The sequence below is a fragment of the Puma concolor genome, chromosome F2 (assembly GCF_028749965.1).
Source record: "Puma concolor isolate L17-30 chromosome F2, mPumCon1.1.hap2, whole genome shotgun sequence".
In the NCBI taxonomy this organism is placed as follows: domain Eukaryota; kingdom Metazoa; phylum Chordata; class Mammalia; order Carnivora; family Felidae; genus Puma; species Puma concolor.
In genome coordinates this window covers 70,923,074-71,930,496 of record NC_141684.1, presented here as the reverse complement: position 1 = coordinate 71,930,496, position 1,007,423 = coordinate 70,923,074, and the positions used below count along the sequence as shown (strand labels likewise).

At 42.1% G+C, this 1,007,423-nt stretch overlaps 2 protein-coding genes and 8 long non-coding RNA genes across 17 annotated transcripts; 5 read left to right on the top strand and 5 right to left on the bottom strand.

Moving 5' to 3' along the window:
* Positions 1–63,776: 63,776 nt before the first annotated feature.
* Positions 63,777–74,646, top strand: LOC147572102 (uncharacterized). The gene is made up of 4 exons (XR_015246744.1): positions 63,777–64,054; positions 67,857–67,967; positions 71,786–71,862; positions 73,488–74,646. It is a non-coding gene; the product is annotated as an uncharacterized LOC147572102 (long non-coding RNA).
* A 76,263-nt stretch (positions 74,647–150,909) lies between these two features.
* LOC147572101 (uncharacterized) lies at positions 150,910–162,018 on the bottom strand. The gene is made up of 4 exons (XR_015246617.1): positions 161,744–162,018; positions 153,650–153,748; positions 153,457–153,558; positions 150,910–151,498 (listed from the first exon to the last, which is right to left on the bottom strand). It is a non-coding gene; the product is annotated as an uncharacterized LOC147572101 (long non-coding RNA).
* Positions 161,965–163,623, top strand: LOC147572100 (uncharacterized). The gene is made up of 2 exons (XR_015246618.1): positions 161,965–162,247; positions 162,774–163,623. It is a non-coding gene; the product is annotated as an uncharacterized LOC147572100 (long non-coding RNA).
* Positions 163,624–169,842: 6,219 nt separating this feature from the next.
* Positions 169,843–171,925, top strand: LOC147572099 (uncharacterized). The gene is made up of 2 exons (XR_015246836.1): positions 169,843–170,028; positions 171,417–171,925. It is a non-coding gene; the product is annotated as an uncharacterized LOC147572099 (long non-coding RNA).
* A 52,593-nt stretch (positions 171,926–224,518) lies between these two features.
* Positions 224,519–237,349, bottom strand: LOC147572098 (uncharacterized). Its single transcript, XR_015246709.1, has 2 exons — positions 237,114–237,349; positions 224,519–225,652 (listed from the first exon to the last, which is right to left on the bottom strand). It is a non-coding gene; the product is annotated as an uncharacterized LOC147572098 (long non-coding RNA).
* Positions 237,350–351,626: 114,277 nt separating this feature from the next.
* On the top strand, positions 351,627–526,117 carry CLVS1 (clavesin 1). Its single transcript, XM_025922836.2, has 6 exons — positions 351,627–351,809; positions 363,580–364,207; positions 436,942–437,116; positions 491,364–491,474; positions 495,434–495,669; positions 524,005–526,117. Exons 2-6 carry the CDS (start codon positions 363,753–363,755, stop codon positions 524,090–524,092), a joined length of 1,065 nt encoding a protein of 354 aa, XP_025778621.1. The 5' UTR covers positions 351,627–351,809; positions 363,580–363,752; the 3' UTR covers positions 524,093–526,117.
* Positions 525,712–747,866, bottom strand: ASPH (aspartate beta-hydroxylase). 5 transcript variants are annotated; one of them, XM_086695807.1, is made up of 27 exons: positions 712,645–712,874; positions 706,390–706,539; positions 704,613–704,657; positions 702,925–702,993; positions 697,863–698,042; positions 675,684–675,776; positions 672,596–672,670; positions 668,304–668,429; positions 664,546–664,578; positions 663,483–663,539; positions 662,950–663,000; positions 662,463–662,495; positions 657,840–657,878; positions 657,177–657,212; positions 652,938–652,982; positions 640,393–640,434; positions 601,281–601,366; positions 594,179–594,265; positions 587,632–587,782; positions 585,085–585,221; positions 577,459–577,557; positions 575,240–575,329; positions 569,367–569,504; positions 546,462–546,597; positions 540,388–540,479; positions 539,865–539,998; positions 525,712–527,927 (listed from the first exon to the last, which is right to left on the bottom strand). In XM_086695807.1, the coding sequence occupies exons 1-27, from the start codon at positions 712,652–712,654 to the stop codon at positions 527,777–527,779; spliced, it is 2,385 nt and encodes a 794-aa protein (XP_086551933.1). In that variant the 5' UTR covers positions 712,655–712,874; the 3' UTR covers positions 525,712–527,776. The 5 variants fall into 5 exon arrangements, with proteins under 5 accessions (XP_086551933.1, XP_086551930.1, XP_086551929.1 ...); XM_086695804.1 differs by lacking the exon at positions 697,863–698,042 and having other exon boundaries at positions 712,645–712,859; XM_086695803.1 differs by lacking the exons at positions 657,840–657,878; positions 697,863–698,042; positions 712,645–712,874 and adding an exon at positions 747,172–747,552.
* Positions 747,867–755,307: 7,441 nt separating this feature from the next.
* On the top strand, positions 755,308–811,798 carry LOC147572096 (uncharacterized). Its single transcript, XR_015246922.1, has 8 exons — positions 755,308–757,866; positions 770,929–771,060; positions 781,727–781,794; positions 800,440–800,610; positions 806,537–806,660; positions 808,751–808,879; positions 809,405–809,533; positions 811,474–811,798. It is a non-coding gene; the product is annotated as an uncharacterized LOC147572096 (long non-coding RNA).
* On the bottom strand, positions 757,062–764,104 carry LOC147572097 (uncharacterized). The gene is made up of 2 exons (XR_015246927.1): positions 763,180–764,104; positions 757,062–758,339 (listed from the first exon to the last, which is right to left on the bottom strand). It is a non-coding gene; the product is annotated as an uncharacterized LOC147572097 (long non-coding RNA).
* Positions 768,560–1,000,863, bottom strand: LOC112859350 (uncharacterized). 4 transcript variants are annotated; one of them, XR_015246924.1, is made up of 7 exons: positions 1,000,762–1,000,863; positions 957,315–957,439; positions 905,719–905,827; positions 898,093–898,192; positions 799,574–799,698; positions 785,045–788,050; positions 768,560–775,288 (listed from the first exon to the last, which is right to left on the bottom strand). It is a non-coding gene; the product is annotated as an uncharacterized LOC112859350 (long non-coding RNA). The 4 variants fall into 4 exon arrangements; XR_015246923.1 differs by lacking the exons at positions 957,315–957,439; positions 1,000,762–1,000,863 and adding an exon at positions 929,495–929,605; XR_015246925.1 differs by lacking the exons at positions 957,315–957,439; positions 1,000,762–1,000,863 and adding an exon at positions 923,971–924,110.
* Between the last annotated feature and the right edge of the window lie 6,560 nt (positions 1,000,864–1,007,423).

The window sequence follows — 1,007,423 nt, the reverse complement described above, 5'->3', positions numbered from 1 at the left end:
AACCAACGTTTGCGATGCCTTTTTTTTTTTTTTTTTTTTAAGGAATTCCAGGATTAACGTGACAAGAAAAGATACTAGGAACAGAAAATTTGCCTTCCGTGTTCTGTTACAAAATTCTCTCTCCAGTGAAAATTGTTAATTATCTTTGCGAAGAGTTCTTAGACGTTATTTCTAACAGGTAGGGGCGGTTAAGAAGGTCCGCGCATTGTTGAAGAGATGTGTGCACGCGGTGAACCTCACTGTGCCTCCAGAGCCATCAATAAATTTAAATTAGGAAGCAAAACAATGTAAATGACTTCTACTAACAAGCACTTAAAAGTTAGAATATATCTTATTCATTCAACTGGGCTCTCTAATGAGCAATTTTATGTATTTTCTTAGCACAGATAAGATTTACCACAGGTTTATAGACATTTTATAGGAAAGTAAACTACGTTTGGCAAAATAGATGAATACATTGCCTTCTGGAATATTTAACATTAAGACTCCTTCGGTGAAAAGCATCTCATCATTGAATTTTTTTGTTGGGAGAGCCACCCAATTCGGAGATTTTTGTGGCGGGGGTTAGGATGATTTACAAAGCATTTTGGACTGTTTACGTCATTTGTATGTTTTAAGGTTTCTCCTTAACTTTCTTCTCTGCACCCGTCCTTATTCTTGAGTCTCTAAACCAAAACTAAAACAACTCCTTGTGTATACGTGTTGGCAATGTAGCTCTAATCTTCTAATGGGTCTGTTGATCTGCAGATCTTACTTTGAATCTGCGAATGTAGAGTTGAATTTTAATTTCCATCTCCTTATTGAATGAATGTCTACCATGTAATTTAAATGAAGTTGAAGACTAGGGTGATGACAATTAAAACTTCAAATACAGTGTTCTTTCATCGGACATCTTTATCTTCAGAAGCATTTACTTGTATGATTTGTTCAGCTCCTAAGCCGGTTGAAAGTTTTATCAATTGAACAAACATGGCAGAACCCACCTCCAGATGCTTACAGACAGTTATTTAAGTCCATTGGTGTCTCCCCAGTCGCAGCCCAGACCACCTGGTCATTGTCAGCCACAGTTCGAGAGACTTCAACTTGGATGTTGGCTGGGCGACGGAAACCTAAGCGGGCTGTAAATTTAATAGTCGGGAGAATACACGTCACATCTTAGAACAGAAAATTCATCCTGGTGGACGTGTTGGACCGTGTTTCCTTAGGAGTCGGGAAGCTCTTGACATGTTAGCATTCAGCATTTTTGTTCGCTGAAAGGCACCTGTGAGCTAATCCACACCACACCCCAGTGAGGTAGGTCAATATTCTTGCCACCACCCCTATTTAGCTGGTGAGGTGGGGTCACTGCCCAAGGCCGAGTAGACAAGTGTGGAGGGAGCTAGAAGCTAGGCTTCTCCTGTGTAAGCTCTATCTAGTGGTGGACTGTCAGTCTTCAGTAAAAACCTGCCGTTCGTGTTAACTTAGGCCTGCCATCTTGAAAACCCCAACCCTAAAATAAAGTAAGCTACACGCTCTTACTAACCACTGATGTCATGATCTGCAGAAGAACAAACCAGATGTTTCCAGAATCTCATGCTGCCAGACAACAGTACTGGTAAAGGATGACTGAAAGATGTTTAAGTTTAAAAAACAACAAAACAGGGGCGCCTGGGTGGCGCAGTCGGTTAAGCGTCCGACTTCAGCCAGGTCACGATCTCGCGGTCCGTGAGTTCGAGCCCCGCGTCGGGCTCTGGGCTGGTGGCTCGGAGCCTGGAGCCTGTTTCCGATTCTGTGTCTCCCTCTCTCTCTGCCCCTCCCCCGTTCATGCTCTGTCTCTCTCTGTCCCAAAAATAAATAAAAACGTTGAAAAAAAAAAATTTAAAAAAAACAACAAAACAAAACAGTTTAAGCAATTACGAGCATGCGTTACAACCGTGCTGATTTTCTGATAGAACCTGTGCCACTGAGTGATAGTATTTTCGCACAGTGGTTGGAGCTTATTCTCTAGGATCTCTGGCTAGCGAACCTTGTATCTGGCCCTAAAAGGCAGGCCCAGCTAAGCCTGGAACTTTAGGTCCCCACAAGGATAGGCGATGGGCCCCGCAGGACACAGGACGGGAGTGCTTCTTCAGCCTCCCCCCAACCCCCCAGGCCTCCCCGGGCTGTGGGAGCACTCAAAGCAGATTTGCATATCTGTAGCTGCTGAGCTAATGTTCTCTCCCTAGCTGGGGGCCCAGTGAGGCAACTCCAGGACCCTTTCCATCTTATTGTAAGAGTTCCTGGAAAATGAGAGGCGGCCATTGTGTCTGACTGCGGAGGCATTGTTCTCCCCGGGACGGAGCTGGCCTGCTTCTCAGCCCCTCGGTGTCGGCTTCTTCGGCCATGGCCAGCTTCTGGGGAGCAGCCGGGCTGACTCGAAATAGCCTGCAGGGTTATGTAAACCCGTCCCCCCAAATCTCCCTTTCTCCTTTACTCTCCAAAACGTAAAGTTGCACACCAACCCCCCATTTTGCTCAGAACCTGCGTGTTCTGAGAGAGAAAACAGAGTAACTACAGCAATGGCAACGCGATGACAATGGGCTGGGCTCTGCCCCTCGGCCCCCAGCCGGCTCTGGAGAGAAGAATTCCATTGGCCATCAGAACGCATGGCAGTGGGAGGGAGAATGCATAGGATTAAAGCCGAAAAACGTCCCAAAACGCCATCTCTTGCTTGGTGAGGTTTCCACCAAACACCCTCTTCTTGGGGATAGTCGCTGTTGATGATGTCAGGGAAACAAAAGCCTTTTGTATTTCTGCGAGTTTTTAGTGTGGTTTGGGAACAGGCCGAACAGAGCAACTGACCAGTCAATGGTGGGAAGGAACTAGGAGGCCAAGGTGCAAAGGACCTGCAAGTAGGAAAGCAACTTTGAGAATCACTTGTTTATGTGTGTGGAGCTCAAGACGCATCTCCAGCGGAGTTTCAAACGTTGCAGGTCTCCAACAGTCCTACGCTTTTGTCATCAGAAAAGCCTAGTTGGGGTAGCTTCCGAAGCGATGCTATGGGTACCGCGTGGAGGACAGGGAGGACAGGGTGGATGGCAATGCCGCGCGCGCGCGCAGTCGGTGCGTGTGGATGAGGCCCCTTTAGCCCCGTGGGTGGTACGGAGCGCGGTGCCCCTCCCCGCCCTCAAGGGGACAATGACATAGCCACCGTAACCCGAGGGTCGGGCCGACTCGGGTTTTAATAGCTGTACAAATTATCCTAGCCAGTTGCTTGTCGGCTGTGGCTAAATGTATGGAATAATCACGAAGATCCCGAGCCCATGGATCCTGGGACAGGGCAGGGGGACGTGATTGGTGGTCCTCGGCTCCAGGTAATTGTAGCTCCCCGCACCTGACAACCTCACCCAGAGCACGAGCGGCTGAAACTAATCTTCTTGTACTTGAAGGCGAGCCATCTAGGCTTCTGAGTTATTGCCAGAAAAAAAAAAAAAAATCCCCACAAAATTCAGAAACTTAGCTGAAACGACTTGCACATCAGCCTCTCCCGCGTGAACACGGTCCTGACACCACCTCTCCCGAAGGTGCCACCGGGAGCGATTGAAAAATGGCTTCGGCGGCGGTCGAGAATAGCATCCTTGCCGCCAGCGTCCACAGGCTGATTTCCTTCAAGGCTTGGACGCTCTTGCTTGATGGATTCAAGGCGGCCACGTTGTGCCTCCTCCATGAAGCCTCCTCTCTCTCAAGGACAAATGTCAGGGAGTCTTTTTGTGTATTAAGGACACTTTTTTTTAAAGCTGGCTACAGAAAGGGAATAATAGGCCTCATTCTTGTCCTTAAGCAGCAATCAATTGGCAAATATTTCATGTGCAGCTGGAGGGTGTGCTGGGGGGTGGGGGTGAGGGACAAAGAAGGCAGTCAGGGTCCTTGCTCTCAAGGGCCTTCACATGTCGCTGACGTAGTTTATACAAATAACACATAGCTGGCTGCAACTTACGGATTTCAAAGCATGCGTGCGTTATCTCAGCAGATGCAACTTTGAAATCGCAGGTCAGTTGTGACTCGAGAGATTCAAGATATTAAGTCTCAGGAACCCAACGCTTGCAGGTGGCTCAGTTGGGTCTTACAGGCATGTCTTCGGACCCCAAACTCAGCGACCTTTGTACCACACTCTTGACACCAAAAGGGGAACGAACTCCACCCTCCACAGTCTGGCAGCCCAGCCCTGCGAGAGCTCGGACTCCTCTCTGAGCCTCACCTTCGTTTGTAAATTTGGAATAATAACAAATAGCACCAATCGTGATCATGCCTTCCCTGTAGTGTCGCGTGAGGATTACAAATAGTGAATATGCGGGGACGCCTGGGTGGCCCTGTTGGTTGTGCGCCCGACTTCGGCTCGGGTCACGATCTCGCCATCGCAAAAGCTGTGTCAGCACAGAGCCGGCTTCAGATCCTCTCTCCCCCTCTCATGCTGCCTCTCCCCGACTCATATTCTCTCTCTCTCTCTCTGTCTCTCACAAAAATTAAAAACAAAAACCAAAAATACAAATAGCGAAGATGCAAAATCTTTAGCGTCTGGCTCTGAATGGACGATACACGTTGACCTTAAAACCATCGTCTAATGAGTTCCAAAAGAAGATGGCTTCAGAGAACAGAGTCTAGAAGCACTGACAGAGTGGCTGGAGTGATCTGGTCCGTAAGGAACATCTGCAGAGATGAGGCCGATGTCGGGCCGAGCGCAGGGCCCAGCCGGGAGTGAGGAGTCAGGCTGGGTATGAGCCTTCACGGGGCTCTGGCGCTCCAGCTGGAGACAAATGCAACTCACACTGGCACGTCGCATGTATTCATATTGGAATATGAGTAATTTCCCCCAAAGCTTCGCAAGAGACAGCATGGTCTCACTCCCTCTAATATACTTGAAGCATTTCTGTTGTGTTTTACTTCAGTAAAAAATAAGTGATCAGGCCTGTCCTCATTGATTTTATGATTCAGTAACAGGTGGGGGCCTGCTTCTTGAAAGATCATGTTTTAAATGAGGATTCTTGGGGCGCCTGGCTGGCGCAGTCGGTTAAGCGTCCGACTTCAGCCAGGTCACGATCTCGCGGTCCGTGAGTTCGAGCCCCACGTCAGGCTCTGGGCTGATGGCTCAGAGCCTGGAGCCTGTTTCCGATTCTGTGTCTTCCTCTTTCTCTGCCCCTCCCCCGTTCATGCTCTGTCTCTCTCTGTCCCAAAAATAAATAAACGTTGAAAAAAAAATTTAAAAAAAAAAAAAAATAAATAAATAAATAAATAAATAAATAAGGATTCTTTTTTTTTTTTTAATGTTTATTTATTTTTGAGAGAGAGAGACAGACAGAGTCGAGTGGGGGAGGGGCAGAGAGTGCGGGAGACCCAGAACCCGAAGCAGGCTCCAGGCTCTGAGCTGTCAGCACAGAGCCGGACCGGGGCTTGAACTCACGAACCATGAGACGCCCTGAGCCGAAGTCAGATGCTTAACCGCCTGAGCCACCCAGGCGCCCCCGCCCCCTTTTTGAAACCAACGATGAGTCTTATATTTGTCATTTTTATCAAAGAAACATGAACACGGTTGCAAAAGCAAACACTCCAGAGAGATCTATAACGAGGTCTCACCTGCTGTGTGTGTAGCACTATTACTAAGAACATCAAGGCATGCAGAGGTTAGAAACTTTTCAACTGGAATTCTTAACTTGGCTCCCCGGATGGGCTTTGTGGCAGGGAGGTGAAGGTGGCCCCACATCTCCAGAAGTTGATGCACGATTGTGTGTGTGTTTTTCTGGAGAGAGCGTCCCTGAGTTTCATGTGGCCCTCAAAGCATCTGTGACTCCCTCTTTGAGAGGGTAGTGAGAAAGAGGCAGAAAATTCGACTCGCGTTGATTGGGGCTCTCTTTCCATGCCACTTAGAAATGGAGAAGTGATGAAAGGACAGCCCGTGAAGAGGAAAACCCAGCTCGCAGTTAGGCTCAGTATCCCCGCCCCCGCAACCCCCCCCCCCCCCCCAACACAGGCTGCCTAGGGGAGGCCCTCCTCTCCCTGTCGTGTAAGGGCCTGCAGTCATGGCCGCCTCGGAAAGGGTAACAGCGTGCCCGGTACAGGCCTGTTTGGAAGACTTAATGAGATAATGCGTGTAGTACTGAGCAGAGCTGGCACAAAGTAAACACGTCCACAATGTCAACTATTGTGCATATTGTCCCTGCGTGGTGATGGGCCCGCAGAGAAGGTTGTCCCCATTGTATCGGCCCAGTTCTTGTGTGACTTGTGTGTTTGAGTGGAATGAATTCTTTCCCTCATTCATTAGTGTGGAGGCTGATAGAAATTCAGGGCAATCTGGGGCGACTCTTGATCTTGGGGTCATGAGTTCAAGCCCCACTTGGGGCAGTGAGCTTACTTTAAAAAAAGAAAAGAAAAGAAATTCAGGGCAATGTAATATACCTTTAGGCCTTTCCCCTCTGCCCTCACACAAATCTGGAAGACAGAAATGAGTCCGTGTACTGCTGTCTGACTTCTGGGACCTGAATGGCGTCCCTGCCAAGCTAACCCAGGTTCCTGGGCCCCCGTTGGCCACTGCACGCCCAGGACACCCACTCCTGTTCTCATCTGCCCTTTGGGACACAAATGAAACCAAACCCCAATCAAAAAGGCCCTGGAGAGTTGCTCTCAGCTTTCCATCCTTACGAGGAGGGAGCTCCCGCCCAAGGAAAAAGGCCTCTGCGTCTGTCGCTGGCCTTTTGAGGAGTCCACACTTCCTCCTGCCGCCATGCTGCTCAGTCCCAAATGCGGGGGCCCCACACAGTAGTGACACCCTTGCGTGTGGTGACGGGTGGATGAAGCAGACTCCGCTGGACCCCGGGGTCGGGCCCTGGGCCCCGAGGAGTGGGTGAAATGCCGGCAAACAGGTCCTCTGCAGGAGCCGGCTCTTGTTTTCCGAAGCTGAGTTTAAACAGACACGGAGACCAAGGCTTTGCTGATGTTAACAGCTCACCCCTGGTAAAGGACGAAGCTTTACACACCTATAGGCACTGAGCCTATTTGATTTTCACACCACTGCGTGGTATAGGCTGAATTGTGTCCCCTGCCTTCCTGGACTGAAGTCCTCCCGTTCAGTACTTCACAATGTGACTGTATTTTAAACTAGGGTCGTTAGAGAGGTAATTAAGGTAACATGAGGCCATATGGGTGGACCCTAATCTGCAATGACTGGTGACCTTACAAGAGGGGGAGATTAGGACACAGACGTGGACAGAGGGAAGACCTGTGAAGACACAGGGAGAAGACAGCCGTCTACGAGCCAAGGAGAGGCCTCAGAAGCAGCCCACCCTGAGCTCACCCTTCATCTTGGACTTTTAGCCCCTAGAACTGTGGGAAAATAAATTCGTTCAAGCCATCCAATCCGTGGCGCTTTGTTACAGCCGCGCTAGCAAACGACTACCCTGTGTTTTTTTATCAATTCGTACAGTAACAGTTTACAAGTCTGGCCAAACACGTCAGAAAAGGAACCGGTAAGAAACCACCTCGCGGAAGGAAAACACGGTAGAATGTCGTAGAATGTTGTGGTTGAAATGTAGATTCGGGCTGGAGTAAGTCCGGCTGAATCCTGCTCAGCCAATTATAGGCTGTTTGCCCCGGGGCAAGCTGCACCCTCTCTCTGGGCCTGTTGTGCTAGATGAAAAGGGAGGATGATGGTGATGATGAAGATGACGGTGATGACGAGGATGACAACGGGGGTGATGACAGCGCCCGCTTCAAGAAGCCTGCAAGTGAGGACACTGGGTAAATTTAGCACACTGGGCATTTAGCACACTGTACCCTCACCCAGAAAGCACTCCCCGAGTGATTATTTTGTTCTCATCATAAACCTGAGACGTGGCTCCAAATCTGGAACCTCCCCCTTGCCAGATGTGTGACCTCGAAGAAGTCACCACCGTCCTGGTTTGCTCCATTTGCCCATCGAAGACCTCATTGACATTTGAGGACTTTTCCAGCTGTAGGATTTTATGATTCCAATAAATGTGGATACGAACCGTTCTCGAGAGAGTATTGGAACATCTTGGTAAGTTTGAGGAGCATAACGCTTTCTGGGGTTTCAAGGCTCTACGTGTTCATGGTTGACAGACCCAAGTAAATGGGGATGCCTTTAAGGAATGACCTTCCAAATGATTCCTTTAAAAAATAAAGAACACTGTACCCTTGGATTCGGTAGGCATTAATACCAAAAGGGGGGAAAAAAAGCAAACTTCTACTTTTAAGCAGGGCAAAGTGACTGCCGTAAATCTGTTTAGGTATCATCGTGTTTGACTTTAAGAAAATGGCTGAGCTATGGGCAAGGTAATTCAAGAAGATATAAATGGCTGCATTATAATAAGCAGACACCTATTTTAAGCATGATCTATGTTTTTGAGAAAATTCATTACAATGAGTCTTACAATACCAACCTCTTCAATGAATTTTTCATGTCTGCATACCAAGATATATATAAAACGATCGTAATCATATACCTTTGGGGCAATGCTGAGCGCCAGCTGTTTCGGGAATGATTTATAGGTTGCCACACTCAAGGTTAATAATCAGGAGAAACAGGTTACAGTATGCAATGTATTTATGTCAGGTTAGAAGTTCAGTTAGTAGAGATAGCATGTTATAAGGAAGCACACACTTTTAATTATTTTCTAAGCACCCCCCCACCCACATTTCTCTGCAATAAACTAAAAATAAATGATGTTTTACACAGGGGAACACTCCTCTGCCAAGCATATCTCCTGGTTACTGTTGGCTTTATTTAAAGGGGAACCACGGCTAGGAGTTATTAGCTGTACATATGAACACACAGCTTGAAGGTATTTAAACATCTGTGCAATGGGCCTACATAGAGGGGATGATGGAGTTTTACTAACATCGAGGTAATTATGCCCTTATTGAATGGCAGCATTTTGCTACTAGCAAGATTTCTAGCAGACTCCTCAGAGCTGGGGCTTATACGAGCCGCAAGTCAACCCCCAGAGTGCTAAGATGTCACTTGTCTCCCTTTGAAGGCAAAACTATTTGATCAGTTTCGTAAAAGTCTCAGAAATGTTCCCTTTTTGAATTGAGATAGAAATTTCCCGTGTCCTAGGAAACTTTAAAAAAAAAAATCAATAAAATGGGATGCCTGCGTGGCTCAGTTGGTTAAGCGTCTGACTCTTGGTTTCGGCTCAGGTCACCATCTCGTGGTTTCGTGAGTTCGAGCCCCGTGTCGGGCCCTGCACGGACAGCGCAGAGCCTGCTTGGGATTCTCCCTCTCCCTCTCTCTCTCTGCCCCTCCTCTACTTGGCTATCGCTGTCTCTCTCAAAATAAATAAGCTTTAAAAAAATACAATAAAATAATCAATAGAGAAAATAACTATTTTTTACGCACAATGTCGAATTCATCGTGTACCTCCCTCATCCTCATGGGTCTGTAGAAGTCTCCCTCTTCTTTTCTTTCTTTCTTCAATTCTCTTTTACTCAGTTTTCCGGTCCCTCGGCTCCCTCCCACCTAGAGGACAGCTTTCTAATGTGTGTATCAAATCTTCTATATCATGTATATATAGGTGTGTTTATTTTTGCTTATGTTCTTTCAAAATGTATGTTGTTTTGTATGCATATTTAATTACGTAAGCGGCATTTTGTTATGTATCTCGTTCTACTTCTTTAACTTTTGCGAGTTTATCGTATTTTGAAGAGCTTTCTTGAGGGCTCGTTGGCGTGTGTCACACTGAGCATGTCCGTGTGGACACCTGTGAAACTACACTCTACCACGCTCTAGACAATGAGCATGTCCATCGGCCCCGAAGATTCCCTCTGGCTTCCCCGTAATCCCTCCTCTCACCTGTCACCATCCCCTCACCTCCAGGCAACAGGTGATCTGCTTTCTGCCACTGTAGATCAGTTTGCATTTTCTGGAATTTTATGTAAATGGAATCACATGGTATGTATTCTTCTTTATCTGACTTCTGTCACACAGCAAACTGGTTTTGAGATTCATCCATGTTGTGTGTATCAGTCGTTTGTTTCGTTTTGTTTTGGTTTTGGTGGTAAAGCAGCATTCCATTGTATGGATACGGCGAGTTCTTTCCCTAGTCACCTGCTTGGGAACATTTGGGTTATTTCCAGTTTCTGGCTCTCAGAAATAAAGCTCCCACAAAGAGCCATGTACTAATTTTTAATTAGACCTATGTTTTTGTTTCTTTGGGATAAATGCAGAGGAGTGAAATATCTGCACTACATGGCAAGTGTATGTTTTAGTTTTTACAAAGCTGCCCAACTTATTTCCAAAGTTGCCTTATTTTACTCTCCTGCCAGAAATGTCTGAATGCTCCAGTTCCTCCACATACTCGCCAGCACTTGGTGTAGATGCTCCTTTTAATTTTAGACGTTCTAATAGTGGTATCTCATTAGGGTTTTAATTTGCATTTCCTTAATAACTAATGATGTCGAGCATCCTTGTCATATGCTAGTCACCATCTGCGTATCCTCTTTGGTGAGACGTCTGCTCAAATCTTCGGCCCATTTGTGGAGAAGGGTGTTGTTTTCTTTTCTTTTTTTTTTTATGTTTATTTTTGAGAGAGAGAGAGAGAGCACGAGTGGAGGGGGAAGGCAAAGAGAGGGAGACAGAGAGTCCCAAGGAGGCTCTGTGCTACCAGCAGAGAGCCTGATGTGGGGCTTGAACTCATGAGCCACGAGATCATGACCTGAGCCAAAGTCAGATGCTCAACCGACTCAGCCACCCAGGTGCCCCAGGGTGTTTGTTTTCTTATACTTAGTTTGAGTTATTTCTGTAACCTGGATACAAGTGCTTCGTCAGATATATAATCTCCTAGCCTATCGCCTTTTGTCCATTCTCTTAGTAGAGTCCTTTGAAGAGCAGAAGTTTTTAGTTTTGATGAAGTTTGATTTAGCAATTTGGTTTTTTATGGATCGTATTTTTGGCATTGTTTGTGGACCGTGTGTTCTGCCCATTGGTCTCTATGTCTGTCTCGAAGACAGAACCAGACTGTCTTGATTATTATGACTCTATAATAAATCTGGAAGTCAAGTAGTATAATCCTCCAACTTTATTCTTCTTTTTCCAAATTGTTTTAGCTAGCCTAGTTCTTTTGTATTTCCATATAAATTTTAGAATCCACTTGTCAATTTCTACAGAACTCCCTGCTGGGAATTCTATTGGGACTGCCTTGGCTCTATATGCCAGTTTGAGCAAGATGACATCTTAACAATACCGAGTCTTCAAATCCATGTACGTGATATCTTCTTAAGAACTTTTTTCTCTTCACATTGAAAATCTCGAGATTAATTTATGTCGCTATGTGTGTATTTACTGTATTGCTTCTAATTCTGGCATAACATCAGCGTGTGTTAGTTTCCTGTTGATGCCATAAAATTCCACACACTCAAGGGCCTACAACAGCACAAACGTGTTCTCTTCTTAGTGACCTGGGAATGAGAATCTGAAGTCCGTTTTGGTGGGCTAAAAGTCAAGGGGTCGGCCAGACTGGTTCCTTCTGGAAGCTCTGATGGGGAGAGTCTATGTCCTTCCTTTTTCAGTTTCTGGCAGTTGCTTGTATTCTTCGGCTGTGGCCCTTACCCACTTTCAAAGCCCATCACTCCGACTTTGGTCTGGCCAGCCCACCTCCCTCTCAATCTGACTCCCCTACCTTCCTCTTGTAAGGACTCTTGTGATCACATCAGGCCCACCCAGATAGTTCAGGATACTCACCCCATTTTAAGCCTTAACTTTATCACACCTACAAAGTCCCCTTTGCCATATAAAGTAATGGTCACAGGTTCCAGGGATTAGGACAGGGACATATTTGGGTTGTCCACATGGCACATGCACCCGCCACATTTTAGGTACACATTTTCCCGGTGATGCACACTAGGTTGGCCATTCCCCCCAGCCACTACAAAGAATGTTGCAAAGAACATCCTCCCTATGTCTTCTTAGGGACTTGTATACACATTTCCTTGAGATTTGTCCCAGGAAGAAGACTTCAAGGACACTGATGGGTGCATACACTTACTGTGGCTGAGCAGTGACTGGTTGGTCTCCAGAGAGGCTGTACCAGTCCCCCGTCCACCAATCATGAACGAACGTTCCTCTGTCTCTGCACCCCCACCAACATTTGCTATCGTCTGGCTAATTGTTGCCAGGTGTAAATTTCTGTCCTGCGGTTTTATTTGCATTTCTCTAATTACCAATGCGTTTGAGCATCTCTCCGTGTTTGTTAGCCTTTTTGGTTTCGTTTTGTTGCCTGTTCAACTGGTTTTCCTATTTTTCCATCAGGGTTGCCTTTTTCTAGTTAATTTGGTTTTATTTAGAAAGTCTGCCTTCAGGAGACATCGGGGTGGTTCAGTCGGTTTAGTGTCTGACTCTTGATTTCAGCTCAGGTCATGATCTCACCATTCGTGGGATAGAGCCCCACATCGGGCTCTGTGCTGATGGTGCAGAGCCTGCTTGGGATTCCCTCTCCCTTTCTGCCCCTCCCCCACCTGTGCTCTTTCTCTTTCTGTCTCTCCAAATAAATACATAAACATGAAAAAAGAAAAAGTAAAAGAAAGTATGCTGTCAAGCTTGTATCAGAAAGGTCTTATCCTAGGTTTTCTTGGCTTTGTAGTTTTACCTTTCACATTTAGGTTTTTATCTATCTGGATGCCACTTCTATAAATGCTATTCCATAAAAATGCAGTGTTATTTTCTCCAGAGTGAACAAGTATCCCCAATGCTAGCTGCTAAAAGTTTCATCCTTTTTCCATTGGTTTGTAAGTTCCTCTCTGTGTATATGTATGTGTAATATTCCATTAGCTTCTTTGTTCTTGTACCAATATCACACTTTTTTTTATTACTATGGTTTTATGGTATATTTTATTCTCTAATGTGGAGAGTTCTTTCTCTAGTATTTTCGAGATGGATTTGAAGGTTTTATTCTTCCATATGCATGTTAATGTGTTATATAATATAAGTTAATATAATAACCTTCCAATATAAGTCAAATATTCCATAACTGATCGTGATTATGATTGCATCTATATCATGGCTTAATTTAGACATATTGACAGACCTAAACTATTAAGTTGTCCGTCTAAGAGCACAGACCGTCTCCCCACTTTTTAGATCATCAACAATGTGCTTATCAAATTCAGATCTCTGCACAAAAGACTTGAGGACTTTTGGTTAATTCATAGACAGTTCATAGGTTTTGTTGTGATTACGAACAAAGGATTTTCTTTTATTTTTTATGAAAATTTCTAGTTGGCTATTTTCTGCCGTCAGAAAGTGCTATTTTAATAGTTTGCTCACACAAATGACCTTGCTAAACTCTGCATTAGTTCTAGCGGTTTCTTGTTCTGCACGTCCACCACATAGATGATCACATCACCTGCAAACACTGCCTGTTTATTGATTTAGAAAACATTTTCCCCCAGAATCCTATCCAAGTGTCATTGTCTAAATTAGGGAGTCCCTTATTCAAGACATCTCTTGATGTCATACATTTACGTCTAACACTTGCAATGCACCAAATGATATTCTCTTACTGTCATGTCAGGATACTGATAACGAAGGCAAGAATAGGAGAGTTAATTTGCAGAGGTATAACTACTTAAACTTACTAAAAATACACGCCTTGCTGGACCTTTCTCTTTAGAATCTTCTGTTTAGTCAACACTTTGAAATCTGGTTAGGAAATGTAATGAGAGGAAGCAAATTCAGAGAACTTGCAGAATTAAGGAGAAAACGTTGACAGTAATGATATGAAGTCCCCAGTAATTATTCTCTTTCAGCATTCTGGGGATTACTACATCTTTTCCTTTTCTTCAAGTTATTTGTTTAATATATATAGTCGGTAAACTGCTCAAAACGAGCCTCTTCTATAAAGATTGGGTCATTTTTTCCAAGTCACTTTCACATCATATTTTTTAAAGGGAACAAATACCTTGGAACATCTTTTGAACTCCACCTATCTAGGAAGAGTGTGGTGTCATAGCTTATACTCATCTGGTTGCTCCAAAGTTATGCTGAGCATTTGCTATGTCTTAGCTCATTTGAGAGTTCTGATTCCTTTCACTGAAATATTTGAGGGGAACCGTCATTAGGTCTAATGCTGGGAAAAATTGGGATCTGAATAAATTTCTGTTGTATTCAATGCCTAGCAACAATTCCATTGCAAGACTTACCCCAGAGATATGAGAGTCCAGAAGGAGTGCAGCCTGTAGTTCCTCTCTTTCCACCCTGAGCATGTGGGAGCTGGAAAAAACTGAAGGAAACCAAGTCTAACCCACTCAGGTCACAGACGGGGAGACTGACCATCCCCAGGCCACACAGTGAGAAACAGCTATTAACACTCAGGTTCCACCAGCACACAAAGGTCCCTCCTCCCACCTTCACAAAGGTGAAATCCAGTTAAAGTAATCATCAAATAAAGGAAGGGGCAGATGTATCCTACATGATAACTAACACTGTGTAATTTTAGATACTCCTCCTTAAAACTCACATCAATTCAGAAAAAACATAGATAATGATAGCTAACATCATTGATCCTAGCCATAATTATCTCCCATATGTGGATTTAATTCCCATAAAAGTCCTGATATGGGTTGTTATTATTGTCATTTCTATTTTATAGATGAGGAAAGAGAACAGAAATGTCAAGCAATCTGCCCAAGATGCCACAACTAGAAAGTGGCCAACCCAGGACTTGAATTAAGAACTCTCCGATATGTAAGCCTGCGTCCCTAACCATTTCCCTACAGGTGGCCAATTTTCTTACCTCCATTTTATGGCTATGGACCCAAAGTGCAGCCCAATGTGCCAGAGTTCATAGTTACAACTCAGAGTAACCAGTTTGGGCTCATAAAGGAAAACGTATTGAAACTCAAGACTCCAGATTCCAAGAATATTGCATTCCTAAAATGCACCCCAGGGAACTTCCTGGGTCCCATCCAGGGTCTTCTCTGTTCCATTGTGGATCAGCAACTCCATTTCCTCCTTGAAAGGAGATCAATTACTCCAGAATCCATAACACCCCCATCACCACACACACACACACACACGCACGCACACACGCACGCGCACACACACACACACTCTCTCTCTCTCTCTTTCCCCATCTCTCTCTTTTTTTGCCTCTTCATCCAATGGCAGGAGAGTCAGGAAATGGGTAGGTGTGAGTCTCAGCTTCCAATACAATGGGACCCATCCTACCTCACCTGGAGGAAGCATTCTTCCCTTGTTTAGTACGACCTCTAAACCAAAGCCAGTGCCGTGGGATTGGAAAACAAAATGGTTGCAAGTGATCATGAGGCCATACCATTGTCATGATCACCCTCTCTACACGTGAAAGAACACTACATATTGATCGCTAGCTCAGCACATTCTGTGGACCCCAAACCGTGAGCTTGACGGGCATGAACTCATCATCTTTACAGGTCAAAAATGGTTGTATATTGGCAATGTCATTTGGTTCGGTGTAAGAGCAAACATTTTCTTCTACTTTTGCTGTTGCTAGAACTAAGGCTTCAATAGATTATTCTGCTGTTCCATAAAGGCACCTGCTTCCAAGAAATGGGTTGCATGGTAAAATTGGTGAATCTTGTGGACATGAGCCCACTGTCTTCTTTCAGTCAGAAGTACGTGCTTCGGACAGAAGGAACTTTAGGTGAATGAGGGATACCGTGATGATTAAGAAGGCCGTGTGGGTCATGTAGGGAGAAGCACTCTAGGAAGGAAAGCAAATGTAATCCAAATCCAGACTACATGTTTATTCCAGGGAGGATGAATTACTACCCCTTCAGTTATGGAAAGAACGCAGTGTGATTAACCAGCTACAACGAGGCTGGCTGGGTATGGCACCCTATTGACAGGGCAAATCACTGCGGCAGGTAAGTGGGATACTCAGCCAGCCGAGTGCCCACGGTTTTGAGCACGTGCTCAGCTGCCCTTCCACCCTCCATGGCCACTCACTTCATGAACCTGTCGGGTGAACACAGGGTTGCCGGGGATCGTGGTTGACAGATACCCAGAAGATAAATCATCACGCCCACCGTATCAACAAAAGCTTTTGGTGCATATGTACCTGGCACTCTCCAAGCCTATTCTTAGGGGCCCATCCATATGCTTTCCTTAATCTGGTCGCCAACTCGTAAATCTTACACTTTCCTATTTCCTTACCATCTGGCCAAACGATTAACCACTACCTATGTAGACTGACCTCAGCATCTCCTCTCTCCTTTGAGGTAAAATAGAGAATGAAAAACAGCCAAGGTTATATTGATTGGGAAGATTTCTTTTCTTAACTGTCTTTCAAGGCCACCCCTGAGTCGGATGTAACTCTTCAGCAGCCTCCATCCGGCTGGCAGCTGCGTACTGTGCACAACCATACAGGCACCGATCGATTTTTTCCACTTTCGGTCAACTGATCGGGAGGATGCTCCGCGAGGCCCAGGTGTGGGTGGAGGGAAGGGTCAGACTAGGAGGAGGCAGACTGGGAGGTGAGCCATCTGCCCGGACAGTTTCCTTGTGCCTTCGGGATCTGTTCAGCCTGAATGCTGGGTGCTTCTGGGAAGGGCTGACTTACGGCCAGGAGGATGAGAGGAGGCCCACTTTGTGATGTGCAATTCCGGTTGTCCTGGTGTTCTACCCTTCGAGTTTCTTTTTTTTTAATGTTTATTTATTTTTGAGACAGAGAGAGGCAGAGCATGAATGGGGGAGGGTCAGAGAGAGGGAGACACAGAATCTGAAACAGGCTCCGGGCTCCAAACTGTCAGCACAGAGCCCGACACAGGGCTCGAACTCACGGACCGCGAGATCATGACCTGAGCCGAAGTGCGACGCTTAACCGACTGAGCCACCCAGGCGCCCCTACCCATCGAGTTTCAACATCCGTCAGGATCCGGTGGCCATGCCCATTTCTCAAAAGAGAAAGAGTTCTTGCCGAGAGGTTGTGGCTCTGCTTCCCAAACCTACAGGCCCCTGTTGTGATACTGCAGGGGGCCCAGTGGAGGTTTCGTACGGACGCTTTGGCTCCATTGGATCTGCTGTCATAAGGCTCAAGTGCAAGGGCTGATGCTGCCTCAGACCAGCAATTTGGAGGTGAGCTGGCCCCTCCTCATGGAGAGTAGTCTCTAAAGTTACCTGGTACATGGGGGGGGGGGCAGGGTGCGGCCTACCAGATGTCCCATGTGTCGCGTCCAAACTCCGAAGAAGTTCACAAGGCATCGTGCTGCTTTCTTAGGGGCTGTAAGGCACAACGATTAGTTCTTCACTTTTGAGAAGATATCCCTTTAGGCCCGTAAGGCCCTCCCAGAAACTTGACTGATGTGGCCTTTGTTTCCGTGGGATGTATCTGTTACCTTTGGCTTACATATCCCTTGCCAAGACATCGTCGGCACCTGTGACTTTCTGCACGTTTTATCATCGTGACGTTATCACTGCAGTAGATCGGTGTGAGGTCTTTTGGGAAAGAGAGATGACCGGCGACCCTTTGGCACAGCCCCTGGAACAAGATGATCCAGAGGTATCCTGCCGCCCAACCAGGCGAAAACAAACGTCTGATGTTCTCTATTCGTGGAGATGGAGGGAAAAAGTACGCACTTTTTGGTAAATTGCTTCCTTTACTTTTCTTATTTGTTTGTTTTGAGAAAGAGAGAGAGGGCAGGAGTGGGGGAAGGGCAGAGGGAGAGGGAGAGAGAGCATCTTCAGCAGGATCCACGCCCAGCACGGGACTCATCTCTCCATCCTGAGATCATGACCCGAACTGAAATCAAGAGTCAGACACTTAACCAACTGAGCCACCCAGACGTCCCAAGAATACACGTCTTTTATTTTTTTTTTTAAATATTTTTTTTTCAACGTTTATTTATTTTTGGGACAGAGAGAGACAGAGCATGAACGGGGGAGGGGCACAGAGAGAGGGAGACACAGAATCGGAAACAGGCTCCAGGCTCCAAGCCATCAGCCCAGAGCCCGACGCGGGGCTCGAACCCACGGACCGCAAGATCGTGACCTGGCTGAAGTCGGACGCTTAACCGACTGCGCCACCCAGGCGCCCCAAAAGAATACACGCCTTTTAAAAGTCAGTACCTGCACAGAAAGTCCCAGAGGCCATGTTTATTTATTTCAGTAGGGAGACCTCACCTGAAAGAGCAGGGCAATTAGAGCAACCGCTTTATTAACCTCATGATAATCCCCTGTCCTTCATTCTCCCAACCCTATGTATCCTCTGCATCACCCTGAAGTCTGTCGCCTGTAAACAGTTCTGGTTTCGATTCCTTTATCAATGAGCATTTTTAGTCAGAAGCAACAGAAATGGACTGTGACTGATTTGTGTACTATACAACCCCTTATGTCTTTGGTGAGAGAGCTTATCTCTGCAACTCTCCCAGAGAAAAAGCATAGTTTTTTATTTACTATTTTTTAAGAGGCTGTCCGCATGCTTCAAGGTCTTCCATCAGATTCTCTGACCCTTGTAGCCTTCGTTTCGCCTCTAAGGGAGAGCCGGAGTGAGGATTCCACTAACTGTTGAGGCGACACAGTAATGGGGGAAGGGTTTCAGATTCCATCGAATCTCCTAGGATGGGATTTTGGTCAGCTTCGGTGGTGTTCCAGGTCTCCAGGAGTGGGTGTTTCCTATGACCACCAGCAACCCAGCCTATAGAAAATGGCAACCATGGTGCCATATAAGAACACTGGCCCTGACTTCACCCATGCATCTCTCGATGTTTTGATGAAGGGATGCTTTCTTGAGGCCCTCTTTGGAGACATAAGGGTTGAGGGAATGTGTTCCGCTTCATCACTTATGCTAAACCTTCTCCGAGTGTTCCTCTCTCCCCAGACTCCAAGTCCTTGGATTCCCTCAACTACATTTTATCAACTAATTTTTGGCATCTCAGTCTCATTCAGCAGGGACTATCGATGATTACAGACTTTAGTCAACTGAACAGATAACTAAAACTCTTTCCAGCTGCCTGAGCCAACTCAATGAATCCAGCCTCCCTGGAAAATACACCCATAATAAAATTCAGTTCAGTCTACAAATACGTATTTCCCTCCTTGGTGTGGCTCTTCAGAATACATCCCCCGATCCATCTGCCAGATTTGTGCTAAAATAAACTTCTTATTTTGGTATGTGAGTCTTTTCTGCTCAGGTTTGGTATTAGACTTGACCTTCCAGAACATGCTGGGACTTACTCTAGTTACGACACTCGGAAGTCTAAGAGTGTCATAGTGTGGGGTAAGGACAGTTTTGCTCAGATGAAGTGACTGGGGTTCTTCCACAGGGCAACGGTGGTTTCGTCAGAGGAGAGAGGGGCAGTCGTGGCCTTTGTGACAGGTTTGGGGGGAGCCAGAGATTCTTAGTCCCCAGAGCCTGTTGGATCTTCCCCAGATCCGCTTTCCAACTTGTAGGCTTTTACTCTTTCCTAATCAATGCTCTAAATTTTGCACAAAAGGCATAGTGAGGCTCTAAATTCAACTGGCAACAGAGTTCATCGGCCTGTAGGATCCAACTTTGAGTTTGGCTTTTGGCTTCCTCAGGCATATGGCTGCAAGAAATAAGAGTTTATTTTAACAGCCGTACAAGTCTCGCATCTTCTGACTATGCTTTGGGCCGAGAATTTACATATTTGAACCTTCGTTAATTGCCCATCCCCTGTAGAGATACCGACCCCACCCTTAGAGTTTTAATTCCTTATGGTTTCCGTACCATTGTTTGGCAGTAGTCATATGTTCCCCTGAAACCTGCTGTGAATGGGTGCTTTATTCAGAGGACGACGGGTCACAGTGAACTATTTTGTCACCGTGCTGGAGGACCTGACAGAGTCACATCCTTACCTGCACTTTTTTCCCCCCCTGCTACCTTCCCCAACTAGGCCTATTAACCAATCCCAGATTTCCCTCGTTCCCTCAAAGTCTGTTTCCTATAACCACCTCTGGTTCCAATTTCTCCATCTGTGAGCATTCTTAGTTGCAAGCACCAGAAACTCACTGTGGTTGATTTAAGCAAAAAAGAAACTCATTTAAAAAGCTACTGGGAATCTCAGAGAATTTCTAGGAGGGTGCGAGAAAAAGGAATAATGCCCTCAGATTCCATCACAGAACCTCTCCAGTGAAGACCCCATGGTTATTGTCTCCCAGGTTGGCTCCCACCCCGATGCCACTGGCTGAGTCCTGGGGCACAAGAGCCAGGGCGTTGACTTTACTCTCTCAGGGGCTTAATTTGCCTCAGTCATCCCTGTGCTGGAGAGAACTTCAGTACCTCCTGATAGGATGCACTGTGAGGGACGTTGTAGATACCTTCCCTCTGAAGTAGCCTTCCCAATAATGCATGATTTCCATCTTATGATGAGTAAACATCAAGCAAAGCCAAGCTGAGGAACATTCCACAACCTTCCTGACAAAACACTCTTTAAAAGTGTCAAGCTCATGAGAGACAAGGAGGGACTGAGGAACAGTCACTGAGAGGAGGTGACAAGGAGATGTGATAGCCAAGTGCAATGTGGGATGCTAGATTGGGTCTGGAGTAGAAACAGGAATGAGTGAAAAAGTTGATGAGATCCAAATAAAGTCCGCCATTTACCCAACAGAATCATAGGAACGTTCATTTCTTCGTTTTGATAATTGCATGATGGTTACGTTAGATGTTAACAGAGGGGAAGCTGCGTGAGGAGATACAGGAACTCTGTATTATCTTGGCAACTCATCTGAACATCAAAAATTATCAAAAGACCAAAATCAAACAATATTATGCCCTATGATCAACGACACATTTGAATGGAGGAAAACACTATATTTTTGTCTAACTGCTGCTTCCCTCAGTTATTACATCAGGGTCACTAGGTACCAGATCTGTGGAGACAGGAGGAAGTTGGCAGGGGTGGGAGAGAGGGAGAGAAGCGAGTAAGAGTGGGTGGGGAAACCCCATGGCAAGCTTGTGGGGAAGGTGTTTTTAAATGGGGTTTTGGGATGCCTTAAAATCTGCCAAAAAAAAAAAAAATGACTGCTTATGGGCCTGGCTTTGGAGATCATGATTTCTCAATCTATCATTCTTCTGAGGAAGAATTCCCCATGGGATGGTAGCCCGTCTTGGGCACCTGAGCTAGTCCATTACTTAGAAATTATTTTCTTTCTGGGGCACCCGGCAGGCTCAGTGTCGCATGTGACCCTTGATCTCAGAACTGTGAGTTCGAATGCCACGTTAGATGTAGAGATTACTTTAAAAAAAATTTTTTTTAATGTTTACTTATTTTTGAGACACAGGCGGAGAGTGCAAGCTGGGCAGGGGCAGAGAGACAGGGGGACAGAGAGGATCTCAAGCAGGCTCCATGCTGACAGCAGAGAGCCCACTGTGGGGCTCGAACTCACAAACCTGAGCCAAAGTCAGACGCTCAACTGACTGAGCCACCCATGCGCCCCCCTTAAAATTTTTTTTAAATAAAAAAACAAAAGAAATGATTTCCCTGCTAATTACAGCACTGTCCAATGGAAATTTCCATGATGATGGAAACGTTCTATGTCTGTGCTCTCCTAACCCTAACCCTAACCACTAGCCACGTGTGGCCATGCAGCCCTAGAAATGTAGCTCGTATAATGGAAGACCAAGGTTTAATGTAAAGAGCCATATGTGACTAATGTCTGCTGACTAGCTAAACCTTTTTGCTGTCGTCCATGATACGGCTCACTACAGCAAAGAGTTACAATTTTAAAGATGTGTATGTATGTATGTAATCGGCCAGCCAAACCGCAGCGACATGTTGAAATGAGGAAGAGTTTTTACAACCGGTAAATTGGTAAATCATGGAATTTCATAGCTGGAAGAGACCTTAAAACTTGTTTGTTCCAATTTCCTCATCTTCCTGCTGAGAAAGCAAGGAATGCATGGTTTTTCCGGGATCAAGGGCAAGATCAGAGCAGAGGCAGGTCTAGAACGAGGTCTCCCCCGGCCCCATCCCAGGGCTGCGTATGCCTGCAGATGGCCTCACCCACGGTCACCCCTGCAGCCCCCTTCAGGGAACCTGCACACATACTGATGACTTATGGACATGCCCACTCCACCCTGCCTACCTGCCTCATTTCTCCCTCCCCACACCCCGCCGCAAACGAGCCTCACTGAAATATCCCAAAAGTGATGTTTGAAGAACAATCCCTTTTGAACAAAAAGTGGCAAAACCTCTGTCTTTCAGCCATATGGTCTCTCTTCTGGTCCCGTGGGAGGAAAGAACTAAATAATAAATCCTCTGGAGGATACAGAATCAAGGACGCCAGAGAGCCTTCTCATAAATTGCCTCTCCATTACAATTTGAGTATATTCACAATGGAGAACTCTAAATAAGATGGGGGAGAGGCTAATTCATTTTATAAACATGGCTTTAAATCTCTTCCTGTACCTGGGCCACGAAATTAATTATGGCAGCGATGAAATGGAAAAAAAAAAAAAAAAAGGCGTTTTTTTTTTTTTTCAAACTGTAATGAATATTACCAGAGCTGCTTTCTCAACCCGTTTACTTTCCAGAGATGAAGAGATGATTTCATGAATTTAGATCTCCTTCTTGGGTAATTCAGCAGAAAATATAGGTGATATTCAACAAGGGAAGCCCCGCTGGTCTAAAACAACCAACACAGTTTAAGTCTCCTAGCGGTGCGAACATCAGGAGGACCCATCTTCAGATGCAAATGTGAAATTGCAAAGACGGGTAACCACTTCTCACCAGCTTGTGTGTGGCAGGGCCTGCTGTGGCGTCATTCCAGCTGTTGTCTTTGGGGTGTGAATTTGAAGACCTCCGTTTCTCATAACTTCTCTCCCGGAAGGTAAAAGCCATACTTGCGCCTGACTGTCCAGGGAAACCATCCCAAGACGGCTCACGTTTTTGCGACTTCAGCTGCCTAAGAGCCCACTTTGGTGAAGATTGAAATTCGCTTATTGACATTGAGTGCTTCTCTCTTCTTTGGCTCAAGGTCTTTCCTCAGCGGGACCCTGAAGCCTATGGTGACTGACAAATGTAGTGTGTGAATTAATTTCTGCTGACTGTAAACACATACAAGATCAAAGTGACATCCTAAGCATTCCATACTGTCTCAGGCCGCCCAGAGGAGAATGCTGCTTTGTCAATAATCTATACACACATCAGTTAGCACAGGCGCTGCATAAATAATTAAGATGGGATAGAAGACATCACAGCAACTAATATTTACCGAACCTTCTCTCTGTGCCAGACGCTTTTCATCCACTGTGTCGTATAATCCTCTGAGATAGGTAGCATTGTCATCTTCACGGGTGAGGAGACTGAGGCAAAGAGATGTGGGAGAGCTTGCTCTGGGGCATCAGCCCGGTGACAGTCAATATTGGAATCCACATTTATCTGACTCAGACCCTGAACTCTTAACCATTATATTAGTCTGCTGTCTTTGGCAGGAAGGAGGTGTTGAGAGAGACCCAGAACCACGTTACTAGGGTCCCGTGCCTCTGGGCGGATTACTTCCGAGCCGTCAAGAATGTTCCACGACTCCAGTCACCGCGCCACCCCCCACCTCCTCTGTGTCCCAGCTGCCTCCCGAAACTTGAATGGAATATGTGCTCTCCGTGACTTTTGCTCCTTATTCCTTGCTCCGTCCTTGCATCCCGATCCCCCACCCCTACCCTGTGGTGTCAATTTTTCTAGGACCTTCTGCACCCTCTCAAACCATATCATGTTCCTCTCCTGTCTGGGTTCAGTGTGTAAAATGGGGGCTAACTGAATCAAATTTCCTCCTTCAGGGTGAAGGGTGGGCCCTGTGAGGACACAACACCTCGACTTCCTGTGTGCCCTGTTGGTGGGCATTTTTGCTACACCGTTTTCCCCTGGGCAGGGCTCCCACAAGAGCACTCACTTTGTAAGACCAGTGATGGTCAGGAGGGAAATGACACTTATGCTGATTTTCTCGTTGGCTATTATAGTTTTCTTGGGAAAGCCAAATTTTGCTTTGCTAAACTCTTATACTGTAAAGTAGCCAAGAACTGTATTAAAATTACCACAAAGTTTACTTTCTGAAAATACCTCTTTTTCAAAAAATGGTTATTTCGGGGTGCCTGGGTGGCTCAGTCGGTTGAGCGTCCGACTTCGGCTCAGGTCATGATCTCGTGGTCCGTGAGTTCGAGCCCCGCGTCGGGCTCTGTGCTGACAGCTCGGAGCCTGGAGCCTGTTTCAGATTCTGTGTCTCCCTCTCTCTCTGACCCTCCCCCGTTCATGCTCTGTCTCTCTCTGTCTCAAAAATAAATAAATGTTAAAAAAATTTAATTAAAAAATGGTTATTTATATTTGAGAGAGAGCACATGCATACACGTGTGTGCGCGCGCGCGCACACACACACACACACACACACACACACGAGTGGGGGAGGGGCAGAGAAAGAGGGAGACGGAGGATCTGAAGCCGGTTCTGCGCTGACAGCAGAGAACCCAATTTGAGACTCGAACTCACCAACCATGAGACCGTGACCTGAGCCGAAGTCAGACGCTCAACCAACTGAGCCACCCAGGTGCCCCTGAAAGTACCTCTTTTATCTTTCCTAAACTTCTGGGGAAAACACAATCCAAAGGTCAAAGAACTTTCCAGATAGACTGACCTGGCCGTTGCTATGTGGGTGCCGGGCGATGTTGTGTAACTTGATAGTGATCACTTAGCCAGAATTGACAGTAAAACTACAGCCTAAATGTCAAATGTGTGTTTGCCTTCGTGAGTTTGGCAATAAGAACTCAGGCCAAAAAAATAAAAAAAGATATTGAGGAGGCAGAATAACAACGTAAGAAATAGCTCAGACGATGTCCTGTGCTAGACCACTCGATGAGCAATGAGCGACACCCCTAGAGGGCGGAGATGGGGTCAGATGTCTGTCATTCTTTCCACGGGTCTCAGTTGCCCTGTGCCTTTGTGGTATGATCTCTGTCACTCTGGCATTTAAAGAGATGAATTCTGTCCAAGTACCCACATGTAAACCCACAACCCCAGTTGGTAATTTGTTGAAGAAGCAGTGATGTGTCCAGAAATGAGGAAAATCTGGAGGTACTGGACTTTCCAATGTGACAGTCTTCTAAGGGATTTTCAAGGGTACTTTTGAAAGCGTGTGACTTTGCCCTGAGAGTCTGAGATGGGAGTCCGCTGGGTGATAATGAGTGTATCCTGTCCTAATAATGATAACCGTCACTTGCTAAGAAGCAGTTGTATCCAAGCTTCTTTCTTGCAGCGAGTATTGTGTTAGGTATATATCGTAGATATGAGAAATAACGAGGACTGATCTTTCCAAGCTGTCCCCAATTATGCCATTGTCCTCTGAGGCAAAGGCCCTGTGATACATGCTCCGCAGGTGCCCCATTACGATGCCTTTTACTGTATCACTGAGGCCTAGAGGTGTGCCTCATTTTCATGATTCTGGCTTTCTCCCTCTACCCTTTGGCTCTGCTTTTCTGGGGCCTGACTTCACTTTGGGACTGACTTTCTCCGTATGGTGGCTCCTGGCGATGTCAACTTTACAAGGGCAGCAGAAAGAACTTCTCTTGGCAGAGAGGGACAGTAAGAGTTCTAGAAGCCGGCATTCGGGGCTCTCAGTTGACCTGGTGTGGGTCACATGCTGGCCGTGGGCTCTGTGGTCTGGTGTATGGAAGGCTCTGATTGGCCAGTCCTGGGCTGGAGCTGAGGTGAAGCTAGGTTCAGTCCACTCCCTTCTTGACCGAAGCCACCGAGTGCCCTGAGCAGAGATGCTCCAAGGAAATCGCGGCCACTGCTGCTGCCTGAAGCAAGTCCCCTGGATGCTCACAGACAAACACAATCCAGTCAGCGTCTCAGACCCTTTTGGCCCCTTTTCCTCCGGTCCCCACTGGTTCTCTCCTCCTCCTTCCCTCCACTTCCAGACTATCAATTCTTGGCCTTTCCTGCCTCCCAGATTCCATGCCTTTGTGCCTTCTGTTTGTTTTCTTTTCTAGGCCCCTTTCCACCTCTGTTTACTCCACTCTTGTTTCCTTTTAGTACCTGCAGCTCCCTCAAGGGTATCTCATTGGGTTTATTTGCATCTAGAACAGAGCGTCCATGTTAAGCAGTGTGTTCATGTCAGGCCACCTCATAGCCGCTAACCAGCCTACAGACTGGTTCCTTCAGGTCAGACCCCTTCCCCTGAGACGATCAGTCAAGGTAACAGAGTCATGTGCTGTGTTAGAAGTCAAGGGGCCAATGGAGAAGGTGCAACCTTTGGCTTTTTTGTTCAGAGAATTGAACAATCAGAGCTTCTTGGCCTGAAGAACGTATATAGTGTTTCTCCTAAAGCACCAGCCTCTGTTTAGTTCTAGTACATACTATATAAACCTAAACCAACATTTGCTGAAAGAAAGATCTTTGGGGCGCCTGAGTAGCTCATTCGGTTAAGCGTCCGACTTCATCAGCTCAGGCCACGATCTCGCGGTTTGTGAGTTCAAGCCCCGCGTCGGGCTCTGTGCTGACAGCTCAGAGCCTGGAGCCTGCTTCAGATTCCGTGTCTCCCCCTCTCTCTGCCCCTCCCCTGCTCATGCTCTATCTCTCTCTGTCTCTGAATAATAAATAAACATTAAAAAGACATTTTTTTTAAAGAAAGAAAGATCTTTGTGGAATAGGGACTTTTTTTTAAGCTCTAGGTGGTATCACTGTTGGGTGTATGACAGATGGAAAGTCTAGAAACTTATAATCTCAATGACTAAAGGAAAAGGGGTTTGATAAGAAAAGGTGAAAGGCGCTGAGAAAGGCTAAGATGTGACCACAAGAAGTTTTTTTTTTTTTTTTTTTTTAAACTAAAGGTTAAAAAAGATTGCTCAGCTATTCCAAAGGTACAGGGAGCAGACAGATAGGTTTCAATAGTAGCAAGAAACAACCTTATTAAACCACAGATTGCAGTACTGAGAGAAGCTTCTAAAGGCTTCTAAGAGCATGTTCTTGGATGAGGTGATGGAGTAAGTGCCTATTTCAAGGTCAAGAGGATTACAATTCAGAGTTTTGTAATTTGAGTTCTAATATAATAAAAATGGGAAGGCTGACACTTTTTTTTTTTTAATTTCATTTTAATAAAAGCGCCTTCATTTTATCTACCATTCTGCATTCGGTCTCCCTCCCAACTGCCCAGTGATTACTGTGGGTCACAACTCCAGGGAGAGGCAAACACAAAATTTAAGGAGGCCCTTGGTCTCAGGTACCACTCATGCACCTGCCTGCGCAAGCCGGACATTGAGTGCCTCCTTAAATTTTGTGCCGGGGCTCCCGGCTGCCTCACCTGAGACCTCGCTCTCTTCCAGGAAGTAAGGTGGTTTCATTTTCCTCAAAGCAAAACATTTGGTGGTTTGGATGAGAGCAAGCACTTAATCCTGTTCTTTCTGACCCAGGTTAGAGGACTCAAACTAAAAATGAAGAATTTTGTTTGCTAGCGTGACAAAGAAAAACATACAGATTTTTCTAAATGCAAAAAAAACCCTTGATTTTATGTCACCTCATTTTTTTTTTTTTTTTTTTAATCCCTGTGGACTATCAAAACACAGCTTCTCCTGGCTGGACCCACCCCTAAGCCTGCCAGGTGGCCACTTCTGCCCTGAGCATTTTCATATCGGCAATCTGCTTCCCAGTCCAGACACCTCTCTAGACAGCACCTGTTCACCTGTCTTATTAATAATTGGCTGCAACCTTTTCAATTTTCCCCTCTAATAGGCTCACAGAGTTATGTTACTTATCACTTTATGAGCTCAATTCTTCTAGATTTTTACATTACTCCTCTAATGCCTTCAGGTAAATTGCAGGATCACCTGAGTAACTCGATGCTGATGAGGAAGGCTTTGAGGCAAACACAATGTGGATGAGACCAGAATGTTCTCTGAAAACCTGGTGTAATCGTCTCCAGGCTGCTTGGCACGACCACATCACGCGTGGCTTTCCTCCGCAGTGAAAAAAAAAATCCTGAAGACAAGTATTCTCCCCAGAACACAGTGGGATTCCTCATTTCTCACTGTCTGAGTGGTTCTGTGTTCATTTATTCACGGATGCATTCTTCTACTTCCTAAGAGGCCTTACTTTCTAAGCCGACCAGACCATGTAATAGTTAGCCTGGAATTTCCTTGGGAAATATTCTGGGCTTCTCGCTGCACTAGAAATCGTTATACCCATTCAGGAAGATCCTTCTTCAAGCATATATTTCTGGAAGGAAGATCCCTAGAAACACTGACTCTGGGTGTGTATTTTCAAGACTCTATTGAAGACGGGCCACTTGTTGACTAATAGTTATGAATCATGTAAAAAAAATCAGATGTTGATATTGTCTCTCAGATATTGTCTCTCATGGGCTCACGATGTTTTGTTTTGGTTAGAGAGAAGCTGGAGATGTTATCTAGGGGGTGAGTTGGCCAGACAGGCTTGTTTCCCAAGGGGCACTACCAAGCTGGGTCCCCAGTCTGGTCCTGAGATTCTCAGGGCAAGGAATGATTAGTTAGGGCAGCTGGAAATATTTGGCTTAGAACCCTCTTGCTTAATCAAAACCTACAAGAAACTGACATGTTAACCATGAGTCCCGTTAATTCATATTTAATGGAAAATGTATCAACCGAATGGTGGAGAATCCTATAACACTGGCGGCTGCTGACTTCTGTTCATTAAAGCCTCCAGCTTCCATCTCTGTTTTGGGGAGGTGTATCCCAGGGCACTTCACAATGTTACTCATGGTTGTTGGAGGTTCTATTCTCCTCGCCTTCCCCCCAGCAACACTAGGAAGAGAGTGAACATTTCTGGATCAACTCCCTTCTTAAAAGTCCCCAGGTTGATCACTTCGGCTCTGTAAGAGTCTTCCTTGAGCTTGGCTCCCTTCGTTCGCTCACTACAATCAGCCCAAATTCCCATTTGGTGACTTGATATTACCTTCCTGAGAATGTAGGTTTACCACTCTGTGGGAGTGGGGTTCTCACATTTCTAGAAGCCGTGGATTCACTGACCGTCCTTAGAGTGATCATTTCTACAGACAGCTGATCTCATCTGGGATGCGAAGGTTTGCCTTCCTCAGTGGGTCCTGATGTTGCCTCCATGGACGGGCAATTTTTACAACAGCCACACAGAAGAGAAGAAATGGCGGATGTATCTATGGAACCAGAGCAAACCGAAAGGTTCCCTTTTCTTACTCTGTTGAACTTCAACCTCATTTAAGTAGAACAGCAAATAAGTGTTACAGAGAAGTCTCAAGATGCAAAAAGTCCACCCCCAACACACACACACACACCCTTCAACTTGCGAAAGATGAAGTGGACCAGTGAAAATACAACTGTGTACCAAAAGCATCAGAAGTGCGTATCATTGCTGTTGCCTATGTTTTTGCAGTCAAGTTTGGATGTCACAAAGTCCTCTTAAAAATCTCAATCTGGTGTGCGTATTTGTATTAAAAAAAAACCCAGCTGATAGAAAGGTAGATGATGCCTCATTTACACTTCAAATAACATCGCGAGGATGGGTATCGATGCCAGTCTGTGTGGGTAGGTTTTGTTGGTAAAACCCTCACCACGGGCCGGGATGATTGATTACAAGACTAACTCCACGTCGTTTCTCTGCAGCCCACCTTCTCGTCCCCTCCCCTGGCAGGCAGAAGTAGGCTTTTGTTCACCAGAAGAAGGCTCAGGGTAAAAAAAGTAGCCTGGGTTAGTCAGAATGCTCTCCTCGCTGGAAAACCACCATTGGAGGGGCCAGGAAATGACAATTTTCAGCCCCCTGTGGTACATGAGCTGTAAACCATATAGTGTCATGTGAAACCAGGGAAACTCATATATTTCAGGAAAAGCTCCCCCTCCCCCTGGGGTTGTCGTGTTTTGCTCTGTGTGAATCGAATTCCTGTATTTTTCTGTAGAGCATCTATGGTTCCTACCGGAAGGAAACAGAACACTTCAGTTCTCTGAAGGGAAGCTCCTCCATCTGGGGCCTGCAGGCCTTTACTGGAAACACTGTTGCGTTTCCTCCCTGGGACATCAGGTTTATCAGAGCTGTGAAAGCGCCGCGAAGATAAGACCAGTGACGTTTTTCTGGTTACGACAAAGCGGCCTGCTTGCTGTCTGGAAACCGTGAATCCTTGATTTTGAGGGGACTCCAGCAACTTAAGGTGGAAAGCAGGGCTTCTTCACTTACTTGAATTTTGCCTGTCCCTTGGGGGAGGGCTGCTGATGAGTTATTCCAAGATTTTAAAAGTACTAGAAGGACAGGTCACTGGGTTTGTGGCTACGTTTGGCTCCTACTATTGTGCAATAAAACCACGTTCTGCTGGTTTCCTTAGGTAAGAGGAGAAATGACTGGACGGAATACCCATTGGCATTTGTACTATTTGAAGAAACACAGTTTAAATGCTCAAATATTTGAAACCTTTAAAAAATCAGAACTAGTATCTGAAATCACAGAGCACTTTAATGTTAACCTGTGTGGCGAGAATAAATGCACCAGATGAGGTGTTAATCTCTGGGGTGTTTGGAAATATTCCCCTTCTGTAAATTTAAATGGTTCTCACAAGGTAAGTTCATTTTCTATGGAATTCAATGTGATTTTAACATTTCTTCATGATCATGTGTGTTTATCAGTTTGTCCTTGGATCCAGTCAATGCTAGCCATCTGAAACACTCATTGCCACATTCCAGATCCAGCTGTAAGACTTCTGGGAAATTACTTAACACCCCTGAACCTCAGTTTCTTCACTTACAAAGTGGGGATAATATTGTTTTAAAGTAGGCGCCACGCCCAATGTGGGGCTTGAACTCACAACCCTGAAATCAAGAGTCGCACGCTCTACTGACTCAGCCAGCCAGGTGCCCCTTTTTTTACATTAAAAAAAAATTTTTTTTTTCTTAACTTTGTTTACATTTTAAAAAGAGCTGTCTGGATACCGTGTGTGTGGAGAGGAGACTGGGAAGAACAAGTGGAAACCTGGGCTTTCTTTGTAAGGATTAAATGAGCTGATGAATGTTTAGCACTTGGTGTGATAGTCAACGCATAATAGCCTAGTTCATGTTAGTGACTGTTATTGATAATTATTATCAGCATTAATAACAACAATGCTTTAGTTTGGCATCACCATCGGATGGTTTAAATTCAACATTAATATCTGAAATTAAATGCCCATGTTGATTTCAGTCACGACAATGTAAAAAAAAAAAAAAAAAATTAGGTCAGCAGCTGGGAAGTGAGTTTATTGGCCTAGCTGGGACTCAGTTGTAAAGCCAGTTTTGATTCTTTAAGTGTTTGCCTTATTGTTGTCCAGATAGTTACAGGTGTTGAGTGTAAGCTTGTTAATAAGCAAGTTTATGAAACATTCCTCATGAAATTACCAATCTGTGAAAGAAGGCACTCGAAAAAAAAAAAATCTTCTTTTCCAGAAAGCGTAGCATTTACTTCTGTGAGATTTACTGCTGACCCCGACGACGATATAGGCAGAGAGAATGTGTGTTTGGAAAACTGGGATTTATATATCAAATCTCAGACTTTGGGAAAGGATCCCTCTTTGGGCCGCGGGTAACCAGAGTGCATGCAGTGCATTTTCCTTACTCTTCGTCAGTTTTTCAGCACCTGTAGGCAGTAGGGGAAAGCCGCAAACTGCTGAGTAACTTTGCTCCCTCTCCCAGACCTCTCTGAGCCTCAGTGTACTCATCTGTCAAATGGTTGTGATAGGAGGTTGTGATGACCTCCTTTTAAGGCCCGGAAGGTTGAGGGAGAGAAGTCGTCAAAGTATTTCCATCGTGTCCGACACATAAAAAAGCTCAACAATTGTTAACGGTTGAGCTAATATTAGCATTATTATCTGAAGACCAAGGTACCTGCTCTCCTTTATTTGACCCATTTAATTCCAGGTGAAAAGGAAAGTTCTGGATTCCAGGCAAAACTGCTTTGGATGTCAGAAAATGTCAGTGTGATGACCTTTGACATTTTATCTGTGACCCTAATTTAACCCCTGAGCCAGGATGAGCCCTGGAAAAGAGCCCATTGGCTCTGGCTTCCGGCTGTCGTCCCAGACCCAGACTCTGTGCGAGGCCGTCCTCAAAATGCTGGGAGCCTGATAAGCAGGGGGTCTGAGGTTCCAATTCCCTCTGTCCTTTGCGGTTTCTAACTGGCAGTAATTATTTCTGGAATGCTCTAATGCTAAATAATGATGCTGCTAGCTGCGTTTTCCAGCACAGGTGCCAGCTGTTACCTGGTGTCGGGGGTGGGCAGCTGACCGCTCGGGGCGCACTTCCGGCCTTCGCCAGGCCCAGCCCCTGCCCACACAAACAACACAAAGGCAGCCCCAGCCTCCTGCAGACCCACCCCGCCCTTCCCCCTCGGCCTGAAGGAGGCCCTTCTCCCTCCCTCCCAGGCCTCGGTCCCCTCCTCCACCTCCCTGCCCTCCCTCCCACTGGTGGTTTCTTCCTGCACAAGAAATCCAGGAAACCACCACTCACATTTCCTCTGCCCACAGTTTCTCCAGGGCCTGACTCACACACAATTCAGCTTGATTTGGAGTTCCCTTGTCTCTGCCGCATGAGAAACCCCAGCTCTCCCATTCATTTCTGGGAGTGCGGGCCTGCCAGAGAAGGTGGCTTCTTTTTGGGTCTCATAATTGACCTTTCATCATTAAAAGGGGGGGGGGGGGCTTCATACTGAAGACGAATCACCAAAGAACAAACGTGAGGCTGTTGGCTTTACACACGCGCGCGCGCGCGCGCGCGTGCACACACACACACACACACACACACACACACAGCCTTCCACATTCGTCAATAGGCAGCCTTCAGCAGACAACATCTGCAGACTGAGTCGGTGTTCGGTGACTTATTCTTGGTAATTCATTGTTTCTGTGGTGCCGGTGACAGTAGCTAAAAGGGCAGAACAGCAGGCCGATTTGGCACAGAAACATATTTAAATGCGAGCCGAGGGGTTTGCCCACCTTCTGATGAGTGGTTGACTCGCTACCAAAAAGCAAAACAAAAACAATTAGGTGGGGTTGCTGGGGGGAGTGGGGGGGGGGGCAAGAGTTGCAGTTTCTAAACTGGGCGGAGGCTCCTTTAATCTCGGCGGCGCGAATAATACCAGGGGGTCACAGCACATCTGCTCCGGAGGAAAGACAAAGGGCAAGGTGGGGCTGCAGGGGCCTGCGGGCCGAGCTGGGCGCAGGGCGCGGCGCGGGGGCCCAGGCTCTGCGCGCCCGCCGCAGCCCCCGCCGCAGCATTTAACCTTGACTTCTCCCTCCTCGCATCTGGCACGGGAGGAAAGCAGGTCCAGATGGGCGTCCTGAGTGTGACGACTCCCCTCCCTCCCCCGCGCTCTCGCGCAGATGTCGCTCGCTGTTCTGGGGGCCCCGCCACGCCGCCCGCGAAGGCGCACCGCGCAGCGTCCACGCGCGCCCCTGGTGTCCCCTGCCGCGGCCCTGCTGTGACCGCGGAGCCGGGCGCTGGGTGCTCCCGCGGGGTTCCCGGGAACAATGGCGAGCCTGTGCTCGGCCGGCCAGGGGCCAGTCCCCGCAGCTGGCGCGTCCCGCAGCGCTGAGCTCCGAACAGTCCCAGGGGAGGGCCCAGACCAGACCGCCCCGGGGCAGGGAGGGTGGGGGGGGGGGGAGTGGGGGTGGGAGGGCGCCGGGGCCAGGCCGGGAGAGGGCAACCCAGGCCCCGGCGCCCCGAGCTCGCGGACGACAGTGTCGCCCGCGCCAGGCAAGTCCATGGAGACAGATCACGCCGTGACAGGCCAGAGGCGGCTCGAGGGATCCATAATTTATGATGTTGTTCTTACCAGTCCGGTTTGGGATTTCACAAGCGTTGCCCGTTCCCCTCCCATTTGTTGCTCCCGCCCGTCCTTTTGGAGAAAACTCCTTTTCCCCTACCCAAGACAGTAACAGTTGCCGGATTTAATTAATGTGATAAGAGAGAGAGAGAAAAAAGGTGGGTTTCTACTGGAGGGATTGCTGGGGGGGGGGGGGGGGGGTTGGTGGTGAAAGGAACAGAGGTAAGGGGGCGGGGCTGAGACCATGCTTAGTCCACAGTGTACCTTCCACCGATTTTCCCTAAGCAGAAAAAAAAATAACCCTCTTAGCCAGACAGTTGAGGTGGGGGCTTTGTGGTGAGAGGTAGTGAGAGCAGATCTGAGATCGATCATTTCCCTCATTTATAAAGGCACTTCTTCCTCCTAAGTGAATATATATATGTGTGTGTGTATATATATATATATATATATATATTATATTATATATATGAATATATATATATATTCATTTATTTTTTTTGCACTGCAGGCCTGCAAAAATTATGACTTGGGCGACAGGAAGGGAAGGGGTTCATGCTCCTCCTTTGCTGGCCTGATGCCACTGGTCCCTCTCAGGGGCTTACCCTCCAACCCCAGGGACTCCTTAACCTAGGACACATTGAGGGACCCTTGGCAAAGATGCTCCTGTCCCCAAATTCCTTAAATTGCTGTACTGATTGGGGACAGATTTATCAAGTTTTCATGCAATACTTGAGTATGTGATAGACACAACCAAGGACCCCAAACTAAGTTGGAGGAAGTTTTCTTTCTTGTTACCTTTTCCTTTTCCTTTGTTTGTTTGTTGTCTTGAAAACAAATTTATTGTAGGTCCCTTCTTTTTCCTTTTTGGACTCCCAATGGCTAAATGGAATTCAGAGCAGAGAGCAACTGTTGCAATTGCTTGCAAGGCTGGAGCCGGTGAAGACCGAATAAAGCAAAGGTTGGACGTGGTCAGATCCCTTCTGATTGCTGCAAAGGCCCAGAGGCCCCACGCCCAGGGCAGCTCCCATTTTGCCCGGGCTGAGGAGGGAACAGGCCTGGGACGGTCTGCAGGCTCCAGAGCCTCTGCAGATGGCTGGGTCATTTTGTGGTTTACAAATGATCAAGTCAGGTTGAAGCCACAGTCTCTGTGGTTACAAGGCAACTATGATTAGTCACCCAGTTAGTGACCCAGTTATGGCACACCCTCTTTTAAAAGGACATCATTCAACATCTTGCTGGCTTGATTTCAGAAACGTTCCATGTAGACCAGGAAAGTGAACACTGCAAGGGCGGGGGTGGGGGGAGGGGGGATTGAAGCCTAGGTTATGTGTTTGCATATGCCAAGAGTTGGATTTTCCAAAAAGGAGTAAATCTGGGAGTTAACTTTTGAGGCTAGAATTTCACTGAACTTTGGCGAGAGATTGCTTTCCAAGTTCAGGTATGGCTGTTTCTGCAAGGAGTCGGGGAGAGAGAGAAAAGAGAGTTACCTCGTGAGCTTTGACTTGGCTTATATATTCATGGCCATCTGTAAAATGAAAGTGGGGAGGCAGGAAGGGGAAGAAGAACACTACATATGAAGGCTTGTGTGGCTTTTGATTTTTTAAAAATAGCCTTTCTTTTTACCACAATGGCATAGGAACTCGTAGACATGAGTCCCCAGTAATAGTAAACAAATTAGCTTCTTTTATCTGAAAAACAAGTAGAGTAAGTCTCTCTCTGTCTCTCTCTCTCTCTCTCTCTCTCTTCTTGCAAAGAGAAAATGCAAAACAAAAATCCCCCCTCCTCTTAAAGGCTTCTTTGCTGGTTGAGTGTTTGTCCAGGAACAAATAGTCTTTTATTCGAACGGTCTCCAAAAGTTCATAAGCAAAAAAAGTGTCCAACGTCTGGTTACCGACAATGCAATCTGTGGCTGCATGGTGAAGCTTTTCTGTCCTGAATTTGTGATCTGCTATCAGAGTCCTTTAATTTCTGTGAACAGAAGGCTCTTTGGGAGAAGAAAGCTTGGGGGTGGGGAGTGACATTGGAATCAGTCTTTTTTCCCCCCTTTTGCTGTTTCCTTCCAGGCAGCAAGTAGTGCTTGAATTCTTCTGATCTTTCCCAGCATCTTACTGAGGTGAGGGCCAGGGAAGGGTTAAGCCGGGCCACAGGCAGGTTTCCCTGCTGGCCTATTTTACTGGGGTGTAGCAGCTGGTCAGGCACCACCTAGGAACTGTTCATAAAAAGGAGACGCCCTACTCCTGATGCCCTTTATCTCCTTTGGAGATTTTCCTTTTACAGCGTGTTTTATCCAGTCTTCAGTGACAACCGTCTTTTTAAAGTCCTAGGTTCCCTTAAACCATTGGGGGTTTACATGTATTCCCAACATTCCCGGTGTAGTATCTGGCAGGATGAAAGGAAAGAGGCAAACCATTAGGGAGAAAATAGAGAGTCATTTTGAGGGCTGTGCAAAACTGATTATTTGTAACTAAAATTTTCTTGCTTGCAGATAAATTATTTTAAACATTTGGTCACCTTTTGTGGTTTGAAACTTCAATTCGAGTGGATTCCATTTCACACGCTTACTGAGAAGCTTCAGGAGAAGCCTGGTCCTTTCCTAGGTGCAGAGGACACAGGAGAAAGCAAGACACCCAGAGGTCACACTCTCATGGAGCTTATATTCTAATGTATGTGTGTTGGGGGGGGGGGGTAGAGCTAATAAACTTAAAAAATAACTTTTGGGTAAGCATAAGTGCTTTCTCAAAAGGTAGGTAGCCATGGTACCTCTTGGGAGAAATAGTGCAGGCAGAGAGTCTCATGGAGGCCTGAGACTGGGATGGGTTGCTTCAGCCATGGACACAGAAAGAAGGCCCGTGTCACAGGGTTGGAGAGAAATAGGGTGGAGAGGAGGCGCAGGGTTCTTTCACTGTGGATTTTTCCATGCTTGCCAGAGTTGGCGATTTGCACAACTCCAGGGGGCGCTGTCCTAACCTAAAGCCCGCCCGCAACTGGCATGGGCCCTGATTCACTTCTACGTGCAGAGTTGGGAGAGCTGGGAGGTCAGATGCTGTCCCCTTTATCTGCAAGTCTTTGCCTTGATGTAAAAGCTAGCAATATCGACTGGACGCAGAAGACACAGCTCTTGTGGGGCGAAAAATGGTGGCTGGGGTGGGGGAGGGGAAGGTGCAGCCATGTGTGTCTTGTGGAGTTGGTCAACTGGTGGGGACAGCCTCGCGTTACCCAGTTCTGAGGTGAGAGATCCTATGACATGTCTAGCCAAGACCCACATTTCCCCTCAGGAGAGGTCTGTGGCCACCGGAAGCAGTCCCCTCTCACCTGGAGTGGCCTTCCTTTCTCACACGGGCCTGATATCAGGCCCCTGGATCTGCTTCAAGTTTAAGGAGGCCTGGGGCGTCTCTTCTTAGGTCCCTCTGGTCCGTCCCAGCATCAAGGGCAAGACTTGACAGATGTGGTCCTTTGGTTCCTGCACTTTCCCCAGGCTGGTGTTTGCCTCAGGCAAGCCCCCCAGTGTTGTCTGGCATTTGCTTGGTCTGCCCTACATCCCACTCCCCTGGGGGCCTCTCCCTCCTTCTGGGCTTGCGGGGACTTTGGCCACCCGGGCTCTGGGAAGTAAGCGGATGAGCTATTCTCCATCTCTGCACTGCCGGCTTTCATTGGCTCCTGGACCCTTGGAAGGTACCCAGAATGGCACCCCCTGAGGCCGCATTTCCGGTCAGGCAGGGGAGAAGGCTCTGGAGGAGCCTCCCTGGCTCTCGCCCAGGCAGAAGCAGCCGGTGAGAAGCAGGGACTTGAGTCTCAAGGCCCCCGGCCTCTTCGCTCACCAATCTGTCACCCTGTCCGGGCCTCACTGAATCAGAGTATTTAGACTTCTACCTTTGTCTACTTCAGCTCTCATCCAGAATACTTTGTTTTTGTCTTGTCAGGCTGCCTAGAGCCACAGAAAACCAATATATCCCCTATTCCGTCTTTCTCTTCATCTCCCAAGATCCAGCTGTAGGCCCCAAGACCGTGGGTTTGAATCTTAGCTCTGCATTTTACTGGCCATATGGCCTTGATAAGTTGTACCATTTCTAGGAGCCTCAGTTAGCTCATTTGTAAAACAAGGATAATAATAGCACCCACAGAGTTGCAAGTTGTCACAGAGTTACTGCAGGAATTACATGGGATCATTGAAGAAGAATTCCTTGAAACACGCCTAGCCCACAGCAAGGGCTCAGATAATATGAGCAGTATTGAATATTGCAAACCAACTCCTTACTGTCTCCTTCCTCGTAACCTCACACTATGCTCTGGATGGCCTCTGATCTTGGCTTTTTCTGTCTCCTTGAAGTTCTTCTCCACGGTGTCTCCTGGTGTTCTAGACTGAACAGGGGAGCTCGTGTTGGCCCTATATTTGGCTCACGTTGTAGAATCTCCCCCGTCTGCAACCGTAGGCTCTACGTGGGTCCCCTTCTGATTGTCATCGCTTTCTGCAGCTGATTTCTTACGGCTTCCGCTTCCACTTGGACTCCATGTGCCGTCACAAACCCCACCTGTCTGAAAACCAAATTACCATCTTCCTTCTAAATCGGAAACCCTCTCCCAACTCGCAAATGTATGACTCCATTCTTGGAGCCGTGCTGGTTCCAACCTCGCCTGAATACGCTTCCTCCCGTCTTCTGCCTCCACCTTCTGACACTCCGGGTCCAAAGCATCTGCATTCAGTGTGTCCCTCTTGGAACTATTTTCTTTCCAAGGCCGTGATACACATGCAGTTCCTGAGCGCTCATGCTGTCGTGTTCTAGTCGCTACCCAACCTGCCCCCAGAGCTCCAAGTTCTCCCCTGTGATGTGTCCCGCAGTGGACTGCTTGTCCCCACAGGCAGCCCATGGGAGAGAGAGAACAACCTGGTCAGTATCTTAATCTCAGCCTCACCATGCAAGAACGCGGTTTTGCCATCTGAATGATACGCTCCCGCGTGTGTGTACTGACGATTTTTTGGGCTTATGTCCACCCCACAATTTGATGTTAGGGGGAACTTCTGGAAAGGCCTCTGAGATTGGTTTGCATGAAGGGCCAAGAGAGTCCTGGGTCAGGACTCAGCATGAGGGCACGGAGAGTCAAAGTGTGGTCAGATTCATTACAGTTTAAGCTACTGGCCTAGTGTAGAAAGTGAGGGGAGATTTCAGGTGGGCTAATAATAGTAACAGTAAATATTCTTACGAATGTTGTCCCCTGGCCCCGTTTCCCGACTTCCAGTTCAGGGACTCGCACCAGATCCTAAGAGTACGAGTGATGACAAAACGAGTAGAAGAGTCAGTTCGCTAAAAGGTCTACGTGTTGGGGCGCCTGGGTGGCGCAGTCGGTTAAGCGTCCGACTTCAGCCAGGTCACCATCTCGCGGTCCGTGAGTTCGAGCCCCGCGTCAGGCTCTGGGCTGATGGCTCAGAGCCTGGAGCCTGTTTCCGATTCTGTGTCTCCCTCTCTCTCTGCCCCTCGCCCGTTCATGCTCTGTCTCTCTCTGTCCCAAAAATAAATAAACGTTGAAAAAAAAAAAATTAAAAAAAAAAAAAAGGTCTACGTGTTGTCCTGAGCACGAGTGCTGCTTTGATGCATTAATACATTCATTCCTCCACTATTTCCTACGCAGGTCCTGTGGTCTCCACACTGGGGATATGCCTGCCTGCAGTTCACAGTCAAGCAGGGGAGGCAGATAATACAAACAAGCACTGACCTTGAAGGTCAGTACGTGCTACGGGTAGTCAGATACAGAAGGTCACAGGACCACATATTAGGGATGCTTAACCTTAAGCTTAGTGAATCAGATGAGGCTTGGTGGAGGCCATGGAATCTAAGCTAAAACACGAGAGGAAAAGCAGGAGTCAGATGGGGACGGGAAGAGTTCCTTGTGGAGGGGAACAGGGCACACAAAAGTCCCTCGGGCAGAGAAGCACGGCATTTGTGAGGAAATGAAGAAGGTTCAGCTTGGGCAAAGCGTGGCCAGGATGCTGAAGAGACAGGACGGGCAGACACAGGGCATTGCAGGGTGGGCACATGAGTTTTGATTTTACGCTAATAGGCTATGAAAAACCATGGGAAGGGTTTCAAAGTTGGAAAGTTGGTGTGTGTGTGTGTGTATGTGTGTGTGTACAAATGGGTGGGTTTGAGCAGTATTAGAGTTTGCACCAGAGAGAGAAAGGTCATGGATACCCCCCCTCCCCCAGGTTTCTGATTTGAACCACTGGGTGGGGGGGGGGGGGCACTGCTGAGGTCGGGAATACTTGGGGAAATGTGAAAGGGAAGAGGACAGGTTTGCTTTTGTGCATCTTAGGTTTGAGGTTCCTGACAGACTGCCAAGTGGATGTGAATTTGGGGACACTGGTCATCATTGGGAAAGCCAGGAAGGACTTGAGAAAAATCATTCAGATAACGTGTGTGTTTGTTTCTGCGGTAGCCTGAAATCCTGTGGCTGTCAGGAGAGAAATTCACTCCAGCTGGCCCGGAAAAGTGGGGAATTGTTAGGGTACAGAGAGCTTCACGGGGTGTGTTGCTCACCGGGAAGCTTTGAGGATGGGAATAGCTCTTCTGGACTATGTAGGACAATGTGGCCACCTGCCACTCGACCCTTCCCTTACACCGCATGCCCCTCTGTGCTCATGCGTGAGGCCTCCAGCCTCCATATCTGCCCCCTGCAGAGCTGACTCCTGCTCTCACTTACCAAAGGACTTGACAGCTGCATTGAAAAGCCTCCTGTGGACTTCACCACAATCTTTAAAAGACTTTTTTGGATCTTTTATTTACTTTTGAGAGAGAGGGACAGAGAGTGCGCAGGGGGAGGAACAGAGAGAGAGGGAGACACAGAATCTGAAGGAGGCTCCAGGCTCCGAGCTGTCAGCCCAGAGCCCGACACGGGGCTCGAACCCACAAACCACGAAATCATAACCTGACCCGAAGTCGGACGCTCAACCGACTGAGCCACCCAGGCGCCCTGAGTACAGAACTTCTGATCAGACACGATGTTGGTACATTCTTTATTTCCCTGTCTAACCCATGAAATCTGCTGCTGTGTGTTCCTGTTCCATGGAGCAGGGAGGAAAGGGCGTGTGCGCAAAACTGTCTGAATGTCTCCTTTACCAGGAGGATCTGGGCAGTTTGCGTGTACTGTACTCTCAAAAGCTTCAGTCCCCTACTCTGTAAGTCAGCGCCTACTTCCCCAGGAGAGACAGTTGCACGAGATAACACGTGAAATGCTTGCACTCGGTTGACTGTTCCTTTCCTCCTTTTACTTCTCTGTAATTCTTGTGCAAACCACTGTTTGCCCAGAAAACAGGGATTGTACTTCTATGACATTTTTATAGTGATTCCTATGCATGGGTATTAACAAATGTTTATAGAATGATCATATATTTTTGTTCCATTAAATAGTAGTTGTAGCCACTCGATAACATGTTAGGAAATTTGAGATGAGGAAAAATCATTTACCTATAATCCTGCCATTTAAATAAACACATATAAACTATGATTTATTTCTCAACATTTATTTATTTTTGCAACAGAGAGAGACAGAGCATGAACGGGGGAGGGGCAGAGAGAGAGAGGGAGACACAGAATCGGAAACAGGCTCCAGGCTCCGAGCCATCAGCCCAGAGCCTGACGCGGGGCTCGAACTCCCGGACCGCGAGATCGTGACCTGGCTGAAGTCGGACGCTTAACCGACTGCGCCACCCAGGCGCCCCTAAACTATGATTTATTTCTGATCGGCTTTTTCTTGGGCTTTTTTTTTTTTTTACATAAATAGGATCCTAATTTACACACAATAAGATGCAGTGTTTTAAGATGTTTAAACATAAATTATTTGCAGAATGAAAACCATATAATTTAAAAACGTTTAATTCTCATAACTCTCAAATATCGATGGGCATCTTCCTCTGATTTCCTCTGTTTTGTCCTGAACATCTTGCAGAATCGGCAGTGTTCACTTAGAACCTTATTTAATTCTACCAAATTACAAATACATTCCCGGCAAGAGTTATGGCCCTTCAACTGTACTTTGGTGTGTTAGATTTAATGCAGAACTAATGAGGCCAGTCTACAGGTTTCATTCTCACGTGAGCCAATTAGCCTTACTAACTACTATAGCCACAAACTTCACCCCAATCTTAGTTTCCCACCTTGCAAATGAATGGCAGGGGTCACCCGCGAGAACAGGAGGAGTTCCATGCGAATCCATTGCCATTACTAGACAGCCAATGCAAAGGCTTCATCTTTGAACCATCGGGTGACATTGTGCGGGGGAGGGGTGCTTAACAGGCACAATTAAAATATCCATGTTCAGCAATTGTTGGATTGGAGAACAAAAGCTCTAGATCCATCTAGAACAAAACTAGTCCAGATCCGGTTTTTTTCAAGGACGGTACATGAAAAAAATCTCTTTACTTCAGATGAAATGGGGGTCGGCAGCTTCAAAACAACAATGTCACCTGGAGAATTCCTTCAGCCGGCTCTCTTTCTTCACATGAACACCACGCCGCTGGTAGGGTTAGTAAATCTGAGAGAGGTGAAGTCCAGCTACCGACTGTGCTAACCCTTGAGTGGACCTCCGAGAAGATCCCAAGAAGCACTTGTGACAAGTGGGAGAGATTTGGAACATGCCCATGAACCTGTTTACCTGAGGTTGGCTTAGAGCAGGGGCGCAGATTTCAAAACTTCTACCTGAGAAAAATGCATCACGCTGTGGCGGGAAGGGGACATTTCTCCAGTGAGATGGTACGACGGCGTTTGTCTCTGCAGGTCTGCGTGGGTCTGCCACGATGCATATTCTGTGCACTGATGTGCTTTCTTTTCAAGATGGTTTGCTCACATACCCACCACTCCTTGCAAGTCCTTGGAGAAGATGTAGGCTATCAAGAAATACATGCATGGGCTCTGATGACTCTCCTGCCCCGGGGGGATGGGTGTGTGCCATCTTGATATTCTGCCTCACCCTCTCTGTGTTTCAGCGCTAAGGCAGGGACCTTAGTACTTCTGTACGGTGGCTATCAACACACATCCGCCATGCTAGTTTTGTCTCACGTTAGAAGAGAAAACGGAGAAACCACTGAGGCTTTCAAGCCGCTTTTGTAGCATCTGGATTTCTTTCTAAGTCCTCCTTGTAAGACCGCAATGTTCAGGAGCTCGTGTTTGATATTGTTCTTGCTGGTTACCATGCTGGTGGCATCAAATGTCCTGATTGATTTTTTCCTGATTGGTCCAACCTGGAACAGGATCAGCTTCAGAAGTGGGACGTCTTGTGGTCTGAAATATGAGATCTGTATTGCGGAGCCGCTCTTGACCATCATTTCTCCCATGGAGCCCACGATCTGCCGATCTGCCGGTGGCTGAATTTCCTCTTGGCTTTCTCTCCGGTGACCCTTCTCACTCCTCCTGGTGCCCCCTTTCCCTCCTGCACTTTCTCCCCCTGCTTACAAACAAAACCCCCCAAACAATACTCCCCGAACTCTCAAATCCTTCCCTGGGCCCCTGCATCAGACAGAACTGAGTCATTCTGGCTGCCAATTGAGTAGAGGATGTCGGGAAAACGTACCATTGTGTAAGTTAAGGAAAGGGTCAGAGAACCGAAAAGACTCAGCTGCATTAAAGGGCTTCTGTGCTGGATTTTCCTTTTCAGCCATCCAAAGGCATAAATTAAGGACCGTAAGCTTGAAGGTATGGCAGATGAACAGAAACGTAGTTTGTGTCTGTTCTATATTTCAGTGAAATTCCTCGATATCCCCGAAACTCCATCAAGAAGCGTCACATATTTTTCATGTCAGCTCTGTTCCCTGCCACCTTTGTTTTCCAGCCTGCGTGCCTGCCTCCCCTTAACAGCTGGACACATCACCATTCCATTTTTCTATTGGTTGTGACTGAAGTAGCTTGAGGTCAATTATTTCCCCAGCAATTGACAAAGAATCTTGACGAAGAGGAAAGTGACATTGTCCCTTAAACAACACTGCTCCCTCCTCCCCCTGCCCTCCCAGTTGAGAGGAGGGCAGACTTTCCTTTTGCAAGCCGCCCAGCAGGGCAGGGGCGGTGGGGTCTGTGGAAGTGCGTGGGTAACATATGGTAAGTGGAGAAAATATTTATATTCATGGGGAAAGAGCAGGAGAAGATCCAAAGAAGGTCATTCCACGGAGATTTCAAGCCAGAGACCTGCAGACTTGATAAGTCTGTCTTTGGCCTGGAAACCCCCGAGAGTTTAGAGAAAGAGTTTTGTTTTGTTTTGTTTTGTTTTGTTGCATTCCCACCACCTGTGCTCCTCTTAACAATCTGAATTGTTGGGCGATTTCAAAAAGGGACTATCCCTCCCCCAAAGCTCCAGGACAGTATCACCCTGGACCTTCCCAGGGCCCTGCCTGGCTCCCACCGCCTTTCCTCCCTCTGCCGCTGCCCTCCACACCAGAATTCAAAGCCGTTCTCTCTGGGCCTCTGGGGCCTGTAGGGCGTTTCTTCCCTTGTGTTGACTGGGGAGCGGGTAACCGAGCGCACTGGCAAAGTGGGCTTTGGGGGCAACTGCTTCTCCGGGGAAGGGTATAAATTATTAATCGGTACTAGATTGCTTTCTGATGAGCCCCCACGAAACCTCCCGTGCCTTCTCCGGCGCTTTCCGGCCGGCATTTTGCGTCACAGCTTCCTAAGAGAGGCAAAGGGCCCTCTTCCAGTCCCCAGTGGGAAAACTCGCGCTGTTCCGCAGGGCCACAGTCCAGCGCGCGCGGGACGGAACACCTGCCTTCCGAGCGGCGGTCGCGCTGCGGTGCAGACGCGCCCACCCGCGTCCCGGGATCGGCAGACACTGGACAGACACACCCACGTGCGCTCCTTCCCGCGCCCCGGAGGCGCAGCTGCGCGCGTCCCCTCCCGCGTCCTGTGCCCCCCGCCGCCCCCAGACCGCAGGGGGGAAATGTGCGCAGCCTCGCGTGCAGGGTAGCGGAGAGCCAGGAGAGGGTCATTTCCCACCTAGCCGTCGAAAGTTTATTCCTCCCGCACGGAGGGGTGCGGGACGATGAGAAGCCGGGTACTTTGGAGACACCCCCAAAGCGGCGGAGCTCCGCGACTCTCTTGCAACTCGTGTTTGGAGGGGGCTTCTTACTCTCCATTCCTCCTCCCCCCAAATTGCAGTTCCCTAGGGGCGGGTATTGAGATGGGGGTACAGGTGCGTCTGGACTCGCGCTTGGGAGGGGTCCCCCAGGGTCCGCTCGTGAAGCAGACCATAAACGAGCGGCCTCTGCACCGAGGCCACGCTTAATGGATTCTTGCAGATAAAAGAACCAGGCTACCTTTCTTTGCTATAATGGCCCCTGAGGCTAACGTCTTAAAGAGGAAACAAAGGGATTGTTTTACAGCACTGGCGGGGAGGGGTGGGGAGGTGGGGAAGACCGGCGGGCGGGGAGGGGGGGAGGGGCCCCCGCTTCTTAACCCTTCCCCTCCCGCGGCCTGGGCCTCCCCAAGCCTCGCCCTCGCACCCACGAGCCCCAACAGCACGGAGGAGGCGCCGCTGCTGGACGGGGTCCCCTGTGACCCGGCCCCCGGCTCTCCTCACTCCCTTCCTGTTCTTTCTAAAGATCCTCTGAAAGGGAGGACAGAAATTGTCAAGGGGACCAGTGTCGTGCGAGCTGCAGTTTTGAGTCCATCCAGGGGGGACGTTTCTCGCGAGCCCCGGGGGACCACGCAGGATCGTCGGGTGGCAGTGCCGTCAGGGCTGGGACTCTCGGGGGCCGGCGGCGCGGAGCGCACCGCGTGCGGACGCCGGGAAGGCCTCTCCCAAGTGCGCCCCGCACCTCGCGCAGGTTCTGCTCCCGGCCGCTTTGCTGACACAGTTGTTCAGGTGTGAGTGGCGTGCAAGCCGCTTGGGCGTCTTTTACGGGAAGTTTACGTTTGCAAACAGCGGCGGGAGAGAGAGAGAGACAGGGAGAGAGAGAGAGAGAGAGAGAGAGAGAGAGAGAGAGAAGTCGCGGTCGCATCTGCTTCCTGGCTTTTTGTTCTGGCTCCAGGAAGAGATCAAAACAATGGTTAAATAGCAATTGAAGACAACTGGTGTAAGGAATAAGCAACTCGACAACAAAAATGCCTACAGGGATGGGTTTTTGAAAATCCTTTATTATGGAAATACACAAACCCTGATGGAAACAAAATGGTTTAATGCAGTGAGTCTCAAATGTAAGCAAGAGTCCGAATCACAGAGCAGAAACCTGGGGCGGGCCTGTTAAAACCCAGGTTGCTGCACCCCACCCCCAGAGATTTTTATTTAGTAGATGTGGGGTCTCCTGCTCCAGCTTGAGAATTTGCAAGTGTGTGTGTCCCAGGTGATGCTGAGGGTGTGGAAAAGACACTGTGTGGTCCACTGGTATAAATTCCCTTACCTTGCCCAGCTTTAATAGGTGTGACATTTTCTCCTCATGTGTCTTCTGTTCCTTCCCCCAACTTTGTGGTGTCCTGGAGATTTTGTTTTGTTTTGTTTTGTTTTGTTTTAGAAGGGTAGGTCTACATGAGATCAACCCTAGCTCAGTAGCTATTAAATTTTTTTTTTTTTTTTTTTTACTTTAGAGAAAGCGTGTGTGAGCAAGCTATGGAGGGACAGAGAGAGGGAGAGCATCCCAAGCAGGCTCCACAGTCAGTGTGGAGCCCAAGGAGAGGCTGGAACTCTCAAAGAGTGAGATCATGACCTGAGCCAAAATCAAGAGTCTGGATGCTCAGCTGACTGAGCCACCCAGGCACCTGTGCCAGAGAGTTTTAAGGCAAATCCCAGGTGTTGTGTCATTTTATCCATATGGATGATGTCTTCAAAGTATTTATTTATGTATTTTGAGAGAGAGCATGCATGTGTGCACAAGTGGGGGAGGGGCGCAGAGAGAGAGAGAGAGATAGAGAGAGAATCCCAAGTAGGCCCCTCTATGTCAGGCCAGAGCCTAACTGGGGCTCTCCACTCAAGAAATCGAAAGATCATGACCTGAGCCAAAATTAGGAATGCAGGGAGTAGGGTGCCTGGGTGGCTCAGCCAGTTAAATCACCGATTTCAGCTCAGGTCATGTTCTTATGGTTTGTGAGTTCGAGAGCCCATGTGGGGCTCTGTGCTGACAGCTCAGAGCCTGGAGACTGCTTCGGATTCTGTGTCACCCTCTCTCTCTCTTTGCCCCTCCCCTGCTCATGCTCTGTCTCAAAAATAAACAAATATTTAAAAAATTTTTAACAAAATCAAGAGTTAGATGCTTAACCAACTGAGCCACCCGGGTACCCCCCCCCCCCCCCCCCCCCCCCCGCCGATGGATGGAATTTTAATTCAGTAGTTATTTAAGCCAAGAGGGACTAAACGCTATGAGAGGTAGTAGAAAAACCTTTATATGCTTCTGAGAAGTTCAGCCTCCCTTCTGGTCATGCTGGGGCCAAGTTCAGAGCCTCTCTCTGTAAAGCCACACCTACATCTTGGTTTTGAGAGCACGCTTCAGGAGTTCCTCGCAAGCCAAACTTGTCAGGTTCCTCTAATGCTGCTGGCTTTTCCAGCAAGCTGGCCTGGTTTGGGGAGCCACCTCGTCCCCACCTTTCAGCTTCAGGTCATTATCTGTCTTGTCATGTATTCCCATGACCATCATTTATCCTCGAGTGTTTTCCTAAGAAGGCACCTTTCCCTAGGACTGAGCTTTGAACCACAGGGGTGGGGTGGCGTCCACAAAAGTGCAAACCCACGGTGATATTTTGAATTACGGAATCCTTTTGTAAGGATCCTGGGCTGGCACCCCAGGGGGAGCTGCCGTGGGCTGCCTGCACCTCACAATTACTGGTTTCGGAAAAGGGGAGGTTCCAGCCCCTAGCCTCTGGGAATGGCCATCCCTGAAGCCCAGCTCGATCTTCCTTCGTTGGTGGGTCCTGTACAGTCTGGCTTTGTGGGTCACTTTTGTTCAGAAAGGCTCCGAGTTCCCACTTACATTCTATATTCGGCTGGTCTTCGCTGTGAAGCTTCTACCTAGGCCACCCAACCCTCCCTTCGGTCCCTCTGAGAGAACCCCCCCCCCCACATTTAGGATCTCTCCTCCCCCACCCCCCTTTCTCATCCCAAACCCCCTGGAGTCCCTTCCCCACGCCCACCCTCAGAGCTTTCTTAGGCTGTTCAAAAGTTCACTCTCTTACATGTTGCTTGTTCTTTCTTTCTTCTATTTGCCTGGCTCTCCAGGAAGCTGTACGAATGTTTCCTTTCTCCATCTGCTGCTAAAGAAAGCCCTGGGGACTGAGTAGACTCCTCCACCCCGAGCTCTGTTCCTATTTTCATTGTACCTCATCTTCCTATGTTTTTCTTCTTCTGTCAGCCTGGAATCAGCTGTCACTGCTCTATTTTCTCATGGGTCCTTCAACTTGCCTTTGCTTTTCTAGCCTCCTTGAGAGAAAATGCAAACAGCATGTGTTTGCTCCCCTTTGGGTCCTTATCGCACCTAATTTTGTTTGGTTGTCGGGCTGCCATGTTGCCCACTGATAGAAGCAGTTTTTCCCACTTGTACGAGGAAGGAAGGCTGCGGGGTGCTGGGGCAAGGTTTGGGATCAGCGGATTCGAGCCCAGCCCTGGTTCTGCCTTTTGATAGCTTGTGTCGCTGGATTCAACCCTGGGACCTCAGCCCCTTATTCGAACGTGGCAAAAAACCCCAAACCAACCAACAAACAAAACCCCCACAAAAAAACCAAACAAACTAAACCAAACAAAAAAACCCTTCATCTGCAGAATGGGGTTTGAATAGTTCGCAAAGTTGTGAGCAGTTCAGTGGGATGATGCGTGTGTCAGTCACGCCCACAAAGGTAGAGCCTCTTGCCTTCATCTTGTCAGTGTCTTCTAAGTTTGCAGTTGTTGAAATCTACTCTGAAGGAGAGCCCAAGGGTGGAGCCTTTCTGATGGCTTTGGTGACTGTTTCCCCTGTCACCTGCCTCCCTAGGTCAGCCCTGGCCTGGAGGTGCGCCTCTGAGAGGCCAAGCTGGTCCCTCCCTAAACGCGAGTCTCTGAGTCTCTGCGGATGTCACCGGGGGAGCTTGGAGGAAGCACCCATGGGCAGGGCTCTGCGGGTGTCACTCTCTCCCCTACCTTTTTGTGGCCTCAGTGACAATGCAAAGGAAGTGATAATGCACAGGCTGGTCTTTAATGAGAGGAGCTGACAGTGGCCATGGGAGACTTCCCCGTGAGCAAAAGGAGGAACTGTCTGGCTGAGGCAGGGCTGACAGGAGGTTGTAACCGCAGCAGCAGCCGGTCGGTTGGTGGCCCTCACTGAAGCCGCCGTGCCTTTTGCCAGTTGTCCCAGGTGCTGTTCCTGGCTGTTTGATGGGCCACAACTTGTCAGGGATGTCCAGGCCCTACCCCGTTCTGCACCTCGCACGTGCTTCTCAGGATGTCTGTGTGTTGAATGCTCATTCGTACTTCCTAGGCCTTTGAGATCATCCTGGCTCTGGGCTGCGGTCTGGTCCAGGGATGGCCATGTCCCTTTTAGTCACCACTCTGTCTTCAGAGCGTTGTAGGGAATGTGGAAAGGGTAGCTTGTTTACCTTTTCGCCTCTTGGTCGTTCCTGCCTACCCTGACTCAGATCTGAGGGGCGTAGTGGCTGTTCCCCTGAAGGAGACGCGCCCGACTCTCTCTGCGTCTCTGTGCCCCTTGTAGTTGTTGTGTAAAGCTGGATTGCTCACAAGGTGAAGGCTCTGTGTCGAGGCCACTCCCTACAGCCAGGTCTGGGCAGGGGAAGCTGGTAGTTCAGATCCAAGAGTAAACAATAGTGCTGCTGGGAGGCCAACCTCCTGGCCCCGGGGGTGAATGGGGGTAAATCGGCTGCTTCAGCCGCAGGCCCAGTCACTGGAGGGTTTATCCGGTTAGAGCTGTAGAAATGAGCCATCGAGGGTCTGATCCCCAGACAGTGCTTCGTGCTTACAACCACTCTGCAGAAACTGTGGGCCTGCAGAGGGTGAGGGGATGTTTCTTGTCTCCTTTTTGGAAAGTGGAGAGACTGTTCACCCAAACTCCCCAGGAAGCGTCCAAGAGGCAGGCCAGGTCGGAGGGAGATATTCCCCTCAACCCCTTGTCCCAGGCTCACTCTCAAAGCAACTATGTGAGTGTCGCTGGCTGGTGGGAAGGGAGAAGCAGCTGAGGGAGAGGATGTGGTTACTTTGCAAAACCCTGTTCTGTTACAGGATCAAAAAAAGAAAAAAAGATGTTGCAAAACACGCTCATGTTACAACTTAATAAACCCGTGGGACATTAAAACAGCGTGTGTGGGGGTGGGGGTGGGGGGTGGGTGTTTTCCTGGGTATTATTGTACAGAGGGCCTTGGTCCTCAATGGCTGTTTAGTGTCATCAGTATAGTTTAGCAAGAAAGTTAATCACATCTCCTTGTATTACTTTGCTAGGGCTGCCCTAACGAACCACCACGGACTGGAGGCCTCAACAGCAGAACTTTACTTTCTCACAGTTTTGGAGGCCAGCATTCTGAGACTATGGTTCTTTCTGGGCCTCTCTCTTTGCCTTGCAGATGGCTGCCTTCTCCGGGTGTCCACACATGGTCTTTCCTCTGCACGTGTCTGTGTCCGAATCCCCTCTTCTTATAAAGATACCAATCGTATTGGTTCCCAACCTAATGGCCTCATTGGAACTTAATTACCTCTTTAAAAAACCCTACCTCAAATATAGTCCTTTTCTCAAGTCTTGGGAGTTAAGCCTCCAGCATATGAATTTGGTGGGGGCGCAGTTCAGCCCCAACCCTCCCCAAGAGTCATGCGTGGCACAGAACGGGGTTTTGGAGTTTAAACAGCATAAGGGCTTAACTATGGGGGGAAAAAAATGACATGAATTAGTAAGAAATTTTTTCGTCAGAAGAAAACAGCTGAAACGTGCGTGTACCTTTCAAAACCAGTTATGTCGCCAGGTTTAAAAGATCGGAATGGGGGCACCTGGGTGGCTCAGTCGGTTAAGCGTCCGACTTCGGCTCAGGTCATGATCTCACGGTCCGTGAGTTCGAGCCCCGCGTCGGGCTCTGTGCTGACAGCTCAGAACCTGGAGCCTGTTTCAGATTCTGTGTCTCCCTCTCTCTCTGACCCTCCCCTGTTCATGCTCGGTCTCTCTCTGTCTCAAAAAAAAAAAAAAATCGGAATGTAGACCTAAGCCACTTACGTTAGGATAGTGGGAGCAGAGATGATTAGATTTGTTTCCATTTCATGAATTTTATTGCTGTTATATTGCCTTTATCATGAAAAATTATAAATGCAAAATGAATAGAGACATCGCGCGTGCATCGCCCTTAGAAACTGCCTATTCTGATCTCTTCACTTTGGAGAAGGGAGCTGAGATGCCGAAGACAGAGTGAGGCCACCCCCACAGCTCGACCCCTTGCCCCCAGCCCCCACTGTGCCCCACTGGGCAGGGAAAGCTTTGACTGCCCGGAGGTAGTTGCTTTGGTGCTTAGATTTCCGCAGGCGGATGGAAATAGGCTGGAGGTCTTAAAGCCATCATCCTCTGATCCCGAGTTGGGACTTTTGCTACATTTTCAGAGAATACTTTCCTTTGTTTGTTTTTCTGATAAACCTTCAAACCAGCGCAGACTCTTCCGCAGCCCCCACGAGACCCAGATGAGACGTGCACTGTCTCATTTCCCTTCTCATCTCCGCCCACAACACCCACACAAACAAGAGTTGAGCCGGGTTGAGTACTAGAATCCTTCCTGACTTTTCTGAACAGAGTTCTTTATCCCTTTCTCTGTAAAAACAGTGTGAAAGCAGCCCATCGGGGCGTTTCTGGTTTCAGGAGGCAGGCGCAGCTCCTAGGAAGGCTGGGACCTGGCGCCTCAGTCTCCCTGTGGGGGACAGAGGTCCTCGGAGCCACATGGGAAGCCCTTCCCAAAACGCAGGAACCGCATGTCAGCACACATTCATCACCAGCCGCACAGCACTTCATGCAGAATCCAGATACTCGGGATCTGATATGAGCCGACATTCTGGAAACTTGAAGGCCAAGCAGTGACTTCCTAAGTCAACTGGTTCCCTATTGCAAGGAAAATTAGGATGCACGGATGTTTATTTATAGGTCTGAGGAAGGATACAGCATTGTTTGATACGTGAAGGGGCTAGTGTGTTTTGTGTTTAAAGGAATCCCCCAGAGTCCTGAGATAGATGGCTTATGTCTCCATGGCATGGAATCCCCCGGCCTGTTCCTCGCTGTCACGACCAAGCCTACCATCTGCTCTGAGATACTCTGGGTCTGTGCCCAGGGTTGTCGAGCAGAACTCACCTCCGCTGCCTTTTGCATCCTTCCCCTTCCCAGAACACACAGCTCCCTCCTCTCATGCCCTCAGCTGGTCCTGCGTGACGTACTCTGGAACACGATTCCTCACCTCCAGCCTTATGTGGGTCTCAAACGTTTTCCTGTTCTTGATTTGGGGTAGGATGATTAGTCCCAAATATTTTCTTAGGTGATTTAAAAAACTGTGGTAAATGGGGCACCTGGGTGGCTCACTCGGTTAAGTGTCTGACTTTGGCTCAGGTCTTGATTTCACGGCTCATGAGTTCAAGCCCCACGTCGGGCTCTGTGCTGATAGCTCAGAGCCTTGAGCCTGCTTTGGATTCTGTGTCTTCCTCTCTCTCTGCCCCTCCCCCACTCACACTCTGCCTCTCTCTCTCTCAAAAATAAATAAACATTAAAAGAAATGTTCTAAATTGTGGTAAAGGAGCATACAGAGCATAAAATTTAATATTTTGACCATTTTGTTTTATTATTATTTTTTAAAGTTTATTTATTTATTCTGAGAGAGAGAGAGAGAGAGTGTGCTTGCAAGTGGGGGAGGGGCAGAGAGCGAGGGAGAGAGAGAATCCCCATCAGGCTCTGCACTGTCAGTGCAGAGCCCGACATGGGGCTTGAACTCATGAACCGGTGAGATCATGACCTGAGCCGAGATCAAGAGTCATGACCTGAGCTGAGATCCAGAGTCAGACACTCAACCGACTGAGCCACCCGGGTGACCTGCTTCACTTCTTGGAAAAGGAAGAAAGAAACTGGAACAGTCCTGATTTTCCTGTGATTCACTTGGGACCCATACCTGGGATAGCTCTCTTACCAACGCATGCTCAAAGAATTCAAGGAGAACAAACTTTGTTGGGAACGCAAGCTCAACTCTGGCACACAGAATGGGAGAAGAAATGCTTTCGGGGGAGGGAAAAAACCTCCTTTTCACCTATCACATGAAATGGAACAGTGTCCTTGATCCATGGCATTGGCTGGTGGCTGGTGGTTTGAGTGGGGGAAAGAGTCACTTTTGGTCTCCCCAGGCCAACCAAGTCCAGCTACCCCTACTCTCCTGGGCATCTTGCACAATGGACCCATTTGGCTGTGCCAACTGTGGGCGAATGACTCACTTCTGAGCCTTTGAAACACCAACTTGTTAGTTCTTGATGGAACTTCAGAGGTGACCTTAATAGTGGCCTTGCCTCACGATGCTCATGTTCCCACAGCTGGAGGTGGTAGTAGAACCCAGGACTTGAGTGTTCACTTTGGCTCCCAGAGTTTTACAAACAAGGCAGACCTTGTTTAGAGGTTGAAGAGCATCTCTGACGATGTTCTGCAGATGGCTTGGACCCGCGGCCAACTGGATTGACAAGGGTGCTACTTCTTTTGGGGTTTAAACTTCAATAGCTGTGACCTATTAGCAGTTCTATGGTTGATAGTCTCTACTTCAGATAGTGAAGAGAATATCTTCACTCGAGGTAAGCAAACACTGACCATGTGCTGTGACCCAGCCCCAATTCTAGTCACTTTTACAGTGAGAAAGGTTCTTATCTTATAGACACTGGTTCAACGTGTAATTCGTCCAATGTTGCACATCCAATGTAATTCATCCAATGTTGCACAATTCATCCAAAGACTGAACTCTCACTCTGGAGACTGAGCTTTCAACCCAGCACTCTGGGGTGTCCCTTGATTGACTTGGTGTCTCCTCCTCAGAGCAAACAGAAGCCATCAGATGGGGACACGCTCCATCTTCCCTCCACTAAACTGACACCCACCCCCCTCCCCGCCTGCATACCGTCCCCCTTCCTTGTGCCTTGTGCTTCTCCTCAGCTCCTTGCTCCCTGGCTTACCTGCCTTCTTAAGGACTTGATGACCATACTCTTTCTCCTATATTTTCAACCTCTTGTTGAGGTTGTCATTCACTGACTCCTTCCTGCCTTCAGTATCTCCCATATCGACAAAAAAACGTAATGCCCGCAATCACACCTCGTCACATATGTACATATGTGCTCTGTGCTTACTGAATGAATCGTCGAGATGTTTGCATTTATTTTTCCACCTTGTGTCATCTCCCCTCTGCAATCGTCACCCCCCTTGAATGTGGTCTTTCCGATGTCATGACGGCCTCCCTGCTGCTACATCCAGTGAACACGCCTTATCCCTCTTGAGCTATCTGACGGTGCTCCCCACTCCTTAGACACGCTCCTCCAGAGTGCTACTTACTTTGCACTGTGTTTGGGGCTACTTACTTTCTGTTCCTCCTCCTTGGGGAAAAGAACACCTCTTGTCCTTCTGGAAACTCCTCTACCCCACTTGCGGGGCTGTCTGTAGAGAAGCTAGTTTTCTTCGGCAACCAGCGTGGCTCCCCGCTGGCTTGGGTGCCCAGCTGGGGAGGAAGGCGAGACCGCCTGCTCCTCCTTTCCACGTGGAGAGATTTTCACTAGAGCCGCAGCTCCTGAAATGTGCTCCCTGGACCAGGGGTATCAGCGTCTCTTGCAAGCATGTAAGAAACGCAGGTTCCCAGTTCCCCCTCAATCCACGTTTGACCAATTCCCCAGGGGATTCTGATGCATGGTAAAATTTGAGGATTAGCCTAATACCCTGGTTGTGTCGTTGTCTAAGTTTATGGAGGTTTAATTTACAAACAGTAACGTTCACTCTTTTTACACACACAGTTCTAGGAATTTTAGCCAATGTATAGTTGTGTCATCACTATCGTTGACATGATATTCAATACTTCTATCACCCTCAAATATTCCCTTATCCTCCTTTGTACTTAATCCCTTCCTTCACCCCAACCCCTGGCAACTACTGATCTTGTTTTGTTTTTGTAGACTTACCCTTTCCGGAAGACTGTATAGGTGGAATCATACAGCGTGTGGCCCTTTGAGATTGCTTCTTTCACCGAACACAGTGCTTTTGAGATTCATCCACATTGTTGTATGAGGGGCGAGTTCTTTTTTATCGTCGAGTCGTACCTTTTGTGCGGACGCTGGAATTTGTTCAGTCATTCACTGGTCGGTGGGACACTTGGGGGATTTCCAGTATTTGGCAACTATGGATAAAACTTCTATAAACATTCGTGTACAGACCTTTCTGTGGACAGGTGTTTTCATTTCTCGTAGATCAATCCTTAGGGGAGGGTTCTGGGTCGTATGATAAAAGCACATTTAGTTTCATGAGAAACCATCTTCTAAAGTGGCTGTATTATTTTGTGCTCTAGTCCACAATGGAAGAAAACTTCAGAGGTTCCATGTCCTTGTCAGCACTTGGCATTGTCAGGTTTGAAAATTTTAGCCATTTTGATCGGTGTGTGCCTGGGATTTTTTTTTTTTTTTTTGGTTTTCTTTTTCGTAATTCCAAGGGGAAAGTGGAGGAGGGAAGGTGGGTCGAGAGGTGACTCATCTGACAGGTGAGTTTGGGAGGGGGTCGGTGTGACAGCTCCCTCTTCTGCCTGCAGAGAACATGACTTACGGTGCCTCATGGCAAACTGAGCTGGGCAGGCTGTGTTCCCAGGCTTTGAGAACAAAGCCTGGCTTTGAGTGGGGGTAACTTTCATCCTTAGGCACAACATTAAGGAGTCAAACGCACAAACCCGGTCTTGACCCTGGCACCCTCCCCCCGCTCATTAAATCTGACGTGTGGGCTCTGTTTGTCTGGTGCTCGCACCCATCTGTCAACAGATTCTAAATTTGGCTTGAGGGAGTGGAAACTCACCTACCCGTGTCCTATGATTGATTTGGTTTGGCAAGTGGTGGAGGAGGAACTCTCCTATGGAGATAATGTCAGGCTGGGGCTGTTGTCAGTGACCTTTGCCATCATGTCAACGGAACGTGTGTGAGGAGAAAGCCAACATAAGGGAAGCTGAGCGGGGGTGGGGGGAGAGGGGAGGGGGAATAATGGCATTGCTTCACTCTCCCCAAGTGTGCCTGAACAACGTCCTATGTTCTACCCTCATAGTTTTCATTAGGGTGAACTAATAAATCCCGACTGTGGTTATGTTGGTTTGTACTGGGTTTCTGTGCCTCAGAACAGAAAGAGGCAATTTGGCATAAATGGGTGAGAACCTGGACTCTGGAGGCAGCCACCTGAGTTAGAATCCTTGCTCTTCCATTTCTAGGTGTGGGACTGTGTGACCTTGGGCAAGTTACTTCTCTCTGTGCCTCAGTCGCCTCATTTGTAATATAAGGATACTAACGTGATAAGACCTCATAGAGGGGTTAATACTCGTCATCCACTTAAAATAGTACCTGGCACATGAAAGTTCTTAATAACTGTTGGCTATTATCTTTTTTTTTTTTTAAGTTTATTTATTTATTTTGAGAGAGAGAGAGAGCATGAGGGAGAGAGCATGAGGGAGAGGGGCAGAGAGGGAGAGAGAGAGAATCCCAAGCAGGCTCTGCACTGCCAGTGCAGACCCCGATGCAGGGCTCAAATTTACAAACCGTGAGATGACGACCTGAGCCGAAGTCGAATGCTTAACCAACGGAACCATCCAGGCACCCCATGAATACCACCCAGGCTATTATTAATACAACCACATTCGTAATTTCTCCCTGGCCTTGCGAGGCCCTCTTTTTCAGAATCCTTTGAGACTGTTTCTCATCTACTCATCAAGTAAATGTTGGTGGATCCTCAGGTGTCTGTCCTAGGCTGTCTCCTTGTCACTGTGCACTCCCCTGGGCTTTGGCTGCTATCTATAGGTTAATAACTCCAAATGTGTCTCCCCAGGCTTGAGTTCCATCTTGGGGTCTAGACCCTCATGTCCGATCACCCGTTTGCTATCTCTAATTAAATCCTGTATTATTTTTCTATTGCAGCCTAACAAATTACTTCCTACCACTTAATGTCTTCATCCAATACACATGTATCCTCTCATGGTTTTCATGGGCAAGGAGTTCAGCCATGGCTTAGCTGGGATCTCTGCTCAGGGTCTTACCAGACTGAGATCGAAGGGTCAGTTAGGCTGTGTTTTCATCTGGTGGCTAGACTGGGGGAAGAATCCACCTGCAAGCTCACTATATGAGCTATATGCTCATAGGCTGTATGACTGAGGCCCTGACTTTTTACAGGCTGTAGGCCAGAGGCCACCCTCACATTCTAGAGGCTGCTGGCTGTGCCTCGCCATGTGGGCTCTCCCAACATGGCTGCTCGCTTCATCAAGCCTACAGGAGAGTTTCTAGTCCCGTTGGCTAAGAGAGAGTTTTGCATGACATAATGTGATCATAGGAGTGATAGCTATCCCCTTTTGCCAGATTCTGTTGGTTAGAAAGAAGTCGTAGGTCCTGCCCACAAGAAGACGGGACCTCCCTCAAGGACAAGGAGTACCAGGAGATTGGATCTGAGTGCCACAGGTGTCCGTAGCCTCATCAACATGCCCCAAGAGGGATGTATCACCTCCCGGCCAGTCTGCTCTTCTTCCGTCTTCGCTGTGGTAGGAAATGCACCACCTCAAACCAAAGGCCAAGAAGTCATCCTTGACTTCTCCTCCTAACCAACCCTTCAAACAACCAATCATCAGGCCCTATTGATTAGCCTCCCAAACACCACTTGATTCCTTCATTCTCTCTACTGTGTTTACTACACCAGCCTCCTGCTCGTCACCATTCTTTTCTTTCCACGGCAGCCAGTGATGTCGCTGAAGTGCAATTCTGACTGTATTGTGCTCCACTTAAAATCCCTTAATAACTTTCCATTGACCTCAGGATGAGGCCTTGATTCCTTAACGGGGCCCATCAGACCCTTTGCCATCTGGCTTCCCTCCCCTCTCTGACTCCTCTCCCTTCTGGCCTGCTCGCGTCCTGTCCCTTTTACCTGGAACACTCGCTCTTTGCTGGTCCTACGCCTCCATCAGCTTTCATGCCATTTCCTTTGGGAGGCCCTTCCTGACGGCTCGGCTCATTGGTCCGCCCCATCCCCTCACTTTCCACGCTCAGCAGCCTGGGCTCCCCTGTTCCTGACAGCATGCAAAATGGAGCATGTTCTCATTCTCCGCCAGACTGTAAGCTCTGTGTGGCTGGGGATGCTCTCTGTGGCTAGCACCCTGCTTTCAACCCCGGAAGCCCTCAAATAATTGTCACGTGAGGAACATGACAGATGAAGACTTGGATCTCAGCCTACCCTTGAAAATATTCCCACCCTTCCCTCGCAGCAGCATCCAGCTTTCACTCTTGACGGGCTCTGTTCCAGTTGGCAGACCATTTTAAATCGAAAGTAATATATTAAGAGAGGCACCTTTGTTTCGGGTAATATTTCTTTCCTATTATGGCCAGTCTGGTCTTGAGACGTTTCCTTGCTACTGATGTAGTCCAGCGACACGAGCGCCGGCCTATCACCTATTTTCTCTTTATGTGGTGTTTGTCCTTTGCTGTGTAATTGGAATTTTGTAAAAATAGCTGGCCAACTGTAGTGCATATAGTTCTATAAACTCGCTGGGAGCAGGCCCCTCCTTCCACCCTATGGAGGGGCCCACACCTGCTCCCGGGACATTCCAGGAGACGCCCTCATCCACTGAGAACAGAGGGAGCATTTGTTCCCTGAGCCCACTTTGGAGGACAGCTGAGGCTCGGCCCAGTCCAGCCAGGTCGGCCTGTTCCTGGGCACTGGCTCTGTTTTCACACGACAAGTGATGGAGCTTAACTGACAGGTGTAGAGCCCATCACTGCTTGTGTCTGCCTGTGGGGATGAGGCAAAGTCACTGGGGAGCCCAATTAGCATGTCTTGTTGGATGGGTGGAGGGTGGAGAGAGAAAGAGAGAGACAGAGAACATGTGTGTGTGTGTGTGTGTGTGTGTGTGTGTGTGTAAGGGGGGAGGGAGGAAGGGGAAAGCAGTGGTAGAAAGAGAGAGAGAGAGAAAGAGAAAGAAAAACAAACTCAGAGAAAGTGAGACAGAGAGAGACTCAGAGAAGAGACAGAAATAGAAGGAAACAAAGAGAGAAGCAGAGAGCTGGAAGGCGAGAGATGGACAGATAAGAGGGTTTGGGAGTAGGTGCAGACGGGCACCATTGGTGGCCTTTTAGTTGGGTTAAGTGCACACAAATGGAAAACGAGGTAGTGTAGAATGTCAGTCCCATCTGGAGGACCATGTGTGAAGTAAGGGCGAAATGAGCATCTGTATGGTCGTTAGCGTGCTGCTAATGGGCTGGGAGTGAAGCAGGAAGGGAGGTGGGCTGGGGCCGATTACGCTGGGAGGCCTGGGTTTCCACGGCAGGCGGGAGGCTTCACCGTGGCCCTGGTCAGCTCTTCTGTCCGTGCGCAGCCTGGGGCGTATGGGACGGGGCCCACCAAGTCCCCAAGTCTTACACTGGGGCCAAGATGCGAGGGCCTGTGTTGCGGGGAGCGGAATCATTCTCTTGAATTTTTAGGGGTGATGCTAGCAGGCCGATGCCGGCAGCCCAAGCGACGCCTTTTTGGCCCACGCGTGGGCCCGGGACCCCCCGGGTGTGACGTGGGCCTGAAGCACGCACCTTTCCTCATGCTCCTCACGCGTTGACGTAGGGCATGAACATGTATATTCCAGTCTTGGAGAGTAACATTAAGCCAACTGCAATAAACCAGCAATACCTTGCAAGTTTTACAGATTTATTGTGTTAGTCCCCACAACACCCCCGCGTGGGGGGCGCTATTGCTGCCCCCCTTGCACAGATGGAGACAGGAGGCACAGAGAAGTCAGCCGGCTTGCTCAGCACCACGCTGCTGGGTAAGCACGGGCCCGACTCCGCACCCAGGGAATGAGGTCCAGAATCAGTGCACCTGACCGCGGCCTTCCCCGCGAAGATACAGCTTGCAAATCAGTTCACGTATGTTTTCAGAGAAGACAGAAGAGGCAGTATGGTGGAAAGAACTGACTTCCTGCCCTGTGTCTGGCTTTTATAAGCTCTGAGATTTCCAGACGGCCTCTCGAAGCTTCTGCTGGGGGCAGTGGTTGAGCGCACCGATGCTGGACCCGGACCACTCTGGGCTCGCACACTGGGCTCGGCCACTTCCCAGCTGGGGCCCCGGGTGGCTCTTCCTCTGTAAATGAGGACAAAACCAGGGCTGTCCTCATGGGGTTGTGAGGGGTAAACAAGTTTATATAATTAACAGGCTTGGTCTGAAGTAAGCCCTCAATGAATGTTACCCGGTTTAGCTATCAGATGGTGACCCTTTCTATTTTATATGCTAACTGTAGGGATGATAAGAGATAATGACTGTGAAGGTGCTTTGTAAAATTTTCTGCGCTGTGCTAACGTTAGTGCTGTCGTTATTAACGCTGCATATAAGGTACGTGGAAGGGACGTAAATTAATAGCTTTAGCACAGAGTCAGCAAGACAAGGAGACTACCGGGGGTGGGGGTGCTAGAGAGAAGGGCCAGAGAGAGGAGGAGTAGACAAGTGCAGGCATACCTTGGAGGTACTGTGGGCTGGTTCCAGACTACGGCAGTAAAGTGAATATTGCAACAAAGTGAACATCACAACAGAGCAAGTTAAATGAATTATTTGGTTTCCCAGTGCATGTAAAAGTTATGTTTATACTATACTGCAGCCTGTTAGGCGTGCAATAGCATTGGGTCTAAAAAAACAGTGTCCATAACTGAAAAATATTGCTAAAAAATGCCAACCATCATTTGAGCTTTCAGTGAATTATAATCACTGATCACAGATCGGCATAATATAATGATAATGAAAAAGTTTGCAAGATTGCAAGAATTATCAAAATATGACACAGAGACATGAAGCGAGCAAATGCTGTTGGAAAAATGGTGCCGACAGACTTGCTTGACCCAGGGTTGCCACAAACCTTCAGTTTGTGAAAAATGCAATATTCATGAAGCGCAATAAATTTTGCAAAATGCAATAGATCGAGGTATGCCTGGTAACTGTGATACAGAGTATAGGAAGTCACGCAAAAGAATCCAACACAACAAACTGGGGTCCAGTAGAAAAAGGGAGCAGAAAAGGCTTAATTAAAGGACTAAGTTTTGTAAAGGATATGAAAACCCATGCATTCAATGCATGTTGTGTCTCTACCCTTTGCCGGTCATTGTGGTAGATGCTGGGGATACAGTGGACTGAGACATATCATGGCAAACAGGACATGGTCTTTGGGATGAGATCTCAACTGGGATCCATTTGGAAGGGCATTTTCTGAGGAGAAAATAGGGTGAGCAAAGGCATAGAGGTAAAAAAAAAAAAATAAGCAGGTTGTGTAAAGCTTCCAGGAGTCATCTGTGGCTGGTATGAAGTTTGTAGAATAATAAAAGGTGAAAACAGAAAAGGTGTTTGGGGCCATATTTGGGCAGCTTTGAATGGCAGTTTGTAATTAATTTGAAAGGCAATGGGGAGCCATTGAAGGGCAGTAATGTGATTGCGGCCACATAAAGGCCATTCTCAACTACAAATTCACATTAATGCAACTTATTTTAGCTATTTTAGAGATCATGTCCTAAATATAGATGATAGTCTATCCCAGAAAACACTTACTCAAAACATTTTCAGGGCATGAACATGTATATTCAAGTCTTGGAGAGTAACATTAAGCCAACTGTAAGAAACCAGCAATACCTTGCAATTTTTACAGATTTATTGCAGCACTTGCTCACGCACACGCGTGCGCGTGCACGTACACACACACGCACACACACACACACTAGTAGACTATATTTTAAAGTAAGTCAGTTCTCCTTTTGGGGGTATTTACAAGTGTCATTTTCTCTTTCAGCTTCAAAATTTAGTGTGTCAATATATAAAATTCAAGAATAAATGTATATGGCAGGGTAATTGTTCAAGAATTAAAATATATGCCAACAGAACATTGGCAGGCTTTATTTCATGACATTTGGGGCTCCTTTCTTTGCACTGTTTCTTTGCAGCGAAAGAGGTAGATTGAAGATCATTGCAAATCAAAGTGATGCCTTCAACTTCTGAAATGAACGCCAGCTCGTCTTTTTCCACTTTTCATACATTTGCATAGATCTGTCAACCGAATTCTGAATTCTTCTAAGAGTAATCTTTAATACAAAGTTAGGAACACCCGCGTGCCACAAAATTGCTTTGCCCCTCTTTTCTGAACTTCCCACCCCCACTGCCCTTCGCTTCACCCTCTCCGGAGCACGTTTCTCTCGGAAGATTTCGCAGGAGCTTCAAGAGATGGAATCAAAGTCTTCAAAGCAAACCAATAGCTGCCAAACAGAACTTGCAAGTACACACTGACCCCTCCCTGTCACTGACCCCTCCATGTCAGTTTCTGTGTTTAATTGCCGTGCTGCTGACAGCTGGAGAAATGTGTTTTCAGATGTTTCCCAGTGAAATTCCTGGCGCATCTCCTGGTGGGATCTGAGTAGGCAGGTGTGTGTTCCTCTGGGGGTACAGGATCTGCTGTTGCCTTGGGTGGGGTTAAAGGCCCCTGAATAAGGGAGCCCTCAGCAGTGTGGGAGGATGGAAAGCCCTCTTCCCTCACCCCAAACCTGCCGCTTGCCCACCTCTTCCAATCGCATTGGGCAGTCACAGGGATCCAGTGGTTCCTTGGATTCTGATTGGCTATCAGTGGTTCGTTGGATTCTGATTGGCTGTCAGCTGCCAGACACCCCTCAGGTTTGCCAGAACAGCTCTGCTTGTTATGGGTTACTAACCACAACTGTCAAGGGCTTGAAAGAAAACAAAACCCAGGGCAGGCAGGGTCTTGGTTTGGTGTATGTTCTCTTGTCTGTTATTTTTAATTCCAAATTAATAGCACAGATCAAGCCCACAGTTAAATAACACATCTGCCTGGGGTTTGGGTAGCGATTCACAATATGTTTTTATTCATTATTGCTTTAATTATGGCTCAGGATTCTTTTGAATCTCTCCCAAGTAACAGGTGGTTTTCTGACCATGATAAATGCTAAATGCTGTGGAGGATAAGGCAGTTAGGCATTGTTTTCCTAGCTGTGGTTACACCTAGGCCCCAGGCAGCTTCTGAATTAGCAGCCTGCAACAGATTGGAATTCCTGGGGGAATTCACTTAACCCTTAGTTCTCCCGAACCTGTTTTCAATGTGCTGTGGGATGGGGGCTCCCCTTTACACCCCGAGGCACAGCAGATGTACTTTTTGTATCCTGGGAGGTAGCAGGAGGGTTCAGGGTAGGTCAAAAAGTTAATATGTCAATGTTCTGAAGGGTGACGGGAGTAAGAACTTAGTGTGATATTAAAGATGATTTGAATTTAGATTTTTTTTTTAGAATAAAAGCATTCTTTTATATATCTGCAATAGATGGTAACAATTAAATAAGTCACACATGAATCATAGAAATTAGAGTGAGGGCAAAGGCCTATTAGATCATCTAGCCAATTCCCCAGCTAACAGAATTATTCCCCACAGTATTTTCGGGAGAGATTTGTACAGTCTCTTTTGTAAGATTTGAGCAACTGGGGCCTTCATTATTTCCTTAGGGACACACTTTCCCTTACTATAAAAGGCCACAGTGTTTTTCCTCCTTAGCCTGATATTCAAGTTTTTTTTTTTTTTTTTTAAGTCTGCATGTTACATGCAAAATCATTTGCACAATGAGACTGATCAGTGGTAGTAATTATACCTACAGTTCGCCTGGGAAACCATGCATGTATTCGGCCTTCTTCTGTGTACTCCCATTTCTGGTTTTTATGCTTGAATTTGCATACTCCTTGGAGGGGTAGTACTGAGACATCAAACAGAAGCCTCCCTGTTTCCAATATCGCCATCAAGAACTGGTCAGAGGTAACGCTGACCCCCTCAATTTGAAACGAGGGGGAAAGATGTTTTTGAATAAATTCTGTTCAGACTGTTCATGTTTCCAGGGTAAAGAATACGCAGTCATCCAGGAAATGGCAACTGCTTAGAATTCCTCTCTCTTTGGAACAAACTGGTATTGTCTTTCCAGGGTTGTTTGTATTGGAGAGGCTACTGATTGTGCACACACATGACCCGGGGCTCCAGGGCAGACACTCCCGCTCCAGATTCTCGGTAATCCGGGCAGAGAGCTGCTGATCAAGCAACAGCGGGGGCCGCACACACAAAGCTTCCTGCTGAGTTGCCATGGTTTGTGTCCCCGTACCCTGAAGGGGCAGTTTTCAGTCTAAGAGGTAAGATTTTTGTGCTTGGAGAGTTAGAGACACTAACAGGGATAAAGCTCATGGATTTCCAGAACTCAGATTGCCGTGGTTTGAACACATTCCCCTTTCCCGTTCCCCTTACTGGTCCTTGGAGGCAGGTCAACGTGCCAGGCACTGAGTCCGGGAGATGGGGAACAAAGACTCAAGCTCCCTGCCCTGGAGGACCCTCTGGACAGGTGAGGCAGGTGGGAGTGGAGATAAGGGTGTCAAAGTGCCACAGGGGACCTGCATATGCAAATAAAGAGGGGGAAAGAAGCAGGGGCACCTGGGAGTGACTGGGGAAGCCTGCAGGGGTGGGCCCGCCTGCCATGCCAGCTTCGAAGGTCTCTGAAAGGGGCTTGTTGGCCACATTTTGCAGATGAGGACGCCATGGTTCACATCCACGTGCCTTGTCCAAGGCCACAAGCAAGGATTGGACCCGCTGACCACGCTTGTTGTCTCAGACGAGGCAGCTGGAGTACAAATTCAGGGTGGGCGTCTTTGTGTCTCCTGGAGAGCGCAGGGGGCTGCAGAGCCGCAGGGCCTGTGGGGCTCCAAAGGCGGTCAGAACGTTTTGGAATCCGCCTCGAAGGGACGGAGGCAGGGACCTCTGTGCCTCAGTTCACAGGAGAGAACCGGGCTCCTGCAGAGTTCCTCCGCTCTTAGGATTACTAAGAATGACTCATGTCCAGACAAAACCATGTGCCTTCTGCAGACTGATGATTCTGACCAGGGCTGAGACAGTGGCCGTGGTCAAAGCAAATGCTTAGTTTTGTGGTTATGGCCTTCTAACAGGCTTGTGATATATGGGAAAGCCATGGGGAGCGATCCCCACCTCAGAATTGAGGGCAAGGAAGAGAAAGATGAAGAGGAGGCAGCAGGAGGAGAGGCGGGCGTTGGCGTCTATGTATCATCAAATGTGGGCACTTGTGCTGGAATGATCTTCCCAGCCTCTTCCCTCAGGCCTTCCTCATCCTTACCTCAGCCTGGGTGTGGGAGGTTTTGATCTGATTGGTGAGACTGAGAGAAGCCAGCATGGCATCTTAGCGCTTTTCCACTCTTGAAGATTTTCTGGCATGTTCCATGCCCTCCCTGCTCTAGGGCTGAGAGGGCAGGCCTGCTGCTTGCTGTGTGCTTGTCATGCGGAGGGTACGAGGCCGTGGTTTGGGCTGTCTTCAGGTCTAGACTTGGTCTTCCATTAGGAAGACCCATCGGGGGCCATCACTAAACGGTGGTGTTCAATTCCGACTCGCCAGTAATAAAGATGCTGTTTGGAACACCTGTGTCTACTTCGCATCAATTCTGGACTCAGAAACGGAGGCGTTGTGATTATCACTGCTAATACACTGATGCTGTAGGATTTCACACCAGCCTCTGAGACAGAGGTCAGGTGAAGACAAGGGTTAGAGTTGGGGGAATTGCTTAGAATAAAGTAGACGCGTTAGATTATAAGCTCAAAAAACCAAGACAAACTCAGTATCTGACAGTGAGATTTTTGTTAACTAAATTTTGGCACATCAATGCAATCAATACAATCAATACAATACAATCAATACAATACAAGATGACAACATTAAAAATGATTATGTGTACATCTAGATTGTCATAAAATATTCACACTCTATTAGAGGCCAAAGCAGATTATAAGACAGTACAATTGCATTTTTGGTTAAAATAGGCACGCATAAGAAAAAATCAGGAAAAATATACCTAGAATATTAATAGATCATCTCTGCGAGAGGGATTATGTGTATTTTTTTTCTTTTTCCTCATTTATTATGTTGATTTTTTCCGAAAATAAATTTGGATTTCTTGCATTGTTAAAGAAAATGAAAGATTGTAAACATTTTGTCGTACGAAAGAGAAGATGTGGCAGAAGAAGGAACAGCATTGGATCTGGAGTCAGAAAGATCGGGTTTTGAATCCCAGCTTTGCTCCTATTCTCGAGGTGGCCTTGGCGGTTGAGTCTTTTGTTTCTTAGTCCCCCTGTTGAGAGCTCACAGCAATACACAAGGAGACGGGCTGTCTTCTGGCCGGTCCCTGGAGGTCCGCGGGTGTTGATGCGCGGACAGGCCTTGTGGCTCAGGGATTGACTTCCACTAACCGACTTCATAAATGACTCATTAGAAATGAAACTGCATGCATTTTGCTTGATAGTGGGGTACAGTGAGCTGGCAAGAGGCACAAGGACTTGAATTCTCCGTTTGATTCACTCTTCCCATGTAAGCAACTACATGGGAAGCCAAACTGTAATAAAAACCTTGGTGGGTGAGCATGAGATTTTCACATATTCGACAAAAGACGTCCGATCACCTAAGACGTGCTAGGCTTTGGGCTAGGTGCTGCAGATGTAGGGCTAACCAAATCGACATTTCCTTGTTGGGTATAACGGTAGAATATTAATGACTGTATAAGATAGTGGCTAGGAGCTTTGGAGGCAGGAGGTGCAAGACTTGGGCTTTTCAACTTACAGTGGAGACTTGGGAAAGTCACTTCACCTCTCTGAACCTCATATTTTTTCACCTCTAAAATGGAGACAGCACCCACTCATTAATAGTTTTGCTTTGTGTATTACGTTAAATAATGTATGTAAAGCGCTTAAGTACAATGCCTGGCATACAGAGGTGCTCGATAAAAGGTGCTGTAACAACTACTGATATGCTATTTTAACCTGATGCATCCATTTCGCCACAGGTCCTACCAGGACTTGCTAACCCTGGGCCTTCATCAAGCTAATGTCGTAAGTTAGTATTTGCAGGGACACATCTGGCTTTAATTTCCTTTATTTTTTTTCTTGATTTTTAATTTTTTAAAACGTTTTCTTTATTTTTGAGAGAGACAGAGACAGAATGCCAGTGGGTTAGGGGTAGAGAGAGAAGGAGACACAGAATCCAAAGCAGGTTCCAGGCTCTGAGCTGTCAGCACAGAGTCCGACGTGGGACTTGAACTCAAAAGCTGTGAGATCATGACCTGAGCCGAAGTCAGACGCTCAACTGACTGAGCCACCCAGGCATCCCTTGATTTTTAATTTTTTTGATTTAGTTTTCTTGATTTTTAAAGCTTTCTCAGTTTTCTTGATTTCTTAAACATTCACTGACCTTTCTGATTATTTTTTCTCTCTAAATATGTTAATACTTTTAGTTAGGCTGAGGGTTGACAAACACTTTCTATGAAGAACCTGATCGCAGATATCTTGGACAGAAAGGAAAGGGAACAGAAGCAGCAGGGGAAGGTGGGGGCTTGGGACACCTACATCACATATTGGGGGACCCTCGTTGCCATGTGGGCACTATTTCCTCTGAAATAACACTGCCGTCCTCTTTCCTCTCTGCTCACTCGTTCCTTGCCTGCCGTCTCTGTGACAATGCGTCAACTCTGCCGTCACGGGACAAGAGCAGAGATCACTTGTAAATGAACGAGCATGACTGTGTTCCAGATAGGTAGCTGGGTTCGGCCTACAGACCGTAGTTTGTTGACTCCTGATTTAGGCAACAGTCTGGTTGCCGCTATTTAGAAGCCTTCTTAGATCATTGATCTCATCCATTATGTATTCATTTTATAATGTAATTATTAGGTGCAAATTTATTTCCAAATCCATAGGGCCTAGCTCACTGTGGCTGCACCCTTCTCCACACGCCTGTGCCCTCACGTAATGGCCACCCGTGTCTTGTAGACCAGATAGACTTTATATTTGAGGGCTACATGACAGAAGATGGGTTAAGAGAGGCACACAGTGCCTGGTCATGTGCGTACTCAGTAAATGTGACTTTTCTGATTTCCCTTTTCCCTTAAGGTCGTGCTTAGAACCCGTCATCAACACTGAGGACTGAGTGGGGTGAAAATGGGGTGCTGCCCTAACTTTTAAGATAAGAAGGATGCTTCCTTTACTCCACACTCCAGCCTGGTAAGTAATCTCTTGTGCTCATGATGAGTGGTATGGAGAAAAAAGCCACGATAGTGCACTGTGGGAAATAATACCATTAGATTCTTCCAGAAAATACTCAGGTTGAGGTCATCGGAGCTCGGACCACATCTAGAGTGCCCTCTCCCCTACCAACACTTCATGTATAAGTAACCCTGTTCCTGCCTTGCTCACAGGTTAAGCATATATCTGGCTCCTAATCCTATCTTGAGAGAGAAATTCAGTGCTATACAATACTTAAGAGAGAGGTGTATTTAATGAAGATACGGTAGAAATTCAAAAGGAAGAATTCACAATATATTCCACACTGCAAAAACATAATAAAACATCCTATGAGACATTCATTTTGACTCCCACAAATCGTTTCTTATTTTGGCCAGCTTTCTTGTTACCCTTTCTTCTCGGGTCTCAAAATCCTCTCTATCTTCCCAAGCAATTCAACTCAGCATTTCGTGTTCTATTCCAAAGCATTCTTTTAGGATCATTTTGTTCTTCTAAAGTTTATTTATTTATTTTTGAGAGAGAGATAGAGAGAGAGAGAGAGAGAGAGAGAGAGCAAGCATGGGCGAGGGGCAGTGAGAGTGGGAGAGAGGGAATCCCAGGTAGGCTCCATGCTCTCAGCACAGAGCCCAATGCAGGGCTTGAACTCATGAACCATGATGTGAGATCATGACTTGAGCTGAAGTCAAGAGTCAGACGCCTAACTTTCTGAGCCACGCAGGCGCCTCTCATTTGGTCCCTTTATTTTTATTTTATTTTTTCAACGTTTATTTATTTTTGGGACAGAGAGAGACAGAGCATGAACGGGGGAGGGACAGAGAGAGAGGGAGACACAGAGTCGGAAACAGGCTCCAGGCTCCGAGCCATCAGCCCAGAGCCTGACGTGGGGCTTGAACTCACGGACCGCGAGATCGTGACCTGGCTGAAGTCGGACGCTTAACTGACTGCGCCACCCAGGCGCCCCTCATTTGGTCCCTTTAGATGCTCCCTTGATGAGTCTGTAAATTGTAAACTATATTCGTTTTTGTTTGGCCACCAGTTTTTTGTTTCCATATCATTCTTGAAAGATACTACTTCTGAGAACACAGTTCTAGATTGACAGTTCTTTCCATCTTTTGAAAACATGGTTCCACTGTCTTTTGGCTTCATTGTTTCCATTGTAAGTCCACTGTCAGACCACAGTCACTCTGCGGTAGGTAAGCTGTCCTTTCTTTCTTGTTGCTTTCAAGATTTTCTCTTCAGCTTCGGTGCTTTGCAGTTTCACACGGTGTGCCCGGTGTGTGTGATCGTTGAGCAAAAATTTACCCTGCTTCAGATGTATTATACTTCCCTTCCCTGACGACTCATGGTTTTCATTAGATCTGGCATTTTCTTAGCTATTATCTCTTCAAACAAGGTTTCTCTCTTTCATTCCTTTTCTTCTTTCTTGTGTAACTCTGGAACTACGTTAGAAAGGCTTATTCTTTCCTCTCTTTCTTGTTCTGTTTTCTATTTTCTTATCTTTTTTATGCTGCATTCTAAGTATTTATTTATTTATTTATTTTGGCTCTGTCTTCAGTTTACTAATCCTATCTTCCCTCACGTCTATTTGCCTGGTTCACCTATCCGTTAGTACACACACACACACACACACACACACATTTTAATATATGTAGCTTTAATTATATATATACATATATATATTTTTTACATTTATTTATTTTTGGGAGACAGAGAGAGACAGAGCACAAGTGGGGGAGGGGCAGAGAGAGAAGGAGACATAGAATCTGAAGCAGGCTCCAGTCTCTGAGCAGTCAGCGCAGAGCCCGATGCAGGGCTTGAACTCACGAACCGTGAGATCACGACCTGAGCTAAAGTCGGACGCTTAATCGACTGAGCCACCCAGGTGCCCCTAATTGTATATTTTTTTAAATTTCAATTTCTACAGGTTCTGTTTAGTTCTTTGTCAAATCTTTTTTTGGTCACTTTTGATAGCCCTCTTTTCCTTGTTCCTTTTCTATCATATATTTCTTTCAACATTTCATACATAGTTCTTTTATGTTCTATACCTGATAATTCCAGTATTGAAGTTCTGGAGGTTTAAATCATGCTTGTTGCTTTTGCTGACTCTCACTTATGGTGGTTGGTTACTTTGTGGTTTGGTAAATCTTTTTTCTCTTTTTAAAAACATATTTAATGGGGGCACCTTGGTGGCTCAGTTGGTTAAATGTCCAACTTTGGCTCAGGTCATGATCTCATGGCTCGTGGGTTCAAGCCCCGCGTCAGGCTCTGTGCTGACACCTCGGAGCCTGGAGCCTGCTTTGGATTCTGTGTCTCCCCTCTCTCTGCTCCTCCCCAATTCGTGCTTTGTCTGTCTCTCTCTTAAAAATATATAAACATTAAAAAAAAATTTTTTTAACATATTTTATTGAACTTAAGCTATGAGGATCCTCACATGACTGGGTTAAGAAGGCTTTGCTCTGGCGTGGATTTGCATTTTCATCTGCCAGGCACACAGGTGTTACCAAATGGGGACTGCTTTAACTTGTTTTCTTTGTTTGGGATTTTCAAGATTAGGTGGGTAATGAAATATTGAACCTGAGATTCATGGGACAGGAGCACATAGTTACACATTCCCAGGGAAACCATTATTAGTCTTTTATTATTATTATTGTTATTACTATTATTGATAATATGATCCACCTGGACCTATGGAAGGAATAGATTTCCTTCTGACTTATTTTGCCAGGAGTCATGTTTTTCTCGTCCACCCTTTTCCTGGACCATAAGCTCCTTTGAAGGTACAAGCTTATCTGAGACTCAAGTTCATCTCTATTTTGCACAGGCCCAAAGACCCCATTTCCCAGCACAACCATTGAAGGTTTTCTTAAAGGATCAGATAAGAAATATTTTAGGCTTACAAGCCATATGGTCTCCGTTGCAACTATTGAACTCTGCTGGATACATAAGTAAATAGGGGTGGCCATTTGTCAATAAAACTATTTACAAAAGGGGCTCCTGGGTGGCTCAGTTGGTTGAGTGTCTGACTCTTGATTTCGGCTCAGGTCATGATCTCATGGTTTGTGAGATCAAGCCCAGCATTGGGCTCTGTGCTGACAGCGCAGAGCCTGCTTGGGATTCTCTCTCCTTCTCCCTTTGCCCCTCCCTGCTTGTGCCCTCTCTCAAAATAAATTATAAAATAAACTTAAAAAAAAAAAAAACTATTTACAAAAGCAGGTGGCTCGCCTGCATACTGTAGTTTGCCAACCTCTGCTTTAGAGTCCCTGTGTTAGCATTTGTTTCCCCCGCAGCCCCAGCTTTTGAACCTCTTACTTGTTTGTTCATGGCTTAATTGTTTTGTCTTATCTTGCTTTATGTTAAATACGGGAATTTCCCTTATTATCTGGAGAGTTCATCAATTTGTTTACTATCACAGTTCATCCAACGCATCAGGGTTTTGCAGTGGAAGGATTTTCACCATACCTAGTCTTCTGTATTTCCGAGAGCAAACCCAACAACTTGTCTCTCCCCTTTAGCTTACACACGCTCTCACCTGAAAAAAAGCCGGTGAGTTGGCTGTGACCACCATCTATTTTTCTTGAAACATCTCCCCGAGTCCTCTAGCAGCTTGTTGCACTGATTTATAGCTCCGGTTCCATCTGAGAGCTTATAGCTTCAGTTAGCAAGATTTCAGAAGAGTTAAGAGTTGAGGTTCTGGCCTCTCTTCTACCATGTCAGATGACCGCGTAGAAGAAATTTGGGTGTTATATATGGATGTGGCCTTCCACAAATTCTTTCAACCATGTCTGTCACTGTTGTAGGGGCCAAGGTTTCCCAGCAGATGAGACAAAAGAAAATCCTGCTCTCTTGGACCTGGTATTTTAATGGAGAGGAACAGGTAATAAATAAGTGAATAAAACCAGAAAATACCAGGAAGTGAGAGTGCTATGTTGAAAATAAAAGAAGCAGTTTTAATGGAGTATGGCTGGCAGGTTGTTTTTATTTGTTTGTTTAGAGTGGGGGGCGGGGGGCGGGGCTCAGTGACAGGGTAACATTGAAACCTGAGTCGGGTTGTACAACGGAACAAGCTCTAGAAGGATCTCAGGCAGGGGATGAGGGAGGGCCGTTCAACACAGGGCAAGAGCCGTGTAGAGGCCATAAAGTAGGAGCAGTTTGGGTATTTTCTGGGGGCAGAGAGGATGCTAGTGTGGCTGAGATATAATGATAGCAAAATTGACACAAAAAAGTCCCAAAGGAAAAAAAAGTGGGAATCTGAGAAATGGTAGAATTAACCCAGGAATATAATGAAAAGTGGCCCTAGGATGATGGTTGAGTGGCAGTCTTAGAAAGCAGTTGGTCCCAATGAGTCTAGGTAAGCATAGGGCCCAATAAAGAATGGCTTCCCTAAGAAAGGGCTTTCTATCACAGACACTGGATGATTAAGAACCTAGAAGATTTTCATGATAAGACAAGCACATACGTCTCCTGTTAATCACAAGACAAGAAAGGTAATAGAAATTGTGAGAAAAAATAAACATTTTATAAGAAATTTATAGTTTAAATATGGAGCAAGCTGAGACGCGGCACGATTCAGAGCAGCTGATGTCATTCAAGAGAAGAGAGCTCGTTTGATCTTGACGTGTGGAACATCCTTCTTTGGGCAGCACAGAGTTAGTTAGTGGCCTTCGGTCCAGTTGCTACACTGGCTTTTTTTTATGAGCACAGTCACATTTCTCAGTGCTGTAGTGGGCGATATTTATGCAATAATAGTATTGTTTTTAAAGTCTATTTACTTATCTTGAGGTAGAGAGCACAAGCAGGTGAGAGGGGTAGATAGAAGGAGAGACAGAATCCCAAGCAGGCTCTGAGCTGTCAGTGGCGAACTGGATGTGGGGCTCGAACCCAGGATCTGCGAGATCATGACCTGAGCCAAGATCAAGAGTCAGATGCTTAACCGACTGAGCCACGCAGGTGCCCGTGTGCAATAACAGTTTTATTACAGATGTTGTTTTCGGGTTTAAAAATTTAGACGCAACCTTCATTAACAAAGCAAGAAAAACTACAATTGAGTCAAGGACAGAAGAGAAATGTTATAAACCGTGACGCTGCAGAAGTGTGCGCAGCAGCTGAAGAAGGCAGGAAGGACCATGCTTGTTTCCTTATCTCACGTAATGTGTCTCGAGGGCACTGAGGGAAATTCAAATTTTAAAGTCTTTGGTACACCAAAAAACTAAAAAACTCCCTTCCTGGCTTATTTTTGTAACTTATTTTAGAAAGTTCTTTTATTGCACAATATTTATGGGATATTTACTGCCACTCACTGGAGAACAATTGCAGAGCAAGGCAAGACGCGTCCCTGTCCTCACGCAGCTTCTATTCCAGTGGGCGAGAACGTGCCTTACTATAAGTATCAAAAAGACTCCTGTTAAAGACATGGGGTATTAGTAACATCGCAGTCATGTTGCAACTCCCACAGTCCAATTGCTTTGTATATACTGGTGACTCCTAAAACTTTATCTTCAGAGCAGATCTGGTTCCTGAGCCCGAGAGCTGCGCGTCTGAGTGCCTAATGAACATATCTAAACCTGATCTTCCACATCCTGCCGCTCCGTCAGAAAACATCTTCCTCGCTTGCACCCACACGACACCCCACATCCAATCAGTCACCAAGCTCTGCCGACCTTGCCTCCTGGGCAGAATGCAATTCCCGACATTGGTTGTACGCCCCCTGCTCCTCCTCGGTCCTGGCCGTCATTTCTCGACTTGGCTTCTTGCAACCCTTCACTGCCTTCCGATCCATTGTGCACGCTGCAGCCAGAGCAACATTTCAAACAAACAAATCTGATCATCTCATTAATCCGTCTAAAGTCCGTCAGTGGCTTCCCATGGCCTAGGAAAAAGTTCAACTTCTTTAATGTGGTGTGGCTGGCAAAGTCCCTCTCTTTTTCTCTCTCTCTCACGGATGTGTGTGTGCCTGCTTGCGTGACTGTGCACACACCTGAGCCTACACATTTGCTGCTTTCTCTTTCCAGAACGTTCCCCCCATCACCTTGCTCTCTTCTACTGGGGTCCTCCGGTTCCTCCTGTGAGTTCAGCTGCTCGTGTTGCCGGCAGGTTATGGGCCTCACACTTGGCTGTGAGCATCTGCTTGTTTTGGTGTTCCCTCGACTGTGCCTGACGCAGGGGAATTAGAGAATGCCGGCCGGGGGTCCCACCCCTTGGTTCAAATCCTGCTTCTGCCACTTCCTTGGACCGTTACCTAACTTCTCTTAAGCTGTGTGGGCATCTGTAGAATGGGGATCATGGTGAACTTAACCTCCTAGATTGTTATAAGACATGTGACATGCCCAGAAGTGCATCTCTGTTCCTGCTGTGACTTGCATGGTGACTCTCACTCTTCTGGTCTCGGCTTAATGAGGCTCTCAGGTCGTCCTTGAGATGCCCTCTGTTTTCATGGCTCCCACAGGTGCCCTGCACACATGCACCCCCTCTCTGGGAGTCATTCGTAGATTATTGCTAGTGTGTGGTAACAGTAATTGTCTGCTGGTGTGTGAGTGCCTGGGGGTGGAGGGGAAGACCAATCTCTTGTTTCCTACGAATCCCTGGTGTTCGATACAGAACATGGGACCGTGTAGTTTGGTACACGTGGAGGTCAATAAAAAAGGAGAAGCTGTGGAATGCATGGGACAGATGCAGGACTTGGCTAATCTGACTTGAGAGTCATGGGACCCTGTAACACCTGAGCAGGATACTCCACATCTGGAAACGCATTCTGTCATTCTGTAGCAGAGAAGAGCTTCCACAAATGTATTTCTATATGGGTTTAAAAAAAAAAAATGCTTGTTTTCCAGCCGTGTTTCTAACTTAGAGACTGTTAGAACATGTGACTGGATGTCCAAATGGTGGACCCACCTTTGCCAGCCGGGGGGTAGAGGGCTTTAGAGCTGAACCAGAGGAACCCCACACGCTCCTCAGTCTGCAGTGTCTCTCCACTTTGGGAGGCTCCTCTTTTAAGGGGCAGTGTTATCTACTTATCGATGCCCCCCACCCCAACCTGTCCCGGGAGCAGCCAGTGCTCCTTCATGTCGCTGTGCCCTGAGGCCCACGTCCAAGTTGGGGGTGACCCCAGCTCACGCGGCGATTTGGCTCCTTTAAGAGCTGGGACAGGTTCCCAGAGCCCTGCAGCTCCTCCGCAGCCAGGAGCAGAGACCAGCTGTCGGCACCCCCCCGCCCCCCCCAACGTCTCTGTGTTTACATGCACGGTCACATGGTAACCTCTCCCAGCTCGTGGGCTGGCTGCACAGTTACCTCATCTGCAGTCCAATGACCTCATCCACGTAAAATGTGGCAAGTGCGAGACAGGAGCAGAAAGGGCCCAGCTTCTCACTCAGAGCCCCCAGGAGAAGCTGTCCTCCGCACTGGCTCAGGAAATCAGCCAGAGAGCTGTCCACTCGGTAATTACTCCCGGCCAGGAGCTGATTCATAAGTCAAGTGGATGTGTCTTCCGGGGGTCGGGGGGTGGGGGGTGGGGGGAGGTGGGGGCTGGGAGGGGCCTGTGCAGAAATGTGGGTGCCCACACCTGGGAGCTGCTTATCTCAGGGGCTCGGCATCCCCCCCCCCCGCCCCCCGCCAAAGGACCACTGACCGCAGGCTAGGCTGAGCCACTATTCCCCATCCTCCAGCAGCTTAGGCGCTTTGAAGATGTTGACACACAAACAGGATGAGAAATGCACCACAGAAGCAGAGAAAGGCACGTGTTCTCTCAACTTGGGGGTGGAAGTGTCGCCAGACATCATGGTTTTTTGGTTTTTGTTTTTTTTTTTTTTTTTTTACTGTTTATCACTTTCTTTGAATTATATTTGCTCTCCCCCTCCAAAAAATATTGCATGTGATGACTAGGAATATAAAATAAATTACCTTTGCCATAGGCTGCTGGGTTTATTAGCCCCTTTCTAGCTCTTCACAATGTAAAGGACAGGCTGACCTAGAGTGATCTCCTCCTTCCAGTGGGCTCTCTCTCCTCTCAGTAAAGGGAGCTCTGCTATTTGTGCGTTTAACAGCTTAACCCTTTCAGTGACTCCAGACCTCCGTATTCTTCCAGGGATTTTTTTTTTTTTTTTTTTTTTTTTTTTTTTTTTTTTTGGAGGGAGAGTGTTCAGCCTTGGGGTGGCATTTAACATTTTAAGGCAGCTGATTTATATTGTCCATATCCTGTATATATTAAAAAAAAAAAATAAAGAGAGATGAAAACCGAGCCCAGGAAATAAACATGGAAGAAAAACACAAAAGTCCAATGGCTTCAGAGGTCGAGAATTTATTTGGATAAGGTCTGCACAGTGAGGGTCTTGCTGGAGGGGGCGGAAGTTGCCCATTTTAAAGAGCAAATGTTAATAAACGTACCGAAGCCTATCCCTGACTATATGGAGATCAATTAGTGAAATAGGACCCATTGCTCTTTTCCTTTAAATGCCTGACAAAACCAGTTATTAAAGGTGGGATCTAAGTCTTCTAAGGAGGGAAGCAAATGCTAGGTTCTAATGAGCAAAAGAGCAGAGGTCATTATTTCGCTGGGGTGTTTGCTATTTACTCCCAGTCATGCACTTGACATAGTCCTTCTTATTAGCAAGGCTGGGGCAGCGCTGGAGGGTGTTCAGATCATCTCCTCCCAAATCTGGACTCCTGGACAGTCCTCCCCCGCACGGATGAACGCCCCCATGAGTAACTCGCCTCCCCAGCCTGTCCGGAGTCACCTAGACTGCTGGCAAATGTTTCCTCGGAGCAAGGTACGCACTACGGACAACCGGAGGCTGTATATTTAAACAATTATGGGCCTCTGTGTGTCTCTGCCTCCTGCTGCACAGTTCGGAGCAAGATGGTGTAATATGTGCATTTTACATATCAATGGTAGAAGAGGCTGTTTCCAGATGGCCGTACCTATTTCAAAGCCACCTTTTTATGCACGAGGAAGACTGGGTGACCTCCTTCCAAGTAAATGTGTTTTGTGAGCCCTGGGAATGAATGCTTAAAAAAATGGTCCTGGGCTATATTTCATGTCCAGTCCATCGCGTTGTGTGTGCACAGCTGTTCGGGGCTGGCATGTGGTAGCATATTAAAAGGAAGATTACCATTTCCCGTTTTTTCCCCCTTCTGAAGGCTTGATCTGCATATATGAAACTTGTGGAAAAAATAGGCATAATGAGACAAGGAAGCTGGGTCTCAAGGCACTAGTCGGTGCACATCTGGAGTTTGTAGCATTCTAGAGATAGTTACTTATTCCCAGGAGTCCCCCTCCGGAATGGGAATGGTAGCCCGGTATCCATGGTGAGCTTCCCTATCGCACCGTGCCAGGTGTGCGCGTGTGTGTTATTTCTTGGAAAGGCTGTCCTCTGAGGGGTGGGAGGGGAGAGGACGAGAGGAGGGAAAAAACAGAAGGGAGGTAATTAGGCGCCACCTCGCCCAGTGGAGCCAGCCCAGGCGTCTGAAATCAGGAGTGGGTATCGCAGGGGCACTGGAGGAGTCAGATGGTGTGCGTGGAGCCTTCTCGGCGCCTGCCAGCTCCACGCTTGTTTCTATGGGGACAGGACCGGGGAAGAGAAGCCCTGGGGTCAGAGGAGGCACACAGATAACAGTGCCAAGCAGGAAGGATCTGGGAAGGTCCTAGGCAGTGTGATTCTGTTCTTGAACTGACCATCTGAATTCATGCTGATTATTTCCCAGTTAAGAAATTGGAAGTGTTTCAGACCTCCTAGGCTGTAATTTAGAAAAAGACTTCGTGGGATAGCCTTTTTGTTGGATAGCTGGCCGGCTGGTCTTTGTATTCCCATTTAATGGATGGAGAGGTGGGGGTCTGGGACTGTACGGACCTGCCTCACCTAAGGGGTAAGCCGGGAGGGAGTCTGGGAAGTTTTCCCAAGGAAGAGAGTTCATTAGAGTTTCACAGATTCATGCAATTCGTGGCCTTTTTTTTTTTTCTTTTCCTTTTGTGCTGCAAGATTGTGAGGTTCCAGATGCTCTGTGTAAAACAATGCCCCACAGGGGAAAGCCAGGGAGGGGAAGTGTGAGGTCCAGCTTGAGGCCACCCTAAAAAGGGCTATAAACAGCAGCTGCTTCTATTGTGTGCTGTGCTTCTATTCCAAGTGCTGCCTGTGAGTTTAGGCCTTCCAGCTCCTTGTTTCTTTCTCTGAAACCAGATGTGGCCAACAGGAGTCTGTCAAGTCAGCGGTGGACCCCAGATGGTGGGAGTCCGGGAAAGGAAGCCTAGGGGCACACGGAGGGGTTTGGGTGCCCAGCGGGAGAGAAGGTCATCTCCCCTTTCTCGGGGACTCCCCCGTCTCCACATCTGATCTGCAGTCCTGCACCCAGCGCTCGAAGTTTGGCAGCTGAGGCAAAGTGGGAAAAGGGGGCCTGACTCGTCTGATCTTCTGGCTCAAACGTGGGCACCTGGAGGGCACGGGACACACTTGAGGGGGAGAGATGACGGCGGAGGAGTCTCAGAGGAGCCACGGTTAGGTAGCCCCCCCCCCCCCCCCATGCAGGGCAGGAAGACGATAAACAAAAGAGCTCACGCCCTGGGACCAGGCAGACCTGGGTGATGAAACACGAGGACGTGGGCAGGAAAAGACAAGTATTACGCTCAGTTCCACCAGCAAAGGGGCTCCCCAGTTCCCCTGTGGGTAGGGAATCGACATCAACTTCAAAGCCATATCACTTCTGGTTAATTGTGTGTGTGTGTGTGTTTACCATTTCGGAATCTGTGTGTTCAGTGTTCTTAACTAACGCCTCCTTTCTCCTCCCTCTTTCTTTCTTTCCCGAGTTCGAGGACCTTTTGAAATATGAATCAAAAGAACTGTCTGAGATAAGTGGTACCCTAATAGTACAGCCAAGAATCAGAAGCGCAGAATGGGGAGATGATAAGAATCCTATCTGCCGAGGTCCTCAACAATGCTCCCAAAGCTATTTTTGTCATATTTTGTTTGACAGCTATTTCCGAATCACACAACTGAATTCTCATCTACAGCTGGTAGAAGTGAGATGGATGGAACCATTGTAGAGACCAATTCAGAAATATTTAGCCATATTGTCTATTTTTAGATTTGGAAACACGGCTCTCCCAATATATGCCAGAGAAAGTCTTGCACAGGTTCAGACGAAAATAAATGTGCACGGATGTTCCTCACGGCCTTATTTTGGGTCCCAGGGAGTTGGAGGTGATGTAGGTATCCATCATTTGGGGAATGGGTAGATGAAATCTGATAGAAGCTAATGGTGGAAGATGATGCAGCAGTTGAAGCAATGGAAACCATTTTTTAAAACATTTTTAATGTTTTATTTTATGTTTGAGAGAGACAGAGAGAGAGAGAAAGAACATGAGTAGGGGAGGGGCAGAGAGAGAGAGGGAGACACAGGACTTGACACAGGACCCAGGCTCCACATTGTCAGCACAGAGCCCGGCATGGGGCTCGAACCCACTAACTGTGAGATCATGACCTGAGTCAAAGTCGGATGCTTAACTGATGGAGCCACCCAGGCGCCCCTCAGTGGAAACCTTTTTTAAGAAAGAGTGCTAAATGAAAAAGTAAAAAATAGAACAGGATCTATAGCATGATATTATTTTAATGAAGTTAAGAAAAGCATACATAGACAAACCCTTTACTTTTAAGATATGTACATTTCCAAGGGTAAACTCCTAATACATTAGAGGGATGTAGAGAGGAAAAGAGACAGGTCACGGGGATCAAGAATAAAGGGGAGAACAATCCAAATAAAGTTAAAGAAGGGGGAGGTTTTTTACTGACCAATTACAATGTTGTATCATGAACTGAAGGGAAAATGAACTCAGCTCTGTGCCTGAGTTCTTATGTATAGAAAATTCTCTCTCTCAGCGACCTACATACCTATAAAATATCATAGTTTCTGAAATAAGAGGTACGATAGAAATTCATAAACACAGGGGCGCCTGGGTGGCACAGTCGGTTAAGCGTCCGACTTCAGCCAGGTCACGATCTCACGGTCCGTGAGTTCGAGCCCCGCATCAGGTTCTGGGCTTGATGGCTCAGAGCCTGGAGCCTGTTTCCGATTCTGTGTCTCCGTCTCTCTCTGCCCCTCCCCCATTCATGCTCTGTCTCTCTCTGTCCCCAAAAAAATAAATAAACGTTGAAAAAAAAAAATTTAAAAATAAAAAAAAAAAAAGAAATTCATAAACACATTTCAGTATCATCACCTAGCAATCTATCATCAAATACTCTTTAAACCTATACGATAGGTTGAATCGTGTTCAGTACGATGGGACAGGCGGTATTGTCTTTGTTCTTATCATGAAGCTTGGAAACCATACATGAAATATTAGTGTGCAATTCTACAGTTTATAATTAGGGTTGAGACGGTGTGAGGCATACCACAGGAGTTAAAAAAAAAATTTCATTGGAGAGGACAGGAGTAGTCAGGGGAAATGTAACAGAGGGAGAGCCTCTGTACCGGGCCGTGAAGGATGGGGAGGCCTTGGCTTAGATGGGACAGTCAGCAGAGTGGCCAGACCCAGAAAGGGGCAGGTGTGAGGTGTGGAGAAGAGGGGATGCAATGCCTACTTCCCCTGTCACGTGTGTGACATTCATCTCCTGAGAGATTCCCTTCCCCGGCTCCTCTGCCCCCTTGGGATCCTCAGGAGGCCATTTTGTGTTACTTCCTCAAAGCCTCTCTTGCGCCTGGTCAGGGCAGGGGCCGTGGAGAGTGGGATTTGGGATGTGGCCTGGGGGAGGCACGTGCTGTGTTCTCTGTCAGCTTTCTTGTCCATCTGACATTTGGGGCTCCCTCCCAGCTTTGACAGGACGACAGGAAGGGGTCACGTTTTAAAGTGACAATCCTGCATTGATAATATTACACAGAAAATTCTTAACCCACACACTTGCGGACAGACTGTCCACCGATCATTTGTCAAGATCTTTTAAAAAATCAAAATCCCGGGCGGCTCTGTGGCTCAGTTGCTTAAGCACATGACTCTTGATTTTGCCTCAGGTCATGATCTCGCGGTTCATGGGACTGAGCCCCATGTGGAGCCTCACGTTGGGATTCCCTCCCTCTCTCTCTCTGCCCTTCCCTGCATGTGCTCTCTCTCTCTCAAATTAAAAAAAAAAAAATTAAAAAAAAGAATCAAAATCATATACGCATGAGTTTGAGGAGTCCGCGAATACCGTGATGTCTCAGAGAAGCAGGAGTCCCAAGCATGTTTTCCCTCCATTTTCTCCTCACCCAGAGGCATTCAGTTGGAGCAGTGTTGATAAATTCCTTTTGTTTTCACTTGTTTCTATTTAATAGGATTATATTGCTACTTTTAATTTTCCAGTTTCAGATGTTTAGGATTTAGCTTTCTTCTTCTTCCCTTGACACAACGAATGTTTCCCCTCCCACACCTCCCCAGTGGAGTTCATATTATAATTTTGATTAAATGAATACTAAGGCTATGTTACTTGGAGCTGAGCTATAGAGTGACAGGGATTATGTTTCCTTTCCCAAATAACTTTTTGAGCTCTCTGGATGCCAGCTGTCCAATACAGTAGCAAATAGGGACATGTGACTATTGAGTTCTTGAAATGACTAGTGTAACTAAGAAATTAATTTTAATTTTAATTAGTATTATTTTTTAATGTTCATTTATTTATTTGGAGAGAGAGAGAGAGCGAGAACTTGAGCGGGGGAGGGGCAGAGAGAGAGGGAGAGAGAATCCCAAGCAGGCTCCGTGCTGTCAGCACAGAGCCCGACACGGGGCTCAATCTCACGAATTGTGAGATCATGACCTGAGCCGAAATCGAGTCAGACACTTCCCCAAAAGAGCTGCCCAGGCACCCCGGGAATTAATTTATAGTATTATTTAATTTTAATTCTTTTACATCTGAATTTAAAAACTGATGGCTTTTGGAAAGATTTTAAGTATGTTTGGAACACCTTTGGTATGTGAACAACTTCTTGAAAAGCTGCAAACTTAATGAAAATGAAATTCAGATAAAATCAAGTACTTCTGAGAAATTTTAGTGTGCAAATTGAGGTGGGCTGTAAGTGCAAACTATACATGGGATCTCAAAGACTTAGTATGAAAAAAGAATATAAAGTATCTCATTAATAATTTTGTATTGATTTTGCCGTGAAATAATATGTTAAATATGTTGGGTTAAGTACGGTGTATTATTGATATTAATGAATTTCAGCTTTATTTATTTATTTATTTATTGTTCTATTTATTTTTTATTAAAAATTTTAAAAAGTATTTATGTATTTTTGAGAGAGACAGAGCATGAGCGGGGGAGGGGCACACACACACGCACACACACACACACACACACACACACACACACACACAGAATCCGAAGCAGGCTCCAGGCTCCGAGCTGTCAGCACAGAGCCCGACACGGGGCTCGAACTCACAAACTGTGAGATTATGGCCTGAGCTGAAGTCAGATGCTTAACCAACTGAGCCATCCGGGTGCCCCTATCTATTTTTTTGTTTCAGTAAACTCTGTACCCAATGTGGGGCTCAAACTCACAACCCCAACACTGAGAGCCACATGCCTCAGCACCAGAGCCAGCCAGGTGCACCTCTGTTCTTTCTTCTTAAAATGTGATTACTAATAAATGTAAAATTACATATGGGGTTCACACTTTCTTTCTACTGGAAAGCACTGCTCTGGATTATATAATGGTGTTGTTTCTTTATTTGATTTTCACTACACTTATCAGCCTCTGATACTGACTGTACCAGTGTTCTAGATCTCCTCTTGAGCTGTGTACTCACTTCAGACATTCTGTCTCTTCATCTTCTGGGCAAGTCTTCCTGGAGTCCTCTGACGAGCTCTTGTCTGAACTGGCTGCTGTCATTCTGAGATCCCTCTTCACTAACGTTCTGGAAATTCCCTTTATTGTTCTATTGTGTTGAAGCCCGTTTCCTGGATTTCATATTTTCTTCCTTCTTGGTTCATTCCTTTGTTTTATGAAGTACACTCTCCCACAGTTTCCTTAAAAAAGCGTGTGGGAGATTCGTTTCTCGTATGTCTGAAAACGTCTTCATTCTGCACATGCTCATAGTTTGTCTGGGTAAGTTCAGTGTGGGGATAAATTTTCAGAATTTGGAAGGCGCTGCACCATTTTGCTCCCTGTGTTGCCACTGAGCAGTCGTTCCATCATTTATCATTTGTATGTGGCTTCTCTCTCTCTCTCAATCTCTGTCCCTCTTTCTCCTCCCTCCCTCTCTTTGCAGACTTTTCGTTTCGTGATGATGTGACTTGGTTATGTCATACCTTTCAATTCTGGGAAGTTCCCTTGAGCTACTTTATTGGTGATTTCCTCCACTCCATTTTCTCTGTTCCTTCTCTTTGGAGCTCTTATTATTCGGATGAAATAGATACTTGCTGGGCTGTACTGGTCCTCTGATTTTCCTATGATTCTTTTATTTTTCATCTCTGACTTTTGCTCTCCTTTCCAAAAAGTTTCCTCAGCTTATTCCCTCACCCTTCTGTGGAGTTATCCACTTATACGGTCATAAATGTAATTTCTGAAAGGTCTTTTTTGTTCTTGGACTACTTTCTCTTTTTAATAGCATTCTGTTCTTGTTTTATGGATGCAATGTCTTCTGCCGTATCTCCTTCTTTATGGACAATAATGATCATTTTGCTTTTTGGCTTTCTCCTCCCCTCAAAATCTATTTCCTCTAAATCTCCTTTCTTCTGTGTGCTTCTCATGAAAGATGTTCTCATAGGTCTGGTAATTGTGGCTTGTTTGCACATGGTTAGGGTAGGGGACCGAAAGGTGATTGGAGGCTGTCTGTAGGTGGGTGTCCTACAGAAAAGAACCTTCTCTGTAAGGTGGCTGTGGGGAGCTCTCAAGTGAGTCACTTTAGGTGTTTTCTCTAGAGCTGGTCAGAATTCCCAGAGGAGAATCTGCCTGTGTTTTTCTTTTAGGGTAACATCATGGCTGCGAGAATTCTGGGAGCTGGCTGGGGAAGATGGCTTGGGATTTCAACACCCATCAGGTATACATTCACCAAACCCTCTTGTCTCTGTGAGACACCCCAGGCTGCTGTTGGCTGCCTTTTCTGTTTAACAAACTACCCTGAAACTTTGTGGCTTGGAGCCACCATTTTATTTTGCTTATAATATGGAGGGTCAGGAATTTGGCAGCTTAGCTGGGTGGTGTATCTCTGATCACATGGCCTTGGCTGGTGCAGCTGGCATGGATGGTCTACTTCCATGCTGGCTTCTCACTCCCAAGGCATGGCCTCTCTCAAGTTTCTTTTTCTCTCTCTCCAGGGTGTCTCACTCTCTGGGATCTCTGCATGGCTTGGGCTTCTCACAGCTTGGTGTTCTCAGGGTGGTCATGCCTTTTAAATGGATGCTGACTTCCAATAGGCAGGAAGCAAAACCTGTCAGGCCAGTATAACCAGAGCTGGCACAGTGTCACTTCTAGCATATTCTATTGGTCAGAAAAGTCACATTGTTCCTCCAGCCCCCTGCCTAGATTCAAAGATGTGGAGAAATAGACTCTTCTCCTTGAAAGAAGAGGAAGGTCACTTTGTATATGAGCAGTTGTGTTTTGGGAGATTTGCCATCTGTGGAAATTTTAATCTGCCACACTGTTCAGATTAAAGTTAATTAAAAAAAATTCTAATGTGGGGCACCTGGGTGGCTCAGTCGGTTAAGTGTCCAACTTGGGCTCAGGTCATGATCTCATGGTATGTGAGTTCGAGCCCCCATCGCGCTCTGACAGCTCCGGGCCTGGAGCCTGCTTCGGATTCAGGCTCCCTGTGTCTCCCTGTGCCTCCCTCTCTCTCTCTGCCCCTCCCCTGCTTATGCTGTTTGTCTCTCTCTCTCAAAAATAAATAAATGTTAAAAAATTTTTTAAATTCTAATGAAAAAAATTTTAAAAATTCTAGTGAGCATGATTTTCACCAATAGAAATATTTATCAATTGTTTCTTCTTCATAGCTATTCTCCATAATGACCTTTCAACATGTCGAAAATCCGAATTAAAAATCCCTGCTTTTTGGAATATATTCATAAGTTCGTGGATTAAACATTTGCTCTGATTCTTCAAAATGTGTTCTTTTTTGTGTACTAAATCTTTTCATATATTTTGGGGTTTTTGTTTTGTTTCAATTTGCTTTTTCCTTTGAAAGGAGATCTATATTTATCTGGCTTGGAAATTTGAGACCGCGTTTTCAGTGATTGTGTTGGTTCCTGTTCTCTGCGTCCCAGAGGGAAAATTTTAAGTTTTTATATCTCTGGTAACTGATGAGGGCCTTCCCCAAATCCCTCCAGGAGGCCTGCAGCTCTGTGTACGAGGCACTGGGTGTAGTTGCCAAGGTGCCCTGCGTTCCACCCACCAACCATCTCACAATCCCATCTTTTAGTAGTTCACGTGTGAGTTTCCCAGGGCTTTGGGGAAATTTTACCCTCTTGGTTCCCACATGGCCTTTCTCTGTCAGCACTGCCTCATTCTTGTTAATACTTTGACCCCTCTGTTTTCACCTCCACCAAATCATGCCCGCCTCCTCAAAGTTTCTAGCACATCAATATTTTACATGAAAGTTGAAGACTTTTCTCCCTGGTTACTACAACTCTATGATTCTTTCCGTGGGATTTGAGAAGGGAAGGGCATCAAATGTGCCATCTATAAGTCTCATCGGTCACTTTGTCATCGGTTTTCGTCAACCAGGCTTACTAAGACCTGCTCCAAAGATTTACTTATGCCTGACACAATGAATATTTTCCATTCTGTGGCTAATAAGAGGTGCAACCATTATCTATAGAAGTGGTTCTCAATCCTGGCTGTGTGTTACCGTCACCTGGGGGGCTTTGACAAAAGGCTGAAGTCCAAGCTGCACCACCAGATGTCATGATTTGATTGACCTGGGACGGGGCCAGTCATCGGGATTCATAAAAGCTCCCCAGGTAGTTTTGGTACTCAGAGTGCTCTTAGAATCATGGGTGCATGTGCCGGGCCTCTGAGTGCCTTCGGAATGGGGAAAAGGAGAAAAAGGAAAGAGTAGGAGTAGAAAGGGAGTCGTCACAGGGCTGCAGTGCCTGTGTCCTATTTTTGCTCCAGAACCAAATGTCTGCATAGCCTTCTATTATTACCTCTTTGAGGCCCCATTTCACTCTCTATAAAGTATCAATAATGATACCAACCTCATGACCTGGATGCAAGATAAAACTGCATGTCTGTGAAAGCAAATGTTTGTTATTTTTAGATTTTCATTTTAGAGAGAGAGAGAGAACATGAGTAGGGGGGATGGGAAGAAGAAGAAGAAGAAGAAGAAGAAGAAGGGGAAGAAAGAGAGAGAGAGAGAATCCCAAGCAGGCTCCACACTCAGCGTGGACCTCAACGTGGGGCTCTATCCCATGACTCTGGGATCGTGACCTGAGCCTAAATCAAGTGTCAGGTGCTCGACAGGCCGAGCCACCCACACACCCCATGTTATTATTTAAAAAAAAAAAAAAAAGAGAGAGAGAAAGAGAGAAAATGTAGCGCTAGAAAAGGAAGAGAAATGACATGAAAGAAAAGGAAAATTCATAAGATTGGGAACAATGAATGGTGTCCCTTCCGTTGGCTGTTGGACTTTGGCATGAATATAAGTCACTTGTCTTTTTTTTTTTTTCTTAATTTTTTTAATGTTTATTTATTTTTGAGAGAGAAAGCACAAGCAGGGTAGGGGCAGAGAGAGAGGGAGACACAGAATCCAAAGCAGGCTCCAGGCTCTGAGCTGTCAGCACAGAGCCCGACGCGGGGCTCGAACCCACAGACTGCGAGATCATGACCTGAGCCGAAGTCGGACGCCCAACCGACTGAGCCACCCAGGCGCCCCGTAAGTCACTTGTCTTTTAATGGTGAGAAACTACAGGGAACATTCCAGGAAAGGAGTCAAAGGTGCCTAAATTTGGGCTCCAAATCTTTGAATGCTTCCTTAGCTCTACCAGCAGGAGCTCAGAGATTCCACCCTCAGTAAATGTTATCGGTACTTCCTGCCTATCTTCCTACAAGACCACTTGCAATGTAAACTCAGGATTGATGGGCAGGTGAAATAAATACTGAGGAAGTCTCGTAATCTTTTATATAAAGTTTGTGCAAAGACTTCATGTCTAACTAGGGGCAAAAGAAGTCTCTATCGTGAAGCACCATTAACTTCTCTGCCCTCATAAGTCGATTGCGTTCATAACACATACACACGTTTGTTTAATATGTACTCAGTATTATAGATTTTGGGAGAATACTAGGATCTTGCTTCTTTCCATTCTCCTCAATAAGGAGTTGAATTACGTATTCCCCCAAGACATACATCCAAATCATAACCTTTATGGAGTGTTGTCTCTGACACCAACCAATTCTCCAATTCTTCAATACCAAAAATTGGTTGCCCAACAATTCAGTTACATTCTGGCGTGGATTACCCAGTTAGCACAGACCCCACAGATTAAGGGCTCAATCCCACAAGACTGCCCCACTCCAGATGCCAGTTGTGAGTCTCAGGTCACCAATACTTCTGACCATGTATAAATGGAGGGTATCCATGACCCCCCTCCTCAGGTTTGATAATGTGCTAGAGTGGCTCACAGAACTCAGAAAAACAGATTACTTATGTTCATTTGGGTTACTATAAAGATGCGATTCAGGAATAGCCACCTAAAAGAGATGCACAGGGCAAGGTCTGGGGCAAGGGCATGGAGCTTCCAAATCCTCTCTGGGAGCGCCACCCTCCCACCTCCTGGATGTGTTCAGCAACCCAAAGCTCTCTGGATCACATTGTTTAAAGGCTTTTATAGAGCTCAGTCTCCAGCCTTCCTCCTGACCCTTCCCCAGAGATTGGTGGGTGAGGCTGAAAGTTCCCACCGTCTAATTACTTGGTCTTCCTGGTAACCATCCCGATCCTGAGGGGATCAAGAGGCCCTTAGTTACCTCATTAGCATAAACTCCAGTGTCATTGAAAGGGGTGCATTATGAATAACAAAAGACACTCCTACCACTCAGGAAGTCCCAAGGGTTCTGAGAGTTCTGTCAGGAACCTGGGGACAAAGACCAAATATATTTTTGTATTATAATACACCCATGGTACCTGTGCATGTGATCCTATTTGGAAATAGGTTTTTGCAAATGCAATTAAGTTAAAGATCTTGAGATGAGATGATCTTAGATTTAGGGTAGGTTCTAAGTCCAGTGATTGGTATCTATAAGCACCTGGAATGGAGAGACAGACACACAGAAGAGAGGGTTTGTCACGACAGAGGCAGGGTAGGAATTATGCTCCCATGAGACAAGAAATGCTTGGAGCCACCAGGCCCCAAGGCTAGAAGAGGCAGGAGAGAGAGATTGAGAACTTTGAGAGGGAGCAGCACTATCCTGCTGACACCTTGATGTTTGACTTCTAGTCCCCAGAACTGTGAGAGAATAAACTTTTGTTGTTTTGAACCATCAAGTTTGTGGTAATTTGTTAGCGCAGCCCCAGGAAATGAATACACCCTTCCCCATACCCTAGTCTTTCTTCTTGTTCCTCCTTTAGCTTAATTATAATGTTTAAGAAATTATTCGTGTTTTCAAGAAAGGTCTAATTATGCTGGAGCAAAGTACACATGACGTGCAAGTTAAGTGACCAAACAGGACCGTAAGATGGGGATGTCAGGAGCCACCAGGTGGCTGAGTGCTAAGTATATGGTACCTATAATAAGTACAGGGAGGTCAGAGACTCCTTTGTTGTCAGACTCAGTGTACTCTTTTTTAAAAATTGTTTGTTATTTAAAAACATTTTTATTTTAAGCTTTTGAGAGAGAGAGAGAGAGAGAGAGAGAGAGGTGGGGGGAGAGGGGCAGAGGGAGAGAGAGAGAGAGAACCTTTTTTCTTTTTAAGTTTTTTAAAATGTTTATTTATTTATTTCGAAAGAGGGAGAGCCGGGAAGGGGCAGAGAGAGAGAGGGAGAGAGAGAATCCCAAGCAGGCTCTGCACTGCCAGCACAGAGCCCGACACAAGGCTCGATCTCATGAACCACTCAGATCATGACCTGAGCTGAAATCAAGAGTCAGCCGCTTAACTGACTGAGCCACCCGGGCGCCCCAGACTCAGTGTTCCTCTTGATCAAGCATTTCTTGATCCTGAGAACTAGCTTTCCCTCTTCATACCCTAGAAGAAGCGTTTTATTCAGAAATACCGCTTTGATCTCTCAATTCTGACCCTCCTGCTAGACTCTTCTGGGTCAAAGAGTTTTCTAGATCATGCTTCCAGCATATTTTATACTTTGCTTGCCTCTGAGAGGGATTTTTAGAATATGTGACTTAAAGATGGCTGACAAAAATCACTGGGTCTTTAATCTCTTGTGAGATACCATGAGATGGTCAAGATCCACACTGATAAATATTTTTTCATGTTTGGTAAAAACATGAAAGATATTCGAATTAATTATTATTTTCTCTCTTGCTTCTAAATTAAAATCAATCACTACTGGATGACATCACAAAAAGATGGTAAAGTAGGTAAAGTTCTAGGAATCTGTCCCTTCACCAAAACAATGATTGAGTTGGCAGGAAATGTCAGCCCGTTCATGGACTGAAAAGCGGCTTCCGAAGGGACTTAAACAGAAAGAAACTATTTTTTTTTTCCTTCCTTTCACCCCTTTTGAAAGGTGGACATTTATAGAAATCTTTGTCAGGTTGCTGGCTGATTACAGGCATAAAAGAACAGAAGCATCAGGGACCACACAAAACAAGGAATACACATGTTGCAAAAATAGTTTGGAAAAGTAACAGAAGGTTGGCTTCAGCTTTTAACAAGTAAGATTTAGGAATCCCGAGGGTGTGGGAGAGTTAAATTTCAAGAGTTACCATAACTTAATACTCAATGTCCAATTCTTAACAACAACAATACAGGATCTACCAAAAACAAAACAAAACAAAAACAAAAACAAAACAAGACAAAAAAAAAAGCACCCACCCAAAAAACCAAATAGGAAACCTCAAACCCAAAGAAACCCCGAGAAAATATGGCCCATTCACAGGAGAAAACTAATTTGATAGAAATCATCTCTGAGGAATCCCAAACATTAGAATGATGAGTCAAAGATGTTCAATCTGCTGTGTTAATAAAATAGTGACTAAGAGAAACCATGGACAAAGAACTAAAAGAAATCGGGAAAACAACATCTGAACAAGATGAGAATATCGACAGATAAAAATTATAAAAAGGGAATCAAGCAGAAATTTTGGAGCCAAACCTATAATAACTGAAATGAAAAACTCATGAGAGGGGCTAAGCAGAAGATTTGAGCAGGCAAAATAAAGGGTCAGTGAACTTATAGGTAAGAAGCTGAAATTATCTAGTCTGAGAACCAGAAGGAAAAGAAAGTGAAGACAAGTAAACTGAGCATGAGGGTTGTGTGCAATAGCATGAAACATACTAACATACACATTTAAGGAAGGAGTCCTAGGAGGAGAAAGAAAAGGGAAGAAAACAATCCGAATGATTAATGGTTGAAAATTTCCCAAATTGGAAAAACCATATGAGATACATGTCTAAGAAACTCAATGAACTCCATGCAGGATAAACTCAAAGAGGCGCATTAGAGTCAAACTGTCAAAACACCAAGGCCAAGAGAGAATCTTGAAAGCACCAAGAGAAAAGGGACTTATCCTGTTCGGGGGAAGCCACAGTAAGATCAACAACTTATTTCTCTTCAAAAATCATGGAGGCCGGAAGCAGTGGGAGGACATTTAAAAAATCCTGAATGAAGTCCGTCAACTGAGAATCCTGTATCTGGCAAAACTGTCTTTCAAGAGGGAAGGGGAAATTAACACATCTCCAGATAAACAAAAGCCAGGGGGAGTTCAGTCCTAGTGAACCTCCTGTACAATAAAGGTTAAAGGAGTCTTTCAGGCTCATGAAAGGACAGTAGACTTTAAACCAAAACCATTAGAAGAAAACCCAAAGAACACTGGTAAAGGGAACAGTATACGTAAGTATAATATCCTATCATTGCACTTTTGTTACGGTTTATAACTTCTTTCTTTTTCCCATGTGATTTAACAGGCAGATGCATGAAACTATGATTCTAGGTCTATGTTAGTGGGCGTACAACCTGTAAAGGTGCAATCTGTAACAATAACTATGTAAAGGGGGAGAGCCGGAGACATTAAGAACAGAGTGTATTCTCTTGAAATTCAGTTGGCATTCCTCAAACGAGGTTGTTATAATTTTAAGACGTTAACTGCAATCCCCAAGATCATGACTAAGAAAACAACTTAAAAAAAGGCAGGGGAGGCCAGAAAAAGGAATGAAAATGACATACTACAAAGTCACACACTACCAAAACATTCAACAATTTTTTCAGAGTACCTTGTAATGGTTTTTACATAGGACTTCTCACAACCCAACCTGTGTGAGGGGAGTCAGTCCCGTACTCTACTTGGGCAGCTTGGATCAACTGGCCGTGAGGTAGTAGCGCACTGAGCCAGTTTTATAAGGTCAAGGGAAGACCTCGGGTTCAAGAAAGAGCACAAAAGAATGGAGAACGTGCCAGAAGACAGAGGAGGTGGGTTCTAGCTGCCTGCCGTCTTCGTCGCTAAGAAGCCATGTAACACTGGACAACCCTGAGTTTACTTTTCCCTAAAGAGAGGACCTTGAGCCAGATAACCTCAAAGGCCTCTCCAGGCTGCTGATGAACACCAGGCTCGCACAGCGTCCCCCTTGTCAGGGCGCGCCCTCTGAATTGAAGAGCGTGAGTAATGGAGACGTCTTCCTACTCTTTTCCAGCGCGGAGGTGCATTCTCGGAGACTAGTTTTAAGAGAGATGAAATGTGTCATGTGGCTGGAAGGGACCTTGCAAAAGGACTTAGTGCAAGAGGAACCACAACTACAATACTGATAACTTCTGCCTGTGTAGTTTCTGTGTAGTGTTACCTCCAGAAGGAGCCTGCCACACACACACACACACACACACACACACACACACACACAATATACTTTTTTTTTTTTTTCTTCTGGTGGTTAAATGGTTTTATTTTCTGAGGACGCTGGGAGCAGGGGCTTCAAGGTGAGGTGCGCGGGGGCTGGGAGCCGGGTAGGGCAGCAACGAGCCTTGGGCGCTCACTCTTGACTTTGGCAGGCAGGCAGGTGCAGGCGTCGCCTCTGGCCAGGGCGAGGGCGAGGCCACCAGGCGGGGCGAAGCAGTAACCGGAGCTGCCCCGGCAGGCGCTTGGCCAGCATCCCCTGGGTGTGAACCAGAGTGTGCCCAATATCGCTTTGAGTCTGTGAGTCAGGGAAAGCAGACGTTCGGTTCACGGGAAGGAATACTTGTTGACGGTCCTCTGTGCGTCAGGCAGTGTGCTCAAAGCTGCGCACGAAAAAGAAGACGCGTGTCTTTACGGAGCCCGTGTGGTTCATCTGCCCCGGGAGAAGAAAGTGGCGCTTAGTGAGGTTGGGTTTCATGAGTGACGTCGCTCACGCACCGTTTTTGTGTTCTGGAAGAGGCCGATACAGAACTTCTTTTGGAAATAAACTCAGGTCTGGCGCACCTGCCTGTAGGGATGTAGCTCTATTTTTTTTTTAAACGTTTATTTATTTTTGAGAGAGAGAGACAGTGTGTGTGAGCAACGGAGGGGCAGAAGAGGGGGAGACACGGAATCCGAAGCAGGCTCCAGGCTCCGAGCTGTCCGCACAGAGCCCGAGGCGGGGCTCGAACTCACCAGCTGTGAGATCATGCCCCGCTGAAGTTGGACGCTTAACCAACTGAGCCACCCAGGCGCCCCAGCCATAGACTGTAGCTCTAATCAGTAGCCTGAGTATCTCATGTTGAAGTTAACACTTCCTCTTGTTCTGTGTAATTGAAAAACACACAGTCCCTGCCCTTTTTCACTTCTGGTGGGTGGCATAAGTTCCTCATTCAACGTTTTGCAGAACACGTAAATACATCCCCCTCGGGGCAGGATGTGAGGCAGAGGGGAAGAAAGCAGTTACCCACCCAAGCTCTCCAGGACAGTCTGGGCCCGAGAACCAAGCATGCTCCAGCAGGGAGGTTTGCAAAGCCTGCACTTTCTTCCCCTGGCCGTGAAGAAGCAGGCCTGATTCTCTCCTAGGCCTTGGTGAAAACTGATTTTTTTTTTTTTAATGTTTATTTATTTTTGGGACAGAGAGAGACAGAGCATGAACGGGGGAGGGGCAGAGAGAGAGGGAGACACAGAACCGGAAGCAGGCTCCAGGCTCTGAGCCATCAGCCCAGAGCCCGACGCGGGGCTCGAACTCACGGACCCCGAGATGGTGACCTGAGCTGAAGTCGGACGCTTAACCGACTGAGCCACCCAGGCGCCCCATGAAATTTTTAAAGGACTTACATTCTCTTTAACCATCCCATTAACTCTTATCTAATTATTTCAAAGGGCTTTGGCATGGACATCTATTTTAATTAGGTGCCAATTTTGTCACATCTTCAAAATAATTTTATGTCCCTTCCTGAAGGCCAGAATTATATGGTCAATAAAGAATTAAGGAAGCACAGAAACTGTAGTGGGCTGAATGGTGGCTCCCAGAATACCAGGCTCTCATCTCCAGAATCTATAAATGTTACCTTACTTGACAAAAACAAGAACAAAAACCTTTGATGATGTGATTAAGTTAAGACACTTGAGGTGGGGAAATTACCCTGCATTATCCAGTAGGGCCCTAAATGCAACCAAAAGTGCCCTTATAAGAGAAAACAAAGTGTCCTTATAAGAGAGGCAGAGGGAGCTCACACACACAGAAGAGGAGAAGGTGATGTGAAGACAGAGGCAGAGGGGCACCTGGGTGGCTCAGTTGGTTAAGCGTCCGACTTCAGCTGAGGTCATGATCTCAGGGTTCATCTGTTCGAGCCCCGGGTTGGGTTCGCTGCTGACAGCTCAGAGCCTGGAGCCTGCTTCGGATCTGTCTCCCTCAATCTGCCCCTCCCCCGATCAGGCTCTCCCTTAAAAATAAGCAAACAGTAAAAAAAAAAAAAAAAAAAAAGACAGAGGCAAAGATTGGAAAGATGTGGCCACAAGTGAAAGAATGCTGGCAGTCACTAGAAGCTTGAACAGGCAAGAAATGGACTCTATTCCAGAGCCCCCGGAGGGAGGACAGCCTGACAACATCTTGATTTCTGCCCAGGGAGACTGAGGTTGAACTTCCGCCCCCAGAACCGTAAGAGAATATGTTTCTGTTGCCTGAAGCCACCAAGGTTGTGGCTGTTAGAGCCGCCACAGAAAACTCAGACAGGGACAGAAACGTTCAAGGCTCTGTTGTTAGAGCATTCTGGCAAAGCCTATGGCTCCTTTCTCAGCAGAATGGTTTCAGCACGTGAAACAAAACATGTAAGCCCATGTGGAAAGCCAAGTCTATTGAAATACAGTTGTTAGGAACCAACCCTCTACGGCCTCGAGTGCCCTAACCAAGAGGACACATTTCAGTTACAGGCAAGTTAGAGCTGATGTTATTTTTGAGAGACACCAGTGCGGAGAGCCCCTGTTGCCCAGCCCGCTGGAGTCCCACCCTGTGTTTTGCAGCGGCCTGCCCTGAAGGAGGCTGAGAGCACGCGCGATCTGTTGTGGGGTCCAAGACTTGCTCTTGGTTTGAAGTAGTGACCCAAGTACAGCGTTCCCAGATGTGGACATTAGCTGCTGCGCCATCAGGGAAATAGCCGTTGCTCTCCGGCCCCGGGTGCCACAGACCGCTGATGCTCTGTGCTTTGCTGCCTACCCATGGAAGGAAATACCGCATTTCAGACGCTGCACCTTGGGCGCAGGGCCGCTGGCTCAGAGAAAGAGGAAGCAGGAGCACCCGCTTGAGCGGCCGCCGTGTGGGGCTGCAGGGAGGCCGCGGAGGGCTGCTGGGCAGGCCTTCAGCCTGCGTGGGACCCGGGCCCCTCGGACGGGCGCTCTGGGAGGCGACAGCTCCAGGAGCTGCCCGGCGATGAAGCAGGCACGGCCGATCGGACAGGGTGTCAGGTTGACTATGAAATATGACGGATTAACAGCCGAGGCTGGTGGTATGACCTGCTTTCCGACACTTCATTTAGAAGTTATCATATTGCTGGATGCTTCCTATAATTTGTGATGATGCTGATTGTGATAAATCGTGAGTTGCTGGCAAACCCCCCAAGCCCGCTCCAATGGCTGAACAGAGAAAATGTGTAATTCTGTGGGAACATTCGTGCCGCGAATGAGAGCAGGATCTGGCTGTAAACAGAATGCTCGGGCCGTGAACAAAGTAATTAAATCGAGCTAATTAAATCACAATAAAAATAATTTTAATTTAATTAATTTCTCTGCACTGATTGAACATTATGTTGCAACCGTGAGGCTCTCTGAACGCTAATAGAATTTAGGGGCTGGGACCCTTGAAGTTGTGGTCACTGGTGTGGTACGTGGGTTATTGTTGAGGGAATGAAATTAAATACGTTTAACGAGATGCCGAGATGTTGACTGAGCCACAAATAGAAAATGGTTTTGGAATTAAGATAATGAGGTCTTTTCCTTTCCCAGTTAGGCTTCCGTATTAGCTGGGGCAATAAATGTCAAATTTGGTAATAATTTAAAAGGTCTGGACTAAGTAGATGGAGCACAATTGCTTCACTATGTCGGGAGGTGGGAAACCATGGTCAGTATCTCGGTTGTCAGCAGAAGTGCTGGGGATATTTGCTCATCGTCAGTCCTACCCCAAAGTCCGTGGTTCCTGATAAAGACCCTACAAACCCTGGAACTAGAATCCTGTGAGGTCCTCGGTCAAGGACTAAATGAGTGGCAACGGGCTTTTAACAGCAACATGAAAGATTAAGGTGAGACATACAGAAGGGCTTTTTGTCTGGGACAGGTATTAACCAATAGCTAGTTACTTCTCATTCTTTTTCTTCTTTTTGTAAAATGTTTATTTATTTGTTTTGAGATGACGGTGGGGGGGGGAGGGCAGAGAGAGAGAGAGGGAGAGAGAGAATACCAAGCAGCGTCTAAGCTGTCGGTGCAGAGCCCAACATGGGGCTCAAACCCATGAACCGTGGGATCAGGACCCGAGCCAAAATCAAGAGGCTGACACTTAACTGACTGAGCCACCCAGGCACCCCTCCTTTTTTTTTTTTTTTTAACCAAGTACTTCTCAAAAATGTGAACCATGCCCCCTCACCCCCTCACCCCCATCCCTTATCCCCAGTGATAAGCAGAGAGCCTTACACTAGTTGGTATTCAAATATTTATTATTCAGTTGAATTATTGAGTTCTCGGGGAATCTCTTCCTCTAGCCCTTGGAAATTAGGACGGATGCTCTTGCAGGGTTGTTTAGACATTGTTCAGTTTCTAAGCAGGAAGATACTCACACGAGGCGACCTCTCAAGGTCACCTCCCCGAGACTAATTTTGTCATGTAAGCAACACTGGAATTCTGAATGTGTGTTCGCAGGCGCTCACATAATTACCAACTGTGATTTTAGACGAGCCTGTGCCTCGGATCCCAATATTATTTATCATGCACGTTATTTTAATTAATATTTTGTGTGTGTGCCAACATTTGAACCAGACCTCATTATGACTAGTCGGGGCACTGCATTGTTTGTTGAGTGGAATTGTTTTCTGAGATGCAGCTGGTTTCCTTCCTCAGCAGCCAGGGAGGGCAAAGAGACCAAGGGGCCAGCTTTTGCGAAAGGCTCCCGCTGCCGCAAATGTGTGTGGTGATCCTTGGTCCTAGATGGCTCACCAGCCAGGAGCTGTTTCTCCCTCCAAAGGAGCAGGGTGGGGGGGGGGGGGGATGGGGATGCCCCTAGGGAGGGCTCTACGCAGGAATGAGGTTCCCCAGGGAGAAGGAAGCGGGATCAGTGTTTGTGATGTCTGAGTGCTGCACACCAGCCCTAGGAACCAGGGGTGTCCGTGTGCCTTTGAAGAGTGAATTGGCACCTTTTCTGTTGTCTGTTGTTTCATAATTGTGCAAACAGTGTGAAATCCAGGCTAGCACGATGCCCACGAGCTCCAGCTGGTCGCTCGGCTCAGCCCGCACAATAACCAAAGACCCTCTGCCTCCCCTCACAGGCTCTGCCCGAGGGACGTGTGGGCAGGTGTTCCTCTCCCTGGCAGAGCTGCCCCCCGAGGTTAGGGCGTGACATTTTCCAGAAGGAGACTTTGGTGGCTCTGGAAAGAACTTCCAGCTTGACCTGCGTTCCAGCCCTTTCTTTCCCACCTCCTTGACTTCAGCCCCACCTGCATTCTGATCCCCCACCCGACCCCGAAGCACTTCCTGGGTGCCTCCCTTACTCACGGTGCAAACATCCACCCTCAGCAGCAGGAAGGGAAAGCACAGATGGAATCCCCATCACTCTAGAGCATCGTTCCCATTCTTGCACCTGATTTTACAAAGATGCTATCCACCAAAATGAGGCTTCGCGTCTCAGTATTTGCTGTTGAGCATCAAAACCCTAAGATTGCTTTTAATCCCTTTCCCTCGCTCTCATAGACTCATAAGCCTAATTCTATTAACGTCATTCTTTATTGTGCTTCGGATCATGAGATCCAACCTTCACTGGAGGGCGAACCGGGGCCCAGACCTGTGCTAAGCACCTGACATGCCCCATGGCGTTTAGTTCTCACGGGAACTCTGTGAGGCAGGTGCTATTTTCATGTCTTCGTTATGGACAGGAGGAACGGGGGGCTTGCGCACGTGAACCTACCCTGCATCACAGTTCGGAAGTGGCAAAGCCGATACTAAAATCAAGGTCCTTCTCTTTCCGCAATCCCTCCTCTTGACCATCATACTGCCCCCGAAATGAATCAACCGCTGAGACATATTTTGTCGGCGTTCTGCCCTCTCGTTCTCGGCACAGGGCTGCCTGAGAGTACAAGTGTTGCTCGTCTGTGCCCAAGCTCCACAAGCTTCCTCCTAATCCTCTTTGCCAGCCCGGAAAGCCATTTTACAGAAGGAAGATTTTGGACCCACTAAGAATGTTAGGACTTTTTTTTTTTTTTTTCCCCTCTGATAAAGTAAATTAACTACACACGGTGCATCTGTGTCGGTCCAAGGATTCTGTCACAGGAGGAAATCTCTATAAAGGGTTTGACTCGGAGGCCATAAGACACCTTGAACGCTGGCCTTGAAAGCAGCTCTGAGGCCCGGTCCCGTGTCTGCAGGCGATGCTCAGCCTGGTGTCACGGTGTTTCTCAGCTCCCCGGGCGGTGCCAGCCACAGGCAGGCGACCCCAGTGCAGCTCCGTGTACCTGCCCGCGGGATTCCTCCTGGATCTCCTTCCCTCTTCTTCTCCGCTCGTTTTTTTCTTTTCTTCTTCTTCTTCTTCTTCTTCTTCTTCTTCTTCTTCTTCTTCTTCTTCTTCATCCCCAAATCAACGTTTCCGGTTCCCCTCTTCGGTCCTCCGCCAGCCGCTCGCTGTCCCGTCGTCTTCACTGTGCCGTGGGCTCCTCACCACATTGCTAAGGTGGCCTGTGCCTGCATCCGTCTCTGCTGAAAACTAACGACAACGGAAAATCCAAGACGAGAAAATGTCGAGCCGTTCTGAAATGGCCTGCATTAATGAAATTATGTTTTGGGGGCATTTAGATTGAACTGGTGTAATTGTAGGATGCAAGGTATGATAGTAGCTCATGCAGGGATATCATTTTGTGGTGTTTTACTTTCAGGTTTTTGTTAATCCAGTGGGTTTGGTGGAATCAGAGGGCTGCTCTGAAAAAAAAAAAAAAAAAGCCTGAGCAACCTGCTGGCCGGAGAACAGCCTTGTCAAACTAGCGGGTAACTGCACGTTTAGCCTTTATCTGGCGCACAATGAGGGCAATCACCGGGGCCTGTAGAAAGAGTATTGAACTGTCCACACAGGACATTTTTGTTGAAAGTAGTGCTTTTGATTTCATCTTTGCAGCCTAATGTAATAAAAACAGACATTATGGAACACATTCATCTCAGTTTGATAGGGACCATCATGAATACCCAGCAACGTGTGCAGTCATAAAGGTTACCCAACTGCCGGAAGTGACTTGGAAGGTGATTGGTAATCCGAAGGCTGGGAGCACCTCACCCCGGATGGGAGGGGGCTAGCTGTCACGGGAGCAGCCCAACGTGTGCGTGGAGGAGAGACGCGCTATTGCCGCTAGGAGAATATTTAGCTTCTCGAACATTCTACCTGGTAGCCGCAAGCCCATTTTCTCCAATTAGCCAGGCCTTGTGGGGTTATCTCAAAGGAAGAAGAAAGGAAACCAAAGTAGAGGACTCTCGAACTTATTTTTGCTAATCAGAGGGCCATTTCTATGGAAACGAACAGAGGCAGGAACCAGCCATGGTCAGAGGCCTGGTTCCTGTCAGCTTCTCCCGCTTTCCGTATTCCCGAATTCCAAGACTCTGCTTCTGGGAGTTTATGACCTCGGTGGGGACCAGCTGCAAAGCAAAACGCTTCATGTAACTTGCAACTTTTGGAGTTTGCCCCCAAACAAGAAGCTCATAGAAGTTAGGAGTTAGGGTCCCTGGCATTCGGGAGGATTCAAACTTACCACAGCTTCTCATTTCTTTAACTTCTCGCTCCATTCCAAGTATGCTGTGACATGGTAAGGTTATACTATTCATTTGCTCCCGCGTTCATTCAGCAAATGCCATCGAGCACCCACTGTGTGCCGAAATTCAGGTACTGGATTCCGGGAGGTCACGGACAAAAAGCCAGTCCCTGCCCTGGGGCAAATTACAAGCGAAAAGTGTTCCTAAGAAAGGTAGGTGGTTCCAATACAGTATGATAAGCACTTTGGTAGGGAGACACCCGGGGGACAGTAGGGTCCAAGAGAGGAGCCTCAGATCTGCTGTGTGTGCATTTGTGAGCTCATGCTGCGTGCTCATGGGTGTTTTGAAGTGTATGGTTTAAAAGTAGGCTTTTTGGTGGAGACGATGTCTAAAATAAATCTTGAAAGATAAATGGTAGACAATGACAGGGGAAGAGGTTACATTCTAGATAAGAGGACTAACACGAATAAATGGCATTCCAAGTGCTGCAAGTTACTTTGTTAATGAGAGCTGTGGTTCCTTGGGGTAGAGGTGATGGATGTGTTTGGAGAAACGGGCAGTGCTCTTATGTTCCAAGCCAAGGGGGTGATTTGTGGAAGGAAGGAAGGAAGGAAGGAAGGAAGGAAGGAAGGAAGGAAGGAAGGAAAGGAGGCAGAGATGACAACAGGGAGTACTGAAGAGCAAGAAAGGACCTAAGATTTATGTTCTGCCGGTGTCCGGCGATTTTCCTAAGTGCATCATGTCTTTTCATATTTGGCATCTGAACTCAGTTTAACCATTTATGAAAAGAGAGCTATCCCTCCTTCAGGGAAGTTGTGAGGAGCAAAGGAGACAACCAACGGTGCTTAGCACCGTCCCTGGCATGTTACTACTCATCGGTAAATGGTGGTGGTGATTCTTACGGTGAGCATGGGGCGTGGACAGCGAGGGACGAGACCTGAGGCAGTACCGAGGCTGGAATGGGATGCCAGTGAGAGATGATGGTGGCCTCAGACAGGGTGGGGAGAGAGCACCTGATGGCATAGATGTCGGGGAGGCAGACTGGTGGGGCCGGTGACTGCCCATGTGCAGGGGCGAGGGAGAGGAGCATCAGGAACCACGTGGAGGTTTCCAGCTGGGTGTCCGGTGGCCTTTCCACTGAGACGGACACAGAGGAAGCCGCAGGCAGTGTCCGCAAAGTACAAGACCTTACACCGCCCAAACCCAAAGCAGTCCCCGGTCTGGAGAACTTGTTTTCAGAGCTGGACTCCAACTGGGAGCATGGGATGCTGGGGGGTGTGCCGGTGGGTGGGATGCAGCTCCATTCATTCGGTGAGGTGGGGGTTCAGAGCAGTTCCGGCCGGACGAACCTTCCTCAATGTCACGTGATCACCTGCACCTCCTCCCCGTCGCTTGACCTGCTTCTCTCCAGCTTCCTGACCGCCTGTAAGAATCAGATTTTCGGCCAGGTTTCTTACCTTGTCATATGGCCTGTGATGCTCGTGACCTCTGATCCTCCCCAACACCAGACCCAGTGTGGTTGCATATAAATCTGCTGCTGGGACCAAAAAAAAAAAAAAAAGACTTATGAATCCTGCTTCTTTGTGTTCTGGCCAAAGTAATAAACTATATTCCCAGTACTAATACTGCAGTTTAAATTTATTATCTTTGTGCTTTACAGTATCCATAGCAGTAAAATCTAATCCCAAGAGGATCATTACAATTTCCAACTACTTAAGGAATTATTTTTGTTTGTGTTTTAAAGCCACAGCAATAAAATTTAATACCAACAATAATACTACAACTTTGTATGCCCTTAAAACTTGCCATAAATGATAATTGTGAGGAGAACGTCAGTAAACATGTAAATGCTTTTCTAGGAGAGAGCAGCCTCTTTGGTTTGTCCCATCGTGAGGCCCAGATTCTGAACAGAGCATTGAGAAGCACACTCGTTTCCAATTAGTCGAACAAGTCTTGTTGGTCCTGTTTCCTGAGTGTCTCTTGAACGGGCCATTTCTCTCTATCCACACAGCCCCACAGCCATGGGCCATTGCTATTATCTGGGGATGATTCCCTCCTGCCTGGGTGACCCCAGCCTATCACTGTCCTCTCTCCCGCCTTTCCATCAGTTCTCCACACAGAAGCCAGGATGAAGCTTTCAAAACACGGATCTTGCCAGTTTCCAAGAAGATATGGGGGATGGAAAACAAGTTATATGCTACCGCAAAGAAGCAATCAGCCAAATGCAGAATGTGGGACACGATGCGGGGCAAATGACCTGGTTTCTCTAACAAATCAATGGCATAAAAGAGCGAGGGAAGAAGAGAAGAGGCGGCTGTGATGGAATCAAAGAGATGTAAGGACTATAAACACAATGACCAAATATCATCTGTGGGCTTTGTGGGCTCCTGATTCCCGAAGCCAACTGTATAAAGCGTTTTTTGAGAAAATCAGAGAATCATGGCGATGCTAGAGAACTACGGTTAATTTCGCTGGCGTGTGCTTATCTTCTTAAAGCAAAGGCTTTATAGGTAACAGGTGCATTCTTTCGCATTTACAGAGGAAATGACACGATGTCTTGCATTTGCTTTAAAATGTTGCATCCCCCTTCTGCCCCAAAGTGGACGGATGGTGGGCAGAGAGGAGAATCGAGATCACCAAAATGTTGGCAATTGTTGAAGCATGGGCACATGGAGGTTCATTTTGCGTTCTGTTTACTTTTGTGGATGTTGGAAAAGTGGCATAATTAAAACTAAAAAATTGGAGACAACGGGCCAGAGGCAGCGTTTGCTCCTTCCAATAGTGACTGATTTATTCAACAAAGATACTTTTTCATCACCTGCTTCAAATTAGCAGATTTTTACTGAACATCTACCCCATGCAAAATTGAATAAGGCACAGCCCCTGCCCCTCAGAAGCTCAGAAGTAGGGGAGGAGAGACCTACATTTGTTAAAGGCAAAGAATATGAATATGGGGGTGCCTGGGTGGCTCAGTCGGTTGAGCGTCTGACTTCGGCTCGGGTCATGATCTCACGGTCCGTGAGTTCCAGCCCCGCGTCGGGCTCTGGGCCGATGGCTCGGAGCCTGGAGCCTGTTTCGGATTCTGTGTCTCCCTCTCTCTCTGACCCTCCCCCGTTCATGCTCTGTCTCTCTCTGTCTCAAAAAGATAAATAAATGTTAAAAAAAAAAATTGAAAATAAATAAATAAATAAATAAATAAATAAAAAGAATATGAATACGAATACTGATATAAGAGCTGAATCAACAGTATTCAAGAGCTGAGAGCTATCTCAAAAAGGCACAGAACAGGGCATGGTATATTACTTTTTGAACATATATGGACAAAATAACAATTTATAGTCATATTAGCTGGTATAAGCACCAAAGAAGTCAGAAAGGACTCTTGAGAACTATGAAAACTTGACATCTATTTAGGGGAGAAGTGAACTGGGGGCCAGGAAAACCTTTTACTGAATGCCCTTCTGGTTTTTGCAAACATGGGAATGTATCGTATAACCGAAAACTTAATTCAAAAAGTGAAATAAGCTTTCAGCCCCTGCCTCATAGTAGACCATGTCTCTCATCTATTAAAAGCCCTTTATCGGGTCCTATTGTCCTTGCTGTATAATGCACAGTCTTTTTGGTGGCTTTCAGGATGGTCTGATCTGGCTGGTGTGTCTCCTCACCCCTTGCCTGTCCCCTCTCGGGCTCGGAGCTTGGCACAGCCTGGGATTCTGCAGGCTCTCCGCTCAGCCAAGCCCACTCTGATGATGCAGGATGCCGACAAGCTCTTTGCTCTGCCTAGTTTCATCTTTCTCCCACCTGCTTTGACCGGCCCCTGCTCATTTTTCAGGTTTTGCTGGACGTGCCATTCTCCCAGCAGCCTCCCCTCACCTCCTCAAAGCCCCAGAGCCCATTCAGCAACTTGCTTTAGGACCCTTTGCTCTATGTTCCCCAAGAAGCCTATACTGCTCTATGTTGGTAAAGTAACGTGTCACATTTGCACTTAATGGTCTGATTTTATCTTTTTTTACTCATGTAAAAAAAGAGAGCATACCTCCGTCACATTTTCTCCTGCATTCCATCAGCTATCTCCAAGCCTCCTATTTAGCGGGCGTTCAGCCTAGTGTGTTTAGGTGGGGGGGCCACAGTTATAGAAAATAAAGACACAACCAGTTGGAATGTGCATGATAGAATCAGGAGTCTTTTTTAAAAAAATATTTTTAAAATATTTATTTATTAGTTTTGAGAGAGAGAGAGAGAGAGAGAGAGAGAGCAAGCAGGGGAGGGGCAGAGACACAGAATCCCAAGCAGGCTCCAGGCTCTGAGCTGTCAGCACAGAGCCTGCCGTGGGGCTTGAACTCATGAACCGCGAGATCATGACCTGAGCCAAAGTCAGTCGCTTAACTGACTGAGCCACCCAGGCCCCCCTGGAACGCAGGAGTCTTAGTAGTTTCCTGAGAAGTAAAGGCTAGGAGAAAGACTGCTGGAAGGATCAGACAGGAAGTGGCATAAAACAGCGGGACAAGACGTGAAGAAAGGACACTTCCTCAAAAGCATGGACCTTCCTTGAGTCAGCACAGTGGAGGACAGCATATGTATTGCAGAGAAAGATGCTGTGGGGGAAATGGAAGAGAAAAGACTCAAAATTTATTGGAGGGGAGGCAAACATGTAGGGTAAGGTTATCAGCCAGGTATCTGTGTCCATGCTTTTGGAGGTGCTTGGACCTCTGGCAACTGCATGGAAACTTCCATGGGGATCTTTATGTGCATTTTTTTTTTTTTTTTTGAGCAGACGTCATAGTTTTTTTAGGATTCAGAAAATCTGGAGATTGAAGACGGACTGAAGATCTTGTCAGGCTTAGACGAACCGTGAAGTAAGAGAAGAGGAAGGAAGACACGAGGCTGTACGAGCTGGACTGTGACATCCTGGAGAAGCAGGAAGTGAATGTTGGACGTGCTTCACAGAAATAGCAGCGGCAAAGGGAGGTGGGCGGGGAGTGGAGTCGGGGAAGGTCGTGGAAGGTCACTGAAACCCGCGAAGGAGCCCCGTCACCGTCTGGGTTGTCAGCACATCATCTGCTTCATTAAGCCTCATTTTCACTGTGAGGGGAAGGGAGGGTTGGGGAGCATGACAAAAATACCTTCTGGTCTACCTCATAAGGGTGTCATGAGAGGGTGAGAAAGACTCTTAATATGTAGAAAGTTGTGGGGTTTCCCCCCTCTCTTTAATTTGTTCTTTATGCCGTTCCCATGAAATCTCACGTGAAAGTAACTACAGTCCTACTGGGTGGCGGGGACCGGGAGGCCCTTCGCACAACTCGGTCATCAGCTCCTCATTGACCTTCTGGGACTGTGAACAGAGATTTACAGCATCTCCCAAACCACCGAATCTTTTCCCGGTTAGCTTTTATACTGTCCGCTCAGAAGGGCCTACGCCTCTTTCCTAGAAGTTCCAAGCAGGGAATTCTACTCCAGGAGGCGACACTCCGGAAGCGGTTTTGTGGTGTGGGCAGCATCTGGGCCCTCGGGCCAGCCTGGGTGACCAGGCTGCTGGCTGACCCTGAGCCACGCACCTCTGTGCCTCGGGCGTCTGATCTGTAACGTGGGAATGACGGTAGCCCCGAGCTATGGGGCGGTGGTGAGGATTATCCGGGATGCTGCCGTGAAGCCCTCGGAGGAGAACCTGCCCACGATAGCTGCTCACGGCTTGGCTCGTCTGACAGCTCCACACTCCCCCGATTGCCAGGAGATGCGTCACCCTCACGGCAGCCCCGCGCTCCCCTCCCCCCTGCACGATACAGCTGCTCCCCGGTGCCAGGTTGAAGGGGATGCCTGCTCATCTTGGAGAAGGGACGTTTTCGTCCAGTGCTTCTCCTGCCTTGGGGGGTGGGGGGCGGTTGGGAAGCCCCCGTTGCCTTTTCAAGGCCCCTGAGTCAAAGCCAGAAGATGCGCGTTTCGTCCTGCTCTGCCATGTGCTCGTGCCGGAATTCTGAACAAATTACTTCCCATCACCGAGCTTTTGCGCCCTGGCTTCTTGACTGACTGTTGGAAGGTGCATCCGTCGGCTGGGGCTCCCACGCAGAATACTACGGGCCGGGGGCTGACACGGCAGAAGTCCGTTTGCTCCCAGTTCTGGAGGCTAGGATTCTGAGATTAAGGAGTTGGTAGGATTGGTTTCTGCGAAGGTGTCTCTCCTTGGCTTGGAGAGGGCCGTCTTCTCCCTGTGTCCTCACGTGGTCTTCCTTCTGTCCACGTCTGTGTCCTAATCTCCTCTTTTTGTGAGAATAGCAGTCAGATTTGATTAAAGGCCACCCTCAAGGCCTCATCTGACCTCTGTTACCTCTCCAAATACGGTCACAGTCTGAGGTACCCGGCGTTAGGATTTTAGCGGATGAATTTGGGGTGGAAACACAGTTGGGCCGGTAACGGAAGGCTAACTGAGAAACTTGTATCTGAAACCGTAGCATAAAGCAGGCATTTCATAAGTGCTGGTGAAATATGTTGACACGTGTCACCGCCCCGCACTTTACTGAGACAACTGCGCTTCGTGGAGAGGGTGGGCCTACTGCTCTTACTTGGCTGAATCAGGCTTTATTTTCTTCTTAAAAAAATTTTTTTGGCGCCTGGGTGGCGCAGTCGGTTAAGCGTCCGACTTCAGCCAGGTCACGATCTCGCGGTCCATGAGTTCGAGCCCCGCGTCAGGCTCTGGGCTGATGGCTCAGAGCCTGGAGCCTGTTTCCGATTCTGTGTCTCCCTCTCTCTCTGCCCCTCCCCCATTCATGCTCTGTCTCTCCCTGTCCCAAAAATAAATAAACGTTGAAAAAAAATTAAAAAAAAAAAAATTTTTTTATTGGTTCATTTTTTTTTTTTTTAATTTTTTTTTTTCAACGTTTATTTATTTTTGGGACAGGGAGAGACAGAGCATGAATGGGGGAGGGGCAGAGAGAGAGGGAGACAGAGAATAGGAAACAGGCTCCAGGCTCTGAGCCATCAGCCCAGAGCCTGACGCGGGGCTCGAACTCCGGGACCGCGAGATCGTGACCTGGCTGAAGTCGGACGCTTAACCGACTGCGCCACCCAGGCGCCCCTATTGGTTCATTTTTTGAGAGAGAGAGAGAGCAGGAGAGGGGCAGAGGAAAGAGGGAGAGAGAGAATCTCGAGCAGGCTCCACACTGTCACCAGCCCGCAGCCCCACGTGGGGCTCGAACTCAAGAACCGTGAGATCGTGACCTGAGTCGAAATCAAGAGTTGGACGCTTAACCGACTGAGCCACCCAGGCGCCCCTTGTTTTCTTCTATTTCAAAGCACAAGTCCCTTACGTGCCACGCCCAGCTCCCTGCGGTGCCCCCACTGGTAAGGGGCAGATGAGTAGAGAGCGAAGAATTTGTTTTGGCTTCAATACTACTGAACGGACAATCGACTTAGTGACTCTCCTCAGGCCGCATATCCTTCGGGGTTTTAGGGCATCATCTCCCCTGTCTGGGCTTTGCTCTCATGGTCACATGCCCCGTGTCACTGGAACACAAGCTCACAATTGTCTTCTTATAAATGAAGGAAAATCTGTCCTGAGCCATTCGGGTTGTTTGCAATATCTTTACAAAATAGCTTTTCAGTATTTCTTCCATTAAAACAAAAGCGAGCAAGCAGCAGCAGTAACAGCCATCACAAAAATGAGCAAAGAGGGAGAAAGAGCTCCTTGGTTCCAAAGATAAGAAAAGTGAAAAGCTCTCTTTTACTGGATCAACCTCTTGGAAATTCTATGACCAGGCCCACAGTAGCAGCTACTGTTGTTGGGTTCCTGCGTTCTACAAATGCCGTCCCCAGTTATGTGTTCCTTGGAACAGTGCTCCGGGGGCACTCTGTCACTCAGGGTGTCCCTCTGGCCCGGGTTAATGACTGTGAGCAGGGACTTGCTAGCTTGCACTCACCTTCTTCTGGAGAGAGGCAGACGGACACTTGGGAGCCCACACGTGATTGCCAGCAACCTTTGACCTTCCAAGGCCTCTGCACTCTGACCTTCTCTGCTCTTTCGGTTAATGACAATTATAAGTGTTCAAGAGGCACACCACTGAGGCAAGAGGCCTCGGCTAATTGGGCAAACAGATTAAATGGCGGTAGATATTTTCCCCTCTTGGATATTCCAAGACCATAAATAATGAATTTGAGAAAAAAAAAATTAAGCATGAAACCTAATGGAGGTTTCAGAGGAAAAAAAAAAACCCATTATTTCTAGATTGCAGTGGGGGGGGGGAATTTCTGGTTGCAATTTTTGGATTTTCTTGATGGATGGATTTGCTTCAGGTGGGGCATGTCAAAGGCTCAGGTGTGAGTGGCAGGGGAGGGCCGACCAGCTGCAGTACAGAGAGGCCAGATGGCTCGCAAGGAAGGAGCGAAAACTCAGGGAATTCTAATGATGAGAAACCCTCAAAGAGCTTTCAGAGTGCGGCAGGCATGCTGGGAATTCTGGAAGCCATCACAATTAGCATCTAGAAACACCTTGCCTAAAATCCAGGCCTACAGGCAGTACTGTCTCAGGGTCTGGAGCGTGTGCTCAGAACAAACATATGTGTAGCAAATATATGTGTGCAACTGTGTGCAAATTTTATATATTTATATGTATGATTTATACACACACACACACACACACACACACACATCTCTGCCCACACTACACATTTGTTAAATCTGTGCTGATTAGAATCAAATCAGACGGGGAGGAAGTTTTCCCAGTCTCCATCCATTGTCAACTCTCCTGTGTTGCTCCTGGGAACAAGTCCCTGGCCCCCTACCTGGAAGGGCAACGGCTTCCCAGAATGTCGGGCAATGTCCAGCCCAGCCCAGCCCAGGCAGAGGCATGCTGGCTACTTTCCACAGAAGCTGGGCCACCAAGGAAAGGAGACACTACTCTCTCTTCTTGAGCTGAGAAGAGCCTGAGACATTTTCGTTTAAATAGTACAGGACAGTCAGGTGGTCACTGGCAACAGAAGATGTTCTAATATTTATGCAGAGTTCATAGCAAGGAACTTACAGCACTCTTGGGATTCTTACTAGCCCTCAAAGATGCTTGTGTGTGTGTGTGTGTGTGTGTGTGTGTGTGTGTGTGTGTGTAATGGCAAGAAGCTTGGGAGCAGTAGAAAGGAAGGCATCATCTTCCTTTTTTTTAAAGTTTTTAGATTTATTTTGAGAGAGAGAGAGAGAGAGAGAGAGAGAGAATGTGGGGAGGGGCAGAGAAAGAAGGAGAGAAAGAATCCCAAGCCAGCTCTCTGTCATCAGCGCAAAGCTCGATGCGGGGCTCAGTCCCATGAACCAGGAGATCATGACCTGAGCTGAAACCAAGTGTCGGACGCTCAACCAACTGAGCCAGCCAGGCGCCCCACATCTCCTTCTTTTTTAAAAAAGTGAGGCACTTCTTTGGTTTGCCCATCATCCCCCATAAAGTTAAACCCAAGTAGTGGACTCTGAGTCGAGGGCTGTTTCAGGGAGGACCCAAGACATGGGGGGAGAGAGGGCTGGTCATACTCCTTTGCTGCCGGTGCTGAGTTGGTAGAAATTTGAGAGGGCAGGCAGAGGGGAAAAGAGAGGCGCTGTGTCATTCTGGGGGTGCTGGCTAGCTGGGGCCCACCCACCACCTGCCTGCCTCCTGCCTGTCCTGACATCATCTTCAAGCTTGAACCACTCAGTCTTGTTCTGTGAACTTATCTGACCTTAATTCCAATGCTGTGTGCGATACCACGATACCTGACTGAAGTCTCATGTGAAGATGTGACAGCTTGCCCCTGGTGGTGACGATGGGGGTGTCACTTCTCCATGGCTCTGTGTGCCTGCCTGGTTTAGCTCCTGTCACCCTGGGTGGGACAGGAGGTGGATTAGGGGACAAAGAGAATTCCTGCCAGACTTGGGTGCTGCAGGAATTCTATCTACTGCCCCTGGCTTCTGGCTGATTTGTGTGTTTTAGAGTAATACTGCGTTTTCTGCTCTCTGGGTCTGTTCCTGGTCTGGGGTGGGGGGAGTCGGTAAACGTGACCCCCAAAGTCTCAGTTTAGAAAAAAAGCCCACAACAGAGCAGTCTGTTTGTTTGTTTGTTTGTTTGTTTGTTTGTTGTCGGCAGCATTTTCCTTCCTGTGTAGTACCAGCTTGTTGACTGTCTCACTCAGTGTCGGTTGAGTTGGCACAGGTAGTCCCCTTGTGCGGCTAGAGACTCTTCCCGCTGGGCGTTTCTTCTCTTTCTCCCCTCTAATATCTATGTGCTCCCGGGGAGTGCTACAAAACACACTGAGGATGAGAAGACAAAACACAAATGAGCCCCCGAGGTTTTACAGTCCGTGCTGGTTTGGGAATGCAGGGGACAAACCCACCATCAAACGACCAGTGGCTTGGGGTATGATGGGCTTGTGGGAGATGGAGGTGTCAGCATGGCAGAGGGGGCGGAGAGCAGGGTGGGGGACCCCTCTCTGAAAGTGACAGCATTTCAGATCACAGTCCCACTCTAAAGGGCTCACAGCCAAACCAAGATGGAACCAGTCTCCTTCTGAGACGGAAGGAGACTTCTAGCTGACTCGTTGCGCTCAGCTTAGCGTTCATGGCCACTGGCTGGCGGTTCTGGGCAAAAGAGCCCACATGGGGGCTGGGGGGCGGGGTGGTGGAGAGGAGAGGAGGCAATGTGGGTAAAGCCAAGCCAGGCAGAGGACTTATGGAGGAGATGAGAGGCTAGAAATCCATGAGGAAATGAAACGGCAGGTATGGCCAAAAGGCACAGTGGGCTGGAGGCAGAAGACTGGGGTCTCACCTCTGCCCTTCAGGACCCGGGCAGCCTTAGGAAAGGGGTATTCTCCCTTTGAGTCTCCATTTTATCATCTTTAGAATAGAGCCAAAGATAATCTCCACCCTTCCTACCTCACAAGGATACTGTGAGAGTTTAACAGAAACCCATCAAAACCCATAAGCCAAGGCTCAGGCCAGCACACTACTTGGCCAACTGTGGCTATCAAGCAACTTGGGCTGAAGAAAGAAAGAAGTCGGTGAGCGTAAAACAGAATATGGAGTAAAGACGATTAATCAAAGTAGGCACGAGGGAGCCAGGGGAGAACCAAGGAAGAACCACATGATGGTGCTGGTGGAGCCACCAGAGTCATTCAAAAATGCAGACAGGGTGACAGCGTCCGGCGAATGAGTAGCAGTGACCCGTGCTTGAGAACCTAACGTGTCAGCTCCTGTGCCGATGAGTGGGAGGCCGAGATTGGGAGAGGGGTCAGCAGGGAAGAAGCCACAGGTGGGAGAGAGAAAGTCAGGCCAACAGCTTGTTTTCGGGAGACTGAGGCATAGGTGGGCATTCACATACTGATAGATGGAGTGGGCTCGCATGGGCCAGAGTTGAAAGTGAGGCAGAATGAGGCATGTCACTCACCCTATTCAAAATTGAAGATAGATAAGACCTTGGCTCAAAATGGTAACCGACGAAAGGGACTTACAATTTTTTTCTGGAGAGAACGCTCTCGTGCATTTGCTCCGAATCCAGTGATTTCGTTTAAACTGGGAGTTTCCTCGCCCGCCACGGGGACCAGAGAGAGTTCCGTCTCTAAGGGGAGTGAGGGCAGGTCAAGCTTCTGTAATTCGGTGTCATGAGAAGTAGGGGAAAGAGTTTTCCGCAAGGAGGTGACAACACTGTTTAGCCTTTCAGGAAGAGAGCCTTTCAGAAGTGAAAATGGAATGATTGTAGTTGATTTAAGAGGTAAAAGTTGAGAGGCAAAGGACAACTAAGGTTGAAAGGGTTTCTCTGAGTAGTCCTTTTGTTCATGGGCAAGACGTTGTCGCTGATGGGTTCAAGGGGAGTGGGAAGGCACGGGAGAGGTGGGAGGGATGATGGATTGCCTACGAACCTATGAAGAATGAGGCAAAGCAGCATGAAACCATTTGTTTGGGCTTTATAGATTTTCTAATAAAAACGTCAAGGTTTTTTCACACCATTTTGAAAATGTCATCAAATGCAAAACAGTTCTCCTGGTGCCACAAAGGCTGCATTTCCAATGGTAACTTCCAGCCCCAAATGCCATAACAAACTTTGTCAGATTTTCCTCCAAGTCGAACCAGGGGTCAGGTTTGGTCCAGGTCCCTTCAGGGTGACCTTTGATCCTTCACGGCAACTGCCCCTCCCAATAGAGCCCATAACTTTCCTGACTGTGAAGTATTTGGGGAGTTGATTAAAGGTTAGTGTGAGCCCAGTGGAAATATCCCTAAAAACAGAGAGCACACGTCTGAGCCATGTCTGGGGATTGAAGAGCCTATTTCTGACTCTCTGACTTAGGTTATTTCTGGTGTAACCATTAAAAAAATTCTTTCAATGAAGCTTCCTTGCCTCTTCTCCCCGGACTCACTCCTTTGTAATCTGCTTAATCCACTTCCTCAAAGTTATTATTATTATCGTTATTATTGTTTTAATCACGTGACAGCCTGGCTCCAAGACCTTCAATGGTTCCCCTTTGCCTTCTTCTGGTTTTCATTTTTTATGACCATTTTATTTCACCCAAGAAATCTAAAATATCATCTTAGATATCATGTAACTTACATCAGAATGATGAATGGGATATTTTATATCCTTTCTTTATACTGAGCTTCAAAATCTAGTGCAAACTTCACAGTTACAGCACATCTCAATTTGGAAGTTAAATTTAATCAGATACACTTAATTTGTATTTAGCTTTCATAAGATTTACAGTTATAAGAGAAGATTCACAGGCTAGTTGTTCAAATATACCTCAAAATTTTCCAATAACTGACTCAAATGCCAGTTTTGAAAGTTGAATTTACACTGGTTAAATCGGAATCCAAATTTAAAGATCTCATTCTTCTTATTGCAGAGTGGTATCCCACTTTAGAAATGGAACACTCACCCCCGCTTTGTTAAGTGCAAACACCTTTAATTGGCTTTCTGCACCCCAGTTCCTTTGCAGTTCCCCTTTGCAGTTCTGCACCCCAGTTCCTTATCTTTTTCAGTTCCTGGGCGTGTGCCCCACACTTCAGCCAAATTCGCCCAGGCTGTGCCCCACACTCACTTCTCATCCTCAGTGAAATATCACTCTCTCCATCCCGGGCATTTTTCCCTTCATGCCATCTTTGCCTGTTAAAATCTTGCCATCCTGGGGCCCCTGGGTGGCTCAGTCGGTTAAAGCAACCAACTTCAGCTCAGGTCATGGTCTCGGGGTCCATGAGTTTGAGCCCTGCGTCGGGCTCTGTGCCGATGGCTCAAAGTCTGGAGCCTGCTTCGGGTTCTGTGTCTCCCTCTCTTTCTACCCCTCCCCCATTCACGCTTTGCCTGTCTCTGAAAAATGAATAAACCTTAAAAACAAAAATTTAAAATCTTGTCGTTCCTTCACGATTTATCTGACAAGCCACTTCTTCCCTACAATCTTTCCTGATTTCCTCAACTGTGATTTTCCATTTCTTTTCATCCCTTAAATCACGTTGATGCCTTCAATCGATCCTCTTTAACACGGATTCTCGTCTATTCTCCAGGGCTTGTCTCCTTGAAGCTGAAGTAGGAAACTGTGCCTCACGCATTTTTATTGCCCCCTACATCCACCACCTGCAATTAAGTTTCCTCCGGTGGCCTCCTGTAGGCCACCGCGATTGGGGAAGGGTGGAAGCATTCGGTTCAGGGTGAGGTCTTTTGGGGTTCCCTTCTATTACTGTATATGTTGAAAGGGCCATATACGGAAAAAAGAAAAGAAAAAATCAGAGAGAACAGTTGAGTTTCGTACGTTGGTTTTGTCTAGCACATCAAGTCTGCTGCCTTTTGACTTTGGCGGATGTCTTCTTCCTGGCCCGAGAAACAGAGGCCAGGAACGGACTTGCACATATGCCCCTCTCCTTCTCTCGCTGGTTTTCTGCAGCTCTGATGTAAAACGTTAAAGGACCAAGAAGGAGGAGCGGTTTCTGAAGGGACTCTGTTGCCCTTGTGGAGTTTCTTGTGGGGCTTGCTCTCTAGAGTCATGGGGTCTCTCATAGGGTTCTGTTCCAAACATTTCCTCTTGGATCTTCTAAGCATGAGGGGTATTAAACACTGGAAGGGGTCACGTCTGAGGATCGAGACAAACACAGGAATTAAATTCTTTGACCTTTAAAAAAATATCCCTGTTCTGTCTGGAAAACACAGGGGTCAGCTCAACAGGCTTCCCAGGGGCCACCAAAGTGATGGTTGTGGGGGCAAGAGTTTGCAGGAAGACAGAAAGGAAGAAATGCAGGGAGAAAATTTTAGAAGCTTAATAAGGCAGCTCCCAGCTATAGGGTGGAGGAAGCCAGTACAGGGGTAACTGGCAATGACCTAGTTGTTAGAATTGGATGGTTTGGGCCTAGATCTACCAGCGGTTTACTGTAGAATCCTGAGCAAATCCACCTTGAGTGTGAGTTTTCCATATGTAGATGGGACTGGTGCCTGTCATTTCTGGCAAACTGGCCAAACCTTATGACTACTTTAGGTTCAAGCTGGAAAGAAATGCAGCTGCCTTCCTTCCTTCCTTCCTTCCTTCCTTCCTTCCTTCCTTCCTCCCTCCCTCCCTCTCTCCCTCCCTCCCTCTGTTCTTTCCTTCCTTCCTTCCTTTCTTCTTTCCTTCCTCCCTCCCTCCTTCTCTCCCTCCCTCCCTCTGTTCCTTCCTCCCTCCTTCCCTTCCTCCCTTCGTTTGTCCTTCCTTCCTTCCTTCCTTCCTTCCTTCCTTCCTTCCTTCCTTCCTTCTTTCCTTCCTCCCTCCCTCCTTCTCTCCCTCCCTCCCTCTGTTCCTTCCTTCCTCCTTCCCTCCCTCCCTCCCTTCCTTCCTTCCTTCCTCCCTCCTTCCCTTCCTCCCTTCGTTTGTCCTTCCTTCCTTCCTTCCTTCCTTCCTTCCTTCCTTCCTTCCTTCCCTCCCTGTCCTTCTTTCCTCCTTTCTCCCTTCTTCCTTCCAACAGATATTTATCACGTACTTGCCCTGCTCCAGGAGGATCTAGAAGTGAGCAAAAACAGTCGAAGTCCCTCCGTTCATACATATGCTAGCAACAGCCAGACAAGTAAATATACATAATATGGGGTAGTGATAAATGCTCCAAAGAAAGATAAAGGTGGGTGAGGGGACAGACAGCAGCACAGAGCTGTGTGAGACAGAGCAATCTATCTAAGGCAGCTTCATCTGAGAGGGTGGCATCGGAGCAGAGACCCAGATGAAATAAGGGTGTCACTGGGGGGAGCTGTGTTGTATGTGCAGAGAGAAGAGCTGAATCAGACAAATGTGCCAGCTGCATGACCCTGGGCAAGATAATAGCTTCTGTGAACCTCCCTTTCCATGGTTTAAAATAAAACTAACACCTACTTGACGAAGTGCTTGTGCAGATTAAATCCAGCATCGCGTGTGAGGCTTGGCACGCGGTGGAAAATGGATGTGGGGTGGGTGCCAGCAGTGAGTGCACGCCCCTGGGTGCAGTCTGGGTGAACAGATTGGGCGCCCCTCCTACCCTTCCCCAGGCGCCACCGGTCCTTCAGGGTCTCTGGGCCCCTTTCTCATTCAGTAGGAAACGGGCAGCGCGTCCCCTCCTCAAAGGAATGCAAAGGGTCAGGCGAGCGGTAGCAAATGCAATAGTGCTGTGGACCAGCTCTTCCGATTAAAGGTGGGCAGAGAATCAGAGCACGTGTGAGAGGCGGAGCCTCGATCCTCGCCCCCGGGGAGAGGGCGCCTGGGGGCAAAGGCCCTCTAACCGGGACGGGTCCTTTAAAAACGTGGGCTCAGACGGAGCCAGAGACACATTTGCTAGCACCAGAGAGGGCTGGGAAGAGAGCCAGTCCCGGGGTGGAGGCTCGCCAGAAGGGCGGGCTCGGGCTGACCACCAGGAAGCAACAAAGCGGCAACACAAACAGGAAGCAGGACCGCTGGTGACAGGATGGGGCCCTGCGAGAGCCGGGAAGAGCCCGGAGCGCAGGGGGCCGGGGAGTGGTGGGGGGCGCGAGTGAAACTGACATTGCCACTTCAGTACCTAGTGATGCTCCCCCTGTCATGCTCTTCAAAAGCACAGCAGAAAGAACCCATTTCTGCCTCTTTGGTAACCCCTCCCCCCCTCCTCTGTGGGGAGAGGGTTTTTCTACTTTCCTCTCACCCACTTACGCAGCCACCTCGTAATTAGTGGAAAAGCACCTCATCCGGGGGCCCTGCCATTGCCCTGCTCTGATTCCACAGTCCCGGGAAGCAGGGCCTGCCTCGTTATTTCGAAAACTGCCGGGAAGGGCATCCAGCGGATGATGGACTCCAACAAGAACAGGATCTACGTCTAAAATAATATGAGTAAATTGCAGATTGATTCATGGGACAGAGCACCCAGCAGCCCAAACTCCCTTCTTCCTTCCGAGTTCCATCTCCTATCTCCTGTCAGTCTCAAAATTGATAGAACAGCCTGGAGCCATTGAACAGAGTTATGTCTGCAATCACCTTTCTAATTCTTGCATACAGGTGCCAATATGTCAAGAGGACCCAGGCAAGGGGACAACGGGGTGGCTTTATTTAGCATTATGACAAGCAAACCCTTGAATACCAAAAGGAGCTCGTGAGCTTTCCAGCAGCAAGGAAAAAAAAAAAAATTATTTATTTATTTATTTATTTATTTATTTATTTATTTTTAAAGCTCCTGTATGGTTGCCTGCCCCTGGCTCTCGTGGCCCTGCACCGGTGCGAAAAGGAGATCACTAACAAAAGGTTATTCAGCGCTTTCCCCGAATACACCCAAAGGTACCAAGTACGGACACAGCAGATGTCAGGAGACTGAGCCCTATTTTGGACAACTGCCGAGATATTTAGAAATAGCGCTTTCTTATTAACCCAGGCATAATGCTGAAAGTCCTTTAAAATAAAACTTCCCAGATGCCACCTGCATGTGACATGGCAGGAGGGTGCATGCCAGCCGGCCCGCTGACACACGAAAGACTCTTAAGAAACAGCCTCGACTGATTGTTCCGGCACAAACAAATCACAACCTAATTTATGTATTCCTGCAGCTGTACCCCAGCCGAGGCAGGAGTCGGACTGATTCACAGTTGACTAGTGCTGTCTCATTCTTTGCAGATTTTGGCATTTAACTGTAATTAAGATTTATTGTTCACTAGCTTGCAGGTCAGGGCAGGCATGACAATATGGGCAACTTTTCTGTTTACTAGTAAAATGTCTGGTAGGAGGAAGCCTCAAACCTTCCAAGCAGAACCTGACAGAAATAAATAGCACCTCTTCACTCCAGGACCAGCGCATTACCGATTTTAATCAGACCCGAGAGTTCTCGTTAAGGGAGGGCAGGGAGGAATCGGAAAGAGCTAGTGAACTGTGCCGTTGCTTTTGCACCAGAAGGGTACGGGCCGGAAGCCAAATCAATTATTGCTGATCTTCTGGATTTGGGGAAGGGATTGTCAGCTCGGTGTGGGAGGGACTGAGACCTTGCTGCCGACAAAGGTTCTGCAGAGACTGGGACCTGTGGGTCTCCACGGCCCCTCCTTGCAACCGAGAGGACAATCATCGCTCGTCTGTCCCCACTCTCAAGGATGCCCTTGGACCCAAATCAGATGGCCCGAGGAGGAGGGAGGCAGGGTTCAGCAGGCAGCGGCCACTCACCTTTTACAGTCTGTCTGCTGAGGTCCTGTGCAGGTGACCCACGACGCAGTGGGTGTGAATGAACAAACGCTCTGCAAGCAGACAGATGAAGAAGGGCATCTCATCCCACTGGTTTATTAGAGGGCAGAAATGCTGAAGCATAATGTCCTTCAGTTCTGCAGCGTCTATAATTTATTATGTATTATTGTTTGTCCTCCTTGGAGTATTTTTGTCAGAGCCTCTATAGAATAAGAAAACATTACTCACATGGCCCAGAGATCTGGACCCTGAGTTTTTCCTGTTTCTCTTATTCCCTTTCAGAGGAGGGGCAGGGGAAGAAAAAAACCAAACCAAACCAAACCAACAAACAAAAAAACCCTTGCTCTTCAGAGCACCAATGACCACAGAATGCAATTTTATACGATATCGTAAAAATGTCTTTGTATCTCGCTCGAAACTGCAAATCGTTCAAATTGTGGCTCGCAAAAATCCGTACACAGCTTTAGGCAAAGATTAAAAATAAGTGAGGGAGAAAATTGGGTGATCGTCTACATTCTCCCGTCGTACGTTGTTTATTAATATTAGAGCTACTAGTTCACAGAAGTTGAAGAGGGTTGGTTCTGTTCTGCAGCGATCCCCTCCTTCCCCGGTTGCCTTAATTCTAGCACATTTGTTCTCTTCTTTGTTGGAAAAGGATCTCGAGATTCTAAGAGGTATAAGGGAGCTTTTGTTTTGACATTAAGAGAAAGCTGTAAGAGAACGCGCCTTTCCCAAAGGTACGAGGGGAAAAATGGGTGTGAAATTAATTTTAATGGTGGATAGAGACAAAATCTAAAAAAGGATTTAAAAGAAAACTTCCCACCTATTTTACCAACTGAAGGTGCTTTATAGTCCTAGATACCGGATTTTTAGTCTTGGGGGATCCAGTTCAATTAAAATGATGCTGAATCACAAAAGAGGAAAATATAATTGAGGGAAGAAGGATTCTAATATTTAGATTCAGTTGTTAGTGATATTTTTAAGCACTTAAAAAAAAAAAAAGCCATTCTTCCCTTCCACTGAACTCACAATTATTAGTTTAATTTTCGGAGCTGGCCAGTTTAAGCCAGCATTACTCTGTCCCGAGGACCCTTGAGCCGGGCCCAGAAAAGGTTGAAGGAAGTCTCACAGGGGGCACACTTGACCCGAAACGTGAGCCTGGTTTACCGAGCCACAGAACTTTGATCCTTGGTGACGCCTTGTGAGGTGGTTGGGGGGGGGGGGGGGACAGGGGGGAGGAGAAGACGACAGTCACTCCACAGCTTCTCGGGTGGCTGATCCGAGCAAAGCACATTTACACACTCGGGTCTCGGCCCTCACGGATGCAGACGGGCGGGTAGAAAAGGGCGAGCAGGATGCTGCAGTCATTTAGCGGGCAGGACATCGCGGTGCCCAGGGCTGCTCAGTGCAAACAATGGAAGCCTGGGACAGGGAGCTTGCGGTGGCTCCGAACAGGTGGGAAGCTGGAGGAGAATCACTTGGCTCTCAGCTGGGAAGGGCTTTGTGGCGGAAGCAGGATCTCAGGAGCTGGGAGAATGATTGTAGGAGACAGCTTGCGGAGACGGGATGGGGCAGGATTCCAGGCGCACGGCCTCCTGCCCAGGAACGAAGCAAACCTTGAAGGAGAGAATATGGTGCTTAGTGGAAGGGGCAGTGGGAAAAATTCCAAGGAAGGAGGAGGAGGAACGGGCCGTGTAGTAGCAGGACCACTCGGATGACCAGCATTTCAGACGTCCTCCTCCACTCGAACGCGATCGCTATCGGCCCATCTTTGCCGAAAGTGTTGTTACTCTGTTATAGCCTTTGGCATTTAAAGCTTTGTTTTTTGGGCTAATATTATGCCCACGTTGGTCGCCACGTTCTTAATGGAGTGTTAAAAAATGAGAGATGATTCATCGGAGACTGCCCGGAATAGAGATAAAATGGATCAAAACACGGGAAATGGAAATTAACGCCGTTGTTTGCACAATTTTAAAATGTGGTTTTGAAATTAGAGAAGGCGGTTGGTGGTGCCTGGGTGGCTCAGTTGTTTAAGTGTCTGACTTTGGCTCAGATCATGATCCTATGGTTCCTGAGTTCGAACCCCGCGTCGGGCTCTGTGCTGACAGACAGCTCAGAGCCTGGAGACTGCTTCAGGTCCTGTGTCTCCCTCTCTCTTTGCCCCTCCCCCACTTGCTCTCTCTCTTTCTCAAAAAAAAAAAAAAAAAAGAATAAACATTAAAAAAATTTAAATTAGAGAAGAGGTGACCACGGGGTAATGATTATTTCCTGAGATAGCAGGAAGCGGGAGTTTTCTTCTACCGTGAGGAGGATAAACAACAGTTTTCTATCTTCAAGGAGGAAACAGAGATGTCAGAGATCTCAGGTGCTTTGAATAGATATTGCTGAATTGTCCTTTAAAAATGGTGTAGGAGGGGCGCCTCGGTGGCGCAGTCGGTTAAGCGTCCGACTTCAGCCAGGTCACGATCTCGCGGTCCGTGAGTTCGAGCCCCGCGTCGGGCTCTGGGCTGATGGCTCGGAACCTGGAGCCTGTTTCCGATGCTGTGTCTCCCTCTCTCTCTGCCCCTCCCCCGTTCATGCTCTGTCTCTCTCTGTCCCAAAAATAAATAAACGTTGAAAAAAAAAAATTTAAAAATGGTGTAGGAATATTTATGCCTACCAATAGCCTGTGGGAGACAGGCTATTCCCCAAAGCCCTTCCCAGAAATAGAACTTATCAGTGCTTATGATATCAGAGAACTGGTATCTTGTTTCAGCTTGACCTTCCTTGTGAGGATGAGTGCTTATCTAAATCCACATCCCCATCTAAGTGGAAATCTATGTGTATATCAAACCTACCTTCACCACTTGCACCTCTTCTGTGACTTGCCTGTTCAAACCCTTTGCCCATTTTTTAACTGAGGTCTTTATTATTTATTATTTTCCAGAAGTTCTTTGTATATCAGGGATATGCCATTAACATACTGCACATTAGGGATATACCATTAGTGCAAAAGAGTGCTCACTCCATCTTACCCTGGCTAGCTTTCCATAGAATTGATTTTCTTCATTTACCAATTTAATAGTCTAAAAAGGGATTTTTTTTAAGTTTATTTATTTATTTTTGAGAGAGAGAGAGGGCAGAAGGGGCAGAGAGGGAGGGAGGCAGAGGATTTGAAGCGGGCTCTACTCTGGCAGCAGGGAGCCCGAGGCAAGGCTCGAACTCATGAACCAATCATGACCCAGGCCAAAGTTGGATGCTCAACCAACTGAGCCATCCAGATGCCCCTAAAAAGGGAATTTTGATGTTTTAATTTATATCTCATCTATACTTATTTGGTTATTAATGAGGCTGAATTTTTTCCATATTTTGATTAAAAATTCATATTTCTTTTGCAAATATCCCCTCGCCTATTTTTGGAAGAAGGTCCCCATTGTGGTTTTCTTACTGGTTTATAGGCTATAAACCCGGGATCTATTATTTACGGCAAATAACTTGTCATACAACTTTTAGGCTCTTTAGGTATCCCTGTGAGCTTTTCTGCTCGGTTTGCGAGAGAAGTTCTGGCTCTGCAGACAGGGTGGGGCGAAGGTGTGTGTTTCCACTCTGGCTTGGATTCTCCTTAAATTTGGAAATGAAATATAATTCACCATCCTGAGGATTAATTTCCTTTTGAAAAATACCCAGTCTGATGTATATAAGAAACGGCATTTCTTCCTGTAAGATGGCTTTGACCATGTGCCACATAACATAACAATCCTGGCCTTATTGTACTAAACGTGCGTTCGCTTGACTTTGTTACCTTTGAGCTGATGATTGAAAATGCCTCTGCTGGGGTGCCTGGGCAGCTCAGTCGGTTAAGCATCGGACTTCGGCTCAGGTCATGATCTCATAGTTTGTGGGATAGAGCCCCCGAGTTGGGCTCTGTGCTGACAGCGTGGGGCCTGCTTGGGATTCTCTCTCCCTTTCTCTCTCTCAAAATAAATTAAAAAAAAAAAAATTTTTTTTTAAATGCCTCTGCTTTCTTTCCTGTCCGTAGGAGCTGGAAGCAATGGTGTAGTGGGTAGGGAAGTGGGGTCCAGCAAGCAGAGAGCAGAATACCAAGCCGTAGGAAGGGCAGGGAGGAGCCTGGAGCCTGGCATTAGATGCCATCAGTACCCTTGCTCCCTTTGTCTCTGCTTCTCACTGACTCCTGACCTCATTTTATTCTCTCCTTTGGTGGGTTGGCTTTCTTCACAGGGCAGAAACCATCCCGCGCCTTTAGCTCTCGGAGAGAGGCTGACTCAGTTCTCTTTTCACCGCATTCTAGAGAAGGCACTCTGTTGAAGGTCCATTTTGGGTTAGGCATAAGGTTGCCAAATAAAATATGGGGTGCCCGTATATATTAGAATTTCAGGGAAATGATTCATTCCTTTTTAGCTATAAGTATCTCCCCAAAGTTGTACGGGATACACTTACTCTAAAAAATTATAAATCGGTTATCTGAAATTCAGATTTAACTGGACAGCCTGTATTTTCATTTGCGAAGTTGGGCCACCCTAGTCAGGAGTCCGTTTCTAGACCAGTTGGCCCAGAGTCGGGGAATTGGGGTTCTGTCCACCCTCGCCTCAGTTAGTGGTCGCCAGTGGGCTGGGTTGTGTCCTCACTGCTGCTCACTTGCTGAGGGGTGGGGGTGGGGGTGGTTACTGGGCTGAGCAGACAAGCCTGTGGGAACCCGCTGTCCCTGCCTCCTTATACCAGCTGTTCCTCTGCCCTGCATGGGCTTCCGGCTGGCTCTCTCCCCGGTGCCTGATCACACCCCCCTACTCTCCAGCACGGTGCTCTGATTCACCGTCTCTGTTCCTTGTGCTGTGACATAGGCTCCATTAGGACCACGTCGGCGGCTTCTTCAATGCACACCAACATTTTATTGAGGGTCTGGCACGTGTCAGGTGCCAGTACGTACCTGGTTGGCGTGAGTTCAGCCCCCAATCCCCGTATCTGTTCCGCGGTTTTCTTTCTCACCTGTCCCCCAGGCACCAGTCTTGCGGGAGACCCAGCCCTCGTCTCTGGAGGCTGTCTCCCAGCCCTTGAACGTGCCAAGGACACGAGCGTTCGTCCCTTCTACCGCGCAGCTTCGGCCTGCGTGACCATGCATTTCCCTCTGCCCCTTCCATCCCTGCCTGCCAGCTTACCACCAAGCCTCACGTGTATGCGGGGGCTCAGCTCTGGGTGTGGGTAGAGCGTCAAGGTGATCCTACCCGCGAGGGGGACCGAGGTGGGGCAGATGCAGCGGACGGGACTCTGGGTCAAGACCGCAGGAGATCAGAATGAGCTCATCCAGGGAAGCTGCACCCGGGACGCCCTGGGACAGCTTGCTAACAGATGGCTCCAGAAGGGCAAAGGTATCCAGGCCTTCCCCTCCCATGCTCTCCCTCTTCCTCCTGTGCTCCCCTCCTCTCCCCTCTGCTTGTCCAGGATTTGTTGTCCCTTCCCTTCCTCCTATTTCAAGAACACTTACCGTATCCTGGACATCCTACACACCTTTTTGCCCCCTTCATTTCATCATTTTAACATATGCTTTAACATCGCATCATTTTAACATAACATCGTTTTACATACAGCAAGTTGTATTTCAAAGTGGAAACATTAGGAAATGAAAAACCTTAAAGAAACCCAGCCAGAGTGTGATGGAGATGGGCTCTTAACCCAGATCCTCGCACTGCAGAGCCTGCATTTGTAAGCAACACGTTATACTGCCATTTCGCCCTCTGCAGATGAAATTTCAGATCGCACGGTATGGATGCGGGTGGGTGGGCAGGCAGGTGCTCGGGCTAGCTGTGACCGCATTCTTCCAACTGGATCCATGACCAGACTTGGTACTGCCGGCCCCCTTCCTCTTTCCATCCATGCCAGGCCTCGCCCCGCCCACAGCACCCCTTCGTCACCTGCCTCCGTTCTGCCCCTTTGTTTTCCATTCCTTCTACCGTCAGGTTAGCTGTCTCCTCCCCACATCTAGGGAGGCATTATTACTTTGCAAACAAAACATGTCCTGCTTGCCCTGGAAGATGGGCTGTCTGGAGAGATTTCCTGCAGACTGCTGTGCTCATCCTGGCTCAGGGTTCTTGTAAACTGCAGTCACAGAGGGTGGCACTTCCTGCCAGAGAGAAACCTTGTCCTCTCCCTGACCTCTGTCTTATTATCCCTTGTCGTCCATCTTGGAATCCCTCTCTGGTTCGCACTGAGGCCTTGTCCTGCCAACCTCTGGATGCCTCAGGCAGACAGCAAATGTTGCCATTTGGAAGCGGCAGGGGACGGGCAGACGTTGGGGAGTGGGACGCATCCCTGCCTCCGTCCTCACAGGCCTTCGGCTGACACACCCGCTTACCCTCCCCCAGAACCACCGAAGGCCACGGCTCGCAGCGTTCCTGAGCTCCAGCGTGGTCAATTATGTCAGCGAATAAATAAAGGTGGAAAGAGCAGGGGTTCCTTCCTGGCCCCTTTCTAGAACCTTCCGTGAATGACATAATTCTAATCCCCAGCTGCAGCTGAGAATGTGTCTCAAGGGCTCCACTTCAGACAATGCCAGCCACAGTCGCTCCTTCCTCAGCTCCAAACTGTATTTTGCCTCTGGCCTGGGAATCTCCTCTCTCTCTCTCTCTCTCCATTCTCTGTCTCTGTTTCTCTAGGCCCCTCGGTCACTCTCTTCCCAGGTTTTAAAAGGGAAAGGGATTGGGAAGCAAATCCAAACCCTGATTTTTGAGTGGGGAGAAGCCTTTCACATGAAGAAAGAACATACATTAATAGCTTGGAAAACAATGGTAATATTTAATTAACCTTTTGAAATGGCTGATCTGCAAATCTGCACGTGTCAGCTCATCTTCAGAACAGAGGGACTGTGTGTGCCGATGCCAAAATCAACATGCTGGGTCCGTGCATTTCTTCCGTGGGGATTTCACAGGGGGGAAGAAGCAAGACCCGCTACTCCCCCCCCCCCCACAAAATCAGTTGTGTTACTTTAAAAATTCATGTGATCCAGCTGCCCTCGTCAGAGTTGGATGTAGCCTGTTGTGCTACACATCTGAGGACCCCAAGCTGAAGCTTGGCTCCTCTCCCTGTCACTGTAGCAGACAGGCTGTGGGCCTCCCGGGGGCCTGGGGGTCAGTTCTGATGACAGCAAAAATCAGCTCGATGCACTTGTGGCTCTCCTAACACGGCGCATGTCCACAGGACAAAGGGAATTAGACTTATCTGCAGGTGTCAAGTCTCTGGCTTTTTTCGTGATTTTCTTTTCTTCCCCCCCTTTTAAAGGGGGTGTGCTCTCTTAGTTTGAGAAGTCACGTCATCCGGAGCGCTAGGATTGGCTCATTAAAATATCACCTGGTTAAAGTAAATCAATGTTGATGGAATTGTTTGAGGTATTCCCCCTCGTGGAGCTGGTGTCAACTTGTTAGTCCCATCCCTGGGCTGAATGGAAACCCCTCCTTCTCCTCTGCATCCCATACCTGCATTAATGAGCAAGGCTCACACTGTAATGGGGAGCCTGGGTTGAGGGGAGGTGACTAATACATTTCATTTCCTTTTATCAACGGCAGTGGCAGAAAGAATTAGAGGGTGATATTTTACTTTTTTGGGGACTTCCAAAAATGAAAGAGGGTGGGCATGATAGAGTGAATATGAAATAGTTGATTTGTACTTGCAAACTGTACAGGCACATCGATGAAGCAATAAGATGCATTTTGAAACGCTAAGAAAAACTGCTGTAACTTTGAAAAGCCTTTTGTTGTCGCTTACGTGCGTTTCGAATCATCAGGGAAAAAAGGTTTGGGGCTTTTAAGAAATGTGGCAAAATCTGCCAAGCTTTGGGTGGGAAAGATTCAAGGCCCATGAAGACTTGATCAGGCGGGAAGATGTGCAGTTGATCAAATAAAGCAACTATTTGGTTGTTAAGCTCTCTTTTTTTCCCAATTGGAAGACTATGTCTTCTTAGCACAATTGGGTGCAACAAGGGCGAAAGGATCTTATCTGTGTCATCCTAGCAAGATCAGGAGATGTGGGGATCAAGAAATGAGGCTAGAATGCGTGAGATCTTTCCTGAGATGGCCAGGACAGTGCCTTTCCACGAGAAGTAGCCCACCTTTGAGGACCATATCTCCCAGGAACAAGCCTAACCATGAGTAACTCAACTCACACAGCCAAGGACAAAGGCATCAACAACAATGACCCAGAAGTGTGATAAATATCAAACCTACCAGTGGCAATGGCCTGGTTGACAGCCAAGGTCTTTTCAAGCGTGGAAGGTAAGGTTTTCTGGAGGTAGAAAGCACTCACTATACTCTAGCCTTGTTCTCAGCACTTTATATGCCTTATCTCATTTAACCCTCACAACAAGTCTTTGAAGTATTTACAAGTGTTAGCCCCATTTTACAGGTGAGGAATCCGAGGCACGGAGAGGTGAAGTAACTTGCCCAAGGTCACACGGGATATGCTGACTCTCCAATAATTGAAGAGTTGAGGAGGAAGGTATCAGTTATATCCAATGGCTTATATATTTTTTCAAATGCATTTTCTGTTTCATCTTGTCTTTGTTGTGTTTAGTAATTGGCCTCGGCTGTTCAACCTGACTTTCACAGGACGTAGTAGCATCGAGAGCCTCCGATGTCAGGATCTTCTGAGAAGCTAACCTTGACCCCCTCATCCACTCCGGGATGCATGGGTCTTTACTCTGTGGGAACAGAAACAGGGCAGATCTTAGATCGTGCGGGGAGGGCATTTCCATCCTGAACGCACTCAGGGACCAAAGTCAGCCAAACTGAGGAAAGAGAGCAAGGGGTGAGGGAAGGTCTCCATGAATATAGAACATTCCCGTCCCCTCTCCGCTTCCCTGCTTGAAAAAGAAAGCTCAGTTTCAGAAGGGAATTAGAAAGGGAAGCAGAAAGGCAAACCAAAGGAGATAGTTGTAGGAAGATGGGACCATTTTCCCTACTGGACCGCCCCCTTCCTTGGGGTGTAATGATCCATTTGACCACTAGATTGAAGACGTGAGTGAGTGAAGGTAGTGTCCCCTCTAGTGTCCTGAGAGCTTCAGATCTCAGAGCCGGGAAGGACCTCGATCACGACCTGTTTGAAGAACTTCAGGCCTCGGCATGTTCAAACCACCCAGAACAAATACAATATGGCAAGGGGATAATTTTTCAGTAAGGAAATAGCGTATGGGTATGATATTATGGGGTCCCTGAATCCAAACAAAGTGTCTCATGCATGGGCCACAACACAAAGCAGCTTAATCCAGCCCTCAACAGATTTATTTTGGGAAAGCCTCTAGGCTCCTCTGTAGGGGAGTAGCCTGTTCGCCGAGACCCCCCCTCCGACATTCAAACGTAGAGGCCACCAAAAGGAGATGTGAATGATATTGTCACCTCCGCCCAGGATGGTGGAAACATCTACCAGAGCCCAGGGACTTTTGGGTATCCCATGTATTCATGCCTAAATCCCTGGGCTGCTAAGCTATCACATTTAGTGATTAGCTCCCTTGAAAGTCTAAGTTGACTCCCAGGAGGTGGGGGAAGAAAACTGCATGTGCATACATAAAAGCGGAGGCTGCACGAATGTGTGTGTATGTGCGCGCATTTGTGCCTGCGAGCGCTGAGAAGCTGGGGGTCTGAGCAGTTTTCCGAGATTCCCCGGAATACGGAAGGCTCGTGGTGCATATGGGAGAACTGACAACTACACCAGAAGGTGAGGAAATGGCTGGAAGCAACACTAATGCCACTCCATCTGGAAAGAGGGGTACTGTTTAGTACGTCTGGAAAGCATTATTTCTGCAAATAGCTCAACCTCTATCAACTTTCAGGCAGGGATCCCGATCTGCAGCCAAGATGAGATCTCCCTGATGGCTGTGTGGCGGGAGAGGCTGAGCAAATGAACGAACAGCAGAAAGCAGGAAATCTGCAGAGATGGCAGCCGTTAAGGTACCACACAGCAAGCACCTGTCTCTCTCCAAAAAGACAGCCGGGGCTTCACATCACATTAGGCCGGGCCTGTGCTCGGGGTGGGCCGGACCCCGGTGGGATTTTGGGCTCACCAGCCATCTCCAACAAGTCCTCGCAATTTTTTGGGCTCAGAAAAGCCCCACGTACAGTTGGCCAAATGGCTTTCCTGCATTGATTTTTATACCCGTGGGTATTTTGAAGGAAATTAAATCCATGTGTTTCTGATTGAGCTGCCATTAGCACATGAAAACGCTGTTTTGTGAGAGTTATGGTATGCCGTGGGTGCCTTCGCACAGTGCCGCTAAATGCCATAAAATCGTCTAGCCAGACACGGAGGTGCAAGAAGCCGGGTGCGTTCTGCCATACGCCATTTCCCTGCCTATCCAGAAGGCAACATGTTTTTGTCATTTGCATCCTTTCTGAATGTAGCACAACACGGTTTCTCATGCCCGTGAACCATCTATCATTTCCAATTTGAATGAAGCAATCTTAGTGTGGATGATGGGACGTTGCCTTTAACCACTAATAGCTGGAGGGGACTCGTATTAAAACAGCCACCGAGGGGCGCCTGGGTGGCTCAGTCGCTTGAGCGTCCGACTTCGGCTCAGGTCATGATCTCGCGGTTCGTGAGTTCAAGCCCCGCGTCGGGCTCTGTGCTGACAGCTTGGAACCTGGAGCCTGTTTCAGATTCTGTGTCTCCCTCGCTCTCTGCTCCTCCCCTGTTCATGCTCTGTCTCTCTCTGTCTCAAAAATAAATAAACGTTTTAAAAAAAAAAAATTAAAAAAAAAAAAAAAAACAAACAGCCACCGAGGCTGGCACTGGTCTCTGGGTCTCTGGGCAAAGAGGCCAGCTGAAATGTATTCCCAGGAAGGCCCACGAAGCTTCTGGTCTACACCACCTAGAAGCAGCTAAGCCTGTGCAGGCAGCGAGAACTGGTGGGCGAGTCCTGGCCCGGGTGCAGGAGAGGAGGGGGTCTCACCCGGCCCTGCTACTTGCCCTCTCCGAGCTTCCTCTCTAGTGATCATTGGGTCAAATGCTATTGGTTTAGGGCCCTTCCTGGACTTGACATTTTATGATTAAAACTGACCCCTATTTGTCCTTAGTTATCACATTCATTGATGGTTGCATGTATTATGTCCCTAGAATGTTCTAGTATGTTTTGTGCTCAACGTTGAGGACACATGAAGAAAGGCATGTTTTTGCCTTTGGAGGGAGGGAGAAGGTGAGGGGGACTAATTTGTAGAGTATTGGCTATGAGTCTGACCCAGTGCTAGGGGCTTTATTCGCCATTTGCAGTTCACCTTCACAAATCTATTTATTCCAAAGGAGGCATGATTGTCCCCATTTTATGGATAGAATTGCCCTAAGGATCAGGAAGATTGGACAGTTTGCTCAAGGGCACAGAGCTTGTAAACGGAAGAGTTGGGGCATAGAATTTCTTATCTCTGACCCCAAAGCTCAGTTATTGTTCCTCCTTCCTGTTTCTTACAGCTTAATGTGGTCAGTGTTAAATACATATGTACAATACGTAAGATTTTATATCTGGAACCGCAGAGGGCAGCGTGCCTGATTCTGTCTTGGAGACGCTGGGAGATTTTACTGACACGATATTCGCACTGACTTTTATTTTTTTTTTTTTTTTTTTTTTTTTTAAATTTTTTTTTTTCAATGTTTATTTATTTTTGGGACAGAGAGAGACAGAGCATGAACGGGGGAGGGGCAGAGAGAGAGGGAGACACAGAATCGGAAACAGGCTCCAGGCTCCGAGCCATCAGCCCAGAGCCTGACGCGGGGCTCGAACTCACGGACCGCGAGATCGTGACCTGGCTGAAGTCGGACGCTTAACCGACTGCGCCACCCAGGCGCCCCTCGCACTGACTTTTAAAGGATGAGCAAGAGTTGACCAAGTGGGAATGGAAAATGGATTCGGAATGGCAGGGTGGAAAAGAGAGGTAGGTGTTGGGGAAGCGGACAGTCTGTCACCTACCTCATATCTGCCACATTAATGTCTACTGACAATGTCCGGGTCACATTTCTCCTGTGGACACACTTATATCTTGGTTGTATACTTGTAGGAAAGGTAAGATCACCAGTCTCTTCTGACCTCCAGTCCAGTCTAACGTTCCCTCTATGGGACTACATCGGACGCCATCTTTGAGAGCAGATGACAACTCCAACTTTGACTTTCCTCAACCTTGACTAACTCTCGGTGGAGGAGGGGCTCCCTAAATTTTCCTCCACCCACATTATCATCAAAGATGTTTTGCTTTTCTCTTGCAGTGGAGAAAGCTGAAAGCACAGCTGGTGGCAATTTTGCTTTGAATTCGAAGGTTGCGGAGCAAACGGGAAATTTCATGCTGCAGCCGTGGTGGAGGCCGACTGAGCTTTCATAGCTTACTCGGTGTGTCCACAACCTGCTTCCCGTGAAATTGCCTGTAAGTGTGGACAACCTGGGAAGCCGCAGCTGAAATGCCTGTCTAGAAGGCTCCCTGGATTTCACAACAAGGCTCGGCCCAGCAATGAATAAAACCGCATTCATTCTCCTAGGCCCTCGACTGGTCGAACTCGCCCTGCATCCTATTGCCACAGTCAGATTGCTTTCAAAGGCAGTCTGATGGGCAGTCCACTAAGAGCTGTTGGTCCCATCAGAAGGCTATCAGGAGGTCTCTCGACTCCTGGCCCCGGGGCGTGCTGGGATCCTGACTGAACGAACTTGCTTGCTTTTGTCTAGATTTAACGTGTGGCTCGAATACCTTTGTTGACGTGTCGGTGCTTTTAATAATGTCAAAATTCATCTTTCGGGTGTTGGTGTCAGTCAGTTGTGAGAATCTAGCACTCTACTTAGATTCAGGGCACTAATCCACTTAGTCCAGAATCTTTTCCTAAAAAATACGCTGCATCATCTGCTTAACGAAGAGGTCAGACCACATAATTGCTAAGGGCCCATCTGGCTTTCAAAATGCTCTCATTCCCCTTGTTCCAACTGTGTGAGAAGTTGAAGATCACTGTTTGCTCTCATTCAAAGACAGTCTCACTCTCCCAATATCACTCTAAAGACTTTTCTAGGTCCTACATCCCTAGCTGTCTCTTTTTGCTCCCCAGACAAATGCGAATTTATTTGGTCTTTTCTCAGAAGGATGATTTCCCAAACATATCGTCATCCATGTGTACATGAAACTCTTTGGGACTCTCTCCAAGGCCTTTGTATCAAACTTCCAAACAGAACATCAATATGGGGGTTGTGTGGCTGGGTATGGAGAGAGTCAGGTTCTGCCTTTCCAGACCTTGCTTCTGTGAGAGCTAAACCATGTCTCGGAGTTGTAGCCGACTATCGTCTCCAGTTGGGGTCTTTTACAGTATAGACAGCATTAAAAGTGTTATAAATATGGTGGCCAACAGTGAACGTCCTGGACCCATTCCCCTCTTGGCTTGCGTGGAGAGAGGGCAGTCAGGTGGCGTGGAGACATTATTGGCAGGAATCATCGCTCCCTCTATTTGGGAATGGAGGACCATAAATGGTGGCTGCCTTCCAAACTGCCAATAAATAAGTAAATATAGAGTGTTGACATTGGTCTTCCTGCCAAACGCCAGGCTGCTTCTCTCCTCATCTTGGGGGAGACGAAAGAGAGAAGGGCTATTGAATAGGCTGTTGAGAAGTAGACTCCGTTCTACTTGGAATCTTTCCTCCTTTTGGAAACCTTTCAATCGGTTTTCTGGCCCTTCTTGGGGAGTGAGACAATTCTGTCAAACATGAGATTGTGTTAGCTTCTTCATGATAATTATCAGCCATAGGCTGAAATGGAGCTGTTTCTAAGGACGGACTGTTGTCAACACATACTTAGGCTACAGTAATGGCATAACTACTGAGCCCCTGAGAGACTCTGTGTTGGCGTGCAGTGATCAGGGGGAGAAGGGAAGACAGTTGAAGGCCCTTCCAGGCACACACCGCCTGAGGGACACTCAGCTCTGGGGCTCAGTTTCCTCTCTATCCACAGACTCACAAGGTTTTTCAACACCTACCTCCTGAGTTAGAGGATTTGGTGCGCTAAGTTAAAAGCCAGACAAAATGGTGGCCGTGCTTCTACGGAAGAAAGGCATCCAGCAGAAATATCTTGCTTGCTTTTGTATACCTATTGCTTAACATGGTGCCTGTCACATCACAGGCACTTAAGTATTTGTGGAGTGAATGGATTACTTTGGAGATGCTTTGCTTCCTGTCTGCCGGGATTTCCAATCTCAGACTGTTCCTGTATTTTGAATGACTCCAGAGCTTAAGCTTAAGAGTTGTCTCTTTGAGCTGCTTCTCTTGCCACCTACTCACGTACAGCTTTTTCTTCCTCGTGACCGTCGCCGGCACTGTGGCAGGGCTCCTCATAAAGGTGGTTCCAGCCATGCTTCACACACCCTTTTCCTGTTCTGAAGCGTGTGCCTACAGATCTTATGCACTTGCTCCCTTTTATTATTATTAGTAGTAGTAGTAGTATCAGTTCCCTGCTTTCCCGTTTCTTCTTCCCTTTTCCAAGAAAAAAATCAAGACCCTTCAGTACCAAAAATTCACAAAATCTGAGAAACTGAGGACACAGAAGTCAAGGGGCTAATGGAGGAATGAATAGCACCCTAACTTCTCTTTTCTGACGACCCCAGGGGGTTTTCCCCCTTGGTATCTGGTCTCCTGGCAGAGTCACAAGCCTTAAAGGGCCATGCACACTTAAATTTCCCACTATTGTTTTGACAGCTGAACTGCAAAGGAATTAACTTTTTTAAATAAATTTTTTAATTTTTTTTTCAACGTTTATTTATTTTTGGGACAGAGAGAGACAGAGCATGAACGGGGGAGGGGCAGAGAGAGAGGGAGACACAGAATCGGAAACAGGCTCCAGGCTCCGAGCCATCGGCCCAGAGCCCGACGCGGGGCTGGAACTCACGGACCGCGAGATCGTGACCTGGCTGAAGTCGGACGCTTAACCGACTGCGCCACCCAGGCACCCCTAGGAATTAACTTTTTGAATCAAAGCCTGCTATAGTTTGATTACCGCTTTCCTTTAAAGCGGGATTTATTATCTACCTACGAAGGCATGGTATGAGGGCATATTCTCACATACACACACACACATTGGATATCATGGAGGTTTTGACTCCTTTGGAGGTTACTGCGTTCCCTACACATTCTCATGGCATTTGAATGACCCAAGAGTTCCTATTAATGATTTCGAGATAAGACTTTCAGGTAATCAGGGAGATTCTGTTTTCTAAGAAAGGTTCATCTCTTCAGAACTCTGGTTCCAAAGAATTGTGGCTTATTGGTGTGGACGTTTCAGTGGCCAGCCTTCAATTTGGGGGCTGGTATCGTCTCATGGGCAGCTTTTGCTGTCCCATATCAGTAAAATTAGCTAAATGTGCCACTTACCTGCTTTTGCATATTTTTAAAACTATAATACGCATGTTTTTGTCTATAAGGAGACATAAGCCTGCATTACTGTTTTTCTCCCCCCCCCCCCCAGGGTTCTTAATATACTTTCACTATTTATATTTTTAGTTGCGCGTAAGTACCCGGAGGCTTAGTGGTAAAGGAAGAACGTTGTGAAAATTGAATAAATAAATAAATTAAAATTAAAAAAAAAATCTGCGTTAGTGATGTCTGACTTCCTCTATTCATGTTATTGCTACTCTTGTTGCTTTTTGCTTTTTGTTTTGCTTCTTGACTGTTGTTGTTTTCCACCAAAGCTGTCATTTATCGTGAGAACAAGAGCAGCCATGTGTTGATTTTTCTGGATTCTTTTTGGATACTATCCCAGTGCTAATGAAGGCCCTTCCAAAGTGCTAAAGAGCGGGTGCCAAAATCAGTTATGTTGAAAACAATAGAGGCGAGTGGTGCACAGACAGCATGTATATACCCATATATGTGCACACACTCACAGATATTTGAATTAATACAGTGTGTGTGCAAGTCCCTACGTTTACGCAGATATAAATCCATGCGCATTTTGCAAATATCGAATGCATGCCTTGGAGCTCCGCTGAAGACGATGTAAGGCTGCATTTTGAATAAAGGACTTTTTGTATCTGCTTGCAGAAAATTTTCATGGATCAAAGGATGAACAGAATTCCCAGACTTTGCAGGGTCCTGATTTGTCAGTTTAGAAGCTGTTAGCAGTACACATTCACATTTAGACATGGACATAACGATTGTTATAGACCTTACTTGTTTGTATTATGAAACGAGGATTTCACTTCAAGAAGCACCTGGGAAATGCTTAGCTTAGGCTTAGCTGCTGTGCTAATATCGATAAAAATTTTAACACTGGTCTTTGAGTACCTTTGAGGTAGTTTATTACCTGAAATGGGGGGACATTTTGTAACGGGGGCTCTCTCTCTACCCTCAATAGATTCCCCTTTCCTTTTTCCCAATGTGTAATTATTCTCCCCTCAATTTGTTTACACAGCTTGGAGATGGGGACAGAGTTCTCTGGCGGCCATGCAACTGAGTGCAATCACCCTAAAGAGAAGCATTTAGAAGCTATAAAACCTAAATGCCCTGCCATGCATCATTACATCGCACAGTTATTCAAATTTAGTAAATTAAATTAAATAATCTCAAATAACTTGATTTCGGGGCTTTAAAATTTCATCTCTATGGTGCCCAGTACTCCATTTCCTTTATTATTATTGTTCATCAAGTAGAATTTATGTTTTTTATGAATCAAAATCCTTGCGTGCCTCGCCAGCCAAAGCTGCTCGAGGCTGGCTCGGCGGAGTCGGTAGCTCGGCGCGCCACCTACCGGTTGATTCGGGCACGGCGGCCGGCGCCGGGGTTCGAGAGCAGCGGCCACATCGCACATGTCACTGTGAAAATCAGACAGGACCACGCTCCCGGGTAGTGTGCTAACTGCTCCCGTGGGCTTCGTCATCGTGGGTCGACTTGAAGGCGCGGGGACACCCCAGCGAGATTTGCTGTTGAGGCCGGGGGAGAGTTTTCTGATCCGGCTGCGGAGCCAACACATTGGGTCCGGTGTGTGTGCTGCTCCCGTTCTTCGTTATTAAAGGCCAGAAGATCTAATCAAGCTGTCGTTTACCCGACAGATCGGGGAAGCCGTTCGTCCATTACCAAAAGCCATTCTCTGCTCGTGCATGTTACCGTTTGAAGAGGACGCTGATGTTTCGGGACAGTGACGGCTGGTGCCAAAGGCGTCATGTCCCAGATAAAGACCACGCGGAATTTTGCCATGTGTGACGTTTTAAAAAGTACCCTATCTGTAGGAAAATCTTTTCCCCGTAACGCTTCTGCAGTGGAGTTGAATTCTGCCGTGGCAGGGGGAGCTGCAAGCCATACGGTGTTTTAGAGGCTGGTTTAAATGTGCTTTCAGTTTAATCGTTTCATAAATAAACAACCATCAAACGATGAAAACCTTTCAAGGCAGCGTTAAAATATTCCTTATTCCAAACTTCTCTGACACCTTTGTTTAATCTATCTTGCTTCGGTGACGTTGTAGAAGTGTGCCACTTATATGCTTTCACACATTTTTAAGATCCAGGCATCCCAACCAAGCATCCAGGAGGTTTCTTTTCTCCTTAGGCTCCCAAACCGAGGACTCAGAGTTGATATTTATGTGCCTGAGAGTGTGCCTTCCAATTTGTCAGCCCGCTCCTCTCCCTCTCCCCCAGTCAAATGGTTCAACATAGCAACAGATGGTGTTTTAGGCTTTTTGCTGAGTTTGGGATGGTCTAGTTTGTGCTTTCTCAGGGAGGTTTCGACAATAAATCCACTCTGGTATTAAGAAGTTCAAATGAAACATTAGAACCGTTTTTTTTTTTTTTTTTAAAGCTTATTTATTTATGTTGAAAGAGACAGAGAGAGGGCACACAGGGGGAGGGGGCAGAGAGAAGGAGAGTCCCAAGCAGGATCCTTGTGGTCAGGGCAGAGCTCAACTCGGGTCTCGAACTCATGAGACTGTGAGATCGTGACCTGAGCCGAAATCAAGAGTCGGTCACATAACTGACTGAGCTACCCAGATGCCCCGATATTAGAGTGTTCTTTTAAAAGTGAAGCTTACTTCACTGAGACCCTTGGTTCAAACAGCGTTAATGTGTGTTCCCCATCCTCAAAAGGAATTCTCTCCCCTCTCCTTAACAGGAAATCTCTCCTCCTCCCTTGTAGCACTATTCCCCATCGTTTCTAAGCATTTTTTTCAGATATTGGTACAGAAAAGAAGTGTAAGGAAAAAGTTGTCAGATTGGGAACAAAAGCACACACTTTGTAGTCCTTTTGCACGTGCTAGGTCAGAAATCTATGAAGATTATATGACCATTTTATCTTCATAAAATTTTTTTTAGTATTTACTTTTTTTTTTTTTGAGAGAGAGAGAGAGAGAGAGAGAGCAGGAGAGGGGCAGAGAGAGAGGGAGACAAAATCGGAAGCAGGTTCCAGGCTCTGAGCTGTCAGCACAGAGCCCGATGCGGGGCTCGAACCCACGAACCATGAGATCATGACCTGAGCCGAAGTCAGACACTTCACCGACTGAGCCACCCCGGCACCCTGACTGTCTTATCTTCTGAGCCAGAGTCAAAACTCCATAGGGTCTTCATTTGATTCAAGAAAAGCAGACTGAATGGTGCTAGATGGTCCTGTTACTGAGTCTGCAGAGAATCCCATTCTTGAAGGACTAAGAGCCTTCCTCCTTGCCGGTCAGTGGTGCGAGGAAAAACCGAAGACTTTTGTCAGGTTGTTCACTTTCAAGGCGGAACCATCTTTCCCGCATCTGGTAGCTGAAGGCAAGCCCTTCTGGATAGGCTGGCCCTGAAGTTCATATCTTGATGGTATCATTATCATTAAGATGGCTCTGATGGATGGATCGCCGTGGGAGTGGTCCTGCGCTGGTTCCAGGTTCTGCCAGTCTTTACCGAGCCACCAGCGCGCAAATCCGGGAGCCCTGTCCTGCGGGTACGCACCTGCACCTTGGTCTATCCCCACTTAGTACTGTGGTTTTCTAGCTCTGGTGGGTTTTTTAGGGTTGCTTTGTTTTGTTTTTTAACTCTACTGAGTATAAAGGAGTTGACAAAAAAAAAAAAAAAAAAAAAAACAACAACACAGGGGTGGAGTAGTTCCCCCAAACTCGATCCTTAATTTGTCTTATTCTTTTCTAGAGGACACCAGAAACAAAGTGTCTGCAGGGTTGTGTTACCTGACATCGAAATACCTACAGGAAGGTGTTATGGGGTGACTTATGTCCCAACACCAGAGTTACCTGTTGAAGCCCTAACCCCAGAATGCGGTCTTTACGGAGCTAATTAAGTTAAATGGAGTCATCAGGGTGAACCCTAATCCAACTGAAGTGGCATCCGTATAAGAAGAGGAGGTTATGCACGGACATGTGCAGAAGGGAGACCATGTGAGAGGACACAGAGAAGATAGCCATTTACACACCACGGGGAGAGAGGCTCTTCCTTCTGAGCCCTCAAAAAGAGTCAATTCTACTGACATCTTGGTCTTGTATTTTCAGCTGCCACAACCCTGAGACAATAAATTTCTGTTAATGTTTAAGCCAACCAGTCTGTGATTCTTTGTTTTTTTTTTTTTTTTCACCTTTATTTTTTTTAATGTTTGCTTATTTATTTTTGAGGGGGAGGGGACTGGGGGAGGAGCAGAGAGAGAGAGGGAGGCACAGAATCTGCAACAGGCTGCCAGCACAGAGCCCGACTCGGGGCTCGAACTCATGGACCGTGAGATCACGATCTGAGCCGAAGTTGGACACTTAACTGGTGGAGCCACCCAGGAACCCCTGCGATCCTTCGTCAGAGCAGCTCGTGCAAACTCATACGGAAGGTGAGAACGTTAATTCAGCCATTGGTATATTTTGGTATTCTGGAATGACTTCCATGATTTTGAAGAGCCTGAGTCTGATCTTCCCGGGCAGGAAAATTGGCGTGCTTGGCGACGGAAGGCCTCTACCGTACACTGAACGAGGCCCCCGGGGGTCTCCAGCCTGGTGCCAGCTTAACTGCCGAATCCTGAGTACATCATAAACTAGCACTAAAGTCTGCATATCGTTATTGCCATGTGCAAGTCCTGGTTAACAATGGATATAGCTGTCTTGTCGTTAGCTTCAAAAATCTGGACACAATAAACACTTGCACGCTGAAACTAAAACACTTTAAGAACACTGTCTGTCTGCAGCTTTTGCAGGCCCTCGTGATTTCGAACAGAATTAAATTTGCAGTGGGCCGGCAAGTTCAATCCCCGGGGACTGATGCACCTGTCTATGTCAGCCAGACGGAAGGCTCGGGCGGGAGCTTTCGGTTTGTCCGCTGAAAAGTGAGGCCTTCATCCGTAAACGCTCTTTGAGGACCCATCCGATCCACCTTTTCATCCACACAGTCAGTTTTTTTTTCTGGGAAGCGTTCGGACAAATGCTTCTTTGCTGGACGCCATGGGCATTGAGTTTATCCCATAAACTCAGGTGTTCGTAATAACGTCTTGCTTGCTATCTGGAAGACTTACAAGTACAGCCACTCTTCTGGGGCACCCGGTGGGTTTGGGTGAGAAAACAGACGTGAGAAAACAGCTACAACTCTCAGCTGAATTTGTGGGGCTTTTTTCCAATGTTGGTAAATAAACATTTCACAACCAAGGCAAATCGCGAGAACTCAATCTCACTGAAAAAGAAGGGTATTTTTATTTTTATTTTCTTCAGTGCACCTCACTATGTAACACTGGCTTACTGAGGTCATAAAATCTGTGGAAAAGTGGATAAAACTCGCAATGAATCTCAGGGCACCTGGGCGGCTCAGTCGGTTAAGCGTCCGACTCTTGATTTTGACTCAGTTCATGGTCTCACGGTTTGTGGGATCGAGCCCTGTGTCAGGCTGTGCACTGACAACGCAGAGCTTGCTTGGGATTCTCTCTCTCCCTCTTTCTGTCCTTCCCCTGCTTGCGCATGCACTCTTTTTCTCTCTCTCTCCATGAATAAGTAATCATTAAGAAAGCCCTCCAAATGAATCTCAAAAAGGACGGAAAGGCAGCGGAGAAGTGGAGCAAAGAAATGCCTTTTGCATGGGCTTTTACTAAAGCTTAGTAGAATTTTTAAAAATCAGGTATTTTTACTAGTGTCCCTTTAAGAACCTGCGAGGTTACTAATGGATATAGGTCATGGTGACATCCTTAAATAAACCTTAAGCAATAAACGAATCATGTTGCCCTTTCATCAGATTGCCATCATCTCATGCTTGTTCCAATAGGGCAAAGAACGAATGAAGGAAATCAGTGTGATAGATATATATATCATACTGTCACACCCATGAGTGAGAGTAACAATATCTCAAGGAGACTCACACTGTCTTCCTGATAAAAGCCAACAAGAATGCACATTAATTTGGATCCTCTACTTTACAATAAACTACTCACTACCCTGGGTTAGGTTGTGTTCTACACACATATGCAAACACACACACACATACACACATGACACAGTGGAATAAAAAAGAATTCAGTAGATATTAGGCATTTGCTCTTGGGATTTGGGAATTAAATACAAAGAAGGCTAATCAAGTGTCAAAAATCGAAGTGGTATTAATAAAATGAACAGAATGAGTTGTCTAACTCATAATTATATATGTATGTCACCTTTGCTTCGGGTCTGTATCTCAAGACCCCACATAAATTAAGTTTATAGTTTGACCTGTTTAAAAATAACTCTCTTTTGCTGTTAAGATCTTTTAAGGTCAAGTTCAAGAAGTGTCAACACTCCAGTGATTTACCAGTTTGGGTTTCGTTCCTGAATATCTTTCTCCAGCATTGGTGTGTTTCATCTTTCCCCTTTCCCAATTACACCAGAGAACTGATGGGCTACGTATATTTACAATATCCATTGCCTGGTAAGAATATGACAAATATCTGCATTGTTTTCCATTTTTCACTCATCATCAAGATATTTGAGGTGATATACTAAATAGGCTCATACAAAGTCCTAGGACTTAAAATATCATTCTCTTCAAAGTAATCTGAGTCTAACGTTCACATTTTAAAATACGATTTTGCTTATGGGTGAATCGACCACTCGGTGATAAGGTGTGTTAAGCAATCAAGAGAGTATTTTCACGGTTTAATAGAAAAGATCCTGATGTCTTTCCTATCTGGACGGTCCTTGAGATGAATGTGGTGTAAATGAATGTTTGATACATTTCACTGCTACAGAAGCAGCTCAGAAATCTTTTTGCGTATCGATGGGCTAACAGCTGCAAACACAAGGTGACATCTTTAAAGATAAGGACACTGAGGTATTGATTAGACAAATCTATTTGGCAAGGCGGCAGTGATGCATAGATAGGGGACAGGGAGAAATCTGTGAATACATGTATGTGAAAATACCTTGCAGGGTTTGTAAATAATCATAATAAAGGCTCTGCCAGTGGCTTAAGGATCTTAAGTGATATGAATTGATTGTTAACATTTCACTTTAAAGATAGATTAATTAATTATACGAGATTAATGAAGATGGGTAATTATGATATATTAATTAATTAATTGATATGGTAATTCTTATGAAAGTACTGTATATATGACATCCAAATTCATACCAAATGAATTCACTACAAGTGGGCTAATTATAGTGAATACTTGATAAATTGATAACAACAAGACATTTAGCATTTCAGGCATTTGGGTACTGCGGGTAGCAAATCCTTGGTCACTGCTGAGGCTTCAGGTCATGTGAAGCCCAATTCTAGAAGTTCTACAGTCTTTCAGTGTGAGTTTCCCTGATGGCTGGGTTTGAGATTTCTCCACTGGCCATTTTGCCTCTGCTGGGTGGGTCATGTTGAGAGTGGTGTCCGGGTGATTGCTCACTCTTCCTTCCTTCTTTCCTTCCTTCCTTTTTTGACGTTTATTCATTTTTGAGTGGCACAGAGAGAGCATGAGCAGGGGTGGGGCAGAGAGAGAGGGAGACACAGAATCTGAAGCAGGCTCCAGGCTCTGAGAGACCGATGTGGGGCTCGAACCCACGAACTGTGAGATCATGACCCAAGCCAAAGTCAGATGCTTAACTGACTGAGCCACCCAGGTGCCCCCGGGTCATTGTTCTTCTATGGGTGCTGGCTGCTCCCTGAGTCTCCTGAGCAAACTGTTATCAGAGCAATGCTGATGAACTAGAACAAATCAGGTGCTGGTTAACAAAGAACTTTACAAGATCCCCCAAAGGAGGTTCTATTCTTTGGTTAATCTTCCTGATCCTGCTTGTGGTCTAAGTGTATTGCATTCTGGAACTTGTTCTGGCTTTCAGGGGGATCTAGTAGAATCCCCCCAGTTTTCGTGGGTCTACTCTAAGAGAGAAGGGGAGGAACTTGCCCAACTGGACACACCTGTAAATCCCCAGGCCAGGATTCCTCCTTCCGGCCTCCACCAGGGCAACTTCACCAAGCAGGGAGCTGGGAGGAAAATGCAAGGGTGTTTACCATTCAGTAAGACACTGCACGACTGGGAATACGTTATGGATGGGTTCATTTCCTGCCCTAGGAGAAGGGCTCTTGGACGGAGTTCTGGGCTTTCTAGGCCCTCTTAAATAATTCAGACTCTTTCCCGCTTTGCAAAAAGCGAAGACCCGAGACCTTGGAGCTGGCTGTTTGCTCATGCATTCGATAATTCACAAACCCATGAGAACAAGAAGAAATGAAGTCGAAATATCAAGTAGCTTCTCTCTTCTCCCAGTATCTAAGCAGAACCCTTTTTGAGAAGCCAAAAGAAGTCAAATTTCTTCGCGTGACCAAAGACCAGGAGGTGGGGAGAGCGGAAGGAATTTGGAGTTGCTGCTCTGAAGAAAGAAATCCTAAGGAGGACTTTGGAAATCTTGCTGTGTGCTTTATGGTACAAGTCCCCCCCCCCCCCCCCCCCCACCTGCTTCCACTTCAGGGTTCTTGCCTAAAGCTTCCATCATTTTGTTTAAGGCTTTTGGAGGTAGTGTGGCTTTGAATACGACACTGCAGAGAGAATGAGCTTCATATGGTCTACCTTTAATTAAGTTTTAATACTTCAAGCACTATGCTAGGGTCTAAGGCTAAAAGGTGACTAAGACCCCATTTCTGCCCTCACGATGGAGGCAAAGGGAGAGGAGGCACCTTGGACTTTCATAATGAACTATTTGGTTAATGTCCACTTTCCCTACCAGACTGTAAACTTTATGAGGGCAAGAACTCACATCTGTTAATTTCCTAGTACCCGAAGGATAATAGATTCTTTTTTAAATTTTTTTATTTTTTGAATGTTTATTTTTGAGAGAGAGAGTGAGAAAGAGAGAGAGAGAGAGAGCATGAGCAAGGGAGGGGCAAAGAGAGAGGGAGACACAGAATCCAAAGCAGGCTCCAGGCTCCGAGCTGTCAGCACAGAGCCCGCCGCGGGGTTCAAACCCACCAACTCTGAGATCATGACCTGAGCTGAAGTCGGCACCCAACCGACTGAGCCACCCAAGCGCCCCCGAAAGGATAATAGATTCTTAACACTAGTTGTTAAATGTGTGACTGTTGTATCAGATTTTTAGGGCTGCTGTAACAAAATACCACAAACTGGGTGGTTCACAACAATAGAAATGCATTCTTTTACAATTCGGGAGGCTGGAAGTCCAAAGTCAAGTCGTCAGTAGGGTTGGTTCCTTCTTGGGGACTCAGAGAAAGATTCTGCTCACGTCTCCACTCCTGGCTGACTTTATCTTAACCTATATCCGCAAAGACCTTATTTTTTTGTTTGTTTGTTTGTTTAAATTATAGCAAGAATTACTAACACACTCCACTCATTGGGCCAGAGACCCTTGTGGTATTAACAAAAGACTTGCACACCACCTACACTTCTGTGGAAAGACCTTATTTTTAAATAAGATCACTTTCATGGGCACCAGGGGATAGGATATTAACATATCTTTTTTTTTTGGTGGGGGTGGGGAGGGGGACAGAGTTCAACCTCCAACAACAAGTGGTGAATAACATGAGTGCATTTTTGAGATAAATACTTTGGTGAACCATATCCCAACCCAGTTTGGACAGGATGATCTCCAGCACCCTTATGTATATCCATTGAGAAGTGGACAGGTGCTGGACCGGGAGAGGCCTAGGGTATGCTCCATATGGCTCTTGTGTCTTCTCTTTTGATCCTGCTTCTCACTCGGACTCCTGGCCAGCCCCCACCCACTCTCTCTCCTTGCCCATCTTCTGTCTGCTTGCCTCCCTCCTCTGTTATCCCTAGGTGCTCCCCCGCCATGACCTTTCTTGTATCTGTTTCTACTTCAACTCCTCCTTTGGTAATGTCACCTCAGAGGAGGGTAAAGAGGCAAGGAGATTCACTCTCCTCCCCCAACTAATGGGTTCCCGTACAGATGGTTCCAGTGGCCAGAAGCAAATGCCACAGGGCCTGGGGACCTTGCTGTGGCCCATGCAGTCTGACTAGGAGACTACACTGAACATAATAGCTAATGTTTATCAAGCACGTACCGTATGCCAAATGTTGTGCTGACTGCTTTATGTGTGTCTTGATACGGCCCTTTGAGTCACAAGTCAAGTAATTTCCTCAAGGTTACCTAGCATATTAGATGTGGGTTGAGACTTTAACCCGGATTTGTTTGTCACCGACGTTTGACTGTTAACCTCAGGCTCCCAGGCAGCCCTGGGGTCCCACCTGGCCCCGGTGAGGGTGTGGCCTCCCTGGGAGTGTCTGGTTTCCTGCGAGGCCCCTGCAGCCACACAGAGAAACTGGGTCAACTGTGAAGGACAGCCAGAGGGAGGCGGGGCAGAGAGGGCGGCCACTGGGCCGCAGGTGGAAGTGAAACGTGTCACTTCTGGGCTGAGGTGAGACTCTGAGAACCAGAGATGCCTTGAGCACTCTTGCCCCCATCTGCCAGGGGAGGGAAGAACTTTGAGATGAAAGGGGTGTGGCAGGAGGGAGCTCTTGGTCTGGACAGTTATCCATCCGGGTGAGAGGTAAATCTTGATGGTCTTAGGTCACGAAAATGTTGGTCCGTATTTTTTCCCTTACCTATAGGGTGCACAGATAAGGTCAGGGGTGTGTTAGTTCATACTTCAGTCAGTGTGATTATACCATCCCCTCTGTTGGAAGGTATTTGCATCTAAAGTCATCTGCAGGAATCCCAGAAAGCACTGGAATCTTCAGTGAAGGCCCCGGCACAGCCCAGCCTCCGAATCCACTTCTGGGCTGCCCATTCGGTGGCAGACCACTGTGCGTGCCCAACAAGAAAGCCCTGTGCCAACCACCGGAGATCCACGGGTATGTCTCCATCCAGACCGGAGCGCTTACTCCTAACAGGACCACGGTTTTCAAACATTTTCCTCAGAAATAATTTCAGTCTTATAGAAGAAATGTTCCTGTCCGCGGAACTTAGATCACCCTTGGGAGAGAAGGAAATGAAAGGCATGGCAAGCAGTGTCTGAATTGACTGAGTGCCCAAGAGGGACTTAAAAAAATAATCTAGAATTGACTAAATTATCATGAAATTAGCAAGACAAAACTTTTCAACATCAGTGGAGCTGAGGAGCTCCAGAGAAGCTACGTTTGATAATTGAGCAATAAAGGTGACTATGTCTTTGCATGCGTGGTGTAGCTAACACATTTCACATTTCTCCTCCTACGCACGGAGTGCTGGGCACAATTCTGCTCTCCCTCTGGGGCTTTTAGAATATCTTGACAAAGCCACTTTGGGACAGGATCCTGCCCAGCATCGGAGAAGGTGGCTGCTGACAAGGTGTCCGTTTGTTCATCCAACAGATATATTTATTGAGCACATGCTTATGTGCCAGGCACCAGGCTTTCCAAGGTGCTGAGAAGGTCCCTCCCTAAAAAGATAGCTCCCTCCCTACCCGAAAGTCCTCATATTGCTGAGCTACACTGTCTAAATACTTTGCTGAGTTCGCCACCAGGAAGGAAGGGTGCAGAGCAACCCAAAGGCAAAGGTTTGAGAGTCAGGCTACCTGGCCCCAGATGTCAGCTAGGTTCGTGAGTTTGGGCAAATCAGGAACTCTCAGGGCTTTCGTTTCCTAGTTTGTAAGATCAAGATGATAATAACCCCTATTTCCTTGCAAGGCTGTTTCAAGGATTAAATGCGATCATCTATGTAAGTTCCAGGGTATGTGAGCTCCAAGTCTATGATGTTCTGAGCGACTCAGTAAATTGTAGCTCTTGTAGCTGGTAGAAATGGATGTCAACGAGATGAAGGAAGGAAAGATTCCGCAAGAACAGAATTGCATGGAGAAACCGGGCAGTGTGCTTGGGCAGCCAGCCCTCAGGCTGAAGACAAATAGCTCGGGAGGTGAGGGGTGGGAGTAGGGGCAGAAGGGTCACGGGAAGGGAGACAGATGATGCACACTGGCCTTGCCCCCCTTGACATACTGTCCTGGTGGGAAGCCTGGTCACCGGGAGCCCACACCACACTTAGTATGCATTTCCTGGGCTGTTAGCATGGACTTCTGGTACCATCTTTCCAGGGATGGACCCTTCCCCACCCAGAGGCCACCCTCTTCCGGGTTCCCTGCCCTCCCAACCCCCAACCCCCCCCCCCCCCAGCTCCATCCAGCTCCACACTAGGACTCGTCCAGAGCAAAGTGCTAAAGGGGCAGCTTCTGTGGCACTTTCGAGGGTGAAAGCCACCAAAACAATCCACGATGTCCCAATTCTTCTCTGTACCTATTAAGAAAATCACCATTTTATTCCTTGGGGTTTTACACGGTTGCGCTCTCATTATTTTCTGTTTGGAGTAGTAAATGGACATAGAACCACACAGCAGAGGAAACAAACCGAAGCGATTGCACAGTGCCTGGCCACTGAGGAACGTGAAATCTAACAGCGTGAGTGACACAAATAATCCAGTACAAAATGGGGACAAGGTGATTCGTGGCTTTTCCCGCTGAAATCCTTTTTAGAAACAGGTGGGTTTTCAGGAGGAGCGAAATGCAGGTGAAGCAAGAAAACACTAATTGGCATGTGTTCTAAACGAAGGCGGACAGTGGGGGGGGAAGATGCAAAGTTAAGATTTCGTGATAGAGAAGATCGAAGGCGGAGCGTCTCCTGGGCTTGGGTGGAAGGAGCCAAGGAGACAAAATAAGATAAAATACGGAGGCAAGGAGCAGTGGGAGGTTTTGGTTTTCAGACAAAGACACCTGATCTTGACACAGGTTCAGAGATACTGTGTGTCGGGGAGAGAGCGAGGTATGAGAGCCGGTTGTGCAACTCAGCCAGAAATAGCTGGCCCAGAAAGCAGAGCCCAAGCCCAGGACGTGCGTGTGACGTCGAGGATGACAACGCGGTGATGCTATCAGGAAGGCCTGCTTCCTTCCCAAGAGGACAGCTTGTACCCTGGGGGCCGGGAGGACGTCCAGGGTGGCAAAACAGGTGGGGGTGCTGAGTCCTGTGTTACAGCACTTCTGCCTCGTGGTCTTCATCATTAAGCGCCTAACGGGCGATTTTCCCAGGCGAAGAGTAAACCCGAAGAGGATGGAACCAGCTTGGTGACGGGCTGTGGCTCCTCTAGGGTCTCGAGACCTTGTCTTCCATAGCCCCTCCGTGGGGTCAGGATCTCCTTCTGAAGCGACTTCCTGTCACCCCGTGTGGGTAATTCGTGTGATGCAGTCCAGCAGTAAAATGGTGCTGACCGAAGGGCTGATGGCTATCGACAGGAGACGTCAATCACCAATTAGGTCTTGAGGGATTGAGGGACAGATGGCAGGCCTCCCGCCTCTAAAGAAAAGCGGGACAAGAGTGAAGGCAGCCAGAGGGTTGCTCCTTTTTGTGCGTAAGCCCCTCTGCCGTTTACGAGTCCGTCGTGTGACATGGGAAGGCGAGACCACAGAGGAAGGGCTGAGAATGAGTGAAAAGCTATTTATTTCTCGTATAAATGTCTCTAAAGCCTCTTCTATTCTTAAGGAAAATTGCGGTGCAAGAAGTTTGCAGGCCCAGACGGGAAAACCCAAAAGGATGTATCCGTTAGTTATTGTCTCAAACCGCTAGCCCACAAAGTTCCCCCAAACTCAAGAACTTAAAACAACAGTGCTTTACTAGTTCTTACGAGTGTGAGGGCCTGAGCTCCCGCTGGAAATGGTTCTGGCTCTGGTGTCCTTGAGCCTCCTTCTGGGCCAGCCCTGGCTTGTCCTTCTCGTGACAATGGCGGGAGCGCAAGAGAGCAAGGCAGTCACAGAATCTTTGCTTGCACTGTGTGGGCTAACACTCCATGGCCCAGAGCAAGTCACAGGGCCGAGCCCGGTGTGGAGAGTGGGGAAGTATCCACGCCCCCAGTGGGGCGTGTATCAGAAGAATCATCCAGAACCACGCGTGGGTCGTGCCGTTGCTGTGTGTCTCTGAGCAACAGAATGAGCTCCTGTCTTCTCTCCTTTATATGGGAACTTGGGTTTGACCAAGTGAGAGCTTCCTGAGGCACACCTCAGAGAGGGGAGGACGAGTGGATGGCTGGGGAGGAGCCTGGGAGAGAACCAAGAGCAGAGAGGGCTTCCCAGAACGGGGAGCCTGTCTTACAGATCTCTTTACTGGGTGAGGAAGGAAACCCGAGAGGGATTTCTTCAGGAAACCCGAGAGGGGTGAGTGTGGGTCCATCCTTCCTCACTCCCCCTGCCTCCAGGCACTTGTGGAACTCCTGGGGGAGCTGTCCTCAGTCCAGCCAACATCTGGAACATTCTAAGAGTTTCTGGTTGAAAACCTTAGGTGGGGGTGAAGATAAAAAGCGAGAGAGAGAGAGCAGCTCAGGTGAGACCACTCAGCCTTGGTGTCATTTCTGCCTCCAGTGGATTCTGTGCCCCTGCTTAATGCTCAAGTGAGGAGCTCCCTCAGGCTGCTGAAAGAGAGCTGTATTTTCTGCTATACATCAGGGCTGGGCCGACCTTGACACATGAACCAGGTCATGGAACAAATGACCTGAGTTGAAGCTCAGGAGTGAACAACACCCCCCTGCAAATAACCTCTGTCTGAGAGACGTGGGGTCCCTGAGATGGAGAAGCAGTCCCTTCAGTGCTCCTCGGGCTGGGTCAGCTCTGCAAGGTCTCCTCTGTCATTCCCAAGTTCAAGGGCAGAGTTTGGAGCCCCGGTCCACAGCTCCAGGCCTCAAAAACCAGCAATCCTTTACTTGGAGCCTGAGAAACCGGGAATGACCTTTCAACATTTGCGACACCAAGAATCATTGGTTAAGAAGTTTTGTCAGTTGTCTAACAGTTGCTCTCTCTTAGGACGTTTAGGGAGCTTGCACATCACGCAGCGGCCAGCGTCAGGTATAACTTTGAGTGCGACTTTATTTTCAGTTGTTCCAGTTGTATTCCGTGCTGTAGTCCATGGTTCCTGAGGGAAAACCCATCTGGTGGTTGGATAAAAGAAGCAGAGGACTTGAGAAAAAGAGAGAAAAATCCAAGAGGTCCCCAAACTCAAGATACATTGGATAAAGATATGATACATACACAACTTTCCCTGAGCTTCCAGATGTTTTGGCCGGTAGATATAGTCCACTTTTGCAGACAAATCATTGGACCCTAGTACTTTAGGTTCAGAGATACTTCATCGGAAAGGGAGTCTAGAAGTTGAAGGAAAGCATTGAGCATATCATTTGAACATGTATCTTAAGTTCGTTTATCGTTGTCTGACTTTGCGAATAATATCTTGACATTTGTTTATTTTGAAGGTTGAAAGTAGAGATGCAAATTGCATCCAGCAAAAATAAAGCCCCTGGACTTCTTGGTCTTCAGTGTTTTCTTTTGAAGGGAAAACTGCAGCTTTCGGTTTCCTACCTTGACCTTGATAAGATTGTGGCGTGGAGGAGGGGGAGAGTCTGAAATTCCTCTGTGGCTAAAGCTGTCCCGTTCCCTAGAGCTCAAAAGTCACAGTGTCTTCATCATTTCCTTCTATTGTTTGCTGTTGCCAGTCTGAAGTTCTAGGTTTTTTTGTTTTACTCTTTTTAAAAGTTGTAAGAGTAACAACTCTGCTCTGTAAGAGCAGAGAGCTTGCCTGTGCTTTGAAGCTGATCCTGAAGACAAATTGGTACAGTGGCTCCGGCTTCCTTGTGGCAGGTCCCCCGATGCCCGACCTGTCTCCCCGTCACCAAGAGCCGGTCCGTGTTGTCAGGGGACGGCCAGAGTTCAGAAAAGGGAAAAAGGAAGGTCTGGTTAGGGTACGCTATGAGCACAGGGCCACAGGTATGTGCCCGGAGTGACACGGTACCATCTCTCTTAGGCATGGGAAACCTTCCTTGGACTTGGTGAAAGCATCAAGACGAAGCAGACGCCCCAGCCATGGTGACAAATTACATCTCAAAGAGAGTAAAGTGCCCCCCTCAGATTCTTTTTCTTCTTTTAAAATTATTGTGTTTTTTAAAAATTATTTATTTATTTATTTATTTATTTATTTATTTATTTATTTTTGAGACAGAGAGACAGAGCATGAATGGGAGAGGGGCAGAGAGAGAGGGAGACACAGAATCGGAAGCAGGCTCCAGGCTCCGAGCCATCAGCCCAGAGCCCGATGTGGGGCTCGAACTCACGGACCACGAGATCATGACCTGAGCTGAAGTCAGATGCTTAACTGACTGAGCTACCCCACACCCCGAGAATTTTCATTTTAAATGAGTTCAAAGGAATTAATCTATGTTGATGGACCGTTAGGGTCCTTGCATAAGTGGCAAAAGATTATTTAGGAGTGTGTGAGAAAGAGGACTTCCCAAGGAATTTCAAATTATACCACCTTCACAGGATTCATTTCATTCTTTTTATATAATGATGCAGTAGTCATTATTAACTGGGACTGGAATCAGGATGGACCTTAAGCAGTCACTGAAATGTTTTCTTTTTATGAAGACTTTTTTTTTTAATTTTTTTTTTTAACATTTATTTATTTTTGAGACAGAGAGAGACAGAGCATGAACAGGGGAGGGGCAGAGAGAGAGGGAGACACAGAATCGGAAGCAGGCTCCAGGCTCTGAGCCATCAGCCCAGAGCCCGACGCGGGGCTTGAACTCACGGACCGCGAGATGGTGACCTGAGCTGAAGTTGGAAGCTTAACTGACTGAGCCACCCAGGCTCCCCTGTTTTTTGTTTTTGTTTTTCAAATGTTACCCTTACGTATAAACTGGTTTCACGATACCAATAAGGCAACTTATTTCTTGGAACAGATTTCAGTTCAATGGCGCTCACGGGTGCACCTGATGAATGCTTTTTTTTTTTTTGTTTATTTATGTTTGAGAGAGAGAGAGCACACTCACGCGTGTGCACAAGCAAGGGAGGGGCGGAGAGAGAGAGGGAGACAGAGGATCCCAAGCGGGCTCTGTGCTGACGGCAGAAAACCTGATGCAGGGCTCAAAGCCACAAACCGTGAGGTCGTGACCTGAATTGAAGTCGGATGCTTGATTGACTGAGCCACCCAGGCGCCCGCCCCCCCATGAATTCTTTTAAGGGGAAGGTGACATTGTCTAGACACAGTCACCAGGGACTTTTTTTTTTTTTGTACCGCTCCTCCCTCTCGGGACTTCCCTCCTCGTGGCCACCTCCACCCCTGCCCCGTCCCTCACAGCACACAACACACCCACACGCAGCTGGCGCTCCCGTAGTGGTAAAGCTTGTATTGAGGACATTGGTGTCTCAGGACCTTAAGTACCATTTCTAAGGCTCTTTAGGAGACGGTGAACAGAGCAGAGGAGAATGGAAGAGTTTGGTTCCCACCTACCGGGGAAGGCCAAAGAACAACCAGAGGAAATGAGGTCTTTTGGAACTCCAAAATGGGACTCGGGAACAATGCAGCCTTCTGGAAACCGTGGAGTGTTAAGGGAAGTGATCCCCTGTTACAGGAAGAGTGAGTGAGGCAGCGTGTGTCGTGGCACCTCTGGCCGGGCTCTCAGCTGCAGAGGGGCAGCGGCTGGGGAAACCAGAGGACACTTCGTTTGGCAAGACTCGGGCTTGGCCTGGAAGAAGACGCAGAAGCCTGTCTCCGAGTTGTTGTCTGTATTCAAACATGAGCATTCAAATAGACCAATAGTTGAATATGACTTGGCTTTTCAATTCTAAGAAGATGAATTAGAAAGCCCTTCCCTTCCCTTCCCTCCCCTCCCCTCCCCTCCCCTCCCCTCCCCTCCCCTGTACTTCCCTTCCCTTCCAGCGAGCTGTAGAACTCACTGGCTAACAACGTGGAATCCCGCTCGTGCCCCTGCTCCCTTACTTCCTCGCCACGCGCTCTTAAGCACGGTACTGGGTTCTCCCTGCCCCAGTTAGTTTTTCTGTCAAATGTGACAATGATAATCATGTGTGATTCCTCTTTCAGAAATAAATACAAGAGAAAATTCGACCTTTCTTATTTAAGATTTCCCCCAAACTTGATTATTTGAAAATAGTCGTTGTTAAATCCTCTCACCAGAAAATGGGATCGAAGCGGTTTCAGGAAATAATCCTACCAGAATCTGGGACATGAATGTTAGCTTCCTTAGCACGCTTTCGAACAATGTCTTTTATCACGGACTCCCTTCTCTTTACCCACCTGTCCGTACCCGCGTGCGTCCTGCCGTTCCGCCAGCCATCCAGTCAGCGTGTATTTCTAAATACTGCCATGTGTCGTGTGTGGTCTGTGGTCAGTATGTAGTACGTCACACACGGTGGCTATATGGAGAGCCTCCCCGATCGGACAAGGGAAGAGAGGAAACCTCCACCCAAATCAGCCAGAATACAAAACTTTCATTCAGTATGTGACCAACATTCTCAGTACTTATACATTAACGTTTACATAGAATACACTCTGTTTTTCCACAATACCCAAAGCATCCACGAGTAATAAACACTTAACACTTTTTGATGTATTTTTTAATTTTAGTTTTTAGAACTATGGTAAAATACACATAACGCAAAATTTAACCATCTCAACCATTTTTAAGTGTGATGTTCAGTGGCATTAAACACATTCACGTTACGGTGCAACCATCACCATCATCCGTCTCCAGAACTTTCTCATCTTCCCAAACTGAAACTGAAACACCGAATCCCCATTCTTCACTCCCCCTCGCTGTCTCTATGAATATAAGTGCCTCGTATCAGGTGGAATAGGACGATATTTGTCCTATTTGGCCCATCCAAATGTGCTCAAGGTTATCCAAGGACATGTCACATGGTCTTTCCCTTTCAGGTTGATGATATTCCATTGTTTGTACAACCGTAATTTTATCCATTCATCTGTCAGTGGTGTTCACTGGTGGGTCGACACTGGTGGGTCACTTCCACCTTTTGGCTATTGCAAATAATGCTGCTATAAACAGGAGTATATAGATGTAGATGTAGATGTAGATATACATTTGATACTTTGGTAATAGTAATTCAAAAGCAAACCAATTGCTTAATGGCCAGTAACAGGGAACAAAATTACAATTTCATAAACGGAACTCATTGACTCCTTCAATAAACATCCACTATCTTCTGAGTGCCAGGTGTCCAGGGTGAACCCACAGGCTGTCACAGAGTTTCCAGTCACCTGGGGAGGGAGATATTAAACAACCGAACATACTGATCAGCATATAATTATTCACTGCGATCAGTGCTGTGAAGGGGAAGAGGAGGATGCACTGAGAAAGCATCGATTGGGCGACGTGACTCAGGCAGGGTGGTCAGAGAAGGGCTTTCTGACAAGGTGACATTTCACTGAGGCCTGAGAATGAGAGGCCAGGCTGGTGTGGAGTGGGGGGCGGGGAAGAGAAACTTCTGGGTGAGGACACAGCACAAACAAGTTCTGGGCCAGACTCCGGAACTGTTTTTCCAACGCCCCTTCTTCAGATCGGTTCTGACCGTGTTTCTAGTTGCTCAGTGTGACCTGAGTTCCTAACATTCCAGCAGTTCAGCGTTTTAGTTTATGAGCCGAGCATAAATCCACCTGCTCTGGACATGCTTTGTGACTGGAATTGCAGCTTCTTGGGGTGGTGAGAAGCATGAATATCCTTCTTCTCCAGGCTGTACTTAACCCAGCCTCATCTCAGGACTTGGGGCCTTGAGGAATCCATAACAAGGATCCTTGCTGGTGCTTCCCAAACAGGAGGCGATGGTAAGTAGGGTGAGGGTCTCGGAACTGTTTGGGAAGAGGAGTGCTGTCTCAATATGAAGGACGACTCATATAGAGCACTTTCTGGATAAAAAATGCTTTGAAAGCCTGGACACTTCCTCTTTTTCATTTTATACCTTTTTGACCCCTATGGGAATAATTCTCAAGCCAGGAGACTTTATGCTGCAGAATGGATTGCTAAGGAAGAAGTTCCGGACTTTTGTATAGTCAATCAGAATGGTGGCCAGTGGGAATAAAAAAATGGCAGTTGTAGGGGCGCTTGGGTGGCTCGGTTGATTAAGCGACTGACTTTTGATTTCAGCTCAGGTCATGACCTCACAGTTGGTGGGTTCGAGCCCCGTATCAGGCTCTGCGCTGACAGTGTGGAGCCTGCTTGGGATTCTCTCCCTCTGCCCCTCCCCTGCTCATGCTCTGACTCTCTCTGTCTCTCAATAATAAATAAACGTTAAAAAATATTACAAAGTAATAAAACTCCACAAAAACAATATGTATCCTTCCTTTAAGAGATGCAACCTAGTATTTTCTCCTTAATACTGTTCTCTTTAATTATGTTGTATTTAATTTTTAAAATGCCAGTCAAAACCTACTGAAGTGTTGTCATGATTCCCAACGGGGTTAAGACAGTGTGCAACAAGATCTTTGAGCCTTCTGTGGTTCATTACTTGTTCAGTATGTACAAGTTTATCTCAACAGGCTTTGAGCTCCCTCAGTACAGTATGGTGGGGTTTTTATTTTTTCTTTTTCTTTAGGGCTTAGTACGTGGTACGTGTTTCCCCGGGGAAAAATGTTTGAATTAGGTGACACTCTCTTGAATTTTGAACCTCTTGCCATTCCCAGGTTGGCTTGAATCATAAGAGGAAAAAAACTTGTTTGGATGGGTGAATTAAGAGTTTTGGGGAATTTGCCTTCCTTTGATCCAAATTACAACTAGCTGGAATCTCTTTTTTTGTTTTCATTTGATCATAAACAGCTTTAGGGAGACAGGTTGAGCCTTGGATACTTCTGTAAGTATGAGTTTCCCCACCCATAAAGTAAGGAAATCTCTCTTATAAGATTTTCAGGATTAAGTCAAATAATATAGGGAAAGTACTTTAGTAATTACTCAATATTAACCTTTCTAACTATTGTCATTTTGACTTTCAAATATGTTAGCTGTTAAGAATCCACAACATTCTCTATCTACATATTGGGTTCTTTTAGCCTATGTGGTTAAGAGAAAGTAATCAAAAGAAGTTGGAAGGGAAAAGTTCCAGAAGGCTGTGGGCTGTATCTTTTTTACCCCTACATCTCCAACATCTAGCACCCATCATAAGTTATCCAGTAGTTGATAAATAATGACATCATAAGAGAATGAGGACGAAGAAGAGAACAGAAACCTGAGGTCCCAGTTGAAACTCATGATCAGTTGCCCAAGTTCCAAGCTGGAGCCAGTTCTGAGACGCCCAGTGATTGAAGATCAAGTCTCTTAAGAATGGATTCTGCAACACAGAGGCAAATATATAAAGTAGTGATTTCTCAGTACTTCCTTAAAGGAACCTAAAGCAATTTACTTTCAGGAATAGGTTATACCCAGCTTGATCACAGGCTGTTGGTTACAGGTCTGAGTTAGTGTTGATTCCTGCCTTTATGGGACTGATAGCTCTGGTCCATCTCATGGTGCATTCTTTTCTATAAGGAAAGAGGAAGGGTAGCAGTTAGCCTTCAAATGGGAGGGACAACAGTATACAATCACGATCTAGTCTGAAGGATATATTGATTCTCTTGCACTCTGTCATAATATAGTCTGAAAGATCCGGATCGGCTGGACATTCTGAAGAATATTGATCCACTATGACAAGTACTTTGAATACCTTGGAAAGATAAATTCTCCAGAGGGTAAGAACTAAACCCTACAGAGATTCAGGGACCCATCGCACCCACCTATTGAAGATGATAGGTGTCCAGTGGGTTGGGGTGTGCCAGGATAGGCTCCCCAAAGTAAGAAACAGGTAACTTGTTCTTAATAAGGACAAAGTAAGGGAAAAGTGGGTGCCTTGAACCCACTGCTGCTAAGAAAGAAGGAAGACCATTGTTAAACCTTTTGTTTTTTTTGTTTTTTAATTTTTTAAAGCTTATTTATTTACTTATTTATTTTGAGAGCGGGAGAGAGAGAGTGGAAGTGGAGCAGAGGGAGAGGGAGAGAGAGAGAGAATCCCAAGCAGGCTTTGCACTGTCAGCACAGAGCCCGATGCAGGGCTTGATCCCATGAACTGTGAGAGCATGACCTGAGCTGAAACCAAGAGTCAGACATTCAACCTACTGAGCCACCCAGGCACCCCAACCATTTGGGTTTTGAGAGCAGTATATTATATACTTGAGAATATTTCTCTAACTAATTAAGTGACATGGAAGGTTGCTAGTTTTGCATTGGACCCAGAACAAGAAAAGTCCTTATAGTAAAAGCAGTCCCGCTGTTTGGAATATATGATCCAGCAGACTTCATGGTCATACAGGTATCTGGTTAGAAAGGGCTGCTGATTGGAGGCTTTTCCAAGCCCCCAAAGGAAAATTCCAGCACAGACTTCCAGGGTTCTGGAGCAAGCCCTACTGCCTGTAGCAGAGTATCATACATCATTTGAAAAATATCTCTTGATTTGTTATTGGGTACTGGTAGAGAAAGAACATCTCAATATGGAGTAGATATCAATTGAGCACATGCCAAACTACCTAACATGACCTGGGTTCTATCAGCCCAACCAAGATATAAGGTCAAACAGGCCCAGCAGCAAACCATTATAGAATGGAAGTGGTACATCCTGGGCTCGGCTTGAGCAGGTCATAGGACACAAATAAGTTGGTGGCCCAGATCTCCATGTATTGTACATGACCACACACCAAGACCTACTGTAGCAGAAGTGCCACACAAACAAACAAATAGGATGAGTTGGAAGTTGATGTCAGCCTCTGCCCTTGCAATGGGTTCATGAATGGAACAATTCTGAAGGCAGAGATGGAGACTATACATGAGCCCAACAGCATGGATTTGCTCTCACCGACGCGGATCTAGCTACTGCTGCTATTGAAAGTCAAATCTGAGTTCCTTCAGCAGACCAGAAAGGCATTGTGGTAAGGCTATTATATAAGTCCCCTCTCATCCTAGATAAAGCAGAGATTCATGCTCACTAAGACTGACACATACTCTGGATATGTATTTGTCTTTTCTGCCCACAAGATCTTGGCCAATACACTCTGCAAGGGCTCAAGCAGAGTCTGATTCACTGACATGGGATTGCCACAGCATCTCTTTAGATCAAAGACTCACTTTATGGCAAAGGAGGTGAGGCAGGGGCACATGACCATGGGATCACTGATTCTACCCCATACCACACCATTCAGAAGTTGCCAACCTGATAGAACAGTGGAAGAGGCTTTCAATAAAGCTGCTGAGTCACCAGCTTGGAGGTGACACCCTGTGTGAGTTAAGGCACTATTTCAAGATCCAGGAGACTTTTTAGACTAATGCTATTTTACATGCTATATCTGTAAGAGGTAAAAGCATGGCACCAGGAAATAGACAGGCTTTGTTCATCATCATTTCCATCATCATCACTGACTTGATCTGAGCTAGAATCCTATCTACACAATTTTAGATACCCTGACTTTTTAGAGGTGGCTGCTAACACCAAGAAACACAGTAAGGGTCCTGGTAAAGCTATAGCTGCCTCTCTGGTCACATGGTCTCCTTATGACAATAGACAACTGGGCAAGGAAAAATGCACCACACGAGGAGGAACAACTGATTCTGACTGTCACGAGGGACTGCCGGTACATGCAGAGAAGTGGGCACCACGTGTTTGTCATTTTGATGATCCCCTTGTGGTGACTCTTGGTGCTTTCAGGCTCAGTTTAAATCGCAATTGGGCAAGTAGAGGAAACATGGCCCGATTAAGGCATGTTCAGAAGAACTTAGATCCTGCATGAAAATCAGCTAGAACCACAGAAGTGCTACCCAAATGTGAGGGGAATCTACAATGGGTGCTAGAGAAGGGCAACGGTGGTGATTAAGTATGGCCCTGGGACCAGCTGCAGCCATGGGGGCTGTAACTCATTCCACCAACAATCCTCTTGTAAGTTTCCTTAGGAATTGTGACACAAATCCTGAAAAATCCATGCCTGGATGGAGTGCACTGCTGTGAGAAGCAAGTGGAAGTGAATACTGAAAGGGGTGGACTGTAGTATGTTCTGTGCTGCCGTGCTCAGATCCACTGTCCTGGGCCGAATGCCCCACTGCTGTAGGTCAGTGGCTCATGGGTATCAGTTGTCCCTTTCTCTAAAACATTTCCCTCCACTGATGGGGACAGCCTTGCCAAGAAAATTTTCACTGACTCCCAGGATGGGGGAGCCCACAGGCAATGGTTAACTGAAAAAGGGGGTATGAAAGGCAAGATCTTTTGCATCATGTGGGAAGCGATAATTCTGCAGTTCTGTTTATGCTCTGGAGCTCCCTTCACCCCCTACCACAGATTAGGTCAAGGACAGACTGTCCTGAGATAACAGCCTTGCTCAACTCTACCCCAACCCCAGCCATCCTTCACCCCCTCCCTCACCAGTTTTTTCTGTAAGGCACTTCCTCAATAAATCCCAAACACCTGAAACTCTGATGAGGCTCTGATCTTCTCCCTCCATTGGCCCTTGGGCCTGGGGAGAAGACATTCTGCTCATTATCCCATCAACAAAAATAAGAATGTTGGTGAATGGAGCCACCAGAAAGCAGAATTTTTAGAAGTGAAGGGTACCATGGAGGGCAAAATTTACTCAGGATCACCTCTCATTTTTACGGTTTTTTTAATCAATGCACAATGCATGCACAGAAAAGCACTCTGAAATATATGGCTCGCTGAATTTTTACAAGAATATTGCAGAAGAGGAACAGAAAGGGTATGGGTGTCATATACTCTCCTATAACCCGGGCCCGGAAACAACCATCAATTTCTATTGTTGTTTCACGTGCTAGGGCTTATCACATCGCCCACCTACAAGAGGAAGGGAAAACTGGATGTGGGTAAGATTAGGAATTTCTATAGTAATAAACACAAATTTGGCAGTCATTTTTTTTTCTCCCACTGAGCTTTCTTGTATGTGTCAATTTCTCTCCTTTCCCCAGTTTTGGTGGCCACCCCAAACCATGTCAGAAAGGAAAGATTTTGTCTTCCGTATAAATTCTGAAGCACCTGATTGATTTGATTTGGGCTAAATACCACTAAATGAGAGTAGAGTCACCTCGACTCAATTTGAGGGTCAATTTGAAACAAAATGGTAGCTAACCAACATTCAATTAGGCATGTCTTCTGCAATTTTTAACAACTTGCAGTGAAATTTTGCATACGGATAGAGGCTACGAGGACACCTGATCACGCCAAGAGAGATGCACAATTTAGAGAACCACTGATGATACGAGGGGGGAAAAATGTAAAAAGAATCACAGATCCTTTGATATTAATGCACACTGTCATAATGACTGCCATTATTGGCTGTGGGGCCATATTCCATAATGAGCCTTTTTTGGGACTTTGCGTCGCATAGACGTGCCAGAGATACTGTGTCTATTAATGAATGTGTATTTCTAACCTGGAACAATGGTAAATCTGTATTATTCTGTGAACAAAATCCTGCTGAATTCACAGCCAGGTGACACTGTGTGGGCACTAATGTATATGGAACTCTCTGTTGTAATAAGACTGCTATTCTCTTTAACACAATAATGCTGAATGTGCCCTGGACTTATCAGTAGGTGCTGCTTGCTAAGACTTAACTCCTTGTGGTCTGAGTGAAGCAGCTCCTCGCAGCCCTATCAGTGGTTTCCGACATCAGAAAGTCACATTCTTGTTTTTATTTTTTTCTGCTTCCACCTGCCCTTTCTTTCTTTCCTTGTGTGTTTTCATAATGACCCTCTTTGCATCCAAATTCTTCTTTTTTTTTTATTATTTTTTTTTTTAATTTTTTTTTTCAACGTTTATTTATTTTTGGGACAGAGAGAGACAGAGCATGAACGGGGGAGGGGCAGAGAGAGAGGGAGACACAGAATCGGAAACAGGCTCCAGGCTCTGAGCCATCAGCCCAGAGCCCGACGCGGGGCTCGAACTCACGGAACGCGAGATCGTGACCTGGCTGAAGTCGGACGCTTAACCGACTGCGCCACCCAGGCGCCCCTCCAAATTCTTCTTTATGTGGAAACGTGATTTTTGTCCGTTTGTCTGAGGACACGGATGACTGACGTTTTTATTCAAGGAGTCTCGGGGAGATGCACCCTTGAACTTTGCCTGCGTCCCCCACCTACAAGAGCTCCATATGGTAGGATCATTTCTCCCCAGAGAACACATTCTCTCAGCAGTAGTGACTGCTCCGTGCTGTAAAGGGACATTAAACGTCACCGAATAGACTTGGACACAGTATGCTGGTCCAACAGAGGGCCATGGGAGGCCAGAGAGAACCCTGCTTGATCACACATGGCACCCTAGGTCACACGTGCACAGGAATCGGAGGCTTTCCCTGCACGAGGGGAGAAGGCCGACCTGGGCTTATTTTACTCTTCTCCATTATCAGCCTGCAGAGGATCCACTTTAGTGATTACGTGGGGGAAGCAGCGGCCTTGGGCCGTCTGGCCTTTGCACTGTCCTTGGTTCCCTCCCTGGCCCTGGGTGCCTGTGCTCGGCCTGCCGCCCGCCAGTTGCAGGGAGAGAATTGGGAAGGAGCGTCCGCCGCATCCCTGGGCAGCTATTTCTGTCAACTGAAAAGGCCATTTAGGCAAAACACTTAATTACCTTTCCTCCTCCTTTGCAACCCCTGGGAAAGTATGAGCCAGTCAGATAATGAGCTTAGAGAGCACAGCAGCTTGGCGAGGGCCAGAGATTTTCATCAGGCAGAGGAGTGACCTCACCCGATCCCATCACGAAATGGGGAATGGAGGGAACAGCCAGAGGGTGGTATAAACACCCTCCTCTGCGGTCAGCCGCACTCCTGCACTCACCACGCGGCAAATTCCTGGAGCATTAGCGAGCTTCTAGTTCCCAGGTAAAGCAACCAGGCCTGGCCTGGGCTCAGCCCATCCTCGGGGATGGAGACTGCTGGCAAAGGAGCCCTCGGCCGGCCATCCTCCCCGGGCGCTGCCCTTGCCAGCTGACTCGATCCCCTGGGCCTCCTGGGCCTCAGGTTTCCCACTGATAAAATGAGGATACTGGACTTGGAAGGTCTCTAAGGTGCCTTTAAATTCTATCATGCTAAAAAAAAATTGCTTCGGGTGCTGGGGAGCCTGGAAGCTGGTGGCCTGCCTTATAGCTGGGGGAGGCAGCGTGGTGCATTGTCGCCGGTGTGGGCCAGGCCAGTGGAGGCGACCCTTACGGGGTCTCCAGACCAGGGGTTCTGCCTGAAGAGGTGCAGCCTGTCACAGGAAAGAAATGAGGAGCTGAGCCTTTAAGGTGAGAGAAGGCGCGGCCCTGCAGGGAGAGCCTGGCATCTTCCAAGAGCTCCCATCAGCCCTGACTGGAAAGGATGACAGATTGCCTGCCTCCATGGCCGGGTTTGCTGGACATTGTGTTCTGGCTCTTATCCACTTTGACCTCAGTGTGTCTCATGGTTTCTCCCCCCTCGTCTGCCCTGCCCGGACCTGGCATCCTCCGTGTACCGGCCGAACAAAGGACTGAGGCCTCGCAGCTTCCCACCGGCTACTGCAGCCTCCGCCGCCCGGCCCTGTCTAGCCATCAGTGGGCCCCGTCCCACGAGCGGAATGTTACAGCCCACCCACATCTTCCCTGCTCTCCAACCCTCCCACCTGCCCCCTGGGCTCTGGCCTCACCCTTCTTGGCCGCATGCTGGCATCTTGCCTCCACCCGGGCAGTGAGTCTGTGCTGCCTCCTGGTCTCCACGTACAGACTGTTGGCAAAGGACACCCAGAGGGTGAGACCAGAGGGTGGCCCCGGTGGGGGCCAGACTGAAGGACTGAGAAAGTCACTCTGTTTCACTCACTCATCAAATTGTTGACGGCTTATCATACCAGCACTAGGTGGTGGGGACATAGCCCCGGGCACACAGACAAAATCACCTCCCCCAGCAGAGTCTAGTGCTGGGGAGACAGACAAGGACTAAAATAAATAAGCGAAAAAATCGAACCAACTAAATAAGTTAAAATATATTAAAAAAAAATGAGTGTGTTAGAATATAATCACTACAACGGAGACAAAACAAGGCAGTGAGGAAAGACAAGAAGTGCCAGTCAGGAAGGGGTTTGCGGTTCTAGATCGGGGTGGTCAGTGAAGGGTTCATGGAGAAGAGATATTTAATTAAAAATCTGATGGATATGAAGAAGGGAGCCGTGTAGGTATCTGGGGAAAGAGGACTCCAGACAGAGGGAACGATAAGTGCAAAGGCCCTGAGGTGTAATTGTGTTTGGTGAATGAGAAGAATGGCAAGGAAGTTGATGAGGCTGGAACCGATGGAGTGGGGGGAAGGCCGTCCACTGTCAGGAAGGCAACGGGGAGGGGTGTGTGGGGAGGTAGGGCTTTGCAGGCCACTCTTAAGAGTTTTACTTTGGGTGAGCTGAGAGTCACTTCAGGATCTTACCTGGAGGAAGTCATTGGTTACGTTCACAGGCTCACTCTGACCGCTGAGCTGCGTGAACACTGCAGGAGCCACGAGGCAAGGACAGGCACCCATCTGGGGGCAACTGTGATCATGTACGAATGGAGCGATTCATCGTTAAGGGCAAGGAGAAGGGGTCGCAGAGCAGTTTGGGGGTGCCGACCAAGAGCTCAGTGCTGGAAGTGTTTCTTGGAGATGCCTGTTGGTCACCCTCGTGGGGGAGGACTCCAAATGGAGTCTGGGGCTCGGGAGAGGACAGCAGTCGGATACAAATCTGGTGCCCACAGTGAACAGATGCCATATAAGGCCGCAGGCTTGAATGAGGTTACCACTGGAGTGCACACGGAAGGCAGCAGAGACAAAGAGGTCAGTCCTGAGTTTCAGGGCTGCAGCACGAGGAGACCAGGGAGATGAGGAAAGCCAGGAAAAGGCTGCGGAGAAAAGGCCCAGTGAAAAGGAAAACGAGGAGCATGGGCTGTGCTGGACATCAGACACAGCGTGTCAAGGGGGAAGGAGCGGTTATCCATGGCAACCAAGGCAAGGTGTGAAAACGACTAGTCATGGCAAAGTGGAGGCTAGTGTTGAGCCCCGTTTTCTGCAGAGAAAACCCTTCAATGTGCTTCGATGGCAGCTCCCGGCCCCTACCTTAGCCGCGGGGGTGGGCCTGTGGGCCCGGGCCTGCCTGATCACAGTGATTGGTTCAGAGATGAGCACGTGACCTGGAGGGGGCCAGTGGGGCTTCTTTGCAGACATTTTCTCCCCGAGCTGTCAGGATACGTTGGCTCCCTCCCCTGTGTTGCTAAGTGTCGGCCCCTCACAGATATCCTGCTTGTGGAGTGGAGTCACTCTTTGTTTTTATTTTTTATTTAAAAAACTATTTTTTAATGTTTACTTATTATTTTGAGAGAGAGAGAGAGGGAGGGGCAGAGAGAGAGGGAGACACAGAATCCGGAGCCGGCTCCAGGCTCGGAGCCGTCAGCACAGAACCCCACGCAGGGCTCGAACTCACAGACCTGGAGCGCATGACCTGAGCCGAAGTCGGACACTTACCCGACTGAGCCACCCAGGTGCCCCAGTGGATTCACTCTTTGTAAGGTGGAGAGAGAGAGAGGTCCCCAACAATAGCGTTTGAACCACTTCTGGACGTAGCTCTGCCCAAGTCCGGCTACTCCTTTGGATTCCATTTCACTTCTTAGCCAATAAACTATTTTAAGCTGGTTTGAACCCGCCCTCTGTCTCTTGCCTCCAAAAGTGCTCTAACTAATCCGGGAAGACGTCCCCGAAGTGCGCTACTCACTGGTGGGGGAGAGTGTGAAGAGGGACACGTTGCTGACTCATCCGTCCAGCAAAGACTGACGAGACAGGGCTCGGAGCCACTGCTCGGAGACCCTGGCAGTCCTTGCTGGACAGTCCTCTAAATGCAACCTTACTAAGCAACACCTGGACAGCTGTCTGAAATTGCCCGGAGGAGTTCAGCCTGGGCAGGACCAAACAGGGTCACCTCCCTACCTCCTCCGGTAGCAGCCTCTGACGCAGGCCTGAAATCTGGGGCAGGTAGGATTGCAGCGAGAGAAGCTGGGGAAGGGCGTCAGGTTCCACCCGTGACCTGAGAGGTGGCATCCTGTGGGGCTGCCAGGGCTCAGTACTGGGAGTATCCCCTAGGAGATTATGAAAGCCTCCGCGGGGCGGGGGTGGGGGGAATGCTGTGGGCTTAGAGGGGACAGGGTCAGCATCTGGGGAATGCAGATGAAGTAATGGGAGACGGGGGCTCGGGAAGCAGTTGCTAAAACAAACTGAATAATTCTGCTGGATGAGGTTTCTCTGGCCTCGAGCTCTTTTTAAAGGGCCAGCTGCACACAAATGGCAGCGTCTTAAAGACACCTGGAGCAGAGGTCCTCTTATGTGCTCTTGAAGAGCACAGGTCCTCTTATGCTGGCTTTTGGCTCTGAAGGTCCAGTGTGCCACCTTCGGGTGTCTTCCCAGCGTGCTGAGAGGGAAGCTATTTGTTTTCACACGTCTTCTGGGTCTGTGTGCAGGCAGGGTACTCAGATCGTCTCATTGCTTTCCTGTCCTTCGGCAGGTGCATGAGTCTACCTGGGGAGAGCCCTGATCTTCACTTTCTGCATCCTGACAAAGAGAAATTATGCTTCAGTGACAATCCCCGGTTGCCTACGCGATGCAAACCGGTCAAGCGTTGAGAGCCCTGCAGTGGCTCTGCACCGAAGGGTATAAATCCTTTCGTCCCGAGTTGGCACCTCATTGCTTGCTTCTCTTTCAGGGATTTCCTCCATTCTTGGAAAAGACATACCTTTCACACCAACCCTTTCATCACCTAACGATGGTTGAGACCTCCTTCCAATCACATACCTCACCCCCGTCATGGATTACGAAGGATACCAATTCATAAACCTCCTAAGTGTAATGCCACACGTTGGAAATGTGTAGTATTTGACAGGAGCCGAAATGAAACCGGCTTGTTGCTCAGATAATTACAGGTAGTGTTTACCGGACTAAACCCATTTGAGGGAAGGGTGAATTTAAATGTGTTTAAAGGAAAAAGTGTTTTAAACACTGTCAAGCACTTTAAACCGTCACATTGTTGGGGCGCCTGGATGGCTCAGTCGTGGAGCATCTGAGTCTTGACTTGGGCTCAGGTCATGATCCCAGGGTCGTGGTGTGGGGTTGGCCCTGTGCTGGGCTCCAACCTGAGCATGGGGCCTGCTTGAGATTCTCTCTCTCCCTCTCTGCTCGCCCTCCTCCCCTCCCACCTCAAAAAAAAAAAGTCACGTTGCACCCAAACAGTTGATTCCGGGCACACATACCTCTTCTGTAGTCACAAAATCAAGCTTTTGAAGATTTCTGGCAGGCAATGGTTGTTTTGCCTACTTACTTACAGCAACAAAACTACATAAAAATCCTATCGTTCACTCTTTTTGGCTAATTACTTTGGTCTCTTCCCACAATCAGTCTGAAAACAAATGTTTCACTTTATGAGTTTACCCTTCAGTGAAGTATGTTCTTGGTGCCACAACTGAATTCTGCTCTCTAAGTCATATAAAGAAAATGGTTTCCAAGATCCCTCCACACTTCCTGGAGGTGGAACACAAATTGCAGGAAAGAAAAGTCCTGAAGGCTCAGAAGTAGGTAGGCTTGCCTCTCTGGAAGCCTCCTTTTCATTCTCCTGGGTCTGGTGCTTTGGGGTTCACATCACGCTCTCTGGGAGGGTGAGCAGAACCAAAGCTCTGGAAAATTGGCTAAGAGAGTGCTGGCTGCTCTCACAGGAAGATCCCCACATCGTAGCAGCTTTACATACTCAAAGGTTCTATCTTGATCTGTAACGGTCCAAGGCTGATACTTCTGGCTGGACAGCTCTCCTCCTTGGTGTGATTCAAGTGCCCGGGCTTCTTGCATCTTGTGGCTCCCAAGGTGGTCCCCAGAGTTGACACATGCCAGCCAGCTAGGAAGAGAAAAGCACATGGAAAATTGCACATGGTTTTATGACGTGGGGTTGGTGCATATCAATTCTGCTCATTTTCCACTGACCAGAGCAGGACTGATGCTGGACCTCCTTGCAAGGGAGGCTGGGAAGTGTAGTTTAGCTGTGTGCCAGTGTTGTGTATACATATAATAGTTTCTGCCTGCTGCAGCCGTAATCGAGAGGCTTTTTACTCTGGCAGTGGCCATGCTCTCACTCCAAAAGTATTTGGGAATACTCGTCAGGGCAGGCCCCAAGAGACTGAACAAAATCTGTTATTAGATTAATTTCCTTTATTTGCCAGTCAGTTTTGCTTTGCTATTTTTATTTCATTGGCTTCTAGGCTGGAATTAAACATGTTAAACTCTCGGTCTACAAGAACATCTCAAAAAACTACAAAAAGAAAAGAGTCTATAGCAAAAGAAGTAGACTTGACCTTGTTTTCTTGTGAATCACCTGAAAATGGAAGGCTCCACACCAGAATGTGCTAGTGAGCTGAGGCAGACAGAATCAAGGTCTCTCCTTTCCTCTCCTTCGTCCTGCGAGACCTGGATGTCATTTATCACCAAGTACCTGACTGTCATAATTCAGGACATTGGACCTTGTACAATAGGGTTCAAAACCACTGAGGAGTCAGCTCCCACAGTGGGGCCGATGTGGAAACAAATCTCCAGTGCACCGCAGAGTAGCTATGAAGTTACTGCAACGTCCTCAACCTTCCTGAGGCTTAATATCGTGTAGATTATTCTCCTCGGCTCCTTATTCTGTGAAAGTGGGGTTGATAATTCCCATCGCATGGGGGCATTTTAAGAGTTAAGTTAGCTGTTGAAGGAGAAATCACCTAGCACAGTGCCTGACATCAATCACTCCCAGCTCCCTTCCTGCCTCCTTCCATGCAGGGAAAGGTAAGACACCAGGGCCTTTGTCAGAACAGAGGTGCCACTACGAGTGAGGCTCCCTCTCCCCGACCCCACTGACTTCACCGAGCTCTCCGTTCAGGCAGAAGTCAGAGGGGCTGGACGCGAGGAGGGAGTGGGAGCAGACAAGGGAGCCATTACCCCCACATGACTGCCTACTAAGAATTCTGGCTAAAGAAAAGGCTTTTCTGCAGTTTGTTTTTTGCAAATCCTGCTCCAATGAACCCAAGAGGTAAGGCTTTCGGTCAACAGGAGAGCCCTGATCTCATTGTCCCCAAATTCAATTTAGCTAACCTCTGGCGTTTTCTATGTTTTGTCTTTTCTCTCATGCATTTCCTTGATTCATCAGTATCTACTCTAGTTGGCCCCGTTTCCACTGATCAACTCAACTAACCCTCCCTGTCTCTCTCTCTCTCTCTCTCTCTCTCTCTCTCTCTCTCTCTCTCTCAGGCTATGCCTTAGTACATGTTGGAAGATGAAGATCACTTCCCCCAGGTCTCCTGAATTGAGCTTATGAGAACCAATTATAATCCTTAAATCTGCTCATTCTTATACAGGCTTATTTCTAACTTAGTTCCGGTATCCCACTTTGAGCCATTCAGAGCAAAAAACGAAACAAACAAGCAAACAAACAAAAACCCCTTTGCAGTGACAATACCACTGCACAACTGTGCCCCAACAAGGATGATATTCTGGGATAAATCGGCAAAAGCCTTGGTTGTTTCCGTAGTAATCCGAAAGCTCAACAGAAGAAATTTCTTGAAGTGGACGGATAAAATTCTTAGAATCATCCCGCCCAAGCCCTCTAGAATTCCTTTATGATGCGTTTATCTATTTCGGTCTTTCACATAGGAAGATTCCAGAGTATCGCCCCAATGAATGCGCAGTGCTGTCGGCAAGGAGCACACCGCTGCAAAAGGGATTAGACTTGAAAATTCCTTCTGAAGGGGTTTGGGAGAGAAAGTCCCACTGATGCTACCTGAAGTTCGGGGGAAACGTCTTCAGCCAGTTTTCAGTGTGATGCAGATACGATAGCTTTTCTCCCTCTGTTGGAAAGGTCGGGGAAAGTGAAATGACCCAGTGGGCCAGGTCAGCATCGACCTAGCTAAAAACTTGGCCGGTGGACGTGAACTGAAGTGCCAGGAGGGCTTACGTGCAAGGTGTGGTCTGGCAGGCAGGGCTGAGGTTGGAGGCCAAAGTTCCCGGTGGTTGGTGCTGTGGATTGGTAGTGGGTGGGGATTTTAATGGGACGGTTCGGAATGGGGTGTGTCCGCTGTAAGGGATTGGGACCAGAGTTGGGAGCTTGGCTGGTGCTGGAGAAGCACGTGAGCCAAAAGCTGGGGCCACAGCTGCAGACGGTTCTCTTAAGCCTTACTTCTCAAGAGGAGTCTTCCTTTCATAGTCCTTCTTCCTCTCATCCAAATCTCCCAGAACTTAATGTCAAAGTAACACAAAGAAACTGTATGTGGAGGAGACTTCTGACTGACCACCAAATTCCATTTTTATAACTATCCTTAAAAATAAAAGAATTGGGGCGCCTGGGTGGCTCAGTCGGTTAAGCGTCCGACTTCAGCTCAGGTCATGATCTCGCGGTCCGTGAGTTCGAGCCCCGCGTCGGGCTCTGTGCTGATGGCTCGGAGCCTGGAGCCTGTTTCGGATTCTGTGTCTCCCTCTCTCTGACCCTCCCCTGTTCATGCTCTGTCTCTCTCTGTCTCAAAAATAAATAAACATTGGGGCACCTGGGTGGCTCAGTCAGTTAAGCTTCCGACTTCGGCTCAGGTCATGATCTCGCGGTCCGCAAGTTCGAGCCCCCTGTCAGGCTCTGGGCTGATGGCTCAGAGCCTGGAGCCCGCTTCAGATTCTGTGTCTCCCTCTCTCTCTGACCCTCCCCCATTCATGCTCTGTCTCAAAAATAAATACGTGTTAAAAAAAAAAATAAATAAAAGGCATATACTTTTTAAATTGTGGGAGAACTGACATACAATAAGTTGCATATGTATGTGTATATCGCACATACAATAAGTTGCATAAGCGTACAAGTTATTACTTTTGACATATCTCTCCCCCATGAGAACATCATCACAGTCAGGATACAGACACCAAAAAGTTTCTCTGTACCACTTTGTAATTTCCCCTTCTCTGCCCCTTTCTCTTCCCCAGATGACCATTGATCTTCTTTTTTATTACAATAAGTTAGTTTGCATTTTCTAGAATTTTATATACACGGAATCATGCAGCATGTATGCTTTTTTTTTTTTTTTTTTTTGGTTTGCCTTTCTTCACTCAGTATAATTATTTTGAGACTCATCCATGCCACCTGTGTGTCTTTCAAGAGTCCATTCCTTTTTATTGCTGAGTTGTATTTCATCAGATGAATGTTATAAAATTTGTTTATCTGTCCAACTTTTGATGGGCATTTGGTGGTTCCCAGGTTTTGGATATTACAAATAAAGCTGCAATGAACATTTGTGTGTAAATCTGAGTAGAGACATATGCTTTTGTTGTTGTTTGTTGTTATTATTATTAGGTACATACCTGGGGACAGAAAGACTGGGGCCCGAGGTAGGTATACATTTAATGTTGGAAGAACCTCACACACTGTACCATTTTGGATTCCTATGCTAGCAATGTATGAGGGTTCTAGTTTCTCTGTGTCTTCACCAGCAATTCATAAAGTCTATCTTTGTGACTTCAGCCCATCTAACAGATGTGCTGTATCCTGTATGTTCCTAATGACTCTTGATGTTCAACGTGTTTTTGTGGGCTCGTTTGCCATCTGTTTATATTATTTAGTGGCTGTTTAAGTCTTGCATTCATTGTTTTTGAGCTGTGAGTTTTCTAATTATTGAGTGTTGAGAGTTTATTTTTTATTATTATTTTTTAATGTTTATTTCTTTTTGAGAGAGAAAGAGACAGAGCATGAGCAGGGGAAGGGCAGAGAGAGAGGGAGACGCAGAATCTGAAACAGGCTCCAGACTCTGAGCTGTCAGCACGGAGCCCGATGCGGGGCTCGAACTCACGGACCGCGAGATCATGACCTGAGCCGAAGTCGGACGCTCAAGGGACTGAGCCACCCAGGTGCCCCTGAGAGTTCTTTACTTATTCTTATGCAAGACCTTTATCTGATATATTCTTTGAAAATATCATTGACTCATCTTTAATCCTCTTAACAATGAATGTGCAATCGTTCTATAGCCTCTCTTCTTGCTGGATACGGCCATGTGACTTGAGTTCTTGCTCATGGAACATGAGTAGAAGTGAAGCGTGCTACTTCTGCGTGTGCTTCTCCAGGCTGTCTTTTATGTTCTCAAGCCACTGATCCAGCTTTGATCATGTTGGTGAGGACAGTGCCCTGGGGATTTCAGAAAGACCTGTGCAGCAGGTTCACTCCCCTTTGAAGCGTTGCATGGTAGAGAAAGAAACTTCTCTCTACGTTTAAGTCATTGAATTTTGGGGTTTCTTTGTTACCCCTTAGCAGCTTAACCTTACCCTAGCTAATATCCCAAGAAAGGTACACCTTCTCCCTTCCTTCCTACTTCGAGCACATTCCAACAGCAGTTCAGTTTGGCTGTCCGGAGGATGAATTCATTTTTCTAGACAAGAGAATAAAAATTCCTTGAGCAATAACTAAGGCACCATGTGATGCATCTTGCCTAAAAAGAGGAATGAGATTCAAATCTTGCTCTTGAGAAACAGACGGCCTGATGAAAATCTTTTAGTTCATGCCTACCCAGTCTGAAATTGTAGAGTTGGCTTTTCTGCAGTTTAGGGTCAGAATTTTGCTGAGCTTAGAAGAATCTACAGAAGCGCAGAAATTTGGCTTCAACTTGGTGTTTTTCTACTGATACTCTGCAAAAAAATCACATTAAAATGAGACGTTGGCCCCTCTGCCTGCCAAATGAGAACAAGGTCTCCACGTCTAGGTGCCTGCTGCCCCATGTTCATTGTAAGTCTCCCTGGGTTCAGTGACATTGGACAATTACCATTTATTTGAATTTTTAAGGGACTCCTTCAAAAACATTTTTTTTAATGTTTATTTATTTTAGAGAGAGAGAGAGCGAGAGAGCCCGTGAGTGAGCGAACAGGGGAGGGGACAGAGAGAGAAGGAGACAGAGGATCTGAAGCAGGCTCCTCCCTGAGAGTTGAGAGCCCGATGCAGGGCTTAAACTCACGAACCCTGAGATCACAACCTGAACCTGAGCCATAGTCAGATGCTCAACAGACTGAGCCACCCAGGTCCCCCGCCACTCCCCGCCCCCACTCCGCCATGGACTTTTGATGTAATTCAACTAACTTGCTTCTCTCAAGAATCTAACTGAAGTTTATAGACGAGGAAACAGATTCAGGAAGGAAAACTAACTTGTCTATGGCCCCAGAGCCAGTTAGGGATGGGAAGAAATTATGTAACTAGTCCTGCTACCGAATTCTTACGCCCTTTCCTGCAAAGCTCTGCTGCCTTCCCTGGGAGCGGCTTTGGATTTAGATTACTCAGATAGCTGCTATGGGTTTTTTTCTTTTCGTGGAAGAAATAACCTCACGGACTCTGGTTCTGCTCCCACAGCCTCCTCAGCCCCAGGCTTGAGACCAGCCTCTATTACTCAGAAGAATTTGTGCAACTCCGTGCTTCTCTATCTTCAAGCATCAGCATGTTCGACTCTTGGTTTCAATCCAGAACCTGCCCTGTTTTTATAGAACAAAACTCCAGCTTCGTTCTGAAAATGAAATGACAGACGGTCCCTGGAAAACAACCCAGATCCCAGGTCCGCACTTCAGTACAGTCCAAAGGCAAAGTTTCTGGTGGGATACTTCCGTTACCAGCCTGTCACCTTGGTAAAGGCTTTCAGACACATCAAACCAAAGGAAAGAGGCTCTTTCTTTTTCTTGTTGTTCCAGATCAGATAACGTTGCCTGATTAGTTCCTCCACCATGAATTCATACCGCAGGTACCCACATGCCAGCCCTTTGCTGAAAGGCCATCAGCTATATTGCTTCCTGCATAATCATTCATATTTTGCCTCATGCTTTCCCTTCTCCACCTCTATTTCCGGCTCCTCCCCCTGAAATAGCAAAATGCTTGCAAAGAAAATGTGTCAACAGGTGAAATTTATAGGAGTTTCCTGGCCCACACAGAAACACGAACCACAGGCGTCCCCAAAGGGGAGATTTTCTTACCCAGACACTTACTCTCTTGAATATGCCCTGATTCATTCATATATGAGTTCTCTAGAGAAACCGGTTATCTTTTTTAGGGAATCACAGTATGGAGCTTCTGTTTGGAAAGAGTGGCTTTGATGAAGGCCAGTTGGGATTATTTAGTTGCAGTTACAGAAAAGCCCAACCCAAACTAGCTTAGAAAGGGAAATTAGTGATTCAGAAGCTGAAAGCGCTGACTTCAGGTTTAACTCTATTCGGGACTCAAGCAGATCGGTAGCACCTGCTTAGTTTTTTAATCTCCATTTCTTTGTTCTGGCTTCCTTTAGGTTGACTTCAGCTTTCAGTTTTATGGGTACCAGAAAGGTACCTACCTGCTAGCCTGATTCATTCTCCTATGTTTTAGGTCAGAGGTTATGAGTGAGAGTCTCTTTCCCAAAAGATTCAGGGAAAATGTCACTGCATCTCATTTGGCTCTGACTAGGTCACGCACGATCCATGAAAGTCAGTGGACAGGAAATGAGACATGCTGATGGTTTAGGCCTGGGTCACAAGCTCCGCCCCTGAGGCTGGGTGTGGAGTCAGCTTTAATGGGACCGCATAAGAATCAGGTAGGGACCTGGAGGTCTCCGGCAATGACCACTGCGGTCACTTTTGCCTTCTAAGAAATGACGCCTACGAGTCACGTGATGTTTTGTTTCCACTGAACAAGCCAGCTGCCTACCTTGAAAATAGCCCGCATCTTCTCATGTAAAATAGGAATCCACCTCCAAAGCCAGGCTGACTTAGGGAAAAGGTTACTTTCTGATCTAACTTCCAGCAGTGAGGCTAGTTTGCCAAAGTTTTGGTGTAAGTGGGTTGGTATAGAAAACTTATTCAAGGGGCGCCTGGGTGGCGCAGTCGGTTAAGCGTCCGACTTCAGCCAGGTCACGATCTCGCGGTCCGTGAGTTCGAGCCCCGCGTCAGGCTCTGGGCTGATGGCTCAGAGCCTGGAGCCTGTTTCCGATTCTGTGTCTCCCTCTCTCTCTGCCCCTCCCCCATTCATGCTCTGTCTCTCTCTGTCCCAAAAAAAATAAATAAAAGTTGAAAAAAAAAATTAAAAAAAAAAAGAAAACTTATTCAAAAGTATCTCAAAGTCTATAGAAGGAGCACTTAACATTCTTTTTTTTTTTTTTTTAAGTTTATTTTAAGAGACAGAGCAGACGAGGGGCAGAGAGAGAGAGAGAAGGAGAGAGAGAATCCCAGGCAGGCTCTGTGCTGTCAACGTGGAGCCTGATGCGGTGCTGGAACTCACAAACCGTGAGATCGTGACCCGAGCCGAAACCAGGAGTCGGACCCTTAACCAACTGAGCCACCCAGACTCCCTGGACCACTTTACGTTCTTTAAAGCATGAAGATCCTCCACTGGTTTGAAGCCTATTACAATAAGCCTTTCTTACTGGTCTCCTTGGGTTTTTGTTTTTGTTGCCTAAGATGACTATGATATACTTAGACCTCTGTAGCCTGATCAGGCTGCCCCAGGAGGGAGCGGACGAGGTTATGCGCCTTTCCAAATAAACGTTTGGGATTAGGATTTTAATCATTCTTATCAACTTTTGACCTCAAATGTTCAACCTCTTAACCCCTGAACAACTGTCACTGCTTATTGTACTGCCTTTATTCAAACACTTCATTGTTGCTTGTGTGTCAGACCGTCTCTGAGCCCTTCACACGCATTACTGCACTTCTTCCTCGTAACCACTCTATGACATAGAGGCTATTATTATTCCCATTGTATGGAAGATGAAATTGACTTAGAAGAGATTAAATATCTTGCACAAGGTCACACAGTTCAAGCCGGAGATCTCAAAATCATGCTACCTAAATAAGCAAAGGTTTTTGCCCCTGTGCCCCATGGTACAGCACAGGAAGACAGACCTATAAATAAACCACTGCATTAGATGTAATATTTGCCGTGATAATGATCTACACGGGGGTAAGTGAGGATGTGAGAGAGAGAGAGAGAGAGAGAGAGAGCAGTCATTTCCCTATAGGGGTGGGGAGGGTTTGAAATGGGTATTGGGACAAGTTCTCTAGAGGAGGCTAAGCTCAGGTACATGAGAAGGTGTTTTCTGGAAGGTTAGGGCTGAGAATAGCATCCCAGAGATTGGGAATGTGTGCAAGTAAAGTGCTGAGGCATCTGCTAGAAATGCATGATGGGAGAATCCATGACTAGAACATAAGGTTCCAGAAGAATGGACATAAGAGGAGCAGGACCCAGTCCATGAGCCTGATTTTAGTGAGAGGGATTTTTTTAAATATTAATTTTTTAATATTTATTTATTTTTATTTAATGTTTATTATTTTCAGAGAGAGAGAGAGAGAGAGAGAGAGAGAGAGAGACATAGCATGAATGGGGGAGGGGCAGAGAGAGAGGGAGACACAGAATCTGAAACAGGCTCCAGGCTCTGAGCTGTCAGCACAGAGCCCGACGCGGGGCTCGAACTCACAGACCGCGAGATCATGAGCTGAGCCGAAGTCAGATGCTCAACTGACTGAGCCACCCAGGTGCCCCATATAGTGAGAGGGATTTAGTCAGATCAAAATGAAGGGCTTTAAGAAAAAGGGGGCAATTATTCATAATCAGTATCTTTTTCTGTTTTTAAAATTTCCAAGCTTTAATTATTTTTGGATTTTTTAAATTATGTAAAATACACACAACATAAAATTTGCCACTTAAAAAATTTTAATTGGGTATTCAGTGGCAGCAGGTACGTTCACAACGTTGTACAACCATCTCCACTATCCATTTCCAGAGCCTTTCATTAGCCCAGACAGAAATTCTGTACCCATTAAACATTTATTCCCCAGTTCCCCTGTAACTTGTGTCAATCAAAGGAAGCTGCCTTGAAAAATAAGGAGAAACAAGTATACAGATCCTCAACGTACGTTAGTGCGAAGAACACTGATTTGTGCTCTTTTAAAAGGAAAAGTGTCAATGACACTACATTTTAGGGATGAGACAGTCCAGGCAGTGGCATGTGAGTGTAGTTGTTCCTGCCAAATCCTCAAGATAATGGGGATGTGCCATTTTATTTTTTTTTTTTAATTTTTTTTTTTCAACGTTTATTTATTTTTGGGACAGAGAGAGACAGAGCATGAACGGGGGAGGGGCAGAGAGAGAGGGAGACACAGAATCGGAAACAGGCTCCAGGCTCTGAGCCATCAGCCCAGAGCCCGACGCGGGGCTCGAACTCCCGGACCGCGAGATCGTGACCTGGCTGAAGTCGGACGCTTAACCGACTGCGCCACCCAGGCGCCCCATGGATGTGCCATTTTAAAAAAATTTTCTTTTGGGATGTTCCATTGTTACTACGATGACCCTCTGTAGTTTTCCTGGAAAAGGAAGGCCACTCACATTGTTGATAAATATCCCATGGCAATCAGCCGGGTCACCAAACACACATTGATTGAGCGCTTGCTGTGTGCACGGTCATGTGTCAGGTGCCGTGAACAGAGAAGAGTGGCAACCATCCACACGACCTTCAAAGGAATCATAATGTAGTTAGGGAGAAGAACACGGGCAAGCCAGTCTGCGACCTAAGGCAGGCTAGAGTCCGTTCTTCCTCAACCCCTGACCTGTGTCGATCCTACCGTCTCACTGCCCAGTGTGTGGCTCTTTACGGCGCTAATCACGTGACACTTTTACATCAGTTTGAACGTCTCCTTGTATTAACCATCAGACCGTTCACTCCATAAGGGCAGGTACCTTTTTTGGCTCATTACTGTCTCTCCAGCATCTAGCATAGTTCTTGGCACATAGGACGTGTTCAGCAAGTACATATTGAACCAATGGTTTCTGTCATTATTTATGTGTGTATGTGTGTGTGTATTTCTAGTGACTATTCATTCTATGCAGGTGTCCGTATGTATAGATGTACAAGTCATATGTTTTGAAAACACAAACAAAAAATCCTCGGCTACAGAGTCCTAACCACTTTGGAATCCACAGCTTCTTCGAGGTCTTACTACTATTTCACTACGGCTACGACTCCCGTGGTTGCACAGCTCTGTGAGTCAGGCCCGTCCCTCCCGGCTTTGTGGGACCTCACGCCTCCGGCAGTGGACACAGAGTGGGGGTGCCTGGCACCCAGCGAGTGGTTGCAGTCAGGCTTCTAAGGCGTCCGGACAGACTCACACGCTCACTCCTTAGCGCTAATCAGAAGACTATTTATAGACCTCAGCCCTCCTCTGAACACCCGAGCTTAACTCCTGCCCCCTCACTCTCAGCAGACAGCCTCACCCCATGACTCACCGAGAAGACTGAGGTCATCCCGGTGCTTTCTGTCGCTTCCTGCTTTCTACCTCCAATTTCCCTCTCCCCAGTGGAGCCTGGCCTCTCCCAGAGCCCGCAGCCTCCGCCCCTGTGTGGTTTCCTCACCCCCCTGGATTACCTGCAACAGCCTTCCTAACCCGTCTCGCATTTCCATTTTTCCTCTTCCACACTGCAGGCAGAAGGATTCTTTTAAAACGAGGGTCACGGGCAATGCCCGCTGCAAGAGCTCTCACTTTTCACTATTCCCGGAAATCATCTCAGGATGTAGATAAGAGCGATAGTTAATCCTAAGTTTTCCAACCCTTCCCTCCTGCCTCCCTCTGAAAGTAAGTCATTTGCAGACGTGCGTATTTATTAGTCCTGACACATTTCTCGGGGTGCATCTTATAACACGGGGCACATCCGGTGCGGGACATCTTGACGCGGTCCCGGGGAGTGGTCTTCCCTGTGCTCCTCACCACCTGGTCAGGGGCCTCCTTTCCTCTCTCCCGGCTGGCTTCTCACTCCCTCCCGCCAGCTCCCTGGCTCTGCTCCCGGCACCCCTTGGAAATTAGGTTCTTGTCACTCCCTCGTGGCTACTGTCATTCGTTCCCCCCTCCTCGTCCTCTGCTTCTGACAGCGTCCGTCCTGCTTGCCTTGCCTCCAGACTTCTCACCACACCCTTCTTTTCCCTCCCGGCTCTCTCTCGGTGGTTCCTTTCTCCTCCTGGAGGGTCTTTTGTTCTGCCTGCCCTTGAACGCTGTGTCCTCCGGTTCCAGGCAGAGTGCCTGCTGCTTCCTCTCCCAGCTCTCTAAGCTTTCTGTGGGTGGTTTTATCCCCTCACGTGCTTTTCGTGCATTCTTCATACTGTGAGAGCATGGCACACACATCACATTGTGTACACACGACTCTTGTAATTTCACTGTCATCCTCCAGGCCTTCTAGGGCTTTAGCAGGTCATTGTGGAACCTTGCTTCCTGGGCTGGAGGCGTTGTTCCAGAAAGAATTATATCGTGAGTTGCCTAAAGTTCTTTTTGTTTTATGGCCAACACTATTCCTGGGAGCAAGAGGCACTTTGATGACATCTTAAGACGAAGCAGCACATTGTCCCAAGTCGTCAGCATTTCTGGTGCTTTCCCTACCTTCCACTGCATTATTGCTGACCTCAGCGTGTGCTCCGGACTTGGAGCCTGAAGGAACCCTTCTGAGCCCCAAAAAGTGGCCTGTTGCTGGGCCCCTTCTGCATTGATCTGTGCCTGGCAGCTTCCCCACCCCCTCTTTCCCACCCAGCTTCATCAGGTCTCCCTTACGCCTCCCTCTCCCCGTCCCACAGAACTGTGCTGTTGACCTGGGATGAGCTCTGTGCAGCGGAACAGGCAGGGAAAAGAGAAAGGTTTCCCCTCAAGGAACATCCATTACGGACGCTGCCAAGTTTGCCCGTTTTTTGTTTTTTTTTTTTCTCCTAGAGAAAAACGTGTGATAGCATGTTGTGCTACACGTGTGAATATTTTTCCAAAGAAGCGTCTGCATTAGTGTCCTGCTGCTGCTGTAACAAAGGGTCACAAACTTGGCGACTTAAAATCACACAAATTTTTATCTTCTTATGGGTATGGAAGCCAGAAGCCTGGAGACAGTTTTATTGGGCTGACATCAAGGTTAGCCAGTCCGCAGAGCTGGTTCCTTCTGGAGGCTCTAAGGGCGAATCTGCTTCCCTGACGTCTCCAGCTTCTGGAGGCTGTCTGTATTCCTTGGCTTGTGGACTTTTCCTCTCCTCGCTCTCAGCCCTCCTGCTTCCATTGTCACATCCCTTACTCCCTCCTCTCCTTCTTTACTCAAATCTTCCTCCCCCCCTCTCGTAACGGCCCTTGTGATCACATTTAGGGTCCACTAGATACTACAGGCTAATCTCTCTATTTCAAGATCCTTAATTTAATCACATCTACAGCATTCTTTTGCATATAAGGTAATATTCACAGATTTCAGGGATTAGAACATGGATCCTCTGGGGGCGACAGTATTTAGCATACTGTAATATTCACACTGAATTTCACCTGCCCTTGGACTACTCACGTATCTTTGTGTCACCTTCTTGTGTTTTATTTTGGCCAAAGAACGTTACTTAATAAGGCATTTCCACAGATATGTATATGTACGTGAATATATACGAAGTTATTTGTTATATATATGTTTTACTAGGTATTTGATAACCTTTGAGGTATACTGACATATCTCAAAGAAAGAAAACCCATTTAGAGGGTATGATTTCTACGTTGTCAGTGTTTGTGTTTAACTTCACAGAAAAAACCATCATGCTGATATGATCTCCTCTTTCAGCCTGTTGAGAGAGAGCTCATAGGAACACAGGTAAATGGGTCATGGGAGATGTGTCATTTGTGGACAGCTATTGGGCTGGCTGGCTCAGATGCCACCTTCTTTCTCTCTAGTCTACTCAACTCCAGCACCCAGAGTGACTGGTGCTCCTCGCTGCTGGTTCCACTGACTGTACCACCCAATTCACCTCCAACTTCCCTGGCTTGTCCTTTGGTGTCCTCGGCTCTGCCCACTGCCTTCAACACCCAGCTGGAGAAGCTTCCATTGACGTTTGTCCACCTGCCTCCTTCATAACTTTCTTCTTCGGTTATCTTGTCTACTCCTGCAACTTCAATCCTCGTCCTTGGGGATAAATTCCAGACCCATGTTTCTCATGTAAAATACTAAGAGTAGAGTAGTTTCTCAAGTACCTCTACTATCTTGGTTTAAGATGTTTTAAAGATACGTTTTCATTTGTAGAGGTTATGTATTTTAATGATCCACCTGGGTTGAATATTTGGTTTGGTAACACTCTTTTTATAAATATACGTAAAAAACAAACCTTACTTAATGTAATCAGGTTATCGAATTCACTTAAAAAAAAAAAAAAAAAAGATAGGCCCAGAAAGATGCATTCAAAGTTGTGACAAATTAAATTTGCAAAAACTTGATTCCGAGTATTGAAGTTTAGAATGGAGATTTAAATACATCTAATGGGCCCATTCATTGCTTACCATATATAGCACCAAGGGGTTTTAATTACGGTGCTCATGCAATAAATAGAATCACTCTTCCCAGCTCACATTATAACATAAAATAAAATGACACTAAGCACCATGAGTATAGATTTGCTAGTAAACAAACTCTCCTCTAAATAGAACTGCTTAGCTATTGTCTTTAAGTCAACTATCTCAAATTTCTAGGAAAGTCAAGCTCAGTGAGAAGGAATAATAAATAACAACTGAAATGATAAGGCTTTCCTTCATTGAAGTTTATACATTTTTGGGGAATTTGGCTATCATTTATTGATAATATTCATAAGGTAGAATTCCTTTCATCTGATTTTTACATTTATCCTATTTATGATAAAAAATATATCATTGGGCTTCATCTCTGAGGTAAAAGTTTCTGAATACAAGCCTCGTAAGTTTCAGTTCCTTTGTTAGTTACCGGGTTGCCAAGTTCGGGCAGAATGGGATATATGTCCTCTGCCTCAGGGAAAAAACATTTTACAGTCTCCTTGAATATTAGACAAAATGTCTAATACATGGCTGTTTTCTAATTGCTTGCACTTATCATAATTTCTGTGCTTGTGGAAATTACCATAGTGTGTGGTGTGTAGGTATATAAACCATAGGCTTTCAGATTTCCTTTCACTGGCTTTTTCTAATAGCTTCTAAAACCATGACAGTATTTTAAACACATTTATCATAAGCTATGTTTATGAAGAAACTAACAAACAGAAGCGGGCAATGATCCCTCGTGGAATATATTTATTCACTCATTCCTTCCCTAGTCGCAGATCTACTCATCACTCACTTACTGAGGGCTCGCAAGGTGCTTGCTGCACAGGGCTGTAGAGTGCCTTAAGAAGATAGGCATTACTTGGCACAGAGTTTCCTTTTCATGAGCCAATAGTCTAATGTGGGACTTGTCGTTAAAAAGCTGTAATTAGGGGTGCCTGGGTGGCTCAGTTGGGTAAGCGTCCAACTTCAGCTCAGGGCATGATCTCGCGGTCTGTGAGTTCGAGCCCTGCGTCAGGCTCTGTGCTGACAGCTTGGAGCCTGGAGCCTGCTTAGGATTCTGTGTCTCCCTCTCTCTCTGCCCTTCCCCCACTTGTGCTCTGTCTCTCAGAAATAAATCAATACGTAAAAAAAAAAATTTAAATAGTGGTGTAAGGTAGGGATGGGAATAGACGGATAATAATGGTCACCTTACAGGGTTGTTTGTAAAAATAAACATGCGTGTAAAGTGCCTGATACTTAGTAAGCACTTAACAATTGTTAAATGAATAAATACTGTGGGAATTCAGAGAAAGAAAAATTTACTCCCAGTTTGGCTGAACAGAGAAGGCTTCTAAAGGGCTATCTGATCTTACAGAATCTGGGGGATGGGCACACTTAGGAAATAGAGATTGTTCTCTCCCTTTTAAAATGCTTTTCTACTTCTTTAAAAAAAATTTTAAGTTTATTTATGTATTTTGAGAGAGAGAGAGAGCTAGCAGGGGAGGGGCAGAGAGAGAGAGGGAGAGACAGAATCCTAAGCAGGCTCCATACAGTCAGCACAGAATCTGATGTAGGGCTCGAACTCACGAACTGTGAGATCACGACCTGAGCCGAAACCAAGACTTGGATGCTTGACCGACTGAGCCACACCAGCACGCGCTTTTTTATTTCTTTTTCCTTTTGTTCCAGTGCGCACACATGGTTTCTATGATCATGCTGTAATCTTGACTTACACTTCTTCCAAAGGCAGCACATAATCAATGGCCAAGCTTGTGGACAAGGACTCTTAAGTAGACTTAAGGAATGGGAGACACCCAGACTGCTCCAGGAGACTGGGATGGATTGATGGATTGGTGCCCGACAATGGCAGGTGGCTGTCTTTGTGTAGCAGTCAGTGGCAAATGAAAGACGTGTGTAAGGATCACTCTCCCCAGAGGCCATTCCTTTCTCTACATCTCAAAGGGCAATAAGTTGATCCTAAACAGGACCAAAAATTCAAAAGACTTCTGACAGATCAGTCAAGCACCCTTAAGTTTATCTGGATAAAAATTCATAATCACCCTCCCATGTTGACAAAGCTGTGACACCTGCAGAGGTTTAAAGGGGAAGATCAGAGCTGAGCTGAAGGGGCGGTTATATCCCATAAATGCAAGAAAAAGATCTGAATTAAAATGCATTACGCTTTACATGGGTCACATCTTCCTAACTTTAACTTGGATGGGAACCAACTATGAGGCAGGCAAAGGTTATCTCCCAAGCAATACATACTTAATTTGTGATTGCCCATAAAAGATTGGTTGCATATTGGTTTCCCTCAAATAAGCTTGCACTGCTCTTCATATATCCCCCTTCTTAGAAAACACCCAGACTGTCTTGGGCCCACAGTGCCACCTGATTACCAGGGGGATATGGCAGACGTGTCTCCTGCCCCTCTCTCTTTTTACAGCTCAATCAATTCAAGCTCAGATAAATCTGTTCTCACATGTCCCATTTAACTTCCTTCCTTGTTCCCCTACGTCTTCCAATTCTTGCCCAGTTAGATCAGGAAAAAAAAAAAAAAAGGAGAATTACTATCAGTATTTCTACTAAGAGTTTGATGCTATGGAATTAAACAAGGAATGCAGATTTTGGCACTTCCTGAGTTTAAATCTAAAGAAGAAAATCGTTTATCTCTATGTCTGTTTCTCTACATACTTAGTCATCATGAAATGAAATGAGGTGGGGGGGGATCCTGATCGGACTCAGAGAAAGTTATAAAGAAAAGCCATTTTTACAAATGTCTTTCTTTTTTCATTCTCTTTCTCTCTCACCTCTCCACCCCCCCCCCCCTTTTGTCAACCATTTTTTATAGCATCTGGTCTGTTTATACGCTTTGGCCTTATTTACATGACTGTTCTACTTTTCAGTTATACACTAGTATGGAAAATGTGTGTGCATGCTGGGTGGGGACCCCTTTGTCTCTCATTTGCCTTTTCCTTTTCCCTGTGAAATCAGATATCCACAAGAAAGGGCTAAGATCACAGCACGTGGTAACAAATGCACAGAGCGGCCGGTAATCTCTCTTGCCTTCTGTGCTTCCTTTTCCTGACTATCGAACATATCAGCAAGTGTTTTTCTGCAATGCTGGCAGGATCAAAAGTCAGGCAAAGATGATTCAGGTTCCATTTCTATTATGAAATAATTGTCTTATCTGCATGAGAATACACACATATATTCCTGCTAAATTATCTACATCCTAAGCATCCATTCATGCCCCAGAGAAGATGATGAATGTACCAGATGCTTACATGTTGTGGTGAGATCAGAGATGGGTGGGGCAGGGCAGTCTGCCAACTGTCTGGGTGGCTATGTCAGGAGAATGAGTCATTCCAGCAGCTCCTGCTGTATCACCCCTGATATTGGTTTTAATATGTCCCACTGGAAGAAGGCCAGAGGCCTTATACCAAAGTTTGGGCCCATTTTTCATCTCTTGGCAGTGGTGTAGTTCTATATTACTCTCCCCCCACCCCCCACCCCTCAGAAAGCCTCAGCCAGGCCATTATGACCCCGTTGCGGACGGACGGACTGTGTTTCCCCAAAGCATGGTATGATGCTTTGTTCTGAGGCTTCCATTCCTGGTTGATACTTTATAGTTGGTCCTCGAAATGCTTACCAAAACGCGTTATCAGGCCTGGGCCAGGTCTTAGCTTAGAAACCAGATAATCTACCCCCCCCCCCCCCCCCCCCCCGGAATCAATAGCACTCCACCATTCCTGGGCCCCTTAGAGTCAACAAGGCTTCTAAAACTAAACACTCCAAAAGCTTCAGCCTGCAGACCCGGGCTGGACATTGGTCTCCAAGGGGAGGAGAGGCTGTGCCCTGGGTGAGGCACGGTGCCTGTGCTCACCCTGCCCCAGCCGCCGGCGGAGCACCCGGCTGGCCCGAGCGGGCCTGAGACCACGGAGGCCGCGCGGCTCAGGCGGTGGGCTCGTTGCGGCGCCGCCACGCAGTGGGCAGGAAGGGGGCGTGCGCGCCTTGGGTAGCTTTTGTGCTCTTGAGCTAGACTGAGCTGCCTTGACTTGGGATCAGACCGCCCCTGCTGTCCTATTGTCTTAAGGAGTCGTGTTGGGGGCGGAGGAAGCTGAGGGGGGCGCTGATCTGAGGATTTCAATAGAACCCCTGTCTAGGCTTCCCCGAGATTGGATCCAAGACTGCATCCGTGGCCAGCCCGCTGGCGGATACGGCTGCCTGTGTGAGGGGCGCGGGGCGGCTGATGAAAGAGGCTGCGCGGTGCATGCTGTGGGAAGAAGAGAGGTTTATTTATTTTGCATTTGGCAACGTGATTATGTTAACTTGTCTGTGGGACCCAGACACACACAGCGGAATAGCCCGCTTGTGCGATGTGATGAGGCCCAAGTGATGGCTTTTGGTCGTTGCATTGGGCCCGAGTTGGACGAAGACACCTGGCAGTTTAGAGTGTTTGTTTGCTTATCTGCCGATTTGAGCCATCAGGCCGGGGCGTGTGTGTGTGTGTGTGCGTGTGTGTGTGTGCGCGCGAGTCTGTGTGTGCGCGCGAGTGTGTGTGTGTGTGTGTGTGCGCGCGCGCGATTGAGTGTGTGTGTGTGCATGTGTTGCGGGGGAGGCAGGGTAGGGAGATGTGCGCGTCTTGGTCAGGGAGTATGGAAATTTCTGGCTTCAGCTTGCATCTATTTTTATGGCCATTTTGATTTGTGTTACCTTTTGGTTTTCTATGCGCCTGGAAGGCACACTGACCGTAAGATTCAGAGCGAAACCTCAGAAGATTTAAGGTAATTCACTTTGAAACTGGTTGAATGTTTACTCTAACAACAAGTCTAACAAGTTCAAGGAACACTTTCTGAATTCACGAATTTTCCTTCTCTCTTTTTTGGTGTTAGCCGACAAAATCCACCGTTACAGAGACCTCAGGCATTTTTATGTATGTTGGGCCACTCCTCCTCTCTCAATTTGCCAACAACCCTATTGGGCTAATGTTTCCCAAACGATTTTCCAAGGAATTGGGTATCATTGGGTCAAAGGGCTTACATAAATGCATTTTTTTCCTCATTAAATTCCAATTTTTCAAAACCACTACCCTGTTATATGATAAACATTAAATGTTACAATGGATAGCTGTAATACCAAACTAGCCCAGTTAAGGGATATTTACCTTTAGAATTTTCTGAAAACAACATTTGTGAAGATTGAGAAAAACAACATAGGTAGGAATATTTTACCTAAGATCAAAAACATGCCACAGACCAAAGCATTATTTCTCTCAAAGAAGCTATTTGGAAAAACTCAAAACATCTGGTTTATATTATAAAATATAAGAGTAGAGAGAGTAGTGGTTTTTGAGGCATCAGCTTTTATACTTCTGGAATTTTATAATCGCTCTGTCCCTGTGTCTTTCAAAACAAAACAATACAATACTTCTGTTTTTTCTATTTCTGGTTTGTTCAGTTGTCAGGGAGGGGCGGTAGGGGGATTATGGGGGGACATGTCACAAATGATATTAAAGGAGGCCCATGTGATTTTTTTTTCCCTTTACTTTTCATATCTCAATTCCCTGGCCATTCAATTTAGTTCCTGAGGTGCTGACAGCTGGTAATACGCTAGACTGCAATCCACTTTTCAAAAGTTATTGATATTTCCTAACTGAGGTTTAATGGTGTGCTTGGCCTAGGTGAAAATGTGCCAAGGGCTTGGGTCTCCTGTGCCTTATCCGGGTTTGCTACAGTTCCAGGAGCATACTGCCAGGAGCAAGAAACCACGTTGCCTGGCCCTCGCAAGGCAAATGAATCTTGAGTATGTATTTCTTTCAAAATGCTTCTACACAGACCGACAGAGGGACCAAACAGTGATTCTTTCTTTTGGACTGTTTATTTGTTCAGTTTATAAAAGCTGGCGAGTCTCAAAGATTTAAACTACCTAATTCTGCAAAATTAATATCTGCCTACATTATAGAAACTAGCCCTAATGTATTTTAGCAAAAAGCCATTAGGAAAAGAAAAAGAAAAAAAAAAAAGGTCAGTAGATCTGGAATGAGAGAGTGGTGATGATCGCACAACACGGTGAATGTACTAAATGTCCCTAGTGGTAAATTTATGTTGTGTGTATTCTACCACAATAATAATAATAGTAGTAAAAAGTCGGTAGAAAGAGTTTATCTTATTCTAGTGGCTTAGAATGTTGATGTTGATGATCATTGCAGCTGTGTGGTTTCCAATGCGGCAGAGGGAGGCACGAGCAGAAACAGAGGAGTAATATTCCCAACCCAACGTTGTTTGTGCTGGAAACTAAATTATATTTATGGCAAGTGGCAGATAATTTGAATATGCTTCGCAGGATAGCAGCTTCATAACTATAAGGATTTAACAGTTGTGGTGGTCATTATTTGTAACAAAAACAAAGGAAACCAGCTTAAGGTCCATAATGGGGTAATTTGTCATGCGGGGGAGACAAAAACAAACAGGACACATTGCCACTCTAACTGGCTACCAATATCTCTCTGGGTTGTGTATTCCCAGCATTCATGAAGTTATCAAAAACTTTTTTTTGGGCGCCTGGGTGGCGCAGTCGGTTAAGCGTCCGACTTCAGCCAGGTCACGATCTCGCGGTCCGTGAGTTCGAGCCCCGCGTCGGGCTCTGGGCTGATGGCTCAGAGCCTGGAGCCTGCTTCCGATTCTGTGTCTCCCTCTCTCTCTGCCCCTCCCCGTTCATGCTCTGTCTCTCTCTGTCCCAAAAATAAATAAACGTTGAAAAACTTTTTTTTTGGGGGGGGGTGTAAAATGGTCATCAGGTAAAAGAAAAAGATAAATAAAGACAGAAAATATATTTAACATGTGGAGAGTTGGGTAAACACATAGCTATTGGCAGAAACATAATAAAGGATGAATTAAGGGCGCATAAGAACATTTTTGATTTCTAGTGTTTGCGATTCATCAAGGTCCCTAGTCTTTTTCTCCTTTGTGAGTTTCAAGGATATACTGTAATCTATTTTCTTCAGTACATCAAAACTGTAATGAATGTGCTGAAAGCCATGGATTGCCATCTTGAAACAACATGATTCTAAATAAATGAAAGATATATTTGTTAAGCAATTACCCTTTGCAAAACATGTTGCTAGATGTTGCAAAAATGTGGGGGTTAGTATAGCATAGACTGCCCTCAAGACACTTGAGATATCATAGACAGAAAAGACAGGTGCCGAAAGGACAATAATACCTTATTAAGAATGCTGAAATTGGATATAGCCTGGAGGCTCACAAAAGAGAGAGAAAGAGAGTAAGCAAGAGTTAGTTTTTGGTTACGAGAATGAGGAAAGAATTTATAAAGGAGAAGTGTTTGAAGACTGGCTAAGAATTCGGCAACCTGAGAAAGCATTTTAGGTGGCACAACTGAAGTGAGAAGGCAAAGGCGCAGAATAGGAAATGCCCAGGTGTTGGGAAAATGTCTACAATTTTAGCTTGGCTAGGAGTCAGTTGCTTGCAGGAGATCAATGAGAATTGAGCTTAGAAATGCAGATTGGTCCTAAATGTCAGGATGAGGCAGGTTGTATTTAATCCAGAAAGCATTGGGAAGACACTGACAATTTCTGAGGAGGCAGCGGAACGATCCAAGTTGTGCTTCACTGTTAGCGAAAACTGAACTGGGAAGATTTGGGAAGAGACCTGCAGGGAAGAAGCTGGTAGAATGCCGGGTGAGGAAGAGAGAGCAGAAGGAATAGGAAATTGGGCCAGCAGGAAAAAAATAGAGAAAAGGCAGAATCTAAATTTGATTTGGCAGCTAACCGGGTGCAATTGGATTAAGGAGAGCTCTGAGACGACAGCAACTTAAGTGTGCCCAGGCCTCTCCCAAATCCGTGCCCCCCTCTCAAAGCTGGCAGGATGCAGGACCAGAGGGTATGAAGACAGCAATACCTCTGGCTGATTTTGTTGGAGGAAGTTGATGCAGGAGTTATTCTCTGTGTGCTTGACAAGAGTCTGGAGTTAGTGGAAAGAGCCTAAGTGAGGCAAATAAAACAAATTGCACCTTGGTCTGCAGAGGGGGGAGTTAGTGTAAGGAGAAGAAGAGAGGACTCCTGGTTTTCAGTCTGCCATATAAAAAGCTTAGAAGTCATTACTACCATCCTCACAGTAAGAAAAAAGCTAAACAAATGAAAAATCAACAAGTCTTATTAGATCTGTCAGAGAATTGAGGTCAGAGGGCAAACCACTGCCTTCAGGTTGGAGGGACAGATAGGTAGATACAAAGAATCACAGTTTACTAGAAGAAAGTCCATAAGCAGTAACCTCAATGAAAACCAGTACTGGGTTTCTTTTCCTCAGGATATCATACTGAACTTTCAACAAAAAATTACAAGGCATACTAAAGGACAAAAAGCATAGTTTGAAAAGACAGAGCAAGCATCAGAACGGGATTCAGTCAGATATGGTAGATATGTTGGCATTATGAGACTGGGAATTTCAAACAACTATGATTAATGGGCCAAGGGCGCTAACTTAAAAAAGAGACAACAGGGGAGCCTGGGTAACTCAGTTGGTTAAGCACCCAACTTTCGATTTCAGCTCAGATCACGATCTCATGCTTCATGTGATCAAGCCCCACATCGGGCTCTACACTGACAGCATGGAGTCTACTTGGGATTGATTCTCTGTCTCCCTCTCTCTCTGCTCCTCCCCCGCTCTTTCTTTCTCTCTCAAAATAAATAAATAAACTTAAAAGGAGGGGACAAAATGCAAGAACAAATGGAAAATATAATCAGAAAGATGGAGACTCTACGAACCTAAAGGAAGGCCAGCAACCAAAACAAAACAAAACAAAACAAAACAAAACAAAACAAAAAACACCCCAAAACCAAAAGACAAAACAAAAAACAAAAAACAAAACTATAACAGAAATGAAGAACATCTTTCATGGGCTCATTGATAGATTGGATGCAGCTGAACAAAGAATCAGTGTGCTTGAAGAAATGTCAATAGAAACTTCCAAAACAATGTAAAGACAAACGAGAATGAAAAAGTCAAAAGAGAATATGGAAGAACTATGGGACAATTACAAAAGGTGTGATATATACATAATAGAACTGCCAGAAGGAGAAGAAAGAGGGAGGAGCAGAAAAAAAAATTGAAACGATAATGACTGAAAATTTCCTAAAATTAATGATAGACACCAAACCACAGAGGCAGAAAGCTCAAAGAAGCCCAAGCAGGATCAATACCAAAACACAACACCTGGGCATATCACATTCAAACTGCAGAGAATCAAAGCCAAAGAGACGATCTTTAAAGGGGCTTGAGGTTGTGGGGCGCTATAAGTCTACCTTATTTATAGAGTAGCAAAGATGAGACTTATAGCAGACTCCTCTTCAGAAACCATGCAAGTGAGAGAGTGAAATATGTATAATGTTGAGAGAAAAAGCCTAGAATTGTGTATCCAATGAGATATCCTTCAAAAGTGATGGAGTAATAAAGACTTCCTCAGATAATCAAAAATTGAGAGAATTTGTCACCAGAAGCCCTGCCTTGTAAGAAATGCTCAAAGAAATTCTTCAGAAAGGAGGAAAATGACATAGGACAGAAACTCAAATCTACATTTAAAAAAAGGAGGAATGTTAGAGAAAGAATAAATGAAGGTAAAATAAATAGCAGAGAGGAAAGGGACACTGGATTGGATAATTATACATGGCACATTCTCCGTACTGTCCAAGGTAAACTGGTCGTCTGTTGCAGGTGGGTTCCTTTTGCTACCTTTTTTTTCTTTTTTTTTTTTTTTTGAGGATGGGTGAGTATGAGGAGGCCCGAGAGCAGGTAAATATCTTCTTGGTGTCTTGCCAGGGACCAAGTAACCACTGGACCACATGAAAAGGTTTGACAGCACTTTCCATCAGTCAAGGAGTCCCAACCGTTGAACTCAAGCCCCAGTGCACAAGGGAGGATACTAACACACTTGACAGGGTTCCGGGGCCAAAATGAGGGAGAACAAATAAATAGACCTGGCCCCTCATAAAACTGAACTGCTATGGAAGACAGACACCAACCTGAATGAAAGTAGGGGCCTAGAGGAGATTCAAGAACAGCACCAAGAAGATTTTTGAGATGAAAAACTCATGATGTTATAGAAAGCTAAGCCATTGGTAGATAACCCGAAGGAGAAAATGGTCATTGTTGAAAAGCAGAGTGGAAGAAATGTCTTAAGACACAGAAGAAAATTACTAAGAGATGGAAACAGTAGGGACAAGACAAAAGACCTGAAGTACACAGAGCTCTAAGACCTGACATGTGGGCTAAAGGAATTCCAGAAGATGAAAAAATTGAGATGGAGGGGTGACAATAATTGAATGCATGAAAGAAGGAACATACAAATCTGCAGTTTGAGAGAACTGAATAAATTTCAGGCAAGACTGATGGAGGGGGAGAGCAGAATAAAAGTGTATATTTGGTATGTTCTGGTAAAATTTCAACCTCTATGGATAAAGAGAAAATCTCACAAATTTCCAGCTAGTAAGAACACTATGAGAGGAAATACAATCATTACTAGACTCAGACTTTTTGCCTGTCCCCCTTTGTGTTAGAAAATGAGGCAGTAATATGCTTAGGCTACTGAGAAGCTAGTACAAGATGGGGACTCCATACCTACATAAGATAACATTTATCTGACTAAATGAAGGAAAGATATTGGTGGGCTAGCAAGGATTTAAGACCGTATCACCCGGGGCGCCTGGGTGGCGCAGTCGGTTAAGCGTCCGGCTTCAGCCAGGTCACGATCTCGCGAGGTCTCACGTGATCTCGCGTGAGTTCGAGCCCCGCGTCGGGCTCTGGGCTGATGGCTCAGAGCCTGGAGCCTGTTTCCAATTCTGTGTCTCCCTCTCTCTCTGCCCCTCCCCCGTTCATGCTCTGTCTCTCTCTGTCCCAAAAATAAATAAATGTTGAAAAAAAAAATTAAAAAAAAAAAAAAAAAAAAAAAAAGACCGTATCACCCAATAGGATAGCTAATTCATCCTGGTCTGTCCAGTACTTTGTCCATCTTAGCACTAAAGCTCTCTCTCTCCTGGGAAACTTCTCAGTCTTAGGTGAACTGGGACAACTGGTCACCTTTAATATACTCCATACGAAGAAAACCAACCTCACGTGGGAAAAAAAAAGAGACTTTGGGGTGGCATAGTGGTTCTCACCCAGGAACGTATTTGCCCCCTCCCCCCTCCCTGGAACTTGGCAATATCTGGAGATATTTTTGGTTGTCACACGGGAAGATCTCACAACCGAGTTCTGCGACTGGCATCCAGGGGCAGAGGCCAGAGATGTTGCCAAACATCCCACGGTGCCGAGGACAGATTCCCCTCCCTGCCAAACCAAAAATTGTCTTGCTCAAAGTGTCAGTGGTGCCAGGGTTGAGAAGCTAGATTTAGGGGAAGATAATGAAATACGGGGAGGCTGGTGAGTTACAATATTAACGTATATAAATTTTTTTTTTTAATTTTTTTTTCAACGTTTTTTATTTATTTTTGGGACAGAGAGAGACAGAGCATGAACGGGGAGGGGCAGAGAGAGAGGGACTAATGCTACTTAATCGGAATCAGGAAACAGGCTCCAGGCTCCGAGCCATCAGCCCAGAGCCTGACGCGGGGCTCGAACTCCCGGACCGCGAGATCGTGACCTGGCTGAAGTCGGACGCTTAACCGACTGCGCCACCCAGGCGCCCCTAACGTATATAAATTTTAAATGCAGGTGGAGTCTCAAAGATTGTCTTGAAAGGTGTAATGTAAGAGCTAATGAAAGTTTCTTGAAATACAAGAGACGAGTTGCAAGGAAATCCTAATAATGCTCTAAAGGTACAAAACTGTCCCTACAAAAGCTCGCCGTTGGGGAAGAGACAGGCAGCTGGTGAAACAGGCAAGACATTGAAGTATTAAAAAAGGCCTCAATTTATTGGGATGGGAATGGAAACGGTATAGGATATCTTAAGGAAGATAATCAGAAGGGTCTTATTTTCATGTAACAGTGAAAAAATAGGGATGTCCGTAAGTGCCGGGAAAGGGAGTGAATGGGGTGGAAAAGTGTGTCAGAACTCCCATATGAACCGAGGGTCAAAGGGATCAGGCAGCAACCTGATCAGATCTGCGAAAACAAGAGACAGGATGCACATGGTTTGGGGGAGAGCAATCTCTTGCTGCCATAGTTTTGCCAACTGTAATTCTAATGTCACTGTTTTATTCTCGTATAATTAGAAAAATCCATAACCTTTAAATAAATATGTGTGGTTTAGATCAAGATGTGTAATGAAGTGGAACAAAAACAAGTATTGCTTCTCCTCTCTCAAAAATTGTGTAAGCCGGTCTATGGGGTTGTGCCTATTGGTTAATATTTGTCTCCTTCCTTAGACCTTAATCTTCATGAGGGTAGGAATGTGTCTGTTCTTGCTTATCATCATATCCCTAGTACTCTGTGAATATTTATTTTATTTTATTTTATTAAAATTTATTTATTTTGAAAGAGAGAGTGTGCATGTGTGAGTGGGAGTGGGAGGGGCAGAGAGAGAGAGGGAGGGAGAGAATCCCAAGCAGGCTCCACACTGTCAGCACAGAGCCCAGTGCAGGGCTCTATCTCTTGAACCGCGAGATCATGACCTGAGCCGAAATCAATAATTGGGTTCTTAACCGACTGAGCCACCTACTAACCCCTCTATGAATATATATCAAGCAAACAAATAACACCCCCTCAGTCTGTATAACAGGACTGGGTATAAGGAGAAGAAAGCCTGTGGCAACATAGTATTTGTGAAAAGTCTAGGAGGTTGTATATTTTCCTAAGATTTATGAAAACGAAACAAAGCGGAACGTAAGAATAAAGCGTGTGACATTTCAATCTCGTGAAGGCTGACTTGAAAACTTGAAAAAGATTCAATTTGCATAACATAAAACTTGTGAAAGAAACTTCCTCCCTAGACCAGGGTTGCCAGATTTAACATATAAAAATACAGGACACCCAGTGAAATCTGAATTTCAGATAAACAATGAATAATTGCTTGCACAAGTATGTCTCAAATCTTGCAAGGGACATGCTTATACTAAAAGAATATTCATTGTTTATCTGAAATTCAGATTTCACTGGGTGTCCTGTGTCTTACCTGGTGACTTCTCCCTAGACCATAATCAAAAGCAATATTTCTTGACCAGCTAATGATTATTCAGAAAAAGCACTATGTTTTTCAAGTTAGCATTTCAAAAATACTATTCAAATATAACAACTATTAATTTTTTAGCATCAAACATCTGAAATTTTTTATTCCTGTGCCCTTTTAATTATATTTCATTCCTCCCCCACTGCCCAGTTCCATATTTTTTAAGGGACCTGGATCCTGCCTTCCAAAGTTTTTTTCTTGGAATATAACCTCCAAGGTTGTCAATCATAACAGTAGAAGCAGATTATATTTGTGTGGTGCTTTTACTTCTGTATCCATCTAACGCTCACCACAGTGAAGCAGGTAATATTACCCCCATTTCATCAATGGGGCCAAAGCTATGCTGTGCTCATTGTAGTTGCTGTGCTAGAATTTCACTATTGAGGAAAAGCAGCACAAGGTAGCGGCTAACAAGGACCACTGGCTATGACCCCAAGGAAGCCAGGTCTGAGGGTGCAAAACAAATGAAGGTAGGTTTTATAATCTAGTACGAGTCTGCTCTCTTCCACGCAAAAAGTGAAATACTTGATAATGCCTGTCAAAAGATGTTAAGCTAGAATATTTGCCTAGGGCACTAATATATAAAGATACTAAATAACAAAGTGAATTGAGAAACAGACCCCCGAGATACAACTTTTGAAAGGGTGGGGACCTTCTATGTGTTTATTGTCTAACCTCTCCCTTTCAGCTCCAGAAATTGAGAGGGAAACAGAGCGGAGTCAAAGAAATGCTCTGGGGCAGCTCAAAGCGGGGTGGGGCTGACCTGAACTCGCTTTGTTGGAGTAAGGGGATATGAACATGTTTTGCATAAGAGATAGGTACTGCATCTCTGGTAGGAAAGCCAACCTAGAGCCATGTTGGGTGCTGGGGTAGCAAGGGCATGCCAGCAGAGAATCTGTGTGCAGTGAACCATCAGGAGACCAGGCGGAGAGTGGGGGCATTAGCCGGAAGAAGAAAGTGCATGGCCTACCACATGAGCATCACAGTTGGGTTCTTGCAGGAATCCCCAAGAGGATACGTCAAGGAGTCCATTCTCGAATTTGCCGTGTCCGAAAAGCTTGAAGCGAGTTTATGATCGTCCTGGTTAAGTTAGAACATTGTGCTTCTCTTTCCCCGACTCCCTCCTTATGCTCCAACTCAGAGGAGAATTTGGTAGGAACTCCGGGGGTGGCAGTGGAGGCGATCATACAGAGGAGAGGCTGACCTCGAGTAGAACGCTTATAATAATGCCCCACTGGAAGAAATGAGAGAAACAGATCTCAGCACTGTGTGAAGAACGAAGGCATTCTAATTTCTGATTTGAGTCACGTAAGGTGACTGTAAGAATTTCTACTACGTAAGAATGACAAGCAAAAGGGCAGTCATTCCCTGGGAATGGGCAGCCATTCCAACCAACTGGGTGGCTCAGTCGGTTAAGCATCCAACTCTTGATTTCCACTCAGGTCATGATCTCGCAGTTCGTGGGGTCAAGCCCCACATGGGCTCTGCACTGACAGCAGATTCTCCCTCTTTCCCTGTCCCTCACCCGCTTGTACTTTCTCATTTTGTCTCTCTCAAAGTAAATAAATAACAAAAAACTTAAAAAAAAAAAAAAAGAATGATAAGCAAAGTCATGGGGCCTTTGGAGTCTTTTTTCCAGTGGTGGAGGGCTCCCCCATAATTTTTAAAGGACAGTGGGAGAATTCTAAAATTATATCCTGGTTATACTTAAAAATTTGCAACATATAAAAATTACTCATCTTAATAAAATGAACTCAGCATTTGACTAAAGAAATATAGCCTGAAATCTTTGAAGTTCCCCGAGAAACCTCCCTCATCCCATTCTTTGCCTCCAGCTGATCAATATCTTGATACTTGGTTTGTTTTCATTATCTTCCTTTTCTTTGCAGAATTATTACATATGCTAGGGTTCTATAATGTGTTGCTTGATTTGAACTGTATTAAATGGTATCAGACCGGAGGTATACATTTTTCTATGACTTGCTTATTTCACTAGATATTAAGCTACTAAGATTCATCCATGTTGGGGTGCCTGGGTGGCTCAGTCGGTTGAGCCTCCGACTTCGGCTCAGGTCATGATCTCACGGTCCGTGAGTTCGAGCCCTGCATCGGGCTCTGTGCTGACGGCTTGGAGCCTGGAGCCTGCTTCGGATTCTGTGTCTCCCTCTCTCTCTGTCCCTACCCTGCTCGTGCTCTGTCTCTGTCTCAAACATAAATAAACATTAAAAAAATTAAAAAAAAAGATTCATCCATGTTGAAGCATGTAACTATAATTTCTCTATGTTCACTGCTGTATAGTATTCCATTGTATGAGTATACAGCAACGTATTTATTGATTTTCCTGACAATAGATGGAATTATTGCCTTAAAAAAGGGCTTTTATGCAAGGGTTGGTTAACTTAGTGTATCTACCTCAGAGTGGGATTGCTGGCATGCACAGGATCACTTTTTAATTTTTACCAATTCTCCAAAGTAGTGGAATCAAATTATAATCTCCCCCTCCCTTCCACCTGAAACCCCTGTGCGAGCCACCCCGGCCCGTCCAGAATTCCCACTGCTTCTCATCCCATGGTCAGCCTTTTAAATATTTGCCAATGTGGTGAGTTTCACATGATATCTCATTGTGGCTCCAACTTGCATTTTCATGATCACTAATGGGCCTGTTTATCACTGTTAGAAATTCATCCAGTTCTGTGATGTAATTAAATTAGAATTGTGGAAATCAGATGGAAAGGCAGAATTAGATGGGTCACTCTATTTGTCTCTAATTTGTACTCCATCTAACAAATGGTTTACTGAAATGTATGATACATTCCTATGGGAGAAAGTCCATCAGATTCTGAGGTTAGCCAAAAATGGCATGGGGGGGGTGGGTGGGTTCCAAGACATATGTGGATCACATACTGTGGCCGTCCTACCCTTAGTGCCAGATCATACCTGTGGGATGCTTTGCTGCCACACGTGTGCCTGAGTCTCTCGCTGGTTCCCTTTCTCCCTGTTGCTGGGTCAGTGGCTGGAAAATGAATGGATGGTTTGATCATCACTTCTACAGCGTCCGTATTGCCAGCAATGGGGACTTGAGCTCAGGAAATAATGTCCTTGATGTCACTTCTTTTGGAAGCAGTTATTAAGAAGCTCCCAGCAAGTAGGTTCGTGGCTTTGTTTACCAGCCTGACACTAGTTTTTGGCTTCCTACAAGCAAGTTCTCCCTAATACTTCCTGCTGTAATTTGAACACCCCACTCCTGTTTTGATTATTCTCTGTTAGTCATTAGCATATTCTGGGCAGCACGGTTTTATTTTTGAGCATGCATTCTGATTTTTTCTGCTAAGGAAATATATCACAGTCGAAAGGTCTTTTAGATTATGTGTTCTAGTGTATAACTTGAGATTGAATGATTGATTGATTAGAGAGAGAGAGAGAGAGCGCACGAGCTGGGGAGAGGAGCAGAGGGAGAGAGAGAGACAGAATCTTTAAGTGGGCTCCATGCTCCCCATGGAGCCCGATGTGGGGCTCGACTCCATGATCCTAGGATTATGACCTGAGCAAAAATCAAGAGTCAGACGCTCGGGGCACCTGGGTGACTCAGTCGGTTAAGCCACCGAGTCTGACTTTGGCTCGGGTCATGATCTCACAGTTCGTGAGTGCTGCGTTGGGCGCTGTGCTGACAGCTCAGAGCCTGGAGCCTGTTTCAGATTCTGTATCTCCCCCCCACTCTCTCTCTGCCCCTCTCCCACTCATACTCTGTCTCTCTCTCTCTGTCTCTCTGTCTCTCTCTCTCTCTCTCTCTCTCTCTCTCTCTCTCTCAGAAATAAACATTCAAAAAAAAGAGACACCCAACTGACTGAGCCACACAGGTGCCCCTATGTCTTGAGATTTAAAGACCTGACATGCCTTAACCCCACACTGAAGAGCCTTGAATGGTTGTGTTCTGCGTACATTGTGCTTTACAACATCAATAGCCTACTCCAGCCTCTAGAAGTCATGCCTACTTCCCTTCGCTGATTGCCCTGTCAATGCTGTCTGTGGCAGGTTACATGATAGCTTGTAGGGTTTTGAGAATGTTATACGAGCAGAAACAGTGCCAGCTTGGTCTGAAAGAGACACAGAGAGGCCGGGTGGAAGGAAGAAGGTGGGGGACTGCCCAGATTCCACAGGTAGGAGCCAGGCTGACAGAAGAACTCTGCTGCGAACATGTGCTGTCCTCCAAGAAAAGGGATGATTTCAGGGTTGGAGCTGTGGACCAGGAACCACAGAGGATCGCTCCCAGGTCCTCAAATGTAACGGGCTTTGCCTTGTTGCATTTGAACATTGGTGGGATCAAAGACTTCCTTTACCCTTTTGTTGTCATCGCTTTTAAAGGGCAATGTCTGTAACTGTTAGCCTAAGCACGGCTCATCTTGGTTTGGGATGTATAACTTGCTTTCTAATTTCACAAGTCGACAGAAAGAGAGGAATTGTGCTGCTGGATGGGTTACATGCAGAGACTCACCTATACCTGATTTGGATGATTTAGATGAGATTCAGGGGTTGGAGCCAGTGAGACTTGGATGAGAGTTTGGACTTGAAATGCGTTAAGACCTCGGGGGACCTTGGGATGGTGGTGATGGCAGTTTGCATGTGGGATACATGTGAATCTTTGAGGGCCAGAGGGTGGACTGTGGAAAGCTGAAAAATGACCCCCCAAACATGTCCATATTTTAATCCCCAGCACCTGTGACTATTATCTTATACGGCAAAAGGGACTTTGCAAATGTGATTAAGTTAAGGATCTTGACATGGCAAATGGCCTGAAATTTCCAGGTGGGCTCAAGGCAATCACAAGGGACCTTAGAAGAGGGAAGTAGGAGGAATCAGAGGCAGAGGATGAGGCCCTGGGAAGCATACTGAAGTGATATGACCATGAACCAAAGGATATCAGCAGTGTCTAGAAGGTGAAATAGAGAAGGAACAGGTTCTTCCCTGGAGTCTCCAGAAATAACTAGTTCTGTTGGCTCCTTGACGTTAGCCCTAGAAGACTCATTTTGCTTTTCTCCAGAGCTGTAAGATAATAACTGTGTTGATTTAAGCCACTAAGCTTGTGGAATTTGTTACTGCAGTACCAGGGAATCAAGCCACCATCTGTTGGGCCAGGGTCCTGAAAGGCTCTTGTACGTTCGACAACAGAGCAGTTGTGTGAACAGGAATGAGGGAGGGGATTTCTCCCCCTTAGGTGGACTATTTCATTGTAATTGGGGATTTTTCTTTTTCTCAAACAAAATAATGTCCTTTAAATGAGCTACGAAGAAGAAACTGAGTTACAACACTTCAGCTTTTCCTGAATATCTAAACTAACTTCATTTAAAACACTCCCTCTCTAGAAGGCCTAGGTCCTCCTAGGAGAGGAATGCAATAATGCATAATATTGCATTTGCCAAAATGGCCGGAAGATTGCCTTATTAATATTCCTATGAAATCCGAATAGGGAAAAATGCCATGGTGAAAACTTGCGAGGTGAGTTTTTGATGGCATGGTTATTTAGAGCAGGTTTGGGCAGATCTGGCAAGACATTGAAGTAAAATGTGCAAGCTTTTGGTTTTAGGAAGAAAATCCTTCAGAGTGAGGTCTTTGTTGTTGTGGGTATGTTCTTTTGACTGAGTAGAGATGCCAAGCATACAATATTTAACTCAAGGGTGAAGAGTCTTCAGCTGGAAAAAGCATTAGAAAATTATATTTAGAAATTGCGGTATCTGTGTTGTAGAGGTAAGTAACTTACTGGCTAGCATTTTTGTCTCTTACCATTTTTTTTTTTAAATTAAATACCCCTTTGCATTTATGGTACACGTGTTGGTCACAGTCCAGTTGGGCAACTAGATACGTGGGTTATGCAAGGTGCCTGGGTGGCTCAGTCGGCTGAGCATCCGACTCAGGTCATGATCTCACAGTCCATGAGTTCGAGCCCCGCGTCGGGCTCTGTGCTGACAGCTCGGAGCCTGGATCCTGCTTCGGATTCTGGGTCTCCCTCAGCCTCTGTCCCTCCCCCTGCTCATGCTCTGTCTCTCTCTGTCTCAAAAATAAACAAAAACAATAAAAAAAAAGATATGTGGGTTATGCATGTGATGAACGGTCTGAGAGTCAATCAAGGACGGTGGGCACACCTAGCAATCAGGTACAGCAAGATGTCGCTTCCTCCTCTAGTTCTAGAAGGTCAAGAGGAAGAGGTGGTGTATCCTTTCCCATCCCACAAATTTATTATCTTATAGGTCTGGAAGTCAGATGTCCAAAATGGGTGTCCCCGGTCTGAAATCAAGGTGTTAGCAGGGCTGTGTTCCTTTCTGGAGACTCTAGGGGAGAATCTGTTTTCTTGCCTTGCCAGCTTTCAGAGGCTGCCCGCATTCCTTGGCTACTGGCTCCTTTCCTCCATCTTCAAGGTCAGCAATGGCTGGTCGAGGTTTCTCATGTTACCTCGCTCTGACACTGACTGACGCTCCTGCCACCTCTCCCACATTGAAATACTTTTGTCCTTAATTCACGATAACCCAGGATAATCTCCCTATTCTGAGGTCAGCTGATGCACAACCTTCATTCCACCTACAACCTTAATTCCCCCTTGCCACGCATGAGAACATTCCCACCATTTTTGTGAATTGGGGCATGGACATCTTTCGGAGGCCATGAGTTTGCCTGCCCCAACAGTACTGCTGAGGCTTGTAGGCAGGGTGATTCAGTGGGAGCTGAGCCACGGCAGGAATTATGACCACAGAAGGAGAGGCACGAAGAAGACTCATCCCCCGCAGTATAAGATGGGGAGAAAGAAATGCCTTGGCTCTCCCTGCACAGTGGGAAGGCTTTACTAGGTACACTCCCAGTCCCAAACATTTGACTTCTCTCCTTGCTTTTCTTTTCTTCATGTGGAATCTCGAAAACCTTTTATCAGGTGCAGAGAACGTATTTTTCTTCTATTTATACCTCATTATATATATGGCAACCATAGACAACTTGATGAAGTGTGCTGATGTAATGGAAAAAAAGACTAACCCTGTTGGAATTGGCATATGGAGCCACATACAAATACTTTCCTTATATCAGGTGATGGTTTGAGTTGTTTGTGTGGGAAGAATCGTGTGACTGGAGCCACTGTGCATTAGCGCTTTTCAAAAGAGGGGATAGCGTGATGATTTGTGCTCCGGCCTCTGTAACTACAGCATTCTTCCAGAACCCAGGCCAAATGAGATGAGTTCGTGGGTTCAACAACTGTGCCTTCTGCAAGTTGTTCCCAAATATTGGAAAAAGTAGCTCATTATAATGTGCTCAGGAAAAAAAAAAAGATCATTTTTATGTCACCCTGCAGAAATTTACAGCAAATGGGATTCAAAGGATTACTGCATGAAGGAAATGCCAACGTTAAATCTATAGACAGTCTCTTTAGCACCGCGTGTCATAAATTAACAACAAGCAGCAGTGAGAAGGTGTGGTGAAGGAGAAAATAGTGAGGCACTCAGCTGATCTTCTGGTACTTTCTCCCTGGAACACACATGCTCGTTGTTCTTTCGTGGGCCCCTTCCCCACCCGGCAAGAAATCACTGCATTTATCTACCTCGCTTGGCTTTTTTAGGCTACCTTGCAGTGCCGTTTGAAAAGCTCACTGCAATGCCACCATCAGGTGTCACATCTCCTGAGGTGGCTGGGTTAATGGCCCTGCTGTTTTCCCTGGAGAAACAGGGACAGACAGGCCAGGCTTTGTCTCTGCCAGGAGAGGTCTGAATGTAAAACTTGGTCCCAGACAAAGTGCCCGGGAGCAGTGGGGTTCTCGGTCGTCTGGCCATTGTTCTTCTCTGCTCGACCACCAGCTCTGGAGGGAGACAGCAGCCTCGGGCCCACTGTGTGAGGCCAGGCGCTTGTCTCGGGGAAGGAAAATGCATCTCTCTTTCCTCGCCTTCATCCTGAATTTGGTTTGGTTCTAGAAGTCAGACTTGTGAATGGCCTTTTGCCGGAATTGCTGGTGGCTCCAGCCAGCCTCTGCTCTGAGATATCTGGGTATCTGGAGTGGGAGGGTGTGGAATCATGTTTTCCCTCTTTTTCCCTTTGCCGGTCCCTCCCACCACTGAATTTCTGAGTCAGAGCTGCAGGGCATTTTCATGGATGCTGGGCGGGCACATGTCTATTGTCCTCTGTTTGTTACTTGGTTGATGATGATGGCAGAGACCACAGCTAATATTCCCTAAACTCTATACACTGCTAAGTGCTTTACAACATTGTATCGGTTTATCCTCAGGAAAACTCAGAGGATGCCACGATTACCTTCTCTTTTAAACATGAGTAAACTGAGGCTCAAAAGGTCGGGTAACTGTTGAGGGTGGTATTGTGCCCCTCACAGGTTGAAGTCCTAACCCTGGTCCCTCAGAATGTGACTGAATTTGGACATAGGGTCTTTAAAGAGATGATTACATTGAACTGAGGTCATTAGGGTGGACCCCAATCCCATATGACCGAAGTCTTCATAAGAGGAAGAAATGAGGACACAAACACACATAGGGAGGCCCAGGTGAAGACATGGGGACAATGTGGCCATCTGCATGGCAAGGAGGGAGCCCCAGGAGAAATCACCCCCGCTGACACCTTGACCTTGGACTTTTAGCCTCCAGAACTAGAAAACAGAAAGAAGAGTATCAGGTTCTGCTGTTAAAACCACACAGCCTGTGGCTAGGCAGCCCTTCAAAGTAATACAGTAACATTCCCAATGCTGCACACTGAGGAACCTGACTATAGAACCAATGTTTTCAGTGAAAACCTTACATTTTTCTATAATGTATTTCAAGTACTATATAAGCATTAGTTAGTATTCTGAAAGGATGCGTTTTAAAATACTGGATGTCTTTATCTCCCTTCCTTTTTAAAACATTTATCAAATTTTGAAAGAAGTCACTCCTAAACCTGGCCTTATGCTACCCTGGTATCCAGTTATGTCTAGGTGAGCTGTGAAATTTTAAAAACAAAACTCAATTTTTCTTTAATTAAAGGGGGAAAAAAACCCAACTATGCAAAACAGCTTTTGGTTTTTAGGGGTGGTAGGCAGCTTTCAGGAAATCAAACAAACAATACGGTTTGGAAATTCCCCAAAGAGTGGGGCTTTCTGACCCCAGAGCAGGAGGAGCAAGAGCGACCTCTCCCAGATGTGGAACCTTTCTTATTTTCCCAAAGGATTGAGACTCTGGGCATGGGGGTGGGGGGGGGGGGTGGGGGGGGTAGGGTGCGGAGGGCTAGGGCTGGAAAGTCTGCTCAGGGCGGGCCTCTGGGATGTACCTCCGAGGTGTCCTTTTTTCCAACTGGGATCCTGAGGGCCAGGGGGTTGGGGCAGCCCTGATGTGGCCACCCTCGCCAGGGGAGCTAGGAGATCTGCAGACTGATCCGGATCCACTGGTTGGAAATGTTGGCCCTAAAGGATCTTAACACAACTGTGTATTTTCAGTTTTCCAAAAGGCTGAACGTTGTAGCAAGTGGAGCCTCCCTAGCCCTCTGTTCTTTGACCACTGTGGGCTTCCCGTGAATAAATTAACAGACACTCACAGCATGGGGAGCTGACCGTTTGGTGAGTTTCAAGGCACATCTGCCTTTTTTTTTAATACCTTTTTTTTAATACGTTGCTGAATTTCCTGGTTTAAGCTGTAGACCCAGCCTTTCTGAATTTTCCCTGGATTAGCATTAGCTAACTTCTTCGTTGGTTTCTTTCTAAAAATCTACCCGAGAATGATGAAACAGCCGTAGACAACAGCCTGTGTTGCATTCATGTAGATTTCGACAAAAAATAGAGGGTTCAATAGGTGGTCAATGTAAAAAATGCGATAGTAAGTCTGAGCTATGACCTTGTACGTAATCAATAGGCCGTTCTTTGGTCGGGCAGAACCGACTTCTATGTTGTTGTTTTTTTGTTTGTTTTTGTTTTTTTCCCAGCAAAGTCAGTTACCTAATGATATGAAAATTTTAATCGATTATGCTGGATGTTCTGAAAATTGAAGCAGCTGAACTCAAACCCAATACGGTTGCCCTCCGGCCGCCATTCAAAATGGATGCGACAGCCATAAACAAATGCTGCCACCTACAGGACGGAGTGGGGATGTGCGCAGCCAAAGGGCCCTTCGCGGCCTTTTGGAGTCTTTTCTGTTTCAAACTCACCGATTTCTACGACTTTTTCTTCTACCCACTTCCCCACAGGATTCAAAAGACCAGAATCTGTATTTATTTGAGTCTTGATTTTGTTTTAGAATACAAAGCGATTCCCCATATTCTGTAGGAAATAATTCCTCATGATGAATCTTAAAATTCTCCAAGACTCATTTATATAATGAATAGGATATAAATATGGAAAAAGGAGCCTTGAGAGAATAATTTGCTAGACACAGGGTCTGAACCTGTCCTGCAGACACTTGACACTTTTCTTTGCTCTTTTCCCTCGCTCTCAGACCAGCGTGTTTCTCACTGTGAAATGTCACTTAATAAGACTCAAATCACGGTCACTAGTCTCTGCTGGAGCTTAGGAGGTGGCCAGCGGCCTGCTAACTCCATCTTGGGTCAGTGCGATTAGAAAGTATGTCCTTCAGGTGGATTAAAATGTGCTCATATGCTGGGTGTTGGGCCTGGCTCTGTGTTTTGGAATGACACAGAGAAAGCAAATTCCCTCTGTCATAGGACAGGGCTTCACAATTCCCAGGGAATTGTACGAAGAAGTCGTCACAATTCCCAGGGCTTTCCCCTTTAGCTGAAGCGCCTGTCTTCAGAGACTTGGTTCCTACGCCCCCAGCCACCCAGCCACCTGCTGCTCTGGGCCTGAGTGTTCATCCCCCGGCCTGTCCACCAGCACCGTATTGTTCTCAGTGTCGGTAGCAGACCTATGTGGGGGTGGTGGACAACATCACCTCCATTCTGCAGCCCTTGCTCTCTGTCCTCTGCAGCTCAACTCGATAAGCAAAGACAGCACTTTACACAGTTGAAGTGCTTCGAGGCCACTACTAAAAAGTTTACGCGGCCATTTGGGAGAAGGGTGAGCGTGATTACGTTTGATGAGCTCTCGCGCGCGGTGCTGTGCCTTTTCACCCGGCAGACTAGCAGGGGCCTTGCAGGTGGCTAAGTCACTCCTGCCTGAGGGTTTCCAGAGCACATCGCTTGTGCGTCTCGATGGGGCAGGTGTGAGTGCAGGCCGTTCTGGGGAGGAAGGAGAGAGAGTTCTGTATTTCTCAGCTCATGCTCCGCAGGAGGTTGTGAAGGAGGCTATGGTGGTGTTTGGGACCTGACTCTGTCCTTTTGGCATCCAGACCCTCTTATTTGGGAAGACCTCATTTCCGCTGCTGAACTCAAGGTCATTCGTTCTCTTTTTCCCACGGAGACCTGTACTGAGTGGGAGGTGGAGTCTGCCATCATTTCTGTTGGGGTGGACTTAATTCACAGGCCGGGTCCTCTGCTGTGCCATTCGGGGTGGCATGTGTGTTCGAACTCTCCTGTAAAATTTGAAAAGAGTTTTGTCTTCTGTTAACGGAACTTCAAGAATCCATGGTCACGTGGCAAAATAGTTAGGAGGCAATGGATCTTCTTGATGTCCCTAAAATTTCTTCAGAAAAGGTCTAGCTTAAAAAAGCTCACAGCGTCGAATGTGAGAATCACAGCGTACATGGGCCCGGGTCAGGGCAATGACCACCACCTCAGGGCGATGATGGAACCATACATTTACCCGCCATGATTACGATGGCTCTGCTCATGAAACAAGTCAGTTTACTGTAATCATGAGATCAGATTAAAATGCCCTTTTAGGAAAAATGATGTGTAGTTGAATACTGGTTCTCTGCTATGTCTGGGTCTGCTTATTGTGGCATCGGGGGTTAACCCAGACCAATGTTTCTGCTAGAGCTTTTAATTATGCATAATATCCATCACCCCTTTGTTCTTCTGTATCTTTCATCCAAAGCTCAAAGTGCTCTTCAAACATTATTAACTCATTAATCCTTGCAACACTCCTGGGAAGCAGAATGGAAGCAAGGCGATTAGCCCATTTTCCAGACAGGGACATAGAGGCACAGAGGATTTCAGCAGCAGAGGATTTCAGGTTTGCATGAGTCAGAGCTGGGTAGAGAAGAGAGCCCACTCATGTTCCACCCCCAGCCTGGCTCTCTGAACCCTCCCTCCTCCCAGGACTAAAAGCCAGTAACAGTTGGATCTTGGGAATTGTCTCTACCTGTTTTTGAACATCCGTGTGGAGCAAGGAACTGAACATCTTGCCAGAAACAAAGGGAAAAATGTCTTCTTTTTTTTTCTTTAATGGTGGAAGAGAAAGGAGATGTGTGTATTCATCACCAAAATAAAATTGGGCAATCACTTAAAGAGAATACTTAAGTCCTCAAAATCTAATATAGACCCTTACACTTTTCTTACACAGAATCAGGAAATTCCATTTAGCCAAGCAGAAATGAAACTTGAACTTCACAAGGGTTAGGATTCAGTTTGAAACCGAGAAGTACTAACATCTGTCTTTTAAGTTTGACAAACAACCTTTTCTCCTTGGTTTCACTTGAATGCAGGCTGGTTTCACATGGACTTCATTGTCATTTTAGTGGAGCTGGAGGAGGGGCCACCGTGTGATCTGGGTGGGCGTCAAAGGGGATAGTTAATGTCCACGGAGCCCCTGAGAGCCTGGGACCTGGGGTCAAAGGGCTCCAGAGACCGGCTTGAAAGGCAGAATAGCAAATTCAGTGGGAAGTCGTGAGCCTTCTTGGGCTTTTGTCTTTATTTATTATTCATTTATTTATTCAACAAACGTTTATGGACTATCTATTACATGCCAGTCATTGACTGGGTGCAAGCAATTCTAAGATGAATAAGACATAACATCTTTCAGGAGTTTGCAATCAAGGAGCAAAGATAAACAAGCAAACAACTGATTATTATATAAAGCAATGAGTAATTGTAGAGGTATTTACAAAGTCTAATCAGGGCAAATTAGTTTGAATGGTTCGGAGAAATCTTCCAAGAGGCTCCTCTTGAAGACCACAGAGGATGGGTCTGAAGGATAAGAAGGAGTTTGCTGTTATCCATTTGCTGAAGTTTATTATCAGGACTGACAGCATCAGGGGCGGCTGGGTGGCTCGGTCAGTTAAAGCATCCCACTTCGGCTCAGATCATGATCCTGCGGTTCGTGGGTTCAAGCCCCGCGTCGGGCTCTGGGCTGAAAGCTCAGAGCCTGGAGCCTGCTTCAGATTCTGCGTGTCCCTCTCTCTCTCTGCACCCCCCCCACTCTGTCTCTTTCTCTCTCTCAAAAATTAAATAAACGTTAAAAAATTAAAAAAAAAAACACACAAGCATTTACAGCATCATTTACAGCAGCAGCAAGCGGATACTGAATTCTCAACAATAGCAAGCTGCTATTCTGGGCTACTGGGGTTGCAAAGATACCCTGGAAGTGATTTCTCAAACTGTTTGAGAAAACAGGATCTGCTTTAAAGGACAGAGAGCAATATAATGTGATGTCTAGTTAGCGCCACTTGAGAACTCAGTGAGCGGCACAGTAGAAATCCAGAGAAAGTTGTTAAAACGCTAGAATTAGGGATACTTACGGGGGAGATGGGTTGGGTCTAAAAGGAGAAACTGTGGTATTTAGGTGAGAGGTGCAAGAAACATTCTAGGCGGACGAAATAGGATGAAAAAGTCTGAGAGAGCGAGAGAGAGGGAGAGCAAGAGAGAACGAGAGAGAGAGTGATCAAGAAAGAGAGAGAGTGACAGAGCAATGGATGGGGCATATTGGGTGGACCAAACACAGGCCATCTGGCAAGGAGGCAGGGCTCACGTAGAAGAGAAACGTGATACAAACATGGAAAGGCAAGGCAACTCTGTGCTCAACAAATCCGATGCCTGCAGCGTCCCTTCCTCTCATGACGGCCACCATGCCCAAGTGTCACCTGACTCTTTTGCACCAAGCTGCACTCCAGGCTAGCAAGGTTGGGCTTTGATTTTGGAGAACTTTGGAGACTTTGGAGTAGGGCAAGTCTAATGATTAGGATTTAGGATTGGTTGCCTGTGACTGAATATTTCAAACGGAAGTGGCTTAAAGTAGACCAAGTTTCGGGGCGCCTAGGTGGCGCAGTCGGTTAAGCGTCCGACTTCAGCCAGGTCACGATCTCGCGGTCCGTGAGTTCGAGCCCCGCGTCGGGCTCTGGGCTGATGGCTCGGAGCCTGGAGCCTGTTTCCGATTCTGTGTCTCCCTCTCTCTCTGCCCCTCCCCCGTTCATGCTCTGTCTCTCTCTGTCCCAAAAATAAATAAACGTTGAAAAAAAAAAATTAAAAAAAAAAAAAAAAAGTAGACCAAGTTTCTGTGTAAGAGCCTGGAAGCAAATTGTCCAGGGGGAACCTAGGCTGCCGCTTTCTTGTCACTGCCTTGCAAAGCTCCCATTGTCAAGGGCATTTTGTGGTTGAAGTAGGTGCTGGAGGCGCAGCCATTTGCCCACACCCCTGCACGTAGGGTAGAAAGAAAAGTACACCCTTTCCTTTCAAGGAGAGATTTTGGGAATTGTTCACACTGCTCCTGCTTCTCTCCCATTTTCCAGAACTTAGTTACATGGCCACACCTAGCTACAGGGCAGGGTGGGAAGTGTACTTTTTATTAGCCACGTTCACAGCTTCCTAAGGAAGAAAAGGAAAGGAGTATTAAGAGTATCCAGCGGTCTCTTTCACCGTGAGTAAAAGGACATTTTTTTTTTTAATTTTTTTTCAACGTTTTTTATTTATTTTTGGGACAGAGAGAGACAGAGCATGAACGGGGGAGGGGCAGAGAGAGAGGGAGACACAGCATCGGAAACAGGCTCCAGGCTCTGAGCCATCAGCCCAGAGCCCGACGCGGGGCTCGAACTCCCGGACCGCGAGATCATGACCTGGCTGAAGCCGGACGCTTAACCGACTGCGCCACCCAGGCGCCCCGAAAAGGACATTTTTAAAGGGATGAGAAACATACTGATTTTTGCAAACACAATTATTTTGATGAATAATATCAATTACTCACAGGCCTCCAGTTTTGCTCAGAGCAGTGAGAAAGGTAACCAAGTACAGCCTAAAGCATGGGAGACCTCCTTTGCCACTTCCTTTTTCACTCTCCAAATGTGTTAATCCCATTGAATCCCGCCGTGTGCATGGATGAAGGATGAATCTATTTTATACTTGACCAAAGGGTCTTTTCTGAAATGTTTTAGGACAACTGAATTTACCAGGAAGGATAGACTTCTTTATATTCTCTTTAGGCAAGACAACTGGCTTTAGGACTATGACAATGGCTACCAATAGCAGTGATCATGACTCACATTGCGTTGCGAGGCTCTGACCCTTTGACCTATTAATCACTATTTATTCATCACCATTTTTAGAGCATAGACAAAAATAATATAAATCAAGCATGTGACTGGTCTAAAGTAGTGAAGAAATTCCAGCAGTAAAAATTATACCAGAACTTCAAATAGCGCCCTAAAAAGTTTTGATACTCTGGAGAATTCGCTTTGTCTTCTCCACAAAAGCTTTAAAGAGGCACAACTTGCAAGTCACGACTTTTTTGTTTGTTTGTTTGTTTGTTTTTTACGTTTCTTTTTTTTCTTGTCAAGGACAGCTTGAGATATAATTCATATAAGGTACGATTCACCCACTTAATTGTGCGATCAGTGACTTTTAGTGTATTCATAGTTGTGCATCTATTTCCACAATATTTTTTTTTTATTTCCACAGTCTAATTTAGAACATTTTCATCACCTCGTAAGGAAATTTCATATTCCTTAACCAGTGTTCCTCACTCGCTCATTTGCTCCCCACCTTCTCCAGCCCTAGCGAAGCACTAATTTACTGTTTCTGTGGCTTTGTGTGCTGTAGACATTTAATATAGGCGTATGGTTCTTTTGACTGGATTCTGGATTCTTTTCCTTAGCATAATGTTTTCAGGGATCATCCATGTTACAGCATGTATCTGTACCTCATTTCTTTTTATTGGGGAACATTATTTTATTATACGGATATGCCACACTTCATGGATTCATCAGTTGGTGGACATGTGGGTTGCTCCTATTTTTTGGCTGTTATGAATGATGCTTCCATGAACATTTGCATACAAATATTTGTGTGCACATATATTTTCTTTTCTCTTTGGTATATACCTAAGGAACGGCATTGCCGAGTCACACAGTAACATGACCATATGTTTAAAAACATTTGAAGAATGGCCAGATCGTTTTCTAAAGTGACTGCACCATTTTATAGTCTCACCAATAGAACATGAGGGTTCCAATTCCTACCCATTCTCACCAACACTTTTTGATCCTAGGCATGCTAATGCATGCCAAATGGCATTTCATTGTGGTTTCCATTTGCATCTCCTTGATGACTAATGACATTGATCGTCTTTTTATGTGCTTATTTGTATATTTTCTTTGGGAAAATGTCTTTTTGGATCCTTTGCTCCCTTTTAAAAATTGGGTTGCCTTTTTATTATTGAGTTGTAGTAACTCTTTATGTATATTTTCAATACAAACCTCTCATCAGATATATTATTTGCAAAAATTGGATCCCATTCTGTGGGATCCAATTTTTTTTTTTTTTTACCACATTCTTGTCAATTTCTCCAATGAAGTCAGCTGGGATTTTGACAGTTTTGACAGGGATTTGACAGTGTTGAATCTGTAGATGAATTTGGGGAGTATTGCCATCTTTTTAAAAATTAAAATACATTTTTTATTTTCTTTATTACAATTTTTAATTAAGTAATCTCTGTGCCCAATGTGGGGCTCAAACTCATGATCCCTAGATCAAGAGTCACCTGCTTCACTTACTGAGCCAGACAGGCATCCTGGGAATATTGCCATTTTAACAATATTCTTAAGTCTTCTAATCCATGAACATGAGATGCCTTTCCGTGCATGTAGTTCTTCTTTAACTTTTGTCTGCGATATTTTATAGTTTTCGGAGTACATGTTTTACACTTATGTGGTTAAATTTACTTCTAAGATTTTATTTTTGTCGATGCTAATATAAATGGACTTATTTTCTTAATTTCTTTTGTGTTTTTCTCATTTCCGATGCATCCAAATACAATGTATTTTTGTGTCTTTTTCTTGTATCCTGCAACCTTGCTGAACTTGCTTATTAGTTCTACTAGTTTTTTAGTGGAGTCCTTAGGATTTTCTATATACCAGATCATGTCATCTGCAAATAGACTTCCTCCTTTCCAATCTGGATGCCTTCTATTTAGTTTTCTTGCCTAACTGAATTGGCTAGAAATTATAAATTCTTGAGAGAATATTATGGATCATCATGACAAGTTCCATGCCCTTCCCAAGCTCTTGATTTCTAAATGCCACCACTGGGCTGATCTGTCACCCAGGATTTACTGCCAGGTCCAAAGGGGAAAATATCTCAGGAACACAGAAAAAGGGGAAAGTGGGGGGGGGGAGAGAAAGCAAGAAGCTGGAGAGAGAGAAGTGGGAGGTAGTTGGAGGCAGAGGAGGAGGAGGAAAACGACAGAAAAAACAGTTGTCTCTAGAGCTGGGAGGCACTTCTCCGAGCTCTGTGGAGACAGACGTGACAGCAGTGAAGCTGTTGGTTTTTGTACACTGCCTGGCTGCCCATCACCAGGAAAGGCAGGCAATAATACTATAGGTAAGAGAAGGCTTTCATCTCTTTTATGTGAGATAGAAGAGTGTCAAATCCTTATGCAAGACGGGCAGCTTCGAGCAAATAACATCAAGCGGGCAAATGACATAATGATGTAGGTTTCCATGTAGGGAGCAGTGGTGATGTCTTTGTCAGTGACTTTGGGCCAAGACTGGAAGGTGAAGCATCGTTTGTGTTGTTGCTCTTCCTTGGCCACTGGCGACAATCCGGTTATAGGTGAAAGGTAGCAATGAAAAAGTAATCAAGGGGAGTACATGTCAATCCAAATGGCCCTACTCCAAACACTGCTCTTTGCAGAGGACCAAAGGTAGCCATGATGATTATTGATTTGCAATTAATCTCAGTCTCCGGGTGAGGGTGCTTGTTTTAAAGTGGATAATCCAAGCGGAGTGAGATCCAGAAAAAAGATTGGTATCTGAAAGAAGTACGACTTTTCAGAGGCTTTGGGGCTATCGGTAAATGTTTTGGGGTACGTGACTTTTTAAAGAGAATTAATCCGAAAATGCGCGTGTCGGAAAGCTGGCAGCACAAGGCTGTGAACTGTGTCACTTCTGGAATAACAAAAGGCAAACGGGACCCTTAAGGAAATGGGCTGGCTTAGAATTATGAATCACTGATCCCATTTCTTATAGTGATTAATGATGAATCACTGTTTTAACTTTGGATGAAATAATAGGCTGCATCCGAGGAGCTCCATTAATCATCATAAGAATTAGGCTTGTGCCAATTCATTACCGCAGGGTCGACATGTGCTGAACAGTTGAGTCGAATTTCAGGAAGGGGTGAACTTTAGGCAAGGGCTGGCTTAAAAGAATGCAAACATTAGGGGTCTATTCTCTCCTGGATGGGTGGGGATTTATGAGTGGAGAATAGATCCTATTATATCATCCTTCATGTGGACCCCCCCCCCCCCCCCTTTAGAAGCTAAACAAAACACTAACTACAAAGTCTTTTTGGCTTTTTGGTATTCAAGGGCATGATACAATAGTTAAGCAACATACATCATAAAATCTGAAACTTTTATCTGTTTCTCACTTCGCATGTTTCATGTATTCAGAAAGTGATTAACAATCTACTGGATGCTTGAATTTCAGCAGGCATGGCAGTAGGCAAATTTAGCCCACTGCTCTTTGAAGAGCAAACTGAGACTTGCAAAATTTCTGCTTTTCTAAAAACTCTTTTATTACAGAAAATGAACACTTGAGCTACAGGCAAGCATAGGGAAGAAACCTGGTCCATACAAACAAATCAGGCTGGATTCATCATTTGGCCAACTCAAAACTTTGGAAGCTGAAAGGGCAGTGAAATCCTTGTTTCAACAGTTTTAAGTTGTGGGGCTTCAAAGACATATAGAAAGCATGTATGTCTCCTTTGTGGTGACCAGCAGTGATGGGAAATCCAAGAGAAGTTTCTGAAGTCCTTATTTCCAACAGATGTGATTTTGATAGAGTAAGGGAGCAACTCACCCAAATTACAAAAGAGATATATTGTTACATCTTAATGTTGTTAGCTGTAGCAATCTTTGAGAATCACGAAGCACGTTCAAATCACCATTTGGAAACTTGGCTTATTCTGTACAATACAAATATTTGTGTGTGTGTGTGTGTGTGTGTGTGTGAAATCAAAATCATATGTGGTTTTTCAAAATCAAAGATGAGATCAGAATTTTAAAATTTATTTTAAAAGAAGAATTATAATAAAGATATTTCAAAGTATAGATTTTCTTTTTAAATTTGTTTTAAAAACATTTATTTAATTTTGAGAGAGAGAGAGAGAGAGAGAGAGAGAGAGAGAGACAAGAGCGTGAGCAGGGGAGGGGCAGAAGGAGAGGAAGACACAGAATCTGAAGCAGGCTCCAGGCTCTGAGCTATCAGCACTGAGCCTGATATGGGGCTCAAACTCACAAACTGCGAGAACGTGACCTGAGCTGAAGTTGGACACTTAACTGGCTGAACCACCTAGGTACCCCTAAAATATAGATTTTCTTAAAGTAGCTTTTATCAATCTTTATAGGAAGAAAAAAATAAAAGGAATCTGAAAAATAAACTTGAATCACTTGGATATCCATATAGAGCTATTGTCCATAGTTTACACACACACACACACACAAACAATTTTGCATAAAGCTTCTACCATTGAAATTCAGTAGCTTCTCAACAGATTTCTCTGACCCCAGATTCTTCCTCATTCAATGTATTTTTCATACCTTCTAGATAGAACTCCTTACAACAGAGAACATAGCTGATGCCTACCTTATTTAAAACTCCAATGAGGGAGCTATGAATGATTCTCAGCTCCTGGGCACCTGAGAACATGGCCGAGGAGGATGAAGGAAGGTGGCGGTGCATGGCCGGGACCCTTGAAGCCCGTGTGCACACCAAGAACCATCTATGTTCTGAATAAGGGCTCACAAATGCTTGGACAGATTGTAATTCACAAACAAATGCATAAATTTCAAGTCATGTATTATTGTATCATTTTATATGTATTTTCTTAATCATAAGATATTGAGAATACAACTGTTTTCACGTAGGAGATGACTGATCATTTTTCTTTTTTAACTTTAAAAAAAGCATTTCATTCTCCAAAAATGTAGCAATCAGCAGCTATAGGATAAAGTTCAAACTCGTAGTCCTGGACCGCATGAGCCATCACAACCAACTTGACCCATAGGACCTCTTGAGCCCAATCCTTCTGGTTTTAGCTCTTTCTGCTTTCCACCCCCAGCTCTCTATTTGCTTCCACGGTTCTCCTTCTGGAAGCCTATTGGAATTTTCCCAGCAGAGTTGGTTTTTTGTTTTTGTTTTGTTTTGTTTTGTTTTTGTCTTTTCTCTACTGCTCTATCTTAGCACTTCCATATTCTCGCATACTAGAGTATTTTTTATAATCACCCAACCCTTATTTGCCCGACTGTCTACCCCACTAGACTGAAGAAGGTATTCTGTGTTTTCCTCCTTGAATCCTCTTTACCAGCTCTCCAGGAGAGTGGGGATCCTTTGTAGGCTCTTGGTAAAGTTGGTTTAAATGAACTACACGTTAAATAGGAAGCCAGTACCCGAATTCAGAAGTGGTAGGGGAAGGTCATAAATGAAACTCTCCAAAAAACCAACACCCCCCCCCCCACGGCCCCCCACAAAACAGCACATAATCACACATCAACTATAGGTGGGTGGCTAGCTGTCAATCTTAAGAGCCAAATGAAAACTTCCCAATGGGTTGAAGAGACAGCACACAGGAGAGAAAGCTTGATAGACAAAGAACTTAGAGTCAAGGCTAAAGCAGGCTTGGAAGCCTAAACAGAAACACAGTCCTGGGAGCGGACTTCAGACACAAGCTGGGCGTAGGAGAGGCAGACAATGGGGGTGGGTGGGTTAGAGATTAGGAAAATGAGTCCTGAGTCCAGGCCTGCACCACGCACCGCAGAAGTTTCTGGCACCTCCAGGCAGGCTGTGTGCATGGTGTGGGGCGTCGGAGCCCTGGGCAAGTTGACAAGCAGCCCAGGTGCAGGCGGCCTGGACCGGCTGTGCAGAGGCACTTGGCCACGTGAAGATGCCTGGTTTTGTTCCCCTGCACACAGCAGAGACACAGCTATTGAAATTTTACTGGGTTAACTCCCAGGTGCTGTGCAGTTTATAGATAAGAATCAGCTTGACTAGGCTTTAAGGGGTTTACCATGACCTTGAGAAGAAAAGACTAGGTTTCTTACCTCTGGATGCCTAGAGGCAAGCGGAGGGCCTGGTACTCTCTGTTGGTTGGAATGAATGAATGGATGGATGAATGAATGAGTGAATGAGGGAACAGTAATCATAACTACATGGTTCCATGCGATGGCATGCCTGCAGAAGGGCTTAGGCAACGACAGTCTGGAAATTTTGAGAAAGCCGACTCAGAAGTTATGTCAGGAAGCCAGCCAAATGCTACCCTCGCTCATTCCCCCATATGACTGTCCTAATGGAGTCCGGATGCTTTGATGAGTTACATCCCTGTTACCCCTGAGAAAGCAGAATGGATAAAAACCAGGAGGACAACTTGAAAGAAACCATAAAAGCGACAGAGTTAGAAATGATCTGAAGACCAGACAGAATTCAGGTGAGAACCTCTTCATGGCCCAACCTGATTTCACATCATCCATCAGGACTAACCTGGGGCTGGTGGATGGCTCTCTGAAGAGACGCATGCTTGCTTCTTTATCTGGGCACACAGCACTGTCAAGCCCAGAAACATTGCTGAGTGGTCGCAAATGTCATTTGGGCAGCCTTGGAAACATCTCTCCCATTCTTTGCGGTTTTCAGAGTTCAAGTTATGGCCTTTTTGCTCTGGATTGGGTAAAATTCTGAATCAACCTGTCTGCGTGTCCTCTGGTTACCGTATGCTAAAATTTAACTCATTCAAAAACGTTAATTGAGTGCTCACAACACATCAGGCACTGCTCAGGCGCTGGGGGTTCATCAGGGAACAAGACAGCAGTTTCTGCTCTTCTGGGCCTTACGTTCAACCGTACAAAAATCTAAAATATGGATGGCAAATATACCGTGATTAGCTAAGTTCTTCCTTCACAGTGGAAGGAGTGACACTTGATTGGTACTTTTCTATGCCATTCATTTCATTATCATTGATTATTTTGTTGATTCGTAATTCTAGCATCCAAGAGCCAAATGGGTCCATGGAGTCTATTTCAATCTATTCCAGCCTCTTGCTCTGCCTTTCTGTCTTTGTCTCTGTGTCCGTCTCTCTCTCTCTCTCTCTCTCTCTTTCTATATGTATATACACACAAACTCAGATACGTGCACCCTAACAATATTTGGAAGGACGACAGCAACATATATTATTATACTTACATGCATCAGCCTAAGTAAGACCGTTAGAACTTCCACGGAATTTTTTCAGACCCAACCACGCTAAATATGAATCCTAATCCAGAGGTTGGTATTTTCTTCTGATTTCATTGCTCCTTTCCAGTTACAATCCTTTTGTTTGGGTATGTCCTTGTCCTCTGTTAGTACAAAGCTTACCCCTGAGTCTGGAGCTTTCCATTTAGGAAGTCTCTTTTCACTTTAGTGGGAAGTAGACGTGCTGAGTCAGGGGCCTCAGGGCATTGCTAGTCCAAGCCTAATATTTTAGTTTGCTCATCTCTCTTGGTTCTAAGCCATGTTACCTTCAGTAGGAAAAGAGCCCTTGCTGCAAGTGTAGAGAGAGCATTTTTCTCTGCAAGATGCGTGGTTGGAAGGAAAGGGGAAGCAGGGATTTTTCCTAGTTCTTTAAGGATTCACACAGGTAATTTCCTACTTGAGGTTTCTCCTCCTGGCTAAGCCCTGGTTGAGGACCCGGTGCGATGCAGGGAGTGACGTTAAGGGGTCCCATTCAGAGGGGTTGGTGAAGGCTGTGTATGCTCTGGCCCTGGGGTCACAATGAGCCCACATTCTGCTTCCTTCAGTTACTTCTGTGGGATCTTCCACTTTCCTCATTGGTGATATATGGAAGATAGTACTGTTACAGAGTCGTTTCAAAGTCTACACGAAGTAATTTCTGTGCAAGACTCTGGCACCCGTGAGCTATTAAAATGGATGGTTTTAGGGACCCATCTAGGGTTGCCAAATGAAGCAACGAAAAATGCGGGATGCCCAGTTAAGGCGGGATTTCAGATGAACAGCAAATACATTTAACAAGAAATCTGGGAATGCCTGGGTGGCTCAGTTGGTTAAGCATCTGACTTCAGCTCGGGTCATGATCTTGAAGTCGAGGTTGCCTCTTGAATTCGATTTGAATTTCAGATGAAAAAAGAACAATGTTTTAATATCAGTATGGCCCTTGCAATATTTACACTAAAATATTTGCGTTTATATTAATATATAATATGTTTATTTTATTTATACAGTTTAATACAGTTTGTTATATTTGTGTATTTTAACTAGCAACTCGAGCCTGACCTCATGTTTTCTCTGGGCCTGCGTAACCACTCTCAGCAGCCATGAGTGCCCCCAACTGCCCCTGCCTCTTGGGGCTTTGGTTGAAAAGCGTGTGTATGGGGGGACCCGGGAGGAGTGCATCTCACATGGGAAATTAAGGTTTCTTTCCTCCTCCCCCCAATGGCGGCAGCCTGTGACTCTGACTGACTGGCAGGAGGCACAAAAGATTGGCCCCCTTGTCTCAGGGAAGGACCCCTTCTGTGTGGGGGTTTGGCTGGAGAGCTGCCCTGAGGGGCCAGAAAGAGGCCAGGTTCCAGCCAGGACCATACCTCCCGCATCCTACACCTTTCTCTCCCTGTTTCTAAGACTGATTTCGCAATCGCTTCACAAGAATCCCTGCCTCAAGCCGTTTTAGGTTGGAAATCAATCTAAGACAACTATCAACGAATGTGGAGCTTTTCCCCTTCCTGTAATTAAAAAGTTGTGAAGATCCACAAAAACAGGTAGGATTTTTTTCTGGAAAAAAAAAACCGCAGTGATGCTTAAGAGAGGGTACTCAGATATTAATAAACAGCTTTTGCTGTGCAAAACCTAGAAAATTCACAAATATAAAATCATAAGAATACACTTACAGTAACGAGCACTGAATCATGTATAGAATTGTTGAATCATCATACTGTCTATCTGAAACTAATATAACGCTGTATATTCTTTGTACGTCAATTAAAATATATATATATATTGGGGTGCCTAGGTAGCTCAGTCGGTTAAGCGTCCGACTTCGGCTCAGGTCACGATCTCGCGGTCCGTGAGTTCGAGCCCCGCGTCGGGCTCTGGGCTGATGGCTCAGAGCCTGGAGCCTGTTTCCGATGCTGTGTCTCCCTCTCTCTCTGCCCCTCCCCCGTTCATGCTCTGTCTCTCTCTGTCCCAAAAATAAATAAACTTAAAAAAAAAAATTAAAAATATATATATATATTTAAAAAATCATGTTTTGTTAGATTACTAAAATCCCTGTATAATGACTGTTCACCACAAAAGTAAAATGCCCTTCTTGATCCAAAAGGCACTCATTTCCCCGAGAGAAGGGTGATGACTCAGTATTTTCTTTGTTATCTTTCCAGAATTTACTCTCGACGTAGACCGATCTGTTGGATGTCATATTATCCCCTGGGTTTGGTACAGAAAAAGCGAGAGCGGAAAAGAAATGGCAGACAGTGTCCATTTTGTGGTTTCATCTTTGGTATTTAATGCAACTGAAATTTATTTTAGTTAAGCGAGTTGTTCTATTTCTGCTGAGTTTCCACATTGATTTGAATGATACCGTCAATATCAGTTTATATGTGGGTCTGTACTGGTCTTCTGATCCGGGAGTCTTTCTACCTAGCTCTTTGCTAACAGCACACTGTTTTAATTATTGGGGCTTTAAAACATGTTTTAGTATATAGGTGAGCGAGTCTTCACCTTCCCCCCTCCCCCACTATTTGTGGTGATACATTCATTCTATCAAACGAATTTAGAAATCACTTTATGGGTTCCAAAATATTTCCCCGAAACTCCTGAAATCATTGCTGTACTATATGCTAACTAATTGGGATGTAAATTTTGAAAAACAAAAAATAAAATAAAAAAGATATTTCCTTGAAATTTCTACTGAAGTTGTATTAAATTTATAGATTGTAAATTTATAGGTTGTAAGAGACTCGACGCTTATTTTTTCTGTGTGATATTTTCAATTGGCGGAGTCCTCTTTCAGAGAACTTAGTGAAGTTTCTTCACATCAGTAGTGCAGATTTCTTGTTAAAAATTTTTTAATGTTTATTTATTTTTTAGAGAGAGAGAGACAGACAGACCTACAAAGTGTGAGCGGGAGAGAGGCAGAGAGAGAGGGACACACAGAATCCAAAGCAGGCTCCAGGCTCTGAGCTGTCAGCACAGAGCCGGACGCGGGGGCTCAAACTCACGAACCGCGTGAGATCATGACCTGAGCCAAAGTCGGATGCTTAACCGACTGAGCCTCCTAGGTGCCCCTAAAACCTTCTTGATCATGGTGTATAATCTCATTAATATACACTTGATTAATGTTGCTAACAATGCAGAACTTCATGAGTTGCTTTTGTAAATGAGAATTGGTCTATCATTTTCTCTCTTTTTCAGTATTACCTTTGTAAGATTTTACATCACAGCTGTGCCACGTTGATCAAAATTGCAAAACTTCCCACATTTTTAAAAACTTTGGAAGAATTCAAACAGGCAGTGAGATAACATTCCCTTGGAGATTTGAAGGAATTAGCCGATCAAAGCCTTACAAGAATTACATACGACATACGCATTTTTGTGAGAGATTAGAAATAAGATGCTGGTTGCCTTACTTTTTCAGAATATTTAGAGTTGAGATAAGTAAGAGAGGGTCTAACAGGTTTGAAAGGTGGCAGAAAATTAGAACTTCACTGAACCTGGACTAGAAAGGCAATAGGACAGCAAAGCTTCAGAGTTTGACCTGCATCCGGGTCCTGGTGCCACCAGCGGGTGACATTGGGCTCACCTTTGTGAGTTTCCTTTTCTTTTTTCTTCATATTTAAAAATATTTATTTTTGAGGAAGAGAGAGAGACAGAGTGTGAGCAGGGGAGGGGCAGAGAGAGAGGGAGACACGGAATCTGAAGCAGGCTCCAGGCTCCATGTTGTCAGCACAGAGCCTGACGTGGGGCTCGATCCCCCGAACTGGGAGATCATGACCTGAGCTGAAGTCGGACACTCAACCTACTGAGCCAGCCAGGTGCTCCTGGTAATTGCTTTTATAAGAGTTTACTTGTGGGCCTGGAACCGTCACCATTCACAGGGGCAGCCCTGAGCTCCCTCACGTGAGAAACAGAGCGAGGCAGATGCTCCCGGACGACTGCGGTGACAGTCTGGTCCTTGAACACGTGGGAGCATCTCTGGGAACCCCAAAACGCATTGCAGGTGGTTGTGGATAATGTGGGGAGAGGGGCAGAGGTCTTTGTGAGCAGGGACAAGAACAGGAAATTTGCGCCAATGTTGTAAAAGTGCCCTTGTTTATGTCCACTGGCTGCTGAGCCCTGGGGAACATCCAGATTAAAGAAACATCATTTTGTGTGGTGTGGACCAGTCGAACTACACCAAGAGCAAGAGTGAGGAAGATAATTTGTGAGGTAAGTGGTGGTGGGCAAAGCCATGTGGCGGGAGCCTACCTCAGACTTGAACTTGCTAATTCAGTCTGCAGGAAGACCGCTTCTTGCTGCCTTCTCCGGGAGGTCACCCAGCCGCCCATACTTGACTCCATCTAGGCAGAAGAGGCCAAGAACTAAAAATCAAATTGGCTTTAGAAAGGTTTTCAAGGAACCAAATTCTAGAATCAGCAACCACGCAGCACATTCTCACATGGAAGGGACGTCCTTTCGTGGGTAGGACACCTTCCTGGGTGACCCCAGCTGCACCCCTAACCACAGATCCCAGCGCACAGAATGACAACCCCCAGTCAATGAGGGAAGGCTGTGGTATGTCCAACGAATTTGGTTCCAGAAGACAAAAACTATATGGCAGATATATTTTTTTAACGTTTATTTATTTTTGAGACAGAGAGAGACAGAGCATGAACGGGGGAGGATCAGAGAGAGGGAGACACAGAATCTGAAACAGGCTCCAGGCTCTGAGCTGTCAGCACAGAGCCCGACGCGGGGCTCGAACTCACGGACCACGAGATCGTGACCTGAGCCGAAGTCGGAGGCTTAACCGACTGAGCCCCCAGGCGCCCCATGGCATATTTTTGACAATAGATGATTCCGAAGACCTTTTCCAATCTCAGAGTTTATTTATTCTGTAATTTGTATAACAGTTTAATGTACTAAAGCTTTTAACTCTTATCCATATAGAAAGCTAAGCCATTCCAAACCGCTCATTTCAAAAGCTGTCAACCAGAGCATTCAAAGCCTCTGGTGTCTAAAATAGCCATTCAACAACTGTATTTATTCTTTTCACCAGGGATCAGCCAATTTTTCCGGTAAAGGGCCAGGTAGTAAATACTTTAAGCTTTGTGAGCCGGTAGCAACTACTCAACCCTGTACTTTTGTTTTGAAAGTAGTCACAGACAATTTATAAATGAATGAGCATGGCCATGTTCCAGTAAACCTTCACTCATGGATATTGAAATTTGTATTTCATGTAATTTTCACATGTCACCAAATATTCTTCTTCTTTGTTTCTTTTCAATTATTTAAAAATGTAAAACCCTTCTCAGCTTGAGGGTCACAGAGCAATGACTGGCCAACCAGTTTGTCGACCCTTGCTTTGTCCACTCAAAGTCTCACTTGCTTTATGAGAGAGTTTATAGTGCTTCGGTAGGACCAACCTGACCCATAGAAATGCAACGAAATGACAGAAATTTCTACGTGAATTCAGTAAAGCATCATTCCAGCAAGTTGCCCAACAAGCCCTCTGAATTTTGAATGGACAGAGCCTTTTATACAAATGCTCTGACATAGTGACTTTAACAGAAATGATGTAAAGAAATATCAGATTCCTAAGTAAAGCCACTCTTGCACGTCATGCTCCGAAAGAAAAAAAATTCAACGATCAAATCGTTTTTTTGTACTGCTAAACTTAATGTCATGGCCAAACCAGTGTCTTCTCCTTTGAGGCCAAATGTCGAAATTATCACCAAATACACCATTCTGAGGTTAAAAAGAAATGGCTGAATACGAAACATGTATTTACCAAGAGTTCTAGAATGGCCAAAATAAGTTTTGGTATATGAGATATCTACAAACATTAAAAGAAAGTAAATGAAATCTTCCCTAGCTCAGCCCTCTCACACCTCTGGATTCACCTTTTGTTTCTGTATGTTTGAAGTAACATTCTCTGGTCACTGAATACTACATTCAAACTCCATATTAAAAACCAACCTACAAAAATAGAAACAAAAAGTTTCCAGTGTTTTGGAACACTGAGATGGTGCCGGAAGATTTGAAAAATCTCTTCACTCTCTTAAAACCACAATGCAGCTTTCTGGATTGTCATTTTCAACCGTGCAAGGTGCGTGCATGCTGGGTGTGGTAAGTTACTAAAATGTACCGAGTTTTGTGGCAGACATATTTGGAAGCAGCCCTTTGTAGAGGAGCCATCAATGCCCAGTGTTTAAGGGCACAGGCTTTGGCAGGACAGAGCTCCGGGCTCAAAATGTAGTTCTGGTACTTACTTCTGTATGACTTTGGAAGAATTACTATAAAAACCATTAATAAAATGGGGTGGGTAATAGCTAATTTTCTTTCACCACTCTTGTGAATCTAAATGAGATACTGTGTGCAAAGCATTTAGTACAATGGCATTGAGTAAGGGTTAGAAAAATGGCAGCTTTTATCATTTCAACTATTAGATTTACTCTGTGTGTGTGTATGTGTGTGTGTGTGTGTTCCAGGAAGAATCACTAAAACATGTATGTCTTTTCACACTCCCAGATGAATATAGCCATGTTCCAGGAAATAAAACTATCATATAGACTTTGTAATTATGTCTCAGTTCATCAGGATTTTGTAGAAGAATCAACACTTGAGTGAACAGATACTGTGGCCTGTGAAATCAAAGAGAAATGCCGAACACTTCAAGAATGTTCTTTGCTGCCTGTCAAAGCAAATGTACACAGACACAGCAGGGCAGATCACGATGGAAACGTGCTCGCCTACACACAGACATATGCAGCTGTGTGTGCATTCTATGGCTCACGCTTGCTTAGGGTAGCACAAAACAGAAATTCTTGAAAGAGCCATGGACAAATAAAAAGATGCATAGTGCCAACTATTCATATTGGAAGTGTTGCCTGCCAGAAGAAAAGAATATCAGTCAAATTAAGATGCTAAAATACAATAGTAAGACTCAACATGGTGGAAAGTAAAGACTCGGAACTAATTGGGGCATTAAAATTCCCATAAGTAGGGATACCTGCGTGGCTCAGTCAGTTACGTGTCCAACTCTTGACCGGCTCAGGTCATGCTCTCACAGTTTGTGAGATTGAGCCTTGCATCAGGCTCTGTGCTGATGGCTCAGAGCCTGCTTGGGATTCTCTCTCTCCCTCTCTCTCTCTCTATCTTTGCCCCCCCCCCCCCCGCTTGCTCTCGCTCTCTGAAAAATAAATAAACATTAAAACAAAAAAATTTTTTAATTTCCATAACAAAACAAAACAAAACAAAACAGTGAACTTGCTGAAAATGTCCTCAGATTTAACTATAAAACCCTCTGAAGGGTGTAAAGCCACTTTCTGCGGCAGTAAACTGGATCTGTTTCGGTCTATTGCTGGTCGATGTGACTTAGAAATTATGACCCAGGTAGAATGAGCTGATTTGGTTACTCTAACACTGCCTCGGTTTATAAGTCCAGAGCAAAGGAAGGGGAAAGACTATATAGTAAAGGTACTGGTAGGGTTTTGTCGAGAGCCCTTGTTACTGCAGACCTCTTGGATGACAGCACCACCACTGGCTGGAGTAGGGACTAAGTAAGCACCACACTCAGGAGCCTTGCAGTTGTGGCCAAATTCTGATTCTTCCCCCTTCAGGTAAGGGGCTTGCCTTCAGGCCAGGAAAAGGGCTTGCAAAGAATTATCTCAAGTAGGTTTTTTTTCTGGTAACCTAGTGGTGAGTCTTTGCGAATTCGGTGTTTGGCTATCTTTCTTACTGTATCCCACGTATCCATTTTCTACAACACGAGGCCATTGACTTATATTAAGAAAAAAACAAAACCCAGCAAACCAAGTCATGAAAGACCACATGAAAGGGTGACAAGTTGGTCTTTTGAATTTTCAGAAGGTTTCGAAAGTGATGAAGCAAGCATTAGCCCCAGGGGACCCACAACATACTTACTTCCTGAGAGGAGAGAGGCTTTGGACCAGCTTCAGCTGTTTCCCGGATGTCTGGCTCCTTTGCTGAAAAAGGATGCCTGACTCTGTGATTAAGCACAGAAAATATAATTTTCAGGGCACCTGGGTGGCTTGGTCAGTTGAGCCACTGACTATGGCTCAGGTCATGATCTCAGGATTTGTGAGTTTGAGGCCACATCTGGCTCACTGTTCTAGCACAGAACCCTCTTCAGATCTTCTGTCCCCCTCTCTTTCTGCTCCTCTCCTGCTGGCGCCCTTCAAAAATAAGCCAAAACACTTTATGGGGCGCCTGGGTGGCTCAGTCGGTGAGGCGCCCAACTTCGGCTCAGGTCGTGATCTGACAGTTTGTGAGTTCGAGCCCTGTGTCGGGCTCTGTGCTGACGGCTCAGAGCCTGGAGCCTGCTTCCGATTCTGTGTCTCCCTCTCTCTCTGCCCCTCCCCTGCTCGTGCTCTGTTTCTCTGTCTCTCAAAAATAAATAAACATTAAAAAAATTTTAAATAAATAAATACACTTTAAAAACAGTCTCTAAAGAAAAAGAAAATGTAACTTTCTATGTTCACTGTTAATGTTCATGGGTTCTTCAGTTTTTAAGTTTTGGCCTGCTTTTCATAAACTCATGAAAACAAAAAGAGAGATCTGGTGCTTTAAAAAGTTCCATAGTTTGGACCTTCTTTTCTAGAAAACATGAAAACATTTTAAAGTAAGTCCAATCAGTAACTTTATAACCACTGTCAAGTTGCCTTCTTCCCTGATTTAGAGTAAAAATCATTCTGACTTTTTACGACTGAAAAAGTTACAACAAAGGCATTTTTTACTCTGTTAGCTAAAAAGCATATGCAGGAGTTTTCAAATTGTGCCCCAAATTTCCATTTTGTAGCTGAAGATGGTTTGCAGAAAAATTTTAAAATCTTAAAATGTTTTTCCATGCTTTCAAGATAACAAAATATTTGTTCTTTTTTTCATTATTCTTGTAACAAGAAACTTTGCTCCAAAAAATTGAGAAGGAGTATGGCATGCTGACTTGGGTCGTTCTTTCGTAGTTTAATAATTTCAGATCAATCCATGTTCATGGGCTCAACCCCACGAAGAAATGGCCTCACGGGATGGCCGTAGCTCTCTGGGCAGGCCAGCCTTGGCCTCCACTTGGACTTCACATGGTGTGCTTACACTAGGGTTGTGCATTCGCTTTCGAACAGCCTGATCATCAACCCCGACAAGAAGAGTTGGGGCAAGGGGAAGAGGTGATCACTTCTCCTGTCCTTTAGCACCAAACACATAAAAAGAAAAAAAGAATCGATGCTTGCCTAAAAGATGGATTTAAAAATGTTTTGGTTTTGAACAGCAAAGGCAGAGAGACAAAAAGACTCTTACCCTCGAAACACAAACGTATCTACTTAAAAAAAGAGAGAGAGATGGACGAGACTAGATCTTAAAAAGTCACTGAAACTTCAGTAAAATATCCTTGTGTTTGGGAGTGACAGAGATCGCCGTCCTTTGTGGTTAGATTGCTTCAAACATTTCAAAAGAACAATACTCCAAAATTCAAAATCACCGAGTGAGTTTTAAAACAATGGTTTGAATTAAAGCAATGAATACATAACCAAACAACAGGATCAAGGAAGTCTTAAAAAACATGCAAAGAACTGAATATGAGATTCCACAATTAGCTGCTTATTGTTCCCTGGAATGAGATGAATCATTTCCAAAGTAATCACTTGTTTCACTGAGTGGGACTGCGTTTCTTTGTTTTAAAACTGGTGTGTGCGTGTCCAGACAAGGCCGTCATTTCTTATAAACGAGGCATGCTATTGTCACATGTTTGATCAAAATTCTTTCTTTCTTTCTTTCTTTTTTAATGCTCCTTTATCTGGTTCCCTTTCTAGTCAAGCTTGTCTATTTCCCTCAAAACATTAAACTGTCACATATTAACTCTTGTCCCTCCAGACCCTTTAATGTAATCACCGGATTCTGGCACTCACCAGCTTGGGATCTTGCCAAAGCTGCTGAGGATGCTGAGCCTCAAATTCCTCATCTGTTAGAGGGCCAGGCATTCATTCATTCATTTCTTTAAAAATTACAGAATGTTGGGGCACCTGAATTGCTCAGTGGGTTGAGCGTCCAACTCTTGATTTTGGCTCGGGTCACAATCCCAGGGTTGTGGGGTCGAGCCCGTGTTGGGCCCCACGGTGAACGTGGAGCCTGCTTAAGATTCTCTCTCCATCTCTCTCTCTCTAAAAAAAAAAAAAGGCTTAAAAAATTAAAAAAAAAAACCCAAATTATAGAATGTCTACATTGGGCACACAAAGATAAATAAGGTATGTCTTATATTGTTCTTAACTTCTACTGCAGTGGAGAAAGGCACGTGTAAATGCGGCAAGTGCCTTAAAGTCTTGTAAGGACCTCCTACGTGGTTTTACATGGGGACGAGAGGAGCAGGGAACATCAGAGAATGTCGAGAGAGGACAGTGAATGATGTGTGTGAAAGTCCTTGGCTGATAATAATAGCAAACGATCACGTAGCTCTTACCATTGTTCGGCATTGGGCTGGGCACTTGAACATTTGATCTCATCTCAACCTATCTCTTTGGTCCTTACTACTATTATTCCTAAATTGTTGAGGAAATTGGGGCTGACAGAGACGAAGCAACTTGCCCAGGGTCACACACTCCAAATGACAACTTCAAGATTCTACCCCAGGCGACAGAACCCCAGAGCGCATTGTCGTCCCCTTTCTTTGCTTGGGTGTTGCAAAGGCTGGATCCCTGTCTGCCTGCTGGTGGCAGCTGCACCCACAGTGGTGACAGCGTCTGGTGCTGGGGTGAGGGCTACTGGGGGGAGGGAGGGGGATGGGGAATGCAGTGAGTCTTCCAGACTGAGGAGTCAGGTTTTACCCATAAGGGGTTACTCAAAACTAAAACTAAAAACATTACGTAAATTCGGTTCCTCATTTTGGTTTGTCTCTTCCCGATGATATTTCTTTTCTTACTGGGTTCAAACTGACTGCAAAAGACATTGGTGATTTTCACCACCCTCCCCCCACCACCCTTTAAGACCCAAGATTAAAAGAACCGTGTGTCACATGATAGAGGCAGATGACTCTTATTCTTGGGAGACTTGAAATCAACAGGCGACAAACTTTCAGCTTTTGTTTAAATTCAGTCCAAAGGGATTTTCTAATCTAAAGAACTCCCATTGTTTTATTTCAGGGTCAGAATAATTTCCTACTGAGCACACAGGGAGGTTTTCTGTGAGGGGAATTTAAGAAACAGATATGCAAATATGCTGGGGAGATTAATAGGAAGACACAGCTAGAAGACCCACAAAATGAAATACTATGACAGATAATATATTTTAGTTTGATTTTCAACAACATTATATAAATGCTCTTAATTAATATTAAAACAACAATTAATGAGAAATAGCCCCATTGGTTTGATAAATGGAGTAGTCTTTTTCAAGGACATTTTTTTTTTTCTGATTCCAGATGTAATATAGTTTACTGTGGAAGATTTGGAGGTGAAAGATAAGCATACAAAGAAATGGAAATCACCTTGATATGGAAGCTCTAGAAGCTATCCTCAGGGGCCCGCTGTGAACTTTGTGGAGGTCTGTCCTGCCGGGCTTGCTGGCCCTATGGCGCGTTTGCCTTTTTCTGTCGTTTTGTGCACACGTGCATTACCTTGGACGTAATAGGTGGTCAATGTCTTTGCTATTTTTGCAACTTGAATTATTACTTACATTATTGTTTCACAAAGGTGGAGTCGTAAAATGCCTCAGTTTTGTGTACGGTGGAACTGATGGTATGAAAGAAATGTTAAAATCATCTGGGGCACCTGGCTGGCTCAGTCGGTAGTGTATGCCACTCTTGATCTCAGGGTTGTGAGTTCAAGCCCCATGTTGGGTGTGGAACCTACTTAAAAAAAAAAAAAGAAATATTTAAATAATCCAATAAGTTGTATTAATCAGGGTTCTTTGTATTGCAAGAACCAGAAACTCCCACTCATTTAATTTGAAGTCTAGGGAAAGGCTTACTTATTTGCATGGCCAAATCCAGGGATCAAGCAATATTGTCATCTTTTCTCTTTTCCTCTCATTTTTCAGCTCAGCCTTGTTTCTGTGTCTTTTCTTTGCATACTGGATTTATTCTCTTCCTCCTGCTTCGTACAGCCTTTCTTGAAATTGCTGAAAAGTCTTGGGTTGACATTCCCACCATTCATGATCCAAAGAGGAGAAAGGCTCTCTTTCCTTCTGAGTCCAACTAGTAGCATGAGAACTCTGACGGGACCCACTGGGGTCATCTGTGTATCCTGAACCAATCACTGGGTCCCTGGGTTTGGTTTGGTGGCTGGCCTGGGATCTCTTTCCCTCCTGTATGCTGCCAGTGGGGCTGTGGGTGGGCTAGAAATGAGCATGGCGTCCTCACCACTGTACAGAAGTGCAGGAATGGGGGAAGGAGCTTCTGAAAAGAGACAAACAAACAAAAAGAGGAAAGTTGCTAAATGCACTGGGCAAACAAAACTTCAGCAACCAGTCACCTCTCTCCATTTAAAAAAAAAAATACTGTTTCAGGGGCACCTGGGCGGCTCAGTCGGTTGAGAGTCTGACTCTTGATTTCAGCTCGGGTCATGATCTCATGGTTTCATGAGACAGAGCCCCATGTCCAGCTCTAAGCTGAGAGCACAGAGCTTTCTTGGGATTCTCTTTCTCCCTGTCGCTTTGCTCCTCCCCTGCTCTCTCTCTCTCAAAATAAATAGGTAAACATTAAAAAAAAAGAAAATAAAAATAATTACTGATTCAGCTTAGAATTAAGGGTCAGATGTACATGTATAAGACATCTGTAAAGTGGAGAAAATAAAGAAAATATATAAAAATGATTTTTACATTTTTAATTAATCATTAACTGGAATATGCCTGATTATCTTTGATGGAATATTGTACATATAGTTGATAGCACCCTGGCTCTTTTAGCTGAATTGATTAATTCCTGATATATACTACCCTTGAGGATTGATATAGTTTTCTTTCATTGTACATTCCAATTGGAAAATCATTATCAAATAGCTCACGAAGTCCAAACGAGAATCCTCTCCTCTCATTCTTTCTTGACACATACTGTCTGTTCTATAACAACGTGAAATAAATACTGTTAGCATTTTTCATAACAAAAACCAACAATAACTATTAAAGGACCATTTCAATTAATGATATGGGAGATACTTGTACTTTAGGCTTCTGCCAACAGGACTTAAAACAATGTTTATTGGATGCACTTTATTTATTTATTTATTTATTTATTTATTTATTTATTTATAATTTTATTTTTGAGAGAGAGAGAGAGTGAGGGCAGGGGAGGGGCAGAGAGACAGAGAGGGAGACAAGGGATTCGAAACAGGCTCTGTGCTGACAGCGGAGAGCCCAATTTGGGGCTGGAACTCACGAACCGCGAGACCATGACCTGAGCAGCCGTTGGACACTTAAGCGACTGAGCCACCCAGGTGCCCCGGCTTCATCACTATTGAAAAAAAAATTTTTTTTAATTGAAGTATAGTTGACACACAATGTTATAGTAGTTTCAGGTGTACAACATTAGAGATCACAACTTCCACACTATGCTCTACATCTGTCACCGTACAATGTTATTATAGTAGCACTGACTGTACTCCCCATGCCGTGTCCTCCATCCCATGACTTAATCTTTCCATAACCAGAAGCTTCCCACACCCCTTCACCCATTTGGCCCTGTATGTATGGGTCTCTTTCTGTTCTTTGTTTGCTCTTTTTGTTTTGTTTCATTCTCTATTCCGCATACGAGTGGAAATCGCATGGTGTCTTGTCTTTCCCTGACTTGTTTCACTTAGCATAATACCCTCTAGGTCTATCCATGTTGTTGCAAATGGCAAGATTTCATTCTCCTTTTTTATGGCTGAGTAATATTCCACTGCATATTCACACCACATCTTCTTATCCATCCATCATGGATACTTAGGTAGCTCCGTATCTTGACTATTGTAAATAATGTCGCAATAAACACAGCGATGCATAGATCTATTCAAATTAGGGTTGTCATTTCCTTTCGGTAAATACTCAGTAGTGGAATTACTGGATCCTGTGGTATTTCTATTTTTAGTTTTTTGAAGAACTTCCATACCATACTGTTTTCTATAGTGGCTATACCAATTTACCCTTTGACCAACAGTGCACGAGGGCTTCCTTTTCTCCACATCCTCACCGATACTTGTTATTTCTCGTGGCCAGTCATTTTTTTTTTTTTAAACCAGATTTTTAGTGTCAGCATAACCAAATATCTAATTTTGGGGGGTCTTACTGTATATGATCACCTAGATCTCAAACTACTTCCTGGTAGTAATACAAGATTTATGCACAGATACATCCAGGGAAAGAACTATGGTGATCTAATTTGTTCTAGGAAGTCATTTAAGCACTAAGGAGTGAGACCTAAATTCCTCTGTAGGCATATGAGTTAGTTTCTATTCTTTATCATCTTTCAGATGTTTTGAATAAATTACTTCATAATCTCTTATAGTCAGAACTGGCCAGAGTTGGGTCTTTTGCTTTATTTTTATAGTCTGTGTTTTTTCTGAAATCTTTTCATCCATACATAGGGTCCTTTCCTCCATATTATTATTTTTTTTTCTAACAATGGTTCTATCTCCTTCATTGCTCCAGGGTCCTGCACTGAGAAGCCCTGATCTGACCAGTTATGATATGAACTCTAGAATCCAGAGTGGAAAACGGCCCAGGATTTGTGCTGGAGTGGCCACCAAGCTGGGCTTCCATGTGCTCTTTTGTCTGTACTCTGGTCGCTCGAAAGCTGTGCCAGGGACTCTTTTCCAGCTTGACTTTCAATAGTTTCACTGCTAACATGAATATGCTTTTGATTTTTGTGCAGTATTGCACCTTACTTCTCCCTCTCCAGCCCAAACTCCTGAAAATAGGGGCTTCCTGAATAGACACCTCTCCTAGCAAGCGACTCGGGTGGTCCATTTTCGTACCATCACAAGAGTGGACCTGGTCTCAGCATGTTGTAGGAATAGGTAATAAACTCACAGTCCCGTCGTTTCTTTCCTGTCTCTTTAGAGAGAGTAATTTCACTGCTCTCTCCATAGTTTTCCTATGTTGTTATTAGGATTCTCGATGCTTGAGTGAGTAACTTCCTTTTTTTTTTTTTAATGTTTATTTATTTTTGAGGGACAGAGCATGAGTGGGGGAGGGGTAGAGAGAGAGGGAGACACAGAATCCGAAGCAGGCTCCAGGCTCTGAGCTGTCAGCACAGAGCCCGACGCGGGGCTCCAACTCACGAGCCGTGAGTTCATGACCCCAGCCGAAGTCGGACACCCAACCAACTGAGCCCCCCAGATGCCCCAAGTAGTTTCCTTTTTATTTCATTAGATACTGCCCAGCCTTTTCCAGGATGATGTTCAGCAAGCCCTACTTCTTTATCAAGAAGATCCCATTTCTCCGGCGCATCAAGTTTCTGTTAGAATGCCATCCTTCAGCTGATGCATTTGTTGCAAGGCAAGCCACAGAGAGACGGAGGAGTTCGTAGCTATATGGCACTGTATAGCTCGTAACCCTTGGCTGCTTTAGCCTACACAGTGTAACAGGGATTTACCATGTGATCTGTCTTGGAAAATAGGAAGCACAATTGAAACCCTCCCTGTGGATGAGTGAAGTTTGGCCATTTAAGTTGTGTGACAATTACAGAACGTGGATTTGGTCTCCTGCTCTACAGTTACTGAGTGGAGGGAAAAATGTTTTTGGTGTTCTTTGTCCTTCCCTTGCAGGGATCCTGACATTTACAAGTTGGTTAAAGCTGTGGTTACTGCTTCCCCCTTTAACTCTGTCTCTTCTTAACATGTAAGCAAGTTGGAGTCTCTATCAGTAAATGATCTTAGGTAGAAAGCATGGATAAAGATGTCCAATATTACTTAAGGGTACAAGAAACATTAACACTCAGAGAAATAGATGTTCAAATATAAGAAGAGAATGGGGTTTATTTTTGTTCCAACTAGTAGAAAATAGCTTTTTGGATCACTCCTGATGATAGCAGTGGGGATTCATATCAAAAATCTTCCCTTTCCTCCTGTATCAGTTATCTATGGCTGTGTAACAAACCATTCCCAAACTTGATGATGTCTAACAACTACAATCACGTTATAATCCATCACTAGTTCCAAAGGGTGGGAGTTCAGGAAGTCTCAGCTAGGCTGATTGTCTCTGGGCCTACCAAATGGTTGTCATCAGACCGTAGCTGATCCGGGACAGTGGAAGGCTGGAGAGTGCGGCCTGTACTGATATCCCTATCTCCCTACGTCCGGTCTCAGAGCCTCTGCTGTGGTCTCCAGGCTGGCTTGGCCTTCTTCACAGAATAGTGGTCTCTAGGTGGTAGAACTTGGTACACAGAGACTTTAGGTTTCAGTGTGCACACTGCAGAGAACCCAGGTAAAAACCTCTTGGTGCCCATGACACAGACTTAGAAGTCCTGTAGAGCCATTTCTGTCAAACTCTGTGGGTCAGCCAGGCACTAAGGCTGGTCCAGGTTCAAGGAGAGTGGATACAGACTGACGCCTCTCGATGATAAGAATGTCAAACAACTTGCAGGCATATTTTTAAAGTATCACACTTCTCCAAGACAATGTTAATCTATCCTTTGGATTTGACTTTAAGTGCATGCTTTTAAAAAATTGTCCTGATGGGCCATTGGCTTAAAGAATTAAAAGGGACATATATATTGTAAAGTTCCACAGTAGATCAGTATATTCTGTGACATAGCGTGAATAATATGGAGGCTTTGTGCATATCAGATCGGCCCAATTCATGCCAAGCATTCTACAGACAGTTAATAAAGAGTAACAGAATGAATGAATGAATATATAATGAATTAGTTCACATATCTGTCATCAATCAAAAGAGCTCTTAAGCCAAATAGATTTGAAGCCAACAGAATGAATTATAACTTGGCATCTTGAGTGAGGAAATATGTTTCTAAAATATAATTAGTTTAGCATTTGTTTTGCTTTGTTTCATTCTATTTGTACATACGATTTCGTTAAAAGGCAGTCACATATATTCAAATAACTGCCTGATTGGGTGACAGAAGGCAGAGGTAGAGAACATTTTCTGAAGAGTATTAGGAGGCTCCAGGTCAAGAGTCTGAAAATGTAGAGGCCACAGTGTCCCCAGTGCCCTTCAGCCGCTGAGGGAAGGAACATTGGAATTCTCTCCAAAGACTGGAAGGTAGTTTCTGTGGGGCTCCTCAGCGGCTCACGCAGGTCCTTCTCCTTTCTCTGGAAAATCAGTGCCAGGGAAGAAGCTTACGATGTTTCTAAAATTTCAGATACAGTACATCAAATCATAACAATTTCACTCCTCATACAGTTAGAAAGTCCCATTTTAGACCTGACTGTCCCGGGTCCTTTTCTACTTCCAGATTAGCTCTGGATGCGCCCACCTGCACACTCAGGGATAGGTCTATATAAGGCTCGTGTGCCCAGAGCTTGGGCCAGAGCCGCCCCCCCGCCCCCCAGTGGCTACTTAGCACCTTATGCCCCCTCTGATGGCCCCACATTGTCCTCTGGCTTCGGTGGGGGGTGCTGTTCCCGTCCGTGGCCCAGGATTGGCTGTCACCATCACAACAGCGTGTGTACAATTCGACAGCAGGGATCTGGGACCCGAGAGTGTTTGCCTTGTAGGAAGTTCGTTCTGGTAGCAGTCAGGGAGAGTGATTCAGGATGGGGAGGAGACGGCTGACAGCAGCAGCAGCCATGAGGCGGCTGCGACGGTCCAGGAGGCGGGTGACGCAGGCATGGATTGAGGCAGCGGTTACACAGGTGAAAACTGGCGAACACCAAGAGAGGTTTGCAGAAGTGTGGGGTAAATGCATCCGCTGCTTGGGGTTGAGGGGCGGTATTGGCCCGGGAACACACTGTGGTTGAACCTGGCTGACAGGGTAGAGCACAGTGTGACTTTCACAAGGAATAGGAAGGAAGGAACTTTGGCCGGGAGGTGATGGGAATAAGGGGCTGAGGGAAAGGGGCGCTTGGTTATGGCTTAGGGGAGTGTGAGCACCGAGCCTTTGTTACTGGGAAAGAGGAAATTTGGGTTAGCAAAGGGCATTTACTTGATGCAGAGAACTTCCTTATCTCTGGGCCTGCACAGATTGTTTCTTAACCATCACTGTTCGCAGAACAAGACTTAAGTGAGTTTTACCTTTTAGAATCCACACACATTTTTTTTTTCCTTTTTAAATAAAGATCCTCATCAAAGGAATGAATGGGTAAGAGAACAAGGAGAGAGCGCGGGTTCTGGGAACGGATTTCTGCTGGTGGACCACACTTATTCTCAGCCTGGAAAAATGTGAGTGAATATGGATGGCCTGGTGGTTTTGAAACCTGCATAAACGTCATTGGTAGGCAATTTCCTGAAGGTCTTGTCTCTTAACAAGGGGCTCTTCCCCCTAAAACTCCAGGGGGCATTTGAGCATGAGAAGGGGTAATCTGATTGCGGCAGTGACTGGGTGGGGGTGCGTCTGGCACGTCTCCGGCCGAGGTCATGAGTGCTGAACGATCTGCTGTATCTTGACGCTCATGCAAAAAAGAATCGTACTGCCCGCAAAATAGCACCTGCACTGAGTGACAGGGAGGCTCGAGCTGTCAAAGTGCATTCATCTTTATGATGTTGTCATTCACTGACTTTCAGTTACACAGAGATTTATTTTGTTCTTTTTTTTTTTTTTTTTTTTTTTTGGGAAGTAAAACAAGATGTGAGGAAACGGCCCTAACCTCCCTCTGTCTTCTTGCCTGGGGTCCTTTGGAAAGAGACCTCTCTGGGAGGGGTTGCTGGTGGTGATGGAAAGTGACACTGGAGGTGGGAGTAGGGGGAGCCTGCAGCCCGAGACTCGGGACTGTTCTCCTCAGGCCAGGCCTGGAAAGGTGTGCTGGAAAGTTCCAGAAGTTGGAGAATCACAGTCCTGAAACAACTTGGGCCCAGGAGGGGTGCCGAGGCCGGCTACAGTGGGCGGGGTTTTTGGCTTTTGCAGACACCTGCCCCCAAGCAGCAGGTGCCCCAGTTTTCACACAAAGGAAATGAGAACCCCTGTCTATGTCCTTCCTTCCATCAGAGACATCAGCGTCTTGTAGCACTTGTCCTTCTGTGTTGCAAAGCTCAGGCCTATTTGTCATTCTTTATCAGAGGAACAACTCATGCCCTGGGCTTACTTAGTAATGGGGCATCCGCGCCTGACTCGGGGCCGTCCTGGGACTAGAAGCTGCTCAGCCAGCCCGAAGCCTCGGATGCCCCGAGGACAGACTGTGTGGCTGGGTTAGCTGCCGAGTGACAGAGGGCTGCGGTGTCCCCTACTGGAACATGATGCCTGACTCCCACAAGTAAAATGATGTGGGAGCGGGTGGCTGAGAACGCACACACAGTGCCATCAGCGAGAGGTGACGCAGGCCATTTGGTTTCACCTAACAGGGTGATGTACCATCCTGCGGCTGTTGTTAGCCAGGCCTGAGATGAAGCTTTCGTGGGGAGGGCCTCATGTAGGACTGGCCTTCCTTCTTGCAAAGCCCCGAGTGACATCTGTCTTTCAATGAGAAGCATTAAGGAATTGGAGAACTGCCCACGTCGGAGTCCAGCAAGAACTCGTGTACTTCTGTTGCCCGGCGGGTGAGTTCCACTCGCCCAGAGGTTAGAGTGTTTATTAATGTCTGGAGCATGAGCCAAGGCCCAGATGCTGTGCTTGGTTCCGGGGACGCTGAGAGATATTGCTCTCAGGGAGCTCTCAGCCCATAGGGAAGGTAGACAAGAAAGCAAATAATTTCAGCGGAGTCAAATACATGGCCATTGTGAGACAGATGCCAAAAGATATGGAGGGGGCACAAAGGAAGGACTCATCAGCAGGTACAGGAGGGCACAGGAGCTAGGGCCAGGGAAGTCTCAGAAGACACGAGTGGCTGAGTTGGGGCTTGAAGAATGAGTATAAATCAGCCGAGTGGCCAGAAGGGCATAGACGTCCAGGCAGAAGGCAAGGCAAATACAAAGGCATGACCGTATAGAATAACGGAGGTTTCGTGAAGTTGCAAGTAGTTCTTTATGATTAGACATAGAAGATAAGGTGGGAGCAGCAAGACCCAAGTAGTCAAGCAGGGGCCTGGTCATGGGGACCTTTCATGACACACAGGATGCCATCCTGTGAATGAAACAATACCCTCAAGGGCTTCAGGTGGAGGAGTAACGTAGTGATAGCTGTGTATCTGAAATATGTTGGGTGGATTGGGAAGGGGCAAGATGGGAATTTGTGAAGTCAGTTTTAAGACGCCATTGCAATGGGGAGTCTTAGCGATGATAGTTGGGATTAGGCACTGATCATGGGGATGGGTCAAGAGCGTGTCTAGAATACAAGAGGTGGACATAACAGGGTCTCGTGGTCAGCTGTGGAATGCTAGGGAGAGGAGAAAATGATGGCTCTAGAGTTCTAAACTGGGTGACCAGGTGCATCATGGTGCTGTTTTGGTTGAGGTGGTTGGGTTTGGGGGGCTAGGAAGGAAAGAAAGAAAGGTAGAGATAATGAGTTCAGTTGACCGTAGTGTTAGACACGGTGCATTTGAGGTGTTTATGAGATGTTTAGCTGGAGATGTTCAGCAGGTGGCTGGGTGCACAGTGGAGTTACCTGTCGTTAGCATAGTGAATGATGCAAATCCAACTACACAGTCAGCAAATAGATGCATTGTCCATGTTCCTGTACCCTTCCTCACCCCTGTGATTTGTCCTGGGATCAAGAGTGGAGCATGTTATTTAGGCCTAATGTGAATTGCGTTTTCCTGCCCATAAACTAGTAATTGGTTTGGGGTGAGCCCTTGATTCAATTTGTGTCAATGAGAAGCCATCGAAAACATCGAGATTTATGCTGGGAATCCTGAGAACGATTCTAATGGAAGAATTTGCCAGCGCTATAGCTTCGGTGGGCATCTTTAGACTCACACGAAGAGGATTTTTGACAAAGGAGAAAATGTGAAGGAGCAAGGGAGAGAGGAGAGACAGCGAGAGAAAGGAGAGGTGTAGAAAGAAAATGTGGTTCGAGTCACATTATTTGAGCCCTGGTCAAGCCAGGTCTGGGCTTCTCAGTCTTGGAACCAATACATTTCTTTTTATTTTTCTTTAGTCAATCAGAGCCAGACTTTCTGTCACTTACACCAAGTGGGTCCTAACCCATCTAGAGGCCTCTGGAACATTCTGCAAGTGTAGAACTGGTGAGCCGGAGCTAAAGGATGGTGTGCTAAAAATCCGTTCTGCAAAAGAAAACTCTAGTAGAGGTGGAGATGCTCAGGATACTCAGACAGAGGTCCAGAGCAGGCTCTTACTCCCCTGGGCTCTTTCAGCTGATGCTCTGGCACAGTGGTTCTCAAAGTATGAACCACTGACCAACAGCATCAGCGTTACTTGGCAATTGGTTGGAAATCAAAATTCTTGGATTCTTAGAAATTGAGGATCATGGAGCCCAAGAGTCTGCACCTTTTTTTTCTTAATGTTTATTTATTTTTGAAAGAGCGCAAGTGGAGGCAGAGGCTAAGTTGGGGGGGGGGAGGGTGACAGAGGATCCAAAGCAGGCTCTGAGCTGTCAGCACAGAGCCCCATGTGGGGCTCAAACTCAGGAACTGAGAGATGATGACCCAAGTGGAAGTCAGTGCTCAGTCGACTGAGCTACCCAGGTGTCCCCGGGAATCTGTATCTTACTAACCTTTCAAGGGACCCAGGCGTCCCCAGGAATCTGTATCTTACTAACCTTTCAAGGGACCAAAGCCTGAGGACCTCTGCTCCTAGACTATTTCTGAGTATTGCCAAGTACGGGATTGCCGGATGGTCATATAGGGTGCATGTGGAATTTGGAGGATGTTGGTGTCAAGGGAGACTTGAAACTTGACTTCCCTGCTGAAATGGCACACTCAAATCTTAGGTCCAACCACTGGGCTCACGGGCTTGCTGCAACACCACGATTTTGTGATATAAGTTGAGACATGGGGCTGGGTTTTTCTGGATCAAAGTGCAGTGATCTGTGAGTTCACATTTCTTTTCTAGAGATTGTAATAATCGATTAGATACCCTTGTTCACCGCTATTTAATCCTACTGATGCCTAATGAAGTGCAACACATTGGGGCAGAGTGTGATCAATGAGGCAGCATCGCACGTCTCCAAGTAAAATGGAGTGGGTGAAGGTGGATGTCTTCTACCTACGGTGGGAAATGAAACCCTTCAATGACTGATCCCCATTCTACTTAGGGCTTGTCCAGGTTGGGAGCTATGAAGGGATCTGAATGATAGGGGACCCCTAGTATTCCTTCGGGTACATTTGGGAGATGCAGAAATCCAGTACTTTCCATTAAGACAGAGAGGGGGATGATCTTCAAGAAGGGCTGGGTTGGTTTATTCGGAAGTGAGAAGTCTGTACCTCCCTGCTCTAGGTGCTTTTGTCTTTCTTTAAGAAACGCAAACGTTAACGTAATGGGAAAATACGGGCTTGGAAGTGATGTAGCCTGAGTTCGAATCTTAGGTCTATCACTTAGTTGCTGTGTGACATCAGGTATGGAACCCAAACTGTCTAAGCCTCAATTCCTATTGAGAAAATGGAGATAGTAATCTTCGGTGGTTGTCATGAGGTGTAGAAGGAATCTAAGAAGGACTTGGCATGTACAATGTACTCAGGCGATTTTCCCCTCCTCTGATGCCCTCTATTAAGCTCCCACAGTGTCATCTGTTCCCATAAACCCACTGTCCTAATATAGCTCTTCTGCATCTCAAGTCCCCTACTCCTGCCAGATCTGTCCCCTGCCAAATTCCCAAGTCTCCAGAATTACTCTCTCCTCTAAAAATAACGCCCCTTTTCAAAGGTAGGCAGGTTTGACTAGTCATCACCATATAAAGGGGGTGATGTTCCAGGTGAACTTGACTGACCAAAGCCCCCCCCCCCCCCCCCCCCCCCACCGGCTGGTAATGAATGCCTTGTCTTTCCCAGGCTCCGCAGGAGCAGATTCAGTCCCAAGACTCTCCAGTTGGCGGGTACAAGGAGATGGTTAGGGCAGGCAGGTGCTTCTGGGACCCTCTCTTACTTGTGCATTCTTTTCTGGCTCATTCATTCACTCATGCAATGAACATGCGGGGAGTCCCGGTCATGCTAACCAGGAACTGTGTGAGCTCTAGGGGATAGAAAGGTGAATCAGACAGTCCCGGAATTCAAGAAGCTCAGATATGGAGAGCAGACACCCAAGCAGACAGTTGGCCTTCAGGAAGGCTTGAGTCTTAACAGATTGATAAACAGGTGAAGACGAGGCAGGAGAGGGTCTATTAGGTCAAGGGACTGGCATTAGCAATGCCAGAGATTAGTCACAGGGTAAGCATGGGAGAACCCCCGGAAGTTGCACTGCTGGCTGGTGAAAGTTGAGAAAATGTTTGAAAAGGAAGTTGAGAGTTAAGCAGAGGCCCACTAATTTTGTCCAAGGGATGGGGAGCCCCTTGGCGTGTTCACTACTTAGTGCTCAGGGGGTGGCCGATCAGATTTAACTAGATTTCTAGCTAAAACTTCTCGAACGCTTACCCCGGTGCCAGGCACCTCGCGAGGCACCGTATGTTAGAATTATTTGATATGGGTTTCTTTGGCTTTGAGTGGAGGATGGGCACAGGCAGGGTGGGGAGGTGACCAGGCAGAGGCAGTGGGCCGCTGTGTGGAGACGGCAGCATGAAGGCAGCCTGAGAAGGCAGGAGGGCCACAGGCTAGGAGGGAGGGCCCGAGCTGGGCAGGGAGTGGTCCACGGGGGTCCCAACTGGGGGTCAAAGTGGAGTTTAACCCTGGACCCTGAATCTGAAGATCCATATGTATATGGCCCAAGGTTGACCTCTCTCCTACCGGGTGATGTCTCGCTTTTTCCGGGCAGGAAACCTCTCCCCGGTCACACACATCTCCATTCCATCCGCAAATCCCTTTCGGGGAGAAAAGCCCTTGGCGACAATGGCTTCTCTTCATTCCGGGCACCGACAGCCTGACAACCGGCAGAAGCTGCCGCGCCGCGGCACGAGCAGCTGAGCACCCATCCGGTGAGGTCCGGGCGCCCTTAAAGGCGGTGAATTTCGGTTGTGCGGCTTTTGCACAAAACCAAAAGCCCCAGAGCGGTCATCTCTCCCGCAGAGGTGCTGGCCGCGACAGACGAGCGCGGTGGAAGCGCGGGTCTCAGGTCGCGGGCGCTGCCGGGGCGCCGTGGTCCAGCAGGGGGCAGCATTGAGACATTAACGAGGGGAGCGACCGGCGCCGCGCAGCGCAGCCGCAGGGCCCACGCTCGTCCTGGGCGCTAACCTTTCAAGCAATTCCCGGGGGAGCCCTTCCTGCCCGGTGGAGGCTGCCCGAAAACGAGCAGGCGTTAAGAATGAAATATGAAGCAATTCCCTTCCGCAGAATGAAAATGAACTGTCATTTAGTAAATTATCAGTTGATGACACATTCTTCCAGCATAAAGGTGGTTTTTGTTGAAGTGCAGGAGGCAGTTGAAGGCTTTTTGCCCCGGCGCCCACCCCAGAACACCAAGCACCGCGTGTGTGCGAGAAAGGTCGAAGGCTGGAAGCAGGGACTGGGCACCCGGGGCGCAGGAGAGAAGGGATGCGGTTGCGTTAAGGGTGCTAAGGACGCAGGCACGTTTCCAGCCAGGCTGTGATCAGGTAGAAGGCGACATAGCCTCACAGCATGATGAAGGGAGCTGGGAAGGCAGAAGGTGACGGGAAGCAGGCAGGATGCTCTTCCCATCGGAGACCTGTGTCTCCTTCCGTATTGATTCTGCATCAGCGGAAAATGTTTAGCGTTTCCTTTGTCCTTCTTCACCTCCTTTGACCTGCCGTCCCTCTGCCTGCTTCCCAGCGGAGCTGAGGGAGAGACCTGGGCGTACCCTCAAGGTTGAACAAGGCCCCGAATGCCTTCCTATCTGGCCGGAAGGGTGGGACCGTTTCTTTCTCCCATTCTCTGTGTGTTCACACAGTGGATGCTGAGTCAGTGTTCCACAATCTGAACTGACCGCCAGCAGAGTTCTTGCAGAAAGCATGTTGAGATTGTGTCCGCTAGGGTCCCCAAGCTGTCAATATTAAATCGGTTTAAAGGGGCATATTTATGGGATCCAAGAAGGGAAACATAAGCCCAGTTGGGCAAACTGAGGAAAACCCTGTGAGGCCCTCTTCCCTTAGCCCAATGGAATACTAATGATATCCTTGGGCAAAGGTTCCTTGCTGCTACAAAAAACTGGACTCTTCGCTGTTCCCGGTGTGCTTTATTTCTTTGCAGATAGTACTGATTATTTCTTCTGGATAATTACCCTCAAATCCCCAATTTTCCCCATACTCGTGGTCTTGTTATAAGTGAAAGCCCCCTTGTCTGATAATCATGAGGGCTATAAAGAGCCTACTGCGAAGTGATTTGGACTTGAAGCGAAGAATTTCCTCTGTCCTTTTAGAAGTGGTGAATTTGGCGGGTTGAATCAAATTCCTCCCTGATACAGGCAAAGGAGATGTTTGTAAGGAGCCTAAGAACCCAAAGCATATTTAGGAATATGCACCTTGATTTTTCTGTTTGAATTAAAATATTTTGAAAAGTATTCGTGTGGTGTCAGAATGTGAGTCATGAGAGTGCGGGGACATCCAGTGACTCAGGCACCTCAATCCTTGTCACCGAGGGAACTGGACTTTGTGATCAGAAGAAACTGGGTTTAAAAGTCAGCTCTGCCTTTACTTATTTCGTTCTTTTTTTTTTTTTTTAAGTGCATTTATTTATTTTGAGAGAGAGGAGGGGGGAGAGACAGGCAGAGAGGGAGAGAGAGAACCCAAGCAGGCTCTGCGTGGTCACTGCAGAGCCCGATGCGGGGCTCGAACTCGTACTGTAAGATGGCGACCTGAGCCAGAATAGGACGCTTAACCTACTGAGCCACCCAGGTGCCCCTACTTATTTTGTTCTTTCACCTATTTGAGTTCATCTCAGCTCCCCTTTTCTCAAAGGTAAAATGAGGTAATAATAACAGGTGTCTCATCATGTATACAAATGCATATAAAGTCCAATAATGTAGGTGAAATACATGCAACTTAGTGGGTCCTTCATATGATCAGCACCCTCTTTTCTTCTCCTTCTCCTTCTTTCCTTCAGTCAAATACCCTCATCAAAAGGAGCATAGGTCAACATAGAGACAAGGAGAGCCTTACCTTCTAACCTCAGTTGTATATAAATCACTTAAGTGAAATCACACATACACACATATATATATTTCTGTAACTATCTATATGTTGAATATTGGTCAACTAGCCAGTGTTTTTACACACACACACACACACACACACACACACATTTATCACACATAAACCTATAGGCCACCAACTCTCTCTCTCTCTCCTCTCTCTCTCAGATAATACAGTTGACCCTTGAGCAACATGGGGGTTAGGGGTGTTTCCCCCAGCTCTCCCCCCCACCCCCAGCTCCCTGTAGAGTCAAAAATCTGCATATAACTTTCAACTCTCCAAAAACTGCTACTGACCAGAGCCTTACTCACAACATAAAATCAATTAACACATATTTTGTATGTGTATTATATGCCATATTCCTACAATAAACTAGAAGAAAAGAACGTTATTAAGAAAATACATAGGGGCGCCTGGGTGGCGCAGTCGGTTAAGCGTCCGACTTCAGCCAGGTCACGATCTCGCGGTCCGTGAGTTCGAGCCCCGCGTCAGGCTCTGGGCTGATGGCTCAGAGCCTGGAGCCTGTTTCCGATTCTGTGTCTCCCTCTCTCTCTGCCCCTCCCCCGTTCATGCTCCCCAAAAATAAATAAAAAAAGTTGAAAAAAAAATTAAAAAAAAAAAGAAAATACATAAAGAGGAGAAATACTAAGGAAGAAGTGTAGTTATTGAAAAAAATCTGCGTAGAAGTGGACCCACATAGTTCAAATCCATGTCCTTCAAGGGTCACCTGTATATAGAAATAGGTATTAGATGAAGAGAGCACTACCTACTCCCACAAAACTCTTTTGTGAACCCCAAGTTACAAAGAATACTTCATTTGTTCGCTTATTTTAGTTAGTTACCTTTGTGCAGAATATCAGGAATGGATACACCCCACTGGATAATTTTGGATACGTTTGATATGTTCGATGCTTGCTTCCCACCACAGGACGGGAGGTGTGGTTGTCTAGTCCTGCTGGGACCGGAGAGAGCCCAGTCCTCCATGCGGTGGTTGCAGAAAGCCTGTCTCTGCTCACAGCCGAGCTTCTGAAAGACTCCTAATTGTAGGCGGCCATCTTCCCTTTACTCTCTCCTCAGAGTTGGGTCTGGCTGTTTTCCTCAAGACTCTCTCTTGTGGTGTGCTTTCTCAAGTGTCCAGTCTCACCTCTGGATCCTAACCCCTTGTGAAGTCCTCTTGGTAACTTGCATGACAGCTGGGACCCAGCCTGCCACAGGCAAGTGGCCCTCACTTGAGTCTCACTGGCTGATTGGGAATCATCACCAGGAAATCAGGGGACGGAACAGTCTTGCCTGTCTCTTACCATCTTAAAGTCTGGAGACAGGTATATGAAGCCATTCCTACTCAGAAGTATGTTTCCTTTCCTCTTTCTGGTCTGTCCTTTGTGTAGGGTCTGGCCTTCAGGGGAGCTGTTGAAGCAGAGGGAAGCAGGGCTCTCACACCTGACCTCTCAATTTTAACTTTTGAGAATAAAACCTCCATTAGCATTGGAAAGGGGGAAACTCATACCTTCTTTAATGCCCAGAGAGATTGTTCCTTTCTGCCCGATCTCATCTAGCAATACTTCCATAGAAGGGAGTCCACACTTTTCACAGACATTTTTGAATGGACATACTTTCATTAAAATGAGGACAATGGGATTGTCTCCCTGAGCAAATTAAGCTGGAGAGTTTACTGAAATAGTCTACCGAAGGGCCCAAATTAATAGCATTTTTTTGTTTGAATTACCTGAACTCGATGCATGAAATTTTTTTTCTCTTCAGCTATTCCAGTAACATCAATTCTCAGCTTCACTTTGTGTGTGGTCATGATCTTTAGATTTGAACTCGTTTGAAATCCTCAAACAGAAAGAAACGAGGGAAAAACCCATCACACTCACCAGGAAAGACCAGAAGCCATAATCTCAATTTTGAATAAGAGATATTAAAAAAAAAAATCCATCCACTGATGTGAAAATGTTAGGGTTGGCATGCAGTTGGCTTTCTGAAATAGTGACTCTTGATATCTGGTAAACACAAAGATCTTCTGTATCATTTACATCCCCAAACTATGTTTACACCTGTAGTTTCGGGTGTGTTTGGACCAGATGAAGAGCAGCCCTCAGCTCACTGACTGGGGTCCTGGCCAGTCCTGAGCGAGCCAGGCTATGTTCCCTATTTTTCCACTCTCTTGACACTTCTGCTGTCTCCAGGCTTCTCAATCACTGACCTGTCCCTTCTGACAAGGCACCCGAGTGCCCACAGCTGGGAACAACTGTGGTCAGTGGATATCGGCAGGTGGCGTTACCTTTTCCTTACATGGCCCCCAATGTAGTTAGCTAGGATGCCTTTCCATAATAAATGTGCTAAGTAGGTGTTATAAATTCCTACTTACACATGGGGAAACCGAGGCACAGAAAGGTTCACTAACCAGCTTAAATTCCTGTCCTGGGTAGTGGAAGGGCTTCTGATTTAAGCGTGAGGCACTTCTCCCTTGACAGTTTTCCCAGACCTATCGCTCATATTACACAATTCCAAAATGCTTGCTTCTTTTGCTTCTCATGATGAGTTTCAGCAATATACTGCTTGGTTCTTTATGCGTGAAGGCCACCATCACCATCGACAGCAGTTCTCAAATCCTCATTTTCTTGCAATATGCCGTTATATTGGAAAAAATATGCATGATACTTTAGGTTTCTATTAGCTAGATTTTGTTTGTGAAATTTATATATATATATTAAAGGGGGAATAGTAAGGGCGCCTGGGTGGCTCAGTCGGTTGAGCATCCAACTTTGGCTCTGGTTATGATCTCAAGGTTCATGAGTTCAAGCCCCGTGTCCAGCCCTGTGCTGACAGCTCAGAGCCTGGAGCCTGCCTCGGATTCTGTGTCTCCCTCTCTCTCTGCCCCTCCCCTGCACTCTCTCTCTCTCTGTCTCTCTCTCTCTCTGTGTCTCTCAAAAATAAATAAACATGAAAAAAAGAGGGATTAGTATCATTCTATGTATAGTAAGTAAAGAAGTAAATCTCCCTGTGGAAATCTATGAACCTGATATTCCAAAATTAACCCCTATTTAATGAGGATTAAATTCCATTCCAGCTGCTATAGAAGAGGGGGAAGGAGAACCCAATTAATGGTGGGAGGGAGGTAACAACCTTGGAGAAACAGCTCTGAAGAACGCAGGAGAATCTCCCTAGACATGCAAGATGTGTCTGAACTCTGTCCACCACACCATTGAAGGAATTCTGTGAACGCCCTCCTGTTAGAGAGGGAGCGCACTCCCAACAGTGTCTCTGATCTGTGAATGGCCGGAGGAAGTCACATGGCATGGTGGAGTAAGTCAGAAAGACTGTCCTCGAAAGATCACAACTCCAGCAGATAAAAGATCAACGCCGGTGCAGAATCGAAGAAGCAGGAAAGCTGAGAAGCAGCTTCTTTGAATCCCAGGTGCTCTCAGGACCGCTGCTGGCCACGCTTCACCCGCAATTTTGTGTAACTTTATTTCTGGTTTATGTCTGTCTGCATACATACACGTGTAAGTAAATGTTTGCATTGTGAATTGCACACTCTGTGTATTTCCTGGCGTGGTTTGGACTCAGTTCTTATCATCAGCATGATTGTGGAGACTTTATAAAGTCTTAAATTAAAAGCACCCTTCAAGTATTATTTTGGGGACATATCTAATTAGGTATAGCCTCAGCCTAATATTTGAGTTACTTTCCTGGTGACCAGATTGATCATCAGGACAGCAGAAACCCTTGAAAAAGGGTGACTGAAATAGGACCTCCTTCTTTTGAGAATGTCCCCTTTACAAGATGGGGAGTTCCCTGGTGAACATTGAAAGAAAGAAACAGAAGGGGTATTGTATGTCCGTTTTGGACCTTCCAGCCTGAGAGGGGAAGTGAATCATGTGTTCCCAAGGGAAACCTCTAAACTGGCTGAGGGGAAGACCTAATCATGAATGAGAATATCCAGAATCATCAATGAGAATATCTTGAAATATCCAGACCTCAGCCTGAAGCCTCGTTCAGGGAAAATAGAGCAGCCAACAGATTTCTTCATTTGTTTTGGTGTATTTCTAGGAAGTCAGAAGAAACAACAAAAGTATTGCTAGTGTGGAAATAGTTCAGATCAACGAAGGCAATACTTAATAATTATAAAAACCTCGGGTGTAATAGAGAATGTCATCTGAGCATGAGAATGTCATGAACATTTCTGAGCATAGAAGTTAGATTAGGCACATATAAATTTAGAGATTCAATTTTCAAAATATCCTAGAGATCGGTGTAATATTTATTTCTTATATGGACTCCCGTTCTATCACTTTCTGCTTTAACGTCTGGACATTTCTCTATAATCTCAAGTAAAAATGAACAAAAAACCCATAATGCATGAAAAGCAAAAAATGGATAAGTGCTCAATTCCTGTTTTCTACCTAATTTTTTTTTTTTCGGGGAAGAGAATATTATTGAAAATGGAAGCAGGGTGCCTGGGTGGCTCAGTCAGTTAAGCGTCCGACTTCAGCTCAGGTCGTAATCTCACAGTCCGTGAGTTCAAGCCTTGCATCGGGCTCCGTGCTGACAACTCAGAGCCTGGAGCTTGCTTTGGATTCTGTGTCTCCCTCTCTCTCTATGCGCCTCCCCTGCCCTCACTCTGTCTCTCTCTCTCTGTCTCAAAAATAAAAGAAAAAAAAAAGAAAGAAAATGGAAGGGACACAACATTAGATTAATGATTGTAAAAGTGAGCCTATTATTGTATATAAGTTCTTAGGTCTTTGACCCAAATGTTTTATATTCTAGGACAAACTTCATATAAAAACTTTATGTTGGGGTGCCTGGGTGGCGCAGTCGGTTAAGCGTCCGACTTCAGCCAGGTCACGATCTCGCGGTCCATGAGTTCGAGCCCCGCGTCAGGCTCTAGGCTGATGGCTCAGAGCCTGGAGCCTGTTTCCGATTCTGTGTCTCCCTCTCTCTCTGCCCCTCCCCCGTTCATGCTCTGCCTCTCTCTGTCCCAAAAATAAAAAAAATAAACGTTGAAAAAAAAAATTAAAAAAAAAAACTTTATGTATATATACACATACATATTAAGCATATGTACATATTATACATGTGTATGTATGTATACATATACATATATAATATATTCAATTGCAGTAGCCTGGTCGGAAACTATGGGGCCAAATAGTAAAGTTGAAATGTTAGAAAAAGAGAAATCAGAAGTGATCACCTAACCTGGTGAGCCTATATTAGGCAAGATTTAGAACACATCTTTAGATCATAGTTTCAAAAAGGGAGTTTTTGAGTGCTCAAAGTCAGGAGCAGTGAATGACAGGATTCGACACTGATTTACTCAGAATATCCTGTTGGGGCGCCTGGGTGGCTCAGTCGGTTAAGCGGCCGACTTGGGCTCAGGTTATGATCTCGCGGTCCATGAGTTCGAGCCCCACATCGGGCTCTGTGCTGACAGCTCAGAGCCTGGAGCCTGTTTCGGATTCTGTGTCTCCCTCTCTCTCAGACCCTCCCCCGTTCATGCTCTGTCTCTCTCTGTCTCAAAAATAAACATTAAAAAAAAAAAGAATATCCTGTCACACTAGCCTCCTTTCTTTGTGTGATCATATGAATGAATGCATATGGTGGCTTTGGATTGCATCAGGTGTTTTGCATGTGTCTATTTTCTGCGGACCGACTCATAATGTTGTCAAAGGAATGATGACTTCTTGAAAGCTCATACCCCTTCCCTGTCCCAGCCTGGGAAATGCTTTAGCAAGACGTGGATCTGGGTGTCGGTGGCATGCTTCTCAAATCCGTGGGTGGTATGTGGAAGGACAGTTAAAATCTTAAATGACAATAGCTGTAGCACAACAGAGAAAAAAAGAAAATATTAAGCGGATGGCAAGATGGCTTCGATAGAAACAAGGTGAGACCCAGGTCCTTCTGTTGCCTGCCCCTGCCCCACCCATAATTACAAAATTATAAGATACAAATGATGAAGTTTAGCAATAGCATGTGTGACAGACCTGCTATTTGTAGTTGGTTAAGAGTTTAAGAAAGGGAAAGCTAATGACATAGAGACTCTTAAAAGCTATTGCAACTTTGGCCCCCACCGTTCAGAACCACATGCACCCCAGTGTTTATAGCAGCGCTATCAACAGTAGCCAAATTATGGAAAGAGCGCAAATGTCCATCAACTGATAAAAGGATAAAGAAGCTGTGGTGTATGTATATAACGGAATACTACTCCCGTAAGAATGAAATCCTGCCATTTGCAACCACGTGGGTAGAACTGGAGGGTATTATGCTAAGTGAAGTAAGTCAGTCAGAGAAAGATAGATACTATATGTTTTCACTCATATGTGGAATCTGAGAAACTTAACGGAAGACCATGGGGGAAGAGAAGGAAAAATAAGTTACAAACAGCGAGGTAGAGAGGCAAATCTAAGAGACTCTTGAATACAGAGAACAAACTGAGGGTTGAGAGTGGGGAGGGCGAGAGGGAAATGGGTGATGGGCATTGAGGAGGGCACTTGCTGGGACGGACACTGGGTGTTGTCTGTAATTGTATCTAAGTGATGACTCACGGGAATCTACTCCTGTATGATAGCTACCTTGATACCTTGACAATAAATTATTAACAAAAAAATAGAACCACAGGAGACCAGTTAATAGATCTGTGGTGTCCGGAACAAGGGAGCTAGCTCATGGACCCATCTTTTGGTCAGACCAAATCGAGAGTGCTTTACCCAGTTTTGAACACTATATTTTAAGAGAACACTGATAAATAGGTATGTATGTTTGAAATAACTGAAGAATATAGAGACACTTGTGTAAGTGTGCCTGCGCATACAAGTGTGTGTGTGTGTGTGTGTGTGTGTGTGTGTGTGTGTGTGTCACGATATCTGGTTTCAAGTAAGGGAAGAAGCTGTGGAAGGAGGCCTGGAGATCTGCCGTGGGATTCTAGGAACATTCAACTTGCTGCTCAAATGTCACCTTTTCAGATGCTCAGGGGTGCCTTTTACATCCCCTTAATGGAAAGCAGCCTGTCCTTGTTGGTACCCACTACCTCATTATCTTGTTTCATTTCTTCTATAACGCTTAATGTGAGTTGAATATTTGTTCATCTGTTTTCTCCTTTATTTTTCTGTCTTTATCCACTGAAATACAGCCTCCACGAGACAAGGGCCTTTCTTTCTTGTCCAATGCTGTATCGCAGGTGCTCAAGCCAATACATAGCGCAGAGTAGGTACTTGAATAACAGTGGGAAGGAGGGAAAAGAGGAAGTAATGCAGAAAGGAAGAAAACATGAATGAATTCCGAAGGGCAAAAGGAGTTGTAGTGAATAGCGTTTCGAGGAAACGAGTTTTAATTTGATGGAAATTGGGATGTTCCAACAACTGTAGTTGTCTGGTGTTGGAAGCAGCTCTTTCTGGAGACGGGTCCCTGTGACGTGATATGTTCAAAGAGAATATCGTGGCCCAGGACTAGAATGGGGAGTGGAATCAATGACCTCTACAATTTAGTCCGACCTTGAGATGGAGTGAAAAATATATTTTATGTTTAAAATCTCTCCTCCTCTGTAGGAATTCAGCATTCTATGACACTGACTAAGCCTTATCAGCTTAAACCATGTGGAGTTTGTCCTCTGGCTATTAAAGGAGCATCTTGACTGTGGGTGAGGGGAGGAGGTGAGAATGTGAGACTTTCAGAACCTGTGACTGTCATGCTGCTAAAAATTCCACTTCTGAGCAACTTTGGGAAAGTCACTTTTAACTTTTGTTTCCATTTTCTCATTTAAAGAAGGCGAATAATAACACCTTTCTTACAGACATGTCGGGAGACCTTGAAAACCATTCCTAGGATCCCAGATAAAAGGCACCTAATGAAGACGAAGCAGCTGTCTGTCTTGTCCTCTTGTTCTGCCCAAAGTTGCTTCCTTGGTAAATGTCCCCACCACAGCACTGACCTTGTGAGACTCCTGTGAATGGATGAACTTCACATTCGGCAAGAATGGAAGGGGGCCATGGACGCCCTTGAAAAACCTGGCTCAGCTCCCTGTGTTTCAGCTTCACTCTTCCTGAAGCCCAAGGTGCTTCATTTCTGATCCAGCAAGAGGAAGCACTAAGCTTGCTGAAGGAAATTAGCACAAAGTGTCGTGGCACTTACTACTACATGTGGTTGACCAGGCGTTGCAGTGGCCCTTGGTGGCTTTGCTGTTCTTTCCCACATCTCTCTAAGCTTGGTCTCCTGAGGCCAGATGCTAGGGGAGACCTGCCTTTGTCCCATTTTATGCCCACAGTTTCTGTGCATATATGGAAAACGGTTTGATTTTGATTTCTTCCACTCCTGCCCCAAACACACACACCTCTCATCCAGGGAGGGTGGGCACTGGGAGCCTGCTTCGTCTCCCGTCACGAACCTCTGGTTCAGCAGGACTTCCGCTAACACTTTAGTGTTGCTGCGACCCAAGGGTCCCTGGCTGGAGTGGGCATGTGCTGTGGTTGCCTAGGCGACCTCTGCTCTTTGAAATCTCCTAACCATCCTTTCTTCCCTTATGGTTCAGCCAGAAGTTCCAACCACGGTGTTGTGCCTCTCTCCCTCACTCCGCAGAGCTACAAAGACATGACTCGGCTGGCCAGTTGGGGTTCGTCCCTGGAGTTGATATGGAGGCACTGAGCGTGATAGGTCCTCTTTTTATGGAGGCCAATACGCTGGGAGGAGGAGAATCTGCAGCCGCTGAACGCCATCTTTCCTGGCCAAGCTTAAAAAGGCACCTGCGGCAGCAGAGAAGGCTGCTAACCCATAAGGGAAAGCAGCATTGAGAAAGGGAGCCGGTGATGAGACAGGAGCTCCAGATAAGCCAGAATGTAACTTCTTGGTTGTGGGAGCCTAGACGTTTCCAGACTATGAGCAAATCAGATTTCTGTCCCTTGCCATTCAAAAAAAAAAAAAAAATCCTCACCAACGGCTCCCTGCCAGCAAGTAGAGGAACACAAACTCTTGTGCATATGTGGAGCTAAGAGGAAGTCGACGCAGAGGTGAAGAGAAGAGCCGGCCTGAAGTATTATGTAGCAGCCCAGGGGAATTCGAAAGCTAGGTTCTAAGGGCAGGGGGCTGTTCAGGGGATATCGCAATATGTCAGAAAATGGAAAGGGGCCAGAATGGTGAAACTAATATTTATTGAACATTTGCCGGTGCTGGACCTTGGGCTATATTCTTTACTACATTACCTTGTTGGTCTTTACAACAATTCTATGAAGTGGACGTTTTCCCCATTTTGCTGATGAGAAAACTGAGGTGCAGTGGAGTCAAGAGACTCCCGATCCTGCAACTAGAAAGAGGCAGAGCTTTTACCGGAGTGGACTTCAGGCTTACTATGAAGTTGTTACTGTTGCTGGTACTCTGCAATCTTAGACAGATTGGGGCCTTTAAGAGGACTGTGCCTTCCTGTGAAAAGATGGCACATGGGGGAAAGTGGGAGGGGGAGAGAGGGGGAGCCCCAGGGTGCTGGCGGGCCTTCCGTGGGAGCACAGGAAAGGCAGTTATGGTCCAGTGACAGGTACTGGAGCTGGACGTGCCCGTTGATGGCTCCCCACTGTGAGCTCAGGGACCACGTAAATGGTTTACAAATATTTCTTGAAAAGAGCAGCTTCCAAATCTCGGGTTTTTCCCGTCCGAAAGGTGATCCACCTGAATGCAAGGCCCTTTCTTTGCTGACTTTCAGAGCTGAGATTTCTAGGGCCCTAGTTTATCACAGGTTGAAGGGCATGAGTTCAAGGGCCTTAAGAGGGGGGGCAGCCATTTGAGAAGTCCTCCCCAAACTCTGCTGCTCCCTTCTTCCTGGTGGGTGGGCCAGGGGAGAAGGATATCCTGTTGAACCCTCCTCCACCCCCCATTCCCACTGGCTTCCCTTTTCTGTTTCTTCTTCTACTGACCGCATGGGGCTAAGATTATCTACAGATACCTGAAAACAGTGAGCATTAAAACTAAGAATAGTTAGGGGCGCCTGAGTGGCTCAGTTGATTGAACGTCTGACTCTTGATTTTCTGCTCAGGTCATGATCCCAGGGTCTGGGATAGAGAGCTCCCTGACCGGCTGGTGCTGAGCGTGGAGTCTGCTTAGGATTCTCTGTCTGGGGGCACCTGGGTGCCTCAGTCGCTTGAGCGTCTGACTTCTACTGAGGTCATGATCTTGCAGTCTGTGGGCTCGAGTCCCAGGTTGGGCTCTGTGCTGACAGCTCGGCGCCTCGAGCCTGCTTCGGATTTTGTGTGTCCCTCTCTCTGCCCCTCCCCTGCTTGCGCTCTGTCTCTCTCAAAAGTAAATTAAAAAAAAAAAAAAGATTCTGTCTATCTCTCCCTCAGCCCCTACTCCCTGCTCGCTCACTCTCGTGCTCTCTCTCTTTACAAAACAAAACAAAACAAAACAAAACCCCGGCGCCTGGGTGGCTCACTTGGTTAAGCGTCTGACTTCTGCTCAGGTCATGATCTTGCTGTTTGTGACTTCCAGCCCCGGGTCGGGCTTTGTGCTGACAGTTCAGAGCCTAAAAGCCTGCTTCAGATTCTATGTCTCTTCATCTCTCGGCCTCTCCCCTGCTCACGCTCTGTGTCTCTCTGTCTCTCAATAATGAATAAACGTTAAAAAAAAAATTAAAACAAAACAAAACAAGCCAAAAAGACCAAGAACAATTAGTACTCACCCCTACTTTTTCTACACACGGTCCAAGTGAATTTTCAAATAGGCAATAACAAATTCGGTAGTTGAACTTCCCCCAAAGAACACTTGAAGTGGACAGATTTGCATGTTAGAAATGTCATTTCAAATGCTCAAATATGGACTTCTGATGCCTAATCAAGAAGCTGCAATTAAAATTTGAAATCTCACTGTTTTCAGGAAAGAAGCGCGAGGCTGTGCCAAGTGGCAGCCTTCCGAGGCCTTCTGAAAATGTTGACAAGTCGCATGAAAGAAATGGTCCTCCCGGTGGTGGCTGCAAAGCAGGGATTTCTCCAGGGTCAGAGGGCGTGAGGAGAATCAGAAGTGCTGCTGTGGTTTGTTTCTGGCAGCTGGCAAGGTAGGCATGAAAATAAAATCCTCCAATAATAGTAAGACTAAAAGCAAAGGGAGAGCCTGTTTGAGCCACCGCGGGGGAACCTCGAGGTGGGACCAAGCTGCAGCCCTGCCCGGGGCTCAGGCCCCCGGGGCCGGCTTGGAAAAGGAGAGGGGGGCACCCATCGGACCCCTACCTTGCGTTTGCTGTGCATCTGTCCCTGCAGCACCACACTTGTCCTGGGTTTCAGTCATTTCAAGGATATCTCAGGAATTTCTGCCACCTGCAGGGTCCTGAAACCGGTGCCCTGGTGGCATCTGAATAAAAATCGTGGCGGTGTGGGGGCCCCTGGGTGGTTCAGTCGGTTACGCCTCCCACTTCGGCTCAGGTCATGATCTCGCGGTCCGTGAGTTCGAGCCCCGTGTCGGGCTCTGTGCTGCCAGCTCAGAGCCTGGAGCCTGTTTCGGATTCTGTGTCTCCCTCTCTCTCAGACCTTCCCCTGTTCATGCTCTGTCTCTCTCGGTCTCAAAAATAAATAAACGTTAAAAAAAAAAAATTAAAGGAGACTATAGATGCTGGAGAGGATGTGGAGAAACGGGAACCCTCTTGCACTGTTGGTGGGAATGCAAATTGGTGCAGCCGCTCTGGAAAGCAGTGTGGAGGTTCCTCAGAAAATTAAAAATAGACCTACCCTATGACCCAGCAGTAGCACTGCTAGGAATTTATCCAAGGGACACAGGAGTACTGATGCATAGGGGCACTTGTACCCCAATGTTCATAGCAGCACTCTCAACAATAGTCAAATTATGGAAAGAGCCTAAATGTCCATCAACTGATGAATGGATAAAGAAATTGTGGTTTATATACACAATGGAATACTACGTGGCAATGAGAAAAAATGAAATATGGCCTTTTGTAGCAACATGGATGGAACTGGAGAGTGTGATGCTAAGTGAAATAAGCCATACAGAGAAAGACAGATACCATATGGTTTCACTCTTATGTGGATCCTGAGAAACTTAACAGGAACCCATGGGGGAGGGGAAGGAAAAAAAAAAAAAAAAAAGAGGTTAGAGTGGGAGAGAGCCAAAGCATAAGAGACTGTTGAGAACTGAGAACAAACTAAGGGTTGATGGGGGGTGGGAGGGAGGAGAGGGTGGGTGATGGGTATTGAGGAGGGCACCTTTTGGGATGAGCACTGGGTGTTGTATGGAAACCAATTTGACAATAAATTTCATATATAAATAAAAAAAAAATTAAAAAAAAAAATCGTGCCAGTGCGGATGTGGAAAAATAACTAGTGCTTTCTAGGTGCTATGCAAGCATTTTTTTTTTTTTTAACATTTACTTATTTTTTGAGAGACAGAGAGAGAGAGAGAAAGAGAGAGAGAGAGAGAGAGCATGAGTGGGGGAGGGGAAGAGAAGGCAAGGGAGACAGATACAGAAGCAGGCTCCAGGCTCCGGGCTGTCAGCCCAGAGCCCGCTGTGGGGCTCGAACTCACCAACCGTGAAATCATGACCTGAGCCGAAGTCAGATGCTTAACTGATTGAGCCACCCAGGCACCCCATTTACAAGATATTTTTAACTAGATCTCTAGGTTTTTAAGAGTGAATGTCCAGGGAGCTGGGAAAAAAAAATCTGTAAGTCAGATATGATTTTTTTTCTTCTTCTTCACAAAGGAAAGAAAACCAAAAAGAAAGCCCAAAGCAGCAATTTACAAGAGGCTCAGCATTGGACCTGCTTTGTCGCTACTTTTCTATACTCTGGTCTTTCTTCCCCCTTCGGCATTCTCCACTATTCACGATATTAACGTGAAACCTGAGACTTTTTTTTTCCTCCTGGTGAAGCATGTCATTTTATTTTTTGGGTAGGCAGAAATTGATTTTTGTCTGTTCCGAGTGAAGCTAAAATGAAAGTGGTTTCCATTCAATAGCACAATTCAGTGGAAGTAATGTCTTTTCTCTGTCAAACATTCCTGTTCGAAATCAGAAACAACCATGTCATTACTGTGGCCTTAAAAATTGTAGCTGTTTGTGAGGGCACTATATGCTTTTCTGGTAGGGGCTCATTTTGCTTTAACACAGGGGCACCTGGGTGGCTCAGTCAGTTGAGTGTCTGACTCTTGATTTTGGCTCGGGTCATGAGCCCAGGGATTCTCTCTCTCCCTCTCCCTTTGCCCCTCCCCTGTGCACTCTCTCTCTCTCTCTCTCAAAAAACAAAAACAAAACAAAAAACAAACAAAATATATGTACCATGTAGTTTGATCTGGCAACAAAACAAAACGAAGAAACCCAAAATAACGCAAAGGACATTCGCCATGGCATCCAGACGGCATCGTGGACAGGAACAGACACGGAAGCTTAACAGCCTCTTGTCCAGAATCAGGATTAATTAGCTCTGTGGTCATGAGCAAGTGACTGACCCCACCACTGAGCCTCTCTTTCTTTACCTAGAAGATAATAGTAATAAAACCTCTCTCATATGGTAGTTGTGATCATTCAAGGAGATACTGCCTGTGGAATTTGTAAATGTTTGTTTGTTTATTTATTTATTTTTGAGGGAGAGAGAGAGAGAACTAGCAGGGGTGGGGCAAAGAGAGAGGAAGAGAGGAATCGCAAGCAGGCTCGGCGCTGTCAGCATCAAGACCGATGTGGGGCTCGAACTCACGGACTGTGAGATCATGACCTGAGCAGAAACCAAGAGTCAGATGTTTAACTCACTGAGCCACCCAGGGGCCCCTACCTGTAGATTTCTTAGCACAGTGCGTGGCACAGAGTAAATGCTCGGCAAATTTTGGCTGTTGTCATTCATCGTGTCCTTGGAAGTTCAATTACGGAGGGAAGAAAAAGGACGTGAGAAACAGAGAAAGCATGTGCGGTGCAGGTCTGCCGATGCTCCTCGTGCCATATCCATCCAAGTGCTCGGCAGGGCGATGGAGTTAAATGATACGCAAAGAGCTGCATGGGACACAGATGGTGTGCGCAGGGGCCTAGAAGGTCAAAGAGCGTCACCGGCCCCGGGAGCTGTAGGCTGAGCAGGATGACACAGGTGTTGTCAGAAACAGGAACCAACCTCACACGAAGTATGTGAGGGCTAACTGTCCACCGTGGGTTGTGTGTTGGGTGTTGTAAGTTCAGAAAGGCCACCCGGGTCTCTCTCCTAGAGAACCCTCATAGAACCTCGACATAGAACCTCATAGAACCTCTTGGCCATTTACAAGTCTCTTTGAGGACTGTCCACTGCAAGATTTTCTGCACTGTTTGAACAAACAACAACAACACACACACACACACACACGCACGCACGCACGCACGCACACACCCCTACTTCCTCACAGAACCTTCCTCTTTACTGAGCCCACCGAAGAGGCAGCCACTACCACCTAGTACTACGATATCTCTTTAGAAGGATGTTAAAATATTCATGACCCTTGTTCACCTGGCAAGGCAGGCTTTACTGGGGACTATAAAGTTTGGTAGTTTTAGGAGGTTTTGCAGCAGAGGAGAGAGATCAGTCTCAACTCTCTGCAAGGGAAAGTGGAATTTATAGCCAAGGAGTAGAGTGTGTATGGAGAGGGGGAGGCAGGGGGGTGTCGGGGGGTGGAAAGTTACCAATAGAAACATTGGAGGTAAGGGGGGGATTCTGGCTAAACTGACTTGCAGAATTCTTGCCGCAGGCAGGCTGGGGTGACCAGACATCACTTGGGCGGTCATGGGGTAGTGAGGAATTTAGTCAGATAAAACGGTGGTTTTATTGAAGCACGGGGATGGAACCAGTGAGAAGAAAGAGCTACACTGGGGTTGTGAGGAGTGACTGATTATATACTTTCAGGTTGGGAGGGGGTCTAGGGACCATGGAAGTCTCTAAGGAATTGTCATGGCGAAGTGAGGAATTTACTCAGATATCAAAGGGGGATCTGGCTAAACAGGCCTGTTGCCAAAGTTGAGCTTTTGAAGATATGTTCGAGGTCGGGACCTAGCTTAAAAAGAGCTTAGAGGAATCTGACCAGTTTGGTCAAGGAGAGAATCCTTGTGGAGGTTAACACGGGGAACCCATGCTTTCTCACTGAAATCCTCTCCTGCTTTGGCTTGAAGTTCTGACTGGCCAACCAATGGTGATTATTCAACTGCTCCATAGACCTTAATTTAATTCATGCCACTAGGAATATTCTATTTTAGAATAAGATTTTCAGCAAAGTTCTCAAAAGTCAGTACAATTTAAAGGGAATATCTGTCTGTTTTGTTTGTTTTTGAGTTTTTTTTTTTTCCTAAACATTTCTAAGCATTCAGCGATGTGGAGAACAAAGGCAAAAAAAAAAAAAAAAAAAAAAAAAATCCTTGCACCTTACAGCCCATTGACAAGTCCTTGAGACAGGCAGAGTGACCTTTCTCTAGGAATTCAGTGGCCTTCATGTTAATACTTACTTTGCTAGAGGCAACAGGCAACCTTAGCTTGACATTAGCTGGACTTCCAGGATCCTGAAGCCTTCTTTAACCTATAAAAATCCCACTGGAAACTTCTTTATCTCTACACCCCCATGATAGATGTTAGCAATCATCCTCCAAGCATATGGCCCACTGACATACATCTGAAGGGTCTCATGGCTAAGGTTTTACTAGACAATAGTAAATGACCCCTCAAGGTCCTGGAAACCTTACTTCCAAATTCCTTAGAGACTCACACCATCCTTAACCCCCCACCCCCCCACCACAACCTGAAAGTATATAATCAGTCATCCCTCACGACCCCAGTGTAGCTCTTTCTGCCCATTAGTTCCATCCCCAAGTTTTAATAAAACCACTGTTTTTGCACTGAAGACATCTCAAAATTTTTTTCTTGACCAGTTGTTCCCAGACCCCAACATTTCGTATATTTGCAAGGCCTTTGACAATGATAATTGGAAGAAAGACTTTTTTTTAATGTTTATTTTTGAGAGAGACAGAGACAGAATGCGAGCGGGTTAGGGGCAGAGACAGAGGCAGAAGCACGCTCCAGGCTCTGAGCTGCCAGCACAGAGCCCAACGCAGAGCTCGAACTCACGAGCCACAAGATCATGACCTGAGCCGAAGTCGGACTCTCAACCGACTGAGCCACCCAGGCACCCCAAAAGAGAGACTTTTTCATAAAACTTCAAAGAGACATATCTGCCATGGATTTTTAAAAAATACTATTCTTAAAATGTCAGCTTTCCTATGATGAAAATCACTTTAGGATTTATGAAGGGGAAATAGGAAAGTGAAAATTGGTCAGGCTACTTACTCCTTAATTCTAATTTAGGGCAACAATAAAACTCTAAGTCTATCTGCTCAGTGCCCTAGCACTGATGAGGTGTCCAAGCAATTTTCTAAAAATGAGAGTAAACGATTATGTTTTGGATCAAAAGGCCCCATGTGGCGGGGCTCCACGAGGCACCTTGGACAATTTTTTCAGTGGGGGAGGAAAACAATAAACTAGAACTCCATACACCTCAAATGCCAACAGCTCTTCTGACTTATTTTCTTTCAGATTTTCTCCTTGCATCATTAGAGCTGGAAAAACTAGTGTGAGAATGAGGCCTTAGGTAGAATGTTCTCTAGTTTGCATCCAATCACCTCCCCAGGTTGAACACTCCTCCCAACAACCCCCTCACCCCCCACTAGGGGGGGGGGGGGAGTGGTCTTTCCCTGCTGGTATCCTCTGCTTGAGGGCAGGGCAGCTCCTGCTACCAAAAAAGGCTTTGCATAGGTGGGAGAATAGGTTTCTCTGTGTCCTTGGTTCCTTCATACTCCCCACCCTGACCTCGGTAGGGAGGAGCTCTTTTTTTGCAGAAACACATCTAAGTAATGCTAAATTCATACATATGCACTCAAATGATTTCTTAAAAGGGCACCAAAGCAATTTAAAGGGGAAGGGAAAGTATATTCAATTAATTGTACGGGGACTACTGGATATCTGATATCCATATAGAAAAATGAAGACGCTTGATGTATCTCACACCATCCACAAAAAAAATCAACCAAAGATGGGTCACAGACCTAACTGAAAAAGCTAAAATGATAAGCCTCCTTGAATAAAACATAGACATATCTGCACAACCTTGAGGTGGGTACATATTTCTTAGAGAAGACATAAAAACCACAAGCCATAAAAGAATAAACATTATTAAATTAGGCTATCAAAATTAAAAACTCCAGTGCATTAAAAAGCACCATCAAGAAAATTGATAGGCAATTCACATACTGGGAAAAATAATTCACAACACATATATATGACAAATGACTTGAATCTAGTTATAAAGAACTCCTGCAACTCAATAATAAAAAAGACAGCCAAATAAAAAATGGACCAAAGACTTAAGCACTTCACAAAAGATGATAATGAAATGGCAGTAAGTTCATGACAAAGCACACAATATCCTTCGGAAAATGCAAATTAAAAACACAATGAGATAAGCTGCACACCCACTGGCATGGCTAACACGAGACATAATGTGGGGAAATTGGAACTCTCAGACCTTGCCAGTGGGAGCATAGAATGGTACGACCTGTTTGACAACGTCTTAAAAGTTAAACATACATCTACCCTATGCTCTAAGTATTCATCCAAGAGAAATGAAAACAATATGTGCCAGAATATTTATAGCAGGTACTTATATAATAGTCCCAAACTGCAGGCATCCTGCATGTCCATCAATGGAATGGGTTGGGAAACTGTGGCACATCTATACCGTGAAATGTGCCTCCGCAGTACAAAAGGAACTAACTTGATAGATGCAACAACGCAGGTGCATCTGGAAAACATTACGACGGGTGGAAGAGGTAGTCCTCTCGAACTCCCCAAACCTACACGTGCGATTCTAGTTATATAAAATTCTTAGCGAGGCAAACTATGCTGTGGTGAGGGAAATCAGATCGGTGGTTATATCTGGGGAGCGGGAGTTGAGTGAGGTGGGGCAGGGGGACTCTCTGGGCAACAGTAATGCTCTGCTTTGATGCACGTTTGTTAAGACTGAATGGACACTATACTTAGGATCTGGACATTTCATTGTGTGTAAATTAAACCCCGTTTAAAAAAAGAAAGTTATTGGAGGAAGATAGTCAAAAGGTACAAACTTCCAGATACAAGATAAATAAGTACGAGGGATATAACGTACAACGTGATGACCACAGACATCCCTGAGACATACTCTAGAAGGTTCAGTTCTAGACTACTACATAGAGTAAATATGAAAATTAAGTGAGTCCAATGAATTTTTCGGTTTCCCAGTGCATACAAAAGTTATGTTTAAACCCAGAAGATTCAAACAAATTCCGTATCGTAAAAAATTATGCTATACTGCAGTCTATCACACATGCAATAGTATCGTGTCTAAAAAATGCGTATACCTTAATTTAAAAATATTTTGTTGCTAAATGCTGCTAAGCACCATCTGAGTTTTCAGCCAATCATAATCTTGTTGCTGGTGGGGGGGGTCTCGCCTTGGTGCTCATCGCCACTGATGGATCAGGGTGGTAAAGGTGGAGTGGCTGTGGCAATTTCTTAAGATAACAATGAAGCTTGCCACACCAGTTGAGTCTTCATAAAAGAACAATTTCTCCGTAGCAGTAATGCTGTTTGATAGCATTTTATGGAGAGTAGAACTTCTTTCAAAACTGGAGTCAATCCTCTCAAACCCAGCCACTGCTTTATCAACTAAGTTCATGTAATATTCTTTTTTTTGAATTTTTTTAATGTTTACTTATTTTTGAGAGAGAGACAGAGCAGGAGTGGGGGAGGGACAGAGACAGAGGGAGACACAGAATCCGAAGCAGGCTCCAGGCTCTGAACTGTCAGCACAGAGCCCGACGCGGGGCTTGATCCCATGACCCTGGGATCATGACTTGAGCTGAAATCAAGAGTCGGATGCTCAACCAGCTGTGCAACCCAAGCATCCTGAATTACGAATATTCTTTTTTTTTTTTAATTTTTTTAACATTTACTTATTTTTGAGACAGAGAGAGACAGAGAGTGAAAGGGGAGGGTCAGAGAGAGAGGGAGACACAGAATCTGGAACAGGCTCCAGGCTCTGAGCTGTCGCACATAGCCCGACGCGGGGCTCGAACTCACGGACCGCGAGATCATGACCTGAGCCAAAGTCGGACGCCTAAATGACTGAGCCAACCAGGCGCCCCTGAATTACAAATATTCTCAATTGCATTTAGAAAAAGTCTGAAATATTATGAGAATTACGAAAATGTGATGCAGAGACACAAAGTGAGTAAATGTTGTTGAAAAAATGGTGGTGACAGCCCCCCGCCCCCGCCCCCACCGCCTCGATGCAGGGTGGCCACAAACCTTTAATTTGTAAAGTGCAACAAAGTGCAGGTACAATAAAATGAGACGTGCCTATAGGAAAGCTGTTAAACAGTCCATCTTAAGAGTTCACGTCACAAGGGGAAAAAAAGTGTTTTCTTTCTTTCTCTCTCTCTCTTTTTTTCTTTCTTTCTTTCTTTGCGTTTTCTTTTTATTGCATCTATATGAGATGCGGAACGCTAACTAATCATTGTGGTAATCATATCACAATATATGCAAGTCAAACCATTATCCTGTAGACCTTAAACTTAAACAGTTATGTATGTAATTATATTTCAATGGAATTGGTGGTGGGGGGGATGAAGTACAAATAAAAGCCACAGCCAGAATAACGCCACGTTGATCATTGGTAACAAAGAGAGTTCTGTTTGCCTTGCAAGTGTCCCCTGTAAGAGACAGAGCATAATGAGGGGCTAGATGGCCTGGGTGCTAGGACAGGGCACCTCCCACAGGCCTAATAAAGGGGAGCAGGAAAACGAGCCTGGGACAGAGGGTGGGTGAGGGTAGGAAAGAATGGAGATCAGGAGAAAGATCTTATTTGCCTTTCTGTAATGGATTCTGAAAGACTGAAAGATGATGGTGGGAATCATAAAGAAATACTTTGCAGTGGCTTCTGAACATGGTTGGCCTCTAGCAAAATGGCTTTCTTTGTGCCCTCAGGCTGTGCTTACGAGTGACATTGCTGGGGGCCGCCTGGGTGGCTCAGTTGGTTAAGTGTCTGACTCTTGATTTTGGCTCGGATCATGATCTCATGGTTCATGAGATTCAGCCCCAAGCTGGGATTCTCTCTCTCTCTCTCTCTCTGTGTCCTTCCCTCACTCATGCACACACACTCTCTTTCAAAATAAATAAATAAACTTAAATTAAAAAAAATAGACAAGTGACATTGCTGGGCAGAGCCACAGGCCTAGGAGATGATCAGTAAATACTTGGCTGAAGGCGTGTTCTTCTGGAGGTGGCTTCTTGGCTACCATAATCTACCTTACCTGCTTTAAACTCTCCTTCCTGCCTCGACCAGCTAGTCCTGGGACAGGTGAGAAAAAGGCCAGGTTGCAAAGGCATGCCTAAGGAGATCACGCTGGAAAAGGATGTGAATGTAGGCTACGTCTGTCATGATCAGCTCAGGCTGCTATAACAAAATACCGTAGACTGAGTGGCTGAAACAACAGTTGCTTGTTTCTCACAGTTCTGGAAGCTAGAAGGCCATGACCCAGGTATAGGCTGATTTGGATCAGTGATCCTGGCTTGTTTATATCCACCTTCTTGCTGTGTCCTCACGTGGCCTTTTATTCTGTGGGCCTTTAGAGAGAGAGAGAGAAAGAGAGAGTGAGCTCGGTTGTCTCTTCCTCTTCTTCTTAGGACACTAATCCTTGGCTTATTAGCCAAGCCTTACCTTTGTGACCTCATTTAACTTTAATTTCTTTCAAAGGCTCTATTTCCAAATATAGTCGCACTGGGCTTAGGATTTCAAGATATGAATTTGGGGGGAGCACAAACATTAGTCTATACAATGCCAAAGGGATGATCTTTACAAAGACTACTGGGTATAGGGGAGATTCACTCTTTTCCTGCTGGTAAATGGCTTTTAGACAATGGCCTCTTGTCTCCATTATCCAAACTGGATTTGAATCATAGAAGAGCCCATTTATTACCTCAGCCTCCTGAACTCTCTAGTATTCTTACTGGGGTGGCTCCTTTCCAGGCACCCAAATCACTTATCATGAATTAAATTAGCTTGCTGAGAATGCAAAATGGTGTAAGTCAAGGCATGGATCTAAATCAATTGGAGGAAGGCAAGGCTTCGTGCTTTAATTGATTGCCTGGAGGGGAGAGAATGACTGGTGTCACACCCCTCGAGGGATCTGTCACACGTGCAACAGAAGAAAAAGTGAGCTGTGTCCTGAACAGAGCCCAGAGGGGCAGGAGCAAGGAGACATCAAACCATTGTCTACACTGGGGAAAGGAATTCTGAGGCTTAGGATCAGCTTGATTTTTCTCAGCACTCTCCAACAATTTGTGGGAAGGCTTCAGAATTACTTACAGTCCTCTTCCACCTAGACGTAGGGTTCCTGCTGACACCATAAGTGACTGATATTTCCTGAGCTGGACTTTTTATCTCACTGCTCACTGCAAGTGGAACAGAGGCTGGCAGTTTTCCATTTCTTCCCTGGCCTGACCTGTTCTGTGGGAGGAGCTGAATGAAGGTCTCCTACAGAAGCAGAGCTCAGATGAGTCCATCAGGTGAGACTGGGAGGACCCTGTTGGAACTTTTAGAAGTCAACTGGATTTTAGCCTTGAATTCTTAAAAGTTGCATATTGATTGCAGGAGTTAATTGCAGTGTTTCTGAAATCAATGGCAATATTAAGTCAATGAGCCATTTTTAAAAATGACTAAAAGCGGTATCTGCTGACATTGTAAGGAATGTTTGCTTTTTTAGGCACTGTTCTGCCCATTACAGTTTCGTACTATGAAAAGGAATCTGCATTTAGTAAATAAAACAAACACTCCCCGTACACAAATAAAAATAATTCTATCAGACCCTTCCTGGTGCAGCCAACCCAGGCAGCCCAGGAGAGCCTACCCTCATGCTTCCGGAAGCAGAAGCAAAATGGAAAAGGGGAGGAAGATGTACTTACCTCTCTACCCTGATAGTTTCTGGCTGTCCCACCGACTCTTCCCCCAAAACTGTCCTTCTAAATTATCTCCTAAACCAACTTTCCTTTCTCTCAGATGAATTCATAAGCAGTTGTAGATGGCAAAAATAAATAACCTTTTTATTGGCATTTGCTTTTCAGAAGGGATTGTTGATCCCAAATGAATGCTCAAAGGATAAAATTCACAAGACGCTGTCCTCTCTGACCAAACTTCAGTCAAGCCCTCTGATCCCCTAGCCCAGTCCTTGCTGAGCTGGAATAGTCCAGTCTTGGCAAGAATCCTGCTAAGTCACTGTGGATAGAATCCCCCATCCTTGATAGCTGATATCCTTGGATATCTCATCAAGTTTCTCATCCACCACCCTTGATATCTGATCCCCCTGACCTGCCTTCAGCAAGAATTCTGTTAAATTGGCTTAACAAGGAAACTCCTATCCTTGATGTTTCCTCATATCCTGCCCTCTTCCATCCCCCTACCTTAGTTATAAATCCCTACTCGTCTTTGTATTCAGAGTTGAGTCTGATCTCCTTCCCCATTGTACTCGTCTTGACATCTTGTTGCAATAGTCTTGAATAAAGTCTTCCTTACTCTTGTAACAAGTGTCAGAATATTTTTTTCTGAGAGCTCCATGAGGGTAAGAACTTCATTTTTTCTGCTTATGTATCCCTGGTATTGGAGGTGTCAGGGACCCAGACTTCTTCAGTGAAGATTTGTTGATGAACATGTGCTGACACAAATAATCCCATTTGCTCAGTTCTGGTCCCCCTTTTATAGAAGGAGAAAAGGAGACTTAACAGGTTTAGGAGATTTATTTCTTATCTACCAGCTGGTAAGAAACATTCTTTGGAGGGACTGTCCATCGCTCTGTCCTACATTACAGATATCTTGTAACATAAATGATTACAAAATTGCTGGATGGAGACAAACAATAGACGATAGAGGACAATCTGTTTATCGAGCTGCGTTTTTTGAGGATTTGCTTATGCAGGCCTCTAAGTCTATGTTAGCCTTAATTCTCACTGCAACCCAGTGATGTAGAGCTATTGTTATTATCATTATTTTACCAGCTTTATTGAGGTGTCATTTAACATATGATAAACTGCACACACGTAAGTGTACGATCGTGAATTCTGACACGTGTGTGTGCCTGTGCAACTATCCTCACAACCACTATAACGAATGTGTCATCGGCACCTCAAAAGAGCTATCACTATTCATGCCTTCTTGCAGATGAGACAGTTGACTTCATTTGTGTGATGTTACACGGTGACCGTGTGGAGAGCCAGGACTGGAAGGCACATCTGCAAGATTCTAGAACCATGTCTCTTCCCACGACTGCAGTGTGTCTCTTTCTTGTCCCCTCTCCTTAGCCCTCTCTGTCCCTCTTTCTGTCTCTGTCCCTGTCCCTGTCTCTGTCCCTGACCACCCACTATGTGTGTCAAAGGCTCCACATTGAGATGTTCGACACTGCCTTTCTAAAGCAATAGCAATCGTTAAGTGGCAACGACAATTACAACCAACACGTATGACAAATCACCTGAAGCTCTTTATTTTTTTTTTTTTTAATTTTTTTTTTTCAACGTTTATTTATTTTTGGGACAGAGAGAGACAGAGCATGAACGGGGGAGGGGCAGAGAGAGAGGGAGACACAGAATCGGAAACAGGCTCCAGGCTCTGAGCCATCAGCCCAGAGCCCGACGCGGGGCTCGAACTCACGGACCGCGAGATCGTGACCTGGCTGAAGTCGGACGCTTAACCGACTGCGCCACCCAGGCGCCCCCTGAAGCTCTTTAAATATAGTGTCATGTTTAAAGCAACGTAGCCCTTGAGAGCTGGCTTTGCCGTCCGGCTGATCCAGCTTTGAACGCTGCCCGCCGCAGTTACGGAGCAAGCCTGAAGATCTTAGCAAACCTGCTGACCCTTGTCATCCTCGTGGGCAAAAGGAGAGTCGTAACACCCATCCCAGAAGCGGTGTGAGAACCACAGGGTAGCAGTACCCAGCTCAATCCTGGATAACAGCAGGTACTCTGAAAGTAACTAGGATTGCTAAAAACATCGTAGAATTTGGTAAAATGGTGTGTGTCTCTCTCAAAATTTTAAGCAATAATTTTTCTCTATTAAGAGTACAGTTGTCTACACAGATAAATGGGCACACATACAAGGGCACATCTCAATTTGCCGTTCCGCAAACATTTTGCGGAACGCCTTTTCAACACCTTTGTTGTTCAACACCTTTGTTGAAAAGGGATAGAGAAAATTGGAAATAGTCAACGCCTTGCTTAATTTCTCTCTTTATAAGTTTATTTTTAGTGAAATCCTCTTGAGCCAAAGATATAACTTTAGGTGTTAGTAGCTTAAAAAATAAAAAGGAGTCCCCATCTAACTGCCCAAGTGCCAGACAGGTTTCACAGCCTCCCCGTAAGCCCCCATTTCACTGGTTTTAAATGCCATGACTCTATTTCAGCACAATCATCATTGAGCAAATCAGCAAGAAGGTTGAAAAACATTTTCGAGGTCTCGTGGTCAATACAAAAATCAAGTTAATGAATTATTTTTGAAATAAATAGTGAATTTGACTGTTGAAGAGATCAGCAGGTCGAGACTGGAGAGAAATTAATCAGTATAAAAAGTGTGGTGGAGGAGGGCCAGCTTAAATGGATTTTTTCTATTAGCAAATGGGAAATAGTCACAACCAAGGTTACTCATCTCTTTTTTCCTGTAACCAAAATCTCATCTTGGAAATCTCGGTCTTCTAGGCATGCTCCAGGCAGTGGTCCGAATGTAAATAGCCTACTTTGGAAACCCGGTGGTTTGTCTTGTGTTCAAAAAAGAGGGGGGATGGCTTACAAAGCTGCTGTTTGTTCACCCCAGCCCCTCAAGTAGCTTTGCTGACCTGACACAGGGCAACATAAGACTGAGATAAGTCAGAGGGCTTTTGTCATTTTCTCCCACTTCTCTTCCTCCTCCTCCTTTTAATTGAAGTATAAATGACATAGAATACCCTGTGTGTTTCAGGTGTCACAGTGATTCAATATTTTTACACATTGCAAAAGGATCTCCATGATCAGTCGAGTTACCATCTGTCATCACACAAAGTCATTATAATGTTCTTGACTATATTTCCTGGGCTCTGCATTACACACCCACGACCTATTTATTCTATAACTCTTAATCCTCCTTGCCTATTTTGCTCCCCTTCCAATCGCTCCCTGCTCTGATAACCAATAGTTTGTTACATGTTTCTATCAATCTCTTTAGATGTTTTGTTTTGTTGCCTCTTTGTTTTGTGTTTTGGGTCCCACATATAAGTGAAATCCTACAATATTTCTTTCTCTGTGTGACCTATTTCACTTAGCATGATACCTTCTAAGTCCATCCATGTTTTCATGAATGGCAATATTTCATTCTTTTTATGGCTAAGTAATAGTCTATTGTGTGTGTGTGTGTGTGTGTGTGTGTGTGTGTGTAATCTTTATCTATTTATCTATTGATCGACCCTTAGATTGCTTCCAAATCTTGATGACTGTAAATACTACTGCAATAATCATAGGGGTGTATATATCTCTTTGAATTTGTGTCTTTGTTTTCTTTGGATAAATACCCAGAAGTGGAATTATTAGATTGTATAGTAGTTTTGGTTTTAACTTGTTGAGGAGACTCCACACTGTTTTTCGTAGTGGCTGCACCAATTTACATTCCCAGCAACAATGGATGCACAGGGGTTTCTTCTTCTCCACATCTTCGCCAACACTTTGCCAAGATAAGCGTTCTCAACTTTTTTGATAATAACCCATCTGACAGGTGTGTGGCATTATCTCATTATGGTTTTGATTTGCATTTCCCTAATGATGAGTGGTGTTGGGTATCTTTTCATGTGCCAACTGGATGTCTACTTTGGAAAAATATCTGTTCAAGTCCTTTGTCCACTTTTTAGTTTTTTTGTTTCTGTTTTTCATTTTTTTTGACATTAAGTTATGTGAGTTCTTTATGTATTTTGGATATTAACCTCTTATCAGATGTATGATTTGCTAATATCTTCTCCCATTCAGTAGGATGCCTTTTCGTTTTGTTGACGGTTTCCTTCACTGTACAGAATTTTTTAGTTTGATGTAATCCCATTTATGTATTTTACCATTTGCTTTCCTTGTTTGAGGAGATTAGTCCAAAAATACATTGCAAAGACTGACATCAAAGAGGTTACTACTTACGTTTTCTTCTAGGAGTCATGGTTTCAGGTCTTACATTGAAGTCTTTAATATATTTTGAATTTATTTTTTTCTATATGGAGTAAAAGAGTGGGCCCAGTTTCATTCTTTTGCAGGTAGCAGCATAGCTTTCCCAACATCATTTATTGTAGAGACTGTCCTTTCCCCCATTGTATATTCTTGCTTATTTTGTCATAAATTAATTGACCATATGTATGTGGGTTTATTTCTGAGCTCTCTAGTCTATTGCATTGATCTATGTGTCTGTTTTTGTGCCAGTACCATACTGTTTTGATTACCATAGCTTTGTAGTATTTTTTGAAATCAGGGAGGATGACACCTCCACTGTGCCCTTCTTTCTTAGGTTGTTTTGGCTACTTGGAGTGTTTTTGTGATTCCATACCAATTTTAGGGTACTTAGTTCTGGTTCTGTGAAAAATGCCATTGGTATTTTGATGGAGATTACATTGAATCTGTAGATTGCTTTGGGTAGTACGGATATTTTAACAATATTAATTCTACCAATCCATGAGCATGGTTTATTTTCCTATTTATTTGTGTCACCTTCAATTTCTTTCATCAATGTTTTATAGTTTTCAGAGTATAAGTCTATCACCTCCTTGGTTACATTTATTCCTAGGTATTTATTCTGTGTGATGTAATTATAAATTAGATTGTTCTCTTAATTTCTCTTTTGATAGCTTATTATTAATGGATAGAAAAGCAACCAATTTCTGTATGTTAATTTCGTACTCTGTGACTATACTGAATTCATTTATTAGTTTTAATAGTTTTTGATTGAGTCCTTAGGGACTTAGGGTTTTCCATGTATAGTATCATGTCAACTGAAAATAGTGACAGTTTTACTTCTTCCTTTTCGGTTTGAATGCCTTTTATTTCTTTTCCTGGCCTAATTGTTCTATCTAATTTCCAATTTGTGTTGGATAAATGTGGCAAGAGTGGGAATTCTTGTCTTGTTCTTCATCTCAAAGGAAAATTTTCAGCTTTTCACCATTGAGTATGATGCTAGTGGTGAGGTTTTTGTATACATGGGGTTTTCACTATGTTGAGTTACGTTCCTTCTATACCCACTTTGTTGAGAGTTTTTTTTTATTATTATAAGTGTTGTCCTTTTTAAAAAAACTAAATATGCCAGGTGAGCAGGCATTATGCAAGACTCTGAATTTACAAAGGAATAAAGCCACAAGAGCTGTAACTCTTACCCTTCAAGGAGTGTAACTTTAATTCTAGTGAGGACAGTTGAATGTATCCACCTTAAAGAAATAAATAATAGTGTATGGCTAAAAAATAAGGTATGGATACAACATACTTTCGTAAGGGAGAAATTACTTCACACTAGACCCAGGTTGTTGTAGGGTAGAAGTCAAGCAAAGCTTTAGGTCAGAGGTAGATGTGGAGCTGGTCTTAGGGTTGGATTGTATTAGGAGGAATGTGGAGAATGGAAAAGACAATACTCTGAGCATAAGGTCAGCTTCACATTCAAAGTCTTCCTGGTCATGTTTCCTTTGCCCAGCCTACCTACACCAAAAATCCTACCAATCCACAGCTGTCTTGGAATAAAATTATTAGATTTCCGGGGCGCCTGGGTGGCGCAGTCGGTTAAGCGTCCGACTTCAGCCAGGTCACGATCTCGCGGTCTGTGAGTTCGAGCCCCGCGTCGGGCTCTGGGCTGATGGCTCAGAGCCTGGAGCCTGTTTCCGATTCTGTGTCTCCCTCTCTCTCTGCCCCTCCCCCGTTCATGCTGTCTCTCTCTGTCCCAAAAATAAATAAACGTTGAAAAAAAAAATTATTAGATTTCCTCCATCACTCTGACACATCAGTCTATTGTAAAATTTCATCAACCACTGGATCTTTTGTCTACCTTAGTTATATCTTGCAGGTTACAGAAAGGACGTACGATGAGGCAAGTGCCGAGAAGGACTCTGTGGTTTTTGGCTCATGCAGGGGAGGAAATGGTATTATTATTCAGGGAAGTAGGAAATGTTGGAAGGAGACTTTATTTGGGGGAAAGATCCTGAGTTCGGTGTTGAATAAGTTGAGTTTATAGTGATTTTGAGACAATTGGTGGAATTAACTATCTTCGGATGTTTTATTACAGAAGACTGCTATTATCTTTTCCTCACTTTTCTCTATCTACAAAGAGCAGCAAATTTTGCATAATGTAGAAAAGTAGAAAAAGTCATAAAATAATAAAATATGAAAAATTAAAGAATGTTAAAAATTAACACTACCCATTGCGGGATTTTATTATATTTTGATCCAATTCGTTTATAAAAATGGAAACAGCAAAGCACACATCTTGAGACTTCATTACATAGGGTATCTCCAACTCCTGCAACAAAAGTCCGGAAAATGTATAATGGCTCAACAGCAACAAAAATTTATTCCTTGCTCATATAAAGCACAAAACAGTGCTCTTAATTAGGGAGCAGCATCCTACAAGGGAGATTCAGGGAACTGATGCCTGCCATCTTGCACGTCTGTTCATATTCTACCGCATAGAGCTCCCAGTGGAAGCTGGGAAATATATTCTAGCTGTGTGACTAGTAAGGGAAAAAAGTTTTGTGATAAGCTGGGAAAATTCTGCCTCAGATTCCAAGGGTGTGCATTTTAGACGGGCATCTGATGGGCAGATTTTTGTTTGTTTGTTTGGTTTGTTCCTCAGTTATTATCTGGTAAACATTTCTGTTTATCTGTCTATCTATCTATCTATCATCTATCTATCTAAGGAGATAAAGAAGATAGAGTACTGGAGGTATATCTGAGCATTCCTTTGGAATATCAATCTAGTAACTCTGTACTAAAGAAAATGAGGTTAGATCAAAATGATCTGTTCGAACCGAACCAATCACTTGTCAGTCTTTTTAGTGAATATTAGTAACTACATTAAAAATTATTTTAGAAATTTGTGGAGGTCACCGTGAAATTCTTCTTTGTCTTGCTTTTTAGAATCTATAATTTGAATGTCAGAACCATATTTATGATAATTTTTGAAACCTGTAATACACATTAAATTTTGCCCATACACAAAATAATGTGACTCATAGACACAGGTGCCACTGGTTTTCAAATGTTTGTAGATATTGTTAAGATAAATAAAATGCATATTTATTTAAAAGAAGTGCTGAGTTTATAGTAGCTTTTGGCACTGTGTTTTTTGTTAATAATTTGATACTAGAAGTATAGCTACTACTGAGTGAGGTTATAAAATTTCTAATTTTAAAAAGATATGATTTCCAGAAAATGCAGAGTAATAGCATCTAGATTTACACTCCCACCAGCAGCAACCAGAAACTGAACAAAATGTATGAAATAATGGTTTGCAAGATACTGGCTGTTATGGCTACTGGTGTTCCCCTAGATTCATAAGTTGAAGCCCTAACCTCCAATGTGACCGTATTTGGAGATGGGCCTTTTAGGAGGTAGTGAAGATTAAATAAGGTCATGAGGGTAGAGTTATGCTCCAATAGGATTGATGGCCTTGGAGAGGTGGAGGAGAAAGAGAACTCTGTCTCCACATGCATGCACTAAGGAAAGCCATGTGAAAACGCAATGAGAAGGTGGCCATCTGCAAGCCAGGAAGAGAGCTCTCACTAGAATCCACCTATGCTGGCTCTCTGATCTCAGACTCTTAGCCTCCAGAAATTTGAGAAACTAATTTTCTGTTGTTTAAGCCACCCAGTCTATGGTATTTTGTCGTGGCAACCTGGGCAGACTCAGAGACCAGACATCAGACAACCAAAGGACAATAATCCCTGAGACACGGGAAACAAACAAGGTGAGTCTTCTAGCTGTCCCAGGTTGCCCCAGGTCATCCCAGGTTGCTACCCTGAGAGTTTCTAGGCAGGGTGGGGAGGCGAGCCCAGGCCCAGCCAAGGTGACAAAGGTGGTTCAAGTTTTCTGGTCAGAGGATTGAAGGAGAGACATTTGTATAGAGAGGGAACTTTAAATATGGGCAGAAGTCCCCTCAAGCATTCAGCTTACCTGCTGATCAGCACAGGCATGCGAGGAAATCACTTGAGTTTGGGGAAGAACCGCCTGAAAAGATTAAAGATGGTAACATCTGACACTTAGGTACCATCCCAACTAGTGCCTATTTCTGCCAGCCACACGGGAAAACCTCAAGATTCATGGGGCTCTGAATCGAGTACACAGCGAGTTCTTGCCTCTGTAGAGGGAACAATAAGCCTTGAGCCACTCCAGTCTTGTCTGACAAATATAAAAAACGAGACCTGGAATAATCGAATGGCTTTCAGGTAACTTAATTTCATTCCAGAAAAAAAGCTCAAGAGCATTCAGCAGAAAACAAAAATATCTGGCGCTCAACCTGATCAAATTCATAATGTCTAGCATCCCATAAAAAAATTCTCAGGCATAGACAAAAACAGGAAAGTATAACCTGTAATGCGGTTAAATAAACTGAAACTGATCCAAAATGATACAGATGTTAGAATTAGCATAAAAAGCCATTAAAAGCAGTTAGAACTGTATTGTACACATTAAAAAAAATTAATCAGGCTCCGCTGGCACATTAAAAAAAATTAATCTAGGGGCGCCTGGGTGGCGCAGTCGGTTAAGTGTCCGACTTCAGCCAGGTCACGATCTCGCGGTCCGTGAGTTTGAGCCCCGCGTCAGGCTCTGGGCTGATGGCTCGGAGCCTGGAGCCTGTTTCTGATTCTGTGTCTCCCTCTCTCTCTGCCCCTCCCCCGTTCATGCTCTGTCTCTCTCTGTCCCAAAAATAAATAAACGTTGAAAAAAAAAAATTAAAAAAAAAAATTAATCTAATTAAACTAGAAAAGACCTAAATTCAGCTTCTAAGGATAAAACTATAATGTATAAAATGAAAAACACATTGTGTGATCAGCTGGGTGAACTCTAGCTGAGTGATTTCTTGCATAAACTGGTCTTATTGGGATTCAAAACTTGTTCCTGACCATTGTAAATTACTGTGTAATTCATGGATTTTAGGGGTTGCTTGAGAATAGTTGAAACCCTGAATATTAATTCCCCAATGGTTAAGTGTCCATTTATATTTACAAATGCAAAATTGTGCCAGACCTCAAAACTTAAAAATTTAACTGGGAAGACCGAACACTCAAAAAGGTAGGAAAAGAATAATTGTAAGGAAAATGTAATGAGATGAACTCAAATTTCCATTCCCCAACCTCCCACAAATTTCCCCCACCATTTGCAGTCAAAAGATCTCCTCTTCCCTGTCTACAAGAGGTGTTTCTTCTTCTTTTTCTTCTTCTTCTTTTTTTAAAGTTTATTTATTTATTGAGCAGAAAGAGAGAGAGAGAGAGAAGCCCAAGAAGGCTCCGCATTATCAGCTCAGAGCCTGACGTGGGGCTCGAACTCATGAGATCACTACCTGAGCCGAAATCAAGAGTTGGACGCTCAACCATCTGAGCCACCCAGGTGCTCCCAAGAGGTGTTTCTTAACCCAAGGTTAGAGCAGTAGGAATCAGGGCATTCAGTTTTACATTTTTATTCCTGTGGAATTTTCTAAGTTACTACTGGCTTCCCTCTGACCAGTGATGGTTCTGCTTAGTAAACCGTACGTAGGTGTTGTGTGTTGAATTATGTCCCCCTAAGAAGATATGTTGGTTTTAACCCCGAATACTTGTGAATGTGACCTTCTTTGGAAACAAGGCCTTTGCAGACATAATCAAGGTAAGATGGGGTTACCCTAGATTAGGATGGGCCTTAAGTCTAGTGACTGGTGTCTTTATAAGGAGAAAGGTATTTGAAGACACAGAGGAGAAATGGGAAAGCCGGCCGTGTGAGGATAGAGGCAGAGATTGGAATTACATTGCCGCAAGCCAAGGTAAGCCACAGGTGGCTAGCATCCACCAGAAGCTGGAAGATGCAAAGAAAGATTCTTCCTTAGAGACTTCGGAGGGAGCGAGGCTCCGCTGGCACCTAGATTTCAGACTTGTTGCCTCTAGAACTGCAGGAGAGTACCTTTCTCTTGCTTAAGACATCCAGTTTGTGGTACTTGGTTATAGCAGCCCTAGGACATTGACAGGGACATTGCAGGGAACTTTCAGCCCTGTGACTGCCTAATCAAGACCCACTCTCCAGCCAGAAGAGAGCAAGCAGTCGTTACTCTCCCTTTCCAGAGTACTTCCTGACTTGCCACCTTTCTGCAGACCAAACACCCTCTAGAGACAAACGTAGTTCCTTCAACGAAGCTAAAGGTGTTTGCACTAAAAGCGCTAATTTTTAATTTTTTTTTTAAGGTTTATTTATTTTAAGAGAGAGCAAGCATGAGCAGGGGAGGGGCAGAGAGACAGGGAGAGAGAGACAGAATCAGAAGTAGGCTCCACACTGTCAGCGTGGAGCCTGACGTAGGGCTCGATGTCACAAACCGTGAGATCGTGACCTGAGCTGAAATCAAGAGTCCACCGCTTAACTGACTGAGCCACTCAGGCGCCCAGAGCACTGATTTTTCATGTCTCCAGTATCTGTGCCCTTTGCAAACGCCCTTTCATACTGGGTTTAGATGGTGATTTTTTTTTTTTTTTAAATGGGAAAGTAGTAAGTGTGACACAAGCAGAGATTTGGGAAGTGCTTGAGTGTTTGAATTCGCCCTCTTACTGCTCTTGGACCTCCGTGCTGTGTGAACGCACCTGGGAGGGCTGCTGGTGAATGAGAGACCACAGGGAGAGGGCCCCCCACATCCAGTCCCCCCGGCTGTGGCCTGCACGACCCAGGCAGCTCTGGGGGGCCCACATGCTGACCCTGGCCTCATACACGAGCCCAGCCCAAATCAGGCAGACAAGAGGACTGCCCAGCTGAGGCCAGCCCACAGTTACCACTGTGAATTTTATTGATAAATAGATGTTGAAAGTATAGCTACTACCAAGAGAGATTGTGAAATTTTTGTTTCAAGAGAGGATGTTTATATTTAAAAAAAGATCATCTAACTATAAATCTATCCATTGAATTCTTATCAATGTCTCCTAATAACTGTCATATGACATGATTCACTTGTTCTGAGTTTCCTATCACATTTATTGTCACAGCCAATTTTTTGTTTGTCAGAATTACATCCAGCGTAGTTAATTTTCTTTAGTGACTCTCCCACTTCCTACAAGATGAGCTAAATAAATGATTGTTGTTATAAGTAGCTAAATCATAGGGTGGTTTGTTATGTAGCAAATGCTAACTGATGGAGAAGGGTTGGCAGATCTCACAGAGAAGCCACTGTTACAGCCCTAGGGGAAGAAGCCTGATGCAGAATTAGGCCTTCAGAAGGCGGGCGTTATGTGTCTGTTTCGCTCCTCTTGGCATTTATGTCTCCTATCTCCCATTCTATTAGGGGAGAGATTTGAATATCAGAGAGAATCTAATTAGATCTGATATCCCTTCCTACCCCTGACTACCATGGCGAAGCAGGAGTCATTTTCAGCTACAATGGTTCTTGTTATATAAATATAAATGCCATATATGTGTATATCTACAAGCACACACAGGCAGAGAGAGGGTTTCTCTCTGTATCTATCTATATCAACGTTTATTTATTTTTGGGACAGAGAGAGACAGAGCATGAACGGGGGAGGGGCAGAGAGAGAGGGAGACACAGAATCGGAAACAGGCTCCAGGCTCTGAGCCATCAGCCCAGAGCCCGACGCGGGGCTCGAACTCACGGACCGCGAGATCGTGACCTGGCTGAAGTCGGACGCTTAACTGACTGTGCCACCCAGGCGCCCCTGTATCTATCTATATCTATATCTATATCTATATCTATATCTATATCTATATCTATGTCTAATCTATATGCACCTCTATTAGATGACCTTTAGCACCCAAACACCAGGTATAATAAAAGACATGCTAATGGGAAAATGTGTTTTTCTCAAATGAGAATAATATGCGTTGTTTTAGAAAAAGTAAGGTTTGCTTTAGGGAGGTTTTCTAGCTTCAGAGGAATTGGCCACAGCTTCCACGTGGGGAGAGTGAACTGGCAGGAGAGCGCTGACTTCCTCTTCCCCCCAGTCAGACCAGTGCCCCTTTGGTCTCAGCAAGGGAAAAACTGTTTTAACTCCCAGCTTGTACTTGAGACACTGGAGTTTGCAACACACAAGAAGGGTCTTGGGAAGGAGTGGACCCTCTTACTGAAGAGGAGGGGGAGAGTCCGGGCACCTGGCAGGTGCTGGAGGGACCAGAGGGAGGGGGGACAGAGGGAGGAGGGTGGAGGTTGGGGAGAACATAGGAGGCTTCATGGGGACATCCTCTGTCCGATGGCTTCCTTCTGTGAGAGGACTTTCTTCCCTTATGGCGAGGCAGAGGCATGCCTGTGTGAGTTAAAGACCCAGTCTCTGGGCCTCACACACCACATTACTCCTGGTCGGGCGTGGAAGGCCCAGCAGATCTTCTGAGAAAAAAAAAGGCATAGGAGCAGCCGTTCTGCAATGGCGTGGGCTGCAGTAGGGTTGAGGGAAGCCTCTAGCAGAGAAGTGATCGTCCGAGCCTCAGCAGACCCTGCGGGGGTGTTGGGCAGTGTCTCCCCTGGGGCTCAGCTGCCCGGAGAGAAAACACGTGCAACACTTTCTTCTTTTCTAGATGGGTATTTTCCAAATAAAATCAGAATCATACTCTGTAGAGGTTTCTAATCTGTTCATTTTTATTCAATGTTATATAACGATTATATTTAAATGCCAGTTGAGAATATGAGCCTTAATGGAAAAATGGTATCACATCTTATGAACATAGGCTAATATGTTTACATTCTCCCCTGTTTTATTTGATCAATTAATTTATTTATTTTGATGTTTATTTTTTTTTTTAATTTTTTTTTAACGTTTATTTATTTTTTTGGGACAGAGAGAGACAGAGCATGAACGGGGGAGGGGCAGAGAGAGAGGGAGACACAGAATCAGAAACAGGGTCCAGGCTCCGAGCCGTCAGCCCAGAGCCCGACGCGGGGCTCGAACTCCCGGACCGCGAGATCGTGACCTGGCTGAAGTCGGACGCTTCACCGACTGCGCCACCCAGGCGCCCCTATTTTGATGTTTATTTTTGAGCGAGAGACAGAGTGCAAGCGGGGGAGGGACAGAGAGAGAGGGAGACACAGAATCCGGAGCGGGCTCCAGGCTCCGAGCCGTCAGCACAGAGTCTGATGTAGGGCTGGAACTCACGAACTGTGAGATCATGACCTGAGCCGAAGTCAGACACTCAACCGACTGAGCCACCCCGGCACCCGTCCCTATTTTTTTTTTTTAAGTTTATTTATTTATTTTGAGAGAGAAAGAGAGAGAGCAGGGGAGGGGCAGAGAGGGGGAGAAAGAGAGAGTCGCAGGCAGCTCTGCGCTTTCAGTGTGGAGCCCTATGCGGGGCTCGAACTCACGAACCATAAGATCGTGACCTGACCCAACACCGAGAGCCGGTTGCTTAAACGATTGAGCCACCCAGTACCCCCATTATCCTCTATTTTTAAACATTCGCTAATGGGCAATTTCATGACATTTTCACATTTACTGAAATTCCTATAAATAAATCTTTTGTATATTTCGGCTAATTTTCTTGTCATAAATTAGGAGAAATTCTACACACAGAATAAAGCGTATGCACGTGTTTTGGGCTCTCTGCACTTACTGTCCAGTTATTGTCCGTGTAGGTTGTATTGAAGGTAATTTTAGGCGAACACTATGAACGCGGGTTCTGGAGTCAGGAGTCTCGGATTTGTCCAACAGTCTCAGTTATTGCCTGGCAGAGTAATCTTAGATTATTTATAATAGCTTTCCAGGGCTCAATTTCTTTATTTGTAAAACGGGAAAAATAACACAAACGCCTAGTTCCTAGAATGACTGTGATGATTTAGCAAGCTAATAGGGAAGCTCTTTGCAAGGTTTAAAGGCCATCCAAATGTTAGTGGTTAGCATTACCGCCATGGTTCCAAATCTTGCTTCCTCCCTGGTTGCCACTTGAAATACGACTGCCATGACTTGGTCCTGTGAGCGGCCACTGAGATAAGGACAGTGTGAGTGAGGCTGCCCAGCAGGGCTAACGGGAGTGGGGGAGGAGGCTTCCTGCTAGAAATCTCTGTAGCAGGAATTTATGTCTCTCTGACATCTCACACCAACACTTCATGGCCTGTGGGGAAAAGGGTCACAGAGAAGTGCACAGCCAGGCTAACTCATTACCATAAATGTGCTTGGAATTTGAGCGAAGAATCAAGGAAGGGCAGATGGGATAAAGGCTCTGTCTGCAGCTGGCATTTACCTTCTGTGAGATTAAAACGTTCAGCTGAAGGAATTGATGTCGTATCTCTGTAGGCCCGCACCGACGCGTAATGAAATGAACATGTAATGCAAATGCAGACTCCCCTCAAGAGAAGGTGCCATTTTTGTTCCTTCTCTGCATAGTTGCAGACTGTGAACATTGAGGAGGAAAGACAAGTGAGGACAAGTGTCCGAAGATCAATTGGCGGGATGTGCAGAGTTGGAGAGATGAGAAAAGAAAGAAAATGGCAGACAAATTGCCCTCTTGGAATAGGGGTCTGTCGTGCTTGCTTTCCTCCCATATAGCACCTTTGGGGTTTTGCTAGGTGGGAAGTACACCAGAGCGCTGGAGATTGGGAACCATAACTGTTTGAGGAAAGATTGAGAGAGAGGTGAGAAGAGGGAGGAAGGCAGGCAGGAAGGAAGGCAAGAAGGAGGGAAGGAGGGGGGGGAGGGAAGACTGTAATTGAAGCTAATTACAACAGATACCTTAAAAGAAGCTTGAGATTCTGACAACTGGACTTTTAAAAATGTACAACCCTGACCGTGGTCCAACTAGCTCTGTCGTTTCAGAAGGAATTTGACCGAGGTGTGAGGAAGGATTTGGGGGCGAAAAGGGCAGTGGAACTGAGAAAACTTGTACGGTCTTCTCTGAGATGTTTAAAGATAGAGTGCTCTAGAATGTTAAATGTGGATGTGTCTGAGGATGGGGAAAGGAAGTTCAAGACCACTTGAGGTTTGTTCATTTCCTGCCATCCTGGGGTACACAGCCGGGCTTATTTTCATACATAACTGGCACCATGAAATAGAAGCCTGAAGTGTAACACTGAGAATAATTGTACAGTGAGGAGTGTTTCCAAACGTTGTCCAAAGCAGGAACACGTTTCCCATAGAAAACTGATCGACAAACAGTTTCATTCACTCATTCATTTCATAAGCATTTTGTCTCTGAGGTGACATTTGAACTGGGTCATAAAAAGTAGAAATTAACTCTACCGGCAGACAAAAGAGAGAAGAATGACTGTGTCCACGTGAACATGCCAGATGACCCTATTTTCACTCCAGCTCAGAGTAACAACAGATCGGTTCTCCGGAAACTCATTTCCTTATTGCTTTGTTTATCATGCCGTCCCCCACCTCCCGCCACCTTCCTTCCACCCACCATTTGATCTTACCCAACAAATGCTGCACTGCTCCCATGAAAAGCCTTCAAACGGAATCATTTTGTATACTAATGAAAGGAGAAAGGCCACTCACTCCTCTGTGACAGGCGTTGTGACCTATATGGCATCTGACTTCCCCCCTTCATTTCCCACAACAGAATTATCTAGCAACTAAAGCTCAGACTGGTTTGATCATTTTACTGCAGAGCCAGGATTTGGAGCCTGGCTGTCACTGCTTCCTTTACACTTTTCTGGATACATTCTGTTTCTAGTAATGGCAGGCTAGAGGGCTTGGACCAACCATTTGACTGAAAACAGTTAAAATGAGTGAATAGAATGTATTAAATATAATATTTCTTCATAAATTTATTGAAGAACTGAAAAAATTCTAGACCACCGCTGTAAGAGAACATCAACTCAAAGAGGCTATTACTTCAAAGAGGCTATACCTTAAATCACAAAGACTGCTGGATAATGAAAGAGTAATTCCTTTGTCACTAGATTCAAGCAGTATGAGTTCCCAAAAGTTAAGAAGACTTAGGGAAATAAGGGGCGCCTGGGTGCCTCAGTCGGTTAAGCCTCCGACTTCAGTTCAGGTCATGATCATACAGTGCGTGAGTTTGAGCCCTGCGTCGGGCCCTGTGCTGACAGCTCAGAGCCTGGAGCCTTACTTCGGATTCTGTGTCTGCCTCTCTCTCTACCCCTCCTCCCTCATGCTCTGTCTCTCTCGCTCTCAAACATGAATAAATGTTAAAAACAAATTAAAAAAAAAAGAATAAATGAACGTTGAAAAAAAATTTTAAAAAGAAAAAGAATTAGGGAAATAAGTTATTTAGTTCAAAGTGTATTGCTAGAACTGAATGCTACTTGAACTTTAAAAAGTGAACAACGAGTGAGCTCAGTGAATGTGACTATAAGTCTGTGGCTGGGAAAAGTGTTAGGCAGAAATGATGCAGAGGTTGTGCGACTTGTAAACTTGAACGGCCACAGTAGTAAAGAGTGAAAGTACAACATCAATGATTTCCAGCCAATCACTTTGCTTACCACACGTATGTGATTAGGACTATTGTATCTAATCATTTCTACAGAGACCGTCTTAGAGGGTTGTTTGGTGACCTCAGAAAAATTACATAACATAACTGCTTTGGGTTTCAGTTTCTTTCTCCACTGGACGAGCGGACTGGAAAGGATCACTTCAAGTCTTCAAAATATGATTTTTAAACTTTTAGAAAGGAAACATTCCATAATAATTAAGAGCATGGACTTTAAATTTTTTTTTTTCAACGTTTTTATTTTATTTTTGGGACAGAGAGAGACAGAGCATGAACGGGGGAGGAGCAGAGAGAGAGGGAGACACAGAATCGGAAACAGGCTCCAGGCTCTGAGCCATCAGCCCAGAGCCTGATGCGGGGCTCAAACTCACGGACCGCGAGATCGTGACCTGGCTGAAGTCGGACGCTTAACCGACTGCTCCACCCAGGCGCCCCTTTTTTTAAAAAAATTTTTTTTTCAACGTTTTTATTTTATTTTTGGGACAGAGAGAGACAGAGCATGAACGGGGGAGGAGCAGAGAGAGAGGGAGACACAGAATCGGAAACAGGCTCCAGGCTCTGAGCCATCAGCCCAGAGCCTGATGAAGAGCATGGACTTTAAAGTCATGAATTCATTCACTCATTCAGCAAATATTTGTTGAACAGCTGCTACATATCGGTATGCGTTGGACCCTAGGGATATGGACAAGGTCTCTGTCATCATAGAGTTTATTTTTTATTAAAGGGACGGGTACCCCACAGATACCAAATTGTTCAAAGAAACAGGGGTGCCTGGGTGGCTCCGTCCGTTAAGTATCCGACTTCGGCTCAGGTCATAGTCTCATGGTTAATGGGAGGGAGCCCCTCATCGGGCTCTGTGCTGACAGCTCAGAGCCTGGAGCCTGCTTCCGATTCTGTGTCTCCCTCTCTCTCACCCCTCCTCTGTTCGTGCTCTGTCTTTGTCTCTCAAAAGTAAACAAATGTTAAAAAAAAAAAAAAAGGAAAAAAAAAAGAAAAGAAACAAGGGTTGTGATCCATGCTACGCAGGTAACAGGGTGTGACGATGTAGATTAAAAGAGATGCTTGAAAGCTTTTTAGTACTGTGACTAACGCAACTAAACTGCCAATAACGGCTGGTTAAAATTATTAATGATAAAAAACACATCACAGTTTTATATAAGCCTATAGAGCTGTTCTCTAGTCAGGACTCACTTTGTTGCAAAAGGTAGAAACTCACCTGAAATGGGCCTCAGCATGAAAAGGGATGTATTAGCTCATGCAGGTTAGAAGCCCAGAGGTGGCTTAGGCACGGGTGACTTGGGGGCTTGAAGGCTATCTTCAGGTTTACTTGTTTTTACCTGTTTTCCCGACTCCACCGCTAGAGACAAGACCCGTAAGAGCAGGTGCTTTCTCCAGCTCAGACGTGTGTGTTGGAGGCCGTGCGGAGGGGAGTTGCGAACAAATTTGTTGACTGCTGTACTTAGCTCACTGCGCCTGAATCAGACACTGCTACTTGCTACTCACTATACAGTTTCCTCTCTGTCCTTTCAGTAATAACATCCGCATTCATTTTAGCGGGACACACGGCCACCTAGTGAGAGAACGTCCTTCTCAGCCTCCCTTGAAACCAAGTGCGGCCAGTTCCTCAGCAAGGCCATGTGAGTGGAAGTAACACGGGAAACTTCTACATCACTTTTAACCGTTGCTTAGTGCTGCCTGCTCTGTCCCTTTCCCACCTGCTGAAATGCAGACACAGCGCTGGTGATGCCCACAGCATCCGTGCAGATGGTACCCTAGCAGCCTGTCTGACAAGGAGTTCCAGGAAGGAATTAAGCCCAGTGTTCTCAGTCATCCGTTGGGTATAATGCATTAAGGTCACCCCCCTACGGATCTAGAATGGTCCCAGTTGCACATCATGCTGGGGAGAATTGAGAAAGGTTGTGTGGGTAGAGCAAGATGGAAGAAACCTGGGCCCCCAGCTCGCCAGGTGGAGCAGGGAGCTTGTCTGGCTGGGATTTCCGGCCAGCCCTGGGCTTTGTCACCTAACGATGGCGTGCTTGGGCTTCACTGTTACGGGGGCTTAGCTGATAAACGTTCAACCCTATAACTAGGGGCTGAGATGAACGCTTGATGAGCGGCGCTGGGCGGGGAAGGCTGGTGCTTACAGATAAAATTTGAGTGGTATGTCTGGCAAGCAAAGTGATACCTGCTGCAATTGCCCACCTAGCAGTAGAGCAGAAAAAGCTCACTGTGCCATTTCAAAGGTCTATCATTGGAGCAAAAGTCATCATTTTTTCCCCTTGATCGTTACTTTTCCAGGTCAGAAGTCATAAAGCACATTACACTCTTCTTTCATTCAATACGAGTTTTTCTTTAAATATAAACATTTCTTGCTGGTAGGAGAAGATGACAATATGATTGTATACGTCCCAGATTATCTCACGCAAACATACTAACTCGCATTTATTTATTTCCTCTTAGGGCGGCAGTGCATGTATAAACATGAAGTTATAGTTAGTAAATCATATTACCTAATATATTATGTTGTTTCAATTTCCTTTATCTATAGTTTGAGCTAAAGATACCAGTGTGGTTTTCCAGCATCGGATGGTTTCCTGTCCCTCGACCCCCATGTAAACTGTTGTCTTGAATAGCGTTTCTTACAGGGAGTAGGATGCTTGCCTCAGTCATCTGCTTGCTAGCTTCATTCACCTCATGCTGGCATTCCCTCTCCCCTGCAGACCCGGGCTGGTGGACCCTGGTGGTGCGGTGGGCAGCCTGAAACTCCAGCTAGCTCTTCTGCAAAACCAGCCTGCATAAAAAATCAAGGCCAAGACGCTACCAGGAATGGAGCTGCCTTTAATTTTTTTTTTTTTTTGCATTTATTTATTTTTGAGAGAGCGTGAGCAGGAGAGGGGCAGAGAGAGAGGGAGGCACAGAATCCGAAGCAGGCTGCAGGCTCCGAGCTGTCAGCACAGACCCCATCACGGGGCTCGAACTCACAGTGAGATCATGACCTGAGCAGAAGTCGGAGGCTCAACCGACTGAGCCGCCCGGGAGCCCCAGGAGCTGCCTTTGGTTCCAAGTGCACGGTCGAGGGTGGCCACCTCACGCAAGTGGCCGTGGGGCCTCACACCCGGGAAGCAAACATGACGTGGGATGCACATGGCGAAGCAAGTCTTTTCTTTAAGCAGCTATTTTGAGGCGGAGACTGGAATATAATGCTGAACATAGTACAGTACCCAGCGTTGGTGCCCAAGCTTCTAGGTGGAATTATTTTTATTCTCGTCCTCCTTTTGGTTGCATAAATAATGGGCTCATTGTAGAAAAATAAGGAAATTCAGGGAAAGAAGACAATAACATGAAATAAATAATTGAAAATCCTGTACCCAAAGATGACCACTGTGTAAGATTTTGACTTTATGCCCTTTAAGAGCTCTGCTTGTGTACACATATGAATGTGTAAACATAGTGTTCTGTTTTGTAACCTGCTTTCTACACTCTCTTTCAAACAATGTGATACTAATACATTTTAATAAATCCAAGAGGTCCATATTTTCAGAGTTGTCTACAGACACGGAAGTCACGAACTCCTAGCACAGTTTCCATTCTGTCCTGTGTTTCTTGATGGATATCAAGAGGAAACATAGTTATGCCCTCGAAAGCCCCTTCCGCTCTTATTTTATTTTGTTTCATTTGCACCCAGAGCTGCTGAAGACATTTCCTGTGTCAAACCCCCCACCCCCCATGTCTCCTTCATTCCCAGAACTACTTTGTCCAATTCCCTTTTCTTTTTTTTTTTTTTAATTTTTTTTTCAACGTTTATTTATTTTTGGGACAGAGAGAGACAGAGCATGAACGGGGGAGGGGCAGAGAGAGAGGGAGACACAGAATCGGAAACAGGCTCCAGGCTCTGAGCCATCAGCCCAGAGCCCGACGCGGGGCTCGAACTCACGGACCGCGAGATCGTGACCTGGCTGAAGTCGGACGCTTAACCGACTGCGCCACCCAGGCGCCCCTCCAATTCCCTTTTCTATTATTATTATTTTTTTTTATGTCAAGCGATTTGTTTTCTCAAGTAAGTTCTCCCTCCATATTGTGCCTCTTTGGTCTGGTCCCCTGAGTAATTCACCATTAGTAATTCACCATTCTCCAGAGTCTGCATGAGCAAAGCTAAGGGCCCCTGCCGGCAGGGTCCAGAGTGTTCTGCTGAGATCTGGAGGAGGAAGCAACCAACTAGACAAGGATGGCCTTCTCCTTAGTAAGTGGGGATCGGTAAGAAAGGGGGAAAAAAGGTAAACATTCAGAAATTAATACAGTTATCACTGCCACACTAATTCACTGTAACAACTTTCCATGACAAAAAGTAACTTATGTTGTCACTTTTAATGACTACTGGCATCATACCATATATAAGTGTTATCTATATGTCTCTATTTTCTATTTTTGAATGTTTAATTTGTTTAAAAATTTTTCATTATTGTAAAAACTCTGCAGTGAACATCCTTATACGTACCTCTTTGAGTGTTTTCCAAGTTATTTACTTAGAACGAGTACCCCACCTCCAGAGAAAGATTCAACGAATATCGGCTGACCAACTGTTATGTGCTAGGTGCTCCCAAATAAGAGATCTTATTGAATTCTTAGAACCACGTTGCCCTATAGGAGATATTGGCCCAGTTTTCAAACAAGAAAAGTGAGGCAACAAAGAGTTAGGCAATTTTTCAAGATGTCACTGCTAGTGGGGCAGGGATTTGAATTCCGTTGCCCAGCTTCAGGGCCGGTGCTCTTTTCACAGTGTCACGCTCCTGGGTTTGCTCAACACAACCCGATCGTAAGTGGGAGAGCTTGGCGCAGAGAACTATCAACACCGACAAGCTTTTTGAGGGACACGGAGAAAAGATAATCCTGATTATTTTCACAGTTCTTGCTAACCAAGTCACATGGTGCCTATGTTCCTGGGCAAGGAATGATCCTGAAAAACAAACAAGTGTAGAGAGGCAGCCTTGCCACAGAAGCCAAAATCGATGAGTTTTCAAGAAGAAACCTGCTGTACTTGTAGCTGTCTTCTGCTGGCAAAATATTCAAATAGTATTTTCAGGGGTTATAAATGCAAATTGTTTATGTCATAAAAACGTAGTACTTAATGCATCAAGGGCTTTTTAGCATGTCTACAGAACTTGACTGTGTCTGTGGGAAAATGTTAAATGTGGGAAGAATATAACGAGGCTCTCTGAACATTCTGCAGATGACGTTAAGTACATTATTGTTTCGTTAAAAAAGAAAAGAATCGATTGCATATAACAAAATAAATGGGAAGGGCCATATATTGCTTTGTACAGCTACTTTTCTATTAAAGCAACTTCCACTGGAGGTGGGATTCAGCTTCATTAAGCTTTCATAAGGTCAAGTTGTCCTCCTAATAGATCACTTATAGTACTTAGCGTATTTCTTTTGCTTTCTTTAAGAGCTCTCTGCCATGAAAAAAATCCCAAACCAAACCAGACAAAAGCAAAACTGGGAATAGTTTATGGATGTCCGATTTGTAAATTGTGATTTCAGAATGTATTTGTTTTAGAATCTGTTCTTTAAGTTCGAGGCAAGAGCTGAACTTTCCAGAAAGAATGCCTGCCGACAAAAAATTTTTGGAGGTAGATGGCATTGTTCAGTTGGCTGAAAGAACTGGAAAATTTGCCAAGTTTCATGAACTCAGACGTCACCAGGGAATTACGCCTAACGAGAAGAATGCTTTTTAAAAACTTTAACACTTTAAATTGTGGTGAAAACACATGTAAAATTTACCGTTTTAACTATTTTCCCGTGTAAAGTTCTGTGGTATGAAGTGCATTCACATTCTTGTACATCCATCAGCAGCAACCAAATTCAGAACTTTTCAAATCATCTCCAACTGAAATTTCTCTTATGCATTTCACAATGATTTCCCATTCGCTCCTACCCGCTGCCCAGGGTAACCAGTAACCTCTATTCTACTTTCTGTCTCTATGAATTTGACTCCGTTAGGCACCTCATATAAATGGAATCGTGAAATATTTCAGTTTTTGCCACTGGCTTATTCCAGTCGGCAGGTCCAAGTTTCATCCATGTTGTATCAGAATTTCCTTCCCTATTGAGGCTGAATAATACTGCCCTGTATGTACGTGTCACATTTGTTCATCTATTCATTTATCAGTGGACATTTGGGTTGTTCCCACCCTTTGGGCATTGTTAATTGTGCTGCTATGAACACGGGCATAGGAATATCTGTTCAAATTCCTGTTTTCAATTCTTTGGGATATACACCCTGAAGTAGGATTGCTGTGGTAATTCGATGTTTAATTTTTTTTAAGGGCCATCATATGCTGGTTTTTACATTGAGATTAGCAGGGCACAGGGGTTTCAATTTCCCCATGTCCTCACCAACATTGGTTATTTTTGGGTTTTTGTTTGTTTTAATAATAGGCATCCAAAAAGAGTACGAGGGAAGACATTGTTTTAATATTTATTTACTTATGGGAGAGTGCAAGTGGGGAAGGGGCAGAGACCGGGGGTGGGGGGTGGGCAGAAGATCTGATGTGGGCTTGCACTGACAGCATAGAGCCTGATGCAGGGCTTGAACTCCCCAACTGAACCATACGACCTGAGCTGAAGTCGAACGCTCAATCAACTGAGCCACCCAGGTGCCCCAGGAAGAATCTTTCTTAATACTAAATGCCTCTTACTTTTTTTGTTTGCTAAAGTTCTTTAAACTCATCCATCTCTACTTATTTGAGTTCTGCTTATTTCATGTCTGTAAGCTCAAAAACCTATCGACTATGTCTAGCTGATTTTCAAGCACATGATAGGTACTCAATAAGATAAATATCTGTTGAGTGTGTAAATAGTTGAATTAAGTGATAAATTCCTGGCCCAGCATTATTTCTAATTTATTTCCATTCAATTCAGCAAACTTCATCAAACCTCTACCATATAGCAGATCCTAGATTAGCAACAGTGTCTTTATTTGTTTTTAATTTTTAAGTTAATTTATTGTTTTTTTAGAAAGAGAGTGCAAGCAGGGGAGAGAGGCAGGTGGAGAGAGAGAGAATCTTAACCAGGCTCTACGCTTAGCAAGGAGCCCGATGCAGGGCTCCATCCCATGCCCCTGAGATCATGACCTGAGTGAAAATCAAGACTCAGGTGCTCAACAGACTGAGCCACCCAGGCGCCCCAGATTAACAGTGTCCTGAGTGAGCATACTGTTAAATATCCTTCTTCACAGATTGTCATTCTTAGATTGGCTATCTTTGTTTAAGCACTAACCTGTACTATCAAAACTTAAGGCGCTTTGGAAGAGTATATTTCCCGAAAACCATTGACCCAGTGAATACCTATTGAGGATTGAATACGTGCAAAGAAATTTGTAGGAGGTTTTGAGCAGGATGTGGTGTGTATGGTAATGGACAGAATGGTTGAAGACACAGGACTGTCAGTTCTTTCTGCCCAGAGTGTTCAGAAACCTCGATTCTCTGCTAATGAATATTTTACTCAGCTCTCAGGGCTTAAGTAAATGTCACTTCCACGGAGAACCCTTCCCATTTCCCTAAACTAGATTAGGCTTTCTTGTTATATTCATTCTCGGGACCCTGAACGGCTTGATAGCACTTATCCTAATATTCATTAGTTATTGAATGATTTTCTTCCTGCTAGTTTCTCAGGTTGACGAGGGCAAGGCTATGTGTGCCTTATGCACCTGTTTCTGTAGTCCTCGTGCAACGCCTGGCCCCTGTCAGTCGGGAGGCATTTGATGGATGACAGAAAGAGTGCATGTGGCATCCTTACCCTGAGTGAGCCTGTAGCCTAATAGGAGAGGTTACCAGATGACTTAGCATTGTCAATATCCGTATAAACAAATTGCTGTGGAAGCAAAGAGAAGGAAAAAGTAATTCTAACTGCAGAGGGAAGGAATTTGAAGACGTCATGGCAAAAGTTTCTCAGCTGCGCTGTGCATGAGTTACTGTGAGGGGCAGATATGTGCTGGGTGGGGAATGGGGAGATCTTGAAAGAATAGTGAGGCGCCCCAGAGTATGTTCAGGAAGTCTCAGGTAGACCAAGGTGGCCACAATACAGGCATGGGGATCTAGGGATTCAGGAGACCCTGGCAGACATTCCTTCATGGGCATTTATTTATCAAGTGCTCGCCTTGTACCAAGAAACCTTTGGTGCCTGGGCTTCTGCCAATGTTCATGATATAATTTTAGGTTGGGGAAAAAAAAATCAGGATTTTTTTCTGAAACCAACCGACCTTGACCTTGCGGAACTGTGACCTACAGCAGAGGAGCTGTAAGCTTGTAAGTGGCTTCGTCTCAGCCTAGCACCTGCCACAGACCCAGGCACCAAGAAGGGCTGCAAAGCAGTCAGTGAGCACAGGGATGGTTTCTAATCTAATTTTTTAAAATTAACTTTTACTGAAAGGAAATGAAAAAAAATTTTTTTTAAGTTTGTTTATTTATTTTGAGAGAGACAGAGACAGCGTGAGCAGGGGAGGGGCAGAGAGAGAAGGAGAGAGAGAATCCCGAGCAGGCCCTGCACGGCCAGCACAGAGCCTGATGCGGGGCTGGCACTCACAAAATCGCGAGATCATGACCTGAGCCTAAACCGACAGCCAGGCGCTTAACTGACAGGCGCCCCTGAAAGGAAATTTTTAAAAGACACACACACACACGCACACACACATTTACCCGTGACTCATGCATCTTAATTCACGGACTCTTTCCATCTTGCTATGTCCTTCTTTGGTCTCTGCTGTGTACACACGCAGGTTTTACATTCTTGTGACCAGTGTAGGCACAGCTTCATAGTCTACAGATAGAGCTCAGCACGATCTCAATTTTATAGAAAAGGCTTACGGTTTCCTGTGCCTGAAAAATATTCCATCGAACCGAGGCGCCATAGTCCCCTTGGTCCAGTCTCACTGGACGCTTTTGTTAACAGCACGTCAGCTGGTGAAGGCACGCCCAGAGTCTTCCCTTGGATGGCCGTGGGGGCCACAGTCTGAGAAAGGGGGGAGGCAGAGACCAAGGCTCCTGCATGTCAGGAGTTTGTTTGCTTGTCCATCCCTCATATCTTATTTGTTGAACAACCTCCAGGAGTTATAAGACCCTTTCTGTCTCCAGCTCCACCCTAAGAGTGGCTGACATCTCAGGTGGAGATGAGCTCTGCTTTCCTGAGAAATAGAGACATACGGAGCTGACATTCTCAAGCTGGACGCGCTTCACCCTCTCTACGGAGAGATCACTACAATGCAGATTCCAGAGCCCCATAGACTCTGGTACAGGGTCAGGTATCTTTTTTTTTAATTTTTTTTTTTTTTTTTATTTGGCGGGGAGAGGGACAGAGAGAGGGAGACACAGAATCTGAAGCAGCTTCAGGCTCTGAGCTGTCAGCACAGAGCCCATCATGGGGCTCGCACTCACGAACCATGCACGAGGTCATGGCCTGAGCCGAAACCTAGACTTGGATGCCGAGGCATCCCCCAGGCGCCCCCAGGTATCTATGTTTTTAAAAGCCCCTCAGTGATTCTTACACATACTCATGTCTGTAAGCCACTGACAAAGACAGAGACACTTGGGCTTCAACTCGGCTCGGTTATTGATCAAATGTGTGACCTCAGGAAATTCACCTATCAGCTCTAAGCCTCGGTTTCCCTTCTGTATATTGGGTTTTGGTGAGACGGAAGCGATTGTGATGTCCTTGGCTCATAACTTACCACTATTTTCAGCGGCACAGGATGTCTGAGGTAACAGATTTGTTATATGTTTCTCTGTCATGATTCTTAGCTCTCACTCTGTTCGCAGGGAGGGCAGATGGAGATTGGGAAAACGCTCGGCCCCATGGCTTCCCAGGCAGCCCGTCAACCTGGTCTTGAAGTAGCAGCTTTCCACCACTGGAGGTCCTTGGAAGGAGTTTTCGACAGATTGCTCAAGGAGACCAGCTGAGCGTATGAGGGGACACGCTGTGGTTACTGCAGGTAAACGAAAGTGAGGGAGCCTGGTGGGCTCAGCCACCACAGCCTGTGGCTCTTCAGGAAACTCAGGCCCATCCTCATAACCTTTCACCTACTGGTCTTGGTCTTTCAACAGAACTAAAAATGAGAAGCCAGAAAAGAGAAATGCCTTCACATATTTTATTGCATACAGATAGATCAAGTAATTTTTCTCTGTGGTCCATCACCAGTATATTTGCGGAGGGGGAAGTATTTATTGGTTCCACGAAATGATAGATTTTTCCAGACACACACGCTGATTTAGTTCCAACTGTGTGGCAGAATTCCTTAAAGACCCTATCTTTCATATACTTTGGAGCAAGGTACGCAGCTCATTAATTCTGAAGAAAGTGTCCTGACAAAATATGAGATAAGTCAGAATAATATTACATTCTTACTCTTTCTTGGCAAGAGCTGCAAGAGTTTTAGAAATTAGCTTCAAGAACTTGCAAAGCTGAGGTGAATTTTGCATTTTAGCGACTAAGGTATTTGGTACTGCTTGCACATGAAAACCAACAAAATGTAAAAGTTATCAGAACATGTCTGCCAGAGAGGAAAAATAATTTAGTGAATTGAGTGCACACCATTTTTCTAATAGGATTGGAGAAATTTCCTCATAAATCCTTAGATTTCTAAGAGATGCCTACGGGCAGGTGTGCGGTCCCATTAAAAATACGGTGGAAGATTATCTAGCTGGTAAGGCAGCACAAGAACTTATGTCAATCCTCCTACATTTGAGAATTATTTTATTTATTTATTTTTTTAACGTTTATTTATTTTTGAGACAGAGAGAGACAGAGCATGAACAGGGGAGGGGCAGAGAGAGGGAGACACAGAATCTGAAACAGGCTCCAGGCTCTGAGCTGTCAGCACAGAGCCCGACGTGGGGCTCGAACTCACGGACCGTGAGATCATGACCTGAGCCGAAGTCGGACGCTTAACCGACCGAGCCACCCAGGCGCCCCTAGAGAATTATTTTAATAAGCTTCCTTACCAAAATAACAACACTCGTGCTGTGCAGGCACTGACCATATTTGTAACCTGGTGGCTCTACGGGGGATGCACAATGGGTAGAATGAATGACAGATGTGTAGGCCAGACTCTAAGGGCCAGTGAGTAGCCAAGGCTGGCCTTGGAGTCCAGCACTCAGGCTAAGCTGCTTTTCTTGGTTTGGAGGTTGCTATCTTGATTGCCCAAATTGGCCACATCAAGTTTAGAACGTTTTGTCTCATCTTCATAGAAAATGCTCATTGTCACGTTTCTATGGTGCTTCAAAAGATGCAAAAGAAGAGAAACTTAACTATGCTAGGGCATTGAGTACGGTATGGATTTGGATGGGCAAGACCGTAAGCTTAGGGACCTGCTTAAAGACCTAATAATGACTCCTGTAGTTGTCCAGGTAAAAGATTATTGCCTGATTAAGGCAGAGGCAGGAGGGATGGAAGAAGGGGATGAATTCAACTTCATGTTGTCTGAATGTGAGTTGTAGGAAGGAATCAGAAGTCAAAGTTGACCGCCATCTTTTTTTGCATGAGTGATGTTAACTAAGCTTTGGAAAAGCAGAGGAAGGGCAAGTGTTGAGAGAAAGATTATTGATTTACTTTTGGACATAATTTGTTTATCAATACCTGTGATGTCTCAGATACAGACATCTAGAAGGCATTTGGATAGATAAATGTGAAAGTCAGTATGGTAGACAAAATTGTCAAAGGAAGGGCCTCATGACCCTTGTATAACCCTCTTCTTTTGAGTGTGTACATATGGGGTGACCTGTGACTTGCTTCTAACCAATAGAACTTGGCCAAAGTGATGGGATATCACTCCCATGACTAGGTGGTGAAGGGATTTTACAGATGTAATTAAAGTCTAATTAGTCGACTTTGAGTTCATCAAAAGGGAGATTATCCTTAAAAGGCCTGACCTAATCAGGTGAGTTCTTTAAAGAAGGTTCTTTTATGGAGCACCTGGGTTGTTCAGTCGGTTAAATATCCGACTTCAGCTCAGGTCATGATCTCACGGTTGGTGGATTTGAGCCCCTCGTTGGACTCTGTGCTGACAGCTCAGAGACTGGAGCCTGCTTCGCATTCTGTGTCTCCCTCTCTCTCTGCCCCTCCCCTGTTTGTGCTCTGTCTCTCTGTCTCTCTCTCTCTCTCTCTCTCAAAAATAAATAAACATTAAAAAAATTTTTTTAATGAAGGTTCTTTTCTGTTTCTTAATGTTTTTTATTTTTTAATTTATTTTTGAGAGAAAGAGAGATACAGAGCACGACCAGTGAGGGGCAGAGAGGGAGACACAGAATCTGAAGCAGACTCCAGGCTCGGAGCTGTCAGCACAGAGCCTGATGCGGGGCTTGAACCACAAACTGTGAGATCATGATCTGAGCTGAAGTCAGACGCTTAATGGACTGAGCCACCCAGGTGCCCCAGGAAAGTTCTGTTCTTTTCTGAAAGGAGAGACTCAAAGTGAGATATTTGCTTGCTGACACTGAAGAAGTGAGCTGTTGTGTCCTGAGAGGGCCTGTGAAGGTGATATGGCTGAGAATTGTAAGGACTTCTAAGAGCTGAAAGTGACCTCTAACTGACAGCAAGAATCAGTGACCTCATGCCACAGTCACAAGGAACTAAATCCTAACAACAATGACGTGAAGCTTGGAAGGTGATGCTGAATTCCCAAAAGGAATGGAGTGGGGCCACATCTAGACTGTAGTTTTGTGAGACCCTGAACAAAGAAAGCTCAGCCCTGCCTGGACTGCAAAGCCATGGATGCTGTGAAATAACAAATGTTTGTTACTAAATTTTTCATAATCTTTTCACAGCAACAGAACACAACTGTAGTTAGCATTGGGACTGGATGTATAGACGAGGGAGTCCATGCCATAGGAAAATAGACGCCATGGGTCAGGGAAAGCCTGTAGTGTGAGAGAACCAGCGGGCCAAGGAGAGAGCCTGGTGGAACACCTCCATTTTAGGAAAGAGAAGAGGAATCTGGAAGATGCCATCCGAATAGAATGAGGAGGACAAGGGGGAGGTAAAGTCAGGAAAGTCTATGGGATAGAGGGCTTGGAGAAATGCCTGACAGTCAACCATGTTAACTGCAGCAGGGAGATCCAGGAGGGTGGAGACCAAAACATGGCCAGTGTGGAGATCATGGGGTACCTTCTGAGCTGCTTCAGTCAGGGACATTGGTGAAAATATGGAGGGACGTCAGACGTGGTGGGCTGAGGAAGGAAGGTGGGATGGTTTTTTCAAAAGATTCATTGGAAAGGATAGGCAGCCTCTCAAAAGAATCAAATAAAAACTCACCTTTCTCTATTTCTTCCTCCTCTTCTGGGCCCAGTTGAATCACAGGGGTCCTTACAAGAGGGAATCAGGAGGGCGAGCGTCAGCGACAGACTTGAAGGTATAGTGCTGCTGGCTGGGAAGGAGGAAGGGCCACAAGCCAAGGAGAAGCGGGTGGCCTCTGGAAGCCTCTGGAAGCCTCTGGAAGCCTCTGGAGGGAGTATGGCCCTGCTGACACCTTGATTGGGGCCACGTCAAACCCGTTTCACACTTCTGACCCCCAGAACTGTAAGGTGATGCGTTTGTATTATTTTAAGGACCTAAACATGTGGTAATTTGATACAGCAGCGATAGGAACTGGGTACAGAAGCTAATGGTGGAGACAGCCTCACGGACCCACCCTTCACGACGCTTTCATTGGATGTGCACAGGGCCCTATGGGGAGCCCACCCGCAGGCGCTGACCACAATCAGGGGCCAAGCTTGGCAAACTTCAGGAAGTGAAGGAGGCTGACTCTAGGGTACTCGGTGAGGCCTGGGGAGGGATGAGCCGAGGGCTGCGTAGGCACCCACCATGCCTGCCAGGCTAACTTGTTTGGATTGTATCCTGATGACGAGGAGGAATCACGCAAGAGTCTTACTAGGGGAGTAAACCTGACCATATATGTGTATTAGAGAAATCTTAGCAGTGATGTGTGTGAACGAGTTGGAAGGCTGGAAGCAGGAAGTTGGTCACGTGGGGGATCATAAGCACTTGAGGCACTGGTGGCTTAAACAGAGGGCAGGTCATGGAAATGTAGAAAGGACAGAACTGAATATGATTCAGGTGACAGACGAGCGTGCAAAATACAGCAAGGTCCCGAGGAAGACCGAAGATGGAAAGCACGGTCGACAGGCAGCAGGAGAGAGTCTTCAGAGATGGGGCAACTTAGGGCAGGAGAGGAAGACTTACCCCCGGGGGCAGAGGGGTGCCGGGCTTGCACGTGACTGGCCGGTGTCTGGGTGTCGTGGGCCATCCTCTGGCCGTGCAGGGGGGCAGGTTTGAGGGAGGTAAAGCTCTGAAACATTTGCTTGGAAAAATTACTAAGGACCTTCCCAAGCCCAAGAATTAGATTACTGGCTTCCTCCAGCTCATCCTAAGCCTACACTTTGGTCTCCCCACTCCCTCCTCCTTCCCAGGGGGGCATTAATATTTGGGAGTGGGCTGAACATTCCCCCATCTCAAGTGCCTCGGGACCAACGAAAGGAGGCTCTTCTCTTGCCACTGATTGCCCCGCTCTAGCTGCTTGGGTTGGTGGCGACAGCTGGGGGATAGTCAAGGCTCAGTTTTTGTTCCCTTCGCTCCGAAAGTTGTCGGCTTGCTTGGCTCTCACCTGCCAGCTGTGCTATTGTTTTCTAAGCATTTCCTTGAGGGAGAATCTGATCTTTATTGCTGGTAATCCCTGAGAAAGATTGGTTTGCCTTTCGAGCACTCCCAGCAGCACACAGGGCTCTAAAACCCCCTGCACCTAGCTTTTTGTGTGTGGGAAGAAGAAAAGAGATGACAGTCACCAGGACCCTTCACACTAACGGCGTCAACTTCTATTAGAGTCTTTGCAGTCAGGAGCGGTTCTTTCCCCAGGATCACCTATCAGCACGCACACGGGGGTAGGGTGGGTGGGAATAATTACCCCTCCCAACAGGGTGGTAAAAGCCAATTTTAATGGTGTAAATAATTTGGATGTAGGTACTGCTCTTGGTGACAAAATTATTGGTGTACAAAATTATTTGTATTAGTCCATAACAAAGTACCACGGACTGGGTGGCACAAACAACAGAAATTTATTTTCTCAAAGTTCTGGAGAATGGAGGTCCAAGATCAAGGTCTCAGCAATTTTGGCTTTCTCTTCTTTTCTCTTAAAGTTCTTTTAACATGAATTAAATTAATTTAAACGAAATATTATTATTATTATTTAGTTTTGGTTTTTGGTTTTTGTTTTCTGGGGCATCTCTCCCTGCTTGTAGATGTCCATCCTCTCCTGGTGATCTTGCATAGCCTTCCCTCTCTGCATGTGCCTCCCTGGTATCTCTTTGTGCGTCTAGTCTTCCTTTTCTCGTAAGGACACCGCTCAGCTTGGATTGGGGCCCATCCATACAACCTGATTGTACCTTAATTACTTTATTGGGGTCCTTAGGTCCAAGTATACTCTCTATCTGAAGCACTGGCATTAAGGGCTTCGATGTGTGAATTTTCAAGGGACACAATTCAACCCATAACACTTACCCTCCCCAAGTTCAGTTTCTTTCCTCATCTCTAAACTAGGGATAACAATTGCACCTTCCTCACATGGTAGGCTTGCATATTATGTGAAATGCCGCACGAAAACTGTTTAATACAGCACCTAACACTAGTGCTCAGCCAATGTCTGCTACGTGAGGCAGAGTCTGAAGACGGCAGCCCGCGTGGTGACATTTACAAAGAGGGTGAAAGTATGTTCTTTGACCTCAAAAAGGTGTTCAAGTTCTGTGCTCCTTTCAGTCCACTAGAATTCTTAGATATACATCTAGAACACATAGGAAAACAGTAATACTAGTTATCTCTAGAGTAAGGAGTATGTGGTTAATGTTTTAATGTTGTTGATACCATTTTTTGTTATAAAAAAGTTTTAAAAACTTCGACGTGGACATTTTACGTCATGTACTGCCTTAATAGCTTTTATCTCTAGACTGGTATCTTTAATTACATAAAAAATTTTTTAAAAACCTTCTTTACAACTATATGTATGTTTATATTTATGTTTACTTTTTTATTTTTATTTATTTTTATTTTTGAGAGAGAAAGCACAAGTCAGGGAGGGGCAAAGGGAAAGGGAGAGAGAGAGAATCTTAAACAGGCCTCTCACTCATGGGCTCGCTCTCATGAACCATGAGGTCATGACCTCAGCTGAAATCAAGAGTCTATGCTTAACCGACTGAGCCACCCAGGGACCCCTTATTTTTACATTTAGATACTTAACTCGACATGCATACATTTTTGTTCTTGGTTTTCAATAGGGATTTAACCTTTCTATTTTGTCACCATATAGGAAGTCAGTGGTCTCAACAGTATTTATTGAAGAGTTCATCCTTTCCCTATTGATTTGTGATTTCTTTTCTATGATGTATGAAAGTTTCATATGTATGTAGTTGGATCTGTTTGGGACTTCTTATGCTGTGCCATTAATCTATCTCTGTGCCCCTCTCATAGTTTTAATTATTATCTCGTTTTAAAGAAGTCTTATTATCTAGTAGGGCAGGTCTTTTTTTTTTTATCTTTGCAGAATGAACTTATCTATATGAATTTTATTTTAAGTTTATTTATTTTTTGAGGGGAGGGAGGGGCAGAGAAGAGGGAGAGAGAGAATCCCAAGCAAACTTCAGATAGCACAGAGCCCAATGTGGGGCTCCAACTCACAAACTGTGAGATCATGACCTGAGCTGAAACCAAGAGTTGGATGCTTAACTGACTGAGCCACCCAGGAGGCCCTCTATATGAATTTCAAAATCAGTTCCTGTAATTGGTGATTTTTAATTTCATTGTACTAGAGACAGAGAAAGTGTTCTAATGACCCCCTCATCCTCTTCCTCTTCCCGCACATTTAGGCTCATGTAGACCTGTGACCTCACCCCCAGAGGCTCTGATTTCATTGGTAAGGTGTGTTTCCTGAGACCTTTGAGAGTTAAGTCTGTTCAGGTAATTCCCATGTCTCTGCAGTTGTTTCAAAGTGGATTTGTGGGTGGTAAACTCTCCTGTTTGACTATCTCACCCCGCTTTTCCAGCATATCTGCCCCGATGAAATACCTACCATCATAAATGTTCCCTTTGCAGCAGTTTGATGTTTTTCTCTCTTGTGGCCTAAAAAAGCTTTACCTTTATTCTTGGATTCTACATGTGCATTTTTGTTTGTTTTTATTTATCCACTATGGTATGTGTCCCTCTGCCCTTATTCAGTTGTGGACAGCTTTGAGCCATTACCCCTTTAATTTAGGTCGTCTGCCTCTGCATTGTCTTCTGAACAGAGCTCCTGTTAGATGCACGAGGAAATCTTTTGCTCTTTCCTCTATGTCTCTCAGATTCTCATTTATGCATTTTTATCTCCGGGTCCCTCTGTACAGCATTGCACATGAGTTGCTGCATACCACATCCCTTCTTACTTTAACTTTGTCCTGTGCTGAGTTTATCCAGTTTGATAAATTCTAAAACGTTAATTTCCATGGCAATATATATTACTATTTCGGGGGTAACTGGCTAGTCCACCCTATTTTACATCATACTTCTGTGGTTTGGTTAAATGAATGTTATTTGTTCTTTATCTCTCTGAGGCCCTTTGCCATTGCTCATGTTAAGATCACTTCAGATTGGTCTATTATTCCAGTTTGTTGGAAGGAGAGTTGCTTGCCAGACTTAGCAAAAACCAAAAGGAAATGAAAAGGATGACTAATTAAAATTAAATTTTATTATTTATTTATTATTTACTTACTTATTTAGAGAGAAAGAGAGAGCAGGGGAGGGGCAGAGGGTAGGGATAGAGAGAACCTTAAGCAGGATCCCTCATGTGGGGCTCTATCTCATGACTGTGAGATCCTGACCTGAACCGAAATCAAGAGTCTGAGGGTTAATTGACTGAGCCACCCAGAGGTCCCTAAAACTGAATTTTAAATAAACAAGGAATAATTATTTTTAGTATAAGTGTGTCCCATGCAATATTCTAGACATACTTATGCTAAGAGATTTTCATTGTCTTCCATTGTATCTGGCAATTCTATACCTATTCCGGCACCTTTGGGGCAGTGATCTGTATTTTTAACGTGATCCTCTGGTGACTGTGTTGTGCATCAAACTTGGGAAGGACGGATCTAAACCACACTACCTCCCTCGTTGGGGGGAGAGTCATTCCTGATCGCGGTTTGTTGGCTATCTTTCTCAGTGTTAATTTTTTTCCCGTGATTTGAAATGATAGTTTGCTTTGGAGTCATAAGTAGTTTACCTTCAAATTTTTCCTTTTTTTTTTTTTCCTCCCGATCTGGTGGCCCTACAAGTTGTCTCCATCTGGTTTCCTGGAAGCTCCTGTTCAGACGCGGCTCTCACACTGGTGGCGTGAGCCCCGTGGCGATGGTGCAGACATCGTGGAGCCAGTCGTCAAGCCAGTGGACGATCTGCCGCGGGACCAACCTGCAGCTTTAGCTCCATTTACAGCTGTGCCCATTTCTGGTCGATAGATGGTTTCTTTTGTTTTTAACTGCACACCAGCCGTTCAAATGAAATGTGTGTGATCTCCAATGGACAAAACAAAGAGGGGAGGTTGTCGTGTTAACACCATTTTTATCAGAAGTCTTTACGGTTACATTCTGATTCCTGTTTCTTTCGTCAATAATTTAGTGGCAACCAAAAAGTACAACGAAGAATTCTGAAATGCAGTTGCCCTCTGGGAGTTAAATTGATGGAATCCGCCATGCAGATGCGTTTGGCCACTTATGGAAGGAAACGAGGGAGGGGGGAAGGAAATGTGTGACTCGAGGGTTAGGGAACAGCCCCAGTCCAAGTAAGATGCTGGTTAAGAGAGGCAGGACTGAAATGAAAGTGTAACTCAGGAAGCTTAGGTCTAGCCTCCCGAGGGAAAAGTGCAGCACTAAGGGGATTGGCATTACCGAACTCAGAATGGAGGTCCCATACGCCCAGATTGGTGTTTCCAGTCAGAGAGAGTCCCCTGAAGGGCCCGCACAGCAGCACATCTGCTCAGTGGGCTCACCTTGCAATGAGCACTTGTGCAATGAGCTACAAAGACATCGGCTAGCTCACCTTGAAGGTCATCCTTTGTTACGGGCTGAAGCGCATCCTTCCAGAATCCATAGGTTGAAACCCTAACACCAGACACCCCAGAATGTAACTACATTTGGAAATAGTCCTTAGAGGGGTAGTTAAGGTATAATGAGGTCATACGGATGGGCCTTAATCCAATGTGACCGGTGTCGTTAGAAGAAGAAGAGATGAGGTTTAGACCCAACATACACAGGGAGGACCACGCGAGGACACAGGGAGGAGGCGGCCATCTACAAGCCAAGGAGAGAGGCCTCAGAAGAAACCAACCCTGGGGACACCTTGATCTGGGACTTGCAGCCTCCTGAACTGTGAGAAATCAATTTCTGTTACTTCAGCCCCCTGTCTGTGGTACTTTCTTGTGGCAGTTTCAGAAAACTAATATATCCATCCAACTCTTTGCGCCCTGATTTCAGACCACTGGGGTAGCCTTCTGGTTATTATTTGACCTCCCGTGCAGCGACTGTTATGGGGAAAGAATGCATTCAGCAGACATCATGGCCCGCTTGTCAGCTCTACTCTCCACCGTAAGTTAGCTAACTGGCATTGCGGTTAATGTGTCCGTTTGAAGAGCATGTTTATAATGGCTCAGTCTTTCATCCCCCCATTACTTGGGAGCCCTGTAAAAGTGAGTTTCTGGGCCTGCAGAGGCATTTTCAGGCTGGAAATGTATTGAGCACATCTATTGTGTGACATCAAGTAACTATCCGGCTTTTACAAATGTTTTCTCTAAGCAGTGTGCACAGCGGACAGCCACATCCCACCTCAACCCCTCACCTCTGCAAGCTTTGAGGTCAAAGATGGGAGGGAGAAATGGAATACTGTTCTGGTACAGGAGGAGGATATCAGGTATTCAAAGGACTTAGTTTTGTTTTGTTTTTTTTTTTAACCTTAATATTTAGAAATTTGTTTTTAGGCTGCATTAACTATCCTGGCAGTCACTTTAAATTGGCTGTATAAAAAGCATCCAAACTTCTGTTTTGGCAAGACTATGTGGCACACAGATCAGTGGGAACAGACATACAAACAGCTGAAGAGATGAGGAATTGTACCAAAGTCACACTGTGTACCTGAACTTGACAGCCTTTGAATTACAGATCCTATGACATCGGGCCAAACTCATGAGCTAGCTCGTTTGCCAATGATCGAAGGTAAGGTTTAGTCAATCTCTCTCTCTCTCTCTCTCTCTCTCTCTCTTTTTACTGTGCTATGAAGAAAAATCAATAGTTTTCACTTGAATTTTCATTTATCTACAAACAGGTTTCTACTAGCTAGAAGAAGTTTTGAAACATCATATTTCCCATTTGTGTTCAACGGTGTAAAGTCATTATTATAGCACTGAAACTACAAGTGTGTGTCTGGTGTGCATGTGGTGTGCACGCAATGTGTGGGTGTCTGTGTATGGCATGTGTGTATGTGTGGTGTGTGTGCATGTGTGGTGTGTGTGGGTGTGTGGGTCTGTCTCCGAGTGCCATCCTACTCATACACGTTAAAGCTTCCCAGGCACTGCTAAAGCAGGTGCAACGTATCCCCTTGGCCTTTACTTTCTCTTCTCCAGGCCTGCCCTGGGGCTCAAAATCCCTTTCCTGTCATTCTGAATTTAGGGTCCTCTGGATGAAGAGTGTTTCTAACTGGATTGTATACCAGTTTCTCCTGCAGGTAATAGATTAAATGTTAGCACAGGCTTCTTGCTCTTTAAATCCATTAGGAACTCATTGTCACATAACAAAAACTGGGTACCAAGGGAATATGATCGAGACGCTAAAGTCCCTAAGAGGAGTGCGAAGGGTCCCCAAGGAGAACCTTTGCCCTGCTGGCCACAGACTTGCTCCGCTCTCTAAACAGATCTGTTTGGCCCCTCCCTGCCTAGTCTTTCCGGAGGGAAGAGTTTAGCAAACCTTGCTAGCATCCGTTCTATTGCTTCCGCACAAAGACTGCTGCCTTAGGAAGCTGGGGTCTGGATCACAAGCGCTCAAACATTAATACACTTGGATTACATTACCTTCCGATCAGGATTGCAAGACGGTGCTTAGCAATACTCCTTGACCGAGGAAGATGGAGAAATGTTGAAAACATAATAAGGATTTGAACACATAGTTTTCTGCCTCCTCTGGGACCTGGCCTCTTGCTTCCTGCTTCAGCAGAGTCTAGCCTCTGGTCCTGAGATAGGCCTTCGTTTGGATCCTGGCAGTTGAGGGTGGACAGTTCCTGACTGATATGTGGGCAAGGTTCTCTTTGGCACTCTTCTATCATGGCAGCACACAATCTTTAAAATCATGTGCATTCCACCTTCCTGGCTATTCTAAACACGCTTTCATTCAAAATAGCACCGATTTAAGCATTTTTAACCTTCCTAATTATCCAGAAGAGTGCTCATCACTTATCTAGATCTAGATTATTCTACCTCCTCTTTTCTAAAATACCATCCTAACTAATCTGAATTTCTTGAAATGTCAGCCCCTCCAAAATTTTTCACTTAACTTTTCTGAGGCTTTTTCACTACTTTCTTGCCTTTTTCCAAGTACGGTGATAAGTAGCATCTCTAATCTAGGTGGATGTGATTTCGATTTACAGAAGACTTCTTAGATTTAGAGATTTAGAGAGTTGGGTTTCAGATATTTCTAGTTCGCTGAGATACGCATGTCCATGAGCCATAAGGAGGGCCTGGGAAGGGCCAGATGAAGGCGCTACAAATCTTTTTGTCTGACCAAAGGTATGTCTTAAGTCACCGTTTTGCTTCTCTTGTTGGTCATTAGTGAATATATGGTTCAGTTCAACACATTTGATTTTTTTTTCTTTTTTCTTTTATTTATTTTTTAAATTTACATCCAAGTTAGTTAGCTTATAGTTCAACAATGGTTTCAGGAGTAGATTCCTTAAGCCCCTTACCCATTTAGCCCATCCCCCCTCCCACAACCCCTCCAGTAACCCTCTGTTTGTTCTCCATATTTAAGAGTCTCTTATGTTTTGTCTCACCCTCTGTTTTTATATTATTTTTGCTTTCCTTCCCTTATGTTCATCTGTTTTGTCTCTTAAAGTCCTCATATGAGTGAAGTCATATGATATTTGTCTTTCTCTTAGACTAATTTCGCTTAGCATAATACCCTCTAGTCCCAGCCACACAGTTGCAAATGGCAAGATTTCATTTTTTTTTGATTGCCAAGTAATACTCCATTCAGTTCAACACATTTTAATTAAGCATCTGTTATACACCAGGCCATGGGCTCAGCACAGATGAGATAAACACAAACAAGAGACAGCAGCTGAGCTTATAGTCTTTGGGGTGGGAAAGATAAAAAAACAGAGTACCTCACTAGAATGTAGTTGATGCTCAGTCAGAGGTATTTATAGGATTTCAGGGGTCACTGAGGGCAGGGGGCAAGGGGGGTGTCCTTAGCTTATGACCGTAGGGCATTATCTGTCATACCCTATGAATTCTCCTCTATGACTCCACCAGAAATTGAAATACATGACATATTTGTGTTTTACCAAAGTAATCTTATAGTTTCAAAAACAGAAATTTTAAATCATGAACATAAAAATGTTTTATGCCTTGTGGTGATTAGCTATGATCAACCACCGTTTATGCTTATCAAATTCTGGGAAATGGGTTTGTAAAAGATCATGCGTTGTTATTGTCAAGTGAAATCTTTCCCAGTCTTGTTTGAATGCTCTGGACTTGTTGGGATTTGAAAGTGAGATTTTCCCCTGGATGCTCAAATCCTGGTGAGGCAGTTTGAACTCTGAAGGGCTTTTTCTAAATTCCTATCCCAGTTCCTATTACTGGTTTTACAGGGAATGAACTACTAGCACGATACTTGAACCAGAAGCAACAAAAACAACAACGAAAATCCTTTTTGGTTTTGTTTTGCTTTCTTTTGCTATGCAGAATGCAGAATTCAAACAGCAGGGGAATGCATTCTGTAAGTCAGCGTGTGTATTTCAGGCTATTTGCACAAGCTACAATTGTCTGAGCCACCTAACTGGATAGCACATCCTAGGGCAAAATGATTAGTTGGAATTAATGACATTTTGGCATCAACTCCGTCCATTGTCAACCCCTGAGCTGTCTTTAATCTCCAGGATGCATTTGCCTCTCCTGGTAGTGCGTCCTCCTGGGTGGCAATTGCTACGTGTAGTGCCCAGGAAAAACTCATGTCCACTATTTCCAATCATGCCTGAAAGATGATGTAACCACTGAATTTCTAATATTGTCTCTAAAATGTCCTCTTATTGCTGAAGACATTTCATGTAAGCTTTTTAAGAAAAAAAATAACTGAATTTCCAATGTGAGATACACGCGTGATAACAAGTAACTTTGACTACAGTGAACATAATCGCTAGGTTTGTTTTGGCTTTAGAAGGTTTGCAAATGGAGCGGAGATGCTTACTGAAGTAAAATTAATATGTTCCAGAAATGAAAAAGTAGAAGCTTGTCAGATAATTATCTTCTTAGACACCTGCTGGCTCTTTTTGAGAGAGCTAGATCAATTAGCAAATAATAAATGTCACCTTTAAAAGGAGAACCGACCCACAATTTCTTGCTCAATGGTATTGTTAGAAGTTGTGGTTTTGAAGAGTGACTGCACTCTTGGCTTGGAACATGTTAGACCCTCAGAATGTTGGTTTGTTTTTAATCAAAACACAATTTGCAAACTTTTAAGACCCATGAAGTTTTCCAACTTAAGCCTTGGCCCTTTAAACCGAAGACATTTTTCACACACGGCTGACGTGGTTCTAACCCGATCAGAACGAGAGGGGGAGGAAATGTGAGACTCTCCACTTGTGCCTCCTGATGTCTTCCTGTAACAGACTTTGTGGTAGAGCTCACTGTGCCCTTAACATCAACGGCGTCGAAGGTGAGGGATACTCTTGGAGTCCTTTTCACGTTGACTTCTTAGATTGAAACCAGCTTCTCTTCACCGGCAATCCTGCAGGCCATCCTGTGGCATTAATCTCCCACCTCACACGGAAGCCGCTGAGGAAACAGAGTCACACTGGGGGTGGCGGACGTCAGCAGAAAGATCGCTGGTTCCTATCTGTGATCACTGCCTTAGTGCCAGCAAATGATCATTCATGCCCACCCAGCAAGGACGTAAGGAACCACCGAGTTCTAAAGATGCTGCAGCTGGGGGAGATGACGGTGTCCCTTTGGAATCTAATTAGAATGAACGAGAGTTCCTTTCGGATGATCTGTGTCTTTACAATTATACAAAGAACACCTGCCCTGTGGTGAAGACATATGTTATTCCTTGCTCAGCTTCAGTGTTAAATTTAGCTTTTCTTTTTTTTTTTTTAATGTTTATTTATTTTTGAGACAGAGAGAGACAGAGCATGAATGGGGGAGGGTCAGAGAGAGAGGGAGACACAGAATCGGAAACAGGCTCCAGGCTCTGAGCTGTCAGCACAGAGCCTGACGCGGGGCTCGAACTCACGGACCGTGAGATCATGACCTAAGCCGAGGTCGGACGCTTAACCGACTGAGCCACCCAGGCGCCCCTAAATTTAGCTTTTCAAAAGCAGTTCAATATCATATCCGTGATCAATCCTAATAGATAAACTCTGATCACAGTGGAAAGGCACACGATATGGAAGATGTCATCAATGCGTCCATGATGTCTATGTGTGTCCTTAGCTGAATAGAAGTGTCCTAATAAATGAACGTGGAGGCAGATTGCCTTATAAAACAAGGTTCTATCATAGACAGCGGTGCTATATTGAGTGAATAATCATTAAGAATGAAGTCCACTTAGATGTGAGGAACTAGCCCTTCAAGGATTAGGTGAGAAATGTGAATCCTTTGTTATGTGAAAGATTCTACAATCTTTCTGATCAGGCGCACTGCTGTAAAATCTGATTCTGGGAAACTGTATAATCACATTTCCAGCAAACCTTTGATGTACCCTGAGCTGAAACTACACCATTACATTTTCATGAGAACTTGTTATTTGCCTCATTATAAACATTTTGTCACATTTCCTTCTGTTTAAATAGTCCAACTTAAAAAGAATTGTCTTGAAGAGACATGAGTCATTCTTTTTATATTAATTCCTGTTTTGGGTTCTGCCAACAAAAATTGGTATTTGTTTTCCATAAATGTGACACATTCATTTTCGTGTTTACTTTTTTGCTGTTGTCATCACATCCAAAAGAAGACACCGGGAGGCAAGGCTAATTTTGTTCTATAGCAAAGGTCAGTCGCAAAGAAATGAGTCATTTTGAGACATTTTATACTGCAAAGACTGGAACCCACATGTTAAGTTTTGGGGGTTCAAAAATGTTTGGGTGCCAAGTGAGTTAAGGGCAGGGGCTTCCCAGGACACAGGACCTTCAGTGCTAACATTGTAAAATCCTGGACAAACCAAGACTATTGGTCAACCTATTGCTGTGACAGTCAGCGGAACAGTGGAGCCGTAAGGCAAGACAGAGGGGCCTTCTGCTTTTCTGTGTTGGGTGAATAAGTTAGATATTCCAAATGTCAGGGCAGCATGTAGCACAGTGGTTGATCACACTGACTTCCAGGTCTAGATTCCAGCTCTCCAGTCCCTGGCTGTGTGACCTTGTGACTAACCTCTCTGAGCTTCAATAATCTCATCTATAAAAGGATCATGACAAAGATAGCATCTTACTTAGAGGTCATGAAAAGGAATCCATTAGGTAATAGATAAAATCACTAAAGATAGTCTCTGGAACACAGTAAGTATTGGCTAGAATTAGTCAAGTCCAAGGTGAATTGTAAGGCAAGCATGATCCCTACTATTTAAATTCCCTTAATTGTGTACTTTATAATTTGCTGTTTTCTGTTTACTTCTGCTACTTGAATACAGTAGGTTAAGTTACTGGGCTTATTATGCAAAATTGAACAATGTTGTTTACTTGGAGATGCAGGGTGCAGAAAGCTACCTTCCCTGAAAGCTATTTGGATCTATAGGGCCAGCTGCGTCAGTCCCCATGAGAGATTTGCTTTCACTGAAGTTTCACAAAAACTTCAGGTCAACTGCCACCTGTACTCAGTCTCTTCCCTCAGTGAATACATGTGTACACACAGAGAACCCCCAATGCCGGGAAACTTATTTTATAAAGCAGAGATTTTCATTGCTGGATGCACGCTAGAACCATTCAGGGAATTTTAAAAATACTTCTGCCCAGCAATTCTCAGCCTCCACTCCAGGCACCTAATTAGAAACTAAGAATGGAAATTATTATAACAGGTTTTTCACATGACTTTGCACACTCAAGTTGGAGAACCAGAGGCTAAGAGTGGTGGGGACCCATGGCTAGAAATGAGGGCAGGATCACTTCATTCAAACCTTATAAGAGTTGCACAATGCAGGAGTGGGTGTGTGCTGGGTAGATGTTGGGGAGGCAGTCGCAGTGTTGTCTATGCGTTGGATGCTTCCAGACCCTTGTGGCCAAGGGAGAAGCCAAAGAAGGAGCCCTGAAAAAAAGTTCTAGAATAATTTTAGAGTACAGTTTGCATGGGTGACCTCCAGTGGTCTGTTTGGAAGAGGTCTATTTATTTGGGTCAGTCAGATTTGGGACTTTTCTGGATATGGAAAGTCCATGGAACCTGTAGAATAAGAACCCAGGGTCCAAATGCAGTCTTAAGTCCAGATTTTTCCAGACTAGTTTCCTTCATTTGAAAGATACATCACCATAGAAATTCTCCTAAATGGAAGCTGGTCAGATCTGCAAGTGGTTGGTTGGTTTCTGGAGGTCACAGTGATATAATCCATAGTCTTTTTTTTTTTTTTTTAATTTTTTTTTTTCAACATTTATTTATTTTTGGGACAGAGAGAGACAGAGCATGAACGGGGGAGGGGCAGAGAGAGAGGGAGACACAGAATCGGAAACAGGCTCCAGGCTCTGAGCCATCAGCCCAGAGCCTGACGCGGGGCTCGAACTCACGGACCGCGAGATCGTGACCTGGCTGAAGTCGGACGCTCAACCGACTGCGCCACCCAGGCGCCCCATCCATAGTCTTTTTAATGTGTGAATATTCATGAATCTGGGAGCTTTCTTAGTGAAAGCCTCCCCGTAACCGCAATATCAATCTTGGGATATCCTTCGCCCTGGACTTTTTGACCCAACATCAAAAACATAGCAGTTACCATGGCAACTATCTGGCAATGTCATCATATCTCCCTCTAGGATAAGTAAGGCCTCTTGAACAAAGGGTAACAGTGTTAATGATATTTTATATTTATACTTTGCGTTAAAATAAACCACTTTGATCATTTCTATAACTCTGCTTAATGCTTGAGATTTTCATCATTTTTTTTTTTTTTTTTTAGTTTTGGTTTCCCAGAATCTTTGGAAAGTAAAACAATATCTAAACACTATGCAACCGTACAAAGATGTAGCAGAAGGTAAAATACTATGGTTATTTTCGAGCATGTCTGAAGAACATAGAAATTGGTCTAATATCTTTCAAAAGATCATTACTTATTAGTCACAAGACAAACTCTTTAGGCATGTGAACATCTGAAGGTTTGGACTATTTTTTTTTGAATTAATTTATTTTGAGAGAGAGAGAGAGAGAGAGTATGAGCTGGGGAGGGACAGAGAGTGAGGGAGAGAGAGAATCCCAAGCAGGCTCCGAGCTGTCAACGCAGAGCCCCACGCAGGGCCCGATCCCACCAACGGTGAGATCATCACCTGACCCAAAATCAAGAGTGGGACTCTCAACTGACGGAGCCACCCAGGTGCCCCAGAAGGCTTGAAGCTTTATAAGGAAATCGCTTATAAGGGAGTTGTGCACATTCTTCTCTATTAAGCAAAAAAAAATTAGGAAATAGGAGGCATTCTCTGCTAGTGAAGTTAAGCAAGAGTTTATTTCATATTTCAACAGGTTCAGTGGGAATGTGCAGGGTATCTGCATATTCTGAATTCGCTTGCCTCGTGGGGTACTCAGCGTTGCTAGATGTTCATCACTGCTGTACTTCGTATTTGGTGGGGTACAAACGTGGAATGGACTTCTTTCTCCCTATCGTTGCTGTCAGCCATTTTCCATCAACTCCACTCCCATTCTTTCATGAAGTCTCAGGAAGGACCCGTAGCTTTTTAAAACGTCCAGTTATTTAAAAATCCAGGCCAGTCTAGCCTCGTTTAAAACTTCAGACTCACTTCTGGCTTCACGCTTCTCTCTTTCCCCTCTCCCGGAAGCGAACCTCCGCCAGCCTGCCGGCTGCACTGCCTCTCCCAGCTGCGTACCCCGACCCTCTGTCGCCGAGGTCTGGTCTCCCGCCAGCCTGTCCTCTTGGCTGGGGAAATGGCCTGCTGCCCCCACAGCGCACATCCCCCGCAGAAACCTCGCGACACTCAGGGGCTGCCCTCCCCCCGCGCTCTGCCTGGTGGATGGGGGGCTACACGTGGCCACAGCCACCCACCCCCAGAGTGAGATGCCAGCCCCTTCTCCCTGCCCACCTCGTGTTCGGTTTGGTGTTCTCGGAGACATTTTCCCCCTTTCTTCTTGAGTCAAGTCATCCCAAAGAAAGAGACTTGCTCTGGGGGTAAGTGATATGCTTTTCTGCTCTCTCTACCCTATTCAGGAGGAGGCGAGCAAGGAGCTGGGGTGGCAGGCAGACGGCAGCGGAGTTGGTGGGTTGTTTTTTAGTAAGTCGTGGAGGGAGGCTCCAGCCTCAGTTAGGTATAACTTCCTTGGGAATGGGGGCCAGATAACCCCGTTTGCTTGAGCTTTGTGTCCCAGGCACCCACCTGGGGTGACAAGGAAAGGCGCATTAGGCATCCTATCACTTGTACCAGTTCCCCCTGGAGGGACCTCCGTGTAGGACCTTCCTACAGACCCCCGGCGTCAGGGACTACCAGCCCCAGTGCAGGCGTCTCATCAGCCCAGGCAGTGGTGAATGAGGGCGGGCTGGATCCTGCCCTTGGGCTGGTGGACAGTGAGGGCGTCCTGGATGGAGGGACAGAACCTGGTTTGACCAGTGCTCATCATCCCTTTTCTGCTCTTTCTGTTGGAGTGTCAGCTTGGCAGAGGATGCCTGTGTCTGTGCATAAGTAACCGTGGATAATTACTCCAAAGGAAGAGCTGAATTATCCCTGCTGGGCCCATCTGTATTGATAGAGCTTGTACATGCCTTTTATCTGAGTCCAGATGGGCAAAGACCCAAAGCGCATTTGAGCTTTGCTCTCATTCAGCTGCTCGAGCAGGAGGGCGAGTGTGCTTCCCTAGCGGTCCCACACAGGACTGGAAGAGGGGGTCCTGGCATTTTAGGAAGAACACTTTAGCATCCATGACAAGTCCTGCTAACTGCCGACTGTCAGATGTCCCTGCTTCCACAGGGCGGAGAGCAGGCACTCACTCTTCCCTGGAATGATGTGTCAGTGTCTGAGATCCTGTGTCATAGACATGATCTTCACAAAGAGGAAGCAATAAAAATCAACCGGGAAACAGTATCCTCAATACATTTCTTACGAATAATGATAGTTTGCATTTGCAGGTGCTTTTTTATATGCTAGGTTTTGTGCTAAAAGTTCGGAGCATGGAGACACATGTTCCTGTTCTCAAGTGGAGGACAGCTAGAAGCAGTCCCCAGAAGCCAGAGAAACCCGGTCAAGACTTTGTTACTTTATAGGCACCATCCCGTTTGATCCTTACAACCACCTTATGGGACTAGATATTTAATTATCCCCACCTTTTACTTTTTCAGATGAAAAAGATAAAGCTTAGGAGTATACATAACTTGCCCCAAATCGTACATGGCCGACATGTCACCAGCCTCAGTCTCCGGTCTCTGGCACTGAGGCTAACTGTTATCCCTCGTGATATTGACCGAATCTTTACCAGCTTAGGGGATGTGGGTCTCAGCAGGTAAACAGAGGTGTTCAGAGCTCGCAGACTCTGGCGTACCTAGTACAATCGGAGTAAACAGAATGACTGCTTTGACTATCTTCCAGCTGGATCTCTAAGGAGCAGTCCGTCTTCTCTGCACAGGACATCCAATTCCAGGCCGCTCCAGAATGATCACTGTTACCCTAGACAGAGCAAGACGAGTGTCGCTTTTTAACAGAACTGTGCTAATAGGTGAACCTGGCAGGCCACGTAAAGAGAAACAGGGAACAGGGTACAAGAAGGCACTAATAGCATTTGTGCAAAAAGCATCTCAATGACTCGGCTGTCCTACAAGCAATTACTGTTAGGGTTCTGGAGGAAATGTCTCGAAGGTCAAAATCCAAGCATGTGAGCAGAACACAAAGATATTCCCGTAACCTGAGGATCTGTGACTGCCCCAAAAGTGAACAGAGAAATTACCCATGGCCTGCAGACAGGGGATTCTAACAGAAGCCCATTTGAGCTACACTGAAATGCCTCCTCCCTCTCCCCCTCCCCCTTTTAATGCTTTCGGGAGGCAAAGTTTCCAATCACAGATGCATTTACCTAGTTCTGTGCTCTTGTCAATAACCACAATTAAAGCTGAAGAAAATGGAACTCGAGTGGACACACGTTGCATTCTCTGTTTTGTTTTGTTCAAATTTAGCCCAAGTCACCACTTTATTTTCTTAAAGCTTCTGACTGTGTCTTTCAATTAAGAAAAGCGATTACAATCTTGAGGACAAGATCTTTCTATAAAGTAGAGGGTGGAGGGGGAAGTTTTCCGCAAGGTTCCTCTTCCCACGCTGATATTTGCCAGCAGTGTTAAGAAAGGGAGCCTTCATTTGTAAGCAAGCCAAACCCCACAAATATCAGATGATTTGAACTGAAGATTAATAATATGAACACCTTGCTCCCTGGCACATCCTGTGTCCTGCCGTTAAAACAGAATGTTCGAGCCTCTTCTTGGTGCTCTGGATAGAGACCACTGGGGCCAAGATCTTTGGGGACTTTCCTTCTTTGTTAATCGTCCCCATCTCCAAGCCAGAAGGCCTGTAAACAAAAGCGATATGTCATCTGGCACATGGTCAGGTGTAGTCAGGTTTCCGAGCGATGAAATCAGAGGCTGCCGTCCCATCCGCTGAGACGTGCTATCGATGTCAGGATCCTTTGTGAGGCGTCTGGACCGCTTTCCATAGTTGGAGAGGGAGCAAAACCTGTCGGTAATGAGTTGGCCTTGCCATAAATCCCCAGGCACCTGAGCCAAGCTTTCCTCCATTCATCTTGGCTGTGCTGATCTGATGTTGAAATGAGGCAATGTGTTGCCAAGGTCAAGGAAAGAGTGGGAACGGTAGTCTGGCCAAGGGCATGAGAGATAAGCAGGACACTTCTCAAGCCAAAGAAAGGGTGAAAGAAATCTGTAAAGGCTATGTGACGAACGTTTACACGGTGGCTCAGAATGGCAATAGACGTGGTGACAGCAGGCAATTAGAGATGAATGTGTTCGGCTTGCTCACTGCAGGGTCCGGAGTGATAGCAGGTAGGTTTGTTTCCGGTGGCAGCAGGCTCTGATAAGGCCTCTTTCCAAGATGCAGGCTGCAGCCGGGCACGCTGACATCCCTCTACAGTCTGCCACTTGCCCAGGCCTCCCTCTGGGACCCAGAAATCCAGCCGAAACCGGAGCGATGGAGTTGAGAGTAACATTTTACAAATGGCTTTACATTTTACAAGTGGCTTGCTACTCGGTGGACAGCCTTTTCTTTTTGAGAAATCATCTCTCTCCCCCCAGCGCTCAACACCTGCTCTGTTCTTTAATAGCTCCCCAGGGCCTAGAACCAGCTGGGCTTCATTTACGAAAACAAGAAGGATTACAGGTTTTTAAATAGAAATGACTGTAGAGATCATCTAGTTCACTGACCTCATTTTACAAATGAGGAAATGGTGGCCAAGAGAGGCTAAGTTACTCCCCTAAGGTCACACAGCTAGTGCAGGGGGATTAGCTCAAATGGATGAGCCCTCACTCAGAATGGGAGAGGTCAATGGAGCCAACACCTGCAGCCTCAACGTCCTGTTCTCATCAATGCTGGTGGATGATGGGATGGAGGGCAATTAAGAAATAGAATGCAATTAATTACTGAACAAAGTATAAGTAAGTGTGACTATAATATCATGAGCAACTTGGCCAGAGGACCCAGAAACACTTCAATCCTGCCTTAAATTCATCAATTCTTCCTATGAAGTCCCTAAGGGAAATATATCCATGGAATGATGATCAGTAAAGCAAAATGGAATGTATATAATAGTAATAATAATAATAAAAATAAAGGAGAATATATTTTAATTAGCCCAGACTTTGCTCTCAAACCTAAGAGAATTTTCGTGAATTAAAGTCAAACTACAGGATGACGCCTATTTCTGGCGAAGCTGGCCTAGGCAGCAAGCCTCTGGCAAGAGTGACAAAGTCAATTTTAAGGAGGTGGCTGGAAATGCCAGCAAGGGAGGGAAGGGAAGAGAAAGGAGGTCCACGGAGAAAAGAAGTTCTCTATTTTGAGAATCCTAAAGTCACCGAGCCGGACATAGAAACAGACTCAGGGGTCGTTTTTCCAACTTCTTCACTTAATTTAAGAGTGAAGAGTATTGAGGTCTAGAGAGGTAAAGTGAATTTTCTCTCCAGCCTTAACAAAACTCGAGGATTTTCAGACAGACCACGATGAAGCAGCCACCCCAGTGGGCAGTAGATTGATAGGATCCTGTGGAAAGCAACAAGCTGTGGGAAGGGCCCATGGGGGAGCAAAGGCCCACCTAAGAAGCTGCAACATTCAGAGATTGTGAGACTTGAGACAAATGGCAGAACCACATTGTTTCCCCCTCGAAAGTCAAGGGATGGCCAGGAAGTGCGGCCATCGCATCGCATAAACCGTGATTCTCTTCCTATCCTGACGCCCCTGTGAAGAAGAGCCTGGGGGAGGTCAGAACTCTGAAATGCTGAGTATGTACCTGAGTCATCCAAGCAGAGACCGAATTAGCTAAAGAGGCACTTTGATCACTGCTTTGGCTTGAGAACCTAATTTGGTCTTAGAGTGGCTAACTCCTAGGGTTCCTCCTATCCCATCCCACATTACTTCCTGACGAAGCAGGGGGTCTCATAGAGAATCTGAACAGGAGTAAAGAAGTTACGAAATCATTTGAGACTGGGCCATGAACATCACATATTATATATATATATATATATATATATATATATATATATATATATATTTATATATATACATATTACATCTCTCTATATATACATCTATCTATATATACATAAAATCACCTATAATTCTTACACTCAGAATGGACCTATAGCTAAAATTTTTGTCTCTCCTCTCTCTTTCCTTTCTTTTTTCTATTTTCTCCACTTTATTAGAAGACTACAGCTTTGTTTCTCCAACGAAAGTATTTCATTCAGTTCTCTGCATGAATGGGTTTTCTTTGCTTCTTTTTTTTTTTTTTTTCTGAGAGAGAGAGAGAGAGAGAGAGAGAGCAAGCAAGTGAGCAGGGGAGGGGCAGAAGGAGAGGGAGAGAGAGAATCTTAAGTGGGGTCCAAACCCAACGTGGAGCCCCATGCAGGGCTCGATCTCACACTCAATCTCACAACCATGAGATCGTGACCTGAGCCGAAATCAAGAAGCGACTGAGCCACGCAGGCGCCCCTGGTTTTCTTTGCTTCTTTTCTTCATTATTATTTTTTTCTTAATGTTTTATATTTCTTTTTGAGAGAGAGAGAGAGACAGAGATAGAGCATGAGTGGGGGAGGGGCAGAGAGTGAGGGAGAGACAGAATCCGAAGCAGGCCCCAGGCTCGGAGACGTCAACACAAAGCCCGATGTGGGGCCCGAACTCATGGACTGTGAGATCACGACCTGAGCCAAAGTCAGACACTTAACCAACTGAGGCACCCAGGCACCCCATGAGCCACCCAGTCACCCTTCTTTGCTTCTTGATGCACCTGTGGCCCATACACACCCACAGCCTCCTGCATTGTACTTCGAGCCGTTCAGTCTCTTAATTGTAATCTCCTTGCACCTAGTTGTTAAAAAAAAATAAAACAAAACTTTGTTTTATTTCATTTTATATTGTGTGGAATTTTTCATGCTATTGGATATTTTCAAAGAATATTCTTCCAAAAGAAGACAACGATTGATCTAATCCATCTGCTATTGTGGCCATTCAGGTAGTTTTCTAATTTTTTACCCTAATGCATATCTTTGTACATGCATCCTGGTCCGTGACTATGATTCTCTCTATAAGGTAAACTCCTTATATTCTTAGAAGGAAAATTGTCATGTTCAAAGATGAACATATTTTCGTGGTCTTGATATACTCTGCCAAATTTCTTTCTGGAAGGAGCAAACCAATTCACACTCCCACACCGCCAGCAAAATATGTGTCACCATCTCAATGCAGCTTCTTCAGAATTCTACCTTTGCTATTTTGACAGTTGAAAAATGGCGTCCAACTTTTGTTTCAATTGATCCTTTTCATTTGAAGGACTCTTTAAATAGTATGGTATTAGTGACTATATTTGTTTGATTTTTAAACCTGGTCTATCTAGTCTTTAACTTATTCGTGATTGTTTCATAAAAACATACAGTTGCTTTCTATAAATCTTACACAACGGGACCTGTCAGCCCTACAGAAATATTTCTAAATTTATTTAGAATCACTTGTGGAATTTGTGTCTATTTCTTTTGTGATTTCTTTGTTATTGTACTTAGAAAGCCATGCCTTAGCCAGAGATGAATTAAATTATAAACTACATATTTTTCAGCCTTTTAATATTGTTTTTGTGATATGAAAGCTAATTTCGGAAAGTGCTTCCTGTGTGCCACTCCTTATGTTAAACTTTCATGTAAGATTTCATTTAATATTCAGATAAGGCTTGCAAAGTGGATACCCTTATTATTTCTTTGTTTAGAAACTAAAGGCACTGAGGCTTGTGGTTAGGTGACCTGACCTCAGGCCGCAGGCCGGAGACCCAGTTCATGCCTCTCTGACTAACACCAGGGCTTCCCCCTAGTAAGCCATGTGGTCTCAGTGTTTTTTTTGTACACTGGGATTATTTTTTCACATAGCCATATCCCTTTACTATGGAGAGAAAACCTATTTTTAGCGGGAAAAAAACAGACCAACAAACAATGAAAAGCAGAGATGCGATAAAGGGGGAGAGGGTCTAGCATGCTCTTCTCTGTTTCTTGGCTGTTTCTGTTTCTTGGATGTTTCTCTGTTTCTGTTCCAAGGGTTTCTTGGATGACTTCACGCCACCATTGGAATGAAACCAGACTCTTTGATGGGCATCAACAGACCCCCGTTTTCCTCCTGCCAAGTTCATTGCTGGCTTACAGCCTTGGCATGGGCCATTCCCTCTGCCTAGACTGCCCTTTACCCAGAACTTCTCATGGTGGCCTCCTGCCTGTTGTTCTAGAGCAGCCTCCTTCACAGTAAGTCTCCCTCTATTGTATCACTCTGTGTAAGCTTCAGGGCACAATTTCTATTCAAAGCACTCTTACTTATTTCTATACATATGTATTTGTCTCCCACACAAAAACGTATACTGCAAAGAAGACAGGTTTCTTGACTATTTTATTCACAACAGGGATTCTCAATGCCTAGCATTTACCTTGTGTTCAGCAACTTTGCTAAATTTACGTATTCGTTCTAATAGGTAACGCATATACTTCTTTTGGATTTTTTATGTACCCAAAGGTATCATGTTATCAGCAAATACTAATGATTTCATTTGTTTCTTTTCAACTGTATGGTTTCCCCTACCTCCTTGCACTGCTAAAAATCTACAGTGCAATGTTGAACAGAAGTAGTGAGAGTGGGCTCTCTTGCCTTGGTCCCGATCTCAGGGGTAAAACTCTTAGAATTTTAGGATTAACAATGACATTCATTTTAGCTATTTGGATATAACCGTTATCAGATTAAGGAAGTCCCCTTCTATTCATAGTTTATTATGAATTGTTATTGTAAATGAATTCGAATTACCACAAGTGCTTTTTCTGTAGCCATTAAGATTATTATTTGGTATTTTTCTATTCATGAGGTGAATTACAGTAATGGATTTCAAATGTTAAACCACCACTGCATTTCTGAAATAAACTCAAGTTGGTCACAGTATATTATTTTGTTACATGCTTTTGAATTCAGTTTGCTTTTTTTTTTGTTTTTTAGTGGCTGCTATAGGAAAAATATTTATATTGCAGTATATATTTTTAACTTTTTGCCGTCAACTTGGGGTTAATTAATATTGTACCACTTCATTTCAAAAATGTAAAAAAAAAAAAAAACCCCAGAAAAGGTAAAAATCTCGCAACCATAAAGGTCTATGTACTCTCTTCCCATGATTCTTTGTTACAATTTTCATACAAATTACACCTATATACATTATAAACTTTGCAAGACAATGTTATAATTTTTGCTTTAAATCGGCATACATTTTAAATAATTAATAGGAAAAAGTAGTTTTTATAATTATGTAAAATTAATTACATTTACCATTTCTGACGCTCCTTCATTCCGGAGGATCTGATTTCCTCTGTAATCCTTTCTGTTCCCCCTGAAGGAATTTCTTTAACATGCCTTGCAGTGTAGACCTTCTGGTGATTATCTCTCTTAGCCTTTCTTTGTCTAAATATGGCTTTATTTTGTCTTCACTCTTGAAGAATCTTTTCACTAGGTAAAGATTTATGGTTTCACAGGGTTTTGTTTTTGTTTAACACTTTAAACATATTATTACATTCTATGGTCTCCATTTTTTTTTTTTTTTTTCTAATGAGAAAACTGCAGTTAGTTGAATCATTGTTTTTCTGTATGTAATGAACCGTTTTGTCCTGGCTTCTTTCAAATTATTCTCCTTATTTCAGTTGTTAAGAGTGTAACCATGACGTGCCCAGGTATGTTTCTTTTACAAACATATCCTGTTTAGAGTCTGCCGAGCTTCTTGAATTCATAAATTTGTGTCTTTTACCAAATTTGGGACATTTGCAGTGCAGTCATTTCCTTCAAATATTTTTTCTTCCCCATTCTTTCTGTCTTCTCATTTTGAAACTTGGATTATTCATATGGTAGACTTTAAAAAATTACTCCATATATTCCTGACACTGCATTTTTTAAGCCTTTGTTTTTCTTTTTCAGATCGGATGATTTCTAGTCACCAACCTTCACGTTTTCTGATTTCTTTCATTTCTCTTCTGCCATTCCAACTATCTTGTCAGTTTTTGATTTCAGATATTCTATTTTCATTTCTAGAATGTCTGTTTTTTAAAAATCATATTTTCTCTTTCTCTGCTGACATTTCCTGCCTTTCAATGTCCACATATTATCCTTGACCTCATTGAGCACTGACGATGGCTGCTTAGACCGAGAATTCCAGAGTTGGCACCTGTTGTCTTTTCCCTTGACGGTAGGTTTAACATTCTGCCTGCTCCTTTCTTTTTTTAATCTTTTAAAAATGTTTATTTGTTTTTGAGAGAGAGAGAGACATGAGCAGGGGAGGGGCATAGAGAGAGGGAGACAAAATCTGAGCAGGCTCCAGAGCCTGATGGGGGGCTTGAATTCATGAACTGTGGATCATTGGTAATTGAGACCTAATTTCAAACTCCTTTCGAGCTGACTTGCACGTGCGTGATTCAAGGGCCAGCAAGAGACTTGGACACAATTAAAGAGACTGCTGTTCACTTCTCTAGATCTTTACAGGGTGTTTGGTGGTCCTGGTTGCCACGGGCTTCTTCAAATCTGGTTTCTCCAGCCCCCAAAATGCATATTTCCATCGAGGCTTTAGGTATTTGTCACTGCCACCGTATCTGTGGTGAAGCCAGAAAACACTCACCCCATGTTGATGGTTTCCTCCAAACTTCTGTTCGCCTCCAAAGTCTGCCAGTTTTTGCTTATTCTCCAGAGGATTTGATTAGTATATGATCCAGCATTCACAGTTGTTGTTTGCGAAAGGTACCAATTTGTGGGAGCTTACCTATTCATAACAGAAGAGGAAATCTTATAGGAAGGTTTTACTTTCATATTCAATTTCCTTAAATTGTGATACTCTTCTAATTTTTTGTTTCACCTGGTGTCAGTTTTGGACTTAGGTTTTTTTTAGATTTCTACACATCATCTCAGTTGATGAATTCGTTGGCAGAAAGTTGTTCATATTATATCACGATGATATTTTTTTAATGTCTGTAGGCTTTGTAGTGAAACCCTCTTTTCCATTCCTGATATTATTCATTTATCTCTCCTTTAATCAGTCTCACTAGGGGGTTAGCAATCATTTTAGCCTTTCGAAGAATCAGTTATTGAATACTGATGATATATGGTTGTTATCTACTTCATTAATATCTGCTCTTTCATTGTTACCTTCCTTGTACTTTTGGGTCTAATTTGCTGTCCTTTTTCCAGCCTCTTAAAAAAATTCTTCTTAAGTTTGTTTATTTGAGAGAGATAGAGACAGCATGAGTGGGGGAGGGACACAGAGAGAGGGAGAGAAAGAATCCCAAGTAGGCTCTGTGCTGGCAGTGTACAGCCCGATGGAGGGCTTGAACTCACAAAACCAGGAGATCATGACCTGAGCCCAAACCCATAGTTGGATACTTAACTGACTGAGCCTCCCAAATGCATCCTTTTTCCAACCTCTTGAAGGGATACTTTACTCATTGATTTTAAGATCTTTTCTAGTACAGTTGGTCCTCATTATTCATGGATTGCATCCTTGCAAATTCACCTCAGATTTATTCGTAGCCTCAAAATCAACACACGTGGCACTTTTGTGGTCATCCGTGAATATGCACAGAGCCTTGAAAAATGGGAGTCCCCTCGTGTGCATGTGCTCGGCAGAGACTGAACGAACCCAACGTTGGCCTTCAGGTTTCAGATCTCTTACAGAGATGATGCGGGTGGAGATAGGAGAGGGGAGTGAAGTGCTGTGTACTATGTTTCTGTTTCACCTTTCAGCTCAAAATATTTTCTAATTTTCATTTTGATTTTTCCTTTGATCCATGAGTTATTTATAAGCGTTTTTCTTAATTTCCAAGTATATGGGATTTTTATACATTTTTTATATTGATTTATTTCTTACTGCACTGTAGACAGAAAGCATATTCTATATGAGCAAAACATCCTTAGACAGTTGTTGGAAGTTGTTTTATGGCCTAACGTGCGATTAATTTTTGTAAATATTTCATGTACATCTAAAAATATGTTTCTGCAGTTGTCGGGTGTTGTGTTCTACATACAACAATGAAACCAAGTTTCTAATGTTGGCATTCCATTCTTCTTTATTTTTTTTTTTAATTTTTTTTTTTTTAACGTTTATTTATTTTTGGGACAGAGAGAGACAGAGCATGAACGGGGGAGGGGCAGAGAGAGAGGGAGACACAGAATCGGAAACAGGCTCCAGGCTCTGAGCCATCAGCCCAGAGCCTGACGCGGGGCTCGAACTCATGGACCGCGAGATCGTGACCTGGCTGAAGTCGGACGCTTAACCGACTGCGCCACCCAGGCGCCCCGGCATTCCATTCTTCTATGTCCATACTAATACTTGCCCGCTCGTTTTATTAGTTACTGAGAGAGCTTTATTAAAATGTCCCCTGTGAATATCCATAGGATGTACAACACAAAGAGTGGGCCCTAATGTAAAGTACAGACTTTAGTTAATAATAATGTATCATGCTGGCTTATCACATGGTTCACACAAACTCCAGATCTCAATAATAGGAACATTTTTCTGTAGGGGGTGGAGGTGAGGGGGGTAAGGGCATTCTTTCAGGTGTTGATAAGTGTTCTCTATCTCCTTTATGGGCTTCTCCTTGTAATCATTTCCGTTCTGCAAATAAATCTCTACCTTCCTTCTCGTAGGCGTGGACAGCTCTGGTATTTGGTTTCAAGGTGTATCTTTGCAAGTAAGACAACAGAACAGAAAGAGAGGTCAAATAAACCTCTAAGGAAGTACATCTTGTACCATCTGTCAAAAATAACTAAAAGATTTGCCACTGAAGTGTTCATAATTCTGTTTAGAAACCCTGAAGGTTGACTCTACTAAAAAAAATAGACCCTACTAAATAAACAAAGGGAAGGTGTATACTTTTAAAAGCTAAGTACTACCTCTGACCTAAGGAATACACAACTCAACTTTCTTTCACATGAATTACTTATTACTGCTTTGGGAGGAAGGTAGCTAAAATATTAATTTTTTAATTTTATTTGTTGTAGTGGTAAAAAGACAGAACACCACATCTATCATTTTAACTATTTTTTGAATGTACAGTTCTATGGTATTAAGCACATTCACATTATTGCACAGCCATCACCACCATCCATCTCCAGAACTTTCTATCTTCTCAAACTGAAATTCTGTCCCCATGAAACAACATCACCCCATGGACACCTGTCCCCCGGCCTCTGGTAGCTACCATTCTGTTTTCTGTCTTTATGAATTTGACCACTGTCAGAACCTCACGTATGTGGAATCATAAAATATTTTATTTATTTTTAATGTTTATTTGTTTTTGAGAGAGAGAGACAGACAGAATGTGAGCAGGGGAGGGGCAGAGAGAGAGAGACAGACACAGAATACAAAGCAGGCTCCAGGCTCTGAGCTGTCAGCACAGAGCCTCACAAAGGGCTCTCACGGACAGCGAGATCATGACCTAAGCCGAAGTCGGACGCTCAGCCGACTGAGCTGCTCAGGTGCTCCAAAATATTTTAAAATATTATTTTTTAAAAGCCAACCTACTCTATGTAGAAATCAAACAGTAAGTTACTAGCACAAGTAACTATTCTGAGCATTGTTGTTGAGTGCGGCTTTTATGCATTTTGCTTATTAAACCTACGAGGCGGTTTTAGCCAAGGAGGCAATGTCAGAACATTTCAACAAACTAAATCACCAGAGCCTTCTCATACAGGGCTTCTAAGTGAATTAAAAAAAGGCACGTTTCAGAACCACGAGCTTCTCAACGACTTACATGTTTTTTGTCATTAATTTCCTAGTCGGAAATACGTTATAAGAGCTGTCAGTCTTATACGGTATGCATTTGGAGTGGTGTTTCTGGTGCAAATGAAAACATGTCTCTGATATTCAGAATGATATCCTCCCGTGAAATAACACTAAAAAATGGTTTTGATTGATCATAACACATGCATTTTAAAATGGGTGAAAATCGATCCCAACCACACTGTTTAGATTAAACAAAACCCGGATTGTGGGGATAACTCCAACAAACGCCATCAGCAACATCGCTTTCATTTTCTGACTCTGTGCTAATCAAGCAGACAGACTTTTCCTTTGCAGCAAACAGGTATTGATAAAACAGCCTTAGCTGTTCTGTCACCCATTAAATTGACGGTGGACAGGCCTTCGATGCCTATAAATTTGATCTATTCAGCAAAGCCCCACATTTAAAACCTCGACTTTTAACATTTTAAAAGTCTGAAATATATTTTAATTCCAGACCGGAAACACTTAAATTATATATGACTCAGGCACACTTGAAGAGCCTGGGTAAATTGTTTCGGATGCTTTCAATTCCCTGTCCTCTAATTAAATTAACTTTGGACATGCTCCTGTCTGCTCACAAAGTTGAAGTGAGTGGATTTTCTGTATGCACGAGTGCAGGCTGCTGGCTGCAAAACCAGTTAAGATTTGTACCCATGTTCCGAGGGTGTTACCGATCATTTTTCAGCAAATTAAGGAGGTGAGGACTGGGAGCTTTAGAGAGAGGTGAGTAAGAGAAGGAAAATGGGAAAATAGGAAAGCAGACCCTGATGGAAAAAGTAGATAGGCTATTGTTATGCTTATGAATGCATATATTAACCCAGATCCAGAGTTTAGGAAATAAATATGCCCACGTGCCCCTCACTGTCTCCTGCAAACCCTGAAATACCATGTATCTAACTCATGTGCCCTGTTTCTCTAGCTGAGGAGGAGACTTGCTAGGCACTGCTATTTTCTTAAATACGTATTTATAGTTGATGATGATGGTGACGATGACGACTTTACTGAGAAGGCCAGGAACAGGAGAAAAAGCAGGGTGGGAAGAAACAAGGACATGGAGGAAAGCAAGGGGCAGAGTCTACTGAAGAGGGTAGAGCCAGCCCATCCTGCCAAGCTGCTTTGCTCCTGCCACTGGCCACACTGCAGTTTTGCAAGAACTTCCAGCCTTTATCGTTTAGCTGAGGACGAGTCTCATTTTCATTGCAAAAGCCTTCATTTGCAGTGAATTTAATAATGGACCAAAATTAAATTTGCTGGTAAGGCTGTGGAGAAAAAGGAACCCTTACGCACTGCTGGTGGGAATGCAAATTGGTGCAGCCGCTATGGAAAACAGTATGGAAGTTTCTCAAGAAGTTAAAAATAGAACTACCATATGATCTCACAATCCCCCTTCTGTATGGACATCTGCAGGAAGTGAAACCATTATCTCAAAGGGATGTCTGTGACCCCATGCTCACTGCAGCATTATTTACAATAGCCAAGGTATGGAAACAACCTAAGTGTCCGTCAACAAATGAATGGATCAAGAAAATGTGGGGTGTCTATATATTATATACAGTGGAATATTATTCAGCCTTAAAAAGGAAGGAAATCCTGTCATGTGCAACAACATGGATCAAACTGGAGAGCATTATACTAAGTGAAATAAGCTAGACCGAAAAAGACAACTGTGCCTGCTGTCATTTACTTACGGAATCTAAAAACTAAAAAACCGGGGCACCTGGGTGGCTTAGTCGGTTAAGTGCCTGACTTTTGATTTCGGCTCAGGTCATGATCTCGAGGTTTGTGGGTTCAAGCCCTGCATCGGGGTCCCTGCTTGGGATTCTTTCTCTCCCTCTCTCTCTGCCCCTTCCCCACTCTTGCTCTCTCTCAAAATAAATAAATAAACAAAAAAAAGTTTTTTAAAAATAAAAAACCAAACTTTTAGAAACAGAATAGAAAAGCAGTTGTGAGAGACTAGGGGGTAGGGGAAATAGGGTAAGCTTGGTAAAGGGTACAAACTTTTGGTTATAAGATACATAAAGTCTGAGGATCTAATGTACAACACGGTGACTGCTATTAATAACACTGTAATGTATAATTGAAATCTGCTCAGAGAGTAGTACTTAAGCGTTCTTCCCCAAAAGGGAGAGTAGTAAAGATGTGAGGTGATGGATGTGTTCATTAACTTGCTGGGGGACTCTTTTCACAATGAATACATATAGCAAATCATCATACTGTACACTTTAAATATCTTACAGTTTTATTTGTCAAATGTACCTTACTAAAGCTGAAAAAAAGAAGTAGATTTACAGATTTTCAATGAACCGAATGCAAAAAAAATTCCTTGGTATTTTAGTGGCCAAGATAATAGCATTCCTCCAGAAATCAGCCCAACTCAGTTTACCAAAGGGTTGACGATTTTAGATTTTAAAACATTACTTTTTCTCTGACATCTTAGAAGGTGCAAAGTGGTGCCATGCACACAGCAAGAGGAGGGAAGGAAAATGTTCTTTCATGTTACCGGGGGAATACCTATCAGGAGGAATTCTTTGGAGCAGGATTGAGCCAAATAATAAAGGCAGCCCAGGGGAAGGGTGCAGACCAGGAGACAGAAGTGACCCACCACGCACGGGACCGGCACAATCAATTCTCACCCCGGTGACCCAGACAGAAAACCCCAACCCCAGCACAGACACAGCTGTTATTATTCTCCTTGCCCGGGGCCACTGAATGGCTTTCCCCTAAACCACACAGAACATCCTTGGTAAGTGAATTCACAACTGCCACTGAGTGAATGGCATAAGAAAGAGGTGTAAGTGAATTCCAGTAGGGCTCAGATTAGAACTTCTATTTACATGTCTAGTGAAATTATGACAGAATTACCGTTCTTGTTCCCATAAGAGCTTATTCTGTACAACAGAATGTTTTGAGGCAAAGCAATGCCTCACTTTGGCTTCATTTTACATGTTCCAAAGGAACAGCGTGAAGGGATACCATGAACCCAGAGGAAGAAGATGAGGCATATTCCCCACTTCTGGGCCTAGCAGGCACAAAATATTTACAAAGTTCCAATATCTGAAAAGTTGCATAGGAAAGGTTCCTAAGCCAGGCTTGGGCAAGAACTGTATAGCCAAACTATTACGGTGTGCTAGCCAAAACATATGTTTAAAAAACACTTGGGGCACCTGGGTGGCTCAGTTAGTTCAGCGTCCAACTGTTGATTTCGTTCAGGTCACGATCCCAGGCTTCGTGAGTTCAAGCCCCGTGTTGGGCTCTGCACTGGCAGGGTGGATGCTGGTTGTGATCCTCTCTCTCTCCCTCTCTCTCTCTGCCCCTTCTGCACGCACTCTCTCTCAAAATAAATAAGTAAACTAAAAAAAAAAAAAAGAAAAGAAACACTCATGAAGTGCTTTTTAAAAAAAAAAAAAATTTAATGTTTATTTTTGACAGAGAGAGACAGAGTGAGAGCAGGGGAGGGGCAAACCAGAGGGAGACACAGAATCCAAAGCAGGCTCCAGGCTCTGAGCTGTCAGCACAGAGCCCGACGCAGGGCTCGAACTCATGAACAGTGAGATCATGACATGAGCAGAAGTGAGACACTTAACCGATTGAGCCACCCAGGGGCCCCATCTTGAAGTGCTTTAACATATCAAGTCTGTTTAAAAACTGCAGTATATATAATTAGCAACTAAACTTCAGAGTGCCTTGAAAATGAAAGCTTTATTTTCAATCTTAGAAATGAAATCCTTATTTTCAATTTTTAAAATGAAATCCAGTAACTACTGCTTAGATAGCTGGCAAGTCAACCCTGGTTCCTAGGTAGACTTTCCATTGGGGCAAGGGCCAAAATGAGAGGTGGCCTCCTTAACGGAGAGACTATTTTACTGACAGTAAAGGCACCAAAGTATACTCCATGGTATGTAAACGACAGCGTCAGAGGCGGTCCTCACCTTGCTATATCAGTGGAACTTCCCCAAACACAGCAGGTCAGGGAACCCTTAAATAGCAAGAAAATGCTCTATAAGTAAGAATCACTGTCATGGTATCTTCCTTGCTGGGAGAATTGTTGCAAAGCAGTCCTTGTATCATGGTGGATGTGGGGGTGCAGTCCTGGGTGGAGGTAGGTTAAACATGACAGTAACTGTAGCCGAGGTGTTTAGGCGAAACCAGAGATGTGGTAGCAGAAGAGTGAGACGACATGAGCAGCACGTTGCTCACATGCGTGGCGAGGGGGAGGGACTTCAGTAGCACGGATCACGATGGAAACGTCCATGAATTCATAGTCACCTTGTAGCCTGGACTCGGGAACAGAGACCCACGGGCTCCCTGGGCACTCAGCACCATCCGCGCTCCATGGGTACTGACGGGGAACAGCAGATGGCAAGCAGGACATTGCCCGGGTGGCAGGTGGTCCAACACAGCTGTCCGCAGAGCGCCTCATGCGGGGGTGCTCCGGCCCCAGCTGTCCTCTCGAAGCACCATCTTGTATTTTCTCTTTCACCTGTGCCCCACCTGCTGCTGTAACTCCAGGGCCCACCTGAGCCCCCCTTCATGCAAATGTCACCTCTGCCAGGACGGCATGCACTCCCCCCATTTCTGATTTCTCTTCCTCCTCTGCTCCCAATTTAAATCACCTTTGCTCTGCCCCAGTGCCCATCCAAAGTAGGGTGGTGTTACCTGTTTTTCTCATTCCCCATTCCAATCCCTTCTTGCTTCCCTTCCTAGCGTTTATGGGTTAGATTGCACTTATTTGGATACCATTCAGTCCAAGCCCTTCCTTTTATAAACAAGGATGCTAATGGCCAGAGCATTGGGGAAGTGCCTGTGGTCGCTCACTTAAATTAACAGAAGTACCACAGCTATGTCTATAACATCTGAAAGGGCAAGGGCATCTGAAAGTCCTTTTGCCTCTAAACAAATCCAACTGTTCGGTGATAAAGCAAACACACAGCCCAGAGGAAGGAACAAAACCTTTTCTTTTGCTATTTTCCTTTATATTGCCTGCAAACAATCTCCCTTTCTCTTCTTCCCACACACCAGGTAAACAGGAAGATGCACCTCCCCCCCCCCCCCGCCCCACCTTCCCATACAAGGGTCTCATCAGTTCTTCCTCTAACCCTCTAGTGAAGTGGTTGGTTAATCGAAGGAGCTGGAACCAGACTGGGGGAGGGGCTTCAGAGGGGCAAGGTGCTCGGGTCTGGTGTATAAAAGGAGGAGATGAAGAATCATTCTTCCTGGTCCAGCTCAAACACAGACAGCCTCACGGCACCCAAGTTCTGCATTTTTATTATGCCGAGTCTTTTCTGTTTCCTCTGTCTTCCGTTATCCTGATTTCATAACTGCCAGCTCCCTACAGGAAGCACCCGTCTCCAGCAGGTGGATAAAGGAGAGAGAAGATAATAATGCTGGGGGCTTGGGGAAATATGGTGACAAGGGAGGCCCCAAAACACAGCTTTGCAAGCTGAAGGTGCATGAGAACGGTACAAGCAGCTTGCTTACGTGCGAATTCCCGGGCTTCCCTCACCCTCAGAAAGTTGGAGTCAGTAGCTCTCGGGTGGAAATGTTGGATGCCAGAATCTACATGTAAAAGAGGCACCCTGGTAATACTGTAAAAAGCAAGTCTTATGTTTTAACTGTCATAAAAGAATCAAGCACCATGGCTTGAGCTCTCTGCTCTGACTCAATACTTCCAAATGAGGCATGCTCAGATACTGCTCCCCAGAAGTGGCTCCGGGACCCAGCCAGAGGGATGCCCTCGATCAGCCTCACCCATTTCCCCTGCTGGGCCTTATACAAATACTGTCGTCTCTTTTGAGTGGGCTGATGTGGAAGAGATTGTGAGGCATTTTGGCTCAGCAACCCCGTTTCAGAACCCCCACACAGGCTAACTGTCCCTTGAACAATAAAGTTAATTTCAGAACCAAAAGCAGACAGAAGAAAGGCGAGTCTCCCCACCACATCCTTGTCCTCTCTACACACAAATCGGGAGATACAGAAAGGCCTGGAGGGCATGAGGGCTCCACAGTCTACATTTTCAGTCAAGACATGCTGTCTTCTTGTGGGGGGATCACTGCTTCTTTGTTTTCTTCCACCTTTGGACAGCTCTTCTCGCTGCCTTGTGTTTTTTAAGCACGTTGTGGGATGCTGCTTGACTGCCCAGGTCAAGTGTACAGTTCCCTCGGCCTATCTGCTGAGAATTCGGAAGGGTTGGGGTCCTTGTTCTGAGATCGGGGAAAGGCACCGCTTCAGAGAACGTGCATCTGCTGAGCTTGCCTTGGACTTCAGTGCCTGGAAAGATAGAGATTCGGTGCCCTTTCTCCGCCTGCCAACGCCTGTCCCCTGTTAGGACAAGTTTTCCCTTGACACAGAGCTTCCCAGGCTGCAGGCAGTTTGGGCGACAGGGTGACAGCCGTTCGGGATGCTCTCATGCGTCCAGCTCCTTGCCATCGCCTGACTTGCGCTTCTGTCTTCCAGAAGGTTCCGAGCTACAGCAGCAAAGAGCACTTGTTGCTCTGGGAGTCTGTCACACGTGTGCTCGCGCTGAAGTTACTGGAACAGGCAGAGGGGGGTGGGGGGGGCAGTGCTGGTGATTTAAGACGGTCTTACTGGCAATTTCGTTAAACCTGCTGTGCAGCACTGTCTCGAGGCAGGAAGATGAATGCGCCTTTTAGTGATTGAATCAGCTGGCATTTGAAAGAGGAGGAGCAAGAGACAGACACCACCCTGGGAGGCTTGACAGCTGAAAAATGACCCAGAAAAGTCCACGGTTAAATAGAACAGCTGGCACAAGGTACTGGAAACCAAGTCATATTTGCCATAGTTTAAGATCTCCACTAAAGCCCTCTGTCCCTCTCACTAGCACACAAAAGATAGGGTTTGTGTTTTCCAAATTGCTATTTTTTATCTACTGCTTTTCTCTGAATATCAACCCTCTATTATTTGTAATCCTGCAAATATCCGATTGTGGGAAACAATCCATAGATTATTTTTAGTTGACTTTTAAGTGTCGTTTTGTAAATACGTATGCACATAGGTGTGTTTCATGCTTTGAGAATTCATGTTTAACAAACTAATGAAGTCCCATGGGGCAGATCTCCCTGTGCAAGTGTTGGAATCCTGCCCAGTTCCTGGCCGGCTCCTTTTATGGGCTCTTATCTATAATCCGTGATGTCTTGGGATTCAACATTATCAATCCTGAGACATTTTGTCTAGTAGGAGAGATAAAGTTCAGTGTTTGCATTTCTCCCTTCTTCTTTTGACAAAATGAATACAGTTGCAAATGTTATCACGAAGTTCACCGGGTGTGCTGACCAGGCAGTTTTGCAGAAAGGGCACAGGATTGGGTAGTGCAAGATGTGAGTCTGAGTCCCAGCTGTGCTGCTTAAGCCGAGTAGCCTGAAGCAAGTTATCAAGTCCCTCTGAGCACTAGACCCTTATCTGTAAAGGTTTACTATCATCAGTACCCAGCTTACTTCCTGGGGTAGTTATGAAGGTCAAATGAGATGCAGATAAGAAAGCATTTAGTGAATTGCAACGTGGTCTTCTGGATGTCAAGTGGTCTAGGGCTCTAGGACCAGGTCAGCAGCCCGCATGGTAACAAAGCACTTTCTCGTGTTGAGAAAGCAGTCATTCTCGCAGTGATTTGAGTGTGAGATTTTATATATACAAAGAGAGAATCTGGCCCGAACAAATGCAAATTGACTTTTTAGCTTTTTAACTTTTCAGTTTCTTTTGAAGCTGCAACAGTGAAACGGAGGTATCAGAACAGACACCCGTGGTGAAAGCAAGCAAAGCGGGGAGAAAGGTTCTGGGCTAGGAGTGTCACTGCTAAGCGCCCGCCATGCCCAGGGTGCAGAGTTTGTCTTTTTCTTTTCTTTCTATCTCTGCAGGTGATCTAACCAGGAACGTGAAATGCCATCTATATTGAAGATGCCGAAAGTTATGGCCTCAAAGTGGAAATTCCCCTGAGCTCCCAACATATACCCAATTAAATTTCTAATGCCATCAGTTGGTTGTCTAATAAGCTTTAAAAAATTAACGTGGCCTATAACAAGCTACTAACCTCCCCTCAAATCCACTTCCCACCAAGCCTTATTTATCCCACGGCAGGACCCTTCACCCAGTGGCTCAGGTCAAAATCATAGGAACCATGCATATTAGACTCTGGACTGAAATGCACAGGGCCCAGGTCTGCAGCTTATTAGCTCTGTGACTTCAGATAAGTTACTTCATCTTTCTGTGCCTCGGCTTCCTTATCTGTAAAATGGAGACAATGTTGCACCTGAGTCTTCACATTTTGGGGGGAAGATTAAATGTGCCAGAACACGTAAAGCACTCAGAATAGTGCCTAGAACATTGTAGGTTCTAGGTGAGGGTTTGCTGTGGTTAATTTCTTTAGAAGACATTGTCCGTTCTGCTTCTAAAGCCTATCCTGAATTCCTCTGCATCATCCCACTACAAAAACCCCTGTCTGGACGGACCATCATTCTATATCTGTTGAATTCCCACGCCCTTCTTAACTTGTCTACTTGTCTTTGCTTTGCCTCTGTTACTGTCATCCTGGGTACAGCAGGTCCGACCTGCTCTGACTGCTTTCCCTTCCAATCAGTTGCTGCTCTCTCCTTGGGATGGTCTAGCTTGCTCTGACTGCTCTTTGGTATTATTCATTTCTCGACTCAAATGGCACTTCCTCCAAGACACTTTCCCTCATCTTTACGATCAGAGAAGCCTCCTCTTCCAGTCATTGCCCACCACCGTCCTATCCACCTCTTTTATTTGTAGGCTTAACAGAATCTGAAATGGCTGTACAATGGACACACCTAAGGTTTCCTGTTCATCTCTTCCCATGGACAAGGTCCTTGAGTGTGGAAACCCACTCTATTTGTTGCTATGTCCTGATAGTGTTGAACTTCATCTGATTCCTGTGATGCTAAGAAATCCGCTCACCCTTTGTGTTCTGAGAAATAGCTTACTTGCAAAGAACCATCCTTCCCCAAATGACTTAGATAAGACTTACGGATGCCCCCCTATTTCCTTATAACAAGGCCAGACATAGACCCTCTAAATTCCCATCCTTTTCTTCCCAAGTGATTAGCTGCACTGCTTATTCTCCAGTTGGAATAAAATGCTTGTTAACCAAAATTTGGTTAATATCCTCTCTATCCCACATGCCACTGAACTTTGACCTACTCTCAGCATGAGCCAGCAGATGCATAAGAAGAGGTTGGCCACAGGGTGAAACATTCTCTGATCTGCTCCCTGATCAGGCCACTGCCCAACACCTACTCCTGTGTAGTTTTTTGGCTTCTTTCTATAAAAGAAAAACTCTTTTTGCCTAACCCCTGGGGTGCTTACAGAGCTTATGGACATAGTATTCTTCTTGTAGCAACAATTCCTTTCCCCCTTTGCAATCATTCTTAAAGTCTCCCTGATAAATCTGATAAATCTCCCCCTGATAAATCTCCCTGATAAATCTAGTGTCTAAAATGTGCCTGGCACGTGATGAGGACCTAACAGATATCCATTATGGATTTAAAAATGCATTGCTGGGGCGCCTGGGTGGCGCAGTCGGTTAAGCGTCCGACTTCAGCCAGGTCACGATCTCGCGGTCCGTGAGTTCGAGCCCCGCGTCAGGCTCTGGGCTGATGGCAGCCGCGTCAGGCTCTGGGCTGATGGCTCAGAGCCTGGAGCCTGTTTCCGACTCTGTGTCTCCCTTTCTCTCTCTGCCCCTCCCCCGTTCATGCTCTGTCTCTCTCTGTCCCAAAAATAAATAAACGTTGAAAAAAAAAATTAAAAAAAAAAAAAAATAAAAATGCATTGCTATTTGGGAGTCTAGTCAAAATATTGTAGCTTTAGTATGGGAACCCTATGCACAGTGAATCCCAATGCCCATTGCTGAAAATCCCCATGGCAGAGCCCACTTTGGGCTGATTTCTGGACACAGAGTTAGAAAGAATCTTAGGAGAGACTGAGCACTCAGGCCAGGAGTGAGTAGCCGATGGTAGGGACGGGATTGCCATTCACTCATCAACTCATCTCATTCTTTTTCACTTGCAGGAAAAAATTGCGTACTCTGGTCCTCTTGTGATTTTAGTTCCCTTGTTCCTCACCCAGTCGTTCACTGCATAGGACCTGGGTGGTACACTGAATAAAGACGAGAGTATTACGGTGTGTGTGTGTGTGTGTGTGTGTGTGCGTGTGTGTGTGTGTCTTGTTATCTGCAAGAGGCTAAATATCCATGTAATCAAGAGTATTATTAGAAATAAAATCTCCCATGTTTCAAGCAGACGCTTAGCAACTTATAAACCTTGTATCTAAACTTGTGCTGTATTCCTGGCTGTGTTTAAAAATTAAAACCAACAGAAACAGAGTAGAGTAAAATAAAATAAGCCGTAAATACTCTGCCCAAAGCAAACATACACATAACCTATTTTTAAGACATTTTCTTTGTTTTAGACCACCCCTGCCTAATGTCTCACCCTTTTGCCCAGAGTAGGTAGCTCACTGTTATTATATAGAAAGAATTACCTTCAGCCTTGAAAGACAGACCAACTGCTACATTTTCCATATACTGCCTAAAGAGCTGTGATTAAAACAAACAACTTTCCATACCAGTTTAGTTTTTCCTTTTCTTCTGACTAATCTAAGCATCCATCTTAATTGCAAATATATTAAATGATAATCACGACTGAGGTACATAGCTAATTTGGGTTTATTGCCTTTTTATATGTATAACAAATATGAGCTTTCCAACTTAGTATAATTATATTTCAAGACCCATAAAATATGCTTCATTTTATTGTAACTATATTGCCATTTTGAGTTAATTTATTTATGAAAATTCTGCTCACTGCTATTAAGAAATCTATTTCAGGGCTGGGCATGAAAAAGGCCATTAATTAACTCTTTATTGATGGATTGATCGGGAAAGGAGACTCCCATTCACGGATCCTGATGGTTACTCAGCACAATATAAGTCCTGATGCCAGCTGTTTGGTGATGGGAGAATAATTTTGAACTTGGAAGAATTAGAAATGGCTAATTATTCCAGATAAAAATTTATAAGCACAACATACAGTTTACTATAAATGTTTCACATGATATTAGGGAATTGACAGTAATTTGTGGGGTATTTTCCTTGTACCCAGGAATGTGCTAAGAGCCAATGGAAGATTAAAACGGTATAAGAGCTATTCTTTCAATGCTATTTTAGAGAATCTATTTTGCTGCCATTTGCTTAGGTCAGATTAAACATTCTTTGACTTTATTTTCCCTGCATGACTGCCAGATGTACTCACTTATTCCAGTTGAAATTAGCTCTATTTCCGAGTTTAAATCTTCTGGACAGTTATTGATAATGCCATTTCTCTAGCCCAATGAATCACTTAACCAAGAACATACTTAATTCCTTCAAATTTTTCTTTGTTGCTTTCTTCTCTTCCTTCATTTTAACCACATTCTGATTAGTGAGCTCATTACTGTTTGTATTTGGGTGTCTTTTAACATGTGGCGAATTTGAGATGTTTTCATCGAAGCAGGGAAATTGCTACTTCCCTCTTTCATCATACTGCAATTGATTTTCAGGACCCAAGAATTTATCTCCATTTTGAAGATACATTGTGGCAAAGGAGTACACAATCACTGGTTATTTTTAAGTTTGGGTGGCTTAAAATGGACTTAAAACACATCCTTTTTCTCCAGATGAAGTTGCTAAAAATTTGGTGCTACTTTCTTAAATTGATTAACACTTGTAGTCTCTGATGTCTTCATAATTCATATTAAAAGCTTTGTTCATTTCTCCAAGTACAAATAAGGTTGTCAGACAGCTTTAAAGGCTGCAATCATTGAGTAATACATAAAGAGTGCAACCAAATAAGTAATTTATGGAAGGGCTCTCTGGTGGTGGAAAGAATTAATGAAGTTTTCAAAGGTTCCCTATTTGCAGTCTGGGGATAGCTCAGATGCTGAGAGATTTTGACTTGAAGCCAAAGAAACAAAGACTACAGACTTAGGGGAGGGAGAGAAATATCGTCTAACCCAGAGATTGCAAACAGGGGAACTGCAGGATCCTTCTGGCTTACAGATTGCTGTTATTTCTTCAACTTTGGTTTTGAATACCTTTAGGAGAGGGAAACTGATCTTCTCCCCACCATGTTGCCCATCATTATCACTGTCTGACCTGTGTGAGCCCAGTCACACACTTAACATTACCTGCCTGGCACCTAAATGCACTTTGATCTGTGACCCAGTCCTTACAGATGAGGAAACGAGAAAACTGCGAGCTGAGTGACATATTCCAGGTAACTGATGAGCAACAGGTCTCATGTGTGGATTACCTCACAAGTAAGTATCTGGAGTCCCATCCAGTGTTCTTTCTACTCCATGCATGGTCATACTTGTTTGAGAGATTAAAATCAGAACCAATGAAGAGTTGTGTTCATTAATATAACATTTCATACTTTTATGGAGTCACAAAAGTATTTTAGAAGAAAGAGTTATAAAAAGGACATTCAGGAAATTGAGTAATTTGGGGGCACCTGGGTGGCTCAATTGGTTGAGCGCCAGACTTTGGCTCAGGTCATGATCTCACGATTTGTGAGTTCGAGCCCTGCATCAGGCTCTGTGCTGACAAGTCAGAGCCTGGAGCCTGCTTCAGAATCTGTGTCTTCCTCTTTCTCCGCCCCCTCCCAACCACCTCTCAAAAATAAACATTAAAAAAAAAAAAAAAAGAAGTTGAGTAATTTGGCCAAGTTGAGGGAGAAACCTGGGTTTGGAGTCTTGTATTCAAACCCCACCTCCCACACCCCGTAGGTGGGATTTATTGCTTATTTTGCACAATGAAGGAAGCAACCAGTAAAAGGTGATTGAATTATGGCATTTCTATCAGCTTTAAGTCACAATTTCCAAATAACCCTCTCATAGTCCTTGCCTTTAAAATGCCACTGACCCCTCAGAAGACCAAACCACTGGACTAAAAGAAATAAAGCAAAACCTATGGCATGTATGCTCAGAAATTATTTTCTCTTAACCATCATGTGACTCATGCAAGATTTCTGTAAGTCTGACTTCATTTCAAAAAGATCATTTGGGTTGCCATAAGAGGCCATAGTATTTCTTAATTTAAGGTGCCTTTAATGGGATAACCAACAATCACAACTGCATCATAGAAGCCTAAAAGGCAACAAAGAAAGGTTTAACTTGAGAAATTCTGGATTCCTTGCACATTCTGACTCTGAACTAATCATTCACTAAAAGAACGATTTGCAGTTTTTTAAGATATTTGGAATAGGCCATTAACAATCATCAGGGAAGATGCCCACAGAACGAAGGACAAATTCCAGACTGGTAATTAGAAATCTACTCTTCCATCATTCTTGGTCCAAATGGTGCCTTCAACATGCACCTACATTTGTTTACAATATTTTCCGTTTCTCCCATTCTTATTTCGCAATCATCATGGGTTTGGAATACCCGAGAAATCTCTTTTCTCGGTTTACTCTTGTTTTTCTTTTACAGGCTGATCCCAGACAGTTCCCTGCAGGAGATCTACCTGAGTTAGGAAGGTTGCTTGAGAAGCCCTTGCATTTATGCATCAGAAAAGTTGTATTTTGGCTATTGCCAAAACAAAATTGTGTTTGTTTTTAGACCTTCATTTAACTAGACTCTTAGTTTTTTAACCTCCTCTGTGCTCCACAGCAGTTTTTCATACCTGTACCTAGCACTTAACAGATTGCACTATAATTATTTGCTCTCATATCCAGCAACCTTATTTAACACTGTGCAACTCAAAGACAAGGGAGTATATCTTAATCAGTTTTGTATTCCTGGCACCTAACATAGTACATGTGATATTATTCAAGGAAAAAAATGAATGAGTAAAACCACACAGATAATAGGTCGGCTGTGAAGGGTTCGGCTTTAAAAAAAAAAAAATCCAGGTTTTATAGAGAACAGACAAGAGACAATGGTTGAATTGGAAAAATCAGGCAGGACAATTTGTGTAGGGGATGGTGCCATCAAGTGAGGGGAAGCTGGCTTCAGTCCAATATCCCAAATGGATCATAGGACTGGCTGAATGGCTACCATTGACCTCAGATGTTCTCCCTGTCCCATGTCAAGTTCTGTCCTTCCTTACCTCTGCCACCTCACTGATGCTTGGATGAGCTGTGCCAAACTTGTCTTTCAGATTCTGGTTTTTCTAAACCACCGTCACATACTCAACTCCTCTTTATCCATACCTTTTTATTTCATGTCTTTCGATCTGTTCGATCCGAATGGAGTCAGGTCTTGTTGGCTCAGAAGCCTCTCCCTGTCTCTTTTCCTCCCACCACTGATACAGCACTTAGTAGGTACCAGGCAAGTCTTAGGTACTAGCACTTCCTGTAGAGCTGGGTAACGGGAGCTCTTGTCCTGGCCATGTTCATGTTGTCACCATGCAATGAGGGGCTCGTGGCACCCAGAAACATGTCCAGCCAGAGTCGGCACCACCCTCCCATATTCCAAGTACCCACAATGCAAGAATAGCCTGTCCAAATGGCCCCCAAACCTGCATCCGGGCCTCGTACGGACCTCTTCCAAAGGTTCTGCTTTCTGAGAGCGCCTGTTGTCTTGTTTGGGAGCAAAGTTGGATGAGCTTTGCTGTGTGGAATGTCTGCACAAATATCCATGAGCCGCCCCCCCCCCTCCCCGCCATATGGTACAGGACAGAGACAAGGGTAATTGTAGGAGGGAGTGGTCTATGGGTTCTGGTGGGAAGGTGTCTCCTTTTTCTCGATTACTACTTTTAGCTCCCATAAATTTTAGAGCCTGCTAAACGCTTTACATTTTTCCCCTTATTTGTTCTTTATAGCAACTCCACTTAGGAGAAATCAAGGTCTTATGGGGAAAACAGAATTGAGGGAATTACTAACATCTCACGTAAACTCATCCTCTCAACGAGTATTTATCGATAGATACAGTGGTGAGCAAAAACAGATGGTCTCTTCCCTCATGAAACTTTTTACATCCGCTAAACATAGCAATAAAGGCAGTGCAGTAAGCAGAGAAAACACTCTGTCATTGTACTGCTTTAAATAGCAATCACATGTACTGTAACACTAATTTCTGTTTACCAGTCTTGGATGACAAGGAAACATTTAGCTTCTACAGTTGCAGGAGGGTCCTTGTGAATGTTTCCTTTTTGTGAGCATTTTTTTCCTATGGCTTGTCTTCAAAGAAGATGTTAAAAATGTCTCTGATTTTATAACTTGGAGAGGTGGGACACAACCTCCCAAGTGCTCTGGCACTGCTAGTAACACAAACGAATTTGGTTATGTGTGTTGTTGGATATCATCAGAGATTAAATTTATATATATATATAAAATATATAATGTATATAAATATTTATTATTTATAAATATATAAATATTTATTTATTCATAAATAATAAATAAATATAAAAACAATAAATATTATTTATATATAAATATATATATTAATTATATTATATATTATTATATATTATTGATATATATTATTTATATATTATATAATCAAATATTATATTAATATATAATAATAAATAAATATAAAAACAATAAATATATAATAATATATAAATATATATTTATGATGTATATAAATATTCATTATCTATAAATATGTAAATATTTATTTATAAATAATAAATAAATATAAAACAATACATATTATTTATATATAAATATATATTTATTTTATTTATATTTTATTATATATTATTTATTTATTTATTGTATATATTATATATTTATATATTATTTATATGTTATATAAATACAAATATTATATTTATATATAAACAATAAAATATAAACACAATAAATATATAATAATATATAAATATATATTTAATAATGTATATAAATATTTATTATTTATAAATATATAAATATTTATTTATTCATAAAAAATAAATATAAAAACAGTAAATATTATTTATATATAAGTATATATTTTAATTGTATTATATATTATTATATATTATTTATATATTATATATTATTTATATGTTATATAAATAATACAGATATTATATTCATATATAAATAATAAATAACTGTAAACATAATAATATATAAATATATATTTATAATGTATATAAATATTTATTATCGATAAATATATATTTATTTATAAATAATAAATAAATATAAAAACAATAAATATTATTTATATATAAATATATTTATTTTAATTATATTTTATTATATATTATTTATTTATATATTATATATTTATATATTATTTATGTTATATAAATAATACAAATATTATATTTATATATAAATAAATATAAACATAATAAATATATAATAATATATAAAATATATATATATATGTTTCCCCTTGTCTTCTTCAGTGAAATAGGAGCCTTGATATCACTGAAGGCAACTTCTCTCCTCCAATAACCCCCTTCCTGCCAGTCTAGGACCAGAACCCTTGGAGTGACCAGGTGGGTCTCCTTCAAGAAAGGAAATCATCTTGGGATCACTAAGGGTGGCTTTTCCCTGCATCCCAAGGATAGTTGTCATCTTCCTAATCCCATGCCCCTAGAGCCCATGTCAGGCTTGAGAACCTTGACAGCCTGAGCTGGGGACAGAGGCTGCAGTAATGAGTCAGGTATCCTTGATGGGACCGGCGCCCCGTGTGTAGGAATAGGTTGCTGGCCCGAGTGACCAATCAAACTGTCCTCTCGGTCCCGTGGGGAGGTGGGCAGCGCTCCCCTTCAGACTGAGTTAGCTTCTGGGGCTCCTGGACAATGCAGGAGAGATGGAGACTTCCTGCTGACAAGGCTTGGGGAGAGGTATTTTAGGAACTGGTTTGCAACATAGGGGACTGGTGGTCCTGCTGCAGTGAGAATGTGCGATGCAAGTCATACAGGTTACACTTGGCATTGTAAACACTTGAGGCTTGAAAAACATAATGATTACCTCTGGCTCCTGCCTCCGAACGACCCCGCCCTGCCTGCGGTGTCTTCATGCCAAGGTGCTTGCTCCGAGCCAGCTCTTCTTTGTGTCCCAGCTCCTGCTCCCCATTGGGCAGGGGCAACCGTGCCCACACAGGCCCAAGTCTTCACGCAAAAATTCTGCTCCTTTCTACCTATTCCCAAGAACGAATTCTTTTTTTTTTTTTTTTTTGTTATTCTAGAAGTTTCCCAGAGGAATGGCTTATGAGCTGCAAATTCAGCAACTGAACTCTTCTGGTTGCTGAGGAGATGTACAGAAATAATTCCACGTCTGTTCCACTTTTGCAGAAAGAAGAACTGACCGTGGCGGAAATCCATTTAGAGCCTACTTATGGCACTGATTCTCCAAATCATGATTCTCCTCTGATCCCCTATTACAATACTCCCTGAAAGTTTTAGGGAATTGGGAGGATACAAACTTTAACCGTACAACAAGAATATAAATTTGAATTATTAGTCCAATAAGATATACAAGTAAGGTGGAGGTTTGATTGATTATCTATTTATGAAATATTTGTGTATAACATATATGTCAAACATACCGAATATAAGACCTAGTAGATATTTCACTTAGTTTTTGGGGTCTCAATAACATTTTTGGTAAGATTGGTGTGAATTTTGGAAGTAATACTAATAACTTTGAAATTGATTAATTTCATTAGAAGACATGAGACTTCACAAAACTTGCCGCCCATGAGAAACAGACCGACCTCAAACTCGTGCTCTTCTCCACTGAACTTTTGTTTAAAACTCCCTCCCAGGTTTCCTCCTAAAACTTAATATAAGCTGATCTTTCCTTTGTGTCTCCAGACTTGCCTCTGGTTCACCATAGCTTGCACGGCCGGTACTGCGATTTCTCTGCTATTTCCCAAATAAATTCATTTTGCTGGAAAAAAAAGAAAGAAAGAAATGAGGCTTCATTTAACATGGTAGGGTTTGTCGTAAAGGCATAGAACCATATGAATAAAAGACAAAAGTAACTTTTAAACATCTTATTTTAAATAAGATAAAAAACCCAGTGCACTTTAATATTTTCTGAACACACTATTAATCATATTATTCAAAGTATGGTACAAAAGGATTAATTTTTAAATTAAATGGATGTTTAAATATGTTAAATAAAGAACCTAATTAAATACACATTTGCTGAAGTATATCCCTTGTATTAGTCAGAATTTTTCCTTTGGAATTCAAAATGATGTCCAATTTCTAAGAAGTCCAATTCTTAAAATCATAGTGTTGACATTTGGTATTGAAGAGCTATTTTATCATGGCTTTTTTAAATAAAATATTGTTTTAAATTGAAATGGAAACGAAAAATAAATGAACATAGTAAGACTATTAAATATCTACACTGATAAATATCACATATTTTATTTTCTTTCCAGTTCTTTTTTTTTACTTGTTTTATTTTTTATTTTTTTAACTTTACATCCAAATTAGTTAGCACATAGTGCAACAATGATTTCAGGAGTAGATTCCTTAGTGCCCCTTACCCATTTAGCCCATCCCCCCCCCACAACCCCTCCAGTAACCCTCAGTTTGTTCTCCATATTTATGAGTCTCTTCTGTTTTGTCCCCCTCCCTGTTTTTATATTATTTTTATTTCCCTTCCTTTATGTTCATCTGTTTTGTCTCTTAAAGTCCTCATATGAGTGAAGTCATATGATTTTTGTCTTTCTCTTACTGACTAATTTCACTTAGCATAATATCCTCCAGTTCCACCCATGTAGTTGCAAATGGCAAGATTTCATTCTTTTTGATTGCCAAGTAATACTCCATTGCATATATATACCACATCGTCTTTATCCATTCATCCATTGATGGACATTTGGGCTCTTTCCATATTTTGGCTATTGTTGATAATGCTGCTATAAACATGGGGGTGCATGTGTCCCTTCGAAACAGCACACCTGTATCCCTTGGATAAATGCCTAGTAGTGTAATTGCTGGGTCGTAGGGTAGTTCTATTTTTAGTTTTTTGAGGAACCTCCATACTGTTTTCCAGAGTGGCTGCACCAGCTTGCATTCCCACCAACAATGCAAAAGAGATCCTCTTTCTCCACATGCTTGCCAACATCTGTTGTGGCCTGAGTTGTTAATGTTAGCCATTCTGACAGGTGTAAGGTGGTATCTCACTGTGGTGAGATTTGTTTTGATTTGTATTTTCCTGATGATGAGTGATATTGAGCATTTTTTCATGTGTCGGTTGGCCATCTGGATGTCTTCTTTGGAGAAGTGTCTATTCATGTTTTTTGCCCATTTCTTCACTGGATTATTTGTTTTTTTGGGTGTTGAGTTTGATAAGTTCTTTATAGATTTTGGATACTAACCCTTTATCTGATATGTCATTTGCAAATATCTTCTCCCATTCTGTTGGTTGCCTTTTAGTTTTGCTGATTGTTTTCTTTGCTGTGCAGAAGCTTTTTATTTTGATGAGGTCCCAGTAGTTCATTTTTGCTTTTGTTTCCCTTTGTGTTGCTGGATTGCAGAGGCTAAGACTTCCAATACTATGTTGAATAACAGTGGTGAGAGTGGACATCCCTGTCTTGTTCCTGACCTTAGGGGGAAAGCTCTCAGCTTTTACCCATTGAGGATGATATTAGCATTGGGGTGTTCATATGTGGCTTTTATGATCCCGAGGTATGCTCCTTCTATCCCTACTTTCTTGAGGGTTTTTATCAAGAAAGGATGCTGTATTTTGTCAAATGCTTTCTCTGAATCCATTGAGAGGATCATATGGTTCTTGTCCTTTCTTTTATTGATGTGATGAATCATGTTAATTGATTTCCAGATATTGAACCAGCCCTGCATCCCAGGTATAAATCCCACTAGGTCATGGTGAATAATTTTTTTAATGTATTGTTGGATCCTGTTGGCTAATATCTTGTTGAGGTTTTTTGCATCCATGTTCATCAGGGAAATTGGTCTATAGTTTTCTTTTTTACTGGGGTCTCTGTCTGGTTTTGGAATCAAGATAATGCTGGCTTCATAGAGTTTGGAAGTTTTCCTTCCATTCCTGTTTTTTGGAACACCTTCAAAAGAATAGGTGTTAAGTCTTCCTTAAATGTTTGGTAGAGTTCCCCTGGAAAGCCATCTGGCCCTGGACTCTTGTTTTTTGGCAGATTTTTGATTACTAATTCGATTTCCTTACTGGTTATGGGTCTGTTTAAATTTTCTATTTCTTCCTGTTTCAGTTTTGGTAGTGTATATGTTACTAGGAATTTGTCCATTTCTTCCAGATTGCCCATTTTATTGGCATATAATTGCTCATAATATTCTCTTATTATTGTTTTTATTTCTGCTGTGTTGGTTGTGATCTCTCCTCTTTCATTCTTGATTTTATTTATTTGGGTCGTTTCCTTTTTCTTTTTGATCAAACTGGCTAGTGGTTTATCAATTTTGTTAATTCTTGCAAAGAACCAGCTTCTGGTTTCATTGATCTATTCTACTATTTTGTTTTTTTGGGTTTTTTTTTTTGTTTGTTTGTTTCGATAGCAGTAATTTCTACTCCAATCTTTATTATTTCCTGTCTTCTGCTGGTTTTGGGTTTTATTTGCTGTTCTTTTCCCAGCTCCTTAAGGCGTAAGATTAGGTTGTGTATCTGAGATCTTTCTTCCTTCTTTAGGAAGGCCTGGATTGCTATATACTTTCCTCTTATGACTGTCTTTGCTGTGTCCCAGAGGTTTTGGGTTGTGGTGTTATCATTTTCATTGACTTCCATATAGTTTTTAATTTCCTCTTTAACTGCTTGGTTAGCCCATTCATTCTTTAGTAGGATGTTCTTCAGTCTCCAAGTATTTGTTTTCTTTCCAAATTTTTTCTTGTGGTTGATTTCGAGTTTCATAGTGTTGTGGTCTGAAAATATGCACAGTATGATCTCAATCTTTTTGTACTTACTTAGGACTGATTTGTGTCCCAGTATATGGTCTATTCTGGAGAACGTTCCATGTGCACTGGAGAAGAATGTATGTCCTGCTGCTTTAGGATGAAATGTTCTGAATATGTCTGTTAAGTCCATCTGGTCCAGTATGTCATTCAAAGCCATTGTTTCCTTGCTGATTTTTTGATTAGATGATCTGTCCATTGCTGTGAGTGGGGAGTTGAAGTCTCCTACTATTATGGTATTACTGTCAATGAGTTTCTTTATGTTTGTGATTGATTTATATATTTGGGTTCTTCCACATTTGGCACATAAATGTTTACAATTGTTAGGTCTTCTTGGTGGATAGACCCCTTGATTATGAGATAATGCCCTTCTGCATCTCTTGATACAGTCTTTATTTTAAAGTCTAGATTGTCTGATATAAGTATGGCTACTCTGGCTTTCTTTTGTTGACCATTAGCATGATAGATGGTTCTCTATCCCTTACTTTCAATCTGAAGGTGTCTTTAGGTCTAAAGTGGGTCTCTTGTAAACAGCATATAGATGGATCTTGTTTTCTTATCCATTCTGTTACCCTATGTCTTTTGATTGGAGCATTGAGTCCATTGACGTATAGAGTGAGTACTGAAAGATATGAATTTATTGCCATTATGATGCTTGTAGAGTTGGAGTTTCTGGTGGTGTTTTCTGGTCCTTTCTAATCTTTGTTGATTTTGGTATCTATATATATTTTTTCATCTTTTCTCCCCTCAGAGAGTCCACCTTAAAATTTCTTGCAGGGCTGGTTTAGTGATCACAAACTAGTTTTGTTTCTCTGGGAAACTTTTTTATCTCTGCTTCTATTTTGAATGACAGCTTTGCTGGATAAAGAATTCTTGGCTGCATATTTTTCTGATTCAGCATATTGAATATATCCTGCCACTCCTTTCTGGCCTGCCAAGTTTCTGTGCATAAGTCTGCTGCAAACCTGATCTGTCTTCCCTTGTAGGTTAGGGACTTTTTTCCCCTTGCTGTTTTCATGATTCTCTCCTTGCCTGAATGTTTTGTGAATTTGACTATGATATGCCTTGTTGATGGTCGGTTTTTGTTGAATCTAATGGGGGGTCCTCTGTGCTTCCTAGATTTTGATGTCTGTGTCTTTTCCCAGGTTAGGAAAGTTTTCCGCTGTGATTTGCTCACATAACCCTTCTACCCTTATTTCTCTATCTTCCTCTTCTGGGACCCCTATGATTCTGATGTTGTTCCTTTTTAATGAGTCACTGATTTCTCTAATTCTTAAATCGTGCTCTTTTGCCTTAATCTCCCTCTTTTTTTCTGCTTCGTTATTCTCTATAAGTTTGCCCTCTGTATTGCTGATTCTTTGTTCTGCCTCATCCATCCTTGCTGCCGCGGCATCCATCCGCTATTCCAGCTCAGTTACAACATTTTCAATTTAATTCTGACTACTTTTTTACTTCTTTTATCTCTGCAGAAAGGGATTCTAATCTATTTCAACTCCAGCTAGTATTCTTATTATCGTGATTCTAAATTCTGGTTCAGTCATCTTGCTTGTATCTGTGTTGGTTAAATCCCTGGCTGTCGTTTCTTCATGCTCCTTATTTTGAGGTGAATTCCTTCACTTCGTCATTTTGAAGGGAGAAAAGGAATTAATGAGGCAGAAAAATTGAAATTAAAAAAATTAAAATTAAACAATTAAACACACACACACACAAAATCTAATAAAAGATGCTAGATCCCAGGTGTGTTTTGGTCTAGGTGTTGAAAATGGTGTGACAGATTAGAGAAAAAAGGGGGGGAAGGAAATCGTTTCAGAATTTGGAAAAAATGAATACACTGAGGTAGACTAAAATGAGATGATGGGAGTAAAATACAATTTGAAAAAAATTACACAAAAGTAAAAAATATAGTAGAAAAAAATAAAGAAAAATATTTGTAATAAAAATTAAAAATAAAAATGATTTTTTTCTCTTTCTGTAGTCAAGAAAAAGAAATGAAAAAGAAAAAAGAGGACAGAAAAGAAATTGTTTGAAAATTTGAAAAAGTGAATACACTGTAGTAGACTAAAATAAAATGATGGAAGTAAAATAGAATTTGAAGAAATTTACATAAAACAAAAAATATAGTAAAAAAATAAAGAAAAATATTTTTAATAGAGATTTAAAGTAAAAATGAAGGTTTTTTTTTCTGCATTCAAGAAAAAGGAAAGAAATGAAGAGAGAAAAGAAAGAGGAAAAAAGGAAATCATTTGAAAATTTGAAAAGGTGAATACACTGAAGTAGATTAAAATAAAATGATGGAAGTAAGATAGAATTTGAAAAAATTTACACAAACGTAAAAAATATAGTAAAAAAATTAAAGAAAAATATTTTTAATAAAAATTGAAAATAAAAATGAATTTTTTCTCTTTCTGTATTCAAGAAAAAGTAGTGTAAAAGAGAAAAAAGAAAGAAAGAAAGAAAATTAAACAGATGGACCTGCTAACAGATTGATATAGAACTGAAATTATTTCATTTTCTCCCAGAAGTCAGATCATGAAGCGCTTTATAGTCCATAAACTAAGCAGGCGGTGAGAGTTGTGTTCTTGAAAAGCGAGGTGGGTCCAGTTGGGCGGGGCTCTGTGTAACGGCTCTGCTGTCCACTAGAAGGCGCTGCTAGCCTCCTGGGGTGGATGGTTGCAGCGCTCATAAGTATGCGCGTGCGCGGGAGCGTGAAAATGGCATCCTCCAGCCACCCTGTCTGTTCTCCCCGATCAGCAATCGAGCACTGGTCCTCTGTCTTCAGCTTCTGTCCACTCCCGGCTTCACTCTCCATGACCAGGCCCCAGGCAGTACCTCTCTCCCAAGTTTTGTCTCAGATGCGGCTGTTTTCCCTGCCCCTTACTTCTGATGGACTGCGGCCTTGACCCGTTCCTCCCCTCTGCGGGAGGGTCTCTCCAAGCACTGGCCGAATGAGCAATGGCCGAATGTCAGCTGAACCCAGGACCGCTTGTGGGACTCTGCTGCTGCCGGAGCCCCAAGACTGCGGCCAGGTGCCAGCCCGCCCCAGAAAAAGGTCGCGAGATGGTGTATCAGCAGCATCTCAGGGATTATGGAAAATCACAACACACGCCTGGCAGCGGGCTTCACCCTCAACGACCTTGTTCCAGCACCAGCGACTGTGGCCGTTTTCCGGGGTCTTCCAGGACCAGGTGGCTTCAACAGTCTCCGCCAAATGTCCTTCCAGCAGTGGAACCACTTCTCCCCGTGTGGCCTGAGCACCTCCCGGACCCCACTGGGATTCGCCCTTCCCACCAGAGCACCACCAGGTATGGAACTGCGGAGTTGCAGGCTGTGCTCCCTTTGTTTACAGTCTTAATGGAATTTAAACCGTCTCCTTTCTCTTTTCTCCCTTTTTAGTTCAGTCCCTGCGGCTGTTTCCACTTTTCCACTTTCTCTCCAGCTGCTTTTGGGGAGGGGTGCTTTCCCCGTATTCTCCGCCCCCCCAGTCTCTGTCCTCTCTCCGCCTGTAAAAGCGGCTCCCTGCCTGCCGCGGGCTTCTCTATCCCCAAGTTCACCTCTCCGCGCCGCGTACCTGCTGAATTCTGTGGTTCAGGTTGTGCAGATTGTTGTGTTAATCCTCCAATCAGTTTTCTAGGTGTGGAGGATGGTTTAGTGTTGGTCTGGCTGAATTTCATGGACGCGAGACACACAAAAATCTTGCATGCTGTTTCGCCATCTTGGCTCCTCCCTAAACAGCACATATTTTAAAGTAAAATTATTTATTTATTTTTATTTTATTTTGGAGAGACAGAAAGAGCACACACGCATGAGCAGGGGTAAGGGACAGAGGGAGAGAATCCCATGACCCTGGGATCATGATCTGAGCTGAAATCAAGAGTTGGAAGCTCAATCAACTGAGCCACCCAGGCGCCTCAGTAACATTATTTTTTAAAAGAAACTAGATATGAATTTCCCTGGGACTTTGCTTAATTAGTTGTAATAAAAGCCCCATTTGTAAATAAAACAGCTCAAAAAATAAATGAAAGTTCTAGAGTATATTTTATCATATACTTTAAAATACATTAGCCCTTATAAACAGTTATTTACTTATTAATATGCATATGCAGATTTTATAGTTTTCTCCTTTGAATGGCATTAACCCTCGCTTGAGAAATGCATGTGTTTTGCAGTCTCAGAGACAATGATAGAGACTCCCCAAAACTACCCAGAGACTTGTACTTGTGTATTGATTCTGCAGTTTCCTTCTCTTGAGCAGAATCAACAGCATCATTACAAAAATTTCCAGAAAGTACCAATGAAATGTGGATTTTCCTGTATGCTGAAAGTCAGCATTAATTTTTGAACTGTGTGACAATGAGAAGGATAATTAAAGAGCTATTCGTGACCCAGAGGGCAAGAAAAGGAGTTTGGGGGTATTACAAACTGAACTGTGTTCCTGCCCCCCAAATACATTTGTTGAAGCTCTGCTCCCCCGTGTGACTGTCTTTGAAGATATAACCCATAAGGAGATAATTAAAGCCAACTCAGATGGGTCCCTAATCCAATATGACTGGTGTCCTTATAAGAAGAGTCAAAGACACCAGGAGTGTGCAAGGACAGAGAGAAAGCCATGTGAGGACTCAGTGATAAGGCACTGTGTGAGCTAAGAAGAAAGATCTCATGAGAAACCAACCCTGCCAGCATCTTAATCTTGGGCTTCTAGCCTTCAGAATTGTGGGAAAATAAATTTCTGTTGTTGAAGTCATCCATTCTGTGATACTGTGTTATCAGCCCTAGCAGGCTAATATGGAGAATGCCTTTCCACTCACCAGTCCATTCCTTTCCATGTTTCTGCCATACTTTCTTTGTTATGTTAAAATTTTGCCATCCTATCATCAGCCCTGGACATAACCAGTTAGAACAGAGCTTGTCTTGAGCAAAAGGCAACTAGCAATGGGACAGCCATTTTACCTGAGAGGACACTCCTCACCTGATAATGACTAAGTGAGCCAATCATATTGTGGTCCTAAGACAGTTTGAATGCAATACTCAGAACCCCAGTAAGTCATGTGGGGTAAGACACAGAGAGAGGGGGTCGTAGACATAAGGCACAAGTAGCAGAAGTCATGAAGTAGAAAGAAGAAGAAAGAAGCATCTGTAGAAACAGCAGAAGTACAGGGAGAAATCAATAGAGACACTGATTATAGGAGCACAGGAGCAACACTGAAATATATCTTTTAGTTCCCCCAGAGGCCTGATCATCCAACTCTTTGGGGATTCATACAGTACAGTAAAATGGTGGTTAAGAGCACTGACCTTGGGAACAGACATGGCTTATGCTCCCAGTCACCCAAATAATTCAGGCACTTAACCTCTTTATAATTCCGTTTCCCTGGTAAAATGGGGGCAATAAATGTGCTTCCCTCGTGGGATTGCTGTAAGGAGTCAATGACATATTGCTTGTAAAGTTCTTACTATATTGTGTACCTATACAAAAAGCTTTGTAAATTTTAGCTATTACTTGTATTACTGTTATTATAAACTGTGTATACTCAAGCTCCCATCTGATAAAGTAAATGACATGTAGATCTGTTCTTTGCAATCTGAAAGATGCAAGAATGGTTATCATGATGTAATGAATAACCATCCCCAAAATGTACTTACATCTTAGAGAGGTTTGTTGGGAATGAAAGTATTTGGTTTTTAGTACTTAACTGTCTCTTTTTGCCCTAACAAAGGGGGAGATTCCTGTAGAAAAGATTAGGATTCTCCAAAGTCATCTGGCCACATGGTAAGAAGTCTCATAGGCAAATCCTACTATGGGTAATGCCAGTTAAACTCACTACTTCTCATTTCCTTCCCCCAAGATTGGGTATTCACCAAGGGCTCCTATTTTCTGGGAGGTAGACTTTCCTCATGGGACTAGGTCTCATAGGGAAATTATGGTCTGACGAGTAAGATCTCCTCAAACGATTTTAGAGAAGTCAGTAGAATTAAATAGAATCATTTAATAGTAATGATGTAAACCTACTTCAAATGAATTTGATGGACTGGTTCTTGTGGCTCAGATGATTGAAGGAAGCCAAGACCCTGGGACAAGAAATGGGACCTGTAAGACTCAATCTCCATACGTGTCCAAACTCTCACTGGCTCCACCCCTTCCTCCTTTATCCACAGTGACGCTCTGCAGCAGTGATTGACCAGGGTCAAGTGCCTTCCCACGACCTGGTCTGGACAGAACTATTAGGTAACAGTAAAAGGAGCTCCTACAAAGGAGTATTGGCCAGTCAGAAAACACGTGTTTACTATAGTAATTCGCCTGAGATCCCACAGCCAGTAAGAGGCAGAGACCAAAACCAAACTTCTATTTCCAGATCTCGTGCTCTTTCCTCAATCATGTGGATGTTGATTACTGAGCTCTTTTGTTTTCAAGTTATAGAAATAATAATCTGATAGCAGTGGCTCTGCTTCCTTTTTAAAACATAGTAGACATTCATTACAGGTTGAATTACTTTACTCTTCCTTTCTGTCAAGAGCTCCTAACCTTGTGCACGGCCTGCTGTTTGGTCCCGCACAGTGATTCTCTGGGATGAGTATCAGTACATAATAATGCATCGTCAGTTCTTTGTGTTTAGTCTCTCAAGTATGGAAGTGAGATTGTTTGCATTTTCCTATTAAATTTTACTGCACATCAAATACTGCCCCTACTGTTCCCAGCTCTGTGCAGTCAGTTAAGACCAAAGACGTATTCTGGTCAATGAGTTATGAGTAGAAATGATATATGTCACTTCCAGGTTCCAACAATAGGATTAAGTGTGAGTTCTCATGTATCTGTTCTCCTTATCGTGACAGATTTGCAAATGATGCATCTTTCCAAAGCCTAACTTTGTGTAGCAGAGCCCTTCTAGATCCCCTAAACCCTATCTCTCTGCCAACTAGCACTGAACCTCCAGTATGAGAAATCAAACTTTGTTGTATTAAACCTCTGAGATCTTTGGGTTTATTTATTATCACTATCACCTCCTGGAAGTGGAGTTCTGTATTAAAGAATGAATTGTGTAGTGTTGACTTAAGAGTTGGCAACACATGATTAGGAGGCTGATATTGAAGGTAGGAAAGATAACAATCCATGTTACACAGTGGTAAACCATTTGGTAAAACTGTCACCTGTAGTAACTTAGGGGTAAGACTGTATTCTTAAAAAATTCCCATCCTAGGAGAAAGTGTGTGAAAAACTAAGTGTTAGTAATATGTCCTGGTTATTATTTGCTACACTTAGCAACATATTAAAGTAAGAAGTGACTGATTTTATAAGTAGAACTTAAAAAAAAAAAAAAAAAAAAAAGGAGTGATGCCCAGAAATCCAAGAACTTGCCATGCTGGAAAAGCCAATTAATTTTTGCTCCCCAAGAAAAAGATAAGATTAATAAAGCATTTGGGAAAAGTCAATGAAAACCAAATATTTTTAGCAAGAACCTGATTCAGGATGTCACCTTCATGCTTACTTAAAACCTCAATGGGGGGCACCTGGGTGGCGCAGTCGGTTGAGCGTCCGACTTCAGCCAGGTCACGATCTCGCGGTCCGTGAGTTCGAGCCCCGCGTCGGGCTCTGGGCTGATGGCTCGGAGCCTGGAGCCTGTTTCCGATTCTATGTCTCCCTCTCTCTCTGCCCCTCCCCCGTTCATGCTCTGTCTCTCTCTGTCCCAAAAATAAATAAAAAAAACCTTGAAAAAAAAATTAAAAAAAAAAATTAAACCTCAATGGTTTAGGATTTCTCAAGGAAAAGATCAGATACAGGATTTGGCTTTATCACTTACTGCTCCAAAAGGGCTCAAATACATTAAGAGAGGTTTGGAGCTGAAAAAGCAAATAAATATAGCAGATCTGAGATATATGTCTCCAAAGAACCATGATGTGTATACTGGAACATAGCACTGATGAAATCAGACAGGCAATATACCTCTAAAGTCTTCAGGGAATTATACTTCCATGGAAACTATGAACTTGCACTGTGAGCCTTAGAGAATTGAAATAACCCTTTGGCCCCCAAACTCCAATGGGAAGGGAGTTGGTTGAAAAACTGTATCCTCTAAAGAAGTTGAGGTATGTATGTTTCAAAGCATGCCTCATCCCATTTGTAACCACCTTACACGTGAAATTGGCTAGATGTGAACTTAATTTGACCTTAAACTTTTTAAATGTCACCCCAAAGGAAACACTGCTTTGATAACCATATGGCCACAGTGCTCTGGATAGGTTAGAATATTGCAATATAGGAACATTCCAGTTTAATGATGTAACTCTGAATGTTGTCACTTTGGACCAGTTAGAATGTAAGCTCTATCAATGCCATACAGGTCCTGGCTGGAAGAAACCAGCAGCCTGCTTGTTTTGGAGCAACCCATGATTCTGGCTTCTTGAATGGCTCCAAGAAATATTGAAATGTCCATGAGCAGAAACCATCTGATAGTGGTCAAGCCCAAGAAAGGCTGACCAATTCAGAGATTTATCTTGTATATCGCTTTCCCACCTTTTAGAGCTTGCTTACGCATTTAGACTTGTAGGAAAGAAATACTGGAATTTATAAATGTTTCATTATGTGGTTGTGTGGGGTTCTTTTGAGTGCATATTGCTACTCAAGGAACTTGGTGTGTGCTGTAACCCAAATAAAACAGAAATTGAACCTAAATTAGAAACTCAATTTCAACTGAGGGCATATTCTGTAATTCCTATTTTGGATGTGGCCAAGGAGTATAATGGAAAAACACACACACACTCAAAAGCCTCTTAAACTTTGATGCCAGAGGTCATGGAGAACAAAGGAGTAGGAAGCTTTTCCAGAGACCAGTGTAAGGCCCTAATCAAAAACCTTTTCACGCCTGCTTAGGAGGTCTTTGCCACGTGTCCAGTGTGATTTCAGAATTGCTGGGCTCGGTGACTGCCAGGTATCACCCTTGTCTTTCTGACTGGGAATGTTTTTTTGTGGTTATCCAGTCTCTCTTCTAACGTTTTCTGTTAGGGGTGTTGGGGGGAGGCACTGCAAATAGTTTACATTTTTATTTATACATCTCTAGAACAAGAGAAGCACGTCTGGATATGTAGTAGAGATAAAACAATGGCATAAAACTAAGAAGTCTGGAACTTGGAGCCATATGAAGAGGGTAAAGGACTCTTTGTAGATGGGTAGAGTGTTAGGAAGGGAGCTAAGATATTTTTTAGTAACCACAGGGGTAGACTGTTGGAGAAAGATTGATATTCACCAAATAGTCCTGAGCTTGTCCACACTTCCCAGCTCCCTTGCCTTTCACAGAGCCCTGTGTCTTGTTCTGGCCAATGGGCTATGAGCAGAAAAGATGTGTGCTACTTCCAGCTGAAGCGTAAGAGCAGCCCCAAGTTCTCTGTGCATCCTACTTCCCTGCTGTGGCAATTCCTCACCTGGCCCCTGGGTAACTATTTCTGTAAGTGGTTATAGAAAGGAGAAAAGGAGGAAGAGGCACAGCACAATTAACATTAACATCTCAGGAGGAAAAAAGTTTACAAAGTTTTTAAAAGGATTGAGCTCAAGAAGAAAAGAATATTAGAGTGGGAATGAGAGAAAATTTTCTTTAAAAAAAATTCACAGTTGATGCCACTTTGTAAGTCATGTCCATGATTAATATATATTAGAAGATGCACCTTTAATTGAGCTCATTTATCTGTAATCAAAACTCAGCAGCAACCTCAGATCATTTTGGGGTGGTATACCTTTTTGAATAACTTTCTATATGAAATTCATAACTTTATAAAATATTTAAAAATACATCTATATGTGGGAGGGTTTATCATTCATTTATTCATTCATTCATCATTTATTCATCTATTCAACAAATATGTATTGACTCCTCTGATGTTCCAGGCACCCTTCTAGATGCTTGAGAAGCAGTAGTAGTAAACAAAACAAAAATTTCTAACACATGGTGTTAACATTCTATTGAAGAGAGATACAGTAAACAGATACATAAATAAATATATGATGCTACATCATAGTTGGAAGAATTCTGATAACTTCAAACCTTCCATGAGATATATAGTAAAAGATTGCTTTAGGATATTTCATAAGTTTTCTTCTTTTAGTAAATATAGAAACTTTAGATAACTACAAGGAAGAAAAGCAACTTGTCCAACTTGACAAAAAGCAAATTTACCTATAATCTCACTGTGCTATTCTATGAGCTCACCAACTTGATATTTGGGGCAGGAGGAGAGTACTGTATTTGGTATTTTGCTTTTCGTTACTATTTTCTGAGCATTTTTCTGTGTTGCTAATAGTTTTCAAAAATAAGTTTTTAGTAGCCATGAATATAACAGGCTATATACAAACAATGTTAATGTTTTTATTATTTTTGACAAACTTTATGATTATAAATTGAATTTATATACATAAATCTTTATGTAAATTTATGTACATAAATTTTTATCTGCATATCTGATTATATAATTAGGAGAAGGTACATAAAGTGGAATTACTTGGTGTATATGTGTGTATATTTTATGATACTGGATGTATGTTGCAAAATAGGCCTATACAAATGTTACATTTTCTTACTATAATTATAGTATTGTTACTGTTGTAACAGTATGGGACATTAAGTAGACTTACAACCTCAGCCCAAACTGCACCTTGGTGTTATTTTAAATTACATATCTGTATGATGTTTTAAAATAGGTTTAGTATACACTTACCTTTCCTTAGTGAATTCCTTGTCATTTGCTCTTTCTCCTTGTTTCCTCTTTTTTTTTTTTTAAATTTTTTTTTTCAACATTTATTTATTTTTGAGACAGAGAGAGACAGAGCATGAATGGGGGAGGGTCAGAGAGAGGGAGACACAGAATCCGAAACAGGCTCCAGGCTCTAAGCTGTAAGCACAGAGCCCAACGCGGGGCTCAAACTCACGGACCGTGAGATCATGACCTGAGCCGAAGTCGGCCGCTTAACCGACTGAGCCACCCAGGCGCCCCATCTCCTTGTTTCCTCTTAAGCCATAAGAATTTTTCTTTTGATATATGAGATATTTTCTGTATGAAACATATATCTGTTGCAGTTTTTCCAAATGGTCATTTATACTTATGCTTTTATGATAATTTACATTTGAGAGTATTCTTATGCATTCAATCTTATTGATATTTTGGGGGTGGTGATTGCTTCTATTCCTCTTATTCTTAAAAAAACTTCTTCATCAGTAAAATATTTCTTATATTCTTCTAGTTTATTTTTTTTAAATAATTTTATTTTTTTATTTAGTTCTTTAATCTTTGTGTAGCTAATTCTGGTGCGGTGAGGGTTAATTTGAGCCTTTTCCAAGTTGTTTATTTTCTCACTACCATTTGTTAATAAAATAATCTGTGCTTTTCCATGTAGGTTTGTGATACTTTTTCATTTGTTAAATTTACACACACACACACACACACACACACACACACACACACACACGGGTCCGTTTCAGAGGTTGCATTAATCTGAAAGATTCTGTTTTTAAGATTGGTGGTAGTTGGGGTCGGGGGTGATGGTTCCTGTACTTTTTGTCCCAGGTGTTACAAAATTACAGTAATTCTTGGTATTGTCTTGATGGAACGGGGGAAAGCGGCGGTGCGGAGGCACTTAGGACCCAGGGGAAAGCCAGGCTTGGTATAGAAGGACAGAGTCTCCGGCGCACACGCCTCCTACCAAAATCACAGCCCCGTGGAGCCGGGGCTCTCATTCACAGCTTTCTAGAGAAATCTGAGCCCGAACCTGCCAGAATAGGGGATCTCACCCACTCAGCTCAGCAGCGAGGACACCTGCAGAAACACATTCCTAAAGCAAGGCTGAGCGGCTGTGTGAAGGTATTTGTTGCCTTTTTTCTCCCTTCTGTATTTGCAGCGCCTCCCCGCCTTTCCCCCCAGCTCTTGCGATGCCATGGCTGCGGCGTTTCAGCACTTCGGTGCGTGGACAGCTCCCATCTGCAATCCCTCCGCACTCCATCCCTCCCGCACCCCACTTTCCACGCCTTCGCGGTCCATCCTCCTCCTCCCGGCGCCCGCTCAGCCTGCGCTCCCTTACACCATCAGCACCCCCATCTCTCCACCATCACCGTCATGATCTCCACCATCACCAGCGCCGTAACTACAGTCCACACAACTGTGTCTTGTCACTTAGACAAAGCCCGAGGTCCTCAGGGTAGAGCAAGAGAACCCAAGTTTTCAGGCGCAGGAAGGAAAGTTCAGGTGTACGACACCCTTGAAAACAAAGAGACGCCTGCTTGAGAGAAAGGGAAAGTGAAGCCAGGACAGAGAGAGACCCTGAACAGGGGGACAGATGGGGCACTTGCCAGACACCAGCAGTTAGCCAGCTGCCTTTCAGCAGATTAGGGGCTGTTTTGGTTAGTTCAGCAAATTAACATGGCCTGGGGTATAGTGTTATTCCAGCAAAACAGATATGTAAGCTCAATCTGTGTTTCTGGTTTTCCAATGGAGAATCACCAGGAAGCAGGGTGGGGGTGACTGATGACTCATATTCACCCACACGCCAATTTGCCTTCCTAAGCGTTTATTACAGAAACTCTGGAATTAAGTTTTTTACTGAAATGTTTTGTAAAATGGAGACCCCCAAAGATGAACTCTGTGGCCAGAGTAAAAATTAAAATGTTGATGATGATAACTTAACAAATGTGGCTCTCATTGGAAAGTGCTATTTGTTCCAGGGTCTCTTCCTGTCTAGTTATTTCATTTCGGTTTTCCAACCTTAAACCTCTCTTTGAGGCAGAGAAGATAGATCCCTTGGCCAAAAGGCCAAAGTAGTAATGATATTCAGAGCAGATGGCCTGTCTTTGTTCATCACTAGTCAAGGACTGACTCGGATTTGGAAGGCGAGATTTTTGTGTGCTTTCTCAGTAATCAGGCGATAACACCATTTTCCCATAATAGTAAAGGGTAATAGAGTGCAAAAATTGAAAAGGCATTTTATGTAACTATGTTCTGCTGGGCTCTGCTTTTAGAGTGCTATCATTTTCTATCTCAGCTGAAGGGAAGTTGGAACATCTTTCAAATATCCGGGAGGTCCAAACCCAAGTCATAGCACCTCTTTAATTTATCCAGGATCATCTCTTTTATAAGAGTTAACAAACATCAGAAAATAAGAACCTGAGCCTGTCAGAAATGAAAATCTTTCAATGAATACCCATTTAATCAATTATTACTGAAGAGCAAAGTATTGGGTGGGTTTTTTTGTTTGCAAATTATTTTTCATAAAAATAACAAAATAACATCTTAATTAAAAATGAAATGGATCGTGTTTTCATATGAAAATAATGTCTTAATTAAACAATTAAGTTTAAACCAGAGCACAGAGAAGGCTTATTTAAAAATCACTCTTGTACATTTATTCTGCTTTCCTTAAAAAAAAAAAAAAAAAAAGAGTCAATGAAGCAAGTTTTGTCTAAACTGGCTTGCTCATTTTGTCAAAAATAAAGCTAGTCAAAAACAAGTATCTTCTGGAAGAAGTTTTGAGGAAAAATTCACACCAAATACTCTTCTGGAATGAAGAAGAGTAGATTTTGTCAAAAGGTACTTGCCGCTATTAATTACATCAATACTGGCATAATTCAATTTGCCTCTAAAATTCACTCACTTTTGAACTCAAACTAAAAAAACTAGTGAAAATATTTGGTGAAATATTTGCTCATTTATATACTGTCTTTAGATTGGTAATATCCACAGTAAAAAAAGACCCCTCACATCCCAAAGAAACAAGATTCTTAATATACCCTTATCTGTTTGCAAAGAATGGTTCATCCCAGATAATTTTTTAAAGTGTACATATTGCCTGTTCTGGCTGCTTCAAAACAGAAACTCAGGCCAGGAATCCAGTGCCTCTAATGCTGCTGCCTTCCTGTGCTTAATACAATTTCCTGAGGTTGGGGAAAATTCAAAACAATGCTGCTTCGGTGAGATTTACAGGCATCTGTCTCAGAAGTGATGCCTTTCTCTGATGAAATATTATGCTAGGCTTATTAATTTTTATAGAGTGCTCCTATCCTGGCTGCTTCTTTTATTCTTTCTTCTATTAAGGGCTATTTCACTTTTTTCGTATTTTCAGTAACATAACATTCTCATTTTTATAATGGATTTAAAGGTGAACAGAAGACATATTTTCCATCACAGTGGCATCATACATTTTTGTAGACATGTTCACAAAGGGCACATCCTTTTGGAATCATGGAGTGCAAAGCTGGTAAATTTTTATTTCCCAAACGGGGGACTCAGGAACTCTTCAGAGCTAGTGGTGTCTTCTCACTTTTGCAAGCTTTACAAAAAGACACCTTATTAACCCTGAGAAGTCTATTCATGACTTTACACACACTTCCTCAAAGCAGAGTCATCCTTAGTAAATGGATTCAGACTTATTTGGATCTTCTCTCCTTTCCTGTTACATAGTTACTGAGACAGGAGGTAACATAGCAAAACGAATATAAAAACTACGAAGTTTGGTCCCATGTAGTCAGCCCAGAAATACCCCTCAACATTGCCAAGAGAGATCTTTTCCTACATTACACCCTTCTCCCAAATTTTGATAATTTTGATCGTTGTTCATTTTATCCAGATTTCAGTGGAATAAATTTGTTTCAGGAGAAGATCCACAATGTGAATTGCTGCAAGTCTGTAACCCCCTAACATCAATCCCAAGTGTTGTATCTCTCTAGATAGAACCATGCTTACCTTTCTAGCCAAGTTCGTCTTTGCTAAAGCGAAGTTTGTCTTTGGTTTGATTCTTCATGGATGTGGAAATCAACTGGACACTCACCTTCCCTCAAACACCTTTCATTTATTCAGTTAATAAGTTCATTATTGTTCACTACCTCTGCTCCCCTTCACAGCCCTTTATCATCTCTTCTCTGGCCAGGTGCTCTCCCTTTTCATGGACATGTTTCGGCAGGAGAAAGTTTTCTGTGTAGGCAGCTAACTTTCTATGAGCCTTTCTTCTTCCTGATTTCTGAGCCAGCAGGAATTTTCCCCATATGTGTTTTAAGATGATTGCTCTTGTATTCTGGACCCTTTTAACCACATCTCCAATTTATTGATATTATGTAAGCCAACTTTCTCCACCTCTTCTCCTTAAAATCACATCATGTCAATTCAGCTTCTGTTATTGGTCAAATGTCTTGCCTAAAGCTCCATACCTTTATATGTCTTAAGTTACATAGTGTATTCAGTGTTCATTATGTTGTAGTTTGGGAGGAAGGGAAGTCCTGGGCCTGGGAATGGCGGAAGGGCTCCCATCATAGGTTTTATGAGTAAGAGAACTCTAGTCTGATGTGTGATCAAAATAACACAAAATAGACAAAACATGAGATTCTCCTCTTTTTCTCTCTCTTCCTTCTTTTTCTCCCTTCCTTTCTCTTAGCATTTCTTGCTTACCCCACTCCTTCCTTTCTTCATTGTTTTCTGTTTACATGTTAGAGCACACAAGCACATGTACAATTAATGGAGTGAGCGATCTGACAAACTTTTATGAGCATTGGTATTCCAAAAGGAGTGAGACACTGGATGTGCTTTTAGTCTCCTGTTGGACACAGTAGCACTGTTTTTCACAGACAGGGTGAGCTTGACCTCACAGATAATTAACCTACCTTCTCAATCCTTTTGATTCACTGCAAATCCTCTTGAGCAGTGCTTCCCAAACAAGGTACATACAAATTGCCTGGGAATTCTGGTACCCGTTCAGCAGGTCTAGGTGGGTACTGACATCCTGTATTCCCAATAAGCTCCTGGGTCCTGCTGATGCTGCTGATCCATGGACCACACTTTGAGAAGTAAAGACAACAAACAATTTCCTTCTTTAAAAAAATTTTTTTTTCAACATTTATTTATTTTTGGGACAGAGAGAGACAGAGCGTGAACAGGGGAGGGGCAGAGAGAGAGAGGGAGACACAGAATCGGAAACAGGCTCCAGGCTCCGAGCCATCAGCCCAGAGCCCGACACGGGGCTCGAACCCACGGACCGCGAGATCGTGACCTGGCTCAAGTCGGACGCTCAACCGACTGCGCCACCCAGGCGCCCCTTTCTTTTTAAACATTTCCACCTTAATATCTGATTAACAAATAATGGCACTCATACTAAAACAAAACAAGAACCATCCTGGGATCTAAGACAATAACAGCTTAGAAATTATAACTGTAGTTGAGGAGAAAGTTATACAAATAACCCCTTTCTTCCCACCTCACCCTTATGCACCTTGTGTTCTATGTTGACCTCGAAGTTTTCTTAACTTTGATTCCTGTGGCCAACATCATCTGCCTAATCACATCTAGAAGGGTCCCAGTCACATAGAATGCTGGGGAAAACAGAGAGGAAAAGAAAGCAAGTGGCTTTAGTGGCCATCTTTGGGTGAACCCTGCCTTTCTTACATTTTTCCAGATCTTCTTCCTCTAAAGAGTTTATTCTTAGAGAAATACCCTCTTCCCTTGATGAGAGAAGAGTCACATGTTTGTTTGTTTTTTCCTTTCCCTCCTGCTGATACTCCTAAGAAGCACAACTAAAATTAAATTTTAAATTGGGGCATTGACTGCCAGTGACTTCTTATGGGGATAGTTTAATAGCATAGAAAAAGTTCTAGTCTAATTTTCTACATCTTAATACATTTTTCCCTGTAGATTGTCTTTATTTAACATACAGTGAGGTATAAGGCAAACACTACTTCAACTAAATACCCTTCTACAGTGAAGAGGCAGAAAAACCCCATGCCTTCTTTACAAGTTGTCTTTTCCATCAACTCCTTGATGGAAAACTTGACTCCTTGAATTATTTTTCCCAAAGCAAACTAAAAGAATAAAAGTCGTATAGCTTGTTCTAGAACAAAGGTCACAATTGTCTGTCAAAAGGTCCATCTTCAGCGTCCCAGACTACTCTAATTCTGACCTGGCATTTATTTTGGGTACAAGTTCCCAGTGTCTCTACTCTGATGGAACTCATTCCAATTTACTCTTAATCTTTCTTGTGGGCAAGAGCAAATGGGAGAAGATGACTGTGTGCTTAGTTGCTATTTTAAAGGGTGCCAATGGAGTCAACACAATGAATATTTATATGGCAAGGGTAAGCCCTGGGCTAAGATTGAGCTAAAGGTGATGGACATTTGACCGTGAGCCAGGAGCTAAATTCTGGTCACACTGTACTTTCAGATGATTAAAGGTCTCCCTTTTATCCTTCTAGACTTCTCTCCCTGCCCCTGGTATAAGTAGTTCATAACTGCAAGTTGGGTAATGTTTGAGAGAACATTGATGGACTAGGAACCATTCTGTTACTCCCAGGATTTATGTTCTTTTGCCAGTACTTATGCAGAGAAGTCATACAAGCCCTAATGGTCAGTTTCAAATTCATCATTTGGAAAAAAGACTCTTTTCTATTTAGCACCAAAGAATATTATAATCAGCCAGCCTCTAAGATTAAATGTAGGTGCCACTGGCAGTAAGGGAGCTTATCATCTTTCGGAAAAGATTTCAAATACAGTTGTACTTAAAAAAAAAGATTTTTGCTCACTGTGATTTTCAATTTTTGTCTAGATGTATCAGCAGCATCTATTTTTATTTCATTCAGTATAAAAATTCCTTTCAGTATTCCTAGGGGAAAAACATAGTTAAAAATTTTGAAGTGAGATTTTAGAAAGGTGAAGAGTCATTGGGGTTAACTTAATTCAATATTCATTTAAAATCTGGAAACATAATTTTCACACCTACTAATGAATGAGGTAGTTGATTAGACTTTCATGTGGAAAGTTTTATCTCTGAGATTCATTTTTCATTTTTTTCTCATAAAAACAAATGTGGGTATAGTTTCTCACTTATATTTATATTAATTTAAATTTATGTGTACTTAGAAGGATTCTTTGTATTACCAAGAACATCCCAATGCAATAAATATTTGAAGTATTTTCATTATTTATTGATGTTCTTATATTTCCAACAGTATCTAGGCTTCATAGATTTTATCTTTCTGGTCGTGACAACAATATACTCTTTCCTCCCCAGATCTGGCCAACTTTACAACATCCTTTAAATGATCTTCCTTAGGACTGGTGGGGTGTGGGTGTGGGTGTGTGCCTGTTGTGTGAGTGAGTCATTGTGAGGGGACAAGTGGTGTAGAGAAATCACCTACACTGAGTGGCAGGGCAAGGTCATTGATAGAACATGGGCTTTATGTCAGGTGGACTGAGGTGTGAATCTTCATTCTTCTAGCTATAATTAATCTATCTAAACCTCAGATTTATCCTCTCATATAATAATTAACAACCCGGCTTTAAAGATTGGTGTGGAGATGAGATCATAGAACATCAAAGCTGTAGGCACATAATAAGTACTCAACAAATATTTGTTTCCTCACGCCCCGAGTTTTTAACATTAGTTTATTATCTGACTTAAGACCAGTGCTTAGTTGTTCTAAGACTCAGTATCTTTTTATTTACCTGGAAACAACAAAATTATGGTATCAACAAGATTACAGTAAGTGTAAAATGGAGCTTTTTATTTCCAAAGCACTTTTACCTACATCAGTTCACATGGTCCTCAGCATCTCCTAAAGAATTCTTTTTCTTCTACTTCTTGCAGTATCACTGTAACAATGAAGAAAGACAATTGGTGTAAAATGCTTTGAGATAATACATACACATGTACATAGTCTGTAGACAAGATCTGGTTATTGGCTTATATTTAATGTGTGTTTCTGAAGATAATGAAATAAATGAAAGTAATAAATTATAAAATAACCAAAATCAATTTTATTTCAATTATTTTGCTTTCTGAAATGACTTTTCCACCTGGATTCTTTAGTTCATAAATACTAGGATATATGTTTATAGGTGTGTGTGTGTGTGTGTGTGTGTGCGCGTGCGCTGAATTTTGCATAAGGGAATACACAAATAGATCTTTTCTAATGGAAACTTGAGAGGAAGTGAGAATCTTAAATCTATGGATGCCATGATTTCAAATATCACAATACAAAGATTCTTCTTTTCTCTCTCTCATACAAAATACTACTACTTAAATGTGTAGTTTATTAGAAAAAGCATGCGTTAGAAGTGGAAGTTAGCTCCTATGTTGGGCTCCCTAGGGCACATGGTGAGTTACTCTCCATGTATCTGTAACAATGTCTAAAAAAAGAATCATTTGGGACCCAAACAGCAATGGGAAAGGTGGTTTCTGAGGCCCACATGCATCTATCTGAAGTACCCTTTTTGATTATCAAGCACATTTCAGTCCCCGGATCATGTTTCGCACTCTGCTAGGCATGGCAAAATATCAATCCTTCAAATAGAATGGTAAGATCTTTGATCTGGCATTTTAGCCAAAGGAAAATACATAAAGGAAGAGCAAAAGTTTGCGACAGCTGGAAAAGGCATCGACAGCTAGATTTTTTAAACAGCTTTAGTCATCTTCTGGCGAAGAAACAAGGACAACACTAGACTTCTGTAAGGTATGGTATTAGGCTGCCGAAGAATGTCTGTCAACTCCTTCAGCACATTTAGGCTTATAGAGTGGTAAATCTAGAAGGAATTTTAGTAAAGGACAGTAGGGTTCTGAGAGGGAAGGTGACTCACTGAAGGTCACACAGCTCTTAAGTAGTAAATATGAGAACCTCTTTGCTACACATAAGAGGCAGAACAGCTCAGTAGAAAAGAGCATGGGACTGGAGAAAGATTACTTGGTCTTGAACCCAGTATCTGCCAGCTAGTAGCTGTGTAACCTTGGGCAAGTCATTTTACCTCTCTATGCCTCAGTTCCCTCACCTGAAAAATGCAGACAATAATATACTCTTCTCATACAGTTCTAAAGATTAAAGAATGTAATACATAAATAGAGAGTATTAAGTGCCTGGGACATAATAACTACAGTTATAATAAATTGGAAATTAAAGCTCTTGTTAGTATTCATACCCCTAGGACAGAAAACGACTCCTACTTCATGTGATACCAAGTCCAATGTATCCCTTTATACTTGTTTGACAAATTTAGAAAAGTTGAATGAGAACCAAGTCCTTCACGTGAACAGAAGATGACAGTCAAGTGAAATGCTACGTCCTGGAGAACGTTCTTGAACGGCATAGCATTTTTAACCTTAAATATTATCAATTGAAGTCGTTCTTTAAGTAGTAGTTTATTCAGAGATCTGAAGTGAAGGATTTGCCTTTAATGGAAAATATCTGTTTCATCCTGAGTATGAAACCCAGCGACCCTAGCTTGGGTTCTCTCCCCAGAAGCTTCTACTGTATGCTGAGGACAGAATAAAGATGTAGATTGAAGCAAATTTATTTCAGTTATTATAGATTGGAGGCATAGCTATGTGTGGAAGCAGGCCATGAAAAATGCAACCTCCGCTCTCTCCTTGAACCCAGAGTAATTTATTTCAGAAACATTGTAGAGTTCCCTGAACTATAAGGTGTTTAACTTGCTCCCAGAACCTTTAAATCTTCTGAAGGGGACAAGCTATTGCTATGACTTGTCTAAACGTCCTGTGCCATGGCTTGGAACAGGGACCATCACCGAGCATGCTTCAAGGAGGCAGTGATCTGAAGTACAACGTGCCTAGGCTAAATTCTCCTAGGAAATTAAGTTAGCTGCAACACTGTCATTTAAGGAAAATGGTTCCAGAGGCATCCAACAGAATGGGAAGCAACTCACTCATTGAAACAATGTTTTGACTACCTTCTTTATGCATTTACTCTCTATATTTTTCGGGTACCTATGCCCCAGTAGACACTGTGTTAGGTGCTGAGGATAGATGGTGAGCGTAACAAAGGTGCTCCACCCATGGAGCTGACACTCTTTGTGCCAGGCCCTGTACTGGGGATACACAGATGAGCGGGATCCAGCTCTTCTCCACAAAGAGTTCAGAGGAAAAAGCGGGGGAGGACAATGGCAGTGAAATGATGCGGTCAGGGCTGTGAGGCTACCAGTGACCTGTGAAGGTCAGGGAGGCTTCCTAGAGAAAGCGATGTCCAAGATGACTCCTGGAGGGCAAAGAGGAGTTCGTCAGTGGTTATTCTTTGCCAAGGTCCTGAGAGGTGAGGAGAAATGTCAAGTGACTCTGTGTGGCTACTTGGCCAGATGGTGAATCTGGAGAGAGATAGGCACCACACGGCGAAGGGTCTTAAAAACCTTATTACATAGTTTTATACTTTATCCTAGGACAATTGGACAATTCAAGGAATGACATGAGCAGATTTCAATTACAATACAGAGAATGGACGAGAGAAGGGCAAGTTTGGCAGCAAAGGTGCCATACGGAGAATGTTGCAGGGCTAAATAGACAGTGTGAGATTGGATGGAAAAGATGGGCAGATTTAAGAAATATTATGGAAGTAATTGTCTGGAAGTGGGCAATAAGGGAGAGAGTGGAATAATAGTGGACTCCCAGGTTTTTAGAATGGAAGCTGCACAGACGGTGACATTAGTCACTAAGGGATGGAGGTGGAAGGACAAATTCAAGATGAGGAACGATGGTTAGTTCAGGTTTAAGCATATGGAGTCTGTGGTGTGTAGAAGATGTGTCTGTGAGGTTGCTGAAAAGGCAGTTGGATATGTAGCCTGGAGACCGAGAAAGAGCTATAGACTGAAGTTATATTACACGTAGGCGGTCACATCTTGGGGCAAGATCCTGGAAACGCCCAGTAAAGCGTTCACAGAAAGAGAAGAGGGAGCAGGGATCAACACGGCTAAAAGAAAAATCACGGTGTCTGGAGTTAGAGAAAGAGAGTGGGAGAATGGGGGAGAGAGTTTTAAGAAGGATGAAGTCAGCAATATAAAATATTGATAGGGGTCACCCATAAAGAGTACTGAAATTTGTCTATTGGATATAGGAACAAAAATATCATCACTAGTAGGGTGACCATCTTTCTGGGTTTGCTTAGAATTGTCCCAGTTTATAGCTATTGTGCTAGCATTATTATTATTATTAGCACCCCCTCGTGTCTAAATTTGGATAATAAATTATATGATCTTCCTGGTCAGTTCGTTGGTGGGAATAGTAAGGACATATTGCTGTGAGTGTAGGGATGAACTAGAAAAGGAGACATCAAACAAGGGAATTTTCTGAACGGCTTTTGTAAGGCTACTAGACAGGGAATTTTAACATCAGATGGGTGTTGAACGAGATGGGTTTGGCAGTTTCTTCCAATCCTGGGAATAGTTCGTAGCATTATTTTCCATTTACAATCCTAAGTCCTTAAAATTAGTGAAGCTCAAGACTTTATTCTATTTCTTGTTTTTGCACATTGCAGAGCTATATGCCGTTTTCTTACAAACTGTTTTACAAAGCCAACATTTTACACATCGAATTTCTATTACTCCCTCATCTTGACAATGAATACCAGTTACTTTAACTATTCTTCATCTCCCCTATACCACAATATAAAACAGAAATGTGTGAGTTGACTGTCTCCCTTAAGAACTAACTGGTCATTCTAAATTAAGCAGAAGAATAATTTTGTCTTTTACATTATTTTGTATGATAAAGCATTACCAATAATAACTAAGTTGGGAATAAATATTCTTCCTCTGATTGCAGATACTGTCGACCTAGGAAAGCTAGGAAAAAAATATGCCTTCAAGTTCATTTACACCTAGTATGTCTTCTGATTTTTAGAACTTCCAGATCATACCAAACAAATATCTGAAGGCATTAAAATATGAATTTATATTTAAAATGAGGAAGATGTAAATAATATAGATGTCCTTCTGTATACCGTTTAGGTGTAGACATCTTAAAAGATATGTATGAAGAGATTAAAACAATCATCATAAGTAAAATAATATCTCTGAACAACAGGAAAGTTATGTAAATGGGAGGATTTTTAAGCCTGTGTGGATATTGGGTCAGCAGGAAAGCAATCAGGAGTTTCAAATCCCTTTGCCTTTCCTACAGAAGACTAACAAAGGCAAATAATAAAGCCGCTTGTAAGACACGTGAGCATCCTTTCTCATTGCTGTTGAATTTGATTATTGAAGGTCAGGCTTCCAGCCACGAGGCTGCCCCCCTCCCCCTCCCCCCAGCTGTTGTCAGCTCAGTTTTGAGTAATTAGGTACCTGTGGGGTTAGGATCGAGTGACCTTTTTAACAGTCCCTTTTTATTGTTAAGATGCAAATAACTGCCTTTGAAAAAGGTGGGGGAGGGGGCATTTCTGTGAAAGGTACTTCTCTTTGAGAAAAGAGGCTAATGGGGAGGCTAATAAATTGTCCAGCAGCCCTAATTTCTCTGCCACATCTAGGCCTGTGAACAGCCCCATAAAGCATGCTGTAACAGAGAAGGATCTTTCTTCTTAGTGTTTCTTAAAGTACTTAATAAAAGAGCGATCTATTACTAATCGGACCATACACTATTATGGTAACTAGTCAGTGTGACTAGAAAGTTCCAAATATTTGCATATTATGCATTCAGAAGGTCAACAATAAAATTATCCCAATTACACCATTTTAACGATAATTTAGCCTTTATTCTTTGGATACCTAATCTAATCAAACCCACAGCACAATACCGCCTTTTTTTTTTTTTATCTAAGTTCCAATTAATTTGCCCAGATTTTCTTTGTATCATCACTGTTTTGTCTCTCTTGTGTGCATTTGTTTTGCAGTAAGAAATGGTCTCGTTTTTGCCTCCTTTCTGGATGGCCACCACCGCATAGGACCTGAATGTCCTACTGCTTTCTAAGAACAGAAAGAAGGCCTTCGATTTGTCTGTTTCAGTGGCAGCTTGGTAGCAGAAAAACTGTTGAATGGGCCCCGATTTCAGCAGACCATCGGGTGAATGGGACCAGTCTCCCTTCTTCCAAAATATCAGCAATTAAGCACTTGGAAAGGAGATTTGGCCAAGATGACCCATTTACAGGCCGGACTCTGTCCAGAGACTATAGAGAAAGCTCGCCTGGAACTGAATGAAAACCCAGATGTTTTACATCAGGATATCCAGCAAGTCAGGGACATGATCATCACCAGGCCTGACATTGGATTTTTGCGCACAGATGATGCCTTCATCCTGAGATTTCTCCGAGCCAGGAAGTTTCACCAAGCAGATGCCTTTAGACTCCTGGCCCAGTACTTTCAGTACCGCCAGCTACACCTGGACATGTTCAAAAACTTCAAGGCTGATGATCCTGGCATTAAGAGGGCTCTCATCGATGGGTTCCCCGGAGTGTTGGAAAGCCGAGATCACTACGGCAGGAAGATTCTTCTGCTGTTTGCGGCCAATTGGGACCAGAGTAGGTAAATGTAGATAGTATCTTTCCTTGGTTTTTCCTTTTTATAAGCATACGTACTGCATGTTTAGGGTCGTATGGCTTTCATTTAAAAAAAAATGAAAAAAAATGTGTTACTAACGAGCTTTTCTTTAAAAAAAAATATGTATATATAGTTTCCCCTCCCCGACCCCAAAGGAAGTTTTAAGGCCACAGGATTACTGTCATCAAATGCAATTCCAGATTCACAGCAGTGTTTTGGAACAATAGAATCGTAGTGTTAGAATGGCAAGACGCCTTAGAAATCAGTATTATGTTCATCAGAGTGGGCCATTTATTTTAATAAAATTGAAAGCTGGTCTTCTAGAAGAACCATATATTCTGCCGTTAGTGTTCTCATCTTTAACAGCAAAAACAACAAAAATGGATTCAGTAGATGGCTTTAAATCAAGTGTTTTCATCACGTAAATAATTTCTTGGATCCTCTCCATGACTTTAATATCCTGTATTTCTTCGGAGTGCCAGACCTCTCTACCCAAGTGCATCTCTCCCTGAAAATCCTGTAAAGAGCCGCAAACTCAGCATGGCTCAAATCGAACGCACCATCTTTCCCACTAGACCTGCTTTTCCAGCCTTCCAGTCTCCCCACCCAGAAATCCGGGTGTCGTCCGTGACTGCTTCTTGCCTTTGCTCCTCACATCCGATTAATTGCCAAGGCCCACGCCTTTCTTCTCAAAAGTCTCAAATCTCGTCACTTCTCTTTGCTCCCCTTGTCACTGCCTTGGTTTAGGTTCTCTTCATTTGTCCCTTGAATTTCTGCAACAGACTTGTCACGGGCACCCCTGCCTCAGATCTAATCTTTCTCGAGCCATTCTAGTCCATACTGTAGCTGGAGTGACCCTTCCAAAATTCTGTGATGTCGCTCTGCTGATGAAAATTCTTCCATGACCTGCGAAGCCTTCAAGGTAAAGTCAGGTCCTTTGCAATCCATCTTGTACATCTCCTGTCTCCTGCTGTACTTCATCCTCTGGCCTTCGCGTTCTCTGGTCCAGCTGGAAGGAAGTATAAGCCTTGCTTTGAATGGCTGAGGTTTTTCCATGCCTCCAAGCCTTTGGACTTGCCTGCACAAGCACCTAAAGGAGAGAACCACCACTTCTTATCCCAGTTCCAACCACCCTGGACCCAATCTGCCCTACCATTTATACTCATCTTCCTGCTTCTTCACTCTATAGTCTTCATCTACTGCCAGCCCCAACCCTTTTTAGTTAAGTGCCCTTCTTTTGTTCATATTTCCATTAACCTATTTGCAAGAGGAGTGTAAGAACCACTGTTAGTACAGCTATTATTTTGGAATACTTACCTCATACTCTGTTAAGCATTTATGTATATTGTCTCATTTAACCCAATGAGAACTTTCCACAAAAGGTATTATTATTATCCCTAGTTCACATTTGGTGACACAAGACTTTGAGAAATTAAGTAGCTCGCTCAATGTCACAGAACTAGTGAAATATGGAGTGGGAGTGGACCCCCCAGCAGTCTGACTGGAGAACGAGTTGTCTCAACCCGGCGTTACTACAATCGTGTGTTTACTTGTATACCCTTTCTTACCTCTCCACCCAAGTCTGCAAGTTCCACGAGGTCAGGAAACTGCCTGTTTCGTGTCTTTCATATCTTTTTGGCACAGGGCACACTATCCAACAAATGTTGAATGAGAAAGAATGCATGTATCACTCTCCAAAAATTCACCTGTGGCTTTAGTTTTCACAGAGGTATAATCGTTGAAATTTTTATGGTAGCTGGGGAGACGCAGGTTTGACTTTCAAAATAAACCAAATAATTCCTCCCCAGTATAATTAAAAGGAATTTGTAGGGTGGCCCTTTATTACTTCCTATCATTCCTCCTCCTCTTAAAAATGATAATATTGTAAACTAAGTAATCACTGGCTATTTTCTGGTTGATCAATTGTGATAGCACAACTTAATCCTGAAAAGGTATTTCAGTGTCTTAACTCTTTGAGTCTAGAGTTTGGTCAGCTCTGCATCCGGGCGAGAATGCCTCTCCACGTTTCTGCTCTGTTAACACAAGGTCCCTGCCAGAAAAGAGTCCACTGTGCAATCCAGTGTCCTTCAGTGTGCAAGCATACGAACAGCTAACTCCCATCTGCCATCAGAGAATTCCTTCTGAGACACACAAACCATCAACACAGGGCATCCGTCTTATACCAGAGAAAACAGCCATCCTTTTGAGAATGGCATGTTAACATGTTGAATTTTGGAACAGGACAATTTTGATGATTCTGGAGAATAATCGTGCTGACTTCGTTTGTTCTTAGTTGTTGTAAGTATTCTAGAACTTCTATCTGTTTAGATGCTAAGTAGTGATTTATCCATAAAAATACATCAGAGCAAAATATCTTATTTTGTATTAGCATTCGGCCCATGTATATCACAAAATGTGTTAAGAAATAATAACAAATAATAATAGTAAAAAGAAACGAGTCTCCAAGAGAATAATCCAAGTGTTTATGACTACAATAACCTTGAACAAGTTACTTCACTTCTCTGTTCCTCAGTTTCCTCAAGTGTAAAATAAGAAGCTCAAGTTAGGTAATCCCTGAGACACCTTCAGCTCTAATGGCTCATGAACGTGGAGTTCATTCAGCCTGATCCTATGGATGGATGGATAGGGATTTTAAAATTCACTTTATAGCTTCCTAATTCACTAGGCTTTTTGAAGTAACCTCTCTCTCTTTTTTCCCTCCCACCCTCGCCCCTAGCCTACAAAGGCTGAGTCTACTTGAGACGATTTTTTTTTTCCAAACTCTACAATATCATTTGTTCCAAATATTTTGGTTTCAACAGGAAGGTAAATGATCAGGCTATCCCAGTGACAACCAAAGATCATTAGAAACAAACAAACCTCAGTTGGAACCCGGCAAGTGACATGTGCTTTATTGGTTATATGACCTGGGACAAACAACCTCTCTGAGACTGTTTTCTCATCTGTAAGGTGGGGACGTGTAGCTAATAATATAGTTGGGACGACCAAATGAAAGATGCACTTAAGGAACACAGCTCGTTGTTTGGCACATGGCAAGCACTCAACAAATATGAGCTTCTGGTATTATTGTTAATATTATCAAACATCCCACTACAAAAAGAACGGAGCACAGAGAGTAGATAAATACAGATAGAGACAGGACTACAACACTCGAGAATGAAAGTGGGCCGGTGGGTGCGGTCTGCCTGTATGGCCATCCTAAGTACTTCTTTGTTTTCTCCCCGGACACATTCCCTGTCGCACAGACCCAGATTAAATGAGGCCCAAAAGGCCCGGAAGGGTTGGCACAGCTTTGCAAAATGATTACTTCACTCTCATTGGGCCCCTAAGATGACTGGGAAGTGATTTGAATATCTCCTGTGAAAGGTTTGCTGAGATTAAGATGGTTATTAATATTTATTAAAACCGTGTAAATCTCATTCATCTAAACCCAGATGCCACGAACAAAAGCGCAGAAAGGTGACCGGTAGGAAGCGCTGTCCTCCAGAGGCGGGGCTCCCCGGGCCTGGGTGAGGGTGCCAGCTGGAGTGCGGGGGCGCTGGGCTCCTGGAACACACACTGGCCTCCTCCAGAAATCAGGCCTCAGCAGAGAGCTTTGTGGTTTCTGTATTTTCTGAGGCTACCAGGCTGAAGTGAGATGAATTAGATGAAATCAGCACTCACATATTTATTCATAAAATGAAGCTGGCCCTTTCTGGGTCATCAGAGGTCACCTTTCAGCCCACCTGCTTGGTAAGTAATGGAGACCTGGGGGGACACCACTGCTCAATGAGCTTTTTGATCTGTCTCACCTAGAGTCTGTTTGCCCCTTAAGATCTGATAAAAAGGAAATCCATTTCTTGTTTCTTTCTGGGCTGCATACTCGTACCTGGTCATACAGCCTGATTTGCCCGTGAATGCCCTTCCCACAGAGGGAAATGTGATCATAAAGGAGCATGTCTGGTTTTTTTGGATTTTACTCAGCTACAAAGGAGTTAAGTTTGGTCAAGTTATTTTACTTTCTGGAGTCTCCATTCATCAAGTGGAAATGGGTATAATATCTGGCATGTGGAGCTGTTGCAAGGATTAACCCCAATTGCCCTGCTTGATGGTGTCCAAGATGCGGAATAGAACAGTGATTAAATGCACTCAGAAACTCCGAAGCCAGACAGCTGGCTTCATATCCCGACTGTCTCCTAATCAGCCATGTGATTCTGAGCAAGTTGCTTAAATTCTTATTACACTGTTTCTCACCTGTAAAGTGGGGCTGATGATGATCATAGACTAACATTAGTTGGTGTTCCACAAATGGCAATTGTTTCTTAAGAAAAAAAGAAAAATTCCAGTCCAGCAAATATCTAGGCTACTGGGTCACAAGACATACTTTCCAAATCCAAATAGCAGGATTTGAACCATTACCAACTTTCCTCCACCTGGAAAGGTATAAAGGATGCAGTTGAGTCCCCAAGCCACCATGCTCCAAAGTGCTTTAAGGAAGCTCAGTCATGACTGGGAGGCTCTGAGAAATGACCTGGTCTTAGTGCCCCTCCCTATTGTTGTTTATTACATTCTCAGGCTATGAGAAAGATATTTGGGAAGGAAGGTCCAGATAATAAAAGCCCCATGATAAACTACCATAATATCCGTGTGTAAACCAGCTGGTCCCCAGGGAAAAACAATTGGAAATGCAATGCCAATCATAATATATAAATGACACTTGACCTTCTTTTGTCAGTGTATTGTTTATTTCTCAAAATTAAGAACACTTAGAAATCCGCAAACAGGTTGAAAATTAGTTGGTCCTTTCAGGAAGCTGGGGCACCTGAAGGAAGAGCTAAGTTAGGGTAATTGAGTAGAGCAAAAAGGGGGCTAATGGACCATTTCATTACTACCTTCATGCTTATAGAGTTATTGTAAGAAGGCAATGAATCTTGTAGACTGTCTTTCCCCACCGTACATAACAAGGGCTGAAGGTTTGGATCAAAGCACAACCAACTGGATGGAAGATTAGGGAATCTGAGCTGAGACCTCAGACCCAGGGCCAGCATGAGGGTGAGGGATGGGGCCATTTGCCTGGGGTGTAAAATTTAAGGGGGGCACTAAAGCACTCAGTGATCAAAATAAATAATTTTGTCATAAAATATTTTTATAGTTCTAATTTTTATTTTATTTATTTATTTATTTATTTATTTATTTATTTATTTAGAGAAAAAGAGAGCATGAGCTGGGGAGGGGCAGAAGGAGAGGGAGAGAAAATGTTAAGCAGGCTCCATTCCAGCACGGAGCCCAACGCAGGGCTTGATCTCACTGCTGTGAGATCATGACCTGAGCAGAAATCAACAGTTGGACGCTTAACTGACTGAGCCACCCAGGTGCCCCTGTCAGAAAATATTTTAAAATCAAAATTAATGCCAAAAAATCCATGATGAACAAAATGTCAAAATTTAAAAGAAGGCAGGATGAGATCGTTAATTTTTCCTTGTGCCTCAGGCTCCCAATATGTCTTGGCAAAGCACTGCTCAGGCCAATCAGATTTCACAAGAGAAAAGCCTTAAGTTGGCTCCTAGTCAATTGTATTACAGCACATAATACTGAATATCTGTATACTATACAGCTGCACAGAACCTTATGATTCCCAAGCGTTTCCGTGTATGTTTTCTGATTTAATGCTCATTAGCCATTTGGGGAGTTTTAGTACCACTAAGGGACAGATGACAAGAGATCGGAGGAGGAGAAGATCCTTTCTAACCAAGGAACTGAATGATTCATCAATGGAAAAACTTAGACTCAAAGCTTGTAATTCCAAGCTCCAGAGACATCTGGAGCCAATTGTTCAGCCCCTGAGTGACTAGTTATTCCAAAACACGCACAGAGCTTCTGAAAGTCTGTAAGTGGATTTCCTGGAGGTGGGTACGTGTGTAGATGAGTGCAATTGAGTCACAGTGGACAGGATCAGCAGGTTAGTGGCAGTGATTCTCAAAAGGAGCACAATGGCCATTCAGAGCTGCTCAGTTCTTAACGCATAGGCCTGTCGAGCATTGTGGAATGTTTTGTATCCCCTCTCCCAGGCACTGTGGCAACTGAAAAGGTTACCTTCATGTTTCTAAAGCCCTTAGGGGAGCTGGTGTCCACTTTGAGAACCCCTGATGGAGAGTGTCTAGAAATGTCCTAACACCAATGTCAATAACTACCATTTGTTAAGCACCTTTATGCCAAGTTATTATTTATACCAAGTTATACAGTAAGTATATGTGTATATATATATATGTATATATATACTTATGTGTCTGTATATATATATATATATATATACTTATGTATATATATATATATATATATATATATATATATATATATACTTATGTGTATATATATATATATACACATTTTTTTCCCTAATCCTTTCCACAGACCCACAAGGATCTATATGGTGTATAGATAATATATAACAGAGACAGAATTCTTCCCTGTTTTGTCTGAACATAAAGGCTGTGCTTTTCTGCTAAGCCTTAGCTGTGGCCTCATTTCTACTCTGACCTCAAAAGTTTCCAGAGCCTCTTACAATCAAAATCTGAATCACTCATATGTTATTAAGTGTTACTCGTATGTTACTACAGTGTGGCTCCAGGGCCCAAATTCAAGGTGTTTCACAACTTCTCCTCAGTTCCCTCTTCTAGCCAAGAGACACTGGGAGGTTCAGGGTAAACAATAAAGCCATTCCTTGTGCATGCGTTCTAATGGGGCTCCAAAGGTGAGGAACGTGCTTTAGAGGCTGGGAGCACCAGAAGTTGAGATGATTCTGGAGGCTCAATGTCAAGGGCCTGCCTAGTCCCTAATATGAGGGAAAGGAAGTGGAGAAGGACTTACCACTTCAGATCGAGCAAATACAAAAGCAGTTGGGGTGCTGACCAATAGACAAGAGTTGTCGTTCTTCCATGGGATGGATCCAAGGCTCGTTCATTCCTTCATGTACTCAGTAAACATCCTGAACTACTGCAGTGGTCCAGCCCTGTGCGGGTTCCTGAGGGCCCACAGGAAGCACTCCTGTTCTGAGCTCCCGCTCCCAGAATGGCTCCTCACACCAGTTTCCCCTGAGTCCCTCTAAGCATTAAATGACAGGAAGATGAATGTTAGTAAGGTACTTGACCTTCTCGCCTTCCCAAGTCTGAAAGCAAGGACGCTGTCGTATTTACTTTATCATGTAGAAAACAACCTGGCATCTGTCTGTTCTTAGGGACAGGTGCTTTTCCACTCACTGTTTTGTTCTGGGAAGGTGTTCAGCTGCTCCTCGTCCCCTCATGCCAGGCAGTAATTTATTTGATGGATATGCTGGAGATAGAAGCTCCTTCAAACGTCACTGCTTATTGCTGACCTGTGGCAACCTCCAAAGGGCTGACGTGGCAAATGTCCTACAGCTCTGTGGTGTGATTTGGCAGTGGGAGATGAACAGTAAGTAGGTTCTTTCTTCTGATTAAAACCCTGAGGCAGTAGGAGGGATATAACTCTTCAAACTATAAATAAGCCAGTTGATTGAGGTTCACCTTTAGCTTTTGGAAGAGCATAAAAGAGCTTTTTATAAGTAGCAGGGGGTCTACGCCTCTTTCAGTTTGACTGTGCTCAGTATAAGAACTTGTGGCACAAAAGGGGACAAATTTCTAATGTATCCATGCCGAGTATTGGTGAGGTGAGAGGAGATGGGGCAGGCCAAGTGGGTTTTATGTTTTTCACCAGGGCCAGGAAGTCACCCTCCTCCCCAGATCCCAAAGCCTCTTGAGAGCAGCTCAAGAAAAATATTCACTGTCTGTTCTTCCTACAGATACGTTCCTGGAATTGCTCTGGTTGTGATCAGCTTTTCAATTGTTATGAGCTTGGAAATGAGCAAAAATGAACAGAGGGGAGTTATTACAGCCACAAAATCAAACTTGCTTACCAAGTGTTTACCATGTGGCAGACAGTCGTGCTGTTACATAGGCACTATTAATATCCATATTTCGCAGATGATGAAATTAAGGATCAGCGAGGTTAGGTAACCTATCCCAGGCCACACAGCTTAGGTGGTAAGTGGCAAAAACAAGCAGGATCTCAAAACCTCATTCATTTGCCATACTTGGGGGCCACTAAGTCACACATTCGGGGGGCGGTTCCCAGTGAGGTCTCAGTAAGCAAGCAAGCTAACACCAGTCACTTCAAGGTCTCAGACAACTTGAAAAGGATGGCATAGCTCAATAGGCAAATCCTGTTGCCACAGATTCCAATCTCACAAAATCTAGGCAAATTAAGTGTTGAAAATCTTATCCACGAATTATTTAGCCCTAATTATTTGACAATGGTAACAGTGATAACAACTTTGATTATCTTTTTTTTTTTTTAATTCCAGCTCCCCAAAGGAATCTGGTTATTCCTTGGAATATGTTACCAAAAGGGGTGTCAATATGAGCCTGACTTAAGATAGTGATTGGAGGCCCTCCCCATACCTTGCATTAAAACAAGTATCCACATGGACTTTCAATTGGCTCACAGAACCCCAGCTCTGCAGCCTGCTAGTGACCCTGGTGCCATATGTAATTCTTCTAACGCTTAGTTTCCTCTTTGTCTGGTAATGATCACATGTACTTTGCAGGGCTCTGAGGATTAAGTAAGTTGCTAGATCAGTAAGGGGTCTGGCACATAGGGAGCCATTTATTTCCTTTCTTAACTGTAATCCAAGTGGTTTTTCCACTTTTATCTCTCTATCTAATCCAGAGTCTAAAATGCCCAAGATATGATTCCTTATTCTGTTAAAAGCTGTTATAAAATAGACTATATCTCTGTTATGTGCTCCTAAAAAGCTGGTGATTGATGAGAGGATGGAGTTGGGAGAGTTTATGTTGCTTCCTCGCCCTGCTGGACGAGTATATGGCTTGTCATGTGGGTCAGCCAAACGGTTCTTCAAATATTTCTTTTAAATCCCCTTCGTCCTCCACAAAACTCCTTATCAGACATTCTCCAGCATTTCCATGACCATTCCACTTGGTGCAGGGCTCAGCTGCTTTCTGCCCGCAGTCTCCATCCCCTTTCGATTGCGTTCAGGCCCTTGGAAGCTTGCCTGTTAGAAGCCATCTCCCATGGGGCTTGAACAGGGTCTTTGTTCTGAGATAAGGTAGCAGCGTATGCCCCTGCCTAACTGGGTGGCTGGCCCTCCGAGACATGGCAGATGTCTTATGGCTCCTGCAACATGTTACAAAAGCAGGGCAGCTTTGCAGTGAGAAGGGGCTACAGGGACCAGGAAAGCAAGCTTTTATTGACAGCATATCTTTCCAGGCCAGCCGTTCTTCCCAAACTCACACTTAAAAGCCCGGGAGTTTCAAAGACACGACCCTCATTACCTTGTAGATAAAAAACTGTCCTCCAATGGCTAGAAATCTAAGGGCCTAAGAATAACTTGCTGCTTCTCAGCGCATGGCCTGGATAAAGCAGCCAGCACCGTGAGCTTGCTCTCAATTACTTGACTTGAAATCATGCTGCTATGGGGGCATGCCCTGCGTCTGTTCTTGTAAAGGCCAGTGTCAGTAAAGGAGGGCACGGAGAAAGGGCAAGTTTTAAGCATGATGTTGCCTCTGTGCTGTGTTCGCTGTTGATTTTCTCATGAGCATAGCTGACTTCTTGAAAGAGTATATCGCAAGAGATGGGACCTTTCCCTGTACAACACGAAGCTCTTCTGGGTGACTAACTGCTTTCCCCAGTTCTCAATAAACCAGGAAGCATCTTCTGATCCCTTTTACAAGGAGGATACTGTAGAAGGAAGCCCCTTGGCATCTGCCCAGACTTCAACCCCCCAATCCCTGAGCCCCGAAACTCAGCTCTTTAGGAAGCCACCAGCTCTCCTGCCCTTTAAATATGGTTCCTAGATAATCGCTCCTGAGCGGTGATATACAGATCCTTAAGCAGCTGCTGGAATGATTAAATGCCTGCGCTTCCCTGAGGTTGTAAATCAGGCTCAGAAGCCATTTATTGTGAGTGTACTATAAAGCAGTAGAAGTTATTGCTACTATACTGCAAAATGTAACATTGGACAGGAAAATAAAGAGAGGGTAAATTTTGTGTGAAGGCTTTAAAGTGATGTGTTGTTTTTTCTTTGCACATTCTCTTTCTGTTCCTTGTCATTTTTCTCTTCTCCTTGCCTCTAATTCTTCCCTATCTCCAGTTGTCCCTGCTGGATTAATTTCAAATATGGCACTCCCACAGATAGCACCCAGTGCCTTTCTGGAATAGACAATGTTCATATTAGTAACGCTCCCAGGCTTTGAGCACCTCCTTATGCTGCACTATTAATTTAATCCTCACAACAATTTATGAAGGAGATATTATTATTCTTATTTTAAAAATATTTTTTTATGTTTATTTATTTGTGTGTGTGTGTGTGAGAGAGAGAGAGAGAGAGAGAGAGAGAGAGAGAGAGAATCTGAAACAGGCTTCAGGCTCTGAGCTGTCAGCACAGAGCCGAACGCAGGGCTTGAACTCTCAAACCATGAGATCATGACCTGAGCTGAAGTCGGGCGCATAACCGACTGAGCCACCCAAGCACCCCAATTATTCTTATTTTAAATAGAAGGTATTTAATCTGGACAAAATCACAAGGCTGGCTAATGGTTCGATCCCAAATATTTCTCTTTCCCCTTCTTCATGATGCCTGATTATATTTGGGGTCTGCTCTTGGGGAATGTGTCACTGAACCTCTGCTCACAATTTGTTGTAAAATCCCTGCTTGGAGTCTTTAATGGCTCCTTAATAAAGTTGATTCAGTCCCTTCGCGCCACACATTGTGCCAAACAAAACCTTAAGAATTTGGCATCACTTTCCATATCCAAAGAATATCCTCTGCTTGAGTCAAACGGATCTCCCTCCCCTCCCCTCCTCCTCCCAGGTTCAGCCCAGCCCTTCCCAACCTTTGCTCATGTACTTCCTCCTGCTCAGTCTCTATTCCTCTAATGAGGGGAGCATGGGCCCTCCAGGAGCACAGAGAAGAGGCATTGCAGAGGCATTATCTGAGTCGAAGGAGAAGTAAGATTAAACAGGTCGAAGGAAGGGAACTTGAGGGAGGCTGTTTGAGACAAAAAGAACGCACTCTGCAGGGATCCAGGGTGAGAGAGTCTGCCCCACTGGGAGAGCTTCAGATGGTTGCATTGAGCATAGAATGTAAGGGTTCACATGAGGAGAAATGAGGCTGAGGAGGTAGGCTGAGGCCAGGAATTATCCTTGCTTGCCGTAAGGAACTTGGGCTTTAAGTTTAAGAACAAACCAAGTCCTACTCATCTTTCAAAGCTCATATTCATGCTAAGAAGCTTTGTCCCTGGCTGGGGCAGCACTGATCTTTCCTTTGTTCTTCCCTGAATGCCTGTCACACTAATCTTTGCTGCACATTTTTTCATGCTTTGGGGAAGCTCCTGGAGGCACAATGCTGGTTTTTTGGTTTTATTTTTTTCCTTTTTTGTAGCCATAGGTAGAGAGTAGGGCTCAATGGAGTCCCCTCAACTGACTTTTGGGGAGAAATTTGGAACAATGGAAAGCCCAGACACAGAGGCTCTTTCTAGACTCTTCCCAATGACAATAATCTTGTTGAGGGACTGGAGTTGGGTGCAGCTGAGCTTGAGAAGGAGGGAGGAAAAGACTCGGGTGCTCTGTCTACCCCTTGCCCAGGGATTCTCAGCATGACATAAGGGAGACTGAGTGTTTTAGAAGCATCAGGAGCAACCCAGGCCCAGAATCGGAGCCAATATTGTGGATTCCACAGTGGCTCCATCCACTGTGTGACTTGAGCTCAGGTACCAACTGTCTAATAATGACGTGGAGTACACGACGACCATCATTTTCTCTCATCTCTCAAATTCTATATTCTATCTGTGTCATCGTGCATAAGACAAAATTAAGAAAATACTTTACATATGGAAACCTTCACTGTCCAGGGCGCTACCTTCTGTATAGAGGTCAGGAAGCGGAACCTGATTCCCTGCCTCCTTCTCAGTGAACGACTCTTTATTTCTACTCAGGGTCTCCTCATGCTAACGGGTTTGTGTGGAATTTGTTCATCACTCATTTTCTCCTGAGTTTCTGATGAGTTAATCCATCCTATAATTTTATAGCATGCATATTAATTAGTGAATTGCACCACCATGGGTGGAACATTTCAGTCTGCTATTACTCATCTCCCAGAATAATACTGCAATGCCTCATTTACCTTATATCTTTGCAAGGGAAGAGGGTATCCCAGTGACGTTAAGTCTTCAAATAGTTGAGGGCTGCTTTTTAAGGGCCAATTTTAAAGTTTTATTTTATTCAGTTCTGGCTAAAAAAACCAAACAACCAACCTTAGAATGCATTGTATACTCCCTATCTTGTTAAATATAACTTAACACTTCATGACAAATGGTAACTACGAGGCATATAGATTATTGTACCCTGGGCTAGGAAATAGCTAGCAGAATGGGGATTCTGGATGCATACGGGCTTTGCCTTCCTGCTACATGGCCCATTGTGCCATGCTCTGTGTACTTCCTTTTTTTTTTTTTTTTTTGGTACTTCTTTCTCCTCTTAGCTCTTTGCTGATTACTATTAGTAGGCTTACTCTCCTAAGTTTCTGTGGGCCTGGAAGCTAGAAAACTGAGCTTGTTGAATTATATGCTTTGGGTGAGGATCTATGGGGAGTCCCAAGGAATCAGGCAAATGAGCTGTAGCAGGGCATGAATTTTATAACATCTCATTTGTGTGCTCAGAAATACAGTTCTGCCTAATGCACCAGCAGGCAGGGCATGAAGCATCTTCTGTTGCAGCATCTCTCTGGAACTGTGCAAAATTGAAAACCTGAGCAATTTTTTCTTCCAAGGTTTCTCTAACCTTGGATTCACATACAACATGCCTCCCTGACTTATGTATCCTTCTTCTCTATAATACTTCCCTCAGCCTAACAGAAAAGGACCTATATCTTCATTTATACTTGTACTAAAGCCCATTTTTACCAAAGTGGGCACTATCCTTTGTATTTGCTTTCTTCTTTAGCCTTTGTATTTTCATTTTTCGACTTTTCTCGCTATTAAATATGACTTTGTCTCTCATCAAGAAGATAGTGGGAAAAATATAGTAGCTTATCTTTCTGCTTATATCTTGTTATATGCCTTGTCTTCTCTCCATACCTACTCTAAGCCGGTGGTGATCCACACAGCACTGTCTTGGAGCCCATACCCTTCAGCCCCTCATCTGAGCTACTATTCTCTTATATGTCATAAGACCCTGGCCCCATCACCATGGCCATAATTTGTATATGGATATATTTGAATCTCTACTGTTTTTGTCCCTTAAGTACCCAGTCACCCAGGTGTAGGGACAGGGGTAGGGACATTGGCAATGATCATCAGGTCAAAAACACCTTAGGGATAGAAACATGGGAGATGCTTTCTTTCTTGTTCTTTGCAGTGGGCTAGGTAGGTAAAGCTGCTGATAAGTGAAGCACCTTAACTCGGGTCACTCTTAAGAGGGCAGAGGCTTTGGGTCTACAATTGGCTACTGGGAATATGTGAATGGCCTGAAATTTTAGACACATGTATTTGGTGGAGAAGGGACCCAGCTTCCACCAGATTCTCAAGAGGTTCACAACCCAAGGAAGTTTAAGGACCACCACATTAAATTATCCTTCTACTAGTTTAGCTGTGAATACAATTCCATGATATACTGGGGAGGCAAACATCCTACTAGGATAGTATCATAGAATGGTTGTCAAATGGGTTGATGGCTCTATCTTTTTTTTTTTTTTTTCCAACATTTATTTATTTTTGGGACAGAGAGAGACAGAGCATGAACGGGGGAGGGGCAGAGAGAGAGGGAGACACAGAATCGGAAACAGGCTCCAGGCTCTGAGCCATCAGCCCAGAGCCCGACGCGGGGCTCGAACTCACAGACCGCGAGATCGCGACCTGGCTGAAGTCGGACGCTTAACCGACTGTGCCACCCAGGCGCCCCGATGGCTCTATCTTTTACATGAAGGGTTGTGTGATTATAAGAGTCAGCTTTCTTATTGAAGAAAACCATGAAAATGGAGGAAGTGTTGGGACATTAAAAATTATTCATAATCCCTCCACTTAGCTACTGCCATTTACATTGAAAATTGAGGTATATTTTGCATGCAGACACACACATGGTTGGGCTTATACTGTGCATAACTTTATATATCTACATGGGACAGCACAGTGGTAAAGAGGTCAAGCACTATGGCCAGATTATCTGGGTATGAGTCAGAGCTCTCCCACTTCCTACCTGCTCGAGCCTGGTCAAATTAAACACTCTGTGCCTCAGTTTCCTCACCTATTAAATGATGATAATAATAGTCTCAACCTCCAAGTGTAATAATGAGAATTAAAGGAGTTAATATAAGCAAAAACTCAGAAAAATGACTGACCCATACTTAGCACTCAGTAGATGTCAACCACTTTTTATTATTCTGCTTTTTTTTTTTCCACTTAAGTTTATATCGTGGTTACTTTATTAGTTTACTACATCTGCATTGGGCACAAAATAATGACTGAATAGTTTAACACTCAATGAATGACTCAATTAATGCCATTTAGATCTTTCAATTTCAATTTTTGGCAAGTATAAATAACAGTATAATGAATATCTCTCTATATAAATATTTTTCCACATCTTTACTTTCTTTCCCTTAGGATAAATTCCAGGAAGTTGAATTAATAAACAATGAACACTTTTATGGCTCTTGGTACATACAGTTAAATTGCTTTCTAGAAACCATGTTCAAGTCTCCACCCATCAGCTGTCCATGAGAACCCCACATCCCCTTGCCTCACAGTGCAATGCCTTGTTAGCCCACTATTGCTGAGCAATGCTTTATGTTGGATCTAATCAAGTTTTAGTGTTTCATGCTTTTCCTCATTTTTGCCCTTTGGGTTTGGAAGTTATCTGTTTCTATTATGTTACACATTATTTTCTAAATTTTACTATGGACGTTTTACTAGATTTTGCTAAAAAGTCCAAAGTCAGTCAATCTCTCCGTTTCTCACTCAGAATAAGAGAAGAAAGAACAATTTCTTTCTGAATTTCTCCATTTTTAAAACCACTGCTGTTTATTGTTTTGGTCCTCCCATGTATTCAACCGCATTGTTATTGTCACTGTTATTACTTGTAATTAATACCTATTGAAATCTACCAAATGGTTTTAACAATTTCTTTATTCACTTTTGAATCTTACACCCTGTTTTTCTTTGTGAATTGTTTCCTTCTTGCTGAAGCGAGGGGACTGTGGCTAGTAAACTTTCTTAATAACCTTTGTATGTTTGAAATGTTATTTCTTTGTTATTCTCCAATAATAATTTAGCTGGGCATATAGCTCTAGATTAAAAATTATTTTCCCTCAACACTTTGAAGGTATTAATTAATTGCATTCTGACTGTTTTAAAAAAAAGTGTGTTGTCAGTCTAATTGACATTCCTTCACAGGTAATCTGTTTTTCCTTTCTGATGGCTTTAACATTTCTCTTGGTCTATGATGTTCTACAGTTGTATCTAGGTGTTTTTATCTGTATATTTTTTTAATGATTATTTATTTTTGAGAGAGAGAGAGAGAGAGATGCAGAGGGAGAGGGAGACAGAAATCCCGAGTGCGCTCTGCACTGATGGTGGGGCTTGAACCCACGAATGGTGAGACTATGACATGAGCCCAAACTGAGAGTCAGACATTTAATCGACTTAGCCACCCAGGCACCCCTTATCTGCATATTTTTAAATCCTGCTTGGGATTTGATATATATATTTTTTATTTCACTCATTTTATTCATTCTTTCAATAAATCTTTGTGGTTTTTTTTTATTTTTTTTAACGTTTATTTATTTTTGAGACAGAGAGAGACAGAGCATGAATGGGGGAGGGTCAGAGAGAGGGAGACACAGAATCTGAAACAGGCCCCAGGCTCTGAACTGTCAGCACAGAGCCCAACGCGGGGCTGGAACTCACGGACCGCGAGATCATGACCTGACGGACCGCGAGATCATGACCTGAGCCGAAGTCGGACGCTTAACCGACTGAGCCACCCAGGCGCCCCCAATAAATCTTTATTTTGGAGAGGGCTGATGTTTTCTAGATGCCAGGGACACAGAATTGAACAAAGTGCCTACTTTCAGGGAACTTACAGAGAAGCTTATAGTCTTACCTTCAGATTTTCAGTCTTACAACTCATAAATTTATTTTTGTTTCTTTTTAAATTCTTTTTTTAATTTGCTTATGTATACATGGTGAAAAGATTCCCACAAGCGAGTTTATTAACACATCCGTCACCTCAAGTATTTTCCCTTGTTTTGGTGAGAACGCTTAAGTTCTGCTCTCTTAGCAAATTTCAGTTATGCAGCACAGTGTTATTAGCTATAGTCACCATGTTATATATTAGATTCTTAGATCTTAGTCATCTTGTAACTGAAAGTTTACACTCTTTACCTACCTTTCCCTATTTGCCCTAACTCCCAGCTCCTGGCAACCACCATTCTACTGTCTGTTTCTATGAGTTTGATTTTGTTTTTGTTTTTGTTTTTGTTTTTCAGATTGCACATAGAAGTGATACCATGCAGTATTTGTCTTTCTCTGACTGGCTTATTTCATTTAGCATAAAGCCCTCCTGGTTCATTCATGTTGTCATAGATGCGAGAATTTCCTTTTTTTAAAAAGCTGAATAATATCTAAATCTACCTACCTATATTTATCTATCATCTATCTATCTATCTATCTAATCTATATATCACATTATCTGTATCCATTCATCTGTTGATGGACACTTAGGTTGTTTCCAACCTTGGCTGTTGTGAATAATGATACAGTGAAATGGAAGCACAGATACCTCTTTAGGATAATGATTTCATTTCTTTTGGACATATACCCGGAAGTGGGCTGGAACATATGGTGGTCCTATTTTTAATCTGTTATGGAATCTCCATACTGTTTTCCATAGTGGCTGCACCCATTTACATTCCCAACAGTCCACAGGGTTCCCTTTTTTCCACGTTGTCAACAGCATTTGTTATATCGTTTCTTTTGATAATAGACATCTTAACAAGTCTGTTGAAATAGCTCATCATGATTTTTGTTTACATTTCCCTGCTGATTAGTGATATTGAGCGTCTTTGTGTACCTGTTGGTTATTTGCATATCTTCTTTGGAAAAATATCTATTCAAGTTCTTTGCCCATTTTAATTGGATTATTTGCTTTTATTTTCTTCTATTGAATTGTATGAGTTCCTTGTATATTTTTGGATAACAGTCCCTTGTTGTGTATGTGGTTTGCAAATATTTTCTTTCATTTTGTAGGTTGCCTTTACATTTTGTTGGTGGTTTCCTTTGCTATGCAGAAGCCTTTTAGATTTATGTCATCCCCCTGTTATGTTTGCTTTTTTGCCCTGCTTTGGTGTCAGATCCCCCAAACATTGTTGAAACCATTGTCAAGAAGCTTACCTATCTTTTCTTCTAGAGTTTTACATCTTCAAGTCTTATGTTCAAGCTTTTAATCCATTTTGGGATGATTTTTGTCTGCAGCGTAAGTAAGATAGGGGTCCATTTTCACCCTTTTGCATGTAGCTGTCCAATTTTCCCAGCACCATTTACTGAAAAGAAGTCCTTTCCCCATTGTAAATTTTTAGTACGTTGTCTAAGATTAATTTTTAGTAATATAAGCATGAGTGTGTTCCTGAGCTCTCTATTTTGCCCCACTGATGCAAGTATCTGTTTTTGATTGCCATACCTTTGTAATATAGTTTGAAATCAGGAATTATGATTCCTCCAGGTTTGTTCTTTCTCAAGATCGCTTTGGCTATGCATAGTCTTTTGTAGTTTCATACAAATTTTAGGATTGTTTTCTCTAGTTCTATAGAAAATGTCATTGGAATTTCATAGGGATTTCAATGAATCTATATATTGCTTTGTGTAGTGTGGATGTTTTAACAATATTGATTACACTAATCCATGAATATAGACTATCTTTCCAATTATTCAAGTCTTCTTTAATTTTTTTCATCAGTGTTTCATAGTTTTCAGTTACAAATATTTTACCTACATAGTTAAACTTATTCCTAAATATTTTATTCTTTTTGATACTATTGTAAATGGGATTGTTTTCTTAATTTCTCTTTCTGATAGTTTGTTGGCGTGTAGAAATGCAACTGGGTTTTGTATTCTGCAAATTTACTGAATTTATTTATTAGTTCTAACATTTTTTTGGTGGAGTTTTCAATATATATAATATCATATCATCTGAAAACAGAGACTGCCCTCCCCCTGCCCACCCCCCATGAACTGATAAAGTCCCATTCTGTTATACTCAAAGATAAGCAGGTAGAATTTCCTTTATTCCTGTTACAGTTGAGATTCTCCACTTCCCAGCTGTTTGTTTTATGCAGGGAGACATTTCTAGTTTTAGTCTCAAGGCCTCATCATCATCATGGAAGCATTAAAACCCTAGCCCCTGAGAGACAGATGTGGTTAGTTGCTTCGTAAGGCTTCAACCACTCATCCCTTTGATGATTCCTGATTCATTTGGGACCCTTGGAGATTTCCCTTTCCTACTTTTGATTTCAGCTATGAGTTAACATTTTAAAATTATACTTCTCCCACATTGCTGTCTGGTTAGGAGAGGTTTGCTGCTTTCTGGCAGCAATCTATTCTACCACGTTAAGCAGAATTTTTAATGTATAATAATAATAATAAATATAATAAACAACAATAATATATTTGTATATTTATCTAATATTTATTCACCTTACTTAAGTTTTGAATCTCTTGGGTCTCAAGCATATTCTAAAAGGATTGATAAATTTATTCTCTATTTTATCAACCACTTTCATATCTTTATTTTTACTTAGGTATTCTGTCATAAATTGATAGCAGTGGGTCAAATTCTTCCAATGTATTTTTTTTTAATCAGTCTCTCTATAGATTTGCTTCCTATAAGTACTATGTTATTCACTGTATCTTCAGCATTGATTATAGCTTTTATCCATATAAAATAATGCTCTTTTTTAAAAAAATTATTTTTACTTATCAGATATTAAAATGCTTTTCTATAGCTCTTCCTTTGTGTGATCTGCTCTGCCTTTGGCTACCTCAGTTGTTTTTCTATGTTACTTTGTTTCAGACATGGTTCTTTTTTTTTTTTAATGTTTATTTATTTTTGAGAGAGAGAGAGAGAGAGAGCATGTCCGTGTGAGCCAGGGAGGGACAGAAAGATGGGGGGACAAAGGGCCTGAAGCTGACTCCATGCTGATAGCAGACAGCCCTATGCTGGCTAAAACCCATGATATGAGATGGTGACTTGAGCCAAAGTCAGTGCTTAGCCGACTGAGCCACCCAGGTGCTCCTCGGCTGTGTTTCTTATAAGTTATTATTGTGGTGGTGTTACTATTATGGTGTTGCTACTGTTTAATGCTTTTTATTTTTGCTGTTTATTTGTGTTTGTTTCTGGTTTGTTCATTTTTGCTGTATAAAATTTATTTTTATTTGCATTTTGGGGCAATAATTTAGAAGATAAGCATTGTGCTTTTGATTTTAATAACGGTTAACGTAGAGTTTTTCAAAGATAATGCTAGCCCTGTATTAAATTAACTCTTACAGTAAATAATGAATTTGTTATTTTAAAAAGTATCTGTTATGGAAGATAAGATACGGAATACTGTTTGCCTTTACTCTCCACCATTCTAATCCTAGTGTTTTTTTTCCCCATAACTCTGTAGTTATGGATGCCATCATTTGGCTTCTATTATCTTACAAATAAAAGTGATCGTTTAATTCACTTAAAAGTACCTTTTAGTAATCAATTTTATAACCATTTAAAACATATTTAAAACGAACATTTAAATTCATCTTTGCATCTTACGCATTTTTCTGCTCAATGCCTGTCCCACCAAGATTGCTCTGTTATGGACTTGTTTTTATATTTGCTCCATTGTTCTGGCGTAGATTTTTCAATGGCTTATTCAACAAGACTGCCTTGGATAGTAGACTTCTGCGTGCTCAAGTAGCCAAGGACATGCTTTTGTTGTTTTCACATGTGAGGGACAGCCCGACTGGGTATAGGCTCAGAGGCCTCATTCTGTTAGCTTGCCTTCTAGCACTTTGACTTAGGTAGTCTGACAACCTAATTTTGCTGTGGATTTTTTTTTTTTTTTTTTTTTTTCTGGGTGACTTAGTTTTTTTCTTTCAGATTTCTGGAAGAGTCTCTCCTATTCTCTCTTTTCCTCATTCTCCTTTCAGATACTGAAAAATTCCTCCATGTTATGCTTAGGAGCAGTTCTTATCATGACATTTTGTTTTCTTGGAACAGACCGTGTGCTATAAATTTTCTAACTAGCGTATTTCTTTGTCTTATGAAACATTCCCCATATCGCTACGGTTGCTTATCCTGCTGCTGTTTCTTATTAAGCAGTCGTGTTGTGTCCATGCAATTCCTTTTACCAAAGTGACCACTTTCATAGCAACTTCTTAAAGTTTCATAGATACAATATTCTCTGGGATTGTTTTTTAATGGATAAATGAGAAATTTAAAAATATTTTCTCTTGTTTTAAAGAGGGAAATATTTCTGACAGTTTCTCTCCTTTCCTATTCTCAGCAAAGGCTATCCTGACCATCCAGTTCAGCATTGTCATCCCTCCCCAACCCTTGAGACCAGATTCCCCTGTTTCTGTTCAATTTTCCTTTGTCCATACACTTATCACTTTCTATTTTCTAGTTTGTTTCATATATCTTTTAATTGTTGTCCTTCTTTCAATCCTCCTCCAGCTTCATTAGAATATAAACTCTTAGAGTGAGAATAGGGATCTTTTTATATTTTGTTCTCTGGTGTATCCCAAGCACCTAAAACAGTCCCTGGCACATACTAGGTCTTATTAAATATGTATTTAATGAATGATCAAATTCTTCAGTGTACCTAAATATCTGGTGATTCTTTTTTTCTGCTTGCTCATATTTCTAGAAACAGATATGTTCTTCTCTAATATTCATTTAAAGTCATGGCCAATTGAAATGCAGTAGATCCCTTTGGAGCCTCATGTGGATCCTTGAAAGATCTTTCAACAAAAACAAGAAATGCACATTTACTGTAAATTTGCATCCGCATTTCAAGGACCGTCAGCCTGAAGTGGGGGGTGAGAGATGGAGTGATCAGTATCAGAGGGTCATATCTCTCTCCTGCAGAGCATCTCTGTGTGTCTGATGTCAGTGCCTAGGAGCAAGTTTGCTTAAGGAATACGTTTTAGGGACTCCCAATGCCACTGGTGGTACCGAATTCTGCCAGCCTGCCCAAAGAGGAATTTACTCAACTTGTCTTATCAAATAGCAAACATAAAGTAAACTAGTTATTGACTGAAATACAAAGTAGAGTAGCTCTTATTTTCTCCTGGAAACAGAGGAAAGGGCTATTGAGAAGTCAGAATAATTGTTCCCATCTTCCCTGGCCCACTCCTGTTCCTTTGGGAAGCACTACTCTTCTCAGCTCAACAAATCAGCAAAGGAAATTAGGGAGCCTCTTTTCCAAGAAAACCTCTAAGATTTCTGTTTATGCTTCTCCTAAACTAAAATATTCTTCAAGATTCAGTTCAAAAACTATCTTTTCAATAGATACCCATCCTTCCAAACAAAATTGAGTCTCCCATACTTTGAACTCCCAAATTTTATTTTTTCAAGTTTTATTGGGTGCTTGGGGCACCTGGGTGGCTCAGTCAGTTGGGCGTCCGACTTTGGCTCAGGTCATGATCTCACGGTTTGTGGGTTCGAGCACCGCATCAGGCTCTGTGCTGACATTTCAGAGCCTGGAGCCTGCTGCAGATTCTGTGTCTCCTCCTCTCTCTGCCCCTCCCATGCTCATGCCTTGTCTCTCTCTATCAAAAAATGAATAAACATAAAAAAAAATTAATCACCCTGTGCTCATAATGACACGTGCATTCCTTAATTTCCATCACCTATTTCACCATCCCCCTACCTACCTCCCCTCTGGTAACCATCAGTTTGTTCTCTATAGTTAAGAGTCTGTTTCTTCGTTTGTTTCTCTTTCTATTGTTCCCTTTGCTTGCTTGTTTTGTTTCTTTAAATTCCACATATGAGTGAAATCATACTTGTCTTTCTCTGACTGACTTACTCCACTTAGCATTATACTCTCTATCTCCATCCACGTCATTGCAAATGGCAAGATTCCATTCTTTTTTATGGCTGAATCGTATTCCAAAGTATGTATATACCACATCTTCTTTATCCATTCATCAATTGATGGACATTCTGGCTGCTTCCGTAATTTGACCATGATAAATAATGCTGCTATAAAAAGGGTGCGTATATCCCTTTGAATTAGTGTTTTTGTATTTTGGGGGTAAGTACCCAGGAGTGTGATTACTGGATCATAAGGTAGTTCTGTCTTTAACTTTTTAAGGAAACTCCATACTGTTTTCCAGAGTGGCTGTACCAGTCTGCATTCCCACCAACAATGCACAAGGGTCCTTTTTCACCACATCCTTGCCAACACCGGTTTGAACATTCAGATTTTAGTATTGCATCTCTTATAATACCTAGCACAATCATTCTTATATGCATCCTTAATTAAGTGTGCACATCTCCTCTTTTCTAATATTTTATAAGCACTGAAAGAACAGGAATGAATGTTCAGCTCTCTTTTGCCACATAAGATTTAGTGGCTTAAGAGACAATTTATTATTTTTTACAGTTCTGTGCACCAAATGGGTGCTTATTCCTGGTTTTTTCTGCCCACTCATAAGGTAGCATTTAATGGAGGGAGGATGGTGTCATTGGGCACTGGGCTCAGCTGGAGTAGGTGGGATGGTTAGGCTTCTCTTTTGTCCTTGGTTTCTCCAAGACATGGTGTTCTCAGAGCAGTTCTTCCAGAGGGGAAGTGCAGAAGCTACAAAGTCCGTTGGAGCTGAGGCTTCCACAGTGTCACTTCCACCACATCCTACTGAAGTATCAAAGCAACTCACGGGCTAGTCCAAACCCAAGAGATGAGGAAGTTTCTTTTATTTTTTTGAAGTTTATTTATTTATCTTGAGAGAGAGAGTGAGGGAGGGCAGAGGAGGGGCAAAGAGGGAGGGAAAGAGAGAATCCCAAGCTGTTTCCATGCTTTCAGCCCGAGGCGGGGCCCCATCTTGGGAACTATGAGATCAAGACCTGAGCAGAAATCAAGAGTCAAACTGACTGAGCCACCCAGGGCCCCCCCGCCTCCCCAACCAAGAGATGAGGAAGTTGACTCCGCCTATTTATGGAAGGAAGGGTAAAGTGAGGTTGCACGGGGATATGCAGGCTGGAAGAAATTGTTGAGGCTTTGAATGTTTGCAAAGTTGTGTCATCTGGCCAAAATAATTTGCATCCCTTCCAAATGCAGATATACTCACACACTCCCCTAAAAGTCCCACTTCAATTTTCAGCATCAAACTCTGAGGCCATGATCCCATGGTTTTCTTCAAATCGAGACATGAGACAAGGCTTCTCTGGTGCCGTGGCTTGGGAGGAGCAGCTCTGGATCTGGACATCTATGAATTAAATGTCAAGTTATCTGCCCCAATACAACCCACATACCACGGCATGAATAACTGCAATACGCTCACCTATTCAAGAGCGGGAAGAACATGGGGAAGACAAGCACATAGCAGTCACTGGCACAGAGCAGTTTTGAAATCCGGCTGGGTCATCTTAACAGTTCCCTCTACTTCAGGGATAGAGAATGTTCCTTAATTAGAGCTTGTTTCTGCTCCTTTGAAGTGTTTTCCTGGTTTATTATTCTCCTAGACTCTTAGCTGTGCCCTGTGGGCTGTTGGTTCTCGCCTCTGAAGCATCTTTCCTTTTCCTTAAGAAATGACCAATGTTTGCTGCTGAGTAGTTTTCTGAGCCTACTTCTTTTGGCTGAGCATTGGAGAGACCAAGAATAGGAAATAGTTGTATTTTCCGTATGACACGTTCTGGGCCTTTTACCTCTCCCCTGAGTTTTGCTTGCTGAGTTGAGTTCATCTGTCCTTTGACATAATTTATCATACATAGCCAAAGTGTGCCAATTGACACTCGGAACCTACTGCCCTAGCTACAAGTTCCTTAGGTACGTTTTCTGTGCTCTGCCTTACCTCAGAAAACGTCTTACGAATGTTCCATCCCTCCATAACACGAATTGCCATCCCCCAGCCTTTAATAGCAATTCCTTTCTGCTCTCCGAGCCTTTACTAACAGCCTTTTCACTGCCTTTCAGTCTTCACCTGCAAACTAGAACTAAAACCAGTGCCACATTGTGATATTGCAATTTATAAGAAGGAATACATATTTGGTCTTTGTCCGCGTGTCTGGCACAGAGCTTTCAAAACCCTTGGAATTTCCTAAATGATGAGCGCATAAGGGTGTCTTTGTTATGTTAATGAGGTGACTTTTGGACCATGCCTAAAGGTGGGGCTGGTTGCCAGGAGCACCATCCCTGGGAGTAGAATAGAAAGTTAGAACTTCCAGTCCCACCCTCCTGACTTCAGGGAAGAAGTGTTAGTTTGAAACTTGGAGGGCTTCCTGGGTGAAATCTGAAACCAGCAGGATATGCAGAGGGCAGAGAGAGACCACTACAGATTGGTAGGTGGCAAGTTTCAAAAACTAGGAAACTTACACAGGAGGCTTGTCCTGGGTGGCCACAGGATGAGTAGATCTCCGTACCTGCCTGCCACATCTTAAGAGTTTATAGAGAGGTTTTAACTCGATTTGATCATGTATACCATTTAGATGGTCTTAACACCGCATCAATATCTCAAGGCTGTGTCCTTGGGGCAGCTTCTGGGAGCCAAGACGGCAAGCAAAATGTACATTCCAAGGATGGGGAGGGGGTGAGGAACCTCTGATCACATGGGTCCAGCTCAAGGGTCATCTGGCAGTCATGTCCTCTGGATGATCTTTCCGAAGAGAGAGAGGGACTGGAGGTCAAATCAATCACCAAAGGTCAATGATTTAATCAACCGTGCCTATGTAATGGAAGCTTCCATAAAAATCCAAAAGGAAGAGGTTTGGAGAGATTCCTGGTTGGTGAACATGTGGACATTTGGGGAGAGGGACATCCTCCAAGAGAGCATGGAAGCTCCATGCCTTGCCCCCATACCTCACCCGGGGCATCTCTTCCATGCGGCTGTGCCTCTGTTGTATCTTCCTATACTAAACCAGTTATCCAGTAACTAAAGTGTTTCTCTGCATTCTGCGAGCTGCTGTAGAAAATTAATCCATTCCAAGGAGAGAGTCACTGGAACCCCCAACCTATAAGCTCAACTCAAAAGCACAAATGCCAGCTGGGCTTGGGACTGGCATCTGAAGGGCAAGGGCGGGCAGTCCTGGGAAACTGAGCTCTTCCCCCATGGGATCTGCCACCAGCTCCAGGTAGACAGTGTTGAACTGAGTTGAATTCTAGGACACCGGGCTTGTGGTGGAGAATTGCTTGATGGTGAGGACCTCTCCAGCCCTTGTGACACGAGCTGGAACAGGATGCAGAAGCTTACATGTTTCCAGTGTTTGTTACAGCAGAGCTCCGCTTCCAGGTATCGATTTGGGTCTGCCATCTATTATCTGGTAGGAAACTGTACCAAAATTTAGTTCCTTAAACCAATAGTGATTTATTATTTCTCATGATTCTTTGGCCTGAGTGGATGATTCTTTGCTGGTTTTGCCTGAGTTCACTCATGTGGTTGCATTTGGTTGTAGGGTCAGCTGTGACTTAGGCTCTGCTGGAACAGTTGGGGAGCTGAGCCCCTGTCTCCAAGTAGTTAGCCTTTAACCTTGGGCTTCCCTACAGTATGGTGGTCACAGGATCCCAAGGCACAAAGCGCCAAAGCTGTAAGGTGTCCTCCTGGACACTGGAAGTCATGTTATTCATCAAAGTAAGTCACATGACCAGCCTGGTTTGAAGAGGGGCAGAAAGAAACTCCATCTCTGGATGAAGGGTCAGCATAGTCACGTTATAGAGAGAAACGTCTCCTAAAATGGGAGGAATTTGTGACCATTTAACACTGTACCACAGAAGCCAAGCCTGTTAATTTTTATATTCCTTACAGCACCAAGCACATCATATAACATAAACAAATGCTATAATAGATATTTGTGGAAGTGAAGGAGGAAGAATTTAGGTCAGTAATTCCAAATCTGATGTTCTATTTAAAATAGACTTGGCATTCAGATACCTTCAAAGGCATTTTGTTCTGTTGATTTGGGAGGATTTCAGTCCACATAATAAATGGTGGCCAGGAAGATGCTGATTTTATCTTATAATCCTTGAAACCCTAAAAACATTGTTCAGTTAAAAGATTTTAGATTTGACAGCTCTCATGAATACAATATTCAGGTTATTGTTAAAAGTGAGCTGAAATAGATCTCCATATATTAAAGGCAAGAAAAACTCACACACATATCTCACTGTATTTGGCTGTATAAATGAAACTGTTAAGAAATGTAGAGAACATGAGAGAATTCAGAATGAGCATTTTAAGGAGTATAGCCAACTTTTTCTCTTTAGTTAAAAAAAAACAGGGGGGTAGGGAAAGCTTTGTTTTTATATATTGCGGGAAATTTTTGTCTTGAAATAATCTAAGTAGCTTTAAATCCCAACAATTTGAAATATGGTCAGTATGAGTATAAACCTGTAGATATCAGTACAGTTAGCATTCTGGTTGTCCCAATAACATTCCATTATTTAAAATCCTGAAGTTCATTTTATATTTCTACTTATTAATGGATAGAACAGCGAACAGAGAATCACTAACCATTTTTAGCACTCTTATTTGTATGTAAATATTTTTTTTCCTCCTAAATAAGCTCTTTATAGTCAAAGACCATATATTATTCACTTTCTCATGTCTGGCTCCAAGCGTTTCATTCAGTCTGCCTACAATATTTGCTGAATTAAATAAAATTGGACTTGTAGTTCCAATTCCAGGAATGACATAATTGTTTCAACTTTTCTGCATGATTTTATAGCTATATGCACATTGGAAGTAAATATTTTTCAGGTACTTTCAAAGGCATTTTTCTCTTTCTCATCATTTAAAGTGGTGTCACAACACACTGGGACCATTGACTCACACCTGAGGATCCTCGCTCCTGTGTCTGGATACGATTCAGTGGTCTCCCCCCAGCTATTAGCACTTAGAACCACTTTAATTAGTGGCATGGGATTCTCCATCTTTAAGCAACACACTGTGCAGTAGCTAACCAGCCCTGTCTCGAGCCGTCTGCATGGATTCAGTCGTATCCACCATGTGCCTGGCACTATGATCCTGAGGAGGGAAAAGGACAAAGTCGCTGAGGTCGAGATATGCATTGTTTAGCTGAGAAAAGAATATTTACATAAACAATGATAATCTTGGTAATAATAATAGCAGCTACCGTGTCTTGCACACCTACTCTTTGACAAGTACTTCACATGCATTGTCTCTATTCTTCCAAGAACATTGCGAGTTGGACAATTATTATGCTCAATTTGTAGGGAAACAGGCTCAGGGAGTTTTGTAAACCTGCCCGATACCACAGCTGTGGTAAGTGGTAAAGCAGAAATTCCAACTCAAATTCAACTCAAATTCAACGCTCTTGTGTTGTCTTGTGGTCCAGGGAAGACTGGATCAAGACACATACAGAACAACCTGTAAGTGCCCCAAATGAGGGTGTGAGACCCCAGCTAAAGGCGAGGAAGAGAGAGACATTACTGTTGTCTTTCCTAATAGGGCACATTTTGTGGCTGAGGCAGAGGTGAAGCTTGAATTGGAAGGTGAGGGTTCTCTTAGACACCCAGGATGGGCGGGATTAGCAGGCTAGATCTGGTCAAGGTGAGCAGGGGGGCTCTATCTCTTCAGCATTACTTGTTTGCTATCCTGTTTGATTTTGTCCTGGCCAATCTTAACTCTTTTTATCACCTCCCTTATCTTCATCCAAGAACTGTCTGTTCTTTCTTCATTCATTGCATCACACAAATCTGTTACTTCCATAGAGCCTCCTTCCCCTTCCGACTGCAAATTCCCTGAAACCTCAGAAGTTCTCCAGCATGTGTCATTTCTACTCTGCCCTGGATGGGATTTCTATGTGTTTCTCATTTGTGTATTCGTGTTTTCCCACTTATGCTGGTTGTCTCTCAGCAGGAGGTAAATCTCCTGGAAACCAAGATTTATTTGTCTTTTGTTCTTAACTCCCTCCTTGACCTGCAGTCTGCTTATGCTGGACATTTGTAAATGTTACAGACTGAATAACTCAGAGGCACATTGTGAGGAATAAATTAAGGCAATAAAATTAATGAATGACAATCCACGAAGGTTCTGCAGAATGGTGCACTGGGTCTAAAATGAAATTTTTATTATTATGTCTGTAAGTTGGACCTATGCATTCTTCGCCTTTTTATTTGTCTTTATTTTTATCAAAACAATTTTTGTCCCTTCCTTTTGATGTTTCTATACTCACATTTATTTTTCCCCAGTATTTCATTTTAAGGATCTCCTTTGTTTTAATTTAATTTTTTATCAGACAATGCAAATAGTTTCAAAAGTCAAATTATAGTAGCCTTTGGACAGTAGGTATCATCTTTCTACCTTTCTATCTCTCCCTCTAATTCCCACACGTAAATTTTAGTTTAGGCTACTATTTAGTAATTCTACTGTGGAACTTTAACCCCACCTCACACAGAAATTTCCCCTCTTCCAAACATCCCAAAATAGTTCAAACACAATTTGGGGCTAAATCAATATTTAATGTCTATATTACTATAACTACATAAATATTATTCATAGCTGGACACATAAAAAGCTGATTAATATTTTAAATGTTTTTTTAGTAAAAATCTTTGATGACATTTCCTTCCTTATATAGCATTTCCTATCCCTTAGGTTAGTAATTGCTTTCAATCTTTTTTAACGTTTCTTTATTTTTGAGAGAAAGAGAGAGACAGGCAGAGCACCAGAGGAGGAGGGGCAGAGAGAGAGACACACACAGAAGCCAAAGCAGGCTTCAGGCTCCATGTTGTCAGCACAGAGCCCGACGTGGGGCTCGATCCCACGAACTGTGAGATCATGACCTGAGCTGAAGCCGGACACTCAACCTACCGAGCCAGCCAGGTGCTCCTAGTAATTGCTTTTATAAGAGTTTACTTGACATACTATGCATCTGGTACTACCCTTAGACCCAGGCCAAACGGCCCTTTGCCCTGGGCCATGACTTTAGACTCTGGCCTTCCCCCGTCCTCACCCTTCCGTGGCAAGGGATCCACGGAATCTGAGGGAATGGGGACATGCCCACCTAGAGCCTGGGCCACTCTGTCCTCCTAGACTATGCTTCTGAGACTCAGACTCCAGGAGTTCCTGCCCAGATGGTCCCGGTGCCCTTTTCAGGTCCTTTTTGGTAAAGACAGGAGGTGCTGCTGTGTGCACACTCCAAGGCCAAGGACTGCTTCTAAGGGTCAGCTCTTATAAGCAATGTCCACAGGCTTGTGCAAAACCCCTCATGGTGGAGGAAGGAGCCAGGGCAGGAGGCAGCAGGTGGGCTGTGGGCGGGAGGCCTGCAAATGTGAGGGGCCAGTGCATGTGCACCCGTCAGTAGCTCACCCCCAGCAGGTGATGGGACTAAATCTCTCGGTTCCTCCCAACACAACTGCTAACATCTCTGTTCTGTTTTGTTAGAGGAGTCCCTCCCTTCACAGTTGTCCAAGCCCACCGGCCTGCTGGGCTGCAGCCGCCCATCCCCTCCCTTCTCCATCCTTTCTAAAACCCTTTTGCTTCTCCTTTGTCATGTCTCTGCTGTTTTCTGGACCCCATGTCTTTTTCTCTCTTGGATTTATTTCAAAGCTTTTTGAGGATGCACGGAAGATACACTGTCGATCGAAAAATATTTTACTTCATCCTTATGCTAAGCTTGGTATCGAATTTGTAGGCTGAATATTGTTTTCCTTCAGAATTTGGAAGGTATTGCTTTATTGTCTTCAAGCTTCCGATATTGTTGTGAAATCCAATGATAATTAAATCCTGGGTCTTTCCATTGCTTGTCTCCTGGAGTCTATCTCAGGAAACTTGTCCTGGTGTTCCATGATTCTGTACTGATTCTGTACTGATGCGTGTGGTCTTTTTCATTTATGTGGCTGAATACTCTGTGAGCTCATTCAGTCTGAGAATTTGTGTGTTTCAATCCACGGAAAGTTTCTTACCCTATTATTGTTTTTTGTGGCTGAATCCCCTCCTTCATCTCCCCTGATTTTTATTTCTGTAATTCCTGTTCATTGAATATTTGCTTTGTAGGAGTTAACTTAGAATTTTTTTTTTTTTACTCTTTTCTTCCACTTTTTGAGTTTGTCTTTTTGTTCAATTTTCATTTTTATTTTTCAGGTTCCCTTGTTGTGACCTTCTCTTCCTTTTCTGCATTTTCCATGCAGGGGTGTCATACTTTCCTACGAGTACTTGGTTGTTGTTGTTAATGGCATCTTATGCTTTTTCTCCCCCCAGAGATGTGGTGTTTTTATTATCTCTCTGAGGATGTTAATTATAATTCTCCTTTTTGCATTTTCTCATTTTCTTCAAGTTAATCATTTCTTCATTTATCCTTGATTCTTGGCCAAGTTATCCTTCTAAGTGGGAGTGCTAAGGACCCATTTGGAACTTCTGCACGCATGAGAGGGGCCTGCACCTTAGATGAGCTCCACGGTGGCAGGACAGAGTGGCAAGCTGTCTTTTTCTGTGGAGGACCCCCAAATGTCAGTGTCTGTAGGTCTTTCTTCCTTAGCAGATCTGTCCTTTCAGTCTCCTGCCCAAGGCTGAGGGGGGCTGCCCGCTCTCAGGAAGCTGAGAGGGGAAGGAGAGCTGGTGGTTTTGTAGCCTCAGAAATAGACTTTAGCTTCCCCTTCTATTTGGCCCTTGACCTAAGCCTCTCTCTGTTCCAACCCCATGACAGTAAACGGTCCCTCTTACGCTGAGTGGGCATCTAGGCATCTAACTGTGCCTTTAAATGCATTCTGCAGACTCCCCTGGTTTTAGCCACCTGTCCCTGCCTTTAGAGACTATATCTCCTGAGCACTTCAGGAGTTTGTGGTGCATGTTGACTTGCTTCTTCCTGGCTTCCTTTCTCTGGTCTATTAGGTCAATAGCTACTTGTCCATCTTCTTGCCGACTTCCAAAATTTGTTGACATTTCTCCATACGTTCTTTTTGTTCCCTAGGTTTATGCATTAAAAAAAAAAAATTCCTTTACTTTTATGTAAATGGAGTTTTAAATGGAGAAGAAATAAACTATGTCCAATCTGCCATGTTTAACGGGAAGCTCTACAACATGTTGGCTTTGTTCATTTTTTTTATGCTCTCCTGTGAATCTATTATGAATGATGTGAGTTAGCATGTAAAAGACCTGTGAATTGTCTTTAATGTCATTAAAGTTTTTGAGTGCTTTCTTTTCTTTTCTTTCTTTTCTTTTCTTTCTCTCTTTCTTTCTTTCTTTCTTTCTCTTTAATATAATTTATTGCCATTGAGTGCTTTATTTTCATATGCATTTACTGATTATGGGTTTTTTTTTTTTTGTTACATTGCTTAGGAAGCAGGAAGAGTTTCAAAATACCCTTTAAATTAGGGCAAGAATAATGTATGGGAAAATTTGAAAGTTTAATAAAGAATCTACATATCCCATGATACATAGGTAAACATCATAGTAAGAAGTAATTATAATCAGAAATTTTATTTAAAAATCTAAGCCCCATCATCTAATTGTGACACCTGACGGAATCCTATAAAGATCTCAAGGGTAAGAGAGGATACTGACTTAAGGGTTCATGACTAACTGAAGCCTGCCAGAAAAATAACATAGAAAGGAAACTTAGGGATTAATGATTAATTAGAAATGCTGAGTTTCAAAACTGACAAAACCAACAACAGTTTAAAAATTTTCCAAGACCCACTGTGCAAGAGCATATTGTCAAATAAAAAACAAATCTGGACTTAGGAAAGAGTGAATTTATTCAAAAAGATCATTGCAAGGGGAGAAAAATTTTTTTTTTTTTTTACAATTCAAGATTTATATGAGTTTAAGCTACTTATCTGACATTGCCAAATGCTGAAGCCAGTCCAAAGGAATTCAAACACATGCCACTGCAAGGCGATTCAGTGAGTTGCTTTTTAAAAACAAATTTGTACAGCAAAAATAATCAATCACCCAATCAACTAATTAATTTTAAAATGCCAACTCACAATTTAGACCATGCAATCACCCCGTCCAGTATGCAGGAAGCCATGGGCACTCGGGGCAAGAGCTGGGATGGGTGGCTTTCCTCTGCAGGAGTACCCTTCCCTTACAGATGACATGGGGTGTGGAACAATCTTGAGTCTCCTGTTGCAGGAGGGGGAAGGGAACTAGCTCAATAAGAACACTCTGAACAAAAATCTGCAAGCGTCTCAAGGGTTAGGCAAAGAGGAGTTTTCTTTCATAAGGAAGAGCATGCAAGGCCAGGAAGAGCAAGGTGTGGGGAAGTAGGATTAAAGTCTGCCAGATCAATAATAGATCAGAGAAGGTTTACCCTGGGACCAGGTGAGGATGACCCAAAGTTCAAAGCCTAGGGAAGGAAGGAATCATAACCAAATTAGGTTAGCAAGCATTTTGTTCCATTGATCATTGGGGACGAGTGGTTCAACTAATTTATGAGGCAAAGAATGGGAAGCTGGCGGGTCAGTGCCTGCCTTGTCACAGGTAAACAGGGGGTGAGAATCTGTGTGAATCCCACCTAAGTCTTAAGGGAAGGGTGGTTCTTTGCTGTCTGCCCGTGTTTCCTGGATCACAAAGGATGGGAAGATTCCATAACCTTTGCTGTTTGCCAGGATCACAGAAAGTGGGTAAATTTTAACGTCAACATGAATAAGCAAGATGGCTACCCCTGAAAAACGAAGTGGCTACTGAGGGCGATATCTGAGCAAAGTATTTCCACACACAATGTAGTAAGTGCTGTGATAAATAAATATGCAGGTTGCCATGGCAACACAGTGGCGCTGCACCTCACATCGGGGGAGGGGCAGGCGGTGAGAGCTACACAGGGTCTTAATGGATGGCCAGAATCTCTCCATGGGGACAGGTGAGCATCAGCGCTACACCAGGGCGTATCGGCCAAGACCATGAAGGTGACTGTGCTTTGTAAACTCTGTGCAGCAGAGCCTGTGTTCAAGTGGACCAGCGGAAAAGAGTCTTTTTTGGCTGAGAGATTTTTCTACTCCTTAGGGCTGTTATACCAATTTTCTTCAGAGTAGGAGTCTATTTGTAAATGTGTAATAGAAAGCTAGGCAATACATGTGAATTTATCTAGAGTTTATTTTCTAATTTGAGGCTTTTGTTGTCTTTTGGCATCAAACATCACATTCTAAAAAGTGTCAAACTCCAACTTTACTCCTTTTGAGAAACAGACTGCAGCAAAACAGATTCCTTCTCTTGCACTCCAGACACAGAGCAGAGCCTTTAGGGGGCAGGTAGCAAAGAGTCCAGGGACAGCACACCTCTCCCTTGACTTTGTATTTATGTCTGACTGACTCGCTGGAAGGAGATCCGTCTGGGTGTCAGAACTCAACCAGAAGGCACACCAAGTACGGAGGATGAGGGACTCTTCTGGGGGGCTAAGGGGTGAAGGACTAGGGTCAGAGCACAGATGGACACTGTCTGAGAGGAGAGGCACGGTGTCCCTCAGCGGGGTTCAGTGAGCAGGATTCACTGAGGAAATCAAGAGGTGGGCTCAGACTTGCATACACCCGCTGGACCCTCCTTCCCACAGTGAGCTGCCAGCCTGGGCTGGGGACTTGCAGCAGACCCAGAGCTCCCCCCAGCAGTTGTTATGACATCTGTCAAGCTTCCCTTCAGAGCATAAAGTCTTGCCATACATCCATCCTGGAGAATTTCCAGGATTTACCCCAATTTGAGACTCACATTTCCCTCTAGGAGTGATAAAGATCTGTTTTGTTATTTTTTGATCTCTGTAGCCCCTTCTGTAACTTCCAAAATGGTAGGGCATTTGTGACAAGAGGAAAACAAATAAGGTTTTACAAACACCAGGAGAGTCAGACACAACGTGTCCTAAATTTAGAGGCAGTGGCTAGGCATGAATGTTTCATTGGCTTCAGGTCTGGCATCATGACTTTCTGCAGGAGGGAGGGGTCCTCACCACTCTGGGTCAGGTGGCCTGGAAGTAACCACAACTCTCACTGTCCTGGCACGTTGGTCTCCGTGGGAGGAAAGGTGTGTAGCAAAGGAGGGGGCGAACAAAACAGAAAAAGGAGATTTAGGGGAGTGAAAAGTTAATAATAATAGTGATAATCCTGATCCAATAGAATGAGAAAGGAGCTAAACACCTAAAAATCAATAACAGGGCCTAGAAAAAAATAAGGTGAGAAATAGGACGGCAGATCCATGAACCTGAAGTTCATAAAGACTGACAGAGGTAGGTAGTGCAACATGCAGGCATCTAAGGAAGGGTAAAAATGAATGTGATCTACTGGCAATGAATAAAAAAGGAGATGTAAACCAAAAATAAAATAAACTTCTCTAACCAAAAATACAGAAGGATGGATCAATCAGCAGGAAGAACGAACCGGGAAACACAAGGTGGATTCAGCATTGGGCTTAGTTGGTAATTAATTCAGTGTTCCAGGGTAGAGATCATGTGGCTTTCTTAGCTTCCGTTTCTCGAACTGTGAACTCAGTTCGTAATTCAGATGTGCGTACCTGACTACAATAACTACCGAAGATGATTATCTACGTCACCCAGATGTCCATGTTGACTACAAGGAAACCAGGGGATCAGAACTAGTGGCTCTTAATCCTTGTCTACTCCCCAAACTGTTTCCAGCCTAAGGCAGTGAGCGCTTTTAAACAGCAGATTTGGCTTTACCTGTGTCCTAGGGCAATCCCAAGCAAGTCTGTGTATTTCAGGAATCTCACGCCACAAGTGGGTGAGTTATGGAATGTTTCCCCTTGTGATGGGACCCTTGCCCTACAACTAGTTATTTGCCCTACAACTGCCAGCTAGTCTTGGAGTCTGGGTCCTGATTGGGGCTCTCATGCTGCCGAGTCCTGGCCAGCCCCTCCTCCTCTGACCGGAGCGATTGCCGGATGGCCTGCTTCAAATGTGCTGCCCTCTTCACACTCCCTGCCGTTCCAGAAACACAACCAAGACACCTGCCATAGTTTAGAGATTTCTGTCGCTGTGGCCTGCCTTGCAGATGGGCCCCCATCCGATGTGACCAGTTGTGATATTGTGATCTGCGGTGTGGGCTGCTACCTAAGTGTTTTTACCTACAGCCATTTAATCTGCAAAACAGATGCGTGAAGTGGGCTGCCGTAGATTTTATTTTCAAGATGAAGCAACTCAAGTCCTGAGTCGTTGCATAACTTGCCCGAGCTCATACAGCTAAGGACGGGGCAGGCTAGGATCTAGATCCTGGTCTGGGTGACATCGAGAGCTTGCATGTTCTTGTTTGTTTGTTTGTCTTTTTTTTTTTTTAAATTTTTTTTTTTCAACGTTTTTATTTATTTTTGGGACAGAGAGAGACAGAGCATGAACGGGGGAGGGACAGAGAGAGAGGGAGCCACAGAATCGGAAACAGGCTCCAGGCTCCGAGCCATCAGCCCAGAGCCTGACGCGGGGCTCGAACTCACGGACCGTGAGATCGTGACCTGGCTGAAGCCGGACGCTTAACCGACTGCGCCACCCAGGCGCCCCTGTTTGTTTGTCTTTTATTTATTTTTTTTATTTATTTATTTTTTTAACGTTTTTATTTTTTATTTTTGGGACAGAGAGAGACAGAGCATGAACGGGGGAGGGGCAGAGAGAGAGGGAGACACAGAATCAGAAACAGGCTCCAGGCTCTGAGCCATGAGCCCAGAGCCTGACGCGGGGCTCGAACTCACGGACCGCGAGATCGTGACCTGGCTGAAGTCGGACGCTTAACCGACTGCGCCACCCAGGCGCCCCTGTTTGTTTGTCTTTTAATGGTTATTTATTTATTTTTGAGACAGAGAGAGAGCGTGAGAGTGTGAGAGGCAGAGAGTGAGCGAGACAGAGAATCCCAAGCAGGCTCCACACTGTTAGCACCGAGCCTGATGCAGGGCTTGAACTAACCAGTTGTGAGATCATGACCTGAGCGGAAACCAAGAGTGGGACGCTTAACCAACTGAGCCCCCCAGGCACCCCTGTTTGTTTGTCTTTTAATGGTTATTTATTTATTTTTGAGACAGAGAGAGAGCGTGAGAGTGTGAGAGGCAGAGAGTGAGCGAGACAGAGAATCCCAAGCAGGCTCCACACTGTTAGCACCGAGCCTGATGCAGGGCTTGAACTAACCAGTTGTGAGATCATGACCTGAGCGGAAACCAAGAGTGGGACGCTTAACCAACTGAGCCCCCCAGGCACCCTAGAGCTCACTTGTTCTGTCACCTTATACAGATGACTAGAGAATATTTATCCTAACGGTCTCATTTTAAAAATGATGAGGAAAGCAAAGAACGTCAAAATTGATTTGCCTCGTGTCGCACAAGTGGTTAATGGCAGAAGTGGCTTTAAAAAAAGTCTCCCTGGGGCGCCTGGGTGGCGCCGTCGGTTAAGCGTCCGACTTCAGCCAGGTCACGATCTCGCGGTCCGTGAGTTCGAGCCCCGCGTCGGGCTCTGGGCTGATGGCTCAGAGCCTGGAGCCTGTTTCCGATTCTGTGTCTCCCTCTCTCTCTGCCCCTCCCCCGTTCATGCTCTGTCTCTCTCTGTCCCAAAAAAATAAATAAACATTAAAAAAAAAAATTAAAAAAAAAAAAAAAGTCTCCCTTGGGGCACCTGGGTGGCTCAGTCAGTTGAGCATCTGACTTTGGCTCAGCTCATGATCTCACGGCTCTTAGATTTGAGCCCCGTGTCGGGCTCTGTGCTCACAGCTGGGAGCCTGGAGCCTGCTTCAGATTCTGTGTCTCCTTCTCTCTCTGCCCCTCCCCTGCTCATACTCTGTTTCTCTCTCTCTCTCAAGAATAAATGAACATTGAAAAAATTTAAAAGAAACAAAATCTCCTCCCTCCCAGACAGGTAACCAACCTACAGCAAGAGACCTTGAGACGTGGCACTATAAAATGGGCAGTTTCCATGATTTTCAGTCTCTCTGTGTTTCTTCAGGAAAAAGTCCAGGCCACTAGTTAGCGTGAGCATGCAACTCACCTTCTGTCACTTCACTTTGTGTCCCTGCAACGCCAGGCACAGAGCCTCCACTGTGCAAATATTTCAATTGAATTGATTTGTTAGGACCGTATATGTCTTCATTTCTGGATGGGGAAATGGAAATTAAGGTTATTATTTGCTAAGTATTTACCATTCCAGACACTGTAATAGGCACTTCAAAAATTTTTTTAAACGTTTATTTTTGTGAGAGACACAGAACGTGAGCAGGGGAGGGGCAGAGAGAGGGAGACACAGAATCTCAAGCAGGTTCCAGGCCCTGAGCTATCAGCACAGAGCCTGACAAGGGCCCTGAACCCACGACTGTGAGATCATGACCTGAGCCGAAGTTGGATGCTTAACCGACTGAGCCACCCAGGCGACCTGTAATAGGCACTTCTAAATCGATCAGTGGTTCTCAAACTTGGGGGTACATCAGGATCACCCGGATGGCTTGCAAAAAACAAAGATTGCTGGTCCCCCCTCCCTTTTCCCCTTAGCGTTTCTGGCCCAGTAGCCCTAGGGTCTGGTCTGAAATTTTGCATTTCTTTTTTTAAAGTTTATTTATTTATTTGAGAGAGAGAGAGAGAGAGAGAATGTAGGGGAGGGGCAGAGAGAGAGGGAGAGAGAGAATCCCAAGCAGGCTCCACACTGTCAGCAGAGACTGTTGTGGGGCTCAATCCCACGAACCATGAGAAACTGAGCGGAAATCAAGAGTTGGACACTTAACTGACTGAGCCCCCAGGCACCTGAAAATTTGCACTTCTAATAAATTTCTAGATGGTGCTGATTCTGCTGGTCCAGGGACAACACTTTGAGGATCACTGGTATAGTGTTATATGTATCTCAGTCCTCTCAGCTCACTAGGATGCTATTATCTTATTCCTTTTATAAAAGAGGAAAGTGTGGCTCAGAAATGTTAGATAAATTCCTAAGATTACCCAGCTAAATAAGGATGAAGCATCCTAGCACAGAACTTTCTGGTTCCCAAACTGGGTCTTCGTTCTTCCAAAAGTCATCTCCCTCCCTAACATGCAGCAGAATTTCCAAGAAGCATCTGAATTGATGCCTCTCCTTCCTGGTGTAGGAGCTGTGCACGAATCTCCTGAGCTGAGCCCCGGGTGTGGGAAACTCGCACAGGGACCTCTGCTCTGGTTTGATGCTCAGCGGCAAAGCACAGATCAGTCAGGTGTAGTGTAGAGCCAGCTCACCCTTCCTGGTTTCCCAGGTCAGCGGGCATGGTAATAAAGGGGGTATTTTGTTCATGTATGTGGATTTATTTTGAGGGCCTGAGGATGCTTTGAAGATGAGGGAAGAGAGAGGGATGGAGAGGCCCCCTCAGGCATGACCCTTAGAGGACCTCCTCTACTATCCCCTCGGGGGCCATGGTGATGCAGGGAAAATGCGCACCAGAGTTCTCTCCCCGGTAGCAATCTGAGCAGTTTGCAGAGTGAACACGCCGAATAGACAGAACAGAAAGGACCCTAGGGCATTAGGAATTTTGCTTAGGATGCAAGAGATCTTTATTTTTGAGCAGTTAAGCAACAGGAGAGCGCCTGACCACCTATGGGCATTTATGAGCCAGCCCTGAGTGAGATATTGAAGGGTCCCAGTCAGAGCCAGAACTGTGACCTTGTCCTGTGTCCCAGGAAGGTCACTGTGCCTGTGAGAACAGGGTTTCAACTAAGAGACCCAGAACCCACAGATATATGAGAGGTATCACACCAAATTGAAATATTTGACTTGTATCTAATCAGCAAACAGGTATTCAGGGGAGTTATACCTCAGGCAAGCTGATGGACTATTTAAAAGGAAAAAAAAAAGAAAGGGGGGGAGGAGAGGAGAGGAGAGGAAAGAAAAAGAAAGGAATGGAAAGGAAAGGAAAGGAAAGGAAAGGAAAGGAAAGGAAAGGAAAGGAAAGGAAGGGAGGAAGGAAGGAAGGGAGGAAGGAAGGAAGGGAGGAAAGGAGGCAAGAACGAAAAAAGAGAAGGAAAGAAAGAACAAATGTCTTTTGCTGGGTACATTTCTAATTTGAATCAATTTCAATATCATATTGTTGAAAGAAGGCAGAAATCCTATTTATGAATCTCTTTTTAAAAAATGGTTCAATAATTTTAAAATGCTGGGATAGAATTTCAGGTTGGAAGCTTGGAGAATGTGTATTTCCTGGTTTCTGCTTTGTTTTGTTTGGTAAACGAGGTGTCCACATGTCAACTCAGCTCAGGCAGGACATAGGCACTGATGATAACACTCCTCTCTTAAAAGTGTTGTTGATAAAAACATATACCTTTCAAATGCACTGAAAAGAATAAATTATGCCTAGTCGGTAAATGATAGAAAACATTTCCTTTTCAGCTTCTTGATGGTTTCAGTGTTTGTCGTTTCTACTCACCACAATGAATGAATTCTGTTCCACATGTTGATAAGTCCATCATTCTGTTTAGAGGGAATCGGGTCTGAAAATTGCACTGGGACTGAAATTGGATGGAAGCGCAAAGCTGTTAAAGATAATAGATCTGTGTTGAAACCCGAAAATGAAGGAGGAGTCCTCTGGCCCCGCACTCATTGTCCTCCGTGCGCCATTTTCCACACATACAATGTGTTCACAGCTGGCTGTCCATTTGGGGCATTCGTGAATATGCATGCCCCAAATCAGCGGCCTGGCTCCCAGGCTGGGAACTCACGTTCATGCCCATTTCCTCCGGCATCTATCTGGAGGACCCCTAGCCAATTGTGCGCCCACCATCTGGGGTGATTGTTGGGGCCCGGCTCTTCCAGGGACTGCACGCCGGCACCAATGGCAATCCAGGCTCATCTGGTTTGAGCGTCACTAAAGCGACTCTTCCCCAGAGTTCAGAATTTTGTCCCAGGGGGAAGAAAAATGTATCCACAGGAGACAGTCTGGCAGTATTTTCTACCTTTTAAGGCTGTAGTTGTGCTAGCACATTGGGATAGAGCTACCAGACTCTTACCCAGTGGCTTTGAAGGGGGTTTGCAGAAGCTTAGGGTGTGAACATCCCTGAGTGAAAACAGCTGCTGTCTATTCTCTTTGAATGGATGCCGAACTCCCTGCCACTTCCTGGAGGGCTTTGAGGGCTTTTAGTGCTTGGTATCTTGAGTGGCAGAATCAAAAAGCCATGAGAAGCTGATAGTTGGCTGTCCAATAGAAACCGGTAGAATTTCCAACCTTCAGTCTCTGAGCACCCCACATTCCTGAGAGGTGTTTGCAAGGAACACGCCAGCTAGGGGTGGTTTGCCCCAAATCTCCAGTAGCCCCAAGTGTGGTGAACCAGCTTTGCTTCCTCTTCTCTCTGTGGAGCATTCAGCCTACGGTCCCCTCTGCCCCTTGCCCAGGTCCCACCCTGCCTCCGTTCTGCCCCCTTCAGGAGGGAAAGAGTTCTCTGCTCCAACCACAGGGGGCTTAGGGCCCTTCTGATTGCATCACTGGCCTGGTGGAAGGCGAGAGAAAAGAGAGCTGAGCCCTGCTAAGAACAAAGGGGTGATGGGTGGGGAGATCTCCTACCCCATGGGGAGGTCTTAGTAGCTCGGTGGCTTTGCCAGTGAAGTCGGATGTGAGCATTTATTGCCTATATCCATTCTGCATGTAACTCTCAGAGGAGAACTGCCTGGGCTGCCTTGTTGGCCACCCTGTTCGCTGTTGCATTGATCCCATGGGCTGGACTGCTGGGTTTTCTTCGCCGTCTCCCCCTGAAGGGTAAGCTTGGGAACAGAAGCTGTGCTTCCTTTGCTTCTGTTTTGCCTGCATCTGGCGCAGTGCATGGCACAGAGCTCAGTTAACCCTTGCAGCAACGCTGAGTGATATTTATTACATCTTGTCAAAGTTCAATTATAACAAGTTATATTTATGTGGTGGTTTAGGAAAGCAGCTCCATGTGTCAAATGGAGCCAGTTAGGAAGGTACTCTGGTGTCCCAGAGCAGCAGATACTGACAAGGGACTTCCTGAGGCTTCCAGGAGATCAGTGTGTATACCCAGCAGATTTTTCAAACCACTACCCAATTGTAATATGTTATTATTAACCTTTGAAAAGATAAAACAAAGTCCAAAAAAAGCAATGTGTTGGGCACAGAAATGATCAAAGGAAATCATGGTTGGGAGAAGAATGAAAAGTAGCGGGAAAATGTACAGGCACAATATTTTTAAAATCCCGTTTTTTTAAATGTCCATCTGCTTTCAGGTATTAACACCTTAGGTTCTCTATACTAGAGCAAGACAGAGACCTCATTGTTCCACCCAATTTAATGAAACTAAGTGAAAGTATCTTTGGTTATATTTTATTTGGCATTACCTGGTACAACGCAATTCCCTTAAAATACATAAAGTGCTTTCTTCAGATTTGCTGATGATCTTTGGATTTACAGCAAAGCATTTTTTTTTCCAAGAGATGAACATATATGAGGATGTTTTATTGGCTGCAGTTGCAACTAACTTTTAGAATGCAGATTTTACTGTAGCTCCTGGTGGCTAGTCTTAAGGTAGACCCATTTAAAAACCTTTTTTTTTTTTTACATTTATTTGTTTTTGAGAGACAGAGAGAAACAGAGCACAAGTGTGGGAGGGGCAGAGAGAGAGGGAGACACAGAATCGGAAGCAGGCTCCAGGCTCCGAGCTGTCAGCACAGAGCCCGACGCAGGGCTCAAACTCACAAACTGTGAGATCATGACCTGAGCCGAAGTCGGACGCTTAACCAACTGAGCCACCCAGGAGCCCCATGGCAGACCCATTTTTCGAATGAGTGTAAAATAGAGAGAGGAGATCATTGCACATTGACAGGACAGCTATTTAAGACCTGATAGAGACACTGCTCTGTGTGCTGATACTGCCCGACTCTTAGTGTTGTGGTTGCCCAGAATTTTCAAAGCAGCGTTTCTATAATTAAAGACAACGCACCTGGAGTGCCTGGGTGGCTCAGTCAGTTGAGCGTCCGATTCTTGGTTTTGGCTCAGGTCACGATCTCGAAGTTTGTGCGTTCGAGCCCCACGTTAAGCTCTGCACTGGTGGCGTGGAACCTGCTTGGGATTCTCTTTCTCTCTGTTCCCCCGCTGCCTGTGCTCTCTCTCTGTCTCTCTCTCTCAAAAAATAAACAAGTAAACATTTAAAGACAATGCACCTGGACTAAATACTTCAGATCAGTATCAAGTTTTCGTTTTAGTAAGTCTGAGTAATAATAAGTAGCATCCACAAATGAAGAGGAGGATTACAAACCTAAGACCCAGAAATGTGGACCTAAACAGTCTGAGCAAACTGTAAGCAAACTGGGGCAACACGGGGTCTCAGGGCCAGTTGCAAAATTTATGTCAAATAAAGAGTCTCTCAACTCCTTCTGAATTCAATTCCTCTGATTCTCCCAAGCGAAATCCTGGGGATATCTCTTACAGATACAATTTTTCAATTGGGTGATAGGTTTGAAAAATATGATATTGTCCTAGAAAGAAACTGCTGTATAAAATAAAATTAAGCTTTCTGTAATTATCAGCCTCAATTCACTTCAAACCTTAATGCTAGGAGCTAGGAAGTGTAAAGAAAGCTCAGACCCATTTCCTCTCTTGAGAGGGCTTATTGAACATGATATATACACATGCACACACATACATATTAATATAAATCAGAATAAAATAATATGACAAGGGATCAGTATGTGCATAGTAGTTGCCAATGTTCATTGTTCACTTACTTCTAAGCCCTGTTTTCAGTTCTTTTTTTTTTAAATTTTTTTTTAACGTTTATTTATTTTTGAGACAGAGAGAGACACAGCATGAATGGGGGAGGGATAGAGAGACAGGGAGACACAGAGTCGGAAGCAAGCTCCAGGCTCTGAGCCATCAGCCCAGAGCCCGATGCGGGGCTCGAACTCGCAGACCACGAGATCGTGACCTGAGCCGAAGTCGGACGCTTAACCGACTGAGCCACCCAGGCGCCCCTCAGTTCTTTAAATGTATTAATTCTTTCATAAAAATCCTTTGGGTTTGGTACTATCATTTTGATTATACAGATGAGGGACTTTGATTGTACGGGGAAATTAAAAACAACAAGCTTGATCAAGTCAAAGTGATAGATTCAGATACAACATTCGACCTCGCTGTCTGGCTACAGCGTGTTCACCCTTAACCACTGTGCTACATGGCCCAAGGACTGTCAAGAGAGCAGCGCAAGGTTAATCTCTCCTTAATTCAGTAGGACGAGGCCAGGCTTGGTGCTCAGCACATTATTGTAGGGTTAGATATCCCCAGGAAATGGAGCGATCTAGTTGGGCTGGATAACCTCCACCTCCTCCATGAACCCACAGCAATCTGCTCACCTCTCGATTTTGGCATCTTGCAGCATAAACTGGAATTTGTGCAGCTGTCCTTCTATCTGAGCTGTTCCAGCATGGAGCATATGGCTGGTACATCACGAGCACTTCATAAATAAATGAATGAATGAATATCCAACTAGGATCTGATCTGAGATACTTTTTCCCTTGTTGAAGGAACCAGCTCTGGGTTGTTGTTGGTTTGTTTTTTGGTTTTTGGTTTTGTTTGTTTGTTTGTTTTTGTTCTTTCCCCATTGGTTCTAACACTTACCTTGACTTTTTAGCCATGAGATATGACTTTTGGTAAGCACTGGTTTTCCACCCTTCTTAAATTGAGGTTTTGCAAAAGGTATACTATTTGGGGACTGAGCTACCCAGGAAAAAAACACTATTTCAGAAAGAATAAAAAGTACCATATAGAACGGATGATATGAAAAATTGTATCCATGTGACCCACTGTGTTACCAAAAAGCAAAGGTATTTTGTTTGCTCAGATTGGCTTATCTGTTGTTTCTCCTCTCTCCTAGTGTCATTTTCGTGGTAGTTTTCTAAACCATCCTCATATGCAAAGTTTTTAATAAAAATAAATCCTTGTGTTAACCTATTAAAGAGTGCATGGCTACTCTTTAATAGCAATGGCACCTAACAACATACGTGTGAGAGCCGAGATAAAGCAAGGTCAACTTTCTTTCTCATGGCTATGTGCCCAAACACTTGCCAACCACATTTTCTTTATTATAATTCTTTTAATTATATTTTTCCATTATTGACCATAATCCTTATGACTATTAGTTACAAAATCACATTTTCATTTTAAAATTTTTTATTTTCAGAACATAGTAGGCTGGTGTTTGAAATATTCCTTCATGTGAGTGCATCACATGGCACATCACATTAGCTGGGGGTGGGGGACAGATGGTGGCAACAGGTGTCTGAGCAGGTGAGAAATTGGGCCTGGAGGTTGGCAGTGTCACTTTGAGGGGGCCAGGGAGCCCCCCACCCCCAGCTTGGGTTGTAGGGCAGGCATTTCAGGAAACTCAGTCAAAATCAGCTCAAATGACTCCACTACTCTGAGGCCATATCCATTCTCGGTTATTTTAGACAATGAAGAGAGAGCACATTTAACTCCATGGTGAAATATTTTTTAAGGAAGCGTGTTGCTTCAATGGCCTAAGGTAAGATTGTGTCCATCACATCCTAAAAAAAATTTATTAAAAAATGAAGGAACTTCTAATTTCCCTACAATAAGGCATTACACTGAAGAGGTATTCACGTCTGGAATGGGGTCTCATCATATTTCTTATCCCAGGTTGCCGGGACTTGCCCCAAAATGATTACATCAGAATCTCTGAGAGTGGGGCAAGGCTGTCAGTATTTTGGAAGAACTCTTCAGATGTGAAGCCAGAGCTAAAACTCTGCCCTAAGCAGCCTTCACATAGAAAAGTAGAGGTCATGGATGAGGAAAGTAAAGAAAAATTGTAGGATGGGAGTTTTTCAGAGACCCTTAGCCTTTGTATATGTTTGTGCTCACTAAAAAGAGAATAAGGACTCCTACCAAACACTAATGATAACTTATTACGTGTCTCCAATGTAGTTAAAAGGCACCATGCAATTGATTTCCATTTGTCATCACTTTCTCACCAGCAGACCCTCAAGATTGTGCCCCCCTGAGGTTTCTTTGTGAACTGTTTCTGACTTCTTTTCCCCCCAGATAATTTATTCACCTGACAAAATCTTGAGCTCCTATAAGACACAGAGCCAGGAGCATGGCAGATGGCAGTCCCACACTCATGGGGCCTCTCTTCTAATGGCAGAGACAGTTGTAAAACAATTCACCGCACAAATAATGTCTCAGTTAATTTTTAAAGCACAAGTGTGATAGGAGTTGAGAGGAGAAGAACAGGATGGTCAGGAGTAGAAAGCAGGATCCCCGATCTTCTCTGGGGCAGATATCTAAGAGGAGACCTGAGAGAGCCAGAGTTAGCATCCCAGGCAATGGAACAGTCTGTGCAAATGTCCTCAGGGGGTAAAAGTATATTCAGGAAACTTAAGGAGGCTAATGAGGCTGAAGAGTTAGAGTTTGAGTAATTAGAGTTTGGTGCCCCCCACTCTTGTTAAATGTACGCACAGTTGAGGCTGCTAAATAGCCAAGTCCAGGGCGGCATAGATCACAAGAGAGGGCTATGGCAGCACCAAGAATGCACACTGAGTTGCGTGAAAAGGCATTGAGAAGGAGTGAGACAAAGCCATGCAGAGCCTGGTGGCCATCCGAAGAAAGGGCAGGAGGAGGCCATTGAAGGTTGTAAGGAAAGGAACAATAGAATCAGTTTTGTCTCTTGAAAACTTACCTCTGCCTGTTGGGCTGAGATGGATTAGGGGATTGTAAGAGTGCACACAGCAGAGACCAGTCCCAAGTCTACTTCCTACGGAGACGGAGAGGAAGGTGACAGTAGGAGCGAGGCAGTGGTGAGGTAACGTAAGCTGGGCAGATGGAACAGCTCTCAGGAGATGAAACCAGCCGGGTTTGGTGGCTGACTGGATGCAGTCAGAGGAAGGGGATAGGGAATGAGGACGAGGATACCTTTCAGATTTCTGCAGGAGAACCCATGTTTGGGGGAGTGCCATCCCTTGAGATGGGGAGCCAGGGGAGGACCAGATTTGGGTTGTCAGATGGCTCAGTGTGCATAGCAAGTAGTTTTTTGTTTTTTTTCTTTTTCTTTTTGATCCCCCATCTGAATGCTCAGAACCTTCTTGATTTACCACCCGGAGTCAGTAGGAAACTATTTGAAATGATTTGCAATTCTAGTGTACTTGATTCCAAATTCCCAAACTCTCCAGGTTTAAAAATTCCAAAGAGAAAAAAATATAAATTCCAAAGAAGCCTACATAAATTAAACTTTCATAAGGAAGGGGTCACCAATTGGTGAAGAACCACTCTAAGCAGTCACGTCAAGCACGTCTGGGCTCTCTAGCATTTTCCAAACATGACATAGGTGTGCACTATACTATGTGCATCTTTCAAGCCCTGTCTGAAAAATCTCAACTGCATCACCGAGGCACGTGCTCTCTTTGCCCTGTCATAATTTTTTTCAGAAAGCTTTAATTTTTTCTCCTGCATAGGCTAATAAGTCTGTGGGGGTATTATAGTAACTAAAACACATTGAACTGTGGCTCCTTTCTACTCAACCTCCTGCGGAGTGTTTTTGACCACTGAAGAAAATCCAGTGTCCCATATGGGTCGTTGTTTACTTCGCTTACCAGAGGTCTAGTTAGCATCTCTCACTCAATACATTTTCTTCACTTCTATTTCCCAAGTGAGCTATTTCTCTTGCAAGTCTGTGTATTTGGCATTATCTTATGTTGTATTGGAATGTACTTTTCTCTTTATCGTCAAGTGCGGTGATAATACGTTGCAAGAGGGAACCATTTCAATAAACCGCTAGAAGATTTTTGGTTCCTGAATGGTAGTTTTTATTACTCTGAAGATAAGCTAGTGGCATAATCTGCCATCTTGTTAAATGTACATACACATTTAAACAATTGTCAGACTCCAGGCGGCTTAGAAAATGCATGTTCTCTTTTACCCTTCTTATATCATTATGTTTTTGTTCATGTTCACTGAAATCAAAGGTAAAGCAAAAATGAGCAAGGCAATTACCATGTTGAGTAGAGGGAATGCAGCTGAATGGAAGCCTTTAGTTACCTGTGTGATTCCCAATCATCCATGTGGTGGTGATGGTAGCAGAGAGCTGCAGGGGTGTCTGGCCCATTTCTGTGAAGCCTTACTCACCTCTCTCTTGCTGTAGAGTTGAGTGGAAATGGCATACTGCCTGCTTTGTGGGCATGGTGTGCTGGTGGAAATTTCTAGAAAAGTTTAGGTTGCATGAGGGGGTTGGTGGGGAATGGAGGCATGGCTTCATCTGTTCCAGAAAGATGTGTTTGACCCTATAGTTGGTCCTTGTAAGCTATTTTGTGTAGTACACCCTGCATCTGGTCCTTCCTCTCTACTTGCTCAGGTCTGGACTCCTCTGAGGAATCCCACGTTGTCAGGAGTACTCCAGGAATAGGGTCTTCTCCATGAGGCCTTCGCTCCATTTTGAGCAATCTCTCTTCCCCATGAGGGGTTATGGTGAACTATTCTAGGCTCATAGAGAAGTTCTGGGGCTATAGGGTGTGCTCAGGCTACTTTAGGTCTAGTCCAACTATTTTATTCACACAGATGTTTATTGAGTGGCTTCTCTATGCCACACACAGATGCTGCCCCTGTAGAACTTCTATTCAAGCAGCTACTAAGTTCAGGGTTCTAACAAATCCACAACCCCTGAGGCTGTGGTTTTCATGGGTGGGAAGGATCAAGAGAAGCCAGGAGCCCTGCTGAGGCTTTCTGAGTCTGGGCGTAGCTGGTGTGGCTGTGCAGCAGGCTGCAGAGATGAGGCCACTCTGAGAGCAGGGCTTGGCTCTTTTTATCACGGTCTCCTTTGATACACATATGAAAGCTCCAGGATACAGAGAAAAGCAAATGCACACAAAGGCACAAAATCCAACCTCAGATTATGAACCCCTGCTCTGGAAACAGAAAGCCTTAAAAAACAGTCTCTTCTGACTTCCTGTCCAGACAAGACAACATAGATGGGCTTTTCTTTGCTCCTCCACACTAACCACAACTGTCATGTCTGGAAATAGCTCCAGAGACAACCAAAGGAGTACCCGGAAAAGTGACAAGAGGAAGGTAAACTGATTAAGACTCCAGGACCGGAAAATGGCACAGCGACAAAGCCTCTTATATCCTCACCCATGGGAGAAAGGGACCCAGGCCTGTTGTTTCCTGACACCTGCCCTGGCCACAGAAAAAAAATCCCAGGTGGGCTCATTCCTCTCCATGGGATCTGACAGTAATCTCCCCAGCAACATGAGGAGAGCCATGCACCATGAAAAAATAGAAAATCTCCACAAAGGAATAGAAGTTATAAAAAAGAACCAAGTGGAAATTATGGAAGTGAAAAAGAAAAGAAAAGAAAAACCTTGCTGGATAGTCTCAATAGTAGAATGAAGAAAAAAGATAGTAAACTTGAGGACAGATCAATAGAATTTACCCAAACTCAATAAATAGAAAACAGACTGAAAAAAAAAAAAAAATTGAACAGGGACTCAGGGATCTGTGAGGCAATATTACAAGATTGTATATTCGGGAGCACCTGGGTGGCTCAGTCGGTTGAGGTCTGACTTCGGCTCAGGTCATGATCTCACGTCTCATGAGTTTGAGCTCCACATCAGGCCCTGTGCTGACAACTCCGAGCCTGGAGCCTGCTTCAGATTCTGTCTCCCTCTCTCTCTCTCTGCCCCTCCCCCACTCATGCTCTGTCTCTCAAAGATAAACATGGAAAAAAATTTAAAAATAGAGTGTATATTCACATGATTGGATTTCCAGAGGGAGAGAAGAAAGCGTGCTGATAGAGTACCCGCACACCCCTGTTTTATTGCGTCTCACTTTATTGCACTTCACAGATCCTGCGTTTTTTACAAATTGAAGATCTAAGACTTCAGTGGAAGAAGTAACTGCAGATGTGGTGAAAATAGCAAGAGAACCAGAATTAGAAGTGGAGCCTGAAGACGTGACTGAATTGCTTCAGTCTCATGATGAAACTTTAACGGATGAGGAGTTACTTTTTATGGATGAGCAAACAAAGTGGTTTCTTGAGATGGAATCTATTCCTGGTGAAGATTGTTGAAATGACAACAAAGGATTTAGAATATCACATAAACTTAGTTGCGATACAGTGGTGAGGTTTGAAAAGATTGACTCCAATTTTGAAAGAAGTTCTACTGTGGGTAAAATGTTATGAGACAACATCTCCTAGAGAAATCGTGCAAGGAAGAGTCAATCGGTGCAGCAAGCTTCATTGTTGTCTGATTTTAAGAAATAGCCACAGCCATCCCATCCTTTAAGAACTACCCTCTCATTGGTCAGCAGCCAGCAACATGGAGGCAAGGCCCTCCACCAGCAAAAAGACTATGACCCACTGAAAACTCAGATGATGATTAGCATTTTTTGGCAATAAAGCATCTTAAAATTAACATATGTATGTTGGGTTTTAGACAATGTCATTGAACACTTAATAGACTACAGTGTTGTGTAGTCGTAACTTTTATATGCATTGGGAATTTTAAAAAATTATTTGACTCACTTAATTGCAATATTCGCTTTAACTGAACCCATAAGATCTCTGAGGCATGTTGGTATTTGAAGAAATGGTGCCTGAAAACTTCCCAAATTTGGTGAAAACCACAAATCTACAGATCTAACAAGCTGAATAAATTCTAAACAGGATAAAGCAAATTAAGACAACATAATTAAACAAAATTAAGACAAAAATCTTGAAAGTAACCAGAAACATCAATTCAAATGATGGTGGGCTTTTTATCTGAAACCATGTAGGCTGAAGGAATAAACACATTTTTCCAGTGGCAAAAGAAAAGACTTGTTAACTGTGAATGTCACATCTAGTGAAACTACTCTTCAGTAATGAAGAAGAAATAAAAATATTCTCAAAGAAAAGCTAAAAGAGTTTGTCCCTAGGAGAGCTATCAGGAAAAACCAGCTATCGACATTTCTACAGACAGAAAGTCAAAGATAAAAGAATCTTGGAGCATCAGGAAGAAGGAACATGAAGAAGAGCAAAAACATCAGTACATGTAACAGACTATTCTTTTCCTCAGGAGTTTTAGAAATCATATGTGATAATTGAAGCATCAACTCCGACATCTGATACTGAAGGCAACGGTATTTAAAAAGTGAAGTAAGGGAGCTAAATAAACGAGAGGTTGTCATACTTTATTGGAAATAGTACAATGTTAATACCGTAATTGTTCGTTACATATGCACATTGTAATACCTACAGCAACTACTCTGAAAACTCTATAAAGAAATATACTAAAGACACTATGAATAAATTAAGATGGAATTACAAAAAATTATTAAAGCAACCCATAGGAAGATAAGAGAAACAGAAGAATGATAATCAGAGAAAAGAAAAAGAAAGCAACCAATAAATGGTAGACTTAAGCACTAACATTAATAATTATGTTCAATGCAAGTGGTGTACATACACCAATTAAAAGACAGGGATTGACACTAGATATTAAAAAACAAAAAAACAAAAAACAAAAACTCGGGGCACCCGGTGGCTCAGTCAATTAAACGTCCAACTTCGGCACTTGTCATGATCTCACAGTCCATGAGTTCGAGCCCCGCGTCCGGCTCTGTGCTGACCGCTCAGAGCCTGGAGCCTGCTTCGGATTCTGTGTCTCCCTCTCTCTATCTTCCCCTCCCCTTCTTGTGCTGTGTCTGTCTCTCCAAAAACAAATAAATGTTTAAAAAAAAAAAAAGCTCCAGCAATATTTTCTTTACAAGAAAATCACTTCAAATTCAGTAACACGGGTAGGTTGAAAGATATATGTATATATATATAATATATATTATCACACGTGCAAAGTTGAACATAGGAAATAGACATAGCAATACTAAGATAAGACAGACTTCAGGGGAAAGGGTATTACTAAGATTATTATCATTATATAATGAAAAAAGGATCAACCCACCAGGAGACATAAAGATACTAAGTGCATGGAGTCTTAAAATACATGAAGAAAAGACCAAAAGAGCTGAAAGGAGAAATAGATAAATCTACAATTATCATTGGGGACTTCAATACTCCCTCTCACCAACTGATAGAACTCGTAGACAAAAAATCAGCAAGAACATAGAAAATCTGAACAAGACAATCAACCAACAGAATCTAACTAATATTTAGAGAACACTCTACACAACAACAGCAGAATACATATTTTTTGAAATACCCTTGGAACATCGATCAAGATAGATAGTAAAGTAAACCACAACAAATTAAAATGTAAAATAATATAGGGTGTTCTCTGACAATAATGGAATCAAACTAAAAATCAAAAACAGAAATGCAATAGGAACATCTTCAAAGATACAGAAATTAAACAACACACTTCTAAATCATCTATGGGTCAAAGAAGACTTTAAAACATTTTTTTTAAATGTTTATTTATTTTTGAGACGATGCGAGAGACAGAGTGCAAGCAGCGGAGGGGCAGACAGAGGGAGACACAGAATCTGAAGCAGGCTCCAGGCTCTGAGATGTCAGCCCAGAGCCAGACGCGGGACTCAAACTCATGAACCGTGAGATCATGACCTGAGCTGAAGTCGGACGCTTGACCGACTGAGCCACTCAGGCGCCCCTCAAAGAGAAAGTTTTAAAGGAAATTTTTAAAATTACATGCAACCAGGGGCACCTGGTGGCTCAATTGGTTAAGCAGCCGGCTTTTGGTTTCAGCTCAGGTCATTATTTCATGGTTCACGGTTTCAAGCCCCGCATTGGGCTCTGCGCTGACAGTGCGGACTCTACTTGGAATTCTCTCTCTCCCCTTCTCTTTCTGCCCCTCCTGCTCGCTCACTCTCTCTAAATAAATGATGTCATTTTCATTTAAAAATAATAAAAATTACATGCAACTAAATGAAAATATAAAGAAAAAACATCGATACATGTGGAATGTAGATAAAATAGTGCTGAGAAGTTTAACTTAGAGCATGGGAAGTTGCTATTAGAAATTATTGGGAAAGATCTCAAATCAAAAACCTAAACTCCAACCTCAACAAACAAGAAAAGAGAAAGTCAAAATAAACCCACAGCAACTAGAAGAAGGCAATAGTAAATAAAATAAATCAATGAAGTTGAAAGTAGGGAAACAAAGAAAATCAATGCGAAAAAAGCTGATTCTTCAAAAAAAAAATCAAGAAGAATGATAAACCTGTAGCAAGACTGACAAAATAAAAAGAGAAGACACAAATCACCAATATCAGCAATGAAATGGTGGTATCACTACAGATTCTACAGCCATGAAAAAGAAAATGAAGGAATACTTCCATAATTTGACCCTTATAAATTCAACAACTTAGAAAAAAATGGAACAATTCCTCAAAACCCACAAAGTAACAAAACTCAGTCAATATGAGATAGATAATCTGAATAGCCCTATAACCGTTAAAGTAATTGAACTAATAATTTAAAACCTCCTGAAAAAGAATCCCCTAGGTCCAGTTGGTTCCACTGGAGACTTTTACCAAACATTTAAAGAATTAACACCAAGTTTATATCATCACTTCCCAGAAAAAAGAAAAGAAGGGAACATTCCCCAATTAATTTTAGGAGGTCCATATCATCCCGAGGAAAAACCAGACAGTAGAGAAAAGAAAAACTACTCACAAATGCCTTTTATGAACTTAGACTAAAAAACCATCAAAGAGTATTAGCACATGGAAACCCATGAGTAAAGAAAGAATTATACGTAGTGACCAAATGGGATTTATTCTGAATATGCAAGGCTAGTTCAGCATTCAAAATTCAAGCAACATAATTCACCACATCAACAAGCTAAAGAAGAAAACTCATATGATTATATCAATTGACACAGAAAAAGCTATGACTAGATTCAATACTGTTTATGATTAGAAAACAAGAGGTCAGCAAGTTAAGAATAGAGGGGAATCACCTCAACTTGGTAAAGGGAATCTACAGAAAACCTACAGCTAATTATACTTAAGGGTAAAAGACTGAATATTTTCTCCCTAAGATTGGAAATAAGGCAATACTGTTCATTCTCACTCTTTTTATTTAGCATAGTACTGGAAGTTCTAGCCACTACAGTAAGTCAAGAAAAAGAAATAAAAGGAATACAAATTGGAAAGGAAGAAATAAAACTGCCTCTATTTGTAGATTACATGTTGTTTCAGGTTGAAAATTTCAAAGAACTTACAAATACTCTTATAATTAATAAGTGAGTTCAGCAACCTTATAGGATAGAAGATCAACACAGAAAATTGAATTGTATATGACCAATGAGTTCTCGGAAACCAAAATTAAAAGTACAGTATCCATTTACAATAGCTCCAAAGAAAATATGATATGTAGGTATATATTTTACAAAACATGTACAGGATCTGAATCCTGAAAACTGCAAAATGTTGATGTAATAAACCGAAGAAATCCAAAACAAATGGAGAAGTATTCCACATTTTTGGATTAGGAGATTCAACCTGGTAAAGTTCTCAACTTAACATACACACCTCATGTACCACCTATCAAAATTTCAGTAAGTTTTTCTGTAGACATATACAAGCTTACTCTAAAATTTACATAGAAAGGCACAAAATCTAGAATAGTTAAGACAATTTTGACAAACAGGAATAAAGTGAGGAATCAGTGAGCACCCAATATGAAGTATTACTATATAGCTACAGTGTGGCATTGATGGAGGGACAGACACGTAAATCAATGGAACACAAAAGAGAACTCAGAAATAGACCCATACAAATATGCCAAAAGATTTTTGGCAAAGGTGCAAAAGCAATTCAGTGGAAGAAGGACAGCCTTTTTAACAAATAATGCAGATATAACTGGACATAGATTTTTTAAAAAGTCAATTTAAACCTCACATCTTGCATAAAAGTTAATGCAAAATAGACCATAATTTCAAATGTAAAACAAAAACCTATAAAATTCTTTGAGAAAAAAATAGGAGAAAATCTCTAGGATAGGCAAAGTGTTCTCAGAGTTGCATCAAAGTCACGAACCATAAAAGGGATAGCAATGGTATACAGGGCATCATCAAGATTAAAAACTTTTTTTCTGCAAAAGCCTAGGTGAAAGGGCTGAGAATACAAGATACAGACTGGGAGAAAACATTCGTAAACCAATTTAAGAAGAACAAATTAAATGGCATAAAAAGAAAACAAAAGTGTAGAACATTCTACAGGATGGTAACATGTAAATCATAAAAAAATTATATGAAAATTTTAATTTTGCAGGACATCTTTTTTTTAAATTTTTTTAAATGTTTATTTATTTTTGAGAGAGAGAGAGAGAGAGACAGAGCGTGAGTGTGGGAGGAGCAGAGAAAGGGGGAGACACAGAATCTGAAGCAGGCTCCGGGCTCTGAGCTGTCAGCACAGAGCCCGACGCAGGGCTTGAAATCACAGACCGTGAGATCATGACCTGAGCTGAAGCTGAACGCCTACCCGACTAAGCCACCCAGGCACCCTGTGCCAGGACATTTTCTTAACGAAAAGTTGGTGGAAAACAAATCCTGCTGGCTGTCTAGGGATTGGATGATCTTTAGGTCCCTTCCCTCTGTGATATTCAGACACTGAAGTTCAAATGTTGGCTCCGATATTTATTAACTGTATCCTGCAGGCCTCATTTCTTCCTCATGTATAAAGATGAAGGCTTTGGAACAGATCTAAAATTCTATAATGTCTTAAGGTCACTAGGAATTGATTGTAAATCTCTCAGTAATCTGTTCACATCGTGAGCAATCGTCACTGCCAGCACATTTTTCTTCCAACCTGAATCTTCCAAACAGTAATCTAAGAACTTTCTTTCTTTTTCTAGATGCAATAAATAGAGAAGGAAGAAGAGAAAGTCATCTCCAAACATTTGAAAAATGTTCTTTGCCCCTTATTTATGTCCTTTCCTAACCAGCCATTTCCAGCAAGTCAAATCAATATATAATTATATTGTATACTGTGTGCAGGCCTCTTTCGCCTTTCCAGTATCAATATTTAGTCATTTTTTACTTTCTTTTATACCTTTCCCAAGACCTGTCAGTCCAAAGTCTAACTAATTTGCTCAGATCACTCCGAACTGCCTGACCAGTATGTCTGATCCAAGGATAGGTTCCAAATTTGGTCAGAATTCCGGACATGGCACCATCGTTCCTCTTCTAAGGTATAAAGCTGAACGTGATTGCAAAGATTTATGTCAACAGTGTGTTGTTAATGCAAAGCCCAGCTTTGGGAGCAGAGAACTGAAAACCTATCTCCACCATTAAGGTCTGAGTATCCTCAGGACAGAGGCTGCCCAAGTAGATTACTGGAGTAAGAACAGGGTAGAAGTGATCACAAATCTATGAAGCTAGGGTACATCAGACACACTGAGGATTTTAAGTTTTTCATCATAACAAGTAGAAGACCTTATGAGGCCTTTCTCTTTTGTCGTTGTGCTCAACAAAATATACATTTTAATTTTTTAAACATTTTTTTTTACAGTAGTGTTAGGTTCACAGCAAAGTCGAGAGGAAGGTACAGAGATTTTCCCATATACTCCCTGCCCCCTCACATGAATAGTCTCCCCACTTGTCACATCCCCCATGAGAGAGGTACACTTGTAATAACTGATGAACCTTCACTGACACACCGTAATCACTCAAAGTCCACAGTTTACATTACAGTTGACTCTTGTACATTCTGTGGGTTTGGAAAAATGCATTATGGCCAGTATCTGTCATGATTGAATCGTAGAATATTTTCACTGCCCTAAAATTCCTCTGTATTCCACCTACTCCTCCCTCTCCCAATGACCACCACTAGCAGCCATCACTCTTTTTACTGTTTCCATTGTTTTTCTTTTTTTCAGAATGTCTTATAGTTGGAATCATACAATATGTAGCCTTTTCAGATTGGCTTCTTTCACTCAGCAATAAGCGAACACATAAAAATAAGTGAAACATTCTGCTGTCTTGAAGTTCAACAGTTTAGCCATTCACCTACTAAAGGGCATCTTGGCTGATTGCATGTTTTGGCAATTATAAATGAAGCTGCTTTCAATATCTGTCTGTAGATTTTTGGGTAGGCATCCATTTTCAACTCCTTTGGGCCAACACCAAGAACGATTGCTGGATCATACGAGAGTATGTTTAGTTTTGTACGCGACCACCAAACTGTCTTCCAAAGTAGCTGCACCACTTTGCATTCCCACCAACAATGAATGCAAGTTCCTTCTGTTCCACATCCTCACCAGCATTTGGAGGTGCCAGTATTTCAGATTTTGGCCATTGTAATGCATATGCTTTTTATTTTATTATTATTATTATTATTATTATTATTATTATTATTTTAGTTATGTGTATGTTATCTAAGTATTTCCCCAAGCAATCTTGAATATTTATAGTATTATTATTTAAAAGTTTACAGGGCACCTGGGTGGGTGGCTCAGTTGGTTGAGCATCCAACTTTGGCTCAGGTTCATGGGTTTGAGGCCTGAGTCAAGCTCTGTGCTGACAGCTCAGAGCCTGGAGTCTGCTTCAGATTCTGTCTCCCTCTCTCTCTGGTCCTCCCCCATTCATGCTCTGTTTCTCTCTGTCTCTCAAAAATAAATAAAAGTGAAAAAAAATTTTTTAAGTTGTTATTTATATTCTTTACTATAGACGTATTTTCAACAGTTTTCTTTTTGCCCCAAGTTGTCTTGTTGATATAAAGGAAATGGCTCTTAAGCTTTGGTTTAAGAAACATTTTCAGTTGCTTATAATGGTTTATGATGACTGTTATTCCAAAATCAAGTCCTCGTCATTTAAAGGACTAAATTACCAACCACTGTACCACAGAGAGAATATTAGGTTCTTGTAACTTTATTATGTCTGTAGCATATGACCAAGTTTATAGACCCTGTAAAGTTGGTATGTGTTAAAAAATTGAAGAGGGAGAGATTGCTTATTTCTATGATATAAATATAAAGGTGTATCTCTGTTTAATGATGCTAAAAAAGACTGCTATAATCAATTTAGATGTAAGAAGTCTGGATCCACTGTGCAAGGCACTTCATTTTACTAGTGGTCAACTTGAACCTTGAAGAAATAACGTAATTTATTTCAGTATATATACTTAGCCAATGGCAACACCTGGTTTCCTTATTTCCAACTCAGTTTTTGGAAAACACAGGCACAGCCTAGACCAGTGGTAACAAACTGGTGGTCAACAAGCATTTACATGGCCCACTCAATGTTTTTCAAATTTTTGAGTAAGCTGGCCACGGTACTGTCCTTAGAACTTGGCAGCAATGGGCTCCTGGATCTGACATTTTAGGGGAACTTCCTCTGTTCCTAAAGTTGTGCTCCTTTTCAAGAAGGTTAGAAGCTTGTAGGACCAGGAGAAGTGCCCAACTGGAGTCCATACCCTCTCCTTCTAGACTGTGCTCTGGAATCTACAAGCCCAGAGTTCTCTGCCCAAATGATCCCAAACCCACTTCCAAGGTCTGTGTGGATCTCTTCTCCAGATGTGACTTCCCCCAGAGTGTGCAAATGTGCATCTCCAGGCTTGAGACATAACCAAAGAATACTGACTGTAGAAAATATGTCTGGAGCTTAGATACATGAACTGGGCTGTCGATCTCCCTGCATGCGAGGCCCAGCCTACATCAGATGGAGCCAGGGGTGAAAAGAGCAGTGGGTAGGTGCACTCAGGCACTGGGGCTGGCTTTCTCAGTAGTACTACAGTTGGGCATGGAATTCAAAAGATCCCCCAAATTCTAAATTAGAACCTGGCCTTCCGGGTCATCATGCAGGTATATCTGTTAGAGGAGGGGTTAGCACATATTTTATTTAACAATCTGTTGACTTAGTTTCTAATCTTGAAATATTTAGACAGATGGTATATGGACCCCCATTTGTACTCTTTTCCCAGGCTTCCCAAATGGTAGAAGCAGACCTGTTGGTCAATGAGATTCACATTAGAAATCTCAATTTCTAACTGCTCTTGGTGCCGACTGGTGGCTTCCCCATGGTCACATCCTGCCGGTGGGGCTGCATCCCCCAACCTGCTTCCTTCATTCACAAGTCCTGCCTGGCCATCACAGGCATCTGGGCTGTGAGCTGCTGTACCCTATCTCTAGAGCTGAATTTGAATCTCCCTTATTCTTCTAGCTTACATGGTACTAGTTATGAGCACCGTCCTGTACTGAACCCTGAAGATGATACACATCTCAGCCCCCAAAACCACTTGCAATTTTGGAAAGCCATTCTAGGCAGGCTGGATGGGAGTTTGGGAAGGAGTAGGTTTGTGCAGAGATGGACAGGGATCTGTGTGTTGAGATCTGGGGGGAAAGTCTGGGAAGGGACCACTTAATCATGGTTTTTAGCCAGAAGGGGTAGCTTTCTTGTTGCTTTAATAGGCCTTCCTAGTTTCTGCGTAGGAATGGAGAGAAGATGTTTTTTAATTACCTTTAAAAACACTTAAATAGAGTTTTATTTGGGGTGTAGGTGATTCTGGAACCCTTCTTTCTCCATTCCTACCCTGAAAATTCTTTAACTGTAGGAAGCATCCCACAGTCAGAGACACAAATCTTTAAAAAACCTGGCTGAACAAGCATTTTGCGTGTGTGCTTTTAAAGCAGAATTACCAGTCAGTCAATCACAGAACGTAACCAACTCTCAATCCTATGCAGTCTGCATTGCAGCAGAGGAAGGACAGGACAGAGGATTTGAACTCAACTCCAAATACAACAGGGGCAAGTGGGAACCTGGAGAATTGGGAGGTTTGGGAGCCATGGGGATGCCAAAAGTATGGCCTGGGTGGATGTTGTTCACTCCCAGACATTTGGGGCTAAGGGAAGCTTCTAGAACAGGCATTTCTCCAGGCAGCTGCAAACAGGTTTTTCTCTTTACCTTATTTATGAAGATATTTTGAGCGTCAAGACCTATTTTTGAAGGGAATGTTTGGGTCAGATCCACATACCTTGCTCATGGTTCCTTGAGAACAAACTGTGGACCATGCCATTGGACACCTGGGTTCTAATCTCTGCTCATCATTTTGCTGTGTGGCTATCAGTGACCTCAGCAAGGCACAGTTTCTGCACTTGTGTGCACTAATGCCCACTTCATAGGATTGTTGTGAGGGTACTGAGCTTGTGTATGTGAAATTGTGGCACGTGACACGTGGCACTTGGTACTTGTTGGTGACCCTTAAATGTCAGCTCCACTCCTTTCTTCTGAGATTAGCCAAAATGAAAATCAGCCAGATCAAAACTGTGTCTTTGGCTTACTGAATCTCACAGTAAGCGCTATGCCCCTCTGAGATGACTCTGTCCAAATTACCAGAGTCAGATAAATGGAGAAGTTACTCTTTATGAAGTTTCAAGATTAGTATGGAGGGGGAAAAAAAAAGGTAAACCTTGTTTTCCTTGACAACTTCACATTAGGCTAATTAAAGAATATGTGAGTTGTCATTGCACAGTATCTGGGGCGGAATAACAAACAGATGCTCTCCTACTGATTCTTGAGGAATTTGTGTCTTCTTGCTTAAATAATAAGTAACAAATACCAGAGTGGACTTTTCTAATGGATTTCTTCAGTCTCTCAACAATGACAAATGTGTCCATGAAGAATGCATGAATCAGTAAAAAGAATGTGTCCATTCAGTATGGAATAATAACCAGAAAGGTCTGTTCTACTTGAGAGTATCCTAGCCCTTCATTTTGTCCATGTAACCCCCCAGGTACCAGATTGTCTCTTTTGCAAATTGAATACCCCCAAGGATATTCTCCAAGCCTCAAAGTGTTCTACCTTTTCCTGGCCCATGGATTAGCACAACGGGCTGCCTTGGCTGCAGAGAAGGCTCGTTCGCACAAATGGACCGAATGGTTGTCCCAGCACCTGTCCCTGGGAGCACAGGAGAGCTCTTCAGGGTCAGATTCTTCATTGCAGTCATTCTGGGTTCCTTTAGCTCATCCACCAGGCTTTTTTCCCCATGTGGGGATATCTATCTAGATAGCTTCTATCAGGAATTCATCCATTTGGCATGTATGTATTGACACTATAAGAGAAAGATTATTCACTGGAACTTGTTAATAATAACAAATAATATTTTTTTCAAGACTATTAAAACAGGGGTCAAGACTATTGTAATAGGAAAGAGAGTTTGAACTCAACTCGGAAAACAACAGGGGCAAGTGGGGATTTACAGCCAACAGGCAGGGCAAGGTAGTGGATGGAACATTACCAAGAGAAACTTGGTTACATGTCAGGGATGGGTGGTACAGAGAGGAGTTTGACTAGATCTCAAGGCTGGAGAGATTCTCAGTTAACTGGCTTAGCAGGGTTATTTACTGTAACTGGGTTCTGTAGGCTGAGGATGTGGACCAAGCATGAGGCCCAGGTAAAAAGGGCTGAGAGGAGCCTGACTAAAGTTTAGTCAAGGTGGGACCTTGACAATTCTTGTCAATCCTTGTCAATACTTTGCTACTTCCTGTGGTAGGAAAGTCGCTCGGAGAAAGTAACATTTGACTTAGGGCTTAAAGAATGAGAAAGAGTTGGCCTGGTGAAGGGAAGGGAAAGAACAGTCTAGGCACGGAGGAAGAAAGTGCAATAGAGAAACAGCAGGAGATATTCTTGGTTCCATACACTGCCCAGCTTCCCATTCGAGTTAGTATTTCTTCCTTTGAATGTTCTGTGAGTCTCAGGGATATAGCAGGCACACTGGACCCAAGAGTCAGGAACCTAGTTATTGCTGTGCAGCTAACTGCTGATGTAGTTTCTCTGATCTTCTCTGGCTCTGAACCTCATTATTTAAGATAAAAAAAAAATGCAGGCATTTGGGATGGGCTCTAATTCTGGGGCTTGTACTGCACGTTGCAGGATATTTAGCACCACTGGCCTTGGCCCAATAAATGCTGGTAGCAGTATCCAAATAATGTGGAAATCATCAATTCCTCCCCCACACACATTACCAGACATCCCGCAAGTGGGAGGAAGTGATCTTACCTTTAAATGAGGATCACCACGTAATCACAAAGATTGCTACTCACGGCCAGTTGCCTTATTCTATTTGAAGTGTAAATCCATTCTGGAAGAACCAGTGTCCATCTTAACCCACTCTCCTTCCAAGCTTTCCCAGTACTCTGGCCTGCTGTGGTCAGCAATTACTTGTACATAGCAAGTACATGTAAGCAGTGCTGACGTGTTGCTTCAGGATCTAGAGAATTATGTATGTGGGTAAGTACCATCACCAATTCCTGAATGTGGGTCAAGCAGACAGGAAGTTTCAGTTCCTTCTGGGAACGTTATGAACCAGAATGAGGAAAACCCTCCTTGTGCCTTGTTTAATAAATAGAATAGGGATGGATAATAGCCCATCAGTTTATAGCAGGCAAGGATTAAAGCCAGAGAATAAACTTGAGATAGAACCTTCCAGAGCCTGAGCATTTGAATTTTTTCCTCTTTTCCTTTTTGGAAATTAAACTGCTAATCTTTCCAAGTAGTCCCTTACAGTCTCTGAGATTTTGTTAGAATAAATATAGGCACTGAAATCCTCCTACAATAAAGAGGAACAAAATCCCAAGTCCCAAAATGTTGTATTTTCTCTTTGTGTGAATATTTAAATATATAAGTTATGTGTCTGTATACATATGTAACACATTTTCCAAATTCTGTTCTGCTATTCACAGTAGGATATTTTGGACCTATGTTGAAGAGAAATGTATGTTGATGTTTTACAGTATCTCCTGCAGTGTAGCTCCTAAGTGGCAGCAATAAATAATAACCGCTGGCTCTAATTGCTTAGAGAATTGCCAAGTGATAATCTGTGATGTAATTAAGTAAAAGAAACTAATGTTGTCTTTAACCAGCTCCATAAAATAATTCCCCAGAGTTTCCCTGTGTCAAGTCACCTTGTGGGGCAAAATCCTCTCCAAACACACTCTACCTCAGGTAGGAAAAGTCAGCCAATTCTTTGGGGGGGTTTTGTTTTGCTTTTATTTTATTTTGTATTGTATTTTTTTTAATGTTTATTTATTTTTGAGAGAGAGAATGAGCAGGGGAGGGGCAGAGAGAGAGGGAGACACAGAATCCAAAGGAGGCTTCAGGCTCTGAGCCGTCAGCACAGAGCCCGACACGGGGCTCAAACTCATGGCCTGTGAGATCATGACCTGAGCCGAAGTCGGATGCTTAACCAACTGAGCCACCCAGGCGCCCTGTACTTTGTATTGTATTGTTACATCAGCTATGATGAGCCTATGTTTATTCTTTTATAAACATATTACATGTTACCTTTGTTTCACTTCCGGTTCCTAGAATTAAGCAGAGTGGAAATAAGGAGTTCTGGCTGGGGCTCCGTAAGTGCGTCCATCAGAGCTCCCAGCTCACTGGGTTACAGAGTCCAGGGAGAAGGATTACCACCCTTCAGTGTCCATTACGTGCCTGATTCGGGCTGGGTGGAGAGTGTGTGGGCGCATGTGGATCTTTCTCAAGGAGAATTCTAGAAACTCCCATGTCTCTATTCTGACACGTCTTGTCTTGCCAATTCCCTATTATAAAGTCACAGGACTCTAGGCTCCAGCTGTCATCTGAAACGTCCAAAAGGTTGTCTTTTGTTTTTCTGCTGAAGTTAACCACATGTCCGCTTGCAGAAGCAGTATAGGGGGTATTTGCAAAAAGCTTTTTCTCTCCAGGCCATGGGAATATATTTATCCTGGTTTCAGAAGCATGTTTGATCCTCTTATCATTATTATGATTTGTGAACCATCACTAAGCATTTTAGGAGTTGATCAAGACCCAAATTCTCCTCATGGGGCTTGCCGTACTGGTGTTCAAACTCAGAAACAGTATAGATGGTGTTAAGGGTCTCTCTGAACCTGATAGCTTTGAAGGCACAGCCACCTTCTATCCTTCTCTCTCCAAGAATCCAATAACCTTAAAGTGTCTTAAGAAAGATAAAATAGTTGAAGGCTGATAGCCAGGTAGAAGAATGTCTACCCAAAAATGAGCCAACAAGTTACATTTCTGTCAGGGTAGATAATAAATATATAAAAATACACCATCTCCGAAAATAAGATTTTTCTTTCTATTACATAATGATTTCCTGTGGCTCTCTCCTTTTCATCTTTCGTGAATTTGATTGCTTGCTGCTGTTTCAGTAGCTTATGATTAAGAGGGCTAGAATTTTTAAAAGGGGAAAGGATAAACCAACTTTGAAAACTTCAATCAGACTGCAGACTCTCCAAATCCAGTCTCTATTAAATATTCTGATGTGAATTATCCATATTTTTCAGGGTTGAGACTCCTACTTACAGACAACTAATTTTAGAGCCTTGGGACTTCTTGGTTTTAAGATATTGTTAACCTCTTTATTAAGCACAGAGATTTGGAATTTTCATCGGAGTAGGCAATTTTCTGAATTAATTAAAATTATAAGATGTTGTGTACTTCCAACTCAAGTCACAGGTGTGCTTTCCATGAAATGCAACATCTATAGGGTTGTTTTGCTAATGTACTATTTAATTCAAGTTGTCTTGCACACTATTATCAAGTTTGTAATTTGGGAAAGGATACTCTTGATTGCAAGAGTGACAGCAGCATACGAAAGGGAAGATGCTCAGGAGGCAAAATCATTCAAAGCAATGCACTGTTATGGGATGGTTGTTTTTCTAAAATACCTTCTCACCTTACTGTCCAGTGTATTATCCTGAAAGCAATTTTGTTGTAATAAGAGCCAGACAGACTCATAGGAAAGAATATTCTAGTTCACGTGGTGACTAGTCCATAACCATGAACCCTGTGCAAAATCTATAAATGTCACTTGAACTCCGTTGGAAGTAAGAGTAATGTGACCATCCACCTTAACTCCCTCACATCAAGGGGGATCTTGCTCTTTGTGACCTCAGTTAGGCTGATATGATCCTAGCTCTGTGCATAGTATTAAATACGTGGTACTAATTATTTGCAATCTTGAGACTCTTCCTAGTTTTTACTCTTCTGCAGCTTCTCAGCCAGGGGAGTTAGCAGAAGAGAGAAGCATGAAATTAATTTTTCATAGTCATTTAGTAATGGATGGAATGCTCATAATTCATTTCCATTATAGGGTGGTTTTTTAATTCTTCTTCTGTGGCTCCCTATAGACTTTGGATCAATCCCTATCTGGAGAGCTGGATGAAATAAACCTTTTCCTCATTTGCATGTCAGGCTGTCTTTAAGTGGTATTTGGGGATGAGTTTTTTCCCAGTGGGCTAAGAATCTTATGGTATACCAGACTTCCTATCTAGAAACATCCCCATCTAGCATTTATTATTAACTCTTCTAGACTGTCATTTTCTTGGTCTTAATTAATGCCATTACTAACCTTATGTGAAAGCATGCATGGTCTTTTCCTAAGCCAAAATCTAATCATAAAGCCTAGTTTCCTTTCCCCCTCTTGGATACATGGTGCTTAGTAGCACATTGTTCTATAAATGAGAGCCATAATGGCGAAAGTGCTTAAGGACACGCATCTGACACCACTACCTCTAGCAATGAGCATAAGAGACATTGACACAGAGGAAAATTTACCCACTGGTGTTCTCAAAGTGGCTTTTGTGTATTTTCACTGTTTCGAAGCATCTAACAGGTTGGTTTAGCCTACCTGCCTTTCTTCCTTCACCGAGCACCATTTGTTCAGTATCCACTATGTGTAGGTACTGGTGATTGCCAGGGATTCAAAGACAAATAATGCACTCCCAGCTCTGGTGAGCTCATAGTCTAGTCTATAGAGGCAAGTGGTCTTTTATAAATAGAACAGGAAATATTCTTGTCTGCAGACATGGCATCTATTTAAAGTGGTATTTCATCACCTGTGTGGCAGGAATTCAGACTCCAAACAACCATGTACTTCCAGGCACCCTCTTGACAGCTTTGGTGTCAAATCATATTAATACGAATATCAACACTGTATGCTGTCCTGGGTGCTGATTATTGCTATGTCAGAACCTCTGTAAGATACAACTGCAGCGCCTGTGACTCACTTCTTACCTGACATTTGTCCTATTAAGTAGCCCTGTCTTTCCTCTCTTCACACCTACATCTAATCTGTAACTAAGTCCTAAGTACTGTCTTTCCCAGTTCTTCTCACATCTCTACAATTTCCATTCAGTTCTCACCTAATGTATTGCTGTCACCTCCTCCTAATTGGGCTGTGTGACTCCAGTCTCCTGATTCCAATTTACAGTCCCTGTTGCCAGTCCAAATCTTCCTAAAACATGACTGCCGTTGCTTCCCCCTACTGCATAAACACTCAGTAGTTCTCCCATTGAGCGGAATGAAGAAGCCACAACCCCATTTCTGACCATATTTCTACATTCTATTCTCTTTGTTCCATGGCATAGGCAAGCATGCCCTGGCTCCCAATACTTGGTCTCTGTGCTCTCAACTCTTACTGGTGTTTGTATGGCTCCTTCTTCCCTTTCCCTTCTCTGTCCAGTGTCCAAACCTTCCAATTCTTCACAGCCCAGCTGAAGATGTCCCAAGTCCCCCAGCCATAAGTGATCTTTTCTCAGTACTGTGGGCGAGTTGCTATGATCCTTCTTCTGCAGATGAGAAAACGAAACCACAGAGAGATAAATAACTTACGAAGCTCACATGGCCAGGAATGGCCAGGATTTGAATCAGAGTCTGCCCAACTCCAAATCTCATTGCTTTTAATGATTCTGCTTCATTTGCCTCCCATATACATATTTTTTAATGTCTCCTACCAGTTCCCATGTACTTGCAGAAAAGGAAAAAAAAATCCTCTTATCTTATGTGTTTTCCATAAAGTTGAACTTTTGTTAAATCTTTGAATGAATGCCTCCTGACTCCTTATCCAGTTCCATGTACTTCAGAAATTTAAAAGTAGACATTAATTCATGAGAAATTATATTATCTGTTTAAGTGAGCAGATAGATACACTTGGTGTTAATTTAATTATTTTTAATTTGGGGGAGACTTTAGAAGCATTTGGATCAAATGTGATGAAAACATAGGTTTTATTTATTCAAACTATTTCTTGATTTAAACAAAAACATAACTGAACGGGATGGAAGACAAGTTCTAGGAGAATTAACTCTAAACGGTGAGTTATTGTAGGTGCACACGCACACGATTTGTGCCCTTATTTGCCACAGAAACGCAAAAAAGGAAGGACGCTGGCCGACTGGAATTGTGAGCTTTAGTTCCAGTACCATTTTGAATATTGGGTATGAATACTTGACATTCTTGTGTCTGTATCTCGAGATGTAGGCCTGTCGGGATTGGTCTACAGAAACACGGCCTCTTATCTTCAAGCTTTACGTGAATGACAAAACACTGTTTTCACCATTTTTATCTCTGTTTTCTCTACATGAGTTCTAAGTGAGGGTCCCGTTCTTAGACAAGATTATTACCCTTTTGTGCTCTGTCCTCTGTAAGCAAATGGTTGGGGAAGAGGTGAGCTTGGACCAGAGATGACAGCCCCATCCTCTTTCCATGGATTGTTGCCATACTTGGTAGAGCTAGACAAACATCTGAAAGGGTTGTACTTGTTTGTATAAACTACACTCCATTTAACTTGAGAATCTGTCACCCGGACTGCACTAAAAATTCCGAAAGCAGATGATATGCTATAGCTCGCCCCCTTATCTAAAACTCCACACACAGGAAGGGCTGCATATGTCATGTTTGAATGGTATCGAATACATTATTCCTTTTATCTGATGCAGAGGCTTTGAGAACCAGATATTCCCATACTGCAACTAATCACCAATCAATAGGCAACTCATTATTCTGGTGTTACAAGGAATTGTATTCTTATGTTAACATAAGTCCTATTCACTGACCAGAATAGGATGAAATTAATAGATGATAAGTTAATTGCAAGATGTTCCCTCTTCCTTTTTTTCACTCATTCTTTCTCTTTTCTTCCCTCATCTCTTTTTCCCTTTCTCCCTTTCTCTCTCCTCTTGAGAGCATGAGCCTCATCAAATCATGTGAGGCAGAATTAAATCCAGGCTTCTGTTCCCTCAGTGATCATCCCTGCTGAGAAAAGTAATTGTCTAATTTACTTTCCAGCTAACATTTAGGAAAATAAATTGAATAGTAAGCGCCTGCAAATATTAAGTCTACTACAGCAAAGCTAAACGTTTTTGTTAGTATCTTCCTTGCACCTAATGTTTTCAAAACACATTTTTTTTCACTTTTCCTTGATTTCCTCATTGAGAAATATGGGTTCATTTTCCTCAATGCACAATGACACACACACACCGTTCAGCTAAGCCTTGATTCATGTAGGAATTATTAGAAGTCATTTACGAAAATATATCACCAGAATTCCCATCTCAGACCATGTTTTGAAAACCCTCAGTTTTAGAAGAGGAGAAAATAGGTTCCTCTGGATAGAACACGATTCAATTTGTACATTTCTTATTGTCCTGTTATCATCACCTCCATGAAATCAGTGGGACCAAAAAGGTTATCCCTGTAATTCATGCAAGTACCAATACTGCCTCCTATTGGGATTTGCTTCACAAAGCTTCTTCACACATTATTTTGCATAATTCTTGCAACAGCCCTCTCATGGAGGAGCAGGAAATTACCCCTTACTGAACTCCAGACTCCTATGAGTGTGGTCACATATTTGGTGTGTGGCACAGCCGGGATGTCAAGCCTTGAAGTACAAGTCCTTTGGTCCCTTTACTAAAACAGAGTTCTTCCCTTGTCCAGAGACGAAAACGCATCAGAGGAGCAATGGATGGAGCACGGTGTTCCTCTCCACCTCGGCCAGGGCATCCTTACCAGATAAGGGGCAAAGTGTAGTCAGTAACTGTGAAAGCCATGCCATGGTTATTTTGATAATTAACATTGAAAGAAGCTTCAAAGGGGTGAAGACATAAAGAAGCATGCTCAGCTACACCGTTTCTGCATCTGTGAATAGAACATAGATATTTGGTAGCCATTTGCTTAGCTACCATTAGCCATTAGCCATTAGCCATTTGCAAAAGCATTTTGTGGTTTAAGGAGGACTTTAAAAACTTCCCAAGAAAAAAACTAAACACTTGATGACATTGAGTGTGAAGTTAAGAGATTTTGAGATAGAACTGGCCAAAAAGCTTTAACTACAAATATTAAGAGACTTCTTGCTGCAGTAGGAAAGTTAGAATAGGAATATACACTGTGACTTCAGAATGATTAAGAGGCTTCTCACTGCTCTTCCTAAGAACTGGTGTCACTGGCAACCCTATCATATCTTTACATGGTTATTTGATCACATGTAGCAGGGTTTTTTTTCCTTATGGGAGTCTAGGATCTAGGTTCTAAGTTCTAGAATCTCCACTGAAATTTCAAAGCACAAAAGAATCACTTCTTGAGGCTTAAGTGTCTTCTCATTGATAAAGGGCTTACGATCTCCACTATTTTGCGTCCCATTTGTAGTATGCTCTTGCTAAATTATAAAGCCTCGGGTAACAATACTTGGTGCTCAGCTCATAAAAACAATAGGACCTAAAAATGAGTCACTACTTGTAATCTCTAAGTGCTCACAGTATAATAGTAAAAACTCTTAGATAAACCATGACTACGTCCTAATCAATATAGATATTAATATAAATATATTATCCTTTTTGGGGGGAGGTTTCTATTGGTTAGTAATATAGTTCTTTACATTCCATTGGCAATTTGTAGTTCATATAGTGCTTTCACATATATTATCACATTTGTGCTTTTAATTGTCAATTGAAAACTGATACAATCCACAACTGACTTCTGTTCTCATTTCTACAATTTACTTAAAGTAGCTGAATTGTTCATGACCATTTTGGTTTGCTTAGAAACCTTGTTAGAAGATTCATGGAAACTTACCACAACAGATTATAAACTCTAATAAAAACTTTAAAAAAATAAACTTCTTGTTTAGAGCAATTTTAGATTTACACAATTTTTATGAAGAGAGCACAGTTTCCCCTGTACCCTGCCTTCAGTTACCCCTATTATTAACATCTTACATTAGTATAGTGTATTTATTATGTTTAATAAACTGATATGACACATTTTTATTTACTAAGTCCATAATTTATTCAGATTTCCTTAGTTTCTACCTGGTATCTTTTTTCTGTCGCAGGATCCCATCCAAGATACCACATTACATTCAGTCTTCATGTCTTCTTAGGCTACTCTTGGTTGTGACAGTTTCTCAGACTTTCCTTGCCTTTTAATGAACTTGACAATTTTGAGGCATGCTGGTCAAGCATTTTGTAGAATGTCCCTCAATTGGAATTTGTCTAATGTTTTCCTCTTGATTTACTTGGAATTATGGCTTTTTTGGAAGAAGATCACAGGGGTAAAGTACCTTTTTCATCACCATATCAAAGGATAATACTATCAACATGAGTTGTCTCTGTGCCACAAATGTGAGCAATAATAAATGATTACGTTCTTCAGCCACTGAGTTTGGGGACCCTAGTCACCTGGCCAAGGTAGGGCTTGGAGGTTTCTCCAGCTTATACTTACTCTTGTTTCCCTTTCCGTACTGTACTCTTTGGAAGGAAGTCACCACACTCAGCCCACACACTTGGGGATTTATGCCTCACCTCCTTGAGGGCAGAGTATCTGCATAAAGTATTTGGTCTGAGAGGTATTTTTAAATTATAAAAACCTGGGAGGATTTCACAAGTCAACAGTGTTGTAAGGAGGAATGAGGAAAAAGATGAGGAACTCCATAGGAGGAAGGCAAGAAGTAAGGAGTTCAAGATAATCATCACAACTAAGGCATGAGGTGAGGTTGTATGCCTCACCGGGGGTTAAACGTTATGACCTGAAACATAATCCATTCAACTTTTTCCTGCTCATCCAGTTCCTCTGTTAAAGTGAAGCATTTGAACATTGGGGAACTATAATGAAGTCCAGAATCCCTTCACTTTTCTCCTGAGATCATCCCATGGATATAATACTTCATGCATTGACAATGCCTATCCTTCAGTAAGGTTCTGGTGTTGAAAATGCATGAAATGGTTTCCCCATTTCCAGAGTTTGATACCTTTTCTTGAGAGTGGATTCAAGTGGATACGTGATGAGAAGAGGTGTTATCTCTCAAATTATACTGTTGCATTTGACTTAGTTAACTACTGATATTGGACAGCGGTTGCTGTATAACAAACCATCCCCAAACTCAGTGGCTGAAGAAAGTAATCATTTATTATTGCTCACATTTGTAGGACAGCTAGAGTTTATCTAGCCTGGGTTCAGCTAGGTAGTTCTGGTTCTCATGAAGATCTGTTAGTTGGCTGGGGAGTCACTGATCTGTGTTCCTCACCCTTTTCTTCAATTCAGCATGCTAGCTGTAGCATGTTTTAATCATAGCAAAGTCAAAAGGCAAAGGAAGAAGTAGTAATATTTGCAATCTATCATACCCTTATTTCTCGAAACACTCTTTTTTTTCTTGTAACTCAGGACTATCTCCATCCTCTTATCTTTTATTTCCTTAATTCTTCTTCCTTCAACTCAGTACTGTAAATAGGCTCTACCTAAGGTTTTGCCTTTTAGTCCTAACCTTCTCCATGTGTGTGCTCTTCTTAAGAAGGCTTATCCTGGGTCAGATTTTCTAATTCCCTAGTGGTAGTTTCCAGTTTACTATTAGGCACTTCCATATTTTCATAATCTTTAGTCCCATGCTCCCCTTAAAGCAATGTTTCTCCTGAATACAAAGCTGTATGTTTTTTTAAAGATTTTATTTTTAACTACTCTCTACACCCAACATGGGGCTCAAACTCACGACCCCAAGATCAAGAGGCACGTGCTCTACTGACTGAACCAACCACATGTCCCTAAAGCTGTATGTCTGAAAAGGACTTTGGTCTTCATTTAATGTTTGATGTGGATGCAAAAACAAAAAGTCCTGATGAAAACCTATCCTACATTAATAGGAATCTGACAGCTCTTAACGTTAAAAGAGAACACATCTGAAAGAAAACAATAATGAGGAGGGGAGTATTAAACACCATTTCCTATGAGAAACGGTTAAAGTTACTAATATTTTTTTTAATCTAGAGATTACATGGGGCATCATGATCATCATGTTTGCAGAGTTGAGGTATTCAATATGGAAGACCTGAGGTGTTTTCTTTTGTAGCAGAACTACACCCAATAGGTAGATTTGGGGAAGAAAAATTTTAGCTTGATGTAAGAAAGAAATTTTTAGTAAAAGAACTGTATGGAAACAGAATGGGCTATATGTATATCTTCATTTTTCAATTATTGTCACCCATCTTTCCTGAAATGTCTCGCTTCCCTTTCTCTCAATCATCAAAATCCTATCCATCCTTTAAGATTAATCCCAAGCCTTCATCTCTCCACAAACTCTTCCCTGACGACTCAAATTTTATTGATCCTTTTAACTCATGTCCATAATTTCCTAGCCCACCCCAGCTAAATTAAGTGCTCTTTGAAAATAGAAATACAACATATAACTTTATAATCTTAAGGATGAAACACAATGTTGAGCTTCTAATAGACATTCAGTAAATTCTCACTGATTTACTGTTAGAAATCTTCCCGATTTCTCATCCGGAATCATTAGGCTTGGGTTAGAATTTGAACCAGGTTGAAATGCCCAAGAGTCTGATCATTTCATACTTCTTTCACAAAAGGAGATGCCTTCTGATTTTAATAGTAGCCTGAAGAAAATACGGAATTTTGCCATCACTTGCCATCCAAGCTTACATTTTCCTACTTATCAAAAAAGGCACTGAATTCACAGGTTCTCTAAGATTTTTGATTTATAGCTCAGATAATTTGTTGGAAGAATTAGCAGAAGGAAATTGCCATCAACTTCCTCATGTCTGAAAATCATCTCACACAAAAATCATCTGGTGAATGGGAATATATGGCGTGGAGGAACGCATACAACACTGGAGAACGTCGCTCTCGTTGGCATTCAGGTCTGCCTGTTGTCATAGTTACCGATGTACTCCGAGCGGTTTCCCTCCTGAATCATACTCTGCAAACCCTCAATGAAAATAAGCTATGCTTCCTGCTTTATTTTTCTCTAACCAAGAACTGAAGCTAGAAAATAGCCTCAATTGCATGGGTGTTTTTATACTTTCAGCAAGATTTTAAGCATACAAAAACAATGAGGAATTTAATCAAAATAAGTGCCTCTGATTGCAGTTTTTACCTTATTTGTTCAGCGATGATTCACTGAGGAGCTAGGTGTCGAGGACACAACTAAGATTATGGCCCAGTCCTCGCCCTAGAAGCTGACAGAGCTCTGCGAGGGAGAGAGACGGGTAAGGGATGCATTTCGGGGAAATGCAATCAGTTTTGTGCCAGAAACAGAGTATGGAACCCAATGGAAACGCTAAAGAGAAATAACTTTAAAGTTCGGGGTGCTGATGCAGTTGTATCAGAGGGAGGCTCCCGTCCTGTGACTCTTGCCGCGTTGTTCCTGCGAAGTTTGGCAAACGTATTTTTGGTCACTTTGGATACAGGACACCTGCATCACCCTGCAGGTTGGGCTTATGGAGCAGCGGCATGAGGCGACCAGCCCTCTACTCACAACATGCTATCGCCTGCTGATACTCACACACAGTCTCCCCTTTGTGCTTTGGCTCCAGGAACTCCTTCACAGACATCCTCCGTGCCATCCTGCTGTCCCTGGAAGTCCTTATCGAAGATCCAGAGCTGCAGATAAATGGCTTCATTTTAATCATAGACTGGAGTAATTTTTCCTTCAAACAAGCCTCCAAACTGACACCTTCAATCCTCAAACTGGCTATCGAAGGGCTGCAGGTATGTTCACCCAACGTACAGTACGGGACCGTGTGACAGTGTACTTTTTTCTTATTCCAACCCAAGTAATATTTGTCCTTTGGAATAGGAAAGGAAAACTTTGATGCAGTTCACCTGTGACTCCTCCATATTTTCACTCCAGCCTGAGTTAGACTTTTTTTTAAAGTCAGTCTTCGTTTTCATTAACAACTCTAAAGTACTGTTACCACAGGCACAAATTACCTACTGTAGCAATTATGAATAAAGCTCAGAGATGTTTAGCCTCATCCATCTGAGAGTTCACAAAAATTAAAACTAGAAAACATCTGCTCTATGAGCATGCCCTATGTAGAGGTGGCATGGGGGCCTTCCACTCTTTCTAGAAACAGTGTTGCACTATGGAAATGCACCCCGTGGACCCTCATTTCCCAGAATGCACTGTGCTTGAGTGTCTGTACTAAAGTAAACCACGTCAGTGCAGACAAAGGAAGCAGACAAAACTCTACTTACTGTTTGTGTGACCAGTTGTCAGGACTTTGGGGAAGGGGGTTTTGTGCTGCACGGAGGTCGGGATAGTCAGTCTTGGGGTTCCTTCTACTTTTAAAAGCCAGTGATTCTGTGAAAAGTAACAAACTCAAAGGGCACTGCTGGGTAGCTTTCTGGTGACAACACTATTACAGTACAAAGTAAAGGCACAGTTCGGGAAGGTTCAGAATCAGCACAGATAAAACCCATGTCCCTTCTTAATTTTGAAGGAAGAATGACTCAATGCGGTGACCCTCCCCAAAGATGTCAGTGACATGAAGCTATGTAGAAAAATAAATATTTGCTAATTCTCAGATCAGCAGCCATTACCCTTGCTCTTCAAAGTGCAAAAGTAGGAGACCCATTTCCACCACTCATCATCATCTAGTGTGATGGGTGGTTGATGGGTCTGTTTCTTGAACTGTGGCTTATTCGTATCGGGCCTCCTACAGATCTCTAGCACCTCGTAGGCCTCTGATAAACAGGTTTGTTGAAGGATCTTATTTTATTGAAATGGTTTCCTATTTCAAGGGTAGGAGAAATAGAACGGGCATTTCAGAAGAGGAGGAGCATATACACCCTCTTCCACTAATGCCACGTTATCCTGGGGGGCTGTATCATGCAGTGTACTGGGGACACGTTTTGGAAGTTGCTTTCGCATTTCTAGACTACAGGCAGTGTCCTGCCTTACCTTAACCAACCCGATCACGGACTGGTCTGCCCTATACTATCGATCTCTTTCTCTCAGCTTTAACTCCTTTTCTCCAGACTCCTCTTATCCAAATCACTGAACCTCTGATCTCTCTCTCCTTACAGCTTTTATCAAAAAGAGTTTGAAAGGAAGCTGCAAAGTTTATTTCACGCTCTATAATTATGCTGACCATATTTCCAGGGTTTTCTGTGGTAGTACAAGCTTCATTTAATTTTATCCATTTTAAAAAAGATAATCCAATACATGTGTAAGTAGCTGTGATTCTAGCTCTATGTATTTATAAGATTTTTTTTTTCATAAATCAGGAAAGAAATGTCCTTTATCCAACCTTGTATTCCAGTTTTTCTTTCTTAAAACGTGTGAACTATATAATATGTCCCTTGCCAACTCCACTGGGCTGATGTGGGTCTTACTGAATTAATGCACGTGATGTGTTTTAAAAGGTAAGGCTACACATAAGCTTGTAAGATGTTTTTGTGAGAAATAGTGGGTGACCTTTTGTGGGCAAGGTGAGTCCCATCTGGGCCTTTACTTGTACCAGGGCCTGGGATGAATTTCACAACATCCTTCCTACAGCTCTGGTTAAGGAGTAACTTCTACTGAGAGAAGGGAGATGCATGAGGTCAAGGTCAGAGTGGAGTAAAAGTACTTCCTCCCATCATCTCACAGAACAATGACCTGAATCCCTTTACTCCTCTCCCTTTATGTAAAGCAAGGTAAACTCCTTTGAGGGTGGGTAAGTATCAGGCCAGTCTGGAGTCAGGCAATCTGGATTGGAATGCAGATTTTTCTGGGAATTCTGCCTGCCCAGGCCCTGAATCCCTGGGAACCCTTAGGAAGGTGCAGTCTCTCCTGCTAGGAGAAGGAAGCCAATGGTCCCAGGGGAAGCTAAGCATGGGTATAGCTCCTCCATTTTGGATACAGGCTCCCTGGACCATCTAGCTGTTGTCTGGGCCACTGTGAAAACTCCCTCAGGGCCACTGCAGATAGGTGCTGCTTTTGTTCCACAGAGGGCACTCAGATATGGCCATTCACTGGCAACTTCTCACTCCAGGCGATTATCTCTGAGGCTCATTCCAGGCTTTTCTCTGAGGGGACATTCAGACACCATGGTCACCCCTCTACTGGCTCTCTCAGTGATCTTTCTTCATTGCAGGGATTGTTTTTATCCACAATGTAGCCATTAGCTCCTTTGACATTTCAAAAAAGTCAGAACTTGTACTGAGCAGAATTCATGCCTTTGGTATTATGCTAAGTGAAATAAGTCAGTCAGAGAAAGACAGATATCATATGATTTCACTCGTGTGTGGAATTTGAGGAACTTAACAGAAGACCATGGGGGAAGGGAAAGAAAAGTAAGATGCAAACAGAGAGGGATGCAAACCAGAAGAGACTCACAAATACGAAGAACAAACTGAGGGATAATGGGATGGGGAAAACGGGTGATGGGCACTGACAAGGGCACTTGTTGGGATGAGCACTGGGTGTTGTATGTAAGTGAGGAATCATGGGAATCTATTCCTGAAGCCAAGACTACACAGTATGTTAGCTAACTTGACCAAAAACAAAGAAAAGCATTCATACCCGTGTGGTCACACTTGTTGTAAAAGGAGGATCTCATACAGGTCTCCATTCGCCAGCCACGAAGATTCGAGATTAATTCTACAATACTGCTGACATGGGCAAAGACATAGACTGTTGTGGAGAAAGGGAACTCGAGGTAAGGCCAGTCAGCAAAAGAAGAGAAGCCCCTGTTCTTCTTCCTGTGCACCCTCTGAGAGGTCTGAAGAGGTTAGAGTATCTGCTAGACATGCGGGAAATTGCAGGGGACGGAGATCCTGTGTTCCAGTGAGGAGACCTTGCTCTCTCTGCTGTTCTGCCTTTGTAGGGTAGATGTGAGACAGCAGCCTTGTCAGAAGGAATCATCAGACCACTTTCGTGCTAGGCCATCTGGTTTAGGGTTTTAGCTATTTATAGGAACTGTCTCAGATTACCTGCTGCTCAAACCCTAGATAATTTGGGGCCCTGGGGCATTACCACACATAGGTAATACAACACCTACCGCAGGGAGGAGGGGGTGGGGGCTCACTGCTCAGGCAGTGAGAATTTAGAATCGTTTTTGGTCATCCCACACCTTGCGTAACACACTAGTCCCCAAACCCTGAGTTTTAGCCCTATTACCTCCATTCTTAGTTCTCTGTAAAGACAGTTGTTCAGCGCAACCTTCCGTTACTAATTGTTGTGCATTGAGTTCCTTGAGGAGCAGACTCTGCCAGAGATTAGCATGAGGTTCATCAGGGAGTGCTCTTGGGATCAACTCCTGTAGAAGGGAAGCTATGGAAGAATGTTTGCCAGCAGAAGTCAAGCTAGGATTCTGGCATTTCCCGTGAAAGCCTCGGGTGTTGCGACTGAGATGACCCTTCAGATTTCTCCCTGACTGGGGCCAAGGGGTTGGACTTTGATATTCCCACACTGTTCAGTCATTGGGTACAGGCTGCTCTGGGAAATGGTTGTGAGTTTGGGCGAAGTGACTCTCTTCAGCCGAAGCCCCAGAGAGCACTGTTATCTGCCAGCTTTCTGCTAGCAACATCCCCGAACAACTGGGGAATAACTCCGCAGTCCTGAATGAGGCCTGGCAGTATATCAGAATTTCTACCATAATACGAAGCAAAAGATATTTGGAATATTCTGTAATGGAATGTCAAGGAGCTTCCTTTATTTGGAATCTAGGTGTTGAACCGCTTTTTTTTCTTGGTTACATAAAGTCCTCAATTCTACCCAAAGTGGAACAAATACCCAGTAATACTGAGGTGATGGGCACTGGGCAGGGAAATCAGTGGCCTACCAGTTGTATTTCTGTGCCTCAAAAGGCAATTATATATATTCAACTGATCCTTGATAAAGGAGAAAAGGCAGCACAATGGAACTGAGATAGTCTTTTCAACAAATTGTGCTAGAACGGGACATGTCATGTGCAAAAAACTGAATCTAGATAGAGACGTTACACTCTTCACAAAAACTAACTCAGAATGGATCACAGACCTAAGTGTAAAATTTAAAGCTATATAAATCTAATAACATAGGAGAAAACCTTTGTGACTTTGGTTATGGCAATGACTTTTTAGATAAACCACCAAAGGCACAATCCATGAAAGAAATAATTGATAAGCTGGACTTCATTAAAATTAAAGACTTCTGCTCTGCAAAAGACCGTGTCAAGAGGATAAGAAGAAAAGTCAGACTGGGAGAAAATATTTGCAAAGATACACGTGATAAAGAACTGTTATCCAAAATATACAAAGAACACTTCAAACTCAACGATAAGAAAGTGAACAATCCAATTAAAAAATTGGCCAGAGACCTGAATAAACACGCCACCAAAGAAAACATATAGATGGCAAATAAAATAAAAAAGAATGCTCCACATCACATTCATCAGAGAAATGCAAATTAAAACAGCAATGAGATACCACTGTCCACCTAAGTAGAAAGGCTAATATCTGGAACACCAATAACACTAAAGCCTTTCAAGGATGTGGAGCCACAGAAACTCTCATTCAGTCCTGGTAGGAGCGCAAAATGGTGCAGCCACTTTGGAAGACAGTTTGGTCGCTTCTTACAAAATTAGACGTATTCTTACCATACGATTCAGTAATCAAGCTCCTTGGTATTTACCAAAGGAATCAAAAACTTATATGTACACAGATGTTTTCAGCAATTTTATTCGTAATTGCCCAAATTTGGAAGCCACCAAGATATTCAGTAGGTGAATGGATAAATAAACTGTGATACAAAACAATGAAATATTATTTAGTGCTAAAAAGAATTGAGCTGTCAAACCATGAAAAGACATGGAGGAAACTTAAATGCATATTATGAGGTGGAAGAACTCAATCTGAAAAGGCTACGTACTGCATGATTCCAACTATACGACATTCTGGAAAAGGCAAAGCTATAGAGACAGTAAAAAGATCAGTTGTACCCAGGAGTTGTGGGTGGGGGTGGGGGGTGGGGCCGGATGAACAGGCTGGGCACAAAGGCTGTGTGATGCTATAATGATAGATACTTGTCATACATCTGTCCAAATTCATAGAACAGGCAATACCAAGAGTGAACTGTAATGTAAACTATGGACTTTGGATTATAATGATACGCCACTGTAGGTTCATCAATTGTAATAAATGCACCACTCTGGGGGGGGCGGGTGCTGATAGTGGGGGAAGCTACATATGTGTGTGAGCAGGGGATATATGGGATTTCCCATATCTGTGCCTTTCCTTCAATTTTGCTATGAACTTAAAACTGCTCTAAAAAGTAAAACCTTAATGAAAAAAAAAAGGTAATTATATTACCTCTAACAACAATTATCCAAAGAATTGTCTGTGCATAGAACTTTGGTTATGTGCTTCATAGGCTGAAGTAGTGAGTTATAATAATAATTCTATAGAAGACTGCTCTTTAAGGGATCATCAGATTTCTAGATCAAAAGTTACTCTGTATCAGCCAGTCATGAAATTCTAATAGTGTATGTATTATACATTCCTCCTTTCACAGCAATGCTTTGAGGAAATGTCATTGTTTAGAATGTTAAGTTGTCCCAGTTACATAAATATTCTATGAATATTAGTTCAAAGAACTTCAGTTAAAATACTAATTTTGAGAATGCCTGGAAGTCATTTTCTCTCACTCAGTTGTTTGATCTCTTAAATGCGGTCAATAATGTCTAAAAGAGCCATGTATCTGTTCATTACAACTTGTTTAAATTTTAATCAAACTTAAAGTAATATTTATGCCACCATTTTAATACAGCTCAGTGTTACTCTCAATTCTGCTGGGGAATTCTGGCAGAATGAGCAACACGCTGAAATCCTGTTCTTGAGTTTCGTGATGTCTCCAAAATCAATTTTTGGAATTATTTCTTGTAAATCATTGTGGCCCAGCCATTACAATCAACACACGGCATTTATCAATGTTCAGCCAATCCAGATACTTATAAAGAGCTTACTGGGCTGAAGTGTTTTACTTGGGAAGAGCTGTAGCCTTGTGTCCCGCAGGCTATTTACAAAATGTTTGATTCCCTTAAAGACCCAGGCATTTGTTAAGGGTTTAAAGAAGCTTACTTTTCATTCACTGGAGGAGAGCCAGGCATCATTCATTCTTTCTTCTCTTTTCCCCTCATTTCTGGGCTTAGGTCGTTTTCCTCTGGCCAATCAGACACTTTTTCTATTCATTCACTCTTCATTCAAGGCTTACTGTGTGACTGTTTTGTTGTGGTTAAGGATGGTATTGTAATATTTATATGATAAATACTATAAATATTTGACTTATACTGTTATAAATATTTGATTTACACTGACTTTGCCCCAGGCACTTTTCACATACCATTTAATTTCTACCATAAACCTATGAGGTAATACTGTTATGACACCACATTTTACAGGGGACAAAACTAAAATCTAGAGAGATCAATGGCTTGCCTGAGGTCTTTAAATGGCAGAACCAGGATCCAAGCCTGAATAGTTGGACTCTGCTCTCACCTACATCAAAGCGTTGGTTGTACCGCAGCAGCTGCAACACCTGGGAACATTTTTGAACGTTCAGAATGTTCAAATGTTTTCTATAGAGTTATCTCCCTTCCTCCACCTCCCTCCTCAAACTCCCAAAGCTTTGAGCCAGTGTACTGCAAAAGGAGGTCCGCTGCTTTTCAAACTCTTAGCCCAAAAGTGAGAATGGATTTGGAGCAATGCTCAGCGGCTCGGCCAGCTGCAAATCATCTCTCTCCTGGGTGTCCCTTTTTGTTACACTGCTTCCCACCTTTGTCCAGTCTCTCTACCCGCTTCCCACATCCTACTTTTTCACCCCTTTTCTAAAACATATGACACGCTCACTTGCCTTTAGAGCATCCCAAGTGCCCTATTCGCCTAAAAGACTAGATCAGTAAAAAGTCTGTCCAGTCAATGGGCAACCTGAAAGTTCTCTGGGGCAAATGAATGGATAGTGTGGTTAGAAATTTGGAAAGGCAGGTTGGGCAAGTGCACTTCAAGTTAGCAGTAGATTCGCACCGTATCAAGCATCAATGACGCAGACATGCAGGTACAGTGACTCCCGGTGTATTCATTCCACATAGAATGTGGGTCAGGTACTCTCTAACTAAACAGGATTTACAGCAGAGAACTGAGCTGGCCAGGCTTACTAAAGCTTACTTGCTAGTGCTTTATTATGCAAAGTGTAGTCCACAAGTCGGCAATATCAGCATCACCAGGAGCTGGTTAAAAATGCAGAAACTCAGGCCACTGAATCAGGATCTGCATTTCAAGTTCTTTAATGTGTAAGTGGTCTGCATGCACATTAAAGTTGGAGAAACACTACTGTAACAGATGGCATTACAATATAATAGGATCTCTGCGTCAAGTGCGTCAGACTTCCCTGGGGGGCTCGGTACAAACCCCATCGACTGTATCTCATCCCCAGTGTTTCTGAGTCCATAGATCTGGAGCAGAATTCACGAATTGACCTTTCAAAAACATGCCCAGGGAAGCTGTTGCTGGTACAATCACACTTTGATGTAGGTGGGCATCGACTCTAACTATTTGGGCTTCAGTCCTGGTTCTGCCACCTAAAGACCTCAGGCATGTCATTGATCATTCTAGATTTTAATTTCATCATCTGCAAAATGTGGTGTCATAACAGTACTACCTCAAAGGGTTATGGTAAAAAGTGGATTGTACGTGAAAGGTGCCTGGGACTAAGCGTCACAGACAGTGCTCGCCGAATGATAGAGTGTTATGGAAAGAACGAAGAGACCAGCCCTTATCCATGGGCTCCTGTGCCTCTAACGTATGGATTTAAATGAGCATGCTCTCCATTGTCCCAGGTCTGCCAGTGTGGATCCCGGAAAATGCGATCTCATCAACCTGTTCCCTGGCCCTGAACAGGGAGCTCCCTCTCCTCCCTCGCCTTAATGACTTAGGTCCAGATTGTTGTCACCTGTCCAGGCTGTGGTACTTGAGATGCTGTATCTTTCTATTCATGTGGTGTGATCCTTTTCATTATCACCAAACAGTCAACTGTGCACGCTTTTGCAGTTGGGTGATTAATGGGGTCAAAATCACCTCTTTCATCTGGCAGGACTCTTTAGCGATAGCATTTATGGTGTCTTTTATTGATCCTTGCAGTTGTCATGTATTAAAGAATATTAGATAGAAACAGATTGAAGGAAAAGGATATTTCTACTTTGCCAAGAGGTTTCTTAATTTATGTTTCCTGAACACTCCTGGTATATTTGAAGAACACTTTCCCTCCAAACTATTTTTTACCTTCTCAGCCACAAAGCTGTAATTCTGAATTTGCAATAGTGCAATATGTTACTATGGAAATATTAGAAGAATAAAATATCTCCTTTAATGCACTACCTTGTTAAGTATCAATTAAACTCGGGAAGATAATTAGAGCTAATGAGACTCTGGTGATCCCGATGGCAAACAGCATGGCCTATTTAAAACAGTTCCAATTAAATAGGCGTATCTCTAGCATATTTTTGATAAATAGTTTTTCTGGACTTTCATGCATTATAGATCTAGCCAATACTCTGATTCACCCGTTTAAGAAACAGGTACTAAGTCTTTACTTTGTGCCAGTCACAAAAGTAAACAGATGCAGTCCCTGCTCTCAAGGTGTCATGGGTCAAAGCAGAGGCAGACCCATGAACAAATGATGAAACAATGAGCACGCACAGAAAGGGGATATGCACCAGGTTCATAAAATCCCACCCCAGGCCAGAGGTGTTAGAAATGGCATCCTGGGAGGGGCACACATCAGCTGATTCTTAGCAGCTGAGTGCAGAACAGCCAAGAGAAGGCAGGGTGGGAGAATTGCAGGCGTGGGGGATAATACAGGCAAAGACATACAGGCAAATATAGTCAATAGGAGAGGGAAATGGAATTAATTTTGTATTCCTGGAGTGCACCAAGGACCAGGCAAGGAGCTTGTGTGCCCTGCAGACACTGAGGGCCACTGAATATATTGAAGCAGAATGGCCACACAAATTTATATTCACGTGGGATCAATTTGGTGGGTATGATCAGGGAAGATTCAAAGGCAGGAGAATAATTAAAAGACAAGTGCAGTAATTCAAATAAGAAACAATACGACTAAGTAGGGGTGGTGGAAGGGATTTGATAACTACACAGGAAGTAAACTAAGGCAGCGTTTGGTGGTTAGATGCTTGAGAATGGGACGTGGTGGAGGAGTCAAGGCAAAAGCTGAGGTGTGCAGCCAGGGTGAAGGATGGCCTGTGGTGCCAACCAATGAGATCATGCAGACAGGAATGGCAGGTGTGGGGAGATAATGAGCATTATTGGAATGTTGGACATGGTGAGTTTAGGATCCCAGGAAATATTTGAAAGGTTTATATGAAGTCTGAGCTGAGGGGAAAGGTCTAGGGCGGATCTATAGAGTTGGTGGTGTCTGAGATCATGGGAAAGGAAAAGATCATTCAGAGAAAAACTAGAGTGATGAACAATGACCGAGAAAAGAACCCAAGTGATGAGCAACGTAAATGAACAAGTTGGACGAAGAGGAGTCCGCCGAAGAGAAAGGGGAGGTGGAGATGGGGAGATGTGAGAAGAATCCTGAGCTCATCTCCCCACAGGAACTAAGGGACTGGGGCTTCGAGGAGGGAAACCATTTGAGGGTAATGGTGGGAGGAGCATCTAGAGAGCCCTGGTTTGAGGGCGAGGACGGTGGAAAAATCTCTATCAAGAAACGCTATCAAGAAATACGTCCCGGAGACCACAGCAGGTGGTGGAGAGAGGAAACTGGAGGAGAGGGAGCAAGAAGACGGTAGTGGAAGAGGTTTTGCATCTCACTCTTCCATTGGACAGGACTTTCAGCAGCAGAATATATTAAGGGCCTTCACACAGCCGTGGCAGATCAGTCTTGACAAAAGATTGACCCTTGTGAATTGTTTAGGTCCAGGTTAATATTTCTCAATGCACCAATGTAGACATCTCTGCCTTCATTATTATGAAACGAGCAGTGACATGGCTATCCAGGGACTCCGCTGAATATATTATATATTTGCAAAAAGATGGGCTACCTCTGAGTTTCTAGTCCTGTCGGTGTCCTAGGGGACATAGTGGCACAGAGTTAATCAGTATTCAGCTGTCTTGAAGTCCAGCTGTTGAAAGAACCTGTGTGGAAAACCTTGCCCTGTCATCCACATTCTCTGGTGATTAAACTGTCGGCATTAAAATAATACTACATTTCCAAAAAAAAAATCAATCAGAGCCCCTTTGTTTCCTGAAATGAAACAGCAACTCAAATCTGGCTCAAACAAAAGAAAAATGCAGGCGTGGGACACGTACAGAACAGGAAAGTTCCTGGCTACTCTATCTTCCATATTTGGCTAGTCCTGGAGGCAAAGTTGCAACAATACTCTAAGAGCTCAGTCTTTCCTTCTCTGACTGTCTCTTAGTTACACTTTTCTCTGTACTGACCTTATTCGCAGACAGGCTTTCTCCTGAGAGTGACAAGGAAGTCTTCAACAGTTCCAGATACAGGTGACCTCTTGTGTCTGCACTCTTGGCAGGAGTGAGGGGGTTGGCCAGACCGGTTTATGAGCCCTCTCAGGATGCTGCACGTGAACTGCATAGACTCAGAATGTTGGAGGAGTGGAACCCAAAAGATGCTGAGAAATGACAAAAGTTTTGCTTAGAAATTTAAGGTCGAAGATTAGAAGTTTTATTCAAATTCTTTACTTGCTATACAACATAGCTACTAGGAGTTTGTTTCTGTTTGGCAACTAATTCCATGGATAACCTTGGGAAAATGGTTTAACATCTGTACACCTAAGGTTCTTTATCAGCAAAAAAGCAATAGGATTGGACTAGAGTAGTGGTTCTTACACTTTATCACCCACAAAAATCACCGGAGGGCTTATTAAGGCTCTGATTACAGAGTCTCGACCTTGGAGTGTCTGATTCAGTAGGTTGGCGGGAGTGGGTGAGTGAGAAAGCATTTCCAACAAGTTCTCAGGTCATCTTGATTTGCTAGTCCAGGAATTACACTTGACAACACTAGACTAGATAATTCCTTACAACCCTTTTTATCACCTAATGCTACAAACCTATAATTTTACCTCCATGGAATAGCTTTAAAGCTGACGTTAGGGAAGAGAAATAGGCTTTCCCCACATAACAAATCTAAATACAGTTGACCCTTGAACAACACAAGTTTTGAACTGTGTGGGTCCACTTACACGTGGATTTTTTTTTCCCAATAAATACAGTACAGTACTATAAATGTATTTTCTCTCCCTTATGAGCTTCTTTTTTTTTAAAGTTTATTTAATTATTTTGAGAGAGAGAGAGGACAGAGTGGATGAGTGGGGGAGGGGCAGAGAAAAATGGGAGAGAATTCCAAGCAGGCTCCTTGTGGGCAGTGCAGAGGCTGATGCAGGGCACAACGCCGTGAATCCTGAGATCATGACCTAAGCAGAAACCAAGCACCAGACACTTAGACTGAGCCACCCAGGCGCCCCCTTATGAACGTCTAGATAACATTTTCTTCTCTCCAGCTTACTTTATTGTAAGAATACGGTGCATAATCCATATAACACACAAAATATGTATTTATCGACTCCACGTTATCAGCAAGGCTTCCGGTCAACAGTAGGCTATTAGTAGTTACATTTGGGGGAAGCTGAAAGTTATATGCAGATTTTCACCTGTGCCCCTAACCCCCGTGTTGTTCAAGGGTCAAGTGTGATTAGGTTGCAGTGCAAAGAAGAATTTTGAGGCAAGCTCCATGAATGCTAGCATTTATTTGAGACGTCTGCCTTCATTAGAGATAATAAAGGGGCAAGCCTGCCATATACGCTGACTCAAATATTCTCACTAACCTGTTCAGGGGACAGTCCAGTGTTCATGGTACAAGAAATAAGGAGCATAACCACAGGGGAAGACAAACATCTCAAGAAGCTCATATTTTCTAGTCTAGGTTGGAAATAAGCACACTTGATGATGCTGATGGTGGTAATAGTGATGGTGGTGGTGATGGTACCCATTCTTCGTCTGGCGCTTAATGTACTTTCACCCCGGGGCGCCTGGGTGGCTCAGTCGGTTAAGTGTCCAACCTGATTTCAGCTCAGGTCACGATCTCACAGTTCATGTGTTCAAGCCCCACATCAGGCTCTGTGCTGACAGCGTGGAGCCTGCTTGGGATTCTTTCTCTCCCTTTCTCTTTGCCCTCCACTGGTTGCTCTCTCTCTCTCTCTCTCTCTCTCTCTCTCTCTCTCTCTCTCAATACATTAAAAAAAAAAAAACAATAAAAATAAAGTACTCTCACACAATGTCTTATTTGATTTTCCCAACAGTCCTGTGTAATTAGCAGAGCAAGAGAATAACAAATCATCACTTCAAAATAAAAACATGAAAAAGACTGATTGGAACAATCAGTGAAATATCAATTCTGCATAAGGTCATAGTTGCCTTGGAGGCCAACTAAAGACCCCAGACATTGTGTCGTGTCCCACCATGAGAGAAGCTGGACTTTGTGAGGATCAATAGGTGATAACTTTCACCAAAGGAAAGCATTTGTTGCTAAGAAACCATTAAGGATTGTTAACCCCTTTTAGCCCAAAGACAAAATTTCAAAGTGCAGTTTCTTATTGTTATATTTAGAAGGACCTAATTTTTGTGTAATAGAATATTGGTGTGCAGTACACAGAGAACTACTGAAATTGTAAGTGAATGCTGAGAAATGACAAAAAATTTTGCTTAGAAATTTTAGACGGAGCGCCTGGGTGGTGCAGTCGGTTAAGCGTCTGCCTCTTGATCTCAGCTGGGGTCATGATCTCACGGTTTGTGAGTTCTAGCCCCACATCAGGCTCTGTGCTGATGGCGTGGAGGCTGCTTGGGATTCTGTCTCTCCCTCTCTCTGCCCTTTCCCCACTTGTGCCCCCCCCCCGAAATAAATAAATAAACTTAAAAAAAAAGAAATTTAAGGTAGAAAGTGAATTTTTCAGGAAATGAAAGCATTTAAATGACTCAACACAGATCAGGAAAAAGACCACTAACACTTACCCTGAGGTCCCTCTTTTCTCCTCCCAGTAACAGACTCCCAAAGGTAGCTACTTCCCGACAGTCGACATTGTAGTTTTACCAGAGTAGGGTCTGATTTCCAGAAAGAAATGACACCTCCTGTGCCCAGGTGTTCCTGAGATCAATCATTCTTTTGTGTTACAACCATCATTGTGTACTACCTGTTTGTACTTTTTTCATCAAAGATCTCAAACTATAGACGGAATTTAAAAATAAAATTATTCTTGAAAAATATTAAGGCTTAAGAAATGCAGTAGCACATTTTCTTTGTGGAATTTAATCAGACAGCAACCACATCTCATAGAATATAGAATATGCAGCAGCAAATAAATGTCACAAGAAATGGCTGTATTTAATGCATACACTTCATTTTTAAGAGATTCTCTCAAACTTTCCCCCTCGAGCCTATTTATTCTCATTTTACACATGATTCTCGTTGATTTGGTTGTGTTGTTTCCAACCTCACCGTGTGTTAAAAGCCTCTAATAAGAATTTGGTTGAGGGGGTTAATCCACATTAGCATATAGACTATATCAGGAAACAGCAGCTGTCAGCCGGGGAAGAAACACAAATAACATAAAATTTTACTAATGAAACTAGAAACACCACGACTGAGGCCATTTAGCATAGAAGTTCATGCACCCTGGAGGGCATCAGCATACCAGAGAGACGTATATGATGTACACATCCGTGATCCTGAGTTGTCTGGAATAGTCTCACTCGCATTCAGTAAGCTTTACGGAAGACACTGAAGATGTGTAAAATTGTAGAGAGATTTCATCCAAGATATTTACGTGATATAGAAAATGTTATAGCATAAGAGACAGATTCTTAGCCACTTATATAACTATACAGTCACTTACAGTGACTAGTGTATGTCACTTAGTCACTTATATAACTTAGGAATCCCAGAAATTATTCATTTTTCTAGAGTTCTAGAAAAGTTTCATTATATAGTGAAAACAGTTGCCTCGTTGCCAAGACGCATCCCTTTGAAGGTGTGTCTTTTAAATTCCCCGAAACGGAAGAACAGTGCTATTAGCTGTTGAAATCTGCAACATTCTCTAAGCTAAACTTCCACTCCCCAAACTCCCAAACCCCACTCTTGTGGGTTCATTATACATGGTCAGATAACAGAATTTTTTTTAATACTGGCAATATTGGTCAATAAAAATAAGAAAATGCAAATTGCACACAACTTTACTCATCTTAAACCCAGGCATAGTATACAGTGAACAGTATTCTAGTTCTTTAAATATTGTACCTCAACATCATTTATAATGATGACATAGTATTTTATTATTTAATTATACGATAATGTATTAACCAATTCCCAGCTTTTGAATGTCTAGATTGTTCTCATTTTTTTCAGCAGTATGTTACAATGCTGACATGAATGTCTCTTTAGCTAAATTTTTGACCACATAAATTACTTCCTTAGAATTAATGTCTAGAGGTAAAATGTATCTTGAAGATGCTCTAGAGAAGGGTTTTTTAGTATTCACCAGTAACGTATGAGAAGGTCTGCTTCTGAACCCAAACCCTCGTTGTTAAAAATAAATATCGGTGTATTTGTAACCTTTCCATGATGGCTGCACCATAAGGCCCCTTTTTGTTTTAATTTGCTTTGATTACTTTGATTACTTGTGAGACAGAACATTTCTCTGTATGTTTATTAGACATTATATTCTCTTTTCTGTGTACTGCCTGTTAATGTATTTCATCCATTTTTCAGTTGATGTTTTTAAATCTTGTTTTACTGCCAAATTGTAAGAGATTTTTATTACTTAAGGAAATATGCCTTTTATCATACTGAACATTTTTTTCACAATTTTCATCTAGAATGAATACTATTTTTGCTATTCTTATCTAAAGCAGTTTAAAAAGTTTATATGATCACGTCTGTTAAGGTGCCTTTCATAGGACTCAGAAGGTCTCTTTTTTCCCCCCAAAATTGTAGCAAAGTCACTAGTGTTTCCTTCTAGACTTAGATATTTTAATTTAGCTTTTTATATCTATCAGAATTTGCATTTGAAAGATGTGAGGAAGAGATCTACCTTCATTTTTTTCTCCATGTATTGTGCTTAGTCCTAATACTAGTTATTGGACAATGCATCCTGAAATGCATTTTAGAAGGTGGATAAATCAATGCTTAGGGAATATTGACAAGGAGAGGAAGGAGAGAGGTGGTTATTCATTGCATGCTCTCTGTAAGAAATTTGAGGCAATTTTTCATAAGTATGAGTAATGTGAATTGACAAAGAATGGAGAGATGAGACTCACTTCACTTTAGCAACTATTTACTCAACTTACTATGCCAGAATTCCAAGCAGGCATAGATGGAGGGACCAGCTGGTCACCCCCCCAGGACGGAGCAATGATTAGCTTGGTGTTTCTCTGGAGCCATATGGAAGAAAAGGAAAAGCGAGATGGCTTAGCCAGGTAGAGGGCAGTCATTGTTGGGCCCAAAAGCTGGAGAACTTGGAAAATATCTTTCACTGCTAAGGAATAAATACTCATAATGAAGATCTCTCCTGTTTCAGTAGTATCAGAGTGGAGTTTAGTAAGTTAAAGATGTTTAATGGAGAGTATTAACACTGTGAAAAATCTTAAAAGATTAAGCTAATGCCAGCTCAATTGGAATGTCATTAATTGAGAGGAGTAATCCCTAATGCCTTAATCTGTAGACTCATTAAGGATTTGAAAGAAATTATGAATAACTTGTTCCATTAACTGAATGAAGTTTTAATTAAGATATTCTTGGAAAAATAAGAGTACAGGGCAACACTAAAGAGGATTTTATGACTTTGGAAGGGGAGAACTCAGTTCTAAAAGAGGTCTAGAGATCTAGGTCTCCATCTCTCCCTCCGTCCCTCCCCTGCTTGTGCTCTCTCTCTGTCTTTCTCAAAATAAATAAATAAACTTAAAAATTAACTGAGAAAGATTGCTGAACTCATCCTCAGCGTTTCTGATTTCCATAGGCCTAAGCGACCCAAGAGACCATCTACATCACTCAGAATAGCTCATAAGGGTTGTTCCCCAAAGGCTAAGTGGTTGGTAGAAAACTCCAGAGAATATTTGGTTGGCCCTAACATATGAAGAATACCCAGCACCATGTCTAGAACATGTCTAGACATGCAATAGATATTTATCCCTCGTTCTAAAACCTGACTTATTATCTGTAATTTCACCTCATTAATAAAGGACATACGTTTGAGAAGGAAATGCATTTTCTAACAAAAGATTTAAGTCTCATGAAAAAGCACAGATATTATTTGTAGTCTTATTTTTTTTTATTTTTTTTTTAACGTTTTTTTTTTTTTTTTAATTTTTGGGACAGAGAGAGACAGAGCATGAACGGGGGAGGGGCAGAGAGAGAGAGGGAGACACAGAATCAGAAACAGGCTCCAGGCTCTGAGCCATCAGCCCAGAGCCTGACGCGGGGCTCGAACTCACGGACCGCGAGATCGTGACCTGGCTGAAGTCGGACGCTTAACCGACTGCGCCACCCAGGCGCCCCTATTTGTAGTCTTAAATATAACTAATTATGTCTGTAGGATGATTAATATTAATATTGTAAATGTAGCCTTATGCTTAGGACTGACTAAGCCAACACATCAGTAAACTCTAGTTGTTTGCGCAACTTAAAAATCTATTTTTATAGTATTTGAAACTGGAATAAAGTACTTAAAGAAATACTGCATTGCTCATGACAAAGAATTTTGTGCAATTTATTTTAAAATCAGTTATGAGAGGAAAAATTGATTCAGTTTAATATGAGTACCATTGATTCTCAAGAAAGAAATTATATGTATAACAGATAGGTCTGATAGTCAAATAGCCTTTTTTTTTTTTTTTTTAATTTTTTTTTTCAACATTTATTTATTTTTGGGACGGAGAGAGGCAGAGCATGAACGGGGGAGGGGCAGAGAGAGAGGGAGACACAGAATCGGAAACAGGCTCCAGGCTCTGAGCCATCAGCCCAGAGCCTGACGCGGGGCTCGAACTCACGGACCGCGAGACCGTGACCTGGCTGAAGTCTGACGCTTAACCGACTGCGCCACCCAGGCGCCCCTCAAATAGCCTTTTAAATTAAATAAGTCTTTTAATGCATATTGGGCCTTTCCTAACAAATACTAAAATTATAAAAGAAAGTTGGGGTTTTTTATTCAAAATTTCAGAAATCTCAGTAATTATTTTAAGTAGTTATTTTAAGTATGATAAGAGAGTGATCACTGAATAAGTGTCAAGCCAGAGTCTTTTCTTTGCCAGACTGAGTGTTGTAAAAGGCAATGTCCATGTCTAACGGACAGTTTGCTTGAATTTATTCATTCACTGAATGAGTTTTGTTAAATGTTTTTCATATGCTAGGTTTTGTGTACCCGATCAGACATGGACCTTAATTCCCATTTATTCATACAACAGATATTTTTTGAGGTCTTCTAATGGGCCAGACACCGATCTAGGCACCGAGAATACATCGGAGGGTAAGATAGACCAGGTCCCTGCTCTTCTGTAGTCTGTAATCTATTGGGTGGTAGAGAGAAGAGGGATGATAAATGATAAATAAGTAAAATACGCCAACTAGCAAGTTCGTACATGCATCATTTTTGTACAATTGTACAATTATATCTTCAAGATATATTCCCAGAAGTAGGATTTTCTAAAATTAGAAATTATCCATTTGTAATTTGGGTAAATATTCAGAAATAGCTCTCCACGCACTACTACAATATCCACCATCAGTAATATATGAGAACACGTATTGTTCAAGGCCTTGCTCAAACTTTTGGATTTTTGACAGCCTGATAGAATGAAAAATGTTGTGTCTGTGAATTTTTAATTTGCATTTCCCTAATTATAATTGAGATGGAGCATCTTTTCCTATGTTTACGTGGAATTTGTATCTCCCTTTTTTTTTTAATTTCCTGTTCTCATGTTTCCCCCATCTTCTTTATTGCATTATTGGTCTTATCAATTCATGGTAAGAAAATTAGCTTTTTGATATGAATTGCAAATATTTCTCATAGTTTTCTTTCAGTTTTCTTTTTATTTTCCTTACAGGATTTTTTTTTTGGGGGGGGGGGGCTCTGTTTTGTTTTTGCTAGCTAAGAGGATTTTTTACTATAGTGTTTGCCAATTTTGTATGGCTTCTGGAATGTCTTCTAAAGTTTTATGGTTTCTTTTTATTTTATGTTTAAGTTTTTCATCTGTTTGTAGTTTATGCTAGTGTACAGTGTGAGGGTTTTGGCTTTTGTGTTTCCTAGAAGGCTGCCTGGTTGCTCCAACACAATTTATGGAAACTTTTATTTCCCCACTTCTGACTATACTTGCTATCTTTATCACGTGCCATAGATACTTGGGTCTCTTTATGCAAAGGTACCCATACTGTTCTAACTATTGAGGCTGAAAAAGAAGTTTTAATATCCAGTGCATCCTCCTTTGAATAATTCTACGCAATAGAAATTCATTGGCTGTGAAAATAAACAGAATAATAGAATAATGTATGACAGTAATAAAATAAAATAAAAAATGAGAGGCAAAGAAAATAAATAAATCTGGGTTCCTGCCCCAAAGTGGTTCACACTTTGTGAAAGTGGCAGACATATAAACTACAGGTCGCAGAGAAAAGGGAGAAGTATGAAAACAAATGCGTGCCCAAGATGCTAGGAGGTTCTGAGAAAGAAATGCATCACACTGGGAGTTATGCCATCAGCCCCGTGGCGGAGATCAGATCTGCAGGGAACTTTGAACAATTCATCGGTTATAAAAGTCTCAGAGGAAAGACAGGGCATTCAAGCCTCATTTGGAATTTACCAGAAACTCCCCCCCTCCTCCCACATATTTTCCATTCTTGTTTTCTCTCTACTAACAGTGGGGCTGGGATAGTTTTACGACACAACCTGGGGACAGAATGAGGTGTCTTTAATGGAAACATGACCTTGACTTGCCAGGTCTCACACTTGTTTTCCCAGAGACAGAAAAATGGCCTCGTCCTTAGCTGGAACTGCGGGTGGGGTCTGAGGCTTCCGGACTGGTACAAGGAGCCTGCTCTGACCTTCTTCACTATTTCCAGCATGTAATACACTGAGGGAAGCTGTGGGGGAAAGCGAAATCTACAGAGAAAGAGAAACACCTCCGAGGGCCTGAGAGATATCATGACTAAAACAAACCCTCTATGTGAGGAAAACTCTGGCTGACCCTGTCAGGCAGGCCACTTCCCCCCAGGCCAGTCAGATGAGGTGTCAAATACAGCTTGTCCTCACAGCACCTGCCTCTGCTTTAGGTCTCCAGCTGGGAAAATCCACCTGCTTATCAAGCAATTTATTAACATATGTTATAGATTCACAAGGCTTCACTTACTCTCTGCACCCCCTTGTCAGCCACAGAGGGAGGCAGCGATCAGGCGCCATCTGGGGATTGGTAAATGAAAAGAGTCGACCAAAGTTCCCCACTCCAATCAAACAGGAGATGGGAGTGAGTGCTTCCCTGGGTAAGGGCCCAAGGCTTCGGCCTTAATTATCCTCCCTGGCTCCTGCCTCATCTGCATTCAAGGCCTTTCCCCCCACAACCACTTTTCTGCACTTCTCTGTTCTCATAGGCTTTGTCACTTTACATCAGGCCAATTTTTTTACATGATTCAGTTTGGCCTGTTAACACTTTCCTGAGGGTGGGAACAGAAGAAGTGGCCTCCCAAGTGGAGGTGCACACCGGAAACCAGGACACCTGGCCCTGGACGCTCATCGTTAGGGCTGCACTGCCGTCAGCCTCCTGATCTCTATTTCACAGTCCTAAACTAGGGCTAGAACATTTTCTAGTTAAAAAAAAAAAAAGGTAAAATCTATAATAAGAAAAAAAATGGTCTCTAGGAGGTTCTTAATTGTCTTTCAAATGGTGATGGCTAAGGTCGGCTCAAGATATAGAACTTTACTCAAAACATCAAAATAATCAGCAGTCCAATAGATTCCCCCCACCCCCGCCCCGTTCATCCAAAATACCTGGGCAACAATTAATAGGAGGGCTGCAGAGCTTCTGGAATGGCAGCAGAACTGTGGGAATCAAGGGACTTTAAAGGAACACTGGCTCTCACAGTAGCTTTCAAGAGGGTCAACGCATGCTCCCCGCTGTTTGTCCAGACGTGTAAAGAATTCCCGATGAGTGGCCACCTCCTCTTTCCTTGAGGAGATGAATCCCACATGTTGTAATTAAGTACGTGATGGACTAGTGGTCCCCAGACGGTACACAAGATGATCTATAGGAAGAAAATTTTCTGTTTTCTATTTTCATTGATTTTATCCATGCATTCAATTTATACATAAGTATACACTATTGAAAAGTTTGGAAAACCCTGAGCTTGACCCTGACCAGCAGGAAACAAAGCCTGGTGAATTACTTGCACCATGTGGATTCAGTGGATGTTCTTAGACAACACTTGCACAAGAGCTAAGCGGAACCCTGCAATTCTGAAGATATGGAGATGTGCCCTTGGATAACAAGGTTATGGAAATCATGACGAGAGAAAATAAGAAATAACAAATCTTCTAATTTTGCGTAATTTCTGGGATTAACAATTATTATTCTGGAGCTACCTTCAGATATGGAATTTGAGAATTCTACATTTATTTAAAATGGTGACACAAATCAAAACCACAATGAGATACCACCTCACACCTGTCAGAATGGCTAACATTAACAACTCAGGCAACAACAGATGTTGGCAAGGATGCGGAGAAAGAGGATCCCTTTTGCATTGTTGGTGGGAATGCAAGCTGGTGCAGCCACTCTGGAAAACAGTGTGGAGGTTCCCCAAAAAATTAAAAATAGAACTATCCTGTGACCCAGCAATTGCACTACTAGGTATTTATCCAAGGGATACAGGTGTGCTGTTTCGAAGGGACACATGCACCCCAATGTTTATAGCAGCACTGTTGACAATAGTCAAAGTATGGAAAGAGCCCAAATGTCCATCGATGGATGAATGGATAATGAAGATGTGATATGTGTTGTGTATACACACACACACACACACACACACACACACACACACACACACACACACAATGGAGTATTACTCGGCAATCAAAAGGAATGAGATCTTACCATCTGCAGCTATGTGGATGGAACTAGAAGGTATTATACTAAGTGAAATTAGTCAGAGAAAGACAAATACTTCACTCATATGAGGACTTCAAGACACAAAACAGATGAACATAAGGGAAGGGAAGCAAAAATAATATAAAAACAGGGAGGGGGACAAAACATAAGAGACTTTTTTAGAGACTTTTTTTTTTTAATTTTTTTTTTTCAACGTTTATTTATTTTTGGGACAGAGAGAGACAGAGCATGAACGGGGGAGGGGCAGAGAGAGAGGGAGACACAGAATCGGAAACAGGCTCCAGGCTCCGAGCCATCAGCCCAGAGCCCGACGCGGGGCTCGAACTCACGGACCGCGAGATCGTGACCTGGCTGAAGTCGGACGCTTAACCGACTGCGCCACCCAGGCGCCCCCATAAGAGACTCTTAAACATGGAGAACAAACAGAGGGTTACTGGAGGGGTTGAGGGAGGGGGGATGGGCTACATGGGTAAGGGGCACTAAGGAATCTACTCCTGAAATCATTGTTGCACTGTATGCTAACTACCTTGGATGTAAATTAAAAAATAAACTATTAAAAAAAATAAAATGGGGATACTGTCATTTTTCTCTTCTGAATTTCATCCCTGGTTTCCTAAAAAGATCTACTTGAGCAAGATATAGACAGATGATGACCATGATCATGACCAAGATGAAGATAGATAGTGGGGCACCCGGGTGGCTCAGTTAGTTGAACATCTGACCCTTGATTTTGGCTCAGTTCATGATCTCATGATTCGTGAAATCAAGCCCTGTGTGGGGCTTTCCACTGACAATGCTGAGCCTGCTTAAGATTCTCTCTGTCCCTCTTTCTCTGCCCCTTCCGCACTCATGTTTCTCTCTCTCTCAAAATAAATACATAAACTTAAAAAAAAAGATGAAAGTAGATACATACATAAAATGCAGCATGTAGAATAAATATTAGAAACAATAGGTGGAAAAATACTGAATTTGGCATTGGTTCATCCCAAGATAATCTGTCATTTGTGTTAAAGGTCTTGATTCCTACTTTTGCTATTTCACAAAATATGAAATATTGATGTGAAATACACTATGCTGAGCCCTCATCTCTGCATCTACCTCCTTCAAAAGAGTGGACCACAAACAGGAAACCAACGGATAGAGCTTCCATCTAAGAACGCAAGAATGGAAAAGCAGCAACTCAGTCATGGGAACCTTCCTTGATGCAGACGCCATTTTTTTTTCCCATTATTTGCCATGATCTACTACATTATCATTCCATACATTGGGGGGTAAGGTGAAATTCAGTCTTATGGGGCGGAATGTTCTATCAGCCAGAATTCTGAGGAGTTTGGGATGGGCGGAGGGAGAATCCGAAGAGCAGGATGGGGTTGATTGGTAACAGAATAGCAGCTAAAGTGGTTGCTCTTCCCCCACTGTGTGGCAGGAAAAGCTATTTGTCAGGAGGCAAGGGAAAGGGGAAATAATCCAGAGGCACGCCTGGTCGAAGGAGATCGGGAATGGGGAGAGAGACTGAAAAGCCAGCACAAGGAGTGAGATGAAGAGTAAGAGTGAAGTCTAAACACAAAACAAAGAAGTGTAATGCTTGTCAGTAAAGTAGCCCCCACTCTGTCTGCCACCCCCCCCGCCCCGCCCCTGTCTTTATGCCTGTGCATGGGTGTTCTGACACTCTCTATATCTGAATTCTTTAGGCCTTATTTTTCCACCAGACTTTTGTTTCTTTAAATGTGGTGCTAAGCAGAAACTGGACCATACAAAGTTCTTGGTTTTAAGTTTGGCTTTACGTGTTCAACCTTACGGTTTTCTGGCAGCCTGCATCAAAGGCCAGAATTCTGCTGGTTGCTCACTTGCTCATTTCCAGGTGCTCTTAATTTTTTCATCACTACAGGTTATCACCACTATAATATCTCTCCTCTTTTTCAAGACTCTTCCATGGGAGAGGTGAGGGCCTTCTAGTATGTAAATTAATTTTCACCAGCATCAGATGTTAAAAACTATACTCAAAACAGAGAAGCAGGTAGAAAAACATCCTAAGCATTTCCCAACTGAGTACTCACAGCCCACACAATTGTGCATACCTACGAATTGCAGTCAACCTTAACCACTTCCTTAAGAGTGGTTTGTTGATATCTGGAGGCTATAAGAGGGTCTCTGGACTTGGGAGAAGAAGTTATGAAGAACTTGGTGTAGTCAATCCGGTGTCTGACATCACACCCAGAGCCAACTGGTCTACTATTGATCCCTTTAGTCAAACTGTCTCATCCCCTCATACCAGAGACTTTTCTTTTGCTTTTGTACAATGCCCCAAATCCCCAAATCCTAACAAGTGGTGATGTGTTTGTTCTGTGGAAAAGAAACAGCTGCTGTGGGTAGAAATCCCACTGTCCTCTCAAGCAGAAGGTTTGGAATAAAGCCTGGCTCTGTTTATTTCTGGCCCTATCATCTGAGGAAGACCTTGCTTTCCCTCAGATCCAACTTCTTCACTCATAAAAAATGAAGAATTGCTAATCTCAACCTCATAGTATCATTTATTTTTCTGTTTGTTTCTTAAGTGTAAAAATTGTTGATACTTTTCAAACTACAAAACTGATGCATGCTTACTTTACTTGATGAAACAGGTACTAACAAAACAAAACTGTATAAAAGCAGGATGATTTCTCCTTGTATCCATCCCCTCCCACCCTCCTGATATTGGCAATGCACATGGCCCAATGTGTATCCTTCCATTGCCTTCTCCTGGTTCATACAAACACATATAAATAATGAGGAATTTTGTTTGTACCTAAATTTATATGTAATATTATATTCTGCAACTAGAGTTTCCCCCATTCAATATATTGTTGTTTTGAGAAGCAAATGAAATGAGATTCATGACAGAGCTTGGTAAACTATAGTCACCACTCAGCCTCCTGCTTTCTTACATAAGTGACTGAGTGAAGGCATAGGTGACTTTATTGAACACAAATGAAGTCAGTAACTTTGTTGCATAGAATGCAGAGTTGTCTTAGAATGCAGAGTTGCCAGGCCTAGATAGAGTGGGGGCGATTTAAGGGCCCAGTGGCTGAGCAGGAGGAACACCAGGGCCACCAACTCCATGTTTGTCCCCCAAGACCAAGCCTAGTACAGAGTAGCTGACCAGTAAATAAGGGAGGAGATGGGAAAGATAATCAGAAGTATTAATGAACAGACCGATGAATTTAAGAAGGAGCTGCAAATGAGGACCATTTGTTTAAGAAGTGTTGCAGTAAAAATAAAGAAGAAAATAATGAGGGGAAATAGGGAATTTTCTCTAAGAGATTTAGGGATTGTATTTGAATGAGCAACGAAAAAAAAATTGCTGACACGCTGAAGGCTGATGGCAAGGGACCTGTAATTGTTTCACCAGCCAAGGGAACTCCAAAGCTGAACTGGAGATCAGGCTTCTCTTTTACCCTCTTAAATTAATACAGTTTAACATAATTCTTTGGAACTTCCTCGGGGAATACTGCCTCTGGAAGCAGCTGACTCACAGAACTGGATGCCTTAGTTATACACTTTATCTTTCTTAATGTCTCCATAGGCTCTCAGGCTTTGGGGGCATAATTTCCTGATTCTAGAAGCTTCTAGACTTTGCATGAACTTAACTGCTTAGTGCAAACCACTAGTTAAAGATGTAATGTCCAAAGGGGCTTCTAGAGTTTCTAAGAATAATTGCCTAACCTCTTGATACTTGCTACTTCCCCATTAGTCATGCTAAATAAGTTTGCTAAGGCTGCTGGCTCAGTAAGGTAACAGGCGAGTAACCTATCCATTATTTACTCAGGTCTGGAATCTTCGAATCTGATTATTTCTAATATAACTAATATATTTATTTTTTAATGTTTATTTTGAGAGAGAGAGAGAGAGAGAGAGAGAGAGAGAGAGAGAGAGACAGAATGCAAGCAGGGGAGGGGCAAAGAGAGAGGGAGAGAGAAAATCCCAAGCAGGCTCCGTGCTGTCAGTACAGAGACCAACACGGAGCTTGATCCTACAAAACGTGAGATCATGAGCTGAACCAAAATCAAGAGTCAGATGCTTAACCAATTGAGCCATCCAGGTACCCCTAATCTATTTCTAATACATATCTAATATATTTCAATAACTTTCCTCCCTTTTATTTCATGGAATTCATATTCAGTATAAGAACTCTGTAGTCAAATTGCCTGGATTCAGATTCTGACTCCAGCGTGTATTAGTGGTAGGTCATGGGGTAAGTTAGTTAACGTCTCTGGACTTTGACTTTCTCATCCCTAAAACGGAACCAATAATATTGTCTTTTATAAGATAATTATGAGATTTAACCGATAAGCTTGCAAAAAGCATGCAGCAGGGAAACTGGTACATGGTAAAAACCCAATAAGGGTCTGGGGAAAAAAACTTTTAAAAATCACTGTTATTAGTGTAGGAATTAGGTGTATCAATCATTTATTTGTCTCAAAGACGAATCCTAAATATCATCTGCAACAGAGTATACAAGCTATGAAAAAGAGAAGTCAAAACTAGCATCAAATATAGGGTTGGTTTTGCTTTTTTGTTTGAGGTCGTTGGCATTTTGGTTGGGATGCAAATCCCATTTTGAGGCAGACTCTTTGAAATATGAGAAACGGCTGGCAGGACCTCTAAAACCCACCCCCTCAAGAGACCCAATGGGACGGCCCTGCTCGGCTGTAGCAAAGAACATGAGTGTGGCTGTGCCACTGAGAACATCGCTCTCTGTTTAACATCCAGGAAATGGCAGTTTCGGCAAGGTAGGCGTGGGGAGGGCTGGTAGAAAGCGACACTCCATATAACAAAGCCCATCCTACGCCAGAGCTGAGAGTCTGCTTTAGGTTTTCTCAGAGTTAGCAGGAGGTTTTTGGGGTGGTTCTCCCAGGGACAGAGCCATCCTCCAACCCCCAGGAGAGCCCATAGCTGGCTGATTCTGATGACAGCAATTCTAACTCTGCCGAGTTGAAGTGGGGGTGGCTCTGGGTTGAGCTAATTCTAACACCCTTGGACTATCAAAAGGCCTAAGGTTTCTCAACCTCCGATTACCATGCTGTGACCGCTCCCAGGCGCTCAGCAGGTAAGCCCAGCGCTGGTTGGTGGAGCATCCAGTAGAACAAGCTGCCAAGTGTTCCCACCCATTACAGGACCAGTTCCGCAGCTCTCAGACAGTTTCTGTTTCTTTCTCTGGAAACAAAACAGCGGGAGATGTTATTGCTGGCTCTTCGTGGCAAAAGGACGTGTTTGCAGTTAAATGGGAAGAAGACAACCAAATGTTATTTTATTCCTCTGTGGTCACGCTAGGATGCCTTTGTTCTGGAATGAGATGGAAGCACGCAGCTAAGGTAGACTCCATCATGGGGCGAGGATCTCACAGTGATGCCTCCTGCTGTGAACACACAGATTGAAATACCAGACCCATGAATAAAAATGTTGTGCCTTAGTCAAGAAGCGGGGTTCGAATAATGAAAGAGGATTTTCTTGCTTGGGAAATAGTGTGAACTGGATGATTCTACTCCAGTGCTCAGTGTGTGATTCACTTTCATCAGCTTAATTTTTTTTTCTTCTGAAGAGAATTTCCAGGTAGCCATAGACATAGTGTAGATTATGTTCAAATTTCTGATTTGAAGTAAGGAATAAAAGGCCTCAAGGATTTTTAATCACCTAAGTAAAGTCAATGGAAATACACAGATATATAGAAACTGAAGACTACATATCTGCTACCATACCATCAATTCATTCACTCAGTGGCTACTTACCAAGCCCCTTTCACATGCCAGACGCTGAGTATTGGGTGCTGGCTTTGCAGTGTGCAGAGCAAATGTGGTCACCGAGTCACAGGGACTGAGGCCCTGAGGAGAAGAAAACCTAGGACAAATAAGTATGTAACTAAAGATGACATTCAGTGCTATGAAGAAGAGAAAAACACATAAATGTGATTTGTGTGGTAAAAAAAAAAAATTCTCCTCAGCTAAGCTTTCTTGCTATTTGTCTTAGTGGTTTTGCTAATTGCTTCAACTTTTTCGTGTTTAAAACAAAATATATATCCAGTACCTACTTTTCAAATTGCTGAAGTTCCAATTAGGAACTGTCTTTAACTTGAAGTGGGGGTACCTAGACGATAGAGGAAAATGAGGGATAGGGTAAAAATAAAACAACAATCATGGTGAATCTTCATAAAGGAAAAGCATCTTTAAAACCCATCATCATCTATGTGTGCTCTGGAAGACTAAAAGAATAAAAGCTACGGAAATGTGCTTATCAACAGTACTTCTTAGTCTGCTCATGAGTTAGTTGAAACAACAGGAGGAATTTAAAGAAGGAAAAGAGGCTTATTTACAGAGGGCAGAGGTCAAAGAAGACAGAGGTAGAGTAGCTGCAACCACCCCTCACCCTGTCCTTCAGACCTGTCCCAGGTGGGCCGTCCCCCAGCTGACAATGGATGCGTGATCAAGAGTGAGCCTTCTTGGATGATGAACTAGCCCCCAGTATTCATTGATTGGTTTTAAGTTTATTTATTTTGAGAGAGACAGAGAGAGTGAGAGCGGGGGAGGGGCAGAGAAAGAGGGAGAATCTCAAGCAGGCTCCGCGCTGCCAGTCTGTCAGTCACGTGGGGCTTGAACTCATGAAACCATGAGACTGTGACCTGAGCCGAAGTCAGGAGTCGGGCGCTCAACCGACTGAGCCACCTAGATGCCCCTCCATTGATTTGTTCTTAATGGAAACTAGGTGGGTCAAAGTGAATCTTAAAGGTTTACCAGAGTAAGCAACGTGTGCCCTGCACGGCGGATTTTCCTCCTTCTCTGGCTCTGCCCTGCAGATGAGGCCACCTGCCCTGGTCCACTCCCCTTCGTCCCCCTCTCCCAGGCGGTGGCATCAGAACCAGGCACTTATTTCTTCATTAGCTCATGTAATCCTAAAACTCATGTGAGTAAATGTGTAACTGTTTAACTTTAGCAGAATTTAGTAATACTAAAAATCAGGGGCGCCTGGGTGGCGCAGTCGGTTGGGCGTCCGACTTCAGCCAGGTCACGATCTCGCGGTCCGGGAGTTCGAGCCCCGCGTCAGGCTCTGGGCTGATGGCTCGGAGCCTGGAGCCTGTTTCCGATTCTGTGTCTCCCTCTCTCTCTGCCCCTCCCCCGTTCATGCTCTGTCTCTCTCTGTCCCAAAAATAAATAAACGTTGGAAAAAAAAAAAATGAAAAAAAAAAAATGAAAATACTCTTGAAGCCAGGCCATATAGAAAACGATCGAATTCACAGAACATGTTAAACTAATGATGCTCATTAGCTTTACTCAAAACAAATGCGTTATGACTTTTACATCGTTTCTAGGGCAGGACAAGCACAGGAAATATACTGTAGGGATTTCTCCCTGCAAGGGGCACCTGTTCTCCTTTCTCACCTAATTATAAATATCCTCCAAAATGTAATCTGTGTGGTGTTATAGAATTGTACCTAAAAACGTTTTTCAATAAGAGAATGACTGAGAGTGAGGAATGTGTCCTAAATCTGACCAAAGATAAGTGTACGATTTGTAAACCTGTATAGGAAAAGTTGACAACATATCTATGCTCCCAGTTCTACAGAAGGAGCATATATGTGCTGCCCACAGAGATTTCATACGGGTTCTTAGTGTTCTGTAAAGTCTATTTATTGGCCACTAAAATGCATACACACAAGCAAAACCTCGTATCTAATAATCCAATGGGTAACAGCCAGTTTCCTTGCCTAATTGAATTTAATGGAATTTCCTTTTTGCTGTCCCTTTCTTTTCTCTTTTTTTTTTTTATTTTTTAAATTTTTTTTTTCAACGTTTATTTATTTTTGGGACAGAGAGAGACAGAGCATGAACGGGCGAGGGGCAGAGAGAGAGGGAGACACAGAATCGGAAGCAGGCTCCAGGCTCTGAGCCATCAGCCCAGAGCCCGACGCGGGGCTCGAACTCACGGACCGCGAGATCATGACCTGGCTGAAGTCGGACGCTTAACCAACTGCGCCACCCAGGCGCCCCTCTTTTCTCTTTTAAGAATGATTTGTCTTTTCTGGGTTCCCTTACAATGCTCTTCAGGGAGGTTTCAACTACGCATGCCCTCTCTTACTCTTGCTTCTTACCAGCAGCTGGTAGAGGGATTCCAAATAATTGTACGCAGCTGCGTCTTCCAAAAATGACCAGAATATTCCCTTCCTACTGTTTAATCGTAAACCACGCTTGACCAAAGTGTCTCTCAAGTAAGAGTGGACTGAACCGAGATGGAAATGTTACTGGAGCAACATCAAAAGATTAGAATGGTTGGGGCGCCTGGGTGGCGCAGTCGGTGAAGCGTCCGACTTCAGCCAGGTCACGATCTCGCGGTCCGTGAGTTCGAGCCCCGCGTCAGGCTCTGGGCGGATGGCTCAGAGCCTGGGGCCTGTTTCCGATTCTGTGTCTCCCTCTCTCTCTGCCCCTCCCCCGTTCATGCTCTGTCTCTCTCTGTCCCAAAAATAAATAAACGTTGAAAAAAAAATTTTTTTAAAGATTAGAATGGTTAATTTACAAATATGAGAACACTGATTTTTCCTATGTAGCAAAGGTGTCTAATTTACAAATCGAGAATAATCTTCAGAGACTTGGAAACATTTATCAGTGATTTATAAGATTATTTTGTGACACTACAGAATGCAGACCAACACCATCCGTGCTCATCTCTCCTCCTGTGTGTGTGTGTGCGCGCGTGTGCGCGTGTGGACACACACACACACACACACACACACACACACTATAAAGCCTGCACTATACACAAATACTCTATATCACAGCTATATCACAGAGAACTAATTAGCAAATTCATTAATTAGTTCATGTTTTTCCCCTAAGTTGTTAGCTATAATAACTCATTTGTTTTCCCAAATTGTCTGCCATTATTATCATCATTAGTGCCTCTTAGTGAAAACTTGAACCTCACAAAAGTTTTAGTCTTCCTGCAGAGCAAAGCCTCTAGTACACCAAGAGTTGTGGGCAAAGCATACAATGTCCTGAACAAATGGCTGCTTTTTGGCGTAGGGAACTAAAACAAAAGACTCATTCCTAGTTTGTTTGTTCTAAGTCACCAGCAGCAAAGAACCACAGACACAAACATACACCAAAGTAGTATGGACTATAACTTCCATAGCCAAGATAATTAATTAGCAGATCATTCATTTATTGTTGCATAGCAGTAGAAGCTTTGTTAACCAAGTAGTAGTCTATGTAGACTTGTCTTTAATTATTTACAAAAGTGTCCATGTTTTCCTGCATCTACTAGTAACCAGATATCACAATTATATCTACCATTGCTTGAGTTATTTGTTTCCTTGTGTCTTTCCCCTCCCAAACTGTGTCTCTCTCTCGGAAGGCTACCCAGTCATTTCATCTTTGTATCTCTAATACCTCCACCCTGACACAGTGGATCTCATTACAGAATTGGTGGCTAAGAGCTTGAAGTACATATGAGTTACTCTGCAAAATTTGGGTTCTTCCACTGGGACTGTTCACGTAAAGGAAATGCACATAGAACGTGTCCTGAAGAATATACCCCTACATTTTATGCAGTTCAACTGTATTTATTTCTTTCTCCTTGCTGTGAGCTCTTTATCTAGATGGACATTAAAAATATAGTTTGCAAATGACTACTTATATCTGGGTAAAGGGCTCCAGCCGTGTTGATCCTCTCTCTGCATCCAATTCAACTCTCCAAACATCCAATATGCTGGTACGTAACACAGCAGTCAACATTAGCTTCTACGTACCGTCTAGCTCTTGATGCCCAGCTACACAAGCTGCTTATCATCAGCTGGGATTCCCCTTCCCTCCCTTCAGGAGGGAAGTCTTGGTTACAAAATGGCATTAATATTTCAGAACGGTTGAAGGGTTGAACCACCTTTTGGAGTAACCTAATTCTCCTAATTTCTTCCCCAATTATGACAGCAGTTACAAAAAGTTAGTAAGCAGAACTTGCCAGGCCTCTCTTTGCCCCTTTTGATGACATTCTTTGTCACCTTCGCAAGGCTGCACTCTCTTTAACTGAGTCCCTTGGTTGTTCATCCTCAGGGGAGGAATAGCTATGTGATATATTTTATTTCACCCAATATTTCCAAAATAGTGTCATTTCAACATGTAACATAGATTTTAAAATATTAAAAAAAAGTAGATTTTAGATTCTTTACATTTGGTGGGTACTTTATGGTGACAGCACATCCCAATTTGGACAAAATACATTTCAAATGTTAATAACCTTGTATGTCTAGGGGTGCCTATACCTGACAGCTCAGGGTTTTGAGAATTGATAACTACAGTCTGTTGAAGCTTACTGTGGATTCCAGATGGAGAACTGATGATAGTTCTGGGCCATAAGTGTTAGAAAAAAGTCACTATATCTAGGAAAGAATTTCCATTTTTGTGTTTATGAGAGCATCAGGACTTGTGGTCAAGATGGACCCAATTCTGTTTGAGCTCTGTCCCAGTTTTCATCTGAGAGAGCCGGGATCTGTACAGCCCAGGATACAGTATAGTCAAGTGGTCTTAGAGAATTTCAAACCTTTCTAGTGTTCAATGATTCAGCCCAGTGATGAGACAGCTCTTTAGGACCTTAGAAAAATATTGCTACTCAGATTTCTTAATAAATGTTTGTTGGATGGAATGGCCAGATGAATCAATAGGCAAGCTACCAATTCTCTGATACACAAACAAAATATTTTGGGCTCCAGGTTAATGAGCCCATGCTCATTTGCATGCTGGTCTTCTATTTAAAGTGGTTTCATATTTCAAATGAATAATTTTTTCTCTATTGTAAGGTCATAATTTCCACTGGGTTATAATGTAAATTTCCTCATTTTCAAGAATAAGACTAATTTATTACACCATGCACAATGAGCTGTATTTGGATTCTAGAATTATAAAGTATCTCATTAAGACTGAATCTCAACTGTGTTTTTAAAAAATCATTTATTGAAATATAATGCACATACCACAAAATTCATCCTTTTAAAATGCATAATTCAGTGAGTTGTATTCAGAGAGTTGTGCAACCATCACCACTATTTAATTTCAGAACATTTTCATCATCCCAAATAGAAACTCAATACCCATTAGCAGTCACTCCCCAGTCCCCCTGCCTGCGGAGCCCATGTAGCTCCATTTCAATGGGGAAAAATCACCTTAAAGACTGCGTGTAAAGTTTTCATAATCAGAATATGTAGTGGACTTTTTTGGTGTGGTAGTTTATGCACCCCTACCATTCTCTTATTCATTTGGCCTACACATATTTACTGAATAGTGGCTAGGATATAACGATGGAAGAGAGTAAATAGGTCAGCCTATTAGAAGCGGTTCTTTTTGAGAGAAGCCCAGAGTGCACAGACTGGATCTCGTTTCTGTGCTTGATTGCTGTAGGGTCAGATACAACGTTATTTTATATGAAGTGAGAATTTTAAGTTGCTGGAATGCCATCATTTGGTGTCTCTGGCTCTGCAGGGCTGTGAATACATTTTTACAAGTTCGTTTAGAGTTAGCCCGTGGCTCTGATCCAGAGACCACGTGGCGTGTAAGTGACGAAGTCTGGCTTGCTTCCATCACACACTCTGCTTCTATCCCCTTCTTTCAGGGGAAACCCAGTGAGGGTTTGTCCATAAACTCCAATCTGTCGTTCCTACACATGTGTCATTCTCACACTCGCCTCTTCTACCGGGGGGTCTATGGTGTCACCTTATTGTACTCAAAACAGTCTCATGGGCATTTACTTCTGTGGCATGGATTCGTTGAAGTAGGAGAAGCTTACCTGACAGACAATTCCCACAATACACAATCACGTCTAGCTCATGATCGTATGCTTCATTGTATACGGACATATTATTTGTTATTTGTATTCTGTGTTTGTCTTATCTTCACAAATGGAATAAGGTTGCCTTGAGAATAGAGAGCAGGGTGTCCCTGTCCGACCCTAGCCCTGTGGCAGGGTAGTATGTCCTCATGCCATTAATACATGACAGTTGATGGAATTGGCTTCGCTATTACACGGAAAGCCATAGATTGAGCCACCTTTTCTCCTGGCTCCTATTGTAATAGAGAGTCGGAGCCCTGCCAACCGGTGTTGCTGGGTCCCTGCATTTGGTTTGCAGACCCGGCAAATTCCATTACTGGGTTTACCTCATATTTGAACACCTGCTATGTGCCTCGCTCTGTGCTAGGTGTTTGAAAGCAACACCCCTCCCCTCTGCTCACCTTGTATCCTCACTCTTATCCTGACGTTTGTTCTGCAGTGTAATGGCTATTTTGTTTGCTGCCTCTCTCCCTAAACTGTGAGCTCATCAGGGATGGAATGGAGTTCTACACAGAGCCTGGTACACCGCAGGCTCTCAATCGATGTTTTTCATGTGAATACATAAATAAAAAGGCAACTGTCAGTAGCATTCTGCCTGTCTGAAAGACAACACACAGACACAGGAAATGATGGGAGAAAAAGGTGGTATCATTTAAGGTGCTAATTATCCACAGCAGACAACACGTAAACCAAACAAACTTCAGCTACCCATGCAGTGTGGAATAAGTAAAACATTCTTTTAAGTACAACCCCTTAACTTCTTTTCTAGAAGTGGGTGGAGATGAGGGGACCGGCAAAGAGGATTTATATGGATGAAGACTAGGAATACTCCAACAGTAATTTTTGTCCTTGTCATGAGTGCAATAAGATTATGAAATGGAGAGAAACTGCCAGTGTTGCTAGAGAATCTTCCTGTCCATTTGGGGGCATGCCACTAGATGTTGTGATGCAAACAGCAGCAAGCACACAGAAGTTGTTTGTGACCACTTAACCTGGACTCGATGGGATATCTCATGCCCTCGCCTAACACAGAATAGTAATCACATATCTTAAGAAAAGCGTCCTGTGCTCTCCTCCTTGCTGGGATACGGGATTCCTGGTCACCAAGATTCTTACTGGTCCTTCCTTCAGAAGTTTTGGCTCCCCATTTCAATTCAATCTGTGGCCAAGGTTAACAGGGGTCCTACTGTGTCTTCTGTGCCTATGTGTACAGCTATATTCACCAGTCTCCTTAAGTCAGCTTGGCCCTGTGATGGTCCAAATCCTTTTACCTGATGAATCTGAGGACCCACTGCTTTGAAACTCTGTAGTGTGTTTCCAGCTCAGAGGCTAAAATTTAGTAATTGTCGATAACACAGCATCTGTGGACCAGTCAGGGTCCAACCAGGAAGAGAAACCACCATAAGTAGTTAAAACAAGGGTAACTTAATTTAACATAAGGAATTGGCTACCCCATGCAGGACATGGAAAATCCGAGAAGCCAGAGATGATGAAGCAAGCTAGAGATTAGCAAGAATAGGGAGCAGAGACCTACCTGAGGCTGAGAGTGAAAGGGTTAGCAGAAAGGGACCCTGACTTGAGGGAGCAGGACCCCTGGGATGGGTCGGGGGGGGGGCACCCAAGGTAGAACAACCTGATAGAAATGTCCCAGTTTCTCTCCCTGCTTCACCCACCTCAGAGTTTCTACCAATAGTTCCTATTGACTGAAAAGGAACATGGACCATGAGGCCAGGAGCAGGGTCAGAAGCCTGTATTATAGCCCAGATCAGGGGAGGCATGGTGATGGAGGCACCTTGGGGTAAATCAACCCAGGGTGTGCACAATCATGAAAAACATGACTGACAAACCTGGAAAATAGAAGGATATGAATGAAAGACAGATATGGTGGCACAGAAATGGCCTGGCCATGTGGGCATGCCCAAAAGCACTATCACCGAGAGTGGGAACAGTGGGTAAAGGCTCAAAAGAGGGCCATGCAGGGAACATTCCAGTTGCCAGATGCTGTGGATTACATACACTGATCCACTGAAGCCTCACAATTGCTTGCAGAATTTTGCCAGAAGCAGACTGAGCCCAGAGAGATTAAGTAACTTGCCTAAAGGCACACTATAGGTGGCTTTGGAACCTCAAATCACTGACCGCCAAGTTTCCACTGACTGCCAAGTTTCCATTGACCGCATTGCACCTGAAATACAGCACTGCATTCCCAAAGGTGTGCATTCATATGTCCCTTTGGTAAGACCATTAGAGAGACAGAGTTAGTACCGGTGCAGGGACACTTTGCAGTTCATGTTTTTCTATCTTTCATGCCAGGCTCCCTCCTCAGCCCTACAAATATCCTCTTGCCACCAACACTCACATTCCTCCCCCACGACCAGCACAAAATTTGTGCCAATAACTGCTCCGAATCCGCTCCCAGGAAATAATGAGAGAAAAATAACTGAGGTGTTACCCCCACAGTGATGCCTTTAATCGACCAGGAGATTCAGCTGTGGGGCAAAGGGATGATTCTTTCATGATGGATCTGTCAGTTCTAGAAGGGGTGCTGGTTTGTTCCAGCCCCTCAGTGAGCACCCCATAAGTCACAGCTGGCTCACCTGCTGAGAAATCCAACTTTGGAGTCATTTTTATTTGTAAATTTGAAGGCGTTGAACCCTAAATTTAAGAGGCCTTGCCAATGAGAAAAGTAGGGGGAAAAAAAACCAAAATAGGTATATATCAACTGTGTGCTGGGGTGTGTGGCACATGATGTGTGCGTGTGTGTTGTGAGTGTGTGTGTAAGAGGGGGAGAAAGGAAAGAATAAAATAGAAACTTTTATCCTGAGTGAATGTAGGTGAGGCATAATATGGTAACATAAAATTAAGTAAGAAGGAGGGTAACATTATAATATCCTGAATAAAATCCCTGGAAATCTTAGATACCCTTCGAGAGTCTTTTCCCTCAAGTAGTGGATTTCTCATTGCTTAAGTAAGAACTCCGCGTAAGACATGTAGCCAGGACAGCAGATCTGAACTGAGCTTATGTAAAAAGACATTCTTCCCCTTGGAGCCGATTGAGATACTCCCTGATCATTACGAATCCCTGATCCTGATCCCTGGTGATGTTACCCTGTGTGTGTGTGTGTGTGTGTGTGTGTCATATCATTATATCTAAAAGCATTTTCTTGATGATATAAGCTAATTCTGGAAGGTTTTAATCTGAAATCTTTCAATAAGAATAGTGTTTCTTGGTAGTATAAAATAAAATACTTATAAGAATTTGCGTTAGTAATAAAAAGCAGAAAAATCATGTTTCCCAAGGTATATTATAGTGGTGGTGGTACATTTTGTCTAATAGGAAATATCTGATTTTATTAGTAATAATATTCTTTCACTTGGCTGTTATAGTCTCAGAGTTTCTCACGGCTGAGTTAAAAGCACCAACAGTAGAATTTAAAACTTAACAGGTCTTACTGGTAAGCTGTTATTTTTTCTGGGATCATTTCTATCATTTTTTAAAACTATCAGTGTAAGTGTCTGTCCATGAAAAAATTACTCAAATATTTATAATGGTCAATATTTGTTAAGGAGCCTATTGTGGTTTGTAAGTTGTGCCCTTAAAATAGCACTTATTATTAGACCAATGCAATATATAAATAAGTGTATAAAGAGTGTTGTAAAGTCTGCACATTTGTCAAAACTCTTTTGCAGATGCCGTTATGAATCATAAGTATATTAATGCATCAGATCTCTAGAGATGCTTACATCAAACATTAAATTTCACGAAACGATTTGGATAGTTGCGGTGCGATTTAGTGAGAATCTTATTTGAATTGTGGAATTAAGTGGTTACAAGTCAATAGAAGCCCCATTCAGCATATGAGACAGATAATCAAAAAGAAGAGGTATATGAGATAGTTTTTCAATGCAAGAAAAATAAAATTTCCCCTCAAGGTCACTTTCTTGCCCTCTCAGTTTAAATCATGTTTTTATTTTTTAGTTTTGCACTCAGCAAAGCAGCAAACTCATATTTCAGCGTGAGAGGCAATATTTCCTACATGTGCAAAATGGGTCTTGGACCCAATAGGAGGCTCTGTTCAGGCCCAGCCTGGGTCTACTCCAGGCTCCCAGGTCATAGTGACCTGCCAGTCCTCTCTATGGCTCTGCTGCCGTCAGTGTCCTGCCCTCAAGATGACACCAAATCTGTGCTCAGTATGTTCCCATTTGAAGGAAAGATTACGCTCTATCAGACAGGCTCGATGCCATTTAAACTCTAATGGAGAGTGCAGCTTTTTCCTAAGGCCGGAGATCACAGAATTGGAGTGAACAAATAGCTTCCTCAGGAGAAGATCCCGTTCCCTGGTCTTACTTGGTTAGAGCCGGAAATCAGCGGTCTCTCTTTCTAAAGGCCGGGGACAAGCTGGGTGAAATGGGAGTAACACAGAATTCAAATGACTAGAACACATTTCTAACTTTAAAAAAGAGACAAAATACCTTCTTAAAATCACCTACTTGTTCCCTGTAACTATATGACTTTCATAATAGATTTGTTTAAAATAGTATCTGACAGTATTTAAACTGTCACACTGCTGACTCAAACCTGACAGATGTGATACCCCAAGTACACAGTTTTCTAACTTACCGAGAGGTTAAGTCCAGAATTTCCCTTGCACATTTTCCAGAATATTAGTTTGGTTAATAAACTCCCCCAAAAATGTCCTGTGGCTCAAATCCCATGGGAAACAATGAATCAAGGAGAGTTCAGTTGGTTTCTTTGCTACCAGACTTTTTTTAAAGGCTTTAATTAAATAGACAAATGTGTCCTTTAACTTCCAAAGGGAAGGCTGAGTGTGCAGCGTTTAATTTGGAATCCTCTTTTGTACGGAGAGACCCTTCGGGATTAATATTCTGCAGTGCTTTCTTTGGGAAATGCTGGTTTAGTTGATTCCTTTCTTTAGACGTGGTGGAAATGCTCCCACCTCTGGATTTTTACACCGCTTCCCTTTGCCGAAATACCAGCCCTAGGCAACCACACAGCCGGCTTACTCAAAGCAAAGGTTGGTTTCTCAGTAGGCTTTTTCTGACCAGCTATTTATTTATTTATTTATTTATTTATTTATTTATTTATAAATATGAAATTTATTGCCAAATTGGTTTCCATACAACATCCAGTACTCATTCCAACAGGTGCCCTCCTCAATACCCATCACCCACCCTCCCCTCCCTCCCACCCCCCCATCAACCCTCAGTTTGTCCTCAGTTTTTAAGAGTCTCATGTTTTGGCTCCCTCCCTCTCTAACCTTTTTTTTTTTCCTTCCTCTCCCCCATGGTCTTCTCGGGTCTCTCAAGTTTCTCAGGATCCACCTAAGAGTGAAAATATATGGTATCTCGTCTTTCTCTGTATGGCTTATTTCACTTAGCATCACACTCTCCAGTTCCATCCATGTTGCTACAAAGGGCCATATTTCATTCTTTCTCATGGCCACGTAGTACTCCATTGTGTATATAAACCACAATTTCTTTATCCATTCATCAGTTGATGGACATTTAGGCTCTTTCCATAATTTGGCTATTGTTGAGAGCGCTGCTATAAACATTGGGGTACAAGTGCCCCTATGCATCAGCACTCCTGTATCCCTTGGGTAAATTTCTAGCAGTGCTACTGCTGGGTCATAGGGTAGGTCTATTTTTAATTTTGTGAGGAACCTCCCACTGTTGTCCAGAGTGGCTGCACCAATTTGCATTCCCCCCAACAGTGCAAGAGGGTTCCCGTTTCTCCACATCCTCGCCAGCATCTATAGTCTCCTGATTTGTTCATTTTGGCCACTCTGACTGGTGTGAGGTGATATCTGAGTGTGGTTTTGATTTGTATTTCCCTGATGAGGAGCGACGTAGAGCATCTTTTCATGTGCCTGTTGGCCATCTGGATGTCTTCTTTACAGAAGTGTCTCTTCATGTTTTCTGCCCATTTTTTCACTGGATTATTTGTTTTTCGGGTGTGGAGTTTGGTGAGCTCTTTATAGATTTTGGATACTAGCCCTTTGTCTGATATGTCATTTGCAAATATCTCTTCCCATTCCGTTGGTTGCCTTTTAGCTTTGTTGGTTGTTTCCTTTGCTGTGCAGAAGCTTTTTATCTTCATGAGGTCCCAATAGTTCATTTTTGCTTTTAATTCCCTTGCCTTTGGGGATGTGTCAAGTAAGAAATTGCTGCGGCTGAAGTCAGAGAGTTTGTTTCCTGCTTTCTCCTCTAGGGTTTTGATGGTTTCCTGTCTCACATTCAGGTCCTTTATCCATTTTGAGTTTATTTTTGTGAATGGTGTAAGAAAGTGGTCTAGTTTCATACTTCTGCATGTTGCTGTCCAGTTCTCCCAGCACCATTTGTTAAAGAGACTGTCTTTTTTCCATTGGGTATTCTTTCCTGCTTTGTCAAAGATGAGTTGGCCATACTTTTGTGGGTCTAATTCTGGGGTTTCTATTCTATTCCATTGGTCTATGTGTCTATTTTGTGCCAATACCATGCTGTCTTGATGATTACAGCTTTGTAGTAGAGGCTAAAGTCTGGGATTGTGATGCCTCCCGCTTTGGTCTTCTTCTTCAAAATTACTTTGGCCATTCGGGGTCTTTTGTGGTTCCATACAAATTTTAGGATTGCTTGTTCTAGCTTCAAGAAGAATGCTGGTGGAATTTTGATTGGGACTGCATTGAATGTGTAGATAGCTTTGGGTAGTATTGACATTTTAACAATATTTTTTCTTCCAATCCATGAGCATGGAATGTTTTTCCATTTCTTTATATCTTCTTCAATTACCTTCATAAGCTTTCTATAGTTTTTAGCATACAGACTTTTACATCTTTGGTTATGTTTATTCCTAGGTATTTTATGCTTCTTGGTGCAGTGTGCTTTTTAAAATTCAGGTACTTTCCTCAACATTCTGCAGCTTTCTCCCCTGTTTATTTTCCAGTGTAGCACCTTCTAGCTTTTATTGTTGTTGTTTATTATCTCTCTTTCCCTCCCAGCTGGAAGGGAAGCCGTTCAAAGGCAGGGACCTTCACCTGGCTACATTCAAGGGCCATTTCTCAGCTTTCATATTTTGTCAGCCTCAGAAGAATTTGACCCCTCTGAATGCTCTCTCGATTGGGAAAATACTGAGATAGTCTGAAAATGCTCCTTGGCCTGCAGGACACGGCCCTCTTTCCTGCCTGACGGGCCACCCTTCCGACAACCATCCTAGATTCTTCTCCTGTTTCTGCCTTTCAAACTTAGCGATGCTGAGGACTCAGTCTCTACTCCGGCTTCATTCACTTCCTGGGTCACCGCACAAAACTCACGGTTTGAAGTATCATCTGCAAGATGGTAACCCCCACGTGGTGTCCATAGCCCAGATGCCCCCTACCATTCACTGTTAATGTCTGCGCACATCAGGACAGGATAAGTTATGCTGTGTTTGACTTTTCTCGCTCCCACAAATCCTCTCCTGCTGTTCCTGGCGAGGCAGTTCTATGGTCTCCAACAAGTGGCTCATAGTGGCTCCATAGTGGCTCCATAGTGGCTCCCTGCATTCTGGGCCTCCCTTATCTTCTAAGGCCTCCAAGTTGTCACTTCCAGCCACATGGAGAAGAAAGAGAGAGCATGGAAGAGTCATATCTATTTGATGTTTGGGTCTGGATGTGGTGATCTTACTTCTAACCACATTTCATTCTCCAGAACATAGTCCCATGTGTCACTTTGTAACGGGGACAGGGAAATGTAGTTTAGCCATGCTCCCAGGAAGATGAGGCCAAGGTTTTAATGAGTTCTACCAACTCCATTACAAGGAGGAAGAAGCAGTACTGCTAATACATTTTGTAAATTGTCTAAGCCTGTCCTGACAGAACCCTCCCCACTATTTGTTTGGGGGATATTTTATTGATAGTTTTTTTTTAATTTAGTTTCATTTTACTTTTAATTCCAGTACAGTTAACATACAGTGTTATATTAGTTTCAGGTGTACAATATAGTGATTCGACACTTCCATACGACACCCAGTGCTCATCATGACAAGTGCCCTCCTTAAGCCCCATCACCTATTTCGCCCATCCCCCCACCCACCTCCCCTCTGGTAACTATCAGTTTGTTCTCTATAGTTAAGAGCCTGTTTCTTGGCTTGCCTCTTTCTGTCTCTCTCTGTCTCTCTTTTTCCCTTTGCTTGTTTGTTTTGTTTCTTAAATTCCACATATGAGTGAAATCGTATGGTACTTATCTTTTTCTGACTGACTTATTTCACTTAGCCATATATTCTGTAGCTCCATCCATATCATTGTAAATGGCAAGATTTCATTCTTTTATATGGCTGAATAATATTCCATTATATATATATATATATATGTATATATATATATACATATATATATATATTTTTTTTTTTTTACATCTTTTTTATCCATTCATCTATTGATGGATACTTGGGCTGCTTCCATAATTTGACTATCATAAATAATGCTGCTATAAACATAAGGGTGAATATGAATCCTTTTGAAATAGAGCTTTTGTATTTTTTGGTAAATAGCCAACAGTGTGATTACTGGATCATAGGGTAGTTCTCTTTTTAACTTTTTGAGGAGCCTCCATACTAGTTTCTACAGTTTGTATTCCCACCAGTAGTGCAAGAGGGTTCCTTTTCTCCACATCTTCACCAACACTTGTTGTTTCTTGTGTGGGTTTTTTTTTTTTTAACGTTTATTTATTACTTTTAAGAGACAGAAAGAGACAGAGCGAGAGCAGGGGAGGGGCAGAGAGAGAGGGAGACAAAATTGGAAGCAGGTTCCAGGCTCTGAGCTGTCAGCACAGAGCCCAACGTGGGGCTCGAACCCACGAACCATGCGACTATGGCCTGAGCTAAAGTTGGACACTTAACCGACTGAGGCACTCAGGCGCCCCGTCTTGTGTTTTCAATTTTCGCTATTCTGACAGGTGTTATTGGTAGTTTTTCACATGGAGAAATGATGTGTATTTAGAGATTAGAAAATGAAATGTGCTTCAATACAAGAAAATTTTTGGCTGACTTAGATCTCCTGCAAAATAAGGCCATGTTAAAATAAATATATCTATGCTATAAAAAGTACAATGTTCCCCAATAAGGCACGACAAATATGTGGATATTCAGGTTCACCTTTAAAATTTCTGTAGTCCGTATTAAGAATAGTTGTCCATTCTATTCTAATAATAACAGAATTAATCTTACTGATCTGATTAATCTTACCTGAGTTAGTAAGTTTATGCATCCTTAAAACCCACATGAAGATAGTCAACAGTCAAAATTTTGCTGATATAAAGAGCTTAAATAAGGGGAATAAAAGCTTCAACTATAAGAACAGACAGATCTGTATTAAAATTCATTCAATCTCTTCTTGATGTGTGAATTTGGACAAGTATTTAACTACCCTAAGTAAGACTATGCTTCCTCACTTGTTAAACTGGTATACTTTAATAGGTAATACACTACATATATAATATCTATGTAATATTGTCATGAGTGTTATATGGATTAACACATATAAAAGCTCCTGCTAGATACTAAATGCCCAATTCTTAGCTATTGAGTTACCTTTACTGATTTTAATATTTTTTCTTAAATTGTATTTATTAAGACTTTACCATTTTAGTATCCTTGCTTATTACAGCCTTAGTTACAAACCAAAGACATTTGGGTGGTTAAAGGCTTACCATTGGCTGAAAACTTTGCTTTGAGTGATTTCTGTGTCTTTTCCACCATGCTTCTTTCTCTCAGAGACACCATGATTCTGTGAGTTTAAGCACTAAATTGCAGGTTGAATTATATGAATGATACTGCATCTTCTGGCATTGATTTCCTGTGCAAATCAGTGATTCAAGCAACCTGGGTTTCTCCATGAATTGGCTTTTAAATAATGAACAACAATCATCTGTTTACTAGTTAGGGACCCCGAGGGAAACCTGAAAATGAAATATTATGTCCTTACCATAATGTATTTGCTATTTAATAGTCAGATATAAGGTCACCGTGGTTAGAGAAGCTGGAAGTGATTTTTATGGCAAATTAAGTTTCCATTGCTTGAGCTCACCTCTGCAGACTCAGAGTGATCATGCTGGATGGGCTTGTATTTTGTTCCTTCTCTCCTGGTAGCAGTCATGGTCACCTTTTTGCTCATCCCACTTGAGCAGCAGTGAGATTGCCAGAGTCAAAGAAGGATGCAATTCTCCTATATGGAGCTCTATTAAGTAAGAAGTTAAAAAGACCATTGGGATTGTCTCGGTTTTCTTGTCACTAAAGCCTTTCCTACCAGACACGAGGTGATACCAGTGTGATCAACATATTCTTTTTTTTTTAAGTTTTATTTATTTATTTTTGAGAGAGAGAGAGAGAGAACAAGTGGGGGTGGGGCAGAGGATCCCAAGCAGGCTCCAAGGTGTAAGTGCAGAACCCAAGGTGGGACTCAAATCCAGGAACCATGAAATCATGGCCTGAGCTGAAGTCGGACGTTTAACTGACTGAGCCACCCACGTGCCCCAAGATATTCTTTAAATTTATAGTCATATTTTCCATTATCTTGGCAAAAATTTGATGTGTATGCACCACAAGATGATTTTTGAGCTATTTCCCTTCCTTCCTGCCTGCCTGCCTTCCTTCCTTCCTTCCCTCCTTCCTTCCTTCTCTTATGTTTTTATGTTTTAAAATAGAGATCATTTGAAACTTATTCTTATAAAATAGTGGTGCTAAGTACTAAACTCTTGAAGCAAAGAGGTGCTAAGCAAATGAACTCTTGAAGACTCTCAAACACAGTCACATACATTTTCTGTTAGCTCTTTATATAAGGCATTTTTATTTGGCCCTGCAGGACATCCAACCTTCCCCTGATCTTCACCTCTGGCTATCTGAGCTGTTTATTGGCTCTGCTTTAAGGAACTACCATAAAACACAGAACCTAAACTCTGAATTCAGTGTCTTCCCCTCAAAGCATCGTCATTTCCCTATCTCTCCCACTGGTCAATGAACTGGTTGAAGCCAGAGAGTATGTTTCGTAGGTCCGTGCACCCCTGCATTTTCCTCATAACAGGGGCCTGATACCTGCTTGCTGAACTGGTGAACAGAAATGGACACGAAAGAGATGGTCAAGGAATGTCGTTTAGGAATGTTGAAACCGGGGAGGGTTCTGAACTTAATCTGCTGGTCGGGTCAGTTTGACAGAAGGCGAGCTTTGCTTACTATGGTTAGGAGCACTGCCAATCTGTTCCAGGATCTGCAGATAAAACTTTTACCCCCTAGCCTGTCCTGATCTAAAACTTGCACTAAAAAAAAAAAAACCCCAGCCCTTCCTAACCTCAAGAGAACACCAGGTCAATACAGCTTCTTAGAAGTCAACAATGACTTCTAGGAGCAGGTACTGGAAGAAAATCCATAGCCTGTAATCAGTGGAAGCCATTGACCAGCTGCCTTGCTAATCAGCATGTTCTCTCCTCTTTCATGCTTGCTACTGATATATAGATATCGCATTTGGTGTGCAACTGCTATGGCATGAGCTCTCCATTTCCTTGCAAATAGGTGGATATGTGACTTTCACGCTAATGACTACCACGTGGTATAATAAAAACCCATCAGCATGAAATATAGCATTTTTAGAAGGCTCTCTTGCATCAGTGAAGCCCATTTATGCTGCCGAAAATGTTTTTATCTGTCCGCTCTGATGTGGGAAATGGGTGTCATTAGTAGGACACGCATAAACTGAATAGATAAAGCTGGACTCCATGCATGTGTCTTTATGCTGCCTGCAGACCTCCATACGTGCTGTTATGTGAATGAATGGATGCCATCTGCCAAGGCCCTGAAGAAAACTCAAAGCTGCTAAAGGGAAGGAGGCAGAAAGTCTGAGAGACAGCTCTTGTGCTCATCCGTTCCTTTTTCTTCTTTGCATTTGGTTTTCGGAGGAATCTTAATAGGTGGGGTGGGGGGAGGGAGTTCATATATTTGGGGATTTGCCTGGTCCTGTTCTACTTTTCAAATAAGGGCAGTGGAAGAGGTGGGAAAGGCTGGGAGTTGGAGAGGGCAGTTGTGAGCAAAGTTCCCCAGGCTTCACAGGGCAATGTGATTTTGAGGTCAGACGTGTTTTGAGCCCCATTGTGAAATATAATTCGCCTGCAGGCATTACAAATCTTAGCAAATGGCGCTAGTAAGAGCTTCATTAGCCAGCAGGAAACCCAACCAACTGCCACCAGTAACATCTGTATCTGATTGTCAAAGAAAGAGAGAGGAAATAGTTTTGCCTCTGTCACGTTGCTCCTAAATCCCAATCAAACACAAGAAAAAGCAGCCAAGTGATGCTTGAATAGAGCCAGTGTGAAAATGAAGTGCAGACGAAGTGCCTATTAAAAAATAAAGTACATTTCCAATGGATTGCTGGAATCACTGAACACTGGCCAAAACTCCCAAAGAAAATGCAGAAGAGCAGCTTAGAATGCCCTGCGATGTATCTTGTGCCTTATGATTTACTTCGGCATTTTTTGTCGAACATTCCATGTTAAGACAGAAAAGATCATCTGTAGAAATGCTTCCGTTATACTGTAGAGATGGCTGCTTCCACTTTGGAGACTTTTGGAATATTCACAATAGTCATATTCTTTCATTTTTATTTTGAGATAATGTAGATTCGCATGCAGTTGTAAGGGATAATGCAGAGACATCCCGTATAGCCTTTATTTCGTTTGCCCCACTGGAAACGTCTTGCAAAACTATAAGCAATATCACAACCAGGATACTGACATTGATACAGTCAAGATACAGAACATTTTCATCACCACAAGGATTGCTCCTGTACCCTTTTAAAGCCACACCCACTTCCCTCCACCTTCACCCACTCTTTAACCCCTGGTAACCACTAAGCTGTTGTTTCTATAATTTCATCATTTCAAGAATGTCATATGAATGGAATCATACAGTATGTAACTTTTGGGGATGGGGTTTTTTGACTTAGCACAATTCTCTCTCCAGAGATTTTTCTGGATTGTTGTGTATATCAGTAATTGTTCCTTTTAATTGTTCCTTTTAGTGTTGCACGGTGTGAATGTACCAATATGCTTAACCATTCACTCACTGAAGGACATCTAGGCTATTTCCAGTTTGGGACTATTACAAATAAATCTGCTATAAACACCCTAGCACCAGATTTTGTGTCAACATAAGTTATTGTTTTTCTGGATGAATGCTCTGGAGTGTAATTCTTAGGTCATATGGTAGTTGGATATTTAGTGTTTCAGAAAACTGCCAAAATGTTTTCCAGAGTGACTGTACTATTTTACGTTCCCACCAGCAATGTAGGAATGATCTAGTTTCTCCATATCTTCACCAGAATTTGGTGTTTTCATTTTTTTAAGACATTCTAATAGGTTTATAGTATAATATCTCATCGAGTTTAATTTGCGTTTCAGTAATGGTTAATGATATGGAACATCTTTTCATGTGCTTATTTGACATCTGTATACTTCCTTGGGTAAAATGTCTCTTCATGTCTCTTGTCCATGTTCTAACTGGACTGCTTGCCTTTTTGCTGTTGAGATTGAAGTGTATTATGTATCCTACATATTACTCCTTTGTGAGATAAGCGGTTTGCAAATATTTTATCCCACCCTGTATCTTCTTAATGTTGCCAATATCCAATTTATTATTCTTTTCATTTTATGGATCATGCTTTTGGAGTCAAGTCTAAAAACTGTCTACTCCGAGATCCTAGAGATCGTCTCCCACACTTTTTCTAAGTCTGTATAGTTTTACATTTAAGTCCATGATCCATTTTGAGTCAATTTTTGTATGAGGTGTGTAGTTGAAGACAGGTTTACATTTATTTATGTATATATTTATTTATGCTTATGGAAGTCCAGCTGCTCCAGTACTATGTGTTGAAAAGCTTTCTTCCTTCAATGAAATGTTTTTGTACTTTAGTAAAAAATCAGTTGAACATATTTGTGTGGACCTATTTCTGAGTTCTCTCTTCTGCTTCATTGACCCACGTATTTCCCCCTCCCCTAATACCACACAGTCTTGATTATTGCAGCTATAATAAGCTTTGGTTTTGGTAAAATAATTTCTTCCACTTTATTCTTTTCAAAATTGTTTTCACTATTCTAGGGTCTATGCCTTTCCATATAAATTTTAGAATATCCCTATTGATGTCTAAAGAAAAAATCTCACTTGGCTTTTGATAGGTTTGTCTATCAGTTTGAGAGGAATTGACATATTTAGTATGTTCTCTTTTGATTCACAACATAATATGTCTCTTCATTTATTTAAACCTTCTTTGATTTCTTTCATCAGCATTGTTAGTTTTCAGCATACAAATGCTGGATATGTTTTGTTATGCATTTTTAAATTTTGATGGCTTTGTGTTGATTCTTTGTATGTTTATTTTCCATTCTGCAATGTTAATGAACTCAGTTATAGAAAGCTTGTTTTTTTCTTTTTTGGTGTCTGGTTTTTTTTTAAATAGATTCCTTGGGATTTTCTATATAGATAATCATGTTATTCCCAAAGAGAGTCCCATTTTTCCAAAAGTTTTTTTTTTTTTTTAATCACAAATGGGTGTTGAATTTTGTTAAATTCTTTTTCTACATCACTTGATATGATCGAGTAATTTTTTCCTCTTTGGCCTGTTCAAACAATGGATTACTATTGTAAAGGCACCTGGGTTTTGTTTTAATCAGGTATGGTGAGACACACAGACATGGAAATGACTGTCATGAAGGAAGAAATTTGCTCTTTTTCCAGATCCCTAGAAACTGGGTCAAGGCACGCCATGATGGGAGGGGCACAAGAGGAAGCCCTGCGGTTTGTCAGGAGGCAGAGAGAGTGAGGAGAAAACTTGGGCAAGAGTCTTCATTGTGATTTAATGGGAAGAAATGAACAAGGCAGGGAAAAGAGGCTAAGCAGGATTAGGATTTAGGCTAGTTGGAATAATTTCAGTGGGCTCCTGGGTATAGGAGCTGCCCCTGGTTCCGGGGGTGATTGGGGCAGAGGAATAGTGGCCCAGAGTGTAAGAGTCCAATAAAGGAGGCATTTGGGGTATGGGTGCTGGATTGGTTAGTCTGCATATAAAAGGAGTTCTCTCTTGCTCTCTCTAAGAATCAGCTAAGGGACAGTTCCTTCCTCATCAACAAGTCCTCAGATGGCAAGGCATCAAATATAGGAACTAGAAAATATGGTTAATCATTCAGTTAATTGATTTTTAAATATTGAGCCAGCCCTGCATCCCTGGATAAACCCCACTTGAACATAGTGTATAATTCTTTTTGTATATTGCTGAATTCTGCTTGCTAATATTTTAAGGATTTTTACAACCATATTAATGAAGGATATTGATCTGTAATTTTATTTTGTGGTACTGTTTTTGTTTCACTTTGGTATTTGGGAGATACTAGCTTCATAAATGAATCAGAAAGTGTTTCCTTCTCTTCCACTTTCTGGAAGAAATTATGTAGAATAGATGCTAACTCTTCTTTGAAAGTTTAGTAGAATCTTCCAGTGAAACTGAGCCCAGTTTGGTTAACTTTTAAAATTACAAATGTAATAATGTTCTTAATAGTTAAGGGCTATTTTAAGTACCTATTTCATATTGGGTGAGTAGTGGTACCTTCTTTCTGAGGAATTAGTCTATTTCTTCTCAGCTGTCACATATATGTGTGTATAATTGCTTATAGTATTCCTTGATTATCCTTTGGGTGTCTGCAACGTCTGTAGCAGATATTTGCACGTTCGTTCCTGATTTTGGTAATTTGTGACATCTCCCTTTGTTTCTTTGTCAATCTTGCTAAATGTTTATTTTATTGATCTTTTCAAAGAATCAACTCTTAGTTTTATTGAATTTCTTTATTGTTTTTCTATTTTCAATGTCATTATTTCTGCTCTTTATTATTTTCTCTTTTTTTAACGTTTATTTATTTTGAGAGAGAGAGCATGCGTACAAGTGGGAGAGGGGCAGAGAGAGATGGAAAGAGAGAGAATTCCAAGCAGGCTCCACACTGTCAGTTGCAGAGCCAGATAGGGGCTCGAACCCACAGACCATGAGATCATGACCTGTGAGGAAGTCGGACACTTAACCAACTGAACCACCCAGGCAACTCTCCCTCTACATTCTTAAAGCGGGGACTTTATTGATTCAAGACCTTTCCTCTTTTTGCATATATGTATTTAGTGCTATAAATTTCCCTGTCAGCGCTGCTTTAGCTATGTTTCACAAACTTTGATACATTGTATTTTCATTTCCCTTCAGTTCCGTGTATTTGTTTCCCTTGAGACTTCTTTGACGTATCCATGAATTATTTAAACATATGTTCTTTAGTTTCAAAGTGCTTGGAAATTTTCCTGTTATCTTTCTGTTAAATTTCCGGTTTGATTCCATCATGGACAGAGAATATACTCTGTATGATTTCACTTCTTTTAAGATTGTTGAGGGTTTTTTTATGTCCCAGATATGGTTGGTCTGTCTTGATATATGTTCTATGGGCACTTAATTTTTTTTTAATGTTTATTTATTTTTGAGACAGAGAAAGACACAGCGCTAGCAGGGGAGGGAGAGAGAGAGGGAGACACAGAATCTGAAGCAGGCTCCAGGCTCTGAGCTGTCAGAACTGAGCCCGAGGGAAGGCTCAAACCTAAAAACCACAAGATCGTGACCTGAGCCCATGTACGACACTTAACTGACTGAACCGCCCAGGCACCCTGTGGGCACCTAAAAAGAGAATGTATTCTGCTGCTTTGCATGGAATATTTTACACATATCAAAAGGATACTTGTTTAAAATATGAAACATGAAATAAGAAAGTGAAATATTGTCTTTTTGGGGGTGCCTAGGTGACTCAGTGTTAATGTCCAGCTTCAGTTCAAGTCATGATCTCAAGGTTCATGGGTTCGAGAGCTGCGTCGGGCTGTGCTGACATGTGCTGACAGCTCAGAACATGGAGCCTGTTTCAGATTCTGTGTCTTCCTCTCTGTCTCTCTCTCTACCCCTCTGCTGCTTGTGCTCTCTCTCTCTCTCTCTCAAACATAAATAAATGAACATTAAAAAAATAAAATAAAATGAAAATTATTTTCCCTGTTTGTTCAGACCTATTCCTTACTATCCCATCAGTTTATTGGTCACTGGCTTCTCCTCCATTTATCTTAAGTCAGTGTTATTCTACTTTTCACACTCTGATATCAGATCCTTATCTTAATAACATTGAGATACTTTAATAGTTATGCCATATGGGAAACCATAGCACATAGATGAGAACAGCCTTATTCTGCATATTCAGAGAGCAAAGGGGGCATCCTGGACATGAGTGATTGGAGCTCAGATCTGTAGGTCAGTTGTTGAGCCAGTATTCCAGGTAGTAGAGATTTAAAGGTAGCACTCTTTGAATGTGGAGTTAGAATGCTTTGAGGACTAGTTTGGAGGATGTGTTTGCCCTCATAAATATGTGCTGAACTGAAGAGGTGCAAGGTATGCACTGATGTTTTAGTGAAGAATTAAAGATGCTAAACAAATCATTACTTGATTGCCATTGTCTGTGTCCCCACTACCCCGTGAATGCTATATTTCTATTATTCAGTACTGTATCACCAACATCAAGCAGGCCATCAATGAATAGTTATTAAGTCCAATTTCAAAAACGTAATCCCACTAGGAAAGGAGAGAAGGAAGAAAAGAAGGAATTGAAGGGAAGGGAAAGGAAGGGAAGAAGGAAGCAGAGCTTGGGTAACCTTTGTGCTCTCTACCTGCAATTTTAGTCTTTCCCTTCCTAGGCACATGGTTGCATCCCACTTCCTGACCCCTTGGAAGTCAGGCGCGTGTTTGGCTTCTAACGTATGACAGATGAAGCATGTCACTTTCTGGTGGCCAAACCTAAGATCTAAGGTGTGATTCTTTCGGCTCTGGCAAGCAGCACTATTCCAGATGGGGAAGGCAGCATCCGTGGCTGAGAGCAAATCAAGCATGGCTCCCTGCCAGCCCAGCGAGGACATTCTATTCTGCGTGAGCAAAAAATAAATCTTTATAGTTTTAAATGATAAAAAGCAGGGGCTGTGTGTTATTATAATACAACAGAGCCTTTCCTAAATGATAGAAAACAGCAAGAGTATGTCTTCAGCAGTGAGAATATACATGAATTTTCTTTTCTTCTTTCTTGTCTTTCTCTGTTTTCTAGTTTTTCAAAAAATTTTTAAATCTATTTTTGACGTTTCTAGAATGGGTATTATTTCTGTCTTAAGGAAATAAATTCATTTAAAATAAACTGAGGGACAAAATTTATGATTTGTATATGCTTATAATTTGAGATGATGTTATATTTTTACTGAGAGATGCATGAAATGTAGAGAAATTGACACCATTTTCTTGAACCTAGGGTATGTTTTAGCACATATTCACTCTGACAACGTGTTACACTGTCATTGAATCCTGGCCTGTCATCTTGAGACAGATCTGTTCCAGACCCTAAGAAATGCAACTCAGTATGGATAGTGGACCACTGAGGTCTTTGGAGACATTTTCCCTTTATCTGTGGTTTGCTTCCCTCTATCTGTGGTTTGCTAATGAGACCAGGAAACACCACCAACAAGATAGTCATTGCTTCTAAGAGGGTTGTGTTGGCTAACTTTTCCTTCCCTCATCTTTCCCTGGCACAACACACACACACACACACACACACACACACACACACACACACACTTCATTATTAATAACGTGGTCAGGCTCATTTGAGAATACCAGAACATTTGCACATTGTCTTTATTAGGTAAGAGGCAGTTTCATTTGAATCTTTTAGAGAGACCTGAAGTGAAGTGATCCTGTTTCCACTTTGCCCCAAACCTAAGACCTCTGAGGCACAGGATTTTTACGTGCATGTATCTGCACATAGTTGCTGGCTGACCTGGATGAGATCGATAAAATTCCATGCCTTCAAGCTGGCAGACTTGAAGCCAGGGCCAACCTAGAGAGAATTGACTGGGTCTCAGCCCTGTGATTTTTTTTTTTTTTCAACCTTCTCTGACACAAACCGAAGAGAGTTTTGATGTCTTTGATGATTGAGTTTCCATGGACTAAAACTAAGAGTCTCTAGATATTTTAAAAAAGTCTAATGTTTTCTTTAAGATTTTGCCCACTGCCTCTAGAGTATTATTTACAGAGTTTTCTTCCACTTTACTAACGTAAAAATGTGTAACACAATAGATTCTCAATAGAAATAAAAGCCCTGTTGTTGGTCCTCTTAGAAAAAGATGGTAAAGCCCTGGTTTTATAGATAAACCCTTTGTAGTACTCTCCTCATCTTCTATAGTCCTTCAGAACCCATGCTCAGTATGGGATAATGAGTTTTATTTCTGAATAACAAGTTCAAAAGGACCAAAAAGAGTAAGGTTAGTATTTAGCACTTTTTGTTAAGGGAAAACTCTGGGGAATGATCTTTTTTGAAGGCACCAAAGAACTTTTAGATCCCAAACTACCCTAACAGAGAAAAGACAGCCTTATTAAAATCTTTTACATATCTAAAATTAGATTTGGAATAATGAGAGATTATGACACATGTACAAATTAATAAAAAAAAAACAGCCTTGCCACCCTTACTTGGTGGTTTCATTAAGTTTTTAAAAATAAAATAAATTTAAAAATATATACCGTCCCACACAAAGACTTTTAATCAAATTGTCTGGTTTATCTTCAAAATATGCAATTCCTTTGTACTCTGTAAAACATCTAGATAGAGGCAAAAATTATTTTTAAGTTTTTAAAATGTCAACCCTTATGTACAGTTCGTGTACTTACATTGGGAACTAGGTCTCGGTGTGGAAGATTCCCAGCGATCTTGCAGACTCACAGGGCTCTGAAGAAAAGTTAATAACCCTCTTGCCTTGTTACTAAAAAAGACTCAGGCAAGGCATTTCATACACCCTCAGGGATCAACTTGCTGCCTGAACTGTTAGCTCAGGCGGCCAGGTTCCTTCCGCTTTCCTCTCTTCTTGCTTACATTTTACAAAGATGCTTGTTGCGATGAAATTGATTGGCAGCACACTTGGCAATTCAAATTGCTTCAGGTGTTCCTTCTTTTTTTTTTATTCCATTAACCAAGATGAATGCAGTGTAATCTGTGGAAGCTCTGCATCGGGAACTCGGGTCCTGGTGCCGTGGGACTAGCTCAGACTTCATGGTCAAGGCCCCTTATTTTGTGGGTCTAATTAGGATGGAGAATAGCTTCTCGGTTTTTCTAAAAGATGAGGCTGTGCCCTGAGCTGTAATCTAACATTAGAAGCATTTAAAAGATGGTCTCATTTCCTAATGTATACAAAATATATTGATGTGCAGAAGCGGAGGCCCATATTTCCTCAGTTAGGGGAATCAACTAGTCCATCAGTCCACAAATGTCTTCTCCCTGGGCGCTCCCATGTGGGTCCTGGGACGAAAGAAGGAACTAGCTCTGGAATCTGTGGAATAGTTGCCAGCAAATGCTGTCATACGTTGGTGTGACATTTCTGGAGCATTCCAGAAAGCTCCTTCTCTTCAGCTCCTTTGAAATCCTTTTCCAATCCCTTCCTACTCCCAGGGAGTTCACCTGCTGTCATGATAATGCCACTGGAAACTGGGGGGGGGGGGCACGAGAATGAGGGTAGAGGAGTGAGTATATACTCAGAGCTTGTCTGACATGTGGAAGAATCCCAGCTCCCTCACTACCTGGTTCACACATGCTCCTGTGCCACGTCAGAGGTCCTATCACTGCGACTTGGGGAAGACAGGGCTGGCACGGAGGCACAATTTTTAAGTTTTGGAGTCAGAGGGGAGGAAGGAGGCAAGGGGAATAGAGGAGATGTTACCAGCTAGGAAGTGTGTGTGCTTTCTTTCTTTCCTACCACTAGCTGGTGCTTCAGTCAGAGAGAAGTAGGTTGCTCCCGGGGCTGTGGTCCTGCGGGCCCAATCCAATCTGGAATGTGTGCTAACTGGTGTGCATTTCTCTCTTTCCGCCCCAGGACAGCTTTCCTGCCCGCTTCGGAGGAGTCCATTTCGTCAACCAGCCCTGGTACATTCATGCCCTGTACACGCTCATCAAGCCATTCCTTAAAGACAAGACCAGGAAGCGGGTAATGCAAACAAACACCCAATGGGGGGGTGCAGAGGGACAGTGACCGGACCCTCCTTTCGATCTCTCTGCTTCCCTTCTCTCTCTTTCTCTCTCCGTCTCTCCTAAGTTTTCACTGTGGGTCTTCTGCTTTTCTGCACTCCCTGAGCCTTCGAGCCTCAGCTGGAGTTTGCAAATGGCCTGGATTTAATCAATAATTTAGTAGAACTGGGTTATTTTCAGAGTCCCAGCGACCAACCAAAGGAAACTTTGAAGGCATGCAAATACCAGATGCCCATTTTACTGTAAGTGCTCGAGGGAGATACGGGGTCAAGCAGCTTCCCGTTCATGGAATATTTTAATAGCTAGCATTTTGTCCTGCAAATGTATTATCCTGATGAAGAATGTTTACCATTTGTTTTTCTCCCCCGTGGCCCTTGGGTCATAGCTGCCAGCTCCGTCACCTTTGAGGCTGGGAAAGCATTCTTCACGAGAAATAATAATGCTCTGAGGAGGAAGGCTTTTAAAGTCTTAATTGCCTCGGCTGATGACATTTGGGAGGCCAGCACCTTCGATCAGGGCTGCGGCTTTTCATGGCATTCTGATTAGCTGAGAGACTGAACATTGTTTCTGCACTCCCTCTGAATCTCAGTTTCCTCATTTATAAGACGGAGAAACAAACACCCATATCACAGAGCTATTGGGTAGTTGGGTAATTCAATGAAGCAGCATATGAGAGCAGGTAGCATAAGGCCACCGATGTGGTGGAGACTCAGTGACTTTCATTCTCTTCATCATTTAGCTCCCGTTCTTTTAAACTTGTTGATTTCAGCTACCTCCTGGGTCCCTCTCAAGGGAATCTGGCCAGGGTCAGTCTCATGGCACCTTACGTATGCCCCTATACCCAGGGGAACCGTTCTGGGGAAGAGCCTGAGTATTCAGGGGGAACGATCATGTGAGGAACCCCCCTACATACACACCCACATACACACTCTGTGTTATCCCCAACTCCTAGACCTCAGCTGCCTCCAGATCCTTAGGAAATAGTACAGCAGGGAGGGGTAATTCTCCTGTCCCCAAATAAGCGTGGAACTAAGAACTAGAACTCACCAGCCTAAGGAGACACGGACTTTTGGAAGCTTTTTGCTAACCAGGGCTCAGGGCATAGAAGGGAGTTTCTGGAACTCTGGGCACAGAACAGAATCTGACAGGTGAAGAATCCAGCCTCCTGTCTGCTGAGTTCTTCCATCCCATAGCACTGCAGGAGAGACGGCCAGTTTCCACAGCACTCATTTGTCCTTTCAGAACTGGAGGTGTTGGCTATCGGTGGGAAAGCAAACTGGTGTGGCCACTCTGGGAAACAGTATGGAGGTTCCTCAAAAAGTTAAGAAGAGAACTGCGATATAGCAATTGCACTGCTAGGTATTTACCCAAAGGATACAAAAATACCGATTCGAAGGGACTCGTGCACCCCAAGCAGCAGTATCAACAATAGCCAAATTATGGGAAGAGCCCAAATGTCCATCTATTAATGAATGGATACAGGAGTTGTGGTATATATATATACAATAGAATATTTCTCAGCCGTAAAAAGAATGGAATCTTGCCATTTGCAATGACGTGAATGGAGCTAGAGTGTATAACGCTACGCTAAATAAGTCAGTCAGGAGAAGGACAAATACCATACGATTTCACTTGGATGTGGAATTTAAGAAATAAAACAGATGAGGATGGGGGAAAGGAGAGGAAAACTATAAAAGAGACTCCTTTTTTAAATGTTTATTTATTTATCTTGAGAGATAGAGTGCACGCGTACACAGGGGAGGGGCAGAGACAGAGGGACAGAGGATCCCAGGCAGGCTTTGCTCTGTCAACACAGAGCCCGACTCAGGGCTCCGTCTCATGAACTGTGAGATCATGACCTGAGCCCAAATCAAGAGTCGGACGCTTAACCAACTGAGCCACCCAGGCACCCCAACAGACTTTTAACTATAGAGAACAAACGCTAGGGTTACTGGAGGGGAGGTGGGTGAGGGAGGGGCTAAATGGGTGTGGGTATTAAGGAGGGCACTTGTGATAAGCTCTGAGGGTTGTATGTAAGTGATGAATCGCTAAATTCTACTCCTGAAACTAATACTACACTATATGATAACTAACTGGAATTTAATTTTAAAAACTTGAAACAAACAAATGAATATCACAAATAAAATTGAAAGTATAAAGAATTCAAAAACAAACAAACAAAAGAACTGGAGGTGTTAGGTGGGTGGGTACAAATATTTGCTCTAAAAACCGGAGCTAATATTTAGCTCTGCTTTTCCATGCTTCAGATACTTTAGCTCCTCCTGAAAAGTGTTTTGCAAAAGCCAGAACATGGGAATTTCTTCAAAAACCATCATTCTTATTAAAATTGAAATCCACTGTCCGAAAATGTACATTGTTTTCTGAAGTGCTACCATATTCTTCTGAAGAATCTTGGCACTTAGCTTCTTGTCCCTTTCCTTTCTAAATGATGCCATTGTATCATAAATTGAAATCAATGTAACAGAGCAAGGTAGTAAGTGTATGTGTCCATTACGTGGTATATTTTAATATAGTATATGGCATAATTGATAATACTTTTATGGTATATTATGCTATATTTAAATATTAAAAAAAATTTTTTTTAACGTTTATTTATTTTTGAGACAGAGAGAAACAGAGCATGAATGGGGGAGGGTCAGAGAGAGGGAGACACAGAATCTGAAACAGGCTCCAGGCTCTGAGCCATCAGCACAGAGCCTGATGCAGGGCTTGAACTCACGAACCGCGAGATCATGACCTGAGCCGAAATCGGCCGCTTAACCCACTGAGCCACCCAGGCGCCCCTATATTTAAATATTTTAAAAGTCACCTTTATATTACAGAAAGCCTAACTGGTATGCATGCGTACACCTATGTGAATATAATCAGTGGTCCTACACTTGCCTAACTCAGGTGCATTGAGTTTGCAACACGAAGTGTGGGAACCGCGATCACTCCACAGGTGCGCTTTGAGTAGACTTTCGGGAGTCAATTCCTAAATTGTAGGAAATGGTAATTATCAACTAGTGGCTTATCCACTTTGTGGATTTGTCTGAAAATAATTGTGATCTGGGGATGTTTTCTCCCCTGCTCCGCCAGTTTCCATCACCATCCACTATATGTTCAGAAGATGCAAATTTATGTGCGTGTCAGCCCTCAATCCACACACAAATGGAAGATGGCTGCAAAAATACCTATAAGTTTTCAGGCCACAGTTTTCAGTTCCACTGCCTAAGAATTGATAAGGCTTTTACCTCGTGTCCACACCACCCCGGGAGCTAGGAACGTATTAATAGAGTAAGAAAACATCACCCCTTTTCCCGAGGATTCTTCTCTTCCTGTGGGGAAGCAAGACATAAATGAACAGATCAGAGAAAATAGGAGTCAGCAGATACTAGTTAATTGGGGGAAGCGAGGAGGAGAACCAGAGTGTGCGGGTGCCTCTGGGACAGAATGAAGAAGAGGCTGCCACTTGGTGAAGGTTTGGGAAGGATGGTGAGATGGGGGCGGGGTACAGAGGGCAGAAAGCACTGCGGGGGGGGGGGGGGAGTGGAAGGAAGAGAACAATGTGGGGATGCATGTGAAGCATGATTGGGGGTTTGCGTGGTCTACGTCATAGCCTTTTTATCAGCAGGGATAATTAGGAGATTACTGTATGTGTAAATTTGGGCCATGGCCAAATAAGACCCAATTTGTTCATAAACTTCATTTTTTAAGGACTATTAATTCAGCCCCTTTTCTGAGCAATAAATTAACATTTTACGAAGATTAAGCTGCAGACACAAAATGGAGTGCCTCTTTAAACACCATGATCACCAGCAGCGCATCCAATTTGTCATCGCTAAATTGTGTTTTAGGCTAAATAGTGGCTCGTAGGTTTGGGTTTTTTTTTGTTGATACTTGTTTTTTCCTTTGCAGATTTTCCTGCATGGAAATAATTTAAACAGCCTTCACCAGCTAATCCACCCTGAATTTTTGCCCTCTGAATTTGGAGGAACCCTTCCTCCTTATGACATGGGAACGTGGGCCCGGACGTTACTTGGTCCAGACTACAGTGATGAAAATGACTATACTCACACTTCCTACAATGCAATGCATGTGAAACACACATCCTCCAATCTGGAGAGAGAATGTTCGCCCAAGCCGATGAAGAGGTAAGACCTGCATTATCAGAGCCTCCAAGTCAGAGGTCAATAAGCATTTTTGATTTGGCCCTATTGTGGGTTAAGTAATTGCAGACCTTTATGGGCACAGAACTTGAATAAAATAAATTGCAATACATTCTCAGCTGATTTCACTAGAATTGAAAGCAAATGGGGCTTGGCTGGTGCAGAAATCTAGTTATCCCTGTTGTATTAAAGAAACAGTTAAAGGCTGGACCTCGCTCATGTCATGTTTGCAGTGTTAGTCTCTAGAGAGTCTGTTAACACACACAGAATGAAATGCTGTGCCTTTGGGATACCCTGGATTGAAAAAACAACCTGCCAGAAAACATTCCTATCATCTGTGAATTTAGAACCATTTACTGAGCATTTGCCTATAAGCACTGATAGGTGCTGCGAACACACGAATAAGAACAGAGAAGTATAGCTCTGGAAAATCTGATGAGTAAGCCTTTTGTTGACATATTTATAAAGTGGGTGACATTGGAGCTAGGTTCTGAAGTGTGAAAATAAGCCACCCAGGCTTAAAAAGGTAGAGAAGGCATTCTAGGCAAATGGGATAGAAAGAGGCACAGAGGCTTCAGAGGGATGGGATAGTCTGGTGTGACAAACAGGTGCGCGAGGGGTGGGGGATGGGAGTGGGCATGGAAGGAAATTCTAAAGACTGTTGCATCTAGGGTGTGAAATATATTGCATACTGTATTTAATGGAGTGCCGTGAAAGAGGTTTTTTTTTAACTGATGTACAAATAATATATGAGTGCTTTCTCATTGTAAAAATTAAAACCTTATTTTTAAGGCTACAATCTTTTTAACCACTATTCCCAATCTCAATCCCAACTTTTCCCAAAGGTAACCATTGTTATCAGAGTAGGGTGGACCCTTTTCCATTCTATTTTCTAGATATTACCCATATCTATCCATACCCATAGAAAATATCTAATATTATGTATTAGTTTGCTAATCCAACTCCTGCAACAACAAACCACAAACTGGGTGGCTTAAGCAATAGAAATGAGACCTCTCTCCTTGTCTTGTAGATGCCTGCATTCTCCCTGTTATCTTCACATGGACTTCCCTTTGTGTGTCTGTGTCTTAATCTCTTTTTACAAGGATACCAGTCATATTGGATTAGGATTTACCCTAAAGACCTTATTTTACCTTAATTACATCTTTTAAAGGCCCCGTCTCCAAATACAGTCACATTCTGAGGTGCTAGCAGTTGGATCTTCAACAGTCCAATTTGGGGGGCAGGGCATGGTTTATCCCATAACATACTGTAACATCTTTCTATACCAGTAAATCTAGAGACATCTCATGTTTTTCATGCTGCATAGTATTCCAGTACATAGTATTCCAGTATTCCAGAATATGTCACAGTTTAGCCATTTCCCTATTGATGAACATTTAGCTCCTCTGAGTTTTTTCTCTATTCCAAAGGATGAGACTCAAGAAAGTCCTTGATATGCCTCCTCCATTCTCACAGGAAGTCCCTCAGGTAAACTTGGAGCCTTGTAGTTGCTGGGTCAGAGAGTATGTGTATTTTCAATAGCCCACACTGCCCAGTGGCCTTCCTAAATGACGGTACTAATGGATAGTCCCAGCAGCATGTGTGAAAATGTCCTTTCCCCAGACTCTACCTTTTGTACTTGATATTATCAGAATTCAATGCTAATCATTATCCTGATGGCAGGTCAATTCTATGCCATTTTTGTTTTCATCTGTATCTCCTCACCGGACACAGTTGAGCAGAGAAATGACACAATGACAAAGTAAGTCTGGGTTTTATGAGGATCGTGGAATTCGCAGGGAAATATGGACTAAATGCCATCAGAAGGCTGATGCGGGGACTCAGGTCCAGGGATGAGGGCCATAACTAACACCGAACCAATGAAGACTGGCTGTAGTCTTGAGGTGTTTGGGGACGGAGGGATGTCACTGTGAGAGTCTTCTTTGGATAACTAGGCTTACACTGAGGCAAGAGAGAATGTCCAGGAGGAGGACCTCCACATTTTCTGCTCCATTGGGAATATTACATGCAAGTGTCTGGTGAAGCCTTTCTGCCGAGACTGGAAGGATCTGGAAATTCATTTACTCCCCGGGTTAACAGCTGACATTCTCTGGGAAGTGTTGGTCATGAGAGCTGAGAACCTGGCTTTGTGTCTCCACAGTGAAGAGGCTGACCTTACTGGTAGAGGTGAGATTGTCCCGCCCAGATTCTGAGCTGCTCTCGGGCCAGACTACAGCACAGTCATCATAATAATGTAACAACTCACACTATTGACACCATTCTGAACGCTTTACCTGCATTAACTCTCTAAATCCTCACCATAACTGTATGAGAAAGGTATTATCACTATTCCCATTTCACAAGTGAGGAAACAGACACAGAAAGGTTAAGCAACTGTCCAAGGTCACACAGCTAGTAAACGGCCAAGCTGGGATTCCGAGCTGGGCAGCTTGGCTCCACACTCTGTGTTTGTGTCCTCTGTAAGATAAAGCACACTGTCTGCTTTTCCTCATACTTTCTATCCACACCTCTAGTGCCAGCCTTCACTCTCCAATCCCTCCATGGGCCGGGACAATGACACTTCCTGTGGTTTGTCCTTACCTTATTTCTATAGACTTAGATAAAGTCAGCATACCCTCAGACTTGTTGGAATGTCCGAAGTCAAGTGGAATAAAATAGCAATTTGCCACTCTTTCTCCAGGTGATCAGTTATAGAGTTACATCTCTTTCGGGTGACCAGCCATGTCCTGATTCCAAGTTCTGCTTCTGAGTTGATGTTGAGGATCAGAGAAGGTGACGGCCTCCGTTATTAGATGGTGGGTTCTAGAGGGTAAAGTCTTTGTATAACATTTGTTCACCTTATGCCCTCCTCAAGAATCCAAGTCAATGTCCAACACACAATCGACACACATCAGACACCCTGTACATGCCTGCTGCTTATGAATGAATTGGCGTTGAATGAAAGCTGCTACTTTCAAAACCCATCCTTGGGGCAGTTGTCCAATTGCTTCAGCCAAACTGTCAGCTCCTATGGAGAGAGAACTAATTTCTTCTGGATTTCGTGGATCCTGGTTATAGGGCCTTACGGCCTAGTAGGGGAGATAAGATCTGCCCACAAATAACTATAATGCAGAGTGGAAGAGGTACTAGACAAGAGATGTAAGAACCTGCTGAAATGTTCTTTCAACCAGGAAGACTCTTAGAGAAGTCTTCATGGACAAAGGCATAGCTGACCCAGGTTTTGGAGAAGGGAAGATATCAGAGTCAAGCTCCAAGACTATGCCAGAGGAGCTAGTAATTGTGTACACATTTCATCACCCCACCATGGCCATCAAGGTGTCCTGCCCACTCCTGCTCTCACAAGTGGTGACATCTTTGATCCTTTGCTTGGGGATTTTAGACAGCAGCAGGATGGGCAGTGAGGAGACTGGTACCAGCAGTGATGCAGCGAGGAGGGACCACCTGTGGAACCGTGCCTGGTGTCAGGTGCTTCACTGATGGAGGTCTGTGCTGACTGAGAAAATTATAGGGACAGAACAGCCACCATTCATAACCTCTCTGAGTCCTCGGAGCTCAAAAGGACATGGGAAAATTGAAAACAGAATTGGAGATCTTAAAGGTCCAGCTTCCCACCTGATACGGTATCTGTTCTCCAGCCCAGGCTGCCAGCCAGCCTCAGTTTGCATTGCCCAGAGATGGGCAGGCAGCTAACGGGGCAGCATACTCCCAGTAGCATAGTTTTAAGAAGTACTTCCTTGGTCCGAGCCAGATGACCTGGGTCTGTTCTGCGGGATAACGTTTCACCTTCTAATGGGTAGACGCTGTGTCCCAATCCCTGCCACCACAGTTCCCATTTGGGGTCAAATGGGCTTCTGTGAACCTTTATTGGAACCTAGTCACTATTTATAATGTGGCCTCTGAGTTCCTAGTGGCTCAGAACAATGCTTTCTGGCATATGTAGGGTAAAATCTAAAATGTGTAAAATTCTCAGTGAATTAGTGGTTCTAACTAGCTCTTTTCTTTTTCCAGATAAGTTTGATTCAACCCTTAAGCAGAAAAACTTAAAAAGAATTGTTGGTTTAGATGGAAAATTTTCCAAGCAGATTCTTTCAATATTGATCTTTTAAGAAAATGATGCTTTTATAGGCTTTTGAGTGTGTGGCATTCTCTGCTCTGACACACTTTTGCATTTTTAACTTCTTGTTTCTGCTCTTCATTTTACAATTTAGTCTATTTCCTTGCTTCCAGGCCATCAGTTGTCACTTTCTGTTTTTGGAACCACGTATATAAGAAGCACTCTGTTTCCTCCTATCTAATTTACTACTGGAATACGTTTTAGGTTTGGAAGTAGGGAGCCCAGCTTAATAAAACTGTCCAGCACATAACAGTAAATCGGCGTTGTCATACTTATGATTATTTTGGCTGCAAATAAGATACAACTCTGGTTGGACTGCTTTAAAGGGTATGGAAAATTTATTATTTCATATAATGAGAAGTTGCAAAGTGAGGTGACCATAGATCTGTGTGTTCCAGAACCTCGGCGGTGCTACCTATGACCCAGGCTCCTGCCCCTGTGTCCCACGTGATGAAGACTTCCCGGGCGGGAGTGCTCCCTGATTCATGCAGGAGGATAGGCCCCAGCCAGAGGGGCTTTTTTCCCCTTTAGGAAGGAGGAGGGGATGGCTTGTGGTGGGGACCCAGCAGCCTTGCTTCAGGTTCGGGATTGCAGGCCTGACGTTTCTGCTTCAGGAAGCAAGTGCGTGGTCTTTTCATCAGTGCGTCGATTTTGTGGTATCTCTTTCACTTATTAGGCATTGCTTATTAATTGCTTTCTGGTTGTAGCCTTTATCTCCGATAAAGTAATTAAAATGGTTATAGATATTATTTAAAAGGCACACACACACACACACAGAAATGCACTGTCTTGAGCTACTGGTGGATGATTAGTCATTTTTGGAGAAGTTATACTTAAAAAAATATATATGTATGAATTATATATGTGTACATATGCTCGGACATACATATACTATATGTTGTGTATGTATGGACATATAAACCTGTATGCACATGTATGTATTGAAATATATACAGGTATGTTTTGTTTTTTAACGATTCCTGGTAATAAACCTTATGTAAAGTTTATCCTAAGACCTGGATTCTGAGTAGGGAACTGGGGCCTTTCCCCAGAGCCAGAGCCTACAGCTAGGGTGGTTCAGAAGAGGGCTGCTCAGACCCAGCGCTCAGAAGGCCCCCGTAGGACCCGCCTCCTGAGCCCACTAGGTGTCACAAGTGGCCCAGGATGCCTTGCCTCATTCCTCTGCTGGCTGGTCTCTCCTAAGGCCCTGAGAGCCGCTGTGGACAATGGAGCTGCTGATCTCAAAGAAATACAAAGCAGTTTCCTGGCATTTCTGGGCAAAAGTAAAAGCAAGCGCTCTGGAAAGCCAGGTTCTGTGCCTTCTGAAGCCACCACCACGGCCAGCAAAGGGAGCATCTGGTTTTCCAGGCCTGGGGTGTGTGCTTTCGCTCTGGTGGAGGGGCCGGGTGCTATTCTGGACCAAACAGGACTGGCACAGAAAGGAGAAGGGAAATGGACCAGATCAGAACTGCTGTGTCCCTGCCAGAGCCGGAAAGCAGGTGGCCTCTTCCGGGGCAGGCAGGGAGAGAAAGCTTATATTTTACACCATCCTCTCGTTGCTTTTGAGGAGGCTCCTCTGGGCTGTATCAGTGCAGGCAGCTTCTGTCTACAGGACAAACAGCCTTCACAAAAATTGTATATAAAATATTACAGTTATATATAAACATACATTCTATTATTCCCCTTATTATCAGGACTTGGGAAATTTTAGAACCAGGGAGATCCTTAGAAGTCACCTAGGGGTCAACAGCCTTTCTGCTACCAAGGACCTCTTCTTTTGCCCCCCGCCCTCCACATGGTATGTATATAGGTTCTTGAGAGAATATCGCATTTATTAGGAAATTACAAGCTCATTTTGCCATAATGTAATTCGTGTTATTTCACAGAATTATCCTAAGATCTTTAATTTTAATAAAAGCAAAGCTACTTACGATTTAATTTAAATTTTAGTCTCATAGATGGTAAGATCTCTTAAGTTTTGTGGCTTCTAAACAATGATGTAAAAATATCTGCCTATCCCCGTGCCCATTCCTGCTTAGGTGACGTAGCAAGCTTCAATAGAGCTCAAGCCTCCAGACTTAGGGGATTAGTCTGGGGATTTTCTGGACAGCCATGTAGCCAGCTTCTTCTGAAAGCAAGATGTCTTGCACAGGGTAGGTGCTCCATACGTATTTGATATTTTGTCACTTGAAAAGTAGAAGTAAATGGTATACATATGTACCCTTGTTTTCCATTGGTGCTTGGATTTAAAAAATATTTTCCTTCTTCTAATTATTATAGTCAAGGTCCTGAGAAGCCTCACAGGGTAACAGACTGTGTCACCAAAGCTATTTTATCGTAGGAATCTTTCTGGTCCCTTGTCTCCTGGAGACTAGGGTAGGTGAACACTGTGCCAGAGTTTGAAATGGAAAATCAGGAAACTGATTTAAGTTCATGGAGACCCAACTGGTCTGAACCGTGGCTGACAATTTTCATCCTCATTGTTTTCTGGAGGGCCCCTCACATGTGCTCAGATGTACCAATCTGCATTTTGATCTGGGCTCAATCTGCCATTCAAGGAAAAGGAATATTGTCATTTTTAAGGTCTTAGATTGCAGTCTCCTTAAATTTTTTTCAGTTTATTTATTTTGAGAGAGAGAGAGAGCGCGCGCGCAGGGGAAGGGCAGAGAGAGAGAGGGAGAGAGAGAATCCCAAGCAGGATCCACACTGTCAGCCCAGACCCCGACACAAGGCTCGAACTCATGAACCGTGAGATCATGACCTGAGCCAAAATCAAGAGTCGGACACTTAACCGACTAAGCCACCCAGGTGCCCCTTGTATTGCAGTCTCCTTGGCTCATTAATTTCCCAAAAGATATTCATGTCTCAGGACTGAAAGAGAAACTCCAAGCCCAATGGTAGTGGAACAATGGCTCCTTCTCAGAAGCTCAGAAGCTGCCATGAGCAGAAAAGCACATTGTATTTCCCTTGTGTAGCAGGTGCACTGCATGGAGTTATCTCTACAGTCAGCCACCTGGAGGAACACAGTCAATGTGAGGAAAAGCAGAGCCAGAGTGGCCTTGAAGATACACAGACACGGGTTCTAACCTGCAGAGTCTAGGGCAGGCAGCAATGGCCACGCCTACCCTGGCCATGTCTATCCAGCAGGTACTTACTGAGTGCCTCCTCTGTGCTGACCACAGGCTTTAATGGAATCCAAAGACCAGGGTCAGCATAGCACCCCAGTGCAAAAAGTAGCAACATTGCAGCATTCATGCACATGAGCACAATCATAACATTTTGGTTATTAATTCTGTACCAGCGTGCTAAAGTTGGCCTGACATAGCAAAGATTCAGATGCCTTCACTATGTATTTACATTTAAAGATGTTTGTCTCTAGGTTTTTGTTTCAAATATTTATGTATTTATTTTGAGGGGGGGGTGTGCAGAAAGAGAGACAGAAAATCCCAATCAGGTTTCACCCTCCCAGGGCAGAGCCTGATGTGGGGCCGATCCCACAACAGTGAGATCCTGACCCCAGCCAAAATCAAGCATCAGGTGATCAACAGACTAAGCCACCCAGGGCCCCTCCAGGTTTTTGGTTTTTGTTTTTTAGCTATGTGGTAACAGCATTCATAGAGTCAAAACAGTCAATTCTTGAAATTTCCAGGAATGCCTGAGTTCGTATTTGGTACAGCCTGATCATAAACAAGGCTTGGCTGAGTATATGCAATAAGTCCCACTTTGTTTATTTATTAAAACCTCAGCACTTCTCGGGGATGCAGACAAGTATTTATAGAGGAAGAAATCTAGACAACCCAAGCCGCATCTCCACTCATACCAGTGAAGAATGACCCCAACCTTCAGAGAAATGATCCACCCTAGTCTACACTGTATGCTACACAACTGGAGGGGCCAATGCTTTGGGGTCTTGGCCAGCTGTACTGTATGGTAGAATTATTTCTGATCCTTTTGACCAAATGCCTCCATCTTTGTTTCCTAAACACCCTTCCCTCCTAGAGGAAGTGAGGAAGATGTGAGCCACCTGATTTGGGAGAAAGGGAGAATCTGGGAGAATGCCTGGGTCTAGTTCAGATTTCTGAGCCAGAGGGAAATTTTGTCTTCTGCCTGGGTGGTATAAGTCAGTTTAACTGTTTTCAGCTGTCCGTAGAATTGGCCATGACCTTGGCGATCTTCCAGCATGAGGTCTTCTTTTTATAGGGTGAAGGTATGCATTGGCTGGATAACTACTCACTTCCGGCAGAGTAATACATCATCAAGAAATACAACCCATAGGAAAAGAATGAGGGGTGGCAGTATGGAACAGGAGGACCCTTGTCTTCCAAGCAGTCAGGGCAAAAAGGGTGCATTTTACTGTGTGGCCCAGGAACAGATGTTCCATCTGGATGCCATGTTCAATAAAGTCACAGAATACATCATTTCTTAATGAATGACCCACATTCGCTACTGCCCTCTAAGTTGTCTTGTGACTAGTTTCCAATCCAAAAAAATTGAACGTCTTAGTTTCAGGCTGTCACTCACTCCTACTCAGGCAGCTAATGTCTGAGATGTCACCACTTCTAGAAGCAAAGACCTCGCGGGCAAGCCATGAATGCCCAGCATTTTATGTTGGTTTTCGGATACTGCTGTGTTTCATGGTTACCAACAAGAATTCGTTAACATTTCTTAAGGAGCATAGAAGAATGGCTGCAGAGCCTCATCACTATTGTGTGTCTGGCTGAGATGGATTTCCCGCTTTTCTAGGGCTTTCTTTCTGTGGCAGAACTGAAGGGGGGGGGGCGTCTCCTTGCCAGCACATCCTATATAGCCATGTAACATCAGAGAGAAAGAAAATCTATGCAATGGATTTGGTCAATAAGAGAATGAATGGGGCTGGATAAAATGTTGTATTCAGGGGCATGTTTTCTCTTCTTTTTTTAAAGAATGACATGAAAAATTAGGAGATAAAGAGTTCGAAGCTCCTGGCAAAGCAATGAAGTAGGGTTGATTTCGAGAGAAACCAACACATGCGGCTGAACTGGCCGCGTAGTCTCAAATACAAACTGTTTGATTGCTCTCGAAGTGTGTTCTTGAAACGATTCTTATTTACTGAAGTGCCACGGTCAGATGCAACTAGTTGGAAAGGCAGATGTAGTCTGGGCAAGAAAAACAAAGAACACTTCTTTCTTGTGAACATATTGCTATTGGTAAACCAACATTTTGCCTGATTTCATTAAGCTGATGCTGTTTGGGCCCAACAGCTAGCCCACGATTTGTCTGGCTTATAAGCTTTAATGATCATATGGATGAAAACAAATATTTGACATAAGACGTCATCAAAATCTCTTTGCAGTGTCGTTCTTAAAAATGATGTGCTGCTTGCATACAGAATTACGGTGCCTGTTTAGGAACCTAAGGGGAACTTTGTTGTACATATCATTTGGGCTTCAGGTGTGCAAACTGTAGCACTGGAGGTTTTATGTTGAGGCCGCAGAGGAGCGTTTTTGAGCTTCCAGTATCTCGTTGGAAACTTTGTCAAGGCCCCACTTCAGATGCGTTCCTGTTGGTATGGGTGATCAGCCCCAGGGAGCCCGCTTCACGCTTGCTTAATGTTGCTCTGCTACTCTCGAGATGGACCTCAGGGGGCTATGTACTGCATCCTGAGTGTGGCCTCCTTGCTTCAGCTTTGTAACTTTGTGACTTTTGTGGGTTTGCATTTCTTTGTCTATTTGTCTTTTCTTCTCAATCTTCCCTTATCAGAGTAGACATGGGTTCCGATCACATTCTTCCTCTGATTTTTATCTGGTTGTATGACCTTGAGTAATTCATTTAACCTCACCCAGTCTTGGCTTCCTCAAGTATAAAGTGGCCGTAACTTCAGGGGATCATTGTCAGGGTCAAAAGGCAGCAGGATGAGAAGTCTGCAGAGCACTAAAGGAAAGCAGCAGAGTAAATAGCGCTTTCCTTTCTTCCCCAGCCTGTTCATAAGGATTTCCAGGGGCGCCTGGGTGGCTCAGTCGGTTAAGCGTCTGACTTCGGCTCAGGTCATGATCTCCCGGTCTGTGGGTTTGAGCCCCTCATCGGGCTCTGTGCTGACAGCTCAGAGCCTGGAGTCTGCTTTGGATTCTGTGTCTCCCTCTCTCTCTCTGCCCCTCCTTGGCTTGCTCTCTCTCTCTCTCAAAAATAAATAAACATTAAAAAAATAAAAAATAAAAATTCATAAAGATTTCCATGTTGTTAGAGTTTGGATTTATTTTCCAATGGAAGTTTCTCACTAACAATGAAAATTCCCAACCCCCTAATAGAGAGGCAAGCAGCAGTTAGTTGTATGGGCTAATGGAGGGGGGAGACCTTGATTGAAAGTCGGACTGACATTGGTTGTTTCCTTCTTCTTTGCCTTAATTTATGCATGAGGCCAGTATTGGGCCCTTCTGTACCCTTGGAGCCCTACACCCAGAAGATGCCCAGGCCCAGTGAGTGCAGGGCACAGAAGGCAAAACCAAGGAGAGGGGGGAATTAGCAATACAGACACCCCTGCCTCTTCCTCCCTGTCTGCCAAGAGGACCTCACCTTCGTACAGCCCTGATTTCCCACTCTCCACCCCAGGCAATCTCTCTGCCTGCCCTCTCTGTCTTTGTACACCTTTATTGGTCTTTGCTAACATTCTCCTCCTCTCTGTCCCTCTAATCTTAATTGTTATCCATCCAGTATTGAGTGTAATCTTTAAAAATGGTAATGATGCCACTCTTTTGCCCAAGAGCCTCCCAACACCTCCCCTTGGTCTTCCGCATGTCATAAAGGCTGTCCTCGCTTGTCACAGGCCTGGCCACCCTGACTTCTGTCACCCACTCAGTGTGCCAGGCTGTGTCCTGCTCCTGGGCCTCCCCTGCCCTGGGATACTCTTCCACTCACTTGTGGCTAACTCCTCATTCATCAGGTCTGACTTCTCCAATTACTCCTCCGAAGGGAGTTCTTCACCCTTCCCATCCTGCTATTCTCTATCACCCTGTGGTCTTAACAGGGATCACAATTCCATAATCACATATTTGCTGGTTTTACTTATGTATGAAATCTCCCTTCTGTACATTGTTTACTCTCTGAGTGCAGGGATGGTGCTGTTCCATTCACAATATGTATCCTGTGTGCCACATATCCCCTAGGATGTAATAGACGCTCAGTGAATATTTTGTGAGGAAGCAAGGAAGGGGAAAGAGAGAGAGGAAGAAAGAAAATCGAAGAAGGAAAATAGGAAAGAAGGAGGGTAAAAAACACAGGAAGGAAGGCAGGGAGGGAAGGAGGAAGGAAGAAAGGAAGGGATTCCATGACAGTAAGTGCTGTTAAGAATAGGGTACTTTGTAGAGTGGCGAGGAAATTGTTGCCAACCATCCGGATAGAATAAGACGATGCCATGGACTTTGCGATCAATGTTTGATTAGAATTTGAAATGGTTTCTGAGTTTATCAATAACTGCCTCCTTAGTCTTATTATTTCTCCTAATTTCTAGATTTCCATTAATAATTAATACTTACAATACTTCTTGTCTTTTTGAAGACTTTTTTATTCATTCAACAAATATTTACCGAGTACCTACTAGGCATCAAGATATAGTATAGGATAAAAGTGGTTAAAAGACCAGAATCTGAAATCAGATTCTAGGAGTTCAAATTAGTAGTCGTGTGGCCTGAGGAGTATCTCTCTATGGTCTTGTTTTCCTGTCTCTAAGAGGGATAGTAATAGAAGTGCCTTATTATTGTGCTGTGACGATTACATGAAGCAAGGATAAATGTTAGCTGCTGACGATAGCATGGTTATCTCCTGGTCTGAGTCCATAATCCGTAAGGGGGGGACAGACTTTAAACACATTACTATACAAAAGGCTGTTTCATTAACACCATGACAAGTGTGTTGAAAAACTAGAGTGTAGCATGAGGGTGCATAACGGGGTCCCAACCTGTAGTGGGACCATAGTGGGGGTCAGAAAGGGCTTCCCTGAGGAGGTAACACATAAGCTGAGAGTTGAAGGATGAGAGAAAGAGTTTCCTGGCAAAAGAAAGAGTGATGTGGTAGCAAAAACCCCCCTGTTTAGAAGGGGCAGGGCCAGTTGCAGGAACGACTGTTTTTTAACAATTGTAAATAAGATTCTTTTTTTTTTAACATTAAGAATTCCCATCGGTACCTGGGTAGCTCAGTTGGTTATGCATCTGACTCTTGATATCGGCTCAGGTCACGATCTCACAGTTATGAGATTGAGCCCCGCATTGGGCTCTGCGCTGACAGTGTGGAGCCTGCTTGGGATTCTCTCTCCCTCTCTCTCTCTGCCCCTCCCTTTTCTGCCTCTCTGTCTCTTTGTCTCTCTCTCCAAATAAATAAATAAGCTTTTTTTTTTTAATTCTAGAAATCAGGACATGTTCTATTAATGACCTCTCAGACTCAATGAAATACAGAATTTAAAAAATAAACCAAAACATCATGGTTGGAGAGCAGAAAGTAAGAAGAAGGATGGCCGGGGACGTGTGCAAGGCCTGCTGTGTAGGGCCGCATAGGTCTTAAAAAGGATATTGGACTTATGAGCAGTGGAGAGGTATAGAAAGATTTTAAGCAGAGAAGAGATATGAATATGTCGAGCTTATTAAAAATCTCACTCTGTTGTGAGAAGATTGAACTGAAGTGGGAGAAAGTAAGAGTGAGAAGACCATCTGGGGCTCCTGAGACAGCGTAGGTAAGAGATAATGGACACTTGGACTACAGTGGTGGGACAGGGACAGAGGGAAGAAGACAGACTCAAAAACATTTGGAGGGTAGAATAAGACCTGACAATCAAGTGCTTATGGGAAATAAATAAAAGAGTTTTCAGGAATGACTGGAGGTCCCTGGCACGTGAACCTCGATGGAGAGCAATTCCATCTGCTGAGATGGGCAACTCTGGAGGAGGGGCTGGGGAGAGCACCTCCCTTCTCTGGGGGAGAAGGTTATGAGTTCAGGTTTTGGTATGGTTGGTGTGAAGAGTCATGTGACACCCGGTTGCAGTGGGTCACGTAGGCAGTTGCGCATATGGTTCTAAAGCTCAGAAAAGGATTCTGGAATGAACATAAATTAGGGACTCAAAGGCATAAAGAAAGGAATGCATGCCAGGGGAATGGAGAACTCCAGAGTGAGCATCCAAAGTGGTAGGAGGTAAACCAGATGCATGGTGTCCCTGAAGCCAAGGGGACAGAGTGAAGTCTCAAGGACTGTGGAGGGTCAGCTCAATTGACTGCTGCCAGTGACCAAGCAAGATGAGGACTGAAAGGTGTCCGCTGGGCCTCATGACTTGAAGGCCATCGGTAGCCTTAGCAAGCGTGAAGGTGACATTGCAGCGGGCTCAGATGCAGATGGGAGGTGAGGCTCAGAGACTGAGAATAGAAACAATTATCATGGAGGGTTTGTCTGTGAAGGTGGAGGAGATCTTTGTATCTGGAGCCGTATGTGTTTTTACTGTAGCTTTTGTTTTATTTTGCTTTTCTTCATCGTTGTCTTCCTCTGCTCTTTATCCTTTTCTTCATCGTCTTCCTCTTTTATTGGAAAATGAGGAAAGGGGGATCTTTCAAGACTAATAGCACAGATCCAGTAAAGAGGGCAAATTTGAAGACATAGAAATGGGAATAAATAGTAACCTAATTAGTAACCTAACCAAGCAGGTGCGATGGGTTAGGACCCAGCACCGGAGTGGAGGAGGTTTCTGACTTGCTGAGGAAGCTCCCTCAGCAGTAACCAGACAACTGAATGTGGTTGTGGTGGCCTGGAGCTAGGGGGGCTCGGCTCACATGGGTCTGTTGGCTACCATTTTCCCCAGGAAGTAGGCAAGTCCTACCAATGAGATCAAAGTGGTGTTCAGGGGGTGGTTTGGATAAGGTGACATGGAGGTGTGTGGATTAAAATTTGTGGAAAGTTGGGGAGGGTTTGAAATTGCTTTGGGGGGAAACATAGGTGTAAGACAGTATTGAGAGGAGAGGTAGGAGAGGTGCTAAGGTGCTAAGGAGTATACAGTGACCTCCATGCTACCGGGTAGCGTGAGCTGCATTTCTCATTAGCTACCAGGCTGACCCGGACGAGCCATATTGTTGGGCCCAACTAAGGCTGGGATTTGTTGGATTTTATTAGGTAGTTCAGGGTATGGCCAAGAGAAAGATTAAGGGCTTAGCCATGTAATCTCAGTCTGCAGGGAGGGAAATGGAGCTGAGAGGGGCCTCGTGCACAAGGAGGGATGGGTGTTGGCCAGAGATGGCTGTAAGGAGACAAAGACATCCAGTCACTGACCAAAATGCTCAGGAGTCATCGCCCTGAGTCCTTGCCCTGTCATTGGACATAGAAGAAAGAGGATGAATGGTGGCACAACACCTCGGAGAATGCCAGAAGGAACAGGAACGAGACTGCAGGTGGTGGTGTAGCTTTGCAAAGGGGTACTCAGTGGGGCAGGTAGCATGCTTGCGGTTTACATTCTCGGGGCCTCACTCAGAGGCAGGCCAAAGATAAATGTCCAGCGCGTACTCCCTGAATGAAGAATGAATGAAAGAACAGGGCTCAAAATTAATGGAAATATTTTCATAAGAATTCACCTACCTCAGGCGGTTATTCTTCTGGTGAGGCTTTGATGTTTGACTAAAATCATAGTTCCGCCTATTGATCTGGATGCGTTATTGTAAAATCTGACTTCTGTGTTATTTTGAAAGTCAGTCAGGGGCCTTTCATTTGAACCAAAGTAAAGCAATAATCCAAGTGAAAGCACAGTAACCCTTTATGTGGCTTGAACTATAGACAGACATAAAGCATCATCCAAGTTGAAAAATGAATTGAGGGGCACCTGGGTGTCTCAGTCGGTTAAGCGTCCGACTTCGGCTCAGGTCATGATCTCACACTCTGTGAGTTTGAGCCCCGCATCGGGCTCTGTGCTGACAGCTCAGAGCCTGGAGCCTGCTTCAGATTCCGTGTCTGCCCCTCCCCTGCTCATGCTCTGTCTCAAAAATAAATAAAAACATCAAAACAAAATTAAAAAAAAAAAAAAGAAAAATGAATTGAATGAATTGCAGTGTTGCAAATGGAGGAACGGGGAAGGTGTCTGTGGGTTGGTTCTAGGAAGGGAACACTGCTTTCTTGCAGGTACACTTTAGGATACCTGCTGTGTATTCTACCCTTGTGGAGGGTAGAATGAGGCGGGATAGCTGGTTCCCACCAGAGATACACAAAGTTGCTGGAGGAGCATTCTTACTAAGCAGCATATCTCCTTTCCCCGGGGCTTCTTCATCACCTGCTTCCCAGCACTTCTCAACTTCCAGAGTTTCCCATTTGCTTCTGTTTCATTGTCTGTGTCAGCCCCCACCACCTCTGCAATCAAGGATCCTCTGACTGGGTCAGTCCTGTGGCCCAACACCTAGACTGATCCCCAGCTTCGAGAAGGCATAATTCTAACTTGACTACTGAGTCTTGGCATCCCCTCTCCAATGTATGAACAGCTCCAGAGGTGACAGACAGAGGTCATGATAGTAACTTCCTTCTCTTTCATGTAAGTGCCTTGAAGCCAGAGATTTTTTTCTTTCTCAGCATACACCGTGCGCTCGAACCTTGTGAAAGAACGTATCGTATGACATAGACACTGAAAAATGTGAAGTGGAAAAGCAGGATGGCCTCAGTTCCCCAACGTGGAATTTCTGAAATGTTTTCCTGTCCCCCCCCCCCGATCATTTTTCAGAGACGAAGACAGATATTCCTAAACTGAAAGCTATTCTCTATTAAGCACTATTATTCTCTCATACGTAAGACACTTCATGAACTCTTTTAAACCTTTAAGATATTGAGTGAACTAGGGAACAGAATCAGGAATGTGGTTGGAAATGAGCCGCACCTGACAAATGCTTACAGCTCGTCTTGAAGTAGACAGAAGCAGGTTTCTGCAGTGTTGGCTTTGGAGCAATGCTTTCTTTCTTAAAAAATAAAATTAATGTTTATTTATTTTTGAGAGAGAGAGAGAGAGAGACAGAGACAGAGCTTGAGTGGGGAGGGGCAGAGAGAGAGGGAGACACAGAATCCAAAGCAGGCTCTAGGCTCTGAGCTGTCAGCACAGAGCCCGATGCGGGTCTTGAACCCACGGACCTCGAGATCGTGACCTGAACCTCCAGATGCCCCTGGAGCAGTGCTTTCAAATTTTAACTTGTGCACAAAGCAGCAGGATCTTGTTAAAATGCAGCTTCTGATTCCATAGGTCTGGGGTGAGCCTGAGACTCTGCATTTCTAACCAGCTCTCAGGTGGTGTCCATAGGGCTGGTCTGACGACACGCTTTAAATGGCAAGGCCCTGAACTGTAGGATTTTTCCCACAAGCCAGAGCGGATACGGATGTTTTTGGATTTGTCCCGAGCCTTCTTGAAAAACGAACTTTTCAGGTGTTTGGGATTTAAAAAATATATAGATTTTTAAAAATAGATGCCTTTTAAAAATAGATTTAAAAATAGATCAGAATAGATTATTCTGCCCACGTTATAAATAAAGTGACTCAAGTATGCAGAGATTAAATGATTTAGGCCAGATTACAGAGCTAGTAGGTGGAAAAGTGTTTTAATTCTTTCCAAGTTAAATGCTCTGTCTCCTTGATCACGACTGTTCTCATGTTACTTGTGTGTTCATTCCTTCATTCATTCCACAAAGGTTATCAAGCACCTTTTGGGGGGCGGGATTTGCCTTTGCTCGAGCTGCTGCAGCTGTCGTGGATATCTGTCCCCATTTCTGCCAGCCCCGATTTCTACCCTGTCTTTAAGATACAGTGGAAAAGCAACTTACTCCCTCCTGCTTGCCATGCACTGTGCTGTCCCCAAACACCACTGTGAGTGGGGAAGATACAGACGTTCGGGAATTCAGGCTCATACAGTAATATCAAAGGAGACCCATGAATATACTGTCATTTAGATCCGTGAACATGCTGTCATTTGACTCAAAAAATAGACTTTTATGAAGAGGTAGTTTCTATCGAGAACGCTAGCCATCCTTTTCAAACTCAGAGCGAATGAGTCATCCTCACTGTCTTAGTTCTTGACAGCTTTTGGCATTTCTCTACCTGCTTCAGGACATTATATCCTAGTTCTACCAAAGCAGCTCCTCTGAGGGTGGGCACCACCAATTTCAGAGGGAGGAGAATAATTAGGAACAAGTAGGAATGCTCTGACACTGGCAGCTCTTTGTGCCGGTCTAATTCTAACGAAAGGTGACTCCATCCAAAGCAGGTGATGCACGCACCTGCAGCCATTTGCAGCGATGCTGTTTTAAGTTATGATTGGGAGCAGAAGAAAACCTCTCCAGAAATATCTGCATGTGAAGAACTTATTTTTTTAATGCTCCCGTGACCATCTCAGAACCCCTGAATCATGCCATTCCTCAAAATTTGGTAAACCGACACACAGAATCTGGAATGACTGTAAGAACAGCTGACTGGTTCGGGTATAGATTGGGTCCTAAGACATCTCTAGACCTCACTCTGATGCTTGGGGTTCCTATGCAGGACTTGGGCCCAACAACACTACTTATGACCTTGTAGGTGCCCCAGGGTGGTTCTGCTTATAGGAATTCTTTAGTAAATTGCTCAGTAAAGTTAAAATTCTTTTTTCACGTCGACCGTCTGCTCCATATCTATTTTCTAAATTTGCAGTCTTTGGCTTCCTTCAAAGCCCACTCGGGCTCTCTCTGTCATCAGACAAGTCAGAAGATCATACTCAGGGAAGTGTCAGTGAAAAGATAAACCCTTCCAATTTACATCGTCTCTCCTTGAAAGAGCTCTGAGCACTTTATTATATCTCTTATCTCTCATAGCGCTGTGCAGAAAACGGTAATACGATCTCATTTTACAGCTGAGAAACTTGGAGTTACTCTAACAGGAACGCATAGCTTCCTAAAGAGCGATAAGCCCCTTTGTAAATAAACTAAGCGGATGTCCATTCGCAGCCGCCAGTTTCCAGCGCGGGGTTCCTTGGGTCCCTTCTCCTGTCCCTTCCTCCCCACACCCCTTCCTTGGCTCGTCTTTTGGTGGCTGAGCTGTGTTCTCAGTGAAATCTAATCGGCTCCCTTGCTTCACCCTACTGGACTTGCCCTATCGACCAACTGCACGTCTGTACAGGCATTCCCAGCTATTTGCACAAATGCTGTGCATTTAGAAAAATTATGAAGTATGATTAAATACTCCACTGGTCATTATCGAGGAAGATATAACCACATAACCTATAATTCTTAGAACACTTTCTTTCCTGAATGAAGTTCTATTTTCTTTTCTGATTTCATTCGCTTGCCTAAAAATCACTTTTTTAAAAAATAAATAACAGATGATTGGTGATATTTGGGTTCAGATTCTAGTTGCACAACGAACTAGGAAAATCTTGAGCAAATTAATCAACTTCTCCGAGGCCCAGTTTCTTGATCTGCAAGATGGGATTCATAATACCCACCTCGGAAGGTTATTGTAAGGATTAAACAGAGATAATGCAGGCTGAATACTACTCAGTGCCAAACCTGGCCTGCACGAAGCGTTCGGTCAATGGTTGCGGTGGCGGCCAATGACAGTGACTGTGGTGACAATAATTATAACCAGCTGTGGAGATGGAAGACTCTCCTGTAGGTGATGATTCTAAAAATATCCAAATAAAGCGTGTGTTGAAAACTTCTTCAAAACCTCCTCAGACAGATTTCAGATGTGGCCAACAAGGTTTACTGAACGCCGAGTGGGATTTTTGTGCAAACTAGAACAGCCTTGGTGGCTACAGACTGGGCAGTAGCATCCTCTGCAGCGTGAAACTACTCTCTGAGCACAGATCATGTGCAGCGATAAGACATTTTAAATAAACTAAAACACGCCAACAATGACACAGGAAAATAGTTATTATGTAGCACCTGGCAGATCTGAATGCAACATTTAGAAACTTGCAGAAGTACAGGGGCTCCCGAGTGGCTCAGTGGGTTGAGCATCTGACTTCGGCTCAGGTCATGAACTCATGGATCCTGAGTTCAAGTCCCATGTCAGGCTCTGTGCTGACAGGTCAGAGCCTGGAACCTGCTTTGGATCCTGTGTTTCCTTCTCTCTCTGCACCTCCCCTGCTTGCTTGCTTGCTCTCTCTCTCTCTCTCTCTCTCTCTCTCAAAAATAAAGATGAAAAATTTTTTAAAAAGAAGAAACTTACAGAAGTATAAAATATTTTCAAAAGATAACTCTTTTTGACTCTCAAGATCTAAAGGTTTTGGTCACATACTAACTTCAGGAAAGGCATTCCATACCTGGCCAGCTGTTGTCATTTGTAGTATTTTTATGCTTTTCTAGAAGGAGGTAAAAACCAATGATGAGGCAGAGAGGGACTTAGACTATGTGAGTCAATTTAGCTTTACATCTGAATTGGAGAACTGTGAAAAGTGCTTTTCAAGATTTAATGGTTTTTCAGAACAAATGGTGATTGTAACTCAGTCTGGTGGAGTTCATGGAATCTTGGGGCTGAATATATCACCCCATCCAAAATGATTATTTTACAGGTGAATAATGTGAGGCCAGAGAAGCTGAGTGAGGTACTCCATAGCGGCCACCACGAGTCGGTGAGGCAGTGATGAGAAGAAGGACTTAATCCATAGCCTAGCCTTCTTCTTCCAGCTCACTTCTCCCAGGCCCCTTACAAGGAACGGCAAAAACCATCTGCAGTCATAACGTCAGTATTAACCAAGTTAGTAGTAATTTTGCTCTATGTGCAGAAAGAACTTATTTCTTTTTCATCAGGTAGTTACAATTTCTAAAGTTTTTAAAATATCATTTATTCATTTAGGGACAAAATAAAGGTATATGTTAACCTTCCTCTAAATGATAGCAAATTAATGGAGTCTAAACTAATGAAGTTTCTTTCTAGTTAGGATTCAAGCAACAACAGTGGTACTCAGTAAACAGCTCTCAGGTCACATGGGACCTTGTGTGTGTCAAAGGGAAGGTTAAATCAATCAATGCGTGGAATGAGCTTAGAACAATGAATATTGGCAATGGCAGACAGTAATGTTGCTGAAGTCCTTTGAGATGGCTATAAATTTCTTTTTCTTTCTTCCTTTTTTTTTTTTCTTTTTACGGTTCATTTATTTATTTTGAGAGAGAGAGAACATGAGTCAGGGAGAGGCAGAGAGAGAGAGAGGGAGAGAGAGAATCCCAAGCAGGCTCCGTGCTGTCAGCATGGGGCTCAATCCCACGAACCATGAGATCATGACCTGAGCTAAAACCAAGAGTTGGACGCTTGACAATCTGAGCCACCCAGGCACCCCTAAGATGGCTGTGATTTTTCAATGAGGATTAGAGTATTATTCTAGGCTCAGCCATAGGCATGATGGAGTATATGAAGGGCTAGACCAATGTTGCCCAACAGAAATATAATGGGAGCCACATACGTTAAACTGTTTGAGTTGTCTTGTAGCCACATTCCAAAAATAAATAAGTGTAATTAATTTTAGTGATGTTTTTATCTAACCCAATATATACAAAAATTATGATTCCAATATGTAATTTTGAAAAGTATTGAGATACTTTATTCTTTTTCTAATACTGTCTTCAAAATCCAGCCGATCTCAATTCAGATTGGCCCAATCTCAGGTCCTCAAGAGTCACGTGCAGTTAGGGCTCTGTATTGGACAGTGTTGCTCTACTCCTATTTACTTGTGAGGCTAATTTCACAAAAGCAACGGCCTCCAGCCTTTCTGAAGGTGTGTGTAGTTTTTCTTGGTCTTTCTTCCTTGTTATAAGATCAGTAGTCAGTGCCCAAGCCCATCACAGCAAAATAGAAATACATTATACATTTAAATTGAGTTATAGTACATAAAAGGCAAAAACTAAGCTGAATGTTTAGCTCACTCTAAAAATAGTTCACTTCAAAAGTAATAGAATATTTTTCTTGGATCAGTTTCCTTCTATTTCCAGTTCAGTAAATTGTGGCAAATTGTATTGCCAGAGTAGAGGGAGGTTTATTTGTTATTTCTTCACTTTGATGGGGAAAAGGTTTGCTGCTTTATGCGAGAAATACTTGGGCTTATCTTTTAAAAAATGATTTATTGATTTATCCTTCGTGATTTGTTTGGTTCAGTAAACAGTAATTGTTCCCAGTGAAAACAACTATAAATATGTTACGCTGAAAGCTACAGAAATGATTGCTAATCAGATGGAAATTTGTGTTACTTCTAAAAATACAAGGTAAGGCAGTAAGGTTAGCATTCGTGAGCAATAATCTATTTTGAATTTTTTAAATGTTAGTCTTTCTCAATTTTGAAATGTTGGTTCTTCACAATGCATGAGTATACACAATTCTCTCTGGTAAACTTTACAATGAAGCAATTGGAACTTTGAGTTGCATCCATGCTTTGTGGCTACATTTCTGAAAGAATTCAGTGTTCCCAGACCTTAATTTTCTTATCTGCAAAAGGGGTAGAATGAGAAGAGCTAAAAACGAATGGGCATGTTTAGCTGAACACGTTATATGTCTCGTTCATCGAATCCTCTTTATTCCCACCTCGCATGGTATCATTTTACATACGAAGAGGTGGAATTTGCCCAAGATCAGAAAGCCAGTGGTGAAGCCATTATTCAAGCCCAGGCTGGAGCTCCCTGGCAAAAATGTCCTTGATACTTGAAACTACAGGGAGAAAAGGAGGCTTCATGAAATTACTTAGAAGAATTCTCTAATGATACATTTAAAAAAAATATTCTTTCTGTTTAGAAGTCCTTACATAGGCTCATTAGAATATGAGGCAGTTCCATGCTATTCCACAAAACCAAGCCCATCCTTGACTTTAAGCAGTAAAACCAGGGTAATGGAATACTTCCTGATGGAACGATGAGGTTGGTCCCTGGAAAACAGATGGTTAGGACCTGAGATAAATGAGGGTTTGACTTAATTGCCTCTGAGCCTCCTTCTATCTCTGGCCTCCCGTGATGCCTGGTGAATGCCTACGGTTGAAGGGCAAGGTTCCGGTGTCCTCCTCACTTGGGGTCTGCATAGTCAAAGCCAGGCAATGGCAGTTCATCAGTAAGAACGCTATGTAGTGATGGCTTTTGAGATAAAGTAGCTAAACAAAGTTTTGGAAATAAACTTCTGAGAGCAGAAGTCTCAGTCCGATTATTGGTCGATGCAAAATGGACTGGCTCATGGTGAACACTTCCCACCTTTATCTTGTTCTTTCTGGAATTCAGTTGCTTTCATAATCAGTAAAATTCAACCACGGCTAAAGATCTTTGGTGGTACTGAGTGGGGAAAGCTCCAAGCGCTAGAGAACTGAAAGGGAAGGTAGTGGGTGAAAAGAGAGAGGGAAGGGGAGGGAGAGAGGGAGAGAATGAATATAATGGCGGGAAAACAAAATGTTGCTATCAAGGCTGGAATGAAGGCTTTGTTAGGGTAGTTGGCTACACCACTGAGATAACCATGGCGGAAATAGCTCAAATCCCTCCCCTGTCTGCCCTTGGGGTCAAGCTGGCTTCAGTGTCAGAAAGCGGACCCCAGAGAAAAGCCTGAAATGTTTATTTCTGTGAAAGTGTCAAGCTTCTTGTGAGGAGGCAAAGCCACTGAATGGAGAGATTACCACCGAGAATGATCTGGACAAGGAAGTCGCAAGGCGAGAGGCTCCTTAGTGGTCAATGCGCTAAATACACAATTTCTGAGCACTCTGTTTACCCGTGGTGGAGACACTTTTATCAGTGAGCACTTGATCTGTCTTCTTAGAGAGTACTTTGACTCTGCTGAGTGTCCAGAGGGAAACATTTAAGGGGGGTGTTTCTCTTGGGTTCTTTATTTACACCAGGTTTGTAAAAAAAAGCAACGTTTGCTTTCTGTTTCCCCAGTGAATTTCAACTACTTCACAATGCAGCGTGTTCCTTATATTGAATGTCCATTGTGCGACCAGGCACATGGGATGATGTCATGCTGAGAGTAAAAAGGCTATGGTCATTGTCTCAATCAGGGGAAAGGCAGATAAAAAAGAAAACATTAAGTTCCGTTCCTCATGCTCGGCTCCTCCAAATTGATCAATTTTACCAAGACACACAGTGTATTGACTGAGGTAAAAAAGCCTGCATTGTGTCCCTGCTGTCAGTACAGGTATTGAAAGAAATCACACTGATCTAAATTTGACCCCAAGTGGAAGGAGGAAGAGTCACCCGAATGAGCACTGTGAATGATGTCATTGTGTGAACAATAGCCTTTTCCTTCCTTCTTGTCCTTCTAGAGCTAATGCCTCACCTCCTCCGAACACCCTGTCTTCTGGGTGCCTATCACAGTAATCTCATATCTGTGTGTGAGTCTAGCTTGGGGTAACTGAAGCAATATTTCCACAAGAAAACTAAGGTTCCTGAACATTTGCTCAGGAGACATCCTCAAACATTTCTCACTATGAGTGTAAATAAGTGATTTTTGTTTGAAAATTCAATATTTGACATGTTGTGGATCTGTTCTTTTCTTTTTTTTAAGTTTACTTATTTATTTTGAGAGAGAGAGAGCGCAAGCAAGGGAGGGGCAGAAAGAGGGGTACAGAGGATCCAAAGCAGGCTTCTCCCGGACAGCAGAGAGCCTGATGCAGGACTCGAACCCATGAACGGATAGATCATGACCTGAGCTGAAGTCAGACGCTTAACTGACTGAGCCACCCAGGCGCCCTGAATTTTTTTCCACAGTGGCTCCCAAAATAGGGAGGGGAAGTTTGGAAACTAATCTAATTCTCTTTAAAATCACAGACAATAATTTGGATGGATAACAAATTTCGAGATCCAAAAAGACAGAGATAGAGATATGAGCCAAATTTCAGAAGAAGAAATTGGATACTGAACCATGCACCTTCAAGATGAAAGAGGAATGGTTTACCAGCAGCCTATGCAAATATAGCTAAATTTTCCCTCAGCTGTGTTGAGTGAGTGCCAGAAAGGCTAATACAATTTTAGGTGCATTGTCTATGCTTCAACAGAAGCATAGAAAAAGAAAAAAAAAAAAACCGAGAAGCAATAATTTCACTCTATTTTGGGGTGACACCCTGTGGGCAACCAGTTGATGAAGAGATTCAGGAGAACGTCCCAGCAGTAATTTTAGAAACCTTGGCACGAGACGAATCTGGTTAGCCTTGGTGGTGGCAGGAAGAGAGGGCTGAAGGTGTAACCTGACCAACGGGAGGTAGCTCCTCGGTGAGTCACAAACTACACCAGGTGAACCATCACACAAAAGAAATTCTATTTGCGACAAATAAGGAGATCACAGGGAATAACTTCCAAAGTCATGACTTCCCGAGCAAGGGTGGTTAGGTTCCTTTGATTTGGGGTGAGCATAAATATTTAAAAAGAGGCTCCTTGTCACCATATGTGCAGGTGGGCATAGGGTTGCACACGTGCCTATACATATTTTGTGTGTTATGTAAATGAGGCTTGTGTTTCCCCCTGGGGCAGAGATTTTAGTGTTATAATGGGGTGAAGGTAATCGTTGGTAGTTCCAGAGGCCACTCCATGGTCCCGTGTAGGCGCAAGTCTCAAGCTGGTCTGGATGGCCTTGTCCGGCACTCGCTATCACCTGAGGGCCGGGGTCGGGTCTCATTCGCCAACCAGGTAAGCTGGAAAGGAGAGCTTAAGGAAAGATGGGGGAAAAGTGAGTGCAAGCAGGTGAGCACTGATGGCGAGATCTTGGGTTCTAGCTGGCGACAAGGGCACTAGATAAACGCTTAGAGGGTGGTCATGTGAGGGCGTCCGGGTGGCTCAGTTGGTTGAGCCTCTGACTCGTGGTGTCAGCTCAGGTCACCATCGCATGGTTTGTGCATTTGAGCCCCACCTGGAGCTCCGCGCTGGAGGTGCGGAACCTGCTTGGGATTCTCTCTCTGCCTCTCTGCCCCTCTGCTGCTTGAGCCCATGTGCTCTCTCTCTCTCTCTCGCTCAAAATTAATAAATGAGCTTAAAAAGGGGGGGTGGTGGGGCGCCTGGGTGGCGCAGTCGGTTAAGCGTCCGACTTCAGCCAGGTCACGATCTCGCGGTCAGGCTCTGGGCTGATGGCTCAGAGCCTGGAGCCTGTTTCTGATTCTGTGTCTCCCTCTCTCTCTGCCCCTCCCCCGTTCATGCTCTGTCTCTCTCTGTCCCAAAAATAAATAAACGTTAAAAAAAAAAAAAAGGGGGGGGTGGTTATGTGGACCAGGCGGATTACATGTACATGGGTGGCTCTAGCAGACAGAACAAGAAACGGTATCTAGAAGTTGCAAAGACAGGTTTGAGTTCAATGTAAAGAAGTTTCTGGGAGAGTTGCCCCTCTAGAGCAGCATGGAGGACTGGGGTTCTCAATTTGGATTGATTCAAGAAGAGGCTGCACGGCCCCTTACTGAATACTCCCTGTTGGGTTCATCTCGAGGGGTCACTGCGGTGCCTTGTCACTCTGTGGTTGGGACCTCCCTTGCCACGTTGTAAACGAGAAGCAACCAGCTCGAAAGTAGGGAAGTGCAGTGCAAGGCCCCCGAAGTGGGACAGCCAGCAGCAGGATCTTCCGCGCTCACCAGGGCCTGAGGACAAGGCAGTTAGGCAGCTGCCTGAGGGGCCACACTTCAGGAGGTGTTTTCTTCCTGCTTATGGCAATGCTTCGGCTCTCAGCTTTGCTATAAACCTATAAATCTATTGCCCCCCCCCCACACACACACACCGGACCCTTCATGAAAGCAGAGGGAAATGCATAGCAAATGTGTCAAACAGCTGAGCCACACTGCAAGCGGGGGCTTCCTCCGTCCTGTCCCGGGACCACATGAAGCCATCTCACTTTCAAAGCTTAGGCTTGGCACCCAAAGTGGGACTGTGCCTGGAGTCACAGTAGAGTTAGAGTAAAAATCTATTGTTTTGAGACAATTGTACTAATTTGCTTCTTGATTTCTTTAAACTTTCTACGATACGTGCATATCCTGAATGGACATAAGAATCTGGGGCCGGGTGGGGGGGGGGGAGTTATTTTTACAGTGAGGTAAAACTAAGGAACACTAAATAGTTCAGATAAACAGCTCTGCAGCCCTAGGTATGCCTGGAACTGGCATGATGGTGACAACCCTGTCCTCTATTTGTGTTGCCTTTTCTATGTTACTTGTCCGTCCCCCAGTTCCACCCCTCCCCCTCCCCCATCTATAAAATGGAGATAATAGCATCACTCCTCAGGGGTGTGAAAATGAAGTAAGCTAATACATCTAAAGAACTTACAACAATACCAGGTGCACACAAAACAAGTTGTTAGTGTAATTATATATTGTTCTGGGGGTCATTTCGACCACCCCGGGTTTAATACGTTTCCAGGACACACAGGTCCCAGAAAAGCTGTTATACTCAGTTGTGGTTTGTTACAGCAAAAGAATACAGATTAAAATCAGCAAGGGAGAAAGGTGCATTGGGTGAGGTCCAGGTGCACAGGACCAGTCGCTGGCTTCCGGTTGTCCTGATAGAGTTTCATTCTCCCAGCAACATGTGACAACATGCACCAAGTGTGACCAATCAGGGAAACTCACCCACACGGTGGTGTCCAGGATTTCTACTGGCTGACAGGGGTCAGTCACACAGACCTGCAGTCTTCGATTCCTCCTTCCCTACCTGCCCCCACAAGAGGTCACACTGATACAGGGTGACTCCAAACCCAGACATACAGAAAAGGCATTCACAAGAAGTCACATTTTTAGCATCAACTATATGGCATGGTGCACAGTCTCAAGCATGCAGAGACATTTTATCAGGCAGGATACCCCAAGGGTTCAGAAGAGCCAGTCCAGGGATAGTCCTGAAGGTTTGGGCAACTCAGGCCTTCTGAGTTCACATTTTATTGCGTGTCGTATGTAAATTTTGCTTGTCTGGACAATCAAGTTCAACCATTTTAATGTTTTAAATATTTTTGTAATGTTTTTCTTTATTTTTGAGAGAGAGAGGGAGAGAGAGAGAGAGAGAGTGAGGGAATGGCAGAGAGAGAGGGAGACACAGAATCTGAGGTAGGCTCCAGGCTCTGAGCTGTCAGCACACAGCCCGACACGGGGCTCGAACTTGTGAACTGTGAGATCGTGACCTGAACCAAAGTCAGACACTTAGCTGACTGAGCCACCCAGGCACCCCTTAATTTTTTTTTTTTTTTTAGCATGTGAACATTTATTGAATGTATATTGCACACCTATCTCTTATAACCTCTCTATATACTGGAAAATAACTTCAGTTCACATTGTAAACCCAAAATAGAAACTGTTATCATCTGATATGAGGGGGCTTATCAGAAACTACGGATTGCTATTACTGCACTATGGTGACAGAATGCTCTGAAAATTTTGATTGAAATTACACATCAAATGCTTTACAAATATGATTAGCTTTAGTCCTTATCAATAGCAGTGGGAAGTAGGTAATAGTTCTGTGTTACAGGTGACAGAATAAAGGTCCAGAGAGTTTTAAGAACCTGTCCAAGGCTCCTCAGCCAGTAAAGGGCAGAGTCTACATTTACCAATCCGATTCCAAACCTTGTGGTCTTAACATCATGCATGATAGTTTCCTATGATCTTGAGAAACATGGGCATTTATTAGTATGACCAGTTGGTGCTCAATGTCAAATAAAAAATATTTTAGTTGATAATGGGCAGAAAAAATATGATTTTATGTTTTAAGTATTTGGGAGAATTAACTAAAAAATTCAAAGAAAGGAGGTGATTCAACTAGCCGTAATCACCCTCCATGGATGTTATTACTAATCGTAACCATTTATTACATCTCTTTCTCAATGAATCTAGTGTTGTAATTTTTCTTTTCTACTGGTAGAGGAGAATAAGAGAAGTAATTTTTGTATTCCACCCTTGAGTACTAAATACTAAAAAGTATTTGGGAACATTAAAAAAATCCGGTGTTCATTCGACTTGATGCATCTCAAGATCCGTAGAATGTTTAGACACTGGGGCAGCCTTGTGGTAGAACACACATGTTGCTTTGACCACCAGAAAAGATCTTGGCAAAGAGGCTTTCAAGATGCCTCTCCCCATAAATATGTGGTGTAGAATGCAAAAAAGCCAGCATGAGAGAGATAGAAAAAAAGAGGGGGATTATATTGTTATTCTGAGTGTTTGGATTCATAAGGGGAACTTAAAATCTGAATGCCTTCCAAGGTTCCAAAATTGTTGCCTCCATGAATGGTCTGTAATTGCTTCTTTCTCCTTCCCCTATTATTAGATCTCAGTCTGTGGTAGAAGCTGGGACCCTGAAACACGAAGAGAAGGGAGAGAACGAGAACACTCAGCCACTCCTGGCTCTGGACTGAACCCCGGCTCACCCCACGCTCCCGCAGATCGCCAGCCCTCAGTGGTATCAGCCACCCGGGAAGCACAGGCGCAACTGACCCACACAGACACGTGCGTTCGCTTGACATGAGGCCCTCCACTCTGCCACCTAGTAATGACTGTCACCAGCCATCGGTCTGAGCAGCCAAAGTGAACAGACTTGAGAGATGGTTTTTTGTTGTTTTTTTTTCAGTGAGGGGATTGGAGGTGAAGCAAGGCGGTATTCCCCTTTATTTACGGTATTCAACGAATTGAAAAAGGAAAAACTAAATTGATGCACACACTCCTTTAGGACAAGGATTTTTCTGAGGCACCGCAGATACCCTTTCCAGTTTTTGTGATTTAAGATTAAGCGCACTTCCAAGTAGATACACCAGAATTAAGCTGTGCAGACACAGCTGTCAAGCTCAATGTAAGTGCAAAGCCCCAAGACAGTAATCTCTCCAGTGATTTCCATTCTTATTGAATTATTTTCTTTGACCTCATCACCAGCATCGAATTGTTCAGCCTAAGGGCATGTTCTTGTAGGTCCGGCTATTTGCAGAGTTTGCTTATTTGGATATCCTGCAAGAATGATTTCGACGTCACATCTTTCTTTCAGGCCACCAGCTGATTACCATGATCTGACTTTAAAGGAAGACACACACAACTTGAAATATGATTGTTTCATCTTAATAATGTGACTTGTCACAGGCAACATGTATCTGCGGGGGAGGGGGTGGGGTCTCATTGAAAACACATGTCAGTGATGAATGAATCCATTCAAATTGCCTCACTCGGGTCACTACAGCAAAGAAAAGTGCTACTGAAGCATTTAGCGCCCCCCATCCTCCTGCAACCAGTTCAAGGTATGGAGAAGGGACCTGGCTGTTGCTGAGAGGGTACATATCAATCCTGGAGGAAGACCCTTAAAGATGGCTAAATATGCAAATACTGAAAATAGATTAGGATTGCGGGATAAAATGCCAAAGATCATTTTATTTCTTTGTCTGTTCTCCTTAGAAATGGAGTCCCCAACTATCCAAAGGAAATGAAATAAAAGTGAATAGGATACGATATCCTTACTTGGGCCATGTTTCCCCAGATGAGTTGTATGTTTTTACATATATTTTATGCTCCCAGCCATCTGCATGACATGGGCATTTATTAGTATGACCAGTTGGTGCTCAATGTCAAATAAAAAATATTTGAGTTGATAATGGGCAGAAAAATATGATTTTATGTTTTAAGTGTTTGGGAGAATTAACTAAAAAATTCAAAGACAGGAGGTGATTCACCTGGCCATAATCACCCTCCATGGATATTACTAATCGTAACCATTTATTACATCTCTTTCTCAATGAATCTAGTATTTTAGGTTTTTTTTCTACTGGTAGAGGGGAATAAGAAGTAATTTTTGTATTCCACCCTTGAAATAAAATTTAAATAGAATTAAAAATATTTCTCAACCAACTGTATCACAGTACAAGTAAAGCCAATTCATTTTATGTAGACATTTCAAATAACAAAATAGTAACACTGAAAATCATTCTACCAATGCAGTGACCAAAATGCTTTCCTTATATTCCATGACAGAGGGAAGAAAGATAAAGAATTAAAGTGAATTAGAAAATCCATTTTATTACTTGTGTTTATAAAATAGTTGAGGGATCCAAGTGTTTAAAACGGTATCGGAGTCGATTATTGCCAACACTTTACAACAGTAAGGATAACTCTGGCTTTTCAATTGGCAACATTTAGAACCTACTGTAGTGACCTGATTTGAAATACCATATTATAATTATTAAGTCAAGAGCTAGTTTTTACTCTAGTCCGTGATTTCATTAAATGAACGTAAGATGATGGTTTAACACTGACAACTCATGCTTTAAATTTCTTTATGTGTATGCGGTATACATGTAAGAACCAAATTCAGTAAGTGACATGAATATTCTTACAGGAGCATTGGATTGTGTTGTCCTTTGTCAGTCATTTCTTCCGTTCAATAAATACTGAAGGACACAACACCTTTTTATTTTCAAGAGTTTGCTTTTTCTTCTGGACTTTGGTAATTTCGATACTTTCCTCATGTGCTTCTTCATCTATTTTAGTGGGATTGTTTTGGCAAAACAGACGGGAACAAAATATCTTGCAAACCCTTCTCACTGGAAGCTCACGTCAAGCCAAAAGGGTCCATTTCAACGTTAAAGAACTCTTTTTAAAAGACATAAAGCATCCCTCTTTGTCCTTAAATGGAAAGGAAGCACAAGTGTTTTTTTCTACCCGTGAATGAGATTTGGTAACTGCTGTGTCATTTCTTCAGCATTTTTGTCCGTATTGGCTTAAAATTCAGGTACATGAATATCATTACATTCACATAGCTATCATTTCTAGTTTGGACTGGAAACATGCAATATTTAATGCATTAATACTCTTCTAAGTTTGATCATCTTTGGAATAAGGAGGCAAAACCATTTTTCAACTGTTATTTCTACGCCGTGCGTAACATTAAAGCTAAACTATGGACAACGATTGCTACTTCAAAGCTATATTTAAATGGCAGAAGTTTCTCAAGCCAGGGAAACACAAGAATCTTCCAAACTCTGTCCAAGAGGAAGGCGATCTGGACATCCTAAACGCAGGACTAAGATCCTGGCATTCTTGAGGTCTTTCACTCTGCCATCCTTCATATTTTTACAAAATTGTGGTGGGGACCCACCTAAGGACCTCCTCACTCACGTGGATCTACAACAGGCAAGGAGACTCTGGGTTCCAGCCCTTTCTCAGACGGCAAAGAGGCCAAGGAGCCCGATGTCCTAGCAGCCACCTCGCTATTTGATCCTGAGAGAACGTTTTTACTCCGAGAAATGTTACTTTTTCAAGTCCTAATTCTTGGCATTAAAAAAATTTTCATGTGGCACTTTCATACCTCGATATAAAATAATTCCATGTCTTCTTTCAGTGTGAAAAGTTCCTCTCAGAAAGACAGAGTCTCTACCATTTGCATGGTGAGGAGAGAAATTAAGACACCGTCTTTCAATGACGATTTGAAATAGCAAATGGACTCAGTTGGTAGGAAGCAGTACAGTCCGCAGACATCAGCACAATTACATCTTTCTCCTTTGTAGTAGGAAAATATAATTGCTTCTTTTATGAGTGTCTTTCACTAAAAATAATTAAAAGAGGGAAGTATGGGTTCACGGGGAAAGTTACCATTGAACAGCATTTACACAGCTCGTTATCAAAATCAACAAAAAAGTAGTGGTACGTGATGACAAAATTGCCTAGCTACCCTAGAAAAATATAATTGCATAGAAAGATTACAAGCTAAAGCGATCCATTCACAGTTTCTACATATCTTCTCATTGTACACTGATTTCGGCCTCTTCTAAGTGGAGAAAGCATCTTTGGCTGACAAGGTAGAAGCTATCCCGTATTCACCTGAAAATGTGGCATCAGATGGGTGCCGTCATGGGAGGAAGTAGAGCAGAGTACTTTCTACATGAACTGCAGCAAGGCAAATATTCCTTTTAGTGTCTTCTAATCCTAGGAGGAGCCTCAGAATTTTTCGGGCTGCAAGTCAAAGGAATCAAGGGCCTCAGACTTGGAACCTGTGTCCCTACACCCAAGGAGATGGAAGCGGAAAGGCAGCCTCTCTCCAGTGTGTTCCAAGCCTGTACAACATACTAAATCGCAGGCAGGCTCTGTCTCTGCTGGGGGGTCAGCTCTGGGTGCCACACGTCCACGATGAATATCAGCCGGAAAGACGCAGCGTCCTGCCATACCTCGTGCTCAAAAGAGTCATCAAAGATGAGCACCTTGCCTTCTTCCCACGTCCTGGAACAGAAAAACATGGGTTCAGATGTCTGAGAATCAACCCATGGCTATGTGCAGATGGGCACTTTCATGATAACCTTTGGGAGATGACCAGATAACTGGAACGCAAAGCCAGCATTTATTCTCTCCTTGGTGATTAAGAAAGAATTTAAGGATTCTTACCATGAATACAATTTTTGATGCTGAGCCCTGAACGTGAACACAGGGCAGGGGACTGGTGATAAGAGCATACTGACCTCACCACAGGCTTTGCAATTATTCTTGGAACAAGCCTAGGTGTGGCTTGTAGAGTCAGGCAAGCAGTGAAAGGCGTGCCCCGGTGGCTCAAGCCCACATGACTTCCTGGTCAATGACTGCGTGCTGTCCTCCCTTGGCCTTTCAGAGACTGGTCTAGACCTATGGGCAGCACCTGGGTATCTTCATGCCCCGTAGGATACCTGGAAGGGCGCCAGTGCATCTCCAAATGATTTTCTCAACGCTTTCCGTTGGTTAAAGCTCCATTTCGTGGAAGAAGTCCCATTTTATGGAAAGGCAGATTGGGAATGGATTTTGTTTATATTTTTAATGTCATTTGCAATGCAAGTGGGCTATCCATGGAGTATTTTAAATCAATGCTGCAAAACATTCTTCAGGGCCTCCAACATTACTTCATAAAATATGTGTATAGAAGCTAAGACCTAAACATAGTACTAGTCTAAATAAAGCAATCAAGACAGAAATATGCAGGGGCAATTACACAATGCCTTTCAAATCCAAAGAAAGTTTATTAGTCATGCTAATGTTCTTCTCTTTTTAAAATAGGTATTTACTGCCAATTTATTACATGCTAAGTTACATTTTTAAAATGAAATTATTACTAGGAAATTTTCTTTAGTATTAAAGTTCCATGCAAGCATTTGATATTCTATATTGTGGATTAGCAAAAAATTAAAATCATAGGATAGAAAATGCTAGCTTGATTTCAAGATTTCAGATAACTTGGGGGCTGTCCTGTGCTCTGCATACGTTTGACAGCCTCTCTGGCCTCTACCCACTAGATGCCGGTAGCACTCTCCCACCAGTCATGAGATCCAAAAGTATCCCCAGTCATTGCCAAATGTCCCTGTGGAGTGGTGGTCGGGGTGGGGGGGTGGGTGGTGAGAGGCACATTCATCCCAGACACATTGTATTAATCAGACAATAACATTTCTACGTTATTTAAAGTAAATGATAAACAAATGAATATTTGCCAGTTGAAAGTTCCTTGAAGTTGAGAATCGACCCCTACTTTCCCACTCATCCCCACCTTCCTACCCCATGTCACACGCTGTCTCACACACCTAGCCTAATAGCTTGCATTCAATAAACATGGGCTGCTTGACTCTTCACTATGATTCCTCTTATGGTTCAGAGTTCTACTGGAGTTCCATCCAAGTGAAACCAACAACAGAAATATACAGACACCAGAGCACAAGACAGAGTATATATTATTAAATATTATTAGACACATATTAAAACCAAACTTGAAAAGAAAGGCAAAGTTAAGAAAAGGACAAGAAAAAGGAAGTGGAATGGCCCATCGCTTATACAGTTTGGTGGTGATGTTCTAGGCCTTAGTGTTACTGGTGGGGCTATGCAATGTGTATGGAGGATCGCTGACAAGCCTAAATATAGGCAGCAGATAAGGGGGGCAGTGCACTGACGGGGGAGCGGCAGTACGCCCGTGTGCACAGCAGCATCGCCCATAGCAGCCAAAAGGCGGAAGCAACACAAGTGTCCACGGACCAATGAATGGGTACACAAAATGTGGAACATGCGTACAATGGAGTATCATTCAGCCTTCAATGGGAAGGAAATCCGGACCATGCTACAACATGCACATTATGCTCCGTGAAATAAAGCACTCACACAAGAACAAATATGGTGTGAGTCCACTTACAGGCGGTACCTAGAGCAAATTCACAAAGATGGTAAGAATGATGGGGGCGGGGGTTGTTCAGTGTGTTCAGTTTCACAAGATGAGGAGTCCTGTGGATGGACGGATGTTGGCGATGGCAGCACAGTAGGAACGTACACAGCGCCACTGAACTGTGTGGATATTTAGAAACGGGATGGTAAATTTTATGTTATGTGTTTCACCACTGTTAGAAAAGGAAAAAAAAAAAAGGTGGGGGGAAGGGAAAGGGGAGCATGTGGTGGAAGAGAAAGAGGGAGAGAAACGGCACAGCACAATGGGCAGGTTACAGCCCTGAATGGAAGCAGATTTAAAACCAACTGGCCATTTACTACTGTGTGACCTGGGGGGTCACTCAGCATACAGGAGCCTTTGTGTCTTTATCCGATGAAGGGTAGAGAATATAAAAGAGGAGGAAGGAAAATACAGGAAAAAAAATAGGGAAAAGATAAGAGATAATAACATATGTAAGTGGTATAATGTTACCAAAAATAACCTTGGCTTCACGCCCTATGAATTGGCCTTCATTGAGAAGACAAAAATCTTCCAAGGGGGTGAGATACCAAAAATTTCAGAGACCTGCGAAATACACTTTGTGCTATCATGGCAAGGGTTCTCAAAGTTTTTTTTGAGTGGCAGAGGATCTGGAATCTACTTAAGATACTGGAAGTAATTCAAAGAATGGAACTCAAAATTCTAGGTTGCACAAGATGATATTTTTCACTCGATTCTGATGGGTGTAAGAAAGTCAAAGACTTAGGGATGCTTTACGGGAGAAAATTATTGAGCATCTCATTCATTAACTTACATTCCCCATGAATTGGGAAAAGCTTTTAGTGTTGAAACACACTGGTTTATTCCAGGAACACCAGTGTCTTTAAGGGTGGAATTTGAGTGACCACTGTCTGTGGCTTTTCAGAAATCTTAAGTCAAGTATGGACCAGTGTAAACCATTGATGAAATATTTTTTTTTTTTAACAAAAATCTGGGAGGTATTCTAAAGAGTTGGATTCCTTTAGGGCCCTCAAACTCACGGGGAAGTGTGTCCTGTTATCTTCTCTTTGCCCTTCCATTTTCTTTTTTTTCTTTTTTTTTTTTTTTTTTTAATTTTTTTTAACGTTTATTCATTTTTGGGACAGAGAGAGACAGAGCATGAATGGGGGAGGGGCAGAGAGAGGGAGACACAGAATCTGAAACAGGCTCCAGGCTCTGAGCTGTCAGCACAGAGCCCGACGCGGGGCTCGAACTCACGGACCGTGAGATCGTGACCTGAGCTGAAGTCGGATGCTTAACCGACTGAGCCACCCAGGCGCCCCAGCCCTTCCATTTTCTTTCAGACAGTTTTCCAGAAAAGCTGCCAAGATACCCAATTATTTAATGTAGATTCCTTGTGAATACTTCAAAACTGGCATGTTTCAATCTCTCATGAGAGCTAAAATGACAAAAAGTGTAGCCCTCGTTAACCTGAAAGAGAAAAACAAAAAATCCCATCCAAGCCACGTGCAGGCTGAGGGACTGAGGTTAACTTGAGATAAATGCCTTGCTTGGGAAAGGATGAGGTTTTCCAGAAAAAGCGACAGCTCTAAATCGGTCAAAGGTCTTCAGATCTCTTCTGAATAACAAAGACTCTCACTGCAAGGTGAAGAAAACAGTTTTCAGGCCACTTGCTTTGTGAGCAAAGCTTCACCAAATATGATTAAGTTATACTCCAAGTATGACCTGAAAGGTGCCCTCTGGAGAAAAGATTTTCAGGGTTGCCCTTGAGTTTCCTGAGGGCGCACCCTGCCTTTCTCTCAGGGCTCAGGAGAGCAGGACCAGAGTGGGGGGCTGCACCCTCTGCCCAGATGGCTACCTCATCTGGCTTTGAGAATGCCTTAGCATCGAGAGAAGCACGCCTCTCCCTGGTTTGCAAAAGATGCAAGAATACCTGGTCAAAGACAAAGTAATGTCACATAATTCTTCAGTTTCTCAAATTACTGTAATTATAATTAACGATAATGGTGGCAGTATTGTACCCAACAACCACACTGTGTCACAGAATTATCGTCAACACTAATCATGCTAAACAATGATACTGGGTGCTTATAGAGTCTGCCACCTAAACACTTTATTGATCACATCTCAGTGATCCTTGCTAAAATGTTGAGGTAGGCAAGAGACAGGGTTCTAATTTTCCAGCAGAGGAATCCTATGGAAGCAAGTTCAGATGTCTGCAGTGATACTGCGGGTCTGTGGAAAAAGCGCAAAGTCACCAGCCTTGCTTCATTAGAGCCCAGACCTTCAGCTAGAGATCACGGTACTACTAGGGGACATGCTTAGCGCCTGCGCTGCTGTGGGAGGTGGCCTGGAAGCCATTTAACAGGCTGAGTGGAATACAGAAAAAGGGTCAAAGAGCTCAGCAATAAGGCTACATAACACAGTACTTATTAATCCTGACCTACTGAAGTCCCTCAATTCTGACTGCATTAGAAATCCTGGCACATACTAGAATCGTAACGTAAAACTCTTCTCTCTCTCTCTACCTAATACACGAAGACAGAAATACACACGTGCACAAATGCACATTTTTTTCTATGTATATATGTATGTAGTATCTATCTATCTATCTATCTATCTATCTATCTATCTATCTATCTATCGGCACAAAGCATTTTTCTGGAGGCTAGGACACCTGTGTTCTCGTTCTGACTGCTGCTGACTAGCCATGTGATAAAGCACTTCACCAAGGGGCCTCCATTTCCCCATCGGTACAACGACAGAGATGGAAAGATGGCCTCTAAGGCTCCTTTCCACAGGAAAATTCCCTTAATTCTCTGAGCAGAGTTGCTGGTTAGGACTTCGGTCTTCACACGACATTTCACAGGGCACGCTTAAGCTTCCGTCTGAGAAATGGAGAAACAGTGTTTGCTGCTTTGTTTCAGGTCAACATATCAATTCCAATGAAAGACGGCTGACTTCACAGAGAAGCTCTCCTCCCGACAGATCGTGTGCATATGCACCCCTAGCACATCTCCCAGCCCCTCACAGAGGAGCCCGGCCCGGCTGCCACAGGGCCGCCCTCCCCTCCACAGAGGCCTGGGGACTTCCCCTGTCTCTGTGGAAGCTCTGGACCCCCTCCTCTTGGTCCTGGGTCAACCAGCAGCCGAGAAAGCCAAAAGGGGGCCAAGAAAGAGAAAAGGCAGAGGAAGGCAGACTCATAAGACCCCAGAGGGGATGCCGCTGCCCGGTCCCCACAGACCTCCAGTTCCAGGGTGGGGGCTCGAAGAGGAAAAGGGGAACTGTGGGAGCGGGGTGTGGAGCTCTCCGCTGTGCTCCTGCCGGTCCTCCTTTCTCCGGGATCGCTCCTGGCCCCGCGCCTATCAGATCACAGTCCCCATCTGTATCCGTTCCATCCCTCCACACCCTTGGCCTCCTACCGCGCTCCCCTTTCCTAACTCCTTAAAGCCCCGCCTCCTCCAGGTCACAAGAACCATCTCCAGTGGCGGAGGGGTGCTTGGTCCCACTCCCTGGAAGGTAAGAGACAAAGGTCCCCATTTCTACGGCGATCCCACAAGAGGACAGTAAAAGATCAAACACACGGAGTGCTTTTACCACACAGCACTCTGTAAATACAGTCCGGACTGCGTCTAGGTGGACTGCTTTCACACTCAAAACCACAGAAAGATACACTTTTGTTCTTCTCCCATCTCACAGGTGAGGAAATCAAGGCTTAGAGAGATTATGCAAGTTGTCTAAAGATGGAGTGAAAAGCTTTGGAGGACTGGCCCAGGAACCTCCACATCATTTAATATTGCCATAGCAAAATGGATCCCAACTTTCCCATTTCTCGACCATCACTTCAACAAACGAAATGCTTGCGCACGAGTCGTACTGCATGTGGGAATCGCCATTCCCCGTGCAGGGATCGCTGCGTACCTGCGTGTACAAATGCTAACCAGAACAGCGGTTAAGAGACTTCACTGGACGTTTTTAATTCACCAAGTTGCTCAAGGAAAGGAAGAAAGGGGACAAAATGTTACTATTTCGTAACAAATACTCAGGGAACACATCCAGGTAAAATGCCATGTTCGACCTGCAATCCCAGGTGCGCAGGCTCGGATGGTGACTTATGGACGGGTAAGGTCACGTTACAGTTGGGCTGGAAGACGGTTACGTTCTGTCAAAGAGAAGAGCTATGATGTCCAAAGGAAAATTCTTAGACTTTAGCTTCCTGGACACTTTGTGAAAAAAGAAATGCTGTCTATGAACAATTCATGGTGACTTTAAAAAATTAAGTCTTTCTCTCACTGTTAACATGTTAGCAGGCTTTCCACATAATCTACCTAATTAAAAACTTGAGAGATTAATGGAAAGAGTATGCTACAAAAACACTTGAGGTACGCTGTGGTAGAGGGCCATTATTTCCACAGCAGCAGGAAGAGGCGTCACAGGACTTCTTGCCAACTCATGTCTTCAGCGTGCTGCTGACGTGACACCCATGCACATTTTCCTGACGATCTGGTGGTCCTGTCCAATATTTTTGGCTGGTAAGTTGCAGGCAACAAGCCTGAGTCTCCAGGAGAGCCACACAGTCACTCTTCTTTCCCGCAGCCTGGTTCCAGCACGTCCTGGAGACTCAGTGGAAAGAATTCCCGTGTGCGATCGTCCGGAGCTCAAACAACTTGGCCGCTCCATGAGAGTAACGATGAGTTCTGCTTGCCAGTGGCACATTCATCCGCCGACTCAAGTTCATTCAGCTTTGGGTGGCGATCCTAAACGAGCTCACTTGACAGACCACAAAGCAGGGCTTGTCAGGGATGACACAAATGGCCCGGAAATGGAGATTCTCCAGCTCGCTGCTTGGCCGTGAAGACCAGCCTTCACACTGATTGCCTTTCAAGTCCCAGATGATCTTAATTTTGTAGCCACCACCAACAAAACCCCAAAAGCCCGGAAATGTGTAGTTAGATGCCGTGGGGTTGAGGCGACACAGACTTTCAAACCAGACTGCTTGAGACCAAACCTTCGTTCTGATATTGTAGCGGGTTGAATGGTGGCCTCCCCAAAAAAGTATGTCCACCTGGAACCTGTGAATGTAAGCTTATTTGGAAAAAGAGTCTTTACGGTTGTAATGAAGTGGAAGATCTTGAGATAAGACCCTCCTGGATTAGGCTGGGCCCTAAATCCAATAGTAAGTGTGTTTATAAAGAGAAGGGGAGAAGATATAGGGGGAAGGTGGTGTTGTGTTGGCAGAGGGAGAGATTGGAGCCATGTGTCTACAAGCCGAGAGATACCAAGGAATGCCAGCAGCTACCACAAGCCAGGAGAAAGGCAGGGCACGGACTCTCCCTCAGAGCCTTTAGAAGAAGCCAACCTTCCTGACACCTGACTTTGGACTTCTGGACTCCAGAGCTACGAGACAATGAATTTTCTGTTGTTTAAAGTCATCCGGTTTGTGGTAATTTGTCACGGCAGCCTCAGGAAGCTGACACAAACATCAGCGTTTACTGAGCTGAGTGACCTTGTGGAAGTTACTTGGCATCTTTATACCTCAGTCTCCCCAGTTACAAAAGAGATTTCAATAATCCCTTAGGATTGTTGTGAGGATTAGTTAATAATATAGCGCCTGTGGCATGCTAAGAACTACTTCGTACAGCAAGCACGCTCTCGATCATTACTGTGTTCCTCTTCCTCCACCTCATGGACACAAACATGCGGTATGGAGAAGCATCTGGACAGTATCTTGGGGTATCAAGATCAAACATAATATTGACTTTTTTCTATTGTGCTTCTCTGTGTTTTACAAATTACGTACAAGGAATGTGCATCACATATCAGTTTTACAGTCACAGGGCACTTATTAATGTTAAGTGATCATTTTTATTTGTAACAATAAAAGGCCATGTAGCTGCGAGCTCATCGTCAGATAAAAAGAGCGCGGCTGTTCGTCTGCAGTGACGGAATATTTAAACAAGACGCGTGCTAGCAGGACTCACACGGTGCTGGAGGCACAGCAGTGTGATTATTCACACCTGAGAGCTACGATGCACGAATTGCTACGAGTAACCTCCTCTTTTGGGAGTCGAGAGGCTCTGAAAATTGCTTCCTGTTGCCTAGCGCAAAGGAGCCTGATTTCTTGGTCTACGTGTGTTTCTCTTTCCACACTAATAGTATTTCTACACTAACAGCATGACACTTCCAGGTTTCATATTTCAGTATTTCTGTCTTCAGAGTCTAGAAACTGCCTGTCTCCCATCCAGATACCCAGCTGTTTTCCCTATAGGCATCACACAGTACTTAAATGGCGCCATTTCCCTTATGAAAAACATGAGTTTTGTACCGAAGTACTTGGCCTGACCCAACCGCTCTTGAGTGAAGGCTTACTGAGGATGAGAATGTAACACAACATAAAACTGAAGACAAGGGGCGCAGACAAGGCTGTTGACCAGCCATCATGAGGAGGTGGAAAGGCATCGATGCTGTAGGCTCTTCAGGGAGGAGAGACAGGAAGCACTTCATCCTCTGCAAAATCGCCTCCCTGACCCAACAACAGGTAGGTGGGTGGGGAGCACTCTTAAATTTTATTTTTAAGTTTATTTATTATTTTGAGAGTGAGAGAGCGAGAGAGAGAGCGAGATTCCCAAGCAGGTTCCATGCTGACAGCGCAGATCCCGATGTGCAGCTTGAAGTCACAAACCGTGAGATCATGACCTGAGCTGAAATCAAGAGTCGGACGCGAAACTGACTGAGCCACCCAGGCGCCCCAAGGAAAGCACTTTTTACTAATCGCTGCAAAATACACCATCTGCAAATTACTGTTTTCAACAGGTACTTACAGTCCGTGGAAATTGAGGGGCGGCCAAGTTAGCGTTCTTACTCAAGCTTACCGAGGCTGGTGCAGGAGGGACGCTACTTCCTGTAGGTGAAGACCATTAACCTAATCATGCTTTCAGCTTGAGGGGAGGGCCTGGCAGTCCCTTTCTTTGTCAAGCACGGTCATCAGGCGTTTGCTGGGAGCCTGGCGTGGGGAACGCACTGTGGTTGTGCCGCTGGGGCGGCTCTCCCAGTGCCGCTGCTGCAGTTTGAGCCCTGCTGGGCTTCTTGTTCAAGCTTCCGGCACTCTCTACCTGCTCCCCTTCCTCACTGCCTCACTCTTTCCAGCTGGGCTTCTTGCTGCCTCAGGCCTCGGATGACAAGGATCAGTTCATACGTGTCTCTCTCCCTACTGGTTCATAAGTGGACTTTTGTTTAGTGATTTTTTCCCCCAGAGTATCTATAAGCAGGACAGACCAGAAAATTTAAAAAATAAACAGAAGGCAGGATGGAGGGAGGGAAGTAGATCCAGAGACAGGAATAACAAATGACAAACTTCTAACCACAGGCAGTACTCAGGAAACGGGCCTGGTGCTCTTCCCCGTCTTCACTGCCCACGGTTATTTGGTCTCGTTCCCCGGCATTCTCTCCATTTCCCTGGGTCCCCCATCACGTCCTCACCCTGTTTCCCTTTGGTGGAGAGCTTGCTTGTGTACACAGAGTCCCCAAAGGCTTGACAAGGTCCATTTCATCTTGGGAGAAACTTCGTTCTGTCCAGCTGTCTCTGATTCTCGTCCTGGTTCTTCCCACCTCTGCCCTTGGCCGCCCCACCTCCCTGGTGGTTCTCTTTCCTCCTTCGGTCTTCTAAATGTGGATGGGTTCATGGAGTCTCAAGTTTCCTCCAGAACCTGCTAAGTCTGCCTCTCCAACCTTTATGGCCAGACATGGCTTCTCTCCCGAGCTCCAGGCGTCTCTATCCAGCTGACTCCTGGATGTTTCCATTACTGTCTTCCAGTAGCAACTTAAGTAAAATATATATAAACACTGAACTCATTACCCATTTCCCTGAACTTGCCTCACACCTCCCAAGTTCTCAGTATTCGCTAAAGCATCAACAGTCTCCTACTGACCCAAATGGACACAGGCCGAGGCATCCTGGACTCTCCCTCCCTTACACCACACGCTTGAGTCAACGCGCATAAGATCTCCTGTACCTGCCCATTACTCTCCCTTTGCTTCCAGCATCCCGAGTCCAGCTCTTCTTGGGTGGGCCACCATGACAGGGTGCTAACTGTTCTTCCTGCCTTCCCGCATCCTCCCCGCCATGGCTTCCAGAGTAACTTCCTGACAAGAGTCTGATCCCACTATCAAATACTGATCAAAGCCTTCTATAATTGGGCTTCTATTCTGCTTTCATTTTCCAACCGTATTCTATATGCGCTGTTAAAATTTTTAGCCAAGAAGGCCGTTAGACGAGGGTGGCTTCCACGCCTTGGCAGCCTACGTAAGCAAACTGAAGTCTAAGCCAGAGTCAATGCACCTGAATCTGAGAAAGTGAAGCAGAAGAGCAACTGATCACAAACAGCCAACCGGGTTTTCCGAAGCAGGGCCAACTGCTTACGCGGTATCTAGTCAAGTACTTCCTTTGCTTGGCTTCAGCATCTTCTCTCTGGAAACCCTGCCCTCCGGCTCCTGCCCTGGGGCACTCCTACCCACCTTTGCTTTGACACTATGCAATGTGAATCGATGTATGCCCAAATGAACTCTCGAAAATTTTAATGTGCATCAGTTTACCTATACTGTTGTATACACTCGTGGTTGCTGACATCACTCCATATTCTCCCTATGTGCCCTCTCTCATTTTTGGCTTCTGTGCCTTCGCAGATCCTATTCTTTCAGCCTGAAATGCCTTCCCCCTCCCCCAGCTTTCAATGTCCAAACGCTTTCTGTCTTTAAGAGTCACCACTGTCAAGATTCTCCAAACCCCAGCAGCAAATGAGCTAGCTGCCCATTGTCCCATCTGTAGCACTTTTATCTGTACTGCTCTTATGACTCTGACATTTGAGCCTGTGCTATGTCCCTGATGAAGCACGTCTGGCAGAGGAAAGCCCTATCTGAACCTCCCACAGCACTCTGTGTCGCTATGCCACGTGCAGGACAGGCAGGTCTCTGCCAACGACCAAACGAACAACTCAAACTACCTCCCGAAGAGGAGGTACCTCCCCGCCCCATCGGACCTCTACTGAGGACCCTGAGAAATGACTAAGAAGATAGCAACCTGGTTTCTGCCCTCCAGGAGCTTCTAGCTCCCAGAGATTAGGCTAACATACGCCGACTGATAAAAAGCAATGGGAGATACAGAACAGGATTACTGAGAATCTATACTATACACGCACTCAGAAGTCAGAAGAGAGGCTCCTTTGTATGACACGACATTGGATCTTAGCAATAGGCTTATTTTGGATGAGTGTAAAAAAGGGCATTCTCGGTGGCCGGAGCAATAGGATTAGGACAGCAAAAGGCACGGGCAGAAGGGCCTAACATTCACCACATCCCACTCATGTTAGGACGTGGGCTCAGTGCCCTGTATGTGTTATTTCACTTGATCCTACAATAATCCCGCAGAGCAGACAGCATCATTGCCAATTTCGTAAGTGAGGAGGCTGAGGTTCGAAGGGATTAAGGAATGGGCCCAGGTTACACAGGATTAGGTGGCAGAGCTGGGGTTTGAAAAAGGCAGCCTGGGATTTGAAACACACAGCCTGTTTCTGTTGCCCCATGCTGCCTCCCCTAGAGCAACACACGTAAGTATCACTGGGCATTTTCTTCAGGAAGGGGGACCCTCTGCATCGATGAATAATTCAAGTTGTAGAGCAATAAACACAATGTGTAATCTGTATAGGGCTCAGCACAAGACGGTTGGTCCTGAGTGCAAGTCTGTCCATCTAGAAAGAGAAGCGAGAAGGCTCTTCACTGAGATGACAATGGTGTGGGGAGAAATGATTAGGGAGGGCGGCCCTAGACCCGAGGAGTCTCTCCAGACTCACGGAAAGCACAAGGAAGGGACACAGACTAGAGTGTGGATTAGTATCACCCACTCCAGCCTACTTCAGTTACAAAGGAAGAGAAATAACCCAACTGAACACAGACCGGTTGTAAGGAACACCCCTCTTCAGAGGTGATACGAGACGAAACGATGGCGGGAAACATACTTGCTCTCGTTGGCACATCGGATCTTGCAGCCTTCCTTGGGGATCACCAAGCCCAGGTGCATCCGGAGCCGGCAGTTGGTGGGGCCCGTGTGCGGCCACACGTGGGTTCCCGGGTGCATGACGGAATACTTGATCTGCGCAGAAAAAGTAACACACCGGTCATCCATGCATCGAGGGGTGGAGGAAATGCTACATTAAAGTGACCGCAGAAAATCACTTGGGAAAGTAATTACTTCTTCCAAGAAGGAATTACTTGGGAAGACTGAGAATGTATATTCTCGTCTAGTTTCTTTGTGAAGGAACTGAAGATAAGGACTCTCATTTTCCACGAAGCGATAAACACTGAACATCTTCCACCCTCAGCTCTGCCATCGACCACACGGAATGGCGTTTTGTTAAAGAGAGAAGAAAAAAAGAGGCCTCTGTTTGGCCCAAAGCAATAACTGGCGCTTTATAAACATTAGCATTCCTTTATTCCTAATAACTGTGTTCTTCGGGTCACCAAAGACACCCTAGGTACTACCTGTCCTCTTCGGCATCCCGTTGTCTCGGGGAATTTATCGAGTAGAGAACAGGTTTTAGGAGCTCCTTTACAGGCATTTTCATTTTTTCTTCCTAGAAGAAGAAATGGTACAACCATCGTTAGAAACAAATCACAGTAAAATTTTAGCTCATCCTGTTTTGCCCATGGGCAATCTGTATCGTCACCCTCACTGGGAATGAGGAGGCTGAGCAAACACAAGAAGACAAAGCATAAAGTGTCTTCCACCAGCAGACGAGCAGGGCAATGACCAGAAATCTCCACTCAGCGTTGGACGACTTGACTAAGGATGCCTAATGGACAAGGTGAGTGCCGAATCCTACTTTTCTCCCGGTGACAGGCAGAATAATGCCCCCCTCCCAAGGGTGTCCATGTTGCAAGCAGGAACCTATGAATATGTTATGTTACATGGCAAGGGGAATAAAAGTTGCAGAAGACATTGAGATTTCTAATCAGCCGACCTGAAAATAAAGAGATTGTCCTGGATAAAGTGGATGGGTGTCATGTCATCAAAGAGTCCTTCAATGTGGAAGAGGGAGGCAGAATAGTGTCTCAGTGATACAGAAGGAGAAAGACTTGACCGGCCACTGCTGGCTTTGAGGATGGACAGCAACCTCAAGTCAAGGAATGTGGGTAGACTCCAGGAGCTGGAGCCTCCAGAGGGAATATGGCCCTGAGGACACTCTGATTTTAGCCCAGGGAGACCACTGTAGACCTCCAGACCTGTGAAGATAATACATTTGTGTCATTTGAAAGCCACTAAATTTGTGGTAATTTGTTACAGCAGTCACAGGAGACTCCCTAAGGAAAAAACCAGCTTATGTTTCTAACCTAAAAATGCATTCCTAGGACTATAGCAAAGAGTTACCTGAACATTTTTCATGGGAATTCAATGTCATTTTCATTGTACAGATCATTCTTCATACGTTGATAAAGAAGAGGATGTAAATGAAGAGGGGAAGGCGTCTCTGAGAGATGATGTTTTTCTCTAAGTGACAGTGTCAGGAGCACAGATTTTGGGACATAGTCTTAAGCATCCTGAACTATATAAATTTCTTCACCATTGACAAAATAACTGTGTTTTAGAAAAGACGTGCTCAGAAATGTACATGGCATTATTTGCTCTCATGGAGAAAAATGATGGATTTTTTTTTTTTTTTTTACAGATAGAAATAACTGTAATTCCCTATTCAAGAGTCCTACAAGGGACTGCTACATCTAACTTTATTTAATTTTTAGTTGTGTCCCAGGATAATCATATACCAAGAATAAAATGAGTTACAAGGAATGCAACTTAAAGGTATTCTCCTTGGGGTGCCTGGGTGGCTCAGTTGGTTAAACATCTGACTCTTGATTTTTGCTCAGGTCATGATCTTACAGTTCTGTGAGTTCGAGCCCCACATTGGGCTCTGTGCTGACAGTGTGGAGCCTGACTGGGATTCTATCTCCCTCTCTCTGCCCCACCCCTGCTCTCTCTCTCTCAAAAATAAATAAATGAACTTAAGAAAAAAGTGTTTTCTTCAAATGGACCCCAATGTTCTAGAAAACAATTTCTATATGTACAGTAGCTTTTCCTAAGTAATCTTTTTGCCCCTTGAGTAAAGTATTATTTGTTATTTTTAGTGATTAATGGAGTTGAATGATAAATGGCAGTTTGACCAAACAGATTCCTGTATCATGTCATCATAAAGCATTTTTAAGCCTAGCTTCCCATGACTTCCCATATGCAGGATCTGGGGATGGCCTGGTAGAAAGCCCCGATTCTGGGTTCTGTGCTGTGCAGGCAGCAGTTAAGTGAAGTCTGGAGGCTTCAGGAACAGCCAGAAGTGGCTGGACTTTCCGTGGGCGCGGTAGTGAGGACTGAGCAGGTGCCCCTTAGAGAACAGGTGTGTTGGACCTTAATGAAGGGTAACCTAATGGATTGGGTTTCACTAGGACTGCCACTTGGTCAGGGCTAAATATGAGCATCTTTAGCCTTTGAAGACACATAAATCTTTTCTACTCTGTAAACACATTCTCCATGTAGTAGATGCTTGGCATTCGTGTATTTCCATCGGCAGCTTTAAGTATTCGCACATGATGGTGAGGATTTAGGAATGCAACCACAGTTCCATGGTGCTCACGGTGGGCCAGGAACCACCTGACATACTTAAAAGGACTCGTCTGATGCCTACAACTCCTGGCGAGGGAGGTGCCGTCAGAGCTGTGTTTTAGAGAAGAGGAACTGAGGCACAGAGAGGTGACCCAGCAGGAATTCAGCCAAACTGGACCCAGAGTCCATGTTCTTAACCATGACCCAAGTAATCATGACCTAAGACCGCCCCTCCCTTACTGTTATTATTATGTAACATACGGTTATTAGGTAATAAAAAGTAGTGCCACTCTCACTTAGTGGATAATTGTGTACCAGATCTTTCGAGAGCACTCACTGATTCTAGTAACAACCCCATACTTGAGGCACGGTTCTCATTGTCCTTTTTCGGATGAGGATCTGAGGCTCAGAGATTCAGGAACATGTTTGCATCGCACAACTAACGAATGGTGCAGCCAGGCCTCCAGTTTGGGGTTGCTGGTCTCCAAAACCTCTGCTTTCAGCATAATTTACAGCTTGGTCACATCATGGGTTAGAAAGCAGCTGTGAAAAGCAGCTCCCTCCGCTGAGGAGAAGACTGTCCAGCGGCGGGATTCAGTGTAGCCTTACTGCTGTCTGATTATTTCTCACCGAGTTTAAACTAACTCTGAAGAAGCGATGGACTTGGGAGAAGATGGCCCTAGAAGGAGTTTTATCAATGCAGATTTGGAAGAATCAGTTGCATATTTCATTTACATGTGAAAATACTTTATAAGAAATATTCACGGAGGTGGGATGTTTAAAGGTCTTGGGTTTTGTCTTTCTTAAGTTTCAAGGCTCTGCTGGGATAACAACAGGTTCGTCTTGCACGACGAATCTGACCAACTGTCAGCGGCTCCCTAGAACACCGTGTTGAGAAGGACTCCAAGGTTCAGCTTGAGCTTATCCAGAAAGGCTACTGAGACTGGTTAGCACTGTCTCCTATGGGCTCGGGAAGAAAAAGTGCACACATAGGGTGTATTTGCCAACCACATATTTTACTGTTCACTGCTGGTGATAATTGATAAGTACGAGCAAAAGAAACATTCCATGACATTCACTTAGCAATGTGAAAACACATTTTTAGGGAAAAAAAAAACCCATTATTTACATTTGTTGATTCTTTTCCTCCAAGTCCAAACAGTTGTCCCTTTAAATTTTTTTTTTAATATTTATTATATTTGAGAGACAGAGACAGAGAGCAAGCAAGGGAGGCGCAGAGAGGGAGGGAGACACAGAATCCGAAGCAGGCTCCAGGTTCTGAACTGTCAGCACAGAGCCCAACGCGGGGCTTGAACCCACGGACCGTGAGATCATGACCTGAGCCAAAGTCGGTCGTTCAACTGACTGAGCCACCCAGGTGCCCCAACAGTTGTCTCTTTAAAAAGGAATAAACAGGGGCGCCTGGGTGGCGCAGTCGGTTGAGTGTCCGACTTCAACCAGGTCACGATCTCGCGGTCCGTGAGTTCGAGCCCCGCGTCGGGCTCTGGGCTGATGGCTCAGAGCCTGGAGCCTGTTTCCGATTCTGTGTCTCCCTCTCTCTCTGCCCCTCCCCCGTTCATGCTCTGTCTCTGTCCCAAAAATAAATAAACGTTGAAAAAAAAAATTTTTAAAAAAGGAATAAATATTCTTCAGCCTTGATGATGTTACCTGGAGACCCACCACAAGACCCAGTACCATTTGGAGAAAAATGGAATTTCCAGCCATAGCTTTATGGCCTTTAACCATCTAGCAGCATCCTCTCCTGACTAGACTAGATGACCACTACGTCAACTAATTCAGATACTCAGCAGCCTCTTTGTGTGGACCTGAGCTCTCAGTGTGGCTGAGACCGCCCTGCTGCCTCTCTTCCTCATATCTCCCTCCACCGCGCCCCCCCCCCCCCCACCTCACCACAGGATTCTCTCTCCAGTTTCTGCACCACAGGGCCTGAGAGGGCACCTGGCTTCAAGGATTCCACCCTGCGTCTGTGCAAGCTATGGTACTAGTTGTCTTCGAAATTCTTTAAACTGTGAATGTGTTCGCAGAAACTGGCTCCTGGATTCCTCCCAGAATCCTGGAACCACAAACGAAAGGCCACAAAAAACCTTAACAAAACTTCCTAAAAGAGGAACCACGTGACTTCTATTCTCTTAGGACGCACACACACAAAAATACAATTAGAAATTAATTTCTGTGTAATTAACTGCAACTAATTGGAAAACACATACTTATGATATCCACCGCCCCGCCCCCTGCCCCCCCCCCCCCCATACACACACGGGTCAACTATTTGGAGTCAAAATGGAAATCAAGCTAGAAATGCAGTCACTCTCTGGAAATAATACAAGTGAAAAATATCACATATTACAGCTTAAGGAATACATTTTGTCACAATTACATTTTTTTTTAAATGCGGAAATTTGAGTCAAAATATTGCCTTCAACCAAATCTTGTCACCATTATTTTTTTCTTGCTTGCCTAAAACATTTATTTATCTATCTATCTATCTATCTATTTATTTATTATTTTTTAAGTAGGCTCCACACCCAACGTGGGGCTTGAACTCACAATCCTGAGACCAAGAGTTGCATGCTCCAGTGACTGAACGAGCCTGGCACCCCGCTTGATAACTTCTATCTGCCTATAATGCCCTGTCGATTTCAACTTTATCAAAGCACCTGTTTATAGCAGAGACTGTGGTTCTGGAAATTACTGCCAGGAGGCCTGGTGTACGGAAGCACTGTTCTAGGAGGGCATAAGGACGCTGGTGCAGAAGCGTATTAATGCCACCGAGGCATCAGATGAACTGGTGAATGCTTAAGGCCAACACAATTCATGCATTCTAGCGAGTTGCCAGCGGACGGGTTTAGCATGTTGTTCACATAGTGACCCTGTCACTCCCTTAAAAAAAAACCTTGTTGGCAAGAAAGCTGACAGTCTCTAACAATCATGTGATCTCTCTTGTGAGAGACTGTCTTTGAAAACGTTACTGAAGTAGCTCTTCTCTTCTGTGCAAACCATTCCGAGAGCACAAGGCAGGAAAATGTGCTTACTTGTCCTTCGACGTAAGCCTCACCGCCTGTCCTCTCGATTTATTTGGTGCAGTGGACTCTTCACCACGGATCTGTTTCTGGATGGCCGTTAACCCAGGTTGACTTGATTTCTCAAGAAGAGAATTGGAAAGAGCCTTACACATAAAATCCAATGCTCCTCATTTACAGGACAGATTGATATATTCACTCACTGAACACACACATATTGGAGTCTCGTGTATGTGCCCGAGCCCGGGTTCAGCCCAAGGAATGTTCGGAGGAATGTGAACCACTTCCTATTCTTGAGGAGCACAGACACTAGTCATTATCTCCTGTCACTCTGTCACACCTGTCACTCTGGACTGTTATCATCTCCGACCCATGGTGACTCCATCTTGGCACGCGACATCATCTCTGTGCTACAGAGCAAATGAGGCTCAGGGTAGGTCCTTTCTAAGATAGTAATTAGCGCATGGTAGACTTTCAGTTAAGCCTACACAACAGGGCTAGTCTTTGTAACATATCATTTTTTAAAAATGTTTATTGATGTTGGAGAGAGAGAGAGAGATAGTGAGCAGCAGAGGGGCAGAGAGAGAAGGTCTGGGACAGGGGATCTGAAGCAGCCTCTGTGCTGACAGCAGAGAGCCTGATGTGGGGGCTCGAACTCATGAACCATGAGATCATGAGCTGAACCGAAGTCAGAGGCTTAACATACGAAACCACTCAGGTGCCCCTGTAACATGTCATTTAATGGGAAAGACCAGATGAATCAAAATACTATTTATATATTTATCCAAATACACATGTGAACACACACACACACACACACACACACACACACACACACACACCAGTAAATGTTCACATGTAGTTTAAAGAAACAATGATGGGTTTAGCTAACGTATTTTTTCATCTAGAAGTCAGGAGCTCACCTTGCTGCCACAGCGTAAACTGACTCCAGTCGCCTTTCTCCCTCAGGTTTTCATCTTCAGGCAGGAAGAGGCCTTTGGCTTTGTCCATCACTGCAAGGCCTTCATCGCGGATTAACTTCCAGTTTCTTTCTAAGGACTAGAAGGAAGATTCTGGTGTTACTGGACCGAAAACATCCCTGGGAGTCATTATAATGACTCTCAGATTTTTGTTTGTTTATCTGATTCATACAGTAACGAAATTTGTGCTCTCAACTACTTGCTTATTTCAATTTCCTCTGGGACTTCCTGTCAAGGGCTTAAAAGAAGCCCTATCATTTTTGAGAACTGAATGCCTTTGCCGCATAAAAATTTCAATAACCCCTCAGACAACAGTCCCCTCCAAAACGTAAGTGTCTTGTTTTGTTTTTTTAAGATCGGAAGCGAACAAGACCATTGCTCTTGCCGATCCTGGCACATGTGACCCTGCATGTCACACCCCGGCGTCCAAAGTGGGTTGCAAATCACAGAGTTCATCTTCCAACAGAGGTCCTCGGGAAGATGCCATTCAACACAGTGAACGTTAATCACATTTTAAAGACATTGGAAACGTGTCCACTGGGACTTTTGATGAATTACAGAGTGAACAGCAAAACAAAGCAAATAAATGCCCTCGTGTTTAGAATTCAGCCAAACAAACCTATTTCTTTGACTTCTTATTTATAAGGGTGGTTAGCCCTGGTCAGAAAGTGGGCTTAGGACCAGCACAGCCTGGAGTGGCCAGACAGATGCTGGCAGACCGGCGGAAGGAGCATTCTGGAGCTCTCGCCTCCTAGTAATCCTCACTACCACACTGCGATGTTGACGAGGGCAGGACAGAGGGCAAAGTAGGCCAGAGTGAGCAGGTGGAGTGGCAAACGAGAACTACCCTCAGAAGAAAGAACGAAACCTGCTTTCCTACTGTACAATGAGACTAATCGTACAGCTAAACCAGGATTTTGAAATGTTAACAATGCCCAACATTTCTAGGTTAAAAGGAGGTGGATGGAATAGTTGAGTATATGGGTACATGGATAGAGAGGAACACAGTACCTGATTTCAACAAGGATCAGGGCTCCAGAGCATGGAACCAGAACTAGTAAGTTACAAACAAAGAGAAAAAAATTTTTTTTTAATTTTTTTAATGTTTATTTTTGAGACAGAGAGAGACAGAGCATGAATGGGGGAGGGTCAGAGAGTGGGAGACACAGACTCTGAAACAGGCTCCAGGCTCTGAGCTGTCAGCACAGAGCCCGACGCGGGGCTCGAACTCACAGACCGCAAGATCATGACCTAAGCCGAAGTCGGATGCCTAACCGACTGAGCCACCCAGGCGCCCCACAAAGAGAAAAATTTTGACACACAAAAAATGGAAATAACAATTAGCGCTCCCCGAAAAGGGATTAAGGTACCTTGTAAAACATGGTTCTCTATCTTTTGAATCAATCAAGCGAAACTGGTTGACCGATTCTTGGACAGAGCAAGGCATGAGATAATGTGTGAAGTGTTTACCAACCCGTGCTTTATGAATTCATGATTCAGTGTAGGAAGAAAGACAAGGAGTCAGGAAGGCTGCATAGGCAGAGCGCCCTGAGAGACGGGTGCCCTCAGAGATTTGTATGAAAACATGGCGTTAACTTCAGCCAAACACTTGTTATATCATGTGACATTAAGATATTCTAGGGCAAGACCCAGATTTTAAGATTACTGATTTTCTACTTTTTTCCCCCCTCCATTTCTTTGAGTCTACTGGCTTATTTCTTTTTTAAATGTCAGCTTTGTTGAGGTATGACTGACACATAAAATTGTAGGATACTTAAAAGCGTACATTGTGGTGATCTGATGTAAAAATACATTGTGAAAGGATTTCTTCCACCTGGTTAATCAACACATTCATCACCTCACAAATTTATCTTTTATTTTTTAACTTTTAAATTTTTTGCTGAGAACATTTAAGTTCTACTCTCTTAACACATTTTAATTAGACAATACAGTGTAATCAACTACAGTCACCATGTTAATTAGATCCTCAGACCTTATTCATCTTATGGATGAAAGTTGATACCCTTTACCAACGTCTCCCTATTTCCTTCACGCCCCCCCACCCCCCGCCCCACGCCACCCTAGCCCCTGGCAACCACTTTTCTACTCTCCTTGTCTAGGAGTTTGACTTTTTCTTTTTTAAAATTTAGGTCCCACATGTAAGTGATACCCTACATTATTTGTCTTTCTCTGTCTGGCTTATCTCACTTAGCATAATGCCCTCAAGGTCCATCCATGTTGTTGCAAATGGCAGGATTTCCTTCCTTCTTACGCTGAATAACATTCCAGTGTGTGTGTGCATGTGTGTTTATGTGTACATATATCAATCTTCTTTATCCATCCGTTGATGGACACTCTGGTTGTTTCTCTGTTTTGGTTATTGTGGATAATGGTGCAACGAACGTGAGAATGCAAAAATCTCTTCAATATCTCACTTTGGATATATACCCAGAAGTAGGATTGCCAGGTCATATGGTGGTTCTATTTTTAATTTTTTGAGGAACCTCCATATTGTTTTCCACGGTGGCTACACCAATTTACCCATTTTACGCTGCTATTTCTGCGAGACCCACCTATTGATTTGTGTCAAAATCCAAAGCTGTAGCTACCATCACACTGATTCACGCTGGTGCTGTTCATCAGTAATTCCAACGCTACTTCATCCCAAGTAGGTGATTCATAAATAGCAAGTCAAAGACAGAATTCCAATAAAAAGATACTCAAAAGCCCTCACTTTGGCATGATGGTCGTTTTCAAGAATCCCAAGATTATGGAAAAGAAAAAAAAATGCTCCCCATATATTCACATCTTCTTAAATGGACCAATCGCCAACACTCCTTGTGGCTATTGGAATTTGTTCAAGTCGATGGATAATTCGGTTAGACTCGTGTTAAACTAGCACGCATATGAGGGGAGAATGACCTTTCTAACACATGAAGTTACTTTTCAGATGAGGTTATGGGAGCCTTACACAGCAGGCTCTTCCCTTTTTCCCTCCTGGTATTTTAGAAGTTTCCTTCATTTCTTCTGAAAGCTGATGTTAGGGAAATCTTTGCAAACAGCTGATCTTTAGTTACTAAAATAGGGCCCTGAAGCCCTAAGGAGAATGTTAAAGGGAAAGCATCACTACACACAACTATCTTTTATTTATTTTTTACATTTGTACTAAATAAAATTTTTAAAATTTTACTTACAATCAGGCTGCCTTTTACCAAAGTAATGAGTGTACTTGTTTTTTTGTTTTTTTCAACTTTGGAAAGATATGGCACGGTCTCTTTTATCGGTGTCAGGGAGAAATTAGGGATGGGACATGGGAATTTTATTTTTAGGCATAAATTGAGGAACCACATTGTATAAAATTCACATGATTACAGGGGACTAAACACCAAACCTAATTACGCAGTGTGTGTGTGTGTGTGTGTGTGTGTGTGTGTGTGTGTGTGTGTATGACAAAGAGAGAGAGAGAGAGAGAAAGGATATGAATTTCTCTATAGCAATACCACTCAGATGTCCAACAGGAACTTGAAGGCTCACACAGACCAGGCCATGCCTACCTTTTTAAAGGACTCATCTAAAATATTACTCCTTTGACCCTAAATACACCCATTTCATAAAACCGAGGAAAGACACTGACAGGGTTGATACTTGCGTTGGTTGCCGAGAAGATAACAGCTTGTAATTCACGTTCCTTCTTGTGGCAACAGAGACTAGAGAGCACAGAGATCGGAGTGTTGTTACAACGCTACGTGGCTTCATAAACCCATCACGGGCACGTGACTTTTGCTAAACCTCGCTTACATTTGGCAGTCAAGTCATCTCGACGTGGCGTCCCCAGCTTCGAGCCTCACTAATCCCACGTCATACTACAGTTCTCCTGTTTCTCCTGAATCCAACCACCACCCCCAAGCAGTTCAGGGCATGGTCCTCAAGTCCCAGATGTTCTGCTCATTCACCTGGATGGTATGCTTTTCTCTTCAACATCAAATTAGGTTAGGTCCATTTTTATTTTTATTTATTTTTAAAATTTTATGAAAACATTTTGCTTTAATGTTTATTTATTTTTGAGAGAGAGATAGAGCGTGAGCAGGGGAGAGGCAGGGGGAGGGAGACACAATCTGCAGCAGGCTCCAGGCTCTGAGCTGTCAGCACAGACCGAGAGATCATAACCTGAGCTGAAGTTGGATGCTTAACCGACTGAGCCACCCAGGTGCCTCAGATGAATTTTTAAAGTCTTCTCCCAAAACAGATTTCTTGTATAATGTCTTTAAAGAAGCAAACTAAAGCCAAACTGATTCTTCTAGTTAAGTAGTTAAATATCTCTCCATATTTTTATTCTTAAAAACACACATTTGGGGGGCACCTGGGTGGCTCAGTCAGTTAAATGTCTGAGTTTGGCTCAGGTCATGATCTCATGGTTCGTGGGTTTGAGTTCCACGTGGAGCTCTTTGTTGTCAGCATAGAGTCTGCTTCAGATCCTCTGTCCCCCCCTCTCTCTCTGCTCTTCCCCTACTTGCACTCCCTGTCTCTTAAAAATAAATAAACATTAAAAAAAATTAAAAGAATAAAATTAAACATTTTTAAAAGTCAAATAGTACTACGGGTCTTACAATAAAAGCAACAGTGTCTCACTCAATTCTTCCCCCATCCTGAGTCCAACCCCAGTTAATTCCTTTGAACGCTTCTATTAGGAAAAGTAACAAGTTAACAATCCGATGTCTTCTTTTCCCTCTTCTCCATCCTGCAATACAGTTAATTTCACGAGTCTTTCGTACATCTGCGTAATTCACCTTAAGGTTTTATACTGTTATCACAATGAGGGATCATTCACCCCTGAGTAGCACTGTAGTGACTACACTTCATTCCACATTTTTCCCCCTTTCCTTTGGCTTCATTCTGTAATGCGCTTAGAGAATTCCATAGCACTAAAAGGGTGATAGAAAATCTCTTGATACCATTCTACCCTTTACCAAACACATCATATAAGCCACTCCTTTCTTCTTCTCTTTTTCTGAGGACAACGGTGCAGTAGCCATCGGCCTTGCTTTGATCTGGACTGGCTGTTGTCTGGGCCTGCAGGGCAAGCATCAGCAGGGAACTTCGTCTGGCTCCTGCCAGGTACTGGCCTTCCTAATTATTGCATTCTAGCTGTTCCCAAGAACGCAGGGTACGGCGCAGGTAAAACTAAACTTCTGAAAACATCTGAAGCTATATTTACATCTGATTGAAGGCGGGGCAATGTACCGAATTCTAGGCAGTAAATACTTTCTCCTGAGAATTCTGAAAGCAATGCTACATTATATTATAATTTAGTGTTGCTGTTGGGAAATCTGAACTTTTAGGTGCCTTTTTTTGGGTCCCTTTTTTTGGGGGGGTCCCTCAGAAAACTTTAAAGGAAGTCAGTACAGAATAGTAGGTATGGAGCTAGACTGCCTGCTTTGGAAATCTGACTCTCCCACTTACCAGCCATGTGATATTGAGCAATTTACTTGTCCACCGTGCCTTGAGAGTGAAATATTCCTACCTCCCTCAACAGTCTCTAAATTAAATGTGCTGAAAGTATCATTGCCTAAGTACAGCAATGATAATGAGGATTTTAAAATCTTCTCTTTGTTTCCAGCTTCTGGAAATTTCCTGGAACTATGCCTTAGTGTAAGTGCTGGTCATTTACCTGTCCCTTCAATATGGAAACTCACATTTTTCACTTGTATTTCTTTAATAATTTCTTCTCCATTCCTTCCCTATTCTTTCTGGAACTTCTTTGGTTTGTTAAATTGAGCTTCTAGTTTTCCTAACTTCCCTATTTTCCTTTTTTTAAAAAAAAAGTTTTTTTAATGTTTGTTTATTTTTGAGACAGAGAGACAGAGCACCAGCTGGGGAGGGGCAGGGAGAGAGGGAGAATCTGAAGCAGGCTCCAGGCTCTGAGCTGTCAGCACAGAGCGCGACGCGGGGCTTGAACTCACACGCCGAGAGATCATAACCTGAGCTGAAGTTGGACGCTTAACTGACTGAGCCACGCAGCCGCCCCTAACTTCCCTATTTTCAATTTGTTTTTTGTTTTCCCAACTGGGAGATTTTCTTGACTTAGCTTCCAGTACTGTTATGAAATCCCTACTTTTGCAAATCATATTCCGTACATTTCTGAGACAGCACTATTTGGGTCTTGTTTCCTTTCCACAGTATCCTACCTATTCTTTTTTCCAGTCCCTCACAGCTCTGAGGGTCTTACAGATATTATTTGTGTTGGCATCTGCTTCCTGCATTTTCCGTTTCCCCTGAGCTACAGCACTCCTTCTGTTTGTTCTTTATCTTCTTTCACACTAGGTGTCCTGCAGGAACTGAGACAATGATCGGGAGGTGTGAAAGGGGAGGGTCTAGGGTTGGCAGGCCTCAGGCTGGGTGGGTGGCTGGGGGCACCATCAAGCCAGTTTTTTTCACTGAGCATCTGAAACAAAGGCAGAGAGAGGCCTGTTCTTGGAGGCCATGCAATTGCTGTAGTAGCAGCTACCTTCGATTCCTTCTCTTCGGAAGCCCCTCTGCCATCACTTGGGTTTGAGCTTTCTTGGGCTCGCCAAGTCAGATACTTCTCTCTTACATTTTCAGAAGACAAACAAAAAAACATGCTGACACTGTTCACCTGTTATTGTCTCTCTCCTGCTTTTTTTTTTAAAGTCATTTTTAAAAAATTATTTTATTATCATTTGAGAGATTTCATGTGGGCAGTATTAAATGTATCGCTCAGTTCTGCGTAATCTTTCTTCACTCATATATTCCACAGATCTCTAAATGTGGATTGCTATTTATTTACCTTCTTTTCTCATAGGCTAGAAGGGACTTGTGATACATAATCTGACCTTCCAGTAAAACTCAGAAACAAAATCTTATTAGCCTGCAAAACCCTTTATTAGTCCCCGGAATGCCTCTTCAAAACCTCACCAAACTCAAAGTGATGACGTTTCACAGGACAGAGACAGGCAGTAGAGAGAAGAAAAAAAAATTCTTGACATCATATTTCACATTTTAAATCCAACTCTGCTACTCCACATATTGATTGCCACCCTAATTTCTTTTCACCTCTTGGGTAGTGAACGTCCAATTCCACGATGTGGTCAGATGATGACAGAATCGATTATGATGCTTGAAGTCTGACATAAGATCACTTTAATTTCGTCTTAATCAAGCAGCATTCACCTAACTGAGCTTTAAATATTTTTTTCTATGTAGGAAAATAGAACTGCTCAGAGAAATGTTTTTGCTAAGGCAGTAAGTAAACACTGCAGATTGCTAAGTAAGGAGACTTTCTTCACTAATGGTATTAGCTTGCGTAGGCTGCCATAGCATATAAATACCGCAGACCGGGTGAGTTAAACAATAGAAAGCTATTGTGTCACAGCTCTGGAGGCTGGAAGTCCAGGGTCAAGGTGTCGCAGGGTTGGTGTCTTTTGCACTCTCTCTCCCTGGCTTGTAGAAGGCCATCTTCTAGCTGTGTCCTTACCTGGTTTTTCATCTATGGGTGCCCACATCCCTCTACATGTCCAAATTTCCCATTCTCGTAAGGACGCTAGGCATACTGGATTACAGCCCACCCCAATGGCTTCATTTTAACTTAACTACCTCTTTAATGACCCTGTCTCTAAATACAGTCCCATTCTGAGATACTGGGGATCAGGGCTTGAATTTGGGGGAACACCGTCAACACAGAACGCGAATGTACATCCAAGTTAGAACTAGTTCCAACTAAGAGAGCAAATAACAGATGGAAGGGGATGAGGAATAAACTCACATCAACATGGAAAACTACATTTATAGGAACGAAATAAAACATGTCATGAAAAAGGCAGGAAAAGCAATGCTTTCAACATGTGGACAAGACAACACAAGAACTCTTAGAGCTCAGAGTAACATAAAAAAGATTAGGTAGGTAACTGTATGATTAGCTGTTAGGAAAAAGGGAAGTGGCAAACGCAGAGAGAGGCAACCGAGAAGTCCCAGAGATATGTACGTACCTTGTAAGGTTCTGACTCTAAATTCAGAGATGGCATGTGCCCAATGACTGTGCCAGGCAGAGTTTGTGCATTGTTAACAACAGGACCTTAGAACAATATGTACCAAATGTTATCTAATTGGCTATGAACATGTTATAGTTAATCATGTGGGGAACTGCATATCTAATTTTTGGGGAGATAAAATTCAGCTTGAGTCTTAGCCCAAACATGTCTATACGTTACACCATGATCATGAAACAACAGGTAGCATATCCTAGATAAGACATGAGTAGTGGACTTTGCCTTAGAGAGAACAGCCCAGGGTGGAGGGCATCTCTCTGAGCACTGAGCTGAAGTTACGCAATCGCAGAAAATGGCACAGTGAGTATAATGTTCTCACAGCAAACTGCCTTTACGAGAATTTTAAGAAAATCTCTGGGGAAATTAGTAGCGTTTAAAAAAGCAATCTCTTGCTGGAACAAATGCATTTTAATGATTTCCTATTTTTCAAGTTTGAACAGAAAGATAACAGGAAGTGTCTGACATTTCTTATTGCGGCAACAAATGAGGACCAACTGAATGAGAAAAGCAAAGGCTATTTATTCACAGCATGCCATAGCAAGGGAGTCGGCCACCATCACTTGTTGTGGAAGAGAAGCAGGAAAGCTTAAAGGTAAAAAAAAAAAAAAAAGGAAAGGTTCCGGGGTACCCTGAGTGTAGGCTGCTGGAAGGTAACTAGAAGTGGGCATCCGATGTGATTGGTTAGGAGGGCATTTCTGGTTTTCTTGGGTTGGTTCTAAGTTGGAGGCAGGGATAAACATTAAGGCGGCTGTCAGTTATTAATCAAGTCCTGGCCACTTGGGGCCAATTGTTACAGAAGTTATTCTTTAGATTCCTGGATTGTCACTAGAGATTGTTACCTGGCTACTCTGGCTTCCTGCAAGTCTGATTTACAGCAGGCTGGCTTCCTGGGTTATTTATTACAGAAAAGGGAGTGGTTTCCTAGGCAGTTTGCTGCAGGTTGTGGGTCAAGGTTCTAGATTTACGTATGGTCTGGATGCCGTCTGTACATTCAGTCGCTCATTATCCTTACTGAAGAAAATCGGCAAGATGAGGCACCCAGCACGGGGCAAGAGAAGAGTCTTGGAGAATGGGATTTGGCTCTTTCTAGAAAGTGGCTGAGAAAGGGTGTCCACTACTGGGATAAAGGAGAAAAGACAGTCCAGGTTACCAGGGGAAACATTCAGCCTGAGGGCTTCAGGGAGCAAATGAGATGCATATTCCTCATATCATAGGCCAGACTGGCAGGCACTAGGCCAACATTTTTAGAGGAAATTAAAAGGGGACACAGGGACCATCTCCCTTTCCTGTTCCGTCTACAGGGAACAGTGCACTGAGCTATGTCCTAGACAAGCAAAACCCCCCAAGTCCCTAATATCAAGAGACTAAGAGTGTGACAGGAAAATATCGAGGGGCTAGGATTCTGATGGGGAGGCTTTCTGTGCATATATACAATAAATCACTTATCTAACAGATAAACAGATATCTATAATATGTATGTACATACGTATATGTAAGACATTGACCTGTGTGGATGTGTACTAAGACACAGATCATGACCAACAGGATTCAAAATTTTGGCACAGCAAATAGAGTGCCATCCTACAGATACAGTTCACAATTTTTCTGAAATATTAAACACTGCACTGTGAATTCCCAAAGAGAGTCACAGATAAAGACCATTTTCAGACATTTTTTTTCACTGACAAATACTGAAAACATGCTGATTCCATCTGGAGAAGGAAAACAACCTTTCGGTTTGAAATAATTGAGAGAATGTAAAATATTTTATTCTTTCACTGTGTTGCCAAAATCGTCATCATACGCCAGTCTAGAAGTTCAGCAGAGTGCTGACTCTTGTTAAGGGCTCCTGTGCAAACACACACAGGCACACCCAGCATGGAGGGTTTTCACTGGACTGTGTTTTGTTTTGTTTCATTTTTTTTTAACGTTTATTTATTATTGAGAGACAGAGAGAGACAGAGCGTGAGCAGGGGAGAGGGAGACACAGAATCCGAAGCAGGCTCCAGGCTCTGAGCTGTCAGCACAGAGCCCAACGTGGGGCCCGAACTCATGGACCACGAGATCATGACCTGAGCCAAAGTTGGACACTTAACTGACGGAGCCACCCAGGCACCCCATGTTTTCATTTTTGAGCCTCATTAAAACCTTGCAGAAGAGAAACTGATGTAATTATTTTGAATTTAGAGATTAAGAAACTGAGGCTCAGAGAGTGAAATGACCCTCCCGAGGGGTCAGAGCTGAGAAGAAAACTAACGTTTTCAACTGCGGAGCCCCCTTTAGAAGGTTCCCTTTGAGTCATACCCCCTTCTAACTCTCCAAGTTCTCTGGACCCTACTGACATTGGGTTGTCATTTTTTTGTGTGTGTGAAACCATCACTGGAATCCCCAAAGTTTAAAGTTTGATTTAGAAAAATAGGATTAAACTATTATGTTAATCTTAAGGAACTGCTTTGAGCACTTCTTTATAGGACGATACCTACTTTCATATAAAATTGCTTATCTTCTTAATTTACAGCTTAATGCCACTGTAAATCTGACACTCTTTCTTCTTTCTTAATCCATTTCATTTCAAAAGCAGTTCAGTGGAAACATTCAGATATTTAATTGCACAGACAGAAATGTTGAATAGACAGAAATGCTGAACCACTAACATATTACTGTATAAGTCTTATTTTTGTCAGGTTGACGTGATTCTTACACAATGGGTTTCTTAATTAAAAGCCACAGTCTGAAGGAAGACGACACGGAGAGTAGCGTTTTAATCAATCATTCTTATGCACTGTGTCATGCCATCAGAAAAATATTACTGGGCACTCCTCCAACTAATATAACTACAATATGAGGAAGGGGAAACTTGTCTGTGATGCTATTTGCTTCAGAGCAGGTGCTCTGAATAACTCAGAAAAAGGATGCAAAACTTTTCCTTTGGCCCGTGATGAATGCAAAGAGGTGTCAGGAAACACAAATACAAAAGGTGTATTTTAAACTGTAGTTTTCAGTTGCTGTTCGCTGCTGTTGAGTTTTCAATGTTAGGACAGTGATTTCTATATTAGGAATGGAGAAATGTACATCAAAAAGCTAATCTCAAAAGGGAAGAGGAAAACTCTGACGGTATGGTGGCTTTTCTCTGGCCAGAAGAGATATTTTTTTCTATTTATAACCTAGAAAAGACTTTAATCCATTTGTTTCAATTGCTATGTGAAATACCCCTAAAGCATTTATAGCTTTGATATTTGCGATATGAGCAGCAACCTACATGCTTTTAATGAAAATACACCTAAAAGAGAAAACTCCATTGGGATATTTTTTCTCTAATTTTTTTTTTCAATCAGTTGCCATAGCCTCTTACCACCCCCAGTGCACCGAGTTGCCAAACTGCAAACTACAGAAGGAGGGGAAACAATGAACATTCAACAAAAGGAAAAAACACAGATAATGCATTGTCCCATGCCTTCAAGAAAACTGTACAGTGAGAATAATTTAAATGGAAATGTGCTATCCATGATAGTTAATTGTCATATAAGGGCCAAAAGGATCCTAAAAAGATTTTGGCCAAAAATGGGGTGTGTGAGTGGCTCAGTCGGTTAATTAAGCCTCTGCCTTTGGCTCAGGTCATGATCTCAGTTTGTGAGTTCGAGCCCCGCGTCGGGCACTGTGCTGACAGCCCAAAGCCTGGAGCCTGCTTCAGATCCTGTCTCCATCTCTCTCTCCCCCTCCCCTGCCCACGCTCTGTCTCTCTCTCTCTCTGAAAAATAAACGTTAAAAAATTTTTTTTTCTAATGTCAGCTACCTGATCTAGAAAGTTTCCACTTTAAGATGTTAATACCCAATCATGGATTGGGCATCTTTGCATGTTATGTAATTTGTACGTTATGAAACTAGACATTTTAGATAATGTGGCAACTCTAGAAATCCAAAATATATATAACTTGAAAGTGGAAGGAATATTGATGTGCAAGTGTTTGTCAACTAAATGGTCACTCGCCCTGGATTTCCTTACACAGCAGGCTCTCTCTTGTCACAGTCATTATTGGCAGATGGTCACCTTGAAATTACTTTCTTATTTGAAAGTCATAACCAGACACAATATTAACATTTTTACAAGGAAAGACAGTTAGCAAGTAATGCACTGAGTTTCAAACACAAGATGTCACACACTCTAAGATTCTGTGCTGCTGGGGACCCTGCGATCGATGCACAGGTCCTGCTTTTCTTCTTAAATAAAGAAGAACTTAAAGCAGGCAGGGCTGAAATCAAGAAGTCTAGGTAAACTGGATTTTGAAATACAGGATTGACAAAAAGGAGGACTTGAAACTAAGAGCAGACGCCAGTAACTCTGAGGGCAGAGTGGGCTACAGTGAAGGTATGGACTTTGGGGACAAAGATTTTCCTTCAAATCCCAGCCCTGCCAGCATTAAATATGAAACCATGGACAAACCTCATTTCTCTACTCCCTCCTCTACTCATACATAAGTGGGCACAGACACACCTATCTTGGAGAGTTCTGTAAAGATTAGAAGTACTATATACGAAAGCGCTCAGTGCATTGACTGCAAACACATACGCTACAGCTGTTACATTATTATTTTGATAATACGCAATATTACAAAATTGCCTTTCCAAGCATTTTGGAAACTAAGAAGTATTTTCTATGAAAACAAGGTAACTAATTAAAATCACAAGTAATAACTAATACTTACTGAGCACTTCCTAGTGACTTGTTAAATCTGAACAGTCAGGGAACAATCCCATTTCCACAGACACTGTGGATAATGAAATCAAAAGACACAGAGCGTTGCACAATGTTACACAGCTAGTAAGGACTGGACCAAAATACCAGAATGAGGCAATGTGGCCACGGAGTGCTATGCTCTAAACTGCTTCACTCTGGTCTCACTGATGATTGTTAAGGTAGGTGTTTTTCATCAACCCCCCAGAAACCTATTTATTTTTATTAAAAAAAAAATTTGTTTTTTACTTTTTTTTTTTTAATTTTTTTTTAACGTTTTATTTATTTTTGAGAGAGGGAGAGACAGAGCATGAACAGGGGAGGGTCAGAGAGAGGGAGACACAGAATCTGAAACAGGCTCTAGGCTCCGAGCTGTCAGCACAGAGCCCGATGCAGGGCTCGAACTCACGGACCGCGAGATCATGACCTGAGCCGAAGTCAGCCGCTTAACCAACTGAGCCACCCAGGCGCCCCTTAAAAAATTTTTTTTAATGTTTATTTATTTTTGACAGAGAGAGAGAGAGACAGAGCATGAGTGGGGGAGGGGCAGAGAGAGAGGGAGACACAGAATCCGAAGAAGGCTCCAGGCTCTGAGCTGTCAGCACAGAGCCCGACGCGGGGCTCAAACTCACAAACCGTGAGATCATGACCTGAGCCCAAGTCAGACCCTTAACTGACTGAAACACCCAGGCGCCCCAGAAACCTATTTATTTTTAACATACTTGAACTACAATATAATATTACGGTTTCCTTTTTTAAAAAACAGATTTATTGAGCTATAACTCACATACCAAAATTCATTTGACTTTTATAATACAGTGGTTTTTAATACATTCACAGAGTTGTGCAACCATCAACTTTATTTTAGAACCTTTTCATCATGCCAAAAGTAAGTGCTTACCCATTAGCTGTCACTCCCTCATCCCATCTCCTCAGTCCCTAGCAATCACCAATCTACTTTCTGTCTCCATGCATTTGCCTAATCTGGACAGTTCACATAAATAGAAATCACGCAAAATAAGTGGTCTTTTGTGACTGTTTTCTTCCACTCGGCGTAATGTTTTTTAGGGTTCCTCCATGTTGTATCACGCATCAATACGTCATTTTTTTTATTGCCATTGTGTAGTTATACCACATTTTGTTTACTCATTCAATCATCATTTAGATTGCTTCTACTTTTTTGCTGTTATGAATAATGCTATTGCGAACATGCACGTACAGATTTTTGGACGAACGTATATACCTAGGAGTGGAAGTGCTGGGCCATTATTACCCTGTTTAGCTTTTTGAGGAACTGCCGTACTGTTTTCCAAAGTGGCTGCATTACCTGACATTCCCAGCAGCCATGTTTGAGGGCTCCAATTCCTCCCTGTACTTGCTAACACTTGTTAATGTTCATCTTTTTTGTTACAGCCATCCTAGTGGGTGTTAAGAGGTATCCTGTGGTTTTGATTTGCATTTCCCTAATGATGAGTAACATTCAGCATCTTTTTTTGTGCTTCTTGGCCATTCATAGATCCTCTTTGAAGAAAGGTCTATTCAAATCTTTTCCCATTTTAAAACCGAGTTGTCTCTATATTTTAGAGTTAAGAGAGTTCTTAATATATTCTAGATACAAGTCCTTTGCCAGATAATGACTTGCAAATATCACCTCTCATTCTGTGGATTTTATTTTCACTTTATTGCTTGTGTTCTTTGAAACACAAAAGTGTAAGTTTTAATGAAATCTGATTTCTCTATTTTGACTTCTGTCATTGTGCTTTTGGTGTCATATCTAAAAAAAAAAAAAACAACACTGCCTAACTCAATGTTATGAAATTAATTTCTATGTTTTCTTCTGCAAGTTTTATAGTTTTCCTTCTTACATTTAGGTCTATTTCCATTTTTGGTGTAGAGTATGAGGTAGCTTCATTTTTTTGCAGATTGATATTCAGTTGTCCAACCTGTCCTTTTGTGAAAAGACAATTCTTTCCCTGTTGCACTGTCTTGGCACCCTTATCAAAAAAGCAACTGGTCACAAATGTAAGACTCTCAGTTCTATTTTATTGATCTATGTGTGCACCCCATGGCAGTTTTAAAAATCAGATGTAAGAAGAGTGACAAGGGAAAAAAATCTACTCTTTCATGTTTACCCATGGGGTTATCTTTTGGAATGCTCTTTTTTCTTCATGTGGATTTAAGTCATCATCTAGCGTTTTCATTTCAACTTGAACATTTGCCTTTTGTTGGGGAGCTGGTCCACCAGCACGAAACTCTCCCAGTTTTTATTTCTCTAGGAATGTCTTCATTTCTCCTTTATGTTTGAGACTATTTTGCTAGCTTTGGAATTCTTTTTATTTTTCTTTCTGCATTTAAATGTCACCCCACTGCCTTCTGGACTCCGTGGTATCTAATGACCACTTAGCTAGTAATCATATTGAGGATCCCTTTTCCACAAGGAGTTCTCTTTCCCTCTGCACTTTCGAGAGACTCGCTGTGTTTTGGCTTCTGACAGCCCGAGAAGCGTCTGAGCATATTTTTTGAGTTTATCGTACCTGAAGCTCACTGAGCTTCTTGGATGTGTCACGTAAGCTCTTTCATCTAACTTGCTAGGCTTTTGGCCACTATTTCTTCCAATAATCTTTCTACCACCTCTCTTTCTTCTCTCCTTCTGAGGACCCCATTACACATATATCGTTACACTTGACGGTGCACAAGAGATTGTGTTCTTCATTCTCTTTTCTTTCTGTTCCTTAGTATGAATAATCTTAATCAACCCAACTTCAAGGTTGATGATTATTTCTCCTATTAGCTCAAATCTGCTGCTAAGCCTCTCTGGTCATTTTACACTCAAGGTGTTAGTACTCTAACGCTCCAGATTTCCCATTTGGTTCCTTTCTGTATTTCTATGTCTTTATTAATATCCTTTATTAAATGAACTATCACTGTCATAATTTCCTTTAATTCTTTAGATATGGTTTCTTTCAGTTATTTGGGCACATTTATAACACTGATTTAACGTCTTTGTCTAGTAAGTTCAGCATCTAGGCCCCTCACGAACGGTTTCTATGGACTGTATTTTCCTGTAACATATATACTCTTCTGTTTCTTTGTGTGTTACGTAACTTTTGTTGAAACGAGACATTTTAGATAATGTGGCAACTCTAGAAATCAGATCTGCCCTCCTACAACATTTGTTGTTGCTGATTTCCGTTGCTGTTGCTACTTGTTTGTTTGGTGACTTTCTCGGATTAATTCTGTTAAGTCTGTCACTCTATTGTCATGCATGACCACTAAAGCCTCTTCTGGGTTAGTTTGATGGTCAGCAAATGCATGGCCAGAGATTTCACTGATTGAACTAGTAACTCTCCCCTCTCTGTGGTGAGAAGCTCTGTGTGCGTTCTGGAGCATGCCTGCAATACCCAGGCAGTTTACAACTCTGCTTTATTCTTCACTTCTTGCCTCCGCGGAGCCTCAGTCAGCCAAAGGCAAAGGACTGTGATCCCCTTGATATTTCCCGGGCATGTACCCTAGAGTGTACACACACTGGAATATACATCCCCGGCAATACGTCAGAGCTTTTCAAAGCCCCTCATGGGCATCTTGTTCATCAGATTTTCTTTGTCAAGCATTTTCCTTTGCCTCAGTTGGTACAACTGCTTTGGGCAGCTGTGGTATTTAAAAAATGGCCACTGATTGTTTTGACTAACATCCTGGGACAAAGCTGTACTTAAGAGCGAGATCAAATAATAACACTGTCCTGAGCAGCACAAGATACGCCAAATAATGGTAGTGCTCTGGATACGAAACTTTGCAAAATGCCCCAAACCTCATCTGGTGACAGTAATGCCCACAAGGCTGTGGTCTTCACAGCTAGAGTTGTAAGACTGCCAGTTTTCAAGGCTACCCGGAGGTGGGGAGGAATGGATGAGAATAAGTCAAGTTACTATCCCACAAATCCTTCTGTTCTTACTGAGGTTGAGCAGATTTTCTTGAATAAATGTTCCTCAAATGGCTGCAACTCTTTGGTTAATGTACAGAGCTCTGCAGAAGTTGATTTTGATGTTTTTTCTCAGCGCTTTCATCACAGAGTTACAAAGATATTCCCTCGGTCATTCCAAAATCCTGTCCCATCCCCCAACAGTTTATAAGAGTAATTAAATACTTGAGATTTCAACAGGAACTCTGAACACTCTAAATATCCTTACCTATCATACAGTGAAAATTTCTAGAAATTTTCTTCTCCAGGCAGCCCTCTGAGTGCAGTGGCAGCATGAGACAATTTCCCCTACATTCAGGAAAGGCCAAAAAGGATGCTGTGCCAATTGCTCATACGTACGAAATAGAAGTGGTAGGATTTTTAGACCCCTGGGACTTCCGACACAACTATGAAACAACTTGAGAAAAGAAACTTTATTATAGAAACTTATACAACAAATCCCATTTGTGAGTACCTACCCTGTATCAGATACTGTGCTAATCACGCATGAATATGACAGACACAGCCCTGCCATCTTAGGGCATATGATCTCAGGGGGCTACAGGGAATTAAAGAGGCTGTTAGAATCCTGCATAAGTACTTAAAAAGGAGGTATAAGGTGCTTTTGGACACATGCAAGGAAGGACCTCTGACTTATCCTCCTAAAAGAAATGACCACTTCTGTAACATCTGAAGGATAAACAAAAATTGGCTGTAAAGGGGATAGAAAAGAAGGAGAAAATGAAGGGAGACAGGGGCGAGAGACTATCACATGGGATGGTCTGGGGGGAGGAGGAATTTTGGCTGAATTGAAAATAGTAAAGGGCAGTACTAAGAAATATGGACAGAGCAGTAAACCTGGGATTTTGGGAAAAGCTGAATCCCTGACCAAAACCATACAGTTAGAAAGGAGTATTAACCATGGGATTACATGGTGAATTAACTTTCACATTGAATGTTAATGTCTCTAGGCAGCTGGAGATAGAATAAAATGAGTGAAAAACTCATTTGGGGAGCACAGCTTTGGTTGTAACAAGAAACTTTCACGGCAGTTGAACCAAAGCGAGGAAGGTTTTTTTTAAGAAAATTAATGACGGGGCGCCTGGGTGGCGCAGTCGGTTAAGCGTCCGACTTCAGCCAGGTCACGATCTCGCGGTCCGTCAGTTCGAGCCCCGCGTCGGGCTCTGGGCTGATGGCTCAGAGCCTGGAGCCTGTTTCCGATTCTGTGTCTCCCTCTCTCTCTGCCCCTCCCCCGTTCATGCTCTGTCTCTCTCTGTCCCAAAAATAAATAAACGTTGAAAAAAAAAAATTTAAAAAAAAAAAAAAAAGAAAATTAATGACAAGAAAGAGGAGAAAACACAGAATAGTGTTTGAACCTGAGGGCATGTCCACAGTCAGCAAGGGCACTGAACACTGGAGGTCACTGGTCCAAACATTTGATGTGTCTCCTCCTCCTTCCTGACAGAACCCTGATTTAGTTCAGATGAGGGAAACAAAGGCAGAAGGAAATGGTAGGTAAAATTAAATTTCTTTATAACCTGAAGCCCATTGACAAATATTTGAGGTAAATACAGAGTGAAACATTCCTCCAGGGACTCCCTACTCTCTTAATGTTAATGCTTCCCTAGAGGGAGAAAGGACTTCAGCTCAGCAATAGCAAGGCCCCCAGTATCTTGTGAGTCCGCTTTAGCATATGAAAGTCCTTTTGGAAACCTTCCTTTTTCCTTACCCTCTCCCAGCTCCCAGGTATATAATCAGTCACTCCTCACACCCCTGGTGCAGCTCTTCCTACCCACAACTCCTATCGCCCTGCTTTAATAAAACCACCTTTTTGAGTCAAAGGTGACTCGAATTCATTCTTGGCCATCAGCTCCGGACCCCCACCACCACTCCAAAATCATTTGGGTGTTCACTTCCTCTCAGATAATCCATTCAACGTAAGAGAAATCTGACCTCTCCCTGGCTTCAGGAGTTGATCTATTGGTTTAAAGATAATCTCACAGCCCCTTGCCAGTAATTCATCCAGAATGGAAATGTGACTTAACTAGCTCAATCAGACTGAAGGAAAATATTTTTGTTCCCTGGATGACGGAGAGGTACACTCTTTCTCCAGCTGGAAGCTTGCTGTCCCAGCCTGCTGCCAGCTTCCTGGTCCCTCAGACTCCTTTGTAACTGTGAATGCCCATGTGACATGGTTATGACCACCAGGACAAGGTCTGCTAGGAGGTTTCTAGAATGCCATTTGGTGGCGTGGTGGTTCAACAACGTTATGCAGCTCTCAAACACTTTCTAACCTTTTGTTTCAGGTGCTGCTGGCAGCCATCTTGACATAAGCCAGCACAAGGACGAAGCTAGCTGGGGAGGAAGCGAAGACGCAAGAAAACCTTCTGCCTGGGTGCACAACCTCTAAAGTCTGCCCTACTGCTAGGCTTCCTTCACCGGAGTCCATCAAATTCCTTGTTACATAAGCCAGGTTCCAGTTGCGTTTCTGTTACTTGAACTTGAAAGCATCCACAAAGCTATAGTTGGGAAATAAACTCACAAAGAGACCAGGAGATGAAAGGTTAGATGGTAGAAAGAGAATCCGAAGAGCTCAGTGTGATACAATCCGAGACAGGATGAACTTTTACAATGGAAGGAACCGCTGACAGTGGTAAATGTGGTGGATTTATCCAGGAAGATGTTTGTCCTTTCCTATTTCTGCTTTGGATATAGAACCTCTTTATTTTTTTTTATTTTTATTTTTATTTTTTTTTACATTTATTTATCTCTGAGACAGAGAGAGACAGAGCATGAACAGGGGAGGGGCAGAGAGAGAGGGAGACAAAGAATCGGAAGCAGGCTCCAGGCTCTGAGCCATCAGCCCAGAGCCCGACGCGGGGCTCGAACTCACGGACCACGAGACCGTGACCTGAGCTGAAGTCGGACGTTTAACAGACTGAGCCACCCAGGCGCCCCTATAGAACTTCTTTAAATCCAACTGTACTCACTGTCACCATACCACGGTTTTCTGGCTTATTAAATATTTAAAATCTAACTGATGGTGGCCTCTTTACAATTGGATTATGATGATTATAGTGTGCTTTTACAAAGAAATTCAGAATAAATATAGTCGAGTAATGCTTATTTAATGTAAGTAAACTGAAACCACCCCGAGCCTTTTTCTCCCCAAGTAGAAAAAAATTCATCAGTGAAGACTTAGAAATCTTGCCTACTTTGTTCAAGATGTTCTTTAACAAACAACAACAACAGCAACATGGAAAAATGTAAAACCTAAAAGTAGGGAGAACGGTATAAACTTCCATATATCTATGACTCAGAGTCCAAAGTGATCAATATTTTGTTATTCTTGCTTTTCCTCTCACCTCTCCCAGGAGTAGCTACACTGGCTGGTGGTCAGAACAGCCCTCTAGTTCTCACCTACTTGCTTTCCCCCATCTGCATGGGAGGGGCAGCTGTCTGTCAGACTAGCATCACTGCCTGCAGTCTAGGCCAGCACAATGGTCCAACCTAATGTGCTTTCCAAAAGTGGACATATTCTGAGTATAAATGAAGAGAAGGAGGTAAAGGAGCTGGGGGTAAGGGAAGGAACACATAGGTTCTGGAATGGAGGGAATGGAGGGAAAGCCAATATTGTATTAACGCCTCAAAAGAGGCTCAGGGCAAGAGATGATATTGTCTCTTAGCTCAATTATACCAGATGCCTGAAAAGGTGAAGCCATATATTTCTAGGGCCACTCATACTTTTGGAACCTGATGAGATCTAATGGAGGCCTGCCAACTTGAGCGGCCTTGCCCTGGGAGATATTTTCAAATGATATGATGATGAACTAGACTAATTATTAGTGACTGAATGGAACTCTAGTAATGTGCCAGTATCTATTAACTGTTATGATCCTTTGTTATACAGGATGCATAAAAACAAAACAAAACAAAACAAAACGAAACAAAACAAAACAGGGGGTGACCTGTGGTATAATAGGATATATATTTGATCTTTGTCTCAGATTCCTGGCACTGAGCTCCTTAAAACCCTTAGGATTTCCTGAATTATAGGAGTGTCTTGTCATTTAAAGGAAGCCTTCTTGAGCAAAACTGAGTTTATGTTAATGAGGTGACTTAGAATGGGGCCCCTTGATAACCTCAGGATGGTCACCAAAAAGACCAAATGATTGAAGGGTTAGAACTTGTAGCCTCACCCACCAGCCCCCAGGACAGGGTAACAGGTATTGTCAATTAAGCTCTATAAAAACTTGAACAAGATTTGCTGAGCTTCTGTGTTGATGAAAGTGTCCACACACCAAGAGGCAGCAACATCCCAGTTCCTTGGGGACACAAGTTCCTGCACTCAGAACCTTCTGGACCTCATCCTAGGTACCTCTTTATCTGGCTGTTCATCTGTATCCTTTATAACATCCCCTTCACAATAAATGGATAAACCCAAGCAACCATTTCTGAGTTCTGTGAGCCACTCTGGCAAAGCAATCCAACCCAAGGAGGGAGTCGTGGGAAACTCCAATTCATGGCCAATCAAAGCACAGGTGGCAGCCTGAACTTGCAACTGGTGTCTGAATTGGGGGCAGTCTTGTGAGACTGAGCCCTTAACCTGTGGAACTTGATGCTCTCTCCAGGCAGACAGTGTCAGAACTGAGTTACATTTGTAGGACACTCAGTCAGTGTCCCCTGAGAACTGGAGAACTGCTTGACGGTGTTGGAAAACACGTATCGGAGAAGTAAAATCAGCTGACTGAGCAGCAGAATGTTATGTCTGAACGACGTCTATATGGCAGTTAGATTCTCAAGCTGGATGGAAGCCCATCTAACCTATAAGGTAGATGACATCTTCTACATTTTGAGTAGAAAACAACATTATTAAAACTATGAATTAATTTACCTCCCACTTTATTAATACAGGTGAGAAGAAGAAAGAGCTTACCAAAGCAACAGTAAACTTCTGACCAGCCTCTACCAAAATCACAGACATTCTTACTGTTTGGATTTAATCTACCAAAACAAAAGCTTCCAATTTCTCTCTCTCTCCCTCTCTCTCTCTTTGGCATTAAATTGTTAGAATCACTTAGTGATTCTCTATCCTACAAATCTGCCACAACATTTTCTAAAAATATTGCCTTTTTTTTAATAGACTCAGAAGTAGTAGTTCTCCAAATATAGCCCAGGGGTACCTAGGGTATTCCTTGCCCTTCAAGGGGGTCCGTAAGATCAAAACCATTTCCTTAACAATACAAGGATGTTATTTGCCCTTTTCATACCCAAATCTTTCACGGTGTACAATGGAATTTTCCAGATGCTACCTCACATATGATAATAACACCGCTCTAAATGACGTGTATGTGAAGTAGATGTGAGAATCCTGTTTTGTATTAAGCCAGACATCAGAGATGTATAAAAATATAAAACAATTCCACTCTTCGTACTGCACATTTTTGTTTAGAAGACAAAGTTACTTTTTAAGTTATTTATATTAGCATGTAATGAAATGTTTTATTATCTTTAAAGAATTCATAAATAGTACATTTCTTTTTAGTGTTAATCTTGAATAGTTAGACTGACAGACACAACCCCCCATATACAGGCTCCTTGGGGTACTCCATAAGTTTTAAGAGTGTCAAGGATTCCTAAAGTCAAAATGTTTGAGAACTGTTCTTCAAGAAAAATTCCTTTCTTCCCCGTCTAAACTGACCTTTTCTTGGGTAATGGGAGAAAAGATTCTTTTCCAATCTTTTTTTTTTTTTTTCAAGTTTATTTTTATTTATTTCGAGACAGTGAGATAGAGAGCGAGCAGAGGAGGGGCAGAGAGAGAGGGAGACAGAATCCCAAGCAGGCTCCATACGGTCAGCATACAGCCTGATGAGGGCCTCGAACCTACAAACTGCGAGATCATGACCTGAGCCGAGACCACGAGTCGGACGCTTAACCACCTGACCACCCAGGCGCCCGTCTTTCACCAGTCTTTTTGCAAATGTCACTGGATATAAAATCAATCTCCTCCCTGACATTCCTCTACATGGTAGGCATTCTCTGATTCTGAGTAGGAAACAGACAACGATTCGTGGGCACTCACGTGAAGCACTCACCTTCACCAATTCTGTGTAGCCCGTTTCTTTTGGGGTCCACCATGGCTGGGCTTTCAGTCCATGCACGTTGTAGAGGGAGCGCTGCCACACAGATGCAAAATGCCCCCTCTTGTGCCCAAGCTCGTACCACTTATAGGCCTGAAAGGACAAAGAGACTGAACTACAAATGGAGCATTTTTATTAATTTAAAACTACAGTGTCATTTTTTTAAAAAAATTTTTATCGTTTTTCATTTATTTTTGAGACAGAGAGAGACAGAGCATGAACAGGGGACGGTCAGAGAGAGGAAGACACAGAATCGGAAACAGGCTCCGGGCTCTGAGCTGTCAGCCTAGAGCCCGACGTGGGGCTCGAAGTCACAGACCGCGAGATCGAGACCTGAGCTGAAGTCGGACGCTTAACCGACTGAGCCACCCAGGCGCCCCTGAAGTGTCATTTTTGTAACATTTAAATAAACAGCTGCTAGTCAGGTGCCCAAATCTGTTAACACTGCCGAGAATACGATCATTTGATTGGGTTTCTGTTCATGACCCACGATGACAAATGCATGTATGCATTTTAGTTTTACTCTGAGGCTGTACGCTCTTGCAACGCAGGGTTCATGCTGCGATAACTGTGGTCTTCCTTGGAGTGTCCAGCACAGAGTCTAGGACATATTTGTCAAGCGGATAAATAACATAAGAAACCACAGCGGATTGTATCTTTTGGCTTTCATTTCTCAAGTTCTAAGTTTCCCTTAAAAGGAAAGGGCTAGGGCTAGGGCTAGGATTTTAATAATTTCTTCAAAGACGTTTGCATTTACTGAATCGGATTGCTAAAAAGAAATGTTACGTCTTTTCCCATGCACTTTCTTTCCAAGTCCCCATTCCAGAAGCCGGCCCCGAGGTGGCGGAGCACAAACCCTCCATTAAACTAAGCAGACAGAAAGGAAATATCATTCTGAGCTGGCCATAAATATGGCGGTAGCCCACACTGGACTTTTTTAAGGGGGAAGTTTTGTTCCTTTTTTGGGTTTTCTGCCGCCATGAGGAATAACATTTGTGGCTTTCATCTAGTTGTAACATGAGGCAACTTGCCTCCAAGAAGACTAGCCTTTTCAGGGACAGCTGGCTGCAGGGTATGCTGCTCCATATGTCTCCTTCGAGTGACACCCTCACCATATGCTCCCCAGGGGCCCTCCCCACAGGACTGCTGCACCGCGCAGTCTCCACTGTCTTCGGGGTGGAAGGCCCCCCGAGGGCTGTACTTACTAGTACTGCCTTCGTGACTGCAAGTCTGCACTAATGGTTGCTTTGGAAGAGGGCATTCGAATACAAATTCTGATCACTTAAACAGAGGCATTTAATATCAGGTGGATGAAGAAGCTATGCAAAGAGAGTATCTTCATAAAACTCCAGATAGACTTAATTAAAAAATATTTTTAAGCTTTATTGTTTTTAATTCCTTTTGGAGAGCAAGAGAGAGAGAGAGTGCATGGGAGGGGTAGAGAAAGGGGGAGAGAGTTCCAAGCAGGCTCCACGCTGTCAATGTGGAGCCCGATGTGGGGCTTGAACTGAGATCATGACCTAAGACGAGATCAAGAGTCGGACGCTCAACCGACTGAGCCATCCAGGCGCTCCAACTCCAGATATACTTTAATGTAAAGAATAGTACCTTTTAAAGGTCTTAAAATTCTTAGGTCAAAATTTCCTTCACTAGAAAAATCAACCGTGATAACAGTACCATGTCATATGTTCAGTAACACTTTTCAGGTTATTGCTCACTTTTACATGTGTAATTGCATTTGATCTCTTTAATAACCTCAAATATCTCCATTTTACAAATGTTGAAGCTAGTATTGAAAAAGGCTAAATATGTTGGGGCACCCGGGTGGCTCCGGTGGTGATCCCAGGGTTGTGGGACTGAGCCCTGTATCGGGCTCTGCACTGAGGGTAGAGCCTGCTTAAGACTCTCTCTCTCTCTCTCTCTCTCTCTCTCTCTCTCTCTTTCTGCCCATCCCCCACTTGCACGCATGCTCTCTCTCTCTAAAATACAAAAAGGAATTAAAAGAAATTTTTAAGAAATCAGTAAGTATTTTGAAGTATAACCCAAGGCTCTAGCAACTTCATCCATTCTCCTTCTATCTTCCTATCATTAAAAAAGAAAAAAAAAACTATCAGAAGTGATATTCTTATTTATCTTTCTCCATAAAAGCTCGTTAAGAATATATATACTCATCATTCTTATATGTCTTCCTTGAAATACATATTAACTTGTAGTCATAAAGTAGTTTCTTTAAAAGCCCGAAACTTAAAGTGGCTAGTCATTGCGTGAATTTTGTTTTTGAATTTTGAGTGGAATTTTGAATTTTGCGTTTTACTTTTGAAATCAGTTTGACTATTTTAGTTATTTCTGTCCAATTTAAATTTAGGATCTCATTTCCTATACCGTTCAGTGTTAAAAGTGAACAACAGTATGAATTACCACAGTTGATTTTTTTTTTGAAATGCTTATTTTTGAATCAGGTAGTAATTCATTTTATGGGCCAGGCACAATGTTAGAAAGGAGAAAAAAAAAATCTTCTAGAGAAACCAAAACAGCAAAGCTCATAGCTCTAGTTCAGGAGTTAAAAGTCACAACGTAGTCCCAGACCTAACATTCACCCTGCCGGATGCCTGGGCAAGTCGCTTCACCCACAGTGTCAGGTTACCGCTATCGCCAAGGTTTCTTCTCACACTCAAAGCCAGTCCTACTGGACCCTTTTTTTGTACCCCTCTGCTACTTAACTTTTCAAGAAACAAAACTGTGACAGTGATGCGTCAGGAATTTTAAAAAATCATCTTCAATGAAGGTAAAATAATCTTCAATTATGTAGAGGACCCAATGAATTCAGTCAGGCTGCTTTCTTACAATACAAATTGCTAGAAAATCAATGATCAAGTTAGAATCCTCTGAAAATTCTCTCTTTACTCTTTCCCTTTTATACCTCTAATCGAGGATATGAAAATAAACAGATCACCTGTGGATACCTTCTTACATGTGTTTTATATTAATGTCTCCTATACTTCAAATTCTTGCCAGGTATGGTTTACACACACACACACACACACACACACACACACACACACACTCCCACAACACAGAAACAGTATATCAAAAGATCCCCACTCTGAAAAGCCCAGGCCCCGTCTGGGGCACAGGCCTGTCAGGTGTGACCCCAGCTGGAGCCTGTGCCCCTGGAGCTCTGTGCACAGTGGGACACATGAGCCACACTTGTGGTGAGGACGGCTGGCTGCGGCTGGACCGTGAAGAACTACGAATGCCATCACTTGGACATATGACTTTATTTGTAATTTTGCACTGTACGGTTTTTGAGCACACGATGTCCTGGAAGAAAGTACGACAAAAGCAATAAACAACAGCCAGGCTTGTCCAGCCCTCTCCGAGGCTGACAACACTGACCGAGCAAGCGGGAAGGTGAGATGGGTGCCAGAGGCTGGGGAAGTGAACTTCCCCAAACGTGGCCCCAACTGCACAGGAGAGAAGTTGGCAGTATCATCAAATGAGAGATGGAGCCCAGGAAGAAAAACGGTTTAGAAGAAGACACGTGAGCCGTCTCTGTGACCTTGCATGGTGACACCACACAGGCAGCAGACACAGGAATCCTGACTTTCAGTAGGAGACCAGCTAAAATGTGGATTTGTGCAGTAATGGAAATACTGAGAACAGCTGCAGGTGAGCTGCTCTAAGACGATCATGGTTTAGGGGTGCCTGGGTGGCTCAGCTGGTTAAGTGTCCAACCCCTGATTTTGGCTCAGGTCATGATCTCATAGTCTGTGAGTTAGAAACAACCCTGTTAGAAAAACCTTCTTCAAAAACAATTTTATTGTCAGCCTCTGCAGCACAGAAGCTGTGAGTTTGCTCCTCTTTTGGTGCCTGAGCAGAGCCCCATGCATTGGAACATGAAGCATGGTTGCTTCCCAATTTGTAAACTCAGGGCATGACAGTCAATTCACAATACCTGATATTGAGAATATACTAACGCGGGTTTCCTATAGGCTTATTTTTGTTCTCCTGTAAGGATGAATCCCAGTGAATTTTTTAAATTCAAGAACTGTGGTGTTCTTTGCATCTTGATGGTAATTAAGCTGATAGAACAGTCCCATAAGTTCAAATCCCAAGCCCTTGACAAATGTTTAGTAGTGAATTCTTTGCCCTTGAAGTAAGGGCTGTTTTCATCTAAGATGAGAGAAAAAAAAATCACAGACTTCTCTTATCTGTCTTTGCCCTGGACCCTAAGAAGTTCAAAGATAAATTAATTAGTGACAATTACATTTATAGCAATCAGACGTGAACATTTATCCAGTGTTAGATATTATAGCAAAATCTTTTTTATCCTTCTCATTCAAAAGAGGAACCAGGGATTTATATCTAAAACAAGGAACACAAAAACAAGAACTGATCAGCGAGTTATTTTCCTTTCTTCACGTCTAATGTCTCATTTTATTCCAGTTGACTGACTGGTAGGTTAGAGGAGAAAGGGACAGATGCATAGAAATGTATAAAGCAAACTGACAATCATCCAAATCTCTCTTACCGCAAATCTGTTCATGTCTCTAGCTGGCAATTACCCCATCACAAAACCCCCTGCTCTTATGAACCCTCAAGTGTCAAGATGCTTCCACGTTCTTATTAATTTTAGAAACCTGAAGCTCTGTTATCTTTTTTTATCCTTTAAGCCGACTGCATTTTACTACGTATATGGAATGCACTGGTTACAACGATTCAGTGTCTCGCTTCGCCCTTTTGCCCCTGACTGTAAGGAGAGCCCACTCTAGAGCCTTGTGATGATGTAAGACGGAAAAGGTAGGCTTCACTCTCCACCAACAGCCTGTAAATCATGGTGATTGTTGACAATTTGGTAACTTCAGTATATGATGTCATGATTAATAATCTAAAGTTATGTTTAAAGAAGCTGACACGGTACTCAGAAAAAAGCAGTAATCACAAAGAAAACACGTAATTTGGTTTAGCTACTACATTTTGTGTATCAGTACCTGTCATTACTCTAGCTATAGGTATTCATCTCAAACTTGGCATTAAATACCAGAAGGTAATTTACATAATTAACCACTGAGTTCAGTTGCTTAGGGATCAGTTGAATAAAGACTTCATTCTAAAAATAACTACTTTTTAAATACCCCAAATAAAATAAAAACAAATCTAGACATATTGTTAAAAGATATTTAAGCAATTTCAGACATCTCTTCATTTCATAGTTTTAAAAATATTTTTTCAGGACAATGCTTATGCTTTATGCACACAGACACACACATGTGCACACACACACACATACACACATATACACGTACTAAATGAGAGGCTGGTCTCATGATTACTCAGCTAGTTTCTTAAAAGAAACTATAAGAGTCAAAAATCCCCAAAATTCTTTCTAGGCTTGCAGGAGTTGTTGGGTTGCTTTTTAAGAAAAGTTTAAATAGCTAAATAGTTTTGGCGTGCCTGGGTGGCTCAGTCAGTTAAGCATCCGACTCTTGACTTTGGCTCAGGTCACGATCTTGCAGTTTGTGAGTTCAAGCCCTGAGGCGAGCTCTGCACTGACAGTGTGGAGCCTGCTTCAGGTTCTGTCTCCTCTCTCCCTGCCCCGCCCACACTCATGCTCAGGCGTGCGCGCGCTCTCTCTCTCTCTCTCTCTCTCTGTCTCTCTCTCTCAAAGATAAATAAACTTAAAAAAATAGCTAAATTGTTTCAATCACCACCTTCAAAAGTCTACGCTCTAAATATGTTTTCAGTTGTTAATTTCTCCTAGAATTACCCTCCCCGCCCCACCTAGTCTACCCTCTGTTAAGAGAACAAAAACTTCACAAACTCATTACCTCTTTGTCCCCAACCCTCTGCATGGCATCCCCCAGGTGGAAGTAAAACCTGCCATCGTCAGTGCCGGGGTCCCCAGATTCTATTCCTTCCTATAAAAAGGACAGTGTTAGCATTTAATGAAAAAATTAAATACCAGCTTTTAGTTCATTGATTTACTTAATCTTTATATACCATATAAAAACCTAAGGAGCAGAAAAATTCACCTCAATATTAAAGTTTGGCAATTAGGTTACTGGTCAACATTTACAGTGCAAACCCAAAAAGAGGTCATAAAGCTTAATTTAACAATACATTTGCCATAAATTAACAATCTCCTAGCCCATAAAATTAATATATGAATCATCTCTGTGGAAACTATCATATTTCAATATCCCAAAGAATTTCTTGACTGGGTATCTATCCCATTTATTTTGCTCTCCAAATCTGACCATATGTCATCTGGAGGCTTCTTATTCCTAAACCAAAATGTTTAGTTGCTCATAAAATGTTTGAAGTGATAGAGACCTAAATGCAAATAGTGTTTCATTCTACTCAAAACAAATGCGTCCTCACCTTTTAATGAAATCTTTTACAAAACTTACAGTTAGGATTAAAGCCAGCTGGAATCTTCGAAAATGTAGCTGTTATTAAACAAATCCTGTGCTAAAACATTTAGCTGATTTCTGCCCTGTCTCCCGCATAAGGACTGAATTGAGATGTGTATACACAACAATAACAATAACAAAAAAAAGAGAGTGAGAGAAAAAACATTAAAATAGAGTAAACTTAGAAAAGCAAAAGAAGGACAGAAGTAAAAAAATATTTAAATATCAAGAAATTTTTTCTAAAAATCTGCATTTTCAGGTCTCTTCATGAGAAACCCATTATCTTCACTAGGAAGAAATTTTATTTGCATAATGTTGGAAGGTAGCAGCGAGGAACAGAAGAATCACTCAGGAGAGGAGGAGAGATGTGATCGGGGCTCTTGACTGGCAGGTTAACTAACAGACCCCACGCTCTGTTTCCCCATCTCTGAAGCAAGGAGGGTACTAATAGCCCCTTATTATGTCAAAGGAAATGTAAGGGGAACACTTTCAATCAGAGAAACCCACATGCCCAGAGGGTCCTGGCAGAGAATGTAAAGGTTTGCAGAGGCCTGGTGACGGCCAAGGGAGACTGGGGGGTGGCGGGCCACCTCAAGGGGACAACATTGCTCTTCTCCAATGCTGGGATGTGGGCCAGATGTGATCTTTCAAGAGAAATCAGAAATGTGCATGATTATATAAAACGCTCAGATTCTTAACTAAAGCAAGCAATTTAAAATTGTTTTTAATAGAACTGTGCTGGCCAAATAAAATATGCAAGTTATTTGCAATCAGTGGATTGCTATTTGAGAGCTCTGATTTAAGTCATGTGAAAAAGAGAGATCATGGAAGTGTGATATATACTGCTACTTAAAAAAAAAAAGTTCATAGGTATTCCACCAGCTACCTGTCTAATATGGTAGCTGCTAGCTACATGTTACTATTTAAATTAAAATGAAAGTTAAAAATTCAGTTCCTCAGTCACATCAGCCACATTTCAGTTGCCCAATAGCCACATGCGGCTAATGACTACCATACTGGAACATACAAACAAAGAACATTCCCACTGTGACAGAAAGTCCTACTGAATAGCCCTTAGCTAGACCAAATGTGATTCTGGTGCATCTGCAAGGATTCAATTAGATATACAAGGAAAAAAAAAATGACAGCATATTTTAATCTGAGTATTAAACCTGAGCTCAGGTATTAAACCTGAGCTATCAGGTTTTTTAGGGTTTGACCTATTCAGGTGCCATTTGTTACCATACTTTATGTAGGTTGCCATGAGCCCTTGTTCAACCTAGACTGAACGTATAATTGAATTGTAAAAGGAACATTTAATGCATTGCCCATATTCCAAAGTATTACATTAGTAATTTTGATCTACCTTTCCCATTTAAATAAAAACTAGTAACTACAGTTTTAGGAATTTCTTCATAACGTCTTTTCCAAATAATCTCTGCTCGTATGGTTGGCATTTCTACATCCAACACTCTCAATCACTGCCCATGAATGTCATGGTCAGAGGGTGTACATTCTGAAGATGAAAGTACTCCGCGGTGCATGCCAATTAGTTGACAATGCATAATCAAGGGAATCCAAATGACTCAAAGGAATCAGAAGATGAAAAAAAGACGAAAGGCAGGGATAGTTACCTTTAAGTAGGGAATGCTCTCAGCAATTTTGTTCTGCGCCTTCAGGATAAAGCCATAATGCACTTTAGCAAAGCCATCATTAGGCGTCACATTCAGAACCTAAACTCAAAGAAAATGGAAAGCTATTGTGACTGATACACATTCTACAAATGACTGTCAAAAGAAATTTTAATTAGCTTTGCTGTGCTTGGGTCCACATTATGATGTTACAGCTTAAAACACTACAGTGTTTTGTCTCATTGCGATATTCGGCTTCAATACCCCCATTTCTTGTCAACTCAAGAAGTTTGTACATCTATCCATCAATTCTTAATGAATGAAGAAATCTGGGTGCCTGGGTGGCTCAGTTGATTAAAAGTCCAACTTTGGTTCAGGTCATGATCTCACAGTTCATGGGTTTGAGCCCCGCATCAGGCTCTGTGCTGACAGTTCTGTGTGCTTCAGATTCTGTGTCTCCCTCTCTCTCTCTCTGCCCCTCTCCCTCTCGCACTCTGTCTCTCTCTCAAAAATAAACATTAAAAAAATTTTTTTAAAGGAATGAAGACTACAATGAAAAGGCAATGACCATTAAAGCATCAATTGAACAATGCAAATCAGCAAAGTCTGTGTCAACTGATATGACCTGGATATTTTTTTTAGGGATCAGGGAAAAACTGCTTTAAATTTGCTGTATTTAAAGTCAACTCTGAGTGGTTATTATACCTTTCGTTATGTACGTGCTTTACACATTGCCTTAAATAAGAGACAATTTAGATTTTTACAATCTAAATTTCACAATCCATTTATTTAACACAAATTTCTTGAATGCCCAGACCGTTTTAAGGACTGAGGACAGGGGCGCCTGGATGGCTCAGTCGGTTGGGCGGCCGACGTCGGCTCAGGTCATGATCTCGCGGTCCGTGAGTTTAAGCCCCGTGTCAGGCACTGTGTTGACAGCTCAGAGCCTGGAGCCTGTTTTGGATTCTGTGTCTCCCTCTCTCTCTGACCCTCCCCCGTTCATGCTCTGTCTCTCTCTGTCTCAAAAATAAATAAACATTAAAAAAAAAATTAAAAAAAAAAAGGACTGAGGACAAAGTGACAAGCAAATCCAATATTCTGTGATAAAACCCAAGTAAATATTTAATATACATCGAATCCCTATTATCATATGCATTTATTATGATTAAAGATAAATTATGCAGCATGCCTCCAAGTTAACTATTAGCAGGGAGAAAGCAAGACAACAACATTCCCCTTTGAAGCTGCCCAGACAAACTAATTCATGGAACAAAAGCGAAAGCCGACGGTTTGAGTTGAGTGCGCGTAAGACGAATGTCCTGAATATCCCGTAGCTTCTCTTCATCCTTCAGCCTGAGTGGGGAAAGGGAGTAGCAGCCAGCCTGGGCTCTGTACCCAGGACCAAGTGAGTAAGGGAGAGGGGACGCCCTGCCCTTCAAGAGTCCACAGTGCATACTGCTGATACTTTATAAATTTTCGGTTCCCGTCTGGTCCTGCACCTCCTCCACGCACAAATCCAGTCAGCACCACCTTCCCCATATATTCAGAATCATGCCCCCGCCACTTCCTTCATCACTGCCACCCTGCTCTACGCCTTGTCACCTCTCCCCTGTGTTCTCACACAAGACTCCTAACTGCTGACCTTCTGCACCACCAGCCTGCTCTCCTATAGCCCGTTCTCCACAGGGGCCCTGAAGGAGCTCACTAAATCCTATGTCAGACCTCATTCTTTTTCTGTTCAGAACCCAGATGGGTTCCATGCCACTCAGAGTAAAAGACTAAGTTCTAGGGAATGGTCTCCTGGGCCTCCCTTGAGCTGGGCCTCTCTACCGCTCTGCTTCCTCTCCTAAGCCCCTCCCACCAGCCAAACTAAGGCACCTTGGACTCCTTGCTGCTGCACAGCAAGCCAAAGGCACCCCTGCCTCAGGACCTTTGCATGTGCAGCACTTCTTTGCCTCAAAAAGTCTTCTCCCAAACATGGAAATGGCTCACTCTTCACCTTGATGAAATCTGTGCTCCGAGGTCACCATCTTGGTGAAGCCAACCCCCAACCACCCCATATAAAACAGAACCAACCTCCCATTTACTAGTCACTCTCTTGACTTTTATTACGCTGATTCTTTTCTTTACAGTGCTCGTCACCATTTGACTTATTATTCTTTTATTCTTCCCGCTAAGGCCTCAGCTGTACAGGGATTTTGTCTGCTGCACTCACTGCTGATCCCCGGGGCTTACAACGGTGCCCAACAAATGGCAGGTCATCAAGAAAGCTGTGCTAACTGAATGGATGAGTGAGTGCCAGGCTTTCCTCCTAACCAGATTTCTGAAAGCACAGACTCTGTTTCTTCTTCACCTTCCAAGCACCTGCTACCGAGCAAGAGTACAATAAACGTTGCTGGAACTTAACTGAGTTGAGGCCACTCATGTTTCTGCCAGCATAAGGGGACTGTTATATGAGGGGACTATTATAACGATTGCAACCACACAGATGACATTTCTATCTATTCAGACCCACAGTCATCCTCTCAGGTAATTAACAAATGTATTCATTTGCCAGATATTTTAGAATATACAGAGTTCTTCTGGGCTCTGGACACATAAGCATAAATGAGATACACTCTTCTCTCAAGGGAAGTCTCAGTCAAGGGAGGAAGACAGATTCACAAGCAGACAGTGATAATCGACATGGTGATAGACACGAGGCATGCAGGGGGGTAAAGAGGAGGAGTACCTTGCTCGCTCTAGGATTGGTGTGGCAAAAGCAAGGTCTGAAAGGTGCTCAGGCATTCACCAGGCAAAGGGAAGACGGCGGATGGTGGGGGAGGAGGCACTCAAGGCATAGGAGAAAGTGAGTGGAAAAGAATAATGGACCAGGAATGGCAAAAGGGAATGAGACTGGAAAAAAGGGGACAGAAGGCAAATCACAAAAGGTCCTGTCCCTATTGTAGTTTACATGTAGATGGAGAATGAACGTGTGGCTTATATTATCTAATGGCAATCAACAAAGCCTCATGATATGACAAGTGGCTTTATAAAGTTCCTGAGAAAATAAAATTGAGATTAATATTAATAATACTATATAGATTCTGTCTCTTTTTCTTTATACACACACACAACAGAGATAGTGACAAAAAACAAGTATAGTTGATATTTCTGCTTCCAGTATAAACTCTGCATGGCACAGTGCCAAGAAAAAAAAAACAAAAAACCCAAATCCTATAATTACAAATAGTATTGCATATACATATCATTAAAATATCAATTTGTTCTTTAGCACACAATCCAGTGATTTCACTACTGGGTACTACTGGGTATTTAACCCAAAGAAAACAAAAACACTAATTCAAAAAGATATAGGCACTCCTATGTTGATTGCAGCATTATTTACAATAGTCAAACTATGAAAGCAGCCCAGGTATCCATCGATAGAAGAATGGATAAAGAAGATGTGGTATATATACACAATGGAACATTACTCAGCCATAAAAAAGAATGAGAAAGAATGAGATCTTGTCATTTGTGACAACACGGTTGGACCTAGAGGGTATAAGGCTGAGTGAAATTAGTCAGATAAAAGACAAATACCGTATGATTTCACTTCTCTGTTGAGTCTGAAAAACAAAACAAACAAAAAAAGCAGAGACGCACCTGGGTGGCTCAGTTGCTTAAGTGACCAACTTCTGCTCAGGTCATGATCTCGCGGTTTGTGAGTTTGAGCCCCGCGTCAGGCTCTGCGCTGATGGTGCGGAGCCTACTTGGGATTCTCTCTCTCTCTGCCCTCCCCAACTCTCTTTCTCTCTCGCTCTCAAAAATAAATAAATAAAATTCAAAAAAAGAAAGCAGAAACCGACCCATAAATACAGAGAACAAAGTGGTGGTGGCTAGAGGGGATGGGGCTGTGGGGATGGGCAAAATGGGTGAAGGGGAGCGGGAGGTACGGCTTCTAGTTATAGAATAAATCACGAGGATGAAAGGGCAGCACAGGGAATAGAGTCAATGGTACTGTAATAGTGTTGTGTGGTGACAGATGGCAGTTACACTTGTGATGAGCTTAGCATAACATATGAAGTTGTTGAATCACTATGTTGTACATCTGAAACTAATGTAACATTGTGTGTCAACTATACTCCAATAAAAAAAATACATAAAGATATATGTACCAATATGTTCATTGCAGCATTGTTTATTACAACAAAATAATTATAAATAACCTATCCAGGTTAAGAAACAATCTGTCAATCAGTTAAGCATCTGACTTCAGCTCAGAGCATGATCTCATGGTTCGTGGGTTTAAGCCCCGCGTCAGGCTCTATGCTGACGGTTCAGAACCTGGAGCCTGCTTCAGATTCTTTGTCTCTCTCTCTCTCTGCCCTTCACCCATTCAGGCTCTGTCTCTGTCTCTCAAAAATGAAAAGATGTTAAAAAAAAATTAGAAATAACCTATCCAGCCAAGGCAGTTTAGTTAATGATGATATATCCCTAAGAAGGAACACTTGGTAGCTACTAAAAATGAGGTTCTAGAAGAATATTTATTCACTTATAAAAATTCCGGTGATAGTATGGTTAATATAAACCAATTTAATTAAAAAAGACAAGTGTATGTTCTGTGTATGGAAAAGAGACTAGAAGGACACATACCACACGTTTTCATGGTGGTCTGCATGTGACAATGAGGCTGCAAATGATTTCTGCCTTTTGTGCTTATCTGTCTCCCTTGTTGGTTGCATTAGGCTTCTCTTAAATTTTATCATTAGAAAAGAAAATAAAAAAAGTTTAAATAAAATAGAAAATTTTCAGTGACTAGATTTTTTTTTTTTTTTTTTTGCAATTTAATGAAACTTAAGAGTATTTAGAAGACTTCGTCTCATCTTAAAACTTATTTGGGGGCATGCACCTTTCATGATGTACATTACTACCTAACATTTATCTTGTATTATTAAATAAACACCATACATAAATACTTAAGCATACAAATCGCACGTTTTTGCTTGAGCCTGTTTCACTGGAAGGCTATGCAACCAGGCATGTGGGAAGACCACTGCTGGGGGCAGTGCGAACCAATGAGGAGTTGAAGCCAAGGGTGGGATGGTCTGATTTGTGTTTTGTGTTGATGAAGGCTGGAGGACGGCAAGCCTGGACAGGATAAATGTGCCTTAGTTTAGGCAAGAGGGGATGAGACCTTGGGTTAAAAAGAGAGTGGATTTGAAAGATATTCAGAGGGTAAATTAACGGAAGCTTAGGATTTGACATCAGGTTGAAAGTCCATGAACTCACACCATAGGTTTGTTTCCTTAACTACCATTTCCCAAGCTGGCGTGTGTGAGTTTCAATCAACACGTGTGGGCTAAGTGAATGGAGGGAAAAATCGGGAAAATGCTAGACTCTAGAACACGGGTGGCTTGATTAACTGTTAATGCCAAGGTGAATGACGGTCATCTCTAAACTACAGCTGTCAGCAATCTACATCAAACCATTGTAAAGCAAAGTCTTGTTGAAACTGAAAAGCAACAAAGAAAAGAAAAAGAAAAGAAAAAGAAAATCCCAGAAAGGAAACCAACAATGACTTGATTTTTATAAATTTACTTAAAGACAAAAATCAACATGAAGAAAAGTAGAAAATTTCTTCTGAAAATGACCTTTGAGACACAGACATATCAGGATCAACCTTGGGTAGGGAAAGAGCATGCCTTAGACGTAGCTTATTAACTCAGAAGTGAGGGGCGGGAAGAAAAGGCAAACCTCACATATATTTCCAGTCTATTAATGCTTCTTTAAGAAGAAACCCACTCAATTGTGTAATATGGCCCTGTTTTAGACTTTCTGCATCTTGTTATGATTACTCAGATGAGATTATGATTTCAAACATATAAATGACAATAGAAAAACATTATTTTTCAAGATGCATTAAAATGTTTCACATATCTGGCATCTACTAACGGGTAAAAACAATGAATATATTCAAGGAAGGTTCTGAAAAGAAATCCATAGTGAGTGGGAGAATCTAGGATGCTTTCAGATCCTGCCCTAACCTCAAATCTACTTGGTATGCAGTCAATATTTGCTCATGATTTTTGGAAGGAAGGAAGGAAGGAAGGAAGGAAAGGAGGAGAGAAAGAAGGAAATCTACAATTCCATCTCTGAGGCTTCTAGGATAGTCAGGATAATGGGTATATCTAGGTATTCTGATATAGGTGGAAAATTCTTATATTCATAAGGTCCTGAATTGTGAAATGCATGATATGTCTCTTAAACAAAACTAAGCATTAGCTTTTGGTCACTAGCAACTACAAACCCACATGGACTTCTTGTAGGACCTGGACCAGGTATTTTAGCGAATGGCACAAATTTTCAATGCTGTAGGATCAATCTACTTTATGCAGATATTACACATATTATAAAATGTGTAATATTATATTACAAATTCAAATATTACATATTAAAAATTCAGCAGCCTTCAGAAAATATAAAAATTATCAGAAGGAAGAAGAGAAAATTGTTCTGAAATTCAATGATTTTCAATTAAGCCTCAACACCAATAAAAGGGAGAAAGCATCCCTTTGTGAATAGATCCAGTCCCTAGCCTGAGTATGAAATCACCATATTTTGACAGCATTTTTACAACAGAAGGAATTGGGGTGCCTGGGTGGCTCAGTTGGTTGAGCAGCCAACTCTTGATTTTGGCTCAGGTTGATCTCACAGTTCATGAGTTCGAGCCCTGAGTCTGTCTCCATGTGGGCAGCATGGAGCCTGCTTGGGATTTTCTCTTTCCCTCTCTCTGCTCTCCCCCTCTTGCTCATGCATGTGCTCTCTCTTTTTTGTCTCTCTCTCTCTCTCAAAATAAATAAACTTACAAAAAAAAACAATCAGGAGGAATCATATTGCATCACTGAGTAGTAGCACTTTGAGGTAAAGCACACGAGCTTAAAACCCATGGACCAAAACACCTAAATTAAAGAATAACAGGTAAATGTGTTCCTTTTCTTTTATAGATGCATTAACTTTCTCCCGTGTCAAAGTTCATTTGGTATCCTATTTATACCAAATGAATTCCTTATTGCTTGAAGGAGTCACAGCTTCCTAGATTTATAGTTACTTGTGACTTGGAGGTTATCTATTAAAATAACCACTATAAGGTAAAAATCCCTTCAAAGGCATCCCTGCTGGAGGATCAAAGAGTCACTGCCCTCCAAGAGGTGAGTAATTTACTCCACATGCCTGAAAGGCTCCTGGTCTGTAGTCTCTCTGTAGATCGGACTTTTTGTGAAAAAAGGAAAAGGCTATGTATTTTAACGTTCATGGAAAAATGGAGTTTCACTTCCTGTCACGAAGCACACTGTCAGAAAGGATGTCTGTGGACTGATAAATACAGTTTTAAAACGATCACAATTATAAGTTGAAGGTTTTGCTGTACCAAGTGTGAATTAAAATTTACATTTTTCTGATTAAGGGAAAAAAGGGATGAAAACAAAGTTTCGAATATGTCAACATAATAATGCTTACATTCCACTTAACCTAATTTAAAACAAAGAAAACAGGAGATTGGGTGCAATAAATGCGATTTACAATAATATTAAAACTTCTTGCTCAAAACAATCTGATGTAGTTAACAGGAGACTGCTGTTTGCTTACCTCTTCGTAAACCTTCTTGGCATTGTTATTATCTCCTATCAAGAGGTACCCCACTCCAAGGTCGTTCTTTAAAGAAGTATCATCAGGAAATAGTTGAACTAACTTCTGTAGGGTAATCAGGGAACCCCTCATATGACCTGATTTGGTAGGAAGAAACAAACAAACCAACCAACATCAATAATATATCTTTGTATTGAGAGTGTGAATCACAAGAGACTACTCAATAGAGCCCTGAGACCAGCTTAAATCTGACCATACAGTTTTAATGATGGCCTCTTCAGCTTTCATCATGCAATTGCGATGATTATCAACAACTTCTATAAGTAGATAGTAAATGTAATATTGATTATACACATTTTAAAGACATTCTCATTTTCTAAATCCGTCAACATTTTTCTTACGTCGAATTCCCTCTTTGAAAAGTTTTATCAATTCCTTGTAAAAAAAATGTCTCACTGGTGTATCTTTGGTTTATCATGATTAACTTCAAGATTATGAATAGAGAACGGATAAAAAGTCTAACAGATTTCGAGTCTAGCACCTTGTATGGAACTTGAAAAGGCACTGAGGTACACCTCTGCAGCTGCTTCCAAATAAGACTGTCCTCATCTCTAGGTAACGAATAACCTAGTCACGGAGCGAAGGAGACATCACCTGGTATTATGGGACCCTCTGGTGGACGATAGGATACTATGCACAACAGGCATCATGAAAACCCTAGTTCTGGTCGATTTTTAAGGCTGTCGGATGGAAATTTAAAATTTCTGGGGCCAACTGTCACTACTCCTCCACACAGGAATAAACTGAATATGGGAAAATGTGCAAAAGACGGCTAGTATACATGACAAAATTAACTCCCTAAAGGGCTCAGTCGCCCACAAACGAAGTATTTATTAGCCAAGAGTATGATGGGATGTCAGGCTAATGCAGTTGTACGTCCTGCTAACAGTTAACCTGTTCGGCCTAAAACATCACCAGTTTATCCCATGGCCTTGCCCCTCTGCCGGCCAATCTTGAATGGATGTGCTGAGCTATTCATTCCCTCACTAACAAATCTGACTCCAGTCTTCCCTTCGTCCATACCTGCCCAACTGAGATGCGTCTGTTTCTTCTGCTCCTACAGTTCCCCTGTTGACCACTGCAAAGGCCCAGATGGAAAATCCCTTTGGCTACCATCTCTGTTCCTTCCACGCTGCATCACCCAGCTGTGTTCCACTGTGAGTAAACTTCACCACCCTGTCACCTTCAACAACATCTTCTCCCTGTAACCCTCTCCTCACAGAGCCTCCTCTCGTGAACTTGCCTTATTCTCATTTGGGGAAAAAGACTATATTCAAGTATTGAAGGACGGCTGCTTAGAAGGGGGTTAGATTTAGTTGTAGTCAGTCTTTTTCCACTGGGGCCAGAAACAAGGTGAGGCAAGTGAGATACTCAAAGCAAAGTTGAAGAGGCTGCCAAAAATGCAGTAATCAAGATGAGCGATACTTTTATGCATTCTTTCTAAAAAAAATCCACAATGAAAGAAATATCAACATTTTAAGGGCAGACTAAGTGAATAGTGCCTAACAGAGCCATATTGGAGACTGAGGCAAGAAAAACACTCAGTAATACTGATTTTATGCCTAAGGCAAGTGCCTCCAATGAGTGGCACCCTTGCCTTTTCCATCCTGTGTGGGTGCCATATGCTTATCTTCTTCTGGACTGGCTCTTCTGAATAGAAGTCTAACAGGCCTTCTAGTTTCTAATCATAACTTGGGTTCTGTTCCTATCTGATAACAGGGTCAGCTGGCTTCCAATATTACTTATATGAGCCTCTCCTAGTGACATCAATAATTATTCATGTAACTTACCCAGCCACTAGCACCCACCTGAGCAGTTACACTTGGCCTAGATTCTTCCATCTGGTTTACTGATGACAAGTTAGGTGGGAGAGAATTACAAGCCTGATAATAATGAAGTTAGGTTAGAGCTAGTCTTATCTGCCTTTGGCATGGGAACCTGGGTCAGAGAGGATGCTTTATGCTGCTCTTTTCAAAGCATTTGCAAATTTACCTAGTGGTTTTAAGAAGTTTTTTTTTGTTTTTTTCCTATCATTTCCCTTGGTATGGAGTCAAACTTTGCAGGCAAAATTTTTAGTGCCTGGAACTCCTAATATTCCCTCTATAAAAACTGTTGCACTTATAACTTCAACCTCCAGGAATCAATTTGTTATGGTTAAGAGAGAAGAGTCTGGCACCGCAGGAAGAGTTTTTGATTCCAGACCTATTAGTTTATTAGCTATGATTCTTTAGGCAAATTATCCAACCTCCGAGCATCCCATCTGCCTAGCTTTAAAATGGGGTGGGGGGGTGGGGGGGGAAAAGGTGGTAAAATACCATCTGTATCTTTCTAAGTATTAAGGTTAGGACTGCCATTTCCGTCTGGGACACTTTCAGGTAAATTATGCGAAATCAGTTGTGAAAGTCAGGTTCCCTTCCAGGTAACTACACTCTTCTAAGAATATACAGCATGGCATTTGCTGTTGAATTAACTCTTACTCCATCTTACCCAGAAATTGCTGTCGGTCTGAGCGCCGCTTCAAGGTCAGCTTCAGCAAGTCTGTGGGGACATCGGGCAGACTGGCCACCTCCTGGTAGGTTTCGATGGCCCCACGAAGCACCTCATTGCTCCTTCTTTTCTCGGCCAGATCGTCTTCACACTAGAGGAAGTCCCCACACTGGATAAATGTCCCATGACAAGATATATTTGTAATCACCCAAAATATGCATGCAAACTTAATTTCTGGACATGCATCAAAAGCAATCTGAGACACATTAAAATTTTCTCCTTTTCAAGCGATTCAAAAGCAAACCAAAAAAAGCAAGACAACATGCTATCTAAGTAACACGAAGACCGGTTAGCTATCAAGCTGCAGAGGAGGAAAAATGCCATCAAAGCAAGAGGAATTAATATACGCTGGGCTGATGGAGATCTGTATCATGTTATATATTAACATTACACAGACAGAGCTCCAGTCCGTACTTCCTACTGTCTCAGTAGTTTGTGTGTTCACTCATTCATTCAACAGCTATTACCCGAGAGCCACTTGGCAGGCAAAATAAACAACACAAAGCCCTTTTCTCATTCTGCTTCATTATGAAGAAAAAGACAACATACAAATGAAAGTACCATGTGCCTGGCAGCCATAAATGCTGTGGGTCAAAAATGCAGCCGGCTCAGGAGTGCTGGCCCCGGTGTGGTTGGGAAAAGTTAGTTTAGGCAGGGTGAGCAGGGATGGCCTGACAGAAGTGAGGGAGTGAGGCATGAGGATATCCGGAGGAAGAACATTCCAAGGCAGAGAAAACAGCAAAAGCAAGGCCCCGCGGGAGAAGTGACGGGTGGAGGAAAGGCAGGTGCAGGCGTGGGGCAAGGAGGAGACTAGTAGAAGGGTGATGGTCAGGCAGCGAAGAACCTGGCAAGCTATTGCCAATTCCACTACAGCACCTCCATGTGAGATGGAAAGGCACCAGGGTTTTTTTTTTTTTAATGTTTATTTATTTTAAGAGAGAGAGAGAGAGCACGCACACATGAACAGGGGGAGAGGCAGAAAGAGAGAGAGAGAGAGAGAGGGAGAGAGAGAGAGGGAGAGAGAATCAATCTCAAGCCAGGCTCCACCCTGTCAGCATGGCCCAAAGCAGGACTTGATCTCATGAACTGTGAGATCATGACCTGAGCTGCAATCAAGAGTTGGACGCTTAACCGACTGGGCCACCTAGGCGCCCCCACAACAGGGGTTTTTGACATGATCGAAAGGACCACACTGGCAGTGGTATGGAGAACAGACCGAAAGAGTGGCAGAGAAGCACAGAGGCCAGTGAGGATGCTCCAGTAGGAACCCAGACAAGGAGAGATGATGACGGTTTGGATGAAGGTGGTAGGAGATAGCTGGATTACAGATACATTTTGAAGGTCAGAGCCAAAAGATGTGCAGATGGTCTGAATGTGGCAGAAGAGGAGGGAGAGAAGTCAAGGATGAACTCCAGGGTGTTGGCTGGAGCGATTACCAGACAGAACTGCCGTCCTCTGAAAAAGGGAGGAGAGGGCAGGAACAGGTTGGTAGGCATTCGGAATCAGGAGTTCTGTTTTGGACCTATTGAACTCAACACTGATTAGACACCCAAGTGGAGATACTGGATAGAAAGGTACATATAGGAGTCTGGGGTTCAGGAGAGAGGTTGGAAAGACAGGGAGGACCAGCAAAAAGCACAGAGAAAGAAAGGTAAGGAGAAAATAACAACAAAGAAGTGACAAAGTGACACAAGGTAACAAGAGGGAGCGATCAATCATGTTCGAAGTGGCCATCAGCTTGGGCATCTTGGTCATGATGCTGGATTGGGCACTGTGGCACTTCTGATGAGCCTGGTAAAAGCATTTTTTATGGGACAACTGGGGACCCGTAACAGAATGGAGCAGGATCAGAGGAAACCAGGAGGGAAGGAGGTGCACACAACCCTTACAGGGAAGCAGAGAAATGGGCCAGTAAGTGGAGAGGAATGTGGAGACCAGGGAGAGATTTTTTTTTTTTTTAATAATGGCAAATATTACAGCATGTTTCTAAGTTGATGCAAAAGAGTTGGTAGAGAGGGAAAGTGTGATGATGCAGGAAATGCAAAAATCAGAATGATGTCCTTCAGCAGGTGCAGAGGCTGGGAAAGGGGACCAGAACAATTCATCCATGCGAACAGGAGAGAAGGCGGAGCATATGGCAGGAGGGGAAGGGAGGCTGTTAGTGCTGTAGTGGGATCATGCAGAAGTTCTCTTTGGATACTTCCATTTTCTTAGTGAAATAAGCAAGAGTCTTCGCTGGAGATTGAGAGTGGGGAATGAAATATGAGAGGGATAAAGAGGAGAATGTGTAAAATGGTAGTTAAAATCCCATCAGATTTAGTACACTATAATTCAAAGATTACCATTTGAGGAAAAATGATACCAGTTAGAGGCTAAAAGTGGCGTATAAAGGGTTTTCTCAGAATATCCTATTTAACATGTTTACCTTTTCTAAATGAAGTGTGGGCTGCAGTCAATATATAGTTGTCTGAAGAACCAAAATGAAGCACAACTCCGTAATTTGAGGGCGTGATAAGAAAACGACCCACCCTCCCCTGTTCCAAATCAGAACTAGTAAGAATTGGCACAAATTGATGAAATATCTGTGGAGAACTTTTCAGAAAATATCACATCAAAGAATAACTTGTTCTGTGTACTGATTAGGTAAGTGTCCCAAGATGATGAGGACTAGAACTGAAGCAGTAGAGAGAGAGAGAGAGAAGTGGACAGATTTATGATTTTTCTAGATGAAAATTTCCCGATGAAAAAGGGGCAGTTCACCCTAAATTGATAGAAAGAGCTTCAGAATACACTGCTATCTACCTGTTCATATCTGTAAGTGGTCTGTCTCCATTATAGACTTATCTACCAGGTGAGCAAGTCCAATGTCAATGACCCACACTGGTCATCCTGCCCCTATGGCCTTCGGTATATTCACATACTGGCTTTTCTGTTTAGGCATCAGTTTCCTCTGAGTTTGGCTATGGTGAGTTCACTCCCCAAAACATGATTATTCATAGATAACTTCCAGAATGACAGAGTCCTGGAGCTGAGAGAGCCCTTTTGAGACCATGCAGCTCAGTCTCTTCAAGCTACCAAACAGATCCTGGATCCGGAGGGTCTCTTTGAGGTTGGCGGAAGGAGAAATGTCTACCAAGATAATCCTTCTTTAGAGAAATTGAAATAAATATCTAACTAAAACTCAATCTGAAAAGACAGAAAGATGATAAAGTTTATATACCTTGTTCCCTCTCCTCCACCTATCCCAAGTTCCTTCATTTTAATGAGGTAAAAACTTCTTACAACTTCCAGAATTGGGAAAATATCAGTATTAAAATGGCATATACTTCTTAAAATCTCTTGAATGAAACTAATAGACTGCTTTGAAAATCAAAATTGTACAGATTTATTTCTATCAGCTTAGCATCTGTACGTAAAATGGTTTGGGCAGGTACAGAACATTTGTTCTAGGATGTTAACATCACAAAGCCTTTTGTTGACTTGAAATAATTCAACCATCCAAACTTCCTAGGAAACATGTCATTTTCTGCCTCAGAGGCATTAATGGTTTGTGTAAGATAATAAAATGAACTGAACTTATAATTTAACATTTTGTATTGATATTCAGGGAACTTGGTCAAAATTGATTTTCATGGTGATCCAAAGAATAACATAGTATCAGTGCTGCTTCAGAAATGATGGATATTATAGTTTGTATTTAACTTAACGTTGCTGAATTAAAAAAAAATTGTTGGGATATTCCCACAAAATTGTTTAATTTGCTAACAAAGAATGAAAAATTCATCATTTATTCCTCCCTATGGAATCCATCTTCTTTCAAATTCTTATTTTTAAAACTCCTAGGCATTTAAAATTTCTTTTAAATTACTCTATTAAAATTTAATTTACCATGCCTAAGTTTTGCTTAATACCATATTAACATTAGTATCAATAACACCTTGTAGCAGAATAGTTTAGGGACAAAAAAATATCGCCTGAGGCCAAAATCTCAAATTCCTACTGTTAAATAAAGATACGAATCCAACAATCACATGTGCGAAAGTACTGAGTTTATTTAGACTCTGGCACCCACAATCACCATCACGTAAAAAGAAAAATTCTAAACACAAAGAATTTTTGCCACAATTAAATTACATTACCATGTGTATCCATCATTATTCTCTCTAGTTAATATGCTTTCTTAATCAAATGACTGTCAATACTGGTAACAAAGCCCATCACTTATTTGAACAGGCATCATCTTTTGGTAATGAACACATTCTGTCTTGCTTAACACCAATGAATTTAGCAATTTTGGAGGATGACTGACCAAATTAATTTACAAAAATGATATAATTGCTGTCTACTACCCCTGGTCTGTACCCTGGACAGGGGGAACTTCTTTGCATTAATTTTTCACAAACTTAATTTATTAAAATTTAGTAAGTGAGTGTTTAATAGAAAGATAAGAATTTGAGCAACTGGGTCTCAAATGGTGGCCGCCTTTAGTTCAAAGCAAAACCTGTTTGTTTTATCCACAGATGTGTCAGTTCCCATGTGAGTGCCATATACAAGTCACGGCACTGACTCCCTCCAAAGGGGTGATGTCAGGTTCTCCTTGGTCTGGAAAGTTTTGGTATTGTGTCCCAGTAGGGCTGAGAATCTCATCCCACCAGGCGGGACTGTGGGAGTTTTGCTGCTTGACACATTGTGTATCAGCCCTGGCTTTTATCCTGAACTCCAGACATCATAAATTCAATGTCTCCTTGCCATGTCCAGTTGAATGTCCGACAGGCATCACAAAGATTACAGGATGAAAAGTGAATTCTTGACTTCATTCCTACCTCCCCAATCTGTTCCTCTCCCAGTTTTCCCTGTGAGTAACCAGCACTCTCTTTCCTCACCTGGCTGAACCAAAAATCCAGGACTCAAGTCCTGTCTCCCTCTGACCTGTACACCTAAGCCAACATTAAGCCTCCCCAGCCATTTCCCTATCTCCACGCCACTGTCCCTTGAGTATACCTGGAATACTGTCCTGTGCTTCTTTGCTCCTACTTTTGTTCCCTTAATCTATTCCCCAACCGGGAACCAAAACAATCTTTACGAAAAAACAAGATGCCCAAGTCCGTGCATAAAGCTGGGGCACGGAAAATACCATCCGTGAGGCCCCGGCCTCACCTGTGCCGCCTCACCGTCTCTCAGCTTGCCCTTCTTGCCGTTCTGGAGCTTGTTCTGCCAACATCGCTTCCCTGTATCACAGCCTTTGGCCTAGCTGTTCCCTCGGCCCGCACAGCTCCCTCAGTAACCTTGTCACATTTCAGCCACTTGCCACCTTGCTAGAGTGGCCTTTTCTGATCAACTTATCTAAAGTGCTATCTGCCCTGTCGTCCTCAAATCACATCACCTGCAGCCAAAAAATCTTAATAGGTATGCTTTTCTTTTCTTTATGATATGTATTATATAAGATGATCTAATATAGTTATGCTTAATGCCTTATAATATGCTTAAATATATGTTTATTTATATAGTTACTCATGGCCTTGCTCAACTGTCACCTCCCGGGTAGACTTTTCCCTGACACCCTATCCAACATATCAACTCCCTCCCACATCGTATGCTGTGCGGTTTTTGGGGGTTTTTGTTGTTGTTGTTGTTGTTTAGGTTTTCCTTAGCCCTTACCACTAACAAGCATTATATCTTATCTTGTCCTAGGCTTCGCCATCACAATGACAAAACTCTGTATGTTTTGCCGAGGGGTTCATCTGCAGGGCCCAGAACAGGGCCTGGCACAGAGTGGGCTTTCTCTAAGTAATTTTTGACTAGGTAGCCTTCAAAATACCTTCCACGGGAATACAAGATCCACAAGGACAGAGACCTCTAGAGTGTTCATTATGATAATCCCAGGGTCTAAAAAGAGCATGTGGCATCTGGTGGGTGTATGCAATTATAGATGAATGTGGACACGCTTCACAAAACAAAGAGCTGGAAGATGTCAGAGAAGAGTCAGAGAAGAAAGGAGACGAGGGAATGGAGGTAGGTAGGGAGAAGGGAGCTGGTGAGAAAGGAGTCAGCGGAAAGAAACCACAGCGAAAACAAAGTACATTCCACTTTATATTTTCACGTCTTTCCTAAGCACACTTGCAGCCTCTAGTTACAAAACAGGTTCTTAAAGCTCCGAGGAGCCTTCAGTGAGCACTTTGAGGAATGGGGCACGACAGTGACGGGACATTGAGGACAATAGCATTCTTCTTGATCTTCTTTTGAAAACCAGAGAGAAGTCCGATGGAGGGAGGACAGGAAAATGTTGTTCAATTCACCAGGCCACAATAGCAAGTTAATTGTCTCCTTTACAACAGTATTTTTTGCTTGACTTTACACATATGCATGAGAAATGGATTCTATACATAAGTTACAAGAGAAAAGAGAAGTGCAAAATAGTGGGCAGTGAAAGAATGACACAGAATACAAACACCAAAAACATTTTCTACAGAGGAGGGTTTTCGAATACCTGTGCCTTTCCGTATCTCGCCCGTGGACTCTGAGGGTATTTGCGAACCAGTTCTTGGAATGCACTCAATGCTTCCTCAATTTTTCCCTGTTAGGAAGAGGCAGTTACATAAAGACGGCAAGTTCAGATGCATAATGTTATTCAGTGTGTGTGTGTGTGTGTGTGTGTGTTTTAAGAAGGCTCCACGCGCAGTGTGGGGTTTGAACCTACGACCCCGAACTCAAGGGTCAGATGCTCTACCGACTGAGTCACCCAATATGTTTTTTTTTTAATATTCACCAGCTAATGTTGTCAAAACTGCCTGGACTCCATTTTGAGTCTAAAGACAGTTTTACCAAAGATTTTTAAAACATTAACAAGTATGGCAACCGTACAAGTAAAAATGAGCATAAATGCACTTTATTTCTTTTAAAAACAGAAACCTGGCAAATGATGTACTATAAGTCTTTGTTTAAAAAGTTGCACCTTCCCTCTAGATGCACAGTTCCTGTGGGCATTAGTTCTTCATTTTCTTTTCAACAGAAGCATAGTTGACACCCAGTCTGCCATTGGCTTCAGATGTACAACACAGTGATTCAACAACTCTACGTTACGCTACGCTCAGCACAACTGTAGCTACCATCTGTCACCAAACACTACAAAATCCCTGACTATGCTCTTGAAGACAATATTTAGGTTTTAAGTTGGGGGAAGAATACTGCTGGCAGCTGGAATGTCCTGGGGTCTGCAAGGAGAAGTCTGAAGCACCTGTTGGGGTGGGGGTGAAGCCTGCAGGTTGAGAAGGCCCCCTGGCATGGTACCGGTCACCCACTGGACATCAGGATTGATTTGGCTCCTCTCCAATCAATTTTGAGGGTTTTGACTGGGAAAACTCACTGACTCTGGGTCATGTGACCCCTCCCCGGAGCGCATGTGGGCCCTTAAGAAGATGGCCCAAGCACCTGTGATAAGTCTCTGACCACCACCACAGGAAAAGGAATAGAGGGTGAGGAACCCTCCCCCCACCACACTCCATCCACGGCCATTCCAGGGGGTAACACACGTCTCCTGGTTTCCAATGGACGGATGCAGGTCGAGGATGTTGGGAGCCATGGGATAGAGACAGATTTTTTGAGATGAACTTTGGGAGGCACTTCAGCTCCCTATACACTGGTAAACCCACTCATTCCTCATCTAAACGGAAGCGTGCTGTGGTTTGTATGTTTTGACGTTCACCGAGTGAGTTTTCACACAACAAAGTGTACTTCTCCAACGTGGCTGTGCACAGCAAACGGCACCTCCTACCCCGCTGTTATTTACACCCACTTCGGACAGACTTGACTAGAGGAAGGTCGGGCAGTGTTCATATTAAAGGTACGTAAGATCAGTTCTCTAGGCAGACGTTCTCGAAGAAAGAGGTTTTCACTTCCTCTCACGTGCCCGTAAGTGGTGCTGGGGGGCTGGTGGGAAATACATGTACAGTGGAGCGGCTACGAGGGCCAGTTCCGGAGCCAGACCGACTGATGTGAGTCTGCTCTCCGCCACTTGGAAGGCGCATGACGTATGGCAAGTTACTTACGACTCTGCCTCAGGTGCCTGGCCTGTAAAATGGAGACGAGGGTACTCGACTCGGCTGTGGGGGTGCTGTTTCGGTTAAGTCTCCTAACAGTGACGAAGCTCTGGCAGACCCTGCACGGAGCATGTGCTGTGTGGGGGATGTGTGTGCAGCACAAGATACCGGGGCCCAGCTCAGGGAGGCCTCGGACCCGAGAGGCAGGTTCATGCTGACAACGGGGACTTGGCTGTAGAGATCAATCGGGCCGGGAACACAGACTCCACATCACATTTAGTGTCAGAAAAGTCTGTATAGCTTTTTAAAATATGCTGCCCTCTCACGGTATTAATTTCTTTAAAGATTTTATTTCTTAAGAGCAGTTTTAGACTCATGGCACAATTGAGAGAAAGTATAGGTTTCTCATATACCTGCTACCTCCCCCATGATTAACATCCTGCACCACAGTGGTACATTTGTTACAACTGATGAACCTGCCATATCGAAATCGCCCAAAGTCTGTAGTTTACCTTAGGGTTCATATTGTATATTCTGTTGTATATTCTGTGCGTTTGAACAAATGTATACGGACTGTATCCACCATTATAGTATCATACAGATGAGTTTCACCGCCCTAAAAATCCTCATCCCTCCCCCCACCCACTTTTAAGGGATGAAGGGTTCATGTTAAATATCTTTTTCTGTGTGACTTTCTTGTAACTGCCCTGTATTATTATTATTATTAGAGGAAGAAGAAGAAGAAGAAGAAGAAGAAGAAGAAGAAGAAGAAGAAATAAAAGAAAGGAAGGAAGGAAGGAAGGAAGGAAGGAAGGAAGGAAGGAAGGAAGAAAGGGGAGGGAGGGAGGGAGGGAGGGAGGAAGGAAGGAGGAAGGAAGGGAGGAAGGAAGGAAGGAAGGGAGGGAGGGAAGGAGGGAGGGATGGGGAAAGGAAGGAGGAAGGAAGGGAAGAAGGAAAGAAGGAAAGGAGGGAGGGAGGGAGAGAAGGAAGGAAGGAGGGAAGGAAGGAAAGGATGAAGGCAGGAAGGCAGGAAGGCAGGAAGGCAGGAAGGAAGGAAGGAAGGAAAGGAGGGAGGGAGAGAGGGAGAGAGGGGGAAAGGAAGGAAGGGGGGAAGGAAGGAAGGAGGGAAGGAAGGAAAGAATGGAGGGGGGAGGAAGGAAGGAAGGAGGGAAAGAAGGAAGGAAGGAAGGAAGGAAGGAAGGAAGGAAGGAAGGAAGGAAGGAAGGGGAGGAATAGGAGGTGGAAGATAGAAGAAGAGAGGAAAGGAATCACTGATTCCAAGTAGCTTCAAAATGCAGGCAGGTAAATTCTTAGGTCTGAAGGTTTGGAGCTTGAGGCCCTGCCTTCTGAGTCCTTGGCTCTGGCTTCAGAGCCCTTGTCTCTGGCCTCTGGGTCCAAGACTCTGCCCTTGGAGTTATCTTTCCTTTCTATCAAAAGGGTGGTTAGTGTTATCAGCCTGGTTCTTGCCTGTAGAATTTCAGGACTCTGCAGCCTTCTTTCAGTTTGTCCTCTGTCCCTTTCAGGTCGAGGTGGTCCTCCTGGTATAAGATTCTCAAAAACCTTGTGGATCTTTTGTGTATGTCACAGGGATTCACACCATTAGACAAGAGTCACGGCCACAGACCTCTCCAGGATAATCCCATCTCTATTCCTGGCTTCTGCTGGATGGCTGAGTAGATCTAAGAGCCACACATCCACTCTCTTCAGGAAAAGGAGCCCTCGGCCTTCTCTCCAGACTACCCTTTCTTAACAATGAACTTCCTACTTGTAGCATCTTCTGCAATCTGGATAGACTAAGAAATCTCCCCGAACTGTCATGTCCTGGCTCTTTTTTCTCTAATGGTTTCTTCCTTAATTATCACTTTCCTCTCTTATTTTACGAGAAGCAGCAAAAAAAGAAATCAAGCCACATCCTCAACACTTGGCTTGGAAATCTCCTCAGCTAAATATCCAAGGTCATCGCTTACAAGTTTTGCTTTGCCCAGGCCAGTAAGATGTAATTCAGTTAAGCTTCCTGCTACTCTCTAGCAAGGACTGCCTTTCCTCCAGTTTCAGGGACCTGTTCCTCATTTCCTTCTGGGCTCTGGCCAGAAGTGCCTTTAACAGCTCTGTCAACATGCTGTTTGCAACGATAATGTGCATTCTCGAAGATTATCGATAAACCTTTCTCTTCGGTGCTCCTCACTTCCTCTGAGAGCCCTCCCAGAAGCAGCTTTCGCATGCATATTTCTATCAACAGTCTGCTTCGGGCAATCCAGGCTTTTGCTCTCATACCTCTCAAAACTCTTTCAGCCTCTACTCCTAACCCAATTCTCCAAAGCCACTTTCACATTTTTAAGTATTTGTGACAGGAGCAACCCGCTGTCCAGCACCAAAATCTGGATTAGTTCTCTATAGCTGCTGTAACAAATTACGAGAAACTTGATGACTGAAACAACAGAAATTTATTCCTCAGTGCTGTGGGGAACAGAAGTCCAAAATTCGTTTCACTGGGCTGAAACTGAGATGTTGTTAGAGCCATGTTTCCTCTGGAGGTTCTGGGAGAGAATCTGTCCCTTGCCTCCTGACAGCCTTTCTTGACTGTGGATGCATTACTCCAGTCTTTACTTCGGTTTTCACATTGCCTTCTCCTTTCTGTCTCCTATGTCGTCTGTATTCAATTTCCCTCTGCCTCTCTCTTATAAAGACACATGTGGTTGCATTTGGGGCCCAACTGGATAACCCAGAATAATCTCCCCGGTTCAAGATCCTTAACTTACTCATATCTGCAAAGACCCTTTCTCTAAATACAAGATCCAGGGATTAGGACGTGGGTATCTTTTGGGAGGACTATTTTTAGCTTTACCACATGCATTATGTAACTCAAATTGCAAATGTTGAGGCTATTTTTGTGAAAATCATGCTAAATGCACCATTACGCTTTAAAACAGAAATAACAATGGAAATAACAATCTTCGTAACAAATTTGCTAAAGTATTTTGTTCCTTCTAGACACTCCCTTAGTTGGTCATCAGGCTTGACCTAGGCATCCTTGCGATCCCCTTAAGACAGAGACCGTGTTGCTTTGCTAAGGGCTGACAAAGTAATTGTGTTTGCTTTTGGTCTGAAAGAATTTCCCTTCCCCAGAATCTCCTAACGCTATTATGCATTTCTTATTTAAAAACTCAAAAGCAAGATACAATGCTTGTGAAGAACTGCCTAAAAATCATCTCTTTCAATATAGCTTACATTTTCTCCCAGGACCAAAGCCAGTTCATTGGAGAGACATGTACTTGGGCCCCGCTGTGCTGGCATGAGGCCAATGGGCCATGCTGAAGGACATTAAGACCCCCCCCCCCCCGCCGCCCCACACACACACAAAGATGTGTTGTAGAATCCGCTGGTGTGATGTTAGGGGGGAAGCTGTGCCATCCATCAGTGCACCCTTTATGAAGATCCACAGCAGAACGTTTCTCTCCGGACTTGGTAGAGGACAGCTACTCTGATGAACACCATTAATCTTACAGGACGAGGCTATTCCCCGTGTCTTCTGCCTACAGTGTACTTCATTCATCCCAAGCACCATTTAGAGCCTGGGATGTAAGCTTTCATGTGCTGGCCTTACTTACTCCGGCCTTATTACGTTTTCCATTTTCCCTCTCTCTTTTCACTTAAAATACAGTAACAGTAAGTGACTCCAGCAAATAAAAGAATCTTTCAGTATAGCACTTCAAATTCTTTTTTTCTAGGGATAAGGAAGAGTTTCAAGCAATACATACTTCTGAAAAATAGAGGTATTTTAAGCAATACTTTTGAAAAATAGATGATTGAAATATGATCTGATCTATGCACTTTGGATGGAAAAATAAAGTGACCTCATACTTTCATGTAGCACAGTACTCAAAGCTAGACTGGACCTCCTCCGTCTAGGACATACCTCAGCATGGGCTACTCCAGCACGTCCAGTCGCATCATTTGAAATATCAGCCATAAAAATAACCTTAAAAAATTACGCTGATAATGCAGCCAATAATATGGATCCCTGCTATTTCAGAAGCAAGAACTGTAGCTATTTCTTCCTCCTTTATTTAGTCTGTTAGAAATTCAGGGTGCTTCTGGAGGAATGAATGATAATTTCTCCAAATAAGCAAGAACCAGAGAAGACCCCATGGACTGTTCCAGCACTTTTATGTCCCATTGATGTATCTGCCCCTTGGTAACTGAGCTCTTTACCATTCATTAGAATTACATAAAAACCCTTCTCTAAAGTTGTTCCTTTGTCCTTTATCCCAAAAGTCACCTGTGAAATAGACACCCCACATTTTCACACCTGGCATTTAGCAAAGAGCAAGTGGAGGATGCCAAAGAAAGTGACAGAAAAAGAAGATTCCCACTTCATTTCTATTAAGAAATGCAAATTTCCTACAAATAGTAGAGGGCTTCCTCTTATAAAAGCCACACAAGACAGACTCAGAAATCATTCCAGCGGTTAAACTTAAGGGCAGTGAACAACAACCTGGCCGCGATATTCTTTGACGTGACTACATGTTTATCAGCTGCTAAGGAGGGTAAGCCCTCCTTGGCTTGGGAACCTTGTCTAATACTAGTTACAGAAGTCTCCGTGCTTACTGGTATGGTTCCGATAAACATGTGGGAAGCACATTCTTGTCCCACTTCAGTTCCTAACTTGGGTGCTTTTGTCGTTGCTTATTTACTTACAATCCCCCTGTCCTATCTTTGCCGCCAAAAATGTCTACTTGATAAAAAAAAGCATTTACAGGAAAACTAATGATCATTACGCAAAGTCTAATTCATGTACAGAGTAGAGAAAGAGCAATTTCCACGGCAAACAAGTAGATGATTAAGTGAAGGTGTTATTAAATGCATTATTATAAGTGTTTGACATGATAATTAGATGAAGAATATGACTAAGAGCACAAGTAACTTCAATCTAGTGTCAACTTCTTTTTTTAACTGCAATATCCAGAAACAAATGCAAGTAGTATTTCAAATTAACGGGTAACAACACAAACCACATAATAGTCTCCCTGAAAACTGCAGGTGCATGGGATTAACCCCAAGGGAGAAGAATGTTAAACCCAGTGTCATTTCACTTAACAGTAACTACCCTAAGAGTACTGGACTAACTTACTTTCTTTTTGCACTGAGATGCTACCCAATCAAAAACTTTTAGAAAGAGTACTTACTATTCTCATTTTTTTAAATAAGGAAACTGAGGCTCAGAATGGCCAAGTGTTCTGTCCAAAGCCACACAACTAGCAAGTGGTGGAGGGAGGCTGACCTCAGGTTAGCCGACCTCAATGTTAGTTCTACTTCTGTTTGGTCATACAGCCATGATTCTTCCTTCTACTTGACTCATTTCACATGGAATGCTGACGTTCTTGGGGAAAAATCCACTCTATTCAAGGGCTGTTTCTGTTGTTGTTGTTGTTGTTGTTGTTATTATTATTATTATTATTATTATTATTATTATTATTATTTTAACAATGCAAGAGTAATGCCTGAATTTATCTTCATTGCACATTTCTCCACCAGACAAAAACATCAACATACCCTTTTACGAAGTTTTTCTGCAGCGTCAAGTTCAGCTTTAATAGTCTTATCAAATTTATTTAATAGTTTAGGCTTCTTTTTCTTAACTGAAAGAAAAAAGAGGTTTTATTTTGTATTTTTTTTTGGTCTAGAAATAATTATTAAGAATAGTGATTTACAAGTAATGAGAAACCTACAGCTGCAGGAGCAAACCCACTCCCGGCTCACCTCTTCCCACCCCCATCCCTAGCACGACACCGTCAGTAGCTGCCAAGGGAGGTACTGCTGCCCTTACTTCGACGGTCACAGGTGTTCCTGGGAGACTGGGTGGGTACTTGCATCCTGAAACTCACGAGGGATACTGGCCTAGTTTCCAGAATAAAAATGGGAGGTGTGAGTTATGAACTCTTATTGTGAACTTTTGGGCTAAGTGCAAAAGACTGCTTAAAATAGCTTTTGAATATTTCTGCAATGTTTCTGATCAGATACAGATAAAAATGGGAAAGTCAGTGGGAAATCTCAAGGGAGCCACCGCTAACAGAATTTCATAGTCTAGTGCTCAAGGTTCTTCCATTGTATCATGGATACCACTCCAGCCATATTCCATACTTCAGCCAAACAGGACCACCCTGTGTTCCCCAAATAAGCTCTGTGCCATTTCAGATACTACTTTCTCTAAGTAAAATGGCCCATTTTTTACCTTTGTCAGTTGAAAATACGCTCATCCTGCAACAATTAGCTCTAAACTACACTCTTCATAAGGCTTCTCCAAGTGTCACTCACGTAAGTGCTCAGTTCTGCCTCCCTCATGTCATTTCCCCTCTGGCTTAGAGTCCACAGCACCCTGCATCTCTGTCTTTCATGGCCCTTCTCCTATATGACTTGTACTATTTTAAGATTTTTTTAAAACTTTGTGCCCAGCGTGGAGCCCAATGCGGGCTTGAACTCACAACCCTGAGATCAAGACAAGGCACCATGTCTTAGATGCAGACTAAATTGATTCATGCTCACTTAGCATAAAGTCACATCCAGCAGGAGGGGGACGAGTCCTGCTGGTGCACACCTGGCAGTGCCTGTGGGGTGGATGGAGGCCGCATGGTCCCTGGAAGCCTACGGCAGACCGTCCTGTGGGCTCAGGGGAGTGATGAGGGCGGGACCTTGAAGGGTAAATGGGATGTTCTAGATAGAGAAGGGGGTTGGTAGTGGGATAGGGGGAGGAGACAGAATGAGGAAATGAGGACAGAAGAGAACTTCTCTAATGTTCTGACACTGAACCTACACATCCAATTGCCTCTCTCCTGTCACAGAGGAGGAGGGGCTCTCCTTTTTAAGATCCCGCCCCTCCGTGCACACACACCTGTCCTCGGCCTTCTGCACCTTCTGGTTGTCTCCTCACTCGCTGGCTCTGTTCCAAGCATCTCTTGTCACTTAATAATGCTGAAGTCTTCATCGTCTTAAAGCAAACCAACACCAGCCAGGACAAACGTCGGGCTACCCTCGTCTGCTTGCCACCCTTTCTTCCTCACCCCTCACTCATGGCCCCTCAACTCACAGTGCTCTGGTTTCCTCACCCAACACAGGGCAAAAGCAAGTCTTCTGGAAGGAAGGGGAGCTCAGCGGTTAAGAGCCAGAAGGCAGGGGGTCTGAGTCCCAACTCTGTGATTTCCGTGTTCTGTGACCTAAGCCAAGCTGGTAGCAAAACTTTTCTGGCTCTTACTTCCCTAATCTGTAAAATGGGGATGTTGTTTTTGAGAATTAAGTCAAAATTGCACATGAACATACAGCACAGAGCCTGGTATACATTAAGGTGCTCCATATCTGACAGCCAGTAATGCCTACGGCCTTCTCTGCCAATCCTTTTGTTCCTTTTTCTCCTGACTTCTTTCAGCACCTGGCACGGCTGACTCTTCCCTCCTTCCTGAAACGATCCCTCTCCTTGACTTTGTTCTGTGTTGTCCGCCTTCCTAGTTTTCCCCGTGCTTCTCTGGACTCTGCATTTCCCCCCCAGTTCCTCTCTGGCTCCTGCCCCCTGCTGGTCCCTGGGATGCTGTCTTCAGGGTCAGTCTTCAGCCCTGTACTGGGCTTTCTTTAACAGTTTAATTTCCAAATGGAACTACAAATTAACTAGTTAAGTTTCTTTTTTTTTTGAATTTTTTTCATGTTTATTTATTTATGTTGAGAGAGAGTGAGAGAGAGAGCATGAGCAGGGGAAGGGCAGGGAGAGAGAGGGAGAGAGAGAACCCCAAGCAAGCTCCGCACCGTCAGCGCAGAGCCTGACCTGGGGCTCGATCTCATGAACTGCGAGATCACGACCTGAGCTGAAATCAAGAGCCAGACGCTCAGCTGCCTAAGCCACCCAGGCGCCCCTCTTTGGCAGTACAAAAATCACAAATCCACGTGCCTGTGATTTGTGACACTGATGTCTCAAGCTCAGCACATAAGAAATCGAAGGCACTGTTGCTCAGTAATCTGTTCTTGTCATGTCTGCCCTCTTTCAGAGGATAGCACCATATCCATCTATCTGGTTGTCCAAACCACAAAACCGGCTAGAGATGGCAAATAAAACGGCAAAGGAGGAGCGTGTAGATTTGTCCAAAGAAAGACTGAATGAAATCGCTACTATTTTATTTTTAGCATTCATCTGGGCTGGCCTCCACACTGAGTGCTTTACGTATATCTCCTTTTATCCTCTCGACCTCCCACCCATAGGGAATTTAACTTCACAGGCATGTCACTGAGGTTCCAAAAGGGTTAGTCCCTTGACGCCTCCCCTCGCTCATCTACATGGGAAGGATGGTTTCCACTCAAATGGTTTCCAAAGGGAAGGACACTTCCTAAAGCCTCTTAGCCTCTTGCCTCTCCCCACAGGGGAGATGGTGTGACTTATCTGCTCACTGGGTTGGGGGATATGACAAACTCGGGTGACTCAGTCCCATCCCTTCTCTTCCTCCCAAGGGCACATCTGAGGCAACCACGTGGGGGAACCAGGCCTGTTCCCTGCTGCCGGAAGTGGGCAGTTATGTCTAATTCTGGGGTGTATTACTAATAAATGCATTGTTACTGCTCATCCTGTCCAGCCTTCAATTCAGGCTTCATCAGCAAAAAAGCTGACACTCTGATCATCTTTCCTTTATTTCATTTATTTCATTCCTTATGCATTAAAAAAAATGTTATGCTCTTTTATTTGTTTATTCCATCTTTCTCTTCCCCCTCCCTGGACCCTCAGGACCCCTATTGGTTTTTTTTAATAATTTTTTTAAACATTTTATTTTATTTTTGAGAGAGAGAGAGAGAGGAAGAGAGAGTGTGAGTGGGAGAGGGACAGAGAGAGACAGAGAGGGAGACACAGAATCTGAATCAGGCTCCAGGCTCCGAGATGTCAGCACAGAGCCCGATGCGGGGCTCGAACTCACAAATGGTGAGATCATGACCTGAGCCGAATTCGGACGCTTCACCGACTGAGCCACGCAGGCTCCCCATCAGGACCCCTAGTGTTAAAAAATAAGAGCGGCTAAAGCAGAGACAGACAAAATAGGGAGTAAAGGGCATTTCCAGCTGTGTGTCACTATACGTTAGCATGTGCGCTAAGGATATGGAAAATAAACTGACGTGTGACCGAGATGAGAATTCACGGTGGTGAGTTACTATCTTGTCGTCTCAGCACTGACTCACGTCTCTCAATTGTTCATTTTGGTTTTGCAGAAGTGTCTGTTGGCAGAATGCCAGTGGGACCAAGAAAGCCCAGGGTGTACCCGACTAGAGTATATTACTGCTGGCGTCACTGGTTTTCCCACCTCTGTCTCCCGTTTTATAAAGTTAACACGAGACTTATCTAGAAGAAGAAAAATAAACTGCCAGCTCAAGACATCCAACATAATATGCGTGTTAAACAGCTAAGCTGTAAGTATCTCAATGTCAAAATATTTCAATATTATCACAAAAAAATAGACAAAATATTAAAAACCTTAACATATTTCTTTTCATGTATCTTCAAACGTAATAGTTCCTATTTCGCCTCTCTTTGAAATTCAAGTCTCATCCCATCATGGCTATTTTTATTTTTAAATGTATGAGAAGCCTAAGGCAATTTTCCCGACTCTCAAAAACACAGACAGATCTCAGCCTTCTTGTGATGGGGAGGCACAGAGCCAAGCCACAGAAACGACAAGGAGCACTCATGATCAGTGATGGAACCAGGCTGTCAGGTGCTTTTGGCCTCAATGTTCTCTCATCTACCAATGAGTCACTTGGGCTGGTTGTACTCAGGTCTCTTTGAACTTGGAAATCCTGTGCTTTAAAAAAAAAATTTTTTAATGTTTATTTATTTTTGAGACAGAGAGAGAGCATGAATGGGGGAGGGTCAGAGAGAGAGGGAGACACAGAATCCGAAGCAGGCTCCAGGCTCCGAGCTATCAGCACAGAGCCCGACGCGGGGCTCGAACTCACAGACCATGAGATCATGACCTGAGCTGAAGTCAGACGCTTAATGAACTGAACCACCCAGATGCCCCGGAAATCCCGTGCTTTTAATTTTCAGTTGATTGAAATCAAGTTAATCTTTCAGAGTAGACCTAGAAGGTACTGGAATGAATTGTTAATTTTGTTGGACACGGATTTAAAAACAAATGGTTTGGAAGGAAGCTATTTATGCTATATTAAACTTTGTGTAAAAATAATCACTGCCATTGCAAGAATTTTATCTTTTTCCAAAACCACTAAGAAGGAAAAAAGTGCATTTCAGTTGCATTTCAAATTCTTAGTTCCCCTGCCATGCCATGGCTGAAATGTTAATAAAAAAGAAGAAAAAAAGAAGAAAAATAAAAGAATAATAAAGAGTATGAAAAAAGCCCTCAGATTACATAAAAATTACTGTTGATTCCCTTTTCATTTCTACTTGGTCCACAAATGAAGATGTTTTTATATTATGGTGCCTGGGTAGAATTTGACCACCAAGAAAAACAGACACAGAACCTTTGTATTAGATTTGTGTTCTAAAACTACTCCATTAAAACAGAGTGATGGAAATGGCAATGTCTCCACACGGTAGACAGAAAAGCAACAATTTCCTAGCCAGTCTCCCTGTTTCCAGTCTGTCTCCATGCTCTACACTGTCCCAAGGATATTTCTGTCCATGTCTTCCACTGTTTAAATACACCCATGGATCCCTGAACATACAAAATAAAAAATGAAGTTCCTGAGAATGTCATGTTAGCACTCCTGATCCTGGTTACCTAGCCAAGAGAAATGCAAACATATGGCCACACAAAGCCTTGTATGTGTATGTTCACTGCACCATTGCTCAAAACAGCTGAAGAGTACAGAAAACCAAATGTCCGTCCACCTGGGAGTGGACCATCTGTGGCAAAGTGATACAACAGACTACTGCTCCATACTAAGCCATAATATGCATAATGCACCTCAAATGTATCACGTTAAGTAAAAGAGGCCAAATTCAAATGGCTACTGGCTGGATGATTCCCTTTATACAGCATTTTAGAAAAGGGAAAACTGCGAGGAAAGAAAACAGGTAAGTGATTCCAGAGGCTGGGAATGGGTAAAAGGGTTGAATGCAAAGGGTACCAGAGAATTTGGGGGTTACAGCATTGTGTATCTTAACTGTGGTGGATGGACTGTATCTAGACGTCTATACATATGTCAAAACTCATCCCTGCACACTTGGATATATATGGTTTGGAACTAACCACGTGTAAATTATGTCTCAACATGGCCTTCATGAAAACGTTACAAGGAAGAGACAATCTAAGTGATTCTCAGTAAGGATTCTTACTTTATGTACAACAGTATGAAAAGTATTTGGGCATGGAAATATAATACTTGTAAAAGTAAAAATAAAATTGAATCTGATTTTGAGCCCCCTCCTTGCCATGAATCTATTGGGAGGTAATGAAAACTCAACCATAATTCAGAGGCTTCTCCTTGTAAAAAAAAAAAAAGAAAAAAGAAAAAGAAAAAGAAAAGGAAAAGGAGAAGGAAAAAATGCTCCTCCAGACCTAATGAGGCCCCTTGGTGACATCTATATATTCTTCCTGTTTAATACCCAGCTACTTTTTTTAATCCTGATTGCTCACCCCTTTCTTAGTGTTCATTCCACCCTCAAAGCATTCCACTCTTTAAAAATAAACAAAACAACATCAAGGAGTTTTTGACTACTCTTGAACTACATCAAAATGTAGTTCTTCAGTGTTTGAACACAATGGACAGAGCCCGAGGTCTCTGGATGGAGACCAACTTTCTTCACTGACTGGTTCATTCTTCCAACTATTTGCTAAAATCCCACTGTGTTCCAAGGACTGTTGCTAGGTGCTGGGAATTCAACAGCAATCTTCTCAAGGAGGCCACTGTCGTATTGAGAAGAAGGATGTAAATGGACAATTAACCTTCAGAGGAATGAGTTTAAGGATGGATCGGGAGTGGTGCTAATCTATTTGGGAGGCAAAAGAGAAAGTTTCCTGGGGAAACTTAGAATTCAAGTATACCCAGGTAGTGGCAGCATTATTCTGGGCAGAGGAAAGAGGATCTGTTTTGTAATTCATTTACAACTGGGGAGTTGGACCTTCATCATGAGTTATTTTTCTTGGAAGCGAAAGGCCAAGCATCTCCTTCTGTTTGGATGGTAGCGTTTGGTACCATCTATGTGAATGCTCTTATTATGGGAAGCTGAAGGCAGAGATATTGTTCAGGAACTCTGGGCACTGAGTTATTGTTCAGGATCTGGCCTTAGTGATGCTAAGCCTGCTTTAAGAACCAGAAGAGGCCCAAAGTGCATGTTTAGGGAGTATAAGTTTTGTTGAGAGAGGATGTACACCCCAACTGTAAAATGGCAGTGGGGGGGCGCCTGAGTGGCTCAGTCGGTTAAGCGTCTGACTTCAGCTCAGGTCATGATCTCATGGTCCGTGAGTTTGAGCCCCGCGTCGGGCTCTGTGCTGACAGCTCAGGGCCTGGAGCCTGCTTTGGATTCTGTCTCTATTTCTCTGCCCCTCCCCAGCTCGTGCTCTGTCTCTCTCTGTCTCAAAAATAAAATAAAAACATTAAAAAAATTAAAAAAAAAATGGCACTGGCACAGCAAGAATTGGGCTTTTGAAAATATGCAAGACACAAAGTATACAACCGTAACTCCCTACCCCGACCTGGACAAGGGATTCCAGATGCCATGTGTCTTACTTGCACTGAAGGCCATGGTATCTGCTCTTGCCCTGGGCTTCCATTTTGCATTTGATACAATTTTGTATGCTAATTAAGGACCTTCAATTAACTGAACTCTGAGACACAGGGAGAAAAAAAACGAGAATTTCTCCCGCTAAGTCAAAACCCCCCAAATGCTTCATTTGTTCAAGGGATATAATGTCCATCTTGAGCTATTTCACAGTTGTGTTTCCTTGAACCAAGTTTACTGCCTTTTGCAAACTGTCCCCTGGTTTCTGTTTTCCTCTCCTGTTCTGTACCATAAAGCGTTTTAGGTTTCCTTTATATAGCCTCTCAAATATGGCATGGACTTCGACACCTCTGTGACTCTTCTCATGGTGTTTTCTTTGTCTGGAAAACACTTCCCTCTATTTCTACCAAGGAATACTCTGCACTTCAACCTTTAAGACCTAGTTTAAATGCCATTCCTCTATTTAGTCATCTAAGACATCATCATGCAAAAAAAAAAAAAAAAAAAAAATCCTCTTCTGTGCTCTTATAGCATTTTGTTTCTAGAAATAGTAAACTTTTCAGGCTGTGTTTAGTTGGCTGTATATTTAGCTTGTGCACGCTCACCCCCTCTCTCTTCCTACCAAGACTCCCCAACCCTTGCTGGATTGTTAATTCGTGTGAGAAAAGAACTTACTCGCAACTTATTTCCAGCATTTAGCCCATGGCTTGTCCTACAGAGAAAGTCCTTGACAAATGTTTCCAGACATATGTAAGCACGAATGAATCAAGACATTCTGGAAGGGGGTAGGACAATGTCAGTCTTTAACTTAGGCATATCAACTATTAAAAAAAAAATCAGGGGCACCTGGGTGGCTCAGTCGGTTAAGCGTCCAACTTCAGCTCAGGTCATGATCTCACGGTCCGTGAGTTCGAGCCCCATGTCGAGCTCTGTGCTGACAGCTCAGAGCCTGGAACCTGTTTCGGATTCTGTGTCTCCCTCTCTCTCTGACCCTCCCCCATTCATGCTCTCTCTGTCTCAAAAATAAATAAACGTTAAAAAAAATTAAAAAAAAAAGTCAGCAAACCATAAGCAACCAAGAAGAGAATGAACTGAGAGTAGCTTGCTTTAAAAAAGAAGGTCTAATCCAAAAAGCATCAATGGACAATAGTGGAGGGGACAGAGGAAAAAGATAAGACAAAGAAAAAGGTATAGACGCAAGCCAATCCTCCCTGAAAAAGTATAGAGAACACTGATACTTAATTCTCATGTCTCATTCCATCCTTATTTTTCAGTATATTCAGCAATTTAGAACACAAATGGCAGAATACTAGCACAACTGCAGGGGCCAAGGGCAGGCTGCCCCAAGATGGGCCACTCTGGCATGAAGACTTTGTCAAATAAAAAGCCATCAAGCCCAGAAGATTCAGGAAAAGCTCTGTACCTCCCTGACAGCTGCTGTAAAGAATTTGGTTAGAGGACCTGCTCCAGGAAGAGAGCTACCCCCATAGATAACTAACTACGTCATGATATGAAGTAGGCAAGTAGACAGGGAGGAACCTAGCAAGGCCTGTTTGATCCAAGTTCTGTATGTCCCATTGTTTCCAATGGCAAACATTTGTTTACCAAACATTTACTCTTTTTCATCTTCTCCTGAATTGCATTCCTTCCCTTGGAAGTCCCAGATCCCTACCCACTTCTCCTTAGTTCAAAATGACCTACTGACTGTCCACAATTTCCATGTCTGTATGGATTCCCCATTGGTACAAAATTAAATTTGATTTTCTCCTGTTAATCTGCCTCATGCCAGATTTGATTCTTATTCTGGCTAGAAGGACCTTGAAGGACAGAGAAAATTCTTCCAACCCAACTAATCAGTAAGTTCTTAGACTGCAAAATTCAGCTAATTTTAGTAGAATATAAGTTCACAAGGCATCTTGTTTTTATGTTCTGAGTCATTGAGTAATGCCTTATAAAATTGTTTGCTGATAATAGTTGACATTTACTGAGCACTTATTCTGCTTGACATATGTGTCTCACCCAGGCTGTGCAAACTGTAAACAGCAGAAGCCAAGGTTGGATCTTGGGGTTATCTCGGCTGCAATGTCTATGCTTTTGACCATTGTGCTGTATCTGTAGCATCTGGCCCAAAAGTTTAAAAACTAGGGTGTTTCTAAGGGTTTGGAGAGTAATGACAGAGTAGAATTAAATATTAGTGTAAGTATCATGTTGTTGTCAGACAGGAAGAATTCCTGTTCCTTTCAAGGTCCTTCTAGTTGGATGAAGAATCAAATGGCATGAAACAGATTAACAGGAGAAAATCAAATTTAATTTCACACGTACAAGGCATCTACACAGATACGGAAATTCCAAAGACAGTGAGGCAAAAGGAGATATATATGTCATCCTGAACTAAGAAGAAGTGGGTAGAAGTCTGAGACTTCACAGGATGGAATGCAGTTCACAAGGCAATCATGAGAAGAGCAAATATTTGGTCATTAGATGTTTGACCTGCCATACGGATGGGTCACTCAGATCAAGTTTACCTCTGGTAATAACTCTTATTCTGAGAAAGACCCCCAATTTAGATTCTTCTATGTAGTTAAAAGCAGAAGTATGTCTTGAGTTCATAAGATCTAAACTGTCTTCGGTGCAAAATAATCTTCATGCAAAAGTGGTCCACTTTGGGGCAGCTTGCTCTTGGCCCCTACATTGTATAAAGGAGTAAGTTGACCTTTGTACTACCTGTCTTGAAGGATAAAGGTAAATAACCACAGTAATTTTCCTTTTGTGTCTCGAAGATCCAGGGTTTATACATTATGCACAGACACCATGGCTTGGTAGGGTAATCACAGTGTATAGAATCTGGGGGCCAGAGTTTGAGCCTCAATTTTGCCTTTCTTCAGTGACTTGCTTAATTTTGCTTCCATGAAATTGGGATAATATCTAACCCTCATCTACCAACCATAAAGGAGCATAAAACATCAATATCAATGTTACTCATGACTCCCATCTATAATTATACCTTATTTTCATGTATCTTAAAATTTTGTTCTTTAATTATATGGGATATGTGTATGAATATATCTTTGTAGGGGCCAAGGGAAGGCCACTCCAAGATGGGCCACTTTGGCAAGAAGATTATTTTGAGTTAAAAGGAATCAAAACCCAGCAGATTCAGGAAAAGGACTTTACCCCTCCCTCAACTGCCCAAATTTACATTGAAAAGGAAAGCCTGAATCAGCAAGAGGGCTATTGAGAGATTCCTTTTAACCTAAGAAAGCTATTTGCATAATAGGGCAGCCTTTGCTTCTCAAACATCTCCTCTTACCTTCTGACAAATGGCCTTCCTCCTCATTGTATCCCCAGACTTCTACCTTGGGGGGGTTATTAGCTCCTTAGCTCCGAATGTCATGTAAGCCTCATGTTGCCAGACTGTCCTTGGGAGTTTTATGTCTGTGTATGCCCTGCATGTGCAACACTAAATGATATTTTCCCCTGTTAATCTTGTCTCACATCAATTTAATTCTTAGTCTAACTGGAAGAACTTTGGAGAGAGGAAAATTTGCTCATCCCCAACACCTTATTAGCAAATGGTTTTAGGAATTATTTTTATTCATTTATTTGTTTTTAAGATACCAGATTTGCTCTAGAGTCTGAAAGGGCGGGCCTACGCCAGCCGACTCCATCTTGTTCTGTGTCCTTCACCTTGACCACACCTCCTCCCCTTGAGTAACCTCCCGCTCACCTGCCTAACAGGACTCCGACCCTTCCCCAGCCAATCGGCTGAGGCCACAGCCATTACCTCACCAACTGCCCCTAGGCCCCAATAAAACCTTTGTCCTTTTGAAACTCGCTCTCTCTCTGGTATCTCACCGCTGCTGCTTCGGTGCAGGTAGGGGATTGAGCTCGAGCTTGCTCGAATAAAGGCTCTTTTGCTTTTACATCGGACTCGGCTCCCTGGCGGTATTCGGGGATCACGAATTCTGGGCATTTGGGGGTCACGAATTCTGGGCATAACAGAGTCAACCATTTCCCTGACAGATTTTGGGCAACTAATAACTTTGCCACACTATATCTGTATCCAGTTTGCATTTTCTGAGTCAACAAAGGACTAAGGACCTATGGGGACACACTATACTTCCCTTGTTCCCTGGACCCTGCCATGCGTCTCCAAGCAGAATCACACAAAATATGAAAAGACTGCTTTTTGTAATAGGTATCCAAAGGTGGAATATGATGAGAAATAATCTAAAAAGCAAAAATATTTTAAGGGACGGAAGAGTAAGACTAAAATAAGACATTGAAGGAAAACATGCTCTCTCTCTGAAAAGCAGCCTGAAGCTAAAATAATCATGTAATACACTATTGCAATATTATTCATGTTAATTAACAGTTAACCTAAGACATATTTTAATCTTCCTGTATTAGAATTGGAAGTTAATTTTTCTTTTCTTTTTTTTTTAAGCTTATTTATTTTAAGAGAGAGACAGCAGGGAAGGGGCAGAGATAGAGGGAAAGAGAGAATCCCAAGCAGGTACCGTGCTCACAAAATGGAGCCTGACACGGGGTTCGATCCCACAAACCATGGGACCATGATCTGGGCCAAAATCAAGAGTCAGATGCTTAACCGACTGAGCCACCCAAGTGCCCCAGTTTGCTTTTCTTTTTAAAATCAATGCTAGATTTCAATGTAAGAAAAAAAGTCTCTAAATTTGTCTGACATTATGGCAAATCTATAGATTAAGGCAAATGAGGAAAAAGAAGGAAACAATAGAGCAAAATATTCAAGACTTGGAAGAATCCAGTACGAAGATTTTTGATGGGATTCCTTCTGCTGGGTATAGGGAAAGCAAGCCCGCACTTGCTCATGTACCAGTGTTCTTCCAAGGCTCAGGCAGGGGAGGACGACAGGGGCACACACACAGTTCTTTCTCTTTCTTTTAGAAGTGTGAATTGAGCAAGATATTTTAGGGGAGCAAATTTTGCCACCCCACCCCCCCACCCCCTGATATGCCTCTTTGGCATGTTGTTTATTTTAAGCTGGTTATTTTTAAGAAAGTGTAGACGCAAGAGAAGCTCCGAGAATTGAGTAGAAGTTACCCTTTTGTAAGAGACATTCACATTTTAAGGGAGATAGCCATTTTGAAGGGTGTCTCCCTCTCTGTCTTTAAGGGTATCCTTCCCTACCAGGAAGGAGCTATGACTCAATGTACAGAAACTCTTACCAATGGAGAAAGCCCAAAACTTAAGTCTACATAACAACCTGATACTCGTTTATCGGGGTTTCCTGCTAAACTCCCATGACTGACTCCCCAACCCCACCACCTTTCACCTTTAGCTGCAGATGGTATTTAAAGTGATGGCTTCAGTCATTTTGGAGAGTTACTCAGTTTTCCAGGGTCTAACCCATGGATACAGAAAGTACACGTTACTAAACTTTTTTTCTGTTAGTCTCTCCTATGCCCATTTAATTATTAGACCACACAAAGAACCTAAAAGGGAAGAAGGGAAAACTTTTCCACTCCTACAGTATTCTATTGCTTTGCTTCACAGTGGGGTCTGAAATAAACCTGCTTTCATATCAAGAGACAGTCATGTTATTTGCTGTTGAGAAGCCCAATCAGCAGCCATGGAAGTGCTTCTGGCAGGAATCATTGTATTATCACTGTGAGAGAGGAACATTAATGTGTTTGATCCAGAAAGGAACCCCCTCTGAGCCTGCTTCCTCTAATACTGTCTACCTTGTAGGTCTATGGTCCTGGGAGAAGAGGCCAATCTGGGCAACAACTCTTACCTGCCGACCTTCACTGCAGATTGGAGGGAAGAAGAATGGTCCACCCTTCTTTTGCCTCCTACAGCTAAGGAATAACGGACCCCTGTTCTCCTCAGAAGTAAATATCAACTATGTAGCCGCAGGAGTTCAATAGTCAGAGCTTAAACCTAACAGTTAACATAAATATTTTTCAACTGAGAGACACTAAGTAATACAACACAGTAAACATTATATAAAGGCCAATTGTTTTCGTCTGCCCCCTCTATTGAAATGATGTGGGATTCCACTGGGAGCATTCAATGGAGCCGGCAAGTATTCCAGTTTATTAAATGTAGTCTGCTATCTCCCCATAGAGTTATTTTAATAAATTATACATCACTCCCTTTCTAGACTAATAATCCTTTAACAGATGTGACCCCATATGTTAGATTAGAAATTTCAGAAACGCTAAGTGATGTGTTTTCTATACATAAAAGAAACCCCTTCGGTGCCAAAGCAGTGCACAGGCTTACCAACAGCTGCTTCAGACGTTATGAATTTATCTCCATGCGCACTGTTCCATGAGAGGTCAGCCACCTTCCCCAAATCTTATTTTAGATACAATTCTAGCGATCCTGCTCTTCTGGGTAAGCCCTTAACTCACTTTTAAGTAATACATTAGAAAGAGTGTTTGAATCAGACACAGCAGCAGCAGCAAAAAGTAAAAGCTGACAGACTGAAGTAAGAAACAAAAATCAACAGAAATTAGCCCATTTCAACATGGGCCAAACTGTGTAGGGGTAAACAAGTGCCAAAAGGCATCACTTCACAGCAACTGATGTTTATTAAAATGGGCATCATAGTCTCCAATCACCAAAGAAAGTTAAATTAAGTGCAGCACACAATTAAATTTTTTTTTTTAACATTTATTCATTTTTTTGATAGAGAGACAGAGCATGAGTGGGGGAGGGACAGAGAGAGAGGGAGACACAGAATCCGAAGCAGGCTCCAGGCTCTGAACCGACAGCACAGAGCCCAATGTGGGGCTTGAACTCATGGACTGTGAGATCATGACCTGAGCTGAAGTTGGACGTTTAACTGACTGAGCCACCCAGGCGCCCTGCAGCGCACAATTTTAGAAGGTAGAGATGCATAAAAAGTATTTTAGAAAGGTATCTACCAAATTTTTAAATTTTTGTGTAATGGTTCTTAAAGGTAATTTAAGCCATTTAATAATGTTTCTATGAAATATTGATTTCCCAGTAATGTTAAATAAAGCAATAATTTCCAAGCCTGGCTGTACATCAGTATCACCAAAGGAACTTGAAACAAAATAGGCATTCCCAAGTACCATCAAGTAAGAATCTTGGGGAAGTGGGTATTGCAAAGGTGAGGAGATAAGGATCTATACAATAAATAAATAAATAAATAAATAAATAAATAAATAAATAGTTATATGTAATTCTATTCTGTAACATCACAGATATAGCTAAATATTAGTACACATATATGAATGAATAACTTAGGATATTTGGAATCTAAGTTTCTAATGCTACCTTATTTTTTTGATTATCAGATGTCAACGTATGTTTACTTGGTGTCTGTCAGCATTAATATTGGCTGGCTATGATTATTATACCTTTTAAGACACTAGTTACACCTGATTCATATTTTTTGACAGTAGGTGAAATGTCACCAAACCCAAGTGGAAATCTTTAAATATCATTTGATCATTGTAATAAAAGAAATCCCAAGAATGCTTTGAGAATTCCTCCCTATGTGAAGAAAATGAAAACCTGATATTAGAGAATTTATTAATCTTGGTTTGTGGGAGTGGTGATAAACATAAGACAGCCACAGACTTTCAATAAGCAATCCAACTGTAAAGATCTGGGTCTCCAGGGAATGAGAAATAGTTGAGCTTATTGGGGAATAGCAGAAAAGTAGGGTGACAGATTTATAATTTAAAATTATAAAATTTTAAAAATATTTAAAATATTTAATTTTTAATTTATTTAAATATTTAAAATTTAAAAATATTTCTAATATTTTAACAAACAGAAAATACATGTTTAACTGATAGACTTTTCATTACAGACAAACATGAATATGGATCAGTAACAGAATCATAAACCTATAATTCAATACATTGAAAAATAGAGCCATTGCCTTTCTGAAACAGATGTAGTAGAAATAGCAATAAAGAAGAAGGGGATATTATCTCCAAATACTAACTTCAAATGCATATATTAAAACAAAATCAAGTTCTTAAAAATTTCCTTATCATATATGAAACAAAGGTTTGCAATTACTTTATACTGGACAATGAAGGGTAGTAATTCCTGAGAGAGAGGAATCAAATTTTTCAAAACCAGTGATAAAAAGAAAACCTTTTATGTAGACAGGGGAGAACAGACATGCTACATATAAGGAACAAAAAAATAAGGATGATAGCAAACTTATTAGAAAAAATGGAAGGGAAAAGAGAATTGTACTTTTTAAAGTACAGTTGACCCTTTAACAACATGGGTTTGAATTGTGTGGGTCCACTTATACTTGTTTTTTTTTAGAATATAGTGCTGTAAATGTATTTTACCTTCCTTATGATTTTCTTTCTTTTTCTTTTTTTTTTTTTTTTTACAATTTTTAATGTTTTTGTTTTTGAGAGACAGAGAGAGACAGAGATTGAGCAGGGGAGTGGCAGAGAGAGAGGGAGACACAGAATCCAAAGCAGGCTTCAGGCTCTGAGCTGTTGGCAGAGTGGCAGAGCTTGGTGGAGGGCTCAAACCCAGGGACATGAGATGGTGACCTGAGCCGAAGCTGGATGCTCAGTTGACTGAGACACCCAGGGTCTCCCTTATGGTTTTCTTAATAAAATTTTCTTTTCTTTAGCTTATTTTACTGTAAGAATACCATATATAATATATATAACATACAAAAGATGTGCTAGTCAACTGCTTGCTACCAGTAAGGCTCTGACTAGGCTATTAGTAGTGCAGTTTTCGAGGAGTCAAAAGTTATAGTGCATTTTGACTGTGCAGGGGGCTCAGTGCCCCTAACCCCTGCATTGTTCGAGGGTCAACTGTACTAACAGAAAAAAAAGTCAATGAGAATTCTATACCCAGCAAAAATATCCCTCAAAACAAGGGTGAAATAAAGGCTTTTCAGACTTAGAAAAACTGAAAGAATTCATTACCAACTGGCCTATACTACAACATATGTTAAATGACATCCTTCAAACAGAGGGCAAATGGTAATAGATAGGAATGTAGATGTACACACAAAAAGAAAGGACTGAAATGGTAACTGCATGGCTTACACTATGTTTTCCTTCTTGTTACTTAAATCTCTTTAAAAGATAATTGTTTTAAATAAAATAATTGGTTAAGCAAAAACAGTAACAATGTAGGGTAGGTTTTAAAATAAAGGTGAAATGTATGACAACAATAGCACAAATTTAGAAGGGAGAAGTGGAAGCATATATTGTAAAGTTTCTTATAGTATATGTGAAGTAGTATAATATTACTTAAAGGCAGACTGACAAGTTAAGGATGTATGCTATGGACCCTAAAACAAAGACTAAAGAAATAGTTACAGCTAATAACCCAACAAAACAGATAAAATGGAATCATAAAAATTATTCATTTGCTCCAAAAGAAGGTAGAGAAAGAGAAAAATGGCACAAATAGATGTGACAGATAGAAAACATACAGTGAGAAATAGATTTAACCTAATCAAACCAATACATTAAATTTAAATTAAATTAAATCTAAATATCCCAATTAAAAGCCAAAGAAGACCAGCTTGAATGAAAAAGTACAACCCAACTATGTGCTGACTATAAAAAATGCACTTCCAATACAAAAACACAAGTTAAAAGCCAATGGAAGTAAAATGGCACGCCCTTTTAATAATACCAAAAAAAAAAAAAAAAAGCTGGAGTGCCTGTATTAAATCCAAGTAGATTTGAGCTCAAAGAATATTATGACTGACAAATAAGGTTATTCCATAATGATAAAGGAGTCAATTCATTAGAAGAATATAATAATCTTCAAAATCCATGACCCCAAAACAGAACTCTGAAAAGAGTAGAAAAATCTGTTAGTCCATCAGAGATTTTCATAGTGCTCATCCAAAAACTAACAGAACAAGAAGAGAGAATGTCAGCAAGGATATAGATTTCAATAAGAGTATGAAACAACCTGACTTAACTGATATTTCTCGAACACTCCCCTCCAACAACAGGGAATACACATTTTTGCAAGTGCACATAGAGCATTTTCCAAGCTCCCACCTTAAAGAAACTAGAAAAAGGAGAGCAAATTAAACCTGAAGTATAGAACAAAGGAAACAGTAAAGCTCAGAGCAGATATCAATAGCTTACAAAGCAGAAATATAAGAAAGTCAATAAAATTAAAGCTGATTTTGAGAAAAGATAAACTGATTAAACCACAGCCAGACTGATTAAAAAAGACAGCAAAAAACCCGTAAATAACCAATGAGGAATTGAGGAAACGAGTATCAGGAATGAGTCAGGTGGATCGCTACAGATTCCACAATTATTAAAAGATAATAACAGAATATTATGAACAATGTTTTGCCAATTAATTCAACATTTTAGATGAAATACACACAATTCCTGAAAGACACAAACTACCAAAGGTTACTCAAAGAGAAATAAATAACTTGAATATCCTGTATCATTCAAAGAAATTGAATTTGTAATTAAAAATTTTCCCACAGAGAAAACTCTAGGCCCAGTCATTTTCACTGGTAAATTCCACCAAACATTTAAGGAAGAAATAATATATATTACGTAATTTCTTGAAAAGGAGGAATTGCTACCCAACGCATTCTACTGAGGTCAGCATTATTATGAAACCCAAATCAGGCAAAGACATTACATGAAAAAAAAAAAAATACTGATTTTCTTCATGAGCACGGATGGAAAAGCTTCTAAACAAAATTTCACAAATGAAACCCAAAAACATATTTAAAGGATAATGCATCATGAAATTTATCTCAGGAATATACATATCTGGTTTAATATATGAAAATCAATCAATGCATCCTCTATTGTAACAAATAAAACAAAAACAAAAAACCATATGATCATTTCATTAGACACAGAATGTGTCTGAATCCAAAACTCATGCCTGATAAAAACTCTTAACAATGTAGAAATAGATGGAAACTTTCTCAATCTGATAAACAGCCACTATGAAAAATCTACAGCTGACATCTACTTATTGATAAAAGACTAATTTTTTTTCCTCCTAAGATCAGGAACAAGATAAAGATATTTACTAACATAACTGTTCAACATTGTACTGGAGATTCTAGCCACCGAATGAAGCAAGAAAAAGCATCCTGTTTGGAAACAAAGCAATAAAATAGTCTTAAATAAAGAAATGACATAAATATCTTTTTTTTTTTTTTTAATTTTTTTTTTTCAACGTTTATTTATTTTTGGGACAGAGAGAGACAGAGCATGAACGGGGGAGGGGCAGAGAGAGAGGGAGACACAGAATCGGAAACAGGCTCCAGGCTCCGAGCCATCAGCCCGGAGCCCGACGCGGGGCTCGAACTCACAGACCACGAGATCGCGACCTGGCTGAAGTCGGCCGCCCAACCGACTGCGCCACCCAGGCGCCCCTTTATTTTATTTTATTTTTTTTTAATTTTTTTTTCAACGTTTATTTATTTTTGGGACAGAGAGAGACAGAGCATGAACGGGGGAGGGGCAGAGAGAGAGGGAGACACAGAATCGGAAACAGATGAAAGGGGATCCAAACAAGACCCAAAGACCGTAATTGGTTTTATCTCAAACAAATGAGTCAAAACTTCCCATGAGATCTTATGAGATATTAATGGTCCAATAAGAAACACTGAACAAAAGAGTGCCAAGAATGTTTCTGGACATTCGTAACTATTGTCCAATAGCTCCACAGAATAAAAATCCAACCTAGCATCTGACAATCTATTCTGATCTGTTCATCTAAATTTCTCTACGGCATGAATTTGGTTATTCTGGATTGTCTAGAGGAATGTGTACATCAGTTTTCAAATCATTTTGAAATCATTTTGAAAAACATTTATGGAGTACCTGACAAAATATTATGCTGGTCAGCATAGGGGATACAAAGATGAACAGAACACAGTACTGCTACAGATTAAATATTTTTTCCCTTCAAATTTGTAGGTTGAAACCCTAACCCCCAAGGTGATGGTATTAAGAGGTGTGGCCTTTGGGAGGTGACTAGTTCATGAGGGCAGAGTTCATGAAGGGGATTAGTGCTTTATAAAAGAGATCCCACAGAGCTCCTTACTCCTTTCCACCATGTGAGGACTCAGTGAGAAGACACCGTCCATGAACCAGATACCAAATCTGCCAACGCTTTGATCTTAAACACCCCCACCTCTGGAACTGTGAAAAATAAATTTCTGCTAAGCCACCCAGATTGTGGCATTTTTGTCACAGCAGCTCGAAGGGACTAAGACAAATCTCTAGCCTCAAATAATTTAGATCTTAGAAGGGGTGGGGGAAGGAGGAGTCAATTAATGACTAGAATAGAAGGTTGAAAATTATCAGGCAGGGGCACCTGGGTGGCTCAGTCAGTTAAGCGTCCCACTTCGGCTCAGGTCATGACCTCACAGTTTGTGAGTTCGAGCGCCGCGTCGGGCTCTGGGCTGACAGCTCGGAGCCTGGAGCCTGCTTCGGATTCTGTGTCTCCCTCTCTCTATCTCCCCCTCCCCAACTTGAGCTGTGTCTGTCTCTCTCAAAAATAAATAAATGTAAAAAAAAAAAAAAAAAAGAAAATTATCAGGCAAAATGAGAATCATAAACTACTCTGGAAACATAAAAAAGCAAGACATTACTTCTAACTGGAACAATACGGTAAGAATTACCTGGGGTCTGAGCTGAGTTTTAAAGCACAGATCTAATTTGGGATGAGGTAGAGGCAGGCAAAAACCTTCCAAAGAAAGAGAAAACTGTGAAGATGGGAATGTGGAAGAGGCAAGCTCAGGACTGAAAATTCAGGCAGAATTGCACTGGGTCGTGGATTAGGAATAGTTTAGATGAAGACTGCGTAAGGAGCTGGGCGCCAGACTATGCAATTTCTTGCACGACATTCTGAGGGATTTAGACTTTGTTCCACAGGCAATGTGGCATTACTGATGGTTTTAAGGAGTGACAGCAAATAACCTGTGTTTTAGGAAGTTCCTCTCGTCAGGAGTATGGGTAAGTAGAAAGGCAAAGAGCAGAAACAGGAATGATTTCAGGAGAAGATTTCACAGAGCTGAGGGGTTGCCAATGCAGGGAGAGAGTTAAGTTCCCGACTAAATTAAATGGTTAAATTTTAAGTTAGAAAAAAAAAAAGACTTGAACATACAATTCTGAGAAAGAATTGCATTTGAAGCGATCAAAGAAAAAAATTACCATTTCTTATCAATAAAACTCACATTCAGATAAATCCACTTTCATGAATAATAATATACGTTACATGTTAATTTTTGATAGCTTTTCATTTTCTTTTTAACCCAACGCACTACCAATCACACTGTCACTTACAGAGAAGGTGGGGAACATTCTAAAATGGCACAGATTACTGTCAGCCCAAATGATATGTGTTGTGTTGTGATTCTTTTTATGAATAATGTGCACTTTATTTTTATGCCACAGCACACCACATGTTTTGGTTTTTAACAGATGGCAAACTCTTTTTATCAGGGTTTTAAACTTGCACACTGGGAACAAAAACTATTTATACGGTAAACACTTTAGCTGATCCTATCTTTGGACAAGTTTAATTAAAGAATGAGATACCAACAGCACAATCAAGCAGACTCACGGGAGGAAGCAAGAAGTTGCTTCCTTGCTGAATACATTATTTTACCCCTGCAATTTAAAGCATCCATGGAAATAAATGGCACTATGGAGTTTTATAATAAACCCCATAAGCATTTAGCTTTTTTTGTTGTTGCTGCTAGCTGTTTTCAAACCTCGTGTTAATAAAGCTTTCACACCCAAGGAGAAGGAAAGCATAACTTACTCTTTAATGAGATGCCCGGACTCGACTGCTCACATAGCCCTCCAGTAGCCTCACACCTTATACAGCGTGTAGATGCTGGTTTTCTACATACAAACACTTTCTAAAACATCCCTGGAGAATCAGTATTCTCTTGTCCCAAAGACACTGAATATGTTGGGATGTTGGGAGGATCAAGCTTCAAATTCATCAAGAGCCTCTTAGAAACGGAACATAGGCACATAAACAGTATGAAACAGACTCTGGATTTGGGGATCACTTATATTTTTTATGAAATAATAAAAGGAGGGAAAGTAACAATAACAGTTGCTCATAACCATAGAGCAGGACGCCTCCAGCAAAGCGGAATGGTCATCCAAGGACAGGAGGATCCTGCAAAAACTGCCGGAGGCTAGGCAGAATCAGCTCCGTATCTTGCACGTGGAAGGCTTATTCAAGACCAAAGAGCGAATCGGAATTGGTAGGGCTGAGGGTACGTCTCCTGGGAAGGGACTCTTTCATCATACTCCAGTAATTTTCTTTTCTCTTAAATACACTTTTTTTTAATGTTTATTTATTTTTGAGAGAGAGTGTGTGAGCAGGGGAGGGGCAGAGAGAGAGAGAGGGAGACAGAGGATCCTAAGCTGGCTCTGTGCCGTCAGCAGGGAGCCCAACGCGGGGCTCAAACTCATTAACGGTGAGAGTGAGATCAGGACCTGGGCTGAAGTCAGACGCTCAAGCGAATGAGCCACCCAGGCACCCCAAGAATTCTCTAGTTTTGATCCAGTGACTTTAACCAGTAAGAGGAATTTCGGTGCCTATGAAGAAAATGTTCGTGGAAAGAAAGGAAGAACTGATGACTGCTTTAAAGGCTGACGCAGGCTGAACAACACTCATGTTCCCACATTTCCTCTCATGTTATTATGGGCCTCAGTCTCCCAACACCACATTCAGCCACATGCTTTAAAAACAAAACAGATCGAGGGGCGCCTGGGTGGCTCAGTCGGTTGAGCGGCCGACTTCAGCTCAGGTCACGATCTCACCGACTGTGAGTTCGAGCCCCGCGTCAGGCTCTGGGCTGATGGCTCAGAGCCTGGAGCCTGCTTCCGGTTCTGTGTCTCCCTCTCTCTCTCTCCCTCCCCCGTTCATGCTCTGTCTCTCTCTGTCTCAAAAATAAATAAACGTTAAAAAAAAAAATAAAAAAATAAAAAAACAGATCGAACCAAAAGTTCAGTCTACGATGACTGACCAAGGGGGTGGGGGAGAAACCGTGTATTTCCATTACTTCAGTGCCTGTGTACTAAGTATGTCTGACCCTGTTAACCTAAGAGCCAATTTAAAACATTCCTCATTTTTAATTTCTTACTAACGAGTCTCTTCACTCATGTTTTATAATCACAGGGAAATACTCCAGGAAGTGCATGGCTGAGCTATTACCATACTTCTCAGGGGGTAAAAGCCGGTCTGCCTCTGGCCTCCTTCCTCACCCCACACAGAGGTGTGCGGTTAATGGCACAACAACAAATGCCCTGCTGGGTCCTATACCGCTCTGCCTGAGACTGTCTTCAAGTGCCATGGAAAAACAGACTGCAGAGAAATGCACACGGGGTTCACGGCAGCAGTTATAAAGCAAGATGCGGTATGAATCAAAGTGACGAGGCACAGGAATAAAAAGCTCACCCAAGTTCATTGGTTTTATGTTGAAGCTATAATTTGGACTTCCACCCCACGACTAGCTGAATGACATTACTAATGACATCACTAATATGGTGGTATAAATGCACAAAGGAGTCAGTGATCCTTGGGGAAGAGGAGCCAAATTTCAGTGATGCATAAAAATCAAGGTCATTACCTGAAACACACCTTTATCAAACCTTGCCTTTTGTGTAAAGCATATCAATTAAAGGCATCTTGCTGTATAGATTTCATCCACGGTTATTTCAAGTTTAGAGTGTTTCATACAACCTGAAGAGAGTTGGTATTATAATCATGGTAGCTAACCAGCCTTGAAGGCTTCAGATGAGTATATACACACACATACATACATATATACACATTCCTAGAAGTAGGTCCTAATAAATCTTCACATGGACCAGGAAAGGAACAAATAGGAGAAGGTAGCATTAATGGTATTGACAAATTAAAGGAGAGAGAGTGTAAAAACCAATGGATATTAGAAAAAACAAATCATGACAATTTTCCTAAAAGTGATAGTATCAAAGGTTTCCAGAAAAGACTCTAACAAATTTAAACTGTTTTACAGACAGCACCCCCATGATACCCTAGCAGAACTGCTCCTGGGGAAAGATGAGTGAACTGTGCACAGAAACACCTAGGAGCTGTTTTCCACATCAACACCTCATGTCTTTCATTCAAAAATAATTAAGTATCTGAATTCACAGGTCTACACAAAGAGAATTCTATGGATATAAGCCTGATTTGCCACTTGAGGACTAGCTCACACATCTTCCCCCCCAGGAAGACTTCAGCTCCCTGCCCACCCCCCGCCCCCCTCCTCCCACCCCCTGGCTGTGAGTTATTCTGTTCTCGGGGCTCCCTCAGCATTTTGCCCATAACCTCTACCTCCTTCTATTCTAGTGGTTTATTTGCTCTGTTTTCAGGGCATTCCACAGAACATGGCAAACAAAGGAAGTGGAAATATTTGTTAAATTAATAAGGCATCCTCTTAGCTAGAAGGTGTTGTCCCTTTACTCAGTTCCCATGTACATTCTTGAAGCAGAGTCAATGCTCAGGGGGACCCGGCAAAAGAGGATACACCTTCACCTGGCACAAATGAACCTCCTGTACAAGAAAAGGGTAGAAATACATACAATTCCTCCTCTCTCTACCCACACATGCGGGCTTCTTAAAAATTAGCACAAAGGCAAAAATCACTGTGTTTTCTGATTCTACCATAGCCAAGTGAACAAATGTACTTGAAAGGGGTTTAGAATTTGCAACACAAGTTGCTGCTTCTAACCCATACATGATGAGGGTTAAATTAATTGGCTCTAACAGTTAAGCAGCAAAAAGGCCAAAGAGAACAGTTTCTGTCCCTGGCTTCTGTAGATGGGCGCAGATAGACAACAGGAGAGACAGGATCATTGATAACAACCATGTTCTTCGATAGGTGAAGTTTGAGCATGTGCAGACGGCAGGTAAGAATTCATTAACATTATTCTCTTGCAATACTGGCTCAAGTGTGTGAGGTTTAGCAAAGGAATGGACTTGTGCGAGATGAGAGGAGTGTGCAGATGAGACAGACCAGGGCCCCAAAGGGCCCACGACCAGATTCAGAAGCCTCCCCAGCCCAGTTCAGTATCCTACCAACACCACGATAAGGAAGTGGTCCGTTTTTCTCAGATTCACACACAGTTAGGTTTGCTCGCCATTTGTGACTCATATACTTATTGTTAAGACAGCCGTTTAATAAACTTACAATGGCCCTTTCCCTAGTACAGGTTCAGCTCACGGTCCAGTGTTGCTGACATCTCTGCACTGGTCCGACGCCCTGTAGCTGTCGTCTGGACCAGCACCTTAGCCGGGCAGGGCTAGCGATGGGGCCCTGGGCTGCGTGCCAGTGCCTCTGGAGGAATCCAATGCTTCCCCTCTACGTGGAAATCCGTCTGTCAGCAAACGTGTTCCTGCTCCCGGGACTTGTTGCCTGTTCCTGATGCCCTGTGATAAGGGCTTCGACCTGTTTCTGAGATATACCTGCCTGCTGCCTGGCCTCCCGGACGCCACCTGCTGCTTGCACCTAATTTTCTGTCCCACCCTTGAGTGCCTGTCTGACCTCAGGCTCCAGCCACTCTCCACCCGGCTCTTAGCCACCTGCTGATCACACTCAGCAATAGCAAAGGACCTTAGGAGCTAAGGAGACGGAGACGATGAGTGGGAAGAAGCAGCATTCTGGCACAGGAAAAAAACACGACTGCCGGGCTAAGGTGTTAGGAATAAGTAAGGAGTCTGGCTTCCGGGGCAGAATGTAATAAAATCGCCTGAACTGAAACAGAGAGGATCTGATTTATTTTCACTATTATTAATACTTTCTACTGTCAACACATATTTGATTTTGAAATGAAAAACATATAAACATACGGCAAGAATTACTGCTGTAAATGCCGGTACCATCAACCATTACATCAGAAGAATAAAAAAATGCTGTAGAGAAGAGCTCTGTAATCAGACTGAGGTAATTTTCCATAATGCATTTTCCAAACTAATGTGCTCTCCAATTTGAAGCCTTGTTTAAGTAAATGAATGTATCTGACTACTGACAGCACTTTTTATGACAGCACTGTCTTTTTATGACAGTTCTTGAAAGCTTAATTTTAAGCTAGCCTGAGCATATGTGGCTAATATGTTCATCTTTAATTTGCCTCGGCGTACAAATAGACCATGTGTTTTTTTTTTTTTAATTTTTTTTTTCAACGTTTATTTATTTTTGGGACAGAGAGAGACAGAGCATGAACGGGGGAGGGGCAGAGAGAGAGGGAGACACAGAATCGGAAACAGGCTCCAGGCTCCGAGCCATCAGCCCAGAGCCCGACGCGGGGCTCGAACTCACGGAGCGTGAGATCGTGACCTGGCTGAAGTCGGACGCTTAACCGACTGCGCCACCCAGGCGCCCCTAGACCATGTGTTAATACACAATAAAGTGGATCGCTCTGATTTGAAGACAGGGTCATACTTCCCATCAGTCAAAAGAAAATTTAGACCCAGATGATAATTTTCAAACGCACTAATATCCGGGTTTTTTCCTTGATAGACCTATTGTGCTCCCCTGCTCATGTTGTCACAACCGCGGCAGAAATCAGCTTTGTAAGCTGGCGAGTGCTCAACGGAAAGCATGAGAATGGGATTTTACAGATAACGAAGAATTTGCCATTATTGTCCTGCGGTGCATCTGACTGAAGATTCATTCCGGTGCAAACAGGTGCCCTGAATTATCCCTGGTACCACAGTTTGGCTGAAATCATGAAGTGAAAAATAAAAACAAAGCAAATGTGTATTTCAACACAGCTAAAACCTCTACTGCACTTGCTGAGACTGGTAATATATGCTGAGCTCATTTAAATCACCAAAATTGCTGTAATTAAACTTCTCTCTAAATCAGACTTGTAGAAGAGTCAGAAATCTCCTATAATTAACTTATCTGTGGAAGTAATCAGACAATAACTGCTGGTGTATTTTAGGAACCACTAAAACTACAGTAGCTGTTGAATGTAATGATTATAATAAATCTTTAACAGCAGGTTCCCTCACAACCCCTTCTCACAGCTGCAAGGGTGGGAGGGAGACTTTTCCCCGAGCATTTCCTGGAGTTGGTTTAAGTGTGCTATTGCTACACGGCTCTTCGATGATACGGGAAGATTGCTAAGGCGTCATGGTACGGCCTGAATGGAACCACCAGTCGGCGCTACCCCTAGGTGGGCTGTTGGTACTAACAATAAGAACAGATAGCGTGTTAGGTTCTGCTAAAGACAATGGACCAAAGCACCTCCAAAAAGCAGCTGAAAGACAGAAGACCTAGGGTACCTGGGTGGCTCAGCCAGTTAAGCGTCCAACTCTCGATCTCGGCTCAGGTCATGATCTCATGGTTCGTGAGTTTAAGCCCCACATGGGGCTCTGCCCTGCCAGCACGAAGCCTGCTTGGGATTCTCTGCCCCTTCTCTCTCTCTGCCCCTCTCCCACTCGCACTCTTTCTCTCCCTCTCAAAATAAATAAATGAACTTAAAAGACAGAAGACCTACCTGTAGAAATCACGCAATAATTAAGTTCAAGGTAGTGATGACTTGGTCAAGCCCATGTGAAGGGCTCTCAGAGACCAAAGCCACTGAAGCTTGATGACAGCTGTCTTCCCAGACAGGTACTACCATTCGTATCCGAAGAAGACAAAAGAATGAACTATTTGAGGGAAGAACAATGCTCCCAAGCCAAAGCCATCTGAATCAAGGCTGTCCAATGTTTTGGTACATATTTTATTACAACAGAAAAGTATATGAAAGCAAGGAGATACTGCTGGAACAAAGTACTACACAGGTGAGAGAACAACATTCTCATGCATCCATTCACACACTAACTTATTTCAACGATTATGTATCTGTAAAGCACTGTACACGAAACTGATAAAGCACCAACTGGGAAAGTATTTTTGCAATACAAAAACCAACAAGGGTTTAGTATCAATATTAATGAAATCCTAAAAACCAACGAGAAAAAAAATACGTGAATAGGCAGTTCGCAGAATGGACGCATTTAAGATGTTCAGCTTCTCTAGCATTCAAAGAATGTTAATATTCATATTTCATTATATCAATGAGTTACCATGGATTTAAATAAATTAAATCAATGAAATGTCACTGAAACATGAAAGCAGCTATTGGAAGGCACTGGAAAATGACCAAAGATAGGTAGAAACTTATAAACAAAAGAATTTATTCTTGACAGTTTCTACATTGGATAAGAATGGTAAATTGGTGATCTTTTCGGGTGTGGGGGTACTTGGCTCCCCAACCACCCCAAGTCAGGCAGTGGAACTGTGTCCTTCCCCGCTGAAGGGGGCAGGTGACAGCATGCAGAGAGCAGAGCTGATAAAAATTTTAAAGAGAAATTTTAGATGCAAGAGAACCACAGAAGGGCTGAGATCCAAAGTTTGAGAATACACTCTGCACAGATCCTGGCTGACTGATAACTTTCTATCTTCATGGACAGCCCCTGGGAGGCTGGTGAAAAATCAGGCAGAATCTCAATGAGGATGTACTGCATCCTTCCCGTATCATCGAAGAGCATATGTAGCTGCAAAAACAATTACCCCCAAACCTAGCAGCTTACAGCAACCATAAACATTTTGTTTCTTCCACAAGAAGAAGACCTATTTTGCTATCTAGACCTATTCAAAGTGCTGCTTATGTATTCTCATGGCAAGGCAGCCAGCTTCCTCTAGAGCAAGCAAGTGATCCAAAGGAGAGCGAGGTAGAGTATACACTGACCTAGACTTGGGATTCACCCTCAGTCAATTCTGCATTGCCCTATTAGTCACATAGGTCAGCCCTATTGAATGGAAAGAGGATCCCACAGAAGCACAAATACCAGGAGGCAAGAATCACTGGGCGCCCTCCTGGATGTTAACTACTACAGAAATCTACCTTTGAAAGACAAAACTACTCTAGTGACATGTGCAAGTGTGTTGTGTTTTGCCCAAGTACATTTCTCAATACACACTCAGTTGGGGTAGCAGAAATTAGAAGCCCTAACGGCTTGAGGTATAAGATAGCAGAACCTCAGGCCGGCAAAGCAACTGGAAATTAAGATGGCGAATATCAGAAAGAAGCCCCCAAATCTGAGTATGAATTCTGCCCACATCTAAACTACACAGGCCCAGAGTACCTCCATTTCTACTCTCCAGAGAGCTGAACTTAAAAAATAGCAGCTGGGAGCCAAACAACAACAACGACGACGACGACGATGACAACAAATTGAACAGGGAAAGCAGTCACTTTCTGCAGGGGAGATGGATTTTTCAGTTTGAGTCCAGGCAAGTTAACTGTCTACTAGGTAGCAACAATCATTGGCGGGGGGGGGGGAGAAAAGTTCCAGAGTTGCTGTAACAGATTATATACACAGTCCAGCTTTTGCCCACAATTTACTAGACATGCAAAGAAACAAGACTCTCCTGATCCACACTTAGGGGGAAAAAGTAGTCCGTAGCAACTATCTCCAAGTGTGCCCAGATACTGGGTTTAGTGGAAAAACATTTCAGATTGCTGATTATTAATAAGTATAAACACTTAAAGAAAAGCATGGTATTAATGAATGAACAGATATGGAATCTCAATAGTGAAATGGAAACTATAAAAAAGCAGCAATCAGAGATCTAGAGTTGAAAAGAAAAGTAGCTAGAATGAAAATTTTACTACATGGGCTGAAGAGCAGATTTGAAATAGAAGAAGAAAGACTCACTGACCTTAAAGACAGAACAACAGAAATTATGCAATGCAAGAGGGGAAAATGATAACAAAAACAAAAGTTTCAGAAACCTGGATATTATCATGCAGTCCGACAAGTAACTGGAATACTACATGTAGTGGAGAGGAAAAGAAAAAAAAAAATAAATAAATATGGCTGAATATGGCTGAAAAACATTTAACTCATAATAAGAAATTTTGGTAAGAATTAAATGAGAACCTATGTGAAAACAACATGAAATACAGTACATTATAGACAGCTAAGGTTAATTCATATATTGATACTTCTGTTTATAAACTCTTCTTGCCCATCACTTGGGCCATTTGCATCTCATAATATCACCATCAGATGAAAAGCTAAATTAAAGGGAAAGGGATTAAGCCACACTTTTCATACCGTAACTATTTATTCAACTCCTATGATATTATGGTTCAGGGCTATTAGAGGGACGTGATGGTTTAATTTTATGTGTCAACTTGACTAAGCCATGGCACCCATATATTTGGTCAAACGTGTCTGCATATTGCTGTGAAGATATTTTTTAGAGGACATTAACATTTAAATCAGTCAGCTGGGAGTAAAGTGGATTATCCGCCATAATGTAAGTGGGACTCATCCAATCAGTTGAAGGCCTAAAGAAAAAGACTGACACTGACTCCCCCAACCCCCCACCAAGGAGGAGGAAACTCTGCCTTCAGACTGCCTTTGGCCTCGAGCTATAATATCAACTCTCCCTTGGGTTTCCAGTTTGCCTACTTACACTGCAGATTTTGGACTGGCTAGTCTCTACAATCATGCGAGTCCATTCCTTAAAATAAATCTCTGTGTCTCTGTCTCTATCTCTCTCTAAACATACACACATACATACGCGCGCGCACACACACACACACACACACACACACACACCCCTATTGTATTAGTTCTGTTTCTCTAGAGAACCTTGACTAATACAAGGTGGGGGAGGGTGTCACGGTTCCTACCTTTAAGATGCCTTCTGTCTATACTCAACACGTCTCCAGAGACAAGGGGAAACAAAAGCAAAAATGAACTATTGGGACCTTACCAAAATAAAAAGCTTCTGCACAGCAAAGGAAACAATCAGCAAAACTAAAAGGCAACAGACAGAATGGGAGAAGATATTTGCAAATGACATATCAGATACAGGGTTAGTATCCAAAATCTATAAAGAATTTATCAAACTCAACATCGAAAAAACAAATAATCCAGTGAAGAAATGGGCAAAGGACATGAGGAGACACTTCTCCAAAGAAGGCATCCAGATGGCCAACTGACACATGAAAAAATGCTCAACATCACTCATCATCAGGGAAATACAAATCAAAACCCACAATGAGATACCACCTCACACCCGTCAGAAGGGCTAACATTAACAACTCAGGCCACAACAGATGTTGGCGAGCATGTGGAGAAAGAGGATCTCTTTGGCATTGTTGGTGGGAATGCCAGCTGGTGCAGCCACTCTGGAAAACAGTATGGAGTTTCCTCAAAAAATTAAAGATAGAACTACCCTATGACCCAGCAATTGCACTACTAGGCATTTATCCATGGGATTCAGGTGTGCTGTTTCAAAGGGACACAGGCACCCCCATGTTTATAGCAGCACTATCAACAATAGCCAAAGTATGGAAAGAGCCCAAATGTCCATCGATAGATGAATGGATAAAGAAAATGTGGTATATATACACAATGGAGTATTACTCGGCAATCGAAAAGAATGAAATCTTGCTATTTGCAAGTATGTGGATGGAACTAGAGGGTATTATGCTAAGTGAAATTAGGGAAAGACAAATATATGACTTCACTCGTATGAAGACTTTAAGATACAAAACAGATGAACATAAGGAAAAGGAAGCAAAAATAATGTAAAAACAGGGAGGGGGACAAAACACAAGAGACTCTTAAATATGGAGAACAAACAGAAGGTTACTGGAGGGGTTGTGGGAGGGGGGATGGGCTAAATGGGTAAGGCGCTTAAGGAATCTACTCCTGAAATCATTGTTGCACTATATGCTAACTAACTTGGATGTAAATTTAAAAAATAAATTAAATTTTAAAAAGATGCCTTCTGTCTAAAAATTAAGGGAAAAACTCACAACACATGCTAAAAATCTACAAGCACAGGGTGTCTTGGGAGTAGAAAGGAAAAGCACATCTTCTGGTCTGGAGTGAGAGACAGGGGTGCACTTGGGGGAGGATTCCTAGCAGAGGGAACCTTTAAGGTCATTTCTAAGGAGCAGGAGCTTGTCAGGTGAATGTGAAGAGGAGAGGCAGGAAAGAACATTTTGAACAGGGGAAAGCCATAAACAGAAGCCAGATCCCGAGAAGCTCAGGTGCTATACCAGTAAGTTTAGTTTTCATCCTCAAGACGATGATGAACGACTTTGATCAGATATGTTACATTCAGTTCTAAGAGTCCCAGGAAAAACTTCACTGACAGATGTATTTTTTAATAATGAGAAAACTTCCTAATGAGCCTTGACCATTTGCTCACGTTGGTTCCGTGTTTTCCTTACGATCACAGAAAACCCAGAAGTATTTATACAAGGCACTGGTTGCAGCAAGCTGATTTACTGGCTATATCATAACCTTCTCAGCCTTTTAAGCTGCAAAATGTGATTTCTGTTAGTGTAAATGTGACTTGTTTTCTAGTGCCATCTGGTGTTTTATTAGGGCACAGATTACTACTTTTCAAAAGAATGCAAACAGCAAGCAAGACACCGTGAAATGCCTAAAAGACAGTCACAGAATCTACTGTTTACGCATATCCTTAATTGTAATGAATGACAAAATGAGATATTAAATATTAGTCTAAATCAAAGAAAAATTTCAGGAAAAGTCCTCGATTCAAATGCAATTTTAACACACACACACACACACACACAAAAAACACATTTCCTTTTTGCAGGCATGGGTATTTTGTTAGTTTTTTTCAAATTCCTTTAAAAGACTCACAAATCCTCAATTAAAAACTAACACTTGATAGATGTTAAATCAGCCACCTGTTGCATACTTTTCTGTTCAATGAACTGTTAAAGCCCACATTTTTTCAGGAGCTTCAAGTCATTTTTGGCTCCTGTCTTTCTTTCATACTTCATATCCTATCCATTAGCAAATTTTAGTGACTTTATCTTCAAATACACGGAGAACCCAAATGCCACTCACCTCCACTACCCCACATCCTAATCCCGACCATTACTACCTCTAGGAGTCGCCTAAGTGGTCTCCCTGCTTCCAATCTTGTATCCCCAGAGCTAGAATGAGCCTTTTGTAACGTGCCAACCTTCTGTTCAAAATCTCCCAGTGGCTTCCCACCTCGCTCGAGATAATACACAAAATCCTTCTGGCTGGTGGCCTTCATAGCCCTGTGTGATTTGGACCCTGCGAGCCCTCAGAGCTCACCCACTCCTCCCCCTCCCCCTCCCAGATTCCCCAGCCACCACACTGGCCTCCTCTCTGATCCTCATGCTAAGCACCCTCCCACGGGGGCTATGGATATGCCCTTCCATCCCTGGACTTCCTTCTCCCAGATGCTTCCACAGCTTATTCCCTTGCATCTTCAAATGTCACTGTCCCAGAGGACTCTCTACGGAGCAATACTCCTGCCCGCTGTCAGGCTCTGTAGTTTTTTTCCTATTTTATACTCCTTTTCATACTTATCACTATTATATTCTGATTTTTAAAAATCACATATCTAACCTTCCCCCTCCACACACATACACATTATAAGTACCATGAGAACTGGGACTTTGTTTTTACGGTGTTAGCCCCAGTGCCTAAAATAGGGCCTGGCACATAGTAGGTACACAACCATGTATTGAATAAATGGATGAATAAAAGTTAGTGTTTGAATGGGACATCTAGTAAGCCATTTTAGCACTGCATTACTTTGTAGTTCGTGCATTTTGCGGTTGTGGAATACAGAATAAGTGGGAAAAGATGACATCCAGTGGGGAGAAACTGATACAGCAACTTTATCTAAAATGGACAGAAGTAATCTGATTCAGTTTAAGAATCTGGCACCTCCAAATAGGGCTTATTTTGGAATAAGCCTTATTTCAAACCCATGACTCCATCAAAATAAACTTAATATGACTCTCTAAAAGGAAGGGGACATAGAATTATTAATTCTTTTTTTTTGTAAGTTTTATTTTTACTTATTTTGAGAGAGAGAGAGAGAGCACGAGTTGGGGAAGGGCAGAGAGAGGGGGCGGGGAGAGAAAATCCCAAGCAGAGTCTACAAAGTCCGTGCAGAGCCCGAGGTGGGGCTCAAACACTCGAACCACAAGATCGTGACCTGGGCTGAAGTCAGATGTTCAACTGACTGAGCCACCCAGGCGCCTCTAGAATTATTAATTCGAAGTAAAAGCAAAATCTTCCACTCTTATCAGCAGTCCCTCAATACACGTGAGGAGCAATAACATAAGTAGAAAATCAGGCAGCCTAATAATTCATCTTGAGATAAATTCATAATAGCCATAAAAAGGAAACAAAACTCCAGTTCTATTATTCTGAAACTAAGGTCTATTAAAACACATTCCAATTTTCACTCCATGTTCCACAGGTGGGTTCTTTCTTACCCCTTCTCCCGTCCCTACAGTTAACAGCACCATATGAATCTGAGTTAAAAAAAAAAAAAAAAAGAAAAGGATAGAATCCCAAAGTGGACAATGAATTCCAATGGGTTTTCCATGAATCCAGGGTAATACCGATCACCCTATTTTTAAACTCTAAGACTATTCCAGCATTTCATACTCAGTAAAATACCGTTCGCTACAAACATCTTTCAGTTGGAACGGACAGTAACTGCCAGTTTTACACAACGGAAGGCAATGAATCAGCCAAGTGAAGCTGTTCCGTGGCTTCTCTCCAGGGATTCCCTGAAGAAACAGCCAAGAGAGGCCAGCACCCACCACACTGGGAAAGTCCCCTCGGCATCAGAAGCAGCCCGGAGGGCAAGGCTGTACAGAGCATGGCGGGCAGTGCAGAGGGAGGCAAGGCCCCCTGAGGAAGAAACGGAGCCTCTGCAGACAGAGCAGCAACACGTCTTCCAGTCATGCTGTGAGCAGCAGAAACAACACTCACGACCTACCCTCTCTGTCTCTACCTTTGTCAGAAGCACTGGGGCAGACCTCCCAAGAACACACAAGTCAACGTGTGAATGGCAAAGGCTCTGATTTGCAGACACACACAGGGCCTGGGTAGGCCATCCTACTACCTGAAGGAAAACGTCAGCCCCCCTGCCATGGCGTCGCCTCTGATTTTCTCTCTGACCACATGGCATATACTCTCAGCTTGGTCAGGGTGCTCTAGCTTCACAGGCTTGGCTTTCCCGCCACAGGACCTTTGCACAGACTCTTCCTCTGTTCAGTGTGCTCCTGGCTCAGCATTCGCACAGCTGCCTTGATTACATGGCTAACCCCCTCAGAGACCTTCTCCCCTTCCCATTTCCCTCCAGCACACTCTCCTGTTTGGTTTCCTTTAGAGCACGATCTCTATTTCAGTTTGTGTATGTGTTGCTGGACTCCTTACTGGGATGTAGGCTCTATGAAAGCAGGGATTTTGTCTTATTCTCACCTGCATCCACTTCCCTACAACAGTATCTGGCATGTGGTAGGCATGCAAATATTTAAGTGGATAAATAAACCAGTGTAGGTTTTCGTGAATGATGAGAAATTGATGGTTTTTTTAATACTCCGGTGACTTATTGACTTTTTAGCACAAAGCAGTAGCCATTTCCATAAAATCTGGTGGCAGGGCATACTTTGGTGACAAAACAGTAAAATGCCGCGTGCCCAAGACTGCCAATTGCCACTTGCTCTCGATATTCGATGTTCCTTTCTTCTGTAGAACTAGAACCCTGAATTTTAGCTGCACCAACATGCTATCAGTTAAAGGCAGTTCTCCCAAGAACTACCCTCCTGCTCTCCCCACTTCCTTCCTGGTATCTCGATGTGGTGATAAGGGCTTGGGCTTGAATGGCCCTTTTGGAACATAAGGTTATGGACTAAAGACGGCAGAATGGCAAGAGAGGAGCTAGGTCCCTAAGGAGCCACTAAACAGGCCCTAGTTTATTTATGTGGATAAGAAATAAACTCTTACCTTGTTTAAGCCACGGCAACTTGAGGTTTGTAAAAACTAGATGTAACTGTATTTAATTGTAATGGGAATGTGGTGATCTGTAGGCAAGGTCTGAATCTAACTCAAATGCTGAAGACACAGGAGGAGGGTAAAAACGGGGGGCTGTTAAAAAAAAACCAGGGTTTTCCTTAAAATTGTTTCTTTCCCTAATCAACATAGGGCAGGAAAACAAGAATAAAGTCCAAAGAGGATCTGTTTTATATCCCTTCTCTGTTATACTTGGGGCTGGTATCTGGGATCACAGAGCGAGACGCTGGCTAACGTGGTCCCAAAGAATAGCCTTGGTGCAGAGGCAGGACAGGAAGTGTTCATTGGTCCAAGGCCAACTGAATGATGTGGATCATTTTGTGAGTTTTTTGTACAGCTAAATTTATTCAATCAAAAAAACCAAAAAACAAAAAACCACCCTTTATTCTTTCACTATATGTGTCTTACTTTGGGAGCTAAAAGTACTTTTGCTTTTGTAGCTGATTATGACAGTACATGTGGATCTTTGAAAAGCACTGCTTGAACAAAATTTAAAAACTGGCTGACCCACATCAACGAACTGAACCGCTAATCAAAAGCAATCCGAAGTCCAGATATTTGGATGGCAGTAGTGTAGCAGACTGCATTTATCATTTACAAATACTAGTTTCATTTTAACTTCCTGTTTTGAAGTAGGGCCTGTGAGGCATGAGAAACACTATGCTTATTTCTGGATGAAGAAACTGTAAGTGTACGTAACACTTTAACGCCAGTCAGTTCTGCGCTCCAAACAGCAGGGGTACGAGGACACATCCACTGAGCTCAGACATACGAGGTCATGGAGGAGATCACATAGTCGTCCCAGCATCTTGAGGGATGACAACAGCAGTCTCCTTACCCCAGTGTCGCTGATTCAGGTCTGGGTTCCCCATAGATCTCCATCCTAGGAGTTCTAGCTGGGTGTGCTTCTTACTCCAGAGCTTGGGTTTTAAAGAGCCTATCATGTCTGTTCATATTAATCTTTAGGAATTAAAACATAATAGAAATTCATTCAAATACTGACTGAACGCCTACTATGTGCCAGGCACAAGAAATGCAGCGGTGAGCAAAACAGACAAAAATGCGTCTCCATGAAAATTTAATTCCAGGGGGAGGTTTGAACAAACACGAAAGAATGAGACAAACTATCAAATATAATCACATGGTAGTAAGCGGTATGGAGAAACCAAAGCAAGGAAACAGGGTAGGGAAAGTAAGGGGGGTTGGGAGAGCGTGCAGAGAGAGCAGTGCTCTGAGGACCCAGTCCCGGGCACTGGGGTGCCGGAGGGTCAGGGAGACGAGCGGCCATCTGAAGAGGCTGAGAACAAGCAAACAGCAGACAGTCGGAGAAAAACAAAGAGGATGTGGCATCAGCAAACCAAGTGAGAGCAGGGTTCTGGAATCGAGGATCTACCCAAAACCCGGTGACATCCTCCTCCTTGCTTTCCTTCTTTCTCCGCAGTACAGTCATCCCCCCTTGTCTGTGGGGGATCCATTCCAAGATTCCCAGCGGATGCCGGAAACCACAGACAGTACTGAACCCTATACAGACCAAGTTTTTTCTGATGCACATACACCCATGATAAAGTTTAGTTTACAGATCAGGCACTGTAGGAGATCAACAACAATAGTAGTAATAAAATAGGACAAATACAGCAATATACTGTAAGAAATGTCATATGAATGTGGTCTCTCTCTCTCTCTGTCTCCCTCTGAAAATACCGTACAGTCCTGGACTCATCCTTCTAATGATAACGCCTACATGATGAGATGAAGTGAGGTGAAGGATGTGGGCATTTCTGACAACACGTCAGAAAGAGGGTTCTGCTTCCTGACCACATCTGACCACGGGTAACTGAAATCGCAGAAAACAAAAGCGAGGATAAGAGGGCTCCTTACTTACGATCGGAGTATGTCATGGCATCCTGGAAGATTAGGAAGGCAGCGTGGAGAACCTGTGCCATGACTGAGCTAAATCCCAGTCACCTACGTATAAAAACCAACTGACAGTTTCTGATACTGACGAGAAACGTGCAGAATTAGCAAGTTATTTAGAAATGTGCAGGTAGGGGCGCCTGGGTGGCGCAGTCGGTTAAGCGTCCGACTTCAGCCAGGTCACGATCTCGCGGTCCGTGAGTTCGAGCCCCGCGTCGGGCTCTGGGCTGATGGCTCAGAGCCTGGAGCCTGTTTCCGATTCTGTGTCTCCCTCTCTCTCTGCCCCTCGCCCGTTCATGCTCTGTCTCTCTCTGTCCCAAAAATAAATAAACGTTGAAAAAAAAAAAAAAAAAGAAATGTGCAGGTAAGTACCAGAAGAAACGGCTAAAAGAAAGTCAGCAATGGGACTCACGGACAGGGAGCGGTAGGGGAGAAGACTGCTGTTTTCATGAAAAGTCATATGTTAAAAACTACCCGTATTAATTTGATAAAAAAATTAAATACAACTAGTCTGGAAAAAAAAATACGTGACTAAATGCCTAGTTCCCAGCCTAAGGGCTACCGAATTACAGCCAGCGGCTAGCAATTTCACATGGTCATCAAGTTTTATTTGTACACTAAGACTGCGTACATTATGTGTATTATAACATGTTATGTGTAAATATAATATATCTACTCTAACATCTACTCAAATGTAGACACCGCTTTCATCACTAAAAATTAAAGGCATTTATGAAATTCTAATGCTTAATCATTAAAGATATTATCATTCAAATGATACTAAAAGCAAACAGAACTACCCTATGATCCAATAATTGCACTACTGACGATTTACCCCCCAAAAACAAAGAAAAAATAACTAATTCAAAGGGATACATGCACCCCTGTGTTTATCGCAGCATTATTTACAATAGCCAAACTATGGAAGCAGCGCAAGTGTCCATCGACTGGTGAATGGATAAAGAGGATAGGTAGCGTATACACATCTTCAATGCAACGGAATATCACTCAACCATAAAAAAGAATGAAATCTTGTCTTTTGCAACAACAGGGACGGGGCAAGAGAGTATAACGCCAAGTGAAACAAGTCAGCCAGAGAAAGACAAATACCGTAAATTTCACTCTTATGTGGAACTCAAGAAACAAAACAAATGAGCGGGTGGGGGGGGGGGGAAGAGAGAGAAAAACCAAGAAAGAGACTCTTCACTATAAGAACAAAATGAAGGTTACCAGAGGGGATGGGGGTAATTAAACAGTGCACGTATCATGATGCAGATAAACAAATAATTAATTAAATAAATAAAATTACTGAAAAGATTTACGAGAGCTAAAATTCGCAGCCTTATTTACTATTTAGAGATTCTTATTGACCAGGCTTGAATTAAATACTTGAAAATAAAAATGTCAAGGACTGGAAAGAATAAAGACAGGTGGAATATGAAAAATAAAGCGTAAGCACCATTCTTTTAAAAGCACCACTTTCTAACTTAGTTCCTCACTCTAATAAGAGCTGACTTAAAATTCTACTGGATTCTTAAACTTATTGGAATCCCACTGTAATCAACTCTGGGAAGGCAGACATGATTCATTCTATGTGGATGTAACCTTGTTTGCGTGTCTTTCCAACAATTCAGAGTTCCTTGAATAAAGAGAACATGTTCTAGTAATCTCTGGATCTCTATTCCTGGCACAGATGCTAACATAAACAATCATATTTGACGTTTCCTAAGTGCTTTCCCTGTGCTGCACACTTCCTTAAGCACTTTGCACATATTTTCACCCAATTACTATTGTAGAAACAGGAGTCATCTGCTTCCTGAACTTGGTACTGTTTTATTCCCATATCACAGAAGAGGAAACTGAGGCACACCAGGCAAGGGATTCTCAGACACATATAGAGTGAATGGCAAAACGAGGATTAAAAGCCAGGCAATCTCTCTTTAGAGCCTCGGCTCTTAATGTTTATGTAAATATTACTAAATGTTTGATAAAATCATTGGAATAATAAACCCAGAGATAACTTCTTTTAACTGGTAATAAAAAAAGAAAATCATCATGCTATTCGTGAATGCTATGCTGATTTTTTTCCTATGCATATTTGAAGGGTTGTTTGTCTGATAATCTCACCTTTTTCTTTTTGTTCTGGATCATCTGTTTTTCTATTTGTTTCTGAAAAGTAAAGACAAAACAAAATGAATATTGTGAATGTCACCATTCAATATCTCAAAATATAGGACCATATTTACATGAATTCAAACAAATATAATTTAAGAAAAATATTTCTGGGCATAGAGTTTAATTTTCCAAAACCTTAAATTCTTTCCCACATGAAATTGGTTACAAAAACATTAAGATTAGACTCATTTGAATTACTTAGAAAAGTCACCAGGCAGTGGGGTGCCTCGCGTCTCAGTCGGTTAAGGTTCCAACTTTGGCTCAGAGCATGAGTCTCATAGCTCACAAGTTCGAGCCCTGGTTCGAGCCCTGCGTCAGGCTGCGCTGACAGTGTGAAGCCTGCTTCGGATCCTCTGTCTCCCTCTCTCTGCCCCTCCCCCACTCATTTTCTCTCTCTTAAAAAAAAGTCACTGAGCAGTAACCAGGGCTGAGGCATCTGGCTAAGTGTTCCACATCTACAGGACACTGGCCGTGGGTCATCCCCACCAATTCTTTTTTTTTTTTTTTAATTTTTTTTTAATGTTTATTTTTGAGACAGAGAGAGACACAGCGTGAGCAGGGGAGGGGCAGAGAGAGAGGGAAACATAGAATCTGAAGCAGGCTCCAGGCTCCAAGCTGTCAGCACAGAGCCCGATGTGGGGCTTGAACCCACAAACGGTGAGATCATGAGCTGAGCTGAAGTCGGACGTTTAACTGACTGAGCTACCCTGGCGCCCCAATCCCCGCCAATTCTAAGTGCCTCTGTGGGGACAAAGGCAAACTGAAGTGGAGAAAAGCCCTCATCAAAGCTCGTTCAATATCTGCATTGTCTCCTAAAACCCTAAGAGTACTTTATAACAGCAATTGTGTGCTTTAAAGGAATACAGTGTGTCCCCGTCACTGGGGTGACACCAGTCTCCCTTCCCTAAGGACTTCACATATACACAGGTGGCCTGCTGAGGGTGCTTGCACTGAGCCCAGGTGCTGAGGAGCCCACGCTTACCTGTGTCAGCCTCTCACTAAGTGAGTCAGAGTCATAGGGTCTGTCCTACAAACGGGGCTGAATGCAAACCCACCCAGAACCTGGGCCAGTCAAACAACATCCCCCCTACATGGAAAACTATGGTACCTGATCTGACCGTGCACTTATAACCTCATTTCTGCATTATCTCATATCTGGCTTACTGTTTAATATAGGTTGGGGTCTAGTAGACCAGTTGATTATAGTTCCAGCAGGTACTTATCTAGCTTTGGGTATTTCTCGGCACACATGTTTCGGCATGGATGTTGGAGTCGGGATGGGGTAGCATTTGGGAGGCTGATATAAAATCTGACTCAGTTCTTCCCCCATTGTAGCCTGGGCTCTGGGGTGAGATCAGGGATACAACCACAGAACACTAGACTTTCTGCTCCCCAGTTTCCTCCATACGTTCAAGATCACACTTCTCATTTTTTAGAAGTGAAAAGTCAATCTGAGGCAGGCTCCCAGACAAAGAAGGAATTTTCATAGGTCAAGTGTTTTTGAGACGCTAGTGGAGAGGAAGGGAGCAGCCTTTCAAAGCTGCAGTGTGCCAGGCTCGGTCTAAGCCCATGGCATCTGTCTCCTGTCTCCTCACACCCGGGAGGGAGGGAGGTCTCATCTCCCTCTGTGCAAGGGAGGAAGCTGAGGCTTAGAAAGTAGAGTGTCTGACGTTATCAAGGTCAGTTTACATCCCTCCAGAGCATATAATCTTCTACAGTGCCCTTCTCTGCAAGAGAAATAAAGGGTAGTGACGTGTAGGTCTTGCCTTCCGCAAAGAGTGGGTTTTATAAAGTTGACTGCCACACACTTCCTGCCACTGAAGCAGGACATACACAGGGCATTTAAAAACAAAAACGAAAGCACATTCTAGATCTCCGGTGAATGTTCTAGAATTTCCGATCTCATTAAAGTTAGGCAGTGTATCATTTAACAGGCAGACGTCAGGGATACAGGATTGAGGGAAATCGTCAACAATTTCAGTCCTTGAGAAGTCCTTCCGGTGGTATCATCAGTGTCTGCAGGAAGGTTGTGACCCTCCACGTCCTCAGTAATCTGTCACCTGGCACACGGCTAGTGTAATTTGAAAAGTCGAGCACAAAATGCAAGTTCCTAACCTGACTAGAGAAAACAGGCGGGTACTGGTCATGAAGAAGAGTTTAGGGTCCTCCACACATCTTCTGCCCCAAGGGAGTTAATAAGGAAGGAGGAGTGGTTTGATCACATTTTAAATAGGTGTGAGAGGGCCCTGGCCAGGCGTGCTCCCAGGAACAAGGGACACCACCTTTCTTGCTCTTCCAACGGAGTATCTATGATGAGGCAATGAGCTTGACCTAAGAAGGCCCAGCCCAAACTCGCCCAGCTCTGGGCAAAAGCTCTCACTCGTGTCCCCTTCTGTCCCTCACATCACATCAACATGCTAACATCTGTGACTCATATTTGGATATGGGGAAATGCACAGAGAGCAGGCAGGTTAGCCTCTCTGATTGGCAGTGCTGAAATGTAGCTTAGATAAACGGGTTTTCTAAGAGTTCCAGCTTACTCACTGCTACTCTGCACAGCTAATAGTAAAGTGTTACTCTGCTTTACTTTATTCTCTGCACATACGCGTGTCTGAGACACTTTATGTGGACCTTGCTGTGCCACAGAGGAAAATCGACTTATTGGATGCTTATTGTGTGCCCGGCATTGTTCTAAGCACAAAATGCAGATGATCCCATCAATTCCATCGACCCAGTCCAATTCCGAAAGTTATCAAAGTACAGTTCACTTGTATCTCATACTTAGTGTTTAAGCACTCATACTGAAGAAGAAAGACATTATGCAATCTCTAACCGTACTTAACTCTTTTTTCCCCTTTCAGAATAAGAAAACTCTTACTAAAATGAATGGGATCTTAAGTGTCCAAAAATTATCATGAACCATTAAAGAAAATCACTTTCATGAATTGAAAAATCCTCAACTCTATGATGTTCCAGATCCTGTGCTGATCTGCTTTCTGGCCAGCTCTTCTTGGACCCCAGGCACATCCCAAAGCTAATTTCCATCCGGGTCTAGTTGTCCTCCCAAGCTCATCACAATGGCATCTGTGACTCCCCAGGACCCAGACCTAGGGCTCTGCTTCCCCTCTGACAGCCCACCCAGCCCAGCCTTCCAGTACAGCTTCCTGTCTTCTTCTGTCTCCCTGCCAGTACTGAGTCAGGTCCCACCGCATCACCCGGACTATTCCTGGTTAGTCTCCAACCTGCCTGCCCTCCAGCTGTTTCCACCTTCCCCCTGTTGCCCATTGCTCACTTCAGAATACCATGAATGACCATGGCTAGCAGGTGTTCCCCTCTCTGACCTTCAGTATTCTTGTCCACAAGCAGGGATTACCCTTATCTGCTGGGGAACCTCAACTCCCTAACACACACGAAGCACATAGCAGAGTAAATGAGGTCAATAAAAGTGGGTCCGCTTAGCCCGTGTTCAAAGTCTTTATTTTATTGTTTCCTCTGGGCATGCTGGGGGAGAAAACAACACTTTCTGGAATTTTCTAGTTCTCCTTTTCTGCCCAGAGAATGAAGATCAAAAGAGAACTTCCTGTACCCTTTTCTGCTCTACCACCTGCTCAGACTCTCTTCTTCTCAACTAGGATGAAGTTCATTCATGTCCTCACAGAACAATGATCATGGTGGCGGTGGGGGGGGGGGGGGGTGGTCAGAAAGGTACAAGGGAGTGGGGCTTGTCAAAACTTCTAGGTGCTGAACAAAAACCCTACAACAGATGGAGGTACGGGCTATTTCATTTTCATCTTGCCCCCGGATGAGTATGCTACTCTTATGTAGCATAAGAGTAAATGGTAAATAAAATAAACGTTACCTATTAGAGAAATACGTTAAGAAAGAGTTGAAAGTACACTTTCAAGATTTCAGTCATCAAAGATACTGTAACATTCTAGAATACTAGTAAGCGTAAAATGAACTGATTTCGTTATATAACAAAATAATAACAATAAATAATGACAATATAGAGAAGAATTCTGCATTTTATTGCACTCAAATAACATTAAACAGAAGACATTTACATTATTTTTAGAAAATCCATTGATGTTGCCCATCCTTGGCATCTGTTTTTAAAGGCAAGGCTCATTAAGTCAGATATTTGGAATTAAAAAGTATTTGAAGTTGACTACAGCATAATTAATCCTCAATTTCCAGAGTTGTAGAGATGATTATATACAAAACTCCAGCAAAATTTTACTCATTTATTAGTTCTATGTCACTCCTAAGTTTCCCTAAAAAAATATGGCTTTATAAAAAGTAGTGTTCTATAATTCACAATATGAATTAAGAGCTTTATTAGAATTTGAGTAGCAACTCTGTATTACCCATATCACAGCTTCGGAAAATTATTGCTTTTCTTAGTAATTTAATCTTCCGGATTTCGCTACACACTGGGTCAGCATGCATAACTCACTACATTGTAACTATGATCTATAATGATATAAATATAAAATCTCTTTGATTGTAGCCCTAAAAGCAGGAAAAAAAAAAGTCACCTTATCTTAAGACAATGTTAACATAATCAAGCTTTCCCTGACATGGAAATGAAATGACTTCTTATGGCTTTTTTTTTTTTTTTTTTTTAACAGCTCATGGTCCTTTTAAACGATGTCACTGACTTCTAACAAATGAGTATTTTCATCACAGCAACTATTTCTGAGCCAAAATAAAGCACATCAAAAATAGAAGAAACTCTTCAGGATAGAAGAGAAAAAAGGCTCATACATTGCAAACAGCAGCAGGCATGTGGCTCTGTGAGTGTTTTTCACACATCCTAAATCAACCCATGTAGGGGCGTTATTCTTTAGCAAGATCACCGTGTGGTCTTCAGTGTTGTGAGGGCATTACTTAATTAGCCAAAGGCAAAGCAACCTTTAAGACGTGCACCAGTAACTGATACAGATTTTCTAATATTTAAACCAATACTGACTGGACTACAGCTATCATATGATGGACCCGAGGTGCCAAACAGCATTTTTTGCATTATATACCAGGCCATTCCTTTTGCCTACGTCCCAGCAAGGAATTTTAGATGTCCCCCCTCTATCTGAAAAATAAATTAATCATGATAATTTAAGACTTTCACTGAAATATTAAACTTTGCTAATCCATGAGCTAACAGCTATAGGAATCTCAAAATTTGAGTTTTACCCTGAATACTCAAAGCTAATGGTAGAAAAGTCCTACGAGGAGATCAGTGCAGAGATACACAACCCAAATCTTTACAGCGAATGGTGACCTCTAGTAGTGTTTCTCAGAGCACAGGGCACTCTTCATGGCTTGGAAATCACGTGTATGCAGTTACACAGGTCAGCCCAACAGTTAGTGGTAATTACTAGTTATATATATATATATATATATATATATGTATGTGTGTGTGTGTGTGTGTGTACACACATACATATATATATATATATATTAAAACTGTGCCAAGGCAATTGCTGCTACATCATCAGTACAATTAACTGCGGTCTGAAAAACACACATAAATGTAGGTAAGACTAAAAGCTTTGTCATGAAAAGAAAAGGAAAAGAAATCCAAAGGATCCACTAATGCTATCAAAAATGGACATGCAGGAATGTAACATCACATGTAATTTGTTTCTAAAAAAAAGAATACACTAAAATGCCAGCGGACTATGATCGACTGAAAACATCTTTAGTGTTCATTCATTCCCAAAGATCTTGGTCTGCTCAGTAATTACGTCACAAGATCTATCACAGCCATCTTTTGGAGCGTATGGTTAGGCTGGTCCTCCTGTGGGTAGTGGGGGCAGTCTTTTTGAAGCTTTAAGTATCTGTAAAAATAAGGGGAAATCTAAATTAAAGGACCAACTAGACACAGACTGTGAAACTGCTTCATTTCATTCCACTTAAAAAAAAAACACAAAAAAAACCCCACCGACAGAAGTAAATGCCTTTTTGCATGTTGTTGTTTTTAAGGGCAACTTGTTAAACAGAGTGATTAACTACCCAGAGAAGTCCCTGGGAATTACTTGCAAAGCTGCTGCTGCAAATTTAAGCTTCTTAGAGCCATCTGAGAATTACAACTGAATTTAAGAATTTCAATCTTTTGAGAAACACAAGCATTAAATCTCTTTCTCCCGCCAGTGTTTTCACTGTATTAAAAAGAAATGTTATAGAGGAAAAAAAAATCTAGCATATGGTATTTGAAAAACGAATATAGGAGAGATTTTCAAGGAGCAACTGGATATTGTAAGTTGCAGTTAAAATACATTTCTTTAATCATTTCATGTCAGCTTTTAATGTTACAAACAATATGAACGATGCATTTTTAAAAAGTATGCAGTATTTTTAAAAAAGTAAAAGTCATTCTTGTCCAATTTTTTACAAATATTTTCTCATTCCACACTTTAGCATCTGGTTGACTTTACTATCACAGTTTTAGATCTGTTATAATTTGAGTAGAAAAGAAGACGCTGTATATACAGGCCCAGCCAAATTGTGACAGAATTTCTAAATCTGGGTTATGATCCTTCCTTCCTCCCTTCCTATCTACCTACCTACATAGGTGTGTTTACACACGTGTACACGTGTGTGTGTGTGTGTGTATCCAGAAATTTCTACATAAGCAGAATTGTTTGGTGTTAATGTGAAGTAACTAGAAATTATATGTATACGTTCATATATCCAACAGAAATGAGTGTTTATATACAAAACACAAGTACAAGATTATTCATAGAAGCTTTCTTCGTGACAGCCAGAAACTGGAAACATTCACAACAGCCATCAATGTAGAATGAATTTTTTTTTAATGTAGTGTATTTACAGTAGGTAGTGATGGATAAAACCAAATTATTATACATTACAAAGTGGAAGAAACTCATACACGATGCTGAGCCACAAAACAAAGTCACCAAAAAAGTATATATGTATTTGTTTGTGTTTACTAATGTTCTTTCTTTAATTAAATTCGAGAGCAAGCAAACCAGTCAATGGTGATACAGATCAGAATAGTTACTGCTGGTGGGGATGTTACTGGGAGGGGGTAGGGAGAGATTTCTGGGGGGCCAGAGTGTTCAGAGTAGTGGGTACAGGAGGGTATCCCATGTACAAGTGCATCAAACTGTATGCTCAACGAGGGAGCATGTCTCTGTGTGTTAATTATACCTCAGCAGAAAATGTTTCTAAAAAGGAGTTTGACTTTAGGGTGTCTCAGAATTTATCAACTAGCTTGATTGTAAGAGGAATAAGCATTTCTGTAGCCTGTGCAATCGAAAAACCTGAGCTTGTGGGAAGCTGTTCAAAGTATAATGATGGGTACTGATAAAAAGGCAAATAAACTGGAGCTCCTGGCTGGCTCAGTTGGAGGCACCCACGGCCTTTGATCTCAGGGTAGTGAGCTGAAGCCCCACGTTGGGTGTAGAGATTACTTAAACAAATAAAAAAAATTTTTTAAGGCAAAAAACTAAAAGCCAATTACAACAATATCTGGAATGCCCTAATTATATGCTCCTAAATATTTAAAGACAACTCTGCTCAGAAGTGGTTCACTGAGCGGCACACCCAGTATGTCTCACACCAGACCAGTCACCTCCTCTTTCTCTCCGTTTCTCCTCCTATAGGTTCATGAAAGGCTGATCATTCCTTCACTCAGGTCAGGAACACGGGAATCATCCTCGACCCTTCCCCTCAATCAGCCCTCTTTCCTGCAAATTATTTCCAATTCCAATCTTCAGGGGTCGATCCTGCCTCTCCAGCCCTTCTATGATAGGAAAAGATAGGCAAAATAGGTGGAGAGAGAAAGCATAGGACCTGAGGTCCCAGGGTGGGGAAAAACACGTGTTCTGAAACAATGATGGGAGTTTCTGACTGCAGCAAACCTCCTCAAGCGTAAGGTTCCTCTAAGACTGTAACAGACCCCACCTACTCCCCCTCAGGTTCCCTCAGGAATTGGACAAAAGACCTGACTAAAGATAAGTAGGAGACCATAGAATGCATGACCCACAAGGAATAATGATATGGCCGTAGACCCCTCATACAATGGAAACGAGCCAATCAGGAATGGACAACCCAGCACCCTGAGCTATCAAAAAGTGTAGAAACTGAGAAGGAACAAGGAGGGGAGGAAGAGAGGGCTGGCCAGAACCTTATAAAACAAGGACACTTGCCTATAGCTGCCCGGCATTCACTTTCAAATCCTGCCTCTCTGTAAAGAGAGCTTTTTCATACTATTCTTCCTTTCTGATCTTATACTCTAATAAACTTCTGCCTGCTGTTCATTCTGTGTCCACCTCTTCATTCTTCGAAGCAGTGAGACAACGAATACCAGGCATTGCGGAAAATCCCGCAACACTTCCACGGTAGCTGAAGCTTCCGGCCTCCAGCCAGTCGGTACACCCGTCCCTTGCCTAGTCTCCCATCTCCTCACTGGACTGCTTTTTTCAAATCTGGATTTGACCATGTGACTCTTCTGCTTAGAATTTTTCAGCGGCCTCCGGCCACTGTTAGGCCCAGATTCTAATTTTTAAACATCATGTATGGGACACTCGAGGAGGTGACGCCGGCCCATTTTCCCACTTGTCTTATTACACCTATGTATTATGGCGCACTGTCTTCGGGGCAGGCACTGTATTGTTCGAGTACCTTCCTCACCCAGGGCAGAACCTGTACCTTTGTAATTGCTCAATATGCATTTCTTGCATAAATGGTGAAATCTGTAACAATAACATTTATATTAGGTACTTATTTTTTAAGAAATTCTTTAGTGTTTATTTTTGAGAGAGAGAGTGTAAGTGGAGGAGGGACAGAGGATCTGAAACAGGCTCTGTGGTGACAGCAGACAGACCGATGTGGGGCTCGAACTCACAGACTGAAATCATGACCTGAGCCAAGGTCGGACACTTAACAGACTGAGCCGCCCAGGCGCTCCTCATGTTAGGCATTTATGAACATAAGCTAAGACCTCTAGTGCTGCCACACTGAAGCTGGTTATGTGTCTCACTGATCACGTTAGAAAATGCTGGGTGACCAGAGGAGGCAAGAGTGAAAGTCGGTACAGATGCAGTGGAGTGAAACCACCCCCACTGCTAGGCCAGTCCACACTGGGATGAGTTACAAGTGTTAGCTCCATCTGTGGAGACACAGGAGCAGAAGAAACACCGATGCTCACTCGTCTCCATTTTGAATAACATGACTATCATCATAAAACATAATATTAACTTTTTTTTTTCTTGGCATGGTAGGACAGAAAAAAATTGTTAATGGAACCAGTTAGTGAAACGGCCTTCAAGTACTGTTGGGCAGGAAATTGTACTCTGATGAATTTTATAAGCGATTCCTTCATAAATGCATCAAATTGTGCTATGCATATTTATTCTGTCATACTGCTAGAATCACATGCTACATGATTTTAAGTACAAATCTGAGTTTGAAGAGAAAGGTGAAACTTACTGAAGGAGTAACGGTTACAAAAACAATGTTTTAAAAACATCTGGTATTCAAAATGATGGGCTTCTAGAATCAGAATGATCGATCCTTAGGACTTTTTACATCCTTGTTGATAGCAAAGCACTTATAAACTTACAAATATAAACAAAAAGTGCCAAAATTCAAACTACTGGACAACTGGCTTTTCGACAACAAATCCTAATCTTCAATACTCCCAGGTCCTAACTGAAGTACTAATATATATGAGGAGAAGGATGCTGAAGAATACAGTATCTTTAGTTCTACCACATCACAACAGCTCTCAGAACTCATCAGCTCTCAGGCCTTCCCTTATGTAAAACCCTCTAGGGCAGTGTGAACTTGGGAGCCGGCACGCAAGGAGCAGCCTCAGCTCTACAGGTACCACCTGTCAGCTCTCGGATCTCGACCTGCCTTGCTGTGTCTCAGTTTTCTCATATGTAAAATGGAAATAACAGCATGTCTATATTTAGGCTACGGAAAGTATTAAATGAGTTAATTAATGTAATTAGAGCATCCAACTTCGGCTTAGGTCATGATCTCACAGTTCATGGGTTCAAGCCCCGCGTTGGGCTCTGTGCTGACAGCTCAGAGCCTGGAGCCTGCTTCGGATTCTGCGTCTTCCTCTCTCTCTGCCCCTCCCCTGCTTGTGCCCTGTCTCTCTCTGTTTCTTGAAAATAAATAAATAAATGTTAAAAAAAATTTAAATAAATAAATACGTGATTGTGAATTTTTAACAAGCAATATTAAGACAGTAGAACTTAGTCTTAGAATTATCAGGGAAGGCAAAGGAATCATCAGCCTGAGTCTAAGGGCCAGGAAAAAGTGAACAAATCGCTAGCATGTTGCAGAGGGTCCTGAATTAAAGTTTCCACCGAATAACAGATTTTAAAGACTAGAAGGTAAGGAGAATTGAAAAGTAAGGAGACAGGCACTATGATCAGTGTTCCTGCAGTTTCTGTAATCACACAGATAATTAAACCATTACAAAAGCAGTCAGCTTATGCTATAAAAAGATCATGAATATAGAGTTTTAACTATTATTTCTTTTGTAAGATTGAATAAAAGAAGTTGTAATATAAAATAAGGCTATGAAAATAATGGGAAACAGGCAAACCAAGTGCAATCATTAAAAATCACTATTGTTAACTCTTGGTCTCACAGTCTCTGTGGCAAGGTCAAACTATAACTGGGCAGTGGGTCAATCAAATTTTTATGACACCAAATTACAGGTTACAACCTCTTGACTGGGTCTTTCCGGACTTTACTTCTCTTGATCCACCTCGAAGATCAGGCTAATTAATTACTAAACAAAAATAGCCAAGGTCACCATTTATTGGGAGCTCACTGTAGGTCAGAAAGTGTGCATATTAATCAAATCTTCATTTTTATGTGCTTCCGTTGTTAAATGTTAAATATCTCCGTTGTTAAACGTTAACTATCTCATCTAAAAAAGCACCTGATTCCTGCACCCCAACCATGTGGATTTTATATGTATTTTCCAAGGAAATTCTTGGGCTTAGCTTATAAAACATGGAAATAAAAGCACAGACATTTCTGGCCCTAAAATGGTATTACCTTATATATCTTTGCTAAAGGCAGGTCAATATTAAAAAAATATGAAGTGTAACTAGGAAAAAAGCCAATGTTGTAAAAACTCACTATTTTTAAAAATACTTACAAAACAATTTTCTTTCAAGGCATGGACAGTAATCATAATGCTAATTCGGTAACCCTGCTCTGCCTCATCAAGACAGAAACAAGGCACTCCGTGAGGCATCACTCAACAATAAGGAGGAAATCACAAAAGTGGATAGAAACATCAACTCTCCCTGCTCTGTGCACCTTTCCTAAATACAAAATACGCACACCTGCCCAGTAGTCATCATGTAAAAGGCCGACTTCTCTGTGAATTTCTATTCTCATTCACATTATAATACCAACAACTCAATTCCCTTCAGCATTTGCAAATGTTATTATAAATACACGTGGTATGACAACTGTCCAAACCCAAAACATCCCAGTCGTTAAATAAGCAAAGATGAGCTGGGGTATTAACTAAATATATTCTTTGATTAGAAAAGTTCTTTTTTTTTCCTTGAAATTTACAATTCCATAGATTCTGGCAGTTATAATTACTTCTACCAAAATCAATAATGGCAACACACACCATTGCTATAAAATCCACATTAAGCCCAATGTAAAAAATAGGAGCAAAAATTCAACCAATAAGTGACACAAAAAGAAAGAAAATGGAAATAAAGCACAGAAAGAAGAAGACGGACCCTTGGGAAAGAGGTCCTGGAAATGCCCTCTCTTAACCAAACATGTTTTTCCCTCTCTGAGAGCAGGAGGCTTGTACGTTAATTTCCGATTGCAGGTAGAGTTAATGTCATCATCTCTAACATGCATTTGAAAGCACAGGCCTTGGTTGAGATGCTGTTTCCATTCTCTAAATTCACTGCTGACGACCGGGGCATGTGGCAGAAGGGAGGGAAGACTACAGAAATGGGCTAACGCGGTTGGCTGTAAAAGAGGACTTTGGGAACTGACACGGCCTGGGCAGCCGGGATTGCCCCGGGGACACCGAGATGCTCTCAAGGAAATGGCGGAACAAGAGGAAAGTCACAAGGTTATGCGCTATTAAACTTTCATCTTAAAGGCAATTCTGATTCCATATCCTCCATCAATTAGCCTGTCAATGAAAACAACAACAACAACAACAACAACAACAACAACTCCACCCCACCTGTTACTATGACTACTACCGACTACAATGGCAGATCATTAATACTCCTCATATCCCAGCTCAAGAAACATGAACTAGACTAAATTTAACATGTATTTCCCTTACTTTGGCTCAACTGATCAAAACACAGACAATTTTAAATTTGGGATAATGAAACCTTCTTTCAGGAGTTTTACTCTTCACACAGACTGGTTTCATGCAGCTACTGTGAATATCAACAGTCCATTTTAAATTAAACAGAAAAGGAAAAGGCAACACATCTAACAAAATGTCCTACCTGGTGGTACTTCCTGTTGTTCTTCTGCAGGGGGCACATGTGCTTCTACAATAAATAATGAGATCACAATCCATTACATATTGCTGACCAGTGTTAAGTTACAATGATTATTTTTACAGACATTTTTGTGATTCGATTGCAATTATCACAAAAAACATCAGGTTTTCAGGCTGTTACAACAAAGAAGCATTAGCTATACAAAACGTCATATACTCTGCCAGTGTTCTGCAAAGCAGGCTCTACATTATCTGCCCAACTGTCGAACCTCAAAACTCACTGCCCGGGCAAAGGAGATATGAACTCAAACTTAGGTTTTTGTCACAATTTTGCATCAGACTTGAAAAGAAAGCTGAGGAAAGACGCTCAGAGCCTCTTGTTAAAAAGTTTTTAATACATAACCCTAATTGTAATGTGAATGAAACAACATGAAGGAGTTGAAACAGAAACCTAAAAGTCAATCACTAGCTTTAATAAAGGTTTTGAAAAAGAATATTCAAGTTAACATATTCTAAGACTAGCCAAAAATGTGGATATGACTTTTTTTTAACATCTTGCCTTTCCTGGCTGCTTCAACCCACTTGCAACTAAAGAGACTGTAGACCTTATCATCTAACGGTACAATCATACATTGATCTGCTTCATTCTATAAAATTACATCATGTACTAAGATCTTCATATCTAACAACTCACCGATCATTACCTTAATCTAGAGATAAGATTATATCAGCTTTCCTTTTGCTGCTGAAGACTTGTAACAGACTTGGGTCAAAAGGAAGAATTTTTAATAGCTTTTTCTAAAACTCATGTATTTATGCATCTATTTTAATCATTTTTCTTCTTATATTATTTATCTTCTAATTTTAAGAAGAATGCATGACCAAATGGCAGATTTGGAAATACTTCACATAAAAGGAAAAAAGGGAAAAAAATTTCACCTATTCCCCCTAATCACTGTTAATATTCTGGCATATTTCTTTGTTTCAGTGGCAGTACTAGCTTTCCATGTCGTGACTAGCTTGTTAAGGTTTGCAGCACTTTATCAACTGTTAATATTCTTTCTCTCTCTGAATTTCTTTTACTTGTCATTTTAGGTTTAAAAAAATTGTAAGTATTAAGAGCTTCCACTGTTATTTCCATCACTGATGTTATACTATGAAAGCCTTATTACTGCAAGATAAATTAAATTTTCAACCAATTTTATTCTGAAAAAAATGTACATTTAACAAATGTACAAATTACAAACAAATGACCTGAAATCTATTTGGGTAATGATGTAAAGAGAGGATTTTGAAAAAGGAAATACCTAACTAATTACACCAGCATAACCTGATTTTCTTTCTTTATTCCAGGACTTTTTAAACCCACTCCAGTATGGCTTTCAACTCCCATCCATTTACTCAAATAGCTTTATCTATAATCACCAATAATCTCTATATTCCCAAATGCAATTGATACTTGTCAGTCCCCAAATTCCAATGGCAATAGCATGAAACATATTCCCTTTCTTTCTGCTCTTTAACATTCTTTTCTAATGATTTTCCTCATGTCTCGCTGGTTGTTCATGCTCCATCAAACCTCAAAATGTTGGGATTCCCTGGAACTCAGTCCTGGGATTGCTTGTCTACTCTCTCTATACTCACAAAATTTTATCAATTTTCATGGAGTTAGTACCATCTTCATGATGATGGCTCCCAAACACCTATATCATCAGTCTCACGTCTCGCCCATCCAGTTCAGATTGGCATATCCAACCCCCTCCTTGATATCTCCATCTGGGAATCTTACATCATTCCTCAACTTAAAATGTCCACTATGAAGCCTTGATTTCCTCCCCTACACCAATTCCTTCTATATCCTAGTTTTCTTCTCAGTAGATGGCCCCATCATCCAACAGTTTTTCAAACCAAACCAAAGGCTCCCTTTATTCCTCTTTCCTTCACAATCATCAGAAAGTTCCATCAGTTGTGATTCAAAAATACGTCTCAAATTCTCCACTTTCCCTTCCATTTCCACTGCTGGGACATTACTCCAGGCCACCATGATCACCTCCCAGATTGGTACCCAATCATTGCCTAACACAGTGGTTCCTGCTCTGGTGCTTGTTCCATCCATTCAATTAACTAGGAGTGGAAGTAATTCTTTAAAACATAAGTCACATTATGTCATACCTCTTTTAAGTATTTCCCCAGATTCCTACTGTACTTGGAATATAATCCAAATTCCTCACTACGTTCTCCAAGTTCACAACAGACCTGTCACCTGTCTCTTTAATGCTTGAGCCAATTCAAGTTTAGTTTTCTGTTACCTGTAACAGGAAGTACCCTTAATGACACAGATGGGGAAGAAAAGAGGGTTTAGGCACAGGATTGATACAGCCAAACCTGTACTTTTGAGTAGATCACCCTAATGGCATCATGACAGATCTGAAGGGGACAAATGTGGAAGTGAGAAGATGGGCTAGAAGGGCTACCACTTATTGTCCAGGAAGGTGATGAGGGCTCAACTACATCACTAAAGCCACAGAGAAAAGAATGGATTTGAGAAGCCCATTCAACAGGACTTGGGATTAGCTACAGAAATGGAGGGAGTGTCAATGATGACACTCACATTTCTGGTTTGGGAATGCAAGTATATACTGATGCACTCAGCCAAGTCAGGGAAGAGGAGTAAAGAGAAGGTTGGTGGGTGTGTGAAGATGATGAGTTCATTCTTTTTTTTTTTTAATGTTTATTTACTCTTGAGAGAGAGACAGAGCATGAGCAGGAGAGGGGCAGAGAGAGAGGGAGAAACAGAATCCGAAGCAGGCTCCAGGCTGTGAGCTGTCAGCACAGAGGACACCCAGCACAGGACTTGAACCCATAAACTGTGAGATCATGACCTGGGCCGAAGTCAGACGCTTAACCGACTGAGCCACCCAGGAGTTCCAAGATGATGGGTTCATTCTCTGTCCATTCAGGTTCCACAGGAGCACAGAAACTACAGGCTGGGGTAAAGGTGCACAGTCCAGAGCCCCACTACCCCCAGAAGGAACTCCCTTAGCAGTCCCTGCCATGTCCTCTCCTGGTTTATCAAAATGCCTGAAACGTCTCTGGAAAGACTGTACTTCTAATACAGGAACGGCAGGGCCAACATGCATATTGTGATGTTTTGTCTCCTATATAAAACAATATATGTGGGGTGGGATGGATAAAGTTCTTCCTAGGGATGTGGGGTTTCCATTTGCTGATTCTAACTGAATAAAAACCAGACTCGGCTATGTCCTTCAGAGAGAACAGAGTAATCGGAGGGAGGAGCAAATCTGAAGGCAACCCAGCCTGCCACGTGGAGATGAATTTGCGTGTACGCAGTGCCTCCACAGCAGGTGGGTGAACAACGAGGGCAATTCTCGTATCTCCACGTTGCCTCCACCCCTCCCTATCTTCTCCCATTTCAGTCAACTGTACTATTAGAGATGCTGCCTAACCAAGCTCAAGTGCCGTAACATTTCATCTGAAAACTGACAATCAGTGGCTCACGAATGAATTCTAAGACTAACTTGTAAAAATTCCCCGTTACATGTTCCCGGTGGCAACTTCCTGCCGTTCAAGCCCATGGACTCCAGAGTCTACTACAGGCCCCACGCCTAGGTCAAATACCAGCTTAGCGACTTCCAGCCTGACGTGGAGCCAGCCACTGACCTCCCTCCCATGTCAGCCCTTCACTTATTAAAAAAGCACAAAGATATTTATCCCACCTCCTCCTCAGCGTCCACTGTAAGGAACTGCAATAACATACGTGAAAGAACTTTGCGAACTGTTGGAATCTCTGTAACTCTAGCTGGCGTCAAGGCACCACCGTGTAATATATGCATCAATTCTACTTTTTCAGAAACAATCCCTTCACTTTCCAAAAGAGTCTGTCCAGCTGTACAGCAACATAAAGGACCCAACTTTCAACCCATCCCTGCCCAAGGCTAACCCCTTCTGAACAAATCACCTCCCCTATTTAGACTAACCCTCCTCATTTTCTGTTGTGCTATCCTGTTTTTTATCTCTGTTGTTGCACTTTTCATAACCTTTGCCTACTTTATCACGTTTGACCACCAGAATGCCAACCCCAGAAAATAGAAATTCTGTCCATTTTCAGGCTGGTCCTCCTAGCCCCGAGCACCATATAGACAGCCAAGTGTTCAAGGCACACTTGTTGAATACATGAACGTAATTTTAATACAAAAAGTAAAGCGATCTCTGTAAAACTTACCTTCTAAAATTACGTTTGAATCTTCCACAGCGTTATCTTAAAAAAAACACAAACACACATTTTACATTAACTCACACTACATCCCTAAATTAGCTTATCTCTACTCAGATACCTAAATTTGGCTAATTTTAGAATGGGGCTTCTTATATAGAGAGACTCACAAGTATTTATATTAGCATATCAACTTTAATCCCTAAATTACATTAGAAGAATATACCAAATAGGCTAATATCATTCCTGATGACATAAAACTTGCCATAAATAGGAAACAAATACATTGGCAATATCCAATTACTCCCTTGGAGACTTGAAAATATATTTCTTTTTTAAAATTTTTAAAGGTTTATTTATTTTTGAGAGAGAGAGAGACAGACAGACAGAGCATGAGTGGGGGAGGGGCAGAGAAAGAGGGAGACACAGATTCCGAAGCAGCCTCCAGGGTCTGAGCTGTCAGCCTAGAGCCTGACACAGGGCTCAAACCCATGAGCTGTGAGATCATGACCTGAGCTGAAGTCGGACGCTTGACCGACTGAGCCACCCAGGCGCCCCAAAAATGTATTTCTTACTACATCTGTCTTTGTTCTACAAGTTATCTGAGATTTGATAAATATAAGGGGGGTGGGGCTGACTTGTAGGAAACACCTGTTTAGAGAAAAAGCTTACCTGAACTTTCTATCCCTTCATTTTCTGACGGCTCGTATACTAGAAAATACACAGAAAAAATAATCCTTTAGGACTACATAACTCTCACTATAAGACAACAGTCATTGTATGGTATCGAGAGCAGAGACAATGTCTAACTCGTCCTTGAGCCCCTAGGGCTTAATCACTGGGAAGCGGCAGGCTGCAGAGGAGGGTAGGGAAGGGTTTCTAGCCAGAGGAGATGGGCAATTACATAAGCTTTCTTCACATAAAAGGGGGGACATTAAGGTTCTTCCCAATCACTGGTGGTATCACCAAGATCCAAAAGTCGTTTACTTCCTGACGGCACTCTCTTCTCCATTTTTTTCATGTCTTTTCCCTTTGTTTGGGGAACAACTCTCAGACCTTCCATGGGGGCAGAGGGCAAACACTCCCGGTGCCAGCCCCTCCGAGCGAGGGTTCAGCGGGCAGGCCCTGAACTCACTGCCTCCCTCCTCCTCCTGTTCACCTGCATGGGGCTCAGTGGCTCTCAGCTCTGCTGCAAAGGAGGCTCGGCCACTTCTCTCGGGCTCAGCTGGGTCACAGCCTTTTCAGTCAAGCTTTTTCCAGCTTTTTCCTTTCTCCAAAATGCCTCAAATTTTCTGGTTCACTGAGAATGAGCTTCCTTATTTTCTACCATTTTCTACTATTTTCTTTATTCCTTTTGACCATCTACTATAGAAAAATTTCTGAGTACCTACTATCTTTCAGATAGTACTCTCAGTGCTGGGGTAGAGTAAGGGATGCCAATTTTTAATACATCACCTCCTGTCCTCCTGGTGGTATTTGTAGGGCAAAGGAGCCGTGAACGTTCGCTTGCTTTGTCACTTTGAACTGTGTTGATATTTAACCATGCTCCAGTCTCCACCAACTTAGAAAAAAAGCGCTTACTTGAGCCCCTTCCCCTCCGTTCCCTCTCTTCCCTCCATTTCACCATCTCATTTCTTCAAAGAATCATTTACATTTGCTGTCTCATCCCTCACTGCCTTCCTCAACGAGGTCTTGGGCCCTGACTCACCCCTGAAAGGCTCTTCCAAGACCACCAGTGAGCACCTCATTCCATCTAATGGACACGTTCTACCCTCTCCAGGTTAGATCTCTCAGCTACTGTCCCTGGACTTCAGTGTGACCATGTTCTCCTTTTATTCTTTCCTTTCTCCTTCTCAATCTTCTTCATCAATTATCCTTGTCCTACTCGGCATTCAGTGCTGGCTTTCATCAAAGGTCACCCACAGAGCCTCCCATCTCCCCACACCGTCCTCCCTCCATAAGTGACCTCAGCCTTCGGCTTTGATGACCTTTTATAGACTCATGATTCCCAAACTCACTACTACAAATTAGAGGTCTCTGCTGAGATCAAAGCACCATCAATAGGCTTATTAGATACTCCCCCAGATATCTTGACATATACTATCAACACATACAGACTGGACTCGTGGCCTCTTGGTCCGTTCCTATTTTCCAGTCTCACCTGTCTTAGGAATACAGCCATCCATCAAGGGCACAAGCCAGAATGGTGGATGGGGCTCCTGACACCTTGCTCTCCTCCCCCAGCTATACCCACACAACATTCCTTGTCAATTTTATCTCCTTACATGTCTCAGCTTGTCCACTTCCCTTCACTGCCATCACCCTGGTTAAAACTTCACTGCCATCACCCTGGTTTCTGTCTGTCCATGTTCACCTGTGTCCATGGAAAATGGCTCCTGCCGAGGTCACTGGGAGGCTGCTGCAGTACTAGTTCCGATGCATGTTTTCTCAGTGCTCACCTCGTGTGGGTCTCCAGCAGCACGAGATGCTGCTGACCATCCCTTCCCTATAACTCATCTCTTCTGACTCCTCTTTTGGCAGAGATGTGACTCAGGGCAAGATCAGATTGGGATAATTGCACACTAAACTAACCGGTCCCCCATATCCACTCTTGTCTCTCTCCAGTCTATTTGCTGCATGTCAGACTGATCAATCTTTACAAAATGCGCATCCGATTCTACAGTGCCTTGAACAATGCCCTACGGGAAGGTGACCATCCCTGATTACTGATAGGCACTCTCTGCAGCCGGGACATATTGCAATCTCAGCCTGTGTCCCTTACTGCCAGCACTCCAGACACCTCGGATGCTTCCTATGGCACTCTAGTTACCTGCCCCTTCCCTTGTCAAAGGCTCTAATCTTCACCTCAAACTTCAAGGAAGCCTTTCCTGGCCCGCTAACGAGGTAGGTCTCTTCACTATATGCTCTTGTTACACACCATACTTGTTCTTAGCAGCACTTAGCACAATTGCAACAAAATACTAAATTGAAGTTATTTGTTTAATTTCTACTCCCCGCTAAAATATAGGGTCCATAGTTATATGGAGCATGGGTGTGTTCTTCACCAGAACTGCTCCAGTGTCCTATGTTCTAGACATAAGGCAGTTAATACATATGCAGGATATGAATCAATCAATCAGATGGTAAGATGTCATTTCTTAGGTATATCTGATATAGGCTTGATGCTTTCTAAATGTTTTTATGTGGACAGCTGGGTCCCTCCCCAGCTTTCATAAGCCACAGGGTCTAGATGTGGGGAGTTTAATACACAATGTATTCTGGGTTCCCAATGAAAAATGATTTTGTTTTCACCCTACTTACAGCTTCAGTTACACATGTTTATTTGGTTTCCCTAGTCTGGTTCCTGAATGACAAAGGTATCTTTCTAGAACAGCGAATAATCTTCTATTCTATTAAATCCATTGTTTGAAAAGTTTACGTTCTATAGCCAGGTAATCCAAAGTATCTCACCAAATCTTGATGACCTCTTAGGTCATACTTATTACTTTTTCTTACCATTTTAAATTATACTCATTCTGATATTCTGCCTAAGAAAATACATGTATTGTTATAGCATTCTCATCAGCATGATATATAATTTTACACTTCTTTCAAGTTTGATTTTAAGGGTCTCTGGATCTAGTCTGCAAAATGCCTTCCAAACATGTTCCTTCTACCATATTTAGAAAAACACTATAATGAGTGGCAGAAATTAGAAAAGTATCTCAAGTCACATCTCTACATGTAACTTTTAATTTCCAAATTCCTATTTTCTCCTTCAAATTCAAAACTGAAAAGAAAATATAAATGCAATCATAGCAGCCAAGTTATTTAATTTCTAACAAAAATATTAGTTCTTAAAGACAGAACCCAGCATTCTTCCAGTGGCATCATCCATATCCCATTAGAAATAGCCACTGTGAATGGTCATCTTAGTAGGACCTCAAACCTTTAATACATATGCTTAATAAATTAGCCTATCAGGTTTATACACAGCTGTTCCTAGTTTTCTTCAACTGAGAATCACCAATTATCACGAGACCACAAATTTCTTGAGAGTAGGGACTCTCTGTTGATCATATTTAAATGCTAAGCCCCCAAACTGTCCAGCACATGGAAAGTCCTCCATGTTTTGAGCACTGTACATTTCTTTATCGTCTTGGTTATACTCAACTGACTTCTTTCCTTTGATAGAGCCATCCTTGAAGGTGGTGGAATAAAAATCGTCCGCCCCTGGTTTTATCATTTCTTATTCACCATGAACTTAGGCAAATCATTTACATTCTCTGACCCTTATTTCTTTCATCTGGGAAGTAGCAAAAATAGAGTCTACTTCATGGAGTTTAATGAAACAGCATGGGAAGTGTGGGGGCAACAGAAGCAGCGACAACGGCCTAAATCCGACTCCAGTGCTACTCGCACCACAAACGTGCCCGGACTCTTCTCTTCATACCACTGCTAAGCCTGCAATGAAATTTTTTTGTACCTTTCTCATGCTAGTAGATCCGTCACTCTAAGAATGGGATCACTTGGTAGAGGCAGCTAGAGGAGTTAAACTCTGACTAGTTTTCCATGCACAAGACGTACTTTCGTCAAAAGACAGCTATGACTATAAAGTAATATAATATAAAGTAATGAGGTAAGTTTTCATGCATAATTTTTAACTGCTTCCTAGGGCGACTTTGCAAAGGGTTTAAGAAATTATTTAGTCAATGGCAGAATTACTGGAGGGGGTAAATGGTGTCCCCAAGTAAATTCTTTGAAAACTACCATTCATTTGGGTATTTTAAGTTGTGGTATTTGCAGCTTAAAACATTATTCTCCACACTCTACCGTCAAGCTTGGACTTTATTTTAAAACAAGAAGATGGCTTAAGGTTAAGAAGTGTTTTCACGAATCTGAGGAGAAAGAATGAAGTATGGCCCTTTGTAGCAACGTGGATGGAACTGGAGAGTGTTATGCTAAGTGAAATAAGTCATACAGAGAAAGACAGATACCGTATGTTTTCACTCTTACGTGGATCCTGAGAAACTTGACAGAAGACCACGGCAGTGGGGGGCGGGGAGGGGAAAAAAAAAGTTAGAGAGGGAAGGAAGCAAACCATAAGAGACTCTTAAAGACTGAGAATAAACTGATGGTTGATGGGGGGGTGGGAGGGAGGGGAAAGCAGGCGATGGGCATCTAGGAGGTCACCTGTTGGGATGAGCACTGGGTGTTGTATGGAAACCAACTTGACAAAATAAACACTCAGCCAGAGGAAAAAAAAAATTAAAAAAAAAAGAAGTGTTTTCAAACCTGGTTCATCATAGTCTTGGTATGTAATGTCATCTGCAAAAAAAGAGAATAAAATCAAAGTAAGTATTAAATGAGTCATTCAGTGTCAGTGCTTAGCTAAAAAACACAACTTAATCTCAAACACGGAATTCTATTCCTTGCAATATTAATGTCTGCAGTCAGTGATCAGTGCCTCTGCCCAAAAACGAGACAAAATGACAAGTACATTATTTTCATAAAAATCCGTCAAACCGGCAGAAAGCACAATACGCAAAAAGGAGCATTAATGATTAACATCCTATTTTGCGGTGCCAGTGTGGGTGAGGCAAAATATGAAAGCCTGATATATTTTTAATCATCTAATCTCATTACAAAGCAAAAAGACTTGTATTAGGTGTGAAAATTACTCCTCTGACACCTTTGAAAGAAAAATCACCGTGTTACCACAGCACTGCAACTGTAAAGCCTGAAGAGATGTTTACCGTTAATGAAAATATTCATCTGATACCTGCATCGTGGTATGTTCTCTCCTCGCCGCCTGCTACTGGTTCCATGGGATCTAAAAGGAAAAAACACACACCTCTGCCAAACATGAAAAAACCGAACACATTACCAGACACCATTCTAAGGTATTTACAGATTAATTCTCATCTTCACAACTGTGTAAGATAGGTATTCTCATTATCATTCAACAAAGTTTAAGCCAAATAAAGTTCCATAATTTGCCTCATCACAAATGGGAAGGAGCAGAACCAGCCCGGCTCTACCACACCACACTGCCTCGTTAACGTCCCAGTATCCTTTCCAGCGTCCTGTCTACAAAGAGCAGAATCCCAACGATGGTTTGAAACACACATCTCCTTGTTTCCTCATTCGTGCAGGTAATATTAAACTATGTTCAGAAATTTCCATAAATGTCTGGGCAATCAAGAATTGTTATGAGTATTACAAAGAGCACTCGGAGTTGAATCAGAGTGAATCATTAAGCCTGGGGGAAAATGGCGTTGGCCAGTGCTTCACACAGAAACACATATCACAAACCTGGATTGTCCTGTTCGTACATCATCTCCTCCATATCCTGGTTATAGACCTGTGAAGCTATAAATTAAGAAATGATGAGGAAACTTCAAATGTGTCTAAAGAAGGATTACCCTTGATATTCAAAATAGGAAAAGCACAATATCTAGTAATGACAGAAGTATAAAATCACCTTATAACGATGCTCCCATTTATATTCACTCATGGAACACCCAGGTACTACCTTTGCTAGATGCCTAATAGAAAGCTGAATAAGACAGGACCCATCATCAATGGGTTTCTAATCGAACCAAAATGGTGAAGCTAATATTCTCACTTAAATTATGCATATCAACTGTATTCAGCAAAAGACTAATGAGGCAGAGACAGACAGACAGACAGACAGAGACCACAGACCTAGCAGTACAGGTGAGCCTTCCTCCCGTGCACTCAGCAAGCACCTGCCGCAGAGTGTGCCTGAATAGGGATACAAACATTTCCTAGCCCCTTACACTTGAACTTAAGACCTGAGTACTCCCAGACTGCAATATAATTCTAGTATTTACAGATTTATATTGTTGAGCAATATAGGTCCTAAGTGACAGCCAACAATATGACATGGTCCTCAAGCACAGAAATAGGGATCTACTTCAACACTGGAAGAAAAACTGGCCAACACAGGCTTACCAAAAGATGCCCATCTCCAATACGGCCATATCTTCTGGGCACGTGTGACCAGTGACATTACACAATTCTGACCTTTCATGGACTTTGTAACTTAAGATTACAAAACATGTACTTCTATTGTATCTTCTGACCTAGTAATCCCACTACTGGGAATTTATCCTCAGGAAACAGACTTCAAGAGCACAAAAACTAGATTCACAAAGAAACATATATATGAAATTATGATACAATACATATATGCTATATATAACAATTAGCTATATATATATTGCACATATTTTATGATATATTACAAAATACAATAATAATTATAGATAATACATTCTCTCATGATGTTCTTTTACAGGAAAAGACTCATTCTAATAAAAAAAAAAAGAATAGTATTAAGTTTAAATCTCACCTGTTTCTTCTACATGGTAACTATCTTCAATTTCTGGAAAGAAGAACATCAAATCAATAGTGCTACTTTCATAAAACTGTACGTATATATTCCGCAGATGTATATTCTGAATCTATGCTTATCATTGATTTTATTTTGAAAGTAAATATTAAAATAGAACACGAAAATACCTATTAACTGTCTGCTAAACACTTTATCTTTCACAAGAACTACACTTAGAAACGCCTACATTTTCTCTTCAATCCACTCAATACCACCATAACCTGGACTAATGAGGAGACAGAAAAACACAGGGACAAGGATGGACCCAGGAAAGGGGCGAATTCCTAGTCTACTTCACATTTCACTGTGGTGTCCTATTTTCTAGAGCAAAAGCACACTGTCTACAGATGGGAACATAAGGAAGAACGGAGGAGACTTTCTAAGACGGGGAGCTGAAGGGCAACTGTGTTCCTAACTGAACCCTCACACCCCCAATAGCAAAGTGCTACCAACACAGGGTCCTCACTACTCCTGTGACCCTTGTTAATGCGACAACTACACAAGGTATAAATATTTTTAATTTCGGAAGACTTTCAATAAACAACTTTTAAGTTCACACTGAATCTATGTTCCAAATTAAGATAAAGTCAGAAAGTAAGGTTTTCTCAATTTATAAACTTTTTAGAAGTATTTCTTTCTACCCCCAATCTATAACTCCTAACCTCAAAAATCTCAAGTTCCTTATGTTTCAGATTATTTGAGTGTCTTAACTGAAATCTGTTATATAAGCAGCATCTAAGACAAGGACAAATTCCGAGGACCTGTTAATCTTCCTGAGTCATCTTGGCCAAAGACAGGAGGGAGCAACAGATACCAGGGAAATGTGGAAATCATTTTATCAGCATCCCTACTCAGCAGTTAGAAACACTGTTTGTTCCCAGAGAAATTTTAACAGACGTGACAACTAAAGGTCCAAAGTTCTAAAGCTGGTCTATAAATGCCTATTCTTGATGCACAGTGCGGCTGAATTCAAATACAAGCTCAAAAGCATTTTGAGTGTACATTTTTCACAGAAAATTATGTGTTATATACAATTTTGCAGGTTGGTATGGAAACCAAACCATCACTGGTAACATTACTTCTATGGAAAAGTGTATTTCCAACCTTGACAATAGGCACGAATGTTAAGTTTCTGGAAATACATTCATTGATAAATCAAGAACTTCTTGCTTCTAAAGTAGTTTCCCAATACATTGAATGTTGTGAAAAGTAGATATACTTTACTTTTATGCTTTAAAAAAGTCCTAGGAACCATTTACCAATTGTATTGTGACCAGGCTATCCCTCCACTCAATTTTCAGCCTGGACAAGGGCTATGGCCCCACCTGGTTCCCACTGGCTATGAGCACAGGTGTGCAAGGCTGAGCTTGTTCATACCCAGCAGAACAGGATGTGAAAAAATAAACAGCCTGGCCACACTTTCACTCGCTCCCGGCTGTACTTTGATATGATCTGGCGACCTTTTACAATTATCCATTTTTGGGGCCCCATACCCCAAACATTACAATTCACTTTGTGTAGAGTGTGTCACAAGTATTCTTTTTAAAAGCTCTCTAGGTGATCTGAATTGCATCTAAGATTGAACACCATGGGTAGGCATATCAGTCAACCTTATGTGGAGCATATTCGCATTCTCTCTTTGAATCCATGGTTCTGTGGCTATGGTTCTAGACCTTCCTACCTTGATTGCTGCTATGGATTTCATTTATTATTTGTTTCTCACAGTCTGCCTACCTGTTAAGACTCGATTTAGGCTTGGCTAATCCCTGAACCCTGCCAGACACCTCTGATCCAGATCCTCTGTGGCTTGTGGTCGTGTGTTGTTGCCTGGGTCCTAAAGCAACTCAACCACGGACTCTGATGGTTATTATATGGCGGGACATGATGCGCTATATGGTTGACTGGGGCGGGTGCTGTCGCCCTTTTTCTTCAGTTTGACTCTTCAGAAATGAAACATGCATCTTAAACGATGTTTCAGGGGATTCCTTTTAAGTATAAAATTATAGACATGCCATTATATCATTTGTATGTTCACATATGCTAAGTAAAACAACATCAATCAATCAGAGTACCACACTTATGGATTAAAATCTTTCAGGGCACTGGCTGGCTCAGTTGGTAGAGCATGTGACTCTTCATCTCACGGTCATGAGTTCAAGCCCCACATTGGGCATAGAGCTTAGTTAAAAAAAAAAAAAAAAAAGTAAAAATGTTAAAAAAAATCTTTCATGAACTCATTAAAGTCTTAAAGGGTTACTTTAAGAAAAAAGAACAGAAAATAGATACCGTGAGAACAAAACATGTGTACTTGTTTAACAAGGCTTCAAGTAATTGCAGTAGGGTCACATTAAGGCATAACAGAGCACAAAATCTATGAAGAAACGTTTTCACCATCACAGAAATGATTTCTCTCTATAGGGCAACAGTGAATGGCGACGGTCTAATTTGCCTTCTGCAAATGATCCAAGAATTACACAATGATCCAGAATTACACAACTGGCATTTAGCCAGCATTTAACTTAAGATACTGATACAGGACAGATGTCACCAAATCGCGGTCTGTAGCTCAGAGCAAGCCTGACTCCTGACTTTGCAAATAACGTTTTGCTGGAACACAGCCATACTTACCCATTTAGATACTGTTCAGGGCTACGTTGCACTATGACCGCAGGGCTGAATAGTTGCAATAAAGCCTACATGGTCTGCAAAGGCTAAAGTATTGATCCTCTAGCTGTTTACAAAGAAAGGTTGTCAATGCCTGGTTTAGAGGCTAAGAACTGTGTTCTATAAACTGTGATTATGGAGTTTATGTTAGAATAAGAGCCTGTGACAGACAGCCAAGTAAAATATTTCATCAATTTTCTGAATTTCTTCTAATACACGACACTCCAGGAAGAAGTATACAGCAAAAGTAACATGCTAAAGTATTTCACTTACTTTCTATAAAGAATTCGTATATCCTGGCAGTTTCCTTAAAAGTGCTTTGACTCAAAGTTGGGATACATATTTATTTTAGAGGAAAAATTAGTTGTTTGTTTTGGGGGGGGAGGATTAGTTTTCGTTGAACTTTTCAGCTTCAACTTAAAAATAAACCATATAGGGGCGCCTGGGTGGCCCCGTCGGTGAAGCGTCCGACTTTGGCTCAGGTCATATCTGACGGTTCATGAGTTTGAGCCCTGCGTTGGGCTCTGTGCTGACAGCTCGGAGCCTGGACCCTGCTTCAGATTCTTCCTCTCTTTCTCTCTCTCTGCTCCCCTCCACCCCACTCTCAAAAATAACGTTAAAATATATATGTGCTTGTATGTATATGTATATGTGTATGTGTATGTGTATGTGTATGTATATGTATATGTATGTGTATATATACAAACCAGATCAAAATTAAGTATTTGTTTTAAAGATATTCATGAAGGGGTGCCTGGGTGGCTCAGTCGGTTGAGTGTCCGACCCTAGCTCAGGTCATGATCTCTCAGTCTGTGGTTTGAGACCCACGTCAGGCTCTGTGCTGACAGCTCAGAGCCCAGAGCCTGCGTCGGATTCTGTGTCTCCCTCTCTCTCTGCCCCTCCCCGACTCATGCTCTGTCTCTGTCTCTCAATAATAAATAAATGTTAAAAAAAATCATAATAAAAAACTAAAGATACTCATGAAAACTTCAATAATCATAATGAAAATTGCCTATCGTGTTTTGCTCTGAAACCAGAGACATGTGTTCTACCTTCATGAAATGCTCCAGCGTCCAGAGGCTCAAATCTATCATCTGCGTCACTTCCTATAAGGAAATCATCATCTTCCAGCAGTGGTTTTCTGGTTGGTCCCTCCTCTTCTTGCTGCACATCGTCTCCTTGAACAATGATAATGAACAAAGTGTCACGGGTCCGCCACGAGGGTCCACAGGCAGCAGCTGACACAGACACATGCCCCCTCCTGCTGCCGGGCACTCCCTAGCCCCCGTCTGGTCCACGGCACATGCTGTTGCGCACTCTGAAGCTCTGTCCTCACTCCGGTCAAGTGCTCGTCCACCTGAGTGGGGGACAGACCTTGCTCTCACTGGAACATGAGCTCACCAAGCACAGAGACCTCCTCTATTTTATTTACTATGTATGCCCAGCATCCAGGGCCTATGCCTAGCCATGGGAAATGCTCAGTAAATATTTAATGACTGAATAAATGAATTCACAATTATTAATATATCTGCCTCTTCATTTATCACTAGGTTAGAGAAAAGGTCACCCTGTGACCTCTCTCATTGAGAAATGGCATAAAACTCCATGTAACAATCTTAACTAACTACATACAAATATTCTATTGCAAAGAACAGCTAGACACCTCTCTAAACCGTATGCCAGGTCATCCGTGTTAGGTCACCTGTATTATACTTTGCATCTAAAGATTACTATGTTTAGCCTGTAAGTTATGCAGAAATGCCCATTTTTCTCTTCTGAGACTTTGATGACACACTGAACTGTTCTGCTTCTTTTGTGTAGATATTGGATATGCTACATTATCCTGCTGCAATGTGGTTTAGCTTGTCAGTATGGTATAAGAAATTCCCCCAACGGTAACTTGACAGGGCTTCAAGCACAGAACGTCCTGTACATAACGCTCTAAGCAAACAACTCAAGCGACTTAGCTGGGCAGGGCAGTACAGTGGTTAGGAGTGTGAGGTCCGGAATATATGAGTCCAGATTTAGTTTTGCCACACCAGCTGTGCGACCCCGGAGAAGTTCCTTACCTACTCTGTGCCTCAGGGTTTGTTTCTATGAAAAGGAAATAATAATACCTACATGTAACACCGTCATGAGGACTCAAGCACTTAGAAAACTGCCTAGCCCATAATAAGCATTTAGGTGTTATTGTTCTTGTTGCATCATTATTTTTATCATCATCATTGTAATAATATTACTATTTCTGCTGCCACTGAGGTCTCCTCAAACACTGCAGGAAGGAGGGCTTCCTTCCTTCACTTTCAGTATGACCCGGCAATGCTCTCAAGCGTCACTGAACTACGTGGGCCCATGTATGTCCACACTATGTGTTTTCTGTATTTCCATCCCAGCCTGCTACATTGTTCTCCTCATTTCAATTTTCTGCCGCACACCAATCACCCATTCCAATTCCTGTCACTGACTTTACCATATTCCTTTTTCCGTATTCTGTCTGAGCACATTGTTTTTTCCTCACTCTTATGTCGCCCAGTGCAACTGCATGGTTTTTACGTGAGCAGGATTTAGCTCTCTCAGTCACCGCTGCTTAATGGAAAGTCCCCATTTTCAGTAGGGAAACCCAGTAAACAGCACACAGTGACAGCCTGGTATGAGGAAAACAGTTCCCTGAAGGCTGGCTACAGTTGAGGCACTGCCCTCTGCAGCCGTTAGGTACTAATATCCCACTTTGAAGGACGAGAAACTTGGCTACAGCCACACAGCTAGTAAATGGCAGCTGCAGGATCTGAAACACAACAATGAAATACAGAATATTGTGGACAGAGAGTCCACTGCAAAGAAGGTGGTCAGGGAGGCCACGTTTGGTCGGACACGATGTGAAGACTGGAACACACACGTGCCAGTAAAAGATGTAAGTACCAAGGCTCCGAAGCAGGGACAGACTTGGGGATGCCAAGGAAAGGAGGGAAGGTCGTCTGGGCTCAAGAAAAGCAACTGAGGGGAGAAAAAGACCAGGCCACACAAGGCACATCACACACACACCAAACACAGCCCCAACTGGATGCTACCGCAGCAGTCACGCAGGAGGGGACGGTGACGCTGACACACTGCAGTCCAGATACGTGCTGGAGGCAAAGCCTGCAGGACCTGCCCAGGGCTTACACAGGAGGCGAGAAGAGGAGACAGAAAACAAGGAAACACCCCGGTTTTTAGCTGAAGCTACTAAGGGGAGGGGAGACCATTACCTAAAATACAAAAGAGTGGAAGAAAAGCGAAATCTGGGGGGCAGTGAGGGGAGAACTATGAAATGTAAAGGAACCGAGAATTCTGTCTTAGGTACGTTTTGAGTCTGAGACACCCATAAAACATGCAAATGGATATGATAAACCGGGAGCTCAGAGGAGAGACAGGGCTGTACACAAAGGCTCAGAAACAACACAAAAAACATGTACGGCCACGGCCTCTGTGAATTCCTAAATAAAAAGAGAATAAGTCCAAGAGGAAGGCTTGGGGCCAGAAACCCGGGCACGGGAGACTTGACTGCTCCCCTTCTGTCTGGCTTCCTACACCCACCTGCCTAAATGTCTACTGTGTCTGCCCACACTTCTCTCTCCCCAGCTGTGGCTAAATTTGGTTTGAGTGACCATCTTGAGCCCCTTGGATCCCCAGTGCAGCCTGCCATCTCATCACCCCCCACCCCCCACCCCCAGCACGCTCCCTCCACGTGTGCTCACACTGCAGACAGAAGCATGACACCCTCCAATGTTCAATTACTCTCCGAATCAAGTGCAAACACCCTTTCTCAGTCGCTCTCTACCTATGTAACTCCGTGTGCCAGCCACCCTGAACTACTCTGGGATCCTCTTTTCCTCTGGACTTTCATACATGCCACGCCCATCGCTTAGCCCTACACACCGCCTGGCGAAGCCCTACGCTCTCCATCCTCCAGCTACTAAGTCAGAATGTCACTTCTTCTAAGAAGCCTTTGCTAACCCCAAAGTCTAGGCAAGGTGCACAGAGCCACTTACATTTCACCATTACAGCACTTACCTCATCAGACGGAAGTCACTTATTTATTTAGACTGCATCATCCTTAGGTTAGGTTAAAATTAAAAAAAAAAAAAAAAAAGACACAGGAAGGGAAAGCTTGTGTGTGCTGATAGAGGCAGGTGCATGCTCGGGTAAAGCAACCCTCCGAGCCGAGGAGAACCTCCTAATGAAAGGACACAGGCTCCTAGACCTCGAACAGCCAAGGGGCAAAAACCTACACAACTGAGCCAAAGCTCATCTCCCCAGCAGAGCACAGACGGAACCGGATGGGCTGCTTTACGTGGAACCCCAAACACCTAAGACTGACTAAGACAGTTTAGCAGAGGTGCTAAAGCAGAGTTTCAATGATAGAGGACCCCATTTGTTTTCAAGAAACATAGTTTTTTCCTTCAGGACTCTCTTCAGCTCACACCAAACCATTAGCCGTATCGGGATACCATGTGTTCTGTCTTCTTGGAAACCCCTTCGTGAGTTACATCTTGGGGTTATCCTTTCTGCTTTTATCAAGGGATGTTTCAAGAAACGGTCTCATAAAATCTTAAAACATGGGTTTCGAGAGTATCATTTAGTATTCTCTGTACAGGACTGCACCTAAGAAATGTCTGAGATGTAAGAGCTAGGATACCGCTTGGTATCCTCTAAGTAGATGGCATGTTCGTTTCCTCTCTGGAAATATGACGCATATAATTAAAAAGTTTCTCCTTTTGCTTTGGCGACCACCCAAGCGTGCAGCAGTTAGGCTGACGGCAGCACCCAGATAGCCCATTACCGCCTGCGTGGTTCTGTTCCACTTTCCTCCTCCCCGTTCCTGCCATCTGTTCTTGATGTCTCACTGGTCTGGGCTTGTTTAGTCTCATTTATCCCTACCATTTCCTTACTAAAATCTATGCAGTACGTTTCTTAACAGTAAGGCGAGGTAAAATAAAATGAGTCTAGTGCCCTTTCAGAAATACCTGCCCTTGGGGCGGGTGGGTGGCTCAGTCAGTTAAGCATCCGACTTCTGCTCAGGTCGTGATCTCAGGGTTCAGGAGTTCGAGCCCCACACTGGGCTCTGTGGTAACAACCCAGAGCTGGAGCCTGCTTCGGATTCTGTGTCCCCCTCGCTCTCTGCCCCTCCCCACTCACAGTGTCCCTCTCTCTCTCAAAAATAAATAAAACATTTAAAAACAACTTGCCCTCTAGTAATTAAAAAAAAACACTCACTTATTCACATTTAAAAATAAAGTCCAAGTCACCTATGGAATTAACCATTAGTCAGCAAGCAATTCATGAGAAAACAGATTTTAATTCATACCATGTTCTGTATACACTGCCTCATGGTGAAGGGACTGAATTTGTTCTTGTACTTCATCGTCAATATTCTGAGGTCCTGAAATTATTACAAAACATAACTCAGGAGAAAAACTCTAGACATGAATGAAGAACGTGAAACATGACATCCATGTAGACACATGCAGTTGAAGATATTTGGTTAATCAACTATGCTAACTTTTTGTATCAGTTTACCACTTTTTTCTCCATGTTGGCAAACGTGGTAAATATGTAAGATTGGTTTCATTTTGGCAGCAGATACAAATGTTAAACAAAAACCTCCCCACGCAGAATTCCTTCAGTTTCTAACTAACAAAATTCACAGTAATGATAAAATGAAGAAAATGGGATGGGCAAAGCTTTCAGAAAGGGGGGGGGGGTTGTTCTGGGAAATAAAGATGCAAATGGGGAAGACGAGGTCACCACGCATTGAAGTACATGGTCGGCCACCGTCTGCCCTGACAAGTGAGGCCCCAGGCTGGTATGAGGGCGGAGAGGGGCAGGGTTGGCTGACCACTCCCCAAAGCTGAAGGAAGACCCAACGTTGTAACTGATAATCCTTGCAGCTCTGGAGAAGCCCATCTGACAGTCAGATCCACAGATGCAAACAGACAGAAATTACAAAAATGAACAATATCAGTAACGACGTTCTGACAACACCACGGCACGTACTGGATTATCAGGTTTATTACAACATCACACACAAGAAGCCATAACGACACTGACACTATTATAAATTTTCTGTGTAACAAACATCCATGTTCAGAAAACTGAAGTTGGCGAGACGTGGCATCACAAACTCTGTCACGTGAAATAATGCCAACCACAGCGGTTATACTGACAAGTTAATCCTCAATGACAAAAACAGAGTAAGCTCATTTGAACGTCAGGTAGGAAAAAAGTTTAACAACCTACTATGCTAATCACACTGGTTTTGTAAACCATTCCTGAAGCACAAGAAGTACCTCCTACTTTTATAGACGTTTGTATGTCACAAAGCATTTGTGTACACATTTGCATAGAATTACAGAAGGGCCTGCCAATCTCTATTTCTCCCCCCTCACCTCTCACAGTACCCATGACAGCTTCCTAACCAATTCCCGGTTTTATAACTGCTGACAGCAGCATCCACATAGAATATAATATTAGTAACAGAAGTGGACTATAGTGCCCTGTTCCTTCGCTTAACCCTTTAGTGGCTTCCTCTGCCCAAACAGATGAAAATCTAACTCCTTGGAACAGAATACAAGATCTCCGCAATTCAGCTCTCACATGCCTCCCCAGAATCACCAGCTACCAGCACTGGCTTTGAACTTGGTGAGTGCACCAGGCTGTTTCATCTTTCCATGATTCCGTGAGGCTCCTGCTTTCCTCTGGGAGGATTAGTAGAGGCAGAAGCTAGATTACAGTGAACTAACAACTGAGTGGAAAGTAAGGCAAAGAAAGCAACTGTAGATTCTTTTTCCAAAAATCTGGCTAGTACGGCAAGAACACGGACCGGAGGCCAGATAGAAAGTACTGTAGAGATCGAGAGGGGGTTTATTTTATTGGGTTTTAATGAGAAGCATGTACTTATATCTGTAGAATAGGTAGACATAGAAGAGAAAGAAGCCAAAAACCTAGATAAGAGAAAGGTTGAGAAGGCAACATTTAAACTAAACCAAACACTGCCAAGAAGTTGAAAAGGATTATGAGCTGAAAACTGATGGATTTAGGACAACTGGTCAGATAATATATATTTATACATGCGTGTACACACACACACACACAGTCTCTCTCTCTCTCCACATAGAGTAACGTTAACAAAAATTTTAAAAGGAGGGGCATCTGGGCGGCTCAGTTGGTTAAGTGTCTGACTCTTGGTTTCAGCTCAGGTCATGATCTCCCAGGTCGTGAGTTCCAGCCCCACATCGGGCTCTGTGCTGACAGTGCAGAGCCTGCTTGGGATTTTCTCTCCCTCTCTCTCTCTATGCCCCTTCCCCACTCACGTTCCCTTTCCCAATAAATAAATAAACTTTAAAGGAAAGGAGAAAGCAGAAAGAAATAGCACAACATTTCAGAATAGGTATTACCTTTAAGAAGCATGATTTTTAAAGTATAACTTTATTGAGTACAAAGTAATGTTTGAGATGCTAAACCCAAAGACATTTAAATTAGCACTTTTGCTCCAGAGCTAGGGTAGGATTGCAGTACTTCTAAAGAAATGGGAGAGAGGCAGTAAATTCTCCTGGAATTATGATTTGAACAAATAAAAAAAAATCAGAGAAGCATACTGATCTTAAAAGGGAGAAGAGAAAATCACACGTTACTCATCCGCGGTGATAAAATCAGCCACAGCACTTCAGTTGCCAGTAAACATGGAGTGTCATACCGAACACTTCCAGTAGGTGGCGAAATGAAACCAAATTTTGGAGAATTATTAGGTAAACAGAAAATGCGCAAATTTTGTAATCAATATCACAGCATAAACAGGAAATGCTAGTAATGGATTCAAATTTCATTTGCCAATTGATTCACAGATATTAGGGGTTTTCATTCTGTGGGTCATAGGTGCTTGGGTGACTTAAGAAGGTATTTAAATTAATCTGTGAGTTCATGTGGATGTAAAACAGGCCTCACACACCATCGTATGGAGGTCTGGGAAGTCTCTGATGTAGAAAGGAGACTCCCGTCTTACAAAGAATGGAGCCCATAGGCCTCTTCTACTAGACCATGTGACAAACAACAAAACTCGTGTAACACTACACATCTAATGGTACTTTCATTGTAAGAAGTTCTGGAACTGGAATCAAGAAACCTAGCATTTAGTTCAGGATGTTCTGAACTGTGCCATCTCAGGCAAAAAGCACCCATCTGGGCCTTGGATTCTTGATCTCAAAAATTAAAATTGTCCTGAGTATTTTAGTAGAAAACATTAAGTTTACTGCAAAATCTCAGAAGAGAAGAAGAAAAAGTACTTCATTATTGCATAAACACTGTGACACAAATTATGGGTAAAACGATTCTGGAAACTGCACGCTGGACACCTGGCAGGCCGAGGCCCATCGGGTCAGATGTAGAGGTGAGCTTACCTGAACCCTCGGAAACCTGCTCCCCCAGCCAAGGGTATGGCTCAGCTTCTTCCGGTGGGACTGTTGGCTTTGAAGCAGATCTTTCTTTAAGGCCTGCATTTTTAGTCACAAAGTTAACTTAAGTTTTTTTTTTTTTTTCGTTTGACATTTTAAACCAGGAAAAACATATTCTCAAACACTTCATCCATAGTACAAATAACTCAGTTTCCAAGACTTTACATACTACATGAAAATGTAGAAATGCTTAAAAACTCAAGTAGGAAAACAGTGTGCTCTTTAACTTCACATGGGCCTTCAACGTCTCTTTACCTAAGTTAACCTTTCATTTAAAAATAACAAAACAAAAAATCATTGCTTCAATGTTCACGAATCTCTTAAACAGTCACGTCTGAACTTGCCCAAAGAAGTTCAATAGTTCAAGCTCCTTGTGCTCAGAAATGATTAATGAATTGCTGCTTGAGCTCTGAATCCAGCAGTTAAGACAACTAAGCTACACTTGAACTTTGTTATTGGTTTGTATGCCATATTTTGATTTATGTATAATTTCTTGAAACCTATAGTTGAAAATGAGAACAAATCAGACATTACTGTTTACAACCTTCTAAAGGTACCATTTACAATCATACTATGCTATAAGGAGCTAAAAGATATGAAAACAAAGTTTTTTAATGTCTTAAGGAAAATAAAACATCAGGGTAAATTAACATGAGAGCTGATTTCAAAGTCAACACCAGTCTAAAATCTACCAGACCAAATTAATTCTTTGACATTTTATACGTGGAACATTAAAATAAGTCCTCAACCGAATAGAACTCTTTAGAAAGCTAAACAGGGTTCAAGAGTCTGTCGATTCCACTTCCCAAATCCTGGCTCTTCACGACCCCCAGTGAGACTCTTGTACCAACAACTGTTACTGGAGGAAGTGTGTTGTGAGTCTAGAGTGAAAAGGTCAGTACAGAATCGAGAGGCACTTTGCCGACGTTGAGCACTTCATACCACGTCTAACATACACCCGCTACTATAGTCTGCTAAATTCTCAGTGTCTTTCACTTGCTTTTTGATTACACTTTTCCTTACTGTTCCCTTTTTATGTCTTTATTTTTCTCTCATGGACAAAAACACGATTCCCACCTTCTTCTCCCCAATCGTAAAGAGAATAAGACAGAGATACACAGGACTCTCCCTCACCATTTATATTTGTTTTAGGTACTTATTTCCCACACTATTTACACGAAAAGCCTAAGGCTATTACAACAAACACCAACGGACACAGTTGTGTTCTACTTCTAACTATATCGTGACTTCTAACAAAGGCATAGTACACAAGTAACCACGGATCCTAAACGTTCCACTTCGGGGCGTGGCGGGTAGAGACGAAGGCCTTGTTAGTAAAACACATCACATTTCAAATTCCAAGTTCAGGACTGAAAACTCCCATGCTCTTTCGCCTTTAAATAATCCATTCTTGCATCTCCCAACAGTAAATGGAACAGGTATGGAACTATTACTCGTTGCTAAGTTCTGCTGAATGAACAGGGTAAACCTTCAGAATCCTGTAACTTACCTTGGAACCCTGAGCACCTCAGAACATACCTGGCACGTAACAGGTGCCTGGTGAACAGCTCAGAGGCTGAACACACCCCACAGTGGGGCTGCTCTGCCGGTACCGATGACTGCAGACATCCTCTGTGGGACCAAGGCTCCTCAGCTACACTAGACCAGCGAAAGGTGGGAAAGGGGATCCGAAACAATTTCCTACTACTACCAGCAAGGAGATTCCTATCTGGGCTCTAGAACCCACTGCTGCAGAACCAGGGGCCTAATTTGCCCGGGACAGTCCCAGGTTAGTCTGTTGTGCTAGTGTAAGTATCTCGCCCTCAAGAGCATCTCACTTTGGATGGGAAATCACGGGTCATTCTTCACTGATCCTCTAGGTAGCAGGGTTTCAAATCGTGCTCCATGGGTTCGATAAGCAGGGAGATATTTCCCCACCAAACAACAGAGACTTAAACTGCCTGAAAACCCCATTCTTATTGGATTTTGAGAAGTTTCATGTGAAAACAACTTATGATGTGAAAAGTGTTTGAAAACTACTAGCATTGCCAGTATTTAGCCATGAGGTTCTCCTCATTGTCAGCTTTCTCCACATCAACTGGAGTTATTTGTCTCTAAAATTGAAATGGTAAAACCACAGGAGAAAGCAAAAGCACATGACAAGAGAAAATATTGTGCAGTTTCCTTTTCTGCACCAAGTGGCAGTTGAGTTCTAAATTTACCGATACCTGGTCACAGCTATTTTTCCAGAGGTGAAAGCACTGCAAAAATAAACAATATTGTAAACTTCAAAAAAGCTGAGGATCAAATTAACACATACCCTTCCCCAGACCCCTAAAAAACTTTCTAAAAACAACACCACCACCACACATTCTAGACTAATTATTACTTTGATAACTCACATGGAAGAATTAGCCATACAAGCTTTCATTTTGGTGTTTCCAGAAATTATACTGCCACCCAAATCCATTTTAGTCCACGAATGAGTGGCAGATACAGGTCTCATATAAGATTTCAGGTCTCATATAAGATTTTAAGGCAGAAAGTAAACAAAATATTAAACAAGAAAAAAATACACATACCGTCAATTCAGAATCGAAGGAAAGGTATTCAAAATGGATTTATTGTGAGGTACAAATGGCAAGGAGATCGCACCGAAATAAGTACTCAAAGTTACATTACGAAATGACTGTCATCAGTGTTGACGCTCCTGGGGCTGCAGACAACAAAACACGACTCACACTGGCTCGGAGGAGGAGGAAATTCACTATGTACTCTCAGGAGGAGCGCGGGGGTGAGCGGGCTTGCTCTGGGCGCTGGCTGGCTTCACCCTCCCACCGCCAGTCGGGGCTTCCCCCGCGGCAAGCTTCTCTCTCGGACCCCAGGGTGTCCAGAAGCAGAGACCCACCTCTTGCTCTGCCTCTCTGGGGCTTGAGGAAATCTTTCCCAGAAGCTGAAACTTCCAGCAGTCTTCTCCTTCCACTTAACAGTCAAACCAGAACCCACGTCCATTCCCACGCTGGCAAGAGTGACAGGACGGCCGTGGCACCCGCGAGTAACTATCTAGTTGCAAGTAACCACACCAGCCCCTGCGCAATTTGAAAAAGCAACTGTTTCCCTTAAAAGACACATCGGGCACATCAGAAAAATTAGGAAATAAAAAAGTGCCTGCATTTAATAAACATAAAATTTTCCTACAATTGTCATTCAAAATGGAAGCTATAAAAGGTGAGGTGAGCGCTTGAAATCAAGCATTCATAGCAAATTTGATTATGTGACACAGTTACCTTAGCCCAACATTCGCTTACTTCATTCCCTGCTACCCCAGTACACATGACAGCAATGGGAAATAAGTGTATTTTCTTCCCATAAATATGCTAACAGTTTAAAACTTACTAAGTTGCATATGGCATTCGTTCATTCATTCAACAATTATTTGGCACCTACTGATGCAAGGCACTGTTCTACAGAAAATGAGAACTGAAAAGCCCTACCTCTTACAGGGAGGGAACGATTTAAAAAATAAGAAACATGAAATATTTAGAACATATTAGATGGGGGAAGGCAGGGGGCAGGGAGTGCCAGGCCATCAGGGAGAGGAGGAAGGCTATCTCCAGCGAACTGATGAGGAAAGGACTCGTTGATAAAATGTGAACAGATTCCTGAAGGCAGCCAGGGATGTGGCCCTGTGACTCACACTGGGGGAGAGTACTCCAGATGAGGCTCCGGACCAGCGAGTACAAATTCCTCGGCTGGGGGTGAGGGGTGCATGCTGGCAGTGGGGAAGAGCCACGGGGCCCATGTAGCTAGAGAGGAGTGAGGGTGTGCGAATCCGAAAGGCCCTGGGGCCACCGGATCTTGGAGCTATTCACACTGACTGAAAACGAAGGATTCGTTTTTTGTGAAGAATTCTACACAAACCACTTCCTCGGCAAAATGTGGGAAAGAAAGAACCACAAATAGTGCTGTACTTCATAGGACTTCAGGCACTTAGCCCATAAAAGCTAAGAGATTTTAAAAAATTGGTTTATCGGGGTGCCTGGGTGGCTTAGTTGGTTGAGCGTCGGACTTCGGCTGAGGTCATGATCTCGCAGTTTGTGAGTTCGAGCCCCGCGTCGGGCTCTGTGCTGACAGCTCAGAGCCTGGAGCCTGCTTCTGATTCTGTGTCTCCCTCTCTCTCTGCCTCTCCCCTGCTCATGCTCTGTCTCTCTCTGTCTCAAAAATAAAGATAAACATTAAAAAAAATTTTTTTTAAATAAATAGAAAAATAAAAAACTGGTTTATCAATCTCTGGCGTATGATTCGGTAGTGCACAGACTGAAGGAAATTTTGGTCTCACCGACCCAGGTTACACCAGCTGCCGTTATTCCAGGGGAAGAGCTCAGAACTGCTGCTTCTTTAAACACGAGTAGTCTAATAGTATAAATCAATATATCCCAGGAATAATCCTAACAGGTACAGGAACGTGAGAAATACTCCGGAAAATCAAGAAGCCAGAAAGATGTACATACTGATTGACCGTGCTAATTGTCGCTATTGCTCCTGGCTTCTGTAATCAGCAAACACGGATCTTAGCAGGCATCCCAACCTCAGCCCCATCAAAATTCTGACACTGCCAGAAACCAGAAGAGCTGCCCCACCATATACAGTAAGAGCCATTCCAGATTCAATGCATCTTCACACGACTCAAGATAGAGACAAGATTGCAGGGAGAGGATGACCTACACCTCGAAAGAATAAAACTGCCGAAGGGTTGCTAAGAGCTTGGGTTTCAGGGCCACCGAAGGGTCTCCACAAAGGCTGGAATGGGGTGGACTCACGTTAACACCTGCCACGTGAGATGGCCCCAGGAGCTCGGGTTTGTGAATCAAGAGGGCTGTCGCTTGTTTCCACTGAAATCCCATCCTGGGCACATTCCCACCGACAGGACTGGGTTTCCACAAGTGTGTAAAGGGAACACAACTACCTCCTTAGAAGGGTTTTAAGAATTAAAAGAGATGATTTAAAACCAGCAAATAGACACACATTTTTTTTCCCACAAACTAATTTCTCCCTTCATTTCTTCTAAAAAAGTAAATTTACCGGGGTATCTGGGGGGCTCAGCCGGATAAGCATCTGACTCTTGATTCCGGCTTAGGTCTATGATCCCACAGTTTGTGGGTCAAGCTGCGCATCAGGTTCTGTGCTATCAGCAGAGAGCCTGCTTGGGAGTCCCCCCCCCACCCAACTCTGCCCCTCCTTTACACTCTCTCAAAAAATAAATAAACAACAAAAAAAAAAAAAAAAAAAAAAAAAAGAAAGCATATTCACCATCTTCCCGGCACACACGCACACAACATGAACACAGCTACCAGCAATTTCCAAGGTGGTTAAAGCATACTGCAATTACTGCAGAAATGCCCAAGTTTTTCCTTAAAAAAATTTTTTTTAATATTAGTCAACAGTGTATACAGATCTGAAATGTTTTTAAATGATCTGTGTTTTAGATGTTCATCATCCGATAAACACACATCGAATGCCTGTTCTTCTCAGCCACCGCTATGCTAGGTACTGGGCATAAATCAGGCTGGTAGAAAGCAAAATCCAGGAATGAAGTGAAGTAAGGAGCATGGCAAAGGGAAGACACACAGTCCCACCGCCTGGGAGGATCGCAGAAGGAGTCAGTGTAGACGTGATGACTCAGCTGGATCCTGCAGCAGAGCTGGAAGGTGGCCCGCCACCGGAGCAGGAACACATTCTAGGCGAGGCGAAGAGCGGGGTGGTGGCGACAGCTGGCTCTGGCTGCACTATTTTCTTTCTCGGCCCCTTGTTTATTTCACCACGTTTCACCGCAGGGATGGCAGTCCCCTCGTCACCTGTATCCCTGGTGCCCAGCACGGCCTGCTATGCTGCAGGCACTCAGATTATTTGTTGAACGAATCGATAAATGCAAAAGAGAGACGACAGAGCACATGGCTATTTATACCATTGCCACAAGGGACGCAAAAGCGTTATATGTCTTCCTCTAACCTCTTGGGAAACAAGAGAAGTAATGCTTGAGGCCAAGGAAGAAGTAAATGACAGAACTCTTTGAGGTACGGATGCTAACACAAGAGTGATAAATACTCACAAAGTGAAATCAAATGAGGTATGAAATGAGAACAAACAAAAGGCAAGTAGGTAACTTCATGCTGTGCAGGGCTTACAAGATTGAAGCTTTGGTGACAACTGGTTTCTCTACGTAAAAATGATGTCCAAACCGGTAATAAACATCTAGGTCACGTGGTTTTATCTCCAGGCAAACAGAGGCAGGAGGACAAGAGGCTGGAGGCTGTCCCTGGGTATTTTTTCAGATTACCCCAAACAAGATTTCCATGAGCAAAACGCTTACAGATCTGCTACACAACACCCCTCCCTTCAGTTTCCTAAGAACAAAAACTTTCTCTTCAGCTACAACCTGGGGGAAATGAAATGCACAACGACCCAGCTCTTTATGCACATGCAATACCAGCTAGTTCTCACAGCCACCTGAAGGAAAGGTTTTATCTTCAGTTCACAAATGACGAAACCCAGTATTTCCAAGGTGCATTTCATAGTGAAAACAATCCAAGTTATCGATTTGGAGAATTGTCACCAATGGAGAATTATTCCAGGAGAGGGGAATAGCGGAGGACAGAGGAGAAAGGAACCAAAGCCAGGAGATGTAGTCCAAGCCATCAGACCCATTTCACAGAAAATGACTCTACAGTTAAAACAGTTAAAATTGAAAATCATACTTGTGTATGACCTTTATCTGTTCTTTTAGTGGAAGTGCATATAGGGAGTCCTTATTATTCACATGATCACTATGAGACCCTGAAGGGACGGAGTTGTATGACTAAGGAGGTCATAACACTGTAAAATATTTTCTACGAATCAGTTACTTACTTACTGAATGAATTCAATCATTCATGCTCACACCAATTTCTTTATCAATCTCTCCCTGACTGTGCAATGTTGAGGAAGACAGTACATACACAATGCAAATCACCCACAAAGTAAAGCTGAAAATCTTGTAGAAAAAAAAAACTAGTCAGATTTCAAAAAGTTGGTTACAAATGATGTTAGCAAAAATGAAAATTCACACACAAAGTCCTTAACAAATGAGGCAGACATTATTGTGATGTCACAATACGTGAATAAAAAAAATCAATGATGATAAAGTGTTTCAAAAAAAGGAATCTGAGTATTAAAGACTAAAAAAGATCCTTGGAGTACTGATAGGCTCTCAAATATTTCTGTAAAACTGGCCATCTTTACCTTTATAGCGATTGTGACACTCACACGTGAAACACTATCATAAGACATTTGGAAAAACATGCCAGTAATGTCATTTTTTGAAATTTGAAGTATCATCTCATAGTGTAATTTAAACAGAAATTTTGTTTGTGATATGACAAAATAAACTTACTTTCTTAGTATCTCATTTTCACTCTTCAGGGGTTCTTCCGGCTCCCAGGTACTTTGCATTGGGAAATTTTTGTCTCTATGTTTAGGCGGCTTTTTAAAAAGGACAACCTTTATAGCTTTAATTACCCTTAGATAATATGAAGCAGCAGAAAATAGAAATAACTACACACCAAATTTTAAGATGAGTGAAACTGAGAGTGTAAGCATCGTTTTAAGCCCATTAAAAGCTTCTCCCACATGAAAGTTTCAGGTGAATGGTGAGGGCCAATGCAGCTGGGTGAAGTGTGACCTCAGCTTCAGAAAATTCAGTTGCAGCCTTTATTTGCTGAAGAAAAGGGAAGGAAAGAAAAAAGGAGTAAAGAAAATAAATCCATCCCCAGCTCACAAAAGCTCTCGAAATATACTGAAATGCGTTCAGTAGAGACATTTCCATTTAATTCTTGAGCTGATATGCAAAGGAAAGCTATGGCAGAAGCAAGGTATTTTTTTATTAAAAAAATGTTTTTAAGTTTATTTATTTTTGACAGAGACAGGGTGCGAGCATGAGCTGGGGAGGGGCAGAGAGAGAGAGGGAGGCACAAAATCCGAAGCAGGCTCCAGGCTCCAAGCCGTCAGCACAGAGCCTGCCGCAAAGGCTCGAACTCATGAACCGTGAGATCATGACCTGGGCCAAAGTCAGACGCTTAACCGACTGAGCCACCCAGGTGCCCCAGACGCAAAGTATTTCTAAGCGCTTTACTGAAGAGCAACAGGTAACGTGAACACACTCATGTTGATTAGGTTATTCTAAGACTTTTTTCCCCACTCACTTTCTTAGACTTCAGCATTTATATACTTTATCCTGTATCACTTTTGTCCTTCAAAACCCAAGGTAGAAATTATTAGAATGCTCGCAGTAAATACAAATGTAATGACCAGCCCTTCTCCAAGGAAGGGGGAAAAAAAAACAAAACACCAATCTGTAGAAAAATTAACACTTAAAATTTGGGACATAAATTTAAAAAATCAATGCATTTATCTTAGCAGCATGATCTAACATCAAGATATGTTTTTAAGATGGTGTAACCTTTATGTGTGTGATGAGTATCTGTTTTGCTTCTGGTTCTGCTCAGTGCGCAGTTGGAGTGTCCCTCTTCTCCTCCCAGACACCCTCTATCCTGGGGGAAACATTTCATAGGGTTTCAGCAGGACCCAACCCAACCCCCAGCCACAGCTTTGTGCACAGGAGCCAGCCTGGGAGGACTAATCCCCGACTACAGGAATGGTCACAAACGGTCACCAGGTCTAACCAGGCCCGGCTGCAATTCTTCTAGACTTTCCTCCCAAGCCATTTCAGAAAACTTGCTCTCTGCACTAGGACTGCACAACTAGAAAGATGCGTCTGGAGCTTTCTGAGGGCTGTCTTCTTCATCAAATTGTAACTACTCTATATAGAGTAAAGTCCAGGGGGGTGCCTGTATGGTTCAGTCGGTTAAGCGTCCGACTTCAGCTCAGGTCATGATCTCTCAGTTTGTGAGTGTGAACCCCGCGTCGGGCTCTGTGCTGACAGCTCAGAGCCTAGAGCCTGGTTCTGACTCTGTGTCTCCCTCTCTCTCTGCCCCTCCACCTCCCTCTCTCTATCTCTCTCAAAAATAAATCAACATTAAAAAAAAAATTAGAATAAAGTCCAGGAAAAGCATCAGCAGAGCTAAGACTTGGGACAAAAGCTAGGAAGCAACGGGTCTGATGATAGGTCCGTATTTGGGATCTATTCACCTGAAGTCAGCCCCTGTATCCACCAACCAGATGAGTCATAAAATGCCCCGTGTGGCTTACAACGTTCCGGGAATCTATAAAAACAACGAAACCCTCACTACAATTTCTTTGGGCCGTAGTCCTTGAACAAGAAAATAATAGGACTGGATTAGCTAGAGCAGGTATTCTGTAGGATTTCCCCCTCGCTGTATAATTCTGTCAGAGAGAATTTCTGTCAACTAAGTGTCCAAGTGCTTGATTTTAAGCAGGAAAGGTGCAAGTATACAAGAAAAAGGTGCACAGTATTTTTGGAAACACCTGCACTGATGCTTATTCATTTTTTATTTGAAATGCCTTCCATTAGGTCAAATTCTCTGGTTTTCAGCTCTTCATAGACAAAGTTGAAGAATTATTTAAAAAAAAAATAAAACCTTTGCAGCAGCACTTTTGATTCTGTTACAACAAATCAGGTTGCTCTTCTCTAATTCATAACTGAATCTCACCAGTGGTTACAATTAAAGATTTAAGACTTCACGCACAGGACAGCACAAACCATTTGTAGAAATGTACTCTTACTGAAATTTCATTTTATTAAATATTTTCTGATTAACAAAGTTCTGACCTCTAGTTAGATCTCAACTTTGCAGCGCCTTACAAACGGTAAACAATGATAACAATCAAACATGGAAAATGTATGTCGTGTTCCACCAAAATAACTATAAAACCGTGTGATATAAAATGAAAGTATATCCTAATTTGAAACACGTAGTCTTTTCATAACTCTTCTGGGTCTGTAAAGATACCATAAATAAAAGCGCTCTAAAATTGGTCTTCTAAATCAAGTTCTTTCTTTTATTCACAAGTGTATCCAGAGTTCTTAGAGCAGTGTACGGGGCACAGCGGAAGCACTAAGTATTGACTGGGTGACAAAAGAAGGCGGGCAGGACTGGCAGGAAGAGAAGAGGTTGAGGAGTGAGGAGGCACGGAGGGATGAGGGAGGCAGGAAAAGAGCCAAAAAAGACCGAGGAGGAGAGACCCGAAAGGAGGCAAAGGGGAGGCGAAGGGAAAGGAGAATCCAGGGAAGAGCCTGAGGAGGGGGCAGCCCCCCCGAAAACAGGGGGCGGGTGGGTGGGGGTGGGCGCCTGGGAAGAGGACTCCGGGGGTTGCCACAGGAGCCTGAGGGGAGGGGTGGAGAGGTCGGGAAGGAGAAGGGAAGTGGAGAAGGAGAAGGGCAGGTGAAGAAGAAAGGGAAACAGGGAAGCCAGAAGGGAAACGAGGAAAGAAGACAAAGAATGACGGGAGAAAAGAAGGAAGGGAGAAAAGATGCTCCTACCTGAGCATCTGTCATAACTGAAGGCCACTTGGCATGTATGTACTATGCAAAATCTTAACGGTCTTACTCAACTCCCATGAAAGTATTCAGTCGATTAATAAATTCACTACAATTCATATTATATACATTTATCTGGATACATGATCAATAAATTAATAAAAACAGAAGCTATTACATCACATTTTTATTACACGGTTTTTACAAGCTTCATCTTTTAAATTGAGAAGCATGAGACAGTGTCTCTAAATTTCAAACAACTTCCTTACTGAGCACCGACAAATAAACTCAACGGCGATGGGACACATCTTCCCCAGCCGGTGCAATACTAAATTTTCCAGGCCCTTTAGCAGCAAGTGACGATGAGATTACCATTTCCTGGGATGATGACATTACAGCTCTTAGTTCTTCCTTTTCTGGTTATTTCCCTTTGCCAAGTGTGCGTGTTTGCTAGAACTCCTACCTTCCTTCACGTCATCTTTGTCTCTGGACGCCATTTTACTAGAAGTATCCTTTATATTTGTTGATTTTTTCCTACTTTCCTTGGCTTTAGCACTTTTGTCTAGGCCCACATTCTCCTTCTCTCTGGGCTTTTTACCCTTAGGAGACTCTTTCCTGGATATATCTGCATCGGTAATTTTCTTAGCCTTCCGGTCATCCTCCTTTTCTTTCTTCCCCTTTTTTCTCTCTTCGCTCTTACTCTCCTTCCTTGACTCGGGTTTCTCTTTTTCCTTCTTGGGCTCTTCCTTAGTGAGTTCTTTAACTTTCAGGTTTTCCAATCAAAGGAAAGAAAGTTTATTGAACGCATCTCTTAATTCACAAAACAGTAACTTAGTGCAAACATATGCTCTTTATCTCTCCACACACATGAAATGTTCATTCAGAAAGTGCTTTAATCCTCTAGTTTTCAATCGGCTAAAAACAGATGCAAACCTCTACAAGGTATCCACTATCAAAAAAATGCCAGAAACTTGCCATCCTATTTTTCCAGTGGGAAGTTATGACTTAAGACTAACATGCAAGATTATTAAAATTGAGTCCATCCATAAAGGCAGTACTTTGCACAAAGGGTTAGCAACTCCCATTTCACAACTGTAATGACATAATTAAAGGAACACGGCAGCATTACAAAAAAAATGTCCGTAACGTGCAAGTATTCGTACGAAGAGAATTTTAAAACTTTTAGTTCTAACAAAAAGTGATGCCCTTAAAATATTTGTGCTTACGAGCCTTGAAAATATAATGCACAAACGGAAAAAGTAAATGCCATTTAATTTTCTTAGCTAAGAAAAAAAAAACCCATATTCATGAGTATGAAATTTTAAGTTCATCACTTACAGTGCTTAAAATGACAAGTAGAATTTTTCGCCTGCTTATATTCAACATTATGAGATCAGTATTCCTTTAAATATGTTTTCTTGTTAATCTATGTAAAGCTGCTCAAGCCAACATGTTGTCCATCCACGCTCATAGGCGAGAGAGCAAATAAATGGAACATACAGGTAATTCCAAATTTCATCTAAAACCAACCCGCTTTCACCCTGTTTTACATGAAGTGTAATAGAACTGCTAGCAAAGGCTTTGAATTTTAGCTTCTCACTCTCTCATCAGGAAATCTTAAGAGAAGCAAGGTGCTTACTGAATTATACAGCATTTAAACAGAAACAAAGAAAATGAAAGACTTCCTTTAATAAGATGTGGAGATGTTTTTGCCAATCAAAATTCACATAGCACAAAATGTTACTCAATTCTTCCTGAAAATCTTGTTAAAACCTTCTAAAAATACAGAATAACATTCATAAAGAATCAACTGTCCAAATCCTCACCTACGTCAACGCTGTTTGTAGGGTAACAGACATAATGTCACTGCACGAACACACGTGCACTGCTCTCAGATCTGGTTCTGCAGTTTTTACAGCATTAAATCCTTACTGCTGGATTTGCCTCTTCAGTTTGAGAAGTACAAACTATACTTTATTGGGTACTTATTTCCTAATTACTGACATAAGAATAAAATGGTAATAATTTTTCTCTTCCTGGGAATTATTCAGGTGGAATACGAAGTGAAAAACGTTTCAAATTCCCTAATCTTAAAATTAAAATACAAACCGCAAAACCCTGCAAGTCACATAGTCAAAGTCTCACCTGTTAATGTTTTACCAAAAAACAAAAAAACTAAAAACACTAGAGGCCAAGCACTTGAACATGAAAGAATATTGCAAGTTTGTAAAGGAAACCATGCACTGCTCCCATGCCCCTGTCCTTAAAGGACATATATATCCTATATTTATATTTTCTTTTATGTTTATATTTATATTTACATTTATTATTTATATTCATATATATTTATATGTGAACAAGAGAAACCACAGGGATATAAATAAAATCAGGCTGTAATAATAAGCCGTTAGCCTACATATAATGGTTGGCAAGTCTAGTAATTTTTAAAGAATTAAAATATGAAAAGACAACAAATTCTATAGCAATGAAATACAGACCTTCAGATTATAAATCTATGTTTTCATTTCATTGAAAACTAGAAGTTTGCTCACACTCTCTCTGATTATGCTCTAAGACACAACGTCATCAGAGCTTTTGAAGAAGTGAAATCCATCAGTGGAGAATTCACCTTTTTTCCCAAAAGTCATTAAAAAATTCAAACTAACAAAGGTTTTAGATTACATGATAGCAAGTACAGAAGTAAGTTTATATGTAAGAGAACAATATGATATCGTCATGTTTTTAATATCAAGTCTGTCACAAAAGTCTTGATAAAGTAATGAAGGAAATTACTTAAAATTATAGGCTTGAGGCAAAAAAATTCTTTAATGATGCCTTAATAAAACTACTTATGACCAAAGGTGCAATGCAAACCAAAAAGCATTAGTAGCCGCAGTAACATATCTAGAAAATGTCATGCATCTTCAAGCATTAAACTTGATTCACTCAAGGCTAATTTGAAAAACAGAAAATACCTTTAGCCTTAGTTTTTCTCTTGGCTACCCCACCAGGTCCTTCTGTCGGTATTTACAAGATGAAAATAGGTTATAAACAGAAAATATTAAGGGAATTAAAAATTAAGTATCTTTAAAAACTAAGCAAATAAATATAGTCAAAATCAATGCCTCTATTAAATTAAGTTAAACTTACCATTCAAAAAACATACTCCTTCAACATATATATGTGAGTGTGTATATATATATATATATATATATGTGTATATATATATATATATATATATATATATATATATACACACATTTCATACATAAAACCTTACTTTCACTATAGCAAAAATGCATTATAATCAGCCTGTAATTCAGTCAACTTCATGACTTATCTTGGACATGAAAGGATTTGGGGCTTCAGAAATACTTAATTTCCTCTGGAAATGGCATTTCCCTCTCTGGTGTGGCTGCACAGCCAGGGCCTTGTGCTTAGCATGACACACGAACAGACCAGGGAACTTTACTCTCCTACTCAATCATCACTGCCATCCAAAAAAAGGACAGCATATTTTGACAGGACTCTAATCATTGCTTTTTTTCCTCCAAAGTTTCAAACTTCCTTTATAAGAAATTACACAAGCAAGAATTACACTGTCATACTGGTGTATCCTTCTACTCTTCATTTTAAAATTTGCGATGCCTTTCTCTTTCTTATCTTGGCAAATAAAAGCTGTGATAATAGGTTTACCCTCTAACAAACATCAATACTACATACCTCTCAGTACACTGTCATTCTAACCAGCCTGTATTCGGCATCCTGGGCAACTGATGTTCTCAGTTCTATGCCCCCATCACATAAATGCTATTTTATACTCATGTATCAGCAAACTTTCCAAGGTGGCATTCCAAGTTGCCAACACACTTCCTAGGCTTAGAGTGGGAGGTGTGGTGATTACCGGTAACCGCCGGTGGGGGCGGCACCATGCACGAACCGTCACTCAGCAGTGAAGGGCTACGGTTGTATAAGAAAAGCCCCCAAGCAGAACCTACTCTCTGTTTCTCAAAACCCTAATCACACTCCCATTTTCAGTATGAGATGTTTTCACTCCTATTCTGTTACACTGTTCAAATCACCCTCCATGCCTAAATTCCTTTCCTCTTTCTCTACCCATCACCATTTGCTTCCATCAAATGAAATAGTCCATTTGAGAATGGCAATTTATTTTGGTTGAAATATTATTATCAACAGATGATAGCTATACTTGTGGTGAGCACAGCATAACATGCAGACTTGTCAAAACACTATGTTGCACATGTGATATCAATGTAGTATGTTGCACATGTGATAGCAATGTAATATGCTTCAGTTAAAATAAAAAAAAATATCATCATCATTATTCTGGGGGGAAAGTATTAGTGTATGCCTTACTATTGACTACACATAAAAAAGAAATGTAAATTAACTGTTCCATATGGCTATCTATATCTGTCCAATTACTTATACACATACAGAACCATAACTAATGTGTGTGTGTGTGTGTGTGTGTGTGTGTGTGTGTGTGTATGTGAGAGAGGGAGAGGGAGAGGGAGGGAGGAGGCGGGGAGGCAATCGTTTTTCACAGATAAAAGTTGACTCTTTCCTAAACTCTATTAAAAACAGCACACGACCCTGTAATACTGAATGCCATCTTGGACCACTCCCCACTAAAGTTTATTTCAGAATGAAATAACAAACTTATACTTGTAATACCAACTTTTAAATGAGCATCATCCAATGTGCAAAAGAAATGAACATAAAACATCAAAATGCATGTTTTTTTTTTTTTTTAAATTTTTTTTTTTTCAACGTTTATTTATTTTTGGGACAGAGAGAGACAGAGCATGAACGGGGGAGGGGCAGAGAGAGAGGGAGACACAGAATCGGAAACAGGCTCCAGGCTCCGAGCCATCAGCCCAGAGCCCGACGCGGGGCTCGAACTCACGGACCGCGAGATCGTGACCTGGCTGAAGTCGGCCGCTTAACCGACTGCGCCACCCAGGCGCCCCTCAAAATGCATGTTTAATGCTGTTCATGTCCCTCTCCTGACTCCTGCATGTTCTCTCAATGCATGCCCAGATTTTCCTGGTAAAAAGCTGAGAGGGTTAAGAAGCAGACTCCCCAACTGCCCAACCCCACTGTTAATGATACAGTCAAAAGAGCTATATGGATAAAAAAGCTAGAGTTAATGTCTGACATTAATAAAATATTAGATTAGCATTAGATTAGTGAAACAGGAAAAAGTAATGGGTGATTTATTTAAAACTTTTCCAGTTTGGGCACAAATCCTTAAAGTGATATATACAATGTGCAATGCACTATACAAAATGCCAAAGCATCAACTCTAGCTACCTTCTCTGAACTTAAAGTATAGTCGATAATTTTTCAATTATTTTTGACATGATAACGACTGAGCTAAGAATTTAAACCACAATTATCATATTCAGTCTCAGAAAGCAAGGGTTTAGGCATGAGAGAAAGCACAGCACCAAGAAAATATGATGCTAACAGAGGAGCCCTTACGAAAAGAAGAAATGAGAGGAGTCCAGAAAATGCAGGGTTCTTCAAGTCGAATGTGCAGTTTTAGGAAGGAAGGTATAAACAAAGGTTTAGGATGAGGACATAACTTAATTATATTAGTTATTAAATGTTCCATAAGGTTCTTCAGATTACAGTTTTACAAGCAGAAGAGGTGATCACATTATAATGAGCAAATGTAGGTGGAAAAAAGGTGACCAAAAACCCAAGGTGCTTATCCCCCCCACTCCCCCACCCCCCTGCCGACCACCTTCTTCTCAGAAGAAAAATGATCATATGTGGACTTTCCCAAGGTTCCTAGGGAGCAGAAAGGATCAAGTATTTGTAAGATTTCAGTGTGTTTGAATGTTTGATGGCTAGTCCTCTAGTGTAAAGGAAAGGCATGCCTATAGGAAAGAGAAACGGACCTAGCAAGAGGGGAGAAATTATAATGAGGCCAGAAGATGCAGGGGTTGCTACAGGGAAAGAGTCAACTCTGGGAACCAGAAGACGCAACACCTGCAAAAATGACCAACGAGAAGAAACGATGAAGAAAATTGTGAGAATAAAGAAATGCTGTAACATGTAGAGACATGAAGACAATAGAAGGCAAGACAAAGATGACCGTCTTGGTAAAGGGAAAGCAAATTCATCTTTACGGAAGAAAAACAGTGACTCCAGAAGATGGAAGAGCATGTGGAAGGTTCTGGATACCTACTAAAAGAGGAACTGTTAATGACAGTGAGCACCTCACATAGGCTCAGTTCAGGGAAATTTAGATAGACCTTTTTTCATAAATGACACGAAGCTCAGTGGTGAAGGGGTTAGTGGTGATCCAGGACGAGCATATAGAGTGGGGAAAAAGAAACAAAACACCTTTGGAAACATTACAGAAGTGGCTCCAGAGAAAACCACAGGCAAGTACATAAGACTTTGTTTTTAAATAATTCCTAAGTAGAGACAGAATTACATTCTTATTTGTAACTGTGGTTGATGTGGACTCCCTTTAGCATCAAAAAATCAACAAGCATGCCTTATTTTTCTCCTTTTCTCTCCTTACTACCATAGCCAACAACCAAGGACAAAAAAAAAGGAACAATTTTATCAATCAATCAAATTCATGACAATATAACTCCTTTAAAAAAGTTTCCAAGTAGTATAAAGAAAATTCTATCAATTGGAGCCTGAAAAGGAAGCATTCTGGTATTCTGTAACTCATTTGGATGAAAATTGGTTTTGTTGATAGAATACATTCCAAATGAAAGCAGTCATCAAAAAAGCATCAGGATGTGGTTGTAGTCAAAGAAAATGGCAAAGAATAAATAATCACCATGTTCTTTACTTCCTTTTGCCTTTACGGTTACTGTGATGTTTTCTTTTTAATCTTTTTTAACGTTTATTTATTTTTGAGAGAGAGAGACAGAGCACAAGCGGGGGAGGGGCAGAGACAGAAGGAGACACAGAATCTGAAGTAGGCTCCAGGCTCTGAGCTGTCAGCACAGAACCTGATGCAGGGCTCGAACTCAGAGACCGCGAGATGATGCCCTGAGCTGAAGTCGGACACTTAACTGACTGAGCTACCCAGGCGCCCCTAAAAGTCTGACGGTTTTCAAGGTAATTACTGTAAATAGCTCTGTTAACTATTTGAGAATTTTTGAACAGCAAGTTTTAAAAAGCAGGTCTTATGTTCTTTCCTTAGAACATGAGTTGCCTAAAAGTAATTAATGTCATTTTGGCAACTGCCTCAGAGCCACTATCCCACACACATTTTCAAGATGAAATGTTCTGTATCAAATTAACATGCTGAATCATGAAGCCAATGGTTGGTTCCACCACATGCAACAGACATAATTTTAGAAGACTGGCTCCATTACAGAAACCCAAGTAGCTACTACAGGTTTTCGGAGACATGGCCATACACTTGGTAGGCTGGGAATCGCTTTGTACTTGGGTCTCTTCAGCCACTCCCACGGCCCCTGGTGAGACCTGTGAGTCACCCTGAGCTTGAGTTTTTCACCTTCCTCCTCCCCATACCAAAACATCACAATTTATTTCAACGCTGACCACAGAGAGAGAGAAAAAAAAAGGCCCAAATGCCTAAGTTCTCTGAGCTATGCAGGCTGTTGCTCTAGAATGGATGCCTACCTAGTTCAGCTAATGCCAGGACACTACACCAATTTCTTTTCTATTTTCAAATAGATGTCGTAACAGTATTATCACAGGCATTTTTGAAAAAAGCAAGCTACAAACCTTCCAATGCTCTGTGGTAAGCGGGGAAGGGAAGATCAGAACAGAAGAGAACGGAATGACTAAAAGTTTAGGAAGGGATTATATCCAGAGACGGAAAGTCTGAATGAAGATGCAAACTCAAAACCAAACCTAGGAGACATGGGAAAGCTCACCTTAGACCTCAGTTAGCACAGGTTTACTGTATGGAATTCAAAATGGCACTTATCTTGGGGGAAAAAAGAGTCCAATAATCTTTTCACTTATTTAAGCTGGTTTCGGAAAAAGAAAAAAAAAACACCTCAGTATTTCGTTATGCAATGAGTAACTCTTGAGGTTATCACTCATCAAGACTAATAACCCCAGTAAATATTTAATAAATGTCATACGTTGGCTTCAGCTTTGAAGAGGGATTCAAATGAAGCCTACGACCTGATTCCTAACTTTAAGGAGCTCACAATCTAGTTAATATCTATTCCTATGTATTACTTGGTTATGCAACTAACAACAAGTATCAGAGGCACAGAATTTGGCATACAATTCTATCAGTCAACTTGTATAATAAAGTCTGAGTCAGTGAATTTCATGAAAATGCTCCAAATATGCGTTGTAATCAAAGAAAATTCCACAGCCCAAATCACAGAGAACTATTTATTTCACAGACCAGGATCTCATTTAGAAAGGATCATGAATATCAATCACCAAAAGGTGCAACTACCAAGTGATCACTGAAATTAAGAATAACTGCCAATGCCTTTAGCTGCTTTTGAGAATTCTCCAAAGCTTTACCAGGGTAGAAAGGAAACATTGTGTTCAAACTGTAAGTAAGTACGTACACACCAGAATTCAAGCAGAGAAGTTTTGCTTACATGTCTGGATACAGCTCTATGAGGCAGGTGGGTAATAATTCCTAGAATAAAGAATCGAGTACAAGATGAAAAAGCACCATCACCCAGCATTCCATTATGTCTGGGGCATCTACCTGATTCTCCCAGGCAGGCAGCTGGCAGCTAGGCTTTAGGGATTTAACAAGACCAGCACCCACAAGATAGTTCTCCAACTGCCTTACGCCCCACCACTCATGTCCCAGAGAAAACTGGGACTGAAAGAAGCTACAATGCAGAAAAGAAATTCCCAGAGTGCCACTGCTTGGTTTTTAAGCCAAACACCAGAGAACCCAACTCTGCAGTTCTAAGGACACAAGGCTACATCTGAACACAGAGCACATTCTGCGACGTTCCTCTGGTTGTTCGAACTGAGAAATGTAGAGTAAATACGATACAACTTAAAATTGCATGACTACAAATAAAGATTCCAATGTACAGAATACAATTTTGCCTTTTTAAGTAAGTTCCTAAGCTTAAAACACATAAAGCTAGGAAAATATTTATACTATGAATTAAAAAATTACACAATAAATCCTTAGAAAAATTAAAATTTATAACAAATACAATACAAAAAATTTAAGTGAAGTAATTTTGATCAGCTTCAAAATACGCTACACTTGTTTTGCAAACAACTTTATTTTTTCTCACCAACACAAGCCTTGGCCACAAGTTGAAGGAAGTCACAGAAGTCAGGGGTTCACCAGCTCCCTGTTCTACCTTGATCAGAGACTTTTCAAAAGGGGTGACTAGAGAGGGTGCTGGAAAAATAGAAAATTATTACCTCACTTATTTTTCACTTACAAAAATAAAGCATAATTAATTTCTGTACATAAAACGTGCATTAGTATCATTATCATGGCACCAAAAAGAAAAAAAAGAGCCTGATGAGAAATTAATGATTCCAAACATTTTTAACACACAAATTTAATTAATTTACTTCTCAAACTAATCACACATCTTCTAGAGTTAGTAGTAATGAACACTGAAACATGACTGCTTTAAAAAATACATCTTAGATGTCTGGCTACATGCATTTCATTGAGCATGAGGCATAAGATTATTTCAAATTTAAACCTAATGAACTTTGACATTTCATAGTACTCAAATCCAAAGTGGAAGACACAATCAAAATGGACAAAGACTGCCTAAACTTTCAAAAAGAACATTATTAAAAATCACACTCGTGTGTTCCAGGATATTAACATTTCAAAATCAGAAAATTTCCACTGTCAGAACCATTAACAAAATCATATTCCCTGAATAATTAGGGAAGGACAGACTGAGTTTTAATAGCCACGTAAGCTTCAGGAGATCACTGTCCCATGTACAACATGAGCATCCACATGCAAAAGTAGCTTTAAAATAATGCTTTTTAAGATTAGCAAGTTGCAGTTTTTTCTGACACATGTGAGTGGTGGGTAAAGGGGAAGCTGATGTGCTTCCTGTGTTCTGATTTCATACTTTTATGTTCCGGCTATTGCTGTGCTGAGCTGCATACTTATAAATACCTAAATAGCCTCCAACTGTGATTTCCAGCTGAGAAACCAAATTTGTCAAGTTCCCCTCTGGAAAAAAAATGGGTGACTTATCTATCTTACCGAAAGCAATTTGGTTAAATACAAAAACAAAAAAAAAAAAAACAAAAAAAAAAAACAAAAGGAATGAATATTTGAAAAGGAGAAATTACTATAGCTACATAAATGTTCAAAAATAGAAACCTATTCAAATTTTAAGCTCAATGAGTAATCAAAGCTAAGTTTCACAGAAAGCTAAGCTAAGCTCAAAGAGATTTAAACACATGAAACACCACTCCCTAAAAGGTAACAGAAACCAGAGGTCCTAATCACTTTCAAGCAGTAAGGATACACATAAAGTCTCATTTTATGAAATGCATGTCATATACAGTTAATACAATTGCTTTTACTATTACTGAAGCAAATTCATTTTAAATAAACTGATTCAAAAATGTTTTCAAGGTTTTCTAATGGCAAAAAAAAATCATTCTCCTGAAAAGAATTACCACTTTAGTAAATTTAATTTATAAATCTAAAAACCATATTTTACCTAAGCCGAAGTTGATAGTCACTTAATAAGGAAATACAGGGAAAAAAATGGAAAAAGACTTATTTAGGATGAATAGTTTTAATATGTACAACATTATTTAAGATACATATTCACATTTTCCCTCTTGTGTAGTAATATGCCTACTTAAAAAAAATACAAATTTCTTTCTCTGGATGTAATTTGGAAATAAAATTAAAAATAAATTTTGCTTTTGTACAGAAATATTCAGACATACTGCTATCTGAATACAGTAATTTCACTACCCTAAGGCAAAAACATGGGCTTATTTTCAAATTATTTTAAAAGCACCGTTAATACAGAATTTTACACTGAAATTTGTATTATCCTATCTGACAAATCAGTTAACCTAAACAAATTACAATAAAGAAAATCAGCTTTTTCAAGAACCATCACTTTACACACCAGTCATATTAAAGAACAGAGAAGCATTTAATGTATGAATCATGCCAGAAACATTTTTATAATCAAGTGAATTATAACCATCTCCATTAATAGTGTGTTAGAAAGACAAGCATCAAGGGTTAATCACAAAACAATTTGCCATTAAGCCTTCTCAATTTAGTTCAGTGAATACATAAGTTGCAACAAAACGATACAGAAACCAATTATACCACCAAGAACAACATCGTCGATGCACTTTGTAGACTACTACAAGAATGAGGGGTGCCACTTTCTTCTCTAGAGGTGGGGGAGCCGAGCAAGGGACTAGCTAGGAGCTGTACTGGGGAGAGAGATCACGTGGTTGCCTTTTACTGTTTGATCACAGCTGCCCCACTGCGCGTTAAGCCCTGGGTGAGCAAAGGAAAGAAAGAAACAGGAGACTGCTTCGGGTTTTCATAAGCCAATGACTTCAGTCCCTGAATCAAAGTTACTGGTTATGTAAATCCAAAATGACACAAGTCTTGCCCTGAACCCCTTCGTTCTGTGACGTACCATCAACACCATCTGCGGTTTCGCTTTCTTCTTCTTCTTCTTCTAGCATTTCAAAAGGAGTCATTATATCATAGAGAAATGAGAGGAAACCATAAAACCAATCTGAACTCTCCTCTGCTAAAATATTAAGGACTTCCTCAAGAGAATCAATATTTTCATTACTGCCATCTTTGGTCAGGCCTACATAAGAATAAAGGAAGAGAGAAAGAGAAAATAAGGAGAGCAGTTAGGTGGAAAAAAGAAGTTGAGGAAGAGTGATCTCAAAAAGGATGTGCATCATGGTCACAGAAGTTTATGGAAAAGGTATTTTGGAAAACAAAGAGGCTGATTAAGATGCACACCTTACAATCAACTCTCAATCATATGTACCACAGGAAAGGTCCAATTCGACCAGTCCTCGCCATTCCTACCAGCCCCTAACCAGGTTTGCCTTTCTCTCAGTAGAGAATCTAGAGCCCCAAAACACAAAATTGCCTCAGCCAAAATCAACTGATTAATGTCAGTGGAAGAACGAATGAAAGTACTATGAGGGTAAAAAGATAGATACTTCTGACCAACCTCCACATTTGCGGAGTTACCAACCAGATATTATCGAGAGTTGATTATACAAGCATTTACATATATCAGTACATATTCATTGGAAGAAAATAAAAAGGTTCATTCCCTCACACTTTTCCCCTTGGACCCAGAGTTAACTTTAGAAACTCTGGAATTACATGACTCCCAAGATTACTGTCGATAGCATCCACGGATAGACATGTACATGTATTCAAATTATATCAGATAATCAACTTGAAGTTTAACACAGTAAGATGTTAGCTGTAATTTACAGTGTTCTGGCTACTGACTCATGGTCCTGTAATTCTGACCAAGGGTAGGAGTCAGTTATTAATCATAATTCACTCTGCTTACCAATATTAAATTTGATCCAGGTCCCAGTCAGTCATTTGCTAAGAGGAATATTCCAAGGTTCTCTTTCCATACGCCTAAGAAATAAGCTTCTACTGCAAAGGCCCTGGCTCCTGTTTTTGTTGTTGTTGTTTTGTTTCGTTTAAGTATTAGTCCCAAAACAGGCCATCGAAATGGAAAGAAAGCAAAGTATATATCATAGGTTTTTCCTGTGAAGAACTGGCTTTGGGTAAGAAACATCTCTGGACCCAGTAAATATAAAAATCCACCAATACTGCCAAGCCATATATAACAAAACCCATAATTGTGAAGAAGAAAAAAAAAAAACCACAGGGTAAAGGGCTTTGGCTGTAAAGAATGTGAACATCCATGACTTTAGAGCTTTTCAGATTATAACCACCTCATTGAGTAGGTCAGGCTTGGACAACTCAAACTTTCTCCATGTGGCATAACCGCCAGCAATCAATATTGGCAGCTAAGCCACAACAATAAGACACCTAGTATAAATATTAAAGTATACAGTGTATTTCCCCCACTCTGGTCCACAGAAGAGCTACATCATATCATTCTTTGTGTATGGGGGGGTAGGAGAAAAGAAATTGCAGTATTCTGGTATTTAAACTACTTGTTGGTACAACTAGAATGCTTTCCGCTGAACTTAACAGTTGACAAGGGCTATGAACCGAGGAGGTCTGTATTTCCCATTCAAATCTCTGTGGGAGTAACATTGTTTCTTCTTCCTGCCTTAAAATACTATAGCTGTATATTCACAACAATCATGTTTCTTTTTCTCCATTTTCAAGTACTAGTACTTCCAAGTATCAAATATAAATTATAAAACTTTACTACCCTTCAGTATGACAGGCTGAAGTGTTCAACAAATATGCAGAAGTATCTGGACAAAACTATGACTCAAGTATGCAACCTTCCTGTGGTTCTTAAGACAAAAATACTACTTCAAGGAGAAAAAGGGAAATATTCTGGGGATATAATTCCTCAGCCTCTGAGAGCAGACCTGAACCCAGGGGCGGAGGCGAATGCCTTTGAGTGGACAAGATCCAGTTCACTCATGGATGCATCCGGTCTACAAAAGCTTATCAAGGCTCTAGGAATTGTGGACGGTGTTCCTTTTTGTTCTCCAGCCGTGCCTGGTGTGGTGCCAGCTAGGTGCTAGTCACGGACAAAAGGACAATCGCGTAATCCTTAGATAGTGTTACTCTACGATGATGCTACTCTAGGCATTTAGTCCTTGGATCGTTTTCCTGTTAATTTTATTCAGGAAACAAGTTTTCAAAGAATACAATGTCCAACAGTAGTTTTCAATAATCCAAACCATTATCAAAGATACGTTATTTTAAGTAATTTGGCCACAGAAGTAGGAAGTATGTAAACAGGCTGAATATTTTCGAAGTATATCATCAGGGCCATGGCCAGAAACAATGAAGTGAGATTAATGATGGCTGTTCAGAATATCTTGATTTACCCACACATATTTCATTCTCTCTTTATATTCCACAAGAAAAACCAAATCTTAAAATTTGAAATGTAAATATGAATGGGTACATTTCCTCAAATTGATAACATTTAGATACACGCAGATTTAAGAGTGCAGAAAGAAATACTTATGAAAGAAAGGCCAACCCTACGAAAGTTCAGCATATCTCAACTGTTACTATATCTACAAGCCAAGCTCTCCCTTATCTCCAGCTTCCTAACTACGTCTGTCCCTCTGGTTTCCCTGTGCCTTAATCCAAAGCCCATACCTTGAGCAGTCTCTCCAGTGAGAATGTACCCAACAAGTCTGGTTTATTTTGGGATACACACTCACTGAATTTGCTCCCCCCACCCCAATACCTTTCCCTGAACATATAGAGCCCATTAATGACTCTGTAACCAAAGAATTCACCAGGCTCTCGTTTTCAAACGACCTGCCAGTAACAGAGGTAAAACTAAGCTACGATAACCTCACCAACTAAAAAAGAACTTTAGTTATAAAATTCAATTCCAGTCAAGCTTGTATTTCATGCAGAGAATTCAATCACTACAGAAATAGGGTCCGAGGACATAAGTGAGCCAGACTGCTCACTTCTGGTTTGTTTCAGCTAACTGTGAAGCCACAGGCTAACTGTGAATTAGGACATTTATATGGTAAGATAGTTTATCTTAGCCTTTGTGCATTTAATAGTCAAATGACCAAAATGAACGCTGAGATTCACCAAATTTGGTTCTACCTCCAAATATACAATTTTTATAAAAGGAACAAGTTATAATTTGTCCATACCACATATATGTCTACTGTAAATGGCAATGTTCTAAGTTACAATGAATTAACCTCTTAATGGTTGCTTAAAAACATTACAGGAAGTAAACTCTTGCAAACTAAAATACTAAAAATCAAGTTATTAATGTATTTGCTATAGGAATCAGTGTGTTCTATAGGCGAAATAATATATTTTAATATTTAATAGTTGATATTCCATGACAAACCACATAGCTGATTTCCAGCCCTCCCCCCAAAAAACCCAACAAAATGTAGCAGATGGAAGTAATACTATCTCTAAAAATGAGGAAACATGGCCCACATGAAGTTATCTTTAAAATGAAAAAGCTTCACTACTCAGAACCCATCGTTTAAAGTAATATAATGGAATAATAAACCATTTATAGGCAAGCAAATTAGCATCATTCCAATATGTTAAATTCTATATATTTTACTTCTTTTACATGTCCTGGATTATAGTCCTCTGAGGATTTACCATATTCATAGAAAAATTTAGATATGTAATAACAAAATAATAGAAAATTCCATTAAGGTTAAGACAGAGAAAAAACTTCATGGATAGTAAGCTTCCACTGGCAAGCAGCAAACCTAATTCTCACTGAGCAGTAATAAGCAAACATAAACTAAGGTCAAAATTAGGAAGCTAAATTACACTTAATCACATCTATACCTTTTTTTTTTTCATATTTAGAAGTTACTGTTTTATAAGGCAGTTAAGATTGACCATTGGTTATAAATGTGATATCCTCTCATTTTTTTTCATATCCGCAAAATAGACACAAAACTGTGTGTCTAAGATGAATTTCTTTGCACTAATACTCTGGCAAACATAGTGTACAATACCATGTCTTATTTGAAATTTTTCTAAATAATTTAGTATATAAAATTTTAATACATGTAACACTACATAGTAAAGCAAAGGAGGCAACGCTGTTTCACAAGCAGAAACACACATCTCACCAGGCCAGATTATATAAAATATTAAAATCAGCACCATCCTTTCTAGGAAGGCAGCATTTTAAAACAAATGAGGGGGGGCGCCTGGGTGCCTCAGTCAGTTAAGCGTCCGACTTTAGCTCAGGTCACGATCTTGCAGTCCGTGAGTTCGAGCCCCGCGTCGGGCTCTGGGCTGATGGCCCAGAGCCTGGAGCCTGCTTCTGATTCTGTGTCTCCCTCTCTCTCTGCCCCTCCCCCATTCATGCTCTGTCTCTCTCTGTCTCAAAAATAAATAAACGTTAAAAAAAATTTTTTTTAAAAATAAAACAAATGAGGGAATATCACATATTTATATATTACAAGAAATATCTCAATGATAAAAGACAGGTAACTCTAGAGATAGAAAAAGAAAGTCTCAAGATTTCTAAAATAAAGAAACCCAGCCAAAAACTACTGGTCCATATTTTAATGTTACCTTTAAAATATGCATAGGACACTTTAAAATGTTTAGTACCACTATTTTATTTCAAAATGAATTTATGTAAGCCTTTAGAAACTTACATTTTCAAATGGAAGTGAATTATGTCAACTGATGATAATGAATGGCTATAATTACCATATCTGAAAACAGGCTAGGACGTTATCTATATGCTCGAATATTAAGTTCAGAATATGAAGTGCTTTAAATCTGAAAACAGATATGAAATTATTATGCTTATAAAAATATTACGTGCAAGAGCTGTACACTTATCCACTTATAAAAGTAAATTGAAACGTAAGTCCATGGAAAAACAATTAAGCCTCAACACATCAGTAAGAATGAAATATACAATTAAATTGGGAAAATATCTTCCATAAAATGTGTACGACTGACATAGATATTATTAAGGCAAACATATTGTTTTGTTTCCAGCAAAAAGTAAAGAATCTACTTGCCTAATAAAACTTTGGCATCATCCACATCAAAATCTCCATCACCATCAGCATCATAGACTCCCAGTTTTCCTGCAAAGGGGAGGAAAAGACGGATGGGAAGAAAGGAGAAAAGTTTGATAAGGTATTACCACTCACTGCAGGCCTGAACATTAGCCATAAATGTTACCGATCAATGTAATTCTTTGCTCTCTGCATCCTGAAAATCCTGAAGATCCTAACTGAATACCTTACCTACAAGTAAGTGACAGGCAATTCTCTTACAGATTCAGGAACTGTCTGGCTAACAATCTAAGAAATATAACTGAGCTAAAATATTTTCTTTAAAGTTTTAATAGTGTCTGATTTAATCCTTTCAGAAGAATTTTATTACGCTACTAAAAAAGATTTTAGGTAAAATTTTCAACATATATAAGAAACATTCTTGAGGTGTTTCTAACATGAAATTTAATGCATCTAAAGTAGGAAAGTTCCTACCACCATCAATCTTCAAAACAAAAGGAACACCCGCCAAACGTCAAATAAAGACTAAATATAATTAATATTTATTAATATCAAGTATAAATACTGAAAGTAAGAGGGCAATTAATTTTATATTTTATAAAATAATGATTTACAACAGAAATATCATGACTCAACCTTAAAGACTTCTGGAAATAAAGTATGTAAAACTGGCTTTCTGAAATTCAAAGGAAAACTTAATTATCTCACCTAAAACTTAACTAGCACTAGCTATCTATTAAAGAAAAAAAAAAAGGATTAAACCACAACTTGAGAAGACAACAGAACCAGAGCCTTTCCTCTTCAAGCAGAATAAATATGTATCTTAAGGCTTTATTATCTAGGAGCACTGCTACGCTTAGCACTTCAAATATGAGTCGGATACATTCAATCCTAAAAAACGTCCTAAAATCAACATGATTTATAACTCATTATAGGATAATGGCTGTGAAGAGACATAACGTACGGAAATATTTTAAACACCAACCACAAATCCAGCATTAGTACTAAAACATCAGTTTGTAGTACTGTTATCTCTTTAATAAAATGTAAATTAAAACATTGCCTAAGAGCAGGCAGAAGTTTTGGAGAAAAGTGGCTGTGATCAATCTTTACCCTCCCAGAGCCTTCGTTCTACTTAGGGAACTAGTTAACTTGCCATGTAGAAGTCTGGTTTAGAAAACACATTAGAAATGATGGTGATAATAATAATAATAGTAATAATAGTGATGGACAGATAAGGCAGTATCAGTATCGTTTCCGTTACTAAGAAAATAGAAAGCACTGGTCTGCACGTTGAGGCAATCTATAGCACAGAGCTCAAGTAACATTAAAAAGACAAAATATCAGGGCGCCTGGGTGGCTCAGTCGGTTGGGCGTCTGACTTCAGCTCGGGTCATGATCTCATGGTCTGTGGGTTCGAGCGATCTGTGCTGACAGCTCAGAGACTGGAGCCTGCTTCGGATTCTGTGTTTCCCTCTCTCTCTTCTCCTCCCCCCTTGTGTTCTATCAAAAATAAATAAACATTAAAAAAAAAAGATAGAAAATACCATACTTTCTGACAAACTTCAAGGGGGAAATTGGTCCTACCACTTATATTCTCTGATGCATGTGACAACTAAGTTAATAAAATAAGGATGACGTTTTAGAGATATCACAAGTAGACTTAAAATGCATCTCCAAAGGCCTACCTTGAAGTACCTCTGATAAGTTATAACGGAAGTCCTTTGCTTTGGCTGCATGCATGTAAAAACATGAAAATTGTTACTTGCTCTTAAATGTATAATAATTTTAAATCTCTTCGCTTGTTTAATAGATGTTCCCTAGCAATATACCATAGTACGTCAACAAAAGCACAGATGTACTCAGCCGTTTGTCTCCAAACTAAAATTCTTCCTCTATTACTCTCACAGTCTATCCAGAGACACTCTGCTTTAATCACAATGAAAAGCTTCAACCAAAGGGAGATTACACATAAGCATGTTTTGCCTTTTCTCCCCCAGAAAGATGACTATAATCTCACATCTAAAGCAGAAGGCTTTATGGAAGAGAGGGGATTTTCTATGCAACCTGCTACATATAGAACAGCACGGGATTTGTTTTCAGTGACAGGGTCCACATTTTTCACTGGATTATTAAAGAGGAAGACCACTTACAATAACCAAAAGTGGAAACAACCCAAAGGTCCATCACTGATGACTGGATAAGCAAAATGTGGTGTGTTTCCATACAATGGAATATTATTCAGCCATAAAATGGAGTAAGTAGTGAACCTTGAAAACAGTATGCTGAATGCAAAATGTAGGATTGTATACGAAATATCAAGAATAAGCAAATCACAGATGCAGAAAGTATACTAGTAACCTGTACATTGCCAGTAAACTGCACATTTTCACATATCAACAATATTGAATTTTATGTTATGTAAATTTTATCTCAATTTAAAAAAAGACTTCATGAGGCAGAAAAAAAAAACAAGGAATATGACTCTACAAATGGTAATGAATCATTAATGTAAAAAGTCATGAACAACTGCAGTGATTATTGGGAGAGAAAAGGAAAAATCAGGAGAAAGGAAGACAACTATCTGAAATAACATGACAACTGCAACAGCAGATAGACAGTACCTAACACATGCACACGTACACACACATGCACACCCCTATCCCAACACCTACACGCACACGCACACACACCAATCTCAGCACCTACACACACACACGCATCCCTATCCCGGCACCTATACAGCACAGACACACCTTTATGGCAACACCTACACATAGAGACACACCCCACCTCACCACCTACACACACACACGCACCCTTATCCCAACACTTACACAGACACACCCCCATCCCAACACCTACACACGTACCTCTATCCCCTATCCCAATACCTACACATACATACCTTTATCCCAATACCTACATACATATACACACTCCTATCCCAACACCTACACACACATACAACCCATCCCAGCACCAATACATACACACGCGCGCGCACGCGTGCGCACACACACACACACACACACACACACGCATTCATTCCAAAAAGAAGAAGGGGTATGCTTCAAAATGCTTTCTAAGGAAGGGTCTTGCAAATTGGGTCCTGAAATAAATTGTGGCTCATGAATACTTAAAACTCCTAACACGATGAATAAAAATGAGAATACTCCATTTCCTAAGAGTTAAGTGCTATTTGATAAAACTTTTCTGTGGGATATACATACAGTATAAAGCCTTTTTTTTTTTTAACTGCAGCTCATGTTCAAAGAAGCTGAAAAGTCATTACTCCCAGGTAACCCTGCTAACATCCCCTTGTATTCCCACCCTGTTGAGAACAAGTGAAAGCCTACAGAAATTAAGAGTATGCCCCCAAATAATGACAAATCTTTAAGATTACTAAAGAATGTCTTTTATGCTTTTACAAATTCACAAAAGAAATGATACCAAAATTCTTACCTAAAACTTCCTCATAATCAACAAGATCAAACCAGACGACAGCTACTGATGTCCAGACTCCCAGCAATGCAATGACCATAAACCATGTGAAAAATGAACTTCCAGAAAGTCCTCCTTTCTTCCCATTTTTATGTCCTCCATGCTTTGTATCTGTTTAAAAATAAAACAGATGAACAATGTCATTATACAAGATGACACTTTATTAAACACCTCTTTTTCCTGAATTATTTCTCCAGTAATTTGAAAGTGTTTACATTGGTAAATCATTTCAAAAACAGTTTTCACTCAAATTCTCAGAACATGTTATGTAAAATGAAGATTTTGAAACAGAAAAGATTCTGTTTAGACCCAACACCACATAGTAAAACTCTGACTTAGAAGTAATGAAAGAAATAAACAACTCGTTGGCTAACAATTTTTTAAAAATAAAATTTGATATAACATGTGTATTATATTATGTGCAATACATATAATATGTATACCTTCCTTCTAAGTTCTTTACCCAAACCACCTAAATATAACCTCCCCCCGGGGCGCCTGGGTGGCGCAGTCAGTTAAGCGTCCGACTTCAGCCAGGTCACAATCTCGCGGTCCGTGAGTTCGAGCCCCGCGTCGGGCTCTGGGCTGATGGCTCGGAGCCTGGAGCCTGTTTCCGATTCTGTGTCTCCCTCTCTCTCTGCCCCTCCCCCGTTCATGCTGTCTCTCTCTGTCCCAAAAATAAATAAACGTTGAAAAAAAAAAATTAAATATAACCTCCCCTAAAGTTCAGTGCCTATCAACGATTTAATGAAATCCTATAGAAATGTAGCCAAATCCTTTTCTCTGACCCACTTAGTGTCTGTAGAATCTTAAAACGCCTCTTAATGGTCACAGAAAATATCTCCCTCCACAATGGCTCCATATTCTTATCCAGAGAAGGACAGAAGAAGGAACAAGACTATTTGGAGCAAAGAGAGGTCAAGGAAGAAGGGAAGCAAAATAGTACAATTAGTCCCCCTCTGTAACAAGATCCACTGGGGTCTAAGGAAGCAGGAAAAGGCTCATCATGCACAATCCAATCGGTCTCAATGCAGGAAACAGCTTTGTCAACTCTGTCCGCTGAGTGTCATGTATTACATCTCGTGTGTTAAATACACCTTCTCTTTTGGAAATATTCTTACAGCCCAAAGTAAACAAACAAACAAAACATGACAGACAAGTGACACTGAGAGAAAATGGACAACACTGTCCTTGAAAGAAAGGACCACGGTATTCAAATTTCTCTTACAAAGGAACATAGTAAATAGTATTAAAAGGATAGGTCATATTCCCATATGCCCTTGAGAAAAGGAAAAGTTCAACCAGGTAGTAGAGCAGGACACTGTCTTCTCTTTGTGGAACGCGGGTCATACATTTTAAAGGGCTTCCACGCGCACAACTGCATGTGACTCTCACAGAGGTCTTGTCAGTGTATCTCGAGAGGGCATTTCTGGATGTCTGTAAAGAACAATTCTTTATCCTGTGCAATTGTGCCTCACACTGCTGGGCAGCTGGCATCCCTGGTTTCCTTGGGTCCCAAAGGTAAGGAGCTCCCAGTGATTATGACAAACAAAAGCACCGCCAATGACCCTACAAGGGTGATGCCTGGTTCAGAACCACGGGGGGTAAGGACAGGAATAATCAACGCTGTTTTATAGAAAAAAAGTTCAAATGATTCACCAGGACAAGTTGGGTAGAGCTAGGAATTAAATCTGACTTCCATGGTCCTGAGTTCCTTGATCCATACGGGTGAACCAAATTACAGGATTTCAAAAAAAACAAAACAAAAAACAAAAAAACAAAAAAAAAACGCACTAGCTCTAATCTAGAACCTGCTTTCTGATTCCTAAATCCAACTCTCATTAAAGAATGCTGGTAGTAGTTTTCCAATGGCTCAAATCAAGAATATACTGCCAAATCTTCTAGAAGAAAAAAAATGAAATGAAAATCTTATTAAAAGGATAATTTTTTTTAAATAAACCACTAGATCAACTTTTCAAAAGGGGCCACAAAAACTAAATCAGTCTGAGAAAGTGAGAGTGTGTGTGTGTATACACACTCAAATACATATATTTTTTCTAGATATCCATATTTAATTATGTAAAATTATGACTAAATAAGACAAATGTCATTCTTAAAAAAAAAAGTCAATTTTCTTTTCTTATGTTCTTTAACATTAGGACCAGATTTATAATCATATGGTGAATTTACAAAAGAATACTTACCAAATAACATATGACCATCTACTATTTCTTATATGATTATTAGAAGTCTCCTAAAAGCTGGCTATCTAAAAACATAATGTATACTTTTTCAAATTCTCTCCGGGCATAGATTATAATGCTACATATTAAATGCACTTAAAACAGGCTTTCCTGTTTCATTACCTGAACACAGCCATGGGAGGGGGAGACTGGGTGGGTGAAAACTTCAGAAATGTTGGTGGGTGAAAATGATGATTTCTGATATTACTGAACAATATAGAGCATCACTAAAATTTTAAAAAATAAGAGAAAAAAGTGAGGACAGAGGAGTACCATAGATACACCAGCAGTGTTGTGTGTTTATTAAACTTCTATACATATGAAGACTTTTCAAAAAAAAAATAATGTTTATTTTTGAGAAAGAAAGAGAGAGAGAGAGAGACAGACAGACAGACAGACCATGAACGGGGAAGGGGCAGAGAGAGGGAGACACAGAATCCGAAGTAGGTTCCAGGCTCTAAGCTGTCATCAGCACAGAGCCCAACGTGGGGTTTGAACTCACAAACCATGAGATCATGACCTGAGCAGAAGTCAGACGCTTAACCAACTGAGCCACCCAAGAGCCCCATGAAGACATTTTTAATGCTGTATAGGGGTACCTGGATGGCTCAGTTGGTTGGGTGTCCAGCTTTGGCTCAAGTCATGATTTCATGGTTCATGGGTTGGAGCCCCATGTCGGGCTGTGTGCTAGCAGCTCAGAACCTGGAACCTGCTTCAGATTCTGTGTCTCCCTTTCTCTGCCCTATACCCACTCATACTCTGTCTCTCTCTCTCTTCCTCTCTCTCTCAAAAGTAAATAAACATTTAAAAAAAATTTTTTTAATGCTGTATAAAAAAACTTATTTCTATATTCATACAAATATATGCACATATACTCTCATTTATATAGAATACTAATTATAATAAGAAAAATGCCTTCTGAAATACCCATTTACTGCCAAATACGGATTTATAATTTAAAATGAGTTTGTAATGAAATTGTTAATGAAACAAAATAATTACTTGAATTCAAAGATCAATTCTATGTCCATTTCTCTTTCTTAAAGCAGAAATGAAGGAAAATTTCTAAGATTCTCAAAACTAAAGTATCACTTAACCAAGTTAATTCAGTAAATACTCATCTAAGTTACTGACCTGCAACACTAAATATAAGTAAAAGTGCAAAAAGTGTTTTTAAAAAAATCACATAAATGCGTGCACCACAGCAGAGCTAAGGGATGGGGGGGAGGGGGAGCCAAACACAGTAAAGAACATACTTTATCTACAGACCGTTTACATTTGTTTTAGAAATGAGGCTAACAACTTTGATCACGTTTCCTAACTTACTGCAAAAAACTAAAGAATATACTTTACAGACAACCTCACCTGAGTCAAAGCAACAAAGTGCTCAAAGAAATTAGAAACCAACAGTGCTGATGGAAGGCAGGCCTGTAGGAGGTATGAAAACCAGCAGCAAGATAAAGAATTTGAAAAGAATACATGGCAGGGGGCTATTCCCCTTGAACTGTCCTTAAAACAATCTTATGAACAAGGGAATAATGACCATCAAATTGAGTCTGTCATTAAAATAATATTTCGAACTGTTTAAGAATGCAAAAAATGGGGGTGCCTAGGCAGCTCAGTCAGTTAAGTGTCCGACTTTGGCTCAGGTCATGATCTCACAGTTTGTGGGTTGGAGCCCCGTGTCGGGCTCCATGCTGACAGCTCAGAGCCTGAAGCCTGCTTCTCTCTCTCTGCCCCTCTGCTCACACTCTGTCTCTCTCTCTCTCAAAAATAAATAAATGTTGGGAAAAAAAAGAATGCAAAAAATGTACAATAAATCTTAGATTTTTCATTTAAGATACTGTTTATCAAACAGATTAATCACTTTAAAAGAGATAAACGTCAAAAAAAGGGTAAATGTTACTTAGCTAGAATATGAAATTATTAGCAATATTTTATCCATCCTTCATAATGTCAAATAAATTGTTACTCTAGTATTATTAGTCTTATTACGGTTAATATTTACTAATTCCATAAAGGAACAAACAGCAAATTATAAAAAGGAGTCTTTCCCAGGACATCTTCGTTAGGAGAATGTTTTAACTGACACCAAATAATACTCCCTTGATATGTCACTTTGAAAATATGGCGTACCTAGTCCCAAAGGGCAGATTAGTTTCTGTCCAATGAACTGAAATAAACACAGTAAGATAAACACTTCAACAGAAACACCTTAAAGAGACCTGAAATCAGCACTTTGTCCCAAAGCTATTTCTAGTAGTCAACCCTATTTTCTAAGATCAGAATAAATCTGAGAGTGTTCATTTCATTTTCTGACTCATGATTCCACCTGTAGTCCCAGGGATTAGTCAAGATTTTGTTAATGGAGGTTAAGAATATGGCAAGAACTGTGAGATTCATTTTCTTCCACACTGACCCACCAAAAGTAATGACCTCCAAATCAGAACACTGTTCTTACTACCAAACACAGAAAATTACCACAGCGAGCAATGAAATGTGTGTCTACAAAATGTGGGCTAGGGACCATAGGTAAATTTTATTGTTCATTTGAGGAAAAAGAAAATAAGACATGCCCAGCACCTGAACAGGGGTCAGTCAGTCACTTAACTGGATTACAACAAACTGGATTACAAATCAACCATGTCCAAGTTTTGCTTAGCATTATGCTGATGATTTCATAAATTTATACATAAGCCCCACACATTTAAAGTTTAAAGAAAAAACATAAAAGCTGTCAAGCAACTCATCAAACTGATTATTTTTTTTATGTTACAAAGCATCACCTTTTGGAAGCCAAGAACTGGTAAATGTGGGTCAGAAGTACCAGCTGATTTTACCTAACTATGCAGATTATGTAATCACCACAGAAACAGGGAGAAATGTCTTCTAAAAGAACTAAAGATACATATTTCATATTCTTCTTCATGGCTGGATGAGGTACTTCATCAGAACAGTCAGGTGACCCATTCTAACCATTTATTTAAAACAGTGTTCAAAGTAAAGATATTCATATTCTCCATACTAATAATAGACTCCTTCCAGTGGCCACTTAGGCAGCTGAGAGTTGGGAGCTGTCTTGGTGTCTTAATACGTCTTTTTTTTTTTTTTCCATAAATAAATTTTTGACATAATGAACTGGGACGGGAAGGTTACAGAAATCTGGGGTCTTAAGATGGGGTTCTGTTTGTGAATGTATGTGCCACAGCAGGACTGCGGTGGCTCTTACCACTCTGCTAGGGTTACCTAATGTAACAAATGAACATATACAAATAAAAAGTCCAAATCAATTTGAAAAACAAAAACATAACGAGCTAATGTAGCTTGCTTTCAACTAAATGGAAAGACATTCTTAACTCACAAACTAAAGCAAAAACAAATATACAAAAATGTAAATTCAACACATTATTTAAGAACCCTTGAAGTTAATGATTCAGTTTAAATACAAAATAAAACACTAGCATCTTTACTTTGCATTTATCACCCGCTTCACAAAAATTAGGTCAGTTTCCACACATGGTAAAGCCTGAGTCAAGCTCTGCCTGCACCAACTAAGTGTGCTCACTAATACAAGACTTACACATGCCTTAGATTTCCTATAATGTCATATGAGATCTAAATCTAACTACACACAATTCTTTGAATTTACTGTAATTATAAGACCAAAGAAGACTGCTTGTACATTTTTCTGAAGTTTTTAAAATGTGGTTTCTGCTTTTACAAATATATAATCTAATATACTAAAAGGTATTCTAAGACACCAAAACATATTCAGATCAAGGACAGATTACTCCAGGAAAAATTAAACTACCATGAAAAGGTGATGTCTCCAGGAGTTCTAAATAGAAAAGATGTAGAAAACGTAGTCGAACAGTCAAAAGTATTTTAAAGGTGCACAACTGAAAATAAAGCTAAAAGCTGTCAGCTAGATCCCAAACCACTTTTAACCCAAACAATAAAAATGTACCTTTACCTTCAGCCATTTTGGTTTCTTCAATCCATGAAGAGTATATATGGAAGACAAAAATCAGAACTATCAGCAGGTATCACGCACGCCAAGTGCCCTTCCCTACAGAGCTTCAGACTGGCCAACTGTTCCACGGGCAAGGCCTCTAGAACTGAAATTGGACCTGACTGCAAACTCTGCTCAGCAGTTATTTTTAGAGGCCCCTTCCTCATGGCCAAATACCGCTAATCACTCAGGCTGAAATGCTCTCCTAACAATGCGACAGCCTTTCTCCCACTTACGGGATTCCTTTCTCGGTTGGTGCTGTCTCCCAACTCCAAACCTTAAAAAAATTATGCATGCTGGACAAAATGCAATGGAACAGAGTGTGTTGCCAGTTCTGTTTTCTTGGAGTCAGTCTCGAATGGTTTTAGCCTAAGTACCGAATCATTCAAAACTGAAAGAGGCCTTGCTGGAACATGTGGCCCCATGCCGAAACCAGCTTGATCTGGCCCTTCAGGGTCTAATCAAATGCCTACATGGAAAGACCATTACTTAGTTTGTTTGAATGAAACAGAAAACTAAATGGTAAGAAATTAATTAATGCTCTAGAATTCTGATTCACAGGTATGATCATTCCAAGTCTAATTCCTAATGCAGCAAAAGTAAAACAAACAAACAAACAAAAAAACAAACGTATTTCCCCAGAGAAGAAGGGAGAAGGAGCTGGGAATGAAAGCATGGAGGGAAGATAGGCAGGGGAGGAATGGGGGAGAGGGAGGGCCAATAGGCTGGAAGGGAGCAGGCAGGGAAAGAAGGAACCCTGAAGCGTGGCAACAGTGATCCAGGAAACAGGACCTCAGAGAAAATACTGGAAAGAGAGTGTGCAACTGTCTTCTGATTTTTTCCACTTCCTTCGAATCCCAACTCCACATAGTCCCTTCTGGGAAGTAAAACCAGCCCAAAGTTACTACCATTTATTCACTGATTTAAAATTAGCAGTTCACAGAATTCATCAGAACTCTGATTAGTACATTAAATTAATTTAGCACAAACAGCATCGAGAGCAAGGCGGCAACCTTTATTTATGAGGGTTTAATTTTTTTTTTCCCAGCCAAACTGAATGCTTCACAAGCAAATTAAACATTTAAATGTTCTGAAGAGGAGTCAGTCGCCTATGGTACCAATATTTGATGGCCAAGAGCTGAAAAGAGTGAACAAGGCATCAGGGCAACTGAACAAAACTGCTGAGCGTCCCAGGTGTCCTCTGACCAAGAGCCATTTCCTCAAAGATCCGTCCTGCTAAAGTGAGTGAGTGCTAAAATGTTACATGACAGTGAATCAGTTGTTGACAGGGAATTAAGAAGACCCGCCACCATACAAATTTATTTGACAAATATTTCCGAGGTTTTCTTTTGTTGTTTTCAGAGAGAGGAAGAGTGACAAGAGACCTGTCCTGGGGCCACAGGAAACCAAGCCACTATACTCACATGGTAGGTAGCCCATTTCAGACTTAAGAAACCCGGATTCGATTCCTGGCTTCCTCACTGACTTTGACTTGGGGAAAACATCAAACTTGGGGGCCTCAATTTCCTTGCCTTTAGAATGCGTCTTGGCATTAAACCAGGCGTGCAAGTGTTTGTTGAATTCATCCACGCGACACGTTTCTAATGAATCAGTTGGGACACATGCACAAGCCCCCAGCCCTCCAATCCCAATTCTGTTTCATGACATCAGCCTGCCACCACGGCTGCCCAAGCTGCCGGAGTTCCTTCTCTCCCTTTATGGGCCTGCACCAAGGCAGCCGCATTCTGAATTACAGGTCTGTGGCCAACGCCGAATTGAGATGAGAATCATGCCTACTAAATTCGGGGGTACCTCACCCCTGAGGCTTCTCCAACACAGCTCCAATCATCCCCCTCGAAAATGTTCATCACACACATTGACACAATCTTCTCCTTCACCTTTTACAAGTTTTACAGGTTTTTAAGAAAAGGTCTTCCCTCCCTAGTGGCACAATAATGGCACACCTGCTATTTGAGATAGGGTGAACAGGCTAAGTCTGTGAAGTAACATGTAACCTGTCTTCTTCCTTAAGGAAAAAGAAATTCTGAATTCCAAGTTACTCTCACTTATAATAAGCACAACTTATTTTTATGACAGGAAATATTTACGAAAAGTTTAAAAATAAATTCATGTGCATATAGAAAATCACAGTTTTAAAACCCTGGCAATGACAACTAAAGTCAAACTAAAGTCACAAATTATTCCTCGTAATCAATCGCTGCTGGGGCTAATAGCAAATTCCTACATCCAGACAAAGATCAAACTCCTAACATGTGCTCTGAGACTATTATTATCAGCCTGATGCCACTGGAGACCACAAAAGCCCAGTCTCATGTCCACGGATGCCAGGCTCTGCCTGCTTCCAAAACATGCCAGGGGAAATCCATGAGACTGTTCACGGGTCCCAAGGACTACTTCCCTCCCCTCACCCAATCAGCTTTCATTCGCAGCAGTGGCTCTCAGGAGCACATCACAGTCACCTGGAGGGCTTGTCAAAACACAGACTGCTGGGCCCACTCCCAGAGTTTCTGAGCCTCTGGGGTCCGAGAACGTGCATTTCTAATAGGTTCCCACCCGGGTGACTGGAGGCGGCTGGTGCCGGGACCACACATGAAGAGAACCATTGCACGGCTTCCCGTGCTAGCCAGCTCTGATTCTCAGGCTCTGGAGGAGGAGGAAAGCAGGGCTTGCTTTTACCAGTTTGCAGAGCATCATTTCCTCACCCCCTAAAAAAGAAACAGCAACAAAACCCTCTTCCTCTGAGGCCCATGCCGTCCAGTTATACTGCCCTCCAACCTGCCTCCTCACTGCCATCGACCACCTGCGGTGCTCTCTCCCCTCAGTGACGTACTCACCTGGAAACCAGCCAGTACCGTGTGATGTCAATGTCCACCTGTGTGGCAAATGTGACCAGTTCTCTTTCCTTCATTTCTTCACCCCCAGTGACCTTGCTCCCCTCCATCCTATAGCCAACATTCATTCATTCATTCATTCATTCATTCATTCATTCATTTAAGGCGGAGAAGGGGCAGAGAGAAAGGGAGAGAGAGAATCCCAAGGAGGCTCCACACTGTCAGTGCAGAGCTCCATTCACGGCTCAAACTCACCCACTGTGAGATCAGGACCTGATCCGAAACCAAGAGTCGGATGCTTAACCAACTGAACTACCCAGGCACCCCCCTCAACATTTATTATTATATCCCTACCGGGGCTCTTGTGATAAACCCACCCTAATTCACCTGTCTAATGGCATCTTCATCCTTGTTGAGGTATCTCTGTAGCTTCCCTGGCACAACCATCTTGACAGATTCTGTAACCTTGCTAAGAAAGCTCTGTTGGCTTGAGTCTATCATGAGAACTGCAGGATAGCCAAAGATACCAAAGATACCAAAAATCTATTTCTTCAAACACACACACACACACACACACACACACACACCCCTCATCTACATATAATCTCCACAGCAAACATGAGCAACTTTTTTGAAATCTAATTATTAAATAGCCAGTATTACAGACAGAACTCCTCAGACATTGAGTGAAATCTACTTGCACACACCATCCCGAGCTAGGGAGCACCACCTCTAAATGCGAAGGTTTAGGCTGTCCCCAGTATGTGACGCACAGAATAAAAACATCCACTCGGATCACACACCCTCCTATTTTTCCAGCTCGTTTACTCAACAACTTCTTCTTGGATCCCATAGTTCTCTTGCTTCTACTTTCTTCTGAACTCCTCCTCGCCTGCTGCCTTCACATCTTTCCATGTTGAGAGTCCACAGTTCATCAGTTAAGTCACTCCCTGACTCACTAAAGCCTTTGCTCCTCAATCCATTCATTGCATCAATCCGCCATAACGGTCTCCCTGGATGAACACAATCACTCACCCTTATCCACGACTGTTAAGGGCAGCAAGGGACACCAAAAGAAATCACGGACAGGACACAGTGGAGCGAATCCCAACGGGCCCTCAGGGCTGCCTGTCAATCCTGCACACATCTCTGGAACACTCCCTTTCCTGTTCTCCAGAAGGACTATTTCAAACATCTCTGCCCCTCAAGAATCCTATTTTCTCATACTCAGAAAACGCCACAGCCTCTTATAGCACAGAAGACAGAAGCATCAGCAGGAAACCGTCAGGACTGCACTGCCACCCATCACAAACCTACATTCACCAGCATCCACTCTGTTTTCCTCCCAATTCCTCAGCTACCTCACCCTCCTTATCCTTTCACTCTCCGGTACTGTCAGCCTTTCTGCCTTTACTACATCTTCCCTCAAGCCCAGAGTGAGCCCCTGCTCTATCTCCTTCCCATCATAGATGAAATTCTCAACAGAGCTATGATTTCACTGCTTTCATTTTGTGATGGCCCACTCACTCCTTACACCCTGTACGTAGGCTGCGATGTAGCTTCTGCACAGGGCAGTCACTCTAATGTGACGCCAATGACTTCCATGTTGCTGAATCCAATGGAGTATTTTCAGTCCTCATCTAACTTGCCCTCTCAAAGGAATTCTTCCTCCTAAAACATTCTCTTTCCTTGCTTGACTTTTTCTGATTCTTCATCTCGTATTTCTTCTACCTTTCTGAACTTTCTACTTCTCAATCTCTTTTGCTACTTCATTCTCCTCTAGTTGACTTTCAAATGTGGAAATTCCATATGCCTTGCTCCTATGCCATCTGCCTAGTTGACTAATGCATCCATAGGCTTAAACTTTCCTCTCCTTTTAGGTCCAAACGTTATCTGTCTACTCAATATCCATTTGAATCCGTATGGAAAACCCAAACACTGCATACACACAACTGAACCCATGATCTTTCTCCTCTCCTCTCTGTCCAAATCTCAGGAACACTTCCATCAAAAGCCAGCTGCTTAAACCAAAAACTTGGCATTCATCCTTGACTTGATCCTCTTCCTTTTCCCAAATACCCATCTCTCAAGTCAGAGTCTCCCTAGCAGACTGTTGCAAATGGCTTACACCTATGCCAAGACGTGAATTCCCCTCAGCCCCTAGGTCATCCTTGCCTATTTACCCTGGCATGATATTTTAAAAAACCATTTATATGTGCCATGACATAAAAGAAGTGGAAAATTGTGTCTCAAACATAGTTTGCCCCTCTACTGAGACCACCCAAATCCATGTTACCATCATCTCATAGGCTACTACAATACTTTAACATACTTTCCCTGCTCTATACAGCAGGCACAATAATTTTTTCAACCCGATTATATCATTACCCTTTTTAAAAAAAAACCCTATTTTTCTTAGGGGTTCACACTGTTCTTAAGATAAAATAAAAATCTTTGATGTGGCCTATAAGACTCTATTTGACATGGCCCCAGCCAACCACTCTGGCTTTCATTTTGTGTCACTTCCTATGGCTGTGTATGTTCCAGATACAAAACACTCACCCTGCTCTGGTCCTGCATAGGCCATGCCCTCTTCCTGAATGAATGTCAACACTGGGTTACCACCACATAGTTGCCCCCAGCCCAGCTATCTACTGCTTTTTCTTCTTAAATCCCACCTCTTCAAGGAGGCTTTCCCATAACACTGTGACGGCATTTTCTTTTTCTTTCTGTTTCTCTGTTATTATGATTATTATTTTCTTTTTCCTCATGAGAAGTGTACTCTTTAATCTCCATCCCCTATTTCACTCACTGCCCCACCTACCTCCCCTCTGGTAACAATCAGTTTGTTCTCTATAGTTAAGAGTCTGTTTCTTGGGGGTGGCTAGGTGGCTGAGTCGGTTAAGAGTCCAACTCTTGATTTCAACTCAGATCATGATCTCACAGTTCATGATACCGAGCTCCACTTTGGGCTCTGTGCTGATAGCCCGGAGCCTGCCTAGGATTCTCTCTCTGCGCCCCTCCCCACCCCGTGCACGCAAGTTCTCTCTCTCTGTCTCAAAATAAATGAATATACATTTTTTAAACGAAGACTTTTTCTTGGTTTGTCTTTTTCCCTTTGCTCATTTGTTCTTTCTTAAATTCCACATGAGTGAAATGTTTATCTTTCTCTGACTTATTTTGCTTAGCATTACTCTCTAGCTTCATCCATAGTTTGAAATGGCAAGATCTAATACTTTGTTATGGAGGAAGAATATTCCACTATATACACATACCACTTCTTTATCCATTCACCTATCAATGGACAGTTGAGCTGCATCCATAGTTAGGCTGTTGTAAATAATGGTGCAATAGACACAGGGGTGCACGTATCCCTTTGAATTTGTGTTTTTGCATTTTTGGGGTAAATACAATTACTGGATCATAGAGTAGTTCTATTATTAATTTTCTGAGGAACCTCCATACTGTTTTCAGAGTGGCTGCACCAGTTTGCCTTCCCACCAACAGAACAAGAGGGCTCCTTTTTCTCTACATCCTCCCCAACATTTGTTATTTCTTGTGTTTTTATTTTAGCCATTCTGACAGGTATATTTGACAGATGTATCTGACAGGTGTCTCTTTCATTGAAGTTTTGATTTACATTTCCATGATGAGTGATGTTGAGCACCTTTTCATGTGTCTGTTGACCATCTGTCTGTCTTCTTTGGAGAAATGCCTGTTCATCTCTTCTGCCCATTTTTAACTGGAGTATTTGTTTTTTGGGTGTTGAGTGGTATCAGTTCTTCATATATTTTAGGTACTAACCCTTTATCAGCTTTGTCATTTGCAGATATCTTCTCCCATTCAGTAGGTTGCCTTTTAGTTTTGTTGATTGTTTCCTTCACTGGGCAGAAATTTTTTATTTTGATGTAGTCCCAACAGTATATTTTTACTTTCATTTCCCTTTCCTCGGGAGACATAGCTAGGAAAACACTGCTATGGTGGCCAATGTCAGACAAATTATTGACTATTCTCTCTTCAAGGATTTTTATGGTTTCAGGTCTCACATTTTGAATTTATTTTTATGTAAGGTGAAAGAAAGTGGTTGAGTTTCATTCTTTTGCATGTACCTATCCAGTTTTGCCAAAACCATTTGTTCAAGAGACTGCCTTTTTCCCACTGTATATTTATTCCTGTGAGAGCATTTTCTAATACACTCTCACAGTAGTATGTACTTCTTCACAGCATTATTTCATTGGTAATTTAGTTCTTAACTTCCTTCTTCCTTCAGAATGCATGTTTCATCTGCCTTGTTCATTCCTCTACATTTGCCTTGCACCTAGTAGGAACTCAACAAACATTTGTTAAATGCATAAACTCGTTCTCAAATTCTTGATATGATAGGAGTAATCACACTTCTTCCTGCTCATACTTGACCAAAAAGGGCACAAAATCTAGTCCAACAAATATCACACCACTTCAAGTTTCTTCCATTTTCACAAGTTATCCTAAAATTAATTCACACTAGGAAAAGACCTCTAAATAGTTAAGGGAAATATTAAGAAAGAAGCCCAGTGTTTCCCAAACACTGGTTATGAAGCCAAGCTAGTCTACGAGCAAGTTTTCACTGCTTCTGTGTCAGATAATTTCCTCACTGATCCATCTTTGCTGACTGCCACCTATATTGAACATAAGTAGGCCCACGCTGGAAGGATGCTGCAGCCCCCGTGCACCTGTCCCCACAGTCAGATGCCTGACACTGCTCTCCTGACCGACCCTGTACAGAAAAGGCACAGGGGGCTGAAGGAGTGACAAGGGCTACTAGAATTTAGTAAGACAAAACTGAGAACTCGTCTCCATTTTCATCAGTGTAGATAGTAAAGGAAAGTGAAATATTAGCCGTGACTATCTATATCAGCCTCCCTTTATTTTTAGGAACCTTCACTGCTCTTTGGAACCCCAGGTTGAGGAACCACTGTCCCAACGTCCCCCTGTTTGTGTCCTGGATTCAGCTGTTCTCTTCTGCAGTGATGAACACAGGTCCATCAACCTCCACCTATGAATCTGCAAGGGACTGAAGTGCCATTGGTAAGATGCTAAAACCATACTATGAATGGTAGTTAACTCCAAAAATTCATTTCCTCACGTCAGGCCTAACAAGTTAGTGTTTTAGGCTTAATTAGTTCTCCCTACAGAGCACTCAATAAAGAGAAAACAGTCTCAGAGGAAAAAGCACTCCCTGGCAAATCAATCATCAATGTTGGTAACAGTTATTAGTGGTATTTAGTGATTATGGAGTTCAAAATCAGTCTCCTGCTGAACTGGGAATGGCGGAGCATCTAAAGAAAACTGAGTTGTGGTGTCCATTCAGAAACTCTGAGGTGGTAAAAAGTTGTTAGAAGAAATATGAAACAAACAATAAGTTTCTTTTTTCAAAACTAAAAACAGTAACAATAAAAAAAATTGTAAAAAAAAAAAACCCAAAAAACAAAAAAACAGTAAAACAAAAGCCTAGACCCACTCATCTAACTCTAAGGCAACGAGACCAGGTCATAAAACCAACAGGTACGACCACAGTTGATTTGCAGCTGTGCTCCCAAATGCCTTTGACCTTAACCCCTTTAGACAGCAGAAGATCCATAGCTATCCTTCCTCACCAGTTCCCACTTTCTAGGACAATGGAATTCATCATTTACAAAAAGTGTCCTCAGAGGCAAATGGGGAGAGACGGGAGGGGGACAGAAAAGCACTAGCACAAAGTGTGCAGCGGATTCACGTGTAAATGGCAAAGCATAGGGGTCTCAGAGTTAACTTACTAGAAAATCATAGGCCAAAAGCATAGTTGATGCAATTATGCATCACAATGTATTTTGAGGACAGCCTACAAGAGGCAAGGAAGGCACTGCCCCAAAGAGGGCCACGTAGAGCCCTTCCCCTCCTTCGTGCCCTCCAGTCTTGCTGCTAATAGGAGATAAAAAAAATTCTACACTGAAGAGGAGACCTGATTTAAAGCAAACAGACCAGAAATGGAGAGTGACTGGTACGTTAGGGAATCTGTCCCAAAGACGGTCAAGAGCCTTGCCAACCACACATTAATCCAGTCCAGCTAAGCACAATGACTGGAAGAAAATGGGGCTTTGTATCAACGCCTTGTCAGACAAAGACTGCTAAATAAAACAGCTACAAAATGTGGCCACATGTATTAGAACAGCCCATGAAAAACTGCCAGTATTTAACCATTTTTCATATGACCGAAAAAACAATATGAGTATTTTCCCAAGTTTTATTATGAAACTTTTCTTTTTTTTATTTTAAATTTTTTTTTTCAACATTTATTTTTGGGACAGAGAGAGACAGAGCATGAACAGGGGAGGGGCAGAGAGAGAGGGAGACACAGAATTGGAAACAGGCTCCAGGCTCTGAGCCATCAGCCCAGAGCCCGACGTGGGGCTCGAACTCACAGAGCGCGAGATCGTGACCTGGCTGAAGTCGGACGCTTAACCGACTGCGCCACCCAGGCGCCCCTATTATGAAACTTTTCAAACACACAACAAAGCTGAACAAATTTCACAAAGAATACCCATGTGTTATCACTTAGATTCTACTATGAACACTTTATTATAATGTTTCTGGCATGTCAATTCATCCCTCTATATCCATCTACTAACCTATTTTATATGGAATACATTTCAAGATAACTTGTAGACACTGGTTCACCTCCTCTAAGTACTTCAGCTTCTATCACAACCTACAGTTTTATATTTCTTTACCATTTTTTAAAATTTTTTTAAGCTTTATTTATTTTTGAGAGAGAGAGAGAGAGAGAGAGAGCGATGAGCATGAGTGAGGGAGGAGCGGAGAGAGGGAGACACAGAATCCCAAGCAGGCTCCAGGCTCCGAGCCATCAGCACAGAACCCGACGGGAGCTCGAACTCACAAACCATGAGATCATGACCTGAGCCGAAGTCAGACACTTAACCGACTGAGCCACCCAGGCGCCCCATTCTTTACCATTTTTTATGTAAAATTTACATGAAACGAAACGCTCTCATTTTAAGTGTACACTCTGAGTTTTCACAAAAATATACACTGTGTGACCCAAAGCCCTGTCAAGACACTGAAGACTAACACCACCCATAAGTTCTCTCGTGGCCCTTTCCAATCACCTTCCACCCAACCCCAACCCCAACCCCAGAGGCAGACCCTTTGTTCTTCCTTCTTTTTCCCCCTGGTTTTGCCTATGTGTGCACACAATATGTGCTTGTTTGTGTAAGGCTTCCCTCCCTTGGCGTGACGTTCCAGAGAGCCAAGCACGTTCTGTGTAGAAGCAGTTCATTCTTTTCTGTTGCTCAGTAGTACTCCACTGTATAAACATACCAGAGTATATTAGAATGTAGCCACTCTACTACTGGTAGAAACCTGGACTATTCCCCATTTGGACTATTACAAGCAAAGTTATTTGGAATACTCTCGTACAAGACTATTGCTCGCATATAGGAAATAACATGCTTGCATTTCTCTTGCGCTAAATCACTTGGAATTACTGGATCAGGGGCCACATGTATATTCAGAATTATAAGCAACTGCCAGACCTTTCGCCAAAGTGGTTCTACCATTTTATAAACCTACTAAGAACGTATGAGGGGTCTTTTCTAGGATCTTGCCAACATTTGGTATTGTCAGTCTTTTCAATGCTGGCCATTCTGACCACTATCAGTTGTGTCTCACTGTGGTTTAATCTGCATTCTCCTGAGACCAATGTTTGAGCACATTCTTCATGTGCTTACTGACCATTTATCATCTTTTGTGAACTGTCTGTTCAAGTCTTTTGCACACTTGTCTATTTTTTCTAACACTCTTAAACTGAATTGCAGGAGTTCCTTATATTTCCTAAACACCTGTCCTTTAATAGACCTATGTGTTACAAAATTTTCTGCCAGATTACAACTTTCCTATTCATTTTCTTAAAGCATCTTTTGATGGGTAAAAGCTTTTAATTTTGATGCTGTCTCATGTATTATTTACTCATTCTTTATATATCACCAAATTGGAAAATGTTATTTAAACTTTAACAGGGTTCCATGCTTCACATTCTGAAATGTGACATCCATTCCAGTGCTCACACTTAATTACTGGATCTGTGACATACTGTCCCTGACAGAAGCTCTGTCACTGGCTCAAACACTGTGCCCAGGAAAGAAAGGTCAGAAAGTCAAAGGGCAGGTCAGAGATACGTCGACTAAATGTCATTTAGTGGCAGGTATCACAGAGAGTAAAAGCAAGAGAAATTTTGAGAGTTTTAAGGAATATTTTGTTAGATATGATGAGTCACAAAAATGTTTCTAAGCCAGTTATTTTCCCCTCAAATTCATGGGGATGGAATAAACCTAATTCCTCTGCCACCCAACAGCCCCACCAACACTTGAACCCTTAGCTTTTTTTCAAAAACAAGTTTACCTGTGCAATTATTTGTATGTTTCCTCCCAACTTTTCATGACTCACAAATTTAAATTACCAGAATACTGAGGAAACCAGAAGGTTTCTTTACTGTAATCTTCACCTTGTACACCCAGTAAAATCTTTAGAAAATCACAAAAACAACACGTTTTAGCGAGAAGGCATATAGTTTACCTGTGAGACTTTGGGGGGGGGAACATAATTTTAAAAATCTTTATGTAAAATAGACATCAAGAATTGAAAGGTGGGCTGGAGGGTCAGCTTAAAGGATATTATTGGAATAAATTAGGAAAACTTGAGTATGGACTTTATATTAGGTAACAATACTACAGCAGTGTTAAATTTCCTAAGCATTATAATTACATGGTGGTTATGCCGGAACATATCCTTGTTCTTAGGAAGAACACGCTGAAGAATGTTATTATGACTTAAAGCATTACGAGGTGAAGCATTATGATTTAACTTTCAAATGGTTCAGCAGCAAAATGCATAAATACATAAAACAGTATCTTTGTGTGTGTCTAGAGAAACAGAGAATGCAAACACATTAAAATACTAACAACTAGTGAATCTAAATGAACTTTTCTTGTAACAGTCTTAAAGGATTGAATGTTTTCATATTAAAAAGTTGGGAAAATATAGATTTCCAGGCCCATTCTAGTCCTAAAGAATCCAATGCTCCAGATGCTTAAGGCTAGGAGCCTGAAATGTTAAAAGCTAGCTCCCAAGTTAATTCCTGATTGGATTCTGGATAAGTAACCAGTTAAAAAAAAAAAAAAAAAAAAGCTTCAAGTTTTAAAGATGCTTCCAGAAACAACTAAAAAAAATCTGAAGACGGAGTGCATTTAGATAATTTCTTGAGTTGGAGAATTCTACAGTGGTTATGTATGAGAATGTCCTTGTCCTTAGGAGGAACATGGGGAATTAGTTAAGTGAGTTAAATTGTTATGATGACTACAGCTTACTCTCAAAGAGTTTCAAAGAACGAGAGAGAGGAAAAGGAAGACAGATACACACACACCCGGAGCAAATGTGGCAAAGAGCTAACGGTTGGTAAATCCAAGCAAACAGTATGCAAGTCTTTCAACGTACAAAATCTTTTTGTTGTTGTATAGGTTTAAAGTTTCAAAACAAAGTTGGAAAAATATAAAAATAAAAACAAAATTAGACTGGTTTTAGAAAAGAAAATCAAAGAAGTTCAGGATCAAGTCCTCAACAAAGTAGTAATGCAAAGGATCCCAATTCAGCCATTGGTCTCAAAGTAAGAAGCGGGGAAGCTGTCTCCACCTGGACGTCTCCTACAGGCAAGTTCTACTCACAAGCCTCCATCTGCTTGCTGGACATCTTCCACCAGATGCCCCACCTGGGCCTCAAATTCACCTGGGACAGTAAGCCTACCTCCTCTGCCCCCCAGGAGCTGCTCAAACCCTTGGAAATGGTGATGTCCCCCAGGAGGACTCTGTAGTCCAGACCAGCCATCCCCCGCGTTTTCACCCATTCCTCACATTAGTGTCAACACGCCCTCAGCCAAGGACCTCACCGAAAGCTCCTCCTCCTCCAAGAAGTCCTCCATCACTGTCTCCTTAACAGCAGCCCCCTCATCTGAAGCCACAATTCCAGAGGCAGCCCACCCAACACAATGGGCTTTTCACCTCCCTCACTCTGGTCACCAAGAACGCAAATACTGAAGGGGACTCTTCCTCAGTCACATGATGCAGGCAACTCCCTCTGAGACTAAAAGCAATTAAAACAACCACACCCAAACAAAATACTAGACCTTAAAAAAAAATACTTCCTACTTCAAGCTTCTCCCAGCTTGTCCTCAACAGTGAGTTTATTTTGCAAATACCATGCTAACCCTGGTAAAGTCCACCTTCCCAGCCAGGCTGTTCCTTTGCAGTGTGTTCTTCCCTCCTGGCATTAGGTTTCCCTCAGTACTTAGTGTCACCCACAAATTTAACAAGCATTACGTGGGTGGGGCTCCCTTGAAGTTGACATGTGCTCATTACATCAGTGCTCCGTGGGTACAGTCCCCCAATGTTTTGCCATCTTTGGCACAGGTGGATTTTCAGAGATAGTGTTAAATACCTTGGTGAAGTCAGGAAAAGTATCAAGATTGTGTCCTGACCACTTATTTGGAAAGCTTATCAAAATGCACAAGCAGTTCTGGTTTTCTTAGTAACTTGTGGCTACTTGGTAACTTAGTAACCTTGATAAACCTGTAGTGTCTCCCAGTCTTCAAGGCTTTCTTTTCTGGGTGCTTAAAAATAATTTTTAATCCCAGAATTTGCCTACGGGTGCCGTGAGACTTCAGTTTAGTTACCCTGAACCCGGCTTCCTTTAATAAGAACGGGCCGTCTGTCCTCTGGGGGTCTTTGCCACGTCTTCTACTTGTCCTGATTCCCCAAAAGTTAACTACCCAGAAAACATTAGTTGGAGTCTGGGGTCTGGGGTCTTCAAAAGCCTCAGATCATTCTCAGTTTAGTCTTCCTTTCCCTACTCCTTACTCAGGCACAGATCATTGATTCAACCAGTATTTATAGCTTGGCCGCCCACAGGTCAGCAACATCCCCAGAGGCGTGGTGCTAGACTGGCCTGCTGTGTTCTCTCCCCACCGAGCAAGGGGCCTGGAGCACAGCAAGCCCTTGGTGACTTCACTGGACAAGTTCCACGGGATTCCCACAAGAATCTAAAAATAGGAATAGGAATTACTTTCGTCCCATCTACACGTACAGCAAATGTAACATACACGAGTACTTTAAAAACCAAACCAGACCAGACAGCGGTGCTGGGGGGGTAGGGACAGAAATGGCTGGGGCAGCTCCAGCCAGAACCCCGTCAGCTTCATCAGCTTCAACAGCCCGCACCCTGCTGCACACTCCAAGTCTGCCCCTCTCCTCCTGATCCCGTCCCAGTTCGAAACCGAAGCAACGGTCAATGGCATCCTCCGTTGGCAGGTGTCACGTAAGTCTCCTCTGGCTGACCCATTTTGCTCTAAACTCCCTCCACAAACGCTTCCTCAGCTCCAGCTTTGCCAGATGCGCCCCCCCTTCCCCTGCCTGAATAAAAGTCACCAAGCGCCCCACTCTCCAGAGCTCAGGTGGCACTGCAGAGGACACTGTTCCAATGCTGGTCTCTCGGCGACACTCCAGAGAAACCGGTCTGCCGCTGAAGGTCCACGGGAGTACGACCCCAGTAAGATCTGACTCGCTAAAAAGGCTGAAGCCCCAAAGCCCACGCAAGTTACAGAGAAGCTAATGTTCAGGCAGAAGGCACAGGTACGCTATACAGGTGCTGTCCTTCTGAACGGGTGAGGCCTCTCCTGTGGCAGTGGGCAAGTAGTTTTAACATCGTCCTGGATAAAAATACTGCCCTCAATGCAACATCTCCAGTCAACGTCATACAGATCAGCAAAACAAAGACATTTCAGCTCTATAAACTAATACGGATTTTAAGACACAAAGCAATAAAAATCACAGGATGGTATATTTCAAAAAGGTTTTCTCTATACATCTGAATATTCATTCATTCAACAAATACTCTTTAAATTTTTTTTTTTTTTTCAACGTTTATTTATTTTTGGGACAGAGAGAGACAGAGCATGAACGGGGGAGGAGCAGAGAGAGAGGGAGACACAGAATCGGAAACAGGCTCTAGGCTCCGAGCCATCAGCCCAGAGCCTGACGCAGGGCTCGAACTCACGGACCGCGAGATCGTGACCTGGCTGAAGTCGGACGCTTAACCGACTGCGCCACCCAGGCGCCCCAACAAATACTCTTGAAAACCCTACCCTATGCTACAGCAATGAACAAGAGAGGCCACTTAGCCTAAAACCCCAGTGAAGCAGAAAATCAAATAAAAATAAACTAAAAATTGATTTTGCTGAGTACTATGTTAGGGTATATATCCCATATGGATAAAAATAATCATTTGGGAAGAATCATAGTCTTGAATTTTAAAGATACAGCATTCTAAGGTACAATCTGTTCCAAATTCTTCTATTTTATTTTATTAATTTATTTCACTTTATTTGAGAGAGCGCATGCAAGTCGGGGAGAGGGGCAGAGGGAGAGGGAGAGGGCGAGAAAGAGAGAGAGAGATTCCCAAGCAGGCTCCAAGCTCCATGTGAAGCCCCACATGGGGCTTAATCCCACAACCCTGGGATCATGACCTGAGTGGAAATCAAGAGTCAGATGCTCAATGAACTGAGCCACCCAGGCGCCCCCCACCACCCCGCCCCAAAGTTTTCTTTATAAATGTTAGCTCTGTTCACTTCATAGTTTTTTTAATTTTTAATCAAAACTGACAAAACATTATCTTGAGTCAAAGAGGAAATGTTCATAATTCTTCTAAAGGAATTTTAAAAGCCAAAACCAAAAAAAAAAAAAAAAAAAAGATCAGAATTTCATTATTCAGTAAATAATTCTGGCCTGTCTTTGAGTCACATCTAAAAGTAAAGTGATGGGAAAATCAGCATCTTCCAAAGTAAGCAAGGTTTTCTAATTTCACAAAATGCAGAACAAACAAAATAGCTGTGGAACCTTCTTCCCCATCAGAATGCAAACTGCCAATGAGAATACGAGGGATGGGGATGGCTTCCATGGGTGTAGCTACTACCTTGGGGGAACTATTAGTGTGGTGCCGGTGCCTAAACAGAACCTATTAAAAGACCTGACTTATTTAAACAATCCTCCACATCAGCGAAGAACGCACACCCCTAATAATTCTGTTCTTTTTCTTCAGCTCCAACACTTACAACTTCACTAGGAATTTTTTATCTGCTCTCTTGCCCATAACATCAACCTGGAAAAAAAAAATCCATCCATGCAATGCATGATATGTGCACACTTATTACATTCACGACAATGTAGAATACACAAAAACACAGCCCCTGTCCTCAATGTCCTTTTGGTCCACTGGAAGGAAGGCTTTTAGCTGTATTTGTTCATTCCAATATTAATTACCTACTACATACAGGCAATCATTTAAGCACTAGAGTTAAAAAGAAAACAAAACATGCTGTTTACCTACATAAACATTAAGAGTAGCTCTCTCAACCCTCCCGATTACTCTAGACCAGGATGAGCAAATGACAGCCGACCTCCCTCTTTGGTATGAACCATGAGCTTATGAATGATTTTCACTTTCTAGACCAAGTGAAAAGAAATCAAAGACAAAAACTTACTAACATGAGAAAATGGTACGCAATTCAAATGTCCACGCCCATAAACAAAATTTTGCTGGAACCCAGCTGTTATTTGTCTGCTTACATTGTTGTCTGTGGCAGTTTTGTGCTCCAATAGCAGAGCTGAGAAGCTGCAAGGGCGACTGTATGATGGGCACTGCTGACCCTGATCTAAACAATCCTGGTAATCACTCCACAGCCAGTGACTTAGGCAGGCCTAAGCCAGTATAAAGCAATGCGTGGCAAGGACTCTCAGTCTAAGCAAAAGAGAAAAAGAAGCTTCTTTCCTTCCACCCCCAGCTACCTTCCTACCTCCAGGAGAGGGGCCAGCCTCAAGACGAAAGTAGGCTGAGAATCAGAATGCAGAAGCAGAAGGAATGCGAGTCCCTGAAGACATTTCAAGCCACTGATCGTACCACATCTGGTGTGATCATATCACATCTTTTGAAATGAAATAAATTCCTACTCGTTTATGGAAGTTTCAGTCTGGTATCTGTTCCTAACACAGATGTTGCCCTTACAATCAAGCCAAGAATAGAAGACCACAGATCATTACAAATATTGAAACAAAATATCTGTTTTGTTCACGGGGAATATCACTATCACCATATTTAACAACCATATCAACGAAGCACTTACTACGTGACACTTTGTCATCAATCCTTTTAACTATGATGCAAGTACTGTTATCTTTATTTTAAAATGGGAGAGAGAGTTAAAGATACTAAAAGAGGTCTGAAGACCTACTAAAAGTCAACCATGAGTGGCAGAGCCGGTGCTTGGGTCCAGTCCAGTCTGATGCCTGATTGGGTCACACTTTCCTTTGCTGAAGGAACCAATAAGTGAACGAAGATGCTAAAATAGTGATACATAGGGTGCTACAGAACCTTGTGCTTGGGGGTGTGGGGTCAACAAAGCCCAGGTTACGGGAAGACAATGGACTGGAAGGACTATGAAGGAGCTAAATTGTGAAGAATATTTAGGAGTCGCGCAGGGAGAGGCAAAGTGAGGAGCTATCCCAGAAGAAACAGTACGTGTAGATACAGAGACTACAGAAAGTGACTGAATATGGCTTAATTAGTGTAAACACAGACAGTGAGGCTAAGAATGGCTACAGAGGGTAAGAGGGGCAAAAGAGGGGCAAGATCATGAAGTGCTCCCTAGATCAAGCTAAGGAATTTAAGCTGCATCTTGACTACTTGGGGAAGTACTCAAGGCTTTCAAATAAGGAAGGGGTATGACCTAGCTTCCACTTTACAAAGTGGGTATGCCAGGGATGAGATAGGGCCAGTTATAAGTAATCTAAGCCACCACTAAAGGATCTAAAATGTTCAACGAAAGAAGCTTTAGACTCGGAATTGGGATCGCAACTCCAGTTCCAAGTGTTACTAGCTCCATGATATTTGACAAATTAATCTAAGCTTCCATTTCTTTACCTACAAAAAGAAGAGTCAGAGACTTACTATGAGGATTAAATGCCAAGTTACAGAAGCACACAATGTCTGACATACAGTGAGCACTCAGGAAGGGGCAGTTAGGTTCTTCATCTGTCGTTATTGTTAGTACTTAAGTCGATAGCTCAGAAGCAGCAAGCGTTGGAAAGCATCAATAGACAGTAGTTAAGCTACAGACTGTGTGCAGCATAGGATTAGAACACACATTAGTGCACACAGGATTAGAACAAGGCCAAGCAAAGAATCCTGGGAAGACACCCTTCAGCGAGCAGCTACAGAAAAGGAACAAGATCTTGCCCAGGGGATCTGGGGTTAATGGAGCCTCTGTTGACCCCGGCAAGACCTGAAGGAAAGGAGAAGAAAAGGAACCCAGGTTACTGTTTGTGATATCTGGCTGGGTATGGGAGGCAGACCAGAAGGAGGCTTTTGTGTTTTGTTTTGGTTTTCATTAAATGAGAGAAACTAAAGAAAGGGGGAAAAGCTGCGAGAAGGTGCAGAGAAGGAGAGCTCTCGGGGAGATAAGTGATGGCTCAGTGGTGTGGACACACCTTTATAATGAAGTGAAGGTTCCCTCAGTGGGGCCCAGGGCTCCTGCCCCAGTCTTTGCTCTTCTCTTAAACAGGTGGGAACCCAGAGGTCTATAAAGGTTGTGACTACCAAGATTTTAAATTCTATCTGTGGTACTGCTCATCTCCCCTCACCCTCCACCCTACTGGGCCTCCTCCTAAGTCTAAAGAAAGAACAGGGACTATACTAAACTACACATTAAAGATATACCTCATGAGCTTAGTCTTTGCATACTCTCACGTGCAAAGTTAAAGCAATATCTTGCCAAGAGCCTCAACTGAACTGGCTTTTGCAGCCGTCTTAGATGAGGTCCCAGACTCCTGTCTCCTCAAGTTCAGTCTGCTCCCCAAGTCTAGCACCTCAGAGGCCAAGCCCCACCCATCATGCCAGAGATAAGAGACTCTTGAGGATGTCCCTGATTTCTCTACACAATGGGAGGAAGTCATCTGTCAAAATGCAATGGGAAGTAGTCAGGTATGAAGCTCAAGTTGTTGAAGATTTAAATAGCTATTACTGAAAACACGGGTAAATGTCAACTACGAACACACAGAAGGACTGCAAGACATTGTCGAGGGGCCGAGGAGGAAGGTCTCAAATGTACGTCATTTATTCCAAATCAGTACTTATCTGAGCTACTGAACAGTTCTTTACCTTACTCAGTCTTACTCAACCTTACTCTGTCCTAGTTCAGTCATCTTAAATGCCCCATTGATCACAACAGAATTCTGAAAAAGTAGCCTAATGCAAATTTGCAGTACTGATACAAATACTGTACTACCTCTAGAAGAAAAAAAAAAAATCCAAGTTGTTTTATGAGCTTTGTACCTTCACATACATTAATTTCACCTTAAAAACATCCTACCTTTATAATCTCACAGAATAAAAGGGAAATGGAAACACAGGGCACATAAATCTACTGGTACCTTCATATGAGATACAGAGCCCATCAGTAACTGTATCTCAGATCTGCATCAGGTACCCTAGAGCTCCGGGTGTATGGACTGTTTACAACTAAATAGACTGAGTAGTTAAAACCCATAAAATAATCAAGTTAAGCTGAACGTTCCCCAAATAAGCCTTATGTTCTACTCACAAAGAAATTTCAGTTCTGAACAAAGTAACGTATCCAGTGCTAGTCTTGAATCACCATTTAAGCAAGAAAATGGGCACCAGAGCAAGTCAATCCAACCAAATTACCAGCATCAAATGGTTTACCTTCTCTCAGGTATTAGAGTATCCCGTTTATTTTTTTTTTTTTTATTATTTTTTTTAAAAAAATTTTTTTTTTCAACGTTTATTTATTTTTGGGACAGAGAGAGACAGAGCATGAACGGGGGAGGGGCAGAGAGAGAGGGAGACACAGAATCGGAAACAGGCTCCAGGCTCCGAGCCATCAGCCCAGAGCCCGACGCGGGGCTCGAACTCACGGACCGCGAGATCGTGACCTGGCTGAAGTTGGACGCTTAACCGACTGCGCCACCCAGGCGCCCCAAGTATCCCGTTTATTTTATAAAGACTTTCACTTTAATAAGCTCAGAAAAAATTCTGTCTAAAAAGTAACTCGAATTTACAGACAGTTAATATTTAGTGACCTTTCTAAATAACTTTATTTCATTGCAAAGTAATAGCAGGCACGCAATAGCGGTATTCTGTTTACAAGGTAAAGCTAGAACCATAAACAATTTGATGCCCTAAGTGTGAAAACTCAGACAGAAAACTTTTTAATAAAGGTAATATGTCTAAGAAGAAACAAAATGTACCCTAGCCAACCTGACTCAAGAAACAGAAACTAAAATGGTCATTCAAACATTTAAAAAGTGAAACCTACCCCATACCGTCTCTAATTGTGGGTAAATGACAAAAAAGTTCAAATGAGCTCTACTAATCCCCTAAGACTATTCCAAAGAATAGAAGAAATTCCAAAGAAATTCCAAAGAATATTCCAAAGAATAGAAGAAGAGGAAATACTCCTAAATTCATTCATGTGGTAGAATAACCCGGACAACATCACCAACAAAGGAAATTACAGGTCAACTTTATTTATAGATAAACCTACATATAGATATAGATATAGATATAGATATAGATATCGATATATCTATATATATCGATATAGATATAGATATAGATATCGATATATCTATATATATCGATATAGATATAGATATAGATACAGATATAGATATATAGATACACAGATACAGATACAGACTTTTTTTTAAGTAGGCTTCAAGCCCAGCATGGAGGCCAATGGGGGGCTTGAACTCATGACCCTGAAATCAAGACCTGAGCTGAGATCAAGAGTCAGATGCTTAACCAACTGAGCCACCCAGGCACCCCTATTTATGGAGATAGTAACAAAACTAATCCAATAATATGAAAAATATGTATTATTACAAGGCTGAATTTTTCACTGAAATGTAAGACTGGTTTTAAATTAGAATGTCTATTGCTATAATTTACCAGTTAAAATATGGAAGAACAATTATATAAATTTTATAAATTAAATATTAAACCACTGATGCAGAGAAAATTTAGTACTAATCATAATTCCCAGTAAGGGGAAGAGGGCAAGCCAGGGAAGGCAGGGAGAAAGGGGAAAGGAGGAGAAGGAAAGGAGAGAAGAGAAGGCAGGAGGAAACTATAAACCCATATGCCTCATGAACGTGGAGGCTACTTTTGGGCAACAGGCTTGAACAATGGAATGTGGAAAGGATCCACAGCGACCACTGAGCAGAATACCAGACAGGCCCATTAGGTGACCCACCTCAAAATATCCACAGGCCCTACTAACCAATGGACTACTTACAACCAGGCATGGTTACCAAAAAAGGGAAAATTCCATACATCCCTATAACTCCTCACCTCCCCCCTTTAAATACAGCTCCCACCCAGGGCGCCTGGGTGGCCCAGTCAGCTAAGCATCAGATTCTCGATCTCGGCTCAGGTCATGATCTCATGGTTTGTGGGTTCGAGCCCCAAGTCTGGCTGGCTCTGCGCAGACAGCACGGAGCCTGCTTGGAATTCTCTCTCCTTCTGTCTCTGCTCTTAACCCCCCCCCCCGAAAATAAATAAATAAACTTAAAAATTAAAATGAAATAAATACAGCCCCTACCCACTGCTATGTTGCAGTCTCTCCTTTGCTGGCCTGCTTGCTGCTTCCTTGTTCTGCCTCGGGTGAATCATTTCACCACCCGTGCCACAAGCTTCCAGCCTGTAGGCTGACCCAATATTTGGGGAGTCCCACCCAATTGGGAGAGACACCACAATGAACACAGATACAAGACTGTTAACAAAAGATTAGCAAAGAAAGCACAATATACACAAGATATCACATCCAAGTGAGGCCTATTCCAGGAATGCAAGGGTGATTTCTCATTCAAAACATCAATAAAGGGGCGCCTGGGTGGCTCAGTTGGTTGAGCATCACACTCTTGATTTGATTTTGGCTCAAGTCACGATCCCAGGGTCATGATATAAAGCTGTGCATCTGGCTCTGCACTGAGCATGGAGATTCTCTCTCTCTCTCTCTCCCTCTGCCCCTGTCTCCTGCTTGCATTCTCTCTCACTAAATTAAATAAATAAATACACCAATAAATATAATTTACCACATTAACAATAAGGGAAAAAAAAACCATAGGATCATTTCGATTAGAGAAAAATTATTTGACAAAATTCTCAGCCTAGAAATACAAAGGAATACCCCAACCCAATACAAAGCATCTATAAAACACCTAGAAATAATATTATATACTTAATGGTGAAAAGCCAAACACTTTTGCCACTAAAATCGTAATAAACAAAGGCAGAATGTCTACATCATTTCCATTCAACATTGTATTGTAGGTCCTAGACAGCATAGTCAGTCAAGAAAATAAATAAAAGATTCACAGATTAGAAAAAAATATATAAAACTCTTTATTCGTACACGACGTGGTACTTACAGAGAAAAATCCTAAGGAATCACTTTTTTGATAAACTAAATGAATTTTTGCAAGGTCACATGGGTACAAATATAAGTTCTATGTCTATATGCTAGGAAGAAATAACAGGAAAATAAAAAAAATTTAAATACAATATAAAAGCATCAAAAGCATAAAATATTTAGAAAAATATTTAACAAAAAATGTGTAAGATCTTAACACCAAAAGCTACAAAACAAAGCAGAAATAAATTACAGGCCTCAATAAAGGAATCTATTCCACTGCCAGGGATTAGAAAACTCAATATCACTAAGATGTCATTTCAACTGAACTGGGTCTATACTTTCAATGAATTCTTTTTTTTTTTTTTTTTTTTTTTTTTTAGTTTTTTAAATTTATTTTTGAGAAACAGAGAGAGAGAGAGAGAGAGAGACAGAGAGAGTGACAGAGCATGAGCAGGGGAGGGGCAGAGAGAGAGGGAGACACAGAATCCAAAGCAGGCTCCAGGCTCTGAGCTGTCAGCACAGACCCAACGCCAGGCTCGAACCCACAAGCCAGGAGATCATGACCTGAGCTGAAGTCGGATGCTTAACCGACTGAGCCACCCGGGCGCCCCCCATGAATTCTAATTACAAACCGTAGCATGCTTTAGTCTGTAGAAACCGATCAGTTGATTCTAAAACATACATGGGTATACAAAGGACCTAGAATATCCAGAGCCAGCTCATAAAGAACAACAAAGTTGGAAGATCTACACTACCTGATTTTAAGACTTACAATATAGCTAGACTAATCAAGACTGTGTGATAAAGGCATTGTACAGACAGAAAACAAAAAGACAGAATAGAGTGCCCAGAGACAGACCTACAATTATGTTGTCATTTGCTTTCTGACCAAGGCACCAAAAGCGATCTAATGATGAAAGCAAAGTCTTTTCAACAAATGATGCCAGAACGACCGAATATCCAAATGGAAACACATAACACTCATCCAAAATTTATCTGAAATGGATCACAAACCTGAACTTGAAACCAAAACTATAAAACTTCTAAAAGAAAATATAACAGGATAGCTTTGTAACTTGAAAATAGGGAGAAAAGGCAAAAAGAGGAAAAAGAAAATAAGAAAAGTTTCTTAGGTAAGATACAGAAAGCAAAACCCATTAAGAACTAAACATCAATATAAAAATAGTTGCTTTTCAAAATATGCTAGTAAGGAAAAGGTAAGCTACAGCCTGGGAGAAATGACTTGCAATACATATAACTGAAAAGAACTTCTATCCAGAATATGTAAAAATTACGACTCAATAACAAAATTTTTTTTAAAAAAAGCAATAATAGGCAAAAGAAAAAAAAACAGGCAAAAGAGGTAAACAGAAACTTTGCAAAAGAAGATAATGTAGATGACCAATGAGCACAAGGGAAAGTACATGACGTCACCAGTCCTCAGGGAAATCGGCAAAAAGCAATTTTAAACGACAACGAGAAGCCACTGACACCCACCAGAATGGCTAAAATTAAGAAGACTGACAACACCAAATGCTGGTGCAGATGTAGAACAAGCAGAAATCCCACACACTGTTGGTGGGAGTGTAAGATATATTGTACAACCACTCTGGAAAATAATCTGGCAGTTTTTTTATAAAACTAAACAAACACCTACCTTATAATCCCAGTAATTCCTCTCCTAGGTATTTACTCTGAGAAATGAAGACATACTAAAAAACAAAACACAAAAAACAAAACCAAAAACCCTCCAATATTGTAATATTCACAGAATGCTCTTCCTAATAGTCCAAACTAGGAATAACCCACGTGTCCACCAGTGAAAGAAAAGGTCAGCATGCTGTGCTATGGTCACACAATGGACTAGTTGGCAATAAACACAACGAGATACTCATACGTGCAACATGGGTAAACCTCAAAACTGCGCCGACTCAAAGAACACTTAAAAAGTACTTTCAAAATAAAGTTCTAGAACAAAGAACACCCGCCTCTGGTGAAAAAATACAGTGTGATGATTGCCTCTGAAGGCAGAGGTGGTGGCTAGCAAGGGACTTGAGAGAATCTTCTGGGGTGACAGACATATTCTGTCTTAACAGGCTGGGTCATGCAGAGGTAAACATTTATAAAGACTATTTGAGGATACTACACTAAGATTTGTGCGATTCCCTATAGGCAAACATTCCCTCAGGGGGTGAAAAAACCCATAAACAAATGTTGAGCCCCAGTTAATGTCAGACACGTGTAAACGTTTAGGAGTGAGGTGTACTGGTGACTAGCACTTACTCTGAAAAGCATAAAAAGACAGATAAATTGATCAGTACAATCTAAAGCAGATATATTAAACACTAAGCACTGTAAAATCTAGGTGGTAGAGTCATTGTACAATTCTTGTAACTTGGGTGCACAGTCTAAAGGTTTGATGATAAAATATTGGTTTAAAAAATAAATATATATGAAGTACCCAGGCTAAATGTAAAGATGTATGTAAGTTTTGGATAAGATTATAAAAATGAATTATAAGGCTTAAATAAATAGGAAATTATACCATGTTCATGCAGAGAAAGACCTGGTATTCTAAATGTATATTTGCCTCAAATTGTTTTTTTTCAATTTTTTTTAAATGTTTATTTATTTTTGAGAGAAACAGAGAGAGAGAGAGAGAGAGAGACAGAGCATGAGCAGGGGAGGGGCAGAGAAAAGAGGGAGACAGAATCTGAAGCAGGTTCCAGGCTCTGAGCTGTCAGCACAGAGCCCGATGCAGGGCTTGAACCCAGGAAACACGAGATCATTATCTGAGCCGCAGTCAGACGCTTAACTGACTGAGTTACCTAGGCGCCCTGCCTCAAATTGTGCTATAAATTCAATACAATTCCAGTCAAAATCCTGAAGCATTTCTCATGAAACTTACTTAATAAGCCGATGCTAAAAGGTATTGTCATGGTCACGGAAAGGTCCCAATAAAAAGCAAGGACAATGGTATAAAGACGAGGGAGAGAGCACGTGCCTGATCAGATACACTAGAGAGTGACTCAGTGACGTACTGCTCCTACATACTGGGAATAAAACGGAGCCACACAGATTTATACACAAAACGGGATACTGCAGATTAGTGTAGATGACACTTCAACTGATGGTGCAGAAAATTTTCATCATCCATTTTTTAAAAATATTGAATCAGGGGCGCCTGGGTGGTGCAGTCGGTTAAGCGTCCGACTTCAGCCAGGTCACGATCTCGCGGTCCGGGAGTTCGAGCCCCGTGTCAGGCTCTGGGCTGATGGCTCAGAGCCTGGAGCCTGTTTCCGATTCTGTGTCTCCCTCTCTCTCTGCCCCTCCCCCGTTCATGCTCTGTCTCTCTCTGTCCCAAAAATAAATAAACGTTGAAAAAAAAAATTAAAAAAAAAATATTGAATCAGATCTCTACCTCACAATATACACAATAAATCTACACTTGGTAGTTTAGAGATCTAAATGTGAAAAGACAAAACTTAAGACATTTTAGAATAAGAGAATGTTTTATGATCCCTGTGTTACAAAGGATGTCTTAAAGCACAAAGGTACAAACCATAAAGTAAAAATTATATTCTTAATACATTAAAGTCTTAAAATTCTGTTTGACAAAATATACTATAGAAAATGACAAGACAAATAATCAGATTGGGAGAAGTAATCAAAAGGTTCGGGATACAGAAAAGAAATTCTACAAATCAAAATAAAAAACACAAAACAAAACAAACAAAAACACCAACAAAACACCAGAAAAATAGACAAACTATATGAACAGGAATTCACAGAAAAGGAAACACAAATCGCCGTTCTCTGGAGCAATCTCATTGCGGATCAAGTAAATGCACAAAATAACTGCACTAAGTAAATGCACAAAGTAAAACCGCAAAATAACTACTTCGTACCCACTAAATGTACAAATATTAAACCTCACCAAGTGTTGGTAACGTGGTTGCAGCAAAAAGGAACTGTATCCTCGGAGAGTGGGAGTGTGAACAGATACTACCACTGAGATGGCAGGAGCTAGTTGAGTTTAATATACTCATTTTTATGACCAAAAATCCCAATCTAGAAAAACACTCAGACATATACACATACACACAAGGGGATGGGTAGCTACAAGAATGTTCAGAGCAGTAGTGTTTGAAAAAACAAAACTATAGAAAAGACGGAAAGTGGTCTTTGACAGCAGGATGGCTGAATAAAAACCAGCACATTCATACAGGGAGGAGCTATATACACGACACAAAGGGCCAGATTTGGTAGAATTCCAAACAAATGGTGCCAATCTAGTATGCCAAGTAGGAGCCTAGTCACAAAACTTTTCACATGTGCTAAACAAATCTACATTTGTACACGCTATATATGTGTGTGTATATATACATACATACATATATATATATATATATACACTTCTTAAGCAGTTTTTATGTACGGCTTTTAACGATAGGTATATCTACACAAATGGATGCATAGTATATAATGTCCAACATGACCTTATATTACACATTTATCTGCATGCCTATATATTATACATTATAAAGAAATACAGGAAAATAATTATCACAAAATGTGTAAGAGTGGCTGGGAAGGGATAACACAGGAGAGGAGAAACCGAGAACTTGGTAACATTTTATTTCTTCACCTGGATAGTGGATATATCCCACTGCATTACTCTTTATACCTATTTATAGGTCTTAAAACATGCAATATTTCAGAGAGAGAGTTTTAAAGAACAGTACATAGAAATATGTGAATTCTAGAAGTTAGCGAGATGGCTCACTGACAAAAAAGGATGAATTAATTTATAAAACTCAGTAAATGACGATCATTCGAAGCAACTTGATTCAAAGAATGGAAAAGTGAAGTTACATGCTAGATACACTTTCAACAAATATTTACAACACAGATTTTTATTAACTGCTCCTAGATAAAATTTACATGTGAACCTAAGGCCAAAGGGCTTAAGTATAAGTTTTCAGGAAAAGTGAAATATAAGACAGCGTGAAAAATGAGGAGGAGGAGGGGAGGGAATTATGTATATCAGTGACATGATAAATGAGAAACAGAAGTTAGGGGCACCTAGGTGGCTCAGTCAAGCGTCTGACTCTTGATCGCAGCTCAGGTCATGATCTCAATGGTTTGTGAGTTCGAGCCTTATGTTGGGCTCTGCACTGACAGTGTGGAACCTGCTTGGGATTCTCTCTCTCCCTTCTCCCTCTGCCCCTCCCTCACTCACACTCTCTCCTTCTCTCTCTCAAAATAAACAAATAAATTCATTTTTTCCCCTTAAGAAACAAGTGAGAAAGCATAACATCAAAACAACACCGAGTTTACACCATACTGGTTACTTATCAAACAATATTCTCTCACTTTAAAATGAAGGCTGGCTTCCGTACAGAATGAGTCACTGGGTTAAATGTGCAGGCACATTTGTGGGAGAGAAGTGCTGGCATTTCTCCAAGTACTGCAATAGTGCTTTCCACTCTGCTTTAACTGGACACCCCTCCTCCACCACCCTAGCCCCACTTGACTCACCACCCCTATCTGCTTTAGAGCACAGAGAGCATCTATGGCAGATGATGACAGCTCTACTACAGCCAGAATGACTAGGCAAAGCCACCTGGATCTCACAGGGAGCCAAAGACCAGCCCAAATCCTTCAAAAGTTCTGATACACTATTTTTTAAAAGATTTATTCACCAAGTAAATTCAAAACTTCCTGAGTCTAATAGCTTAGGTGTAGCAAATGTGTCCTCAAGTGTCATCAATCTGATGAGAACTAAACTGCATTCAGTGATTTCCCAGTAAAAGATAACATCAGCCAAAGGTAACTAAGACACATCCCTGAAAAACAAATACAAAATGCAGACCAAATGCCTGAAGCTCCCTCACTGCAGGAGAATCAAATTTAAGAAAAATAAATAAGTAATGAATGAATGACAAGAAAATACCATCTTGGCTCCCAGCACTACTAGAAGAATGAGAAAGGTTAAAGCACGGGACTCCAGAATACATGCCTACAGCTGACACACAGAGAACAAAGAAATGAACATCGAGTCTTGTAGCAGACATGGCCAGAACTATAGGACCAGGGCCGAACCAGACACGAATCCACCCAGACAGACTCACACTCCTGCGGGAGAGCTGAGCAGATACTGGGGCAGCAGATACTGAAACATGACAGTGAACCCAAGCACCCCCATATCTCCCGACAGGTGACTGATGCTTTTTCCCCAGAGACTGGAGTAAATTGTAGAGGGGCTCTAAATACATTCCAGTTTTATTAAAGGGAAGTTAACTAAAAACTTTTTTTTCTGTATCTTAGTACAAAAGATACTTAGTACAAGATACAAGATCTTAGTACTAAGATACTTAGTACAAAATGAAATCAAACTACTTAGGAGATGCAGAAGTCTCTAAGACACAAAGTTGCATATTTTCATATTAAAAACAGTGTGCTGGACTAGCGTCAAAAGACTAAAATGTATCCGAGCTCCAGTATAATAAAAGAATGTAACACATCTCCACGGGATTGGAGAGTAAATCAGCAAGTCGAAGGTTGCTGTGCAAAGAGCATACTTTCACCCTCAGAGATAGAAAACAATGTGTCAGGTGATACTCCAAGCCACAGCATAAACACTATTGCTAGGACAGCAATCCTACTTAAATGTGCTAACAGAACATATTAGAAAATGATTTCTTTTTCAATCATAAAAAAATGCAAGCATGCAATGACCTGCTTAGCTCTGCAGCCTTATATTGACCACCCTTACCACTAGAGACACTTTAATGAATGTATCTGAGAAACACAAAGGCACAGAAGATCGGTTTGAGGGCTTTTACAACTATGAAATGAAAGGAGAGAAGAATTCTTCCCATCTGGAGAGACCGAGATAAGAGATTCTGAGAGAGACTAGCTATACAGGTCTTAAATGGACATAACTCCAGGTTAATTGACTCCCAATGTACATTCCTTTCTAGAGAAAAAAGAAAAAAAAAAAAAAAGTTAGTTATTCTACTGGGACCAGCGAGCTCAGGGGTTAAACTTCTGTACTAACTAAAAATAAGACAGACAAACCACTTGAGCCTTTTTCCAAGTTACTTTGTTGCTAATTAGCAGAAAATGAAAACTTCTCCTTTTCTAGTAATCTCTCTGCCACAAGGGATTTTAAAAAAGACTAAAATAGACATCTCTCCTTTTACTTCCTACAGGTTAATATGTTTGTTCTTTTACAAATGTGTTCAAGGGGCGCCTGGGTGGCTCAGTCGGTTGAGCGGCCGACTTCGGCTCAGGTCACGATCTCACACTCCGTGAGTTCGAGCCCCGCGTCGGGCTCTGTGCTGACAGCTCAGAGCCTGGAGCCTGTTTCAGATTCTGTGTCTCCCTCTCTCTGACCCTCCCCCATTCATGCTCTGTCTCTCTCTGTCTCAAAAATAAATAAACGTTAAAAAAAATTAAAAAAAAAAAATGTGTTCAAGAATTCCCTCAGAACATCTTTTAGTCCTTGGTTTCATATGATCTGACCAGGCGGAACAGAACGCCGTGCAACTGGACACAAACTAGCACCCAGTTCTTGCAGTAGAAGAGTTACGGCCTTGCTATCTTTTCATCCCAGAATGACTAAGGGAGGGTTAAGCAACTGACCCTAACTGATAACATTTGGATAAAGAAAGGGAATTTCATGAAGGCCTCTGAATTCAAGGGAGCCACAATGCAATCAGCAATGTGTCTATGTTAACTGAGTAGTCCAAGAGATACAGAAAGAACGAAAGAAAGAACGAAAGAAAGAAGGAAAGAAAGAGCAAATTTCTAAATGATTAGTATCCATCAAATGAATCTGTGAATGCATACATTTTACAGATAATACATGAATGCACTTAATTCTAAGATAAGCTGAACACTGCTACTAGAAGCCAACTCTAACTACTGAATTTCAAAATCTGTTAGAGACCTTGAGTTCAATGGCTACTAGTCTTTAAGTTGCTGTCCATCAATACTTCTGAATATGTACAGAACTGACTAAATGAAAAAACTAAGCGGTGTTACATAATCTGAAACTTCAAACTGAAAGAGCAAAACAGATTCTACAGTGACATCTACCGGTAAAGGGTAATGTACTAGCCTGACACGACTAGACAAACAGATGTTTACATCCCTCTAGCATGTTACAAGAAGCTACAGGGAAAGACTTAATGATCCTCAAAAAGGAAAAGCTAACCAAACAAAAACACTACACATACCAGTGTCTGTAAGCTACAAACTAAGCCCCAAAGGCCATCGTGATCCTTCCTAACCAAAAATGTTCCAATCAATAAATCTGAAATAGGTTTCCCCTGGCCCCAACTGGCAAGTTAAACTTTTATATGCTAGTTAAAGGCAGTATGTCCACTTTGCTCATGTTTATTTTATATTTTAAAGAGTAAAACTGAAAAGGTAAAATTGAGCTCTGTATGAAACTAGACATTTTATTAGTTTTCAATTTAAGTCGAAGATGTAAATGAAAAGCAGACAGTTGCTTTAAAAACTCTGCTCTAGGGGCGCCTGGGTGGCGCAGTCGGTTGAGCGTCCGACTTCAGCCAGGTCACGATCTCGCGGTCCGTGAGTTCGAGGCCCGCGTCGGGCTCTGGGCTGATGGCTCAGAGCCTGGAGCCTGTTTCCGATTCTGTGTCTCCCTCTCTCTCTGACCCTCCCCCGTTCATGCTCTGTCTCTCTCTGTCCCAAAGATAAATAAACGTTGAAAAAAAAAAAAAAAAAAAAAAAAAAAAAAAAAAAAAAAAACTCTGCTCTATAAACCCCTACGTCCTAAACATTGCTTGTCAATAAAATCTGCTCTATAAACCCCCTATGTCCTAAACGTCACTCGTCAATAAAAAATCTGCTCTGTAAACCCCTACGTCCTAAACATCACTTGTCAACAAAATGATCACAAAGAAAGAGAGAAGGCCAGAGAATCACTTTTTACCTCAAGTGCATGTTTCGAAGTCCTCCCCCCCATACTTTTACACAAAAATTGAAGAAACAATGTTTAATGTGACCAATGTCATCAACTTGAGACTGTCAATGCAAAACATCTCAAAAAACTTACTATTTGAGCCCATGTACTCCTTCTCAAATTAAGATTTTAAATGAACTATTTCAAATACAATTTTAGTCAAATTCAATTGTTGATGTGAAAAAAAAAAAAAAGCATTTATTAGATAAACTATTGTAGTATGCCACAGACACAGCCAGAAAGGAAGAGATGATCTGCAGAAGGAAATGGATGGTCTATTTCAACTCTAAAATTCCCATAAAATCTCCCAAATTAGAGGACCCACAATTCGAGTACCATGGTCCTAGTGAACGAATGACAGAAAACTTGAGTTCTAGCCTTGGATCTTCCATTAACTAGCTGGGTTTCCAAGACCCACGCAACCTTTAATAAATTATACAACTTTTATGGAAATTAATTTCCTCGTCTATAAAGTTAGAGAAGGGAACTGAATGGGCCTTACGGTAATGCCACTGCTAAAGTTTCTTCAGCTTCTATGATTTCCCCAGCAGATGAGAACAGTTTGAGAATCCACGTCTATACCTCAGTGACTCAATAAACAACAAAACGAAGTGGGCTTAATGTTTCAGGTATAACCTGCTGTAAGCAAACAATATAAACAGGATCACACTTTCACACTGTAGTGTAACTGCCTAAGGCTGAAAGAATCCTTGTTTCCATGGCCAGTGGTTCTACCTGGCCCACAGTCAGAAGTCTGTATTTACTACAAAATATGGTTACAGAAAAAGAATACTCCTCACGTAACATGCAAGACCCCCAATATCAACTTTTTTAAATGTTTTGTGTTTTGTTTCTGTAATATAGTTACTTTTCTCTTTTACATATTCTTTTTTACATACCAGGTCTTTCCATGACAATTATGAAACCAGTGTGAACAATGCTTAAAAGGCTACATATCCTCAAATATGGACAGGGCTAGCTCTTAAATATTTGAATGTGAAAGTCAGAATATATTAACTTAGGTCGTAACATTTCCTAAACTTATTATCTGCCTGTTAAAACTCAGTGGGATGCCTGGGTGGCTCAGTCGGTTAAGCGTCTTGGTTTCAGCTCAGGTCAGGATCTCGGGGTTCGTGAGTTCGAGCCCCACGTCAGGCTCTGTGCTGACAGTGCAGAGCCTCCTTGGGATTCTCTCTCTCCCTCTCCCTCTCTCTCTCTCTCTCAAAATAAATAAATTTAAAAAAATAAAACTGGTTCAGTTATTGAACCAGTAGAGGTGGGAACACAATATACATTCCCCAGTACTAATTCTAACCCAGTAATAGTCTATCTACAGTCACTTCCTCAGATGCAATCAGCCCTCTCTACCCATGAGTCTGAAGGGCAAAATGGAACAAAGATGTGCTTCGCTTGTAAACAGCTACAGAAAACTTCTGACAACAGTTAACATTAACAATTAACAACTAACAGTCTTGTTCATCAGTGCTACTGCTTGGTGTTTAGGCTCTTCTCATTTGGAAATTTTTTCATGGGTAGCCAAAGCCACCCGGGACCGTTCATCTACTCTTCTAAGCACTGGCCGGCATTTAAGGACAAGTGACAATGGAACACAAACTTATGTCAAAAGTGAATTAATATGCTTTCTTTTTAATTTTTTTTTATTTTAGAGAGAGAGAGAGCACACACAGGAGCAGGGGACAGGCAGAGGGAGACAGGCAGAGAGAGAGAGAGAGGAGAGAGCTTGAGAGAGGGAGAGGGAGACAATCTTAAATAGTTTCTACAACCCTGGGATCATGACCTGAGCTAAAATCAAGAGTCTGACTCAACCAACGGAGCCACCCAGGTCCCCCTAATATGTTTTCTTTGAACTTCAAATTGTGTGTATCTTTTTCCATTTACAATACAAATATTAGCTTTTAGAGTCTAAGTTTGTGCAATGACTTTAACTGCATTACGTTCACCATTTAAATTTATTCATTCACTCATTAATTAAATATTTATTGAGCATCTATTACGGTCCGGGACTATTCTAGGAGTTGGGAATAGGAATCAACCAGAGGAGGGGGTAAGACAGGAAGACAATACACAGGAAAATAAGATACTTTCACAAAGTGGTAAGTGCTATTTAAAAAATAATTCTTTGAAGCATGACTATAGTCATCTGATTTATTTTCTTTACGTATGAAACGATTATGTGTAGACCTCAGAAACAAAAAGTCTAAATCATTTCAAAACGGTCATCTGCTCGCAGTCGTACACATGTGTATTGCAGTTTCAATATCCTAAGTGAGTCAAGGAAGTATAAAAGAAACTGAGAACCACTGAAATATGAGATGAAACAGATTTAAAACATCTGCACTGTTCTCTTTGCTGGGTAAGCACATGGAGGAAAAAAGGTGAATACCCAACATATTTTTTTAAAAAAAGAGAAGACAAAGTGAAAAAATAGCAAAGTTCACCCGGAATTCTACGATACGTTAAAGGCAACTACAACGCATGTTAAGAAAGCTACATAAAGGCAAAAATATTGAAAAGTACATTCAAATCACTCCCTCCCCCCCCACCCCCCGCCTACACACACACACACACACACACACACACACACACACACACACACACACACGAGTATTATTCTTTGAGCTGCTCTTAAAAGCTGCTGGTTTGGCAGGAACTTATTTTCTCCGACTTTGGCTCGTGTCCAAACTCTCCAAAATGTGCAAGGCAAAAAGGTAGACTGGCTCCCTCACTCCCATCTTTCATTCCACGCAAAGCCAAGCAAGAGCAGATCAATCACCTCCCTCCCGGCGGCGCCCTGCAGGTGAGGGGTCAGCCGGGAAGGGGCTCCCCGGCGCGACCAACCCAAGGCCGCGGACCCAGCTCCGCCCGGCCCCTCGGGTCCGCCCGCCTGCCCACGGAGCGCGGCCTCCGCCCCGCGCCAAAAGGAGGAGCGACGCGGAGGATGGAGGAGATGCACGGCGGGATCCGGGGAACTGGAACCGCAGCTCCCGCCGCCCGGGCCCCTCCTCCCAGGGGGCCCCACTCGCCCTCCCCGGCACGCCTCCTCTGACCTCTCCGGGCCCCCGGGCTGCTACTGCTGCCGCCGCTGGTGCCTGCGCCCGGGCTGCCGCTGCCGGAGCCACTGCTGCTGCTGCTGCTGCTGCCGCTGCTGCTGTTGCCGCCGCCGCCCTTGGCGTTCTTGCGCGGGGCCATTGCGCGCACTACTGAAACGGGTGAGGGGTGGGGGGCTCCCTCAGTGGGCCGGGACACCAGAGGCGCGGGGGCCGCTGACGGCGGCCGGCGCTGCAGCGGGTGCGGGCCGCCGCTCCTGCAGCTGCGCCTGGGTCTCGGCACCGCCCGCCGCGCCTCCGAGGACTTTCGCCCGCGTGCCGGCTGCGCGCGCCCAGCACTCGCGTGCGCCGAACCTGTGACTCCTTCCCCCGGCGAGAGCGCGCGGCTCACAGGCCCACCTCGGTCACGCCCCTTCCCGCCCGAGCCCCGCCTCCTCCCCGCCTCGGGGAGGCTGAGTGACGGGGGTGACAGCCAATCACAACGGCTCCTGCGAAAGGGTGGGACCCTGCCGTGCTTCCCCGCCCCCTGCAGACTTGGGGCTGTTCTGGAGCGTCGCAGCCGCCTGTGAGCGCGAGCCGCCTTCGACTTTCCAGGCTGTCTGGGTCCTTTGGAACGTGGCAAACGTGGAAGCCAAGAGGGCTCTCGCGAGCGTTGGCGGACCCTGTAAGATCGGGATGGATGGGGCGGGGCGAGGAGGCGGGGACGGCGGACACGTGTGCTGCGTTCACACCCGGCGCGCGGCCTCTAGGCCCTTCTCTGCGAATTTTGTTCACGTCCCACTTGACTGTACGCACGGACACCCAGGAATGCAGTCCCGCTTCTTGCGAAAGAGTTGTTTCCTGTCAGTGGTAGTATTAAGCCATTTTTGAAACGGTGATGTTAGGAGTAGTTCGATGCCTACGTCACAGGTGACTGATCGGTTGGGTTTTAAAGCAGGACTTCAATTTGTGCCATCGGTATTTTCAGAGACTCTTAGTTAAAGGCGCAAGTGTAGATGTAAAACAAAAAGTTCATTTTCTTGCCCTTGGAGAGCGCCCTCTCTCTGAAATCTCCGTCTGCTGGGCTCACGCCTACAGTCATCTTTCCTTGGTGTCCCCAACCGTGGGTCCCCTCGTGTACAGTCGCAGAGTGCCTGGGCCTGAGCTGCCTCTGAGCTCTTAAAAATCTGGGTCCATGGATGATCCAGGCAGGAACTTGAGTAACTTGACGTCACCATCATCTTTGTGTCGCCAATTCCAGCACAATGCCTGGTGCGTAACAGATGTGCGAGAAACATTTCGTGATTTGATACATTTCTGACAACTTCTTAAAATCTTCCCCCCGATTCTTGGCCACGTTGCGGAGACCCTGCCCCTGGATGTGTCTCAAGAGGGCTCTGAACCAGAGAGCTTTGCAGTGCGGCATCTGGTTTCCTCCCCCTTCTCCAACATCACTCTCCTCCATTGGCAGGTTCCCCCGGGGCCCACTTGACTCTTATGTGAATGGCTGGATACTGTTTGGGCACTGCCCACATAGTGGAAAGAAGTCCTTTCTCTCCTTTTTGTGAAATAATGTTAGATAGTTATCAAGAGGTAACAGGCGCAGGGGAGCTCACAGTTTTTACTGAAACGGGTCTTTGTTTTTCTTATCCCATCTCTTTCTTCCTCTACACATCCTTTCTGCCATCCAGGTCCCCTTACATTATTCCAATGGGGAGGTGAGGAGCTGGACTAAGACACAAATCCAAGTGAGAGTACTTAATATAAAATAATAATGGGAGCTGAAGTGAGAAAAACAATACTGTAGATATTTGAACTCCTAAATTCTCACCAAGTCCTGCTGCTGTGTCCATATTTTTAGGGATGAGGTCACTAAGGCCCAGAGAGGTTAAGCAAAGTAACTGAGGTCACAGATCTAGTGATAGAACAGGGATATGAACTCAGTCCATCTGGCTCCAGAGTCTCTGGTCCAAATTTTCTTTTCAAGACAAGGCTTGGTTTTGAGCAGAGATTGTCTCAACCTGGCTCCCTCTTCTCTTAGCAGATATGTCCCTGAAACCTCCTTGGTCCTATCTGCAAAGACAAGTCTGAAGGCTGACGGTGAATGCTTATCAATATGCACCTCTTTGAGGGAATCAAATCTTTGATAACTGACTCCAGAATGTCATGAACTGATGCTTTGCTCCTGCATTTCCGAAACCAAATCTGGTACTATTGACAAGGTCCATTGCCGTGTACTAAGGCAACACCAGGACAAAATAGAGGCTTAGGGTGCCTTGGTGGCTCAGTCGGTTAAGCATCCAACTTCGACTCAGGTCATGATCTCGCAGTTTGTGAGTTCGAGCCCCGAGTCGGGCTCTGTGTTGACAGCTCACGACCTGGAGCCTTCTTCAGATTCTGTGTCTCCCTCTGTCTCTGCCCCTCCCCTGTTCACGCTCTGTTTCTCTCTCTCAAAAAATAAAAATAAAAATAAAAATAACCATTGAAAAAATTTCTAAAACAGAGGCTCTGTAAATGCAGATCACAAGAAGTTAGAGGTTACCTGTTACCTGACTTCCTCCTTGTATCACAAGGGAATAGTTACAATGACATTTAAATACTCAATATTATAAAGTTAAATTTATAACAAGAGTTGTAACATCAGATGTTGTCAGCTATATATACAGTTTCGTTTCAGGGACTAAATTCTTCCAAGCTAACCATCATTATTAAACATTTTACATCTGTTTATACTTCCCACTGTATGAGCATTACAAAACCACAAAGCTTGCCTTGGACCTATGAATTTCTTCATATAGGTTTTTTTCTTGTCTTTGGGATGTGAGGGGCTAGGGAGTCAAAGTATCTTTAAAGTTGAGTAAAAGGTCAAATATCCTGTTAGCCTATCCTCATTTCTGTGATTTCTGAGTAAGCTATGGATGAACCCTGGCTAAAGCACTGTTAAAAGGACCATAAAGACAAGACTTAACTAGGACAATGTATTAAAATACTAATTTAATAGAGCTTCTGAACTAGGCCAAATGTGCCTTTCAGATATCTCCATAAACTTTCCATTGGCTTCACTGGGATTTGCAAGTACAAACCTGAGGACAAGATTTGTCCTAGATTTTTTTTTTCTTTTGTTGACCTTTCACAACTTCCAGTCAAATGCTTTCCAAATTAAGCATTTCTGGACTTACTTATACCTACTAGAACACTGTTTTAAAGTTGCATTTCAACTTGCTTCCTAGAAAGCGCCTCTCACTGATATGCAGTTCTCCTAATGTGAAATAAATTTTATTATTGCCCACTAAAAATGAGTATTTCCTCATCTTTATTTACCGTAGTAAATTCTGCCATAATGGAAAAAAATGAATTTCAACTGGTCATGACTCAGTTGTATGCTTTCATTTTATATTAGTAGAATTTGTTGCGGTGAAGGCTATGCAAGTACTTTTAGGCACTCTTAAGGCATTCTGTACTCAAAAATGTTCTCATAGCAATTTTTCTCATATTGGTTAGATCTCAGCAAGTAAACGAACCGTGTTTTTCATCAAACAGCCTGACTTTATATTACTGCAGAAAAAATAAGCCTGGCTAGTATATACTTTATAAAAATACGAAATGAACTTACAGGAGAAGTAATTTGAAACCTTGTCAAAAATAGATTTGAATTAGAAATACTGTGTGGTGATATGGAAAAACAATCTGTAAACATATTATCTAAGCAATCTATCATTTTCTTTCATTTCAGTGCTTTACATTTTCTGTCAGGATTAGTCCTTCTTAATGCCAAATTCCCTTCCTAATAAACAGCATTTATGCAATGCTTATTGCTAGTTCTTAAGGACAGGGAACTCATAAAATTAATTGATTCTTCTTAAGTCTCAGACTTAATGCCGGAAAGGATCTTAAACCTGGAGAGAAAGACAAGGAGAGAGTAACAACTGATTATAGGCATGGCAATTTTGCAGTATATAAAAGGAAATATTAACATGATTTGGTAGTCCTTAGAAAGTGTCAGAGAAATCAAATAAAGAAACAAAAGATGTGGAAGCATCTCAAGGATTCAATTGTTTGCAAGATAATTTTTCTTAAACTATATTTGTTTCAAGGATCTCAGGGGTGTGTGTGTGTGGGGGGGGTGAGTAATGTAGTTATTTCTTTGTCCTTCATGAAAGCTACCATTCTCTTCAGGTGTAAACAGTTCCCTAAATCAAAAGAAAAGTATCCTGAAACCAGTTTCTAGGATCCTCCAATTTTACCAAATCTAAATACACAATGCAGATGTATTTGCCTTAATACATCTTAATGTACTTGCCTATAATAACACTAAGGAATAGTGTTATTACAATATGCAAAATTGAATCAGTTAGTCAACTCAAATCGTTGGTTAAGTGGTGGGCAATCATGCATACATCAAATTAGTATTGACTTGACCCTTTTTACACTGGCATCATTCTGACTCAAAACTATTCTACATTTTCATAAGCACATGACAAGCACTGCTGAGCCTGTACCAAAAAAAAAAAAAAAAAAAAAAATCCTAAGAGACTCTGTCATGGAACTTCCTTAGACGGAAAATAGAGTCTCCTTGTATCATTGCAACAAGATTTTATTAACCTAAAGACCACTGCTAATATATTTGAAATTCTACAGTATGTATTTAAGGAGTACAATACCCATTACACTTGAAAATTGTTAGCATTATATTGTGGCTACAAACGAATTGTCCTGAATATTTTGTAACTCTTCATGGAACTGCTACAGTATTGACTTCATCCCTTGATGAACTCATTTCTCTGTTGCAGATCCCTCTGAGTTAGAGACAGACATCAATACCCTACATGTTTACTAAAGCTACTCTTCCCAGTGCCTGAAGCATATGAATCTAGTAAAACTTCACGGAAATCATTTCCAAGCATCTGTCTCACAAATTCTGTGATTCTATTTTCCCTGCTTCTTTATTATATCCATATTGCACATAGTTTTTCTAGCTATAACACACAAAAAAAAGAATTGAGGAATGCAGCTACCAAATTGGTATCCTTAGAAAGGCATTTGTATAGGGGCGCCTGGGTGGCTCAGTCAGTTGAGCGTCCAACTCTTGATTTCGGCTCAGCTCAGGTTCCCAGGTTCGCAGGATTGAGCCCCGCATTGAGCTCTGTGCGAAGTATGGAGTCTGCTTGGGATTCTCTTCTCTCTCTCTCTCTCTCTCTCTCAGTAAAACAAACAAACAAAAACTAGGATGGGAGAAAAGGTTTATCCCATTAGCTAGGTATGCCTGGGTCTTTTTTTTTTTTTTTTTTCCAATTTCCAAATTAGAAGAGGTTGACTCTAACACCAGAAGTGTGCTCAATATTATTTATAGTTGGTTGGGCATGTGTGCCTGTATGTTAAGGATTTGGTAAATTTCACATAGGTTATTGTGTACTATCAGTTCAGATTGTCATCTAATTCTTAAAAAAGAAAGTCAAGTCTAAAGTTGAAAAGATCACTTCAAGTATTAAACATATGTAAACTGGACTCTGTTAGACTCAAATTCAGGTTCTCAGAAGGAGCAGATCTTATAAGCATCAACACGCACTGAATTATGCTCGTTCAAGTCTAATTCCTGCTTGTACGTGCACTGTGGCCCATACCTCAGGAGACGAGAGAGGAGGGGTGACTGTGACCAAGCACCGCAGTGTGCCCCTCACTCCTTTATCATCTACCTATTGCGTCCAAGCATCAGCATTATGGAAAGACGTGTGAGATCCCTCGGTCCCTTCCCCTTCTGCATTCCCTGATAGCTTTTCCCCTCCCAAACTGCCTGCGATGGTATCCTGATTTCACTCGGTACACATACTGGCACAAAGGAAAAGGGGAGCACACAGAGTGTGGTTCTCCGGGGTCCCTTCCCCCTGGCCTCTTCTCCCTGGCCTGTCAACAATGCAGGTCTAGATTATTTTCAGCCTGGGCTATGCTGTGGACTCAGAGCGAAAATGCTTTCCATGGCTGAGGCTTACAAAGCAGGTGAGAAGCCCTGGTTTGGGGGAAAAATCTTCACCCGTCAGCAGAAAGCCCCCCTTCTTCCCATCCCCACACTTGGGACTCCCAGTAAAAATGCAAGTTGTGAGGAGGAAGGATGGCCGATTCAGCATGACTGGCAAAACCCTGGCCTGCTTCTTGGCTCTCATCGGCCAGAGTAACAACTCTGCAAATAAATAAGGCACGATGCCAGAGAGACCGGCCAAAACAAAGTCCTATTGGGAGGGCAGGTGGCGAGACCTGATCAATAGTGCAAGGCTGCAGGGGAAGCATGGCAAGCACAAACCATGTCTCCTCAGCCCACCATTTCCCCCACGACTAGCACAATGGCCATCCTAGAAGCCCTCCCTCTAGATGGGCACCCCTCTTCTCAGTTAGTCTAGCAGGAATGCTTGGGGTTACTCGCAGTTCCAGAATCAGCAAGTCATAGTCAGATGTTAGGATAGGGAAAGAAGTCAGTGTTACCCTTTGTGTTTCCCCTCTGAGCTCTCACCACTGGGCCCTGCACAGAGTAGGCTGGGCATCGGTGCCTGATGGAATCACCCTTTGTGATACCTTCTTTAGAGTCTCTGTTTCTGAACGATTACCAGTCCTCAAGACCCTGGTTCTGTGGCTGCTCTGAACACTCTCTGGCTGTTTTCTGAATGGCCAAAAGCTGGAGCAAAATAACCAAGACAGGGAAGTAGTACTTGCCTTCACCTTCCAGGACATCAGACAGATGACTGACACTGTGGCTGGCTTCCCCGCACCGCGTCTGACCCTCCCCTGCTTACTTCCTTATCTCTAACCCTTTCCCTCAGAGAGCCCTGATACAAGGGACTGCAAAAGTTTCCGGCGGTCCAAGCCTGAGGCTGCGAATTCTGGGCTTGCCAACATCAATTCCTTTCTACCAGAGAGACAGGGAGCAGAGCACAGGAGCACAGAGAGCCAGCTCACCGCCACATCCCCCTCTATCCCTTGGTTAGGAAGCATGGTGCCCAAGGCCTCTCTCTTCTCCACCTCCCTCTCTCTATACTCCCCCCTCGGGGGCATCTGGAAGGCTCAAGAAGGATGGGAAGCAGTGCTCCCTGCAACACTTGGAGGAAATTTGTTGGCTCCCTGGTTCGGGAGAATGCAGTCACTGTGTCCTCCTCATTTTGAAGCTGGGGCTTCCTTTCCCCAGCTTTCCCCAGAAAATATTTGGACATTTGTTAATAGAGTAACACATGCTTTTTCTTTTCCAGTTTCCCCCTTTGCAGTTTTTGAGATTTTGGCAGTACTTCTCATATAGACACAGCAATATTGTCAAGGCTTCATTTTGCAGCATCGTGATCTTTTTCTTGAGAGCCAACAGTGGCGAGAAACAATATATGGCATTTAAAGATCAGAATGGAGGAAGGTGAGAACAGAAGTGTAAAATGCTATTTTTTAAAAAACAGCTACACCTGTTTCCTATTCTTACATAGGTTAGGCATCCGTTAATGTTTATCCTTCCATTGTATTCTTGCTGATAATATAACCATATATTTTTTAAAGTGCTACTCAAGATAATGTGGGCAAATTCCCACAGACAAAAACTAAGGAAATCTTATTTCACATAATTAAACTAACATTTTCTATCTTCCCACTTATAACTTCACGTTGTTGCTTTTTATTTATTTATTTATTTTTTTAACGTTTATTCATTTTTGGGACAGAGAGAGACAGAGCATGAACGGGGGAGGGGCAGAGAGAGAGGGAGACACAGAATCGGAAACAGGCTCCAGGCTCTGAGCCATCAGCCCAGAGCCTGACGCGGGGCTCGAACTCACGGACCGGACCGCGAGATCGTGACCTGGCTGAAGTCGGACGCTTAACCGACTGCGCCACCCAGGCGCCCCATCGTTGTTGCTTTTTAAAAATTTGTTCTCAGGGAGCCTGGGTGGCTCAGTTGGTTAAGCGTCTGACTCTTGGTCTTGGCTCAGGTCATGAGACTGACCCCCGCCTCAGGCTCTGCACTGACAGTGGGCAGCCTGCCTGGGATTCTCTCCCTCCTTCTCTCCCTGCCCCTTCCCAGTTCATGCGCTCTCTTTAAATAAATAAATACTTAAAAAAATAAAAATAAAAATTCGTTCTTGATATTTACATGATTATGAGCTTTTTCAGTATCTTTTCTACTGTCTTTTATATACGTGAAGGTTCTGCATTGACAGACCCCACCTTGGGTTCGATTAATTTACTACAGCAGCTCACAGAACTCAGGGAAACATTTTCTCGTACTTACTAGATAGTAACTCAGGAACACACCACATGGAAGAAATGCGTAGGTCAAGTTACGTGTGAAGGGGTGCAGAGCCTCCAGCCTCTCTGAGTCATCGCCCTCCCCATATCACCATATGTTCACCATGGAAGCTGTCAACCCCGTTCTTTTGGATTTTTCAAGAGGTTTCTTTACATAGGCATGATTGATCAAAGCACTGGCCATTGGCAGTTGGTTCAACCTCCAATCCCTCTCCCCTCCCCAGAGGTCTGGGGTGGGACTGAAAGTTCTAACCCTCTAAACACTTGATTGACTCCACTGGCAACCAGCCCTTGTCCTTCAGTCATCCCACTAACATAACAAAAGACATCTTTATCACTCTAATCCTTAGGAAATTCCAAGGGCTTTGTGATCTGTGAGCCAGGAAGTTGGGGTGAAGAACAAATATAGATGTGAAATATATTCTCCTCATCTGAATGACCAAATACATATTTTTTCTTATAAGTCGTAATATCACAATATGAGTTAAAGCTGTTGCAGGATACAAATGAGATTTGCTCCCAATTACTTAATTCTCCTCTGCCCAACCATTTCCAAGGAAACTGAATATATGTGTTAATCTGTAATCATGGAACATTACCAGTTCTATTCAAATTTTAATGCACACCCACCAAATTTTCACCGTTTGAGATGACTCATTTTCTCTATACTTTCCTGCTGAGGTTGTATAATTAAGACAATAATAAATCATCCTAATTAAATGTTGGAAACAGCACAAACCAGGCAGGTGTGTGTAAGACCCTTTCATGTTCTAACTTCAGAAAGAGAGGGATATAGCTCTTCCCTGATTGGGGTAAAAAATGTATGGCTCCTACATGCACTTGGGTGATGAGCAAACAGCATTCAACTAGTAGTACCACAAATCGAATTCAGCCTCTAACTAGCTGTGTTCTAGAACCCCAGGAAATTCATTTGGCCTCTCCAGGATCTATGATCTCATAGGTCAATGGGGGGCTGTTATCATGGCGCCCATCTGTCTTCATAATCTAAGGAAAACTATGGAATATCATGAGAAACATGCTCATAGCCATAAAGTTTGCTAGTCAGTTTTAGGGATTCATGTGTCTAAGACTGTCTGCACCAGAAGATAAAATTCCTTCTTCCTCTTGCATTCTATGATGTTAAGACTTAGTAGCTGATAATGAGGAAGACTTCGTTCATCTTCTTAGTCTATTCACAGGGCTAGTGGCTGAGGATGAGGAATGGCAAATGGCTTGTATAGCTATCTTGTATCCATGGCAACTTTGAATACTCTCAACCAGTCTGTGAAAAGAATACTTAAGATATCTACAAGAGATGAAAATGTGGTTATTACTGGTTCAGTGAATTTAATTAGTTTGACTACCTTTTGCACAATATGAAATTTTTCTGGAGCCTACAATGAAATAATTGATAAGAAAGTCCTTTGGAAGCTAGAAAGTGCTATCTATACTACTCCTACTTAATTTTTATGACATAGATTTATATACTATAAAGAGCAAAAAAAAAAAAAAAAATCAATGGCAATATGCTTACATCCCCAGTTTTGACCAAACTCATTAACTAACCTGCTGGGTCTATAGGAGAACAATCTGGTATAGCTAAAAGTTTATCAACCTAAATAAAGAGGTAAACTGAGGCAAGCTCAAATTACCAGAAATTGAGTTTATTTGGGAACAGCAGAGGAACTGCAATTCCATAAATGCGTGACGTTGCAGGCTACAGGTGAGTCTGCTGAGGGTTTGGAGCAGGCTGTATTTATAGGCAAGTTGTGCAAAGAGGGGGATGTCCAGCCAGAGTCCAAGCAGTGAGTTCCATGGCTTGCGAATGGGAAAAGATTCTTGGCAGTTGCTCATTGGTCAGGGGATAAGTCTTGGTCTTCTGTACATCAGACATTTCTGAGAAATCAGTCTCCAGGTTCTTAGGTTCTGTTCTTCTAGGAGGTGCGCGTGCGACATTCTCCGTTTCATATAATCAATCAGGTTCCACTTTAGATTGAAGTCCTTTTACAAGTTACCAGGAATTTTTGAAGAAATAAAATATTGGCACAATATGATTTGTCTACCTTTTCCCTGTCTTACTTACCTTCTTTACTTACTTTCCTTACCTTCAGCTTACCTTCCTTAAACATCTCTTGACCGCCCAACATGTCAGACACCGACCTGAGAGCTAGGTACAGAGCAGGTGTCCTTTAATTCCATAGTTAGCCTGAGTTAACCTATAGATTTGCTGTCAAAAGGTCTAACCTGGGCAGTTGCATCTAGTTCACCCTGTAGGTACACCGTGCAGCCCATTCTACAAATATTGACCAGGTGCCTGCTTCCTGCCAGCTACTGTATCACATGCATGTGGACTTTGTCTTCAAGCAGTTCATGTTGTTTTGGAGGGAGCCTGACACGCAAGCTAACAATCACGATAAGATACAGCGACCACATGTCCTATCTGTAAAGGTAGGTGGGGAGTGGAGCAGGGAGGGCGGGAGAAGTCAGTTACGCTGTGTCCACCAGTGTCATGCAGAACTCATAGGACTCCAGGGCTGTGAGTGAGGTTTCAACAGCACGTTGTTCAACCTTTTCATTTTACAGATGAGAAAACGGAGTCCCAAAGAGCGAGAGTGACTTATAAATGGTTGAGTAATCGGTTAGTGCAGAACTAGAACTCAGGTTGCCGTCCGGGGTGTCTCCTCAGCAAGGGCAATGTTGCCCCCATTGGGGTGAAAATTGGTTCTTGGAGACAAGAATTTTAGATATTCTAAGGGTGCAAGGAATCCACAGAGGTGGCAGCCAGAGATGTTGGCCAGCTAAGTTCCTCGCAGCAGGATCTCTCCAAGGACGAGCTGTGTAGTGCCTCTTCATGACTACCACAGGGACCTAATTCTGGTTCATTTTCCACCACCTTACAAGTTAGGTGTCATTATCCCCACCTAAAGAGAGAGAAACATGCTCAGAGAGGCTAAGCAACTTTCTGGAAGTCACACAGTTGGTAAATGGCAGAGATGGGACTTGCACCATGGCTTTTCTGTTTCAAACATGTTCTCTTTAGGATTTCTAAAACTTTATTGACGTTCTTAGCAAATTCTTAAAAGTAGGCAGGGGAAGCTCTGCATTATCATAGGGCAGAAGGGGAGGAGTCTCAGACTGCACAACTCTACCAACAGGATACAGGATATAGAACAAATTAGCAGAAACTGAATGTAATAAGTTCAGACAGTAGATCATTGGCATTCTTGGATTTAAAATTCATGGTTTTAATCATTTGTGAGACTCCCTGGCTCATAACTTGAAAGAATCTCAAATTTTACTGATTCATACAGCTGAATATTTTGGGGATGGGCATGTCGATATTCCTGATGATCTACTCAGCTGGTGAGAGATGCTCATAGCTGATTTAGCAATTCTGCCTTCGCTTGGCTTTCTTATGCTGAGTCATTGTCCCATATTCAGAAACACTCATAAGGTGAAACGAATTTGATTTCTTTTTGAAAAGTGTCCAAAAAGGAAACTAACTGCTAATGCTGATGACCGAAGTGAAATGCCTGAAACAATTTTTAGCTAACAATGAAAAGTGTGGGATACGCTAGAGTGAAATGTCAAATTTGTCTGTGGAACAATCACACTCTAGATGGGGGCATCAGGTGGTCCCACAGAGGAATAGGAGACACCTGTGACACCATTTCAAGAGGGTGCTCTGGCCTCTGGCATAATTGTTCTCAAGCAACGGAGAGATTTTTAAGAGGCTAAAAAGAGGCTACGTTACTATATATTATGGGAAATATTAAGGCTTATGGTGGTATTTATGAATTTGGGGTATTCTTGAAGGCCATACACCTGTCTCAAAAAAATAAAATGTTAAGTTCCAGCGTCTACTATAGTGGAGTTTCCTGAAATCTCTCTAGATATCTGTTCCGCCCCCAGTGTTGCCCATTTTGGAATATGGTATACCATTCACCTAGTCCCTCAGCCGCACAAACTCAGCCTCTCCCTTGGCCCTTCTGTTTTGCTCACACCATTTATTTAATTGCCCAGCAAAATCTTTTGACTCTAAATTGAAAGTATGTTCTAAAGCACAGTTCTTTCTGTCACTTCTACCACAATTATTCATTCTCAAATAACCACCCTCCCATAGAAGAGCCTCATGAAGGAATGTCCTTCCTTCAGAATCCAAGGTGGTTGCTGGAAAAGAGAAGCCAGATCTAAGCAAACAGCAAAAACCTTTCAGTAACTTTCTACTTGACTTAGAATGAATCCAATATCCTATTCATTGCCTCTAAAGCTACCCATGATCAGGTCCCTGGCTTCCCCTCAGACTTCATCTACCTACCCCGTTCACTCACTCTTTCTCAGTCATGTTGGCTTCTTATCTTTTTGGATGTGACAAACATGATCCTACCTCAGGGCCTTTGCACTTGCCTGGGACTCTATTTTTCTACATATCCATATGACCTTTCTCTTAGGTCTTCCTTAGGTCTTCACTCAGTGGTCACCACCTGACCTCTGACACAGGCCTTCCCTGACACATCTATGACCTGTCCCCCTGCCCATCTCTACTTTCTTATTCAGCTTTACTTTTCTCAGTGGCATTTATTACTGTGGCCATTGCATTATATATGTGTATGTCTTTCTCCTTATATATTTATTCATTATCTATATCCCAAACAGGAATATAAGCTCCATGAGAGAGAATTTCTTTTGTTCACTGCTGTCATACCAACACCAAAACAAGGTGTGGCACATAGTGGATACTCAGTAAATACTTAAGGAATATATACGTGACTATCTGGACAGTGTGTGCCCTGCTTTAAATTGGTCATTTAGGATTAAGCAGACACTAGAAAGGGGACAGAGTGTCTGTGGAAGACCATGGTGGGCTTGGTTAGAGGTGCCAGTCCTTTCCTGCCCCCAGGTCAACCCAAGGTTCCCCGGCCCTCAGAGGCACCAGACGCGGCACGCTGTGCGTCAGGCAGCCTGAGCACACTGGTATCCATCCCGATGGGGTGGTTCATGCAGGCAACTGGAAAGAAGAAGGTGTGGGCAGAACTGAGCTGTGTTACGAAGCGGGGGCGGAGTAGATTCACATCCTATTAATAAACTGAAGAATTAAGGTTGTTGAGACTGAAGGGTGAAATCTGCATATTTCTCTGAATGACTTTTGCATTGTGTTATGCAAGCAGGCAGATTTTATTCCTCCCTTTCTATTAGACTTCTATTACTTTCAGGATGAATGTAGAATATTTATATTGCCATTGTTTATTTAAAAAAATGAAAGATGCAAAAAAATAATAAAAAATAAAAAATAAATAAAAAAATAAAAAAATGAAAGATGCAGGGCACCTGGGTGGCTCTGTCGGTTAAGTGTCTGGCTTCAGTTCAAGTCATGATCTCACGGTTCATGGGTTCGAGCCCTGCGTTGGGGTCTGTGCTGACAGCTCGGAGCTTGGAGCCTGCTTCAGGTTCTATGTCTCCCTCTTTGTGCCCCTCCCCACTCGTGCTCTGTCTCTTTCTCTCTCTCAAAAATAAATAAACATTAAAAAAATCTTTTTTAGAAAATGAAAGATGCATTTCACCCTCAGTTGTATAAAATATTAGTAGCTGAAAACAGCACAGACTTAAATTATGTAAGTGGTAGCAAAGTCACCTTTTCCTGAGATAAACATTAACACATTAGAAGCGTACTCTGTCTTTGTATTAAGAATGTCTAGTGTTTATCTGTAGTTTGGCAGACAGAAACCAGGGACGGCTGAAGAAAAAAATTCATGGTTTAAAGGGTAAACATTAAGCAAAAACACATCAAATTCAGAATGAACTTAAAATAAGGTGACGATTTTTCATTCAATATGAACTAATCATTTGATAAACTAATTTTGCTTTTTGAAATCTAATCCCACGTGAACTATTTTTCAGTTAACTTCATTTAATTTTCTCAGTTTCCTTTCATAATTATGCGGTGTATATGATTCCCTATGCCAGTCAGATAATACTTTTTAAAAATCTCTTCATTTCTATCACCAAAATATATATGTAGGTATAGCACAATAAGTCCTATAGAATCTGTATTGAGTGAGTTTCTACTTCTTCGTTCTGAATGTGAGAAGGCTTTGCACAGAGAGTATCTTCGATACTTAGTTTAGCACTCTGGGTACAACAGTAGTTCAATTAAGGTCAGGGGATTGCTAATACTGAAAAGATATTGTCTTTCTGGGCTACCCCTTTTTTCATCCTTTGGGCTAAAGAGAGCAGACTTGATGGGTTAGTATTATGATTAAAAGAAATTATGGTCAGAGTAAAAGAAAAATGTCAGATTAAAAGAAAAATTTACAGATTAAAAATGCAATTGATTTTTCTTTTTAAATAGTGCTGGCTAGGAGACTTCCATTGCTGGAGAAATAAAATGGATGCAATTTTCCTAGGAGTCTACTAAATGAGTTGGAAATTTACACACACACACACACACACACACACACACACACACACACTGCACGGGAATGTTTATAGCAGCTTTATTCATAATTGCCAAAATTCGGAAGCAATGGAAATGTCCTTCAACATGTGAATGGATAGACTATGACACATCCGTACAATGCAATAGTATTCAGTCTTAAAAAGAAACGAACCAAAAAAGAAACAAAAAGAAGTCTGGGAAACTTTAATGCATGTTGCTAAGTAGAGGAAGCCAATCTGAAAAGGCTACATATTGTATGAGTCTAACTGTATGACAATCTGTAACAGGCAAGATTGCACAGATAGTACAGAGACAGTACAAAAATTGTTAGTTGCCAAGGATTTGCCTGGGAGAGAGGGGGAGATTGAATAGGCAGAGCCTAGGGGGTTTTTAAGGCAGAGAAACTATGTTCTATGTAACACTGCAATGGCAGATATGTGGCATTATGCATTTGTCCAAACGCGTAGAATATACAATACATAGAGTGAACCCTAATGTAAACGATGGACTTTGTTAATAATACTGTATCATTATAGGTTCATCAACTGTAACAAATGTTCCACATTAGCGCAAGGTGCTAATAACAGGGAAATGGGGGTGGGGTAGGGAAGGAGAGGGAGGGTATATGGGAACTCTCTACTCACTGTTCAATTTTTCTGCAAACCTAAAATCTCTAAAAAAATAAAGTCTATTGATGAGTTTTAAAGTTAAAAAAAATGACACAGTAATAAACTGTCTATAATAAATCCAATTCAGCTATAACTATATAGATAGGCTGCAAGTAAGAGAATAAGAATCATGCAAACATTAGTCAGAAAAACATCTTTAGAGCAAAGAAAATTTCCAGAAACAGAGAGGAACACACTGGTAAAAAGATCAGCCTGCCAGGAAGACCTAGCAGTCGTACTTCTGGGCATTTACCCCAGAGGAATGAAAAATGATAGACTAGTTCTGTGTCTCAACGGCAGTGATGGTTACATGAATCTACACACCGTGACCGAAATGGCATACATGACACATGTACCAGTGCCAGTTTCCTACAGTGACACAAAGTGCAGCCATGCGGAGAAACTGAGAGGGTACACGGGACCTCTCTGTATTATCTTTCCAATTTCTTAGAAGTCAGTGATTATTTCAAAGGCAAAACTTGAAAACAAAAAGGATGATGTGGGTTAAGAAAGTGATTTTTTATTGTTTTCATGTTTATATATGTTTGAGAGAGAGAGCACAAGCAGGGGAGGGGCAGAGAGAGAGGGAGACAGAGGATCCAAAGCAGGTTCCGCGCTCTTAGCACAAAGCCTGACGCGGGGCTGGAACTCACGAACCCCGAGATCATGAGCTGAGCTGTAGTGACCCGAGCTGAAGTCGGACGCTCAACGGACTGAGCCACCCAGGTGGCCCATGAAAGTGATTTTTTAAGGTATAGTTTACGTCATCCAACTGGGTTTGCCAGGGGTGTCCTTCCAGCTGCTGCTTCATGATCCCCCATCAATCTTCTTGAAGCGGCCTCTATGAGCTTGGCCAGCCGGTGCTCCGGTGCGTCTGGAACACCTCATTACTGCATTCTGGCCAGCTGTGGCTTTGTGCTCGCCGTTAAACATTTCCAAGCTGCCCTCGACAAGTTACTGCCAGAGTGACTTTTCCATCAGAGGTGTTTCTTCTCTTTTGCCTTTTTGAAGTACCTAAGAGATGTGATTTGCCCTTTACTTATTTTTCAAAGGAGCTTAGGCATCCGCTGTTCTCGTTTTCAGTTGATTTGTTTAGTTAAATTTCCCAAAGGAGAGACAAAAAAGGCAGACACTGAGGACAGGTGCATCAGCGTTGTTTCTACTGGTTGGTGGTGAGCCAGGAACGGAATGACCACGTATTCAGAACGGCTGGGGCATCAAAGGTGACAGGAATGTTAACAGTCAAGACTATGTTTTGATATTCATGGAACAGAGGAGAAAGGCTCCCAAAATTCCATTTGGATTTAACTGAGTTGATTATACAGAATATTGGCTACTCGTAAAAATCACCCTGGAAGCTTTAAAAAAGTAAAAAAAAAATACTCAGGCTGGGTGGCTTCCATCAGTTGAGCATCTGACTCTTAATTTTGGTTCAGGTCATACATCAGGATTGTGGGATCAAGCCCCGTGTCTTGTTGGGCTCTGCCCTGAGACTGCTTGGAATTTCTCTCTTCTTCTTCTCCCTCTGCCCCTGTCCTGGGCTCACGTGCTTGCTCTCTCTCTCATTCAAATTTAAAAACAAACAAACAGAAACAAAAAAAAAATAATGCTCATGTCCTATCATAAACCAGGTAAACTGGAATTCTGGTTTAACATATACCAAAGACACAGGAATATACATGTGTATATCTGTTTACCAGATTTCACATATACCAGTGGTATAGACAGTATGTTAATAAGTGGCCTAGAGGGAAGTAAAGTTGAAAGGGGAATAGGAAATGTATGTGTGTGCTTATTGGAGAGGTTGTCAGTTAAAACTGGGTCGTCAGAGAAGGCATTCTTTGCCTGCTCTATTGTTTTCTCTTTCATGAAGCTCTTTCAACATAATACGTAACCCTTAGGAAAGGAAATCTTGTAATGTATCAATGTCAGTCTGCATTTATTAAGTCAACATTATGAACATAAGGAACTTGTCTTGAGAGTAAATATTTATAAATTGAAATAATTAGGCCTGATTGCTATCTCATAGTTTAAAACGAGCCGGAAAGAAGTGACTCATTGGAATTACTATTTGCATTAGGTACTCTACTAATACATGACAATATGTTCCATGGTTCAGAATATTACTTCCTTTCAAGCCTGAGATATCCTGAAAGAGCGAAGTTCACTTGGGGTACACCATTTTCTTTCAAAATATAAAATGCATTGCCTTTTAAGATTTTAGAAATACTACTGGCTGTTGCACAACATTTGAAACGCAAAAGAAAAATTATCAGCCATAATCTCACTGCTAACATTTTGGTTTATGTTCATTTAGTCATTTTTATCTATATATACATGCGTGGAGTTTTCCTTTTTTTCTTTTATGTTTTTAAAAACATGCTGGGTATGCCAAGCAATCTATAATTATACATTATATATAGTGTATATTTACATATGCTACTTATACTGGAACTATGTAGTATAATTATAAATTATAAGTAAGACTTAATTAAAATATTTGGAAAAGTAGGTTTTCGACAAAATGGAAGGTTCTGATGCTTTTTCTCTGATTTTGACTTGGCCATGCACACCCTTGGCTGTCACCAGACCTGGCTGTCAGCCAGCTCTGCCCATGTCTGAAGACTCAAATTTCTACATCTACTCTCTGGTTCCAATCTTGTGATCGCCCCTTTTATTACTCTGCTTCTCTTGCTGTATCACTCTTCAATGTCATCGATCCTTCCAGGCTCTGTAACTTTTCCGATTTCTTCCCACCAACTCGTCTCCTCAATTCCTGCTTCACGAAGCCTAGATTCTGCAATCCACCTCTCAAAACCCCTCACCGCAGTTTCTTCATTGTGTCCCTTGGTCTCCCAATCATGAGCCAATATAACTAGAAATGTCCGTTCTGCCAGTTTTAACACTGCCAGAGAAAGTCACCTAAGAACGTAGACTGGTTCCACTCCAGCCTCAAACAGGTCCTCAACTGTGTCAGAAATTCTGTTTCCGGCTCTATTAAGGCAACCATTTCAACCCTTCTCTGTCATCCTTAATCTCTTCTCCAACTTTCTCCACAGCCCTTAGGACATGTTTTTCCCACATGTCTCCCAGGGGCTGAGAGAAAACTTTAGTTAGAGGTTTTCTGGAGATGCCTCTAATCGTCATGCTGCGTTTGGATACTTGGCCTGGAGTGGAAAGGAGGACAGAAAAGGTAGCTCAGGTGTCAAGAAGGAAATCAACCAGTTTTCGTTCTATATTTAGAGTTACCCGAGGCTCTGGGTTTCTGATAGACAGTTGGTTCAGGGGAGCCTCGGTGAAGAGCCCCAGGCCCCGTCAGTCCCTTGCAGGGACATGGTTATCTGAGCCTCACAGATACAGGTCCCCGAGCGGATTCAGATCTCCGCTGGTTGTCTCCACGCAAGGGGCCTGGCTTATGGGGTTTTCATTTCTGTTGTCCCCTCTGAGGACGTTCTCATTTTAGTGCTCTGAACGGCCATATAAATGGCACTTGGTGCCAGGACCTCGGAAAGTCTGGTCTGACATAGTACATAAGGCCACACTAAGGCCTCAGATTTTATTATTTTTCATTTTTTTATTCTCCTCTTGATCTTGTAATATATCCAGTTGGCAGCTCTTAAGAGCTCCTCAAGGGTCCCTTCTGGACCAACAGCCAGTTTTTGCAGTTTTTTTCTGAATATTTGGCCAGTCCAGTGACAAATTTGTCTTTTAGAATCGTCTCAGCCTCAGGGGTATTAGGGGAGATAGCTGTACATATTAATGAGAGCCTCCCTTAACCTTTCCAGGAAGGCCACCGGGCTTTTATTTTGTGTCTGTAAGATAGTGGATAATTTAGGGTAATTTAAAGGTTTAACCTTAGACCTCCTGACCAGATATAATTTTTTTTAAGATTTTTTTTTTTACAAACTTATTACAACTTTCTTTTGCTTTTAGATTTTGACCTAAGTCTTTTTTTTTCTTTAAGAAAAAAGGTATTTCCATTGCTTATATACATATTTTTTATATATCTACTCTTTTACATGTAGAGTTTTTTAAATTTTTATTAGTCTTTACTACATTTAGCAGAATTTTAACTCTCAGAAACCTTAGTCATCAGTGAAAACTAAGTAGTAACCAATTATGAACTGTTACATTAGAATTTCTTAGATGGCAAACTATGAATCAATCAACAGATCCAAATATCTTTGGTTTTTCTGCAAGAAGTCAAAAGCACAGACTTACATCTAGTAATAAGCGCTTTAGTCTCTTATCTCGTTGGATATCCAATGAATTTAATCCCAATATATATATATATCTCAACTTAGCTGGGCTAAAGGGTATCCACGTAGCTGATAAAATACAGCTTTTGTGATGTCTGAGCGGATGTTTCAGAAGAGATTAGCATGTGAACCGGCAGACTGTGTAAAGAGATCCACTCCCATCAATGTGATGCCCATCAATGTGAGTGGGCATCATACAAACCCGTGAGGGCCTGAATAGAACAAAAGTGCAGAAAGGGCAAATTTTCTTCCTTTTCTTGAGCTAAGACATTCATCTTCTCCTGCCCTTGGTCCTAGAGTCCAAAGGTGTTTGGGCCTTTGGACTCTAGGACATGACACTGGTGCCCCCTTCCAATAATATAATGGGAAGATAATATAGAGACTTCCCATATATCCCAAACCCATGTTCCCTTATTATTACCTTCTTATATTAGCATGGTACAATTGCCTCAATTAACAAACCAAATAAGGGGTGCCTGGGTGGCTCAGTCGGTTAAGTGTCCAACTCTTGATTTCAGCTCAGGTCATAATCTCATGGTTTGTGAGACTGAGCCCTTCTTGGACTCTGCAGCACAGAGCCTGCTTGGGCTTCTCTCTCTCCCTCTCTCTCTGCCCCTCACCCACTCGTACTTGCTCTCTCTCTCTCTCAAAATAAATAAACATTAAAAAAATAAACCAAATAATACATTCTTATTACCTAAACTTCATACTTTATTCAGATTCTCTAGGTTTTTCCCTAATGCCAAATATAACATTACACTTAGTAGTCAAATCTCCTTATGCTCCTCTTGGCTGCAACAGTTCCCCAGACTTTCCTTGATTTTGTTGACTTTGACAATGTTGAGAAGTCTTGGTCAGATATTTTGCAGGATGCCCCACTTATGGAATTTGTCTGATGTTCTCTTATGATTAGCCTGGGATTATGGTATTTGGGAGGAAGACTGCACCTAAAGCGCCACTTACATCACGTCACTTCAGTGGTAATTACTATCAACATGAGCTATCGCTGTTGAGACAGACCTTGCGCACCTGGCTGAGGCAGTATTTGTCAGGTCTCCACTGTGCAGTTATACTCTTTCCCCCTTTCGATAGCATACTCTGCCAAAGGAAGTCGCTATGGAGAGCCCACCTTACGGAGTGGGGAGTGAAAATATTATCTAAAAAATGATGCTTTGAGGGAAATTCACAGCTTTAAATACTTCTACTTTAGAAGAGTTGACCATCAAAATTAACAATCCCAGTGTCCATATTTAGAAGTTAAACGATGAACAATAATAAACCTGAAGAGTAGAATAAAAGAGAAAAATTAAGGCAGAAATTGGTACAATGGAAAACAACAATATGAGAGCTATCGACTCAACTTAAAGTTGGTTCTGTAAAAAAAAAAAACTAACTAAAATAGACAAATCTCTGGAAATACTGATCAAGAGAAGAAGAGAGAAGACTTAAAACAATATTATGAAAAAACTGGAGTATGATAATCTGTGTGGTGCCCTTCAGCTTCTAGCTCTTGAATCCATCCTTCTTTTCTTCTTTCACTGAAGTTATTAGTACAAACAAAGCCATGTTTTATATTCTGAGTTCATGGATTCTTTCTTTCTTTCTTTCTTTCTTTCTTTCTTTCTTTCTTTCCTCCCTCCCTCTTTCTTTCTTTCCTTCCTTCCTTCTTTCTCTCTTTTTCTCTTTCTTTCTTTCTTTCTTTCTTTCTTTCTTTCTTTCTTTCTTTCTTTCTTTCTTTCCTTTCTTTCTTTCCCACAGTGCTTATGACTCACTTCCCATTAGCCCAGTAAGCAAACAGACTCTTGCAGTCAAGGATCTCGGTTTCAGTTCTTAGCACCAAAACCAGGAGGATAGCAGGTGTCAGAGATTAGGTCTTGGTGCAGGTTGGGGTCTCCTAAAGCAGATGACAGGATGGACACTGGGGAGTGCGATGTTTATTAGGGATCACCATCTATGAAAGGGTGGGCAGGGAGAGATGTCCACCTAGCATGTGGCAAAACTAGCAAAACCTAAGCTGTCCTGGTAGGGAGCTCGGGGGTAATGTTGCCCAGAAGTACATCCTTCACTGACCTAAATGGCCTCATCCTTCTGGATTTGCATGTCACAGTCACTGGATGCAGGCTGTTTCAGGGAGGGCAAAGAGGTTCTCTATTGCCACGGGAAACACTAAAAGAAATGACGCCTGGGCACTCAAAACTTCAGCTTGAAGAAAATGAACAGGATGAGATTAATACCACTGGATGTCAAGATTGATTATAAAGCCACAGTAGCAAAGACAGTAAGATATTGGCATAGAGATGGGCAGATATACCCTTGGAACTAAAAAGGTTCAAAGAACCTTTCAAATTGCCACCCACATACGGCAATTTGATTTGTGCAAAATGCGATTACGGTACACTGGATGAGAGAATGGTCCTTTAATGAGTGATGCTGGGCCATGGGCTGTTGTGTCAGTCAAGGTCCAGTGAGGAAACCAGAAATCACACCACTTATTTTAACAGAGACACCTGAATATGAGGAATGTGGTACATAACTTAGGGAATTGCAGTGGCAAAAAGGACACAGGTAGTTACCAGAGAGTGCATGCAGGAGGCAGCTTCCAGTGCTAGGCTGAGTAGTCTGAGAGGAGGGGCTTGTGATTATTAGAACCCAGAAGCTTGGAGGAGAGGTCCATCAGATGGGGTGCGGGGCCCCCGGATCTCAGAGGATGGGGTACCAGCTGGCAAGACTGATTCCCTGCACAATGGGGCTTGTTCTGGGGGTATAGAAATAACTAGAAACCAGAACAACTACTACTGAACAAGGCCATTGCTGTGTTGAGGGTCACTGCAGGAGTGACACTAACAGGCGTAACAGAAAGGAGCACGTTCCTGGTCCCTCTTGAACTTCTAGTCTCCTTCCATGGCGTCTTACTGGTGGGATGGAACAGGAGGCAGGGTGGCAAAAGAGACAGGGGTTCATTGAGTCCCACCCTAACATCACAAAGCAAATAGAAAAAAGGAGGGTTTTTAACCCAGAAAATAGCATTAAGCAATACAGCACCGATATCAACACTAAAAAATGAATCTTGATCACAACCGCATTATACACAAAAATCTATGCCAGAGAGATTTTTAGTTTAATTACGAAAGGAAAAATATAATCCTCTAGAAGAAAACAGACATTATAAGAGAATATTTTCAAGAGATATAGAGAGAGTGAAAGCAATAAAATGTTAATAGAGGATGAATCTAGGTGAAGAGCATATTAGTATTTACTGTACCATTTGATAACTTTTTGTGGTTTGAAATTTTTCAAAATAAAAATTTCAAGCAAAAGAAACAGTCTTTTGACTGTGATCAATGACAATAAAAAGATATAGTCATATCCCCATTTTCTAAATTACTTTCCAACTGGTTCTACTTCTAGAGACACTATTTGTCAACATGCTTGTTCAATACTAGTGTTAGTACACTTTGCCCAATAACTGACTTAAAAATCTTCTTTGCCAGTAGAATAAAACTTAAACTTCAAGAGCAACTGAATAATTTCAATTCCAGTAGGAAAACATTATTCATTCTGTTTTTATGGTAATAACTCTAAGATGATTTGATTTGACTGCTGCTAGGGCCAGACTAACATTGACTTAGTATCACATTTAAATTAATACAAGTATGGTGGCCGGAATGATTTTTAAATATTTTAGATATTTATATTGTCAAAGAAAAGTCAAAAGGAAATGCAATGAAAACTAGCAAGTTCTTAAATGCTTCTCTTCCAGTGATCTCTCTTTGTCTCCTACACATTCTCTACAAATCCCAAAATGCTTCTCTAAACCTGAAACATCTCTCATTTCTCAGTTCCAGTGCAAGCTCATTTTCTCCATGCAGTTTCCTGCATTTTTAAAAAAGTTTATTTATTTACTTATTTTGGGAGACAGAGAGAGCACAAGCAGGGGGAGGGGCAGAGAGAGGGAAAGAATCCCAGAGCAGGATCCTTGCTATCAACACAGAGCCCTCTGTGGGGCTTGAGCTCACAAACTGTGAGATCATGACCTGAGCCCAAATCAGGAGTCAGCTGTTTAACCGACTGAGCCACCCAGGTGCTCCAGTTTCCTGCATTTTAAATTCCACTTTTTCCTTCCTCTACTATGTGCTTCCATTTTCAGTGTGGTCATTCTGTGATCCAGGTTTCCTCCATTGCGTGACCTCACAGTCTCCTCAGGCAATGTCATCATCTGCATGAATGAGGTGTGGTTGATCTGGACTCCAGTAGAAAGGAGGAATAGAATATCGAGGAGGTAGTCCAAAGCCTCATATCAGAAGTAGCGTATAAAACTTCCTTCCACTGGTCTGTACTTACATGACCACACTCAAATATAAGGGAGTCTGAGAAAAGTGATTTCGTTCTGTATCCAGGAAGAAGGGATGAATAATGAATAGGTTTGTCGGGTAATCATCATAGTTTCTACACAATACCCATTATTCTATAAATTAAAAAAAAAAAAACTTGAAGATTAGTAAGGGAGTGGGGTGCATGTGTCTAGGATTATAGTTGTAAAGAGGCCAATGGTTGTGAATGGCCCATGCTTTACTGCCTATCTGCAAGGGATTTTACTGTGTACTTATGTGCTCAGTTCAAAAACATCTCTTGATCATCTGCTATGCGGTAGGTACAAAGTTAGACACCGCATTACAGATCCGAATATCACATAATTGCTTCTTTGGAGAGTTTGTTATTCAGTGGAAGAGACAAACATATTAAGATGATGTCAATATTCTGTGGTATATTAAAGGGACTTTTTGATGGCAGACGATACATTTGATTTAAAGTAATGAATTTTATTCTCAAAGATGTTTCTATTCACATTTTTCCAGTCAGTAACTTCAGTTAACATTTATTTCTGCTTATATTATAACTCCTTTTTTGCCCATCCAAAGCATTCCTTCTATCCATGTGGTTCTATTGGCAGTCCCCAGTCATGGAAGGGCAGTCACTTCCTGTGTGGTAACTGGGCTAGAGATGATCACGTGACAAAGGTCAGAATTCTCACCCAATCAGAATTCTCACCCAGGGAGCTTTTCACAACTGATCTGGGGAAAGAGTACTTTCCTTCCTGGCTGCAGAACTATTAGGATGTGTGCTATCCATAGCTGACTGCCACGTCCCCTGTCCTGTGAAGAAACCTGCAGCTTCAGAGAACTTGCAGAGAGAATCAGAAACAAGAGACAGAGGCAACTGTCTGATCTAGTCTTTAAGGGTGCCTGGGTGGCTCAGTGCGTTAAGCATCTGACTCTTGGTTTCTGCTCAGGTCATGATCTCACAGTTTTGTGAGTGGGATCCTCACATCAGGCTCTGCGTTGACAGTGTAGAGCCTGCTTGGGATTCTCTCTCTTTCCCTTTCTCTCTCTGCCCCTCTCCTGCTCACACACTATCTCTGTCTTTCTCAAAATAAATAAACTTAACGAAAATTTTAAAAAAGATTCTAGTGTTTTAGTTCTTGTCATACCTATGATCATGTGGTTTGGGGTTGTGAGCCAATAAAATCCTCCTTTTTGGTTTAAATTAATTTGAGCTGGGTTTCTCTCATTTTTCAATCAAAGGAGTCCCAGATAATTCAGTAATGGAATGTGTGTGTGTGTGTGTGTGTGTGTGTGTGTGTGTGTGTGTGTGTATTTTTAGGATAGAATTTTTCTAGTAATAAATTTTTTTCTAACTTTTGCAGTAAAGGCAAAATGAAAATAAGATGCTATTTCAAAAGTGGAAATAAATGACTATGCATGACCTAGGTATATCAAGGCAAAATGCACAGCATCAGAATTCATTTAAAATCTATTTAAAAATCTGAAAATTCTCCAGGGGCGCCCGAGTGGCTCAGTTGGTTGAATATCTGAGTTTGGCTCAGGTCATGATCTTGTGGTTCGTGGGTTTGAGCCCTGCATTGGGTTCTGTGCTGACAGCTCAGAGCCTGGAACCTGCTTCAGATTCTGTATCTCCCTCTCTCTCTGCCCCTCCCCTGATCGTGCTCTGTCTCTATCTCTCTCAAAAATAAATAAACATTAAATTTTTTTTTAAAAAAATCTGAATATTCTCCAAAAATCTACATAATAAAACAAAAAAATTATAAATTAATCTCTTAGATTTTAAAAGTGGGAATTTCATATTAAGTCAAGTTGGGGACCTATAGCTCTTGTCTCCAAGTACTAGATTCTATTTTTATAGTGTTAGGAAATGATTCAGTTGCAAACATTGGTGCTTTTAAAAAAATATGGTTATTATGATAGCTGAGGCAAAACAGGTGTGAAAAAAGGACATTTTAAACTTGCAGCTCCTTAGCCTAAATTAACTGTACCAGCCATGTGTTAAATATTACCTCATACTTTCTATACACCAATAATGAAACAACAGAAAGAGAAATCAAGACATTGATCCCATTTATAATTGCACCGAGAACCATAAAATACTAGAAATAAACCTACCTAAAGATGTAAAAGATCTGTATGCTAAAAACTATAGAAAACTTATGAAAGAAATTGAAGAAGACACAAAGAAATTGAAAAATATTCCATGCTCATGGGTTGGAAGAACAAATATTGTTAAAATGTCAATACTACCCAAAGCAATCTACACATTCAGTGCAATCCCAATCAAAATTGCACTGGCATTCTTCGTGGAGCTAGAACAAACAATCCTAAAATTTATATGAAACCACAAAAGACCCTGAATAGCCAAAGTTATGTTGAAAAAGAAAACCAGAGCAGGAGGCATAGCAACCCTGGACTTTAACCTCTACTACAAAGCTGTAATCATCAAGACAGTATGGTATTGGCACAAAAACAGACACATAGACCAATGGAATAGAATAGAGAACCCAGAATTGGACCGACAGATGTATGGCCAACTAATCTTTGACACAGCAGGAAAGAGTATCCAATGGAAAAAAAGACAGTCTCTTTAGCAAATGGTGCTGGGAGAACTGGACAGCAACATGGAGAAGAATGAAACTGGACCACTTTATTACACCATACACAAAAATAAACTCAAAATGAATGAAAGACCTAAATGTGAGACAGGAAACCATCAAAACCCTAGAGGAGAACACAGGCAACAACCTCTTTGACCTCAGTTGCAGCAACTTCTTACTCAACACGTCTCTGAAGGCAAGGGAAATGAAAGCAAAAATGAACTATTGGGACCTCATCAAGATAAAAAGCTTCTGCACTGCAAAGGAAACAATCAACAAAACTAAAAGGCAACCAACACAATGGGAGAAGATATTTGCAAATGACATATCAGATAAAGGGTTAGTATCCAAGATCTTTAGAGAACTTAACCAAACTCAATACCGAAAAAACAAATAAGCCAGTGAAGAAATGGTCAGAAGAAATGAATAGACACTTTTCCAAAGAAGACATCCAGATGGTCAACAAACACATGAAAAGATGCTCAATGTCTCTCATCAGCAGGTAAGTACAAATCAAAACCACATTGAGATACCACCTCACACCAGTCAGAGTGGCTAAAATGAACAACTCAGGAAACAACAGATGTTGGCGAGGATGTGGAGAAATGGGAACTTTCTTGAACTGTTGTGGGAACGCACACTGGTGTAGCCACTCGGGAAAACAGTTTGGAGGTTCCTCAAAAAATTAAAAAATAGATCCACCCTACGACCCAGCAATAGCACTACTAGGAATTTATCCAAAGGATAGGAAAGTGCTGATGCAGAGGGGCACTTGTACCCCAATGTTCATAGCAGCTCTGTCAACAATAGCCAAATCATGGAAAGAGTCCAAATGTCCATCAACTGATGAATGGGTAAAGGAGATGTGGTTTATATATACAATGCAACACTACTTGGCAATGAAAAAGAATGAAATAGCCCCACAGTGCTATTTAGAAAAGTTACTAAATGGAAAATCTAATCACCCCATAGGAACTGGCTTTTAAATAATACTTAGAAAATATAAGGTGGCTTTTAAATTCTTTTTTTAAATTTTTTTCAAGTTTATTTATTTTTTGAGAGACAAAGACAGAGCGCTAGTGGGGGAGGGGCAGAGAGAGAGGGAGTCACAGAAGCTGAAGCAGGCTCCAGGCTCTCAGCTGTCAGCACAGAGCCTGACGCGGGGATCAAACCCACGAACCGTTAAGATCATGACCTGAACTGAAGTTGGATGCTTAACCGACTGAGCCACCCAGGAGCCCTGCTTTTAAATTCTTTTAACTCTTGTTCCTGTCTGTCTCAGACTTCATCTCTTAGTCCCTCTCTTGTTACCTACCCCTGTCCAGTTATACTGTGGTTCCTTCCATTTCTTTGCCTCTGTTTTGTCTTGGGTCCCAGTACTTCCCTTTCTGCATGGCCAACTTTCAGATGTTAACTCAACCATTGCTTCTTCAGGGAGGCCTCTCTCACTGCCCTGGTCAGCTTTGTTGCCTCTGTTTACAAAGCTTGCATCTGGTAGATATTGCATCTGTCTTTTTGCTGCTGTACCCCCAGTGCCCATGTGGGGGCCTGGAACAATACATATCTGTAACATATTGAATTAATGTTCCCGTAGACCAAGCAGTTGCGAAAGGGATTCGATTAATATAAGAAATCTGGAACTGTACTCCATCAGCACTATAACTCAATAGGAACTCTTTCTTGGGAGAATTCTTGGCTGGAGTTTCTTATTTTGATGACTGAGTGGCCACATTTCCATGGAACAAAGTGGATTTACAACTTTCAGCTCATTGATTGGGTGGTAAAACAAAAAATTAACATAGATATTGCACAAAGTGTTTGTTTTAACGAGAGAAAAAGGACAATTCATCATATGAGCTGCATTATTTTCAAATAACTTGTATGCTAATTAAAATGTTTTTTGAAATCCTAATAGTAATTGATACTGAAAAGAAAACATGAATAAAATGATGTGATATATCATTTAAGGTGTCACAAGACACGTTAAAAATACCTAATGTTATCTGCCCATTTGAGGCACTGGCCTTAAATATTTCTGACCTTAAACGACAGTAAAACTCCATGTTACATTCCTGTAAATGCATTTATAGGAGTGTCTGTGTATATATGTCTACTGGACTATATCTATGTCTAGCTGTATATATCACTCTAAATTTTTTTCCAGAAATTGATTTATCCTTACTATACATGATATAATCTGATATTTTCTGCTCTGTCCTATTATCAGTAATACTGGTTTCCTGTGAACTAAATTGTTTTTTCATGAGTGGGTCATAACCTCAAGTTTGAAAAACACTGATCTATAGAACTTCACTTTTCAAATGCTTGCTGCTTATTTCTCTCCTCCCTCACCCTTTCTTGGCCTATGTCCCTGGTTCCCGGCATAGAGAGCTTCTAAAACCTTTGGAATTTCTCAAGTGGAAGTGTTTTTACTATTCATGAGCCCCTTGGATCACTGAGTTATGCTAATGAGGTGACTCACGATTGACCCTTAGATCTTTAGACCAGGGGTTGGTCACCAAAAGACCAAACACAGCATTGGGATTTTCAGCTCTCTGACCTTTTGGGAAGGAAAAGTGGTGGAAGATTGAGTTCATTTATGTGGTCGATGATTTGATTAATTATACCCACTTAATAAAACTCCATTACCCATCAGTTACTCAGTGAAGGTGAACCCATCAATGTTCTGGGAGGGGGATATACCCTTGATTCCTTGAGGAGAGGGCACAAGGCTTCAGGTTTGTGAACCAGTCCTAGCTCTTTGTGTCTCATTATTTGACTACCTCTGAGTTGTATCCTTTAAAACTGTAATCAGGGATGCCTGGGTGGCTCGGTCGGTTGGGCTTCCGACTTCGGCTCAGGTCATGATCTTACGGTCCGTGAGTTTGAGCCCCGCGTCAGGCTCTGTGCTGACAGCTCGGAGCCTGGAGCCTGTTTCAGATTCTGTGTCTCCCTCTCTCTCTGCCCCTCCCCTGCTCATGCTCTGTTTCTCTCTGTCTCAAAAATAAATAGAAACATTAAAAAAAAATTTAAAACTGTAATCATATGTATACTCTTTCTTAAGTTGTTCTGTTGAATTATTGAAACTGAGAGGGTTTGTGGGAACCTCCAAATTTGCAGACAGTTGGTGTTGGTGGCTTAAGGACCCCTTGAAATTGTGGCTGGTGTCTGAAGTGGGGGCAGTCATGTATAAGACCAAGGCTTTAAGTAGTGAAGTCTGTACTAACTCTCTCTCTCTCTCTCTCTATCTATGTATATACATATGTATATACATAGAGTATATACATAGATACATATGTATATACATATATATATATATATATATATATATATATATATATCTCACAATTTTTTATGCATTCGTCTATTGATAGACACATGGTTGTTTCCATAACTTGATTATTGTAAATAATGCTGCAGTAAACAGGGGGATGTATATGTTTTTTCAAAATAGTGTTTTCATTTCTTTGGACAAGTACTCAGAAGTGGAAATGCTAGACCATAGTGCAGATCTATTTTTAACTTCTTGAGTAACTTCTAATTCCTTTCCATAGTGGTTGTAGCAATTTACACTCCTACCAACAGTACACAAGTGTTCCCTTTTCTCCCTATCCTTGTCAACACTTGGTTGTTTCTTGTCTTTTTGATAATAGCCACTCTAGCAGGTGTGAGTTGATATTTCATTGTGGTTTTGATTTGCATTGGCCTAATGATTAGTGGTGTTGAGCATCTTTTCATTTACCTGTTGGCCATCTGTATGTCTTCTCTGGCAAAATGTCTACTCAGGTCCTCTACCCATTTTTAATTGAACTGTTTGTTTTTTGTTATTGAGTTGTATTGAGTTCCATATATATATTTTGGATAGTAACTCCTTATTAAATATATAATTTGCAAATATTTTCTCCCTTTTCCTATGTTGCCTTTCCATTGTGTTGATTTTCTTGTGTAGAGGCTTTTTAGTTTGATGTAATCCCATTTGTTTATTTTTGCTTTTGTTGTCTTTGCTTTTGGAGGCAAATTAAAAAAACAAAACAAAAAAAAACATTGCCAAGGGATACCCAGGTGGCTCAATTGGTTAAGCGTCCAACTCTTGATTTCAGCTCAGATCATGATCTCATGGTTTGTGAGGTTTGTGAGGTTTATGAGTTTGAACCCCACATCCAGCTCTGCACTGACAGTTTGGAGCTTGCTTGGGATTCTCTCTCTCTTTCTCCCTTTCTGCCCCTCCCCCACCCATGTGCACACACTCCTCCCTCTTTCTCAAAATAAGTAAATGGACCAAAAAAAAAAAAAAAAAAAAAGGAAGAAAACATTGCCAAGACTGGTGACATGGAGCTTACCACTGATGTTTTCTTCTAGTTTTATGTTTTGGTTCTTAGAGTCAAGTCTTTAATCCATTTTTTAGTTAATTTTTGGGTAGGGTGTAAGATAGTGGTCCAGTAAAGGCATTTTAAGTGGAACAAAATGTCACTTTTCAAGTTGGGCACTTGAGAGTGTATAAAAATAAAAATTTGAGAGTGTATAAAATTATCTCAATTACTTTTTTATGTTTTCCCATTTATTTCATGTTTCTTAGCCATTTGGACTAATTCACATTCATTTGCTGTGAATTTTTATTTCATAGCCTTTTGTAATTTTTCTAATAGGTCACTGGGTATTTCCTTCCAAAAATTTAACCACTTTATGTTACTTACAGACATTAAGCTTTTATTTGTTGTCTACATTAAAACTAATTTCTCTGGTTTTATCTGAATATCTTTGATCTTGCAGAGTCAGGGTCCAGTATCTGTGCCTGACTCATATAAATGATTTTCTGATATCAGTGAATCTGATACCAGCCCCTGCCCAGCCTAGTTTTATGGCATTGTCAACATTTTAATTTTTAATTTCTTTCTTTATTTTTTCGGATTTTTCTCTAATTTAGTGTTACCAGATAAATATAGGATGCCTGGTTAAATATTTCAGAATATAGGAGTTCTGTATTTTCATTTGCTAAGTTTGACAGCTCTACTATAGTTATTCTTATAGTAATGAAAAAAATAACTGGCTTTTAGAAATTTTCAGGCAGGGTGCACAGCTACTGCACTCAAAAACACCAATCATGCTTAACTCCATACTGAATCCAGTACTATTAAAGTGGAAATGCAAGAATTAACATTGAATTTAACACCAAAGATGTGAATTTTAAAGTAGAAGACATTCCAGATTCAATTTATCTATTGTCTTTTGCATTCTGAATTAAAAAAAAATAAATCTTTTTTGTTAAGCCCCCATAGGATTTTTACAAACATTATTAGATGAAAGCAGGTTCTATCCCCACTACTGGCTTTCATATAAATTTGTCCAACCTCACACAATTGCCAAAAGGTTTATCCAAGACTGAATCGAAAGTCTCTCCTCCACCCCATCAGTTCAGTAGCCACTTGAGATTGAAAAAATTACATACATTTTAGGGGTCAGTCTGTCCCAACCAAGTTCAAAGTCATTTTCAGCTAATCTCCCTTTCCAGGAGTTGCATACCCCATGTTGAAGTGGGGGTGTGTGTGACGGGGCGGTTCTTCAGAGGCAGGAACCGCCAGTAACTTTCATTCTTCCCCTCTTTTTTTCAAACAAACAAGTACTGTACAATGTTTTGAAGGGAACCTGGAGGTGTGACACTTTTTATTTAGCAGAACTTGGAGAGTAAAGCAAGGAGGAGAGAAGGGGTGAGGGGGGAAGTAGATTTCCTTAAGTACCCGGAGAATGGTAGAGGTCAGGGAGAGGTCAGGAGGTGTAGCATGTTCCTTGGACCTGACACAGGATGCAGGAATTGCCGCTTATGGTCTGTCAGTTTGTATTAAGTTTCAGAAAGAAAAATAAAGGCTACTTTGATCTCTTCCTGGTCATGCATGATAATAGGGCTCAAAATCCTTGTCCTGGTTCAGGGACACACCAGCTCCCAGATCAAATGAGTCATACGCACAAACAAGTGAGACCGTGGCCATGAGTCACATGAAATGGTTTAGAACACAATTACGTATGTCTGATTAGTTAGAGATTTTTAGAAAAGCTTTGGTACTGCCCAAAGTTCAGACAGAAGAGGCAAGGAACAAGAAATGTTATTTGTGCAATAAATTATCTACGCAATAAAGCACAAATTAAAACACACACACACACACACACTCAGTCATATTTGAGGGTCATATTACAAGTAGTTGAGGAAAAGACACACGGAGCCAGAGAGGATGATAGAGTGTCAGGAGTGGTATAAGCTCCTAAGACCTTGCTCCTCCTACACCATCTGCAATTGGCTGATAACAGGAACACTGTGGTAGGGTCCCCTCCCCAAGGAGAGGAAAAAAAAGAGAAGAGGAAAAAAAAAAAGAGAGAGAAAAGGAAAAAAGAGGAAAAAAAAAAACCCTCAAGGTAACCTGGCTATGCCCTTAGGTGACAACATCCCTCATGACCTTGTAACATGAGACCACTTAATCAGACGCATGTTTGTGTGTGTTACCATATATGGGAGACAAAGAAATAGAAAATGCCTAAAAAACGATTCCACATGGTGTTGGGTGCTCAGTTCTTCGGGTACGAACCTAACTGAGCAGTGCCGGTGCAAATAAAGTTGCTTCCTGGAAAGAAAAGCCTGGGTGTCAGGACTCTGTGTGAGAATCCTGCTACAGCACCACTACCAATAATAACTACCAGCCTTCAGTGACCCCTTCTTACGTGTCAGGACCTCTTCTCTGTGTTAACTCATTTAATGTGGATGAAGTTAATTCATCTATTGGGATCCACAAAATGGAGGCCGCCTCAGGGGCCCAGCCCACATCACAAATCTAAACTTAAGTCAGCCTGCACTTATAAGAAACACCTGTCGTGGACACCTAAAATACACCAATCATACATAATTCTGCAACTCAGCTTTAGCTAGCTCCTCTTACCCTGGAAAATAGGCCCTGCTAGCCTTGAAAGGAAGCCCCCAACCTCCCCGTCAATCGTGCGTGCCTCCCTATTGCCACTTATAGCAATAGGGGTCTTGCCTACTGGCAATAGGGGTCTTGGCCCCCAATCCTCCAGATCAGTCCTGTACTGCTTGTCAGGCACTGGATTCCCCCAGTGCAAGGGTCGTTTTTCCTTGTGTAAAGAACACCAAACTTGTTACTAAATTGTTTCAGTTTTGTCATTTGGCAATACTTGCAACAATTCCAAGTACCAGAACTGTTACAGGAAACCGGTTTTGCCTTGTGGTGGATGTTGAGCCAAAAGACACAACGGTTTGGTTGTGGTCTTTGGTTTGAAAGAAAAGGAAAAGGAAGGCCTTTGCTTGCAACAAGCAAAGGACAATACTGAGTATCTTTCCCAAAGCAATGTGCCCTGAACAACAAAACTGGGGAAGTTTGAAGCTAAGGGTGCATGCATATTCATCAAGGGGCTTGCACAATGGGGAATACAGCATGGAGCTGGGGCAAAAGTCATCCTAAGGTGACTGAGTCCAGGTCAAGGTCATGAGGGCAGCAAGGGTCAGCATCATCAGTTCTCTGGCTCCCATTGGTCCACATCTGAGTGCTCAAAGGGGTTTAGATCCTGCGGAGATAACTCAAGAAGGTGCCTCAGGTCAGTCTTCCCTTTTGAATCAGCACTGGGAGTTTTACCAGTGATTTATTGTCCCTCATATGATTAGGCTGTCTCCTGGCCTGATACTGGCCATTTGTTCTTACATTTTTCACAAGATGCCTCAGGGGGCTAAAATGATTTTTCTTATGTCAAGAAAGCTATGTCAGTCTTTCTTTTTCCAGGGACCCCTAACTCTTTCTGCTTATAAAACCAACGTTATTCCTATCACTGACAAGGAAATGAATGCAGGAACGATTACTTTATTTGCCTAAGCATTCACAGCAATAAGGACATGTGCATCTGTTTGCAAGTCCCAAATTAGCTTCCGCTAGAATTTTCTCATGCCATCCAGAAAACAGGTGAAGTGTGTCAGGGAGGAAAAACAATTTTCCCTCTACTCTTCTAGGTTATTGGCTGAGATACTGTTATTGACCGATGTATCCCAATTGCTAACTCAGGAAATGAAACAAATTGGTAAGTCCTGGCACACTGCCACAGCCCCCTGCTCCATCCTGGGGATCCCAAGGGTGCTGGACAGATCAAAAGCATAGTTCCTGGCTTGGTTTGCCAACACTGTTGCCAAAAAAACTCAGGTGAACTCCTTGAAAGATAAACCAATAACCCCAATAACTCAAGAGATCGGAGTTTGCAAAAGAGAAAGGGAGAAATTTATTTAGGATGCTAGCAGCCAGGGGAGGTGGCAACCTCAAGCCTCCATGCTGGCAAGATGGGCTTGTAGAGCTTTGTAAGGAGAGGTTTGGGAGGGTATGTGAAAGAGAGCAGGCAGAGAGCTCATGATCATGGGTGGGGGTGTGTTCAACCCATGATCATGGGCAGGGAAGGGGTACTTAAGGGGTGTGGTCTTCTAGGTATTCCACTGTTATCAGGACTTTTCTGCTCTGGTGGTTGGGATGTTCTAGGTCATTGCAAAACACCTGCATCATTGACTCAAGAAATTGCAATTGGAAATAAGCACAATGTGGGGGGCTGGGGCAGTGCCTGGGTGGCTCAGTCGGTTGAGCATCTGACTTCGGCTTGGGTCATGATTTCGTGGCTCGTGCGTTTGAGCCCCGTGTCAGGCTCCGTGCTGGCAGCTAGGAGCCTGGAGCTTGCTTCGGATTCTGTGTCTCCCTCTCATTCTGCCCCTCCCCTGCTTGTGCTCTGCCTCTCTCTCTCTCTCTCTCAAGAATAAACAAACATTTAAAAATAAATATTAACATAAATATAAATATATTTATATTGTATGAATTTTATATTAATATACATATTTATTCTTTACATATATAAATATACATATATATACAAATATTCATATATCCATATATATGCATATATATATTCTTTAGAGCATGAGTTAAGTGGTTTTGTCTATTTCTGGTTTGAACTGTAGGAATCTACAGTTGAGCATGAGGGCTTGCTAACAATAGCATTGTAATAAAAAGACAGATTAACAGGAAGATAACAAACAAAAGTTTACTGACATGTATACCTCCCATGTACATGGGAGATACTAAAAAAACTGAGTAACTATCAGAAATGGCCCATGTCAACACCGTAACAAACCACTAGCTAAAAACTAAACAAAATGTGGAGGGAAGGCTAGTTATAGGAGGTTACCAGGAAAAGCATAAACAAGGGTAAGGTGGTTATGAGATTGAAGCCCTTGCCTTCTCCACTGACAAGAGTTTCTAGAGATTTAGTCATTCTTCCTGGTACAGAGAGGGAGACAGCCTTACAAATGGGGATTTCCCTTATAAATGAAAACCTGTCTTACAAAAGGGCAACTTTTACTAGGTTTTCAGAGCTCTTCCTGTGTCTGCAGTTTCATAAAAACAACCAGCTCAAAATAATCAATATGTCAAAGAGGCATATTTTGGCCAGGTATATTTTACTCCTCTATGAGTGGAAGGGGTTAGGGTGTTAGGTCTCCTTAGCATTGGTTACTGTGTCTTTACATAGCACCATAACAGTATTCTTGGTGCTTTAAAACCCTTAAATATTAATTTTCTTAACTTTTTAATGAACTCCTCACCTAGTCTCACTAAAAACTGTGTGTGTATAAACTATTATTTCACTCATTTTAAAATGGAGAGTTTCGGTGAAGTTAAGTAACTCATTTTTGATCACTGGGTACACTGGAAAACTGGTCCTCAAAACTGGGACCTGTAGGGGATGAAAAATTGTTTTTCTTCTACCCATCTTGGTTCTCTAGCAGGAGCCCTTGAAATGAGACTGGCCAGAGGCAGATGAACAAAAGAAAAACAAACAGAAGTTTATTAGCAGTGCATCATGCTTCCACCTAGCAATACCCAGAGACCAATGACTCGAAGGGGTTAGAACCTGGGTTTACATGTCATTTTAGGCTAAAACCAAGGAGCAGGGATTTTGGTCTTCTGGCTGGGGGGGCAACTCGTGGGAAGGTGACTGGGGAAAATATGTTGAACAGCATTACTCAGTAATATTTGCTATGCAGACTGAAGTCACTGCCTCTCCAATGAAAAGTGTTGTTAATGGTCCTCCTCTTGCTGGTAAAGGAGAAACATCTCTACAAATGGAAACTTCCTTTTAAATGCAAATTTCCTTCAGAAAAGGAAACCGTGACCTGTTTTTAGAGCTTTTCCTGTATCTGCTGGTGGCTCAATGGCTTTTTTTTTTGCTCAAAATAATCCATATGCCAAAGAAGCATATTTTGGGGTGGCATATTCTGGTACCCTCGGCCCCACGGAGAAAATCTTGGATGTGGTGACGACTTTTAAAATACAACATCAAAGGCGTGATCTCTGAAAGAAATAATTGATAAGCTAAACTTCATTAAAATTAAAAACTTCTGCTCTGCAAAAGGCAATGTCAAAAGAATGAAAAGACAAGCCACAGACTGTGAGGGAGAAAATATTTGCAAATACGTATCTGGTTAAGGATTGTTATCTGTATGTAGAACTCTTAAAACTCAACAATAAGAAAATAAACAACACGATAAAAAAATGGACCAAAACCCCAAACAGATACCTCCCACAGAAGATACTGTAGGGACTAAGGGCCTCCTCAAGATGGGGCACTTTGGTATGAACATTATTTTGAGTTAAAATAAATCCAAAACCCACCAGATTCTAGAAAAAAATCTTTGCCTCTCCCTCAACTGCCTGCTTGTACCAGAAAGAGAGCTATTAACAGAGCCTCCCCCTTACCTAAGAAAATCACCTACATAATCGGGCAACTTTTGTTTTCCAAACATCTCCTTTCACCTTCCTGCTAACGGTCTTTCTCCTTTTTATATTCTCAGACCCTAGCCCTCTCCGTAGCTCATATAAGCATCGTGTTGCCTGCCTGTCTTTGGAATTTCCATGTCTGTGTGGATTCCCTGTATGTACAATATTAAATTTGATTTTCTCCTGTTAATCTGTCTCATGTCAATTTGATTCTTAGTCCAGATGTAAGGTTCTTGAAGGGTAGAGGAAATTCTTGCTGCCCAACACTATACAGATGACAAACAAGCACATGAAAAGATGTTCAAGATCATATGTCTTTACGGAAATGCCACTTAAAAAAATGAGATAATACTGCACACTTACTAGAATGGCCAAATTCTGGAACATTGACAATACCAAATTCTGGCAAGGATGTGGAACAACAAAAAATTCCATTAATCGCTGGTGGGAATGCAAAACGGGACATCCACTTTGGACAACAGTTTGGCGGTTTCTGGAAAAACTAAATATATTCTTACCGTACGATCCAGTCATCTTGCTCCCATCTACTGACATGAATTGAAAAATCACGTCCACAGGAAAACTTGCATGTGGATGTTTACAGAAGCTTTCTTCATAACTGCCAAAACTTGGAAGTAATCAAGCCTTCAGCAGGTGAATGGCTAAATAAACCGTGGCATGCTCAGACAACGGAATTATCAATCAGCACTAGAAAGAAATGAGCTATCAAGCCATGAAAAGAATCTCAAATTCATATCAGTAATTAAGAGAAGCCAATCTGGGGGCACCTGGGTGGCTCAGTCGGTTGAGCGTCCGACTTCAGCTCGGGTCATGAATCTCATAGTCTGTGAGTTCCAGCCCCGCGTCGGGCTCTGTGCTGACACCTCAGAGCCCAGAGCCTGTTTCGGATTCTGTGTCTCCCTCTCTCTCTGCCCCTCCCCCATTTATGCTCTGTCTCTCTCTGTCTCAAAAATAAATAAATGTTAAAAAAAAATTTACAAGAAGCCAATCTGAAAGGGTTACTTACTGTACAGTTTCAGCCAGATGATATCCTGCAAAAGGCAAAACTATGGCGACAGTAAAAAGATCGGCGGTTGCCAGGAGTCTGGGGTGAGGGAGGGAGGAACACGTAGAACACAGGCATTTGGGGGGCAGTGGAGCTACTCTGTATGATACTACAGCGGTGGACACATGCCATTATACGTTTGTCAAAACCCATGGGGGATGTTGACAGTGGGAGAGGCTGTGCCTGTGTTGCGGTAAGGGATATGTGGGAAGTCTCCGTACTTTCTGCTTCATTTTGTGGTGGGCCTCAAACTGCTTTAAAAGAAAAAATAAAATCTATTAAGCAACAGCAACCGCCAGGTCCTATGGTTGTACACCCAGTTCTTTTTGCGGCCCAAACTCTTGCCGTAGACTTTAGATTGGTCTGAGCCCTACCGTCCTCTTGGTGTGGTTTCCTGCTGGTCTCAGGGCACCGTGAGTCTGTGCTGGCCACTGCGTGTGGATGCTCAGCCCTTCTGACCCCGGCGCCACAGGGCCCTGCAGCCAGCCTTTCCCCGGCTTCCTCAGACATCGGAGAGCTGTGCTGCCAGCCTGCCCGGCTCACACTCTCCTGGCTCCCAGACGGCATCTCATCTTCTTGGCTCTGACTCCTCACCCTTAGCCTCGTGTGCTAGCCCCGTCTGAGAGTCATGATCAAGAGAGATGTTAGAACCAAGAAAAGCAGACAGACACACATTCTTTTGTAAATACACACCCGGTTGCCCACCTAAGCAACGGCTGCTTGAGGATGGAGGATAGGCTTCCATTTTTTTTTAAACCAGGATATCATGAACGTTAAGAGCTTAAACTGGGAAAGACCTGTATTTGGATTCTACACTATAAACAAAGCTGCTATCAGCATTCTTGTACGCGTCTTTTTCATGGACGTTATGTTTCCATCTCTCTTGGAAAGGATTTCTTGAGAGGAATTTCTGGGGTATGAGTACTTGTTTAGTTTTACGGAAAACGGTCAGAATGTTTCCAAAGTAGTTGCATCATTTTATCTTATGCCATTTGCTCTTGGAAAAGTTCACTGAGCCTCTCCGGGTGTCAGTTTTCTCTCCTGAGGATAAATGGAGATAATAATATCCACTCTCAGGATTTTGAGAGAATTTAAAAATAAGCTATAAGGATAACAGAGAGCGTGGCACAAAGTAATTTCTCAATAAAAGCAGGTATTCTTTTTTGATTGTCATTCCTGATTTTCTGAACATTACTTTATGGAAAATTCCAAAGCTACCGAAAAGAGGACAGTGAGCACCATAAAACAACTCCTAGAGCTTGTAAGTCACATTTTCTGACCCTTACTGAAGTAATGTGTCTGAGCACACATTAAACCATTTTTGAATGCATTTCACTGTAAGTTTTAGACATTAGTACATTTCCCGCTAAACGGTTCATTATATGTATCATTAATTAGAACTCAACATTTGTTTATGGCTCATTTTTTTGCCTCTGAGGTAAAATTTACATAGATATATGTATATTAAATGTATCATTCTGTGGGTTTTGACAGATGCATAAAGTTGTGGAACTCAAGACTCACCAAGATACAGAACTTTTCCTTGACACCAGAAAGTTCTCTTACCCCTTTCCAATCTCATTCTTACCACAAGTCAATCATTCTTTTTCATTTTTCAACTATACGGATTAATTTTGTGTGTCCTAGACATTCACATAGTATTTACTATATTGTCTTTTGATAAGGCCCTTCTTGCTCAGCCCAATATTTTCATGTTCATCCATGTTTATTACTTTATATAATTATGCTAGCCTTTGTTTACCTTTTCTCTTACTTATGGGCACCTGGATGGCTTCTGCATTTTGCCTCTTCTGAATAAAGCTGCTATGAACATTCTTGTATAAATCTTCCGGTGGTCATGTTTCATTTACCTTCAGGAGGAAGTCTTTAAAAAAAAAAGTTTGTTTATTTAGAGAGAGATTGAGAAAGAGACAGAGAGAACACGTGAGCAGCAGAGGAGCAGGGAGAAAGGGAGAGAGAATCCCAAGCAGGTTCCACACTGTTAGTGCAGAGCCTGACATCGGGCTCAGTCTCATGACCATGAGATCACGACCTGAGCTGGAATCAAGAGTCGTCGCTTAACCGACGGAGACACCCAGTTGCCCCTGTCTTTGAGTGGAATTCTTGAGTGGAGTTGCTGAACCGTAAGCATTTGTTCAGTTTTTTGTAAAACTGCCAACGGTTTTCAAAGGAGCTGTACCATTAATAGTCTCACCAACTCCTGGTACTCTTTCGACTTTTAGCCACTCCAGTGAGCGTGCGGTGGTTTCTCTTTGCGGTGTTAATGCCCGTTTCCCCCATGACTGACGATGTTGAGAACTGCTATGTGCTTCTTGGCCACACGCATGTCTTCCTTTGTGACGGGCCCGTTCAAATTCTTCTGCCCATTTTTTAACCGGGCTGTTTGTGCAGCCAGTGTCACTGCTGGCAGGACAGAGGACAGAGGCAGCCAGATACCCTGATGGAGAGACAAAAAGAATAAGGGAAGGGAGGCTAAGGCAGCAGGACGTGCATCTTCGCCCGCGAGTCCCAGAGCCACCCGGACGCCACTCCTCTCGTCCGTGAGGCTCGGCACCCATCTAGCTTGCTTTTTGTCAGGCTGCACTCAGGGCAGTTTCCTGCTGTGGAAGCCTTCACAGTCCACTCACACAAAAGCCATGGAGACTGTCTTAGTTTTGGGTTTTCCCCCATGCGAACCAGGACAAGACTTGCGTGCCCGGAGCTCATGTGGGAGGTGATCTCAGGAAGCGGCCCAGAGGGTAGGACTGTGAGCGGCCAAAGGCGGACCAGTCGGTGGGGTGTGCTCTGGGTCGCTGCTCTTTGGCCAAGTCGGTGGGGGGTGCTCTGGGTCGCTGCTGCAGCCAGCGAGGCTCCTTTCCAGCAGGGCTTCTGTGAACCCTGCGGCGAGCCTCTGAGCGCTGTTCACAGCAGGCCAGTCATCACCTGGCTGCTGCTGACATGAACCCTCTGTGCCTCCAGGTCCCACACTGGCTGAGTCTTGCACAGCACTGGCTGTGACCCGCGGGCCCAGGCATGTGGCCAAGCAGAAAAGGGCCAGCTAGCGCACACTGCATCCTTTCTGAGGACTTCACACTGGAGACAGAGGAGGGCGGTCTCGCTCAGCAGGGACAACTTAGCAACTCCCCTGGGCGCTGACGCTCTCCTGTAAAGTCGGTCAGCTGCTGGCTTTGGCCTCCAGGGCTCCCTTGTGCCTCCTCCCCCAGCTCTCCCTGGGGCTCCTGACTTCTGCCCACTGCCTTCTCCCCACTGTCAAAGTCCTCTTCCTCCCCCACCCAGAACTGGCTTCCCCTTTCTCTGAAGCACGGGGTACCTGCCACTCAGGTCCTGGGGCTCAGCTTCTACCCCAAAGTAGGTATATGCACACATCTCTTCAAAAAAGGCAGCAACTCAGGGCGCCTGGGTGGCTCAGTCGGTTAGGTGTCTGACTTCAGCTCAGGTCATGATCTCTCGGTTCATGGGTTCGAGCCCTGTGCTGGGTTCTGTGCTGACAGCTTGGAGCCTGGAGCCTGCCTCGAGCTCTGTGTCTCCCTCTCTCTCTGCCCCTCCCCAACTCGTGTGCGTGTTCTCTCTCTCTCTCTCTCTCTCTCAAAAATAAATAAACATTAAAAAAAAAAAGGCAGCAACAAATGACATTGATTCTCATTTTCACACTCGATTTCCACAAGCCTGTCCTGCCCAGATCTTGGTTGGCTTCTTTGCTCACTTGGGCTGTTGTCACTCTTGCCCATCACAGCCCTGTCTACTCTGTGCTCCACTGCACCGCCCCTGTCACCCAGTTGGGAACAAGAGCTCTTGTTTTCTTCAGAGAGACAATTAGGTCACTTGATGAGGAAGTTCCCACTAGGAGCAATGGCTTCATGACACTCAGCATCAGCCCGTCAACTCCTGTTTTCCGTGTACCTGCCCTGGGCCGGCGCCCTGACCACTGCCCTCTGCTCTATCTTTCCTCTTACATCCACAGGAGCAACGCTTCGCCTTTTAATTTTCCCCACGTCTCTTAAGATCTACCTCGATCCCTGCTTCTGCTTTTTCTTCTCGGCCTGCAGCAAACTTCCACTGTGTTTAACTGAATATATGTATTTAATTCAATACATATTGAAGGTAGCTGAGGTGTACCAGGTTCCCACAGCAGCACTGCCACATTATGATGAGCACGCAATTCTGGAGCCGAGCTGCCCGGGTCCAAATCCTGGCCCTGCGATTTCCTTAGCTGTTTGACTCAGGGCAAGCACTTACCTTCGCTCTATGCCTCGGTTTACTCATCTTGACAGGGGGTGCAATAATAGTACCAATCTCATAGGGCCGAGGGAGCGATAACAGATACAGAACCCTTAGAGGGCGCTGAACATTTTGTTATCATCACCATCATGTGGCTCTGTCAGGGAGACACAGACACCTCCTACGGGATTTTGCGGCTCCTTGTGCCTCAGACTTTTGTATCCTGGGGGCAGAGCTGCCTTGACAGGATAAGGCATTTACTCACTGCTCTAACCAGTGGGGTTTTCAGACTGCGCAGGGGAGGTAGTTTAGAACTAAATGTTAAGGACAGAGAGCAGATATGGATACGTCCCATGGAGGTGTGCTATCCTCTATTCCAACTTGGAAGACGGACGCTTTTCTTTTCTTTCTCCTTTCTTTTTTTTTTTTTTTTAGTGTTTATTTATTTGTGAGAGAGAGACAGAGTGTGAGTGGGGGAGGGGCAGAGAGAGGGAGACACAGAATCTGAAGCAGGCTCCAGGCTCTGAGCTGTCAGCACAGAGCCCGACGCGGGGCTTGAACTCACAACTGCGAGATCATGACCTGAGCCGAAGTCAGCTGCTTATCGACTGAGACACCCAGGCGCCCCAAGACAGACGCCTTCTTATCTATCAGGTCGGGAGGGGGCAGGTAGTAGAGTGGTGCATAATAATGACTTTCCTGGAACCTTGTAACCTCTGACCGTCTGGTGCAGCAAGAATGACTATAACATATGCAACCTGTTTTTATTTTACAGGGGATGTTTTTCTCCTCTTTTTATAAAAATGGTTATGACTTTTATACTTTGCACCTTCTGAAATCTCAAAATCGAGACAGAGCAATGTCTGCATCCTATTTTCATCCGAACTCTGCACTTTTCACTGAGTTTTCATTTTAATAGTTTAATGGTAGCGGCTCGCATTTAGCGATTACATATCACATGTCAGGAACCAGGCGTCTCGCACTGATTATCTCATCCAGTCCTCCCCGCAAGCCTGTAGTGGGGCGGTCCACAAAGCAATGAATTGGGAGCTCTCTGAAGGCCACCATAGGCCACATCACGGCTCTCCCACTTTCTCGTGACATGATGGCAGAGGTATTAAACTTCTCTGGTTTTGTTTCCTCACCTGGCGAAAGCGCTCAACTGTCTTCCCCATTGGGCTGTTGTAAAGAATTAAGTAAAACACTTAAAACATCATGTGGAATACAGTAGGAACAGGTCAGTAAATATAAGCTGTAATTATGCAGGTGAGACAAAGGAGAGCACGGAAGGAGAATTCAGTGGCTTCGGTCACACGGCTCATTAGCTAAGGAGCTGGGCTTAGCAAACGGGCAGTACAAATCTCATAACCTCTATGGTGTCGTATATCATGAAAACCCAAACTGACTGTTTTTGTTCCTGTGCTAAATAATTCTTGGAGAAAGCATACTAGACAGTGTTGAGGCCAAGCAAAAATAACTTAGCTGCTTACTCCAGGAAATAATTGCTCCTGGGAGATAAGACTGAACCAACTCAAATTGCTAATTTATCGAGACTAACATATTATTCATCAATAGCTACTGTAAGACTCTCTCCTCACTATGCCAACCCATTCAAAAATGTTTTGAGAGGTGCTTGGGTGACTCACTCAGCTGAGCACCTGACTCTTGATTACTGCTCAGGTCATGATCCCAGGGTCATGGGATTGAGCCACCCAAAACTGGCTGGCTCTGACCATGAAGCCTACTTGGGATTCTCCCTCTCTCTCTCTCTCTCTCTCTGCCTCTGCCCCTTTCCTTCTCATGCATGCTCTCTCTCTCTCTCTCTGTCTCTCAAATTAAAAAAATATATATATATATTAAAGGGGTGCCTGGGTGACTCAGTCGGTTAAGCATCCGACTTTGGCTCAGGTCATGATCTCATGGTTCATGATTTCGAGCCCCGTGTCAGGCTCTGTGTTGACAGCTCAGAGCCTGGAGCCTGCTTCAGATTCTTTGTCTCCCTCTCTCTCTGCCCCTCTTTCGCTCTCTCTCTCAAAAACAGATAAAACATTATATATATATGGCTATATGGATAGATAGATAGATAGATAGATAGATAGATAGGCATTACTTCTGTCCAATGCCAACTAGTTCCTTGCTTTGCAGAAAATCACTCGGCCGAGTCCCTCAAATGCTGTCAATATCCCCTGACTTCTCCCTTCTGACTCCCTTCTAAGACTGTCAAGGTGGTTTGTGGTATCTGGGGGGGTCAATAGCCAACAGTCCTGGAGAAACCCCTGGCTGTTGAGGCCCAGGGCCCTTGACTCGTGAGTGGGTGCTCCCTTGGGGACCCCACAGTCTTCCACTCAGGAATCTCTTCAACTGTGAGAATTGCTGGGACCCAGGTTCTGTCTGAACTCCTGATTTCTTATTTTGCTGTTGCTGAGTTTATTTTCAAATAAGTTTGAATCCTTTCATTATCTGATTAAATATGAACATTATTATCGATGGTAAAATGCCTTGATAAACGAACACCTCCACTCCATGTATGACCATATGCCCTCCTCACTTTCTCCTGTGAGTCTAGGGAGGAAATCCTAAGGGAGGGATGGGCACAGGCTCCAGAAGTCCATCCTCCAGCCAACTCGAAGGATTGATGAGTTCAGTTCTCATCAGACTGACGTTCTTTGGACAAACTTTGGCTTGGGCCACCTTCTCAAAATTGTGTAAGAACTTTCCTCAGTCTTATCTTTGTATCCTTGAGAAATGTTTTCTTTAGTTTCTTCTGCCTATTTTTTGGGAATTTCCTTGGGCTTCTAATTAGTGTTGACTGGTCAGTAGGCATACTCCAGAGACAACAAGTTGTAGAAGTTGTTCAAGAACCGTTCCTACTGTCTGTGCAGTTCTCATGGGATTTTCTGTGTGTTTGGCCCTCTGGGACCAACACTTGCTCCCTCAAAGCTTTAACTTCAGTGCACATCTCTCCAACTGGCATAAGTACACCGTGTTTGAATGGGAGTTGCAATGGCCACTTTGAGAAACTTTTGACAAAATCATGATTGTCTATTTGAGATCTACATTAGAATATAAATGGGAAGAAACCGTCAGAGGGGTCATCTGCCTTATTGATCTAAAAGAGAGATTACTTTATTTAAAACAGGAGATTCCCTTTTACTTTATTGTGTATGCGCCTAAGTGTTTTGTCTGAGTGTATGCACGTGTGTGTGAGTGACTACATGTGTATGGGTGTGTGTGTAAACGAGAGACTGGTCTTCCCTGCACACCTTTCCTCTCTGTGAAGGAAGAAGGTAATTAGCTTTTAACAGTGATGATTTCATATTTGAAGTCAGCTCTCTCTCATGTCTTCTTTTCCTTCCTCTTCCATTTTTAACTTCTCTCAGAAAACTTGGGGAATTAATGGATCACACATTTTTGAGGTTCATTTTTTAAAAAGAAGACTCTTTCATCACATAAGAGTAATTTAATCATAGCTTATAAAACCTCTACATATTTTTCTCTGAGCTTATTATCTCATAAAAATTATTAGCTTAATATTTTAGGTAAGGCAAGACTTGGGTATAATTTCTGTGATTAAAATTTGAAAAAAAATCCATATTAGCTCTATGGGCCCAATAAGTTATTACTGTAATGGCAAATGATTTAATGTTAAAAAAAATATAAAACTGTGCTTGGTCCAATTAAATTTCAATTATGAATATCCTTTAATCCGGTGAACCTCATGAAATTGTAAGGGCTTAATATGTTGGTGAATTTTGTAATTTCTAGACCTGTAGTTAACTTTAAGACCTTAAACTAATATTAAATTAAGCTCGTTAGTGAATAACGTATGTTTACCTTGACCATTTCTAAGTAAGAATAAAAAGGGCAATTATTGTTCAAGAAACATGCTCTTTCTACAGTGTTCTTCTGACTTTGGAGGGAAGAAATATTTACTTATATGATTAGAACAATGAAACTGAGTCTTAGTAAAAATTTAATAATTCTTTTCAAGGAAAAAGGGTTTAAATCAGGCTAATTGTACTGACTGTGATTAAGTTATTTGGCAATTAATTAGATTTCTTAGAGAACTGGAAATGTCAGTAGTAATCAGCTAGTATCTATATTATATACATTGACGTTTATTAACATTCTACCTTCATGTCTTCAACTTTTATAAACCCAACTCAATATGACATTACATGCCATCTCTTTTTAAATGGGTTGTAGTTTAACAAAAATGCTTACCCTTGATGAAAAATCAGCTGTTCCAGAAGAGGTGGTTTCTCTCAATATAGTACCAAGCAGTCTCTGGTGGCATTTTCACATCTCTAGAGACATAAGATAGAGTCCACTGGCTAAAGAAGATAGAGGATCCTGAAACTCACACTGTCTGTGGATACACAAGACACAAAACTTCTCCATCACCTAAGAGTCGATCAACCATTCATACATACTTGACTAAGCTATGGGCGTGTGATGGTTGGTCCAGCCGGACCACCCCATACGTCCTCTGCATTACAGCCTGATGAATCACCCTCCACCTGTGGTTTGATCATTCCAGCCACCCCACCTCCCAGGCTCCAGCTCAGAAACGTTCAATGCCATGCTACTGAATTTTCAACTTTTTGATTTGACATTCAGACTTTCCAGGATATGGCCTCGGCTATCATTTTTTCCTTTTCCTTCCTTTCTCCCTCCTTCCTTCCCCTTCACAAATGATGATTACACATTGTAAAGGCCTCTATACAAGTGCTGGGGATTTGCTGATGAGCAAGACCAACTCCACCCCTACCATTCTAGAGTGTGCAGATAAAAGAGATAGACAGATGAGGAACTTCTTCCAAGTGTGGTAAGTGCTTTGATAGAAACGTATGGGAGTGAGGAGAGCATGTACAGGGAACCCCAACCAACTGAGCAGTGTGATTTCCCTGAAGAAACAACACCTGAGTTTAAATGTGTGACTATTAATCAGCAGAAGAAAGGGCTTGACCTAATTTGCATTTTACTGTCTCACATATAGTTTATACAATTAAGTATAATTTTCCTGAAGGCTATACATTCCATGCTTTTATCTCTCTGTTTCTTTGCTTATTGTGGTTCCTCTGTCTCGAATTTCTTTCTCTAGTTCCTACTTATCTCTGCATGTCAAAGTCCTATTTCTCAGGATCCAAATCAAATGCCACTTCCTCTGTGAAGCCTTCTCGATTGCTCTCTGGACAGTGATCTCTCTCTTCTCAGCTCCTACCACCCTTCATTAATAATCTCATTTTTTCTAACATTTATTTATTTTGAGAGAGAGCGTGTGCACGCATGCATGAGCAGGGGAAAGACAGAGAGAGAGAGAGGGAGAGAGAGAATCCCAAGCGGGCTCCACACTGTCATTGCAGAGCCCAATGTGGGACTGCATCTCAAAAACCATGAGATCATGACCTGAGCCGAAACCAGCAGTCAGATGCTCAACTGACTGAGCCACTCAGGCGCCCCTATAATCCCATTTTAGAACAAACCATTTTCAATCTTGTGTTTAATTTCTTCTCTATATACCCACTGGTGATGATGGGTCCTTTCATGTTTTAGAATTCTCATTTATACACTAAGCCATTTCTTAAAGTGAATTCTGAAGTTAGTTTTAAATACTGTAGGTAGCTGCTGCTTTTACTTTTCACATCCATTTGAATTTGGAGTTGAGGGTACTCTTATGATTTCCTTGTGTTTAATAAATCACACTTGTACCCATAAAGACATGGGTTTATTTCCTAGCTGTTTATTAACTCAGTAGTAATTCATTATATCAACAAATTCTCTTGCGTTATTTTCTTCTCCTTGGGGAAAATGATTTAGCTATAAATGAGAAGACTAGAAATCAATATTGGTTTCGAGTCCTAAAAGTAAATGCACATTCTTTTAATTGAGTGAGAATATTTCTCTCTCTCTCTCTCTCTCTCTCTCTCTCTACACACACACACACACACACACACACACACACACACACACACACAGCATTCTCAGTAATTCTCAACACTCAGTTCGGTAGCATTTCAACAAGTTCTACACATGGAATATGCTCTTGTTAAAGAAGCTTGTTCCTAGCATCCCGGCCTCATTTCTACCAACGAATATGCTCCAGAATGTTTTTATTATTATTATTATTACAAAACAAGCTGGAATAAATCCAGAGCCTTTACCAAGAAATACTCCTTGATCATCTTTTTCCCTGAGGAGGGTATAAGTGGATTAGAGCACTAAAAACAGGAAATACTTTGGAAATTGCTGAAAATCAGTGTGGGAAAATAATAACATGAAATATTATTCTCTTAAACTTTTTTTCCTTAAGATCACGCTTCAGGGAAGGAACTAATAAACATATTTTTCATCTTGAATTGCATCATTATATTATTCCTTCGAAATGATAAACTTACTCTAATAAATGAGAACTCTTCCTTGTGGCAAAAAGAAAGATTAGGCATAAAACAAGACAGTTTATGGTTAAAGAAAGTTTTTTCCTAATTACACCTGTGCCACATTAGGTATTCAAAATATAGGGAAGCCTGATATTACTACCATACACACCCTTTCGTATCTGGAGAGTTGTACCTTTGGATGACTGGGCATGAAGTATTTTACTCGTTCCCTTTGCAATTTTCCAAACAACTAGGTGCTCTCCTGCCTAGATGCACCAGCAAACAAGTTTCTTTCTGCCAAAGTTAGGTTTTGCATGTTAATTTTTTTTTTTTTTTTTTTTTTTTTTTTGTATAATAAGGCCTTACAAAGTTTGAGAAAAGCCAGGGCCAATTTCTTGGGGAATCATCATAAACAGTGTTTTTCCAATTTCCAACATTTGCCTACTGTCTTCATGAGTTCAGACAGACCCACCTAGCAGCTCTGGGGCTCACCTGAGGTCCATGCCCTACGTGTCAGGTGAGTAACAAAAATGCTTACTACTTCTGCCTTCTTGTTGGCAATAATACTGTGAAATTGTGGGTCTGATGCTAGATGTATATTAAAGTGCGTGGGATGTTCGTACATCCATGACAATGAAAAAGACATCCCCATTCTGTAGTAGCTAACCCCACTCCCGTGCTTACAGTGTCCTGCTTACTACATCTGGGGAAACACTGATCATGGCGACAGATGGCGTAGTGTGGCCCCGTTCTTCCTACCCTCCCATCCTGAGTGGGGCTGTGCTGAGTTCCTTCTTCTTCTTAACCAGGGCAGCCTCAGTCTAGATGCTACTTCCTTCTTGGTCAGCTCCTTCCCCCTGCTGGTCTTCCCTCTTGATCATCCCTGATGTGGCTGCAAAGCTAGCTACCCATGTACAGCTTTACTTTTTACTTTTTAACAATGTTTCTTAAATCCTCCCCATCCTTCCCCTTCCATAGTGGGGTCTCTGTGACTCTCATTCTTTATGCATTTCCCCAGGGGGTTTCATGTTGTCTCTCTTTTGCCTAGGACATTTGGAACATTTGGAACAAACTTGGTGCCTCCTTTATCCTGTTCTTAACTTGGAGGGGTTTATTTGCTGATGCCTTTCCTCTTTCACTTATGAAACTATTTTGCACACATTATTCTAACAGTTTGAGGAACTCTGTGGCCTTTATGGTATCTCAGGTGGGTCAGAAGAGAAGACTCTGTGGATTCTCTTGCTTCATCCCATATGGACAAAATGATTTCCCCACAGACTCCTTAGCACAGGCTTTGATTTGCAAAAACACATTCACCATTGTTATATACAAAATATTAAGTACTTTGCACTGTGGTGATGTGCTATGTTCTGTTGCATTGTCTAGCAATAATATGTCCCAAATAGTTATGGAGGACGTGCTGTATGCGAGGCATTGTATTCCTACTGGACGTCGTGCAAAGGTGAATAAGAAATGATTCCTGTTCTCAACCTTGGCTGGAGGAGCTAGAAGGATCTGCAACTAGCTGGGAATCAGACTAGACACCTCCACCTTCATTTTCTGTTCCACGCTGCTTGTTGTTGAGACACTTGGTCTTTGTCACAGTAACTGCCAACCACATGGCTTTGCAAAGATATGGCAGTGTCTAAAGAAATGTAATGCAGTCTGATGTTGAAAGTGTGAATGGACAGGAGCTAGTAGTTTGCAGGGTGACTGGCAGATGTCCAGCAGCACTGTGTTTCCTCTGAACACTTAAAATGTCCTGCAATATCCCCATGAGTACACTGTGGTAGCTGGGAATGTCTTCAAGCGCATTTTGGGAGATGTGGGTATTTTATTTTATTTTTTTTTATTTTATTTTTTTTTTTTTAATTTTTTTTTTAACATTTATTTATTTTTGGGACAGAGAGAGACAGAGCATGAACGGGGGAGGGGCAGAGAGAGAGGGAGACACAGAATGGGAAACAGGCTCCAGGCTCTGAGCCATCAGCCCAGAGCCCGACGCGGGGCTCGAACTCACGGACCGCGAGATCGTGACCTGGCTGAAGTCGGACGCTTAACCGACTGCGCCACCCAGGCGCCCCAAATGTGGGTATTTTAAATAAAATCAAATTATCGTCATTCTATGATCTCACAAGTCTTAAAAAAAATGCTTTATTTTTGTTGGTCTTGCTATTTAGTAGCCCATACGAATTTGTCACGCAGCTTAAGTGTATGATTTTAACCTTGTTTACTCTAAATGCTTATATTTACTTACAATTATCTCTACATGCATGATCCTTGGAGAAAACCAACTGCTTCTGTTGAGTGTTGGGTTAGAAAGCTGCACACTGAATTTTATGCACACAACTGTGAAACAAGAAGGGTTTTTTTTTGTTGGAGATACCTAGTTGAAGACAGTCTAACAGGTTATTTGTTTTACAGTGACCACCTATTTTTAGATTTCAATTAGGCAAATGACCAGGAGTAGGAGTGAACATCTAGTAGTGCTTCAGTGTGCTTGGTGTCACACACAAACACACACACACACACACACACACACACACAGCCCTCCAATCCTCTCCCTTTGCTGTCAGCCTCTGCACCATGATGGAAACACTACTCTATCCAGGGTAGGGTCTTGACCTCACAGAGATGAGAAAATTTGAACCACTGCTGCAGGAGAGGGTCAAGGGGACACCTTTTCTTCCTTAATACTCTCAGCCATCCACTTCCCATGAGTCCCTGCATGTCAGTCTTGGAGTAGGAGTCCCCCTTGGCCACCTGCCCCAAACGGTTTTGCACAGAAGTCCTGGTCTATGGACATGACTCCTAGCACATGCTTTCTGGCAGTAGCTCATAGCTCACGAGAGTCCTGTGAAGAATGGGTATTTGTTCATTTTCTTGCTTTTATGGACACCTGCTCTCTCCATTAAATGTATAATTAGTGGTAGAATTTAATGATGGTAATATAATTCTTATACTCAATATTAATGTGATTCACCTTCTTGCAGTCATAATTGGCAGACGATAGCACACTATTTGGGGCTGAGTGAAAATGAGCTCCCAGGTTCTCCACTGCATTAGATCGTGTTACTTCCTATGGGCTAATCATTGAGGGCAAGACAAAAATAAATACCAATGGTGTACAAGAAATTCTAATGAGTCCTTTGGAATATAATTTCCTATAGGTTGCAAACAGTGTTACTTGTCCTAATAAATTCTAGAATCAAACATGCTAGGCTAAACAAAATCTAGCAAGTTTCTCTACTATAGGAATACTCAGAACCTTTAATAGATTCATATAAATGGTCAACCCTCAAAAGAAGGTCATTGAAATACTGTTCAATATTTTCTAACTTATTCTAGAAACTCTTACTTACAAAAAAGCAAACCTGGCTGATGTTCACAGAATATATGTTGGAAGCGATGTTCTCTCGAAGTCGGGCCCTGCTGTTAGAAGCCAGATATTTGGACCTTTCGTTGCTTCTCCCGGGGTAACTTCTTCCTTAGTGAAATGGAGATAATCACACTATTAGTTAAATGCTCAGGAGGCCCATTGTGCCAGCTGGATTTACACAAGCACAAAAAGGCAAATTAATACAAAATATAACATTATTTTCAGCTGCACATCTTCCACAGAACCCAATTTTATCCACTCCTTATTAAAGTGTAATTGTAGTTTTATAATCTATGAACTTTGCTTATAGATAAAAGGCTAGGTTTTTTTTTTTTTTTTTTAAATTTTTTTTTTCAACGTTTATTTATTTTTGGGACAGAGAGAGACAGAGCATGAACGGGGGAGGGTCAGAGAGAGAGGGAGACACAGAATCGGAAACAGGCTCCAGGCTCTGAGCCATCAGCCCAGAGCCTGACGCGGGGCTCGAACTCACGGACCGCAAGATCGTGACCTGGCTGAAGTCGGACGCTTAACCGACTGCGCCACCCAGGCGCCCCAAAAGGCTAGGTTTTTAAGGAGCAACTTTTCTCTGCATCCTGAAGGAAGCACCGTGTAAACATTTTGCGTGCAACTCGCCGGACTGATAATTCCCCTCCAAGGTCAGCTCAGAATGGTGGCTTGTGTCTGAGAAAGAAAGACTCTTTAAAAATGATCTTGGTCTTTCTCAATCCTTAAAAAAATCACTGATTCATCCAATAGCGACATTGCTGATGATTTGGGAGGTTGCATTAGAATGTCACTTAAACACGCAATGACTCACTGTGGAAAATAACCTTGGTGTCACTACAGGAGTCAGACTTGAAACCCTTCTCGTGTGAAAATCTGGAAGCTGCAAACAGCCCATTTTACACCTGAGTACCCCACCCATAGATTGCTGAGGCAACTCTGCTGCTTACATGTGGAGAAAAAACGGACTCAGAGCTTGAATGGTTTGAAGTGTGCGAGAACCATGAGATACAGGTATGAAAGTGCTTATGAAAAGAAATTTTGAAAGACACGAATTAAGAAACAATTCTACATAGTTTTTAGAAACTGTAGTAAAATACACAAAATGTATAATTTACCATTTTAATGAGTTTTAAATGTATACTTCAGTGGCATAAAACTCATTCATAACGTCGTGCAACCATTGCTACTCTCGAGTTCCAGAATTTTTACCACCCCAATTGGAAATCCCTTACTGATTAAGTAGTAACTCCCCCTCCCTTGGCAAACCGCTAAGCTTCTTTCTGTCTCCTTGGATTTGCTTATTCTGGATATTTCAAATACACGGAATCATATGCACTACGTGGCCTTTAGGGAGTGGCTTCTTTCACTTAGTGTAATGTTTTCAAGGTTCATCCATATTGCAGCATTTATCAGTACTCCACTCCTTTTTATGACTGAATAACTGAATAATATCCTATTGTGTGCATGTACAACATTTGATTATCCATTCATGCACTGATGGATGTTTGCATTGCTTCCCTCTTTTGGCTGTTGTGAGTCGTGCTGTTATGAACATCATACAGGTTTTTGTTTGAACACCTGTTTTCAATTCTCTTAGGCATATGTCCAGGAGTATAATTGCTGGGTCATAGGGTAATTTTGTATTTAACTTGTTGAGAAATCATCAAACTGTTTTGCACAGAGGCTGCACGCACCCCATATCTTCCCACCAGCAAAATAAGAGGGTTCCAATTTCACCACATCTTTGTCCACATTTATTATTTTCCATTTTTTAAAAAAATAGTCACCCTGGTGGGTATGAAACGATGTCTCATTGTGGCTTTGATTTGCATTTCACTAATGATTACTGACTCTGAGCATCTTTTCATGTGCTTGTTTGGTCCTCTGCATATCTTCTTGGGAGAAATGTCTATTCGAATCCTTTACTCATTTTTAAATTGGGTTGTTTGCTTTTTGTTGTAAGTCCATTTTGTTTTTAAAAAGGAGAGATCTCATGCAGCAGATTTTGGATACTGTGCTAGGTGGAATGATCTCCCAAAGATGTTTATTTCCCAATCCCCCAAACCTGTGAGTATGTTACCTTCCATAGAGAAAGGGACTTTGCAGATGTGATTAAGTTAAGGATCTTGAGACAGGGTGATCATTCTGGATTATCTAGATGGGCCCAGTGCAATCACACGGGTCCTTATAAGAGCCAGGTGGGAATGTCAGAGTGGGAGGTGCGGTCGTGGAAGCAGAGGTTGGAGTGGGGCACTTTGAACAGGGGCCATAAGCCAGGTGGCCTCTAGAAGTTGGAGAAGGCAAAGACAGATTCTCCCCTAGAGCTTCCACAAAGGAAGATGGCCCTGCCAACGTGTGGATTTTAGCCCTGTGAAATCATTTCTGACCTCTGACCTCCAGAACTATAACTGTTTTGAGCCATCAACGTTGTGGTAATTTGTTACAACAGCAATAGCAAACTAATATAGATCCGGTATTTTTGAAGACAGGAGATATATTTTAAAAGTATAATAAAACAATTTAAAGCTCATTGGAAAAAGATGAGAGAATGATTTCAGTAGACCGCAGCCCATGGCAAGTAGGTTTTAAGTCCACTGAGCCCCTCCAGTGGGCATATGATGATTCTGACCCTGCAGATAGCTCCACCAGCCATTCTCATGGAAATATATCAGTTAGATGCAATAGTTTTGTTAAACATAAGTATTGCTGAGAAACAGTAACCAGTATAACTGGTAGAAAGGGTACCTATGAAGGATTTATAATAAATTTTCTTGTAAAATCCACTTAATGCTCAGTAGAGGTCAGTAATGGAGCATGGCAGAAAAAGATAAAGACATGAAAACAATAAATAGGAAGATTTTGGGGACATAGGAAGATTTTTATATATGGTTTTCAAAATTAAGTTAGAGATATCCTTGGTTTAAATATATATCTATCTATATATATGTTTTTAAAGAAATATATAATAAATACAAGATAAAACTATACATTGAATATATATAATATATATTTTGTTGTATTTATTATATATTCAGTGTATATGTTTGAAATGTGCATACCTTTGGGTTTTTTTTTCATGTTTATGGAAGGTAATGTATATTCAATAAAAAAAATCACATTTTAAGTGAATGATTCAGTGGGTTTTGACCAATGTATGTACCCATGAAACTACTCCCCTGCAGTCAAGACATAGAACATTTATCACCCTCCAAATGCACTTGGGCTCCTCCTCAACTATTCCCTACCCCCATTCCCCTACCCAGGCAATCACTGACCTGCTTGCCAGCACTGTAGATTAGATTTGTTCTTTCTAGAATTCATGTAGATGCAAATGTATTTTATCTTCAATTTTATGTCTCAAATAATTTTTTAAATGTGATAGGAGACCCATATGTTAAAGTATGGCAAAGATCCTAAGTGAAATGTATAGTAAATTCTCAATAGGAATACTTGCCTCTGGATTCTTATTTTAGGGTTCTACTAAATTCTTTACAAATATATACATATATTCATCTTGCTAAAATAGTTCTCTTACTCCAACGCAGAATTTTTCCTTTATATAAGTAAAATAATATTTTTAAAGTTCTGTTCAATTTTAATGGGTTTGATATTTCCCTTTTCAGTTTATGTTTCTTGATGAAGAAATCACTTGGCTACTTTAGAATCCAAGTTGGTGCTTATTTTTCAAGCCAGCAGTCACGGTTGTTTGCAGAGCAGAGGTGGATTACAGGTAGGCAGAGCAGAACGTCTTGGAAGGATTCTCAGCTAGGGTACATGAAAAAGATTTTTAAATGAATCCTGATATTTCCCAGGAGATAATTGCTTAAAAGTTAAGAAGAAGACCCTAGTAATGAGCCAGAGATAGTCTATCTTAAACTGTATGCCACTGATAAAGAGTAGAATTTTAAAATTTGTGTATCTTGTGTTTGCACATATTTCCTCTCTACATCTTACAGTTTGAGTAAATCTGAAACATTGGCACTTGCTGGCTTTAGTGGGGGGAATACTAGAGAAGGGGGCTATAATGTATGTATCGCATGAGGCATGACTGTGAACTCATTCTAGATTCCTTTCTCTGCAGAGCTGTACCTCTCTTACCTGTAATTTGTTTAGATCACCTTAAGAAAGCAATTATAAAAAAATTACAAGTGTGCACATGAACTATTAGAGCTTGCACCATTTAATCACTGTTTTCCAAAGACTGTCACTCACAGGATGAAGGGGCAGCAGCTTCCCTAGACTGAGAACGGTGAGTGCCAACCCAGTTCGATAAAGTAACCACCAAAACATATCTAATTAACAGACCATGGAGAAGGGCCTTTTTATGCGTTCATCAAATAAACAGAGCTAACTCCTCTGGGCCCGCGCTGAGAATCAAAGCCTCTTTCAGTAACCGACAGTTCTCAAAGGTAATCTGAAAATTCCAGCTTTTGAGAAAATGACCATTTCCCACATTAAAGTCCATGAGGCCGACGTTGAGAAAAGCAACGGAAGTGGGAGCAGAAGTTGAAATAGACTCTGCCCAGACACATGGGTGACAGGTGTCAAGTAAAAGATTAGCAGTGTCCACCCAGGTTGGCGTGAACAGAGTCGGTATGAGGTTGGTGCTGCACCTGCAAAGTTGAAAAAACGCAGGTGAGGGGCGGGACACGCCGGCCCATTCCTGAGCGGTGATTCTGCTGGGACGGACCGTCACAGGGACCCTGGGGGAGGGGCATGTGTAGGTACCCAGCCAACGCCAAAACGACTCTTAGGGAGAATTTCTTACTCCTGATCCTCTCTTTGAAGGAAGGGAGCAGGCGAACAGCAGGGAGACCATCCAGGCTACCCGGCTTCCCAACATGGCAGCACTTCCGTTTCCATTCCTTCAGATTTGTCCTGACGAACTTTGTGGTACTCGATTCTCCTCAAAGTACTTTCCTGCACACCATTTGCAGGCAGCTTAGTGCGTGAATGATTTTCACTTTGTTCCACAGACCTCAGGGCTCTGTGGGGATCTCTTAGCATCCATGCACTAGTTAAACCAACACCAACTGGGTCTGCAAAGTTTATTTATTAGAGATCTGAGTAATATTCAGATAAAAAGCATTTGCTGCTGAGGAAAAAGTTTGAAACACACATATAATGTGCATGAAAGGCCTGGATTTGAATCCTGGCTCTAACGCTATCCAGTCGTGTGATCTTGGGTGGTTTAACCCATCTAAGCCTTAAATGATCTGTCTGTAAAATGAGGGTAATAATACTTCATAAGTTATTATGAGGATAAGAGTTGACGGTGAACATAGAACGTTTACTACAATGCCTGACACATAGCACTCAGTATGCAGTGGTGGTTGTTAATGCCATTGTTATGATTTCAGCTGCAGACATTCGGGAAGGCTCTGGAATAGTCTTCAGAATCTGGGGTCATAGTGATCCCTGGGTATAGTTTTAGCACAGAATAGTCTGGTCCTTAATGCATCTTTAGGACCAGTTGTGGACCCTGGGTATGGAGGCTTGGGGTCCTTGGGGCACTATTGTGAACAAAGTGGAATCTTGGAGAACAAGGAATTCAGGTGCTTTTTCATGGAAGTGGGCTTTGGAGTGACATAATGGTGTAGTTTGTTTGGGCTACTTCTTTTTTGATAAACTAAGCTGGGTAAGCAGGTATGATAGAAAAATATCCCAGCAGCCTGAAAGAACTAAAAAAAAGAAAAAAGCTATAGAGAAATCATTAAAGGATGTATCTTAGTTTTGTGAATTACATTCACTGCAACTTGATTAGTTCATAGTATTATTTATAGATGCAATAACATCTCCCGTATGTCATACTTTACTTACATTTTTATCCTCATTCTCACAACACACTGCAAGGCAACATTGTAAATATGAGGACACGGCCCCGAATGGGAAGTGAGATAGCAGCAAAGTCTGGATTAGGCCTCCAAATCTGTCAGATCTAAAATGCATGCAGTTTTCACTCTACCACACCCTTGGTTCCCCAGCAAATGTCAAAATCCCTGAGGATGGGAGCCCTTGCTCTGGGGACAGATGCTCCGTGTCTGTCTGTTTAGGTGGGACTTTTTGCTGCACTTTCTCTAGTACATTTTCTCAGTGTCCCCTCCTTATAGGAGGTCTGATCAAATGTGGGCATCAGACAGGCTACAGATCATGGCATCTTCCTCTGGTTTGGTCTTGGGATGGTGAGAAGGGCAGAAACTGCTCTTTTCATTTTCTCCCACCTATTCCTCTTCTATGTGGCTCTCATTTTATTTATTTATGAAACAAATATTTTTTGGGTAATATTTATTTATTTTTGGTAGAGCGTGCAGGGGAAAGGGGAAGGGAGGTGGCGGGGGTGGGGGAGAGGAGGAGAGGGAGAAGGGAAGGGGCAGAGAGAGAGGGAGACAGAGGACCCGAAGCGGGCTCTGCACTGAGAGCAGAGAGCCCAATGTAGGGCTCGAACTCATGAGCTGCAAGATCAGACCTGAGCTGAAGTCAGACACTCAACCGGCTGAGCCACCCAGGTGCCCCTATGTGGCCCTCATTTTAAAATGATCAGAAATACTCTTTTCACAGAACATCAAAATCTAGAGCCAAGTAAATATAAGGTTATACTTGAGCCATCCCTGTGGCATATCCCTGCTAGTGCCTTCCTAAGAATTATTTTACATTAACGTTATGATATAAAATGTTAAAATTTAAATTAAAAAGCAATATGCACTCTACCAGATGCACTTAAATTTGGTGGACATTAAGCCATGCCCTGTCCTTTGTTGTTGACACAGAGGTATGATGTCTCTAAAGGAAGATCATTGCCGCTGAGTGACTCACTTTTTTTTTTTTTTCTAAGAAAGCTTTCAGCCTCTGTCACTTCTGGAGAGTGGCAGTCAATAGGTGAGACTAAATGGAAAGGCTAATGTTCAGTTCAGAGCCTAAATCTTGATCTTGTTTGCAGGTGAATATTCAGGAGGGAGCCCATGGCCTGGAGAGGACGCTGGTGACCAGGGAAGAGCAGAAGAGTGAAATCTGCTGCCATTTGCCATGGCAGACTGCCATGGGCACAGTGGCTAACTCTGCAGGTGCAGTGATCATGACTGAGAAACAGAAACCCACGTGACAGCAGCCCCCTGGGGCAGCTTAGTGGTCACACTAACTCTGGAACTTTGGAATTCTGGAAGGGTTTCATTGTCATTTTTATCTGGGACCCCAACCAGATAATGAAAGTTCCCACTAAAAAAGAACTTGAAATGACTAATATTTCCAAAGTATATAGAAAATTAATGAGAAAAGATTGTGCCCACAGAAGAAGACTCTAGACCCAGGTGAAAGGACATTCACCTTGCAAAGAGCACACAGAACCAAGTAAACAGACACGGATACTCCTGGGATAATAAATAACAATGAAATGAATTGGTTAAGAGCTTCCTGGAAGTCACTGTAGAGACTTTGCGGATATTAAGTCTAAGAACTTACTACAAATAGTAAAAGCCCTAATGGAATACAGAGAGAGGGAATAGCTTTGTGTTCAAGATAATGTTCCATAATATTTTTCCATTATGTGAATTATCATTTTCCACATTTGTTTTTTCTTTAAAATATCCCCAGTTGAACTACTGGTCCAAAGAAGCAGTAGTCCTGGGCATTGTGTGTCCCAGGAATCTGGTCAGATTCAATGAGAAATGGGTGGATGTGAAGAAGGTTGGTCCTCTGTGGGCTGTACTGCATCAACCCAAGGTGGGTGAACAAACTAGTAGGTTCATGGGGAAGAATTTCAAATGAAAATCAAATAGACCACCCAACCAACCTATTTGTCAGAGGGAGCTAGAAAAAAGGGGAGATCCAGGTATGAGGCAAAGATATAGACGCTTAGGAAAATGGATTAAAGCAAGTGGCTTCTGAGCAGTGGCTGGCTGGGGAAGCCTGAGAAATACCCTGAGCCTGAGAGAGTAGCTATAGTCTTTAATCTTTATTTATTTTTGAGAGAGAGAGAAAGAGAGAGAGCAAGCGGAGGAGGAACAGAGACAGAGGGAGACACAGCCTGAAGCAGGCTCCAGGCTCCAAGCCGTCCGCACAGAGAAAAATGCAGGGCTCCAACTCACGAACCGTGAGATCATGACCTGAGCCGAGGTCGGACGCTTAACCGACTGAGCCACCCAGGCGCCCCTAGAGAGTAGCTGTAGTCTTGTGAGAGAGCAGCACAGGGTTCAAGCACTGGTGGTGGGAGGAGAGGTACTTACAGCCTGGCCAGCATGGAGCCTTTCAGCGATCTGTTGCTGGACAACTGACTCCCAGGAAAGCACCACTGATTATTTCTCATGATTTTGCTGCTGTGCAACATAGGTGGTTCCTTTTCTGATTGTGAGTGGCTTGACTGGGGCCTCACTCACATGTCTGGCAGTGGCGATGGCTGTTGACTAGGGCGGCTTGGTTCTCTTCCATATGGCCGCTCGTGCCCTAATAGGCTACACCCAGATTCTTCCCAATATATTGGCTTCAGTCTTCCAAGAAAGCAGGATCAGAATTTGCCAAATGTTTTAAGGACTCCACTTCGTAATTGACAGAATGTATCTTACCTTATGCTCTATTGGTCAAAAACTTACAAAGCCAGATTCAAGGAAGGGGTGATGGAGAAATACACTCTACCTTTTGACAGGAAGAGCAGCTACAACGATGTCGCAAAGGAGTGTGGTCATGGAAGAAGTATGATTCACTGGGGACCATAATTAGAACAATCTAACACATGGAGTTTTTGTCTAAACATGCCTTCTCTCTTTTGGGGATATACATTATGCCACACAGACAGTCCTAATTCTTATTTTCTCATCATCCTATAAGCCTTTCAAAATTTATTCAATAGGCATTTATTAGGCATCTATTATATTATTGGCATTGTGCTAGATACTGGGGATATGATGGTAACTAATACCAGTTGCTGTCTTTAAGGAATTTTTTCTTTCTTACCTATAAAATCAGGAGAACAGTATGCAGGTCGGGTAGGAAGGGAAGAGATACAGCAGGTCAGAGGATGGGAGGGATTGTAGTAGAAAGCCAACAAAACAGTCGGGGGAGTTGGAAGCAAAGCAGGATTCCATTCTCAGATTTCCCCCAAAACTACTTGTAAGGGAGGATTTCATCCTTCCAGAAATCAACTTAATTTTTCTTTTTTCAGGAGTAATCTGACTTCAAACAACGGAAAAGTCAGTGCTGGGCGTTCTTGGTTCCAGTGGGAAATAGTTTTAATAAGGTTCTGGGACATCTCCTAGAGAAAGGAAATGTCCAGTGATTACTCAGAACTATGGTAAGTCAAATGTGGGTCATCCCTGACCTTTGCCAAACTCAGAGTTAATGCCAAGCCAGTCCATCTGAGCAACTGTGCCCTATGTCTGTCTGTACTCCTGGAGCAATCTCATATGTAGATGGAGCCGTGACCCATTTCCTGGGTCTGACTGTGAGGAAGGAACCTCCTGCACGAGCACATCTCATTGGTGCAAACATGCCATCTGTCGCTTGTCTGGCCCACAATTACCCCTTCAAGTATGCCCGCATGGGATGGAATACAGAAAACAGAGCCGGGCTATGTTCACTCCTTTGTTAAGCAGAAATGGCTGGCAGGGTGCCATCCACTCAACTGTGAACCACCAGGGTTTAAAGCAAGCAAAAAACCTCATAGTCTCTCAAATCTCATGCCTTGTGTTGTATAAAGAAGTCTTAGAAAATGTACTGTCAGCGGGCACGATGGAAACCTAAATGGATTTCTTGCTTTTTAAAACGAGATTAAAACTTAGATTATAATAATTTAAATAACCTTCTGTTTCCATAACAGTTAATTGTGGATGTATCAAAGATTACTGAATGCCTTTTGCAATATTTTCCTGAGGCAGATGGAGAATAAACACCTTCATTACGGGTGCTCAGATGATCCACTGTGCTGAATTACATTGAGAAGCACCTGGTACGTTTCTTGATCTACCCGTGCACTCACGTACCCTGCTGTAACGTCAGGATTGCCCTAAGTGGGTACCTATCTCCTACGAAATACCAAGTGCGTTTTCCACAGCCTTTCAGAACCTCTGATAGTGCTACCCAAACAAATCCTGGAGTAACGAGGCAGTTCTAATGTAAATGTTTAATAGAGGCAAGGGATTCTCATCTGATTACTTTGCTGCTGCAGAGAAAGAGGATCTAATTTAACATTAAGTCTGTAATTAGTGAATAGTGCTCTTTTGCCTGGGTAAACGAAATCCCTTGCATTTTGATAATGACTTGCATTCAGAATTGAAATTAAACTAAGCTAAAAAAAAATCATAACTTTACCTTAGGGTAGCACACTAAGTCAATGCCATATAGACTGTTTACAAAAGTAAATCTAAAGCACAATGTTCTGGAGTTGACTTTACTAGGGAAGCTGCAACCTTTATTTATTTTTATTTGTTTACATTGGGATCTCGTATTCCTTCTGCCTTATTTGTTTATTTACTTACTTATTTTTGGTTGCTGATTTCTTTAAGTGACCCTGTGGAAAATGTGGGTAGTCATGTATTTTATTATCTTAAGAGAACAGTGGTGTAAATAATACAAATAGGCATTGATATTCATTTTCACGTGGGCTCCTTCATGTGGAACAAAAAGGCCCTCCATCTTTTACTTTTCAAGTAGAAGTCGTTTGGCCAGATTAGTGTCTGCAAGTTCCTGGGCATTTATTCCCTGGTGTTGCTGTAAGGTTTTTACTGATGACCAGAGTTGCTCAATCCTCATTTAATGGGGGCTGCAGACTGAGGGCTGAGCAGAACCCGCTGTCCCGTTCTGTAGTTACTGGTAAAGACAGACCTAGGATATCACCCTGGGAGGGACTGGATGCGACCCAGTGGGTTGGGTGTGGTTGCTGTGGACGGAAGATCAAAAGGCTGAGAGACCAGGGGGTTATAAATGGAAATTTCCGAGAATTAAGTCAGGAGAGAATCTCAATCCTAAGGGAGGATGATAGTGATGTAGGAACTAGAGACACTGAGATGTGTAGGGTAAAGAAGGGTCCAGCAGTGACAGCAAAAATGAAGAGTTACAAGTGTTATCCTCTTATGACATGATCTTCAAAGCTGGCAGGTTTCGGAGAAAAGAGATGGAGAATGGTCTAAAAGTGGAAAGGAGGAAGAAGAAAGGTATCTACCCCATCTCCAAGTTGAACAGTACAAGGACGGTAGGAGAAAGTGTTTCTTGAAAGTGTTACGGGGAAGCAGTATCTTCATGAGATTTGGGCTTTTGTTCTACAAAGAAGGTGAAAGGAACATTTAGGAACGAGGCTGACAACATGCAGGACTTTGCTAATAATGGATGATGAGCTTTGAAGGGCACAGTGGAAGGGCTTCTGGAGTTAGAGGTGGAGAGAGGTCGGGAAAAGGAAAAAGAAAAGGGACCATGTGGTCTCACAGGGCTGGGGACTGGAAGATGGATGAGGAATGACAGTCTAGGGCTTTTAGTGTTGACTAGCAAGGAGGGAAAAAAAGGCATAATGAGTTTGGTTATCCAGAATCAAGGCAGAGTGTGTGTTAGTGATAGAACAGTGCATTTCAGGAGCTCTCTCTCTTTATCCCTGATAAGGGCTATGAGGTCTACAGGAGAAGAGCCCTTTTCCACTTGTAATCTCTGCTGGAAGAGGAGGTGTGTGTCGTCTGTCTTGACCCTTATGGATGGAAGAGAAACTTCGGGGGAAGCCTGACATATTCCATACAACCAGACCTTTGCAGTCCTGATGACACGGATAGAAGTCTTATGTAGGCAAGGCCTTGTTCCAGTGCTCTGGTCCATTTAACACTGGGATATTACATTCTAGTGCCAGAATGGTCCAGAATTTGAGTTTTTTGTTTTTCATTGTTTTTTTTTTTTTTTAATTTGCAGGGACATAAAATATTTAATGGATGAAGAATCTAAGAAAACTTCAAGTTCAACTCCTCAGTTTCACAAGACAGAAAACTGAGGCTGAGGAGGTTTGAGAGCCTCTGCTGAGTTTTTTTCTAACGATAATGAGGATTATAACTCCGATACTCTGACATCTAAGTACCAACCACACTGTGCTGATGCTTAGATGTTCATAGTTTTAATTAGAAAACAAAACAAAACAAATCGTTCCCGCTCAGAAAATATACAGATTCTTTACTGCTCAAATTAAAAGTTTTCTTTTAAAACTTGTGTCTTGAGAACAGGAATAAAGAGTTTGCTGTGATTCAAGAATTTTTTTCACAACATAGGAAAAGCCATTCATCCCATGGACGACATTAGCATGTGTCTAAGAGGATATTCTTCCAAGGCACAGAGGCTGAGAGCAGAGTGTGAAGTTGAGGTTTCTATGGAGACTGTACCTTAACAAGGTCTTTTAAATTGCTGAGGGTAAAAGTAAAACCTCTCTTTCAATATCCCTGGAGGTATAAAACACATTAGGCAGTCAGGACTCCTGCATTTTACATCTGTCTCTTCAGTCGATGGTTTTTGAACTCTCCTTTGAGGACCTCTTTCTTGGGTGACTTGGAGCTGTAGACCATCTATTCAGAACAATGGATAGCCCTTAACTGGCATACTACTATACACCTGATGCATCGGGATGGTTATATGGTTGATGCTTTCATGTTAGGATGTTACAATGCTTTCTTTGAAGATACTGTAGTTTAAACTTATCTGCTCCTTTGCGGGAGGGATGCAAACATATGGCGGTAAAGAGGGATATAGGTTATTCAAGAATATAAGGATTATAAAGAATCAGGTGGAAATATTTATGTATGCTACACTTTATTTTTTGTTGTTTTTTTAAAAAATGTTTATCTGAGAGAGAGAGAGAGAGAGAGAGAGAGAGAGAGCGCACATGAGCAGGGGAGGGGCAGAAAGAGGGGGAGACAGAGGATCCAAAGCAAGGTCTGCGCTGACAGCTCGAACTCACGAACAGTGAGATCATGACCTGAGCCGAAGTCAGGTGCTTAACTGACTGAGCCACCCAGGCGCCCCTGTGTGCCACATTTTAAATAATAGCTTTATTTACATAAATTTCACACACCATCAAATTCACCTACTTAAAGTATAAAATTTGTGTATTACTTTATTCATATTTAGTATATGTAATATATGATATATTAAAGATTTGTGCAGTGATCACCACTACCTAATATCAGAACATTTTCATCAGCCCCAATAGAAACCTCATATCCATTAATCATCACTCTCCATATACTCTTTCTCCCAGGCTCTGGTAACCATGGAACTTTTATCCCTATAGAGTTTTTCTATTCTGGACACTTCAGAGAAATGCAGTTATTCAATAGGTGACCTTTTGTGACTGGTTGCTTCCATTGCACATGATCTTTTTCAAGGTGCATTCAGGTTGTAATATGTATCAGTATTTCATTCCTTCTTATAACCGAATAATATTCCATTACGGGGATCTACCACTTTTGTTTATCCATTCATCATCTATTGGGCATTTGGATTGCTTCTACCTTTTGGCTATTGTAAGTACTGCTGTTATGAACACTGCACAAATTTCTGTTTGAATGCCTGCTTTCACTTCTTTTGGTGTATGTAACTAGGAGCAATCTTGTCAGAGGATTAAAATGTTTATGGAACTAATCTGTCACTAATTTGACGTACAGAAATTCTTCTGTCGCCTTCGCCAGGGACATGTATCATGCTTTCAGGCATAAATGTTTTGAAATTTGCATTTTATGCTCTGCCATTTTTCAAACAGAAAATCTTTTTGTGGAAAACAATGATATACTTTTATTACAGTATATGGTACATGTTAATGATGCTCTTTAAATGAACTAAATGCACTTTTCAGTTTATCTTTTTTTAGCCTGCACGTTTACTTTCTAATTTAAAATCTGCATCTCTACTATATTTGTGATAGATATAAAAGGACTTACATGGGGCGCCTGGGTGGCGCAGTCGGTTAAGCCTCCGACTTCAGCCAGGTCACAATCTCGCAGTCCGTGAGTTTGAGCCCCGCGTCGGGCTCTGGGCTGATGGCTCAGAGCCTGGAGCCTGTTTCTGATTCTGTGTCTCCCTCTCTCTCTGCCCCTCCCCCGTTCATGCTCTGTCTCTCTCTGTCCCAAAAATAAATAAACGTTGAAAAAAAAAAAATTAAAAAAAAAAAATAAAAGGACTTACACATTAGCCTGTGCATTAACCTCAGAAGGGTGACATAGTTTCATATTTTTCTTTTATCAACTGATTGCTTTAACTTTAAGGGAAATCCAGATGGGAATTTGCATGGGAGGCATTTGTCTTTATGGAAAACTCTGTGGAGATTTACTTTCTTGGTGGGTGGTATATCTGAATGATACTTTTGAGTCTAGTCTTTGATGGATAGAAAATGAATACGCATATATATACGATGTCAAGAAGCTAAACGTCTCACTTAGGTCATTTGCAGAAGCAATTGGTCCCATTTTAGTGGAAATATCATGAAAAAACGGAATCCTTCCAATGTTCTCCACTCCCTCAAAATCTTCGAGACTCAAAATTCAAGTCACAGAATTTCTGTAATATGACCAAAACTCAGAGTCATTTTATATTAATGTGGTGAGACATAAACCAGATGTCCTTCTAACGCATGCATAGAGGGCACGTGTTGCTTGGATTCAGACAGATGTAAAATAAGAGAAACATTTCAATCATTGAACTGGCACCATGCTCTACCAGAAGTCTTGTATGAAACTTTTTTTTTTTTTTTTTGGGATTGGACTTTGTGCCATTCTCAAAGTAGACCATAATAGCACTCAAAGCAGATGATTATTTAAGTATTTAATAGTTGTTTAACCCAATTAAAAAGCCAATTGGTTGGGGGTCTGTTTTTTTCTTCAAATTTTCAGTTGATTGTTAAGGCATTATATAATCCCAGCATGACTGGCAAAAGCCACTGGGAAAATATCCTAGGAAAGGAAAAGATGTTAATGCTTAATGCCTTAACTTATTAAATTATATAACAAGCTTGTATGAAAATGCCTCAGATAGAGCATTGATTTACCTTCCCCCCCACCCCAGCTCCCTCATTTAATGGCTTCTGTGGTGAAGGTTAAGCTTCTTAACAGCAAAGACAGCAAACACAGAAATGCCACTTCACCTGGCTTAACACTCAGCTTGGCCACTAATTACTTGTGTGATGCTGGCCAAGTCACTGCATCTCTTTATTTTCAGTTTCTTCTCATGTACAAAGGTGATAATGGTGGTTACCTCATAGAATTGATACGAAGGTTAGATGAAATACTATATGTCCAATATTTTATGCTGTGCCTGGCATATAATACACGCTATACACACTTGCCAATATTATTGTTAGTAAATCATTTTATAAGACACAGCATATTAGAGATTTTAAGAATAATTTATTATTTATCGTCGTTAAAGAGTATCTTTATTTTTGCTTTTGCTTCAAAGATCTGTTCACCATCAATTCAGAAAATAAACACTTTTTTCTGAACCTCTTCTGAGCCTTTTGCAGAATGGAAGCATCTGGGACACTTTCACTAAATCACTCATCAGAAGGTCCATTACCATTAGTTGAACTAATGGCTACTTTACACCATTAGCTTAAATCAACTAATGGGCAGCAGCAATTTCCTCGGCTTTTTAATCTTTTTTTATGAGGGACGTTTTTTCCTACTTGGACGCTTGTTTTGGTTTAAGTCTAGATGAGTTCCTTAGGATGTCTTTCTCTATATATGTATTTAAAAACATCTTGACAAATACTCATACATTTCCTGCGCTAGATTCAGTGCGTATCTTTTTAAAGCCTAAAAGCCATGAGGCAAAGAACAGAAGGAGGACAACTAAACTCTTGAAGGTGGGGGCGGATTCAGGGTGCACGTGTGCAGCCCTTCTCTGCTTGTCTGGGGAAGTACCAGCTTTTATTTCCAAGTTCCCACCCTATTGTCGACCAATACTCATATAAAATCCAGTAAAATTAAACATCTAGGAAAAATGATTATGCCGTTAGATGACATGGTGATCTCAAACTGCTATAAAAGTTTTGAAGCCTCTGATTATAAATCCTATATGCACCTTGAAATGGAGTAGTAACCCTAGAATAGTAGCACTGATACAGAGTGTATTCAAAAAGGCATGTTTATGAGGGCGATTTTATTGTATTTTGAGAGAGATAGCGAGTGTGGAAGGGGCAGAAGGAGAGAGGGAGAGAGAGAATTCCAATCAGGCTTCGCGCTGGCAGCATAGAGCCCAACGTGAGGCTCGAACTCACAAATTGTAAGATCTTGACCTGAGCTGAAACCAAGAGTCAGACGCTTAACTGACTGAGCCACCCAGGTGCCCCTAGGGTGATTTCAGAACATCAGAATTGGTTTCCTAAATGAGTGGCAAGACATTTCCACCAGCCTTCAGCAGAACTGACTTTGTACAACTTACTTATTTATCATTCAGTATTTAAATTTAATTTGCAATCGAATCCATAATAACAGAAAACAGATCAGTGGGGTAGGAGGGTATGGATTGCAAGGGCCACAAGGAACTTTGGGGTGCTAGAAATGTTCAAGTCTTGTTTGTGCGTGTAAACATAAATTCATTTTCTAAACTCTTTGTATGCTTATAATGAGTGTATTTTATTGAATGTAAGTTATATCTCAATAAAGTTGATTAGAAATACAGATTTTACAAAGTACGTTTTTTACTTTGGGAAGAGTGAAGAAATTGAGGAATATCCCTAGTTCTCTCCTGACCTCTTTAAGATAAGTTACTGCAGACACACATCCCTTTCACTCTGCTTCACACCAGAATCCCATTACCCACTGTGCACCAATTGGCACTCCCGGTGCAAAGAACATTGTGTAGTTCAAAGCTCCTCCAACTTTGTATTCATTGCCTCATCTTTCCTGGTTGGCTAGCAAAGTCCTTTCCATTTTCCCAGAAGTCATGTCTTTAAACAAAAAGATTCGGTTGCTGGAGGGGAGGTGGGTGGGGGATGGGTTAAATGGGTGATGAGCATTAAGGAGGGCACTTTCTGGGATAAGCACTGGGTGTTATATATAAGGGATAAACCATTGGGTTCTACTCCTGAAGACAAGATTACCCTATATGTTAACCAGCTTGAATTTAAATTAACACACACACACACACACACACACACACACACACACACACACATCCTAAGATATTTTGCAAGAGACTTTGGAATTCTTTTTGAACTTATGCTCACCACAAGTGTAGCTACTACCTGTCACCATACAACACTATTACAACACCACTGACTCTATTCCCTATGATGTACCTTCTATTCCTGTGAGATATTCATTCCATAACTGGAAGCCTGTATCTCCCAGTCCCCTTCTTCCATTTTGCCCATCCTCTCCTCTGGTAACCACCAGTTTGTTCTCTGTAATTATGGGTCTGTTTCTGCTACACCTGAAATTATTGTTAACATTGTGTGTCAACTCTACTTCAGTAAAAAAATATGTAAACTTGAAATCAATCTGCACAAGAAAATCACAGAATGAATATATGAAATCCCTCCATAGTGTTTATATTACAGACACACTCATGATTTCATTACTAGCAATAAAACTCTTTTAAATCCAAGTTGAGAATAATGAGTGATTACTCAAGGAAGGCTAAGGATACATTTCTTTTTCTGCCATAATTACAAAGCAGGTAATTCCACACTATGCATTGAAGGAAAAGTCTTTCAACCAAAAGCAATGTATCATGGATTGCCTAGAGCCTCAGATTAGATGGGAAAGTCATCTTTCCTCCAAATTCCTTATGGGAGTACACATTTGAAGTTGCCATTTCCTACCTTTCTGTCTCTGTCCGTCTGTCCATCTATCTTTCCATTTCCCTGTCGGCTATATAGGCAGGAGATGATAATTTTCTTCATATCCTTGGGCATGTTTCACTAGTTGCAACAATGACATTTCATACCAAAAACAGTATTTGCTTTTTCCCTGATTAGTTTTATTGCATAGAAAAGTGTGAGAAAAAATTAATTTCACTCAATCCACAATACAGAGATAACTAGCATTAATGTCATAGTGTATATATTTTCATTTTCCCCCATTGACCACATATACATATGTAAAGCAGACACTTGATGCTAGAATGTTTTTAGGCATAGATGCAATTGGCTTGAATATTTACCCAAATTCATACTATTATATATTGATAGTGAATTTTTTTTTTTCAACGTTTATTCATTTTTGGGACAGAGAGAGACAGAGCATGAACGGGGGAGGGGCAGAGAGAGAGGGAGACACAGAATCGGAAACAGGCTCCAGGCTCTGAGCCATCAGCCCAGAGCCTGACGCGGGGCTCGAACTCACGGACCGCGAGATCGTGACCTGGCTGAAGTCGGACGCTTAACCGACTGCGCCACCCAGGCGCCCCATGAAATGTTTAATCTAGTCCATTATCTACTTTATTTGACCTGATTTTTAAAACACAATTAAACAAACATAAAGTTTTATTTTCTCCACAAAGAACTTTGAAATGAAACGCAAAAAGAAAATAAAGATGAGATTATGGAATGATCAGCTGTATACAGTATGCAACAATAGAGTCAAAAAGTGAGAGAAAGGTTTGTTGGTACTTGGGACTAACCCACCTACAATAATCCCCCCAAAAGTAGAAGAAATATGAAAAACATCTATTTACACCATTGTAAGAACTAATCAGATTGGGAGAAATTACTAGAGAAAAGAAGAATCCAGAGATAAGCTCACTACTCAAAGTTACTTTTTTTTGCGAACAGAGATGAAATTTTCTCATGATGGTGAAATAGAAGTCAATTACAGGGCACTTCTGGTGGGGAATCAGATAACCTACTTTCCTTCCTCCCCACTCTAGGCACATACACATTAAACCAGGTTTTTGAAGGGCTGGGTAACAGGGTAACAGGGTAACAGTGAGCCAGAAATAAAACATCCCTCACCCTGACTTATGGTTCTAGTCTTCATTATGAGAATCTCGGTCTTTCAACTTATGCTACTCCTAAAGTGTAAGCCTCTTGGTTGCTGGCAAGGAAAATAAACAAAGAAACAAAAAAACAAAACAAAAAACAAAACAAACAGACAAAAAACCCAACAAAACGTCTGGGAGGAAGATATCTTATCCTAGGACTCAAATTATTTCTAAAAATAAAATTTAAAAATGCTATGCTATGACATAGTTAGAGGTATCCAGCTGTACAAAGAATCAGACGCTATGAGTAATAATCTGCATAAATGAAGTAATAATCCCTCCAAATTTCAAATATAGGAATTATTAGATACATATTATAAAACAATAATGCCTTCTATGCTTAGATATATAAAAGTAATGCTTGAAAATATCTACAAATGATAGAAAGGTATAAACAGTGACAGTACATTTGAAAATGGAATCAAGAACTCAGTGGACAGGTTAACAGCAGAGTAGGCAGAGCAGAAAACAGAATGAATGAACTGGAAGGTAGATTACAAGAAATTATCCAGAATGAAGTATATAGAAATTTTAAAAACATTGAAATACAGAAAAGAAGGTAAGAGATGTATAGAATAGAGAGAGAAAGTTTAAACATGGGTCCCAGAAAGAGAGGAGAGAAAAGATAATAGGCAGCAATTTTTAAAATCAATCCATGAATTAACAAACAACAAACCCCCAAACCCTAAGTAGAATAAAACAAACAAACAAACGTGAAGCCACACCATAATAAAATGATAAGAAAATAAGGTGAAACAGCCTTTTTTTTTTTTTTTTTTTTTAAATGTTTCAGCTTTGAGAGAGAGCACGAGCTGGGGAGGGGCGGAGAGAGAGGGACAGAGGATCCGAAGTGGGCTCCACACTGACAGCAGCAAGACCTATGTGAGGCTCAAACTCACAAACTGGGAGATAATGACCTGAGCCAAAGTCAGACACTCAACAGACTGAGCCACCCAGGCACCCCTAAGGTGAAACAATCTTAAAAGTATGCAGAAAATAGATTGTGCCAGCAGACCTGTACTACATGAAAATGGTCCTAGATGAAACTCTGAGATGCAAGAAAGAATGAAGACTAAGAAAGTGCTAAAACTGTGTGTAAATCTAAAAAAACAAAAACAAAACAAAAAACAAACATTTTAGACCACTTTATTTTAATTTTTTTTTTTCAACGTTTTTTATTTATTTTTGGAACAGAGAGAGACAAAGCATGAACGGGGGAGGGGCAGAGAGAGAGGGAGACACAGAATCGGAAACAGGCTCCAGGCTCCGAGCCATCAGCCCAGAGCCTGACGCGGGGCTCGAACTCACGGACCGCGAGATCGTGACCTGGCTGAAGCCGGACGCTTAACCGACCGTGCCACCCAGGCGCCCCTAGACCACTTTATTTTAAATGTGATCAATCTTTAGTCTACATTGTCAGTGAAGAAACAATCATTGTGTGTTAGGATTCTTTGTTGAAAACAGTAACACAAGTTCTAGATATCTTAAGCCAAAAAATAAAAAAAAATAAATAAATAAAAAGGAATTTATTAGTAGATACCAGAAACTCAGTTTGAATGAGAAATGTTGGACAAAGAATAGGAAGACCTAACAGTATGCTGTATAGTCTCATTCATACAGCAGGTGCCAACTTAATGAATCAGACTCCCAGCTACACCCCCTTGCTTCAGTCACTTCAGTTTCACCCACAGAATACAATTTGCCACAAGGCCAGACAGGTGAGGAACCAGCAGCTTGGGTTTCTACAATGGTTAAGTGGCTACTTCTTTCCCAGCCTCTATAGTGAAAAGTTCCCCAGAGGAGTTAGGGATGCTGGCAGAACTGGGTGCTTGGGTGCGAGAGAGCCCAAAACTGACCAATGCCAACTTTAGACTTCACCTTTGCCCCCCCGCCCCCCAGCATCCATACACACCACCTTTATGTATTTATGCTTTAAAATAAAACTACTTCCACGAAACAGAGTGAGACTGCTTCTCATACAACTAAAGGGAGCTGACCCAAAGTCTAGTCCGATCCTGCAGGCAGGTCTGAGAGATGCCATGACGATTACCAGTGATTACGGCAAGATTAAAAAAAACAAAAAACTGTGACATTAACTACTTGCAATACATCATATATTGAAAGGTTGGCGAAACAGGAGAGGAATTGTCTTTGCTCAGGCTGCTAAAACACAATACAATAAATACTATCTCTATGCCATTAAATTCCACAGTGGAGAATTCCTGAGGAGGATATCAGAAGTGGGTGGCAGAGAAGGAAGTCTGGTTAGAATGGGTATTTAAGAACATGCTAAATGTATACAGACAACTGATCTGTTTCTGCTGAAAATCCAAACTCAAATTTCAGGGGTTTAACACCACAAAGTGTATTTATCAGTCACATAACAATCTAGTGTCTGTTCTTGGCTGGTGAGTGGCTTTCCTACATTTGGCAATTCAGAGTTCCAGCCTCCTTCCAATCATACGGTCCACTACCCCACAATGCTACGTAACCCTCTGTTTCCAGCCAGTCTTAGGGAAATTGAAAGAAGGCACATCTGCTTTTTAAAATTCTTTGGCTCAGAAGAGTCACACGCATCATTTTCATTCATATTCCACTTGTGAGTTATACCTTGGTGCCATCAGTTATGCCTTGCCCTTGTTGGGGGGGTAGACTGCTACTTCCAATTGGCAAATTCAGGCCATGAAAAGGGGCAAAGCACTGTCGTGCAGGTCAGCTGTCTCTGTTACAATTGATTGCTGGCTTCTGTGTCTGCCTAGACACGGTTCTACGTGCCACCCTATTACCTGATGGAGTGCTGCTGAGCGTGTTCAACTTTAGGGCAAGATGGATCCATTAATGTGCAGTTCATGGCGAACATCTTGGCTATAAATTATTTACGATCCAGTGGATGGTCATTTGATATCCACCGAAGCAAATCGTCAAGCCATGAACTACTCTCAAAAGACTAATTATTTGCTGAAACCTGGCGGTGCTTGAAACACAGTCTTAGAGGACAAATATTATTGGTGCCTGTCATAGGCTCTGTATAACTTTGTGATTTCTATGGAGAATTTAGGTGATTTTGTATCTGCTGAGTTAGGATGGAGAATTAGGATGAAAATGGAGTGTCCACTTTCACTGCAATTTGGACCAGATACATTTCTTCTTTTGCTCTGGGCCCACTCAAATTTTTGAGGCCAGCATATGTTTTGGGTCATAGACTCTGGGTCTGGAGTTCTCTCCTGTCCAGCAAGAGAGCAGGACACAGGACGCAGGATTAAAATGAGGGAGAGGCTAATGTCTGGGAGGAGACAAGAGCCCCAAGTAAGGGTCCTTGCTCTGTTTTTATTAGGATCAGAAGGCTCACAAGCATGATGGGTGTGCGCAAAGAGACAACGAAACCATGAACATTAACTCATGGGCGTGAGGGAAAGGGCTTTGGGAGATACGCGGTGTTAGGGGTTTGGGTCAATACAAAACAGTCTTGGCACTGGGCTGTGGGGTGGAAGGTTGTTTACAGCAGACATGAGGCACCACCTCTGTTTACCTAAACTGACTTAGGGGATGAGAAAGACAGGGCATGCTACCTCAGGGTCAACAAGGCACCTTTCTTTTGCTAATTAGCTCTGCTCTGGCTAACTTCACCCTCCTGTGGTCTCTAGCCCTGTTTATCTGTTTATCTAATTTGGTCCTTCCTTCATGTGAAAGCAGCATTCTGCTATTCTACTAAGTTGGGGGGCATTTCTGCCCTGAATACCTACTCTTATTTACCTAATCTTGGATGTTTTCATCCTGAGATTTCCTATTCCAATACCTTTGTCCTATCCTGGGGGCCTTTAGCCTTAATCTTGTTTACCCAAATTTGGGTGTGTTCATTCTGTGGTTTTCTAATTCTTTATGCCCCTTGGTGCGGGCTCAGGGATTTCCTAAGCTTATTCCCCACAGTTTTGCTATCTTTAAAATCCCAAAAGATCATAGTTTCCTTAATGTGAAGGAGCCTGAAGTATAACATTTCATTTCCTGTTTTCTTTTAAGTAAATAACTTAATTTTTTTTTTTTTTAACGTTTATTTCTGAATGACAGAGAGAGACAGAGCACGAGCGAGGGAGGAGCAGACAGAGAGAGAGACACAGAATCTGAAGCAGGCTCCAGGCTCTGAGCTGTTAGCACAGAGCCCAATGCGGGGCTCGAACCCACGAAGAGTGACATCATGACCTGAGCCGAAGTCAGACGCCTAACCTACTGAGCCACCCAGGTGCTCCTAAGTAAATAACTTTTTGAAGTATAATTTATATGCCATAATATTCACTCATTTTGAGTTATCAATTCAATGGATTTTAGTAAACTTGGAATTTTACAATCATCACCATGATCTCATTTTTTTAATTAAAAAAATTTTTTTAAAATGTTTACTTATTTTTGAGAGAGAGACAGAGCACCAGCAGGAGAAGGTCAGAGAGAGAGGGAGACACAGAATCCGAAGCAGGCTCCAGACTCTGAGCTGTCAGCATAGAGCCCAAAGCAGGTTTTGAACCCATGAACCATGAGATCATGACCTGAGCTGAAGTCAGGCATTTCATCCACTGAGCCACTCAGTGTGTCCCATACCATGATCTCATTTTAAAATATTTTTTATCCTAGGGGTGTATGGGTAGCTCAGTCAGTTAAATGTCTGACTTCAGCTCAGGTCATGATCTCACCGCTCCTGAGTTGGAACCCCGCATCAGGCTCTGTGCTAACAGCTCAGAGCCTGAAGTCTGTGTCAGATTCTGTGTCTCCCTCTGTCTTTGCCCCTCCCCTGCTCACGCTCTGGCTCTTTCTCTCAAAAATAAATAAATGTGAAAAAATTTTAAAATATTTTTTTATCCTAAAAAGAAACCTCATGTGCACTTTCTTTTACTTTGAGGGGAGAGGGTGGTCTGCATGCTACATCAGGGTTTTTTAATCCTGGCACCACTGGCATTTGGGGTCAGATAATTCTTGTTGGGGGGGCTGTCTGGTGCATTATAAGATGCTTAGCAGCATTTCTGGCCTCTATACATGAGATGATAGTAGCACTGTTTCTCTCCGTGTGACAAATGTCCCCCGGAAGTGGGGGAGAATCACCCCCAGTTGACAACTACTGCCCTAGATTAAAATATAAATGAGATGGCTACTTCTTGTATCATGTGGATTTATTCTATACTCCCAGCATCTGTAAGGCATCTAGGATTCCTGCTACTATACATATCCCAAGTCCCATCAGCTTAATGTTACCAACATAGGAGGCCAGTGTTATGTTCTATGTAACAGTGCAAAGATCCAAAGATCCTGTGGAATTAATTGTATCTTAGAAGCTGTCTATAATGGTTTACTGTTGCCCTTGTCGGGTGAAAGAAAACTTTCGAAACTTCTATATTTAGTGAAAAAGAAAAGAGAACGTTTGCCAGATAAAATGCTGTATACCAAGTGCCAGGGTCTGTGTAGATTTGCTTCAGTGAGATAAAATCTGAAATATCAGCTTTCATTTCTGTCATCACTTGATTAAATTTACGATAATTCGATGTCATCCATCTTTGGTGTTATTATACTAGAGAATTAAACAGAAGATATGAGAAAAATCACCACCTGTAAATTTTTATGTTGTTAATGTTGTTCTTATCCTTATGATTATCATGGGAGTATATAACTGTTAGGAACAAGGAGTTCTGGAGACTTCCATTTGGCCCTTTCTACCATGATAATACTGATCAAGGAGTCAATGTGGGAATTCTGACAATTTTTAAGGACATCTATTCAAAATATATAACACTTAATGGATTTAATGCAGAGTTCTTCTTGAAGAGTATCCAGTCTTCTCTTTATCAAGGAACGCTTTGTTTATGAAATAATTAACATCTAGAGATTGAACAATGATTACAATTCTTTGCTGTGGTTGCTGAAGAGAGGCTTGTTTCCTAGATCTGGGCTTTTTTTCCATGCAAACAAAGAAGGATCTATTTCCTTGAGAGCCCATTGTCTACAACTCACCCTTTAGAAATAATGTCTATATCAGGTAGGGTTTTTGGATGCAATCAACAGAAATCTCTTAGCAAAAAAAGAGATTTATCAGTATACTATTGGAGGAGCTCACAACATTGATGGGGGGGGGGTGTGGACCAAGGGCTTGGAAAGCAAGCTGGGATTAGGAAACCCAGTTGGCTGGACAGGAGGGATGACAGTTTGTGGAGACAGGGACAGTGATGTCAGGATCCACCGTGCTTCATGATTACATACATAAGTAGGTCCACTCACAGCTGATTACTCTTAGCATGTATTCACTGCTTTTGATTCCAGCAGACCTTGAAACATAGAAAATAACTTAAATGTACATATGTCCTGCAAAATATTTGAAGAGTTTTATTAAAAGTAGTTTTCATTATCTCTAAAAAGAGTTTTTATATTCCAAATATTCAGTCTAGGAGACAGAGGCACCTGAGAGTAGACATGAATAATTACCCAATCTTCAAGCATGACCTTCTTTGAGCCATTTAGCAGTATTCCCAAGGAAAGAAATGAGTGTAATTGGGACACTAGATACATTGACATCTGCTACACAACCAACCCGAAAGGTCATGTCTTGTCTAAAGCATCTTAAAACACCTGAGGGATAATTTCCTGGTTTAGAATTAGAGAAATTAATTAGGACAAATGCTCTTATTAATTTGGAAACAAAGTTGAGTTATTTGAAGATGTAAAACTAGATAAATACCTTTGGGAAAACATCTATGAACTGGCCGAGTTCTGTACTCAGTAAAGAGGGGATGATTATTTGAATAAAGGGTGTGTTCAGAGTGCAGATTTGGGGATTGAATGGAGGGTGGTACGAAGTATGAAGGGGCATATGCTATAGGTCATACAGAAGAAAATAACAAAGTCACAACCAAACAAACAAGCCAACAAAAGCAACACAATCTGTTTTCCTTTTCTGTTGTTGAAGCTAGAAGGAAAAATATAACGGACTGGTTGATAAGGTCACGTGGTTTGACATTCCTTGCAAGCCTTCCGAGGACTTCCAGCTACATGAAGGGATTATCCACAGGCAGAGAAAATGCTGAAGAAAATTAACTGGTTGAATCATAAGGAACTCTATGTCAAAAAGGAAAGCCGTGTAAATCGTGGTTGGTGGGGAGCAATTATTAAGCAATTACTTCAATTTGCTGTAAGGAAAGCAGAAAAGTATGAACTAGGCTTGGGCAATGAAAGCTAGAATTCTGTGTCCATCTGCCTTTCACTTGCTTGAGTCACATCTATTTGTCTTCATAGCCTCCGGGAAGAGAGAGAGCACCCGTTTCTTGGGAAGGTGGGGGGGTGGTTGTGGTAGGTGTTATTGTTTATCTTGGTGATGGTGGTGATGCTGTTTGGGGTGGTAGGGTCGTGGGGGAAGGTTTGAAAACCCCAAGATTATTTTCCTGCACTGCTAGACCAGATTCAAGACCAGTGGAGTGAGGGAAAAGTAACTGGGACCCCACAAACCAACCCAAATGGTGTTCCATAGTCCTGAAAACAGTCTTTCTCAAATTTTTGTTCTATTAGATGCAGAGGCTGCCTTTGAAAATATCTAGGGTTCTTTCCAGGTTTCTGTTTCTTTACTAAGTGTATGGTTTAGTGAGGATGAATTATTTTATGCAGGAACACATTTTTTTCTTGTTTTGAAGAAACAAAACATCACGTAGTAAAACAAACTGCCAAGTTTTTCTTGTGCTATTTCAGACTCCACACCTACTTCCTGCCAACAGCAGGGGTCAGACAAAGAATAGCTGTATTTTTCTGGTTGAGCTCAAACCTCCATTGCCGTTGCTTTACCTTGGGTAAGGATTTAAAACTAAGTCATTTAAAAACAAAGAAGCCGTATTATATGTAGTGTGGGTATTTAGATACGAGTTTTTTAAGGCAGTCTTTTGAATCCTCATTTTTTATTGCTTTGGCATGCATTCACAATTTCTTCATACTGAAAAGTCTTTCCCAAAGGTTAAAAATCAAAGTAATAAAAAATATACGTTCAATACTTATTGCAAAGATTTTCCTGATAATATCACACAATGTAAGTCAAGTAATGTTTAAATATAAGTCTTAGAATCATATGAATAATAATTAGCAATCCACATTCTCTTTACCTAAATGTGCATTGCACCTTTTCTTATGCTAATGGCCTCAATTCCTTTTCCTTATCATATTACTTAATGATGAAATCACAAGTACAGTAAGAATGGCACCTATATTTTCCTACATTTTCAGAAACCCTTGAAAACCAAGGAAGTGTAAATCACAATGAGGTAGAAAATTCTTTTTAAACTTCCTTGTTAACTGACTTTTTAAAAAAAAAAAATTTTAACGTTTATTTATCCCTGAGACAGAGACAGACAGAGCCTGAATGGGGGAGGGTCAGAGAGAGGGACACACAGAATCTGAAACAGGCTCCAGGCTCTGAGCTGTCAGCACAGAGCCCAACGCGGGGCTTGAACTCACGGACCGCGAGATCATGACCTGAGCCGAAGTCGGCCGCCCAACCGACTGAGCCACCCAGGCGCCCCTCTTGTTAACTGACTTTAAGATGTAGGTTGTGCTGAACTTATGTGGGTATTTTTTTATTTATTTAATTTTACAAATAAGTGATGCTTGCTTACTTATTTTAGAGTACCATACACAAAACCGCATTCACACAAACTGTATACACTGCAATAAGGAAACATCACAGTAAGTCCTTAATCCCCTTGGTGGGAATTCCCTTAATTCCCTCCTTCCCTTCGTGGCCAAGATGAATTAATTCATTGCTAGTTACACTGGCTAATCCAAAGTAGTAGCAAGAGAAGAAAAATAGAAAAGAATGAAAGTGCACAGGAAAACAATTTTTTAAAAAATGAAACTATGGTTGGGTTTATTCCAAAGAGCAAATGAGGAGGTTCCCCATCCCTATGCCCTCCACGAACAATGAGGCCAAATCGGGTCAAATTTAGGTGGAAGAAGTTTCTCTGCAGATAAAATGTACTTCTCACTTTAAATAAAAAGCAACTTTAGATTAAACAAAAACATTTTTAAACATTTTTTTCTTGGATGCCTGAGCGGTTCAGTTGGTTCAGTGGCTGACTCTTGATTTTGGTTCAGGTTGTGATTGCAGGGTTGTGGGATTGAGCCCCCTGTTGGGCTCCAGTGCTGAGTGTGGAGACTGCTTGAGTCTCTCTCTCTCTCTCTCTCTCTCTCTCTCTCTCTCTCTCAGCCCTTCTCCCCTGCTTGCACACACACTCTCTCTCTAAAATAAAAAAAGCAAAAAACCCACAAAACCACACTTTTTTCTTTAAAAAATACATATCTATTTTCTTCAGTCAATTAGATTACGAATTTTTGGAGAGCAGTCATAAGTCATTTTATATTTTGCCAACATAGCACCACACACATGTGCATCTTGAAGAAGACTGCAGTTCTCCAAAACAGAAGAAGAACAATTCAGAAAATATTCTTCAATTTCCAAAAACATCAGTTGACCAGTATGATCAACCATCTCTAAATTAGAGGATCTTTACCTGAAGAATCATTTGATAAGGAAGTGTCAAGTCATACGGAGGGAAGCTTTTCCTAATAAAGTTCTTGGTGTTGAGACAGTCTGAGCCCAGGGAGGAAGGATCTTCCCCACCAGTCCTCTGAGCTTGCACTGACCCAGCACTTGTAACTCCTGCCTCCTTCCCCTATCACTGAGGGTCACAGGCTCTGGCTGCTGTCTGTAGACAGTTTGGGTTATTTGACCTTTAATGGTTTTATTGTTTAAATTATCTGTCATCTTTTTTTTTTTTTTTAATTCAAGTCTAGGGGATCTTTCCAGACCTAGACAGGTCATTCCTCCTCCTCTATGGAAAATGATGACTCTTCCCAGAGCTCATTGAAAGGTCTGGGGTGGGGACTAAGAACAGGGCTGACATTCCCTCCTTTCTGAGGCTGTTGAGTCAGAAGGAAAAAAACCACTATCAGCTTTTGCTTTTGGGATGATCTCTTTTTTTTACCCTAATAGCAAGGTCATAATTTTAAAATGAAAAAAAAAATGGCAGCCAAGAACACAGGTTTTTTTTTTTTTTAGCACCTTATTCACACTTGTTATCCTTCTTTCCCCCAAAATGATAATGAGGTGACACATTGTTATTGCTCTTGTTCCTGAGAAGTCCCTCCACCCAGGCCTCTGAGTCTCAGGGGCATCATATCTCTCTGAATCACCAATGGCTTCACGCATGTCAGTCTGGACTGTTGCAGAAGATTCTCTTTTTCCAGACCTGACTCAATACAGGCAATTTTCCAGCTGGTTCTCTCAGTAAATGGGCTGGAGCATTGCACCCAAATAAGGAATGATCACACCTGAACAAGGAATATATTCCATCCAAAATCTAAAGAGGCCCATGAAGTATCATGCCCCTTTCTTGAATGCAGGACAGACCAGGTACAGCAACTTATCCTTCACCTTGGAAGAAAGAGTATCTTGAGTCCACCCCAACCAGAGCCCTACAACTTTGACTGAAGTAGAAGGTCTTTGGAATTTTGTAAGATTTATTGTCCTCTTTCTGACGTGCAAATGTCTTGCGAACATATCTAGAGTAGTTGCTGCTTCCTGCGCACCAGGTCCGACCACCATAATGTCATCGATGTGATGGATCCGTGTGAAGTCTTATGGAAGGGAAAGGCAATCAAGTTCCCTGCGGACTAAAGTATTACTGGGCCAATTTATGTGAACTAAATATAAGGCTGGAGAGTTTATACACTCCTGAGGTAGGATAGTGAAGGTATATTAGTGGCCTGGCAGCTAAAAGAAAATTGCTTCCGGGGATCATTACTATCAGATATCAAGAAAAAAGCACTTGCCAGATTAATATTCTGCAAGTACCAAGGGATGTGTTAAATTGCTCAACAATGAAACCACATGCCAAAACAGCAAGTGAGATTTGAGTTACTGTCTGTTTATCTTAGGATAATCCACAATCGTTCTCCAAGATCTATTTGTTTTCTGCACTGTTATAGCTTGCAGAGGACCCAGCTCAAGCCATATCTGGACTTCTGATCTGTAGGAACTGGGAGATAATAAATGTGTGCTGTTTGAAGCCATGAAGCTGTGGTAATTGAAACTAACAGCAAGAGAAAACCAGCAGTGGTGTTTGAGTTCTGTCCTGTCTGGTCCCCAAGACTTGTTCTTTCCCTATAAAGCTATACTGTACCAAAGAGTGTAGAACCCTGCCTTAGATGGAGGCGCTCTGGGTCACATGCAGGTGGCCCAGGACACAGTGCTTGTAACAGGGCTGGATTGCAAACATCCCTCCATTGAAAATTTGATTAAACCACCCGAGGGGTTTGTAGAGAACCCAAAGTAGTAGTTCTGCAGAAGCCACTGGTGTTAACCATGTTAAGGATGCCTGGAAAGCAGAGAAGGCAGAGAAAGATCAAGATAAATGATCTTGCCTTCACAGCATAGAGACCTTTGGAAAATGAGAAGAGGATAGTGTCTATGGACCAGAGGGAGCTAAGTTAGAGCTAATCAGGGAGAGAATGATGAGGTGTTCACTTTAATGTTGATCAATAAAAAAATGCAGATATTCAAAGCTTTCAGGGAGATGACAGAGGGTACTTCATGTGGCTTTTAATTGTAAATCTTGCCTTTTTGTGAGAAACATCTTAGAGACTGCAATGGGCATCATGAGCACAGGAATTCTTTTCATTGAACTTAAATCACAGAGAGTATTACACAACTTTGAAAAAGAAAGTGATCTGTTCATTATAAGAAATCTCCAGAAGACCAGAGCGAAAGTTATTCTTGCCGACTTGTAAATCGCTGGCATTAGATGGGGAATGCAATGACAGGCATACTGGATTGCGCAGCCGTGAACCCCGGACAGGTGGACACACGAGGTCCTGCAGGGTCCTTTTTTTTTTTTTTTTTTTTTTTTTGCCTTCTCGCACACACACACACTATGGTGCTTTCAGCAGTGGTGTAAAACGTGTTCCAACACACAGCCTCCTGGGAGCAGGGTGTGTAGACTGCCACACTCGGAGGCCGGGAAAACCTGTGTGAGCCTCCACGTAGGCCACGGACACAAACTCAGACTGTGAGAATTAAAAAAAAAAAAATGACCTTGATGCCAGTGGCAAAACAACGATAAACTCTCCTAACAGGCAAATTCCATATTCTTCTTGACGAGGGATAAAACTCAGTGAACATTTTATTAAAACAGGATGCTGCTTCATCATAATGTTTTCACAATGGGCCGAGTCACATCATCAACAGAAATTCTCTAAAAGATTTAAAAGAAAATGGGTAAATATAAGGAAAAGTCCTTTTCTCCTGCCAATATGGACACGAATAGGAAAGGAAGGTAAACTGTAAATGTACCTATAAATTCAGGAGGAATTTATCATCGTGTTTATAGAGAGTGGACCAAACCAAAAAACTCGGCGAGCTCAAATATGTCAGAATCGATCAGCTTGATCCTAAATGCCAAACAGGGGATCATCTGGGGGCCAGAGGATGAGAACAGTGAGAGCACTTTCTAAGGAGTCTCTGCAGAGACTCTGAACACGTCAGGAGGTTTGGCACGGGAAAGGCTGTTCCAGTGAGCATCCCACGGGTATACCTTTAGCACTTCACAGGTATGCTTCCGTATCGCAAGCGATGTGTAAAATTCACTTTGTTTCCATAGAGGACATAATCTGTTATTGCCATTTTTATATGAAACACTGAGGTGTGGGGGTCACACAAAACTCTGTGGATCAGGGTGCTCCTTCTTACAATTCAGAGGTCCAAGTGGGTAACTTAAGGTCGCACTGTCATCAAAGGAAAACTGAGTCTTTTCTGTAATAAGAGAGAACTTTACCCCTTGATTATGTCCTAGAACTACATAAAGCCATGAACAAAACAAGGCCCTTGAAAATCTCTAAGTGGAAAAGGTGACAACCACTTTTTTTTTCAATTTTATGAAGCATGCTTCTTTTTATTGAAAAGGTTTTTTTTTTTTTTTTTTTTTTTACTGCTAAAAACATCAAACAAACACAAAAGCAGAGAGAATAGTCAAACGAAGCCCCATGTGCATGGCACTCCAACAATTATAAATTCATGGCCAACCTTGTTTCATTTATAACACCACCTACTTTCCTCGCCCTCTGGATTATTTTGAAATAATTCCCAGACATATCATTCCATTGATGAATGTGAAACATGCTTTCAAAAATTGGTATCTGTATTTTAAGTCTCTCAAAGGGACCACTAAAGTCACTGAAATGTGAAGGTGAGCCAAGAGTCCAAAAATGCAGGGCTTGGGTCATATTGCATGGTATAACCCTCCCATTCCATAAACTTTTACACAAGTGAAATTGTATTAGATGTATTTCGAGGAAAGTCTAAAAGCGAAAAGCCAGAAACCCTAAAAAAAAGATTGGAGGATACTGCAAGGATATTTGTGGTTGATTGTGAGTGTCTCTGTGTGTGCACATGTTTCTATATTTATCCATTATCTATCTATCTATCTATCTATCTATCTATCTATCTATCTATCTATCCAAAATTAGAATATTTTTGTGCTAATGAAGAATACATCTCTTTTCTCTACACTTGCCACATTCCTAAGTTCTCTCTCATTCTTTCTTTTTTCACACACACACACACACACACACACACACACACACACACACACACACAATAAGCGGAGAGGGGCAAAAAGAGGGACAGAGGGTCAGAAGCAGGCTGTGCACTGAGAGCAGACAGCCCCATGTGGGGCTCGAACTCATGAACCGTGACATCATGACCTGAGCCGAAGTCGGATGCTTAACTGACTGAGCCATCCAGTTGCCCCCCTAGATACTCTTTCTAGCTCACTAGTCCATAAATACCCAAGCAAACCTCTGGATTAAGAAAAATGTGAATGGTGAGCAAGAGACCTGAGGTTGCTAGAGGAACACAGAATTAGTTCAGTTGCCTCAATTTTTCTAGATCTCTGGTTACTTGCTGTTGTTTGTGGACTTGCTAATAATTCATACAGTCATGTGGCTTCATGTCTCCATTCCTTTGTATTCTCTGTTCCCTCTACCAGGAAGCCCCACATTTGGTTCTTCCCCTAGGAAATCTCTCTTCCTCCAATAGGCCTCAGATCAGCACTTGGAATCACTCCAGACACCTCTAGTTTTTCCTGAATGTTATCATCAAATCATATCACCAAGTAGACCCTAAACACCTGTGGGCAGCCTACAGAGCCCATTGTTAAGAGCACAGCCTCGGGCGGGAGTCCAACAATCTGAGACTCGGATATCGGTTTTGCCATGTTTCATCTGTGCAACATTAGAGAGGTCCCTAAACTTTGCTGAGTTGTAGTTTGCTTATCTATAAAATGGGGATAACAACATCTATTTTAGGATTCGTATTTGGGTTGACTCAGATAATACAGGTTGCTTTGCAAGTTGTCTTTGGATGCCAGCTATGTAACAGAGTCCATGGACTCTAAGGCATATCTTTTTAAAGATTTTTTTAATCTTTATTTATTTTTGAGAGACAGAGACAGAGTGTGAGTAGGGAGGAGTAGAGAGAGGGGGACACAGAATCCAAAGCAGGCTCCAGGCTCCGAGCTGTCAGCACAGAGCCCGGCGCGGGGCCTGAACCCGTGAACTGTGAGATCATGACCTGAGCTGAAGTCGGATGCTCAGTCGACTGAGCCACCCAATCATCCCTCTAAGGCATATCTCTACACTTAACATCTCTGAAAGGGAGTCCTGAAGTCACTGTTTGACAGGTGGTAACTCTACGGAGTTGTCATTGTCTTTGCACACATCAACCAAAATTGGCAGAATGGAAGAAAACCCCATAAATAATATTGAAACAATCATTAGCCTTTAGTAATCAACAGTTATTAGTCTATTTGTACAAACTGTTTTAAGTGCTCCGTCACTGATGCCACAGTATGTAGAAAAACACAGATATTGGTAACTCTGTGTTGAAATGTGATTCAGAATAGTTGTTTAGGAAATATGAAAAAGTCTTCAAAATGCTTTAACGAACTTATTTCACTTATGGTTTTTCTTTTAATGTATGCATAGAAGTACTATATGATAAAAAAATTTACGTCTAACTAAATCTAAAAGGTGTATTTCAATAAATATAATTAAAAACTCAAAAATGAAAAGGAAATGTAGTGTTATAGTTTAGTTCACAGCTTTTTTTCCTTGTAAGTGGTACAGAAAGCTATGTTACTTTTTTTTTTTTAAAGTTTTCTTTTTTTTTTTTTTTTCAAAGTTTATTTATTTTTGGGACAGAGACAGAGCATGAACGGGGGAGGGGCAGAGAGAGAGGGAGACACAGAATCGGAAACAGGCTCCAGGCTCTGAGCCATCAGCCCAGAGCCCGACGCGGGGCTCGAACTCACGGACCGCGAGATCGTGACCTGGCTGAAGTCGGATGCTTAACCGACTGTGCCACCCAGGCGCCCCAGCTATGTTACTTTTTAAATTGATAACACCTTAGATTTGTTCTGAAGTAAATAATAACTCCATCATTTAGGATTTCTCTCTAAGTAACAGAACATGTGTCTCACGGTGGCTTAAGCAATCAGAGTATTTATCATGTTTTTAATTTTTTTTTTTTTTTTAAATTTTTTCTTCAACGTTTATTTATTTCTGGGATAGAGAGAGACAGAGCATGAACAGGGGAGGGGCAGAGAGAGAGGGAGACACAGAATCGGAAACAGGCTCCAGGCTCTGAGCCATCAGCCCAGAGCCCGACGCGGGGCTCGAACTCACGGACCGCGAGATCGTGACCTGGCTGAAGTCGGACGCTTAACCGACTGCGCCACCCAGGCGCCCCTTATCATGTTTTTAATAAGAAGTCCAGCAGTAGAAGGATTGTATGGCTGGTTTGGAAGCTCGAACATTCCATCAATGACCCAGCTCTTTTTGCCTTTTCTCTGTCATCCCTGGTGTGTTGCTTTTTATTTTCACGCTTGCAAGATGGCTGCTGTAGTTTCAGGCATCATAACTATATTCCTAACTAAGGTTCAGATTTGCTTATATCTCTTTGGAGAAAAGCGTTTGATATGGGCAATCACAGTTGTAGAAGAGCCTGCGGAAGTGTCTCACAGGACTTCTCATCTTTTAGTAAAAAAATTTTTTCCTAAGTTTATATAATTGCTACTCTTGCCTTTTATTTTTCATTATGAACTTTGGTATTTACTTGCATAGCTCTAGAAAAATGTCTTTCTTTTTTTCTTTTTTTTTTTTTTAATTTTTTTCTAACGTTTATTTATTTTTGAGACAGAGAGAGACAGAGCATGAACGGGGGAGGGTCAGAGAGAGGGAGACACAGAATCTGAAACAGGCTCCAGGCTCCGAGCTGTCAGCACAGAGCCCGATAAGGGGCTCGAACTCACGGACCATGAGATCATGACCTGAGCCGAAGTCGGCTGCTCAACCGACTGAGCCACCCAGGCGCCCCATCTCTCTTTTTTTTTTTCTCTTGATCAACTTAAATTTATAATTCAACTGAGGGAAAAAAGACATTAATATTTTTTATTTTTATTTTAGAGGGAGAGAGCATGAGAGCAGGGGAAAGGGGCAGAAGGAGAGAGAGAGAGAATCTGAATCTTAAGCAGGCTGTATGCTGAGCCTAGAGCCCGATGCAGGGCCTGATCCCATGACCCTGGGATCATGACCTGAGCTGAAATCAAGAGTCGGACGCTTAACCAACTGAGTCACCCGGGCACCCCGAGAAATGACATCTTAATGATGTATTCAGTTGTTCTCTCTCAAGAGCAAAGGATATCTTTCTCCTTGTTCAAGCCTTCTTTTGTCTTCTTTGGAAATGTTTCGAAGTTTTCCTTACATAAGTTTTACAAATTTCTTGTTCAGTTTTTTCTGAAGGATTTTATAGTCTATTTTGCTTTGGAAACAGGGCTCCCTCCAATGTTCTATCTCCTAACTGGTTTTTGTTGGTGTATTGAAGGCTACTGATTCCTCTATGTTAATTTCCCGTTCTGCTTTACCACTGAATTACTTTACTGAGTCTATATGAATTTTATTTTTAAAATAAGGCCAAAGAATTTCTTTCATTGCAAGTTACTATAGTTATATAATATTATGAGTTAAATAAGCTTTTGGAGGATAGTCTCATGGCAAAAACACAATTGTGCTTTAGGAAAAATGCATTTTCCCAACAGCCAAGTTCCAAAGAAACTTTTAGAACACTACCATACAGATGAACAACTGCAGGAGTAGTTTAGCTGTGAATACAAAAACTCAGAACATTTTTTTGTCATTTAAAATATATGGCATATTTCCCAGTTCATTTATGTATTCATATTCTTTTATAGTATGAATTTAGCGCTATCCCTTTGAGTGATTTTTAACTACAGTTTTGCTATTAAACAAGTACATGATCAGAATTACACTTGGAGTTTGATACATTTTCCTTTAAGGAATGACTTTCTCCATCTTTGCCGTTTCCAACGATACACTGAATGCTCTGTGCACTTAAACTTTTTTCTGAGTCTGTTGGTGTCTCTTTAATTTTTGCAATCAAAGAAACTGGGTAAATCACTTTGCTAAGGCAGCAACACTTGTTTAGTGCACAATAAATGGTAATCTAGAAGTTTTTAGATTTATTTTCTTCACAGACTGGTAAGATGTAATTTTCCTCAACTCAGCGTATTGATTTTATGGACCCTATCATAAAAGTCCCAAGCCTGGGAAGCGACTATTCAGTACCCCTGGCTCCATAGAGAACCAACAAACTTCACACGAAGATACCCTGCAATTTTCTTCAGAAGCACATTTTAGTGTTTAATAGCCCATAAGGTTCTCAGAAATTTTTTCTTATATCCATATTAAATTACCAGTGGTGCAGAGGGGTTGAGTTTCAATCCTAAATCACTGGAACGAATTCCCTTTCCTAGGGAAACAGACATCCACATAGGATCTTGAAGAAGTGCTGTCTGTGTGAAATAAACTGAAAATATTACCCTTTTGGCCTGGAGCAAGAGATGTTCAATCAACCGCCCAGCTCCCCAAAGTGTTTGCGCTGCAGTAAGCTGGACAATTGTCATCAGATGGTCTTAGACATAACCCTCTCGGACTCTCATGAGTAACACTCACCCCAGGACGGAAACTGGCCGCACAAAATGAACTACGATGCGGAGTCAGACAGGTTGCAGCCGCGCTGGCAGCTGGTGGGTTACGCACACAGACGCACTCCAGCCCATCTCAGCAGACACACCGTGTCCGAGCAGATGAGGACGGGCTGAGCCAAGCTCCCGGTTAGTGTCTGTGCCACCTTAGCCGAGACTCCCCTACCAGGTGTGGTGCTTCCCCCAGCACTACTGGGGGTCATTTCTGGGGCAAGACCTCCTTTTCTTTTTGGCTGTTTTTTTGCTTTTTCTGGTTTGCCTGGTGTTTGACTTTGACACGTTTGAGGATTTCTGATTGTGGATAGTCTCATGTTTACAGGAACGGGCAGAAACTCTCGCGACTGGATAGCATGATGGTTCAGGGACGAATGCCATTCATCCGCTCCGAAGAAGCGGCAGGAATGACAGACAACACATGGGACAGCTGCCGGGAGGTCCTCCTGAGCATGTGGCAGACTACTTGTGAGCAGTAAACAAATTGTATTGTCTTAAACCACTAAGATTTTTTTTAAATTTTTTTTTAACGTTTACTTATTTTTGAGACAGAGAGAGAGCATGAACAGGGGAGGGGCAGAGAGAGAGGGAGACACAGAATCTGAAACAGGCTCCAGGCTCTGAGCTGTCAGCACAGAGTCCGACGCGGGGCTTGAACTCACGGACCATGAGATCATGACCTGAGCTGAAGTCAGACGCTTAACCGACTGAGCCACCCAGGCACCCCAAACCACTAAGATTTTTAAGTTTTTTTTTTAAACCACTGTATACCTAGCCTCTCCTGGCCAACACAATTTTGAATCACAATTTGAAAGTGTTGCATTCTGCTTTTCTAATTTAACACTAGCATTTCCCACATTGTGCAAGATTTTAAAATAATTACCCATTCAAAACTGGGGTAATAAGCCCTTAAGGAAGGGCGCCTGGGTGGCTCAGCTGGTTGAGCGTCCGACTTTGGCTCAGGTCATGATCTCTCGGTTTGTGAGTTTGAGCCCCATGTGGGGCTCTGTGCTGACAGCTCAGAGTCTGGAACCTGCTTCGATTCCGTGTCTCCCTCTCTCTCTGCCCCCGCCCGCTCATGCTCTCTTTGTGTCTCTCAAAAATAAATAAACATTTAAAAAATTGGGGGAAAAAAGCCCCCAAGGAGATGTATCTTCATTTACTTAACTAATCCTTTATGATCAATTATTTAGAGACCCCCCCTTTTAATATAAACAATGTTGAAGATGGATTAATAGAATTTCTTCAGATTATTTTCCAAGAGTCAGCTACTGATTTCTTTATCAAATTATAAATTAATGTACGTACGTCTTCTTACTCTCAAACCATGCAAAAGGTTTGAGCATTTTATAGCGGACCACGCTGAGGCCAATACACTGCATAACAGATGATCTTGACAGTGGTTGTAAGTGTATCGTTGAAGATAACAGAAGAGATAGGTCTACACAGCACTGTGCTCCAGTCTACCTCGGACTAAGTCACTAGCCTTGCTTTCTGGCCAGAGAGGCCCTAGCTAGTGCTGCTCTCTAGGGTATGGCCTCGCTGTCACCGCAGCAGTCCTCACCAGCTGGAGAACCAGGCAAGTTCCATGGCTGGTGGCTCCTAACCCCGCTGGTACTCAAGCTCTCAAGTGCCGGGACAGAGCACTCAGCAGGGCTCCCGTCTCCAGCAGAAGTGTCCCGGAGGCTGCGGAGGCTGGAGACCCTGAAGGATCTGATTGGGCAGGTGGTGAGAGAGGCTACCACCGAGGACAGTGCAGCCAATGAGAGGTGGAAGCGTGGACACATTCCTCTACTGTCTTCATCTCAGATAGAGTCTGAAACACAGTAGCTTCCTGTCTTGCCTCTCTGAGGATGCTGGGCAGGAATAAACTCAACCTGTTGCCAGGCCACGTTGTCCAGTAATGCACCCTCTTGTTCGCCCTTCCCTCCTCTGGCCTTCCTGCATTTTCCCTTCATTCTTGCTTCCCTGGCTGAGTGACACTCAAAACACGTTCAGACGTGAAGTTTTGTCTCCAATTTTGTTTTCTAGGGAACCTAGGCCATGAAGATTGCCATTACTTGAGAAAACACCAGGAAAATGAGAGGAAAAATTACTCTTTGTGTTAGCACTTTGACACTATTCTCGCTATTTTAACATGGCTAAACATGTTGCAAAGGAGACCAAAATTCCTAGTTCAAACTCGTGTTAACCTATGCATATCACCAAAAAGCTTTGGGGTTTGTATAGCTAGGCTAATGGGGGCTTTTTAACATTCCATAAACACTAGGGATATACTTTGTGCATATAAGCAGGATACTTTGAGCAGAAACAACAAGGAGAGGAAGATAATCTTCTGGGAGATGGAAGGAAGGAGGGAAGTAAAAGGAAAGAAAGAAAAAGGGAGGGAAGGAAGGGAAAGGAAAGAAAGAAAAAAGGAAGGAAGGAAGGGAAAGAAAGAAAAAAGGAAGGAAGGAAAGAAGGAAGGAAGGAGATAGAAAGGGAAGGGAAAATGAAAGGAAGGGAAAGGAAAAGAAAGAGAAAGGAAGGAAGGGAAACAAATATGTCAGATAATGTCTAAGTGCTAAATTAACTACTCTATATCAAGAACTTGTTTTCTTTCTTTTGACTCTAGATCTAACAAGATATATAATTATAAATAGAAAATGGAAGTAGTATATTAGTATAATTATGTTAAACTATTAGAGAAAATACGGTAAATATAAAAAGCACAAATTTAATACATTTTGCTAATGGCTTTTTTGTTTTCTGAACAGGTAGTTAGTATGGCTAGGGTTTACGGTTGAAATGTAAAACTGTAGGAAAGAAAAATCTTCATAGTGCTTGTCCAGCAAACTTATGCCTTTAAAGTCATGTGGACAATTAAAGCGGCAAGCAGAAAGTTGACGTCATGCCCTTGGATTGTTCTTGCTCACCAACCAATGAAACCACGTGGCTTTAACCCAGTCCTTGTCATGACATTTTAGGAGGGGGATGTGCAACACACCTACCCAAGGGAGGCGGTGTAGAACATGCCTCATATTGATGCTTTGAGGAGCTGAGTATTTATCCCCCAACTGTCCATCTGTCATTGACTGGATCTGCTTCTGGAGTCATTAACTCCCTTATCTTGCACGTGGGCACACAGAGCTCCCACACCCAGCAGCAAGCTGTGTAACAGATGCCCACATTCCTTAAAGCCTATTATCCTGTCATTTGGCTGTGCTCTTTCTGAGAACTTTTTCAGGAGCCCCTGAGGGCTGGGCTGCCTGAATTTACACAGCAGCCTGGAAGTATCAGGGAATCAAATCCCTGTTCTGTCTCTGTAGCCGGTAACTCTTGGGAGCTGCTCCATCTCTTCTTTGGTAAAATAATTCTAAAATCCTGAGACGCTACTCAAAATATGCTCTGTTGTCTGGTGCAGCAACTGTACAGTCTGCTTTGGAAAGCATCACTCCATTTGGCTAGATGACACATAATGCACACCCAGTAGGTGTCATTTCCGTTCTCTATCTGTATTATCTGCTCAGGCTGCTATAACGAATCACCATAGACTGGGTGGTTTCAAAAATAAGCATTTAGATCTCATAGGTCTGGAAGCTGGGAAGTCCAAGATCAAGGGGCCAGCAGGTTCTATTCATAGGGAGGACTCTCTTCCTGGCCTGCAGATGACTGTTTTCCCACTGCGTGCTCAGGCACCAGAGAGAAAGGGCTCTGGTGTCTCTTCTTATAAGGACACTAATCCCACCCTGAGGGCTCCACCCTCATGGCCTAGTTACCTCCCAAAGGCTCTGCCTCCTAAAGCCATCACACTCAGGGTTAGGTCTCCAACATATGGAATTTGGAGGGACACAAACGTTCAGTTCATAGCACTATCTTCTGTGCTCCAACTTCACTATTTGCTTTCCATTGTGCCTCTCTCCTCAGGTTCATGAATGTCCTCAGAATGAAGCCTGGTAACAGAAATTGCTAGCTCAAACCCAGCTTTCAACTATACCTTTCAAGGGAATTAGAGGCATCCACTGCTGGGTTCCACAAAGTGTCTGGGTCATTTGTAAGGTAATATTTACTTCTCTGTGATAACATTTCATGCACAGTGCCAAGAACACATTAGGTGTGTGTGTGTGTGTGTGTGCGCATATATATATATATACACACATATATACATATATATACACACACAGGTATGTATACATATGTATGTATAGATATGTATAGACATGTATGCATATATGTGTATATATGTGTGTACATATACGTGTATATATGAAGATACCTATGACAATAAATTAAAGGGAGAACGTGTTTGGGTTGAGAGTTCGAACTATGAAGCCAGACTTCCTAGGTGGTCAAAATCCTGGCTCCATCATTTGCCAGCTGTACAACCTTAGGAGATTCAAGTAACCATGTTTTCTGTCATTTCCTTAGCTGTAACTACAGATATCAGCAGTACCTAACTTCCAGGGTTATGAGGATTAGATATGCTAATACAAGTGGAGTGCTAAGAGGAGCACTTCGGTCAGAGTAAGTTTTTAGTTATTACTGTGGACATCTTCCCGCTGAGACTAACAGAGAACCTCCTTTTCTATGGTTTATTCTTTAATACTTTTGTTGTTCCATAGTTCCATCGGAGTATCACCACTGGTCTGGGATTTTTGTTCTCTCTCTCACTTTCCCATTTATTTTGCAAAGTTGGTAAGTCTTCACAGACGGCAGTATAATGGGTAGTAGAAGGCATTGTTTTTTGTTTTTTGTTTTTGTTTATTTTTAATTTAATTAATTTTTAAATTTATATTCAAGTTAGTTAGCATATAGTGCAATAATGATTTCAGCAGTAGATTCCAGTGATTCATCCCCTATGTGCTTTTTCTGTTTTTTTTTTTAATGTTTATTTATTTTTGTGAGAGAGTATGCACAAGTGGGGAGAGGTGGAAAGAGAGGGGGACAGAATCCAAAGTGGGCTTGGTGCTGACAGCAGAGAGCACGATGCGGGGCTCAAACTTGCAAACTACAAGATCATGACCTGAGCCAAAGTTGGACACTCAACTGACTGAGCCACCCCTACACCCTGAGACATTGCTTTTTCTGTTATCTTACTTACAGAGATCATCTACTACCCATTCAACTACATGGCTTCCAAACTTGCACCAGCATCCCCTGGGGTGCTCTTCGGGCATACGGATTCCTGAGCTCCATCTCAAACCAGCTAAAAGCAGAATATCTGGGCAAGAGGGCTCAGAGAGCTGAATTTAATAAGGTATGTGAGGAATTCTCATGATCCTGTTTCTTACCTGTCTGCAGATAGATATTTGCTCTGGTTCCTTGGGAATGGATCCCAGTATCAGCCTCCTTCTGCTCCATTTCCTAAATGCCCTCAGTCTTGCTACTGTAAATTATCTTTTGTCCTTAAGAGTTTCAGGCTGAACACAATGAAGGGAAGGGAAGGCAGAAGCTGCTGGGTCATTTATTTGCTCTTGGAACAGAGAACACAGCCCCAGTCTTACTGATTGCCTTGGTCCTGATGGCTCTCAGGTGCATCACTAATGTTTATAGTTGGCTTTATATAGACCTCTCCAGGGCTGGGGGGAATGCAGCTACTATGGAATCTGAAAGTAGAATGTTTTGGCAGCCTGACCTGTGACCAAACTGCCATTCTCCTTGTTCTTAAAGCTATAGAGGTTGATTTTAGACATTCAAAAGTAGGGACATTATCTACCTCCTTCACACATGACTCACTAATCTCTTCTGCTCATACATTTTATTTTATTTTATTTTATTTTATTTTGTTTTGTTTTATTATTTTATTTTTTCATACATAATTTTAAAGTCCATAGAGTATATATGCACTTTGTTATTTTTAAGATCACTTTAATGAAAAAAAATATGACTTGGTGCTTAAATAGTTCAAGTAAGAATTAAATAGTTTGGAAATCTTGTAGGTTTATGGCTAATATTCTTGCTTTTAACAGAGGCTAACCACCTATCTGGCACATCAAAAACACTACAACAGGTACACCTGGGGTTGCAGGATGAAAACTACAGCAGTTATATTTGTAAAGCACTGACGAGATCATACAGTTCACTCCTTCCTCTTGCCAACTCATAAAGAAAAGCAGTAGTTCAAAAAAGTACCAGTATTATGCACAAATCCTAGGTAAAAATGTTAAAATTCTATTTTAAAATGTAACTAGGTAAGGGGCACCTGGGTGGCTCAGTTGGTTAAGCGTCTGACTTCGGCTTAAGTCATGATCTCACAGTCTGTGAGTTCGAGCCCCGCATCGGGCTCTGAGCTGACAGCTCAGAGCCTGAAGCCTACTTCAGATTCTGTCTCCCCCTCTCTCTGCCCTTCCCCGCTCACATTCTGTCTCTCTCCCTCTCCCCCTCTCTCTCAAAAATAAATAAAAATTAAAAAAATAAAATGTAGCTAGGTAAAGTTCTAATTTTTAAAGTTCTAATTTTAAAATGTCTTTTCATGGTTCTTCTCACTTATATATACACAGAACTTTGAAATGCTATAAAACTTGAGCACTGCTGTGATAATAATATCAAATTGGGACAGCTAGAAATGCAGTGCATAATATATTGTACTGATTATTTGCCTTTTGTATCAACTATTCTTTTTTCTAATTCTTTTTAATGCTTATTTATACTGGAGAGAGAGAGAGAGAGAGAGAGAGAGAGAGAGAGCGAGCGAGCATGAGCAGGAGAGGGGCACAGAGATGGAGACAGAATCCGAAGCGGGCTCCAGGCTCTGAGCTCTCAGCTCAGAGCCCGAAGTGGGGCTCGAACTCACAGACTGTGAGATCATGAACTCACTCACAAGCCATGCAATCATGACCTGAGCAGAAGTCTGATGCTTAACCGACTGAGCCACTCAGGCACTCTTACATCAACTGTTCTAAATATCAGCTATGGAGATTGGAATACTTAGCATTTACTATTCCTTTCAACTCACATGTTTTATTTATCTGGTGTTCAGATGAGCCCGTCAAGACTCAGTTCAAGCACTGTGTTGCCCCAGAAGCCACTTATATGGCTTCCCCCACAGGCTCTCTGCTGAATGCAGGTGTAAGTACATTCTGCATAATCTACCTCTTTTTTTTAAAGATTATTTATTTATTTTGAAAGAGAGTGAGAGTGGGTGGGGGGAGGGCAGAGAGAGATAGGAGAAAGAGAACCCCAAGCTGGCTCCATGCTTTGCATGGACCCCATGACCATGAGATCATGACCTGAGATGTCGCTTAACTGACTGAGCCAGCCGGCACCCCCAGAATCTGCCTCTCAAGAGTCCAAAGCAAACTCTATGTCAAGATGAAGCACCCTTCCTAGTTCTCACTTATATTCTATGTGACAAAATGATTTCTTAGTATTAATCTCATCAAATTAAAACTGAAGCATCAATTGCTCCTAACTATACTTTGGCTATGTTGACATTCATTTCTACAGAACTGAGGGAGTGGTTTCTGGACTCATTCATTAATTCTCAAAATGCCGCTTCCTCAAAAACAGAATCTTAAATACTGGTTGGATGGGAGAACGTTCAGTATGACAACTGAACATTAAAGGTAGTTTTGTCATATATGACAGACTAATGTTTTGTCAAATGACAGAGAGTAAGATCGAGGATTAACACATGACGGCTACTCTTAACCACTCTTATTTAACACGGTCTTGGAAGATCCAGCCAGCACAAGACAGGGAAAGATCAGACATGAAGACATAAAACTGCCCATATTTGCAGATCACTTGAAAGTCTATGTAAAAAAATTCTCAAGACCTCTACATAAAAACTCCTAGAAATTATAGGCAACTTCAGTAAGATCAAGGATACAAAATAAACATACAAAGATCAATTGTATTTCTATATGCTGGCGATGAACACATAGATAATGAAATTTAATACAGATTTCATTTATAACAGCTCCCCAAAACAAAAGACTCAGGTTAAATCTAACAACTCCTGTACAGGACGCGTGTGTTCATGTGTTGAAAGACTCAGCGTGGTAAAGATGTCAATTCTCCTCACATTGACATAGATATGCATTGCAATGCCTACCAAATCTGAGCAGGGATTCTTTTTTAGATATAGACAAAATTATTCTAAAATGTATATGGAAACATATGGGTCCTAAAACAACTAAAACAATCTGAGAAAGAATATGGTAGGAGGAATCATCCAATTTCAACAGTTACATAGCTACAATAACCGTAAGTGTGGTGTTGGCAGAGGGACAGACCCATCGATCAGTGGAACCAGTAGATGACACAGGCACACAGATCAACAGAACAAAGCAAAGAATCCAGAAGTAGACACATACAGCTGATTTTTGACTAAGGTGCAAAAGCAATTACGTGGAGGCAGGGCAATCTTTCAACAAACTGTTCTGGAGCAACTGGATATCCATAGGCAAAACAAAAACAAAAACAGCCCAAAACCCCCAACAAAAACAATAAACTTCAAATTATATTTCAGATCGACGGGAAGATTAACTTATATAAATCATGGATATTGATATATAAATACATTGTTTAAAGCTATGAAACTTTTAGACAAAAGCTTAAGAGAAAAATTTTTAGGAGCTAAGGCTAGGTAAAGAGTTCTTAGGCTTGACACGAGAAACATCACCCGTAAAATAAAAAAATTGGTAAGTGGAATTCATTAAAAGGAAAAAAGCTTTGAAGAAGGTGAAAAGACAAGCTACATGCGGGGTGAAAACATCTGCAAACCGCACATCTCACAAAGGATGAATATCTAGCATATATACAGAACTCTAAAAATTTGGAAGTAAAAACAAAACCAACAATCCAATTATAAAAGGAGCAGAACAACTCAAGATATGTTTCCCAAAACAGGATATAAAAATGGCAGATGGGCATGAAAAGATGTCCAATGTTATTAATAATTCAGGAAATGTAAATTAAAACCACAAGGAGATATCGCTATGCACCTATCAGAATCATTCAAATGATCAAGTGACAAGTGACAAGGCCACATGTATGACAAAGTCATACAACCTGAATGGTTGTATAATGTAGATTCCATTTATATAACATTCCTTTTATTAATATTTTTATTAATAACCATAAAATTTACCTATTTAAAGTGTGCTATTCAACGGTTATAGGATATTTGCAGAGTTGTGCAAATATCACCCAAATCTGAGTTCATAATATTTTTATCACTCCAAAAAGAAACCCCACACCCATTGGCAGTCACGCTTATTCTCTCCTCCAAGGTCCTGAATGAATTTGCTTTCTATCTTCATGGATTTGCCGATCCTGGACATGTCATATAAACTGAATCATATAATAGGTGGTCTTTTGTGAATGTTTTTTTTCACCTATCATAATGCTTTCAAGGGTTCATCCATATTGTAACATGCATCAACACTTCATCTGTTTTTATTGTCAAATAATACTACGTCATATGAATACACTCCATTTTGTTTTATCCATGCATCAGTTGATGGACATTTGGGTTGTTTCCACTTTTTGGCTACTATGAATAAGTGCCATGAATGTCTGCATGCCAATTTTTGTGTGGATGCATGCTTTTATTTTCCTTGGGCATAGACAAAGACTGAAATTTCTTGTTCATATGGTGACTATACATTTCACTTTTCGAGGGACCGCCAAACTGTTTTCCAAAGTGGCTGCACTGTTTTGTAATACCCCCAACAAAATGTTAGGGTTCCAATTTCTTTATACCCTCACTAATAATTGTTATCTTTTCATTATAGCCACCATTGTGGATGTGAAATGGCATCTCACTGTAACTTTAATATGGATTTAATGAATGGCACTGTTTCATGTACTTGCTGGCCATTTGTAAATCTTACTGGGAGAAATATCCATCATAATCTTTGCCATTTTAATTGGGTTGTCTTTTTGTTATTGAGTTTATATATTATGGATACTAGACTCATATCAGATACATGATCTGCAAATGTATTTTTCCTGTTTTGTGCATTGTATTTTCACTTTATGGTATGATTTGGAGCACAAAGTTTTTTCATTTTGATGAAATCCGACTTATCTATTTTTCCCTTTGTTTATTGTGCTTTTGATCTCATAGTTAACCAATCAAGGTGAGCTTGGTGCAAGAAAAGGGTCCAACTTTATCATTTACTTATGCAGATATCTAGTTTTCCAGCCTCTTTTGTTGAAAAGGCTATTCTTTCTCCGTTAATTATCTTGGCACGCTTGTCAAAAATGATATATCATTTGTGAAATGACAGAATTATTGAGATGGAGAAGAGATTAGTGGTTGCTAGGGGTTTAGGAGATGGTGGAGACAGGAGGGAAGTTTGAGATATTTTTATAAGATTATAAGACACATAGCTGAATATGAACTTTAATGTAGGACACAGGCCAAAAAAGATAAAAATAATAAGGAAGAATATGCTGAAGTTAAGCCTATTTTTTTCCTCTAAGTTAGAAAGAGGACAGAGGGAAAATTATAACCTGAAGTATTCTGCATCCAATAATTACAACGGGCTTCCTAAAGATAAAATGGTCAAGAAGTTGTAAGAAGAGAAAAAAAGCTGCAAGAAATGTTTAGAGAGATTGGCCTGGAATCCATATGGGAGCAGGGGATATCTAATTTGCCCTAGAATGACACAAACTTAGCATAGTGAGCCAATGATGGGAAAGAGTTATCATCAGGATCTTAAAGTCTCAGCATGAGCAAATAGCCAATGTCCAGAAGGGAGAAGGGTGTGTTGGTGGCTGCCAGTCCATGGATGACAAATGACACCAACAAATCCCATCCTATGACTTCCACTTCCAAACTGCGGTCTTGGCATCGCAGAAATCCACGTAACATAGTCACCATTCTGGCGAAATTGGTGGGGCAGGACCTTAAGTTAAGATTAAGCTTCAATCACCCAACAGAACGAGTTCTCTAAAATGCAAATTATGTTGCCGGAGAGACGTCAGAAAAAAATGCTTTTGTAGAATACATGAGTTTGTAGACTGAGACTTTTACCTGCATTAAGTTTTTAACTTAACAGTAACCATCAGAATTACAATTTAAGAGCACACATTTCTTCTTTTAATTCAAAGAACTTTCAACAGAATACCTGAAAATGTATTGTATAAATCTAATGTACACTGAGTCTTCTTACAGGCATCCTATTTTTTTTTTTAACTCCTCTAGACACATCTGCATGATTATAATGAAAACACTAAGAAGTTATAAAACTTCTCTAACTTTTCCAAGCCTTCACAGTTTGTTTGAGACAGTCATTTCTAGTTGTTTTACTGGACCTCAAATTTTGATAAGTATAGTTACTATCATATTTTATGTACTTAAAAAACATAGTTTAAACAAAGAAAAGTTATTTAGAATTAATAAGCATTTTTTCTTACTAAAGGTTATTTCATCAAACTGATAATTACTTTCCTGTAAGCTTATAATATGAAAATATTATTAAGTTTTAGGCAGAGAAGCATTAAGACATGTGTAATGTAATCATTGTATATATATGGTGTGGAAGTGTTGAATCACTACATTGTGCACTTGAAACTAATGTTACACTGTATGTTAACTGGTTGGAATTTAAATAAGAACTTAAAAAAATCATTATATTTTAATCCAAACCATCATTATGTTTAACCTCATTGATTTTCAATATTGAGGAAATGAAAACTCCTACCATAACAGTTTACGCTATGAGAATGTCTTCACAATGGAAAGTCACTTTTACCCCTCTGCTGGTTTTGGGTAGGAGGAATTTTTTAGGATCTTAAAAGATTCCTTTTTTTTTTCCCCTAAAAAGAGGAAAGAAAAAATGGGCAACAGCCAACTCCCTCAACAGCTACCTAGACCTCTTGTCAACTCTATACTCAGTTTCTGTTTGTGGCAAGGATTTCCTACGAGGAGTTGCTCTCTCTCTCTATCCTCTAATCCTTTGTCGCTGCCAAATTCACTCTCTTATATTCACTGCCGACCGAAAAATGCTTGTCAGAAATGGCCTCATATCCAAGATCCTGTCATTCTGGCCCCTCAGGTCCACTCTTCTGGCTGTTTCAAAAGGTCCCTCCAGCCCTGGTAGATAATCTATTTTCAACTGACTGGCTGGACACTGGAGAAGGATATTTGTCCCTACCCAGTCCTGAGTGGTCAGTGTAGCTTCTGAACCTACGGTCCCCATGTTGGGACCTCCCAACAGGTCTTTTTCTCCCTACTTCCTCAAGCCACACTTTTGTTTCTCTGGTTCTAGCCCCAGTATACCACCCCTTGCCAGTATTATCAGTCAGAATTTTGACACCTTTATTAAGTATAGTTTAAGCAAGTATTCATAAATTGTGATGATATTACTTTCTAAATTTACTTTCTAAATTCCTAAATTACTTTCTAAATTTCTCATGTCTGAATGAACCAAAACAACAAACCAAAGCAGGTAGCATTTGGGTCAACTAATTATAAGATACTTTTTGAATGAATAGTTGATTTGCTTTGCAGTTACACTAATAATTCTTGTTAACATGTCAGACATGACTGGGCTGTAAAATATTTAGTCTAGTTATGTAGGTGATTTTAATCAACAGACTGGTTCAACAGCATACTAATCTAACCATGGATTTGGTGGTCGGTTATTAAGGGTCAGTGGTTAGAGTTCAGAAGATACTGCTAAAAACTTCTTAAAAGATGATGTCAAAATATTATGTGACTTAATCAGTTTACAAATATTCATCATGTACCCATTGTATAAAATCCACTGCACCATAAGTGAGCAGACATGAATTCTACCTTCACTGGTTTACAGTCCATTTAGAGGTTGACAGGCCAACTGACAGGCCAGTTTTTATGAATAAAGTTGTATTGGAACACAACTACACCTATTGATTTACATATTGTTTTTGGCTGCTTTTATGCTAGGATGACAGAGTTGAACAGTTGTGACACAAACTACATGACCTGCAAAGTCTAAAATATTTACAGAGCTATCTCATCTTTAGAAAAAGTTTTCTGACTTCTGCTTTACTATAAGGTCACAGGTATAATAGCAATTTCACAGGTATATCATTAGAGGAATGGAGAAGAAAATAAGAGGAATTCGAGCATTAAGAAAGAGGCCTATTCAAATTAGACACTTAACAAATGCTATTGAATATACTGAAGTTGTCATTTGATTTGAACCTTGAAATACCTGAATTTGTGAGATGGGTTTATACTGGCAATCCAGCCAAGTGGAACATGCGAACGGAATTTCAGAACGTCTTCTTCTGTGGTCCCTCTACTTCCTACTTACCTGCAGTCACTCCCTATATTCCATCCAACAAGACTTCTTGCCCTTCTCCTCAATGCTCCTACTCTGTTGCCTGGCTCACACACGTTGATTTTAACGGATGTATCTTCTCATTCTCTTATCGTCGTCTACCTATGGAATCCTACCACTTCTTCAAAATTCACATAAAATATTCTTCTATTCCAATAAAGCCGTCTCTCCTTGTCCTCACTTTTGGAAGCACTTTCTCTGACACTTTTCTTCTCTAAACTTTATCCACACTTCTTGTGACATCCACCCCCATACATTAGTCTTGTATGTACAGAAGACTGCTTGACTGTAAGTTTCTAGGGGGCAAAATTTATGGTTTACTTATTTTAGTTCCTCTCGATAGTTAGTAACAACTGATCAGTGAGAATGTAATGAATGATAACTGCTACCTAGCCCCCTCTTTTTTTTTAAACCTCTTCGGAACATTTATTGTTATCTGGTCTTTCTTTCTCTTCCTTCCTTCCTTCCTTCCTTCCTTCCTTCCTTCCTTCCTTCCTTCCTTCCTTCCTTCCTTCTCTTTCTTTCTTTCTTTCTTTCTTTCTTTCTTTCTTTCTTTCTTTCTTTCTTTCTCTTTCTTTTTCTTTCTTTCGTAGGTTTCATATCCAGTGCAGAGCCCAATGTGGGGCTTAAACTCATAACTCTGAGATCAACACCTGAGCTGAGATCAAGAGTTGGATGCTTAACCGACTTAGCCACTAGCCCCCCTCTTATTGATTGTTTTGCTTAAGGGCTGTGTCCCATCATCAGAATATGGACATGATTTGAGTATGGACCTAGTCTGTCTTTTTCATTGCCATGTCCCACTGCCTAGTGCATCCTACCTGCTCAATTAAAATGTGTTAAGTGAATTAGTGGCTGAGTGAGTGCATTAAATCCTAAACCTGCCGTTTCAGAAAGTGCTGGTGGTGCCTTCATACACTGAAATAACTTTGTTTGATGTTTAATGATAATTTTAATAAATAAGAGTCCTGAATTATCTGTGCTAACATTCTTATATTTATAGGTTCTTAAATAATTATATGGGAAATATAATAATATGCCAATTTAAAGCCATTACTTCTTCAAATAAGAATGTCAACTTATCTGTAGAAAGGTATAGCATTGTTCAAGATTAATTATTATAAAATATGGGCATTTTTAAAGGTTTTGTACTGATGCTGAAGTTCAGGAGATTGGAAAACTCGATAATTACCTAGTAATGCTTCCTACTGTCTTATAAATTCTAACAGGGTAATTACTAATATGTCCCATTATTATTCTTAAGGATGCATGATGGACAAGAAATTTCTAGGCAATTATTCTTCTCTGGTCTGGTTAGAAGGCAGATAAAGGGACCATTTAATGATGTAAGAAAATCACCCATTTACTGAAAAACTCCGATAGCTTTTATCATGACCCTGAAAATACAAAAAGGCACTTTAAGCGGAGAAATGCAACTATTGCACACTATTGATATGGCTGTGGAGGTGACAAAGTGAGGAGATTTCTTGTAAGTTGTTAGTTATAAAAGCTCAGGAAAAACAGAAGTTTCTACTTAAAATTTTCTCTTTATTGCTTGCTCATTTTCTTTGACTTGCTAAATTCACATTGAAATCATATCCATATGTTCTCCTCTTAAACTACAACCGTATTTCTAATCTCACCCATTTCCCAGCTCGGAAAATGACTCCACATCACTTTCAGTGCCTCCTTTTATGTTCGTGTTTGGTAGAGAGTACACACACTTAGAATGTGTGTGGAGCAGAAAACGCTTAAAATGGCAAGACACGTTTCATACCTCCCACTGGCAAGTGGAACGATGCGAGTTCTCAGAGTCTAATCTCAGACAGACCTGGACTTGAGTCCTGGCTCACACAACAACAACCGTTGTTGCTTGAACAATTTATCCCAATGTTCGTCACCAATTTTAAAGGGCTGTGGGGGATGGAATAAGATGACGCATCGGGGAGCCAACCACAAACCATGTGCCTTGCAGTGTGCTAATAAGCATTTTTCAATGTGCTGTCTCAATTCTCACAACAGCCTTAGATGGTCAATATTACTACTCTCCCCACTCTCAGATGAGGAAACGGAGGCACAGAAGATCGACTGAGACACAGTAAGATCTCAAGAAATATTATTATTTTCCTTGGTATATATGAAGGACTTTTATGTATTAGTTGGCTGAAAACATACCAACACTGAGTCAACCAAAATTGCATTAACTATGGAGCTAGGCTGAACAATTTACATGATTTTCTAAATTAATCCTCACATTATCTCTGCAGCACTACTGTTCCTCACATTCTACAAATGAACAAATTAAGGTTTAAAGAGGGTAAGTTCTGGGGCACCTGGGTGGCTCAGTCAGTTAAGCGGCCGACTTAGGCTCAGGTCATGATCTCACAGTCCGTGAGTTCGAGCCCTGCGCCGGGTTCTGTGCTGACAGCCAGAGCCTGGAGCCTTCTTCAGATTCTGTGTCTCCCTCTCTCTCTGACCCTCCCTCGTTCATGCTCTGTCTCTCTCTGTCTCAAAAATAAATAAACATTAAAAAAAAATTTAAAAGAGGGTAAGTTCTGTGTCCAAGGTACTAGAGCTACAAGGCAATAAAGGCCAAGATACAAACCCAGATACTGATTTCAAAGCCTGCAAAAGTCATCTGTGTTACTCTCCACTAGCACCAGCCCTTTACCTAGTATCTGGGTCATTAAATAAGTAAAAGAAAATGGCTTTGACAAAGAGGTAGGCTGTGGAATAAGAAGGAAAAGAACATTCAGAGTGACTTTAATTCAATTCAGCATGTACATATTAATCTAATTATACTACGCAGTGTACTTGGGGAATACAAGGTGTTATGATAATATTTAACTCACTCTAAGATGCCACAGTTTGTAATAAGAATCATAACTTTATTTTCCATTATGGAAGGAGTGCCAGGGTGGGGGTCAAGCAATAGCAGACCCTACATGAGGTTGGGACAAGGGCCATACACTTGGTATAAGAGTAAACCAGAAAGAAACCTGACAAGCAGAAAGGCACAAGGGAAGTTGCATGTTTCAATCTCGCCATTGTGTGATGGAGGGAAAAAAATCTCACCTGAAAGATGCAAAGGCAGTACTCACTCATCTTTGTGGTCTAAATATGCAACACAAATTTAATCTAAAGTGGTTTTGGATAGGTGGTTTCTGACAGAAGCACATTCAAATACTCTCTACGAGAACACAGTGCAATTCAAACCTACGATGATTCGAAATTGCCATTGATTGTAAAATGCATTCTGATTTCAGAGATGTTAAAATGTGCAAAAATGCATCTTAGAACAGATGAAAGAGGATGTGAACGGCACTTCCTCCTTTAAAAGCGCTTAGAGACATCTGATCTCATTACGATTAACGAGATAAAACACAACAACACAAGTTATTGTATGAAAGTGCAAAATGAGTGTTGCAGATGTGTAGGGAAATTCAAACTTGACAAAGTTCTGGGAAGAACAGTGAAGTGCGAAGTCTTCGGGGGAAGGTGGGACTCCATCTGGACCTTAATACCTGGGTTAGGTTTAATTGGGAATGGAAGGAGGGAGGACATAGGAAACAGGTGTGGAGTTAGATTAGACTATTTTTAGATTGTAGGAGTGGAGTCCAGGTGGAATGCAGAGCCCGTATTGGGCAGGTAAGTTTAGAAAGATATTATAGAAGATGTTTCAGAAGACTTCTAAGAGAAGGGCAAGGTAAGGAATTAGGAATGGAAATGACAATTCACTTATTCAGTTAGCCACCCAATCTTAATCAGTTGCCAAACCAACCAATAAATGTTAAGCAGCTGCTACATGCCAGGGACTGTGCTGGGGACTAAGTATAAAATGGTAAGTGATACAAGATCTCATCTTGTAAGTTATGACTGTTTAGTAGAACAGCCAAGTAAACAACTGCGATTATACCACAGTATGTCCTATCATACTAGCTGCAATTTATTGAGCAGCTATTATTTCCCCAAGTACTAGATAGGTAATGTATATGTTATATATTCTATATTAAAAGAAAAAAAATAGGGGCGCCTGGGTGGCTCAGTCAGTTGAGCGTCTGACTTTGGCTCAGGTCATGATTTCACAGTTCGTGGGTTCGAGCCCAGTGCCAGACTCTGTGCTGACAGCTCAGAGCCTGGAGCCTGCTTCAGATTCTGTGTCTCCCTCTCTGTCTCTGCTCCTCCCCTGCTTGCGCTCTGTCTCTCAAAAATAAAGATTAAAATTTTTTTTAATAAAAAAATAAAAGCAAAAATATACTTATTTTAGAGATGAGAAAACTGAGGCTCACAGAGATGGAGATTTCTTTATACCTCTTCTTCACACCTAATTAAAAATGGATTCTATTACTTATGACATACTCTCAATTTCACAAATTATATATAGCTATAATCATAAAATAATGAAAACTCATAAAATAATGAATAATAATCATAAAATAATGAAGAACAATTTTGCAATTTCTTTAAAATAATCAAATAATGTATATATTGGTATTAAGAAAATTCACTGAGTGATGATATTCTAAGTTCACTAATATACCTCAACTGTATATAAAGTCTGGAGGGAAGCTGGCCAAAGTTGTTTTTGGAAATTTAGCTAGGGTGTGGCAAACCAAGGACTTAACCTAGTCTCTCTAGTAAATCATTAACATGTCTCATAAGTTTTATTAAATTACAGCCACACAATGATAGATGGAAAAACATGTTTAACTCATTTCATGGAAGCTGTTGTATGGATCCCAAATCCTTCCTTCTACCCTGTGTGCAAGATTGACATGACTTGAGCCGTTTTAAAAGGGAGTTGGAGCGGCCATTGTATAGAAACTGCCTTACTCACCTTTGCTTGAACTGGGCCAAATGCAATTATTTTAAGCAATTGTTTGAGAAGTCAGCAGAACAGACACTCTGATCACAAGATGATAGTTATGGAGTTTCTGAAGTTAAAATCAGCAGTTATTAATGTATAACCCAGAGGAGCATAACTTGTTGACACCCATAGAAAACTTGTTAGCATTCACAGAAAACCTTTTTTTTTTTTCTTTAACTCATGCAATTGCCCCTACCTCTTCCTCATAAAAACTCTTTTCTTGCACCCTGTAAGTGGGAACATCATTTGGGTATCTATCTGAATCTGTGCTCTCCAACTTGCAATTCTTCTTTTTTTAACATTCATTTGAGAGAGAGAGAGAGAGAGAGAATGAGTGGGGGAGAGGGGCAGAGAGAGAGACAGAGTCCTAAGCAGGCTCCCCTCTCAGCACAGAGCTTAATGTGGGGCTTGATCCCACAACCCTGGAATCATGACCTGAGCTGAAATCAACCAACGGATCCACCCAGGAGCCCCCAACTTGCAATTCTTTAATCTCAAATAAATGTTCATTTGCCTCTCACTGTGGCTCTTTATTTTCAGGCTGACACATTCGAGTCAGGAATACTCCCTTCCCTGCTGCCAGTGGCACAGGAACTGACAACTCTCAGCTGCTCTTAACTCCCCCCAGGGTTGTCCTACAAAAAGAGCTGCCTCACCCAAGATCATGTCACCCTCCCAGGAGATCTATCACCATTGTTCCAGTTCAACACGACTCTGAAGGGTCATCTTCTCTGCAGGATAACTGAATTTACTTCAGCGTCTCCATGGTAGGCTGAATAATGCTTCCTCTCCTTCCGCAAAGATATCCACATCCTAATTCCCTGAACCTGTGAATATGTTAGGTTCAATAGAAAAAAGGAATTAAGGTTGCACGCGCAACTGAGGTTGCTAATCAACTGACTTCAAGATAAGGAGATTATCTTGAATTATTTGAGCGAAACTAAAGTAATCACAAGGTCCTTAGAAGTGGCAGAAGGAAACAGGAGAGGAGACCAGAGTGACGCAATGTGAGAAAGATTCTACCTGTTATTGCTGGATTTGAAGATGGAGGAAGGAGACAGGAAACGAGGAATAAGGGTGGTGTCTAGATGTTAGAAAAGGCAAGAAAATGGATTCTCCTCTAGAAGTTCCAGAGAACTCATCCTGGAAGACATTTTTATTTTAGCCCAACGAGACACGTGTCAGACTTTTGTGGAACTGTAAGATAATAAATTTGTGTTGTGTGAAGCCACAAAGTTTGTGGTAATTTGATATGGCAGTGATAAAAAACTAATCTATTTTCCCAGTGATCAATTCTGCTCCCTTCCCTCTCTCAGGGGTGTTGGTTGAAAGCATTTTCCAATCAACTTCTTGTAGCAAATCCTTTCTCCAAGTCTTGCTCCTATGGGACCTATGATACTAAGAAATATAGTTCTTTCCTATTTTTTTCTTTTTTTTTAAAGTTTATATTTTTTTTTTTAGAGAGAGAGAGAGAGAGAGAGAGAGAGAGAGCATGTGCATATTGCACATGTGTGAGTGGAAGAGGGGCAGAGAGAGAGGAGAGAGAGAATCCCAAGCGGGCTTTGTGCTGTTGATGCACAGCCCGATGTGGGGCTTGATCTCATGAACTCTGAGATCATGACCTGAGCCGAAATCAAGAGTCGGACACTTAATTGACTGAGCCACCCATGTGCCTCTCTTTCCTACTTTTTCTAACTGAAGTATAGATTTATATTCACCTAATCACTGTTGGTGTTGCTAAGACTATTATCTCAACTCAAAAGCACAAAATTAGGGCTATTTTATTTTTCAAATTTGCAGTTTGGATAGACTAGGTTAGCCTAGGAGAAACCATGGTCAAGAAGGTGACTGGACAGGAGAAAACTGACAAATTCTGTGAGTCTGGTGAATCAAAAACCTTGTTCAGTGATGTCAGGCAAGCTGCATGGGCTTAGGGTCACAGGTGGGAAAATCTCTAGAGCAGATTTTAAGAACCCAGTCCAGAAGACTGGTAAACAGAAGATTAAGAGCCACAGGGCCTGGTCAGTAAATTTCCTGTGTGAAGGTACTGAAGCTGGAACACAGGCAATTAATAAATGTTAGCTTCCTAGGTCCCCATGTGGATTTCTGAGAAATTCCTCTATTGCTTGGGAATCTTCTTTGGAGTATATTTTCCACAGAGCAACAGGAAAAAGTATTTTTTGTTTGTGGGTACTTTAAAGCAAATAAAGCCATTATAGAAGGCAAAAGGAAAAAATGTCAAATTGTCTCCTTTCTAATTTAAAAACAAAATGAAAATAACAAGGCCCTAAAGGGAAAACAAAGTGTGCTCGGCGTTACCACCTGTCAAGGCAACGTATGGCGAACCGTGGAAGAGAGATGGGATAAAAGCTACCATTAGTGTCACTGAGTCTGCACTGGGGACCTGTGAGACATAGGAAATGCATTAGGCACATAATGTTCCCATTTGAGCACTTTTCTTAAGATGTCATGAGGCCTTTTCACATTAGTCCGCACTTGAGGCTCACAGCCTTCTGACGTATTATGAACAGAATCACCAGACACGAAATAGACTATGATGAAAACCCAACTAACTTCATCCGTGTTGTAAATTCATCTCAAGGCTGGAATTATCCCAGCCCCCGAGAGAGGGCCAGTGGCTGTGATATTTGCTCAAAGAGATCCAGAGAAAGAGATTTCCTCATTTCTTTCTTTAACGCTGCCAATTTCCTTTAAGCACTGCCTTAACCACTTTTCACAAATGTTGATATGCTGTGTTTTCATTTTCATTCATTTAAAAATGTTTCCTAATTTGCCTTCTGATTTCTTCTTTGACCCTGTAAGTGGGACAAATGTAAAAGGACATTGTTTAAATTTTCAAATACTTGGGATTTTTCTGATATCCTTCTCTTACTAATTCCTAGTATATTTGTTTTGTTCAGAAAACCTAGTTTGTATGATTTCTATCATCTGAAACTTATAGAGACCATTTTGAGTGTCCAGAACAGAGTCTCTGAGTGAATATTCCATATGAACTTGAAGAGAACGTCTGTGGATGGAGTGTTCTATAATGTCAATTAGCCTGTGTTGAGTTTGTTGATCATATATTTCAGGTCTTTTTTTTTTTTTATCCTTACCGATTTCCTTTTGACTTGCTCTATTAATTACAGAGAGAGTGGTATTGAAACTTCCAAGTATAACAATGGATTCGTCTACTTTCTAAATTTCTGAGTTTTTATTTCATGTATTTTGAAGCACTATTATTGGTGTCATACATATTTAGGATTGTTATGTGCTCTTGATGAATTTATATCTTTGTTATTAGTAAATACATGATTTTTTTTTACCTAATAATATTCCTTGTTCTGAAATCAGCTTTGTGTTATATTCATTAATGACGCTCCAGCTATTAAACCATTTCTGTTAGTGTAATTAATGATCTGGTTGGTTTTAAATTTACCACCTTGCTATTTTTTTCTTTTTCTTTTTTATTGTTTTTTTTCTTCTGTTCCTGCCGTCTTATGATTTATTTGAATATTTTTATGGTCTTTTTTAACCATAGTTGGTCTATTAGCAATGCCTCTTTGTTTTGTTTTTAGTGATTTTTCTAAGATTTAAGAAATACATTTTTAATCATCACAGTCTACCTTGAAACAATATTGTACTGCTTGATTATATTACTTCACAGTCTACCTCCGTTTGCTCTTCTCAACCTTTGTACTGCTATGGTCAATTACTTCGTCATTTCACTCATAGATCCTACAAAACATGGTTATTATTTTTGATTTAAACAGTTATTTATCTTATAAAGAAATTCTAAAAGGAAGAAAGATAAAATGTCTTTCATATTTATCCAAATAATTTTTATAATTACCAATTATTATTAATTGTTATTAAATGATTATTAATTATTAATATTTCTGATCTGTCTCATGACTTTCTATAGACACATAGTGTTATTTTCCTTCTTTCTGCCACACATTCCTTAACGTTGCTGGTGGTAAAAGTTCAATGTGACAAATTTCCTAAGCTTCTGTATATCTTAAAAGTCTTACTTTCATTATTTTGAAAGATATTTTTATTCTTTGTGTCTTTGTAGGTTATATACATATATATACATACATATGTATGTATATATATGTACATATGTATATATATGTATGTATATATTTTACTATTTTATAAAGATGTGCTATGTTATCTTCTGGCTTACATAGTTTCTGACAAGAAACCTGTAGTCAACTTTAGGTGTCTTCATACATATCATGTTTTACCTATGGTTGGTCTAAAATTGTTTTCTCTTTATCACTGATTTTCAGCAATTTGATTATAATATGAGTTGGTTTGGTTTTCTTTATTTTTATTCTACTTGTTTGTTTTGTTTTAGTTATTTGCATTTCTTGGGTCAGTAGGTTTATAGTCTTCATCAAGTTGTTAAATTTTCATCTATTATTAATTCAAATGTCTTTCTGAACACATCCCTATCCTCAACTTTCTTCTCTCTTTATTGGACAGCCCAATTAAACATGTATTAGATTATTTGACATTGTACCATAGGCCATTTGGTTTTCAGCATCTTTTTCTCTATTTGCTTCACTGTGGATAGTTTTGACTACTAAATTTTTATGTTCATTGACCATTTCTTCAGCTGTGTCTAATATGCTGCTACACTCCACATTTCAAATATTATATTTTTCATCTGTAGAGGGTCAGTTTTGGTCGTTTCATAAAAGTTTTTAAAAAATTTATTTTCTCATATTGTTCATGTTTCCCTGTTTTCTAAAGCACGTGGAGAATATTTTTAATAGCTATTTTAATGACCTTGTTTGTTAATTCCATCACCTTGGTCACTTCTGGGTCTATTTGTATTGATTGCTTTACCTCTTATGGATCATGTTTCTCTACTTCTTTGTATTTCAGGAATTTTTTTTAAAGCTTATTTATTTATTTTGAGGGGGCAGGGGCAGAGAGAGAGAGGGAGAGAGAGAATCCCAAGCAGGCTCTGCATTGTCAGAGGGGAGCCTGATGAGGGGTTAGAACTTACAAACCATGAGATCATGACTCGAGCCAAAATCAAGAGTCAGATGCTTAGCCAACTGAGCCATGCAGGCTCAGGAAATTTTTAATTGAATTCTGTCAATTGTGAATTTGCCATTGTTGCATGCTAGATTTTGCTGTGTTCCCTTAAAGAGTGTTGGGCTTTACTCTTGCAGGTAGTTATTTGTGATCGGCCCAGTCCTTTGAAGGCATGCTTTTAGGCTTTGTTGAGGCAGATCCAGAGTTGTCTTTAGTCTAGGGCTAATTTAGCCCCATTGTTAATGTAATTCTCTTCTGAGGACACTTACAAATACCTCAGTACTTTTAAATCTTTGCATTCTAGCTGATAGGAAAATAACTATTACCAGCCTTGTAATACTATTGCTTGTAACACTATTGCTTTGTGTTGGTTCTTTGCTGAGGCTCATAGATGAACCAAAACCTTTATAGGACCTCTCTCCACAGACCTCTGGATCTCTTTCTTTCTCTCTGTCTCTATCTGTCTCTCTCTCTCCCTCTGTTACCCCCTCCTTTCTCATATTAAGCCCTGAAAATTCTATTTGCCTTGGGCTTTCTGATTTGTGATCTCTGTCTCTTAACTCACTGAGAATGCTGGCCCCTGCCTGGTTCTACTGCTCTGCTCTGTAGCCTGGGAACTGCCTCTAGGAAATAAGTTTTGGGGAAATATTTAGTGCTTACCTCATTTTTTTTCACTTATCTCAAGGATCACAGTCCTGCACTATTACACCATAACCATTATTGAATATGCAGTCAAGCCTCATGCTATTTGAACCCTTTTTTCATTGTCCTATTTTAAAATCCTAACGTGTCTTTTTTTTTGTTCTAAACCATGCAACACAGAAACTTGCCAACTATAGGCAGAAAAGAAATACATACTATAATAAATTAATTAACACTTTTCCATAAAAATGATACAAGAAACCAAGAATTTTAATTTTCTCCAGCTTGCAAGACTTTGACACATTAATAGTTTTGGAAATGATGGGAGAATAAAAGCCCATCTTAATATGTCCTCCTGGCTAATACATGTTGAAAGGGCATTGATGTTAGAATCATAACACATAGTCACAATAGGCTGGTTGAATTCTATCTCTATCAACTGATTCGATGTTTGACTTTGAGCAAGTTGCAGTGACTTCTTTGAGCTTAAGTGTCCCTTGCTCTAAAACGAGAATCATGCTATTTGCTTCATTTATGTTTAAATATGATCATATAGGTCAAATACCTAGCACTGAGCTAGCCGTGGGCACTCAATAGTTACATCTCCTTTAATGAATTAAAAAGAAAATTTAGTAAAGCCTGTGTACATGGTACGTAAAAGAAAAAATAAGATCCTGCCTAATTTGATTGGCTTAGATATGTGAAAGGCCAAGATGTATAGATTTATTTCATATAGAGGAGTTTCCTTGGTAGAAAGGTTTAATTGAAGATGAGGCATTCAGAAAAAAGATATTTATCAGCTACAAAACAGAGCTAAAAGAGTCATGCACTGGCACATGTGTGCAGTGCTCACCAGAGCCTTGTTCTAGAATGAGGGTGGCAGGGCCCCAAGTCCATATTAAGGAGATGCAGGCATCTGACTTCAATCTGATGCTACTAAATATCTAAAGTATAAAACCAATCGCCTTGTTCTACTTCCATGCATATGAGGCAATGTTCAAATAATAATTTGGCTCTCCCGTGTAGTCTACTTATAGGGGGAAAGGGTATTGTCAGAGAATGCAAGTGTTTGGCTCTGTGGTCAATCGTCTTTCCATTATTTGCTCAAATAAATCATGTTTCTCAGGAATATGTCCATATTGTATGAGCTCAGTCAGCATGGATCAGTGGATTAGCACCTGTTGTCTCAATTGCTCTGTGGCACACACAAGGGCAAAATTCCGAGCCTGTGAGGGAAAGCGGCTAGAACAAGCAAATTCAATGCCAGCTAATCTCTCCAGATGGTACCCAATTTTAAGAATATAACTTATTCTACTTAATATTTTATGTCTATGAATAGAGAAATAGGTATTTACTTATACATCAAGTTCTATAAAGTGCAATAGAGTTCAGAAGATAGTTTGCAAGTGTTATAACACTCCTGAGAGGAAGTGAGAAGCAGAGAGAGGAGAGAATTTGAGACAATAGATACCAAAATTCAATCCCTTCCCTGAGGTAACTTTATCAGTCAGCTACCTTTATCCGCTGATAAAACACTACGTCCATTTGTTTTGCATTTTGCACTATGCAAAGTAGAACAGTCACATTCCATGAAGGAGGCACCTAAAAAGTTGCTTAGCAGGGATGCCAAAGGATAAGAGAAAGGTTTCAGCTGAGTGATTCATGGCTCTGAATCTGTTGGTCTTGATACTGACTACAATTAACTAAAATGGCTTGGATATATTAAAAACAGTTAGGTAATTGTCACACTTAACCTCTGCCAATCCGTTCCATATAAAGCACACTTTTATGGGTTCACATTACAAGCCCTGGTGCAAAATGGTGAAGACACAACTACAGGAACATCTAGATAACACTCATATTCCCTTACAATAACAACATGATGGAGGATGACTGGACACCTCTTGGTTACCTGGGAAGTCTCCTTTACTTCTTCACCCTTTCTGACAGCTCCCAATTTTCTTTTGGGGGATTCTTGTGCTCTGGAGAAGCTGTGTCTGCCCACCATTGCTACAGAGGTGGAACTAGCTAATGATGTAGAATTAGCCAAGTGGTACATTTATCTCATTACTCTGCCTTCAGTGACTGATTCAGGAGTGGATATAGGATGTAATGCAATTAAATTGGAGTGAATATCCAAACTTCTGGTTAGAGCTGTGGGACATGGGCACATCATTGCCATCCAAATGATGCTGGATAAACATAGGAGGCCTAGGACTAGAACAGCCAATTAAAATTTTTTTTTAACATTTTATTTATTTTTGAGAGACAGAGCATGAGCAGTGGAGGTGCAGAGAGAGAGGGAGACACAGAATCCCAAGCAGGCTCCAGGCTCTGAGCTGTCAGCGCAGCGCCTGACGTGGGGCTCGAACCCACGAACTATGAGATCATGACCGGAGCCAAAGTCAGATGCTTAACCAACTGAGCCACCCAGGTGTCCATAGAGCAGCCAATTTTAACAAACCAACAAAGAGAAAGGAAGAACCAAGGGAATTAGAAAGACACAGTGACAAAGCCCCTATGCCATCATAGTCCTGGAACTCAATCTGTATCTAATGATGGATTTTTATCTATACATATCAGTTATATAAACCAATACATTCTTATTTGTTGTTTAGGTCAGATGAATTGATTTTTTGTTTGCTTGCTTGCAACATAAAGTACCCATGCAAATACAGAAACATACTGTATGCTGTGCTTAATAGTACTTTAGTACGAATAGACATTTATTTTCTCAAAGTTTTTAATAAAAACCTCTCAGAGGTTTCTATATAAGTTTCTAAATAAGTTGCTATAAGTTTCCAAGTACATATCAGTTTTTAGTGTTATAATGTTTTTAGAAAAGACTCTAACACAGTGTGAACAATCTTATAATACCGCAAGTGCTTACTTATCTGTATCATCAAATCAATATAATCTTGGCACTAAAATTTCAGTTTTACAGTTAAACCACTGTGAAGAACACCTGAAGGAAACAACAGAATGTCCTTGGGCATAAATAGACTCTTCTTAAATGTACAAAGTTGAGAGATAAGCTCTCGAAAAAAAGAAAGAAAGAAAAGAAAAGAAAAGAAAAGAAAAGAAAAGAAAAGAAAAGGAAGGAAAGGAAAGAGAAGAGAAAAAAGAGGAGAGAAGAGAAGAGAAAAGAAAAGGAAAGAAGAGAAGAGAAGAGAAGAGACGAGAAAAGAAAACCCAAAGCCCAGAACCCCAAACCCAAAACTCAAAAACTCAATTCAACAGGGAAACTAGGATGAGAGAAAGCCTAACTGCATGTGCTCTTATGAAGCTTTGCTTGTGCCCTCTCTACATTTCCCAAATAGATATAACATTTCAAACCATCAGGAAAAAAGGCAGCACACTAAAACATTTCATATAAAGATGAAAGTGTTAACGAAAACATGATTGTACCCTAAGTGCTACATGAACTTTCTTACTCTATAACACAGGTCATACCATGCTTCCACTATTCACTAACTTAATTGTGAATGGTTAGCTTTTGAGGACTGGGTCAAATACACCACCCTAGGATTTTGGTTCTTTCCTTTCCTATAAGATTTAGAACCATGGCGTCCGTATCAGGTAGGGTTCTTTGTCACAAACAACAGAAATTTGTTCTAACCTGAGCAAAAGGTATTTATTTGTGAGACAGGATATAATGGCATGTGTGTGTGTAATTCCACATGTGAAATCTCACAGAATTGATACAAGGCTAACGTAGCAGGCTTGGAAGCAGGAAGCCGCAAAGAGAAACAAAGGAACACACGCATGCATACGACAGGAAAGAGGCAGCACAGTAATAGTATCTGCACACGCACAGCCTGGGCAGGAATCCCCACCTCCTAAAAGAGGGATGAGATGACCTCCAATATTCCTTCTCACCACCTCACTTGGTCAAGATGCAGCTTCCTAGGAGATATGGACCCTGTGGTCAAATGGAGGCAACACGAAAGGAAAGAGAGGCTCAGGTCTCTTTGGCTTGTGCTTTTGTAATGAGAAGTAAAATCCTGGAGTTACTCACCCCCTCCCCAAATTAGGGTTCTATTAGGAAGAGACCTAGACTCCATCCAGACAAAATGGCACAACTGGTGACAGCGGTATCTCTAGAATGGGGATCCAAAGTGATTCTTAGCCTCTCAGACATCAGGATACTGGAGAGGAAACAGCGTGGTTACTGTCATTTTGCTTTGTCATTTTAACTTGGTCAGAACATTAAATTTTCTAGGGGTGCCTGAGTGACTCAGTCAGTTAACCACCTGACTTCAGCTCAGGTCATGTCTTCATGATTCATGAGTTCCAGCCCCACGTTGGGCTGTTTGCTGACAGCTCAGAGCCTGGAGCCGGCTTCGGATTCTGTGTCTCCCTCTCTCTCTCTGCCCTGCCTCTGCTCAGGTTCTGTCTCTCTGTCTCTCAAAAATAATAAACATTAAAAAAAAATTTAAAAAAGAAAATTAAATGTTTCTAGAAATACAAGTCTCAAAGGTAAAATGCCACTACTCTGGTAGGACAATTTTGAGGAAGGAATTATGTAGAGATAATATCCGTGATCATGCTGTGTGGCTCTGAAATGTAGTAGGAGGAAAAGCTGGAGATTGTAGAGTATACGCTATGTTGTGCCACTTAAGGAGATTGACCCCTTAAGTCCCATGCAAATAATAAAAAGCAGCCTTCCTAAGAGAAAGGGTTGGTTTCTCAAATTCTCCTTTGAGGAGAGAATAGCAGATGAAGTCCGTTAATCTATGAAAATGTCTTTACAGGTATCCCTCTCTTTTGAAACACCTGCATTAGGGTGGTAATTACTGTTTGTAAAAGCAGAAATCCTCTTATTTCTTTCACTCAGAGAAAACAGGTACTAATGAAGGACTTTCATAAAAGCAAAGAGACCTAACATGAACTTCCAAACTTTCAGAGAGTGGAGGATACTGGTTGCCTTATGCCATTTTGGTTTATGCAAGTTTTCATAGGAATGCTCTACTTTCGGATGGTCGGTGTTGGGGGGGGGGCGTGGAAAAGGGGGGCTGTTTTGGAAATAACACACTGAGTAAGAAAATGAGGTAGCATATTTAGTTCAAGTCTTTGTCCTCTAAGTTTCTAGTAAGCAATGTGGTTTATTGTTCTCGTCTATAGAATCTGCCATGATGAACCTGATTTTCAAATGCCTTGCCTTTGCCATATTGCATTACACGAAGCTAGCTGAAGGAGAGTTCATCCTTAGACTAAAGCCTGTGAACAAAAGCCTTGGGGTTTGTTTCAACTGCAGCTAAGCAACACAACAGAGGTGGTAGGATGAGGAAAAGGAAAATGCATCATTGTTCTTTAACTACCAGCCCATGTCCTTAACGCTCAGAAGAATAGTCAGAGAAGAGCAATCACACTTTCCTATAATGCAGTCCTTTGTAAATGTAATACACCAGTGCAATATCTAAATACTCAGCAGGTTCTGACAGTTCCATCCATCAAAATACCGTCCTCACCATGTCATTGCCTCAGAGGAATGGGTGCAAAATGACAGTCATTCAACCAGCCAAATAGAACGCGCCAGAGAAAAACTATAATGTGAAGTCACTTAGGGCCCTTTGATATAGCTTTGCAATATGTGTCTTTTCCCCTATTCCTTTGTTGTCTGTGTGTAAAAGCCAGCATGACTATACACTGTGCACAAATTTATAAACAAAACTCATTTCCTTAAATGAGTATAAAAGTAAAAATTGTAGCATTTACTCTAATTTCTTTCTTTTATGCAATAATATCACAAAAATATTGACTCCATTTATATGTGCATTAAAGAAAAGTGTTTATAGGGGCGCCTGGGTGGCTCAGCTGGTTAAGGGTACAACTCTTGGTTTTGGCTCAGGTCATGATCTTAATGGTTTTGTGAGTTTGAGCCCCACGTCAGGCTCTGTGTTGGCAGTGTGGAGTCTGCTTGGGATTCTCTCTCTCCCTCTCTCTCTCTGCCCCTCTCTTGCTCACATTGTCTCTGTCTCTCTCAAAATAAATAAATAAACTTAAAAAAAGTGTTTATGGATTCATTTCAAAATAGGCATAAATAATATGGATATATAGAACTATATGTCTATAATTAAAAAATAAAATAAAGACACTGAAAGTCTGCTTTGTCTTCTTTTCTTTTCCTGTGACTTTTAAAAATAAATTGCACTATGTATATCAATATTTAAGATGATCAGGTGTTGACTTAGTAATAAAGCTAATTTTTGATCCAGATATCTTATTGCAGATTATTACACAAATACATGGAATCTCAAACAAATACATTTTTACTTAACATACCTTTGAGGAAGATAGCTTGAGCGATACAATAGAAATCATACCAGGCATAAAGTAGGAAGACAGCTCTGGTCTCAAATTCTTCTCTTACAGCTAATGAAACTAGTTAATATCTAAGTTTCTTTATTCTTAAAAAAAATCTTTTTAATGTTCATTTATTTTTGAGAGAGAAACAGACAGAGCATGAGCAGGGAAGGGGCAGAGAGAGAGGGAGACACAGAATCTGAAGCAGGCTCCAGGCTCTGAGCTGTCAGCACAAAGCCAGATGCGGGGCTCGAATTCACAACCATGAGATCATGACCTGAGCCAAAGTCGGATGCTTAACTGACTGAGCCACCCAGGTTCCCCTCTAAATTACTTTATTCTGTTGCACACTTCAATATGGATTTTTATTTTAATAATATCAAAAATTATTAAGGATATTATTTCATCTTACACACTGGGAATATTCCAGTGAACAAGAGAAAGACCATGCTCTCTGGAGCTTAAGTTCTAATGGGGGAGATGAAAGTCAACAAGAAAAATCTAATATTATTTGTGATAGATAAGTGTAATAAGGAAAAATAAAGCAGGGCACCTGGGTGGCTCAGTTGGTTAAGCGTCTGACTCTTGGTTTCAGATCAGGTCATGATCTCATGGCTCATGGGTTCGAGCTCCACATCAGACTCTGTGCTGACAGTGTGGAGCCTGCTTGGGATTCTCTCTCTCTCTCCTCTCTCTGGCTGTTTCTTTCAAAATAAATAAATTAATAAACTTTAGGAAAAAAGAAAAGGAAAGCAAGGTAAGGGGACAGAGAATACCATTATGGGCCTGTGGTCAGGGGTGGCTCTCAGAGAAGAAAGAGTTTGAAGGAGAAAGCCATAAGACATGGGGGAAGAACATTTCAAGCACAAGCAGGGCAATACTAGAAGTCATTTCTATCCTGGATCAACACAATAATTTAATAGGACTCAGGTGTGTCTGTGAACTACATAAACAAACGCCATTGAACTCAAACTATGTGCATCCCTAATTCAACTTCCTCGTAGACTAGCATCTTCTCTTATGTTAACTGACACAAGAAAAATGTGACAGAAGGGAAGTATGAAGGCAGAGAGACAGAACTGGGGAGCCTCAGTGGGTCTCATTTTGGCATGAGCTAAGTGACCCTGAATCCAAGGTGGATGGATTCAGGGCCCCTCAGGATTCACCAATGACCTTGGCGGGTGAATTGTACTCATCTGAGCTGGAGAGAGGCCTGCTCAACCGCGGGGTGCTGGGCTCCCCAGGAGCATGGCCTGACTGAGAGAACACACTGGGAGATACACCAGCCAAGCCCTGAGCAGAAACACAGGCCGACTCTACAGTTAAGAATGCATCCACCTCATCTCAGCAGAGATCAGCCAGAGGATAGCCAGGACCAGCCGGTGCAGGGGGACCAGCCCTCCCTGGTGAGGCCTCCCGTGAGGCCAAGATCCCTTCCCCCATCCAGACAACAGGGGGATGGGGAGCTCCCACTCCTGGGAAGCCAGCCACCATGTGGGGGAGGTGCAGGGGAGAGTGGGGAGGAGCAGGTCTGTTAGGAGTAAATCACTTTGATGGATTGTTTCCCCAACAGACATGATCTAGACTAAAACTAACTGGGGACTGTTATGTAGACATCTCCCCCACCTTCTTGGCCTAGCCCCAGGAAGTAGAGGCTGGTGAGCAGGAGTAGGTCAGCCAGAGAAAATTAAAAAAGGTTCTATTTTATTTGTTTTTATGAATCCAGTGTGTTAAATTGTGACCTGTCAACTTGGGAGTCCGGGGGCTATGAAAAGAGCAGCTTCAGCCAGAAACCAAGTGGTGGCCCGACGCTCAAACAGAAAAGGGCATCACGGTCCCCAGCATTCGTGATGGCCCAAGGACAGTCACGCCTGACTAGGAAGGGGTGGAGAGACAGAAAACAGCTAAAGGTCCAGACCACAGCATGAGCTTGCTGACCCTGGGACTACAGCTAATGGGCCTGAAACAGGGTATCTGTGCTCTGAATGTACTTTCAACTAACTGAATAATGTAAGTGTGTTTGTGTCAGGATCCTGAATTTGGAGTATTTTGAAATCCCTAAAAGGTGGTGAGATTCAACTGTGTATTTGACCCCATGCTCTACTATACTGTTCGCAGGGGCTATTCAGTTGGTGGAATGGAATGGGGGAGGGGCAACAAAAGGAAAATCTCTTGATGCCCAGAGGGTTACAACATAAACATTTCCCAAGATGGCAATGACTGAATGGGCTCCTGGCTGCTGTTGGCAAGCCCTCCTTGGTCCTGGAGCATCCCATTCTTGCCTGGATTGAGGAACGTGGACCTGAAGGATGTGAGAGATATTTAAGGGAAGGGGTTCTCCAGTGCTTTTCAAAGGCTCTACAATTAATTATTCCCTCATAAAATCCCCATATCCAGAATTGGGTTAAGATCGCAACCCTTTTATCTGTAAATGCCCTGGATACTTCTCCTTTGTGAGTTAATGAGTTAAACCTTTAGTCCAGGAGATCTGATAGAGATGTTATCCTCTATGATCAGCTTTGTTATCCCACTGGAGGGTCCAAATTGAAGGTGACATTAAGGCCACAATCTTTGTATTTTTCCAGTTCCTCATCTCTCTGAATATGACCAAGTCATTGGTCTTCATTTTCTTTAGAAAGATTTTTTTCCTAAATGGAAACTCTTATTTTTAAATGTATAATTCAGATGTGTATACCTCCTATTTATAGACTTAATTATGGATTGTAAAACTAATTATAATCTCTGTGGCGTTTCCCTCTGAAATTGCTTCAGATATCCTACATTAATCTTCACTGTATCTTTATGAGGTGTGGTCATAAAATCTATTAAAATTCCTTTAATAGAAAGAAGAGAAGGAAAGTGGTTTGCCCAAGGTCACTTTGCCAAATTAGTGCTGGGACCTGACAGAAAGCCCAGGTCCCATGAATCCTGCTCCTGTGCCCCATCCAGGAAACCATGTTGCCCCTAAACCATGACACCATGTCAGGACTGGCCCCAGTTCAGCTAAGCAGGCAGACGTCCCCCGAGGCGTCTGGCCAGCCAGAGAGGGTGCAACCCACCTCGTGGCCCAATCTATTCTGACCCTTAGACCAGAAAGCAGCACAGACCAAACAGATTACAGAATGACAAAGAAGCAGTTGGCTGTCTCCATCCAGCGTGACAAACCATGCCGCAGCACCTCAGTCCCATAAACTTGTTGTCGTCACAGCGACAGCGAAAGCAGAGGTGCAGCGTACCTGACAGTCACATGAATCTATTAAAAGCTCAGGGAGTTTAGGGGCCCCTGGGTGGCTCAGTCCTTTGAGCATCCAATTCCTGACTTCAGCTCGGGTCATGACCCCAGGATTGTGGGATCAAGCCTTGCGTCAGACTCCACCGTCAGTCTGAATTCTCTGCTTGGGATTTTCTCTTTCTCTCTCTGCCTTTGCCCCCCGCCTCCCTCGTGTGTGTGCACACGCGTGGGCTCTTTCTCTCTCTCTCTCCAAAAAAAAAAAAAAAAAAAATCAAGATTTTAATACATGTGGGGCCCTAAGGTATTTCTCATGTCTCCTCCCATTTAATCCTTACAAAGCTTTGTGAGGTACATATCATTAGCCTGATGCATGGCTGGTAAGTGCTGGAGTCAGGATCTGACTCACATCTGAACTTAAGTCTCACGGTGTTAGAGCAAATGTGGCATGAAGGTGGGTCCTTATGGGTTCTTAGTGCTGCTTATGGGGATGGGAGAGACAAACCAGAGACGGTCTCTCAGAAGCCGGCTCAGTAGGGACCAGGAGATGGAGTGGAACATATGTCCCTCATTTTACCTCTTGGCTGTGGTGCTAATTCAATTTTGTGACCCTAGAATACTTTGGCATCAGTGTCAAAGCAATTGCACAGAGATATAAGTGATATTTAAACAAAACAGATGCTGGAGGAATGGAATAATGGTAAATATCCCTACAGGGGTGGGACAGGTGGACAAACGTTCTCTACAATGGGTTATCTCTTATCTTTCAGGGCATCACTGCCCCTTTTTCAAGAAATTAAACAATCTGCTTTGCAGACATGTTCCAGCACAAAGATGCAGTATATTCTCACATTTAAAAATATGCCCATCCAAACTGGGACTGGTTGGAATTAAAATGTGGCCAGTAGGGATAAGGAAGAGAAATGAGTTGGTAATATGTCACTTTCTGAAGTCTAGAAGGAATGGTTCACCTGCCAGTTGCTGCATAGTGAGCGTATGAGCCATTTCTGCGCTACAAGCTACCTCCAAACAACTATTTATTTAGCTTATAGTCTGTGAGGCAGCAAATTGGTCTGGAATCAGCTGAGTAGTTCTCCTGTGGGTCTTATCTGGGCTCTCTCAGATATGCCTTTTCAGTAGCTGTCTGTCAGATTCTAGGTGTTTATGGGACTGTTTAGCTGGGGCAAAAGTGCTAACTGGACCGCCTTATTTCTGATTCTCCAGCCAGCCAGCTCAGACTTCTTCACTCAGTCCCAAAAGCAGCAAGAAAGGAATTCCTAATGCCCTTGCACTTTTCAATTCTCTGTTTGTATCATATTCTAATTAATTAGTCAAAGCAAGATATAAGGCCAGTCTAGACTCATGGAGGTGAAGGTGGATTTTACCTTTGGTGGGAGGAGCTACAAGGCATCACGGGTATTTTTGCAATTTATCTGTGCCTTCTGGCTGGAGTAACTTACATTGTTCTCACATGCAACATACTTTCTTCATCTCAGATCTCTTAAAAGTCTTACATGATTAGGGCATCAGATTTGATGTCCAGGGCCTCAGAATCTCCTCCAGGATGAGTCCTCTATAGCCAGAGACCAAAGACAAGTATATGCCCCCATCACACACACTCTCTACATCCATGTCGTATACAGAGACCACACCATGTCATGCCATGTCGTGCCAAATAAATACAAATACCATGATAGGCACTCCCAATATAACCAGTCACTGGTTCATAAGGATTTTTAAATGCCATAGGACAAACGTGCCAGAGCAGAAGATGCTCCTTGGCTGGAGCTTGGGGTGCTCCCTGGGAGTGTTTCCCAGGGCATTTCCTTGATTGTAACCTAGGAATGGGCTTCCTGATCCATGGCTCTTCTTTTGGGCTTTTGGTTCCCGCTCTGAAATGTGTTTTTCTTTTCATGAAAAAAGTAGTCCGTTTTGTAGGTGAGCAGCTATTTCTGGTGGAGTTTTGAGAGTCTAGAGGCATTTCTGCAATTTGAACAATCTCAGTCCCTGTAAGTTAAAGCTAGTGCCCTTCCACTTGAATAAAACCCTTAAAACATATCTTTAAGTTTTCTCAGAAGCTTTTTTATCCAGTTGAAAGGTGTTTCTAGGCACTACCCTAAATCTTTGATAGACCTTAACAATTTTTTCTTATAGCCACACTCTTGATTTAATCTTTACCATTTAAGACTTTTTTACTGTATGGTGAGGCAGAATGTGAGTCCTTTTCTAACTCAATAGGTCCTAAGCCTTGTAAGTTCCCTCTACATTCTGCTTTAAAACTAAATAATTCTTTCTTTAAAACAAATTTTTTTTTTTACATTCATTCATTTTTGAGAGACAGAGAGAGACAGAACACAAGTGGGGGAGGGGCAGAGAGAGAGGGAGACACAGAATCTGAAGCAGGCTTCAGGCTCCGAGCTGTCAGCACAGAGCCCAACGCGGGGCTTGAACTCACGGACCGCGAGATCATGACCTGAGCCGAAGTCGGATGCCCAACCGACTGAGCCACCCAGGCACCCCAATAATTCTTTCTTTAACTCATCTCCCTGTTCCCATACTTTATCACAAAAGAAATGACACTTTTAAGACTCTGTCTGGTGACCTCCTTAGCCAATCTAAAGTTCACTAGGTGCTTCCTCCTTCCCAAGTTGTGACAGGTGTTAGTTTTGCAACTGTTGTCCTCCTGTATAATAACGCAGGTCGCCGTCTTTCCAGACTTGCAAACAGTTTCTGCCTGCGGCCTCATCTCAAAGCCAGTGCTGAATCTTCTTTTTCTTTTGTCAGCACCCCACATCTAGCTTCCAATCTCACCATTGGTTATTTTGTGCAGTGTGAAAACTACCCGCAAACTCAGTTCCTTAACATAATCACCATTTATGTGACTTAGAGTTTTATGGATCAGCATTGTGGATGGGACACAGCCAAGAGATTTTTTTTTTTTCTCATCTCTGCTGCATTCACTGCTGAGTGTGAATGAAATTCAGCCAAGGACCTCAATGGTAACTGGCCGGGCATGTGAACTGGGGGCACAATGGGGCCATGTGGTTTTCATCACCTGGCAGGCAAGCCCACAGAGTGGAAACGGTAAAGGTCCCCAACACTGAGGAAGCTCTAATACAAAACCACTGTTAAGCTTCTTCTTGTGTCACTTTTCGTATTGTTCCATTGTCCTAAGAAAGTCACAGGCCAGTCGAGATTTAAGGGGCATGGAGAAACCTCTTCTCGATCATTTACATGTTTCCTGTCACCCATGAGTTGCTCTTTTTCTTCTTTCTTTCTACTTTATTCTTTTGCCACAGTCTTGTAAATGTTTGTTTTGTTTTGTGTGAAAGCTTTCTTGTTTGAGTATGTCCTTATTTTTCTCTGGCTTGATTCATAGTTTGGCTTGGTGTATAATCTAAATAAGAACTATTTTTCCTGCCAAAGTTTGAAGGTGTCCCTCCACTGTCCTCTTTCACTATGACTGTTGAGATACCTGATGACACTCTAAAGATCCTTTGCACTTGACCTGACTCTCTTAAGTTGTGAAAGTAGGCCTCGGTTTCCTTCTATTAAAAAAAAAAAAAAAAAAAAAGGTACAATGATCTAACCTTTCTCAATGTGCTATGTGGAAACACATAAAAATGTATTGTACATAAAGAGGTTGGCAGAGGTCGGGTATATAAAAATGGCCCCAGAATGGCAGGGAAATACTCTACATTCTCCCTCTTCCACCAGCATAATTAAAAATGAGGAAATGTCCCAGGCCACTTCTCATTATCCCAAATAACCAACCTCCTCAAAACATCCTCAGGAATATTTTGCTGGGGTGCCTGGGTGGCTCTGTCAGTTAAGCATCCAACTTCAGCTCAGGTCATGATCTCGCGGTCCGTGAGTTCGAGCCCCGCATCGGGCTCTGTGCTGACAGCTCAGAGCCTGGAGCCTGCTTCAGATTCTGTGTCTCCCTCTCTCTCTCTGCCCCTGCCCTGCTCTCACTCTGTCTCTCAAAAACAAACACTGAAGAAAAATTAAAAAAAAAAAAAAAAAAGAAATATTTTGCAAATCAACTGACTGAGAAGGAAGAAATACGGTTTTGGAGCTTTATACTTGGTCTATCATCTTTGGAAGGGGCATTTTCCTTACCCGTCTAAGAAGGCTTTACCACTCGTAAGCCATAGCATGGGTTTGGCATCTGTCTGGCAATGCCTCAGAATAAAGCTACTGGGTCAAAAGTGAGAGGAGAGCTTTTGGATCATCTGCCAACTAACTGGTGCTGATTTCTGTGAAGAGAAAACTGAGGTGGTTACTGTCATCATTGCAGGCCCAAACGTCCATTACAGAGGTGATCCCAGTAAAGGGAGTGGGGAGCGGATGAGGTGACATTACTGAGCCGCCACGAAAATCTGAAAATGGTGATGAATTAATCATTCCAAGCCTTCCACAAGGAAGAAGGTGGTCTGCCATTGCTAATTAGCGCTGAAGTTTGTAGGATTAGGGAAGTTGATCCAATATGGGATTTGAAAATCCTTATTCTTTTTCATACCTTACTTCTCTTCCCACGGCTACTCAGATGATCAAGAGGTGTTTAAAAATGACATAGCATCTCTTTATCATGCAAATATGAGTATCAAATGTGAATAAAAATTAAGCCGTGAGTTATAAATTAAAGAAAAATAAAAAACCATTAAAATTGTTCTGAAAACTCCACTTTTCCCTGAGGAAATTAACCTTGCAAATGTGTTCCTTTTTCTTTTAAGAAAAGAATTTATTTTTGGCACATGCAGATGGGAAACCAGAAAATATATTTTAAGCATATACATCTTATCGTTTACCAGAGGTATTCTGTGAGTTTGAAGAAGAATCTAAACTCTCAGTTAAGATCTTGCAAAAATACAAGGCATGAAGGAGACGTGGCCAATAATTTTTCATTTAAAGTTTTAGCCAATGATCATCGTTACTTGTGTTCACACCAATTTTTATGATCTAAACACATAGTTATTTGATTTATTAAAAATATAGGATCAGGACTGACACCGGGTTCCCCGGTGACCAGGTACATGTCATAAAATGACAAGCAGAACACTATGAGATCTCAGACTACACTTCTAAAGGTTTATTTATTTTTGAGAGACAGAGAAAAACAGAGTGTGAGCAGGGGAGAGGCAGAGACAGAGGGAGAAGCAAAACTTGAAGCAGGCTCCAGGCTCCGAGCTGTCAGCACAGAGCCTGACGCGGCTCAAACTCATGACTGTGAGATCATGACCTGAGCTGAAGTCGGAGGCTCAACCGACTGAGCCACCCAGGCACCCCACACTTCTAATAACTAAGTTGAAACTCAAGATCTACCTGCCACATGCCAGTATTTAAGGAAATTTCTTTCCATTTAATTGTCTTGTGGCTTTTCTACTGAATTGAAGCCCACTGAATCATTCTCCAACTTCAAAAAATTTACTCTGCTTTATGGAAGACTGATAGATAAATAGAAAGACACAAAATGTCTGCAACTAATTTTAATAAAAGGTTGGCTACTACAAGTGCTATATCTGAAGTATAGATACACTGCAGGTATAGGGCCATTCAGTGCCTCTGCTTTAACTAAGGCTCAGACATTTGATGCAATTATGACATTGTTAGCCTGGTAATAAGCTGAATAATGATGCAGAGGAGCAGACGGTGCCTGGAGGCACAAAGACCAATTAGGACGCCATCCTCCATTCTAGGCCAGAGGTAACGAGCACCTGAATCTGGGAATACAACCTAAATAAGAAAGGTGTGGATATGAGAGTTGTTATGAGAGAAAACTGAGGTTTGAGTAACTGATTTGTTATCATTCTAAGAAAAACAATGGAGATGAAGGAAAGAACTGTAAAATGGATCTGAAAATTTCTACATCTGGTCTTTGGAGTGATCAGACTTTGGAGATGTGGCCAAAATATAACCTTTTCAGCCCTAAGAAGGACATCATCTGTGAAAACTCCAGATGGAGCGATCCTGTAGGCTGCTCCTGGCTCCCTGTAGGGCAGGCATCTCAAAGGAACCCATAAATAATAGAAGTCCACTATGTATCTGGCATGGGATTAAATACAAACTAAGATCAGGCCTATTCATATCATGGACAGCCTGCAATCTTTTAAAACTGATGGGTCTGCTATGTTCTGGCAGCACTTTGGAGCCCAGCACCCCACCCCCAGGGCAGGTCCAGAGAAATCGGAGCACAGATGCCAAACCGGCTGCATTTGTCAGTTTCGCTTCCTCCTACAGATGCTCTAAGCATTGTCCTTCTCAGTCCTCTTGCAAGAAGTGAAGCAGCATTTGAAGGCTCGAGGAAAGAGGATGGAGAAGCGGTGAGAATCATCCCGACTTCTCCAGTGCTGCCCCACTGAAATCATCCTCACCAAGACCAATGGTTTCTATAATTAAATCCAATGACACTTCTCTGTCTCTGCAGCAGTCAGGAAGGACAGATACGGCGGAATGACAGAAAGACAATTCTAACTGACCTAAGCAAACAAAGGGAATTCATGGGTTTATAAAACTTATAAAGGCTCCCAGCTCTTTACCTATTTTTCCAGTGAAATTCCTGGCATGGAGTCCCATTGGCCTTGGGCTCACAGGCCATCCCTGTGCTCAGGGAGGTCACACATTGATTGTTTGCATCTGGGCTCCAAATGAACCAAGAGTAGGTTAGGCATGGTTCCACAAGAAAACTGACGCACATTACCAGAAGCAATAAATGCATATCCACAGTAGTGTTTATTGTGTATGATTAGACCGAAACATTAGACACACTCTTCCCTTGCCCTTCGATATTCTTTTTTCCATTCCAACTTCTCAGTCTTCCTCACAAGATGTACCAGACCGACTTTCACTTTAACCTTTTAAAACTTCATTCTGTACTTTGGAAAGTTTTTCAGGCTTTCAGTGGCTTGCCTGGATTCCTAGTTACAGAGGCCCCATGATACTCACATCATTTCATTATTTGCAAAACTCCAGCTCCTGCCAACTGGGCCACAATTCCTGACTGCCATCTATCTTGGATCCCCTGAGAGCTGGGCTTTGGCAAAGCCCCACTCTGCCCTTTTGGGGGAAGTACTAGAAGTCCCAGTACTGAGACTTGAGAAAAACAGACCCACAAAGGCTCTTGCTTCCTCGATGGCTGCCCAGAAGGGTTGGTTAGTACAACTAAGAGAGGCCGGGAAGTTAATGCACACACAAGGTGAGTGATTCATGAGAGGCAGAAAACGAGGAGCTAGAAGTCTGCCTGACAGACTAGGCAACATTTACACAGGGTTTCTCTCTTAAGATTGCATGACCGACCACCAGGCTGTGTTTTCTCCTGAGGCTGTGACCACCTACATAATGCACCCCCGTGTGATTGCTTTCTGGCCTTTCCTACCCCATTCCTATTTTTGTCTTATTCTTACTGTCCCGTCATAGTGCCCCCACACCCCTCCAGTAAAGGGTTAGCACATCACTTGCTTTGGCTTTGCTTCTTAGGGAACCTGAGCTAAGACACAGGACTTTCTACTTAGGTTTCCTCCTAGACACTTGTCATCTCACAACACAACACACATTCTTCTGGGGAGACACCACCCACTCCCATGGTTTCTGCAATATCTATATCTCTATCTATCTACAACTAATTATATTATATTATATATATAATTATATACATAATTAGTTTTATAATAATAAAGTTTGTCTTATATATAATATATATATAATCTGTAATCTGATCACTCCCAGACCTCCATCTCTATCCCGGGCTTCTCTCCTGAGCTCCCAGCTCCATGGACCCAGCTCTCACTGGAGGTCCTTCCCAGGAAGGCTCACAGGAATCTCCAACTAACAAACTTAGCTATGGGCCAAACCCAAACTGCTCTTTCCTAGACATTTCCTCTTTTTTGGGGGTCAGGAAGGGGGTTGGGAATTTCCTTTCTTAGTCAATGGCACCATCATGTTTTCCTAAATCAGACGCCTGAAACCACCTTGACCTCTCACTGTCTCTTACTGCTTAGTGGTCACATCATCTCTCATCAGGCCTTGACCGTTCTATCTTCTCATCAGTATTATTCCTCTTCTACTGCTGTAACCTCCCTCTCCTGCAAGCCATTGTCCCCCTCTCCTGCAGTTTCCCAGCCCATTCTTTAGAGCACGACCCCTGTAAAACACAAATCTCAAAAGCTCTTTGTGTCCTTTTGTAAACGTTTTTGGATGTTATGAAGTTTGCATTTTATGCCCCACATTCTGTCCATATTTTCGGGTTTATTTCTTGCCTCTCAACAGTCTAGGTGACCTAAGTTCCAACCCTATTGAACTTTTATTTCCTTGGGGGCTCATGAGGTTTTTCACCTCTGAGCCTTCACATAAGCTATTTCCTCTGCTTGAAACAGTCTCATCTCTCTTCATCTTGCTCACTTGTGCTCATACTTTAGGTTCCAGCCTAGCTATCACTTCCCCCAGGAAGTCCTCCTGGATATTCACTCCTTCCCCCAGTTCAGGTTAGGGGTTCCTGCTGTGGCTGCCACTGCACTTGGACATCTGCTCTCACTGCCCTCATCAGAGAGGTTTAGTTGTCCTCCTTTCTGTATAGGGGTGGGGCCTCTGTCTACCTTGCTCATAACTGCTTTCCTCCAAACCAGGCATGGGGATAGGCTTCAAACTATGTCTAACATATAAACACATTTGTAAAAATTTCTGTCTTCTCATCCTGTCAAGTCTAGAACACCCAGTTTCCTTTCCCAAGAAATTCAGAAAACAAGTATGTACTATCTTGCCTTTGCAGTTCTTTGAAGAGCTTTCATTACAGAATTATATGAGGTAGAATTGTGACTTAAGACACTAAGCTTTCAGCTAGATTGTAGCATCAGTTATTAAGAAATATTACCACAGATGTGAAAGAAATCGTTATTACATGTTTCAAAGTTTCTTTGCTTTCTGTTTTACATTCTGGTTTTGTTGAAAGATAGAACTTAAAATCTGTAGTCTTTAAACATTGATTTCACTGCAGGTGAGTAAATGGAACACATGCCTTTACTCTCTACCAGAGGTTGTCACTTGTGCCCAGAGAGCCCGGGACACAAGTCACATTTTTATACACTTATTTTTTAGTGCAGACATTTTACTCATGTTTTTCTCGGACTTTTTGCCATTGGCCTAACCCAATATGCCTTTGAAAGTTTTTTTCTTGTGGTGTTTGTTTATTTTACCATGATAATTACCATGATATTTATTTTACATGATACTTATTTATTATTTATTTTACCATGATTAAAAGTGGCCAAAAGGCATTTAAAAACATTTCCAAAACATATTTTTTCACTTAAAATAAGCACATCACCAGCCTCTTTTAGAAAATATTTATGACACTATTAACAGACATATTTTTTTAAATGCCAACACATACATATTCTCTGAGCCACATAGCACACTGCTTAGCACTAAGATTAATTTCTCTCTAATAATATATTCAGTTAATATGAATTATTAGTTTTCAGGGTCCTAAAATGTTATTGAAACTTAACTAATATAAACTGAAGTAGAGGTAGAGGTAAGGGAATCGAAATAGAGTGAGTGTAATTCAACTCTAAAACTGGTTTTAGGCTGGTATTCCCTAAAGAGAAGTAAAAGCTCTTTTACAAATCTGTGCTGAAATTTCTATTTCAATTTTGATATGTAAACATAACTCAATTTTTTAAGTCAGTCGAGGATACATTAGGCAAAAACTAAATTGTAGCTTGCCCCAGGATTCCTTAAGTCAATTTCTTAAAGGCCTAAACAGGTACAGAAATGAGGCAGGAAGAAAGAACCTACAACTTTAATTTTTAACTTTATTTTTTAATGATTGTATATACCAAATTAGTTTAAAATGTTAATTTTCAAAGTAGGGCCGGAAACCTAGGGGGTAACAGGCATTACTCTTAAGACATCTCCCTTCACTACTTTCTAACTCAATAGGGAAACCTGCAGTTCGACCTTAAAAAGTTGTCCAGAGGTGATACAAATTCTAATCTCATTAACAACAGGACCCAGATGAACCTTGCGTATCACAGCAGCATTAAGAAAAGCTAGAAAATGGAAGTTAATTATGAAGGAAATACAGGTCTGTGAACAAAGACATTTAAATTGTCAAAGAAAGAAATAATCTAATGAACAATAAACTTAAATGAAGTAAAGCTAGCCACAAAGAAACCTAGTAAATCAAGTTAGGGATTCTTCCATTTATAATATGCCCACATTTGGTGTAAATAAAGCTTGGTAGGCTCAAGGAAACGAAAGAACAATACTCAAACGATTATGAAATAACCACTTAGGAAAGTTAATGCTGACCTAATTAGCATATTTAAAAAATATTAAATATTGGTCACTTATTTTTTTAATATTATTACAGCTATAAAGCCTTCTCTGGAATTTAGGGTTTTGATAGTAAATAATCAAACTTTCCGATGAAAACTTACTTTTTAATCTAGGTACTTCCCAGTAGAATATACAAGTCTATTATTATTAAGGACATAAAACAGCAAAAGCCTTTTTTGTCTTGAGACCACACTAAAATAGTTTATCCTAATGAGAAAGATTTTCTGTTTCTAAAAGATGATGAATAAGACATCGTCACCAGGAAATCTGGTTTTATATGCTCCATTGGCCTCAGATATGTGTTTGCTTTAATCAGGTCATATATGATACTTAACTGATTCTGGAAAGTGATGAAAGTTTTAGTTGGTAATATAAATTAGCAGAAAAAAATTCTACACATCCTAAAACAGGATTTTGATATCTTAGGGAAATATAATTAAGAGCAAAATATTCTCCCAATCAAAAAAAAAAAAAAAAAAAAAGGCTCTCCATAAAAGTAGTAGACACAGAAAACAGTTATTGAATAAACATCAAACCAGAATGTGATGATCCAAGGCAATCTACTAAGGGACTACAAAGAAAGAAATCTCACCCTTTTGTAAAGTCAAGCAGATACAATCCACAGCATACATGTTCTCAAGATAAACCATAATTAGTCCTCAAGTTAGAGGAGCTGACAGCACCATTTGTTAGATATAGCTCATCCTAAATTCACCCGATAATTCCAGCGATCGTATGTGTCTGCTGATTGGTTTTGGACAAAAGAAAATACACTTCTACTATCTTTACTATAGGAAGTGGTTTTGCAACTGGGAGCCAGGAGCCCGTCACCCTATTGTCTCACGAAATTGGGAGACAGGGTACAACCTCTCTTGATGATTACATTTGAAAGAGATGGCTCTCAGGTCCTTGAGAAAGACACTCTTGGGTCACTGTGTTGGCAAGAGGCTTATTTAGCTTCTAAAAAGATTTATACACATTTCAAAAACACAGAGAATCAAATTTTAATTAAAAGATTTCTGGGGCGCCTGGGTGGCGCAGTCGGTTAAGCGTCCGACTTCAGCCAGGTCACGATCTCGCGGTCCGTGAGATCGAGCCCCGCGTCAGGCTCTGGGCTGATGGCTCAGAGCCTGGAGCCTGTTTCCGATTCTGTGTCTCCCTCTCTCTCTGCCCCTTCCCCGTTCATGCTCTGTCTCTCTCTGTCCCAAAAATAAATAAACGTTGAAAAAAAAAATTTAAAAGATTTCTAAGAAATGCTCCAATAAGAGGGAGGGGGGAGAAATTTCTTCCTTTATTTTCAACAGGAAGAACTAAGCTTTCCAATTTTTATTTGTCTTTATAGCTACTGCAATTTATTTTTTTTACTAATAATTGTGGACATTTTTAGATGAAACTCATTAATATATTTTGAATGAATTAATACGTACTTAGTACTTAAAAAAAGCCCTTCTTGCCCCAAATATGGAATTGCTAAATATGAGATTTGCTGACGGATCTAGTGTTATAAGTCAGTCTGCTGTTACTATCAGCATACTGACTGACAGTTTGAGGAAAAATTGAGAAGCTAAAGAATTTTTCAAAAATGAATGTTCTCTTGACACTTTAAGTGAAATTATCTTTAAAGCTGGTTACATTCAGCAGTGCTTGGGTGGCTCAGTTGGTTAAGCATCTGACTCTTGATTTCGGCTCAGATCATGATCTCACTGTTTGTGAGTTTGAGGCCCACATCGGGCTCTGTGCTGACAGTGCAGAGCTTGCTTGGGATTCTCTGTCTCCCTATCTCTCTGCCCCTCCCCCACTCACTCTCTCTCAAAAATGAATAAACATTAAAAAAAAGTTGTTTAGGTTCATTGTAGTGTTATCTTGGACTATACTGATTTAAAACATGACTTACCTGAATCTATGAAAAATATCTGATTTATTGGTCAGTAATCCTCAATGTGGTCTAGGGACCACTGGTACCAGGATTGCCTAGAACAGTGGTTCTCAGGTTAACGTGAAGAAACCCCACCTGAACGGATTGCTAAAATCCTGGTTGCTGAACCCTTCCTTATGGTTTCCATCTGGTAGGTCCAGCAGGGATCCCAAAGATTTGCATTTACAAGTTCCCAGGTACTGCTGCTGGTTGGAACCACACTTTGAGAACCACGGACCCAGTGTATAAGGCAAGCACACATATTCCTGGGCCCCATGCTAGCTGTATAAGATGTAAAGATCTGTTTTCAGTACAATGTTAGACACTATACCTTTGTTCTTTCATGGGTTTCCTTCCGGGGTTTCCTAAGTTTGCTTCTGCACCTTTATTTTTGTTAGTTTTGCATATTTCCTTCAATAGATTCTCAGCTAAGGCAGGTTGATAGTTGCATAAATAACCATATGGATGAAAATGATAAGTTATTTAACACATACATAGCTGTAGTTTAATACAGTGAGAAGGAACTGTAAAATCAGAACAGTGACTAGAACCCTCTGCAGGAGGGTAGTAGTTACATTTCCAGTATCAAAGGGGGAGAACCTTAGATTAACTAGTGGGTTTTTTGTTTTTGTTTTTTTGGCAAAAAGGGATAGAAAGCTTCTTTTCCAGTGGAATTTCTGGAATTCCCTTTTCTCTGGTTAGGATTTTCATGCATCTTCCCAGCGCTAAGACTTCAGAGGTGTAAACAGGTGTACAGAGGTTCATTTTAACCACACGAACAAGTCTCAAGGCTTCTTTGCTCAGTGCACACCCTACCTCCATTCATAGTAACCCTGCTTCACACAATGCTTAAATTTTCTCCCATGTAAATGGTTCTTAATGATCATAGGTTATAAGCAGCCATCTCAAGACCTCTAATATGGCATGTATATCATCATATGCTTTGATAAACTAATCAGAATATTCCAGACAATGGTCGTGAACATACTTAAAGGCTTTAACTGTTTCTATTAAGGGACAACTGGTCTCTGCCTACTTTGGAGTTTAATCCCACAGTAGAGAAGTCTTTATTTTCCTCTGAGGCCATAAACTATGCTTTATTACAATGATGGGTCCTTGTAGCTCTGACATATTTGGTCATTTTTTGTAGATTTTGAGGTCCTGTTATAACTCAGCAAAGAATTTTCACCTGATAGGGACACCTGAGTGGCTCAGTCAGTTAGGCATCTGACTCTTGATTTCGGCTCAGGTCATGATATCATGGTTGTGAGATACTGCCCTGCATCAGGCTACGTACTGAGCAGGGGGTCTGCTTCAGATTCTCTCTTTCCCTCTCTGCCCCTCCCTCATTTGTTCTCTCTCTCTCAAAAATAAGTAAACTTAAAAAATACATAAAAAAAGAATTTTCACCCGATAGAAGGATCCAGCGACACCTGTGTTTCCATATTTTTGATAATTAGCATCTTCATTCAATTTCATCAGATGCTTCTGTCAAGCATCAGCCCTTCTAGATGCTTCTGTCAAGTAGCATCTAAATGTCTTGCATCAGGGTAATTATTCAGAATGTTAGGCTGATGTCACCCTGTTCTTCCAAAAAAAACACTAAATAGCTGAGAACATAAGAAAAATATGATTGCTGATCCAGACAATAATCAAGGTTTAACAATGCAGCCAAGAATTTGAGGCTACTTCCATAAGCATATATCTGACTTGACAGGGGAAGGAGCCCAGCAGCAATGGCAAAGACAGCCCAGTATGTTCCCAGCCGTGTGGTCTATTCTCCTATTATTATTTTTCTTTTGAGAGACAGAAAGAGAGCATGCATATGTGAGTGGGGGGAGGGGCAGAGGAGGAGGAGGGAGAGAGAGAATCTTACGCAGGCTCTATGTCCAACGCAAAGGCCCAAGTGGGGCTTGATCTCATGACCAGATCATGACCTGAGCCGAAATCAAGGGTTGGAAGACTAACCTACTGAGTCACCCAGGAGCCCCTCCAGCATTATTTTTAATGATCTGTTTGTATGTGCACATGTATGTAGAATTCTGTGTTACTTCATGTGAGCATATACATCATTTCCATTACATTTATTGCTAACAACTGTGAAAACTGTCAAGTTTATCATGTTGAATCAAAGTTGCTAATGGCAATTTTTAGGGTTATTAAATATAATATGGGCTCAGACCATAAATGAGAATTAAAAAAATGGAAAAGATATCCAAAACAATCAACTTGAAAACAAAGATAAGTCTGTTAAGAATGGACATTACAATGACTTTTAATAAACATTAGAACTATGCAAATTAAATTTTTTTTTTTAGTTTTATGTTCAGAAAAAGCTGTTATAGGCTTATTAAGGACATTTTATTTCAAAGCATTTTATCTTCTAAATTGATTTGTTTTGGATTATGTCTCTGAAAATCATTTCTAGACCTTCAGTTATTTAAATGTGTGAGTTGAACTGATAATGGGGGTGGGAGAGGGGTGATAAATTTAAAGACCTTTCCTGTAAGGAGTATTAAACATAGAGTCCCTCTATGGATGTTATTTTAATCCATCTAATGAGACAACACAAAAAAGGTCACATTTTGCAGAGGTAATAAAACTAAGCATGGTCTGCCTGCATATACAACCACAGAACTCACTGCAGACAACTGTGTAAACAATTAATTATGCAAACAAACCAATCTGCCCACAGTGATTAATCACCTGTTCTGAACCTAGCAGTGTGCTAGATGGTACATGGTGCAGATATTGGCCTTCTAGATACATATTAATTTCTCAGAAGCTATTCTGGGAAATTTAATGACAAAGCCATTCAGGTTAAAGGCAACTGATATTTAAAATCAATGTGCAGTCATTATTTGGTTTTCAGCCATCACCAAAAATCACTGCTCTGTGGTTGTTCTTTCCACTCACTTGAGGAGGTGACTCACCCTAAAAATAATAAGCATGACTGTCTAGTGACTTTGGGATGGGTGGCTGATATTCAGATAGAAAGACAGACAAATAGAAGTATGTTCTTCTGTATGTATGTATGTAACTGTATGAAGTATGTAACTACAGGGGACAGAGCAGGGACCCAGCAGCTGCTGAAGTATTACCAGTCCCGGTCCTGAAGGTGGAATTGCAGATGCTGACAGAAAGGAAGCTACGTGAGCCAAGATGCCAAGCAGAATGCATCTGTGGCTGTCATTTCTCCTTCCTCCTGCAGGTACTTTAAACATTTTAAAGTTGTCTTCCTCGTTCCTTCCCAGTAGATAAACTAGCATTTGAGGAGTTGAAAAGAGGATAAAGGGACAATCACTTCTTCCAGAATTTCACTACTGCCACTGTTCTTTCCAAGGCCCCTACTGATCTGACACTAAGTCCAACTGACACCTTTCTGCCCTCGTAGTTGTAAGTTACCTCTCAGTTATAAGTGATAAAAATGCAGCTAAAGTTGGCTTAGGAAAAAGGATACTTTGGATCATATGATTGAAAAGTCAGAGTTTATCGCTTTTTCCCAAGTGTTCCTGCAAAAGTTGTAAAATGACCTGGCTGGTTGGCACGCCATCCCTGTGAGCACAGAGATGAATATCTGACGGTGTGTGTCTGGGTCATGTTCTAACTGTGGGGCTCCTGGGGGGATTTACTCCAACCAGGGCACTCGAGCCAAAAGTAGAGGAAGCATGGCTCCCGACAGGAAAGCTAAAGTGTCTTTGTCGGAAGAAGGGACGATCCATTAAAATCCACTACAGTTGTTAGCCTGTTTGTCCTGTTTGTCTGAAATACTTGGCATAGATGGGTCCCTTTATGGAATAATTTTTCCTTGCCTTCTTTGACATTATTTAACTTTTCGGCCGCCTAGGGCCATTTCTATCAGGCTTCCTACAGGATGTGCTCTTCATAGTTCATACACTAGTGTCCATATTTGTTCAGACACACCTCCCTCCTTAGTCATGCAGCTTACTCTGATCTCAGGCTAGATAAGCCCAACGGTGGCTTGCATTATTCAAGCATTTATAAAGTCCTGGCTTCCACTGCCAGTGCTTTGTCACCTCTACCACTGTCTGGTCTCTGCCTCCAGCGGGCACAAGGGCCTGACTTCTGCAGAGCCTGGACAGTGCCTATCATAGGGGCGCTGCAGCAGCTCCAGCACCCAAGTTCAACCTGGTAGAACCCCCGAGGGATCAGGCTTTCCCAGCAGCTGCTTAAGAGTAGGAAGTAATGAGACCTGGAAATGTGGAAGCAGTTGATCAATAAGACACGGGAAATGGGAAAAACCTGGCAGATAAATTGTTTGCCCTTTCTTACCCTGAAACAAAACCTCCTTCAATGGTTTCATACGACCTTTCTGGAGATATCCTGCATGAATAAACATGTGGCTAATGTTATCCTGTGAGGCTGTGGCTAGTTTGGCAATGTATCACCTTCTATGTGCTTTCCCTCTTTCCTGGACTCACCTGTGTTTTTATCCTTCTTGAACTTGTCCAGGCACGGCACCCCAAAGAAAGTCTGAGCACACACCTTTGTCTCAAGATTTACTTCTTAGGGAACTTGGCATAAGATACAAGACTGCCTTTCTTTGCCTCTCACCAAATTTGGTATTCATTGGGGGTATTTCTCAGGTCCTCTTTATTTCTCACAACCCACATTCTGCCTGGAGGGCCTCTTCCACTCTCATGATTGGAACCATTGGAGACTCCAAGATCTCCATCCTAGGTTCCTCTCCTGAGTTCCAGAACCAGATCTGAGACATCACTACTTGCTGCACAGGTAACCGAACACAACGTGTCCAAAACTTAAGTAACAGAATCTCACAGTTGCCACTCCAAATTGCTCATGCTTTGACATTTCATATCTTGCGAATGACATCATCATGCAGTCAGTTGCCTAAGTTAGAAATCAGAATCATTCCTGCCTCCTTACTCCCTTACTGCCCGTTCTGTATATCCCCAGGCCTTGCCATCTCCTCAGGGCACCTTGGTCTCATCCAACTTCATTTCGTCTCCACTGTCATAGTGTCTCCAAGCCATTCCCCCATTTCTCCTGCAGTTCTCCAGCCCATTCTTTAGAGAGCGGCCCTTGTAAAACACACATCTCAAAGGCTTCTTTTGTTCTTAAATTTCCCTTAATGCTGTGTAGTCTGGATCTATTGTTTTACTCCTGCCTGTCTTCCCAGCTATATCAACTGTCTTTATGAAATCTAGGCTCCAGCTCTATTGATCTTTTTTTTTCCCTCATAGCCCCATGATCTTCTCACTTATAAGTCTTCACATAAGCTATTTTCTTTTTCTTTTCCTTTCTTCTTTCTCTCTCTCTTTCTTTCAAGAGCATGCACGATAGGGGAGAGGGATGGGGGTGGGGAGAGAGAGAATCTAAAGCAGGCTCCATGCTCAGCATGGAGTCTGACATGGGGCTCAATCCTCTGAGACCATGACCTGAGCTGAAATCATGAGTTGGATGCTTTAACGACTGAGCCACCCAGGCGTCCCCACATAAGCTATTTCCTGTGCTTAAAATGGTCTTCTTTCTCCTCTTCACTTTGTTAACTTTTACTCATCCTTCAGATCTCAGCTGACATACCACTTCCTTCAGGAAGCCCTCCGGGCTCTCCCTTTCCCTCAGTTCATGAGAATGGTTCTTTCTATAGTCCCCATGGTCCCCTCTATGTTGAATTTAATCTGAGGGATCAACTTTCCTTCTCCTCTGTGTCTAGGGATGCAGACTCCCTTGTCCATAACAGTTTCCCCCCAAACCTGGCATGGTGACTGACCCAGTAATTGCTTAAATATACACTGAAAAAACAAAAAAAAGGCCAACACAAAAACTTCATTTAAAGTCATTTTTCTGATAGCAGGTTCCTAGAATTTCAGAAAACTAATGTGGATAGTCTTGTCCTTTTAGATCATTTTAGAAGCTCTCCTTACAGAATTATAGGAGATTTCATCTTAATGATTTTGAAGAAACTGAGCTCTAAGGTAGAATGCGTTATCACCTAGTCTAAGAAATAATGTCACTGAGAGGTGGATGCAATTCCTATTACATATTTCAAAGTTTCTCTGGTTTCTGTGTTTTTACATGTTTGTTTATTTTTGAGAGAGACAGAAAGAGAGAGCGCAAGCGTGCACTAGTTGGGGAGGGGCAGAAAGAGAAGACGACAGAGGACCCAAAGCAGGCTCTGTGCTCATAGCACACAGCCCAACAGGGGCTCAAACCCATAAGCCGCAAGATCATGACCAGAGCTGAGGTTGGACGCTTGACCAGCTGAGCCACCCAGTCGCCCCTCAGGTTTCTGTTTTGAATGCTGGATCTGACAAAATGCAGAGTTTAATGCTCACCATCTTAAGAAAACAAAAAAGTTTTTAAGAATGTGTTTCACAGCAAGTGAGTGATGAAGCACCTGTGGTGGAATTGTCTGCCAGGACATGGACTGTCGGTCACGCAGATGTCGGCAGGAAACACACTGCATTCTTAACACACTTCTGTCTCTTAGTGTTAATACTCATTGCCCTTGTTTGATCATGGTCGTCCTTTGGGTTTTTAATGTCATGATTGAAACTGAGTAGGTTTTATCCGTTATTGTCCTTTTAAAAAAGTTTTTGGGGCATCTAGGTGGTTCAGTTGGTTGAGTGTCCAACTTCAGCTCAGGTCATGATCTCGTGGTTCATGAGTTCGAGCCCCGCGTCGGGCTCTGTGCTGACAGGTTGGATCCTGGATCCTGCTTCGGATTCTGTGTCTCCCTCTCTGCCCCTCTCCTGCTCGTGTCCTCTCTCTCTCTCTCTCTCTCTCTCTCTCTCTCTCTCAGAAACTGAATAAAATATTAAAAAAATATTTTTTTTAAGTTTTTGAGTGTCAATATTTTTGTTGATCTTGTTTTTGTGCTTCTTTGCTACTTTATGTGGGCACAGGCATTGTTTCCATTTTGTATGTTGCTGTGTTTATAGTTTACCATCCCTTGAATAGAAATTAATGATCGTGATTTGTAGGGTAATTAAATGAACTGTAGGTTCATAAAAGTTGAGAATTTAGAAAATGTGATGTTTCCAAAGATATCAAAATTAGCGAAATATGCATATGTTGTAAATGATACAATGCTGTATACACATTATACTATACATGTAAACTATAAACATTAGAAGTATATACATTCACCTTCAGCATGGTGTATGATGGGCAGCTGGGGATGGCAGAGGGAGTGGTCTACACAGACAGGGACTTCAGGGACTTCCACTTTTCAATTCTAGGTCTAGGCAAGTTTTATATACTCAGCAAGTACTTCTTAATATCTAAGCATATTATCTTCTAGAATTGCTTTCTCTTTAGTATTTAAATGCCTCAGTCGGCAATTTTGGAAGCAAAAGGGAAAAACAGAGGCCAAAGCACCGTAAGACAGATGCAACACCTTGTCCTGTGCACTGTTCTGCAGTTTTAAATGTAAATGGGTGTGTCATATATTATAAAGAGAATTGGTTCAGGCCTCTGAAAATCATTTTCTAAGCTCTATTTTATTTGTACCCCTAAATTAAGCCGGGCTGCAGAAATTAAACTGTCTAGGAGACATACGATCAAAAAAGTCCTGTCAGCCAACAATTTCTACATTTACTTTCCCTACAGGATGAGAAAATAACTTTTTGAGTTTTAGGCCATTGTATCTATAAACAGCTCTGCTGATGGAGCTCTCTATGAAGAATCATTCAGATTGGTATGTTCTTCAATGTCAAGATTAACTCTGTCTTCTAGGACTACTCAATTGCTGCACCTTCCATGAACCTGTTCCAGCTCATCTCCCCAGGCAAGTCAAGCTCCACAGAGCTGTTCCTATGGCTCTTGGAAATGCCTGGGACAGCCCTCTCTCCAATTTGGACTTGGAGTACTTCAAGTGAAGAGAATGATATGTTTTTTTTCTCTTTGTAGTCCTGGGTCAAGGATAGTGCCAGTCACTTTATAGATAATCAATAAATATATGCTGAGTGGTAGATGGCAACTAAAAAGGGCTCTCCTAGAGACTACTTACTAGGAGACCAGAGCCTGCAATTGTTAGGATGTTATAGTAGCATATATTTTAAAATATAACCTACCATTCAGCCATGGCTCCATTATTTTATTTATATTGTGGGTAGTTTTGGTTATTTGAAATACGTCGAACAGATAAGATGATAAACCCCAAAAGATCTTGCAATTCATTTCAAAGTAATAATTTTCAAGAGTTAATCATAAAACAAGGAAGAACTTTAGAGAAAAATAACATCTTGGGAAAGTATATTCTTGGGGAAATAATGTTATTTTTTTGTGTATATATAAATGGATTTTGGATTATAAGGGAAATGGGATTTTTGAAATGTTTTGGTTCAAAACCTTCACATGTAAAATATTAGTTAAATATGATTTGCTTCACAAAATTAGTCTAAAGGCTCCAAAATGGAAGTATAGAGAGGACATCCCAGCAGATCTCTAGTTGTCCAAACTAAAGCAGATGTAACAGCAGTAATGTGTTTCACATTAAGCCCCAGAATAGATCTGCACAGGAGATCTTTGAGTTTACAGAGATTCAAGTTCTTAATATAACTTCTATATTTAGTAAATACTCAGAATCAGTATATTCTTTTATCTTCAATTCTCTTATCTTCAAGATATCTTCAATATCTTGGGAAGGTATTTGAAAAACTGGGATCTAAAAGTATCTGTGTGTGTGCACATGTGTGTGCATTCATGTATGTGTGTAGACAATACTATCATCTCTTCATTACTTTAAGAATAGCCATGCTCTGGGGCTCCTGGGTGGCTCCGTCGGTTAAGTGCCCGACTTCGGCTTAGGTCATGATCTCATGGTTCATGGGTTTGAGCCCTGCGTCTGGCTCTGTGCTGACAGCTCAGAGCCTGGAGCCTGCTTCAGATTCTGTGTCTCCCTCTCTCTCTGCCCCTCCCCCACTCGCACTCTGTCTCTCTCAAAAATAAATAAAACGTTAAAAAAAAATTTTAAAAAAGAACAACCATGCTCTTTCATATGTAAATGAGATCCCATTCCAGAAAAACAAGTTTTAATTTTACTACTACCATATTCTACTCAAAAATTAGCATGACTTCATTATATTTATTAAACATAGGTGAATAAACAGCATCATTTACATATTATTTAATGTATAATATTTAATGTATAATATATTATTTAATGTATAACTAAATCTAGTTCAGTTTCCCTCTCCCTAAACATGTGCAAGAAATAAAGTAATAATTTTGAGTATTGCAGGAATTCAGGTCAAGTTCTTGCTAAGGATGAAGCAAAAAAACATCCTCAAAAAACTGCTGCTTTACTCCCAAGTTATCCTTGATCTTGTGATCCCTAACTCTGTGATGAAGAGGATTGGGTGGTGAGACAATATTTTTAATAGTTACCCAAACTCTATTGTTATACTGATAAGCTTCCCTTGTCCAATCAGCATTGAGAACCATCAACGTTCTGCTATGATTTGACTTCGGAGGGCACATCATTATCAAACAAAAACGTGGATCCTTTGTATGAGTAGTAGTAGTTGCCATGCAACTTCTACCTGGATGTTATTTTAATCTATTTAGTGAGAGATTCTTTAAAAATCAGATTCTATGGGGCGCCTGGGTGGCGCAGTCGGTTACGCGTCCGACTTCAGCCAGGTCACGATCTCACGGTCCGTGAGTTCGAGCCCCGCGTCGGGCTCTGGGCTGATGGCTCAGAGCCTGGAGCCTGTTTCCGATTCTGTGTCTCCCTCTCTCTCTGCCCCTCCCCCGTTCATACTCTGTCTCTCTCTGTCCCAAAAATAAATAAATAAACGTTAAAAAAAAAAATTTAAAAATCAGATTCTGAAAGATAGTACAGCTATGAATGGCAGGCTGCATGTATAATTACACAGCTGCTTGCAGACAACTTCGTGCGTAATTATGGAAACAAGTTACCTGCCTGCTGTCTAACACTGTGCCAGGTATTCTAGACAGTGCAGAACAAAGACCTTTAAAATTTGTATTGATTTCCAAGAAACTATTTTAAATAAATGTTATAAGATCATTCAGAAAAAAAAGCAGGATCAATATTTAAAATCGATACATAGCCATTATTTTGCTTTTAGTAATGACTGACATGGCTACTTCATAGTAGTTCTTTCCAATGCCCTGACAATTAGATGAATGTCTGATTCACTTAATCTTTCAAAGGCTCTAAGAGCCATAAACCTGAATGTCTAGTAACTGGGATAGTGTCAGAGAGATAGACAGATGCCTGTCTGGGACTGTCATTTACAAGGATTTAGCTGCTGAACGAACCATTTTCCAAAGAAACACCAATCATTTCTAAGTCCTACCAGAAGACTGATACTTACCAGCATTCCCTAAGAAAGGTAGTGGTGTAAAACTTTGACATTTGTATCAGTCAAGGTCACAAGAGGACATGGATGGCACATGGAAATCAGGGTATGTTGAAAAAGTTTCACCGACAAAGGAAATAATTACAAGATGGGGAAGAGGGTCAAGAACCACATAGGTGAATGCAGAACACAGAACTGTGGTGAAAATGCTGCCTTTGCTATGTTTGAGAGAGAGAGAGATTACTGACATGTGGAAGGAGAGCGTCCTTTCATAAAGGTCAGACTGAGAGCTGGAGTGACCTTTGGGGAACACGTGGCTAGCCTGACATGAGCTCACAGGAGCTCACTCTTTGTTCTTACTCTTTCTACTCTCTATTAACTGCTGGCTCCCCACTGGCCAACTTGAAGCCTGAGAAGCTTCTAACTTGAAGCCTGAGAACAACTGAGCGCTTTTGTGTCCTTGAAATTTGGGGCGGACATGAATGGGCGGATAAGCACAGATAAGGAGCCTGGAAGGGCAAATGGAGGATATTCAGCACAATGTCAAAACAAATTGCTCTTCCATGCCATTGTGATTATTCCATTATAACAAAAAGCAATCTAGTGACCACACGGCTTTTATGGCAGGAACAGTTCTCTCTTAATAGACGGGAGGCTATCTTGTGAATGCTTGAAGCACTGAATGGGAAAATTCCCATAGGTGGCTGTTAAACCACAAAGACAAGTGACCTAACATGGCAGACACTCGGCCTTACCGCTGGGGCAGGTTTACGGGGCCCCTTTCGTCCATGTTACCTGGACAGCCCACGGGGAGCTAACAAGGCCTGACATTGCTCAGCCCTTGAGCAACGGGCCTCTTAAGCTCTATGACTGGAGCAGCACCAACCTGTCCCTGGCACAACCGGGGGCTGGGTTGAAGCCTTGCTGCTGCGCTGAATATGACTTGGTCCTGTGGTGTCACATGCCACCTCAGTATTTTCCACGAGGCTTAATTGCAGTGAGGGTCTGGATATGACACAGCTTCCTGGGAGTCCAGCCACAGAGAACTGGCCTTACCTCTGTGGGTAAGGTTTTGTGTGGCAACTTCCCAGCTCATCAGTACGTTCTTCTGTGTCTACCAGGTCAAGAATGTTTTGAGCAGCGTTGGAGTTCTGTGGAGGTTATAAGTACTAGGACTCAGACAGGCTGAGTCACAGGCTCTGAGCTCAGGACTGACCCTAATGAGATGAGCTTGGTCAAGTTCTTTCCTCTTCCTGGCTTTAACTTTTCTCAGATTTGGAAGCTGGGGGATGATCAGGGGATGCTGGATCAGGTTATCTAGAGTGATTCTTTCCGATCTAATATCCTGTGATTGTACTCTCTGTAATTGTCATCAGTGTCTACTCCTCATCTCTAGAACACAGAAGAATGTTCTTAAAATTAGGATTTGAAAAAAAACTTTTGAAGATGATTTGCCTGTGCTTAATACTTTGTAAATGCTAGATAGTGAGTATGGGGAGAATCCTGAATGCATTATATAAATTTACAGGGAATTTATGCTTCCTTTTGTGTTTATTAACAAAGATTTGTGTTTAGAACTGGTTTCCCTATGAGCCATGATAAAAAACAACAGGATTTTGTAAATCAGCACCAAATAGCAAATAGCGTAAGTAGGAGGGATCTATGGGTTTAGAAAAGGACCAATTCTAGTTGATCTGAACTTAACATTTGATGAAATAATTTGCCTACTACCTCTGTGTTTAAAGAGAATAAGACAGAAAGAACTACAAGACAAAATGGAATTACAAAATTCTTTTAGATATTCTTAAACTTATAAATCATATAGTGACTATATTTTGATTCATCTAAATAATAATCAGTTTCCATATCAATAGATTAAATATCCTTGTCTCTGAGGGATATTTTGCATGATCGCTCTTGATAATTTTCTGAATTTATGAGATGTTAATTAATAGTGAGCTTGAACTATTTCTGTTTTTAACAGTCCTCATTTCCTCACAGTGGAGTATGGTTGCATGCTTATTTTGGCTGAGTGCTCCTTACACACCTCACTGAACACTGGACCTCTTCTGGCCACTAATCTTAGGGACTTGCTCTGTGGCTGCCAGCCATTTCCACATATGGGTTTACAAGCATAGAGGGGATCACTTCTACATCAAACTTAGAATAATGTGTCAAAAAAATTAAGTGGAAAATAGTTCTTTAAAAAAAAAAGAGGGCTCCAGGGGCACCTGGGTGGCTCAGTCGGTTAAGCGTCTGACTTCAGCTCAGGTCTTGACCTCACGGTTCCTGGGTTTGAGCCCTGTGTAGGGCTCTGTACCGACAGCTCAGAGCCTGGAGCCTGCTTAAGATTCTGTCTTCTTCTCTCTCTGCCCTTCCCCCCGCGCCTCTCTCTCTCTCTCTCTCAAAAATAAATAAACATTAAAAAAAAAGAAGGCTCTGAAAAAATTTGTGAGATCTGTGACATAGGGGAATGTTATACCTAAGGGTTTCCTAATTATTAGTCCTCCTATGTACATTCACAAAGATAATTCTGTGCTCTTCACATTTAGAAGTGATCTCGCCTCGGATTTGCACCATATTCTCCCCTAGAACCATTTCCTGTGCTTGGGAACTTAGTGCCACGATGAGCCTTCAACTGACACTGCTGTAGTCTTCCTGAATGCTAGTTGTCTTCGGACTGGCTTAGCTATGGCAAGCCTGCAAAGAGCAAGTGTGGTACAAAGTATTCACAGGCTTCTGAGAGCGACAAGGCATTTTGTGGCTAATCTCTTAGCTACAAAGTTCCATCCACATGGTTAAGGCAGCGTCTTTTAAGCATACTTCAGCTGGCCCAACAATTACTTTAATAATCTTCCTGTGTCACAGGTCAGTGTTTACCCAGCAGAAACACAGCAGTACTTGGCACAAAAACAGACACTCAGATCAATGGAATAGAATACAGAACCCAGAAATGAACCCACAAATGCAAGGCCAACTAATCTTTGACAAAGCAGGAAAGAATCTCCAATGGAAATTGCTGGGAAAACTGGACAGCGACATGCAGAAGAATTAACCTGGACCACTTTCTTACATACACCATACACAAAAATAAACTCAAAATGGATAAAAGACCTAAATATAAGACAGGAAGCCATCAAAATCTTCGAGGAGAAAACAGGCAATAATCTCTTTGACCTCAGCTGCAGCAACTTCTTACTTGACACATCTCCAGAGACAAGGGAACAAAAGTACAAATGAACTATTGGGACCTCATCAAGATAAAAAGCTCCTGCACAGGGAAGGAAACAATCAGCAAAACTAAAAGGCAACTGACAGAATGGGAGAAGATATTTCCAAATGACATATCACATAAAGGGTTAGTATCCAAAATGTATAAGGAACTTATCAAACTCAACACCCAAAAAACAAATAATCCAGTGAAGAAACGGGCAGGAGACATGAATTGACACTTTTCTAAAGAAGACATCCTGATGTAACAGACACATGAAAAAATGCTCAACATCACTCATCATCAGGGAAATACAAATCAAAACCACAATGAGATACCACCTCACACCTGTCAGAATGGCTAAAATAAAAAAACTCAGGCAACAGCAGATATTGGCAAGGATGCGGAGAAAGAGGAATCCTTCTGCTCTGCTGGTGGGAATGCAAACTGGTGCAGCCACTCTGGAAAACAGTATGGAGGTTCCTCAAAAAATTAAAGATAGAACTACCCTATGACCCAGCAATTGCACTAATAGATATTTATCCAAAGGATATAGGAGTCCTGTTTCTTTTTTTTTTTTTAATTTTTTTTCAACGTTTATTTATTTTGGGACAGAGGGAGACGGAGCATGAATGGGGGAGGGGCAGAGAGAGAGGGAGACACAGAATCGGAAACAGGCTCCAGGCTCCGAGCCATCAGCCCAGAGCTTGACGCGGGGCTCGAACTCACGGACCGTGAGATCGTGACCTGGCTGAAGTCGGACGCTTAACCGACTGCGCCACCCAGGCGCCCCAGGAGTCCTGTTTCAAAGAAGCACATGTACCCCAATGTTTATGGCAGTGCTACCGACAATAGCCAAAGTATGGAAGAGCCCAAATGTCCATTGACTAATGAGTGGATAATATATATATCTATATCTATTCATTATGTGTATCTATACCTATATCTATATGTATATACGTGTATACACATATATGTATATGTGTATATCTATATATATAGTTATAATGAATATTACCTGGTGATCAAAAAGAATGAAATCTTGCCATTTGCAACAACATGGATAGAAATAGAGTGTATTATGCTAAATGAAATGAGTCACTCAGAGAAAGACAAATATACTATTTCACTCGTATGTGGAATTTAAGAAACAAAATGGATGAACATAGGGGAAGGGAAGCAAAAATAGTATAAAAACCAAGAGGGCAACAAACCATAAGAGACTTGTTTTTGTTTATTTATTTTTGAGAGAGAGAGAGAGAGAGAGAGGCAGAGAGAGAAAGAGACACAGAATCTGAAGCAGGCTCCAGGCTCTGAGCTGCCACCACAGAGCCCAACGCGGGACTTGAACTCACAAGCCGTAAGATCATGACCTGAGCTGAAGTTGGACACTTAACTGACTGAACCTCCAGGTGCCCCCATAAGAGACTCTTAAATACAGAGAACAAACTGAGGGTTGCTAGAGAGGAGGTGGGTGGGGATGGGCTAAATGGGCGATGAGCATTAGGAGGACACTTGTTGGGATGAGCACTGGGTGTTATATGTAAGTGATCAATCACTAAATTCTATTCCTGAAATTAAAAAAAAAAAAAAAAAAAGGAAGAAAGAAATGCAGCAGTACCGCGTGTCTTTATGAACATTAGTCACACAAATTCATTAAGTATTTCAAGTATTCTCTAAAATCATTAGCATAATTCCATAATCTAATTTAGAGGTTTCTTTCATCTAGAAAATAAAGGTGTTCTCTTCAATTCCTATGGCAAAGTCTATGGCTTTTTCTACCATGGTGTTGGGGGTTAGAAAAATTTGAGAGACTGTGATATAACATTCATAGGAAGTAAACTAGAAGCAGTCACAGGGATGCTTCTGTATGCTCTAGACCAATTTGATGGACAGAAACATATCTAACTTGGACTTGCCTCAGGGATCTTCAGAAAGGACCCACCGGATTCCTTTGTTGACACAAGTCAGCATACAAAAAAGATAAAAGCAACCAGAAGAAAATCATAGCATCTTGCCATAACCAAATCGAATTCATTACTACCTCTGCATCCATAGTTCCTTCTCTCTTTTTGAACATCCCTGTGCCTGAGTCAAATCCTTCAACTTGTTCTTTGGACGTCATCACCTCCAATTCATTCAAGACCATCTCTGCAATTATCCCCTTTCTCTTGCAAAAACCTTTTTTTTCCCTCCCAATTGGAGCATTCCCATTGACTACTTCCTGTATTTCAATAAAGAAAACAAAGATCCAACACTCCCTTGAGTGGTTATTATCTCCTCAGTTACTGCTTCGTTTTTCCATTTACCTTGGTAACAGAACTGGCAACACGGTCTCCAAATCCTTTTCTGTTCCTCCTTCCATTCAGTGCTAGGGAGTGCCACTCCTCATGGACTGTGACAGGGCTCCTGTTGAAGACAGCAGACTTTTGTGTCCTGTCAAAACCAATGGGCAATTCTCCCTCCTTACCTAATTAGAATCTCCAGTAGAATTTGGCCTGGTTCACCACACCTCTCATTCTTTAAACATTCTTCCTCTTCCATAACCTCACTCACCTGGCTTTTCTCATGCTTCATTGTCTCAAACTCTTTTTCACATCCTTCGGTGGCTTCCCTCTCTCTAACCAGCCTGTGCGTGCTAGAATTCCCAGGGCCAGCCACGGTCTCTTTCTCTTCTCTCTAGCCTCAGGTCACAGGTGATCTCATCAAATCCCTTGGCTTTAAGCGCCATCTTAAATAGGAAATGTGGAAGTCTGACTACAAGTTTTTCTTGCCTCTGGAGGTGACATAGCAGGGCAGAGATTTCAGGGGACAGCATACTGATGCAAACAAAGTAGCTGATGTCTCCAGGGCAAGTTCTAAGCAAGTCGAGTGGTAGTATGAGGCTGTTCCATGCTATAGGGGCAAGAGTGTTGGAACCGCTGAAGTGTCAAGAGATTTCCAAGGAGAAGGAAGAATGAAGAAGAAAGATGCTGTCTTTGAGCGGAATGTGGGGATAATGGGACACCCATGATCCTTCATATAAATTTATGGGAATCTGAATCATCAGTGATTGTCTCTGTCAGAAAAGTGGTTTTAGTTTAGGTAAACTGGCCAGATAGCATTTGATTGTGGAGTGAGGGCAGAATCAGCAGCATTTGACAAGCAGCCTGCTGTGGAAAAATTAGAATTGGGCCACCTTTCATAATAAGTATCTACTTGGGTCCTGGCTTGAGAAAAAAAAAACAATATTAGAAATATTAATAAGCATTGTTATTTTTGGCAATCAGAGCTTGGTGCTACACTACTTTCTAGCTCTGCTCTATCTAATAAATCTGTGACAGTGGGGATTAGCCAGATGCACTTACCTGAAGATCAGAAGATCCTTTCAGGCAACTTAGAGGATAACCCTTTTACACTGAGGATATAATTGACACATGAATAATACATTTCATAGCCTATCTCACCTCTGTCTGACTCTGTGTCTCTCCTTTCCAGTTACTCTCCCCTTAACTCTGGCCCCTGTAACTCAGGTGTGGAAGACCTAAATATATAATATGCATCCACAGGTAGAATGGAGGACAAAAGCTCTTTTTAAAATTATAATTGTGAGAAAATATTTCAGATGAGATTTTGTTTTTGTTGTTGCTGTCATTTGTTTTGTTTTGTTTTTTTTTAAGCCAATATCCTTTCTCATCCATCATTACTTTGTGAAACAAGGTGACCTTTTTCTAAGGTTTTAGCTCCTTTTAGGATGGGACAATGATTCAAAAATTTTCTAGGCTTCTCGAAAAGCATTGGGGCGCCTGGATGGCTCAGTCGGTTGAGCGTCCAACTTCGGCTCAGGTCATTTCATAGTCCTTGCTGACAGCTCAGAGCCTGAAACCTGCTTTGGATTCTGTGTCTCCTCTCTCTCTGCCCTTCCCCCACTAATGATCTGTCTCAAAAAACAAATGAACATTAAAAAAGTGTTTTAAAGAAAAACATTGTAGCTAAGCACTATAATGGTACACTTATCTGGAGAAAAACATGTTTCTGAGATTTTACATAATTTTGAAACACAGCATTTATTATTACTATTCTATGTGGTGTCTTACCACTTAAAAACATTATGGTATCATCAGTAGTTAGTGAAATGTATTTGGCAATTCCCTATAGTCTGAATAAAACCTACCACTAAGTACCTTTCTGTGCTGTTCCAGGATGGCATTTATAATGCAAGAAAGGCTAAGGATTCTACATAATATGGTTGGCATAGTTCACCTTGTGGAAACCTGACCCTTTCACTATGCATTCTTGTTCCTCACCTCCTTTTTTTGTTTCTTAACCATCATGTTTGACACATTAAGACCTTGATCCCTGGCCCCAGAGCGACTCCTCCAACCCTTGAGTCTCAACCTTTGGAAGGTCTGTTTCTGCCGCTCTATATGCACTGTCATGCATCTTGATTCTCTAGAATGCATTCACCATGGACTCTCAGGAATTATAGGATTCCCACCCTTTGTAGGAACAGAAAGACCTAGAAGTCCACCTGCACTCAGATAACAAGAATCCAAAGAACAAGAAGAGTGGAATTACGCTAAATGCAGTTATGCAGGACACTTCCTGTGAGGCCTGCTGCTTGTTGATGTCTTTATTTCCCATCTATGTGGGAAGCTCCGGTCCCACATAGTCCATTGTTCGTTCCATTGTGATCTTAACACGTGTCTTCCTACTTCAGCTTTCCTGTGGAGTGGGATATGGGTGGAAACCACCTGGCCCAGCATGGTTGGCTGAGATACGAAGCTCATTTGTATGCATATACTATTGCAGGAAATGCCAGGCATCTCTCCAGCTTGCTTATCACATGTAGCAAAAAGGTGACAATTACTGGGAAACTTTGAGCAGTCCCAGAGGTGCTCTTCAAAACCTCTTGCTCATGAAAGAGGAAATATACTTGTTTTATGTCTGGTTTTATCTGCTATTAATTTTTGTCATTAAAAGATTCGTCAGTAGAATAAGAAATTAAAAAAAAATTTTAATCTTTATTTATTTTTGAGAGAGAGAGAGACAGAGTGCGAGAGGCAGAGGAACACAGAGAGAGGGAGATACAGAATCTGAAGAGGCTCTAAGCTCTGAGCTATCATCACAGAGCCTGACGCGGAGCTTGAACCCACAAACCGAGAGATCATGAGCCGAGCTGAAGTCAGACGCTTAGATTGAGCCATACAAAAACCCCTAGAATAAGAAACCTTAAATAATACTTTCCCAATAAAGTACTGAAATATATTTTGTTAAAAAAACTTGATTTCTGTCAGTGTGAGCATGAAATAGAAAATTCTGCACTTTTGAATAAAACATGAAGAATACACTTCCTTACAAAAAATCAAATTTCTTAAAAGAAGCAAAAGAGTATAGTTTTATGTTTCAATTACTCTAATGCAGCAATGAGATTTGCTAATAGTTGTGCAATTCACCGGCAAGAGCTATCATCAACATACTCTATGCATTTACGACTTACATACTTAGTTCTCTCTTGCAGTCCTTTGTAGCAGAATTTATGCCATGGCATAGTTTCCTCTTATTTAGAAAACCAATGCACTGAAAGATGTACGAATAATTTATTTCTCTAGCTCTTGTCAGCCATACTTTTATAAGTGCAATCTAGTGTATGGGAAAGGTCCTGGGGGAGATAAAGCATTCAGTCAAGTGTCAGTGAAATTGCTGAAGGATACCGATCAAAATGGTATCACATGGGTAGCTGTAATTTACATATACTCAAATTAGTCTTAAATATTCACATATGCTCAATTTATAGTGAGTATTTACATATATTCAATTTATATATACTTAAATTTAGTCTTATAGAGAGGATTTTATATCCAGGAAGAGAATTTTTCTTTGAACTGCTAAAGACATGACTTTTCAAAATTTCTGAAAGATTTATACTTTAAAAGTTGGTGCTTACCACTGCATATTTCATCTTTTGAGGGCAGAAAGATATTTACTCGAGTACTACTTGGCAGGGAAGGAGAGAATCACAGGATGAGGATGTGGTTGCACATGTGTGTTTGTGTGTGTCAGTGCATGTGCATATGAATTCCTGTGTTGCTAAAGATGATAAATTATTTGAATCTGGAATTGGTAAGAGAAACACAGAACAAAAAAAAAAACTTAAGAAGTAATTACATAGAGAATCAGAAGAGTAGGAATGCATATCTTTGAGATAATTTCATTTTTAATTTCTAAAATATTATATAATAAGAATAATAAAGATTGACTAAATCTCACCCTTCAAATAATGCCCGCAGCAACACTGTGAAGTTTAAACCAATTTGTACAGAAGCAGAGACTGAAGCTCAGTGAGGTTGGATGGCTTGCTCAGTCAGCCATGTTGGGCCATGGAGTGAGGGTCTGCAGTCACGAGTGGCAGGCCCTACCCCACACTGAAGAATCCTTCAGGGCCTGCCCTGGTCTTTCCCTGTAGCTGACAGCCATTCTGCCTCAGGTCCTTGGCCTCCTCCTGCAGAATGAGCTAGAGATGGAACACCTCCCCTCAGGTCGAGAAAACCGATAGGGATGTGTTTTAATTCAGTTTGAGAAAAATTTCCATTCCAACAAGGGTGTGAATTTGTTCTCGATTTCATAATCCTTCAGGGCCATTTAAATCCTACCTTCTAATTAAAGATTTTGTACCAAAATTGTATTAGTGGATACTCTGTTTTTCAAACTCCATTTCCATTTAACAGTATATTTTCAAACCTACAGAACTGAAAAGAATAAAGCACTTTAAAAATTGTGTTGATGTACTCAAAAGGAAGCTCGGTATTTTCACTTAAAACCTTGGCTCAGCAGAGCGCCCGTGTGGCTCAGTTGGTCATGATCTCATGGTTTGTGGGTTCGAGCGCCGCATCGGGCTCCATGCTGACAGCTCAGAGCGTGGAGCCTGCCTCGGATTCTGTGTCTCCCTCTCTGCTCCTCCCCCGCTCACACTCTCTCTCTACTTCAAAAATAAATAAATATTAAAACAAACAAACAACAAAAATCTTGGCTCAGCATTTCACAATGAATTTTGGTGGGAACACTAGTGTTTCCTAAGAGTTGATTCCTAATTGAAATTTCTAATTAGGATAAAAAATATGGTAACAATATATTATACTATACACACATACATGTGTACAAACACATGTACAAAAATTTATATATTTAAGAAAAAATTTTTAATGTTTATTTATTTTTGAGAGAGAGAGAGAGAGAGAGAGAGAGAGAGAGAGAGAGAGAGAAAGCATGAGCGGGGGAAGGACAGAGACAGAAAGGGAGACACAGAATCCGAAGCAGGCTCCAGGCTCTGAGCTGTCAGTATGGAGCCCCACACGGGGCTCGAACCCACAGACCATGAGATCATGATCTGAGCTGAAGTCAGACGCTTAACCACTCGAGCCACCTAGGTGCCCCTAAAAATTTATATTTTTAAAAATTAATACGCTGGTTTGTTTAGAAGAAAAAGGTATTGTGTTTCTGAAAGGAGCACCACCTGAAAGATGTTCTGATAAAGAAGACTCAGTTTCCTGTGCATGAAATATAGGCAGCCTCTCTCTCTCTCTCTCTCTCTCTCTCTCTTAAAAATAAACAAACATAAAAAAAACTTATTAACTATGATTATAGAGGCTTGGTAGTATATTATTAAATTTATTTGAAAAAATTGAAAAAACCAGTTGCCATTCCAAAACCATGCTGGGCTTTTATGTAACAGGGTATGCCAGTAATGTGCAACCTGAAATCTGCCTTAAAGAGCCCTACATGGCAAAATTAAAGTGACAGCTCAGACATTTTAGAGCTGAATTTGTCAGTCTTCAAAACAGTGTTTTAAAAGTAGACCAAAAGCCCCCAGCCCATTCACTTTCATGTTGTACTTTTGTTTCATCTGTCCACTTATCTGCGGGTATAATCCATCTTGTATAGTGAAATGTCAATTCTGATGATTTGTTTTAAAGAAATAGTTGTGTCTTTTTGCAATAGCAAAAAAAAAAAAATCCTGACTAGAATCAGGATAATGGTCTAATGTCAATTTTTATTCACAAAGCACTTCAATGTTCGACTTCTATCATCAAATCTACCGTGTTACATTTTACCCTTGAAAACTGAGATCAAAGATAAAAAAAATGTATTAAACAGTCCTCATTCTTTTCCTTTTCGAAGAAAACAGAGGAAAAGAATTATTGAAACAAATCGTCAGAGTTGATATTACACTGTATAAGACAGAAGAAGCTGTAAGTATCACTATTCAGGTAAATTTTATTGCCAAATAAAAAGGTTATGTTGCCTTATTTTCATATGGAAAACAAAACTTTAACTTTTATTTCAAATGATTATCTACTGGCATATGCAATTTCAATGTGGGAATTACAAGAAGAACCTTGGCTTACAAGGTTTAAACTGCCTGCAAAATATTGAAAAATTTAATAAATTAAGGTAAACTCTAAAAAAAAATCTAAATATACAGCAAGATTACTTTCTTCTAAAGCACAGAGAAATGATCAAACACAGACTTGTACCCCATTGCATTTGAATTATGGTATCTCTGTCCCATAAATGCTCTCGGAGTAACCACCATCCTTCAGGACATCTGGGGTTTGCAATTTTTACTGGAAATGTAGCTTTAGGTAACTTTTTTAAAATTCGAGAAAAAAGAATTTTTACTTCTACCTCTAACACCAATAAAAAAGAGATTGAAAGAGCTCATACTGGGGTGCCTGGGTGACTCAATCAGTTAAGCATATGACTTCGGCTCAGGTCATGATCTCGCGGTTCGTGAGTTTGAGCCCCGCATCAGGCTCTGTGCTGACAGCTCAGAGCCTAGAGCCTGCTTTGGATTCTCTCTCTCTCTCTCTCTCTCTCTCTCCCTCTCTCTCTCTCTCTCTCTCTCTCTCTCGCAAAAATAAATAAACGTCAAAAAATGTTTAAGAAAAAGCTCATACTACTAAAAAACATGGAGAGAAGTTTACTTGATTTCTCAATTGCATTAGTTTCCCAATGTAACCAAGCACCACAAACTGGGTGGCTTAGAACAGTCTCATAATTCTGGAGGCTAGAAAGTCTACACACAAGGCGTCTGTAGGATTATGCTCCCTTGAAACGTTCATTGCTTCCTGGTTTCCGGTGGAGGCCAGCAATCCGTGGTGACCCTCGGCCTGCACCTGCAGCACCCCCAGTCTGTCCCTCTGTCCTCACCGGCTGTGCGTGTCTCATCTGAATGACGCCAGTCACATTGGATGAAGGGCCCACCCTACTTCCGTATAACTTCGTCTTAATTAATTACATCTCTAAGGATCCTATTTCCATATAAAGTCACATTCTGAGATGTAACTTTCAATATCTCTTTTGAGGAACATAATGCAACCCATAATACCCACTGACCACCATTTTCTTCTTTAAATTTTCTTCTTTAAATTTTTTTCTAAAATTTTTGCATTGAAACAGTTTAGATGTACACAAACTTTCAATGATAGTACAGAGGGTTCTCACATACCCTCACCTAGTTTCTACTGATGTAAATAACTTTCGTAATCATGATACAGTTTTCAAAACTAAAAAAATAACATTGGGAAAATTCTATTAACTAAGCTATGGACCTTTATTTGTATTTCATTAATTTTTCCACTGATACCTGCTTTAAAAATTTTTTGTTGTTCTAGGATCCAATCTATGAAATCAAATTTCATTTATTACATTGAGTTGCAGCACCAATCTGTGACTGTGTTCTAAGTCTTTACTTGATTTTTATGAACTTGGCATAGAGACTTTTGAAGAATACTGGGTGTTTTGTAGAATTCATCCGGATTTTTCTGATGTTTCCTCATAACTTCATTAGGATTATGAATTTGGAGGAAGGATATCACACTGGCGAAGTACCCTGCTCATCACATCCCATCATGGGGTACATGATACCAACATGGCTTCTTCTTAGTGATACTAACCTGCGTGACTTGGGTAAGGTGCGGTCTGACAGATTTCTTCCTGTAAAGTTGCCATTTTCCCCTTTCTGTGCTCTTATTGTTTGGGAGCAAATCCTAAATCCAGTCCACACTGAAAGGAAGGAAAAATGAAGTTTTACCTCTTGAAGGGAAGGAGAATATCAAAGAATTTGTAGACACAGGCCCAAACCAACACAGTCATCAGTGAATATTTCGGGGTAGATACTCTGAATCTATGCAGATAACTTACCTCTCCTTAACGTTCTGTCCACTAATTTTATCTGCCCTCTGTGAATCTCGCCCATAACAATTATTGCTGTGCTATCCAAAGGTAATTTTCTACTTTGGTCCTACCATATCCTTTTGAAAAGCAACTAAAAAATAATAATTCTGGCACAGCATTAAAGTAATTATATTAATTATATCTGTTGGGATGGTTGAGGAATCAATAAAATGTATTCATAGTGTTTTCTCTGAACTAACGTGAGCTCCAAGAAATAAAAGCCCATCACCACAGACCAGTTAGTGCATTAGAGCACTGAGTCATGCAAGGTGCTTTTAATGGTTCCGAGAGAAGGTGCACTGCCCTCTCTGACAGTGCTCATTTGCATACACATGTTTAATCCCAGCAGGAGGTGTGAATGCAGGTATCACCAGAGCAGAAATACAGGCATTCTCAAGTAAAAGCAGTTCTTCGTAAACTTTATAACCTCATTCCAAACTCCAGTTGTCAGTTTACAGCTTTCAGGGTGACATCTTAAATCAGGAAAATGCCACACGTGTACAGTAACTGGCCTAATCTTTTTGGTAAATTGCTGCCTATGATTTTCAAAAACATAGTAAATTGCTGGCAACTGACATTGTGTCTCCCTGCGCGATTAACTTCACTTCTGCACAGTTAATAAATCAGTTTTAAATTATTCATCAGATCACCCGGTGTCTAGGCTTTGACTGACAACCATTGATTTTGGGGACCTGTAATTCTAACTTTTATACTGAGGCGAAATTTGCCAGCTGATTGTTTCCATTCTCTTCCAATGTAAAATTAAAACCGTAAGCAGAAAGATGGCAGTGTAGGAAGATCCTGAACTCACCTTCTCCCAGGGACACACCAAATCTACAGCTACATATGGGTTATTTCTTTCTGAAAAGGATCTGAATGCTCCAATGGCTGCTCTCAACAACAAAGAATAAAAGTGCCACATCAAATTGGGTGAGAGGCAGAGACACAGTCTGGTGCAGCAACACACAATAGGGTGCAATCTCACCAGACAGGTGTTTTCGCCGCAAGAGTGAAGAAACGGTGACCCACACTGGGCGCCCTGGCTCCTGGAATCTGCACTGGAGAGGTGAGCCCTCGGGACACCTGGCTTGGAAAATCAGTGGGGCTGACACAAGGGGTCCCAAAGTGCTATCGGAAACCGAAAGTCCCCTTTTGGAGGGCTCATGTACCCTCACACTCGCCCCTAGACCCAGTGGAAAAACATCATCAGCGTTTGAAAAATGTCTAGATTATATGTGAGGGTGAGTCAGCTGCTGATCTGGAGGTTTCAGCTGGAGGTACAGGGGACAATTAAGATGCTCCCCCTTGGAACATCTGGACAGCTCAGTTGGTTAAGTGTCCGACTTCAGCTCAGGTCATGATCTCACAGTTCGTGAGTTCAAACACCGCGTCGGGCTCTGTGCTGACAGCTCAGAGCCTGGAGCCTGCTTCTGATTCTGCATCTCCCTCTCTCTCTGCCCCTCCCCTGCCCATGCTGGTTTTCTCTCTCTCTCTCTCTCTCTCTCTCTCTCAAAAAGTAAATAATAAACATTAAAAAAAAAATGATCCCCGGAGGCAGAGGTTCTGGCAGATGCCATTGTTGCACACTCCATGTAGTCTGCTAGCACAGGGGGGTGAGCTTGGGCATGGCACTCTTCCACCCTCTTGCTGGGATGGGTAGGGAAAGCGGTTGGGGCACTCTCTAAGGCAGGAGAATGTGGGTGGTTGTGGCGCTCCTGTGCTCCTTGGCTGGGGCTGGTGAGCCAAATAGCTGTGGCATTCTTCCACTCCCAGCCTGAAGCCAGTGCATGTGAACAGACAAGGTACTCGCTTACTGCATTGTTGAAGCCACAGGCACTTGTAGTCAAGACATTTTCCTACTGCCTTTCTGAAGCCAGTGAGTGGCCCACCCACTACACCCTCCAGCAGCCTTGCTAAAGCCAGCAGGTAAAAGAGTATATACAAGGGGCACCCCTTGATCGCCTGACCCTGGTGGACAAGAGACTGGTGTCTCTGCATGGGGCCTTCAAAGCTGGAAAGACAGTACTTGGTAGGCCAGCACCAGCAGGACACTGCACAGACAGAAATTTACTCAGCCTGGAGCTTCAGCCTCAGGGACGCACTTCAGGTTTCCCACACATGTAGAGGCTAAAGAGGCACTCCCAGGAAACATAAGCAGGGAGACACTATCCATGGCTCACTATAGCTCAGTGAGACTTCCCATAAAGGGCCTTATGCACTTGTCTGGAGCCTGATTTTTGCCAAGTGTCACCTAGGGGACACCTCCAGATCTCCTGGTCTGGAGGTCAGCAGGGTTTACAATTGGGGGCCCATGACACTGTATATATTCACATACTTTATTTTTTAAATTTTATTTTTAATATTTATTTACTTTTGAGAGAGAGACAGAGCGTGAGTGGGGGAGGGGCAGAGAGAGAGGGAGACACAGAATCCGAAGCGGGCTCCAGGCTCCATGCTGTTAGCACAGAGCCTGACGTGGAGCTCGAACCCATGAACTGTGAGATCATGACCTGAGCTGAAGTTGGATGCTTTAATCGACTGAGCCACCCAGATGTCCCATATATTTGTACTTTAAATGCTGCTGCTTGAGGGTCTGGCTTCCAATCAGCCTGAAATTAGGTGCTAAATGAGATTCCTCCCCTTTGATCACTGACAGGTCTTGGCACACCCTCAACAAAACAACTGGACATACAAAAAATAAGTCAGGTAGCTTAGACAGTCATCAAGGTCCATGAGGCAACCAAGAGCCAGGGCAAGGTTGAATGAATCACCTACACGAGGCCACCCTTTCAAGACTGAGAGAGGTAGCTGTTTTGCCTCGTATATGGAAACAACACGGAGTCAAGCAAAATGAAGAAAGAGAGCAATATGTTTGAAAAGCAAGAACAAGACAAGACCTCACAAAAATACCTTAATGATATGAAGAAAAATAACCTACATGAGAAAGAAGTAATGGTCATAAAGATGCTCACCAAATGTGGTACAAGAATGGACGAACACAGTGATATTCCTCAACAAAGAGACAGAAAACATAAGTCGGTACCAAACAGAAGCCACAGAGCTGAAGAATATAATAACTGACCTGAAAAAATACACCAGAGGGTTCAACAAAAGACGAAATGAAGCAGCAGAATGGATCAGCCATCTGGAAGAGAGGGCATTGGGACTCATCCAGACAGAGTACTGAAAAGAGAGAATTAAAAAAAAAATGTAGATAACTTAAGGGACCTCTAGAACAACATCAAGCATAACCACATGGCATTATAGGGGTCCCAGAAGGAAAAGAGAAGGAAAAAGGGGCAGAACAATTATTTGGAGACATAATGGCAGAAAACTTCCCTAATTTAGTTAAGGAAACAGACACCCAGGTCCAGGAGGCTCAGGGTGTTTCAAATAAGTTGTACCCAAAGAGAACCACACCAAGACACGTAAAATGTCAAGTCAAAGATAAAGAGAGAATCTTAAAAGCAGCAATAGAAAAGCAAGTAGTTACATATAAGGAAACCACATAATTCCACGAGCAGATTTGTCAGCAGAAACTTTGCAAGCCAGATGGGAGCGGCAGGGCATATTCAAAGAGCTGAAAGGAAAAAAATCTACTTACGAATACTCTTCCCAGTAAGATTATCATTCAGAAGTGAAGAAGATAAAGAGCTTCCCAGACAAGCACAAACTAACACTTTCATATTTCATTATTATTACTACTATTACTATTGTGATTAATTTATCTATGTTTCTCATTATATAGAAAACTTCATGGGAATAGAAGCTGACCTTCTGGCATATTTTTATGTTCCTACTGCCATGCTTGTCAGCTCTAAATTAAAATTTGCATGTATAGATTGGGTTGTATACTACAGAAAAGCTCCAAAAACAATGGCTTAAGAGATATTTCCGCATAGAAAAGAAATCCAATATTACACAGTCTAGAGATGATATAACAGCTTCACAAAGACACAAGGTCCCAAGATGTCGTTCTGTCTTTCCATTCTATTATCTCAGTCGATAACTTGTCTCTTCAAGGTTATCTTATGGTCCAAGCTGCTCAGGCTCCAGCCAATCTATTTCCCCATCTTTCCCTATATGATTGGTTTTATTGCCTCATCATTCTGCCTAACCAGCATTCTCAGCCTTGCTTTTTTAGAGTGAAGGATCTAGAACTCTTGTGGGCATCCTGTGACAGTCACCCCAGTAAATCACACATCAAATGCACAGCTACTCCAGTGCTTCTCATGTTCAAGGCCACTCCAAAGCCTTAACTCATAATTTCTCATGCATCAATAAGAAACTTTCTCTGTGTAAAGAGAAAATTTTTAGATAAATGTGATTTTTGTCAAGTGAGATACAGAGGCAAATTTGTATAGCTAATTCAATGACTTTTTTTTTTTCCTTTATAATATCCCAGAAGGTAGTGTTCCATGTTCATGTCATAATCTCTGTTCCTGCAAGGCTCTCCAGCTAAATGTTCATCATTTATTTAACTGTGGGGTAGTGTTCTTTGTCATTGTACAAAACTACTGGAAGGCATAAGTTGGAAAACAGTAAGAGACATGCAAATAAGCATGCTTATCAGGCTTTCTTCTATACTCTTAGGAGCATTGGCGAATGTCACCTAAAATTCATTTGGATTTTCCTCTTAATTGAAGTTTCTCAACCATGAGATGGTATCCATTAAATACATGAATTAACATCACAGTAGCAGAATCCATAATCTTAACAGCATTTACTGGCGTTCTATTTGTTTTACACATTGTTATTGTAGAACGACCTTACGTTCAATTTGTTCCATCAAGAATTCCACCCATACTGCTTGAATTTCCTTTATTAAAAAGGTGGAGACACACATTGTACTAGATGCTGTTAGAGCTGCCTCAGTCTACAGCTCAATGGCGTATTTTTGGCACAGTGTAGCCTAACTCTCATATGTTGAGACAATTAAAGATTGATTAAGACAAAAATGTTGCTTTTACTCATGAGTGAAGTGGATACATTTGGAGACTGTCACGTGAGCAGAACCCCAGGAACACCAGGGAAGCTGGGTGACAGCGATCCCTTCCCAACCTCTCTCCTGCTTTAGTCTGGCTGAGGAAGATGAGAAGCACTGCTCTATTCTGTCCCCTGCCCTGGGAGGGGTGGGGGGCGGAGTCTGGGAGAGGAAGTGCGGGGAGGGGAGGAAACCTGGAGCCAAAGCCACACGTGTGGTTTGCTTGGCCAGCGGAGGAGACGTGAGAGCATGTATTAGCAACCAAATTTTAACAGCTACAGTTGGTGCAGAATCTCTGCCTGGTGCATCCCCCTGGAAAGGGGGATTTGGCACAGAAGCATCAGAGAGGGAGTTACTGGAGAAAATGGAATCATTTCATGCTTATCCTCTGGAATTGACACTATAACATAATTACACAGATGAAACACTTACTTTTATTTAAAATACTGTTCCTTTTCATATGTTAATTGGAGGGAGACTGTAGTATAGAATAAAAATGGCAGAGACAATATATTTTGGTGTAGTTATTCAATTATATGTGCACAGACCTGGTCAATACAGTGACTCTAACACAGAGTAATAAATGCTGCTACTATGTATAAAAAAATTAACCCATCTGCTTAAAAAAATAAACAAAACCCACTGGCAACCACTAAAGACAGACATACCACTCATTAACAGCAATTCATGCAGCCGAGGCTACAGTGATTACTTGAAAGTTTAGACTGATTGTGTTTATCATTAGACTGGGTTACCTAGCAGTAAATTAAATTAAATTTCCTGGTTGTCTCTGGAGAAAACATTCCCCCAAATCTTTGTATTTGCATTAAACATCATGATAAGACACAATACACATTTCAGCTTGCATACGGCTCTTCTCTATAAGCTCCAGAGGAAAAAAATTAGGTCACCATTTCAGTGAGGAAATATTAGAACTTTATTTTTTAGAAATTATGTTCACTTACAACTCTAAGGTCTCTGGAATAAGAAACATAACTATTTTAAGCTGACTTCTCCTATTTTCTTTACTTTAATGGCATCCCTTGAAAAAGTACCATTTAGCAGTAAAAATAAAAATCAAGATCCACAGGCGTATGAACTTCTTTAGAATTAAATCAAAGGCAGGTTTAACTATAAAGATCCTCAAAGCCTAGAGACATCTACCCCCATCACCTCCCTTCTGTCACTTCCCTCTCCCATCTATGTCTGAGAATCAAAATAGAAGAACAGGATATATAGGATAGTAAATATCAGACCTACATAAAAAAAAATTCTGGTGACCAAAAGTGTCTATGTATAAAAAAAAATGCCTACTTGACACCAACATTAGAATATTAAAGACATGATTTTTATAGTTCAAAGGAAGGCACAGACTTTGCTCAATTTCTAAAACTGTTTCTATAAATGCTTCTGGATCATTTCCTAGAGTAATTATTCTTAAATACAGGTGTTACCAGTTTCTAGACTTCGACTAGTGTCTTATTTCAAGATTTCTTTTGAGAGTTGCCCAGGTAGAAAGAAGTCACTCCTAGGAAAAGCTAAACGTAAGTAGTAACTAGTAATAAATTAAAGAAATTATATCTATTTCATTAATTTAAAATTAAATTAATTGTAAGTAATAAATGTATTAAATAAACTGCATCTATTTGAATACAAACAAAATATACAAAGCACAGCTGCCGAAGTTCAGTCTACTGAAAATAAAAAGGAACTGATGATGCATAAAAATGTTTAGAAAGTTTATTAAATATAATGGCTAGATTGTAGCCAGTTGGGAGGAAACTGGGATTTGGGTTTCCTAGCTTTAGAACTCTTACTTGGCTCTCTAAAGTATTTCCAATTCAAAATACCACGTGCAGCAGAAAAAAGAACCAAACTCTGAAATTTAGAAATTGAATCTTAAATTGGTATATCTAAACCAGTCGCATTTAAAGTAATTATTGATACAGATGGACTAATGCTCTCTTGTTTGTAACTGCTTTTTATTCATTGCATTTGATTTTTCTTTTTTCTCATTTCTGCCTTTCCTGGTTTTAAGTGAGCATTTTTTATGATTCCATTTTTATCTTTCCTAAGCATATCAATAACACTTATTTTAAAGATGTTATTGGTTTCCCTAGTGTAAAATACACATTTTTAATCAAAGTCCACCTTCAAATACCACTATAACTTAGCATGCAGTATAGTCAGTTTGTAACAGAATATTCCCAATTTCTCCCTCCTATCCCTTGTGAAATTGCTGATATTCATATTTCTCCATATACCAATGACATTGTTACGATTACTGCTTTAAACGGTTGTCTTATAGATCAATGAAGAATAAGAAAAATAAGGATTTTTAAAACATTTATTCTTTCTCTTTATGTGATACTTTCTTTATATAAATCCAAGTTTCTGATCCATATCATTTTCCTCTTGCCTAAAGAACTCTTAATATTTCTTTTCTTCTACTTCTTCTTCTTTTTAAATATTTATTCTTGAGAGAGAGAGAGAGAGAGAGAGAGAGAGAGAGAGAGAGAGAAAGAGAGAGAGAGAGAGCGTGAGTGAGAGCGGGCAGAGAAGGAGGGAGACACAGAATCCGAAGCAGGCTCCAGGCTCCAAGCTGTCAGCACAGAACCGGATGCGGGGCTTGAACTCATGAACCGAACCGGAGATCATGACCTGAGCCAAAGTCAGACACTCAACCAAGTGCACCCAGGTGCCCCAAGAACTCTTAGCATTTCTTGAAGAAGGGTGAGTCTGTTATCAATGATTTCCCTCAGTATTTGTTTATCTGAGAAAAAATTTGTCTCTTTTTCTCCAAAGTAATTTTGCTGCATATTGAATTCAAGGTTGAAAAAGAGGAAAGAAAAAAAAAAAAAAAGAATTCAAGGTTGACGCTTTCTCCTTCTAAATAGTTCACTCCACTCTTTTGCTTACATGTGTTCTGATGACAAGTCTTTGTTTTCTGGAGGTAACACTACACATATTTTTTCATTTCCCCATCTTCTTTCAAGATTTCATCTTCAACTTTTTGCAGTTTGAATGGTAATATGACTAAATATTTGTGTGGCTTTTTGTTTTTGCTTTTAAAATTTATTCTGTTGGTATCATCTGAGTTTCATGGGTCTGTGGCTTGGTGTCTGTCTTTAATTTTGGAAAGTTCTTGGCCATTACTACTTTAAATTTTTCTTCTGCTCCCTTTCCTCTTCCACTTCTGATTTCTCAATTATGAATACGTATGTATACCTTGGGATAGTGTCTCACAGTTCCTGGATGTTCTATTTTTTTTTTAATGTTTCCTTTTCTCTTTGCATTTCAGTGTAGGAAGTCTCTATTGACCTATCTTCACACTTCTTGATTCTTTTCCCAGCTACTTAAAGTTTCCTGAGGAGCATTCTTCATTTCTGTTACCGAATTTCTTTCTCTAGCATTCACTTTTCACTCTTGGAGTTTCCATCTTTCTGTCTACTTTGCCCATCTATTTTTTTTTTTTATTTGAGAGACAGAGTGGGGTGGGGTGGGAGAGGGGTACAGGGAGAGAGAATCTTAAGTAAGCTCCATGCGGAGCTCACTCCCACATCCCTGGGATAATGACCTGAGCCGAAACTCAAGAGTCAGACACTCAACTGACTGAGCCACCCAGGTGCCCCATACTTTACTCATCTACTTTTGTATGCTACTTTCATTCTTACAGTCCTAAATTATTAACCATGGTTATTTTCAATTCTCTGATCATTCCCACATCTGTTATATCTGAGTCTGCTTCTGATGACTGCTGTGTCTCTTCAGAGAGTAGTTTTTTGTTTGTTGCGTGCCTTGTGATTTTTTTTAAAACTAGACACATTGTTATCAGGTAATAGGAATTGAGGTAAGTAGATCTTTCATTGGAGAATTTGTATCAATGTGGTTAGGATTAAGCTGTGTTTAACATCTGCTGTAGTTATAGTCACCAAAGGCTTTGAATTCCTTTGGTGTCTTTGTCTCCTCTCTTGACTTGGCCCCCCTCTTTGTAATCTACTTCTGAGAGTCTGTATCTTGGCAGTTCATTTAGCTGCAATCCACTGTTATTGTACTAGAAAGCTACTGGTATGGTGGTAAGGTGTTGGGGAGCGGAAGTGTTTGTAATATTCTAATTAAACCTAAGTCTTAGGGTGAAGACTGTCTCAGGACTGTGACCTCACAGTATTTCTGCTGCTTTGTAGCTCCCACCCCCTACTTCTTCCATTGCCTCCTCCCCTCCCTGGTTCCCAATCTATTTCCTCAAAGCCCTGGCCTCTGCTGACTAAGTTTCTTTCCTTCTTTGCTGAGATTGGAAGTCTGGAGGGGCACAGAGTGGGGAGGAATCCTCTGTCACAATCTGGGCATATTTTACAGTGGCGACTCTCCCCCACTCCCCACCTTCTGGAGGAAGCCCTTAAAGGGGTCATTCTCAGATCGTCACGTGAGAACCTGGTGGGTTTCCTGGAGGAAAAGTCCATGGAAGGGTGGGAGCCCCCTAAAACTGTGCTCTATCATTTAAGTGTTCCTAATAGCTTCTGCTCCAGGTAGGTAGATCTCTGTTCTGTCTCTGGATGTGCCTGTCTCTCCAAATGTGCCTGAAACCTCAGTTTTCTGATGGGTCCAATAAAAATCTTAATTTACGGTTTGTCCAGCTTTTCTTGTTGTACATTTGGAAGTGAACTTCAAAATCTTCTCAATCTATTAACTTTCTATTTACATTATCCAACTTTTTCAAACCTCCAGAGTCAGGAGCCTGGGTCATTTCTACAGTTTATGCTCTTCTAAAAGTAAGTTGTAGCAGGAAAACCTCCATTTTGAAGGCAACATGAGAGATGTGACACCTCACTTAACCAAATTGTGAACTACACATTTAAAAAAAAAACATAAGTGACAAAAAGCACAGGGAATATAAATTTTCTGACTATGATGAGCCTCTGAGAATAATGGCTATAATTATGAATAGGTATGGCCCACAATGCACAGTTCTAATAATGGGTAGAGTATAAAATAAAAAAAAACAAATGTAATAAAACAAATACAATATTCTTTATAATTTTATTATCAGTTAAAAGTCATTTATTATCATAATGGTTAGGAAACAATAATATAATCCATGTGTCTACATAGTGAAAATTAAGGAAAGCAAGAATTTATGGACTTTTCTGGGTAAGTAAAATAAATGAAAGAACTATTGTATCTAATGTGGTGACTTTTTTCCAAGGAAATTATCATTCTCAGTCATCCGAGCTATAATTAAGTTCTCTGGAGCACAGTTCCTTTATCTTGGTGAGCTCTAAGATTTCTATCTAAGGCTAACTTGAGTGAAGGATACCAATGCTCTCTAGTATACGAAGTATTTTCTACCGTAAGAAGAGTCATTAATAAAAAATCACCTGTGATGTCAACAGATTTACAGGTTGCTGCATTTGATTGGAAGCCTTTCCTTCATCATGGAAATTTGTATTAATTTATTCATCCTAAACTTATTCATTAAGATTCCATGGCCTGTGTTAGTTAATATTTTTTACCACATGATCCACAGACAACACGTTTTCCACTTCTGTAAAGTGGACCAAAAAAAAAAAAAAAAACCACCCCAAAACAAAAAACAAACTTTACTAACTTAAGTCCAAACATCTGTTTTTAGAACTGGCTTTCTATCTGGACTATGGAAGTGCCATCATTCACTATCTCCAGCCCTGACAGTTTATTAGTATAATGTATTTTGATATCATGGGTGGCCTTATAAAAATTTGCATAATGTTATCTGTTATAACAGGAGAATCCTCAGAAAACAGTAATCAAGTGAGCATTCAGGACAAAGTAATATTTTCAGGCCAGCAAAGCACTTTAAAAATTAATGTAATTTTACTGGCAAGTACTGAAAGTAGAAACTATTGAACTTGGAAATTGAAAGATCTTAGTGGACCTTATAAAGAGAACACTTTTCTGAGTGCACCCTGTCTCTTTCTTCTTAGAAGATTCAAACTTAATTGACCTTTTGATTAGTGACCTGTTTTGTATATATGCCTTTCATCCCCACATTTTTCTTCTTTCTCTTTTTATTTTCTTTTTGTCTTATGTACCATGTGAATTTCCCTTTGAGGCACCTGGAATGTTTTAATTAACCTATTTTGCTCTGGAAGTAGGTAGTCTCTCTAAAATTAAGTTTATCATCCTGTTTATCACAGTTTATCATCTATTCATGTGGAAAAAGCACACTTACAAGTTATTATAACACATATTGTTAATGTAGTAATTGAAGATAATATAAAGAAAACGCTGATTTGATGAACAAATAATGACTTTGGAAATATGTAAATATAATAAAACCTCAAAACAGTAGCCCCATGTTTAGTTTTTCATGCTGAAGTGGGACTTGCCTTCCAAGGTATCTTCATGTACACTTTTAAGTGAATTCCTATCAGTATGACTATGTCTCCAAATGGGTAAGTGATACATTGTTTTAAACATTCTTGTTATTAAAGCAGGAAAAGGAATTGAATAAGAATGTTAGCATAATATGCATAGCAAATTGGTGTCTCAGTTTGAATAAATTCTGCAAAATACATGTATTACATAGGATGGCGTCTTTGCATGTTTTTAAGTGGAATATTTACCTACCAATAACCGAATATTTTATGGTGGTGATTCCTATTTTTTTAAATTTTCTTAATGTTTGTTTGTTTATTTATTTATTTAGAGAGCATGAGCAAAGGAGTGGCAGACAAAGGGAGACACAGAATCTGAAGCGGGCTCCAGGTTCTGAGCTGTCAGCACAGAGCGCGATGCAGGGCTCGAACTCATGAACCATAAGATCACGACCTGAGTTGAGGTCAGACGCTAACCGACTGAGCCACACAGGCGCCCCTCATATCTCTAATTCTTGATCAGATAGCAGAGAGTAGCCCAGATGCACCCTTACATGTCAGTCTATCTAGCATAATGTCAGTAGAGCATAGAGGATTTTCATGCTTTCTACAGAAGCAGTAAATGATTGCCATGCAAATATAAGAGCAGCTTGTGCTGAATTTTTATTTAAGCGATTTAAATATTTTCCTGTATACAGCACAATTTGTCATTGTAAAGAAGAGCCTAAATGGTATAATTAAATAAAAAGCCATATCTATTTTTAAGCTTCTCATTTCCAACTATAGTAGTCAGACGTATGCTGTTGTTCTAAGTCACTCTTGAAGCTTTCTAAGTACCATGAAGTGCCTCTCTTTGCCCTTATGGTTTACGCCTTAGCAAATCTGCCTTGACCAGCCCTGATTCTTTTTTTTTTTTTAATGTTTATTTATTTTTGAGAAAGAGAGTATGTAGGGGAGGTGCAGAGAGAGGGAGACAGAGAATCCCAAGCAGGCTCCACGCTGTCAACACAGATGCCCCACACAGGGCTCGAACTCACTAACTGTGAGATCATGACCTGACCCATGACCACGACATGAGACCATGACCAAGAGTTGGATGTTTCACCAACTGAGCCACCCAGGTATCCCGAACCTGTCAGTACAGATTCTTATAGAATCTAACAAAGACTCCAGTGAGGCCTTTTTGTAGTAAGGGGCATTTGATTTGGTGAATCAGCAAGAAATCCCCAGAGGACTTCCTCTAGAACAACCCCCCTCTCCCAGAGGTGGTTTCTGTTAGTTCTATTGTAAGTACCGTGCAGTTACAACCTGTCAGCATTTCTTATGTCAGGGAATGTGTTAGTGAAGCCCACACCCTAAGTTTAATATCTGTAAGCTAGTATTTCCCTTTAATAATGTGTTGTTATTTAATAATTGCCCAACTGTCTTCCATCACATGCAGATTAGGAAGGAATTTCAGATTTGATGAATAAAATGATTACATCCATTAAGTTTTGTGTTATTTCAGCACATTTTGCATCTCGTCATTTGAATTTATTTACCTCTATGAAACATGATTTGAGATAGACTTCAAATTACACTAGAAAAGGTATGTCCTGTGGACCTGGTGACATAGGACCTTTCTCTTCTGTGACTAAGTTCTTCAGTATCACTTCCAGTTTCCTGAGACGCTCTCCCTCTTCCACACACTTCTGTTCTGTCAAACACCACAAACACAGGACTGCTGTGCATAGGCGACAATTATTGAAGACTTGTAATAAAAGAGAAATGGCAGAAGAGCACTTTATGAGTAAGAACTTAACTCGAGCATTAGATTCAGAGAGCCGTGACCATCTTCTTTACAGGAAATTTATCACGGGTCATTTTTTCCTCAAAAGATCCCACGCGTCACCATTTTAACTGCCCCCTACCATTTGGTTCTACCCTTCCTGCCAGCCTACACCCCCCCTCCCTTTGCTCAGGTTCCGCCACATAAATTTCCAACATTTCAAAACCCCAAATATCCAGTCTTCCTCCATTCAGTAGGAACAATGGTCCACAATGGGAAAGTGTCTCCAGTCATAAAGTCAGGGTGACCTATCTTGGATATCACATTAGGTATTTTTCTTCTTTCAAGAATCACATTCCTCAGCTGCCTGATGTTCAATACCTGAAAACAGTTACTTTATATATGTTTTTTCAGTTTTGCTGTTATCTTCACCACAAGGACAATTCCAGTATCAGTTAACATGTCGTAGCCAGAAGTGTGCGTCTATACTCTAAGGTTTTCAATTACGGTGATCATGTGGTAGGTAGAACTTACACACTGACTTTGTTTTTGTTTTACATAATATAAAAATCTCTCATATTATTATAAACTCAAAATGTTTTTTTAAAACTCAATTGTTTTTAATCATTTCATAAATCAAGTAGATAATTTTCTTAACTGTTTTGCTATTTTCCACCAATTGTGTTGCTTCTAAATTTATTATCATAATGATTTCTTACCTTTGCTACTTTGGTAGTAAAAAAAAAAGTCTTTTCTAAAAATTTAAATTCTTTGAAATGTATTGAAAATATTTTTAGCACTCTTATCTTGAAATAGAATTACTGAACCCCTATATGAATCACTGCATGTCTGGAACTAATAGAATTATAGTGAAATTTTTAAAAAAAGAAAATGTTTTTACAGGCCAGCATACAGTTTACCTTGGCAAATGTGCTATGCACACTTGCAAAAATATGTAATCTTCAATTGTTGCATGTATTGTTCTATAAATATCAATTGGGTCATGGTAGTGGGATAATATTGCTCAGATCATCGTTGCTTCATTGATTTGTGTGTGTGTGATTTGTGAGGGGCAAGGCCCCTGCTCTGCCCGCATGCACATGTGCACTCTCTCTCTTAAAATAAAGAAAAAAAAGAAAGAAAGGGAAATAAGTATTGTTATTCTAAGCAACCAAGCTTTAGGTGTTTGTTTGTTTGTAGCCACAATTCTATCAATTGTTGAAAGAGACGTGCTAAAATCTTTAACAGTGTTTGTGGAATTGTCTCTTCTGTCAATCTTTGTTGCATGATTTTAAAGCTCTGCTCTCAAGTGAATATAGATTCCTCACTGTTTCGTGTTTCTGATTCTTCTATCAGTACTCAATGTCCGTGTTATATCTGATGCTTCTTTTGCCCTCAGTCTATTTTACCTGATTTTGACATAACTGATACCGACATAATTGATTTTCTTTCTAATGCATACTGTTTGCATGTGGAGCTAGGGGTTTCCTTGATTACGTACATTGTTGAATATCTTCTTATACACTAAATAAGCAGCTCATTTTTAAATATCTGATAATTGTGCATTTTTAACATTTTTACCTTTAGGTAACAGAACGTTTTGTTTGGTTGTACTTAACTCCTCTGGAGTTTAATTTTGCAAACAATTGTATGAACAATATTTACTTAGAAGTCTTCCCCTTGATTTGTCATACTTTTAACATAATATAGTACGTTTTTTAGGGCCTTTCTCTAAAGATGTCTATTTGGTTTCATTGATTTTTGTATATGCCATCAGTACTGTTTTAATTTAGTTTTGGAAGTACTTTAATATATCATAGGTTTTATCTATGTGTCTCTTTTGCTAAACTTTCCATAAAGTTTTCTATTTTCCCACCCAAATAATCTTTACAGTATCACTAATGATATTCTAAAAATACATATTAATATCTGTGCTCTAATACGTCTCATTCCACATGTTCTTTTTCGGATGTGATGTTGACACTCCTCACAAAAGCCGAATTCCCTGTTCCCTCCTCCCGTGTGTGAATGCTAGGACTATGGTGAAAGCGACACTATGTAACACCTGAAGCCACATAAATCTTCTTCCTGGTTCCCTTTTTCTCTCTCTCAGCTGACACACCTTGGAATCCCTGAGGGCACAGTTTGAAAGATCACATGGAGAGACGATACAGAGAATGGGAAAGATGGCCAAGGAGCCCCAGCTGCTGCTTCTTAGCTCACGTGTCACATGCATGAGTCACAAGTGATCGTAGCCCCACCGTTCCAGCCACCCTGGCACCCAGTGGAACTAACACAAAGTATTCCTATTGAGCCTTGCCTAGGATGCAGATTGAAAGGGAAATGAGGAGGCACCTGGGTGGCTCAGTCAGATCGGCATCTGACTCTTGATATTAGCTCAGGTCATGATCTCACAACTCGTGAGATTGAGCCCCACATTGGGCTCTACGCTGACAGTGCAAAGCCTGCTTGGGATTCTTTCTCTGCCTCTGCCCTTCCTCTGCCCACATGCACATACACACACACATTCTCTCTGTCTCTCAAAATAAATAAACTTAAAAAAAAAAGAATGGGAAATAAGTATTATTTTAAGCAACTAAACTAAGCTTTGGGTTTTTTTTTAATGTAGCCACAATACCCAAAACCATATATGTATATTTTGTTTTATATTCATTATATTTAACTTTTACAATAATTAGGAAATGGCTGACAGAAAGTTGTTTCATAGAAATCCAGAAAAGGATTTGAGTGACTCTGCCAAATGCCTATGAAGGATCATGTAACACGAGAACTAAACCAAAGTCACAAACACTTGAGGTCCATTCAACAGCCATCCCCCCTTACCCTTCTTATGAAGAATATTCTTACTTTTTCAGATATCAGCCCTGTGCTGTGACCTTGTGCTAAATAAAATGCCTACTTCCGGTAAACCTTTGCAGATGCAGGGCACAAGTCTGTCTTTTCCCAAATTAATCATGGTTATTATATTTATTTCCCTTGCCTGGCTTGGGAATGTGCATATGATTCAAATCTATCCAATGACACACAATACATTTGCCTAGAGAATATTTTAGGGAAGTTTCCTTAGCGCTTAAAGAGTGAAGGGCAATTGACCAAAATGGCAACATAGGAAATGCCTCAGCTCCCTCTTCTCAGAGACACTGTACAGCTACCCATGGAACAGTTCCCTTGGAAGCAACCTGCCAGTTGATAGATAAACGGATAAATAAAATGTAGCATAGGGGCGCCTGGGTGGCGCAGTCGGTTAAGCGTCCGACTTCAGCCAGGTCACGATCTCGCGGTCCGTGAGTTCGAGCCCCGCGTCGGGCTCTGGGCTGATGGCTCAGAGCCTGGAGCCTGTTTCCGATTCTGTGTCTCCCTCTCTCTCTGCCCCTCCCCCATTCATGCTCTGTCTCTCTCTGTCCCAAAAATAAATAAATGTTGAAAAAAAAATTAAAAAAAAAATGTAGCGTATATATGCACTATGGAATATTATTCATCCTTAAAAAATAAGAAATTCTGTCATTTCTGACAACACAGATGAAACTGGGAACCATTGTTCTAAGTGAAATAAACCAGACAAAGACAAATAGTGCAGGGTATCACTTATATGTGGAATCTTAAAAAAAGGGGGGGCAGGGAAAAAAGAGAGAAAGAAAGAAAGAAAGAAAGAAAGAAAGAAAGAAAGAAAGAAAGAAAGAAAAGGAGGAAGAGAAAAAAGAGAAGGAGGAAGGGAAGGAGAAAGGAAGGAAGGAAGGGAGGGAGGAAGAAAAAAGCTGAAGTCATAGAAAACAGTGGAAGAGTAGTTGCTAGTGGCTAGGAGTGGGGGAAGTAGGGAGAGATCAGTCTAAAAAAGAGCAAACTTTCAGTTATAAGATGAACAAGGTCTGAGGATCATATGTATAGCATGGTGACTATAGTTGAGAATACATACTGTATAACTGAAATTTTCTAAGATAAATGTTGTTACCACCCCCCAAAAAAGCAAACACGTGAGGTGATGGAATCCTTTCACGACGTATATGTACACTTCCATCAAATCATCATGTTGTCTGTTTAAATGTCTTACAATTTTATTTGTCAATATTACTTCAATAAAGCTGGCAAAATAGAAAGGAAAGTTAATTATTTTTTCCTGCTACTTGACATTGATGTGGGGGAGGTTGTGATGGCTGGAATTACTGAGCCACTTTGAGATAATGAGGAAAACAGCCAGTTAAGGGTGACAGAGCAGGAAGACAAAAAGAATCTGTGTCCTTAATAGCATTTATTATACCTCTGAATTGAACAACCCTGAAACCACCAACTTCCAGATTCCTTATTATATGAAATGATAAATCCCACAAAATTTTGAGTAGATGAATTCAATTGGGATTTTCTGTTGTTCACTATTAAAAGCATCCTAATTGAGAGAGGTAGGTTACTTCTTCATGCTTCCCCCAAGTCCACTGTATACCCCCCTGTATAGTCTTAGGATGAAGAGCAAGTTCAGTGAACCCTTGCATTCCTAGTGTCCATTCCAATGCCTAATGCACAGGAGGTCTATGGTTTATGGAATGATTACTTCACTCTACCTCCTTCCCCCACTTCAAGGTGATCTCACAGCATCTCTCATTAATATGTCCATGGTGCAGTACAGCATGCTGGTGAAAAAAAATATGGTTTTGAGTGTCCAGCTCAAAATTCATACAAGTGTATGTCTATACATTTGAATCTCATGTATGATCTTTCCTAGCAGAAAAACTTGGTAGGTGTATTACTTTTTGATATATTTGACTCTGAATAAAGCATATAATTCTGATTTCAAGGGAACATATTATTCACAAAACAGGAAGTGTAGCAGTAAGATGAATGGCTAGCTCTGTACCTCAGTGATCCAGGTTTTTTTCTATTGTTTCCACTCTCCTGTCTTCAGCAGAGCCTTCCCTGTGGCAGGCACTGTTCATATTAGTGAAACAGACATAAAACCTCTGCTCTTGTGGAACTTACACTGTTGCCAGGGAGTGAAGCTATAATATAAGAATGAACACAATAGTGATATATGATAACATATATTAACAAGGAATATAATAATACATAACACATATAAACCTTGAATATAATAACAGGAAATTATATAGTATGCTAAAAATGATGCATTCTATGGGAAAAAATAGAGCAGGCTAAGAGGAATTGGTATTGGGGTGTTGGATGGGAGATGGCTTGAGGGCTTTGTCTTCACATTCATTCATCTTGTAGTATCAAGATGCTGATAGCAGATCTAGGTCTTACATCCTCACAACACTCAAAGCCCAGAAGATAGAACATTGGCTTTTGTTTGTTTGCTTTTTTTAAAAAGTGAGAAACTCTTCCTACCAGTCATGCAGCAAAAGTAGACCTTATAGTTCTTTTGGAGATATGTGTTCAAGTTCATTTCTCAGTCAATCCCAAGGGAGATGGAAGGAATATGCTGGAATGAGACCACTCAGTTTTTAGTCCTGGAGCTGGAGAAGGACCCAACATCTCCAGGTGTTTTCATGCTTGGAAAAAAACCTGATGTTCTTTGGCAAGGAATAAGTTCATGGACACGAGGAGTGATGACTGGGTATTTAACCAAAAACACCCTCCCCAGCAAATTATCTACTAAAGCCTTAGGTTCCTTTTCTTCAAGATAGAGATAATAATAGCATCGATTTAATTGGGTTGTTGAGAGAATCAAGGAGATGATGTGTACAAAGTGCTCACTAAAGAAAGGACCCAGCATATTTTGATCATTTAATAAATAGTGGTTAATAAGTAGTGGTTATTGGCATGTTCATCATTACTGTTATTATTAACAACCATCACAACACTCATCTAGTACTTTAAGATGTATGTGCATTACTATGCATTACTATAAAAGGGGAAATTATAGGACTAAGTGGCATGTTAAGTACATATAATGGTCCTTTGTGATAGAATCTCAGATCTGTACATTAACTTCACAGCTGTAACACTATGAATTAAACTGGGTCCCTTAACACGTAAACAGCTTTTTTGGAATACATTCACAGCTAGATTCTCCTGGTGTCTCTATTGCTCTCTTTAGGAGTACTTTGTGTATCTTTGGAAGTCTCCAAGGATGTTTTTCATGCTACACTTTAAAATCAACAAGAGCACAATTAAGTTATTGTTGCTTCCTTGGAAATTACATGACATAGATCATTTTCCTTCTAAGTAATAGCTATAACATGTAAATATACAATCACATGTCATCTGGCACATTTAAAATACAAAGAAATATACTGAAAATTTAGATTTTCCAAAGGAATTAGTCTGACATGGTAGTGCCACCTTGACAATTACTAAAATTATAGGCTAATTTTCCTATTATTTGTTTTCCTTCAGAGCTGTGGAACTTTAGTGATTCTAGAGAGTTTTCAATGTGTCAGATTCTTAAAGCATTCTTAAGGTGTACAATTATAAATTAAAAAGTTATACACAGAAATGGATGAGTGTGAAGAAATTCTATAGATTTATCTTAATCATGAACTTGAATCAGAAGCCTTCTAAAAGCAACAATAGGAGAAATAGCTCATGTTTACTGATCACCTACTCTGTACACATTATTTTACATTCATGTTTTTAATTTTATTCCTACAGCAACTTTGAGGTAAACATTGTATTCTTTATTGTATGAGGAACTTCAACTCAAGGAATCTAAGTAAGATGGCAAGAAGACACAAAGAATAAACGGGGAAGATGGGTTTTATCTGCAGATCTCGACAATCAGATTTGTACCTTATATACTAGAGGGCCATCCACACAGATTTAGTCCAAAAATGGTATGTTTTAGCAAATAGAGGTTTCCGATTGGGTACTTGTTTTCTTCTTGTTATGTAAAATGTTTAAGTTCTTTTTATATAGTGGCCTGATTTGTTAATATTTTGATTCTTTAAGAAACTTAGTGTTTCAAAGTTGTAATAATAGAAACTTAACTTCCTTTTTGACCTGACAACATTACTCATGACAGCTTTCTTTACTGTGAAATGCTTCACCAGTATATTTTGCCTATAAATCCTGTCAAGGTCAATGATAGAATTCTTCCTTTTTAAGTCATTCCTATCACATAATTTACACGGTTCCTCTCAACATGGCTGGGAAAGCATTTTATCCAGAACTGTTAAAAGCTGAACTGAGGCACATTAAAACTTTCAACAGTTTAGTTGAGCATTCATTGATGCAAATCAGGCAGTGACAATGCAAGTGTTTGGGAGTGATTCACTGACAGGAACTAGGGAAGAGATTTTTGTAGAGAAGACAAGGGAGCAGAGCAAAGAAGTTATTTCATTGGCTATAGCTCAAGAAGCTGCCTTACTTGGGAAAGCCCAGTTGGCTGTATGTGATTGGTTGTTCTTAAGTTTCATTTTCTCAGATACCAGTTCACTGAGTCTGGCTTAGGTTTCAGTGTCCTCGGGTAGGTTACCAAGGCATTAGAGCCACTTCAGTCTATTGGCCTCTGTGTTGCATTATTTTAACCCAACACACTTCTAAGCAACATAAGCAACACACAAGTCAAGAAGTCTCAAGAAAAATTAAAAGATATTTTGAACTGATTAAAAATAAAACATAGAAATTTGTGGGATACAATAAAGGCAGTAGTGATTTGAAGGAAATTTATAGCACTGAATGTATGTATGAGAAGAGGAAAGATCTAAAAACATTAATCTAATCTTCTCTACCTTAGGAGGCTAGAGAAAGAACAGCAAACAAAAGTTCAAGCAAGAAAGCAGAAGAAAGGAAATAAGAATTTTAAAAGTGCAGCATGAATCAATGAAATTGAAAACAAGGAAACAATACAGAAAAATCAATGAAACCCAAAGCTGGTGCTTTGGAAAGATCTATACAATTGATCGATCTCTTGTCAGGTTTAAAAAGAAAAAAGAGAGAGGACACAAATTATCTGCTGTTATCTTGTCATCCTTGTTAGGCTTTCAAACTCCATCTCATCTGTCATTACTACCTCCTCCAAGAGAGCCCTCGACCTAGCTCCTGCCTCCCTAACTTGGATAATTACCGTAGAGAGAGTAGAGTCTCTATATTTTGTATTCTTTTTTTATTTCCCCAGCACTAGCATAGTATGTAGGTCCCTAATTGAATAAATGAAAACCACCAGTTACAGATTTCTTACTTCATGCCACGTGTAAATAAATACAGCCTGTAGAATCTTCCTGCGTAGATCCCTTTTGCCTAGGTAAAGTTCTCCCACTGTGTATCCTTTTTTCACACTGTGCTCCTTTGTAGTACCTGTCATGGCCGCAACTTAACACACATGGGAATTGTGATCTGGTGGAAGGGTATCTCCCCTCAGTATTCTATATGCCTAAGAGAAGACTGGTCTTTTTTTACTCATGAGTGTATTCCAGAGCCTAGGACAGTGCCTAGCACATAGTGAGATCTCAGCACATATTTCTGCAATGAGTAAATAAAAGAAGAAAGGAAGAGACAGAGGTAGGGAAAAAGGGAGGGGGGTAAGGAGGCGGAAGGAGAGGGGGAAGAATGGAGGACAGTGTAAGAAGAGTTTGGTCATGTAGGTGGGCCAGGAAAAAAGACTGTGGGCTTTCTTTTTTTACTTCATCCTGCTGACAAATCATACCAACTATCTTCTGTGACCACTATATGGAGCCAATAAGAAATTTTAGGTAAGAAGCAATATAATTTAGGAAATAATACAAAGGATGATTGTGGGGGAGGTGAGGTAAGAGCTGAGGACAAACAGCAAATAATAGCCAATGAAAGAAATGATAGAAGCAAAAATCAAAGCAGTAGTTGTATAAAAGCTGTGAAGAGCTGGTGTTTAGAGGGTAAAAGCAACAGGACTTGAAAACAATACTATCATGTGCATTCTGTATCTAGTAGAATCAATTGGCCATCTGACGTTTAGAGACTGAGCAGAACAGCAGCATCACAAAATAAAAAGTCACTGATAAGTGAAGTACTCTCTGTTCCTAGTAACACTACGAGTCAGAATTCAGTAACAGTTTGATATTCTGAAAGGCATCATCATGCAGGCAACCCCAACACCAAGGCACACGTTCTCAAGAGATTGTGCAGAAGACTGCAGAGGAGAGCTTTTGCAGCATTAAAAATAATGCAGAACTTGCTCAACACAGGAAAAAACCCCAGCTGATATCAAGGTCCCCAGTGTGTCCCATGGCAGGCATTTTATGTACAGAGACGATTCCGTGGTCTTAGTTATCTTCACTGATGTGATCTGATGGAATCTAATTTTAAAGATGAAAATTGTTGCTTTTGGAGAATTGCTTATAGCTTTACTTCTTTAGAAAGATAAGGATAAATTTAAATCAGGATTGAACACTGGCATGTTTGGGGAAGAAAAAATATTTTATAAAATCATGACCTGCAGAGTAGAACATGCAGTAATTCTGAATATTCTAGCTTTAAAAAGTTACATTGAGAATTTCATTCATATAGCACTTGCTATTTTGCACAATATTTTTTTCTTGTGCAAGTAATATTAAATATAGTCTTTAGAGAAATGACATTAAGTATAATGAATACTTGATTAGATTGTGGTTCATAGTATATACTCTTTATATTGGCCTAGAGTAGAGTATGTATCTTCATGTTTAAAAGAATATGGAGTTTTTGTGTTTTTTATCCTCCCAAATTAACTTAATGATTTGGAGAAATGTTCTATACTATGTAGGATGACATTTATCATGGATGTGTAAAAAATAAATTCAGTATATGTATTTATAATTTACTAAATCAATTATAATTTGAATTACACTGTTGTTTTCTACCTTCAAATAGGATTGATTTTAAATGGGTTTTTGCATTTATTATTTACATTCTGATCAACACTGTGTTCATTTCCTTGCTGCAAGACCAAAATCCATCCTCCAGTTCTGGTCAGACTCCATTTTAAATTCCCTGGGCAAACTTTGACTTCAGATGTGTTGCAAGACAAAATGTGCCAATTTATGCTTAGTGTCCTATTGTTTTGTTCTCACTGCACAATACTCAGTATGGGAAAGCCCTTGCTATCCTCCTTGCAGACAATCCTTTCTTAACATAATTTAATATTTGAGTTCTAGAGTAATAATTCTACAGTAACCCGTTAAAGCAAATGATGAATTATTTCACTCACCCTCTTGTAACAGTTTGGTAGCATTCAATAAAAAAGACATGATAAAAATAAGACACTTCCAACCACTATGTGTTAAGAACTATACTGACAGGTTCTAAACAAATCCATCTAGCAACTACTATATGTAGAAAGTTGCCAGTAATGGAAACCCAGTGGCAAAACAAACAAACAAACCAAACCAAACCAAAACAAAACAAAACAAAACCAACCAGGGAAATCGAAGCTATCCCCTAAGTTCTTCTGGAGCTTTGCTACTTACCTATCAGTCAATCTCCCTCTTCAGCCCCCACCTTTGAAATCAGGCAGGCTATGGTTGCCTTGATAAGGAGAATGGGACAGAATTGGAAACTCCGAGGCGAGGTCATAGTAAGTTTCATGACTTTCACCTGGCTCCCCCAGTCTTTAGATGTGCTCCGTTGGACCAACCCACGTGCCGTGAACAAGTCTGGGCCACTCAGTGAGGCTTCTTACAGGAATTCTAATCGACAGCATCAGCTAAGGTGTCAGCCAGCAGCCTGTACTACCTGCCAGATGTGTGTGCGACTGAGCCAATAGCTGCCCTGTTTTCCAGCCTTTAAGACTTCAATCTGGGACTTCAGACTTCATGGAGAAGAGGCAAGCCATCCCCACGGCCCCGACTGAATGTCTGACAACCAAACCTGTGAGCGTAATAAATGGTTGCTTAAGAGACGAAATTCCACAATCATAGCAAATGGAAAAGCTAGTGAGATCTGCATGTTAAGTTTCATGGTATGGCAACATAATAATAGATGAATATCATATAATATTTTATGCAACTTTTCTCAGAATTTGCCAACGATCTCGTGAAAATTATGATTTTAAGTATAAAATAGATGTTGAAGCTATATAAAGAAATATATGCTTAAGTTATCGTCCATATTAGCAAAATCTGGAAAGACTTATCACTTAAATTTACTACTATGCTTGATAAAACAATTGGCTTATATCTGAATAACTTCAGGCTTACAATAACAGAGATAATGCTATGTGGAGGAAATTATTTTACATTACTGTTTCCCTGTGTGCAAATACATACTTTCTTTTTCTTTTTTTCTCTAAAGAATGGCAATTTTGATGAGAACTAACTACTTACTAAAAACAAAGCTTGCTTATTACTTACTATGTCCTCAAGTCCTAGAGCAAATCAGAAGAAAGCAATCCCTTTGAAGCACTTTTTGTTGAGAACTTATATGAAAATTCCTCTCAAATAAAACTCTTCGGGAATTATCAAATTAAAATTATAGAACCATGAGAGTTTTCAGTTACGTCAGTATTAGTCCATTTTCATTATTTCTGTAATGTTGTTAAGCAATTATGAAATATACTAAAATATGCATTCATGTAACTTATGATGATATGACTGAACTTCAAGTTCAATAACTATCAACAAGACCGTAATTCTGTATGAATGAATTTTACATTCTAGATCTGTAATTTTTACAATTCCACCTGCTATATTAGGATACTATCTGACATATTTCAGGCATTTCCCTCCTAGATTTACACTGATAATATAATAATAATAATAATAATAATAATTATTATTATTATTAGCTATGCTGATAGCACTAGAAGCAACGGGAGTGAAAATGGCACTTGGAGTATATTGCTAGGTATGCATGACAGGTGTTTGGACTGAACGGCTTTAATCTCCTTCGACAAAAAGAAATGTCCTTCATCCAGTAAGCTGAATTTATCTTGCTTAAGATTCACCTTCAGCAAGTTGTGGAGGAGAAGAGAAAAGAGCAAATGCCTGAAGACAACCACACCAGAACCACATTCATTTTACGGGTACCTCCTAATTATTAAGTGACTTGTCACCGTCTCTTGTATATGTATATGTATACATATCGAAAGATGTATAAAATGACCAAAGAGCAGATGATCAGAGGAATGTAAATAAAAGGGCCGCCTTTTGATTTTCTGTTTGTCTCTGACTGTGACTCTAAAATTAGTTCCCAAGAACAGTCTACTGAAAAAGCAGCCAGTTGTTTCTTGATCCACATGTGCAATGAAGGTACAAAAATGAGCGCTGTGCTCAGAGGAAAAAAAAAAAAAAAAAAAAGATCCCCGGAGAGCAGCTGCAGGCAATACAGTCTGAAAAGCAGCATTATTTTAAAGCTGTCATGTAGGACAAAACGTTCAAGGTAAAATTTTCAAATGGATAAAAACACAATTTCCTATTCTGTCAGAAGTAACATTCCATTTTATGATATTAGACAAAAAGTACATAATGAAAAAGACTAAATAATGACACCTATTTGGGGACCTGTATTCTTTACTGAAGGAGAGTATTATCTATCATCTATCTTTCTACCATTCTATCATCTATCAATCTATTCCATGAATATCTCAAAAATACATTTGAGGTGGCTTGAAATAAAGACACAAATAAAAGATCACCTAAAATAAGTTATGCAAAATAAGAGCTAAAACAATAGGAAATGAAAGAAGCAAATCATAACAAGAAGCAGCCTTGCTGAAGAAAGAAAGAAAACCTATAATAATACATGCTATTGAACTTATTAAAAGTAGATTTGGGTACCATACCTTAAGAAGTAAACTATCACTAACAAAAAGCAAGTAAGCAAACAACTTTTTATTTTTTTATTTTATTTTTTTATTTATTTAAAAAAAAAATTTTTTTTTCAACATTTATTTATTTTTGGGACAGAGAGAGACAGTGCATGAACGGGGGAGGGGGAGAGAGAGAGGGAGACACAGAATCGGAAACAGGCTCCAGGCTCCGAGCCATCAGCCCAGAGCCTGACGCAGGGCTCGAACTCACGGACCGCGAGATCGTGACCTGGCTGAAGTCGGACGCTTAACCGACTGCGCCACCCAGGCGCCCCAGCAAACAACTTTTTAAATCCTTTGGGCCATTTACTCAAGTAACTTTCCAGCAAAGGTATGTCTACATTTCAAAACTTGTCTAAAGACATCATTTTATTACATATATCAATGCATTACATACATTACATTATATATATACATATATACATATATATCTATTGATCTGTTAGCTCACAAAAAGCTTGAATTATATGAAATATTTTTGTCAACTGGTTATAATAAAAAGTGGGGCTAATGAGTAAGCTTAACTTACTGTTAAAACTCAAAAGTGTATCAATTACACAGTATTAACAAATAATTATGGATTTCCCATTCTATAAATTTCATAGCAACAAATAAATATATATTTTTAAGTTTTTAAAATGTTTATTTATTTTTGAGAGAGAGAGAGATAGGCAGTGCATGCATGCATGAGCAGGGGAAGGGCAGAGAGAGAGGGAGACACAGAATCCAAAAGCAGGCTCCAGACTCTGGGCTGTCAGCATAGAGCCCAACACAGGGCTTGAATCCATGAACTGTGAGATTATGACCTGAGCTGAAGTTGGACGCTTAACCAACTGAACCACCCAGGCACCCCAATAAATATTTTCAATAAACATAGATTTTCAAACTCTGACATAGTATCACCAGAAAAACACAGGATATAATAAGATCATAGATTTAAACAAAATTTTGAAAATTTAAAACAATTTAAGCCCACATCATAACTAGGTAAGCATATATACATATATATATATATATGCATACATTATATGCATACATATATGCACATATTCATGCATATATTATATGCACATGTATATATGCATATATGCATATGTGCATGCATATGGATATATGTATATATTACATATGTATATATGTATGGATATGGATATATATCTATATCCACCTATATACAGTATGTGTAAATCTTACAATCACCACTGAAAAGAAAAAGAATTTCTAAAGCCTCAAATAAAAGGGTCTGAGATACAAATGCTCTTCTAACCTTGAAATAGACATACTTCCTGGGTCTTGAATTATTTTGAGCTAGAAACTAAGGAATATAGTTGAAACTCAGAAAAAAACAAAGTTTTCCAAAAAAGTTGAAGCTTATATATAAATTTTGTGCTAATAAATGCTAGAAGAAATATAAAACATTTATGCTATTTACAGATAAACCAACTCAGAATCATGAGTATATTTATATCATGTGTAGACAGAAAAATTACTTTTCCTGAAATCCAACTTAGTGCAACTTGGAAGCTGACACAGAAACACCAGGGCCATTATAAATGTATTGCCACTTGCTTAAGAAAAAAATAATACCCAGATTATACCGCATAAAGACTACTAATTAGTAACTAGGTGTTTCATCTCTTGAATCCTTGACATGCAATTCTATTTGGATCCACAGGAGAGAAGTAAAAATTAGAGTTTAGTGTTTAAAACATGCTGATTCTGTATCTTGATCTCTGCAGTATATTCATGATTGATTAGATTACAGAACCAGTTCAGAATAAGTTTGACAGAGCTTGATACTTTTGAAGTGATCTTAAAAACATCCGGATACATTTGAAGGACAAAACAGATTTCATGATTTATAGGTTAATAGGATACCATTATTTGAACGATTTTATTGGCTGGTGACTCCAAAGATGTCTCACAAATTAGAAGATGTGGGAAACAGGCATTTATACATTTCTATGCTGATTATAAGAGAATGAACTGTGAAGAACTTCCTCAATCTTGAAAATGCTAATCAGGGTTTCCAGGTCAAATTGAGAGTATTTGTACCCTACCCTTCCATGGCACTTTCTAAAACTTAGTGAAGGAATTGAGAAGATATACTTGATAGCAGTGAAAAGAATGATGGGTGTTCATTTGCAGATGAGAAATTTCACCACATAACTGGAAAACAGAGAACTGGGCTAACAGATGGCAACTGATCAGAGGAACCCTGAAGAGTCCCAGACTCAAAACATAAACACTATAGAGGCTGGTAGTGAAAAGTCTGGCTGGATGACAACAAGAGAAATTATAAGTCTGTAAATAAAAAATAAATAAATAAAAAAAATAAATAATAAATAAAATAAAATAAAATAAAATAAAATAAAATAGAAAACTATATTGAAAAATGCTTTCTTCTACTCCAGATTATGAGAATTTAAGGTGAAGTCCATGGATATTCTAATGGTATACCTGGGGGACTAAAAGATACACCTTAAAGATATGCAAACTATTGTGCTTATAAACATGTGTACATTTTCTCCCCGGGTAAAGTGTTGCATGTTTACAACATTTTAACAATGTTTACTGACTTCCAAAAACAAGAGTCCTATCATCTAATTTAAATAAACAAAAACAAAAGCTTTCTACAGTCTATGGTGATGTACATTCAGGATTGAGAACCACTCTGAAGAGAAAAGGATTTTGTTTTAAATATGGCTAACTTTGCCATGTCTCTACCATCTTTGATGCCCATGGCAGACCACCAGCCATACAGTGCTGTAGGCGCTGCTGACAAAGAAGCAGCTTCTTCCTGCTTCCTGTTTGTATTTCTTTTCCTGGATATCAGGAATATTTATTGTTCTTATGAGTTTCATGTAAGATTTTATTTGAAAATGGGCCACAGTGCAAATAAAACTATTTATTACAAACAAACATCTCCCCACACCTCTCCCTGCATGCAGAATCCAGCAGCCAGACCACCTTTACTTACTTTCGCTGTTGATCTCTCTGTCTCTGCCTCTTTCAAACACACACACTAACACATGTGTGCATACATGTGCACTGTTCTCTGAAGAAACTGAATGAACTGCATGAGAAATAGTGTGACTGATGCCATCCCAGAAAACTCTCCATGTTCAAATATTTGAGTCCACTCACACTAGTGACCAGATTCTTGCACACTCAGCTCCAAGCTAAGTGTGCCAAGTGACACAGTCTGCCCACGTGAATTGAGTTCCCAGTCTGTTTCTTAGCTGCCACATTATGTAGTGACGAGCAAATAATCAAGGTTCACTTGTCAACAGAGAAAAGCCTGGAGTAAGATCAAGTATACAGAGAGAAAAATAGATCTGGAGAAAGCAGAGAAGTCATAGAAAGTCACTTTTTACAGGGGGTCTATCTTCAGAGACTGCTAGAAAGCTATCTGAGGCTCATAAGAATCATACAGTGGTGAGAAAAATGGAGAATGGGAGAATATAAAGGATTCTTGGGCACTAGAAATATAATTAAATAAACAATTAAAATATTTGAGAGTTAGTACTGTGGGAATGTTCCTGAACACAAACAAATGGACAAGAATTAAAATTTTAAGAGAAATGATAAAAACCATATAACAAAGAATTCTGTTTTCTGCTAATAATTTCCAAAAAAGATGAAAGAGAAAAATAGCAAATTATCAAACTATTAAAACAAGAGATTTTCTAGAAAACAAAGGGACACTAGTCTTTGAATTTAAATGTCTTATTGAGCGGAAAATAATCTGAATAAAAATGTGGCCCATATGTGGCCACATCATTGTGTTATTCTGAAACTTGTTCAGTAAAAGTATCATAAAATTTTTGGAGAGGAAAAAGAGATTACTCACAAAGACCTGAATTTAGACCAACATTAGATGTCTCTTCAGCAACATGAATGTCAGAATAAAATGGAGCAATGTTGCCAATGTTCTGAGGATAAATTGTCTTGAATCAAGAATTTGATACTTAGCTAAATTACTAATCAAATGATAAGCACAGACTACAGATATTTTAGACAAGTAAGGAATCAGAAAAATCACGAATATCCTTTTGTTGGTTAATTACCTGATGATAGAGCAAAATGGAGTAAATCAAGAAAGATGAAGATATGAGCTCTAAAAATAATGGCTATGACCCAGGAAAGCGGTAGAAGTCAGTCACTAGCTAAAACAAATAAGAGAATGATGTCCATTGGCCATACCTGATCCATCATCCGTTTTTGTAAATAAAGTTTTATTGAAACACAGTCACATCCATTTATTTATATATTGTCTATGGCTGCTTTTATGCTACAGTGTCAGAGTTGAGTAGCTGCAACAGGGACTAAATGGTTTGCAAAGACTAAAACTATTTATTTACTATCTGCCCTCTTTAACAGAAAATGTTTACTATCATCTGATGTATACAATTGCATAATGTGAGGATACAATGAAGTTACAGAGTTCAATAAAAAACAAAAACACCCAAAAACATCAGTTAGACACTCCAGGAAATCAAAAAGCTGAATATGAAGCAACAAGTCAACCAGTCTGAAAGAAAGCAGGACCTTGAAGAACAGTAGAATAATTTCTGTGTAACAGAGAAAATGTATTATAACCAGAAGTTATTAGGAATATGATAAAGAAGACCTATGTCTTGGGGCACTTCAGTGGCTCAGTCGGTTAAATGTCTGACTTTGGCTCAGGTCGTGATGTCACAGTTTGTGAGTTTGAGCCCCACGTCTGTGCTAACAGCACAGAGCCACTTTGGATCTCTGTTCCCCTCTCTCTCTGCCCCTCCTCCACTCATATTCTCTCATTCTCTCTCTCTCAAAAATAAATAAATATTTAAAAAAAGGAAGGAAAGAATAAAGGAAAACAAGCCAATTGTTAACTTGAAAGACATGGTTCATATGAAAAGAATACTAAAATTATCATAACTTTGAGTGTAAGAGTGTGAAGTACATGAACACATGGGTTGTAATGTTAAGACTGTACAGAAGGGATGTGATCTTGGCTTATTACTACCTTTCACATTAAGTACATTTACATGTCATTATGAAATAAATGTCATTTATTGGTTCATAACATTTACAGTCAAGCTATAGAAAAAGCATCAAAAACTTCATTAGAGTTGTGGATTAGAATGTAAGTGTAAGCATATTCAGTAAGATCTAAGTATATTACTAAGCATATTACCAAAAGACATGAAGTGCTGGAGGTTTTGTCATGTATCATGAATATTATAGCAAAAGAAAAGTGTTTTTTAAATCTCTTTTGACAATGGCAGGCATTCTTTTTTCCCATTTGGCATGAAAGTGAAAATCTCTACCCTAATTGGACACCAATATATTTGCCATCACATCAGTCATTGAAATTGATCTCTATCCATTTTCTATTTTTTCTTTTTGTTTTTAATAACAAGAGATTTAATTTATTAAGAACTTATTATGTTTCAGACACTGTACAAAAGGTTTTTTGTTTCACCCTGGCCTATAGTTCTCTATCTTTGTAGTGTGTTTATTCGGTTTTGGTATCAGGGTAATGCTGGTCTAAAAGAATGAATTTGGAAGCTTTCTGTCCTCTTCTATTTTTTGGAATTGCTTGAGAAGAATAGGTATCAACACTTTTAAAAATATTTGGTAGGATTAACCTGTGAAGCTATCTGGTCCTGGACTTTTGTTTGTTGATAGTTTTGGGTTTTTTTTTTTTATTCAGTTTTATACTGGTAATTGGTCTGTTCAAATTTTCTATTTCTTCCTCATTCATTTTTGGGAAGCTACAGGTTTCTATGAATTTAACTATTACTTCTAGGTTGTCTAGTTGTTTGCATAATTTTTCATATTATTCTCTTATATTCCTCTGTATTTCTGTGGTGTCAGTTGCTACTTCTATTTCTGATTTTAATAATTTGAGTTCTCTCTCTCTCTCTTTCTTTTTTTTTTTTTTTTTTTTTTTTTTTTTTGATGAGCCTTGGCTACAGGATTATCAATTTTGTTGACTTTTCAAAGAAATAGCTCCTGGTTTCATTGATCTTTTCTATTGTTTTGATCTTGCTTATTTCTGTACTAATCTTCATTATTTCCTTCCTTCTACTGTTTTTGGGTTTTGTTTGTTCTTCTGTTCCCAGGTCCTTTAAATGTATATTTAGGTTGTTTGAGATTTTTCTTTCTTCTTGAGGTAGAACTGTGTTACTGTCTTCCCTCTTAGAACAGCTTTTGCTGTATCCCAAATATTTTGGACTGCTTTCATTTTCCTTTGTTTCCATGTATTTTTAAAAATTTCCTCTTTGATTTTTTGGTTGACCCATTCATTGTTTAGTAGCATGTTATTTAACTTCTAGGTATTTGTGTTCTTTCCACACTTTTTTTTTTTTTTTTTTTGATTTCTAGTTTCATAGTGTTGTGATTGGAAAAGATGCATGGTATGGCTTCAATCTTTTTGAATTTGTTAAGATTTGTTTTGTGGCCTAACATGTGATCTGTTCTTGAGAATATCCATGTTCACTTGAAAAGAAAATGTATTCTGTTGCTTTAGGATGGAATGTTCTGAATATATCTGTTATATCCATTTAGTCCAATGTGTCTTTAAAAGCCACTTCTGTTGATTTTCTGTTTAATGATCTATATCCATTGATGTAAGTGGGGTGTTAAAATCCCCAATTATTATTGTATCCCCTATAATTACTTTCTTTAATTATTTTGGTGCTTCATGTATTTGGGTATTTCCAGGTTGGGTGCATAAATATTTACAATTGCTTTATCTTCTTGTTGGATTGTTACCTTTACAAGTATGCAGTGTCGTTCTTTGTTTTAGTCTTGGTTTTAAAGTCTATTTTGTCCGATATAAGTATTGCTATCCTGGCTTTCTTTTCATTTACATTTCCCTAATAAATGTTTTTCTATTTCTTCACTTTCAATCTGCATATGTCATATGAAATGAGTCTCTTGTAGGCAGGGTATAGATAGATCTAGCTTTTTAAAATCCATTCCATCACTCTATATCCTTTGATTGGAATATTTAGTCCATTTACATGCAAAGTAATTATTGATAAGGATGTAGTTATTGCCATTTTATTATCTGTTTTATAGTTGTGTGTGTAGTTCCTTTCTTTTCTTGCTCTCTTCCCTCATGGTTTTCTGGTCTTCATAATGACATACTTGGATTCATTTATTTTTATTTTTTTGCATATATATTATCAGTTTTTGATTTGTGGCTACCGTTAAGTTTATATATAACATATTGTGTATATAGCAGTATATATTAACTTGACGGTCATTTAAGTTTGAATGTACCCTCAAAGAACTAAATTTTTACTCCTCTCATCCCGTTTTAGGTAGATGGTGTCATACTTCCCAGCCTTTTCTTTTGTGAATCTTTTGACTGATTTTTTATAACACTTCATTTTATTCTTCTGTGCTTCCTACTTTTCCTGCCCTTGCTATGGTCTTTCTTTTCCACTCAAAAACTCCCCTTTAACATCTTTTTTGTCAGACTGTTTGAGTGGTGATGAATTCCTTTAACTTTTTTTTTTCTTTTTGGTCTGGGAAACTCTTTATTTCTTCTTCTCTTCTCTCCCTTCCAGTCTGCAAAGTTTTTCCTGAAAAATCAGCTGATAGCCTTATGAGGTTTCCCCTTTATGGGACTGCTTTCTCTTGCTGCTTTAAAAATCCTTCTTTATCACTACATTTTGCCATTTTAAGTACAGTGTATCTTGCTGTGGGCCTCCTTGGGTTGATTTTGTTGGGTGCTCTTTGTGTCCCCTGGATCTGGAGATCTGTTTCCTTTCCCAGATTCAGGAATTTTTTAGCTACTATTTTTTAAAATATATATTCTGCCCCATTTCTCTCTTCTTCTTCTGGGATCCCTGTAATGCAAATGATATTACACTTGTTGGTATCACTAAATTCCCTTAATCTATTCTTTTTTTTTTTTTTTTTTTTTTTTTTTTTTTTTTTTTTTTTTTTTTTTTTTTTATTCTTTTTCCTTTTTGCTGTTCAGCTTGGTTACTTTCCATTACTGCCTTCCAGGCCACTGTTCCATTCTTCTACTTCCTGTAGTCTACTATTTATTTCCTCTAGTGTATTTTTAGTTGCAGTTACTGACTTCTTCACCTCTGATTGGTTCTTTTTTATCTTTTCTATTTCATTGTGGAGGGTCTCACTGAGGTCCTCCACTCTTTTCTCAACTCCTGTGAATATTTTTATGACCATTACTTTAAATTCTCCATGGGGCATATTACTTCTATCTGTTTTGTTTAGCTTTCTTGCTGTGATTTTGTCCTGTTTTTTCATTGGACATATTCCTTTGTCTCATCATTTTCTAACTCTCTGTCTGATTCTATGTGTCAAGAGCTATGTCTCCTGCTCTTGAAAGTAGTGGCCTTATGAGGAAAAGATCGTGTAGTGCCCTGCAGTACAATGTCTCTTATTCACTAGATCCTGGTGCTTAGCAGTGTCTCCTATGTGTTGCATGTGCCCTACTATTGTGGCTGAACTGTGTTTGCCTTCAGTCCAGTCATCCGCAATGACTCTCTTTGCCTGTTGTGGGCAGAGTTCGGCCCCTGAGTTAGTGGCTCATTCTAGCCCTGCCTTGGTCTTGAGTTGGGTCAGATTAGATGTTTGCCAGAGCTGTGGTATCACTGAACTGGAGGGCACTCTCCCTGTATTGTCCCTTGAGAAGCTTTTGTTGGAGGGCTGGGTTTGCAGTCAAATCAGATATCTACCCCCACTGCTGGGGCTGCAGTTGAACAGTGGTTTTCTTCCACTCTCCCTGGGGCGGGAGTCACTTTAAAGTGGTACTGACCCTTTTTGTGGCTGCTTTCACACTGCCATGCTTGTGGTGCCACTCTGGATGGACTCCTGCCAAGGCTGGGATACAGGGAATGTGTCCACAGAAGAGTGTGGTGGCAGAGTGCACTATTAGTAAGCTAGGTGGGGAGTGTTTGCGCTCTGCTGGTTCTCACAGGTATCCATGTATCTAGGCTGGGGGGTAGGAAAGAAATGCCACCACCAGCTTTTTAATTCTTGAAAAAGTCTCCCAAAGATACCTGGCTCTCCACCATAAACTCTGAGATTAGTAAACAAATCTCCCTCCTGTTTACCCAGGCATTTTTTAAAACTGCTGCTTCTGTATTGTATGTCAGTGGGGCTGTTTGCTGTGCTCTTTTTTTTTTTAATTAAAAAAATTTTTGTTTTACTGTTAATTTATTTTTGAGAGACAGACAGAGCCTGAGTGGGGGATGAACAAAGAAAGAGGGAGACACAGAATCTGCAGCAGGCTCCAGGCTCCGAGCTGAATCATTTGTACTCAAATAGTGTAGGAAATTATGGACAAAATTATTTTATAATCACTATAGTATGAAGCATATATCCTTTCTTTAAAATGGAGTTGAAAAGCTCTACTTGAAATTCACATTAATTAAACCGATAATTTTCCAGAGCATTTCAAACAGAGCACATCTGGGTTATTAATACAGCACATCTATAGACCTGGTAAGTCTTTGTAGCCCACAGATCCACTCCTACTACCACGACCACTGCTCGTTCTTTCCTCTTGTGCTCTAAAATTTCCTAATGCCCAACTTTCCCCCCAAAGATTTTCCATGTTTGGAGTTGATGATTTCTAACTTCTATGCATAGTTATGGTCTGAAAAAGCTTATGATCTTGTATTTCAAGTTATGCCTCTCTGAATATTGATTGTGGTCTGAGAATTAATAGATACAATGGCTTTCATATCACAGACGTGCTTCATAAAGATTTGCTACTAATGGTACTAGTGACTTGGAGATTATTTACTTGGGAGATGCTGAAATGGGTCCAGCTCTGGAGAACCTTCTATATCTACATAGATTTCTTTAGGTATAGAGACATTCTGGGATGTTTAGACTTTTTTTTCATACGATAAAGGTAGTGATAGTATTACGTTTTTCACATTTCTATGATTTTATGCTTTGCTTTAATTGCAAAAAGTCAGGTCACTGAAATGGGACCAATATTTGGTGAAGCCAAATAAATAAAGGGCAAAATAATTTAAAACATTACGGAGTTTTCCTATTCTTTCAGGACAGCTCCAGTGGCCTAAATGACCTTCAATTAGTACCTATGTAGTGCTTGGGACTGAGGAAGGACTATGAATATATGGATAAGGTAATTTTTTTAAACACCAAAAAGAATTGTACAAATTTTTCTTTAAAACGGCATTACTGGGTAATTAACTTAGAATATTTGAGAGAGGTTCCTGTAAATTCTTTCTACAATTTAAATCCATATACATTAAGGGAGTTTAATGAGCATAACCTGTTCTTGGAAATTTAATGACTCATAGCAGATGTTTGAATTACATGATAATGGCAACAATTTTGGAACCTGGAGAAAAGTTACATAAATTGTTGTGAATTTTCTCTCTATGGAAATAGGGATTAGGAATAATATATTAAAGTAGTTTTCCCATGATATTACAAGCTTCATTGTGAATGGACAAATTTACGGAGGCTGAAGAGCTGAAAGAGAGCCTTTGAATGGCATCTGTGTACTACAAACACCCTCAGAAAAGTTCATCACAGTATGCTATGCACTGACTCAGCATTCAGCTGGCAGAGTGACAATGAAACCATAGGAAACGGGTAACAACTACCTCACCAACCTCTCAATGTGTCACAGAGTAAGCTAAAGTATTCAACAAATGCTCTAATGCCTGAAATAATAGCAATACTGTGGGTAAGAAATCATGTAACGTGAATATTTCCACATCTGTTAATCTCAAATGATGCTAATAAAAGTACGGTTATTTCTACTGGGTATATGAGAACAAAATCTATCAGCCAATTAGCAACAGAGCTAAGAATATAAATTTCATTTTCTAATCCTATTTCATTTCTATCATACCGTGTTGAAATCAGGCAGCAAAAAGCTCTTTGCTTAATTAGAGTGAATTCCAAGATAAGCTTTATCACCAAAAAGGGGAAAAAGCATAGCGTGCAAGATGGAGCTTTATTCATTCTATTGTCTCCTCTTCCCAGTCTTAACCTATAGCCCTTCAGTGTCTAGTCGAGGCAATGCAAATCTTTCTATCCTTCAGAAGAGTAATATGGCACTTAAAAATACTTATTATCTGCGTAAACGTTGCCAAGTAACAACTTTTGAGTGTCGGTTTCTTTGTCAAGTATTTGTAACCTCAATCCTTGCTTTGTGGGTAGTTATCAGCACATGAACGCCTGTAAAACACTTAGACACTTAGATGCTAGTCAATAAATGAAAGATGCTATTTTTAAAAAAAGAAAAAGAAAAAGGAAGATGTTATTTGCTGCCTGCTCAATCTAGAGATTCCTCTTGGATGGTATTGCTGAACCATCTTATGATCACAATCGTCATATGACCATAATCTGGAGGGCAAAACTCAGAAAACGTCTTTCCCTCAGTAGGCCCACACCAGCCCTTGCAAAATGTGTACGTCCTCATTCCTCTCTCAACCCCAAAAATCTATGTCTGAAATAACATCATTATCTTTTCTAGCTGCAACTGCCATCAATCCAGTACTGAGCAGGCCAATACCTCTTCAGCAAACTTATCTGCACCTAACTCATTCTTACTAATAGGAAACATTATTTCCTGAAAATGTCATTGATTCAGCACTTTTCTGCAAAATTTATAGTGCATTAATGTTAGCAAGTGACATATATAAATGAATGACTCCACAAAAAAATAAAATGCTAACAACTGGACTTAAATGAAAGGGAAAGTTGTGTTTCTAGCATGTCATGTTTCCTAGTATTACACTTTTTAAAATGTCAGTATCGTAAGTCCTTACCCTTTGCCTAGAAAAAATTGCTTTCATGCCAGTAATGAAGAGAATCACTTGTGTTATGTCGAGTGATTTTTAATGATCAATAACAATACTTAGCACTTATGTAGTGGTTTTCATCTTCAAACCACTTTACTGGCATTAAACAAATTCAAGAGGCTGTCATTTTACTCACAAGAAAATCCATGGAATGAATGTCGTCATTCCAGATTACAGAATACGAATGGTAGAGGCATGGACTTCACACAAATCGCATAACGGCGGATCATTTTTGGAAGTTAGTTAAAATTATATCAGTTGTAAACTTTACTATTTGTAAAATTAACAGATGATTTTTTACGGCCAAATGTGTGAGAATACAAAGACGTGTCAAGAAGAAAATCAACCTGCATAAATGACTCCCAATATCATTATACATGAATAGACATTAATGTTAATAGTTTCTTCTCATTTCTAAATGTCTATGTATCACTGGTTTATGGCACATAGATTTATTTTCATCGTGTGCATAGTCTTTGTAAATGAGATCAGAATGAATACCTAGTTGGTTGCCCTCGTTTTTCACTAACAGGCATGAATATTTTTTTAAAAATTCAAAAATGATTTTTCATTCTCATACACATTAAGGTTGTATGAATGCACCAAAATTTACTTTGCCATCTTCTCTTAGATATCTAAGTAGTTTTCCTTTCTTTTCTGCTACTATGCATAATGGTAATTTATACCTTTGCACACATTTTTCTGCCTTACTTACTGATGAGTAGGAATATAAATATAACTTTAAGATGTCATCTCTCCTGCTCCCCTCACAGCCCTCCACGCCCGTATTTAGGTTAAGTTTTAGGAACTGCTGGATCATGACTTGCAGTCTGAAAAACAATTGTTACTGCCACATGATTCTAAAAAAGTGGTTTGGTGGCCAACATTCACGAGTGCTGTGGACTAAGTAGAAAGTGTAGAAGTTCAAGATACAGGGAAGAAAGGCCTTTAAATAAGGCAGTGTCATGATCAGAACTGTGCTTTAGGAAAAAAAAAATCACTCTGACAGCAGTTCTGAAGAGTTTTGTTTTGTTTTGTTTTGTTTTGTTTTGTTTTGATGGAAGCGGTTTTGCCCTGGAAATAGGAAGATGGTGGCAATAGTGTAATCATCCATGAGAGAAGAGGAGAGAATAGCTAGCTGTACATGGTATCGACTACAGAAGCCACTGAAGGACATTCTCCATCCTTTTTTTAAGGACACTTGAGGCCTCGTGTAGATGGTCCACACGTGAATCATCGACTTCGATAAGGCCTCCAAGCTAGTAGTTTTGAGCTTCTTTATCCTGCTCAGTACTAGTCCTGCTCCCCTCCTGCTTTCGATACGCACATTGAGGAGTTAAATGCATTTCAGTCTTTTACTAAGTCAAATATAAAGATTTAAATATTCACAAATGTACATGAAATATCATATCAGGAAACTTAAGTAGAGTTAGGATTTAGGATTTTGGATTATTCATAGTTCAAGATTTTTTAACCAGTTCTCCTCTAATGTTATAGCTCCCTGAACTCAATACACAGAGGTTGAAACTCTAGTGATTTAAGTTAGAAAATCAGTTTTCCTAAGTAAGTAAACTCTTACAATCATTCATTTAAGCACTATTCATTAAGTCACATTTAAAAAAGTAATGCATTTCACTAATAGCTACTTTGTAAAAGGAAGCTTTTACAAAGCTTTTTAAAGTTAGTTTTCTAAAGAATTTATAGAATTAAAATGATTAATACACATATGAAACATATTTGACTAAGGGATGAATATTGGCATTTCTTCCAACATACCTATATGCCAGGCAAGAATCTCACAAGAAATGTTCCAAAGGAAAATTTGTTACGTGCTTGAAGATGTCCTTCAACACAATGATAAGACACTTCCTTTAGTTTGTTTCTGCAGTTATATGATTAATAATCTAAGCTTCATAAGTATGCATGCTTCTTTTCCATATATTCTTGAATTCTGTACAACATTTACACTGAAAGACACCATTCATCCTTCATCTTTACTCCTTCATACCACCATTGGTATTTTACTTACAAGATACCTTTCCATAGTGATGCTCATTGACTTAGAAGCACACTTGCAATTGTGGGTCAAATTTTATCTAACCTACATCTGTTAGCCAGGAATGCATTTTTCTTTCTCTGCTTTCAGAGTCACCTTTCAGCAGTCTTGTTGCTGCACTTTCCAGCACACCACACAGAGGGCAGAGGTGGGATTGTAAGGGGCAAATGCCATCATCCTGAAAGCAATCTCAGGGCCAGAACTATTGCATCAGTTTTGCTGTTTTGTTGTTGTTTTGGTTAAGAGTCAAGAGCCAGCTAGCAACTAAAAGTGCACATAGTGTAAACAGCAATTAACTGAGATCCAACATAGTAGCAATATTTAAGAGAAGATGGGGAGCTGGCATGAGGGTTGGCATGGGTATAATGTAATGAGAATGGATTCACCATTTAGTCATGGAATGGTAACCACCACAGCAACAATGAATATGGATTTCATATTGAACCTAGACTTACTTTCGACTGTAGAGCTCAGATAAGAGCAATTCCAAAAAGTAAGATGAACTTAGAAGATTCACATTATGGCAGATATCCAGGAAACAGAAAGTTTTAAGCTGTTCAGAAAGATATATCTGTATTGTCAGCGGCTAAAAAGATTATGACTAATTCTTTTACAATGATGATCTAGATACACATGTACTATAATAATAGTTTTTATTTCTTACTTTTTATTAACTTGTTTTTATTTTTTTTTAAATTTATATCCAAATTAGTTAGCATATAGTGCAACAATGATTTCAGGAGTAGATTCCTTAGTGCCCCTTACCCATTTAGCCCATCCCCCCTCCCACAACCCCTCCAGCAACCCTGTTTGTTCTCCATATTTATGAGTCTCTTTTGTTTTGTCCCCCTCCCTGTTTTTATATTATTTTTGTTTCCCTTCCCTTATGTTCATCTGTTTTGTCTCTTAAAGTCCTCATATGAGTGAAGTCATATGATTTTTGTATTTCTCTGACTAATTTCACTTAGCGTAATACCCTCCAGTTCCATCCATGTAGTTGCAAATGGCAAGATTTCATTCTTTTTGATTTCCGAGTAATACTCCATTGTATATATATACCATATCTTTATCCATTCATCCATCGATGGACATTTGGGCTCTTTCCATCCTTTGGCTATTGTTGATAGTGCTGCTATAAACATTGGGCTGTATGTGTCTCTTTGAAACAACATACCTATATTCCTTGGATAAATACCTACTAGTGCAATTGCTGGGTTGTAGGGTAGTTCTGTTTTTAATTTTTTGAGGAATCTCCATACTGTTTTCCAGAGGGGCTGCACCAGCTTGCATTCCTACCAACAATGCAAAAGAGAACCTCTTTCTCCGCATCCTCACCAACATCTGTTGTTGCCTGAGTTGTTAATTTTAGCCATTCTGACAGGTGTGAAGTGATATCTCATTGTGGTTTTGATTTGTATTTCCCTGATGATGAGTGATGTTGAGCATTATAATAATAATAATAATTTTAAATTTAGATAAACTTCACATAACATAAAAACTCATCATTTTAACCTTTTTAAGGTGCACAATTCAGTGGTTTTTAGTATATTCTCACTGTCATGCAACTGTCATCACCATCTAGTTCTGAAACTTTTTCATCACCTCAAAAGGACACCTCACATCCATTACTGGCAACCCCCAGACCCCGGCAACCATCAGTTTGCTGTCTGTCTCTATGGTTTGACTCTTCTGGATAATTCATATAAACAAAATGACAGAATATGCAGCCTCTTGCTTTTGGCTTCTTTCACTTAGCATGTTTTCAAGGTTCATCCATGTTATATAGCAAGTAACAGTACTTTTTTTTTTTTTTTTTCGAGAGAGAGAGACAGAGTGTGAGTTGGAGAGGGGCAGAAGGAGAGAAAGAGAGAGAGAGAGAGAGAGAGAATTTCAAGCAGGATCTGTGCTGTCAGTGCAGAGCCCAACGTGGGGCTCAAACTCATGAAACTGTGAGATCATGACCTGAGCTGAAGCCAAAGGTTAGATGCTTAACCGACTGAGCCACGCAGGTGCCCCAGTACTTCATTTCTTTTTAGAGCCAAATGATATTCCATTGTGTGGATACACCATATTTTATTTTCTCATTAATCAGTTGATGAACAGTTTGGTTTGTTTCCACTTTTTGGCTATTACAAATAATACTGCTAGGAACATTCTTGTATAAGTTTTTGTGTGGATATATGACATCACTTCTCTTGGTTACATATATAGTGGTAGAATTCCTGGGCCATGTGCTAATTCAAACTGCTTGAGGAACAGCCAAATGTTTTTTCAGAGACCACTACTATTTTGCAAGCCGATTAGCACCACACAAGGGTCTAATTTGCCCAATCGTTGCCAACATTTGTTATTTATCTTTTCCCCCATTTTTATTGGAGCCATTCTAGTGGATATAAAGTGGTTACTCATTGTGGCTTTGATCTGCAGTTCTGTAATCACTAATGATGTTGGGCATCATTCATGTGTTTTTCAGCCATTTGTGTATCTTCTTTGGAGAAATGTGTATTCAAATCCTTTGCCCATTTTTAATGGGGTTGTTTGTTTCTTCTTGAGATTTTTTTTTTTAAATTGTGATAAAATAGATAAAACATATAATTTACCTTTGAAACCATTTTACAGGGTTAAACTTCAATTCAATGGCATGAGGTACATTCAGAATGTTGCGCCATCATCATCATCTAGTTCTAGAACGTATTTTATCATCCCAAATTGAAATCCATATCCACTGAGTAGTTACTCCTCATTCCCCTTACCTTACCTCTGAAATCACAAATCTGCTTCCTGTATTTATGGATTTGCCTATTTTGGACATTAGCATATAAATGGAATCATAAAATATGTGATGTTTAAGGTCTGGCTTCTTTTACTTAGCATAATGTTTTCAAGGTTCACCCATGTCATAGCATGTATCACTACTTCTTTCTTTATTATGGCTGTATGGATATACCATGTTTGGTTATCCATTCATCCCTTGATAGACATTTTGGTTATTTCCACCTTTGGCTGTTGTGAACAGTGCTACCATGAGCAATTGCATACAATTATTTGTTAGAATACCTGGTTTCAATTCTTTTAGGTATACCCTTAGAAGTGGAGTTGGTAAGTCATATGGTAATCATATCTTTAAATTGATGACAAACTATTTTCCACAGTGACTGCATCTTTTTGTTAAGTTTTAAGAGTTATTTATGTATTCTGAATACTAGAATCTTGTTAAACATATTATTTTCATATATTTTCTACAATTCTGTGGGTTGTATCTTCACTTCCTTGATAGTGTGCTGTGATGTGCAAAATATTTCAATTTTCATGAGGGCTAATGCATCTATTTTGTTGATGTGGTGGTGGTTGATGCTGCAGTTGCTTGTGCTTTTGGTAACATATATACAAACCCATTTCTTTGTCTAAGATTATGAAGATTTATACTTATATTTCCTTGTAAGAAATTTACATTTTTAGTACTTACAATTGGTCACTGATCAACTTTGAATTAACTTTTCTGTATAGTGTGAGGTAGGGGGTCAAAATTTATTATTTATTTATTTTGCATGTGTCTATTCATTAATGGGTATCATTTGTTGAATGGACTATACTTTCTCCATTAATGATCTTGGCACCCTTGTCAAAAATCAATTGGCTATAGATGTATTCGCTTATTTCTCTATTATCAATTCTATTCTATCGATTAATTTATTTGTGTATTCTTATGCCAGTACCATGCTGTTTGATCACTGTGGTGTTTTTCAAGAAAGTACGAGTCCTAAAACTTTGTTCTTTCCAAAGATCGTTTTGGCTATCTGGGTTCCCATGCAATTCCATATGAATTTGAGCATTGGCTTTTCAATTTCTTCCAAAACAGTGGCCGTTGGATTTTTTTTTTTTTTTTTGAGAGAGAGAGAAAAGCATGAGTGAGGCAGGGAAAGAGGGAGAGGGTTGGGAGGGGAGCCTGGGTGTGGGGCTCAATCCCATGACCCTGAGACCATGACCTGAGCTGAAATCAAGAGTCAGATGCCTAACCAACTAAGCCACCCAAGCGCCTCATGGCTGTTGGATTTTTTTTTTTTTAATTTTTTCAATGTTTTTATCTACTTTTGAGGCAGAGAGAGACAGAGCATGAGCAGGGGAGGGGCAGAAAGAGAGGGAGACAGAGAATCTGAAGAAGTCTCCAGGCTCTGAGCTGACAGCACAAAGCCCGATGCGGGGCTTGAACTCACAAACTGCGAGATCATGACCTGAGCCGAAGTTGGACGCCTAACTGACTGAGCCACCCAGGCGCCCCAGCTGTTGGATTTTTATAGGGATTGCATTCAATTGTAGACTAATTTGAGGAGTACTGCCATTTAACAACATTAAATCTTCTGATTCATGAATATGATATCTATTTATTTTGACTTTTTTTTCAACGTTTTTTTTTTATTTTTTTTACTTTTTTTTTTTTTTATTTTTGGGACAGAGAGAGACAGAGCATGAACGGGGGAGGGGCAGAGAGAGAGGGAGACACAGAACCGGAAACAGGCTCCAGGCTCTGAGCCATCAGCCCAGAGCCTGACGCGGGGCTCGAACTCACGGACCGCGAGATCGTGACCTGGCTGAAGTCGGACGCTTAACCGACTGCGCCACCCAGGCGCCCCTATTTTGACTTTTTAAATGTCTCTCAATAATGTATAGTTTTCTGGGTACAAATCTTACGCTTCCTTAGTTAAATTTATTCCTAAGTATTTTCTTCTTTCGGATGCTATTGTAGACGGAATTAGTTTCTTCATTTTTTTCCAGATTGTCTGTTGCTAGCATATAACAATGGAACTAATTTTCATATGTTAATTTATATCCTGCAATTTTGCTGAACATGCTCATTAGCTTTAATAGTGTTTTTCTGAGTACTTTAGGGTTTCTGTATATAAAATAAAGCCATCAATAAATAATTTTACTTATTCCTTCCTAATTTGGATGGCTTTTAATTATTTTTCTTATCTAATTATCCTGGTTAGAGTTTCTAGTTCAGTGTTGGATAGATATGGTGAAGGCTGACATTCTTGGTTTATTCCTGACTTTAGGGGGAAAGCTTTCAGCCTTTCATTATTGGTTTTCCATAGATGTCATTTATTGTATTGAATAAGTTCCCTTCTATTCCTGACTTGTTTACTTTTAATCATAAAAGGATGTTGAATTTTGTCAAATGTTTTCTCTGCACATGTTGAGACAATCAAGGTTTTCTTCTCCTTATTCTATTCACATTGATTGATGTTGGAAAAACTTTGTATTCCTGGAATCATTTCTCTTGATAATTGTGTAAAAATTTTTCAATATACTGATAGACTCAGTTTGTAAGTATATATTGAGGAATTTTACATCCATGTTTATAAGGGATACTTGCATAATTTCCTTTTATTGGATTTGATTTGCAATCAGGGTAAAGCTGGCCTCGTAGAATTAAAAAGTGTTCTTTTCTATTTTTTTGGAAATGTTTGAAAAAGCTTAATGTTAATTCATGTTTGGTAAGAGACTCTGGAATGATGGCAGAGTAGGAGGATCCTAAGCTCACCTAATCCCATGGACACAGCTAGATAACAGTCACATCGATGCAGTTCACCCAGAAAACAACCAGAAGCCTAGAAAAACAGACTTTCCGCAGTTAATTCTAAAGAGGAGGCCACACTGAAAAGGATAGGAAGGTTAGAAATGTGGATCAGGAAGCAGATTCTCACTGAGACTAACAATAAATGGAAAAGATAACATAAACATGGAGAAGAGAAAGGAGCAGACCCCACACCAGACACACCAGACATAGGGGACCTACATTAGGAAGATGAGTCCCTATAACATGTAGCTTTGAAAACGAATGGGATATAACTTCAGAGTGCTGAAAGGAAAAAAAAATCTGCCATCAGAAACACTCTATCTAGCAAGGCTATCATCGCCCAGAATACAAGGAGAGATAAAGAGTTTCCCAGACAAACAAAAGTTAAAGGAATTTATCACCACTAAACCAACCTTACAAGAAATGTTAAAGGGGATTCTTTGAGTGGAAAAAGAAAGGCCACAATAAAGGCTACGAAAATTGTGAAAGGAAAAATTTCACATGTAAATATAAACATAATAAAAGGAGTAGATTAATCACTTATAAAATGAGTATGGAGGTTAAAGCCCAAAAGCAGTAAAGTCAATTATATCTATACATATCAAGGGATTCACAAAATAAAAAGATATAAAGTATGACATCATACATATAAAACATGAATGGGAGGAGTAAAAATTTAGTACTTTTAGAATGGGTTCAAACTTGAGACCATCAACTTAATACAGACCGCTATACACATATGTTATATATGAACCTAATGGTAACCACAAATCAAACACCTGTAATAGATACACAAAAAATAAAGAGAAAGGAATCCAAGTCTATCACTAAAGAAGTCATGGAACCATGAGGAAAGGGAAAGAAAACAAAACCAGAGAAGAACCACAAAAACAACTGTAAAACAATTAACAAAATGGCAATAAGTACATACCTATTAATAATTACTTTGAAAGTAAATGGACTAGATGCTCCAATCAAGGGACCCAGGGTGACTGAATGCATAGAAAACAAGACCCACTATATGCTTCCTACAAAAAACTCACTTCAGACCTAAAGACACATGCAGACTGAAAGCGAAAGGATGGAAAAAGACATTTACCATATAAAAAATGGAAGCAAAAAGAGGCTAGGGTAGCCATACTTACATTGGACAAAGTAGACTTGAAAACAAAGATGTCTTGTAACAAGAAAAAAAAGAAGGACACTCATAATGATAAAAGGGACAATCCAACAGTAAAATATAGCAATTGTAAATATTTATGCATTCAATAAGGGGAATGCCCAAATACATAAAGCAAGTATTAACAGGAGGAAAATGATGGTATTACATAACAGTAGGGGAATTTAACACCTTGCTTACATCAATGAATATAACATCCAGACAAAATCAACAAGAAAACAGTGGCTTTGAAACATTGGAAGAAATCAACCTATAGTGAGAACACTCCATCCCCAAACAGTGGAATACACATTATTCTCTAGTGTACATGGAACATTCTCTAGTATAGCTTACATGCTAGGCTACAAAACAAGCCTCAACAAATTCAAAAACACTGAAATTGTATCACACATGTTTTCCAACCACAATAGTATGACACTAGAAATCATTCAAAAGCAAAAAAAAATCTCAAAGAACACAAATATATGGAGGCTAAATAACACACTACTGAAAAATGAATGAGTTACCCCCCAAAAATCAGAGGAAATAAAAAATACATGGATTTTAGGTCCCCAGAATTAGATCAGGGCTGTTCAAAGCACTTATTCCCACAGTATGTCATTTCTTAGCTTTCCCACTCAGGATTTTGGTTGGTCTATTATTTGCCCAACAGTTACCCAGTGCCTCAGACAGCAGCAACAAATCATTTTCCTGTACATGTTTTCAAGAAATGCCCCTGGGTGGCAGCATAGTCAAGGACAGTTCCAGTTGGGTGAGATAAAGACAAGCCTTTTTACTGGGTCTTACAGGGAGCCACTAGACAGATGAAATAACAATAATTTGCAAGTCAGATTTGTTCTGTTTCTTATGGTACTAGTACAATGAGTTCAGGTTATTAATTTCAAGGCTTCAGTTGAGCTGGGGAGTGGGAGAGGAGTTTACAGTATCTTAAAGCACTCACTATTCCTACCAGGCTTTGCTCAGTGCTTAACTGGGTGGCTGTCAACTTGTCATTATTCTTCAGCATTCTGAATAAGTTGATTTTGGTAGTTCTTTACAGTTTTCTCATTTTTAAAAATTTTATTTATTTATTTTTTAGAGTCAGAGAGAGAGTGTGCACGTGCGTGCCCGTAACTATGGAAGGAGCAGAGGGAGAAGGAGAGAGAATCTTAAGAGACTCAATGGTAAGCACCAAGCCCAACATGGGGCTGAATCTCATGACTGAAATTATGACCTGAGCTGAAATAAGAGCTGGGCACTTAACTGTTTGAACCACCCAAGTGCCCCTTTACATGGTATTTTGAAAAAGAAATTTTTTTTATGTTTATTTTATTTATTTTATTTTATTTTACTTTATTTTATTTTTTGAGAGAGAAAGTGAAAATTGGGGAGGGGCAGAGAGAGAGGAAGAGAGAAATCCCAAGGAGGCTCCATGCTGTTAGCGCAGAGCCCGAGGTGGGGCTCAAACTCACAAACTGTGAAATCATGACCTGAGCTGAAAACAAGAGTCAGATGCTTAGCCAACTGAGCCACCCAGGCACCCTTTTTTGTGGTTTTTGTCAAGGGAAGGGTTTAGGAGTTCCTTACTCAACCATTTTTGCTGATGCATTCTTGTGTTATTTTTAACTGTGACTAAGATAATTAAAATAAACATTCATGTAAATAAATTAGAAATAGGAAGAAGAAAACATGAAGCATCACAACTGAGTTTGATTTGTAAATGTTGCCCAAGTTAATATCATCTTACACTAACCAGGCTCTTGCTCTGTGTTTCCCAAATAACTATATGTATATCACAGTATGATATTTATAATGTGTATATGCTAAAATTGCATATTAAATAAATATATTGTATTCTAACCAAAGCATAACAAATACAGTGTAAAGAAAGAAAAAGTTCTCAACAATGGTTATATTATTACCAACATTACTTATTGGCATATATTAAGCATTTTCAGAATATGCAGCTCTAGGGAAATTTGACCTAAAAATTATTTTTTCTACCTAATTAAATCAAGGTGATAATTAAGTATTTCCAGAGAGAGTTTCATCAAACTCAATAAGCAAAATAATAAAAATGCATTTGCTGAGATCTATATCTGTTAGCAACAAAATTTGCCAAACTTTAGGAGACAATCTTTTTTTCTGTCTGACCTTAGAACCTAAAATATTTTCCTAAAACTACTAGCAAAGTAATGGCTGGTTGTGTTCATTGTTTTTTTTGTGTGTGATGATATAAGCCTGTTTCTTGTGAATCATGTTATAAACATATTTCACAAAGGTTAAAAACAACTCTTTCAAAACAACTCTTTTAGTCCTATCTGAAATATATGGACTGGATCAAAATTTTGTAAGTAACAGTCTACCATATTCCAGTAACTAATTTTCAATCAAATTCTTTTATTGATTTTCAAAAATGTTTAAGACATCCTTTTTTTTTTTTTTTTTTTTTTTGGTAATAATTACTAAGGCATATCAAACTAAACATTTTCAAACCCGCAGGGCTGTTACCGATCATTTTACCTTTTCATAAACCCTCTTACCTTACTTCAAATATATTGCCAGAGATCAAATTCAGTTTCTTAGTCCCCTGTTGCTTAGCATCCTCAGACATTTGAGTTATATATAAATATACTCCTTATGACTGACTAACTGAAATGTATCTTAGATTCAATACAGTTAGTAGCTTAAAAACTGCAACTGTAAAACTTTGGTACCAAATAAACCTTATGGAGATGTGGTGTAAGTTAAACACGTATGAACTGAACTAAAGTAAGGTTAGAAAGCAAGCCTGGAGTCTTCCAATTTGTTGTTCCTTCCTCACCCCAACCCCTTGCACTCATGTTTCCCGGAGAGCTGTGAAGAACACCAGTTAGTAACAGTTGAGGTAGATTAAATATACCTGTTTTCATAACTTTGTTCACTTATATACTAACAATTCATTACTCATTACCTCTACCTACTGGGGCCAGAGTTCATCTAAAATTCACAGTAGAGGTAAGGATACAGGCAAATCACTCACCCTTAACAACTCTGTGCTGCAGAGAAGGAGGGAGGGTGACAGGTAGGACCTCAGGACCACCGTGGGAGGTGGGTAATAATAGCTCTAAAGATCTGGATCAACAGAGACAGTGTAGTTGATCTTCATTATTTTAAGATTCTGTATCTGTTACTTTGTCTACTTGCTAACTTTTATTTACAATTCCAAAATATGGTGATTTTATAGTCATATATGGACATGTGCAGAATGGCAAATAATGTGTTATCCAGCATGCACATATAGTAAACAAGTGTCCTTTTAGCAGGCTATTTAATGAGACACTTTTCACATTTTTGTGGGTGATTTTTCTGTTTAAAATGGTCCTGAAATACAGTTCTATTGACTAGATTTCCCAATATAAAAGAAATGTACATTATTTTCTTTGTGTCTATTGAAAAATTTTTAACCTGTTTTTCATGCATATTTTCTCTTTTCTTTAGCTTCTCCACAAAGCGGATCTTGCTCTAAGATTTTCTAAAATATCTTAGAGTGTAGACACATCTAAATGTATAAAAGTTGATCCAATACACCATGTCTTTTTATCTGTATAAATATACAATATTCTTTTATTGTCTCCAAAGTTTTGATAAACATGATCCTTTCCCTGAGAGATTTAATGTAATGAAAATAATTTTTACTTCCTGTGTGTTGCAATATCTTAAAGTAAATTTAAATATTTTAGAGACTCATTATCTCACTGTAACTAGAGAAAACTCCATTTTCAATAATGTTCTAGGGACTAATCTTGTCACTGACAGAGATGTAAAAATGGAGAAACATCATTATTGTCCTAATGGGGCTTAGAAATCTCCTAGTGGTGACGAGTTAAGTCTTTCAATAATTAATACAAATTAAAGAGACAAAAGACATTAGAATACTATAAATCAAGTGTTTTCATGGACCAAAGAAGTTGAAATTCAAATTTATTCATTTTTGTCTACATTTTTCAAATGAAAAGAGGGAAGCTGAGAGGAAAATAAAAGATCGCCTTTAAAAGACCAAGTTCTGATAAGAAACAGTGAAACAAAGGAGAAAGAGAAATATGTACCAGCAAAGAACTAGAGGATGAAGACATTAGCCAAGGGGCAATAAACAAGGACATCACATATTACTGTAACATTTTAAAATATTTACTGCATTCATTTACTGTTTCACTTATTTATTCGGTAAATATTTCTGAGTACCTGCTAGTGTCCATTGTTATTGAATGTATTAAAGGTACAGAGATGAGCAAAAGAGACTTGCCCTTTGTTCTCAGAAATTACGCATCTCTAAAATTAACAGAAAGATGTGCAACACAGATGTGCAAATATATGCATTTTCTATGTATAATTTCTCAAATACTTGAATAAAAATAAATTCTAGCATATTTGCTTATAAGTACAGACTATACAAAATAGGTGACAGAGAGACAGACAGACAGACAGACATTAGGAGATAAAGCTTCTAGAATCTAAGAATGGAATCTAAAGTCTAAGGAAGAGTTGATCCTCTGCCAGTGAAGTGCTTATAGTCAAACTGTTTCAGTAAATATCCAATATGCCAAGTACCCAGGCAGAACTTGCTTAATGAAATTATAAAACATAAATCATTGCTAATGTCTTAAAACAATATTGTTCTTAATAATTGTTACCAAATATTTAAATCCCAGCAAAACATAAATATTATAATAACGTAAATCCCAGAAAAATATAAATATCGTATAAATATTAAAATACTGAGTATAACTTCCGGATTGCACATGAAAGCTCAATTTAAACTACCTGCTTTCTCTGTGAAATCTTGAGCAGTAAAATGATAAGTCATGAAAACACGTTAGTTACCTTTTGGTTTGTGTAGAAACTGAATTTCATTCCACTTGATCCAGATTCTAGAATCTTACTTCTCTACTAGGAAGCCAGGAGTTTGTAGGACGTGGACTATTTCTCCTCTAGTGAACACTGCAAGTCTTGACCAAAAAAAATAGGTTTTTCTTACATATTTAAACAAGTCTTTGAAAATACATTTCAAATATACTACTTATGTTGAGTTCTGCCAATATTTTCTATATAGTAATAGCAATTCTGTAAAAATGAATGTCTAATGAATTTACTTTCTTTATAAGAAAAAATGTGAATTTATAAGAAATAATCCCACATTTAATTTTTCATTCTTATTTTCTAGTCACCAATTCTTCTTACTGAATGATGAATTACTCAATTCCTACCAAAAATTCTATATAAATTCCTATTTATTGGGCTTCTTCATGTTTAAAGTATGTTCTAGATTATTCACCAAGTCCTATTGATTCTATCCCCCAAGTTTCTCTTGAATCCACCCACTTCTTTTCACTCTACAGCTACCATCTTTAAAGAATCATTAACATTTCACATCTGGAATGCTGAAAAACCTTCAAACTGGTTTCCTGACAGCACCCCCCCCTTTGCTTACATTCTCCACAAAGGAAGATAAGAAATATCTGTAATATATTATCTCACTACATCACTTCTCTACTTAAGATTCTTTAATGCCCACTTACTTGTTTTAGTGTAAAGTTTAAAATCTTTAATAGGACTTGCAGACCACACTGAACTCTCTAGTACTATCTCCCTTATTCCTGGGTGTTCACACATACTGTCCCTCCTCTTTGAATGCTTTTCTTTCTTCTGTCCCATTATTACATTATTCCCTGGTCTCAAATAAAATATAACATTTATGGCAAACCTTACTAATTCTTTCTTTAAAACTAAATTATTTTTTGCATCTTCTGCTTAATGTGTGCAAAGCCACAATAGTATATCACTTCCGCTCTAATAACTAGGAAAAAACTGTAATTTACAAAATCGTAAATTTTCTTGAGTCCATCAGAGAGCTGAGGTAGCAATGTTGTCAAGTGAAACAAATTCCAAATAGAGACAATCAATCCAAAAAGAGACAGAAAACAAACTGTTTCACCTTTGGCTGAGCACAGGAAAAGGACATAGCTCCAAAAAAAAAAAAAAAAAAAAAAAAAAAAAAAAAAAAAAAAGAATAGTAAGAGATCAGGTAAAATTTTATTTTATTTATTTTATTTTTTTACAAGAACTTAAAGTCTGGTATTTATTTATTTATTTTTAATTTCATTTAATTTTTTTTAAATGTGAAATCTATTGTCAAATTGGTTTCCATACAACACCCAGTGCTCATCCCAACAGGTGCCCTTCTCAATGTCCATCAACCCCTTTCCCCTCCCTCCTACCCCCATCAACCCTCAGTTTATTCTCAGTTTTTAAGAGTCTTATGGTTTGCCTCCTGTCTCTTTTTTTTCCCCCTTACCCTCCCCCATGGTCTTTTGTTAAGTTTCTCAGGATCCACATAAGAGTGAAAACATATGGTATCTGTCTTTCTCTGTATGAAAATTTTAATGAATTCTTAAAGACCAAGAATGGCGTAGCATAACAATTTTTAATAACTGAAGTTAGAGACACAAGAAAAATTTGTATTGACTTAAAATCTATTTTCCATAGGTCTCCATTGAGTGCTCATGGGAAATATTGAGGGCTGGCAGAGGGTAAGGCATGCAAGCTGTGATTGTTTAGCTCTGGAATTACCTACTTCCTGTACACTTGCCTAATAAGCAAAAGATTTGCCTTAAGGCAAGTCTTCCACAGGCAAGGAGAGAACTAAGGACCAGGCTGAGAGGAATAGAAGCAAGAGTTTTCCTCTCTGGGGAGACAGGCAAGGAATTTTCTTGTATCCAGATTCCTGCACAGCTGCAAAGCAGAGGTCTGATGCTGCTGAAGGAGGGGCAGGAAATGCTTAAGGTCCATCATAAACTCAGCTACTTTGGTGAAGGAAGTACAGGGATGCTTAGAAAGCCACACCCCAAAACCATGTTCACAGGGCCTGCCTGAGTCTGAGACTGAGCCACAAGACCAAAGACATGCCCACCTTACCCTTACTGTGATCTTAACACCAAATAATGAGCAGCAGGAGAGTGCTTCCAGAGAAGGACCAAGAGCACGGGGGAGCCCCCAATGTAGCATAGTCACTCAAGGACTCCTGAAAACTGATGTAAGAGTATGAACAGTAAGAAATACCTTCAAGCACTCCAGGCCCTCCACTAAGCCTGAGATGATAATCATCCATCGCTGGAAGAACTTAAAGCTTGCGGTATACTGAAAATAACAACAGCATCAACAGAACTGAAACACGGTCAACTTCTGACTAGATGGACTCAACTCCTCACACTAATGGCATAGAAGAGGAATGCCCAGTTTCAGGTGTAAGCATTATTTACCTAATTCTCTGTTTTTTTTTTTTTTTAATTCATAATGCCTATTTCAATACAAATTACAAAACATAAAAAAAGCAAATAATCTGTTTCTAGGAGGTAGAGAAATTAAAAGAATGAGACTCAGAAATACACGAGATGTTGTAATTATCCGGCAGGGATGTTAGAATAAATATAGTTATATGTTGAAAGGTCCAGCAGACCTAGTTTATGAGCAGATTAGGAATTTTACAGAGATGTTAATACTAGAAACAGCTATGTCAATTCCTCAATTATGTGTTGCCATAGCTCTGTACTTCCCTGACATGATACTTCTTACAATGTGCTACTTTTACTAAATGGTTAAATTGTCTGTCTATGGCTGGTGATTTTATTAATCCTTGTATTCCCACTTACATCCTTATAATTCCTACTTTGGAGCTTGGCCCATACAATAAGTGATTTATAAATATTTGTGAGAACAAATGATTGATTATGAAAGTGATAAACATAATACATCTTTCACATTGTATTTTGTTAATTTAGTACAGATTCAAATATATCTTCCAGAAAGGTTGGCTTACAGTTATAATAAATTTAACTTCAAAAAATATACGTGAAGGCAAAAGATAACTGTTTCAACATTTTTAAAGAATGATATGGGGCGTTGGGGTGCCTGGGTGGCTCAGTCGGTTAAGCGTCTGACTCTTGGTTTTGGATCAGGTCATGATCTCACAGTCCATGGGATCGAGTTCCAGGTCAGGCTGTGCACTGACAGTGTGGAGCCTGCTTGGGATTCTCTCTCTCTCCCTCTCTCTCTGCCTCCCCCTTCCCTCAAAATAAGTAAATAAACAAACTTAAATTATATGAGGTGTAAATAAAGAAAAACAGAAAAGATGCATTACAAAATTATGAGATTGAAACGCAAAGTTACAGAATACCTAAGACCTAAGACAGTTTAACCGAGACTATCACATTTCCATGCCTGCCACTCCCACCCTCAATCCAGGCTCCACAGCATCTACAAACGATAATGATGTTCCTGGGACAGTAGTGCAATTACCTGGATGTCTGTGAGACCTGCTTCAGATAGACACACATACCAAATATATATATATATATATATATATATATATATATATATATATATATATACACAAAAGCTAGATGGCAGCCACACCAGATGCGAGGTTGACTAATCTATCCTGCTTTTCTGCTAAAAGGTTTATCTTCAAAACCCAGAAGTGATTCTCAGCTTAACAGAATCCAGGGGAGATCTCAGTAATTGATGTGGAAGGGGACAGCATTATTCCTCTGACCCACTGGTTCCAAATAACTTTGCTCCTCTAATTGTGGGCTGTAGCCCGGCAACATAAGCGCCACTTGGGAGCTTGTTAGAATTGCACAAGTTTGGACTCTACCTCAGACCTCCTGAATGAGAATCTGCACTTTAACAGCACGCCAGGTGATATGTGTATGGATATGAAAATTTGCAGAGCACCCCTTCATTTCCATTTCATGACACACTGCATGCCAATTAATGAAGAGACTCATGACTTACTCTGCAGCCTGAGGCCCAGTAGAGCTGAGGCCACATCAGAATTTTGTCATCCGGGAATTGGAGTGGCAATTTTATTCCATTTTAAATCATCATGGAGCTCGTGCTCAGGGACCATTTTAAATATCACTCATGGGAATTCTTCAAATGTTTTAAAACAAAATCAAACATTAGAACACTTCTAGTCAGTAAGGTCCAGGAATACAGATTTGTATTCTTTCTTATGATCAGACACCAGCCTCAGAGTTCTTTTGACCACACAGAATCTACATGCTTGACCAGGAATAAGGAAACAGGCAAGAAGGGCCTAACAGAGCACTGAAGCCATCACAAAAAAGAAACTACTTCATTTTTACTAAATGTGAATGATATTATTATTTGAACAAATAATCTTTTAATTTAGTTGGAATTTGCTTTTAGGAAACTCATGGAGAAGAAACGTGTGTGTGTAAATACATATACACACATATAAAACACATACATTTAACATACATTATATGCTAGAAATATGGGGATAGCTTAATCCTCTCATAACTAATCAGAAGGTAGAAATGAAGCTCTTAAAACAGAGACCTCTCTAGGGACAGGAATAAAAATACCATGCTACTAATGTCTGAAAATCCAGGCATCCAGGCAGCTCAGATAAAGCACAGATCACAAGGGACACTAAAGTCATTCAAAATGTATTTGCTTGTAGCAACTGCCAGTGCCATTTTGGGCACAGCTGTAACTCACAAACAACCTCCCCCTTGTCTGCCTTCCTCCAGGGAGTCCTTCCATCCATCATTAGACTTCATATACCAGGGATGACAAAAGGGTAGCCTATTGACATAGGCTCAGCTGCCCCAGGCCTCTACAAACGCACTTTCTCCCTGGCATCACACACCAGATAATGCAATATTCATTGTTCACATAAAACCATATGCTGCGCTGGCATGAATCCCATCATTCGATATTTACACCTGTGCCAGCCCCTGTGATTCTCCTTTGTGGGAAACCTAGGAACAGAATGCAAGCATACAGCCAACTCTAAACATCCGAAATGGTATTTTCGTCTTACTCCTTCCCAACATACTTACAATTTACACTTAAATGAAAGAAAAATGACAAATACTTCAACTCACAACTCTGGTTGTGAATTCTGGTCTTCAGTGGTGACTGACTGGGAATAATGTAAGCAGATGAAAAACACAATTGATGGCCACATGGGCTTGCTGCTCAGAAACAAATCAACCACAAAAGTAATTGATAGAGAGCCCAGCCCAACAACACTTTGGTTGCTGCTCCCTAGTTCAGACTGAGTTCGACTGTAAAACTGACTTTGGTTTTTGGAGGCAGCCAGTGTTCTGTGTCAGCTTTGTCCAGCACACCTGTTCAGATAGTGATGGCCAAAAAGAACCTGGGATTGGAGTAGACTGAAAAACAAAACAAACAAACAAACAAACACTCTTGAATTTTTATTTCTGAGTTATCAAGTCTCACAAATGAATATATTAATGACAGGGGATTGGTCAAGACATGTCCTGGAGGCAAGCAATGCTTATGGGGGAATGTATTCTTTCACATGCTGTTCACAATGTTGGACAACCAGGCAGTGGGTTTATATTAGGAGATCAATAAAATATGGCTCCTGGGACAAATCCAATTCACTGGCTATTTTTACAAATATCGTTTTCTTTGAGCACAGCCACACCCATTCATTTATATGGCATTACAGCTGCTCTGAGCTGCAATGCAGAGTTGAGTCCTTGCAACATATTGATGTATTTGCAAGTAAAACTCCATGAAAGTTTTCAACGTTAAAGGCAGTGATTGAACACACTGATGAATCTGAATTCCTGCTTGCAACCTCATTAAAATAAAAATATTTGGGGATTAATAAAGGCATAAAGCTACCAAAACAGAATATAAATGAAGATGACAGCCACCACATTCTGTAAGCTGGAAAGCTGAAGGAGAAGCAGAAACTTACACCACATACCTAAGAAAACTGATCAAAGCGGTGAGTGTGGAAACACATGTAACCTAATTTGCATTGCAGAACCTTAGGAGGTGGTGCTCTCAGGAATCTTTGCAGGGACATGGGGTCTGGTGGAGCACCAGGATGGACGTAAAGAATGTTGGAAAACTTCTGACAATACCAAGAATTGTCAAAGGATTTGAAACCAACAGGCAAAGGAACATTTGTACATTGTTGATGGGAGGGTACATCAATATGTTGCAAAATAATTAGTCAACACCTAGTAAGGTGAAGATGCATATACTTTATGATCCAGAAATTCCATTCCTAAGAGTATAACCCCGAAGAATTGTAAAATAGACACACCTAAAGATATGAATAGATGTTATCTGTATAGAGAAAAATGAATGCAAATGGAATGCCTATCAAGAGTAAAATGGATAAATACATGGGGCATTATTCAGAAGAATAATATGAATTAGAATTATACAGATTATTATGAAAATAATGTTGATTAAAGAGTTCCATGTTTAAACAACAAACAACAGATATTTTGTGTGGCTTGGGCCTACACACACAGTAAAAGTATGATGTGGAAACATGAAGTTGCCAGTTTGTAGGTAAAAACAGATAATTATCAGGAATTTCATAATTGCTGCTTCTGGAGAGTAAGAGCTAGAAGTAGATGTGAGCAAGGAACTGCGATTTGTTATTTACATTGTTAAAGTGGTTAATTTCTAAGACACCTAAACGTACTTTTTGGATAAAATTTTTAGGAATCAATAAATACAACAAACTCCTGGAGTATATTATTGCTTCTCACAAGGAGCAATACTCTTGTTCCTTTCATATTCATAACAGAAACAAAGCAGCTCATAGATCTTTGATTGTTTTCATTTTGCACGCGGTTGCCTAACTAAACAGCGCAGACTGGAATGTATCCTCTAGAGAAATGGGAAGTGAGACAGTTTGACCAGACACCTTCACGTGATTCAGCCATAAGTCACTCTTCCAGGTGTTCTTCCTCTATGCAGCATACATTTCAGATCTTGGTGATTTTTAGCAAAAGTCTAGGACAGATGACCAAATTCATATTGCAGAGGACCTGAAAGGTAGTGATTACTACCTTTGTTTCTGCCAGTGTGTAGTGAAATTTTAACTTCCATTCTTTGACTCAAAGAATGTAATATATATATATAATAACATAATATATATATAATATATATAACATATTTTATAATTCCTGTAAATCTCCATGATAGTTCAATTATTCCAGTAAGTAATTAATCCCCATAATGTCACTTTGCTGTGTGGTATTGCTAATTTTCCTTTCTACATAAAAGGAATCAACAATGAGTTCAAAATGAGGATAGCTCAAAACCACTGTGAGAAGGATACACAGAGTCAATGTCAAAGACCATGGAATTAGTGTGTAGAGTATTTCCAATTTTAAAACCAGGAGAACTAGAACACCTATTAAATGCCTCCTCCATCCTGGGCACTGCTCTAGATGCTAGGGAAGGGGGATAAAAATCCCCATTTTAATGGAGGCTATAGTGAGTGTGTAATATTTCAGATGGAAAAAAGTGTAATACTGCAGGAAGGGATTCTATCTTATATTTCACTGACCCCTTAAATGCATTTGAGTAAGTTCTTTTTCTTCCCCTTCTTCCTCTCCTGCTGCTTCTTTCCCTTTTTATTCTTGGAATAAATTCTAAAAAATGGAAAACTTAGAATTTCACTAGATAACAGAGTTTGTACAGCAGAATATTAATGACAGAGGATAGAGAAATCATCACTAACTTTAAATGAATGCCCAGTGTTGACATCGCATTCAGTGCTATGAAGTATTTGAAACTAATTTGTAGTAGAGAAACCTACTTATCACACCATAAGGCAGAAATCAACAAGAATCACTTTTATAGCTGAAATTAATGTGAATTTTATGGTAATAACGTTCATTCTGAAACTGCTTCTTTGTTGAACATCTATTCTCAGACTGTTTTGCAGAAAAGAATAAGGGGAAGAGAAAAATATACAACCTATCCCATAACAAGGACAATTATTGCAAAGTATGTGTTTACAGGTCAGTTAGAACTATTGTATTGTGAAGCTCCTTGAGGCCGATTTCATTCCCTTCTCCCCAGTGCTCAGACACCTGCTTTGTGTCAGGGGAAGCAGCTCCTGGCAGCTCGGGGGAGGCTAGGCTGTAATCACAGCTGCCATCACTATGAGGTACGGCACAGAGATGACACAGATCTGCCCTTGAACTCACCCTCTCTGAGGTTGTGTCAAGAAGGGAAGAACATAACACTATCCTGCCTAAGGTTCTGAAAAGTCCATTGTTGAGGAGAGCATTTTTAATAAAGCAATCTGATCAAAGTGGCTCAGAAAATGTAAGTCAATTTTAAAAGTCACTTGCTCCATTTGTACTTGAGGAAGCTCTTACATCTTTTCCATTAGAACTTATTTTCTGAGGTTCCTGAAGAATTCATAACAGCCTCTGTGGAACTGCACATAAAGTTCAAAGGAATTCCTAACTGAGGGCTGTTAAAGCAAAGATATAAATATAAAAAGGTACAAAGCAATTAGGGCATTACTAAACATAATGAGATTCAATTAAGGTAGAAGTTGTGGAGAATAAAGAAGTTAAACTAGGAATCTTTCTGAGAAGACTGAAGAAGAATTTGTTTCTGATTGGATTCATTCTTTCATTTGTGGCATGTCACAGTTCTGGACAAAATCGTCAGGCTCAATTTGTATCCTCTTATTCATAATAGTGATAATGAAGAATGGCTTGGAGGAATCCTTTGTATGCCCAGTACTCTCCATCAATAATCCCAGCTGCCTCACATAGAGAAAAGATATGATAGATATGTAGATACGTAAAAAAATATATTCATATTTTATATTATTTATATTATATATATTTATACTATTTCATATACCTAGATATCTATATTGCATATAAATATCCATATTTAAATATAAATAAAATTATATAAGGTATAAGTAAATTATCTTTAGAAAACTTTGCTAATATACCCTAAGTAAAAACAGTACATTTATTTAAGAAGTCACGCAGCACCTCCTTCCAAACATGTTCTTCTTTCTAAGCCTCACCCATATAGAAATTCTAAAGGGGTCCCTGCTTAAATGACAGCTAAATTACAAAGGTACTTCTTCCTGACTACTAGGATGTATTAGTATTTTTACATCATTGGAAATGTGCACTGACCCAGAATTCATTCTAAAGAAAAGCGAAGGGTAGAAGCCATTCTCCCTTCTGAATTACCGTTGTACTTATGATAAAAACCCAACACTAAATAACAGTGCCGCATCTGTCAGTAATTATATGCCTGTCTTTTGGTTCTTTCCTTCTGAATGTACCAGAAGGAAAACAGGTTCTTGGTGATGCCCCGTCGAATGAAGGGATCACATTCATTTTGGGATGACAGCATGGGAGGTATTAGAAGTTAGGCTGAGAGGATTTCGGGTTTCACTTTAGGTAATAAAGACTACTGAATTGAAGTCTAGTGCCACTGTGCCTAACATCAATTTAAAGAGAAGCTGAGTAGGGGGCACCTGGGTGGCTCAGTTAGTTGAGCGTCCAACTTCGGCTCAGGTCACGATCTCACAGTTTGTGAGTTTGAGCCCCTCGTCGGGCTCTGTGCTGACAGTCTGGAGCCTGCTTCGGATTCTGTGCCTCCCTCTCTGCCCCTTCCCTGCTCATACTCTGTCTCTCTCTGTCTCTCAAAAATAGATAAATGTTTTTAAAAAATCTTAAAAAAATAAAGAGAAGCTGAGCAAGATGGCCGGGCTGAAATTTAACCATCTACTTTGCCAAGTGAATACAATTCAGGTGACAAAAAGAAGTGAGAAATGCATCAAGAGAGATTGATCTCTGGAGAGATCTTTAGAGCTACAAAAGCCTTTCCTGGATACAGGTTTTTCCAGTCTTTCTTGGGACTGGGTCTAGAGCTCCTTAGAAGCCAGAACACTAGGGAAAAAATCCAGGGAAATGTCTCTTACTATTTTACTATTCCTATATCCAAAAAACACAGCCAAAGTGAATATTATAAGTGTTCTTTTACTAGGTCTAGATCACCTGCAATATGGAGATAGCTGTATGAGAGAAGGGATTATATATAACCATCAATTTTAAGTCAGTGCCTACCAGGTACCTTGCACACAGTATTTAATAAATGTTACTGGATGTCATACCAGTGATACATTTTCCCCAAACCAACAGAGAAAGCAGTGAGGGTTTTTTACTTCTCTACTTGGGCTAACAGTCTACCATTGTAAGAGCTTGCCAGGCCTGATAGTCGAAGGTAACAAAACCAAATTTTAATTTAAATGAGTCTTACCTTCAGAAATTACTGCAGATTTACTTAAGATCAGTGTTTTTTCTTTTTATATTGAAGTGTAGTTGACAGAACAATATTATATTAGTATTATATTAGGTATACAACATAGTGGTTCAACATTTATATACATCATGAAGTGATTACTACAATAAATCTAGCTACCATCTGTCACCATATACAGTTGTTACATATTATTAACTGTATTCCCTATGCTGTACATTGCATCTCTGTGTCTTATTTACTTTATACCTGAAAGTCTGTACCTTTTAAATCTCTTCCCCTGTTACACCTCTACTTCTACCTCTCATTCATGGGCAAACACCAGGTTGTTCTTTGTATCTATATCTGTTTTGTTTTGTTTTTTAGATTCTACATAGAAGTAAAACCATATGGTATTTTTGTTTCTCAATCAAACTTATTTCACTTAGCATAATACCCTCAGGTCCATCCATGTGGTCACAAGTGGCCAGATTTCATTCTTTTTTATGGCTGAATACTACTCTATTGTATGTATAAACCACATCTTTATCCATTCATCCATCCATGGACACTTAGGTTGCTTCCGTATCTTGGCTATTACAAATACTACTGCAATGATCATAGGGGTACATATATCTTTTCAAATTGATGTTTTCATTTAGATCATTTTTTAAAGTGTATTTATTTTTTGAGAGAGAGAGAGTATGCAAGCAGGGGGAAGGGCACAGAGAGAATCCTAAGTAGGCTCCATGCTGTCAGCACATAGTATGGTATGGGAACTCCACCCCATGAACATGAGATCATGACTTGAGCTGAAACCAAGAGTTGGACATTTAACCGACTGAGCCACCTAGGTGCCCAGTTTCTTTTTTTATTATCAAAAACATAGTCCCCATCCACTTTAATCTTTACACTAGAAAACTTAAATGTTAAGAAAAACAAAAGGTAGAGACACCACATGTAGTTAAAAGTTTTTGCGGATTTCCCCCGGTGCTTGCCTGTCCATTTTATCAATTCTTGACGCAACAGACAAATTACTGAGTGATTATCTGAGCATCAAGAATGACTTCATGAAGGGGGTCACCTCCACTATTTTATGCATATGCTACTTACAAGCAAAGTGTACAAAATAAAGAAATTTAAATCCAATGAGCAGCAGTAGGTATACAGCTGTTCCACCTACTTCCACTTCACAAGAAGCTGTTTACAAACACTTCCTTTGGAACTGTCCATGTCACTTTTAGACAATTAGATAATGCATGACGACAGAGAAACAATTGGGATGTTATTAAAAATTAATAGCTATTAAAGCCTATAGTAGAAGAAAGATTTCAAATAATAACCTTCCACCTTAAGAAACTAGAAAAAGAGCATACTAAACCCAAAAGACGCAGATTGAAGGAAATAAAAAAGATTAGAGCATAAATAAACCTAATAGGAATAGAAAGTGGAACAAAACCAAAAGTGTTCTTTGAAAAATAAGGGGCCGCCAGAATGCTAGAGATTTCCCTTTCTTATTCCTGACTTTAAAATTCGGGTATTCTCTCTTTTTTATTTGCCAGTTTTGCTAATGGTTTGTCAATTTTATTTTCACATTGAAAATATAGATGTCTTTGGTATTTTAGCAAATCATCATACTCCCAAATAAATAAACCTGACCTAGGAGAAGTGATGAAGTTGCCTGGAACAATGATCTCCAACCATCTGTAGTTTTTAAAAATTTGTCTCCAATTTGTTGTGGATCAGTGTTTCTGTAAAATACAATCAAAAGAATTTGCCAGAAAAATGAAACGAACAGCATTCGAAATACTACCTAACATTTTATTACATTCCACAGACATAGAATTACTCTTTGAAACTGCTGGGAGAGTTTCTAAATAGTCACTCTCCATTTCCTCACCTCATGGTGGACCAGCCCACACACAGGCCAGAGGCAGCACCTCCAGGTACGCTGGCCTGGTGACATTCTCATGTGTCTCCACGGAGCCACGCCTTCAACGATCCAGTCAGAGAACAGGTGGCACTCCCTTTCAGACTAATGCAGACCGCCAACCACAGAGCCCACAGATTGCTAGAGGCGCACGCCTGTCAACCTCTCGGGCATGTTCTAAGCACGCCTCTGGCCCCGAGAACTGCACTCTGGCTTCATTGGTATATCTAGTAACTCTTCATAGCCCTTATTCCCCCAAGAATTTTCCTCCTAAGCCTCCTTCTCAGGCTTCTGAATCTATCTGCTCCTGGCCCCTATTTACCATTGCTTGCTCCAGCTAGATGCCGATAGCACACGTCTTCACATGTTTTTGACAGAAGTTATCACTGCCAGAGAGCTGCTCCCGCCCCAGAGGGGTCAAAAGAAAGGGGAGCCCCTGTGCCAGTCCGTCAGGGAACTATCAGACATGCCAAAACTCACAACCAGTTTTTTGAGAACAAGGTTTATATTGTCCCTTTGGACCAGCACGTCTTCCCAGTTATGCGGGCCACCGTCCAGACAGCCACTCCTGAGCTGGAGAATGAAGGATGGCAGGAAGGCAAGCAAAATAACTATAATGCTTTCATAATGAAATTTACAGTATTTTTTTCCTTCATTCAGCACCTGCTTCATTGCTGTGAGCTATTGTTTAGGTTGCAGGATTCCAAAAAAGTTGATAATATCTGTTTTGCTAGCTCAATGATTGGCTTATTTGAGGTACTGATTATTGTAGCTTCCAACTTTTTCATTTTTCCATGACATCACAGTTCAATTCAATGGACGGAGAATAGACTTTCCAATAAATGGTGTTGTGAAACTGGTTGTCTATATGAAAAAGCATGAAGTTGGACCCTTATCTCATACCACGTATAGCTAAAAATTAAACAAAGACCTAATATAATAGCTAGAAACAGTAAAATCTTAGAAGAAGAGAAACAGGAGTAAATCTTTGTGACCTTGGATTAGGCAATGGATTCTTAGATATGATATGAAAAGTACAAGCGACAAAAGAAAAAGTAGATAAATGTGGCTTCATAAAATGACACATTTGTGTTTACACAGATACTATTACAAAAGGGAAAGACAACCCACACAACAGGAGAAGTTATTTGCCAGTCATAAGTCTGATGAGGGATTTGTATGTAGAATTCACAAAGAACTCTTACACCTCAGTCATAAAAAACAAATAACACAAAAAAGAAACAAGAATCTGAATATAGTTCTCCAAAGAAAATACATAAGTGACCAACAAGCACATAAAAGATGCGCAAATTATTAGTCATTAGGGGAATGCAAATCAGAACCCCAATGAGACACCATGTCACACCCCCTAAAATGACTAGAATCAAACACAAAATAGCAAATGTTGGCAGGCATGTGGAGAAACTGAAACCCCCATACATTGCTGGTGGAATGTAAAATGACAGAGCCACTTTGGAAAACAGTCTGGAAGTTCCTTAAAAAGCTAAACATACATTTACTATTTCACCTACCAATTCTACTCATAGGTATATACCCAAGAGAATCAAAAGAATATCCATGAAGAAACTTGTACACAGATGATTTTAGTGGACTTAAACGGTAGCAGCCAAAAGATGATAACAATCTAAATTTCCATCAATGATGAATGGATAAGCAAAATGCGGTGTTCTACACAATGCAATATCATTTGACCATAAAGAGGAATGATGTACTGACACATACTACAACATGAGGAATCTTGAAAATATTATCCTAAGTGAAATAAGCCAGTCACAAGAGTACATGTTATAGTTTTGCATTTATATGAAATGTCTAGAACAGCCTATAGAGATAGAAGGTAGATCAATGGTTGCCAAGCCTGGATGAGAAGAGAGGTTTGGGGGATAAAAGCTGAAATGCGTAAGTCTTCATTTTTAGGTGGGGAAGTATTAAAAAATTAATTGTGGTGATGATTTCTCAATATTCTGAATATACTAAAAATCACTGAATTCCATACTTTAAATGCCTAGATTGTATACTCTGTGAATTAAGTTTCAATAAAATTACTAGAAAGCGTAGACTTCAAACCACTGAATAAATTAGGAAATCATGAGTCCATACTAAAGAAATGGATAAATGGACATTTTGATAAGGAATAGGACATTTCATAATCTCAAAGCACCTCTGCAGAATCAATTCAGAAATCTCATCCTTAAGATCCTGTTCCTCCTAAACCATTTCCAGTCCCCAAATCCCTATCAGTCAGATCAGTCAGGATTTTTCAGAGAAATAGAACCAAAAGGATTAGATATAGATCATATATATCATATATATATACATCTACAAAATACCTTCACAGCAATAACTAGATTAGCATTTGATTAAATACCTGGGTATTATAGCCTAGCCAAACTGACACATAAAACTCTCTCACTACAAAAGGCTTACTAAATACAAATAAAGGGAGTAACTTTACAGTAAATTTAGCAGACAGCACCTCAACAAAGTAATCAAGGTGAACATCACCAGCAATGGTGCACATAGAAAATGTGTGACATCTGATAGAATACAAAATACTTCATAGCATTTTGGGATATTCCTGTTAAAGAATAAACTAAAAGTAAGTAACCAGCAAAAATGAATCAGCAAAACTCCAACTGAGGGAGAGTCTACAAAATAAATATCCTTTATCTTTTTAAGTGTCAATGTCATGAAAGTTAAGTAACATCTGTCGGAGTCCCCAGTGTGACTTGGCAAGTCTGTGACTGCAGTCCTGGCAAATGTAAGAAACACTGCAATCAGGTAAGCAGATTGTAAAGAATCACATTCTTTCAGGACAACAGTCCAGATTTCCATGTAGAAAGGAGACACAGATGATTGGTAGTTATCATTTGACTCTCACAAAGGTAGAGAACTCCTTCAATCAGAAGTCATTATGTAGCAACTTCTCTGGGTTGTCAACAATGCCCTTTGAAGTTAAGGTTTTCCATTCCCATGTAATACAAATGCTACTCATTTGATGGTTCTGTAATTTTTATTATTTATTTTTTAAAGTGTTTTTTAAACTTTTATTCATTTTTGAGAGAGAGAGAGAGAGAGAGAGAGAGAGAGAGAGAGAGAGAGAGAAAGCGCATAAGTGAGGGAGGGGCAGAGAGAGAGGGAGACACAGAATCCAAAGCAGGTTTCAGGCTCTGGGCTGCAGCTTAGAGCCCGACATGGTGCTCGAACCCATGAGCTGTGAGATCATGGCCTGAGCTGAAGTCGGACACCCAAGTGACTGAGCCACTCAGGCGCTCCTGATGGCTCTATAATTTTTAATCTCATATCCTATTCTATTAATTGTGACATACTCATCAGTTCTAAGATGTATTTTACTTCTATTATTAAAGCTGTAATTGTGAAAGCTGGAAACTCTAATAGACCACATTCAAGACTGTATCTATGATAACATCATTATCACTTGTGTTTCTACGTACTCTTCTTTCAAGTTGCAAAGGAAATGGGCGGAATTGCAGTTGACATGCTAGGGGTTAACTGCTCTGTGTATATCTGATACTAGAACTGTACTGCATATAAAAGTCATCTTCCATGTGTATTGCTATAGAGATAATATAGGGAACTGACCTTACAAAAGATAAATTTACCTGAAGGATTTTGAAACTGGCTATTCATTCAGGTTAAGCTGAATGATAAACAAAGCTAAATTATTAATAGAGAAGATATGGGCTGAGCAAATAAATGAGACAATACACTTCTGCAATGATTTATAAGCCTAATAGCTATGGGAGAACTCTTAAAAACTTCTGATGTAAATAACTCAGACTAATTCCAGAGCCTTTTGCACTCACAAGTAGACCAAGAAAATGGTGTACAAAACACGAGAGAGAGATGTTCACCCGCGGAATGCCTTCACAGGATTACCAGAAACAGGGGCTCCTTCTGATGGTACCCTTTCCTCTAGTTAGGAAACTGCCTCTACTCTGCATCTTTTTCTACCTCCTCCTATTCAGTTGCTTTGTAATTTCAATTTTTGAAAGGTTACAATTCACTATTAATTCTCTGAGTAAGCATTTGAAAAAAAAAGGAATATGCTCTAATTAGGAAGTTCTGTCGCAGGATTCTTAGTACACAACTCGCCATTAAAGCTAATCTGAGTACAGCTGATGGCTCCTGGCAGGAATGATAAAGTAGCTGGTGACTTTATTTTTTTTAATGTTTATTTAGTTTTGAAAGAGAGAGAGAGAGAGAGAGGGAGAGGGGCAGGGTGCGAGCTGGGTAGGGGCAGAGAGAGAGAGAAACACGGAAGCAGGCTCCAGGCTCTGAGCTGTCAGTACAGAGCCCAACACGTGGGGCTCGAACCCACGAACTGTGAGATCATGAGTCAAAACTGAACGTTTAACCAACTGAGCCACCCAGGAGCCCAATGTTGGTAACTTTAAAAAATGCATTTGGGGGCGCCAGGGTGTCTCAGTTGGTTAAGCGTCCACTCTTGATTTCCGCTCAGGTCATGATCTCATGGTTTGTGAGGTGGAGCCCTGGGTTGGGCTCTGAGCTCACAGCACGGAGGCTGCTTGGGATTCTCTCTCTCCCTCTCTCTCTCTGCCCTCCCCCTGCTGGTGCATGTGTGCACTCTCTCTCTCATAATAAATAAATAAACAAACAAACAAACAAACATATATACATACATACTTAAAAAATGCATTTGGGTTTATTTACCTTTTATTGGCTGATTTCCCTTCCAACCTTCCAAAAGGAGCATTTACAAAGGATAAGGAGACAGAGAAATACATAATTGTGTGTGGGCTCTTTTTCACTGACCCTTCAGTTAGAATTAATCTTGAAGTGTAATTAATACATCTTTAATATGACCATATACATCAGAACAGCTATGAAACCTGAGTAAATTGCACTTTCTCTTGAGGCCTATATTAATTCTCAAATGTCAAGATGCACTCAATTGTGAGAAGAGTAACTACACTTCAAATGAATTGGACAGAGTGCTCTTAAAAATAAAGCGTTTAAATGTAAAGGGGTTTAAATATCACAGTTCTGATTAAAACCTTTGCAAAGAAAACAAACTTGAAAGAAAAGTTCTGGATAACTATGTAAGTGTGGGACCATGATTAATTAAAGAATGCCATTAAAAGTTGTTAATATCAGTGGGATAAAGTTAATGGTCAACTGAAGGCAAGCAATATTTTTTCTTACATTCCTGTGTTCTGATCATCAGTACAGTTATCACTGACAATTTCTCTTCACGAATGAATATTCACTTTGTCAAATTCATCTTTAAATGAATCTAATCATTAATTCATAATTAGACCAAGTGGCAGCATAAATCATAATGAAAAACCTTGGAGATGTCAGTGGGGAATATTTATAAATCAAGAAAATACCATGTTTGTCTTTTTTAAACAAATATATCCTTAATATAACACCATTTTTAAAAAATATAATATCAATTCTTTTTTTAAATATAATTTGTCAAATTGGTTTCCATACAATACCCAGTGCTCATCCCAATAGGTGCCCTCCTCAATGCCCATCACCCATTTTCCCCTCTCCCCCGTCCCCCCATCAATCCTCAGTTTGTTCTCTGTATTTAAGAAGTCTCCTATGGTTTGCCTCCTTCTCTGCTTGAATTTATTTTTCCCCTTCCCATCCCCCATGGTCTTCTCTTAAGTTTCTGAAATTCCACATATGAGTGAAAACATGGTATTTGTCTTTCTCTAATTTCACTTAGCATAATACCCTCCAGTTCCATTCACGTTGTTGCAAATGGCAGGATTTCATTCTTTCTCATTGCCATGTAGTATTCCATTGTATATATAAACCACATTTTCTTTGTCTATTCATCAGTTGATGGGCATTTAGGCTCTTTCCATAATTTGGCTATTGTTGAAAGTGCTGCTATAAACATTGGGGTACATGTGCCCCTATGAAACAGCACTCCTGTATCCTTTAGATAAATTTCTAGTAGTGTTATTGCTGGGTCGTAGGGTAGTTCTATTTTTAATTTTTTGAGGAACCTCCACACTGTTTTCCAGAGTGGCTGCATCAGTTTGCATTCCCCCCAACAGTGCAAGAGGGTTCCCGTTTCTCCACATCCTCGCCAACATCTGTTGTTTCCTGAGTTGTTAATTTTAGCCACTCTGATAGGTGTGAGGTGGTATCTCAGTGTGGTTTTGATGTGTATTTCCCTGATGATGAGTGACTTTGAACATCTTTTCATGTGTCTGTTGGCCATCTGAATGTCTTCTTTGGAAAAGGGTCTATTCATGTCTTCTGCCCATTTCTTTGATGGATTATTTGTTTTTTGAGTGTTGAGTTTGGTGAGTTCTTTATAGATTTTGGATACTAATCCTTTATCCAGTATGTCATTGGCAAATATCTTCTCCCATTCCATAGATTGCCTTTTAGTTTTGTTAATTGTTTCCTTTGCAGTGCAGAAGCCTTGTTACCTTGATGAGGTCTCGATAGTTCATTTTTGCTTTTATTTCCCTTGCCTTTGGAGACATGTCTAGCAAGAAATTGCTGCAGCTGAGGTCAAACAGGTTGTTGCCTGTTTTCTCCTCTAGGGTTTTGATGGTTTGTTTGTTTGTTTATTTATTTATTTATTTATTTATTTATTTATTTATTTATTTATTTATTTAAATGTTTATTTTTGAGAGAGAGAGAGAGAGAGCGTGCCAGGGGAGGGGCAGAGAGAGTGGGGGAAACAGAGACCGAAGCAGGCTACAGGCTCTGAGCTGTTAGCACAGAGCTGGATGTGGGGCTCAAACTCACAAACTGCGGGATCATGACCTGAGCTGAATTCCAAGACTTAACCTGCTGAGCCACACAGGTGCCCATAGCTACACTACATTTTAATAGAGAAAAGATAGTGTCTTAAAACACAAAACAGAGAAATTCAAATGAAAGTATACCATGTCTCCTAGCCACAAGTGCACTAAAGATCATTCACTTTACATGTAAATATTCTTGTTTCCTCCCTTTGGTGGGTTTGATGCTGTTAGCTGATGCGACAGAATGTAATTTTGCGTAAGTGTTAAAGGATTCTGCATTACAATTGGTTGCAATAAATTAGACTTTTTTCTTTTAGGGAGGTATTATGCATCTATTTATCATAATGCATTATAAACAGCAGTGCTTTTGTCCATGGGCACTGATGCTTTGACAAGAAAAGTTATTTCTCCCATTAATTGCCTTGGAAGGAAGATATGCTATCCAAATCAGTTTCATTTAACATTTTCTATTTTTCCATAATGGCTTTCATGATGTCAATTGGAACCAATGCTGTGATAGTCTTTTCATAATGATGTTTTAGATACCTTGCTGCTACAACTTTTTAAACATTTACTTATGTCTGAAAAATTGTTGGTAATGTACTCTGTGTTCAGAGAAAGTGAAAATGAAAATGATGGTAGATAAAAGTTTTTCTGATGAGAAAAATAAAGTTAGGATAAGTATAGAACCAAGAATTCACCTAAACTTCAACATGTCGTTACACAAATAGACTCCACAGGTGACAGCCACATTTAAAATTGCAGCAGCAGCTCAAATATAAAAATTGTGACTCAACTAATACAATAATATAATTGTAACAATAAGTAAGACTGGGTGTTCACTGCAAAGTAAAGCAGATTTTCCAGTGGAAACAACTCTGGCATACTCTTGCAACTTAGTATCTAAGTCCATAGTATTACTAAAAAGTGCCTTTTTTCCTGTGGTTTTCAGACATCTTACCATGTGTAATAGTGGAAATTCAGAATAATGGATGATGCTGAGATGACTAAAAGGTACAATTAAACAATAAATAACCTCTTTCAACTATCTATTTTTTACGTTCTTTTCCTTAAAATTTTGATTCCAGTATAGTTAACATACAGAGTTCTATTAGTTCCAGGTGTATGATATATTGATTCAACAATCCCACACATCACCCAGTGCTCCTCAGGACAAGAGTACTCCTTAATCCCCATCACCTATTTCACCCATCCCTCCACCCACCTGCCTCCGGATAACCACCAGCTTGTTCTCTATAGTTAAGAGTCTAAATCTTGGTTTGTCCCTCTCTATTTCCTTTGCTCATTTGTTTCTTAAGTTCCACGGGTGAAATCATATGGTATTTGTCTTTCTCTGACTTATTTCACTTAGCATTATACTGTATAACTCTATCCACATTGTTGCAAATGGCAAGATTCTATTCTTCTTTATGGCTGAATGATATTTGTATACGTGTGTGTGTGTGTGTGTGTGTGTGTGTGTGTGTGTACCACCACATCTTTATCCATTCATCTATCAATGGAAACTTGGGCTGCTTCAATAGTTTGGCTATTGTAAATGATGTCGCTATAAACATCGTGGTGCATGTATCCTTCTGACTTCGTGTTTTTGTGTTTTTTGGATAAATACCCACTGGTGAGATCACTTGATTGTAAGGTTGTTCTATTTTTAACTTTTTGAGGAAACTCCATACTGTTTCCCAGACTGGCTGCACCAATTTGCATTCCCACCTACAGTGCAAGAGGGTTCCTTTTTTTCCACATCCTCACTAACACTTGTAGTTTGTGTTTTTAATTTTAGCCATTCTGACAGGTGTGAGGTGGTATCTCACTGTAGTTTGATTTGCATTTGCCTGATGATGAGTGATGTTAAATGTCTTTTGGACATCTGGATATCTTCTTTGGACAATGTCTGTTCATGTATTTTGCCCATTTTTAATTGGACTATTTATTTTGGTGGGGTTTGAATTGTATAATTATATAGTTTATTTTTTGCTTTTATTTCCCTTGCCTCAGGAGACATATCTAGAAAAATTTTGCTATGGCTGATGTCAAAAACATTACCGACTGTGTTCTCTTTTAGGATTTTTATGGTTTCAAGTCTCACATTTAGGTGTTTAATCCATTTTGACTTTCTTTTTGTGTATGGTGTAAAAAAATGGTCTCGTAGTTTTCCTAATACCATTTACTGAAGAGACTGTCTTCTTCCTATTAGACTTCTCTCCTGCTTTGTCGAACATTAAAATGATCATACACTTGTGGGTTTATTTCTGGGTTTTCTGTTCTCTTCCACTGATCTATGTGTCTATTTTTGTGCCATTATCATACTGTTTTGAATTACTATAGCTTTTTTTTTTTTTAATTTTTTTTTTTCAACGTTTATTTATTTTTGGGACAGAGAGAGACAGAGCATGAACGGGGGAGGGGCAGAGAGAGAGGGAGACACAGAATGGGAACCAGGCTCCAGGCTCTGAGCCATCAGCCCAGAGCCTGACGCGGGGCTCGAACTCCCGGACCGCGAGAACGCGAGATCGTGACCTGGCTGAAGTCGCTTAACCGACTGCGCCACCCAGGCGCCCCGAATTACTATAGCTTTGTAAGGTAACTTGAAGTCTGGAATTGTGATACCTCCAGTTTTGCTTTTCTTTTTCAAATTTTTTTTTTTCAACGTTTTTATTTATTTTTGGGACAGAGAGAGACAGAGCATGAACGGGGGAGGGGCAGAGAGAGAAGGAGACACAGAATCGGAAACAGGCTCCAGGCTCTGAGCCATCAGCCCAGAGCCTGACGCGGGGCTCGAACTCCCGGACCGCGAGATCGTGACCTGGCTGAAGTCGGACGCTTAACCGACTGCGCCACCCAGGCGCCCCTGCTTTTCTTTTTCAAAACTGCTTTGGCTATCCAACATCTTTTGTGGTTCCATATACATTTTAGGATTGTTTGCTCTAGTTCTGTGAAAAATGCTGTTGGTATTTTGATAGGTAATGCACTAAATCTTTAGATTGCTTTGGGTAGTGTGGCCATTTTAACAGTATTTGTTCTTCCAATCCATGAGCTTGGAAGGTCTTTCTTTGTGTCATCTTCAATTTCTTTTATTAATGTTTTATGGTTTTCAGTGTACTGGTCTTTCACCTTTTTGTTGGTTTTATTCCTTGGTATCTTATCATTTTTGGTGCAACTGCAAATGGGATTATTTTCTTAATTTCCATTTCTCCTGCTTCATTATTAGTGTATAGAAACACGACAGATTTCTGCACATTGACTTTGTATCCTACAACTTTACTGAATTTATTTATCAGTTCTACCAGTTTTTTGGTGGGTTGTTTTTTTGTTTGTTTGTTTTGGTTTTGGTTTGGTTTGGTTTGGTTTCTCTATATAGTATAATATCATCTTCAAATGGTGAAGGTTTTACTTCTTCCTTACCAATTTGGATGACTTTTATTTCTTTTTGTTGTCTGCTTGCTGTGCCTAGGACTTCCAGAACTATGTTGAATTTAAGGGGTAACAGTGGACATCTTTGTCTTATTCCTGACCTTAGCGGGGAAAGCTCTCAGTTTTTCCTCATTGAGAATGATGTTCACTGTGGTTTTTTCATATATGGCTTTTATTATGTTGAGGTATGTTCCCTCTAAACCTATTCTTCTGAGGGTTTTTTTCATGAATGGATGTTGTACTTTGTCAAATGCTTTTCCTGTATCTACTGAAATGATCATATGGTTTTTATCCTTTCTTTTATTGATGTGATATATCACAATGATTGATTTGTGAATACTAAACCACCCTTGCATCTTGGAACTAAATCCCACTTGGCTGTGGTGAATGATTTTGTAATGTATTGTTAGATTTTATTTGCTAGTATTCTGTTGAGGATTTTTGCATCTATGTTTATCAGAGATATTGGTCTGTAGTTCTCTCTCTCTCTCTCTCTCTCTCTCTCTAGTGTCTTTATATCTGGTTTTGGTATCAGGATGATACTAATCTCATACAGCAAATTTGGAAGTTTTCTGCTATTTTTTAGAGTAGTTTGAGAAGAATGGGTGTTAAGTCTTCTTTATGGGTTTGGTAGAATTCACCTGTGGAGTCATCTGATCCTGGACTTTTGTTTGTTTGGAGCTTTTCGATTACTGATTCAATCTCCTTGCTGGTAATCCATCTATTCCAACTTTCTATTCTTCCGTCGGTTCTGGTATGCTGTATGTTTCTGGGAATTTATCCATTTATTCTAAGTTGTCTAATCTGTTGACATAGATTTTCATAATATTCTCTTACAATTGTTTGTATTTCTGTGGTGTTGGTTGTTATTTTCCCTCTCTCAATTGTGATTTTATTTGAGTCTTTCCTCTTTTTTTGAGTCGTATATCAATTTTGTTGATCTTTTGAAAGAACCAGCTCCCGGTTTCATTCATCTGTTCTATTGTTTCTTGTAGTTTCTATATTATTTCGGCTCTAATATTTATTATTTCTTTCTTTCTGCTGGTTTTAGGTTTTGTTTGTTGTTCTTTTCTTAGCTCTTTTAGGTGTAAGGTTAGGTTGAGATTTTTCTTGCTTCTTAAGGTAGGCTCATATTGCTACTAAGTTTCCCTCTAGACCAGCTTTTGCTGCATCTCAAAAGTTTTGGACCATTGTGTTTACATTTTTGTTTGTTTCCATGTACTTTTTGATTGCTTCTGTGATTTCTTGGTTGACTCATTCATTGTATAGTAGCATGTTATTTAACCTCCTTGTATTTGTGGTGTTTTCAGAATTTTTCTTGTGACTGATTTCTAGTTTCAAAGCACTGTGGTCAGGAAGTATGCATGGTATGACTTTGATCTTGAATTTATTGAGGCTTGCTTTGTGGGCCAATATGTGATTTATTCTGCAGAATGTTCCATGTGCACTTGCAAAGAAGGTGTATTCTACTGCTTTAGGATGCAATGTTCTGAACATAACTGTTAAGTCCATTTGGTCCACTGTGTCATTTAAGTCACTCTTTCTTTGTTGATTTTCTCTTTGGATGATCTGTCCACTGATGTAAGTGAGGTGTTAAAGTCTTCTACTATTATTGTATTATTATCAATTGGTTCATGTTTGTTATTAACTGTTTTTGTGTATTTGGGTGTTTCATGTTGGGTCCATAAATATTTACAAATGTTTGATATTGTTGTTGGATTTTCCCCTTTATTACTGTTATATAGTGACTTTGTCTCTTTCTACAATCTCTGTTTTAACGTCTATTTGTTCCAATATAAGTGGTACTACTCCAAGGTTTCCTTTTACATTAATTTGAATGATAAATATTTCTCCTTTTCCTCACTTTCAAACTGCAGGTCTGAAATGAGTCTCCTGTAGCAAGATATGGATGGGTCTTGTTTTTCTGTCCCCAAGTTGGGCTCCAAGACCAGCGTGGAGCCCACTTGGGATTCATTCTCTCTCCCTCCCTCTCTCTCTCTCTCTCCCCCTCCCTCTCCCTCTCCCTCTCTCCCTCTGCCCTTCTCCCCAGCTTGCTCTCTTACTCTCTAAAAGAGAAGATAAAAAAATAAAACAACAAAAACAACAAAAAGAACAAAAACAGAGTTCAGTTGGAAGGGCTGAGAGGATTCCCATTTTGTCAAAAAATGAAATAAAGTGACTTGCCTAAAATCACACCATAACTGGTAGAGTCAGAATTGGAATTTATGGCTCCTGACTCAAGTGTGTTCTTTAATATCATACGACTTCTTTGAAGAGAAGCTTCTTAGGGAATAGGGCATTTGAGGAATTATTCCCTGGAAGTAATGACTTATCAGTTTCCTTTAGTAAGCCCGATTAACAAAACAGTAACTGAGCTATTTTTTCTCAACTTAGCAGGCCTTGTATATGTCAAGATGTCTTTTTAGTACTTTTTGTGCCAGGGAACTGGACCTTGGCATTTTCTGGCAACAATACATGAGACAGAAGAATCTCTTTACTCTTACCACCACCCCACCTCCCTTCTCTTTCATGGGTCTTCTTGCAAGTTACACCCTTTCTGACACTTGCAACAGGCAGCCTAATATAGGCATCACGATTTTTGAAAATTCCATCAGGCTTTTAATCTGCAGACTGTTTTAAAACTGTAGATATAACTGTAAACAAGAGGTAGTTAAAGGAAGAAAAATTTCATTAATATTGTGTCCTTCATCTAATTAGTGGGCAATCCCTCTTCTATCAAAAAGCAAACAAAAAAGAAATCCATCGTTAGGCTTATTGTTCTCACCTGGTGGAGTATAATTTTAGTATTACCAAAAAGGGTGCTAACCCTGATATGGCATTCAGAAAAAGATCTAGCTTGTTGTATTCTTTAGAACAATAATGAATACCTTAGTATGTGCATTAGCTCCAAAGATGGCATGTATGACTACAGTGATAAGTGTTATCTAATCATCAGTGTCAATTATTTCTACCTGATTTCAGATTCCATGTTACTGGGTAAGAATATAAAGGTGACTAGGGAAGAGTGGAAAATACTCGTATTATTTACGTATTCAGCATTTATTGAATTCTTGCTGTGTGCACAGAACTAAACAGTTGCTGAGGCAGTGCTTGTGTGGATTTTAAATAAGTCCCAGTGAGTAACTCATAGTCTAGAAGAAGCAAGTTACGCTTTGTTCACATTCAAGACTCCAATCAAAAATCTTCATGCATCTGGATTTTTATCTACAGTATCCAAGATTGTTAAAATTTTGTCAAATGAAGCCGATAGACTCTATAGCAGTATGTCTCCTAATCACTCATATGCTTTGGCAAACAATGGAAAATCATTCACATAGTGCAAAATTATTGGCAGATCACATAAGCAGCTTATTCAAAACTAAACACATCTTAGCATAAGAATGAAAATCAGTTAAGAGCTAACCATTGTTAGTAGTAGAAATAGAATATATTGTTTCAACCCATTATCTATTATAAATTAGGTGAGGAAATGCAGAAAACTAGGAAGCGAAAGGGGACAAGGTAATGAAGATAATCCCTGAGAAGGAAATAGAATCTTGGCAGACATTCAGGGGAGAAACATGTCAGAAAATACCAGCTTACTCTGTTCCCAAAGACCAACAATGAAAGTCAGAGAAAAATGCACATGTTCTAAATTAAAGATAGACAAACAATTACTATGGATTAAGGAAAAGTAAGACATATTTGTTTCAAGAGGTGTGGGTGCAGACTTTTCATAGAGTTTGGGTGTTTGAATAGCTAGTTAGTAGTTATAGTCACTAATCCACACAATACTGGGAAATGCCTTTTAATAGGGTTCTCAGTGAAGGATTACTTAGTACTAAATGTAAACTAATTCATAGAACCAATGTGACTAATGTGTCAAGGCTGCTGTTGCCAACGGTTTGGCCACATTTAATAAAAATAGTGAGGAACTAAGACACTAATACTTCTGAATATTACATATAATACGGTGATTACAAATTGCTTTTTTATATGGGTTATTTCTTCCATATTTTTGTAAAGAGAATTGTTGAGGCTCCTGTTCATTTTTTTTCCCATGACCCCTTCATAAGGTCCCAAATAAGAAGTCTCTCTCAAATATTAGTACTATGAGACATTTTGCTTCTTACGAAGAATGGTGTTTCTTTCTCTTAGAAAATTTGAGGTATATAACTTGCCATTTTAAATTTCCTATGAACTGCGTGCATTTGTATCCCAAGGATCTAGCACAATGCAAAACTTAGGGAAGACATTCAAAATACATTTGTGAAATGAATGATTGGATTTTGTTCAGCTAGAAGTTCAGAGCTTTTTATTTGGGTGTAGTCCCAAAAATTTATTTTTTTTAAAATTTTGTTTCCTTTGCTTGAGAAGACATCTAGAAAAATGTTACTAAGACCCATGTCAAGGAGATTACTGCCTATGTTTTCTTCTAGGACTTTTATGGTTTCATGTCTCCCATTTAGGTCTTTAATCAATTTTGAGTTTATTTTTGTGTATGGTGTAAGAAAGTGGTCCAATTTCATTCATTTGCATATAGCTGTCCAGTTTTCCCAGCACCATTTCTTGAAGAGACTGTCTTTTCCCCATTGTATTTTCTTGAGTCCTTTGTCATAGATAAATTGACCATATAAATGTGCATTTAGTTCTGGGCTATTATTTTCCATTGATCTATATCTCTATTTTTGTGCCAGTACCATACTGTTTTGATTACTACAGCTTTGTAGTAGATCTTGAAATCTAGAATTGTGATACCTCCAGCTTTGTTCTTCTTTCTCGAGATTGCTTTGGCACTTTGGAATGTTTTGTGATTCCATATTAATTTTAGAATTCTTATTTCTTGATGTAGTCCTGTATTGCTATAAACTTCCCTCTTAGAACTGCTTTTGCTGCAGACAGAGAAAGACAGAAGACATATAATTTCACTTACATGAAGAATCTACAAAATAAAACAAATAGATTCTTAAAAACAGAGAACACAGGGGCGCCTGGGTGGCTCAGTCTGTTGAGTGTCAGACTCTTGATTCCAGCTCAGGTTGTGATCCCAGGATTGTGGGATTGAGCCCCACTTCGGGCTCATGCTGGGTGTGGAGCCTGCTTAAGATTCTCTCTCTCTTTTCCTCTCTGCCCCTCTCCACCTCCTGTGCACACTTTCTCTCTCTCTAAAATAAATAAAATGAAGACAAAAACAAAAGAACAGAAAACACACTGGCAATTTCTAAAAGGGGAATGGTGGGGGGATGGGTGAAACAGATAGACGGGATTAGAGGTACAAAATTCTAGTTGTAAAATAAATAAGTCACAGAAATGCAAAGTACAGCATAAGGAATATTGTCAATGGTACTATAATAATATTATATGGTGATCATGCTTATTGTGGTGAGCACAGGGTAACAGAATTGCTGAATTGATATGTTGTATACCTGAAATTAATATAATATTGTATGTTTATTAAAAAAATTACTTCAATTAAAAAAAAGGTAGTTCAGAGAAATGCTTGGCAATAATCACAGCTATCATATTGAGCCATAATGTTCATGTAGTTCTTTTTCTCAGTCATGATTTTCTACATCCATTTCTATTTTACTCGCTTTAGTGTATTGTCATTCTGGCTTCCAATGGACTCAGCTTATGCTGAAAAAAGATACTCATATGCGTAACAACAATATAAGAGAGAAAGGTAAAAATAAAACACTTAACAGAGATACAAGTAATACGTTACATGAACCCTGAGGAAGAAGCAGTTGCATCTAACTGGAATTTATTAAGGGAAGAGAGACCTTGCAAGGGGAGGAAATGCATTGAGCATGCTTTATTGTTTTTTTTTTTTTTTTTTTTTTTGGAGGTCAGTTACTTATCCAATCTGGCTAGAGCAGAGAGTTTATAAAAAGTAGTAGTGGGAAATGAAACAAAAAAGATAACTAAAAATCAGACTGAGAAGGACTGTGAATGCTAATTTAAGATATTTGGTCATTATACTTCAGGCAATTGGGATCCACTGGAGCAATCTGAGGGAAATGTAAAGGCATTATTGCTGTTTCTTAGGAAAATAATGTAAATGACAGTATAAAGGATGATTTGGAGCAATAAAAGACTGAAAGAAGAAACCACTGGAAAAATTTGCAATAATGTGAGTTGTGGATAATAAGAACCAATGCAGGGAAAGACAAGGACAGATGTAAAAAAGAAAAAGAAAAAAAATACAGTTAACATGACTTGACCACTGATGGGATGTGAAGATAGAACCAGAAGAAATTGCTATAGGGTTGTAATAATGTTACTAATGGATATAGAGTTTCAGTAAGACAAAGAGACACTAAAGAGAGGATAATAACACAGAATATCTCTGAGATATTGAGTGCCACCATATCTCAGGCAGTGAATTAAATCTTTAATTCTCATAGTAACTCTGTAGTGTGCTTTCCCCAAATTACAGCTGTATTTACCATTTAAGTGTCTTCTCCATAGGCACACAAGAGGATAAGTGGTCAAGGCAAAACTTCAAACCAGATTTGTCTGAGTAAGAAGGTTGTGTTCCGTACACTCTTACTCATTGCCCACTTTCATTCTGAACACGTTGAATTTAGGGATAATTGCAATATCCCTGTACTGCAAAGGGTTCCAAATGTAGGTGTGTTGTCTAAGACAAGAGGCAGGCCAGAAATATGGAAGTGGAGTTATCTGAAGGGAAGTGAATGTTGAAACAGTGGTAGCCAGTGTTTCACTAGGGAGAGCATGTGAGAGAAGACCAGGATGTAACTTTGAGAAAGTTACACCTAAAGGGTACGTGAAGAAAGAGATGTGATGGAGAAGCTGATAACTAGTAGAACAAGAGTGAGGAGATTTACACAGAGGCCAAGAAGTAGCATGTGAAGAAGAAAGGAGTGGTCACCAATGCCAAGTACTACAGAAAGTTACTTGAGCATGAGATCTGGGAAGAGGCACTTGGATTTTGCAAGTAGGAATTTATTGGAGACTCCAAAAGAACAGCATTATTCAGGTATCAGAGATTGTTAAAGCCCATAATAGCTCTTCAGAGTGTTGGGTGATGAAGATGTAGTAAAGAACTGAAGACTTTTCATTTGTGATTTCTGTAAAGGAGCAAAGAACAGAGATGGAAATGAAGTGCATCATGGACTTTTTCATTGTGGATTGTTTTGGTTTTTGTTTTCCTTTTTAATTTAATTATTTTTTAATTTTTTTGATGTTTATTTATTTTTGAGAGAGAGACAGAGCATGAGTAGGGGAGGGGCAGAGAGAGAGAGGGAGACACAGAATCCCAAGCAGGCTCCAGGCTCTGAGCTGTCAGCATAGAGCCTGACGCGGGGCTTGAACCCACAAACCGTGACATCATGACCTGAGCTGAAGTCAGACGCTTAACCGACCGAGCCACCCAGGTGCCCCTTGTTTTCCTTTTTTAGTCACTATGACGAAGACTTACTGAAGTGTAAGAAGGCAGTGGTGAAAAAGATATAAAATAAAAAGAGAGAAAGAAAGAGGAAGTGAGGGAGGATACATTACCCTATGCGCTAACTACATAACCCCTTACGTGGCAGGCTGCAGGCTGAGCTATGTGGCAACTAAACAATGAATTCCACAAACTGAAATGACATTAACCCCCTTTAACTTAAATGTCATATCTAATTAAGTTTTTCTAGCATATAAAATGCATCTTCTGTGAAAAGTGATGTATCTCAGACATGGCTCACCATTTAGCATATCTATACCATGAGAAAATATTAAAGATGTTTCCTCAAACAGATGACTGTTCTACGCACATATTTAGCAGAGGTTATTTAGACATCCAAAGGTGGAAACCAGCAGATTATATCTGCCAGAGAAATCTTGACATTTCATCTTTCAAATAAGCAATCATAAAATACATCTCTAGTGGTCAAAAAGAATTAAGGACTATGACATAAGAAGACTATCCGTAGGATCACAGGCTTTTGGTCTAGTTGATGGCAAACAGTGCACACCGTAGCATTAACATGCGTGTCGGCATAATGAGCAGACATAACAGAGAGAGCAGAATATAGTTTGACTCTGAAAGAGAGCTCCAATGTAAAGCTTTGCAAAAAGCAGCTTTGAAATCATGAGAAATGAGAACAGAAAAAGACATGAGTGAACAGAAAGTTAGGAATAGGGGGGATGGATTGAAAAACAAATAAAAGATATCAAAACAAACACGTCAACCCCAAAGAGAAGCCCCAAAGGAAAAAAACTGCTTTTGCATCCTAGATAAAAGCAAAGGATTCTTAGGAACGGGAATGCTGTTTCTTATGGTATGTATTTCACTTCACAAGAAAATGCAAACTGTTCCCCAAAGTGACTGAACTGTGTGATCCCACCAGCAATATAAAAGAGCTCCATTCACTCTGAACCCTCACCAGACTTGGTATATTTAGGATTTTTTAGCCATTCTAGGACGTATTAAGTGTATTCAACATTTTTTTCCAGTTTGAGAATTGACATACACACTGTATAAGTTCTAGGCATATAGTATTTTGGTTTGATTTACATATATTGTGAATTTATTAACATAAAATATTCAGTTAACATCCATTTCTCAGATAGATACAATAAAAAAAAGAAGGAAAAAAATTCCCCTTGTGATGAGAACTCTTAGGATTTACTCTCATAACAACCTTCCTATATATCAAACGGCACTGTTGGCTATATTCATCATGTTGTACATTACATCTCTAGTACTTATGGCCTTTCTCCAATTTCCCCTGTCCCCACCCTCCACCTCTGGCAACCACATGGCTAATATCTTTTTCTATGAGTTGCTTTTAGATTCCACATCAAAATGAGATCATGTAGTATTTGGTATTTGTCTTTCTGTCTGACTTATTTCACTTAGCATAATGCCTTCAAGTCCCATCCATGTTGTCACAAATAGTAGGATTTCCTTGTTTATTTTATGGCTGAATGGTATTTCATTATATGGATATACACATATACGTATGCATCTGTATGCGCGTGTGTGTGTGTGTGTGTGTGTGTGTGTGTGTGTGTACTACACGTATATATACCTACCTCACAACTGCTTTATCCATTCAGCCATCAATGGACACTTAGGTTGTTTCCATGTCCTGACTTGTAAACAATGCTGCTATGAACATGGGGGTGCAGATGTATCTTCCATTTGATGTTTTTGTTACCTTTGGATATATTTCCAGAAGTGGAATTGATGGATCATTTGGTAGTTCGAGTTTTAATCTTTTGAGAATCCTCCTGTTTTTCATAATGGCTGTGCCAATTTACATGCCACCAAAAGTGCACAAGGATTCCCTTTTCTCCACATCCTCGCCATAGAGGACAGAGGATGTCCTATAGAGGATAACATCCTTGTTATCTCTTGTCTTTTTGATGATGGACATACAAGAGGCATGAGGTGATATCTCATTGTAGTTTCAATTGCATTTCCCTAATATGAAATTCAGCACCTTTCATTTGGTCTGTTGGCATTTTTAATATCTTCTTTGGGGAAATGTCTAGTTGTGTCCTTTGCCCATTTTTTAGCTGGGTTATTTGGTGTTCTACAGTAAAAAGAGTTGCAATGTCTTAGATATCAGATACATAGTTTGCAAATACCCATTCTGTAGGTTGTCTTTTCACTTTGTTTGTGGTCTCTTTTGCTGTTTAGCAGATTTTTAGTTTGATGTAGTCCCACTTGTTTATTTTTATTTTGTTGCTTATACTTTATTTGTGATATTCAAAAAATCATTATCAAGACCCATGTCAAGGAGATTTGTTCCTCTGTTTTCTTCTGGGAGTTTAATGGTTTCAGATCTTACATTTAAGTCTTTAATCCATTCTGAGTTTGTGTGAGTGGTATAAGATATGGGTCCACCTTCATTCTTTTACATGTGAATATCCGATTATCTCAGCACCATTTATTGAAGAGATTGTCTTTTCTCTGCTGGGTATTCTTGGCTCCCCTGTCAAATTTATTTGACTGTAAATACTTGGGGTTTTTTTGTTGTTTTTTTTTTTTTGTTTTTTTGGGGGGGGCTCTTGATTCTGTTCCATTGTTCTGTTTTTATTCCAGTACCATACTATTTTGAGGATTATAGCTTTATGGTATAGCTTGAAACCAGAAAGTAGGGGGTGCCTTCTGCTTTGTTCTTCTTTCCTGTCCTTTCTGTCCTGATTTCTCAGGATTTCTTTGGGTATTCATGGTCTTTCATAGTTTCATGTAAATATTAGGAGTTTTTTTGTTTGTTTTTTTAACTTCTGTAAAAACTTCCGTTGGAATTTTGATAGAGATTGCATTAAATCTATAGATAGCCTTTGGTAGTACTGACATATTAACAATAGTCATTATTCTAATCCAAGAATACAGAATACATTCCCATTTATTTGTATCTTCTATGATTTCTTTAATCAGAGTTTTCCAGTTTTCAGCACAGAGATCTTTAATTCCTTAAATGTATTACTAAGTATTTTATTGTTTTGATACTATTCTAAATGGGATCTTTTTCTTTCTTTTTTTTTTTTCACAATTTTGCCATCAGTGCATAGAAATGCTACTAACTTTTGAATGCTAATTTTGTACCCTAAGCTTTACTGAATCCATTGACAAGACATAACAGTTTTCTGGTTGAGTCTTTAGGATTTTCTATATATACAATCATGTCTGCAAATAGAGCTAATTTTACTTCTTGCTTTCTAACTTTGATACCTTTTATTTCTTTTTCTTGCCTGATTTCACTAGCTAGGACTCTCAGTACCATGTTGAATAGGAGTGGTAACAGTGGAAGCCTCTTCTTGTTCCTCATCTGAGAGCAAAAGCTTCCAACCTTTCACCATGGAGTATGATGCTAGCTGCGGGCTTGTTTTATATGGTCTTTATTATGTTGGGATATGTTCCTTCTTTGTCTAATTTGTTAAGAGTTTTTATTATGAATGTATGTTAAATTTTGTCAAGTGCTCTTTCTGCATCTATTGAGATGATCATATGATTCTTGCTTTCATTCTCTTAATGTAAATCACATTGATTGATTTGCATATGTTGAACCATCCTTGTATCCCAAGTATAAATCCCACTTGGTGGGATCGTGGTGAAGGATACTTTAAATGCATTGCTGAATTTGGTTTGCTAGTATTTCACTGAACTTTTGCATCTAGATTCATCAGGGATATTGGCCTGTAGTTTTCTTTTCTGATTTTGGTATCAAGATAAGGCTGGTGTCATAAAATAAGTGCCCTCCTCTTTGATTTTTTGGAAGTGTTTGAAAATGATTGGTGTTAATTCTTTAATGTTTTGTTAAAACTCACCAGTGAAGTCATCTGATCCTGGGCTTTTTCTTCACTGGAGGATTTTTGATACTGATTCAACCTCCTTACTAATAATTGGTCTGTCCATATTTCCTATCTTCTTTAAAAAAAATTAAGTATTTATTTATTTTTGAGAGAGAGAAAGAGAGGGAATTAGTGGGGGAGGGGCAGAGAGAGGGAGGAGACAAAGAATCTGAAGCAGGCTTCAGGCTCTCAGCTGTCAGCACAGAGCCCAGAGTGGTGCTTGAAACCATGAACTGTGGGATCATGACCTGAGCTGAAGTTGGACACTTAACCAACTGAGCCATCCTGGTGTCCCAAGATTTCCTATTGCTTCTTGATCAGTCTTGGTACACTGTATATTTCTAAGAATTATCCCATTTTTCTAGGTTAAATAATACAGATATTTATAGTAGCCTCTTATGATCCTTTGAATTTCTATGTTACTTGTAATGTCTCTTTTTACATTTATAATTTGTTGATATGGTCCTTTCTCTCTTCCCTTTGGTTAGTCTAGCTAAGAGTTTGTCAATTTTGTCTTTTCAAAGAAAAGTCTTGGTTTGGCTAATCTTTTCTATTATTTTCCTGGTCTCTATGTCATTATTTCTGCTCTAATCTTTATTATTTCCTTTCTTCTGTTAACTTTAGGCTTAGTTTGATCTTTTTTTCTAGTTCCTAAACGTGTAGTGTTAGGTTGTTTATTTGGGGTCTTTCTTGATTCTTAACATAGGTGTTTATTGTTATGGACCTCCCTCTTAGGAACTGCTTTTGCTGCACTGCGTTAGTTCTGGAAAGTTGTATTTTCATTTTCCTTTGTCTCAAGGAACTGTTCTTCTTTCTCCTTTAATTTCTTCTTTGATCCATTGGTTATTTGGAAGAGTGTTGTTTAATTTTTAGGTGTTTGTGAATTTTCCATTTTTCCTCTCATTATCGATTTCTAGTTTCTTGCCACTGTGGTCAGAGAAGATTCTTGGTATGATTTCAACCTTCTTCAATTTGCTAAGACTTGTTTCAGAGGCTAACATTTGCTCTAATCTATAAAATGTTAGAAGTGTGCTTGAGAAGAATGTGCATTCTGCTGTTGATGGGTAAAACGTTCTGTATATGCCTGTTAGGTCCATTTTGTCTCAGTATTGTTCAAATCCACTGTTTCTTTATTGATTCTCTGTCTGGATGATCTATTTATTGCTGGAAGTTGTGGTATTAAAGTCCCCAGCTATTATTGTATTATATAGTTTATTTCTCTTTTTAGCTGTATTAGTTTTTGTTTATTCATTTAGGTGCTCTAATGTTGAGTGTATTTGTAATTGTTATATCTTCTTGAGTATTAACTCCTTTACCAGTGTATAATGACCTTCTTTGTCTATTTTTACCATTTTTAGTTTAAAGACTATTTTTTCTCATATAAGTATAGCATTCCTTGCCTTTTTTTTTTTTTTTTTGTTATCAATTACCATTTGCTTGAAATGTCTATTTTTCCATCCCTTCCCTCTCAGTCTACATGTGTCCCTAAGGCTAAAGTGAGTCTCTTACAGGCAGCATATTGTTGGAACTTATTTTTTGTTTTGTTTTGTAAATCCATTCAGCCATTCTAATGTCTCTTAATTGGGGAATTTAATGTTTATATTAAAATACTTATTGGTGGAGAGGGAAGATGGCGGCGTAGGAGGACGCTGGGCTCACCGCGCGTCCTGCCGATCACTTAGATTCCACCTACACCTGCCTAAATAACCCAGAAAACCACCAGAGGATTAGCAGAACGGAGTCGCCGGAGCCAAGCGCAGACGAGAGGCCCACGGAAGAGGGTAGGAAGGGCGGCGAGGCGGTGCGCGCTCCACGGACTGGCGGGAGGGAGCCGGGGCGGAGGGGCGGCTTGCCGGCCAAGCAGAGCCCCCGAGTCTGGCTTGCAAAAAGCGGAGGGGCCTGACGGACTGTGTTCCGACAGCAAGCACGACTTAGCGTCTGGGAGGTCATAAGTTAACAGCTCTGCTCAGAAAGCGGGAAGGCTGGAGGACAAAGGGAAGGAGAGCTGCTGAGCCCCCGGACGACAGAGCTCAGTTTGGTGGGGAACAAAGGCGCTCGCCAGCGCCATCTCCCCCGCCCATCCCCCAGCCAAAATCCCAAAGAGAACCAGTTCCTGCCAGGGAACTTGCTCGCTCCGTGCGCAAACACCCAACTCTGCGCTTCTGCGGAGCCAAACCTCCGGCAGCGGATCTGACTCCCTCCTGCTGCCACAGGGCCCCTCCTGAAGAGGATCACCTAAGGAGAAGCAAGCTAAGCCTGCCCCTCCTGCCCCTGTGCACCTTGCCTACCCACCCCAGCTAAGACGCCAGATCCCCAGCATCACAAGCCTGGCAGTCTGCAAGTAGCCCAGACAGGCCACCCCACCCCACAGTGAATCCCGCCCATAGGAGAGGGGAAGAGAAGGCACGCACCAGTCTGACTGTGGACACAGCGGTGGGCTGGGGGCAGACATCAGGTCTGACTGCGGCTCCGCCCACGAACTCCAGTTATACACCACAGCACAGGGGAAGTGCCCTGCAGGTCCTCACCACGCCAGGGACTATCCAAAATGACCAAGCGGAAGAATTCCCCTCAGAAGAATCTCCAGGAAATAACAACAGCTAATGAGCTGATCAAAAAGGATTTAAATAATATAACAGAAAGTGAATTTAGAATAATAGTCATAAAATTAATCGCTGGGCTTGAAAACAGTATAGCGGACAGCAGACAATCTCTTGCTACAGAGATCAAGGGACTAAGGAACAGTCACGAGGAGCTGAAAAACGCTTTAAACGAAATGCATAACAAAATGGAAACCACCACAGCTCGGATTGAAGAGGCAGAGGAGAGAATAGGTGAACTAGAAGATAAAGTTATGGAAAAAGAGGAAGCTGAGAAAAAGAGAGATAAAAAAATCCAGGAGTACGAGGGGAAAATTAGAGAACTAAGTGATACACTAAAAAGAAATAATATACGCATTATTGGTATCCCAGAGGAGGAAGAGAGAGGGAAAGGTGCTGAAGGGGTACTTGAAGAAATAATAGCTGAGAACTTCCCTGAACTGGGGAAGGAAAAAGGCATTGAAATCCAAGAGGCACAGAGAACTCCCTTCAGACGTAACTTGAATCGATCTTCTGCACGACATATCATAGTGAAACTGGCAAAATACAAGGATAAAGAGAAAATTCTGAAAGCAGCAAGGGGTAAACGTGCCCTCACATATAAAGGGAGACCTATAAGACTCGTGACTGATCTCTCTTTTGAAACTTGGCAGGCCAGAAAGAATTGGCACGAGATTTTCAGTGTGCTAGACAGAAAAAATATGCAGCCGAGAATCCTTTATCCAGCAAGTCTGTCATTTAGAATCGAAGGAGAGATAAAGGTCTTCCCAAACAAACAAAAACTGAAGGAATTTGTCACCACTAAACCAGCCCTACAAGAGATCCTAAGGGGGACCCTGTGAGACAAAGTACCAGAGACATCACTACAAGCATAAAACATACAGACATCAAAATGACTCTAAACCCATACCTTTCTATAATAACACTGAATGTAAATGGATTAAATGCGCCAACCAAAAGACTTAGGGTATCAGAATGGATAAAAAAACAAGACCCATCTATTTGCTGTCTACAAGAGACTCATTTTAGACCTGAGGACACCTTTAGATTGAGAATGAGGGGATGGAGATCTATTTATCATGCTACTGGAAGCCAAAAGAAAGCTGGAGTAGCCATCCTTATATCAGACAAACTAGACTTTAAATTAAAGGCTGTAACAAGAGATGAAGAAGGACATTATATAATAGTGACAGGGTCTATCCATCAGGAAGAGCTAACAATTATAAATGTCTATGCACCGAATACCGGAGCGCCCAAATATATAAAACAATTACTCATAAACATAAGCAACCTTATTGATAAGAATGTGGTAATTGCAGGGGACTTTAACACCCCACTTACAGAAATGGATAGATCAACTAGACACACGGTCAATAAAGAAACAAGGGCCCTGAATGAGACATTGCATCAGATGGACTTGACAGATATATTTAGAACTCTGCATCCCAAAGCAACAGAATATACTTTCTTCTCGAGTGCACATGGAACATTCTCCAAGATAGATCATATACTGGGTCACAAAACAGCCCTTCATAAGTTTACAAGAATTGAAATCATACCATGCATACTTTCAGACCACAATGCTATGAAGCTTGAAATCAACCACAGAAAAAAGTCTGGAAAACCTCCAAAAGCATGGAGGTTAAAGAACACCCTACTAACGAATGAGTGGGTCAACCAGGCAATTCGAGAAGAAATTAAAAAATATATGGAAACAAACGAAAATGAAAATACAACAATCCAAACGCTTTGGGACGCAGCGAAGGCAGTCCTGAGAGGAAAATACATTGCAATCCAGGCCTATCTCAAGAAACAAGAAAAATCCCAAATACAAAATCTAACAGCACACCTAAAGGAAATAGAAGCAGAACAGCAAAGGCAGCCTAAACCCAGCAGAAGAAGAGAAATAATAAAGATCAGAGCAGAAATAAACAATATAGAATCTAAAAAAACTGTAGAGCAGATCAACGAAACCAAGAGTTGGTTTTTTGAAAAAATAAACAAAATTGACAAACCTCTAGCCAGGCTTCTCAAAAAGAAAAGGGAGATGACCCAAATAAATAAAATCATGAATGAAAATGGAATTATTACAACCAATCCCTCAGAGATACAAACAATTATCAGGGAATACTATGAAAAATTATATGCCAACAAATTGGACAACCTGGAAGAAATGGACAAATTCCTGAACACCCACACTCTTCCAAAACTCAACCAGGAGGAAATAGAAAGCTTGAACAGACCCATCACCAGCGAAGAAATTGAATCGGTTATCAAAAATCTCCCAACAAATAAGAGTCCAGGACCAGATGGCTTCCCAGGGGAGTTCTACCAGACGTTTAAAGCAGAGATAATACCTATCCTTCTCAAGCTATTCCAAGAAATAGAAAGGGAAGGAAAACTTCCAGACTCATTCTATGAAGCCAGTATTACTTTGATTCCTAAACCAGACAGAGACCCAGTAAAAAAAGAGAACTACAGGCCAATATCCCTGATGAATATGGATGCAAAAATTCTCAATAAGATACTAGCAAATCGAATTCAACGGCATATAAAAAGAATTATTCACCATGATCAAGTGGGATTCATTCCTGGGATGCAGGGCTGGTTCAACATTCGCAAATCAATCAACGTGATACATCACATTAACAAAAAAAAGGAGAAAAACCATATGATCCTGTCAATCGATGCAGAAAAGGCCTTCGACAAAATCCAGCACCCTTTCTTAATAAAAACTCTTGAGAAAGTCGGGATAGAAGGAACATACTTAAAGATCATAAAAGCCATTTATGAAAAGCCCACAGCTAACATCATCCTCAACGGGGAAAAACTGAGAGCTTTTTCCCTGAGATCAGGAACACGACAGGGATGCCCACTCTCACCGCTGTTATTTAACATAGTGCTGGAAGTTCTAGCAACAGCAATCAGACAACAAAAGGAAATCAAAGGCGTCAAAATTGGCAAAGATGAAGTCAAGCTTTCGCTCTTTGCAGATGACATGATATTATACATGGAAAATCCGATAGACTCCACCAAAAGTCTGCTAGAACTGATACATGAATTCAGCAAAGTTGCAGGATACAAAATCAATGTACAGAAATCAGTTGCATTCTTATACACTAACAATGAAGCAACAGAAAGACAAATAAAGAAACTGATCCCATTCACAATTGCACCAAGAAGCATAAAATACCTAGGAATAAATCTAACCAAAGATGTAAAGGATCTGTATGCTGAAAACTATAGAAAGCTTATGAAGGTAATTGAAGAAGATTTAAAGAAATGGAAAGACATTCCCTGCTCATGGATTGGAAGAATAAATATTATCAAAATGTCAATACTACCCAAAGCTATCTACACATTCAATGCAATCCCAATCAAAATTGCACCAGCATTCTTCTCGAAACTAGAACAAGCAATACTAAAATTCATATGGAACCACAAAAGGCCCCGAATAGCCAAAGTAATTTTGAAGAAGAAGACCAAAGCAGGAGGCATCACAATCCCAGACTTTAGCCTCTACTACAAAGCTGTCATCATCAAGACAGCATGGTATTGGCAGAAAAACAGACACATAGACCAATGGAATAGAATAGAAACCCCAGAACTAGACCCACAAACGTATGGCCAACTCATCTTTGACAAAGCAGGAAAGAACATCCAATGGAAAAAAGACAGTCTCTTTAACAAATGGTGCTGGGAGAACTGGACAGCAACATGCAGAAGGTTGAAACTAGACCACTTTCTCACACCATTCACAAAAATAAACTCAAAATGGATAAAGGACCTGAATGTGAGACAGGAAACCATCAAAACCTTAGAGGAGAAAGCAGGAAAAGACCTCTCTGACCTCAGCCGTAGCAATCTCTTACTCGACACATCCCCAAAGGCAAGGGAATTAAAAGCAAAAGTGAATTGCTGGGACCTTATGAAGATAAAAAGCTTCTGCACAGCAAAGGAAACAACCAACAAAACTAAAAGGCAACCAACGGAATGGGAAAAGATATTTGCAAATGACATATCGGACAAAGGGCTAGTATCCAAAATCTATAAAGAGCTCACCAAACTCCACACCCGAAAAGCAAATAACCCAGTGAAGAAATGGGCAGAAAACATGAATAGACACTTCTCTAAAGAAGACATCCGGATGGCCAACAGGCACATGAAAAGATGTTCAGCGTCGCTCCTTATCAGGGAAATACAAATCAAAACCACACTCAGGTATCACCTCACGCCAGTCAGAGTGGCCAAAATGAACAAATCAGGAGACTATAGATGCTGGAGAGGATGTGGAGAAACGGGAACCCTCTTGCACTGTTGGTGGGAATGCAAATTGGTGCAGCCGCTCTGGAAAGCAGTGTGGAGGTTCCTCAGAAAATTAAAAATAGACCTACCCTATGACCCAGCAATAGCACTGCTAGGAATTTATCCAAGGGACACAGGAGTACTGATGCATAGGGGCACTTGTACCCCAATGTTCATAGCAGCACTCTCAACAATAGCCAAATTATGGAAAGAGCCTAAATGTCCATCAACTGATGAATGGATAAAGAAATTGTGGTTTATATACACAATGGAGTACTACGTGGCAATGAGAAAAAATGAAATATGGCCTTTTGTAGCAACGTGGATGGAACTGGAGAGTGTGATGCTAAGTGAAATAAGCCATACAGAGAAAGACAGATACCATATGGTTTCACTCTTATGTGGATCCTGAGAAACTTAAGAGAAACCCATGGGGGAGGGGAACAAAAAAAAAAAAAAAAAAAAGAGGAGTTAGAGTGGGAGAGAGCCAAAGCATAAGAGACTGTTGAGAACTGAGAACAAACTAAGGGTTGATGGGGGGTGGGAGGGAGGAGAGGGTGGGTGATGGGTACTGAGGAGGGCACCTTTTGGGATGAGCACTGGGTGTTGTATGGAAACCAATTTGACAATAAATTTCATATAAAAAACAAAATAAATAAATAAATAAATAAATAAATAAATAAATAAATAAATAAATAAATAAAAGAAAAACAAAAAAAAAAAAATAAAATACTTATTGGTAGGTAGGACTTACCATTGTCATTTTGTTAACTGTTTTCTGGTTGTTTTGTAATCTATTGTTCCTTGTTTCTTATCCTGTTGCTCTTTTTGTTTGTTTTGATGTGTTTTGGTATCACTGAACTTTGACAAGGGAACCTAACCAGGCAATGTGTTGATTGCAGTTGTGACACAAACAGAGGCTTGAAATGACCTTACACAGTGGGGCTTGGTTTTTCTTGTACTTTTGTCATTTTATGAGAAAAAGATGCTAGCTAGCCTGATAATCTCAGGACCATGGGGACAGATATGTGGGAATGATCTACTTCAGTGACTGCAGCCTGAAGTTCCTGCTAACCCACTACCTTAGGAGAGAAAACCAATGCTGATTGTTGTAAGCCACCGAAGTTTTGAGATTATTATTTATGCAGAAGGAACTGAACATGATTAATGAAGAACAGATTGATTATGAAAACTAAATAAGAGGTTTAGGAGAAGGAATATAGAGAAGTAAAAGAGTTCTGGTGACGTGTGTGTGTGTGTGTGTGTGTGTGTGTGTGTGTGTGTGTGTGTGAGAGAGAGAGAGAGAGAGAGAGAGAGAGAGAGAGAGAGCAAGCTTGGAATGGGGAGCAAGGGTAGAGCTATTGGGGATAATCGGAAATGTTTATATTTCATTGGAGGAATCTGTGGGGGAAAAGAATGAAATAATAGAAACATTGGGTTTAAAATGAAGTTGAATTAGATGAGGGCAGAAACTCAGATGCAGAAATATTTTTTTAAGGAACATTACAATATTCAGGAAAAAGGATTATACTCACTATATTTCTTTGACAAAACCCAGAGATCCTACGTTATGGCATGTATTTCATGTATTAGTCTAGAAATGACCCTGTCTAAATGTTACTCTCATTCAATTGAATCCTAAAGCCTAATGGCTGCCTATTCCTTTATAGGGATGGTAGTTACAATAATCATTAATACATATTTGTTAATAGCACAGTAAGTTTCTGGCATGATTCTGAAACCCAAATAAAAGTAACCAAGCAACAATGCAGAATTTGAATTGACTGTACCAAGTAAAAGGTATTAACTATTTATAATGTTAATCATACAATCAAATGCTCTAAGCAGTCCATGCCAAAAGTGCTACCAGGGTTAATACTAAGTCTTTCATAGATAATAAGCCCAAGCTGGATGAGAACCCAAAGAAAACAGAAGCCCCAAAACACAAGAGTAAAGTCCTGAGTCCACTGTTGAAGAAAGCTAGACTTTAGCTCAAATTCAAATTTATCTCTTAGATATTTTGATAGGAATGGTACTTGGCCTGGCTCTCCACTGAAAATAAGTTGGGATTTTTACAGGGTGTTGGAGGTAGGAACTAATTTTAGGATGAGTAAAAAGGATCTTTTCCCCACAACGAGAGTCTATTCTAATCAGGCTTCTTGAAGGACAGGAGACCCTCTGTGAGCTGCTTGAGAAGAAAATTCACAGTATGTTTATGGTAACTGCCCAAGTACCACACATTCCACTGAGCATAATTATGAAAGGATTGTTTAAGTTTTATTTCCCAAACAGAAAATAAATATAATATGCCTTTCACTGTTACTAATCTAGTCTACACTGAAAACAGAAGTCCTATGTGTATTGGTTCATTCCTTAAAAATTGTGACTTTTTCTTCTCAAATTGTATCTTAAGAATCAAAAGTAATTATACACATTAATATGTATCTACTATATATCATAATGGATATAGATATAAATACTATATATAATTCAATATGTGAAATGGCTGTTAAGACAACTATCACACAAACTGCTATATATAAATATATATAGTATATATATTTATTATATAATTATTAATACATTTATTATTATATGGCACATATTTAATATATATAACAATATATAGTATATATAAATATTTATTAGTATATGGTATATATAATATATATACTGGTTTGATACACTATAGATACAGACACAGTTTAGTCTAGATACAGATTATAGTTTACTGTACCTACACACAGATATACTTCATCTGTATCGTGCTTGTTATACTACAGTATTTTACATGGATATCTACATACCTATGAATACACACACATATGTAGTTCTGTGATGGGAGTCAAACAGCTTTTCACATTTGGGATTATTTCAAGGTCAGTAATAAACAGGAATACATTCATGTCTTCAAGCCTTAAATTAGAAGAAAAAGACTACTTGGGTTACTAACTTAGATGGCTACATTATGATTACAAAACTGTCTTTCTTTTCATAAGACCTTGAACTTCAATGCCTTCTTAATTGTGAATCTCGTTAAGTGTTCAGAAATGACATTATTGTTTAAAACTCATGCCCATTAAGCAGAGCATAGCCATTCCACTGTCGTTATTAGGGTAGTAGGAAATGCTGTCCTGGAAAAGAGGCTGGTAAATTAGGGACCATTGAACAAAAATAAAACATTTCTGGCTAGGAAACTAATTACATAAAACAATGTAGAGAAGGGAAGCTTCTATCTCTATAAAGAGGAGGCACTAAAGTTAGACTAATCTACTCTAATTATATTACCCAACATATATCAACTCTGTTCTTTGAAAGCACATCTCTGATAGTCTTTCAGAACATTTCCCATACTTCTTTCCCATAACTGCAACTTACCAATCACATGAGCTCAATGAGGATAACAAATTGAATGAATGCCTGCACAAATGAATTAATGAATAACCCTAGCTTTGAACACAGAACTACAGAGAGGCTTCCTGCTGAACTCATTGCAGACGTTATGTATTAACCAGAATCAGCGGGTAAGATGACAATGAGTGGCACTCTTCGCCATGCGTTTCTGGCTCTTCTTGTAGGAACCTTGCCAGTCTCTTATCACCTCATAGGGACACCCTGCCCATACTTTCATACCCTGTGCTCTCAATATTATTTAAATAGAAACAGAAAAGGGTATCATTGGAGTATTTAATCCTGATATTCCCTGCCCCCCACCAACCTGGTTATTCTACATTAGGAATGTCAGCTATTTCTTCATCCTGATTAGAATGCAATCAGTGATCTAGCTTAAATAGCTATTTCAGCAGGTACAGTTTCATGATATTCTCTCTTTCCATTTATTTTGACATTTGTAAACATTAAGCATATTATTAAAAGCTGTTAATAGGACATGATAATCTTGTTTTAAAAACTTTTTTTAACATTTATTCATTTTTGAGAGACGGAGAGAGACAGAACATGAGTGGGGAAGGGGCAGAGAGAGAGGGAGACACAGAATCCAAAGCAGGCTCCAGGCTCTGAGCTGTCAGCACAGAGCCCGAAGCGGGGTTCGAGCTCGCGAACTGCGAGATCGTGACCTGGGCCAAAGTCGCATGCTCAACTGACTGAGCCACCCAGGTGCCCCCCACTCCTTTTTTTTTTTTTTTTAATTTTGTTAATGTTTATTTATGTTTGAGAGAGACAGAGTGTGAGGGGGTAGGGGCACAGAGAGAGACACACACACAGAATATGAAGCAGGCTCCAGGCTTTAGCTGTCAGCACAGCCCGACATCAGGCTCAAACTGATGAACCACAAAATCATGACCTGAGCTGAAGTCAGATGCTTAACCGACTGAGCCACCCAGGCACCCCCTAGGACAAGACAATCTTTATTATTATTATTTTTTTAATGTTTATTTATTTTGAGATAGAGGGAGAGCACGAGCAGGGAGGGGCAGAGAATCTGAAACAGGCTCCAGGCTCTGAGCGGTCAGCACAGAGCCCAATGTGGGGCTCGAACCCATGAACTGTGAGATCATGACCCGAGCTGAAGTCAGACGCTTAACCGACTGAGCCACCCAGGCGCCTCAAGATAATCTTCATAAAAGCATATGCTCATATGTTATAACTGCACAGAGAGACCATCTAAACCTTTCTGCCCAATTCCTGGGATCCAGATTCCCATGTAGGCTGTTTCAGAGGTCTGGCTACTGGTGAATGCTAGGCTGGGAGTCAACAGAGCTGGGCCTGTTGCTGATGAGCAGCACAGCAGTGTGACCTTGGACCAGTTACTTAACCTTGCTGAATTTTAGTTAGCTGATACATAAGTTGGGATTTCTTTCGTTGAATTGCTGAGAGCATTAAATGAGAGAACATGTGTAAGTAAATGATTTAAGACAACACAGAATAAGTGATTAGTAGATGCTATTAAAATGGTATGGGTTACTTGAACCTGTCCACACTTTAATCTTTTCATTTAAAATGAACAAGTTAGATGGAAAGATAAAGTTTAGGTCCTTCTAATGCTACAGGTTTATAAATCTAAAGAACAGTTTCTACTTTTGTGTTCTTACCAAGGATAGTGTTACCTGAATGAATTTTATAACATATAAAAAAATACAACAAAAAAAGGTTGATTGTTCACTGTCAACATTATGTGCCTGAGTGATCCACATAACTCTCAGAGCCAAGTCTTATGAATCTCAAGACAGTGGTATTTTTTTTCCAAGACGGTGGGCTTTTAATGTGCAGCTCATATTCTGCTCTCATTTTTCTAAACCTCAACTATACATTTCCTTTTCTTTTGCAAGAATCATGTCTATGTCATTGTTGTTGTTTCTAATAACCATTTTCTAGTGCTTGTATCATAGCAATTGCCTTTCCTCACTTAATCTATTTTTAATTATGAATTCAACAAACATTTAATGAAGACTCCCTGATCATAGACGTAAGTGGGCACAGGAGAGTGAAAAAGCAAAATCCCAGTGCATCATCAAACGAACAATTGTAGCTCTAGCTGTTATGGCTGGAGGGGATTCCGTACAGAGAGAAATGTAAAATAAGAAACAGTAAGGGATTCCTGAGTAACAGAAATGAGATGTTTTTCTCTTCCCTCCAAAATTGCTACCGAAAAAGTCACTGAAAGTATGCTCTGGTACTAAAGTACAACTTCAACATTCGCAGACTATTATACTCAGGATATTTTCACAGATTTATGAAACAATAAATCAAAATATTTGCAACTCTAGAGCCATATAATTACAGTTGGTGTGTATTTATTTGTTTAGCCACATTACCGAGCTTAGCTGTCCCGCTGAGCCCTGATCAGACCGCCAGTCCACAGAATCATCTTGCCTTGTGAAACTGGGACATGAGCAGCCATCTTGAGACCACACAGGAGGCGGCTGCACAAGATGAGTCTATACCTTATGAATGTGGAAATCAAGGAGAGAGATTCTGGTCCTTAGCAACATGATGGAGTCAGTGGAATTACCTAACCAGCGTACTGACAGCTAGATAAATTGGCTCCAATTGTTTTTCCCCCCACATTGGCATTATTTTATTCATGTTTCAAAATCACAGGAGACCGAATCCAATTGGTTTGCCTTGGGCCACATGTTCCCGCCTTGGCTCAGGGAAGTCAGGCCATTTCGATTGATGTTACCACCACATCACATTGTTTTCTTTCTGTCTTTACAAAAAGCAATTTCTCAAAAAGAATATGGCAACGGGGATGCATTAACACAAGACAGGAGTATAGATGCTTAAGAGTCACAAAACCCAGTGTTTACTATGTGAACAGAAAGGTTTGTTTATCCCCCCAAGCATATGCATGTCTTTACAAACTACATTTTAATTAAATCAAAATTACATTTTTATGAAGGATTTTAGGTATGGAAAATAGTATGCCCTGAAAATTACTTAGGTTCTACATAGATTTAACATACATGATTATCTTCATACACATCGCAATTTGAAAATGAGTGCATTTTTCACAAGTTATAAGAACTGAAAAAAATTCTACCATCCAAGTTAGAGGGTGTATTTTTGTTTGTTTTGAGCGAGCGAGCGAGCGAGAGAGAGAGAGAGAGAGAACATGTGCACACGTGCACATGAGCAGGGGAGGGACAGAAAATCTTTTTTTTTTAATTAAAAAAAATTTTTAATGTTCATTCATTTTTGAGAGAGACACAGTGCTAGTGGGGAAGGGGCAGAGAGAGAGAGGGAGACACAGAATCTGCGGCAGGCTCCAGGCTCTGAGCTGTCAGCACAGAGCCTGACACGGGGCTCAAACCCACAAACCGTGAGATCACGACCTGAGCTGAAGTCAGACACTTCACGAACTGAACCAGTCAGGCGCCCCAAGAGAGAATCTTTCTTAAGAAGGCTCCATGCTTAGAGTGAAGCCCCACATGGGGCTCGATCTCGGGACTCTGAAGTAACAACCTGAGCCCAAACCAAGAGATGGGCGCTTAACTGACTGAGCCACCCAGTGCCCCTAGCACGTGTTCCTGAGTGGCACTGGTAATACTATCATAAATACACTCCAATTAAAGTAAGCCCACAAGGTACCCTGCTAAAAACACAACAGCAAAGCTTTCTGATTTAAAGTGGCTTGTTTGAGAGAAATGGGGAGGTGAGGTCCTCTTCCTTCCATTATTTACAATATACTTCACTAATAGGAGGCAGTAACTGGAAAGTAACGGAAGATACAAGCAATAAATAATGATGAAGTCAACATGGTCAGGGATTAGGTCAATAGATTTATAATTAGTTTTTCTACCAACTTGAAGAATTTAATCTGAAATAATATTCCTTGGACATTTAACATATCTCCTTTGCTCAGGAGCGTGTGACTGATAACGGGAAACCATAAGCTCCGCTAGAAACTTGGTGATCTGTGGTTTCCTAGTAAGAAGTATAGTCAATGAAGAAAAGGGCAGTGCAGTGAGAACACTGAGTCCCAGGGGATTAACAACGCTCTGTATTTACAGCTTGCTTACTGTAGGTTAAATGCTTACTGTAGGTTATATGCATTAACGCTTTTGATTCTCACAGCCTCCCTGAAGATAAATATTATTATCCCCAGTTTACTTAGAAAGATGTTGAGACTCAGCAAGGAATCGCTCCCAGTAATTCACCAGAGGAAGATTCCTACCCAGGCCCACTTGCCTTCAAGCCCTTCTTCTTTCCCCAACAACATGCCGCCCCTACCATGACACTAGCACTGTGGCTTGAGGGGAAGATTGAGCCTTTCTTGGGTTTCTAGGACTCCCTCATAAACACTTAGGAATGTCTGCTTCCTAGTGATGGATCCCCGCATCCTGTAACTAAACTGGTTGTTTGTATCATCGTCCATCACGGTCCCTCTCACTGCAGCTTCTCAGGCAGGTTTCTCTTGGCTAATCCTAACCTTTTTTCTTACTCTGCTTCCATCACTGCTTTCCATTCAAAGAAGAAAAAGAAGTGAACAATTATTTTTATTATTAATCTTTAAAATAATTCTGATTATTTTAAATCAGAAATATTTATTTCTGATAAATATAATTTGATTATATTTATTGATTCTGATAAAAATAATTTGATTGATTGCTTTTTGCTATTTGTTTTGTGAAGAGAACATAATTAAAATATGATACCACCTTGCAGCACTTTAAAGAAAGCTAACTGCTTCATTATTATTTTTCCTACTTGCTATTCCTTACAATCCATCTGCAGTCAGGTTTCAATTTTTTTGTCTCTATTTTTCAGACAACGAAAACAAGGTAAAGTGTGCCTACAGTTACAAAACCATGACAGACCATGAGAGTTTTGGTGTCGCTCACCTCTCCTGCTCATAGGGAGGACACTGGGAGAGCCCAATGTCACAGAGAAGAGATGGTGTTGACATATCGCTAGAATCTAAAGGCTTTCAATACTCAAAATATTTTAGAACATATTTTTAAATAAATCTCTACACATAGATAGCCATATTAATTTTAGCCTCAGATATGCACGTTTGAAAACCCAAAAGAGGGATAAAGGTAAAATCATACATAAAAGGAATCCGTATAATAGCTACAATCTAGCACTTAGCATGTGCCAGGCACTTTATAGGATATTAATCTTGTTAATCATCCCCTGCTATGGTCCGTATGTTTGTGTCTCCCACTCCCCAAATTGTGTTGGAATTGCAACACCCCATGTGATGGTGTTGGAAGGTGGGGCCTTTGGGAAGTGATTGGTCGTGAGGGTGGAGTCCTCATGTATGGGGTAAATGCTCTTATAAAAGAGATTCCATGGAGCTCCCTAATAACTCTTTCTGACACAGGAGGACAGAATGAGAAGTCTGCGTTTGGAAGATGGCCCTCACCCGACAATGCTGGCACCCTGATGGCAGACTTCCAGCCTCCGGAACCATGAGAAATTAATGTCTGTTGTATAGAAGCCATTCATTGTATGGTATTTTGTTACAGCATCTTAAAAAGTGTGTGTTCTGAACCATAGATGCTCTCTGTGTTTTAATACAAGGAAGGGAACAGTACATGATGAGGTCTTGGATTACTTAGAGATGATGTCTTTGGACTCTGGAGAGGTTAGACTTACACATGGATAGGTTATCGCCAATTAATGACATCACTGTATCACTTCCAGGTAAAATGCTTTACATTTTATGAAGTTCCAATTTAAAGATGCAATGCTTAGTCATAAAAATAATAAAAAAACATTGCATACAATGAAATGGACCAATACATCTCGCAGTGATCCAGCTGTCTTCCTAGAAATCTTATAAGTTACAAAAGTAAAATTCTCACATTTATTAATATTACTAAGACCTCCTCAAGAGATTTACTGTTACTGGTGCTATTCTGTTTTTGTTTTTTTTTTTTTTTACTGTCATTTTCCAGGTTTACTCCCCACCTCTATTCCCAGGGATAGTCTGTAGCTAATGATGAAGAACTATGTATGCATTAAGTGAACTAGGTGACAAAGAACTATGTATTCAGTAAGT

Coding starts and splice junctions, on each gene's coding strand:
- ASPH (XM_086695807.1), bottom strand. Junction 587,783..594,178: donor CGAGATACGGAAAGGCACAG/GTATTCGAAAAC, acceptor GACTTCCTCTAG/TGTGAAGACGATCTGGCCGA. Junction 569,505..575,239: donor AGAGGGTTGGGGACAAAGAG/GTAATGAGTTTG, acceptor TTGTCCTTTCAG/GCCTATAAGTGGTACGAGCT.
- CLVS1 (XM_025922836.2), top strand. CDS start 363,753: ATGGGACCAGTCTCCCTTCTTCCAAAATATCAGCAATTAAGCACTTGG. Junction 491,475..495,433: donor AAGACAAGACCAGGAAGCGG/GTAATGCAAACA, acceptor TTTCCTTTGCAG/ATTTTCCTGCATGGAAATAA. Junction 495,670..524,004: donor TCGCCCAAGCCGATGAAGAG/GTAAGACCTGCA, acceptor CCCTATTATTAG/ATCTCAGTCTGTGGTAGAAG.